This window comes from Lepidochelys kempii, chromosome 2 (genome assembly GCF_965140265.1).
Source record: "Lepidochelys kempii isolate rLepKem1 chromosome 2, rLepKem1.hap2, whole genome shotgun sequence".
NCBI lineage: Eukaryota > Metazoa > Chordata > Testudines > Cheloniidae > Lepidochelys > Lepidochelys kempii.
The window spans coordinates 196,026,408-197,040,123 of NC_133257.1; the positions used below are offsets into that span (position 1 = coordinate 196,026,408).

At 41.1% G+C, this 1,013,716-nt stretch overlaps 2 protein-coding genes across 10 annotated transcripts; one reads left to right on the top strand and one right to left on the bottom strand.

The window, feature by feature from the left end:
• Positions 1-51,527: 51,527 nt before the first annotated feature.
• RBMS3 (RNA binding motif single stranded interacting protein 3) lies at positions 51,528-971,384 on the bottom strand. Of its 9 annotated transcripts, none has more exons than XM_073333377.1 (17): positions 971,297-971,378; positions 970,570-970,760; positions 825,397-825,465; positions 680,761-680,934; positions 487,178-487,344; positions 456,740-456,798; positions 375,796-375,887; positions 231,954-232,111; positions 217,598-217,677; positions 149,986-150,092; positions 134,839-134,885; positions 125,997-126,093; positions 124,166-124,216; positions 88,183-88,293; positions 62,580-62,660; positions 60,113-60,240; positions 51,528-55,761 (listed from the first exon to the last, which is right to left on the bottom strand). In XM_073333377.1, the coding sequence occupies exons 2-17, from the start codon at positions 970,747-970,749 to the stop codon at positions 55,755-55,757; spliced, it is 1,608 nt and encodes a 535-aa protein (XP_073189478.1). In that variant the 5' UTR covers positions 970,750-970,760; positions 971,297-971,378; the 3' UTR covers positions 51,528-55,754. The 9 variants fall into 9 exon arrangements, with proteins under 9 accessions (XP_073189478.1, XP_073189477.1, XP_073189481.1 ...); XM_073333376.1 differs by having other exon boundaries at positions 487,178-487,347; XM_073333380.1 differs by lacking the exon at positions 825,397-825,465 and having other exon boundaries at positions 487,178-487,347; positions 680,761-680,929; positions 971,297-971,384.
• Positions 656,295-664,417, top strand: LOC140907938 (uncharacterized). The gene is made up of 3 exons (XM_073335030.1): positions 656,295-657,159; positions 657,749-658,053; positions 664,067-664,417. The coding sequence occupies exons 1-3, from the start codon at positions 656,577-656,579 to the stop codon at positions 664,415-664,417; spliced, it is 1,239 nt and encodes a 412-aa protein (XP_073191131.1). The 5' UTR covers positions 656,295-656,576.
• Positions 971,385-1,013,716: the final 42,332 nt, after the last annotated feature.

Consider the following 1,013,716-nt stretch of genomic DNA (forward strand, 5'->3'; position numbering starts at 1 on the left):
ATAGCCTTGTTGAGGTTTCTGGGATCTAAGCATATATGTAGCTGGCCATTACTTTTCTCCACAATGATGAGGGAGCTCGCCCATTCTGTTGGCTCCTCAATTTTTTGTATTTCTTGCATTGCTTCTATCCTTGCAAGCTCAGCCTTAAGTTTATCACAGAGTGCAAATGACACCTTTCTGTGGATTACTGGAGGGATGGATGGATTACTGGAAGGACCTGCTTGTTTATCCAGATTGTATGTTAACCTTGCAAGCATCCCAACCCTAGAAATAGGTCATGATATTTCCAAAGGACTACCTCACTGGTATATTTGTTCCAGAATAATCAGTTACTTTTATTTTTGTTGGTCCCAGTTTTGGTCTTATTTTCAGTCTCTCATAATCTTGTTTAGACAAAATATTAACCTGAGCTCCTGTGTTCAGTTTCAGTGGAATAATTGTTCCATTCACTGTCATAGTCAGCATCCAGTCCCTCTCATTAAGCTTGCTAGATCCCAGTCTGTGTATGAAAAACTCCTCAACCAGATTGTCTTTAACTGAATGCACTTGACTTTTCTGCATTTGGGATCTGCAGCATTTTAAAAAATGATTATTTTCCCCACATTTATGACAAAGTTCTCAAAGGCAAAACACTGTTTCGGGCCATGCTGTTATCCACACCTTCCACATGACCATCTGTACCCAGTCTTTCACGTAGCAATGGTTTCACTCTTTGGTTTCACATTTTGATTTGACCTATTCTTTTGTACTTACCCCCTTCTGGTAAATTTAGCACTTTGATTTGTGCTTTCACAGTTTCAGCTGCCCTGCATATACGGAGAGCTTTTTCTAAAGTTAAGTCTCCTTCACAGAGCAGTCTCTCAACGCATGATCTCTGGTCAGAGATAGAATCATTTGTGGCATTAAAGACAGTCAGCTCACCAAAGTCACAGGTTTTACTGAATTTCCTTAATTATGTGACATATTGCTGTATGGTGTCATCAGTTTTTTTCATGCATGTAAAAAAATTGTCTCTCTCTCAAAGGTTTCATTCCTTTTTGGCATGCAATATTCCTCAAATTTAGTTAGTATTTTAATTAATTTTATGCTTTCACCTTATTCAAACTTAAAGTTGCTATAAATATCCAATACTGCCTCCCCAACAATGTGCAAACAGATGGATGATTTTACTTTATCATTTTTCTCCTTTGCCCCTGTGGCTGCTAAATACAATTCAAATCTGTCTGAATTTTTTTTCAATTCTCTGCAACATTGCCTGACAATTGCAGACTGGACAGAGGTTGCAACACATCCATTTTTGGCTCCCCGCCCTTCTTAAGATAGTTAAGCTCCTATTGTGCTCACCAAATACATGCAAAAGCCTCAGTGCCTGGTGCTCCATGTGCTTCTCTGGTGCCTCCCTTTGTCTCTGCTTTCAGTTGCAAACACTGGAGTTAACTTTAAAATGACTGCAGTTTCCTTCTCATGACTGCAGCACTTCTGACACCATGTAATGATCTTGGGGTTCTTTAAACAACAAACCAAATGAATGAGAAAGGAATAAACACTTTCAATAAAAGAAACTGGAGACCTTCTGTGGTGAACTGCTGCACACAGCCATGTGGTGTTCCCAGCCCCCACTTCCAGGGCAACATCTACAAATTCCTACATTCATAATACTGTCCCTTATGAAGGAGCATCTCTAAGTTATAATCTTCTACAAACATACCTAAAGTTCCCTAATAGTCTTCTTCTGGCCATGGATTTAGCCTGTAATTTAATGAGATACTGAGTTTACTAACCAAAATGACATATTTAAAATTAATCTGTTTTCATTCACCACTGTTATTTCTAGCTAATATCTCAATGGGACCAACATAGCTACAACAACACTGCAAACAACAAATCTATCTATTGGCATTTATATAGTGTTTATCACTGCAGTAAATAAGTGCGGTAAAAGCATAGTAAGATTTGCCTGGGGAGGCGGGGGAGATCTGTTTTCTATCCTACTCTCACCTGTGATCAGGGGCCTATTATCCATTTCACTCAAGATTTGGTTTTAGGCTGCTGCTTTTAACGTTGCTAAAATGTGTTCTTGTGTTCTGGTTCCTTGGGGAATGCTGTGGTGCAGAGTGGTGTCTTAAAGTGTGGCTGGAAGACGGTGAAGGTAGGACTCTTATGGATCTCCTTTCGGAGGGTTTTTCCCCAGAATTTTTGGGCCTACTGTTGAGAAGCCTCCACTTTTCTGCTCTCAAGTCTGTATCTGGATTCCAGTAGGGGTAGGGCGCTCAGTGATCATAAGCGCTATTGAGGACTTCTGGAGAAATAGTTATTTGTAAGATTAATATTGGCTGATACCATTGAAAACTTTATCAGTATCAGAACGACGAATTGAGTCAGGTTACAGTTCTCCAGCCCACCCAATACCCAGCTGAGAACTTTTTTGTGTATGTGTCACTTCTGCAGCACTGGGGAGGAGGAATGGAGTTGCAACCAATAGTGTTGCCTACAGCAGTGGCTCTCAATCTTTCCAGACTACCGTACCCCTTTCAGGAATCTGATTTGTTTTGTCTATCCCCATGTTACACCTCACTTAAAAACTACTTGCTTACAAAATCAGACATAAAAATTCAAAAGTGTCACAGCACACTATTACTGACTTTCTCATTTTTACCATTGTAAGGGACTGCGGAAGATTTTGTTACGGCCTAGCTAGCGAACTTCCGCTTTCTCGAGGCCGCCCGGTCACTGTAGGACATGGAGAACCAATTCTGACCGGTTTCAGCCGGTTCTCTCTGCCCTGTGCAGGGAGCGGAAAGCCCCTGTTGGGAAGTACCTTATTATATATTCATGAGCTGATTGTGTGTACTGCTCATTAGGGCTCGCTGTTTACTCCTTCGTTGGACTCCGTCCCAGGCAAAGCTCTGGTGTGCTGGGTTCTCCACCTCCGTGACAGCAACGCTTGGAGTCCCCGTTGCGGGTGTGTCACTAACCTTCAATAAAGCCAATAACTCGTGGCTTAGCTGCGTGTGGGTCTCGTTTTTCAGAGTACCTCTGCCGGCCCTTGGTGCTTTGAACACCTTGGCCCAGAACAACCATATAATTATAAAATAAATGGATTGGAATATAAATATTGTACTTACATTTCAGTGTTAGTGTATAGTGCAGTATAAACAAGTTATTGTCTTTATGAAATTTTAGTTTGTACTGACTTTGCTAGTGCTTTTTACGTAGCCTGTTGTAAAATTAGGCAACTATCTAAATGAGTTGATGTACCCCCTGGAAGACCTACACGTAACCCTGGTTGAGAACCACTGGCTTACAGGTTCTCTGAACTTAGCTCATTGCAAATAGACAAAATGACATCCCTTAATGTATTAGCCAGTTTTATATGTGCTCTTTTAAATTGTTGATAACGGTCGTTCTTGGAGAAGTACATGCATCCATCTGAACTTGTTAGTAATATAAGTCTTTTGGGATTCTTTCCATTGCTTTCAATGTGAGTTGGATCAGGCCCGTGAACAGAGTGCATATGTGGGGGTATTTGGAAAGATTTAACACATTCAAGAAACTTTTTTTGTTCTTTTTAAGATAGGGCACATATTCTGTGGTTCCTTTTCAAACTGAGGTAGCACTAGGACAGAGTGGCATTAATTTTAATTTTAATTAATTAAATTAATTTTCTTGGTTTGGCTATTTGAGGCAATTAATTTTCTTGGTTTGGCTTCCTTAATTTTCTTGGTTTGGCTATTTGAGGCACACTTTTATATTTCCTTTTCCTTGTGCAATGCATGCAATATATACTGTAGTTCTTCCATCAATGAGATTCAGAAGCAAGACGGCAACCCACAAATCAAACTTCCTTTGGGATATGGTCAACAGTCAGCTCAGCCATGCATATGCAAAGCTTGTATTTAACAGGAATTATGGTTTGCAGGATCCATGCATTTTCTGAACCATGAAGTAAAGTAATTTACTCATTAAAGTACCCATCTATCAGCGAGGCTTAAAAAGCAGCACTAAAACATAGACTATGGCTGAAAATGAAAAAAACAAAACAAAAAACCTAACTTGATTTAAAGAGTTTAAAATGAGTGAAATTCCAGAGGTTTCTGAATTTTTTTCTCTCTGCTTCACACTAAATTATATGAAAGTCAGAAAGACCACCGAAGATCAGGACACTGGGCAGGATCTCTAAAAAGAAAAGTTGGTCTCAGCTTTAACCTTCAACATATACATAAAATCAAAGTAATCATTTTTCCTGGGTAGAGGCCAACAAAAAAATGTAACATGAAATCCCCAAATACCAAACTAAATGAGAGAGTCATTTGAAAGTGACTATGAATGAAAGTTAAGGATAAATATTTTGCAGACATCATTTGATGGGCTAAATGAATGAACGTATTATTCTAAAATCTTTATATTTACTTCTTAAATGTTTTTACCAGATTTTGGCATGGAAGCATTTAATTGGGACGCAAACATTAAATCACTGCAATGATCAGTGAAACTGACAGTTTGTTAAGATGACTTATTCTTAGTTTTTGAGGCATTTATAATCACATCACCCAATTTATTTATTTATTTTGCTCTTTGTGTATGTTTCCCCATTTTAAATTTCCTCTTTTTTCATCTGCAGGGATTCATCCTCACATGATATGCTGTGAAACAAGCTACCTGAGTTATTTCTCATGCAGTGGAATAGAAAGACACTTGGGAGTAACATATTCTCATCGCAAGACCAAAATAGTTTGAAAAACTGGTTTAATTTGGGAAAAGAGTCCTGACTGTTGATTAACTAGTTCAGCTATATATCATCCACGCCTCTTCTTTAGGGCCCAATTCTGTATTCATTTGAACAGGATATTTATGTGAGCAGACCCATTGGACTGGATTCAGGGTAGATTCTGTGCAGTGCTGAGCACCTGATCTAGGGTTAAACTAAAGTATATGTTCTTGGTGCCTTGCTCTGGCTGCTGTATAAGGAGATCAGATTGACTCCAGGGTCTTTAACAGCAAAAGCCAACACAGATTATGTGCAGGCCTTCAATGGCAGAAAATGCACCAAGGGGATAGGTTGTAGTGGCACAAGGCACCAGCAATTTCCCTTCTCCTGGGATAAGGGGCACCATAGACAGTCAGAATGATCCCAAAATTGGGCTTCTGGAGGGTCTTTAGAGTAGGCAGGGAATGCACAGATTTAGCACATGCCCTCAGCTGTCTTTATTGGCTATGGGTGTATGGAACCCCCAGCAACTTCCAACAAGTAGTACTCTGGGAGAGAGTAGTGATGGAAAGCTGCTATCACCATGGGGCCATCCGTCCTGAGGTACAAGTGATATGCTGGCACAGGACGCTACAATTTACACCAAGAATTGGCCTCAGAATGGTCTCCTCAGTTACACTCCAATTCAAACTGTATGCAAAATATCATCCTATGTACATAAGGGGATCCTGAATGGAAGACATTACTGATATTGTTTTATTAACTGTGAATTACATTGTCTGAGACATATTAATGTGTGTGCTAAAAGATCATAGTTTTAAAAGTTAAATGTGGAAGATTTTTCTGCAACGAATTTTCTCAGATAATGTTTCCCAGAAATGGTACATATTATGTGAGGACGAACTATCATGTAACAGTAATGCTAGAATCTCCACCAAGCATCCAAAAGATGGCAAGAAGAACTGCATTATCTTGTGTCATATGGGAGACATGCATGCTTTTTAGCTAAAAAAAATGACCACTGTGCTGTGCATTACCACAAGTAGGATGAGGAATAGAACAACCTATTTGCTAGGCCACAGCCAGAAAGTATGTGTGTAATATCTTTTTACTTTCCCTGGCAGGAAATGATTTGACTATTTCCTAGAGAAACTGCTTCCTAGAGAAACTGTTGAGTTCTTGTCTGTAGCCTGGATGGCATCAAGGAGAGTATGCTAACAGTCCAGGCCCAGACCTTTCAAAGTGCACAGTTTTCACAGGCAGTCACTGAGAGTGCATGAAGAACTGTACTACTTGCATAGGAGAGGCCTGCTAGAAGTTTAAATGGTCATTTTGACATGAGGTTAGTGAAGTTGCATGAAGTAGGATGGTAAGTGCCCAAGTAAATTATCTGCTGGTGCACCTGTAGAAGTCTACATCTAAACAGTAGAGAATATTCCCAGCATCTTTGCAACCATTCCCTCTCATAATGAAAAGGATCTACCTATTTTGGTTCTTAGATTAGGTCTATTCCCACGTTATGTAATAAACCTTCCATGGCCTGCGTGTAACACTGATGAGCTAGCACAGCAAAGCTGCCAGCAGGCTCTCTGTTGTGACAGTCCAGGACATAACAGGAGACATCCTTAATATAGTACCTCCTCAGTGCCTGCCCAACTCAGTTCCTGCCCAACTCTGATAACCCAATCATTATCGGAATCAAGGTGAGGGCAGAACGGTGGGGTTCAAAAGGGCACCTGAGACTGACAGTAGTGCTTTTATATTTAAAAACATAGTTTTTACTGCATTGTATTAACATTCCTTCCAGTGAGCTTTTGACGAACCACACTCTGTCACTATTTAGCCTTGTGAAGTCTGTCAGGAAAGAGGGAACTTGCTCCTCCTAAAACATTTGTGGAATTTAAGCCTAAATGGCATTCTTCTACAAATGCTATTCAATGACAATAGAAGGCTTGCTTTCTCCACCTAGTGGCTAAAATGTAAAGCTAATATTCAGTGCTATAAAAGTGCCAGAAAGAAGAAAGACCATGCAAAATCCAAATGAAAGAAAGGAAAACCACCTGAAATCCCTCGCTAGCCCCCAGTATCTTGTCTTGCTTCACTTCATTTTAACAAAATGACAGATTCTTTCCCTCTTCTGGTCTCTAAGTGATTTTAGCGCTCATGAAAGCTGCTGGGCTAAGAGCCCTGGGGATTAAAGTCAGCTATTTCTTCACAAAACAGGTACAGTACATGCAAATCAGCCCAGCATTTAGACACTCAGAGCAAGAGATCTGGCCAAACTGAAATTTAGGGAGGAGAAAGCTTACCGTTGTGCTTCCCTGATCCTGCTGTGTATAGGGCTGGTCCCCCAGTACAAATTAGAACAGCCTGGAGATTAATGCAAATTATGCTGGCTGCCAACAGCCCCAAAGGGCCAAAAATGGCAGCCGGGATATTGGTGAGGCATAAGAAAGCCCCTGCCACATTCTCTCTGCACAGACCATGCCCCTCTATGCCAACGGAGGGAGGTGGATTGTATTGGCGTCTCTATACTGACTACATGTCACCAGAGAAGGAGTACTTGTGGCACCTTAGAGACTAACAAATTTATTTGAGCATAAGCTTTCGTGAGCTACAGCTCACTTCATCGGACGCATTCCCCTATGCTGGAGTGAACTGGGTAGCTAATTAAGCTGGCTTTATGCGCAGAGCAGCCATATTGCACTCCAGGATCTGGTCTACAATTCCAAAGTCCAAATCAAAGTCATGCGAGAACCAAGATTCCCAGTGCCAAATCCTCCTCCACACACACACACCACACACACACACACACACGTAACATAAAGCAACCGTGAAAAATAATCAAGCCAGGACCTTACTAACTCTTTCTTGCTGACCTTCTCTTCAAATCCTTCAAAACTTGATTACCAAAGTCAGTTCTGGGGCAGTATCACAGAAATGAAACACTGTGTTAAAAATGACAGGGGAAACAAAGGGAAAACTTTGGCAGCATGGGGTCCACAAGATGAGGATCAGATGCCTTCAATGGCAAGTGAGGAAGTAAACAACCTTGTGTAACTCTTTGACTACTCCACTTATTCTTCTGGGGATAGTGAAAATATTTTAGGGATGATAGAATTTTTAAAAATATTTTATCTTGATACTTATTTGTGGTATGCCTAGGTTAAGATTGAAAGCCTGAAACTCTAATAATACCTTGCACTTTTTATCCAAAGAGCTTTATAAACATTAATTCTCCCAAAATTCCTCAGAATGAGGTAGAGAAGTATTAATGTTAAAGTTTGCATGAGTTGATTGGAAAAAAATATTTCAATAGAAAATTAAAGACGGAAAATTTTTGTCCATGTTCAATCAGCTCTAAATTTGGGGAAACCGAGGCAAAGAAAGAGTTTGATCAAATGCTCACTGTAATCAACTGGAGTCTTTCAGTGGGAATTGGATTGAGCCGTAAGTAACCTGTCCATGGTTAATCAAGCCCTGATACAGCAGTCATTCTCTAGTGAGTATAACTTTAGGAATACCATTATGTCCCAGTGAACTTGTGCATTATGTTAGTGCACGAGACCCAGAGGACAAATTTAGTTTCATTGTCCAAGCTAAGTGAAAAGTGCAAAATACTTAGTTTTAAAAAAAAAATTCAGTTAAGGAATATATGTGGTCTAGTGAATTAAGTTCAATGGGCCTTAAGCACATGGCTAAAATTAAGCATGTATTTAAGTCTTTTGCTGAATAGGGATGGACTTAAGCACATCTTTAAATACTTTGCTGATCTGGAGCCTTTGTACCTCAATGACAGAGCCATGAATAGCACCCAGGAGTCCTGAAGCACTAACTCTAGGCTTCTCCACCCCAACTGGGGTTTCCAACATTATAGGAGAATTATAAAATACAATTTTAAAATACTTTTTTCTGTGGGAAACGGACATTATTGAAATGTTTCCAAATGTAGTGGAGTTTTGCAAAATCTGTACAAAACGTACATTTTGGGCATAAACTTTATGTGCCATTGTCCCCTTCAGTAGGTCACCAACACCTTAAAGCGTGGCAAGTTGAAGTATGCCATATGTAGGAAGAGATTATAATAAAAGATATATCTGAGTCAGCTCCATCTGAGATAGATTGCTCACTAATTGGCAATATGTCCTTTCAGAGCTAGAGAACTGAGTTCTTCTGAATGTCAGGGTAAGTTGCTTCTTTTAGACTATATTACAATATGATATATTACTGACCTATTTCCATATCTCTCCTCCTCAAACACTGAAAAATCTTGATACTTAAACTCATAATGAAACATTGCAACAATTCAGCATTATTTAGGGAGGTAGCATCGACCAGTGGATAGGGCACTGAAAGTCATAAGATATGGATTGGATTCCCAGCTCTGCCCCTGCCTTACAGTGCAACCTTGGGCAAGTCAGTCACTTTCCTGTTGACGTCACGGGGCCAGGATTTTATACTCCATGGCTCACCCTCATCTGTAGAACAAGGATGATAAATTAGTGCTGGCCAGAGGACAACAGTTCCATATCAGTAAAACTTTTGGGGTTTCAAATTTTGTTTTTGTTCCATTATCGGAAAGAAAATAAAACCTTTCAAACATTTTTCACAAAATGGAATTATGTCATAACTTCCATTTTCAGATCAAAAAGGTCACGTTTTCCATTGGGGTGTCTCTCTCTCTCTCCAGAAGTGACCAAAAAGTCTTCGACCTCAGGCATCCCCCCTATCAAAAACATCACAGAATTCACTAACGTCTCAACAAAACGGCGTATTTTGATGAAAATACATGTTGCTGATAATGTTTCAACCATCTTGAACAATAATGCTTATCAACAAATCAGTATTTATTATAGTAAATGTGACAGGCAACTTGTCATTCAGACTGCCTCTCCCACTGAAATCTGTCTTAACATCAACTTCTCCAACAAAGGATAACACCAATCCGATGATATGTAATATCTGACATTGCTGGGTTAAAGCTCCTTTTCTTTGCTATCAAGAAGCCCCACAGTGGAAATTTTGAAGAAGCTCTTTGGTTAAATCCTTTGCTAGCAATCTCCAATTTAAGTTCCCTTTATCTAGCCAAGGGGATAGAAATAGGAATCAATACTACAGGGATGTTCTTAGCACTGCAAGAAGATTTTCACATATTCGCCAAGCAGATCTAGGAATACATGCGCATTACTTGAGCTTTGAGAGTTATCTAATGGCAGCTCCTCCTAAGCACAAAATGGATTCTCTTTCCAATCCGTCAGAACACATTGGCTTTTCTAGTCATGCAGCCACAGGGCCCCCAATAAACAGGCACCAACTTGCCAGTTAAAATAAGTACTTTCAACTTTACAGTGAGAAATTATCCACATTTCTGGAGCCTAAATATGTTGACTTGAGTCTCACAGGCAAACTGAAAGAATGGAGATGGATGCATTTGCCACTCAGAGACACGGGCTATTTTTTAGATGATACTAGCTGGCTGACCAAGCAAGATTTACTGCTCTACTAAAGGTGAGATGGAAGGGCAATGTGACTCCTCATTGATTCAGTAAAATTGAGTATTACTGCTGAAAATATGTTTCCTTTGCCTTCTTTCCCCAGGTATTATTTATATTGCTTAAGTTGTTTGGGGGCATGTGTGGTTTTTTGTAAAGATTGTTTAATGTATTATAAAAATATACACATTATTATATAGCTATTTTTACAGCTGTCAGACCAGGGCTTTGGTGCATTAGTATTATGCATTCCCCCCAGGAAACTAAAATACGTTGGTGGTACAAATGACAGCTGTTTGCACTGCATATTCTTCTGTACAAGCAAATGTTGTTAGTCGGTATGTGCAGGAGGAGTTTTTGATTTCTGTGTTATTCTTCAGCAGCACTTAGGAGACTGGAATAATGGAACTGTGGGCAACAACTTTTTAAGATAATTGCAGGTAAAGAGATGTGTGGAAATGCAGAAAGAGAAAAGCCCTGGATATAATAAATGGATTATGAGCCTTTAAAAAAAAAACAAAAACACAGGCTCACCACGAGCTCTGATTCACCATGGGTTCTCCTCCTTCCCACGCTGTCCCAGGCTATTTTACCCTGTTGAAGTAACTTACCATTCAAGAGACCAGGGCTTGCAGAAGCTGATTTTGCGGTATTTCTGCAGTACTGCAATATTATTGCAGAAAAGGGCCTGGAGGTTATAGATGATCACAAATTGAATATGAACCAACAGCATGATGCAGTTGCAAAAAAGACTAATAGCATTCTGGGGGTATATTAACAGTAGTGTTATATGGAAGACATGGGAGGTAGTTGTCCCACACTAATTGGCCTCCGCTGAGGCCTCAGCCGAAGTACTGTGTCCAGTTCTGGGAGCCACACTTTTAAAAGGATGGGGACAATTTAGAGAGAGTCCAGAGAAGAGCAACAAAAGTGAAGTCAGGTTTTCTGAACCTTTTATATTAGAAAAGGTTGAAAAATTGGAGATGTCTAGTTTGAGAAAAGAAGATTATGGGGGGATCCTGACTGTAACAGCCCTTAACATATTTGAAGACTAAGAGGCCTGGATCAATTGTTCTCCATGCCCACTGAAGGTAGGACAAGAAGTAAGGGATTTAAGCTGCAACAAGGGAGATATAGGTTGGGTATTAGGAAAAACTTTCTAACTATAAGGATAGTTAAGTTCTAGAACAGGCTACCCAGGGAGGCTGTGGAATTCCCATCACTGGAAGTTTTTAGAACAGCTTAGACCAGGGGTGGGCAAACTTTTTGGCCCGAGGGCCACATTGGGGTTCCAAAACTGCTACTTACGGTGTACTACTTACAGCTGCCAGTCCTGGTGCTCTAAACGGCATGGTAAGGGGGAGGGGAGTGGGGGGGTTGTATAAGGGGCAGGGAGTCCTGGGGGGCAGTCAGGGGACAGGGGGCAGTTGGATAGACATGGGAGTCCCAGGGGTCCTGTCAGAGGGTGGGGGTGTAGATAGGGGTTGTGGTAGTCAGGGGACAGGGGAGGCTGGATAGAGGGTGGGGTCCCGGGGGGGGGTCCTGGGAGGGGGCAGTCGGGGACAAGGAGCAGGGGGGTTGGATGGGTCTGAGGGGGGCAGTCAGGGAGCAGGAAAGGGCGGAGGCCAGGCTGTTCTTCCCTACCAGGGTATAGTGTATTAAATTGCTCCCCGTAGGAATGTGCTACTTATGGTGTACTACTTACAGCTGCCAGCCCTGGTGCTCCCTAAGTAGCACATTCCTACGGGGAGCAGTTTTAATACACTACACCTGGTGGCTCTCGCAGTCCCACCACCCAGAGCGCTGATGGCACGGGGAGCTGAGGCTGCCTGGGAAGGGCCAGGGGCGAGCTTCCCTGGCCGGAAGCTCAAGGGCTGGATAGGACGGTCCTGCGGGCCAGATGTTGCCTGTGGGCCGTAGTTTGCCCACCTCTGGCTTAGACAAACATCTCTAAGGGATGCTCTAGGTAGCCTTTATCCTGCCTCAGCACAGGGAGCTGGACTAGATGACTTCTTGAGGTCCCATCCCACCCTATATTTCTCTGATTCTATGATTCTGTTTTATTTTAATTATCAGCTCAAGCTGAAAATTAAAATACAGTGGCACATTAAGCTTATTACTCCACTGCTTACAAAGAGAATGCAGAAGAAGTGAGATTTCAAATCAGAGCCACTGCAAGGGAGGATAAAGCCTATGAAAGCAGGAGCCTGAGACAAACAGGAGTCCTGCAGTTCAGTCAATCCAGTTTTTACTGATGCCTTCATCCACAAAAATACCTGTAGCCATATGAACCACAGTAAGGTCCCAATTCAGCAAGGTGCTTAAGAATGTGGCTAACTTTAAGCATGTGAATAATTTCATCAAAACCATTTGCTTCAAATCACAGCCACTACTCACGTGCTAAAAGTTCAGTGTGCGTCTGAGTTTCGGATTCACCATAGTGTTGTCCAGAAAGTTTTTTGACCCATATTTAATGTCAGCCAAGGAAGACATCTTGTCCATATTTAATCTTGCACAATAAATAACCCAAATTAAAAGGTATGGACCTGATTCACCACTACCTTATTCCAGTTCTACGCTGGTGTAACTGCATTGATTATAATAGTGTTAAACCCAGGGCACGAACATGGGGGGGGGCAGGCAAGCAGGGGCACGTGCCCCCCTCCCCCAAATCTCCATGTGCCTCTCCAAAAGTGAGGAAATTGAAATTCCTGCACATGCCCCTGATTACATTAGTGTAAAACTGGACTAATGCAGTGGTGATTCAGGCCCTGCACCTTTAGGCTGGGAATTTCAAAGGAGTCTAGGGTACATTTACAGTGCACTCTCCTTTAAGCAATGTGTGGAGTACATACACAGCATACACCCGTAGCCTAGGTATAAACAACAGTGTAGACCGTGACTATTATTACAGCTGCTTAGGCACATAAAGACACTCCTGAACCCTGTGGGTATGAATCCAGGTATGTGTCCCACAGGGCTCTCTACTCACATATGCAGTGACTCCCCACCTACACGGCTATTTTTAGCAGCCTGCTTTTCCTTGTGGCATGTAGCTACACACACACAACCTACATTCCATCACAAGAGGTGTGCAGTGTAGACATAACCTAAAAGAGTTAGGCACCCATCTTCCATTGAATTTCAATAGTACGTGGGTGCATCATTCCCTGGGGTCCTTTGAAAATCCCAACCTTCAAAATGCCATACAAGCACATTTAGGACTATATCACCGATGTGTAGCATGTGAATTCTTATTTTAAAGTGGTTCAAATATCATTTATAGTTAGAAAAGGGATAAGAAGTGTGATTGAAAAACTGACCTATTTTCTGGACTAGAAGCAATTGTTCACTAGCTTTTTATTATTATTATTATTATTTATTATTTACTTCACTTTTGTTCGCAGTCTATTGCAGTACAAAGCTGTACAAGACAGTTTCATTCAAAACATTTCTTGGGAGTTCATTCATTACTCTATATCATTCACCAATGTGTTCCTTAAAATAACCATAATAAATTTAACAAAAAAGATAGCTTTTCACAATGAACTCAAACAAGGCCAACCTATTTCTACATAGCAATCTCAAGGAAATGCATATTATCACAAAAAAGGGAAAAATTCTCCTTTTGACTTTCACTATTATATATTAGGCTGCTATGTCTATATATATCTTCAAGGACTGGAGTTCAAGTAGTCTTGAAATGGTAATACCTCAAAAGAGGATAAAAAATGGATCTTAGTGGGAAATACACTATTTATTGGTTTAAAAGATGAACGAGCTAAAATGATACTTTTCCAATAGCATCTCTGAAGCAGGCAAGCAATTGTGCACTATCAATTCTGTATAGGAATTGTTATTATAGTGAGACTACAATTTCTTCAAAAATATGACAGCATTTTAGTGATTCAAAGGCAGTCATTCATCATAATTTCATCTTGCAAGATATACTCAGCATGTTTTACCAAATATTTTATATCCAAAAAGTGTATTATATTGAACATGGTTGACATTGTGCAATGTATGACAAGTTTTAAATAAATATTGGCCCAATTCTTCCCTCAGACATATAGGCACAGCCCTCACTGACTTCAATGGCTATAGAAGGACAGAACTGGCCCTGTATTTGAATTATTGGCTTTAAAATGCACAGATAGGAAGTCAGATAGACACAACATTGTCCTGCATGAAATACAATGGCAGTGAGCCGTACTTCATGTGTTTAAGCTCCTGTCACTTCATTTAACAGGCAATATAAAAGTCTAACCATTTAACTACTTTTCAGTTTCTTAGATAATTATGGGGCCGATTCTCAGCTACGATAGATTCTGTATAACTCTACTGTGGTCAATGGAACTATGCCAATTTGTATGAGCTGAAGATGTGGCCGTATGTTATTATATAGTGCTTTATGTCCTTATCAAATGGTTTCATTGCCAATTAGTTCCAGAGTATATTACCCCATAAACGTCAATGTTCACATCTTATACAATACTCTTTAGAAGACAGAAAAATTACCAACTTCTCTCATAGCAACCTTCTTGGCCCCCTTGCTCAGTTAAGAGCTTTTGTGTGGGAACTTATGTTCATGAGGATGTGGAATCACCTGACATCAATGATTCTTACCAAGCACACCCAGCTAGCTTTCAGTTGTCTTCTCACATGTCCGTGTTTAGTTGTGAATGGTTAGAGCCACTATTCAGAGTGGCCACCAGGGACGGAGGTAAGAGTCTATGTAAACAGGAAATAAAGAAAGTCTCGAATTCATCCCAACCATGGTGACCTCTGTAACTGCTACAGTGCCAACGATGCAGCATTCCAATGTCTAGGCAAAAAGACCCTGTGTGGGAAGTAGGTGGCTCAGGCTCATTCTGAGTACAAGGGATGTGATGATGATTGGCAAGAGGAAATGTTTTAAGAAACTGGCATGAGCTGTAACCTCACCCTCAAGTGAGGGTATCTATCCTGCACATATACAGGAATTTGCAATCTTGGGGGTCTCGGTGGACTCACATTTTTCCCTGGAGTTGCAGAGACAGAAAAGCATTTTACCATTTTGAGCCAGACAGGTCAGGTCTTGGATAAAGACCTAACTGCAGTGGTTTAGATTGCCTCAAGGCTAGACCATTGCAATATACTCTGTGTGGTTTTACCCTGAACATAATCAGGAATTGGCAGCTAGTTTAGAATTCCATGCCTCACCTTTTTGGTAGGGCAAGTTGATGTGAAAATATCACTCCGATTTCCTGCCCTGTCAAATCAATATTAATACAAGGTGCTGGTGCTAACTAGGCTAGGTCCCAGCTTACAGAGAAGGGCAGATTCTGGGGATTAGCTCTCAAGGTCAAAACACCCATCCACAGTTTGCACACTGTCACTCAGTCTCTGGTCTGAGTTTCTCTCATTTCAGGACCCGCAGCATCCTCTTTGTGTCTTAGCCCTTTGGCTAGGTCACTCAGTGTTCCCCCTTCCAGGGTTCAGTCCATCAGCAGTCCTAGGCAGCCTTCCCATTCACTGCCCTGGTGCTACTCACCCAATGGCTGGTAAGGGAAACTGCGGCCCACCCTTTACTCCAGGTTCCAGTCCAGGACCCTCAGCTCAGCAGCTCTGGGCTTCCTCTCTCTGCCCTCACTACTCCTTCCTTGGACTACTTCCTACTCTCTGGCTCCCTTTCTGTCTCTGGGTGTCAAGGCCCCCAGAGCCCACCCTGGGTCAAAAAGTGGGAGGACCCTGCTGCCCCCCTGGTTCCGGTGCCACTGCTGGGTGTACCAGCTCCAAGTACCTGCCTTCCTCTTCCCAGGGAGTGACTGCTACCTGCCTTCCTTCAGCTTTCTAGGCCCCACCTATTCCTGTACAGGTGAGTCGCTCTATAGTTTACTGCCTCCGGCCTAAAGCTCCTCTGTTTGCAGCCTAATTAGCTGATTGGGCCCACATGGCCCCAGTTCTGCTCTTGCAGGGCTAGTGTGGGGATCTCCCCCACCACATTATTTAAATCAGATTTTTTTTTATTATTTAAATGATACATTTTTCTTTTAAAACTAAACCTGTTTAAAATTAAATCTGAATTTAATATGAAACATATTAAGGCTTAAACTGCTTATAATTGCTCAAAACATTTAAATAAAAGATAATTATGTTGAATCCATGGCTCTCTATCTGTGAGTTGAAGGCTGCTTTTATATATAAATAAAGAATCAGGGGGAAAACATCAAACTTTTGAGGCCAAGCTTTATAGGCTATGTATTGTATTAAGGGCTTGAGGCTCCAGGGTGCAAGAGACTGGCAGTCATCATAGGCATTTGGACCCATTCTCTGACTCTAGGAGACATCTTCATGTATCTCATCAGGATTATCCACTGGTCTTATAGCTTTTGCCCTACCTGAGCTCTGATTTGCTCAGTTCTCAAATTATGAATATTTCTGACTCCATCCACCATGGAAATTTACTCTCCAGCTCATAGAAAAAACTGATGAATCAGGGCACTTCAAGTGAATGGCCTTGCTGTCTCCTTACATGTGTATACAGACAGAAAGAGTGACAAACAAACAGATGTAAGCAGAGTCAGGATGAGCTCCACCCTGACAACTGGTGGTGAGGTGTGGCAAGTTGTAGAAAAGAACTTCAGGGGCCGATCTCATTTGCATAGGCACACCCACCCCACCTAGAATGAGGCCATAGCTGCCCAAATGATCACTTTGGCTGCTGTGGGATCCCCAGTGTCTCTGTTATTGGGGCAGGAAGAATAAATTGTTATTACCCTGATTATGGGAACTGTGCTTGGAACTGTACTTGGCCTTTTGTTATGATGGAGGGACTCACCATCAACTAAGTAGCACTTGCTAGGCAAGGGACATGGGTTCCAAAACTCTGTTAATGAGAGAGACTGGGGACAAGTAGCAATACTTGGTGGCATGGGCCCTTTGGTGAGGGCCTTACATGCTAATTGCACTTCCTCCTCTCTCCACTGTGGAATATCAGAGCTAATTTTGATTCCATTAGGAGTCTGGTTACAGACTGCTAAGCTCACTCTGGGCTAATGGTGCATCAGCACTGAGGCTCCCCTACTACAAGCTGAATTCACCAAAGAGCTGATCTGACTAAGAGCTGAAATCACTGCGTGTTGTGTTAAGTAGTGGGGGAGCCTGAAGACATATTGTGGAGCAGTTTGCGGGACGGCTGGAGTGCCTTGTGGACAGGCTGCTGGAGCAGTTCGTAGGACGGCGGGAGCTGCTTGTGGCACGCGGAGCTGGTGGAGCAGAGCGGAGCCCTATGGAGCGGCGGGGCAGCCAGCTTCAGATCATGTAAGGTGCCCCTTTCCTCTCTTCCCCACCCCCCCAATCTCCACCCAGGTTGGGAGGTAAAGCTCTGCAGATAAACTTTCGAACTCTGGGGCTGCCCTGACCAGGGGCAGAGACTTTTGGGTCATTGGACTTTTGGGACTTTGGGTGATTTCGGGTTGCTGGACTCAAGAACCAAAGGGAAAGGACACGACCCAATTTGCTTGGGGTGGGTTTTTGCTCATGGGTTGTGTTATGAATCCTGTTGGTGGTGTTTCCCCAACATAATGCCACATTGTTTCTCTCTGTTATTAAAAGGCTTTTCGCCACACTCAGACTCTGTGCTTGCGAGAGGGGAAGTATTGCCTCTTGGAGGCGCCCAGCGGGGGTGGTATATATTTGTCCCAGGTCACTGGGTGGGGGCTCGAGCCAGTTTTGCATTGTGTTATTGGAATGGATCCCCTAGATATTGAACTCTGCCCTTGTTGCTGCCAACTCTGATGGGCAGAAGGGTTACACAGAAATCCATTAATTTCTGAACTGCCTCACTCTCTGTCTCTGAACAAATTACATACTGCATATGGGTTACATGAGCACGTCTTGGATTGTTTAGTGCTTTTATTTTTCTGGAAGTGAGGGTCCGGTGGGCTGAGGCTGGGGACTTATGAAACAAGGGAGAAGGAGCAGAGTGTACAATCAGAAAGAAGCAACCTTGGTGTCAAAGACGCTATGGGAAGAAGCGACAACATTCTTCAGGTGCAGCCTCTAGTGTTGATTTCAAAGCTCAGGAACTAGAGAGGGGAGGGAAAAAAACCTGCCATGGCTGCAAAGAGACCCTACTTGGGAGTATTTTCAAGAAATTCCTGTACCTCTGGGTCAAAAAGGAACATGTTCCAAATGTGAACAGTGCAAGAAAAGAGATGTGAGGCCTAGCTGTCACTATGAAACATTATGAAAAAACTGCTCCTCAAAAGGCAATGACTTTGACAATGTTGATGTGGACATGTCTGAACAATCTGGATCAGCTGGATACTAAACTTACTTTTTCCACGATTTTTATGCATAGACCTACCATGTCTTACTATGCTAGTAAATGATAACTTATATCAATGATACTCAGACCCCAGTGGTTCAGGAGCCAAATTAGTGATCAACATTTACCCAAAAGAGCCACAGTAGGGTGAATTCATTGTTTCATTTACTATAGTATTATATATTCATATTTAAACAGTATGACAGGGGAATATTTAGTGTATATATATATATATATATATAAATATAAAGTCTCACAGCAAAATCACTGACCAAGTATTATTATTTTATCAACCACAATTGGTTAATAACATAGAAAAGACAATCCTGATTGGTTAATAATTAAACCACAGTGTTTTAATATCATGTGCTGCAAAGAGCCATGGGAGACACATTAAAGAGCCACCTGCAGCTCCTGAGCCTCAGTCTGAGTATTACTGCCTGAGATTGCTGTCATAAATTTGTGTTTCAGGTGGATTACTTACTTATGAATGTCAAAATGTTTGAGTTCAAAATATGTGGTATGTTAATGTGTTGTGGGAGTACTTATCAGTTACATTTTTACTGTTACTGCTGGACTTCTGAAATGATTTTTTATTGCTTAATATAATTCAGCACCCTACATGAAGATTTCCTGTTTAAAAGTAAAGTTTTACTAGGCATTTATTAATTTTAACATTGAAAAAAATGTCAAGCTGTTTGGTATGTTGCTAGAGATAAGGGCTTAAATAAATTTAGATAATCCTTGATTTAATAATTATTTTGTCTATAAAACTGGGTTTAGAATAAATTGTATTATTTAAACAGTGATACAAACAGCTGCAGTAGGAGGAATCTCACATTTACAATTTCATTTTTTTAAAGCAGTGCACTGAGTAATAGTGACCTCTTTACCATTTTGTTTCAGGGTCCAGTTTAGTCATAAGAATTTTTGAATGTCCATCATCGGCACTGTCTACAACTTCAGAGTCATCAGCTGGTACCACCATTAATGCTGCAACTAAATATATGTTAGACAGTAAATTACCTGTATCAAAAAAGAGACTTTGTTCATTATCCAGTAAGACCATGGATACATCCATAATCAGGACTAACCAATTCTGGCAAGACTCCATATGTGAAAACATTTCTTTGTTCAATTCTCCCTTTCATTTTGTTCGAACAAACATTTCATTCACATGGTTCAACCACTGTGACCAGGCTATGCTCCACCCAGCAGAGGAGACATTACAGAAAGTTTCTTGATACACTGTATGAGATGGAAATTAAACATTGTTCAAAAAACATTGATAGGAAATTCATTATTTTCCATCTTGATGTGTAGGCCAATGTACACAATGATCCAGTAATGTATGTTTGTGTGACAACAGAAAATTGGCTTGTCTATCTTACAGAAGCACCTGATATGTCTGGACATGTCTGTAAAAGGAATTATTAAAAGAAGTAGCAGTAAAAGTTACAGCAAACTGTAAACAAAAATTAAAGTGTCATATGTGTATCTTTGTCAAAGACACTTCTGCAAATGTAGCAAAGATGAGAAGAAAGAAAACTAGAAGAAGATAATGAAGGTAACCTGAAACTTATAACGTATGGGTGCAGTGCTTGTCTGCAATATGGTTAACCAAAGACTTAATTACAATTCCATGAATAAAGGAAAATGTTGTTGAAATTGCAAAGGATCCAAATAAATTCTCTCCCCAAGAGGTACAATGGGATTCAGTGGTTGCCCATTTTGAGCTATTTATTAAGAATTGGCCTAGTCTGATGACAACTTGTGAAGAAAACAGATGGAACTATCACAGCCAAAGGCATCAACATTGGACTAAAGAGGAATGTAGACGATATGCTTCATATACTGAGACCTATTTTCTGTAGCCCTGGACAAACTACAGAAAACTTGCTGCTGCATTGCTGTTGAAATTTCGAAAGAACTTCAAGAGACACTGAAGAAAGACATACCCAACCACAGAGTTAAATTGCAGGCACTAAAGAAGCAGATGGATTAAGCACTTACTCCACCTCATTTTCTTGCCAATATTCTCAACCCAAAGCACCAGGGTAGAGCCTAACTGCTGAAGATGCTCCTGCTGCTACTAGGACACGGGTATCTAATAATCACGCATCATTCCTGGCAACCATTATACATTTCTGGGCTGGAGGTGAATCACTCAGTTAGGACTTTTGCTGATGATGTTTTAAAGAAAGTCACACTACTGACCTGGGGGGAATTCACCTGCTAAGCACTGGAACCAGAGTCTGTTAAAGTGCTAAACCAGCTTTTGACAGCAGTAGCTTTGTCTGCAGGCACAGAAAGAATATTTTCTTCATTTGGAATAATTCATTCAAAGCTGAGAAATTAATTGGGAGTTGAAAGAGCAGGGAAATTTGTCTATGAATAAAAATGAGGAGGAAGGGGGAGATCTACTAGTTTTAAAAGTTTGAAGGACAGTCTATGTAACTTAGAAGATTGTTGTCTGATTTTTAAGAGACTAAAATGATCAGGAGCTTAAGCTCCAGTCATTTTCACTTAGGCATATTTGAAAATTTTCTCAGGCTGACTTGAAAGAACCAGTTTAATTCACAGTCCACAGATAATCCTTCTGTTCCTTTAATAAATCATTTAGTTGTAAATGTGACACATTTTGATGAGAAGTTTATGTATCCAAAACTTTTAAGGTAACTTTGTTTAATAAAAATAAATTGTACATGCTGTTTTGTGTGTTTAATTAAATCCTAATACAGCTTGACACAAAACGTGAGCAAAAAGTTAATTATCTAATAAATAATATCTCATTCATCATTTTCTAGCATATGAAAATGTACAATGAATAAAATCTGAAAATGTTAAGCTATATAATTGCTTAAATACATGTGTATAGTAATAGCGTATCCTTCTCGGTAGCAAAAAGATGTACCAAATTAAGTGTAAAGGCTCTATTTAGTGGTAAATCAATATCTTTTAAAAGCTATATCAACCAATGAGAATGGAGCTTTCTTTATAAAATAACTGAAGTACAAATGGAGAAAGTTGATTAAAATAGATTATTTAAATTGATGCTTTCCACCAGCTGCATTAAATTGTCTAGACTTAAATCAGTCCACCTTGCTTCAGAGGCTGCCTATGTGATTGCTTAGCTAGATGGAGATTCTTTAATTCTCATGTGGACGCAGCATTCTCTCAGTGGGGGACTCTGACCGGGGAACGCCTCCCCAGCTGGAGATCCAGTGTAGTCCTTCAGGTATGTTATGAGTCTCACCTCTGTACAGGCCTTCTCCTACCAGAGGGTCAGATTCTGCTGCCTGTATTCACGCCGACTAGCACTTTTCTCCATGAGCAATCCCAAAGTGAAAAAAGGTGACAGAAGCTATCCCAGAGCTATGGTCACAGCCTCCTGACCTTGCTCGCTCTTTAAAAGCAATTGGCTGTGACTGAGGGAATGTTAGAGGGAGTGTGGCTACCTTATTATATCATTTTTATGCAATGAATCAGGTGCTATGGTGATAGCACATTCAAAATGCAATTCAGAATAATTATAACTGAATCTTTTAATTTGACTAATAATTTGACTATTTAAACTTTTTTCCTTTCTTAGAAATATGAGGGATATCTTTTTGGAAACTCCATGGCCTTGATCCTCTGCTTTGTGCACTGGAGATGAGTTGAGGCTGGACATAGGTGGCTTTCTGACCCCTCTATTATTATTGATTCGTACTATGGTAACACTTAGAGGGCCCAACTGAGATCAGGGCCCCATTACATGTGTGCCAAGTGCACAGTGTAGTAAGACACAATCCTTGCCCCAAAAGAGCTCATAATGTTAATAACCAAGGAAGTATGACTATCCCATTTTCACAGATGGGGATCTGAGGTACAGAGAGAGTAGGTGACTTGCCCATCATTCTCCAGAAAGTCTGTAGAAAAAACTACAGCTTCTCTGAAGCTTGTAAAAGCCTAGGGCTACCCTTGAACATCAGCAAACCAAAAGTTCTCCACTAGCCAGCTCCCGGTCAATCATCAGCCCCAGCAAGGAAGTTCTACACTGACAGAGAAGAACTGGAAAATGTAGAACACTTTGCCTACCTTGGCAGCCATCTCTCGCAGAGGCCAGACACAGACATCAAGATTCAGCACAGAACTCGCTGAGCCAGCCTTGCTTTTAGTAGACTGTCTCACTGGGTGTTCAACAACCACAACATCAGACCACAAACTAGACTTTTAGTTTATAAAGCAGTGGTAATCCCAACTCTCCTCTACGGCTGCGAGACTTGGGTGAGCTACAGAAAACCCCAGAAAAATCTGGAATGCCAGCACCAGCACTTTCTCCCAAAGATACTCAACATAAAGTGGAAGGATCATCGCACTAACATCAGTGTCCTCACTGAGCCAACACTTTCAGTATTGAGGCCCTGATTATCCAGCACCAGCTGCGGTGGATTGGGCACCGTGCACGCCTAACGAAACAATTGCTGTACACCCAACTCAAAGGAGAAAGGAAATGGGGACGCCAAAAGAAATGCATCAAAGACACCCTCAAGACAAACATCAAGAGATGTGGCATCGATACCATGCACTGGGAGACAGTAGCCCAGGACAGGGCTAACTGGCGAAGACTTGTCTGAGAAGGAAAGGTCATCTTTTTGAGGAAAACCACCTTGCCCTGGCCTCAGAAAAATGCCAGAAAAGAAAGGACGGATGACTGTCATGCATCAATCGTGGCCCAGTCCTGTTTTCCAACATCACCTGCAATGTCTGCCAATGAGTTTGTGGCTCAAGAATCAGACTCCTCAGTTACCAAAAGACCCATAAAAAGTAAAACCCGTGGAAGAAATCATTCTCAATCCTGAGGGAATCGGCACCGCTGACAGAGAAAAAACAGGAATTGAACTCAGGTATTTTATCACAAGCCCATCCACCTATATGAGGCTGCTCCCTCTCCCCCACAAACACACAGCTGATCAGGGGAGCAGCCTCAAGACCGTTCTTGTTTTCACCCAGATTAACAGTAACAGGCTCTTGGGCCTTACTTTATTAGTTCAGGCTCTCCAGAGGGCAGTGTGCTCTAGCTACACTCCCTCTCATTCTAGCTACACTCCCTCTCATGTCTCTTAGCATGCACCCCGCAGCAGGGGATAGAGGCACAAATGACAGAGCTGTGCCAGATTTACACCACTTAGGGTCCAGAAGTCCCTTTAGGACAGCTTTAAGTTCCCTTTGTGTGCTAAGGGGACTTAGCAAACAACAGAATTTGGCCTTGCAATGTTAGCTGAAATGTATTCTAACTTTTTTCGTGGTCTATGTTACCTTTTTTTTTAAGCAAGCACTCAACAGGTTATAGTCAACAGTCCACCTCGGTCCAAGTTGGCCTTGCTTTGATCTTGTATTGCTCTAAAACTGGGAATGAGGTTTACTAATAAAACAAGAGTAGAGTTTTCAGACTCTCTTGTGTATGTATTTGTGTTTCAAGTGCTTGGTTTAATGTTTGGTTTGTTGTTGTTGGGTTATTTTTTGCCAGGCTTCTGAAGTGCCATAGGGAGCCATTTATGGTGCTGAGATATGTTCTTCTAATGTGATTTCATTTCCTGGATGGAGAAAATACCACAAGAAAGATCAGACTGCACATTATTTTAGTCCCTTGGGTCCTGAAAAATGTAAATACGTATTCAACAATGCTAGGCTTTACTCTGGTTTAACCCAATACCTCAATTTTTTACTTTATTCAGGTTCTCGAAGAAACCGAATCACTCGTTCCATCTTCTTTTCCAACATTTTCACCTGTCAACATGAGCCTTGCATTCATTAAACTCTCCCAAAAATCAGTACATCAAATGAACTAAAAAGAAAAGTAAATTCTTGCAGCATTGGCTTTGTGTGCTGTATTACATTTCAAGGGGAAGAAAGGCTTTATTTCTATAGGTTTGTTTACTCTGGCAATTGATGTCTCTTCCTCTTGTGTTTTAAAAGCTGGCTTTAACAAAATGACATCTTAAAAACCCTTCTTATTCACAGCTTGATGTTGAGGTGGAAGCAAGCCAAAGCTGGAATGGCTTTCCAAATTAGCCAGGGAACCTGCTGCTGAAGTAGGCTATTACCCTGCATGTGTTCATCTGTACAGCCCTGTTTCCTCTTACCCACACTGCGCTGCTTTCATTTACTCACCTCACAAAGCAGCCTTCTTCCTGTTTTTCTCTCAAAGAATTTCAGTCAAAACAAGAGAAAAATCAACATAAGTCCTTTGTGCTTGAAAATGCTTCACCACTTCAAATGACCAAGGAGTGTTGTTGTCTTGAGGAAGCAACAGAGAAAGATTCTTGAAAGGTTCAAGGAAAACACAGTGGGCTGTATTTTCAAAGGGCCTCTTTTGCTGTGCTGCAGTCAGGGGGGAGCATCCCCGTGCACATGCAAAACTCTGAATTTGTGTGGGCAAAGGGCCAATGTTGCAAGCACCCCAGGTAACTGACTGCAAACCAAATGCATTTGTTGTATTGCTGGTGCCCTTCTGGCCTGTTATAGAGCGCCCTGGGCTGGGACCCAGTGGAGTCGGATGGGCCCAGGTTCCCCACACCTCTGCCACTGCACCCTTGGGGCGGCAGCCTCACCACCTTAGGCCAGGAGGCCTGTGTTGGTCTACAGTCTGCCCTTTATACTTCCGGTTCCTGCTCCACCCTTCTGTTTCCGGCGGGGTGGACACAAATGTCCCGGCTCTGCCCACCAGGGGGTGGGGGTTGGAGAGTCTCCCCATCTGTCTGGGAGGGAAGCCACACCCCCTCACTACATTCACAAAAGGATGAGGCCCAAACTCTGAAGTCTGCACATCACTCAAATAAACAGGCTGTTCACAGAGATACCCCACATGGTTCAGGGGTGATTAAATCCTTTCAGTTTATGACATGGAACAAAATCAAAGCTACTCCATGGCTACCGAGCAGTGGCATAACTAACCAAGGTGACAAAGAAGGGCAGTGGCTGAACCAGAAATAAAATACAGCTCTCCAGAGGACTCATTCATTGCCCTTTCTTATGAACCACACTGCCTCTGCATCCTGATTCTGCACTGCTCATTGCCTTCTGTGTTAGGGAGCAGGAAAGAGTCAGCGTAAGAGTGGGTAATACATGCTTGGTGTGTGTTTACATATATTCTGGGAGCATATTATAACTGTACCTTGCAGCATGAGTGGGCTGCACTGATGTGGATTAGCACAACCAGACAAGGAAAGAAGTTAAAAGGGGGGAGTTGAAAGAAGAGTAAAAGGCAAAACGAGAGTGTGAAAGCACGTAAAATGTTGTAATGATAGCTAGAATGATACCATGAAGCCAAGTTTATTAAAGGAACTGTCAATTATAGTGATAAATTACATTTTTAAAATGTAACTCTAAGGAGAAATCTTGATTCCCTCCCAACCTGAAAAGTAACAGGCATTACTTTCAATTTTGTTCCTTGGCCATCTTGCTCCGTTCCAGTGGTATGAGCGATGAGTGATGTCTTGGAGCCTAGTACAGCCGTGGTCTCACAGTTCATCTTCCATGGTGTGATGCCCAAGTAATCAAAATGTAGCCATTCATACAGAACAGATTGCCTTTGGTTTAAATAATCAGCTTCAATGTCTGTAATTAGTACTGGCCAAGGATTCAACTGAGATGGATTCAGACAATATGAACTACACTCAAAACAAAATTCAGCCCAAACCAACTCTGTTCCCTCCTGAAACCAGAAATCATTGGAGGTTGCCTGACACATAGCCCAGGCTAACTTAAAGGGCCATGGATTTTTGAGAACTCTTTGGGCCAGTGAATAGCATATGTTTCTACAGCACCTAGAACAAGGAGGTCTTGACCTGATAAGCATTAGTTGCTACTGCAATGTAAAGGTTATATAACAACACCTTTTAGTTAAACCCAGGCTAAGTTTTGGGTTGGGCTGTCCTGCTCAGTTAGCACAATAAAGAAGGCCATCTGGATCAATAGCCTGCCTATCTCTGCATTTCCAGCGCACCTTCACTGTATCTGTGAGCTAGTTTTGATAATGAAACCCAAAGTCTCATGGATGTCATTTGGTTAATAGAGTTTTACACAGCTGTCTGTGCACAGATTGCTTTTTTCTCCATGTATTTAACAATCCTGATGAAGGAGTTGTCCTTGTATCCTGGAAATATGGCCTACTTTTCCTCAAATTATTGCAAATAGCAGCAAGTCCAAAAGAAGAACAGACAGTATTTAAGTGTTTACGGTAAACAGTCTGTTCCACCTTGTATTTAGCTGTGACACCTTGAGTACATTTCCCAGACCTGAAGAAGAGCTCTGTGTAAGCTCAAAATCTTGTCTCTCTCACCAAAAGAAGTTGGTCCAATAAAGGATATTACCTCACCCACCTTGTCTCTCTAATATACTGGGACTGACATGGCTACAACAATGCCGAGTGCTATATTTCTTTTAGGCTATCAGTGCGGGGGAAAAAAGCCTCCTGGCTCCAAGCAGGGTAGCATAGCTGAGTCTAATGGAAAAGGCATAGATATCAAAGTCTCTGATTTTTCTTTCTTCTAGGCAGTTGTTCAGCATCCAGAAGCAAACTGTGTTTGAACATATGGTATATCAAAGCCTAATTGGTTCAGAAAACCTTGCCTCAGAAGTGGTTCTCTCAGTCACTGCAAAGGCAATCCTCCTCTTTCTTCAAGTGATCTCCATTTACAATGGCATCAGAGATCTGTTTGATCGAATAGAGGAGCCAATCCAGACGTACAGGTAGGAAGTATTGTTATTGCTCACCAGAATAACCTCTGCACGGAGGAGAGCAAGGCATAGGTGCCTATGTATAAGGAGTGAGAAATCTGAGGCTGGTAAATAAATGATTACAAATAGACACAGGTCTTCATGGGCAAATATGAAGCAGCCCCGCACAAATTGTATATATTGTCAGTGCTGCAGCTATCCAGACGTGCATGCGCACAGACCACAGCCGGCACAGGAGCTGACAATTTTGCTAGGCTGCCTATGCCTGCTTTCCAACTGCTCAGGCACACGGATCACTTGTAATAACCTCAGATTCTCATCATCCCTCTGTCTTTCCAGCTCTTCATTCTTTCCGTTCTCTAGTCCTTGCTCTTAGCCAGCACCACCAAGGCCGCTCCAGTTCTTTTTCCCTACTCGTCTATCACATTAAGTGCTTGTTATTGAGTTGGTAAATGGATCTACCCCTCGATCATTGTAGCTCTCTCTCTCTCTCTCTCACATACACACACACACAGTTATTTTCAGCTCAGAAAGAGCCATTTTTAATTGTCTCAAGCTGATGGAATGTGTGGATGTGCCAGATCCCTGTGATATTAAATGGTCAAGGTCAGGCAGTGAAATTAGAATGTCCCAAATATTTTCCTGATGGACTTTGGGAAATGGAGAAAGATGAGTTGGGGAAAGTAGTACTGGATGGCTTGCTTCTACCAAACTGGTGGCTGGATGGAATCGGAGTCACCTCTGGTCTGGAGATGGAGTCACTGCCTTACATGCCTACTTATTTTTAATTGTACCTTTTCTACTGTTTTTAGCTGGAGCTGGACTGGACCTGCAATTTCCCGAACATCCAAATACTGAAGGCAATTTCCTGCCCCCACCCAAGAAGGCTGTGCTAGTGACATTGTAATAATGAGAGCAAGCCACTGTAAACATAGAAGTGAGCTGTAGCTCACGAAAGCTTTATGTTCAAATAAATTGGTTCATCTCTAAGGTGCCACAAGTCCTCCTTTTCTTTTTGCGAATACAGACTAACAGGGCTGCTACTCTGAAACCTGTAAACATCGATCAATTTACAGAAGAAATGATAAAGGAAACTAGATCTGAGAATAATTGTTTCCTGAACGCTAGCACAACAACCATACCATCTTGTTTGCTTTAACTTCAATACATATTGACAAGGTTTTTTTGAAATCTTCTAATTTAAGTGCAGTTGTAAGATGCTCATGTTGATGCTCATGATTTGACCCAAGATCTGGTCAGGAACTGGAATGTCTGATCCACAGGAAATTCTAAATTTGGGGTGGGGGGGGGAGGGGGAATTGTTCCAAATTGGAATGAAAGTCCAAACTGTCAAAATTTCCTGGGAAATGAAATTGCCAGAAAAAATTCAGTTCAGGATGTGCTGAAGGTTTAATTTTGATAGTATTGAAACATTCTATGCAAGTGTCATTTTGATTCATTTAACTGAGCATTTTATATTACATTAAACCAGTGGTTCTTAAACTTTTGTATCGGCGACCCCTTTCACACAGCAAGCCTAGGAGTGTGACCCCCCTTATAAATTAAAAAACACATTTTTAAAATATTTAACATGATTATAAATGCTGGAGATGAAGCGGGGGTTGGGGGTGGAGGCTGACAGCCTGTGACCCCCACATAATAATCTCGCAGCCCTGAGGGGGTCACAACCCCCCATATTACACATACATAATCAAATATTAATAGAATATCAAAATTAATATTTTTATACAACATAAATGTCCACATAAAATCAATTGAAATGACGCTATCTAAATAAAATGTTTTCACTTTTTCCCATAAAAAAATAGTCAAAATTGAAACACAGCCACAAAACATTTCTATTTTGATGAAACTGTATTTTTGGACAGAAAAACTGTTCCATCAAAGCCAATTTGACTGACTCTATGTGGCACTGATTTCAATGGGACTACTTGGAGTGCAAGCTGCTGCTCAACAGGAATAAGCATGGCAGAATCTGGCCCTTAGATTTTAATTTCAGCGAGGCTCATTTTATCTGTTGTGTATAGCAACTAGCTTTTGGGTGCTACATTAATGTACAATGATTATTTATACTCTTAGCTCTTTCTCCCTTAATTCATTTCCCTAGTCCCTCCTTTATCTTTCCCACTCTCTCTATTCCTCCATCGCTATTTCCTGTCTCATTCCCTCTCTCCTCCTTGCGCCCTCCCTCTTTTATTCTTTTACGGGTATTATAGTCCTTGAATCACACTCCTGTGTTGACAGACAGTTTGTCCTCCGCTCTGCTGAATTGGAACTTCAGAAGGCAGCGTGTCTCCTCTCAGAAAGTGACTGCTTATTTCACACATTGAGAGGAGGCATGATCTGATGCATCAGTTCAGAGCAGCAGGGGAAATTGTGGAACACTATTCTGGAGCATTAGGGCTTCATTTAACCTCATAATAAAAGTAGCTTAAATCAGTGGTTTTCAAACATTTTTCCTGGGGACACAGTTGAAGAAAACTGTTGATGCTCACCACCCAACAGAGCTGGGGATGAGGGGTTTGGGGTGTGGGAGAGGCTCAGGGCTGGGGTAGAGGGTTGGGGTGCCAGGGTGAGGGCTGTGGGGTGGGGCTGGGAATGAGGGATTCAGGGTGTGGGAGGGAGCTCAGGGCTGGGGCAGGGGGTTGGAGTGCAGAAGGGGGCAGGGCTCTGGGCTGCGGATGCAGGCTCTGGGGTGGGACCTGGGATGAGGGGTTTGGGGTGCAGGAAGGGGTTCCAGGTTTGGGGCATGGGGTTGGGGTGAGGACTTACCTCCAGCAGCTCCTGGTCAGCGGCGCAGCCAGGGTGCAGAGGCAGGCTTCCCGCCTGTCCTGGCACCACAGGCCGCGCTGCAGTCCGGAAGTGGCCGGCGGCAGGTCTGGCTCCTAGGTGGAGGCACACAAGAGGCTCCATGCAACTCTCACTTGCAGGCACTGCCCCTCCAGTTCCCATTGGCCGAGAAACGGCCAATGGGAGTGCGGAGGCGGTGCTTGGGGTGGGGACAGCACGGGGCCCCCTGACCTAGGAGCCGGACCTGCTGCTGGCCACTTCTGGGGCCCAGCACAGTGTCGGAAAAGGTAGGCACTAGCCTGCCTTAGCTGGGCAGCACCGCCGATGGGACTTTTAATGTCCTGGTCAGTGGTGCTGACCAGAGCAAGGCGACCCACCACCTTACATGCCTCGACCCAGTAGTGGCTTGCGACCCATGGTTTGAAAAACACTGGGTTGGAGCATCCTACTAGTAAAGACCATGTGATGGGGTATGTGTGAGGGGGAAAATAGGCTGGAACATGTCGGCTGGGTACTTACAGGGGACTATTTTCAGCGCAGTGCCCAGTTTGTGGGTACCACTTGCACCCACCATTTTGCCAGTAATGGTGGCAGGTCTGAGCAGTGACTCCTTTGCCTACATGCTTTACGTCCACTGATATCAAGAGACATGGCTACTTAGATTTCCACCTGCAACTGAATTCTGGCCTAAAAAAAAAGTAACACACTGGAGCTTCCAAAGAGAGAGCTTCCTTCTGAGATGTGGACACCTCATTATCCCAACTGCTTTGCAAACATGATCTCTTAATCTTTTCTTGCCCCTCAGGGCTTTTTGGAGGCAGGCTGAACACTAGCTAGATGGAATCTAATCCTCTGCAAGAGCACAAAAAGGGAAGTGGCCTCTCGATTTTAATGCAAAATTTTTCTACATGAACATGAAAAATCAGGGATGGTGAGAAACAACAACTAGGAAAATCCGCTGGTTTAACTGCATCACCAAACCATCACTAGCTAACAGTGTGATCCTATGGTGAGATCAGGGGAAAATGACATTTTTGCATGTGGATGATGCTGGATAGCTGTGATCCAATAAATGTGTATGAGTGGGATTTCATAGTACATTTTTTCTATCTTAATCAACTAATAATCAGATAATCTACTTTATCCCATAAAGTAGCAACAGGACTGACATACTTCACAGCCACTTTAGGTTATTGAAAGCTTGCAGTAGTCTCTAAGAGCACTTACAGCTCATCAAATTAAGCCAAAAAGTGCAAATTAGTACAACCAAGCCTACAAGCCATTGCATTTATGGGGAATGGGGGGAGAAACAGTCAGTATGAATACAAGAATGAGGCCTTAAAATGTATTTTTCAATAGCATTCATTTATGAAAAAAATAATGAGCAAACACAACACTGCACTCCTTATTGTGAGCCAAGGGCTACATACACATTGCTCCCAAAATACAATCATAGCTTTTACAGTCATTTGAATATCAAATTATTCCCAAATACAGTGTGTTTAGCACCATCCGCATGTTGCAGTTTATGGAGTGGGTCAATCCCATCCTGCCTACAATTTAGGTTGTGTCTACCCAGAAACTTGTCAAATAATTCTCTGCCTCCAAATCGAGACATGGCCTTAGCAACCCATGTTGCAGCGTACCACAAAGCCCCAGTATGCCCTGGGGTCAGCACCAGAACTCCAGCATGCAGAGATGCTTTCCAGCTGCTTCTGAATCACCGTTATGTGGACAGTCCATGGAGCTCTGATCCATGAGGGCCCCTAACTACTCAGGGGAGGAGCAGGGAAAGAGCATACCTTTAAAGACTCCATCTTGGCTGATGTCAGCAAGGATTAGAGAACTCCTGAGAGAACATTCTGCCATCAGCAGTTGCCTGCTCATGTTGTAAAAGGCAGGAAACTAACTCCTGTAGTGTATAGGGTGAGAAGACAGTATTTTGGGTCAGCAATGGAACAGCAGATTGGCTGGGGCCCCTAATCAGAGGGAACTGAAGGGAGAGTGTGGGGAAACTGACAAACAAAAAAATGCAACTAACAAATTTTGCACTTGTAACATTTCACCTGAGTCCTGTCGTCTATCTATCATTGTCTATCTGCCATAGCTAATTAGGCCCTGATTCTCTAATGATTTGTAGGTGCAGTAGTGCATCCATACACCATTACATGATTGGGACCTTAGATTGTAAGCTCCTTGGAGCAGGCACAGTCTAGCCCTATTTTTGTATGTGACCTGTTAGAGCTTGATTGAGGCTTTCAGGTATTAGCAACATATAAATAACGCTAATTCTAACAAATAAAAAGTGACACTGCAGTATTTGCACAAACAAACATGTGAATTGTTTGCTCTGCATTTATCTGCAGGACTAATATTATTCAGTCATCATGAATATTCATATGACCACCCACGTATTCATGAAAATGTTCACAAACCACAAAAGCTTAATGAATTTTAGGATGAATGCTATTGTGAGCTGTAGCTCACAAAAGCTTATGCGCAAATAAATTGGTTAGTCTCTAAGGTGCCACAAGTACTCCTTTTCTTTTTGTGAATACAGACTAACACGGCTGCTACTCTGAAAGCTATTAGTTTGAAAATTCTTTACTGAACCTATGTTGCGCGATATTCCTCATCTGCTGTTTGGCATTTCTTTGTGCAGCAAGTTCCAGTCAATCAACTAAGGAACAAGAATACCACATGACTTGGGTGACCAGTAACAAACCACGAACAATTAATGGCACAGATAGTCAAAATGAACCATTTTATTACTATTACCATTAAGCCACAACATGACAGCCTATTAATTTGTTACTCTGTTCCTCTACCCTCTCACACTGCTTGTTGTCCAATCGGTTTTATCTTTTCTGTTTAGACAGTCAACACTTTAGCACAGGGACTATCTTTCACCATGTGTTTGTACTAAGCCCAGGCATAACAGGGCTCATACCTGGTTATGGCTTTTAGATTCTACATTTAAGTAATAATAATAATAATAACAAACACGGTAAATTGTTATTTCATATAGTATTTGGGGAACAAAGCTTAACAGTAATGAAAAAAATCAGTAGACAGGCTAGGTTTGCAAACAACTTATGAACATAAAACAAAATTGATCTGACAAATTATTCCCAATAAATAAATTAATTAGGTTTAGTCTACTCTGAGATGTGGAGCTTCTGATAGCAACTTTCCGGCAAGAATCATCAGATTTCGATATGGTTATCTTCTGCGGTGTTAACATGTTCTCACATGTAAGTGCAGGCAGGGCCTTATAAATTACAGAATAAGTCACCAAACACTGGGGAGAATGTAGAGGTTTGTTTCTAAGGCAATTCCTAAGATAGTGGAGCATCAAACATTGGGAAACAAGAGAAAAGTCTGGCAAATTATCAGGTCTGGTTTGCTCATAACAAGAGAGTTGACCAGCTGCTAAGGGTTTCTAAGTGTTGCCATTCATCAGTTTCCACCAAGAAAAATGAAGCTGTTGAATAGTTTGTTTGGTATTAGGGTAACTACCGATAGGCAATATTTGTCCAGAGATTTTTTTTTAATAAAGGCCACAGACACAAAAATCAAGTCACTATGAGTCTATGTGTCTTGCCAAGACTCTCAATTTGTCAGCTTCTAACTTTATTTGGGCTTTAAAATGGAATTTTCAGGGTCAGTATTCATTGGGTGGTTCATTTTTTTGTTCTGCCAAAAATCTATGATAATTTTGAAGAAATATGATCAAGTTGTTGGGGAGTCAAATTCAGATAACAAAACAGATCATCCCTTGTTCATCCTATGCTCCTAAAGAAGGGACAGGTAGGGAGACCATTGTGTATGTGTGGAAGGGTACCAGTGAGGAACATGGAGAAGATTCCAACTGTAAGTATGCTGAGTTCCCAGAGATGACCCTTCAGTGAGAATGCGGAATTGAGGGGGAGCACCATAGCAGATTGTGCAGGTTAGGAAAATCTGGCTACCATTGGTGATACTAAAGGCTAGACAACACCAAAAAAAAAAAAAAGGTTGTCGCTTTAATCATATTTCTTACCCATCAGTACTGAACGTGGGCACTCTATCAGCATTTCAGATGGGGAAGTGCCATCACTTCCTAGTGTGGTCTCACTGAAACGCTTTGGTTGGCTGGGATCTATCTCTCCACCCTCTTTTGTGGGATGTGAGACAGAAAAAGATCGGTGTCCAGGATACATACCAACAGAGACTATAATTTAGCACTTTTACTGAGCAATAAGTACAGACTTATTAAACCTTAAGGCCTGTGGGCACATATAGCTGTAGCTACACATATGTATCTATATATACACATACATACACACACACACACATATATATATGCTGTGCAGGGATTGCAGTCTATGGTGCCATCTGGTGGAAAGAAGAGAATAGCAGCTCTCCTGATACTTTTAAGTTAATTTAAAATGCACTGGCATTTTTTAATGTAACTTTAAAATAAAGCAGAAGAGAAGCAATAAATAAAGCAAAAAGAGAAGAGGACTCTGATCCATGTGATTTACAGAAGCAGCACATGGTGTCAAACAATCAGTTCCAGTCTGCCTTAAAACACCTAACCCTATCACCTTCACTCACCACACTGTTAAGCTCTTAGACGTTGATCAACAATCCTTGTGGAGTTTTGAAACCCAGGAAAGGCTAAAGTAACTTAGGAAAAAATTTAAAGACTTTGTTGCATTTCTAATAGTTCCAGTCTGGACTCTCTCCTCTGGGTGGCTTGAAATCGGTCAGATTTGCTAGGAATAGCAGACGTCATCATTTTTAGTACTGCTCTGAGAATGTTTCATTGACATTCAGTGAGTATTTTCATGCAAGCCTGGATATTTTTGTGATGATTCGTCAGTCTGGTCTGGCGTGAAATCGCACCATTTGCATCAGTGATGTCATTTTGGGGTGGAAATGGGGGGGGCAATAATTCTTTTTTTTTCATATTTACTCTAGGTGGAGATTTGCCATACATGCAGAGAAAGGTACTTGTCATTTTTGAAGTAAAAATTAGGGGGTTTCTTGTGAAAACTTCCTTTCATTTTTGGGGGGAAAAAGCGAGTCATATTGGCTCATGAAGGAATACCCAAATATCCAAGGTGTACACCCACCTCAGACTAGATGGGGCCAGTGAGGAGCCAGCCAACCAGGAATACATAGAGGGCTTAATTTTGCACTCAGTTATACGAGTCAGGTACATTAGGAGTAACTCTGTTATATGCAGGGGTGTTAGACTCAGGTAAAACTCATGTAAATGAGACCAGAAGCAGTCTCAGGGTAATTTAAGGCTTGCAGGAAAGATATAAGGGCAGCAAAAAAATGGGAATGAGTTAATGATAGCCAAGGAGTGGGGGAGGAATAAAAATCATCATAATTTTCAGTGGGAAAAAATATTAGAATCATGGAATCATAGAATCATAGAATATCAGGGTTGGAAGGGACCCCAGAAGGTCATCTAGTCCAACCCCCTGCTCGAAGCAGGACCAATTCCCAGTTAAATCATCCCAGCCAGGGCTTTGTCAAGCCTGACCTTAAAAACCTCTAACGAAGGAGATTCTACCACCTCCCTAGGTAACGCATTCCAGTGTTTCACCACCCTCTTAGTGAAAAAGTTTTTCCTAATATCCAATCTAAACCTCCCCCACTGCAACTTGAGACCATTACTCCTCGTTCTGTCATCTGCTACCATTGAGAACAGTCTAGAGCCATCCTCTTTGGAACCCCCTTTCAGGTAGTTGAAAGCAGCTATCAAATCCCCCCTCATTCTTCTCTTCTGCAGGCTAAACAATCCCAGCTCCCTCAGCCTCTCCTCATAACTCATGTGTTCCAGTCCCCTAATCATTTTTGTTGCCCTTCGCTGGACTCTCTCCAATTTATCCACATCCTTCTTGAAGTGTGGGGCCCAAAACTGGACACAGTACTCCAGATGAGGCCTCACCAATGTCGAATAGAGGGGAACGATCACGTCCCTCGATCTGCTCGCTATGCCCCTACTTATACATCCCAAAATGCCATTGGCCTTCTTGGCAACAAGGGCACACTGCTGACTCATATCCAGCTTCTCATCCACTGTCACCCCTAGGTCCTTTTCCGCAGAACTGCTGCCTAGCCATTCGGTCCCTAGTCTGTAGCTGTGCATTGGGTTCTTCCGTCCTAAGTGCAGGACCCTGCACTTATCCTTATTGAACCTCATCAGATTCCTTTTGGCCCAATCTTCCAATTGGTCTAGGTCCTTCTGTATCCTATCCCTCCCCTCTAGCGTATCTACCACTCCTCCCAGTTTAGTATCATCCGCAAATTTGCTGAGAGTGCAATCCACACCATCCTCCAGATCATTTATGAAGATATTGAATAAATATCTATTAGCGTGCAAATAGATGCTATTCTTTTAGCGTCGACTTGAAATGTTTCATGCTCAGTATACGCAGGGGAAAAAAAGGTGAAATAAAAAAATCAATGACATGCATAAGGCAACCAAGGATGTTTCCAAAAAGGCCAAGCTTCTGAAAGGTTTTTCAATTGTTCTTGAACAAAAGCAACAATATTAAAAAAAGCCACCAATGACCAATCTGAAGACCTTGTCGGTCCAACCGCTAACAGAAAGGAAGGAAGGAAATACTGTGAAAAGCACGCATAGATAGGGCACAAATGAGTAAGCACAGCTGCTTGTGCATTAAGCAATCTGTCTATAGTGCAACTGCCAGAAACTGAGCCATTTATCTTTCCATTTGAGCCAGTTCACTAACTCCCTGCTGCAAGTCAATCTAACCGTGCCACCTACACTTCTCCTCCTGTTTCTTACTACCTTGGTTCCTTCCTCTCCTCTTCCCTCTCCTATTCACCAGCACCCAATAGCTCCTCCTCTCCATCTTCCAGGTCTGTCAAGAATCTCCCTTCTTCCATGACACTCATCACCAAAGTTCAGTGAAACAGATGGAGTGGCAAGAGAAAGAAAGATTACATAGCTAAACTATTATGCCATCCGTGTTCAGAGAAAATTCCCATTGACTTTGATGGGGTGTTTGACTCAATAACGACTGAGAAAAAACTAAAGGAGGATCTCAGGATTTGGCCCATAATTAACTTAATTTTATAACCAGCAAAACCAAATCCATTGAAAAAACAAACCACAGTTCAGAAGCACCAAGATGTAAACTGAACAAAAATAAAAGTACCGTAACATTTCATTTGTGTTACACTGGCCTTTCCTTTGTCCTCCTTTGCCTGTCATCATAGTCTGGATAAATTTGAGGCCTTATCCTGCGCCCATTGAAATCAAAGGCAAAAACCATCGACTTCAATGGGAGTAGAATTAGATTTATTGCCCATTGTTCCATCACCATTTAGGTTTCTTTCCTCCTACTATTTCTTCTATTTTTTTCCAATAAGGGCTGAAGGGAGGCTTACAGGATAGTATGGCCGTTGGCAGAAATAGAGCTGATTGAAACATTTCAGATTTTGAAATTTGTTGACAATTTTTTGAGATATTTTAAAATGAAAAATATGTCCAGTATTCTGACTGACTATAGAGCTGGTTGAAAAACATCAAAGATTTTCAACAAACTAGACATAAAATATTCCCCCGCTTTTCTGACCATCTGTAGCCAGAAATGCTTCCCTCCTCACTTTAAAAAGTGGAACACATTTGGTTTCTTTTCTTTTCTTTTTTTTTTTCTTCCCAGTTTTCTGCCACCTCCTTGTTCTTCACGTAAAATTGGAAACAATTGCTAAGGGGCTCAGTAAGTTCAGTAACTAATTTCTTAGGGACCCTGTGATGTGTGTTATGACTATGAGTAATTATTCTTATTACTTAATGAAGAACCATTAATGTGCCAGAGTTATTCAGAGAACAAATAAAAGACCTCGCTTTCTGCCATGAAGAGTTTACAATATGAGACTCTGCAGGATTTATAAAGAGCAAAACTTGCCAGACAAACATGAACACTCCAAAAATGTTCCTTTTGTAATCATTGGGAATTTTGCCACTCACTGTAATGGGAGCAGGCTTGGACCGTTGCGGGCTGTAGGGAATGCAAAACGTGAAATATAATTGGAATTTAATAAGACAATTGATTCATTTCCTCATAAAGCCTTGAAAAATCCATTAGTTAGTTTAGTTATGAATACTCACCTGGACAGAAATCTGACTGAACTAAACAAAGGCTAGTAACAATAACTTCATCACTAACCAGTGGGGCCCTGTCCGGCTGAACAGCAAAGGCGAGTTGCCTGCTTTAACTGCAGGAATGGGGCCTTGCCTAGCAGGCTGGTAGGGAGGGGGTCATTGTGCCTTTAAGGCCCTCCCCCAAGATGAAGTAGTATGCCTGGCCAGGTTGGTGGTGGAGAACGACGCAGCCCCTCTTCCGCCAGCTGAGCAGAAGGGGGTCATTTGTTCCAGGAATGCCCTCTTTAATCCAGACCAGCCTAGAGGAGTGTAGCGGGGCGATGACTCACCGGCGCGGCACGTCCTGCTGATTGTCCTGGGAATTAGCTCTTCCAGCCCGGAGCGCCCTCTGCAGGCCGATGTCCTGCCTGCTGCTGGCCCCCGTGTCCCTCCTGGGCCCTGGTGCCCCTTACCTCAGGGTTCTGCCCTCTCCAGTACCCCCACAGTCTCTGGGTCTCCCCTCCCCAAGGAACCCCCAACTCTGTATCCCCACTTTGCCTCAGTGGCTACTGCCAGTTGTCATCCAGCCCCCTTTCCTTGGGGCAGACTGCAGTCTGTAATGGCCACTCATCACTAGCAAGGGGGTAGGACCTGCTGCCTTTGCCTATCCGTGGGCGGCCCCTCTGCAGCTCCAGTACCTTTCTGGGCCTTTACCAAGGCCTGTAGCCTGGGGGTGTACCAGGCTGGAGCTCCCCAGCTCCCTTTGCTCTTCCCCAGCACTGTTCCACTTCAGGACCTTGCTCCCAAGCAGCTAGCCCTTCCCACTCCAGGGCTAGAGTGAGACTCCTTCAGCTCCTGGCCCCCAGTCCTCTTATAAGGGCCAGCTGGGCCCTGACTGAGCTGGCCATACCTGTGGTCAGCTACTCACTCTGCTTTTCCTAGCTACAGCCCTCTCCAGGGCTGCTTTTAATCCCTTCAGGGCCGGAGCGGGGTGACTACCCCGCTACAAGGAGAAATGCAATCAGCAGTTGGAGTGTGGGAACTCTTTTCCTCGGGGGTATAACTTAACATCTTCATGCAAACCTCTGGTCAACTTGGCGGTTCAAGCCTGCAGCTGGGCGAGTAGAAGAACTGATGGATTTAATTATTCTAGAACAGTGTTTAGACAATCATCGCAGGAGTGTGCAGGCTTAAGTATAACAGCATCTGCCTTTGAAGCTAGTATAGCCTGCTGCACAGCCCACATACAAGACAACATGGTAGTTAAGAAGCCACCTGATGCTAAAAATAATGCTCGCCCAGCCGCTGGGGTAAGGTACCTGTGCCTCCGTTGTGTGTTTTGCTTGTGAGATATTGGTGCATGTCAGAAAATGCTGTGCCATGATGGCATGAGAGTTTGATGAGATCACGTCATTGCAGAACGGAACAAAACTTAGAGGAATTAAAAAAGCACAGAGATGAAAAACTGTCAAGAAATGCAGTTCAAAAAATGTTGGCATGAAAGAGTATAAATTAAGATGAAAAAACAAGTTTCACCTTAAATGCTAGGGGACAAGTAGTAATGTCAATTGTGCTTACTAAGCAAGACAGCTACTGGTGTATTTCACTGGTGTTGGAACCATTTTTATAGTGGGGGGTGAAAGCCACTGAACAAAACTGCAAACCTTGTATATGATGGAAACCACTTCAAGCCAAGGGGTGCTGCTGCATCCCCAGCATCTAGAACCCCTGTGTATTTAGAAAAAAAGATCGTAAGATTTAGTGCTTGGTCCAGTTGGTGCCCATATGTAAACCAACAGGTGGGATTTACAGAAGCACCCAGCACTAGCCCAACTCTGCTCCCGCTGAAGTCAACGGGCGATACACACACCAAAGCTGAGAGTTTTTCAAATTTCCTAGCTGGTATCTGTTATTCAGCTATATCATCACTAAACAGAACACATAAGAAGGAATGTATGCAAGCAGAACTATTTCAACAGTGGAGCCCAAAGTGGGTAGAAACAGAGTAGAACTTACACATTATTGTCCCTGTGAGTGAGAACAGCCTGCCTAACAAAAACATTTTCCCATGCATCAAACCAAGTAGGTTTCATTCTGAATCTGAATCCTTCCCACACATCAAGTAAGGCACAAACAAGGCTCCACCATCACTGTCTATTCTGGACCGCCCTTTGCATGTGCTCTATTTTTATTATTATTTCTGATCTGTATTACCATACCACCTAGGAGCCTTGGCATCAACCAGGACCTCACAATGCTAGGTGTTGTACAAAGACAAAACAAAAAGACAATCCAATATCTTTTCCCTCTCTACGTACTATTCGCTGGAGGGATTCCCCTTTAATGTCAAATAACAGTAAGTTCTGTTCCCTGATCAGCCAAATAGCAAACAATTATTGCACATGATACCAGCGGGTTTGCAATATTTCAGTTAGCTGCACTGTAGTGAACACTTACTTTCACTTCTCTAGCCAGTTCTTTGTTAGCGTAGTCCCAGCTGCCCTGGGTTTACAGTGTAGTGTTCAGTATTCATAGACTATCTAAACAATTTAAAGATGTATCCTTAGACTGCAAGCAGAGGAGGCTGACGGGTGCTGCTGGGTAAAGGGAAGCAGTGGAGGAGCGTTGCTCATCACAAGGGGAAAGAGAGGAAGCTTGGGAGAACCCAAGGGCTTTTTGGCTTTTGGTTTTATAATAAAACTATAGGATGGGCTCCAGACTTAATTTTGTTGCAGTAAACTACTCACTATGGTGAAAATCACCTGTCTACTGAGAGCTTAAGTGGGACTTCAGCAGTCCCTTGGCCTTGTGCTGGCCCTCTGCAGAGGGGTTCATCTCTCCCCATTTAAAGGCTCGACTTCCAATACCTTACTTTTCTTGCTCCAGGAATTGCATCTATGTGCCACAGCTAGTCTGCCAAATACCATCTATCCTGCAGCCTTTTAAAAATGACAGAAACAAAGGCCCAGGTTTCCATTGGCACTTAGCAGGCCCAATCAAGCACACAGACATGATTTACGGAGAAATCTTACTCCTGAGCAGCTTTTATGATTATATGTGGAAGTTGTTGGACACACACTTTGCTTTTTATTCAGGCTCAAGGGAACTAGATCCTGCTGAATCTGGAGCTGGTGGGCTGATGACCTCCACTATAACAACTCACATTTTGTGATGACATCTGTTAAAGCCAGCAATGGGGGACTTTCAAAAGGTTCAGTGGTTTGAGTAGGCATTAAAAAGCTTGGATACATATCCAAACATCAGAAATCATTGTTATTCCTCCCTCCCATAAGACCCTCCTTGCCTCTACAGTAACAGGCACCATGACTGTTCCCCTGGGAATGGAAGAAGGATTTCTCAAGGATTTTATAATGCGACAGTGGATCTAGCGGAGAGGACACACTGAGTTCTGGAAATAATCTGAAGTCCTCTGATCAGATTTAAAGAAGATTGAAGATTTTTCTATATAAGGCTATATATTGCAAAATTATCATGAGTGTGTGTATAGACACCTACATAGGTTCACACAAGATGGTGTTACATTGTCGCTTGAAGCCATAACCTATAATAGGCAATGTGTGCATTGCCCCAGCAGGATTTCACAGGGGTATGTCTACACAACAAAGCAAAACCAGTGGCTGGCCCATGCCAACTGACTTGGGCTTGGGCTGAAGGGCTGTTTCATTGCTGTGTAGGCTTCTGGGCTTGGGCTCGAGCCTGAGCTCTGAGACCCTTCCATTTCGTAGGATCCTAGAGCACGAGCTCCATCATAAGACCATAAGAACGGCCATACTGGGTCAGACCAAAGGTCCATCTAGCCCCGTACCCTGTCTTCCAACAGTGGCCAATGACAGGTTCCCCAGAGGTAATGAACAGAACAGGTAGTCATCAAGTGATCCATCCCCTATTGCCCATACCCAGCTTCTGGCAAACAGAGGCTAGGGACGCCATCCCAGTGAATAGCCATTGATAGACCTCTCCTCTGAGCCTAGTCATCTACACAGCAGTTAAAGAGACCCATAGCCCAAGCTGAGACCCCAATTCAGCTGGCATGGGCCAGCCATGGGTATCTAACTGCTGTATAGACATACCTGTAGAGGGCCAAATTCTTCCCTCTTTATTGATATTGGCTAGTATCTTACTCTGCATGTGGCACACTATCAGAAAGCTGAATCTTTTACATAGTCTATGTTTCTATTTTATTTTAGGAACTAAAAAGCTACATCAGAATACAGCATTGGCTTATTCACTGCGACAAATTACTCTCGCTACAGCTTTTTGCTTTATTGTTTTCAACCAGATTACTTCCTCTCTACTCGTACTTGGGAAATCAACGAACTAACTAAATACAGCATGAATGACACTGAGTAAATTAGGACAAACAATAGAAGTCTGTAGTCTTTCAGGAACATGAAAGTCACTGTGGCTCAATTTTCATTAATAGCTATTGTCAGGTAGAGCTGGGCTGAGGGAATGAGCAGGGGGAATTTCACCTTGTGACATGTTTGCAGCTAACCCAGCAAAAAAATCCCAGTGTAAAACTGTGCATGCCACATTCCTGAGCATGCCCCAGAGAGCTCACGATCTACATGTCACACACGCTGCCATAGGTGAATAAATCAGACCAGTGAGGTGGAAGTGGACTGAGGTTACAGTACAATACAACAAACAGATTTTAGCAACAGAGTAGAGGTTTTGCTTTTGCTGTTCACTGATCAGTACAACCAGGGCCAACAGACAATAGGAGGTTTGTTGCTGTAATACAGTCAGTCCCTGCGTTGGAAGGAATCCCTCTTCGCTTCTTGTCAAGGGAGCTCCAGATGGTGCTGAGTGGTATTTAGATTCTCCAAGGTGAGCGTGGCCAGCATTCATCGTGCAAAGGATCACTGAAAGATGGGTTGAAAAAGCCAAAGCAGGGAGGAAATATGTGGATCGCAGAAAACATCTCCATCCCCGCACCCACCCCAAATGTAAGACAAAAAATAGGATGGTTTTATGATGAAGCCAGCAGATGAGGACTCAGGAGACAGTAGACAGACTCAGGAGACTAGGATAGGGGTCAGTTCCTAGCTCTACCACAAATCTCTTGTGTGATGTTGGGCAAGTCACATAGGGCCGAATCCAGCAGAGCACTTAAGCAAGTACCTAACATCCAGCACTTGAGTAGCTGGCTCACTGAAGTCACATAGCATTTCTTATGATACAAAAATCAAATATGGAAATAAACCTCCTAAATTTGATCCATCCTAACACCATTAATGAAGTCAATGGAACAAACTTATGTGCTTAAATGTAAGCCCAAAATGTAAGCCCATAATTAAGTGCCTTGCTAGATTGGAGGTTTAAGCTCTCTGTGCTACAGTTCCCCATCTGTTAAAAATATATATGGGGAGTCCTTTCTCCAACTCATCATCTGTCTTGACTGTAGACTGTAAGCTCTCAGGGCAAGGATTATGTGTATATACAGCAACTAGCATGGGGCTAGTCTTGTTGAGGATCTTTAGGAGCTTTTGTAATACACATAATTAGCAACATGCTGTTCCACACTAAAAAGTCTGAAAAATCCTTCATGGCTTATATCACATTTCTCAGTGCATATTTTTTCCTGCTAGAGGTGACTCATGCTCTCATTTTAGGGGAGGAAACTGAGCCATGAGGCCAAGCAGGCATTGCTTAACAAATAATGGCAGAAGAGAGGAGACCTATGGATCCTCCTGCCACCTCCCATTTTAAAAAAAATCATAACAAATGATACTGCAGTGATGTAGGTTATGGGGAAATTCTATTATAAGGAGCCATCTAAACAACTCTCTTTTGAGCATCATAACTGAATGATTACAATGAGCAATGTTCAGTCTAGTTCAGAAAGCAAGCACAGGGACTAGGCATCCCTTAAATGTGCAGTCGAGGGTTTTAGTTGTACTTAGGCCATGTCCTGACTTGCTGAACAGGGGTGAATTGTGCACTACACAAGGCAGCATATTCCACCAAATCATACACTCTATGGCCAGAAGGGACCATCATGATTAGCTAGTCTGACCTCCAGCACAGCGCAGGCCACAGAACCTCGCTCACCCACTCGTGTAATAGAACTATAACCTCTGACTGAGTTACTGAAGTCCTCAAATCATGGTTTAAAGACATCAAGTTACAGAGAATCCATCTTTTATACTAGCTTAAACCTGAAAGTGACCTGTGCCCCATGCGACAGAGGAAGGTGAAAAGCCCCCAGGGTCTCTGACCCCCAAAAGTGGCAATCAGTTAAACACTGAGCACATGGGCAAGACCCAGCAGGCAGATACCTGGGAAAGAATTCTTTGTCGTAACTCAGAACCCTCCCCATCTAGTGTCCCATCCCTGGCTATTGGAGATAGTTGCTTATAGCAGCAACAGATCAGTGACATGCCATTGTAGGCAACCTCATCATACCATCCCCTCCATAAATTTATCAAGCTCAGTCTTGAAGCTACCTAGATTTTTTGCTCTCACTGCTCCCCTTGCATGGCTGTTCCAGAACTTCACTTCTCTGATGGTTAGAAACCTTCATCTAATTTCAAGCCTAAATTTATTGATGGCCAGTTTAGGTCCACTTGCTCTTATATCACCTTTGGCACTGAACTTACATAATTCCTCTCCTCCCTGGGATTTATCCCTCTGATGTATTTATAGAGAGCAATCATGTCCTCCCCTCCCCCAGCCTCCTGCTGGTTAAGCTAAACAAGCCAAGCTCTTTGAGTCTCCTCTCATAAGGTAGGTTTTCCATTCCTCAGATCATCCTAGTAGCCCTTCTCTGCAACTATTCCACTTTGAATTAATCTTTCTTAAAAATGGGAGAGTAGAATTGCACACAGTATTCCAGATGAAGTCTCACCAGTGCCTTGTATAATGGTACTAACACTTCCATCTCTACTGGGAATACCTTGCCTGAGGCATTCTAGGACTGTATTAGCTTTTTTCCCAGCCACATCACATTGGTGACTCAGAGTCATCCTGTGATCAACCAATACACTCTGGTCTTTCTTCGCCTCTGTCATTTCCAACTGATACGTCCCCAGCTTATAGCAAAAATTCTTGTTGTTAGTGCCTATGTGCATGACTTTCCACTATTAAATTTCATCCCATTTCGATTACTCCAATTTTCAAGGTCCTCCCGATCTTCATGTATGATATTCTGGTCCTCCCTATTGGCAATACCTCCCAACTTTGCATCATCTGCAAAGTTTTATTAGCACACTCCCACTTTTTAAACCAAGGTCACTAATAAAAATGTTAAATAACCTAGGTCCCAAAACCAATCCCTGAGGAACTTCACTAGTAACCTCCCTTCAGCCTGATAATTCACCTTTCAGTAGGACCTGTTGTAGTCTCCCCCTTTAACCTGTTCCTTATCCACCTTTCAATTTTCATAAATCCCCATCTTCTCCAATTTAACTAGTAATTCCCCATGTGGAATGGTATCAGATTCCTTACTGAAATCCAGGTAGATTAGAGCTACCGCATTTCCTTTGTCTAAAAAAAATAATCAGTTATCTCAAAGAAGAAGATCAGGTTGGTTTGGCACAATCTACCTTTCTAAAACCATGCTGTATTTTATCCAAATTACTGTTTACCTCTATAACTACTCTCTCTTTCAACATTTGTTCCAGAAACAGGAAAAGATGCAAAATTGCCAGTTTGAAGAACAATCCATTCCGTCAGGCATTAGAAGCACCAAAGCAGTTTAATCAAGATCTTATTAATAACAGTGGACACTTCCATACGGCTTATGCTCTCAAAAAAGCACTCAAAAAAAGGTATGGACTTCTGGTCTGCCTTGGCAATAATCACAGCAAACATTTGCAAACTGAGCCTTCCATCCCAAAAGTTCCTGGAACAGCATAATCAATGAGCAAAAATGGAAGCTGACTTTTGGAAGGAGGACTGAATCCATGTACAGCAGTCAGATGATCACTACCCACCATGATCAGCAAAGCAACACCCCCACTCACACTGTTCCATCTGTGCCCAAGTGTCTAAGACAAAGGGGGGAGGGATAGCTCAGTGGTTTGAGCATTGGCCTGCTTAACCCAGGGGTGTGAGTTGAATCCTTGAGGGGGCCATTTAGGGATCTGGGGCAAACATTGAAGATTGGCCCTGCTTTGAGCAGGGGGTTGGACTAGATGACCTCCTGAGGTCTCTTCCAACCCTGATATTCTATGATTCTATGAAAGGCAAATCCAGCATTTAATGGCTTGTTGACTATAAATTGTAAAGACACTCAAGCACAGATGGTCTCTCTTCTTTGTTCAGAACCCAGCACTATGGGCCTCAATACTGCTTGGGGCCTTTTGAGTGTTATCATAATATAAATATACATGCCTGCTGTCCGGTACAAATAAGAAAACAGCCCCACTTGGGGAGTGTTGAAAAGAAACTGCAGGGAAGGGAAACAGAAGGTGGTGGCTCCTTGGGACTGCTGGAGACTCACCTGTTCAACAAATGGTCAGCCTGCTGTGGGAGCATGTTAGGAAGAAAAGCGTACAGCATGGGAAGGCGCAGAGCCAGTCAAGAAGTGAAGCATTGGTTCAAATAGGCATTGCTCAGCACTAACATTGGCATTTTAATTCTCTGTGCAATGACTAAGAAGGCTCCTAAGAGCTCCTCAAAAGTTGTGAACAGGGAGAAGGGCATTTGTTTAACAGCCTACTGGAACTGGAAATATATTTGTGTGTCTGTCTGTTTGGGAGCTAAGTGAGGCCTCCATTCTCAGTTATGATTTTTATTTTTTCCTCAAACAAATGGCCCCTTTACTGCTTTTCTCTGACTGAATGACTTGACTGTTCTTGGTACCAACCAATGAGAGCCATACATTCCCCTGCCTCTACTCCCTGGGAATACTGAAACTAGTGGCACCCTGCTAGATAAATCTTTACCTGATTCATGTCAGTAACAGTTGCTCACTCAGCCTAGGAGATAGAGTAAGATCGTGGCAAGAATGCTCAGTGGAGTCCCCAGTTTCATTATCAGTTGCTTTATATGAATATGGGAATAGGAAGAATTTGGCCTGTCCTGCAGAAGAGCTTATATAGAAGCTCTGGTGTGCCAGTCTATAACCACTATTGACTAAAAGGTGTACTCAATTTTTTGACTACTCTTAAAAATGTTTGAGACCAAATACAGAACTTAGCCAAATTTGCTGTCTAAAGACAAAGCAGTACAACATGAAACGAAGCCATATATACCCTTCTTCTCTAAAGAAACTTCTTGCAGCATGTTCACCTTACACAGGTGTGCTTCAGAGATACGCATTTCAGCTAGTAGTATTTATAGCATCCTTTTACATGTTACAAAACTCTTTACATGTCACTAAAATCCAATTCACCAGTTTGTAACAGTTCCTCAATTGGTGTGTTCTGTACTTTTCTTTCTCTGTTTTGGGTACTACGTTCTCAACCAGTTGGGTGTAGAGGTATAGCAACCTATGCTAGGTCACACCATTCATGAATCTTGGCTTTTATAGGCTTCTTCTTTTCTAATGCCCAAGCTGATTTCAGCTGTGCAAAGTGTTGGTGGATCCTTGCTATGGGTGAACAGAATTATAGGGGTACGCATAATACATTCCATTAACATAACTGTACATAGCACTTATGTATACTATATCAATACCCTGCATGTCATACCTATTAATGTGGTTGAAACCTAACATTTATGTATTGGGTTACACCACCAACAAAGGGAAAAATAAAAAAGATTTTGCTTGGAAAACTGAAGCTCCATCCCATAGGAATGGTGTTCAAGTAGACCATAGCGTTTTTCATTTGCTAATATCTATGGTGCTAATGGCTAAATAAAGGTCAGTGGATAACCCACTTAAAGTTCACTAGTTTTCATTTGCTAGGTACCTTTTCAATTAGCATTATAGCTGGTAACATTAAACACAGAGAATATATTATCCAGTAAATATTGATGGCACTAATAAAATAATGTTTAATACATTGTACCTTCCATTCAACAAGTTCTACTATTATCACAATAGCATCTAGAGACCCCCCAGCTGGGCGCTTTACAGACACAAAGGCCTGGTCTATATTTTAAAAGTTACAGTAGATTAACATCTAGTTAAACTGATGCAACCCCCTAATGTAGATGCACTTAAATGTTTAACCCTCATTTCAAGCACTTTAGTAATTCACCAACTCAAGCTAAACCAATTTAAGCTGTCATGCAGCTACATTAAGGGTTGGCACCAGTTTAACTAAATCCATTTTAAACATTTAAACTGGCCCCATTTTTTTAATGCAGGCAAGAGGTTAGTTAGAGCCCCATACCTAAGAGTTTGGCACTCCAGTAATGTAAGAGCTCAGGTCCCATTGAAAGGTATGCCGAATGGCTTTCCATGGGATTTGTGCACCTACATCACGCAGGTGCTTTTGAAAAGCTCCCCAAAAGGACAAGAAAGACGGAAGGTGGGACAGAAAACAGAGGCACAGAGAGCTGATGGAGTTGTGCTGTGACAAAGAAAATCCAGGTCTTCTGATTTCCACTGTAGTGCCCTATCCACTGGATTACTTTGCTCCTCTGATTTAATTAGATTGCAAACGCCTTGGTTGCAGCCTCCCACCTCTTTCTCCCTCCCTTGGACTCACCGTGACAGGGAGCATGTGGCACCTCATTATAGGCTTGACAGTAGACCCTGATCCCCTTTCTGGGCCTGCTCTACCATCTTCATGAGCCTCTTTGATCATGCTCAAGGGAGCAGGAGAAAGAACTGCATCAATGGGCAGTTCACTGGGCAAAAAGCCGGAGGTGAAATGGACAGACAGCCCCAGAGAGCTCAAGACATGTTGAGGGCACGTTCCTGGCCCTAACAGGCTAGGAGATGGGGGAAGCCGAGAGCTGCTCAACCACCTCCTGGCCCATTGAAAGCAGCAACCACAATGGGGCGGGAGAAGCATTGAAGAATGTCCTTAGCCTAACAGAAGTGCATGCGTGTGCGTGTGTGAGGCAGAAAGAATGAACGAGAGTTATTGGGGGTCGCGAGCTAGTCAGCAATATTCCCAGAACCAGCGTGAGACACGGCGATGGCTGGGAGAAGAAAAGGCCCCACTGAACAACTGCTTTTGGCCCCCGTGGGAGAAGTCGCTGGAGGCTCATTTTTTCCCCAATTCCATTTCTAGATGAGGCACATCAGGAGGCAAGATGGGGATGCGCACACCTCTACCAACTGTGCTGTATGTGACGAAAGGACGTCAGCCTTCAGGGCTGAAAATGACGAGCACGTAAGTCTCTATTTGATGTTTTTTAAAAAAGCTAAAACATTATCTAGCATAAACCTTAGAAACAGAGGGAATATTCTAATCAGTGGGTAGGCGGGGGCTAGGGTGTGTGTGTCTCTGAGTGTAGGGAACATTAGTATTAATCACCAGGCCTCAGCATGAGAGAACCCTTCTATTCGACTCCACCTTCTAACACATGGGTGATTTTTGCTACCAACATTAAGGAGAAACAGCAATCTTGTCTCTCAGCAGATTCAATTATTAAAAGCATGTGATGAGGAACTGGGCACAGGAGAGCGTGCTGAAGTTCGCCTCCCATCCTGGCCCATAACACAGCATTTCACAGGGCTTCAGGGAGCCACTGTTGCAATGTGTCACAAGAACACGCAGCCACCCGTTGCTTTTCTTTTATTTATTTTTTTATTGAAAGCTTCATCAAAGAAAACAGAAGTTTAAACCTAACATCCACTGATCTACAGAAAGCCCCATGAGTCGGAAAATGGCAGCTATTAGGATTGTGGTACAAATGGACAACAAAAATTAAAAAAAGAAAGAAAATCATAGCAGTACAGCTCTTTCAGTGACAGTCTGAGATATCAGCACTACGATGCCCTTATAAATAAGATTCATAATTTAATGGCTCACAGAGGTCCTTTGGTCTACAATACGGATACAGCAAGGTCTGTTTTAAAGAACCTCTGTTTCATCTATGTGAAACATGTTTTCGTGATAGGAATTCATCTATCTTCCAAGCCGCTTTGAGTTTTCTTAAATGGAAGCTTTTATTTATTGATTTTTAAATGGGGGGAAAAATAAAAATTTCTGTATGAATTCTGGATGCTTCCTGGTTTTACAGGTTTTTCCTTAAAAAGGGGGGGGGGAGAGGTGGATTTACTTATTTCCTGGAATACAGCATCTTTAGTAATACTTAGTTACACTGAACATCATGTTCTCCTCTTGAAGCTGCATTTTTGGAGTTGTTCAAAATATGTGACTGTAAAATCCACCAGACATAAACCAACATTCAGAAAATATAGTTAATGCTGAGCAGATTTTTTTAAACAATGGGCCCAGCTCTCTGAACACATCACAGGATTTGGCCCTCCAAGGAAAAATGGATTTGAGGACCTGTCAACAGCGAACATTTTGCATTTTCTTACAAATTGTTATGAAAGTGAAAGGAACTCAAATGTCATGGGCATGGAATAAGAACAAGAACAACTAATTTAAACCCAAGAGTTTTTCTCATCATTGGAAGTAAAAGCAACATTTTTTTTGTACAGCTTCTGTCATCTTTTTCTGTTTAACAAAGAAGACATTCATAACGGGGAGATTAATGGTCTCTTCTGCATTCTCTGAGGCATGACGAAGAGGCTCACAGGTACGTACAGCATTCCAGTCTATTTGGATGATATGACTGAAGTGGAAAGTGGGCGCTTCTTCTGAGAGAAAAATAACTCCCTCACACACTGACCCACACTCCAGGTTTGCTGCCTGAGGATTCCAGAAATCCACTTCGTTGAAGAATATCAAAAGTCTGCTGCTGATTCAACCCTTCTTCGGTTAATGTTTGTGCATGATTGTGTGTTTGCATGTACCATAAATGAAAGGAATCACCACTACTGGAGAGAAAAGAAATGCCATCAAACTGGAATAGTCAGCGTGTTTCTGTTTTCTTTTGTATTTCCATCACACCGTTAGTATTTCCTCAGTTTAGATGGACTTCCTAGAATAGCTCTAAAATCCTTTGCCCAAGGGCACTTCTTTTACATCAAGACCAATTTCATGTTAAATAAAGTTCTGAAAAGAAATCTTAACTGTGTGGGGGTCACACATAACTATCTTCTACTACCACATTTGGTCTCATCACTAGAAGTGGATTGATTCATTACGTTAAGCCCATTATCACTCTTTAGCATGACTCTTACCATAGGTACAGTTCAGTGAGTCTCCTTAAACCTGTTTCACTCATGTCAACCTCAGCATTAAAATGAAGAGGCTGAATGATAAGCACCATCAAACTTAAAATTATGAACCAAGGCAGCTTGTTACACATTTAGTATTAACTTCATCCTTCAGTACCATAGACAACATAATATAGATCAAAATACTATGACATATTAAAAATAAACTTTATTACAATGCAGGCTTCCTCATCTTTGCTGAATTTTGGTACACACACATACATAAATAATACCCTTCATTTGATTTTTACTCATGTAAAAATCCATTTTAATGCTTAATCCCATTGCAGAATCCCTCACTTTCCTATCACCATCTGTCATCTTCTACAGTTGTGCATGCAGCCACAGCAGAAGATAATACAACATGATGAAATTGCTCTAAAATAAGTCTAGTTCTGCAATACACTGGATGTCTCAACTATCATGTCAAGACAGTCTAAAACCCTTGGCAAACAGAACCATACAAGTATTCATCTGCTAGGGACATTTCAAGAGTCCATTTCAGCGGAAGGGAAGATGAGGGCAACCAAAATTCTAGGCCTGACTGTCACAGGTGACCAGTGTTAACAAAATCAGCAACAGAGCCAGATAGGAAGAGGGCTCCCTAAGCATTTTAGTTCACTTGGGACAATAAGACTTTTCAGTGCCCTGAATTAGGCTCCGGATATGTCACTAGCAGCTCCAAATACAATATATTATACTGTATTTAGTTCCATCATACCAATTATCTTTCAATCGTCAGTGACAACTACATATTCCGAATTTCCGAGCATATTTCTGACACCTTTCATGTTCATTTATTTGAAAAGAAAAAAAATGTCTAAAGTTGACTATTTACAAGAGTTCGGGTGTGATGGAAAGTACATATGCAGTTCAGCTTATGGATTTGATTTTATTTCCAGACACTTGGGTTAGGCACCATTGCCTTAGACTTCTGGAGTAGTTTCTGCAACCTTTCAGGAACTCTCCTGATATTTAAGGCTAAATTGGCATGACATAGATACTGAATGTACAAATTCAGCACTCAAAAAAAACCAACCAAACAAAAAATCCCAAAACCCCACTAAGAATCTTGACAGCCAGAACACAAAGAAAATCAGCTTTAGTTTTTTGAAGCAATTGGGTATCTCTGTTTTGATGATGCCGAAGAGGCAGATAGGTGCACTGCATTCAGTAGATGACATCTGTATTCTTTTACTTCACCTTTGATTCTTAAAAATAAGGATTCCCATCTAAGCATTTTCTGTATTTTGAGTATGTTATTTCTTACCTGCTGATACATAACTGTTTACAACTCATGAGCTACCAATTAATCAATACTGGGATCAATAAAATAACATGATTAATTGGATTTACAGGACGCTTTGTGTTTCTTTTTTTTCTTCTTCCCCTTTTTTGGTTTTTAAACAATATTAGATGTTGTAGCATGGCAAAAAGTTGAACAATTCTAACACAGAATGTACTTAAAACAGTTTAAAGGGACAGGCATCCTGATATCTCTTTGCCTGACCGGCTTAATAAAAAAACACTGAGATTGTTTTACTTTATTTGCTCAAAATAATAATAAAAATGTTTCTGAATGTATAAATAAAGCAGCAGAGATCTGACTAGAAACAGGAAGGTACCTCAGCATATTCATCAGCCACATGGTAGCTACCTTGTAGCCTCATTGTTGATAGTAAATGAGACCTTTTTGTGTGTCACATTAGAATTTGTACAGAAACAGAACAACATATATTTATTTCATATTCAACTCAATGGTGCCTGGGGAATCTCTATTTATACAAAGAGTTCACACACAGAGTTGTAAAAAGGAAGAAAATAAGGCTAGCTTGATTTTTTTCCCATACCTTTTCCAAGGACAAAACTCGACTGTCATTCACAAAAAGAAAACAGCAATGAGGAAGCACGTGGAACAGAAAGGAAAGAGCTAGAGGTCTTTCTAGAAGATGGAAACCCTACTTTCTTTCCCCCCCACATGTTAGTGTGGGCCTGATTTTAAAAAGCCCTGAATAACCACAACTCCAGGTGGAGTCACCAGGAGCTGGGAGTATTTTCGCCCTTCTGAAAACCAGGCTCTGGAGCGACGGCAATTAACCAGACAAGATCCCATCCCTCTCTTTCACATGTTGCATATTTAGCAGCCATTTGCTTGGGTAACCCACCCCTTCCCACACCCCATTTCCTACATTACAAAATAAGGTCCTGATTTAGTCATTTTAAAAAAATATGTGATTTAAAAAAATCAGTTAAACCTCAGATATTGTTTAGTCAGGGTGGCTAAATCAGGTTGATCCAATATAAATATGCTTTCATTTTATTTTTTTTAATGGATACCCTGTTTCTAATGTACCACAGTGACTGTGGTGAAGCGTCCCCTTTTTTTTTGATGGACAAAAGTTTTCAGTTGTTTGGTTTAGATGATATATATATATATGCTGCTTTTCTTTGATCTTTCTGCCTTAAGAGAAAATCCCATGCGTCTCGTTCTGACTTAGTTCTCCCCTTGTTTGTTTGGAAAAAGCAAGGATTTTAATCAGGATCTCTCTGTGCAATAGTTGTCATTCCTAAAATAGATTTCAACTGACTCAATTTATTTACCATTGTCTTTTGACTAATCGTACCAATTAGTGATTGTCAGCCAATGTATTAAGACAACAGAAATCCTAGGTGAGAAAAGGAATTATTAACTTCCTGCCTGCATGAGCATTCTAGCGTGAGTAATTTTTAACTTTCTGCTTGCAATGGGAGAGCTAAAATGAGAATAGAGATTAAGTCTGCTTTCTCTGGCATCTAATAGGTGACTCAAATGCATCACTGAAAAACAAATACAGAATCAAGGTGGCTATACATGTTGCAAGGTGACAAAGACTGAGGTGAGGAAATGAACCTGTAGGATGTTAGAATTCAGAAGGAAGACTGTAGTTTCTGTAGAAATACAAACGACCAGGCAATGTAACAGAAAACTCGTAAAAATTAAAAGCCCATCTGGGTAGGCGGTAACCCAGATCTCCTCACACTCTGAAATGATGCAAAAGACAGGAGGTACAAGCTTCTAGTACCAACTGCTCTGAAATTATCATTATAAACATATGCAGTAAGTAAAAAACCAGTGGAAGATAGTTTAAACAAACAAGAAAGTAAGAACTGGTCCGGCCATGTAGGTCAAATAAAGATAAAAAAAAGAAAAAACCTCTATCTTCTGGACTGCGTTAGGGTGTCACTTCATCTTTGGTATAAAATAGGCCATCCATAGGCTGCATTTGATCACAACTAGGAAAGACTACAGAAATTGTCAACAATTTCTTCTATCTATTGCTTTTTTGCACTTTTTTTTTGACCATAAGCTCCTATCTACTTAAGTTTTTTTAAATGCTCTTAAGCTAGGTTTTTGCAATGTGACAAGCAAAGCAGACTAAAAACTTCTTAAAGCTCATAAAAAAGACTGCAGATAAAAAGCACTAATGCTTTTGCTAGCGATCACGCTTTGTAAATAAAAAAAAATTTGCATTCTGCAAGAAAAAAAACCCTGCATTCTTTATAATGCAGTTATTTTTTCTCAATTCAATAACTTTACTGTAAAATGCTTTAGCCTTCTAGAATTTTTTTCTGTCAACACTTAAGACAAAGTTCATAAAAGTTCCAGCATTTTTCCAACCCTTACAGTTGCCACAGTTCCTTTATCAACAAGTTTTCTCCAAAAGAAGAAAAGCATTTTCTTTTAAACTGTACAGTTTTTTGATGTTCACCCCAAAATCTCAGTCTGTTAAACTTCTGCACCAGCTGAAACCAGTGTGAGAAAGTTTCAATTCTTTTTCGGTTTTTCTAATAAGACATTGACAGCTTGCCTTGAGAGCCTCTGACGTCCTTAAAATTAAGGCAATTAAGATTCAAGATAAACCTTACCTAAACATTTCTAAAAAATACCCCCAAAACAAAACCACACTAGATTTAAAACAAGAAGGAAAAAAATTAAAGAAAAAAAGTAGCTTAATTTTTGAGGAAGACAATTAGTTTTCTTGTCAACTTGCTCCCTCTTGACATCCTCAGTTTTGATGTTAAAAAAAAAAAAATCTAGTTACAGCTACAGGTAAATTCTGAATTCAAATGTTCATCCAGATGAAATGTCAACCCAGTGTTTTTCCTCTGGGTCTTTTCTTTAATTAAAAAAAATATAGCAAAAATAAAACTGTCAGACTACATGACGGAACCATTTGCACAGCACATAAAAACACTGTTGTGTTTTCGTTGGGAAAGTAGAAAATTAAAAAAAAAAGCATTCATTTGACGCCTGTGCAAACTGGAAGCCAACTTCTTGTTCAATGAAGTTTCTCCATTCAAGGCAAAGATTTCAGACCGACATTCTTCAGTCCTGTTTATTGTCTGTGAAAACAATTGTATTAAAGTGGTCATTAAGTCAAAACAACTTTGAAATAGGCTCCTGTCCTTTTTTCCACCCAATTCCCTTTAAAAGGTATCCAAGCAAAACTAACTTTGCAGCTGTTTAAATATGATACAGCCACTAAGCTGAAAATAGTGAGGCCAAAGCAGAGAAATCCTACTTTAGGGGCATTCCTACTCAGTGCAGAAGGATTTTTACTCTTATTAATGCTATGGTTTACGCATTGTCCAGCACATCGAAATGAGACTATATGTATTTACATAATGTAAAAAGCTTTAATGTTATGTACATACTTCAAGGGTAATAATGTATGAGAGAGAACTCTCTTTGTATTATTAAGTGGCACTATTTATTTTGGACACTAGTATTAAAATGAAGGCCAATCTTAAAATAAAAGGATAAATTCAACTTGCAAATAAGAAAACATTTTCTGATCATAAGAATAACTGGACAGTGCAGCAGTTTGCCTAATGAGCCAGTTATGGCTGATTCAGTAGAATCATTCACGCTGATAATAAATAAAAGTATATAGAAAGTGTAGAAAGCACATGTACAGTCTTTCCAATTGAACACCAGGGACATGGTCTGGATGACCAATATTACAGCATCATTAAAGCAAAACAACTTGGGATTGTTTCTAAAGGGAGGTATACCTAAAATGGAAGAAGCATCACAAAAACGTAATCTCGCCACCATAGTATGATATTTCTGCGGAGGTGGAGCTACTATTGACAAATGTCGTCTATTACGGTGTCATCTATAATGCTATAGTTAAGGGATGGTTATTGCTGCTCTTGTAAGCCTCCACGTTTAGGGATTTACAGCTCTTCTGTAAGACTTCTCTCCAGGTGGAAACTCGACATAAGAAAAGCCAATCGTTTTCCTTTTGCCAAATTTTAAAATATTCAGTTAGGATTTTTGGGGGGTTGTTTTAACTCAGTATATATATTTTTAAAATAAAAGGACCTTAATGAATCAGAGTGCTTTCCCATATAGCTTCCTTTCTGGGACTATGTCATTATGTGAAATAATTACAGTCAGTACAGTATTTTCAAAAAAAGAACAGACATTTTCAGATAGCGACAGTGGAATGTAATATTTGCCTATTTCCTTACGGATTTTCGGAAGCATTGACCTATTCATCTATTTGTTGGCATTCTGTACCTGTATACTTAGGGGGCAACTGGAGGCAATCACTCATAGTAGGGTCCTTGCTTCTTGTCAGGAGGAGGGTGATTTGAGAAATCTTCTACTATGCTTCAGAGAAGGCTCCTCAAACATCACCCTTACACAAAGACTTGGTGGTTCCTGAGAGGTAGCCACCCAAATCACTGATCTGTACATCCTATCTCCTACCCCATCAGAGTAGTTCCTTACCTGTGTCAATGAAACCCACACTCTACAAGCTGACCAACATTTATGCACCTAGGACCAAAGTTTTTGCCACTGAGTCTTCAGCATTCCCACCTAACTCATAATTTGTGTTTGGAATTAGCCCTTATGTAAGGGGGAATGCATTGCACAGGAGTGCTATGTTTGTATGCCTGTTTGTATTGTGGTTGTTTGGCCATCCCTTTTCTTCCAGAATTTCTTGTGTTCAGTTTTAATTCCCCTTTTCAGCTGTTCAGGTTTTTCTTCCCCTATATACAGCCATTCAGGTTGGACTGCCCACCTTCTGTGATTTTACTGCCTATCCAAGGGCATTATTTGGATTGTTGGCATTGCTCTCATTAGTGTAAGTGCGTTATGGTGCGTTTCCCTGGAAAGTTTCCTGTGGGACCTAAAATCTGTACTCAAAAAAGACTGTTTCTCCCAGGTAGAAGCATCATGCTTTCTTTAATCTGGTACTGGATTTATCCTTCCAGAAAACCCGAAAATCTTTCTCTCCTACTTAAAGCCTGAGAGCTGCTGTCCAGCAAACAGACCTTTTCCCAGAGGCAAGAGGGTGGAGTTTCTGAGACAAAACAGTTCGATCTAATTTCACTTTCAAGATTTCACATTTTTATACGTTAATTTATAAGATTTGCATGGGACAGAGATACCTTTGGTCTAAAATGACTGAGGTACCTTCCTAATGAAATGGCGTATTCTGCTCAGAGCTAAAGGATAAGGAGCCAAATTAATCCATGGTATAATTTGCTCACATTACTGGGTTTATGCTGGGGAATATTTGACTAGTGTATCAGACTTAAATTTGAATGCACTAAGATGAAATCACTATTAAAAACCAGTCTCACAGGGTAAATGAAAGAATGTCTTTCCTGGCCAAGAAAGAGAAAAATTTTCACCAGTTGTCTAGTTTACACTTACCTACAAGGCCAGTACAAAACCTTTATCACACCCAGTTCAATTTTAAGATACTCTTATCCATTTGTTGGTTGTTATTTTCCAGTTAGTTCACAGAAAGATAAATATAATTAAAGAAGTGATTATAACGTCCGTCCCATGAGTTTCTAGGAAATTCTTTTATAAGTTCTGCATATGCCCTTGGCTATACAGGATTAGAATCAGCATCTAATCAGGTTAATTACTTCCTCTCTGCCACAATGGAAATTATTGTCTTATACTGGCCTCGTTTTCATTATTGTTAAATGTGCTTTTAAACTGAAAAAATATTTATTCAATATGATCTTTTATAACTGTTGCTTTTGAAAAATATTTTAACTTCTTTTTAAAGTAGAAATTGCATTCGCTCTTTCTGTATTGATCACCTCCCAAGTCTTGGCATTTGTAACCACAATTTGCAGACACAGAAACAGCTGGCATGTTTCAGCAAAAAAAAAGAAAAACAAAACAAAAAGGAACATCCAGATAGCCTGTAGTGTACCTGCCTACATGACTCAAAAAGAAATTCCCCTAAATATAAATACCAATGCCATAAGAACAGCATCTGCTATCACAGCCATGCAATAGCTGAGTATGTGAGATGAGGGATATTCTCAGAGAAGATGGGAATTTTACAGTGGAAAAATCCAGCAGTCATTTCAAAAAAGAGCTACAATCCCTCCAATATAGGCAAAAGTCCAGCAGAAACTGCCCCCAGCTACATGGTGGGGGCTTCTGAACTTAAGTCTTTTTGCTTTTAGGCTTAAGGGAAAGGGAATTGGACAATGAGAATGGTTAGTTCAAAATCTCTTTAGAACACAATGATCAGAGCAGGCAGCCAGCATGGAGCTGTCATGTATATTTTTCTCTTGACCCATTATATTCTCTAAGTAGATTGCCATTATTGATTTCTATGGGTATTAAAGAAAATGATGGCAGAACAGGTACACAAACATACTGTGCCTCTGAGTACATGAGATGTATAGAGAAGAGGTGTGTGATTGGGGCAAATTCTGCAGCAATGAACAATACAGATGATGTAAGCTACACATTGGGTATATGTATGCTGGCCAAAAAGTGGGTGTAGTGTACCTTGCACCAGTTTGGCCTTCCGTTGGTGTGGAAAACAAGTGCAACTTAATGCTGAGGGGTCAAAAAGGCAGATGAAGCAACCAACCAGATGGATAGATTTTTATTCTGTTTCATTTCTTTTACTGTGCCTATCACCATGGTATCTGAGTACTTTCCCATGATCCGTTAAACAGGGTCCAGCATATGTCACGTGAGGATCCTTCTTCATTTCATTCTCCTGGGTGAAAGCTGTGTGTGAATGCTTTTTTGTGATGTGCCATATATTTTCTTTGGAAGGCCAAGGCAAAAAAGAGAGTACATTGCACTTGGGACAGGGGTTTGGGGTCGTTCATAGTAATTTATGCTCTGTCTTCTACACAAATAACTTCACCCATCTGAGTAACAATTCCATTGTGGCACCGGGGCAGAAGAGGTGAGGGCTGTTTTGTTTCTAGAACATGGGGAGCTTTTTTTAGGTATCCTTGGCTTAGCCGTTAAGTGCGTTGAAAACAAGGTCAAACTTTGAAATTGTGGTGTTATTCTATGGGAGCAAACGTAGTGAGCAGAGATCAGAGGTAAGATAAAACAGCCCCCCTACCTTTTCTTGAGGTTGACTTTCCTGCAGCACCCCCTTCTGCTCTCTCACTGTGCAAGGGACACTAGTTTTGCAGTACTTTGTCAGTTACATTCACATCCTCAAAAACTAACAACCAGATGTGGAACTTATTGCTCCATTTACATCACTGCAGAATTTGAGCCTGTTTGGGATTTTGCCCAGTGTGCTGATTGCTGAGCCAACGTCTGGTGTAAAACCAGAGCAACTCCACTGAATTCAATAGAGCTACACTGAATTTATTCTATCGCAACTGAGAGCGGAACTTAGTTCTCTGTGTTCCAAAGACAATATCATATATGACTAATCACAGTCTTACTTACTTAGACTGTTGGTAAGAATATGCAGGTGCATGTTCACTGGATGTTTCCACTGTCATCTGTTGCTGTTGACCACTGGCTTCCTGTGATGAAGATGCTACTGTCTGCGGAGAAGTCTCAGCAACGACACCCTACGGAAGCAAATAGGGACACAAAGGTCTTACTGATATTAATCACATGAAGGTGTTCAGCACCATCTCACCACTTCTTTATTTCTGTGTATCGGTACCATTGGTCTGCATTGTTGAGAGTGTCTGAGGTAACAGAAACCACATGTGGAATGACATAAATGCTATCAATTTACAAGGAGATCTGGCCTGGCAATGAGAAACAGCCTCAATTCATAGAGTACCTGGAGCACTGTGCTCTAATATGCAGTAGTGAAAAATATCTACACATTATGGGGGAAATCCCAGCCCTGCTGAAGTCACAATGTTTCCATTGACTTCAGTGGAACCAAGATTTCACCCTGTATATGTTATTTTTATTACATACGCATGGTTGATCTGTTTTTACCACCTCACTTACACTGACTTTACTTTGGTCTAACTTCTGATTTACGCTGGTGTGAGAGCAGAACCAAGTCCCACAGGATTTTGCAATATATACTGCTGTAACACACGGTACAGACAACGTAGCACGCTTTGAACAAGTGTATTTGCATTGATGTAGTGTTTTTATTTAGAATGTTTTCTCTTTTAATATAAATTTAAGACAAACTAAAGATTTTACCTAATAGGACGTTGCACTAATGAGGCTTTGAGGCATATATGTATGCATGTATTCTACATTATATGCATTTGCCTTGAAAACCTGCAATTATAGTGATTTCACTGATAATTTTGTTTGTCCTATTTTGGCATTTTTTAGTTTTTTACATTTCTATTGGCTTGTGAAATTAGCCATATTCTGTTTACTTCTGTGCTTGTGTGCATCAACCACGTCAACGATACCCAGCAGCGCTCTTCTGGGATTAGAATGTGGTAGTAGATGGCACCCTGTAGAGCCAGAAGAGGGAGCACAAAACACCCAATTATCGGAGTCCTAGATAAACAAGGGGTGGTGCCTTTTAAATCTCTGTGACAGAGTGGTCAATTTCTTTTTCAAAGGTTCCTAGAGTCCACTGCCTGCCATGCTGACCAATACTGGCTCACTGTTTCCTTGTAAGCTCCTGTCTATCTGCGTCCATCTGTTGTCTCTTGCCTTAGATTTGAATTGTAAACTCTTTGGGGCAGGGAACAGCTTTTTGTTCTGTTTGTACAGCACCTAGCACAATGGGGTGCTCACCCATGACTAGGTGCCATGGTAATATAATAAAATAATAATTGCCAGATTATAGCACATTTTGCGGCAGGTCTTCTACTTCGTTCCTTTAATAATTAATAAGGCTATTCAAAGTAGTCATTATGATATATTTACAGCAAAATCTGATTTAGGGTGAAACTGATGTGATGAAGATTTAAATAAGACCAGCTGAATAGGACAAACAAACAAACAAACAAACAGTAGGGGCCTTTCCTACCAGGTGGTAGATCATTTGGTATTCAGAGAATTTGAAGCTATGGAGATGGGGAAACTATGGTGGATCCACTTGACTGCGGGCGGAGAAGTGCCAAAACAACTGCTCGAAGAGCATCCTCAACTGGCCAACTCATGGAGCAATAATAGCATCAACTCCAGAGGAGAGACAGCCGAAGACTAAAGTATTGAGACAATAGTGCCCCTCACATTATCACAAAGTAGGGGAGAAGAGGTTAAAAACAGAAAGAAGAATACAAATTTAAGAGTAATAGCATCTTTATTTCCCAAGCCTCCCTCTTGTTGTGTCAGATGCCCTTATGAAGATGCACAGCAGTGGAGGTTGGGCTGAAGTGCTCCCGGCAGCTTGTGCTCTACAGGGTTGAGTAAATACTTACTCATTAGAATGTCATCAGCATGACTCAGCCCCAAGGAGGGAGAGAGCGAATCCTTCCTCAAGGATGAAAAAGCACTCAGTCAGTGCAGCATCCTCCACGTCTGTATGTACAAGAGGAAGGTTTCCATTGCTCAATCACTTTTTCTGGTTGCTGTATGTTTTCAGCAGTTACCTACACTCACTAAGGACTGCACCAAACCCTCTTGCCATCTTCTCTTCTGGAATCTCTTTGGGTTCGTGGTTTGCTGGTTGGTTTTGTTTTCCTGCATTTTCCCATTTCCCTCCCAAATACATGAAACATCAAGAATGGTTTATTCCATTTCCTATGCACAACAAAACAAATGCAAAAACAAGAGCTCTTGCAGATCTTCAAAAAAAAAAAAAAGGAAAGAAAAGAAAAGAAATTTGAAGTGCAATCCCAAATCTAAGAGCAGCATAAGGTCTGGTTTGATAGAGCAACATTAGGCCCTTCTTGATATACAACAGGTTCAATGAGGAATAGGTTTGTGATTTGTCACCCCTTCACCCTACTTGCATGAATGGAGGTAAACTTACTTCAATGGGGACAGCTGTTGCAGGCACAGGAGTGTACTGGGGAATGTAGGTCCCTTGCATAGGTGCAGCAGCAGTCATATACTAGAATAAGTCAAAGGCACATTTATATTAGAAACAGAAAACCACAATACAACCACAGATGACTGTATTAGAAGCATTACACAGATTTGGTTACAGTACAGAAGATATTGGTTTGTATACACTGTATGCCACACCATTATTTTTTGCTAATAATTTTACTTAATGGAAGGAAATTGGCAATTAAAATCATACATCGTAACCTGCTTAGCGATGGCACATATGATTGAAAGCAACACCAAGAGATCATAGTATACACTGCTGATGGATTTGGATTTTATTATTTTGTCATATGCTTTATAACTGGAGAGAGTCCTATTTCTACATATGAAGAAAATACCAAGGAGACACAATAACATCTCACACACACAGTGATTATGCAGAAAAGTCCCAGGAAGCTCTTGGAATCCACATTTTTAAATGATACCTACAAAAAACAAACAAACTTAGGGCTGAAATTAGCATGCTTCTTCCACACTACTCTTTAAGCCTGAACATGGGAAGAATCAAGTCTGTGGGGATATGAAGATCAGGAAAGATCAGATATCTGAGAGTTTCTGCTTTTTGTACTTAGAGGCACTAACTAAATTTCCTTCTACATATGAATTATTTTTAATATCCGGGAAGCCTTTTTAAATATCACAAAACTTTGCCAAATTATTATTCTGTCAACATACAATACTAGCTTCTTCTAAGATATTCTCTCGCCCAAGCACTACAGGAAACGAGTCCTTAATTATGAGTGGATGTGAATTTCACCATTGGTACAGCATTATTCTCTTCATGCACAGCATTGCTTAAGCAGTTCTTGACTGAATGCACCAGATTGTTCAAATGCTCAGATGTCGTATCAGTATTAAGTTGTCAGATCTAGGCGTTGTTCGTACCCAGTCCTATCTGTATACTTGGACAAAAATCACAGAGTATGTCCAATCTCACAATTGGCACCTCTAACATGTTGTCTCCAAAGATGCCCTGGAGATCTGAACCTACCCAGGATGTATTTGATGGGAGAGGGAGGAGGAGGAGGACGGATAGCTCAGTGGTTTGAGCATTGGCCTGCTAAACCCAGGGTTGTGAGTTCAATCCTTGAGGGGGCCATTTAGGGATATTGCAGATTGGTCCTGCTTCAAGCAGGGGGTTGGACTAGATGATCTCCTGAGGTCCCTTCCAACCCTGATACTCTATGAGTTAAAATGAGTTAAACAAGACTGGAGGGTTTCTGGATGATTTAGAAGGTGCTTGCAGAATTTTTTCCACTGATTATTGTGAAATACACATTTCAAACTCTTTCTCAGCTCACCTTTAAATTAACTGTGTTGTTTGAAATGTCCACAGCAAAACTGCAATATGAGAATACAAAGAGGGGTGTAACAGATGCACTGCCCAAGAAATGTTTGGGGTGCAGAAATGGCACATACAAGAATACTGAGGGCAAAATTCCACAGTCCTTGCTTAGGTAAAAGTCCCACTGACTTCAGTGGAAGTTTTGCCTACATAAAAACAGTGAGTAAGAGTGAAGGATATAAGCTCACATTAGTGGCACCACATTATGTACAGTATTTGTAAATTATTATAATGAAATTCACTGCATCTTCCTTGAATATGGCCAAAAAGAGACAGGAGCGTCACTCATCCATATTACGTCTGCCTCCTGCCACAACTTCCTGATGATATTTTTTTGTTTCTCTTCAAAAAGATAATTGTTACAGATTGAGGAGTTCAGGGTTTTCTTGGTCAATGTCGATTAACCTATGACATTTAAGACAAATATCCCTGTTGTACTGCAGCATATAGTAGGGCTATTCTCTGGTCATGAGCATTAGTCACGAACAAGAATATTATTTGAGCGTGAGCCCGTTCAGCTTCTATTTCATTCAATCTGCTTTGTAACGCTGCTGTCATCTGGTGCCACCCTATATGCTTGACAGAATTCTTCCAATTTAATTGTTTGCTTTTACGTGAAGTACTAACTCTCATAGTTCCACCAAGCCTGTTTTAAATTCTCATTGAAGTTTGTTTCTCTGAAGCAAATTATTTTTAAATTAAAAACATCTATGTAAAGAAGAGAAAAAAAAGCAGTTCTAGGCAATGTTGTTTTCTTTTAAGTTCTTCCTGGAACCCAGCAGAAAATCAGCATATGTGCTCTGAATCACTAGATGTGACTATCCCTATCGTCATCTTAGTTTGCACACAAATAAACACATAACTAAATAAAGTCCTATGAGACCTCACAAAATTATTAAAACACTTTTAAAATCAGGCCACTTTATTTGTTTCAATATCCTTCAGTAACGAGTTTCACAGGACACGTATAGGAGGTATGCATGAAATATTTATTTTTATTAGTTCTAAATGCACTGCCCTTTGGAGTACAAGAGAATCAGGAGACTATTCCCAGTTCTGCCACTGACTCATTGAGTGACCTTAGGTAAGCTCCTTTGTCTCTCCATCTATCATTTTCTCCTTCTGTAAAAACTACTTTTCTTTTTTAAGTGCTTTGAATTCAATGGATAAAAAGCAAAGTGGGCCAAATTCACTGATGGTTTAACTCCACTGACAGAAATTGAGCTATACTGGCAGAAATTTTGGCCCCATAAGCATTAAGTGCCAATCCTGCAAACAGATGCACCAATATATATCTTAGGGCATGTCTACACTGTGGAGGTAATGTGCTCTCCTGGGGTGCATGTTGCTCATTAATTGGTCCATGAAGATCCTGCTAGTTTATGCCAATGGTTCCCTAGTGTGCTTTAACATAGTACTGTTTTAAATGGTACTACATTAGAGAACAGTAGGGGATGCTTAGGGCACACCAGCAAGGTCTACATGGACCAAATAATTAGAACACATTAGTGCACTTTAGAAATCACAGCCCCCATAGTGCACACTGCTTCTCCATGTACTCTGACTCTTAGATTGCTGCTCATCTGTTAGCCCCTCACTACACATATTCACCAGAACCATCAGCTATCTCTTAGTTACTTACATGGCACCCATTACCAGAGTATTTGAGCACCTCATAATCTTTAATGTATATGACCTCAAAATACCCCTGTGACTTGGGGAAGTGTCATTAACCCCATTTTACAGATGGGGAACAGACAAACACTAAGTTTGTGCCAGAGAACAGAATTAAACTTGAGTCTCCCGAGACCCAGGTTAGTACCAGAACCACAGGACCATACTTTCTCTCATCAAGGATCCCATGTGGACCCCTTAATGCCCACACACAGTCCAACTGCTTTCCATAGGACTCTGTGCAGGTGTTAGGTGGATCTGTTTACCAGACTGGAGATGAAAGTAAGGACTGAGTGACTGTTTTTCTAATAGTATAGGGGGAAAGGTCAAAAAGAGAAACTGATCAATTTTTTCTCTGCTCACCATCCTTGGGGTTACCTCAATCAAGGCCACCCTGATTTCTCTCCTTTCTAAACTAGATAATCCCAAACACTTTAATTTCTTGTCATCTGTGCTCTACAGTTGGTTAATCTCTGAAAGTGACTGTAAGATGGCACTGAGGAGATTTCACGTTGACTTTGTCTGAGTAATTTCCATACTAGGGGATGGACTGTGTCCACTGATCTCTTCCTGTATTGGGATGGGACCTCAGCTCTCTCTGACACATCATATGCTTCTTCTCCTAAACCTTAGGGAGTGTGGTGGGCTAACAGGTGGGCTCAGACTAGTGCTAGCTACCTTGGGGAGTGGGGAGAGGTGGAGTACAAAACTTCCTTCTCTCCAGCCTCACAGAAATTCTGAAGAAAAATGGAAGTTGTATTATCTTCTCTGCTCAAATTCATGTGTGGTTGGGATTCTGCATTAAGAGTGTTCCTGGAGGTAGCCATGGCTCAGGGGCTCCCTGGTGGTCCAGCTCCATTGGATTTCTAGAGGCCAGAGCTATACCAGAGTCACAGGGTCTCAATGTAGCTGGTTTCCCATGGGTCCTTGGAAATTAGCGTAATTTGGAATAGGCACTGATGTGGGGGAAATCTCTGCTAGGAGATTTGCATAGAGATTTCCGCTACTTAAAGCCACTCTCACATATTTTACTGCAGGAAGTGGGAAATGAGTGTGAGATACACACACACATTTGTTCAGCTTGTAAGTAAACAGATGAATTAACTAAAAGGAAAATGAAGGTTCATTGCTGCCAAAATGAAAATAGGAATTGAAAATCAAATGGTTCTCCATTTTTCTCACGTGCCATCATCTGGAATGGAGATTCTGCAATTGGAATGTAGTTAGTCCATTCTGACTTGTGCATATTCAGCAGAATAGCTATCGCTCACTGTCCCAGCACTGTATTGGCTTTTTGACAGCAAAATGAATAGCAACTCTAAGACACCGGGAACAGTAAAATAGTGTCGGTTTGGCGCAATCATTTTTGTGACTATAACTATATTTTAAAGACGGATAATTTCCACCACGAAAGAGAAACAGTGTGGGAAGTGCTGATGCTTCTGATTTCCCTTTAAACTGCTACTGTTTTCACATACTGCACCCAGAGCACCTTTGGTTTGTGCTCACCCTGTGCAATATTCTAATGCACACCTCAGGATGTCTGACTGCTTAATTTCAAGTCTTGCTTATTACAGACACCAATTTAGCTTTGATTGATTCCTCTCACACTCCCTTCTAGGGTTTTTGTTTCTGTCTGAGGACACAAAGTATAGAGGACAAAAAGTCCCAGAAGTCTAACAAAATGTAAAGAAATATATACCTTTTACACCACATAGTTTTACGACCTTTGAGACTTATCTATTGATTTGCTCAGAATGTTTATAGGTCTACTTGTTTCTTATATTGCAAATAGAAGAAGCCTGTTGGACATGAAGAGTTAACTCTCTTGGCCACAATAAGTCTCAGGATGTGCTACATCATGAAAGCCGAACAGGGATGGGTGGCATAACAATACTGATCATATCATACATATCATATCCCAGGTTCACACATCACGACATCAGAGGAATTTGGAAAATACCAATTAATATCTATGTTTAATTATATTCTAGATATAGACTCTGTAATTTTTATCCATACTGAGTAGTATTCGTTCATCTGAGTAGTCTTACTATGGTCAATGGGACTACTCACATGAATAAGTACTACCTAACATGAGTATGAGGTAGTACTTATTCACGTGGCCTTTAGAAAGCAAAAGAAGTGTGAAAAACCCACCTTGGTTCTTTCATAGCTGTGGGTCTGTTTTACAATTATTTAAGGATCAAAAAGATACAGTGAATCCTGGGAAGATCTTTTCTCTCACTGTAACAATTTACATGCTCACCACAATACTCAGATACTTTTTAGTTGAACTCAGAAACAAATGGAGGAACCTATTCTCATTTTGGTGAACATTTACATGAGTACAGTCCTACTGAAGTACACTTAAATGGGACCACTTGTATGAATAAATGCTAACCAGTCTGACTCATGTGAGCAAGGGTTCCACAGTTTCACTCTTCGTGATTATCTGTGCTGTGATGAAATCCACATCGTGTGTGTGCTGAAGTACACTGATAATAGTTAGCTTTTAGGATCCACTGAATGAATGCCAGCTCTTGCTTACGATCCAAGAAGTCTAGACACTGCATCAGCAATAGAGCTACGTGAAAACATTTGTATTGTTGGAGGAACTGATGGAAGTCACACTGTTGCTGGATACATTTTAACCATAAATTTCTCCCTCTGGGGAAAATCGCCTTCCTGCCTTAGAATTCCCTCCCTGGCACGGTGCAAAAGCTACAGATTCCCTGAGTCTTGTGAACCTTGCTGGTTCAGGCTTTAACAAAATATAGAATAAAATCCCTTCTCTTTGGGGCATTCTGCCCCTGGGTTCTACCTTCTCATCTGGGAGTTCCCAGTTCCCTGATGGATTAAAGTATTTTCTCACTGTATGCATCCGATGAAGTGAGCTTTAGCTCACGAAAGCTTATGCTCAAATAAATTGGTTAGTCTCTAAGGTGCCACAAGTACTCCTTTTCTTTTTGTGTTCTTCCAGTCTATAATTCTGGCAAGATGGAGTTGTAGTTCAATGGAATACAGCTCCCAGCAACCATAGCTTCTGACATAACATACAGAAACTTTCTGATTTTGGGGCTCAACTCTAGAAGCCCTACAGAGCTGTGGACTCTGCAATTTTTCTATGAGTTTTAGTGATAATTTTAAAATTCCCTATTAAAAAGATGTGAGAAACAAAAATGATGATTTTTATATATAGCTGTATTTCAATATTTTTCTCCACAGTTATAGTGGTCTTAAATACAATATGATTTTGTGAGATAAAATTACCATAGCGTAGCCAAGAATAGCATCCTTCATTCAACAGATCTCAGTCACTGGGCTATCTCATTCATTGTTCAAGAAGAAACCAGAAATCTTTAGAAGATTTCAACTCCCTTCCCTGCTGCTCATTAATACAAGGGGATTTACAAACACCAACTATCATGTCCCTTTCAACCTTCCTAATGAGATATTACCTAATTCTCTGAGCAAGTTAGATCAAGGTAGAGAGAAGAATACTCTCTAGTTCCAAACTAATCTCCTTTACTCTCCATGAGCTCTAAGTATCCTTCACAAATCTTTACTTTTGGAAAACAGAGCAATGAAAAGGTGTTAAAAGAATAGTGCAGATGAGCTAAGAAGTCCCTTATACAAAAAATCTTTTTAATTTCCCAAGCTCAGGCCTGCTACTGAAGCAGAGTGAACAAGCATTTTTCAGATAAAGGATATTTAATCCCGGTGGAAGTGAGGAAGTGAATTCAACCAGATTGCTACACATAGCCATGAACCACACCGGACTCCTCATTGTTTTTGTGGATACAGACTAACACAGCTACCCCTCTGATACTACATAACTACAATCCTTTCTATTAATCCCTGAGGAGGAGGAAGCCAAGACTGTTAAAATATTTTCAAGTTAAGTGTTCATCAAAAATGTTTCACCGGAAATAACCAAACCTGGGTTTTCTGACGTGGCAGGTTTGAATTGCCTGCTTATTTCTGTAGCGTGTTACCGATCTTTTTGGACAAGCAGCACAGTGCCTTCTCAATGCTAACAGCTGATGAATGTGTCTCACGGAGGCTACCTCCAAGAATCTAGTCTTAAAAGACGTAAACTACTGTACCCCCAATAAGCGAGTTTCCAAGCAGTTTGGATGAATTTATTGTTAAGACAATGTGAAAGAAACATTCAGAGTTGTTACATAATGACTCCTCCTGCATCGCACACTTTTCCATTTCTGTTTTAACAACATCCTTGAGTATGGACAGCTCAAGGGCCTAAAACTGATACAGATGTAGCGATGTAATTAAAAGCTGATAACTAGATGAACAGAGAAGGAAAGACAGAAACATAGGAGAGATCATATAAGAATTAGTATTTATAATTTCATTGAAGCAGAAAGAATTTTACGATCACCTGTGTGGAAATGAATACACAGATGAGAGATATGATGTAGTGAGCCACTGGCATATACCATTGAGAGTACACCCATGAAGCCCGTACAGGAGTTGAAATACAGTATTGCTCTTTCCTTTGCCCCTACAAGATTCCTAGAATCCAAATATTTCTGTAAGTCGTAATGAAAGCTTTCTATAAAAAAAGGCAGTTTTAAGGCTTTTTGCTGGATTACCTCATTATGAAGAGCCTTATAAAGGAATCTTGGATGCATAACGTTTTAGTCAGATCCATCAGTTACATTTATATATGATCATAGAGTGAGGGTAACAGTACCTTCAATGGAAAATGAAACTGCCAGTAAACATAAAGAAGTATAGTTTTAGCATATTACAATACAAAATGTTATTTTACATGGGAATAGAAATCAGTTCAGTTCATATCCTTCGTAAATTTACATGATCATTAGTTAACTCTGTGTGTCGAGGGGCGGGGAACGGCATTTTTGTGAGATTTTTTTTCTATGTACTTCAAAATCTTGCAGTTCATGCTCAGTACCTACTGAGGGAAAATGAAGATCAAAATCAGTAGATGTTCTGCCAGAGTAAGGACTGATTAAGAAAACTACAGGATTTGGCCCTAAGTATGCTATTTATCCATTGTGAAAGGGTGTAATGGCATGGCACCCACCACTCACAAGTGCCCCCTTTCTGGTCAGGTGTGTCTGCAGTCTTTCAGTTTATGGTGACCCCTGTTGGTGGTTTCTCAGGCAGGTTTTCACTGACTCAGCCCTCCAGCCGAGTCACTGGCTGTATTTGAAAAAGAACTAATGCCTTCTGGTGTATACAGTCTTTAACTTGTCCCGGCCCTAGTATGGGCCATACCCACAGGGCTTCATCCCTGGAGACACTGTCTTCCTGGGGCCCTCTCTGGGTTCAGTCCCAGGAGCCAGCCAGGAGCGCCTTCTTTGCTCCCCCAGTCCCTGCCAGCAGACTGATCTGTTCGTGGTCCTGCAGCTCCCTCAGACAGCCAGGAACACAGTTCTATCTCCTCCAGCTCCAGGAAGCAACTGACTTTCTCTGGCTCTGCAGCTTTTTATGTGCTCCTCCTGGGCCCTGATTGGCTGCTTCCCTGCAGCCATGCTAGGCCACTTGGAGGACTTCTCTTCTGCCTCCTCCCTGGGATGGGGTGTGGCAGGATCCCAAGGCTCCCACAGGAGGCCTCTGGACCTAGTCCATCCCATCACAAGGGATTACTGAAATGTGTCACACTGAATCTATTCCATGGCAATCTTACAATGAAGTGGAAATGCAGTTTTTCAGGGTGCTGATTAAGTGGATTTAACTGTACTGTCAGTTCACAAGTCAACACTGATCTGCTATACTATATACTATATAGCCAGGTATTCAGTGCTCAAAGTGACGAGAGGGTTACAGGATTGAGCCCCTGCACATTTTAGCAGCAGAAACAAAACACTGGACACCTCAGAAATTACATAGTTCTAGGGGAACTTGAACTAAGGGAAAAAAAGAAGATGCAAGAGACTGAAAAATCAAATCAAATGCTGAAAGAAAGAGAATGAAGCAAACAGACAATTATTATTTCAAGGGTTTGGATCATCCCTTGTGCTATATTCCTTTCTCCTTTACCATATTATCACTGTGCTCTATTCCCCTGCTCGGATTTATACTGCAATTTTACAAGGGTTCCTGTACTGTGTCCATCCCATTTGAGCACTACATGTCCTGAGTATTCCATGCTAATCAGGCAAGCAGCTCATGCGTTCTGTGCATTGTGGTAAGATGTCTCATTCTGCTGGGAAAATGTGATAAGCAGCTAGTGCTGATGAAATGTGAGAGGAGTGATCTTTCATGCTGACTTTAGTGCTGAATACCTCTTAATACTGGTAAGTGGTTAAGGCCTAGAGAACAAGAACATTTAAAAAAAAACCAAACAACCTTTCTCTATAATGCCTTATTTAATATAGCTTTATGGGTGTGTGTAGCACTTATTTCCCCAGGAATTATATTAACAATGCTTGAAAGGCCCGTTGAAACAGATGTGCTTTGGTGTTGGCTGAACAGCAGCATTCCAAGGCTGTTCCTTGTGTGGTAGAGCTCCAGAGGAGACAGATCCTGCACATATACATTCAAATAATATACAATCACCAGTCTGTACCGATTCATGCCTAAACTCCCTGTGCTATTCTGGGTAACACAAATATCAACAGTATGTATTTTAATGTAAAGCATACTTAAAGTCAGTGCTGAGTGAAAAACAGTTCAATTCAGTAGAAAAAAAATTAGGGCTGTCAAGCGATTAAAAAAGTAATCGCGATTAATTGCACCATTAAACAATAATAGAATTTATTTAAATATTTTTGGATATTTTTGACATTTTCAAATATATTGATTTCAATTACAATACAGAATACGAGTACAGTACTCACATTATATTTGTTTTTTATTACAAGTATTTGCCCAGAAAAAAATAAAATAGTATTTTTCAATTCACCTAATACAAGGACTGTAGTGCAATCTCTTTAGCATGAAATTTGAACTTACAAATGTAGAATTATGTATGTAAAAAAACTGCATTCAAAAATAGAACAATATAAAATTTTAGAGCCTGAAAGTCCACTCGTTGTTCAGCCAATCGCTCAGACATACAGGTTTGTTTACATTTGCAGGAGATAAAGCTGCCCGCTTCTTGTTTACAATGTCACCTGAAAGTGAGAACAGGTGTTCTCATGGGACCGTTGTCACTGGCGTAGCAAGAAATTTACATGCCAGACACACTGAACCATGAAGGGACCTACGAAACTTTAACTACCATTCCAGGGGACATGTGTACATGCTGATGACAGGTTCTGCTCGATAACAATCCAAAGCAGTGCGGACCAATGCTTGTTCAGATGTCACCAGCAGAAGGTTGGTTTTCTTTTTTGGTGGTTCAGGTTCTGTACTTTCTGCATTGGAGTGTTGCTCTTTTAAGACTTCTGAAAGCATGCTCCACACCTCATCCCTCTCAGATTTTGGAAGGCACTTCAGATTCTTAAACCTTGGGTCGAGTGCTGTAGCTATCTTTAGAAGTCTTACATTGGCACCTTCTTTGCATTTTGTCAAATTTGCAGTGAAAGTGTTCTTAAAATGAACAACATGTGCTGGGTCATCATCCGAGACTGCTATAACATGAAATATATGGCAGAATGTGGGTAAAACAGAGCAAAGAATGTACATTTCTCCCCCAAGTTGTTCAGTCACAAATTTAATTAACATGTTATTTTTTTAATGAGCATCTTCAGCATGGAAGCATATCCTCTGGAATGGTGGCCGAAGCATGAATGTTGGGCATTCATGAATGGGCATACAAATGATCAGCATATCTGGCACGTAAATACCTTGCAATGCTGGCTACAGAAGTGCCATGCAAATGCCTGTTCTCACTTTCTGGTGGCACTGTAAATAAGAAGAGGGCAGCATTATCTCCTGTAAATGTAAAGAAACTTGTTTGTCTTCGCGATTGGCTGAACAAGAAGTAGGACTGAGTGGACTTGTTGGCTCTGAAGTTTTACATTGTTTTGGTTTTGAGAGCAGTTATGTAACAAAAAAAATTATATTTGTAAGTTACACTTTCACGACAAAGATTGCACTACAGTACTTGTATGAGGTGAATTGAAAAATACTATTTCTTTTGTTTATCATTTTTACAGTGCAAATATTTGTAATAAAAAAGAATATACAATTTGATTTCAATTACAACACAGAATAATATATATATATATATATATATATAAATGTAGAAAAACATCCAAAATATTTAATAAATTTCAGTTGGTATTCTACTGTTTTAATAGTCGGATTAAAGTCTGATTAAAACTGCGATTAATCATGATTTATTTTTTTAATCGCGATTAATTTTTTTGTTAATCTCATGAGTTAACTGCAATTAATCGATGGTCCTAAAAAAAATTAATTGTTCTTCTCTCCACATTCAAAGTCCACTGTATTGGTTGTAAATAATTTTAGAGAGGAACCAAAACAAAGTCAGAAAGCACAAGAGGAGAAGCTCTGAGGGAAATGCTTGAAAGAAGAGTCAGTAACAATGGTTGTTCTTGTTGCAGTTTTATTCAGGTTGTCAATTTTTGAGAAAAATGAGGAAAAAAACCAATCCCGGGGTGAAGGAAGTTGAAAAGCAGAAAACCACCGAGCAAAGTAACAACGGGGAAGACATTAATACACTTACAAACACCCATATTTCATCCTTATGAATGTTCTCTATCTGACAGAACTCTCCACACAGCACTTAAGAGGTACCAGCTAAATGGTTGACAGACAGATGCGGTAAGTTATGGCTCAAAATGTTTGCTTGCCAGACAGAAAAGGTGACATTTTTTGCTGAAAATCCTTTAAGGTAAACTGACCCCGCGTCTGCTGGCATGCTGCCATTTTTCTATAACCTCTTATTACCATGGTGTATTTCTAATGGATTGGGTATGGTGCTTTTCCATTTTGCTAATGAGAAAAGCTAAAGGCCATCACTTGTTCTGATTAAGATCCCTGAGAGAAAGAATGTGATGTGTATATTACTAGGGCATATAAAGAGAAGTATGTGGCATTGGTAATCAATCAGACGAGAGGTAGACAAAAAATACTGAAATCTTATGCTGTGACTACAAAGGAATAAGATACGGAAAGACAGAAAGTGTCTTTAAAAGGTGACTTATAGGGGAATCAGTTATAATGATATTAGTATGATCAATGACTACGGCTACTATCTGGGAAAAATGTAATTACCAAAATGAAAACTTCCAAATGGCAAGCACTGATCAAGGGCAGAGGTACTGCCATATTTCTAAGAGTACTGTCAAATCTCATTCAAGCAATGCATGACAGTGTCTTCTACCAGAATTACAATGCTAAAACGGTTGATCTGTGTTTCTGTTGCTGGGAAGGGAGTAGGGTAAAAAAGGGGGTTGTAAAAATTTGCTCTGAACTTAAAAACTTGGCTAAATCTCAGCCCAAGGGCAAGTTAAAAATGTAACTGTTTTTTGTTTTTTTTTTAAAGTGAGAAAAATGATTGTGTGTGGTTCTATGGGCTTTTTTCCCCCCTTCATTTCTGTGCACTCATCAATGGTTTCAACTGAAGTAAAACAGGGTTTTGTAGACCACTGATCTGTTAATCTTAAAGGACATTCAATCAAAAATGTACCATAAGGAGCACTCCTCTATTTGCAGGGAGATAGACTGGATGGACTAATAAGGTCTCTTCCTTTACCGATAAGTAGGATCTTTTACAAATTGTAAATGGTTGAAACATTGAAGCTTGGAGACCTATATTCACTCATTTTAAAGGACTTTTCATTTAAAGCCTCAAGTTACCGTAGGATACGTGCCCCTAGTGACAAGTGAAGTCAATGGAGTCAGAGGTGCATATTCTAAGGCAGGATAATATCCTTTAAACACATCCACAATAAAACATAGCAGTAGCACACATGTAATTTACACTACATTAATTCCAATTAATACTATAAATAGTTGCTGCGTGTCAAAAAAAGCCATCTCTACAATGTCTCCTCAAATGTACACTGATGAGGTAGACATGAAAGCTGAAAAAGCCCACCTACTGCTATCATATTGATATCCAATTGTCTGTGGCTTTCATTTGAGCTTTAAATGTAAAAGATACCACACAGCCTAACACCAGTTATCAGTAAGCATTGAGGTATCTGTGCTCCATTCATGCGAGAAAGACAAACACTACACAACTGTACTTTAGCACATATGGTCAAGCAATCAGGGTGGGTCAAAACATTCTGTTCTAAAACCACAGCCTAGTTAGTGAATTGCTCTTCCCACAGGGATCTTGCAAGATCTATTCCTGGGTTTGGTTGAACTTTCCGGTTCTTTGATAAACTCTTTGGCTTTGGTGCATTAGCCACACTGACTGACTGAGAAGCTCAAACATCTTCATTTTACACTGACAGTAATGTTGTTGCAAAATGTCCCCTTTTCTATTTTCTTTCTGTATAAAACCCACATTCAAAAACAAGATAAAGTGCAGGGAAAATATTTGCAGTTGACAAAGCCATAATTGCACTACAGCCAATCCTCCAAGAATGTGACAAACAGTGTGACAAAGTGGCCACTTTTCTACTGACAAAATGACTTTATATCAATACCTTTAAGGCCCCAGGACTTACAAGATTCAGCTTACAAAGAAGAACCTCTAATGACTTATGTATGTTATGTTGTATACCTATGCTTCTGCTGAAATAGAAATCAATAGAGTTAATGTTTAAAAGGTAGGAGACTGGCTGTTCATGGGGATGTAGGAGGGAGTGTGCACAGTTCTCTCAGTTATTACTGGCTGATTTCAGAGGTGATGAATTTTGCCCCTGGGGAAGTGTGTCAGCCAACCTGTACAGCAGTAACACCCGCTTCCAGCACTGAAGGAATTATAATTGTGCAAACTGGGACAGCAGCTGCTTAACTGTCATTCCGGCCTCAGGACTGGAAATTTTTTGCTTACGGTGAAAGATCATGAGAAAGAATGCAAGGAAAGTGAAGTGAAAAACAGAGAGCAAAAAAAAAGAGAAAAAACTACAGCAGCCAAAGAACAGTACGGCCAGTATGATTAGTGAGGGAAGAAAAATGTAAAAACATATGAGATTCATGATGAATTTTGATGCTGGTGTTTGAAACATTTTAATCATTTACCACAATTTAGTTCTTCTAAAAATTCTGAATTGCAGTCAGGATCCCTTGATGTTATGAGTTAAAAACAAATATTTGACAGGAAATAGATTAAATTCCAACTCCTGGTACTCTGAAGAGGTAAGAGGTCAAGTCAAATCTAACTGGAATAGGTAATTTCTACCCTTTCCTTAATGAGGGACAGCTCATCGGCTGACGTAAATTGGTAATCTCATTGGAACTGCACCAGTTCATATCAGCTGAAAATCTGGCCCTTCTCTTGAATGTCTTTTCTGTGTTATAAGAGCTGCACTAAACCACTGTGATGGTTTACAGTAGAATCTACTGTCCATGAAATATGAAACAGTCCACAATCTGCAGCTCATTCTCCTTGAGACTACCTAAGTGATGTTACGAGAGTCATTTAGTTAAATGTTTCCATAGAGCTCTGAAAAGATAAATTGTAATATGTGCTGTTACTACTGCCTACTTCAGTATATCTCCCAAAAGACTGCAGTCCCATTCTTCCCAGTATGAAGAACATACGTTATAGGCTCCCTCATGCACAGCTACTACTTTCAAACACAAATTTGAAAATTAGGAATAGAATGTTAAAGAGTATCTCCAGACAGTGTGTGCTGGTTCTGTCTGAACCAAAAGTTTCTATAACGATCCCACAGCTAGCTAAACAGAACTGACAACACACGGGGGGCTTAGAACGAAGTGTAGTTGTTGCAGTGTTGCAGTTTGCAGTGGGCATAGCTCCTTCTGCAAAGGTCTCCAAGGAATAATTATGGTCCAGAGGCCCTTTAATCCTTTAGGCCACTGCACCAAACCAGCACACACTTCTCTGGGGACACCCTTTAACACTCTAATCCTAATTTTCTAATTTTTATTTGAAAGTCGTAGCTATGCATGAGGGAGCCTATACCGTATGTTCTTCACACTGGGAAGAATGGGACTGTAATCTTTTGGGAGCTATACTGAAGTAGGCAGTAGTAACAGCACTTATCATTGCAATCGTACATTATTACTCCTTGGTATTAATATCCAATAGAATATGTAATATAATAAAATTCCTAGTTTTAAATTTAAGCTTGAATAGATGCCATGGGGCATCAGCTCATATTTTTCTCCTCAGAAACACAAGAAAATGTAACACTGATTGTGAAATTTACAAGAAAATGAATGAGAGTGGATTTATAAACTTTCAAATACAACATTTTATTCCTCACCTTCTGTTGCAAGTTAATTACTTCAAAGTCTCCTATCATACATGTTTGATCTCCAGCTCCTTTAGATTTAGTTTTTAAACAAAGGCCAAGGAATCTCAAGAAGGACACTGTCCTTGCCGAGGACAGATGCGTAGTATAAAATAAAGCAAAGGAAACCCATTTGTTCAGCCAATATACTCTGAATAGAATTTATTTATTTTCTATTAATCAGTTCATCACCTACCACAACTTGCCAAGCACAGGTGAAGTTGCTGTCATTAAAATGTTAGTTTAACAGCTATGTCTTGCTCCATAACCTAATTACCACCAAACTTTATAGCTGGCTGAAAAATTGAATTAATTTTCCTGGAAAATGTTTATGATGGACAATTATGCCTGAAAGACTAAAATTGTGACACTTCTTTGCTGCCAAAAAAGCAAATTCCAGAGTCAACAACCCTCTTCTAAGAAAGCTATGTCACTCCACAGCAAGTCAGTCCTACAGACAATCAACTGGGGCATTCCTGCCAATACCAACGGTGTGGTGAGGGAATAGGGGAGAGATGGCCTTGAAGATAACGAGGTCTCTGGGCTCTGGTAAGGTAGAAAATTAACATTTTGTTGGAAGAGACAGGACAGAAAGACTGGGCAGGTAGTAGGGTGTATGCAACAAAATGCCAGGAGAGAACGGGAGCCAGTGCTCCAGCATTAAAGAAAGTTAGGATAGAACGGGATACATTACCAAACCACAGCTATCATTAAGCTTCACTGGAAAAGAGTCCAAAGGAGGGTGATGAGACCAATTCAAGGAATGAAAAGATTAGATTGTTGGGAGGAAAAGCTTCAAGAGAAACATGTCTCTCCAGCATAGGGAAATTGGAAATGGACGCTCGAGTGTATTCAGCGATTTGGATATTCAGATACCTGATTTCAGCCGGAGCTGGTTGTTAACACATGAAAGATTACAGCTGTTGTGATTAAAATGTCCCTGGCCCCTTTGCAGGTGCATGGTGAGGTGAGAGGTCAAGGACCCTTCTTCCTACCCGTCTCCTTACATACCCCATTCAGAGACCAGTGGAAAATTCAAAAGACTGGTGCACCTTGTCCATTCCCGCTGAACACTGGGGAGATTGGAGAAGGATTATGCCTCTTGGAGGTGCAATCGTTCCCTGAACTCACCCTAGGGTGGTCCAGCTCTCATTTGTCAACATAAAACTGCCATGTTCAAAAGTTATTTACTGCGTTAGAAAAACACCACCATTCAGCAAACTCTGAAATTCACTTGATACAGCTGATCTCAAACCCCTCACTACAGTTTAATGAAATGTGCTGACTGAGCTTTGTTATAGTTAAAATTGGTTATTATGGTACTTCCAAATTGAGTCTTTTAGGACCGTGAGGATTCCACAACTACATAACAAAGACTGGTTTCAGAGTAGCAGCCGTGTTAGTCTGTATTTGCAAAAAGAAAAGGAGTACTAGTGGCACCTTAGAGACTAACCAATTTATTTGAGCATAAGCTTTCGTGAGCTACAGCTCACTTAAAGACTCAATCTCACATAATTCACAAATAATAAAATAGCATCTGAGGGCATGGAGGGTATTGCCATCAATGACTCCCTATGGCACCATAAACCACTTAAGCAAAGCTTTGACTTTTTGAGAATTTCAAGCAGAAATCCCAACATGCACAGAATACCAGCATAAGCTACCATTTAGTAAGACTGTACCCTTACTAGATAATTCAGTGGATCTAGACATAGAAAACCCATGTAATCTGACCTTGCATCCTTAATTACTTGATCCAGGACAGGATGGTACTTCCAGGTGAGTAAGACATCAGCAGTGAAGCATGCCATACAAATGTACCTCAAACGTGTATTATGGTCTGGCAATTTCCCTTAGAAAAAATTTAAACATTTGACTGCCAGTATCTTGGCCACATAAAAGGGTCATCGCCGTATTGCAACGAACACCAGTGGAATTCAATGGCATATTGTTTGTGGTCCTGGCACTATGCCTGGATAGGCAACCTACGTCCAGGCTATGTCATTTTTGTAACTGATTTAAAAACATCAAAAATAGAGATGATGCAAATATAATTCCTTTTCAATTCCACCCTCAGTGCAACCTGTAGGCATTTTCCCCTTGTGGCACTGTCCCATCTTCAGGAATGTCACAGCATCAATAAGCTAGTGTTTCCATAAAGTCTTGTTGTGCCTGGAAATTAAGCTTTCCCTACGAGAAGCCACTTGGGGATACAATTCATATATTTCTGTTCAGAACACACGCATGGGCAAAAATGCTTTGCTTACTGAAATGTACATATCATCCACTGAAACAAACATCATGAATGGTTTCAGAGTAACAGCCGTGTTAGTCTGTATTCGCAAAAAGAAAAGGAGTAATTGTGGCACCTTAGAGACTAACCAATTTATTTGAGCATGAGCTTTCGTGAGCTACAGATCATGAAGTGAATTGTAAACACACTGACCCACCTAACACGCAGTGAAACAACTTAGCCCCAACCGTAGAAGGACTTTTCAGAGTTGACAGTGTGAATAGCTGCTCTTTGGTTGTGTAAACTCCAGGTGGTGAAAGAAAAACACTGTTTTGACTTATAGTTCTTGTCTCATTTTGGTATGTTGTGCTCAGAAAACATTTTTAAATGGTATATCATCTTTTGAAATTACAGCGCTTAAATGGAAAATAGAAAAAAGAAACTATCCTTCTTATTACTTAGTTTCATACTGGAGTCACATTATTTCTTTTCAACAAAGAACAGAAGTTAGAGATAAAAAGACCACCTACCCCATCTCCTTGCCAATGCCTGATAGTTCTCTGCAGTACAACTTCTAGTTTTAAATATCCCAGCTGATGGTCTTCCACCATTTCCCTTAGATGACTATTCCAAACTCTAATACATTATCATTCTCTGCAAGACAGTCAAGCTAAAATTTTCTCTATCTTAGTTTTACCTCATTATTCATAGTTATACCAATGTGTACCACACTAAATAATTCCTCTCTTTCCTTGGCGCTTACACACTTAAGATATTTACAGACTGCTATGTCCCTTTAGTTGCTACTTTTCTACATTAAAACTGTTTTTTTCATTATTGTTTATGTCACAGTGACTCAAGCAAAATTCTAAGTGGAATAGCACTGTGGTCCCTTCTATGCCTCCCTAATGGTAAGCCATACCTTGAAGGCATGAGCTAGTAGTCCTAAATGTTTCATTTAAGCAGTTCAACTCCAGAAACATCTAATGTCAAGAGAGCACAATCTGCAAAGCAGACTGGCCACTATCTCCCTTTCATTCATTCATTTTTGCTCTCGAAGGCAGAGCCCGTTCACAGATTTCAGGGCTTGTTAACATGTTCAAAGCTCAATGTTTGTGTGTGTGTAAAATGAGTGGTTACATGTAGCTATTTTTCAACCATTGTTCTTCCCCTCCCTCTTTTCTCATTGTCCTGTCCCCTTTCCCCACACCCCTTCCTTTGGTTTTCTGTTTACCTAGTCCCCTCCTAACCAAAACCCACCCCAAAATTTAAACCGAACAAACAAATTGGGACACTAACATACAGTACATGTGTAGGCCACCACATGATCACACACTGCTTGTACATTCTATCCCTTTGCCCTACCCTGTGTCTGTCCTGTCTATTTAGCCTGTAAATTCTTGGGGCAGGGACTGTCTAATACTCTGTGTTTGTACTGTGCCTAGCACAATGCGGCCCCACTCATGGTTGGCCCTGAGGCACTACTGTAATAAATATAACAACAATAACAACTTCAGAGGGTGTGGCTGAAGATCATGTATGGAAACTGGTGAACCTTTTCAGGATATGATGTATATTAGTCACTATGTGCTGTACACAATATGGTTTATGCATTTCAGTACCCACCCTATGTGTTTTAATATAAAGGAGTTTTTCTAAGAGGTATGTGCCTATTGCTAAGTGATGTACATGTTTCTGAAGAGAACGTTTTGAATTATATTCTCAATGGCCCCTCATATTTTTTATCGGTAGCACTTCTAGGAACAATAAACAGCATGACAGCAAAGATGTATAGGTGAAACTAGCCTCTGAGCACTCAAGTTCACAGACACCTGAAGCCCATTGAACATATTTGGCTCATATAGCATCAGATTTGCAGAGTTATGAAAATAAAATGCATATCAACTTCTTACATTCTAGCCACTACTTCAATGTTTTGATTTGTATTTGCATTATCATTTCTCCATATGTCAATTTAAACTTTTTTTTATCACAATCATCTAGGGGCCAGCATCCTTCCATGAGAAGAGGCTTTAGGTCGGGCGAATCTTGCCTCCAGTAATGGCCATTAGCTGATGCATCAGAGGCAGGCAAAGAGTCCAAACAATGTACCTGTTCATCTGTGCAATGTTGCAGATGGAGGTACTGAACAAATACCTCCAGAATGTTCTGTGAATCAAAAACTGAATCCACATCATCTGTGTTTGTGCCCCTTTTATTTTCCTTTTCTCTGAATAGTTTAGCTACTGAATTTCCTGGAAGGAGTGTTTGCAGAAACAAAGCACCTTGTAGGCAAATACTATAGTGTAGAATGCTCTTAGAAAGTGAATGCTTAGCTCATAAATGCAGCAGTCACACCAGGAACTGGTTTTAAGAGTTCTGCTCAGCCAGTAAGGGAACAGAAACATATCATTCATGTGACCCATGACCAAATTTTTCAAATCTGGGTGGCTAAATGTCGGTTCCTGAACCCATGTTTAGGCATCTGAATAGAAGCAGCTTGCAGTCAATGGGAGCTTGAGGTGCTCAACACTTTTGAATTATTTACTCAGCTCTCATTTAAAAATGTCTTTGCTCGCTATCCCCAGCTGGTGATCATATTCTGAACCACAAGAAACTAAATATCCCTTTTAGGCTTTTTTACTTAGCTGTCGTGAAGCAAACTTATTCGTATCGTTGTGAATTCTATTTTTAAACACCTTGCTCACCTATTTGTCTTACTAGTATCTGGTAGCAGAAAATTCTACAGATTGATTAGCTGCTGCATCAAAAAGTTATTTTGATTTTAAATTTGGTGACTTTCAATTTCATTGACTATCCCCTTGTTTATTTCAAACTATAGAACAGACTAATAGGAGCAGCCAAGCGGCTTTCACTGTACTATTTGTTATTTTACATTACCCTTACAGATATTATCCTGTTCTTTACCTTTCCAAACAGATTCATTTCTCTTTGAAAGAGCCTGTTTCCCAAAATTGCACTATGCTGCTAATCATTTTCATTTGTCCAGGACCTAGGTTGAGAAAATGGACAAGGGTGAGCTACTTAGTACCAGCTTGAACCATACTTTAGCTTTGCTATTGGTCCAGTCTTGTACTCTCCAAGCAAACTGAAACAGACAGTCAAACAAAATAAAAGAGCTTCAAGATTAAAACCTGATTAACACCAAAATAATAAGATTGTAAAATGTTGCTCCTATAAATCATCAGGGACCACATGATGTATTATTAAAACAACAGACAAAATAATTTTTTAACAAAGCTCTGAACGTTAGTGGAATTTTGTGACATCTTAGACTATTCATGGCCAAAGTATATGCAAAGAAAATTGATGATTAAAAAAAACAAACAAACCTAACAAACCACTTATTCTATTGAGACCCTTTGGTGACATTGTAAATCATCAGTGACCATATAGTATCCAAAGGAAATAACAGATAAGAAACTTGTAACAAGCTTGTTGTTCCATTGAGAGGTTCTAGAGATATCATCAAGCTCTAGTGGGAACAGAAATAGCTAACAAAGTAAGAGATAAGAAATGATGTACTAGAATAACACGCCTGTTATTCCATTGAGGGATTTCTGGTGACATTATAAACCATGAAAGCAGAGTTAGGATGGTTTGCAATATCAACAGCCCTGAGATAAACTAACAATTTTTATACGCAACTGATTATTTTATAGATAGGTATCCACAACAATTAAACAAATGTACAGTTTACAAAGAAGAATAAAGAGCTGGTGCTGCAAGTTGCCACTTATTTTCTTTTAAATAAGCAAGCAAAAGCTAAAACGGCCCAGCTGAGTGTGTGAAGAACAATTAAAAAGTATAGCTGAGCTAGCAGTTTCAGTCTAAAATCTGGCTTCCATTCACTCTCCCACTGGCATGGCCCCAAAAAGTTTAAAACGAAATAGGGCTATACTGAAGCAATTTCAAAACGGAAAACAAAATGGTCAGAAAAGCACATCTGCCAATGAGGGTTGAGAGATGGCTGCCTCAGGATGTAGGATGTAAATGGAACCAAAGCGTCACTTTAAATACATGTAGAAAATAATAGCAACAAGGTATGGACCATAAAACCTCCTTCAGGAATGAGCTATAGAGGGGACATATATGGCAAATATTAGTTTCCATTCAAATGGCAGATGTGTCATTGGCAATGTAAAAGGAGCCCAGCAGTAAGGACTGAAAGCTGTGATCAGGCTGTGCAGTTTTATTTTTCTAAAAGGTTTTTATATTGTTTCCACTCAAGCTATCAATCACGACTTTTATTAAAGTACAGAACAGACGTCAGATCAATGGCTGTGTTAGACACATTTTGAGTGACAGGATGATGATGGAACAATTCCAGCGTCCATATATTATGAAATACACACATGCTATTCTTTCAGTGTTTCCATACAGAGCAGACCCTACTCCCTATGTTATTTCAGTAATGTATCATTTGAAAGGAAGAGCTAATTGTGGATAAATATTATATAAGGAAAATGAGACTTGCTAGAATATATGCCAAGGTTATAATAAACTGGTAAAGGAGAGGAACATTCAGGGTGAAACCGGCTCTCTGTCCTTAGGTTAAGCCTTTGGGCCTTCCTTTTTAATATAACGGCAGGAGCTGAGGAGGGATTGTCAGCCTTAATCAGCATCTTTAGGGTTTTCTCAGTTTTGTCACAATTGTGACATTATTTAGGCTCAGGTTTCCTTTCCTTGCATAGTCAGCAGACCTATGCAACTGTTTCCTGCTATTTTTGAGTGAAGAGGTATGTACAAAAATATATATAAATAAGGCTGAATTGTGCCCTCTGGGATATTCTCTGCTCAAATCCTGATGCCAGGCAGACATGTGCAGGTGATCCAGGCAGCACAATTACCATCAAATTTGTCACTATTGTCAACTGTATTTTCAATGAGTATTGAGGTTCTATGTGGATAAAGCACAGAGCATGGCGGGGGAGGCGACAGGGGTGAAATTGACACCCGCAACTCAAGGTCATGGTGTAAAGCTGCTGTGGAGCCCTCCTCAATAGTCTCTTCCCCCCAAACTATACCTGCCTCTGGGCTGGAGTATTTGCTCTAGCTCTGTGCTTTCCATGGGAGGGGTCTTGGGGCCAGTGGATCTGAGTAAACAGAGATTTACAGTCACACTCCTGGCCCACCACCCCATGGCCTTACATGCAATACCTCTTGTTACAGGAGTATTCTGAAAAAGAGAGATATCTAAATATATGTAAATAGTTGATCACTAATACATAAGGTGCTAGTGGATGGCGCTCAAGAATATGGGGTATCTTTCCTGGGTTTTTAAGACCAATAAAACTTCTTCTTGTTGTTCACTGCTTATGGCTTCTTGTACTCATCAGTTTACATGCAGCTCTTTATGCTACTTGGACTCAGTGACAAGATATTTTCCACAATATATACGGGATGCTAGTCACTTCAGGGTTGTTGTTCTCCCAGCAGACATCAGGCCAGCCCTTACATGGAGCTCAATCAATCCAGAGAGCCTTATACTGGCCCTCTGCACTATGCATGAATTTTCCCCATAGTGTGGATTTGGCTGCAGAAGGGGTTGCAACCCTGCATTTTGGAAATGCACAGTCCTTAGTGAACCAATGGCTTGGTTCATGTTTGTAGCCAGGTTTAGAGCCAATTCATCACTCGGGCATACCCTGAATGGCTGTTTTGCTTGAAACATATTTTATGCTGATTTAACAAAATGGTTTGTCTAAGGAAGTAAATGTATAAAAAGACTTTTAATAGAAATTCTTTGCAGATTGGAAGCTCTTAGATTAAATTGGGACAGATTGCTGCTGACATGAAGCAGAATTGTTTATGACTTTTTGACTAGTTTGTTGAAAACAAGCTGGTTGAAAGATATCTAGTCACTGTAGCACCCTGTTGCAAACTTTTAAAGGACAAATTTGAAAATATGAGCACAACAGAAATTTTTAATTCACTTTTTAGATTGATCATAAAATGTGGTTCAGTTCCAACAATCAGAGTAGCATTCTTTTTTCTAACATGGCTGGAGTCGCTGTGGTTCATGCCCTGGGATTCATGAACACTGGTCTAAATAAACTAAAGAAACTTCTCAAGAATCTGAGCACTCCTCTTTCTCTTCAGAATGCTGGAATATTGCTGTCAATTAATATCGCACATTCTACAGGCAAAGGTATCATCACAGAAAGACTATCTTAAAAGGATATAAAACAGAGGTGGGCAAACTATGGCCCGTGGGCCACATCCGGCCCACGGGACCGTCCTGCCCGGCCCTAGAGCTCCCAGCCGGGGAGGCTAGCTCCCGGCCCCTCCCCTGTTGTCCCCTTGCCCCGCAGCCTCAGCTCGTTGTGCTGCCAGTGGTCTGGGCAGCGGGGCTGCGAGCTCCTGCCAGGCAGTGTGGCGGTGTAGCTGGCTCCGGCTGGGCAATACAGCTGCCAGTCCTGGTGCTCTGAGCAGCATGGTAAGGGGGTGGGGACCAGGGGGGGTTGGATAAGGGGCAGAGGGTCCCGGGGGGCAGTTGGGCACAGGGGGCAGTTGGATAGGTGTAGGAGTCCTGGGGGGCCTGTCAGGGGGGCGGGAAGTGGGATGGGGAGGATAGGGGGTGGGGGCGAGGCTGTTTGGGGAGGCACAGCCTTCCCCACCTGGCCCGCCATCGGAACCCTGATGTGGCCCTCAGGCCAAAAAGTTTGCCCACCCCGAGATAAAATGACCCATACAATGTAATATGTAATATACGGCACATATAATACATCTGGTCATGCCAACTGAACCAATTACTAAATAGCAACCAAGAGGACACTAGCAGCGGTTTGATGTTAGCATAGATCATTAGTTGGGAATTTCCTGGTTTTACATGAAGACTGTTAGAGGAAAATTTTCTAAGTCATCCAAAGGGTTTACATCTGCACATTTCTCTCTGATGTCAATGAGACACAAAGGGCAAAATTCCCAAGAGCTGCTTCAACATACCCTTACTGCACTTTTAAAATGCATGTTTAATTCACTCAATAAAATGGATCTGTCATCAACGAATTCTAAAGAAAACTAAAATGCACCTGTAAAAAGAAAAGGAGTACTTGTGGCACCTTAGAGACGAACTGATTTATTTGAGCATAAGCTTTCGTGAGCTACAGCTCACTTCACGAAAGCTTATGCTCAAATAAATCGGTTCGTCTCTAAGGTGCCACAAGTCCTCCTTTTCTTTTTGCGGATACAGACTAACACGGCTGCTACTCTGAAACCTGTTAAAATGCACCTTCCTTGCCAGGGAGCTATCTGACTGTCCAATCAAGGCTCCAATCTCACATACAGATATTCCTACTATCCACAGTACCCTCCCTTAGGTTCATGTGTCCAAGGAAAATAAGAATAGTGAGAAAAGCACTGAGATCATATTTCTATTTGTTTGTTGATTGGCTGAAACGTATAAAATAGATGGCAAAGATTGAAGAACCAGCATATTCAGGCATTCTGAGAGATGAATAAAGTCTGATATAGCAACAAAAATGGGGAAAAAACTGTTGAGGTTGGAATTAACTTGAATGAGATCTGGAAGGAAAGATGACACAATAAAGTATGTAAAGTAACAGTATAAGGAAGAAAGAAATATGCCATATGCCAAAGAAATGGCTGCAAGACTCATAGAAGGAACTACTGTGCCATGTTAAAGATGGTTAAATTTTTCCTTTAGTTAAAAAAACCTTGTAGTGCCATGAGTGAAATATAAGGGAAAATTCATATAAAGGGTATACTAGATCTTCTAAGTAACTGTTAAAAATTAATAAGCTACGAAAAAAAGGATCTATGGATATAAAATAAAATAAAAATGAATGAACTATTGGAAACTCAAGTGAGCAGAAATGACCTTGAGAACTCAGAAATTAATAAAACATTTTATAAAATAGAAACAATGTAGCATATTCTCTCAGCTTACCGTTCCTGTTGTGCCCAAGGACAGGTGATTCATCTGTTGGGTCAGAGGGCCCATCATGCTTGCTGGCTGCATTGACATAGTGTGGTCCATTGTTGGCGTTATCACAGCACCCTGCAAATACACATGATTTCCACCTCAACATTTATTTTTTAAAAAAGTCATCAGTGTTCTTTAAATGAATGAATTTGGCTAATGCTTAATATTAATCTGAAGAGAGACTAAGCTATCTGTCATGTGAAATATATGTTGTTCCTATTGACAACCAAGACACACACATATATGACTAGTGAGGGTATATTATGCCAGTTCCAATTAAATGCCATTTTTGTCTTCACTGCTTCTAACAAAAACATACGGTCTGTCTATGGTGAATGCTACTGTACATGGCAAAATGCCTGTCATTTACATTTTCCATATCCTATATGGAACAATCTTACTCAGAGACACCACACATATGTCCCCAATTTTCCCTGGCTTTTAAAACCTTCAGTCTCTGATATATTCAACCTATAATGGTAAATAACTTGGATTTTTCAATTTCTCTTAAGAGACATTTGTGACATTTTCCAGGTGATTAAGCAAGACTAGTTGTTGACAACCATTATGAGAGCAACATCTATTTTAAAAAATACACGTACATAGGTTTTAAATGCATTGCCCTTATTGTATGGTACCAAAGAGGTTGATAATAAACAGGACACTAGGTAAGGCAAGAACAAGACCCTAAACAAGAGAGAGAGAGAATGCCAAACACAGAACTGTTAGGGAAAGCTGCTCTGTAACTTTCATCAGCAATCAAAGATCCTCTCGGTGCACTCGTGGCTTTGTCCAAGGCTGCACATAGCTCCCTCCGGAGCTCTCAAATGCAAAATTCTACTCCCTGTGTGGGCTAGACTAGGTGTCTGAAGAATGGAGCGAGTTGCTCCTTTTTTCTCTGCCAAAGTCTGAACATATTCCATTCCTTGTGCTCCTTAGTAAGGAATGGTCAAGGCACACAAACTTGGTAGACCACAACATGGGCTATAAAGATAATTAAGCAAGGGTAAATAACTTCAGATGTTTCCATCTCTCTCTCAATATGAATTCCACAGTACACTCTGTGTCTGTGAATACATTGTAAAAATGTATACAGACACACTATTAAAGCCAGTAAAAAATGGGGAATTTTTTGTGACATTTATATGAAAGGTTTGTCTGCTTTCTTCATCAAGATATTTCAAAGTCTGAATATTTTTGACCCAAATCTATACAGGGGAATTCAGCATTAAGGATAAAAAAACGCAAATTCCTAAAAGCCATTGCATTGGTTCTCAAGTGACTGCCTCACATTTATTTTGCACGGTTGGAAATCGTTTCCAAGGATGAGACTGGAGGTGAGGTTTACCATATTTTCAGCTGCACATAAGAAATAAAACAATTAGGGGGAATGCCAATCAACTTGTTCTGGCCTTACCAACATTTTTCTTTTATGCTTATGTCTGATTTGAGAATCTCACTGATTCCTGGACAAGTTTGTATTAATCACTGAGAAACAATGATCAAAAGGGGACTGGCTCAATTGATAGGTCCCTTTTTTAAGATAGTACAGTATGTGGATACACACACACACACACACGCTTTATGTTACATACCAGACTACATTCATTTGCATTCATGTAAGTCGCTAGAGAAATGCAGCAAAGGACTCTATAAGAAATATAAAATCTCCAAAGAATAGTTGTGATATTCCAGTATGAATTCTTGTAAATATCAATGGGCTTATTACTGTGCATGTTCCAAATCCTTCTTGTTTGTGCCAATTTTTGCTTCTTATTTTTGGCTGCTGCATTTAGTATTTGCTTAGATGAAACTACAATAGAGGAATTCATTCAAATTAACTGCAATGGTGCCACTATTCACCTTGGTTGGAACAACTCTCTTAAAATTAGTGTTTCTACAAATCTTCATCACAGATATTTTCTTCATCAGATCTTGATCTCCTCCTCCTCCTCCTCACACATAAAATGATACTCTTTTCCTTCACCCTATTCTATCTATAGCCCTAATTGTAACCCATTTTCTTATTATCCTTTCTACTAACAAATGTCAGCGAATCCAACCTTAGTAAACCTTTTGGGTGTAAGATAAGCCCATTCAACAGTTAATATGAGAGTCAAAGCAAGAGTCTGCAGTAGCACCTTGCTCCAGGAAACTGCATTTTGGCCAGGTGTTCAGCTTCACGTAGCCTGGGATTCCAGGCCTGCTCCTGAACTTGAGATCTTGGAACATGTGTCCCTGAATCTCAAGTACGTTATTGGGTGACAGTAAGAATTCATGAAAATATGCAGTTATAGTCAGAACCCAGAATCAGGCAATTTTTTGTGTGTCGAAACACTAAAGCTTAAACTGAGTTTAACAGGAAAAAAAAAAAAGATCCCAGGCATCTCTGCAAGCAGTTTTCTCCTTTGCCCCGGAGACGGTCTATTTCCTCAGAGACATCAGTGATGGATGATTTGAGCTCCGGACTACGATAGGACATGCAAAAATGCACATATGCATTCCCAGAGCATATGGGTGGGGCTGATCAATTAAAGCCCTTTCTGGGACACTGAAAGAACTGACTCCCAACAGTAGTAGCAGTGGCAATTAATTTGGGGGCTCCCAAGGACAGTAAAAGCCTAGCTCACCTTTCTGATATTTCTGTTGCAAAAGGCATGGTTGGAGGAACTGGGTTTGGTTACAGATGTGGCAGTCTGATGGCTACTTCAATGTATAAATTCAGAAGCCTGGCAATCAAGGATGGACAGCAGCAAGGAAAGTTTTGTGATTTAGTATTGTAAATACAAGTGCCAGACATGCAGTGGAAAAGTTAAGGAGAAAATGTTTCTTTCAGTAAGCAAAACACAGTTATTGTGAATAAATTATTTTTTAAAAATATAGGTCTTGAGGAAAATATATATCCAATAAAAAGAAATATACTTGGAGAGAACTATTTTTTTGTTTAAGTTACTGGTTACTGAGAACATAAGCGTTATCGTCTCAAAGTTTACACTGTCCACCACACTAGAAATAAGGGTGCGGAAAACTCAAGGATCGGTAGCTTTCTGATCATAATTTATCAGACAGAGACAACTTAAAGAGCTTGAAGCAGACAGTTACCTAGAGCAGACAACTATATGCATTTGCCAGTCCATTAATTCACCAGAGTTTGCAGAATCCTCTTGTGATCACGTAGGAAAAAAATTATACTTAATTAAGGAAATACTGTCTGGTTGTTAAGGTAACACCATAATGCATTTAATAAAACATGCTGTCAAGTCCATTTGTATCCAACTTATTTAGCTGTAGAAGGCAGCAATATCTCATGTCAGACGTTGCCACTCGCATGCAAGGTAATTTAGTTTACTCACAATGTACCGTATGTGTCTTCTCATGGGCCCCACTTGGCTAGTGGCAAGGCTAAAAGGAACATGTTTTTCATTTTAACATCTTTGGATGTCTGAGTTTACTCAGTTTGTAAATTATATAGAAAAACACCTTAAGACTCTAATTCTATTAAAGGCCAAGTCTAGTTTAAAAAAAAAACCTGCAGGTGAATTAATGATGAAGTTTTTACCACTGTCTTTGCCAAATAAAGTTGCTAATGCCTGCCAGTTACTTCGGTTTGCTCTGCTGTCTCTAAGGATTAGATTTTCACAGTTTCTGCAGGGAATTTCCAACATCAGCATGGAGTAGACTGTCAAACTGTTACACTTGTCCTGTGTGTCACACATGGAAAGGGACTTGCTTAGCAATTTTTTAAAGGCAATTTCAATATCTTTAAACCGTGATTGGTAATTCAGTGAGATTTATGGATTTTTCTTCAGAGAATTGCCTGGGATCCCAATCACAACTGTTATTAAAGTACTTCAGATAAAACTGCAGACTTCAACTTATCATGGAAATCAACCTCCTGTGGGCTGGCAAGGTTGATGGGTGGGACTAAAATGTTTTTTGTTTGATAACAAAATCAAACAAGGAAAAGCATTTATGTCCTCCAAATAATAAAAAAGGACAAAGGGTTAGTTGTCTGGATTTGTCAAAGGAGCAAGCTGTTTGACAAACAATTCTACCTCCCTGTGAGGGGCTGAAAGGGGATTTGGAGAGTCTAAAGCTTTGTAGTCGTATGTGACCTTTGGTTTTCCAAATAACTCTTGCCTTGGGATTCCTTGAACCAGAATCATTCTAAATTACTAGCCGCTATCAGAAATACCAAAGTATTAGACACTTACAAATGCACAAACAATTTTCTCACATCTATCCTAACACTACTGTCTCTGTACATAGGCTGCATGTATATCTCATGTATCCTATACAAAGAAGCATATATACTAGATATCCAGAACCAGTCACAAATCATGAGATTTTTTTTATATCACACTTTCTGTCCATCTTGGGTGCCACTGATTGCATGTATATTTCCATTACACCAACAGCTCATCACCAACATGTGAGCAGTCACAAACATGAATCATTCTTTTAAAAAATATGCAGCAGACGGTAGAACCAAGTACACCATTACTTGCTTGCAAAGTATTCAGAACCAACTCATGGCTCCTGCAGTCTCAGCTAACACACTATGGGAAATCAGTTTTTAACTGGACATACAACAAGGCTATTGGGCAGTTCATTAATTGTTTCATATATTATATATCCCCCTCCGCTAATATCTCAATGCTCATCTCTTTCTTTGACAGCAATCACTGCTTATCCATTGAGAAGACAGATAATGACTTCTCTTTTGAGTCTCCAAGCTTTCTCAGAAAAATTAAAATTATGCTGAATAACTCACCAATTGATCACCGAAAGAACCTTTGGTACTATCATTTAAAATGCACTTTCAATGTCTAGAACACTTTGGCAATACAGTACCTTTTAAAGTTGGCAAGCTATTTTTGGTATGGGGCCTGTTATGCAATACTGCAAATATTGGATTAGCTTTACTAGAAGCGGAGATTATAGAGTCAAATAATAATGAACTCCTGGCAGATTAAAAAGAAAACAGCCCACTGAGGATTACCATGTTACTTCTCATTTGGTTACTCATGTTACTTCTCATACCCAAGCAGTAAGAACTTACTTCTATTCAGAATTTTTAAACAATTGGGGGACTGAGGCACATGATTTATGACGAGAGGCTGAGGAAACTGGGGTTATTTAGTCTGCAGAAGAGAAGAGTGAGGCGGGATTTGATAGCAGCCTTCAATTACCTGAAGGGGGGTTCCGAAGAGGATGGAGCTAGGCTGTTCTCAGTGGTGGCAGATGATGGAACAAGGAGCAATGATCTCAAGTTGCAGTGGGGGAGGTCTAGGTTGGATATTAGGAAACACTATTTCACTAGGAGGATGGTGAAGCACTGGACTAGGTTACCTAGGGAGGTGGTGGAATCTCCATCCTTAGAGGTTTTTAAGGCCTAGCTTGACAAAGCCTTGGCTGGGATGATTTAGTTGGTGTTGGTCCTGCTTTGAGCAGGGGATTGTACTGGATGACCTCCTGAGGTCTCTTCCAACCCTAATATTTTATGATTCTATGAACAATTGATTCTATTGGTTAATGTATTGCTGTGTGTATGTTTGTGTATTTTATTTATATATGCACACACACATATATATATTATATATATAGGAGAAGTTCTACAGAAGGTCAGACTAGATTATCACAATAGTCCCTTCTGGCCTTGGAATCTAAAAATATAAAATTGTGCATACTTTTTCGCTTTGAAAAAGAACAAATATGAAAGAGGTATTTTATACCTAAGTCACCTCAAAAGATGGATTATGCACAAACAGTAAACCATGGAATATCTAGCAAGTAAGAGTATAAGATAATGGATAAGTGAATTGGCAAATAAATTTACTACACAGTAGTAACTGGAATACATATATAAATTAATATATAATAATATCATTAATAAAGTCTGGAGAAAGGCTGGCTTCAGAAATAAAGGCGTATCTCCTATCAGACCATCTGTTATATGGCAAAAAAGCATGAAAATAGAGGCTAAAACAAGAAGTTGTTTACTTAGCACTCAAGTGTGGTTTATTTAACTACACACCCCATGGGGCACATTATGATTTCTGCCGCTCTATTGTAAACCTAGAGTAATTCTATTGAAGTATGAATCAGAAATCCTCTGAGCTTTATTCACAAAACCCTGTTCTTCTATAAGGCCCTAGGGTCCATGCTCTATGAACACATCTTTCATATAAAAGGTGAATATATTTGTCGGAGATATTTTTGTTAATTTATCATTTACAGACTGACTTTAATACATCCATGTCTTCCTATGGAATCAGAGAAAATCACAGGAGAAAGTTAAATACAGCCGCTATTATATTAAGCAAACTATGCTTTTTAAAGAGTGGTAGCCCTGTTAGTCTGTATCAGCAAAAAGAACGAGGAGTACTTGTGGCACCTTAGAGACTAACAAATTTATTTGAGCGTATGTTAGTCTCTAAGGTGCCACAAGTACTCCTCGTTCTTTATGCTTTTTAAGTAATTGCCAACATCAAAAGGCATATGCAATATTATTTATGTTGGTCCAATGAAATGCATCCACTTTGAAAAACAGCGAGTGACTTAACAATAGTTGGATGATGCATGTTTAGACAGGTGGGCAAGGATGGCTAGTTAGTGCTGAGATTTCTGGAGTAATGAGCAATACTAATATTGTCTGCTTTTTCCTAGTGTTGTGAGACTGATGTTGGATTAGAAATACAATTACTGTCTGGAAAATTTTTAACTTTCACAGTTTAAAAATTCACAGTAAGCACTTGCTTAGTTTACTGTTTACTTTGTTGAGTTTTATATACACACACAACTGTTTACTCAGGAAGTTCTAACGGGTTTATAAATCATTGCCATAATATCAGAGCCAAACCAATAACCATTACAACCATGAGTTGGGTTTGTTTTTTTTTTTGCTTAGAGAAAGTTTATGCAGTAATATAAACATCACATCTTCCTATTTAACAGGGTATTATCATATTACAGAGTGAGCCTCTTTACACTATCCAAGATATGTTGTTTCTGGTGAATTTACTGAACTGAGTGAACCGATCAACTCTACTCATATTTATCAAATCAGGCGTGTCTATCAAATGTTAATATTAAAAAAACTGGGACAGATGCTCGAGGGTTTTTTTTTTTTTTGCAAATGACTATATTTTATCTGAATATTGAATAAATGGTAACCAAATGTCTAATTCTATCTAATCTATCCTCTGTCTACTTTATCCTCTGTCTACTTTCCTGGGTATGAAACTGAATCCTGGGTATGAAACTGATGCATTATATTTTCCATAACAACCACCTCCCATAGTTTTTGGAACCATTTCTCTGGTTTTGGATTATCTTTCTTTTTCCAGTGTAGTCTAGCGTCTAGTAGCAGATGAGAGAGATTAATTCTTCATTTCTGCCCCAAGCTCCAAGAGGATTGCCAGAGGATCATTTTTTAGTAAATATCCAACAATTTGTGACATTTGGTTGGTTACAAATTGCTAATTTCTTTAGGTTTTTCAAGGTTGTCAGACTCGTGGAAAACTAGAGGTGGGACCACACTACAGCCTTGGATCCAAACCACCTCAAATTTGGGAATGTTCAAAATCAGTTCTGGATCCAGGTCCTTCTCTCCCTGTACCTCTGTGCCTTCTCCTATTGTCTCAGGGCTATTTTTATAATGAGTCCTGAAACTGGATCCCCAAATCTGAATATTCCTGATCTGTGGGTAAATTCAGATTCTGATCTGAGTCAGATCTGAACTTCACACCTCAGTCAGTCTATCACACCTTTGCAGCTTTATGAAATGGAACATCCGTAAAGCAATGTATGTGCCTCATTATTTGTAATGGCGTGTGCTCCTCAGACCACTCCTAAGAAAACTGAAGCAAAATAAGTAGTCATGGGATAAGAGGGAAGTCCTCTCATGGAGCAGTACTGCTTAAAATATAGGAAACAAAGGGTAGGAACAAATGGTCAGTTTTCAGAATGGAGAGAGGTAAACAGTGGTTTCCCCCAGGGGTCTGTACTGGGCCCAGTCCTATTCAACATATTCATAAATGATCTAGGAAAAGGGCTAAACAGTGAGATGACAAAATTTGCAGATGATACAAAACTACTCGAGAGAGTTAAGTCCCAGGCAGACTGCAAAGAGCTACAAAAGGATCGCTCAAAACTGGGTGACTGGCAACAAAATGACAGATGAAATTCAATGTTGATAAATACAAAGTAATGCACATTGGAAAACATAATCCCAACTATACATATTATACAGAGGGGGTCTAAAATTGTTATCACTCAAGAAAGAGATCTTGGAGTTACTCTGGATAGTTCTCTGAAAACATCCACTCAATGTGCAGCAGCAGTCAAAAAAGCGAACAGAATGTTGGAAATCCTCAAGAAAGGGATAGATAAGACAGAAAATATCATACTGACTCTATATAAATCCATGGTACGCCCACATCTTGAATAGTGCATGCAAATGTGATCACCGCATCTCAAAAAATATATATTGGAATTGGAAAAAGGTTCAGAAAAGGGCAACTAAAATGATTAGGGGTATGGAACAGCTGCCATATAAGGAGAGATTAATACGATTGGGACGTTTCAGCTTGGAAAAGAGATGACTAAGGTGGGATCTGATAAAAGTCCATAAAATCATGATTGGTGTGGAGAAAGTAAATAAGGAAGTCTTATTTACTCCTTCTCATGACACAATAACTAGGGGCTCACCAAATGATATTAATAGGTAGCAGGTTTAAAACAAACAAAAGGAAGTATTTTTTCATACAACGCACAGTCAACCTGTGGAACTCCTAGCCAGAGGATGTTGTGAAGGCTAAGACTATAATAGGGTCAAAAAAGAACTAGATAAATTCATGGAGGATAGGTCTATCAATGGCTATTAGCCGGAATGGGCAGGGATGGTGTCCCAAGTCTCTGTTTGCCAGAAGCTGGGAATGGGCAACAAGGAATGGATCACTTGATGGTTACCTGTTCTGTTAATTCCCTCTGGGGCACCTGGCATTGGCCACTGTCAGAAGACAGGATACTGGGCTAGATGGACCTTTGGTCTGACCCAATATGGCCATTCTTAATTAGGCCAGGTGAGCTCAAGCAGCCAGTTAAGCTTCTAACGGGGAAGTTTTAGGCTGAATGGAGGGCACTAACCAGGAGAAAGCACACTTTTGAGGGAACAGGTGGGGCTTCTATAAAGCCAGGAGGCTGGCAACAGTCAGGGAGGTAGCCTGTTGTCTTTCTCTCGGAGGCAAGGAAGAAGGAAGGGGCTATAGGAACCCACGAGGAAAGAAATAGGAACCTAGGAGGAAGGGTTTACCTACTAGCCCTAAGAGAGAGGGTTCTGATGAGCAAGGCTGGAAAATGAAAAGCTTAGAGAAGCAGTCCAGGGGTGAGAGCAGGACATCAGCTGTAGCCACAGACCTCAGCTGCTTGCTGTAGAGCGCTGGACTAAGGGCAGGCCCTATTGTCTTCTATCCCTCTAGCTTCATGCTACTTCCCATGGTCTGACACACAGAGTTATGGATGACGTACAGATACCCAACCACTGCTAGGACAGTAGCATAAGAGGGGGTAGAAATAGCTGTAGCAGGGGGGATGAAATAGGGTATGGCTGAAGCACTGAAGAAGGTTCACTAGCAAAGTAATACTTACAGTGGAACCAATCAGTATACCTCACAGATTGGGAAGAACCAAGATGGTCCTCTGTACAGAATTCATTATTATTTGATGCTTCTATTGGAACTGAATAAATCATAGGGTTCATGATGCCTGGGTGCGTGGTATCTTAGGATGCCCTAAAAAAATGGCGTAGAGATGGAGGTTTTGGTGCGAACTAAAAGGTGTTTAAGTTCAATGTCAAAATTTAACCAGAGGAGTGCAGTCCTTATATACAAAGTAAGATGTGGACTAATAAACCCAAACCATACACATAGAAAATGCATTTATGAAGTGGAAGTTCTAAATTTAAAACCCAATACAGGGTGTTTTCCCTGCAACCTCTCCCCTTCATGCTTGTCTCTGACAAGTGTCATCTCTGACACTTCCAGTTCATGCTATTCCAGGGATCCCAGCCTTGAGTCCTTTAAACAGAAAAAGCACAGAACCACAGGGCTTCCCAAAGGCCACTTCCTCTCCCTCAATGACTGTGTCTCCCTGTCACAAATAAAATAGAACAACCTCCCAAATATGCACAAAGATGATTATCTAAAAGATCAAAGCTGTACAATAAACATTTACATATTAGTTTTTGAAACCACTGTGATTCTCCAAACTTTTACTATCATGTTTGTGGTTGCTTTGAGATGGGCCATTTATCATCATTGTTTCATGCTGGAATTGAAGAGATAATTAACTTTATTCTGTTACTTCCTGCACTTCACTTTGGGCAGTTTGCACACAATTCTACACTAACTTCACATAGCAGCTATAATGGTGCTTTTCCTTTTTCCAAGCATGACAGTCATTCACAAATTGATCCTCACAATCATCCTGACAAGGCAGCTAGGCATTAGCATCCCCAGCTGACAGATGGGGGCAGGAGGAGAACAGAGGTAGTGGCATGTCCCAAGAGTGAGCGTCTCTGTATCAGAACAGGAATTGCTGAACCCCCAGCCTGTGCTTAAACTAGTCACAGCACACCCTTCTCTCTGACTCGGATGTATTTTGTATAAAACTTATGCATCAGGGAAGATTTAGTCCAGAGGTGATTACGGAAGGAAATCTGATGGTAGACTGAACAAAATATTTTTGATTAAACTTTTCCATTGAAAAATGTTTTATAATCAAACCAAATGTTCACAAAACCACACCGATTTTGATGAACATTTTGTCAGGTGAAGGAGAAAGAACCTCTACAGGCTGGTGTTTAGGACATAGCCTAACACATGAGGGACCCAGGTTCAAATCCCTGCTCTGAATCTGGGATATTGAGAACTTCTATTTCATAAAACCTTTTGAAAGGTCTCAGAACAAAAGCCAATTTTGAAACCTCAAAATGTTTTGCAAAACAGGATTGCTGTTTTCTGGCAAGTCCTACTAGATCATTAATATTGGATGTGTGACAGGATGTTATGCTTGGCTTCCATTGTTCTATTTATGTTTTGCATACTGTTGATCAGGACTAGATTTCTTCTACAAATGTTTTTCTTTTTCTTTCTCCAACGCGTTGTGAACTGCAAAGGTCCTATCAAATTAGAGAAGGATCTTCTTCCATGTGACAGATGGCTAACACATATTCCCCATACATGGGAAACAGCATTCCAGCTGTCCTCAGGACCGGTTTCACAAGAAAGAGAATGCAATTTCCTCTTTTAATTAAGGGTGATATTCAGCTAATATTTCCTGTCACAAACAGTTCTGCTGTGTTCCACCCCTTCATGCACATAACTAAGTGTGAAAATTGAATTGATGGCATAACCTGGTTCCGACAAGGTGCAAAAGTGAAATTATTTTAATAGCACAATTAAATCCAGGCTCAGCTTCAATGTTTAGCCTGAACTTTGAATCTCCCTCCATTATTCAAACTATGACTTTTAGAAGCCAAATGTTCAAAGGGACCCCAAGCCAGACTCCAAATTTTCATCTACAAACCTTTGCACATCTAAACACTTTGCACATCTAAACCTTTGCACATCTAAACACTAAATACAAAGAGAACTTCACAAAACCCTTTTTGTGTGCAAATTTAGGTGACCATGCTATTTATTTAAAAATGTGTTCCTTAAAATGTAACTGAATTCTGATTTTTGTAACTTTAAATCCATTACTTCCATTGTATACAAACATGTAAAACAAACATACTAAAACAAAGCAGTTGTAATATCTTTTAAAACTTCCTAATTCTGTGCATTATTTATTCAACAATGAGTCAGGGCTTCAGTAACTGTACAAATAAAATAACTATTTCCCCAGTAATGGTATGGACCACTCATTAGGAAATGCTCTTCCACTAGATAGTGCAATACAAAATTGTAATTTTTAACACGTTCCACTATAAATATATTATTTCAAAACTGAGAAAAAACATACTTCCTCATCAATGAACCTAGTTTTTTTTTTGAGATATCTTAATCTACCAGCTGAATGCAATATCACTGATGTAATACTTCTGAAAGCTTTATTTTGTGTCAAGGCTGTAGCCTTGGGGGAAATCTGCAGAGAGGAGTCAGCCAGCGACTCCAGCTGGAAGGCCCAGAAGCAGCCAAAATGACGTGTGTGTGTGTTTCTGCAAAATGGGGCCCAGCACCCAGAACCCTGTGCAGGGGAAAACCTTACTCACTCTGCAGATACTAGGATCCGGTTGGTGGCTTCTCTTCCCTCCTCCTCCACCATGTGGCCTTGGGGAAAAGCTGCAGGTAGGAGCCACCCACAGACTCCAGCTGGGAGGACCACAAGCAGCCAAAGCAGAGACCTTTAGACCAGGGGTTCTCAAACTGGGGGTCATGACCCCTCAGGGGGTTGCAAGGTTATTACATGGGGGGGGGGTCACGAATGTCAGCCTCCACCCCAAACCCTGCTTTGCCGCCAGCATTTTTAATAGTGCTAAATATAAAAAAAAGTGTTTTTAATTTATAAAGGGGCGGGGGGTCGCACTCAGAGGCTTGCTGTGTGAAAGGGGTCACCAATACAAATGTTTGAGAACCACTGCTTTAGACCTTAGGAGAACTTTCTACAGTTTTGACTGGATTTTCTCTGCCCTGTGCTGATTGGCTCTTTGCTCCAACTTCTCCCTCACAGTCTGTTCCCCTCAGCTTCACTCCATACCTGCCCCTCTGACAGTAGCAAAAACCCAGGTACTAATTCAGATCTCATTTAATCTGGTGTAAATTGAGGGGAACTAAATTTAAATCACTTGAGGTACAAGTGATGTAAATGCAATCAGAATCAAGGTCTTATTTTTGTGTCACAACTCAGGAAGTATGACTCTGTATAAACAGAGGGAGCTGATCTGCTCAGTAACCAGGTGCTATTTTCAAGTCCCCATTTAAATTAGAACCTTTCTTTAAGACACCTCCAGATAAACCAGCCAGCATATTACAATAATGATGGACCTTTTGAAAACCTCCCTTGTACTGGAGGTTTTCAAAGTGCTCTACAAACTATATGATAGGCTATATACAGGATTTAGAAAGGGGCCTAATCTCAAAGTTCTCACATGGATTTGGACCTGCGTCTGAACTTCCTTAATTCCATGAGTGTTCAGAACTGGAGTTACAGACTGGATCATTATAGATAAAGGAGCAAAGATCTGAGGTGGTTTGGATCAGATGCTCCAGTTAAAGTCAAATCAGTAAGAGAATTACTTTACCAGCCATTCAAATGTAAACATATCTGAAGTGAAACACAAAGTGTTTAACAGAAACCTACTTTGTTTCATTCTTTGTTTTTCAAAAGTAAAAATATTGAGGACCAAGGATCTGAAACAAGCAGGAAGCGACTTGTTTAAAAAAGATGGATTGTATTGCTGTGTTCTTTAAATTATCATCTAAATAAGGTTCAGAGCCTGATTCTGCAAAGACTTACTGCTTATTTTATACACCTGTACAAACTAAAAATGACTGAATTGATTATATTTTCCAAACGTTGTTCAAATAAAGTCACTCTTGGGCTGAGATCTTCCTGACAACGTTTCAGTCTGGAGCACATTTTTACAGCTGAGTTGCTATTGCCCTTAAAAATATGAGTTCATACTGGAAAATGCTGGCAGCCCCCTTAACTATTGTATAGCATAGAACACAGCTGTAACATGTTAAATAACTTGTAAGTATGTAGGGGAATAGAATAGCAAAGAGGACTAGAACTAGCAAAGGGAGCCTTTCAACTCTAGGTCACTGGGTCTGAATGTTGTTGAAGTTGTGAGTGACTAAAAGTCATTACAATCTTACAGCTGTTCAGTTATGTCCAGGCATCAGCTACCAAGGAACAGGCACCTACAATCACAAAAATCCCATTGCAACTGGCATGCTCAGCAGACTCACCAAGAATTGAATAAGTGTGAAGATTTAACTTCCCCTTCACCCCAGATTAGTACCTCCAGGTCAGGGTTGAAGCACATTGATGGGACAGTATAGAGAAATTTGCATGGTCACTGCCCCTGCTGACTATTCTGTGGATAGAGGGCATCATTCACCGGGGCTGTTGCTATGGTACCTTTCAGGAGCACTGTGTTTGTTTATTTAAAAAAGCGTTAACTGTTGAGGAATGGTCCCAGCAGTGCTCAGCTGCTGTGTTGCTGCCTGTGCCACATCCAGATGACACTAGAACAAGAGCACTAGATGCAAAATAGTTAACAATTGACTTCTGCATCTTGCACAGCTACATAAATGCATGGAATGGAAGTACTTCATGGTTTAACTTTTCTTCAAACCAACTACTATTTGCTTTACTCTCCTTCAGCCCACGTGAAAAATACAAGTCAAAATTTTCAAAGGTGTATGCCTAAACTTAGAGATCTAAATCCACATCCAAGCACCAAAAAATGTAACTGGATTATTGAGTGCTCAATACCCACATCTCTGCAGGTTCGTGAGTGGAGGCAGTTCAGCACATCTGAAAATCATGATACCCATTTAACTGCATAAACATATTGCGTTTACTTTAGGCACCCCCTTTGAAAATTTCAGCCAAGGCAATCTGGAAGAATGAACTTGGAGTACACTACTTTAATTCCATAACATGAAGGGGTTTTTATATGTTACAGTAACTAGGACAAATTTCCCTGTCAAATTATTGTCTATACACATTTCAGTTGTCTCCACATATGTTTTTAATTATAGCTTTTTAGCGCAACATTGTGTCCTAGCAGCCATTATATACACATGTGCGCACACGCACGCACACACAGTGGTCATATCCTGACCCAGGATGAGCGAAGAGATGCTTTATTCTCTCATGGAGCAAACTTTTTTTGACCTCCATGCAGAGGCTAACTTAAAGAAATTCTGATTGATATCAGAGGCAGTTCTCTGGACCAGCAGACAGTTTTCCTTGCAGTTGTCTGAATATTTTAGTGGTACCACGTTTTGCCTGAAGAAAAATAAAGTCTGTTTTGTTTTCATTGGCACCTGGAAACAAAACTATTATTGGCCTCTACCCCAAGTTGTTCATTGTTGATAATGCCAGGCCAGGGAATAGCAATTTAAGAATTCTCAAGGTCTTTTCCTACCAAAAGAGTATAATTATACACAGCCAAGGAAGGCTATTCTTCATGTACAGGGATAGTTGATGAAGAGTTGTCTATTAATATGCTAAGGTTCTGCAATGAGACCATCTCTTATAATGTAGATTACCTTACTTAGCTGCAAAGCAAAAAAGAAAGTGGGCATCCACTAATGCAGAATATGCACTAGAGGCAGCTTTAGGTTCAGGCTAGATAATCAGCCACCATGCACATTTTGGAGTGGGGGGGGGGGAAGAAATCAGTCCACCGTGTGTTAAGGAAGAAGTCTACTGCATGAAGAAGCATTTGGTAAGAAAATCCTTGTGTATAGTGTGGGCTGCAGGAATAGTCCAACTGGCCAGTGTCTGTGTGTCCTGTAAGTCCTAGAAAGGAGCAGGGGACAGCCTGGGAGGAAAAGGATACACAAAACAGCCAAGGGGAGGTGAAAGAGAAAGATATGGGAGAGAAATGGATGAGGGACCCACTTTGTTTACCTTGAAGCTATGGGGAAAAGAGAGAAAATACTTAAAATAATTCCAGCATAGAGACTATCCAGGGAGGCCTTTATGCACACTATACAGCTGTGAACTTGGATCTACTGGAACCAAGTAAAAGTTGCTATGTCTTAAAAATCAAAACACACAGCAAACTAAAAATAGACGCTCAGGTAAACTCAAAGGAACAACAGTATCTTGGCATTCATATTTGTGTTCTTCACTGGCTTTTTGAACCCAGTTGAAGCTGACAAATTCAGACTGGAAATAAGGCATAAATGTTAATGGTCAGATTAATTAACCATGGGAACAGTGATTCTCCATCATTGACAACTCTTAAATCCAGATGGGATGTTACTTCCAAAAGCTCTGCTCTAGGAATTGTTTTGGGGAAGTTCTATGGCGTTACACACAGAGGATGTGATTAGATGATCACATCCTCTGACCTTGGAATCTATGAAAAAAAAAAAGAGAACCCAATTATGAGACAAAAATCCATGAAATCTGGTCTTCTTGCCATATTTCCACTTCCTGGGAACTGAAATATCGCAAAAAGGCATGATCTTGGGTTAGCCGCATAAGTAGCTCCCGAAATGGTTTCAATTCTACGAAGAGATGTGTAAACATAACTACAGATACTTGAAACATAAAAGCCAGACTAGATGATAGGCACATCCCATATACCAGTATATGGTACTGTACAATTTCAGTTCACACAACCTCTGCAGCCCAACAATTATAGCAAACAGACCTTACTTCAGTGCATGCTACAGAGCTTTGGGGTGAAAATCTGGCCCCACTGAAATCAGTGTGAATATTTCAGAGTAACAGCCATGTTAGTCTGTATTTGCAAAAAGAAAAGGAGTATCTGTGGCACCTTAGAGACTAACCAATTTATTTGAGCATAAGCTTTCGTGGCTAGTCTCTAAGGTGCCACAAGTACTCCTTTTCTTAATGTGAATATTGACATTGAGTTTAATGGGGCCAAGATTTCACCCTGTTGTTTAGCTTTACTCCTGAGATACTTGCCATTGATATTTTATTACGATCTGCAACAACTAAAAAAAAAAAACTGCCTCAGAATAAAATTGTGTGAGAATGTTTGGATCATTTCCGCTGACCATTTATGAAAGACCAGGTCCTGCTCTGGCTAGGCATCAAATAGTGGACACTACAAGTGAAAACATTTTTAAGATTTTGTTTGTCAAGTGACACTGGCAGTGAAAACTGTCTATTACACTTCAAAACCACTGGTAATAAAACAGCGTGTCTGTGTAGAGAAAAGAATGGTAGACTAACAGTTATTGTAAAATGTTGTTTCTAATGTTGTATAGCTACTCGGCTGGAATTATACCACTGCATTTAAAGGGGATCAAGGTATAGAAAACATTAAGTGCAGAAGGGTTTCCCCCTCCCCACCAACATATTAGAAATCAAAGTAAGATTATTCAGCAAAAAAGCAGATCTTTTGTTTGATTAGACGCTTTTAACATGTATTTTTGCTTCAGTTCATGCAACAGCAAGCAGTCAAATGTTTTGCTGCTGACAACTGCCTCATTCAGCGCCATTGCAAGTGGCTCCCATCAAATCACAATCTTCAAAGACACATTGTTTTTGTTTGTTCTCATTGTAACAGATGTTTTGTATCATGTACTTCAACGGACTAATTCATCTGAAACAGACCGCCCACTCTGGCTGGTGTACATCCAGCTGTGGAAATAGCTCAAGTGACATCTGTGGCCATGTTCATTCCATTCTTCTGATCTCACAGGATCTCTGTGACCGTATCCAAGCCCACAAAAAACAAACAGACCTGAGAATATCTTTTACAAAAATTTCCAGCAGAGGAGTAATGCTTCTCCAGCCAGGAAGCTTTGTTGGAAGGAATGCAACTGATGCTGAAGGTGAATGCGCTAAACTCTGGAGGTCTCATCTATGCAATGCTGCTTTTATCATATCAATTATCCAGTCAGTATTAAGAAGCAGCAAAGCAATTCCATGTGTGGTTCTGGTGGAGCTGAGAGCATCTGACTTACTCAGTGCCATATCAATTAGCCAGAGTACCAACCAATCAATCACCACTCCTCTAAATGTACTAAGTTCCCATTAGGAGCTGCATACACCATGCGGCCAGTTCATCTCAACACGCTGAGCACTTTTATATACTGTGGATCTGCTGTAATATATTTCTAAACTAGAAACAAAATCAATTTGAATTGCTCTGTAGTGGAACCATTTCCCATTAATAGCTGTGCACCAAGATTAAAACGTATCGGGGAAAAAAATTCTGTGTCTGTAAAAAGACAATTACTAAATTATTAAAAGTGACCAAATAAAATATCCAGTGGTAATGAAGAACAGACTCTGAAGATGCTATAAAATCAACTCGCGTTATTCCATTACAGTCCAAAATGTGTGTGGCGAACAGCCATTCCCTCTATCTTTACCCGAAGAAAGAACCACAAGCAATATATGTGTGTTCTGAATTTGGTAAAAAGGACATCAGCTCCTGTCTCCATTCCTCTAGGAAGAAGTTCTTGTTATGTTGGTAACCATACGCTTCAATCTCAGATTCACTGGGTGTGTAAATTACTTTCAGAACACCATCTCAGGAAAATCACCTGTTAGCAGCCTTGCAAGTAGGGCAGTCTGATCTGGTATGTGGGACCAGCAAAATATTTATAGCTGGTACAGCATACCGGAAAGACACAGGAGGAGCAGTGGCCCCATGCTGGCAGCTCCTCTGGGGCAGCTGTACGCCCCCAGCCCTTCCACTCAGGGTCTCCTCCATCTGTACAGCAGCCCCGCCGGAGGGCAGGGCCCGGGACAATACAGCTGCCCCAGAGGAGCTGCCGGCTTGGGGCCACTTCTGCTCCTTTCCCCACTGCGGTTCCCGGAAGCTCTCCCAGGAACCGCAGGGGGGAAAGGAGAAGAACTCCCAGCCCCGCCCCCCTCCCTTCCACAAAGCTGTCTCCCTCCAGCTCTGTCTGGGCAGCAGCCGCCCTGCCAGAGGACTGAACTGGGGAAGGGAGGAGCTGCCAGTGTTCTGCTCCTTCCCCTGCTGCGGTTCTGAAGCGCCCAGCACAGCAGGAGGAGGACAGAGCCACCCCTCCCCATGTAAGGGGGGGAATCATGGGGAGCAGCCAGGGAGAGTATGGGGGCCCGAGTCACATGGAGGGGCATATGAGGTGGTCACGTGCCCCCCCCGCCCCAGTAAGAAATGGATTCCACTTGCACCACTGCCTGTTAGGAAAACTTTGAATTCTGGATCCACTAAGACTGTACAATGAAATTGAGTGACTGAAAAACCAAACTCTTCTTGGAGTCAGAATGAAGTGCCCAGAGCTAAGGGTTTACAATATGTAGTTAATTTCAGTTTTCAGGAGATGCCACAGTAGCATTAATGAGAGTTTCTGTTTCAGAGATCCAGAAATCTTCAAGAAAAACAGAGTATCATATAAATAAGTGGAACTGATTCAGCAATCCAAAGGATGCACTCAAAATCTTTTGGCTCTGGAGAGAAGATTTTTAAGTCGGTTGGCCAATTACCCAAACTAACACCCTGCAACCCGAAGTCCATAACTGAATTTTGGATGAATAGGAGTTTTGCTGAGCCAGAGTTTGGTAAATCAAAAGTTGTTCCTGGTGGATCTAATGTAGTATGATTGCATAATAATGTACACTATGTCACGGTAACCTTACAGTGCACGTCATCACTGATTACCTATGGCTAAATGGGGCACTCATCAAGAGACTCTTCAGGTTCTTATCATTTGCTTGCCTCCTATTTTAACCCTCCTACTAGTGTACCGTTGCTCAAGCTGCCTGTGGATTAATTAGCATCACTAGCTTGTGTTGTGCTGTCACCCTAGTGAGCTCCATTAGATCCTGCTGGTATGGTAGAGGACATTTTTCAAAATAGAGAAAACACTTCACAAAGGTAAACTGCCACTTTTTAAAGAAAACTGCTGTGTTTTAGAACACAATGATGCCATATCAGTGCCACATTTTGGGCATTTCGGTACTTAATGGACTAACTTCCCATTTGTTTCCATCTGTAAGAATCCTGTTAACACAGGAGTGCTAAGTTGGCTTTGCTGTGGGGAGAAATCACGATTAATAAGGTGCCAGGTTATGCGTTGCCTTTGCTTGGCCAGTAGGGGTGGGGGAGGAATACTGAAGGAACGTTCTCATTCTTTGCAGTGCACAACAGTAGTCATTACATTCTTAGATTGCACATTCCTACTCCATCCTAGAGCACAAAGTTGTAGAAAGCAGGGGAGGGGTCAGGGAGAATACAGATGTACTGGTGTGTTAGGGAGATGCATAGAAAACAGCACTGCTGAGATGGTGCCTGAGTCATTATCTCCCAATTGTTTCTTCTGGGATGGATGCAGGTCTCTTTTCCCTACACAAAGCTCTTCGCTAACTGATATAGCGTAGTCCATGTTATCTACGCAAAGGCCCACAGCTCCAATTCCTAACTGGGTTATGGTCTGAAAGGGATGTAAAAAATTATGAACCAATAGAGATGTAGACAACCTCTTACTTGCAGCTAGACAATCTTTTCAGTCCAAGAAATTCCAATTTTATCAAATTTGTACTCAAAAGCAAAACTTCAGAAATGTTAAGGCATAACTTCCCAAAAGCATGGAATGTGTGACATGCTGTTCTGACGACAGAACTGATAACAATGGCTTTTATGCTTTTATAAGGTTTTGCATTAGTTTGCAAGTTTTCTGAAGCTCATGTATATACTGCATTTGGGTACCTGTTGGAGCTGGAAGTGAAAGACTCATGGAATGCTGAAGTGTATTATCAACAGAGTTGTAGACTATAAGGAGGTGAAAAAGAATGCACAAGTATTTCCCCATAACTTCTTTTTTCCTTGATTTTAAGGTTTTAGGTGAATGGAATGCGTCTTTCCACAATCTTAACTGCTACTAAACATTCTTTTTGTTAATTTCCTAGTTTTTCATTTAGCTTTGGGGTACCTCAGTGGAGAGTTCCCCTGAGTGAGGAAGAAGAGGAGCTGCACCTGCTTTGGAATCAGAGGGAGATACGGCACTGCTGAAGCTGCTCCTGACTACGTCGACCCTCCTTAAGCGTGTGAGAGCCTGTAACATGCAATAGTAGTTTCTTTGTGACTTACATTTTATCCCATTTAAATGTTTCTGAAAGTAAGTACACCTAGAGCCAACCTGACAGCTGGAGGGAACTTCTGTCAAGGACCCTATGTAATCATGCAACTGTGTTGGTCCCAGGCTATTAGAGAGACAGGATGGATGAGGTAATATATCTAATTGGACCAACTTCTGTTGGTGAGCGAGACAAGCTTTTGAGTTTACACGGACCTGAAGAAGAACTCTGAAGCACTTACATGAGAGGAAAGTGATCAGGAACAGTCAGCATGGATTCACCAAGGGAAGGTCATGCCTGACTAATCTAATCGCCTTCTATGATGAGATTACTGGTTCTGTGGATGAAGGGAAAGCAGTGTATATATTGTTTCTTGACTTTAGCAAAGCTTTTGACATGGTCTCCCACAGTATTCTTGTCAGCAAGTTAAAGAAGTATGGGCTGGATGAATGCACTGTAAGGTGGGTAGAAAGTTGGCTAGATTGTCAGGCTCAACGGGTAGTGATCAATGGCTCCATGTCTAGTTGGCAGCCAGTGCCAAGTGGAGTGCCCCAGGGGTCGGTCCGGGGGCCGGTTTTGTTCAATATCTTCAAAAATGATCTGGAGGATGGTGTGGATTGCACTCTCAGCAAATTTGCGGATGATACTAAACTGGGAGGAGTGGTAGATATGCTGGAGGGCAGGGATAGGATACAGAGGGACCTAGACAAATTGGAGGATTGGGCCAAAAGAAATCTGATGAGGTTCAATAAGGATAAGTGCAGGGTCCTGCACTTAGGACGGAAGAACCCAATGCACAGCTACAGACTAGGGACCGAATGGCTAGGCAGCAGTTCTGCGGAAAGGGACCTAGGGGTGACAGTGGACGAGAAGCTGGATATGAGTCAGCAGTGTGCCCTTGTTGCCAAGAAGGCCAATGGCATTTTGGGATGTAGAAGTAGGGGCAAAGCGAGCAGATCAAGGGACGTGATCATTCCCCTCTATTCGACATTGGTGAGGCCTCATCTGGAGTACTGTGTCCAGTTTTGGGCCCCACAATACAAGAAGGATGTGGATAAATTGGAGAGAGTCCAGCGAAGGGCAACAAAAATGATTAAAGGTCTGGAACACATGACTTATGAGGAGAGGCTGAGGGAACTGGGATTGTTTAATCTGCAGAAGAGAAGAATGAGGGGGGATTTGATAGCTGCTTTCAACTACCTGAGAGGTGGTTCCAGAGAGGATGGTTCTAGACTATTCTCAGTGGTAGAAGAGGACAGGACAAGGAGTAATGGTCTCAAGTTGCAGTGGGGGAGGTTTAGGTTGGATATTAGGAAAAACTTCTTCAGTAGGAGGGTGGCGAAACACTGGAATGCCTTACCTAGGGAGGTGGTAGAATCTCCTTCCTTATAAGTTTTTAAGGTCAGGCTTGACAAAGCCCTGGCTGGGATGATTTAATTGGGGATTGGTCCTGCTTTGAGCAAGGGGTTGGACTAGATGACCTCCTGAGGTCCCTTCCAACCCTGATATTCTATGATTCTATGAATTTTAGGTTTCAGAGTAGCAGCCGTGTTAGTCTGTATTCGCAAAAAGAAAAGGAGTACTTGTGGCACCTTAGAGACTAACCAATTTATTTGAACATAAGCTTTCGTGAGCTACAGCTCACTTCATCGGCTGCACGTGTAATTTGTCTCTCTCACCAACAGAAGTTGGTCCAATAAAAGATATTACCTCACCCACCTTATCTCTCTGTAACGCTCATTTCCAGAAACACTCAAGGCTTGTCTATAGTAACACTTAGTTTGCAGCAAGCTGGGGTGTAAAGCTACCTCACGTTTAGCCTGCCATGCACTAAGTATCCATGTAGACCCACCTGCTGTGCAGAAAAAGTTTTCTAGTGCACTTTAATCTACTCCTGTTTCAAAGCATAAGTCTTTTACAGGTTGTGCCAGAGAGGCAGGATAACAAGATTAGAGTTGCCACAGACTTGCATCCTGTGTGGATTGGGCACAAAGAGGAATGGATAATAATTTATAGATTATCATTTTTATGTATAAAGCCTGTTTGAAAATAGTCTGTTCACTGTGTGAATCCCATCGATCTGTGTAGATCAGTCACAAGGTTTGGACCTCGGGACCTTCTGATCCCTAGTATAGACAGGACCTTTCTAGACTAGCCACTGAAAGAGGAGTTGACATATGCTTTCTCTGTGGTGTACAATGCATAACCATTTATTACTCATTATGAGGCTCAGGAATCCTAGATTCTATCCCTGGCTCTGGGAGAGGAGTGTGGTATATAATGGTTAGAGAAATGTTAACAAAAACTGGGTTGTTATTCTGAAACACAATGTGGTGGAGTGGCTAAAACTGTTATTTGTTACATTAGAGACCTGGGTTTTGGGTCTACAATGACCTTACCCAAATTCTCTGCTAACTCACTTTAAAAATATGGGGAGGGGAGTGTTCAACAGTGTCCTTAACAGTCTTAAGGAGGTTGTAAGTGGGGTTTCATGGCTGCAGTCAATAATAAGGGCAATAAATTACATGCGCATTTAAATAGCACTTAGAAGACGTGAGAGTTGAATCCCTGATCTCTTTCCAAGCTCAAGGAACTTTTGGCCAGGCCATTTGGTGAGGAAGTCTCTCCATAATTTTGTTACCGTCCCATGGCAGATTCATGGTCAACTAAAAATTCAGTGAGTTTGACTTGATGTACAACCTTGCTGCTATGGCTAAAAAGTTATAAAATACTTCATAGATGACTACTGATGTAGAATTGATATTCTGGGAATCATCCCATAGGGAGCAACAATGTGGCCAAAAGACAGGCCCCAAAGTATTTGATTTATTGTGAAAGAGGTACCAAGAAAAAGAGAAAAATTTCCCCAACAGTGATTTTTAAACTCATAATTCTCTGTGTCTCAATTAATCAAATGACCATCAAAATTTCAAATTGTGCTTCAAGTTTATATTCTATGTTTTGTTTATTGCCATTTCAATGAGATTTTACAAAATAAAGGGTTAAAGCTCCTGCTAAAACTGAATTCTATAACGCAGCCTTAACTATAGTGCAGGTACCATTGAACCATAATGACAAGCTTGCATGGAACAACATTGACTCTATTTTCTTAAATGGATTTAATCCTAGTTCACAACAGAGTGAGAGGAGAATCAAACCACGAGGTTATAACCTGAATGCCTTAATTAAGCAAATGGTCCCATTAACTGTAATGGGATTACTTGCATGCCTAAATAAGGCAAGCAAGATCTGGTCTGAATTCTTCCATGTTTTGCAAAGTCCATGGTAAGTTTTCATACTTTAAAAAGTCAGGTTTTTTACCTGAAAAAACAATTGAACAAAAAATTAAATCAAAGCAAATAAAAAAAAAATCACAAAGCAATGCCAAAGGCTGCTATTCCCAACAAAACTTTCAATAACAAACCAGTTGCAATCAGAAAACGTGGGAGAATTTATACAGGGATTTTAGTTTCAAGTTTCTAAGCTGCTTGGCTGTCAAACCACAGGGAATGTTTATAAGTTTATAAAAAGATATACTGTCAGGAATTACGAAGATAATTAAACACTACTGAGACTACTCAAAGTTCATAATTAGTGGGGTGCCTAGTTTTATATCACTTCACCTATTTACACCACTAGAGAAATGGTTATGTTATCAGTTATGATGTAATGATATTAACTGTTAAAGACCACACCTATATTTTCTCTCAACTTTCCACAGGCAGTAGAAAGACTAGGTAATTTTCTCTACTTATGTAAATCAGCCTCTGAATATGTGCTTGCATAACACAGTGCGATTTATGGACAGTATTTTGTTTTGATGAACTAAACATGTGTCAATGCCTGGTTCATTCAGCTTATTCATTGTTGTGTGACTCATGATTCTCTTTTCACTCCAGTGTCATACCTGTGTAACTCTATTTACTTCAGTGGAATTTCTCCTGATTTATACCTGTCTAACATGAGAGGAGAATCAGACTCAATCTGACTCTTAGGCAGGGGCAGTTTTTTATTCTTTGTCAGCTCATTATTATTTATATTGTGATAGTGGCTGGATGTCAAGACCAGAGCCTAGTTCTGGTACGGACTGTACAAATACCGAGTAAGGGACAGTCACTACCATGAAGTGTTCACTAAATGAGTCAGAAAAAAATGAAATAAGAAACAGGAGCAGAGAAGTGAAATTATTTGCTCTAGGGTCGCACAGCACATCAGTAGTAGAAATGGGACTAGAACTCGAACTCAGGACCGTAAAGTTTAAGTTCAGGTCCAATCCACTGTCACCAATGTGAAAGGAGAGGACGCCTACCACAATTGGGCTCCCAAGCTGTGGTTTCTAGGCACAAACAATCACATCATTCTGACTTGGATTTATTTTTTTATTATAGTAGAATCCTCATAGATTGAAATCTTGGAATGATTCCATGTTTAAAAAATAATATGAAATTTACATTACTGAACTTAATTCTAAAATGAATGAATTACATCAATTACATACAAGAGGACTTTTTGCAGTGGTGAAATTGGTGTGAACCCTTCCTGGCAGGAATTCATATTTCACAATTTTATCAACAAATCTATGAGCCCAAATCTATGAGCCCAGTCCAGTCCTTGAGATTCCTATTTTGGTGCCATTATACACCCCTCCAGCAAAACATGAACGTTGGTCATGCTATATGGCTCTTCCTAAGTGTTACTCTTTTAGGTTCAAATTCTGTCTCGTTCTCCAAAGCTGCATGGGGCCCTGCCTGCAATGGAATTAATGAGTTTCTGCTGCACAAAGGGTGCGGATTTGGGAAACCCACAGATTTGGTCCAGGCTTCCTTGGTTCTGTAGAGCTGGCCTCTGCAGGGATAACCTCTCTGCCTCCTAGTAGGAGTCAGTCTATACACTGGCACGTAGATCCATCAGCCATGGCTCCCTGTGAAAAGAAGGCACAGCAGCAGCAGGAGATGCTGAAGTCACACAGGGTTGCAGTTGCTGCAGTAGTTCCATGGCTGCTCTGCAACCTGGCCTCCAACTGCTGTGAAATTCCTCTGTGCCTAGCCTGCTACCTGGATATCACCTCCAAACCTGCATTCATTTAAACCAGTCTGATACCATTGTCGCTGCAGATGCTGCTGCTCAGGCATCGGAAATGTTTGCATCAGTCGAGGGTGATGGATTTGTGGGCAGGGGACAAGAGATGTGGTGAGCGACGAATGATGAGTTAGAGAGGCTGTGATGAGATGTCCACCCACATAGGGCTGACAAGGATTAAGATGGCCAGGTAAACCATTTAACACCACAGGCTGCACCTGGCTCAGGAGCCAGGGAACTCACTGTAAGCAGGGGAAACTGGGCAGGGCATAGGTGGGGCCTATAAGCCAAGTAGCTGGCAACAGAAAGGGTCTGCTGCTGGGAAAGGGCAGTCACTTCCTGGAAAGAGGGAGAAGTGTTTGGAGGCTGCAGAGGTGGGCAGGCTGCAGTCATTCCCTGGGAAGAGAGAGTCAGAGTGACTGCGTGCAAACCGCGTTTGCCTCAAGAGCTAATCCCCAGAGTGGCCCGGAGGCATCGGCGCTGCAACTGGTGGGGCCAGTGGGTCATGCCCTCCCATTTTTTAACCTGGGCATAGTTTGGGGGAAGGGGGCACCAAACTGCAAGCCTCAGGCTGGCGCAATATGCAGGGGCTGCACTTTGCAGCGAGGGAGCTGATTACAGAGCTGCAGGTGCTAGACAGCGGCTGGTTGGAAGGGCAGAAGAAGAATGGCCAGCGCGCCTGGTTCTCGGTGAGCTATGTGCAGCCACTGGAGGTAGGAGACCGGCTGTACCAAGTGCCTGTGTAAGGGGGACAGGGGGGCGGGGCGACTGCGCAGGGAGGGAGTACAGGGGGCTAGGGCCACGAGAGAATGCAGGGTTAGGGGAGAAGGGGGCCCAGGACTCCACTTTGGCAGAGATGACACTTAGGGGGGCATGCACGGTCACATGTTCCCCCCAGATTTCTCGGGACGCCTCTGGCTGGGACGCCCAGCAGCGAGGAGGCAGAGCTCCCCCTGCCAGCTGCATTCTCCGTGTGTCCATGCAGGCTGGGGAGGGAGAAAGCTGCACAGTGGCTGGCTGCTGGCTGAGCTCCAACCCACTCCTGCGCATGGGGATGCTTCTTCCTTCCCTGCTGCTGGAGTCCCAGCGCTGCTGCCTGCTTTGCAGACCATCTGCTGAGATGAGTCAAGGGGTGGAGACAGACGCAACACGTGGGGTGGTCACATGCCCCCCCAAATCTTTCAGTTGTGTCCCTGTCACAGTGCGGGACTCACCCCTGCGGTGCCTCCTGCTGGTCTCTCAGGGAATTAGCTCTTCTAGGCTCCGGAGCACCCTCTGCAGGCCGGTGTCCTGCTTGCCGCTGGCCCCCGTGTCCCTCCCAGACCCTGGTGCCCCTTTCCCTGGGGTGCTGCCCCCTGGCAGTACCCCACAGATCTGGGTCTCCCCCTCCCTGGAGAACCCCCCCCCACTAACCCCACCTCGCCTCAGACTTTGGCTACTGCCAGTCACCGTTGAGCCCCTGCACACTGGGGAGGACTGCAATGTATAAGCCAATCATCACAGGCAAGGGGGGTTTGGACCCACTTCCTCTGCCTACCTTTGGGCTGCCCCCTGCAACCCTAGTACCTATCTGGCCTTACACTAGGTCTAAAGCCTGGGGGTTTCCAGGTCGGAGCTCCCCAGCTCCCTTGGCCTTCCTCCAGCCCTGCTCCACCTCCAGTACTCTGGTACACTCCCCAGCAGCCAGGCCCGTCTCCCTCCACAGCTAGGAGACTCTCGGCTCCTGGCCCACGGCCCCCTTATAAGGGCCAGCTGAGCCCTGATTGGGGCGTGGCCCCAGCTGAGCCTGCTCCCCCAGTCAGCCTGGGAACTGCTTGCTCCCAGCCACAGCCCTCTCCCAGGGCTGATTTCAAGCCCTTCAGGGCAGAAGCGGGTGACCACCCTGCTACAGTCCCCCACTACTCTGGACCTGGAAACTGCTTTTAACGACCAGGTCCATGGCGGCTACCGAGGGGGCAGCTCTCCTTGGGGAGCCCCTGCTACACAACCCCCAGCTCCGTGTGCAGGCGGTGGAGTCCCCGTTGGTGCGCCAGAGGTTGGTCCTGGCAGAAGTTACCAGAGTTGGAGACCTCTTGGATTACGACCGGGGAGATTGGCTGGATCCCCTGACGCTCGCTCAGCGTATGGGGCTCTCCAGGTCTTGTACTCCCCGGCACGTACTTCAGGAGGTGAGGGCCGCTTTGCCGTCCCCTGCTCGGGCTTACCTCGACCGGGTCATGCACGAGGGCATGCCCCGCCCACCCGCCACCCCAGGCCCTCCAGACCTTTTCATCGGGCCCTTACCCCGTGGACCCACCCGGTCCCCCTGCCCCTTCTCCATGAGCCAGCTGCATGACTTGAAGCCGGTTCGTTTCCAGACCGCGCCAAGGAAACACCTATACACGCTCATGCTCCACACCCTTTATTTCCTCACCCTCGTGTCCCGCCCTGACACAAAGTGGCGGGACCTCCTGCCACCTCTAGAGGGTGAGGCGCCCCGGTGGGCCAGCCTATATTCCACCCTGGTTCCGAGGCCCGCCGGGGATTTCAGCTGGCGGCTCCTTCATGGGGCTGTGAACACGGGCATGTACTTGGCGTGGTTTACCCCATCCCGGACACCTGCCCCTTCTGCGGCATGAGGGAGACTCTGGCGCATGTTTACTTGGAGTGTGCCAGGTTGCAGCCCCTATTCTGGCTCCTCACGAATATTCTGTTACGTTTTTGGCTGCACTTTTCCCCTCACCTCCTCCTCTATGCACTCCATCCGTGGCCCCACAAAATCACGGGACCTCCTGGTCAACCTCCTCCTGGCCCTGGCTAAAACGACCATCTATAAAACCAAGGAGAGGAGGTTGGCCGATGGAGACTCCTGTGACTGTGGGGCCTGTTTCTGATCCTCAGTCCGTTCACGTATCCCGGCAGAGTTCCTCTGGGCGGCGTCCACTGGCTCCCTTGATGCCTTTGAGGAGCAGTGGGTGCTGTCCGGGGTTCTCTGCTCGGCGTCCCCGTCAGGCTCCCTTCTTTTGACCCTTTGACCGCACTCCTGTCCCTGTTATTTCATTAGTTGTCCCACGGAATCATTTGGTTTCCAGGTCCTGTAGATCCTCCCCCTAGGCGGGGGGGGCGGTCTTTAAGCAGTGGGCGGGCGGGAGTCCCCCACTAGCCACAGTTATGTGTCACCTGCCCCCCCCTTCTAAAAAGGTTCTGGTGCCCTTGCCAGAAGGAGGCGCTAGAGCAGCAGTAAGAGTGGGGAGCACCCCATGACAGAAGCATACAACATAAACATATCACATGCTTCTCCAATTTATAACATCACCTCTACAGACATACATCCACAACAAGATACAGGATGCAATATCAATGATGTGATAAACTGAAGGAAAATGTGATCAATTTATATCACGTCTATGTAATTTATCACTCTATTGATCACACTGTCTTCCATCTGCTCATTAATCCACTATCCCAGGATTAATTCTAACATTCTAAACCCATGAAGAACTTTAAAAAGTACCATTTAATCTTTTCCCACCCACAAAATGAGAAATTTCATTGAAAAAAAATTACATATATTTTACATTCTTCTGAAGAAAACTATTGATTCATAAAAAGCTTTAAAAAATAAACACCCTTTGATATATTCTGCTCCTTTGAAACAGTTGTGTTAAAACTATTCTTGAGAGCCTGAGGCTGATGATTAAGATTGCTTCTCTTCTGTTAAATAGAAATCAATACTCCATGGACATTATTTATCCTAAAACAGAAATTCCTGGATCCAAAATCTCATGAGTGTCCTTTCACGTTTAATGTCAGTCTGGTTCTTCAAATATCTTTTCTAGTCAAGTTCATAGATCTGAACTCAAACATTTATATACACATATATCTTGTATACATATCTATATTTTTCCATTAATTTAAATTCCTCGCAAAATAGTTATGTCAAAAAAGCTAAGCTAAGCAATTAAGTCTTCTTAGGGATAAGAACAAATAGCAAAACACAAGGCTTTGTCTTGGGGAATCACTATGTGGCTCTTCTGCTCATTGACTGTATGTCAGTGCATAGGTTTCCAGAAGAAGCTTTTACATCTTGCTTATGTCACAAAGACATTCAGTGACACAAGGGGGCTTCAGCAGAGTGTCAGAAAGGATTCGAGAGGGGATGCTTGTATGACATCATCAAAACCAAAAACTATTGCAGCTATATTTTGTTTTATATTATTTCAGATAAGAGTTGACTAATCAATGATACATTATTCAAGCCCCCATCCGTACACCTCATATGTGACATGGATGAACTGCTTACACCCATGTCCTCTTTTAGAGATATAGACTTGGATGAAATGTCTTGCTTTTCTACCTTTACCCTAACTACAGGAGTCATTGTTCTGAGCTTCAGTACTATGGTGATTAGCACTAAAACCTGAGGTTACATAGATTCTGTAAATACATGCTCAATTTGTGATTATGCATTGGTAGTCTGGAGACAATTTCTATATATGGACACGGTATTGGGTGAGGGGCAGGGAGACAGGACCTCATGCTAGTCCCAAGGGAACGTTGCCAATTACTGCCTGGATTATCAGAGTTGTAGAATTGGCAGTCCTTGATTTTCTGCCTCGGGAAACACTGGAATTAAAACTGTTCAGCAGAGCTTTGGCACTGGTGTCTGGTTAGTCATTTCAATCTCTAACCTCCTTGGCCTTAGAAGTTCAAGTAAGTTCACGTTCAAAAACACACAGCTAAACTTTAAAAGAAGAGCTGGGGATTTCAATCTCTAAGGATCGTTTCCTGTTTATTTTTCATATCATGTAGCTGAACTATCACATACATAGAACACAAATGGCCGACACAGGATACACTTTGTTTCTTTACATTCAGACATGCTAACACACAATGGATTCCTGGTTCAACTTACTAAAAAGATAGAGTAACCAATGTGAGGTAAAGAAAATATAGTTTTCTGAGGTATTAATGAGCATGTACAAGGAACTAAACTTCCTTTGTTCAAGGAAGTAGGAATCCAAACACTGCCAGACTACTGTGGTATTTTGGGTATTACCCAAAACAACAAAGTTGCTCGTGAGAAAATGAAAAATGATATGTTTTCGCAGGAGAGTTTGTATATTTTACTCTATATTTGTATACGGCAATCAAGAGACAAAATCGTGAAGTCTTTATTCAGGATACATTCTCATTGAAATGGGAGTTTTGCCTGAGTAAGGACTGAGTTTAAAAAATGAAAGCCAGATTACCTCTCCCATGGGGCAAGGCAAGAGGGACTGAAAAATCAGTAAGATTACCTTATGGAATATTGGGATACTCTCCTTTCTTGGCAGAAGGGTTTGGGGGCTTGTGGCTGGATACGAGACAAGTCCTTTAAAACTCATGTATCCAGGGTGTCTACTGGAAATACATCATCAGAATGGAAACCATCCTACAGAAGTGGCTTTCCCTGGGTGTATGCCTATACTGCAACAGGAAGTGTGACTGCAGCTTGGGTAGACACACCTGAACTAGATTTAGTTTAGTTAGTATAGCAGTGTGGATATGGCATCATGAGGTTCAGTAGGCTGTACAAGCTGCCTGGATCCCTGTGTACATGTTTGCATTGCTAGCCCATGCCGTCAAATCCTCACTGCTACTTGGAACTGCACTAGCTAGATTAAAGCTAGCATGGGTATGCCTACCCGAGTTGCAATTGCACCTCCAACTGGAGAGTAAACATACCCTGTGTGCTGCTGTGCTTTCCTCCCATCCTGGTAGGATGCATGCTTTCATTGGTTAATTCCCTCGGCAGCTACTGTATAGAATCTATAAAGCAGACTTGGCCCTAAATATTAGCTTTTCATGCACACAAGAGGGGTCTCAAATGCAAAAACAGATGTATGCACAGATAATGTATGTGTATGGTATTTATGCTGGTTCGCTACAAATTGGGCCTTTAGTGAAGAACAAGTAATAAGAGCACATGAACTTTTTAAAACAAACATTCTGATAATAAAAATTAGGTAATTAAAAGAAACACAAAGGATCTCTCTCTCTCTCTCTCTCTGAACTGTCTTTAAATAGAATGTTTTTCAAAGTTTTCCATGAGCCACCAGAGAGCATTCAAGGATAGCAGGGTATCATACAACAAAAACATGCTAATACGGCAAAAGTCTCTAAATCCACAGGATAACTCACTTTTCATTCATATTTGGACTCTGCCATCTCTCTCCCTCAACCCTTATTTCAACGTAGCAATGGAGTATATGATTTTAACTGACAGGGATGGGTGAACAGATTAAGAAGAAATTTGTACTTGATCAAACAGAACTCAGTTTCTGGGATGAATTAATTACACGCTGTGTCAAGAGAACACCTTGTCACAATGCTATCAGAGTTTGTTTTTCTTCAGAGTTGGTAAACATAGGCAGGTCATACAGGAAAGGGGACAAACTAATATAGCTTGAATATTTGAGATTTGTTTGTCTGCTGACTATAGTGCAGCCAGCTCAGCCATCTAATTACATGTACATCGGGTAAAATTTTAAAAAGTGCCTGAGTCAAAAGATCCTTCGGGTAAACATTTTAAAAGTACCTAATTGATTCAGGAGCCCAAATCTCATTTTCTAAAGCTCCTAAGCACGTGCAGATCTCCAATTTGCAAGTTCAAGTGGCTTTTGGGGTACACAGATGTGGGTGATTCTTTGGCATGACTTCATTTTGCCAGCATGTGAATATTATCTGTGCTAATTATTCTAATCAACAAAAGTGGTTGAATCAATTTTATATTCATTTCCATGCAGCTAACTACACAGTTAATAGAATTTACGTATCACACAAGTTTTTCAAAATAATATTTCTACCCATTATCTTTCAAAGTAAAGTCAGACTTTACTCTTATTTGGTTGGTAACGACTGGAAATACATTCCTGGCATTTTTCCACGTAAATAGTTGGCCAGCATTGCATGTAGTCAACAATCCATTCCATGATAGCTCAGTTGCAGCCAGATATTCTTTTGGGTTGTTACATTGTGCAGCACAGCTGTTTCCTTCAGTCTGTGAGCTTGAGAACCTGGGAGAAAGCTGGACTGTCTGCGTGTGTGCGTATCCTGAATAAAGAATCTCCTTTATCTAGTTGTCTTCACTACAACAGAATCCTGGCTCTTCTATCATGAAGAGCACTACATCGTGTTTAAATATAAAGAGTATGTTAAATCTAAACTTTCTTCTGAGAATGAAAAATTAATCATCCAGTGACATCATTTACTGAATGTTTATAATTAACACAAAGCATTAGAAGTGACTCAAACATTACTCTCCTTAAAAGAGTTTATGTTTGCTCACAAAGAATAATACAGCCTTAACAAAATGTTCCTACATTTTGTAGCAGGGGGACTGTAAAATTTTATCAGCATTGGCTTCTAATGTGACATTATACAGCCACGTAGAGTACACAGCCACTGTAATCAGTCATCTTGTAAAATGTTGTCAAGTAAATTAGTGACATTTTAGATAGCAAAGTCACATACTAAACGAAAGAGGAGAGACAAATAGCTAATTGGATCAGAAAGCCACCAGTTTCACGAACTCACTGGAGACTCTGAAATCCTAACTTAGTCAAATGTTCTCCATTTTGTTGTTTTTAACTTTATGAAGGTGCCTGGCAGAGACTCCATAGTCAGAGTTGCAACTACAGTGGGCTTAAAGTAGGGCATACATTCTTGTTTTTCTGTTAATGTAGACTGCCAATTGGTGAGACATTTTAGAGGCTGTTAATCTTTATGCTCTTTGAATTTTCTATGTAGTGTTTGGTTTCTCATAATAAATTTTTAATAATTAAGCCCTTGGATTTGGGTGAAATTTTTCCTTGGCAGCCCTACATTTCATTGTTGACCGATATTCCCCGGCTCTTCGACCTGTTTGGTCTATCTCCCCCTTTTCTAATGCCTGCCCCAGATTAAGCATTAAAAAAAACCCACCCACGAAATGTATGAACAAAAGAAACTGTGTGTGAAGTCATTAGGATTGCAATAGACACAACAGGACTGACACACACACACACACAAAACCAGGGAAATGGGAAATGAAAAGTGAAGTCAATTACTTACATACCTTCTACTCCTTCACCCGCAAGCACACACCTTACTATGACCACAACTACCCTACATGATAGACTGTACCACAGACTTAACTCTGCCTCCCTTGGGATGCCAGCCTTCCTTCACCTGTTTAATCACTCTATTGAACAGAGCCATTTACCAAACTACCCTCTCCCAACACAACCAAACACTAAACACCTACAACTACTAGTGTTGGGGAAAAAATAATCTGCTAAAGGAGTGTGTGCAGAAGAGTAAAAACAAGGCAGAGTAAAGGTCCATGATGTATGGTAGCTGTGGTGATATTAAGGTGTGTGTTTGGGTGTGGTAGAGCAGATGGTATGTAGTTAAGTGGATTAATTTTTCACTTCCTTCCTTTTGTGGGGTTGTGTCAGGCATATTTTGCGTGTAGCTACCCAAACTGCTTCATAATGAAGTTTCTGTGTTTTGTAATAATAGCCAAGTGGCCATATGGAACAAAGGATCTCAAACCGGAGCAGTGAAGTGCTTGGATTTTCTCTGTAAAACCTGTGTATTTTACAGAGATCACTGGTTTTCCACAGGTTAGAAAACAGTTACTTGCCTTCACCGATGTGCGGGATTCTAACATTTCGTATGCTCTGCAGTTATGTCTGAAGAGTTAGGGAATAGATTTCATTGTACTTATAAAAACTCTCACTTGAACACGCCTCCCTACTGTTGGATGTAGGGAGCTTTATGTGCTCTCTTTCCCTCAAGGAGACACGGATTTGCATCCAGATTTGGATGCAAATGAAATAAACTTGGTTGTTTCAATTGAGCGCTGAGTAGGCATTTGATCACGTGATCAGACTACTGCACAGCTTGAAAAATCTGTAAGACTCTGCTCAGGAGAGCAACAATGGTGAATGAGCAAGGGTGTTTCAAATCAGGATTTTGCTCCACAGGTCAGATAATTATATCCATACTACTATATGCCTAACTCTAGCTAGTGAAAGCAGCTACCCCAATTTCATGGACGGAGAAATTCACTCCCAAGATATCATACTTCAGCAGATAGGCACCAAATAAATAAAGCTATTATTATTATTATTATAAAGTCAGAATACTTGCACGAGTGGGAAAACATAGATATTGTAAAAAATCTGATGCTCTGCAACTGCATGTTACATTTACCCTCCTCATGCGAAATCAATTACTTAAAAAGTGTTGATGTGGAATAAATATTTGAATGTGAATAAGCAACAGTTTCACATCAATCCGTATCTGATAAGTTGGCCAAATACAACACAAACAAACAAACAAAGCACTCCACAATTCAGGCAATCTGTACAAATGTATTCAGTGTGTTGTCTCCATCTAATACTTTGCTGGCATTTAAACAACACTGTCAAAAGTACTTTGTGAGTGAAACTGAACTTGCAGAACTACTTATTTTTAATGAATGATGCAACATGCATTTGCGTGCTGTTTTGAGTGCTGTACTGTATTTGATGAAGCATGAAGCAAACTTTCCAAGACAAAAAAAATATGAGTTGACTGATCAAGTCAGAGAGAAGACCCAAATTCTGTGGAGACTCTAAGACAGCTGTGCTTTACCTCTTGCAGCGTTTGGAATACGTTAGCGATATAGTAAGGATCCTTTCAAGTTTATATGTCAGCGGGAAAGGATTTTTTGAATGGATAAAGATATAGGGGAAGTGTAGCAGATGTGTTCATCTAAGCAACTCAAAATATCCAAGAGTGCAGTTATTTCACAGTCCCTAAAGTAATGATTCAGACGCTACACTCAAGGGTTTTTTATTTCCTTAATATAATCAACAAAACTAGACAATATACGATCCCATCTTCCTCTTTATACTGAATACAAATATTATCCTTAAAGAAGCGGGATCTTGACATGCATGACAAAGGATTCCCATCTCATGGGGCAGGTGATCACTCTTATAACTTTTCCAATGACCTAGTGCTGCCCAGTAGAGGTAGGGATCTGCTACATACAGGTTTAGTTGGATGCGAGGATATATCCACTTACTGTTGGTTGCATAACGTATGGCGGATGAGGCATCCACGAAGTACTCTGGACCTGCGTATCAAATAACTTTCGTTAGCACAAGATCTTTTAAACAGAGATCTCTTTTCTCAGTGAATTCAGTTGCAAGAATCCTTTGCACTTGTCACAATAACAACTAATAGTGAGCTAATTTCAGGAAGAACCTACGGGGAGACAAAATTCATTTATGTCTTGTAATCTTATTGACGTAGAAACTTTCAGATTCCATTCAGTAATGTTTCTGCCATGTTCAGGAGTCTGAAAGACAGCCACACTGTCTATGCTCCCCTGTTTTATCCAATGAAGTGTGTTATCCAACAGATGGTACAGTAGGTGCAAACTTTAAGTAAAATTTTCAAAAGCTCTTTAGTGCCATCGTGTTTGAGTCCTAGTTTCAAAAGTGACTTATGTACCTCAGAAAGTAATTTTGAAAGTCTCATTCAAAGCTTGGGAAAAGGGGATGCTAGGCAATTTAAGAGATTTTGAAAATTTTACCTTTTGTGCTGCCATTTGGAAGTTATCTCAGTAAGAGAACATCTGCTTGAAAAATTGTACATACACTTCAAGTTTAAGAATTCTGAGTTGTGGAGTAGAGTGAGGTTTAATTAATTTTACCTCTGGAGATCTGATTTTCAATCTCCTCTCCTGTACAAACTAAAATAATTTTGGTATCTCAATGTAGTGGTAGTATCCTGCAGACATTTTCTTCATCTAAAAAAAACCAACCCAACAACAACAACAAAATTTCCCAAATGTAGTTTTGCAAGTCTGGTGGAATTTTCTGAAGCAGGCATCAGGATTGGAAGAGCAGCGAGGCTGCAGGTCGGAACTGACTGGTATGGGGAAGAGCACATAACACTTGCACTGTACCTGATTAAAGTAAGTGCCAGAAGTTTCTCACTTTCATGACCATTAAATTCAACCATAAATATTTAAAGAAAACAACCCCAGATAACAGTGAAAATTATCTACCTCGGTAAGTTTTAGGGATATGTTTTGTGCATGGTTTCAACTCTGATGGCCTGACAAAAGTGTTCCTCACTATAATGTGGGAAAAACTCAATACTTTTGCTCCTCAAATTAATAATGGCTAGCTATATACTGGAGGTGTTCCACTCCAAAAATATTGCCCGCAAATAAATCTATGCAGCCATATTTTAACGTCACCTCAGAAAAGCCATCCTGCCAGAACAAGGATTTCACAATAGAAACTTGATATAGAAAAAGGAGGCCTGGACAGTAAAACTATTTTGGGGCCACTGGGAGGAGTTGGTGACAACAGAAACTCCAAAACACACAATGGGTGGGAGCCTGAAGACATCTATAAAAACTGTGTTCCCCCAATGTCTTGCTTTGCAGGGTGCTACTCAAGAGGAATGTGTGTTGTTAATGGAGGTCATTGAGGCAAGTACAGCTGAGAGCAAAAGGTCAAAACATGATCAAGAGAAACTAAATGACTAAAAAGGTGCATTCTTTAAAATTCGACCAATGAAAAGAAGCCATAATGACTAAACATCTCATTAAGCATGACAAACTTTTGCTAGTGTCAACTGGAAATGAAGCAAAATGCTGAGCACTTGAAAAACTGATTGAAATAGGACAAAAGCATGGTGGCTTTTATTACTTAGTGTAAAGAATCCAGAAAATACTTGATACCCTACACTAAGTGCTACTAAAAAAGCCTTGGTTTAAAGCATGAGTAAAGCGTGCAGGCACACACAATTTTCTGCTGTATACGTTTTGCCTTTGTCCACATCCAAAACATAATCATCAAGTGGCGGTACATACTGAGATGCATGCAAATCTGACATACCTGATATGTAGAAACAGGGGAAGCAGCAATGAATGGCGTGATAGATGTCTGTGGAATCATGCGGTTTGTTGCAATACTGTACGGTGAGGAATAAAATCTGGAAACAGAAAACAAAAGGAAGATTCTTGAGGCTCTTGATAGCCAGACTCCAATTAACTGATCCACTGCCACCACTGGGCAAAGACAATTATCTCTTTTTCTCTCCAAAACAGTAATAAAAAAGGATGATGTGGCTCTATGAATTTTGTCAGTTTTCTCCCTCCCGTTCAATTTCACTATCTAGACCATTTGCAGAAGACATCATTTTTTCCTCTACACCTACAGAAAGCATTAAGAAGCATAGAACTGTGGAAAACTCTCCTTCAGAAATGGAGAAAGCAGCTATTTGAAATGCAGTGGTGGTTGATTTTCCAGAGTACAATCCAGTATAGGAAAACTCCTCGGACCATTTCAAAGACACTGATATTGATCTCATTTATGCATACGGTAACTATTTTCTCTCAGATCTGAATAGTTCAGTGTTGATGATATTCCCTCAGTTTGCTTATTGAGGGATAGCTGCAATTACTGGACACACTGGTTAAGATTTTCATATCAATCTAGAAGAGGTAAATGCATCTCTTCCATTGAAATTAATCAAAGGTATGTGTCTAACTCCCCCAGTTGTATGCAGTATAGTTGTAGCAGTACCAGTCCCAGGATTGTAGAGGAACAAGATGGGCGAGGTAATATATTTTATTGGACCAACATTTGTTGGTGAGAGAGACAAGCTTCCCAGCCAAACAGAGCTCTTCTTCAGACCTGGGAAAGGTACCCCCAGCTTCACAGCTAAATGCAAGGTGGAACAGATTGTTCAGCACAAGTAATCAGCACATATTCAAGGTAGAGTGGCTGGTTAATACCTCTGCAGTTATAGTCAAAAAGAGGGTGTTAATGGGTTACAGATTGTTGTAATAAGCCATAAATCCAGTGTCTCTGTTCAATACATGATTTTTAATGTCTAGCAGAGTTATCAATTTAAGTTCCCAGCAGAGGTGACGCGTGGGTGGGAAGCATGTGGGGTCTAGTGCCCCCTCAGATTTCTGTGAGTGCTAAGCTGCCCTTGCAGGGCTTGCTCCACTCAGCCTGCTGGTGGGGAAGCAAGCCAGAAATGTGCAGAGGATTGGGGGGCTGTGGCTGGTTTGTTCCCTATCCCCGGCAGCCTGGCCCAGGCAGGGAGCAGAGCGGGAAGGCCGCCACTGCCTCCCCAGCTGGCCTCTCTCATGGACAGCCACTGCGCTGCGCAGAGTTAGTGATCTTGAATGCTCACCGTCAGCTGGTGCGAGAAGTGGTTCTATCCTGCCTCCTTTGCTCCCCACACACGGTTGCTGGGGAAGGTGCTGGGAGCAGATTCCCCCCGCTCAGCCTGAGTTAGGGGCACTGCCTGTGCCCCTCACCTCCCCTGCTGAGGTATCTGTGAGGACGTTGGAGCTCCGGGGAGACACTGTGGGTCTCCCTGGGCCAGGGGCACATGCTCCCTGCTCCTGTGCCCCCCACCCCAGGAGCTGGTGGGATTTGCTGCCCTGCCCCATGGAGGTCGGGCTGGAAGGTTCCTCCCAGAGCCAACGCATGGGGCGGTCACGTGCCCCCATTTTACGCTGTGCTCCCCACTATCAGCAGGCATGAATCGTCTCTGACTCCGGCGTGTCTTTTGAAAGTGTTGTGCGGGCTTCCTTTGAGGATGAGGACTGATAGGTCAGACACAGAGTGATTGCTTTGTGAAGAACATTCACCCACACGTGACAGGTTGTTTTTGTCTAACTACTTTTGCTATGCAATCTGTTCTTCCTTGCATTTAGCTGGGACGCTCGGAGTATCTTTCCCAGACTTGAAGAGCTCTGTGTGGTTCGAAAGTGTCTCTCTCTCACCAACAGAAGTTGATCCAATAAAAGATATTAACCTCACCCACCTTGTCTAGTCTCTAACTCCCCTAGACAGCTTTGGAAATCTCAACCTCTGATTTATTTTATTGTTTTTATTTCTACTTCAAGCCCATCACTTGAGGCATGCACTGGATATAAGTGGTGCATAGGATTTTGCAGAGACGCTTTCTGCAGAGGGGTGAATTAGAATGTATTCTCCCCCTTCCTCTGACATCTCTTCCACACTGAGGAAAGGAAATTAACAGTCGCCTTCCACAACAGCCATGCAACAAAACAACATTATCTTTTTTTACACTAGTACACTGCTATCAATCACTTTGACAAATCAGGATTTAATACTAATCACTCTATTTAATGTAGCAGATTCTGGATGAGGAATAAAATAAATCCCTGAGTCAGGAGAAACAGGAAAAGCAGGCTCCCTTGTTTGAACATTGGGAGAAAATGTCCAAATATAGTGGGGGAGAAGAGAAAAGAAAGTATCTGTTCTCAGTATTTCAAATAAGATTTTAAAATAGCAAGGGCAGCAAGCTGAACTCTGGAGAAAACATAGCAATAAATTGCCATTTTTAAGAATGTCTATATTGTCTGAGAGTGCTGCCCAGACAGCTGGTTTTAAAATGTCTCCATATAACATTTTACATGTATCCTATTTATGAGATAATGAAGGAGAAGACAGATGCATTTTTTGTTAAACTGTTGTTCAGCAGGGACCGAACAGATGCTGTTATTTAAAACCAAAGAATTTTTTGAATACATTTACCTGTGACATTAGCACAATGCACATGTTTTCCCTAGTCCTGTTAGAATGCTCTGCTGACCACAAGTGATCTGTTCCCAGTCAATGGCTAATCAGATTTCACTTTGGCCATGCTATTTTTTAGCGAATGTACTGAGGCAAGCTGTAGACCAGAAATGAAAACAGCAGAATTTACAGGAAACTCCATGGGGAACTAGAGAATAGAAATATAAATAAACCTCACAAGTAAAGAAAAACTGTAAAGGGGAAACCCTTTCAAGAAAACAATGCATTTTTGTTCTTACTGTTCTATTCCTATCCATCAAACATGGAATTATATTTCACTCTCTGGGAAGTTAAAACACTGCCACTCAAGGTAAGAGCTATCAGGTTGAAGACAGTTCAGGAGAGAAACAACATCCTATTTGATCCCCTAATGCTGATTTCCTGCTTAAGCCAATAACTCGATAGACAGCTAACCATTTCATTTTCAGCTTAGAGCTGCAGCTATGTGACTATTATATAAGCTTTTGGAATACACAGTCGGGTAATGGGAAAAATACATGCCTCTCAGCTCCCCGGCCAATGCCATTTATCTGTCATGGTCTGGAATGCTTTCAAACAGGTATCATCTAAAACAAATTATCAGGGCAGTCAGAGACATTCCTAACACATCCACACCAAAACACCATGGAAGAGAAAGGAGAGACTTCTGATAGAACAAACAACTTAATAGGAAAAACAAGCCTACAGTTGTACTGTAATTTTAATGACACTGGGCCATGCTCTGCAGTGGAAAGGGGTGGAGAAGTCTCTCATCCTTCTGGGGGAGAATTCCCTCAGTGAAGAAACTGAGCAAGTCAGCAGCAGGATGTCATAGAATCATAGAATATCAGGGTCGGAAGGGACCGCAGGAGATCATCCAGTCCAATCCCCTGCTCAAAGCATCTTCCGAAGCCCCCTCTGCAAGTCCAGGTGTAGACGGTATGCTGGGGGCAGAACCAGGGGCTGGAGGTCATGAGGGCATAGTAGACAAGGGCAATGCTCAATGGCATTGCTGCCCAAAGGCAGGTTGGCTTGGGGTGCCATAGATTAGACAGCTCCCTAGAGCAGCGAAAGTTGCAGCAGCCCAGAACTGGGAGGTAACTTAAAGCCACCTTAGACACCTCTTTCCCTGAGCTGTGAGTAATGCGCTGTCTCTCTTAGAGGCACCTCAGAAACATCCCACTCAAACTCCCTTACACCCATTCACTGATGCGTAAAGGAGTCTAAACTTGTGTAACCTACATGCTGTGGATCCCAAAGAAAGGGTAGGAGCGAAATGTAAAGAGCAGCTTACTCTGATGCACACTTTGCTATACTCTCCTGGCAGCTGCTTTTCTTGCTCTGCTTTTCTCTGTGGCCTCTTAGTTTTGGTGACACCACAAACTTCTTTAGACTTAACTTGAGGAGATGTGAGGTGACAGTTGCATTTTTGGTGAGTGTGAGACTGAATGCATACTTCTAATGGAATCTTGGAATCTTAGCTGCCAATGTATACACTGGAGTGGTGGTGGTGGTGGGGGCGCTGGCAGAAGGTATAAGTGACACCAGCTTTGACTCCTTTTTGGCCCTTCTAGACTCACCACTGAATTTGGTCCCCAAATCCACTGGCATTGGAAAGCACAGTACTTTACCAGAATTGTAGATTTTGAGGTAATCGACCTATATGTTCTGGGGTGCATTCTCAAAGACTGAGGCTTAGCCTCTCTTTCTGCAGGTGCAATTTGCACACACAAAATCATTTGCAGGTGCAAATCAGAATTACTGCAATCAAGTTGCTTTAGGTGCACATATCTCCAACTCAAAAACGAAGTGCAACAATGCAGCTGCAAATTTTGCAGTTGCAAACTGCACCTGCAAATTGGAGGCTGCTCTTTTGTTCAAAAAGAGAAAAAAAAGAAAAGGATCTTTTGTATGTGGATATTATGTGCACAGAGAAAACACATTCACCCACACACCTCGTTACAGGTAAGGAGAGATTTTATAAATCACCTTAATAGAACCATGTTCACAATAAGGGGATACCAAATATCTGGCACATAGGACAGGCAGTGCTCTGAGGGAAGTTTTTGTTGTCTAAGAGCTCACATATTTCACTCCTACCTCAAAAAAGCAAGTTGGATTGGGAGATTTGATTCTTTGTATGTCACTGCAAAAATGTCAATATGGTTACTATCCTACGGGAGAATGTGCAACCTTTTGCATAGAACATGCACAATGATAAAACCTTATTTGCGCAGAAATAAACACCATTTGCTCATGCCTCATGTCCACAGGCAGTACTGAAAAAGTCAGATCCATGAATAGCATCCTGGGGCTAACATAATGTAAGAGTATTACCAAGCATTATCACAGCAGCAAGTTTCCACTGCAATAAGCCACAGAGTCAGCTCTCAGATGGAAAACACCTCTCTTGAGTATCGAGCCCCTTGCTCTGCAAATCCATAGTATAGTCCCCCAGATATCAATATTAAACTGATACAGTACGCTGCAATCTTACACTCAAAACAGGACTAAAACCTCAGCAACATTTTAAATGAGTATGTTTACAATGCAAATAGAAGACTTTTGTACTCTCTTGTACAAGTGCATTAAACAACTAATAGTAATATAATGAATTGTAACACTGATAAGGTAGCACTACCTACTGCTCTCTGAAAAAAAATCCAAGTGCCTTTATAAATGCAGTTCAAGAAAGCCTGATTATAAGACAGAAAAGACAGAGAGAGATTGAGAGAGGAATAGAGCTTCTGCACCACAGTGTGCTGTGACTGGTACTTCAGATGTTCATATTGCATTGTTATGGTACGCTAAGGGCCTGATTCTCCACTCCATTACACCAGTTTTATGCTGGTGTAACTCCATTGATTTTAATGGAGTTCCACTGGCATAAAAACAGTGTAATGGAATGGAGAATCAAGCCCTATAACTTAATAGTCTCAATTGAGAATGATCCATTACTTTGTGGAAGAAACGACTTAGTTTTTGCTTTTGTTGAAAAGCTTCTCTTTTTTTTACTTCTGCTATGGACTTTAAAAGAAAATATACAATCCTACAGGTTTCAGAGTAGCAGCCGTGTTAGTCTGTATTCGCAAAAAGAAAAGGAGTACTACTGGCACCTTAGAGACTAACCACTTTATTTGAGCATGAGCTTTCGTGAGCTACAGCGCACTTCATTGGGAATGCATCCGATGAAGTGAGCTGTAGCTCACGAAAGCTTATACTCAGATAAATTTGTTAGTCTCTAAGGTGCCACAAGTACTCCTTTTCTTTACACAATCATACAGTAATCAAACTCACAGTACCATTCGGTGATCGGACTGAATCCCATTTTTGTCATCAGAAGAACACACAGCTCTTGAGTTAGTGTCCGAACTCTGTCCTTTTCTTAAGGTTTGGCTCTGCTGATAACTCAAAAGCAATACCATAACCTACACTCCAGCTCCTCCGTGAGCTTTCCAGGGCCACCTCTGTCCTAGCTGCCTCTCTCTACACAGCCACTCCCACCTTCCTCATATCCTGTGTGAAGTTAGTAAGTTGCACCTGCCAAAATGAATCAGCAGAAGTTCAGCAGCTTTACGCAGGATTCTAAGACTTGCTAACAGGTACGGTCAACCTTCTTAGGGGTTAGTTTTATCAGTAACTCAAATCTCATCCTAGGCTTCCTCCTTGAGCTTGGCTGGCCCTAGGTTTTCCCTCCTCCGTCCTCATGATCCTGTTGCCTCTCCTTTGAAAGCCACTCAACCTCTGTTGTAAGCTACGTGTTATTAATAAGCCACACCTCTCAAATAAATCAGCTGGATTTTACCATTTTTGTGCAGTGCTCCAGCACTTGTTAACCTGGGTCCCTTGAATAGGCCTGCCCAATCTTGCTACGAGCACAAGTATAATGTCTTGCTTTTGCAAGTACTGGAGTATATTCTCAACTTGATGTTCAGACTTTAGCTGCTCATCTCCCATTATTGCTAAAGAATTACACAACAAGAATACTCGTTACCTGAAAAATTGTGCTAAAATACAGTGTGTGATACAGTCCATCATACCTGAACATATTGAATCATATTTGTTCACCAGCCAAATATCAAGGTGCTCCAAACTTAAGCAGGCACAAATCCCATGAGCTAGTTTTTCATTGCACTTACCCATGACAGCAATGCAACAAAATACATACCATCAAATATGCAAGTATGCATGTGAAAAATGATACAGAATTGCATCCATATGAAGTATAGCAACTAATAGATGAATTGTGGGGGAGTTAAAAAGAAATAATTGAATCAAGGGATAGTGATGTTATTAAGGTGACAGTAGAGACATCTTATTTTTATGATATGTCTAGTACCCGAAGATGGAATACCTACTATATAATTCTCTGTGGGTCAACCATGGTTTTCTACATATTAATAAGTGCTTCTGATGACACTTCATTCATTCAGACTATTGCCATGTGAGCATTTTGAGTGAGACTTATATTAATCAAATTGAAAATGTAATGAGCCTCTAGAAAAAAAGAAAGGTCAAGAGCAGGAATCAATTGTTAATATTTGATAAAGCAGCCCTATATTGTTATTTATTTTATATTTTTCAAATAAAAGAACATTTAAAAAAATGAAAAACTGGAATTTTCCATTGGACACTGCATTGCAGAACACATTTTTTTTCCCCAAAAAGCAACCATCTTCAAGCAACTGGGCAATCCAAATGCCTGAATGGTATTGGGTCCTCTGTGATACAAATAATGTGTGGATTTGAAATAACTTTCACTATAACATGACTGAATTTTACAGATCATCATAGAATTAAACATAAAAGGATGTTAGTCACTTTGAGTCAATGAAATTACAATTCCCAGTATGTTCATGTCACTGATACATAGAAATTATTTTTAATTAAAAACCAATTGTTTTGATGATACACTAGTGGATTATGAACTTTGATGATTTTATTTCAAACATGGCCAACAGGGTGCTACCAGCTGAAAAGTGCACAGTACCACAGAGAACAAGTCAGGAAAGAAATGGATTTGTTCAAGAAAGAAAGAGATTTCCACACAGGACCAGAACTAAAAACACCAGAGTTCAAATCAGGGTTCTGAAAAATCTCCCTTTGGGGTCTTGGGTAAGTAACTTTATTGGCCTGCCTTATCATCTTCATCCCCAAAATGAAAATCTACCTTGGAGGGATGCCATTTGTAAAGTTGAGTGAAGTTGAAAAGTGTTAATTATTATCATCGATTTGTTTTCCAATATTTGGAATGTTTGTTTTTAAACATCTAAGCTATGCTCTAAGAAATACTGAAAAACAAAACAAGAGTTTCTAATGTTTCATATCTTTTTCCCTTCATGGGAGACAGATCCAAGATGATAGTCGCTAAAGTGCTTGTATGGAATTTAGTGAGGTCTACCAAGACTCATAAATTTCCCACACTTTTAACTGATGATAATGTAGAATGCAATTATTACAATCAACATCTCTTTGGTTAAGCAGGCACTGTGAAATATTTTAGATGCAAAACACAACCTATTTTAAAACCATCATAATCTAGCTGGAAATTTTAAACCCAACAAATAATAGCAGGTGTTATCAGGTGATCAGATAGTTAATGACTGAAGTAGGCAGGCACATTTCAAAAATTGCACCTTCAATTATTTGTCTCAGGGAGTTGTGGGTGAAAAATGAAGGTGAGCATAGTTTATAAGTCTAGCCTAAATCTCTTTTGCTCAAAAACTTATCTAAGGCTTTGTCTTCAGCCTTTTTATTCAGGCAATGCTGTGACAGCAATCCAGCTAGCAGAAGGAACTCAGATTAAGGAACAATCTTAGTACGCAAACCATGCTGGCATTCTCAATAATTATTTTAACTAAAATGAAGTCAATAAAGGGGAAAAAACAGTGTTTGCCAAATGGAGATGGAAACTATTCGGAAAAGAAACTTCTTGTTTAAGTAGATATTACGCACAACAGAGAATAAAAACAAAAATGGAAACTATGAAATGTACTTGCCATTGCACACCGACATAGCTTATAAAAGGATTATTAGATGAATTTGCTTCTGAATGAGTTTCACTGCAGGAAGAGAAACTGGAAAGAGAGCCCTGCAAATAATTTTTAAAAGGAATTGAACAGCATATGTTACTTACCCATTCTGTATAGCAGCTGTTGGATCATAGGTCAAAGCCATGCCAGCCTGCACATAGTTAGGGGAAAAAAGAGATTTTTACTCTAGCTGTAGACAAAATGGCATTAAACATTCTTTTACAATTCCATTTAACATGCATTCAGTTTTGATGTACAGTGACTTAAGTCCACAAAGAAAGCTAAAATTTCTCACAGTAGTTTGGAAAGTCTGGTTACCTTCCTTGACAGAGATTTCCCCAGCCTATTGGTTGGGCTAGTACTTTTGCTATCCTCTCCCTATACCATTCTAAGCCAAATTGTGCTCTTAATTACACCAGTATAAATCAATAACTCCACTGTGATCAATGGACTTACTCCACAGTTATACTGGTATAACTGAGGGCCAACTTCTGCTACCTCCCAATGAGGCAGGTAGTTCATAAATAAATTCAGACTGGGTATGAAAGAGTTACGCTTAGGAACAGCTACATTTTCTTTCAAAGACCACACCTTCTACGGCCAGATCACTCTATGATTTCTCTGTACTGTCAGCAGCAGTTGTAGTTTGTTGTCTGGGACAAGTAACATTGAATCTCTGCAGTCAAGCAGAAAAGCACAATCAAAAAAACATGCTGATTACTTTATAAAATATTTTAGAGAATGGCTGTCTAAAGAATTTGTTAAAGCACTACACACTGCCTTTCTGCTATCAGTCACTGGGACACATCCAGATGGTAATTACTACAGGATCAGACGGTGACCTATGTGGAATGAGCTGGCAATGTCAAAGCAGCTTCTAGTTAACAACTGTCTACATCACCGTTAGCAAACGTGTCGGCAGGCTCAGCAGAAAAGCCAGGGATGGGACAGAGATGGAGAATGAACTAGCCCCCTCAATCCTCCAGGCGGTACTTTTGTTCAGGGCTGAGGCAGACTGGCAGGACAGTTTGGGAAGCACAAGCTCCTCACCATGTTGTGCCACCACTTGAATCTCCAGAGCTGACAACCCACCGCCTCTCATGACTGCTACATTCATTTTCATTTTTTCTTTAAATAGGGGACATTTATTTTTTAAAAGTTTGTGTGTTTTAAAGTCCTGCACAAGATGTGAGTCTCTGACATGGGAGAGGGAGGATAAGGGAGGGAGGGGAGAAGGTAGATGCTCCCCAGGCTCAGCTGCCCAGCAGACCTTCTTTAAAAGGATTCCAGGGTGTGGAAGATCTCTATGGAAAAGTGGACATAAGCTTATGCTGTAATAACCGTACTGCAAGTTCCACATTGTTGACAGCACAAAGGGCATTGCCAGGTCTTATCTATCTAAATATTTACAAGGAACAACCACTGTTACTATCTGAGCACCTGCCCCATCCCACATGGCTCCCCACAGGGATCAGGAAAGGGGGATGGTGCATAGGCTTAATGAGCCTGAGCCTGGTCCTGCTTCTGTACAGGCAGGGGATGATTCAGGCAGGACTGTGGTGACAACAGAGCACAGAATGTTTGGTTGGAGACAGTTTTCTGAAAGGGTGAGTTAACACAAAAGCAGCACCTTGGTCTACAATGTGACCGGCTGTGTTTTCAGAAACAAAAAAGCATTTATTTTCAAATAAAAGCTTTGAATTCAGAGCATCATACTGCTCCACTAACATGGCACTGTGCAATCTGGAACAGGTTTTTCTTCACTCGAGGTTACAATCAGTTCCGGATGTTGGGGCAAGTTTTTGTTTTGTTTTGTTCGTTGAAAACGTCGCTGTTTCAATGAGATCTATACAAAGTTATGTGGAAGCTGTCCCAGGAGACTAAATCCATGAATATGTGGCTAATATTTTGAAATAAGTGTGAAATAAGTGATGTTTTTTTTTTTTTTCACTTGAGTCATAGCAAAAAATGGCTGAAGAACATTTCTTCAAACTTAATTTAAAAAACCCCATAGTTCGGTTGAGTCCTAAAACTGAAAAATTCAGCCTAAAAAATTGTGAGCATCCGAAATAGTGGTAACTATTCACAACCTTAATTCTCAGAACTACTACCAACTAAAACTCTGTGTGTGTGTGTGTGTGTGCATACATGTCCATCTGTCTGGAATATGAAATCATCATTATTTGGAATCCCTAAATATGTAAATTTTAACAAAATATATGATGGCAGAGACATAACAGATGTTTTGTCGTGTTCAGCATGATCTGTTTAACTCACCCATTGCTTCTCCATTCCTTTATACCATTCCATTCCTTTCTGCTTCCTCTGTGTATCGTATTGTTTAGAATAGTCACATTACCCAGAAGTGGAAAGTTTTCCCAGAACACTGCCAATAACACTTGTATACCAAATGTATTTTGCCTGTGATACATTTTAAAAACTTTTTTTACAGTTGTAAAATTTGTTATCGGTGCTACTTTTTAATATCCCTCTACTAGAGAAGACAACTTAATTAGCATGTACAAGCCCTGCAGGGACAGAAAAAATAGTTCTAACACATTTTTAAACCTCTAAAAATAACTTAAGAGATTTTCTGTAAATCATGGTGTTTTGAAACTTTAATATTCCATGCTACCCCTACTCAAGGCTGCAAACAAATGCTATAAACCCTTGGAAAGGAGGGATCCCAAAGGGTAAGGCAGGAGTTGTTAGATTTGACATGACATATACAACCTTAAAACTGTCTTTGGATCAGAAATTAATATTGTACCTCCAACACCTTGGATCAATGCAATTTGGAGATAAAATTCCAGTATGGGGGGAAAAAAGGAGGAAATATAAAAATGAATAAATATTAAAAAAAAGTCTGTTTGCCAGCTTCTGGGAAGTTAGCGATGTTAAAACCAGTTTCAGTAGAGACTGACTAGCAAACAGAGTGCACCTGAGGCAGGCAAAAGTACATTTATTATGTAGCTATTTTTCCCATGGATATTTAAACAAATTTTTATGGGTCAGATCTTCCGTTGGTACAAACTGCCATAACTTCATGGATCAATCTATCTATCTATCTACCCATCCATCCACCTGCCCCACCACACACAGATACTCCCTTGCATATATGTTACCATCACATTCCTAGCTTCTATGGGTACTACAGATAAGGAATACTGTGAACATTATCTGCTTGAAAAAGCAAATATGTAAAAAGCCAGATTCTGATACCCTTACTCCAGACTGAATAATACAGGGCATACTTGTGCAGTAAGGTGATCAACCTTTTAACTAAAAATTTTTAATGATGACCACTGTACATTTTACTATTACATTTGCAAATGTGAGCGAAAGCTTCATATTAGATAGCCAGACAAGAAAAATACATGCTACAGTGATATATTTTGCCTAGTAGTACACCTAACACAATATCTCTAACATTCTGCACCTCTGAACAGTTTCAAAGAGCTGCCATTTCAAACAACTGCAAAATAGAGAATTGTTTACTTCTTTCCCAGCAAATTGTGTAATTCTTCCCTACAAAATTGTACTGGCCTGAGGCCCAAGAGAGCCAATAATCATCCTGCACCAGTGACAGGTTTACAGTCTGAAGTTTCATGACTCATCAGGGCTAGAAATTGATGAGTAACTATAGCCTACGTGAAAACCATCCATTGTTTTCTCCATAATACAATAACCAGAATATTGAAAACACCAGATAAATTATTTGAGGGATAGCATCAGACTTCCATCCAATGATGATGCACACTGCTGGAAGGATGTTCTCGAGAACAAAGAGATGAAGGCCACATAATTCATGCCTCAATTTTTTCCTGTTCCTCAGCTGTGTGAAGTAGTGAATACTGTCTTCCAAGTTTTCTCATCCCTCACTATTACTTATGTTGCAGTGAGGGGATAGTGTCTCCTTCATTCTACTAGCAGTGGCATTAATGATGAAATACTAACTGAAACCCCAGATAGTTATTTATCAGGTAGTTTTTTTGGTTACTGAATATTTGGACCACAGATTTTCAACACCAGATAGGCCTGATGGTGGGACCATACTTTGCTGTTTATTGATCTTTTTGGTGACTGTGTACTTTTGGGTACCCCAGAATTTCAATATCTAACCAGTTCAAAAATTAAATTAAAATCAAAGGGTAGCATAGGTAATTATTATTGTTAATAATAATAAACAACTTCCTGGGTGACTAGAGAATGAGTAGGCTTAGGATATCACAAACTCCACAGAAGTGAAAAAAGATTCACTGATGGGGGAAGTGATTTTTTATTTAGTCTGTTTAAATCTCTGTTTGTTTTTCTTAACAACTTTTGAATTCAAATGCCTCATGAACAGTTGGAAGAAAGGTCATTATGTTAAAGATTCAACATCCCATCCTCTTCCCTTCAGGGCTAAGAGAGTTCCTAACCCACCTTGCTGGCTCTTCCACTGAAGACCTCCATTGAAACAGAGAAGACAAGACTTAACATTTAGAAGGTAAAAAAACAGAAAAAAAAAACAACAAAAACAATCTAAGAATTCACTACATCTAGTAATTTTGCAGACGACTAGTCTATTAGGATGGCCAGGCATCCAGTTTTAGACCTGAACACCCGGTCGAAAAGGGACCCTGGCAGCTCTGGTCAGCACTGCTGACTGGGATGTTAAACGTCCGGTCGGCGGTGCAGCAGGGCTAAAGCAGGCTGCCTGCCTGCCCTGGCTCTGCGCAGCTCCCCAGAAGCGGCCAGCATGTCTGGCTCCTAAGCACAGGGGCCATCAGGGAAGCTCCGCATGCTGCCCCAGCACCAGCTCTGCAGCTCCCATTGTCCGGGAACCACAGCCAATGGGAGCCAGACATGCCAGCTGCTTGTGGGAGCAGCATGGAAGCAGGGCAGGCAGGAAACCTGCTTTAGCCCTGCTGCGCCGCAGACCGGGAGCTGCCTAGGGGCCAGACATGCCAGCTGCTTGTGGGAGCAGCATGGAAGCAGGGCAGGCAGGAAACCTGCTTTAGCCCTGCTGCGCCGCAGACCGGGAGCTGTCTGAGGTAAGTGCCGCCCAGCCAGAGCCCACTCCCTAAAGCCCCTGCCCCAGTTCGGAACCCCCTCCCACACCCTAACTCCCTCCGAGACCCCGCATCCCAACCCACACCCAAACTCCTTGCCCCAGGTCGGAACCCTGTCCCACACCCAAACTCCCTCCCAGAGCCCGCAGCCCACACTCCCTCCCGCAGTTCAACCCTCTTCCCCAGCCCTGAGCCCCCTCCTGCACCACAACTCCCTACCTCAGCTCTGAGCCCCCTCCTGGAGCCCGCACCCCACACCCCCTCCCACACCTCAACCCCCTACTCCAGCCATGAGCCCCCTCCCACACCCAAATTCCCTCCCGGAGCCCGCACCCCACACTCCCTCCTGCACTTCAACCCTCTACCCCAGCCCTGAGCCCCCTCCCGGAGCCTGCACCCACTCTCGCATCCCAACCCCAGCCCTGAGCCCCCCCCCCCAGAGCTCACACCCCCTCTCACATCCCAACCCCCTACCCCAGCCCTGAGCCCCCTCCCACACCCAAACTCCCTCCTGGAGCCTGCACCCCACACTGCCTCCCACACTTCAACCTCCTGCCCCAGCCATGAGCCCCCTCCAAACCTCTTGGCCCCAGCTCAGAGCCCCCTCCCTGCACCCCAAACCCCTCATCCCTGGCCCCACTCCAGAGCCCACACCCTAGCCAGAGCCTGCACACCCTCCTGCACCTAAACCCCCTGCCCCAGCCCTGAGCCCACTCCTGCACTCCAAATCCCTTGGACCCAGCCCAGAGGCCCCTCCTGAACCCCAAACCCTTCCTCCCCAGCTCCACCCCAGAGCCCACACCCACAGCAGGAGCCCTCACCCCCTCCTGTACCCCAACACCTTGCCCCAGCCCAGAGCCCGCTCACCCTGAACTCCTCATTTCTGGCCCCACTCTGGAGCCTGCACCCTCAGCTGGAGCCCTCACCCCCTCCCGTACCCCAACACCTTGCCCCAGCCCAGAGCCCGCTCACCCTGAACTCCTCATTTCTGGCCCCACTCTGGAGCCTGCACCCTCAGCTGGAGCCCTCACCCCCTCCCGTACCCCAACACCTTGCCCCAGCCCAGAGCCCGCTCACCCTGAACTCCTCATTTCTGGCCCCACTCTGGAGCCTGCACCCTCAGCTGGAGCCCTCACCCCCTTCCACACCCTAACCCCCTGCCCCAGCCCAGTGAAAGTGAGTGAGGGAAAGCAAGCGACGGAGGGAGGGGGGCTGGAGTGAGTGGGGTCAGAGCCTCAGGGATGGGGCGGGGTGAGGGGCAGGGCAAGGGTGTTTGGTTTTGTGCAATTAGAAAGTTGACAACCCTATAGTTTATACTAAAACATCCTGTTATTATTGTTAGTCTGTCCTCTTCTTGCCCATTTATTTTTTGTCTCACCTACCTGTTACATCTCGTCTTTGGCATTTTAAGTTCTTTTGGGTATTTTCTTTATATTTATACAGTGCCTAGCTTGATGGGACCCTGAGTAATTGCTCTTGGTGCTAATACAAATAAATAGCAACAACAATATTAAAACCTTTCAGGTCTTCTGTACATATTATAGCAAAGCTAAATGGGCACAAATAATTTTTTAAATCTTCAGTTCATCTTTACATTTTTTTTGTGGTTGATAACTAGCTATTCCCGAAATAAATATTCTCTCTACCACATATATAGCTGTCAATGGATAATCTGAAAAGTTTATACCAGTGACTATTAAAGGCACAAGGAACATCAGCTCTATAAAAACTAACTAGTTTTGATCCATGGACATTAATCATGAAAAAACACACTCTAATTTTCACTAACTTCACTCTCATTTTAACTACAATGAATTGTGAAACTTCGAAGGCATGCAAGAAAATAGGTATTTGCAATTTTGCAGGTTTTCAAAAGAATGACATTTTAAATATTTTATACGATAGTTTTCTAATGACTGACACCAGAAGATGAACAGATTCTAATGAAACTACTCACTCTGCATCTTTCTTCAGACTTAAAAATCCTTCCTTGAAAAACACACAGGAAATAACAGAAAATTTTGCATGTCTCTGGAGGGCAAGGGTTGGTTTAGAAAGGAAGAAACTTGAACACCCTCATTCAACATTTTACTTTGCTTAATTCCACGGGCACAAAAAATTGTGCTCAGCCTCTTTTCCCTTTGTTATGATTTAAAACATAAATGAGCAAGTTTCCCTCATTAACAAGACCCCTATTTGCATTGTGTATGTAAATTATCATTTGTGACTCACACAAAGAAATTATTATGTTGTGGAATGATTAGTCAAAAAACCGCACAGCTCAAAACCTATGAAATAAGCCAGGTTTATTTTTTCTCGGTAGACTGTTTCTGAACTCTAAGAGCAAGGGCTATATTCTGAACAATATTTTCCTTACACAACACAAATAAAGACCAATGCATGGTAAGGTCTAGCCATTAAATTCTGTGAAACATCCTTAATTTGTAGATTCCAAGGCCAGAAGGAACCATTGTGATCATCCAGTCTGACCTCCTGTATAACACAGGCCATAGAACTCCCCCAAAATAAGTCCCAGAACATAATTTTTTAGGAAAACAGTCAATCTTAATGAGAATCCATCACAACCCTTGGTAAACTGTTCTAGTGGTTAATTACTGTCACAGTTAAAAATATACACCTTATTTCCAGTCTTATTTGTCTAGCTTCAGCTTCCAGCCATTGGATCATGTTACGCCTTTCGCGGCTAGACTGAAGAACCCATTATTAAATGTTTGTTCTCCATGGAGATACTTACAGACTGTAATCAAATCACACTGTAACATTCTCCTTGTTAAGCTATGTAGACTGAGCTCCTTGAGTCTGTGACTATAAGACATGTTTTCTAATCCTTCAGTCATTCTTATGGTTCTTCTCCAAACCCTCTCCAATTTAGCAACATACTTTTTGAGTTGTGGGCACCAGAACTGAACCCAGTATTCCAGCAGTGGTCGCACCAGTGCCAAATATAGAGGAACTCCTACTAGATATTCCCCTGTTTATGCATCCCAGGATCGTGCTAGCTTTTTTTGGCCATAGCATCATACTGGGTTCTCATTTTCAGCTGATTATCCACCATGACCCCAAATGTTTGGGCAACAGTTTCTATAAAAAGCTATACCCTCATATTGTTACCTCCGAGACAGAATTTTCAGTTACAAACTGCCTCCCCCTACTATATAGATCTATCTATCTCTGCATGTGCAAATCTATGGTGACATCTACATTTATCTAATCTATCTACACACACACACACACACACACACCCCCCAGAGGCTACTTATGTGAGTAAGTGTGTGTGTCCATATCTATCTATATAAATATATATTTTATAGATACCCAGATGCCCTGTGCCTCACCAGATCTGGATCCTCCACTCTCCACCCCATCATCTCTCCCACTGGCGTGGGTCCATTGGGTTCTCCAGAGGGCAGCTACTCTAAGTCAGTGGTTCTCAACGAGAGGTACACATACCCCTGGAGGTAATCAGAGGTTTTCCAGGAGTACATCAACTCATCTAGATATTTGCCTAGTTTTTCAACAGCCTACATAAAAAGCATTAGTGAAATCAGTACAAACTAAAATTTTATACAATGACTTGTGTATACTGCTCTATATACTATACACTGAAATGTAAGTACAATATTTATATTTCAATTGATTTATTTTATAATTATACGGTAAAAATGAGAAAGTCAGAAATTTTTCAGTAACACTGTGCTGTGACACTTGTATTTTTATGTCTGATTTTGTAAGCAAATAGTTTTTAAGTGAGGTGACACTTGGGGTACGCAAGACAAATCAGACCCCTGAAGGGGGTACAGTAGTCTGGAAAGGTTGAGAGCTACTGCTCTAGGTATCCTGCTCCTTAAAGTGGGCATCTGCACTGGAGAGTTAGGGCTGTGGAAATATAATGCCTCCTGGAGTTGTATTCATTTCTGTGGGGAATCTCTGAGGAGACAGTGCACTGATGACACCTCTTTCTTCCAGAACCTCCTTTTCTCTACTAAGCACCCTGCCCCCAACTTTCTTCACAGGAAGGATGTGATCTGCATCCATGGGGCCTGATTGGGCCCCTCTTAAATACAGTTTAGTAAACTAACGTTTCTGCTACTACAATTGCCATACTTTTCTTAAAGTGTTTCCGTATCTGCTCCTGATATCTGGCAGGCCTCAAAGCACAAGGATTCTTCTTGCCTTGAGTGCAAATACTCTAACTGAAAACTCTTTTTAAGAAGGAAAAGGGGGCGGGGAACCAACAATCCAAATGAGATTTGTTTAAAATACTGTTTTAATAAAATAAGCTTACTTGGCAGGAAAGTTAACTTGAAAGCATTCTTTCCTTTGATTATTTAAAGCAGTTCTGTGTGAAAAGTTTCACCTTATTAGAAATACTCCTGAATTTGGAAAAGAAGTGGTTTTAAAAAATAAAAATAAAACTCAAGTGTAGACGTGACAACTTTTAAATATACAGCAGGATACAAAACAAACAGGGACATTTCCCAGTGATGCATGCTGGGAGACACTCATTTTAATACACATGTGCTCCCTGTGCAGCTTCAAGTATTGTGAAGAAATGGCTGGCGTATGTCAGAGGTGAAAATATCTTATTTTAAAGCCAAATCAGCAAAAGAGGAAAAGTAGTGATTGGTGAATTGCAAAGGATTTAGAAGTTCAGCGGAGAACCATAGCCAAACAATCTGAAACTCTATTGGGCCTTTAAAGCCAGACTGGAAATCTAAATAGAAAGCTAAATAGCTGGTCTTGTGGCATTTGGTCACTTTCTTTTCTTTTTGCCAGCACCAGGAAATCCTGGGATTAGCAAAAATGAAAAATAAGGGCCATATCATACCTCCCAGATACTCGCAGATCTGTACAATAGAGTGCAGTTGTCTCAGCAAAAAGGCCAAACCTCATGGTCCGAATTCAGGTCTAGAAACATGCATGAAGATAGCTGAGTGGGATCTGGAACCTCACCTTGCAAAGAATCTGTCTAGGTGTTAGTACAGAGATAGACTACGGTAATGTCTGCACTATGGAACTTGTCCTTCATGGCGAGTGGGGAAGGCTTTCAGAGGCTGTCATGAGGAGGTGAGTTCCCAGAAGTGGAGATCCAATGAAACCAAGCTGTCAGGGAGCACAGGAGGACTGGCAGCCTCAGATTCAGCAAAGAGAGAGATCAGTGAATTGACCTGTGTCTCAGGCTACTCGCCTGAGATCCAAGGGAATTTTTAAAAAATTGCAGGACTTCGGGGCTAGACCTCTTACTTTTTTTGCATGGGGCAATCTCTGCCCCAGTGAAAGAATTTACCCCATGACGGTAGAACCACGTGGAGTTTTCCTACCCCCATGAGAGACTCCCAAGGCTTTTTCTACAGGAAGGAAACCTGAGGCTCAAATTTTTAGACTAAGCAAACTTTTGCTTTGAATTCTGAATAAAGTTTCAGGTCAGTTCTTATTTTATTCAAATTGAGCCATTTATTTTGAATCAATTTTAACTGTCTTTTATAGACCCGAATCCAATGATAGTGAAATCATATGTGCTGAGATTTTCAAAAGCACTTATGTTCATTAGGAACTCAATTCCCCGTGACATTAAATGGGATTTGGGCACCCAACTTATTTAGGCATTTTTGAAAATGCCACCTGTAACACCTGACTCTTGTGTTCCTGTGGAAGACTTAAAACACTACTATGTAGATTTTAACTCATTAAGTCAATATATGTTTTTCCCCCTGCCTTCTGTTGCTATGTGTTCCTTGTCTTCTCCCTAGAGGTGCAATTCCTCTTTTTGTTAATTTAAGCTCTTTTTGAAAGAATGCATAGAAAATAGTCCTAATGCCTAACATACATGCACTCCAACACATAAGAAATGTCTTTGGGCATATGGGCTGCATATGTGTGTAGTACTGTGTGTCTGGACAGGTCTGGAAATTATCTCCCAAAGATCAGTCCTACACACTTAGGGTTATGGAGCACAGCTAAGTGCTACCTGTCTCCTGCGAAGCACAAAAAGAAATCTATGCCCGAGTTATAAATGTGCCTGGTACAGACCTCCTCATCGTTTCTAAATTCCTGCTTTTGGTAGAGAGGGGATGGCTGGTACCAGGAACAGCAACTTTGACTGTCCTCTGACTTTACAACACGGGGGGAAATCTCAGTCTCCGAAATGACCTATGTAAATTTTTCTTTCTAAATTGCAATCTAGCACTGAGCAGAACTGTAATGAATGGAAGATCAAAACAAAAAGACAGTTCAAAGAAACGCTTCAGTACAGCTGTGATTTAAAATAAATAAATAAATACATGTTTATTTCATTTCTTGAGAATTTCCCACAAATAGATAATCGTGGCTAAAAGCAAAACATCACTTTGTTAATCTATTGGCTGTTCACAAAAGGCAGTGTAGCCACAGATAACAGGAGCAGCTATCAGTGTAAAGAAAAACAAGCAATGAAAGAATTATCACTGGAAATGCAAATAATTTGTTACACACATCAGGCCAAATTCAGATCGGATGGAGGCATATGGAAAGCCCTGACTTCACTGGAGACATATCTGCTCAATAAACTCTGATTTTCATGAGATTACCCTAATGGTTGATACTTCTGTAAGAAAAAATGATAAATACATATTTAAATCCCCATAAAATCTCCCAGACACATTGAAGTGATTTGTCCATCATGATGAGAAATCCCATGAAATTACAGCAAATGTTACACAGCCATAATTAATATGTTTCTTCTCTCTCTTACCCTCCTTTTAGTGCTGTACGGCCTGGGATGTTTTCAAACCAGAGGGCCTGATTCCCTGCCCATGAATCAGATGCAACTATGCCACAATCAGTGAAGTTACGCTGGTGCAGAACTGGTGTGAGCGAGATGAGAATCAGGCCAGAATCTCACCAAGAATATTTCAAATATTTTTGAATTTCACTGTACATGCTTAAACTTCATCTGTAAACTAGGCCCTAATAACCTCAGTCCTCACATTAGTTACGCAATATCGTATCTTAGTCAAACCATTCAACATGATGAAACTTTTCAAATGCTTCAAACTTAGAGGGGGAGCTAGGAGATTAGAAAGTACTAGGTGAAGGTCTTCTATTCTTCATTGCTTTTAACTTGGCTTTTTGAGAAACCATCTTCATAATAAGAACTGAACCAAAAGTGTTCTGAAGAAACTCCGTCGGGCTCTGTAAAAATTACTCTAAAACCTAGAGGGCCAGCTGCATGCAAACTCAACAGAGTACAAATTAAAGCTCTCCTTTGAGCTCCCTTGATTCTGATGCTTCTGTCTTCCCGGCCCTGCACTGGACTAGAGAAGCTCTAACTTTATGCTGCAATGCAATGGCCACAAGGGGCTGAAAATGCAGCTGGGATCAGTGTGCCATAGTGGTGGTACCCTGAATTACCTCCCCCTTTTCCATAAAGGAAAGCTACAGATTTGAGAATAGAATGGACAGCGAGATAACAATGCAGTTATTCGTTCTTCTTAACTAAATCTCCTGCATTTTTCCCCCTACATCAAAGTATTGCACACAGCTGCCTGTTTCTACTTTGCATACCCAAACTTGAGGCCTTTGACAAAAGTGCTGGTGTCATTTCTCTGGAGTCTGTTCTCCTAAACAATAACCCTCATCTGCATTCAGTATTAACGATGATCCAACCTCAGAGGTTTCAGAGATACAGTTCACATAAGCACCAAGCGTTCAAACGTGTAGCTGAATCATTGCCAAATATATTTTGGTCTGGAAATCATATCTCACAAGATGTGGCCAGGTTGGAGGTATCAAGGGAGTATCGCTGAGATGGCATTTCACTACTTTAGTGGAACCAAGAAAAGCAGAGGTGCAGGAAAGGTTTTAATATCTCATCCCTAATCAAAAGTAGGACACCTGTTCTCTGGGTAATTATTCCTTATTATTCCCTGTCCCTTTTGCCTAAAAATATGATAGTTGTAACAAATATTATTACAGAAGGTATTCAATGTGAGGCTCATAGCATGCAAAACAATTGACCAATGTGTCTTGCTTGCAGGCACAGTATAAAGAGCTAGAAAAATTCCATTACATTTCAAACAATAACATTAACTGCACAAAAGGATTTTGCCTAGCAACTGTGAAAAATGTATGAACACATCAAAGATATAAAATAAACGGCTGACTTCCACTAAAAGATTCAATGCATTATTGTCTCAACTACTTCAGCTAGCAGCCCCTAAAAAGATAGTAAAGTGTTACCAAAGGTCATTAACATCTGCCGAGGATATTTCTATCTGGAAATCTTCTTGCCTTCATTTCTTTATTTTCTTTCCAACTTTGTTTTGCTTCTGTGTACAGGTAACCTAATGGCATCTTTTGAGTGACCCTAGCTTTGTACTGTAGAATAGTACTAAGAACTGCTCTCTTTGGATAAAAGGAAAGGAGGACTTGTGGCACCTTAGAGACTAACCAATTTATTTGAGCATGAGCTTTCGTGAGCTACAGCTCACTTCATCGGATGCATACCGTGGAAACTGCAGCAGACTTTAAATATACACAGAGAATATGAAACTTTTTGAAGCTAACGATTATTAACATATTAAGCAAATCCTATTTGTAAGTCATGAGTGTAACATTGTCCTTAACTTGCCCCATTGTGTCTAACTATTCCAGCAATATGGGATGTGTCATGCACTGAGCTGAAGTAGGCATAATGGTGGCATGTCAATTTTCACTTTCCTTTCTCTTGCTGTTTATTGATTGGAACTTAAGAACGTGTAGAACAGTTGACATAATAGGTTGGAATGGCATCTATTGCATAAATATGAGCACAGGCTGTTTAAAATATGAATTGTTGGCCTAATAGAAATAGTGCCTACCACATAAACCAGTCTTTAGAGACTTTTATGGGATAGTCAAAACCTTCTTGGGCACTCCTTATTGTGTAGATTCTTAACACGATAAAACATTATGTCTCCAAAGGAGACTTCTCTGTTTTTTTGGATTTGTGGCATACCAGACCGTAATGACCCCTTGCAGGCTATTTCAGTCTGTCATGTCAATGTGGCTGCCAGACTGGTGCTCTAAGTCTGCAAGCTAAACGTACTTTTAGGAATTTTTGTTGTAAAAAGGATCAGTGTACAGTAGCCGCCTTGTTAAAGTGAGCAAATCTTTGATTGCTTTCAAGATGCCTTTTTGGTTTGTTTTAGGAGCTCACTTATGGTGCTTCATACTAATGGTCTGAACTTCCTGGACTAGTGGTCTGCAAAGTATCAGCTAACCAAATCAAGCTGGAGTCTAGTTAGAACATAACAACCTGTAAAACTTTTTAACATCCCAGTGATAAACTCCAGGAAGGGGCGGGGAAAGGGGGGGAGAGGAGTCCTTTAGGCATGGAAGAACTTCACTCTAGCAGCTATACCAATTCCCAAGATTGCATTACCATCAGATTTACTTCACTGATTCAAATGGCTTCATCTCATAACAACATTCAAGAGGAATAAACAAACACTTGAAGGGCCAAACAAACATCATTCTTGTTTGGTACACCAATGGAGTTGCTTTGGGTACATGCACATGGAAAAGGAGTTCCAGTTTGTTGAACATTTACAGCAATGAAAGGAAGCAACTGTTAAATTATCATCTCCCCATACCCAAAATGGAAACTGGTAACTTCCTTGTCTGTCAACTGAACAAAGAGCCCAAACTCAGACCTGCTGTGGAACCTTCTTTCATTAGATATGAATTGGGTGCAAGTGTATTTTTCAATTTGTATAAGCAATACACTCTCCATGCCTGACCTTAAAAAAAAGAGCACCATGAAGACTGGTAATAGCTTTGCCACTGGGTGCTATTTTACAACTATATATCGTAACGTAAGAAGTTATCACTGCATTGCTAATTTTAGCTGTACATGCTCTCATCTGCATGACTGCTACATTGCAGAACTATCCAGGGTTGGTGGTGCATCTGTACATATCCACTGAGGTCAAGTCTGGGAACAGACTGCAAGCTCACTGTATGGCAACGCTGAGGTCAATTACACCTCTCCATTCTGTAACTTTACACTTGACACATTAACATAAAAGTCTTGCTCTATCCCTCTCTTTTTGAAGCCATTTTGTTTTGCATGGAACCTGATTTGATCAAGGCCCTGAAAGCCAGACCCATAGGTTCTCCTCCCAAATGGCTGAATAATGATTGCTGAGTGCCACTCACCTCTCCGTCTCTTGGCCACGGCCTTCCGTTCTGTGTGTATTTGCTTTGATTCTGTCGCTTCTTTTGTCCTCCGTCAGCAAATTTGCAGAGCAAAGGCTCAGTGGGGGCTGTAAAGACAAGAAACCCAGTCTATATTAGCAACCCCCCAAAGAAAGTGATTATACTAGCAACAGTAATGCTTTGTAATACTGGTCTTTTGAAGTAAAATCTTGCCTTCTGCAGATATTTTTTGCATCTTTTAGCCTTGGCTCCACTGGCAGCTGTTCTTACTAACTTAGCTTAAAAAAATACACTGGCAGACCTTAAAAGACTATAACAAATATTGTTGAAAAAATAATCAGCCTACACAGAATGTTAACTCGCTATAGTGGGATAGTAGGGTCAGGCATTTATTTCTGTTATGTTAGACACGTATTCATGACCAGCATTTGTTTGAGGATAATAATGGCTTTATCAAAGCAGCTCTCTTTTTTTATTATAGAAACTTTGCAAGAATCTTTTTTGGGAATAAGTGTTTTCATGATTTCTGTGTTTTTCAGCACCCAACGCTTAAAAATCTGCATAAATAAAATAAAAGAAGACTTTTGCCAAACACAGTCCAATTACCTTTGTTTTCCTATAACTCTGTCCAGTTTAAGAGAGGTGGCAGCTGATGCGCCTCCTTACCTTCCTGACTGGAGATCTGTTCTCTGAGACTACAATAGTTATCAAGGCTAGTGTGCTGCTGAACTACGAACGCTCAAAAAGCTACAGATCAGAAAATGGAACTCATAATAGAATCTCCAATGAAGATATTAACACAAACAACATAGGTACAACAGGAAGGGAACTTTGTGTCTTGGTACCTTCTCCCAACTACCCAGCTTTAGAAATAGGCTTTTAAACATTATTCAGCCAATGCTACAAATTAGGGTTTTCAACTTTCAAACAGCACAAAACCAAATACCCCGCCCTACCCCCTTCCCCACCCCTACCCTGAGGCCCTGCTTACAGCTCACTCCATCCCCCCTCCCTCTGTAGCTTGCTCTCCCCCACCCTTACTCACTTTCACTGGGCTGGGGCAGGGGGTTGGGGTGAGGGCTCCAGCTGGGGGTGTGGTCTCTGGGGTAGGGCCAGGGATGAGGGGTTTGGCGTGCAGGAGGTGGCTCAGGGCTGGGGCAGGGGGTTGGGGTGTGTGTGGGGGAAGGCGCTGTCTCTGGGAGGGAGTTTGGGTGCAGTAGGGGACTTTGGGCTGGAGCAGGGGGTTGAGGTGCGGGGAGGTATGGGTTCTGGGCTGGGGGTGCGGGCTCTGGAGTGGGGCCAGGGATGAGGGATTTGGGGTGTTTTTTGGTCAAAAAACAGAATCCTGTAACCCTACCACTAATGCATTTTCTATCTGGAATTTAGCCCTTCTGTGTCCCCAATCCACAAAGGGGTGGTGGGGGGCAAACCCTAATCATTTTAGTTCTGCAACTGTTAGGCTGCTTCTCCCCTCTCACTCTGCCCAGAAATGATCATCCATGCAAACTGATACATGCATCAATATTTGTACCAAACCTCAAAGGGTTTGATTCTAATAAGCCTCAAAACAATGCTTCTCATCTGAATCTTGTTGAAACTGTCTGAAATCTCTTGGGTCTGCAGATTTGGAATGGAAAACTTATGAGAAGTGAGCTTCTTGTAATACTTCCAATTTTTCTTCATCCTGGTTGGGTGGAAACCCCACAAGAATAGACATTCTGACAGTATTACAACACCTCCACTTATGACTGCCACCTGGAAGTGCAGAAATCACCCCCCCCCCAAAAAAAAGAGGGGGGCAGGAAAATTAAGCAGTTTTTTAGTTAAAAAGGTGTTATTTATTTTAAGTTTCCGGAAGTTCTCATAATATTTGAACAGCTCATCCATGCACAGTAACAGGTAGATCAAGAAGACTCACAGATATAAATCACAGGTTTAAATTGTCCTCATTTGAAAACTGTAACAAAGCAACAGGACAAACAGAGGCTTCAACATTAGAACCACACTGTTTCAGTGGCATGGGATCCCTTTAGCTACATCTGAAGCTGGAATTGCTTTGTTTTCTTTCAAGTGCCCATTTTACGGGGCAGTAATTTCCAGGATCACTTGAAAATTGAACTGCAGGAAACAATATTAGTATAGGCGGGAAGATGGACTAGATGACCTCAGAAGCCTTTTCACACCTTTGACTTCTATTATTGTATCAGGTTTTAGTACAGGCAATGCTCAGCCAGCCATTTAAAATTTAAAATAATGAAAGTTTAAATGCCTCAAGGTGGCTGTGGGGATTCTCTCTGCAGATGGCCAGCTTCCAAGGGTCTGATTATCCCTCACTTACACCAGCTTTACACTGATCTATCTCCAACAATTTCAGTGCAGTCCCTCATAATTTACTCTGGTGTAACTGAGAGGACAATGCTAAGATAGCACTGGAGAAAGATTTATTGGAGTCACTTCTGAAGCTTCAAAAGCTTTTTATTTTAATATATATATGTATATGTATTTAATATATGTATGTACACAACACATGAATTTGCTATGTCATGCTTTTTCTAGTGATTGATATATATCTATAAAATCTGCATAAATACAATAAAATAAAAGAAGACTTTTATAGATATATATCAATCACTAGAAAAAGCATGACATAGCAAATTCATGTGTGGCGTACATGCATACACCATAACTACCAGCTAACCACATGTAGGTGGCATCGGCACATGCACGTTTAGGTAGTACATTACCAACTGGTATAGAAAGGTGGGAGGTCATATGGTTTATTACATCATCTTTTCTGTATACTAGTAAACCACAAATGGGAGGCGGTCGCAATTTCTGGCTTTCCAGATATCCATCAATACCATTTTACAGCCTCGTCGTTGTTAGTATGGACCTGCCTAAAGCTGACTAAGAAGAGAGTGGCACAGATCACTGAGTGATATTTCAAAACAACTCTGTCCTTGTCTAGAGAAAGAAATGCACTGACTTGACTATAGGGACACAGGGACATGCACATGATACCCTTCACAGCTAGATTTCTGTTTGGGAACGTTCACTCCTCTTTAGCAAATTAGAAGGAATTATGACAAACAGATCAACTCACACAAATGCAATCAGAGCATTAATGCAACGTATGGACTGAAAGTCTGGTTTTGTCAGGAAGGGAGAGCCTGGCTTATTTATGACACAACACATTATTTTAATACAACACCTTACACCCAGCAGGACACCAAAACCCTTTACCAAACTATATTGGCATATACTCTACTATAGTATTTATTTAGCCACAGCCGGGACAAGATGTTGCAGCCAACACAAAGATATAAAGACACAAATACAATAGGCTTGATTCTGTCAGGCCAGAGGGGTGGAATGTCAGGGAGCCAATTCCCCGATTCTTAGAGCCAGCTCTGAACCCCATGAAAAATACATTTGCTTCCTAGCAGGTCCTGAATGGGCCCTACACCAGCGACAGAGGCATAATGTAGCTAAACTCTGACAATACCATGACCCCACACCCTAACATGACTTTACACTACGGTGTGGGGATAGCAGACACAGGGACTGGAGCTAACACATCTGTGCCAGCAAAGTTCCCCTCCAAAGGAGGAATTCTCTGTTGGCAAGTTGTGTGGCCAGTTCTTGGTTCCTTTGTACCTCGCAGAATGATAAAGTGGGGCCAGATGAAATTATAGAATCTAGCCTTAAATGTCCAGAATTTGCTTGATTGTTTTTAAGAAGGGAAGGAAAGGGAGGCCTCAACCCAAGGGATTTTAAAAAATAGACTTGACAAACCCTACTTAATGTACAACAGAGAATAGTTCTGTATGGGAGACGGATTTGTTGGCCTACAAGAATAATTCTCCTCTCTCTTTTATGTCTACTGTTCTGTGAAATGGAGACAAATCTCTCCAGCTGAAACAATGGGAGGGTTTTTTTTTTTTCAAGTTAGGCAATAACTATTTAAATGAGAATTCGACGAAGATAGTGGGTATCAAGCACCCATTCTTACACAATATTCCATGAAGAGATTTTAACAGTCATAAATGGTTAAGGGTTTTACATCTCATCCACAAGAGCACCTCCAGCAGCATAGCGTACCCATAGTACCCTGCTGGGACTAATTTATAGAGACAAGTACCAACTATGTAATTATACCACAGTTTCCTGCAGCACCTGGGGTTTCCTTGGAGGGCTCCCATCCAAGAACTGACCAGGCCCAACCCTGTGTAAACTTCAAAAATCTGACAAGAACTCAGCATCTGAAATGCTCTGAGTTATTCAGGGCAGGAAACCAGATGATGTGACTATATCAAAAGCTAGCTAACTAGCGAGCCAGTGGAGGGGCTGCTGTTAAAGCAGCATGACAAATGGAAAATATTGGTAAGGCAAACAGGCAATATTTTGGAGAATCTATGAAAGGCTCCATTATTCATGTTAGATCCTGGCTGAAAGAGGAACACAGCCGCCTGGCATCACCATGATCAATGAAAGGGGAATGTTAAGCCAACTCTAGTTCTTATGTTACATAGCTCAACTCAAGCAGGGGAAAGTGTGCAAGTCCTGAGCACATGCATTTCCAAGTAATGCTGCACACTGATCTGGCAACTCTTGAGCATATGTCCTCCAAACAATGCACAGATGTCTATGTTTGTACAAACTTAGATATATTTTCTTACTTGAACAGGGAAGCACTGCCAAGGAGAGAGGCAGAGAGTCATTTAATTGCAATAAGAGACATGAAATTCAAGAAAGATTTTGAACAACAAAAAAGTAGCATGAGGAAGCGAGATCCACATCTCTCAATCAAGTGCTATTCTATGCCATTTTAGGGACAAAAGGTTGATACAGGTCAGTGTTTCTTGTTATGCTGGGATTTATCATAATCTACATAGATTACATGCTGGATCCGCTGGCAGAGGTGACCCATTGCCATACAATAATCTGCATTTAGAATTGCTCAGAAAAGGTGCTGCATATATTTTAGGAAAAAAAGGTTTTCTGCTTTTTGTTGGAAAGTAGTTTCAACAAAAAAATGGAACCCAGCGGACAGCCACAGAGTAACTTCTCCAAGGCACAGTGTAATTAACTATGTAAATATTCAGTGTCATGACACTGCGTTATCTCACGTCACCCTGGCACAAAAGCCATGAAATGTGGCTCACATCACAGGGCTCTGGCTGCCCATACCGAACTTAACAAAAGTATAGATAATGCTCATTTTGGCACATTTGGGAAGGAATTTGGGTATTTCAGAGGTCTTTATCAGTGCTTCTGAGAGCGTGATATCCACAGGTTCATATTAGTCTTGATTTATTACAACGTGCTAATGAAAGTAAAGTATTCAAAAGGCGTGTCTTCTGAAGTTCAGTTGGTGGTGTGGAATATACAGTGCAGCAGGGATATGGCAGCAGCACTGTGACTAGGCCTTACATTTAAACTTTGCCGTTTGATAGGAGTTAACCACAGTTTTATTTACGTATATGAGTAACTGGGTGAAATTCTATGGCTTTCGTTATGCAAGTCTGCTTAGATAATCTAATACTTTCTTTTGGCCTGAAAATTTGGCCTAATATTTCCTGTAAAAACATAAAGTGAAGGGTAAGAACTATGATAGTTGTGCATTTTTAAGAGAAATTTGGTTAATGGGTGAAATTTGGGGAAATGGCTATAAAAGAATTAAGAGTTTAGAAAAAAACCCAGCAACTCTGGAAAAGTTGGGTAGGGAGTCTCCTACTTTTTTCCAGAACCCTTTTGAATGCATGCACACAGATACACATCTCAGAGACATGTGACAGTTGCCAGGCATGTGCCGAATCTTGTTCTGATTTTAAAATGTTCAGAAGTTACGGTCAAAAAGAGGTTTTGCTCCATAAAAGCTAGTGCTGCCAACCGCTGCAGGACAAATCCCTAGTCTCATGCTGAGCCCTAAACTGTGGTTTCAGATGAGCTTTCCAGCAGCAGACGATGGCCGTGCTCATGGGCAGTGGACAGACCTGCTCTGGTGCAGCCATGCAAGGAAAGCAGAGACTTCTTGCTTGTCCCTCTGCTATTGCAAGCCAGTGAAAGTCTCTCTCAGAATCTGGTGCTCAAGGGGAAGAAAATGATTGTATATAGGCAGGGAGGGGCCAAAAATGGGACCAATGTCATTGTTTTGTGGAGGATGGAAAGCCACACCATGGAGGACTAGGCTGCACGGAGGCGGCAGGTGTAGTCCTAGAGTGGGAGAATCCCATTTATTTAGATCTCCTGGACACAGACCCTGGAGAATGAGATCAGCAGTCCCACAAAGTAGAAACCGGACAATCTTGCTGCATGTAAGTGGGGCAGAAGGAAAGGGAGTGCCTTTCTCCCAAAGGAGCAGCAATGCATCAGGAAGCACAGCAGCTGTGCTGTCAGAAAAGACCAGGATACTCATCAATGTTTCTGTCAGCCTCATAAGTATAGTGCCGCTCCCACAGTCCTGAGCCACTGAGAGATGCCCATCTCCCTACTGCATTCAGCCCCAATGCATGCTTTAAGAGGAAGGGTCTCCAGCCTTTCCAGGATCAGAGCCATAATTAAAAATATTCTATTTTAATGCAAGCTTTCTTAAGAAATAAATGCATAAAAATAGGAAATACAGGAAAGAAAATATCTGCCATTACACCATATCAGCAGAGCTATTTCAAAGTAAAATGCTTTTCAAAGGGTTCCATGAGATCTCACTGGTGCTTTAAAGATAACAAAATTTACCTTAGAAAAGGGAAAAAAATCTCACTCAGGTATTGTGGTTATCAGTTTAAAAAAGTAACTGTTTAGAAACCATTCAAAGCATAACAACAACACGAGAAAAGTATCAAAGGTAGAAGGGGTTGTACTAGATGTGAGAAATTATTTGTATTTCAAATACCTCAAGAGGATGGTGTGTGGGAATCTTTTAAAAATATTTCTGCTGTGGTTTTCGTTTGCTCCTGCTGGACATTTCTGAATTCCCTGATTGTACTTTTACCTTTTCCTTATTGTTTGGTATGAATAATGTGGGCTGAAAATATATTTTAGCAGCCCTTTCTGTGCTCTTGCCAATCTTTCTAAACTTTGACATAAAATAAAACGTAGTGTGAATATTTTATAAGTGTTCATATTTTGAATTGATAAGCAGAGCGACTTATTGTATGGCTTGCTTGCTTTCCTTTTTTATTTGTTTGTATTTAAAGATATTTTTGATCTCTTCAAAGCCCACGGGAGATGTGGCATTTCTCAGTGCATCTGGAATGATTTTTTAATGATGCTCACCTTTTAGAAAAGTCAGGGGTCCGGTGCTCAATAGACCAAGTTAGTGTATTAAAACAATATAAGCTCCTCGAGGCAGGGGGTGCATCTTTGCTGGCTTCTTACATGGCAGTAACTGTAATGGGGCCCATCACCCTTTCCAAGGGAGAAGCTCTAAACTTGGGAAATGCTTACAAGGGGCCTGATTCAAAATCCACTCAAGTCAATGGGAGTCTTTCCATGAACTTCAGTGGTCGTGATTCAGACTTTCAATCCTGGGAAAGAAGTGGAACCAACATCAACATCAGGGATATTAGAGGCTGGTTGGAGAAAAGGTTGTGATGCTGTTGTTGTTCAGTGGTAAAATCCTGACCCCCATTTAAGTAGATGGCAAAATTCCCATTGGCTTCACAGTCCAGGAGCAAGGATTTCACCAAAGGAGTTCAGGGGAGGGGAGAACCGAGGTTGTATTTTTATTTTCTTCAAGCCATTTCTTCATTCTTCCCACCTGTCCATTACTGAAAGGGGTTCTGTGCATTACTGTTACAGTTCTTGCAAGATAGCAATGTTTCAGACTTAGTGGCTTTAGAAAGACTGATTGTATGGATAGACAGCATTAACAAGCCATAGGGCGAGTTAATTATGTCTTCGCACAGCAATGGATAATATGCAAAACAGGACAGAATCTCTAGCTGAGAAGTGGCTGTGATAATCCCCACCAAATCTTGGTAGTCCATTGGAAACGTTTCACGTCAGGAGGACAAACTCAATTAAGCTGAAGAATCTAAAAGTTCTAATTGGTTATTAATACAGAGGCTCCTTATTATGCATTCACCTGAGCTTAGATGAATTCTTATAAAGAGCGTCACTAAGCTGCAAACGAGGCTGGTAATGCTGAGAAGAGCCTTGGTACATGCAAAAATCTACATCTATTCATGAATATGTATTTTGTAAAAGAATGAGAAGGGTGAAAGCTTCTCATTTTCATCTAGCGAATCCCATCTTGCCATTTCAGGAGTGCTGAAACTTTTTCTATTTGAGAGAATGTGAGGAAAGATTGTCTTATCTTCTTCCCATTCACAATCATGTTGCATCTATATGGCAATGACAGCAAGTTCTTACACAGAAAAGTAAAACTAGGAATGTATCTGTGTATTTTAACTGTTTTCAGTTCATGTTTGAGAAGCAGGTACTTTTGTTCTTCATTTAATCTACTCCAATCAGTTCAGTTTCCCTCAGCTAGAAATAAGGAAGCCAGTCAGCTCTGCATGGATTACTAGCAAGTGCTCTGTGGGCTATCACAGACCATTTCAACCCTCCCCGCTCCCAGTTCTGCTGTTGTATCACAAAACAAGAAGGAACAAGCCATTGATAAACCAAGAAACTCCCAATACTGCACAATCAATGATTTCTTTGGAAGACTAATTCACAAAAAGTAGAGCTAATTTATTTTTCATCCTTGGACAATCTTATTCCATATTGAAAAACAGTAGTAAAAGAGATAGGTTTAGAATTACATTGGAAATTCAACGTTTTGGGAGCTTAATTTCTACCCCGCCCCCCGCTCCCCAATTTTGGAGATTGTCAACTGTTTCTTCGTACGCAGGTATCATCAAATGTCCAGCTGGAACATTTTATTTGAGCACTCGCCTCCCACAAAGCACAACTGATCTCTGTGTGATCTGAGGAAATCTCATATCATCCGACAATAAATCAAGAGTAGTTTTCAGCCAGTCTGTAACTGGTCCCATTCGTGTAAGTAATATTTCAAGGCTGTGAGACTGGTATATGTAGGATACACCTGTGCTGTGACACTGTGGCAGAATAACTCAAATTGAGGTCCTGATCCTGTAGTTGCCTTCACATGAGCGGACCCAACAGGATTCTGCCTGAATCCTAATAGTAGAAATGCTCATCCTAAATGTCTTGCTATGGTCTGATCCTGCAAGATGCTGAGCACTTTGGTTTCCATGCAGCAAAGAGCTTACATCCTTAACTTTAACAGGGTTATTATGCACTTAAAATTAACCATGTGCTTATGCACATTGCTGAACTGGGACCTTTAATGAGGCCCTTACATTTTCTTTTATCTTAGAGTTTAAATTTCAACTTAGTTTTAATTTATTTTAACATTGGTTAAAACAGAAAATAAACAACAACAACAACCCCTCCGTGGATACAAGTCAGTTCTGCAATCCACAGATTAAAACATGATCAGAGACATTATAGTTTATCTTGTAAAAGGGAGTATTTAAAATATAATTAGAACAATGCACAATAAGAAAAGAGCAGAGTAATTATGAAAAAGTGATTACTGTGCATAAGCAGTAGCTGATTTCTAGGCCACCAAACGTTTGCTGAATTAAATGTTTTTGTTTTGTTTTTTTTAAAGAAAATAACCAAAAGCATTAGTTCACATTATGGACCAGCAGGATGTAAAAAATGTAAAACAATTAAACAGTTTAAGTAAAATGAGGGTCAAAAGTATCCAAAACAGAAACTAGCTCAAGTCCTACAAGTTAATTTGGTAAAAACATTCTGACCTATGATTCTGTATAGTAAGGACCTGATCTGCATCTGGTGCAAAACAGAACAGCTCCATTATTTTGAATGGAGTTACACCAACTCACTCCAGCTGAGGATCTGTTCATCATAATACATTCTGATAATTAAACTTAGTTTTTTGAAGCCTCTGCCCCTTTTCCTTTCTTCTATAGAGAAAAGCTCAACAATCCCACATTTTAAAGTTAATTGCTTCTGAGGCACTGCTTATATAATATGTTTATTAAAGCTTGTCAGCAATTTTCTGTCAAAAATCTTTTTCAACAGAAAGTACCTTTTTGACCAAAATGAAAAAACCTCTTGACAGAAAAAAGAACAAGTTTCTTCTCCTGCCATTTTCATTGAAAACATGCAAAATTTTCTGCAAAATTTTTTTTAAAAAATGAAAATTTTTCATTTTTTCCTCAAAATATATGCACTTTTTTAATCAACTGTACTTCTCGTGATATTACTTATTGACTAGTTTGCTGCTGTTCGGTTGCATTCTTCTACATTTGCATTGCTTTCCTGCATTCTTTGTTACTGATACTGCTTTATCTAAATTATTCAATGGTCCAATCACGATGACATCAGCTACTAAGACCTGATGTTGAGTTGCTTCACACTAAGTTAAAAGGATAGCTGTTAAATAATAAAATAATTTAATGTAACTATAGTGCATTTGTAGAAATGCTTTATAAAATCTATAGTCAAAATTACAAAAAGTTACCAGACAAGCTACCAGGATGATGAGTGGCAGCAGAAATCCTTAACATATACAGATGACGGTACAACAAGCTGTCACTAATTCATGCTCAAATGCTTCCTTGCCATCTCCTGCAGGGGAGACATGTAGGGCTGCTATATGTACAGGCAATTGTAAATAACGTTCTGCTGTCTTTTAAACTATCTGTGGATTTACACAGTTCTAATTCTGAAACAAAACAATGGGTTAATGTTGCTTTTGGTTTTTCCAGAAGGCCCCTTTGCAATATAATTGTATAACGTGGGGAAACAGCTTTATATAACAGAAAAGTACCCCAAAGCGACAATTAAAAAGAGAACAGCTGTTTGGCTAGAAACGAAAAAGAGCGAATAACTTTTGATAAACTATATTGTAGCTTAAGTCATTATCTCCAGTTCACCTCTCTGTCTTAAGAAATAGGAAACCATCCTTTCATCTTTTTCTGTAGCAATTTCTTCCAAAGTACACAAATACATTAGAAAAGGAAAGTAAATCTCAGAGGAGAAATATTATGTCAAGCAGCAAGCTGATGTTTCTATTCTAGAGAAACAAATTATTTAGAAAAGATAAAAGAGTTAATTGTGTGTGCACTTTGGGGGAGACAGCATGCTAGCTAAGGAGCTCAAGCCAGCTCTTATTGCAGTCAATGGAGAGACTCCATGGACTCCAATGGAGGAGGGTTGCCAGATGTCTGGTTTTTGACCGGAAAGTACAGTCAAAAAGGGAACCTGGTAGTGTCCGGTTAGCCATAGTAACTGGCCTCCGCCACCAGGGGAGGGGAAGGGGCAGGAAGAGCAGCAACTGCTACTGGAGCCTGGAAGAGCACTCAGGGAACAGCTCCTCCGGCAGAGAGAGGTACCAGCGGCTCCCCTGTCCTGTCCTGCCCTGAGCATGGCTCTCCCCTGTTTTGTCCAGCCCCAGTCTCTCCCCCACCTCCAGAGTGTGGTTCTCCCTCCCTTTTCCACCCTGCCAGAGTCACCCCCACCCCCAGAGTGCGGCTCTCCCTTGAACATCCTGACCCAGTCACCCCTCCACCCCTAGAGCCCTGATCAGCTGCCAGGGGGACACAGGTGGAGAGTGCAGAGTGTGATGGTGTGGGGGGAAGAGGAGCTGGGGGAGGCAGGGCCTCGAGGGAAAGAGGTGGAACAGCGAGCGGGGGAGGTTCTGGTGCTCAGTGTCCGGTTTTCACAGATTAGAAAGTTGGTCATCCTACAATGGAAGTTGGATCAGGCCTCAATCAAAACTGTGCTTTATCATATCATTGTGGAAACCCAAAGAAATGTTTGTTAGAACTGGTTAGAAACTGGAATTTCCATTCTGCAAACAATTCTGACATTTCTAAATTTGTTTTCATTCAGAATCAAATGAAAAAGTTGAAATTTTGAAATTGCTCTCAAAACAAAAATATAAAAATGATTTGGAACTATCAAATGTTTCATTTCAATATTGTCAAAATGGTTTATTTTTATAATATCAAAACATTATGATATATTAAACATAATATATCTAATATTAAATAATAATATTTAAAATGATATTTTAAAGTAATATTTACAATATTTTGATATAACAGTCAAAACAAACAAGAAAGTCAAAACAGTTCCTGCAAAATGTTTTGATTTTAACAAAACTTTTTCCAAAGAAAACTGTTGATACAAATTTTTTTCGACCAGTTCTACTGTTTCTCCCTTGTCAGATGGGTAACAGGAATTGATGCTGAACAGGATTAAACAGATTTATGTGTGGGAATTGCATTCCAGAGCAGGCACTTCAGAGGCTCAACAATAAGGAGTACTTGGATTTTTCTTTTATATTAAACTATAGGCCTGAATCAAAGCCCATGAAAGACTCCTGTGACTTCAGTGGGATTTGGATAAGGCTATTTTGAATGGAAATTTAATGAACTAAACATTTCTTTCCTGTTAAGCACTTGTGTTGATTTTGGCACCAGTCTCAGAGGCCTTGGATGGGAGAGATTACAAAGTGTAGCAATTCCTTCTCTCGCCACTTTCATTGCTTTTGTGTTAAATATCACTTTGCACTAACACTAAAACGTAAGAAACTTCAAACCCAACTAATCTTACGTTAAATGTTTCTTTGGAAGGGGAAGGGCATACCCACATTCTGAAGGTACTGGTCAAATGTATGTTAATTTTACAAATGTAAAAGTCCTTCTAAAGAAGGATTCTCCTCTCACTAATGTATATACTAGTGTATATCAGGAGTAACTCCACTGAAGTCAATTGAGTTGAATCAGTGCAAAACTGGTGTAACTGTAAGTGAGAGCGGAATCAGGTTATGTGCGCCATTGCGTGGAACCGATGACTTCAGACGTTACTGGTAGAAGGGGAGGGTTACAGGAGTGAACTCTTAGGGTGTGTCTACACTTTGAGCTGGGCATCTGATTCCCAGCTTGAGGAGACATACTTGCAACAGCTTTCATCAACCTACCAGGCTAAAATTAGAGTGTACCCATAGCAGCATGAGCAGCAGGATGGACTAGCCACCCCTAGTATGTGCCTAAAGTCTCGGACAGGTATGTACTCAGGGCAGCTAGCCCATCCCACTACTCGACCTGCCGCATTTACTATCTATTTTTAGCAAGCTAGCTTGATGAGAGCTACCACAAGTATGTCTCCTCAAGCTGCGAATCACACCCCCAGCTCAAAGTGTAGACATGCCCATAGTTGTGTTTTTAAAATGCCTCAAGAAGCACTTAAATGAAAAGAGCTCTCCTTTCTATTGAATGAATACACAATCAAAATAAATAAACAAATCATGCAGTATGTGGGGATCATTCCATCCACTTCGGTTTGATAGTATTACAGGACAGGACCCATATCCCACTAAAATTTGCAGAATGTATTTATAGAAACTGGAACCTAGCCAGGTCACTGGAATTGCAGCAACTGTCATGATGGGATCCTAAATGGCCAAAAGGGGTGAGGGAGTTGGACTTAAGCCTTATTGAAAAAGGACAAGAGCACACTGGACCAGAACATTAGATCAGTTCAGATTCAGAGGCAAGAGTACTAACTACTGACTCACTGTAAACACTTCCTGCATATGTGAAACTTCATGTGTTATTTAAATATTCTATTTTATCTGTGTTGTCTCATTTGATTCTGTTACCTTTATCAGCCTTATTCAGTAATGCCCATCAGAGCCTGATCAATATCATTAAAAACCTGAATGTTGCCTGTACAATATGTAAGAAACAACACCTTAGCCTTCCATTTTTAAGGACTTCTGTGTGGAACCCAGGCCCCACATACCTTATTTCATGTCACAGTGACTAAGCAGAATGCTTGAGAAAAGAAAAGCGGTCGCATCTTTTTTTTGGCAGAGGTGCAAACAATTGGCAGAATAACAGCACTATAGTTTCCTATCCTGGATCTTATCCATTTGCAATGATTTGCTATTGGACAGCTTCCCTAAGAAGAAAAAGTGTTTTGCATGAGTGACGTAGATTTTGCATGAACTGACGAGAGATGCATTTTCTTTCAGATTATTACTGGGGATTCTGTTTCCTTGGTTTCTATTACTTATTTATTTTTATCAGCTTTAATGTCTTTTAGCTTCCTATACAAATTGTTATTTTATGCATGAATTAGTCTCTATAAATTTGAGCAGAAGTTGGTTATCTCAATGGCAATGAAATAAACACAAACGTTACAAATACCCATAAAAGCTTTTTTTAAAACAGTATCATTTATTGTTTTGCACCTTCCTTTCCCATCTGACTAGGTGGCCACAGAAAAGTATGCCACACATATTTTTGCTATGTGTAACAAAGAAGTAAGCCATGAGGATCATGAGAAGCAAGTGACAGCTGGCCCATCCAAAACTCCGTGAAGTCAGTGGAAAGACCCAGACTCTTAGATTTTGATTTGCACAAGGAGCTGTGAAGAGGACATCAGTTGTGTAGAAATCTCTTTGAAGGAACATTTCCTTTTTTCCTTCAGTATTTGAATTTTAAGGTCGAAGCCCAAAAAATTATGAAGGGTGGTGTTTTATTGGTTGCTTTGGGTTTAAACTGAACATTAGAATTTCTAGATATTAACAACAGTATGCAAAGAATGTGAGAGCCAATTTCTAACCTTTCATGAGGAACAGACTGATTTACAACAAAGAATCACACATGGGGATTTGGTTTCTTATTTTATTGACTCTCAGCCTAGATAAACATTACGCTAAAAGGACATATACTGTAGATCTGAACTGGAGACTGCTTTTATTACTTATTAGACTGAAGCCTCAGTTCACTATTGATGAATGAAAACATGTTCAGCACAAAAACTTGTGGCTAATTTTGATAATAAATAATAATAAACTTTTATTTTGAACAAAAAGCAAACTTAAACCAAATTACCTTAAGAACATTCTACCTTTGATTCCATTTAACTACAAGGAGTCAGATCCTCATCTGGTATAAAGCAGCTCGACACCATGACTTCAGTTGTGCTATGCCCATTTATACCAGCTGAGGATCTGGCTAAGATCTTTTCTATTTTGTAGTGGGAACAAACTCAACTAAGAAAACTCTTTAACTGTAAACACAAAGCTGTCCTTCAAGACCTCACACAAGATGGCCTCTATAAGACTATGGACTTGCACAAGAAAGAATGAACTCAATAAACCTTTTTGCCCTCTCCTGCAAAGTCAGAAGTTATTTTATTTGGATGAAAAGGGTGCTCGCGTATTTCTTACTGTTCAATTATTCTGGAATACCAACAAAGTCAGTTTCATCACAGGATATCAGCAAATTTTAAATGATCTCATGTATGGTAATTTATAACAGAAAATCAGGTACAAATAGTGTGTGATGCTTTCTCGTTCCCCTCTAATAGAAATAAAATGAGTCCCTGGTTATGGGTGACCTTACTTGCACCCATTTTACTTTTTACTGTTCTCCTTAGTGCTCTTGGAAGACAACAGCAAATGCAAACCTCTGATCCAATGATGCTTCTGAAAACAATAGCTCAGTGTTTCTGTTTTAAAATCTATTTTTCCTATCCTCATAAACTAAAACTACTGATCACCAAGACTACCTATTATCCCAAAAGGTATTTGGTGAACCATATTTAAACTGACAATCCAGAGGAGAACCGACTAGGACCCATGTAATACCAAGAATAAATTCTACCTCTCCTAATACAAAGCTATTTTATATAACAAATTAATTGGCATTTATAAACAGCAATATCACCATCCCATTTATTCCTATTTCTATCTACCACTGCTAGAGTTAATACCACTAAGAAAAGAAAACACACTTCAAGCATATGTTTTCAATATGAACCAAGGGAAATCTGGCAAAGTGTCTTATGTCCATACAATGGTTTTTTTTCCACCAGTAATAAATGATTGCTGTACATGGACATTTATTTTTCACTAATTAAGGTTGAGTCTTGGCATTCTGTGCTCAGGGTCCAACACATGTATATCATTAATGTCCTGAAAAGCATATACAAACCCAATGTAAAACTGTGTGTGTGTGTGGTGGGGGTGGGGAGAGGCGAGGAAATGGGGACTGCTCTGTTTCACTTCTGCCCATTCATTTATTTGCTTCAGCCATGTATGTTTCAACAATACATTTTGTTTACAGATTGTGGGGAGAGAAACATCTGCTGTGTCTTTGTGAAAGGCCATTGTAATTAAAAAAAATAGACTGAATGTTTCCATTATCTGCAGCTATCCTTGTAGCTTGTTAAAAATGTGTGGCAAAATAGTCTCATGGCAGGAAGGAAGTTTTTGGTCTGGTAAAGATGTAATAATGCATGGCCAAAAAGTAATACAGAGACCGCCACATGAGTATCGTAGCTATAACTTGTTATGGTCACAGCATACACACAGAGCAGTTAGATAAAAACAGAAATGCTCTTTCTGGCAGGTTGCAATGTAACACCACTTTATTTCTTAGAATTCAGAGTGATGACACACGAGACCCCAAAAAGAGAGGGAGAAAAAACGAGCTGACCCCTAAGGCAGCAAGGTACAACTCACCCCACCCTGGTTTAAGCTGCTTCTTACCAGACTCACTGATTACACACTTCTCTACCGACACCCTTACCCTGTAAGCAGGACCAGGAAACCTCTCCCTAGCCTGCAATGCCAACACAGCCCCCAATACACTACACAGCTGTACACTCCCAAAGATAGTGATTTGAAATTTGTCAGCAAAAAAACAAGGCTAGCTTTTTGGTGAAAAATTCATCCCATTTGTTCACCAGCTATAGAGTGCCAAAAAAAATTCAAATTGTTTTGATGAACAGAAGGATACATGTTTTCCCTAAAACTTTAATTGTAAAATGTCCCCATTTTTAAAACCAACTCTACCTGATACCCCATATTCCAATGATGATTATTGGGCACAAGGTAAAACAAACTAGTTTACGAGCATAACACACTGTTAGTGTAACTAAAAGAGCAGAGGTTTGCAGTAAGTGTGAGGGGAAAGGCTGAAGGGGAGATTCTTTTTATTGTTACCGCTCTTTGTTTCACTAAATTCCTCTGGATTCACGGAAAGGCTCCATGCATGTGGTCCTGTAATAGGATACTATGTACTAGCCCACAGAGTAGTGTTTCTTTACTCACTAGAATGCAGAAATGCCTTAAAAGCGTATTTGACCCTGAGTTGGTAAGGAATGTGATCTGGAATAGATTACACAGCAGAAAAAATTTACTAGAGTTGTGACTGACTGACTCATACGGATAGGGGATTTATTTCACCTTGGGACAAAATAGCCAAATGATTCTAAAAGCTACAGACAGCATTATTGTTTTGTTTCACAAACGTTCACTATGGGCCATTATCATCTCCTCCCACAAACCCAAAGGATGGGAAAGCACTTCGAAAACTGCACCAGGCTTAGGGCGTTGAAACTGCTTTCCATTCTCTCCCTTGCAAAAGGGATTAACAGTAGCACAGAACATGGATTGCCCACTGTGCAGAGCCCCAGGGTATACAAGAAATCCCACCCACAACTCTAGGGTCCTGTGTAGACACCAGCAGCCTCTCCATTCAGTTTCCAAGCTCCACTGCAGAAGGCAAGTGGATGCTGCAAAAGTGTGTAGAGCGGTGGTGTGGGACTTTAAAGGTTTCAGAGGGAGGGCATTCCCTGCAAGCTATAGGAGGCTATATGCCTCCTGAAATACCATGTCATGTGGTCTCCTGCTGCGATGATGTGGTTTCACACTCTCCACAATACAAGGCTCAGTCTTCAAAAGAGCCCATACTCCGTAAAATATAAAATCATATTATGGTGTCACTGGACATTTTAAATAAATCAGCTATGTATGGTGATATTTACGGAAAAAAATGCTATGAAGTAAAATTACTATTCTTCTAATGCAAGTGCTGTCATTACCCACAACACTCCTGCCCTTTCTAACAGTGTAGCTGATATTAAACATTAAACCCAGTGTGCCACAACATGGCATTACACATGATTCTAACCTTGAAAGCCTTTATTATTGTCCAACTCCATGAACGGGAACACTAACTGAGCGATAGTAAACACATCAGAAAATTTCAAGTGCAGTGTACTTCCTTGGGGAGCAAGGTCACCAAAGGAAATCTCCTTGGTTTCTACATGCTACATGTGTTTCAGAGGTTTGTTTGTAGGAAAACCATGCAACAGCTTCCCATGCTGTGGGCCCAAAATTTAGAGAGGGCGAATCCTACTCATTTGTAATGGAAAATTAAATTTGTTGTTGCATTTGTCCCCAGCTTGGAACTTCTACTATAGTGTTGCCTATCTAGAGAAGAGACTGAGGAAAGGAAACAGAAAAGGAAATATTGAAAGGTGAAGAATATTCAGAATAGGAATCAGGCAAAATAGGGCAGAATAAATGGGGGGACAAAGGGAAAGGAAAAAAGGTACAGAAATGGGAAAAGAAACCATGTTAAAGCAATGAAGGGAAAAGTAGAAGGTGAAGGGAGAGGAATACTCCTGTGCTGCTCTTGAAAAAATGTAAAAGCTTCAAGCGAAAGCATATGCCACGGATGTCTTTAGCTATTTCCACAGAAGACAAAGGGGGCCTTCACAATACCAAGACCTCTGCAGAGAGAGATTGTAACTGAATGAGTAAACAAATGGGTGAAATGTCACTGCCTGTGGCAAATTCTTTCAAGAATGACAGAAACCTCATAGAAACTTTGCAGGGAAGGCTGAAGGCTACCTGCTGTATTGTGTTACCAACAGACACGTTAAGGCTTCAGGTGGTGTCAAGGTGAGGAGGTGTGTGGGGTCAAACCAAGGAAAAGACAGAAGATTGTGGAGTATGTAGAAAACAACATTCCTCTGCCATCAAGATCAGTTTAAAAACTCATCTCAAAACTACACTGGCAATTCAACGTATCTTCACAGTGAGATCTGATATGTGTGATACCATCAGAGATAGCCACATGGGAGATTAGAAAGGCAGGCTTCTAGGTTTTTAATATACTGTGAGAAATACAGAATTTGAGCAACTGTACATTAAAAATACAACCATTCTAAAAAAGTGTAAATCCCCATTTCTTTGGAGATCTTTCCTTTGTTTACACTGGTCCTTATTCTGCCCCGCCTCCCCCTTACTCCCATATTGTAGCACCCTTACTGAACATGTAGTCCCATTCAAAGTGTCTCTAAATATGAGCAACAATATCAGAATCGGGCCCAGTGAAAGCCCTCTCTAATGGAAGAATAAGGAAGCAACTTTCTTTAGAGCAAACTGTTGCATGAATCAGACAGCAGGGAGTGCTATGAGCAACAATATTCTGCTGTCAGTAACAGTGCACTGAGCATATGACCTGATATCCATCAAAAGTACAATCACTTTTTTCACACTGCTATTAATAGAGATGTTAATCTTGCCCTGAGTCTTTCTTTCTTTCTTTCTTTCTTTCTTTCAGCTTTACTGTTTACAATTTAGCTTTTTCCTAGACAGACAGAGAGATCCACTCCATGTTGCTTATAAAATTCAGAAGCAATGCAATAGACTGGGAATTAAAGGGCTACAACTTTGACCACATTGATGAATATGGCTGAAAAAAACTCAGAGGCCTATGGTATTTCCTGCCCCAAGAATACCAGCTCAGTAGTGTGACTGTAGAACTTCACAGCAATACGAGAAACACATTGAGATGAAATTATCCCCTTCTTTCTAGAGTGTACTCTGATACAGATCTAGATTTGGCGGGAAAAGCCCATAGACCTAAACATTTGTAGTTTTTGATGGTCATTACTGTAGAAAAGGAACAAAAAGCTTTCCTCAGGCTTAAGAGTACTAAACGCATAACAGGGGTCATTAAAGTATGAAGAATGAAAGCAATCATGGGTACAGTATGGATTTTTAAACCTTAATACTCAAAATATACAAGCTATGGTCCACCATTAAAAAAATGTCCAAATTAATGCACCTTAAAGCATTTGTATTGTTGCAAGTCAGCATTAAAATTACACTCTTGCATTGACAGGACTGTAACAGTAAGATATTGACCTGCCTTACAAGCATTCATTGTACCTTCAAAACATGGTACACGATGATATAGACATATTTAAAGCCTCAATAGTGCTGTTGAGCAAATAAATAACAGAAATGGCCAGGTTTTATTCTAGTTGGTAAGAAGAGGGTTGATGCTCAAGATGTCCCTGAAATAACTGGATGTTGCTGCAAAAAATGCAAAATTTAAACAGTTACAATTAGAGTGATAAGGTGATAGAGTGATAATAACTTCTAAGTTAGTGAGACAGAAGTTGGTCCCATAAAAGATATTATCTTACCCCTCTTGTTGCTCTAATATCCTGGGACTGACACGGCTACAACAATACTGCATACAACTATAGCTAAAATATTGGCATTTAAACTAACATCATTAGGATTATGGAACACAATGCCACTTGGCTGGTGTCACCATCACCTTAAGGCTGAAAATAGAACTATGGATCTAAAAGCAGGAGCCTCTACTGGCTGAGTGAAAAGACCCAGCTTGACTCTTAATCCTTTCTGCAGTCCAGCCACCACAGGGGCATAGAGCCACACTCAGTAAGTAATGGGTCATACCACATTTGGGCAGTTCACACTCTGAAATACTGTTTTGGCTTGTCTATGCGCAGCGCCAGGAAAGCACTGCATCTGTTTACTCTTGGAAGACCTTCTCCACAACATTGGGGGGCAAGAATTGTCTATTGGTAATGAAAATATATTATTTGCAGCATCTGATGGGCCTAGAAGAGAAGGGCTGGTATGACTTAATGGACAAAACTGGTTCAACCTGGCTTGATTTAGCATCAATTCTATTCTGTTTACCTAGCATGTAAAATGAAAGTAGCAGTCCTTTAGGTACCATCCTGTAACTCTTATTCATGTTTCTTTTTCAAGAGAGTATTCCCATACTAATAGGATGACTCATGCACATGTTACACAGCATAAATAGGAGTTGCAGGATTAGACACTTAATAGGGTTACAGTTATGTTCCGCTCCCTACATCTCAGACCTCGTCATATCGTGTTCCCCCAAGACCATGTATTCTGCCAACCTTTTTCTTAGGGTGCCCAGCACTGTGGTAAGTGAGCACTCACATACATTAATTTATCATCAAAACGCAAGGTAGTGAAGCATTATCCTCATTCTTCAGATGTGGAAAGTGAGGTATAGACCGATGAAATGACTTGCCCAACGTCACCCAGGTTTTGTGTTCCAAAGTAAGGAATTAAACCCCTATCTCCCTGTGTTCCAGTCTAGCGATATATCTACAAGACTAACCTTCTTAAGGATGCTAGCCTGGATACCCCATCAGTTCATTCTCACGCTCTCATTTATTGTTGCACACTGTTTCTGGGAAGATCTCATCCTTCACCTGACCAATTTATCACATAACCATCTCCTCATACAAATAACTCACAAACACACACTTCCTTCCATGAGGCCCACAATAACTGAGTTTGGAATGATCATTGGGACACACGTGTGCAGTATTATATTTCTCTTCAAACAGAGGATTTCCCAATCTTTTCTGTCTTTTACATGCCTCTCTCTTAAAACCTGAAAAAAGAATTAAGGAAAGGAAAGGAAAGACAACTTCATTGGGCTTTGGATCAGACTCGCAGAGAGTAAGCTGTTTGGGGGTAGGGACTCTTATACAGTAAAAGCTGTGTTATCCGGCACTTTACCAACCAGAAAGCTCTAGAAACCGGCATTTCTGATATCCATTAAAAATCTGGTTGGCACAGGGCCTATCTACCTGGCTCCGCGTGGCTCCCCGGAAGTGGCAACATGTACCTGCTGCTCCTAGACGGAGGAATGGCCATGGAGGCTCCGGGCGCCGCCCCTGCCCCACCCCGAACCCTGGCTCCGCAGCTCCCATTGGCCAGGAACCATGGCCAATGGGAGCTGAGGGTGGCACCAGCGTGCAGGGCTGCGCCTCTGCCTAGGAGCAGCAGGGACGTGTCGCCGCATGCGGGGAGCCCCCAAGGTGAGTGCTGCCCGGATCCGGCACCCCGCATCCTAAGCCCCTGTCCCAAGCCACCTCCCGCACCCAAACTCCCTCCCGAGCCCCAACTCCCAGCCTTGAGCCCCCTCTTGCACTCAAACTCCCTCCCTCCATATAATTCTTAGTTATAATCACATTTTTTGACTAACCTGCACCCCCTCATCCCCCAGCATGCCAGATAGCAAATCTTTTACTGTATATTACACTTGGTAGGTCACACGGTATGTCTCAGTTCTCTGGTTGGATGACCACCACTCAAAATCTAGTTTTTGGTGCAAATACTCATGCATCACAGCTTTGAAATTTGCTTTCTTAAAGTATTCTACCAGGGTTCTCAAACTTCATTGCACCACAACCCCCTTCTGACAACAAACATTACTTCATGACCCCAGGAAGGGAGACTGAAGCCTGAGCCTGCCAGAGCCCCGCTGCTCCAGATGGGGAGGGGACCCAAGCCCTTCAGCCCCTGGCGGGGGGGCCTGTAATCTGAGCCCAGGGCTGAAGCCCAAACCCAAACCCCACACCCCAGGGCTGAAGGCTTTGGCCCCAGGTGATGTGGCTCCGGCTTCAGCTCCAGCAACTCTAAACGCCAGCCCTGGCGACCCCATTAAAACAGGGTTGTGACCCACCTTGGGGTCCCAACCCACAGTTTGAGAATTGCTGTTCTACACTATTCACTTAACGTATGCTGTTTGAAGAAGCTGGACCATATGAAGAAGATTAAGGCTTGTTTCACCACCCTTCTCTTCCCAGTAAGTGAAGTGAAAGCTGTCATTTCAAAGACTGGATAGGGTATCATATGGAGGGGGTTAAGTTTACAAACCTATCTCCCTAAAATGGGATTTCACTGGAAGCTGAGACTGCTCAGTAGTTTTTTGAAATATCAGGCCAGTTATATAGGATCCTAACATTTGCCACTATATTCTCTCCGCTGTGGCTTCAGCTCTGATTTAGACTGTGACTATTATAATCTGCACAGGAATATTTTAAAGCAGATTTATCTGCAAACAACTGTGGAGAAGAGAGAGGCCAGGATCAGGACACATCCACTGCTCCTACATACACTGAAATGCTGCCAAGTGTTTATTACACAGACTTGTCGACAGGATTTATCAGCTTATAAATCAGCTGACAATCATCTAATAAATAAAATCTTCATCCTCTGCATTATTGTGATATAGAGAAGGAGAAAGTTTGGTAGAATTTTGTGGACTTATTTGGGTGAGAGAGAGAGAGTGTGTGTGTGTGTGTGTGTGTGTGTGTGTGTGTGTGTGTGTGTGTGTGTGTGTGTGTGTGTGTGAAAATTAAAAAGCTAATGTGTAAAGGAAGAAAAAGGCAAATAAAAATTTCAGTAAATTCATTTATACCTGGATGGCCCATAAATTGGCTTATAAATTCCACATAATAAATTCTGCATATGAAGTATGTACAGTCCTTAGAACAAAGAGACCTACTGGGTCTAAACTACACTCATAGGGATGGTTTTTTGCATGAACACTTGGGCCTAATTTCATCTACTCTTCCACTGAACGGGGAATTAAGCAGTAAGGGCCAGTCCCTTACACAGTGTATATTGGTGTCACATCTTTGAAATCTATGGAGCTATGCCAATTCATAGCTGTGAAGGGTCTGGCCCTAAAATTTGCAAGGTTATCCCCTTTATGAAATTAAAACTGTTTGAATCCTTACTTGTAAATGCAGGAAAATCCCAATATTTTGCAAGTCAGTTCCTTAAAGAAAAGCATTTGCAAATTTAAAATTGAACAGTTATTTCCCTTTTTGACACTTCCTACCTCACAAATTCAAGAGCACGGTCACACTATAAAAAACGGCTTTTCCCAGTGAAGATTTCAATATGCCATCTTGTATTCGCTCATTCTTGACACAAAGATCCAAGAGATTCCCTAATATTACATTTAAAAATTAAGCAAGTATTTGTATTAGTTTGTTGATCAGGGCTTCCCCCTACCCCCCCAGTCGAAGGCTTGCACTGAGTGAGATTCTCCTGGAAGTGGTATCTAAAGACATCCCCAGTCAGCTTTTCAATTTTTTGTCCTCTAAAACCTTCTGCATTTTTGAAGGTGTGGCTGTGGATAGAAGGGATAAATTAAGGAAGATACAGTGATCTTCTAGCAATGATACCTGTATGGTAGGATCACAGTTTATTCAGATGTCCTTTCTAGTGTAGCCTAAAGAAATAACCTGACAGGCAGACACACAGGTTTCCATTTAAACAAAAAGGAAAAAAAGAAAAGACTTTAAGAAATAGCTGCTAAAAACCTTGTTGTTGACTTCCTTCCTTGAATTCCCCTGACAAAAGTAATGAGTGAGGTGACAGAAAACCTGATATTAATTCTGCAAGTTCTAACTAGATGTGCAGGAGATCTAAGCACAAGGAAAGGAGCAGGAATGCAGAGCAAATAGGCAATTATTCTGAGCAGAAGAATTCTATGCCTGATGATGACTTGCCCGTCTCTCCTCTCTGGTGTCGGTTTTACAGAGACTGTAATCTTGTATGTTGATGCCTACATTCAATCTTAATGCCTGATATTGAGTGATGGGAAGCTGTAGGAATTCTTGTGAGAGTCACTGTTAATGGGTTTAACTCAATTGGTGTGCCTGCCTGGGATATTTCATAAATATGTAACCTGAACTACGTGATCAGAAAGAATAACTACCAAGAATCATGCAGAGTGCCCATCCTAACAATACCATTTGTTCTATTCCTTTGTCACCTTTTATTCTAAATCTTTAAGCTCTCATCTATGTTAAAAATAAAAAATGCCAATAAGATTATACACACACACACAATACATATAAACACACAATGAGCTTTGGAGATGGGGAGATAGTGCTGTTGCAAGTCTGTTGGCAGACTGATCAGAGATGCTATTGGGGTGAACTGTGACACACCAGCTTACAAAAGTATGTTCTAGTAATGCACAGAGATGGGACTAGGGGACCGAGGTTGCAGTACAATGACTGCATGGAGTTCTCCCTGTTAGCAAATCGATTGAAAAATCCACTCCTTTCACTCTCTGGACTCTGTGGGACATTCCACACTAGAGCAGATTGGTACTAGAAAGAGAAAATCCTCTGTCAGAAAGAAAAACAAACACTCTTGAGAGCAATTTTTTCTTTGAGAAGGCAAAATTTTCCCACTTATGTTGTGCTTTATTAAAGGCTTTAAAAATATACAAGTTCTCCTTTTTCCACAATCAATCTTTTGCCTTTTGGCTACCCTTTTTTTTAAATTTTTTTCAAATTTAACACCTGCAATCTTTGTTAGTTGATGACACGCAGAAGATGTATTTATCCTTATGATTTCTCTGTAGTGATGCCGCTTCTATGGTTTTTGACCTATCTGAACACCGTATCATTTGGGATAAACTGGAGTCATTGAACTGGACTCTAGTGAGAAGATTTTTCAATGATCCACTTGCAGAAACAATATAAATATTTGCTCTCACTTACATTTTGACTTGTAGTAAACAGGAATGTGGAAGGAATGTAGGCACCACCCTGGGCAAGGTGCCAAATTAATGCTTCTTCCCCAACGTATTGCTAGTGGAAGATCTGACAGGCCTCTAACTAATGATTTATGCATGATTTAGGCCACACGCCTGGCCTCTTACCCAGGACCAACTGTGTACTACTGCACTCTTCGCTGGTTAGTGTTATAGCCTCACTTTATCATGAACACTGATAAGTGAGGTACATTCAGAACTGCAGCGAATGCATCAACAGAACAGTCAGAGAGAGAGAGAGAGAGTATTCTGCTAATATCTTAACTACCTACCTTCTACCATAGTTTACAAGGTCTGGGTCTTCACTGCACATCAGTGCCAATATATGTAAACCTGGCCACATGGATTAAAACTTGAAAGATGATGCTGAACAGCACAGGGCCAGCACAGCTACACAAGGAGAACGGGAAGATATGAACTTTAAAATTGTGCTGAGAATGGTTTGTGTTTGTTTTTAAACCCATGCTTAGTTAATCCCCTTCAATTAGTACTTGTGGCAGTTTTTCTTTGACTTAAAAAAAATCAGATTATAAAGTCATTTAACACTGGTTATTACCACTTATATATTTCATACATCTATTTATGCAAATAAATCAAGCACAGTTCTGACTGTATTTCCTATATTTGGTTGCAATCATTGTCATAAGAATGAATTTACATAATGACATCTGCGGCTTGTTACAATTTGCAGTTTAAAACTAAGGTGCATGTAAGATAACCTGTACAACCAACCATTTCATTATTGTCTGATTTGAATGGATGCCGTTTTGGTTTCTTTCCCTGTGTTTATCAAGGATGTAAATGGGAGAATGGGAATAAGCAGTGAATCAAATTACAGACCAATCGGAGCAGTACAAATTACTGTAATTGTTCACACTCCCAAAGCACAAGACTTTTGAAATTCTGATATTTCATTTTAGGAATGATGGCATTAGAAATTTTGTGAGCGTCTAGTTTTCAAAAGTTTATGGTGTCATGAACTGTATTTTTTTTTATGAAACCCAAAGCACTAAAAAAATCAGTTAAAAAAGAGCAACTCAAATCCCTTTTCTGGCCACCTCATCTGGTCCTTGTAAGAAGGGGTATGCAAAGATTCCTGACTCTTCATTACTACAGCCTAAGGAGGGTTAAGATACTAGTTCTGGGCTCTTGGAGCAGTATCCTTTAAAGTAACATGTCATATCCACTCACTCTTGGAAGCCTCTTCCTGATCCAGTCTCCCAACTTTCCAGTTTCAAACTATTGCAATGTCTGATTCCACATTTAGAGACATTCGGTTTTGCATTATATTGATTTCTTCCACTCTATAATTGGTTGACTTGAATCTGACTGTACTCAGTAAATCAATAGCAATAGTCTTGATAGAAAATAGCTTCAAGTTTCAACAATCCTATCATTCCACTAAGGAATGAAGTAAAATTGAAGACTAAAGGGATCATTATATTCCTGTAATGACATGATGAAGGACTGGATATTCCAGCGGGAGAACAGCATGGCAGCAAGGTTCCAGTAATGGGATGTGGCTGGGAGATGCCATTCTGAAAACATTAACACTGAGACCATTCAGAACATTCTGAAAATATGCCCAGAATCAGAACAGTGTTCTAGGATTTAAACATTTACTTCAAACATGGGCACTCTCTAAACAATTTTGAACATTACTTGTATGTTACAATAGTTCTCAAACAGTGCCCAGTGGCCCCACTACAGATTGAGTGACTAGCAATTGCAAAACATTGCCATGTGGTCTTCAGAGCTGCTTCAGTTACAGTCATAAAACATGCGTCATTCATGGATGAGGGATGCTTCCTGACAGTTGTAGTCCAGAGCAATGAGGGCTTTATATAATGAGGATAGACTCATCCCTAGTAAATATAAAATTCTACCATCCAAGGGGAGGAAATTAGCAGGACAGATACCAACTGGAGGGATACAACCAAACAGTTACAAACATTGAACTAAAGCAAAATTATTTTCATATTATCTTGTGAACACTATCCTAATCTTTTTTCTTTCATGTCAACAAGAACTCGAGGTGCTACAGGAAAAATTTAGGATTGGAACTGGCAGACGGGAAGTGGCTTGTCCATATTAACTGAAGAAGTGTCCATAATTTGTAAAAAAAAAAAAAAAAATTGGAGAACCATCCTATAGGAGATCAGAATACCAAAAAAACCAAAATGATGGATATGCTAACATTGTAATAAATGGAGTAGCAGATAACTTGAATTTATTTCAAATATTCAATTAACATAACAGACTACAAAACTACATATTTAGTAGAGATGGACCAAGGAAGATATGTTATGACACAGGGTCTCAAGTCCAAACCAGAATTTGTTCAGGTATGGAGTCAAGCCCACTGATCATCATCAACTGTTCTTGTGATATTTCTGCATTTAATAATCAAAATTTTGCAATAAAGCATATCTTCTGAGACCCCTGCCATCTTCTGGTGATGTATTTGTATTTTTGGAAAAGTTTGGCTTTTCCTTGTAAGATTCCAGCTGCATCTCACCTCAAATGAGAAAATAGCCCCTCTCCCCTTTTATCAATCCAACATGGAACCAAAAACACAGGCATTTTGTTCAGATCTAAGGAAGAGAGCTAGGCAAAAGTCAAAAGAAATGTTTCTTTAAACCTGAAACAACTTGTTTGTTAATTTTTTCAATTTTTTGAATTTACGATTTCAGTTTGACCCAAACTGATTTTTTTTCCAGAATTTCCATTGAACCCAAAAAGTAGTTATTTCCCCTGTTCTATTAAGGACTTAAATCTAATTTCCCGATCCACCAAAATTCTGAAGGGTTCAAATTTCAGACTCCTATTTTGGCTCATGAATAGGACATAGTATCATAGAAATAAGAAATGAAAAAGACCCAGTAGGTGATCATGAATGTATTATTATAATATAATTGGTGTATAGGGGGCATACAATGTAAATTAGAGCGAGAACATAATGAGAAATGGCAGGTAGCCTTCGAAAAGCACATTTGCAAATAAACAAACTGAAAATGACACCTATCTCCTATAAACATATCTTGCTTCCCCCCTCCCCCTTTTAACTTATCTGAATTGACGTCTTACCCAACCCGCACTGAGCTTGCAAAATTTGCAGAGAAATGAACACAACTGAAATGTCTGCTTTTGCTTGTAGTACGCTACTGGGAAATGGAAAACTTACAAGGATGGGCTAAATGCAGATTCATCTTGAGCCTGTAACTTTCATTATGTTCTGTCGCCATAAGTACCAGAAATGTCACAACTTCATCACCTTTCCTCTGACTACCATTATTGTAATAATAAACCATGTCAGTAAATCCATATGTGTGTTATTTTTCATAAAGAAAACTTGCATATGTGACAATAACCCTGGATATTCTTTAGTATTTATTCCACATTTCAGCACTGTTCAAACCCCAGTATTTATTGATTTGATAATAGTAACAGGCACTACCTAGGTTTCAGAGTAGCAGCCGCGTTAGTCTGTATTCGCAAAAAGAAAAGGAGGACTTGTGGCACCTTAGAGACTAGGCACTACCTAGAGTATGACATCTGGTAAATCAATCAGTATTACCATGCTTCTACATTATAATCCAGTCCAAGGTTTTATGTTCATTGCACAAAGTAAATAATGTTTATCATTTGAAAAACTATAGACCTCAAGCCAAGCATGCTGTGTTATCGCATATTTTATTATAACTTGTGACACTAGACTGTGCTCAGCATACTCATAAGCATCTGCCTTTCTCAGGGAGGAAATTAGGGAGGCTCATCTCTCTGATAGAATGAATGGTAAGAGACAGTCATTACTGCTAAATCCACAACAAAAGATTGTGCTTTGCCACCCACCGTTCAAGTGGCTTCTTATATTCCCATTGTATTTAATATTAGGTTGTAATATTATACTAGTTGCTTTCCTCTCTCATCAGTGAGAGCCAGCCTTCACTTTCTGGGGAAAGACCTGCAAAATGATACTTAGCAGCTCCCCTTCTCCATCCAAACATCACTGCCTGCTGCCCAACATGATCACACTAACATGCACAGCGTGGTAAAATGATATACCACAAACATAAGGGGTTCATTCTCCAAAAAAGTGTGTGGGAGGAGGGCTATTTGACTTACCCCCTCCAATCACACCTCCCACTGCAGAAATGGAGATCAGCTGCTTGAATTAGACTTTGTGCAGAACAACAGAAATTTGAAAAAAAAAAAGTAACAAGGGACAATTGTCTAAATAAGTTGAGTGTCTGAGGACCATGAGGATCCCAGCCTCTGGCGAGGTTTGAATGTAAGCGCATGCATTTTTAGCACATATACAGCATAAAGAAAAGGAGGACTTGTGGCACCTTAGAGACTAACCAATTTATTTGAGCATAAGCTTTCGTGAGCTACAGCTCACTTCATCGGATGCATTCAGTGTCATTTACAAACATTTATCATGAGCCCCTGGGTGATCATTTATCATGAGCCCCTGCATTATTATCTTGTTTTTATGCATGGGGAAATTAAGAGAGAAAGGTCAAGTGACCAAGGCTATAGAAGGAACTAGTGTTCGAATCAGTATTAGAATACTTGAGTCTTTGGGTTTCAGTTTCGCGGTTTGTCCACTAAACCCATGGTGCTTGTCATGCTATTGAATTTTTTATTCCTAGGGTCCAAAGATCTCACTGGGTGCTCAGCAGCAGTACGGGCTCAAGTTTTGGCACCTGTCTGAGAGGGAGCTTGCTGCACTCCTGGTGCTATCAGTGGCAGCCCGGATTGCGTTTCTACGGTATCTTCCCAAATGGGACCAGGAACTATGGTTTTCATAGCCCCCAAAAGCCTGTGCTGGGGTACTAGAAAGGCATGATGATCTTGTGATCATGGGGCGGGGGGGGGGGGGAAATCAGTGACATCATTTAACATTAGAAATGGTGATAATTCTGGAGAAGGACACAAGTAGCAGAGAATTTATAACCAAAATCTCTTGAGGATTCCAGCTGTGGTATAATGAATTAGACAAAACTTGCACAGTGCTAAAGCTACAACCACAAGAACAAAATATTTTTTTCAATATAATACAGTGGCCATGATGAAAAATAGCTTAGAAAAAGGAACAGTTCCATCATACAAGAGCTGATCTAACTGGGAACAGTATTTTTTTCCATTCATTTTGGACATTTTGATCAAGTTGAGAATCTGATGACTCCTCACTGTTGATATGGCAGAAGTTGAAGTGTAAATTATATGTATGTCCACACTTAGGGCACTTTACACTGCCAGAATGGTGTAAAGTGGCCTTTGTGTAAATGGGAAATCAATCCCCAAAGCTACATGTGAAATGAACCTGGATTTTATACATGTTAAAAAAACAACCTGCACCCTTTTAGCCATACAATACGAAGCTCCTTACAAACACAGACTTTCTTTTCCTTGTGGCAGTTAGGCTACGTTCCATTAATTCTTCCTACAGTTTATTTCCATCATGGTGATGAATGAACCTCAATGAGTTTGAAGGTATAAGGACCCTACATTTCTGATGCTTTTCCAAACCTTTTTTATTGTGCAAAACTGAAGTGAAAACTTTGCAAGAAAAAGCTCTCTTAAAATTACAGTACTTCTTTCTTCTGGTGGGTTGGCATTATTATCTAGAAAGAGTCGATCTTGCCATTCTGACACCTCTGCTTCTAATCCTAACCAGAAAAAGTAAGTGGAGAGGTGTGTAAAAAATGAAAAATAATAGGAGATAAACATTATCTAAATTTTTCAGACTTAGAAAGATGTTGAAATTCAGGTTTGATTTGAGTTCTGGGCAAAAATGCAGGGTCAAGTTCTTGTCTTCTCCAAACCTGTTTGTCCATCCCTTTTCACAGCCATTCACCTACTGCCTTACATTTTCACATAAGTACAGTCATTTACAGCAGATATTTTTATAGAAAATACTGGAAAATAGATTATTTTTGGGTAGGCTGAAATTAGGAAAGAAACTCAATCTAAACCTAAAATTAATCTAAACGTCTCTGGATCTGACACTGTTAGAAGAAACATTGCTGGATTTTTCAATTTATTCCGCAGAGTAATACATTTCAATGCATTTTCTGTAGTTCTGCAAAGCAAGTTTGATTTGTTTTTCCCTGAAGCAATTTACTTTTAAATTCCAAAGCTGTTGGCGTCACTGAAGAATGTTTAGGACTACTTAATCATAGCAAACCAACTTTTACAGAGATTAGAAGGGGAAGCCAGTGGCCTACCTTCACACACAGAATTAAACATTCACCAGTGTTAGGGAGGGAGGAAATACTACTTTAAAACAGCATCTTACAAATACATATTTGGTGGGGGCAAACATCAGAAAAACAGAGGGCCAAATCCTCAAGTCTGACCAAGTTATGCTTGATACCTGTTGAGGTTGTGGTGTGAAGAACGCAAAGGTCATGTGAAACTATCTTTGTATTCTCCTGAACCTGGGGAGGAGCTGGTGGCTAGCATGGTCCCTGCATAACATAGAGCAGCCTCAGGGGAGTGAGGCATGGTGATAACTGGTGTGTAAAATACTGGCAGGCACAGTTTGCGCTATATGGAACGGGGGAGGGTCTCTCTTTGGAGGTTTCTCCCTTCTTTCTCTGCAGAGTGTTGGCAAGCCAATGGTGGCAGAGGCCTTAAATGCTTCTGTTGCTGTAAGAGGTTCTTAACCAACAAGTTACCGGAGTACAGAGGGAGGCAATATTTACCCTTGTGAATGGGATTACATGCTGAACTATAATGATTCTTAATCACATGGAGAGGACTAAATGGCCTCTAAATTTTGAGTCAAGAGGGAAATTTCTTCAGGACACATGGGTACGGACAGCAGTATTGCCTTTTCTGAAGCATTGAGCAGGGATCATTGGTGAGTGTATAAAAACATGCATTCTTATATTTGTAGGAGATGAGTATTTGCTGCTCCCTGTTCTACTCACCTTCCTCTATGTTTTCCTACCTTCAGACAGTTGTCTTTTGGGACTTAGCTCATTTTTTGGATGAGAGTACCGCTATCAGTACTCAACAGTCAGCAATGTGTCAACAGAAAAAGGCTCTCTCTGAGAGCCATGATTCTGTTTTTAAAATATTTCTTGTTGGAAAAGCTCAAGACCCTATTAAAACAATTTTGCTAGCTATCACTCTCTTTACTAGTCATACTTGTTGGCAGATCGCTTTTTGGTACCTGAAAGGAACCTGTCTTACCAAGAGCACAAACAATATTAATTAGCACAGCAGGAAATATAAATATTTCTGACATGCAAATCGCTATTGCAGAACCAACTTGGTTCTTCGTTGACCTCATCAAACAACTTCAAAATAATTGTCTAAAGCCTCTACTCTTCACTACTGGAAGTGAAAATGGGGATAACATCCTTTTTCGAATTTAAGAAGGGAGCACATAAACTCTTTATGCAAAACATGTCCTACCCTTTCTTTGTCTGAACGGTGAAATGTATACAATACTATGATGCATATTAGTTTCTAGTTAGCATCTTCCTCACACCAGGGAACTTTTTAATAAGCAGCAGCAAGGGAGAAATCAGTGTTGGCCTCCACAGATACTCTGTATTAATAGGGATGATTGTTCTGATTGATTTGTTGGCAACATGAGAACAAAAATTTAAATTAAGAGAAAGGTCCTAATCTTATGAAAGTTAATACAGAACAAAAGTGGGAATCTGTAACGTCAGAATCAGGAAGAGATGCTAACAGTCTCTGTCTTCTATTTCGAATAGTTTGTGAGGCCAAGCACAATAGAAAGGAGATATACAGCCCCCAAAATTGGCCCTAGAGTAAAATAACCAGAATGTTACTAGGCACAGTTACTGTAGGGCTTCAGCCACTGCACAATATGAGACAAACCATTTTGGCTGAAATAATAGTAAAGAGCCATTTAGTCCTGCTCCAAGTTACAAATTCAACAATCGTATTCTTATTTCTTAATGCTTATCATTTCCCCATTCGCACTGCTGTTAAACTGAAAACCTAATACTGCAAACCTCTCCATTATGTTATTTTGATCGTTCAGTACTGGAGAGTTGCTGTGAGTCAATCCAAAACCTGGATTGTTCCCATATTACATTCTTACAGATGTGACCATAACTATCCCTAGAAAAAAACCTCTTGGCAAACATTCACTTTGGTGTCACTACTGCAGAGTGACAAACAAACAAAACAACAGAAGTCACAAAATTCCATGGGCTGTATCCATGAATAAGTTACAGTTACTGGGACCTACCTCTGCAAACAAAGAACTAAGGATCTTTAGCCGAAAAGACAGCAAAAGGAAACACAGAGAGAGAGAGATCTAGAACATCCTAAATGGAATTCAAAACTTTATTAGATACATTCTAAACTGTACACACATTAGATTATTCAAAACCACTTCCCATTTTTAAAACTAACCAGATGTTCTTGGTCGACAATCTTCTGGGCATATTTTTTTCTCCAATCAGCACTGCACATCTCTGATCTGTATGACAGGTATCTGCTGTATATTCTGCTGGGGTCCAGTGCACAGAATTCCAGTTGAGATTAGAAAGTTCCATGCCTGGAACGTGTACAGAATGTGCAATGGAGATCCATGGTGCAGATAAGAGATTCAAAAATCAAGCTCAGGGAAGGTGAGTTTGTCTTATGTGACTGGCCAGCCTCTCCATCGTAGGCTTTTATGCAACTAGCTGCAATCCAAAAATGGGTTCATCTTTTTTTAGGGCTGTAAAGCGATTAAAAAAATTAATACCACAATTTAATAAATTAACCGTGCAATTAAAAAAATTAATCGTGCTTAATTGCATGATTAATCGCCCTTTTAACAACAATAGAATACCATTTATTTTAAATATTTTGGGATGTTTACTACATTTTCAAATAGATTAATTTCAATTACAAGGTAGAATACGAAGAGTACAGTGTTCACTTTATGTTTATTTTTTATTACAAATGTTTACACAAACAAAAAAAATGTATTTTTCAATTCACCTCATACAAGTATTGTAGTGCAATCTCTTTTTCATGAAAGTTGAACTTACAAATGTAGAATTATGTACAAAAAACCCCTGCATTCAAAAATAAAACAATGTAAAACTTTGTTTTACAAGTCCACTCAGTCCTACTTCTTGGTCAGCTCGTCACTCAGACAAACAAGTTTGGTTACAATTTGCAGGAGATAAGGCTGCCTGCTTCTTGTTTACAATGTCACCTGAAAGTGAGAACAGGCGTTTGCATGGCACCATTCCAGAGGACGTGCTTCCATGCTGATGATGGGTTCTGCTTGATAACGATCCAAAGCAGTGCAGACTGACGCATCTGAATCAGATGACACCAACAGGTGGTTTGGGTTCTGTAGTTTCTGCATTGGAGTGTTGCTCTTTTAAGACTTCTAAGAGCATGCTCCACACCTTGGCCTTCTCAGATTTTGGACGGCATTTCAGATTCTTAAACCTTGGGTTGAGCACTGTAGCGATCTTTAGAAAGCTCACATTGGTACCTTCTTTGCCTTTTCTCAGATCTGCAGTATAAGTGTTCTTAAAACGAACAACATGTGCTGGATCATCACCCAAGACTGCTATAACATGAAATATATGGCAGAATGCAGGTAAAACAGAGCAGGAGACATACAATTCTCCCCCCAAAGGAGTACAGTCACAAATATAATTGACACATTATTTTTTTAACGAGCATCATCGGCATGGAGGCATGTCCTCTGGAATGGTGGCCGAAGCATGAAGGGGCATACGAATGTTTAGCATATCTGTCATGTAAATACTTTGCAACGCTGGCTACAAAAGTGCCATGCGAATGCCTGTTTTCACTTTCAGGTGACATTGTAAGTAAGAAGCAGGCAGCAGTATCTCCTGTCAATGTAAACAAACTTTTTTGTCTTAGTGATTGGCAGAATAAGAAGTAGGACTGAGTGGACTTGTAGGTTCTAAAGTTTTACACTGTTTTGTTTTTGAGTGCAGTTATGTAACCAAAAAAAATCTGCATTTGTAAGTTATACTTTCACAATAAAGAGACTGCACTTCAGTACTTGTATAAGGCGAACTGAAAAATACTATTTTTGTTTATCATTTTTACAGTGCATATATTTGTAATCAAAAATAATAAATATAAAGTGAGCACTGTACACTTTGTATTCTGTGTTGTAATTGAAATCAATATTGAAAATGTAGAGAAACATCCAAAAATATTTAATACAATTCAATTGGTATTCTATTGTTATAAGTGCGATTAATTGCAATTAATTTTTTAAATTGCAATTAAATTAATTTTTTTTAGTTAATAGCATGAGTTAACTGCGATTAATTGACAGCCCTACTTTTTTTTTTTAAAAAAGAACTCTGAATTAACCGCATTAAATTGGCACACAGATCCTGCACGTCCTTGTACATTGCACAGCCAGAAGCACAAGACTGATGTGCTCCAGCACAAATGTGCATGGTGGCTATGCATGTAAGGTGCATTACTAGGTACAGTTTTCCACACCGAGTGGAAGCAAATCTCAAGCCTCGTGTGTGGCTGTACCCTTACTTGAAAGAGTTCATGGTAGAAAAGGATCAAAGGCAGAACACTTAGGCTTAAAACTACTTGTTCCAATTGTCTCCCCACTCTTAGCAGGAGGAATAATTTGGTGAAAACACAAAAATGCTCTGATCCATGTGGGATCAATTTCCCTTGTCCCTCCTCTCTTGCTTGTCATTTTTCAGCCATTCTTCTGCATGTGTGTTGTACAGAATCAAGCTCTTGGAATGATTCTGTGTTGTCCGAATATGGAATAGAAACATCAGGAAAACTGAGCCCCAGTTTGAAAACTAATGTATTCAAATGCAGATGAAAACTAATGTATTCAAACGCCAGCCAAGCCTCCCTGTTTCATTACTGTGGTAAAAAAAAAGAAACCAAATTGATTAGAGAGTTAGCTGAAGACAATGTTAGAAAATAGAATGAAAGCAGCTGAATGTTTGCTTTAAATTTCAGTTGTTTATGCAACTTCAAATCTTCTTAGTTAGGTAAAAGTTCTTTTCTTCATCTAACTTTGTGCATTCCATTGTAACATCACACAGATCACAGCCTTTCCAGCTCATCCTCTGTAACTCACCACTATAATCAAAATGTTAACATGAATAACCCAGTTTTTCAACATCTAAACAAAACTACCTTTGTCAAGCCACATGGGCTTACATTCCTACAGTACAAGGCGCAAAGGAGCTTCTTGCTGCGAGTGACAGCAACACTGGCTAAGACACTTGTTCTAAGCCTCCACCTACAACTGTTAAGGTTGTTTATTACACTGTGAATGAATCGATATAAAGGTTAAAAAGCTAAAAAGTCTACCCAAGTATTTTAAACTATATAATACAGTTGTGCACACTGCTAATTCCACTGGAAGGGATGATGTCTATCCAATTCTTGTTTTCTTTAATCAGCTCTTTAATCCATCCCCAGCATTTTTATGGTGTGTGTGTGTGTGTGCGTGTGTGTGTAAATCATAAATTGCCAGGGATCCTTTAAACACCATTCAAGGAGGGGAATCAAAGTCTCTTTTGCCCCGACCAAATGTTCAAACTGTTCCCCATGCCTTGCCTGTTATCACAGTGAATTTTTTCTTCAGCAATTGTTCTACCTAACAGTTCTGGCAAATCACTGAAACAGAAAAATAATCAGATGACAAAAATCTAGAAATAAACACATTTGTACAAGTACTACAAAAATCAGGTTTAGATGGACATAGAAAGTGCATTACAATTTTATTCTACTCAGGTTACCATATTATGCCTAGGCCTGTGATAGCTGAGCATCTAATACACATCATACGGAAATATTACCTAAAGCATGGAAGAAAAGAGTCTGTCCTGGTCTGAAATCTTAGAATTTCAAGAAATCTTTCAAGTCCAGAATGCCAATCAAAACACCTCACCACACACAAGGAAGAGAGTCTATAATAAGTATTTGTTTTTGCAACTTATGTTTCACCCAGGTTTCCAAACAGCTGGACTGTTGGCTGTATCCTCCATAAGTACTAACTTCCAATCCTGCACACAGAATGCAGACTCATTAGTCTTAATGATTCAGCCAACTCACCTGAGGATACATGTGGCTAAAATTGCAAGGCAAAGCTTGGGAGTTCCCAATATTCCCAATATCAGAGATGCACTTTACATATAAATGATAAAAGGTGAGCTCAAAAATTTAATATAAAACTATAAATCATATAGCCAAATATAGCTATCCATCACAAAAATCAATGAGGAACAATTTAAACAGAAATGCTCCAAAAAACACAGGACACTTCCACATGAAATAAAATTAGTTCTCACTAGAATTAGGACTTCTATCCTCTTTTGCAAACCAGTGGGCAGAAGGTAAGACCACTGCAAACACTTGATCTGGTCCAATGATTAAAGTACAGGATTAGAAATTCAGAGACCTTGGTTTTATTTCGATCTATGCCACAGATTTGCTATGCGACCTCAGATAATCTCTCTATGGCTCAGTTTCCTTTTCTGCCAAATAAAGATGATGCTTTCCTAATTTACAAGGCTTTCAAGAGGCTAATATGCTTGCAACGCCCTTTGGATCCTTGTACCCAAGACACTGTAAAACTCCACAACGTTATTATCACTATTGAGACTGCCCAACATTACTATCTTTATTGAGCAGGCCTAATTTTATCTTGCAGATAGAAGAGATGTACATAACACACCAGCCAGTCTTGTCAGAAATGGGTGAAAATATCATCCTTATTTGCCATTCTTTATCATAACTCCCCTACCAGTGAACAGTCTAATTGGGACAAAATCCATGTGGGGCCAGATTTTCAAATACTCAGCACCCACAATAAGGACAGATTTTCAATAGGCCTCTGCTCCCACCTAGGTACATAAATAAAGGCCAGATTTTCAAAAATACTCAGCATCCAGCAATTCCCATTGTGATACTCCTGGCCACATATTTTCAAAAGCTGAAAATCTAGCCACTTATTTTGGTTCCTGAATAAGAGCTGAGATCTTTTTGAAAATACAGCCCCAACTGGACCCACTTAACCCACAAGGTCAGATGCAATTCGAGAATCAGTATCTGAATTTAGCTGATTATTAATTATGTTTTTCATGTAAACTCATAGAATTGACTTCTTTGGAACTGACTTTATGTATTTCTCAATGAGAGAGACAAGATGGGTGAGGTATTATTTTTTACTGGACCAACTTCTATTATTTCTCAATGTAGTTTCCCTTTTAAACAATACAAAAGAACTCTTTGAAGTTTTAGCAAGAGAAAAAGCATGTGCTTTTTTGCTTTGCCCTCTTTGTTAGTTTTTCTCCTTTAAGCAAATAATCAGGGTTAAAAGTTAAACCAAGTAATGGAATGAATCAAAATGTAACATCTTATTGAAATAGGATGGAGGGCAAGTTCAAATGGTTAACTCTTTCTTTTTTCTCTCGATGGATTAGGCAAGAATCATGATGTAGAACAGCCATCCTGTTACTTTAACTATCCCACCTACTTACATTAAAACTTTCTGTAACACTCTTCCCCACATATGTGGGGAAACGAATCATATCACATTACAGCTAGCTATGCATTCTACCTTGAACGCACTATGTTTTAATTTGCAAAATCCATTTTTATTTTCTTTCTCATTTGACAGCTCGCCAATGGACAGAAAGATTTCCTGGAGCGTATTCTATTGCATGGTTGACAATATCAAGTCCACATTTGATACGTTAATATAAAAATGGAGTATAAATAATTACAGTTATGTAAGGTCAATGAACAGCCACAGGAGAGAGAAAGCCTACAGGATTCAATGTATCTCCTGATATAAGCCACTGAGAGATTTAGATGTGAATACATTTGTGGGCACCAACGGCTAAGAGAGAAAATAAATAATAAAGCTATCCTGATTTTTGGTGTTCTGGTAATTTGCAGATAATTTAGTGAATATATTTGTAAATAATCCTAATTTGAATGTGTTTGCTTTGTTATCATAGATGATGAGAATTTGCCATCTCTCGATAAAGAAAAATAAATTCTTGTGCACTGACGGAATAAGATTCTCCGTCCTTTACTTCACGTCAGCCACTTGGGCATGAGGCACTGATGGATTTCACTTGAGGACAGCCTGTTACACTATCATATTAGAGAACTGGAAGATGAAAATGGATTTCTTGCCTCTAAAGTGTATCTTCTTGTATTTTCGCTTCACATGTAATTAAAAAATTACTTTTTATTATCATCATTACATCAATTTCTGTATTTAAAAAGAAAACACATGAATGAGGTAAAACATTAAAAATGGTCACCACACATATAAAGCATTATGTCCCATAGGCATGGTTTGAGTATCTGTTTATAAAGAGAGAACTAAAAAAGAAATATACAATTCATACTTTAAAATGCACTTAAAGGAGAAACCATGAGCATCAAGATGCTCTTCAGGATACTAAAGAAGAATCTGTAAATAGTTAACATAGCCAAAAGCAATGGGATTAACACAACAGATCTCTTTGATCAACACTTGTAGTACTAAGTATAATTTCCAATGGGTATTAATGGCACAATGCAATTCACAGGCAAAGAGGTACTCATCTTCTCAATTTTATCAGGGGAAAATCTCTGGACACAGAGTAAGCCATGAAACTAACTGAGCCTAATCAACTATTATCTATTATTTGTGTTAGTGTAGCACTCAGTGGTCTCAAACAGGACCAGGGCCTCATTGTGCTGGGTGCTGTACAAACCCACAAAAAGATTCAAACTAAATTATTGTAAAACTAGATGAAACAAGAGGGTGTAACAAACAAATAGAAGGTGTGAGTAGCGGGAAGGGAACAATCACAGAAACTCTTGATTATGCAGACTAATTGTGTGCACAATGGTGGTATTTTTGTTTTTAGTTTCAAGGAATGAAACAAACAAGACATAGTAAAGCTATCAACAATCCCAATTATATTTTATGCCGTGTAATAAATAAGGCAATGGGACAAGCACAGGGATATGTCCCAGTAGACCCCAATGCAGAATAGGGGTCAATGTTTGTTTCCAGACAAACTGGAACTGCTAAAGCAGATCAGACTAATGGTCTATTTAGTCCAAAATCCGTCTCAGACAATGTCCAGTACCAGATTCATCAGAGGAAAGTGCACAAAACCTCATCACGGACGTTTGTGAATTAACCAGCCTATAAGGGAGAACTATTTATCTTATTCTGGTTCTCCAAAGATACCACCATACCAAAAGTCTCACTCATTAATCTTATTGGAATATATACGGCTAACTACCCAGTACCGATTTGAAACATCAACCTGTGTGTCTCACCATATTTTTCCTCCATTGTTTCCCATATTTGAGTATTGAGAAGTTGGGAAAAAAAAAAGGTATGGTTTTCACCTACAGTCAAAATTCTGTGGCACACTTGCCTTGCAAGAAAAAGCACAAATAAAAAACCTTCATATCCAACCCACACCTGCTGCTTAGCCCCTTTGGAGATAAATCACTACAGTCAACTTCTCTCAAAGCCAATTCCTAATCTTTGTCCTTTTCTGGGGGCGGTACATTTAGCCTATAACCCATAAAACTCAGAACAGATAAGGCAAAATATAAAACTTAATAAAAATGAGTACTCTTGCAGCACCAGATGAACACAAACCACAGGTGAAGAGTCTGTGTGAACTTCATCAGAAAGCATTTCTGTGTCTAAAGGCTGGACATTCAGAAACTCAGTCCCTTAGTCTGCAGCTGAAAAAAAGTGTGTGTGGGCGTGACTGTCACAAGACAGAGACTTGCTGGATATAATGGGGTAAATTCCAATACAAGTGACTCCAGCTGCTTTTTGGTTCCATAAACTCCATTGTCTGAGTTTATTTCTGGTATAACTTCATTGGCTTCAATGGAGTTACACAACAAATGAATCTGAATCCATGCTTCCTCAAGGGATGGGTCATCTGAATATAATTAAAACAGTTTTGCTGGAAAGAAAATATTCTCCATTTTCCTCTCTCAGCTTACACATGCAGTTACTTAGTCGCAAGGAAGAACAAGCAACTGAACATCTGACCCAATCTCTTTAAGGAGAGACTCACGGAGCTCACGCACATGCACAGATTCAGGGCAGCATGACCCTAGTGTGTAATGCTGAACCACAACAGGGAAGCAAAGAGAAGAGTCTTTTCATGTAAACTTTGAATAACCTGTCTCGATCAGTCGTTCCAACTATGGTAAGGAGAAAGGTTAACCAACTAGTGAATTATTATTAACTTAGCTTATTTAATTCATTTTTCACGTTCCTATCCTGTGGAATGTGAAAATCCACAGAAATAGCCACCAGACAGAATCCACTTCCATATAGCATAAAAACCATCCTCCCAAAAAGGATCAACTCCCAACCAGTTATTGTACAGATACAAAATGCCACATCTGTATTTAATAGGAATTCCTATCCACCTTATTCTTTTTTATTTTCAAATTCAGACTCTCTTTTTGGCCAAACACATTTAGAGTTTTCTTCACAACTTGCAGTAATCACGTCTGATAAAGTACCAAGTTTGATATTAATTCTTTTAACAAACTCAGCCTTCTTTGTTTCTTTTTTTTTAAATGGGGAATCATCTACCATCCAAAAATCACACATGGTTTCCACAACCTGGGGAAGACTTCAGCAATAGGTCACTAAAGTGAGAAGCCATCAGTATTAAAAAAGTCTCTTTTGTCTCAAGTTGCCTTTTTTCTTCTTCTTTTTTGTACATATATAGCTGGTGTAAGAACCTCACCATGGACAATTCCCCAGTGACAAAACACATGAAACCAAAGTGAATTACTTCAAGCATTAAAAGTACTAGTAGACAACAAGAAATGTCAAACTGAGAGAGGTCAAAAAATCACAAACAACCCTTTCCACCACTGCAGCCAACCCACAATGTCTTTTCAAGTCAATAGGAACAAATGCTTGGTGTTCTCCTGGCTGACAGAGAGATTGTTATGTCAGATATATTGAACATATATTATATGACCTGAATAGAGGATATATGATAAAAAAGGGTGCATACATACTGTAAAAAGTCTTTTCAATAAGAAACAAAGACTTCCAGGAAAAGACAAAACATCCCGAAGGAAATTTCTAATGCCAATGAAGATATGACTTGCATTACAGACAGAGAGATTGAGAAAAATAGATAACACAGTCCACGCTGAGGCGGATGCAGAAAGGCAGACCACAGATACACATTAACTAGAGGTAGGGGAAGAGAGACACTTCACTGTAAACTAGACTCCTTGCCATAGTCTGACTTCCCACCCTTTCCTTTAATGTAACATTTATACGTAAATGAGTGTCAAAGATTTTAATATTAAAATGAATTATGCAGGGAAACAGCCAGATAGCAACAGATGTACAGATCTGAGGGTGACATGCTTAGTATCATTTGATGAATATTTGTTTTGCTGTTTTGAAAAATTAATGTAATGAAATATTTAAACAGAACACGAAAATCTAACATTGACTCGTGGGTAGATTCTTTCCTTACAGGAACAGGGTTTTGGGTTTTTTAAATGTCACTAGCATCTGAATGAGAACTTTTTGAACCAACCATTATTTTACTCTGAATTTTAGGAATCTCTTAGAGGATAATTAGCAGACATGGTAGCACTATTAGCTATACTCATAATATTTAGTGACCTTCTTCTAGGTTCTTTCAGAGCACTGCTTCAGGAGAGTCAGGAGTTGGAGGCATTTCCTATCTGATATTTAGTTATTTAGGCCTATGTTTTGAACAGCATCCACTCAGTTTTTCACTTTCGGGTGGCCAATTTAGGACACCTAAGGTATGATTTTCAGAGGCACTAAGCAACTGGAGTTATTGGTAGTCATTGACTCTGAAAAATCAGCCTTTACAGTATTTAAAGTTGGGCACCCAAAAATTGAGGTACTCAGAAAGAATGGATACTTTTGAAAATTTAAGGTCAGATTCTCAGCTATGTCCACCTTCTGCCAGGAACAGCAGAATGTATTTTTGCAGGAGAGAGCTATTAGGGAGCCTTGATTCCCTACCACAGCCCCAACATATAAAGAAACTGTAAAGCATTAGAACAAATATAAGGTACTAAACTGTATTAGGATGCAGAAAGCCTACCAATACCAGTTCAAGTAATGGAGTCCACAAAACATAATTTATTTTAAGCCTTGATAATGGCTTGGGAAAGGCAGGATAGCTGACAATAACACAAAGAGATGTGAAAAAAAAAATAGGGTAAAATTGACAACCACTTTTTGCTGAATTTTTAAGTGAGATCAACCAGAAAAAAAAACTAAAATGATGGAATGGACAGGAAAACATTCCTATTCATTTGCACTCAAATAGACTGCTTAAGGGAATCAAACAATCCATACTAATTTCAAAAGTTAAAAATGCTCTTTACAACATCCACCCTTTGCCTCCATGAAAATGTTATTCATGAGGAAGAAAAGAAATAAAGAATGTTATGATGAAATAACTTGCCTGCACAGGCTTTGAAATGATAGTCTCGTGAGAAAGAAAATGAATTTAGTGGATTCTCTATTTTATTTTAACACGTGATTTTTATGATTTGGAATAGCTGCTACCCAGGAAGTGCACAATAACCATGTACAAATGATGCAGCTGCTAGGCTAATGAGATTTGGGGACTGTAAAAGAAACCTAGGGACTAATGATGATCTCTATCTCTAATTCGCTGGTGAACCGACCACTTTCCAATAACAACTCACAACAACTGAAGGCATAGTTAAAAATCCTAATTGGATAATACCTGGGATTTTTAAGATTTTAGTTTCATGACCCTTTCATCTGAGGAATTATCTCCACTATGACAGAGAGAGAAGGGGTAGTTAGAACAGATCTTCCTGATGGACTTTGCAAAATATCTTTCAGCTTCATGAAAACTCAATTAAACAGCAGTATGTAAACATCTGTTAACTGGCACTTAGGCAGGCCATATTAGTTCAGCTCTGCTTTGCTGAACTGTGTTTAACTGGTCAAACTGCTTTCTATACCATTCTCAGACAAACAACAGTTGCTTTGGTTTCCCTTTAACTTATTCCTCCTGTCTGGAAGTGAACAATGACAGTTGGTATTGCATATATTATATACAACCTCAAATCCTGGTGTAGCCTCCTGCAGCAGACAGACACATTCTCTAATTAAAGTAATAACACTCCGGTCTCTTCATTTCCACAAGTCAGAATTCTGAAGCATCTCTCATCATAACAAGGTTCCTCCTCCTCTATGTCAGCTTTCAAAAGTTGATTTCAGTGGGGCTTCGCACAGGGTCAGGCGCGAAGGCTCCATATGGAGCCCCTTGCGGCATCAGGGTACTAGTTTGTATCTTTAACACATGTTAAATATATGAAAAGATATTCATTCATATGAACCAAACAGCAGAATACAATATTGCAGGAAATAAACTAAACTAAGTATGCTCCATAGCCTGCAGTGGCTATCTCTAGGTTTCCAGTCTGAATTTTTTACGGTGTTGGATAAGAATTTGACCTAGAAAGTCATAAATGGCATAGAACCATCCTGCGTGAGAGACTGTCTCTCTCTCCTCATGCCATAACATCACTGGTGTGATTGGCAGAGACACTTGAGCTAGATCTGTCTTGATTTAAAAGACAGGGAGCTGGCAGTATAGCATTCTCCATGAGGGGCCCTCAACTCTGGAATGAGCTTCCATCCCCATTGTGATATAGCCTATGTCTGCTGACCTTCAGGGCATGCTGCAAGGCAAATCTGTTTTCCTGGGCTACTCTGGGAAGGTAGGCTTTTGAGAGGAATTAGATTTTCGAGTTGTGTGTTCTGCTGGTTGTTTAATTTTACTTGGGTTTCTGTAGTTTATAGCAGAGATGCCTAGAGCCTTGGATGCATGCCTCTTTTTATTTCTGTATAAAGAAATTAACAATAAGCATAACAAAGTACAAAAATAGAATGGAAAAGAATCACTTCTTTAAGCCAAGGAGTAATGGTCAGACTGGGAGGTGGTTATGATGCCTACCCTGTCAGCCCACTGGCATAAAGAAATATTCAGGGGCCTGTTTGTCCTGCTGCGTGTGGAACTAGGGAAATTAATTTTAAGAAAACTACGGGGGGAACAGGGAGAAAGCAACAGCAACAACAAAAATACAGAGTCTCAAGAAAAGCAGGGAATGGCTTTAACCAGGAAATTAATGCCTGGATCCAGCAAAGCCCTTAAGCATGTGTGTAGACCCATTGCTACTAACTTTAAGCACGTGAGTAGACGCATTGCCTTCAAGACAGCTGCTTTACTGGATTGAGGTCTAAAGCTTGATTCAGATCTCAAGGCAGTGAAGGGCTTAAATCTACAGAAAGAAGAATGAAAGGGAAAAAAATGAACATCACAAAGAATATTTGTGGTTTTGGCTTCCCAACCAAAGTGGAATGCTATGACAGTTGAATTTGTGTCCAAGACACTGGTGCAATATTTGGAAATTAACAGGGAAGAGGAGGGATCCTTTTATACTGATAGCTGCTGTAGAGCATAAGAGAAAACAAAGTTCTGGGAAATACCTGGAGAGCTATTATTGTGATTCTGGCACATATTAGAGACAGAGACAGGCTGTTAAAATGGCATGAGAAGAAAAGAAAATTCTTTTTGAAAGGAATAGAACAATCCTGTTCCCAAACCTAAACTCAGTTACACAAGCTTGTAGAAAGGAGCTGGTGAAGGTGAATGTTGATAGGATTGCCTCAGTCCTGTCTGAAGACAAATTGAGGTTCTGTTTCGAAGAGAGAAAATACACATTTTGTCAGGCAACTCTCCCACAAAAACATGTGGGGAAAATTAAAAATGATAAAGATGCAGATAGCAAGGAACTTGAAGATTAGAACAGTACGTAGGACTAAAACAATTGTAAGGAAATACACTTGAAAGATTTTTTTTTTAAAGCAGGGCCTGATTTTCACAGGTGCTGATGGTCTTGAATTAAGACACAGAGCTGGGAATCTGTAGACCACGGTTCTATTCCCAGCTCTGCAACAAGTTTCCTGTGTGACCTTGGGCAAATCACCTAATCTCTTTGTGCCTTGGCATCCTCATCTGTAAAAAGGGCATAATAATACTTCCCTATCTGAGAGGGGTATTGTGGGGATTCACTAATTATTGTCTGTGAGATGCTCTGATACTATGGTGATGTGTGCCATAACAATGCAAATAAATAAATAAATAGCAAATCAAACCAACCAAAAATTGAAGACATATCGGAACTTTTAAGAAGGTTTGGGTTGAGTTTGGGTCAAAAATATATGCAGTAGATTCAAAGGAGGAGTTTTTATTTTGTTCAAACAATTCCGATGAAACCATTTTGATTTGGCTGGAATAACTTATTTTCATCTTACGATCCAAACCCCTCTGAACTTTGAGGGACATTTGGAACTAAACTTTGCTGCTCAAGCCAATCTTTTCATTCAATCTTTCAATACAAGGCCAGTTTCTGGGTTCAGGACAGTAATTAAGCACATTCGTAAACTTTGAAGTCAATGGGACTTGAGCACGTGATAAAATGCTTTTCTGATTTGAAGCCTAAAGCATTAACATTTTAGAATAAGATACATATTTTATTACCTTGTGGAAGTCAACACAGATGAAAAAGCTGCTTGCTAGTAACTGTGGTTTTGACAGCTGGAAATAGAACCCAGATTTTCCCAGTTCCCCACTCCTGTGTCTTAATGCACAGAAATAAACAAAAAAAATAAAATCAACCAAAAATTTAAGTTATCAGAACTTCAACAATCCAAACCCATTCCAAAAAAAAGGTAAGTAGTCACCCCATGGATTTAGCACCACTAACATGAAACAGGAACAAAAATAGGTTCTCATTCATCCTTTAAAGGTGTCTGGCCTCCCAGCCTTCCCTGGACTAATCAGTCATCGCATAAGGCATTACATAAATCTGAGTCCCTGCTGGGAAACAAGCATCTTAAAGAGGATGCTCTAAATTCACTTCAACTGCTGCCCAATCTTGGCAGTACCTATTCAAAGTGGTAGAATCTGTGTCAGGTCATCAGTGAGCAAAACTCTTGCCTCAGAAGTGGTGATTAATAACAAGATGCAGTGACAGGTTTCAGAGTGGTAGCCGTGTTAGTCTGTATCAGCAAAAAAAAAAAAAAACACGGAGGACTTGTGGCACCTTAGAGACTAAGCAATTTATTTGGGCATAAGCTTTCGTGAGCTACAGCTCATTTCATCGGATGAATGTAGTGGAAAATACAGTAGGAAGATATATTAGGTGCAGTGAGTGAGTGAGGTGATATCTTTTATTGGACCAGCTTCTGCTGGTGAGAGAGAGAGACACACGCTTTCCAGCTACACAGAGCTCTTCTTCAGGTCTGGGAAAGGTACTCCGAAAGTCACAGCTAAATGCAAGGAGGAATACATTGGTTAGCATAAGTAGTTAGCTTGGCTCAAAAGTTTGTCACTCTCACCAACAGAAGTTGGTTCATCCATCTTGTGTCTCTAATATCCTGGGACCGACATGGCTACAACACCACTGCGTACAAGATGCAGTTAGTGTCCCATGCCACAGGCAGGGAAACGCGTGGATGTAGGTAGGATTTTTTTTTACAAAAAATTCAGTGGTGTAGAGGCTAGTAAAAACCAATGGAGAAAAAATTTGAAATACTCGTGTAAAAGACATAGTGACAGCAAAGCAAGGCTAGCTGCGGTGAAGACATGTAGCAAGTAGCCCACTGGGAATTATAGAGAGTAACAGACCACCATATTACTAATCAAGGAACTCTTAAAAGTGTGTAGCACCAGGGGAAAGTGCAATGCAGCCAACTGTCCCTGGAGGTATATACAAGTGGGTTAAATTTATTCTTAGTAGAGGGATGATCAGGAGACTAGTGGGCTAAGCATTTAACAAGTAACAATAGAAGAGCTAAAACAAAAGTCAAACCTATGCTATTCATAGCAAAGGCTGCATCCTTTAAAATGATGGTGCATTCACTCTGGAGACTTCATTGTGGTAAGAGAGTGAAGGTCTAAATTCAGTTTGATTATTTGTATTCCACACATTCATGCTTGTCGAAGTTTGCTGGAGAGTCCCCTCGGGGCTCTGTTGTGGGCCTCAGATTCATAATCAACTTGACTACTGCTGTTTTATTTTTTCCAGGAGGAAGGACTAGATTACAACAGCTACTCTGACAACACCCTTATTGAATTTAACAATTAATGAAAGACTACCCCCCTATTGTTATACTGTCTTGTAGAAATTCAGAAATGTGGTCATTAATAGGAAAAATTTTGTATTTGTTATTAGTGTGCCAACCTTTCTTGTAACCATCACACTGATGGGTTTTTCAAGTTGGCAGCCTGAGGTAGGACTTGATGCTTCAGATGATTGGTAATGAGATATCAAAGCAATCACTGATTCAAACCATGGGTCAAGTCATAATTGTATGAAAACCATTAACATGGTGGCAGCTCTTTGGGGGCCTGGTTAAATATGTTGGTGGTCTTGATCCAGTTCCTAGCAGACAAATGTCTGTTCAACAGAGACTTTCAAAATCAAGAGAATTAGCACCTCTTTCGAAGTCTCAGCTCAAAGGACAAGGATTGAAAGTCTCTGTTTCCCAGACTCGGTCCCTCTTGAACAGTAAATGCACTGAGGCACATTGCAGGGGTGGTGGGGGAAAGTCTGCAATGCTCTACTACATTATGTTTGGTGGATAAAAAGAGGATTTTAAGAGCTGACAACTGCTATGGGATTTGGGCACCTAACTCCTTAAATTATGTTAAAAATACAGCCATTTAAATAATAAAATAATAAAACACAACTTCGGAGTCACATGAGATCCAATTATAAATTACTATCTAAAAGCTACTTCTAGAATCAAGCATCTGCCATGATGATCAGAAACCAAACCGATGACTCATGGTTTAGTCTCCTCAATATTTGATTTTCAGAGTTGCTGAAGGCTTGTGACTCTCCCTAAAAGCCAGTGGGATCTGTGATTGCTCAGCAACTCTGAAATTCACGCCAACTTTATTTAAGTGTGTAACTTTCGGCACTCAGGTTTTCAATTTTTAGTTCATATGCTATTACTGTGGACCCATCCACACATTCACTTTGCCTAGCACTGAAATGAAACCACTGTTTGGGTGAAATGCCCACCACACAGCACTATATGAAATGAACAAGCAGATTGTATCCAGCTGAAACTACAGGGGAATTTTACGCACACAAAACACAGTTATCTAAATTGGAAAGCCGCAAGTACATCAGCATTATCTTCACTTCTCTTACAAAACTGCATTAGGATATTTAATGATCTTTTTCACATTAAACAAAGGAGGATGAAACACCGATACAGTCAACGATCATCCAAAAAGGAAAGAAAACAACAGCAATTACAGTATTGATAAGAAGTCAATACTATGAGGAAGGTTTCATTACACTCTTAAAAACATGGGAATTAGCAACATAGGATCAGACCATAGAACTGTCTAGTCTAGTATTTCTCCCTTACCACAATGAAGTCTCCAGAGTGAATGACCATAATTAAACAGGCCACAGTCTCTGCTATAAATACTGTTGGTTTGACTTTTGTTTTCTATTTCCTCCAACTTTGGACAATATGTAATGCATCAGTGAAGGTGTGAAAACACCCTAAAATGCACGGAGGGAACTGTGCAATGCATCACTTAACTTAAATAAAGCAGAATCCTCCATATCCTATTAGAGCTTAGAAAGCCAATCCATTTTCCCATGCATGACATAGGAGCCACCATCCTTCTGGTGACCAAGTGATGAATTAGAAATGAAGAGGACCAGTTATATCAATTCCATACGTCTTCACAGTACTTGTACTACTCCTTTATGTGAGCTACTTTCAAACACCTAAAATGCTGGGGCATCCACTGCTTCAGCTGTCTCTCAACACTTGTGACTTAATTTTCTGCAGGAGAAACCTTTAAATGGAGCAAGGATGATCACTCTACCTTCACAGCACATTTGCTCTCTAATAGCCTTGAGATGGGGATTCAGACACAGGTCCCCCGCTTGGCAATACAGAGCATTACTGTTAGGCCAATGGGCTACACGTACTCTTTGAAAAACTAGCTTATTGATCATATTTTTTTTTAGAACTCACAATTTTATTCTAAAACACCTCAGGCTTTATCCAGAAATTACAGCATTTTAACTTAAAAAACAATAGGCTATAGAGTAAAATGTAGGACCTGATTCTGCGACCTCACTCATATGGAGTAGTAATTTACTTCAGGAGTAGGCCTACTGCAATCAGTCAGGTGACTTAATGAATTAAGTGTTACTAGTTATGAATAGAACCAGTTAAAAAAAAAGCAAACATTTTTAATAACTTTTTATTTTTTGCAAACGTGCAATTTTCAGTACATTTCTAGTTGTGGGTATGGTTGGCAGAACTGCGCCTTAGAAAACTATTCATCCTACAATGCCAATGAAAGTATACTGTTAGACAATACATATTATGTTCATTGCATCAAGCCTTGTTGAAAAGTTTTTGATTCTGGAAGTACCATCTATTTGGCAATTACAAATAAGCACTGAGTGGGAAAAAGAAATATAGAGCATTGTCTTTATAAGCTTTAACAGTAAGGATAAATTAAGATCTAGACATTAGGGGTCTTTCCTCTCCCTGCTGAGGACTCTCACATTCAGGAGTACTGCATAATTCTAGAGTAAATTGAAAAAACATCACAGACACAGTGGCTGTGTTATGACAATATAGGCTGTTTTGACCTTCAAGTTTCAGTAACCAAATCGAGGAAAGACCTTTCTATGATCTTATGAAATGCAGCCAGTAAAACAAAAATAGATATAGCAGAAGCACAAGTGCTGGAACTAGGGGTACTGCCACACCCCCTGACTTGAAGTGGTTTCCATCATGTACAGGGTTTATAGTTTGGTTGAATGACTCTCAGCACCCCGACTATACAAACTGTTCCAGCACCCTGACCAGAAGAGCACAAGAAAGGAGACTGATACATTTGATGGGAACTTCTGACCATTGTAACACTGTTGTCATGTTAAAAATATGTATTTAATTGCTAGGTTCCCTCCCACCTTTATGTTGCATAATTTCAATTTGAAGGTTTTTCTCAGTGATGCAGTGCTGCCCAGAGGGCTGGAATTACGCAGCAGGCTACTAGTATGTAAGCATATGATAACGAGAGTTGTACTATTGCTCATCTTACTTTGCATAAGAAACAATGGGTGAGAGCCTCATTCCAACTCCAGACACGGTTTTTTTTTTTGCAATGTGAAAAGATCCAGAGCAGCATAAAGGGGTCCAGAAAGCCTTGCTGAAGGCCAGGAGAGGCTTTCTCTGGCACAGAAACAGTGGAAATCAGCCAAAAGGACTGTCCCCTGAAGGCCCCCTTCCAAGCCCCAGCACAGGGCTGAGCAAGGGGCAGGAGGGACATGTCGAGGCAGAGCTCCAGTGCTGTACAGATTCTGGGCTCTGCTGTGGCTCATAGGGCAGCCCAAGGAGGTTGTTGTAACTCATGCCTTGTCTACATTTATGGTGGCATATAGAGTACAGGCACTGTACATGTAGGTACACGCTGTGGTGAAAGGCATGCTGCATCCTGTGCTGTGTAGCTATGTGTGGCAATAAAAAGCTCTGGCCAAGGGGAGACAGAGTGGAAAGGCTGGCGGAGGTATTCGCTTCCTGGCAACGCTGCAGACCCAGATTCGAGACCCTCTGGGCCTCATGCTAGCTGTGCAAAGTAAACCTGGGGTCTGAAATTCAAGCTGTCTCTTATTGGCTCATGCATTGTGATCAAAATTACTGAAATACCTCAAAAAGGGGGTTTACTTCAGATTTCCAGTTCGCCAAACTCATGGGAATGCTTTTTTTTTTTGTGTGTGAAATGTCCAGCTTGATTTCCAGCTTAAAAGGTTCAATATAAGGAAATGTATTTATAAAAAAGGTCACAAACACAAACAGTACATCAAACCTTTTGAGATTTGCCTATCATGAATAACAAGTAACAATTAAATTTAAGGCAGAAGAACATATTCTTAGGAGTGCTGTGTACATTTCTGCCCTCTTACAGTGTTTGATCAACAACCTGCATGATTGGCGCATTCCAATACCCGAGCTATAAATATGTACACTTTATGTTTGTACAAATAGCAAGTAAGTGCTAGGTAGAGTTGTCTAATAAGTGATGCTTGATCCTGAACCATTCAAGTTAATGGGAGTTTTCCCTTTGAATTGAATGAGAGCAGATCAAGTCATGAGTGAGCAAAAGTCATTTAGTGGTGGAACAAGTTCTCCCCTTCCTCCCCAAAATATCTATTGACCTAAAAATACAGACATTCCTACAACAAAGACAGTTAGAAATGAAAAATGTGTGAATCTGCGTAGGGGATCTGAACAGTTCTGACAGGAAGCGTTTACTAATGTACCCAGTACCAGCCCTGAGAACAAAAGGTAATCTATGTCAGTATCCACAAAGTAAGACCAGCTGGAGGATATGTGGACAGAAACATAACAGTGAATGACAAATGAAAAATGGAGTTGAAGGTGGAGAAGCCTGTTTCATTCAGTGATCAAAAACAACTTAGTTAAATTTGAAATACTCTGAAGTTATGAAGCAACATAATTGTTTTGACTTTAAGAAAGCTGCTTTTGAGAGCAAGATAATGGCCCCGTGTAATTTTGATTCGCATCAAAATCACTACCTATTAGAAATCTATGGCCATAAGGTAGGAACAAATTGGAAATCCTGCAAATGATGTTTGAATTCTCTCAATTCAAAACAAGGGAGAAAAGGCAACTGAGGTGTGACTGGGTCCTAGTGGGGAGCCAGCTGTGGTCACTTAATTAGGATGAACTGCAAAAATGGGGCAGACAATCCCCATAAAGCTGGTGGATATTCCAGTACTTAGATTTATCAAGACAGCATAAAACAGCTTATTTATTACCTTACTGGTTACTCAGAAGACACAGTTCCCTTAAACTTAAACTTCCCTTAAACACAGTTCCCTTAAACAGTTCCAAACAACACAGTTCCCTTAAAGTGATCCAGCTTCAGGCCTCCATCCAGGTACCCATGTCAAATATGATGAAAATCTTATTTCATCATATAAAAGAAAAGGTTCTACCAATCCCAAAGGACCGGACACATTACCTCCCAGGTTATTGAATGTTTCAGATCTTACCCAAATACATGCTACAGCCAATTCTTATTCACTAAACTAAAATTTATTAAAAAAAAAAAGAGAGAGTACATGGTTAAAAAATCAATATACATACAGACATGAGTTCAATTCTTAAAATTCAGATTCATAGCAGAGATGGTGAGCTTTGTAGTTGCAAAGACTTCTGTCAGAAATAGTTCTTAGGTTATAGGCCAGTGTCCCAATATCATATTCAGGGCATACCAGCATAACTGGGACCTCAGTCTTGCGACTCAAACTTCCCCTGATGAAGCCTAAGCAGACCTGAGATGACAGAATCAGGACCCAAGGATCTTTTAGAAAATTTCATGTATTTTGACAAGTTGGAGTTCAAAAGGTAATTAGCATGACTTTGAAGGAGGTCCATCACCGGTACTTAGCTATAGGAATTAACATAAGAACTATTCCCTTTACAAAGTTACAATTTGCTTGTTCCTCCACCATTCACAGATTATTTGCTATACATTTCAAAGACAGATGAATATAGAGATATCCCATGTTTACAATTCATTTAAATGATAGGATGTTCTTTCGACCTCTGAATTATCAGAATACAGCATAGACAGGGACTGTTGATTACATCATTGACCCTACTCATGCATATGTAAATACACAAACATTATCCCTCCACATGTCTTTTGAGGGTTATTTATTTTGCAGGATGTTTAACCCTTTCTAGCCATGCGTCACATGAGGCTACTGTAGTTATGTGAGGATGCAAGGTTTACTATAAAAGATAAGTGGAAAGAATTAAAAATCATAAACCATCTGACAAAACAAGGATTGTGAGATTTATAAAAAATCACAAACTGCAGACAGTTAAAAGGATGTTTAGGGGGCTCAAGATGAAAAAGACATTTTCTGCTAACAACAAAGAGTTCTGCACATATATTCATAATGCATAGAAAGTAAAAGATAAAAATGACAGTAGGGAATTTCAGTGAGTGGATAAGGAAATGGAAAATTTGTTAAACAGTTATTTTGCAACTGTCTTTACAGGGATCATATATTCTGATACAGTAGGGGAAGATTTATACACTGTGCTCAGCAGATAACAATGGAGCTGTTTGCACAAAACCAAATGCTTGGAAGGTAGACAAAGTAACAAATTCAGATCATCTTATCATCATATGTGTTAAAGGAAATGAGGGTACAAATGACGGAATTATTTTGTTTTTGGAATACAGATCATTCCTGAGGAAAGCAAAGTGGAAAATGTAACACCTTTGTTTAAAAAGTCCACAGTAATATTAATGGTACTAACATTATTATTTATGTGTATTATTGTAGCACCTATGAGCCCTAGTTATGGTCTAGAACCCCATTGTGCTAGGTACGGTACAAACACAGAACTAAAAGATAGTCCCTGCCACTTACAATCTAAGATCTCATTCAGAGAACTGAGAGCACTCAGCACATTTTTACAAACTAACTGTAAACCAAACTGTTGGCCTCTTTTCTGGTTGCTTTGCACTGCTGATGTATTATATATTTATAGGGCTCTAACTGAACTCTTACTGACCATTATATAAGTGTACATCAGTTCAGAGCATAGAAGCACCACCATTCATAGTGTGGTCTGAGGGACTAGGCATAGTATTGGGAGCCAGGAAACCTGGGTGCTGTTCCCAACTGTACTGCTGATTTGCTATGTGACTTCAGGCAAGTCACAACCCTCTCCTCATCATATTCCACGTCAGGTGTTGTTAGTTACATTTACCTAACTTTGTAAAGTGGTCTGAACTCCTCAAGGGAATAGTTCTTTAAAAAAAAGCAATGTGTTATTCACATACACAAAGGGACACTAAAATTAAGCAGCAAACTGAAAAAGAAAGGGTTATGGAAGGTTATCTTAAGTCTATGAACTCAGAGTACAGCTACAATACCAATAAAAGCAAACAAGACACTGTTGTCTGTTCACTGAGGGAGAGGAAAAGGAAAAGAAGTGATACTACTACTGCACAATACACCTGCTAGCCTTCAGCTAGAATATTGTGTTCTGTTTTATTCACTCCTCCTTAGGAAAGATATTGTTCTTACATGTGTGATTCCTCATGCTAAGACTACTTCTTCAGAACAAAGATGCAAGAAATTGAGTTTATTCTTAGGGTTCAAGAAGCCAAGAGTTGACCAGAGAGAAGTATTCAAACTGATGCAGGAATGGAAAACAAAATTAACTGTTTATTCTGGCGAAAGAAGTTTCCAGCCTCAACAAGAAAAGTAACAACTGAGCACAAAAGAAGATGGAGAGAATCCTGGTCAATAACAACGGTTTAGAACTTGAAACAAAGACCCTGTGGTCAAAAAGCAAAATAATGTGAATATTATTAGAGATGGGGTATATAAAGCTATTGATTGCTTAGGACAATTTCTGCCTAGGTTAAAAAAGGAAGTAGATAATCTGCCACAAATGTTGGTTTAGTTGAATGCTATTAATGGAGATACTACCAAAATGACAGTGTTCCACCGCTTTCATGAATATCATTTAATATTTAATGGGTTTTTCCAGAGCTCGTTCTATGGCCTATGCTACTCAGTCCACATTAAGCTTTTAATGACCCTAAATATTTGCAAGAAAAATGAAACTAAGGAAGTACTATAACTGCTACAAAGCTTTGTGATGTAGCAGAATGGAAGTAGTTGTAGGGAATAGTCACTGCACTCAGGACAGCTTCCTCCACAAAACAAAACAAAAAGGAAGTTCAGAGAGTTGTAAAAGCAAAGTTCAGAGAGTTTTTTTGAATGTGCTCAAAAAAGAGATAAGGGGCTTCTCTATATGGTGCTTGTGACTGCACGGGGGGTGGGAGTGCATGGGATACACATTTTTGTTTGCACTAGTGCCCACGTGGCTGCAGCTGGCACACACTAGAAGTTCCCTAGCGCACATCAATCTATTCCCATTTCAAACTGTACTATCTCAATGCACACCAGGGAACTTTTAGTGCATGCCAGTAGAGTCCATGTAGCCCAATTATTGCATGATACACTGGTGAGGACTAAAATTTACATGCTTCTGGTGCAGATTTAAGCACCGTGTGGACAAGCCCAACAACTCTGGGGTACATTTTCAGTGGTGCAGAGGGTATTAAGAGCTGGGCATGTAACAGTCCTTTGTGCCTTTGAAAATCTCCCCCTAAAACTGTACCCAAACTTGTAACTAGAAAGAGACAACTCACTTCCTTGTTGATGGAAAATGTAGCTGTTTTGTAAAGTGAAATATGATTAACAGCTGTTAAAAAAAGAGAGATAGCACTGACGGATGCAGTGCAAGCTACCCCACACCACAAGCATGGCTCCAGCCTGCTCTTGTACAGTCACATCTTCACTGAGCACGTAGTTTTGTTCCCTTGCTCATGCATTTCTTGACTCCTGCCATGCCTTCCACAAGCCTGTACACACGAAGCACGAGCTGGGATGGCAACCTTTGTAATGTCCACTAGGACCTGGACAATTCAACTCCTACAAAACGAGCCAACACCAAACTTTTTGACTTGCTGCCAAGCTACTGGACAGAATGGAAAATAAAATAATCCAAGGTGTTGTGGGTGCTGATGGAATTAATGTTAGCCCTGTCAAGTACAGAGAGTTTGCAGTGTTTTTCTCAGTCTGGAAGAAGTATAAAGATATTAACTAATTATTTCTGCAGTAGTCAGTTGTCTCACACTGAATATCTAAGGCTCAACATCACAACATTTTTATTAGTTGAGAAAGTCCCTTTGGATTGGAAAGACACCACGGGGTTAGACAGAGCAACACCCTTTGCAAGAATGATTTACGAACACAGACATAGCATTGCTCAATTTACTTAGGCATTATGAGTCTTCCCAGCAAAGAGCCTCGAAGTGAAGGAAAACATCCTTTTTACTGGCACTGGGATGAAACAGAGAAGTCTAGATCTGCAACTGAATAGCTATGCAATTTGTTATGAGACAATAAATGGCAACTGAAATTAGAAAATCAAACAACAAATAGCATTTTAGCCCTGAATACATACAAGACATATTCATGGCACCCTGTCTGCTTGTTCTTTGTGGGGGCACGGTACTTTATGCCTTCCTCCTGTACTGGTGGCCAGATCACTTAAATGATTGACAGTGGTCTATTCCTAGCTTTGTTCAAATGGATCATACCTTACTTTACAAGAGTTGCACAGAAGTTGGGTCTTATATATGAAACTTTTTTTTCCTTCTGGTAAAGTTATGAAACCTCATATGTTAAGGGAGCTGACAGATTGGGAGAGGACTGTATTGAAAAGTGAACAGATCAGACACACCTCTGCGAGGGTATTAACAAGGATTAACAACCCATAATGTATTCATTAAAAGCTTATGGATAACTGGAAGAAGTAAAGGGAATTTGAGGTAGAGGAGATGTGGTCCAAAACACGAGATTTGCTCAGTTCTGTGCCATCTCGATTAAGCTGCTAGGAATCCAACTGAAAATTTGGAATCAACTGCATTTAGCCCTAACCAGATTGGCTATTTTCTTCCAGCAATCGGATGACTATTTGAGCATTTGAGTTTAACAACAGACATGGAGGCATACCTCTGCTAACGTCATCAGGTTCCTCATTTTTTTTTAAACTGAAATTCATAAAGAGGTCACCACAATAACTAGAACTTATTTTCCTTGTATGCCAATGACTGTGTTGCTGGGAGGATATTTTTCAAACTCTGATGGTGATTTTCTAAGTACACTAGGCCCTGGTTTACACTAGGAGTTGAGGTCGAATTTAGCAGCGTTAAATCGATTTAACCCCACATCCGTCCACACAACGAAACGCTTTTTTTCGACTTAACGGGCTCTTAAAATCGATTTCCTTACTCCACCCCCGACAAGGGGATTAGCGCGGAAATCAGCCTTTCTGGGTTGAATTTGGGGTACTGTGGATGCAATTAGACAGTATTGGCCTCTGGGAGCTATCCCAGAGTGCTCCATTGTGACCGCTCTGGACAGCACTCTCAACTCAGATGCACTGGCCAGGTAGACAAGAAAAGGCCCGCAAACTTTTGAATTTCAATTTCCTGTTTGGCCAGTGTGGCAAGCTGCAGGTGACCATGCAGAGCTCATCAGCAGAAGTGACCATGATGGAGTCCCAGAATCGCAAAAGAGCTCCAGCATGGACCGAACGGGAGGTACGGGATCTGATCGCTTTATGGGGAGAGGAATCCATGCTATCAGAACTCCGTTCCAGTTTTCGAAATGCCAAAACATTTGTCATAATCTCCCAAGGCATGAAGGACAGAGGCCATAACAGGGACCCGAAGCAGTGCCTGATGAAACAGCCGCTCCGGGTCAGAGCCCCAAACATTCCACTTCTATGATGAGCTGCATGCCATTTCAGGGCGTTCAGCCACCACTACTCCAGCCGTGTTGTTTCACTCCTTCAATGGAGATGGAGGCAACACGGAAGCAGGTTTTGGGGACGAGGAAGATGATGATGATGAAGTTGTAGATAGCTCACAGCAAGTAAGCGGAGAAACCAGTTTTCCCAACAGCCAGGAACTGTTTCTCACCCTGGACCTGGAGCCAGTACCCCCGAACCCACCCAAGGCTACCTCCCAGATCCACCAGGCGGAGAAGGGACCTCTGGTGAGTGTATCTTTTAAAATAGTATACATGGTTTAAAAGCAAGCATGTTTAATGATTAATTTACCCTGGCATTTACGGCTCTCCTGGATGTACTCCCAAAGCCTTTGCAAAAGGTTTCTGGGGAGGGCAGCCTTATTCCGTCCACCATGGTAGGACACTTTACCACTCTAGGCCAGTAGCACGTACTCGGGAATCATTGTAGAACAAAGCAGTGCAGCGTATGTTTGTTGGCGTTCAAACAACATCCGTTCTTTCTCTCTCTGTGTTATCCTCAGGAGAGTGATATCATGCATGGTCACCTCGTTGAAATAGGGTGCTTTTCTTAAGGGGACATTCAGAGGTGCCTGTTCCTGCTGGGCTCTTTGCCTGTGGCTGAACAGAAATGTTCCCCGCTGTTACCCTAGGGGCGGGAGAGGGGGCTAGCCACATGGTGGGGGGAGGCAAAATGCGACCTTGTAACGAAAGCACATGTGCTCTGTATGTAATGTTAACAGCAAGGTTTACCGTGCAAGAGTGTACCCCTTGTTCTATAAAATGTGTCTTTTTAAATACCACTGTCCCTTTTTTTTTCTCCACCAGCTGCATGTGTTTCAAGGATCACAGGATCTTCTCCTTCCCAGAGGCTAGTGAAGATAAGAAGGCAAAAAAACCACACTCGCGATGAAATGTTCTCTGAGCTCATGCTGTTCTCCCACACTGACAGAGCACAGAAGAATGCGTAGAGGCAGACAATGTCATAGTGCAGGAAAGCACAAAATGACCAGGAGGAGAGGTGGCAGGCTGAGGAGAGTAAGTGACGGGCTGAAGAGAGGGCTGAATCTGAAAGATGGCAGCAGCGTAATGAGAGGAGGCAGGATTCAATGCTGAGGCTGCTGGAGGATCAAACTAATATGCTCCAGCATATGGTTGAGCTGCAGGAAAAGCAGCTGGAGCACAGACCACTGTTACAGCCCCTGTGTAACCAACCGCCCTCCTCCCCAAGTTCCAGAGCCTCCTCACCCAGACGCCCAAGAATGCGGTCGGGGGGGCCTCCGGCTACCCAGCCACTCCACCCCAGAGGATTGCCCAAGCAACAGAAGGCTGGTATTCAATAAGTTTTAAACTTTTAAAGTGCTGTGTGGCCTTGTCCTTCCCTCCTCCACCGCCCCACCCGGTGCTTCTCTCCTCCATCACCCCTCCCAGGCTACTTTGGCAGTTATCCCCCTATTTGTGTCATGAATTAATAAAGAATGTATGAATGTGAAGCAACAATGACTTTATTGCCTCTGACAGCGGTGATCGAAGGGAGGAGGGGAGTGTGGTTAGCTTACAGGGAAGTAGAGTGAACCAAGGGGCGGGGGGTTTCATCAAGGAGAAACAAACAGAACTCTCACACTGTAGTCTGGCCAGTCATGAAACTGGTTTTCAAAGCTTCCCTGATGCGCACCATGCCCTCCTGTGCTCTTCTAACCACCCTGGTGTCTGGCTGCGCATAACCAGCGGCCAGGCGATTTGCCTCAACCTCCCACCCCGCCATAAACGTCTCCCCCTTGCTCTCACAGATATCGTGAAGCGCACACCAAGCAGTAATAACAGTGGAAATATTGGTTTCACTGAGGTCTAACCGAGTCAGTAAACTGCACCAGCGTGCTTTTAAACATCCAAATGCACATTCTACCACCATTCTGCACTTGCTCAGCTTGTAATTGAACAGCTCCTGACTAATGTCCAGGCTGCCTGTGTACGGCTTCATGAGCCATGGCAGTAAGGGGTAGGCTGGGTCCCCAAGGATAACTATAGGCATTTCAACATCCCCAACGGTTATTTTCTGGTCTGGGAATAAAGTCCCTTCCTGCAGCTTTTGAAACAGACCAGAGTTCCTGAAGATGCGAGCATCATGTACCTTTCCCGGCCATCCCACGTTGATGTTGGTGAAACGTCCCTTGTGATCCACCAGTGCTTGCAGCACTATTGAAAGGTACCCTTTGCAGTTTATGTACTCGGCGGCTTGGTGCTCCGGTGCCAAGATAAGGATATGGGTTCCGTCTATGGCCCCACCACAGTTAGGGAATCCCATTGCAGCAAAGCCATACACTATGACCTGCACATTTCCCAGGGTCACTACCCTTGATATCAGAAGATCTTTGACTGCATTGGCTACTTGCATCACAGCAACCTCCACAGTAGATTTGCCTACTCCAAATTGATTCCTGACTGACCGGTAGCTGTCTGGCGTTGCAAGCTTCCACAGGGCTATTGCCAGTTGCTTCTCAACTGTGAGGGTTGCTCTCATCTTGGTATTCTTGCGCCTCAGGGCAGGGGAAAGCAGGTCACAAAGTTCCATGAAAGTGCCCTTACGCGTGCGAAAGTTTCGCAGACACTGGGAATCATCCCAGACCTGCAACACTATGCGGTCCCACCAGCCTGTGCTTGTTTCCCGGGCCCAGAATCGGCGTTCCACCACATGAACCTGTCCCATTAGCACCATGATGCCTGCATTGCCACGGCCCGTGCTTTGAGAGAAATCTGTGTCCATGTCCCCATCACTCTCATCACCGCGCTGACATCGCCTACTCGCCCGGTTTTGCTTTGCCAGGTTCTGGTGCTGCATATACTGCTGGATAATACACGTGGTGTTTAACATGCTCCTAATTGCCAAAGTGATCTGAGCGGGCTTCATGCTTGCCATGGTATGGTGTCTGCACAGAAAAAACGCGCGGAACTATTGTCTGCCGTTGCTCTGATGGAGGAAGGGGCGACTGACGACATGGCTTACAGGGTTAGCTTACAGGGAATTAAAATCAACAAAGGGGGTGGCTTTATATCCAGGAGAAACAAAAACAACTGTCACACAGAATGGCCCCCTCAAGGATTGAACTCAAAACCCTGGGTTTAGCAGGCCAATGCTCAACCCACTAAGCTATCCCTCCCTCTGGTATTTCAGGCAGAACTGAATCTCCATTGAAGTTTTCAAGGAGCCCCTGACAGACCTCACCAAAACGATTGTCGGCCGTTGATTTCATGGAGGGAGGGAGGGAGCAAATGAATACAAAACAAATCTAGTCTATTTCTTGTTTTGATCCACTCCATCTATCTTTTACATCTTTGGCTGGCAGCAGATGGTGCAATAGGACTGCAAGCCATCCTCATCTCCTGCCTGCTCACCATAAGATGGTAGAATAGGACTGCCTGCAGAACTAAAGAGAATGACCTGGTCGAGTCACTCCTAATTTAGTCCCTGCGCCCATATCTGCCCAGGCGCTCCTGACCGACCTTACCGAGACGGCCAGGAGCACCTAGGACGCGATGAGGATGGTTTTCAGGCATATTGCACTGTCTGCTGCCACAAGGCAATGGGTTGCTGCTGCTGTGTAGCAATGCAGTACCACACCTGCCAGCACCCAGGAGACATACATTGACAGTGAGGTGAGCGGGCTCCATGCTTGCCGTGGTATGGCGTCTGCACAGGTAACTCAGGAAAAAAGGCGTGAAACGATTGTCTGCCATTGATTTCACAGAGGCAGGGAGGGAGGGCCTGATGACATGTACCCAGAACCACCTGCGAGAATGTTTTTTGCCCCATCAGGCATTGGGATCTCAATCCAGAATTCCAATGGGCAGTGGAGACTGCAGGAACTGTGGGTTAGCTACCCACAGTGCAACACACCGGAAGTCGACGCTAGCCTCGCTATGGTGGAAGCACTCCGCCAAGTTAATGCACTTAATGCACTTAGAGCATTTTGTGTGGGGACACACACAATCGACTATATAAAAATGATTTCTAAAAACCCGACTTCTATAAATTCGACTAATTTCGTAGTCTAGACATACTCTAGGAGACTTGATTCTCCTTGTGTCTCCGTGCAGGAAGATAAGCAATTGCTAGGGGGAGGATAAAGCAAAATGATTCTATCTTTACCGAGAGGCTTAGATACAGGTTTATAACAGAGATGTATAAATTGACTAGAAGCAGCCATGAGAAACTATGTGAATATGAAGAAACTTGGACCAACCCTTTCTAGCAGTAGGTAAAAAGCAAACGAATATTACTGGCAAGGAAAGGAAAAATGTATATCTTCCTAATTCAAAAGATCATATTTGTTCTGTGAGCTCTTAAGAAGTGCAATAATGAATACAGTAGAACTGACTTTAAAAACATGGATCCTGGGCGCACCATGATTTGATATTATTATGAAATGTTCACTCTATGTGAATCAATGAAACTGATCATTCCAAATCAACTGTGTTTGCAGATACAAAATCTCCATCTTACAAGGATAAAGTGAGTTCTTCTAGGTGGTCTAGTGCACAGTGAAATTAGTCAAATTATTTATGATTCTAACTGTCTCTTCCATAAGTTGTAATATTCTTTACCTGGAATTGAATGGTACTCAGATGAGAATTTTTAAAATACTGGAGAAATCACTTCCTATCTGACCCGTGCAATCAAATGACCACTGATAAGGATAAGCAAGGAGAAAGCACAACTCAAACAACTCTCTCAAATGGGAACTCTTTTGGAAAATAAGATCTGATTCATATATTGTAGCTAACGACCAGAACAAGTCATGATCATTAAAATCCAATTCCATTGTATCAGCTTGAAATACAGATAAATATGCTATCTCATCAATATTCCTACTTTGTTTTATGTCCCACTTTTATTGCTTTGTATATCCCATTTTTGTTCCTGTTTGACATCTAAATTAATGACTACTAAAAATAAAGAAAAATATCTTTGTCTCTAACTTTCACCCTCCAATATATAGCTCTTTTTGGCTCAATAAAGCCAATTTATCATTGTTTAAATGTGGAAACCTATCAGTAGCATTCATTTAAATGTTCTATCAAGCAGAAAGAGTTACTAATAGAAGAAATACAGGCATAGGGTTACACAAATTACGACTGTCGTAGTTATATCTAATTTTCCTATGTGTGAGCTGGTCTTGACTAACTCTGAAACTTGCCTATAGAGTGTGGGGTTATAATGACAAACGCTGCACTAACAGAGTCCTTGCTATTCCCAGTGCTACCATCAGGTGTAGCTATGATATTAGATAGGGTTGTATTGCAACCCACTGTATGCATACAGGAAGAAATGCCAAAAGTAAGGCCTCTGTATATATTTCTTTGCCCCTAATGTGATACAGCACAAATCTATCATATGCCATGTTTCAAACAGATTACCTACATCAGCTGAATCTGAAAACCTGTCAGCAAATACTTTAAGGAGAGAAGTCCATAACATGGAATATTATAGCTTGTGTTAGAAGTTACATACTCGTGCATGGAGGTGATTTTACTATAATTTATATGATCACATCATTCAATTACTGTATACAGTAGTTGTGCAGTTAACTCTCTTTTAATTAGAATATTGTTTGTTTTCCATGTAAGGAAACATGCAATGTATAAGAAAGAGTTTAATGGGCGTAAACAACAAGAAACATCTCAAAACAAGAAAACTCATTAGAAAACTACACCGATCCTGCAAAGAGTTGCCCATGAGGTTACTTTCACATACTCTGAATAGTTCCAGAAAGTATGGTGGGGCTGCTCACATTGTGTAAGTCTTTGCAGAACTGGGAGCTAAGAAACAGTGTTATCAAGCACTCACAGTCAGCAGAGTGACTATGACAGTGATTTCTAAACTGCCCAACAGATGAGGATACTGACAACAAGCTAGGATCCTGACAGCTGTGCCTAATTTGCATAAATTAGTTTTCATTTTTATTGATAATATTGGTATGGCGGAAGGTCTTTTGCTTACTGTGCTAGCACTACTCAGTCTTTGAAGAAATGCTGCATTGTTGCTAGTTTTGTGATGTAGAATTTTTTTTATAGCTGGTGCAAGGGTCAACTTTGGGGGCAGTGTTGCTCCTGAAATATGAGCATCGGGTTTTGGCTGAGATTCCTGAAAGAAAGGATTGCCTGCATGCTGTTTGGACCACCTCTGTTCAAGGACTAGTATATATGGTGTAAAAATTAAAAACCCCTCTAAGATTCCATATCACTGGTTTCTCCCAATAGGAAACTGACTGGCAAGGGCTTGTAATGTGCTATCACTTGGCAGGAAGGCAATGACATGTAAGTGCAGCCCATGGAAATTACAGGTCCCAGAATACTGTGCTCCCTCTTGATCTGAGCAGAGGACATGTTGACCAAGATGTATCATTCCATGATAAGACATGCAGTTTTTGCACGCTGCAATTTTTCATTAAAAATGAGGGTGACTGCCAACCAAACTGTATAACTGTTGGCTTAATTACACCTATAAAATGCATTTTGATCTCTCCTGCAATATGGTCATTCTGGCTCTGAAGAAAAGCAGATATAAATGAAGTATCTGACAATCCTATGATGGGAATTATTAATACATAGCTTAATGCCATCATCTTTCATGTATATATGTGTATATATATATATATATATATATATATATATATATAGTACGTACATGTGTCTGTATGTATATATAACCCACAATATATATTATTTCCAATTTGACTATATTCCTTGGGTAAATATATCTAAATGAAATTAGCAAAATCAAGCCATAACAATTTGTACATTGCTGTGCAGGCTAGTGATGAATGAGTAGTTATTTAAAACATCCACAGCTGAATAGTTAAGCACCTACTATATGTCTTCAGCTCTCAGTTTCTTTTTCCACATCATCGTCATCATCTATAACCTTAATTTATCAACAGAAAATATTCACACACACCCCCAAGGCAAACCCTGAAGTCAGTACTTTTTGTATTTAACTTTAAAACATTTTGAATAGGAAAGTAGCTAGAAAACCCAGGAAAAAAAAAATCACGGGAAGTACAGCGCAGGAGCAGGTTGTGTTGGAAAAGTGGCTCTGAGAACCTTTGAATCGCCTCAATTCCGCCTGCTTCAGGGGATGGCACGGCCTGCAAAGTGTTATGACCACTTGCTCTCCCATCATCCGCTCCCCCTCTCCCACCCTGGGGAGCTGAGAGTAGGGAGACAACGTGGAGCCATATATGCCAGCTTTATGTGGCTTCTGCACCAGTGGAATTCTCACTGAGAACACTGTCACTCCTTTAAATCTCCTATGTACTACCAGAGAGGCATATGAGGCCCATTGTCAGAGCCTTATGTGTGGCATGTACACGCTACTGAAAAGATATGATGATGCTAAATTTTCTGCCTCTAACAGAAAATGATGAGGTTTAATTGAGTCACTGCAAGAACAAAAGATAAATACAAAAATCATGTATTATGTAGATACCCTAAAAGCTGAAGTTTTTAAGGAGACAGTGACAACCTGAAATATAGGCAACTTTAAATACATTAATCTATAGTAGCTGTGGATATTACAAATACTCTTGAGATCCTCTACCAATTGTTGTATTCCTAGATTTTAGTCTCCTCTCTTAGAAGAGAGAATCACACAAGCAACAGGAGAAACTGACAATAGCAAAACTGACTATGCACAAAGATTGAAATCCTGCACCACTGACATCAATGGAGGTTTTGCCAGTGATTGCAGTAAGGTTAGGATTTCACCCAAAGTGTTGTCAAATGTGGAAAGTAAAACAAACTAGGGGGCAAAAATAAATCAGAAAGAAGTGTGGTATTTAGGTATTCTTGAATGTATTAACAGAGCGTTGTTTGTTGGACAAAGGAGGTAGTTGCTCTGCTGTACCTGGTACTGGTGAGGCCTCTGTTGCAGTACTGTGTCCAGCTGCGAACAGCACAAGTTAAGAAAGATGTGGACAAACTGGACAGAGTCCAGAGGAGAACAAAAATGCTAAGAGGTTTAGAAACCCCTATCGCTTTAATCTCAGTAAGCACAGAAATATCAGTTCAGCCTTCGTTGTTCTTGTTTTTTTAAAAACTAACATTACAACATCACCACTACTTATCTATCTGGATTTTGCCCCAATTGAGAAATTTAAACAAAATCCATACAATAAAAATGGAAAATGTATACAGTAAAAATTATCGCACTGGTTATTTAAACTTCTTTTTTGTCATAGATAAATGTTCATATAGTACTAACGAGGGCAGGGCCAACATTGTAAATTCCACGAGGATTGGAGGGTAATAGCAAAAATAAAACAATGATCACTGCTCATAATAAAAGATGTGTGTTTGCTTAGATGGGGAGACATAACAGCAAACCTATATTATTGCAACTCTCAGCATGTACTCCAGCATTCCTATCATCTAAATTGGCTAATATGCCTCAGAAATGTTTATGTTTTATGTTATTTTAGTGAAGAAGAAATGGGAACACTTACCTGGTACACCAGGTGGAGTTTTTAGATATTTGCCATTAAAATGTTGAATTACTACTTCACATTTTTCTGTAGACTCCATTCTGGAAAAGAAAAGGGGGAGAGAGAAGCAATTATTATTAGAGTTTTATGAAAGTGTGCAGTCAGCAAAGGAAGGCCCGACACAGATGTCGAGAGAAATCTCAAAAGCTGCTCTTGCTGAATTCTGCAGAGATGCCGGTGGAACAGTTCATTACAATATGGTATTAGCTAGCAAGGAGAACTTGCCACTGTCAAGCATTGTAGCATTTTTCTGGCTGCATGCAAGCTGGAACCGTGGCAGTTAACAGCTTGCTTTTGTGTCTTCGGAAACACCTCAAACAAGGACATGTCAAGTGCTTCTTGAAAAAGCTCAGGACCTGATTCCAAATTTCTGATGCACCCAAAATGCCCCCAAAGAATGTGCAAAAGATACAGGACCTAAGCTAAAACTGAAGGGGAGTGAAATGACAATAAGTCAGGATTATAAAGTGGGTGCACAACTGTTTAAAAAAAAAACAGAAAAACCCCCAAAAGCAACTTCTCAAAGACTAGTTATCAATGGTTTGCTGCCAAACGGGGAGGAAGACTCTAGTGGGTCTGTCATGTATCTGGTACTATTCAAGGTTTTCATTAATGACTTGGATAATGGGGTGGAGAACATGCTTATAAAATCTGCAGACGGCACCAAGCTGGGATGGGTTGCAAGTATTGTGGAGGACAGAATTAAAATTCAAAATGATCTGGATAAATTGGAGAAGAAGAAAAAAAATCAAATGCACAACGAGAAATAACTGGCTAAGTCGTAGTACAGCAGAAAAGGATCTTGAGGTTATAGTGGATCACAAATTGAATCTAAGTCAACAATTGCAGACATTTTCAAAAAAGGATAATATTATTCTGGGGAGTACTAACAAGAGTGTAATTGTCCCATGCTACTTGGCACTGCTGAGACCTCAACTGGAGGATTGTGTCCAGTTTCAGGAGGTACAGTTTTGGAAAGATGCGGACAAAGGGGAGAGAGTCCAGAAGAGAGCAACAAAAATGATACAAGTTTTAGAGAAACCGACCTATGAGGAAAGATAAACAAAATGGGGTATGTCCAGTAATGAGAAAAGAAGACTAAAGGGGGTGCTGATAAAAGTCTTCAAATATGTTAAGGACTGTTATAAACAGGATGGTGATCAATTGCTGTCAATATCTACTGAAGGTAGAACAAGAAACAACTGCAGCAAGGGAGATTTAGGTTAGATATCAGGAGAAACTTTCTAACTATAAGGATAATTAAACACTGGAATAGGCTTTCAAGAGAAGTTGTGGAATCAGCATCATTGGAAGTTTTTAAGAAGAGGTTAGATAACCCGCTGTCAGTGATAATCTAGGTCTACATGGGACTGCCTAAGCATGCGGGCCTGGACTTGAGAACCTTTCATTGAGTACATTTCTATGATTTCATTATTACAGAGTAAATAAATTATGGAAAATTGATTATAAAACAAAACCAACAGAAATTTGTACTTGTGAATTACATGAGTGCAAGCCATGGATGGAGACAGACATTACTGCACAAAATCTTGTCCTGGTGCAATGACTCATCATTCACCTGATATAATTGTGAATTGTAGTTCGAAGACACGCATAGGACTGCAGCAGTAGTAATAAATATGCACCTATAGGACTGAAGTGATTATAAAGAATACAAAGGTAGGAGCCAAATCCTGAGTCGAGTTTATATCACTTTAAGAAACGTACAAGCTATTTTACAGGACCTAAACGGACCCTCTCAACAGGCTAACTGATCCTGAGAACAGTTGCTCATGCTGCAGAATAGGAATTAAAATGTCTGGGGCTGGGGGACAGGGATGACGACTCATAACTAGGCAGCAAAGACACTACAGATATCACATTGTGGATTTATTTTCAAGCTCTCTTGAAAGATTATATTCAGTACTCGTTCCATATTTTGATTCTGATCTAGCTTCTTCCAGCTAGGAGACTCTAATGACTTAAGTATTACTTCATTCTCACAAGTCAAGATCCTTTTAAACTAAATTCCTATACAACTCCTACCACGGACTAGTAAGGGGGGAAAGAACAACATTCTGCAGAGCGTACCTATTCTCTAGAGCCTCAACCCACTGCTTATCTCCTTAGACAGGAGTTTGCCAAGAGTTAGAAAAAAAACTGAGCAAGAGAATAGGATGATTAATAGTCCAAGGAGTACAAAATCTTTTCTTAGTTTGTTTTGGGTGAAACCATTATAATTGTCCCTTCTGGGTTCTAACCAGGAGACAGTCTTTTGTAGCTCCGTTTTTACTGCCATTTCATGTAGGATGGGCTGTTTCCACGAGCACAAAGACAGCAACTTAGATTGTTCACTTTGGCTTCATTCAGATTTAACTAATCGAATGTCTGCAGCAAGCCTTTAGAGACCCTTGTCTCTGAAAGCATAAATGCGAGAAAAGTCTGTTTTCTGTAGCTGCGGGCGCTTAGTGTCAAACCACGTTATGTTGCACCAAACAGCAGTGACAATTTCATTTGAATACATGGGGCACATTTTAACAAGCCAAAGCAGCGGCGGCAAAGAATGCAATTGAGGAGCTGCCAAGTGAAAGAGCCTCAGCGCACTCCACACATTTTATGTGGGAAGGGAATAAAAGTGAAACCCACAGTGCTCTAGGATAAAAAGGCCATCTCCTGAATAGCTGTCGTAGAAAGAATGCACCTATTTTCTTCTCAAGTTTCACAATTAACGGCTCTCAAATGCCAGCACTAGCTATCTGTAATCTGGCACACGCTTCACTTGAAACCGACACTAGCATTATCAACTTGGCCTGAAAAGGCAGCATAATAGACAAAGCCGTCTTTACATGTTCCATTCCGATGTGCTGCTGAATAACTACAACTGCATGCATTATTCCTCCATGCTACCTGAATCCCCTTGAGTTTTTCAGAACGGCTGTGTGTGGCAGGTAGACCTTCCTTCCAGAAATATGTTAATTAGACCTCTAGCCACTAAGTAACACTTGAGACATCTTGGATATGTCTCCCACCTATGGACAGATGCATGAATTATAATTTTCATATATACATATGTAGTATGTGGTGAAGTATCACCTCTTCTTTTGTTTGAGATATTTAAGGTTATAAAATCATTGGGGTAGTATGGAGACTACAAGAAATAGATATGACTTTAATATTATAACTACTCCATTATGAGACCTTATTTTTAAGTGCTTACAAACTGTTCACCAAACTGTCACCATTTGGGCTGAAATATTGCATGATGGTTATCTGCCTCAAGTGGATTTGGTTTAGGGACAATTTCAGCCAAACCAATTCAGCTGTTTCCAAGAACAAGATTAGGGAAAAATACATTGTTTTGCCCACCTTAAAAAATTCTGGCTTCATTTGCTTTGGAAAGCTGTAGCATCCCCATGCCTTGGAGCAAGGGCTTGAAATTTGACTGTTGTTGTCAGAGATGTGCTTTCACTGTCCTTGTGAAAATCTGTCCAAATCTGTCCAAGTTATAAGCCTTTTTTAAAAAATCACATTACACATACGTTTCTTCGACTATAGCAGCTAAATTCCCCAAGGTTCTGTCTGCACCAAGCTGGTCCAGCGTGGGGCTAAGCAGAACTTTCCCTGCAATTGTAGTTCTGGGCTGCAAGCTGTGCCAGGGCTAGGTGAGAGTCCAGGCACCTAAACTGAGAGCAGGAAACCTATTTCTCCTGTGCTGTCAATGACCCTCTCCTCCCCCGCAATTCCCCCCATGCTGAAGCCACAAAGAGGAGGAAGCTGTGTGATTTGAATGCATAGGGGACAAGAACTGGATCTGGGGGACCAGGGAATAGATTGGCTGAAGACTGGAACCTTAGGCTGGTGGCAAGAGGGGGAAAAGGAAACTGGGAATGGGAGTAAGAGGACTGGGCTGGTGGTGCCATGAGCCAGTAGTTGGAAGAGACGAGACTGAAACCAGACTAGGAGGCACAGGGAGATGGGGAGTGGCTGGGCAAGGAGCCTGGGACTGAGAACTAATGGGTGAGGGAAGAAGGTGAAGGAGGGATCAGACAGATCAGATTAGGAACCAGGACTGGTTGGGTAAAGAGACCGAGTCAAAGACTGCGGGGAGAAACTGAGAGGACCCTGGGAAAGAAGATTGGGACTAGGAGCCATTGGGAACCGAATGAGTCAGCAGTCCTGTGGAAAAAAATTGTGTGACCATGTAAGTCAAGACTGTATCATAATGCAAACACACAAGGGACAAATTCTGGCATTTCTTAACTTTTGAGTGCTAGACTTTACAAGCTTAATAATGTTCTTTTAACATAGTTTTTGTATACTGTATTTATATATTATGTTAAGTGCATAATTGTATGTGTGTGCAGACATATATGTATTTGTGTGTATTTTATATATATATATATATATATATATAGCTAACTGCTGTGCATTTTGTTGCACTGGCAAATTTTTTATTTAAATAAAAACAGTGCTAAAGAGAATTCAAAATTTTCAAAAGCTATCCACCAAAGGACAGAATTTACATAAACTGGCTGTAAATTGAGTGCAAATGAGTTTTGCAATCCATACATTTATTGGTATTGCATAAGTTTTGCACACTCAAGTCACTTCTGTGAACAAAGTTGTGGGTTCACAAATGGAGACCTCTGAAAAATTACCCCTTACTCGTAAGGTTTGACTTCACATAGAAAACGGGAACATTTAGAATGAAGGATAGATCCTGTGCTTCACCACACTCTGAGGAGCTGCAGCACCACACATCAGAATTTACCCTTTGGCTCTGAGAAGACAGTGAGTTGGTGCACGGACACACTATTGGCAGCCTAGATTTCCCACACTGACTGTGAGGGGCACATTTTCAAAGCTGGCTGATCAAGCTGCACCCACCATCTATTCCTGTGCAGAAAAATCACAAGATATACAAAAATTCTCAAGATAGACAAAGATTGAAAAATGTGCATTTGTGCACACAAAACAAACAATTGCATATACGTAAGTGGGAGGTTATATGTACAGTTTGTAAGGATGACCTTAGGTGATTGGTAAACAGGAGTTAATCTGCAAATGGAATTATAAGGGCTCTGTGGCCAGGGTAATCTATTGAAGCATATCCTCAGTTCCCTCCCCAACTCCTGGAGGATCTGGAGAGTCAGAGAAGGTTCTAGCATTCTGAAAATAAAACAATATTATGAAATCTTGCCTCCTCCCCCACCGCATTAGCTCCTCTTATGGTTCTCCAGGCAGAAATTACAGATTATCCATTTTGCACACATACATAGGGCCAGTGAATGGAGCTATGCCAATTTTCTCCACCTGAGGATCTGGACCATAATTCCATGTTTGAATTTATATATGCTTGTGTTTCCAAGGTGCAATTTAGGCACCTAAGCTTGAAAATTTAACTCTGAATGTCCTCACTGTTAGCAGGATTAAATCAAATGGTTAGTGATATTTTAGCAAAATTACTCTGGGATTTGAAGGATTTCATTATTTTTGCTTTAAGGAAGTAGTAAAAGAGTACGTCTAAGAGATTATCCTAAAATGTGCAATATCTTATTTAATAAACTGAAACAACTCATTGATGTGTTTTAAACTACTCATTAATTCATGACTAGCCGCAAAAAGTGTTTATTACTCCTGGAAACAGTTTTGCGGGTCTCCCAATGCATTTCTAGCCTTGGCAGGTGGTGAGATATCGAAACCTGACTTCCCTGTCATTCTGATTTACCATCTTGTTTTAATTCCACTGAAATTTTGATTAGACCCTCAGCACTTGCTATGGGCAGAAATAACATTTGGGATTCTCATGTTACATACTGTACAAGAGCCTGATCCTTAACATGGGGCTGTGTGTGGGCAAAAGGGCCCACCCACACAGAGCTCAACATATGATTGAAGTCTGCATCGTCCTTTTTTTTAAAGTAATGGCCACAAAAATTATGTAAGAAATAAAGTAAACTGGAAAACAAGATTGTAAAAATAAAGATCCTAATAAGGTCACAATTTGTCATGGAAAGAGATGGATGTAAAATACCTCTGAAAAATGGGTAATACCAACTTTCTAGTGGTAAAACAAAATTGTTTCTGTTCTAGATGGTTCACAAGATATTGCTTTCAAACTCTCTTTAATAGTGCACTTTTGGTAGTAGTCCACCATTTAATGGAAAAAGTCCCAGGCACTAGACCAGTTCATGCCCTACAACAACTCTGAAGGTACTAGGGTGCATCTTGTAAATATCATTGTTGGGTAAGAATTAGTTTGGAGAAAATAAGACCCCACCAAAGTCATAGGCCAAATCCTTTTAATATTCTTAAAGGTTTGGATAATTATTTTAAAAACCTTGAATTTCCTTTTCATTTGCCTCTTTCTGTACCTCTTGATTCTGATTAAGACTAGAAATTGAGGCGCTCAAATACTATAAAGAGAGCTATTCTTACTATATTTCTGGCCCAGCAGGAAAGTGTTCAAAATCTCTAAAGAAAAGCTGTTCTCATCAAATCTCCAGCCCAAATTTGCAAACTCAAGATGTTTGGATAAAGTTCATACAAAGAATTAGAATTCCGTATGCTTAATCTGAGTGAATCTTACCACCAAACCATTTGAGGTTTATCCTTCCCTAGCAAACAAAAATTTATTCTATTCTAAAAATCTGTGTTATTCCCCCTTATAGACCATTGTGGCTCCACAGGAGTCATTATTAGCTGTTATAAATAATGGGGATCCTTCACAATGTTAGTGCAAATAAATATATAGAAAGCCTTCTGGAAATAAATCTACTGTACTTACTCATTATGCAGATTAATAAAATGCCAAGTAAAAGTTTAAGAACATAAACATACATTAGAAAGAGCAACATGCTGATTAAGTGGCTACTACATAACAAATATTTGATATCTTGTAATTCTCACTAAGCAATAAAACTATGTGGCTTTGTTCGCATTTACACTAAGGCCCCTTTAGACTCTTTAGAGTAAATTGTGTGAGACCTGGGCCCTGTATTTTTAAATGCCACCTGAATATTCGGAGATTTTTTGGAATTAAAGGGTCTCTGTTATATTTAAATTATGGTTCCCTTCTGTGAGTTATTAATTTTTATACTAATATCGATCTGAAGATCTTAAGGTGCTTTGCAACCATTAATCAAGTAATCCCTGAGATACCCTTATGTGGTAGGGAAATAAAAAAATATTCTACAGATAAGGAAACTGCAGCAAAGAGGTTAAGTAACTTGCCCAGGGACACAGAAGGAATTGGAGTCAGACCCAGGATTAGCAATCAGGACCTCATAGTTCCCAGGCATGTAACTCAGACCACATTTTGTTCTTATGCTCTCTGACTGTGTCCAGGATAGAGGTTTTGTTCAGTGGGAGCGTGAGAACAGGTGGGCTAAAATACAGTTGAATATTCTGGATAATCATCAAGCCACAGCAATTAGAGCTGACCTAGTCCAGTGCACGATAGTTTATTACAACACATTTTCTCGTACTTTTTTCCATCTACTATTCTTCGCTCATGGAGTTTACATTACTTTATTTGAGAACCTATTACACAGTCTATGATACTTCACTGTCAAGCATTAGTCATGCACTGTAGGTCCCTGTGGCTAGTCTAGGGTAGTGGTTCTCAGCCTATTTACCACTGTGGGCCGCATATGCAGCTGTGTGCGTTATGGGGGCCACATCAACACAATACATATACTACCTGTATGGACCTGAGGATGTCCCACGGGCCGCAGCTGTGTGCTGACTGGGCCGCAAGCAGCCCATGGACCCCATATTGAGAACCACTGGTCTAGGAGCCAGCTGGTAGTGGTATGTCAGTACCTCCCTCCTGATACCTGTGTGTATGTTTGCGGGGGAGGGGAAGAGAAGCAGGATGCTTCCTCTTTCCTCACTCAGGAATCCTGTGCAATGGAAGTAGGGGAAATGGACCTCTTTGTCCCCTAAATTCAGATGTGAGAACGGTCACACCTGAGGACCAGACAAGGTAGGACTAGGGCCTAGGAGGGGGAGGGGCGGGGAGCGAGAGAGAAAGTGAGTGTGTGTGCACACATGCACAGCGGGACACATGACACTGCTCCCCAAAAAGACAATACAGGTATGTGTTTTGGGTATGGGATGAGATTGGGAAGATGTCAGGGTCTTCCTGGGAGTGAGAAGGGAAGGGTGGAGAGTTGTCTAAGAGAAAATCTGAGCCCTCAAACAAATCACCTGTTCCCTACCAAACTCAGTCGATGGACCCTGCACCGTTTCATTAGCTGTAACTGTGAAACTATTTTGGCTCTTTTTCATTCCTTCTCTTCTTTTTATTCCCCTGAGGAATTGTAGCCTATTGCATGTAGTTATGGGGTTTGTCGGCATTCTCCAGGCTTTCTTCCATACTCAAGGATTTTACTACTTCCTACCAGAGTACTAAACTCACAGGGTAAGTTTACAAATTTGCTTTCTTGAAATGTAATACCCTGCTATGGCTGCATTCTGTGAAGCCATTTCTTCCTATGGCTAACTCAGCTAGCTTGTGTTCCCTTGTACCAAACAGCCTGTCTATTGGTAAGAGGTAAATCTAGGGAGGCTTCACTGTTTGGCTGGAATCTGTATTGCTTAAATTAAAGGAACTTGTTTATCACATGAGCACACAAAATCCATGTGCAGCACACTAGTGAGATGCTATGAGCGGCCCTTTTATTACACACCACTATATTTGAGAAAGCAGACTGAGGGCCTGATTCTCATCTCACTAGGCCAGTGTAAATCAGGAGCAATTCTATTTCCCTTAAAGTCAGTGTAAAACTATTATAAATGAGACAAGACCCTGATGAGGCCTACTATGTTGCTGCCCATGTTCCATGCTGCTTTTTTTAGTCCATGAAGTAAATTTCAGGCATCTAGTCAAATATGATTCCCGAAGACTAAATGTAAAGTGTAACAAAGGCAATAAACATCAGATTATTTTAATTAAAAAACCACAAACACATGCAAAGAAATTCACTCAATTAAAAACATAATTAAAAGCATATCAACCATGCCACAAAAGTAACACCAGACCCCCAAACCCAAAACATCTAGTCACAAAAAAAAGAAGGCAAAGTGCTTTCTCAATGTTCTTCTTTCTCTCAGGTGAGGGAGAAACATAATTGTGAAGTTCTTAACTTTGGTCATCCTCTGTGAACAGCACCATAACATTATTTTAAGACAGTTTATGTTGGACAAATTCTCTCATGTTACTGGAAAAGGGAAATGGATGGAATGAACACACCGTTATTTCTAGCCAGACCTCGGCTGATTTATGCTACTGTCTTCTCACTTGCAGGTTCAGTATTATACTGGCACCTGCTAGCACTGCAATGGTTGAGTGTCTGACTGTCTGCATTTCCAACATAAATTTCTCTTTTTGGAGGTTTATGACTTTGCTGTAAAATGTTGCTTGGGGCTGAATCTTGCAAGGTCATTTTAAGTTACGAGAGAGCAAACACAATAAAAAAAAAGTTAGTGGCTTCTAACCCTTTTTTGTACTTACCATTTAAAAACATCTTTCGAAAAAGGCTCACTATGCAGTGTAATTTACAGTGCAGAATAGAACATTTAACTAGGGTATTTATTAAAAAAAAACACCGCAGAGTAGGTTACGAAAGAACCTATCTACATGACTACATCTGAAGAGCTGCTACTTTTCAACAAAAATATCCTAAGAGTTTTTACTAGAGGATTTTAGGGCCCAATTTTTGTCTCATTGATTTAATGGGGTGTTTTAACATTGACATCAGTCGGATCAGGATTTGACACTGTAACACGACTGATGTATCTTTCCCCTTGAGGTATGCCACCATGCCTCAGTTTCCTCCTCTTATGTGTTGCTAGGGTAACTGCACACCACACAACTGGTGTTTCAGATTAAAATCTCCCTTTCTGGGGTCTTGTTTGTAATTAATTTAACACAAAAGTTATGCAATCCATCACCCTTCTATCTGGGCTCCTCAGTACTTCACAGACATCCTTGGATCAGTTTTATTTTTAGTCCCTGCCCTAGCTCTCACTACACAGGGAGTCCCACTTGTCCCACTCCAGAGATCCAACCACAGCTCATAGTTCTTCCCCTGGCAATGTGTCCTTCTGCCGGCTGCTGTAGAGTAACCCACAGCAGCTATTTCCTAGTTCTTGCTTTCCCTCCAACTGAGCCTAAAGTCAGGTATGGCTGGAAACAACCAGCTTTTCTTCTTTTGAAAGGGCTGCGTTTCCGTGAGAGGTGCATGCAAAGAACTTGTGCCCTGTTACAATCCCAGAGTGCTGTGTGGTACAATTAAATAAAGTGACTGGATTTTTAAAGAGTGATACTTTCATGACTAATAGCAGCATTTATAGTTACACATTTTGACTTCAGAATAGTCTGATTTCCTACTGTAGGGCAAATCCTGCCCCTTTCTCCCTTTGTGCAAAAGGCTCTCTGACAGGAAAATGGTATGGCTGAACCGTGGCAAAGAGGCTGCAAAAGTGGTAATGAATGTAGGGCCAGGGACTTAGAAGAGATAACCTCACTCCATAGAGTTTTCCAACATGCAGGTGTGTTACTCAGAATCCTCTCTCAGATATCTGTTAGGGCTTGAACTGAACATATGAACAACCATACTGTATCAGACCAATGGTCCATATAGGTCAGTATCCTGTCTGATACTGGCCAATGCCAGATACTTTGAAGGGACTGAACAGAACAGGACAATTCTGAGTCATCCCCAGTCCATCCCCGTCCATCCCCTGTCATCCAGTCTCAGCTTCTGGCAGTTGGAGGTTTAGGGACACAAGGATAATGCAGTTATGTCCCTCAATCATGGGGCTACATCTTGGCTAATAGGTTTCAGAGTAACAGCCGTGTTAGTCTGTATTCGCAAAAAGAAAAGGAGTACTTGTGGTACCTTAGAGACTAACCAATTTATTTGAGCATAAGCTTTCGTGAGCTACAGCTCACTTCATCGGATGCATACTGTGGAAAATACAGAAGATGTTTTTATACACACAGACCACGAAAAAATGGGTGTTCATCACTACAAAAGGTTTTCTCTCCCCCCACCCCACTCTCCTGCTGGTAATAGCTTATCTAAAGTGATCACTCTCCTTACAATGTGTATGATAATCAAGGTGGGCCATTTCCAGCACAAATCCAGGTTCCACCCCCCAAACCCACTGTCCTGTGGGTAACTGATGGACCTATCTTCCATGAATTTATCTAGTTCTTTGTTAAACTCAGTTATACTTTTGGCCTTCACAATGTCCCATCACAATGAACTTGAATGATTGTATCTGTGTTGGGTGAAGTACTTCCTTTTGTTTGCTTTAAACCTGCTGCCTATTCATTTCATTGGGTGATCCCTAGTTCTGGTGTTATGTGGGGGGTAAATAACGCTTCCCTATTCACTTTCTGCATACCACTCATGATTTTGCAGACCTCTATCATATGCTCCTTTAGCCATTTCTTTCCTAAACTGAACAGTTCCAGTCTTTTAAATCTCTCCACATATGGAACCTGTTCCATTTCCCGAAATATTTTTGTTGCCCTTCTCTGCACCTTTTCCAATTCTAATATATTCTTTTTTGAGAAAACTGCATGCAGTATTCAAGGTGTGGGCACACCATGGGATATATATGATATTTTCTGTTTTGCTATTTATCCCTTTTCTATCCACCATAGGCATTAGGAAACAATTTTTAACAGCATATTGGATAGTCATCTAGATGCATTTGCAGGATTTTCACTCTCCTTTAAGGCACTATCAGAGGCAAAATACTGGATTTGACAGACCATTCTTTTGATTGAATATACAAAATCTTCTGTTCCTATAATACACATTAGCATCCAAGATAATGTCTGACTTGTTCAAATAATTGTATAGTTTCATTTCAGCTGCCTTCACTTAAATGTTTCAAAGACAGAAGTTCTTCCCTTGGTCAAGAGGAACATCCTCAAGCTAAATTGATCTTCTCTATTTCTCTTCTCAACTGACACCCTCTGTTTGCCTCCAATGTGGCATTATCTTTGCTCCTAAACTGCCCTTCCCCCACGACCTCTATGTATCTTTACATATGCCTACCACCATTTGGCAACATGGCACTGCCTTGACTCTATCTCCTTCCACCATGACTATGGTAACTTCTTCCCTATTGCCTTCCCAAGAGCTAGCTCTCCAGATTCCAACACGTGTAGTCTGTCTCCTCAGATGGTGAAATAAGTATGACCACAGTTACATCAACTTTCGTTACTTCCACAGCTTGCCCATTCATTACAGTTCAACATTTCACTCCATGGTTTTAACCCCACACCACATCCTAGCTCCATCCTACCCTCATGGATCTTTCCTCTCAGCTTCCCTTGCCGCTCTCATCAGCAGTTTTGCTAACACCAAGCATGCAAAACTCAGGATGCAGTCCCCAAAAGAGCATGAAATTGGCTTAAAAATCATGAATTTTAAAATACGTAATGCATTTATTTTTCTTTGGTTTCTGGTTCTTGAGCCTCTAGGTGCCCCTTGGATCATGCTTTCCTCCACAACCGTGAGGGTTAGAAACTTACAGTGGGGATAAGGAGGAGAAGAGAGGCACAGGGGGCACCACAATGGCTTAAAGCCACCCAGGACTCCCCCCAGACAGGGATAATCCTCCAGCTAAATGAGCTTTAGGTACGCTTTATACCTGCAGAGCAGTACAAAGTGGCCTTAATGGAGTCAAAGGTGAGGGACATCGATTCTCCATATAAATACAGCTGATACCCCATCATTGCCTCAGAGTCACACACACCTACTGTGTGTGCTCACACTATAGATGTACTAGCCTTCACCCCCACATGCTTCTAGGCAACCATAAAGCGCCTCATCTATATACAGTGACATACACACTGTACAAAGAAACTGAACAGTGCCTTGTTACAAGAGAAATATCATGTCATTAAAGATTGGATTGTAAATTCTAGTGCCCAAGGGCAAAGTGAAGATTCAGCATTCGATTGTGGCTCTGAGAAATCCTGGCTTCATTCAAATCAATGGGAATTTTGTCATGGACTTCAATGGAACCAGGATTTTACCCTTCCTGTTTTTGTGTGCTTAAATACACGACCTTTGTGTTGTATTAACACTGAGTTAAAAAAAATGTTATCAGTTAAATACATATCCATGAACACAGGCAACTTTTACAATGCAATGTTTATCATCTGATAATGCTGAGCTGCAGGTAGTGAGCTCAGAGAGTCAAGTTAACATTGTTAACATAGATGGTGCGTATAGAATGGTGTGTTATCTTTCACCCTAATCGGTTTGTCTTTTACCGTTTGAATTCAGACTGTAATATCTTAACATTTCCTTGAATATGATGATCTTGTATATCAAGGAGAAAGGTAACATTACAATGCCAGTTATTTTACAAGCTGCCTCATTATCACACAGTAACCCTACTTTACTCAATGGTATTATGGTACTGGGAGAAGTGTCATGATATACCAAGATATAGTGTATTCCAGAGGAATTCACAAAATAACTCAGTCATAATTTTGCTTGCTGTTCAAAAGTACAGTCTCATGAATGCTCTGTAAAGCTAAGTGATATCTGCTTTTCTTTTGAAGCGGGAGACATTTATTTACAGTGTAAGTGGATACAGAAGTTGCTCCTTCTTCCACTTACCTCTTCTGTCCCCTTCTATGTACAGATCCCATTCTTTACTACTATTATTTTTTAAAGAAACCTACTACATTTAACAGGGTTTCTAGCTGAGGAAGCTTTATATAAGCATTTCCTTCTAGTTAACATGAAAATGCTTCCTTCTGTCATGACAATGACACAAGGTCTACTCTAGTCTGTCTAAAACATCATACCAGCCAGGGCTTCTTAAATCTAAATCTTTCTCCTGACCTCCTCTCAGGAGCTTGGAATCCTTGGGGCTTTCAAGCAACTTGTGTTCTCCAGATACACTTCCTCTGCTCTTCCTGCTGATAAATTTACTATTTCTTGTTAGAACGGCTTTGCTAAATCTCTGAATGCATTCAGCTGTAGGACATTTATTATCTAAACTTGATTATGCGTGGACAGTTCACTATTGCTAGCGATTTTATTTCCTATATAAAAGTGTAATGAACTAATATTTGGACCAATGGGATGAACTCCTATTTGCAAAAAGTACAGACACTCAATCTGATCAAGATGCGGTTTCCTGACTGTTCTGCATATTCCATAGCTATGAGGCTTCAGAGCTACCGAGGAAACAGCATTTGCAAAAAACCAAAGCCAAAAAAAACCCCAACCTGCCTCCCACCAGAATAAATCAAATAGACCAAGGGTTTCACCTGGCAAAGCCGACTCCTCTGCTGACTCCATTAGCATCTCTTAATATTCTGGTGGAAATGACATGTCCGAAGGGTTTCAGCATATTCTCCAATTCCTGCTCATCCATGGAAATGGGTAAATTTGAGATGTATAAATTAGTTGGGTCTTGCTCTTGTTGCTAAGATAAAAGAAAAGAAACAGCCTCAATTAAACTCACTACTTTAACAGAACAGCTTGTGGTTCCCGATATCCAAAAACTGTGGGTGCTCCAAATAATACAGAGCCAAGAAATTACAACAGGGTTAGACGCAGAGCTCTGCAAGCTATTCAGAGCTGACAATCTACTTGTCAAATATAGCCCATTAAGGCCTCAACCCTGCAAATTCTCATGCATGTGCTTATCTCTCCATCCATGCGTAGACCCATTTAATTCAATGGGACTGCTCATGTGCAGGACGTTACTCTCTTGCACAAGTGTTTTCAGGACTGTGGCCTGATTTAGGAAGTTGACTGAACAGAACATGATTTCTACATATGTGTTCACTGCTCAAAAATATTCAGCAAATGTTGTATGCAGAGACATATATTCCAGCCTGAAGACTGTTTGCAACTTGGTCACTATGAGTGAGGTTGGTTGAAAATGGAGAATGTTTTTCTGGAAATTTTCCAACAAGCTCTAAGAAGGATTTTTGCTTGAAGCTCTAACTTCAAGCTTTTTTAATTAATAGGTCACCTGGTACATGCTTTATTCCTTGATTGGCTGAGCATAATCCTTAGAATGGGTTAGAATGTGAACACTCAAGAATTCAAATTTGAAAATCACTTTTTATTAATACTCCAGAGTACTAGTTTAAAATGGCAGTTTTGGCAAACATTCCTGCTGGTAACTTGTTTACTAGAATACTCTCAGGAAGGGGACACAAAACACAGGTGCAGCAAAAGCATTATAAACTTCAAACAAAGGCCCTGTCTACACACAAACTTGCACCTGTTTAATAAAACAGGTTTAGTTAAACCCTTGCAAACACCTCTATGGACACATTTATTTTGGTTTACAAGCAGCTTATTTTGGTTTAGCTTAAACCTGTTTCCAATCAACTTAGGGCTTGTCTGCACCTAAAACACTACAGTGGCACAGCTGCACCATTGTAGCGTTTCAGTGTAGACACTACCTATGCCAATTGGAGGGATTCTCCTGTTGGCGTAGATAATCCACCTCCCTGAGTGGGAGGTTGATGAAAGAATTCTTCTGTCAACCTAGTGCTGTCTACACTGGGGGTTAATTCAATATAGTTACTCCTTGGGGGGGGGTAGATTTTTCTCATGTAAATTCCCAGGGTAGATCAGACCTTAGGCTAACTCAAAATATGCCTGGTTTAAACCAAAATCAGAATGTCCATACAGCCTTTTGCATCAGTTTAGCTAAACTGGCTTTAAAAATCACACCTTCAGTTAACCCATTGCAACTCAGTTCGTGGACAAGCACAAACAATCCCATGCATTTGCCCAGCTCCAGGAAGATACATGAATAGAGTGCAAACTCAAGGAGCCTGTTTCTCCACTTCCTTGCACCTCATTCACCCCTCTGTAAAGTGAACACCATCACAGTGAGGGAGTAGAGAATTCTGATTTTGCAGCAGTTTACACCCACTGTACAAAGGTATAAATGACTACAAAAGGTGCAACCCTGTAGAGAACCAGGGCCAATGATTTATGAAAGTTCCAAGGCAAGAGAAACCTCCCACTGGAGCAGTTCAAGAGGGCACATCTCTGCCATACACATGCAGCTGATTTTTGCCTTTAATGTATGGAAGATGAACACCAAGTTATAAATTCAGACATACCCGGTTCCATTTCACTATAAATAGCTCATAATAAACCTGCCATAAAATAAATACGTGGAACCAGAAATACAATAGGGAAACAGAATGATACTATGCCTAATAATAATACCAAATAAGCAACCAAGTTATCTTTCACTGGTTAAACACTTTAGGAATTCTATTAAAATATAAATTATATGACAAACACAAACACACATAGACAGTTTATATTCACATGTGCACATGCAAACACCCCCCACCCCCACAAATGTAACGGTGACCGACATGCTAAATTGCAGTGACGTGTGCATTGTTGCCAACTCTCACAATTTTATCAAGAGTCTCGCAATATTTGGTGATTTTATTAAAGCCCCAGCTCCCTGGAATAGGTCAATGTGGGAGAATCGCAGCTTACCTTTAAAAAAAAAAAAAAAAAAAGGAAAAAGAAAGAAAGACGGGGAGGTTCTGTTTATAAAGACTTGAAAACATGAACCCTAAAGGCTCAAAAACCTGAAGTAACATTTCTTATTTTTTAAAGTCTCCTGATTTTTAGCCAACCTCATACTTTTTTGGGTTGATTCAAGAATGCTTGGCATTGGCAATGTAAGTGGCATATTACCTCCTCATCTAAGCCCTATCCATAATGCGTCTCCCCTAGAACTACCTGTAACGTTCCACACCTCAGAGCAGTTTGAAAGAAGTATCATTTTATAAAACGGAAATAGTAATAAAAAAACACAGAAAACACCCTCAAGTTACTATTATAGTAAAATATGTATAGATGAGTGACCATATTTTTAAGGGGGGGGGGCGGGGAATAAAACCCTACAGGGGCAAAAGGTTGAAAAGTAAACTGATCTTGAAAAAGGAAAAAAAAATAAAAACAAAACAAATACCTCCCTCCCTCTCCTTCCTTTTACACCTTCCCTCATACCCCATCCCTTTTACAGATGAGAAGGCTTTTCCCTCCACAGTAACTAAAATACATTTTTGCTTATATTGCATTTCAAAACTGAATTGGGAACGAGGGGCTGGCTGTTACAATGTCAGCAATGTGAAGACAAATCATGTGATCGATTCGGAGAATATAAACCTAGCTGATATTTAGAGGGGAAGAAAAAGAGGGGAGGTCGGGAACAAGGAAGGCATGATATGAGTTTAAAAAATTAGATTAACTAATGTTTTTAGAAGCACTTTCCCTTTTCAGCACTTTGGCACTTTTTTTTGTGTGTATATTGTGAAGTATTATTTTGCTTCGTTACTTTCCTGTAGCTGAAGGGAGAGGGAAGATTAGGAAGTGTCTTTATTTTGAAAATGGTGAGCAATGGAGTCAATTAAAGCAGAGGAATCACAGAACCCAATCAGCCTAAAGATTTGCAATTTCACAGGCAGTTATTCAGAAATCAGATTATTTTGCAAACCTCTGCATTTTGATTGGTTAACTGTTTGGATTAATCAACCCATCAGTGCACAGGGATCAAGCCCGCCGACAGCAATTCCGGGCCCCAAAGCAGAACAGTCCATAGGTCCCCAGGCCTGGCGTGGCGTCACCACATGGGCGCAGACCGGCGGCTGTTGCCCAGTGAGCTGCTGCCGGCTCTGCTGTTGGTGTCCAGCAAACTGCTGGTTGCTCCGCTGGACGCGCTTGTCCAGCACGGCCAGGGCTTCCACGTGCCCGCCCGGCTGCCTTCGCTGCTGCCGGTACCACCTCACACGCGCTAGGAGCCCTGCAGCCCGCCCAGTTGATTTAAAAGGGCCCAGGGCTCCCAGCCACCGCCACAGCTACATGGCAGCGGCAGTGGCTGGGGGCCCCCAGGCCCTTTTAAATCACCCGGACCCCTGGGCAATTGCCCCGCCATCAGCAGGCCTGACAGGGATCAGCATATTTTACCATTATTTAGAAATAAATATACAGTGGTAGTGCAAATCAGACCTATAACCAGAATGCAGAGGATGGAATAACAGAGAAAATACAGTTATGCATCACGAACTGTACAGCATCCCTCACTCTCACTGAGACAATTCTATTTCAGTGGAATATTAGTGTGAGATTTTGTTTTGATTATTGAGTCTTCTTTATACCTGTAGCAAAAATAAAAAGGTTAAAAAATAAAAATTGCAGCCAACATGTTTCATACCACAGAGTTTATCTTCCAGTTCCTTTTCTAGAGTGGGAAGCACTGATCCTTGTAGCAGATACAGATTAAATACAGTGGCTTTAAATACCATTAGACATTTTAGCTAAATTTTAAGTGTGAATGAATTCCCACCTGAAAGTTTGCTCTGTGACCATTATTTACGTATCATTATCAATATGATAAACAGGAGCAGTAAATAGATGCATTAGATCATAAAGGGCTAAATTAGGCTGCCCACTCTACCCTCAAGGGATTTACACTGTTTTGTATAGAAAGGAAAATAATTCCACATTATATTTTCTCTGCACAAACAATATTTTCTTCTCTTGATGGGAAGAGATGACTTCAAAGAAGCCATGTTTCAGACCACAAGCTGAAACAGGATGGACAGCTATTCCAACTAGGGATTTCAAAGGATTTGTAAAAAATTGTAATTGATTACAGTTACAAACTCCTGGTAAATAGTAGCATCCCCATTTTAGAGATGGAGAAACTGAGGCACAGAGATGTTAAATCAGAGGTCTGCAAACTGTGGGGCATGCCCCTCTAGGGAGGTGCAGCGGAATGTTTGCGGGGGCACGGTGGGGTCTGGGCCAGGCCCCATGGGGGCCAGGCAGGGAGCACCACCCAGCCCTGATCCAGCCCTGCCCCCAGTCACAGCCCTGCCCCTCAGCCTTGGGTGCTGACCACAGCTTCTGCTCTTGACACCAGCCACCGCCACAGCTACCATGGCAGCGGCAGTGGCTGGGGGCCCCCGGGCCCTTTTAAATCACCCGGACCCCTGGGCAATTGCCCCTACCCTCCAGCCATGGCCCCATTCCTGGCCCCAGCCCAAGCCCTGCCTTCTGTATGCAAAACTGGTGTATTCCCATGTCATAGGGTGGCTCTGTCCTGGGAGCCCTCCAGTGTCAGGCTGAAGTACAACAGATGGACCTGCCTCGGTTTCCCTCCTTCACAGTTCCCAGTAAGAAACCTTACATGGAGCTGACTAGCAATACTCCTCTTTGGGGGCAGTTTATTACAAAAACATAGTGCAAGTAGTCCATAACAACAGTCCCAACACATAATCCATTTATGACCCCTCAGTGTCTACAATCCTTGAAATCTCACATCCTCTAGTCCATCAATGCCTCACATACTGTGCTATGGTGTCTTCTACCACACCAAGGCTCTTTATCAGTCCTCTCCTGTAACTTTCTGCCAGGACAGCCGCCCCAGCCCTTATACCTCCCAGCTGGAGTGCAACCCCGCTCTTCCCACCAAGAACCCAAAGGCCTCTCTGCTGGGAGTTCATCTTCACCAGGGCATCCACCATTTCCTCTGTTCCGTTAACCTCCCTTGTCCCAGACAGGCCAACAGGTGGGTATTTCCATGGCTCCCCTGGCTCCAGCTCTCCAGTGTGGAGATGTCAGCAAGTAAGCCCCCCTTCTGCTCTCCTGCCTTCAACTGTGGCTCTCCATCTTAGAAATCTGCAGGCAACTCCCTCTGCTGCTCTCTGGTCTTCAGCCCTCTCCAGCCAAGGCTTTCTGGCTTGGGGAAATCAGCCAGCAAACCCCTCTCTTGCTGCTCTGCTGCCTCCAGCACTCCCCCTGGAACCTCCTACCACTTCCTTCTGGGACGTCCTGCTTTCTGGCAGCTCTCACCTGCCAATCTCTCACTCCCAGGCAGTTCTCACTTGCCCCTTTTCCTGACTGTCCATGTCCGTGCACTAAGGCAGCTCTGCCTCGCCCACCCTTTAGGGCTCAAATGCCCTCTTTTAAGACCAACTGGGGGTCAGCTGACCAGACACAAGTGCACTGACCTTGTCCTTGAAAGGGCCAGAGTCACCCTGTGACATCCCAATTAGGTGGGTTTAAGTGTGTGTGCGCCCACGCACACAGAGAGAAAGAGAGTAAGGGATGGGGGGGGAGCGGGGGGGGAAGGGAGGGGATTCAAAAACCTCTGGCCAGTTGTGTAGTTGTCTGAAAATGTAACCTTAAAGGTTAAAACTTTGAAGACAGCAGATTAACAGTACATTGAAAAACTCTGATGCTGAGATTTAGTCTAAATATTGTTTTTAAACACTTGGCAGCAGCTGTTATGCTGCTGTTATGCTGTAAGAGCTGAGCTTCAGAGCAGCCAGGAGCATTTGTGTTGGAGAAGTGGCTTAAAACTGCATGGGCAGTTAGGAAGACCTGAGTCAGGCATTTGGCTGGGAAGGGCTGAGCCAAAAGATCTGAGAGCTTTATTATAGGGGCAGCCTGAAATATTCCACACTGCTGAAGTTTAGAGGTTATAAAACACAGAGGAGGGCCTGCTGAGACCTTAGGATGCTGTTTGTTATGCTGGACTCTGACATTTCTGGATGGAAAAGAGGCTGAATTCAGATGGGGTTTTCCACGGCAGTTGAGACAGTCTTTGGAAGAACTGGGAACAGAAAGATTTGTTGACTGAAAACAATTGTGATACTTGGCTTCTAATGAGGGATGTAGCTGAGATTCTTGGGCTGCTAGCATTCTGCCTATGCCATCTTATATCATTTATTCTTTGACAATATTTTTTTTCGTTTAGTAGTGTTGCTTTTTGGCTGTTTTTTTTAAATCATTAGCCTAATCTGTATTTGAACCAAGCTGATTTTGGTTTACTCAGGAGTCCTGTGAATTAATTCTCCTTATTAACAATCTGTCATAATTCCCGGGAGCAATTTGCAAAGGTGAATTAACCACTGACTACTAGTTAAAAGGAGTTACATTTTATGTCTTCCAAATTGACTTTGGCATCTCTGAGAACACATTGTGGCACCTAGTTTAGTGTCATTCTTAAAGTCCTCTTTAGATAGGCATAGTCAGCGTTAATATTTATGGGCCATATAAAAGTTGTCTTGTCCTTGAATAATTAGATACTACCACTTACATCACACTGATATTGATACTGATCAATATCAGTTACAGATTGCCTTTAGAATCACTGTAACCTCATCCAGAACATTTTAGACACTAGTCACGTCAAATGATTCAAAATTATTACCATTTCTGTCATGCTGTTTAGTAGTCAGGTTCCATCCTCCCTTTAAATAACAATAGTACACCCTTATGGAAGAAACCATCCATATGTCACTGAATTACTCTTTAAAATATAGTTGTATCACACATTTCTCATTTCTTGACAATATTGTTCCAACTGTAGTGGCTATGTATCTTCAATCTTATCTTTGGAACCACAATTTAAATCAGGGGCGGCCAGCCTGAGAAGAAGCCAGAATTTACCAATGTGCATTGCCAAATAGCCACAGTAACACGTCGGCAGCCCCCCATCAGCTCTCTCCCGCCAGCAGCACCACCGATCAGCACCTAACCCTCCATCCCTGCACCTCCTGTCCGCCGCAATCAGCTGTTTTGTGGTGTGCAGGAGGTTCGGGGGGGGGGGAGGGGAGAGAGGAGGAGCCAGGGCACAGCAGACTCAGGGGAAGGGGCGGGGGCCTTGGAAGAAGGGGTGGAGTGGGGCTGGGGCTTGGGGCAGAGGCAGGGGTTGAGCAGTAAGCACCCTGTAGCACATTCGGAAGTTGGCACCTGTAGCTCCCTCCAGCCCCGGAGTTGGCGCCTATGCAAGGAGCTGCAGATTAACCTCTGAAGAGCCGCATGTGGCTCCAGAGCCACAGGCTGGCCATCCCTGATTTATATGATCAATGCTAGTCTGGATTCAGGACAAGACATAACACGAGACCATTTAGAGAAGGCTTGTAATGATTTCTTTCTTTTTGTGGACTCATGTTCAAAATTTCTTCTTGTTCTTTAGTACTGACCTTTTTTGAAATTGCAGATCATGGGACCCTTCTAGGACATTTGAAATATATACTAGATCATATATGGAAACTGGTTTGGTTTGTATTTGACTGGCTAGTTGCAGTATGTGACCTTTAATCTGGAAGGCCACTTTCAATCAATTCCATGAATGAGAATTGAAGCGTTTTTCCAGAGTTCCATTTTTGTCATTTCTACATGCTTTTTCTTTCTGCTAGTTTTCACAGATTGGAACACTTTCAAACTTCATGACACCTCAGAAAACCAGGTCACTAATTTATTAGATGTCTAACTATAGATAGAGGTGCCCAACTTTAGGTAGGCAAGTCTAACACTCTGATCCCAAATTTTAACATTGGGCCCTTGTCATTAATGTTATATATAAAATAATAGAACATTCCACTGCAGTCTTCACATAGCATTTCTCATTTCTCCTTTATAAATGAACTGTACCAATTTTGCTAGACACAGAATTCTAAAAGTTAAAAGAAAACTATGTCCAACTTCCACAGCACAGCAGTCTGAAAAGCAGACATGGCAGGGAACATTTTTGCTATACATCAAATGTGGATTATATTTAAGGGTTGTGGGCTGGAACTTCATCTGGTGTAAATCAGCACAGCTTCATTGAAATTAATGACGCTAAACTGATTTACATCAGATGATGGAGACACAGTGTTTTTTTGCTTTTTAATTAAAACTGCTCTACAAAAATACTACAATAATGGTCCAAACTACTTAGGCTTAAAATAGTGTTACTGCCATTTGTAGTAGTTTGACCATTACTATTGTAGTGCTAGATAAACAGAATGCACCAATTCACTTTGCCAGCATTCACAACCCCTTTTATTTGCTTATTTGAATGCCTTTGGGTGGGCACATTTTTAATAGCGAGAATGTTCTCAGAAAGCAAAGCAGTTGTGAAGAGAGAGATGATAGCAGCTGGAGGTATCCATTGGAGTATTCCATCTGGTTAGGGGAACTCAGTGCTGGCAGAAAACTGCCCCCTCACACTGCTGCCAATGGAGGGAAAAGAGGGATGTTAGGGCATTCCAGAGGGAAGGAGCATGGCAGAGCATAGTTACACTATGCCTGATCTTCTACTGGAATAAGGTGCTTGAGGATGCTTATGCCAGTTGCTTGAGCTCTTCCCATGCAGGTCTAAACTGCACTTGGGCTAGGTCGCTGAGGATCAGGAAGCCACCACTAGGTCCCTGTGGACCCCCTCTCCATTGTGTCTGAGCTCTTCATAGACTTCATAACTTGCCAACAGACTTCAATGGTGCTCCATAATAGCATAAGTATTTGTTCGGGAGGGGCTTGATCCCACGCTCATTGAAGTCAATAGCAAAACTCACACTGATTTCAAGAATGCTTAGATCAACTTGTAGGATTGGGGCATTTAATGTCCATTACAAACAAATTTACATCTCTTTACCCACCATTACACTTTTTTCCCATCCATTTACTTTTTGCCTTCTATACATTTCTGTTTCTAGACCATAGTTAAATAAATGCTTAGACAGATATGTACACCCACACACACTCTACAAAGGATTAAGTTGATGTATATATTTCCTCTATCTGTAGAGCAACAGAAAAATCTTATGAGAGTATTCACACCAAAAGTGGTCTCCTGGTCTTTTTCAAAATCTTTTTGTGTTTCATCCAAGTAGATTTGAAAAAATACAAACTTTTTATGAACTGAAAAAAGGACTCCTTCTGTTTATAAAGCTCACAGTGGATCATCTATTCAGGAAAGAAGTTACTCACTTTGTGCAGGAATGATGGTTCTTCGAGAAGTGTGCTCCACTGTGTGTGTGTCTGCGTCCCTGTGCTGCTGATCAGAGAACTTTGGTAGCAATGTCCATTCAGACCACGCATGCCTTGAGGCCAGAGTGCATGGGCAAACCCTCCTCACTTCCTTCTCTACTGCAGAGTCAATGACAAGAACTCCAAAGTGGAGGGGAGAAGGATGGGTCATAGGGACACACATCTCGAAGAACCATCATTACTGCACAAGGTGAGTAATTTCTTCTTCTTCGAGTAGTGTCCCTATGGGTACTCCACTCTAGGTGACTCCTGAGCAGTGCCCACCACTGGAGGTCAGGCTTTGGAGTCAAGTCAAGACTGTTTTAGATGATGGCAGCGTGGCACCAAATCTGACTTCTGCAGCCGAGTCCCCCAGGATAACATAATGTTCTGCAAAGGTATGTGTAGATGCCCAGGTGACTGTTCTTCAGATTTCTGATATAGGGATACCCTTGGAGAAGCTGACGGAAGATAAGACCAATCTCAGAGTGCATGCATATTGAAGATGGGGTGCTACATTACACATCTGGTAACAGAGCGTGATACAGTTCAAGACTCATTTGGAGAGTCTTTGGGCTGAAATTGCTGTATCTTTTGAACTATCTGCAATGGAGGGGAAGAGTCTCAGAGATTTTCTAAAAGCTCTTGTTCTGTTCCAATAGAAGGCCACATCTCTCCTCAAGTCGAGCGTATGGAGGATGGCTTCCCTATTAGCCTGATGAGGTTTGGGATAAAAGGTTGGAACTGAATAAGCTGATTTATATGAAATGCGGCAGTCACCTCAGGAGTGAACTTCGGATATGGTCTAAGACTGACTTTGGCAGGGAAGAACACTGTGAAGTCAGGATGCGATTTCTTGAGAATCAACAGGTAGCCCAGGACTACCGGTAGAATGGCTGCATTCAGGGTGGTGCCTTTGGGTTGACACCAGATGTGAAATCTTTTCCACTTTTGTAGGTAGGTACAATGAGTAGCAAAGGCGCCAACTTCCCCTCTGCCCTGTGGGTGCTCGACACCCCCCCAGGCCCCACCCTCGCCCAGCCCCAATTCCACCCCTTCCCCCAAGTCCCTGCCATGCCTTTTTACCACCTCCTCCCCAGAGTGCACTGCATCCCCACTCCTCCTCCTCCCTCCCGGAAAGTCCTAAGCGCAGCCAAACAGCTGTTAGGCGGCAGGCGGGAAGCGTTGGAAGGGAGAGGAGCGGGGCACTGCGCGCTTGGGGAAGGAGGATGCGAGGAGGGGGTGGGGGAAGGGGGAGCTTGGCTGCCAGTGAGTGCAGATCACCTGCTAATTTTTCCCTGTGGGTGCTTCAGCCCCGCAGCACCCACGGAGTCAGCGACTATGATGAGTAGCTTCTTTCCTACTGTGTAATAACACCTTTTTTACTTCTCAGAGAAAGATGTCTCTATGTGCAGGAACTATGAAGAAGCCAGGCTTTCAGTCACAGAATCCACAGGTTGGGATGGAAAGTGTGTCTCTTGTTCTGTAATAGCAGGTAAAGAGTGATTGGAAGAGTTATCAGTGGACATAGTGCCAGCTGTGACAGGTAAGGGTACAACGTCCGTCTGGGCCAGGTGGGAAGCAATCAGTATGATGTTTGCTTTTTCACTTTCAACAGGATTTTCAGTATTGGAGGGAATGGTGGAAAGATGTAAAGAAGACCCTGGTCTCATGGAAGGAGGTGAACATCTCCCATGGAATGTCATCTGATCTCCACTCTGGAGCTGTATTGTGGACATTTCTTGTTCTGGTAATTAGTGAACAGATCTATTGTCAGTGTCCCCTGTTGTCGGAATATGTCATGGAGGACCACCAAATCTATTTCCTGTTCACGGTCGGGTGAAAATTTGTGGCTGAGACTCTCCGACATCGTGTTGTGTACTCCCAGTAGGTAGGCCGCTGATATTATGACATTGTGGGAAATGCACCAGTTCCATGGCTCTAGTGCTTCCAAGTACAGGGAGGGTGATCTGGTGCCTGCTTGTCGGTTTATGTAATACATGCAGGCCGTTTTGTCCATCATGACTTTCGTGTGTGTGTCTTTGATCAGAGGGAGGAAGTGGGCACACACGTTTCTGACCAGTCTGAATTCAAGCAGGTTGATGTGAAGGCACGTCTCGGATAGAGACCATTTGCCCTGCACTGTGAGATCACTGAACCCCATCAGTAATCAGGAGTGATGATGGAAGGGTAATCAGGAGGGAAGACTGAATAAATGGGATTCCTGTACAGACATTCACTGGGTCCTTCCACCAGTCCAAGGATTGTTTGACCTTGGTGGGCATCAATAGTACTTTGCTTATTTTGTCTCTATTCAACCTGTAAACTGAACTGAACCACACTTGTATGCACATCATGTGAAGACTGTCATGTGCTGTAATCAGTGTGCCTGCGGCCATATGCTCCCAGATCTGGAGGTAGTGTCTGGCTGAAAGCTGGGGGCTGGATTGCGCTGTCTCTAAGAGCATAGAGACACTGAGAAATCTGATGTGGGAGGAGCGCCCTCACCTGGATGGAGCTGAGGTCGGCTCTTATGAATTCTAGACTCTGTACCATTGTTAATATTGATTTTTGTTTGTTGATTTGTAGGCCCAGATTCTGGAACAGGTCCAGTGTGGTCTGGGTGACTCACGGGGCTGTAGAGAAGGAATGTGCCCTGAGAAGGCAGTCGTCCAGGTAAGGATATATCATGATGCCCTGAGAGCGTAAGTGGGCTGTCACTACCAGAGGACCTTGGATAATACTCTGGAGGCCAATGAGAGGCTGAAAAGGAGCAGTCTGTAGTGGCTTTAGCCATGACTCGATATAATCAAAATGTGGAAGTACGCAGCTTGGAGGTTGAGGGCCAACAACCAATCTCTTTTCTCTAATGCTGGAATAATCGTTGATCAAGTGACCATCTTCAACTTCTGCGCCTTGACAAATTTGTTGAGTGCTCTGAGGTCTAGTATGGGTCTCCAACCTCCCTTTTTCTTTGGTATCAGGAAGTAGTGAGAGTAGAAAGCTTTTTCTCATACATGTGTGGGCAATGGCTCTATGGCTCCTATGCTGAGGAGATGGTTTATCTCCTGACATAGCAGGCTTTCATGAGGAGGATCCCAGAAGAAGGACAGAGAAGGGTGTTTGGAAGGGGGATTGGAAGAGAAATGGAGAAATGTCCATCCTGGATGATCTTCAGCACCCATTTGTCAGTTACCTGTTCCCCGGTGCTGTGGAACAGGGTGAGAATGTCTCTGAAGGAATGGGTGGTGTTTTCCAGCACAAGATAACGATGAGGAGAATGTTCTCTGGGCATCTCAACCAACCTGTCAAAACTGCCACTTTGAGGTGGAAGGTTGAGAGGAAGTGGGCTGAGATCTTGACATCTTCCATCTGGGGAACCTCTGCTTCTTCCTCTGAGGTTTGTATGATCTCTGTGATGAATATTGAGAAGAATATTAAGAAGATGAGCAGGGCTTGAATGGTGGCCAAGGGCTATACTTTCTTTTGTACCAAGGTGTATAGATCCCAAGGGATCGAAGAATGGCCCTGGAATCTTTTAATGTGTGAAGAGAGGTGTTGGAATTCTAGGGGAATAATTATGTCCCTTCAAAATGAAGGTCCTCCCCAGTAGTTTGGACCTCCTTTGAGAAACCGGATAGATGAAGCCATGGGACTCATTTCATCACAATGGCAGTGGAAATTGAACGTGCCACCATGTCAGCTACATCAAGTGCAGACTGGAGAGCGATCTTAGCCACGAGTTGGCCTTCATTGACTATAGCCTTGAATTCCTCCTTATGAGAATTGGGAAGCTGCTCAATAAAAGAACTGAGTTTTGCGTAGTTCTGATAGTTGTATTTTGCCAATAAGGGTTGGTAGTTTGCAATGCAGAACTGGAGGGTGGCCGAGGAATATGCTTTCCTGCCAAAAAGATCCAGGTTGTTCCAGTCCTGGTCGTAAGGTGTGGATTTAAACTGGTGTTGGCGGCCCTTAGAATTGACTGCATCCACAATGATCGAATTGGGAGGCGGGTGGTAGAAGAGAAACTCCGTGTCTTTTGCTGGCACATAATATTTCCTGTCAGCCTGCCTGCATGTTGGTGGGACCGACGTGAGGGCCTGCCATATGACCTTGGCGGAGTCCAGGAGTGCCTCATTAATAAGAAGGGACACTCTGGAGGAAGTGGAGGAATGTAAAATGTCCACCAGCTTGCTGTGAGACTCGGTCACCTCCTGCAATGGTATTTATAATTCTCCTGGCACCCTCTGTGCCAGGTCCTGGAATAGTTTAAAATCATCATCCATAGATGGCAGAGGGGGCATCACCATCTCGTCTGGTGATAACGAGAAGTGGGCTCGAGGAGTGACTTCCTACTCAACTTCGGCCTCTGGTTCCTCCCTTGCCTGCTCAGGGGGTTCAGAAGTCCTTGAGGCAGCAGCTGAAATAGTGTGTTTCCTTGATTGCTGGTAGGTCTCAGAGGTAAGACCTAGGTAAGAGGCCTGTTGTCTTTGAGCCTACCAAGGATCCCAGTATGGCCACTGTGACAAGAAGGGACCTGGTGGTTGATACCACAGTTGACCAAATCAGGGAGGCTGTGGATCAGAGGGATGATAAGCCTGATGTCCACAGTGAAAATGAGCCCCATATGGCAGGTGAGAACAGCGGTGGGAAATCACATCCTCTTGTTCACTTTCTGACTCCAACAATAAGAAGGGCGATGCATGGCAGGAAGATGAGACTGAGCTACGGGGGAGAGATAGATATGCTGGAGGTAGGGACAGGGTCCAGAGTGACCTAGACAAATTGGAGGATTGGGCCAAAAGAAATCTGATGAGGTTCAACAAGGACAAGTACAGAGTCCTGCACTTAGGACGGAAGAATCCCATGAACTGCTACAGGCTGGGAACTGACTGGCTAAACAGCAGTTCTTCATAAAAGGACCTAGGATTTACAGTAGATGAGAAGTTGGATATGAGTCAATAGTGTGCCCTTGTTGAAGAAGGCTAACGGCATATTGGGCTGCGTTAGCAGGACTGTTGCCAGCAGATCGAGGAAAGTGATTATTCCCCTCTATTCAGCACTGGTGAGGCCACATCCGGAGTACTGCGTCCAGTTGTGGTGTCCCCACTACAGAAAGGATGTGGACAAATTGGAAAGAGTCCAGCGGCAGGCAATGAAAATGATTAGGGGGCTGGGGCACATGACTTATTAGGAGAGACTGAGGGAACTGGGCTTATTTAGTCTGCAGAAGTGAAGAGTGAGGGGGGATTTGATAGCAGCCTTCAACTACCTGAATGGGGGTTCCAAAGAGGATGGAGCTAGGCTGTTCTCAGTGGTGGCAGATGGCAGAACAAGGAGCAATGGTCTAAGGTTGCAGTGGGGGAGGTCTAGGTTGGCTATTAGCAAAAACTATTTCACTAGGAGAGTGGTGAAGCACTGGAATGGGTTACTTAGGGAGCTGGGGAATCTCCATCCTTAGAGGTTTTTAAAGCCCGGCTTGACAAAGCCCTGGTTGGGATGATTTAGTTGGGGCTGGTGCTGTTTTGAGCAGGGGATTGGACTAGATGACCTCCTGAGGTCTCTTCCAACCCTAATCTTCTATATATTCTATTATTCTAAGATGTTGGTAACTCAGGGTCTCTGGGTGAACTTAGTACCAGGGCTCCAGTACTGAGCAGAGGCGAGTCTGGTGCATCAGACCCCAAAAGATCCAGTGCGCACCAGAAATCAGGTGGGGCGGACAGCAGCAGGCCGAGAGGCTTGTACCGACTGGGTTGGAGGTGCGGATCTGGTAGTAAGGTCCATCAGTGCCTGGCATACCGCAGGCAGTGCCGATGTTGACATCTGTACTAGTGAAGCCTTCCTCAGGGCGGATCTTCTATGTTTTTTGTGCCCCTGCAGTATCAGTGCTTCCTTGCCTGTGCCCATTGGGTCTTTAGGCAGCCTGACTTGCTCTGTTAACTCAGTACTTGCATGCCCTGGGTACCAAATTTAGATGGCTTTGGTGCCATCAGAACCAGTGAAACTGATCGAGCTGGATACTGATTGTTTTTTACTCCATCAGGGCTCAGTAAGGGGACTCACAGACCTTTTCTTACGGGCCTTACATGAATGGCTTGTGGGCATCTCCCAGGGCTCACCTCCCTTCAAAGTAGAGGCTTGCGGTGGGGGCTCCCACTGGGACTCCGGAGTTTGAAGGGCTGGCTCCATGAGTAGGAGTTTGAGCCTTAGTTCTCTGTCTTTCCTGGATCTGGGCTTCAGTTGCTGACACAAGCCACAGGTCTGTGGAATATGTTTTTCTCCCAGACAGCGAACACACTGCGAGTGTCCGTCAGTCACTGGGATAGATTCTTGACTTTTAAATTGAGTTCATAGTGTATATATGTTAAGGAATTCTCACTTTGCAAACTTTCTAACTGCTGTGCTGTAAGATGGACTCAGCTTTCTTTTAATTAAGTTTGCCCACAGAAAGCACAGCATCTTCTAAACCTAAATAGTGCTAGAACTGAATTATTATACCTCTACCATGTCTGGTGCAGAATCTTCCATCATATATATTATCTGCCAATGCTGATTTGATTTTTCCGCTCATCTCACGCTGCAAATATGGGAGTTACTATGGACTGTGCCTTTTGAGCATTATATCAGATCTGTGGGTTGATATTTCCTTTTATTGTGCACAGAATATTGTCATAACTCAACCAGAATTATTACAGCCTGATGCAGAGACAATTATTCATACTTTTGTAACTTCTAGGTCAGACTGTTACAATTTCCAAGTTTATAGATTTCTAGAAAAAAAAGCACATGGTTTCTAACTTGTATTCTAACTTGTACAATATGCCTCAGTCAGAACGCTATCACACACTATGCAAATTTACCACATCACTCCAATTTTGAGGGTGTTCTGCTGGCTTCATGTTTAATGTCAAATTGGTTTAAAGATTACTAGGATGCTTTAAGAAAGCCACAAGTACTCCTTTTCTTTTTGCAAATACAGACTAACACAGCTGCTACTCTGAAACCTGTTAGGACGCTTTACTAAGCTGTATATGATTTGGAAACCATGTTAGTTATCTGACTGTCTGTTCTTGAAAGAGCCAATCCACTCCCACAAATCACTTGAAGTTACTTTATAAAATATTCTGCAAATACTACCTAGCTTCCTAGCATGCCCACCCTAAATTAGAAATTTCCTGATGCCCACTTTGACCTGGATGCAAATTACTGAGTCAGACTAATTCCAAGTTTAAAATTTTCCCTATTTCTTTTAGTCTGTCTCTCACCAAGTATTACTGAACTTTTGTGTTGCGTGTTCTATTGTAAGGCACATACTATTGCCTAGATTAGTACATCTATGTTTATTTTTCACTGCATTATAGTGGGTTAGCGGCACTTTGACTTATATTTTTCAGTCTTATTTGTATTCAGACGAGAACACAGCTCCTTTATCTGCTATACAAAGTAGGAACTATTGCAATGCAATTCTTACCATGCACATTCATACTGAAGTCAAATGGATTTTGCATGCTGCCCATTCAGTGCAGAGTATATATATATATATATATATATATATTATTCTAATTACAAGTACATAGCATGAAATTACATAGGTAAACAAACCTTCCATTATCATTAACATGGGAAACAGAACTAACTAAATCCAAAACAATGTGCAAATATACCCATGTAAATCAATGGAATTAAAAGGCAGATCGTGCTCTGAGAAAGATCTCTAAAATGAAAAGCCTAATTCAGGTATTATCCAAAGGGCCAGCACTTAACTGTCCACATTCACATATGAAAGACATTGTGGTTACTATCAAGGGTACTAACTTATCAACACTGGAAAAGTATTAGAGGTTTTGAGGAGATTTTGGGGACAGTATTAATGCTCTTTAATGTTTGACCTATTGAACCATTCAAGCAGGTGAATTCAAGAAACTTTTAGATCCCTGCTCATGAAGAAAAATGAATGCTCTCTTTTGTCATATTTTACTTTACTTCCGATAAACCATAAATGAAGTCAAAGTCTTCTTGACTGGGAATTCCTGTTGGGATACAGGTTCAAGTCAATTTAGCCTGAGTCCATATAGATTCCCAGTAAACACAGTTACTCATCTTGATGCACACACCAGAAATGGAAACCAACTGGTCCTTAAGGATGCATCAATTTTCTGGAAGCCTGGATTGTTTTGAGTACTATAGAAACTTTGAAAAAATGCACCTGGATGCTTTCTATGAAAAACAAAATCCACCATAAAACAGAGCTTTTGACAGTTTTAGTTTAAGAAATTTTACTCAGAATGTCATTAATAGTTAGAACAATGCACTATTCACAAAGTATTGAGGAATAGTGATATATTTAATACGTGAAATATATTTTTAAGGTGAACGGAGTCATGTGTAAAACAAGACAATTGATGGTTGTCATTCAGCAGCATAATGGCCAAATTAAATTTACATTCTGCCAGGATGTGGACTTCCCAACAATGAATCAATAGGTCCCAGAGGACAATTCAGCCATGGTTTGAAAAATCCATTTCCTCATTCACCAGTGGCACATAGTAAACTTTCTCTAGTAGGTAGAGTGAACTAGGCCATCAGTTTCAGCAGAAATTCAACTTTTATTTATTTTACAAGTTTTGCTTCCTTATGATTCAAAAAATAGTTTTTTCAAATATGAACTCATGCTGTGCTAACTTCCTGAGTCTGCAATTACCCATGCAGCAGTGTAAGAATAAAAACAACAAGAAAAGATGGCAGCTGGGAAACTAACAAGACATATTAATAGCCCTTTGCTACTTTCTGGAGAAGCTGCCATACAAGTAGCAAAAGGGGAGGAACCAAATCATGGTCTACAGATGCACAATTGTTGCCAACCAGGCCGTAGGTGGTCAGGCCTAGTGGTGAAGGCGAGAAGTCAGTCTACCAGTTAGAGCTGGGTCTGCAGCTCTAGGCAGAGTCCAGGAAATGATCAGAGGGTCAGTGCCAGAGGAACAGAAGCCAAATGCCAGAGTTGGAGGGGGTAGACTAGAGAGTCATAATTCAGAGGCGGTGTCAGGTATCAGTAATGGAGAGACAGACGCTGAATACCAGATTGTCAGCCAGCGTCATCATCGCAAGGCAGAGCTAGGGAGGTGGGGGTGGAGCCAAAGCCAGAAGTCTGAAGCCAAAGGGGACCAGGGGCTGGAGCAGCTGCAGGCACAGTATGCGTTGAGCAACCACTGAACTACTGTGGAGTCGACGCTTATGAGCAAGACTGCCACGCCAGGAGGGGGCTGGGGCCACTCAGAGTTCTAATGCAGCTCTTCCTAGCTGATCTGGGCCCTGACAATAATGGAGGGACTGGGTAGCAGGTATCTTCCATTCCGAACAGCAGCCAGGAGATTGGGAGCTGAGCAAAGTAATAGTGTCTCCCCCCCCCCTTCACAAGAGTCAGAAGGTTGGAAGAAGAGAAGAGTAGTTGGAACTCCTTCACACTTTGCACAGCCGGGACACCAGCAGCAAAGGGAGCCGGGAGATTGGGGGTTGGGAGCACCCCGGGAACACAACCATATCCAAACTCTGACGTGAAGATGAGGATAAGAGAAAGCTACTGCTTCTCTCTTCCAGTAGACAGTGCTAGGAGTTAGCTTTCCTATTTATCAGACACCTACAAAAGATGGAGCTTCTGAGCAGGGTGTGGAATAGAACCTGACAGGAATCTCAGCATTCCCTGAAGCTGTGAGAGGAAGGGTCTGAACTCCTCACCAGGGAATTGCTCTGAGACCTCCCCCTATTATAACTATCTATATATCGTGACTAAATATATTACACACATATATGTACATTCACCATGGAAACATGCATTCATTTTTGAAACTCTGGGTATGTAAATAGGTGTGTCTGTATAGACATACAAGCCTATACCCAGATTTTAATGATGGGTGCATGCTGAAATTATACATACACATAGCTTGATTGCATATGCAAATCATGTATTCACACACAGCCCGCCACTTATGTGCCTAATGAGTGTTGTGCATGCGTGCGTGTATATATAAATAAAGGGATGGATGGACGAATGGATGTATATTTGAAGGATGATTTTTTTCCCCTTACTCTGGTGTAAATCAGAAGTAACTTCATTGGAGTTATTCTAATGACTTATACCATAGTAAAACTATTTGACTGACAAGGTATAAAGGCATTGCCCTCCCTCTCACATGGCTGATTTGACCCTGGGATATCAAAATAAAGGGGAAGCTGGTGTAGCTATCTAGTGGGAGGATGTGTTCTCGCCTCTCCCAGTATGCTGGAAAGGCCTCTAAGCTACTTTGCTCTTGTTTTTGAATCTTTTCTGTGTTAATGAAGCCAGCTTTGAGGAAAGGGCTTGAACTCAACTATATTTTGGGGTTTTATTTTACCTTTCCTGGATGGTATATTTGCCCACCCACTTATAAACTAGTTTAAATGAAAGAAGAAGCTCCAGGCCTATAATATCTATCTTAATATCTTAGGCACCTACACTTCATGGTACCTGCATGGCAAAGAACTAGAAAAAGAGAGCCCCACTCTATAATGTATAACTATTGGGAGTATTTTATCACAGACAGACTCCCTGTTCCAATGCTTATTGCTGGTGATACTGAGGTCAGCAATTCACTGCATGCTGAGATGCCATGAGCAGCAAGTCAGACAATCCTTGGAGAGCAACTTCACTTACCAAGGAGGGAAAACTGAAAGGTATCATCAATTACAAACTTTTGAAATGATTGCCTGTGAAATTCATGGGACCATTCAGATGCTCATAGCAATTCTACACACACACTCTACATATATAACATATTGGGAACTTTGAAACATGAGAGATTGAACCTGATAGCTTGCAATCTTGTGAATGTTGTGATCAGCTCAGATTTGCTACAAATATCAAACTAACGTTATATTTAATCTGCAGCCCACTTTACAAAAATCACATCATAGGTGCTGGAACTAGAGGTGCTGCTGCACCCCCTTGCTTGAAGTCGTTTCCATCATATACAAGGTTTGCAGTTTGGTTCAATGGCTCTCAGCACCTCCACTATACAAATTGTTCCAGCACCCCTGAATCATGTGCTACATATGGAATTTGTTCCTACCCACTCACAATATTTTATATTTTATAAACTCACTAACACAGCAATATCCCCATGGCGAAAAAAAGCCATCGAGACCTAATGGAGAATGTCTCAATCCATGTTTATTCTTACATATCAGTGACTTGTCAGGCAGCCACACATTTGGCAATTTCAGAACCTGATTTTAAATTCAGAGACTTCGCATGAAGGTAGCTACAGAAAGAGGAAACTGAAATACTGCAACATGAAACTGTCTGCCCCTGTGTACAGCCCCTAAGGGAGAATATGGGGCTGGATCACTGAGAGCGCCATCAACAACCAATACAATTTGTTTGCTTTCCAAGCGAAATGGTTTAAAGTTAAAGGACCCTGTTTTTACAGGCAGATCAAGCTGCACTGCTGTATTTTCTTTTACTGAATCATCTACATTTTTATTTCATGACTCAAAATATATTAAAAGGATTTTAAAAATGAAGTGGGGGAAGGGGTTGCAGGTGTCCAGCACTTCAAAGATCAGGTAATGAACTGGGAAGAGAGAATCAACTATCCTCTCACCTTCTGCTGGTCAGGACCCCTGTAGGAGGAAACTTTTGCACTGTCACTGCCTAGGATGTAGCTGTTCTGTGAATAAATGGAGAGCTTCAGTCTCCAGTTCTGCTAACCTGGCACCTTCCATAAGCACTAGAATTAAGAGCAATATTTTAAAAAAATGAAAATAAAAACTATTAAAATAAAAAGTACAAATGAAACAAAGGCCCTGACGAGGTCAATTAAGGTCCCATGGTATCAAGTGTTAATCCCAGTTCTTTGGGCAAATTCCAGGTTGGATCATTAGAATCTGCCTACCTAAAATTCTCTAATCAAGTTATTCTTGATTTCCTTCCTATAACATTTGTTGTTTAGTGCAGCCAGTGAAGAGTGGTTGCACTTAAGCAATGGGTGAATGGTCCATATTTACTACAGAGAATATGTAAAAGCACTGGGGGAAGGGATAGCTCAGTGGTTTGAGCATTGGCCTGCTAAACCCAGGGTGAGTTCAATCCTTGAGGGGGCCATTTAGGGATTTGGGGCAAAAATTGGGGGGTTGGACTAGATGACCTCCTGAGGTCCCTTCCAATCCTGAGATTCTATGACTGTGGGATCCATCAGGAAGAAAGACACACAATCAAAGTTCCTTTTAGTATTGTCAGAACTACTCATCTTTAAAAGTGTCTTCAGATTTCTCTGAATTAGTTATTTTATGACGTTAGTTAGAATATTTTTCCATAAATTTAGGATGTCAGATTTAACATGCAAGAACTGTATATATAAGACAGTCCAGAAAAATATACAGAACTTCCTCCACTTTGAAAACTATTCATATCATTCTTGAGTAAAAAAAGATTAATGGTTTATTACTACGCTCATTAATCAAAAAGAGAGAGAGTGTGTGTGTGTGTGTGTATATAAAGGACCAATTCCACTGTTCAAGTCAATTAGGCCCTCTAAAGCTATTACACTGAGAAGAAGCTGCAACATTTCTGAGACTTCCTCGAGTATATTTAGACTATAAAATAAATGCTATTATTCAGGAGATACTGAATTGCTAAGCTGCTTAAATTTGTACAGTTGGGAACCTGATGTACATTAAAATGCTGAAACTCATTAAGAGCCTTTTTCACAGCCTCAGAATCACTGGCATTCATAGAACTATTTAGAATAACACTCCCCATACCTAAGAAGAGGACAACTTCCACTCCTTCAGCTCTGCTTTAATGAATCACTGAGGCAGAACTGGTATCTAACCTCTCAGCCAACCTCTTTCGTTTAAAAAAAAAAAGAAAAAAGGCAACCCAATACTTATGTTCCAAGTGAAATAGCAAAATCTGCTAACACACTCTACTTAAAAAAAAACCCAAACAATTTAGTTAACATTGATCTCTTGTTAGAGTGCAATTTAATTTTCTCTCTGTGTCAATAATAAGTAAATCACCGTCAAAGTTAGAACATAATCTATTTTTTTCTTCCAGGCTCCAAATTCACACCCCAACAGAGGCTGCTTCCTTGGGTGTCATTTTTCTGAGCAAAAAAGCAAAAAGCCTCCTGTCTGTTTTCATTAATGCTAGTTGCACACCCTCATTCTGTCTGTATCACACTGAAAACTTCCTTGCTGGTCCATTCACTTTGGTGATGGGCTTCACGTTTGTAAACTGGTACTAAAATAATCAAATAATTATCAGAGTCCACCTCACCCCTCCCACACACAATTGCTCAATTCTTGGCGGGGTTTTCCTCCACATTAGGTAGCAGAGACTCAAACCAGGATCCAGTTGCTCTCCTGATTAACCAGAATTAAACCTCCCTCTGACTGAACAAGGATGGTCTGTGCTAAACTTGTCTCAGCTGGAAGTCACTCATTTTGCATACTGAACAGTGGGCAAGCAGCAGTTAAAGACAATGCTTCTCCTTGATCTAATAATAGTGTATTATGCTGTACTGGGTGACTGGTTTTCTCCTCAATAAGGACTGCAAAAATTGTATGTAATGCCTCCAGCCTCCATCAGTCAGAAGACGAAGAAGCACAAGTCTATCCATTGTAGCATGCTTTAGACAGGCGGGGGGGAAGGGGGTGGGAGGGGAAGGTTGCACAGTAGAAGGATCTGTCTCTAAGCAAGTTTCAACCTTCTGTATGCTTCTTTTATTTTTCATGTTACAGCTGTAGATCTTGAATTCAAGAGTAAATTATTTTATTGGGAAAGCAAAAGAAACAAAAATCTGGAAAAATAGACAAAAAACTAAATATAAGTAAGGACTATGGGAAAAAGGACCACTCCAGAGATTTCACAAGATTATTGGTCAGACTGATACTGTACAGAACTGAAACAAATATATTCTTGGGGCTATTATTTAGGTTGTTAAACTGCACCTGTTATTCCAAAATATTCTTCAAAATACTGAACTGGTGAATTTTCTCCCAAAGAATTCCAAAGCAAATTGTTTTCTTTTTTTGCTCTCAGCATGTTGGGTGGATTGTAGTACAATGCTGAAGTAGTGATCAAGATCATTTCAGAAGTCAATTGGTAGGAATCAACCTTCCTTGGGGATTCTCAGGTCAAAGATAGACCTGAGTTACAGAAAAAAGGTGCACAGGTGCAGTCGTGTGTGACCTCAGATATATAAGAGTCCCTCTTCCCCCCACAAAAGCAACACCGTGGGAAAAGGATAGAATATAACCAAAATCAGGACTGTGATTAAAGCAGGCAGACGCTCTGATATTATATGAACTGAGGTGGTTTGCTATTTGCTTTTTAAACAAAGAGCTTTCAAGTTTTAATTCAAGTGCTATGTTTAAGCGCTATAGATCTGACCAGCATAATTTGGCCACCAGATCTGCCTGCACTAACAATTGGCAATGATTTCACTGGCCCATATTTTTGGTCTGTAATTTATAAGCACTGTGAACTGAAGACATCAAGATGACGTGGCTGCTAACAGGCACAAAATAGCTTAGATTACACAAAATAGGCACAAAATACAGGCACAAAATAGCTCTTCAGCCAGCTTCAGGCGACAGAGCACAAATTCAGGAACATTACTGCTGATGTTGCATAGCTGTCAATATAACAGGTGGTATTGCAAGTGGGAAGCACACATTTAATAACATGAGCAACATGGCAGTAGAAAACCCCAAGGTTTTCACAGATAAAAGACAGACCCGATGAGAAGAGGAATGTACCAGTTTCAGTGGGACCACTGTTTGGGGTTTGGATTAAATCAATATTTGAATGAAGACACAATAAAAACTCTCCATCCTGTTAAACTTCTCAGCACATAACTTTGTTAGCAGCTTCTCTGGTATGAATCAGTACGAGAGCCCTTAAAAGAGAAATATTGTATGGCATTTGATCCTTTAAGCTTGTGGGTCTCTAACTTGAGGACTCTCTCTCCTTGTATTCATTCTAGTTCATTAAGATTAACTGGGGTGTTCAAGATGACAGCCTTAAGATTTAAATGGGAGAAGTAGGAGACGATGTCTTTAGGAAGGGGCTCTCGACTCAAATTCATTTTTGTTCAACACAATGCAACATTTCTGACCTTCAAGTCATGTTGCAAAACCTATCTATTTACAGCCAGATGGGTTCTTTCTCTCCCCCCACCCCCCAATTACTTGAAATGTTTGAGCTTTTGCCATCCTCTTTTTTGTGAACAATTTAAAACTGAGTCTGAAGAATTTATTTCAGCTAAGCTTTTGTTTCTGCATGTTGGAAAACAAGACAACAATCATTACTTTCAGGCAGGCCCATCTTTCAGTATATTTGTAGCAAAATCACTTATTATTCCAGGTGTGAGAAACTTATTTATTTTACCCTATGATGCAACAGTTGTAAGTAATATTGCTTAAGGATGCAGCTGGAAAGGAAACTTGGCCTACATGGATTTTCTTGGAATCTTTTAATTATATAATTAGACATGCTCAAATCATTACTTTTAAAAAAAGCTGTAAAATTATTCTGGACACGTAAAGACTTGGGACATAGAAAGCAAGGGACATGGCTACATCTAACTTCTTCCAAGCTGACTGGCTCCGGGCAATTCTTGATTTGCACTCACACACATTAGGGTGTTTGAATACCTAAATTAGGTATATTCAACTGTACAGTGTGCCCATAATATCACACACTTAATATTTGAAAATCTGGCTATCAAAATGAAAATGAAAACGGTCCTTGCCAATCTTAACAAGTTTTTTTGAAAGCAAGTGCAAAATTTACAGTATTTTTCTAACTGAGTTTTAAGAACAAATGCAGTAAACAACTTTTGTCTTTGCTATTTGACACATTAAATTCTGCTTCTCTTTTGAAAGACCTGAAATCTTCCTATGCATTGTTCAGATTTACACATCATGGAAATAAAAGAAGTGATTTGCCCAAGTCTGAGGCTCATGATGGTGACATGGGCATGGGTCAGTGTAATCCTTGTGGCTGGTTGGTCAAATTCAGCACCAGTGTAAGTGGGCAAAACCCCAGTGAAGTAACTAGTGATTAGATTCTCCACCCTGCCTGAGCTTTGCTTGGATACAGTGGAGGGGAGAGGGGCCCTGGGAGCTGGCTGCAGCGCAGCAATTGTTGTAAAGAACCTGTGTTACCTTACATCAGGGAAGGTTTGGAGCTCTGTCTTGCCACACCCCTGGTATGCACTCTCCTTCACTCTACACCTGGGTGGGGGGTAGCGAATACAAAAGGTTTGCTGTGCCACCTCTGTCTTTTTTTTGTTACCCGAGAACTCCCCTGGATAGGCAGAATTCCTGTGACCAGTGTAAAGTGGACTTAGTGGACCACAGATACCAGTCCTAGGGCTACGTCTGCCGCTGTAAATTTCCACCTTGGATTACTAATGACAAGAATGATAATAAAGGAATAGACTGCCCTCAAGAAAACATTGGGTAAATCAATCATTTACCATTCCAGGTAGAAAAAATAATGAGGCACTACAGGTGAACTGGAGAAAAACACAGTCCTAATGTTCATTAATTCAGAGCAACTAGAATGAATTTAATTTTAATATGAAACATTGGCAACAGTTTCCAAATAGGCACTTTTATCACTGTTGATAAGTTTCAGCCTGATTCTGCCAGCCCTTACATGTGCTGAAATGTACCTTAGTCCAGAGATAGCCCTGATGAAATTTACTGGACTACATGCAACGTAAGGGAGAAGAATGGGGCCCAAAAGAAGTGTAGCTGGTCAAACTTTCTGCTGTAGAAGAGTTTGGGAACAGAGAGTAAAGATAAGACATTAAGAAGCAGTGAGAGAAGGAACGAGTTTGGAGAGGAATGGTTTTCAAAATTACTGGATGGCAATTCCACTAATGCAGTGAAGTTAATGGGACAATTCAAGGACAATCTGAAGCAGATGAATGACAGTCGTCAGGATCAGGGCTTAAGTATAAGTAACTCCTGATGTTGCAAGCGTTGGGTGAAAAGGATTCACAGCTTTAGCACCAACATTTCTAAAATAAAATATTCAGTACTAAATGTATTAATTCAGTAAGCAAAATCTCTTACTCCACTTGCAGAAAAAATATAGCAAATTTTATTGGGACGCTCCAGGATTTTGGTGACAATTATTTTGCATATAGAAATCAATTATGAGGAGTTCATTTTAGTGATGGACCGATTAACTGTTCAATACTAGTAACTTGCATTGATTTCTGACACTATCACCAACATCAGGATGGTGCTACAGAAAACTGAAGTTAATACATAAAGGACTAAATTTCCAAAGGTTTGCACAAAGCACTGTATGCATAAGTAAAACCTGTGATACTTCAAATTTCACACAGTCTTCATACGTAACCATGCTTTGGCCATAGTTCACTTAAATAGCTTGTGAACTTTATTCTACCATGGTCTAAGTTGGAATCTGCAACAAAAATCAAACACTGAATAAGTTTTTACCTGGAAAATCTAATTTAGCACCAAAGCCTTATTTTGAAGGGAATAGCTTACATGTGCGAAAGTATTTGCTATCAGGAACTGGTAGCTAAATCCTGAGAGGATATCTATCTAGAAACGCACGCTTCTGTGTGTGAACTAGGGGATAAAAAGGTGCAGCGATGCATTAGCCAATAAAAGGACACATATCACTGTTCTCGTAAGCCACTACACCATAACTACCACCTCTAAAAATGAAGCACATTTTTAGACAACATTAAGAAGTCCTGGGCTAATGTCATGCTTTGACACTTTTGAAAATGTAGGCAATGTACCTCAGTGATTTCTTGTTTCTCTAGCTCCCATCTTCTCAGTCAAAAATATGTGTTTATGTTTTTTATTTTTTTAAAAAACCTCATTATTGGACGCTGTTTAAATCTGTTTAAAATCAAGCACTGCTTAGCTGGACAGTGCACATAAGACTAAACCAGAGGTGGGCAAACTATGGCCCGCAGGCCACATCCGGCCTGTGGGACCATTCTGCCTGGCCCCTGAGCTCCTGGCCTGGGAGGCTAGCCCCTAGCCCCTCCCGCATTGTACTCCCTCCCCTGAAGACACACCACTGTGCGGCGCAATGCTCTGGGCAGCGGGGCTGAAGAGCCCGGCCTGACCCGGTGCTCTGTGCTGTGCGGCACAGCTGCCTGTCCTGGTGCAGCTGCGCTGCCAGCCACCAGTGCTCCAGGCAGCGTGGTAAGGGGGCAGGGAGCGGGGGTTGGATAGTGGGCAGGGGAGTTCGGGGGGTGGTCAGGGGCGTGAATAGGGGTCGGGGCAGTCAGAGGACAAGAAATGGGGGTTGAATTGGGGCAGGGGTCCTGGAGGGGCAGTCAGGAAGAAGAGAAGGGGTTGAATGGGGTGGGGGGCAGTTAGGGGTGAGGGGTCTGGGGGCGATCAGGGAGAAGGGGTGGTTGGATGGGGCAGGGGTCCTGGGGGGAAGGCAGTCAGAAAGGAGGGGGGGTTGGATGGGCGGCAGGGGGCAGTTGGGGGGGGTCCGGGGGCAATCAGGGGACTGAGAGCGGGGAATGCGGGGTGGATGGGGCAGGAGTCCCAGGGGGGCCGTCAGGGGGCAAAAAGTGTGCGGGGGTTGGGCCATCCCTGGCTGTCTGGGGAGGCACAACCTGTCCTAACCGGTCCTCCATACAATTTCAGAAACCCGATGTGGCACTCAGGCCAAAAAGTTTGCCCACCCCTGGACTAAACTGTTCTGAAACTTTATGAAAAGCATGTTCAAGCCTATGGATCTGTGTTCCTTGGCAAACAGAATTCAAGGGATTTTACACACGGTTCAACCTTATTGCGAACAGTGTTATGAGAGTGCTCTATACTTGTATACAGGTAAATAGTTAAGAGATAAAATGGCAGCAGAAGGTGCTCAAGAATATGGATTATATTTCCTAGGTTTTGTAAGAACAATAAAATATGTTGTGTACTGCACATGGCTTCCTCTATGCAGCTCTTTTCCATTAACACTTAAAAGATATGGCCGTAGGTTATATAATGAACATACAAAGACAAAGAATTTGCCATAGTGTATTAGACCACCAGAACATCTAGTCTAAGATCTTGCCTCTGGTAGTGACCAGACCTTGACAACGTCCCCATAACATTCAGTTAGCCAATGCAATGTGAAAGTCACAAAGTTTTAGAGTTGGTTTGCATATAAGAAAAAAAATGCAAATCAAAAGTGCAATCACCACAAAATTGTACAGCACAAATAGTATAAAACCAACTCACACTGCATCCCTGAAGATTTGTCTCTTAGTTTGCTACCGATAGTGAGGGCTGGATTAAGACAATCTGAGGCCATAGACACACACACCAAAATAGGAGGGCCCTCTGTGGCTGCCACCTGCAGCAGCAGTGGCCAGGGTCCTTCTCCCCTGTCAGAGAAGACTCCTTTCTGATCTCCCCTCCCCCATGTAGGAGAGGCAAAATATTTTCAGAGAAGAGCATATTTTTAAACCGACAGCACTAATTTAAAACATGTCAGCTACTACTACTAAAACTACAACATATGCATGGACTAAGTATTTTAAAACTTAATTTACATGGACTGCTAGAGGCAAAGGGCCAAAAGTACAATAACTTGTATTATACTGTACTTCAGGACTGATATCAGAGACATCAATGGTCAAAATGTACCAAGCAAAATATATCACACTGAATTTTTCTGTGATGTTCTTTGAGTTTTGGAATATTATGGTATAATACCCATGTCTGAGAAGCAAGGGTCACCAGGCAAGTCACAGTTCTGTACTTCTGTATTATGCCTTGCAGAAAAATATATCCAGTCTTGAATTTATTGTAGAAGAAAAACATAAAAATCCCTACAATAAACGTATCAATTGTTTGCCACATACTTTGGACTCTCAGTCCCTGGGAGCGATAGAGAATTCAGTATTGTTTGGTATAAATGACAAATACTACGAAATTAAAAGTTTGCTGCTTCCTACATTTAGTGAAGGAAATTATGCATTTCCCACAAAGCCTAATGCCAACTCCACAGGGATTATATTACTATTTATTGTTTTGTTTGCTCAAATAAAACACCTGTTGAGGTCAGCTATTTGAAGAATTTTTAATATACCAGCTTAACAACTATGGAGAGTCAGAAATGTTTATAGAGGCACTCCTGGTAAGATTGTTGGATCTCCCGCCCCCACCCCAGTAGGTGCATAATGATTTAATAACAGAAACAGCATGCCCACAAACCTCGCAACTCCATATTTAAATAAAAACCTAATCCATTTGAGATCTGGGTGTCATTCTCGACTGTTCCTTCAGCTTTCTGTGTTATGAAAGGAGGGGTAACCCTAGGATCCAGCATCCTTCCTTTATAAAGTCCCGTCTTAAAGTGTCAAAAGTCAAGGAATTAAAAACAAAAGCAGTGTAAATCGCTGTCAATCATTAAAGTCTTTGATCTGCTCTGTACTTCAAAAGGCATTATGCTTTCTGAACGGAGGGATCAATCACCCTACATTAGACCTGCTGTTCAGCACCATTCTACCATGCTGTCAGCCTGAAGGCCAGCTAGTGGAGATGCATTTCATTTACAACAAACCAAAGGCACATATGCGAGCAGTAAAACTGTTGTGTAACTCCACTACACAATTACTTCCCCTTTTGGCATTTTGCAGGCTTTTCTAAAAAACGGCACATGCTTTGGCCTGTCTTTTTTACAATGTCCTTGTTGGGTAGCCCCCTGCTACTATTCTCCTTTGACAAGAGAAGGAAACTGGCAGCAAAGAAAATTCACATTTTCACTGTTTTGCAAGAACACAAAATACATTGTAGGTTTGCCTCAACATGTTCACTGGTTTCTATGAGGACTAAGTAGTTTCTCTAAGTAAAATAAAAGAAAAAGTGTCGTTTTCCTTCTCGCGTGCAAAATAATTATGAACAGATATAGTTATTTCACTATGAAGATGATGAAATAAAACAAAACAAAAATGACCAGTGTTTGCTTTCAGAAATGGCTAATGGTCACTCAGGGTACCATCTATATCTGCTGGGTTATTTCATTTGGGACCAGATGCTACCATCCCTACCCTGCAAGGAGGTACACTGAAACCCACTACAATGAGGCTTCTTGTGTGGAGTGGGATAAAATGCAACATGATGTACATGGCAGAATCAAGCCCCTGAGTGGAATGCCCTTTCTCAAAATAGCTGGTACGTATCCTAGAAAATTGCTGAATCCTAATGATAGTAAATGGTAATAACTGCTTGATAACAGAGACAAAATTGGCAGAAAACCTGTTTAATAAGGATGCATTTGATCAGTGGGGCAAGGGGTCAAGTGATGTTAAATTCTATTTTGAATAGGTATGGAATTTTCAAATTAGGCTGGTCCTAATATAGAAATTAGGGTTGGAGTCTCTTGCCCTTACTCATGTTGTGTAGTATCTTACATCATAAACAGTCTCTTTGATTTAAAGGAGAACTCTCTTGAGGAAAGTTACAAATCCCATTAAGATGGGTGGGGGCAGAATCTTGTCTTTAACAAACAGAGATTCAAAGTAGCAGTAGTAAAGGTCAGAGATGAAATGGAGTGAATATCATTGCTATTCTTGTACTTTTATTTTTCAGTATTTTATCTCATTTCAAGGACCAGATTCACTGGTATTCTCCAGATGCTTTGCATCACCCCAGCAATGCAAAGCAGCTGTAAAGCCAGCTTCTCGGGCCAGTTATACTGGGTTAGCAGCTGCTTTGCATCGCTGGAGCAGCACAGAGCAACCTGCGGGTGCCCATGAACTTGGCCCATAGTCTTTAAAAGGCACAATTTATTTTAAAAATAGCCTTTCTTCTCAGGACTGTTGCTTAACTGGGACTATAACTTGTCCATGAGGGTTTCCTCATTAAGAGGAATAGAGCGTACTAAGAAAAATGTAAGGTTTCACATGCACATAATGTTGAGGCAGAATTTAGTAACTTTTCCCACCCTTTTTTTTGGCAAGATTAGGTAATCTTGTTATATTGGCAATTATATTTGTCTCATTTTCAAATCGGATTTTAAGCAGTCCTCAATACAAGCTGTACAGGCCAACTCACTGTTGTTTAGAGTTGTGAGAGCTTAGAAATCAATGTATAGAAATAAAGACAGACAGTTACACTTTGGGCAGACATGAAATAGGAAGAAAAATACCCTCTCATCCAGCTAACGCAAAGTAAGTAGGGTTATGGTGTCTTCCAAATGTTGATTGCAGTGTCTGCTTCACTCGCTTTCAATATCAGGTACATGCAAAAGCTGTGTGCTCATGCACTGCACTACATTAGGATTAGCTGAGCAATTAAACATGTCCTATGTTGTTGCTTTCTCACCTTATTATTACTTCATTTGTCATCTGGAAGGAGCTGATACTCATATACCGCTAAGCTCTCAGGAACCAAAGCTACTCATTTCCCAAAGAGCACTCAAGTGAAAAACAATCTGCAATCCAGAGCTAGCATTTTCTTCAAATTCCATAAGGATGGTTGAGAAGCAGCTCTCTGAAAAGCGCTCTCTCCCCACCTTTCGGAGGATAGCTATGAAAATAGTAAACAAAATACACTTGATTCTGATCTTACACCAAGGTGACTCCTTTTACTTCAAGGGAGTTACTTCTAATTTACACCAGTGGGACTGAGGTCAAAAAGATACTTGCTGGCTTGCAACAGTTTCCCTTCTTTGCTTCACTCTCTTTATCCTTGATGGGTTACAGGAAGTTTCAACTTGTCTAAGGCCTGGTCAACACCTAAAACTTCAGTCGACCTAGCTATATCACTCAGGGCTGTGAAAAAATTTGTACCACTGCTATAGATACACCTTGGCTGAAGGAAGAATCCTTTCATTGACCTAGCTGCCACCTCTCGGAGAGATGGATTTACTACAGGACGACGCAAAAAGCCCTCCCATCTCATTAATAAGTGGTTACACTACAGTGCATAGTTACAGCTGTGCCGCTGTAGTGCTGGCAATGTAGATATACCTTAAACTACATTTGTATTGCAGTTAAGCTTCAAAATGCTGAACGCCAGTTTCAAACAAGGGATTCTTTCATGACATTTTTCATCCCCGTATCCTTCTGTCATATTGATTACAACACAAAACAAAGAAGTGGGACGGGGGAGGGATAGCTCAGTGGTCTGAGTATTGGCCTGCTAAACCCAGCATTGTGAGTTCAGTCCTTGAGGGGGCCATTTAGGGATCTGGGCCAAAAATTGGGGATTGGCCCTGCTTTGAGCAGGGGTTGGACTAGATGACCTCCTAGAGGTCCCTTCCAACCCTGATATTCTATGATTAGGCCAGTCAGTTCAGCTGCTCAGGCCTCCGTATCTTGATTATGTGTCACTCTTGCTTGGTGTCACAGCAATGCCATACCAATTTCCCAGTGATGTAAAGAAAGGGAATATGGAAACTTGAACACACACAATATCAGAATAATAATTTTTTTGAATAAAATCAATTATTCATATGTCCTCTTGCAGATTGTGTCAATGCAATGACTACAGTACACGTAGCACTTAGTTATGCAGCTTGAGAATAACATGATTCTGCATGTTAAATTTCCCTGGCAATTTCAATCATAATATGGTTTCTCTGCTGCATGCAATTTCTGTTCCCAACATCAAGTGATAGAACTTGCAGAATCAATGCCATATGCCTTGGTTTGCACAGAGTAGTAATTATTCTGTCACAACAACCTGCAAGTCCTGGGTACGTGACATCATGTCTTTGGCGCTTCAGTGACTCAGCCCTGCCATCCAGCTCGATGTAAATGACAGCAATCAAAGGGGAGGCAGAGCCATTACTAACACACCTGCTGCAATTGCAGCAATTTAACAACCCAAACTAAACAGCTAACAAGAATAGCTGACCATAAGAAAATTCCATTTTCTGGCATCTTTATTCTACAGGGAAATAAACTAGGGTGGGGGAAATCTGTATTTATATAATTTCAGCTGGAGTATGATTCTTGCCACAACCTCCATCCACAAACCGTATCTGCCCCAGAAGTTTCAAACCCCACTATATCATGGCCCCTCCTACAGATAACAACCCAGGGCCTTCTATTTGCTTATATTACTCATCTTGGATTAGTTGTAGTGCTCTGTTTTTCCTTTTCCCACAGATAGGACATTTACATGGGCATGTTTGAGTTAGTCTCAGTAGAGGTAAAGGAAGCCAGTGAAAAGTCTAGTTCCTCTGTGGAAGAGTTCATCAATTTCACCTACTTAGCCCTCTCTCCCTTGCCTACAAGGCATACCAGGCCAAACAGGTACAACTAACTAGGAACCTGTAAGCTTATTAAAGAAAGGGACTTGTACAGAGCTGAGCGAATTCTTTTTGGTGTAGAGTTTATTTGCCAAAAACTATTCGGGTGGAGGGCGAAGAATTCTGAAAAAAGTCAAAATGTTTTGTTTCAATATTTTCAAAATGAAACATTTCTAATTTTTCTTGGAAAATGACATTTAATTCAGAAATTCATCTACATTTAAACTAAAAAAGGGTAAAAAGCACTCCTTAAGTAAACACAATGTTTCATTTTGGGTTGAACAAAAATTTTCATTTGGCCCCAAACAAAATTACAGTATTTCATTTCAGCAAAACCTCCACTAATATTGTCATTTTGGGTCAACCCAAAATGAAGATTGATTTTTTCGGTTTGAGGGCTGAACCAAAAAATAGTTATTTCCCTGGCTTTGCTCAGATATAGAATATTGAGATCTTCCTTATAAATTAGTAGCTCTCTGGGCTACTCAATAGGCAGTGTGATACAGCATGGCCAGAAGGCAGCAGGAGAGTGATATAGGAGAGATATGTAAGTCCCAGGATGAGGAAAAGCCTTATTCCCTGTAGAGGGAAGAAAGGTTTCTATATATTAATTAAAAGCACCTGAAGCCAATTAGAGCACCTGAACCTAGTCACCTGATAAAAGCCCCCTGCTTCAATCAGCCAGGGGAAGGAGTTGGAGTAGAGAGCAGTTTGGAGGAGTTGAAGTAGAGGAGAGTTTGGAGAAGTGCCGTGGCAGCTAGAAGACCAAGACCCCAGAGACACCTGGCTTGTGCAGAGAGAGAGGGCAGGAAGCCCCACAAGCTGAAGAGCAGGAAAGCAAAGTAGCCCAGGGGAAGGAAGCACTAGTTCAAGTAGTTTACCACTATCCCTAGGGCCCCTGGGCTGGGACCTGGAGTAGAGGGCGGGCCAGGGTCCCTCCCTCTCCACTACCCTTCTCTGGGTTACTAGTGGGACAGTAGATACCCTAGTTCAGGGGCAGGAAACTTCCCCCCCCCCAAGAAGAGGAAGCGCGGGATCCATCATAATCGTACTGGCAATTTGCCACAGCAGGTTTAGTTGGGTTGGTTGCTTAGCTGGTGCAAGTGACTCACTATTAGGAGGTCTATGCCATCTTAATACCAGGCTCATAATCTTGGTATTTGAGTGTCTTACACTGAACATCACTACTACACAATAAACCTGCAGCATAGTTTCCACCGTACTTCTGAAATTGTTAGGGGACAACCACTCTCTCTTATTTTCCCCTTTCCTCAGCGAAGGGCTCAGCATGCTGGGGCAACATGAACACTCAGTAGGAGTCAAACTGGTTACATTGCACTTGTATAGACTTCTGCTGGCATGTTTCTGAAGCAGTACTGACTTCAATCTCTAAGGAATTAGGACCTTGCCTTTCCCTGGACAAGGGAAGTTGTTGTCACAGATATCCTGTACTCAGGATGAAAGAGCTGGTATAAAGATAAAGACCACGCCACAACACCAAGAAAATGAGACCTCTGTTTGGCGTATGCCCTGGGCTGCGGTCACAGAGAATCCACAGTTTTACACCCCTCCTTTCTCCTCCCTATTATCAAAAATGAAAAGAAACATAGTGGGAGAAAAATCAGTTTAAAAGTTATAAACTTTAATCTGAGCACCATGTAGGCACCATGTGTCACAGATCCTAGCAAGTGCCCCTTCACGGCCTCCCACTAGGATTCCAAGCATCTGCACTCTGGATCCCCTGGGATGTATTGAGCTTCTAGCACCTTACTCCCAGAACTCCAACCTGAAGGTATGAAGCTTTACAGTTTCACTTTCGGTGGCACACAGCAGTTCTGAAGCAGTCAACACAAACACACTTTGCACAGTTTAACACCTTTATGCTCTTCTATACTTAATCATGTAAAGGGGAGTGCAGATCATACAAAACTATAAACATTACCCACATGCCCCTTTCTATCTCACCCTTCCCTTGGGAGTCTTTAGGGACCACTGGTGTCCATGCTGGCTGTTGAATGCTAGCTACTTTCTCTCCCTCTTGGAGCCCCTTATCCAGCTTGTGACCTTGCCCTCTCCTGCCCGCTACTTCCTCTTCCTGTCTGACTCCCTCCGTTCATGTGTGTTTTTTTAATTTAAACTCCTCTTTGTCACCTGGTCTTTTTTGTTCTACACCTTGTAAATTTCCACTGCTCCTAGCTTCCCCCCTCCCTTCAGGGTGTCATACTAAAATTATATTTTCAAGGCTTGGGCTCCTTTTAGTATATCTTTCGTGAAGGCTAAGTACCACCATTAACCTTAATTATTTCCCATTGTCCATGTCTGGCGCATCTCTGCTCTAGGACCTGTCAGCAAGGGGGGATCCACATACATATAGGCAGGCTTGGAAAAATTCAAATTTTTAATATAACTATGATTGATGATATCAATGATTATTTCAAAGCTTTTTAATTATTTTAATCTATTTAAATGTTCACAGATGTGGGAAATTATGTGGCTGTCAGATGATTATTTATTGACAGTAGACATTGAGATAAAGCTTTATAACTATTAAAGCACAAATTGTCCACATAACATGGCAAAATATACAAGTAAACATGCTTCAACTAAACTCGAAATAAGTTCTCAAGCAGCATTCCTCTTACTTTGCTTATCTGTAAATTTCAATTATCATAGATGGAAATAAATTTTCATCCGTTTGTGGGTTTATGGTGAAACATGTTTACAGATAAAAATCTAATACTTCCAAGCCTACAGAAAGGCATTCATGGTATACTTCAATCAAAATTCATAAATTGTACAGACGTAGTCCCAATTCATCGCACCAAGTGAATGAAAACATTTACCCCATTATTCTGTCTACATTAAAACTCCTTTTTTCAAACACTTAAACTTGCAAGTTCTTTTCATGAAATGTTAACATTCCTTTACTACAGAAAATTCCATAAAAACCTAGGTTAAAAAAAAAGAATTTCCATAAAGTGAATATATTCAGCAAGCTCTGCTCCTTGCTAGGACAATGGGAGACACTGCAAGCATGGTCACTTTTTATCACAGCTCCATATCTGTCCTATGTCCATCCTGTGAGGAATAGGGATGAGGGCTCTGCAACTCTATAACTTAATAGCTAGAGAAGAGTTTAAAAGTTGGAATGGCAGAGTTTTATTTTTTCTCATTGGCCACTCTGCATTTTTCAAACTTCTGTAACTTTTCAAAAGTTAGAGTACTAAAGGAAAAATAGGGGTGGGAGGAGTATGTGCTTTGGAAATAATTCCTTTTATTTCACTCAGTGGCTAAAAGAAGGAGGAAAAAAGAAAAATTAAAAAGTCAGAAATTAAAATTTTTGAAATGTCAACTTTTTTGACAAAATATTTTATGAATTTTTTTTGTAAATGAAAAATTGTTTTGTTTTGAATTGAAAAATGGACACAGCTTCAAAATGGCTCCCTCTGCCCCAACCAGTTTTTGACCAGCTCTAGTAAAAAGGTGGAAGCAGTATCTGTGGAAATAGGATGTACAGCACACCTTGATCAACTTAACCCCATTCTTTATATTTTATGATGATTTTGCTGTTCTATAAAAAAACCTGTGATTTCTGCCTTCAACTCATGAAGTTCTGCCCTTATCCAAGATGGCCACCATCTCCAATTACTATTCATGGGACTGAAGTCACATGCTTTTCTCAGCAGGATGGCTACCGAGTCTCTAATCATCATAGGTAAAAGTGAGGCTGCCTGTTACAAAGATGAATGCCATCTCCCATTGTTTCCAATGGGAATGAATTCAGGATGATCTCAGGAAAGTTGGTGGCCCCTTCTTCATCATGTGGGAGGCCAGGCTGGGTGGGAACAAGAGAATGTGGAGATACTCTGAATGAGACTGCGGGAGACAGTAGGTAGGAGGAGTGTGTTAGGAAACAGGACAGGAAACTGAGTCTGAGAAATGTAGGTGAAGAGGCAATTTGATTGTAAGCCACTTGGGGGCAGGAACTGTCTTTTTGTTCTCTGTCTGTATGGTACCTTGCCCAAATGGGCCCTGGTCTATGACTAGAGTTACAGTAATACATTAAATAAATTAATAAATAATAAAATAATAACAATAATAAATACATTGAGGGGAGGTGCAGGAAAATATGGGGGTGATGAAGGGAGACTGGTGATGGTGGAGGCAGGCAGATTGAAACAGTGCAAAGGAATGTGAGGTACAGGAGGCAGACTGGGATGTAGAAAGACTGCAGGAGTCCTGGGGACAGTGGAGAGCAGGAGGCAGACTGGGGGTACAGAGAGAGAGAAATGATAGAAGTTTAGGGGAATGTGGAGTGCAAGAGGCAGACTGCAGGGGTGTTTGGCAATTAGGGGGCAGGCTGAGGGCAGTGCAGGTGAGTGTAGGGAGCACGAGGAGATTGAAGAGGCTATGGGGGCAACAGCCTGGCAGAGAAAAAGAATATGGTAGATAGGAGACTGTGAATGGAAAAAGAGGAAAATATGCGGGGAGGGACAAATGAATTTGACATCTATGACTTCTCCTTTTATACACCGATACAAACAAGTTAAGTATTATACTACAGATGTTCGTTTCCTCCCTTATACTTGTACCTGCTAGTTTGAACAAAACATCCTTATCCATTATCCTGTTGATCATATCTAGTTAGGGGGGTAGATACAGATGGGTAGAATGGCAGCTCCTCAAATCCCAGGGGTTAGGTCAGTGTAAACCAGGGGTGGGCAAACTTTTTGGCCCGAGGGCCACATCAGGGTGTGAAACTGTATGGAGGGCCAGGTACGGAAGGCTGTGACCCCCAAACAGCCTGGCTCCCGCCACCTATTCACCCCCTGCCACTTCCTTCCCCCTGACTGTCCCCCCCAGAACCCCTGACCCATCCAACACCCCCTGCTCTTTGTCCCCTGACTGCCCCCTCCTAGGACCTCCTGCCCCAAACCACCACCCCCATGATCCCACCCCCTATCCAACCCCCCCTGCTCCCTGTCCCCTGACCTATCTACACCCTTGCCCCCGACAGGCCCCCCGGGACTCCCATGCCCTATCCAACCCCCCCGTTCCCCAACCCCTGATCGCCCCAGAACCTCCGCTCCATCCAACCACCCCCTGCTCCCTGTCCCCTGACTGCCCCCCTGGGTGGAGGTGCAGGGCCACATATGAACAGGGGGGAGAGAGTGCAGGGCACATGGGGATGTGGAGAGGGGGCTGGCTAAGGGGGTGCAGGGACACATGGAGATGGGGGTGCAGGGACATGTGGAGGAAGGGGAGTGGCTGAATGGGGGCACAGAGACACATGGGGACGGGGGAAGGGGGTTCAGGGACACATGGGGACAGGGATAGATGTGCCTCGCTGAATGGGAGAGGCTAGGGGTCTGCCAGGGTCTGCATGGGGGAGGCTCCCTAACAATTCCTCCACTCATCCCAAAACACTTGTTCCATACTTTTCCCACCCACACCCAACAACCCTCCAAGTTCACATCCAGACTCCTTCCCAGCAATTACTTCCTCTCCCTCAGGTCCTCTGTTACCCCTGACTCTCCCAAGCCTTTGCCTTGCTTCTGAGCGGTGTGGAAAATACATTTCTATATTGTAGTTTAAATTAATTATTACTCAGAGTTCTGTATTAATATGCCTAGTAAGGAATCTATTTGTCAAAAAACATTCCCTGAATCATCTTTGTTGTCTGTACTGTTGCAGATAAACTTGCTGACAGGTATTTTGAAATAAATTACCAAAATAATTGAAACTAGTGTGATTATATTGTGTATTTTGACAAATAAAATATGAAGATTTTTGCAGAACTTTAAAATATTGTGTGCAGACCTTTTAAATATTGTGTGCAGACCTTTTAACAGTGGTGCAGAATTTTTTATGTTTTGCTGCAGAATTCCCCCAGGTGTAAAATTAAAATGCAGTCAGCCTTTTCATTGCTTAGAAAGAACTCAGTTTACACCAAAGGTGGGCAAACTATGGCCCGCAAGCCACGTTTGGCCTGTGGGACCGTCCTGCTCGGCCCCTGAGCTCCTGGCCCAGGAGGCTCGCCCCCAGCCCCTCCCCCACGCAGTTATACCACCATGCGGGCAGCGGGGCTGCAAGCTCCTGCTGCTCTGAGCAGCATGGTAAGGGGGTGGCGGCGGTGCACGCAGGTGGTGGGAGGGGTTGGATAGAGAGTCTGATTCATGATTTTGGACACCTGGGCTTGCCAGTACTGAAACCTTCAGTTTGTATTTCTTGTCTGAGTGAGCACTGCAAGCCACACAATTATTTGACAGCACTCATATATTTACAGGTAAAGAACATATACAATATATATACCATAATATATACAGTGAGCATTTTGATAAGCTAAAAGTTTAGGCTCACAAAAAAGTGTTCCAGTTGCTGGGGAAAACTGTGTGAGACAAAAGCTATGTCTACATTATGCCACAGTGTAGACTATGGGACGTGAATTACAGAGCGGACCAAAAACCAAGTGCGCTAACTGCCCCGTGTAGACACTGCTGACACGAACAAACAGATATCTAGTTCATGTTAACATAGTCCTCTTTCAAACACATCTAAGTTAACACAAACTTGGTATCTTTTAGTTCGGGCCAGCAGCATCCACAGAGGGCAGACAGTACTCAACACTTTGGTGTGCTCCGCAGTTAACACCCTGGTAGTCCATACTGCAGTACAGCTTAGATAAGCCCAAAGACAACATTTGTTAAGTGACCTGTCAGGATATAGAGCTGTTTCAGGTGGCAGACACTGCAATTCTATGCATGTTCATTATGCATTCTCCAGTGTCAGCATTCCTTCTGCCATCTTGCTAACCTGCAACAATGCCGCCTGGAGGAGAATGAAAGGATGACTGTCTGACAGCATAATGCAAGGTGCACAAATCACTCAACACCATTCATAACTGTAGTAGTGTCCATTATCTCCAAGCTACATTTGGAGAAAACTTTCCAGGGTCTCTTTTCTGTAGTTTAAAGATGCAGTCTCTCTCTCTCTAGCCATGACCGTCCTTTGCTGGGGCTGAAGTTGGTGTATATGTGTGATGCTTTGTGTTACTCAGAGCTATGCAGACCAGCTTTAAACCAAATCCCTTCTGCTATAATTAGAATAATTGGTATGTCCAATGAAATAGCTTTAATTTTACAGGAATTTAGACAAAGCCTTGGTGCTTTTCTTTCAAGGAGGCCATCTAAAATTCCCTAATTGCATATGGATGTTCCTTTAGTCATTTTTCTTAGTTAAGTTTGAGAAATGCACGTTAGATGCTAGAACAATACTAACCATCAGATATGTAACAACACTGAGGGAACTGTACTGTCTGCAACTGAAAGCAATTATTGACAATCCATAAAATGCAGCTACTGTAATTTCTGTTTCACGAAGACTTTCTGCAAACAAGTAATATGTTTTCTGTGAAGTTGTAGTTTTAGTTAAAGAAGGCTATAGTATGTATTTACTCTGAGAAGAAGACTGTGCTTATACAATCAACTAGCGTTATATGTTTGTTCAAAACTACATACAATTCTGGGTTTGATTATTCAAAACACTATGGAGAACTTTAAAAAATCAATAATTTGCAGCTTTGTTCTTAACCCCAATCCTCCAAACACAATCTTCTCAGCTCCAAAGTAAATGCACTTTATCTAGAGGTGGGCAAATAACTGATATTTCAGTTCACTGGCAATTCTGAACAATGGGGAAAAAATTGTTTTGAGCCAAACTGAATTTGAAAATAGAGAAAAATTTCAGGAAATCAAAAAAATCAGTTTCAGGTCAAACATTATGAATTGCCCCTAAGAATAGCAATAAATCATCACTGGCCCAGGGAATTGAGTGGGAATGACTCTAGAAGCCCAGTGGTTAGAGTATACAGCTAGGATAGGGGAGACACCAGTTCAAGTCCCTGCTCCAATGACTAATAATTTGTGTAACAATTTCAAAAGAAAAAGTTGAGGGATCCACACCGGAATAACCCACAGATCAGTGGCTAGGGCATTCTCCTGCAATGCAGAAGATCCAGGTTCAAAATCCTTCTCTAAATCAGGCAGAGAGGGGAACTGAAACCAGGTTTCCCACATCCCAGGTGAGTGCTCCAACCACTGATCTAAAAGTTAGAAAGGCAGCACAACCATCACTTTCTGCTCTTTCTACAAATTCCACAGCATACATCTAAAATTAAAGCATTTTCACACTAGAAATATTTTAGCTTAGTACTACTGAACATGTGCTCATTGAGCCTGACAAGAAGGGGCCTAATGCATGCTTATCCATGGCACCACTTCAACATCGGTCCTGTATTGCACATAGGGTGGGAGAGATTTTCACACTATTATCCCTCTTAGTATTGTAGGCCTTGCATAACTAGTAGTGTGAACCAAAGACACCTGGCCTAGGCAAAACAACAACATACTAGATATTAGCCAACACCAAATAAGCACATCCCTAATTGGAGAGGATGGTACAAAAACACATAGCTCTCTCAAATAACTACATAAACGCATTCCTAAGAGATGGTACAAGAACACACCAACCCTTGTAAGATAAGGATGGGATGACAGGATAATGGATAAGGATGTTTTGTTCGAACTAGCAGGTACAAGGGTGGAAACTAACAGCATCTGGAGTATAATACATAACTTGTATAAAAGGAGAAGTCATAGGAGGGGCAACTTTGTACTAGCTGAGGGGACAGGATCCTGGTGTCCTGGCTGAGTGGGCACACAGGTGTTAGCATGCCTGTAGCTCCTATGGGGCTAGCTTTGTTGAGAATAAATCCGGCTGAGCGCCTTTGCCACCGAACCGAGCCTGTGGTCTTTCTTACGACTAACATCAAGATCTGCTGAGTTGACACCAGAGCTCCAAGCACAGCAATACTGGCAGCAATGACAATGCTATAACAGCAGCAGCAACATTCCTCAGCCCTCACAAGAAGTGTCACAACGGGAGAGTGAAACTCCCATCCCCTCCCTACATCCATGACCAAGATGGAGAGGTTGACCTCTTGTTCAAAGACGCAGCGTTGCCAACCCTTGCAATACTGTAATCCTAAAAGCCTGGTGGTTTGGGGGCAGATTTTTGTGGTTGCTTGTGATCACGTAATCAACCACAAGCAGCTCAGGAACTCTGCTGGAGCTTCCTGAAGTTCTGACCTCAGCTCCCAAGCAAGGGCCTACAATAGCAGCACCCTGTGCATTCCAAGCACACGCAGCAGAGCAGGGCTGCCTCATCCCTTCCACTGACATTGCTCTCCCCCTCCTCGTTACAACATAAGGGCGAGGAGTAAATGTAGGTCGGAGCCCAAGAGAAGGCCACTTCTATATAGGCTGGAGAGAGGGGGCAGGTGCTAAAGCTTGCCTGAGAGAAGAGAATGAGGGCTGCTGGAGTCTATCATTGGGTCAGGAGTGGAAGTTGGGGTGGGCCAGTCACTGGAACCTGCTCATGGGGAATCTGATGTACAAGGGAACCGAGGATGGGTTGGGGCAGTGGGAGGGAGAGAAGAGAGGAACAGTCGACTGCGGAGAGAGGCAACTGGGGCACTCAAGGCAGTGGGAGAGAGGCAAAATCAGGGAGCAGAGGCTTAGAGCCACTTGCATTTTTGCATCCATTGTAAGTTGAATTTTCATCCTGCAGGTGTCACATACTTGCACTGGGGATGGGCCGAGAGAGTTTAAAAACCAGCAGTCGGAACAAAAACATGAATTATTTTTCTTTAAAAAAATACCATGACAGTTTGACCAACCTAATGATTTTGTAGCTCTTTGGGTCAGGACTACAGCAGATGTGTGCAGATTCGTACTCACGAAGGCTAGCCCGTACCACCACTCACCATTGGCTGTGCTACCATGGCCACATGACTAGTTTTTGCACACTTGCTGAACGAGAGCTAGCACAAGCAGGTCTAGTTGAACGGGGAATCACACCCCCATTTCCAAATCTAGATACTAGCAGAAAAGGGGCTCTGATAGCTTCCTATTCCATTCTGAGGGACACAATCCCAGTAGGAGGAGGAATCCAAGCACACTGGAGCATTCCATCTGGAATGCACCGATGCAAAAAATTAAAGAAAACATCTGGAACCTTTTGTCAAAAAAAGGGAGAGTTAAGTTCTTAACAATCCTGGAAGAGCTGCCCTTGATCTGCTCGTAAAACACCCACTTACTTCATAGGAGTTCCATGAACCTACTGTGGCACTGAGTCTTGCAATAATCAGGTTTGTGGGAGCTATTGGTACAAGGATAAAGCCATCACCACAATTCGCTCCTTTCTGGCAGTCTCAATAGAGAGGCCAATGACTGAATAAACCTGAGGACAGAACAAACCTCACCCTTTCATGGCGATTCCTTTGGGCCAGAGCTGAGGACAACTGGCAGTGTGCGGGGGGGGGGGGGAGCCTGAGCTTGTGCTTCACATGTGGTATCTGTTCTGTGGGTAAACAGAGGACTGCTGTTGCTATGCCTGTTATTCCGTCCCCTTTCACCAGCACTAAATTCACGTACTCACCTAAATCTTTAGGCTTCTGGCAGTTTGCATTTTCTTTCACTTTAACATAATAGCCTTCTGAAAACTTTGTTTTTTAAAATGCAAAAAAGAACTGAAGGGGGAAACGAGGGGATCTCCTTATTGTGGTTACTATTTTCTCACTTGTAAAAAAGGAAAAAACCCAACCTCTATCCCCCTTCCTCAGCCTAACTGAATCTGAATCTTATTCACAGCGACAATGGCACTGAGAATGTTAAAAAGCATGTAGTATTCAATAAACGCTAATAAAAGGCAGTGGTCCAGGAATCTAATGATGCGTGTGGAATACCGACACTTAAGTTTCATAATATAACTCTACTATTCATGAGGCCAACTACATATAATGACAAGGAATTTCTATTAAACTTTATAGCATGGCAGTGGGCAACAGAAAACTCTCCCTCAGATAGTGTCCTAACGGCAACTGAACTGCACTAAGCCAAACCCCACAGAAAACTCCCTTTTCTGTGTTGTGTTTAGCATTAACCTGACCAGTGCTTATATTTTAGTTTGGAAAGTGCTCTTTTAATGTAACATTTCAACTTTATTTCTTTTCAACAGGGAAGTGAGAAAAATAAAGACTTAGGAACAGATGGAGGTAAAAGCTTGTATACACAACTTACACACATGCACAACCACCATAAAACAGAGAATGAAAAAAATCGTTTGCTATTTGTGGCTTTACTTATTTGTTTTTAAACAAAAAGAGTTGCTGAAAAAATGTCAAAAACTCTTTTTAATGGCTTTAACATCATATAATATAGAAGAGGCACTAAAAGCTGCCAATAAAATGTTGCCAATAAAATGGCAACATTCTAACTAACAGTAAATGGTCATTCTAAATAAGAACATATAAATGACTTGTATGGTGGCCACAAAAATACTTACTTTTTTTAAAATGAGAAAACAGGTGCACTGTGGAACGCTTTTAGTCTTTAGATTGCCTCTGCCTTCCAGTTTTTATTAAGGAGCAAAAGATGAAACATTCCACATTGCTGTTTTTTCCGCCACAAAATATGCAATACATGAAGAATGCACAAAATGTATGTATAAATCCCTAAATATTTTATAATAGACATTCTCTATTTAATTCATGAGTCTGTGCATCTGTTATTTCACTAAATTATATTTCTTTTTTGACACAGACAAAAATCTTTGTTTTGTAGAGGGAAGAAGGCACAGAGGAAAATCAATTTAATTAGAAATTAAACTATTCAAATAAATTATTTTCAATAAACTGGAGTTTGTCCTGTTCCTTCTGTGTAGAAATGTCTTTCTGTCTTATACATATCAGAGCCAGGCAGTAAAAACTATTTCTTGCTTTAGACAATGTTTACTCTTGTTCATTAAATAAAAGCAAATGCCATTCCATTGTCCCCACTATGGTTAGGGCACTAAGGAGAGTGAAAATATGACAAATTTATCAAAGAGAATCAGATTAAAATATACAAATTATGCTTGTACATCTTGTAATCTAATTCCAAAAATATGGGCCACTGACTCCTCCACAGTTGGGACTGATCTTCAGCAGTTTGACATGTTCCTCTGTTCTGATGTTTGATCCAGTAACTACTCCACTAGGCTGCACCACTCAGACCCTTTTAAGATTTAAGACATTTTTGGACTTCATCACAATCACAATCTGTCCCCCAGATTACATTGTTGGTACATACGAGATCCTTCTATGGATCCCTTTCAGGGACAACGTGCTTCTAGACCTCCTTTTGAGACAGAAATTCAATGCTACATACACAGAAAGAGAGGGCTACATTATCACCCAGCAAAGATGCGACAGGCATAAAAATGGTGCTTTTACTTTGAATGATTGCAATCCAAACCTTTTGTAACTTTCAAAGAAGTCTGGTACAGGTTTGGTTCGAAGAATGAGCTAAGACTCAGGCCAGTTTTTATTTTAGCTAAAATGGGCCATGCAACCCCTTTTTCAGATGACAAGGATCTAGCATAAAGAAACACAGTATTATTTTAACTGAGGATAGAGGAAAGGAATATAAACAGCTTCTAGTACTACCCCAATATGATGACACCTATACCAGAAATTCAGTCAGATGAAGAAAAACAACCAGGCATCTGCAGTCAATCATTCAAATTGCCTATTTTGCCATTTTCTTGTTGCAAATTGCCACTCAGATGGTATTATGGTCACATTTATCTATTTTAGGTTTTTTTCCCTATGTAGTGCCTCCCACCATCACATTTAAGCACTCAATAGCAGTACAAAGTTAATCTAGCTAAGAACAATTTTAGCCATCCCCATTGTAGCAATATTTTATAGAATGATTTTGTCCCCTAAGATTGAAGTCAGAATTATGTAAGCAGGCATGCACCTTATGATCTTTTCTTTAAAACTAAGAAACATAAAAAGCTTTCTCCTGAAAGCGGAATAATCCCTAACCCTTTCACAACACAGACACCTGAGTGAGTGCAGTGCTAGGCTACACTGCCATGTTCTCACAACACACTTCAGTGTTTTTCGTTTCCGCAGCGTAAGAAAGTTTATGCTCAAATAAATTTGTTAGTCTCTAAGGTGCCACAAGTACTCCTGTTCTTTTTGCGAATACAGATGAACACGGCTGCTACTCTAAAACGTTGCTTTTAATGTGACTCCAAAACCTGGACATGACAAGAATGCACCCATTTCTATCATAAACAAGAGTAAATCCTGAAGAGCATGAGGCTTGCCAGGCACTGGCCATGTACTGGTTATCTCATAAAAACAACAGACCATCATCATCAGGCTCTCTTGTAACCAACGGCTTTGGGTACAAGTGCATTTTTTGTAAAATGAGCTGCACTACATTTGCTGCAAGAAAGATTTTGAATGCTCTGAAGCCTGTAGAGCCCAATTTACTGTTTTTATTGGGCTCCTACTGTTGTAAGCAGGGGAAAAACACTACAAAGAATATTCATAGTTACTGTTTCCATGGCTCAAAGCTTTTTGAAACATTATCAGAACACTTCAGCTGACATAGTCAGCGGTTATGAAGAACCGCGGTTTCAATAACAATAGTAATGCTGATAATGCTAAACTTTCTAATGGCATCTTATACACCATGACTTCGGGGCACTGTACTTGAAAGTGCCTCATTCAGTGAGAAGATGCATTGCATGTGATACCATCAATGGTAATAATTTTGGGTTCAGTATGAAAGCTTTTAAACAAACAAACATGAATCCTCAAGATAATTACATTCAAATGAAAACAGAAAACAAAGGATTGAACTTAATGCATATGCTTTAAATAGACTATGGGGATGCAGTCTGCACTTTTTAATATTAGTACAGTAGAACCTCAGAGTTATGAACACTTTGGGAATGGAGGTTGTTCGTAACTGAAATGTTCATAACTCTGAACAAAATATTCTTTCAAAAGTTTACAACTGAACATGGACTTAATACAGCTTTGAAACTTTACTACGCAGAAGAAAAATGCTGCTTTTAACTACCTTAATTTAAACGAATCAAGCACAGAAACAATTTCCTTACCTTGTCAATTTTTTTTTAAACTTTCCCTTTATTTTTTTAGTAGTTTACGTTTAAAACAGTACAGTACTGTACGGTATTTGTGTTCGGTTTTTTTCTGTCTCTGCTGCCTGATTGCATACTTCCGGTTCCAAATGAGGTGTGTGGTTGACCAGTCAGTTCGTTACTCTGGTGTCCTGAGGTCCTACTGTAATCCATCCTTGGTGCCTAAACTTTCCACTTTATATATAGTAATACAATTTACCGTAAAGTACTTAGGAATGTAATGGATTGTCTGTCACTTGCAGTCCAAGTCAAAATGGGATATCTTTCTAAAATATATGCAGTAGCTCAAACTGAAGGGATGGGCTTGTTGCAGAAATTACTGGCCAAGCTTTCATGACTTGTATGTATGCAGAAAGTCAGACAAGATGATCATAATGGTCCCTCTGGCATTCAAAACCAACAAGACTGAATCTGTGAATGGTTAAAAATGGCTGGCATAAAGTTAAGTAACTGATAAAAAAGCCACTCAAAATTCTAGGTTGCCTTTGTATTAAATAAGAGACAATCCCTCATATGTTATATGTACATTACATGTGGAGAATTACATGATGGTGTGGTATGGCACAGAAATTTTGTCATCGTGAGTGTGGGATGGCTGCATGTCCCCAAAAACAGTTCTAATAGACTACATCACGTATTCAGTAAATGCCATATGGTTTGCAGGACAATTATTTTAGAAATGTTTTCATTTCCAAAATATTATTTTACTTTTAAAAAAAATTCCCACTCCACGTATGATCAGACTTCTTTAGTTAATATGAGTGCACCTGCCCAGGCCTCAGAGAAAGAGAAAAATTAGAACTAAGGATATTTATAAAACCTCTACTATTTATTGAAAATCATTTTTCTTCAGAAATAATTTCATGTTTTCAAAGACTAACAACATACAAAGATAGAAGCAAGAGCTGAATATCTTATTGACAAGCAAGTTACCCCCTCTCTTACTCTTTTAGTGGAATAAAGCTCCCATTTCTAGCCTTCGCAGAACATAAGAAATTAAGTACCTTAGCCCTGTCACTGGAACAAGACTGAATATTACCAATTCAACTATTTTTTTAAGACAAAGGTGAGAGTAGGAATGGCAAAAAGGCACCATTACACTGGTAGATTGCTTAAAAAGTGATGTAGGTTTCAAGCTCTACAGAAGTTTGTAATATCAAAGCAGCCCCATTGGACATAGATTAGTGGGCAGGCTGAGTTACATATAAATACACTTTCAAAAGCACTTCTCACATATTCTAGTTTGTAGATGTATGTGAATGACATGTACAGACACACGGTACTACAGTATACTGGAATTGGAAATAACACTGTTTCCTAGCAGGTAATATTATTAATACAGTGAGGCTAAACCCTAATGAAAGAAAATGAAGAAATCTGATGAGATAAGAAGTTGACACTAGGCCTAGATCTCTAAGGGTTTGTCTTGATTAGGATTTAGAGGTGTGTTGTTAAAATATGTTATTGACCATATTCTAAAAGTCTAGCATAAACAAAGCAACGTATCAAAAGTTGTAGTTTAGGGGGGAAATTTAGGCTTCAACTCAACAGGCTGGCGCATGTTAAAATATATATTCTTCCTTGCCTACATTAGACTTTAAAATGTGTTAGCTACAGTGTGGTCGTTAACACATTCTGATAACACACCTTTAAATCACAGTCAAGACAACAGAAGAGTTATGCTATAAATGGTGCTGCAGAAAGAGTGAGCGAGCCCTGAAAAGTCTGGAGTACAGTTTAAATGCACATCCAGTCCTCCATGAGCTGAAAAGCTGGGACAGAAGTCTTGCAAGAATCCAGACTTTCTTTCATGAGATTTCTCATATACATGCTTCCAGTTGGGCCAGAAATACCATGAAAACAACTTGTCTCATGGTACTGCAAAAAACTGTACTGTATGATTATAATAGGAAAATTAGTTATTCTCACCTCTGATTGGCTGAAATCATTCTCATGTCATATACAGTACTTAATTTTATTTCAATGCTTCAATTTTTTTCATCTCAAATTGTACCAATTTTTTAAAAAATAGAGGAAAGCAAAATAAGTGAATATGCTTCAGGGAAAGAGAATCAGTAGTAACAATCATATGTTGTTGCCTTCTGGATGATGGGTTGGGAGAGACAATATTTGATAAAAACCAGAAAGCTACCCAGAAAAAAACGATGTTTAATTTACACAAGTTTGATAATACCAACAACTTATCTGGGAGTATAAGAACCCCCCAAATTTTAAATGTTGGTATTAGAAAACTCAATTAAAGAATGAAAAATCAATCACCTTATACAGTATTCCTTCTGGTAATCAGGAAAGACTTACACATTATTTTTTTAAAAAAAAGCAGAGAAAAACAAACAAACATATCCAAATCATTTGACCTGTGAGCATTTTGGAAATAAAATGGTGGTCACATCCTATGGATTGAAAATCAGAATGTTTCAAGTTTTGATGCAAAAAAGGGAATATGGTTCATGTTTGAAAGGAAATATTTCAGTTTTCCCTAATGATAGAGTTCAGAGGTGCCAATGAACTTCCAGTTTTACATGGAACACAATATATAACAACAAACCATTGTACGCTGGTAATGTGCATCCATTTTCAATACATGAATGTGAAGAGCGGATTGGCTTTGGTTTTAGAAAGAGATGTGTATAACCCAAATCTCTTCAGATTTCAGAGGAAGCAGGTGACAGTGTTCTCGATGTGAAATTCTGGTTCCAAACCCACCTTAGCAATTTGGTTTCATGTTGAATCCTAAACCAGGAGGGCCCTAGTTGCTGGTTGCATTCTACACATTTTCAACTAGAGATAGCAGAAATGTCTTGAATGGTAGAAATCTAATCTAATCTACTATTCTTGTGAGCATTATGCCTTTTGGGGTTGAAATTTTATGAAATTTCAGTGCCATTGACTATAATCCTGGACCATAGTGTTGATTTGGTGTCAAACCTGAACTTTAATATAACCCCAGTATCCAAATCTGAAAACAGACTCCTCCTTCCATCTCTAGTTTCAGCTTACTTCTGGAGAGGAAACCAGATGTCCATCACATAAGTAAATGTGAACAGTAATATGTATAAAGTGGAAAGGCCAAGATCCAAAGAAGGCCAATTGTAATAAAATAGGAAATTTTCTGTGTCTTTCTTGCTTCATTAATATAGCTGATAAAATTATTCATTCAATGCTTCTTCATAAAGTAATTGCTCAAGTGAATCAGTACTTGTAAACAAACTATACTCAGGGTTCATTCTGCCAATTTACGATAAAACATTCTGTGCATTCAGCTTCATTTCTCTGGTAAAATTCCCCTAATGAAATGTAGTAAAACTCACAAACCAGCAGCAAAATTAACCCCCCGAGAATATGTGCTACTTTATTTTTCTCAATACAATTTTAAATATTCAAAAATGTATGGGTCATAAAATTATGCTTAGGGCAACATTTTATCATAATTTCATTTGTGCATTTTTAAAAGAGATTTTAAAACTAAATAATGTCCACCTAACCCTTCATACAGAGACAAACAGCAATGGCCATGATGAGGAAAGATCTAGATAATTCTATCTTAAATCTGTTAATGTGTGTTAAGGCTAAAAGAATGCCTCGAGCGGTAAAAGGAATGTGTTTAACTGCCTGAAGCTGTTTACATAATACTTCAGATTTCTATAGCAAATTCCACTCAGATCCATTAACTCACTACCACAAGACAAAACTACTTTAACTAAAAAGAAACCATAGCCCCAATTTTGGAAGTATTTAGGCGCGTAACTCCCTCTGGATAGAAAAGGAGTTAGGCCCAGATTTTTAAAGGTATCAATGCACTTATGTGACTAACAACAACATTGTTCAGTCTGGCAAAGAGTCATGGGATCTCTTTTCATGGAAAAAGCACAGAAGGATGAAAGATCTGATTAGCTGTTCAGAAAGATGGGACTCCAATGTGCACATAGTATAACCTTGCAGTAGCCTATATCCTAATGTGCAGTTCAACAGTAGGCTTGGTCACAAGGTTCAATAGGAAAAGTCCAAACTCTGAATATCTTGTAAAAGATACAGTAGCGTACCATGCTCCAACATGTTGGCCTGCTATCAGACAAAGGCCCAGAACAAATCCCAGAGAGAATAACTATCCTCAGCACCCAGGACATTCTGTACTGGCTAAACAAGTCTGATGGGTGTTCCTATGGTGCTTCAGAATGTATATTCTTTAGCAATTATATGTGTAGAATGCCCAGTGCATATTAATACTACTTGGCGAACAAATCCCCTCACAATAGTTCTCCTTTCTTAAATTATGTGGATTTTGCAGGGGAGTATACATGAAATTCCCTGGCTCGTCTCACAAATCACAACCTTGATTGTTCTTGTTTGTGGTTCTTCCACGGGGTTGGAGCACTGTTCCAAACTTGCCCTACGTTTTTGTGTGGCATCATGCCACTTTCACAGCAACTAGCATGGAGGAGGCTAGACAGTTTTCTTTGTCATTTAGTTTGTTAGCTATATGAATGTGTACTCCAAAAGGTGGGAAGGTGCCATGGGCATTTGAACACACTTCAGTCAATGCTTTTTAACCTGATCTACCACAAACAATTTAGGGGCTGCACCTCTTTTAGTTCAAGTATTTCTCTTTCTGGTCTGCATTATGGATCTTTGATGCATATTCTGCACTTGTTCCACACGGATAACTATCAACAACTCTGGGAGTTCTGTGCAGAGGACATACAATGGAGATCCACAGCGTGGACTGGGGAGAAGAATTTTGCCTTGAGCAATCAATGCCAAATTGTGTTGCGATTTTTTTTTTAATATAGATGCTGCCAAACTCAGTTCACTTCTATTCCACAACAAGCATTACATTTACTCATAATGCAGGTGTAATTTTGTAATATATGTATAAAGTCCTGCACTTTCTGCTGTAGTGGAAAGATGTTTAGCCACTTGAAAGAAAGGTTACCACTAAGGTAGCATAAACAATATTTCTTGCTGTTGTATCTGTGACAAAGCCAAAATGCCACACTGCAGCTATTGGACCCCTATGCCTCACTCACTTCAGCAAAGAAACTTTTCAAAGCCACTTCATAGGTACTTACCAACAGCTATACTTCTAATGCATATTACCTTTGCAGTCTCGCACTTGTGGAATGCGACTCTTGGTTCCCCTGCATTTTGGGACCTTCTAGAGAAGCAGTGCCTTCCCTCATCACCAAACATTTGGAGCCAAGAGTATAAGAAGCCATCAGGTCCAAACCCACCTCATTTCCTCCATTAAACCCCAGAGTCTCTAAGAGAGAAGAATGTTATGGAAGCGGGGAAGATGGGCAGATAGTGTGAATATATCTAGGCAAGCTCTTGAGGAATTAAGTCTCAAAGAGCCATCGCCTCCCGTCAAAATGACTGAGAGCAAACACCCACCCTGCTTGTTGAGGCAGAACATTTATATCATGTCCATCAGCACTTGCCGTATGTTAACCTTCAGTAGACACAAAAGGGAATTTTGAACCCATTGGTGGCTTGTCTCTACAGAATGTTTATATGGAGTCTATTATGTCAGAAAAATTATTGTGGGCCACGATGTTCTCCAACTCTAAAGATTCAGGCATCTGAACCACCAACTCATGAAATTGTAGTCATCAGGAGGTAGAACATACCTGATTGTTTCATGAAAAGATGTAACAGACACTGCATCTTCCTGGTGAGCAGCAGAAGACTAGCTAACATTTCCCCCTCCTTCACCTTGCTCTTTCTCCCCAGCTGAATCCTAAAAGTCAAAATGGAGAAAGAGATAGAGAAACACAAACAGATTCCACAAGGAGCCTGACAAGTCCTGGATGAAGAGGAGAAGTTTCTAGGTGAGTACGCAGGGGAATGTGAACCCGAGAAGCCATAGCTTGCTTGACCTGTGAGCTGTCCAGGATGATGCTTAATCCAACCTATGCAGCCCTACAAAACAAACTCCAAAATCGCAAGACTCAGTTACATTCTCTGCATCTTACAGTTATTAATAATTTGAAGATAGATGTCCACAGGATCCCTATGGAGGGGAATGGGCCCAATACAAAGATGGAAAAATGACATCACAGAATGACTTGCACTATCCAGAAAGGAGGGAGAGCCTGATGGAATTCTAAGGATCAGTATTCTAGGAATGGCTGGAGGTGCCAAGGAAGTTGCAACCAAGACCTCCAATCTGCTCAAATACTCCCTGGATTCATGTTAAAGTTTCTTCTTACTTTGGGAAGTCACTGAGTCCTCTAAAATAGAGAACTTTCTCAAGTTGTATTTCCTCATACCTTTATTCTTGAGGGCACAGGAGAGCAGAACCCAAACTTCCACAACTATCAGGACACTACATGCAAAGGAAGCTCAAGAAGCTCCAAAAGAAGTCTGTTTGGTGGGAGCCTTCCTCAGAATTGAGACAGATTCCAGCACGAGGGAAACAATATCCTCAGGAGGTTCCTGCCTAGAAGATGGCACTGTTTAAGTGACCATCATCCAGAGTATCCTGGCAACACTAGTTTCGGATGATGGAATCAGCTTCTCATTAAGACCCGTACTCCTCCAATTTAGAGCCAGATGAAGGTACCAGTCAATACTCCCACTTTAGAGAGCTCTGAAGCCAACAGAGGTCTACTTTGTCCTTGCACAGGTCCTGTTCTGAGGAGAGATCTAAGTTCCTGCCTTATAGGGCATCCATCACGAGGAATCTCTGGAGCAGTGTGTGCCTGTCCTTTTAGGCATCAGGTGTATAGGCTCAGTACACCAAACAATGATAAGGAAATCCAAAGCACAACAGAGAATGTGTATGTGCCTCCACTCTGGAACATAGAGGCACATGAAATGCACAATTTAAACAGATAATCTTGCCCCAGGGTTGGTTGGTTGTGTGTACACAGTGGCCAAGAATCAAGATGGCCCAGGAATCCAAACTGGATTACCTAACAGGAGCAGCAAGTTAACAGGAGATTTTTGGCTAAGAACCAGAAAGGTGCTCTGGGCAGAGAATGAAGTTCCTTAACCCCACAGCTGACTGTGAGAATAAAGCAGCACTGAAGAACTGCACAAGCCTTTTATAACCTGGGTCTGAACATTTGGTGCCCAGGTGGTCCCAGCTTTTCCAGAAAGCTCCCAAAGTTCATCAGTGACAGGGCGATATCCTACAAGTGGGCATATACAGAGGCCAACAAAAAGAAGAAGAAAAGAATGGTCTGATGTTACAAGTGCTTGAACATAACTTTTAACACAATAATCCCTTCAAATGAAATTACCACATTTAACTGCCAACAACTAACTTCATTGTCCTTTATGTATTTATTTCCAATGGATTATTATTTAGATATCAAGACCTCAGGAAAGCTCAGGAAACTGCAACTATAAAATACTACATTAGCAATAATATTTTCTAAAATCTCCGTCTTGAATTATACTGCTTCTTATGTTAATTTGAGGCAGCTATCTAACATGATACGCCAACGTGGTACACACTGATGGGTATAATTAACACTATGACTGGATTCTCTGAGGATGTTCTATTCTCTATTATTTGCAGATAGATTTACCCTAAATGTCAAGGATGTAAAATACTCAGTTTGTGTTCTGTAGACATCAGAGATTAAACAGAAACTAGGCTATGCTGTAGGCCAAGAATTCTATGGTTCTCTTTTACTATGTTCTCTTTTCTTTCCACTACTCATAGGTATGTCCTTAGCTGACACAGTTTATGGGACATGGCATAAGGAGCTCGTCAGGCCAGAATAAGCTTTTGACTCAGAGAAGCTATGCATAAAGAAAATCCTCACACAGAGTACTTTCAAAATGCATGACCTCATTCTTCCCTAGTACTAGTCAAAGGGAAACAAAACCAAACAAAACATTTTGTGGAGTGAAATATGAAACCAGTGTCTGCTATTTCACTTCCAAGAATGAAAAGCAAATTGCAAATGTGTAATAGATGTAACAGTGTTCCTGTTCACTTAGCAAAAGAATGACTCCATTATCCCTCCATCCCAAAAGATGTAATGCCATTTGGTGAATACATGAAAAATTCACTCAGAAAATTAGATTAGTTCAAGTTTTGCCACATTTTGTGGTATCAATAGAAATCATGTCTATATTTTAGTGGATTAAAAAATAAATAGACCCGTGCATTTCAGCTGTTTAGTTCCTCATGCAAACTCTCATTAAAACTGTGCACAGGTCATCATTTCACTTATAAGGGGTCATCATCTTCGAGATTCAATTTGTGTGGATTTATACCTACTGTGTTACAGGTTCAGAATAACCCATAGCAAAATATAGTCAAAACCATAGTTTCACCTGATTTTATACAATTTCCCATGCATGGTTTCAAATGCATCACCATAAATTATTAGTTATTATTTATATATAATAAATAATTCCATAGGTGTACATGGTACTTTTCAATGCAGAGTAAAAATATATGGTCCTTATCTCAAAGTCAAAACATATACAAAATATCAGAGAATCATCTGATCCATATGGAGAGTTGCGAACATATAACAACAGAATATGAGAGGAAGGGTTAGAGACTTTGGAACAAATGGACCCCATAAAGAGCAAGATGCAGAGGCTGGTTGCCACTTGGATTTCACACTAACTATCCTTTTCTCTCTTTTCCCCCAAGGCATTGCCCAAGACAATTTTCCCGGTCTATGGTTTTGGGTATCATTGCTAAAATTTAAAGCAGCTCTTCTGGTGGTTCTGCTTGGGCCTCAGAGTGACACACACGGGTGAGTGCTAGACTGTTAGACCACTGCAACAGGTCATCTATCAAAACTAGATTTATACTGAGGAGGTCAGCTTATACTGCTTTACAATGATAAATTAAAGACACACCAAAGAGGAAAGCTCGAAGACCAATAGAGAGAAGAACTGTGCCTTTTATCATCTAAATAGTTATAAACTACGTTTAGATACACAGTGAAAGCTGTCTTAAATGATTACTTAAATGACTCCCCAGTCATCAGTTACTTAACAGGTGGTCTTCTAATAAATCTGGAGCAGAACTGTACTCAGCATGTTTGGAGATATTTAGGCATAGTCTTGTAAAATGGTAGATTGCCTACTCTTTGAGTGCCTCACTCTAAACACACACACGTACACACACACACACACACTCTCTATGTAAAGAGTAAGAAAGTGGCAACCACACTGTCATACTACACACATTAAGAGAAACTAGAAGGCAGTATTCTAGACAGAAAACGTACTATACCTGTAATATATGTCAGTGTGAATAATTTCTTGGCTGCTGGCTAGACTATGTTCTGCAGTTCATTTTGTTTTATCACATTATTCACACTTTTTTCTGGAACAAGGAGTTCTCTTCTTATATGACTACACTCTAGTGGAACAAATGAGCTCAAGCCTATGATTGATTCCCTAACATAGTTGAGATGTTATAGCTTTATTCACTTTTTAAAAACTGCTTTATTCATTCACTATCTTCAGCATGACTCCAAAGTGTCAGCTACTGAGAACTACCATTGTGAAATGTTAATTCTCTCTCAAGGAGGTGAACTTTTTTTTTCAAACAGTGTGAATTCCAGGATAAGGTGGAGAAGTGGCCGATGCAGACAGACTGTCTCTGTAACAAGTTCAGAGAGTGCACTCCCAGAAATATTTTCTGGTAGCTTATCACTCTAAACATTCCTCTTTAGTTCTGTTTCCCTGAAGAAATCCTGAGGCTCACGACAGCAACTCCCTGCTTTACTTCCTGATCAAGAACTCCAGGGGATGGGAGATCTGCAACTCCCGCTAGGGGCCCTGAAAAGTTAAAGCCATGATAAGGACTCAAAGAAGGTTTGTACAATAGAAGACTGCTTAAATCTCATCCAAAACCAGCCCTCTTCTTCTCTGCCTATACCTTTTAATTACAGTTAAATAACAGAAGAGACGAAAGGCATTTGGGGATACAGTTTGCATGAACAATAGAATATCAAAGGAAGATGTTTTGTACTGAAGAGGTATTCTCTTTCCCCGAGCCCCCAAACACTCCATGGAAAATTGGGTTGACCTTTTTTGTATAATATACCACTCGCCTGTATTTTTATTTCTCCTCATTTTAAAAGACAGGCATACAAAATAATTCTGAATCGAGTAACTACATTTCTGAAACATCCGAGTAACACAGACATCTCAAAGAGGCAACCGGGTACGAAGTAAATTGCCTCACCACCTGCTAGTATTTTAAATAAAGTGAGGTAGTATAAAAATGAAAACCAACCATGGTTGTTTCCTTACAGGATTCAGAATAATCTTTATTGACCCAGGCACTGGTGAATTAAGGCAGTTAAACTGAACTGGGCATCGTCAAGAGTGACATTAATCCATAATCCATTCTACCATTTAAATATTAAAATTTGTGCAGGTGAAATACGATTTCAAATAAAACTGCTTCTAGGGCTCATGGGGGACAATAAAATTTCATGTTAGGGAAGGTGAAAGCGAACCACATCACATATTACAATATTTTTAACATAATCCCTATGTTCAAAAAGGTTTCTTTGATTCACTCTCTCCCATTACATATGAGAATTTTTCATTGCATAAAACAAACCCAAACATGCCATTTTAAAAACTGATTAATCTCATAAAGTGGGAAGAAGATCAGCATACAAAAAGATTTATGAGTTTAACTCACATTGTTCATATAACAAAGTACCCTTTATTTTGGGCCTGGTCTACATCTAAAATTTATGTTGAACGAGCTACATTGCTGAGGGCTGTGAAAAATTTTACACTGTGTGAGCTGTACTTAGGTTGACACCACCACCACCGTATATGCAGTTAGGATAGACAGGCACATACTAGCTCTGCTAAAGCTAGAAGTGTAGATGTTTCCTACATCAATGGACAGGAATTTTTCATTGGAATTAATCCAGTGGTACAGCTTCAGTGTCGTAACTGTGCTGCAGTAGCTACGGTAGACAGACAATCCCTTGGTTTCGACTAAAAAGAGGCACCAGAACTGATGGCAGGCCAATCTGAAAAAAGGTTCAGAAGTTTGCTTTCAAACTCATAAGGACCCTAAACTTGAGCTGTTTATTCAAAGCTTTGGAACCACAAATCTCCTTCATTTCCCAGGCCCATTATTTCCTTTATCAGCATTTCTCTTTATGATTAGGGCCCTACCAAATTCAGAGTCATGAAAAATGCATCACTGACCGTGAAATCTTGTCTCCCCCTGTGAAATCTGGTCTTTTGTGTGCTTTTACCCTATACTATACAGATGTCACTGGAGACACCAGCGTTTCTCAAATTGGGGGTCCTGACCCAAAACGGAGTTGCAGGGGGGTCACAAGACTATTTTAGGGGGTCTTCGTATTGCCACCCTTACTTCTGTGCTGACTTTAGAGCTGGGTGGTATACCATACCATGCTACCCTTACTTCTGCACCGCTGCTGACAGCGGCTCTGCCTTCAGAGCTGGGCTCCCGGCCAGGAGATGCAGCTCTCCAGCGGCTCAGCTCTGAAGGCAGCACAGAGGTAAGAGTAGCAGTACCGCAACCCCCTACGATGACCTTCTGACTCCCCCCAACTCCTTTTTGGGTCAGGACCCCTACAATTAAACACAGTGAAATTTCAGATTTAAATAGCTGAAGTCATGAAATTTACCATTTTTAAAATGCTATGACCGTGAAATTGACCAAAATGGACCCTGAATTTGGTAGGGTCCCATTTCTGAGCATGCCTACACTGTGAGCTGGGAACATGCTCAAGCTAGCACGCTAAAATCAGCAGTGTGGGTGGGGGTTGCATGGGAAGCAGCTCGTGCTAGCCACCCAAGCACGTACCCAAGCAGTGTGGGCGGGTTTGTACTCAGACAGCTATCCCAGCCTGCCGCGCGTGCTACCCACATCTATGCTGCTATTGGTAGCAGGCTAGCTCCAGCAGAGCAAGCACGTCCACCTACCCGAACTGGGAAGCATGCTCCTCACTGCAGTGTAGACATACCCATATCAATTCTGCTTTGCAAAAAAACCGTAAAACCCTGCCCTGCCCTCCCTTCTCGGAGAAGGGGAGGGGCTTCAGAGAACGGGCGGTGCAGGGGCAGGGCATCTTTGGGTTTGTGTGATGAGACAGCTGGCAACCCTAGCCTGAATTGATGCCACTGGCAGACGGAGGGCACATCATGGCAGTAGAAGTTGGAAACTATGAAACATATTCAAACAGCTATGCTGGGCTTAACAACACCTGGCAAGAGGAAGGGAGTGGGGGAAAGAAGGGGATGGATGGTGTAACCACAACCCCCTAACTAACCAAGCATATCCTTAACATTACCCCACATGTTTTTGCTTTTATGTGGTTTTGTCTTGTCCATTTACACTGTAAGCTCTTCGGGGGAGGGATAGTATCTTCCTATATGATTGTACAGCTCCTAGCACATTTGGAGCACTACTGCAATACAAATAAATAAATGATAAACACTAAACAATGATATCATCTTCAAGAAACAAGGTGGGTAAGGTAATATCTTTTATTGGACCAGCTTCTGTTGGTGAGAAAGTACACAGTAAGCTTGAAAGCTTGTCTCTCACACACAGAAGCTGATAAAAAAAAAAGATATTAACTCACACACCTTGTCTCTCTAATATCCTGGGACCAACACAGCTACAACAACACTGGATACAATATCCTCTTTGGATTTGCTGGGATGTTTTGGGGCATGGAGTGTGGATCATTGCCTTGGATAGTTTTTCTTGAGGCATGGTTTCCCAAATGGACTTAAAAAGGAGAGGACCATATTTTAAGCAGTTTTCTGGGTGTATTCAGAGTTATGGATATATGCTAGAATTATGATTAAAATGTGTTTAAACCAGGCATGTCAAGGGGAGTTGGTAAATAAGTCTGCTCTAGGCAAAGGAATGTGTATTTGCTTCTCTGACCAGCCCAGTCATCAAGCAGAGACAATGAAATTCCATTTACATATTGGGTAAACAAAGCTATCAATCTAACAAGCAGGGAAGGAGACAGCTTCCAGCAGGGAAGAGAAACTTTATCTCAACTATAAAGACAGGTCTGAACCTCAAGTGATAAGCAATTGAATCAACTGATTGGATACAATATCACTGTATTATAAAAGTTCATTGAGTGAGGTGCTTTAGGAAAGCCTATGGCACACCGGTGATTAATACAGCTGTAAAATGTATATATTAATAGTATATGAGGAATTATGGATACTCATTGATATTGGACTTTACAGTCTGTGTCCAAAGGGAGAAACAGGTCTCTCTAAGAGAAGAGGGAGCGTGACAGATAGTTACCTGTCTCCTATGTAAATTAAGCATGGTGGAATCAAAACAATGGGACCCCATTTACATACAGAGGGAAGGAAAGCCCACAGGAAGAGGGAAACAGCGTGAGGTCATCCTCCCTCTTGAAACAAAGTCATTGAACTTTGAAAGACATAACAAAGACAGAAGCCATCTTTGGCATCGATCGCTAGATAGAAACAAGAGAACAGAGCTCTTGCAAAGATGCGTCCTTCAACTGGAAACTGAATATAGGTGAGAAACCTGCTTAGACAAAGTTATTTCACATAGGAAGACAAAGGAAAACATCCCCTTGTGCTTTTGTGGAAGGTCCTGACTCAGGAAAAGTCCTTCATGGCTGGGAAGAGTGAAGATTGGTGAGAGAAACCATCTCGAACACAGTCTGTACCCTCCTAGATGAAGTTTTAGATTTTTAGATGTGTGCTTTCACTTTTATTTGCTTATAATCATCTATACGTTTGTTTCTTTCACTTAAATTATGTCCTATTGTTAATAAATTTGTTTTAGTTTTACTACAAACCAACTCAGTGTTATGTTTGAAGAGAAGGGTATATTTGCTCCAGCTCAGTTATAGGCTGTAATGTGCTTTTGTTTCTTAAAACGAGCAATGAACTTTATTATTTCTTTGAGCTGTCCAGGTGAGGGCTGGAACTTCAGGGCACAGTCTGGGGGAAATTTGAGACTGGGAGTGTGCTGGGAATCACCCTGCTGGTTGTAACCAAGGCTGGTGGAAACCAGAGTGAGGCTGTGGGGCTGCAGACAGGCTGCTGGATCAGAATGGCTGAACCAAGGCTGGCTGCATAGCACACAGACACTCAGGGTGTGACCTACATGCTTGTTGCTGACTGTGAGCACCCCAGGCAGAGAGCTATAGTAGCAAAAGCATTGTGAGGCACTCAGGGTTACAGGGCAAGAGAGGACAACCCCTCACTTATCTAGATTGCACCTCGAAGTGTGACAATGGTCCTGTGCATTGAGGCACATTAGTGGGGCAGCACAGCTGAACCTTGCAGTAGAAGTGCTGAGGGAAAAGCAGGATGTGAATCTGGCACCCTTCATGAACACTAAATTAAATTACAACAAATATTAAAGAAATAAGCACTTGCTTTAGCCTAATCGCTAATACAGCCGTCTCATTTCTCTCCCCTCTCCACCCCTTCATCACTGTATACTGGAGCATAATTCTGCATCCCTTATGTATTGGTTGGGAGTTATCACTGGTCTAGTCATTCATGTCTCAAACTACTGTTCTGTCAAATCCATTCTGTGAATTCTTTGTGTGGAAATGATGGCTGAAATGGGATACATATTACTTAATGATTAGACTTCGGCAAAACATGTTCAAACAGAAATGCCAGGCTTGATGACACCTTATTATCGTCAATGAGACAGAGATAGCATAATGGTGCCATGTATGTACTTCTCAGCAGTAAATGCAAGTGAAATGTTTTCCATTTCAAACCCAGACAGCTCCTTAGTCTCAGTTATTCAGTTCAGCTAAAGATGACAGGCTAAAATGAGGGTATTTATTACTAAGTGGCATTAAGAAGGGGGATATTTAACCTACCATTGAAATGCTTACAGCAATGCATGGAGAAATCACCTAATGTGTGCTGGCAGTAATTTATGACATAGGAAAAAATGCTATCATCTTCAAACCCCCCACCCCCCACTGTCTGTGGTCTGGCTTTGCAAACTGCAAGCCCTGAGGAGCAAGTTTGATATAATACAGCTAATAAGAATAAGCGAGCACACTGCAGTATTCTTAAAAGGTTACACTGCTGAGTCTTTGACTCTTTATACTTTTTAATTTCCTTGTACAAACAGTGCACTGAAAACAGCAAAATCCATTTGGCTGATCTGTGCTACAAATTAAATCCTTGATTAAATTTTGGCAATTAGTTCTCTGGGTCTTTTTCATTTAAACATTTTTAATTCATTTGAATAAGCTTCTTAATCACGATTCTGGCAAGCCATTGTATAGTAAGACAGACCAATAAATACTGTAAGACAGCCAACAGACAAATAGAAAGACAGACGGACGCTGAAAAGGAAGAGTATCTCTTTTTACTCCTATAAGTATTGTTTATATCCGTCTTTGGTAAAAGCACATTGCAATCTTCTCTACTGGTTGAAATTACTTTCATTGTGCATTGACACCTTCGCAGCAACAAAAGCTAATGAAGAGTCAAGGTAGGGATTCAAAACCTCTTAACAGAAAGGTGAAAGAAAGACTGAATCATCCTTGACACGTAAGTCTAAATACAGGGCTGTATTTCTCAAGTGGCAGAGAAAAAAGTAGCCATGACTCACAACCGAGTTCCATTTGATCATCCCCAAAAGGAAAGTCAACATTATTCCACTTTTCATTATAGTGTATTTTACATGTACTATGCAAGACACATTTTTTCCATTCATTTCAAAGGAGAGTTGGGACCAAATCCTCTTTCCTGAGCCAAGCTTGAGTAAACAGCCTTGAAAGAGGCGCTTCTGTCTCAGTTGGAGGAAAGAAAATTTTCCTGCAGGCTGCTCTGTGGCCACTACTGAAGCATCCAGATTGCCTGAGACTTCTGCGGCTGCTGCACTTGCCCCATGTGAAAAGTGTGACTGGTAGATTCAGACTTGCCTTCAATCGCCTTCCACTTATCAATAAAGACGTATGTTTTGTCTAAGAGGCAAGAGATCTTAACAGGTGAGACCCATAGGGACACTCTAGATTACAGTTCCATCCATTTCAACAGGAAGGGATTTGTTGCAGGACTTTTTCAATGAACGCTGTTGCCTTTGACACACCAGTGACACTCAGACTGAGGCTCAAGAGCCACAAGTGGCTCTTTAATGTGTCTCTTGCAGCTCTTTGCAGCACACATTAAAATACTGTGTGATTTAATTATTAACCAATCTATGTTATCAATCAATCAGGATGCTGTTATGATGTTATTAACCAATTTCAGTTGATAAAATAATACTTGAACAGTCATTTTTCTGAGAGCATTATATATATATATATACACACACACAAATATATATATAAAACTAAATATTTCCCCAACTTACTATTTATGTATAAATATATACACTACAGTAAATGAAACAATGAATTCACCCTCCCGTGGGTCTTTTGGGTAATGTTAATCACAAATTTGGCTCCTGAACCACTGAAGTCTGAGTATCGCTCGACTACAACATCCTTAATATAAACCATTATTCCCACTCGTGAAAAATGTCCCATCACATGATTTACTAGATGAAGTTCATTCTACTCATATGTGAGAATGTGAGTGTGTTATATGAGACTGCAGGTTTACTTGTTCATGTTAGGGGACAGATCAAAAACCTATATTTAGAAAAGGGCATTTTGCTTTGGGTCCCCTCCAAAGACCCAGTGCTGAGATATGAGAAAGAGCATGGAAACTGGGTGAGCAAGAGGGAGGAATGTCCAAATGAGAGAAGGACAGGGATACAAACAATCCCTTATGTGGGCCTGCAGAAATAACACCACTCCAAATCCTGTCTGGGTCTAATTAAAGTTGACCATGTCCCTTTAACTTCTGTGTCTCTACCTTACTATTGGTAAAGTATTTACCTACCTGAAAAGATGTTGCGGAGACTAACAAATTATGATTTGCACAGTGCTCTGAAAATGGAAAGGCTAAGTCTTATTATTAGTTCAGCTCCCTATACTAATGGGAAAATGCAAATTCACAAACTAATATAACCCACCCCACCCCACCCCCACACACACCTCCATCCGATCAGACTGGCAGGAGAAAGACAAGACAACTTCTGGGGTACTGAAAAGAGGGAAAAAGGGGCAGGCTCGGCTGCTCTGAGATTTTCTCCCTCCCCCACATTCAGAACACATGTGGAAATGTGGAGTTTTCACATTCCTTGTAGCATCCCTGAGGCTTGGTTTTAGGTTAATAAAGAGTAAAGACAGGAATTTAAAAGCTGTATGTTTATAAGTATAATTTAATCACAACTTGTATCAAGTATGGGTGAAAGGCACAAAGGGGCCAGCTCCCAGATGCGAATATGTGTAAAAGACCTCAGAGGTAACTGTTGGTCCCTATTAGCCTGCAGGAGGAAGGGGAGACCTTACTTCTTGGCAGAGTGAGGTACCCATTCACATGTACTACATTCTCCCTCATTGGAGGGCGAGTGAGAGAATTCAGAGGTAGGCTGTATCCTAGGGTTTAGGCTGAAAGGGCCTACTCTGAATATTGGTTATTTTGCATAAAGGCCATTAATCACTGCACTGGACCAAAATAAATGCCTGGTATTTGGGGGGTGCGGGAGGGCTAGTCCCACTCCAACTAAAGTTAAAAGTTAATAAAGTTGCAGCCTTCCATTATAAAATCCATCCTTATGTCTGTAATTTCATTCTCTTGCATGTTCTGATCACATGTTTATTGAGATTCTGGATAAACAGACTAAACCTGAATTACACAATACTGAAGGGGGGGAAATCCCTCCAAAACTAAGCTCAATTGTGGATGATCCGTGTCAAGGAAAACATGTTAATAGTACTGCAACTAGAGATGGAAAAAATGTATTTTGGGGGCACCAAAACTTTTCATAAATGTGGGTTGAATTCAAACACAAGGTTTCAGCCAAAACAAAGCTTTTCCTTTTGACATTTTTGAAATGAACCATTTTGATATTTCATTTCAAAAAGACGTATCATTTTATATCAACACTGTGTTATCAAATTGTTGTTTCAAATGGACATTCAGAATGTTTCATTTTATGTGAATGAATTTTTGTTTGGTTTTGGTTACTTTGAGAAAAACTAAACAAAAAAATTCAGTGTCAGTTCAAAACAAGCCAATTTTTTTCAGCTTTTTCAGTTCAGCCACCAAACCCAGAAGTCAATTATTCATTCAACTCTAATTTCAATGCATCCCACAGGATAGAGGTGACAAGACACCCCAGTATCACAGACAAAGAATAATGAACAGCCACCATGTATTCACTTAAGTACAGAGAAATAAAAGGAACCGGGAAAGGTGACTTCACAAAGAAAAGTACAGCTTTCCAATAAATTCTGCTTCTAATTTTATATATATTCTCATTTTCTCTTCAGATATTGGCACAGAGAGGATTTAAGAGCCAAGTTCAACTCTCAATTTTATTGAAAAATTGAATAAGTGAGGGGCTGTGAAGCTCCTAATATTTCATTTAATATAATCGGAAAACTGAGTTTGGCCCAAGCAGCGGTAATATGGCATACCTGTCGGTGTGCCAAGTGTTGGGCCTTAGATGTAAATTGAGATGATGGAAGAGGGAAGAATTAGGGCTCAATATTCTATTGTAAACATATTTTATTTCTGTATAGCCATTTTAATTTAATACACAGTGCGGCAAAAGAAACTACAATGGTTTCATCAGGTGCTCAGACTCAGATATTTGGGCCAAATTCCATCTTTGGATGTACATATAAAGCTCGAATTAAGCATGGCAATCAGGTGTCTGCATCCTAAGGAAGTATGAAGACAATACTCTTCTATAACTGGATGGATGGAAACAGCGGGCACCCAAATTCCACTAACAACTACCAATGAAAGGCAGGGAAAGGAAACAATTATGGACTGGTTAACTGATATATCAATAAATGCTTGGCTTTAATAACTATATATTACAAGCCTTGCAGGTGGATAAATACATTCCTTCCACAAGCCCAAAGGCGGATGAGGGATGGGCCGGTGCTCAGACAGTTCCACCTTTAAACTAAGCCTCATCAAATATTTTTTAGTTTCTATTGTTTGTAAAATCCCCTTATAAGCTTCAATTCAATCTCATTCCCCACCAAATTTGCCTCTTTCAGCCATAGGTTGCAGTAGCTTTTAAACTACATTGCCACAGGGCCAGAATGGGATAATTCACATCCTTCTGTTCTGTCCACTCCTGAAGGCCCAGTTTTCACCCCCTGGACCACACAGTATGGCGTCTTCAACATCCATGGGAAAGGAAAAAATGTGCACAGCAGGTGCCCTTTGTGTATGGATCTAGGGGTCTTGATCCAGTCCAGTGAGTGTAGAATCAATTATCATACAAACTGATACGTTATTCTTCTCTATCCACTCCCTGTAGGAATAGTGTTGGACAGAGTTGAACAGCTGCTGTGTATTTAGAGATGTAAACATATTATGTTATTTAATGAATTATGTCACTTTTAATAAAATTATTTAATAAAATTATTATTAAAAGTCTGAATATTGCCCCTTTTTATTCATGCTTAGAATTTACACTCACGGTACGTTTCCATCATTGCCAGCTAACAGGTCCTTCCCTCCTTCCCTCCCAATCACTCGGATTGCAGCCATACAATTCATGCTTGCATTATCTTCCCCGCATGCCCCTGTATTGCTACCTTCCTTACAGCCTTTCTAGGCCCCTAACAAATTGCACCCCAACACAGCAATCCCCCTGTAATAAAGCCTTCACCCCCATCCCAGTGCCCCTTCACACATTATTCCCTGCTCAGCTCCACAACTCCAGGAAATCATAGGCCAAACCAAGATTCACAGGAAGCCTCCTTCCCTGGACCAGTCCTTCATGTGTAAGAAAAGCTATTCAGATTTTCAGCTCACCATTTGAGGGCTATCCATATCTTGAAATATTAAGTTAGGGTCTGTATCTCAGCTCAAAATCCCCCCAGTCAAGTTCCTGGTAGAGCTATATTCTCCGCTTGAACAATGACATGACAATGAGGTTTTAATACTGGAGCTCTTTCATTATACAGAATCAGAAAAGTCACTGAGTTTTCACAATAAAAGGGGATGGGAGAAAACACAAGTTACGATACTTTGCTTCCATTATACTGAAGTCTATAGCGTGAAGCTCCAGCTGTATCCTTGCCTCCCTGGAGTAGTTTCACATTATTCTGAAGGTGAGATAAGCACTGAGAATTGTCATTCAGCCTACAATAGAGAATGGATGCAAAACCACTAGCTAAAAGATTCAAGTACATTGGCAAGTATCCACTTTCTCTTTTCATCCACTTTACGCAATAATCTGATTTCTGAAAGGCATTTGGAATCTTTTGGGGCCTGGCCCCTGAGCATGACGTATGTTCTTTCTGGAGGCTTTCTCTGGTTTTCCAACAGTTCCTCCCCATTGCTCTAGGGCTTAGCTATATTCCAGTGTCTGGACATAGCACCACGTCTCATTCACATCTCTCATATTCTTACTGTTCTGTCAGTGGGTGGATACTGGATAACTCAGCACAATGAATCACTGAAATGTTCACCTCTTACTTAATTTGCAGTATGAGCTTAGGTGGATTCCAAACAAACCAATGCTATATACTGAGCACAGTTCTCAAACTGACCATGGCATCCTAGACGCCCTTGTTTTTCAGAAGATATCTGCTATAACCATTTTTTGAAGAAAAAAAAAACAAAAAACTATATGCTTTAAATCTTCCCTGACACATGAAATCTATCAATTTAATGAAACTAGTGCTGTGAGTGCTCCGTGTACAATGTTTACACAATGCAGGTGAACTTGGTCAAACTTCAAACCATCGCACACTGCATTTTTTTAAAGATAACAAATAATTATTTCAAATTTGGAAATTGTACTTTTACATAGTATGCTTCATGAACAAACGTTTTGTAACCCATTGGCATATCTTTAAAAAAAATCCAGTCTTGAAACAGTAAGAATTACCCGTGGTATGATATATGTATTATAGGACAGCCAATGTATATTGAAATGTTTAAAAAAGAGTTTTAAGTGCAGCATTTAAGAATTGGAGGGCGAGAGAGAGAGAGAGAATTGTTATAAAACCCACACCAACACAGTCTCCCTCTAGAGCAGGGGGGGCAAACTTTTTGGCCTGAGGGCTGCCTCAGGTTTCTGAAATTGTATGGAGGGCTGGTTAGGGGAGGCTGTGCCCAGCCCCCCCCATCCGACCCCCTCTCACTTCTCGCCCCCTGAGACTCCTGCCCCATCCAACCCCTGCTGCTCTCGGTTCCCTGACCACCCCCAGACCTCCCACCCCTAACTGCCCCCTGCCGCCCCATCCAAGCCCCCCTCCTACCTGACTGCCACCCTGGGACCCCTGCCCCATCCAACCAATCACCTCTTCTCCCTGACCGCCCCCGGATGCCTTGTCCCTAACTGCCCCCCACCCCAACTGCCCCCACCACCTCATTCAACCCCCCCTCCTTCCTGACTGCCCCCCTGGGACACCTGCCCTATCCACCCCCCTGCTCCCTGTCCCCTGACCACCCCCCACTGCCCCATCCAACCCCTCCTCTCCTTCCTGACTGCCCCCCGGGACCCCTGCTCCCATTCAACCCCCGTTCCCCGCCCTCTGACCACCCCAACCCCTATCCACGCCCCTGACCACCCCCCGAACTCTCCTGCCCTCTATCCAACCCCTCTCCCCCCGCTCCCTGCCCTCTCACCGCGCTGCCTGGAGCACCGGTGGCTGGCAGCGCAGCTGCACCAGGACAGGCAGCCCTGACGCACCGTGCAGCACAGAGCACTTGGTGAGGCCGGTTCTGTAGCCCTGCCGCCCACAGCATTGTGCTGCATGGTGGCGTGGTTGCAGGGGAGAGGGGACAACAGGAGAGGGGCCGGGGGCAAGCCTCCCGGGCTAGGAGCTCAAGGGCCAGGCAGGACGGTCCCGTGGGCCGGATGTGGCCCGCAAGCTGTAGTTTGCCCACCTCTGCTCTAAGGACTAGATGTATGGAGATTAGGAGTCTGCTACTCTCTCCAAGCTGGGGCAAAATCCTGGCCCCATTGAAATCCATGGGAGTTCTGTTATTGACTTCAGTGGAGCCAAGGTTTCGCTGCCAGTGTTTTACCTCAGCTATAAGAGATTCATAGGTTTAGATTCAGATGTCATGGAGTCATGAATCCATGCAGATGCCCCCAGGCAGGGGCATTGTTACATGTGGTGGCAGAGGACACGGCATTGTTACATATTGTGCATTTGTATATACACATACACACAGGTGAAAAAATATATGTGTATTTTTGTGTTATTTAAAATGTTAATCCACTCTGTCACGTGTCTCTAAGAAGAAACATGAAAGCACGTCAAAGAGCCCATAGTTTTGGTGCATCCAGGTGTTATTTTGTTTTAATCCATCCCTGATCACGAGTTTTGTGCAAACCAGAAGTTCCAGGGTGGCGGGGCTTCTAATTGGTTCCTCACAGATGGGTCCTTAAAAACCTAAACCCATTCCTGAGAGTCCATCAGTGTGGAACTGAAGGCTGGAGAACCCGAAAAGGCACTAAATAATGAAAGTGCAGTTACTGCAATCCTGGTGAAAAAGAAAAATTCAAGGAATAAGCAGCAGCCAGTGGGGCTACACAAGGGACTACTCTGAAAGGTTTTTTTTTAAAGAAAGCTGTCGTGGAAACAGAGAAGGCTCCAAACAAGAATATATGGAATCAGTGAAGACTTGCAGGGAAAGATAAGGATAACAAAAAAAGCAGAAAGAGTTCATGCTAGCTAAAGGGATTAGTGGGAATAAGAAAGGCTTTTACAAATATTGTATATCAGACAGAAAAGAGAGGAAAGAGGGCCTGTAATAAATGAGGGATGGGATGCCACAAACAGTAACTCTAAAGTGAATAAATCTGTCATTAACAAGAGACATAAATAAGGGAGAGGTTTGAACAATAAGAATTGAATGAAAGCCTGATAAATAGCACGTGAGGGAAATTTGGAGAATATAGGACAATATTGAAAGGAACAGTCCACATTGGGGGAAGGCAGAACGGGGAGGAGAGCAAGCGTCCTTAGAAGCAGCTGCACTAGCTCACTCAGATTGCCTTCCAGGGTCATAGGAGACGGCACACTGGAACAAGAGCTCAAGAGTCTTTTCATAAGGTGCAGCATGGGCTCCCCTTTGGGACACCTCAGTTTTGCTTGGCCAGCGGGAAGGGTTGGGGGGGGGGGAACAGAAGGGAGAGCAGGGCCATATTCCCTTCCCATACCATGTGGAACTGTTTCTCAAGAGAAGTGGTGGAAGTCCCATTAATCAGGATATTTAAAAGAAGATTGGACAAATCATTAGAAAATATATTATAAGGCCAAGTTCAGCAAAATATAACTTGTTGCTGGAAAGAGAAAGGTCATTTATTCCGTGTAGTCCATTATAAATGTATACAGACCAATAACAAGATTTCTTGTCGATTTATATCAAAGGATTACACCAAATCGAGGATTTAAAAGAATTACTGAATTTTCTCTTAAAGGATTGGTCTAACAAGGAGAAGGCCTGCTGCCAACTGGCTTTTCTGCACTGGCTTGGGAGGTTATAGGGTCTGATACTCTGCAGCCCTGCACCTTGTATTCTCATTTACATCTCTGCAAAATGGGGATAAAACTCCACCACATTCCGATCTGGTTAGGGTTACCATAGGTCCGTATTTTCCCGGATATGTCCGGCTTTTTGGTTCTTAAATCGCCGTCCAGGAGGAATTTCTAAATATTTTAAAACGTCCGGGATTTTGCCATTCTTATTTTTCCCCAAAGAAGAGTTGATCATTCGAGAAAGAGAGTGAATGTTGATCATTCGAGAAAGAAAGTGAATGTTGATCACTCGAGAGAGTGCCCGTTTTTCCCCCCTCGCTCCCAGCGCTTGCGCCGCAAAACAGCTGTTTCATGCGGCTGGGACGGAGGGGAGAGGAGGGGAAACAGAGCGTGCTCAGGAGAGGAGGCGGGGCCAGGGCGGAGATTTGGGGAAGGGGTCCAATGGGGCAGGAAGGCGGCGGAGTTGGGGCAGGGACTTTGAGGAAGGGGTTACAATGAAGGCGGGGGAAGGGGACGGAGGGGCGCGAGCAAATACCCCCCGCCCTGTGGACTGTCCTCTTTTCTGAATGTTCAAATATGGTAAACCTAGATCTGGTGGCATCTGACACTTGCTTTGCCCAGGTGTAAACGACTGCACAAAATGCAAGACAACAACAAAATATCAGGCTCATACATTATATTACTGACACAGACTAAACTGGGAGGGAACAGGCCAGATGACTAAACAGGGCTTTTCCATCTCCCATTACCATGAATATATTAAATTAAAGCTTCCATCCTGTAAATGGCTAGCTGCCACTGCTTTGCTGATCTCTGTTACTGACCCCCTATGTAACTTAGTGGGGCTGCTCCAACAAGAGTTTCAAATTTAAATTGAAGAACAAATGGTGAGACTTTTAATAGGTCTGCACTGAAACTTAGTGGACAGCAGACAACCAATAGCAATACAATACTATGCTGTTACACCTGCACTAATCTGCAGTGGAAATTTGTGTGGCGGGGTAAATTTTTATGGTTATAATAATTGTTCTATGAGCCAAAGATAATTTATTTACCGAACACATACAACACAAGCAGCAGCCAATCAAGTTTATCCACACTGTTTAGCCTGGGTGCCTCAACTCTGGTTTTGGAAAAAGTATAGTTGAGAAGATTCCTAAGTCACCCAGTCCATAATCTTCTGGATATGACTACTGCCAAAAAGGATGCTGTCAATGTGACTGTGGTTTGGAGAATATGGGCAACTAAGCTGTGATGTGGGAGTAGAGCTGGGTGAAAGGTTTTGACCAAAATGTTTTTTAGTGACAAATGCAAATTCAGCAACACTGAAACAATTCATGAATTTGTAGGGACGTTTTTTGAATTAATTATTTTCATTTTTCTATTTGAAAAGTGACTTTTCGTTTCAAAATTTCCTTTAGATTTTAAAAAAATTAAAAACATTTTAAAAGGCTCAAAATTGAAACGAAATATTTCATTTTGGGTCAACCGAAACAGTTTCTCTGACCCGAATTGAAACTTTCTGATTCACCAAAAATTTTGGTGAATTTTGGTTTCAGCCAAAACTTTTGGTTGGTTGGTTGTTTCCTTTTGATTTCTCAGAATTGCCAGCAAACTAATCAGTTATCATCCTGCTGTAGGGGAGGACTTTATTCTACTATCACAAAAGTAAGAAAGAGACCAAACAGGTAGCATGCAGTAATGTACCATGCATAACAGTTATAAAACAACTCCAGAGAACCCTAGATAAATATACCTTCACAGATAAGACATTTTTTAAAAAAAAATACACAAACTTTAACCTGACAGTAAAACAAAATGCTTACTGAATGCAAATGTTTTATGGTTGGACAATCCCTAGTAACATTTAAGGGCGTGGCACCGCTTGGGGGTGAGCTGCACCTGTGATCTCTCCCACAGTCTCACCCGTGGGCACTCTTTCCAAGGAACAGGCCTCTACCCACACTTCTCCCAGAGTGAAACTCTGTCATTCAACCCTTTGTAGGCTGTGCTGCCAAAGTTACAGGCTGAGCAGTGCCTTATGCCCACTTGCAGTCCCTCAGAAGTGCCCTCCTCAAGTGACAGGTTTCACTTCCTCTCTCCAAGTGCAACCCCAAAGCTCTACCACTCTCAGGCTACATCTACACTACCACGAGATCGACACAGTTACAATTGATGCACTGGGGGTTGATTTAGCGGTGATCTAGTGATGACCCACTAAATCCACGGCAGATGTGCTCTCTGGTTGACTCCAATATTCCACTGGGAACGAGAGGAGTAAGGTAAGTCAACGGGAGAGAGCCTACCATCCACCCAGCATGGTGTAGACACTGCAGGAAGTCGACCCAAGCTACGTCTAATCCAGCTACTTTATTCATGTAACTGGAGTAGCGTAACTTAGGTCAACTTACTGCGGGAGTGTAGACAAAGCCTCAGACTGGATCCCAGGGTGGTAGCCCCCCGTCCCATCTCCAGTCATGTTAGATCACCTGTATTTGGTACCTGTCAGACACTTCTCTCTGAGAGCCTGTGACCAATGACTGGTGAAGGTGATTCAAAACAGCTCCTTCCAAACAGAGTATTGGCTATTTGCCCAAAGGTGCACAGTAAACAGACAAAAGGGTTACGGACCCCCAAAGGCTTGCCCACCTGAATCATACGCCTAGTGCTCACCACCTCTCTCAACGCTTAAGTGACTTCAGTTGCCTTAGACACATCTTACAGAGCTTCTTGCTGAGCCCCACAGCCTTCCTGTATTCCCTGTCCCTCTCATTGTATCTCCCTGAACAGCTGCTGCCTGTTCTCCCCATTCTCTCACAGTTTTCAACAGATTAGTTTTCTTTTGATCTTGGGTTCTGGCCTTGGAAAAACAGGACTGTTAACCTGGCTGAAGACAGGCAGTTAGGCATCTCCCAAAGAATGGCTCACCCATTGTTCTCTTAAGGTCACTTGGTATTTTCCCAGGAGATAATTTATCTTCCTCGCTGTTCCATTTCCTGCTTGTTTCCCCCTGTAACAATTTTCTTTCAGTGAACTCCATGTAGTCGAACAGAATTGTGTCAAGCAGGTTAACTGAAGTATACAGAACATTCACACAAACACGTTCTCCACAGGCCCTATTTTCAAAGGTGGTCAGGTACTTTATATCGCTGAACAAATACAACTGCCTATTCCCTTTCCTTTTGTCTCATCATTCCATTGTCTTCCGCTTTTTCCTCCAATCATGCTGAACTTTAAAAAAAAAAACAACCTTTTACCCACTGAATAAAAAAAGAAAAGACGAAGTAAAACCAAGTGCGGACCCAAAACCATTTGTGTTAAACCAAAAATGGTCAGAACTGAATTACCACCTAATTGAAGAAAGGAAAAACAAAACAGCTAGTTACACCTGATCTCTCTCCATAAATTAGTCTTTGGACAAAAGCATTTGCAATCACTTCTGTTGTTTCAGATAAGGCATATATTAAATGTACTTAATAAGGGGGGCAAGTACTTGAGCTTGGAACGGAGTGAAAATGTGAAACTTGAAAACGAGACTGTTCTCAATATTATCACAGTACATGTAAACAATAGAACTCAAGGAGATGGAATCCAGCCATTTCCAAGTACTCAGACATGGGGAGAAAGCAGAACATTGCCACAGCAGTGACCCAGATTAATTATTCTATCAGAAACCTAGAAACAGTGCTCACTAACTCAAGAAACGGATGCCAGAAACGGCCAGAAACATAACATCAGTTACCTTAATATCCATCCATTATTTTTCATTAATACCCCAACCCTCCTCTAGGTCTTTTGATGAGCTAATGATACTGGCTCCTTAGGGAAAAAAAAACAATAGTGTAGAAAGAGAACCGGCTAGAATCAGAGATTATGTCCCATAAGGAATTTGGGAAAATGCCCCCCCCCCTTTTTTTGAGAGAGAGAGAGAGAGAGATTTAAGTAGACTGATTTATGAACTACTAAGTTGGCCTTTTAGAAAAGATTTTCTGCACATGCCCCAGAGATGCTTGCCACTGAACTAGATAATTATCAGACTTGAATCATCTCTTTGGTTTCTCAAAATCCCAAACAACCGTAACCAGAAGAGCTGATGCTTATTTACGAGAATCACTTGTGCATTCTCACTCATGAGCCACAGATTTCCATTAACACTAAGAAAAAGAGCACTTGATTCATACAGAGAAGTGCCTCACTGTACTTAACTTGAATGCAGCCAGTGACCAATCTAGGAGCCTTAATGATAATTTTTTTATATGAACCACAATAATAATTACAACGTTTGTGCTGCTTTCTTCATTTTCCGATTTTCCACTTTCATGTGTTTGTCAGAGACCATGCCAAAAGGGATTTACATAGAGGGATTCACATGAAATGCTGAACTCCAACTTTCATCTAATCAAATAGTCTAACAACTAGTGTAAACAATATGAGATTTATACTTTATCTGATCACAACAGAAGATACACAGAATAAAAAACATTTTAATATAATTATTTCTCTTCTTCTTCTTAACATACACTGAAACCTGACATTGTGAACCTTCTGCCTGCAGAGGAAAAACAATCCTTTTGTGTTTGGCATAATATTAAAGCCTAATGAACACTTCTGATCTGGCCAGAGATTTGCATGCAATTCAAACTAAATTTAGCAAAAATTATGTCCCTCCATTGACATCCTTCCAACATCACCTACAGCTAAATCTTGCAAGGCACTGAATGCTCTAAACTTGGCAGGTAACTTCCTGCTCAGTTCTCTTGTTACATCTAATCTTTACTCTCCAATAAGGATTTCAATCCTCAACAGGAACTAAACCTACCCATCTAAATGCTCCCTGTGTATAACAAGACTGTCTTCCATTACACTACACAGATTGTCTGTTAAGTTTGATCACTTCTCTCTTTTTCTGCTCTCACATTTACAGTGCGTTACTCTCCCCCCACCTTTTTTTTTTTCCGTATTGTTGCCGGCTGTTGAATTCCTTGTTTGCCTGAAGAACAGAAACCTAATTGTTTTGAGCCACCTGGGTTGGAATCTCTTGTCAGATCTCTCCAATAAGCAGGGCTAGAAGACTTTCAAGGAAAACCCATACTCCTGCAGTAAGTGGTGCTGGCAATTCAGAAGGTTGACTTTTCTCTCTCTGTTAGTACCGATTGAACCAGTAACCTGACAAATTATTAAAGGGTACAGTGCTGTCAGAGGTGCTGTGCTAGAGTTGAAATTTAAAAGAAAGGTCATAATCACTTCTTGACAATACAGATCCCATGACAATTTTCAGAGAAGCAGGGGTCCGTGTACCTGGATATTATGGCTACATTCCAATTCACATTTCCTACTTAAATTCCCCTGCAGCTCCAGTTTGAGTCTTCATATGCTCTCCTAAACAGTTGTGTACCGTTGAAAACAGCTCCTGTGTTCCACTGAAGAGATAGCTGCATGTCAGCAGTGAAATGGTTTCTATATGTATAGGCTGTATGTAAAATGCTTTGAGATTCTTCACAAAGAGAGATACTATGTAAATGTAAATGATTAGAGATAGCTAAATGATATACATTTACATTTTTTCTGTATCATCCCTTCTTCTTTGTCTACTTATCCAGCTTCGGCACTACACCTTCTCTTTCCTATACACCTGGTTACATGTTAGGGGCTCAGTCCTGAAAGATCACTAGTACTACTTCAGAGTTGCTGAATACTCTCACTTCCCTTTAGAATTAATGTATATGAAATGAGATCTTGTAATTATAGAATTAACTGTGGTTCTCAAGCACTGAGATGTTGACAACATTGAATAAAAATGTATGGTGAAATCCTGGTTGTATTGAAATCAAGGGTAAAACTCGCACTGACTTTGGGGTTGGTGGTGGCAGGGACGGACACAAGATTTCATCCCTACAGTTCAGCCAGTTTAGACTCTTCCTTCTATGTGGACCTGCGTGAGATTCTCCATGGAGCTGTCCCCACTCTGGGCCTCAAATGAGGTGTGGCAAAGGCTGGCAGCCAAGCAGAAGATGGGAAACAGTACCCCAAACAGGCGTAAGAATGGGCTTCTGGCATGTTTTGGGGTCTGCTTAGAGCAGGGGCAGGCAAACATTTTGGCCTGAGGGCCGCATCGGGTTTCTGAAATTGTATGGAGGGCTGGTTACGGGAGGCTGTGCCTCCCCAAACAGCCAGGCATAGCCCGGCCCCTGCCCCCTATCTGACCCCTCTGCTTCTTGTCCCCTGACACCCCCCGCGGGACTCCTGCCCCATCCACCCCCCCGCTCTCGGTCCCCTGACCACCCATGGACCCCCCTCCCCTAACTGCCCCCCGCTGCCCCATCCAACCCCCCGCTCCTTCCTGACTGCCCCCCCCACAGGACTCCTGCCATATCCAACCACCCACCCCTTCTCCCTGACCGCCCCTGGACCCCTTGCCCCTAACTTCCCCCTAGCCCTAACTGCCCCCCACCACCCTGTTCAACCCCCCTCTCCTTCCTGACTTCCCCCCCGGGACTCCTGCCCCATTCACCCCCCCTGCTCCCCGTCCCCTGACTGTCCCCCGCCACCCCATCCAACCCCTCCTCTCCTTCCTGACTGCCCCCCCCGGACTCCTGCTCCCATTCAACCCCTGTTCCCTGCCCTCTGACCTCCCTGACCACTATCCATGTCCCTGACCACCCCCAGAACTCCCCTGCCCTCTATCCAACCCCCCCTGCTCCCTGGAGCACTGGTGGCTGGCAGTGTGGCTGCACTAGGACAGGCAGCCGTGCCGCACAGCACAGAGCACCAGGTTAGGCCAGGCTCTGCAGCCCTGCTGCCCACAGCATTGCGCTGCGCGGCGGCGTGGCTGCGGGGGAGCGGGGTTAGTGGGAGAGGGGCTGGGTGCTAGCCTCTGGGGCCAGGAGCTCAGGGGCCGAGCAGGACGGTCCTGCGGGCCAGATGTGACCCATGGGCCGTAGTTTGCCCACCTCTGGCTTAGAGGCTAGAATTCCAGAGAAACCAGCTTCCCCTATTGTCATTCCACTGCTTTAGTGCATGTCGGCTGCTTTAGCCCTACTTCATGACTATGAACTCTTACATTTGCTAATGAGCTCCACAAGTATCACACTAGCAGCATGGAGCCAAGCACATGAATCCATTATGAAACTGGTGCCTTGAGAGAGAATGATAACCTATGCACCTCATCAAAGTGCTTGAAGATTCGTGGATGAAAGACACCATTTAAATACAAAGTATTTTTAGCATTATTGATGTGAGACCAGACCAGACGGGCAAGATGCTCGCCACACAAGGCAATCAACCTGCTCAGCATTGGGACTGGCCCACTAGGCAAATGTTCATCTGCTTGGTGGTGTGTTCTGGGAAAGACTAGAATTCTCCCTTTAAAGAATATTTGCCTGTTGTGTGTTTATTTATTATGCATGTCTTTGAATTTGTAAAATGACAAGATGAACCTACCTGAGGCCCCTAAGGGTCTCTGACAATATGTAAAAATATGATAGATCAATGTGGCCAAACATAAAACAACCCCATGGGGTATGACCAGACTAAACAGCGAGCAATAAGAAAAATAAAACAAATTAATCCCCTCATTTATGCATTAACTGTGAAAATATTTGCTTCTTCTCCAGCCTAAAAAGATGTACTTTCCACTGTACACTGAAAGGTCAGTAGATCTATTATGGGCCAATGGTAAGGGAAACATATCCCCAAGGAAAGGGGTCCTGACACAAAACACCTTGCTAGCAAACCCCTCTCTTTTATGCTAGGGAGATCAGCTCAAGTACCTCTGTGGCTCTCAACTGCAGCAAGATGGTATAAGCAGAAAGACAGTCTTTCAGGCAGGAAGCTCTGAAGCCATTTAGAGTGATATGGGACAATGGCATGAAATCCTGGCGCCAGAGAAGTCAATAGCAAAACTCTCATTACCTTCAATGGAGCCAGGAATTCACCCCTTAAATTCCACCCATAAAGCTATAGAAAGCCAGTACAGATCATGGAGCACTAGTTGGTGAGAATGTTGTGACAAGATCTGGATTAGCTTTAAACTACAGTCCAGGTTTGAGACCAATTCAGAGCTAAGGTTTAAGTTCAAGGGAATTGAAATCACACAAGCTGATTTTGCCCCAACATTGCAGAAACCTCACAAATCAGCTGTATCAGGGCCAGAATCAGAAAAAAATGTCAATTTCAGTTTGGGATCTGATCTGAACCTGTACGAAAAGGAATTTCAAATGCAAACCTCTCCAACATTTGAGAGGATTTCAATTTGACCTTGCAGTCTTGGCCCATCTCCAATCACACTTGCTTTAAACTGTTAGGTTTCAGAGTAACAGCCGTGTTAGTCTGTATCCGATGAAGTGAGCTGTAGCTCACGAAAGCTTATGCTCAAATAAATTGGTTAGTCTCTAAGGTGCCACAAGTACTCCTTTTCTTTTTAAACTGTTAATAATTGTTACACATGATGTACTATAACTGGAAAAGTGGGACTGAAAGACAACTGGTTGTATGCTTAGTTATATACTACTAAACACATTTTGTTTAAGTGGGAATGTGATTATGTTAGAGTTTAGATGCACAGCTCTGAAAATGCCCTACCAATGGCCTCATGGGAATTTAGAATCCACCAAGCACAATTACTGCACTGATAATTCTACACTTACAGCTTAATTACGGTTTGGTATTTTAAATATTGTTCAGACAACTTCCCTTTTAAGCCCCTTGACCTTATTTTTACCTTAATTTTACCTCTCTGCATCCTAAACTCCTTACATCCTCATAAATATTTTAAAACAACCAATATTGAGCAACAACTGAAACCAAATGTTTATTTTTCCAATCTCCCTTTGTCCCTTGTATGATGGTAAACGCTGACACAACCTCTTCAGCAGGAGTCTTGGAGCCTTTGTCATTCTTTATTCTTTTCCTCCTTTTCCTTTCACCTTCCACTCACACTCTCCCTTTTATTTTTTTCCTTCACATTTTTCCAGTATCCTTTTCTTCACTACACACAATCATTCTCTCTCTCTTCTAATCCTCTGTGTGTCACAGATAACACAACAGAGACAGAAGAAGAAAGCAGGCTTTGAACTTTAGAGTTACCAAACCACAAGTGGCAGGTTGCAGAGCGGAAAATAAAAACATGTTCATTGTTTAAAAGCCTGAATTACTATAGAGTCCAAAGAAACAAGTGGATACATGTGTCAACCCCAGGCAACATTTCAAACAACAGAGCTTGCAAAGGCTTCTGGGAGTTCCTTGTTTCATAAATCCCCATGTGACTGTTGGGGTAATCTCAAACGGAGTGGATCAGATAAGCAGCCAAAATTCTGCTGTTTTTCAAAGTGTGCCTGAAACTTAACCAAACCTCTTTGGTCTAGAGCAGTGGTTCTCAAACTTGTTCCACCGCTTGTGCAGGGAAAGCTCCTGGTGGGCCGAGCCAGTTTGTTTACCTAACGTGTCCGCAGGTTTGGCCGATCGCGGCTCCCAGTGGCCGCGGTTCGCTGCTCCAGGCCAATGGGAGCTGCTGGAAGCGGCGGCCAGTATGTCCCTCGGCCTGCGCTGCTTCCAGCAGCTCCCGTTGGCCTGGAGCAGCGAACCGCGGCCACTGGGAGCTGCGATCAGCCAAACCTGCGGACGCGGCAGGTAAACAAACTGGCCCTGCACAAGCGGCGGAACAAGTTTGGGAACCACTGGTCTAGAGAGTGGGTTGGAAAACAGCTGAGAACAGGCTCTCCAAAGAAAGTATAGGTATTTGCTGGTTTTCAGGAGCACACTTACCACCTGCCAAAGCCCAGAGGTGGGACACAGTGGTGACAAAGACTTCAAATGAGCCACAGATACATACACAGGAAAGTTAAAATGCTGTAGAATTCTTTTCTTTAGTATACATGATTCTTTCTATAGCATCACACATATGATTCTTGTGATGTAAGTAAGTATAAGCCATAAAAGAAAGTGAGACACAGTTGTGTGAATATAGGAAAGACCTGGGACATAAGATGAGACCTATTTGAGAGATATGCTGGGCAGTGTAGAGGTACTCTATTCATATATGGTAATAGTTTCTTTGGGGGAGTTTTGCTATTTCTGTTTCCAGACCCAAACCGGAAGATGAAACAAAGATCAGAAATTAAAAAAAAATAATAATTGAATTTTCTTAACATTAACAAAGGTTCAGATTAATTTGAGATTTAAGGAAAGGTTCATATTGGTCATTTTATTAGAACCAGCTGTTTGACTGTCCTTACCTGACATGGGGTGAAACAGAGGGAGGGTTTTAGAGTTTTACTAACAAAATGAAAAATATAGGATTTCATTTCAATTTAAAGAAAAGGTATCAACAGAAGCTAATCCTTTCCCTGTTATATCACTCCACAGAGAAGTTATTGTATGTGACTCATATCCCGCCAAAGGAAATGAGTCTCAGAATTCTGTGGCAGACCTTTGGAAAAGAGAAGCGAGTCCAAGGCACAAATGAGCCCTTACGCCGAGTAGTTCTCCCTTCCATCTTGGTGTCCCCCAAACAGCTTCTTTTGAGTCCCTCTATGTCAACATTAAGTACTCCCTTCAGAGTTCACCCCTTTATATATATATATATATATATATATATATATATATGGTGAAAATATCCATAATGTCCCTTTTCCAGGACAGAAGAGTCACACAAAGTGGACTTTAAGGGACTGGGTCCAATACCAATTAAGTCAACCAAACTCTTTCAAATGACTTCAGTAGGAGCTGGATCAGGTTGTAAATTTCTATTATTTCTCCATGCATGATACTGGTCCTTTGGTTATTGCTAATAATAATTATTATATTTGAACAGCTTCATTAATTCCACCAAGGCACGCTGGGCGCAGCACAAAATTAAATGCAAAATAACAAAAAGAATTAAATAATCAGAAAATACATACACACATACATATAGAAAATACATACACACATACATACATAAAAACACAAGTTAAAATGACATTAAAAAGGGGAAGCTCACCTGTCAGCTTGGAGGCAGCACCAGCTTCGTTTCCAGATAATGACAATAGGACTGTGCTTAGAGGTATAAATACAGTGCCAAGAGAGGCTGCTAACGTCTGATTTTTGGAGGCACACATGCAGCGCTTTTTAGCATCCTGTACAATGCAGGAGCAAAGACCCCATTAACAGATTTCTTCCCCCTGATCCCTGGACAAAAAAAGGTTGGCATGATTCAGTGGTTCCCAAATATGGGCTGCAAGATGCTGACTCTTGGGTTGTCATCCCACAAAGTTTTATGAACTAAGTTCCTGACTACACTTGCAAGTTAGAGTGCATTAAATCAGCCCCGGGTGCCCTAACTCCTAAGCAAGGCACGTAGAGCACCTGGACTCTGCAGCTGGAGCGCTCCTGGTAATCTACCTCCACGAGAAGCATAAAGTTTGTTGAGCCCCAGCTGAAACGCCCGGGTGTCAGTGTGGACAACGTGTTGCATTACTGCGCTGTGAATGGCCTCCAGAAAGTCCCATAATCCCTTGAAGTCAAGTGGGCACGCTTCTCATTGTTTTGAACTCGGCTGCAGGCATGCGGATACCCCCTTTCCAAGCTCCGTTTCCAACAGCCGGCATGCTTATCTGCTCCAGGACACAAAGCAAACCATTACTGTGGAATGCTCCTGCTGGAGAGGCAGGTTTTGTGCGTGAGAGAGAGAGGCAGGGGTGGGAACTGATGTTGGGGTTTCCCCCTTCCCTCTGCCGCTGTCTGAACTTACCAGACAGCATGCTGACACGCTCTCTGCCCCCCAAAACACACTCTCTCCCCCCACATACACACAACACCCTCCCTGTCACACTCCACCCCCACCCCTCGATTGAAAAGCACGCTGCAGCCACTGGCACACTGGGATAGCTACCACAATGCACTGCTCTCTGTGGCGTTGCAAGAGCTGCTAATGTGGCCACGCCCACTGCGCTTGCAGCTGACGGTGTGAACACACTGCAGCGTTTTCCCTGCTGCGGTCTCTGAGGGCTGGTCTAATTCCCAACGCTCTACACCTGCAAGTGCAGCCATGCCCTAAGTGTGCTGTGCAGGACACCTTCTCAACATGTTTACACTTCACCTCTGATCGTTATCTTCTGTTACAACTGGGGTTCTCTGAAATGTCCTCTGTAGGCTGGAAGAAGAAGAACAGAACAGGCTTCATTCTGATCTCCTAAATCAAGAGCAACTCCACCAAAGTAAATGGAAAAACACCAGTTACATGAAATGAGACTTAGGCTCCACAAAGACAGATGAGGTTTAAAAGGACAAAACTGACAGTATTGTACAGGACAGAAATGTAAGCTTTCCTATGCATAAAAAGAGATTTCTGGTTACTTTCTTTACTGTATGTCACCACATACTTCTAACCTATGTGCTACAGAAAACAGAATAGACAGAGTACCTGCTCCAAGTAGCTTACAGTCTAACGCTCACTCGTACAACCTGTTTCGTACAGGTACATTCGCTTACTCGTACAACCTGTTTCATGCAAGTAAATTCATGCCCACACAGAGTCCCTTTGGAGTCAATAGGGTCTGCAAATCAGGCATGTAGAATTTCTCTCTCATTTCTACAAACAATTCATGCCAGAATGTTAAACTGTTTTCCCCTCTTAAAACCTTAAACCATAGTATTAATCAGAAAACAAAAATGTGCTTAAGTGCTGCTCTGCCACTGTGTTTTATAAGTGCCGTTCAACTTCACATGCAGTGTTGGAGAGCTTGCTTGAAAAGTAAGCTCATAAAGCATCTTGCTTTAGACAACTAAACCACTTACCTTTGAGACAACAAGGTCTGAAACTAGAATAAAAGTGAATGTTAAACTCTTCCTACCAGATGCCTTTTGTATGGATCTCAATTTTACCTTGAGACCTCCCTTCGGCAAAATATTTTGAACACACAGGATACAGATAAGAGTAGGTTGAGATACAACCCTGTTCTTCAATAGCTCAGGGATGGATTAGTTATTGGTATTTTCTCTATAAAGCCACATTGCCCTGAGCAAGCCCTGCAAATATATGCATCCTCATAAACTATAGGCAGGATTAGTCAATGTTCTTAAGGATGCTAAGAACCTGAATTTGCAAAAAACAAAAAAAGTTCAGTGTGATGAGCCAAGGGAGGCTGCTAAAACTTTCTTTCAGGGCTGGTCTACACTACTGCTCAAGTTGATGTAACTTATGTTGCTCAGGGTGTGAAAAAGCCACCCCCTGAGCAACGCAAGTTACAATGACCTAAGTGCTGTTTACACCAGTGCTATGTCAGCGGGAGACTATCTCCCACCTACATGCCTTCCATCTCTCAGAGGTGGAGTAATTATGCCAGTGGGAGAGTGCTCTCCCATCAGCATAGCACGTCTTCACCAGATGCGCTATCAGTTGTGAACACCTGAACTGAAATGCCTTCTCCTCCCACCACAAGACGCTCTGTCAGCAGGGTCTACACTAATATCCCCAGCCTTTTCAAGGAAGAATTAAAGCTTCTAAGGCCAGACTTATAAAGGTATTTAGGTGCCCAGGAGTTAGATGCCTATGCAATTTTGAAAATCCAACCAGGCACCTACCTGCATACTTTTAAAAATCTGCCCCCTTGTTCTTCCATTTTCCCCTTTCTATCCTCCTTAACTTAATCAGCCAACTCATCACTTTGAAAGAGAGAGTAATTAAACACTTGTACTAGAACTGTGTCCCATTAGATCTCTTCCACAGGTACGTCTTCTTAGATGCGGAAAACAACATCTGCTAGGAGAATTTGGCGGTAAATTACTATTTGAAGCTGACAGTGCTAAGGGGGAAAAAACCCCAAACCATTTAAACTGCTATATCCAAAGAGGTGTGCTTTTTAATTAGCTGCCAGAACTGAAAAAACCTGGATTCAAAATATTTTCATTTGCTGAACCTGCAAATACTAACAGATCTCTCGTTTCATCTCCAGGAAAACTATCATTTAGATGTTACTGTGCATTAACGTTATTTTCTGTATACAATTTTTACATGTTCCACTAATCTGTGCCAAGCCAAAATGGAATCTAGGCCCTCTTAAAAAAAAAACACCACCACCCTGGAATTGTTTGCAAGCAATAAAAGCATTTTTATTCTGGAAAGCATGCCTACCAGTACAGCGGGGACACGTGAGATGTTTCCATATGCTGCACTATAATTACACGTTTTCAGATATTACCAGGCTCTCTGTAGAGAGTTAAATATTTCCAAGATGAGTACCATGTTAATACTGTACATATTAAATCAATTTGTCCTGAAGGAGGCCGTGCTGGTGACAACAGCAGAGAGAAGCCTTCCTCCCTTCCCCCCGTTTTTTCACGCTGGGAATCTTTGCAGCAGAGGAAATATCTGTAGCTGGTCCAAGTAGGTTGTTACTACACAGGTTTGACAGATTGATAGCACTTGCTCTGACACAGTAACAAAAATAATTTTAAAATAAAAATCAAGGGACTTTTTTTCTTAATCAGGATCCCAAGTGACCTGGGAAGGACCTAGATACAGTAACAGAACAGCTAAATAATTAACATTTTTTGTAAGTGAAGTCTTCTATTTGATTTTGCCAAGTAATAGAAGTAAGGGTGCTGGAAAATACACTTTGGGCCAAATCTAGTTGCCCTACCCACTCCTGTCCTAAAGCAGCTGCATGGCCGTACATCCATGTTTAGTCTGCAGAAGAGAAGAGTGAGGGGGGATTTGATAGCAGCCTTCAACTACCTTAAGGGGGGTTCCAAAGAGGATGGAGCTCGGCTGTTCTCAGTGGTACCAGATGACAGAACAAGGAGCAATGGTCTCAAGTTGCAGTGGGGGAGGTCTAGGTTGGATATTAGGAAACACTGTTTCACCAGGAGGGTGGTGAAGCACTGGAATGGGTTACCTAGGGAGGTGGTGGAATCTCCATCCTTAGAGGTTTTTAAGGCCTGGCTTGACAAAGCCCTGTCTGGGATGATTTAGTTGGTGTTGGTCCTGCTTTGAGCAGGTTGGACTACATGATCTCCTGAGGTCGCTTCCAACCCTGATCTTCTATGATTCTATGATCCAGAGCTGCTACAAGAACATGACAGCTACAGGAGAAGTATGGGTGGGTTGAAAGGGTCATTTCCTGTTCCAGCAAGATCTAGAATATGATCTGAGCAGATTGAAAGGAAGGATCTAGGAGGAGCCAAGTCTGGTGAGAAGGTTTGAATGGAACTTTAAGTTTTATTACAGTGTTATATGAATTTGGCCTCTACATACCTGAGATCAAGTTGGGAAAAGGCTTCTGCTCACATGTACGTATTTAGGATTGGAGTGGATCAGTTACTTTATGATTAGGATATGGGTTTGCAGCAGGAATCACTGCGTGGGGTTTTAGGGCCTGTGTTATACAGGAGGTCAGACTAGATGATCATAATGGTCCCTTCTGGCCTTAAAATATATCATTTTTTTCTTTTTAAAATTCCATAGATAAATATTTATGCAGTGGACTGTAACAACTCTAAAAGAACAGCTAGCACAAGAAAAAGACATTTAACCACACACACACACACATTATGCTGAAGCAAATTTATGAGTATGATTTACAATCCAGAGCTAAGGTTTAAAGTCCAGTCTCACACTAATGAGAGTTATAGGGTGCATCAAGTGGAAACAGACCTTAATCTCTGATGGCTAGATAACACAGGGAGCTCCATAATGGAGAAGGAGGAAAAAGAACAATATGTTGAGACATTATCTTGTGAGTTAGGTGGGATGTCATGCCAAAGTTGTCTTCTGGTCTTTACTTTTATGAAATAAGTCTGGTGCCTAAGCGTCCCTTCAGCATCACATTGCTTCTCTTAATGTTAAACATAAAATTGACCGTTGCTGAATTTAGGGTATTTTCAAGGGTTACTATGGTTTCCATCTTTCTCCCAGGTTATACACATGCAACTGTCCCAAGGGGAAAACCAAACTTCAGATTATCACACAAGTTTCTTGCAAATTGCTCAATTAGTCTTTTGAAGAGAAAAAAAAAAGAATCTGTTAACGGAGAAAGCTTGAATAGTTTCCAGCAAGGTTCTGTGCTCTTCCCCAGGTATTCATGCTGAAACTACATGATATGGTCCTGGGATAATAGATCAGAAGTGGAATAGCTTCCCAAAAATTTTTGGCTACTGCGAATTTTTAAACTATTTCTATACGACAAGAAAAGTCATAAAGCTACTTCAGCTCAAGTTACACTAAAATAATAGCATTTATAATGTAAATTATTGTATCTGGTATAGTAATCTCTGGTACTAATGATGCTGCTCTTGGGATTTAAAAGAATTTGTTATAGTTGGCATTTTAATGGAGCAGCACAACTAAAAGATTACATTTCCAAAGGATATTGTATTTTCCCACCAATCCCTGTCATTTTCTCTTTATGCTAATGAGAAAGCAATGGAAATACATACATTGTTTTGTTTTACTGAGGTCGGCTCATTTCTGTGGTGTAGTCAGGGATATTCATGCCCCTTTAATTGAGTCTACAATTTCTTGTACTGAATCTTTGACCATCGCTCCAGGACAGCACACCATGTGCCATAAACCTGATGTGGCAACTTTGCACTGCAAATTTGTGAAGCATTTAGAAGAACATAATGCTTGCAAAATAGGATTGTATAAAAAGGCCAGACAAAATGCAGTCATTTTACACAAGAATACAAGTATCTAGAACGTAAGAACTTACAGGACTCTCAGTTCACCCATCTGGAGAGTTCTACCTGCAAAATCACTTTGTTAACCACTTGCCCTCTGAAAGATACATCACTTGTATTTGGAGCATGAGTGGTATGTGCATTACAGCCCACAGAACAGCCAAGATGAATAGGAACAAAGGAAAAGTGTGTGTGTAAGAGAGAATCCAGAAGGTAAAAGAAGATGGAGAGGAAAGGAGCAAAATAATGAAGAAAAATATGTTGAAGAAAGACAGGAAAAAAGAGCTTTGAAATTTTTTTAAAACAGGATAAAAAATTATAGAAAAAAATCAGAGGAAACCATAGACAGAAGATGCAGCAAGTTGTCAAGGTTGAGAAAAGGAAGAGAAAAAGGAAAGGAGATAAAAAACCAAGGGTGGCATTGAAAGGTTAGCTTTTACCCCTACCCCAAGTATTTTGACTGGTGATAGATTTCCGATGCTCAGAATACATGCTATAGTATAATCTGACCTTTTATGGCTGCCTAGTGTAGTATTTTTTTAAATAGGTATTTTGTTGTAAATGACATTTTGACTCTATGATTTAATAGTGATTTGGCTTTTTCTGTTTTTTTTAAACAGTGAAAGGAGACCATCGTAAAAAAGTAACCCCTCAAAATGTTCCTAGCTTTGACAGTCTTTCCCCAAATCAAACTTTCTGGGCTGTTTTTTTTTAACCAATATTGCTATTTTATTGTAAGGTTGGTTGGCATAAACTCATTTGTTTCCAGCACTTTTCAGACTGTAAAAACTAAGAGCCCAACCTTGCAATAATTTGTGCACATGCTTCACTTTACACATAATCACTAGTAGATAATGTAGTGAGGAGGAGACTTGGGTTCTAATCCCATAGTTACTACTAATTGCTTTGTGACCTCAGGCTAAACATTTCACCTCTCTGTACCTGTTTCTCTCTTAGAATTGGTTTATCTTGTCTACTTCAAATGTGAGCTCTTTGAGGCAGGAGCTGTCTCTCACAATGTATTTCTATGGCACCTGGCACAATGGCACTAGTGTAACACAAATAAGCACTATCACTATTACTAATAGTCCTACTGACTTCAATGCACATGCTTTATTTTATATGGTGTGAGTGATCCCATTCACTTCAATGGGACGGCTTACACTGTAAAATTAGGTATATGCGTAAGTCTTTGCAGGATAGAAGTCTTAAAATTGTGATAGTCTTGGAATGGAGTGAACTTGCACGTTTTACATAAAGTAATACTATTTACCAACAGTGTTGCTCTTTATGGTATAAAAGTGACATTTAGCAAGTCAAGTTTGACACAAACTAAACTTCAAAAACTGATGGGGGAGTTTGCTATCCGGTAAAATATAAAACTTAAAATTCCAACTTAAAATATTTCCGCTTGTCAGCAGAAAAATCACTGTAGCAATTGCATGGCTTAATCAATTTCAGTCAAAAATATGACTGTATAGACAGATTTTTGGGTTTTTTTGGTTTGGTTTGTGGTTTTTTTTTTTTTTTTTTTTACAAAAAAGCAATGCAAAACTAACACAAAATTATGATAAAAGAAAAATGGGAGGACCTGTATATTAGATTAAAATTTGAAATGATAACCTCATAATCATTTCCCAGGGTTCAAAGTCCATGGCTGTTTTTTTGTGCAGAGACACATGCTGATAATTCATAAGTAGCAGTGAAGGCCTTTTATCCTTAACCCTGTACAAAGCCCCTCTTGTCATTGGAAAATTCCTTAGACAGCACCAGACACTCTGGATAAGAATGAACAAGACACAAAGCACAGCTTCTACAAAGCACTGCTCATTCACCAGATATTAATTTGAACAGTGGAATCAACCTGCAAGGTTACTATTAGATCATAATCACTGGAGTAATTTAAGACCATCAGTCTAAAGCAGTGAAAGGAACTTCAGATTTGTAAATACCTATCAGCTGCTGCTTGAGAAGTAACCTTAACAGTATTCTCCCATGTTACTAACAAATTATAATAACCAATTAAAAACAGACCTCAGAAACACTGGTAGAGCTTATAACTCCTCTACCGACAATAATTATACCTCAGGTTGAAAGATACTGGAATTATTGCTGTTTGCATGGATTTGTGTTTGTTTTTCAGGCCTCCATCTGCAAATGCTTACCCACACACTGAACTTTACTAAAGTGAATCGATCCATTTAAATCAATGGCAGTAAACGTAAGCATGAGCGTGTTTTTGCAGGATCAGGAGCCTAAGAAACAAAACACAAATCTATGCAACAGCACTAATTCCAGCATCTTTCAATGTATAATTGTAATATTGCTAGGGACTGCTCACATGAGTAAAGTTTAGCACAGGTGTATGATCAGGGCCTTGATTTATGTTGCTGTTTGCTTTTAAAAAAGAAGCAATCAAAGAAGATTCCTGAAAAGGGGGCAGTAAAACATTACAACATGAATTTTCTTACTAGCACTGTTAAAGAATATAAATCACTACTTACCAAACAATAAAATACAAGAAGCAATAAAATACACAGATAATATCTAAGGCTCCCAAATATGCATAAATATTTAAAACAATACTTACATGTTAAATACATGGCCACTGAGTATTAAAATATATATTTATTTCAGACTAACATGTACTTAATAGATGCTACAATATATGATACTCAGGATTAACAACCATGAATAATAGAAATGAAGCTGTTTCTCAGAGATGTGGAGTAACTGCAGCTCCCACTAAATTCAGCTGGAACTGTGGATGTTCAGTACCTCTGAATATCAGGCCCTGTAGCTTTTATATACTTGAGTTATTAAATTTCAGTAAATATGTTTGCAATGATTGGATTGGCTAGTATTTCTCTGTAAGTGAAATGCTCAATTCTAAATGATAATTTCAGCATGACTCATCTCTCTCGGTCCCTTCTTTCCATTTTCCTCTTTGATGTGTTAATCCTCCATGCTGACTTCCATTTAGTCACCGTTCTTGCATTTCAAGAGAGCTATTGGAAGTGATTTCAAAAACATTTTTAATTACAGCCATTTGCCCATTTGAAATGGAACACCACAGCACTGACAACAACTCATCTTGACACCATCCGTCCCTGACTCTGCCACCTTCTTGTCAAACTAGAGGGGAAAACTACTAGCTCTTCCATTTAGATCAGCTCCTGCTGGTAACGATTATACCCAAGGTTATGCAAGCAAAAAGAAAATCGGGAAAATGTAAGGACAGTGAGAACAGAACTGTCAGTAAAGACTGCTTCAGAAATTGCCGTGGTGTGTATATCTTACCGTCTTTAGTCCAAATGAGATATAAAAGTCATGAGGAAAAATAGAGAACAATCTAAGCTGCAACATTTGGATTTGAATTTTTTTTTTGTCGTTTTTGAAGGGAGATGCAAGGGGAGTTTCAAGAGTGAATTCAGATCCAAGGATTTAAGACACGATCCAAAGCTCACTGAAGTCATGGAAAGACTACTATTGACTTTTGTTAGTTTAAGATCCGGTCCATTCTAGAGATAAGGCATAGATTCAAATCCAGGTCCGAGCTTCCTCAGAGCTCTAGGCAGGTTGGATCCAGGATTTGGATTCTGGCCTGGCTCTAGAATAAAATGGGGCTTGGATTTCAGTGTATTGGACACATTACATGGCCAGACCATGTTTTTAATACACAAAAAATGGATTAAATGAAGCTTTGTAAAGAGAGATTTGACTGCATATTCCTTTTTATTTATTTTTATTGAACAGTGCTTCTCTTTTATGCATTGGTATCATTTTGATGAACAGAACCAGAATCCTGCAGTCCGACTGGGACTTCTCCCAGAGCTGAGCAGCACCACTGACAGTATGAACATGCCAAATCAGACCCTATTTTTCATTTCTTATGGAGAGAGCGAGGAAGAAAAAAGGTAAATATCTTCCAAGAACTCACAACTTTTTAAGAGTCTTCTTGCAAATATCTAGCATATGAAATGAGTTTATTTGGGAAAATATTTTTCTTCTGGTATTGAAATAAAAAGCAAATCAAAATCAATCCTAACACAGTTACTACGAGAAGATAATCCAGGTTGGAAAAAAACCCACGTAACTGTCACAGGTTTTTCTACCTTAGCACAAAAGCATTAAACATTCAGGGATCAGCATTCTCCACACATTCCTGTTCCCTGCCCCACTCCGCGCACCTCACACACTACTTTCAACAGGTCCGCAAGTTATGTATCTGAGAATTATGAAATAATTTCCCTCCACTTCTTGACAATAAAATTAAAAAGAAATTGACAGGCAAGATAAATGTATCTGTCACCCAACTGGCAAATGGCAGAATGAAGCCCTGAGCAATGGTTTTAAAAAAAAAAAATCAGATTTTTTTTTTTTGGGTCACAACACTAAATGCATTTTTCTTTCTCAATAATTCCCTCCAACACACCCGCTGCTCAACAGGTATGTTGTGCTGCTTGACAACTGACCTGAAGATAACTTGACAACTTTTGGCTAATGATGGGGATGGCGGTCTTCATTGCACCTTTTACCTTACCACCTTACAGACATTAAGAAGAAAAAAAACAACGTATGAAATGGGAATAACTCTCTGATCTCCCACCTTTTTCTTGTACAGTTTTGCCAATTTGGGATCCCCAGAAGAAGAAAGGTCTTTTATAGCTAATGACTGAAGGTTTACTAAAACATTATCACTGATGAAGGGGAAGTGGGGAAACAAAAAAGTCTTAACAGAGACACTATCATCTTTTTTAAAAAAAGAAATGATGTTCCCCTTTGCGTCTACCATTGACTATGTTGGGCTAAAAGCTCATCCCTAAAAGCTCTGCATGTGTGGCTGCTAATGCACAGGAAATGTGATTAGCTGACTGAGAAAGGCTAGAATTACTCCCATTCTGACTAGATTACCGGATAATTAGATTGGTGGCACTCTCCCTTTACTGGGCTGTCAGATTAAATCCTGCTGTTTTTCTTCAGATAACTGTCATGTTCCACAATAACAAATAGAGACTGACACCGAGTGCTTTTTATGTTCAAAGGATATGAGTGCCTTTTCTTCCTTCAATGGGCCAATATGAAAAATGCCCGCTGTATTTACTAGTTCATTCAGCATGTCATTATATTTGATTAGAACATACCTACTTGATAAACCTGGTCAGAAACATTTAATCTGAGTTGATAAATGGAAATCACAAGGCTTTGAATACTCATCTGCCTACTCACTTAATGGAGGGGCACTATCAAATTACAGATTAAAGGAAGGAAGAAAGTACATTTCAAATTTTCATTACAGAGGAACAAATCTCCTCCTCTCCCTCTGTACAGATTAGTGCAGGGAATTGGGTGTTATGTTGGGTGCCTCTCCCCACTCAACCCAGGTGGGGGCCTCTTGTATTCCTGATCACTCCTGTGCTTCCAACACTGACATAGGCTATGGGCCTGTAGATTTTTTGGGTCTTCTTTTAGTTCCCTGGTTCTCTTGACTTTAATTTTGGTATCGGACTTGATTCTGAAAGCAAAAGTATTATTTCTAGAATGCAGAAACAACAGCTGTATTTCCAGCCCCATACATTTAAAAATAATAAGTCAGGCCACAAAGAATCACAAGGCTTAAAAACATGAGGTTTTCTTTGGCAGGGTTCTTTTTATTTTATATTTGTTTAGTCTTGGAGGAGATGTCACATTTTCGAGCTTTTCTCAGCAACCTAACTTAGTTGTTTTGAGGGGGTGAAGGGTTTAATATGAAAGCGGACGTTTTCACATAATCACATGACTCTGAGAGCTGGGACTTTAAAGCACACACCAAGTACCACAAGACTTGTAAGAAAATTGCAAGAGCCAACAATACTTGCTATATCTATCTGTTTTTGGAAAGGTAGAAATCAATATTCGCTATTATATATTTAATGCAAAAGGAATGAATACTGACCCACAAACCGACTGGTTTGTCAGAGGACAAAACTGACTGACTACAGACTACCTTCACTTTGGCTGATCCCACGGACTTCAATGGGAGCTTTGCCTGAGCGAGCCAGAATTAGGCCTCATCTTGAAGATAACAGGAGTAAAACAAAACTACAGATGTCTATATCATAGGACCAATAAATCTGATGTTTCTTCTTAGACTAATCACTAGGCTGGAGAAGTATTTGTCTGTGAAAGAAACAGATACAGCATAAACCCTGGGCCAAAATACCCTCACAGTCTCCCCAGAGACTGCAGTCACATGCTCAGCCTTCTCCAATCTGTTTGAGTACAGAACTAAAATCTATTCCTAACACTAGGAATCGCCAAAGAAGATCAGTGCTTCTATTTGTATTGAGATCAGTGAAATGGCTCCTATTTATGGCTAAAAGAGAAGTTATTAGCTAGCTCCCACCCAACAGTCAGTGGCACAAGCTCACCAAGAAACATGCAATCAGCAATCCTTTTCAGTCCTTCCAATAAGTTTCTCTACTGTAGCATTTTCCATCAGACTGCAAGAAAATTTCTAGTTTTAAATAACGCCCTGAGTTTGAGGCAAGAGTATATGCTTGCTTATTACTTTAAATTATACAAAACTCAGGCATATTTTAGCTCCTTCCACAACTAGTTAACAATAATAAACTACTCTATGGATCATTTTATGGATCCCAATATGCCCAGACTGGTTGGAACCCTTATAAAATATGATAAATGTATATGTATCTTTTGAAGCTTGTGAAAGAAATAAAGATTCAAAATAAGAAGGTGAAACCTCCATGATGAAACTTCAGAGTACCAAGAATGTTTTCAAGTTGCGCAGCTGTTTCTGCAATTTTTTTTATTTATTGCCTGCCAATGGCTTATTAATCATTTTGTCTAACTGGGTAAGCAGGAGTTTATACTTTTACAGAATGATCTTCCTATGAAAGAGGAAGCAGGTGGATTTACACACACACGTGTCAATGAAGTTTAAGAGCAGATAAGTAGCTAAATCAGTGATTTATACATGTACACAGTTAACGGTAACATTGCTAGATGACGAAACATCATCCAGTCATTCCAGAGAGGCTGCCTCAATGTTTAGAACTACAAACTAGGTAGGTTAATGATGAGTGAAATGATCTACAGGACATTTCTACCCACTGGTTTCCAATATGCTTTATGTTCTTTACAATATCTTTACAAAAACTACCTATGGATCACCCTATCGCTTATTGCTGAAATTCAGCCACTTTCAGAGTAAAATGTGCCAGCTGTTTAACAATGACCAGCAACACTACACACCAATTTAGAATAAAAGTGAGTGAAGAATTCTTTATCCAGCTGAAACAGCAGGAAGATATTGGTAGGCAAAAAAAGTACCTGTAATTGCTTGAATTAGAATTTAACCAGGATGTTCCAATTAACTCCCCTTTCTCTTGCAAAATGTGCCACATAATTTTGTGAAGGATAAGAAAAACATTTTGAGATCCTTTAATGCGAAGCATAATAGAAGTGAGAAATACATGCCTAGGTATTGTTATTATCTATATTATACACATACAGAGACCAGTAGATGTTTTATGAGTCACCCAGAAGACGGCACCTGCAGCATACTTCATTGAAGAGACCTTTATTCTATGTTCCTGTCTTTTGGAGGTGAAATAAAGCAAAGTTCCTGGCTATTAGACTATATGTGTGTATAATACACTATACAGAGACAGATACTCAGCTGGTGTAAATCCACAGAGTTTCATGGATATAAATGGAGCTATGCTCATTTACACCAGCTGAGCATCTGATCCACCCTATATAAACACATAACCTGGCAAAGGCACAAAATATTAGTCGTTAAAGTTGTGACAACTTCTAAATTGTCACAGGGGCAGGACAGAAGCTTCATAATTATGGGCTATGAGACAGAGTAACTTTTTGTGGAGGGAGGAGGAGGAAACATTTCGCCGGTCATCTGGCTAAAAACAAAATGGCAGCTATATGAAGCTGCGTAGGGGTTGGAAAGTTTGAATATATCCCAGAGAAATGGATTAGTGGGAATGTCATAGGCTCAGATATATTTATCACATGCATGTGCAATTGACAAGATATGCACACACAGAATTTATTTGTCTTCATTATTGCAATTTGCAATCTTCTGCTTTGTCTTAGTTGCAGTATAAGCCCCCATGCTGCTTTGACTATATGTCTCAGTCTAACTGATAGACCTCATGTGGAAATGGAGAGTGGTGAATTTAATCTCCATGCCTCTTTAACCCTTAATCTCTTTAAGGAGAATGTATATGATGGTTTACTGTGATGGAGATATTCTCTGATGTGGACACCTGTCCATTATAAGACAAATGGAAACCAACACATCCCTCACAAATGCCTAAATGCTATCAGATGTTAACTGGGGTTTGGTTACTACTGATTTGGGTGGGATTGAAGACAGTACATTAGGAGTAAAAGGTCCTTTGCCCATGTTGTACCAGCTCTGTGGATCAACAGAGTTCTTAAGTTTTCAAGGCTATCAATTCAGTACATTTCATGAGAACTAAAGTAATAAATATAGAAAATAATAATGAAAATAGAACCTACCACTTAAAGTGCCTTGGTTGGCATTATTCCAACAAACAGTTATTCATGCTGTTATGAGGATCCCTAAAATCTCAATAGCAGCAATGAAGCAGATCCAGTGGTGATGATAAACTCTAGCTTAAAATAGAAACAGTTACTTTTCACCTACCCATGATAAACTGAAATGAACCATTTGTTAAAGTTTACATAACTCCAAGAGGAAACGCAAAACAAATCAACAACCCTGATTTCTAGAGCAATGAAACCTTTATTCTTCATATAGTCAAACCATTCCTCTGATCATTAAGAAAAAAACTAATTAAAATGGTGCTTCATATACCTTTGTAGGAAATTGGATCCCATGGTGAGAAGAGGTATCACCAAAGGAGGCAACGATTCATTTGCAGTGTGTGGTCCCTGCTGTGCAAAAATGCTTATACCACGGGCAAGAGTCACACACATTTTAAATATTTCCAACTTGAATGCTCACTTCAAAACATCATCGCTAAATTTGTATCCTAAAGCCACAGCACAGTAAAACAGTCTTTAAATGTCACAGGATTGCTTGATTTTGTTTTACAATTTAAAAACCTCTTCTCTTCATTCTGATAAGGGAAAGTCCACACATTCTAAGCTCAAAGTGAGTCAAATTTGCTTTCTTCTCAGAAAATTTTTATTTTAACTTCACAACTGCTATCAGCTTCAAAAGGAACTGGACAGGTTTCTAGTTATTAAATTAAAAGACAGCCAACTTTTAGCTGGAATCACTGCACATTAATTCTGTCTCACAAAGCCATACCAGGTCATTTCCTGAGCTGATAGTAGTAAATAGCCCTTATGGTAATGTGAGAACAAATTACTATAGTAATATTGTTCTGATTTAAAAGGCTCGGAAGAGTCTAGTACTGGCATGTAGGGTTCTGCCAGAACAATGCTCAGGTTTTCCTTCACTACAACTTCACATGAAACCTGAACCTGTATCTTGACGCTCACTGAACTGTAGTTTTGTTTCCAGTCTGAACTGCTGCCTTTGGATAAGATCTCATGCCACATTCTTTACAGCACTGTTGTGTCTCTCTGTTTCTAAATACTGCCTGGCATAACAGGACAATGAACTCCCCATCTAAAGGATATGGCTGGCAGAATGAAACCAGAGCAGACTGAAGTCAACATTTTCTTCCACAAACTTGACTTCTACTATGAACCTGCTCTGGGCTTTTAAGGACATATGTTTATTAACAGACCCATAAAAGGAGGAGAGCTGGTAGGTATATGCAATGGAAACAAGAAAGACTACAGAAATTTAATTTCCTGCCGACTAATTCTCTACAAACCATGTTAAAACTTTAGTTAAACAAACAGCCTAAAAATGTGGGACTTTATGTTTGCATTGCAACAATCATAGTAACAACCATCACCTCATTTCTCTGTGTCTAGGTGCCTTAGGGTAAAATTCAGCTTGGTGCACAAGAGTCCATGAAAATTCCCTCCTCCACACACACAGAAGTACACACCACTTAAGTCCCTTAGGGACGTGCACCCCTTGCCCAAGAATCTCCCCCATCTGTTGGTAGTCACCTGTTGTTTCTTGTTGTCTTATACTTAGACTGTCATCTCTCTGCAGGCAGTGTCATACCAGGGTACAACCCAGAATAACGAGTGGCGGTGTCACCCCGCCCTGTAACCTGGGGTGCCCTTTATAATGTCTTGCTGCTGTAGCCTCCAGCCTGGACTGCTCACAAACAGCCTCTAGCATGTAAGTCACTCCCAGCTATGTCTGGGTGTGTGCAGTAGCCAGCCCGCCACACCTGGGCTCTTACTAGCCTTGGTTATGCTGCAGGGTGACCCCAACACACTCCAATCCCAGATCTTCCCCCATAAGTGTATGTCCTATAATGCCCAGGACATACACTTATGGGGGACAGTACAAATATGTTAAGCCCAGTAATCCTTTAAAGAAATACTATGCACCCAACTTGTTACCCCAAATGGTGTTTCCCAGACACTTCAACTTGTACGCATTGGATTAATAAAACAATAAAATAAGTCTATTACCTACAAAGAGAGAGATTTTATGGGAATACAAGTAATGAGGCATAAAAGTCAGAACTGGTTACAAGAAAAATAAAGGTAAAATGTTTACTGGTACCTAGCCTAACAAGCTATATTCAATGCAAAGCACCCCTTGCTTTCAGCAGTGTAACTGACCAAACTCCCCCAGAGTCCAACAGCTGCCTCCTTTGTCTCTTCAGGTGCAGTGAATGCAATGGGCAGGGGGGAGAGGGAGAGAGGTACATTGGGGGTTTGTCCCATCTTTTTATTGTCTCAATCCCCCACTTGAAAAACATTTTCAGCCGAGACCCAGGAGACAAAGCATCTGTGTGGAAGGATGTTCCCTGCTGGGGGGTTTTCACCTGTTTGAACTTCCTTTGTTTTCCCTCCCTGCCTGGTGACTCTGTTTACTGCTTAATTGCAAATTAATGCAAGCACACATTCCTTCCTTTGTTTAGGACAGACCTGACTTTTGCCTGGGCAGGGCTGTGGGGTCTGAAACATCTGATGTTAATTGCATCCCACTGGGGAATCTTATAACAGTACATACAATGTTGCCACATACATTTTATCAGGACAATACTGACTAGTAAATTATGAGTTTTCACATGATAACTTACAAGGCATACTTTGTACAAAGATTACGATAATGTGTGAATACAGGGCCATATTCTCTCACAGGCAGGGACTGTCTTTTGGGTCTACGTTTGCACAGTGCCTAGCATATAGGGTACAGGCTCATGACAAGGACTTATGGGTATTGTTATAATAAAGACAACAAATAATAATGCCTTCATGGGATCTCTGCATAGTGTAGCATTGGGTAAGGGCCAAGTGAGCCAAGAATGCATAGACCATATGCTCTTAGAGTGACACAGAAGGTAAAATGTTGGCCCCAGTGAAGTCAATGACACTCTGCCATTAACTTCAGTGGAATCAGTATTTCGCCCAGAATGCTTGCAGCTCATAGATTAGTGCAGTCGCCACAGTGGTGGGAAGGTTGCACTTCATCACTGCACTGATTTTGGGATGTAGCTTTTCACCTCCCCAACACCTTTAGCCGCAGAAACTCCAATATGGAGCTTTATAAACGTGAAGTAAATTTCTCCTTCAGTGATGAAAAGCAGATTAGTTCCCATCATTACTACCACTATTGTTACGTTACTATGCAAAAAGAATCAACAAAACAGATTCCCTAGCTGCCAAATGAGTTTCGCTATAATTATAAAGAAAATGGGCTTGATGAATAGGATTTTGCATAGTCTCAGACAATCAAGACTATAAATATACACTAAACAGTTTTGGACGGGAGTTAACTATTTTGTGCTTGGTATAAAGGAAGGAAGCCAGCTAGCTGGAACTGCAACAAGATTTCACCATTAGTTAATCAGTATTGCAGCATAAAATATATACCCATGTGGCTGTCCAGCTTATAGTACTGTCTCATTTGAGAGAATTAAGAAAATGCAGGTCAGTATGAATAGCTCATGAATTATCCTGTCATTGTCCAACATATAAAATAACTTGAGTGTGATCTAATAGATACAGCTGGATACTGGCACTTCCAGCTTCCACTCTGGATCTGCTACTGTTTTATCATTTCACCTTTGACAAGTTGCCTGTCAGTTTACAGTTTTTTTAAAATAGGTATATCAACACTAACTTATCTCACATGAGAGCTGTGAAGCTAACAAATGTTTAGCAAGGGCTTTGAGATCCCTGAATGAAAAGTCCTAAGAAGTATAAATCATTATTTTCCTTTTTAAAAGAAAAATATAAAATGTTAAACATTGTTTGGTAGGAAAAGGGAAGACAAAAGTGACACACGTAAATGGCCTCCTTAAATTGAAGTCTCATTGATCAAGTGTTCAGAACAATTGCACATGGAATGACTTCTGTAGTGAATTAAACTATTACAATTTTCATAAATAGCTTGTTAGATTATTTTGGAGATAATATAACATCTCAAAGTATAGATAACTTGTTTGTAGAATATATTGCAAAATGGCTGAAGGCAAAATGCTAACATCAGGATAGCATTTTACTATATTACTTGGCGGATGCATTATTTGCTTATTAGGATTTATACCTATTCACAGGTCTCATCTCAGAAAACATCCACTCGGTATCTACAAAATTGAATAAGTAGTTTAATCATTTCCATTGGCTTGGGGATCCTGATATTCTGCTTACATCATACAAAGCACCAAGGCCACCACACAAATCCTCTGCAATCACAGTCAAATATTCCAAAAACCGAAGGAAAAAGAATTATATAGTCAGGGGAGCCTTTAGGAGTTCCAAAACCCTAGACAGCCTTGTGTCACAGACAATTAGTTTCTGCTTATTTCTTTCATGCAAACAACCAACCTCTGGTAACAATCAGAATGGATAAGATCCATAAAATGGGCAATCCACTTCTACTGAAAAATTTAAGATTTTGAAATGAGCAAAGTTTGTATAAGTTTAGTCAGTAGGAGGCGTCTCCATTTAGTACTGCCTGCTAATATAGACACTCTGCTGAATTATTTTCTTCTTTTTTATGTTTACTTGGAATCGTTGTCTTTCATTATTTATGTATTTATTTATTTTTATCCACAAGTTGCTATGTAATCCATTTACCGAAACTGGAAAAAAAACCACTTTTATTGCACTCTGAGTCATTTCCTATTTTCTTCCATTACTGAATGCTATTTTACCACCAAAACGAGAGTCTTGAAAGTTTCTGAACACACTAAGACTTTCGGTCACTGTTCCAATATAATTTACTTCTTTCTCTGTTACTGTCATTCCCCTGTGATCAATGGCACATACCTGGATGATGAATACGGTATAAGAAAATAAAATATTCTACTCTCTTTTAGGATGAGGAGAATGGTGTAGTAAACTGCAGAGACAGCATTAAATTCCTAAGGTCTTTTTCATTTATGCCATTCCTTTTTTTTTTTGCAGCCATAAAACTGATAAACAATAATATCACACAAGTTTGCTCAGCTATTGTATGTGGTTCTAACAATGGCAACCTGCAAACAGTACAACTCTGAAAGCAGCGCCTTTCATCCATGGCAGGGGTGGAGCTGCTATGTCATAATCTATGCTGCTATATAATAATGTTATCAGTTATGTAGGAAATTCTATGTAACAAACAAATACTGATATGTAATAGAGGTATAATTATTGTATGTGATCTGGTTGGGGAGGTAAAGTTACTGTATAACAATGGTAGGTTACTAGAATTTCCTGTATAAGTGTATGTTCTAAATAGGGGACTGTTGGAAAAACAAAAAGGGAAGCAACACAATGGCTCCTTGGATAAGAACCTCCTGGCACACACTTGAAAGACAATGGGCAATTAGCTCCTATAGCCTGTCTCCAAGGATGATACAAATCTTGCTGTGCCAGTGCTGGGACCCCAAAGATCAAAAGGACACTGAAAAGTCAAAAAGCCCTTACTTGAGAGGAAGGTAGGGTGTCAATTGTCAAGTCCTGTTCAGGGGGACAGGCTACAGAGAGAGAGAGACTGCTGAGTATGTCTGAAGAATTTGGGCCTTTCCCCAGAGAATAGTAAGCCTTACAGAGAGGAAGACCAGAAGGGGGAAAAAAAACCCTTATGTTTCAATGCAATTCCATTTTGCAAAACTTTCAAACGGTTTTGGTTTTGTTCCAGTGCAGAACCTTGAAAGTTTTCAAGAAGACGATAGTCATCATATGGCCAGTGCTAAAGGAACTGTCTCTCTCTTTCCCTGCTGTGCCACAGGAAAGGGAGGAGCTTTATTTGCAGACCCTCAAAGTAGTATAAGGATAGAAGAAGCAACAGGAAAGAAACCATGGCAACATGCACCTACTGCAGAATCTGCCAGCTCCATAGGAGGAATTTTAGCACAGGTACAAACCTTCCTTCAATTCCTTTTGTCCTTAACCATCTGATGTATTTTGTACAAAAAGAAACAGACGGGCTCCCTGGGAGCTATCTACTATGAAATAAATACAGTGGGAAAAGTGATCTCCTTACAACTCTGATTTATTTTAAGTCTCTTACTACCAGGTTAACACTTTCATCTATATAGCTTATAAATATTCGTACAGTATGGTGTGGTGACACCTGGCAGCTCCACTGTAGTTTGGGATCCGTCCATTTTTTCTAGCTACCTATCTGAAAGAGGTTTATACCTCAGCTGTTTGTCTTCGCATCAGCCTGATATTTGGCATATGCCACATTCTCCACCCCAGTGAAATGAGTATTACCAAATCATGATAAAAATTCCTTCAGCAGGTATTTGGGACTAGAGGGCTAAGGCTCTAGAACAGAAATAACAGGATGTGTGTGTCAGAGAAAAGAATTTCAGACTATTTTTGCACTTGCCAAAATATTTTCCTTTCTATGACAGAATTTTGCAGCTCCATATAGCCCACTGGTGTACAGTTACTATTTTGTGCCATGGTAATTTGCAACCAATGATAAAAATATTGGGGAAAGGATTATATGTAGTAATCAACAATACGTAAATATTTGTCTTGTATATTATTCTCCAATTACTAAAAGACTCCCTCAGTAGCTTCAAACCTTCTCATCTTGGAAATGATTTGGAAAAGTCTTCTACGTCCTTTTTTGAGTTTTCAGGATTTTTACTACTTTGCTTTCTTTCTCACTTCACCCAGCCTCAGCCTGCTGTTGATACAACCTGCACTCTCACTGAGGAGGGCAGTACGGCGCTACCTTTGATGTCTGTCAATGCCTCACCTTATCTGATACACAGGTGATTGAATGGGCCTCAACCTCACACCTGAATGGTACCAAGGAGGCTGGTAGTCCACGGAAAATTGGCTAGTCATATGGTGCTGGTTTTAATCTTTTTTTTCTAGAAGCCAAATTGCACCAAAAGATGCTTAAACATTTTTCCTGATAACTTCCCCATAAGCAATTACTGTAATTGCTACAAGGATGATACATGATGGTGACTGGTAGGGGAGGTGGTTCTCGTAACAATCTTGCAATTAAGATGTAGTCTGAACTATAAGATAGTTTGGGCAGTGGAAGAAAATTCCTCTTGTTTGATAGGGGATTTCCTGCCCTGGAGAATGAAGATAATTGAATAAGGCTGAGTTTTTATTTAAAAAAGGGAAAAAAAGGACGCCCATTCTGCAGGATAGGTGGGATTTTTTTTTAAAGGCTGCAGGAGTACAACCAGTCTGACATAGAAGTAAGATTTGCAGCAAACATTCTCTTTTGGTTTTGATCCCTGTGGGTTTTCTCCCCCAACTACTCCAATTTGTTCTTTGAGTTTGTAGAGTGGTGGAAAGAGGGATTTCTAAAAGCATGTCCAAGGATATATTTCTGTTGTGGCAAAATATGGAACATAATATACTGGTAAAGTATTATTCCAGCAACAATTCCACATATTTTGTCATAAGGGCTGGGCAGCAGAGCAGGTGCATTATGGAAAAACACATCCGCTGGATATGTAAAATGCAGTGAAAAGCCCACTTTATTTTATTACCATTTCATGCCATTTACAAATTTCAAGATGGGGATAGGGTGAACTTCTCTCACTCACTCTTAAGGAACTTTCCTTTTTAAAACAGCCCAGAAGAGACTTTTTTTCTTCTTCTTTCTTCCCAAGTGAATCTAGTGGTCTTGAATATATAGTACAGCAAGAAGCATCTGGTCTTCACTCGCTAATTACATTTCAATAGTCTCAGAAGCTCTCCAAGAGGTTTTCACTCCTATGCAATCATGGGATTACTGTCAAAGATAAGAGAGGACTTTATGAAAAATGTACCAACTTTAAGGTGAGTTTGGGACTAGTTCTAATAAATAGGATCATGCCATGTAAAACTTTATCTTTGGGAGAAAGAAGTATTTATACACGCATAACTAATTTTGATCCAAAACACACTGAAACTTACAGTGCCAGAGATTCTGGGGATAATTATGATGCCAAAGCAATGAGCACTTGAAGTACCTTAAAACAAATGAGCAGTTAAGAAGAATCTGATACTCTCGCTTCCGTTCTGATCCAGCAAAAGCACTGAAAATGCACGTACATTACTTTCAGCACGCGAATAGTATGACTGAAGTCAATAATGCTAATTGTTGAAAATTACACGCACACTAAGTGTTTTTCTGGATCAATGCCTTGGTGAGGAAGCAGAGGAATCACTTTGAGATTCTTTTCTATATCCTTTTTCCTTCCATCCACCTCAAAAGCTCCATGTCACAATGACTTTCCCTCCAGGCACAGAGAGCTGGTTACACTGTCCCTCAAAGCACATGAACACTGCCTTGGTCGCAACGGCAGAGGGATGTTTAGGAATGACAGGCGCTCCCCCGCCTCACTGACTATTATTTGTATTACAAGAGCCCCAGCTGTGATCATTGCGCTATACACTGTACAAACACATAACTAATGAGACACAGTCTCTGACCCCAAGAGAGAACAATCTACACAGACTAAAGGTGGAAAAGGAAAGAGAAGCACAGAGGCAACTAACTTGCCTAAGGACATCAAGAAAATGAGCGGCAGAGCTGCGAACAGAATTCAGGTGTCCTGAATCTTACTCCAGTAGACCAGATTGTCTCATACTTCTATGGCTGAATGGGTTTCCACTGCAACCTGGAGAGAAAGGCACAATACTTCAGATCTAAACCTAGATCCATTTTGTTACTAGTCTGAAAAGTCAGTCCTAAATTTACATCTGATCTTGTTTCCGATCCTGCCTGTACCATAGTGCCACTCTAAATCATACCAAACATTTTATCATTTGGTTAGATAATTGAATATGACTATTTAACAAGCTCCCCACAGACCAGGAGACACCAACTCAAAGCAGCACCAAACCCCGCCAGAGCAACAGATGTAACACATTCCACTGCCTGCTAACCCTTAATTGCTCACTTCATTTTAAGTGGTTTCCTACAGCATATGTGAACCCTTTATGCTTAACAATCCATCCCAACTTTTATTTAGCGTAAACACTCTGGTTACCATCTCTTGACCTGAAGAAGAGCTCTGTTCAGCTGGTTCAATGAAAGGTATTACTTCACATACCTTTTCCCTCTAACAAAAACATAGCTAACCAGTTCACTGTAGAGCCTATGTATTGAAATATTTTTGTTTTAATAAATTTTCTTTACTAATATGATTAAAAATTAACCTAGATAACCTAAATTAGCCAACAAATGGGATCAGACTCCCTTCACTTGTTTATCCCATTTTTTCCTTACCCTTATGTTAACCAACCAGTGCCTTTTGCACAGGAGTGTTTAGTTTCAAACGGTTATCCCAGTGAAAGAGTGGTGAGTAAATAAATTGTTTCATCAACAGGCAATTCTAAAGACTTTTGTTCATAGTGTCTCTGCTGGTAAGATCAATCTGACTTAAGCCTGTCCACAGCAGGCATCTTCCAGCTTTCAAAAAGGAACATAATGCTCCAAAGACGATAAAGCGCCTTGGCTCAAACACTGAGCTTTGTGGCTTTGAGCTGACAAGTCAGTCTCTTGGACTGTATTCCACAGCAAATTATATTTTAAATGCTTTTTGCTTTTCTTATCAAACTTCACATAGTTCTTTCATAATACTTTATGATACAGCTCGAAAAAAACTGCCCTACAGTTAATAAAAATCTATTACATGATGGAAAAATACATACAAGGAAGTAGAATGGCAACACCAACCATCATTATACATTGTTCAAGGCATCGACACAATGGTGTATCAGCCATATTAAGTAGCACTTGTATCATTCAGTGCCCATGCATTGCGATCATGCACATAGTAAGCCACTTGAATTTTGATGCTAAAGCACTTCAAAACTCACTGCTGTTCACCCACTGGGATCACATTTGGCAGAGAGAGAGGTGGATACTGCCAGCAATCAGTGCGGTTTGGTCAAGTCCAGCCCTATTTTAAGAATCTGCTGTAGATGCATTGTAGGGATTTAGAGGCATGAATCCCATTATTGTCATTGTGATCTAGGAGGGAAAATCCTCAGTGTGAAACATTACCTCTGTATTAGTCACACAAACACACCCAATACATTGCACAAAACGTAGGGCCTTCTCTGCGCGACACAATTATGTACCTGTTTTCTAGCAATGCTACCACTGCACCTGCAACAGCAATGGTGTAAACACTAGTTTAGAGATGGCACAGGCATTTTCATGAAAACCTGCTCAAAACATGGTGCCAAAATGCCTGAGCCTTGCAGCTTCTACCATTGCTGGGATGTAAGTACATAATTCTGTGCTTTTTGGTGGGACAGTAATGAAGGTTTAATATCTGCTAGCTATATGTAATACTGGAGAGGACATTAGGTTATAGCACATATTCTTTTAGTGACTCATTCAAACCTACCAAGCTATATAGCCATAAAGTGTTCCAGATACCAGCTGCTCTTGTCTTCTCTTAATATAACACTGGGCCTCAGATGACTCTTCCAGCTCTAAATGGAGCTCCAAATGCAAAGTAAATTGTGGGAACTAGTTTCACTAGCCTCTGCAAAAACATTTAGGCATTTGGTTTGTGCTCCTCAAACTTAAAAACAGGAGCTACTCATTCTAATTACCAACAGGCCTTATCTCTTCAAGCTGTACATTGGTCCATTTGATCAAACTCCATCCAGCAGGTGACAGGTGACGAATATGTTATGTTTTCTTGAGGCAACAGTCTCTTGTTTCCAACAACAAAGAGAAATTGAAAGGATGGGATAGGGTTCTCCTTTCTGAAAGTCTCCACGGATGTTCATTTCCTCTGGATGACTGCTTTCCTACATTTCAGCAAACAGCCTGGCTTTGTGGCCCTCAGCACCTGGGAAGCACATTGTCAACGCCAGAAGTGTTTATTCTCTGTAGATTAAACAGAGCTTGCTGGATGAGGATCACAGAAAGTTGTAAAAACAGATGGACAACGATCTGTCCAGACTTCCAGAGCTCACCATGAGAAGGCTACTTACAGAAAAACATTTTCCTGAAGGATCAAAGGATTCTCCCTCCCCCGTCTAAATTCAGTTACATGAGGTCTGTTATATAAATCCTGCAGAAATAAAAAACAACTGTCTCAAATAATTTTTAGACTCTGTGACTTTCAAAAAGATAGTCCAAGGTAGACTAGCAAATTGGCTCTGTTTAAGGCAACAAATCAACCCTAAGTTCCCTTGCCTATACCTGAACCTAAAATTTTGTCACCCTGCCCTCTCTCCTGACAAAATGTTTATCCCTTTTCCATCTCCTCTACAATTCTTGGTTTCAGCAGGAGTGGAAATACCACCATAAAGCTAAAAACTGATCATGCTCAGAAGATCTCCAGCCCAAGCTGGTTTAGAAAAAAAATGAATAGATTTTTGGATAAGCATCTAAATATCTGGATCCTTATTTGAGTCAGTTTACCCCAGGCTCTGAAACTCACTACTGTAGGGGGTATTTTAGATGTACCCTAAACACTCATACAGTCTCCAACAGCCATATGACTCAAGAGACTAGATAGACCATCTGAACTGTATTTGGATCCCGTCTCCAGCTGATCAACAAAACTGCAGCTAAAAATCACCTCTTCTTCCACCGCTCCAGACAAATCACCCTCATCCCCAAATCCTACACCGGCTCCTCAACTTGACATCCTCACCTTCCAGGCTTTTATACACCTCTAGTCTATCTTTTCTCATGTCTTAGCTCTAATTTACTCTTATGATTTCACTTCTCTCCCCACTTTACTTCTAACTCATGTCTATATGCCTTTTCTCACGTTGTCCCCTGTGCTTGGGATCATCCCCCTTCCTGTTCACCCCTACATCCTTCTCTCTCCCTACAAATCCCATCCCAAAAATTCAGCTTCTATGTCTCACCTGCTAGCACCTACCTCAATTCTGTCACCATCTAGTCCCTCTGGTATGCTTAATCACACTAGGAAACTATCAAACCAAACCACATAAAATAGGCAAGAGAACACAAGAAAGCACATGGAAGAGAAACATCATCAGTGACCTTAGTTGTATATAATCATGCTTTCCCAGGCAAGGGGCCTGTAACCTGAGCCCTACCACTTGGGTAGGTAGGACTCAGGCTTCGACCTCAGGCCCCAGCAAGTCTAACACCAGCCCTGGAAACCCCATTAAAATGGGGTCCTGACCCACTGTTTGAGAACTGCTGCCTTAGAAGAATGTAAGGCTGCTCTTCTCTGGAAGGTATGGGGTGGTGTTGCAAGCACTTCCTGTCTCCTCACCGGTAGTGAATCCTGTCTGTGGTGCACGAGGTCTCAGAGGCACAGGACATTGCCACTTCCACCTTTTCGCATCAGAGGGAGGGAATCCAGCCACTTAACTCTTACTTTTATGGGTTTAATTAGTATTATCTATTATGGTAGTGCCTAGAGACCCACTGTGATAGGGACTGTACAAAAGGAGCAAAAGACAGTCTCCTACCCAGAGGAACTTGTAATCTAAAGACAAAAAGTTGTAGAGAAGGAAGTGAACATACAAGCAGAGCAAACCATGTGATGGTTTGCAAACAGCATGGCTTTAAGTCAGATCTTTAATGTTATTATGCCCAATTCAAATGCATACAGGATTCCTGCAGTACACACATCACCTCCAGGGGAGAATGTTAACAGTTTTTAACCCATATTAAAAGTTATTTGTTAATTTAGTATAATGGTATGCTGCACACAATAAAACCAAAAGCCCCAATATGTGCATTAGATGCAACCTCTTCTGGACACACATCTTGTCTTATGTGTTGAGAAGCATAGGGTACAGTACCTTTAAAGCACTACATAAATAGTAATAGTACCGCAATGCATACAATGATGAAAGCTTGTGTAATATAAACATACCATGGCAAAATTGATTCTACTGTAAAAATAAAAAAAAACAGTGATATCCTAGCATATTTCATATCATCTGAAGGTTGCAGCAATTGGAGTCACCCAAAGAGTACTTTATAAATGCCAGAGAGAGTCAGGCAGGAAGCCTTATAAATAAACATTAATGAATAGATTTGTACTGAGTAAAGCACTCAGGGACAGATTACATGGGTACACTTCTTAGCATATGTGCAACGTGCCTCAGGTAGCATGTGACCAAGATTCATCACCCATGGGGCAGAGAAGATGCAAAACGCCATCTCTTCACCTCACACAGCTCTCATAAGAGCAGGCAGAATTGCAAATTCTACACTCAGAGGCGCTCAGTGACTATTTTGTTCCTACAGGAGTGCATGGTACCACTAAGTGGGCAGGGAGGATGTGGTGGGGTCCTGTGCCCTCTCTGAACTGACACACAGGGAAAAGGAAAATGCACCTCCTAAAGGTGTGAAATAGCAGCTCTATTACCCTTCTGCATTGGGGAGCTATGGCAGATATTCTGCCTCCCAGAGCTCCCCCTGGAGCAATATTATCAGGCTGTACCAAGTGGCAATGACATAATCCTTGGTAAAATCCAAATGAAACGAATATCACTAGGAACAGCACCTATCGCTACATAAGCTAGAATAAGAATTACAAGGGTTATCTACTCTCATGCTTCAGGGCATAAAGGAATCATGAGCTGGCATTGGAAGGGAAATCTCCTCACCATATAGTATTGATGCAGCACTGGCCAGGTGCATGATGGGAGTAAGGGATTACTTTCTTTTTAGGCATTAGGTTGTGGTTGCTTCCAGATGGGGCAATGGCCTCTCTCAGTGTGGCCATTTGTATAAGATCTCCCAAATATCTTTTGCGAACCATTTTGTTTTCCACAATCCTCTCCCTATCAGCCTCCATCTTGGAAAGCACATGCTGTAGGATCCAGTGACTAGTTACTCATTTTTTATTTAAAGCACTGGAAACTACTGACACGACACACTCTATGGGTAGGTCTACACTGCAATCAGAAATGTGACTGCAGAATATATATATATATATATGTACATATATATATATATATATATATTCTGCAGTCACATCTCTGATATATAAGATACCCAGGCTAGCTTTGATCTGTCTAGCTCCAATCACAATAGTCACCCGCAGAGCTGCAGCTTCACTGCTGTCGTTATTGGAGCTAGCTCAATCACAGCTACCTGGGGTACATCTACATGTGCTGCAGTCACACCTCAAATTGCAGTGTGGACAGATTGTTTGCGCACCCACATGGGTGTTGAACGTCTGCTCTGAGGAATTCCTCAGAATGCAAAGTAACGCATTCAGAATGAAAACTCTGTATGTTCAACTGTTAGAAGCCTGAGAAGGAGTTAGCTCCTTCAGGTTCTGAAATGAGGTACAGGAGCCAAGTTAATTCTGCTCCCTGCCATCTCCATCCCTCACTGCCCTTCCTCTCCTCCCAGATGGTGAATGAATGACCCCATCATACAAGAGATAGGCATTTATATATCAATACCAATAACAGTATCAAAAGAAAACCCTATCCCCACCAAGCAGAGAACTTCCTGCCCTCCACTGCAAGAGGCATGAGATGCCCAATATCTGTTCTTCTTGTAATTCATGGCAGAGGACTACAAAGCAGAACATTAATTATAGGCAAGATTAATGATTCATCCAGAGCTCTTTGGATTTTCGCATACCTGCACAAAATCTGTTGTTTACCGACCGCAAATACTGTTTTCGAGGGAGAACTGTGATGCAGTGACCAGTGTGGGAACTGACACCAAGATGATCACAGGCCAAATATTTCAAAGTGGGGTAAACAGCACCAGTGCAAGCCCCACTTTACAGACAATGAGGTGTATGTTGGCATCGGTGTGGCTACATAGGTGTAAAGATCTCTAGCCCTTTCAAGCCCAAAGAATGCTTTGTTATGGAGACTGAAACCTCCATAAGAGTGAAGTAGCTCTGAGGAAGATAGTACAGGTAGCAAATTAAACAGCCCTAGTGATAGTTAACACTTTTTCAGTGTAATCACATAATTGCTATTCCAATACGCAAAGATAACAGTTATTATAGGTCACAGGGTCAATTATTTAATAAATAAACATTAATTGTATTATACAGGTAAATTACAGGTCACAAGCATTTCTGTCTAAGATAACCTTTTGGATATATAGCAATTCGTGGATGAGACAATTTGTGAGGGCTATGTGGATGCACAGTATTCATAATAAGGTATAATATATTATTTTTCCCCAAGATTCTTTTGGATTGCAAATTAACTAACTTCTCAGTTTGACATTTTCAGTTGTGACACTTTCTGAATGTTCTCTACTTCTTGTGCTGCATTAAAAATGGTCAGGTATCTTAAAGTTTTAAACAGCCTTTACATACTGCTGCTTGTAAAGGAAAGTAAAAAGTTTACAAAAATCAAGCTCAGTTCAAAGTTTTCTGCATGTCAATTACTTGGGTTTTTATTTACCTATTTTAATTCCAAAAGAGGCAATAAGTAATAGTAAGAAATAAAAGAAGAGTGCTTCAAAATATAAAGTGTGATGCACAGAGCTAGAGCTACAGTGAATAGAATTAAACACACATGTGCAAACATATATACATATAACCTGTGCAGGGAGGAGGCAGACATCGACATCATACAAGGGGATTGATTCTGCAGGACACTTGATGCTTCAACGCCCACTGAAGTCAATGAGAACTCAGGGCATTCATCCCCTCTTTGAAGCATTTAGCACTTAGAGGAATAACCCCAGGGCAGCACAAATACAGTTACCAAAATAACAGTATGAATGTTTTGTCAGTAAAGCAAATAGTTTATAAGGACAGCAGGCTTCTAGCCCATGGCTCTTCAGGGACATCTGGGAAGGGAGACCACAGAGTCAAGCAGTCACCGTTTTAATTCTTCTTGAGGCTGCTTATCATTTCATCCATAAAGCTACCTATATTTTCACCTTGCTATTGATCGCTTCAGATTGCAAGGACAAGGAGAAGTATCAGAAACAGCTGCACTTCTTTCCCAATGCATATAGTATTGAAGTTTCAAGACAAACATTTCTGAAAAGTACCAGGTTTTCTGACCACTTGCAATTTGTGCTATTTTATACTGTACTTATATTGGGTACTGTACATTTTGCATAAACTTGATTTATTCTTCTGTTTTCTTAAATACACCTTTTTCTAGTACTGTGGAAGATTATAGCAATTACAACTTAGTAGCACATGCGTGCACGCACACAGGAGAAACAAAAATCTGTCCAAGTCCATAGTTAAGGCTGTGATTAGCTTTCTGTTATGTGGCTGATTAAACATCATTCAGACCTCCAAAAACACAGCCCAAACTAAAAAACCCTCTGGAAACTTCTCATATACTGCATAAGGTATATCTTGTGTGAAGTGTCCCAATAGCAGCAGCAGGCCCTTAGTTTGGGCAGGTCTAGTAGAGAAGACAGGCACTTCTGGTAGTCCTCTGTTGAGGTTCTAATTCAGCAAAGCTATTAACCACATGCTTCATTTTAAACATGTGATTAATCACGCTTAAGTACTTTGCTGAACAGGGACTGAATTACTCATGGGCTTAAGAACTTTGCTGAATTGGGGCCTGACACCACAAAGTTGGCAGAGCTTCATTAGGCTCTGCTATATAGCGGAAGATACCCTTAACTGAGCACATTCAAAAGTGATTTTTAAATTATCAGTAGCTCAGCTGATAATTCAAGAATGGAGAGTTTAAGCCCCAAATGAGAATGAAGAGAGCATGCAAAAAGAGCTTGAGTGCAAAACAGATCAGACAGGAGAATAACTTTAGCTATCATTATAACTATATAATAGAATAGAAAGAAAACATAAACCAAGAAATAGAATTAGAGATGCATCTAAATAATACAGTGATAATCTTCAATAACTATTTTAATAATTGGCCAGTATTTAAATTATGTGTAGTTTAAGGAGATAAAAGAGGGACGTATATTAGAACTAGATATTTTATGTTGTGTTAACTGTAGGATTCATTATTGCAAATGTTATAATAATTACCCAACAATCTTACTTTTTAGAGATGACAGGACAAATATTGCCTGGTAAGTATGTACTGTACATTGATTAGCTTTTAATAAGATAAAACAATTCAAAATCATTTTATGGGCCCTAAAATGGAGTTTTCAGAAGCAGCTTTTGTTTCACAGTTGTTTTCATATGGGCCTAAAGCAGGATTTTCAGAAAACTCTTTTAGAATGAAACATGCCATCCTTATAAAAGAAGAAACCACATAGTTTGACGGTGTTAATACTTTTTTCACCATCTAATAGAAAATTCTTTACTGGACACCAATATTTTGCCCTGAACCATAAACTTCCAGAACTATTGCAGAAGTTTGAATACAAATAATACGTTTAGGATGGGTGGTTATTTTAGGTAGATAATATATAAATTATGCTATATTGTCTTGAATGATTTTCTCAGAATGAAATTAATTCCCTGGCACTAAAGAAACAAACTGTGACACATAAGACAGGGTAGTTGTAATTGATATTTTGTAAATTGATTAGTGTGACAGCAAAACTACTACTATTCATGTTTCTGCTTTTCCATAAAAGAAACATACTGTCTCCATCAGGTTCATCGGTAATCAAAAGTTCATCTGTGTTCTTATTCTACAGGACAGGGGATCATTTACATCAAAGTGGCTTCTGACAGATTAATGTTTCTTCTGACATTTCTTTTTTTTCTGTGCCACAAAACCTAAGGGCACTGTCACATACAAGAAACGTGAATTCAAACAGGAATGACTAAATATGACAAATATACAGGTATATGAAACAGAATTTCACCTGCGAGGAAAGACATTCTCAGAAACACAAAAGGCCTAACAAAGAAAATAACAGAACGCCACTAGCCGTCACCTTCAGCCCCCAACTAAAACCCCTCCAACGCATTATTAAGGATCTACAACCTATCCTAAAGGATGACCCAACACTCTCACAAGTCTTGGGAGACAGGCCAGTCCTTGCCTACAGACAGCCCCGCAACCTGAAGCAAATACTCACCAACAACCACATACCACACAACAGAACCACTAACCCAGGAACTTATCCTTGCAACAAAGCCCGTTGCCAATTGTGCCCACATATCTATTCAGGGGACACCATCACAGGGCCTAATAACATCAGCCACACTATCAGAGGCTCGTTCACCTGCACATCCACCAATGTGATCTATGCCATCATGTGCCAGCAATGCCCCTCTGCCATGTACATTGGTCAAACTGGACAGTCTCTACGTAAAAGAATAAATGGACACAAATCAGATGTCAAGAATTATAACATTCATAAACCAGTCGGAGAACACTTCAATCTCTCTGGTCACGCAATCACAGACATGAAGGTCGCTATCTTAAAACAAAAAAACTTCAAATCCAGACTCCAGCGAGAAACTGCTGAATTGGAATTCATTTGCAAATTGGATACTATTAATTTAGGCTTAAATAGAGACTGGGAGTGGCTAAGTCATTATGCAAGGTAGCCTGTTTCCTCTTGCTTTTTCCTACCCCCCCCCCCCCGATGTTCTGGTTTAACTTGGATTTAAACCTGGAGAATGGTCAGTTTAGATGAGCTATTACCAGCAGGAGAGTGAGTTTGTGTGTGTATGGGGGTGGGGGGGATGTGAGAAAACCTTGATCTATGCAGGAAATAGCCCGACTTGATTATGTAAAGAGTTGTCACTTTGGATGGGCTAGCACCAGCAGGAGAGTGAATTTGTGTGGGGGGGTGGAGGGTGAGAAAACCTGGATTTGTGCTGGAAATGGCCCACCTGTTGATCACTTTAGATAAGCTATTACCAGCAGGACAGTGGGGTGGGAGGAGGTATTGTTTCATGATTTCTGTGTGTATATAAAGTCTGCTGCAGTTTCCACGGTAAACATCTGATGAAGTGAGCTGTAGCTCACGAAAGCTCATGCTCAAATAAATTGGTTAGTCTCTAAGGTGCCACAAGTACTCCTTTTCTTTTTACAAAAGGTTAAGTTTTCAAAGGCGTTCCACCCCAGCTTCTAAATCTGTCTGCTTGTGATTTTCAGTATACAAAAACTTGATGTGGGGGCACAAACTAGTGTGTGTTGCTTATTTGCATAGGAACAATGTACACAGACACATCAGTGCTTCTAGGCAGAAAAAAACTGGCCCTCCAAAAATAAAACCACAATTTTAGGATTGCAGATTAGAAGGTGAGTTCTCAAAATTTGTAGTAGAAGATAAATACACCACAAATAACCACCAATTGTGAATCTCGGGCCAGATTCTCATCTGCTGTAAATCAACCAGTTCCATTGACGAAGCTATGTCAATTTACAATCAGCAAAGGATCAGGCATCTGATTTGGAATTAGCCTTAAACTCTTTAAAATTGCAATCTCTTCTGTTACTGAAAATGAGATTACAAAGACACATGCTTCAATCTAAATTCTCTTCTGGAAACCACAGCTGCATCTGCACTTTGTTTAACCCAAGGATAATACAGTAATTTGGTACATAAGATTAGGGAGTAGGTATTTGTGTATTATATATATTTTTTCCCAAATATTGTCTATGCCTGGTATTAAATTACATGTTTTACATGGTAAAAAGAAGCTGTGCTCCACATGTCTATGTTAGACTCTCATCTTCCAACATTTTCATATATTAAAAAAAAACACTCACATAGCAGACTTTCTGAATGTACACGAGAACCTCAGAGTTACGAACCCCAGAGTTACAAACTGACCAGTCAACCAGACACCTGCTTTGGAACTGGAAGTACACAATCAGGCAGCAGCAGCAGAGACCAAAACCATAAACCAAAAACATAAACTACTAAAAAATAAAGGGAAAGCAGCATTTTTCTTCTGCATAGTAAAGTTTCAAAGCTGTAGTAAGTAAATGTTCAGCTGTGAGCTTTTGAAACAAACAACCCTAACGTTTTGTTCAGAGTTACGAACCACCTTCATTCCGAGGTGTTTGTAACTCCGAGGTTCTACTGTACTGGGAATTCATCTACATCTTAATCTAGTAGCAGCTGTGGACTTGCAGCTATTTTCTATGGATAAAAACACAGTGTTTCTTATCTATCTTTTAGACATTTGAAAAAATATCTACGAACAGCAGCCGGATATAGATCCACTCATTTCTTTTCTTCAGTGTTGTGAAGCTTTTTATTTTTTCTGATGTTTCAACTCCTTATTCTCAAGTCTTCTTCAGTGTGCAGACTGAGTTTCCAGTAAACAAGCTCATGAAGCCTCCAGATAAGGAGGTGACAGGTTCAGGAGAAATAAGAAATGCATGGCACTGAAGGAAAGAAAATCACCCAACAAAATGGAAATTGCAAGACAGAGAAACACTCCTTGCAATATTATATCAGTGAATCCCAGAATCAAATGCACAAACTTTGCATACTATATTACTAGTATATGCTGCAATAATATTTCACACATTACATAAATAAGACAAATATAGTTCAATTACTTAAAATCTTGTATATCTAGATGTGCACTAAGAATCTGATCAGACACCCAACAAAGTCAATGAGAGAATTTCCACTGACTTCAAAGGACATTGGATTAGGCCCTAATTGTTTGGTCATTAATGTGAAATTTGATTTGTGCCCATGAGTTTGATATGAGGGAAGGACAAAATAAAATGTGATGCCTAAATGTAACATTTTTTTGGTGACCACAATATAGACAATTCCTCAAATACTGAACAAGTCAATATATGGTTTAAAATAAGTTTGGTTTAAATGCATTTAACATATGTAAAATGTATCAGTTAGTGACATATAATTTAGAAAATTAATGTAACTGGAACTATATAAAATTTCATTTATATTTTGCATCCAGAATGGATTGACTGTCTTATTCATAGTTGTAACACTAATCTTCAATCACTTGTATTAGCAGTTAGACACCATGGTAAGAGGCATCTGGGATATCATAGAATATGAGGGTTGGAAGGGACCTCAGGAGGTCATCTAGTCCAACCCCCTGCTCAAAGCCAATCCCCAATTTTTGCCCCAGATCCCTAAATGGCCCCCTCAAGGATTGAACTCACAACCCTGGGTTTAGCAGGCCAATGCTCAAACCACTGAGCTATCACTCTCCCTGAAGAGATTTCTGAGCTATGTTAGAACCAATTATTCCCCTCCTCCCGCACCCTTAAATAAATCTTTAATCCTCCCCTACCCACTAAGTAGTATCAATTCTAGGTTTCTTAAAAGAAGCAATACTCTATATCATCACATTTTAATTCTGAAGAGATTAACTTGAATTACAAATTTGTGATTGGTGCTTCGGTTTACTCCATGCTCAAATGAAGCCAACAAACAAGACTGATTTTTAGTGCTTTATGCATAAAGTTACATAACATACCCATCAAACTAATCTAAATAGTTGGCCATTTAACTGTCTGTTTGGAGTATGTACATAGTCTGTCATACTGTGCAATCTAAAGTACAGCAGAGTCAAATCTGGCTGCCGTTTATAATTTAAGACAGATAGCTCCAAATGACAGGGTTTCTTTCCACGCACCTAAGGAATATAAGGCTCTTGAAAGGTCAGGCACCAATTTGGTTTACTGAATAAAACTCAACTTTGAAGAATGTGCCTTCTAAAGTGATTTCACTACTTGGGATGAAATGAGTTTTACAGGCTGTCTTTGTTAAATTGCTCTGACAATTTCCATTGCCACTTGCTTCAATCATATTAACAGAAGCTAAAGTTCACAAGTAGTAAAATATTTCAGTGCATGGAGTTAGGGTTGTACAAAATAGATCACACATACCTAACAAACCCATAGGACATAATGTTTGGCATTCCATTTCATGTTTGGCTTGGTACCTCTTTTTTAGGACAATATGCCCTACCACAAAGGGAAGTACCTTGTTACTCATGGAAACAAAGCATGGTGGCACCAAGAACTTAACCAATCCCATTAGGTATGTCAAAAGGAGGACAAGATTTTCCCAAATAAGTGGTGATGGGGAAGAAACAAAAATATTGGTGATGCTCCACTTAATAGAAATGTATTTACAGAACACAGACCAGAACACATGAAATCTTGATTAACATTATCATGAAGATGGGCATAAGGACATGGGAACTGAAACAGGAAATCACTCCACAATAACACTGAGAATGCCAAATGGTGAGGGAAGGGATTTAATACATCTAATGTTGAAAATGAAAGAAAGATCAACACACACACACACAATTATGGTAATAACCAGTGTGTCTATCATTACCCTGATCTCTTTGCTTCTGTGTTTTTCTCCTATCCAATCTAAGCTATAAGTAATAATAAAAACTGATGATGGATTCCTTTCATCCAATATGGAGCTGCACCTGCATGAAACCATATTTTTTTCAGAATTGTCAGATTATTCCATTCCTAAACTGAAAGACATAATGTTTTCAGAGCATGTGCAAGCAGACTTTAGTAGATGACTATGATGAAGAAGAGGATTTGACAACAATCCTCAAACACATTAATTCAAACAATGACTTCTAGCCAGAAGCATAACCAGAGGATCAGCCATGCCTTCGTATTTTGTTTTCCTGTATCGTCTCTGGCCCTCCATCTTAATTTGCTGTAGTGGTTCTGGGCCTGATTACCCTTTAATTTACATTGATTTTACACTGATATAACTCCATAGTCTTCAATTGATTTGCTCTTGATATACACTTGTGTAGCCAAGTAGAGAATCAGGCCCAATGGATGGGAGGTGGGATGCATTTGCTACAGTAACAAGACCATTCAAATTAGATGATTGCACACTGACAAACGTAGCAAATGTAGCATCTTGCCAAGTCCCCTACATAAAGCAGCAAAGTACAAATTCATTTGTTGAATGTATCTAGCAAAAGGTCATGGACAATACTAGGACTCTTTTGGAGAAAAAGAGTATGGAAAAAAATCATGCTTTCAGAATTAGTCCACAACTGGACTATCACCACATGAATCTGCAACATGGGAGTAGTTTCAGGGAAAGTGAATACTTAATATAAAGGAGAAGCAACACTTAAATAAATGCTGCAAACACTATCATTTATAGCTCCTGGAGAGCCAGAAAGGCTTGCAAGCACAGCAACCACCTCAGATGTAAAAAGACTTTATTACACATGCTCAGCAGATGGCATTAACTGAGGGAGAGAGTAGGAGATGGGGAGATGAGCGTATAATAGGAATACAGCCCTCCAAATCCCTGGAGGAATAATAGCCTTTTACAATTGAGGTAAATCGAAGGTGTATGAAGAAATGCTAAGTTAATTTAGATGCAAATATATCCAGACACTACTACGTCCCACATCTAATAGTATTGCACATACAGTAGTATTTCTATTGTGACTAGGCATGCCTATCTTCTCTGTAATAATGTTCTCATTGACGCACAAGTTGCTGGAAATGTAAGGAATATTTGCATTCAACAAAAAACTTCATCAGAACAGCAAAATGAACAAGCACCAGATCCATAATGGACATTTGACCTCTTCTGTTGTGCATGTGTGTGAGAGAGAGACAGACACAGAAATGGCACAGTGTTCTTAGCTAACATCTGCTTGAGGTTCCCAGTACTTTTTGTCGTACTTCTGTCTGCTTTTTACTGTAAGCACTAGGGACTGTCTTTATTTGTCTCTTTACATTGCTGTGTACAGAACTCGTGATTAAGTAATAAATGAGAATAAAAACCACACCTGTCAAATAAATGAGCAAAGTCCATTTTCATACGTATTAGCCTTGCTTCTTTTTTTATCCCCTCTTGTTTGCTTATTTGCTAATTCAGAGAATACAGCCACATGCAATAGAGTCTCCTAATCACCACAATTAATAAGATTCAATTCCTAGCACATTTTGGATTCTAGTATATTGGCTGAGATGAACCTTGACCCGATTCGTCATTCAGCAGTTTTCACAGGAATAAAACATTAAACTTCATCCTTAACACTCAATTAACATGAGTAGTAGAACGTAGCATTTCTTTTGGTGGTGGTGTTTCAGTTTGTCTGTCTGAAGACTCCACAAGACAACATCAGTCCTGGCTTGACAAAGCAAGTTATCACTACAAAGGTGAGACACCGCAATGTGGGGATGCGGGTGGTGTTTTTTTTTAAAGTCTGTATCCTGCAGAAATCTCTACTCTTCAGCAAGATATAAATCTAGAGATTCTATAGATAAAGATTCAACTGCAGAACTCATTAAGTGTGATATGCCAATTCTAACCTGTCTTAAAACAGCTGAATTGACTTGAAAACTGTTTGGAGCTGAAATGGAAAGTTGCTATAAAAATAGTGAATTATCCCCTTTTAAAACTGGTTTAGTAAGAACCGTTTATGTTGCTGGAACCTGACCTACTTTTTTGGCTCCCAGCTAGATTTACAATCTCTTCAGCAGAATCTTTATTTTAAAAATTGTTCAGAATTTTCATGAAAATTGTCCTAGTGTACATCAGACCAGGCACATCACTATCAGTTTTCATTTGGTTCACATTTCAAAGGTTTTCCCAGAAGAACTACAGCCTTAAACAGCCTTTAAGTTAATGCATAGCACTTTCGGAGCACAAGAAGGTGACCAGGTGGGCAAAGTTCCAGCACCATAAACCAGCCCAAAATAATCCCTGGGCTCAAATTTGTTATCTCGTCCCTTTCTTTGGACTCCTACCCCCATTCTGCAAACATCCAGGAAAAGGTTTGTAGAAAGATTCAAGGACCATATATTTCCCTCATGGGCACTGGAGTTTTAAAGGTGAACTAAAAAAACGCCAAGCAGATAATAGAACAAGATCCTGCACTTTGTCATTTCACTTCCCTTACGTGAGATACAAAGGCCCTCTCTGTAATTAGTTTTAACCCAATTTTATAAAGAATGTTTCTCCCAGCAGGTTGGCCGTAGATTGCCAGCTTAGCGATGACCAGGCTAAACTATACTGAAGTGGTTTAGGTGAGAATATTCTTTTGCCAGGTGCTCAGTGACCAGGCAATTTCCTTTTTACCTACTGATAACAACTATAAACTAATAGAAATAGGTTAAAAACAAGTACAAAGAGAGTCAAATGTAAGAGATAAAGGGCAGACCTTTGTCTTCTATTTTGTTAAAAAAAGAGAAGAGATGACATATTCCTTTAGCGAGGGAAAGGAAGTTTGTCCCCTAAGTCATGTGGTACAGCAGAGGACATTAGACTGGTGATAAACAAGGTAAGAAGCTGTAGTGTGGACAGGACTTGCCAGTGCAGTAGGAATTGCCGAGTAATGTAACCTTCCTAATTTGAACTGATGTTTGTGTAAAGCACAATTTATTGGTTATAATTTTTTCTTGCAACAACTGGAGTGGACTCCTTGGAAGCACTGGTACATGTGTCTGTCATCTGAATGTTTGCATTTTGACATATAAGATTTCATAGTTGCCTAAAAAGAACTACTAAAAAACTATCTCAACCATGCCAATTACAGTAGAGTACATGATTCAATAGGAAATGTGTGTTTTGTAAATCTCAGGGGGTTTTATACATCATCTGCAGTGTATTGTGATTTTGGCACCAAATCAGTGTGCAAACACAAAAAGAAAAAACTCTCCAACACTGCTTCATAGAGCACAAGTTTACAACACAAAAACCCAAACTCTTCCTTTATGGTGACTTTGGGCTCAAATTTTTTTGGCAGTCCAGGATCTATACAGATCATATACAGAGTTTTTTAAAAATCTTTAATAAAAAGCCTGACCACCTAACATGATGCAATCCAGCTTTCCTTAAAGTAGATGAGATTTTATCATGACAGATCTAAATGGGCCTTTGGAATAAAATGTCATGAATTAAAAGTTCAGAGGTTCATCCACTCACTAATGCCATTTTCCCATTTCCACTTTGTTTTAAAAATATCAGCATTTTAAAAACCATTTAACGTTTGTAAACAAGTAAATCAAACTGACAAACAAAATCGCCTACTAAACTGACAATATTTTGTAATTTACACAGCTGGCAAATCAGTCTTACGACATTGGACATTCTAGGAAAAAAATTTCTGGCATGTCCCACTGTATCCAACCCTTCATGTTTACTACATTAATCAAAAGGCAGATAGTTCACGTAACTACGGGCGGGCCAAAAAACCAGAACTTTAAATCCATACACCTTCAAAAACTGAGAGGTTCAGATCAAAATCTGTCCCTATATAGTTTTGCTTCTGTGTTGGACCCCAAACTAGACAGAATATATCTTCTTCCTAGTACAGAGTCAGTCAAAAATCTCCCAACACTAGCCTACTATACAATTTTGGACCAAGACTGCAGAAATCTCAATGAGAGCAACTGATCTTGGGAGATTTACGTGCTATTACATTCAAACTACCGTCTGAACCTATTCTGCATCTGAATACTGCCTTGTCAGATGATTTCCTATACCAATGGTCAACTGGCTTTCAAGCAACAGGTTTGGGATTTTTTTGTTTGTTGCTTTTTAAAATCTAGTGTAATTCTACATCTCCATGGCCTAAGTTTTCAAAAATAACAAGTGATTTTGGGTGCCCAATTTGAGACATCTTAAAGAGGCTGATTTTCAAAAATCATTCACCTTCAGAAAAGAAGGCCTCTCTAAAGTGTCTCAAATTGGCAATTGCTAGTCATTTTGAAAAATATTGGCCTCTTTTAAATCAGTTCAGATTAATTTGGTTCAAAAGATATTTGGCCTTAACTGTGTTGGGCAAAATACATTTAAACTGAGTTAACCTCAGCTGGCTTAAACCATGCTTTTCACTAGTTCAGCAAACATGGTTTGTGCATAAATGTCAGTGCAGGATTTTTTTTTATAGACTCAGAGATGGCAGAGATGGTAAAGATCACTTAAAACAGTCCAGTCTGTGACCTTAATGGGAGTCACCACATGTGGTTACTGCAGATGGTTTTACTAGTTCTCTCTATCAGATGCATGAGAGTTAGATCAGCTGTGTTTGAGGGTTTTTTCATAGCTGAACATATCACCATTACAGTCTGCTCCACCTTACTCTCTCTGATTTATTTGTTAGGTGTAGCTGCTGCCTCTAGAGTATACCCACACAAGCAAACACAAAATATTGCATGGTGTCAAAACGTTAGTGTCTCTTTCTTCTTGTAAATGCAGGATTGTTTCCTGCAGCATATTCTCTAGCATTTTGCCCAGCCATTTATAAATGTTCCAGTTTAATGAGGCTTCCACCACTTTCTTTGCGAGACTATTCCACAGCCCAATACATCTCAATAATATTCATTTTTTTCTGCTATTCTAAGCTCTGCTCTACACTAACCTTCCCCGCCCCAAAACTTCCCACCATTGCTATCACCAGTGCTGCTCTGCCAGTGGCAGCAGTGGTTGGTAGGCTGGTGTAGATGTAACCATCTAGCTTTGTAACCACCATGTTGTCTACACGTACTCTGTTGAAACACCTGGGTCCAGTCTTCACTTATACTCCAAGCTCCTGCGACAATCCAGGATGCTCCAAAAGCAGGGGGAAAAGCCTGTCAAACAGACAATATACGTACTCCCTTACTGATTTAATCAGGGCTTTGGCGCTGTGCTCCGGCTCCGCTCCAGCTCGAGGCAAAAACCTGCAGCTCCACTGCTCTGGAGCTGCTCGGCGCTCTAGCTCCGGGCTCCACTCCAAAGCCCTGGATTTAATCCCATTATTTCTGGTCACATCCTTGTACTTTACACTTAAATTTCTCTGTATATTTAGTATCGGTACGCTTCAAACATGTAGACTGTTATGTTACCATCCACGTGAGAGCAAAGGGAGTAAGAGGGAATGAGGGACAGGAGATTTGAAGCCTGGAGCAGGTTTGCTAATCTGAGCTAGCCAGAGACACCTGGCAAGGGGAGGGAACCACAAGCAGCTGGTTCTTTAAAAGAGAGCTGAAGCAGTTGTTTGGAAGAGCTGACTCTGGAAAGTCTACAGGGGAATCAACGCTGAGCAGGATAACTGCAAGCCAAACCCTAGGTGGGTTAACCTCCCCTCCTCAAGAGCTCATAAAAAAGAAAAAGGACTACATGAAGGGAACCTTTGGTTAACCCAGGCTCTGAGGTAAGAGGCATGCATTGAAGCAGATTTTGGGGGCTCTGAGCTTTACCTTTGAGTTACTGCCTGAATAAACCCAGACCCCTTTAAGGATGGCGATTGGACAAGCAAGTGTATGGAGTCTCTGTAAAAGGGCCTGGAACATGGAAAATAAAGGGCAGAGCAGAGGCATCCTGACCACAAGAGGACACCTGGGAGCAGCCCACTCATCCACACTGTTAACCAAGTAATACTGTACGAGTTCCTGGGTTGGTTGATTTTTTGGTCCTAAGTCAATCTTTTCTTTTGCCCTAATTGTTTTGCTGCTCTTCTCTGAACACTCTCTATTTTAACATCTCTAATAATGCGGTCATCATACCTGAATGGATTCATCTAGATGCAACGGCACCAGAAGTACACACAGGAACTGTGTCTTACCCACACCATAATGCAACATCCTTGCAGGTATAGCTCCAGACTGAACTGTGCCCAAGCCAGCTTTAAGATCTGAGAGCCCTGAAGAAGAACTCTAGTCCTGCTGCCAGAACTAGACAATTGGGTGAGTCGCGAAGGCTGTCCCAAACTCCCAATCACAGAGCCGCAAAGAAACCCTTCTGCTTGTGCTTAACACAGGCTTGGCTAGATAAAATAAAATCCACTGAGAACAGTTCTCATTTACAGTGACAACCTGATACAGACAGCTCACAAATCGCATTATGTATCATCACTAATAGGCATACAAATATTGTTTTATGTCCTTAGACTGATCCAAAATACATCACAGATAACACCATCAGTTATCTAAAACCCCCGAAACATGAAGTAAAACAGTAGGAAAGGTCATAAAATAAATACCAGCGCGCAGGCCATAAATATCATCTACAAATATTGGACAATGACGGATCCAATCCATTACTATTAAGACAGGAGACCTAAAGGAACATGGATTTTATATCTTTTTAATGCATTTCAGCTCTCAGCTGCTGAAAATTCAAAAGACCTTCTACCAAAGAGAGATGAAACCTTTAGTAACAACCAGTTTAATAAAAGAATCAGATCTTAAATGATGCACCGAGGGGAAAAGTCCATGGAAATTCTCAAGATAAGTTGGTACTTCACCAAGCAGTGTACTTTAGATAAGCACATGCCATGCTTCAGAGATGCCTTGAGATTAAAGAGGGCCAGTTCAACAGAGTCACTAGCATGGGTGCAGAGAAGTACTCTGGTAACTAATCTAATTGCTAAATGATATAAAATGTCCAGCCTCTTCAATGTACTCCTGGAAACCATTCTGTAAACTATGTACATACACAAGAGGAGTGAATTGTATGTGATAGCATAATCATGCAAGATGCAACTATTTGTCAGAACTTAAAGGAAAGCAAATGACAAATTGCATCCAGCACTCTTGTTCATCACCAAAAAAAAAAAGTTTAAGAACAATTAAAGGACTTAGCATACAAAAGAGAGAGAACCATTGTGCATTTCATCTGATCTGTCTGATAAGATAGAATTTTTATTCTGACAGGGAAACATTACAATTATTTTAGACCCAGCAGACGAAGCAGAGAGACAGAGACAGAGTCAGAAAAGCTCCTGTGACCCATTATACTCAGAATTCTGTGTGGCTCACAGATGCCCTGTGACTCAGAATTCTAGCATCTCCACCCAGAACATCATTTTACCATTTGAAACATACAGTATTATGAGGCTGGAGCTTTATATGAATTAGGGCATGCCATTAACAACAGGTGCCTTTACACTGATGAACAATTCTTTAAACAACATTAAAACACTACAGGCAAATCTTTTCCTTGTAAGTTAATACACTGCAAAGGTCATTGCTTAGCTTGTTCTGCATGCTGTACTTCTGCAATAAAACACCACAAAAAATGTAAATGATGGGACCCAGTTTAGCATAATATACTATAATTGGAATAGCTCATTATTAAAATGTTTAGATAAAGTGGTGGAATCATAACCTTTTATGCAGACTAGAGGAACAAGTTATGGGAAATGTATGGAGAGCCCAAAAGGCTGTGTGACTCAAACTTCAAGCCACCGGAAGTTAAAATAGAAAGTAAATCACTAAATCTCATCTTGGGTTTTTCAATTTTTTCTTGTTGTTTTGATTGTTTCCATTTTTTGCTGACCGATGAAAAAGAGCAGGTGAACGTGAATAAGTTTTAAATTACCATCTATTTCCTTTATACTTCTACAGAGTATGCTGCCCAGCATACAGTGTGTTTCATTCCTTATGCTTAAAAGGAATTGCCATTAAGTAGTCGGATTCCAATATTAGGTGGTGGTAGAAATTTTTTTTTTAACCTAGGCTTCTTGGTAAAGGCTACAGACGCATTTAAGAACGAGAATACATTTGAACTGATACTATAGCAGTTATCTTTAATGATCGAATGCTAACATCTGGTTTCATGCACAGGTATCATCAATGCCTTTGGTGAGTTTGTGAGAAAACTTTTGATCTAAGCTCTTCCCAAAGGAGAATTGTGAGACTACACTATAAGGACTCATTTGACTGCAATAATTATTAATGTATCAGCTACAGTCTTAAAGCTGTAACTGTGATACATTTGTAGTCCATTGGCTCAGAGAGAAAGATGCTACAACAGAATACAGAAGAACAATGTTTAAAGAAACAATTTGAAGGAAATCATAATTAAATTCAGGGAGGTAAACAGAAAAAGGATTATACGGCAACAGGTAGATCATGGCAGACTAATGCAATCTATCTTTCTTTGAGGAGATGATTGGTTGTTTAAATAAAGGAAATGCAGTAGATCTAATATACTTGGACTTCAGTAAAGTATTTGATATACCACCACTTGGGAAATTATTAGTAAAATTGGAGAAGATGGGGATTAGTACTAGAATTGCAAGGTGGGTATGGAACTGCCTAAAGGAGAAAAGGCAACAGGTTGTGCTGAAAGGTGAACTATCAGACTAGAGGGAGGTTAGTAGCAGAATTCCTCAAGGCTCAGGCTTGGGACCAATCTTATTTAATCTTAATGTGCTAATGAAATTTGTTGATGATACTAAATTGGGAGGCACCGTCAATAGAGAGGAGGGTGGGATTATTTTACAGGAAAAACCATCTGACCTTGAAGACTGGAATTACAGAAATGGGTTGACAGTACAGAGCGCAAGGTCATACATTTAGGGGTCTTGCAGTAAGAATTTTTGCTGGAAGCTGGGAGCTCATCAGTTGAACTTGAAAGCAAGAGAGAGACCTGGGAATGTTTGTCAATCACAGGACAACAATGCACAACCAATGTGATGGGGCTGAAAAAAAGGATATACAATCCTATGATGTACAAGGGGAAACAGAGATGTAATTCATGCCATTATACAAGGCACTGGTAACCTCATTTAGAATACTGTGTACAATTCTGGTCACCCATGTTTAAGAAAGGTGAATTCAAATGGGTACAGGTGCAGAGAATAGCTACTAGGATGATGAGGGGAATGGAGGGCCTAATCTTACGAAAGGAGACTAAAAATTTGGCTGAGAGGAGATATGATTGCTCTCTATTAATACATTAGGGGGAGTAAACAGCAGGGAGAGTGAAGAACTATTAAATCTAAAGGATAATGTTGTCACAATAACAAATGGGTATAAACTGGCCACGGATAATTCAGACTGAAAATTAGAAGAAGGTTTCTAGCTATCAGGCGAGTAAGGTTCTGGAGTAGCCTCCCAATAGGAGTTGTGGAAGAAAACAACGTAAATAGTTTTAAGAGAGAGCCTGACACTTTTGAGTGTGATTGTATGATGTGGTTGCGTGGGGTGGTGAGGAGCAGGGCTCACAGCCATGGGGGTCTCTTTCTGTGCATGTCTTACGTTCCTAAAAGCTCATGCTTTAGGGCTTCAGGTCAGGAAGGGTCACCCCATATATATTCTTATTTGGTTATTTTTTTGTCTCCTTCCTCTGAAGGATCAGAGATTTCCACAGCTGGAGATGGGACACTGAATGGGGTAGGCTAGTGCTCAGCGAGGTCACCAAACATTCTCTCTCTCTCTCTCAGGTACTTAGCTGGCTGGTTCTTGCTCACATGCTCAAGGTCTAACTGATCGCTATATGTGGAGTTGGGAAGGAATTTTCTTGCCAGTCAGATTGGCAGCAGCTTTGTTTTTTTCCTTCCTATGCAAGTTGCTGGGTATATCTCACTTAATTCCCTGTCATTGCATGAGCCTCAGGCTTTGGTGCACCTCAGTCCCTCCTGCTCTCTGCCCATAGCACAGAATAGTTTAGTCTCCTACAGGCTATAATACTTTGATCTAATTTCAGTGGTTGGGTTTAATGTGTGGATGCTAGGTGGCGGTGGTGGCCTGTGAGATATAGGAGGTCAGATTGGGCGATCTGGTGGCCTCTTCTGAAAACTTTACGATTAACCCATGTGTCTGATGTTAGCAGACTGAGTGTGTTGAAATGGTCTACAAACAATAGTCACTAGCCCAGTGCTAGAGGAGGTAATATCCTCCCAGTGTAGAAGAGGTATTATCCTCCCAGCAACAGGGTTTAGATTCTGCATATGCACATTGAAGATTTTGCTGATGGAACTCATTGTATGTAGGCAAAAAGATGACCTGAGACAAAAAACGAGGTGAATACATACTTTATGAACTAGTTATTATTTGTTGAATTGTTTTGCCACCCAAAACTATTCTGTATTATACACATTTGCCTTTAATCATGCTTGCAAGCTAGTAATTATATATATATAATGTTGATATTGCACTGACACTCAGCATCTCATACTAACTGCTTGGAAAGCATAGCAGGGGAGATACCTTTTTGGGTTAAAAAAAAAAAAACACTTGTCAAGGGTCTCTTCTCTCTCCTCTGCTAGCCATCACAGACATGTAAGTGCTGGCCATTAAAATGCATGGGAAAATGGAGCTATGAAACAGGGACGTCAATGGTAATCCCTAGAAGATATGGCACTTATGTAGATAAAATCCAGTTAAGACTTTCCAACTCTGATGTCTTCATCCCAAGGCAGCTGGAAAGGAGATTCCTTGCTTCAAAATTTTCTGGCTTTAGAAAGTTACATGCAAATATTAGAAATGATCTCGTTTTTATTCACATGCATTCAATTTCTCTTGACAGCTGAATAAAATCAGATGTCTAAGTGTCTGGACCATTGCTGATTAGAAAATTATAATTACTGAAAAATTACCCCTTCCCTACTTAGCAAAGTTACATCTCTACCTATGAGGCTAAAATTAAAAACCATTCCAATGTTTTCAAAAGTGGCCACAAATTCTGGGTGTTAGTTTTGGGGTGTCCAAATTTAAACACCAGGTTTTCAAACATGTTGAAATGGGTTTGGATAGCAGGGACTTCCATTAATTCTCAGCGTCTAGCAAGCATGACCACACTGTAGTTTCTGAGTTACCACAGTTATTTCCTATGCTTAGAATAGGAAATAACTGTGGTATCTCAGAAAAAACAGTGTGGTCATGCTTGGTACATGCTGACTTTTTAACGGTCATCAGGGTACATGGTGAGTAGAAGACCTCAGGGGTGGACTGCCCCCATTAAGCTGTTGTGTGTACCTACAGTTCATAGATCATTGTGACTAGGATGAAAGGATAATCTGGAATCATGGTTGGATTAAGGAAATGGAGGGACCTAGGTATACCATGACATGGGGCCCTCTGTATCTCCATCCCCACATGGCAGACCTGGCTCCCACTTTAAATGAGGGTGGAAAGGGGCCTCTCTCTCTTCCTGGAGAGATAGGGGCATCAGCATGAGGCCCTATTTGCATCAAGGAGTAGCAGCAGGGGCCCCCTCCCCGTGAGAGCAACAGGAACACCAGGAGGAGTCCTTTCCCACCAGAAAGAGGCAGGGTAGCCGTAGAGTTGAGGCTCCCCAGTACTTATCCAGGTACTTAGGATATATTTGCTTGGGTGGGTGGGTTGACCAAGCCCGTCACATTCTTCTCCTCATGCCACACACTATGCTGGGGCGCTGTTGGCAGGGCCTCCAGAGCAGTGGGTTTTGGAGAGAACACCTCATTGACATGTATGAGGCAGTTACTCCTCTCCAAGGTAATATTTCAGGCTATCTGCTGATTAAGTCCTTGACTTGGAAATGTATCAAAATAGCTATTCCAGAATAATTATTATTCTGGAATAGTTATTCTGGTATAAACCCTGATGTGGAGATATATTCCAGAATAAGAGGGCCTTTTTGTGATTTAGCTTAATCCACTGGAGAATCTCCATGGGGTTGTTACGGAAATTATTCCAGCATAGCTATTTCAGGGAATTTCTAAGTATAGACAAGCCCTCAGACAGACATTGCTGCATCAGTTGCATTTGATTCATCTTCTCAAGTTTTTCTTCACAACCTTGAGAGCTAGAAACGTAGATAAAACAAAAAGAAAGCTGGGATTTTAATGTAGCCATATAACTCAAGGCGCTCCAGGCATGTACATATAGTAGCTATGACTCATGAATCATGACTGAAACTCGTCTTTGGTTTGATTTTCTTCTGTGTTCTAGTCTTGAAAATATCTGTCACATATGCCTACCAGTAGTCGCTTTACTTGCTAATAAAACTGTTATAATCATGATATACTACTACGGCACTTCAACAATTCACCTGCTGGCTGGCGTCTGTGTAAAATCATCGTTTCTTATTGTTTGTGAATTTGGTCTTCTTACGTCTGAGAAGATGTTAATTTAGATTTCTGTATCTCTTCTTGTACAACAACAGGTGTGCCTTACTACGAAAGGGCACCCGCCCAAGCACCCTGATCACTGAAGCGTCTGCAACACTGTGAAGACTACAGGCATGAGCGACATTAATTAATCAGTTTCAGTTGCGGAAATTACTGACACGTGGGTGGTGACTGCCGGGCTAATGAGACAACTGGCTCAGTAACTGGGAAGATATATAACTGCAAGGAACAGGAAGTGGAAGGAGGGAGCTTAGAAGGTACATTGTGAAAGGAGAGAAAGCTCAGTGAAAGGCTCCACCTGCTATATCTCTATGCTATCTCCTACCATGTTTGGAAACCGAAGAATAACGGTTTCAGAGCAGCAGCCGGGTTAGTCCGTATCTGCAAAAAGAACAGGAGGACTTGGGGCACCGTAGAGACGAACCAATTTATTTGAGCATCAGGTTTCGCGAGCTACAGCTCACTTCATCGGATGCATGCAGTGGAAAATACAGTGGGGAGATTTATATACGTAGAGAACATGAAACAATGGGCATTACCAGACACACTGTAACCAGAGCGATCACTTAAGGTGAGCTGTTACCAGCCGAACAGCGCAGGGGAGGCGGGGGACACCTTTTCTAGTGATAATCAAGGTGGGCCATTTCCAGCAGTTGACAAGAACGTCTGAGGAACAGCGGGGGGGGGGAGAGGGGAGGAGGGGAATAAACATGGGGAAATAGTTTTACTTTATGTAATGACCCATCTACTCCCAGTCTCTATGCAAGTCTACATTAATTGTATCCAGTTTGCAAATTAATTCCAATTCAGCAGTCTCTCCTTGGAGTCTGTTTTTGAAGTTTTTTGTTGAAGAATTGCCACTTTTAGGTCTGTAACTGAGTGACCAAAGAGATTGAAGTGTTCTCCAACTGGCTCGTTCACCTGCATATCTACCAGTGTGATATATGCCATCATGTGCCAGCAATGCCCCTCTGCCATGTACGTTGGCCAAACTGGACAGTCTCTACTTAAAAGAATAAATGGACACAAATCAGACGTCAAGAATTTTAACAGTCAAAAACCAGTTGGAGAACACTTCAATCTCTTTGGTCACTCGATTACAGACCTAAAAGTGGCAATTCTTCAACAAAAGAACTTCAAGAACAGACTCCAAAGAGAGACTGCTGAATTGGAATTAATTTGCAAACTGGATACAATTAACTTAGGCTTGAATTAAGACTGGGAGTGGATGGGTCATTACACAAAGTAAAACTACTTCCCCATGTTTATTCCCCTCCTCCCCCCCGCTGTTCCTCAGACGTTCTTGTCAACTGCTGCAAATGGCCCATCTTGATTATCACTATAAAAATTCCCCCCCACCCGCCCGCTGTAATAGCTCACCTTACCTGATCACTCTTGTTGCAGTGTGTATGGTAACACCCATTGTTTCATGTTCTCTGTGTATATAAATCACCCCACTGTATTTTCCACTGAATGCATCCGATGAAGTGAGCTGTAGCTCACGAAAGCTTATGCTCAAATAAATTGGTTAGTCTCTAAGGTGCTGCAAGTACTCCTTTTCTTTTTGAGGAATAAAGGTATATGTGGTGACAAAAAAACAGAATGTGTGTGTTTGGGAGTAGGAGACCACGTTCCCATATTAGGAACAGACTTAGCCATGTTTTCTATATATTACTCACCCATTCCCAAACTTAAATATAAGTAAACACACACATTTTTTTTAAATATTACCTGGTTAAAAATTATTCTCACTTATACTTGTGCACCCTTTTCCATTTCAGTGAAGTTACACTGATGTCACTGAGATTCCAATTTGGCCCTTTATAATTATGAATGTTGACCTACTTTGTGAATACAGTGCTCCAAAGTGAATGGCCAGGGACTGAAATGATAATTACCATATATACACGTTAATAAGCTGAATTTTTTAAATAAAAAAGGGAAGCATCAGAGAAGGGGGTCGGCTTATGAACGTGTATAGAGAGGGGAAGAGGTGGGACACAGCTCCTCTCCCCCAACAAAGGGGGCAAAGAGAGGCAGCATAGCCAGCAAAGTCAGAGGGAAGAGGCAGAGCCAGAGTCTCTCCGCTTCTGGCCACGCTGCTCTCTCCGCAGCCTCCGAAGCAGCTGCAGCTCCGGGGCTGGAAGGCTGTGGCCATACCGCCCAGCCTGCCGGCAGCTCCAGCCAGGCCAGAGACATCCTCCCCTAGCCACCCCACAGGTAAGGTGAGATGGGATGAGGAGAGTGTGGGGGTCCCGGGCTAGGGGTGGGGCGGGGAGGAGTTACATGGGGAAGGGTCATTTGGGGAGGTCCCGGGTTAGGGGTGAGGTCATGTAGGGGATGGTCACAGGGGTTACACCCCTGACCCCCAGCTTCTCCCCCCCCACCAAATCTTCTCACCATTTGCTGTCCCGGCCGGTCAGGGTAAGCCGCTGGCAGGCCAGGACATTTTGTTTACTTAGGTTTACTTCCGTGCCTGCGGACGCTCAAGGTAAACATCTCAGCCCGCCAGTGGCTTATCCTGATGGGCCGGGAGCCAAAGTCTAAAGACCCCTGAATTATAGGGTCAGCTTATGAATGGGTCATAAAAATTTGCCATTTTTACTTATCCATCTTGGGGAGGTCGGCTTATAAACGAACTGGGTTATGATCGAGTATATACGGTATTTTCCATCTTGACTCAGCTTGTTGCCGTGTATCACAATGAATGTCTAATTTTATAAATGTATGCTATGGGAAAATATAGGTTTTTTCAATTATAAACAATGGTAATTTCACTGGTGAACAAACTTGCATCTATTCTATCCTTATTAAAATCATAGGCAAACCACTGAAACGTCGTTTGAGAGATTTTTAAAAATAAGGAAACAACAAAAGCAGGGTATTTGTCAAGATAAAATTTGCAGGCTTGTGTGGGGTGCATACGTGCATGGAAGAATGTCTGTGTGGAGCACTTGTGCATCTGTCTACATGAAGGCATACGCCTGTGTGGATTTAATGAGCTACAACCCTAGGGATTCAAACCAAATCAAAAGTAACACCACTGAGATTTACAAGAGATCTGAATCTGGCCCCACGTTTCTAAATGAAAAGAAATCTGAAGCAAAACCTGGTTTTTATATCAATCATATTAACTTGTCATATCTGCTTATCCAACACAGGCTAAGTGGTATATTCCTTCCTCTAAATGCATGCACATAGCCTCCACTAGTATTCATAGGAGTCATTGCCATACATTACACTGAGCAAACGTGCTATATAGACTGATTTTTTCTCCCCTTACAGAAGCATCATCCTTGTGCTGAGCTACACAAGAACAAAATCAGTGCCCCCACTAAAGTGCTAAAACAACATAGCACTAAAGAAAACGCTTCCTATCACTTGCACACCAAAATAATTTTTTTTTCAAAACCACGTTTTTGCAGTTTTCTTTTGGTATTCTTGGTTTTCTGGGGTGAGTAAGGTCTGCTTGCTGAATCTACGACAGAGTTCTCTCCATTTGAGCAACAAATTCCCAAGCTGCATATTTGTGGTTGGATAACTCCTGCATAGGGCGTTTGGAGTTTCCTGAGTATGGAGGAAAAAAGGAATCAGACTCCCGTGTTTAACTCATTTACTGCACTCAGATTTCCTGTTTTCAAATGTAAAGGGTTTGCAAAGAGTGCATAAAAATTTCCAAGATACATAGATCTGTGAGTGTTAAAGACAGGGAGCCTGATTCAAACTGCTGAAACTCCACTGATTTCAGTAGTGTTAGCCCAGATCTAAACTTGTGTAAGTGGGAGGAGCATCAGGCACAGTGTGTATTTATGAAAAATGTGCCAATCTGTTTGGCTGAAGTTCAGAACACATAAACCAACCCATAAATGTACTTCATGCCACAGCAACAGTAGTAAGCTAAACCTTTCACTAATCTGCATCTGTTCTGCAAAGAGCTATCTATTCACAGGTGAAAAGTGTTGAGGGGGATATATTTACTGAGCACTTATACTGCAATCTTCTAAAGCAGAGGAATGTTTTAATCTTAGACAAAGTTACATTATGGAAAAAATCAAGTCAATCTAGAAACCAAGTTAAACACTTTACATCAAAAACAGAGGACTGTGGGAAAATGTGTTTGAAGCGATAGCAAGAGGCTGAACATTACAAGTTGGAAAACTGTTGTATGTGCTGTAAGGTTGGGGTGTTTTTTAAGTGAATTTAGTAGTTGGAAAAGTGTTGAACTGAGATTCCTGGAGATTAAAGACGGGATTCTCAAAGACACACCATTAACCCAATTCTATTCCCATTAGGCAATGGTGAAACTCCCATTCACTTCTGTGAGAACAGATGTAGGCCAATGCTAAGTGCTTTTGAAAATCCCATCATAAATCCCTAATTATCCACTATCCAGGTACAACATAAGCAATGGTAATACAAGCTTCCCTCCATGTTACTCTGAGCGCTTGTGGGAGAAACACCTCAAAGGGTGAGAGAGCATTTTGATATCATATTAATTAATTTCTTCTACTCTACTGTCAAGAACAGTTCCAATTAATGTTTACTGAGATGGCTGGTTCCTCCCTGAACAGGAACAAGATCACAAATTCATTTCACACTGGCTACTCAACAGCTCTCAGATAAGAACCTAAAACATTCCAGACTAGACCAGTCATCCTTCTGCTGTAATCCAGTATCCCTGTTGTCCCATATCTATTACAGCAGGTGCTTTTAATAAGGTGGCTCAACTACTTCATTCTTAATTTCCTAGAGGAAATGTAGGTAACTCATCTGATCCTGGTAACTTGCTGATATTTAAGGTAGCAATTTGTTCCAGAATCTCCCTCATTTGAGCCTCTGACAGTGTCTCAGCTTGAGAAAACATTAAGTTTTGGGGTAGGTACAGTATCTCCCTACCATCCTTTGTAATGAAGGCAGAGAGAAAGAAAACATTTTGCTTCCCTGCAATGTCCTTATCCTCCTCAATAGTTCCCTTTGAAATAATGAATGGAAAAAAATTTTCAATAGCAGTCCTTAAGGACCGGCTGTGGTGTCTGTCTTGGAGAAAAATCAGTGCTATGATTTCTCATTAGCCTAGGAAAGGTCAGTTTAATGCGAACCCAGGACACAAGGAAATGGGGAAGAGGATAAAGGATTGAATCTCTGGGAGTACTAACAACTGAATGGTAAGACACCACAGCAGGGCTCATGGTTGCTGAAGAACGCTGTGCCCTGGTAGAGTCAGTATGAGAAAGCAAGCAGCAAATGGGAGGGAGAGCCCAAGCCCTTCAATTTATAAATCTGAACCACACACTTTCCTCTCGCAGGAAATGCAGCTATAATATTTCATTGTAATTTAATTGGGAATTGTTATTGATTCAGGTCAGCGCTGGATACATACTGTGCATAAGTTCTGGGTAAGATAGTAAACATTTTTGCAAGATAAATTGAACTGCCTGACTGCAGAACACTTGTGTCCTGTAGTGTGAAACTTCTTTGGCAACTGGTGGAGAACCAACCCGAATATGGATGTGTGGAGTTGTTCATGAAATGCTGTGGAATGCAGCCAACTTCATTACAACAGAGTTCCTAGCTATTTCCATGTTGCTGAACACACTGGAGTTTTCAGAGAGTGACTGGTTAGTGCCCTAGCAGTAAGTGATGAAAATCATTTTGCAGGAGCCAATCCAAATATTTAACTTTATAGAAGATGTTGCTTGAAATTTTTTTCAGATAATTAAAGAATGGGATTAAAATCAAGCTTGACATTGAAGTTTAAGCCTTAGTATCCTGCTTTGATATCGGGAAAAAGAAGCAAAGTTGACAGTCAACATAGCTGATATTCAAATATTTTCCAAATATGAAGAGAACCAATGTGCAGGAGTTTGTTTGGCTAGAAATTTCAATCATTAATAAAATGAAAGAAAAGGAGTACTTGTGGCACTCTAGAGACTAACCAATTTATCTGAGCATAAGCTTTCGTGAGCTAGAGCTCACTTCATCGGAATCATTGAATTGGAATTCATTTGCAAATTGGATACAATTACCTTAGGCTTGAATAGAGACTGGGAGTGGCTAAGTCATTATGCAAGGTAACCTATTTCCCCTTGTTTTTTCCTACCCCCTCCCTCCTTCCTTTAGACGTTCTTGTTAAACCCTGGATTTGTGCTGGAAATGGCCCACCTTGATTATCATACACATTGTAAGGAGAGTGATCACTTTAGATAAGCTATTACCAGCAGGAGAGTGGGGTGGGGGGAGAGAAAACCTTTTGTAGTGGTAAACACCCATTTTTTCATGCTTTGTGTGTATAAAAAGATCTTCTATACTTTCCACAGTATGCATCCGATGAAGTGAGCTCTAGCTCACGAAAGCTTATGCTCAAATAAATTGGTTAGTCTCTAAGGTGCCACAAGTACTCCTTTTCTTTTTGCGAATACAGACTAACACGGCTGTTACTCTGAAACCTAATAAAATGAAGCAACCACTTGTTGGATTCTGAATATCAGATGGTCCATTCATGTGCTATGCTACATTTAAAAAGAAACAACGGTATAATAGGTCTATTAAACTTTTTACACAATAAAACAGAGAATTAAAAAGCTTTAGCTACGTACAAATGTAGAGATGAGTATATATATATATCACAGCACATAGTGCACAGAGATAATGCTGCTTCAGAGCAGGTGCATGTCAGATTAGAAAGAGAAATGACAGAAAGATGAATTCACAAAAGAAGAGGAGAGCTATAGGAAGGAAGTCAGCTAATAGACTTAATTGGTGTCCGATCCACATCCGGACCAGGAACACATACTGTAACCCCCCACAAGACACAGAAATTCTGTAAGATTTTCTTTGCAGAATTTCATTTTTCCTGGTCCCTTGGGAGAGTTTGGTCAATCCCTGAAACCAACAGATCTGCAAAGGCTCTGAATCTCCACGCAGGCTCTCGTCTCTACATGGTGCCCTCCAGTTGGGCAAGCCAAGCTCCTACATCTCTCGCAGTGCCGACAGTGGTAATACCCTGGCCTCAACATCTCCAGCTTCTGCAGAATTGTGGGAAGGGAGTGATATCATGAAGGTAAGTCCTCTCATCTTTTGAAATTTCCCTGTCACACTATGAAAGTTTCTTGACATCTCTGCAGATGGAGAGGTCTATTTAGCACTGTTACTGATGTGCAAATTAATGGCTAGTTTACTTTATTAGATTAAACATGATTATTAGATTTATGTAGTGGTAATAATCATCCTATCCTACAGAGAGAGGCAGATTGAATCTCTCAAAAAACAATATTTTAAAACTTTGCTAATTCCAAAGAGAGTTATCCCTTTGGCTGATTTTTGGTGTAGGTATAGATCCAGGTGCCAATCCTCTCTTACAACTGCAATGGAATTCCACCAACTCTATGCATGTATAAGTATCTGTCTGTGTACATAAGAACGGCCATGCTGAGTCAGACCAATGGTCCATCTAGCCCACGGTCTGGTATTCCGACAGTGGCCAATGTCAGGTGCTTCAGAAGAAATGAACAGAATGTAGGTTCTATACGGTATTGGAGTCTCAATCATGATTTCAGTTTGAGAATCATTTCACTAGACTTCTCATAGCATGTTCCTTGGTTTTATATGTTCCAGGCACATAGGCCACTCTCTAAGCATTTCTTCAACTACTGTATATTTGCTGATATTTATGTGTGATGTTGCACTTCATATGCTTTCTGAAAATATGCTTATGAATGTGAATATGATGTAACTGAAATATGCTTTATGCAAAATGTCTCTTGTAAGGTATCATTACAAAGCTTATCATCTACTCAGTTTGTTCATCCTATTTGTATGCATGTACCATGCTTGTATCTGAAGCTAGAAATATGAAGTATAACTCTGAGGTCCTAGTGTAATTATGCAAAATGTGGACCATTAATGGTGGTTTAGAATCTTGATGGCTCCCACTGACTAGGACAATTGGTTGTAAATGGTTTATTTTCCTACAAGCCTTCCTGTGTACGTGTGGGCCAGCCCATGGGTAATGCGGAATGAGGTCTCACAGGGACATGTGACCATGTCACCTGATAATGAAATCGATCTTACATATGGTATTTTTCCATTTAGAAGGAGGTGTGGGAACCTAGAAACACAAAAGATTCCTGCCATGTGCCAAAGCTATAAAAGGGGGTGGAGCAGGACAGAGAGGGCTGCCAGTCATGAGAAAGCTCCTGCTTTCCACCTAAGGTGTCTGCTAGAACTAACAAGGACTGTACCAGGGGAAATGATTGGGCCCAGACTAGAAAGGAGTCTAGTCTGTGAAAGAAGCTTATTAGAACTAGGGTGTGATATTACCTGTAATCTGTTCCTTAATATATTAGGCTTAGACTTGCGTGTTTTTGCTTTATTTTCCTTTGGTGACTTACTTTGTTCTGTCTGTTATTACTTGAAACCACTTAAATCCTACTTTTTATACTTAATAAAATCACTTTTGTTTATTAATGGACCCAGAATAAGTGATTAATACCTGGGGGAGCAAACAGCTGTGCATATCTCTTTATCAGTGTTATAGAGGGCAGACAATCTATGAGTTTATAAGCTTTATACAGAGTAAAACAGATTTATTTGGGGTTTGGATCCCATTCGGAGCTGGGTGTCTGGGTGCAAGAGGCAGGAAACCTGCAGAGCTGTTTTCACTTAAAGCCTGCAGCTTTGGGGGCATGGCCTAGACCCTGGGTCTGTGTTGCAGCAGGCTAGCATGTCTGGCTCAACAAGACAGGGTTCTGGAGTCCCAAGCTGGCAGGGAAAACAGGCTCAGAGTTAATCTCAGCACATCAGGTGACAGTCCCAAGGGTGGGTCTGTGACCAAACCCGTTACAGTATGCACTGAGAGCAAACATGGATTTTTTTTAAATGTACAAAATGTACATAAAGGAAAACAGAGGAGAAAAAATACTTCTCCAATTAAGTATAAAAAAAACTACATCATTGTACTAGGTGTAGCAGCATTAGTAAAAGATGTTTACTTGGCAAATGTACTTAATATTCCGGACCGGACCCTTGATAAAGAAGAAGTCCATCCTATGCTCTTTGGAGGATTTCTATGTTTCACTGGACTGCAGCACTGTGCTTCCAGATGAAATCCAGTGGATACAATATTGGCCCCTTTCTTAGTGCAATCCCCTCCATAGCACAGAGGCTGTGTAGAGTGCCCCTGCCTGACCCCTCTACAACAGGGTGGATTTTACCAAGAGAGAACACAACTTAGAAGTAAAAACAGGTTTAACAACATTAATTCCTTCATTAGAAACATAATGTAGAAAAGGCGCCTTACTGCGTTAGTCTTGACAGAACACGTTTTCCAATAGTGAGAGAACATTAAACATCAATTAATTAGTGTTTGACATGTTTCAGTGAAACAAAATCAGCCAAAGAGGCATCCAAATGCTAGAAGTCATAGCAAACTAATGGTCAAAACCAGGGAGGTGGCTCTGTTTATACATCAATAGGATGAATAATTGTCATATTTGACTGAACTGATACAGATGACTCAATCCCCAGGAAACTGCATTTTGTTTTCCAAATAAGATTTTTCTGGATTTCCCTCAGAAAAACTATAGAGAACTTCTTTCACAGTCTTGACACTGAGTCAGATTTATCTCCAGTAGGAGATAAATAATATGTGCGATACTCGAAGTTTCAATGTACGTTTATTCACTGTGAGCGAAATTCACCCCTATAGAGGGACAGCATAGGCACTCCTTACTTAAGTCCCATTTACGCCTTCAAAATAGGGAGTAGATAGGACCTAAGTGGTGGAGCAGCCAGGTGCTGGCCCTCTCCATAGGGGCGAGTTTCACCCCACTTCTATACTGCATTTGGCATACGGATGAATAAATATCGCACACAAAAGGTTTTGATAATTTCTTTGACATTTTATTTATTTATTTTGGTATCATTTGGGGGTCAATGTCCACTGTTCGCTGAAGGTCAAAGCCAGGCTTCCTGCCTTCCAGTCTCCATTACTGGAGGTTACATTCTTCTCTTGCATCTTTGTTCCAACTTCTTCCTGTCCCAAAGATGGGCAGATAATATTCTCTTTCACAGTCTGTCATGCAAATTGGCTTCCAACCTCTGTAAGCCCTCGCATGCTTCTCCAGGCAGGTTTCCTTTCCCAGGCTGCTGATTTTTCAGTAATACAGTGGAACCTCAGAGTTACGAACACCTCGGGAACGGAGGTGGTTCGTAACTCTGAAATGTCCGGAACTCTGAACAAAACGTTACGGTGGTTCTTTCAAAAGTTTACAATTGAACACTGACTTAACACAGCTTCGCAACTTTACTATGCAGAAGAAAAATGCTGCTTTAACCATCTTAATTTAACTGAAACAAGCACAGAAACAGTTTCCTTACCTCATCAAATCTTTTTTTTTTTTAAACTTTCCCTCCATTTTTTTAGTATTTACATTTAACACAGTACTGTACTGTATTTGCTCCTTTTTTTTTTGGTCTCTGCTGCTGCCTGATTCCGTACTTCTGGTTCCAAACGAGGTGTATGGTTGGCTGGTCATTTTGTAACTCTGGTGTTCGTAACTTTGAGGTTCTATTGTATGATGTACTATTTTGTATGAAGTCAGCTGACTTTCCTTTGAACCCCAGTTTTCTAAATATGCTGATTTTTTTCTAGTGGGAGAAACATTCCGCTGTATATTGACTTTGACTTACACAAAATATTTAAAAAGACTATTCCAGGACTCTAGGCACCTTGGCTAACTATTAAAAATACAATAAGCCCAATACACGCAAAAAGGTATGTAGCAGTCTTCACAAAACCAGGAAAGAGAAAAACACCACTCCAGCCACAGATATTCCAGAGTACAAATCTCGGCCTTTGGTGCAATGCTGCCACCTCAAATCCCTTGGCTTTGCAACATAGTCTAAAGAAATTTAATATTGTACAGCACTGACATGAGCATCTGCATTTTAAGAATGCCTCCCCCTTTGCTATTTTCCAGCACAAGAATTCTGCTATTGCTCCTCGTTATGGAACTTGATTGCTACTGCCTCAAATCACCAGATACATATACATTATGGATTATCCCCCAGAAACAGCTATTCAGGATCAACCTTTACCACAGAACATATCTCCTGCCTTTGGTTTCTTTTTCAGAGGTCAACAAATGTCTCAGATTTCCTATATTTTAACAAGGAAACACAGTGTATCAGGGAAATAAAATCCCAGGATCCGCAGTACGCATTCAGATGCCTCATTTTGCCATTTTTCCCTATTTGAAGCAAATATTTTTATTACAATACGCCAGTAAAACCTAAGAGCCAATAAAACTGTGTAATTTGCATTGTGGGACTCTATTAAAGAGGACAACAAGGAAGCTTACAACAGTTATTTTAAGGCACAATGGTTGTGGGGGGGGGATGGGAGGGAGGTGGACACAATCCAGTAAGTGACAGAGGTAGGGGGCCAGAGGAGCAACCGAGGGGGGTGAGGTAGGGGCATGGCATTGAGGAAGGAGGCAGAGAAGGGGCGGGGCATTGCAGAAGAGGCAGGGCAATGGGTAGAGGACTGGGGGCCTGATTACCTGCAATTAGAAAGGTGGCAACCCTAGTTTTAATCCACCAGAATTCCTTAAGGGGAATATTCAAATTTACAGGTGGAGATTAATTTTTTAGGATTCTGCGAGCCACCTTCATGGTAGATGAGACAACTAATCGGGAAAGGTGGACCAGCAGTAATAAGGAAGAGTAGGAATAATGGGTTAGGTGCATTGAGGAGACTAGCAAACTAGTGCATTTACTATTATTATTACTAAATTATTACACATACAGAATGGCTAAACCACAAATTCCCCGCAACAACCCCCCTTCATGCTGATGTAGGACAATTCACCAAAGGCGGTATTTCATCCAATTGCATGTTCCCATCTAATTTGGTCTTAACGCAAGCAAATTGCTGGGAGATTTCTAAAGTGAATCTCACAAAACCTCTGAAAAACATAATCCAGTGACCTCCAGATACAATCATTATAAAATTATGTCAGTGGAACTGAACCAGGTGGACAGACTTCTTTAAAGAAATACAGCTGCAACAAACTTTCATTAAATTCAGTCATTTCACTCCTCCAAACAGACTCACTAGGCTATTAAATGAAGAGTATTCCAAGGCACATTAATAGGCAATTACCCAGTGCACCACAGATTAAGGCATCTTCCTGATTGCTATAGAACTCAAACTCTGTTTGCTTATAAAGTTCTTAAGGGAATGCAACAGACTATATAGAACATCACAAAATAACTTCCATACAGAACACAGTTCTCAAGAACACCATGAGCCAACAGACAAATAAGCCAATGGGGCCAAGAGACAAATAAGCATTGAAATATATAAGCCAGATTCCTGCCAGATGCGAGAGAGCAAGAAAGAAAGAAAGAAAGAAAAAGAAAGAAAGAAAGCCTTCAGAATTTTCACTACACAGACTGAATAACACCATCACAACACAGGGAAGGAAAGTAGAAACAAAAAACTTGCTCTTACCTTTGCCATCTGGGCCTGAACGCCATTTGCTTTAAGAGATGCTACCGCTTTCTGTGCTGCTGCTGGACTGTCAAAATCTACAAAACCATAGCCTAAAAAAAACACAGAAGTCTTTGTTAATAGCTATAAACAACCTCCCATTTTTTGTCAAACTCTTCTCAGGTTCTTCTAACCGACTGCTCTCCTGACACTCAGCAGCCGCCACGTCTGTATTCCTTTCATCTTCACTTCCCTTAAATCAACGGTACTTAAAGAAATGGCTAGTTCTCTATCAAGGACTGCTTCAGGGAGCTCTCTGAGCACCCAGTTCAGCGAGGCTAGACATGGGGAGATAATCTTTCACTTTTAAAATGTCTGCTTTACAGCCCAGTTATTTTCAGTAGCTTGGTTTATCAAATTAGTCAGATGGTTTGTACAATACACTTCCTATTATTACCCTTCCCTCGCTTCCCCTCTGTCCCACCCCCACCCCCCTGGCAATCCTTTCTTCTTTGGTGACCAGGGCTGGGATTTTCAAAGAAACATAAGAGAGTGTTAAGCATCCAACTCCTATTGAATTACAGACTTTTACATTCAGATATTGACGTGCCTAGAGGTGCATATAGGTGCCTTGGGAGATTTACAAAAGCTCCCAATACTTTTAAAAATCTGCCCCATGGCTCCTAACTCCCTTAGAGTCCTTTGAAAATATTCCAGCCCACATCTTGCTAAGAGGTTACAACACAGATATGTGCTTCTTGGAGAGAGTCTGCAACCATAGCTCACGTCCCTGGAGGCTGAAACCGAATTGTCTGTAAACTTTAATAATATTAGCACTAGCATGTTAATAGCATAACGGCTCCTCTGCCATCATCTCCATTTACCAGGTCAATAAGCACAATACAGTAGGCAGCACAAATATGTTGCTTTCCTGGTGTATCAGGTTTTTTTATTTCTTTTGGGTCAGCCTTTACCCTGTTAATGTGTGACCCTTTCTCCAGCCCAATCCTCCAAAAGGACTGTGAACACCTCACCACCCAAAGGGCCTGAAGACTCTTTTGATGTGCATGCCTCACTTTAGGCAATGGTTAGTCCTAGTAAAAAGAATCTATCACCCAAAGTTTCTCCCAGGCTAAAATCTGATTTGCCAAGTTTTAAGCTTTAAAATGAAACAAAAACAGCCAAGATAGTTACTAAAAATATATATACTAAGAAACTAAAGAAGGATTTTGAGGCATTGTTTTAATAACGTCCTCCATTCCTGAAGCTCTCTGTTCTGTTTTTTTTCCTAATCTTTGTACCTTTTCTTTTTGATTTAGAACATCAGTACACATCTAGGGAAGCTTTTGGACCAACTGTGCATTGTGACAGTATGCTCCGCAGCACCGCCATGAAGAAGGGCAAAGAATCACTTTCGTTTTTGTTTTTAATTAACTATTTAATTTTCTCCCCTCGGGTTCCTCTTCCCTCTCACTCAGCATGTTATGCTGCAATGAACTTGTTACACACAGCAGCGCGCTTCACAGTGCTCTCAAAAATGCTCTGCAAAGTAGCTGTGGAGTTTGTATTACTAACTCACTAAGAAAGCCTGCTACATGAAGACACAGGGGTCTTCCTTGGATTTCCACAAAGCCTTTGTTCATGGGGTGATACAAGTGCACATACTCAAAGTCAAGGAGAGGAAAAGGAGAATGGTTCCTGGGAGGAGACAAGAACAGATGTAACTTCACAGTCTCACAATACAAGTCACCCTGACTTGACTCTAAAGCTGCCAATGGACCCTGAAGCCCACCAGGAAGCCAGATACCACCATGAAAGCTTAGACAGTTTGGGTATTGGGATGGCCTGGAATGAGTATGGGAACCAACCTATTTTTAGGAGGTGGAGTACTTGTTATTGCTAGAAGATTGATTCTTGCTCTCTATCTCGATATGTTCATGTCTTTGTGCAGGGGGGAAATACTAAAACTATCTTTTAGATGTTGACACTGTAAAAACTGGGCATGGCATTGGCAGAACTGGAGATTTACAGTAGGTTTATATTGCAGGATTCATACGTGCAAGGTAAGTGATTTTTAATAAGACTTTCTGCACAATGTTATATAGAAAAGTGTGTCTGTATATGATTTAGTTCTACCAGTAAATTTATATTAGCATCTCTAGGTTTGGGATGTTTTGACAGAACACACTACAGATAGCAGGTATATGTAATGTAGTCAATCAATAAATAAAGACTGAGGTCAGTCCACTAGGTTTAATTGTGTGAACAGAGCTTCTATACACTTATTCTAATGGCCACAAAATACCTGAGAGTGGTTATAGAACTCTATCCTCCCATTAAAGTCAATGAGGCAAAAACGTATGCCTTTGGCCAGAGCCAGTTGTTCATTACATATACTTTCATTAATGATGTTAGTATAATTATGAAGTTGTTATTGTTCCTTCCCTCCAGTTAATTCTCATTCCAAATCCTCCTCTTATCTTCACCTCTCAAAATCCCTCCACCCCGCACAGAACATCAGGGCAAAATCACTGCAAGGCTGGAAAGCAACCCAAAGAGCACCTACAAGCCATGTTCACAGGCTGCTTCAGCATTCAACCATCCTTACAAGAGTTTGCAATACTATGCAGCATAACAGCAGACATGTTAATGTCCTTCTCACCACTTATGTTGGCTGTTAAAATGTAGGGTATGTCTACATTACAAGCACTACAGCAGCCCAGCTACAGTGCTGCGGCTTTGCCGCTGGAGCGCCGTAGAGTAGACATTTGCTGCAGTGACAGAAGGGGTTTTTCCATCACTGTAGTAAATCCACTCCCTCAAGAGGCAGTAGCTATATCGATGGATATTGACCTATGTGGTGCCTACACTGGGGCTTAGATTGGCCTAACTACATCTCTCAGGGTGTGAATTTTAGGTGTAGACCAGGCCTCAGTTACTATGCTGGTCTATTTCACTTTTGTTTATAAATGTAATCAGAGTTTCATTTTCTAGTGTCATGCAGGAAAAAAGTAAAGTGACTGTCTATATCTTAAAGAAACCCCCTTCCTCTCCTACCCTCACATTCCATTCTTTACCTTTTTGCTCCTAGTCATAAACTTGGACTGTCAGCTCTCTATTTATTCCTATGTTATTCAGCACCTAGTAAAATGGGGCTCCAATGATTAATTAGGACTCCTAGCTACTACTGTCATATAAATATGAAACAACCACACAACAAACACAGCAATTCTATTGTCACTGATTTTTTTTAATCTCATTCCTTTTTGTTTTTAACATACTCTAAATTAAAAAACAAACCACCTACTGAAAAGTTCCCTTAAAGGCGAAGGACCAAATTCATCCCTGTAAGTCCTTTGACTTCAGAATAGTTACACCAGGGTGATTTTGGCCCTCCAACACTAGAACTAAAGTGGTGGGCTCCTGGTTTTATAGACTGACACATACTTCTAGCACGTAAATGCAATCACAAACAACAAGACGAGACTATCCATAATCATTGCCAATCCTTTCCTCTGAGAAATAAAACGACTGTAATTTTATTTGGCTTGATGCCATCAAAGCGAAATAATTAAGTTTAAGGAATACAAATGGTGAGCCTGTACCTATGGGGGGACGAAACAGCTAAGCATCAGCAAGCATAAGTTTATGGGTTGCTTCAGTAAGCGCTACCTGAACACACAGTCAGACACTTAACACCTATGTCTCCTATAACCTAAACAGCTGGGGATCCCTGGTCTCAGTTTTTCAGTTCCATAATTAAGCTTGGCAGCAGGTTCAAATGAATTAAAAGTGAATGTCACTGTTTCCTCAACAAATCCCTCATCCTTGTTTTTCTTACTTGTCAGAAGAAGACCACCAGAACAGCAATTAGTGGTAAGCAGTGCAGTGAAAAAGAACCAAATATACACTAATTAGGTCACTCGCCAAACACATTCATTTCATTGGCAGATTTAATCAATGTTTTCCTGAAATGCCTTAAATCTCCTATGCTAATTTAAAGTTTTGTTATTATTGTTGCTTTAAACACAGATGGGATGCCTGGGGATTTTCAATTGCTGTTTCCAAAACCATTTCTAAATAACAACCTCTTCAAATACTGCACCATTAATATTTAGGTTCTGGTTTTAGGAAATGGGCTACATTTTGTGCCTACAAATACCTTGTGCTTTTAAAACATTGCAGGTATATTTTATATCTCTTGTATGTAAACTATGGATTGCACCCACAAATCAGGTAGCTAGACATAATTCTAAATATTACAAGAGACTACCCACAATTAACTCACAAGTGGGAACCAAATACAAGTATTCTCACATTGGTGCACAAATACAGTTCCCATTAAGTCTCTTGGGATTTTTGCACATACGCTGCTATGAGAGTAGACCTACTTGTGTAACCCATACACCTTCTGGGTGTGGTGTTCTGTCCCATCTAGTGGCACCAAGACCACTTAAAGTGAGAGACATAAAATGAGTCTGCTCTACAGCCTTAGCTAACAGGCAGTTGACTTTCAGCTCATGTGGTAGAGGCTCATGCACTGAACTCCAGAGGCCGCAGATTCGATCCCACCCACCTACGACCGGGGTCTGTTGGTGTTACACTTGCATTTAAAAATCTCTGTTTGGTGTGTTATAGCAGTATTTTTGCTAATGCTGGGAGCTATGTTACTAATTGTAGTTCTAAGGGCCCAATGGGAGTAGAGAATGGTGAGCACTCTACAAGATCAGTTCCCAAATACGCATCACAGCAAAGGTCTATGTAATAGTTTTTCAGCACGGAAGCATTTCTTCATGGGCAGGTTGCGTTGCAGACTCAGAGTCCGTTTGAAATCCCTGGGATAAACTATAGTATTTAGCTAATCTCCTGCTGGGGGAGGAGGGAGGCGGGGGGGGGGGGGGGGAGAGAGTCGAATGGCCTAGACAAAGAGGCCACAGGACAAGTGTTTCATTTTGCAAAGAAACAGATACAGAGCTGCACTGCTGCGGAGGGAGCATCAGGGAGATTTCTACTTCAGGGGGTAGAAGAATACTGCACCACAGACCTTTAAAACGTGCAGTTTTCTCTTCCCAATTTGAATGCTCATGTCTGCTGCATACATGGGGATGTAGCACTGGCCCCTCCCACTACCTCTCACTGGAAAGTATTAAGGGAGACTATGTTAGGCTGGGGAGGACGCTTAAGGAAATTGAGGCTCAGGTGATCTTTAGTGGGATTCTGCCTGTTCCTAGAGAAGGGCAACAAAGGTGTGACAAGATTATGACTATCAATAGATGGCTTAGGCAGTGGTGCTATAAGGAGGGCTTTGGGATGTATGGCCATTGGGAGGCATTCATGGATAGAGGACAGTTCTCTCGGGATGGACTTCATCTGAGTAGGGAAGGAAATAGACTTCTAGGATGGAGGCTGGCACAACTGATTAAGAGAGCTTTAAACTAGGAATTTGGGGGAGATGGTTGGGAGATGTCCAGGTAATCTCCACGCCAGAATTTAGCATAGAGTGGAAAGAAAATGAAGTAAGAGTGGATACAGCTGTAGGTAGGAGGAAGGGCAGTGTAGATACAAGTCTAATAGGTTATACTGGTAGTAAAATAACCGTGCCTAATAGGGTACAGAATGTGAGTGAGGCCAAACAGCAAAAATTAAGATGTTTGTACACTAATGCAAGGAGCCTAGGTAACAAAATGGAGGAACTAGAGTTACTGGTGCAGGAAGTGAAACCAGATATTATAGGTATAACAGAGACCTGGTGGAATAGTAGTCATGACTGGGCTACAGGTATTGAAGGGTATGTGCTGTTTAGGAAAGACCGAAATAAAGGTAAAGGTGGTGGAGTAGCACTGTATATCAATGATGAGATAGAATGTAAAGAAATAAGAAGCGATGAAATGGATATGACTGAGTCTGTCTGGGCAATAATTAAATTGGGGAAGAAAACTATTAGAGCCTCCCCTGGGATAGTGCTTGGGGTGTGCTATAGACCGCCGGGATCTAATTTGGATATGGATAGAGCCCTTTTTAATGTTTTTAATAAAGTAAATACTAATGGAAACTGTGTGATCATGGGAGACTTTAACTTCCCAGATATAGACTGGAGGACGAGTGCTAGTAATAATAATAGGGCTCAGATTTTCCTAGATGCGATAGCTGATGGATTCCTTCAACAAGTAGTTGCTGAACCGACTAGAGGGGATGCCATTTTAGATTTGGTCTTGGCGAGTAATGAGGATCTCATAGAGGAAATGGTTGTAGGGGATAATCTTGGGTCAAGTGATCATGAGCTAATTCAGTTCAAACTGAATGGAAGGATTAACAAAAATAAATCTGCAACTAGGGTTTTTGATTTCAAAAGGGCTGACTTTCAAAAATTAAGGAAATTAGTTAGGGAAGTGAATTGGACTGAAGAATTTATGGGTTTAAAGGTAGAGGAGGCCTGGGATTATTTTAAATTAAAGCTGCAGAAGCTATCGGAAGCCTGCATCCCAAGAAAGGGGAAAAAATTCATAGGCAGGAGTTGTAGACCAAGCTGGATGAGCAAGCATCTTAGAGAGGTAATTAAGAAAAAGCAGAAAGCATATAGGGAGTGGAAGAAGGGAGGGATCAGTAAGGAAAGCTACCTTATTGAGGTCAGAATATGTAGGGATAAAGTGAGACAGGCTAAAAGTCAAGTAGAGTTGGACCTTGCAAAGGGAATTAAAACCAATAGTAAAAGGTTCTATAGTCATATAAATAGGAAGAAAACAAAGAAAGAAGTGGGACCGCTAAAAACTGAGGATGGAGTGGAGGTCAAGGATAATCTAGGCATGGCCCAATATCTAAACAAATACTTTGCCTCAGTCTTTAATAAGACTAAAGAGGATCTTAGGGATAATGGTAGCATGATAAATGGGAATGAGGATATGGAGGTAGACATCACCATATCTGAGGTAGAAGCGAAACTTAAACAGCTTAATGGGGCTAAATCGGGGGGCCCAGATAATCTTCATCCAAGAATATTAAAAGAATTGGCACAAGAAATTGCAAGCCCATTAGCAAGAATTTTTAATGAATCTGTAAATTCAGGGGTTGTACCATATGATTGGAGAATTGCTAACATAGTTCCTATTTTTAAGAAAGGGAAAAAAAGTGATCCAAGTAATTATAGGCCTGTTAGTTTGACATCTGTAGTATGCAAGGTCTTGGAAAAAATTTTGAAGGAGAAGGTAGTTAAGGACATTGAAGTCAATGGTAAATGGGACAAAATACAACATGGTTTTACAAAAGGTAGATCGTGCCAAACCAACCTGATTTCCTTCTTTGAGAGAGTAACAGATTTTTTAGATAAAGGAAACGCAGTGGATCTAATTTATTTAGATTTTAGTAAGGCGTTTGATACTGTGCCACATGGGGAATTATTAGTTAAATTGGATAAGATGGGCATCAATAGGAAAATTGAAAGGTGGATAGGGAATTGGTTAAAGGGGAGACTACAACGGGTCCTACTGAAAGGTGAACTGTCAAGTTGGAGGGAGGTTACCAGTGGAGTTCCTCAAGGATCAGTTTTGGGACCAATCTTATTTAATCTTTTTATTACTGACCTGGGCACAAAAAGTGGGAGTGTGCTAATAAAGTTTGCAGATGATACAAAGCTGGGAGGTATTGCTAATTTAGAGAAGGACAGGGATACCCTACAGGAGGATCTGGATGACCTTGTAAACTGGAGTAATAGGAATAGGATGAAATTTAATAGTGAGAAGTGTAAGGTCATGCATTTAGGGATTAATAACAAGAATTTTAGTTATAAGCTAGGGACGCATCAACTAGAAGTAACGGAGGAGGAAAAGGACCTTGGAGTATTGGTTGATCATAGGTTGACTATGAGCTGCCAATGTGATATGGCTGTGAAAAAAGCTAATGTCGTCTTGGGATGCATCAGGAGAGGTATTTCCAGTAGGGATAAGGAGGTTTTAGTACCGTTATATAAGGCACTGGTGAGACCTCACCTGGAATACTGTGTGCAGTTCTGGTCTCCCATGTTTAAGAAGGATGAATTCAAACTGGAACAGGTACAGAGAAGGGCTACTAGGATGATCCGAGGAATGGAAAACTTGTCTTATGAAAGGAGACTCAGGGAGCTTGGCTTGTTTAGCCTAACTAAAAGAAGGTTGAGGGGAGATATGATTGCTCTCTATAAATATATCAGAGGGATAAATACCAGAGAGGGAGAGGAATTATTTAAACTCAATACCAATGTGGACACAAGAACAAATGGATATAAACTGGCCACTAGGAAATTTAGATTAGAAATTAGACGAAGGTTTCTAACCATCAGAGGAGTGAAGTTTTGGAATAGCCTTCCGAGGGAAGTAGTGGGGGCAAAAGATCTATCTTGCTTTAAGATTAAACTCGATAAGTTTATGGAGGAGATGGTATGATGGGATAACATGGTTTTGGTAATTAAATATTCATGGTAAATAGGCCTGTGATGGGTTTTTAGATGGGGTAAGATCCAAGTTACCCGGGAAAGAATTTTCTGTAGTATCTGGCTGATGAATCTTGCCCATATGCTCAGGGTTTAGCTGATCGCCATATTTGGGGTCGGGAAGGAATTTTCCTCCAGGGCAGATTGGAAGGCCCTGGAGGTTTTTCGCCTTCCTCTGTAGCATGGGGCACGGGTCACTTGCTGGAGGATTCTCTGCTCCTTGAGGTCTTCAAACTACAATTTGAGGACTTCAATAGCACAGATATAGGTGTGAGGTCTTTTTTAGGAGTGGTGGGTGAAATTCTGTGGCCTGCATTGTGCAGGAGGTCAGACTAGATGATCATAATGGTCCCTTCTGACCTAAATATCTATGAATCTATGAATCTATGAATCTTTTTCAGTGAGATGCTCTCAGGAACAGAACAGGCTACAATTCAGGACAGGTCTTGTGTAGGTCAGGCAAAGGGGAGGTGCTCCTTACTCCCTCCCGCTTAAGGGTTAGCTACAACTTTACTGTGTTTCTGCAGAAGGGAGCCTGTTTTCCATGAAAGTTATAAGCTCTTCAAGCCTAATAGGTCTGGATTTTTCTTTTATGTTTTTTTCAAAAATCATTAATAAAATCCAAGGGGGGTGGTTAACAAACAAAACAAAAATACAAAACCGTATGTCAATGTAACATTAAAGTCACAAATTGAAAGCTTAAAAACTAAGGAAATGACCAAGCGAAGGTTCTCAAAATAATGCTAATTCATCCACATTGCACCTATGTAATGGAAACTAAAACTGTGTACCTGACTACTAATATTTGTTGTTCTGTGTACTCCATAAAATAGAAGATGTGCAAAATGTCTGTACTAAGGTTACTATGAAAAAACTTAACTCTTTCATTTCCTGACTTTCCACCCTTTACATTCATGGCTGAAATGCTGGCCTCACTGAAGTCAATGCCAAAACTCCCACAAAACCCTGACATGGAAAAAAAAGGTGATTTAGGTTGCAAAGTTAGGCAATGACAGTTTTATAGTTGCCCACATAATTGTCGTTCTGCCCCCTGGTCTATACATCCTTTGCACTGAACGAGGCAGGGGATCTATAAAAATATTATTAACTTAAAAACTGTATCGTAATGAATATACAAAAGAGGGCAGAAAAAAGGTAAAATAAAAGGGTAATAGTAATTCTAGATTTCCTAACTTTTAAGTGCTTGGCTTTGCAACCTTAATAACATTCTTTTAACATAGTTGTTTCTATTTGAAATTTCTAGGCGTTGTTTGTTTTTAACGAAAAGGTAAAAACAAATTATTTTATGTGAAACTGTGACAATTCCCCCATATTAGTATTTGGAAAGACCCAAGATAGCAGACCGGAGAAGCATGGCAGTTTTATATCTACTAGTTCCCATTAGAAAGCATAAAATATTGGATTTTCAATGGGATCAAGCTCAAAAATTCTGTTTCTGTCCCTCTAGAATTGTGAAATATCATACCTTAAACCTAGAATTGACATGACTGAATACATTGCTCATCTTGGGCCTTCAGTAGGTGTAATTTTGAGATGAAACTTCTATATTTGGGGGAAAGAAGGACAGATCTCTGACAGATTGATTTTTTTTCCTTAAATGACTTTTTGAAGTTGCTTGAAGGTTTGGAAAGTGAAACGCTCTCCCAGTAGAGGGGTATGTGACATGATGAATGGGGACACAGGCATGGGGAAGGGGAGGAGTCAAAGTTGCATAAAAAATTGGGAAGCCATGTTCTAAAATGTATTTTAGACATGGATCTGTAACTTATCACGTGGATATATATATCACCATCACATATGTATACATTACAGCTGTAAAAAAAAATTCAAATAGTTTATTCAATGAAAAATGCAGTTTTGGGTCAACCAAAAGTATTTGTGAATTTGACATGGATTCCCCAAACAGTTTCATACCCCCAAAATCTAGGTGGTGGGCTAGATTCACAAGGTGACTTAGATGCCATTCACAAAACCAGGAGGATGAGAAGGTGGAGTTGGTGCTGGTGTCTCCTTCCTTCTACACATAGCCCCATGGTTAGAACACTCACCTGAGATGTGGGAGGCCCAGGTTCCTAAGTCTCCACTCTGCCTGATTTTGAACAGGGATTTATGTTAGGTCTCCCACACTGCAGGTGAGTGCCCCAAACATGAGACTGTTAGGTAATCTAGGTGAGTCTCTTTCAATCTTTCCTTGTGAAATGGCTCCACTAGCCGCTGGAACAGAGATTGGAACCCGGTGTCCCCCCCCTCTAATGTGAGTCCTTTCATTCTCACGCACTCTCTCTGGCCCAATGACTATTTACATACAGCGGAGCAGCTTCAGCAAGAGAGACTGAGAGAGACTCAACACAAATTACTCTCTCGTCCAACGGTTGGGGTGCTCACCTGCAACGTGGGAGACCTACATTAAAATCCCTGCTCCAAATCAGGCAGAGTGGTGACTTGTGAACCTGCGTCTCCCACATCCCAGGTAAGTGAGTATTCTAACCACGGGACTATAGAAGAGGGACTGCACCACTAAGTCCTCCTATGGTGGTTTCACGAAAGACATCTCCAAATTTCTGTAGCTTTTAAGTAAAAAACTGTTTAAAATGCCTGGACTAGACCTGGAATGGTTTTCCTGGGTTTTTTTTGTTTGTTTGTTTGTTTGTTTGTTTCTCCAAAAGATTTAATTTCAGGTCTATCCAATTTTTTTATTTTGTGGGTTTTTTTCAGTTCAACCAGTAAAGCAATGATTTGCACAAGTTTAGTGTTTATGTTTATATGCCTTGATGTGCTACATGCAAACCCACAAACATGTACATACACACACATGCAAAATCTTTTATCTTTTAAAATCTTTTAGACAGGCAAATAGATAACAGCCTCAGTAAGTCATTTCCCTTTCCCATTTACATGCAACCATTTCTGTTCCATGAGGACTGAATCCATCTGTTTAGTTGTTAAATTTGCTTTTGCCCTGCGTTTAGCTAGAGTGTCACTTAAAAGGTAATGTTCTTTTCAACAAGCAGGTAGGCTACATAAAAAGTGATTATCCAATAATTTACTATGCAAATTTCAGTGACTGTTTTATGCACACTGGATAAAGAATCAAATTAAAATCTTATAACCCTTGGAAAATTAGAGTTAGCAAGCAAAGAGGTTGACTTGCCCTTGAACACAAAATTACTTAAAGCAGAGTTTTTGCATTGTTCACACAAAACTAGAGCCACAAAAATACCATGGATACCACAAAGACAGCAATTGTAAAATACTCTAAATTATTAAAAATCTCTGCCTTTTAAAAAAGTTCCTGGTTACTAGAAAGTGGTGAATCATCACATTTTAATTAAAGAAGCTAATATATAGTCAGAAGAAAATAATTGCAAAGGGAGAATCTCAAATGCAGCAAAGAAAATCAAGAGTAAACATTATCCTTCATTAAAGATAGATCCCAAGAGATACACCTACATTGATAGTATGCAACGTGCAGCTGAAATTTTTGTTCGCTTTAGCTTGATATGGAAATATGGAACATACCTGTCACTTTGATCATGGTTCAGCCCTTTTTCACATCTTTCATTCTCTTCAACTCTTTTATAATAACAGAACTAGAGAAAAGTAAAACTGGAAGCAACTAGGAGCCAGATTTTTACAAATGTGTGTGCAAAAATATTCCTACAATTGAGTGCCTAATTTCTGCATTCAGTTACTGTGAAGTAAGTTGGGTATATATGAATGCAAATGGCTAGTTAGTTTTACAACTGAACATTTGCTTTACCTAATTAATGCACACAGTTGTGATTTCTGCATGCACAAAATAGGCACAGAGCTTCTCAATGTCTTACCTCATATTTAAAAATGTTGCTAAACTGGAACATTTTGAAAATCCAGCAAGTGTAACGGAACAATACAAATAGACCCATAGAATTTAGGTATATGGGAAAGAAAGTAAGAAAATGAGATTCATCCAAAAAGTTTCATAAGAATAAATTTGAAAAATAATCATCCAAAAATGGATATTTCATGGGAGCAGACATTAGAAAATAAATAATCCTAAAAATGAGAGCAGGAGTGATAGTGGACATCATACCTGAAATGAGCTTTTAATCAAATACGGTAGGAATAAAAACCAATCACAGTATATATGGATCACGGAGGTTATATGGCACTAGGCCACTCCTCAAAGTCTATACAGGGTAACTGGCATCTGTACAAGAAAGACTGACAGACAGGAGGGAATTCTGAAAAAAAGCAACAAAAGTGATGAGGGCCCTGTGACAGAGTGCAGAGGATGAACAGGTGAGCCTTCACTCTGATCACTCAGATGTTAATTAGTTCCCCCTGTAGAAAGCTGACAGAGGTAATTAGACAATCAGGCTGGCTGGGAAAAGGAGCCAATTAGCCCATCAGCCCAAAGCTGATAGGAAGGCAAGAAGGAAGTTCCAACGACGTGAGAAAGGAGTCTAGGGCTGGGTGACCCAATTGCACAGAGACATCAAGGGAAGCAGGCCTCTGTTCCCCTCAGGTCCTGGGGAGAGGGCCGAAAAATGCTGTTGGTGCTGTAAACAGACTGTTGCATGGGGATTGTTGAGGAAATACTGGAAGGAACTTAAAATAAAGGGCTATGGTGAAGGCACAACCACTGGAGTCCGTGCAGTTTTTGTGGGGAAGAAAGCAGGAGAGAAGCCACGCTCCGGGACACACCTATATAGTATTTATGAGGCAAGAGTAAAATAACTAAGGCCCCAATCCTAGAAAACTTCAGTGGGACAACTCACAGTGGGTAAAGTTAAGCACATGCTTAAGTCTTCGTAGGATCTTGGTTTAAATACGTATAGACTAATGGTAACCATATACAGGTATGTGACCAATGTATACAACAGCAAAGTATAGGAACTATTTAGGGACATCACAGGAGTGTAGAAATGATTAGATAAAACTGAACAAAAGACAAATTTAGGAAATATTTTGTGATATTCTGCTAACAGTGAATCTTCCAAAGTGAATGGTGAAAATCCCATTGCTTGAGTAACTTAAAACTAGATTGAATAAAGCACTCAAAAAATACTATAGTAGAAACTCTGTATTGGCAGGTATGGACCAGTGAGCTAAACAATCTTTTTCATCTTTAACTTCTGTGATTCCTCTTCCTGCTAGGTTGCATTGATCAGCTGTCAAAATCAAATAGGAAGATGAATTCTTTTTAACCAGGAATGGTTGTCACAGCTTTAAGTATGTAATACAAACCAACATTTTATATGATGGGTATTTAACATTAAAATGTATTTTATATTTTAAAAAGAGTAAAATAAGAATGGACAAAAACTTTCACACAAAACTTGAAATGAACCTCAGACTTTAAAGATTTTTAAAAATTTGATTAATATTTTGAACAAGTCTTTTTCATTTTTATTCACCTCTGCACTTCTTGGTTCCAGCCACGTCCAGAGGTTGAAGTTCTGTAATACCACAAGACAGACTATTTTCATGATATTTCCAGCCAGAAGGTAACACTGCCACTGTCATATGGAAGTTTTGTTCCCATGAGGTTTCATATTTGGTTAAGCAGACTCAAGAGATTAATCTAGCTTAGATAATGTTTCGGTATGATCTGAATTAAACCTCCTGCGATTTCTCCCTCACTTATTTCAGAACCATGTGATACTGGGTATAAAACCGGTATACAGAAGCAGTTTAGGAAAAATTTTCAGCCACATTCTGCACTAATATATCATCTTTGTGCATATAAGTTAGTCAAAAATGGTAAAAACAGGATGTTAGTGGAAGTTTGGGATTCATTGTATGGCAGGGAACATTGAAATATTCGGGAAAAGAATCAAAATTCTGTAGTGGTCAGGTTGTCCAGCAATACAATGAGAGTGAATCCAATTCCATGGTGCAAAGAAGAAAGCAGTTCAGTAGCTACATCATCTGCTGCTCCTGGTCTACTCAGCAGTTAAACGTTTTTTTCTCTTTCCCATGTTGTTGGGTCGTCAATCTTTGATAACATTAAACAAGTAAGAATAAAAGTGATCAGGAAGAGATAATTCAACAAGGGAAGATGCATCCACTTATTTATTTATTAGAACTAATTTTCATTTTCAAGATATTTTAAAAAGAAATAAAAGTTTATTGAACATCTTTCAGAAAATTTTAAAATAATGACAAGCATGCCATTATCTAGGTTGCTTTGGAGGGAGGATGCTTGAATCCTGAAATGGTTTTAATTAAAGAGAGGCATCCGTTTTAAAAACACCACCCTTGAGAGACTGGGCCGTGGACTTGTAGTACAGTCAGTAATATGAAGAGTACAGCAATTTAAGTTCCTTATACAAACCCCTTGCAATTCAGAAGAACAAGGAGGACTTCAGAAAGGGCAGGAATGTGAAATCCCAAGATAACACTTTCCCGAAAATTGAAATATATTTTCTTCAGATCACTCTGCCAATTCTGGCACACCAGCCTCTGCTATAGCAAACATTTTGAATGCTGTGTCAAAAGCCTGTGTTATAGCCCAGCAACATTCATGCTCTCTCCAGGTTTTGGTTGTAAACCCTCTTACACTGAGCTTAATTAAATATATTTGTGCTAAAATATGATTGGACTTGGTTTATAAGGTATCTAACCCAAAATAAATGTTGCACTTGATTTTAAACTAGATGCTTACCCTGTTACCACATTGTAAATGTCCCCTTCCAGCCACCTCCCCCATTTTTTTAACAAGTCCACATATTTATACATAGTTATAGCTGGAAATTCTGAGATACCTCAGAAAGGGTTATTGTTCTTCCAGACTGCAAGTAGCAGAAGAAATCCCACAAGAAAACTTATTCTCAAAATTTCCAGTCAACTTTTTCAGGTCCAAGAGAAGTATGACAATTCAGATAAGGTGCAGATGAAGTGCCTTAAAATTCTGGGTGCTTATCCAGCCTCAATTTTTTAAAATCTCCCACTGTCCTGACGTTCCTCAAATAAAAGGACACAATCAAGTAAATTAATAATGTTTCTGGCTAAAGTGAAATGCTCTTCTCTTTGCTTGATTTAAGGTTGTTAGTTCATGTTATTTTAACACTATAAACATATGACCATGTGTCCAATCCTGAGACCACTTACAAAGGGGATTGGTACCTAACTCATTAGAAACAATGTTTCTACTGCACAAGGACCAAAGTGTAGAGCTCTTTGCCTCCTAACATACAGCAGAAGTCACTTCCACAGCTAGCCTTCACATAAGGGCATCCAGGATGAGACTGAGCAAGTCATGTATAGTTGGAGGTGTAGCCAGGTGGCCCATACACAGGGCAGATCAATATGGCCAAACTGACACATCGTATCGTGGCAACAGGTTGCACCGAATTATCTTACTACTCCACATATCTGGCAGCAGCATGCTGAGGATTCTTTTTCTCAATCCTGCTTTGATCTAGTGCTTTAGACCTTTTGCTCAGTGACAGTTGTTTAATAAGGGAGCAAAAGTTATCAGCCAGAATTGCAATGAAAGGCCAAATAAAATACATTGGATAGCAACTTTTACCTCCTGAGCCTAATCGCGAAGGACCAGCATACACATTTCCATGCTAAAATAATATAAAAATAAATATATCAGTGTAAGGATGTCTTAGATGTGTGTGCTGAACATATGATACCATATTATTTATAAAATGCCTTCTATCCAGAAGGAGCCTAGAAATTTTAATAAAGATATATAAGAAAACTATTTTGCCCTCAATTGTAAGAAAATGCCCTGCAGGATAGAATGAAGGTGTTTGTTTATACCAGCACCGAGCAGCATTATACAACAGCTTAGGACGTAAAGTGAAGAATATCATCTACATCTAAAAGGGTACAGGGAATTTATGCAGTCAGGATACTATTCCCCATTCTGGACTTTTGCCAGGACCCAGAGATTATAGGCCATATAAGCAGACACAATGCACATATTGTGAAAGAGATATCTTTCAACCCCCAGAAGCATGTACAGAACATGTTGAACTGTAAAGAAAATAACCTGCCAACATCCTAAACCAACACAACAGTTTCTACCAAGAAACTCAGTAGTGAAGCCAAACAGATTATCTTCCATGCCCCTGTATCTGGGTTTCATGTTGGTCACTGGCTTAACAATGCTAGTTACGGTGGGCTGTGTGCTTACAGGAACATTAAACGTCAGAGGGATTGTAGGGTGACTCTTACTTAGACACCAGATAGGGGGTTTCAATGTGAAGCTGTGTAGATGTTTTAAGACTGAATATGTGATTTGTGTCAACTGCAAGAATTAGCCAGATGAGTATTTGGCATGCATGGTCATGCTATCTTTAGGGTATGAATACTATATGATAAATACAAAAGAGCTGTTTGTTTTATTATTGATCCATTAACCTGAAAACACTACCCCCCGCCTCTGTCATGGTCTGGAAACAGATAGATATGGCAGGAGGAAGAGGATGAGGTGCCAACTGCTTCAAAACTTTAGGAAAGCAAGAACTGGGTTGAATGGAGTCTTCTAAAGAAAAGTTTCTGTGCACTATGGGACAAATATCCTGTTTTCATTACTCAGGGCAAGAGGATCAGCTGCATGCCTCTACACCCATTTCACCTTCTTCTTATGAGGCACTTTCTTACTAAGTAGTAGAGGACTGCTAGCTTCCAAAGAATTGCATCACATCAGGGAGACCCTCTCACGGATAAGGAAACAGACAATTTGTAAGAAAAATAAACCCTCCTCTATTCAAATGATCACATGTCATTCTATGCATTGACTTGTATCACTAGCTTATTGCACTTGTTTTATGTGCTAACCAATGGAATCTAGTTTCTCTTGAAAAAATCAACATTTTAGTGTATGAAATGAAAATTGGGAAAGTCAGCTCATAACTAAAAAATAAACTCTACTTTTAATTGCTTAAAATGAAGCCACAGAAGGCTAAACATCTGGGCTTTCTGGAGAGCATCCCAGATATTGTATGTAGCACCAAAGCTTTTCATCACTGCCTCCTCTTAAGGACTGGAATAAAGTGATCCCACCTAATATTTGTTGTGCGTGTCTGCAGAACACCAGAGAAATGTGTCATTTAGATTGTCAGATTTTTGAGAAAGGACTGTTTTTATTATATGTATGTAGAGAGCGCAGCACAATGGGGTTTGACTTTGATTGGGATCTCTAAGAATTACTGAAATACAAATAATTCTGTGGTAGCAGCAGCCACACCACAGATGGACTGTAAGAGAAGCCATTTAGTGTGGGATTTTCAAAACCACTTTACTGAGTCAGGAACACTACTAGACCCATTGGAAGTCAGTGGGACTTGTGCTCACTTAAGCACTTTGGAAAACCCCAGGCATTTGCCGTTTTATATAATTTTGTTTTCCACTTTCAAGTTGTCAAGTTTCGGAACCGGTACCAGATAAGCTCCATTCGAACCAAAAATTATTGGGTTTTATTCAGGAAATACTGGGAGAAATTCTATAGCTGGTTCTATGCAGGTCAGACTAGATGGTCACCATGCTCCCTTTTTAACTCAAAATCTATGAATCTATGAACTGCAGACCAAAAAAGTACAGAACAAGGTCACTGGAAAACTGTTTAAACCAGTACAAAGTTTCAAGAGCTAGAGGCAAAGGTATTACAATTAGAGCCACATTATACAGTTCAAGATGCCCTCACGCAACTCAAAAATACTAGACAGTGCTAAAACAGAACTATCCTTAATAGACAATGGTTCCCTAGAGCTTTCTATATTCACAGACAAGGAAAATGGTTCTGAGTTGGGAGACAAGAAACAAAGACTTCCTCCATGGCTCTTGACGCAGACACAATCTAAGAGACTGGCACCATAACGGAGCAAAGTGATGATGCAGACCTCCTTACAACAAACAACTCATGGCTATGATACCATCAGAAATGGTATAAAGAAAATTGAACATTTTACCTAAAATTACAGCTGTATTATTTCTTACTGTGACGGGATATACCAGACCCTCTCAGGCCTTCTGCTGGAGACCTTGTGGCCCTGCCCACCCCAAAAAAGGGCAGTGGAGCAGGTCCTCCAAGCTGCCTAGAGTGGCTGTGTGGGACACAGCCAAACAGGGCCCAGCAGCCTAGTATAAGAAGAGCTGCAGGGCCACAGAGAGTTCAATTCCTTGCTGGAGCTGTAGGAGCGTGGATGATGCGTGGCTGGCTGACGGAGCTGCAGAACCCCGGACAGGGCAGCACTGCCAGAAGCTGGGGAGAGCTGAGTTGGTTGCTGAGACACCATTAGGTGAAGGCCCTGAGGTAAGGGTGAAGATGGCATGGGGAATTAGAGAAGTCGTGTGACATAGTTAAAGGCACACATCAGACTGCTGCGATTTACAGAATCCCTGGACTGGGACCCGGAGTAGCGGGTGGGCCACTGTGGGGAAGTAGCCTGGACACTGAGGTACCCCAAAGGGGGAACTGAACTATAGTGGCCCAGCTGGAGAGCTGTAGCCAGGAGCCCTGAGCTCTTTCCCAGAGCAGGGACAAGCTGAGAGAATGTGCAGGTGCACGCACTTGGCCAGGGGGGTGCTCATGAGAGGTGAGTGCACCCTATTACACTGGCATTAAGAACAGGGAGCAGGACCGACCCCTGAAGCAAGGGGACAATGGAGGAGTTGGTAATGCTGCTGGCCCAGCAGCAGCACAGCACGATGGAAACCCACAGGGCATTAGTTGCAGCGCAACATGAGGTGCCGGAGGCTGCTCAACAACAGCAGGCTATACTCCTGGAGGTGCTTCAGCTCCAGCAGCAGCAGCAGGAGCAGCAATGCCAGGAGGCTTTGTTGCTGCGACTAACTAGCTCAGCCTCCTCAACCAGTTGAACTCTGGGCCATGGATACCACTGGCCAAGCTGGGGCCACATGATGATCCAGAGGCCTACTTAGTTACCTTTGAGCGGATAGCCACAACTGCTGCTTGGGATAAAGACAGCTGGGCCACTCGCCTGGCCCCATTCCTGTCTAGGGAAGATCAGGTGGCTTACTGGGCTCTAGATAATGAAGCGGTGAGAGATTATCGGACATTATCTGCCATTCTCGAACTCCTGGGAGGATCCCCAGAAACCTACCAGTGCAGGTTCCACTCAGAGCCTTTTGCCTCAGGAGCTTGCCCCTAGGGCCAGGACCCAATGCCTTAAAGACTGGGCCACCTGATGACCATGCCCTGAGGTCCACACAAGTGCAGAGATCATAGACATGATAGTCTTAAAGCACTACCTAGACATATTGCCAATGTCAGTTCAAACATGGGCTCGGCAGTGTGCAGGCACGTGCCCACGGCCAAGGGCACGGTTATGAGAGGGAGTGTGCCCTGTTACATTTACATAGAAATATTCTGCAGTTGCTGGACATTTCGCCTTCTGTTCTAACAGATTTTCTTTCCTGTTTAAGAGATACTGGCACCTCAGATGCTTGATGAGAGGCTGTGCTTCAGTTTCTCCATTTTCCCTTTTGGGCTGGTTTATTTCCCTTCTGACAATGAGCTCTTCCCTCCTATTCTGTCCTTATATGATCTTCTAATCTGCTCAGCAGAGAGGCCAACAACAGAATGGGCAGGAAAATTGAACTACTCTGTCAACCAGTGGGCCAGTTCAGGGTTGAAGCACACTAGTGGGGCAATGCAAGAAAGCTTGTGCTCTCACTGCCTGTGTTGTACCTGTTCTTTGCATAAATCAAAGACTTTAGTCCCCAAGGGTACTGAAACTGCATCTTTCACAAGTATTATGTTATCTCTCTCACACACAGAGAAACACAGAGTATAGATTTTCAGCTCTGGAAAATTTCAGAGTAGTATTAAAATCCCAAATTCTACCACCTTTGTCTGGAGATAAATGAATTACCTCTCAGGCATCTATGGAGAAGTGTTACTAGAGGCTTAAGTCTCAATTTGTTTGCTGCCATAGGACTTCATGTCAACACGCAGCCTACAGTAGGAAACATAACACAAACAAATATATCTCTGTCTTATCCCATTCCCTACTCATTCAATGCCAGACATTTCCCAATCTAAACCCAAGAGACTTCCCAAGAGAGATCAGATCATTTTCACTGTGAGCCAGGGACATCTGAAACAAGAATATACATAGTAATGCCAGGAAAAGTATTTTCAGCCCAATAATTCTGGTTTTTATTTTCTCATTTCCTCAAGTGTTTTCCTACCATCACCTCTCTGTCCTCATAGTAAAGCACAGAGGTACCACTACATTTACTACTACGTGCAATTAAGGCATACGAGTATCAGGAAAACAACTATTTCTTGACTGTTTGCTATGCTTTGGTCATGAAAAACATCGCACAAACAACAGGAAGCCTTTACAATTAAGAGTAATTATCCAGTTTGAAAGTTTTGATTCAATAATAAAATGTGCTTTTGAAGAAAAAAAAAACCTTTAAAATGTGTATATTATTTTCTAACACATTTTAAAATTAATGTGCTGCTATGTAGAAAAAAATCATAGCCCATGAAGTCACATCCCTTTTTCTCACAATGATGGACGGTGTTCTATGGTAGAGTGCAAGCTTTTTCAAACATATGCATTGTAAAATGTATTTTTATACACACACCCCTTTGTATATATAAAACTACAGTGTAAAATTTTTTGTTGGGACAAATTGGATCATATTACATAAAGCATGCATGCATATAGACACATATATATGGAAAACTCAACTCAGTCTTAACGATGAAGTCCCAACTGTAGTCTTCATAATACATACATACTATCACCAAAACCCTAGTGTTTCTTGGATCTAGAACAGTACACTGAAAACAGACACAGCACATTGCACAATAGTGGGACAGCGAAGGGAAAGTATGTCCAAGGATACCAGAGTACACATCCTTCACTTGGAACCCAAACCACGGAATTTCACCCACACAGAACAGATGAATCCTTGGTATTTAAAGCTCTCCCCCATTTGCGTTTTTCTTAAATCTTATTTTTCTGCTTATATCCAAGGCCAGGAAATAAGCCAGAAAATGCAGCCTTTACTCTGCATATCACATCTGGTTTCATTCAATAAGCATTTCACTCATCTTTAATAATATTCCCTTTTAAAATAAAAATCAATGATCAACCTTACTAGTTTTCTCGTCTTTTTTCAAACAAACCTCAAATAGGTCAATGCAAAGACTCCTCATTTCCACAGAGAATCAAACCAACTTCCTTAACCTTTCCTCATAACTTAAATCATTTAAGCCTGTTTTCATTGTTACTGCTTTAGGCTGTACCCTCTCAAGGGCAGTTACACTCTCTTCCTTCACAGATATGGTGACCTGCATTTTGCATGGTACTTAAGAGGTTCCCAAATCTCTTCAGACCAGGCAAGGAATGCTTTGAGACAGATGCCCCAGGGAAGGGTAAAATGAGAGGAAGAGAATTATAGTAACTTTATATCTCTAAAACCTGATTCCAAGCAGCGGATCAATAATAGCCAACTGTGGCAGGGAAATCTGCATTAGCTTTGCAGTTCTGCCATTAGAATAGAGGTTACTGTGGACTTCAGAACAGAGGAGTCTAATACTGGAGCAGGATGAAGGTAAGGAAGAGGGAGAAGTGGTGAGACAGAGGGATAGGACAAAACAACATGTCAGCCTCTTCTTCCTGTTGGAAGAAAAGGTTTCAAGGATTTCAAATTACCTGCTTCTCAACTGATCCTTCCAGCTTACAACCTTAAGTCCCACCTCTCCTAGCAACAGTTACCGTGTACAATATAAGGCAAGTTTTTGCTTCCCAGCATTAGTAACCCCACACCAAGCATTAAGGCCCTGATTCAGCATTGCTTAAGCATGTGCCTAACTTCAAGCTATGGATTTGTTAAGTATGTTGCTGAAATGGGACTTAAGACAGAATAGATACAAAGACTCCTAGGTCATTTTCCTTAAGGCTTTTTAAAAGCCAATGGTTTGTTACAAGCAAAGCTATAAATATTTTAGTCATAGTCAGCTTTTAAATATGTGTATCAAGGTGATACTAGAGTGCTGCATCTGTGGGTTGTTTCTTGTGAGAAGATGAGCACCCTTAACTTCCAGCCTCTTTCCAGGAATGGACCCCAGAATTAGCACTGAGAAATGCCAACAGCACCAAAAGAAAGCAGAGATTTCTCAGTCTGTACCTGACAGTCTCTCCTCAGGAAATTCTCATGGCTCACTGCTTATGTCAAGCAAAGGATTGGGCCTACTGATGTCACCCAACAGCAGCATCATAGTGACAATATCAGAAAATGATAAGCCAATACAATTGAAAAAGCCTGACTACTACACAGGGGTCAAGGAGAGAATCCATGCAAGAAAAATAAGATTAGTCCATCAGTAAATCTGAAGAATCACTGAAGTGGTATGTGCCAATCTCAGTCTTTGGGAAGACACCAAAGCAACAGCAAAATCCAGCCAAAATACATAAAAACTGGCACATGCTGCTGCATCAGTAAAGTCTTCAGGTCCCTCCTGGTACATGCTATTTTTTCAGCATGTCTTTGGGATCCTTGCTGAGCGGTATTTATTATTCTTTAGTGATTTATTTTTCCTGATGCAGTTTTTAGTACTTGCTCATCTTGAATTTTTTACTGGTGTTGCCAATGTAACTTTGTAGGTGTCAGGTGAAATTTTTAGGCACAGCCACGTCTTTAACATGATCAGTGACTTGTAAATATTTCCACTCCTATCACAGGTAGCCTGTGTAGTTGTTCTTTATTCCTTTTAGGTCCACTGGCATTTCACAACTCTATTACTTTCATTATCCAGCGCTCTGAGGTGCTACAAAAAAATTATATCATCACCCTGATATAGACATTAAAATAATATAAACCTTAACTAAGATATTTCTACCCCAGCTGCCTGGATTTCAGAAAAACTGATCATTCTGTGGTTGAAGCAAAGGACTAAGATCCAGAGGGCCTGGGTTCTATTCTTGGCTTTGACTACAAGTGAATTTCTGTCTGCCTCAGTGTCCTCATCTGTAGATTGGGAATAATAAAACTGAACTGACTTACCTCACTAGAATTTTATTTAACAAATTAATTTATGCCCGTTACATTCTTAGACTGACAGCACTATGTTAATGAAAAGTATTATCATTGTTGCTTAAATAATTAAAGGTCACGGAGAGGAAAAGGAAGGCGCCAGCTGGCAGACTGAATAACAATGCTTAGTCAACACCTGCAATTAATAAGGGTTCTAATGAAAGCTTGACCTGCAAAAGATAGTTCTTGCCCTGACCAGCTCACAATCTAACTATACATGACAAAGGATGGGGAGCCACAAAGATATAACTATTTATTTCTCTTTTCCAGAATACAGACACTGGTTTTTGTCATTATTTGTTCAGGCAGGGTAAACTACTTTTTGCTTTGAAATAAAGATGCTCAAGGATCCTTCAGTTCAAGGTAGAAACAGTACAGTCTTAAACATCACAGCAACTATGCCTGATATTCACTGTATGAAGTTATTCGTGTTGCACACTGTACCTGCTGGAAAGACACTTGCTGTTTTGGTTGCTCAGCTAGGCTTTATCTATTCCTTTTTTTAAATTAAATATTACATCACCGTGAAACACATTAATTGACCTGTGCTGTGAACAAATAAATCACAAAATTCAATATGCTGCTTTGAATTTGCAGTTCATTTCACCAACCTGGTTTTGCTGCGTCTCTAACATATGAGTTAAGTAAGCCTTTCTGACAGGTGTAAGAGCCTTTCACTTGCAAGGTTATGGTAGCAAGATGTGATTAGTCCATATTTTCTGTCATAATATAATATGTTCCATATCAGCAAGTATCATAACAGAAACTCTCATTACACCAACTAAAATGTAACATGTGATACAAACAATGGGGTGTGTGGAAATAATGATTTAATGAACCAGTCAGTAGTTATTGGTTTAAGTCCACAGGATGCTTTTCCACAGAACTCATCCAAGTGAGACCTCATCCTCTAGGAAGAATAAAATATTGATTTTATCCATCCTTATGGTTAGTATCATTTTGGTAATTAGAGATAAAATAATTGTTGTTTCTTAACTTCAGTCCAACTAATCCAGGGAATTGGCAATTTTCAGTGTTCCCACCTCTTTCATCCTGTTATGCATTCTTTTTCAAGGGGATTTTACCTAGCTCCTCTTCCCAGATGTTTTATATTTGGGGGAAGTGTAATAAATCACTAAACTGGAGACAGAAGAATAAATTTTTAGCTATGAATCATGTAACGTTCTGAGTACTTTTGTGTGGGTGCATGCGTGTGTGCACATCTAATTAGTGGATCACACTCACTCCTTGGCATAAATTCTTGTGTCCAGCTCATTATGAGAATATGAAGCATGCTTTGTAAAAGAACATTTGGGAAGTTTAAGGGTTGGCCTTAGAAAATGAAGGATTTTGGTTGTTTCCAAACCCAGTTAACTCTAATCATGCTTTGTCATTCTCCCTTACCAATCACTTCAGACTGGAAGAAATGCACATCACCCTCTGTACAAGAGGAACGTACTTAAACTATATTACAAGATCAAATCTTGAGACTGAAAATCTGACGAGCCAAACTTCTTCATCTAACTGCCAAGTTGTGTTCGGTGCTTTTGGAAGCAAGTTTCTCTTTGAAAAACCAACTCCAGAGGTAGGACTTTAAGCTGAAGTGAAACAGCGTCTCTGTGGTAAGGGGCCAGTTCTGTATCCATTAAGATCCAGCATCTCTTCCAGAATGATCATTTTGGATTACACATTGTCTCATGTTGAGAGTCAGGCAGCCAAAACATTGTTCCAAACACGCCTGTTCACATGAGCTGCAGCCACCATTAACTAGCATTAGAGAGAGAGAAAAAAATATATCAACCACTGAATAATGCTTAGATCCTTTATTAGACAGACATGTTTACACCAGTCTGACTTATGTTTGCGGAGAAGGAAACATTTAGAGGTGATTATGAGTAGAACTGAAGACCAGATGTTTTCAGTTCTTCAGACCCGAATGTAAGCAAATAAAGCAAGTTATTTTCAGTCCTCAAAGGTCCCCTTCAGGGAAAGGAAAGAGAACAAGGAAGGTATCACCCAGCACAAAACCCAGGATGAACAGACTTTAGGGATCAAATTTTTCCACCCCTCTGGCCCATAAGCAAGGTAGCCTACCAGTTTGCGTCTATTAATAAAACTTCCAAGACATATGTAAACTGTTGAGTTTGTTGTACCATTTTGAAAAGGTTCCACTTCAGTCGTAAACACTGGAGCAGCAATTAAGCCACAATTTTTAACAACTATGTTAACTAAATTGTCACACACTGTATTGTACTGTACAGCACAAAAATGATTGGAATCATTTTAACTGTATGAGACTAGTGACAGGTTTCAGAGTAGCAGCCGTGTTAGTCTGTATTCGCAAAAAGAAAAGGAATACTAGTGGCACCTAGGTTAGTCTCTAAGGTGCCACTAGTACTCCTTTTCTTGATAAGACTTGATAAGTGAGACATTCAAAATACATTTTCTAATCATGAAAAATATTTTGGAGCTTGCTAATAATCAAACAAACACTAGCAACTGATCACGGATTTAAGTTTTCATAGATTCTAAGGCCACTGTAATGATCTAGTCTGATCTCCTGTGTAGCACAGGCCATAGATCGTCCCAAAAATAATTCCTGTTTGAACTAGACATGGCCCAACCTTCTCAGTGCTGTGGGCCAGATGCTAGTTTTGGGGCACCTCTGTGGGCCACATACAGAAATATGTATTCTGCAAAATGGCCTTCTCCACTCACCATCACCTTGCATACTAGGTACAGTGCATACTAAGTCGCACCACACAGAGGATGTCATTTGTAGAGCACGTCTGCTGGGGGGACAGACACGTTCGGGGGCCAGTTGGACCACTCAGAGTATTACATTAATCTACTGCTTTAAGCAGAGATAATTCACCTTTCCAGTTTAGGTTAGAAGTTTCTGTTTTGTGATTACATTTTTAATTGGTTTTAGTTGCAATTTTTTTTCCTTTTATTTTCATTTTGTGCAATACATTTCTTCTCCCCATTCCTTGCTACTTAATTAGTGTGCTATTCCAGTGATAAACTGTTCACTGAGTCTGAATGATGACATGTAATGTCAGTGGATATGTCAGCCCTAGTACGGAAAGCTGTGGAACTGTACTTGAAGCTTGATGGGTAATCAAGGATTATTTAATTGTAATTAATTTGTCACCACCTAGAAGATTTGAAATAAAAATCTTCTAACATATCACCACTGGATATTGAGCCCAATTCTGATCCCAATTTCAGCAGTGTGCACCTGGAGTGACACCAATGAAGTTAAAGGGTTACTCTGAATATACACTGATGTAACCTAGAGCAGAATCAGAGCTGCTGTATTTGCATGGTTCTAGAAGATCAAGCTTTTCTGACAAAACATGTCAGAGACCGTGTTAAAAAAATAAACCCTAAATGCAATCAGAAATATATATTTTACAAGTCTATAGAAAATCTGAGAATTAAAAAGAGTGACATTGCCCTGCTCTGACTTTACAGACATATAAAGAAAATGATATCCGTTTCTCTATACTAAAAACCCAAAGAGGTTTAAAATTATTTTGGCTACAACCACAAATCTTTTGCTTTTTTTGTTGAAAGCAAAATGACAAATCTTACAGAGAATTGACACAAACCTTTTCACATACAAGCCAAGCATGCTAGTTAACAACAGTGAGAAAGCAATCAGATGATCTGCACTTTCAGAGCAACCCCAAATGGACTACTATGATATCAAACCTCCTTTATGCTACATAAAAGACAGATACAATCTAACCAAAAAACAAAAGGTTCTTTCTGTTCGTTAGTCCCAACCACCACTCGGAGCGAGAAAACACTGTCTATTTTAAAGACATGTTTCCCCATTTCTGAAGGTGTTTAAAGATGGGTGGGGGCTGAATAGCATGGGTTAGCCCACAGATACAAAACGGTGCAATTTTCCAGCTCTACAGAGTCCTAGGACAGGACCCCAGCTACCTCTCAGAAAAAAGAAACCCGAAGTGAAGAAATACTGTAAAATAGAGGTGCCTTCTTACAAAACCATCGGCAGTTAAATATACTCTGTAGGGTTTCACATTCTGGTGATGGGCCTGTGCCAGGCCTTACTTGCTATGGAAACTCGTGGCACTCCTACATGAGAGGTAGCCATGCAGGCAGCCTTCACCAGGTAGGTGGTCTCTGTAAAATGATGGGACGGAGAACTGGCATAGGGGACCCCTGAATTTCTACTTATACAAACTTATTGACTGGGACATGGAGTGGTTGCCATGATATCTTATGGGCTGGTGTAGTGGCCACAGAGGGAATCCACACAGCCTGTCCCTAGGTAAGAAAGGACACAGATTTCATCCTTTCCAGCTTTCACCCAGGGCATCCACAGAAAGCTCAATTATTTAGACTCTATGAAAGCAGACAAATTAGACACCATAAAAGTAATGTACAAGTCACAGTTTCAGGATAACTGTACCTGTATCCCCACCCATTAACGTCCCTCATCCACTCCAGGAGTTCCCAGTCAGGTCTCAGGTGTCACCCGTCTCTGGGTGACAGCCATCACATGTCCCTCGGTAGAGATCCATCTCTCACGCTCTTCTAACTGGGGATTTTAAGGCTGCACAGCTCTCTGATCTACACTGTGATAGCCTCAGCAAGTCAGTCTGTCTGAAAGACCAGCACCCAGCTTTTGCTTTCACTCTGAGGGCTAGGACCAGCGTAATTGCCAGCAATTACAAGTTACCACATAGCTCTTTCTAAACAAGCACATTTATTGTTAAGATAAAAGCATTACAGAGAAAACATTTAAAAAACATTCCTATACACATGCTAAGAGCTCACCAGAGGTCACCCACCGATCTTGTAGGGCCCTAGTAAGCTAAAGTATTTCCAACCCTTACACAAGAGTTAGGGTCCCCATTGGACAAAAAGTTCAATCTGTCTGCTGAATCAGGAAGAAAAGGCAGAGTCAGTTTAAACTCAGGCTATTTATCCAAAAGTCCTTTCTTAGTCTGTTGGTCTCTGGAGAATCCAGTTTGAACTAGTATGTGTAAACCTCCCCAGCAGGTGGTTCCTATCTGGGGGGGGTTACAATCTGGCTGATTTGCCTTAATCGCCACTCCCTGTTTTTAGTTCCTGAAGGAGATGTGGTAGCTCCCCCGCCCATGGAGTCAAACAGATTCATTTAAAACAGACCCCAAAGATACTGCATGAGATTACATTATCTGTCATAAGAACAGCCTACTAGGTCAGGCCAATGGTCCATCTAACCTAGTATCCTATCTCTCACAGTGGCCAGGGCTGCTTCTGGCAGTTGAAGGTTTAGGGACATCTGGAGCATGGGGGTTGTATCCCTGAATATACTGGCTAATAGCCCTTGACGGACCTATATGCCATGCATTTATCTCAATCCTTTTGGAACCCAGTTATAATTTTGGCCTTCACAACATCCTATGGCAACGAGTTCCCATCAATCTGATGAGGTTCAATAAGGATAAGTGCAGGGTCCTGCACTTAGGACGGAAGAACCCAATGCACAGCTACAGACTAGGGACCGAATGGCTAGGCAGCAGTTCTACGGAAAAGGACCTAGGGGTGACAGTGGACGAGATGCTGGATATGAGTCAGCAGTGTGCCCTTGTTGCCAAGAAGGCCAATGGCATTTTGGGATGTATAAGTAGGGGCATAGCGAGCAGATCAAGGGACGTGATCGTCCCCCTCTATTCGACATTGGTGAGGCCTCATCTGGAGTACTGTGTCCAGTTTTGGGCCCCACACTACAAGAAGGATATGGATAAATTGGAAAGAGTCCAGCGAAGGGCAACAAAAATGATTAGGGGTCTGGAACACATGAGTTATGAGGAGAGGCTGAGGGAACTGGGATTGTTTAGTCTGCAGAAGAGAAGAATGAGGGGGGATTTGATAGCTGCTTTCAACTACCTGAGAGGTGGTTCCAGAGAGGATGGTTCTAGATTATTCTCAGTGGTAGAAGAGGACAGGACAAGGAGTAATGGTCTCAAGTTGCAGTGGGGGAGGTTTAGGTTGGATATTAGGAAAAACTTTTTCACTAGGAGGGTGGTGAAACACTGGAATGAGTTACCTAGGGAGGTGGTAGAATCTCCTTCCTTAGAAGTTTTTAAGGTCAGGCTTGACAAAGCCCTGGCTGGGATGATTTAATTGGGGATTGGTCCTGATTTTGAGCAGGGGGTTGGACTAGATGACCTCCTGAGGTCCCTTCCAACCCTGATATTCTGTGATTCTATGATTCCACAGGTTGACTGCGTGTTGTATGAAGAAATACTTCCTTATGTTTGTTTTAAGCCTGCTGCTTATTAATTTCATTGGGTAACCTCTGGTGGTTGTGTTATTTGAAGGGGCAAACAACACTCCCCTCTTCACTCTCCCCACATCACTCATAATCCCCCTTTAGCTGTCTTTTTTCTAAGATTAAAAAGACTGGGCTGTTCATCTGTCCTCATATGGAAAATGTTCCATACCCCTAATCATTTCTGTTGCCTTTCTCTGCACCTTTTCCAATTCTTACGTATCTTTTTAGTGATGGGGAAACCAAAATTGCACAGAGTATTCAAGCTCTGGGCATACAATGGATTTATACAGCAGCATTAACATCTTTTCTGTTTTATTATCTATCCTTTTCCTAATGGTTCCGAACATCCTGTTAGCTTTTTTCACTGCTGCTACACATCCAGAGGATATTTTCAGAGAAGTATCCATGAGGAGTCTAAGATCTCTTTCTTCAGTGGTACCAGCTAATTTAAACCCCATAATTTTGTATGTATAGTTGGGATTTTTTCCAATGTGCATTACTTTGCACTTATCGATACTGAATTTCCTCTGCCATTTTGTTGCCCAGTCACTCGATTTAGGGAGATCTCTTTGTAACTTTTAGCAGTCAGCTTTGGACTTAGCTATCTTGAGTAATTTTGTATTGTCTGCAAATTTTGCCACCTCACTGCTGACTCCTCTTTCCAGATCATTTATGACTATATTGAACAGCACTGGTCCCAGTACAGATCCTTGGAACCCTGCTATTTTCCTCTCTCCGCTACGAAAACTGAACATTTATTCCTACTTTTTGTCTTCTATCTTTTAACCATGATCCATAAGAGGACCTTTCCTCTTATTCTATTACTGCTTAGTTTGCTTAAGAGCCGTTGGTTAGCAACCTTGTCAAAGGCTTCCTGAAAGTCAAGGTACGTTATATCCACTCAATCACCCTTGTCCACGTTTGTTGACCTCCCACAAAGAATGCTAATAGACTGGTGAAGCATGAAAGCCTTAGCAAAAGCCATGTTGACTCTTCCCTAACGTATCGTGTTCATCTATGTGTCTGATCATTTTGTTCTTTACTGTCGTTTCAACCAATTTGCCTACTATTGAAATTAGGCTTAACAGCCTGTAATTGCCAGGATTGCCTCTGGAGCCTTTTTAAAAAATTGGTTTTATATTAGCTATCCTCCAGTCATCTGATACAGAGGCTGATTTAAGAGAGAGGTTACATACTACATTTAGTAGTTCTGCAATTTCATATTTGAGTTCCTTATGTACTTTTAGGTGAATACCATTTGGTCCTGGTGACTTATTACTGTTTAATTTATAATTTGTTCCAAAATCTACTCTGTTGACACCTCAATCTGAGACAGTTCCTCAGATTTATCACTTAAAAAGAATGGCTCAGGTGTGGGAATCTCCCTCCCATCCTCAGCAATGAAGACTGATCCAAAGAATTTATTTAGCTTCTCTGCAACAGCCTTCTCCTTCCCTGAGTACTCCGTCAGCACTTTGATGGTCCAGTGGCCCCAGTGATTGTTTGGCAGGCTTCTGATTCTGATGTTCTTAACTTTTTTTTTTTTTGCAAGTTCTTCTTCCAATTCGTTTCTGGTCTGCCTTTTACACTTGACTTGCCAGAGTTTATGTGCCTTTCTATTTTCCTCAGTAGGATCTGACTTCCAATTTTTAAAGGATGCCTTTTTTGTCTCTAACCGCCTCTTTTACTCTGCTGTTTAGCATCGGTGGCATTTTTTGGTCCTCTTACTTTTTTTCATTGTTTTCTTTTATTATTTGGGGTATACTTTTAGTTTGAGCCTCTATTATGGGGTTTTTAAATGGTCTACATGCAGGCATTTCACTCTTAGACCATTCTTTTTAATGTCTATTTAACTAGCATCTTCATTTTTGGGTAGTTCCCCTTTTTGAAGTTAAATGCTACGGTGGTGGGTTTCTTTGGTATTTTTTCCCCCTGCAAGGATGTAAAGTTTAATTACATTGTGGTTGCTATTACCGAGCAGTTCAGCTATATTCCACCTTCTGGACCAGATTCTGTTCTCCACTTAGGACTAAATCAAGAATTGCCTCTCCCCTTGTAGGTTCCAGGACAAGCTGCTCCCAGAAGTAATCACTTATGGTGTTTAGAAATTTTCTCTTTGCATTCTGTCCTGAGGTGACATATACCCTGTCAATATCAGGATAGTTGAAATCCCCTCTGACATTGCATTTTCTGCCTTTGCAGAATCTCTAATCTCCCTGAGCATTTTACAATAAACTTGATCGGGTAGTCAGTAGTATATTCCTATTGCTGTACTCTTACTGTTCAATATACTGTCACAGTAAAGTCTTTAGTAACCGATCAGTCATCATCTGTTTCCAAGGGTCACATGAAGATTATGCATAAAAAGGATAATTGAGTAGTCTCATAGGTCTGTAATAACTGATTAATGGCTATACAGCCTTACCTATGGCACCATTATGGGCTGAAATACAACATAATGTTAAGGCATGCTGGGTAAAAATATAACATCTACTCAAACTGACATTTTTTAAAACAGCCTTTGTTGTAAAGAGAATCTTTTATGTTGTTAGTTTCTGTGCATTAGAAAGAATATGGCAATAAATAGGGGAGCAGGCCAAGTTGTCCTCGCACGAGTCATTTGCCACTATCATTTTCTGAAAGAATTATTTTGGAAAGGTGTTTCATACAATATTCATGTTGAGGTACAGTGCCTAATAAATGAGTCATTTTAATATAGATATATTGTAGTAACAGTAATACTTAACAGCATGTTTCTCTTATGGTTAAACTGACAAGTATCAAAATGAAAGACAGCAATTAAAATTTCTCTATTTAAAGAGGGACTTTTATATGAGGGGAGACTTCCGAAATTTAACTCCACTAATAAGTCATGTTTTTCATATTCACACATTCTTATGTTTACTGATTACTGTGGCTATTTCATTTCTAAATCAAGGATTTCCCCCCACACAGTCTAGTGTTTGCTTGCTGTCTGATCCTGTGAGTTGCTGAGTCCTCTCAGTCCCTTTGGGGTCAATATACTCGCTTTTATGCCTTTTATGGCATACCCATGAAGTCAAATGGCAAGATTCACCCCATGCAGCCATGGGAGGCGGGGAGGCATGTTAGTTGTGCAGGAGACAGATTCATTTCTCATGAAGGACAGGTGGTAGCACTCTCCAGGAAGTCACATTTCCAGATAGGGTACAGTGCATTTCTCGGCTGCCTATTCCTACTCCCTCCCAGTCTGATCTCCCCAATGTTGTGGGCTGTGCCAGCCTGCTGCAGGAGTCCCCTTATGGGGTGTAGATTGTGAGCAGCTTGTCTGTAACAGAGGGCCTGCAGCCTCCCAAGTAGTACATCAAACTCTATGACAGCCAAAGCGGCACATCACCTTGCAGGACTGGTCCCTAAGGCAACACATTGATATCACGAACTCAGGAATATTACTTCACTACTAACTCAAGAAGAGTAAGAAGCTGTACTGCAAAAGAGAAATGTCTCACTAAATCTGAAACAGCAACAAAAGGGACCTAGGAAAATACCAGTCAAGAAGATTCCTTTGTCTACAAAGGTTCCCTTTTCCAAGCTTACTTCTGATTTAAAATAAATCAAAGAAGTATTCTTCCATCTGACATCTTTTATTTGTATGCATCTCCCAAAAACAATGGGTAGCAGTAAGCAACTATCCAAACCACAAGAGAGACAGAAAATGGGACCAATCAGGAAAGGGGGACTTTTTGTGAAAATTTATTATCCGTGAGGGGCGGAGGGGGGAAGGTAGGAGAAATCTGTCACTATACCTCCCCCTGCTTTAAATATATACAGAGAATTGTGATTGAGAATGGCACACAGTAACCCATGTAGCTTTTTAAACGTGACCAATCAAATCCCGTGTACTTATCTGAAAGTGTCAATGCATTTCAAATACTGTATTGCTACATAAAAACAGCCAGTAAACAGAAGCCATGCAGATATTTTCAACTGCAGTTGGTCAAAAAGAATAAGAAATGTAATTGACCGTCCAACATCCTCATACTGTCATTCAAGCTCCACACATCTGTGCTGCACATTTGTTTTTCTTTCATTCAGTCCCTTTTTAAACCCGTGACATCCAATAAAGAAATACGAATTTACAAGCTGGGCCGTAGATGCTGTACTATTTCTTTTTTGTCAAAAGGGAAACGGGGTGGTTTTTTTGTTTTGTTTTGTTTTTAAATAAAATGAAGTCATTTCAACTATCATTGCTTCTTGGCCATGGAACCCAGGTAACAGACAGGCAGTTTACAATGCTGGCTTAAATCAGGAAATAAAAAAGTATTTGTAAACCAGCATATCGATTTTTTTTTAGACTCATGGAATTTTCCCCATGTATAATTCAAAAGTGCCAGAGACACTTTTTATTTTGTGGGTGCAAATTGAGTGCTTACCCCTTCATCCATTTGGGGATTTGCAGCATTGTGGTGTTGGCCCCTTGTGCCATTTGCACATGTACACTTTTCTTATCCAGTTAAGGCCAACTATTCAGTCTCACAACCTACAAGGCCACACTGAAAACTGACTCCTAAAATACCTTTAGTTCTGATATTGTTGCATTTCCTGTGTAGCTTATATAAATGGTAAACTTCTAAGAAGCCTTCTAATGATTAAACTTGGAAAATATCCATGACATTCTTATCAGCTCATAGTCACAACCCGTCACTCCTGTCTCCAGCACGGAAATAGAGTTTTCAGCAACCAGGCTCATTTCCTTTCCTTTTCGTCCCTCCAAAAGCCACGTTTCTAGTACAAAATGGCCTTTTTCTCTTTTACACTCTTGCGCTCCCATACGTGCACAATTGCAGGTACCAGCTCACAATTCAGATTCGATGGTTATTTCTCAGACATTCAGCATTCTCTCCAAAATCGCAAGTTTGCTGGTGTTACTAAAGCAATGGGTGTGGCATATGCTGGGGATGCAGACCCCGCAACCACAAAATGGCATAAGGAACAGAGGGATAAAACAATGTCCAACTAGGCAGGTTACAGACAGTGGATGAGTCCCATCATTTGAGGGATAGATTATTTTCCATGTTTCAAAAATGTAGACATTTATTTGATGTCACTTGTTTTTCAAATGACTAAGAGCTAGTTTACCCGGAGCAGCCATGCAACACTACATTAATGCACATGAGGGAACTTTTAGTTAGCACCAGCAGGGTCTACATGGGCTACTTAGTGTGCAACACATTGGTTCACTTCAGAAATAACACCCCTCTACTGTGCATTGCTGCTCCACACAGACAAGCCCAAAGAGAAATCTACATGGTGGAGAAATCTACATGGTGGATACACCAAAAGGAAAAATCAGAGGAATTTAAAGCTCCCAGTGGAGGATGAGACTTGCTCCCAAGTACTCCCGAAGAGTACTCTAGAGCCTTCACTCCACAACACTTTTATGATACTTTGGGGGTTCACCCAAATTAATAAGAGGTTGTGTCACTGCCTGCCCTGTAACCCAGGGTGCTTGTGCTGTGCAGCTTTGGCTTAAAGCCCTGGCACCAGCAGCCCACTCACAGCACAATGGCCTCACCCTGACTTCCACCAACCTGGTTACTCCTTGTAGGGTGACACCAACAGCCCCTCCAGTCCCGAGTCTCCCCAAAACCATCTCTCCTGCAGTGCTCAGACCCTCGCACTGTGTCACTCACAAAACCTTATCAAGTTCAGTGCTCCCTTAAAGAGTCAGTGCACAGCACCCGCCTCCTAGTTTGGCTCAGGATTTTACTTTTCAGTTTGAAACACTGAATGATGGTTTTGTAATAAAACAAGATTAAGTTTATGAAAAAAGAACAGAGATTTAAGTGATACTAAGTAGAAGGAATTCAGATAGAAATGGTGACAAACAAATGTAAAAATACACTTCTAAGACTCAAACCTAAATTAACAAACTAGAGCCTTTTGTTCTGAGTAGTTTTCTCACTGCAGTTGTTCTTCCACCACAGCTGGCCAGTCCCTAGCAGGATCCATCACAGAGCCCAAAGTACTTGGTTTCTGCCTTTCTTCAGGTGAAGAATGCCAAAATGGCTCTCTCTCACTTTCTGCTTATATCCTGTGACAGGGTCGGGCCAGATGGCTACAGGAGAGTAAGAGAAGGCAGATATATTAGCCCCAGGTTAAGTAGGTCCTTTTTCCCTGAGTAAGGTAAAAGGGAAGGTTCGAGAACAATCAGGAATCTTCTGGAGACAATTAAGACACCTGCAGCCAATCAAGAAGTTGCTAGAATCAATTAAGGCAGGTTAATCAGGGCACCTGGGTTTAAAAAGGAGCTCACTTCAGTTTGTGGTGTGTGTGTGAGGAGCTGGGAGCAAGAGGCACTGGGAGCTGAGAGTGAGAAGGCGGACTGTTGGAGGACAGAGGAGTACAAGCATTATCAGACACCAGGAGGAAGGTCCTATAGTGAGGATAAAGAAGGTGTTGGGAGGAGGCCATGGGGAAGTAGCCCAGGGAGTTGTAGCTGTCGCACAGCTGTTCCAGGAGGCACTCTAGACAGCTGCATTCCACAGGGCCCTGGGCTAGAACTTGGAGTAGAGGGTGGGCCAGGGTTCCCCCCAAACCTCCCCACTTCTGGTCAGACACAGGAGTCGTCGAACTGAACTGTGGGTACAGAAAAACGGCCAAGCTGAGGGCTGCCGTGAAGCTCCAAGGCAAGCAAATCCTCCAATAAGCACAAGATCCACCAAGGTAGAGGAGGAACTTTGTCACAATCCTCAAATTTTATCTTTGTTTTCAAAGTCTGGAAGCCTTCCTGGGGGCTCAGCTTGCTGTGTCCACAAGGGAGCGGATGCCATCTGGTTGTTTGTTTTTTTTGCAGTCCCCACCCCCTGATAGGGATAGTTAAGTGACTATATCCCCTACTTGCAATTTTGATGGTTTTATTTACCTTTTATGTAAATGTATTTCCACTGTCTCTCCTTGCTCAATTTACATTGGAAACACATTCCAGCAGGCAGGACCATATTCTTTTGTCTAAGGCAGGCAGACTAAAGCCATACCTGCCAAATGCAATTTAAGAACATATTTCCAGTATTTATTTATAATGTTTCATATATCACTCATACGTACACCACACAACGTCAATGACCAGTGTTTTACCAGTTTGTATACGATACCTTACATGGCACCTTTTAGATATACAGATTATGACAACTGTGAATTGGAGTACACTCAGCTGGTCAGGCCAACTGAGACTCACTACTTGATACCAGGGAGCCCCTTGCCCTCTGGCACTGAGGTGGTCTTAGGTTCACAACTGTATTACCACTCTCTGACAAATCTGGAAACATATGCACTGTTGTTATAGCTGGATTGGTCCTAGGATATTAGAGAGAAAAGGTGGATGCGGTAATATCTTTTACTGGAACAGTTTCTGTTGTCTCTCTCACGAGCAGAAGGTGGTCTAATAAAAAAAAATCTGGAAATGTAAGGCATCTGGGAGAAAAGAATATTTGACAGCAGTATTTGAAATTAGCCTTACAAAGGTAAGGAAGAACTGTAAGTGACGTTTTCAAATTATATTTTAGGAAAGCTAGTGAAGTGTCTGTTCTTAAATTTTAAGAAGTGCTTGCTATTAAAACTATTAATGATTTCCAATTCACATTTTAATAATGCTTAATTAGTGCCATAATCCACCTGATTTATCCCTTTTTGCACTGGAATGCACTTTTTGCATCTTGGTAATGGAAACATACCCTCAAATCCTGAAGTGTTTAAGATCAAAAACATGAAGGCTTGGTGATAGCAGTGGGACACTGCCCTAGTCTTTCACCTCTGGTGGCCTGAAGAAGTCTGGCTTGGGTCATAAGTCAAATGAGTTTTATGGTCTCAACCAGTCGCTCAGGAATATATAGTAAGAGAAATGAGAGATGGAAAAGACTTATTAGGTCACATAGCCTACTGCTTTGCAAATATAGCATCGCTCCCTACGGTATTGTGAGCTATAGCAAAGGCTGAAAAATCCCCCTGCCTATTTGCTTATGGTGAGTAAAAATCTTGCCTAGGTGAGTACCAGCAAATTATTCTAAACTCTAAGCTTTCTACGGTTGTGGGGGTAAAAAAGCCCAACAATATGTGGAGTGAAACCAACATTTGCTATCTCTTTGCCTGTGAAAGAAGACAACACCGAGTGAAGCTGTTCCTGCTTAGAGCTTTCCTAAATGTCAGCTGACTAAAACTGACCAGTATCTTGTCATTTTCAAAATTAGAGGAAAGAGGAAGATTGTTAGGAGGGAGAAATAAGAGAGACAGAAAATCCTGCTGAGAGAACATAACATATGGAAGAAATGAGAACAATATAAGGACTGGAGGCAGAGGAAAAAAAAGAGGAAACAAATGCTTAAAACAATATGGTTTTATTTTTTTTATTTGGGAGTGGTAGGAAGTTAGCACATATTTTTCCCCCAGATAGTAGAAGTAGTTCTTGGCACAGTAAATACTGGGTAATTTTTGCAGTCCCTGCATATATAATTTAGTTGCTTCAGTCCCATGCTTTGTCCAGCTTAGTTTGAAATGACTCAAGCAATGGGGTTTCCACCACTTCCTTTGGGAGACTATTTCACAAACTTCCTAACAGGGAGAGACTCCTGATGTTCAGCCTAATTTGTCCTTTTTTTAAAATTTCATCCTCTAAACCTCAGCTTTACTATCCTATACCATTTTGTTCACATCACCCCTACATAAAAAATGAGATTGTTTGTCTTGATTAATTAGCACTCACTTCACTCAGGGATGCAAAACCAAGAACGCTGCATGTCGGGAAAATGAAGTGCATTGGTAGAGCTGAACCGGGAGATCTAGTGGCACATGCCTATCTCTTACTGTCATATGAACTGAAATTCACTTTTTCTTTTTCTTTTCTTTTTTTAACATAAGAGGAAAACTGCTAGATGATGATGCTTCAAAGATATTATGAACACATCAAGATTATGGCACTGAAAGGCAAGCTACAAAAATGGTGTCAAAATGACATACTTCAAAAAGTAGCGTCACCTCTAGTTTACTGAATACAGTGCTCACTGTAGCTATGATGTGTTGCAACAGGATCCAAGCAGCAATATTAAAATTAGATCCTGACAGTTAATAGCATGGTCTCACAAGCCTTTACAAGTATTTAGATAACAGAAATCAAGGATCTGAACTGTTCCCTTTAAAGACAGTGAATGTATTTTGCCGTCTTTGCCTAGGAGTTTAATTACAATCCAACCTGCTAAACCACTCTATCTCTTCCTCCTGACCTTTGTACTTTAGAAAACCCACAGAGGAACAGATCTGGCATTCTTGCTCCAAGAACATCACATAATACTTTTAATCTGCTTCAAGTTTTTACTGCCCTTAGGAACACTGAACTCTACTCTGTGTGAACAACCTGACTGCAAGCCAGGCAAAGGGCCATTACTCGGTCAACAGGAAATAAGCTGGGACAAAAGGTCCAAGTTTAGGAATGCTTTTCTGGGTTCTATTTTGATGTACAGCCTAGTCAAACTCTGTAGTTGGGGAAGAGCCAGCATAAAAAAATGTATTCTGGGTAACTGTGGGTTTTGATTAAAAAGCCACACTGCTTAATAACAAAACCTGACTGGAGAGAAAATAGGACTAAGGAGAAAGATTTGAGTTTATGAAAAATAACATATGCCTTCGGGCTTATTTTTAAAATGTGTTTTATTGACTTTTTGCTTGATTAAAGAATATACTTACTCACTTTAGATACTGTCCACTGTTTTGCATTGCACATCAAGACACGGACAAACAACCCATCACTACCATGTATTTGTTTGTGTTCCTATCAGCACCTTGAAAAGACTGGGCTCTTCAACTACTCAGAATCCCACTAAAGCCACACATGGATAGGGATTAATTGCATTTCCAGAACCCAACAGTTGGTGTTCCCCAACAGTAAGTACAAAGTGCACACAGACACAGTCTTCTAGCACTTTTGAGTTAGCTCTTGAGCGTAGCAGCTTCTCCTGAAGAGCTCAGCCATATCCTTTTGCCAATTCCAGTTGATTCTGGAATGTTCTTTTTTTCACTCTATTAAAATTCTTTGAAGGGGAGACTTCTGGCCAGACATGAGAAGGCTTGCCAGAAACCAGGGACAAGATTTTCAAAACTAACTGCCTAAATCGCAAAAACAAATTACTGCATTCAATTACAGCGTATGAAAAAAAAAAACCACGCTTTAGGTATACACAAAATGTATAATTGCTCCCTTAGTGGATACACATGCCCACAGCTACCCTTTGGATCACAGAAATGTGGATTTTAGGTTCAATTGTTTTGCAATATTTGTATCTACAACTCTTCTGCACATGTGTGATAATGAAAGTGAATCCCAATGGACGGTAAGGATTTGGCTGTTTTTTTGGGAATGATAAACTGGACAAAATCACTGTAGGTAAAAGCACTGGTTAATACAGAACAGACCACTAAATTAATGTATTTAAAATGTGTTCTACTCTGAAATGAGACTCTATAATACGGAATCCTGGGTTTCTCCCCCAGGGATTTCAACTGTACTTCAAATTTGTTCAGCTTCCAAACAAAAGATAATCCTTTTTTCTAACCAAAGGAAAATATTGTGGTATCTGAAAATCATGATGTTCTTTTTCTGGAGTATGTACAATCCCAGAAACCAGAACTCTTAAAAAAGGAAATTTTGCATTGAAATTTCAAATTCTGATGAAAAAACAATATAATTTTGTACAAAATTACTGCGGTAATAATAAGGCTTATGTACTCAGAACATGGTTAACAACTTTGTTAAAACACAAAGGAAAAATGTAACTCTCCCCCCAATAACTTTGCAGTATAAATAATTAGAATAAAACGTGGCAAAAACTTATTTTGCCACACAAGTCCCCAGATATGATTCTGAAGTTATACAGGGAATAGTTCTGAGTAAGAAGGGATCATTTTTATTTAGCACTTTTTAGCATATACCCCTACTTTAAATTGTGAAATCTATTCACAGATTATAAAGCCAGAAAGGACCATAGTGATCATCTAGTCTGACCTTCTGTATAACACAAGCCATAGAACCCTCCCCAAATAGTTCCTGTTCGAACTACCGCATAACTTGCAGAAAAATATCCAAGCTTGATTTAAAAATTGTTCCAACAGTTAATTACCCTCACTGTTAAAATTTTGCACCTACTTTCTAGCCTGAACTGAACTAGTCTAGCTTCAGTTTCCAGCAATTGGATCTGGTTATACCTTTTTCTGCTAGACTGAAGAGCCTTTTATTATCAAACTTCTGTTCCCCAAGTAGGTGCTTATAGGGTATATCTACTCTGCAATCTAACTTGTGGATAGACATACCCATAGTCTGTGATCAAATCACCCACTAACCTTCTATTTGCTAAGCAAAACAGATTGAGCTACTTGAGTCTATCACTATAAGGCACCTTTTCTAACCCTTTAATCATTCCTGTGGCTCGTCTCTGTACTCTCTCCAATTTATCAACATTCTTCTTGGACAGTGGACATAAGACCTGGATACAATTTTCCAGTAGCAGTTGCACCAGCGCCAGATACAGAGGTAATATAAACTCCTTCCTCCTACCCAAGATTCTCATTCTAGATTCTTAATTAACAGCTTTATCTTCCCAGTAATTGTTGTTTTGGCGCATGAAACAAATGTGTGTAACCTACTGAAATATGAAAAAAGTCAGAATACTGGAGAATGATATAAATTGCAATGCATTGTTAGGTTTTTGTGAACAGCCATGTTCTTCTGACTGCAATCCGAGAGAAACACTACAGTCTTATTCCCTTTAAACCTCACCAGGGACTTTGTACATGCTTCCCATGATACACGAACAAGGGAACCCATGCAGACCCATCACATCTGGCCATGGCACTCTTACTGAAGGAATATCAGAACTCATAGAAATCATCCTCAAATCACTCATCACACAAAGGGCCAGTTTCCTACAAATACTACAAACTTCCTCCAGAATCTCTGCAACATTATTAACAACTTCCCTCAGAACACCATCCTTACCACTATGGATGTCACCTCCCTATACACCAACATCTGCCACAATGACAGCATAGTTGCCTGCCTCAAATATCTACAAGATCATGGAAAACACTCAGATAGCCACCCAAAACACATCACCAAACTCATCCATTTCACCCTCACCCACAACAATTTTACATTCAACAACAAACATTTAGTCTGAACCACTGGAATAGCCATGGGTACTAGGATGGCTCCCCAATATGCCAACCATTCTATGGAAGAGTCTCTGGACAAATGCATCACTAAATCAATGATATACCTAAAATACATATGTGAAATTTTCATCCTCTGGACGGATGACCTAAACCCCCTCATAGACTTCTATCACAACTTCAACAATCACCACCCATATATCAAACTCTCTCTAGAACATTCCTGCACCAGCATCAACTTCCTGAACACCGTGATCAGACAAATATATACAAGAAACCCACAGATTATCACATTTCCCTTCACAAATCCAGTAATCACCCCAAACACATCAAGAAATCTGTTATCTGCATCCAGAGATTCAGATACCACAAAATATGCTCTGAGGAAAACGTCCAGGATACACACCTCAACACATTTTAAACCACCTTCACCCCATCTCCAACTGCACATACTTAGTTGTCATCTACCACCCCGCACTGGAACTCATACAAGGCAATATTAAACAATCACAACCCATTTCTGATGGAGATCACATCCTAAAAGAAATCTTTCCCAAACCACCACGTCTGGCCTTTAAACAACCCCCCAACCTTGCAAAGCTCATCATCAGAAACAAGCTCCCCAGAGACCGCGACCTACCAACTCAAATCAGCACAAGTCCCTGCCATAACAACAGATGCAAAACCTGCTGACATATCTCCACTGCTATCATGGTCAACACCCCACACAATACCCCTTTCAAGATCCATAGGGCGTATACATGCCTATCACAACATGTGGTATACCTCATCCAGTGCACCCTAAATGTCCCAGTAACAACTTTGTGGGTGAAACCAAAGAATCACTATGCTCTCAAATGAACTCGGACAGAAAAATGATAAAATACAAAAACACCATTTCATCCATGGGCAAACACTTTTCACAAAACAATCATTCCATATCTGACATCTCAGTCCTCATCCTCAAAAGATAAGCCTAGAGCGGATATTCATAACTTTAATAGACAGTTTAAATAAAGCCACTGGATTTATGGCTTATTACAACAATCTGTAACCAACTAATCCCCCTTTTTTGTCCTATGACTGCAGAGATGTTAACTTGCCACTTCACCTTGTATAGTCTCTTACAATATGTGTTAACTATTTATGCTAAACAATCTGTTCCACCTTATATTTAGCTGTGACACTCTGAATACGTTTCATAGACCTCAAAAAGAGCTGTGTACCTCAAAAGCTTGTCTTTCACCAACAGAAATTGGTCCAATAAAATATATTACCGCACCCACCTTGTCTCTCATGTTTTTCCGATGTTAACTTATATCAAGTGAAGAAAAGACAAAGGGTTATGTATGAAACAATAAAATTGATCTTGAAATTTCAGCATTACCAAAGCTTCTTAATATGGAAGTCTCATGTTGTTTAAATATTTGACTACAGCACAACCACTTGTTTATTAGTGTTTGCTTGAAAATACATTTCTCTCTCAGTGTAAAATCCTTGGGAAAACTTCAGGATGATTTTATCCTACTTCCTTTCAACATCAAGTACAAGACTAACAGGGGGGTACCAGCTTCTATCTACTGAGCATATTTTCTGTGATCTGAGTCTGACAGCCCCAAAGACCACTGATGACAGTGAGCCTTGATATGCTGACTTCCTACTGCCATCTCCTCTAGGAGATGGATAAACCTTCAGACAGACATGTAATGAGAAACTGAGATAAGATCCTGGAGCACAATCTCTGAAAAGCAAGGAGTATTTATTCTCCATTTCCATTTTCCTGAAGTATTTTGTTTTTCCTTGTTTGTCTGTGTATTACACTGTAAGGCACATTTGAATTAGCCAGAAGATATGACCCAGATGTCAACGCATTTGTAGTGGAAAGAGGCAGTTTTGGAGTCTAGTGCTTAATAAAATGTTTGCCTGATTTCCTACAGCTGTTATCCATGTGTTATGTCAGGGTAGCTGAACCACAGCACAGTTCAAGAACTGAACCAAGCATGCTGAAACGCAAATCACCAAGTTACTTTTATGTGGGATGTAAGAGCAAAGGAGCATTTAGGGCTAGTGCTGATAAATAAGCACTAAATTAGCCACCATATTTTGGGTTCTGAAACCAAAAACCTACTAAACATATGTATTTGCCATACTTAATTACACTGCCCTGATTTACTAACTAGTGTCTCCTCTTTCCCATGACACGATGCATCTATAGAATGTATTCTAAAAAGGACAAAATAAAATCAATGATTTAAAATACATATGAAGTATAACTACTTCAGTCTGTACTCTGCATCTTATCTTAGTTCAGTACCACTGTAACATGTGCATTTCAGTCTGTGGGTCAGCTCTGGGCCAAACAAGAAAATTTCTTGTTTTGGAGGGAGATGTAAGATGGACAAAAATTAATGAGCCCTGGTGAGACTAGATAGCTGCAATTTCCTTAAGAGTTTGGCACTCTTCAGTCAATGACAGTCTCCACATATTCAAGGAAGATAGGGACTTAAGAAAAGTATGCCACTTGCCATCTAGCACTGTCTATCTCATTTGCTTGCTGTTCTTTGGAGAAAGACTCTTTGCCTAAATTTATCATTGTTCAGTGTTATCAGTACAACAATTTCAAATAAGCATCAAGTACATTTAAAAAAATAAAATAAAAACAAGCATCTGGTAAAATGGTAAGTGACTCCATTATTTACATTTTCAATGGGATAAAGAAAATAAAGTCTTGGCTGTCCAGGCAAACAGTTAATGGGAAAAAAGTGTAAAACTTACTAAGGAATAAAAATAAATTGTAAGAACACTAGATGACCAGGTATAAGATGATGTGACAAATTCTTCTCTGATGGTATTCCAGTGACCTCAGATTTATATCATGATTTAAAAGTACAGAAATATTGAGAGAGATGTATTTCTAGAACCAGCTGCATAAAAGCCTTAAAAGGGTTTTGTACACAGCATGGTGTAACTGGCTGATCCTGTCCAACAAAACTCCGGAAAAGCTCATTAATCAACAGCGCAAAGCCCACACTCTGGGTTTTTTGGTTTTTTTGGTTTTTTTATAATTTGTTAATATAAACTGTGCACAATATTTTTCAACCTACAGTTGCTTTGATATTTACTTACCCTCCTTGAAATAGCTTCCTGTGAGATAAATAATTCTAAAATAGAATTTTCCTGTTCCAAAATATTAATTCCTACCATTAACTTCTTTATGGAAGATAGCCAAAGAGGTTTGGTAATAATTCAGACTCTTGCATGGTATGTATGTTAACAATCCTGCAATTCGCCACCTCCAAGCCCCTTTTATACATGGGAATTTTTTCACTACAAAAATTTATCTTTAAGGCCCATACAGACAGGTTGCTAAAGAAATCATTTCCAGTCCCAAAGTATTAAGGGCTACCCTGTGATGAACATCCACACAGAGAAATAAGAACCACCCGTCCCACTTAAACCTCTATATGGTCCACTGGACAAGAGTTCTCAAGTGTTCCAGATTTTGCAGGATATCAGCTGAATCAGGCTTCCTGTTCTGCCAAAAGAAGGCAATGTTTTGGGGGGAAGGGAGGGAGGGAGAAGTTCCCACCTCCTCCCCGCAAGAAAGAGGAACCCTTCCCTACAAATTTTTCTCCTTGCTTAGAATGCAGGTTTCAGACTGCTTCTGCAACCCTGACTTCAAGTAATTCCAAGCCTCCTCCACATTCAGATCGTTGAGTTCTTCAATACAGTCCACTTTCATAACTAATTGTCTTAATTTTTTTTAAATTTGGTCTTTTGAAATCAAGGACCCCAGTTGTAGACCCATTTTTGTTTATCTTTCTGCAGTAGAACCTCAGAGTTACGAACAGACCAGTCAACCACACCTCTCATATGGAACTGGAAGTACATAATCAGGCAGCTGCAGAGAGAGAGAAAAAAGCAAATACAATAGAGTACTGTGTTAAATATAAACTGCTATAAAATAAAGGGAAAGCAGATTTTCCTTCTGCATAGTAAAGTTTCAACGCTGAATCAGGTCAATGTTCAGTTGTAAACTTTTGAAAGAACAACCATTGCGCTTTGTTCAGAGTTACGAACATTTCAGAGTTACGAACAACCTCCATTTCCGAGGTGTTCATAACTCTGAGGTTCTACTGTATTTAGTTTAAACTGAATTAACTCATGATCACTGAAACCAAGGCTGTCCTCTACAAACAGTTCTTCTATGAGGTCCTCGCTACTTACCAATACTAAATCTAAAATGGCATTACCTCTTATGGGTCAGTGACGATTTGGTGAATAAATCTCTGAGTTATCACATCCAGGAATATCTGCGCGCTAACATTATTAGTAGCATTTATCCTCCTATTTATATCTGGGAAATTAAACTCTCCCATAATCACACAATTCCCAGTAGTATTTATTTCATTAAAGGTACTAAAGATCCTGGGGACCCACAAAGCACAATATCTTCTCTGGGATGCTCATGGGGCAGCCCAACAACACATTGCACATTGCACATCTCCTTGGGACAGCCTAACTCAAAGACAATAATGCTTTCTATTCAAAAGTAACAGGAATGGTCAGAATGTGTTCTCTGTGCCCTGATTATACCAGAGTCAAGGACATAATCTTTCTGAGCTGACAAACATATCTACACAAATGTACATGCCAACACGCTCTGCACCAACACAAGGATTTACAGCACCTGCAAATTCATGCAAAGGATTGAACATAGGAATGGAGCTCCCCAATTTCAAACTTTGTGTCTAAGCAGCAGGGATACTCAAGAAAATATGCATTGGGTTTGAGAATATCAGAGGAAGCCAGTTGCTGTTTAAGATTAAGCCAAGTTTCTTTTGTAATGTGAGATTATGAAAAATAGTAACTTCCCATTATTTAACAGGTTCAATGAGCTACACATCTTAAAGAAACTCCTGCATCAATGAATTATGAAGAGCTGCAGAAGAAAGATGGAGAGTGACCTGTATAGTATATGTTACCTATTGGGAGAGCAGGTGATGAGAAGGAAGTTGGCAAAGGGGAGGATACATGGGTAAGTGTTGAGTACAAATTGTGCAGAAATGGGGGAGGAAGAAGGGAGGGGTTTGAAAAGTGCAAAGAACTGTGCAGTAGAGTATGAGCAAAGGACTGTGCCTCTTAATGTTGAGGATGTAATGCTGTGCAAAGCAGCAAGGGGAAATATGTTCTACATGTCAGTTCATAATTGGATGTCCCTCCATCATGCATCCTACATGGAATGCAGGCTTCCACTCCATCCTAACAGTTTCCAGACTAAAGAAAAGAAAGACAAAAGGAGCACAGCAAACCTGAGCTAAAGCCCTCCTCTTCTTCTCAGATGGTAAGGAGTATATCTAGCAGTTAAAGTTCCCCCAGCTGCCTCCCTAGCTTGCTGTCTGACCTTAGACAAATCACTTCATCTGCTGTGTCTCCAATCACATGTCGGTAAATCAGGGATACAATACCTACCTCAAAGGCTGTCATTCTTACAAGAGCAATGTGATCTCCTCTGATGAGAAATTCTACCTAAGTGTATATTAATATTTCAGTCCAACTAGAAGATATTATCCCAAATTCCTCCCAGCTTATCATATTCTATTTTACAAGTTAAATAAACCGTGTAATGATTATGTAAAATATTGATATAAAATTATGGCCATTTTTGGGAACACACCCACACTAACTTTTGAGCAGACATTATTTCCCCCAGATGAAAGGAAAGATTGTGTTCATTTTCTGGTCTTCTGCTCTGTGGGTATAGCAGTGGCTAAAATACTGTAAGGGCAGCACATTCAGCCCAGCAGTTGAGACGAGAGAGCCTCATTTCACCGAAAGGCAACCTCTAGAGCACATTAAAGAGTGACACTGGTAGATTCACAGGGTGCCAGGGTCTACTTGCCTGCAAGATTATTGGTTAAAATGAAGGACTCCAAGCAGGTGTCACACTGGAGAAGATAGCAATTAGAGGAATTCAACTGTCTGTCCATCCTAAAATATAAGAGGAAGCAAAGGCTAGTTCATGGCCAGGGGCCATCTCACTATTTTGAACTTACATCCAAGAATGTGAAACTGGCTTATGAGCACCACCTCTGAGGTACTGTGGGTACATATTATCATCAAGAAAAAGGATGGTCCAGTGATTAGGGTGCTAGCCTACAACATGGGAGACCTGGCTTCAAGTTCCTGCTCGACCACCGACTTCTTGTGTGACTGTATTCTCTTTGTGCCTCACAAAGAGAATGGAATGGAAATATTCATACTCATGTATTAGCAGGAATGTTGTCAGCAAGACTGAAAGTAATTCTTCCGCTCTACTCCGTGCTGATTAGGCTTCAACTGGAGTATAGTTTCCAGTTCTGGGTACCACATTTCAGGAGAGATGTGGACAAATTGGATAGTCCCGAGAAGAGCAACAAAAATGACCGAAGGTCTAGAAAACATGATCTATGAGGGAAGATTGAAAAAATTGGGTTTGTTTAGCCTGGAGAAGAGAAGACTGAGAGGGGACATGATAACAGATTTCAAGTACATAAAAGGCTTTTACAAGAAGGTGGGAGAAAAATTGTTCTTGTTAACCTCTGAGGATAGGACAAGAAGCAATGGCTTAAATTGCAGCAAGGGAGGTTTAGGTTGGACATTAGGAAAAACTTCCTGTTAGGGTAACTAAGTATTGGAATAAATTGCCTTGGGAAGTTGTGGAATCTCCATCATTGCAGATTTTTAAGAACAGGTTGGACAAACACCTGTCAGTACTTAGTCCTGCCATGAGTCCAGGTCCCAAGATCCCTTCCAGTCCTACAATTCTGTGGTACCTTTCTGCCTCACAGGGGCGTTGTGAGGATGAAGATTGTGAAGCACTCAAATACCACAATGATGGAGCTATAGAAGAATCTAAAATAGATTATGCTCATTTTTACCAGATGGGGCACAGAGGGATTATGCAACTCACCATGCAGGAAATATGTGGCAGAGCTACGAAGAGAATTCCTACATCCCACCCTGTGCTTTAATCACTAGACACAAGCTTCAGCATGAAGATTATTTTATTACAAGCAATAATGACAATCTAGACACATGATCAAAATGGCTGCAAATAAATAGTTAAATGAATATAAAACCAGTTGATCACACCCCTTCTCCTTACTATTACTCGGGCCCTACCAAATTCACAGCCATGAAAAATGCATCTCGAACTGTGAAATCTGGTCTCCCACAGTGAAATCTGGTCTTTTCTGCACTTTCACCCTATACTATACAGATTTAATGGGGGAGACAGGCATTTCACAAATAGGGTTCCTGACCCAAAAAGGAGTTGGGGGGTCTACATTTGGGGGTGTGGGTGTCACGGTATTGCTACCCTCTTTTCTGTGCTGCCTTCAGATCTGTTTAGCTAGAGAGCAGTGGCTGTTGGCCAGGCACCCAGCTCTGAAGGAAGCACCTCCTCCATCAGAAGCGCAGAAGAAAGGGTAGCAGTATTACAACCCTGCCCCCCACACACAATAACCTTGCAACCCCCCCACCTCCCTCCACAGCTCCTTTTTGGGTCAGGACCCCTACAATTCCAACACCGTGCATTTTCAGATTTAAATAGCTGAAATCATTACATTGACAAAGCCCTGGCTGGGATGATTTAATTGGGGATGGGTCCTGCTTTGAGCAGGGGGTTGGACTAGATGACCTCCTGAGGTCCCTTCCAACCCTGATATTCTATGATTCTATGATTCTATTATTTTTAAATGCTGTGTTTGTGAAATTTACCAAAATGGACCATGAATTTGATAGGGCCTGAACTATTACAGAAAATGACTGCAACTACTCCGGATATGCAACTTCAACAAGGACGGCTGAAACCAGCCAGGGACAGAGCTGCCCATAGCTTCTAACTCCTTAAGCACTGATTGGGGGTGGACAGAGACATGAGGTCTAATTCTATGCTTCTATTGTGCTAGTGTAGGTATTATACTACACTGATCACCAGGGCGTCCAAATGCCTTACGTTGCCTGCCCCAGTTTTACACCACTCTAATAAGTAATGACTTAAGTTGCAGCTACTCTGATTTCCACTGGCATAGCTGAGAGCAGAAACCAATCATTCCCTGTGCGTGATTTCAAGAACACACTTAGCCAAGGAATAGTAGTTAAGGAGACATAAATGAGGGGGAAGGGGATTGGTGTGTGTTTGTTTTGTTTATAACAACCAATCACGGAGACACAGTGTTAGGCTATAGTCTGCCGCAGGACCTCAGACCCAGACATGCAAAAAAGAGAAGACTCCAGTTAGGCCAACATGTACTGTGAACGCTCAGAACTTCTGAAAATCAAGTCACTTATTTAGGTGCCTCACTAAGGATTTAGCTTTAGTTTCCTTTAAAAAAGATCATTACCTGAAAAGTTATTATTTACTATTGTTCATATTGTTTTAAAAGGCTTCTATTTTTAGTGCTCACACCTTACAAACCCTTAGTCACAAAGCTAACCCGCATGTACCAACTGAAGTCAATGCTTCCACATGCAAGGGCCACATCTTATTTTTGAAAGAGAGCTTTGACAGTTCTTAGACTAAGGCAGCTTGCACCACTCACATTCAATCAGGACAGTTACACAACTGCAGTATTTCGCCATCTATAAAACAGCTATGGGTGGGGAATTTAGAAGTACTCATGAAACCAGACTTTTATATATAATTTATTTTCACTTCTAAGCACTCGCATGCAGCACCCAAGATTTTTCAAAAGCATTTGTAAGACACTTCAAATGTGATACAGAGAAAAATATTGCTGTATATGCCAGGGAATACACAGTGACGTTTCACACAGAGAACTATTGTCCATTTCCCCGAATTTTGTTTTTGCCAATTATAAAATGACTTTTAAAAAAAGGGTTGGGGGGGGAATAGATTGCAAAACATTTTGCGTTTTCATGAACACAAGATTTATGGTCTTTTTTTGCAATACGGTTTTCAGAATCAGGTGTTGTGATCTGAAAGGAAGTTAAATTTTTTTTAAAAAGAGATTATTTTAGCCTACATATGTATATATTTAAGATGATTAATCTGGATCTCCATTTCAGTCATCCGACAAGAAAATATGGTTGGTTTTATTTATAACCAAAATGAGCTATTTTTTGTAAAATCAAGTTTCACTGTACATCACTCTCTCAAAGAGAGGGCAAGCCACTGAATTAATCTAAGCTATATTTAAAAATAGAAAAGTACCACATTATTGTTTCTGTCCCCTGATTGGATGAGTGTGGTAAACTTCCTGTGCAAATACTCACATTCTGAAATCTAAAATTGGCTTCCCCCTAATAAATATGGTGCTTTCCTTAAACATTCATGGCAGTTAAACTCATTCACATAGATAACGAGGGAGTGTATGTCTTCTGAGTGGAGGTGTGATTGTAGCACACGTAGGCATACCTATGCTAGCTTGAATCTAGCTAGCATGGATTACAATAGCAGTGCAGACGTGGTGGCACGGGCTTGAGCATGGACTAGCAATCAGAGTACAAGCTCTCCGGGATATGTCTAGACTGCAGAGTCTACCTGTGCTGGGAGGCATGCTCCTAGCTGCAGAGCAGAGATACCCTCAGGGATGTATGTATGCAGGTTGCTAGCCAATACAGAGAAGTCTGTGCCACCATGTCTACATTGCTATTGTTACCCATGCTAGTTAGATTAAAACTAACATGGGTATGCTTTCGTGTGCTACAGTCATAGTGTAGACCTACTCAGAGAGTGAACGGAAACAGGTGTGGTCATGGGCTAAGGAAGTTCATTTAAAACCCCATTATTTACGCAACTCTAGTTTCTGCATATTGATATGAGATACAACAGCTATTCTCAGTTTAGGGAAATGCTGTGAATTCTTAGATACCACTGTTTGGAACGATAAAAGTCAAGAGGTACCCACAGTTAACAGTGACCAATGTAGCAGGTGTGGCAGGGAAATTATTCATACCATCAGCTGTTGTGAACATTTACAAAGAAACTGAGATGAGAAGCCAGTTTTCATTTTCATTTTCACAAGCAGTTTGGATGCCCCAGTCAGTCAATGCACATAGGATTTTTAAATGTGGGTTAGGCATTTATCCAGTCAGTAATTACATTTCACTTATCAGGGTTGAGGTTTTTGGTTGTCTCAAACTGCCACATAGTAAGATTTTTTTCTAGTCTGAATCATCTGAATGAGATCTCCAGATCCTGAGTGATGCCCCAACTTTTAATTGCAGATCACCTTGTTCACAATTTTTGAGAGACACGTGTGGTCTAGTGAAGGAGCAAGAGCCAGGAACCTATAAGGGTTCATTCCAGCTTCGAAAATAGTTCCTTCTACACCCTGGGGAAACTCTCTTAACTCAATTTCCCCACCTGTAAAATGGGTCTAATAATACCCCCATGAGAACTCTGTGAGGTAAGTATCTTAATGTCTGTAAAGGTCTTCAAAGAAGAAAAGTGCCAGCTATTAATAATATAGTTTTATTACTGATACATTTAAATACAGACACTACAAAAACTCTTACCTCTACTTATTAAGTAAAACTTCTCATCCTAACAGAGGATGCTTGTTCATGAAGTTTTCTGTTAGATTATATGCAATTTGTGGTATGATGGTTATTTAAATCACAAGACATTGCTCCTCCTTCCTGGTTGGACATCAAACTTTTTAAACTGAAGAGTGAACAGCGGATAGTGAATACTCTTACTTGTCTTCAATTTCCCTTGTTTGCCTGAGAAGATGAGTAGTGGTCATATATATATTTATATATATATATAAAATTCCCTCAAACATTTGCGCAAAACCCCATTCTTGTGAATGGCAAAATAAAAGGAGTATGAACATGTTCTAACTGCACAACAGTTTGCAGTTAGAACCAAGGTTTGCAAACACTAGGCAAATCCTCAGAAGGAAAGCACCACCTCCACACCTATTGGGAAGGCTACAAAGGAGGGCTTATGACATCTTTTCTCCTAGTCCCCCATTTTGGGAGCAACCAAGGCCCTATTTAACTCAGAGAAATATAGAACAGCCCCAGGGCTGCTCTACACTATACTAACGTCTAATAGCCACTGTGCTGGTGGGGATTGTAAGAGCACAGCCCATGCACACATCCCTTCTGCCCTGGTACACACACCATACAGCAGGTGCTGAGTGGGCATGATGTACAGCTGGGCTCAATCTGATCCACTACTTCTTAGACAGTTTTCAAACAGCTCTAGCGAAAGACTATATGTTTAATTAGCAGGTTGAGAAGGTTAACAGAATTGGTATGTTCAGTTGAATGTAAAGATAACGAGGGAGAAGATGGAGTCAGGGGAGACATGATACTTGTCTATAAATACAGAAAAGGATACAAAGTACAGGAATCGATTATTTTTATTAGTGAAGGAGAGAATAAGAAGTGATGGGCTTTACAACATTCAGAAAGCATGCAGTAGGTTGGTTGAAAAGAAGGAACAGCTCTTTTGACCACATTAGTACCCAGCTAAGAGTGAGTCTGCTTAGGCTTCTGGGAAGTTCACACTGGGCATGCCCAGATATATAATATATGTGTTTGCATAAACACTTCGATACAAAAATTCTCTCTCTTAATTAGTATGGTTGCTCCAACACTGATAATATGACACCTGTCAGTGCATCAGGGAATAACTGAAGCAAAAAATAGTAACATCTGTACTGAAAATAGTATAGTCAATTAAAATGACTGCTAGATAAGGTCGTGAAATTGCATTTCATTGAGAGCAAGAGAGAGATAATCCTACAACAGTGTAAGACTGGACAGTGGGATTCATTTTAACACCAAGTATTTTATGAAGTTACAAATTACAAGAAAATTGTTAAAAACTATGTCAATTTGTTAAAACCATTTATGTTCTAAATACCTGTAAAATACCTGTGACTGTCCTAATGAATTGTGTATTTAATGTACAAACCTAAAACACATCCAAGTATCATACATCTACTAATTCCATTTCAGTGCAATTTCAATTAAAACAGTACTTATAAATGAGAGAAGCTTTTGATTTTTTTAATCTTCAAAAATTAACCATGAATGCTCAGATTACTCTTCTTCAAAAGGAAATACAGAAATTATTTACCATCACGGATAAATACATTTCCAGATTATACTGTCACCCATAGACCTTATCTGGAATACTGCATTTCGAGCTGGTCACCTCCATACCAGCAACATGTAAATAAACTGTAGGGAGTTCAGCAATGAGCAACCAAACTGAACAGGTGTCATGAGGCATGGGTTTTTTTTCAAGAAAAGACTGAAAGAGCTAAATATATATGTTGAGCTGAGCAAGTACTAAAGATAAGGGCATGAGAACATTATACTTTAATATCTGAAGTGTGTTACAAAAATACCGAAGAGGGGAATAAATTAACTAGAGTGGTACCTGGGTGCAGGGCGGGGGGTAGATAATGGGATTAAATTAGGAAAAGTAAAATTTAGGCTAACAAAGAAAAAAAATCCTAGTAATGAGATTTATTATTATAGAAGCACCTGCATTTAGGACTTTTAAAATTAGGCTGGACAAAAGCACTAATACATAAAGACATACACTCTCTCTCTAAGGAATAATACAGCACTGGCAGGGGGTGGGTAGGGGACACTTGGTGATCTGCTATCTTTCCCATCTCTAATTCCTATAATTCCATTATTACTACCAACAGATTTATCATGAACTGTACAAAATATCACACACAACTAAAGAATTAAACTTTGGAGCTTTACCCCTATGGAGAAGTGGTGGTAGCAGAAATGGCTGGTTCAGTAGAGACATCATGAGGGGGCGGGCAGTAGGGTGTCTGTCTGTTTGCGACAGGGAAGCCTGGCTGTTTAAAAATAGCCAGAGCTTCGCGAACCAGCTGAGCGGCGGCGAACCAGCTGAGCAGCGGGGACAGCAGAGCAGCTCACAGCAGGAGTTTGCCTGGGAGTTCGCCTGGAGTGAGCCCAGTGAGACGTACGTCTTGCAAACTGCTATGAGGAAGCTCATAGTAGGAAGGTGATATGGAAGGGGGGGTTCAGCTGTTGTGACCTGCACTGGATGTGCCATGTTTGTCTTTCTTCCACAGGACAGAAGCAACTTTGTCTGTACAAAGTGCAAGCTGGTCTCCAATTTGGAAGAGAAGATTGAAGGTCTGGAGCAACAGATGACAACCCTGCGTTGCATACGGGAAACTGAGGATTTTCTGGACGAAACTCAGGATAGGCTTCTGGGGCACAAAGCTCTACAGATATAGAACAGGTTGCACAGAGGAGCCAAGAGGCCAGTGAAGAAGCTTGGCAACATGTGACCTCCAGAAGAGGTAAGCGGAATGTCCGGGTTCCAGTAACAGAGACACAGGTAACTAACCGCTTTCATGTTCTCTCCACAGGTATCGTTGCGGAGAGTGGACCAGATGATATGTCTGGGGCGAGAAAGCAGAAGGAGACTCCGATGGTTGGAAGGCATGAGATGCTATGTCCTGAGGTTGGGAGTTCCACGACCACCACTCCCAAGAGGAGAAGGCGGGTGGTGGTGGTCGGGGACTCTCTCCTCCGGGGGACTGAGTCATCTATCTGCCGCCCTGACCGGGAAAACCGAGAAGTCTGCTGCTTGCCAGGGGCTAAGATTCGCGATGTGACGGAGAGACTGCCGAGACTCATCAAGCCCTCGGATCGCTACCCCTTCCTGCTTCTCCACGTGGGCACCAATGATACTGCCAAGAATGACCTTGAGCGGATCACTGCGGACTATGTGGCTCTAGGAAGAAGGATAAAGGAGTTGGAGGCGCAAGTGGTGTTCTCGTCCATCCTCCCTGTGGAAGGAAAAGGCCTAGGTAGGGACCGTCGAATCGTGGAAGTCAACGAATGGCTATGCAGGTGGTGTCGGAGAGAAGGCTTTGGTTTCTTTGACCATGGGATGGTGTTCCATGAAGGAGGAGTGCTGGGCAGAGACGGGCTCCATCTTACGAAGAGAGGGAAGAGCATCTTTGCCAGCAGGCTGGCTAACCTAGTGAGGAGGGCTTTAAACTAGGTTCACCGGGGGAAGGAGACCAAAGCCCTGAGGTAAGTGGGAAAGCGGGATACCGGGAGGAAGCACAGGCAGGAATGTCTGTGAGGGGAGGGCTCCTGCCTCATACTGGCAATGAGGGGCGATCAACAGGTTATCTCAAGTGCTTATATACAAATGCACAAAGCCTTGGAAACAAGCAGGGAGAACTGGAGGTCCTGGTGATGTCAAGGAACTATGACGTGATCGGAATAACAGAGACTTGGTGGGATAACTCACATGACTGGAGTACTGTCATGGATGGTTATAAACTGTTCAGGAAGGACAGGCAGGGCAGAAAAGGTGGGGGAGTAGCCCTGTATGTAAGGGAGCAGTATGACTGCTCAGAGCTCCGGTACGAAACTGCAGAAAAACCTGAGTGTCTCTGGATTAAGTTTAGAAGTGTATGCAACAAGAGTGATGTAGTGGTGGGAGTCTGCTATAGACCACCGGACCAGGGGGATGAGGTAGATGAGGCTTTCTTCCGGCAGCTCATGGAAGCTACTGGATCGCATGCCCTGATTCTCATGGGTGACTTTAATTTTCCTGATATCTGCTGGGAGAGCAATACAGCGGTGCATAGACAATCCAGGAAGTTTTTGGAAAGCGTAGGGGACAATTTCCTGGCGCAAGTGCTAGAGGAGCCAACTAGGGGGGGCGCTTTTCTTGACCTGCTGCTCACAAACCGGGTAGAATTAGTGGGGGAAGCAAAAGTGGGTGGGAATCTGGGAGGCAGTGACCATGAGTTGGTTGAGTTCAGGATCCTGACGCAGGGAAGAAAGGTAAGCAGCAGGATACGGACCCTGGACTTCAGGAAATCAGACTTCGATTCCCTCAGGGAACGGATGGCCAGGATCCCCTGGGGGACTAACTTGAAGGGGAAAGGAGTCCAGGAGAGCTGGCTGTATTTCAAGGAATCCCTGTTGAGGTTACAGGGACAAACCATCCCGTTGAGTCGAAAGAATAGTAAATATGGTAGGCAACCAGCTTGGCTTAATGGTGAAATCCTAGCGGATCTTAAACATAAAAAAGAAGCTTACAAGAAGTGGAAGGTTGGACATATGACCAGGGAAGAGTATAAAAATATTGCTCGGGCATGTAGGAATGTTATCAGGAGGGCCAAATCGCACCTGGAGCTGCAGCTAGCCGGAGATGTCAAGAGTAACAAGAAGGGTTTCTTCAGGTATGTTGGCAACAAGAAGAAAGCCAAGGAATGTGTGGGCCCCTTACTGAATGAGGGAGGCAACCTAGTGACAGAGGATGTGGAAAAAGCTAATGTACTCAATGCTTTTTTTGCCTCTGTTTTCACTAACAAGGTCAGCTCCCAGACTGCTGCGCTGGGCATCACAAAATGGGGAAGAGATGGCCAGCCCTCTGTGGAGATAGAGGTGGTTAGGGACTATTTAGAAAAGCTGGACGTGCACAAGTCCATGGGGCCAGACGAGTTGCATCCGAGAGTGCTGAAGGAATTGGCGGCTGTGATTGCAGAGCCATTGGCCATTATCTTTGAAAACTCGTGGCGAACCGGGGAAGTCCCGGATGACTGGAAAAAGGCTAATGTAGTGCCAATCTTTAAAAAAGGGAAGAAGGAGGATCCTGGGAACTACAGGCCAGTCAGCCTCACTTCAGTCCCTGGAAAAATCATGGAGCAGGTCCTCAAAGAATCAATCCTGAAGCACTTGCATGAGAGGAAAGTGATCAGGAACAGCCAGCATGGATTCACCAAGGGAATGTCATGCCTGACTAATCTAATTGCCTTTTATGATGAGATTACTGGTTCTGTGGATGAAGGGAAAGCAGTGGATGTATAGTTTCTTGACTTTAGCAAAGCTTTTGACACGGTCTCCCACAGTATTCTTGTCAGCAAGTTAAGGAAGTATGGGCTGGATGAATGCACTACAAGGTGGGTAGAAAGCTGGCTAGATTGTCGGGCTCAACGGGTAGTGATCAATGGCTCCATATCTAGTTGGCAGCCGGTATCAAGTGGAGTACCCCAAGGGTCGGTCCTGGGGCCGGTTTTGTTCAATATCTTCATAAATGATCTGGAGGATGGTGTGGATTGCACTCTCAGCAAATTTGCGGATGATACTAAACTGGGAGGAGTGGTAGATACGCTGGAGGGGAGGGATAGGATACAGAAAGACCTAGACAAATTGGAGGATTGGGCCAAAAGAAATCTGATGAGGTTCAATAAGGATAAGTGCAGGGTTCTGCACTTAGGACGGAAGAACCCAATGCACAGCTACAGACTAGGGACCGAATGGCTAGGCAGCAGTTCTGCGGAAAAGGACCTAGGGGTGACAGTGGACGAGAAGCTGGATATGAGTCAGCAGTGTGCCCTTGTTGCCAAGAAGGCCAATGGCATTTTGGGATGTATAAGTAGGGGCATAGCGAGCAGATCGAGGGACGTGATCGTTCCCCTCTATTCGACATTGGTGAGGCCTTATCTGGAGTACTGTGTCCAGTTTTGGGCCCCACACTTCAAGAAGGATGTGGATAAATTGGAGAGAGTCCAGCGAAGGGCAACAAAAATGATTAGGGGACTGGAACACATGAGTTATGAGCAGAGGCTGAGGGAGCTGGGATTGTTTAGCCTGCAGAAGAGAAGAATGAGGGGGGATTTGATAGCTGCTTTCAACTACCTGAAAGGGGGTTCCAAAGAGGATGGCTCTAGACTGTTCTCAATGGTAGCAGATGACAGAACGAGGAGTAATGGTCTCAAGTTGCAGTGGGGAAGGTTTAGATTGGATATTAGGAAAAACTTTTTCACTAAGAGGGTGGTGAAACACTGGAATGCGTTACCTAGGGAGGTGGTAGAATCTCCTTCCTTAGAAGTTTTTAAGGTCAGGCTTGACAAAGCCCTGGCTGGGATGATTTAACTGGGAATTGGTCCTGCTTTGAGCAGGGGGTTGGACTAGATGACCTTCTGGGGTCCCTTCCAACCCTGATATTCTATGATTCTATGATCATGGTCTCTAGGAGACAGTACATACAACAAGACATCAGTAGAGCTGGGCTCTATTCTCAGCTCTGTTGTTTGTGACCTCTCTGTGCCTTAGTTTCCCTTCTCTGTAAAATGGCTAGCAATTGCACTTAACAACATAGGTGGAGCACTTTGAGATCTATGGAGAAATAGCACTGTGAGTGGGTCACTCAGTGCTACAGCACCTCCCAGCCCCTCCAGCCAGGCCACCCCTTCAGTTCAGTCCCCTTCCAGGATAATCAAAGTCAAACTATAAATCAGAATAAATATCCAAACCAATAATTATTCTGCTCCTCTGGGATAGACGTCCTCTGCTATTTGCCTATTTCCAAGCCCTGAAGGGTTCTATAAAAAAACTGTTTCTCCCCCCTGCCTCTACTCCCCAAGGGCTCTGGCAGCTTCCCTCAGGGATCTCCCTATTTCTTACAGGGTCTACCTCTGGGCCTCCCACAGGAGCTTGACTTGCTCCCTGTGGAGCTCTCCAGCCTTCACCAGGCCTTCACCAGGCCCTTCCCAGAGAAAGGAAACCCCTCTATTCCTCTCTCTGAGTCTTCTCCCTCTCTCGGTAGTTCTCCCTCACACTTCCACAGCTGGGATCAGATCACTGTTGTAATGGAGTCCATATCAAGATCAGCTGGGGGTTAAATTGCTAAGTCACAGGCCAGGCTGAGCCTAATGTCTCTTAAAGGGCCAGCCACCTTGTGGCAAGTATTATTATAATGAAGGCTATAAGAAAGTCGTGATTTTGTTTGGTTCAAAAGTTGCAGCCACGGTTTGTTGAAGTTGCAATTTTGTTGTGGGGCCAAATTTGAGTATGCCGGGTCACAATGCCATTCAAATTGGAGGCAGCTATACAAAGTTTTGGTGTGTGTGTATCAAAAGTTGTAGTTTCCACAACAAAACTGTTGCCTGTGAATTTCTTATACTCTTAATTATAATTAAGTTAGTTAGTGACCTTGGAAGTACGGTAAATGGCTCCAGAGCATATGTTCACATGTATGTTAATGTGAGTGTTTGGGTTACTACAGTACTCTTGTTGAACAGAAGTTCCTGGAATAAATGACTGGTCATCTGAGAAGACTACTGTTGTTGCTGCATCCTAATTTCAGTTAATAAAAGACATACAACCCAGCTATCCCCACTATAAAACAAGAAGGATTCCTGAAAAGGGATTGCAATCTAAGAAAACCCACAGAGGTAATGGGGTTGTTTGTTTGCAGAAGAGCATGCAGTGTCAAGTACTGATTTTGTTGCAAAGTGAACCTGTACTGAATTGCATTTCTCAAGATCTTGCTCTCATCTCAAGACCAAAAGTTAACAAAAGCATTACACTGCAGAGACCACAATAGGATGAACAGTGCATGCTTAATGACTGACAAGTCAGTCGTCCGTGTGAAAAAAATAAGAGTTAATAGTCATAGCATTATCAGGAAATTTGAGGCTTTAAACTGGAAGCAATTTGTTCAATGGCTATTTTGACCATACCATTTCCTAATCTTAGTTCCCATAAAGTTTGGCTGGGAGCCAGTTGGAATGGTTCGTTTCAGCTGCACAGACATCTTCCACAGAGGAAATAAAAGAATTTTAAACCCTGGAGTCATTTCCTTGGGTTCGCGGCTCATTCAGGAAAAATGTCCTTTTGGTCAATGATATCTCCAACTTAATTCCTGCAGCATGACTTTGATAAAAAGGCTTTGTGGGAAACTTTTTCTGAAGGACTGGAATTGTTCCCTATAAGCTCCTTGCCAGTTACTCTAAAATATGTCTTTTCATTTCAGATTCTTATGAAAACTAAAGATCCTCAATACTATGACATTAACCTGAGACACATAAGGGGCAAAGATCTAGAAAGCCCTTACTCACACTAGTAGTCCTCTTAAAATGAAGAGAGCTGCTCATGCAATTAAAGGTTTAGAAAATTGGGCCTCCAAGTGATCAGGTACTGGCACACGTATTGTGTCTGTATAATATTTTAATGCGTCTTCAAACCGTTAAGTTTCCAACCAAAATGGGTAATTACATACACATCTATTCACATGAACAATTACCTAGTTTTGGGCAAGCAAAGGGACACATGCATAGTTGGCAGGAGCAGCTCACCAATATTTGAAAATTTGGCTCCAAATATGGAGAGTGATCCAAAAGGATATAATAAAGAATGTTTAAAACAAACCAGACAAGATTAATGCTATGTTAGGATGTCTTCAAATGAGCACTAGATCCAAAACTCCAGCCTCCCATTTGAAAATGTAGCAGAAGAGTTTTACTGAAATAATGGAGACAGTATTTCGGATATGATATGATACTCTAAGTGTTAATGGTCAAAGTCATTTGACTTGAGGCAGTCCTGGACCACTACCTGTATGTGGTTACAGAGGAGGAAAGAAGCAGTAAAGCGTCTCAAACATATCTTCAAGCTAAGGACTGTGATATTTCTGAAAACACTGCAATAAAAAATGCCAAAGCATATGGCTTGATAGATTTGGTGCATTCACACGCCCTATGATCTGAAATATTAGATGTTCTTTGTCCTAGCATCATGAACTCTGGAGCAACAGGAAGTTTCAATTTCAGAGTTCCCCATCTGAAATATGTTTTGTGAAGGAGATTGAAATTAGTTAGGGTCCAATTCAGCATGATGCTTCAACACATACTTAATTCTAAACTTAAGTGCCTGGCTGAATCAGAGCCAATGTCCTTAATGTAACCTTTTATTTACTAAGATGAGGGCAGAATAAAGTATATATACAAAATGGAAAACATTCATGATTTTGGCTACACTGACAACTTGGAATATCAATCATGAGTTTTTAAGTTATTTATTCCTGGAATTAATTCATGTAGTTCAATATAACATTTTAATTATTAATTATGAGTGAAGGTGGATCTCTCCAAATTATCATTCAATTATAAATATTAAAAAATATATTTTCTCAAGGGCTGACAATTCTCTCATAGCTGTGACCCAATCTGCTACATGAGATGGAGCAATATGTCACCTTTTAATAAATTACTACTTGAAAAAAAGACTGATACCTAAATCACAAGCTAGTTGATCCTAGCTGCAAGATTCTTACACAAGGAAACTATCTGTGTTCAAATTAAAAGCCTTATTCTTTCACCGTATCTTTGTGTCATGGCTAACTAGCAACTAGAGCTGCAATCTATCACACACTTATCTACTAGAGGAAAGATAAGCTATAAAAATAGGACATCAGTTTCATCTTGTTAAGGCATTCTGGAAGCTATCTGACTAAAAAATAAGGACGTAGACCTATTAAATACTTTATTTTGCACATCTTTTGACTCCAAAGTTTTCTTTGTTTATACCCTTATTTACCATGATAAACTAATGATTCAGTGACACTGATGCAACATAAGAAATTAAAAGCTTATGTGAAGTTTAAAAAATAGCTAATGTTTCTGTGGATAAAATGGAAGAGCACTGGAATTATAACATGTAACATTTTTTAGTTATATGTAAATTCAAACCAAATGTTAACTGGAAAGTTTCTCCCTTTTACATTCCACTCTTCTCTCTCTAAGGAATGCCAAACCCAGGAGCAGCATGTCAGTAAAAAGGCGTCTGCACAGGAACAGAAACAAAATTTCTGGTTTCACTTAGTCCTATGGGCACATGTGCTTTCATTCTCCTCTTAAACACAATGGGAACATTGGGCTTTAAAGTCATAATCTGAAAATCCCATTTTCTTATGAGTTTTATTAATATGAGGTTGTTGTATCAGGAGTCTAACTGAGCTCAATAAAGACGACTTGGGTTTATTGGAGAGAAACACATCCCTGGAAAATCTGAACTCCTGAGCTACAGGTGAGGTTGCACAGGAACTTTGTGGGCTGTGGGCGTAGAGGCCTGCGGTAACAAGGGTGGTACAGGCAGTTCTGACATTTGCCGGGCTGCTGGTTGAGGTACCGAAGACACAGTAGATGCTGCACGAGGTACCGACTTCTTTGGATTAGTCCCTAGAGTCTTAACACCTCGGTCACTGGAGGCAATAGTACTGTTGGTACTGTGTGATTTTGAGGAACTCAAGAACTTCAATTTAGAGCTCTTGGTATTGAGATCTCTTGAAGCTTCGCTGGAAGTCTCTAAGGGACGCAAAGCCTCCAATAAGGCAGATCTCTTAGAATTATGTTCTTTCTGAGGAGATTTCATAATCTTCTTGGTAGAAGTCTTTCTCGTGTCACTTGCAGGTCTGATGAAGGCTGCTGGACACTATGGTCGGAGGCTACTATACCAGGGAGGTCTCCAGGCCTGGATCTGAAGCCGGTTGAACGGGGAGCCACTTATGACAAAATCTGCCTGATTTTGAGTTTGCAAAATTTGATCAAATTGGAGAAATTTTACAAACTTGGTCATGAAACTATTTTCCTCTTTGGACACTTGCAAAAAAACTCAGAAAGCTTCTCTTATGCAAAAAAAAAAAAAAAAAAAAAAAAAAGAGGGGCATGTGAATTCAGAAAATGTCGCTGGAGGAAGAGGAGATGGTTTCTAAACATTATACAGCTAGTGGATTAAACTCCCTGATTGGAATCCAGCTGTCCCACTTCCCATGTTCTAGTTTCACCTCTATCAATGACTAGGCTTAATCACATAGGGCTAGATTGTGACATTATGATCTAGCCCAAAGTAAAAAACGGTTACCTACCTTTTCGTAACTGTTGTTCTTCAAGATGTGTTGCTTATGTCCATTCCATTCTAGGTGTACACCCACGTCCGCAGTTGTTGGAGATTTTTGCCTTAGCAGTATTCGTAGGGCCGGCTGTGGAGCCCCCTTGAGTGCTGCACTCATGCATCAGTATATCAGGTGCCACCGGCCACATGCCCTCTCAGTTCCTTCTTGCTGGCAATTCCAACAGAGGGGCAGGAGGGCGAGTAACGGAATGGACATGAGCAACACATGTCGAAGAACAACAGTTACGAAAAGGTAGGTAACAGGTTTTTCTTCTCTGAGTGCTTGCTCATGTCGATTCCATTCTAGGTGACCCACAAGAGTGTCCATAGAGGTGAGCTCGAAGTTCATGGTCTTGCAGCACTGCTCTGCCAAAGCCAGCGTTGTCTCGAGCTTGCTGGGTAAGCGCATAATGAGACACAAACATGTGGACAGATAACCAGGTAGTGGCCCTACAGATCTCTTGTGCTCTAGTCGAGTGAGCAGTCATGATTGCCAGCAGAGGCACCTTCTCCAGCTCATAGCACTAGCGGATGCAAGCCATGATCTGGGACGAAATCCTCTGAGCAGACACTGGGTAACCTTTCATTCTGTCTGCCACCGCAACGAATAACTTCGTTGACTTATGAAATGGCTTTGTTCTATCTATGTAGAATGCCAGCACCCTCCTGACACCCAGGGTGTGTAGCCCGCACTCCTCATCTGATGTATGAGACTTTGGAAAAAAGACAGGTAAGTATATGTCCTGGCCAGTATGAAACTGGGAAATGACCTTGGGCAGAAACGCTGGATGCAGTTGCAACTGTACCTTATCCTTATAGAAGACCGCGTATATGGCGGTTCTGAAGTAAGCGCCCTGATTTTGGACAACCTGAGGGCCGACATTATCACAATCAAGAACGAAGTAGGAGCAAGCAGGAAGCCAGAGGCTCGAGGGGAGGCCCCATGAGCCTCGACAGCACAAGATTCAGGTCCCAGGGAGGGATGGGATGCCGGATGCGTGGGTAGAGATGCTCCAGACTTTTCAAAAACCAAGCCATCATGTCATGAGTGAAGACTGACCTGCCTTAGAATGGAAAGTGGAAAGCTGAGATCGTGACCAGGTGGACCTTAATTGATGACAGGGACAAACTTTGGAGCTTGGGGTGCAGCAGATAATCCAGGATTTCCTGCAGCGAGGCCTGCTCGGCTCAGATACACCGTTCCGAGGCCCAGCACGTGAACCTTTTCCATTTGACCAGGTAAGTCTCTTTGATGGAGGGTTTCCTACTACCCAGCAACACAGGTTCGGGTGCAGAAGGCTGCCATGGTTCTGGGACAGCAGATCTGGCCAGAGGAGCAGCTGCAGCAGGGCAGCTACCGAAAGGTCCAGCAACATGCCGAACCAGTGCTGGCAAGGCCATGTGAGGGCTATTAGGATAATCTTTGCCCTATGCTGCTTGATCTTCCCAAGGACCCTATAAATTAACAGCCCTGGCGGAAAGGCATACTTCAGCGCCCCTGACCACGGGATGAGAATGGCATCTGATGTGGGGCCCTGTCCATCCCCTGGATCCAACACAACACGTGGCACATCCTGTTCTGCCTGGACGCAAACAGGTCCACCTGGGGAGTCCCCCACCTCTGGAAGATACGTCGCTCCATCTGGAGATGGTCAGCACACTTGTGGCAAGACGAGAAGGTCCTGCTGAACTGATCCGCTAAGATTTTCCTGGTTCTGGGCAGGTGTGCGGCAATCAGATAAATGGCATGCTGCACACAAAAATCCCTAAGGTGAAGAGCTTCTTGACAAAGGGCCAATGACCTGACTCCACCCTACCTATTGATGTAATACATTGTGCCGATATTGTACGTCAGGATCTGCACCACCTTGCCCTTAAGGTGGGGCAAGAAAGCCTGGCAGGCCAGGCGAACAGGTCTGAGCTCCCTGATATTGACCTGGAGGGCCAGGTTGTCCCACAACCAGCAGCCCTGGGTGCTTAGGTCACCCAGGTGGGCTCTCCAGCCCATGTCTGAAGCATTGGAGACCAGGGTCAGTGCTGGGGATGGGGTTGCGAAGTTGAACTCCCTCCAACACCTGGGGTCTAACTACCCATCCAGGTATTACCAGATGTGATCCAGCACCCTGACTACCAGATCTAGGTCATGCCTGTTGGGGACGTAGACCGAAGCCAGCCACACTTGCAGATGACAGAGATGGATCTGGGCATCACTGACCACGTATGTACACCCGGCCATGTAGCCCAACAACCGTATGCAGGTATGAGCTGTGATGAGTGAGTGGCTCTTTAGATGGGAGATCAGGACCGACATTGCCTGAAAACATTCTTCCAGAAGGAAGGCTCTGGCTTGCATGGAGTCGAGAACTGCCCCAATGAACTCTATTTGCTGGACTGGCATTAAGGTGGATTTTTTCTCATTTATTAACGGGCCCAGGTTGTGGCAGATGGAACACACCATATCGAGGCTCCTCTGCACTTGCTCCTGAGACCTGCCCTAGATGAGCCAGTCATTAAGCTATGGGAAGACCTGGACTCCTTGACATCTCAGGTAAGCAGCCACTGGTGCCATACACTTTGTGAACACCCTTGGGGCCAAAGAGAGGCCAAAGAGCAGTGCCATGAATTGAAAATGGCGCCCATCCACTATGAAACGGAGGCAACGTCTGTGACCTTGGAATATGGAAATAAGTGTCCTTCAAGTCGAGGGTGGAGTACCAGTCTCCCGGATCCAGGGAGGGGATGATGGAGGCCAGGGAGACCATGCAAAACTTCAACTTTCTGAGAGACTTGTGAGGCGACGCAGGTCCAGAATGTGTCTGAGGTCCCCTTTTGCTTTTTGGATTAGGAAGTAGCAGGAACAGAACCCTTTTTCCTTCATGTCTTGAGGGACCTCCTTCACCAAACCCAGGTGCAGGAGACTCTCAACCTGTTGAATGAGGAGTTGCTCGTGATAAGAGTCCAAGTCCCTGAGAGGGACAGGGAAGAGGGAGTTGATAGGGAGGGGCATCCGAAAATTTAAGGGTATAGCCTTGAGATACTATGCCCAGTACCCAGTGGTCCAAGGTGACCCATGACCAGGCCGAACGGTAGAGATGAAGGCAGTCGAAGAAAGAACAAGGTGGATCCAGGGAACTAACTGGGGCACCACTCTCAAGCACACTTTCAAAATGAGCTCTTCCGTTCCCCAGGATACTTTGCCGGATCGGGCTGCACAGGGGAGCAGAAGGAGGAAAGGTGGTGACAATTAAAGCTTGTGTCTCTATCCTTTCTCCTTGCACACCCCGACGAGGCTGCCAAGGCCTTAGTGACGGGGGTGGCTGGAAGTGCTTCCATGCAGACTGCAACATATGCATGCCCAGTGAGCGAAGGGTGGCTGGAGTGTCCTTTAACCCATGCAGCCTCACATCCATCTACTCCAAAAAGAGTCAATTCCCATCGAATGAGAGGTTCTGGATTGAGGTCTGCATCTCTTGGGAGAGGCCAGCAGTCTGAACCAGGAGCTGTACCTCATGACCATCGTTGGCGTGTCTACCCTAGCTGCCGAGTCCACCACGTCCCACGCCATTTGGAGGGAGCACTTAGCTGCCACGATACCCTCCTCCACCAGGTGTCCAAATTCCTGGGCCAAACCCTGCGGGAGGGACTCCTTAAACTTACGGAGGAAGTCCCATAAGTTAAAATTGTACCTGCCCAAGGGCCAGGTGGTTCGCCACCTGGAATTGCAGGCCAGCTGTCAAATAATATTTTTCTCCCAAAAAGGCAGAGTCTTTTGGCCTCTTTATTTTTGGGAGTTGAACTGGTGTGCCCCTGCTTCTCCTTCTCGTTGGTCACATAGACAACCAGTGAACCCATAGGCGGGTGGGTATAAAGGTACTCAAACCCTTTGGCCAGGACGAAGTACTTCTTTTTGGACCTTTTGAAGGTGGTAGGGATGGATGACAGGGTTTGCCAGAGGGTCTTGGGCAATTTTCAGTATCCCGTCATGCAATGGTAGTGCAACACGGGCAGGGGTAGAGGATGACAGCACACTGAACAAAGTGACTGCCTCCTTGGCCATTTCCTCCACCTCTAGGCCCAAGTTCACAGCCACCCATTGAAGCAGGGCATGGTGTTCTTTAAAATCGTCTGGCGGCTGACCCTCAAAGGTCCCGCGACTGCCTTGTCTGGGGATGAGGATTATGACTGTACTGCTGGGAGAGGCCCCAGGGCATTATCCCCCATGGGGAATGGGGGGGGGTTGGTGTGGGTGCTGTCTCCTCTACCCCGACCTCTGAGTGCGTTTCATGCACTGAGCCTGGTGCTTTTGGTACCGTCGGCTATTGCTCTGAGGTAGCAGAAGATGAGAGCTGAGAAGGGGGCATCAGCAGCATGACCCATGCACTCCAATAAAGCCATTGCACTGGCCACTGACCATGCTGCCAAGGCAGCGCTGTAGACATCAACGCAACCTCAGGTGCCCAACTGAACCCGTGGAATCTTGGCGAAGGGCTAAACTGCCCTTCCATGCTGGAGGAATCCCCTTCTGGTGACCACCTGTGTCAGCCTGCTGACTGTCGCCGCCGGAGACCAGTGCTTGGAGTGGGAGGATTGGTGCTGGTATCAAGGGGACTGGTGCTGGCGCCGGGGGGACCAGAATTGCAACAGTGCAGGCGACGAAGATCTGTACCAAGAGGACAACCGGCAGGAGGGCGAACGGTGCTGGTGGTATGGAGACCGGCGCTGCCCCCTAAGTGATCCACATTGAGATGGCAGGGACCTTGAACATGGTGCCAATGACCGAAAGCGAGCCCCTGGGCTCCAGGATCTGGGCTGCGATGCCGGAGATCTGCAGCGCAGAGGCAAAGAATACTTCCTTGGCTTTGGGGATCGGTGGCGCTCCAGTGCTCCTAAAGGGTCTTAGCGGCTGGCTTGCCCTCGTAGGGAGCCTTTGCTGCTTCCTGTGGTGCCAGCAGAGCCTCTGCTCTCTCAGAGCTGGGGGAGCTTGGGAAGGCGTTGATGCCGCCACAAGTTTGGGTCCCACACCACTCCCAGGAGTCAGTGGTGGATCCTTGAAGGAGCTAAGGGCCCCAACTGGGGAGGCACATCCACCTGGCTCCAAAGTGGTCGGGTGGACCAAACTGGGTCCTTTGCCCAATTCCCCATGGCCTTTCTTGCCCAGTACCAGAGAGCCACGCTTCTTTGTTTTCTTTTGGGCACCAGTGCCCAGGAGCGGTGCTGGGCAAAGCCCTGTGCCTGGGGTGTGCTGCATACCGACGACAAAGTACTAGGAGTTGAGTCTTGGCGGGACTGCTCAGAAAACAGATGAAGGGCAGCCCCTAAATGAGGAAAGCCCACAAACGAATATCCCACACTTTCTGAGCCCTGGGTCGAAAATTTTTAAAAATATGACACTTGTCCTTCACATGTGATTCACCCAAGCACTTCGGGCAGCTGCTGTGGGGGTCACTTACAGGCATAGACCTGTTACAGTCCGCATAGGTCTTAAACCCCAGAGACCGGGGCATGCCCCCACTGGGACTCTAACTTCTAACTACACTTAACAACTACTTAACACTAATTAGTATGAACAGCTATTTACAAGGCCCTAAGGCTCGAATTCAGAAGAGATGAAACCCCTAGTCCTTGCTTCAATATTACTTCACCCACCAATTTTCATTCTGTAGTTAACAAAGCTGAATCATGAGCATGAAATCCCTTTCAGTTTAGATTTAGAGTTGATTTAGCTTGAGAAGGTGACCCAAGCATAACAAAGGCTCAGAAATGAGAAGGCAAACAAAAAGAATTCAAAACATATTATATAAAAAAACCACACACCTCAGAATTTTTAAGTCACACCAGGCCTATGCACCACTTAAATGCCACCGAAACAACACAATAAGGCTTAAGTGGGCCTTAAGCAATGCATACACATCACATGGGCCCTCTGCAGAAGGGTGAATTTCACCCACTGCATAATGGCAAAGCAGGTGGCAAGCTGTGACTAACGCTGATTGTGCTAAAATGTGCTTGCTTTACTGTCAACTCATCCTCCACCTCTCCCTAAATTTGATTCTTCAACTCATTATATCCTGTTATAATCTAGGCCCCAATCCCGCAAAGATTTGTGTGTGTGTGTGCTTAACTTGATGCACTGTGAGTAGTCCCATTCAAGTCAGTGGCATGACTCATAGTGCATCAAGTTAAGCATGCACACCAGTTTTTTGATAATTGAGGCCCCAGACTGTAAGCACTTTTGAGGAGGGCTGTCTTTTACTAATGTTTGTTCTGGGTTTAGCACAACTGGCCCTTATCGCTATTAATACATGAGAGTATTAACACTGTTTACCTCTTTGTACTGGCTGAGCTGATGGAGTGGTTCTTTTGCTCCCGGCATAGAGATGTAAGTTTTTGCTGCCAAAGGTTACGGTTTTTTTCCCTCATTCCCCATATACATCCTCAGGCAGTTATATGCAGTTATCAAAAAATGGCCATGTCATCTCTGAGCATGAAGCCCCAAACAGTTAGAGTACACCAGTTCTAATTAAAATGGTGGCCTGGATGGAATGCCTATTAGTGCTTTACTTTCTGTTTATTACCCACTGAGAAAGAGAACAGTTATTTAATTCACTTGACTAAAATAGCTCCAATGTTATAAACAAGTCAGGAAAATGTATTAATTGAAAAAAATGGAAAATGATTACTTTTCTGATTGTCGGAATAGCATAAAAGTGAGATCGAGCTATTCTGTAATTAACTGATGCTGATTCAGGATGGTTCCCGTTGAGTAATTATAATTCAGTAAGCGTCTGTCAGTACAGTTTGTTAGCAAACTGTCACTTTATATCAAGCATGTACGGGGATTCTGGCACACATATAAACCATCTAATGAAATATATGTACCAGAGCAAAATAAACAGGACAAAGGTGGTGAAAGCAAGCTAAGTAGTAGAAATTGAGCAATGCTGACCATGGCCCCTTATGGAACAACAGGGTTCTGCTTCCACAGCATAACAGTATTTTGTTGCAGTTTTTAGAAACATCCAAAACCTTTGGAAGAAATGGGTTTAGGATAAGCAAATGAGCATTGATATTGGGAGGCATGACCTGCTTCAAGTAACCACAGATCAGATAAATAGGTTTTTATATAAGCCATGGTATCCAGCAACATGCCATGAGAAAGGATCATAACAGAAAGTCCAAGCTAAGCAAATTGATTCTGTGGGATGGGGAAAAAGCCATTGTAGTGTCAGAAGATTTTAACCCACCTCATCATGAACTAGTATTGAAAAAAATCCTCTTTAAGACTTCTGCTAACAGCCTATGGGACAAAGCAAATGTTTACAAATCACTCTTGAGACCAGAAGACATACAGAAAGATTACTCTTTGCCAAAACCTTTTTGAAATGAACACCAGGAGACTGACTGAGGGTTATATGGACCAGTGTATAAAATACGAACCAAAAATTGATTTTTAACATCTATGACAAGATGATAAATGATTGGTTTATTCACCAATGATTTGGGTTTACAAATTCTGGAACTGGTATTCAACAAATTAAAAAGCTGATGTAATCAAGGATAAAATTATACACCACAGCATACTTGAGCATCTTGGGGTCCTTATGGAAAACACTTTTTAGGTCATTTATCAGTTAATTTATGAAGGGATAATGACCCAGGAAATATTCTCCTAAACGGCAAAAAAATTATTTAAATAAGAGAGTCTGGAGAACTAATTAAGGCGGCGTTTCCTCTCTCTTGAAGACTTGACCTTAAACTGAATACACAAATTTGACAGGATTGACTTAAAACAGGACAGACTTTAAATACAGTCAAGAATTGTAATCTGGCATGAGCTGCAACAAATGAGAAGTAATACTTTCCAGACATGTTGGAGGGTGTCTCTCCATCAAAGTCTTTGCAATGGGATGAAAACAACCAATGCTGCCATCATGTAGGTACAGTAAGAAGTTCAGAACTATTCATGAAACCCATTTTAGTTCCATTAGCAATAACTTTGGAAGCGTTTATAAATGTACAAATATGAAACTGCCATCTCCAAGTTATCTGCAGTGTTGTAGTAGCTGTCTTGGTCCCAAGAGATGAGAGAGACAAGGTAGGTTAGGTAATATATTTTATTGGGCCAGCTTCTTTTTTTGGCCCAGCCCTGAAGAACAATTCTCAAAGCATGCACCTTCCACCAACAGATGTTGGTCCAATAAATGACATTACTCCACCTATCTCTTCTCTCTCATCTCCAAGTTAATTAACCCAGCTAGGGCATACTCAGTCAGATCCCATTTGCAAATCACCTAGGTTACTGTTAAATAGTCAAACTTGTGGAGTTGTATTAGGACGGGGTCATCAACAGGCAGCCCACAGGCCAAATCCGGACGGCCAGATGCTTTTGAATGGACCCTGAAATCTTTTTATTTACATATTATCATTATTTTCTTTGGAGTCTGCACCTTGACTATACCTTAACCAAGAAATCTGGACCTTGAACAAAAATAATTGACTATCCTGTATTAGGGTTTATGGGCCTACTTCAAAGCAAAGTGTAGTCAACAGAAAGACTGCCATTAACTTCAATGGGCATTTTTAAGGCCTTATATCACATAAATATTGCAGCCAGTATTGGGTAGTCAGGTCTTGAGCATCCACAGTGCGTAATGACACACATACATGTTCAGGGAGGATAAAGATAGACAGAGAATCTGATTTTCAGAGCTACCGAATACTAAAATCAAGGAGAGCTCAGCATGCTAAGATCGTTTGAAAAAGCAGACCAACAGTTTATTTATCTTGATACCAATTTGGTTCAAGGGCAATAGTAATAAAATATTGCCTTCAGCTTTGCACACTCTTGGGCTTCAAATAATATAGCTGGATGCCAGGAACTGTTTTCATTCAAGGAAAATATTTACCACTGTTTCATTTAGAGTAGACCAGTACGGTTTTCAGAGCTGCCAATTCTTGTGATTTAATTGCAAGTATTTGGTGTGTTTCTTAGAGATGAGGCACCCAGATTCATGTGATTACATGAATGAAACAAAGTTTCTATCCCCCATGGTTGGGAAGAAAAGCTTGAGAAGAGTGTACCCCCGAGGCTGAGAAATCAGAAGACAAATAAGAACCCAAAACGTATTATTTAACAAAAAAAACCCTCCTCATTTTTAAGCCAATCTGCATTTTTGGAGTTGACAGAACTGGGTTTTATAAAAAATAGTGTGTACAATATAAAATTTGTCATACGATACAAGGAAAACTATCAGTAATATGGTTGAACTTGGTTACACAGTTGATTAATACAGTGTCCTTCCAACTCTAGGACTTCTATCCTTTCTTGCCTAAAAAGCTTGGCACATCTCAGCATAATTTGCAGTCTCTGCTCAAGAGGCCTAAGACTGAGTAAGCAAGGGCTGCCACACGTGAGAACTGAGATGGAATGGCAGAGCTGTGCAGAGAAGCTTGCAGCATGCCTTCCAACGCTCATCCTCTAGCCAGCCCTGTCACACCCCTCACTTTCATGAAAACCCCAACATTAAAATGCTACATATCCCTACATTTTAACAACATGTAGATTCTTATCTCACTGATGGCATGGAACATTTTTTTTAAAAAAACTAGGACTATAAAATCATCACATTCATTATGACAGGTTTCAGAGTAGCAGCCGTGTTAGTCTGTGTTTGCAAAAAGAAAAGGAGTACTTGTGGCACCTTAGAGAGTAACAAATTTATTTGAGCATAAGCTTTCGTGAGCTACAGCTCACTTCGTCGGATGCATTCAGTGGAAAATACAGTGGGGAGATTTATATACATAGAGAACATGAAACAATGGGTCTTACCATACACACTGTAACGAGAGTGATCACTTAAGGTGAGCTATCACCAGCAGGAGAGCGGGGGGGGGGGGGGAGTGGGTCAAAGTGTGTGTTGTAAATGGCTTGTCTACTTTTTGTAAAGTCCAGCCACGAGGAACTTTGTGTGGAAGGTTGGTTTTTTATGAGAGTATCCAGTTTTCAGAGCTCATTCTTAATTTTTCCCTGTTTGCTCTAGAGGATGTTGATCAATTGGTTCCGCAGTTTCTTTGACAGCGTGGGGCACAAGCTGTCAGCATAGTCTGTGTGGTATGTAGATTGTAATGGATTTTTTACCTTTAGTCCTTTTGGTATGATGTCCATCTTTTGCATTTGGAAAGGAAGATGATGTCTGTCTGTATCTGTACGAGATTTTTCATGAAGTTTTTACAACACACACTTTGCTTCTCTACAAAAGAAAAAGGACACTAAACAATCTAAACTACTACATGCCACAAGGGGCCACAACAGTGGTTCCCTTAACCCACCCAGCAATATTGTTAATCTATCCAACTATACTCTTAGCCCAGCAGAAGAATCTGTCCTATCTCGGGGCCTCTCCTTCTGCCCCTCCACCCCCACGAGCATGATACAGTTCTCTGGGGACCTAGAATCCTATTTTTGACATCTCCGACTCAAGGAATATTTCCAACACACCTCTGAACAACTTACTAACCCACAGAGACCTTCCTACCAACACTACAAAAAGAAGGATTCTGGGTGGACTCCTCCTGAAGGTCGAAACAGCAGACTGGACTTCTACATAGAGTGCTTCCGCTGACGTGCACGGGCTGAAATTGTGGAAAAGCAGCATCACTTGCCCCATAACCTCAGCCATGCAGAACACAATGCCTTCCACAGCCTCAAAACAACCCTGACATCATAATCAAAAAGGCTGACAAAGGAGGTGTTGTCGTCCTCATGAATAGGTCGGAATATGAACAAGAGGCTGCTAGGCAGCTCTCCAACACCACTTTCTACAAACCATTACCCTCTGATCCCACTGAGGGTTACCAAAAGAAACTACACCATTTGCTCAAGAAACTCCCTGAAAAAGCACAAGAACAAATCCGCACAGACACACCCCTGGAACTCCGACCTGGGGTATTCTATCTGCTACCCAAGATCCATAAACCTGAAAATCCTGAACGCCTCATCATCTCAGGCATTGGCACCCCGACAGCAGGATTGTCTGGCTATGTAGACTCCCTCCTCAGGCCCTATGCTACCAGCACTCCCAGCTATCTTTGAGACATCACTGACTTCCTGAGGAAACTACAATCCATCGGTGATCTTCCTGAAAACACCATCCTGGTCACTATGGATGTAGAAGCCCTCTACACCAACATTCCACACAAAGATGGACTACAAGCCGTCAGGAACAGTAATGTCACGACAAACCTGGTGGCTGAACTTTGTGACTTTGTCCTCACACATAACAATTTCACATTTAGGGACAATGTATACCTTCAAATCAGCGGCACTGCTATGGGTACCCACATGGCCCCACAGTATGCCAACATTTTTATGGCTAACTTAGAACAACGCTTCCTCAGCTCTCATCCCCTAATGCCCCTACTCTACTTGTGCTACATTGATGACATCTTCGTCATCTGGACCCATGGAAAAGAAGCCCTTGAGGAATTCCACCATGATTTCAACCATTTCCATCCCACCATCAACCTCAGCCTGGACCAGTCCACACAAGAGATCCACTTCCTGGACACTATGGTGCTAATAAGCGATGGTCACATAAACACCACCCTATACCGGAAACCTACCGACCGCTATTCCTACCTACGTGCCTCCAGCTTTTATCCAGACCACACCACACGATCCATTGTCTACAGCCAAGCTCTACGATACATCCGCATTTGCTCCAACCCCTCCGACAGAGACAAACACCTACAAGATCTCTATCAAGTGTTCTTACAACTACAATACCCACTTGCTGAAGTGAAGAAACAGATTGACAGAGCCAGAAGAGTACCCAGAAGTCACCTACTACAGGACAGGCCCAACAAAGAAAATAACAGAACGTCACTAGCCATCACCTTCAGCCCCCAACTAAAACCTCTCCAATGCATCATCAAGGATCTACAACCTATCCTGAAGGATGACCCATCACTCTCACAGATCTTGGGAGACAGGACAGTCCTTGCTTACAGACAGCCCCCCAACCTGAAACAAATACTCACCAGCAACTACACACACCACACAACAGAACCACTAACCCAGGAACCTATCCTTGCAACAAAGCCCGATGCCAACTGTGTCCACATATCTATTCAGGGGACACCATCATAGGGCCTAATCACATCAGCCACACCATCAGAGTCTCATTCACCTGAACCTCTACCAATGTGATATATGCCATCATCTGCCAGCAATGCCCCTCTGCCATGTACATTGGCCAAACTGGACAGTCTCTACGTAAAAGAATAAATGGACACAAATCAGACGTTAAGAATTATAACAGTCAAAAACCAGTCGGAGAACACTTCAATCTCTTTGGTCACTCGATTACAGACCTAAAAGTGGCAATTCTTCAACAAAAAAACTTCAAAAACAGACTCCAACGAGAGACTGCTGAATTGGAATTAATTTGCAAACTGGATACAATTAACTTATGCTTGAATAGAGACTGGGAGTGGATGGGTCACTACACAAAGTAAAACTATTTTCCCATGTTCATTCCTCCCTCCCACCCCGCACTGTTCCTCAGACGTTCTTGTCAACTGCTGGAAATGGCCCACCTTGATTATCACTACAAAAGGTTCTGCCCCCCCCCCACCCTTTGCTGGTAATAACTCACCTTAAGTGATCACTCTCCTTACAGTGTGTATGGTAACACCCATTGTTTCATGTTCTCTATGTATATAAATCTCCCCACTGTATTTTCCACTGAATGCATCCGATGAAGTGAGCTGTAGCTCACGAAAGCTTATGCTCAGATAAATTTGTTAGTCTCTAAGGTGCCACAAGTGCTCCTTTTCTTTTTGCACATTCATTATGTATCCAGTAATCTAAAACAGGAGATTCTAATTTTTTATATAAGCATATGGTTTCAAAATTAAATAAATGTGTGTTACAAATTATTTCCTGTCCATGAGAGCCTTCCCCCCGCATTCATGCTCAGCATGCTCTCCCGGTGTGTGGAGTTTACAGTCAGCGAACAAGCACAGAACCACTTTGCTCGATTTTTTTTTCTTCTCTCTCTCTCTCTCTCAGAATGGCAGTTCTGAGAATCATAACTAACAGAGCACACTTATTTCAGTTTGTGCTATTCCCAATAAATAAAATGTATTGTCTAAAGAGCTGTCCACAGAGCTTAGATGCTTTCTTCACTAGAATATGATTTCACATGGGCCTGCTCCATGTTGCTATTCTGAGCCAAACTCCTTCACTTTAAATATGATAACACAATAATAATTAATAAATACAAAGCATAGCTACAGCAATACATATTTTCAAAGTGATGTAAGAGCATTAATCTTCAGAGTCCAGCTGTAAAATAGGTTACTGTCTCAGGTTTACAGATATACACAATATATTACATACATACCTATCCAGATGCTTCTAAGGGTGTGGTTACCAGCGCATCCAAGCACCTCGTTTACATTAGGTTTCGGTTCATGCGGGTACTTAAGCACATGAATAGTCCCACTTACTTAAATTTAAGACAAGACAAACCAATATCAGTACAGAGGTAGTTGGCATCACCATATCACTTCCTGCTCATTGCCTCTCTACTCTTGTAGCAGCCCTGTCGCTAGGGCAACAAGGTCACCCTTTTCTATACACAAAGAAAGATAAATTCATATACGAAAAGGCTCAGTGGGCTTTGAATCTTGGGCTCAATACAGAGGTAACTGGCTGTAGCTGAATGACCTGTGATATACAGGAGGGCAGACGAGATGTTCCCTTCTGACCTTAAACTTTAAGAAACCCTAATGAAAGCACGTTTGTAACCCAAACTTTTGCCTTTTAAATATGAATAAGTAGTATCTAGCAATAGGTTTCTGGAAAAGAAAGAAGTTTCAGTGAAGTAGGACAATTACTTATGAAGTCTCTGTGGTTTCCCTCATCAAGTTAGATAAATTTCCCTCCAAAAGACAAAACACTGCCACTCATTAAATCAAGGCAGTACTCCCTCTATTCTGTAAAATGAAGTCTGTAAGGTTGAAGTGTCTGTCTTCTAGAAGCTACTGCATTTCATGGTTTTTATTTCATAAAACTGAATGATCCTCATAGGTAGGAATTAAGACCTCTGGTCATTCTCCCATGGCTCATCTTTTAAGGTGCTGATGAAATGCCCAAGACAATGTGAGCTCCTGAGTAAACTAGGAAGTAAATCTGCATGCACACCATTAAAGAGTCTGCAAGGGCAGATGCAGATAACAGAAATTCATACATTAAGGAATGGGCTTGTATATTTGGCAGAATAACTGTTCTGTATTCCATTGCTATGAGGTATGGAAACTGTACTGTGAAACATCCATTACTCATTCCCTCTGCTCTAAACATGTAAGCCTATCAAAGGCAAGCCAGTTGGAGGAAAAAACCCTGCAAAGGGAAGAGTCTATGCATTTAAGATTAATGTTTCTCTTACAGAATTTTCCCCGACTTTTAAAATCAGCAAATACGCTAGACCCAGAAGGCAAATGCATGGAAGGAAAAGCAAAAACAGCAAAAATTCTCCAACTTGTACATTAGGTGTCATCAGGCTTTTGTGTTTGAATATCTGTATGAATCATGTCCATTTTTCATTACGCTCCATATTGGATTGTTCCCTGTTTTGTTCAGTGATTTTTGGCCACTTTGTCATGACTGTGCTTGTTTTTTTTAATATACTGTTCTATTACAGAGTGATTGTTGCTGCTGCTATGCCTCAGTGTGTATGCTACCCAAGAAGAACAATCTTGAAATGAAAGATTACGTCAAAAGGTTTCCCTAGTGAACTATCTTGGAATATATGTTTTCTTGGATCCGACTGTTTAATTCTCACCAGAAAAAAAAAATGTTTTGATAACACTAGTCCTTAACATGGTGCGAGTGAATTTTTACAGGCAGAGGAATGTTTGAAGAATAAATCAAACCAAAATTCAATCTGTTTTCCTCATTGTTGGAAAAGGATACACGTAACACTTCAAGTTAGACAGAGCATTCTGTCTCAAAAAGAAAAGGAGTACTTGTGGCACCTTAGAGACTAACAAATTTATTTGAGCATAAGCTTTCGTGAGCTACACCTGAATGCATCCAATGAAGTGAGCTGTAGTTCACGAAAGCTTATGCTCAAATAAATTTGCTAGTTTCTAAGGTGCCACAAGTACTCCTTTTCTTTTTGCGAATACAGACTAACACGGCTGCTACTCTGAAACCTGTCACTCTGTCTCAGTGGATCTGTGAGGAATCTCATTGATACCTGTGCAATTTCTTAAAATGATCTTCTTTTTCTTTTGCTGTCATGTGAACTCTTTATTTGGAGGTTTTAGTTTTTAAACTCACTGCTGTAACTTGGCCAAATATCAAGTGGCATTGAAATATGTTTCTGAGTCTTAAAATCGCAAGATGACTTCCCACCACTCTGAGATTTTACTATAATCACTCCCTTTATATTTGATGGTACACCACCTACATTACAGAATGGTGTGCCTACTTGACTGGCCATCTCATTCTTTTCCGCACCTTTAAGAAGTTTGTTTTGCCAAAGAGGAACGAACTGTTACCCATTATTTAAATAAGCAAAATGCTCATCCTTACTATATTTGCCATTTCCATGCCATCTATTGTAAATAAGTCCATGTTTACGGTCATTCAGTTGTACTACTCATGCCATAAAGATCTTTCCTCTAAAACATGAACAAATGTGTCTCACTTTTTCCTTGCTGTAAACTATATTGAAAACAAATCTTATTAAATTCTCATTATTACATAGCACCTATTGCTGTGATATAACAGAAGACAAAATGAAACAGCCCCAAAACCCAGAAATGGAAGGCTAAATCCCTCCATTCTCTTCTTTCTGTCTCTCAGCACCCTCTCCCCCCCCCCATTTTTATATGTATTTTTCAGCCACATCCTTTCCTTGTATTATAGCCCATTGTTATTAACAAAATGTTGGTGGGAACGGTGGTGCAGTGCTGAACATAAGGCACCATCTTGTCGGACTGTTTGATGAGATAGACACTGCTGTTAATTTTAAAGCAGCAACAAGCCCCCCATCTTGCATATGCAGGCCAGCATAGTGTGTGTACAATGAGTCCTAGAGCCTGACTACATGCACCAGGTGGCAAACCATGCCTTTTTGGGACTGTGGTGTTTTGTCAGGGTACAATTTCAGTCCCCCTTCCTAATATACCATTGTGTGGCTATCCAGTACTGCTGCTGCATGGGTTATAGGGAAAGAAACTCCATATGCCAGTTACTAAGCACGCTTTTGTAACACTAGCAGGATTTTGTCCCTTCTCACTTTTCCTCAAGTTTCCTTCCATATTTCCCCTCTTCACATCTTATTTCATCACTAACCTCATATTTCACTTAGTTTGCTACCTTAAGATGCCATAGACCTTTTCTTACCAGGGCTACATAGAAAATGCTTTCTTCCAGAATCCACTCCTTGTGAGGCAAATTCGGTGAGACATCAGTGCAAAAAGATTCTACAGTTCACTAGCTGTGGAATTACAGTGTTATCCTGCCGGAAAGTGGACTCCACTGTGAGAACCAACAGTTAAAGTCCCACCCATGGAAAAGATGGACCTTCAGACTGTTTATCAGATAATTAGTCTAGTCTCAGAAATCTCTGTATGTATCTATCTAGAGAAAGATATAGACACATGCAAACACCATATCTCCACAGTACACATTTATTTCACTAAAAGAAACAGAATATTTTGAAATATTATCGAGAAATTAAAAATGCAAAACTCCAAGAGTAAGAGAAATCATTTTCATATCACTATGTCACAATTTTATGATCAATGTTGTGCCACAGTGCATATTTTCTTCTTCCAGCAATGTAGTCTGAGACATTCTAGAATAGAAAAATTAAACCAGGTTTTGCTTGGGAAAGTTTTCCCAAGGGTTTCTCATTTTGCTATAGGAAATCAATTTGCATCACTGATGATATCATTCAAATCAGACAACGCTATGTGGTTAGAAGGTAATTTACTTTTCTACCGAAGCAATTTGAAACCTGTTCTGATTTGCGATTTTCATTTTGTTTGTTAATGAAAAAAATTAATGAGCAATGTTACTGGAAAATACAACTCAGAGCTCTGGCATTATTAAATATGTTTGCAATATACTGTACATTGTGTTGATTGCACAGTCGGAGCCCGAACCTTGGCGGATGGAATACCAGTCAATCAGCCAAACAGACATCGAACTCATCGGGAGGACTCTTTGCACATACCTTTGCACTGATTTGTGTTTTTGTCAAGAATTGCCTTTGTGGATACAATTTTCCCATACCTACAGAGAAAAGAAAAGAAAAGAAAAAGAAGAAAAATGCATGTTATTATATTTAACCCTAAATCTATGCAGACTATTCCATCCCGTTTATTATATATATATATATGTATACACACACACACACACACACACACACACACACACACACACACACACAAGAGAGAGGGGAGTTCACCCATAGAAGAGGTAGAGGACGGACAGCAAGCTTCCCTGCATTCTCTCTGCACTGCAATGCAGATCCTGAGAGATGTTCATTTTCCATGCCCATTCAAACTCTGATCTCTACACCAAGACTCCCAACAAAAATGCCAGTTATGGAGTGGCCAGTAGGCTATCCAGATAGACAGAGATCTTTCTCTGGTGAAGGAAATTAACTTTATTTAAATGTATATTTGCATTTTAAGCCATCAAAGGAAGTTTTGTTTTTTAATGGGAATGGAGTAGACGCTTTCCCACCATTCACCAAATGCCCTATAAAGCTGGCTGACAAAAAGAGATCCAAAGGAAGAATTATTTTTTTTAAAAGGTATCTAATACATTTTAGATAGTCAAAGCAATTTTTGTTAATTGCTTTTGTATCTTTAGGCTTTTCTTGCTGAATGCTGATGAGTGTTTGCATATATGGCACTACAACAAACAGCACAGCTTAAGAGTACTTCCACGAGACTCAGCCTCTTGAGAGGGAATTTTAATTTCATGGACCAGTTACAACTTGTTGCATTCAACAGTTAGACCATAAAGTGAGTGCCTGTCTTTAACTCAAATGGAAGAGGACTGAAAATGCATATTTATTCGTTAGTTTGGAAATAGTTTGTGTCATGCAACAACGGTAAAGAATCACAGAAAGGGCCCCTTTTTGCCATCACTGAATACCAGACTTAAGTGAAAAAAGAAAAACAATATTATCCCTGAAGCTACACTGTCTTCATCTCTATTTCACCGCCCAGCTCCTTCTAGAACCTTTCCCGAAACCCTCTTCCACCAAATTTGAAGAAACAGTACACACATTCTCACAAGGTGTGCTTTCATTTTGGAAGATGTGCATGTAAGACATGACCCACCATCATGAATTGTGATACCACCAGATACAATGATCATGGGCACAATACATTAGATACACAGGCATTAAGTCAGTCAGCCAAGGTTCTCTTTAGCAATAATAATTTTGGCCCTTATTCAAGAAAGCACTTAAGCATGTGCCTAAAGTTAAACGTGATCTTATGTGCCTTGCTGAACAGAGAGGAATTCCAAAGTTGGGGCCTTTACGTATACCTCCCTTACATTATTCTTTACACTAGTATTTGCAGCGGACTTTAGTCACAGCCAAAGACCAGCAAGCACATATCCTAAGAATATACAGTAGAACCTCAGAGTTACGAACACTTCCGGAATGGAGGTTGTTCGTAACTCTGAAATGTTTGGAACTCTGAACAAAACGTTATGGTGGTTCTTTCAAAAGTTTACAATTGACTGACTGAATACAGCTTTGAAACTTTACTATGCAGAAGAAAAATGCTGCTTTCCCGTTTTCTTTTTTTAGTAGTTTACAATTAGCAGTTTACATTTAACACAGTGTTGTGCTGTATTTGCTTCTTTTTTTTTCATCTCTGCTGCTGCCGGATTGTGTACTTCCAGTTCCCAATGAGGTATGTGATTGACTGGTCAGTTTGTAACTCTGAGGTTCTACTGTAGTATCAAATTCTCTGTTGGTGTGATTTACAAGCATTTTATGGGTAAATTTACACCAGCAAAAAATTTGGCCCATGAAGTGCATTTTCATTTATTTGATTTATAAACCAAATAAATGCAATATATACAAATAAACAATGCCTTTCTATTCTCTTAAGAGTCTTTGACAGATACTGAGAAAGAGAATCCAATTAAAATCAGCAGTTAACCCACAACAGCCTCAAATAAAACTCAACCCCCAATTAAACTTTCTCCAAAAAAAACCCCTAACATTAGTCTTCATTAGGACTCTCTCGTAACATAAAAACTCCAAAGGAATGGATATGCTGTTCCATCCAAGCCTCTGAGATGTAGAAGTCTGTGCATACAGTGGTTTACTTGTGAGTGCAAGAACCCAGAGCCTGAAATGTGAAGCAGTTACTTAAATCTGCTTTACTCTTTTGAATTTCTTGCCAACAAAAGAGACATTTGTGGTTCTATTACATTTACTATGGACTTTCCAAGGTTATTTGCTATACACCGCAATCCTGCAAATGCTTAGTCACATCAGTCATTTCACCTGGAAGTAGTCCCATTCATCCCAGTGGAACTACTCAAGCAAGTAAAGTTACTCATGTAGCTAAGTGCTGGCAGAGTTGGACTCTACTGGAGTAGTAAGAGGTGCTAAAGAATGCTCTCCACTATATGAATAGCCTTCACATTAACGTATAGCTATAAACCCTGAGTACTACCACAAGAAAGTAACTAGAATTAATTTGGACACAGTTTTCCTAAATACTTCACAGTAATTGGAACATGAGCTCTGATGAGTGGTGATAATTTGAGTTCTGCAAGGTAGAAAAGTATTTAGTTTATTCAGAAAATGATAATTTTCTTGCATAGGAGGACTGTAATAAAAGGCTCTGATTTCCGTTAGGATTTAGTTGGCTTTCCTGTCAGGATAAACTATGTAATTTCGATTCTATCCACACAGAGGTTCCAAAAGTGGATTCCACAATGGGAATTCACACATTAATATGATGTAATAATACAATGTAGCTCAAGAGATGGCTTCTTAATCTGTTGTTTTAAATGCTAACTACTAGTTAGTAAAATCCAACAGCCCATATGTTTGCTCTGTACAATACTAGTATTTTTAAAATATAAAGATACTAGACATATAGATTTGTAAAAGGAACAGGAGTACTTGTGGCACCTTAGAGACTAACAAATTTATTTGAGCATAAGCTTTCGTGGGCTACAGCCCCACTTCATCAGATGCAGAGAATGGAACGTATAGATTTCCTTAACATATAGATCTTACTAAATGTTCCATTCTATTCATCCGATGAAGTGGGCTGTAGCCCATGAAAACTTATGCTCAAATAAATTTGTTAGTCTCTAAGGTGCCACAAGTACTCCTGTTCTTTTTGCGGATATAGACTAAGACGGCTGCTACTCTGAAACCTGTCATATAGGTTTATGTGTGTCATGAGAACACATAAGCACTGTTTAGTTTCCTGCTGAATTATAGTGCCTGTTTTTGAAACCATCCTTCCACAGGGCCTATATTCAAGTGCTTCATCAAAGAAATATTACGGGAAGCACTGTAGTTCAAAACCCACCATCATCTACACTTTGGATTTCAGGTACATATCTTTAAGTTTATGCTTGCTGCATCACTACACCTGAATGGGAGTGGATATTAGGAACTTGAGAGGCTGTGAGTGGTTTCCATTTTGCAGGGTTCAAAACAGACCCATTTTGCATTTTCCATGAAATCTTTCACAAAACTTTTTTATTGTCAACATTATTAAAATTTTCAAAATGTTTTAATTTATCATAGTTTCCATAAAATTTCAGTGATAATTTTGATAGTCATTTGGATAAGAAATGTTGCAAAAAATTAGAAGAAAACAAAAATTTACAGGTTTTTTTTTTTAAACAAACTGTAAAAGGTCAGTTTTTCAACAAAAAGCCTTTTCCTTTGGAAAAAAATTTCTACCAACTCTAGTCTTATTAGTTTTGGGTTAAACTACTCAAAACTTCACACTAAATGTTCTGGGAGTCAATGGAACCAAAAACTCAACACAAAACTGATCCAAAACCTCAAATTTCTCAAGGTCTCAGGTGAAAACCTAAATTAAAATCAGAGCTTCTTTGCACTAGGCACTTCTAGCATACACATAGCAAAAGACAGTCCCTGACATGAGCAGTTTACTGTTTCAATAATCATGCAATATCACTCAGTTTTGAAGGTTTTACCACAAAATTCAAAACCTAAATCCAAGGTTTAACTTCTGCTTTGGGTTTTACCACAAAAGTTTTACACAGCTCTAGTTCTAATGTTTCCCTTTCATTCCTTTTGCCTTCCTGAAAAAGATCAGCTTCTGCATGTCAACCAAACCCAAGGAAAACTCCAGTAGTGTATGATATTGGTAACAATTTAAAATAAAATAAAATAAACTTTTCCTCGGTTCTCTGTATATTGCTAGCTTCAATTACTGAAGGTGGTTTCAGGTTATGAATCTGGCTTGAAGATTTACATAGGGCCTCATCCTGCGGTCCTCATAAACCCAGAACTCCCAGAAACTTAATTGAGAATTCTGGGTGCATAAGGAATGCAGAATAGACAGAGTTTATGATGTTGTTTAGCTGGTATCACAGTAACAGTATGATACTATTTAACAACTGATCATATTTTTATTTAAAGGCTCCAGGTGGTAGATCAGTATTTATGTAGCAAATACCAGCAGAAAGTTAGCTGGCATGTTAATCATCCAATATCTGGTGTTAAAATTATATGGAGCACTTAGAGAACACTTCAAGTTGTAGCTGATGTGAAAACACAAAGTGAAAGATTCTTTTCCATTGTCTACACCAGCGATTCCCAAACTTTTGAGGGTTGTCTCCCCTCCCAACCAGATTCCTCCAGATTTATTAATTTATATATAAACAATTTACATGGGTTTGTTTTATGACAATATTGTGATGGGAAAGTCACACAGAATTCTGAAAAAATTCTCCACAGATGCCTTATAGAATATGGTAAGAATGGTTATCTATCTTATGTACAGCCGCGACTCACTGAGATGTGTTGTCCATACGAATTTTCCTCTTGGTGCACACATGCTCCAGGAATGTGATAGCAACCTTGCACACATGGGGCACATTCACACCAAGTGGAATCTGCGTGGACTACCACTTGAAAAATTTCTGTTTCACATGATAATTTCTGCGCAGTCCACCTATTACTGAACTACATTTTAAATCCTGTATTTAATGTAATGAAAGATACTTACTACTTCAGCCATTGTAAAAATTATTTGTTTTTCCTTAAAAATCAAAGGGCCCCATATCTTTTGAAGAAAAGCTCTGCAACCACAAAAACCTTTTATTGGCCTGTGATCACAGTAGCAGAATTTACGCCACTTTCATGAATCCGTGCATGGAGGTGCGGGGGGAGGGGAGAGGGTCAGGAATTTGCTGTTGGGTTCTTAAGATTGTATTTCTGCCCAATATGATCAATGTTTAACTCAGTGTATAACCCATACCTATCATTAAGTGTTATTGCCTCTACCACTTGCTTTATTCTGACTGTCAAATTCAGAAGGGATCATTTTTTCGCTGGATATAGGATAAATGAGCACCGCAATTGAGAATGACATTACAGCCAAAATTTTCAAAAATGGCTGTTCAACTTTGGCTCCTCGGTCCATCTTTAAACACCTGAATAATTGGTCTGATTTTCAAAGGTGCTGAGCACCCACCAGCGCAAAATGAAGTCAATAGCAGATGGCTCAGCGCTTTTGAAAATCAGGCCACTTACTCAGGTGCCTAAATATAGGTGACATAGGAGCATAAATTTTTGGCAACCATTTTTGCAAAGCTTGGCGTATATGAGGAATGCACAACCTTTAGCAGAAACAGCAGAATCCAAGATGATTAACTAGTGAAGAAATGAAATATGTAACCTGCTTTCTCATACCCTCTTAGTGACTATTACAATCACACAGCATGAAGTACATAAACAATTTGCACTAATTTACTTAGTGCACAAAAGGAGATAACCAAGCTACCCTCTTACCCTCAGAAAATGACAGTTGAGTAGATGAGGGAGGCCACATGCTCTAAAGAGATCCACTATGAGTGGAGAAGTGATCAGCTTCTAGAAAGGTGACTCCACAATCAGAATACGGAGCCCCTAGGTCTCACCCTTCTGCCCCATGACATCACACAGCAGATAAGAAGTAGGTATGGGGGTGGGATGATTGTTACTCTTTTCCAAACCTCAAAAAGATTCAGGTTAGGGGTAAGTGAAGATTTAGGTTGGGACAGGACAGTCAAGGAGGGAGTAGTGTTTCTTTTAAGACATCCTGGTTCATCCATACTTAGCAAACTGAGAGACAGCTCCATTTTGGCTACATATCAGAGCAGTCCCTTATACAAAGGGTATTTCATCTCAGATCAGCAATAACCTATGCTCTTCAAATGAGTTTGAGATCTGCCCATTTTATATAATATCCTGTAAAAATCTTTAGGGCTATCCAAAAAACAAACCCCTATCTGAAAATTTCACTATTGTGCATCGTGCAGAAGATACACAGAGTTGGAGATCTACCCTTTCTGGTGTCTGGTCAAATCCCAGAAGTTCAAGCAGATAGCCCCCCAAAACCATAAGCTGTTTCAACTGCCCAGATATCCACTGTATATCTCAGGGCAGGATGAAGGAAAGGAAAGGAAAGGAAAGGAAAGGACTTGTTTCTTGACTTTAGCAAAGCTTTTGACACGGTCTCCCACAGTATTCTTGTCAGCAAGTTAAGGAAGTACGGGCTCGATGAATGCACTACAAGGTGGGTAGAAAGCTGGCTAGATTGTCGGGCTCAACGGGTAGTGATCAATGGCTCCATGTCTAGTTGGCAGCCGGTATCAAGTGGAGTACCCCAAGGGTCGGTCCTGGGGCCGGTTTTGTTCAATATCTTCATAAATGATCTGGAGGATGGTGTGGATTGCACTCTCAGCAAATTTGCGGATGATACTAAACTGGGAGGAGTGGTAGATACGCTGGAGGGGAGGGATAGGATACAGAAAGACCTAGACAAATTGGAGGATTGGGCCAAAAGAAATCTGATGAGGTTCAATAAGGATAAGTGCAGGGTCCTGCACTTAGGACGGAAGAATCCAATGCACAGCTACAGACTAGGGACCGAATGGCTAGGCAGCAGTTCTGCGGAAAAGGACCTAGGGGTGACAGTGGACGAGAAGCTGGATATGAGTCAGCAGTGTGCCCTTGTTGCCAAGAAGGCCATGAGGGGATGAGAGAATCTGGCTAGCAGTATCAAAGGATATATATGTACATATCTATGAACACACTGTTACTTTACACTAGTTAAAGGTGAATGTCTTGCCAAACAATTGTATAGATACGTATGGGCTACACACCTAGGGAAAAAAGTCTACCGGGTTACTCCAGATCAGGCTGTAATTTATACCACTCAATTATACTGAATATAAATCCTCCTTTTCAGGCAGCAATTTACAAACATGCTTTTGGCTAAATTCACAATACTGATGTAGGTCTGATTACAGACTCTTCTTGTAGCGTATCAACAATTTAATGTGATGGCTATTGGCAGCCTTTTAAATATATAATTACAAAATTACATAATACCAAAAAAAATCCCTCCATTAGTAAACTCTTTAAGACCCTAGTATAAAAAATAATGCCAGATTTACTGTAAGAAAAAAGTTATAAATATCATAAAATTAAGTATGGGTTCTGGGCCCAGTACTGGTCTACGTTTTCATTAACAACTTATAGGACAAAGTGGATTTATAAAATCTGCAATGACACCAAGCTGAGAGGAGTTGCAAGCACTGCGAAGGACAGGATTAGAATTCAAAATTATCTTGATAAATTGCAGAATTGGTCTGATATCAATAATAATAATCAACTCAATAATATCATGCGAGAAATAACTGGTGAGGAAGTAGCACTGAAAAAAAGGATCTGGGGGTTATAGTGGATCACAAACTGATTACAAGTAAACAGGCAAATGTCATTCTGGGTTGTTCTGACAGTGTCCTACATAGGATATGGGAGGTAATTGTTCCACTCTACTTGGCACTAGTGAGGTCTCATCTGGGGCACTGCATCCAGTTATGGGCACAAACCTTTAAGAAAGATGAGGACAAATTAGGGAGAGAACACAGGAGAGCAAAAAAATGGTAAGAGATTTAGAGAAAACAACCCATCAAGAAAGGTTGAAAGAAATGGGCATGTTTAGCCTAGAGTAAAGGAGACCTGATAACAGTCTTCAAATAAATAGGAAATTGTTATAAAGATGATGGTGATCAATTGTTCTCCATGTCCACTGAGGGTAGCAAGCAAAATTTATGTTGGCTATTAGGAAAAACTTTCTAACTATAAGGGTAGCTAAACATTGGAAAGGCTTCCAAGGGAGTTTGTGGAATCCCTGTCATTGGAGGTTTTCAAGATCAGGTAAGACAAACATCTATCTAGGTATGAGATGATCTAGGTATGCTTAATCCAGCCTCAGTGCAGTTGAACTAGATGACCTCTTGAGGTACCTGACAGCCCTACATTTCTATAATTTCTATAATAGAGAATCATACATAGAGTTGGAACAAGATAATTAAGCAAGCCTTCAAAAGTTTCAAGAAGAATATATATAAAGTTAATGAACTTCAATGCCGTGGACAAAAAAATATTATCTCTGTGTACAAAATGCATTTATATTCATGATGTGCTGTACTTTTGATGTGTCTGATTTCCCATTCAGAGTATTGCTTACTTATGTAGGATTGACTGTTAAAGTACAGCTGGTATGAACCAACTTGCCAAAATACCTTGATATTAATCTCTATTCAATCATTTAACAATAACCTCATTATTCAAGAGAACTCTGCACATACATTGCTTGTGCAATTTTCTGCCAATCATTAAAAACAATTTAATTTTAAAAGAATTATATGGCTACAGCATAATGTAAAAGGAAGTCACATTACCAGTAACAGCAGCAAAAATAAAATAATAAAATAATAATAATAATAAAAGAGAAATCCAGCTACCCCCCACAGGGACTGTGAACTCAAACTGATAATATAAAACTAAAGCATTTTATAGAGTTCATATAGAGGGCATTTGAATCAAATGCGTGAGCGAGACTTTTGTAGTTCACAGAGCTGCCTTTCATTATTTACAAATTATAAACTTCCAGGTATTTGGCTGTCTGTGGTAATAATTCTGCCGCTGCTAATATATGTGTCTCTCCAGGTTATTTTACATTTTAAAAACTTACTGTCAGAGTCAGTATAATAGAAATGCTTCACGTTGCTTAATAGTTCTATTAAATTTTCGTATTTTCAGGGCTGAAATGTCAGCTTTATTAATTTGCCATGGGCTGAACTTTGACCTTCTCGGTGCAAGGGAGCACACTTTTTTTCTGGATGCAATTTTCAAGAGGGGGGGGAACATAATTTAGACTACTTTTACAACTATACGGACAAAATCTTGCACTCCTTACCCAGAATTTAATTGGGCAAAACTCTGAGTTCATGGCTCAAGGATTTGCCTTATTCTGTACAGTACGTTTTTAAAAGCGAAAGATTCTCAGTCTCTCTTCTTTATTTGGAAACTGTATAACACAAAGGCAGCTTAAATATAGGGTGGGGAAATAAATTTGACAAGCAATTAGTCCCCGATATTTTGAAATATTTATGCCCATAATTAACTACAGGCATGTCAGAAACCCCATTAAAGTCCTTGGGATGACCCAGCTTTGTCAAGCTAGGCATGTGTTTGCAGATCAGAGCTTTAAGATAGTCTGAAAAGTTTGATATTTAGTGGGGGAAAACATCCCTATTCAGGACAGCTTTTAAGCAAATGTCTCCAGTTAAGCATGTGCTTTAGTGTTTTCCCGAATCAAGGTCTTTAATAGCTGTGATAATTAACTTTTCCAAGCAGCCAGTATCAGGGTTCCAAAGGAGGAATTGTGACAAACACCTTTGGTTAGATGATCTGTTGGGTCAAACATCCAAGTGAAAATAGGCTAAACAGACTTGTTCAACAGGCTACACAGAACATGTTTTATAAACGTACATGTTTTAAAGACTGTAAATAAATACAACTTCATTACCGATGGTTCATCAGTTAAATAACAACATTTACAAATTGTCTAAATATGTATATATGATGGAGCCATTAGTCTATCATGTAAATAATTTTCAATTCACTGTTGCCTAAACACAGATGGACATAATTGACCATATTAGCTCCACTGTGTCAACTCTTGTAAACTTCTTCTATGAGGGAGGTCTCATTAAAAACTGGGGAATAAAGGCACCCAGGGTCAGAACCTCAGCTTCTATCAACTGGCGTAGCTCTTTTGACTTCAATGCAATATGCCTATTGGCATGAGCTGAGGATCTAGCTCATTATTTTTCTGTCTGAGTGTTTACTTTGTACTTCAGATTATGTCAAGTGAGGCAGAGAAGGCTGCATAATTAGCATGTCTGCTAGCTATCTGGTGGTCAGCCAGCCCTTCTGAGAACCAACGAGCCTTGGATGAGCAAAAGATCTTATAGCCCACAAAAATTCCTTAGTCAAGGTCTGTGCCAGCTTCTCTGGATGGCGATCCTGGCAGAGGGCCTCCAGCAGTGCAAAGCCACCTTTGGTGATTGCTGCATTCGTCAGTGCAGTAGGGCTTGTGCTCAAAGGGGATATCTACACCGCCATAAAAAAAACCTGGCTAGCCCATATCAGCTGACTCAGGCTCGCAGAGCTCAGGCTAAGGGGGTGTAGATATTTGGGCTCAAGCCCAGGCTGTAGGACCCTGCAAGGTGGTAGAGTCCCAGAGCTCCGGCTGCGGCCCAAGCCCGAAAATCTACACCACAATTAAACAGCCCCTTAGCTCCAGCCCCAGTCAGCAGGCACAGGCCAGCTGTGGGTGTCTAACTACAGTGTAGACATACCCAAAAAGGTCATCACTGACCAGTAAGAAGACATGGTTAGGGCAGACAATGGATGAACTGATTTAACATATTCTCTAGGCAGCTTCTTCTGGCAGAGCTACTCTGGAGCTTCCTAAAGCGACTAAAGCTGCCCTTCCCACGCAAACCCCTCAATAAAGAAAGCAAGAAGAGTACTGTTTCCCCGCCCACTCTGAACAACGTATTGAAAGAGCTAGTGGTAGAAAGGATAGTGTGGACACAGAGTATGACATCTGCAGGGCAATATGCTATCTGGGATGAGCCACTACAGTATCCATTCATTTGTTTTCCAATTTAAACAAAACCACCATTTTATAACCATAACTGAGGGGAGAGAGAGAGAGAGAGAGAGAGAGAGAGAGAGAGTGCACTGCTTGGCAACCAACCAATTAAGCTGCACTCTGCTTAAACTTATTTATACTTTGTTCCTGAAAATTACACGGAGAACTTTATAGAGAGAATAGCACTGTGCAATATGACGTACGGGTCATGTGGGAATTTTCTAGGAGGGTCGGGGGCGTCCTTATCTCCAGGACAATTTTTAAAAATTCCTGCCATATGGTGCAATCTGGTCCATTTCAAAAGCAAAAAATCACTATTCAGAAGTAATTTGGTGGCCCTAAGAATAAGTTCTTTCTGGCAGGGATGATGTAGCTATAACCTTGGAAGAGAGAAACACCATCACTAGCCAGGAAATTCCCCCAAACCTTCGCTTTGGTTTGTTGGTAGAATTTTAAGCAGACCTTCCAGGGGCCTCGCAAGAGTAGTCTCCTGTTTATTACGGACTGCAGGTCCCTGCAAGCCCATCAAACCCACAAAGATAAAGTCTTGAATTAAGATTCACATGAAAAACACAGGCTTAGCTACTTTGAACCATTTGGCCCATCTAAGAGAGGGGCAGCTGTAATTAGTTGGGGCACAGATATTATTCCTCCCGCAGCCTGCCAGCTAGGCGATACAGTATTGCTAACCCCCAAATGTTGAAAAATTATGATCCAGACTCCAAAAAATTATGAGTGGCTTTAAAATTACGATTTAAGAAAAGGTCGAGGTTCTTTTTTTGCCATCTGGTTTGGGAGGCAGTTGGAGACTAACAAATTTATTTGAGCATAAGCTTTCGTGAAGTGAGCTGTAGCTCACAAAAGTTTATGCGCAAATAAATTTGTTAGTCTCTAAGGTGCCACAAGTACTCCTTTTATTTTTAAGCCTGTCTCCACAACCATGAAGGCTAGAAATCTACCTTTTTAAAACCTGAAAGCAGGGATTCTTGCCTAATCCCATTCCTTAAGGAGTTGATGCTTTAGGAAACATACTAAATATTGCAAGACTCATAAAAGTTGGCAACACTGGAGTACCTTCATAAAAGAGTGATATCCTCAGATGCAGACAAGCACTGCTTACCAGCTGTATGTGTCAAGTCCTAGAAAGCAATCTCCCCAAGGTAGAAACGTTATTGTCTTTATTCCCACCCTACAAAAACAGATCATGTTAGACTTTTAAGAATGGGCAATTCCATTTATTGAGGGGAATAAACACATTTTCTCCACCTATTTTATTCCAAGTTTCATGAACACCATAGCACATATATTCTGTCCAACTGGAAATCTGTTGCAACCTGTCAATTTTTTTAACTTAAAAAAATGAAGGAAAATCAATGCATTTCTACAAACAAGCAAGTGGCAATACACCACTGCTTTGAGCAGGGGGTTGGACTAGATGACCTCCTGAGGTCTCTTTCAACCCTAATCGTCTATGATTCTATGAAAGCAATCCAGTAGTGAGAAAACAATGTAATATGAATATGTGGCCAATTTCTCAGCACGCCTATAAACAGATGCTAAAATAAACAGTTCTGTCAGAAATAGGCCCTACCCTACAAACATTTTTGCATGCGAGTAACTTTATACTCAGTAGTGCCACTGAATAAAATGGGACTACCCACATGAGTGTTTTCAGGATCAGGCCCAATAATTATGTAACCATGAAATTCTACCCACAAATGAGCATAAGCACCCAATCGTTCTCCTTGCCTAGGCACCTTTCTCTTCACCCTCATGGATAATGGAAGTACTCAAAAGATATACATCTTGGATCAGAACCCAAAGCAAAAAAAAAAAAAAAAAAAACTACTACATTTAGTAGTTTCCCAACTGCCTCTTCTCCTAGGCTCTCTCTGGACCGGATCCAAAGTCCACTGACATTAGAAGAAAGACTTCCATTGATTTCAGTGGGCTTTGGATCATGCTCTAAATCCACTATTTTTTCCAGACTCCTTTTAAATGTTATTCTGTGTCTGAAGTTCCTAAGAAATTTTAAGATGATTTCCGAATTTCACACGTCAGTTTCTTTTTCGATCCCACATCCTTGGGACAATAACTCTTGTATTCAAGCTTCCACATTCTTGGGAAAATTATCTTATCTCTATCTTAGTCTCACACACTGAGCACAGATGGAAGAGAATCATCTTCTTGTCTGAGATTTAAACATATATGTATGTTTACATGTCCTAAGATCTTGCTACAAGATAACTAAAAATTATTCTTATTAATGCTGTTCCCCTGATGGGAATATTCAAATTGTTTGGTGTCCTTATCTCTCTTGTGGTTCAAAATAAGCTATGAGAGTAAAATTATTCTTGGGTCTTTTTCTGACTCTCTTACTCTGACTGGACTAGACTGTAACTTTAAAACTTGCCCTGAATAAAGGACAGTGTTGCTCCATCTCATGAGCAACCAGAGAATGAGCTGTGACACAGAGAGGCACCATTCCTTCCTCTACTCTTCCCTTGCTCTGGTAGAGATGAAGGAATGGGCTAAGTTACTTCACTCCTTTTCATGGAGCATCTTATTCCCCTGGTACACATGACCAGTTACTCCTCTATGGGCAAGTAGGGCAAGCTCCTCCTATTGCCCGCCCCTTCTGCTTCCTCCCTACCCACTGGCTTGCAGCAGGGACTGTCAGGCAAGTAGCCCTGTTTTTCCCCCCTGCAGCTGCAGTCACAATGAGAGCAGACGGTGTGTAAGGGGTGTAAGGTAAGCTTTGCCACCCATCCCCTTACTCTCCTGCATAGTCAAGTAAAGGCTGTAACAATCTGCCTCACTGAGTAGTACCTTTCCCGGTGAGTAGTCCCACTGATTTCAGTGGAATGATAGATGAAGTAAGGTGCTACTCCTCGTGAACAAGGATGGCAGAATCCAATCCCCTGTTTATAGGGGAGATAGATAAGATTTAAGTGCAAACACCTGTTCATTGTAAAGAGCAAGGTGAACACCCACAACATAGAAATACAGGGTTAAATACTCAGCTGGTGTAAAAAGGCATAGCGCCATTGACTTCTAAGTCCTTCTTCCCCTCAAATACATAGCATTCAAAAATAGTTTGAGAGAGAGTTGAAAAAAGAAAATTTGCAGAGACAAGCAATTTTAAAAAATAATCTTACAACTTTAAATTGGAACACGGGCTAAGGGATTTAGCTGCAAGACTCCATCTGGGTTTCCAAAGAGTCAAGTGGTTAAATCCTGATGTAACACTTTGGAAATGCAGGGGTGGGAAACTGCCCAAGTCAAGAAATTCACATTTAAGGCTGAAACATCATCCAGTTCTACTTTATAAATCACACAATTATTTCTTTACATAACTCCCACTAATGCTGGTTGGTGTTAGCTGAAGAAATCCTCCACAGACAAAGAGGACAATCTATCCCATAATATGATGTGTAAAATAGCCCAATGCCTGGAGACTCCAGAAGAGCTAGGCACAATAGGGGTGAGTTAAGGATAAAGGTTCCTGCCTGAACTCTCTCATTTCCTGTCTTTGGCTCGTCTATGCCAGCTCCTTAATGCTATGTTAATATCATTTTTGTGTGTGTGATTGAATTACCCACAGCTCTTCATGCCAGCATTAGTGGATTTCTCTGCAATGAGAGAATGCATTTTACTGCACATATTGTTTAGTGTTAAGTGTACCAGCTGCAGGCCTTCTGATAGCAGCACTAGAGGGCTACCTCATTATGAGGTGAAGAGCACTTTACTGCTGGCACGGAGCCCAATCCCGCAAGCCCTCTGCACACCAAGCTCTCACTGAAATCCTCAAGAGGAAGACGTGCACTTGTTTGTCACTAACAGCAAATTAGAGTCGCTAGGCGTCCGGTTTTCGACTGGAACGCCCAGTCGAAAAGGGACCCTGGCGGCTCTGTCAGCACCATTAAAAAGTCCAGTCAGTGGTACAGTAGGCCTAAGGCAGTCTCCCTGCCTGGCTCTGCATAGCTCCCAGAAGCGGCCGGCATGTCCCTGCGGCCCCTAGGCACAGGGGCAATCGGGGAAGCTCTGCACACTTCCCCCGCCTTGAGTGTCCCTGAACCTAGGAGCCAGGCCAGACATGCCGGCCACTTCCGGGAGCCACGCGGAGCCAGGCAGGGAGCCTGCCTTAGCCCCCATGTGCTGCCGAGCTGGTGCCACCTCAGGCAAGTACCTCCAGGCTGGAACCCGCACTCCCAACACCCTCCCGAACTCCAACCCCCAGCCCCAGGGTGGAACCCCCTCCCACACTCTAACTCCCTCCCAGAGCCCGCACCCCAATCGCCTGTCACAGCCCTAAGCCCCCTCCCGCAACCAAACTCCCTCCCAGAGCCCACACCCCACATCTCCTCCCACACCCCAACCCCTGCCCCATCCCCAAGCCCCCTCCCCTCCTGGATCCCGCACCTCCTCCCGCACCCTAACCACCGACCCCAACTCCTTCTGCACCCTCCTGGAGCCCACAGCTCGCACCACCTCCTGAACCCCAACCCCCTTCCCCAGCCCTAAGCCCCCTCCTGCACCCCAAAGCCCTCATCCCTTACCCCACCCCCCCAGCCAGAGCCCTCACCTTCTCACGCACCCCAATCCCCTGCCCCAGCCCAGTGAAAATGAGTGAGGGTGGGGGAGAGCAAGCAACAGAGGGAGAGGGGATGGAGTGAGTGGGGGTGGCATCTCAGGGAAGGGGCGGAGCAGGCAGCAGGGCGAGGGTGTTCAGTTGTGTGAAATTAGAAAGTTGGCAACTCTAGAGCAAATGCTGAGTACTGGTTGTCCAATGTGCTGACAAGAGGAGCTCCTTTTATAGATGACAGTCCCTGTATACTATGGTACAAACATAACTTTGCAATCTGCAATGGTAGAAACTCTGATATTTTGGGCTCCATGTGAGATGGAGGGCTGCTAAGTTTTCAGTTGAGTGGATGCCACACACACAGGCCACAACTACTACACTCTTTAGACATCTCTTTAAGAAGTGCTGACAGTTGTATTCCAGATTTTAAAATGCTAAATGGTTCTGAATGTCTAACAATTCTAGTACAGTAGCTGAAATATCATTTAAGGTGACACTTCTAGGGATACCTTTATAATTTGCTAACCAGCAGCTACCACATGAATTATTAAAACTTACTGAGGTGCAGAAACACTTCTACAGAAAAAAACCTGGAGATAAAAATGAAGACAAAATAAAAATAAGGAAAAGTAATGGAAGAAAAGAATGGCAGGAAAAAAGGGGGGAAGGAAGATTAGTCAATGTAGGATTGTTCCACATACATAGTCTCAGTGTGCCAGAGCTATACTCAGGGCTGCTCTAAATTGTGCTGGCAAATAATGGCTCCCAAGGAATGGCTACACTGATCAGGACCCCCAGAACACACATGGTGTTCTGGTTCCACCCCTTCCCTACCCTGACATATTTACCTCCTTGATGTGAAACAACTGTAGGGCTGGCTGGAATCTTCAGCTGGTGCCTTAATGGCAAATGCGGGAGCAGCACAAAGGGGACTTACAAAAGGCTGGAGAGCTGGTCTCATAATTAAGAGGAAACTCTTTTTCTTTAAATCAAAGTATGACAACAGATCAAGCAACTGCCCGTAGTTATCAAATACTAAGTATTCAGGTCCATGTTACATAGTGCCAGGCTTTCCCTTCTTCCCCCACTCCTTATCGGTGATAGTGAGAAATCTTGTGATTAAATACAATAAAGTATTTGTTTCAATGCTGATATTTAATAGCTGTACCATTATAGCCTTCCACTACTAAGAATTGCAATCAGAGTCTTAAAAGGATTCTTAGTACATTATTATATTAGGAAGTGAGAAGAATCACTGGTTGCATTGCTTTTTTTAAAAAAAACACACACAGTTATTTCAATTTAGAAGGAGTTGTTAATGTTTTCATAAGCGCCTCAATAGATGTATCCTGACTGAATTCTTCAGCTCACTGTGTTAGTTGTATGACAAGGCATGTGATATATATTCATTCATTTGCTATGCAGTGGAGAATGCATTTAGCAAACTGCATATTGAAATGTGTGTGCTAAGCTACTGTACAGTAATTTAAAAAAATTCACATCCATAGTCCATCTAATTGACAATCCTAAACTCAATGCTCATTTCAATATAGCAAACAAGAGGGACACATTAGAGATGATCTAGAGAGCAGGCTAGTGTGTGGGTTTTAGTTTTACCAAACTAAAACTGGGATGGTTCAGATACAGAGTCTATTTGTAAAAAAAAAATTAAGCTTTTAGGTTCTGTCCATGTACAGAAAATGGGTGAACTAGGATGCTTTTTTTCTAGTCAGAGAGGCTTTCACTGTACTAAACCAGGAATGGATACAGACCTGGTTTACAATCCAAAGTAATCAAAACTTCAAAGCTAGTGAAAAAAGGTTCTGGTTTTGATCCATCTCTAATACCCATATACAATGATTTTTTTAGAGACTACCTCCTACATGAGTAAATTCCAGTGAGAAACAGGCTAGATATCTGTTAAATATACTTTTACACATTGCAGTTATATTATTTTAAGGGTATGCAAATCCGGCATGATTAACCCACAGGTATATGATAATAAATTATTATTAAACATAAAAAGGAAATATTTTCTAACCTCAAATAATAATAATAATAATAAATAATTGTTAAAAAACCAACACACCACATCTGATCATTCCAAGATGTCACCTTATTTCTTCTACTTGCCTGGTCCCAGTTATAAAACACCTAGAATATTTATGTTCTTCTTCACTTAGTGAATTAATCAAAATAATTGAAGTTTCACAAGTATCTTATAATCCCTGGAGTATATGGTGTCTCTGACTATGCTGTGGAATAGAAAATTTGTCTAATTTTTATATGACCATCATTCTGTAAGGAACGTAAATGTTACACTTATAATCTGTCAAAACGATATGCTGATAAGGCTCTGATCCTGCAATGATTTCAGCATGAGCAGACTCCTGGGCATGCATGAAGCTCCATGGAAATCAATAGAGTCCACTGTGGGTGTACTGGCATGAAGCTCATTCTAAAATCTACGTGTGCTCCATATTACCATTATAGTATTTATTTGTAGGAGCACCGACTCTGAGCTAAGCACTTTCCCAACACTTAAGGAGGATGGTCCCTGCTCCATGAAGATCATATGACAATGGGACATGCAGAGTATGCACTTGCAGTAGAATAAAACTTTTCAAATCCCAGACATGTTGACATAATTTTAACATGAAACTTCAGTAAGTCATTCCATTTTGCTTGTCTCTGTTTCAGAACAAGGACAGAAGCAAATCTTCTGCGCTGTGAGAACTTCTCTCTCCAATGAGCAGCTTTTGAATAACATTTTAGTCTTTTGGGTTTTTAATACATGTCTAACAGAAGTGCTTGTTACACGTAACATTCTGTGAAGTTACCAAATACTTGCAATGAAGGACTTCCCACGTTACATAGTGCAGAGCTCGTCAATGCCTGTTTGAAGTGGTACGGGAAAATCTAGCAGCCAAATACAATGACGTCTTTGTTTTATTGCTGATAATATTCAACAGTTTTGCCGTTATAGTCAGTCTGCCATTTCCCCTTGTACAGAAGTTCCAGGCATGCTGTTAGATTCTTGCCATTTAGCTTAAAGTGGTGCCCAGGTTGTTTGGCTTTCCTGACTTCTGGTTATAAATATTATTGTTAGCTCACAGCATAGCATAAGGATAACATATTTCTGAAAATGACTGAACATTATTTCAGGTTTCAGAGTAACAGCCATATTAGTCTGTATTCGCAAAAAGAAAAGGAATACTTGTGGCACCTTAGAGACTAACCAATTTATTTGAGCGTAAGCTGAGCTGTAGCTCACGAAAGCTTATGCTCAAATAAATTGGTTAGTCGCTAAGGTGCCACAAGTACTCCTTTCCTTTGAACATTCTTTGCATCTTATCTGCAAAGAGTGAGATTATGGAAAAATTTCTGCTACACAAATGCCATCAACATCAAAGGGGTCTCCATTCTCCCCTTAGTGCCCTGCATGTAACTCCCATTAATGTTAATTAGTGAAAATTAACTGGAGCTAGGCACAGGCATCAAGGGTAGATTAGTCTCTTTAGGAAGTTAGAGAGCGACACTACAGTTCAATTAAATAATCTCCTGCTTCTTTCTCTGATCATTTTTGTATTGTAACTGCGATTGCGGCACCGGCAGGCATAATCTCTAATCTAGCCAGCCAATGTAACAGCAGCAGTGTAGATTTGGCAATGTGGGCTTCAGTGCTGAGTAGCTACCTTAATTCAAACCTGCTGGGGAGTCTGGGTATGTACTCAGGTAGTTAGCCATACCATCATATCTACACTACTATTGTTATCCATGCTAGCTAGGTAAAATCTAGCATTGGTAAGGCGACGTGCACTACAATCACACCTTTGCATGCAGTGTACACATACACTTAAAAGCAAATAAATGTGACAGCTACGGCAACATCTCTGGAAAATCTTACTGAATACAATTTAAGCATCATTTGAGTACATTTATTAAATGCAAAATTTATGTATTATGGTGGGATCATCTGTAACTTCTTTAGGGAGGAGACATGGCCAATGTGAACCTTGAGAAGTCTAACGAGCTTCAAAGGACTATTTTTAACAATGTGACAGACAAGAAGGGAACTCTGAGGGCAAACAAAGTTAAGTGGTTTTCCCAGGAAATATCTGGGAAGAGGTAAAAGCAAATTCCCACCTACTGACCCAACCTTCTGAAGTTATGCCCCGAGGCAAGAACCATTGTCTTTTGATTACCTGTTACGTGAGGGCAAGCTTAAGGGCTCACTCAGTATAAAAGAGACTGAACGACACATGACTGTTCTTGTTTGGAGCAAAAGGTGTTATGAACTTGTGGACAACAGAAAAACCGCAGTACGGAATTTGAAGGACTGATCACCTACCAGAGCTCGTTGGAGTTGTGGTGATTTCTGGTAAACTTATTAACGTGGTATGTTCTTTTATTGCTTTTAATAGGTTTTCTCTGTAATGCTTTTACCTTAAGAATAAATGTGCTTATTTAGAAAGGGCTGTGTAGTATAACTGTGGGCATTTATGCTTCTTATAGCCTCAGGAGAGAAAGCCAAGCGCAGGTGCTCACACTTTAGGCTGTCTGGTTTGGTGGGAATAACACAATTTATGTAGGGAACTGTGCAGCCTGGAAAAACCCTGGTCAGGAGATGCGGGTGTCCGTCCAACAGAGGTAGAGGTTGGGGAGCCGGAAGAAGGGAGAAGTAGAGCGGGTGCCCTTGCTGGAACATAGAGGGAAAATACAGGTGCGACTGCCCCGAACGGTGACAACAAGTTTAAATCTGGGGGAGTTGTGTGAACCAAACACACTGCAAATGTTACTCTGGCAGCCTTCACGCATTCACAGCTCCTACTGATTCCAGGGGGAATACTGCTTTGTAAAGACGTTTGGGGACTATAGGATTTGGCCCATCTTAATGAAACAGATGTAGTTAGGAATACGTCTAACCAAAACACAAGTTGTGTACAGCTCTAAAATGAGATCTTAAGTATATACTATACGCAGCAAAACCTAAAGCTTTTAAATGTCTTCAGGAATACTTTCTGGGACTCTGGCATTCAGATGATTGAGGAGACAGCTCATCGGACTTTATTATAATTTATTATTTGTTTTGCAATAGCACCTAGGAGTCCCAGTCATGGACCAAGACCCCATTGTGCTAGGTTCTGTACAGTCTTAAAACCTTCACACTCTGAACACAGAGTTCATATTTTAAGGTACCCAATCCCCTAATTCAGTTTTAAAACCAAGTTAAAGTGTAATGGATGCAGCTGAGAGTATAGGAGCCACAAAGTCTTCTCTGGTTCTCCTATGCTGGGAATGGCTATGGTCCCTTCATCCTGCTCCGCAGACTAACAGCTTGATTGTTTTTTTTATTATTTATTTGTATGAGCCTTTTATTATTTATTTGTATGGGCCTTTGTTGAGAGTAAGACAAATCAAGGCTTGCCAGGTCTCAGGATTTTATAATGATCTGTGTGATTTTTAGGGTTCTTTTTCTTAAAAGCCCCAGCTCCTGGAGTCAGGTGATTACATGAGACACTCAGCTTTTACTTTTTAAAAAAGTGGGTTTCTTGCCCTGAAAGTTGTGGAGAAGAGCTTCAAAATGTGACCCCCTAAAGACTCAAAACACAGAAGGCAAATAAAAAGAACCCAACGTTTATTCTTTTTTAAAACCTCATCATTTTTAAGCCAGTCTAATGATTTCTGAAGATGTGGGGTTGGCAATACTCCCAGTCAATGAAATGAGATTTTCACTTAAAGGCCCCCATTCAGGAAGGACACCTGCGAGCATATGAACAGTCCCACTGACTTGCTCAGTTTGGGCCTGTATGCTGGTGAGCAGATTCACCAGTTAGGGAGGAAAACTGAAGTCCCAACTACAAGTTACTTTAAGTCCCTGTCCCGAGGAATCACTTTATAATCAACAAGGCCCCAAACAGAGAGCAAATAAACTCCAAATACTGAGTACTAACCACCCAAGGCTTTTCCATTAGCTGGGAAGAGAGAGGACACACCCATCCCTCTGATAGTCCTTTCTATCTGCTATGGACAGTCACCTTTCCCCTTTCAAAGTACTTCCCTGGCCAACCAAGAATGGCAAATAAAAAGAACATTATGTGTATGGTGTTAAAACAGGCCATTGCATTACCTTATTTTGTGTAAATCTCCTTCACTCACTCCTCCTGCCAACTCACCCTGACTCCTCCGATTTCAAACACAAGGGCCAATTCTGAAGTCCTTACATTAAGTAATACTTCCATAAGTACTACTCAGAGTAAGTTATGACTGCAGAATCAGGCCCACGGTTTGTAAATTCCTTGGGACCAGGACCCGGACTTTAGCTTTCTATAAAGCTTTATGCAGCTGTATGAACAAACATTATATAAGACAAAAAAAGGGCTATAAGGTTATGTATTGTAGTATGACCAAATAATTATGCTGATGGAATTCAATGGGCTTTGCATCAGACCTCATGTGAAGTCATTGGATTTCTTAACACCGATTTCACTGGGCTTTGAATCAGGCCAATACTCATTAAAATAAACTGCAGTTGCTTATACAACTGGCAAGGGGTTTCCACACAGAGAAAGAAGACAGGCAGGGATTGTGGAAACAAAGTAACGGTAGGTGTTGGAACCATAGCTATGAATTTCTTAAGTTTTAAAACTGTTAAATTCCACTAAATCTCTTGTAAACAGTAATATAGTCTCAATAGTGGCTCAATCTCAATCTAATATTTGGTCTGAGAATTCTGTTACATTGTATATTTATAGTTTTGGTTAAGTAAAGAATTCTTAATAATGTAGAGTCTTCTCCCAAGCCAAGGTAAGTTCTGAAATAATCATATATTTCCCTAAGTTCACCTGCAAACAAATGTAATTTCCACCCTGGTTTGAACAGAGTATGCATATACATGAACACACATACCAATATGGCCCACACTTAGCCTTCCTTTGTTGTCTTTTTTGTTAGTTTAAACAACAAAAACAAAGTTTAAGTGAAAATTATAATAATTTTGATTTCACAGTGCCTAAAAATTCTAGGTGTTTCATAAAAAAATAAACTAAGGATATTTAGTATATATCAGTAACATACTTCTATACCTATGGGTCTCCCCACAATAAAATAAGGCTAATCATAATAAACCCTCCAGATCAAATCGCTGCATTATCAGCCCATCCACCCACCTCCTTCCTGCAAGCCTGAGTGGGGAAAAACGTGAGCTTTGCAGCATGTCCATCAGGTCAGCAAATCAGGGCTGTGATGGAGCAAGATGAGACTTTAGTCAGCAGTGTCTCACGTTCAGTGAAAACAACAAGGAGCTCTTGTGGCACCTTAGAGACTAACAAATTTATTTGGGCATCAGCTTTCGTGGGCTAGAACCCACTTCATCAGATGCATGGAGTGGAAAATACAGGAGCAGGTCTAAATACATGAAAAGACGGGAGTTGCCTTCCCAAGTGTGAGGTCAGTCTAACAAGACAATTCAATTGACAGCAGGATACCAAGGGAGGGAAAATAACTTTTGAAGCAGTAATGAGAGTGGCCCATTTCAGACAGTTGACAAGAAGGTGTGAGTAACAGTAGGGGGAAATTAGGTTTAGGTTTTGTAATGACCCAACCACTCCCAGTGCCAACTCTGTCCACATATCTATTCAAGGGACACCATCATAGGACCTAACCAGATCAGCCACACCATCAGGGGCTTGTTCACCTGCACATCTACCAATGTTATATATGCTATCATGTGCCAGCAATGCCCCCGTACTATGTACATTGGCTAAACTAGACAGTCTCTATGCAAAAGAATAAATGGACACAAATCTGACATCAGGAATCAGAACATTCAAAAACCAGTAGGAGAACACTTCAGTCTCCCTGGTCACTCAATAACAGACCTAAAACTGGCAATTCTTCAACAAAAAAACTTCAAAAACAGACTCCAACATGAAACTGCAGAACTGGAATTAATTTGCAAACTGGACACCATCAGATTAGGCCTGAATAAAGACTGGGAGTGGTTGGGTCATTACAAAACCTAAACCTAATTTCCCCAATACTAATTTCCCCCTACTGTTACTCACACCTTCTTGTCAACTGTCTGAAATGGGCCACTCTCATTACCGCTTCAAAAGTTATTTTTCCTCCCTTGGTATCCTGCTGTTAATTGCATTGTCTGGTTAGACTGACCTCACACTTGGGAAGGTAACTCCCATCTTTTCATGTATTTAGACCTGCTCCTGTATTTTCCACTCCACGCATCCGATGAAGTGGGTTCTAGCCCATGAAAGCTGATGCCCAAATAAATTTGTTAGTCTCTAAGGTGCCACAAGGACTCCTCATTGTTTTTGCTGGTACAGGCTAACACGGCTACCACTCTAAAACCTGTCACATTCAGTGAGTCTCCTATAAAGAGCACATGTCCATCTGTCAGAAGAGTTTGTGAATCACCCACTATGGTTTCTGATAGAGTAATAGGCAAATGCTATTTGTCCTTTGGATGGTTTAGGGCCATAGATGTTTTCAGATTCTTAAACATTTACATTAATGATAAGCAAACATCTTAGTGCCTAATGGACATACCCAGCTGTGCTATTATGGTTGACTGGCAGCTGGGGGAGTGTAGCAATGAAGAATATAATTAAAGAATGGAAACACTATATTCTCAAACAGGTCAGAAGCAGCTCATTGCATTTGTTTATCCTGCTTGTTTCTCAAAGCCTTCTCCCTCACAATAAACAAACAAGTTATTATAGCAGTGCCCTTCACACGTCGACAGACAACTCACAATATTTCTGTTAAGAACTCTCAAGTTTTTCCTCCCACCCCCAGGACTTTCGTTATAGTTCACCTGGGGGGGAAAAAATGTCTGCAACAAACCACGAGAATTCTTCCCTCTCCCCCAAGCCTCCATTAAATTCTGTTCATCCAACTTGAAAGAGAATCAGAAACTCTTACTGACACTCGGTCACACTCCAGTGAAATGATGGCTACAATCTCAGTAGGGAATGTTGCAGGTGTTCATTTATTAGCTTAACTACCAGTAAGTTATTTTTGTGCCTTTCTTCCTTACAATGACAACATTCATGTCCCAGACAGAGCACTCTGCAATGCTCTGGGCATTTGTTGACCTAGGGTTTTGGTTTCCCTGACAAAAAGGGGTGGCTAAGGATAGGATTAGTTTATTGCCTATCAGGGGAAATTTTATGGTTTGTCTTTAACCATTTAAGATATTCAGGAACTACAGTAACAGGCAGATACTACAAACAATTTTACTACGTTTTTTTGTTTGTTTGTTTTTAAAAGGGTAACAAAGTAAAGAAAAAATACATACAAAGCCTGCACTTAAACATTACATTCAGCTTACACATTGGAGTACAAAGCTGTGAGTCAACACGGTTTTGAAGTTAAGATGCAGGCATTTGAAAACAAAAGTTCACTAGATTGTACCAATGTGGGCCTTAGATAGAAGTTCAATTTTTTTTTATAATAATATTAGTAACAACCACCACCCAGAGGTTTCATATGACCGGGTAAAAAGCGACTTCTACATCAGTAGGCTGGTTTGCTTTTTTGTTTGTTTAAATAATAATATAGACATTCCTAAAATTAGTTACTGAGCACACAATCACTCTTCAATTTAAAAAACTATCAAGTTCAAATTCTTTTTTTTAATTTTTAATATTTAATTGCAGTCCCTGCCCTAAAGAGCTTGCGTGAGACAGAGGGAGACAGACAGACAGACAGACAGACACAAGAAATGCAAGCTTGCTTAAACTATCCTATCGATGTGCTATTCTGAAGGGACCATTTCTGAGGAAGACAAGTGTAAGCCAGTGATGTTCCCTCACTGTCCTGAACAGAATCTGCATACCTTGTATTTAGTCCAAACTTATGTCAAACATATGGGATTTGACTCTATTGGTAGTTCAAACAACAATGAAAACAAATCACAACCTTCACTTTTGCCCCCCCCTACCCATTTGGCTGTTCCTGGGGTTTCTCTGGAGAGACTTCTCTTCCTTAGACCTTAGTTTCCTCTGCTCAAACCGAACAGCTGAAGTATAGTGAATGAGAAACACTGGAAACCCAGAGTCAAGCAGGAATCAATCTACATCTCCCTGAATGGTTTCAGAGTAACAGCCGTGTTAGTCTGTATTCGCAAAAAGAAAAGGAGTACTTGTGGCACCTTAGAGACTAACCAATTTATTTGAGCATAAGCTTTTGTGAGCTACAGCTCACTTCATCTCCCTGAAGAGTTCTAACACCAGGTAATCCAGGGAGAAAGCTCCATCATTCTGAGGTATACTCACTTTTCTCACCTCTTCAGTCAATGGCCTCTATGCTTAAGTATACAAGAGTGCCAGTTGTTGATAATTACAATGGGGGATGCAGATTGCAGGCCTCTGTTCAGATTAGCATTGTATCCATATTACAATACAATTAGCTTTAATATATCTGAGGTTTCTAACAAAACCACTACATTCCACTGTATCTTGCAAAGACCTGCTACTTAACTGGTCAAATGCAGACACTGGGTGAAATGCTGGCTCCACTAAAGCCAATGGGAATTTTGCCACTGGCTTTCACCCACAGTCTAAGCACACCCATTTACACTATGTCTGAATTTGGTCCATTGTCGTTATATCATGAATTCATTTGGAAGATGGGGAACTTTTTTTTCTTATTTTGAATCTTACTGCGGATAGGTTATACCTTGTTTTAACCTTTATTTTAATTAGAACTGGTTGGAACCATTTTTAAAAGTTCAAAAATTTTGACCAAAAAACACGGGGGGAAAACAGCAAAAGTTTTCACTTCTGTTTTCCTTATTTTTTGGCCAACTCTAATTTAATTATTTTCCTCTTGTCTGTCTTTCCTATCACAAAAGTAGAAGGAATAAAATAAGCTAGAAATTTGACTCTCATCCCCTTGAGGCAAATCCATGACACTTCGAATGGGAAGAAGACCCTTTGCCTCAGAGAAAATATGGCTCTGAGAGCCACTGAGAAGAAAAAACACACAATGGCAATTACAGCAAAACAGGAAACTTTCTGCTCTTAGAAAAACATTTAGGTACCAAATTCTGGCTCATCATCCACATAACTCCGCCTGACTGGCTCACAGACTTATCAGTTTTTGGATTTAATTATATTTTTGTTGTTGTTTTAATTCAGTCCTTTGATTTGAGCCTGGATCACACAGTAATCAAACATTGCTGGAGGATAAAGAGATAGCTAATCCAAGCAAGGAAAACAAAGTAGATGGATATAGTAAGATTTCTGAACGTACATTACAGGTACAAGGTGATAAAGTACTAAATCCAACCATATGCTGATCTAGAGTATTAGACCAAACCAGTTTTAAAGCCAAAGACTGAGTAAAATGTAAGTTAAATTGCTTTTAAAGTATGGAGTTAGCATTGAAAAACTGATGGCTAGAGCACGGCAGACAGGGACTGTCTTCACAATGCATGCAAACTTCATAACACTACAGTAATCCCAAGAGAAAGCTATTATATCTAAGAGCACATAACAAAAATGTATAAAATGTTCAACTACAACTTGTTAAAGCTCACTGTTTTAAAATATATTTGTATCTTAAATATTCACAGTAGGAATACACGTTCTTAGTGTAACACACATTTTCACCTGTAGCAGGTGAAAAATTTTCAAGCAAAACAATTTTTGTAAAAAAAAAAAGTAACCATTTTTCAAAATTGTCCACCCTTTTATGCCCAAAACCAACAACTAATATTTTTCATTTTCCTCTTACCTTTTATCTTTTTTAAGCCCTTTTTTGAGTGGGAAACTAGGAAATGGGAAAATAAAAAGGAGGGATAAAGAAAAAAATGGAGAGAAACGAGGAATAAGGAAAACCTGAAAATATTTGGTTAAAAAATTGTGAACATTTTTGAAAAATGAAAAAACCTGCTTTAAAAACAACAAACAAAAAATTCAAATGTCTAAAACTTTGTGTTTGTGAATTTGTTTTTGTTTGGCTGTTTGTTTTTTGATCAGCTCTATTTTTACCTAGAATTGCAATAGTTTATTGATGTGCCTCATATGTTAGTGATGGCCAAAGTGATTTTATGAATAGTTTTAAGAGAATTTTGGGATTCTTCTGGGTGAAACACACCATTTTGTATAAAAATAAGGTATGATTATATTAGGGAAAGGACTTTATATGTTGTTTGTATAAAACAGTACTTTATACTTTTTTCATGGTACAATCTACAAATATTAAATGTTAATTATGTTTATCTTAATTTTAATAAACATCATGTTTTGTCTGAGTTAAGAGGAACATATATGTAACAATGGGTCGTACAATTATGCTATAAAAATTGGGTACTCCTTAGGAATAAATGCGTATATTAGTATATTAATATTATTTGCATGGATTAGTTATGACTAAATTTCTGAATTATGAATGTGGATTGAGATGGGTTTAAAAGGCTACGTTATAAAAAGTGCAAAGCAAGCTAAAGTCATATTTTCAGAGATTTCTTGCTCAATTTACGTGAAAATCCAAGAGAGATGATGCATAAATGAAGGAAGATTACCTTTACTATTCATTTATTCCTGGCTTATTTTTTTTCAGTCACACCTGTTGCTGTACCAGTTTATAAAGTCCCAAAAGATGTACTCTAACTAAGTGCTTTGTACAGCAAAATAAAGTTTAAAGCAACTTTGCTGAACAGCAGTTACAAGAGATTTTCAGGATCAAAACCATACAAGAACAAAACGTTCCAGTAACATTTTTCATATTTACTTAGTTACTGAGGAGTTCATGATGACTTCTTTTCCTTTTGTTATATCTGAACAGTTTGACAGATCACTGTGACAGGGTTACCCTTAAATTGATAAAAGGTTTGATAGTGTCGGTACATTTGTCAAAAATGTCTGACATCCCTCATAATGGAGTCTGCACTACTAGCATCAATGGCACTCCAGTCTGCTATTTTCTATTCAGCGTGCAGTGCACACCACAGAAAAACATAAAATGGAAATGTATAAAAGTCAGGAGGATTAACTAAAGCAGCCACTCATCTTATCAAACACAAAAACTCATGGTTTTTCTGTGGTTTTCGCTAAAATAGAATCTATTTTTATAGCCACACACCAAAATGCAATTAAAAGAATGTTGAGTGTAGTTTAAAGGGTAAGCATCCTACTAGAGTAAAGTTGGAAATGGAAATGTTGTATTATGAGAAATTTACTCAGTTGCAAGCGTTTTCAACTTTCCCTTAGCTACAGCAGAGGAAAAAAAATGTGTTTTAAGAGCTTTCTTCCTCAGACCTGCCAAGCATCTTACAAAGTGTATATCACAGCATTTCTGATCAAATCCAGGAAGTGCAGAGATGCATATCACATTGGACAATATTTACATGTATTTTAATTTAATTTACCACATATCTCAAAGCAGCATTAATTTCTGTTCAAATTCTAGGTCTAGGGTCAGATTGATTCTTACATTAGTAAATCCATTTATCAAGCTCTACCTGATATGCTGATTTGCAATGCAAAGTCTTAAAGGTGCCATCCAACTTTGGAAAAAAAAAAAAAGACTATAAATACAGCATTGTAGGATTCCACACTTGTTGTCTCTGTTATTACCCTACCAATGTTCTCAATCTACAACAAAAAATATATTTTCCTTATTTCCAGCTCTAACAACTCAATATGGAATCTGAAAGTCAAGCTGGGTTATTTCCTTCTTGTGCATCACCACCAGTAATAAAGATTCAGCAAATCAAATTATACCCTCAGCTATACCTGTATTATCCATTATAATCAACTGATTTGGTTAGGTAACTGCCTTGTGATTTGATTTTAGCAAACAATTCTGTTAATGATGCACCAGGAGGAACAAAATTTAGCTATGTGGCCTCTGCAGTGTTAACAGAAATAAAAATCAGTAAAAACTTATATTTGTCATGACAGTTGGCAGAAATTACTCCAAATATACGCAGGGAGCAGATCTGTTGTAGGGTGACATTTTTACATATCAGTTTTAAGAGTACATTTTGGTAAAAGCCCATATTCACTTGGTAATGTACTTCTTGAACTTCAGACCTGACAATGTGAGACACAGCAATCAAAGGATGTGACAAATGTGGGAACACCTTTGTTTTGTTGTGTGTTCTGCCATGAATCATAATTCTTTGACTGTAAAATCTCTTAGCCCTGGTCTACAATGATGGGGGGGGGCACTGATCTAAGTTACGCAACTTCAGCTACGTGAATAACGTAGCTGAAGTCGACGTACTTAGATCAACTTACCGTGGTGTCTCCGCCGCAGTGAATCGACTGCTGCCACTCCCCCGTCAACTCTGCCTGCGCCTCTCACGGCGCTGGAGTACAGGAGTCGACGGGAGAGCGCTCAGGGGTCGATTTATCGTGTCTAGACTAGACACGATAAATCGATCCCTGTTAGATCAATCGCTGCCCACCGATCTGGCGGGTAGTGAAGACATACCCTTATAGTAGATGTTTTCTCATTATGTGAATTAATTAAATCAAAAGAAAAGAAAAAGAAAAAACATGGAAAAACAAATTCAGTCTTATGTAGCCATGTCTCTCCATGAATTGGACGTCAGTAGATTTTGAACCCTATATCTTCAGATCTCCAAGCACAGACATCAGCCATTTGAGTTAAAGGAGTCACTGTTATCCTTTATGTTCACCTTTCACTACCAAGTACATCATGCATCTAAATTCTTGTTCTGAAAATATAAAATCTATATATATAAGCTTAAAATCTGGCTTGGAAATTTGTCCCTATAAATATGATAGTCAAGTGTATTCATTTCAAACTGGAGGACATGAACTATTTTAATGGCACTTACGGCTGGCACAGCTTGATAAGGTCCTGGTCAGTGGTGCCGGGTGGAAGGCCTCGAATGTACAGGTTGGTTTTACTCAACTGTTCCCCACTGCTGTTGTTGCTGCTGTTGTTGCTGCTGTTTGTGCTGGGGCTGGGAGGAGCCATGGGGTGGGGAGCTGGTGCATAGGACTGCTGAAAACAAAAAAAAATCTGTTATTTGAAATTAAGCTCATCACCAGCTTGTGTGTCTTACAGAAGCCGCTAAGAATTCATGGTAGTTCTGTCCCCCACACATACGGCAATTAATTCTGGGCCCGGAATTTATTCCCCCCATCTTTTAGTTAGGGCAATAATAGACAATAAACTTTATTTTTTAAAATCTGAAATAAAAGCAGCTGATAGATTATGCATGCATTTTATCCTACTCACAAGATATGACACCACCATGCTGAATATTTAGGAACAACATTTATCAAATGAAGATGACACACAGCATATGATTTAACTCAAGCTACTCTATGACTAGGGCCCTACCAAATTCCCAGCCATGAAAAATGCATTACAGACCATGAAATCTGGTCTCCCCCATGAAATCTAGTCTTTTTTGTACTTTTACCCTATACTACACAGACATCACAAGGGAGACCAGCGTTTCTCAAACTGGGGGTCCCAACCCAAAAGGGGGTTGTGGGGAGGGTTGCAAGGTTATTGTAGGGAATTCATGGTACTGCCACCCTTACTTCTGTGCTGCCTTCAGAGCTGGGTGGCCAGAGAGCGGTGGCTACTAGGTGGGCACCCAGCTCTGAAAGCAGCACCAGCAGTGCAGAAGTAAGGGTGGCAATATTATGACCCCCCTACAATAACCTTGTGACCCCACCACAACCCCCTTTTGGGTCAGGGCCCCTACAGTTACAACAAGGTGAAATTTCAGAGTTAAATATCTGAAATAATGAAATTTATTATTTTTTAAATCCTGTGACAGTGAAATTGACCAAAATGGACTGTGAATTTGGTAGGACCCTATCTATGACCCACTCAGTGTGGGAGCTGGCTGAGGAAATGTATTGTCTTGAGATTTAAAGTAGGTGTGGGGGCTGATACCAGGAATCTGATGTGTATCCAGCACATGCATAAAAAGGCGTCAGGAGCTATCAGCACTAGGAAAAGAGAGACACAGTTCCCAAAGTATGTGCTGTTATGCTGGGTGTATGATGGTCTTGACAGTATCAAAAGGTCAGAGACTAGGTGAGCTGGCCTTAAAAACCTATGGATATGCACAAGTCACACAACCTAGCTGAAAAAATGGCACTTATGAATGAAGGCAGGTTTATGAGGCAATGTCCGCAACACATTCCCCTACCCTCCAATAAATACGTACTAGAAAAGGATACATAAAAGCATGTTTTAAAGCATCCCTAAGTACCTCTAACGTAGGGCAACAACTTTCAAATTTAGCTGCCTAACACCTCTGATTGAGCCTCATACTGTATTTATTTCTCATTCTTATTTGCAAAACATTACTCAGCTTTATTTCTTAGAAGGAAAAATATGATCCAGTTTTACAAAAAGCATGACAAGCCTTTTCACAATTAAACAAGGAGCCTAGCTACAAAATTCAGAGCTAGAGCAGAACTTCCCAAAGCTTGAGAGTGTTCAGAGGTGGTGGTTTGGTTTGGCCAATTATAGAAACTGTAGCATTAGCCATGAAGTACCCAGCTAAGTGGTCAACTGGGTGAGAGAAGGAAGACCCAGTCTGTGCAAGCAAAACACTGAATGTCATTAGCAGTCTGGAGACATCAGCAGTGATTAGATGTCAGCTAATGGTGAGTTAATGATGACATACCAATAAGCCTGTGCAGGCAAAATGAAAGCAATTTGGTGTCTGGCTGTGATGACAGTTGTGTGACCATTATCATATGTTTACACTCAAATACTCCAGTTCTGGTTAAGCAAAACATTTAAGCCTAACTTCAAGCACATGTATAGTCCATTTCACTTCACCGGCACTACTCAAAGTGCTTAAAGTTATGCATATGCTAAATCAGTGTCTTCAGTAGCTTGACTTTTTTAAACTGGAAGCTTTAAAACACTTTCGAGCAGCCAACTACCTTTATTTAGAAGAACAAAAAATATGGAAAGTTAAGGCAGGTAGAGATGGTAGATGAAGTTGTGCTCACTGAGAGCAAAAGCTATGAGCCTTTGATGAGAGAGACACATGAGTAACACATTTCCAAAGGTTCCTTCCTCTCCCCCACCACTCTCTCTCCCTCCTCCCAGCCTGTCTCACTTAAAGTAACCCAGGGGGAACACAAAATCAAGTGTTAATATTTATATACATCTCTACTGTCTAGCTTGGCTGTGGTCTGGTTCAGCAGGATTCTCGAGAGAGAAAATAAAGTTTAACAAACAGCATTATGGTACATTGGCTAGGAAGCACATTCAGTCTGATCCATAGCAAAGGGAAAAATGAACAACTCAGCACTTAATTCTTTCCTTCAGAATCTGTGGAGACTTGTTGACAATCATAGGATCTTAATACGTGGGTATCATATTACTTTGCATATAAAATTTATCACAGGGCTCTACAAACTGCAATGTCAGTCCCAGAAATAGAGATTCAAAGCAACAGTATTGGGAAGATACTACGGAATAAGCCAAGCAACTTTCCCAATGTTGTGGTGCTTCGTGGAATTAAATTCTCCCCTGCAGAAACAGTACTCTTGGGTAAAAATGTATAAGACTGTAACCCCATACAAATACATAAAGACATGGCTATCAAAATACTAGTTCATGTCCATGTACAGAAGTACTTTTGGGGGGGCCCTGCAATATATTTATGGGGTCTACAGGACCTCACTAGTAATTAATGTACTATTTTGGGGTTGGTTCTCCTCCACAGACCTTTTGCTTTGGTTTGAACAGCAGCCAGCAGCCAAACAATTTGTTTACAATGAATGTATGGCTTTAGTACACAAAAAGCTGAAACAATACATCTTCCATTTTTCCTTATGCCAGTTCTGCAGTTTTTGAGTATTAGTAATGTACAAAGATCAAGATAACATGGCTCCTTCTTTATACCCCCTTTTAAGTTGAATTTATATAATGAATGTGTGTAAGCTACTCAGGGCAGGGACTTATTGTCATGCATGTTAATTATAAATTAATTATTATTATTATACATCTTAGCTTGGGTTCAAATAGCAAATAGCTTTTTCCACACTAAGTAAATGTCCCAGAACTCAGTGGAAAAGACAAGACATACCTTTCAAACATAAAGAGCAATTTTCCTTTCAGTATCAGATATTTATCCTCATACACAGAGAAAAACACTAGATGCCTGATTCCAATTTAAACTAAGGCCACTTTGTACCACTCTGCAGAGTAAAGGATATAAAGTATACATTTTCACTGATATTAAGGCCAGAGCAATGTAATGTGCCCTCAGTGTAAATGAGAATCAAGTGATAAGATGGAAATTCTTTCAAACTACAGCTGAGCAAACATTGGCCACAATCCTGCATGTACAGGCTGACATCTACATTCAGGAAGAGCCTCGTTTAAACCAATGGGCCTGTGTCTGACTGCACATTGCATGATCGGGGCCTCTGTCTGTTTGGGTCAAAGGCCACATCAGTACTCACCACTAGACTATAGACCCTCTCTACCCTTTCACATGTAAATCTCAATTCACACACTGCTAATTTTTAGGGACATCAATTTAGGAACCCCAAAATGCTATAGAAAATTTACACCTAGCTACAAAATGATGAGTACCAATATTCAGTTTTATATAGTCACGTGGCTGGCTGCCATGTTGGAGACCCAGTCCAGAAGAAGGCTTTAGACTCTTGTTTCCTGAACTGATAAAGCCAGAGCATGTGCTGAAGTAGAAGAGCATTCACTTTGCCCCCAACAGGGAGAAGGCCCTGCTCACCAACCTGCAGGATGAAGGGACCCCAGACATACAATGCTTGCTACCAAACAGTGGTCTCTGTACCTTAAGCATGGTCTAGTGACCTAAGCATAGGACTAAAAGCATGAATGCTTGAGTTCTAATCCTGGTTCTGGCATTCTGTGACTTGGGGCAAGGCACTTAATCTCTGTGGCACAATATCCACAGGGGTTATATGAATCCTCGGTATTATTAAAGGCTCTAAAGGAATGACATTGAAAGGGAGATGCAGCTATCCTATATATCTGGCAAAGGAACAATACAAATATGGTCAAGCACGGTGCTTATAATGCAACAGTATGATACAAAATCTACATACGGTATTTTATTTCAAGAGAGCGCTGGAAGTCAGAACTGAGTTTTTCATTAATTTTTCAAATAACCAGTCCAGAAGATTCATTTTTCAATTCCCATGCTTCGTTATTCAATAAAGGGGAAAATGAACTGGTTTGTAGATCATTCTAAGCAGCCTATTAATTCAGAGCAGCTGGCTAATAGGATTTGTTTTCATCTCTGAAAAATGAAACAAGCAGCTTTTTTTATTATTTAAAAGTGAGAAATTATACTGTTAAGTTCACCCAGAGTTTCAGACACCCACCCTTGTAGCCCACAGCAGAGCTCTCTGAAACAAACGTTCCCATCCAAGCACACACTACCAAGTAAATTGACCAATAAACCTAAATAATGAGACACTTAAGTCTTCCTTACTGAATAATGACACACAAATGCCGAATTAGGAGCCGGGTCACTTACAAAATGAACCTCAATTCCAGCGTTAGCCTCCTCACACAAGATTTCTTTTCCCCCTGGCAACCACGGTATCCCTGTCTAGCTTTCATTTGTTGCAAGTTTGGTCTAAAGCATTTTTCTTCTTCTGATTTAAAGCACGACACTTTTACAAAGAGAAATTTTAAACATTTTTCACATACAATTCCCTTTGGATGGGAATCACAGGTCCCAGATGCCAAGCTGTAGAGTAGGCTTTATTAGCAGCAGCTGGCTCCTTGGCAGGCTTCTCAGGCAGTAAGTCTTGTGGTTCTGGAGTGGCCTCAGAGTCTATCATACAGCTCAACTGCTCTGCTGTTGGGCTGGTCAATTTGTTTTTGTTCACCTTTAACGATACAAATTTGTACTCTTTTATCCACTTGAAAGTGAAGTCCTGGAATGATCCACCAAAGCATTAATATGTTGACTCACTCTTGTGTGAGTGTGTCTATGAGCACAACCACAGTCCCACATTAAAACATACATTATTTAACCTACAGTGAATACATGTAATCTACTTCACTCTGAACAGTGTCTTTTTGGCTCAGTTCATCTAACTTAGAATATAATTGTCACTCAATTCCCTGAGCTTCTCACTGTGAAGATAAAATAACTCAAGGTAAATACAAATATATTGTACAGATACCAATTTGCAACTCACTCTACTACAGCACTGTGCTATTTAAACCATACTGTACAAATGAGCAATTTTTGAGGGCTGGATGGTTTCCTACTGGCCAATTAAAATAATGACCAGAGGATGCCATTGACTTGCAGGCCTATTTATAAAAGGAGTACTTGTGGCACCTTAGAGACTAACAAATTTATTTGAGCATAAGCTTTCGTGAGCTACAGCTCACTTCATCGGATGCATTCAGTGGATGCATTCCACTGAATGCATCCAACAAAGTGAGTTGTAGCTCATGAATGCTTATGCTCAAATAAATTGGTTAGTTTCTAAGGTGCCACAAGTACTCCTTTTCTTTTTGCGGATACAGACTAACATGGCTGCTACTCTGAAACAGGCCTATTTATGGGTCCCTTCAGTGGAATGGATGGCAAATCCTTCATTGAGCAAGAGACAATCTGTTACGCTCTGATGCACCCCAGAACAGCACCCCCACAACAAGGAAATCGAAGCAAGACCTGCAGGTAGGTAGTCAATCAAAACATGTAATTACGATGAACCAGTTTAGTCAGCAACAGTGTAAACAAAACATAACCGTTCAAATGGCAGGTATGTTGCAGCAGGCCCTGAGTAACTTTACACACCCAACACTACGTACAAAGACACATGGGAACCCGAACACTGAATTCAGGGAGCAAGAACCAGGAAAAAAACAGGAGCAGGAATAAGCAGAAAGGCGTGTGCGCACACACACACACCAACCAGTTGAGAGGGCAAAAGCTAACATAAAAGCGAGGTGAAACTCAGCAATTCCTCGACTTTGTTAACTTCCTCAATCAGCAGCAGCATCTGAAGAAAACATATATAGCCTTGGCTGTAGCTGGAGAGAAGAGAACTGTGAAAAAGATACACCTTAATCAGGAGGAATTAGCTATGCAAAACATGTATATTTTACAAAGTTTCTAGTTACAGGTGAGAGAACTGGAGAGAGGTTGAGGTTCTGCTATATAGCTTGCAGGACATTCACTGAGCTTGCAGAACTCAGCAAACTTTAGCCATGCCTTCAGCTCCTGTCTGGATGATGAAGGCCTGGAAGACTGGGCTCTTTTTGGACACTCATTTATCCATGCCACCAGACTTCCTAGCACCTGTATTCCAAAAGCAGACTCCTGGAAACTAAAGGTATGAATTTAAACTGGATTAGTTACACTGCATTAACTGCTATGTGGACACTAGTACTCAGAATTAAAATGAACCTTAATTTGGGTTAATTTAATTTACTTTGGAAGTGAATAAAACTAAAGTGAATCAAACCACTCTAATTCTGAATATGAGTGTCCATATTAGGTTTAATGTGGTTTAACTAATCCACTTTAAATTCATACCTTTAGTAAATTTGGGTTAATTTTCCTGTGTCCCCCTATGTAGACAAACTCTTATCATTTGTTCTACTTATTCATTGTGCCATGAGAAAGTTCTATAATGTAAGGACTTCAGGGCCTACAATGTTATTAGAAACTATAAAACTTTCTAATAATTAATAATAATAATAATACAGTAAAGAAAGAATGTGGGGAAGTGGGGTGCCTACTTTCTCATCTTTAATATCTTAAGAGATTAAACAAGCATGTTGTCACTAAAAATGATGGACTTTATCCACAATAATGCATTTAAAAATGATTTTACTAACATGTGGCCAAACTATAAGAATTAACTTATTTTAATGTTAAATGTTAATTTAAAAAATGTAAAAAAAAACCCAATCCCAATGGAATTTCTAACTGGACATAATTTCCATATATTTTATAATTTAGAATTTCTGAATAGCACGAAGACATCTCTCTCCATTTACACATGAAATGCCATCTTTTATTCACAGCAACATAGTGTGTTTATTTAATTAGAAATTTTTTTAAAACGTTCCGGTTACTCATTCCTATTCATAAAGTTAAAAAGAGCATGTATGAAGAGTGAAAATTGTGAAAGAATGCAGTCCTTCCTTGGCTATAGTAGCAGTAATACAGGCAAGTAAAAATCTGAATTTGTTAGGCTAATAAAACATGTTTCTCAGATCTAACTGGTTGAGTTTTAAAGCTGTTGAAATTAGTGGGCCAAATAGTAGTCTGACTTACAACCTCATAGACTTCCTCCAGGAGTCAGAGTTGCATGAGGCATAAATCAGGGCAGAATTTGGCTTATTTTCTCTGTAATGAATACTTCTTCTCATCCAAAACCCTAAATCATGACTGCCCAGTTTTCAGCATTTTATGAACAATTATAGCTAGACGTTGGCTATGAAGCTAAGCATTTGAGGGCAGGGGGGAAAATCCTTTGTGGGAGGGCATTCTCTCCTGGGAAAATATTTGGAAAGTATGTGCCATTTCATGTAATCTGGTGCATTGAAAAGGCCAATAATTTGTCCTCCATAACAATCTTAATGAGACAGGGATAAAAAGTCATCAGGAACAAGGCGGGTTTAGCAATATCGAGACAGGATGATGAATACCAGAAGCAAAAAAATTCCCCTCATTGACTCACACTGATAAGAACGCCTTTTTGCCACTAAGACTGATTCAGTGGTCAAATGAAATATGTCAGTTCTCATACCGCTGGATTCCTAACCCTCACTTAATGACAAACATTAAAAGCAAATTGGTCAAACCATCTTATTAGTTAAAAAAAGATACAGTGAACCTTAAATGATAAAGTGGATTAGTTCTATAAAGGACCACCTACAATTAGAACAGATTGCTAGTCATCTAGCTAAGAGAAGGACTTCAGTTAAGGATAAATAGTCCCCAGTTTTGAACGTGTCCAATAAAAAGTTCAGTGAATGCCAAGTAGACAGGCAATACAGGTTTATGGATTGCGAATGGAACACCACAATCACGATGACAGCCCATGAATGCTTCAGTATGGATAGCTCTCTTAGTATTGGCCAGAGGATGGATTTTGTTGTAGACCCACCTCAGCCACTGGCTCCCTCCTACCCCCTCATGCTGCCATAGTGGAGAGAATACTACTCTTGGCTCACAAGAAGTCTGGATTAATCCATGCATAGCCCCATCACAAACTGCCCCCTGAATAGTTTTCCCTGAATTTAGTGCATTTCATCTCCATAGGGAATGTTGCAACTTAGTCCTTAGTACAAAAGAAATGAAGACTTGGAACAGAGCTGTCTCACAGAATAAATTATCTCCCACTCTGGAAAATAATCTTCACCACATCAATCGACATTTATTTTCAATAAATGCCGCTTCTCCACCCTTTATCTCGTGGTTACAGATTCCAGTTATATCCCACTCCTGTGGCATTTTTTATTTCTTAACAAGCGAAGGCCATGGACACGGAGAATTCTCTTATATAAAGTATTCAAGCACTTTGTCAAACTCATAAACAAAAACTTATATTTTGTGACACAAATTAGCATTATTACTTCATTATCCAACATGTTCACATTTTATTGATGTACCGAGGCAAAATGTGAACGGAATATGGATCTGAAAAGTGCTAAAACTGAGCAATCTGGTCTATAAAACATGGTATGTCTCCTAAACAGAATACTTTAGAACACAGACCAAAATGTGAAAGCAATTACTGCCTGCAATACAGTAACTTTGTTGTGAAAAATGATAAAAGTTTGAGTTAGCAGAAATTATTATTTGTGTTTATATTGCCACATATTAGTGGGGCATTTGTGTAGCAAGATTAGCATAATGATGGGTTAGCATCCCACTTAAAGGGTAAAAATGTAGAGTGGAAGTTTTATATTTAACTTAATATATTTATATAAAAACAGTATACATCTTAGGTCCTGAAAGTCTATATTTATTATATGGTTATTTATTTATTTTTAATGGAGAACTAAAAGTGTTCTGAAGATGAAAATGCTATGTATGAGCTAAATTTTATTGCCTATACACACACTATCAACATGGTGAAATAACATGATGAAATAAAATTCAACTGAATAGAACTGAACTTTTGGCATAGGACAAAACCAAAACCTTTGATCTAATCCAACCCCTCCCCACCCAAAAATTTGTTGAACGCAGATCAGAACCAGATGATATTTGGTTTTGCAAAATGAAAACCCAACCAAGGTTTTACAAAATCAAAAGCAAGCACATTTCCTCAGCTTTTCTCTACATTACATTACCGTATATACTCATTCATTAGCCCGTTCGTTTATAAGCCGACGCCCCAAGATGGATAGGTAAAAATAGTAAAAACTGTATGACCCTTTCATAAGCCAACCCTATATTTCAGGGGTTGGTAAACTTTGGCTCCCAGCCCTTCAGGGTAAGCCGCTGGTGGGTCAGGACGTTTTGTTTACCTGGAACGTTCACAGGCCCGGAGCCCCTCAGCTCCCAGTGGCCGCGGTTTGCTGTTCCCAGCCAATAGGAGAGTCAAAGGACATCAGTTCTCCTGGTGGGGAAAGATGTGTCCCTAACAGAAGAACATCTGAGCAGAATTTTGGACATTCCACAATATCTTTCATTGTTTTGGATTTACGGTTTTCGCAGGGCCACTGGGACTGCAGCTACACAATAAAGCAGTGTTTCTCAAATGCGGCCACCAGCGGCTTTTCTTGAGGTCACAGCCTCCTGGGCAGTGTTTGGGGTGGGCTGGCAGGGAGGGCAGCACAAAGCAGCGGCCCCTCCACAGGAGCAACCAGGAGTAGTTGGACCCTGCCCCCCTCTGGAGAGAGACAAGCTGGAGGAACAGGCAGCCAGTGAGTTCCCCACCTTCTCGGGGGCAGTGGGATCAGGCTTCAGCCCTCGGGTGACAGGCTCTAGCCTCGAGGCTTCGAGCTCTGTCCCCTGAGTATGGGGCTTCGGACTTCATTCCCTGGCTGCGTGGTGATGGGCTTTGGCCCCAAGCTCACCCCCCGTCCCCCCTGCTGCCTCTCCCAGCGCTCCATCACCCCTGGCCCCTGCCGTCTCTGTATCTACCTCCCCATCCAGGGCTTAATTTGTCCCCAGGCTTGCCCAGGGTGAGTAAGTCTGTTGTGAAAAGTGATATTTGTATGTTTGTTAATATCACTATTCACAGCACACTTACTAGCTAGGAAGTCTTTAAAAAAGCAGTCAAAAAAAGCAAAAGACCAATAAGAAAAATTACAAGAATATTCAAAGCACCTTATTCGTGTTTCTATTCTGTTTAGGTCCAATAAAGAATAGAGACAACTGTATGCTATTTTTATTATTGAGTCTGCAAAAAATCCCTACATAGATAGATTACAATGATTTGGACACGTATCTATGCATATGTATTTGTTTTTCCTCAAGTTAATTAGGTATTTTAGGAAAAATTGTCAGAGAGGCGACCAGCAAGAGTTGGTGGTCACACCCTGAGGCCACCAAAATTTTTCTTGTGAGAACCCCTGCAATAAAGCTAGACAGAGAGCCATCAGGCAGAGCAAGAACTTGAATCTGGGTCTCCCACATCCCAGGCCAGTGCCCTAACTGCCTGGAAATAGTCTCTCATTCTCTCGCCCTTCAAAACGTTCCTGCTTCCATGAAATTTCATTTAGTCCAAAATGTTCTGAACAACTCTTATCTAGTCACTTCTCTAAGAGCAGAAAGGAGGGATTAATTTCCTACCGTCATGTAAGGGCCCACCCTCACTGCCATAATGTCAGTGCCAGATTGTGTTTGTGTGCACACACAAGTTTGCCAAGGGCTTCCAATGCTAACTGAGTTGGGTTTCCTATGAAACGATCATCTGCAGTTTGATAAACAGAACATTTCAGTTTCTCTAAAATAGCTCATAATGAATGCAAAAAAATTAGCTCTCTCATCAGAAACCTCTTTTTCTGGGTTTCCAAACATCAGTATTACCTTACAGTAAATGTTTAATGCAAGACCAGCCAAATTTCCTGCTGGTATAAATGAGTGCAGCTCACGGAGTTTCAAACCATATACACAATATGTCTCTCACACACATTACACCCCTATGATAATGAAAAATCTTTCATCCTGTCTCAATAATAATTACAAAGAGAATGTATAGGTACAGAACTGTCTGACATAAATCATCAGATCTCTGGGATGTGCACTGTCTTCTTTGCTACTAATTTGTACAGCAAATAGCACAATGGTATTGGGATGCTTTATTTTTCGATAAAAATAAAATAAAATTTAGAAGGATATATTATGCCAAGAATTTCCAGATTACACTTGTTTTAATAAACGATAGCTTAAAGGCACACAATGCTTTTCTACACCACAGGCTGTCACTACAGTGATTATTTTTCTGTAGTTTTCTAAAAGGATATGCTATACTTTTTAATTTTCTTCTTTTACATGTGAATTATTTTCCATTCCAGAATTTGTCTTTTGAAAGAATGCATACCTGAAACTACTACAAAAGCTTAATAAAAATTGGAAAAAAAATCTCCAATTGATAAATTATTTCAGGTTATATTAAGTTCTATAATGTAAGTTTGGAAACATTAATATTTAACAATATTGTTTCTATGTAAAAACAGATGCATATATATTAATATTCTCAATACAAGCAAATATCTTTCTCAAATATATACAAAATTCTAGTTTAAGTGCAAAAATTAAGATTCAACCTCAAATAAAATTAATAAGTAAAAAATTAAAGGAAAAATAAGAAAAGAACTACACAGAAAAATAAAAATCAGGGGAATGAGAATGGGGAATATTGGACATTACAATCAGTCCAACCAAATTCCTAGGACTAAAACTATTTTTATTCTTTCATCAGTTGGAAAGGCCCCAAAATGCATTAGGCAGTATTATTAATTGACAAAACCTCTCGTGCTAAGTCTTGGCAAAATTCATTTGGCACAAATGCCTGTCTTTCTTTTTCATTTCAAATCAGGATTTTGAAGTTCGTTTAGGGAACAAATGGCAATACATATGTTTCTACAACAATAGATGTGTCCTAAAAGCCAGCTGAACTGAACACTAAAGATTCAATACTCGTTGAAGGAAAATCTTTTATTAATTCAACTGGTGATGTTTGACCTTTATTCCATCGCTGCTCCTTAACTTCTAGGTTAACTCTAACACGCAGTTCACACATTGAAGTTTGTGTCAAGCAGTAACATTCTACACGGATATTAATGCTAATAATAATACTCATTTAATACCTCCAGTTGAAAAGGATTAGGAATACTGGAAATCCTACGAATCAGCATTTCCGAAGACCTAAATTGTGTAACTAGTATAGATCCATCTAATAATCCAATGAATGATGGCAGAATCATCCATAATGGCAATATAATTTGGTTCCGAATCATTTGATATGAAACAACTTTGACAGACACTTTTAAATACCCTTGTAACTAAAAATTATAGACTTAGGGTGACTAGATGTCCCATTTTTAAAGGGAGAGTCCCATTATTTAAGCCCTCCTGCAGGTGTCCTGACTTTTTCTTAAAAATGGGCAAATTGTCCCGTATTTTCTGTCTCCCCCGTCATCAGTACTGGTGGGTCCTACTGCTGGCCAGATTCCTGCTCACCACCCACCCACCAGCAGTGAGTGGGGGGTTCTAGTGGCCCACGATGAGGGTGGGTGTGTAAGGCTGGTGGCGGGGGTGAAGATGCAGTGCATGGGGACAGCCGCTCCCCCTGCTGGTCTGTCATTTCAGCCCCCACTGTATGCTGGCTCTTGGCCAGCAGGGCTCTGCCTTCGTCCGATTTCCAGCTGGCAATAACTGATGAGTGCGGGCAGGTGCCACGCAGCGGCCATTTACATGTCACCTCTGCTGCCCACCCGTCAGCCCTTTACATGCTCCCCCTCTCACTGTCCTCTCCCTGCTTTGCCTCTTCACCACCACCCCCAATCCCACTGCTCCTCCATATCTCCCCACCACCACCCTGGCAGGGCGCATCTCACTCCCAGTGCTGTGTGGACAACCAGCCCTTTGTTGGAGCAGTCAGCTCACCAACAGCCTGGCCAGCAGGCTCCTTCCTTCCCCCAATGTCTCTGGCTGGGCAGGCATCCCAGGACATCCCGACACCCTCTGGCCCAGGGCACTGGCCAGGAGGAGCCAAGCCCTGCGCGTGCCAAAGCCCCACACAGCGCTGGCATGGGGAAGCCTCTCTGCCCCTCAGCTAAGCTCTGGAGTGCTGGGAAGCAATTTCCAGCCTGTTCAAGCTCTGAACCTGCAGGCTTCACAGCAGCCCCTGGGCAGGGGCTTAGCACCCTCTTCACCCCCCAGATTCCCTTGATCCTGCCCCCAGGGAGCATGGGGCTGCTCTGTCCCGTAGGCACCCTCCCCTGCTGAGCCACGTCTCTGGCCAGGTTCGCTGAAGCCCCTGCAGTCAGGTTCCCTGGGACCTGGTGCACAATGCAGCCTTAGGGCTTAACCCCTTCCTGCCCATGCTGTAGCCAGGGGGGACATGAGGCGGCTGGGTTATGTCGGAGGCCAGCAGCAGCCTGGAGGTGTTAGCTGCCTTTCAACACTATGCGGGCAGGACAAGCTACTTGCAGCCACAGGGAAGTGAGGGGGAAAGATGAGCTCTGCAAAGACTCAGGCCAGGTCATCCCTCCCTACTCCCTCCCCTGCGAATGAAAGCAGCTCCTGTTCCTTCCCTCCCACACAGTGCCAAAAGGCTGCTGCTGGCCATATTCTGGTATCACCCCTGGCAGAATCTGGGGAGGGGTTCATGTGACCCTATGTGCCCCCCACGTGTTGTCTCGGGAAGATGTGGCATCAGGTACCAGGACAGGTGGGTCCGTCCCAGGCGCCCAGACAGGTATGGAGGGCGGAGAGTGCCGCAGGAAGGGTGGGTAGATCGGTCACCTCCCCGCCGCCACCCCCGCACCCATGTGAGAGAGGTTAGCAGGAGTGTGTGTGTGTCACCTCTCCCCGTGTATGGGGGGGGAGGTGGAGGGTACGTGTCACCCCTCCCTGTGTGAACCCTAAAGCCTTAAAGATAAGAAGGTTAATAAAAGAAATCCAACTAGGCAGTATTTCTTTTTAACAGGGGCTCAGTTGATGTTAATTTGAACATTTGTACTACATAGTTCTGATTGATTGCCATTGAACTCGCTTGACTATGAGTAATTTTACCAGGTGTCCCATATTCAGCATAGGGCAATATGGTCACCCTATGCATAATGAATAGCATTTCCAGTTACCTTTGGATATTCCAGGGTGCTAAAGATTGCATGAGGTGCAATACAAACCCCAAGAGATTATTTTTAGTCAGTATCACTACTTTGTTTTGTTTTAAACACAAACACAGACCTCTCACTATGTCAAGAGTAAAAGTGTTTTGCTATCCATGGAAACTAGACAGTGCCCCTACATTAATCCCCAAAAATATACATGCACAATCTCAATCATACAATCCCACGCACACAGTGGACATGAAATTGATAATCAGTTATGCAAATAGATATTTTTGTAAGCAAAACTCACATCTTTGCAAATTTGGCCCAGTAAGATTTAAAAAAGTTGTTTACAACCATTTATTTAAACACAGTATAATACCATGCACCCAATCCTGCAGGTATTAGTCTAGCAAAATTCTCACTGATGTCAATGGGAGTTTTGCATGAGTAAAATTGAAGGATTGGACTCTAAAGAGATGGAGCATGCTTAGTGCAGACAGAAGCTTCAGAGAATTTAAGTCCCAAACTTGAAGAAACCTCTACCAAGCATGTGCAAACTGAGATTTTTTCAACTGCCCTCAATTGACTAAATGTGGGCATCTTTTCATGGAAACAGCAAAGGGCACTAGGGCAACCTCCCTGCCAGAAAACTTGCTCCAAAGCGGGGAAGGACTACTGGTTCTGAACCAAAACAGTTGTATCCATCTTCTTTCTTACATGGACCAAACTACAGATTTTTCCATAATCTTGATCCTGGAAACTGTTCTAGTGGAAACTTTCCAAAAACTTCTGAAAAGTTTCAGCCTGAGGCAAATGACCGCATCACGCTTTTAAGGGGGGGAGGGGTGGTATTTGCTGGCTGGCCGAATAAAGGGAATAGTGCTTCATGGCTGCGGGGGGAGGGGGGGGAGATGAAAGCTGCTGCAAAAGGGTCAGTGTGGTCGCAGACTCATCCCCTGAGAATGCAGGGTTTAAAAGGGGCAGCTGTGCACATGAAGCCTCCCTTGTACATGGAGCAGGCTGATGCAGGAGGGAACACAGCACTTCAGCACGTCTCTGCATGGCTCCACATGGAAGCAAGAGAGTAAGAGGACTAATTTCCCCCTTCCTGTGGTCTGAGGGTTGCCAACTTTCTGACTGCAGAAAACTGAACACCCTTGCCCCCACCCTCTGCCCCGGCCGCACCCCCCACCCCTTCCCTGAGGCAGGGGGTTGGGGCGTGGGATGGGGTGACGGGTGCGGGCTCCGAGTGGCGCTTACCTCAGGTGGCTCCCAGAAGTGGCCGGCATGTCCCCGCTCTGGCTCCTAGGAGTAGGGGCGGCCAGGCAGGTCCACACACTGCCCTCGCTCACAGGTGCCGCCCACGTAGTTCCCATTGGCCACAGTTCCAGCCACTGGGAGCTGTGGAACCAGCGCTCAGGATGGGGGCAGTGCACAGAACCTCCCTTGCTGCCCCTGCATCTAGGAACCAGAGGGGGGACATGGCAGCCACTTCCGGGAGCTGCACAGAGCCACCATAGGCAGAGAGCCTGCCTTAGCCCCACTGTGCCACCGACCGGACTTTTAACGGCCCGGTCAGCAGTGCTGACCAGAGCCGCCAGGATCCCTTTTCTGCCGGGTGTTACAGTAGAAAGTGGATGCCTGGCAACCCTATCTGGTCCAGGTAGGGCAAAACAGGCACAGCAGCTGTGCTCCCCAGGCAGCTGTACTGTGGGTAGAGGCATGAGTGAATCAGGTTTCAAGTTTTTCCCTGCTAAGGGCAGGGGATGGCAAGGGGCAATTTTGCTCAGTTTGGCTCCCTGTGGTGACAGGGCAGTAAGCAGTGAAGGGGGAGACCAAGAGGGATAGGAAGCCCCCCACCATTCCCTTAATCCATGCAGAGATAAGCAGGAGCACATCAGTAGTGCCAAAAAGAGAATGGGAGTTACCTAGTTAGTCATCTCTAAGGTACCTACTATCCTGGAGAATATCACGTATGGGGAATTTCAGCTGTTAGTTCGGCAATGTCACAAGCAACTGAAAATAGGGTCATATAATGGAAAGCGTCAAGAAAATATAACTAAAGGCAGTGATATCAGCTCCACATGTATTGGACAGATAATACCTGGTGGTGGTAGGTAGCGTAAATATGTTATTGGTATATTTATGATGGCTACCTTATTCCTGAATGCCAAAGGAATAAGTAAAAAGAAAAGGAGTACTTGTGGCACCTTAGAGACTAACAAATTTATTTGAGCATAAGCTTTCGTGAGCTACAGCTCACTTCATCGGATGCTCTCTCGCCTCCAAATATCAAAATCTCTCGCCTCCAAATATTATCATATACTATGAAAATTAAGACATCCAGCACATCTTACAGCATTGCTTTGCTTACAACATCACCTTCCAGAAGCCTTAACTGGTAGGATCCCCAAATAGCAGCTGGTAAAACTCAAATTAGCATGCAGTACCTTTTTTTTTGCTTATAACCATGTGATGGGAAACAAAAAATAAATTGGGAAATATAATATGTGCCAAAGGTGGAGTTGGAATACTATTATCATGAAAGCTTATGCTCAAATAAATGTGTTAGTCTCTAAGGTGCCACAAGTACTCCTGTTCTTTTTGCGGATACAGACTAACACGGCTGCTACTCTGAAAGGAATAAGTGAGTTTATACAAGTTAGCACAAACATCATCCCCATCATGTATTCAGCGGTTTACAGTAACGTTCATACCACCATCATGTTATCTGTATATCCCACTGTTTACGGAATAACTATTATAGAAATATTTTAGAAAGTTTAAAAAGTATATTGGTACTAATTTTCAAATCTTTCCATCTGTAAAGCCAACTGAACAAGAGAAAATATTAGAAAGCTCTAAAAACTCAAAACAGCTTTGGCATGGCTCTGCAAAATAGCACGATTATCACTATTACATATGTGATTATATGTATTATAATTATGATGTTATATTATATGTTATATTATGTATGTTATGTTATAACATAACACATAATATATCATAATTATATTATATGTTATGTTCTATTAATGTTGTATTAGAATTAGAATTATAGGATTATCTTTTTTATGAACCTTAATCAGTTCTGCATCAGCAACTGGCACATGGAGTAACCCAGGAAAGCAGTATTCTGATATGAAATATTTTTGAATCTCTCGCCTCCAAATATTATCATATACTATGAAAATTAAGACATCCAGCACATCTTACAGCATTGCTTTGCTTACAACATCACCTTCCAGAAGCCTTAACTGGTAGGATCCCCAAATAGCAGCTGGTAAAACTCAAATTAGCATGCAGTACCTTTTTTTTTTGCTTATAACCATGTGATGGGAAACAAAAAATAAATTGGGAAATATAATATGTGCCAAAGGTGGAGTTGGAATACTATTATCTCCATTAGAGTTTAGAATTAAAGGACACTGATACCCAGTAGTATCTCTTAATAGGACATCTGCTACTACTATTATAAGCCACTTTCTGCATAATAAATAAAGAGAACTGGGTTTAAATACATTCCATAACAATCCAATCTGACTCTCAATCAAATTACATTAGTCTATGTTACATGCAAATTGTTTTATCATGGGCACTATGTTACCAGCTGCTTAATAATTTCAACTCTGCTTCTTCAGGGATAACGAAAACCTTTTAGATGATTCATCCCAATGATAATAATTATTTTACATTTATACAGAACCTGTCATCCAGCAGGATCACAAATTGGTTTACAAACCATATACATCCACTACTGAAATGCAGCCAATCCTGGGATGGAGGGCAGCATCTAGAAAGACACTATGCAGGGCTACTTCTACTCTTCTGAAAAGTCCCAAGCGTCTTTTAAAGTCCATGCAAAGCAGACAAGACCTCTTTTTCTAAAAAAAAGTCTTGTCCAAAGGACATCCACAAAGTAAACTGTATGTAGCTCAGTTTATCTATGTCAGCAGGATGAAGGCAGAGTTAAATCTTGTGGGATTTCAATACTGGGGTCAGGTAGAAACTGTAGCAAAATTATCAACATGTAAGTGCTATCATACCTTTACCTTTCCTGAATATCACAGCAAAGTACTTTGTACATATACAAAGAAACCAGACAAAAGGATAAGTGTGAACAGGAATTTGTATTGATCGAGGTAATACTGTCCAACACAGGCTCCGACTTTCTTCTGTCCGAGTGGTGCTCAACCCCCACTCCGCCCAAAGGTCCAGCCCCCATTCTGCACCTTCCCCCAAGGCCCCACCCTCGCCCAGCCTCTTCCCGCCCCTGCTCCATCCCCTCCCCTGAGCACGCCCCACCCTCACGCTGCCTCTTCCCGACCCCACTCCGTCTCCAGCTGATCAGCAGGTGGCTGGTGGGAGCTGCGAACCCACTAGTTTTTTTCTGTGCGTGCTCCAGCACCTATGCTGTCAAACACAGCTATGATAATCTGCCCACTCTCTCTACTTTATGTCCCCTACTTTGTTATGATCTGACTCAACCTGGCTATTTCCTCTAAGCTGCCCCCTCAATCAAGAGGGAACTTAGTTGGATAAAAGGGGACATAACTGAAGCACTGCTCTGATTTGGCCATCCAAATTCTACTCTAACTCCTCTTCAGCTGCCTAAAAGTTTGACTACTTTTATCTTAGCACCTATAACCCCAAAATTGTATTACTGGTAAGAAAATATTCCAGCTCTTCATAAAATTCAGTCACATTTCACCTGAAGACTTTCTGCAGCAGTAATTCTATCGTGGGCAGCATAATTTATAAAATGGTATTTGGCAGTCATTCATTTGATGAAGTAATAAAGCCTTTGACAGGGTAAAATGGAGTCACAAATTTGTGTTTCCAACAAACAAAAATTCCACTAGTTTAACACGTACCATGCCCACCCAATTTTGTAAACTTACCCTGATCTTGTATAAGAAGCACTTATGCCAATTTCCATTGAAGAGAAGGTTTAGGGGCAAGAAATCCCATTGTCATCAGTTCTTTTCAAGCTATTTATCGAACTTCTGACAATTAAAGTAAGGCAGAACCAAAATTATAAATGGAATAAAAAAAATAAAATAGAGATTTAAGGAAGTAAAGTTTTCAGACAATAAACAGTTCTCTGTAAGCATTCCAAACACCATAGTTCTCTGCGCTGCATTGATAAGTTTAAAGTGTTTCAGGATACAAAGTTATATGGGAAATAAAGTCATGTGGACGTTTTCACAAGTTGGAATTTTAAGTGGTTACTGAAATATTTAGTTATTTAGATACCTACTTATTTATCAGATATGATTAAACTATATCTACAACTTTGTCTATCAACTCAAATTTACGATGATAGCACAAATCAATTCTCTCTTTATGGGCAATAGTTACCCCCCCCCCCCGACGTTCTGGTTAAACTTGGATTTATGCTGGAAATGGCCCACCTTGATTATCATACACATTGTAAGGAGAGTGGTCAGTTTGGATGAGCTATTACCAGCAGGAGAGTGAGTTTGTGGGGGGGGGGTGTGAGAAAACCTGGATTTGTGCTGGAAATGGCCCACCTTGATTATCATACACATTGTGGGGAGAGTGGTCACTTTGGATGAACTATTACCAGCAGGAGAGTGAGTTTGTGTGTGTATGGGGGTGGGGGATGAAAAAACCTGGATTTGTGCTGGAAATGGCCCACCTTGATTTTCATACACATTGTAAGGAGAGTGATCACTTTGGATAAGCTATTACCAGCAGGAGAGTGAGTTTGTGTGTGTGGTTTTTGGGGAAAAAAAAAGGGGGGGAGTGAGAAAACCTGGATTTGTGCTGGAAATGGCCCACCTTGATTATCATAAACATTGTAAAGAGAGTGGTCACTTTGGATGGGCTATTACCAGCAGGAGAGTGAGTTTGCGTGGGGGGGAGGGGGGGCGGAGGGTGAGAAAACCTGGATTTGTGCTGGAAATGGCCCAACTTGATTATCATACACATTGTAAAGAGAGTGATCACTTTAAATAAGCTATTACCAGCAGGAGAGTGGGGTGGGAGGAGGTATTGTTTCATGGTCTCTGTGTATATAATGTCTTCTGCAGTTTCCACAGTATGCATCCGATGAAGTGAGCTGTGGCTCACAAAAGCTTATGCTCAAATAAATTGGTTAGTCTCTAAGGTGCCACATGTACTCCTTTTCTTTTTGCGAATACAGACTAAAACGGCTGTTACTCTGAAACCTGTCATTATTGACTGTTTACAATAATCAATGGTTTCCTGGCCTATTGTAGAAAAACTATCTATTTTTAGATGTTATCAAGTTACCGAAAACACTCAGCACTTTCCCTGAATTAAGCATACAGTATTGGCCTATGGCAAATGTGGATTTCAAATTTCATTTAATTTATTATTTATATGATGGTACCAACTAAAGGCTGCATCCACAAACAAGTCCCCATTGTGCTTCTCAGTACAAACACACAGTAAGAGACAGACACTGTCCCAAATAGCTTACAGTGTATGAGCACAATCGTGCCTTTGCCACAATCCAGGAGTTAGGGGGCAGAGAACAGTTGTACTGCCCAAGGAGCAGCCTGGGAAGAAAGATTGTGACTTTCTGAGTACAATCTCCCACCAGGTTCTCCTGCTGCTCTGGGAGAGAATAAACTACAACAGGTCTATATCTGGCACAGTGGACATTCAATGAGGACATCTATACTGGCTGAGCATTGTGGGGGAGAAGCCAAGGCTCCACCTATTTCCTTCTCTCCTCTACCTACCCATGGAAGGCTTCCCTTCCCACCGTTCTATTTTCCTGCTTCTGCTTCTCTGCCACCACATTAGCCAGGCCATAATTTGACCCAAACCAGACAAGGCATCAAAAGGTTGGAGGGGAAACAGAAACACAAAAAGGTAAAAATGACTTGCCCATGGTTGCATAGCTGATCAGCGACACCAAGGAATAGACCCCGATCTCCTCACTCCCCATACAGTGCCCTAACCACTAAATCACATTGCCTCGCAACATCCCCTCACATCATTCATCTATAACTTCACTCCTCACAGGGCTCATATTTAATTAGTCCAGAGGTTCTCAAACTGTAGTGTGGCCAAATGAGGCAGATTGTGGGATGGGTGCTTGATACCCATTACCGCATTTAACAATAGTGAATGTAAATCATTTGATCTCTTGCAAGTAAATTATCGTAAGTCAATAACTATCTAAATTAAAATATGGAGGTATAAGGGGGGAAACGCCAACCCAGCCTACTGATCCAGGTAATGTAAATTTGGCTAGGTGGAAGGTCTCTGATAGTTCTTCCCAATGTGGATGCAAATGATTATATAAGTGGCAAGGGAGTGAGAGAATAGGCCCTTTATCTTTTCTGAAAACAAAGAGAGATGATTTAGTCTGGTGCTTTGACAAGTTCATATGTTCTGTACCTTCTAGGCCTCATTACAATGATCCACAGATTGCTGTTCTTAGTCTTCTGTAGGCCAAGCTAGTTTACCAAAATATCTGACACTATATGCTATTATCATTATGACAGTCTATCTTCTCGTATCCACTGTTTAGCAATAATCTGCTCTTGTAAGAAAGGTCTTATCACTCATTTCTAAGCTGTCTGTAGACCTGTGCTTTCTCACTGGAGGTATTTAATAGATTATACTATTTTAATTAGCAGCAGTAGATATGAAATGGGTAGGTTTAGCTAGTTCACGTGTGTGTGAGATGCTATGAGATGACATGCTCAACTATTTTTTTTTTAATTAGGGTAAGATTTTCAAAGGACTTAAAGGAATTAGGTTACCAAGTTCCATTGTTTCTGGGTGCCTAACTCCCTTAGGCCTCTGAAAATCCCTGTGTTTTCACAATGCCCAATATTTGAATTGTGAATAAAATTGTTATATCATTAACTTTTTTAAAGGGCTGATCAACTGTCACACAAGGCAGAGTCCACATCACTGCAAAGCCACCTATTTAATTTGCCAACATTTAATTATGTTTTGACTCTAGTGGTCTGACCAGACAGTGAGAAAAACACAAACACAGAGATGGCTTTGAGTAAGACTGTGAACGCTCTACTCCCACTGGTGATGTTACTCTGAGGGGCCGTCCCCCTGAAGTAACTTAGACTTTATGAGTAAATGCTCACCAACATGAATCAAGGTTCCACAATGTAGCTTTAAAACTGATGGTTAGAAACATCAATGCTATTTCTCACACCAATCCGAGAAGTTTTCAACTTTGGGGTTTGATGCATCTATTGCAAGTGCTATGTTAACACAAATGAGAGAGAGAGAGAAAATAAAACATGAAAGTGCATGAAAGAGACAAGTGACTTGATTACCTAAAACTTGACCAATGTAAAAGCCTCTTTATGCCACGGAGTTTGGAACAAAAAATCAGAACACACCCTGATTTGAATAAATCATTCTTAGCGACATGAAAGATAACTGTGTTAAAATACTGTTATTCTGCTAATGCTGGAAAGAAAGACTTCATTCTTACCCCAACTATGACCAACACGTTAACTCCTAACACTACTCGGCACTGAACATTCACATCAGAAGAGTTTGGGCTTTTTTAATCTCATCCAAGACATTTTATGTACAACAGAAGAATAAAAGGAAATCCCTACTGAGCAAGCTGTATAAGTAGACTTGTAAGGATTACATTTTTATTGGTAAATGTCTGTAAGCATCAATGTCACTGTACACACACAAAACAATGAAAAAATATTTCCATTGATGAGCATCAAAATTTAAAAGATAAGCAAAGTAAGAAAAATGCTGCTTGAGAATTTATTAGAGTTTGATGGAAGGAAAATTACTGTGTATATTTTATGTGTAATGTTGATAATTTGTGTTGTAACCTTTATAAAGCTTTAAATTTTGAATCTCAATGTTTACTGTCATTAAATAATTATTGTCTGCCCCTTATTGTCTGACACCCAACCATTATTTTCATCCACTGTGAACATTTAAACGGATAAAAATGGGGAAAATGCTTTAAGAACATAAGTGATCTCTCTCCTGCCATCTATCTCCACCCTGTGACAAACATTCCTTACCCATTCTGGCTAACAGCCACTAATGGACGTAGCCTCCATGAATTTATCCAGTTTTCTTTTAAACCCTGTTATAGTCCTAGCCTTCACAACCTCCTCAGGCAAGGAGTTCCACAGGTTGACTATGCGTTGTGTGAAGAAGAACTTCCTTTTATTTGTTTTAAACCTGGTGGCCATTAACTTCATTTGGTGGTCCCTAGTTCTTATATTATGGGAACAAGTAAATAACTTTTCCTTATTCACTTTCTCCACACACTCATAATTTTATATACCGCTGAAATATCCCCCCTTAGTCTCTTCTTTTCCAGGCTGAAAAGTCCTAGCCTCTTTAATCTCTCCTCATATGGGACCCACTCCAAACCCCTAATCATTTTAGTTGCCCTTCTCTGAACCTTTTCTAATGCCAGTATATCTTTTTAGAGATGAGGAGACCATATCTGTACACAGTATTCAAGATGTGAGCGTACCATGGATTTATATAAGGGCAATAAGATATTCTCCGTCTTCTTCGCTATCCCTTTTTTAATGATTCCTAACATTGTTTGCTTTTTTGACTGTCGCTGCACACTGCGTGGATGTCTTCAGAGAACTATCCACGATGACTCCAAGATCTCTTTCCTGATTAGTTGTAGCTAAATTAGCCCCCCATCATATTATACGTATAGTTGGGGTTATTTTTAAATTTAAATTTAATTTTATTTAAATTTAAATTTATTTAAAAGAATATTATTTGTCAAAATTCTTTAAAAAATTGAAAATGCTAACGTTTTGATGGATAAGAAATGCACTTGTATCTTCAAAATGGCCATTAGCTTAGGTAGATAAAATTATTTGAACACTGAACAAGGAAACTGCCAAAAAGGAGAACAGAGCATCTGCTGTGGACAAGGCTGTAATTATTTCATGCATCTGAACGCTGCCGGGCATTTAAGTTTCACTAGCTATTGTGCCAGAAACTGTGTTTTCAGAGTCCTTACACCACACCTCCAGGAAATACTGTAATCTACTGTTTGAGAGTTCTGTCAATAATGATATTATACACTTCAGAAGATTCTGCTGTTGATGGCGTAAGTGAAGTCTTATTCTCTTGTGATGAAAATCAGAACTAGATTGCTGTCACTGTATGATTTTACAAAATGCTGCAACATTCATGTTATAGCACACTCATGCTAACAACTGGTACCAGATCATCTGCTGTAGTTTATTCTGTTGGGTTAAGTATTCTAATCCAGGTTTTTGGAGGCTATTGTTTCATTCTTTATTTCCAAAAGAGTGAAATCACTATTATGGCACTTTACCTCTAGGCAGCAGAAAAAGTAACAGTGAGCGAGCAAGCAAGCGGCTTCCTCCACACTGCTGCTCAGTGGATGTGCAGCAAAGGAACTACTGCCGCTGCTGTCATTTCCGTCTAGGGATGCCAACTTGATACAGGCAAGAACCGGGAGCCTGGTCTCACACCTGTGTGGCAGTGCTGGGCCTATCTCCATATGTGCTGCCTTAAATCCTGATTTCCTCCTACTAATCATCAAGACGTGTCTTTTACAAGAGTGCTCTCTGAAATCGTGTTGGATCCACACATCGCACCTATCAGCTACAGTTGACTCTCATCAACTCATTGGTAATCCTGTGTCCTCCTCGGCAGCCCACTGACGCACTGAATGATGTCTGGAAAGTATATTAAACTGTTCTCCCTCCTCGACTATGAAAGCAAATAAGCAGCATTTCTTTTACAAATAACATTACAACCATTTCCTAGGGAAAGCAACTGAAACCAATTTATTTATTTTTCTATCATTAATTCACAAACTGTGTTTGCACACTGCGGAGGGGCAGGGGGAGACAAGAAGGGAGATGGGAAGGATCCAAATACAGAACACATCAAGGAAATAAAATCATATGACAACTTCCTTTGATCCCAGGAACACAGCAGACTGGAAGAAACTCATCTGTCTGGGTATCTCAAGGACAGAGTCCCACATGAAACGCCAAGCTAAGAGGTGTCACAGTCACTGACAGATGGGTTTCCCTAGCCTCGAAGTACCTAATGGAGCTTTTAGCCAATTTGCATAGTGGCTGTCGCTGAGTGAAATGGGTATGTGTCAAGGACATTAAGCAGGCCAAGATGAAAGCATAATAGCCTTGTACACAATATCGCTTCTTACACTGGCTATATCATACATTAAAAAAAAAGCCTGACAAAGTCTGTACTGAGAGAAATTTGCACTTCTGGGAATGGAGGGAGGCGTCTAGTCACACCTGCTGCTATCTGAAAGAGAAGAACTAAAATATTGCTGAGCAAGATCTCTTGCTGTCACTTAGTTTTATTTTTCAAACCCATCTGTGGGTTCTCCCAATGCATCCTTGTATTGCCTGTCCAGTTTGGCCCCAACCCTGCCCAAAGATGCAGGCAGGAAGATCCCTGTGCCTACACGGAGCACCACGTAACTTCAATGAGGCTCCACACAGGTGCAGGAGGCCCGCCACTGTCTTTGTACAAGATCTGGCCCACAGGATGTAAGCTCCTCAGGGCAGAGTCCAGATTTTCTTTTGTGTCTTGTACACCACCTAGCACACTGTTGATACTTCACAAATTAACAAAAAGAATTTTGCGTTGAGGGTCAGATCTCGAGAGTTGCTGAATATTTGCTGCGCATCTGCAGCTCTGGTCCACTTCAATGACAAAGACGGCTACACAGCACCTCTCAGTTTTGATGGGCAGGTTGGGTTTTGTTGTCAACGCCACCAGAATAATTCCACTGACTTCCGTGGAACTGAAAAAAATGGGTTATAGATGTACTGTAGCTTTAACAAAAAATTCCCTTAAAGTCACTTCAATTTCATTGCCATGCCACATCATGTTCTATACACTTGCTCTTTTCACCTTGTCTACAATGCATACTGTTGGGTTTGCTGTTGTTCAAAACTTTTTTTTTTTTTTTTTTTTTTAAGATTTACGAGAGATCAGATTAAAAATGAAATATGCAAACTCAGAGGATCCCTGAGGAAAGCTACAGCCTCTGGCAATCAAACTCTGCATACAATGCAGTATAAAATTCGACACTTCCTTTAACAACACAGAACTCCTACAAAAAAGCTCAGAATGCAGCCCAACTGACCCTAGCATTTCAATACCATGTGTATAGGACCCTACCAAATTCACAGCCATGAAAAATGTGTCACGGACCGTGAAATCTGGTTTCTCCCTGTGAAATCTGGTCTTGTGTGCTTTTATCCTATGCTATACAGTTTTCACAGGGGAAACCAACATTTCTCAAATTGGGGCTCCTGACCCAAAAGGGAGTTCTGGGGGGGGTCACAAGGTTATTTTAGAGGGGGTTGTGGTATTGTCATCCTTACTTCTGCACTGCCTTCAGAGCTGGGGGCTGGAGAGCAGCGACTGTTGGCCAGCTCTGAAGGCAGCACCCCGCCAGCAGCAGCACAGAAGTAAGGGTGGCAATCCCATCCCATGCTGTCCTTACTGCTGTGCTGAGCTGGGGATGATTCTGCCTTCAGAGCTGGGCTCCTGGCCAGCACCTGCCCCTCTCCAGCTGCCCAGCTCTGAAGGCAGTACCTCCTCCAGCAGCAACGCAGAAGCACAGTGGTACTGCAACCCCACCTACAATAACCTTGTGACACCCCACACACACTCCTTTTTGGGTCAGGAACCCTAAAATTACAACACTGTGAAATTTCAGATTTTAATAGCTGAAATCATTAAATTTATGATTTTAAAAATCCTATGATGGTGAAATTAACCAAAATGAAACGTGAATTTGGTAGGGCTCTACGTATGTGTACAGTCACACCAGATGTTACTACAGTATATTAGGAAAGATTTTTGACGAAGAAGATTACGTTAACATCAAGTGCCTGATTCTGCCAGAGTTGCTCATATTGAGTAGGTTTCAGAGTAGCAGCCGTGTCAGTCTGTATCCGCAAAAAGAAAAGGAGGACTTGTGGCACCTTAGTTTCTAAGGTGCCACAAGTCCTCCTTTTCTTCATATTGAGTAGTACTCCACCCCAGAAATAGCCCTACTTAGATCAATGGGACTGGACAGGAATGCAGTAGACCTGGGTTCTACTCCTGGCTCTGATACTAGTTACTGGGTGACCTTGAGACGTCAATTCACCTCTCTGGGTCGCCTTATCTGTAAAACAGGGATAATGATACATATCTTCTTTGTAAAGCTCTTTGAGATCTAGAGATATAAAGTGATATATAAGAGCTAAGTACTATTATTAGTGTGATTATGCTACTCATCATCATGTTTATTCAAATCAGGCCCAAAATTGGTGCACCATGTCTATCCACAAATTTAGGCCACTGAGATAAGGTGAAATGTTAATGCTGAAATGTATTGTGTGGTCTCCAGTTGAAAACTGTAAGTAACCACAAAATAATTTCAGGTCCAATTCTGCCCTTTTTTACATTACACTTAATTAAGGGACGATTAGAAGTGAGATTTAAGTAGTGGCCCAGGAGGTAACTTTTTAAAAAAATGGTAAATGAAGAGATTACAAGGTTAAAGTGTAAATTATTCCAGGCTTTGGCACAATTAATGTGATCATTTTAAATGAGGTGAACTTCACTTCTGAAAATGTTGGCTTGCATGTCAGTAATGTTCTTTGTCTGACTTTTGCCTATTTTCTGTCAAAATCTCTGCTTTGTCCAAATATACCCTTTTGCCATACTCACTGTCCCTGTTGATTTCAATCCACAGGACATTTACCCTGAAGAGAGAATTCATTTTTAAAGCTTCTCATTCACACAAATTATATCAAAGTTTGCAAATACATGCTACGTACCCAAGGACATATTTTTTAATTACTCCTTCTCAAGTGCTGTTTCAAAACTTTTAAAATATCCACATGTTTAATCCACCTGAAAGATGACCTACTGGCAACATTTCATTTTTTATAGTGAACTCTGTTTTTGATCATAACTTTAGAGAAATCAAACTACTAAAAACTAGGTTCAATTTTTGGATAATCTTACAGTAAACAAATGGGTCAAATGTCTAAAAAATACTAACTACTGCTATGTAATACCTAAGACCTTTTACATTCCATCAAACCAAACAATTTGAAAAAAATATACAGACGCTTCCCGGGTTATGCAAGACCCAACTTACACAAATTCGCACTTATGGAAAAAGTTCCATAAGCCAGAAATAGGATTTTTGAGTTGCGGAAATATTTGCGTAATGTACGGCTATAGGCAAAATTCGAGTTATGCAGGCTTTCCAGAACAGAACAATTGCGTAAATCGGAGGTCATCTGTAAGAGAAAAAATATGCTTCTGGACATATATTTATACACAGCATTAAAATGTAGACTAGCATAATTTGAAATTCTAAAATATTGGAGTCTGTACAATAATCTAGCTATCTAACAGAAATGTCAACCTAACCTTCACCAGTACTGCTACTATTTTACAACTACAATTTAAACAACTGAAATCTGAAAGGGGAGAAAAGCATTCCTTGTCTACCTGTCTCAGCCCTGGAAGAGATTAAAGTTATATGGAGACTAAATTATTCAGGGCTCTACAGATTGTTTTTCCCTCCCTATTCAGTTGCACCTATTGGATAATATTAATGCCCATTAGATACTTTTGGGACTGTCAATGGGACTGTAAAGGTGGAAAGTTATTGCATTATTAACAGTACATCCTTCACCAAAAGTGGCTTAGGAGTTTTGTACGCACACCAGTGTCCTAGAATGCTGACCGCCTTTAAATCTCAGTTTCACACCTCAACACAGGGATGCAGGCTCAAGATTTACAACTCCAGGACTAGCCTGCCAATTCATTATCACTAAACCATCTAGTGTCCTTTGGAAGCAGCATGTGGTAGAAGAGGGAACCCCCAGCTGCTGAAGAGCTCACTTTCCAAATCAGTGCATTCCACAAGCAGCCAGTCAGACACAGACATGCACACACAGAGACTAAACCAATTTCAAATCTATCTTTGTATTTATATTGGAGACACAAATTTTGTGAATTTCAAAAACTGTTTGGGTGTGTCAGAGGTATATTGACATGAGAATACACAGCACAATATACGTGTAAAGTACATAGATAGGTACTTAGTCTGTGAGTGTACTATTACTATACACGAGGGAAGAATGGTCTTTATTGTTAAGTCACTGGACCAGGAGTCAGGAGACTTGACTTCAGTTCTGAGTTTGTCTACATCAGGGGTGGGCAAACTTTTTGGCCGGAGGGCCACATCTAGGTATGGAAATTGTATGGCGGGCCATGAATGCTCACAAAATTGGGGTTGGGGTGGGGGAGGGAGTGAGGGCTCTGGCTGGGGGTGCAGGCTCTGGGGTGCAGCTGGGGATGAGAGGTTTGGGGTGCGGGAGGGTTCTCCGGGCTGGAACTGCGGGGTTTGGAGTGAGGAAGGGGGATCAGGGCTGGAGCAGGGGTTTGGGGCACGGGGGAGGGGGGCGAGGCGGGGGGAGGACTCCGGCTGGGGGTGCAGGCTCTGGGGTAAAGCTGGGGATGAAAGGTTTAGGGTGCAGAAGGGTTCTCCAGGCTGGGACCGAGGGATTCAGAGGGCAGGAGTGTATCAGGGCTGGGGCAGGGGGATGGGGCATGAGGGGTGGCTCAGGGGTGCAGGTTCCAGGCAGCGTTTACCTCAAGTGGCTCCCGGAAGCAGCAGCATGTTCCCCCCTCTGGCTCCTATGCGGAGATGCTGCCAGGCATCTCTGCTGCGCACTGCCCCGTCCACAGGCACCGCCCCTGCAGCTCCCATTGGCCATGGTTCCTGGCCAATGGGAGCTGCGGGGGCGGTGCTTTGGGCAGGGGCAGCCTGCAGAGTAGAGCTCTCTGGCTGCCCCTATGTGTAGGAGCTGGAGGGGGACATGCTGCTGCTTCTGAGAGCCACACAGGGCAGCCCCCAACCCTGCTCTCTGGCTGGAGCACCGGAGCAGGGCAAGTTTCAGACCCCACTCCTCGGCGGGAACTCAAGGGCCGGATTAAAACGGCTGGCGGGCTGGATGCGGCCCCTGGGCCATAGTTTGCCCACCCCAGTCTACATGCTCATAGGACAGAGAAACCCAAGAGAAACTCATTTTTCTCTCTTGTTGTCCCAGGGCAGGGAACTCTGTTGGAAGACAAGCCTAGACCAGAGCCAGGGAGAGAGCATTAAAGCAGCATTGTACAGATCCACCCATTATAACGGCGCAGACTTTTAAACTGGTGGGAGAAGATGGCCATCCTAATTCCACCCCTTTGCATCCAACCACAATGGATGAACACGTTAGCTGGATTTGCCTATAAAAATAAATGAAATGGTCAATGTAGGCGTTTATAGCTGCAGTTTCCTAAGGAACTTAAGACCTTCCCTACACACAGTAGCGATACTGGTTTAGTATAGAATCAGCTTAAACATATGCTGCAAACCCCTGCGTAGGTACTCTTATTTCAGTTTAAGAGTGGCTTATTTTGCTTTAGTTTACCCCTCTTTCTAATTGATTTAAACAACCAGGTTTATGCAGATTTTACAGTGTGAACACAGTCGTTTGCATTGGTTTAACTAAATCATTTCTAAATTACACTTTTAGTTGACCTGGTGCATCTCTGTGTGAAGATAAGCCCTAAGTGAATTAGGCACCAACATCCCACTCAAATGAAGTGCACAGTTGGAAGCCTAATTCCCTGAGGCTCCTTTGAAAACCCCTGCTTAAATTGTCAGAGTAGGCAGTAAAGTCATGGGGTAGATCCCATCTCCCACCAGAGCTGTAGTTTCAGGCAGTCTTCAACACTTCTTAAGGCTCCAGTTCAGCAAATGTGCTTACCTTTAAGTACATACTTAAGCATTTTACTAAACATGGATGTGGCACTCAGGTGCTTAAATTTAAGCCTATGCTTAATTTCTTTATTGAACTGAGACCTCAGAAAGCACCATGTTGGATCATATCCAAAAGATTTTCTTTGCAGAGAGAACTAGAATCTTAAATAATTTGAAACAAAAGCTTGAATTGTTCTTCCTTCATCTTACGCCTGTCAATTAGCCACTGGTCCTCTAAAACTCGAAATTCACAGCTAAATGCACAAAGGCAGGTTCAGGATTTACTGTTTGGGGACTAGCCTGCCAGTTCATCTTCATATCTAGTGTACTTTGGAAAGCACCAACGGGTCACAAGAGGGAACCACCAGCTGTTCCAAAGCTCCTCTTCCAAACTAATTCATTCCACAAGCTGCCAGACACACACATACACATCCTGGGAAATACATTCCATGTCTTGATCAAAAAGGGATGCAAATTTTGCCTCTCCATTATTGCATTTACAGAAGGAAGGTTGAACGCAAATCTAAAGTCTGGAGGTATACGCCTTTGCTGACAGTGATTCTATGAACTACAAGTTGAAAAGCATGCCTCACCACCGCAATTCCTAGAATGATTTTAAGATGAGTAATTTGGCTAGATTCACTGTTTGCATATTGCATACTTGGTCTAAAGAGTACTCTACAGCATCACCATGCAGCCCACAGCACTTTGTTTACCCGGCTCTGAGGACCACCCGTAATGCTTGTTCCTGTGCATTATTTATTATTATTATTCTCACAGAAGTCTATCAAATGAATGCCATGGCACCCAGAATATCCGGCACAAAAATAACTGAAAGATGAAGAATACTGTAAGAAATGGCGAATGTCATGTCATTTGCTGTCTAAAAGAGAAGCTAACAGTAGGATATAAAAAGAAGAGTATATAACTGGCAGCTATCCACAAGTCTTTACAATTAACAAGCTAGCTCATTGTCTGGGTTGTTATCTAAATTACAGTCTAGGCATTTTCTGCTAACATATTTTCTGACTTTTTAAACACTATACTGTACAGTACCTAGTACAAAGACATCTTTCTTTAATTCTGTTTAATTCCTTATTTTTCTGTTTTAAAACTTAACTACTGTAACAGTAGCCTTGAGCAGCAACGGAAAAAAAAAAAGAGAGAAAGAAAAAGAAAAATGTACTGACTTGACGGAACTGCAAAGGACCAAAAGAGCTGAAGTTTGGACGGTGGCTTATTTTTTGAGGTGGAGACAGCAGAGTGAGGCGAGAATTAAGTGCAAGCTTTTATGAGAGAAGGGATAAAACCAAAACACACAGGTCTGAACCCCTCAAATTTCGGGAAAGATTTTATTTGGTTGAAGATTTAAACTTTACAAATGTTGTCCACCAGTGCCTTTTTATGAGCACAAATCGGTAGAATGACACCTGTAAGTGTATGCAGGACCATCCTCTTCGCTTATAAAGTCATTGGGTCCCGGAACTTTTTTTTTTTTTTAACAGTGTAACACACTTTGAGGTCCTCAGGAATAGTAAGAACCACATAATACAGGACTCAAAATCAAATAATGACAAAGAAAAATATAGATCTAGATTAGATCTAGCAAAGAATTTAAAAAAACCCAAATAATGCACAGTACCTGGTCAAAAATACATACCCATTTCCCCAAAACACAAACACATCTTTATAAATGAACTAAATCTATTCATCAGTTATCAACTGAAAGCATTATGTATTGTTATCAGCTCATCAGTTATCAACTTAAAGCACGGTGTTTTGTTTTCAACTCATCTCATCTCTCCTTCTAATATTAACTTGAACCCTGCATACCACTCTCCTCTGGTCTAGAGATTAAAACGCTTATTTAAAAAAAAAACAAAACACGAGCGTGTAAAAATGGCACGTTCTTCCTCAACGGATCTGTTTCCTGTGTGCATTCAGAGACGTAAGTGCCTATTTCAGTGAAAAAAAAATACGTTACTGTTTTCCACATTTGTCCACCCTACTGAAATATCAATGGAAGAGGAAGCTGGATTCCTTTCTGGCTTGTACGTCGTCGAGAGAATTGTTCGCTAAGCTCCAACGGCAAAATGTTCATCTCTGGTGAAGCAGGCGCGGGAGAGAGCGCAGTGTCACTCACAGTTCTGTGGGCCTGCAAGTCTGGGAATTAGCAACCACCACCCTTTTTTTTCTAAATCCCTAGACGGGGCTTAGACTCATCATAGCAGCTCTATGTCACCTAGGGTTGCCAACCTTCCAGGACTGGCCTGGAGTCTCCAGGAATCAATGAAATCTCCAAGAATACATCCAACCAAAACTGGCAACCTTAACATCAGCCCTTCCAAGCTCTCAACATTGGGCCAAGGCCAGCTGGGTGCAAATTAGAGCAGCCATAAGGTTGCTTGCAGTTTCACTGGAAACCGAACCAGTCCCCAGCTGGCCACAGGGCTGTGGAGTGCCATGATGCTGTAAAGCTACCTTTGTCCACCTCACTCAAGCTCTGCACTGACAACAGCTCAGACCAACCAAAGAATCCAGCCCAGTCAGAGCAAAGTGGATTTAAAATGCTTCTCTTCTGATTTGGTAGCCTCTTTCCACCCGCTTTGCACCAATGGAAATGACAACATATGGTGCAAAGTAATGGAGAGCCAATCCCCTAATTGAGAGGTGGGCAAACCATGGCCCGCAGGCCACATCCGGCCCGTGGGACTGTCTTGCCTGGCCTGAGCTCCCGGCCAGGGAGGTGAGCCCCCAGCTCCTCCCCCCACTGTCCCCCCTCTCCCGCAGCCACGCTGCTGTGCAGGCAGCGCAGCTTGTGCCCACCCACCTCCCAGGCTTTCCAATAAGTCTGTCCTGCCGCTCTGAGCGGCCTGGTAAGGGAGCAGGGGTAGGGGGGGTTGGATAAGGGGCAGGAGGTCCCAGGGGGGCAGTCAGGGGAAAGAGAGCGGTTGGATGGAGCAGAGGTTTTGGGAGGGGCAGTCAGGGGATCGGGGTGGTTGGATGGGGGTGGGGTACCGGGGGTGCGGGGGGTCAGGGGACAAGGAGCAGGGGGTCTGGATAGGGGGTAGGGTACCAAGGGGGTGATTGGGGTGGGGGCGGTCAGGGGGCAAGGAGAAGGGGGTTTGGAGCAGGGGGCGGTTGAATGGGGTTGGGATACCATGGAGGCAGGAGACAAGGAACGGGGGGGGGGTTGGATAGGGAGTGGGGTCCGGGGGGGCAGTTAGGGGTGGGGGTCCCAGGAGTGACAGTCAGGGGACAAGGATATGGGGTGGTTCTAAGGGTAGCAGTCGGGGGCAGGAAGTGGGAGGGGGCAGATAGGGGGCGGGGGCCAGGCTGTTTGGGGAGGCACAACCTTCCCTACCCGGCTCTCCATACCATTTTGCAACCCCAATGTGGCCCTCAGGCCAAAAAGTTTGCCCACCCCTGCCCTAATTCCAATCTTATACCAGATACACACAGATTTGAACACATTGTCCTTTGGCAGTCCAGAAAATATCTGCATTCCAGTAGGTAAACATGACTAATCAGAGCACAGCTCAGAGGTCGGAACACAAAACCCTAATATTTATTCAAATTTCCTTTGTGTGAAAAGAAATGTGTCTTTTCTTAGCTAAAAATTTTTAAAAGGCTCATCTTCACTAAGGAAAAGCAACAGAATGAAGAATGCGACAGACAAAGGCACTGCATATTGCTTGCCCATAGTCACATACAAAAAGATATTTTGAACGTTTCAGTTCAAAGACCAGAAATAAAAAACCCTCTTTCATATCCTCAGGATGCCCAATAATCGTTTCATGCCCATCTCAGTATTGACTTAGAAAGACGTAACTTGCCTTTGTTGTGTAGTTTTTATATAAATGAACTGAGGACAACTCATTGTTGTGAAAGTCAGTGGCATTGTCAGCTCCTTTAAAAAAATAATAAAGTCAGCAAGATTAAGTTGGCTCTTAGCTTGGGAAAAATATTAAAGAAGACAGAAAGACCATAATGTTTTCGCTCCTCTGTGAGCATTATGATATTTAGCAATAAGCAGCAAAGAACTACTGCAGTAAAGTGCAGCAAAATCACTTCCTTGCTGAAAAAAAGGTCAAGCAGAGACTCTTTCTGAATCTCTAGCTAACATGGATAGTTTGTGGTTTCTGAGTGATTGCTGATACATGTTTTCAGTTGGAATGATGGGTTCTCAGCACTCAAAAAGAATTATACTGGTGGTGAATCAGCTATTTGACCTGAAGCATCCTAAGAAAGAGCACAGTGAAAGAGAGCATTCTCTCTTCCCAGTGAAATTACAGGTTCTCCTGGACACAGATGAAAGGATCTTGCATGCTCTGGGATTTTACAGTACCAAGATGCACTGTCAGGCATAGACTCTAAGTTGCCTTTTTAACATTTCAAATGACAGCAGCAGGATTTAGTCTAGGGGTTACGTGATGCTGGGGAGATCTTCTCCTTGAAGATGAGATCCATCTCCCTCTCAAGATTTACAGCTGTTGGGAATAGGGATTATGCAAGGACACGGAAGCCAGGTGGGACCTCCCTTCTTTTAGAAACCATCATCAAGAGAGATGGTGTGGGATTGGTTCATGTTTTTAACCAAACTAGTTTGCCCATCCCTATCATGCCTGTAACACAGCAGCTGGAAGAAGTGAAACTATCAACATGGAAATGATATTTCCTTCCTTAAACTGACCAGTGGTTATCAGCTCCATTGGATTTATCAAACCTGGAGATAATTCTTTTTAGAAAGCTAGCAAATATATGACTTCTATATAGAATCCTTGGGAAACATCTGAATTCTTACCAGGAACCGAATGATGGATAGGTGTGTATGTTGTTTAACAAATAAATAAAAGTGACAGGTCCACACCCCAAGGAGATTACAGCATAAATTAGATGTAACATAGAAAGGGATGACAAACAAAAGATTGGGGAAAATGGGGAGACAAGGCTGAAGAGGATGAGGTTTAAAACAATGAGAGCTAATGAGATATGCTTATTGTCACATGGACATTTTATCATTTCTGTTATTCTACAGTTAGGGGCGGGGTGGCCGTTACTTTTAAGCTCTGTTGTATGTAAGTATATTTTGTTGGTCCTTCCAGTCACTTTGGTAAAGTTTTATGGAGTACCTCACTGCAGCAGACTGAGATGAGTAAGTAATCCATATCCTATATCCCATTCTATTTCCTCTGTAGCTCCTTACTATGCATGATGCATTTCTGTCCCAGATGCAGAGCAAAACCGACTTGGATTCCCTTTGCACTGAGCTCTTTACACAATGGCTGGCCACAAGAGGAAACTAACCAGGTTTTTCAGACCAAGATTTTATTCAGCTTCCCTTTGCAGCCAGTTGGCAGTCTAAAATGCTGATTCAGACAGACAGAAACTGACATTCTAGTCAGGATCTTTCTGGACACTCTAGTTCCTCCCTGTGCAAGGCACACCTGTCAATGTTTCAGATAGAAAATAATAGTCAAAGGTAGGAAACATTTAGATTTTTTTTTTAAATCTTCCTCCAACCCCACCCTTTATCAAACTCCTATGCACCCCTTTTCCGCTTTCAATATTACTCTCACATTTTGTGACACCCTTAACAACAAATCACATCAAAATGAGTCCAGACATAAGTATAATATAGTCAAAATACAATTTTTTAAAAACCGTGTGCGTGTCTACATATACACACTTTCATGTGCTGGTGTGTATATTACTACTATTATTGTTTGTATTACTATAATGCCTAAGAACCCTAGTAATGAACCAGGACCTCATTGTACTAGGCTCTGTACAAACAGAACAAAGAGACAGTGCCCGGCTGAAAGAGCTTGATATGTAATGACCTACCAAGTTATAGTCAATTAGGAATGTACATGTAACTTTATTTTCTCCCATCCCCATTGCTCTCTTTTGTCAAGTCCTATTTCATATTTAAAGCCCAGTCCTGCAAACGTTTATACATATGAGGTTAGTTTACTCACAGAAGGACTGGGCCCTTAGGCATTAAGTTCCTCAAGGCAGAGAACATGTCTTTTTTAATTTGTCTGTGAGGCACTAGGGTAAGTGAGAAATAAAAACAACAATATAGAGAGCCGGGCAAAACCCAACACTTAAAAATGAACAAACAAAAGCAATATACACAAATTTGAATGAATATATAAAATTACAAAAGTTAGTTGAATTAAAGGGAAAATTTTTTTTTTCATTTTTGTGATGAAACCTGAAAAATTTCCAAGTAAAATTTTGGTAAACACAAAAATCTGAAAAAAAAAAGTTTCACTTTTTCTAAAATCTGCCACACCAAAAAAATATTTCCCAACCAGCTCTAGATATCAATCTACCTGCAGTCAGTAGAGACGCAACCCTATGATGAGAAAGGGCCTGACAGCTCCTGGCATTTGGGAGAACAGAGGATGCTACAGAGATGTAGCACCATAGCCAAAAGGGGTTGAGGTGAGGAGTTAGGCAGACATAGGTCTGCACTCCAACTACCCACCATGCACCAGTCAGAGGAGCTGACCAGCCAGGCAGAGAGAAATATGCTGCACTCTTTAAAAGGGTGTGTTCCCTACACACAACTGGAAGCTCTGGCCCAATGCTAGGCTCCAGCCAAATGCCACAATCTCGCATTAAAGAGCTTGGTGTTTACTACCCATTGGCATACATAGGCACAATGATGTGACGTGAGCGGGCATTTCATTTCCCCTCTCCCTCTGTGTTTTATTTTTCCTTCTGTTATGCACAACATATGTGCATAACATATGTACCATCTTTCTGATATATTTCAACAACAAACATTTCACATCAAAGAGAGTTAAGCTTGTTCAATTAGTTTTTGTTTAAGCATCTTTCCCACTCTATAAGCTTCTTTAGTGGAGAGGAAAAACTAGAATCCATTTCTCTATTTTTCAAGACCTAATCCTGTTGTCTCCATTACATTATTCCCTGCCTCCCCTTCCCCCCCGCCTTTCCCCCCCGACCTCTGAACAATAATACTCCAAAAAGATTAAATTAATACTTTTTTAAAAAAAAAAATCAAGAGCATATTTAATTTCATTTGAGTACCATCTTGCTCTTCCCACAGCCTTTCAGATGCTCAGAACCCACGCAGCAGGAAACTACTTAATGATGTGCCTTTATGAAAGGGAAACTCCTAACTAGCCTACAAGATATCTCTGTGCGTAACAAAAAAACTTTCTTGCAGCCATTGTTTGAGACCATTTCCCCGTAACAGAAAGCGTCTGCATCAGAGTCCCTTTTATCACACAAGTTGAGATGAAAACAGCACTTAATGGACATAATCATCTCTTCACAGTGTCACTCTCCTGAACTGTAAACACTATTAAAAATGGCATGCTATGGCACTCAGACATGTTATCTAATCCTCCAGGAACTCTACGCTACTGAAAACAACTGGAGCAACAATCCCACCTCGCCCCATGTGCTGCCACACACCAACACTCTCTCTACTGGCAAAACTGCATCCCTTCACCATTGCCATCTCTTAGCCCCACACACAAACACACCCCCGCCATGAGAACCACTGGGATAACCTATTTACCAATGTGGGCCGCATATGCGGCTCTCTGTTTATGTGGGCTGCATCCACACAATATATATACTACCTGTGTGGCCCTGAGGATGTTACATGGGCTGCAGCTGTGTGCTGATTGGGCCATGGGTTGAGAACCACTGCCATATACTGACCGTTATCCCCAATAGTTAAACAATAAGAGCCTGATCCCGTTAAGTACTGACCACCGTCAACTCCCACTGAGTTTCTTGAAAGTCAAGGACACCCACCACCTCGCAAGATATGGGCTTTGCCTACAGACAAAATATTCATCCATTTCTACCGTCGCAATCCCACTCAAGAAATAATACATAGGAACAAAAAGAATATGCAGCTTGGCAATACAGTGCTTGATCCTGCTATTCTTGCTCAAAGAAGTGGCCCTGCTGACTTACTCGCTCGCCTGAGTAAGCATTGCAAGATCTAGCTCAATAAATCTTTTTGTTTTGTTATTGAAGCAGATAATTGTCACATGGACTTTACATCTGGCTTTTAGTATAGCACTGCAATAGAACTGGCTTTGACAGCCAGACCTTTGGTAAAAAGGAAGCACAGCTTTAAAAAAAAAAATCCCATCCTTCATTTACCCCAGAACAAGGTAATTGAGCTAACTAGAAAGCAATTTTTTCCTTTTTTGCCAACAGCACTGAAGACTCCTGACAGCACTCGGGAGCATGCGCTCCACTCAGAGTGGCCGTGGAAGCCCTGAGATGCGCTATCAGTTTCACAGCTCTGAATGACTGGAATGTAAGCATACCTTCACGCGTTTTCATTTCAACTGCAGGTACAGAGATAGAATCGCACTCATGATATGAGTACACAGCCAGTCACCATAGTATTATTATCATAGCTTGCAGTGGGGTGTAACTTTTCCATAATAAAGAACACCACTGGCTACATGGTAAATAATTCCAGCAAGAGGGGAATACAACTGAAGACTTTTTTCTTTTGAATCCTGTCAGATCTGTCTGTTTGAATGAACTCTCCTTTTGGTAAACCTACCTAGCAGGACAAGCTTTTGCTTTTCAAAGGTCTGCAGAGCATTTAATAAAAAAACCCTCATGTTCTAGTCAAGTTTAGTATGTTAATCATTTGACAGTGGACTGTACCACACTTCTGCTAACTGCATTACCCCCTCCCACCTCTTCCTTCCTCCCTCGCAAACCCTTCCCAACACAATACATCTCATTCTGAGCGCTGAACCATAGTGCATTTAACTCATAACCTGCATTGATTTTTAAAATCTGCTTGTAGAGTGAGAGGAATCCTCCTTTAAAGATCAATTGACAAGACTGTCACAGCACTAAGGTCATCCATCCAGGAACAACCATCTGCAACACACTTACCCTTTAGGGAATGATCCTGCTCCTTGTCAGTGGGAGCTTTGCCATCAACTTCACTGGGAACGAGACAGACATCTCCTCCCCTGTTTAGGACAACCTCAATCTCAAAAACTGCATTTCAAAAATCATCTCTAGTGGAGGATCAAATTAAAGGTGTATTATTTATTACTAAAGTATCTGCCATTGTCTCCTTATTTGCTACGCAGCACCAACACAAATCCGTTTATATGTATTATGGCAAACATTGTAGAAAATTTTCCTCTGTATTTATTAATGATCTGTGCAAACACAATACGAATCAGCTTTATCATATACTGAGTAACCAATTCCATATTAAAAGCGGCAAAGAGTCCTGTGGCACCTTATAGACTAACAGACATATTGGAGCATAAGATTTCGTGGGTGAATACCCACTTCGTCAGATGCATGACGAATCAATGCAGGTTATGAGTTAAATGCACTATGGTTCAGCGCTCAGAATGAGATGTACTGTGTGGGGAGGTGTTTGCGGGGAGGAGGGAAGAGGTGGGAAGGGGTAATGCAGTTACCAGAAGTGTGGTACAGTTCACTGTCAAATGATTAACATACCAAACATACTAAACTTGAATAGAACATGAGGGTTTTATTAAATGCTCAGCTGATGCTTTGAAAAGCTCCTCCTGATAGGCAGGCTTACCAAAGGGAGAGTTCATTCAAACGGACAATTCCATACTGTAGCAAATGTAATTGCACTGCGACAGCACCTTTCATCCAAGTATTTCAAGGCTCCTTATAAACATTAATTAAGCCTTACAACATGCCAGCAGGACTTTTACCCTCAAACCCACGGATTTTAATTTTTTACCATCACATAAATTGATTCAGGTCATAAGGATAATTTCATGAGGTATGAGTCTTATGTCAGTAGTGGAGCTGCATGCAGGGTTCGCCCAAAACAGTGAATCCACATGAAGTTTAGGTGGTTTCAGATTCTAGAACAATCAGAATACCATCTGATGCTGTCCAGCCCTAAATTTGCCCAAACAATATGGAACTAACAAGGTGGATGTTAAACCTCTTGCATCTCATTTCCCATGTCCACTCTGGTTATTTCAACAGTAAGCAGTGCACAGTGGACACTTCTGACTACAGACATCGGTCAGTAAAGCAATTAAAACGTGTAATGTTATATAATAAGTTTTGAGGGGAAACAAGAAGTTAGATCCAGCTGAGGAGAAGTGTGTTGTGCTGCCATATTGGAGCCACAACATCTGCAGCAGCCTTAGAACTCTCATTCCTCAGGTTGCAATAAATAGGTGATACATTTAGACTTTGGAGAAAGGACTCTCTCCTCGTGTCCTGCTGAATGATTCACTTTCTGGCCTACAGAAGCCCAAATGGGGGTAGAATACCTTGCTGCAGTAGGTCAGATGTTGACAAATTAACTGGCATGCATGGTTACCTCTCTGCCCTCTACTGGAATGTGATGGGCCTGCCTATACATAAGAATCCTCTATACCAGTAGTGTCCAATACATTCACCACTAGCCACATGTAGCTAATAAGCTACTGAATTGTGGCTAATACATGTGGCTTTTTTATAGTGTGGCTAATAAGAAAAATTCAAAACCACAAGTGTGGCTAGCAGTGTGGCTAGCATCGAATTTCTATTGGACACTGCTGCTCTATACGAACTGAACTAGACAAACTGCTCTTTTAGCTTACAAATAAACCTATGTGGTGTTTTGTGGGAACTGTGATAATAGTTGGATTCTTATTGACGCTACATGTGGATTGAATGATCAATAACTAAAAAACAGTACAGGCTCAGGGGACATGGATATACCCCTCCTGCCCTCACTGAATATTTGTGTTTAGCCCTGTTCTATCTCTATGGATAGAAATTCCATGCTTGAATAATAAGAGTATAGCAGTAGGAATATCCTACTGACCATGGCAGATGAAATTCAGCTTTGATAAATGCAAAGTAATGCACAATGGAAAACACAATCCTAACTATAAATACAAAATGATGGGGTCTAAAATAGCTGTTACGAATCAAGAGGGAGATCTTGGAGTCATTGTGAATAGTTCTCTGAAAACATTCACTCAATGTGCTGTAGTAGTTAAAAAAAGGTAACAGAATGTTAGAAACTATTAGGATAGGGATAGATAATAAGACAGAAAATATCATAATGTTACTGTATAAAGCCATAGAATCATAGAATATCAGGGTTGGAAGGAACCTCAGGAGGTCATCTAGTCCAACCCCCGCTTAAAGCAAGACCAATCCCCAATTTTTGCCCCACATCCCTAAATGGCCCCCTTGAGGATTGAACTCACAACCCTGGGTTAAGCAGGCCATCGCTCAAACCACTGAGCTATCCTTCTCTCCTGATATGCGCAAATCTTGAATACCGTGTGCAATTCTGGTCACCCCATCTCAAAACCTATATATCAGCTTTGGAAAAGGTGCAGAGAAGGACAGCAAAAATGGCTAGGGACATAGAACAGTTTCCATATTAGGAGAGATTAAAAAGACTAACTGTTCAGCTTGTAAAAGAGACGACAAAGGGGGAGGGATATGATAGAGTTCTATAAAATCACAAAAGATGTGAAGAAAGGAAGTGTTATTTACCCCTTCGCATAACACATGAACCAGAGGTCACCCAACGAAATTAATAGACAGCAGGTTTAAAACAAACAAAAGGAAGCACTTCTTCACACAACGTACAGTCAACCTCGTTATCAGAGGTTGTTGTGAAGGCCAAAAGTATAATTTGGTTCAAACAAGAATTAGACAAGTTCACTGAGTATAGGTCCATCAATGGCTATTAGCCAAGATGGTTGGGGATGCAACCCCATGCAATAGGTGTCCCTAAGCCTCTGCCTGCCAGATTCTGGGACTGGACAACAGGATATGTATCGCTCAGTAATTGTCCTGTTCTGTTCATTCCCTCTGGAGCACCTGGCACCGGTCACTGTCGGAATACAGTTATACGGAAATATTGAGCTAGATGGACCATTGGTCTTATCCAGAATGGCCATTCTTATGTTCTTATATGGCTGTGCATAGCTAGGTTATGATCATACTCAAATCCAACTATTTGACAGAGCTCCTCCCATGGGCGAGAGCTAATCTTGTGAATACGAATTTGCAAGCATTGCTGCAGTTGCTATCCAAGAGCAGGTTCCAGCTGACTTCAATGAGAGCTGATGGGGATCTACTAAAAAGGAACTGGAAGTAAAGCAAACATAAGGGGAAAGCAGTTGCTGCAGAAATCCTAGATGAGGGAGGGAGATCTGGCATATGAGGGAAATCACATAAGAAAGAACTGAATTCTCTACAGGCCACTGGGGAAAAAACGTTCTTGAGATGTCCACAAACATCTTTCATAATTTAAAAACACAAAGATGTTAATTTGACATGCAAGTTTGCAGAAATGCCTTTTCAATTCCCTATAGTTTTAAAAGAATATATACAGCACTTAATGTGTAAAAATGAAAATTAGATTTCTTTAAAAGGGTTCTATGACATATAATGTGAGCAAAGGCCTTACATATCAGTTTTGCCTGGGAACTAATGAACATCTTGGAGAAAGCTTATTTATGTTTTGTAAGAGTCTGAAGGCATTCATTTTCATGGCTCTTATTAACATCAAACAACCAACAACACTATAAACACTGCATATAATAGCTGTGTGAACAGAACAGTGAATTTGCACCATGTGGAGGCATTCTGCTGTATCTTTGGGGGCTTAATATAGAATACGAACAAAGGGAGGGCATTTTTCTAGCTGCTAATTACCTGTCAAGTGACACAATGCCCCTTGCTACACTGTATCAGCATTTCTGGAAATAGCTCCTCTGTGTGGTAGGTCAGGTAGACAATGATATGCTGACATCTTGGTAACCTCCATTAGATGAAGCTACTATCTATTTATCAGAACTCCTACTTCTGCCTCTTCCTATCTCCCCTCATCCCAGTTTCCTCTGCCTCTCTCTCCCACACAAAATAACTCCAGCGAATAAATGATGCTATTTTTAAAATGACAGTTCTAAAAAAGCTCACAATACAATGCATATTAACTCTTTGGATCATAGTTATCCGCCTTTCCTTTACTCTCATCAGTCAATGACATTCCACTGAAATCAGCAGAATTTTAGGGTGGATTTTACATTCAGCGGCACAGCAAGTGCTGTCACTCAGGTCATATCTGAACTATTAAGCAGGATATCTAAAAATATATTTAGACGTACAGAAGTTGTGCATCCATGACAAATATTAAATTGCATTGTCTAAACAGTTCTACATTTACCTCCTACCCCATCACTTACATGAGGTGCATTTCCTGCATTGCGTTTATTACTCCCTTTCTCATTACTTAAGTAACTGTTTGATCAGAGGGATTGAAATTTGAGCTTCTTGAAAGCTTCCTCACAGCTAGAGTTGCCACTCTTGGATTTGTACTGAGTGGTTAAACTGAGGTCTGTCAAATTGGCTAGTTGCTCCACTCTGTCTCTTTTCTTTCTTCTGAAGACCAGATCTCCACCTAACATGATCAAGGTCTGGAATCCTTCTGAATCATACAGCAAATGTATATCTCATTCTGACGGCGCTCACAGGGATCTGAAAATGAGACTGACTGCTCAAATGCTCACTATTAATCGACTAGCTGAACAGCATAATGTGCCCCTTTAGCTCATTAGCCCCTTACACTCTGCAATTATTTATACATCTGAATGAGTTTTGATTCCCATTTTAGCAAATGTTATTAAAAAATAACTATCCATGCATTCATTACAGACAGGCACCCATAAACTGCAAGATGAGCAACAACTGTCCTTTCCTAAGTGACAACGAATCCCTCATGGCTCAATTATTTGCCACTATTTGCTCCATTTCAGATGTTAACCGTCCTCCTCCTTCTGAGTAACAACTACTGATAACAGTTTACAAACAAGAATTAAGGTTTCTCTAACTGACACCAACGACTGTTCTCCACTGGGAATCAGAACCAAATCCAAACCTTATTTCCTTTCCCATCTCCACAGTTAATTATTTCAATTTGTTTTATTGCCAGGAGGTTACACCCAGAGAACACCCAGGTGATATTTTGGGGGAGCCAGCACTGCTTTAAGAAAAAAATATTCTTTGGGATATATTTACATTTACAGTTAATATCTAGGCACTATCAATAGGATTGCTTCAGTTCATCACAACAATGATCATTTCATTTTACAGTAGATGGCACCATAAGTACCCAGATCCTGAGCCCTAGAGGGATTTCTAAAACCATCTGGAATTACCCCTGAAGGCAAAGTCTGTAACCAAAAGTTCACCAACTCACTTTCATTTTTATTTTATAATTTAGAATAATATTCTACCCTCAAAAGAAAGCTACATCTACTTTAGTTTCCTTCTCAAGAAAAGTTCCAACTTGAACCAGTTGTGCTAATCACCATCTTCCGCACCAGTCAACTGCACACGTCTACTGCCCCATGAAGAAGAAAACACAGAACTGAGTCACGCAGCCCCTACTCACAATCCAATGGGACTCTTGCCTGAGTATGAACAGAAGGATTTGCCCCGTTTAAATTGTTCCAACTGGCTAAAGACTCATACTAGATATGAAATGTTTTTCTTCCCACATTTTAGAATTGACTTTTTAAAAATGCCATTTTCCACTGTCCATGTGTCTCATCTCCTAGGTTTTAGCTAATAGCATAAGTGCAAAAATACAGTGAGAAAGGCACTTCTTACAGTGCTTGTCCTAATCCAACCAGAAAGAATGAAATGACAGAGCCTATTCATGTGGTATTTCAGATTCAGTTTTGTAGCTGGCATTAAACAAGATGGCTCCACTTGAGAAAGTGCTGTAAAATAATGGGGAGGTGGAACATATTGACCTTCAGACCAAATTATGTTTTCCCGGTTTTTGTACTTGGTGCCCAGATACTACACTGATAGGTAGAATAATTATTTTATCTTTCTTCACAGGTAGATGTGTATGCACATGTACAGTGCTCAAGGAAAACTGAAATAGAAGTGCTGTCTGTTTTACATTATATGCTTTCAAATGCACATTACTGAAAAAGAGAGTGTCTAAGTATAATCTGCAATAACGCACAAAGAACACAGAGACAGCAAACAAGATTATTATTATTTCCATGATCTTTGATGGCGAGCTAATGTGGATGCTGACTTGCAAACAACAAAAATTAAAACTCTTAAGTGGCAGCAATCAGACTGCTCAAGAATTTTTCAACCTCTCCTTTAAAATGTCAGCTGCTTGTGACAGCTAGATTCAGATATGCAAGGTGAGAAACGTTTCAATCTATGTATCCCTCTAGTCTTTGTCTGCAGTGCAACTTGTGACTTCAAACAGCCTTCAGTAAACAGTCTTCTCATCACACCAGCCTGGACTGAATTTTAATCAAGGTCCTTTAAATGCCATTGAACAAATCCATATACTATGGATTGCTTCTTGTATGCCTCTGGCCAAATGCTATTTGGTGGGTCATTTATTATTTTTAGAAAACCAAAACAATCCACACTAATAGTATAAATTACAACCTAGCTAGAAGCAGGAGACAGCCATACATGGCGATTTAATACCGCATCTGAATGAAGCTTTTAATTATTCCTTTAAAATGACAACGTGGATGCTTTCCATCTGTTAGTCACATGAGAGGAGGAGCTAGATTTATCTCATAATTAAGCAGCAATTAAGTTTTCAGTCTCTACACATGTCCAAGTTGGATTCTAAATTTCATGGAGTGTGCAATATAGACAACCAAAGGACACGGACATTAGAACAGCTGTGGACTGTAACAGCAACAATAAGAGTCAGAAATTGAAACGGGATGCTAGGTATAAGGAAGAGGTTTATTCCCTCCTCTAAATTGTTTCTGCAAATCAGTCCCAGAAATGTTAGGCAGGATTTGTACATCAATTATCAAACAAAGAATGTATTTCAAGCATATCCACAGGCTCAGCATAAACTCATTAGACACTGGGAGGGGGAAAAATGTGGTCATCATTTGACTGTTCTGTTATAAGAAGACCTGTATTAGGGAGGAGGAAACCAACAGATTGTTGACTGTTACATTTCTCTCTATTTCCCACACATAACTCAATTAATCAAACTTTCCCAGCTACCTGTCAAAAAACTGGTCTCTATCCTCTTTGCCGAAATCTGAAAGAATGCAGGGGTTCCTTATCCCTGAGCTTTGCCTCTCATTGGTAAGGAACGGTTTCAGGCATTCATGGAAAACATTAGTTCTCATTGTTAAATAGTTTTACAGAAATCTTCTCCCTCCCACAACCATCAGAAGCATTGTCTGTGAAATGGAATTTCACCTGGAGAGAGGGTTATGACATACGACAGCATCTTAACATAACCCTCAACGCGGTAAACTCAGACAGCTGACACCTCCTCACTGTACCCTGCTGCCCACAGTTCTGGAGAAAGCACCGATGTGTGGCGCTCTGTGGCTTTTCTTATTAACGGTGGAATGGCTTTTAAAGCCATAGGATACCACACTGGACACACTCTCATTCTGTGGCTTGACTGCGTAGCTTTCACGTGAGAACGCTCCCATTGGTTTTGAACTTCTAGCTACTAAAGCTGTGAGAAAATCCTGTTTATTTCTTAAACACCCTTCCTCCAAACCTCGACTCCAACATGGCAACTGACCACTGGGAGAGCTGTGTTCTAATTCCGATCCTGCCATTGGCATCACGTGTTATTCTGAACAAGTCAGAAAGGGACAAATTCTTCCCTAACATGAAGTGCGTAAAAGTAAGGTCAGAATTTGACCCTTAATTTCTGTTTTCCCATCTTTAAAATGTGGATAATAATTACCCACCATTGTAAAGTACTTGCACGTTCTCAGAAGAAAACTGCTATATGAATGCAAGATACTAATTATTATGAAAATAAGTAAAACCACAAAGAAGCCACCATTCCTCTCTACTGTAATGTCACTACAATTGGTGGAGTTATTTGGGATGAGACTGATCCATTGGTTTTTCATATGTTCTGTCTGGTCTAGATTATAATATGGATGGCTTGTTTTACAACTAGTAACATTTGTAGTTATGCATGTCAACACAAAGTAATCAAATCTCATGTTTTAAGACACAAGCCTGATTGTTATGGGTATCTGGAAAAATTTCCTCCTCCCACCGTATAACATGATACAATTCACCAGTTCACTGGGGGGGAGAGGTTTTACTTTTCTCTGCAGTATTAGGGATACAGACATCAGATCCAACTGTGGTGTGGTGAATCCCAAATTCTTGTCTATTCTTAACCAAAAAGTATAGAGATATTTTTGTGGAATCCTCCAATCCTTCTCTGTCAATAGAAAGTAAGGAGTAGGAGAATTCCCCAGTGTCCTAGAAATTCACTTATCTGGGAGATGTGCTGAAGGCTAGGACATTAAGTATGGAGATCGTGTGCCTCTGTGCTGTCTCATGTTGGCATGATCCCAACAGTCCTGCCCCTGAAACCCATTCTGAAAGGGGAATTTCCAGAGCTCTGAATGGACTGTGCTCAGGGTGACTTCCCCATGAGGTTGATTTCCAGACCACAGAGATTTGAAGAAGCTTTGGAATTAGGGTACACATACAAACCTTGGAGAATCTATCTGACAAAAAAACCTTTGAATTTAAATTTCAGCCATTATAATCATCAATCCCATCAGCAATATCAATATTAAAGCTCTGGTCAAACAAATAGCGCACCATAGGTCTGGCTCACAGTCCAATGAAGTCAGTGGAAAGACTCAAACTGATTTGGTTCTGGCCCTACAGCTGGATCCTTCCCAGTACTTCAATTTACAGTTATTTCCTTGTTATTATTTGACAAGATGCTAACAAATATCAGTTGTTGAATATAACTGATTTTAAGAACACGCTAGTTTTGGATCAGTTTCTGAATTAAGTTCAGGAGTTATTTTGGGTCTATTTTTGTTCATATCGAAATCAATGCTTCAGTGTTTTTAGCTGTTTAAGCAGCAGCTGTTGCTACAGACTACTTTGCTGTAGCATGAATACAAGCTGGATCCAAGATTATTATTTTGATGGCAACTTAAATCGCGCTTTGATCTTTTTCCACAACAGTCATACTATGCACTATAGGTTTATTCTAACAGCACTTAAAGTGTCTATTTAAAGAAATATATAATGTCCATGATAAACTACATTCAACTAATCTAATAACAATCATAGTCTACATAAAAACTGCTAAACTATCACTTTGTCCATTAATTATGTGTGTTCAGTTACATTATATCCTTCCCTAACTTGGATTTACCAGACTGCCTAAATTTAGCTTGCAATTTTCTTCAGCACTATTAGCCTACAGAATCAACTGGCAAAAAGCATTCTTAAGCCAGAAAGCCCAGCTTCCCTCCTAAACTCCATTGGATCTGAAATACAAGACACAAAAATACCTCCCAGAATTAGTAGATAGCTTTCACTCTTTCAGTCAAGCAACTTCTACTATTCTACTCCCTGACTTTCAAGTGACTTCCTTTAACTCATTACATTTGTTGATGATTCAATTGATGAGGTGAGTTCTCCTGATTCAACAAAATCAAAAATTTGTAAGAAAATGAAATTACTACCACAATCTGTCGAACATTGGAAGATGGATTTTCTCCAAGAAAGATGCAGTTCCACTGAAGTCAATGATATGCAAAGGGACTATTCATTGAGTAAGAAAAAAGCAGGATTTGATCCCAAATATTTAACTGGAATATAAAGAATAATTGCCTCCCTACAAATCTTAGCTCTTCCCTTCCCTGCTAGTTCTCCCCACATCTGTTTATCTTTCACTCACATAAGCATGGCATTCGTAGGTAATGTATGTTGAAGTGGTCTAAACAAGTTAGAGTTTCCGTGGAAATACAGATGGATAGTAATTTGCATGTTAGATTTATTTTAAATACTCCTAAAAATATACAGTTTCTTGACAGAATTTGAAGTGTGGTCGCTGCTTGGTGTTTTTGGTTTCACAAATGATAATTGACCTGAAGCTTTTAAGCAAACACACCCATCAAATAAGCCAAGTTAGTATAAGTGAAATGTTTTTTGGAACATCTGTACTGAAAGGAAAAATTAGCCTTTCATCAAGGACCAACTGTAGATTCTTCAAACATTTTCCATGAAGAAAAGACTTCCACTGCTTCTCTCATTTTTGGACTCATGAGGTATTTTTCTAATGATGGCTCTGTTTTCAAAACCTGATGTCTGTCACTCTGACCATGGGTTACACAATATATGTAATTATATATATACATATATATACACACAATATATGTAATATATTTAACAATATATGTAAGAATTTAATTTTAAGATAACACAGTACTGACTAAAGCGTTAACAGAAACTGATGGCAGGAACCAAACCAAAACAGCAACAGGCGTTTTGTTATGAGTTGTGCCATTTCAAACATTACATAGTCTATTTCCATTAATTAGATTTTAGCTCTTACTGAGCTGGGAGTCAAGGAGGGAAGGGAACCTCTCACACCATTAAAATCTCAACCTCTGCAACTTATTTTAGGAGTCAGTGCACCAGTGAGCTCATTATGCACGTGAAACTTTGCAGACGATGACTGATCAGCTCCAATGTCTTGCTTCTTCAGCTCCTGCGTTGAAAATTAGACCATGGCATATAAGGAATTTTCACCTGAAGTTTAAAATGCCTGTGTACAGAGAAGTTTAATTTATTATTCTAATGACTTTCACAGCATGAGATTCTCACTGGGAGACATGCCTGTATGCATTTAATAAGGCTGCAGAGATTGGGACTATTCCTGAAGGACACACAGAATCATTTCCAAAGCATCTTTTTATAGCTAGCAAAGTATAAATTATGTAAAAAGGCATTTAGATGGATACCATCTAATCTATTGGACTGTTAACCCCTCTCTGTTACATTAATCTATAAAATTGAAAAGAATCCTCTTTGAGCATCAAGACCATGTTAACACATAATGGTCTAGCCAACAATAAATGTAAAAGAGTATTCACCCCATTCTTTTGCCTTCCCATTGAGACCTAGATAGCACATTTATAACAAATCCTATCTCTTATTATGCTGATGCTTGCACCAGGCAACCACTACACCAAACTCACTACAAATGATCTCAGTACTGGACCGCAGGAAACCTAGTAAAGAGGTCAGATGTTTCCCTGCTGGTAAATGGACATCTGCTTTCCTTCTCATTAGAACCAGAGTTTCTTTTGGGGGGTAGGTGCAGGAAAAGGATGCCGCCGCTGCCCCCCCCCCCCCCCCGACAGTGGAATTTTCCTAAACACCATCAAACTTCCCTTCAGTAGAAAATATGGAGGCCCAATGTTCTGCCTTAACACTTCAGGAAAGGTACTAATGAAATTCAGGAAATGATTCAGGAAAGGTATTAATTTTCACTGTACAACCCAATTAAGAATAAGATTCATTCCTGTTGGAAGAGGTACAAAACTAGCTTCTCTCCTCTGTTCCTCTTCATAAAAGGTCTTCTGCACATACTTGGAACTCACATACCATGGTAATGAATACCATTTAAATGATTAGACAGATAGATAAGGTAGAGGACAGGAGTGAAATTCACCTACTTGGCAAGTAATAGAGGCTGTGGGAGTGAGCCAAATATTTCTCTTCTTCCTCCACTGAAGTTACAAGCAACACCTCCAAGACACTCCTAAAGCCTGACAGTTATGGATACAAGGCACCAAATCTAGCACACATAGCAGCCCAGAGAGGTTAGGTGACTCAGGGTCATTGACTTCAAGACAAAAAGCCACTGACTGACCTACATCTACTAGTATGAACATCACTCCTCATTGATGTTAACAGCCATGGATGACAGCCAATAAATGGTTCAAAATGAAATGCTTTGTGACGCTGCCTACCCAGGTGCCAGCTCAGGACAGGGCTGCAGGCTAATTCACTCAGATGCTAATAGAAATCAAAGGAGTGTTAAAAGGTATTGTAGTGTAGTCAGGCCAATTAGCTTCTGTGTTAGTTTAGTTCAAAGGAAATGTTAATGGTATCGTCTTCACTTATCTATAACCTGTTGATTGCTATCATATTACATTATGTATACCCCAGGAATTAGTTAATTCTAGATCAAAAGTGTGTATTAATGTTAAAATGAGAATGTAATTGATGTGTAAACTTCATGAAAACTAATGAAGGGTTGTTGTTTGCTATTACATTACCTTTTACAATGTGTATATCCCTGTAATTAATTTACTCACCAAATGCAACTGGAGCCTTGGATATGTAAACAAAGAGTGCTAACTTCAAAACAAAGGTCATTGTGTTCGACAATGGAAATTCACTGGGTAAAGAGACTGTTTAGATTGTCTGCTGTGAGTAGAATCAGTATAAATACTGATTCAAAGGAATAATCCTTATCTCTGGACCGTTTGGATTCTAACAAGGTGGAATATCTAGACAAGATGGTGGTAACCCTGAAAGACTTTTGGGAAAGTAGCAGATTGCTACATCTCTGCTATCATTTTGGACTTACAAACTTTGACTCACCTGTTTAAGTATTTTATCTGCTTTAACATCTCAATATTTCTCATTCCTTTTCTTAGCTAATAAACCTTTTGTAAGTTTACTTCAGAATTGGCTACCATAATTGTCTTTGGTGTGAGATCCAGAGTACCAAATTGATCTGGAATAAGCGACTGATCCTTTGGGAGTAACCTAAAGTAACAGGATTTTTTATTTATATAACCTTTTATCATGAAGTCCAGTTTGTCTGGGTGGCAAGATAAGCTGGAGAGCCTAAGGGGATTATCTGTTACTCCATGGTAAGACTAATATAGTTATCCAGGAGTTCATATTTGTTACTGGCTTGATGAAATCTAATTATAGAACACACCACCAGCTTGGGGTGTCTGCCCTATTTTTTGACCGTCTGACCTGAGATTGGCATTCACAGTTGTGAGCCACTGTAAAGAGCGTGACATGCTTCATCCACCAAATTTCTGCTTCTTACTAGGTATCATATTTGTATTTATTATGAGTGAACCTATGTTAAATAGCGAATCTTGAATATCTACTATAACCTTTTTATACCATGCTTACCCCTGACCTGAAAACCCCTTCAAGTTTAAGGGAAAGGCTTATTCAAATTCTCAAATCTGAATCAATCCCTCTACTTCCGGTTCTGATAGGATCCAAAACCAGAAGGGAATTATTTTCCAGTTCAGGGTTAAGATGACCAATATCTTGTGAAAATAGCCAGTCTTAGGGGATTTTTGTCATGTGGGGCCAAAATCCCATGAGAAGATCAGTACAGATTTCCATGCCCTTGAATCCAGACCAGGTAATTCAGCCTCAAACTTGAACCACAGCATGACCATAATCCAGGCTCAGATCTGATCATCATCTCCATGGCCCATTTCTAATTATAAGTAACCTTGATTTGACTTTTATCTCAGGAAACAGACACTCTGGGTACAAACAGTTTTCACACCATGTCTGGAGACTAGATAATATATATATCAAAAGAGTTCTTTTCCCCTTCACTACATTATATGAGTTTTGCAAGACATGCCCAAAAGTAAAAATCACGTTAAAAATTTGACAAGAATGTTCACTATTTTTTCATCAAAAATGACTGCATGTTTCTGCAGGTTTTAAAGACACTTTGTTAGTTTATCAAGTGGCTGCTTTCCATACACGCCAGCTAAGCAGAAACAACCAGAGATTTATGAATATTTATCAGATTGTGTGCAAGTTTGAGTCATCACACTCCTGTCTGACTCTCAATAGCAGGGAACTTCTGGGTGTCATTTGGGAAGGAAAAGATGCTGTCATTACTCCAAGAGAAGAACGATAGCCCAATGAAACTCTTTGTGAAAGCCATCTAATGACAGAACATTCTGAATAGAATATATGACACCAAGAAATTGTCTGCTGGCAACCATACATTTTCCCATTACAACAGCAAGACATACAATGAAAGGGAATTACTTTTCCAACTATGATTCCATTGAGAGGTTTATGAAACCTCAAGTTGGCATGAGACAACAGCTTCTGGAGTCCAAGCATTAGAAAAAGAAGTGTATTTACAGTGTGCTTTTCCGAAGAACGAATATAAAATCTCTTTAATTGTACATTTGCATACTTACTATCACACAGTTAAAGCTTATTGGCATCTCCCTATAGTGTAAAATCTTACAGTTAAACAATGCTTTAATAAAGAATCGGTTACGAAAAAGTATTCTTCAGCAAGAATTTACATAATGTTCACAGTATTTGATTTTTATTTAGGAAGAAAGAGTGGATATTAATACAGAGCCATTGATGAATATCTAGTACGCTAAGATACCACAATGACCGGAAGCAGATAGTGTGTAAAATACCCACAGGCTGCCAGCACAGACACAACGGGCAATTCCTAGCCAAAGGTTGGATCATTGTTCTTGTGTGAAGAAATGCAAGTCCAAAAAACCCAACTTCTCTCCTTTCCGCACCACATATGTTACAACATCCAATAAACTGTGTCATGGCAAATGTACAAAATACATATACCTGCAGCCCCACCACTTAACTCGTGAGTAACATTCAGTACGGTGCTGACAGCCACCACTCAGGGTCTATGCAACACTTAAGTCCTACTATGGGCTGAATTAACCCATTACTGGGCCCTAGACAAACATACACAGATGTAGCTTAATTAACCGTCTCCTACCCAGGACATTCAGTAATGTCTCCCACTGCACGGACACAGTACTATTAACCCCCTTGCATCCACCTCCCCCAGAGATCCCCTCTGCCATACGGACAATCACGATAGCTCACCATCCAGTGCCCAGATGACTGCAGTGAAGCTCGGGCTGGTCGTCTGGTTCAGCCAGTGCAGGAGCCAGCCCCATGGCAGTAGCAAGGAGGATCAGCAGCACTGCCCAGCCTGCTGCCCAATCAAATTTGGCACGCCTGCCCCTTCATTATGACAGGAGGTGGCAGGACCAAATTTGAGTGAGCTGTGCTACACCATATCAAGGTTGTGCATTAATCCAGCAGGGATTAGCTGCAATTTTAAGTGATACTTAAAGAAATCTCTTGCTGACCCACACCAGTGGTGAATTTTAAATATGTGCACCCATATACCGCACGCCCCTGATGCGCCCACACCAATAAAAGGCAAATATTCTGGAGCATTATTCACCCACCTCAGGAGAGAAGTAACTTCCAGTGTAGCCAAAACAAGTAACTCTTCTTCTGAACGGGGAGAATCAAGCCCAGGTAAAAATATGCTACTCAGTTATGAGTTTATGTGCCAGAACTTACATTTATTATTCCTTCACTTACAACTGAGCATCATGCGACACTCTACAACAAGATAACGGCAAAGGTAAACACCCAAATAAACATAAGCATAGGACACTGCCAGCACCCAACACTGCCTTTCTCGCTATTTCAGCTACCCATTAGTTCACTTCCTCTGTAGCTATGGCCTCAGGGACGTTTCAATGCAACATTTGATGTGGAGAAGGATGTGAAAGAGTTCTTAAAAAAATTGGGGAAGATCCTCAGCTGGTGTACTTCAGCACAGCTTGTGTGACTTCAGCTGCAGAAAACATTATTCAGCTAATTCCACTGCACGTCCATGACAAAGTGATTCCAATGTGCATCATGAGGGAAAAAGGGGCAACTCTATCAGAGACAGTCCAAAAAGGTATGTACCGTTACAATGTTACTTGTATCCAGTTTCAAAAGGAAAAGCATTGTATTGTCAGAAGGTTAATGTTCCAGCACACCTGGGCAGCACCTAATATTGTTAGAAATTGCTGGAAAATTTCAACATTTTGAAATCTGATTTCTGACTGATTCGGACTCACACCTGGGGGCAGTCCACATGGTAGGGCTGTCCCAGCATTGTGGTCCACAATCCCAGGCCAATCCACATGGTAGGGCTTGGTGCCCTGGACCCTGGAAGACTGGGGTCCCCAGCCCCTAGGCAATCTACATGGTAAAGCTGCCTTGGAGCCATGGATCGTGGAAGACTGGGGTCCACAATCCATAGGCAACTGGCATTGTAGGGCTGCTTCAGAACTCACCAGGCAGGCTGGCAAGGAACCTGGTAGATTCCTACCTAACTGAGATATAGTTGTAACCCTTCTGCCCGTCAGAGTTGGCAGCAACAAGGGCCAGGTTCAATATCTAGGGGATCCATTCCAATAACACAATGCAAACCGGCTCGAGCCCCCACCCAGTGACCTGGGACAAATATACACCACCCCCGCTGGGCGCCTCCAAGAGGCAATACTTCCCCTCTCGCAAGCACATAGTCTGAGTGTAGCAAAAAGCCTTTTAATAACAGAGAGAAACAATGTGGCATTATGTTGGGGAAACACCACCAACAGGATTCATAACACAACCCATGAGCAAAAACAACCCCACCCCAGGCAAATTGGGGCATGCCCTTTTCCCTTTGGTTCTTGAGTCCAGCAACCCAAATTACCCAAAGTCCCAAAAGTCCAATGACCCAAAAGTCTCTGTCCCTGGTCAGGGCAGCCCCAGAGTTCGAAAGTTTATCTGCGGAGCTTTACCTCCCAACCTGGGTGGAAATGGGACGGGAGTAAGAGGCACCTTACATGATCTGAAGCTGACCGCCCCATAGCTCCATAGCTGCGCTCCGCTCCGCCAGCCGCCCCACGAACTCCTTCGCTCAGCTGCGCTCCGCCCCGCCAGCCGCCCCACGAACTCCTTCGCTCAGCTGCGCTCCGCTCCATGGCCCACAAGCAGCTCCTGCCAACTGCTCCGCGTCGAACTGCTTCACCAGCCTGTCCACAAGGCACTCCAGCCGTCCCGCAAACTGCTCCACAATATATCTTCAGGCTCCCCCACTACTTAACACAACACTCAGTGATTTCAGCTCTTGGGTGAATTCAGCTTGTAGTAGGGGAGCCCCAGTGCTGGTGCACTGTTAGCCCAAAGTGAGCTCAGCAGCCTATAACTAGACTTCTAATGAAATCAAAATTAGCTCTGATATTCCACAGTGGAGAGAGGAGGAAGTGCAATTAGCATGTAAGGCCCTCACCAAGGGGCCCATGCCACCAAGTATTAATACTTGTCCCCAGCCTCTCTCCATTCACAGAGTTTTGGAACCCATGACCCTTGCCTAGCGAGTGCTACTTAGTTGATGGTGAATCCCTCCATCATAACAAAAGGCCACGTACAGTTCCAAGCACAGTTCCCATAATCAGGGTAATAACAATTTATTCTTCCTGCCCCAATCACAGAGACACTGGGGATCCCACAGCAGCCAAAATGACCATTTGGGCAGCTATGGTCTCATTCTAGGCGGGGTGGGTGTGCCTATGCAAATGAGATCGGCCCCTGAAGTTCTTTTCCACAACTTGGCACACCTCACCACCAGATGTCAGGGTGGAGCTCATCCTGACACTGCTTACATCGTGAAAGCTCATCGAACCTGACTCGCTTTTGTGAGAAAGTTTGGGCTTGATGAACTGGCATTTTCTGAAAAGCTCTAGTTAGAGAACTGCGCTGAAACATTTTCAAAATACAATTCAGCTAAAATTGTTTCTAATTTGATTAGGAAAGCCAGCCAGCTTTGGGCACTGTGGAGTTAAAGATGTTGAACACTTAACAGAGTTAGGTAAGAGCCTAATCCCCACGCAGCTCCTTTGTACTACATCGAAGGGCCAGAGTGGCATAAAGGATAAAAGCCCCATAACCAACCAAGCGGGGATTCCCTGCCACAGGCATGGCTGAAGAAAGCCATAAGTCACTTCTCTGAGCACCCCATGGTAAACCCTTGCTTCTGGGAAATGTTGGGGCGAGCTTGGAAGGGGTAGGCTGGGGCAGGGCCATGGTACACAGTGCTGCAGCCCACAGAGCAAACACAGGAGGCTGCCATAACTTAGACAAGACCCAAGGCTCAGCCCAGGCCCAGTGCAGCCCAGGACTGGAAGGGCGCAAAGGAGGGCATAAAGACAGCACAGACTGCGAGTCTTACCCTTAGTGTTGAGTTAAAACTGCTTTTGGAAGCCATGCTCTAGAAGTATCTACACACTGTTCCCTAGTACAGTAAAAAACAGACACACAAAAACAAACTGCAGCATACATGTGGCCTTGGGCTACCATCAGATAATACCTGTTGGCAATGGACATTGGTTGGTTGCCTTCAAGCACTATCATGACTTCATTGGATGACTCAGGCTAGTAAGCTCTATGCCCAGCAATAAGTGTTTACAGAATCAGACCCTTAGGCTGTAAGTTCTTTGGATTCCATCTTTACGTTCACTTTAAGTGTCACATGCATCCTTGTCACTAAGTAATAAATACTAACAATAAAAATTGGATTTAAGACTCAGAAACTCCATTTATTCCACCCACCTAGCACAGAGCATTATCTCAGGCTAGAGTTTCAGCCTGAACTCTGGTTCTCTGATAGTCATTAATATACGACAGGCAAGGTTTGTTTTTATTTAAAATAGGCTTTTATGTGTGAAAATCCATACAAAAAGATATACATAAAATTCTGTGACCAAGTCAGAATTCAAAGAGATATTCATCTCTGAAATTAACTACTTTCAATTAATTTAGATTTTTTATGAGTACATATTATTGGTAATACCCCTTCTCTCTAACCCCTTCCCCCAACATACACACGCACATATATACTTTTACTGCCATACATCATAAAAAATATAAAATCCATTTCAGACAAAATGTGGAATGACCAACCCCAGCTGACACTTTCCAGAGATCATACATATATAAAATAAATGTCCCAGGCTCCTGATGTAAAACATATGAGCACCAAACAAAAAATAGAAAAAGGAAGTAAAAAGGAAATTTTAAATAATGATTTTTGTTATGTAAGGACCAGTAAAAGTTCCCATGAATCAAACTACTCTACAAGTCTGTGGCCCCACAATAAAGCATATTGGTGAGCTGCATAAATTAACTTTCATTTTCTGGAGACAGTACATGGGAAGTGTTTTGTCTAGCTATATGGACCATGAACAATGTAACATTTTTACAGCATTCCATTTATGTATTAAAAAAAACTCTGCATACTATTAATATATCCTGACTAGATTAAAAGTCTTGCAAATGATTTTTCCTGAAATGCCCTTGTATGATATCTCCTTTAGGGAAATATCTTCAGCCCCAATTAGTTTAATTGACAAAGAAGCCAAGAGAATAGAAAGGAAAGGACAGCAATAGAATAACATGAAAGAATGGGTTTCCAGGTTTGCTGCACAATCCTTGATTCTATTTGCTGTTAGGTTTCAGAGTAACAGCCGTGTTAGTCTGTAGTCGCAAAAAGAAAAGGAGGACTTGTGGCACCTTAGAGACTAACCAATTTATTTGAGCAAATAAGCTTTCGTGAGCTACAGCTGCATCCGATGAAGTGAGCTGTAGCTCACAAAAGCTTATGCTCAAATAAATTGGTTAGTCTCTAAGGTGCCACAAGTACTCCTTTTCTTTTTCAGAGATAATGTAGTAAATCTTAATAGGTTTACAACATGCCATTAGCACTGTAGTCACGCTTGGCATTTTCTTCTTTAAAGGAATCACTTTAATCATTTTCTATCCCCAAAATCACCAGTTTCACATTTCAGCAATTTTAGCACTTACGAACACAACAGGGTTGTTTTTCCTCACACCAGGGAGACAACAAAGAGAACAAATTTAACCTACCAAGTGTGATAAAAACTGTTAAATCCCCTCCTTCCTCCCCCCCACGTCCCCAAGAAGTAAATTGAGCTTAGATTCCATTCCAACCAGTGATACTTTAGGGCCCCTAATGGCAGGGGAAAAGGGAGGGGAGACTTGGTGCAACCTTGGGAATCATGTGGAATTCACATAATTTACTATTTCCTGTGATTCATCAAGCTTCCTTCTTCCCAAGAGTAATTGGTCACCACTTATTTATATACCACAGACCAGCTTAACTCGAAAGGTCAGTCAAAGATTAAAAAAGGCTTATAATTTGTGTAAGAAACTTGTATTTTTTTTTTAATATGGAAAGAAAAATTAGCATGTTTTATGCGGGCATTTATTGGGTCAGAAAACACACGGGTTACCATAGCAAATGTGGCCTCATATAATGGAGCTGGGATACAGCGCCTTTAATGAGGAAGCACATTCACGCACACACATATACTGAGCCTCCGTTCTGCACCCTTACTTAAATAAAAGAACTGCAAGACTGGGCCTGTGTTACACAATATCGCACTGAACTATTACTATTATAACTTACTATTAACACTAGTACTTTGATCAAAGTTGATCACATCACAAGAGAAAAGTTTGATACAAATAGTCACACACATCAGGTCCTGATCCTGCAAACACACACACAAGTAGTCCCTATTGAAATCAATGGAGAATATTTAGTGCGTAAGGTAAAGCACGTATTTAAATGTTTGTGGAACTATCTGTACTCAAGTTCGCCATTTACATTTTCATCACTTTTAAAACATTTTCACCATAATAGGGGTGAAAAAAGGGAGGAGGGAGATAAAATTATTAGGTGAGTAGTGAAGGAAAGAAACGTAAAAGCTATTCTTCAGTTTCTGAAATCTGATTCTGAAATCAAGCAACACTGATTAAACATTACATTAAACATTTACAAAACATTTATTTGTTTGGAAGTTGTTACATACAAACACCAAGGGAATTCAGGAAATTGTATGTGCTCCACAGCTAAAACGCTGCCGAGTTTTAATTTTCTCCCTACACCTTAACAGGCCTATAAAAACCAAAGGTGTGAACCTACATAAAAATAAATGTTTGCCTATGTTAAACATACATACTCCAAAATCCAGCTCATGTAAACAGTTAACATGACTGACGACATAACGGCGTTTTCATCAATTAAAAGCTAACATATAAATTTCTAATCAAAAGGAAAATTTTATGCGCGCACACACACAGTTATGTTAGCACAGAGATATGCAGATATGCATTCATTAAGAATTAGAAAATGTAACCCAGTTCTTATTTTAGGATACAATTAACACATTTCAAGCAGTTCTAATTATTGTAAGAAGAAAATAAAATAAATTAACAGGAGTTAATCCAATCCTTATAGAACTAAAATATTTTCTTCTATCCCTCCTACACAGTCCTCAGAGTTCCTTATGGGAAGCAAAGGAATTCCAAACATTCTTAGTGGAGCTCCTTCTATGGTACTTTGCCTAAGGCATTAACTGAAATTCCCAGCGTGGTAAAAGGAAAATAAAAAAGATAACTGAAATAAGTAAAAAAAAAAAAAAAGTAAGTATAACATTTATCAAGCAAGATTTAGACACCTGCATTTCAGATGCCAGGAAAATATACATAATTAAATGCAAAAAACCATTTATGATCTTAATTACCATTTTTAAATTCACGTTTCCTTGCAACATGATGGCATATATAGAAATGCTTACGGATTTAAACAAGAAATGGCACCTAATCAATTTTGTTCCTTTGTTTAGGTTTTTTTTTTTTGTTTTTTTTTTAAGTTTTAGGAAATAATTAGCATCTGGATAAACAATGTGCCTACACCTCCCCCCCACCACCCAAAAATACTCCCTCAGTCTCTCGTTTTCACATTTCTATATAACTAACACTGCTCAGACGTATGGTCAAGATTATAGCCATATTTTTCAAATTACTTCAAAGCACACCTCCTTCTCCAAATTAATCATTTTAATTATTCTGTCAACAGTTGTATCAGGGCTCAAATCAAATCTGTTTCTTTAATGAGATCCCGTTGCCATACATTTTTACCCATACGCTTTCAAACAATAGCAACACTACCACATTAGGATTCCAGTACAGGAAGTCTTAGTACGGACAGTCAATAAGCAACGTTTTAAATAATTTAAATAGCATGCTTTGAATTTTCATAAGCAGATGGACAAAAGCCTCTTGGAAATCTTGTCCAAGGGAGACAGGCATTTTTATATCTTTCGGAGGAATTCTTGTAAAAGCAATGGGGGGGAAGTGGGTTTAAAAGAAAAGTACAGCAGAGAAAGAGAGCATGAGAGAAAGAGAGCAGACGCTTACAATGACAATGTTTCTTTCTTCCTTCCTTCATGATACGAAAAATGTGGCTTCCTGTTTCTGTGTTTGCTTTAGTGAAGCCGTTCTAAATCGGTAGAATTTCAATGTGACAAAAGTAGATAATAAGGTCATGATTTTGCTCTACTTTTCATCCACACTTGATGTTTCTTTTCCCCTCACAAAGAAGCCTATAGACAAGGCTGCCAGGTAAAATTTACAGAACAAAAGAATGCAAATTGCCACCTATTACCTCTCAGAGGCACTTCAAATAGTAAAAAGAAGTCTAGATAAATAAGGAGATTCCAGTCAATAGCTCATTTCTGCTATAACTAACTACATGGCCTTGAAGGGAAATATACTGCAGTTAACCCAGTGCTGCATTACTGGACAAGAAGACTATAGTTACCATATAACTATGGCCTAACAAAACTTACAGCTAAAAACTTTATTATTGTGTAAACATAGAATGACACCAGGACTTGACTATTTCTTTTCGTTTAAGAATTTTTCCCAAAATGTAACATTTTCTTTGCAACTCCCCCCGTCACCAAACCTTCCAAAAATCCCAGCTAGCGTGAGCATCCCCTGTGCAACTAAACACAAAGGCAAAGATTTTCAAAAATGAGATCCTCAAGCTAGAATTCTAGATCCGCTCTGAGTGTAGAATTCTCAAACATACTCAGTGTTGGCCTAACTCTGCACTTCTGAAAATCCCACCTTTAGGCAATTACATACATGGCCTAATTTTCAAAATTGTTGAGCACTCAACAGTTCCTATTGACAACACTGAGAACTTTTAACTTCGCTCGGCTTTTCATTTGAAGACATAAATGTTGGAGTTGAGGTGAATGTCCTTCAGCACGCAGTACATCAATCTGTCTCTCTTTCATTGTGTGGTCAGAATGAAACAACAGTACAATCCAGACCTGAAGTGATCAGGGGCAAATCCCCTGAAAGCATGCAGTGGTATAAATAGTAAGTGTAAGTTGTTCAAACTGGGGCGGGGGGGGGGAGGGAGGCAGTTGTAAGTGGTAAAACAGTAAAGAACGAGGAGTCCTTTTGGCACCTTAGAGACTAACAAATTGATTTGGGCATAAGCTTTCGTGGGCTAAAACCCACTTCATTGGATGCATGCAGTGGAAAATAAGAAGTAGAAAGTAGGAAGATATATACAGACAGAGAATATGAAAAAATGAGTGTTGCCTTACCAACTCTAACAAGACTAATCAATTAAGGTGGGCTATTATGGACCATCCTGATTATCACTACAAAATTTTTTTTCTCCTAGTGATAATAGCCCTACCTTCATTGAATAGTCTCATTAGAGTTGGTACAGCAACACCCATTTTTTCATGTTCTCTGTCTATATATATCTTCCTACTGTATTTTCCACTGCATGCATCCAATGAAGTGGGTTTTAGCCCACAAAAGCTTATGCCCAAATAAAATTGTTAGTCTGTAAGGTGCCACAAGGACTCCTCATTCTTTTTGCTGACACAGACTGACATGGATACCACTCTGAAACCTGGTAAAACAGTGTATCTTGCACAAGTTCTACACTCAGTGAATGGAAAAACATGCATAACTGACATTCTAATTGGTATGTGTGTTCTAAAAGATATGTTCTATGAATTCTTTTGTGGAAGTTCTGTGACCTATGTCATACAGGTGTCAGTCTAGATGAGGGGTGGGGAACCTTTTTTCTATGAGGGGCCAATGACCCACAGGAAAAATCAGTTGTGGGCCACACACAGCCCCACAGGGGTGGAGGGGCAGAGGCTCAGGGCTTCCCCTAAGCTCCAGAGTGGGCCAGAAATGAGGGGTTTGGAATGCAGGAGGTGACTCCAAGCTGGGACACAGGGTTGGGGTGTGGGAGGAGGTTTGGGTGTGGAAGGGGACTCCGGGCTGCAGCACCTCTAGAAATAGGTCTCCCTTACTCCTCTGGGTTCGACTCTTTATCAGCCGGTGTGTGGGAGGAAACCCTCATCTTCAGAGGCTAAAGAAACAATAGATAGAGGCACTATTGTGAGTGAACTCACAGCCTTGATTCATACAAGCTAGATACACCACTTCCTCGCTTTCCCTTGGCAGGCACACAGCATGGCGAGAACCCTAACCATGGTGTGAGTTTGGCCCGGGCTGGGTGGGGCAGCAAGGGGCAAGATGAGACAAAGGTTGAAGGGGTTTCAGAAGGGTATCACCACAAGCACCTAGGGACTCTACTCTGAATACTGGCACCATTTTCCACAGGTGAGGATGATAACAGCTGATATCTCGCTCCTGAGAGTAACCGAGGGTGTATCTCCTGCATGTGTGTGGCTGCAGACCAGGTCCGTATGCTGCTCACCTGTGCGCTGCTTTGTTGCCTGCAGAAGTAATTACCAGTTGGTGTGGCAAAGTTTCCTACTGCGAGGGGGGAAACAAGTCAGCACTCCCAAAAAATCTTTGGCAGAGGATTGCAGAGTACCTCCAGGAAAGTTTCCTAGGATTCCCAGGACATCCCGGTGTTCATGAACAAACTTTTATGCAAAGCCCCCTCTGCCTAGCTTCACCGTGGAATCAGAAGCAGATACAAACTGTGCTTGCGTTGGTTATTTCTATCCCTCTTCTACCCTGAACACACACACACACAAAAAAAAGGCAGCTCTACCTCATGTCTCCCTGCAGTAACAAAGCACAAGTTAGTACTTATCGGAGCTCCCCTCTCTGGCATCAGGAAACACCAGAGCCAGAGTGCTGGGACTGGCTAAACCCCTCCAGAGTTAAAATGAGGTCCTTGCTCGCCACATCACCAGAGCTCCAGCTGCACAGCCTCCTCTCCTGACATAGCCAGCAGATCCAACAACTTCGATGTACCCCAGGCAGGTCCACTATTGCTGCGGGCAGCCAGCGTGGTCAGCTGGGAAGATACTACGTGAGCTGTTCACACCAAGCAAACAGGAAGTGGAATTTCAAAAATTCCCAGGGCTTTAAAGGGGGAAGGGAGCAGGACTGTGTACTTGGCTGCAGGGCAGTGGAGTTTAAACTTGTGACCAGAGCAGTCATGATGGCCATTATGGGACACACTCCTGGAGGCCGTGTCTACACTGACACAGCATCGCTCTAACTTCATCACAAAAAGCTCAGTCTATGCCTCTCATTGAGGTGGTTTTATGATGTCAGCGTAGCAGGAGCATTAAATCAGCAGGAGGAGCATTGCAGTGTGTACACCTCCATAGTTTTTTAGATGAAGCTGCCTTTTGTTGACAAAATTATGTATTGTAGACATGGCCTAACACCCCACAAAAGGATATAAAACTGTTCTCCTACCAAACAGTAAGCAGTATTGGTATGCAAACCAGGAAGCGGAATTCTGTCACTGAATTCTGATTTATTTAACCATAATACCTGAAGCTTTCCAGTGGCTGTATTTGAAATAAGTCTGCACCTGAATGAGACTACAGCGGATAGCTCAAATGAAGAAGTCAATTATATATGAAGTCTGACTCTAGGGATTTCTGCAACTTTGATGCAGATCCATAGGATTTATTCTATTCATAGAGTAGCCAATGAGAGTGATGTTCAGGGCTGGATTTTAATTTCTATGAATATCCCACAGGTACAAATTTTATAATGCACTGAATATATTTAACAGTTTATGAGAACATCACTATCATCAACCAGCTAATCATGGAATCAAGGCAACCCGTCCAGAGTAACATGCAGACATGAGGTGTCTGTCTGCCACAACTCTGAGGCACAGTGGGACATATTTGCCACATCAGCATGTAAACAATCAGTGAACTACCTTATGAATTAGTAAGATTTATTCTTAAAGCCCTGCTATTAAAGAAAAATATTTTATTATGATGCTATGTTACCTTTCAAATTTTTTTTATAGCAAGTCATTAAGATAAAGTTCTAACTTTAATTCCTTCATCAAAATGAACCAAGCATTATTTCAGCACTATGTACAGTACATGAGCTGCAGGGAACTTATTTATTACTGAAATTCATAACATCCTTTATAGCCATTATTAAGGACTGAAGCTGTGCCTAGCAATTACTTAAGAAATATGAATAAAACATCTACATCTGTAAATGTAACTTTAAAAACTGCTAGCACAGTATGCAAACAAAATGTTCAAGCCTTTCTATTTTTTTCCAGCGATGCGTTCCTTTGCTTCAAAGTTAATAAACATAAATGCAACGAGCCAGATCCTCCCATAGCGTGAATCAGTGCACTTCCATTGATGTTAATGCCTGAGGATCTGACCCAAAGAACACAAGACCTGTTTGGTTTGTGCAAAAACACTGTTTCTCAATTCCTGTTCCCAACAGCTTCCTTCTTACATACTGGACTAACTCCAGAAATAGCCTCCATACCCATTTTAATTTCCATTTCTGCTCCCTCTCCTGCAAAGTCTTTGACTGGATTCCACGCCCCACTGCTGCTTTCCTCCCTGTCATTGCTGGGACTGGCTCCTCCTTTCCCTGTGGCTTCCCCCTCTCCTACAAACTCTGGGCCTGACCCCCACTGTGCATTTTACCAGAAGGAGGCTTCACTTTATTTTCATCAGAACAGAATAAAAACAATATTTGATATGATAAATGGGTAAACGTTTGTGCTATTTTCCAGGTCAGTATTTTGTGTTTGAATAACACTGATCAAACCTTTTGGTTTCCTAATTTTGTTTTTTGGATGGACAGTATGATTCTGAAAACTGGTGGAAGAACACCAAACAAACATTATGTACAAGTGGGGGTGCTGAGGTCACAAAGGTGACCACAGCAGAACCAGTAACTATCAGATTGGGAAAGGCAATTAAATGCTTGCATCATTAAACAATTTGTTTAATACAAGGGTTTTAACAAATCAGGGCCTTTTTTCCAAAAAAGTGTATTTATGCAGTTGATGATCATATGAATTATGTCATTTTAATTCCCAATATATTACCTCTTTGTTGCACAGATATCTACTTAGGGAGAGCTAAAATACTTGGCATTTTCCATAAAGCTGAACTCAGTTTAGAAGTTATTTCCAACTTCAATTTGGATGCTGGCAGGGTAGTACAGGACAATGAACCATGCATATATGTTCCCTCTCTCCATGATGGAGACACCTGATGCAAGTCAATAAATTCAAACACCATATTTTCAACCAGAGCAATGGAAAAGGAGCCAATTTCATCAGAACATACATAGGTCTTCGTCTCAGTCAGGGTGTGCACTATTTCAATAAAAGACTCAAGTTACCATGTATTAGTACCTGCAAGTAAGTGACGTTATAACTAGTTACTGTGGCTGCAAATCAAATAAAGGGAAACATCTCTTTGTACAAAACTTCAAATTTAGAACTCAGCCAAACATCATGTGATTTTCCTGTATAAATCAGTGTTCATGTAGATCCACCTTGTGGACCAAGATATCACATTTCTCTTTAAATTCAAATGCATATAAGGGTTAACCAGAGTTAGAATGATTCACTATCAATAAAGTAACTATGGTCACCTTTCTTACTCTCCTAACACTGCTATGAAACTCTAATGAGAAGGAATATTTATCAGTCATCAGGTACACTTCACCTGTTCCTAAAACCTCTCTCCTCATTTGAAAATACCATTGCTCAGTTTCTGGGTTGGTGGTGGTTTGGTTTGGTTTTGGGTTTTGTTTGTTTGTTTGTTTTTTTGATTATCCTAAAAAAGATTTCTGTGCCCAGTAAATTTAGTGCTAATGAAAGGTGCTGGATTGACAGCCTAGTAGACTTAAAACTTCTGTTTATTTATTGGCTTGACAGATTTAGAGATTGAAAGGCTCTATTTATTAATAGAACAGGCGCAACAAAGAAACTGCTTCCTCCATCACCCACCACTGTACCTCAGTCCTGACTGGATTTTCTCCTGGGGCCTTTCTAATGAGTCTGCCAGCAAAGGCGTTGGAAATATAAAAATAAGATTTGTTGAAAAGCACTACCCTCAAATCAGGCTATGGACTATTTCATACAATACTTGCATATTCCACAAATTTTTGCCCCAGTTTATTGTCTGCATTGTACCATCACAGAAATTAGAAATGAGAAAACCTTTTAGGCTATACAGTAAACCCCCACCAGTGAAGTACTTCCCAAACTTGCTACAGATTGTATATTTGCTAAAGCTTTGTGCTTTCTATATCCAATATTAGACCTAAATCATAGTAGGTTACCGAGGAATGAGTGACATTGACATTTAACTGCAGTTTCAGCAGGCACTTTTAAAAGGTTGGGTTTTTTTTAATTAAGATTTTAAAAACTCAATTTCACAAATGACAAAACGTAATAAAGAGTGAAAAAGGAAGGTATAAAGTTTATTCATAACTATCTGACCCACAGGCACACTCTGCAAGGGTAAGGACCCCAATCCTGCCAAGTACTCTGTATCTCCTGAAAGAGGTACTGCGTAACCATAGCTCCAAGTTAGTGGGAGTACAGCACATTGCAAGAAATAGTCACTTCACAGGACCAAGCTGTAAATGAGCAGAAGTCCTGTTATCACTGTCAGAATGGCATCCTCCAAACATTCAGGAGAAGAATTAAACATCTGGATGTGCCTGTTTTAGCTTTCTAGAGTCCTGGGCTAGAGGGCCTAAGAGGTTTATTCTCTCCAATTTATGTGATGGAGATACCTACAGACTGTGACAAAATGTACCCGTGTCCACACCCTACACACTACTGTAACAATCTTTGTACAAAGTATGCCTTGTAAGATGTCATTTAAAAACTCATAATTTGCTGATCAATATCATGGCAAAGTGCAGGCAGCGGGATTATTTGTGAAGTTGTAAACATAAGATGAGATCATGACTAAAAGTATGTCTTCCAGAGAAGTCGGAGAGTGCCCAAACCAGTTCCTCAGAGACAAAGGGCAAGCTGATACCTCAGCAAGGTGTAAACAAGGCTGATGGGCCATTACCCACTAAGTGGCCATTTTTTGCCAGGAAAGGGGGCAGGAGCAAGAAATCTTCATCTTAGTAAAGAAACATCCTGGAGTTCCCTTCCACACAGACTGCCTTGCTATGCTTCAAGTTGGAAATGCTTCTCAAAAGAGGAGACAGGACTATAAAAAGAAGGGGCAGACACCCCAAGGCTCCTCCTCCTCCTCTCTCTCTCTCTGCCCATCAATTCACTGCACCAGCAGGAACAAAGGAAGTAGCCATTGAACTGGCGAAGGTTCCTGACCTGAGAAGTTTGGTCAGTAAGACTACTGAGAGAAAATTTTTGCTTTGAATTTAACATATAGTTTGTTAAGTTCAGCACCAGTGATGTTTTATTGTAACCATTTCTGACTTTATGCCTCATTACTTGTATTCACTTAAAATATCTCTCTTTGTAGTTAATAAGCTTGTTTTATTGTTTGAAGTGTTTGGGAAACTCCATTTACAATAAGATATGTGCATATCATTTCTATTAATAAAATGACAGACTATACATAAGTTAGTATTGTCCAGGAGAGGGCTAGGCAGTACAGGACATATATTTCTGGAGGGGGTAGGGGGGAATCTAGGACTGGGGGTCACCCTGAAATATAACCAAGGCTGGTAAGAGCCAAGGTGTGGCTGTCTGGCTGCAACACACACAGAGACATATCTGGGAGTGACTTGCATGCTGGAGGCTGTTTTTGAGCAGTCCAGACTGGAGGCTACAGCAGCAAAGCGTTATAGAGGGAACTCCAAGTTAGAGGGCCAAAGAGAGACAGCTATGCATTAGTCTGGACTGTACCCTCAGTATCTCTCTCACACACACAGAGACATATCTGGGAGTGACTTGCATGCTGGAGGCTGTTTTTGAGCAGTCCAGACTGGAGGCTACAGCAGCAAAGCGTTATAGAGGGAACTCCAAGTTAGAGGGCCAAAGAGAGACAGCTATGCATTAGTCTGGATTGTACCCTCAGTATCACACACACACACACCCCTACCTGATGAATATTATTTTGATTTACATGTAGCCACTTTTGACAAACTGCAATGTAATGAAAAAGTACCTATGTGGACTGAATTTTTTTAAATAAAGAGAAGTAAAATATACCTTACAAAGCACTTGCTACATTTTAAAATGTAGCAAGTTTAAGGAAACAAAAAATATTACATTCACATCTTCTTTTCTGTTTTTTCATGAAGTCTGGAAGATCATTTCACCTCTCAATCACCTACCCTAAATTTTTCAGGAAACACCTGATAATTGGTGTACATTTTTTTCCAGGCCGCAGGGCTGGTTCAAACAAATCCATTACTCTGCACAGGCATTCAGTTGTCCCTTTATCAGCAACATGAAAAATTCAGTGTCTGCCTTCTTGCACTACCCCCAAAAACCAGATGGCAGAAGACTGTGAGCTAGTACAGAATGTATCCAAACCTGGCTGTCATTTATTTGTGTGTATTTGTTGTTCCCCACAATGTAGTCAAATTATCATCACGGAGCATTCAGTAAGCATGAACCAACATGTACCCCACACCCAGGCTGAAATCCTAGCCCTAGTCAAGTCAACGGTAGTTTTATTATGGACTTTAATAGGGTCAGGATACAACATCACCAGGTGTTTCTGGGGCCTGAGTGGTAAAAATTCCATTACCATTTCTGCCTATGTTTGGAGAGGCGGGTCCCTCTGAAGTTGTGGGTTGAAAAGCCTACCCTATTTGGAAGTCAGACATTCCTGGTTAAAAAATGACTGACAAGACTGGAAATTAAATTTACAACAGCACTGTTTCACTTAACACACAAAACACCTCTATCCTAGCAGATTTTCCCTCAGTAGGATTTTTTCCTTTAGTTACTTGCACTCCACCGTAAAAGATGCAAGATCCGAAGTGTAAAAGTAAGACTGATTCAGAACCTTCAGATTTCTACACATGCCCACACATGCAAAATTTAGATCCAGTTCTGAACCTTCCCAAAATCTGGGGGTGTTTGCCTGTGGGATTTTAGTACAGGCCCATATCCCATCAAAATAAACCAAAACTATGGCCACGTTATGAGAACACAGTACCTACAGAACTACAGTAAAACATTAAAACACAGTCAGAAAGGAGAAGAAGGATGGATGTCTTGTGGTTCTATCAATCTAGGTTCTTATACCACACCCATTACAATGGGACCTGAGAACCTGGCTGTCGTTTATTTTTTTAATTATAGAAGTGACCAGAGACCTCAGTCTGGACTGGGGTGGGGACCCATTGCGCTGGGCACTGTATGATAGCATAGGAAAAGATCGGTAAGCGGGCTACGGGGTATTCTGTTGCTGGGCTCTCTCAATGACACCTATTGAAGTAGTTGCACTCTGGATAAATTAGTAAAGAGTCACTGGAATAGGGGGACTAAATCCTGAATCATCTCCCAGGTGGGTGCTCTAACCAGTAGGCTACAGAGTCATTTGCATGCTTTGTGGTCTCTTGTTCGCTCTTTGACCCAAATTACTCTTTGAGTGAGGGGGACGGGAGGGTTGAGAATTGCAGTGATTTCCTAGGCACCTAAAAATTAGACATTGTGACACAGCATCACAATGCCTGACTCCTTTTGTGCATTCAGGGCTAAGTGACTTGCCTAAAGTGATACAAACAGTATGTGACAGAACCAGAAACGTGAACTCAGAATTTCTGAGATTCAGTCCAGTGCTTTAACTGTAAAAACATGCTTTCTATTGCTCCATATTCCTTGATTTTTCAAAGGTGTTCCTATTTAAAATTGCATTTTACCCATGCTAACTATGGAGTTCTGAGACGAACTCAGCCCATTTCAAGATAAACTCTTAGTTGTGTAACAGAAGTCCTACTTTATTTTAAAGCACTGAAATGTGCAGCATGTCTTTCTGAATCTCCTTAAACCTCTCACCCCATTTCAGTGGTGCTCTAATTTTGGTCTTTTGTCCTAGATTTCTATATAGGAGAATTGAGAAATCTGTTTGGAAATCTTATGCTCTTTAATATCTGTCTGAACACACTGAAAGCCAAGCAAGGAAATAATATTTATGTAGTGTGGTCATGAAATCATTAGCAAGCTGCCTGGGAAATCAGAATTCTTTAAAAAGGGAAATTTAATTAAGTAATGACATGGCTGTAGTGCAGCTTCATATCCTTCTCATAGACAAGCATTCATTATGAGCTTGAATAGATTTTAGATATTTTGCACACAAGATGTAAAATATTTAAGTTTTCCTTTAACAGATACATCTTCCTACCTGGTAAGCTATGGATGAATACTCAATTCAAAGGATAAGCTTCTTTTAAGTTATTTTTTGTCTGGCTGGTAACCTGTAATATACAAATCTTTCTAGTCTTTTATAGGACAAATATTTTCTGATGGGGACTGTCTACACCATGGTTGCCAGAGCAATGTGTTTAACCAAGTTCATCTACATATACATCTTACCAAAACGACTGAGCTTGCTAAAGACTGGAGTCCTAAAGGCATCTATCATAGTTTCTGTGTCTGTCTTGCTGCCATGCCTCCAGCCAGGAGGTATTATACGACTTCAGTGTTACTGCTGTACTATACAGCATATAAAATGCCATATACTGAAACAAGACTGGTAAAGGAGACTCAAATATAGTATTGTATAGGAGATTTTTTTGCAAAGCCATTCATATTCTATACCCCAATTACATTACATTTCATTTATTTCTTGACTTAGGAACAAATCCACTAGCTATTTCTAGTTTTGGACATATTATGAAGCTATTGTTGAAACCAGATGCAATCCTCCACCGTAATAATGCTGGGTAATCCTCCGCTTTGTAATTATTTTAAAACAAATGATTCTATTTTTAATTTACAGTCTTTGATTTGTCTGCTGTACAAGAACCAAGGTATCCTTGCTTTAGAATTAATAAAACTGCACTGTGTGCCATACAAGATCAGCCTAGTGAATTTAATGTTGTTCTGCAGCTATACAGCATAAGATAAATCAAAAACTAATATTTGCTACCACCTTTTAAAATAAAGATGCTGACAGACTAGAGAGAGGCTAAATGAGGCGTATAGATGTCTCATTCTAATTAAATATAAGGTAAATGTTCTGTAATTGCAATTTTCATTAAAATATGAGCACGTGATTTGCAAGCTTCCTGATGCTGCCCTTTAAAAATCATTTTTAAATATTTTGGTCTGCTAGCATTGAGACATTATAGCTTGGCAGTGTATTGGTAACTTAATAAGCTAGCCAGATTTGTCTTGCAGAAATTGTTCTTCATATGCAAAGCTGTCAAACAGATTGACTATATAATTCTTCTTCGCATGAAATAATATGATAAAGGTCCTGGTATCAAATTGAATGCTTTACCGTAACTAGCATTAGGAATTTTTCATGCATAGGTTGGAATTGTTTTACAATAGAAGTATTGTTTGGTGGCAAACATGCTCATTTCTTAACATCCATCAATTTTCTTTTAATGGTAGACATTATACTTCTTGCCATGGGTTTGTGTTTGAGCTGTAACACACTGGAAAATGAAGCACCCTTCCCAGTTACACTTAACACTGTTTAAATGGGTAAATGTTCAAATTACATTATCAGTATTGCAGGTGTTTTTGTTTATATTTCTTTTACAAAAGCCTGACATGTTCTATTTTGTGGGAAATGAAGAGAAAAAAAATTTACATTCTTGCATGCTTTAAATTAGAATCTCTATTAGCAACTTAGACTACTGTGTCATGAACACTGATTTCATCTTTTACTATGATTCCTTTAATGAAATTATTTAGGGCTCAGTTCACCACAAAGGAGAGGCAGCTCTCTTCACTGTTGAAGCCAAGTTAGGGTCACAGATTTTGGCTCTGCCATCCTGAGAATCATTCAGTAGGAAACATGATGGGCTAGAGAACAATTTTCAGCTAATTTAACGATAGCTTTCAAAACATGAGTGAAAACTCATGTTAATGAGACTCTCCCACTTCTTACTCTATTCCACCTACTTCAATGGAGCTAATAAAAGCCCTGATTATTAACTGAAGCTAATTTTTAAACTGTCTGAAAATAGATCAATTTCTCTTCATTCCCAGAGATAGAGAGGCCTTGTGAGTGGACCAGATGGAGCATGTGGCTGACGCACAGAATCTCCTGCTTTCTAATCCTAATGCTTTTGCTGATTCATAGAAGATTCATATTGGAAGAGACCTCAGGAGGTCATAGAGTCCAACCCCCTGCTCAAAGCAGGACCAACCCCAACTAAATCATCCCAGCCAGGGCTTTGTCAAGCCGGGCCTTAAAAAGCTCTACGGATGGAGATTCCACCACCTCCCTAGGTAACCCATTCCAGTGCTTCACCATCCTCCTAGTGAAATAGTGTTTCCTAATATCCAGATTAGACCTCCCGCACTGCAACTTCAGACCATTGCTCCTTGTTCTGTCATCTGCCACCACTGAGAACAGCCGAGCTCCATCCTCTTTGGAACCCCTCCTTCAGGTAGTTGAAGGCTGCTATCAAATCCACCCCTCACTCTTCTCTTCTGCAGACTAAATAAGGCCAGTTCCCTCAGCCTCTCCTCATAAGTCATGTGCCCCAGCCCCCTAATCATTTTCGTTGCCCTCTGCTGGACTCTTTCAATTTGTCCACATCCTTTCTGTAGTGGGGTCCCAAAATGGTACTCAATACTCCAGATGTGGCCTCACCAGTGCCGAATAGAGGGAAAAAATCACTTCCCTTGATCTGCTGGCAATGTTCCCACTAATGCAGCCCAATATGCCATTAGCCTTCTTGGCAACAAGGGCACACTGTTGACTCATATCCAGCTTCTCGTCCACTGTAATCCCCAGGTCCTTTTCTGCAGAACTGCCGCTTAGCCAGCCAGTCCCCAGCCTCTGGCGGTGCATGGGATTCTTCCTTCTAAAGTGAAGGACTCTGCACTTGTCGCTGTTGAACCTCATCAGAGTTCTTTTGGCCCAATCCTCCAATTTGTCTAGGACACTCTGGACCCTATCCCTACCCATATCTACCTCTCCCCCAGCTTAGTGTCATCCGCGAACTTGCTGAGGGTGCAACCCACCCCATCATCCATATAATGAATGAAGATGTTGAACAAAACTGTTGACAGACCCCTGGGGCACCCTGCTTGATACCGGTTGCCAACTAGACATTGAACCGTTGATCATTACCCATTGAGCCCGACGATCTAACCAGCTTTCTATCCAGCTTATAATCCATTCATCCAATCCATACTTTTTTAACTTGCTGGCAAGAATACTGTGGGAGACCGTATCAAAAGCTTGAAGTCAAGATATATCACGTCCACAGCTCTTCCCATATCAACAGAGCCAGTTATCTCATCGTAGAAGGCAATCAGGTTAGTCAGGCATGACTTGCCCTTGGTGAATCCATGTTGACTGTTCCTGATCACCTTCCTCTCCTCCAAGTGCATCAAAATGGATTCCTTGAGGACCTGCTGCATGATTTTTCCAGGGACTGAGGTGCCCTTGAGAAAGTCACAAGCTCTGTTTCAGTCTTCCCATTTGTAAAAGAAGAAGAATATTTACCTTCCTTGCGGGGATCTGTTAATTAATGTTTGTACCTTGAAAATGTAAAGTGCAATTTAAGTGCTAAGTATTATGAATACTGGCTGGCAAAATTCAAAAATGAATTTAACAGTTTTACTGCTCTTTAATGTATCTGGTACATGGCACAAAACATCCTTCTTATGCAGCTCTGTGTACATGATAGATCTCATTTGAAATGTCAGCCTATCGAAGAGAAATTGATTTAGATTTAGCTTTAAATCCCCGCTCAGGTGGTTTTAGATTTAGATTTAAGTCAGCGGATATTAACCACAACTGTCCTATGATAAGGTATTGACCTTTGTAACCCTAATGTAGGCCAGGTGACTATAGGAACTAAAATTCCTCTGTATTTGACTCTATACAGTAAAAGTAACACTTTGATCATACCAGCTTAGCACACACCTGTCTTCCAGGAAATGAATTATGTCAGACTACCTACTAGCCACCAGATCATAGAATCATAGAAAGGTAGGGCTGCAATGGAACTCCGTTGGAATTCTATGGAACTTCCAGGGCTGGAAGAGGTCACCTAGTCCATCCCCTCATGCTGACGCAGGATTAAGTATACTTAGACCATCCCTGTCAGGTGTTTGTCTAATCTGTTCCTGAAAACCTCTAATGACATGGGTTCCACAACCTCTCTAGGTAACCTGTTCTCCCTGCTTAGCTATCCTTAACAGTTAGAAAGTTTTTTCTTAATATCTAACCTGAATCTCCTTTACTGCAAACTAACCCAATTACTTCTTGAATCTCATCCAGGTCAATAGTGTTGGAACATTATCAAATAAATAAAGACAGATACTGTTATTAATGCTCATAAATTTATTGTGATATTCAATGTTGTACTTAAGCCCCAGCTCCTAAGAGCAAATGATTACAAAGGAATCTCAGCTGTCATTTTAAAATAAATTCCTAGCCTGAAAATGAGAACCAAGCATACCCTTCTTTAAAAAGAAACCAAAATTTATTTTTTATTTTTAAAACATTGATTTTTGAAAGCTTGATGCTGGCAAAGTTGTGAAAAATGCTGCATCCTATTATCAATCCGTTGAGCAATCCAGGTCTCTATTTTGAGTTTTGAAGCCCCTTCCAAAGGAAACAATTATGATTATACCATATGATGACAGCGATCCATATATTCAGGATGTCTTATGAATGAATTCCTCTGGTGAATGATATGTGCATTTCCTTGCTTTGGGTAACTGGACTCACGGAGATTCCCCTATCCATAATAATCAAGTTTTCCAAATAATATGGAAGCCACATAAAAATGTCTAGTGTTTGGAAGATGTAATTTGGTGAAATGCTCAGTTCTGACAATAACTGGATCCCTCCTCTTCCTGACCTGGAATATGCTTTCAACCTACATTCTGAATTTAACTTTTACATATATTATTATTTCATATGCTACTGATACTGTATTGTTATTTATCTTGATTGTACTTTCAAATTTTGACATATAAAAAAATTAAATGAAACCACTTTTAATGGATACCAAAGGTGTAACATGGCAGAATTTCTAATTAGGAGCCAAATAATAAACAAAGAAACAATTTTCTGCCTGACTTGTGGTAGTAACATAGACATGAGAAATGCTGGCTACTGGGGAATAAGGGAACACTGAATAGGACATTTAATTTATATGTGCAAATTTAAGGAAAAAGGAAACCTAATATTTTGCATTATTTCATATTGCACATGCAGGTGTTTTGTAAATAGGTTAAGAAAACACTATTTGGTCATTAAGAATATGGACCAAATTCTACTTCACTGGAGTGAATAGTAAAATTCCCTCTCACTTCAATGGGCTCAAGATTTGAACCCAAGTTTCTAAAGAATTTACAACTAACCAGAAACTTTTCTTGAACTTGAAAAGTCTGAAAACTTAGGAAAAAGTCAAAAGCATAAGGTGCAGGATCTAACGAAAAAGTGGATTCCCCCCCACCCCCCCGGCAGAGTGCTTGCTAACGCCAAGAGACAGAGGACTTCATGTTGGCTCAGGCTTAACATTTATGAGGTGATTGAAAGTCCAACATAAAGTGAATCCATTGTGAGTTAGTGCTTGACACTTGTAGGGACTCGTGGGCAGAATGATTGGCTGAAATTGGTGAGCTGAGAATTTTAATAAAATCTTTAAAGCAAAGAAAGTGCTTTTTAGTAAAGAAGAAAAAAACCATTACTTAGCTGGCTTGTTTAAAGAGGGATCATGAGGATTTAACTCCTGAATGGGTGAACACTTCTTCTGAAATTTTATGTAAATTCCCATGGCTAAAGAAAGAACTTATACTACCAAGTTTTAATCTTGCAAAATATTTGTTCTTGTGGAATGATAACCAATTGAAAAATTACAGATTGATCATTTAAATACAGGTATGAACTTAAATAAACTATAACTATAGTTGACACTATAACTTTGCAGTCCTTTGAACAAGGGAAAACTGGCCAAATCCCCAATTTATAAGACTTAGTTGTGACATTTACGGAGAGCCCAGAGTTGGGAAAAATTCCAACCTAATCTTTCTGCACTGTCAATCCGTGGCTGATATGAAGTGGGGAGGGACTACGGCCTCACTCTCCCCAACCCTTGAGGCACTGTGCTTGCAGGGGTTGTAGGAAGCGAGAAGTTCCTGTGTTCCCTTATGCAGGCCACAAAGGGAGGTGAGGGGAAGTCCTGCACCCAGATCAAGGGCAGGAAAACTCACCCCACAATTATGTACACACTGTTGGCTTAATAGTTTCACTATCTATTGACTGTTGTTGGCAGTGTTGGTGTAGCCATGTTGGCCCTAGGATATCAGAGAGACAAGGTGGGTGAGGTAATATCTTTTACTGGACCAACTTCTGTTGGTGACAGAGAAGCTTTTGAGCTTACACACACTTCTTCTTTAGGTCTGTAAAGCTCAAAAGTTTGCCTTTTCACCAACAGAAGTTGGTCCAGTAAAAGACATTACCTCACCCACCTTGTTTATGTATAAATTGACAGTTTACATCAATGATGCTTGAGGCTGTGGGACAAGCAAACTGTACATCTGCCATTTGCTTAAATATTTAGCACTGAACTGATGGGGAAGCAAAAAAGGCAGTTTCAACATCAGTTCAATGTATAGTATAATTTACCACCATGGGATTATAATTATAAGAACAATCTGCCAAGAGAGATTGTGGAATCACTGTGGTTAAAGATAGTCAAGGCTAGACAATCTAAGTATATCAGTCAGAAACACTGAGGGCCTGATTCTCCTCTCCTTTGGAGCAACTTCACTAAAGACAATAAAAATATTCGGACGTAAAATCTTTGTAAATGGGGAATCACAGCCTGTAGCTATAAGGAAATCAAACCTGTAATGATTCATCCACTAAATTGCCACCAATGTGATTCTAAGCATTTAACAGGTCTATACACTGTTACATGTCACATTCCTAAATAAAAAATATATTTTTAAAAACCTTAACCTATTCCACTCTATGTATTGCCCATATGTGAAAAATGAACAATATGAAATTCACATTTCGGAAGAAATGTACCATTTTTATCTCAGGATTTTTCTTGCATTGAAAAGGCTCCAACAAAAAAAAAGGAGGGATAAATTTTCATTCCCATTCCAGACTCTCAAAATAAACAATCAGTTCAGAAATCCTGATTGTGTGTGACTTTACATTGTAGCCTAAGCACTTCAAGTGCCAACAGCACAGACAGCAAAGTGCTACACTGAACTAATTTCTCATTCAGCTCTTATAACTCTGTAAACAATCAATTGGATTTGTGCACTTATCTCCCACACACCACTTTGAAAATTTCCCCAAACTGAATATATCAAAGAGCATCATGTGCATTTTCAGTAAAAATGCGTCTACAAACAATGAGGCTGCAGGAGCAGAGCCCCTTGCAGCTGTGCACATAGTAGATTCAGAGTTTAAAAAAACCAGAAGACATCTGAACTGTTGAACATTTGGAAAACGAGGTATTTATTTTATAGGGCTAAACACGAACTGCAATGCAGATTACTTATCTTCAGTCTGCACACTGAATCCCACTGAGAATAATAAATTCTCAGTGCAGATTAGATAACAGAATTTAACTCCAAATTTGCAAATTACATAAAGCTCTGGAAGTTTTAGTTTATACACGATCAAGTCTGTCACAACTTCATCCCCAGTCTATAAACCTGAAACTGTACAGTGTGCACAAAATCTCAGATCAGCAACTGCCTGAGTTTATAAAGTACTTCTCACAAAGAAGTTTTGGAGAGCTGCGTGAAGTCTCCACTTATGGTTAGAGGAAAAAAATGTCAATGGATAGACGGGGCACAATATCAGCATGAGTGAAAAGTTAGAGCCATTAAAACAGGCTCTTACTTTAATGCTATCAAAATGATTGCTAGCTACTGTATACAAGCAATAATCACAGGAGACAATCCATTGAAGTTTTAGGAAGAAAAATCTCTGATTTCAATTGCACTGCACCCACTTACTCCAGCTGACGAAATGTCTAGTTACTATTTCTTGGAGGGGAAAATGTACTGTGGTATATTAAACTCAGTAACTGTTGGCAGATCTTCCCCCTCAGTCTCTCAAAAGCATAATTTCTATTTCTTCCATTTAGCAGCCATCCTACTGGTCATTTTTAATTAACTCCATTTTCTGTTTGTTTCACTTTTAAAATATCAAAGCAGTTCCTAATGAAGAGTTAAGAGCCAGATTTTCAAAATTAGGTCATGCACAACTGCATGTATGCACCTGCGCAACCTCAAACGTATGCACAGAAGTAGCCGACTTGCACCTGAAAATGAGGTATTTATGTACATATAACACATACATTGTATAGGTAGATTAGGTATTTGTCAATATAAGGTAAGAATGCGCTGAAGTATGCCACACATAAATTAGAAAAACTGGCCTTCCGTGCACTGACACTTTAAAGACAAGCTATTACATAGGTAACTGCTAACAAATTTTCAAAATCTGCATGGAATTTTGCTGAATCTTTTAAACCTCATGAGTAGTTCTTGAGAAGTAGTGATTGTGGCATGGACGCTCTGTGCCTTTAAGTGCTGAGATTCCCATACAGAGAGTCTGGGTGGGATGCTGCGGCGTTCTTGTTATGGTTATGCACAGCCACTGCCAGTTGATAAAGCAGAGCTCTTGCAAGCACCTTGAGCACTGTGCGATCACTGGACACCAGAGTGACACTTTCTCATTCTTTCTTACAAGGGTGGATTAGCAAGGAGAAATGAGCAAAGACAAACCTAGTACACGTGAAGTCAGACTCATCCAATTTCACTAAATGAGTTCCTCCATTACTGAGAGAACATGCAAAGGAAAAGAGAGAGAAAGCTGAGAAAACGGCTCCAGAAAATCTTGGAACATGAACACCTAAGTACTAACATGATTGGTAAGACAATTCTTTGACACTGTTAGCTCAATTATGCCTATTATAGGGGTGAGCTTTGGCAGAGAGAGTTGCACCACTGGAGTGCTGGTGAAGAGAGGCATTTATACTTTTGAAAGGCATAACAACTCCTAGATGTTGGGTAGAGCACATAAAGGGATGCTGCTTTTCACACTTTTGTAAGAAGTGTAAACAGTGCACCTCCCAGGTGCTGATACTGACTTCACCTTTAAAGGCGGGGAGGGGGGGGGGACATTGTCTGGCTTGCCAGGTGTCAAAAATATAAAGGGAAGGGTAAACACCTTTAAAATCCCTCCTGGCCAGAGGAAAAACCCTTTCACCTGTAAGGGGTTAAGAAGCTAGGATAACCTCACTGGCACCTGACCAAAATGACCAATGAGGAGACAAGATACTTTCAAAAGCTGGAGGGGGGGAGAAACAAAGGCTCTTTCTGTCTGTATGATGCTTTTGCTGGGGACAGAACAGGAATGGAGTCTTAGAACTTAGTAAGTAATCTAGCTAGAGATGCGTTAGATTCTGATTCCTTTAAATGGCTGAGAAAATAAGCTGTGCTGAATGGAATGTAGATTCCTGTTTTTGTGTCTTTTTGTAACTTAAGGTTTTGCCTAGAGGGATTCTCTATGTTTTGAATCTAATTACCCTGTAAGGTATTTACCATCCTGATTTTACAGAGGTGATTCTTTTTACTTTTTCTTCTATTAAAATCCTTCCTTTTAATAATCTGATTGCTTTTTCATTGTTCTTAAGATCCAACGGTTTGGGTCTGTGTTCACCTATGCAGATTGGTGAGGTTTTTATCAAGCCTTCCCCAGGAAAGAGGGTGTAAGGGTTGGGAAGATTTTGGGGGGAAAGACGTTTCCAAACGGGCTCTTTCCCAATTATATACCTGTTAGACGTTTGGTGGTGGCAGTGATAAAGTCCAAGGGCAAAAGGTAAAATAGTTTGTGCCTTGGGGAAGTTTTAACCTAAGCTGGTAAAAGTAAGCTTAGGAGGTTTTCATGCAGGTCCCCACATCTGTACCCTAGAGTTCAGAGTGGGGAAGGAACCTTGACACCAGAGAAGAGGGAACAGTGCTTTACAGGCAGGGGGGCAGGCTCAGAAACTGCTGCAAAAAGGGGAGTGGGTCAGTGAGGAGACACTGACTCATCCCCAGGGATTGGAAGGGCTGTGGAGTTCAAAGGGGGCAAGCCTGGCGGGAGAAGCCCCTTTTTCCTGGACCAGGCAGAGCAGAACCCACGCACTCTCCTCTTGAGATGGCAAAAATACCAGGTTTGGTCAGTACCTGCTGTGGGCATTGCGCTAGCTGCTCCTTTCCAGAGGAGCTGGGAAGGAATTTTGTCCTCACCATCAGACTGGCCTAGGTGGGGGTGGGGGGCTTGTTATGGTGAGTAGGGAAATGTACTAGGCTATGATGTTGTAACTCCTTCAGTAAGTTTGGGCTGGCTGTCCAGCGCAGGAACTCTTCAGGGAAGGGATACAGTGACTAGATAAATGACTTGGTAAAGGATGTAAAACGGAAGTGTTTGTTAAAGGAGCAGAATGGGGGGGGGGGGTTCAGAGCTCCTCTAACTGGTACGGCAGGGAGCCAACCCCCCTTTCTTATAGCACAGTTTAACCCTCATTCGGGGTGGGGGAGTAGGTCTCAACAATAGGTTGGCTGAGGGACCTGGATGGAAAAGAAGGGAGGAAGCCCCCCAGACAGACATTGAATGAACATGCAGTTACCTGCACTGTACACTTTTATCTGCCAAATAGTCCCAGACCTCTAATAATGAAGTGGCAGCATGATTAAAACCATATTAAGGATCTCCTGTGCTTTTTTTTCTGTATAGCTGGACAATAACAGCCTCTTCCTCCCCTGCCCTCTTTATCACTAGGAAGTAGGACAGGTCATTAGTAGAAGACATGAGAAGTAATTCTTCTGCTCTTCTCTGTGTTGATATGGCCTTAGCTGGAGTATTGTGTCCAGTTCCGGGCCACACATTTCACAAAAGATGTGCACAAATTCAAGAAAGTCCAGAGGAGAGCAACAAAAATGATTAAAGGTCCAGAAAATATGACCTGTGACAGAAGGTTGAAAATATTGGGTTTGTTTACTCTGGGGGGAAAAAAAGACTGAGGGGGAACATTACAACAGTTTTCAAGTTCATAAAAGGTTGCTACAAGGAGGAGGGAAAAAAAACTGTTCTTGTTAACATCTTGGGATAGGACAAGAAGCAATGAGTTTAAATTGCAGCAAGGAAGGTTTAGGTTGGACATTAGGAAAAACCTTCCTGTCAGGATAGTTAAGTATTGGAATAAATTGCCTAGGGAGGTTGTGGAATCTCCATCATTGGAAGTTTTGAAAAGCAGGTTAGACAACTTCAATCTCTCTGGTCACGTGATTACAGACATGAAAGTTGCGATATTACAACAGAAAAACTTCAAAAACAGACTCCAGCGACAGACTGTTGAATTGGAATTCATTTGAAAATTGCATACAATTAACTTAGGCTTGAATAGACACTGGGAGTGGCTAAGTCATTATGCAAGGTAACCTATTTCCCCTTGTTTTTTCCTACCTACACCCCCCCCCCCCCGTTCCTCAGACGTTCTTGTTAAACCCTGGATTTGTGCTGGAAATGGCCCACCTTGATCATCATACATATTGTAAGGAGAGTGATCAGTTTAGATAAGCTATTACCAACAGGAGAGTGGGTTTGTGGGGGGTGGGGTGGGGAGAAAACCTGGATTTGTGCTGGAAATGGCCCAACTTGATCATACACATCGTAAGGAGACTGATCACTTTGGATGAGGTTGAGGGGGTGGGGGGAGAGAAAACCTTTTGTAGTTACAAACCATGAAAAAATGGGTCTTTACATGTATAAGAACATCTTCTGTATTTTCCACATTATGCAACCGATGAAGTGAGCTGTAGCTCACAAAAGCTTATGCTCAAATAAATTGGTTAGTCTCTAAGGTGCCACAAGTACTCCTTTTCTTTTTGCGAATACAGACTAACACGGCTGTTACTCTGAAACCTGTCAGGGATAGTCTAGATCGGGGTCCTCAAACTGGGGGTTGGGATGCCTCAGGGGGTTGCGAGGTTATTACATGGGGGGTCATGAGCTGTCTGCCTCCACCCCAAACCCTGCTTAGTCTCCAGCATCTATAATGGTGTTAAATATATTAAAAAGTGTTTTTAATTCATAAGGGGGGGGGGGTCGCACTCAGAGGCTTGCTTTGTGAAAGGGGTCACCAGTACAAAAGTTTGAGAACACTGGTCTAGATAATACTTCGTCCTGCCTTGAGTGCAGGGGACTGGACTAGATGGCCTCTCGATGTCCCTTCCAGTCCTACATTTAACTTTTCAATGAAATGTTTTCTCCTCAGAAGGAAAATGCCAATCCATCAAAAACTTTTTGCAGGAAAATACCCATTTTGACTAAACTTTCATCGGGAAAGGTTTCTCAGGACTAAAATAGAATTACTGGTCAAAACTAGACAAAACGACGAGAGAGAGAGAGAGAGATTGAGATTGTTATGGAATTTTATAGGTTAAAGACTAATACAAATATTCTATCGAAAGGATATTATTCTGCATTTAATTCTATCCATTTTTTTCCTGTAAAAGACCCATGAAAGGGAGGCATAATTTGGCCCTGTATGTTTAAATACAGAAGATTACAAATTGATTGCCAAATGGTGGCTTTTAGTGTCCACAAGAATTAATTAAAAACACTTTTAAATTGATATCGGTTGAAAAGAACATTCAAAGTTTAATTTAGTAAACCAATAGGATTCTCTCTCTCTCTCTTTCTCTCTTTGTTTTGTATTTTTTAAAGAGTTCCAATGCCTAAATTAGATGGAAATTAGCTTGGTATTATATTACAATTTTAATTAAATCAAGTGAGTACACACAGTAAAAACAATGGATCAAATTAAACTAGTAGGTGGTTAAGTATTATACCATAATTCATATCTTCGCATCGCTATTTACTGTTAACATTTGTTTTATATCCAGCTGTTGAGTACTCCCATTCTACTGCTTCTTACCAAATATATTGTAAAAAACAACATTCTCGCCTTTTAAATTACAGCATTCATTTTATTCTTGTTTTCTAACCATACAGGGAAAAGTCTATGATATTGTTTGCTACCTGTTCCAGAATTGTTCATTTGCTACTGTTATCACCTAACTTTTGAGCTGAACTTAGCATAATATTACCAACAAAACTTGAAAACCTCAAAATGTGTAGTTTTTTGTATTTAATATCTATTTTGTAATACACGGAGTAAACCTCCACACATTTGTGGGTCACAGTTATTGATTTGTTTATTTTGCTTGAAAATATGATATATTTATTATTTGTTTTATAATAAAACCTAGAGGCCTCAATCAAGAATCAATGCCCTGTAGCACAAGGCACTGTACACATACATAACAAAATGATGATCCTGCACCAAAGAGCTCACAAACTAAGGTGACACCTACATTCTGAACTAGCGGTGCAATTCCCAGCTCACATACACCCGCTAGCTCAATAAGTAGTAGTATAGCCACGGATAGCATGGGCGATGACAGCAGTAAAACTTAGCTATGTGAGTACATGTCCACAGGCTTTAGGATGGTTTGTTCTCGCCACAGCTAAGCTGTGCCACTACTGGCAATGCCCATGTTGGCCAAGAGGCCACACTTTGAGTGCTTGTTCTTCCACATCGTGGCTACTGCCCTTCTCATCACCCCACAGCCAGCTAGAAAGTGGGAGGGTGATGGAGGTAAAACATGTCAAACTGCAACAGAAACTGGGAGCAATAACTTGGACATTAGGGCAATGGCGACTCACCGCAATAGTCACAGTGACAGCAGGTAATGACCTCACCTGATGTTTTCCCAAGCTTTTAGGTGTGTCAGAAATACCCATCACTCTATTTCTTCTTCCCAGGGAGTGTGAGAGGAGACATACACTTGTCCAGACCTACCAAGCCTAGTTCTCAGTGCTCACCTGAAGTGTTCAGGTGAGCACTGTTTGGTTTGGTTTGCTGTTCATTTTTGATATATTTTTTATTATTTGATTCCCCCAAGTCCTATTCAGACAGCTGGAATTCCTACCCCAAGGAGGACGAAATCCATTTGTACATGTACACACAAAGCAATCAGCACAGCATCTGTGGCCTGGTCTTCTCTGCACTATGTGAACATGAGCAGGGGAACCAGTGCTAATTTTATTTATTTATTTCCAATTTGTCCTTATACCTCTGCTTCAGAAGGCAGAGTGTAATTGGGCTCAGAAATGGTTCAAAAAATATTTCAAGTGGCTAGCAATCACCTAGTCCTTCAAGAAGCTGGTTTTATTTTCCTCCCTTCTTCCACATGGGCCTCTTTGGGGCTCTCAGAGAAGGTACTGACCTAGAGTTGAAGAAGGATGGGATCTTCAGAAGTTCTGCCTCTCTTTACTGTATGGGATTCACATGGGCCAGATAGGTCTACATTTCACCGAGAGGCCCCAGCCTGGTTCTGTAGGGATCACATGGGAAGCCAGTTACAGAGATAACATCAGAGGGAAGGAGGGAGGGAGGCAGGGAACTGAGCCAAAGGCCTCAGCTACATTCTCTGGCATTGGCAGCGTTCATACTGTGCCAGACAAGCTCCCCAATGGGACACTTGATAAGGGATGAAGCTGGAGACACGGAGCCTTCCTTTTTGCCTCTAGCTTTTCCCTGCTTAGCTCTCTCCCCCTGAAGCCTGCAGGGGACCCGCTGCTGCAAACGCCTCAGGAACAATCTCCCCAAAAGGCAAATGCAGTTCTGGGGCACACTAGGAATTAGGCCAATTATTAAGCCAAAAACATTCGTCTGAAATCTGAAAAAAGATCGGGAGTCTCACTCAGAAAAGCTGTCTGCTGGCCACTAGGGAAGCAGATAAAACTAGTGAGAACTTTAGGGGCAAGGTATTCCCCAGTTGCCAGTGTCTAACAAGTCTGTTTCTGCCCCCTAGCTACCAGCTGGCTGAAGTACCCATCATAACATAACCACAGACCTTAGCATGATGAAGGAAAAATGTTCAACACAAATTATTACCTATCCCTTGAAAAATAATAATGCAAATGGACGATTTCACTCAGTAAGTAGGTTTTTTTCCCCCGAGTGTATGGCAGAGCTATAACATTAGTTATGTCAAGCCAAATGCACCCTAACACCATATAGCAACAACAGCACTAATGAAGAAGATCTCTGGGCAAGAGAGGAAGTCATTGATGTCCCGGAAAGTTACAGCGCATTAGAAGAATACCCAATATAAAACTAAATCAGTTCTCTTTGACTTCAGTCAAAAAAATAATCAAAAGCTGGATTTATTTTTTACTGGATCATTATTATGCTCCTCTGGAAATTGTCTGGCAGTGACATTCATTCCAGGAAATAATATAAACCTAGTAGTAGAGCTGAACTCAGAAGTCACAAGCACTTTAAAACTGAAAATTTAATTGGGTTCTGGGATCGGTTATATCCGGATTGCATATGCCATTCTTTCAGCCTCCAATTGTCCTTTCCAAATCAGAACTGCTAACAGAAACTTTTACAAGTATACAATAGGGAAAAATCTCTCGTACAGATAATGGGCTAGAATTCAGTGGTTTTCGACCTATTTACCAGTGGGGGCCACATATGCAGCTCTCTGTGTGTTATGTGGGCCACATCAACACAATACATATACTACCTGTATGGCCCTGAGGATGTCCCATGCGCCACAGTTGTGTGCTGATTGGGCCACAAGCAGCCCGTGGGCTGCAAGTTGAGAACTACTGGGCTAGATTGTGCATGCAAAGGGGAAGAGAGCACAAGGAGCTTAAAATACATTATTTCTTCCACCCTGGCAGGGCCAGACCTAGCATTCAGGGAACCACTGCCAGCACTAGACTCTTCAAAGTGCTTAAGCAGGCTATGGTTTACCAATCCCTGCACAGTGGATGGGAGAGGAGGGACCTGCGGAATCTTTTCAGAGGGTGCAGTAATGGTTCTTGTTCCCCTGACTTCTGAAGGCATTGTTCCTGCCACAGACATAATGCTTCCCAGAGCTTCCAAATTCCAACAGCCTGTTGCTATTTCTTAGAACTCTGAAAATCCCATCTCTCTGTTTTTGGCCATGAGATGTCTCCAGGGCCTCTCAAGCCTGAATTCCAAAACCAATAGATTCTGATGCACAATCCAAAAATTATCCACAGCTCCTGAAGAACTGAGATTTGAAGCTCTGACAGCACCCTACTGAGCTAGAAACCACATCTCCTTCTATGCCAACAGAATAAGGACATAAATCTGACTGAACAGAACATGAATTTGGGCTTGCAGGAACTTACTGACAATGCAGGAGATCCACCTTCAAAAAATCCATGTCATATGTCTGAAAGAGGCATGTTTAAACTCTGAATCATATTTGTGGCAATCTGCTTGACTGTGGCTAGAAAACAGATCATCCACCTATTGGGCATTTATCTTGCACTGTGAGCCACATTCATGAGTTTCCCTGACCACAAAAAATAGGAGGACAATCTCTAATTTGTGACTGTGCTCAGACGAACAGATCAGCCATGTGTCATTCAGAAAAGTCCAGAAGGCCAAAACATCAGGAACAGTGCATGTTTCACTTTCTTTTTTTCTAATTTACAATTCAAATTTGCTTCCAACACAATACAATATTATTTTGTACAGAATGTAAACCATTCTCCATACAAACTCTACCTTAAAATGTTTTCTGGAGTTAGATAACAGAGACAAAACCATGGATGAAATAATAAGAGTGAAAAAGAAATATTAAGAGGTATATGAGGAAAGGGAGAAAAGACTGCTTGCCAGATGAGACCTGAAAAGAGAGGGAGAAGTGAAGTGAAGTGAAGTACACAGACTCTTTCAGATGGCATGAGCTGTGGGGTCTCACATCAACAGTGACACAATAGTAGGAAAGAATGCTTATGGTACAATACCTCCGTGGATTACTCTCATTAATATGCACTGATAAAAATATGACTCCTGAATAAGATCTGTTGGCTTCAGAGGCTCCCGGTCCTTTTAACAGCATTCACAATTGAAGAGTTTTTTCAGTCAGCTCAGTGGGTGCACCACTTTCTCCACATAAAAAGAAAAGGAGGACTTGTGGCACCTTAGAGACTAACCAATTTATTTGAGCATAAGCTTTCGTGAGCTACAGCTCACTTCATCGGATGCATAAAAGTGGAAAATGCAGTGAGGATGTTTTTATACACACAGACCATGAAACAATGGGTGTTACCATGCACACTGTAAGGAGAGTAATCAGATAAGGTGATCTATTACCAGCGGGGGTGAGGGGGAACCTTTTCTAGTGATAATCAAGGTGGGCCATTTCCAGCAGTTGACAAGAACGTCTGAGGAACAGTGGCGGGGGGGGATAAACATGGAGAAATAGTTTTACTTTGTGTAATGACACATCCACTCCCAGTCTTTATTCAAGCCTGTTAATTGTATCCAGTTTCCAAATTAATTCCAATTCAGCAGTCTCTCGTTGAAGTCTGTTTCTGAAGTTTTTTTGTTGAAGAATTGCCACTTTTAGGTCTGTAAACCTTTGGTCAAGTGACCAAAGAGATTGAAGCGTTCTCCGACTGGTTTTGAATGTTATAATTCTTGACGTCTGATTTGTGTCCATTTATTCTTTTACGTAGAGACTGTCCAGTTTGGCCAATGTACATGGCACAGGCGCATTGCTAGCACATGATGGCATATATCACATTGGTAGATGTGCAGGTGAATGAGCCTCTGATAGTGTGGCTGATGTGATTAGGCCCTATGATGGTGTCCCCCGAATAGAGATGTGGACACAGTTGGCAACGGGCTTTGTTGCAAGGATAGGTTCCTGGGTTAGTGTTTTTGTTGTGTGGTGTGTGGTTGCTGGTGAGTATTTGCTTCAGGTTGGGGGCTGTCTGTAAGCAAGGACTGGCCTGTCTCCCAAGATCTGTGAGAGTGATGGGTCATCCTTCAGGATAGGTTGTAGATCCTTGATGATACGTTGGAGAGGTTTTAGTTGGGGGCTGAAGGTGATGGCTAGTGGCATTCTGTTATTTTCTTTGTTGGGCCTGTCCTGTAGTAGGTGACTTCTGGGTACTCTTCTGGCTCTGTCAATCTGTTTCTTCACTTCAGCAGGTGGGTATTGTAGTTATAAGAATGCTTGATAGAGATCTTGTAGGTGTTTGTCTCTGTCTGAGGGGTTGGAGCAAATGCGGTTGTATCGTAGAGCTTGGCTGTAGACAATGGATTGTGTGGTGTGGTCTGGATGAAAGCTGGAGGCATGTAGGTAGGAATAGCGGTCAGTTGGTTTCCGGTATAGGGTGGTGTTTATGTGACCATCGCATATTAGCACCGTAGTGTCCAGGAAGTGGATATCTTGTGTGGACTGGTCCAGGCTGAGGTTGATGGTGGGACGGAAATTGTTGAAATCATGGTGGAATTCTTCAAGGGCTTCTTTTCCATGGGTCCAGACAATGAAGATGTCATCAATGTAGCACAAGTAGAGTAGGGGCATTAGGGGACGAGAGCTGAGGAAGCGTTGTTCTAAGTCACCCACAAAAATGTTGGCATACTGCGGGGCCATGCGGGTACCCATAGCCGTGCAGCTGATTTCAAGCTACTCTTTCCTTAAGAAAACATGTCCCAAAGCCAGTAACTAAATCGTCTCGTAATCGCATAAAGGGAGAAGGGAGGTGGAGTGGCTCAGCAGCAGAAGTCTGTTATTAAGCATTATCATTATTTGCATTACAGTAGCAATTAGAACCCCCAACTGGTCTTCGAGCCACATTGTACTAGGTGCTGTAGAGTCCCTGCCCCGAAATGCTTACAATCTAAAGAGGCAAGAAAGATGAGGGGTGGGGGAAGGGAAAAGTTACACAGCAGATAAGTGGAAGAGCCAAAAATTGAACCCATGTATCCTGACTCCTCCTTAGCCCAATGCTCAATCCACTAGATTGCACGGTCTCTGAGGGCTGGTCTATATTACACAGTTAGGTCAACATAAGGCAGCTTATAATGCCCCAATTATGACAGTATCTACACTTCAGCTTTCCTCCTGCTGATGCAAGTGCCTTATTACACCAACATAACTACTCCACCTCCACGAGAAGCATAAGGCTGCCGTGTATGTCGGTGTAGTTAGGGCAACCCAGTGCTGTGTCGAGACTGCACCCCTTACACTAGCTGTTGGCTGTCTTGTCAATTTCATGGCAAGAGCTGTGAAATTGACAAGAAAGTTGGGCAGCTAGAGCCCAGCTGCCCTCAGTTCCCTTGAAAAGCGGGGGGCTGGATCCTGCTCGCGGTGGGGAGCCAGGGGAGAATGGAGCCCGCTTCCAGCTGGGAGCCAGGGGGAGAAGCCCCAGTGGCTCCTCTGCTCCCAGCTGAGAGATGGGCAGCCTTGTCAATTTCACAACTCCCTGAGCTCTGAAATTGACAAGGCTGCCCAGCTCCCCACAGGGAGCACATGCAGGGGCCCAAGAAGACAGGAGCGGAGGTGGGGGGCAGCCGGGCTCCTGGCAGGGAGCTGCCAGCGGAGCTCAGTGCTGGAAGCGCTCCTGGTGTGGACGTGCACCACCGCAGTAATTACTGTGCCAACTATAAACTGACTTAATATAGGTTGACTTACATTTCTAGTGTAGACATACCCTGACAATAGACCCCCTCCAGACTTTAGTACCCCAAGTACCTGCCTGTCCTTTACAGAAGCTACAAGTGATTGTATTCTTCTCTCTCTAATTTTTAGGCATTCATTTTTCCCCCACATGAATTTCAGCAGGTATGATAAAGAATTGGGTTGGCATATGGTGCCCAAGGTTCAGACTGGCACATAGGAAAATCCTTCCTGCAAAAGAAATGGTACTCAGAGTATTATGCAAGCTGTCCATCTATAAACCCATCACCCACTTGGCACCCACTGCATGTCCTATGACAACACTCTAACGTGCGATCAGGCATCATGCCATCCTAACACATGGACAAGAGGCAGGCAGCCCGGAGTGTGTACTCTATCTATGCTACCCTGGTAAAGATATTAATTAATTCCACAGTTATAGTAAAACAGTTCGTCATTTTCTGGTAACTGCACAGTTTTGACAACGGAAATTACACAGGAACTGCTATTAATGCTGCAGCTTTGTCTCCTGATAACTATGCAAACAATTCTCTGACCACTGTACATCAAACATGCATGTTGAAGGCAGGATTCCCAGACCGGTCTATCAGAACAGCTGTCCACCCTGAGCTTTCGTGCCTTTGGTTACAAGAATGTGCCATGGCAAATCTGGATCTGAGGGGAATTAACTTTCCGCAGCTGCAGGTGGTGAGATCGTTGGCACTAATTAGGCAAAGAGCTGAGCAGAGGGTGGAGAAATTCAGTCATCATAATGAAGTTTCCACCATTTTGTCTGCTTTTAAAAGGGACTCAAAGGAATGTTGTTATGACTAACAAATGACTCCAAAAATGCATCATTATGTGTGTGAACTCAATGGAATTGCACCCACTTTCCCCAACATTCAACTGCGCAGCAGTAAACAAAAAGAAAGGATTGAAATGTCTGCAGTATCATGTGTGATATTGTGTTATGGCTTTAGAGCAGTGGTTTTCAACCTGTGGTCCATGGGTCCCTGGAGGTCTGCAGACTATGTCTAAGATTTCCTTTTGAGGTCTGAACCTCCATTCAAATTATTTTAGGAGTCCACAAATGAAGAAAGGTTGAAAACCGCAGCTTCAGAGAGCCATTTCTTAAAATGACTACAATGGCTGAAAGATTACAAAAATGGCCAGTTTGTGATTAAACAAATTATACTGTCTGATCGTGCAAGCTTTCTGAACTACTTCACCTATTTTCATAACAGTTTAAACCACTAAACCCTCCTCAACTTTTATATCAGGGGACATACCTCAGCAACAATGCGTGGTTTTGGTTTCAGTTCAACTCCAAGAGGACAAACGTACAGATCACAACTCACCACAAGAACAGCAGCGCTAATTGGCATCCCTTGCTATCAGCCTCAGTAGAGATGGAAAGGACTGAATGAATACAGAGAACAAATAACCCTCTCAGCCGTAGAGGTGGTCCTTCCATGGCAGGGTTGAATAAGATTGTCAGGGTGGGGTGATAAGCCTGCACTCTTGTGTTACATGTACCATGCCTGCTCCAGATTTAGAAGGCTGAGGTCTCTGGGAATGTCAACCTGACACATATCTTCAGCTGATTAGTGCTGAAAGGGACTCCCCTTGGACATCATCAGTGCCTCTCCATCCCCCTGAGGGGTCACTGCTGAGAGGTCTGAGGTTCTGCCTTCCCTCTAGGGGCTGAGCGCACTGTCTCCACACTCAATACAATGGAGTAAAAAGATTAGATCCAGGAATCAAAGTCAGATATCTCATGTGGTGGAGGATCACTAGGGCTGGCAGAAACATCGATTTTAATCAAAAGCAAATAAAAAAGTGAGCCATATGAACTTTCAGAAAGCTCCTGTGAGCAAAATATATATACAGCTTTGCTCTAAAGAAAAGCAGTTCCATCTGTACTAACATGTTTGATATTGGCCACATCTGCAGAAAACCATGGGACCTGAGTCACTAACAAACTGCATCCTCCTGTGCAGTAAGAGAAGCTAGGTCCCTGGGAGGGCTCACCCCAGGGAAGAGCTGGCAATGATTGTGCCATGTTTTGCCCTAGAAAGAATAAGCTCCATAGGAGTTGCTCCAGAAGAGGCTGAACAGAAAGGTGCTGAATTGATGCTTCTCTCAGTCAACATCACCCTCTTTTGGGGAAACAATAGCTGGCTCCTGCCTCCCCAGCTCAGTAGGGATTCCGTCTGTACTGCAATCTCCACCTGTCCACCGCCCGCTCCCCAAGCTGACTTTCTGCCACTGGAAACCCTGAGCCAGAGTCTTTGCCGGCTTGATGATTCAAGCCCATGGTGCTACACGGTTTCAGCCATCGGTTCCTTTTTGGATCCCTACACTCTGTGCGGCATTAGAGGCTTAAGGAACTTTCTTACCAATCAGAAGTTAGACAAGAAGGGACAGCTGAATTCCAGCCAAAAAATTTGTTTTTTGCTATGCCACTCCCCTTGCCCTCCCATTTTGAAATAAATGGGTCACATATTCCACATTTACCCGGGGGTGGGGGGGGGGGGGAGAGTTAAAGCTTTTTGGAGCCAAAATGAAAGGATGTATAAGGTGCTGTCAGTGACAGGTGAAAATAGATTTAATTACCATAGATGTAAATTGAAGCAAAGGAGTAAAACTGGTGGAACATGCATGTCAAGGAGCGATATGTTTAAGTACTTAAACTTAACACCTTCTTACACCCTCCTGCTAGTTGCTTTTCATGCAACACCCTTTCTTCTCTTTTAGAGTGACTTTCTACATGTAAGTTACATCATTTTACATCCTCTTACTGTCAGTGGGCCAAACTCCACAGTGATGTGTGAAGAGGTATAAGTAGCAGCCAAAAGATGGTGTCACTAACAACAACTGAATCTGACCTTTTGATTTTAGTTAACAAGTTACAGCCTTGTTATAAAAACAGACACAACGCTCTATTTCCTTCAACATCCCATGTCAAAAGGCTCTACTTTTTGTGAAAGGTGGCTGGAAACCATTAGTAACACCTGTCTCTGTAAATCATTTTGTAATGCTCCAAGGGAAAGATGCTAATAAATTGCACTGAGCATATTTATGGAACATTTGTGATTTTATCATTCATAAGAACATTGGGGTGTTACAGGAGACAAACCACTCTCTTTTATAGGATAGAAAACAACACATACTTTACATTTATATAGTTCCCACCACCTAAGAATCTTTAAAATATCAATTCATTCTTATAATACCTCTATGAGATACTATAGACTTTATACCCACTTCACAGAAGGACAAACTAAGGCACAGAAGAGTGACTTCTCCGAGTTTACCCAGCACAGTAAATGGTAGAGGTGGAAATGAAACCTCAGAGATTTGCCTCTCCCTATTGTACTAGTTTCTTGCTCTATCCACTAGACAATATTACCTCCCCATTGACTTTTTAAATGTTTTATGAAAGCGCAAGAAAAACATACCGGAAATCTAGCGAAGAATCTCAGAATCTTATCATCCCTGAAATACAGGATTTGATTTAGTTTTTGTGGCAATGTAATCCGAAGAGAGATGAAATAATCTGCTTAACATGTATATAGTTTTTACATATAGCAACCTCACTGTAACTCTCAATTCATTTACAAAGGCTAATTTTTCTGTTCAGTGCTAACAGGAAAACATTGTATGATTATTTCTCTTTCCCCATGAACAAGTTAAGGTTTTGTTCATTTGGATTCTCTACATGAAACTTTCATTCAGTTATTTTCTAGCATCACCTTTTGATGTGATTCACTTCAGGAATTTCCAGGTGGGGCATGAAAGGGAGAAACAAACCAGGAAACTATCTAAGCCTTCTGAATCTCAGAGGGTTTCACTGCTCAACTGTTGTATCTCAGCATTACCATTTCTTCAACCCAACATGGAGTGAAGGCAGTTTGTGAATAATTACAGCTTCTTACGTTACTTCTCTATAAAAGCACTGCTCTAAATCCAGTAAAACGCTGGATACACTTAATGCTCAGGAAAATATTTACACAGATCCATAGTTTTTGGCACAAAGATGACAAAATGAAAATAAAAGGGAACAAACTGGGCAAAATTCAGAAGCAATATGTAATAAGAAAATATAATTTATACTCCCTTATGCTCACTTGGAGCCCCTTAGACCTTCTTATAGCTACTCTGTTGATGCATAAGGGAGCCTGAACTGATGTTATTTATATGCCAAAGAGTCAGAAAAGCTGTAAGCCAAATTAGAGGGCCCTGAAGTGTATGCATTCTTACACATTCTTCTGTTAGTTGTTTTTCCTTGATATACCCTCTCCCTTCTGGCATTTCACCTTGTGATGTATAGCACCTAGACCTCCTTTTATTCAGTGAGCTGAGTTCACAGACAGTGCGTAAGTCAGTGTGACTCTAAGAGAGTCTAAGTTGAAGTAATAGAAGTTGGGGAAGCCACGTGCACTTACTTAGATTCAGTTCTGAATTTAGCCCTTCAAGTCTGCCAGTATCTCTTGCAATTAAATTAGTGACTCAAATTATAATAGTAGTTACAGAGCCCAGACTCAGATTAGAAAGCCAGAAAGGACCATTATGATCATCTAGTCTGACTTGGTATAACAGAGACCACAGAAATTCACCCAGTAATTCCTGAGCCCAATCACCTGTGGGTGAATCAGAGCACCTCGTTTAGAAAGATATCAAATCTTGATTTAAAGACTTCAAGTGATGGAGAATCTACCACACCTCTTGGCAATCTGTTTCAATAGTTAATTGCCTTCACTATTAAAATATGCACTGCATCTCCAGATGAATTTTACTAGCTTCAACTTTCAGTAACTGACTTTTGAGATATCTTTTCTGCTAAATTAAAGAGACCACTAGTGTTTTCTCCCAATATAGGTACTTACAGAGCATGTATCAAGTTGCTCTCAACCTTCTCATCAATAAGCTAAACAGACTGAGCTTCTCAAGCTTCCTCCATGATTTTTAGATCTGAAATCACAGAAATGTTAAAGAGAGAACACAAACATTGCAGCTGAAATAGTTTTAGAGTGAGCTGGCTGCACTGGAAATATACATACGTTATCCTTATAAAAGCCCTAGCTGGAAGAACAGAACACAGGTGTCAGGGTGTATTCCTCTTTGTTTACTGAAAAAGCTGCTTAAGACAGGACTTTATCTAGCTAGCTATTTATTCCACACTCATTGCTGGACTATTAGAGCATACTGACAGGAAATGATTAGAGTCAGTGTCTGAAAGCAGCAGCATCACAAGTCACCATTTATGTAGCCTCATCCCCAAAGGTCTCTGAATGATACACACCCTGTCTGACCACATGGTGATACATTTTATAAAATATGGAAGGTTCCGATCCAGCATTCAGATTGAAAAAACAGTTATTGTTCTCAAACTGTGGGTCGGGACCCCAAAGTGGGTCATGACCCCATTTTAATGGGATTGCCAGGACTGTCATTAAACTTGCTGGGACCCAGGGCTGAAGCCAAAGTCCATGCCCCACCCCCCCAGGGCTGAAGCCCTCAAGCTTCAGCACCCTCCAGGGCCATAGCTTTGGTCCCCCTTCCTGGGGTGATGGTTTTTGTTGTCAGAAGGGGGTCACGGAGCAATGAAGTTTCAGAAACCCTGGTCTAGACCATCCCTGACAGGTGTTTGTCTAACCTGCTCTTAAAAATCAATGATAGAGATTCCACAACCTCCCTAGGCAATTTATTCTCATGCTTAACCACCCTGACAGGAAGTTTTTCCTAATGTCCAATCTAACCCTCCCTTGCTGCAATTTAAGCCCATTGCTTCTTTTCCTAACCAGAGGTTAACAGCAGCAATTTTTCTCCCTCCTCCTTGTAACAACCTTTTATGTACTTGAAAACTGTTATGTCCCCTTTCAATCTTCTCTTTTCCAGACTAAACAAACCCAATTTTTCCCTCATAGGTCATGTTTTCTAGACCTTTAATCATTTTTATTACTCTTCTCTGGACTTTCTCCAGTTGGTCCACATCTTTTCTGAAATGTGGCACCCAGAACTGGACACAATACTCCAGTTGAGGCCCAATCAGTGCAGAGTAGAGCAGAAGAATGATTTCTTGTGTCTTGCTTACAACACTCCTAATACATCCCAGATTATTTGCTTTTTTTTGCAACTGTGTTACACTGTTGACTCTTATTTAGCTTGTGGTCCACTATGACCCCCAGATTCCTTTCCACAGTACTCCTTCCTAGGCAGTCATTTCCCATTTTGTATGTGTGCAACGGATTGTTCCCTCCCAAGTGGAGTACTTTGCATTTGTCTTTATTGAATTTCATCCTATTTACTTCAGAGTATTTCTCCAGTTTGCACAGATCATTTTGAATTTTAATCCTATCCTCCAAAGCACTTGCAATCCCTCTCAGCTTGGTGTAGTACACAAAGTTTACAAGTGTATTCTCTATGCCATTATCTAAACATTGATGAAGATATTGAACAGAACTGGACCCAGAACTGAGCCCTGCAGGACCCCACTCGTTATGCCCTTCTTTGAGATCAACAATCCTCCAAGCCAAGAAAAATATCAGGACAAACCCCTTCACACTTAGGGGAGTGGTGGGGCTGATTGAGAAATATACCAAGGAATGCTCAGCATTTTTGCTTTGGATCAGCATGTAAATGGATTTATCTGGAGTGGGATGCTATTACATGATTGGGGTAGTTATTTCTGACTCATAAAGGGGATGCATCAGATAATACACAATGTGGCAAGATATTGTTTCTGGTTGGAGAAGTCAGCCCTTTAGTCTGGTATGGAGAAGAGTGTTTTATACAGACTGTTTAAATTGGAAAACTATTCCTGGATGAGTGTACATTTTACTGGCTGATGGGGCTGGCGTATCTAATCCCTTTCTTGTGACAGAGCTATTACACCTGGATAGAAACATCTGCCTGCCAGCAAGGTTAACATCCCATTATTATTCTCCTGGATTAGCAGTTGGTCGTTTGGGAATTTTGCTTTGTAAGAAAGGGTATGGGCTTTCCATGCCAACTACTGACAGCCGAATATGCAGTCACTAGCTAGTGTATCACCAGAGCGTATAGGAACAGATCATTGTTAAAGTCTGCACTCTCAAAACTCTCAGTGCTCTGCTTTAAATCCTAATTTCATAGTAATTTAAATAAATTCCTCGAGTGTGAAGAAATAAAAAGGCGAAAAAGTCTCACCTACACTTTCATTTTAATTATGTGATTTTTCTGTAAGAATGTGTTCCTGTCTGTATTTTTTTTTTTTTTACAATGGCAGCATTCCATATAGCACAAGGCTACAGAACATATTTATGCTTAATAAGGTAAACAAAAAAAGTGAGCTTTATAACGAAGTTTGGCATTTGAAACGCGATACAAATGAGGCTTCATGAGGTTAAGCAATCACAGGATAACTACACATGCTGCTGGGGCGCCTCTTATGGTAGAGCACACAAGCTTTTCACCTCCCATGTAAGGGAGTTTAAGCTTCTCTTCCATCTTGCTCTTTTCTCATCATGAGACAAAATTATACAACTGGAAGATCAGGACAGCCTGTGCTGAGCTGAACCTGTTCTACCGTGTCCCAGTATACCTATTTGCTGCCTCTATAAATAATTCCATCGTTGCTCCTGCGGTCAGCAACTCTGGCCTTAAGGTGTACTTGTGCTCCGAGATGCACTTGTGCTATTTGCACTGGGTACACACATACACCTCTTGACCTCCAAACAAGTGGTCATATCTTCTGCTAGTCTTTTACCTCCATCATTACACTGGGATCTTCACTCTTGGACTGCATTTGTTTCAGATAGGGATTATCTGTACAGTAGAACCTAGAGGTGGAGGGGGTTGGTTGGGTTTGTTGTTTGTTTTTAATATTTATTTAACAAATTTTATTTACTTTAGACTACTGACAACTAACTGAGCGTCCAAGGCTGCTCAGGGCCGAACTCTCATGCGCATATCCAGTCAGTGCCTCTCACTCCGTGCGCTCTCTCAGCTCAAGATTAGGCCTCTCCCTATGGATCTTTCCCAGCAGAAAGCTCAAAGATTTTGCTCCTCCCACCTCCACAGTTACAATCAATCGGCTGGTCTTAGCTATGACTCACCACTTCAAACATTTGCTGACTCACAGTCTTTAAAGAGACTTCTTCAAAGAACACAGTTAAATTAGAATGTATGAGCCAAACTCTCTGCTGGAGAAAAAGTCATGCAGAAATTGACGTGGTGTCTTTTTCATAAGACGACAATAAAATACACTCCGCTTTTTTAGTCGTTTTTTCTTTTAATCCTAATTAGCACAGAGTTATGTATAACTGAAATATACCTTAATGACCTGATTTTCAAAAGTGCTAGGCACACAGTAGTTTCCATTGCTTTCAGTGTGTACTCAGTATTTTAAAAATCAGGCCATTTATTTAGGTGACGAAATGTGTCAATAGGAGTCTGATTTCAGGCACTCGTTAAAAATCTTGACCTAAGTATTTGATAATTTATACATATTATACCTGGAAAGAGATTCAATAGTTATCACTGTACCTACAGAAAATGTATTTCACTTAAAGTCATATTGAGGAATTTTTTATTTTCATACACAGAATTGTCAGCTATAAGGTGTTTAATGTCTGTGGTGCAGTTTATCAGATTTCACTGGCATTGCACTGACACTGTAGAAAGTTTTGGTATGAGCTGTACGTAGGCAAAAACTTAACCACAAACATTAATGGCCTTGAGATAATTCCCTTTTTTAAAAAAAAAATCACATATTCTGTCTCTTTGTGAACATGTCAAGTGTTAATGTGTAATTCTCAGCAGGGTTCAGATTGGGAGGGAAAAAGGAAATGATGCCCTTCCAAGTTTCACCCACAAAATAAACTCCACCCATGTGAGCTTCCAAAATTAGATGCCACTCAATGTACACTCGCACAGATGTCTTTGCATCAGTTATACTCAATTCATATTTTTCAATTTTTCTTTACAACATGGCAGTTAGATTTTCATTTAAAAAAAAAAGTCAGGTGGGATTCTGTACAGCAAGTTAATATTTCCACAGAAGTGCCAATATGGCATATGGGTGTATAGCATCTGTTTCTAAGCCATAGGTTAAAAAATGTATATTTCTAGACCAGGAGTAGTCAATTATTTTTTTGTCAAGGCCCAAATTTCTTGGTCAAGGTATAATCAAGGTCCAGACTCCAGAGAAAATAATAATACAAAACAATAATGATAATAAGTAAATAAAAAGATTTTGCAGTCCATTCAAAAGTGTCTGGTGGTCTGGAATTGGCCCGTGGGCTGCCTATTGACTACTCCAGTTCTAGATCCTGGTCCTTAAGTTGCCACTGCAGAAATTCTAGTTAGCATGTATTCCTTTCCTCCTGCATCTAGAAATTCAATTGCCTCAGCATCTGTGACAATTTGGGGAACATGTCCGTATAACTTACGAATTCTGGGTGATGTTTATCAAGTTATTGTTATGAAATGCTGTCATTTTAAATGCCTCTCTGTGAATGTGGAATTCACCATTTGCTGACAAGCCTCTAGCAAGTACTCACCAGATCAAGGACAATGGAGAGTTGTTACAACATAATGACTGCCTGGTTAGGTGGAAGCACCTTGGAACTACGGATACCCTAAGGACGGTGCCAGAGTTGGGAAACCAGTTCAATCTAGTTAATCTCTGCAGAGGTCTGAGGCAGAATGAAAAAGTCCCAAACAGGACAAAAAGAGTTAGAAGTAACAAAGCAGGGATTTAAAGAGAACTCACAGGGAGAAAGCTTTGCGAGGGACAGGAAGCTTTGGGCAGGAGAGGAGAAGAGACAGGCATGATTTCGTAAAGAGGTCAGGAGGTGGTTTAGCTGTGAGACCAACCAAGGTCAAATCAAGCTGACCTAGAGAGAGAGAGAGAGGCAGAGATAGGCTGGCTCCATGGTTCAGGAGACAAGCTACATGCTGTAGTAGAAAGATCTTGGATGCCCCAGAGGACTCTGACACCAGCCCAAAGAATGTTGCATGGTGGTGAGGAAACTGAGGCAGTGAAATGCATGTAGGGTTTATTATTTTTGTCTAGATTTGTGTATTTCTCAGGCTACTAAGCAAAGAATCCTGTGCAAGACCTTGTGTGTTTGTGTTGTGTGTTACATATATCACATGGCCCTGAAGAGGTAAATTGTAAACCCACAAGAGTGGAGTTCTGAGAAGGGGAATGCATACACCATATGGGAGCCTGAGGGATATTCACTGGTCCTATGGGCTAGGCAGATGGTCCGATAGGTCTCAGCTCTCAGGAGAAGGCACTAGACAGAGGATCTGCCCTCCCTCCCCCAACAGTGTGTATAGAGAGACCAAGCCAGAGTCAGTGCCTGTACTCTGTTCAAACTTGGAGGCTTAAAACACACAGAGATTCAGTGTTTAGATCCCCTCATGGTAGTCTGGTGAATGTCCATGAGGGGGATCTTGACTAGATACGTGACACCATTCGTGAACAAGATCTGACAATAACGAAGAGTCATCATCAACTTTTAGTTGTAAATCTAGTCACTTTTTTAAAAGAATGGCATAATAGTTTCATTTGCTACACCTGCCCCTGAATCTCACTGCTAGTTTTTGAGGTGCTGTATCACAACTTTTAAAGATATATATTATTTCTGTCCCCCTATTGCTTTATGAAAGGCCCACACAGAAACAGGAGGAAATGACTAAGGGCCAGATTCTGACTGAGTAGGCTCATTGATCTCAATAGTACGAGTTGGGGCATAAGGTAAGCCTCCAATGTGCATAAAGGTATGAGAATCAGGCTGTAACTGGCTACAAAGAGAAACAGTCAAACTGACTCCATGCACAGTGCATAACGGAAACTATGTGGGGGGAAAAAAGCAATGACCAATATTTCTCCAATTGCTTTCAACTCCAGTAACCTTAGGTGTTGTAAAACAGTGGATAAAGAAATTTCAGACATAACTGATTTTTAAATAGACTGTGTCCCCTTGCCCAAATACAGTCTATGTAGGAATGAAGCCTTACACCTGAAAAACTCCAAATGTTACAAAACGCCTGTCAAGCATAGCAACAAAGGTCCCTGTGACCACATCACCTCAGCGCTCTGCTCTCTACACAAGTTGCCCACTGGCAGCCCAGGTCTCTGCCCAAATATTCAAAGCCTTCCATAGGATTACCTCTACCTATCTCCGAGATCACCTCTTCCTCTATGACTGCCAGAAATGGCTGGTGTTTCACTGAAACACCAACAGAGGGAACACATGAATGCAGGAGTCTGGACCTAGACCCATAGGAGCTGGACCTAGACTACAGAACTCACATCCAGATGAGCTAAGAATGACCGTGCAGCAGCTCACCTTTTCAGTATTAACAGTCAGATTCATTGCTTTGATTTAGCTTTCCTCAGTTCTTCAGATATCATGCAACACGCTCACTCACACAAACAAAGTATAAACTAATCAAGCTATTTCTCTGACAGGCTGAAAAGAAAAGGAGGAAGAGAGATTGTTATTGTTATTTCTCTTTGAAATTACTTGGGAGGAGCAGAGATGCTACAGTGATGGGAACCATGTAAATTCCTAGACTAGATACACAGATTAGAGACACAGATTAGCTATACAACATTAATACTCACCTCTGTACAATAGGGTATCAATCCAGTTCTCAAATATCTAGTTTACTTCTTTTCATTTTAAGCTCCCTGATCTTATTTATTGGCAAGAATTTGTTCCTGCCTATTGGATTAACTTAAATGTTTACTTCTATTTTAACAAACAATTCTAATTCTATTCATAGAAAATAACTTGTTACAGTTTTCGCGGGTTGACCTAATGCTTCACTACACATCAAATATCATTTGAATATTTTCCAACCTTTGTAACAAACAAAAGAGAAGATATCTTTGTGCTTCTTTCTAATTCTTTTCTTCAATAGATCCCTTATCTCAGATTTGTACAAAACGTAGCCAAACAACTACCATTAACTATTTGAAAATGTACTGGTAGGTTTTTAGTAAAAGGTCAAGTTACATTTGGGACAAGACAAATGTGCTTTAAAAATGTTAGTAATGTATGCCATCATTAACCTTGACACTCCTTCTGCCTAAAAACCCCAACCAAAATTAAAAAACTAAATAAATACTTTTAAAAAACTGAAATTCCACATAAAATAACCATAAAATAACCAAAAGAAAAAAAATTAAAAAAAAAATCCTACCAAGCAAATTTTTACCTCAGAAAGAGAAATGCCAGAAACTCTACAAAGTGCACTAGGGACCTCACTGTTGGAATCAATTGCAGGAAGATGGCGCAAGATACCAGAGCAATGGGCAACAGTATAAAATCCACAGATAGATTAAATAGATAGCCGCAGGAACAAACTCCTTCTCATGAGCACTTGCAGAACCAAGGTTTAAAATGAAACAAGTATTTTTCTATCTAGTGGTAGTTTTTCATCTCTTAAATCTCCGTTTCTTGCAACATGCTCACAAAATGAAATTTCTTTCCAAAGGACCAGATTCTGCCTGTCTTATTCATGCTAAGTATCTCCTCACTCCGTTTGCCAGCTCGGTGATTTCAATAAAAGTACTCATGGAGCAAGATTCTGCCTAGTGTGAGCGTGTCAGAATATGAACCTAAGGGAGAGATGGCAACACTACAAAGTATTGAAAATTTGTCCAAAATGAAGGTTTTATAAAAATAAGCTTTTACAAACCCTAAAATTCATCCCATTAACTGTTTTTTTAATTCAGTTGATTTTTTTTAAAACCATTCTCCTATAGTATTTGCAACCCAAATACAGCAATAAGACCTGTGTATGAGACCTGACTGTGAAACTGGCAATTCTATTTCCATTATCCAGGCAGAGTAAAATAACAAAGGTAAACATACAGAGTTCAAAGCAAATTAGATATTTAATATTTCCATGGTATAAATATAAGGTGCTATTTGTAACACAAATAAAGCCACTTGCGCTAGGTTTTTTTTAATCAATACATTATTTTGTAATCTGACAGCATGTCTTTAACATGGGCCTATTCTTTCTGCCTTTTTAATTTAAATTTTCTTTTATAGAAAAAACATATTTAGAACCACAGCAATTTTCCCCAGCAGTTCTAGAACATATAGGACCTCAGGAGGGTCTGATTTTCAAAAGGGCTAATCATGCAGTGCTCTAGTGGAAGTTAACAGGAGCTGCTGGCACCAGGTACCTCTGACACTCTGGCCCTAAGCTACTGTGACAGTGTCCATTTGAAATTTCAGTTTAATATTCATCTATGGCCAACTTGTCTAGCTGCAAAACATATACATCACCCCTCCCTCCCCCATCTGTATTATTTACTTTTAAACAGCAGTGAACAATCCCAGGGAGGATGCCTACCTCAAAATACTATAGTCCTAGCAACACTGGGCACAAGTCTGACAAATCCTGAGTATAACTCTGAGCCTGGAGCAGGTTTCTTTTGCTATGGTACATAATGGTAGTTGTGGACCTCTTGTCCATGGAGTGTTGACTTGCTATCTCGTATTGATCTCCTCTGCTAGGCTGCTGTGCCCAGCTCCTTTTTATTCAATATGCAGGGAGCCCAGCAAAATCAGCTAAAATCCTTACCTCTGAAGTGTTGGCATACTGACACAAGGTGCTTCAACGAGCCAGATTTTAGCTTATTTCAGTTGGCTGCCAGCATATGGAAATCAGCCAGAAAACGAAACACGGGAGACACAACACAAGTGAACAGAGCTAAAGGAAGGAGTACAAGAGAAGGCTCAAGTGAAGGAGGAATGGAGGTGGCTGTGTAGGCAGACACACAACACAGGGTCCAGGAGAGAGACAACCCAGTACCTTAAGTGGAAAGGTGGACATATATATACACATCCATGCGGAGACACAAAATACCTAAAAGGGTGGTGGGAGTGGAAGTAGCAAAACAGGGAGCATTTGGCTAGTGGATAAGTGGACTGAGGATCAGTACACATGGGTTCTATTCCCCCCTCTGCCTTGCTGTGTGCCCTTTGGCAAGTCACCTCTCTGTGCCTGTTTCCCCTCCCATCCTTACAGGTCTTGCTTATTTAGACTGCAAGCTCTTCTGGGTAAAGACTGTCTCTTACTCTGTACAGTGCTCAGCACAATGGGGCCCCAATCTCAGTAGATGATACTGCAATACAAACAACATGAGGCGAGGGGAATACAATACGACACAAGGGCCAATGAAAAAGCACTGCAGATGAAATCACGGCACAGGCACAATAATATACAGCAGAAGCCATGGAGCAGAAAACAACAAAATATTGAAGACACCACAAAAGGAGGGGGGAAAAAAAAGAGAAAGACCCCCATAAGAACATAGGCCTGGCAGATAATACATATCACAGAGAGTGGACACTGATAATAAGCAAGATGGGGGGCGGAGGAGGGGGTTTCCACTTACTACATGCCATCAGAACCTAACTCTCATGCACCAGCATTTTCTAGGTGTGTCACTGTCTCCCAATAATCTTCACGCTCCCTATTCCCTTTGAAGGTTAGTGGACATTACCTGAAGAATCTTGCTGCTATAGAACACACACCTCCAATAGTGAACTGCTGTAATGCTCCAGGGAATACATTCAACTCCCCACAGCTTTTAACCGCTTTGGGCTTGATTGCCACAGCCCTTCCTTAGCAAGCAAAGAGGAGTCAGGTTCTCAGCATTTCCCTGCTCAGACTGTGATACTGGCTAGGAGCCGGGGCAACTCACCTGATAACACTCCTGTAAAAGCAAATGAGTGAGGAAGGGACAGACAGGAGTGGGGAACGGGAGAAGCACAACTCCACCCCTTGCTCCCAACTTGCCAGTCACAGTAGCTGTCTGGATGCAGAATAAGCTGCTCCGAAAAAAGCATGAGGTAGCTTATTCCCTCCTTAAAGTAAGGGAGGAGTTGGGGAGAAATTGTGACTGTCTTGAGTCACAGTCCCTCCACCAATCAGCTCCTAGAGCAGAGAAGCAACACACCAGCCCTTCCTCACGGAAGATTGTAAAGCCACCATCTTGCTCTTGGTAGTAAGCAATGGCATTGCAGTTCTGCTGGGAAAAAAAGCAGCAATGAGCCATTCTTGTTTATATTTCATTACCATAACTAAAGCAAATCTGGGATCCATAAATTATAAACATCTGTCTTAAAGTCCATTTCTCAGCATTCATATAATGCACGTCGTACCCATTAAGAACAAGCTCATTTTGAAAAGTGCAGATACTTCCAACAAAATAATAAATGAAGCACATACTACGTTTGAAGCCAAAATGAAAAAAGCAACAACAACAAAAAACAACCCAAAAATAAATCCTGGCAAGACGCATCATATTTGGAGCATATGAAGTGAAAGACCAGCTGGCTCAATGAATAAGTATTTATTGAATACTATTTATCTAACGCCTATCAGTAAACAACTTTTCTACACCAAGTTGCCCTGACGATTAACGAAGTACCATAGCCAGTGATAATTATCCTGAAGTAAGACTCACCTATCATTGATCAAGAGCAATCCTCAAGCGACATCATCAAAATTCAGTACGTCTTGCAAAGACATTTGTTCCTATTGTGACTGATATCAAAATAGCAGTGATACATTTGGGCTAAGGAGTGGAGCATTGGACTGGTCACTAGTCACCTCTGCCAGTGAGATTCTATGCAGCTCTGGGGACTGAAGCGGCTCCTGGCAAAACTCGGACAGCCCAGTTGGCCTATCCAAGTGACAGCCGTCTCCCAGGGATGTCCTGCAGGCCACAGCGCAGCCTGGAATCTCAGCGATGGTGGATGCTGCGACCCCACCCCCGTGATGCCTCTCCCATCACCAGCCCTGCATCAGGCAGTGCCCTTATGCTGAGGCTTACTCACAGGACCTTAGAGGGCAGCATTACAGCTGTCTTTACTGTGAGAAGTCTCCCCTGGAAGGAGCCATGGCTTTCAGGACCCCTTTACACTGCTCTGTCCCTTTTAGCTGGTGTAAAAGGGCCAGAGCAGTGGGTTGATCTTACCCTGCGTTTTGAACCAGCTAGGACAGTAACTCAGTCTCTGGCTTCAGATAAGCCGTTTAAAGCTACATTTTCAAAAGTGCTCATCTTGGGACACCTTGGGTCTCATTTCAGAGGTGCTGAGCACTTTATCAGTTAGGTTATGAGAGCTCAGCTTTTCTGACTAATCAGAGAATCAGAGGTCACTTCTGAAAATTTTGCCTTTAACTTCCCTGGCTACTGCATCCATACCTATAAAATGGGGATAGTATCACTTGCTTCTCCTCTCAGAATGGGTTGAGAGGATTAGCTAATGTTTGTACAACTCTCTGCAGATCTAAATCATTGTATCAAGCTAAGCAATTATCATCAAAGTGGGTCCATTGAGGGAAGAGCAAGGCAGCAAATGAAGGATACAAAAAACTTATTTTTTTCTGTTCAGTACAATTATTTTTTGAATTATGCTTGCACAAAATCCCACCAACCCAGCTATCACAGTAAATTAATGTTTGTGCTATTAGGTTTAGACAATCTTACACTAATGGTTTTTCAAACCACAGGAAATTACACGTTCCTCAGAGACAACTGTATACAGCTATACTAATTCTGTAAAATGGCTGAGATAAAAGGTTGAATCTGACTGGCCAATGAGCATTCTGAATTAAACGTATAAGAGCAGTCTTTTAGGTCAGGTGGACTTGGTAGCCATATTATTGGAGTTTTGTTATTTTGTTTTTTTTAAAAAAAGGTATAACAGCAATCTTCCAATTCAAGGAATGGCATCTGAGTCTCATACCTGCACTTGTGGGGCAATTACAGGCACTTGGATTCACAGTGCACAGTGTTGGTCTCCTGCTACAGCCAGAAGTCACCCAGATTTATTTTTAGTTCACCTGTCTTCGTACTTGATCCTTCACACATTACATCCTAGAAATGGCACTGAAAATTACAAACTTACTGGGAATACCTGGTTCACCTAATGTTTCTTTAGGATGTAAAGCTGGAAAACAACAAAGAGAACACATACACAAAAGTCTGCGAGTCTGATGATCTTCCAGGCAGAAAGCTCCCAACTGCTTTGCTAAAGGCCATAGCAATATGTCTCCTTTACGGTTATTTTCACAAAGGATTGTTTAACAGTACTTACAGGAGTTCTATCTTGACACAGTATATGCTCCTCTAATATAGCATAGGGGAGGCATTTAGATTATTAAGTCATGCTGAAAGTTTTGCCGAATGTTTGAAAGACTCAGTGCTGCTGTATTTTTTTGATGTCTTTCAGGTATTGTTTCTCACTCTTCTTTGAGCGCTAAAGGTAGCTGTCATCGACACAGAAAGAGACGCAGACTTGTGTATATCCTGTTTGGTTCTCTTTTCAGTACTAGCCTTCCTTTCTCAAAACCATTTTAGAAGTACATATTTCATTTACAAGCTAAGCAAGTAAGGACATATAATAAAGTTCAATTATATAGGTAGATTATTGGGTCTGTATATCAGCTAAAAGGAATACAGACAGTCGTGAATATGTGGTATTGAAAGCATTCTTGTTTTAGGCAATATCTGCAGTTCTGATCTTACATATATTTTAAAAGCATGGCTATTAGTAGGTGAAAGGCAGATATGATATTCCAGTATGAGTAAGAAATGAATGCCACAGACATGTTCATCTTTACAGAATTTCTTGTTTAGGTCATATCAAAAATATAACATTTTACAAAATAAATTTTCATTTTCTACTCACAAGTACTGGTCCCCAAAAACATATTGTTGTAAGTTCACTAAAATCTGAATTGATATTTTAAGTAGTGTATTACCTTCATTAAATATAAAATCATGCTCTTGAATCACAGTCATGAAGCGCTCCAAACTACCTGGTTCATATTTAATATTTCAGAATTTGTTAAAGCTGGAACAAGGGATCATTAACACAGTACACCTTTGTTATGAATCAAAAGAGGTAGGGAAAAGGCGATAAAACGGGAAGATAAAAATAAAAACTGTATTCCCCATTATCTTTACCCTTTTTTAATAGAATCATAGAATATCAGGGTTGGAAGGGACCCCAGAAGGTCATCTAGTCCAACCCCCTGCTCGAAGCAGGACCAATTCCCAGTTAAATCATCCCAGCCAGGGCTTTGTCAAGCCTGACCTTAAAAACCTCTAAGGAAGGAGATTCTACCACCTCCCTAGGTAACGCATTCCAGTGTTTCACCACCCTCCTACTGAAAAGTTTTTCCTAATATCCAATCTAAACCTCCCCCACTGCAACTTGAGACCATTACTCCTCGTTCTGTCATCTGCTACCATTGAGAACAGTCTAGAGCCATCCTCTTTGGAACCCCCTTTCAGGTAGTTGAAAGCAGCTATCAAATCCCCCCTCATTCTTCTCTTCTGCAGGCTAAACAATCCCAGCTCCCTCAGCCTCTGCTCATAACTCATGTGTTCCAGACCCCTAATCATTTTTGTTGCCCTTCGCTGGACTCTCTCCAATTTATCCACATCCTTCTTGAAGTGTGGGGCCCAAAACTGGACACAGTACTCCAGATGAGGCCTCACCAATGTCAAATAGAGGGGAACGATCACGTCCCTCGATCTGCTCGCTATGCCCCTACTTATACATCCCAAAATGCCATTGGCCTTCTTGGCAACAAGGGCACACTGCTGACTCATATCCAGCTTCTCGTCCACTGTCACCCCTAGGTCCTTTTCCGCAGAACTGCTGCCTAGCCATTCGGTCCCTAGTCTGTAGCTGTGCATTGGATTCTTCCATCCTAAGTGCAGGACCCTGCACTTATCCTTATTGAACCTCATCAGATTTCTTTTGGCCCAATCCTCCAATTTGTCTAGGTCCTTCTGTATCCTATCCCTCCCCTCCAGCGTATCTACCACTCCTCCCAGTTTAGTATCATCCGCAAATTTGCTGAGAGTGCAATCCACACCATCCTCCAGATCATTTATGAAGATATTGAACAAAACCGGCCCCAGGACCGACCCTTGGGGCACTCCACTTGATACCGGCTGCCAACTAGACATGGAGCCATTGATCACTACCCGTTGAGCCCGACAATCTAGCCAGCTTTCTACCCACCTTGTAGTGCATTCATCCAGCCCATACTTCCTTAACTGGCTGACAAGAATACTGTGGGAGACCATGTCAAAAGCTTTGCTAAAGTCAAGAAACAATACATCCACTGCTTTCCCTTCATCCACAGAACCAGTAATCTCATCATAAAAGGCGATTAGATTAGTCAGGCATGACCTTCCCTTGGTGAATCCATGCTGGCTGTTCCTGATCACTTTCCTCTCATGCAAGTGCTTCAGGATTGATTCTTTGAGGACCTGCTCCATGATTTTTCCAGGGACTGAGGTGAGGCTGACTGGCCTGTAGTTCCCAGGATCCTCCTTCTTCCCTTTTTTAAAGATTGGCACTACATTAGCCTTTTTCCAGTCATCCGGGACTTCCCCGGTTCGCCACGAGTTTTCAAAGATAATGGCCAATGGCTGTGCAATCACAGCCGCCAATTCCTTCAGCACTCTCGGATGCAACTCGTCCGGCCCCATGGACTTGTGCACGTCCAGCTTTTCTAAATAGTCCCTAACCACCTCTATCTCCACAGAGGGCTGGCCATCTCTTCCCCATTTTGTGATGCCCAGAGCAGCAGTCTGGGAGCTGACCTTGTTAGTGAAAACAGAGGCAAAAAAAGCATTGAGTACATTAGCTTTTTCCACATCCTCTGTCACTAGGTTGCCTCCCTCATTCAGTAAGGGGCCCACCCTTTCCTTGGCTTTCTTCTTGTTGCCAACATACCTGAAGAAACCCTTCTTGTTACTCTTAACATCTCTGGCTAGCTGCAGCTCCAGGTGCGATTTGGTCCTCCTGATATCATTCCTACATGCCCGAGCAATATTTTTATACTCTTCCCTGGTCATATGTCCAACCTTCCACTTCTTGTAAGCTTCTTTTTTATGTTTAAGATCCGCTAGGATTTCACCATTAAGCCAAGCTGGTTGCCTGCCATATTTACTATTCTTTCGACTCATCGGGATGGTTTGTCCCTGTAACCTCAACAGGGATTCCTTGAAATACAGCCAGCTCTCCTGGACTCCTTTCCCCTTCAAGTTAGTCCCCCAGGGGATCCTGGCCATCCGTTCCCTGAGGGAGTCGAAGTCTGCTTTCCTGAAGTCCAGGGTCCGTATCCTGCTGCTTACCTTTCTTCCCTGCGTCAGGGTCCTGAACGCAACCAACTCATGGTCACTGCCTCCCAGATTCCCATCCACTTTTGCTTCCCCCACTAATTCTACCCGGTTTGTGAGCAGCAGGTCAAGAAAAGCGCCCCCCCTAGTTGGCTCCTCTAGCACTTGCGCCAGGAAATTGTCCCCTACGCTTTCCAAAAACTTCCTGGATTGTCTATGCACCGCTGTATTGCTCTCCCAGCAGATATCAGGAAAATTAAAGTCATCATGAGAATCAGGGCATGCGATCTAGTAGCTTCCGTGAGCTGCCGGAAGAAAGCCTCATCTACCTCATCCCCCTGGTCCGGTGGTCTATAGCAGACTCCCACCACTACATCACTCTTGTTGCACACACTTCTAAACTTAATCCAGAGACACTCAGGTTTTTCTGCAGTTTCGTACCGGAGCTCTGAGCAGTCATACTGCTCCCTTACATACAGTGCTACTCCCCCACCTTTTCTGCCCTGCCTGTCCTTCCTGAACAGTTTATAACCATCCATGACAGTACTCCAGTCATGTGAGTTATCCCACCAAGTCTCTGTTATTCCGATCACGTCATAGTTCCTTGACATCACCAGGACCTCCAGTTCTCCCTGCTTGTTTCCAAGGCTTTGTGCATTTGTATATAAGCACTTGAGATAACCTGTTGATCGCCCCTCATTCCCAGTATGAGGCAGGAGCCCTCCCCTCACAGACATTCCTGCCTGTGCTTCCTCCCGGTATCCCGCTTTCCCACTTACCTCAGGGCTTTGGTCTCCTTCCCCCGGTGAACCTAGTTTAAAGCCCTCCTCACTAGGTTAGCCAGCCTGCTGGCAAAGATGCTCTTCCCTCTCTTCGTAAGGTGGAGCCCGTCTCTGCCCAGCACTCCTCCTTCATGGAACACCATCCCATGGTCAAAGAATCCAAAGCCTTCTCTCCGACACCACCTGCGTAGCCATTCGTTGACTTCCACGATTCGACGGTCCCTACCTAGGCCTTTTCCTTCCACGGGGAGGATGGACGAGAACACCACTTGCGCCTCCAACTCCTTTATCCTTCTTCCTAGAGCCACATAGTATCCGAGCGCGTGTTTGCTGGGAGGGCAGTGTGAGAGCCTGAGTGAGTGTCTGATTGGCTGCTAGCCTGCAGGGGGTGGGCAGCAGGGTGTCTGTTTGTTTGCGTCAGGGAAGCCTGGCTTCCATCAATTTGCCCGTTACCAACAAGCTTAACTTATTTATAAGCATACCCCAAAATAAAAGGTCAGACAAATTTGAGGCAGAGCCGGGTAGAACAGAAATAAGGATTGCAGTCTTTGTAGTGAGAAGCGCTTCGTCCCCTATAAAGCAAACGCACTGGCAGCATGTTTTAAAGACAGCAATTCCTTCCCACATAAGGAAACTAAGAAGTCCCCCATATGGCTAAGATTTCCAAGACCATTTCCTCCACTGCTTGGCTATCATCAGCTTCCTTATTCTTCCAGAAGGCATCCGTGAGCATGCGGGGAGAGGGGATAAATTACTACAAGCCTTTAGACAGGTTTCAGAGTAGCAGCTGTGTTAGTCTGTATCAGCAAAAAGAACAGGAGTACTTGTGGCACCTTAGAGACTAACAAATTTACTTGAGCACAAGCCTTTAGCATAGCCCACCCTCCATAGCACCATGGAATTAAGGTAGGCTTATCATTCTCGCTTTGTCAGTACTTTTTGCAACCAAAAGAAGAGCAGGAATGAAAACGCAGTGAGTTCCTGAAATCTAGGCGTAACTTCTTGCACCATAATTATGCATCCCAGTTTTATAATCCATTCTGACATAGAAGTATTTCAGGTTCTCTTGTCTCCAAGCCTTGTGAAACCCCTTCAACACGATATTTCTTAATCTCAGCTTGTTTTCCAGGTCATCAATTCAATATCTCAGGGCTTTGCTCGTTTTGGAATTCTCTGTCAAAACAGCATCTTATCCATCAATAGTTATTTCCATATCTTCGATTTCCCTCTCAGCTTCCTGTAGTCTCGAGCTAAAGGTTACCAACTTCTTAGCCAGGAAGGCAACTGCAGCCTGCATAACATTGCATTTGTTCCTAATATCCACAGCTTGCCTTTTAAGCAAATCAAATAATATTTGATCCTTCAGCTCTGCGCCTCCTGTTGGTGTGAAGCTAAACACAGAAAGGTCAGACTCAGAGGCAGCATCAGTACTGAACTCTAAATGGTACAGGGTGTTTGATCTTTAGATACAGCATCATGGAGGCACAGACTGTACAAAAAAGGTAAGGGGAATAAACTAAACAAATAGTTATTAAGAAAGACAGTGTCATTTTGGTATACCCATGAGAATCTCTCTACTTCATCTCTCTAACATACAAGACAAAATTAGTTTGCCACTGGAAGCTTTGATTTAAAAGATTGAGTCCGTTAAAGATGCCAGTTCACAAAGTATGAACAAAGCAATGTTTGATTCGTATTCCATGGGAAAAAAATCTGTTCAACATCTTTCTTCTTAAATAAATTTTAATCACACAGCAGTGAGGTCACTTCTACTATGTAACACCCTATAAATCAACAGCCACCCCACAGTACCATCCATAAAACAAGTCATCAAGAATCAAATGTCTGTACATAAGGAACCAAAAATTAGAGGTCTCTACATCATAACAAACACAATCTAATATGGTTTAGGACTTCTACTTATGATCTGTACCAATCAAGTGATCTGAATGACACAAATATAATGCAAGAGAGGAGTGTTCTAGCAATTTGGGTTTCCAGAATGTTATCTTTATAATTTGATTGAAAATTCAGTTAAATTTTTGTATTTCAACACTTTTTATATAATTAGATCTTTCTTGATTCATAAAATCAGCTTTGCCAAAATAAGCAAAGGAGGGAAATTATTCACATAACTGTTTTTTTTTAAAATAGCAAATAAAAGTTCTACCGTTTTGTATCTGAGAGTCAGAGAAATAATCCTCCGCCCTGGTTTTACAATGAAAGGTTGAAAATCTATCCACTGCTAAAGAATGGCACATCAAGAGATGAGAGTTCATTACAAGCCAACCTTATCAACACAGACAATAAAGCTAAAGAACCCACCTGGAGACTCAGACTCTCAATTATAGGGTAAACTGAGTGAAGGGCTTTGCTTCACTTGCATATTTAGAGATGACTATATCATCAACTAAGATCCCACAAGACAAGTACAATATTGTGGGTATTCTCAAAATGATGACACTGAATTCTGATTAAAAAATTATAGAACTACAAGCCAATGACAGATCTTCAGTCTTCACCCTGTTCCTTCCTTTAGTAACTACGCTTATTCTCTTACAGAAAATGAACATCATTATAGACATTTAAAACAAGAGACAACATGCAAGACATCATGCACTGTAATTATACTTCTATATGTATAAATCATACCTCAATTGTGGGAGAGAAAGAAGCAGGCAGACAGTGGATAAGAAGCAGAAAGCAGATGCTATACAAATTAAAGTAATATAAAATAAATCCATACATCTAGAGAGGAGTCAGTACATAGGATCAACTTGAGATTCAGTTATGGTTTTGTGAGGAATCTATATTTTAAAAATATATATGGTGCTTATCTAGAACACATTGCCATAGAGAACTGTACATGCTTTCTGAGCATCATCCTGCACCATTTAGGTTAATGAGATTTTTACCATTGGCCTCACTGGGAGCAGGATCAAACTACATATTTGTAAATCCGGTTAAGCAATATAGTATATAATTGTAATCAACTGCATACGAAACTCAGTATGTTATTTTCTGCACATACAATTCTTAATCGGATATATTTTGTGTTTGTGAAGGTTTGTGCTGAGGGGATGGCTCTCTTTATAAAAACATTTCTTTCTAAACTTCTTTCCAGCACTCAATATTGTCTGCATGCATGTGAAAGCAATTGCAAAACATAGCTACACAAGTACTCACAACATGTACCTTGACAATATATGAGTAAATCACTGTTCTCAGTTTCCCCATTCTGCCCATCTGCAGTCTTTTGGTATGGAACAACTATATCATAAAAGCGCCTATTCACACATGCTTTTGATATTACACTATTTAATCACATACAGCTGTAGCTTATGAGACTGTTACAAAACAAAATTTTAATGTAGCATTGGAAGCAAGTCCTGGAGAAACATCAACCACTTTTCTTTACATACAGTTTCTATCATTAAAAGATTTTTAAAAAAACAACAAAACAACCAATAATAAAAACAACCCACTCATTTAAAAAAATCTGCTCCTCTTACTGGAAGCTTCAGAGCGGGCATGTCTGTAAAGTGAACTCCAAGTCTCTTCCAGAAATACTGATAATGGCAAAAAACCTGCTTAAAATCATATCAGTGCAAAACCAACACTATCCAGACTCCTTAGAGAAAGACCTGAAATGAACTCAGGCATTTATCTCTGTACGCAGTTCTTCTTATCTGGTTTTTAATTCACAGAAATCTAAGAGCCGTTGATCTGACTATTTTTTCTCAAGATATCTGAGTTAAAGAGATACATATATCATCTTGTCTATCTTACTCTTTTAATAAACACAGATGCATAGTAAGAGTAATTTTAAACACCACGGTTTGCTTTTAGATATTCGCCATGTATGAAACACTGTCAATAATATGTAAGTTATAGCAAGATTATCACCTGACCTGGTAAACTGTACCTTTTCTCATGTGAGTAAAGTTAGTTATTCATATGTTTGCGCAAGATACAGCCCTATGACATACATAAACCTAGAAGGATTAGATTTTTGTCGGTAAATATCTATTTCATTGTACCAGCAAAACCAATTAAACATATTTCCATTGCTGATTGCCTATCTGTAAATTTTGGTTAAGTAAGAAAAATGCTGCTTGAGAACTTAAATAAGTTTGATTTAAGGATATTCACTTTGTATCTTTTGATGTGATGTCAACAATTTGTGTTTTAATGTTTATAAAGTGTTAGCTTCTGGATCCTCAATGTCTACAATTATTTAATGATTGTCTAGCCCCTCCCTCTGTCTGACACCCCTCAATTTCCTGCAACAGTGAAAATTTAAATCAATATTTTTTTTAAATGCTGAAAAACAAACATCATCATCCATGGAAATTATAAAAACATAAACACTGAATTCTGCCAAGCCTAGCCATACAGGCAGATCCAACTGCTCTAAAAGGAGGGGGGGGATCTCATCTTACTCTCCCACTTTTGTTTTTTATTTAAACAGATTCACACTGAAAGAAGATCAACTAAAATACAACATCATTTGAGAATGATACTGCACTTTATAGCAACAGAAGTATTTTTAACTTAAGAATGTGTAAAAATACATGGCAAGTAGTACTGAAAGACGAACAAGCATATGTGTTTCTGATTTTCTAGGGAAGATGCAGCATACCAGAGTTAGATATTAACGTAGTCAAAAATATAATCAGTGTTCAAACAACATTTTAATTCCATTTAAACAACTGCATATATCTTAAAGACATCTGTCAGAGATATTTTTTAAAATGCTATAATGTACTGAACCAACCAAGAGCTAAGTACATACAAATTTCATTCCCAGAAATGTATTTCTCTATTTGCAAGTGTTTGCTTTTACTTTGGCAGTATCACACAGGCTCCAGCTAGACTTTTGAGCCCTGGCGACAGTCCAGGTTGCAGATGGTTGAAAATGCAGCCTGAAATCAGTGTGCGGTTGATGAATTACTCCTTACACCTGACCCCTACCTCACACCAGGCACCAAACACAATCTGAACACTACCAGTCAGAAAAAGCCCTGTCAGGCATCTTAGTATCTGGAACTCTTTCTTCTAGGCCTTCTGTATGTCCAGATGGCCCAAAGTGGGGAATGCAGTAAACTGACTAAACTGTAATGTGAGTGAGAAAAGAATTCTGGCTCAGTAAGTGCAAGGTAGTGGAGAGGTATGGAGAGCTGTGTGTGGGTTCTAGAGATTTGTTTTATAAATGAGGCTGATACAGGGAAGAAGAAGTGTTCCAGCACACAAACAACTCAAAGCAGTTCTTGACTTGCTCAGGTCAAAGAATGACTTAAAAATGGAAAAAAGAAAAAAAAGGAGAGAGAATGGAGGATTTCATTCTTTTAAAAAAAATGTTCATACCCAAAGTGACTTTTAAAAAGTGTAACAATTTCAGCACTATACTAGCTTGAATTTCCAGGGCTTCTTTCTCAAGTTTGTGCAAATATTGTCACACATCTGCCTCACTTACCAATTCATTCTTTTTCATACCCCTTTTTGTTTACTTTTCTGTTAACATCCATGCCAGATGGGTTTTTATTCACACAGATGTTGTGAAATAGCTGTTCTTCCTATTACACATATGTGCAAGGCAGGGTGTTTGCACACAGGTATTCACTACTGGTGCCACCCTCTGTTTCAGCCATCCAATCAGGAACCGGAGTTAATACCATGTGACTTCGGTGACCAATGAATAATAAATAGTGAACAGACAAAGATCTAGCAAAGCAAATAGTATATGAAAAACTGGTAAGCGGAAATATGTTCATATAAAGTGCCGGTCAAACGATCGTGAAAAATAAATCCAGAATAATCAATGTGTGTCCGCAGGTAACTGCAAACAGAAAATGACTCAATTTATTCAATGCTCTGTTTTCTAAGAATGGTCTTCCCAGCCTTAATTCTGACCATGAGCTGCAAAGGCCAAAGGAAAGACGCAAGCACTATTACTTCAAAAGACTCCATCAAATATGTAAAACCATGTGGGCGACATCTTTTTTTCCTCATGCCATTCCTAATCATTAAATGAAATTACACATCACTCAGTCTTTTCTCCCAATGTTTAAAAAAAAAGAACTACTCTGTCAGGCAAGAGATCAAAAATGGAAATTCAAAGACTGAGGCAAGATTAGGTACTATGATATTCTTATAAGTGGATTTCTACAACACAGTTACATAAACTAGTTGGTTTCTTAGTTATGTTGTCAACACACACACACCACTCGAGTAACATTTCATTGTCAAGCAGTTCAAAATAAAATCAGAGTTCCCTAAACTATAGGAAATAGTGTCATATGCATGTGACATGTGAACATATTCTTTGCAGCAAGAACACATGAAGCCACATATTCCTAATTTATAACAGTAACAAACATGTTTGATTTTAAATAGAATTCATAACATGCCTAGAATAAGCAAGTTCTACTCTCAGGACTTAACTAAGAAAGTTCAGACAATTCAAGCTAATTCAGTAGTGAGCCAGTTTCATGACAGAAAGAAAAAAATACCTTTTCTTTCAATCCCTCTGTTTGTCCTTACGGGACATATTAAAGACATTATAATCTCCTTTACAAAACTGAACCTTTTAAAATTTTTGAATTATAGTGGGTTTGTATGAAACAGCCATTAAAGTTTTAACTTCAGTGGTGGCATCTTATAATTAAGATGCTCAACTAATTTGAATAATCAGACTGTGTGTTTCATGTTCTGCATGAGGCATTTGTAAAACCTGAGACAATCACCCAAACATGTGGATCCTATTCTTCTATTTAACATTCTTTAGACCATACAGTTATTAATGTACACCATTATCGCTTAACAACATGTTAGCTATATTAGAAGGTACAAATGTGGACTATATATCTTGTGAACTTTATTCAAACCTGTACAAAACCCCTCCAAAAAGCTGTGCTACACAGTACTATTGTACTTTTTCAGAACAGCTGAGATTAATTTATAGTGTGAGCAAAGCAAAAGCAAAGCACTTGATCTGAGAATGTGAGGAAAACATTTAAATTTCAGAACACTGTATATTTAATGTCCTGTTGCTCTGTGCTTTATGCATTGAACAAAAATGGCCCCAGAAAGCCTAAAATTCCTTTATATGATTTTAAGTTAATGCATTCCCCATTCCCTGTGTATGAATATCCAGATATGAACACACATTCACAGCTGAATTCTAAAATTTTGTTTAACACAATAAGCAGCATAGTTTCCAGAAAATAAAACAGTTGTGAATTTCATAGCAGAGTTGAAATCATACAGTGGTATATGAGTATGTGTTATCGTGATAACTGATACAGTTCTCTATCATGTTATTTGATTACCCAAATATTGGCTTTAGACATAGAATGGATCTAAATACTCTAAAATGTCCCAGAAGCTGATGGCTAGCTTTAAGATAACAAAATCCAGATGCTGCCTGTCTGCACTACTCTAAACTCTTTAGGACTATAGTACAGAAATATATATGTGTGTATTTATTTTATTACTTAGGTTTGAGAGAGAAAAATTAATGCCATATAATATTACAAATCTACAATAAATTTTATCTACCCTTGCAAAAATAATGCTTGTGTTCAAATGTATATTTACACTCACATGCACACACATACAACTTTTCACAAGAGTAGATAATTTTATACTCTATAACACAATAGATAATTATAGATAATATATAATTAAGTAATATTAATTTATTCTCCAAAACCTTCAGGTTAAAAAGTCATTGTGTGGAAAGCATTGTCACTTTCAACTGGATCACAAGGCTAATTTCCCCAAAAAGCATATTTTACAAAATAGAAAGGGAAGTTAAAAAAAGAGGACTGGCAAAATTTAAGTTACATGAGTAAAAGAGATGTCCAGTATTTCTCATCCAGTACTTGACGCTATTGTTCTTTCAAAAAAATATCCATAAAGTGTTTCATGTCTTTCCTCAAAACCTGGCATCGGTCTGCATCCCCAATCCTCCAAACAGTTGAAGCTACAGCCAATATTGCAGTCAAGCTAGCAACGGGATGCTGCTGCTGCTGCTGCACAATACGGACTAAATGGTCACAAAGGTAAAATGCTATTTGAATCGACCTTGAGGGGGAAAAATGGTGAAACAATTACCCCCCGCCCTGCCCCCAAAATGGGTTGTTCTCACACAAAAATGCTGCACAGTATAGTTAGAGAAAGCACACAGCAAACAAATGAGAGGTAATCATGTTATGAATTACAAGGCTATAATCACATTGAGTGGTTCTGGTGTCATCACAACTCCAGCCAGCCTTAGTCTCCATTTTCACAATTAGTTAATTTATATAATGCAGGGGTCTGGCTATAATCGTTAACAGAAAAGTAATTTTATTGGCAAGGAAACGTAACTTGGCCTTTCAATAATAACTAGCTCAACATGTTTGAGACCAAAAGTAAACCCCCCTCCCCAAAGTCAGATGTGTCCTATGTGCTTAAAACTGCCATTTAAATTGGGGTGACGTGTGTTTGGGGGCTGGAGGTTACTGGGTTTTTTTTTTTTTTGGCTTTAAAAAAAAAAAAAGAATGTTAGTTCATTGACTCAAACTGTTAAGCTTTGGCTGTGAGGTTGCACTTTTCTTTACGATGCCCTAACTGGTTTGCAAAGTTGTTTTTGTTACTGGTTGCAAAAGAGACCCTTTTGGGCAGCAGATTATGGTACAATGTCATTAGGGAAAAACAAAGCATGATTTAACTAATTAAAATCCAGGTGTCATGGACTTCATTCAGTCTTGTTGGGAGATGCAGACTGGCCTTCCAGGGCCACTGACATTGAAAAAAAATGAAACCATGTTTGGTGCTTTTTCTGAGAGTAGCTACTATCTATTTCTAGCCCTATCAAATGTAACAGCATGCAGCCAGATCATTCTCAATATTTAATGCAACATTAAAACCAGTTCAATACATCAGAGCAAACTCCAAAAGATTTACAGTAGGTTAGTGCCTTGTCCACCCCAGAACCACACAGCATCTCAGACTTCACTGATTAAAAGTTTCAGTATCCACTGCGTCTCTGCTAATGGCAAAATGCTTTTGAATGCCAAATAAATTGTACAGATCACTGAAACCGTATTTGCATGCCTGATTCTGTCCAGAGCGATCTCCAGCCTATCGCATCATCATGTATACTTGGCTTCGATAATAGTAACCACATTTATTGTGGGAAGAAGGGAGTCAAAGGGATTAACTAAAGATAGTAGTCAACATAAATAAATAAATAAATAAATAAATGCATAAACCCTAACCTTCCTGTTTCTGGCTATTAGCTCTGCCTGACATGATACTGAATTCAAGGGGAAAAACAAACAAACAAAAAAACCCTGTAATTTATGCAACTCCACCACCCATCCTTCATATGATATCACATTAACACTGCTGGACAGGCAGGGAACTGCTGTACCATACCTTGGTTTGGAGATAATGAGGGTAGTAGTAAGTGTACTGAGGGTACATTGGCTGCTGTTCCAAGCGTTTGCCCATGTAGCTGGAATCTTTCTCTCCGATGCAGGGAACTCGTTGACAGGGTGTAGTGCCCCAGGCCTTTCTTCCTCTTAAACCACTATTCCTGACAGTACTGATGAGGCTTTCGAGACTTCCTTGCCTTCTACTGCTCACAAGGTCCAACACAGCAAGAATAAAAACAAAAACAAAATATAGTAGAGCTAAAAAAAAAAAAAACCAACAAAAAAAAAAAACCTTGCCTTGTTCCCCCCCCCCCCCACCCACCCACCCACCCACCCACACACGCCCTCCTGCACTCAGGATACAGCGTTTTCCTTCCTAGCCCGTTTGTCTGGAGTAATGTCAATTGCCAGTGTCTGTAGGGGAAAAGTCCTGTGAGAGAAACGAGCAAGACAGTGGAACTCCAACCCGCTTTTCCTCGCTCTCTTCTTCCTCACCCCAACCCCCCTCCCCTTTATTATTTAAAAAATAAAATAAAAAAAATTATTATTTTTTTTTAAAAAAAAGCAGCTTTCCACAGCCTACTTGCTGCTAGCCCCTCTCACGGTGTGACATGGTGTTCAGGGCTTGGCTTGTCTTTCATTCAAACCCCCTCCTTCCAGCCGGTGTGGGTGGAACTACAGCGAGCCTCTCCCTCGAGAAGCAGACGCAGTCCAGAAGGCTGCAGTATTTCCTCCAAGAAGAGACCGCCTGCTTTTCTCAGCCCCTGCTGCAAGCGAAGTCCCGATTCCCTCTGCTGGCTATCTCGGAAAGCAAAGCAATTTTACAGCAGCGCTTGCCGGTGTAACTTGCACCCGGGGAACTTCAAATACCGGCAGTGGATTCTGCACTTCACAAAGTCACAGAACAAACCAGCCAAACAGTAAACCAGGAGCACAGAATACCTGGGACCCAAAGAAATTGCTGCAAAGGATGAGCCTTTAAAAAAAAAAAGCCTTTGATATTTTGTGACGCTGTTAAAAAAAAAAAAAGAACGAACGAACCCACAAGGTCAAAGAATCTATTAGGAGATCAGCAACAGATTCTCCAACATGGGATTGTTTTAAGCAGAAAACTAATTTGTACAATAATCTACCGCCGCACAGAAACAAACAGGGGGTAAAAAGGGCTATGCATATTAAGTGTTCACTTTGACAGATCCAGTATATTAAGACTTGTTTCAGTCATTTATTTAGATTTATAACAAAGTGGGGGAGGGGATCACCTCTCCTGAGCTTTTCATGACTTTCATATAATTTTAAAAATACCCTTCATGAGCCTCAGATAATCCATCACACCATCCCCTGGCAACATCCCACAGCACCCAGAAGTACCAGTCACACACACTTGTACCATGAACCTTACCGCTGCTCCCTAAAAGCCAGAGTAAAGAGACAGTGCTTGCAAGAGATTCAAGCTGATTCTGACCAACTTAAGCAAAAATTTTGAATATTATATTATCTGAAGGGACCTGCTTTATATGTATATAAATCACCTGTAACGTTTCTGGGCACTGTACAAATAAATAAGTAAATATACTGTGTCTTATTGTGTGTACAAATCCCAGGTTTAAATTTTAAAATCACGTATTCCTTTGACACATCATTTAATTTGTGGATCTGTCTTTAGTGGCCTCACTATTTTCTTTTTTTTAATTTACAATTACTGGGCAGTGGTTTCCTTTGTTTTTATTCAAATCATATGTAATATTTCAGCAGGATTGTCAGCTGCTGTATTATCAACCAAATTGATTTTAGAGGGAAAAGTAGATCTTTAAAGGGACACTTCTCAAGGCTGGTAAGGTCTAAAATTAGACCTGCCAGCTGTGTTTTGGTTTGTGGGCACACACTTGCATGTGATACAGGCATGCAAACATCACATTCTACTCTGCTTTGTCAGACTGCTGTTCTTGTAAGCAAGCATGGCATTAAGTTGAGCAAGGATTCATATACATCCCCACAGCCTGCCAGTTACACCAGCAAAAAAGGACAAAGTAGAGAGGCAGAGCAAAAGTGTGACACACATGTGTGAATCACTGCAATCACAGAATGCATGGTTTCACTTCCTCAGTAGCTATTTTTTAATTTTAGTACTTAAACAGCACTCTGCGTCATGCAACGGAAGCTCCTAGGTGCTGAGTTCTTTCAAAAATCTGGCTCCAATTGTGGGAGCTGAGCACTTGACAATCTGCCCCATATCTCCAAAGCACTGTACAAATGTTAACTGTTAATTCTCACAACACTCTTGTGAGATGAGTAGGTGATTTTTATTATCTCCATTTTACAGATGTGGAAACAGACTCAGAGAGGCTAAGAGCTTGATCCTGAAACACAAAGTAGGTCCAAAAAGGTTTCTGAAACTGTGATAGCCGTATATCTATAGCGAATCTGACTCTGGAAAGCCAGGTCGGGGAAGAAAGCCCTGGGTATCCTGGAGTAATGGGATGAAATCATAAATGTGAAAGATTAAATATAAAAGAAAAAACTTCCTGACTGAGATGAGATCAATTTAAATGTATAATAGACTTTCCAACATTCATAGATCTTTTTTTAAGGCGAGAAAGAAGTATTTTGATCATCTAGTCTGATTTCCTGCACACAGGCCACAAAATTTCACCAAATGATTCCTTAAAACAAAGTACAGGAAGCCCTATCACAAACACTGAAGAGTAGATTGGACAAAGCACTGGAAAAATATATAATACTATAGTAAAGAAACTTGTAATGGACTATATAAGGTCTTTTCCATCTCTAATATCTGTAATGCTAAGTACAAAACCAAGTCATGCTCTAATCTGTACAAACTAAGCAAACCATTACTAGTAAATTTCCTGTTTCTGCTAGATAGCAAGTATTTACATCAACAAAGTGCTTTAATGCCATTGGTATTTTCCACACAAATTAATGTAGTCCAGACATATTTTGGATGAAGACATAATTCTATGGAGTAATTACTGAGTTTTAGGTATATATTCTCTAATTTTCCACTGGTAAGAACTTTCAGTTGCAACTGCTAGTGCTCTGCTAAAGCAGCACAAAGTAAAGGTTCAGAAAGGTTCGTGAAAGTGTGATAGCTATAAAGCTAGAGTGAAACAGCCATTATTAGCCTAACTTTTAAAATCTCAGCCACTCTTTCTGACATCTGTTTGTTCATGGAGGTCTAGCTGTCAGCTCAAACTCAACATGGCTAAAACAGAGCTCCCGGGGGTGTGTCTACACTGCCATTAAACACCTGCGGCTGGCCTGTGCCAGCTGACTCAGGCTCACAGGGTTCAGGCTAAGGGACTGTTTAATTGCGGTATAGATGATTGGGCGCAGAATGCAGCCCAAGCTCTGGCACCCTCCCACCTCGCAGGGTCCTAGAGCTCAGGCTCCAGCCCAAGCATCTACACTGCAGCTAAACAGCCCCTTAGCCCGAGCCAGCTGGCACAGGCCAGCTGCAAGTTTTTAATTGCAGTGTAAACATACCAGTCGTCTTCTCCCCAAGCACTCCCAGCTATCTCCTCTCTTGATCACAGGGGACAACGCCACCATTACCGTGCCTGTCACTGTGGCCCATAACCTGGGCCTCATCTTCAACTTGGAGCAGACCCCTCTCAAGGTCCTCACATCCAGGCTACACCTAAATCTTGCAGATTCTTTCTGCATAAAATCTCTAAGGGCACGTCTACACAAGAACTTACAGCATGGCAAGCTGGGGTATTAATCTACAGAGCTCCAGTGGGCCATGCGCTGTCTGTGTGGCCCCTGTCGTTGCACATGACAAGTTCTCTAGTGAGCTTTAACCTACTGCTGTTTCAAACCACTGTACGTCAGTGAACACGAGGAAACTTCTAGTCCACCGTAGCAGGACAGTTAGCACATGGCATGCTGGAGCTCTGTAGATTTACACCCCAGCCTGCCATGGTCAGTCAGTCCCAGTAGACATGCCCTAAGATACAGCACTTCCTCTCTACGCAGCTAAAACTCTCCTCATATCATGGCTGGGCAATTGCAACATCCTTGACAATGCAATCTTGCCCTCTTCCTACCCAGAGTGCTGCTGCAAAGAATTTTCCTAGCCTGTCGCTTTGGCCATGTCACCCTGCTTTTTGCATTCCTCCGTGGACTCTCTCTTCTCTGTCATATCAAACATAAGCTGCTTGTCTTCACCTTCAACACCCTTCAAAACCTATCATTCACTACTGAAATATCAACTCCCACCTCTGATTGAGGAATGACGCCTGCCTCTCTCTCTCCTACATGTTAAATGTTCAAGCAGGCACCTTTTTGCTTTCTCCCAGGCAGCCCCTCCCGCTTCAGAGGAGCTCCCTGTAAACATACACAAAGCTAACACATTATCCACCTTTCAATCCCTCCTTAAAACTCTCCTTTGCCGTGAGACGCCTACAAAAATACATGACAACAGTCAGGCTGCTAGTGTGCTTAGATCGCTGCCGATCATGCTGACCAGTATTGTCTCGCTGTTCCCTTGTACTCCCCAGTTGGTCTGTCTCTATCCATCTCTTGTCTTTTGCCTTATACATGGTTTGTAAATTCTTTGTCTTTTTGTTCTCTGTTTGTACAGAATCTAGAACAATGGAGCCCTGGCCCTTGAGGAGGGATTCTAGGCTCTGTGGTGATAAAAATAAACAATAAGCAGCAGCAACCGGCATAATGTAGAGTCAGTCAAGACAGGATTAGGTCTTGAATCTTTTCTGTCCTACTGATCAGCACTATTTTCCGTGCACATGGCCATGAGAATGTAGATGCTGACTGGTTTAAGTCCATGTCTATATGTACAGTACTACAGCAGCGAAGCTCTCCTGCCAGCATAGCTTCTGTGCACCTGAGCACTTATGTTGGTGTAATTTATGTCACTCGGGGGGGAGGGGTGGAATATTCATGCCCCTGAGCAACATACATTTTGCCAACATAGGTTTTGTCTACACCAGAGCCTAAGACACTGTGCAATTGTGCTCTCTTTACAAGCTAACCTACCTACAGTAACTATGGACAAAAGTCCTATTGCAAGATCCACCTGGAGAGTGCTTGATTTAGAGCCCATGTATAAGATACAAAAGGTCATGAGTTCCCTGCTCTGCCACAGACTGCCTGCATGACCATGGGTAAGTCACTTAGCCTCTCTGTGCTTCCATTCTCCCATTTGTAAAATGGGAATAATAGTACTTCCCTACCCCAACAGGGGTGTTGTGAAGATAACTACATTGACAACTGTGAGGCGCTCAGATACTGCCATAATAGGGCTCATAAAAGTACGTTAGACTAACAGACTAGTTCAAGACTCAAAAAAGTCTCAGAGGATCAGATCCTGAATGCTTTTCCTATTGAAGACAAAGGCAAGACTCCCACTGATGTCAAAGGCAGAAGAATCCAGCCCTCAGTGTTTCAGTCCCTCTGCATTCTTCCCAAGCCCATTACATTCCCCATTTCTCCTCTAGGGCAGAGGACCAGTACAAGTTTCTCTACTTAAACTTTACAGGGGAGCTGTGAGCAGAGTAGCCACACAGGGGTGCCCGCATCCTACCTATATGCTGTGGAATGGATTCCTACCACAGGCCCACACTAAAGGGTGGGAAGTGGGAAGGAGGTGGCACAGGCGTTCACATTTACATAGATCCAGTGACCTAAACAACCTGCTTAACCAAGGCAAGCTGGGTGTAGCTGCTATTCCAGGACCTCTGTTAACTGGTCTGAGAAGGTGAATTTCAGCTACCTATCCTCTCCATATTCTCTGTGTAGAGAGCTGAAACATTCAAGCTTTACACAGATGGAGTAGACCTCACTTAGTGCTGGATCCTACAAGATGCTGAGCACTTTTAACTCTCACTGAAGTCAGCTCATCATTGGCACTCAGCACTTTGCAGGACTTGCCCTTAATCATGCGACACAGAAGTGAAGGGAATCAAAATGGGAATTTGATATGAAAGTGTGGGGGTTGTGAGAGAAAGGAAGGAAATTCAGTATTGAAAGGAAAAATGCAAATAACCAGCCAAAAAGCAGCCTCGGATAACGCTGCCTCTGAAAGAATACTGGTGATGGAAAATGGAAAATTTCCATTTGCAAAATACAGACATCAAAAAGATCATCTATGACTTGGGAGCACACTGTTTGAATAGATTCCCCTTCATTTTCTGGCCGGCGCATTTGAATAACTGAATCCACTTGCAAGCTGGAATAGCAGTTTGCCTACCGAGTGTTAAGTATAAATGCTACACAAAAGAAAAAACAAGCTGTTCAATCCCAATAAGCAACAGCCGACTAACTTCACAACTTTCTTCTTTCCTACTGGATGCTCATTATCAACTCAATAATGGAGCTAGTCATGAGAAGCTGGTAAGCAAGCCAAGTTCCAGGGCACCTGAAAAGAAATTACCATACACATCACCCAACGTGGGGGGATTTCACAAGACATACAGAGGAAAAAGAATATCTCCAAGAGGAAATTTAGAAATAAAATAAAATACACTGGAACAATCCAACTGTAAATCTGACAGCTACATAAATTCTGAGACAGACGCCAGAAGAGGCACCATCTTACTGATATTAACTCAACCAAAGCCATGTTTGAAAAGCTTGAAGCAGGTAAAAGCTAAATGGCGCACATGCGTGCGTACACACACACACACACAAAGAAAGAAAAAGCTTCTCTTGGGAGGCAGGGATAGAGGAATTAATTTGGTTTTTCACTTTATAAAATTTAAGTTTTCCCATTTATAACCAGGTAGGTGAAGAGAAAAGAAATGTGAAAAAGGATGCTCCCAGCAGGAGAAAATAATTCAGTAACTTTCTTATTTGCTAAGATGCAGTTCTACACACACACACTTTTTCAAAAAAATAATAAAGCCTTGTGTACAAGAAACTACAGTTTTTAGCTTTTAACACAAAAGTCTTGTTGATTTCCACCTACCTGAATCAAGGAGGAATTCAAAGAAATTCTAACCCCCTGCTCCTTAAAAGCAGAAATGTGTATTCCGAGAGCATTAACTTGCATCAAAACAATGTCAAAACTGTCTACGCAGGAACTAGAGAAAAATGTTCTTGTTTAGCAGCAGAAAGACAGCTGCCAACAACTAAAGAAATATAATAGGTAAAGAAAAAAAACCCAACAATTATCTTGGGCTTACATTTTTGACACGGTCTCTGCTTTTATTCTTCTCTATTTACTCATCAAAGCTATTTTCAAAGGAGACTATAGTGGTGCTTGACAGCTTGTTTACAATGGGTTACAAGAAGAATACTGATTTATTTCTAGATCTGTCAAGTTATGCAGTCCAGAGACCTTAAAACTATATCTATGAACATAGAATCTTGCTATTTAATAGTTCATTTATCAAGCTAATTTGCTTTAATGTCACTGACTGAAATTCTAACAGCAATACATACAGATGCTACCTATCTCATGATAGACAGAAGACTTATAAAATTTTTAAAAAAAAGAAGCAGCAGCAGAAAAAACAGAATCAGATAGCCTCCTTGACCTCTACTCTTAGAGGTAGGTGACCCTCCATTCACCGCAAGGTGGCACTATTCTGTCCCCCCCACACACACTTTCTTTGGGTCACTTGAAGGGTACCCCATGGGCCCAGGATCCACATACAGGAAAAAGGGGTAAACACATCCTTCTTAGCCTACATGATCTTTTCCATAAACTTCTGTTGCTGGGGGCTGCTGAAGGCAGGCTTGTCCCTCACAGAACAAGTCTGATAGAGCTATGCTGCCAGGGAAGCAAGCAGAGAGGCACAGGGCCTTCATGATGATCCCTGGAGATCAGTCCAGGGCAAGGAGGAGCCACACAATATTTTCAAGGAGAGGGAAAACTCCACCCGTCTCAAAAGAGTAACAGAGCGTAGAGGTGGAAACATCCAGGTTGAGATCCTTGTGGATATTTCCTCACCAAAGCACTCCCACTGGGACTTTGGATCTAGCCCCAGAAATGGGATATAGAATAAAAATGACTACATGAGATGCTGGTGTTGCCAACCTTCACACGTTTATCTTGAGTAATGGGAATTTAGCCCCTACTTTGTGCCAAACAGGTATGAAGCTCCAGCATTCATGGAATGGGAAAATCCCTGCTGACTGGCTGCCTTCCCCACTTCCTGGGGAAGAAAAGACAATCAGAGCTTCTACAGGAGGCAGGCAGAGCTCTCCCCGCCTCACTTCTCAGAAGCCCAGAGAAGTTTCTAGATAGGCGAGGGGGAGAGGGAGCACCCAAACCCCATTTTCACAATAAATGAGGGAGGTTGAGGGAGCTTAGGGTGGCTTTTGTCCTCCCTCCTTCCCTCTCAACCCCTGTTCCTCCCCAGGCCTGGGAAAGAGAAGAGAACCCTGCTTGGAGGTGTGCCTCCCCCTCCCCCCACCACCCAGGTCTGGGAGGGCGTGAGAAAGAAGAACTCCTAAAGCTGTCACCCCTTTCCTCTCTGGGATTGGGAGAGGGCTGTGAAGATCCCCTGGAGTTATAGGAAGAGCAAAGATGTGCTGGGGGGCCAGGGACAAATGTGAGACTTGTGGGAGGAAACAGGGGTACAGGGTTTTTGTGTGGCTGTGTGGACAGAGTTGCTGTGGGGGTTTCAAAAACTGATCTGTGGCTGGGGATGCATAGTTGACTGATGTAGCGATGTGCTGGCCAAAATGGTATTTCTCACTGCCATCACTAATTGGTATAAACTAGCCATACTAGTTGTCACACACACATTGGTGATGAGGGCAAGGAGAGTTCAAAAACATCAGAAGACCGTTCAAAAACATTTTTAACTTATGACCATTCGAGGTAAAGTGGCCCATTAACACCTCTGCCACTCTACCTTGAAGGGTCCCTTAGAATATGGGCGAACTACTTGTTCAACCTCGCATTTAGCTATGGCACTCAGAGTACCTTTCCCAGACCTGAAGAAGAGCTCTGTGTAAGCTCAAAAGCGTCTCCCTCTCACCAACAGAAGTTGGTCCAATAAAAAATATTACCTCACCCACCTTGTCTCTCTAATATCCTGGGACCAACACGGCTAAAACTACACCACGTACAACACTGAATCTAACTTAAAGAGAAAAGGAGTACTTGTGGCTCACTTCATCGGATGCTGTAACTCACAAAAGCTTATGCTCAAATCAATTTGTTAGTCTCTAAGGTGCCACAAGTACTCCTTTTCTTTTTGCAGATACAGACTAACGTGGCTGCTACTCTGAAACCTGAATCTAAACTTGTGACTTTGGAGCTTGCTGGGTTAGCAGTACTGGAATACTGTCCCATTTAATTGGCCTTTAAGTCTATCTTCTAATACTTTAGCACTTAAAATCAACAAAGCTCAAAGATTTCTATTGACTGTGCTGTTTTTCCATGTTTGAAGAACAGCAGAGAATGGCAGAAGGAGGGGCAGGGCGTCTTCTGATTGATTCACATAACACATTGATTTCAGATAACACAGTGAATTCACCCGAGAACCTGGCTTCATTGATACCTACTTTTTGCTAATATTTTCTGACGGATTCACTCTCTAGTCTGAAAAACAAAATTATATGATCAACAAATTGTAGTCAGCCCAAAAAGCTCCTTATATTGAAGGAATAAAGTTATAGGCAAACATCCTTTTCCTCTATGATCTAACCAATACAATAAAAATAATAAATAATAACACTGCCTGTATCTTCTCTCTATAACTCTTCACTTTAAGGATCTCAAAATGCTTTACAACCATTAAATCAATTGAAAGGCATGAGAGAATTATGTCAGTAACAACCTGTGAGACAGGTGGTATTACGATGTGAGAATTTCCAGTCTGTAAGGGTGGTGGACTGGATAGTGTTTCCCTTAGGGAACTGTCAATGCTTCTCAAAGGCTGTCAAGGTTCCTTCCCCACTCTGAACTCTAGGGTACAGATGTGGGGACCTGCATGAAAACCTCCTAAGCTTACTTTTATCAGCTTAGGTTAAAACTTCCCCAAGGTACAAATTAATTTTATCCTTTGACCCTGGATTTCCACTGCCACCACCAAACTTTAACTGGGTTTACTGGGAAACATAGTTTGGACACGTCTTTCCTCCCAAAATCCTCCCAACCCTTGCACCCCACTTCCTGGGGAAGGTTTGGTAAAAATCCTCACCAGTTTGCATAGGTGACCACAGACCCAAACCCTTGGATCTTAGAACAATGAAAAAGCATTCAGTTTTCTTACAAGAAGACTTTTAATAGAAGTAAAGGAATCACCTCTGTAAAATCAGGATGGTAGATACCTTACAGGGTAATTAGATTCAAAACATAGAGAATCCCTCTAGGCAAAACCTTAAGTCACAAAAAAGACTCACAGACAGGGATAGTTATTCTATTCAGCACAGTTCTTTTCTCAGTCATTTAAAGAAATCATAATCTAACACATACCTAGCTAGATTACTTACTAAAAGTTCTAAGACTCCATTCCTGTTCTGTCCCTGGCAAAAGCAGCATACAGACACAGACCCTTTGTTTCTCTCCCTCCTCCCAGCTTTTGAAAGTATCTTGTCTCCTCATTGGTCATTTTGGTCAGGTGCCAGCGAGGTTACCTTTAGCTTCTTAACCCTTTACAGGTGAGAGGATTTTTCCTCTGGCCAGGAGGCATTTTAAAGGGGTTTACCCTTCCCTTTATATTTATGACAAAGGCTGATACATGGTAGACTCAATTGTAGATGAATGGACTGCAAGCTCTTTGAGCCAAGAGGAAGACTCATGAAGACAGTGGCCTGATGGCAGAGAAACACAATGTGAGGACCCCTGAAATCCAAGCTTGGGCCATACCAGTCAAGTGACACTGTAGTATCCTTTATTATGTTACTCATTACTATTCCAAAACTTTGAGAAAACATTACAATTTCAAAGTGATTAGAATATATGCCTTCCCACGATCATATTTCTTGTAGTAGCACCAAATTATCACAGATTAGCAAATATTGTAATCTGTTCCAGTTGCTAAACCATTTTTCTACAGTCTGAAAATGCAGTGTCACTACTGTAAGCTGTAGGGTGTTTGACTGATACTGTAGAATACTACAGCTCTATTTTATAAGGAGAGAATTTTCCAAATCCCACCTCTCTCATTCAAAGTCCTGCTTACCAGTGTCTTTTCTTCATTCTCCCAGTTTATTTAGAATCACTTTGTAATCAGGAAACATGAGATTTTTTTTCTTAAGGAAGTTTATTGCTGCAGGTAATGGAAGACATAAATATGCTGCCTGTTTATTGAGACCTATAAACATTTAAGAACACAGGCAATTAATTGTCATTGAGAGAGTAGCCGTGAACATGGAGGTTTTCTAGAGTATATGTGATGGGTGAACTGCAAGTTCACCCATCACATAGAAACATAGCCTAAGGATAATCAGGAACAATAGGCCTTAAAACAGGCAACTCAGTGAAAATGGCTCACTAGTGGGCAGGGTAGGGTTATGAATAGAGGTTAGCAGGAATAGATAGACCTCCAGACTAGGTTAAAAGGAGTCATCTTTTCTCCTAGACTAAGCAAGGTTTTATTGTGTTTTTCCTTTACTGAACCTGGTTTTGTTTAATTGCCAGCAATACTACTTCACAAATCAGCTTTTTCATGCATCATGGTTTAGTGGTTAAGATCCAGAACTGGAGGTTTGTCTACACAGGAAATTTACCAGCATAATTATACTGTATCATTGTACCTCTACAGTTTTACCAGCATAACTCCCCATTGTGGACATACTGGAATAATTATGCCAGTAAATTTCCCCACATGAACAAGCCCTAGGTATCAAGAAACCTGTGTTCTGTTGCCACCTCTACCTACTGTATGACCTTGAAGAAGTATTTTCCCCATTCTATTTTCCTTTCCCATTTTTGTCTATCTTGTCTATTTAGACTGGAAGCTCTTCAGGACAGGATCTTTTACTATATGTTTGTACATTATCTGGCACATTGGGGCCTCCCTCGATTTTGGTAGGGCACATAAGCACTACTGTAATACAAATTATTAATGTTACTCAGTCACGATTCTTGACAAAAATGAATGATGGAGCTGTGCATGGTCAGTTCAGGGTAAGTTTCACTACCGTGAAATATAATATTTTCCCAATTTTTTCCCCACTCTTCTTCATCTGCTACTAACACTATTAATTGTGAGAGACACCTCCCAACTCTCTCTGTCCCCTCCCCTTTCCCACCAAAGAGATTAAGTTTGTCCACCAAATGATTTGTTCACACAACTCTGGCTGGGAAAAAAGGCCAAAATCAGCCTTCCCAAACAATTTCAGTTCCTGAATCAGACTTTTTTTTTTTTTAAAAAAAAGACAGTACTCTACATTAATATTCTATTCTGGCCCAGAGCTGGTTAAAAAATGGCCTGTTTTGAAAATGAAAATGTAATTAAAATGTTTTTGTTCTTTTTATTTTGCTTTTAAAAAACAAAACCACAAATAACATTAAAACTAAAAAAAATTTAGTTTAATTTAATTTGGTTTAATTTTTGGTTTCATGATTTATGCTTTTTCCTCCCCACCAGCTCTCTCTCCCCATCTTTTCAATGTCAAAATAAAAAAAAAATAAAAAAAAAGGAAGGAAGGAAAAAGGAAGACAAAAGGAGGGAAATTAAGATTAAATTAAATTAAAAAGTGAATAAATAATAAAAAAAACTCTACAACAGAAATTGTTCAATACAAAATTTTTGCAAAAATTTTTAAACACAAGATCAATCCTTTTTAAAAAATGTGCAGAAAAAGGTTTTCAGGAAAAAAAATACCATTTTCAACTAGTTCTGTGTAAGTAACTGCAGTCTCTTTTAAATTGATCTGTCAGGGTAGGAAATGCAGAACTGCTTTTTGGGTTGTCTACAGTTCTAGCCAAATAATCCCTGTATTTATTCACAGATTATACCATAAAAAGTATTTTGTAAACAAAGAAAACATACAAGGCATAGTTAACCAGAATCTTGGACATTAAAAAAATGCTATTGTTTTCTTTCCCGCCTAAACACAATCAGGAAGGGAAGTGGAAAGCACGTGAAAACACTTACTTGAGGCTCAAGAGCAATGTTATCATCATGGAAAGTTTCTCATTGTATGAGAAGAGAAATTAAGTGTCTACTAAACACAGAATCAAAAACTTATGTGTAATGATTTTAAAACAAATGGTAAAAGAAAAGGAAAAATCTCTTCAGTTATTTCCTATCCAGCAAAATGAGAAAATGTCATTCTGGTTTGTGGAGATGTACATGAAAGGACCAAAAACATTTAAGGTAGTCCCCCTCCTCCTGGGGGCATAAACTGATTCTTCTTTTGCTCAACACAGTTGAGCAACACCCTTTTATATAGATGATGGCATTTTATGTAACAAATGGCTTCCAGCTACCACAGGACCAATGCAACCTGCCATGCAAAATTAAACTTAATGTCACACCAAGTTACTGTCCATCATAACCAAATAAAATGTATTGAATTGAATATGTTTGGTTTGGGAAATCTGTGTTTTGTCAGATGTGGTATAACTCATTGTCCATTATACAGTATCAAGCCCATTCTAGGCAGGCCATAGAATATAAATGTTCAACCTCCCAATCCCATACATGTCAACTTTCCAGAACAAGAATGATAGTGGATACATAACATATATACACGTTAGAGCTGGAGAGGAGGGAAGGCTACCACTTGCCTGTCAAAAGGCCAGGAAAATTCACAGTGGTCGGAGACTTTTCATTTACTAGAAAGAGTCAAATGCTAATTATGATACTTTTCCTTCCTTTTTCTCACTCACTTCCTCCCACCACCACCGTCAATTCACAAAGTCATCTTCATACGATGTGTTTTCCCCTCTCACAAATTCCTTAAATACTAGTTGTTCTTCACCCAACACCCATCACTCTTTAAGATGACTCTTTTCTGATTTGGCTTATCTGCCTTCCTTCCCTTATTACTTGGGCCAGGAATCTGGCAGCTAACTCTCTTAGGCACCTTCAAAAATTTCAGCCCCTTCTCTCTTCATGTTCAGTGTTTCCTTCTCCCTTTCTTCCTGGCCCATCACCTCTCCCAGCTGTCCAACCTGGAGTGACAACCTGGAAGACAGGATGGTGGAGAGAAATCGATTGGATGAGGAGCTGGAAGGGTGGGGGGGAGAATTCGGACTGGCTGGACAAGGAGCTGGGAGCATGAAGAGAACTGAGAATGGTAGGGAGAAAAAATTGGGAATGAGAGTTGGGTCAGACTGGGACTGCAGGAGTGAGACTAGAACTTCCTGGGCAGGAAGACTAGGGTTGGGTTGAGAAGCCTATGGATTTGAGACTGAGACTGGCTAGGGGAGAACTCGCCCTGGACGAGGTAGGAATGCCAGAGGGACAGGTTGGAAGAGACAGGCTAAGAGGGGTAAAAATTTGGGACAGATGGGCAGAAGAGTTTGAGCCCATTACAGGTTTCAGAGTAACAGCAGTGTTAGTCTGTATTCGCAACAAGAAAAGGAGTACTTGTGGTACCTTAGAGACTAACCAATTTATTTGAGCATAAGCTTTTGTGAGCTACAGCTCACTTCATCGGATGCATTCCCAATGAAGTGAGCTGTAGCTTACAAAAGCTTATGCTCAAATAAATTGGTTAGTCTCTAAGGTGCCACAAGTACTCCTTTTCTTTTTACCCATTACAGTTCACTCTGCTTGAGAATCATCCCTCTGTTGTCAGCAAGTATCTGTGAAATACACTGGCAAACACACTGGCATTCGCCTCTAATGCTGGTCCACACAGAGGATAAACTACTGTTGCTATCAGTTACTCCATTAGCTCAAGTGGCAAAGTTCTGTGTGGTGGATCTAAAGGTTCCAACCCAGCTGACGAACCGCATGGGTGTCAATATGATGCCACATGATGCAATTTGTTTTTTTTCAATTTGATTTTTCTAACACCTAAGAAATTAATATAGATTTGTATGTGTAAAGAAAAAACAAGAAGAATATGATCATGCAACTAAGGCTGTATCATAGCACAAGGGAGTCCATAACTGGAAATGTTGAATGGGAAACCTTAATTCTGGCATTTCCTAACTTTTGAGTGCTTCACTTTGAAACTTGAATAATGTTTCTTAACATAGATCTTTGTGTGTGTAATAGTATGTAAAATCTCCAGGTATTAGCTGCAGTCTTCACATTTCCTTGTACCTTTCAGATAACTTTCAAAATTGGACATGATAAAGTCATGGTTTGACAACCAGTAGACAAAGGAGCATGGCTTAGTTATCTCAGTCTCCTCCCTTGCCTGTCCCCCATAATAGCTGAGCCTATCTGAGATGCTCTTGCTGACAGTCCCCAAATTTCAACTATTGGGCTGGCAGGCAAGGCATTTTTTATGGGAGCCGTTTGGAGTTTACCTCCCACATTGGTCTAACAGAGCCCAAAGTAACCTTTCAGGACACAATGCCAGGCTTATCTGTCAGTCAGGCTTTTGGCCACGAGAATGTATTACCCATTTTCTTGAGCCACTCTGGGTTGACATTGTGTCAGTTATTTGTGTTGTAACCATCTTAATTGCTGTGCATTAATCTACAGATGATAGGCACGATTTGCAAACTGGAAAAATACATTGTTATGCAGTGCACAGAGTAAACACAGTATCCTAACAGTGTACATTTATGGCTAGAAAGAGCTAAGATTAATAAGGTTTGCCTTGTACTTCATGCAGAGACATTAAAGATTTTACCTAAAAATGTCAATCCTTATCAGCTGCTTAGCTGTTATTCCCAAACTATACTAATATTTATGTTGTTTGCAATGTTGTTGTAGCTGTGTTGGACCCAGGATGTGAGAGAATATATTTTATTGGACCAAATAAGTTGAATGAACTTGGTCCAATAAAAGATATTACCTCACCAACCTTGTCTCTCTAATATTTAAAGATATTCTGTAGAACTGTCCTGATTTCTTGTCATTCTAGCTACTTTGGGTCACCATAAAGCTGTTGCAAGTGTCTAAGCCTCTGCATCACCCTACCTGTTTGGAATTTGAACGTATACTGTGCAGCATCCTTCACTGTGGTATCTGCATGCTTATTTGCATGTGGTTCTTTTGGCATTAGGAAAAAAAATCTTTTTGCAATAATGAGTAGTCACTATTTAGAGTAAGCCCAGTGGCTCAGATAGCTGGGCAATACTCCAGTGTAAGACAAGATCAAAACTGACTTCACAATTCCAGGTGTCTGACCCCAAAATAGCCATCATGGTTTTGGTGGGGAAGAGACACTAATGTTAAATAAGAGCCAGGCTCCACTCTATGCACTTGTAATGGCAAATGAAGTGTGCCACAGGTGTAACCATGAAAAGCAGAAGATCATACAGGAGGAAATGGTGATTGATAATGAGGAGGCAAATGAAAGACCTCCCCCACTCTAGGTTGGACCTAGCCAGTCCAAGTTTTCACTCCTCAGGCTCCTGATCCCAATTCTAGTCTCCTTGCCCATGTTGAGCAACCTTAATAATAGGCAGTACCAGCAGTCCTGCTTAAAATACATATAAGTGATAAATATGTTTGACATATATTGAAATAAAAGGAAAGTAATGAATAACTTTCTGAAATGAAGATCTGAAATGGACTTGAGAGATCAAGGGGTTCGTATCCACACGAGACTCTCCTCACAGCTTATTAAGTTGGATAAATTGGTGGGGACAATGGAATTCTTTGAATTTTATGGATGTTTACATTGGAAGCACGAGCCATCATTTTTAAGGAGGTCTCTAGTACCTGAATTTACCTACGCTTCCTTTTGTTTTGATGAACATCATAAAGCTACCTCTATATCCGCTTTCAAATCCTTCCTCAAAACTCTCCTTTACGGTAATGCCTACAAAACAATTGACAACAGTTAGGGCTGCTGGTGTGCTAAGACCACTGCTTATCAGGCTGACCAATATTGTAAGCAATGTTCCCTCTAATTTTTGACAGGCCGTGTGCACAAAACATTTCTTCTGGGCAAATTTTTGACAGGCTGTGTGTGCAAAAAATTTCTTCCGTGCAAATGTTTGTGCTTCTGTGCAAGTTTTTGTGTGCATGGTGTTTCGCCATGTGCACAGGGTTTAGGATCTGTGTGCGCACGCACACGCGCACAGCTTAGAGGGAACAGCGATTGTAAGGCTGTTTATTCATACTCCCCACCTGTCTGTGTTCATCTGTAGTCTCATCTTACACTTCGACTGTATGCTTCTTGGGGTAAGGACTATCTTTTGGTTGTGTGTTTGTACAGCACCTAGCACAATGGGGTCCTGATCCATGACAAGGATTCTCAGGCACTATGGTAATACAGATAAATAATAACAGTAAATAGCTACAGCCATGTGAAAGGGCTGATTTGGAGTGACAACCCAGGTACATCCTCCTAATGAAACATTTTAATGGCATGGGGAGGAGTGTGCAAAGCTGCTTGCAAACATGAGGCCACATTCACAGCTAGCCATTATGTGGTCACTTGCGGAGTACAAACATTGGAGATGGACAGACGAAGGATACTCATATAGGTGAGGCACTGGACTGGAAATCAGAAGATCTGGGTTCTGTCCCTGACTCTGCCATTGACATCTTGTTAATCCTTAGATATAAGTATCTTCTGAGGCTAAATTAACTAATGTGCTCATGTATGTAGTAATGACCATCATAAACAGCCTATAAATTTAATGGCTTGACATAATTTTTAAGGTGCAGCCTCTTAAGTTCCATGAGGGATTGATTTCATGTTCCTTTGGGGATGGGAGAGGTGTCTGCCTCAGCTGATGGCGTAAGACTAATTTGGATCCGCCTCTGCTTGTATGGAATCTGGGAAAGCAATCATACATATTTTAATTTAAATTCGGCATCTGCCGACTGTCACAATAAAGGAGAACTTACTTTATTTACACAGTATTTTATTTTGTTTTTAAGATTGTTCTAATTATGTGGAGTCAGGATCTAGAAAGCATGGAGAAATGCAGATAGAAGAGGACATCTTTAAAACATGCAACTAAACTCAAGTCCTGAAATGCACTCCAAAACTGTACACGTAATCACTACAATCACTCAGACAGACCCCACTGTAGATAGCAAATAAAACTCATGTGTACATCTGGTAATTACATGACTAAACAAACACGGGGTAGGCAGCCATACAATTTGCAAGTAAACTCTAAGAGGAAGGGTTGTCCTGTGCTTAATGCACTGGACTGGGCGACACTAGATCTGGGTTCAATTTCCAGGTCTGTGCAAACCACTTAAAGCCTTGTGCCTCAGATCACCATCTTTACGAAGGGGATACTAATACTTCCTTTGCCCCATCCCTGTCTACCTAGACTATAAGCTGGGGGGGGTGGGGAGAAGAGAAGTTATTATGTGTTTGTACTCAAAGCTGGATCCCAGTTTATGGCCCAAGCAAATTATAATCAATAGTAGTAAAATCTACAGGTACATCTGGTAACTGCATGTTAAAGCAGGCTCTTTTGTATATAATTACCCAGTTCACAAGTAAACCCTGATTATCTGATCTCTGAATTATCTGAAGTATGAGAAATTCATATAGGAGCTGAAATTTGTTTGCCTGAAACTCCAACTATCTGGTTAAATGAGTTTGCATGTGCAGTTCTGTGCATGTATTTTACAGGTGCAACTCAGAGTCTATTTTTGAAAACTTGCCCCATTAAGAATACGCTCACTGGTAAACCAACCAGCTTGCAGAATATAAAAGCATAGCTGAAGTTCCTGTTCCTAGTGGTGGTTCTAGGTAAGCACCAAGTCCTACATTATTTGCAGTGATTTCTTCAAACCTTTGTAAGTTCTTTATTACTCATGAGTCAAAAGTTTCTCTCATAAACCACCATAAACTCCTTTGCTTTAAAACAATTGAGAAGTATCAACAGTATAGCACAACAGAACACTATTCAACAGTTTAAGATTGTTAAACCACAAAAAAGCATCACTCAACATAAAAGGGAGCAGATAAGAAGAAGGGGAAAATAAGGACATAAGCAAAAGCTTTCTGCTGTGTCTGAAACATAGGAAAGATCTGACTGTTTAGATCAGATGTAACAAAGCTAAGAAAACAGTAACTGTAGTTTCTACAAGAGCTGATAATTAAAATGCAATTACCTATACCAACAAGACGCAAGTGCATAAGTAATTACTGCCTTTCTAGGAAGCAGCCCTACTTACTGTATTGCAGTTATTCGAGCAAACGCAAATTCAGCGAATGGACAAAGAATCAGTTCAGGTATTACCCCCGATATCTACACTCCCAGAGAATTAACAGCCTCAGCAATTAGCAAAAGATTTTTTAAGGGGGAGCAGCTTTTTGTGGAGGCTGGGAAGGAGAGAAATGAAGTGAAGAGTAAGTACCCTCCTTCCTTGCCTCATTGGAACTGTCTGTGCTATTAGCTGAATGCCTGGGCACTGGGATGTCTCAGCAATGGTGAGGCCTGTGGTGAAGCAGCAGTCTGGACACTACCAATAAGTTGTTAATTTTGGCAAGTAAGCTATGTTAAGGCAGCTGCGGTGAAGAAAATGAGGCTGTAATAATATTGCAATGTAACATTATAAACAACATTCATAATGCCATAAACATCAGATACTTTTCAAAAGTATGCTACTGATAAAGCGAAAAAATATTGCCTCATATTTTATTAAGGCTGAGGATACAATGACAGCTCAACAGTAAACTGTATGTAACAATTACTCATAACAGGTTTTACAGCAGGCTTGGATAGTTTCTTGCTTGTACCCTTTTGGCATTCACTTTTTTTAATTGTAATGACAAGGGCATAGCACATATTCATTGCCATCCCTCTAACTACACATACAAGCCACGTTTCACTATCACATTTACCACTGTCTCCGATTGTTCCTGTACTGGTACTTTGTATTTCTCAATGAAATACATTTAACAAACAACATAAAAAAGGAAATCAAAATGAGCCTCAAATAATCTTGTTCAGGGCAACAGAGAATAATGACTGTGCCTTCAATGAGGGGCATAATTACAACAAGCTGTTCAAAGGAACTTTAAAAAGGTTTGGGGGCGGGGGAATTAAAAACTATTTACCTCTACCAAAGCAGAATGAATAGGGGTAATGAGTAATAACCCTGAGAAAATGACAACAAAGGGGAACATTCTCAGCACCGTGAGTGGGAAATTAATCAAGTCCCTCTATTGTTAACAGGTGTTACACAATAAATTCCCTGTGATCCACTCTGACAAAGCATCACTAACATAAAAGAAAAGGAAAAGTTTCAATAAGAAATAAACAAAAATAACACTACATCATAATAACATGGTAGCTTACACAAATATCCCAAGGCACTTCTCAATCCAACTCAGGCAAAATCATTGTCCAAGTTAAGTATCTTATCATATTTTGATTTAAAATCTTGGAGAGAGACAATTCTCTAAATTAAAAAGTAGGCAATGATTCCAGACTATGACGCATGAATACTAGATCAATTTGGCCAATACCAAATGACCTTCAAATAAATTGATGTAATACCTAATATGTTAATAGCATCTCCACACTGAGATGTACAAAGTTTTACATCTTGATTACACCTATTATACCTGCATTGAGTCAGTGAATATTCAGTTTAAGACAGAGGAGCATGATGCAGTTGTATAAACAGAAGACTTGAGCCAGAAAATCTTTAGTTCTAAAACCAGGTCCAACCTTGACTCTCGCGTGGCCTAGAGCAAGTTGCTGAACCTCTGTTCTAGTTTCCCCTTCTCTAAAACGGAGATAATACTACTTACCTATCAACCATACAGAGATGCCAGAAGGATTACTTACAGCACTTTGAAGAAGGAAAGTGTTCTGTATTTCCATTATTGAAATAATGAACAGATGTTTTCTCTCTCCCCCTTTGTAGATCAATTCCTCATCAATGCAGCAAAACAAAGATTGATTAATTTCACTGAAGAATAATTAGCACTATTAATATTGGATAAATGCCATTAATCTGATATTACAAATTGAAGGCAATTTTTCAATGAATCTTTGTTTCACATTCCCAGAGTAATCCACAGATAGCATACATTGAAAATCCTAGATATCTTCCATGATATCCTCTCCAGGTTAGTTGGGTAGTGAAGAAATAGCAAGGACCAAAAAAGCCCCATGAACAGCTGTTCACAGCATCATGTATCATATTCCCTTCTCCTTGTAAAGTATTATAGGACACTTAACGTCTGTTCTCTCTCTTCAGGGAGGGACTGTTCAAAATGCCTTACAACTCTGAAGAAGAAGATGGAGAAATGAGAGAATAAGTTTGTATATTTCTGGAAAAATAAAGATCAGTTTTTCACCAAAAAAAAAAAACAAAAAAAACCCCCCCAGCGTCTGAATAGGAAAATGATAATGCAAAACAAAGACTGATCCATGGGCCTAGTTCCATGCAAAGTTCGTAAGTACTAAATGCTACTGTTTAAGCAGAGCAATTAATGAACAGAAAAATCTGCCTTGTTAATAAAGTAACTATGACACAGTTGGATGAAAGTATTACACTTTATGAGATAAATATTTTAACCAAGTCTTCAAATTGTCTCAGGTAACTATAATTCAAAGGGGCAAACATGAAATGATCATTTTGCCTTTGTGTCACCGCTCCAATCCACGTACGTGACTGCCACCAAAAAGCTTTTCAGTGGCATTAAAAATCTCAGTCAAGTTGGTGGTGGGTTGATGCCAGTGGTGCTGTTGCCATTTGTGACACCTGTACATGGTACATTCAGCAGGGAGGGCAGCTAAAGAGAGGTGAGCCTCTGCAGTCCCTCTGGAATAAAGCTGATGAATTAGCTGGGTGAAGTAGGGAAACTTCGCATTACCACTGTACTTGTTCTATGGAGAAAGAGGATTTCAGCCTCCTGTGCCACAGGTTCTCAAACAGATCCATGCACGACTGGTGTCCCACACAGCACTTGTTAATGATTAATGGAGAGGTGGTCGGTGACATATGCTGCTGCTGTCCTTCTCGTCTCCAGAAGATAAATTTCATTAAAATAAGCCAAAAATACCTTAAATACTTTCCTAATATCACTTTGCCATGTAACCAAGTGATGTAGCTGCTTCAGGATGCTATGCAATTGTTAGAGGGGAGTTGGTCAGTACAAGTGTTCCAAATACAACGTCTCAATTAAGACAACATGGGAACTCTTCTTCTAGGCCAGAAGTGGACAAACTATGGCTCGTGGGACCCTCCTGCCCAGCCCCTGAGCTCCTGGCCCCGGAGGCTAGCCCCCAGCCCCTCCCCTGCTCTTCCCCCTCCCCTGCAGCCTCAACTCACTGCGCCGCCGGCAGGGTTGAATGGGGACAGCGGTCCCGGGGGGGCAGTCAGGAAGGGGGCGGGGTTGATGGGGCAGCAGGGGGCAGTCAGGGGCAGGGGTTCCAGGGGCAGTCAGGAAGAAGGGGTTGTTGGCATCCCAGGGGGGCAGTCAGGAATGAGAGGAAGGTTGGATGGGGCGTCAGAGGGCAGTCAGGGGTGGGGGCTGGAGGTGGTCAGGGGACAGGAGGGTTGGATAGGGGGCGGGGGCCAGGCCATGCCTGGCTGTTTGGGGAGGCATGGCCCTCCATACAATTTCGGAAACCTGATGTGGCCCTCAGGCCAAAAAGTTTTCCCACCCCTGTTCTAGGCTACAAGTTTGCCAATTTCTACAGGTACTATGCTCATTCTAAAAAAGAAGAAAATATCTTTGGAAATAAATAGCGTTTTTCAGCTCATTGAAATCAAAAGCCTTTAAGAGATCTTTTCTGTATAAGCAAGTACCATATCAAAGTCTAAAGGGGAGGATCTCAAAAGCACAAAATCCAGTTGACTTTCAATCGGAGTTGGGCATCTAATTCCCCTCTCTGCCTTTGAAAATCTGCCTCTACAAGCTTTCAGAGCTTTTATCATGTAGTTTAGTTTGTTTCTCAGTTAATGCAATTAAAAGTAATGTCACATAATTCAGATAATCATGGGCCTTAGCTAAGTCAACAGAACTATGATTTACACTAGCTGAGTATTTTCCCCCATATTCTCAAGCAAGAGTGCACATGAACTAAGTACACACATAATACTGCATAGTAACTTGCTCTTTAGAATACAAGCATTCTGATCCAATAACACAAAATCAATTTGTGTCTTGAAGCATGCATGTGCACACACACACACACACAATCTTGTATATTCAGACTACATGCTTAGAATACATACAAACTTTGTTTGTCATTCATGCTGAGCAGACAGTCCTATCCTTCTTTAATCTAATCAACTTCAGAGTGATTGTGCAACCAACAGCTGTGTCAGAGCAACTGGAAAAATAGATTCAGAACAAAGGGGAAGACCCATCTCAACAGGGCTTCTCTCGCTAGTACATAAACTCTGCTTTGGCAGAATGTATAAATATTTCATTCACTATTTTGTACTGTATTCCCTCTGTGATTTATACTCAAACCAGTTTCTTTTAAAGGTGCATTAATGTCTTCTTTTTACTGCATCCCTTCTAAACTTTTCCCTTTGCTTAATGGGCCTGAGGGGATTAAACCCTTAACAGAAAAATGCATCTGTTGTACATAACATCACAGTATTAGACTATCTTAATACCAACTCATTTATTTTCATTTTGTGGAAGTACATCTTCCCTTGGGAACAAAACTATGGGGTTATATTTTCTTCCTGATGCTCTCTTTCATTCACAGTACGATATTAAAGATGGACACTCATGTTTAAACTCCAGAAACACAGAGCCCAATTTTTGCAGTGATTTTTCAGACCCCTTTATTCTGAAAATTTAGCTAAGCTGAGCTGATCAAGTTCATTCTATTACAAAGAGAAAGTTATCTGCATTCTCTGCATCTTTCAAGGTTATGGACACCAACAATGCAGAACTGGCTTGAATAAAGTTCTTCTTGGCTTGGGTAAATTTTTCACAAGAAGTGAGAGAAAGTGAGGTCAGCTCTGATTTTGCGTCTGGGACAAACATTAGAACATCCAACACCATCTCAAACAATACTTCCAATTTATCTGGTTAAATCTTGGAGTCTCTCTCATTTACAGCAGATAACAGTTGGATGTATATTCAAATGTCAATTATATGAACATAGCCTAGGCTAATAAATATAAATTTTAGTTAATCTGATTTGAAAGATTTTCAGTTCAGTTCAAACCAAATTACACTAGAGTCTACAAAAAGAATAAGGCATGATATTGTAAGTATGTTCTTTTATGTGACACTAACAATGCATTTATAATATATAAATTTTGGGTCAAATTTATAAAGATACTTAAAGATGCAGGTAAGTGCCTATTGGCATTTTGAACATCTGCATCTTTAGGAACCTAAATAACTTTAAAAATCTGGCCCTTTGTGTTTATTCAGATAATATTTGATATACAAAAGTTCCCTACTGATTTAGCCCCTTTTGTAAATATGCTCCAAAGCCTATCTGACTTTACAGTAAATCTCTTATGATTATAGTAAAGGACAAAATTATTATTTAGCTGTGTGGAGATCAATGGAAAAGGTTCTTACAAAGTGTTTTCTTTGGCAAAGTACAGACAGAGCCCAGATAATTTCCTAGAAATAGATACAATAAACTCTGCTGGAGCAGCACCTGATACATGCAAAGTAGCAGCAATAGCAAACTGGAATAAAGTTCTCTTTTCAGTGGCAAGTTAAAGTAGCCATCCCTTCTCTCACTGCTTCACTGAGCTGGAGTGAAATCAGTACTTCAAAGAGACAGAGGAATGCAGCCACCTTTATTGTTTAAATGGATAACATCATACACCAGTGTAACCTTTAAGACAGGAGTGGGTGGTTAGAGAAGCTGTACAAAATATGGATATTGCTTTGTGCCTTTAATGTGGAAATTATAGCATATACAGTGGAAAAAATGCAACTTTCAAAATTTCGGGTGGATTTAACAAATGTCTATTCCCCCCCAATAGCTACAACTATCTCACATATTTTGAACAGCATATTATCTATTTCCTATCGGATCTTATTAAAAAAAATTAACAGTGCTATGTGTAATCAATGTCTGAAGGGTAAAAATGTTGCATTGCCACCTTCATATTAATGCCTAAAACTGTCCTTGATTTTCTGCAAAAATGGTTATGCAAACCAGTTTGTAACAATAAAATTGAATAAAGAGGAGTGTAGGGAAGGTTTCAGCAATAGTCAGAAAATACACAGACACAAATTTTAATGGCACAAATAGTGACAATCCATCATTTTAGGAAGAGATACAAACCGGCAATGTTTTCTGTCTCAATTTTAGTAAATGCTGAGTGCTAGAGTGTCCCTGAACATTTTTCTTCAAACTACCTTTTTCCAGAAGCCTGCACTTCTCTGGTGTTTAAGGCAAGTCCTCAGTCCAGACTAATCTGAGGAAATATAAGACATATGGTAGATAATATGTGCTGCAAGGAGGAAATGCCATTATTTTCACACTAGTCAAAAGCAGATCATATATCCTGTACTATGCCTTGGATATGGCAGAAAGCCTAAAGTTCACGAGTATGTTAATCACTGATTGTGATACTTGTAAATATATATCAGGCTTTACCTTTCAAAAAGTCATACCATCCTACAAAGCATCTATAAATACCAGTAAAAAACTGAACCTTGGTTGAGAAATTCTAGGGCTTGGAGCCACAGGATTTAGTCATATAGGAGTGATTAGCAGGCATGATTTTTTTTGACTGAAATTAGAGATGGGCTCTAGCCACAAAATTCCAAAATCAGATTCAAGCATCACCTTTAGAACCCTGTAGAAATTAGCTCCTGCAAACCTTTGCTCTCATCATCTGAAGTATGCTGGTGATTATTTATGTCAGGAAATACACAGGACAACTGGATTCTCAATTACCTAAACTACTTGTCCCACATCACCATAACAAGTTAAATTTAAAATATTGTTAAAAACCCCAAAATAAAAAGCATTAATGCAGTACTTACCCTTCAAAAATAAATAACTGCACAATCTAATTTTGTGGGAAACCTTCCTCCCACCTTCCCTGACATTATTTCTCACTTAGTCTTTTCACATTATGTCCAATATAAATTGTAAGCTCCTTGGGGATAGGACCTTGGCTAAGATTTAAAAATACTAACTAGTGACTTGGGGTTCCTCCATTTTGGGTATCCAGTTGGAGAATCTAAAAAGGGCTTCACTTTCAGAGGGTGGATGCACAGTGCTTCCTGAAAATCATGCCCCTTTGAGTTGTCTCAATTTAGGCATTAAAAAAATGGAGGCACCCAAACTCACTAATCAATTTTGAAAAGCATTTATTTTCTGTGTAAAGTTCCATCCATACCTACAGTGCTATGTACTTGTTTAATGATCAGAGATGGTTCCAAGCCATTATTGATCCTTACAGAGTCTGTTAGCTGAGTATATTTGTCCCCATTTTTTTCATATTGTATTTCACACACTGACAAGATAATTGGGCCATGGGGCTAGGTATAACCTTGCAACTACCATTTCTTTGACAGGAAGTCACTCTGAGATAGCATTTTAGTGGCTGTGTCCCAAGCCTCTTTTCTTAATAACTGCTGACAGTTATGTGCCAAGGAAAGATTACCTAAACAATGGAGAAAAGGTAAAAACAGAATTGGTGGGCACATGTGACTCCTGAGAAGTAAAGTTGTATAGCAACAACTATCTGGGAAACTCAGTCAGTCACAAAGCGTGAACATTCATGTAACAGGAGATTATTGTGTGCCACAGGCACTCTATTTCAAGTCAAATCTGTGACAGACATAACATTGCTGAACAACTCACTGATAATTAGTCAAGCTGGCTAAGACCCAAGCTGCGCCCTTCACCTAAGCAGTCAGTAAAAAAGAAAAAGGTGCACAATACTCCCTCATCAACCACCATAGTCATCTTTCAGACAAGGAAATGTCGACAGAGACAACACTTGTGCTGCTTCTGTGCTGCACAGACAAAAGGTAAAAGCCCAGAAATTACATCAGATGACTTGTTTCTCTAGGTTATCTGGGAATGAACAGTAGGAGAGAAAGCCTGGAAATGCCTGCAGAGATTCCATATTATAACAGAAATTAGAGATGGAAAAGACCTACTGGTCATGCAGTTCATCTTCTGTGTCAGTACAGGAGTGTCATCAGAGTACATTTTCCTAGTGCTTTTTCCAGTCTAGTTTTAAAAGTCCCAAGCAATGAGGTTTCCACTACTTCCTTAGGAAGATTGTTTCATTATATGCCTGTGGCCAAACTCTGCTCTCAGCTACACCAGAGTGAGCGTAAAGTTAGTCCATGAAAAGTAGCGGAGCTGCTCTGGATTTACACTGGTGTAAATGTTATTAGAATCTGATCCTTGGATGTTCTTCTCTCCTGTATTAGTTAAAGTCAATTCACCAAATTTATTATTTTGTGAAAAGCTATATGAACCTAACAGGGGCTTTTCCTTCACCCACACAGTCCTGATCTATAGTGTAAGTCATGGATTCTCAACCAACCTCAAGAGAGTGATCTACAAAATACTGTATTGGACCAAACCAATACAGACATACTACCATCCTTCTTGGGTCAATATTTTTCCTTAGCAAGACTTAGACCACATCCATCGTTTTCTATAGTCGCCTTTATCTCTACTATTTAGAGAGCAGACAGCTTCCTCAGAAACAGTAACACTGATCATTTAAGCTAGCCACGAAGAATAATGCAGTTTGCATCCTTTCCCAAGAGGCCAAAAACCATCAATTTTCTTTTGGCACAAGCTTCACCTGAGTAATATTTCTGTATAGTACCTCTTCCCGAATGACTTTTGTTGAAAACAATCCTGTATTTGCCATATGCAGGGTCATGCCAAGGCTTTAAAGTAATACTAGACAGTCATCAAGGACATTGGTCACAAGAAATTGTTTGCAAAATTTAGAAGCAATAACAATTCATTGCTGCTTTAAACTGATTATACAGCTGAGCTAGTATGAAACAAATTCACTTATTCCTAAGACGACAAGTAAAATTCAAGCTAAGGTATACCGAAAAATATTATACACCTGTATTATACACAAAATAAAATGCATCGGCTACTGTATGTTGTAAAAATAAAAGGCCTCCCGAGTATTTTAGGGAAATCATATTTTAAAATATATAAGGTCTGATCCAAAGCTTCACTGATATCCATATAATTGACGTCTATTCAATTCTATTCTATAGACTTCAATCAGCTTTGGTTCCGGCCCAGAGTGAAGGCCATTAGAAAGCCAACATTTGCCAGAGAATTATCACAGCAAGATCCTGTTTTAAGACTGGTGAGGGAGAAGTGGGAAACTGTAGTCATCTCAGGGCAAGTCTACACAATAGCGCTACATCGGCGCTGCTGTAGTATGTCTGGTGAAGATGAGCTCTCCCAGTGGCACAATTATTCCACCTCAGTGAGAAGCAGAAGCTACATCAGTGAGGGAGCATCTCCTGCTGACATAGCACCGGTGTGGACAGTGCAAAATTTGCATCGCTTGGGGTGGGGGCGTAAGTTAGATCGATTTAAGTGGTAGCATAGACGAGCCCTCAGATACCACCGTGTGATAACTGTTGATAAATTGTTTTAAATTGTGGCTTGACCACTTAGATCACTAATTCTGAAGTATGCAGCTACAGCTTCCCCCAACTCCTGCTGAAGCAAATAAGAAAGTTTTCATTTATTTCAGTGGGAACTGGTTCAGGCCATTACAGAATATGAAGACATGACTAATACTGTGCAAGATGTTCATCTTTTGTACAAGATGAAAAGGGAAAATGCTGGGCCAACAAGTCCAATCAAGAGTCTCTTTTAACCTTGTATTCTTTAATAGTCCCAGCCCTCCCATATATACATATTGAAAATAGAGTTGGAAACTAATGCCGCATATCAGTAACAAACAACAGTTTTAGAATTACTAATGTTCTGAAGTCTGAATCTTATAATTATATTTTATGATAAAATAAATAATCAGATATTAAGGGGCAAGTTCTGCCTATACATGTACGTACCTCCATCCGAAGTGATTTAATTAGAGCGTGACCCATATAGAGTAATCGCATGAAACACTGTTTGTATATGCACCGTGTATGCATAATTTTAATTGCGTACGCTCTCTTAGTACTGCACCTTAGTACTGGCATGGACTGCTATCTACCTCATTGGTACTATATTACTCCAAAAAAGAAAGAGGAGGAAGATGACAGGTTGATGAACAGCATCTTGGAAGATTGTTATTAATAATCCCACATATGAATATTGAAAGGGATCATATTTGGATATTGCAGTGCATTAATCACTAATGTTATTACAGTGGAGCATTAGTAGCTCCAAAATTTTGCATTAAACAGGGCCTTTGTTACATGTTAGTTCTATTCTGGCTTAAATATTTTTTTTTGGAGATAAGCAATCAAAATTGTAAATATTCTTTCCTACAGTATATTTGAGACTCAAATTCAGAGATTCCAAAGATACAGTTTAAAACCATTTTTTTTCATATTTCAAGTTAGGATGTTATCTTTTCTGGAACACTTTCGGAATACTTATAGAAGACAGTCATTAACATTCACATAAATTAAGAATTATTTATTCTCTGATTAAATATGTTTGCTGGGAAATTGACACACAAACAAAACATATGTCCAAATATATATAGTATGAGATACTCTGCTTTCTCAGTGTAACGAACCAGGGTCACAAACCCCCAGGGATACCAAAGCCATTGGCAGGAATCAAATCCGAAACGTTCAGCACCAAAAACAAAGGACTCTACCACTGGAGCTCATTTAGCATTCAGACAGCACATGTCTCTGGTGGCAGACCCAAATGACTATAATAGCCTGCTACTTAATTTACAAATAAAGGAGCTCAAATGGTAGGGTGCTTGTACTTTTGATGCTTAAGACCCTAAATTCAATCCCCAGTGATGACTATGGGTCATTACAATTAGCTATCTCAAAAACATTATTCTCTGAAGTGTTTGCCTTTTCTTGTTTACATGATTGATGATGATGGTGCACGTTTTCACACACAGTAGAAAGCAATAAGAGGCAGATCCTCAGTTGGTATAAATTGCCACATCAGTGGAGTTATGACAATTTACATCAGCTGGGGATCTGCTCTCTAAGCACCTAAGCAGATTTCTATGATACCTGAAACGCTGCAAATTACATTTGCCATAATGGAGAGAGACAAAAGAATCAGTTGGGAAATTAGTTTTATTTTTCAACTTCTTTGTAAAACAAACAAAATGTAAAAATGTGAAACAAAATGGACAATAGAAGAGTGACTGACACTGGATTCCTTTTGCAAAGGAGTAATTCAGAGGTGCAGTTCTTCAGTTTCATTCCATGAAAATGAAGCCAACTTTTGGTTCTGCACAGGTGTATAATGAAAAAATTCCAATCTCCCTGTCCTACAGATTATAGATTTACACAGCTACTCTCAAATATTCTGCGAAAATCTCACCTGTGAACAGTGTTGAATTCAAATGAGATTAAAATGAACTGAAATATCACATTGCAACAAATTACTTACCCTGCATTATTTTGATTTTTCATCTACTACTACTCAAAATTCTGCTCTTCTCATGTGTGTGTGTTTGTATATATAATAAACTTTAAGATCTCTCATACACACTACCTACTTTTGGTTTTGACTTTCAGGTAATTTTCCTCAGTCACGTTTCAGTAAATGAAGAAAGTCCAAATACAACAACTTGCCTTATGAGATCCTTATTTTACCAGAAGACTGGATACTTGAGTTCTCAAAGATGAATGTTAAAGCATTGTTTTTTTCAGAGCATATGCTTCAGAAGCGTTCACCCTCATGTCACATGCAGTATGTCCAACAGCAGAATCTTAGGGTGGGAGGGAAGAGTGCAATGTCTCCAGATCAGAGATTTAATTTGTGGACATTTCTGAAAGTCTGTCACAAAAATACTTCACCTAGTCAGATCAAATTTCATGTGACTTTATACTTTTATTTTCATACTGAAGATACAAATGGCCCCAATCCTGCACTAATCTCCATGCAGGAGAATCCTGTGTCCACTTGGATCCCCAGTAAAGTCCACCCACATGGAACTTAAAGATGATCAGGGCTGAAATTAGTAACAAAGGAGCATGATATTACTGATAAGTGTTACCAGGGGTGCTGGAACAATTTGTATAGTGGGGGTGCTGTGAGCCATTGAAACAAACTATAAATCCTGTATATAATGGAAACCACTTCAAGTCAGGGGGTGCTGCAGCACCCCCAGCACCTATGAGTGTTCCAATATCAATTTATAAAGTGGGGGACTGATAAGAGAGGTTAAGTGATAAGAGAGGCGGTAGGGACAGTACAGGCTACTGGATTTAGCATGGTACTGGAAAATAGGAGACGTGGGTTCTATTGATTCTGCCACCACTTACTGTGTAACATTAGAGAAGTAATCTCACCTCTCTGAGCCTCAGTTTTTCCATCTGTAAAATAGGGGTAATGTTTACTGTCTCTCTTACTGAGGTCCAGGGAAGCAATACTGATATTTGCAATGTGCAACATAACTAAAAAGTATTATTCAAACTTAGAAATACCAACAGTCGCATGCTGCCTCAAGGGAGAAAAAGACAGAAAAATTTGCAAATCCAAATATTAGGGCAAAAATTGATAGTCCATTATGTCCAATTGCCTGAAATTTCACAAAAATAAATCAAAATTATATGGGCATAAATCACACAAAACAAACATGGTGAAAAGTTTCCAAAGAATTTCTGTGAAACAATTTTTTTCCAGTTTCTTTGAGCTCTGCAAGAGAGTGGCTGTGGTAAGTATACTTTATTCCAGGATTTTAAAGAATTCAGAAACCCCCTAACAAGATATTTAGAAATTGAGGATATCTGCAATTGATTGAACAAATATAAGCACAGCAACCATAAAAACAATTACATAAAATGTGTGTTGGGAATTTGCCTCAATCACTGAGAAAACAGCAGTGAAGATAGCCAGATGAGAATGGAAGGAATCATGAAAATATTTTCTCACTGTTGCATCAATAGGAAAATTGTGAGGGTTTTATGGGGGAACCTTCTCCTGGGTTGTCATCCCCACAGATTCAGTATATGTCTTTTTCCCCACTTCCAGAAAGTTATTTTAGATCCATACAAGTGCATCCTTCTGTTTAAAAGATGATGCAGAAAAGAACAGCAAATCTGATATCCATATTCAAAAACATTCCAAAATGTTACGACTTATCTGGGAATGATTCAGCAAAGTACTATCAGACAATTTGTTTAGCTGAATAATTTTCTTTTGTTCCCTTCTTCAAAGGTTACTTTATCATACAATATTCCAAGAATATTATTCTTTTGCAGTTTTATTTATACACTTCATCATATTTTTAAAAAATCATCAAGAGAAGGAACTTTTTTTCTCCAAATTTTTAAATTAAAAGGTACCTGCAACTACTGCAAATAATTTGTATGGATCCATCTGACAAAGCTTGGGGACTTTTACGAAAGGACTGAAAAGTGAATCTGGCTTGACATCTGCACTTAATTATCTCAGACTACCATGGTATTTTTGTCTTCAAGTCTGTTTGCTAACGACTTCTACGTCCTCTCCCCACCCCCAAAAGAAGCAATTGAAGCTTCATTCATGGGGAGCAACACTGACATCTGGTGGCCAAGTTGGGCTAACCCAAAATGTGTATTTTCCCTGTGCATACCTCAGTTTAGGGGTATCCAATCCATGGTCTATGAAACCTTTGGTGAGCACTTAATGTGGATCTACAGAGATCTGCCAGGCTGCATTGTGATGGCTGCTCCTAAACTGTCAACTTCTTGCACTAAAGACAGCTAAAAAGAGATAGTTTCCTCTTACTGCTTTTCCACGTAGGTGTTTCCTGTAGATACCACAGGGGTGGTATGTAGGACTGAAGGGGGCTCTACACAATCACAGATGAGAGGAACTGTCATCCATCAGCTAATGTCTCACTTTTCAGATGTAATAAAATGTTAGCGAACCCCTGTGCAAAGGAATATATTCAGTATTTTCCTACTTTCAGGTGGCACTCAGAATTTAAGGAAGTTTCTGCCACACACGAGAGGTGAATTATTTCTACATACCAAATATGCCACCTATGCCACAAAAGCTACTCAGCTCTCTATCACAAAACTAATATATCTGTCATCTGGTTCAGAATAAAAGAGTGCAAATCAGCAGTCTTTTCTTCAAAAGTTAGTTTTTTATATAACAAGAAAGAAAAATAAATTAATATAGTCAGAAAGTTAATACCAAACTAACTAATACCAATTTAGAATTAAATCCAGTCCAATAATCCCTCAGTGTGAAGTACTGACTATCCACAGCATTGCCCTCTCAAGCAACCATTCTTACAGCCCTTTTCCTGAGCACCTGTGTTAATGGAGAAAGCAGCAGTAACAATAACGATGCAATGTGAATAATGTAAGCTGCCAACGTGACCAGGCAGATAGGGCACTGGACTAGGACTAGGATTTCGGAGACCTGGCTTCTGTTCAGCTGACCTACTGGGTGACTTTGACCACACCCCTCTTTGCCATAATTTACCCATCTGTAAAATGCGGGAAATATTACCTCCTTTGTACAACACTTTGAGATATATGGATGGAAAGCACTATATAACACTGGTATTGTTACCTTCATTGGATTCATATCTGCCCCAAATAAGAAAATCCACCAATCAAAGTAAAAACTTCCCTCGCATGCCATTCCATGCTCCAGGAAGCTTGTTACATTTAGAGAGGCATGCAAAGATCAGTAAGTATATAAGGGAGCAAAGAAGTCTAAGCAGCAAAGGAGTCCTTCCCTTTCCTAAATACATAAAAGCTATTTGTGCCTCAAAACCATGTGACCGGGGACTCCTGCATTTTTGATAGGTGTAGTTGGTGAGCAGAAGAGTGAAAGAGCAGCTATTCTACCCAGCAACAAGCCCGGGGATCTATTGCTGGCCATGAAAACAGTAACTTTTCAACTGCCTGGGATAATTATCGGTACCTGAGGTTAGATATAGGGAAATTCAGATAATACTGCATGTGTTCACTATTGTTATCTAATTGCAAAGTTTTGGAATTGGAAAACACTAAGAGCAGCCACTGTAAGCCAGGAGTGCTTAGAGACCTATACTGGTTCTGTAGTTTGACATTGCAATGATAAAACTCCAGGGAAAGTCAGTTCCCCTCTCCCCGTTCCCACCCCCCTGTGTTAGAAATAGGGAATACTGAGGCAGAAACAAGGGTCAAATGCTTAGATGAGATGTTTTGCATACACTTTATTTATTAATGATATCTTACATTTACTGTATACAATTTGACTCTCAAGGACCACACAATGCACATACTTAAACCCTAACTTCACTCTGTTGGCGGAGGCCCTAGCTACCATGGAATTGATGGAGGGGAAGCAGGCCTCCTGGTACTCATGTGCTCTGAGCAACTAAGGACTCTTTAGCATTAGTCTCTATCACTGGTTCACTGCTGACTCAGAAGGAATTGCCTAACGAATTGCCTCTGCTACTTTTGTCATAACATAGATTTTCCTTGGAGGTCTATTGTCCAGCTTCCACCCTTGCTTAATTTGTGCAATATGACTGGTGTACAGGCTGAGATGGTGTGGTGTGTGTTTGGGAAATCCTGGTGAAATCCCTGAAGAATGTAATTCAACAGCCGCCTATCCACCTTGACATAATTGCGTAAAAGTGAAATAAGCACAATTTGAAAATACCATTCATGCTTTGTTCATTTTTTACTTTAAGCAGAAAATGGCGTTCTTGACGTGCACTGCACTCAAAAAGAGACACCCCTGTAGAGCGTGAAATGATACTGGGGAATACATTTTCCTCAATGTACTGTCTATTTCTCAGAGTGGTAGCCGTGTTCTCATCTATCAGGGGCAATTTTGTTCTCTTTTTAACAAATTTATGTGGTACCTTATTGCAGTTCCTGCCCCTCTAACACTTTGTTAAACAAGCTGAGTACCAAAAACACTGAAGAACAAATAATGTTCATGTTAATAAAAATAATCTGGTCACCAAGAATTGAGTACTACTACAGAGCATGTTATAAAAATACAATATGCTTCCTACTGCTCAGAATTTCACATTTATTCATGAACATATTTTGTATAAATGTCCTATAAACATGGAATCTAACAGTTCTGCCCCTAAGGAAGGGCTAAAAAACTTTCACTGGTTCAACCCACCAATTCTGTAGCCTGAATAAGCAATATTCAACAGCCCTTGCTAGTAAAGGCTCCATTGAAAAATACATTTCCTTCTGGAAAAAAAAGGACTCTTATCCTGAATAGTGCTTATTATTTAATGGGTTTATATTTCAATTCAAATCAGCAATTTGTTTTATTAAATATGCCATGAATTGACATACAATTTACAATAGGGAAACTGCTGCCAAAATTGCCATGTACCCTGCACTAACCTGATTTGTTCATTCATGATGGGAATAAATTGGTTAGATGATTATTACTGATAGGACTAAGAGTATTCTGCCCTCCATCATTATTAAAAATTGCATTTGGAAAAACAGACTTTGAGTAGCTTGGTTAAAGAGTGGATAAAAAAAAAAGAGAATTAACATTTTGACCAAGTTATATCAAACCACAAACTGGCCTTTGAGGTATTTTTATGGCAGAAGTCACCACATGGCATTGTTACACAGAGGGTATCGTCTACACTTCAAGATGGAGGTGTAAATTCCAGCTTGAAGAAACATACCCATGCTAGCTCTGATCAAGCTAGCGTGCTAACAACAGAGTGTAGCCATGGCAGCATGGGTGGTATAAGGGGCTAGCTATCCTGAGTGTATACATAGTATCTTGGATGAATACGTACTTTGGGCAGCTAGGCCCTCTCATTACTAGAGTCCCAATGGCCAGCTACACACTATTTTTAGCATGGTGGCTTGATCCAAGCTAGCATGTATGCCTCCTCAAGATGGAACTTACACCTCAAGCTTGAAAGGTAGACACACCCATAGCATTTCAAGTTCTTAGTCTTAGCCTGTGCAGTCTTTGAAGAAATTCTGTATTGTTGTTAGCTTTGTGATGCATATTCTTCGGGGGGAAATGGCTGCAAACAGCTGGAGAGTTTGCTTTCTGCCTTAATCCCTCGTGTGATGTAAACAAACAAGTTGCACTAACAAAATACTTTGTCTCTGTGTCACTGATTTCTCCTCCAATGAGAAACCAGCCTATGAGGCCCTAACATCTGCTGCCAGCTCTGCACAGGGAGAACAGTATAAAAAAGATATATGCATGGGGTCCTTGGTTTTTAGGAAGTCCCCGGATTAGTTCATGACTGTAGGTGGCAATGTTGCTTGGTCTACTCTTATAGGCCCAGATCCATCAAGGCTCTTAATAGTAGGCTTTACTTTTGACATATCCTTAAGTCCCATTCACTTCAGTAGGATTTAAGCTTGTGTCATAGGTGCTTTGCTAAATTGGGGTCACAGAGTACCTAATTTGATCTAGATGCCTAATTTTAGGGTCAAATTTGAACATTTCATTTCTTATTACTATTATTTGTATTGTTATAATAAAAAAATCAGGATTTTGCACTCAATTTGACTGAAAGACTCACTGTGGTTATTGTTTTCTGAATGATGAACTTAAAAAAAATCTTATTTCTAGCTCTGTAGTTACATATTAAAATTTTAAAATGTGAGGCTATCGATTATTTAAAAGACCCGGACATTTTGCAGTACAGCACCAAAAGGTTTAAAGTATAATTTCAGATGTAAGTGACAAGATTTACTGAGAACATTTTAAAATATGTCAGGATTTTCTGTAGACTTTTTTAAAGAATTAAATTTGGATTTAAAAGATCATTTATTCATTTAACGTTTTTGTGTCTTGGGATTCAGCTTTGTTCATCTCATGATGTTGAAATCTGTCATAATGCTTCAAAAATGGAAATATTTTGTTTGAAAACTGAAAGGGATAAGGGAGGGGCACTAGGAGATGTAATGGAGCATTTTATCAAGTAATACCCCAACCCCTACACTGAGAAGGAGCTCTACATTACATTAGAACCCCAATTAGAGTCAGATCCTGCAAACACTTGCTACTACTGGGTGAAAATGCTATGTCCGATAAAGGTGTTTGAAGGATCAAGCCCTTCAGTTTTCAAACTTAACCCAAAATAGTAATGAATAATCCAAACCAATACATTTTAGGATCACTGCACCAAATCAGAATGACCCATAAGAGGAGGCAATTTATTTTTCGTGTTCTTTGAATGATTAAGTTATGCATGTGAAAACCAAATATCTTAATTTGCTTCATACGTTGTTAAAAGGCAAATGAAAATTTGGTGATTTTATTTTTCTAGCTGAGAAACTAGAAACCTATTCCTTGTAATCAAAGAGAGACTTCCTGTTAGTTTCCATGAAATTCTCTCTCTTGACCCCAAACAACGAGAGAAACCATCTGAGTAAAATTCCAAAGCCAAGTGTTTAAAGTTTATATCAAAATACACATGAGACAAAGGTAATTTACTCAGTGAAGGAAGAACCCCCTGCTACATTTAATCATGTTCAAGTACATGGGAAAGTGCCCTTATGGGCTTTTTTTTTTAAACTAAACTATTGAAAAACAATTTTCTTCTCATAAAAACACCTTAAATCCAAAGTATAATTAAACTGCTCAAATGAAGCATAGTGGGTGAGCAGACTTACCTCTGCTCACTAAGTTTTGTGCCTAACATTTTGGTGAAGGTGAAGGGAATCAAAATTATGTTCACCCTTTCATGATAACATAACGTGCTTTCACATTAGAAGATTATTTTCTTAAACTCCCAGACGATTTGCACCTACTTCGCTTGGGAAAAGGGCAAAACCATATGAAAAAGACTAGTAGATACTCAAAAAAATCTTTTAGTCATGTGCAAAGAAATATTCTCTCTTCCCCATGATCCAAAGGGAAGCCAGGTGGTAGGGTAAAATAGCATAGTATACCTGATTAAAAGGACACAGTCAGGTTAAAAATCATAGGCCAAATTCTTCTCTCTATTATACCAAAGCAACCCAGTTAACTTCAGTGAGGTTGCATCAATGTAACCTGTAGGAGAAGTTGGCTTCATGCATTACAAAAAATTATCTCTGTTACAAACACTACCACTGCTTATTAAATCTAGAAAAAAAATCTTATTTATTACTTTTATTAGCCCAGATACTCAGCTGGTGTAAATCACCATTGAAGTCAATGGAACTACACCAAACTACACAGCTGAGGATCTGGCTTATTATGCTGTCTATATATTAGGAGCAGCCATATTCTTTTAGTCTCAATTTTAGATTTAAGGGAAAACAACAGAACTGTAGCCTCCATGAGAGATAGCACAGTGTGTCTCCAAACAGTAACATGCTGCATCAACTCTGCTTAACATAGTGGTAGTGACCTCTGCAGATGGCACTCCGGAATGTAAATGTCCAATGTGCAGACAATTAGTTCATAACCAGTTACATAGTTACCTACACCACAGCTTTAAATAAAAAGAAATCTTGGCATTATTTTTGCCCAAACCCTTCTCATGGAAAACCATGTCTTGAGCAAGGTATGAAACTAGCTTGTCTTTTCAGCTACACAATTTGTGTAGGATGTATTCTATTTTTTCCTGAAACATCTTTGCCTCAGAAACTCATACCTTTGTGATACCAACCCATCTTGATGATTACAATTCCTACCGCTACCTGCAAATGCTCAGTGGACTGAGCAGCCACAAACTTCTTACAGAAACCCTGTGCCCTTTACTCTGAGTGCCTCGGTAAGCAGCACACTGGTTTGGCAGCTGCATGGCTCCTTGGTTTTTAAAGCTCCGAATAACGTCATGTAGGCACGGGCTATATTAGAGACAATCTCTCTGAGCCTTATCCTGATTGCTAACTATACTCTGACACCACCAGCCAACTATGATTAACCCTCGATGGCAGCATGTGATTTTTGAAAAGGGCAACAAAGAGGACCCAGGGAATTATAGACCAGTCAGCCTAGCTTTGACACCTGGAACGATCCTGGGATAAATTATTAAACAATCAGTTTGTAAGCACCTGGAGGATAATAAGGTTACAAGGAATAACCAGCATGGATTTTTCAAGAACGTAATTTCCTACTTTTGGCAGGGTTACTGGTCTTAGTGGATGAGGAGTAAGCAGCAGACATGATTAATCTTTGTTTTAGTAAGGCTTTTAACATAGTCCCACATGGTATTTTCATAAGCAACCTTAGGAAATGTGGACTAGATGAAATTAGTATAAGGTGGGTGCACTACTTGTTGAAAAACTACTTAAAGAGTAGTTAGCAATGGTTTGCTGTCTAAGTAGGAGGGCGTATCTAGTGGGGTTCTGTAGGGGTCAGTCCTGGGTCCAGTACTATTCAATATTTTCATTAATGACTTGGATAATAGAGCGGAGAGTATACTTATATAATTTGTGGATGACAACAAGCTGGAGGGGTTGTATGCACTCTAGAGGATAGGATTAGAATTCAAAACAACCTTGAAAAAAAATGGAGAATTGCTCGGAAAGTAACAAAATAAAATTCAATAAAGATGAGGGGAAAGTACTATACTTGGGAAGCAAAACTTGAATGCACAACTACAACATGGGAAATAACTGGCTAGGTGGTAGTACTGCTGAAAACGATCTGGGAGTTATAGTGGATCAGAAATTGAATGCGAGTCCACTATGTGATGTGGTTATGGGAAAGGCCAGTATTATTCTGGGGTGTATTAACAGGAGTGTCATATATAAGACACAGGAGATAACGGTTCCCACTCTACTCAGCACTGGTGAGATCTCAGCTGGAGTACTTTGTCCAATTCTGGGAGCCACACTTGAGGAAAGATGTGGACAAGCTGAAGAGAACCCAAAGGAGAGAACAACAAAAATGATAAAAGGTTTAGAAAATCTGGCCTTTGGGAAAGATTTAAAAACATGGAGCATATTTACTCTTGAGAAAAGACAAATGAGGGGAACCCAATAAGTCTTCAAATATGTTAGGTCTGTTATTAAGAGAACTGTGATAATTTGTTCTCCATGTCCACTGGAGGTAGGACAAGTAGTAATGGGCTTAAGCTTTCTAACTATAAGAATAGCTAAACTCTGGAATGGGTTTCTGAGGGAGGTTGTGGAACTCCCATCATTGGAGGTTTTGAAGAACAGGTTAGACAAATACCTGTGAGGGATGGTCTAGGTTTACTTGGTCCTGCTTCAGCACAGGTCACCAGACTTCATGACTTCCCAAGGTCCCTCCCAGCCCAACATTTCTGTGATTCTATGTTTTCACTTTGGCAGCTCCTTATCCGAGGGAACTAAAGATCTACCCAAGCTTCTTCCCTCAGTTCATCCCTCCTCAATTTTTGAAAGCATCTGAAGACAGTTTTTTAAGGGGTGTTTATAGCTTTAATCCCTGCCTATCTTTTTATACAGGAGTAGCAAAAAAAACCAAAACAGCTACTTAGCTTACAATACCTTTGAGATGTCTGCACATCTCATGGATCCTAACCATGGTGTGTGGGTGCACGAGCACAGCAGTTTGGAATGTTTTCACTAGCAGGGTCCAGTATGGGTCATGCATGTGCACTCTCTAGGTCCTCATGTCCTCACCCCTTGCCAAGGGCATAAGGAGCAAAGTGACCCCACTGCCACTCAGTTCATTCACTGCCCAGAATCTTCATTTATTTCCTACAAGCTGTGAGGAAGAAAGGCTGGTCATGGGATCCACATGTGCAGATATCTTGATGAACCACAGCTACTCTAAGGTAAGTAACTCTTCTTCATGTACTGCACATGTGCTCTTACTACCTAATCACTCATGGTTATTAGCTAGTACTCATCTTCAATGGAGGTGGGTGCTAGGAGCTATTTGAAAAGAGATTGCTGAACTGCCCTTCCAAAACGGGCATCTGACTGGGAAGGTGTCACTAATGAATAATGTTTTGTAAATATATGGCCTGAAGTCCAGATAACTGCTCTACAAATTTCCAAAATTGGCACCCTACTTAAATGTGCTGCTGATGTTGCCAGTGCCCTGGTAGAGTGAATCCAAATGTTTGAAGGAGGACTTCACTTACGAATATTATATGCAGTCCTAATACAATCAGATTTCCATTTTAAAGTCTGTGTGATGAAAAAGCCAACCCTTTAGATTTATTATCATAAGCAACAACAACTTTTGAAGTCTTATGAAAAGATTTAGTTCTATTCAGATAGTATAATAAAAACCTTTTTACATCCAAGATATATAGTTTAGTTTTAGCTGAAGATTAATGAGTTTTGGAAGGGAAAGAATGGTAAGTGAGCAAACTGATTGATGTGAAAATCTAATAAAATTTTGGAATTAAAGATTGTGAGGTCTCAATTACCTGTCCATATGAAAAACCATATGAGGAGGGCTTATCATTAAGGTCTGCAATTCACTTATTCTACATGCTTGGTACCAAAAACCCCACCTTCATAAACAATGGATTAATTTGACGCTTTGGTAGTGGTTCAAAGTGGGGATAGAAGGGAGGAGTCCATAAGAGAAAAAAGCACTAGATTTAAATCCTACATTGGAGCAATCTTCCTTATGGGAAATTCATATTACACCTTTCAGAAATCCCGCAAATAGTCCTGAATGTTTTAAATATAACAAATAATCCAAAATAATCAGAACAGAACAGAGTGTGTGACCCCTAGATAGAGGCCATAAAGAAAAATGCTTCCATTTTCCAGAATACCTATTCTAGTAAATGATTTCATGCTCTGAACTAAGATGTTCTGTACCTCCGATGAACATTTCTTACCTAACATGGACATCCAGGTACCATTCACATTGAGATGCAGGATTTGGATACAGGACTAGACCATGATTCTGCAATATCATGTCATTCTGGATCAGAAGCATGAAGAACTGATGATTAGATAGAATCAGTGGATCCAAAAACCAGAACTGGTGAGGCCAGGCAGGAGCTATTTGTATAACCCAAGCCTCCTCTTGGTTTTATTTTCCTTAACACCCTTGGAATGAACGGGGGGGTGGGGCGGAGGAGAGAAGCACATATCAGATGGTCAGACCAGCTGATCATAAAAGGGCCCACTCTAGATCCTGGACTCTTTCCTGCTCAAGAGCAAAATATTGAACACTTCTCATTCTGATCTGAAGCAAACAAGTATATTTGGGGAAAACCCCAGTCTTGGAAGATTTGATTCAATAATGAGTTATTTAGCTCCTATTCATGGGACAAGGTCAGCGTTCTGCTCAGAGAGTATGCCACACCACTGTTTTCCCCTGAAGATTAACAGCAGTCATAATTATGTGATTCTGAATGCCCCAATCCCACAGATCTTTCGCTTTTTGATGAAGCATGTCTTGCTATCTAAGTAGTAGTTTAATTCTTTGTAGCTGTCCCTAAAAACTTGGATCAAAGTGTCCTTGATCAAAGGTAGAAAATCCTTGCAAGCTAGTCTTTGACCTTGGTTCTAATACCATTTATGTGTAACTGAAATCTGGGCTGGACCAAAGGTCATGAGTCTAAACATACCTATGTTCTACATGATCTACACAAGCTCCCCAACCTTTCTCGGATGCATCATTATCAGTGTTCTGGATGGTATCAGATGTGAACGGCATTCTTGCACATACGTTTCCTTTTATTGTCCATCATTCTATTAATGATATAATTTGCCTTGGAATAGTCACCCTCAATGACATATTGTTACTATCAGGCTTGTAGAAAGGTTTGATCCAGTTTTGAAAGTTCTGAGGTGTAATCTGGCAAATGGAGTCACAAAGGTATACGACACCATAGGGCCTAGAAGCTTGAGGCATGACTTGACTGATATGTGAGGATAATCATGAAGGTGGAGGATCAGTTGTTTTATTATTTGAAATCTGTCCAATGGGAGGAATACTCTTGTGGCTACAGAGTTCAGTGGAGCACCAATAAATTCTATCAATTGGGACAGAATCAGATTCGACTTTTAAAATTGATCCTCAACGCTTGATATAAAAACAGTAGAATTGCCTTCCTTGCTGCTACGGTCACCTTTTCTCATGATTTTCCTCTCATAAGCCAGTTGTCTAGATAAGGGTAAAACATGTAATCCCTGTCTGCACAGATGAGCCAGTACTACTGTCATAAATATAAAGGGAAGGGTAAACCCCTTTGAAATGCCTCCTGGCCAGGGGAAAGCTCCTCTCACCTGTAAAGGGTTAAGAAGCTAAAGGTAACCTCGCTGGCACCTGACCAAAATGACCAATGAGGAGACAAGATACTTTCAAAAGCTGGGAGGAGGGAGAGAAACAAAGGGTCTGTGTCGGTCTGTATGCTGCTTTTGCCAGGGACAGAACAGGAATGGAGTCTTAGAACTTTTAGTAAGTAATCTAGCTAGGTATGTGTTAGATTATGATTTCTTTAAATGGCTGAGAAAAGAATTGTGCTGAATAGAATAACTATTTCTGTCTGTGTATCTTTTTTGTAACTTAAGGTTTTGCCTAGAGGGGTTCTCTGTGTTTTTGAATCTAATTACCCTGTAAGATATCTACCATCCTGATTTTACAGGGGGGATTTCTTTATTTTTATTTACTTCTATTTTTTATTAAAAGTCTTCTTGTAAAAAACTGAATGCTTTTTCATTGTTCTCAGATCCAAGGGTTTGGGTCTGTGGTCACCTATGCAAATTGGTGAGGCTTTTTATCCAACATTTCCCAGGAAAGGGGGGGTGCAAGTGTTGGGAGGATTGTTCATTGTTCTTAAGATCCAAGGGTCTGGGTCTGTAGTCACCTAGGCAAATTGGTGAGGCTTTTTACCAAACCTTGTCCAGGAAGTGGGGTGCAAGGTTTTGGGAAGTATTTTGGGGGGAAGGACGCGTCCAAACAGCTCTTCCCCAGTAACCAGTATTAGTTTGGTGGTGGTAGTGGCCAGTCCAAGGACAACGGGGGGAATATTTTGTACCTTGGGGAAGTTTTGACCTAAGCTGGTAAAGATAAGCTTAGGAGGTTTTTCATGCAGGTCCCCACATCTGTACCCTAGAGTTCAGAGTGGGGGAGGAACCTTGACAACTACTGATAGGCATTTGGTGAATACCCTTGACGCCGATGAAATTCCAAAGGGACATACTCTAAACTGGTAATGGTTTCTCAAAGCCACAAATCAAAAGGTATTTGTTGTGTGGGGTGAATACACACATGCAAGTAAGCATCCGTAAATCAAGGGTAATGAAACAATCCATGAGATTTAGTGCAGGAATAATCAGAAAAAGAGTTTCCATATCCAATCTGGCACATTGAATGCATCTGCTTAGATTCCTGAATGTAGGAGTGGATACAAACCTCCTGTAAGGAAGGGGAAATCCTTGAGGAACCAGCTCTGCTTCTCTGCTTATCATTTTTGTATCCGAAGTTATGAATATTGACTGGCGATCTGTATTTCAAATGGGCTTACTCTGGAAAACACCACAGCCAGCCTTTCAGGTACAACAGTGAAGAAACCAGATGGGGCTGATGGCCCATCAGCAAAGACAATGGATTGTGGAACAGCTTAACCTTCCTGTGGATGTTTTGGCCAGCCTGTAAGCAATGCCCTCTATAACACTGTCAGGGCAGGTGACCAGATCACATGTATCTGGACTTCATCTTGGGATGTCAGTATTTTGCCACAAACCGATCTAGGAATCAAGTTTTGAAACAAAGGGTTCCTGCCATAATCTAAAGGTATATAAGGTGGGAGTGACATCATCCGTTGTTCTTTACTCCCCACACAAGATGACTCCTGAAAACACCTGAGGAACAAAGAGTGAACTGGTGGAAGTGCTGGACCCAGGCTAAAGGGATTTCTAGCCTGTGTATGAAAGACCTGGGGATTCCAAGCTGTAAAACAAATGCAGCTTGCCCCTTAAGAATCTGCAGCCTGCCTATACCATCAGTTAGAGTGAGAATCTGCTAATTCATATCCAATCTACTTAGTTTACTAAGCTTAGTTTGTGTTTTGTTTATTTGCTAGGTAATCTGCTTTGATCTGTTTGCTATCCCTTATAATCTCTTATAATCTATCTTTTATAGTTAATACATTTATTTTACATTTTAATCAAACCAGTGAGTTTGGAGTGAAGTGCATGGGAAACTTGGCTCAGAGTGGCTGTTGCATTTCCTCTTCACATTGAGGGGGAGGCGAACTGGATAATAAATTCATACTGGTTGACGTTTGGACCAGGGCAAGATGGTACAGCTCTGGGGTCCTAGGCTGGAAAGCTGGGGTTATTTTGGTTGTAGACTCTCTGTTGTTGGTTCACATGCAGTGGCTGGTCAGAAAGCCTGCATGTAACTGCAGCTGGGCGCATCCCTACCTGCGTGTATACTGGTGGAAGTGTAAGACCGGGACCGTGTCTGCAGCTTATCACAGCAGCACAGTGTGAGAGGGAGCCCATGCTGGCGGGTCAGAGGGCTCAGTGGTACCCCAGTTCCAGGTGGCACCCTGGGGGGGAACCGTCACAATTATGTCACGGCAAGAGAAGCCATGGTGAAGTCATTTTCCCCCTTTCCCTCCCTGTCACTTTCTTTGCTTTTATTTATTGCACATTAGTTTGATATTTAAAATGTGTATTATTTCTAAAAACTGTCATGAAGCACCCCAAGTGCTGCACCAGGGGAAGAGAGGGTAACTTTTAAAATAAAATTATTGTTTTATTATTTATTGCATTCTCTCCGCATGTGAGAGTAGGCTAATCAGTTTCACTTTTTTTTATAATCTGCCTAGGTCATTGTTCCTTTTGGTTTCAGTAGCATAATGCTACATTGACTGGGCTGCCAAAACTGCAAGTGAATATTTATTTGTTTCCAAACTGGCTTCAAATAGAATTTTTAAAAAATCACTAAAATATTTCTATTGATCTTAGGTTTTGCAAAAGCTTCCCTAATTGAGGGCAAATGTGACCTTTAAAATTAAAAAAAAAAAGCATACGTTTGTCTGAAAAATGCATCTATTGTTATTACAAGTAACATCTAGGATTTCTTCACTTGAGAGATTACAGGGGAGAAAAAATTCTTAATTTGTCTACTTTTTGCATTTGGCAGCGTTTTGTTTGTAGGCAGTTTAACTGTTTCCCCCATAACTTCAGTTAGTTGGCTGGTTTCCCTTTCGCATGTGTGCGTCTCTCACACAGCAGGAACAAGGAATGAAAAACATTTTTTTAAAATGGGGAATACAGCCCTGATCTCACAAGCTGCTGCACACAGACAGACTTCTGTGTCCTGTGGAGCCACACTGAAGTCAATGGGGCCCTCCATTGGGATCTGCCCACACACAGCAGCTTGCAGGATAAGGGCCTGTGCTGGTAAAAGGACAAAATCTGTCAGGAAACTCAGAAGTGGGTATAGTACTGGAAACTACTTTTAACATATTATAATTTTTCTAACTGACAGGGTTTCAGGTTGATGGCGTCCCTTTAAAAAAGCAGAACACTTTTCAAAAAAGCTGACCCTGCAAGCTAGTAATGCCTAACAGAAGCTCTAACATACTTTCAGTCTATTGTTAATATTTTCTGATTCTCTGTCTACTTCATAGCATTTCAGAGGGGAAAATAATTGTCACATGGTACACACACCGCTATAGAACAGCAGCACAGCTGTTTATTCCCAGACTCTTTGAAATACACAAAGTATTTGAAATACACACAGCAGTCTCTGAATTTTCTCTTAAGGGAATTACAATCTGTTACCATAAACAGACAGATTTTTTTTAGATTCAGTTTACCTACCGTTCCATGCTTGTGCTGCAAAATGAAAAAATTCACAAATGTTCTGTCCTGTTCCCCTCACTTGTTTCACCCCAAATTAATACTTTTGGAGCCAAAAAGAGGGAGGAAGGTTCTATGTAAGAGAGAGCAAAGAGAAGCAACAAACTGTCACTCAATCACTGCATTTGCACTTTTTAAAAGTCTTAGCCCTGGTCTACACTAGGACTTTAGGTCGAATTTAGCAGCGTTAAATCGATGTAAACCTGCACCCGTACACACAATGAAGCCCTTTATTTCGACTTAAAGGGCTCTTAAAATCGATTTCCTTACTCCACCCCTGACAAGTGGATTAGCGCTTAAATCGACATTGCCGGCTCGAATTTGGGGTACTGTGGACACAATTCGATGGTATTGGCCTCCGGGAGCTATCCCAGAGTGCTCCATTATGACCGCTCTGGACAGCACTCTCAACTCAGATGCACTGGCCAGGTAGACAGGAAAAGAACCGCAAACTTTTGAATCTCATTTCCTGTTTGGCCAGCGTGGCAAGCTGCAGGTGACCATGCAGAGCTCATCAGCACAGGTGACCATGATGGAGTCCCAGAATCGCAAAAGAGCTCCAGCATGGACTGAACGGGAGGTACGGGATCTGATCGCTGTTTGGGGAGAGGAATCCGTGCTATCAGAACTCCGTTCCAGTTTTCGAAATGCCAAAACCTTTGTGAAAATCTCCCAGGGCATGAAGGACAGAGGCCATAACAGGGACCCGAAGCAGTGCCGCGTGAAACTGAAGGAGCTGAGGCAAGACTACCAGAAAACCAGAGAGGCGAACAGCCGCTCTGGGTCAGAGCCCCAAACATGCCGCTTCTATGATGAGCTGCATGCCATTTTAGGGGGTTCAGCCACCACTACCCCAGCCGTGTTGTTTGACTCCTTCAATGGGGATGGAGGCAATACGGAAGCAGGTTTTGGGGACGAAGAAGATGATGATGAGGAGGAGGTTGTAGATAGCTCACAGCAAGCAAGCGGAGAAACCGGTTTTCCCGACAGCCAGGAACTGTTTCTCACCCTAGACCTGGAGCCAGTACCCCCCGAACCCACCCAAGGCTGCCTCCTGGACCCAGCAGGCGGAGAAGGGACCTCTGGTGAGTGTACCTTTTAAAATACTATACATGGTTTAAAAGCAAGCATGTGAAAGGATTACTTTGCCCTGGCATTTGCGGTTCTCCTAGATGTAGTCCTAAAGCCTTTGCAAAAGGTTTCTGGGGAGGGCAGCCTTATTGCGTCCTTCATGGTAGGACACTTTACCACTCCAGGCCAGTAACACGTACTCGGGAATCATTGTAGAACAAAGCATTGCAGTGTATGTTTGCTGGCATTCAAACAACATCCGTTCTTTATCTCTCTGTGTTATCCTCAGGAGAGTGAGATATAATTCATGGTCACCTGGTTGAAATAGAGTGCTTTTCTTCAGGGGACACTCAGAGGAGCCCATTCCTGCTGGGCTGTTTGCCTGTGGCTAAACAGAAATGTTCCCCGCTGTTAGCCACAGGGAGGGGGGAAGGTTGAGGGGGCAGTCACGCGGTGGGAGGAGGCAAAATGCGACCTTGTAACGAAAGCACATGTGCTATGTATGTAATGTTAACAGCAAGGTTTACCCTGAAAGAGTGTAGCCACTGTTTTATAAAATGTGTCTTTTTAAATACCGCTGTCCCTTTTTTTTTTCTCCACCAGCTGCATGTGTTTCAATGATCACAGGATCTTCTCCTTCCCAGAGGCTAGTGAAGCTTAGAAAGAAAAAAAAACGCACTCGCGATGAAATGTTCTCCGAGCTCATGCTGTCCTCCCACACTGACAGAGCACAGACGAATGTGTGGAGGCAAATAATGTCAGAGTGCAGGAAAGCACAAAATGACCGGGAGGAGAGGTGGCGGGCTGAAGACAGGGCTGAAGCTCAAATGTGGCGGCAGCGTGATGAGAAGAGGCAGGATTCAATGCTGAGGCTGCTGCAGGACCAAACCAGTATGCTCCAGTGTATGGTTGAGCTGCAGCAAAGGCAGCTGGAGCACAGACTGCCACTGCAGCCCCTCTGTAACCAACCGCCCTCCTCCCCAAGTTCCATAGCCTCCACACCCAGACGCCCAAGAACACGGTGGGGGGGCCTCCGGCCAACCAGCCACTCCACCACAGAGGATTACCCCAAAAAAAGAAGGCTGTCATTCAATAAATTTTAAAGTTGTAAACTTTTAAAGTGCTGTGCTTAAAGTGCTGTGTGGCATTTTCCTTCCCTCCTCAACCACCCCTCCTGGGCTACCTTGGTAGTCATCCCCCTATTTGTGTGATGAATGAATAAAGAATGCATGAATGTGAAGCAACAATGACTTTATTGCCTCTGCAAGCGGTGATTGAAGGGAGGAGCGGCGGGTGGTTAGCTTACAGGGAAGTAGAGTGAACCAAGGGGCGGGGGGTTTCATCAAGGAGAAACAAACAGAACTTTCACACCGTAGCCTGGCAAGTCATGAAACTGGTTTTCAAAGCTTCTCTGATGCGTACCACGCCCTCCTGTGCTCTTCTAACTGCCCTGGTGTCTGGCTGCGCGTAACCAGCAGCCAGGCGATTTGCCTCAACCTCCCACCCCGCCATAAACGTCTCCCCCTTACTCTCACAGATATTGTGGAGCACACAGGAAGCAGTAATAACAGTGGGAATATTGGTTTCGCTGAGGTCTAAGTGAGTCAGTAAACTGCGCCAGCGCGCCTTTAAACGTCCAAATGCACATTCTACCACCATTCTGCACTTGCTCAGCCTGTAGTTGAACAGCTCCTGACTACTGTCCAGGCTGCCTGTGTACGGCTTCATGAGCCATGGCATTAAGGGGTAGGCTGGGTCCCCAAGGATACATATAGGCATTTCAACATCCCCAACAGTTATTTTCTGGTCTGGGAATAAAGTCCCTTCCTGCAGCTTTTGAAACAGACCAGAGTTCCTGAAGATGCGAGCATCATGCACCTTTCCCGGCCATCCCACGCTGATGTTGGTGAAACGTCCCTTGTGATCCACCAGAGCTTGCAGCACTATCGAAAAGTACCCCTTGTGGTTTATGTACTCGGCGGCTTGGTGCTCTGGTGCCAAGATAGGGATATGGGTTCCGTCTATAGCCCCACCACAGTTAGGGAATCCCATTGCAGCAAAGCCATCCACTATGACCTGCACATTTCCCAGGGTCACTACCCTTGATATCAGCAGATCTTTGATTGCGTGGGCTACTTGCATCACAGCAGCCCCCACAGTAGATTTGCCCACTCCAAATTGATTCCCAACTGACCGGTAGCTGTCTGGCGTTGCAAGCTTCCACAGGGCTATCGCCACTCGCTTCTCAACTGTGAGGGCTGCTCTCATCTTGGTATTCATGTGCCTCAGGGCAGGGGAAAGCAAGTCACAAAGTTCCATGAAAGTGCCCTTACGCATGCGAAAGTTTCGCAGCCACTGGGAATCGTCCCAGACCTGCAACACTATGCGGTCCCACCAGTCTGTGCTTGTTTCCCGAGCCCAGAATCGGCGTTCCACAGCATGAACCTGCCCCATTAGCACCATGATGCATGCATTGGCAGGGCCCATGCTTTCAGAGAAATCTGTGTCCATGTCCTGATCACTCACGTGACCGCGCTGACGTCTCCTCCTCGCCCGGTATCGCTTTGCCAGGTTCTGGTGCTGCATATACTGCTGGATAATGCGTGTGGTGTTTAATGTGCTCCTAATTGCCAAAGTGAGCTGAGTGGCCTCCATGCTTGTCTTGGTATGGCGTCCGCACAGAAAAAAGGCACGGAACGATTGTCTGCCGTTGCTCTGACGGAGGGAGGGGCGACTGACGACACGGCTTACAGGGTTGGCTTCAGGGAGCTAAAATCAACAAAGGGGTGTCTTTACATCAAGGAGTATTTCAGGCAGGACTTCACGGAGGGTTCCAATAAGAAATGGTGCACCTAAGTTATCGTTCTTATTGGGACAAGGAGGTTAGCCTGGCCTCTGATTGATACATGGCTAGATTTACCTCGCTGCACCTTCTCTGTGAGTGACTGCAGTGTGACCTAGAGGAATGAGTCCCCTAGACAGGGGAGGAGGCAAATGAGTACAAAACAAATCTGGTCTATTTCTTGTTTTGACCCACTCCATCTATCTTTTACATCTTTGGCTGGCAGCAGACGGTGCAGAAGGACTGCATGCCATCCACATCTCATGGCTGCTCGGCAGAAGATGGTACAGTACGACTGCTAGCAATCCTCATCTCTTGCCTGCCTGGCAGAAGATGGTACAGTACGACTGCTAGCAGTCCGTATCGCCTGCCCGCTCACCATAAGACGGTTCAATAGGACTGACTGCAGGACTAAAGAGAATGACCTGGTCAAGTCACTCCAAATTTAGTCCCTGCGCCCATGTCTGCCCAGGCGCTCCCAGCCGACGTGGCCAGGAGCACCTCGGAGACGACGAGGACGACTACCAGTCGTATTGCACTGTCTGCTGCCAGAAGGCAATGGGTTGCTGCTACTGTTTAGCAATGCAGTACCGCGTCTGCCAGCACCCAGGAGACATAGGGTGATGGTTACCTGAGCGGGCTCCATGCTTGCCGTGGTATGGCGTCTGCACAGGTAACTCAGGAAAAAAGGCGCGAAATGATTGTCTGCCCTTGCTTTCACGGAGGGAGGGAGGGAACGGGGGCCTGACAATACGTACCCGGAACGACCCGCGACAATGTTTTAGCCCCATCAGAGTGCTCCATTGTGACTGCTCTGGACAGCACTCTCAGATGCCCGATTGTTTGCCGTTGCTCTGACGCCGGGAGGGGCGACTGAGGACACGGCTTACAGGGTTGGCTTCAGGGAGCTAAAATCAACAAAGGGGGTGTCTTTACATCAAGGAGTATTTCAGGCAGGACTTCACGGAGGGTTCCAATAAGAAATGGTGCACCTAAGTTATCATTCTTATTGGAACAAGAAGGTTAGCCTGGCCTCTGATTGATACATGGCTAGATTTACCTCGCTGCACCTTCTCTGTGAGTGACTGCAGTGTGACCTAGAAGAATGAGTCCCCTAGACAGGGGAGGGGGGGAAGCAAATGAGTACAAAACAAATCTGGTCCATTTCTTGTTTTGATCCACTCCATCTATCTTTTACATCTTTGGCTGGCAGCAGACGGTGCAGAAGGACTGCATGCCATCCACATCTCATGGCTGCTCGGCAGAAGATGGTGCAATAGGACTGCTAGCCATCCTCATCTCTTGCCTGCCTGGCAGAAGATGGTACAGTACGACTGCTAGCAATCCGTATCGCCTGCCCGCTCACCATAAGACGGTTCAATAGGACTGACTGCAGGACTAAAGAGAATGACCTGGTCAAGTCACTCCAAATTTAGTCCCTGCGCCCATGTCTGCCCAGGCGCTCCTGATAGACCTCACAGAGGCGACCAGGAGCACCTCGGACATGACGATGACGGCTACCAGTCGTACTGTACCGTCTGCTACCACAAGGCAAGGGGTTGCTGCTACTGTGTAGCAATGCCGTACCGCGTCTGCCAGCACCCAGGAGACATAGGGTGACGGTTACCTGAGCGGGCTCCATGCTTGCAGTGGTATGGCGTCTGCACAGGTAACTCAGGAAAAAAGGCGCAAAATGATTGTCTGCCCTTGCTTTCACGGAGGGAGGGAGGGAACGGGGGCCTGACGATATGTACCCAGAACCACCCGCGACAATGTTTTAGCCCCATCAGGCATTGGGATCTCAACCCAGAATTCCAATGGGCAGTGGAGACTGCGGGAACTGTGGGATAGCTACCCACAGTGCAACGCTCCGGAAGTCGACTCTAGCCTCGGTACTGTGGAAGCGCTCCGCCGAGTTAATGCACTTAGAGCATTTTCTGTGGGGACCCACACACTCGAATATATAAAACCGATTTCTAAAAAACCGACTTCTATAAATTCGACCTTATTCCGTAGTGTAGACATACCCATAATTAAAATGGACTTAGCTAGAAAATATTGCACATCTGTTTAAGAAGCATCTATTTTGTATCTCTGCTCCTGAAGTAAGCAATAAAGTGTAGCGGAAAGCACAAACATTCACCAGCCTCAAAAAATGTCATCTATTACAAACCCTCTTGTCCTATATCTCTGGGGGCTTGGGGGGGTGGGGGGGAGGGAGAGGGTATTGCAGGACAAAGAGTTTTATAATGGCAAAATGTGTAATTTATATCAAACTTCTGCTTCTCCAAAAGACTGGAACTGTTCCTGCTCACATTTTCCAAAAAAAATCACCCTTAGACAAAGACCAGACCAGCAGAAAATATGGGATTACAATGGACAGGCTAATCTTTTATAAGCATAAATAATAAAATGAGCCATTTTCTTAGTAAAGAGAAAGATAAAAGGATGAAACCTGAAAAAAGGTATCAATCTAAGGGATTTTACTGCTATTCTATAGCCATCTGGACATCCTATGTAGGTGGCATGCACACTAGCATATTGTGGGCCAAGCGTTCTGCAGTTGTAAATTAGCACAACTTGGCCTATGGTCTGAAACCTCTTGCTTCTCAGCTCAACTAACTCAACTGCGTGCTGGGGAAAAAGGTGGAGAAATCCTTCCAAACAGAATGCAGTTTGGGATTTGGATTTGGAGTCCTCGCCACCTCCTTCACCAGGGGAGGAGGCGCAGTAAAGGATCTGAATAGGTGTAGATCTTACCGCCCTATTTTCAGTCCCTATCACTGTGAACAAGTTAGCAGGGAGCCCTTATAAATCCTTTCCCCTCATGTAGCAGAGAAAAGAATTTTCGTCCTTAAGTGACTGAAAAAGACTATTCCACCCTGACTTAATTTATAACTAATTCTGATACTTCCCTCCCACCAAATTTAAGATAAACAAGCTGTTTGGGTACAATACCCAATGTATTGTATCTCAATGACTATGTTTGTAGTTTTCAAAATTCTAGTTGACCCACATAATGTCCTGTATGTGGGGTAGTGAATTACATTCCTTTATAAAAGGCCATGTTGAATTACATTCTCTTTCCAAGGGCTCAGAGGTGAATAATTGCACCTGTCCTCCCTAGGCAGACAAAAGACGCTAAGTAGCAGCCAAATGGAAAAAGATTTAAGAAGAAAATCACTTTATAGTTGGGTAGAAAAACAGCTTAATCCAACCTTTCATTCTACTAGCGCAGCTTCTGAAAAGAGAAGGACTTTCAATCAAAATGCTATGCTAACAGGACAAAAATCAAAGTGTTTACTGAAAGTTAAGCAACTTAATTTTTAAACATATTCCTTTACATTAAACAACATTAATTATACTTAGCACTCACATTGTGGTTTCATCCACATATCATTAAGTGCTTTATAAATGGTGGGAATGCATTATCACCTACATTGCGCAGAGGGAGAAACAGATAGAGAAAGTTAAATGACTTATCCAAGGGCACAAAGTGGCAGAATCAAGAATAGAATCTAGATCTCCTGACAATCTACCTGCTGTGATGTTTATGACCATGCTTCATATACAGGATGGCATTAGCTTAGTCTCTTTCCCTGTCTGTTCTATGGAACTCCTGTTAAGGGCTTGGCAGAGGAGTCACGAGAAATAATGGCTTTAATGGAGTCATAATGCCATGGATCTGGGAGAAGTTCACAGGAGCAGAGGCCCACTGACTTCTGGTATTCCCCTGGTTAAGGAGAGAAACACCCTTCTCATGGCTTGTTGTGACAATTAGTCTATAACTTTTGCCTTCTTGGGAATTTATCATGGAAAGTAGGTCAAGTTATTTTCAATAGGAAATGTTATAAAAAGGTGCAAGAGAACCAGACAGACTAAATTAGTCCAAACAAAAAGCCAAAGCCACATTGATATAATTCAAAGACTATGTTGAAATCATGCTTGATAAAAACAGAAGATATGGAACTTGAAACTAGTGAACCAAAATTGGGGTGTCAGATATTAGGTCTAATTGGTACACAAAATAATGAGGGCATGGCTATTCCACCGGCTACTCTCTTTTTCGGTCCTTAAAGAAAGAGTCTTTGGGGACAAAGAACATACAGAAAGAACAGATGCGGAGAAAGCAGAATGGAGAAGAATTGAGGCTACTGAAGCAAGCTTCACAATCATGGCTGCCACCTCCACCATCTCCTGGGACCCCAGACCTTCTTTATCCTAATCCTGAGGGATGTCCTGACCAGACCAGGCCAAAGAGGGATCCAGATGACATCAGCACCCCTACAAATACCAATCCCAAACACCACCTGGGAGAAATGGGCTTGGACTTTAACAGAAGCAGCAGTAACAACAGCTCCAGCCCATCTCAACTAACTTCATTTCTTTTCCCCAGAAGGACAATTATTACCATCTTTGATATCATCTAAAACAGGAGCTCTCAACCTTTTACTTTCTGAGGCCTCCCCAACGTGCAAGAAAAACTCCACTGCTCACTTGTGCCACAATAACTGGTTTTCTGCATATTAAAGCCAGGGCCAGGGTTATGGTGTAGCAAGCAGGGCAATTGCATGGAGCCCCATGCCACAGGGGCCCCCATGAAGCTACATTGCTCAGGCTTTGGCTTCAGCCCTGGGTGGCGGGGCTTTAGGTTTCTGCCCTGGACCCTAGCAAGTTTAACACTGGCCCTGCTTGGCGGACCCCCTGAAACCTGCTTGCAGCACCCAAGGGGGGCCCGGACCCCTGGTTGAGAACCACTGATCTAAGCGACTGTCAAAGCAGCAGAGAGAAGGGTTCCTTTTAAAACGCTCTTCAGCTAAAGGGAAAGGGAACAAAAAATGTTGTTAAAATGAAAGCCTTATGTAATACTTGACATTTCAAATATTTAACTTTCTTTCTTTCCTTTCTGTATCTTTATTAAAAGGGTAAAAAGATTTCCAATGGCATGGTATTAAGCAGGTTGAGGTCTCTGTCTATCAAACCCCAGACCTTATTTAACACTGTTTAATGCTGGACAGTGACTACTGGGTTATGTTAACACCTTTAGCCCATTTATTTCATGTAAATTAATACAACACGCTACAGGTTGAGTCACAGAGAAGGGCATGAAACCCTGGACAGAACAGTGCCATAGAAGCTCTGTAAAGGAAACCTTGCAAAATTTCCAGTCACCTTATGTGGTTTATTCTCATGTAAGGGACAATCTGACCCATAAAGCCTTGAGAACAGAGGAGTAAATAAAAAAAATTGAACAAACTAACAGAGTTTGCAGAGCTGAGCCACATGTATGCATAAGGAAAGAAAAAGATGGGCATTTGTGCAGTACAAGAGAGGGGAGTTCATGGAGTAGGCTCAGCCAATCAGAGAATCTGAAGAAATGCCACGTGGAAACACCGATTCAATCCAGCTTGGAACTCTAAAAAGAAGCATCTCAAAAAGCTGCAGTGAAATTTTCACCGAGATCCTGAAGACAAAAACAAAAAGTCCTGCCTAGCGTGAGAGACACAATCAAAGGAAGCACTGCCGATGTACCTCATGAAAGCTTATGCTCAAATAAATTGGTTAGTCTCTAAGGTGCCACAAGTACTCCTTTTCTTTTTGCGGATACAGACTAACACGGCTGCTACTCTGAAAACTACCATTTTAGAGAGAGACTCCACAAACTCCAAAAGGTAAAATGTCAAGTGTTTAAAGTCTTTAATCAGAGGTTACCAGAGCACAGAAGAAAGGTACTGATCAGATGCAAGAGGCAAAACCAATCATGCTCTGCTTTTATCTGGAAGTTTTAATCTACTGGAAACTCTTCCATAATCATACAGGTAATGTATAAATTCAGCGAGAGAACACTTGACTCATCCATATGTTTGGAAATATACAAGGATATAGCAAGGCCCAGTGCATGGGGCTTTGGCTTGGGACTCAGGGATCTATTCCCAGCTCTGCCACTGTTCTATTGTGTGACCTTGGGCCTCTGTTTCCCCTCCCATTTTTCATCTTATCTAAGTAGACTGACTTTGGGTCCGGGACTGTCTCTTACTATGTGTGCGCACACTGCCTGACACACGGAAGAAAGGAACAGCAGAATACGGACACACTGCCTGACACAAAGAAGAAAGGAGAACAGCAGAATACGGACCCTGGACTTCAGAAAAGCAGACTTTGACTCCCTCAGGGAACTGATGGGCAGGATTTCCTGGGAGAATAACATGAGGGGGAAAGGAGTCCAGGAGAGCTGGCTGTATTTTAAAGAATCCTTATTGAGGTTGCAGGAACAAATCATCCCAATGTGTAGAAAGAATAGAAAATATGGCAGGCAACCAGCTTGGCTTAACAGTGAAATCCTTGCTGATCTTAAACACAGAAAAGAAGCTTACAAGAAGTGGAAGATTGGACAAATGACCAGGGAGGAGTATAAAAATATTGCTCAGGAATGCAGGAGTGAAATCAGGAAGGCCAAGTCACACCTGGAGTTGCAGCTAGCTAGAGATGTTAAGAGTAACAAGAAGTGTTTCTTCAGGTATGTTAGCAACAAGAAGAAAGTCAAGGAAAGTGTGGGCCCCTTACTGAATGAGGGAGGCAACCTAGTGACAGAGGATGTGGAAAAAGCTAATGTACTCAATGCTTTTTTTGCCTCTGTCTTCACGAACAAGGTCAGCTCCCAGACTACTGCACTCGGCAGCACAGCATGGGGCGGAGGTGACCAGCCCTCTGTGGAGAAAGAAGTGGTCGGGACTATTTAGAAAAGCTGGATGAGCACAAGTCAATGGGACCGGATGTGCTGCATCCGAGGGTGTTAAAGGAGTTGGCGGATGTGATTGCAGAGCCATTGGCCATTATCTTTGAAAACTCATGGCGATCGGGGGAGGTCCCGGATGACTAGAAAAAGGCTAATGTAGTGCCCATCTTTTAAAAGGGAAAGGAGGACAATCTGGGGAACTACGGGCCAGTCAGCCTCACCTCGGTCCCTGGAAAAATCATGGAGCAGGTCCTCAAGGAATCAACTCTGAAGCACATAAAGCAGTGACTAAAGCAACACCATCAAAGAGGGAGGACAAATGATCTTTGACTAGGCTACAGACCTGGAGCCAGAAGATCTGGGGTTTTACCAGCTGTGCTGCAGACATGCTGCATCTCCCTTGGGTTAGTCACAATTTCAATGTGCCTTCATTTCTCCATCCATAAAATGGGGATAACAACACTTCACTCAGGGGTGATTCTGAGGTGTCATTCCTTAAACTGATTGATAAAGTGTTCAGATACTATGGTGACATATGCCAAAGAAAGGCTCAAAGAAATTTTTTAAAAAATTGCAAAAAAGAAAAGAGCACTAACCCCTATCTACATTCTCCCCACCCTTTACAAAAAGTTTGCCCTTTAAAAATAAGTAAAAAGGGGCTGCCATACAGTAGTGGAAATACCGTGCTTATTGTAAGCAAGTACAATGCTTACATGCCCAGTGCTGGAATCTGGAAAAGTCTTGAGCCTCACTGGTTTAACATTTTTGTTTACATAAAAGAGGAAATCTCTGTGATTTTGGTTTATGTTGCAACTCACTTTCAGTGCCAACATTTCTAGGTTTTTGCCATAAAGGGACTAGAAAGGGCACAGAAAAACCCAAATGAACCAGGCTGTTGTAAACAGAGCTGTGCGGGAAATGCAATTTCCTTTTTACAGGAAATTCCACAAATTCAAAATTTGTTTTCGTTCCAAATTGGAATAAAAACGACTAAATTTCAAAATTTCTCCTGAAATGAATTTTTTGGTTCAATCAAAACATTTCATTTTGATTTTGACTTTATTATAACTTACTGTATAATAGAAAAAAATTTGAAATGAAAGCAGTTTCAAAATGTAAAATTGAAAAATTTCGTTCTGATATGACTGAAACAATGTTAGTGTTTCAACCTTATCAAATTGCTTTGTTTTGATTTTTTTTTCTAAACGAAATGTCTTTCAAGTCAGCATTTTCTAACAAATTTTTCCAACCCGCTGAAATGTAAACATTAACTACTGCTGAAAACGTTGTTGAACATCATCCTACCTACAGCACTGATATCAACAAAAGCTCTTTTGCATGTGACAAGAACCAAATCTAGGCGCAGAAGGAAAATATTTGTCCATTCCACCTACATTGAACTGAGGGATTTGTATTAATTCAATATCCCCATTTAAAAATAAAAGAGGAGGAAGAGGCATTCCTAATCAGGAAAATTATTTAAAGCCGTATTTGTTGAGACTGGCTCAAAAATCCTCACCCTTAGGAGCTGATTACAACAACAAGGAAATCTTCTGAGCATCTTAATTATTTAAAAAGAAACCAACACAATTACTGGCCTTTTGAATGATCAATCTTTCGAAATCTGTCAGCTGTCTCCAAACATGTGACAGATTGGGAGTTTGTAGCATCTACTCTCCAGCTTTAATACTAGGATTTTCTCTGGGTGTGGACGAAGCCGTCACCTTACTTACAAATCCAAAAGACAACCTGTCTTGTTCATCTAATGTGTAATGGAGAAGCTGCAAAATAGAAACAGAAAGATCCTATTTGCCAAATTAAAAAAAAACCTCTTTAAATCAGAGCAGGGGGTTTTTTTTTTGGTTTTTTTTAAATAGTAGCTGTATATATAGACATTTCCTGGGCTCTGTATTTACTGCTTCCCCAAGTCTCTCCTCTTGTCTAGATTTTTGGAGTTTTCTTTGGTTTTAAAAATATGATTGATTTTAGAAATATAATATGGGCGCATACAGCGGAAATAAAAAAAATTACATTAGTTGCAACTGGGTCAGGACCATAACACATCATTCCCGCGTAGTGGCTGAGAAATTCCATGAATTTACATATGCTATTTCCTCTGAGTTCTTCTGTTGGTTGGCCTGGTACACTACATCTCCCTCTACCCATGATTTTATACAGCACCCTTCACTTTAGTATCAGAGAGCTCCACTCCCATGGAAGTGGCAACGGTGTTCAGCCACCAAACCTGCTGATCCCCAAAAATCTGCAGGAATTTGAAGTCCTGTGCATCTGCAAATTCTGACAGGCTCCTCCTGCTGGGTGCAGTGCACATTGGAGCATGGCTCATACAGGAAGGGAAGCCCATGCTAGTAACTTGGCCAGCTTTTACTTTCATTGGGTAGGCCAATGGGTTTGGAGGGTGGGAGACAATGCTGCAGAGAATGGCCATCTTCCTTGTCACCGTCCAGTTGCTGCTTTGGACCTCAAAAGCCAAACACTGTTGGGGCCCGAAGAGGGGGTCTTCTGCAGTTTCAGCACTACTCCTTTGCATGCCTCTCAGGCCGGATCTGCAGCATGCTCCACTTGTAGGAGAAAAAGGAAGTCATAACCTATAGTTAACACATTTTCCAAGTGTGGTGGTGGGGTGGGTTTAATCTATGCTATAATTCTCTAGAAGGTAAAATACAGTAAATTACCTTGGCTAAACTGCTATATTACCAGTGACTTTTCCCTACAACCCTGGAAAGAAGCTCAATTTCAAAGGTTAATACACAAAACAAATATGCCCAGCTAACTCAAAGGCTGAATGTAAAACACATTTGTGGATTTTGTGATGTTTTAAAAGGCCTGGCCAATTTTTAATGGACTGTCATACATGAACGATTATGAAAGCACGACAATGACCTGAGCTGATCAGCTGATCCGATCTGAATTAACGGCATGTGATTGCTGCTTTGAAAAACTGGCCTAAAGAGGCAGCATTGAAAGCAATCTTACAAGTCACTGGTACAATTTGCCTCAGCTATAAGAAAGTGTGAAAGGAGAAGGAAGTCCATTAAGAAACATATTTGTTTTGGAGTTTGAAATATTTTTCCTCCCATGTGTTTTACATTTGCAGCCTAATAAGTTCCCATTTTGAGGCTTTGCTCCTGTGCGTAGTGATAATAGATAAACTCAATAAATAATGTGTGTCACCTGTTAGCATTCGTAATTGCACTGATCACAGAGCTTCCCCTTGCCACTGATACCTGCACCCTTGTTGTCAATTAAGAATATTCACATCACCACAATCCTCCTTTCACTTTCCTCCTAATTTGCACAGCTCTGCTTTAATACCAAGGTATCTGCTTTAATACCCAAAACCAAAGATTTGCCATTCTCTCCATTTTCACTTGGCTCATTTCTTCTTTTAAATTCTTCCCTTACAGTGTTCTGTAAGTTTTCTTATCAGAAGCCACACAAAACTAACTACTAGTGATAAACCTCCCTGCCTTTTGGCTTTAAACCTCACCCCATCCTGGCCATGTACAGACTAGAGGGCTTCTAAAGCTGGGGAGCAAGCTGGCAAGGTTATGTTAGATTCTCTGCTCATTTCATGGCTCAAAATGCCACTGATGTACTTTACACAATGCATCAAAGTGCCCTGTAACAGACAGTGAAAGGTGACCCACACCGGCAGTGTCACTTAGTCATTAGGCCAGGGTGTGGCAGATTGTCTCCCTCCCTGACATCCCCCCTTTCCCCTACAACTCAGTGCTGTAGGGTCTCATACCTTCTTTTGCGGCTCACCCTCCAGCCGGGTCAATCATTCCAATCTACCCCTTTTGGGGTACACACAAAAAAAGGTCCAAGAATGTAGAAATCTTTTGATGCCCACAAGGGCTTCAGACCTTTCTCCTTAGCTCCAGGACTTGGGGTCTGGACCCTTGTGTACTGGGGTCCTTCCCCAGCTGGATTCCCTACCAAGGGGTATACTCCCATTGTTGTCACACTTGTAGGTGTTGGTACAGGAGCCCAGGCCCACCCTGGCATCTGGGCTCCAATCAGGACCCAGTGGTCTGCAGCTATATTCTGCAGCTTGGGGTGCAGCTAACTAGCTGCCTCCGTGGATCACTTCCTACCTGAGCTCCCCTTTTTCCCCACAGGGTAAATTAACGGATGGAACTGAAAATAAAGTTTCTGACCTTCCCGAACAGTCACCACTCTCCTTTACAGGCCTGGGCAGGACAGGGTTCTCAGGGGTCAGGAAATGAAGTCCTGGGCTGTTCCTTCCCAGAGCTCAGAGCAGAGGTCTGTTTCCTTTCACCGCTTGCCCCCTTCTGAGCTTCTCCGCTTCCCCTTTTAAACTCTGCCTCCAGCTCGTGCAGGTTTGGCAGGTGTGGCCAGGCAGAGCCGCATGGGCCCACAGCTGCTCCTGAATCCCTTGTTTTCCAGCGTGGACTTTTGTATACCCCATCACACAGACATTTAGCTCAATGGTCCTGTGACAATGCCCTGTGTTGCTGAGTGCATAACCTAAGCTCAATTTCAAGGTATGATCTGAATCCTGCAGGGCAAACAAGAGCATTCCAAGGAAAGTCTGGTTAAAGAATGGCAGTGGTGGGCTTCAGCAAAGCAAATCCACCCAGTACTTCTCAGCTGGAAAGTCCTTGAAGGTAAGAAAGGGTTAATGTTAAAGATTGGGAAAGCAGAATGATTCTCAGAGCTCAGTAAGGGAAATAGAAGGGTTCTTAGAAAGGCATTTTCTATTCATATGTTCTGTCCTATTTATTTCCTTTCCCATCATTGCTGATTACCAAGACGTACATGTGTAAGAGGAAGCTTTCGCCTCTTTAATCAGCCTTGCTCTATTCTGTGAATCCACAATCCAGTGTTTGTGACATTACAAAATGAACCAGGCAGGAGGCTCAGGGCAGATCAGAAAGGCGACAACTTCTGTTTCACAGAGATATCTTGGAAATTAGCAGTGATGGGGGAAAATACAGAATTGCATGACCGTTTAATCCTCCCAGCCACACTCTTCAAATGAAGGGCAACAAAGTCTCTCTCTGCACCTGCCACATTGCCAAAAAACTTCACTGGAAAGCAGAATTGCACAGCATATCTCCTCACAGAGAAATGAGTGGCTCTGCTTTGGACAGGCTGTGCATCATATATCCACTGAACTCCAAAGAGGTTAAATGAGGGTATGATTTTTATTACAGATCTACATAGCATCACGTGACCTATCATAGAACATTTGGCAAATAGTGAAAGAGTGCTGCCGTCCAGTCTGATCTTGAGAATGGTGCTCTACTTCTGCAAGTCCCACTTACAGGAAATGAAATCAGTCTTTAAATATCTTTAGATACTACATGGCAGTATCACCAAAGGAAAGCTCAGCATCACACAACATGGTAACACAGAAGCTGGAAAAATCACATCATCATCATGCAGGGACTTCCCCTGAGAGGAAAAATTTACAAGTTAACAGCCAGATGTACAAAGTCTCAAGTGATCCTTAAAATGTAACATTATCTAGTTAGAGAGAAAATGCCACTTTCACCTCTTCTGATTAATCAGGACATACATGGTTAAAGTAAATTGTTAAGGGCTCTGTTCGGACAAGAATTCGATTTCTGTGTTTTTGCCTGCAGAGTCTTTGTGGCATTTACACAGACCTTCACTGCTTTGGAATGTACAGTACTGTAAAATCTGAGTTAGAAAATAAAGGTTACATACCTGTAACTGGAGTTCTTCATGATGGGCTCTGCCTATTCACTCTCACAAGGTGCACTGGCAGGTTTGGATCTGACTCTACAACCACCTCATAACGGTGCCCACTGGAGTGCTCACACACCATTCCTACCTTTTTTGAACTCACATCCTGAACATTTGGAGGGCACCACTATTAAAGGGTGGGTGTTGTCCTGACCACTTCAGTTCCTTCCAATTGCTTCCTCAGGTCTAAAATTCCATTAGAATACTGAGGAAGAGGTGCAGGTGGATGGGGAACATTAATATTCCAAGACCATCTCAAAGAGATTTAGTTACTGGTAAGTAACCTTCATTTTTTCAAGTGTCCTCTGCATGGAATAGTTTGATAAGCAGTACCTCATGCAAGGAAGGTGGAACACAGAGTCCTGACTGAAATACTGCTCTGCCAAACTGAGCTAGGGTTAGGGAGCAGTGTTTTGTAAGGGTATATATAGAGCTCCAAGTTGCAGTCCTATAGATTTCTGCAATTCACACATGTCTAAGACATTATGGAGGCACCACTGCTTTAGTAGAGTGTGACCTAATCCATACAGGAAGTGGAACAGATCCTAGTTTATAGCTTTTCTCCATGCACAGTTTAACCCATCTGGATAACATCTCTGAAGAGATGGTTCTCTGCATGTGAAACAGACTAGGAGACTTTCTAAATTCCTTGGTTCTGTTAAGACAGTAAGTCAAAGCTCTTTCAGCATCCAGCGTATGTAGCTGTGGCTCACCTATGAGAGTGTGAGGTCTAGGGGGAAATACTGGCAGATTAATCATTTGATTAAGGTGAAAGTCAGACACTATGTTGGGAAGAATCTAGGATTAAGACAAAGTACTACCTGATCCTTGTGAATTAGCGGGCATGTAGTTCACTCATGCACTTAGCTGATGTTATGGCTATGATGAAAGCAGTTTTGATAATTAGGTGAAACAAAGAACACTCTCCAAGAGGCTCTATTATCTCGGTAAGGACTAAACTGAGATCCCACAACAATACTGGATCTGTATCAGTGGATACATATAGACTGGTACGTTCATAAATTTCTTTACTGTATCATGCACAAAAACTGACTTGTCTGTTAATGCATAGTGGACAGCTATAGCTGCCAGGTGAACTTTCAAGGAGCATTTAGGAAGCCTTAAGATATTTAATTGACATTGAATCATAGAATTGTAAGTCTGGAAGGGACCTCAAGAAGACATATTCCAGCATATATTGAATTGGTGCTACTAGTGAATCTATGGGTTTTTTGTTTGCCCACTTCACAAACCTACTGCATTCAAGATCATAGCACCTTCTACTTGACAGTTTTCTAGAGTTAACCAATAGCTGTTGCAGTTCTAATGGGCAGGGTTCTCAAGATCCATTAGAATCCACTAGCCCATGCAGTAAGAAGCAGGGAAAGGGGATAAATTCAGCCTTCCTGTTGTTAATAAATCTGAAGACAACAGGAGAGGTCTGTACACACCCATGGAGAGCTGAAGAGGGTCCAAAAACATTTTTTGATTTGCCCATGCTGGGCTAGCCTATTTTGACACTGTCTTGTCTTGTCTTCTTTATCACACTCTGGATGAGAGGGATGGTGTCTTTAAAAAGTTTCCATGCGGCTTGCAGGGATTTTACTTTTGGTGCTGTACCTTTTAATTTCTGTTTAACTAACCTCCGCATTTTTGATGGATAGGAGTATCTTTCTTCAGATGGTCAACCTCGTAAACATGTTGTCTTTGTTTGGTCTGTAATTTAACCCAGCGAATGCTGCAGACTTCTCATCCTGAGCCAAATATAAGGTGTTACATAAATGGCTGAAACAGTGAGGCCCATTAGATGCAGAAAGAAAACTACTTTCTGAGTAGGATTTTGAAGACACCCCACTATGACGGATTGAAACTTCAGGAATCTCTCTTTTAGAAAAAGGCTATCTGAGGTTCGATAACTGCTCCTATAAAGGGGTTGCTTTGTTTAGGAGAAGAGAATTTTTTGTTAGGTTATTGTAAGTCCTAATGTTTTAAACAGGAAATACAGGTAAGCTATGTCCATGGAAAGACCTTCCTCTGATGATGTTTTGATCAGCCAGTTATTTAAATAAAGATAAACCATGATTCCCTTCCATCTTAAAATGAGCTGCTACCATGGGTAGACATTTTGTGAATAGCCGGGGTACAGTAGATAGGCCAAAAGGTAAGATTTTGTACTGGAAATGGTCTTGTCAAACCAGAAAATGAAGGTACTTGTGGTGCCTCGGTCTGACAGAAATGTGAGAGTATGCATCTTTGAGACTGAGAGCTGCAAACCAGTCTTGAGTATATGAGGGGGTATGATGGATGTTAGTGTCAACATGCAGCATTGGAATTTTCTGATAAAGGAGTTAAGTTTCTACAGATCTACAAGAGTAATATGGGATGAATCCCTCCATCTTTCTTTGGTATCAGAAAATACCTGGAGTAGAAACCTTGATCTCTGAATTCCCTTGGCACTCCTCTATGGCTTCCAACAGGCAGTGAAGCTCTGATCTTAACAGGTCTCGTGAGAGGAGTCCCTGATTAGGAATGGAGGTGCAGGGGCTTGGGTGGAGGAGAGGAAAGGATCTGAATGATGTAACCATCTTACCTTATCTCCAGAATCCATTTTTGTGATGTGGTAGAGTCCAAGCATTGACATATCAGGAAGTTGGCCTCCCAAAGGTGAAGAGGTGTGGTGGAAGACTGATCTGATGCTAACAATCCTCACATCAACTTGATGTCTAACATTTGATCACGAATATGAAGATTGCTTCCCTTTCATTCAAGACTTAAAAGACTTCCTCCTCTGCTGCATCTGAGAAGGAGGAGGTTGGTATTGAAACTGATGCCTTCATGAAAAATAAGACGAGGAAGAGAAAGAGGTATCTGAAGACTGGTCCCGAGCTCCTTCTTCTTGGGGGTTGGTAGACACCCAGTGATCTTTCAGCTGATCTCTTATCTTTCATTTTCTCTAGTATTTCATGTTTTATTACTGAATAACCCATCACCTTCTAAGGGAAGGTCTTCTACTTTTAATTTAGTTTCAGGTGGCAGAGTAGACAATTGAACCCAAGCATGTCTGCATAATGTGATAGCTGACATGACCGTTCTTGCTGCAGAGCCTGATAAAATCAAACGTAACTCAGAGAGAATGTTTAGCCATTATTTCACCATCTGTTATCAAGGCATTGACAAGGTTCCTTTGCTTTGTGGGAACCTTGTGGGAAGTTGTGGGAAGCACTTTGGCAAATATGGCCATTTTCTTCCATAAGTGGTATTGATCATGCAACATCTTGATAATGTGTCATCCTGATAACAACCAAACCAGATGAAAGCACCTTTTAGGTAATTGTGTCTATCTTCTTTCCCTCCATGTGAGAAGATGTGGAATGTGTTTGTCCCCCTCTCACACTTTGGACTGCTTCTGCCACAACTAAAGAATTAGGAGTTGACTCAGTATGAAAAAATGAAAATCCTTCATAGAGAAATTGGTATAATTTGACAGCTATTTTTTTAATATATCCTGACTCGATGAAGGAGAAATCCAAACTGCCTTTGCAGGTTGCAACAGTCTTTCTAAAATTGGAAGAGTAATTTTATTTTTAGATTGAGAAGCCAGGATAACATAAGCTCACAAAAATGGCCATACTGGGTCAGACCAATGGTCCATTTAGCCCAGTATTCTGTTTTCTGACAGTGGTTGGTGACAGATGCATCAGAGGGAGTGAAGAGAATTGGACAATTTATCAAGTGATCCACCCCCTGTCATTCAGTCCCAGCTTCTAGCAGTCAGAGCTGCGAGCATTTCTGAGTATGCTACTATGAAGGACCTGGCCTTTAGTCTCTTATCTAGTAGCCTAAATTTGACCACTCCTACTTTTCTCTATGTCATAAATACCTACATATACCACAACCATCAGCTCATTTCCAGAACTGTTCATAAGTCTAACTAGATGTCTCGAGAAGTCCACAACCTTTGCACCTGGCAGGCAATTCACCATGAGGCCATCACAAACCCAACTATCTATATTTCTAATGATTGAATCCCCTATTACTACTAGCTGTCTCTTCCTAATCATTGGTGTTCCTTCCCTTGGAGGGGTATTTTCAGTGCAAGAGCATACCACAGCATCATCTGGAAGGATAGCCCCTACTATGGGATCGTTTCCCTCCACTCCCGCTTGATGTTCTCCTTCCCTGAAACTTTCATCCTCCTCAGCAGCACAGAGGTTGTCAGACTGTGGACGGGAACACTCTGCTGTGTCCCAGAAAGTCTTGTCTATGTAATTCTCTTTCTCCCTTAGCTCCTCCAGTTCACCCACTCTGGTCTCGAGAGTGCCTGAACTGGTCACTGAGGGTCATGAGCTGCTTGCAGCCAAGGCACACATTTGGCACCTGCCCACAAGGCAGGTAATCAGACATACTGCATTGAGTGCAAAAAACTGGATCATTCTGTTAAATAAATAAATAAACCTCATTCTGCTGCTGCACTTCTTCCTGCATTATTTTTACTCTGGAACCATTTTTTGTTTGTTTGTGCATGGATTTTTTTTTCCTTTTGGGGGGTGGTAATTGGCCTAAGTATAGAGAATGTTTGTTAGGTATATCTGGCTCTTACGTTGCCTCTCTAAACTCCCTTGCAAAACTCCCTTTTGTTGCCCCTGTTCACTAGCTCCTCTGGTCACTTATGAACTGGCTTTTTAAACCCCTGTTCTCCCTGAGCTAGCCCTGCTCCCAAGGGATCCTAAAGGGATTAGAGATCAAAGAATGACAGGCTAGAGCCTTGTTAGGAAGCTCTCAGCCTTGCCTACTAGGCCCAGTACACAGCCCCCCCAAGCAGACCACACTATAAACTTAAATTAAGCAGGCACAGCAAGCAAGCAAGCACATAACAACCAACACACTAACAGACAACAAACTCACTCCAAGGGTCACATAGTCACTCCTCTTTCACCTGGAGAACTCCATCGCAAACCTTCCTATTTGCTGCTCCTGTTTACTAGCTCCATGTCAAAAACAGGGTGGGAGGTTTCTTCTGTTGAGACCAAAGTAAGTTTCAACATTGTCGTCATTCTGTTTATCAACTTGTGGAATTGTAAAACATGTCCCCAGATGATAGCCTATTCTGGTGCTCTCTGCAAGCCCTCGGGGTAAAAGTGCTCCAAATCGAGCACCTTGAAGGAGAGTGACCCTCTCCAGGGCATGACAGGCATCTGTTATGGACATCTGTTGTGGTGAAGACTGCAGGGCAAGGGATACAGCTCTTGAAGCCACATCTTTTAGCTTTTGGATCTGCCATGAATCCGGTGATCAGAAACAAACTCCAAACTAACTAATCTAACCTAAGAAATAAAATTATCTTCTAAAAATAAAGATGAACCAGACACACTAACCTTCACACTAGAACTAATGCCTAAGAAGAATATTGCACTAACGTACAATTTTCTCTTACAAACAAGAATCCATGTGTGATGGACCCAGAGAGGTTCACATCCCTCTGTTGCTGTGGTTGGAAGGAAGTGAGGTGGCCCCTTTTATAGTTTCACGCTCAGAACATTCAGGAATGGAGAGGTGAGGTGTTAGGAAGTGCAACTGAATGCTTCAACAAGCACAGCTATGAGGTATCACCATCAGAGCCGCATCCATGGGTGCATCTTGCGAGTGGGACCATGCAGAGGACACTCTAAGAAGAACAACAAGTTTTCCTTCATGGCTGCTATTCCTAACTTTGAAAACACTCTCATCCCACCCCAAAAAATGAAACATTAGGCAAAAACCAACACAGAGGACACCACAAGAACCCAATTATGTATGTTCAAAGAGAACTCTGATGTTGGCATAGGGCCAGTGGGGGAAACTCTCAGAGATATGCAGACAAATAAAGGGGCACTAACAGTGAAGAGCTGGAATAGAGAAAAAAATTGTGTGCAAGAAATGGCACTTATATAGTGTTATCCCAACTGTCAATCTAACCCCTTGTAGCCTGCTGCTGACACTTCATGGAATGAGTCCAGCTAACTGGTGAGCTGGCATCACAACAAAATGCCAGAGATGACTTCAGCCAAAGCACCGTAGAAGCTTTATGAAACAACTGTGGATGCTAAAGGCAGAGTTAAATGCAAACAACAATTCGGTTGCCTTCTCTTATATTTAACTATTTATTTTCGGTTTCAGAGTAGCAGCCGTGTTAGTCTGTATTCGCAAAAAGAAAAGGAGGACTTGGGGCACCTTAGCGACTAACATAAATTTGTTAGTCTCTAAGGTGCCACAAGTACTCCTTTTATTTATTTTTGGTGTTTCTAATCAGGGCATTTGTTTACACAACTCTGTTTGTACTGAATCGCTATCAACCCAGCACTTGGCTGGACTGGCTTTCAAAACTGAAGAGTTGCTTCAAATAACCACATATAAGAGTCTCTTGCCTTGATGACTAGGACAAAATGACATGTGACTAAAGCGATTTTAATTGAGTTACTACCAACTTTCGTCTCAAAAAAAAAGCTTATGCTCTAATAAATTGGTTAGTCTCTAAGGTGCCACAAGTCCTCCTTTTCTTTTTTAAAAAAAGGAAGGAGCAGCTGCAGAATGGTCTAAAAAGGCTCTCATGCCTTGGCTGACATTTTGCTTCATATGCAGTGTTGTTGTAGCTGTATCCGTCCCAAGATATTAGGGAGACAAGGCGGCCTGAAGAAGAGCTCTGTGTAAGCCCAAAAACTTCTCTCCCACCAACAGAAACTGGTTCAATAAAAGATATTACCTCCTCCACCTTGTCTTGCTACTTTGCTACCTATGGTAGCAGGGTGAAGAGCCACATTCTGCGAATTTACACCATCTAATGGTAGGGTAGTATTCTGCCTGTCTGCCTTTTGTACAGTACATAATCAGACTTTAGGTTTAATTCACAAGCATTTTTTATGATGATCACTAATCAAAGTTTGAGAGGTAGAGACAGTTTGAATACCTATGGAATATAAAATAAATCTTTACAACGACACTTTATTTAAGAGAACATTCTAAATCAGAAGGATCAACAGGCTTCCAGCTGTGTTCCCTTTCCCCCACCCCCAGCATTCTCCCCCAACAACTTTTACAATTCCTTAAACCCAGAACAATGGAATATAGCAAACAGCAGCATCTACAGAGATTTATGATATCTCAATAATTTTAAAAAGCAGTCAGATTTGCAGAATTCCTCTCATTTATCACAATTATTATGTCAGACATTTTCTAAGCAACTTTTTGGCTAAAAGTTTGCTGACAAAACATTAAATCTAAATCGATCATGCAAATCTTGCAACAGTGTCTTCAGATCACACATCATAAATTTTCTCCTGTAAATTAAGTTGCACCTTCCAATAAATTAGGGTTTTTTTAAATTTTCCTATTAGAAGGCACAAGAGGATGATAAAGCTTCCTAAGCTATAAGTGGCACAGTGTTAAGATATTAAAACGTTGCCCTTTAGAATTTCTAAAGAAGTCCCAAAATTAAAAGAGACCAAAGACAAGAGCAGAGCCAAAGAAAGGACAGACTGCTTACACTAGCAAGATTTCTCCTTGTTGTTCTGCTCAAACCTGAAGACCTCCTGAAGCCGAAATTAAAAGAGCCACTGGGCTTTATGTGCAGTTAGCTTTTCAGAAATGAGCAAATACGATTCTAATAGCCATCAACTGTGACCCTTTCACAGCTGTCAAAATAGAACATGCAATAATAGTTACACGCCTCCTTTCTCTCCCCCTCTTTTAGCCACCTGCTCATGAAAACTACAAAGGAGAGCAGGCTTAGCTTAGTGATGGTAGACTGTGTTCACTAGAGATGATGATGAATAAATAAATATTAGCAAAACCTATTATGATGACAAGAGACACCCAGCTTTATTGACTCCTCCACATAATTTAAAATGTACGCTCTCCTAAGCAAAAAAGAATTCAATTATCTAATAGCAACCCTCAAGGAAAATAGAAGGGAGCAACAAATAATTTTCCACACATCCCCCCCACAGCCCTAAATTGCAACCAGCGTTCATAACAATAGTTTAATATGAAGCTAAACTGAATTTTTATAAACATTTCTAGTGAGCAATAAGAAATTCACATCTGTTTCTGTCTTAGAATCATTCGAAATTTCTCCAAAGCTTTCAGTTAATCCAGCTGGGGAACAAACATTTCTAACAACACTGGGACAGACTGAACACAGACATAGTCCACTGAGTTGTCAGACTGTGGTACTGAGAACTTCTGCCTTCTGGGGAATAACGTAGAGCATTCATATAGCTACATAAAAGGCTAATTACTTACAGCAGGGTGTCCAGCACAGTAAGTGTAGCTGGCATGGGACTGGTAGTGCAAGCTTGCTCTTGGAAAGGTGTATGTGTTCCAAGCAGGTTGGCTGCTGTTCCATTGTGAGCTAAAGCCAGGGCTCATGGTCACTCTTGATTTACTGTTTTGGTACGTTCTCACTGTGGAGCTGGACTATCAAGAAAGAAAGAAAAATGCAATATAAAAATAGTTTTTAGAATATATTACAAACAGTCCTACTAAACTTAATAAACACACATATCAGCACGCTATCTGTGAACAAAGAGGAGCATTCCCATTAAGAAAGTGAAAGAGGCACCCTTTTAGGATGAAAAAATAAAAGGCATTTTGTAGCACTGTTCTACAGTAAATATAGAAGACTAAATGATTTTTTGGAATTTAGACTGGGCCACACATCAAGAGGAGAATGTAATGGTGATAGAGATTTGAGGAGTTGTTTGAAATGTACATATAAGGTTACTTCACAAGATTGATACTTGAAATTTCCTGTTTCTTTCAGTGGTAAGAACTGAAAATTGAAATCTACTGTACCAATGACTAATTAAGGCAGCTTCAAAGTGAATAATCTGGCACCAGTGCTCAGAAAGTTTCCTCAGATCTTGTGATTCCATTTCTAGGAAAAATACGATGGGTTGGGGCAAGGCAAAATATTACAAAGCTGTCCCTAATTTTACAAAATTGCAATCTCCCACGAAAGACAACAGACTTTAGGACCAAAGATTTGTTAAACTGGGCCCCCAAAAATTGACCCACCCAAAATTAGTTGCCATTTTTGAAAAGTATGGCCATAATATATTTACTACCGTCAACCACACCCATTGAAAATATAAACTTGATACTTCATCTACAAGATGTGGGAAACTAACCCAAATTGTGTATGCACTCATAATCATGTATGTTCTTTCCTGGTATGTTAAACTTTTTACTACAGAATGCTGTTTCCACTCTAAAATATACCTCAGAACTATTTTAATTGATAAGCGCTGGTCTTGTAGACAACAAATAAAATCACTTTCAGCCTTTGCAGTCCATCTCTCCTCCCTTCTCTCTCTCTCTCCCCCCTGCCCCTCCCCTCAAAAAAAACAGGATACATTTTTGACCAAATAATTTGCCCAGGATTCCAAAGCAATTCAAATATTGAACATATTTCTCATTTTATTCTTCTCTCCTTCCTTACAGTTTTTTCCCCTTCACAGGGGAAAGGAAATTAAATTTGGCACTCATTGATTCAAATTACACCAGTGAATTTTACTTTTGATATGCTCAGTTCTACTCTCAGTGAAGTCAACAGCTAAACTCCCATTGACTTTAATGGGAACAGGATGTGATCTTGTTTTTTTATTGTTTTTTTTTTTAAATCAAACTCAACATTCTTTAGAAATCCTTACAAATGTGCCTTCAAGTAAAACCAATATATCATAAAGGAAAATGGAAAATATGGCTTAAGTCAAAAGGACATACTAAATTAGCGTTAAAATGGTGATCCTAGTAGTTGGGGTATGTTTAGATGGAGCCATCATAAATTGCACTCTGAGGAATGCAGTTTAACTTACTTTTAACCACCTTTTTCAAGAACACAGATTATATTTTATATATAGATTGTATTAAGTACATGTCCATTATTAGGCAATCATGAATATAAACTCCCAGAATATAAACTCCCTTCAACATCAAAATAATTTAATATAGTTGTGTAGAGGACAGTAATACTTTATTATTATGATGTTTATAACTGCAACAACTAGGGACCAACCAAGATCAGGGCCCCTTTGTGGTAGGCACTATACAGAATGAGAGACAGTCCCTGTCCCAAAGAGCTTACAACCTAAGTGGACAAGACAGAGGGTAAGGGGAAAGGATATAACACACAGCAGAGTGATGGTCTGAAAAAGACACATTTTGTCCCATATTTTGTTAATATTTTGGTTCTGGGTTTTGTTGGGGAGGGGGAAATAGCTAAATAGCAAGACAAGGGAAGGAAGGGAAAACATAGAGAGGGTGATGTGGACAGTTTTAATCATCTTTCCCATTTTAATACCATATTTAGATGGCTGGTACAAATTGGAAGTTATAGTGCATATTGGCACCCATAGCACATACTGTATTTATATAATTTTATTTTTAAAAGTTTAAAAATACAAAGAATGCTTTGGTTATCAGACATTGTATAAACTATAAGTTCACAAAAAGGCTAAATGACTTCCTGTGTGTGTTTATTTCCTGAACTGCAGATTAGGAAGCCTGTAAAGAGCAGTTTCCGCCCAACAGTTCTCAGTATCTCAACAGATTCTCTTCCCCCCACTCCCACGTAAAAGATTCCTGTGGTGTGATTTCTAAAGATTTAACTTACGACTAGCTGAACACAAAGCATATGAATGAACACTAAAACCCACACTCAACTCTCATTAGTCCGTGTATGTGACAAGTGGTTACTTTGTTCATTTACAAAAGGCTTTGGGAAAAAAAAACCTGCCCCTATAGTTAAAGAAGCTTCTTTCAAATAGATCTTTTTATATGAATCTAAATCATGGCAAGTCAAAGGAAAGCAGCTCTGGCTAGAAAGACTCAAGTTCTTTTTTTAAAACCCTTTCCCCAAGGAACAAAAAATGTAATATCTTTTCTTTTATTTGACATATTACTTATCTTTCACATCATCCCTCAAAGACAAATCTTTCTCTATGCACTCTGGTAGATTTGCTTCAATATGAAAGACAAGGGTTGGGTTTTGTTTTGACCAAGCCAGCCAGCCAGCTATAATATGCTTCCTTATACCTTGGTCTCTGCCATTTGTAGATGTTAGATATTAAAGTTTGACTGTTAATTAAATCCCCTTAAAAATGAGCAGAAAGACTGTTCATCCCTCTATAGAATATTCTATTTATGTTGTGTTACTGTACAGCATCAAGATTTTCCCTACTCGCCATTATGTCTGATGGAGCTGGACTGTACAGGCCAGTGGATAATATTTGTGGCTGACTGGAAAATAAAAAGACATTGGCAGTTGCAGATTATTATTTTTTTATTTGCATTACTGCAGCAACCAATGTCCTGTTGTGTTGGGCACTGTACAAACATACAAAGAACTGCCAATACCTGAACAGTTTGAAAATCAGAGACAAGCCTCAAAAAAAAAATCACGATATATTTAAACAACGAATGTGGGGTTCTTTTGATTTGCCTTTAGTGGTCACTTGGGTCACATTTTTCTGCTTTTCTCTGCAACCATGATGTCTAGAAACTTACTTTAAAAAAAAATGAAAGCTGACATTCTCTTATAGAAACATACCAACTAGCAGGAAATGTGCAATAAAATCTTAAGTGCTGACAACACCACAAACAATAAAAGACAGACCCTGCCCTTCAGAATTCATAAGACATAAAATAAAAAACCCTGCAGATGTGGAGTTGCAAAACTCAACTGAGATTTCCATTTCCCATGCTCTGCATCTCCCCAGTAAAGACTCTCCCATCCACATTTGTCATCTGACAATGGTGAAGAACCTCAGAAAGAGTCACCTTCTCCTAACACTAATGTTCAGAATGAGGAAAAACTGTATCATCCCTAGAGATTCTCTCTCTTTTTCCCTGTTACATCTTCCATCTAGAATCTTCCCAATGGTCCAGAGACAACTGGTGCCTCCCCATGTTAGGGGGTCACAAGCTAAAGGGGCGGACACGTGACCGCACCACGTGTCTCCTCCCCAGCCTGGGGCCCCCACAATCTCCCTGCCCTCCCTTACCTATGGAGGGGAGGGGCTCTGTCCTCCCGCTTCACCATCCCCCTACCCCAGTATGTTTGGCTGCTCTCCCTGGCAGCCAGGTCTGGGCAGAGTGTGGGACGGAGCTGCTCGCTGCTCTGTGCAGCATAGCCAGCTGCTTGGAAAACAGCCTGGCTGGGGAGGGGCAGCAGCGGCAGTTTGCCGGGGACAGGGGCTGAATGTGCCCGGTGGAGGGAGAGGGGACTCCAGCTCACTCAGCCACTGTCCCCAGTGGCCAAGCCTGGGCAGGGAGTAGCCTGCTGCCACCGCAGCCAGGCGCTCTCCCAGGCAGCCGCTGCGCTGCACCAGGCAATGTCCCAGTGTGGCCGGAAGAGGCTCTGGCCCCATCCCTTCCACTCCAGCTCTGGTCCCATCCTTTCCACTTCCTGCTTGGCCAGCTGCTTTGGGAGTGGGGGCACTTGACCTGCATGCCCCACCAACGCACTGTCTCTGCCCCAACCCCTTCCTGAGATTTTGCTACTGTTTAAAAGCCCTTTACCTCATCCAGATCAACTCACACCTTATTACTAATTATTATTATTTATTCATATTACCATATATCTGAGGAGACCTAGTTCTGAACCCAGAACCCACTGTATTAAGTGCTGTACAAACACAGAACAAAAAGACAGCCCCTGCCCCAAGGAGCTTACAATCTAAGTATAAGACAAGCGACAACTAGATGGAGGTGTACAAGGAAATAATAAGACAGTATTGGTCAACAAGATAGGCAGTCGTCTCTGCACACCAGCAGCCTAGTTGTTATCAAGTTTTTTTGTATACATCACGGAAAAGGAGAATTTTGAAGAGGGATTTGAAGGTGGAGAATGAGGTACCTTTGTGGATATTTATGGGAAGTTCCTCTCAAGCATGTGGGGCAATGTGGGAGAAAGCAGGTTTGAAAATTTAACAAGCGGGCAATAGAGGCTGTCATCATAAGAAGGCGAGCATCAACAGCTCCGTATCAAATAAGGGATGATAGGTAGGGTGGGTATTGATTGTGAAGAGCCCTGAAAATGAATATAAGCATCTTATTTTTGATGCGATATAAAAGGGGGAGCCAGTGTAGGAATGCAAACAAAGGGGTGACATAATCAAAGCAATGAGCGAGGAATATTATCTAGCGGTAGCATTCTGAATGGGTCTGAGTGGGGTAAAATTGCATTGGTCAAGTCCAAAGAGATCCAGATTGTTATTGGTTTCAGAAGTGGTAAGACATTAAGATGTTACAGTTGTGAGCATTGTAAAACATCTCAATAGATAAATTAAATATAGAAGCTCTTTAAAAAACATCTCATCCAGGATGTGGGAGGAAGGTTTATAAAAACTGCTGTTATAGGGGGAGTTCCATTTTCTCCAATCTGTTTCATGATGGGACAAGAGAGTTACTTTTTTTGGCTTCTCTCATCTCAGTGGCTAATCTCTAGAAAGAGCCAACATGCAAAGAGATTTCCAGTTTAATCGGCCTCCATGTGATCTTTTGATAATTTGCTGTTATCTGATTATCAGGCAGTCAAGAAAGGCATCCACCCTGACCACCAACATTAAGGTGTCAGGGGATACACTGAGCATCGCATGACTCTGTTCAGAAGTGAGCAAAGATGATCATGGCTTTAAGACACAGGATTAGGAGTCAAGACATCTGGAATTAGAGCTGGTCAAAATGGCTGGTTAAAGTGTTCAACGAAAACTGGCCTTTTCCTCAAATCAGAAATTTCTGTGGGAAATGTCTCTTTGAAAAAAATTTTATGGGGTTTTTTCAGGAACCAAAAAATTTTCAGCTCTCAGCAACCAAAAAAATCGGGAAAAAAAATCAGGTGTTTTGAAGAAAATCAGAAACTTTTGTAGAAATCTGATGTAAATGAAATTTTGTTTTCATCAAAAAATGTTACGAGGCAAAAAACAACCCCCAAAAATTTCCTGTCCATTTCTACCTGCAACATATATCCAGCTGCACAAAAAACTCTTTGGAAGCTTGGACAAATCACCTTGTCTCTCTGTGCCTCAGTTTCCTAATCTGTTAAATATGGCTAATAATAATTCACAGGAGTGTTGTAAGACTAAATTTACTCACTTTTAAGAAAGTGCTTTTAAGATCTTTGGATAGAAGAGACAGATGTGCAAACTCTTACTATTCCCTGAGCCTAATTGCTGTCAGGAATTAGTTCTTTTAATAGCTGATGCTCAAAGGGTAACAGAGGTAAAAAAATAGTTCTTAGTATTTATATAGCACTTTTAATCTTCAAAGGATGTACAGACATCCAATAGTGACAAAACTTTTGACTAGTCCAACCTCCCCAGCCTTTTAAGCAGTTTATAGTAGATCTAGGAAACAGCAGCTACTCCTCATTTCCTTCCCATTTGCATTTGAATAAAGCACATAATTTGACTAGGACATTAAACAACATACAGTAGTTCTGATGTAGACTTAAAAGTCTTAATACTATATTGCGTGCACTGTCCACTGTCATTTATGATATACTACCTTGTAATTTAAAACTGCACAATAAACTGATTTTATAAGGAAAATATTCAAAGGGTAATTCAGAATTTCCAGATCATTTAAATTCCTTTTCATTAAGTCAGAATTGACTGCAGCTTTTTTATCCCTGATTGCCAGTTAGTTTCAATTGTATACTTGTGTCACTTGCTTTAGCACTCTGGCATGTTAAAGAGACAGGCCCAACGTCTGCTCTAGGTTACACCCATGCATCGAATTCATTAACCTTTAGGGGGATTAAATGGGTGTAAACAACATGAGAATTTACCCCACACTGTCTAAACTTTTAAAATTAACTCAGATGTGCTTGGACTGAGAAAATGACATCCATTTAGGTCTCTCTAATCCCCAGGATTTTCAATATTCAAAGTACTTCTGCCTTTGGCTACTTCTTCAAGCACAGTATCTTTTCACAAAGCTACAGAAGAGAAGTATGCCTAGTAAGTATCTTCTGCCACCAAAGTATATTCTTTTGGGCCTCAAAGTATTACAGGGCAAGCCAGAGCCTATTGCAGCAACTGCTGCTGTTGCTAGAAGTGCCACTGGCTCGGGTTCAAAATGCACCATGCCACGACGCAGAATATGGGTCTAATCTACAAGAGACTGGATTAATTACAAAAATATTATCACTTCCATAATTCCAAGTTTTTCCTAGAGACTGCAAGAGACAGAAATTAAAAGAGCTGCTCTAGAAGATTCTCACACAGGTTAGGATGGCACCTTTGTCTCATTCCTCAGGGAAGATAAAACTTGGAAAAGTAAATTAGAAGAGTTTGACTACAATATCAATATGTGAAACGTCAAGGATGGTGGATGGTGAAACTGGAGAGTTTTCTTCTATAATGACTTTGAGAACTTAACCTGGAAGGAAATAAAGGGGCAATGACTTTTATTTTACCAGCTGAGGTGGAGTTTCTCTAACCTTTCCTATGATTTACATATTACAACATAAATATAATCTGTCCGAGGAGGACAGAGCTATTAATGCTTGCGCAATGCACATTTTGAGTTTATCCAGTTTATTCTGCATCTCTTATGAAGAAGCACCATAGATTTTCCAGAATTAAACAACACTTTGTTGGTGACACAGGGTTACCTGCCCCTTTAAGAAGGTGTGGGGGCGGGGGCAGTGCACTTGTGACTCATCAGTTGCCTCCTGATTGGGCTTGAGAGGACACCTGGGCCATATCAAGGACTGAGGATGGGGCAGGTAGGAGCTAACTGATGGATCCAAAGAGAGGGACTGGAAAGGGGCAGGTGAGAGCTGACTGAGAACAGAGGAGAGACAGGAGCAGCAGCAGAGAGTTGTCTGAGGGAAAGAGCTGCAAGAAACTGAACGGAGAACAGTAATTGGGTGCAATGATGAGTTCTGAGGAAAGCTGCTGGAAGGGCTGGCTAGAGTTGGGGAACCCTGCTGAGTTGCAGGAAGACTTGTGCACAAGTCCCTAGGAATGAGGGGAAAAACCACGTAGGTCAGTGTAAGCTGAACCCAGAAGGAAAGGGTTGACTCTGTAGAGAGGTATTGAGGAGCAGGGGAAGGACTCACAGGCAAGGAGGCCTGGAAAGTGGAACACTGTAAGGAACTCTCTGGCAGAAGACACAAATGGAGGGCTGCAGGAGCAGCCCAGGAAAAAGGTATTGTGGGAAGGAGGTGCCCCTGATTCCTGCAGGGAGCTTTCTTGTCCGAGACCTGACCTGTGGTTACAGGAGAAAGCTCATGGGAGAGAAGCAGGTCTTGGAATTTTTAGATGGCTGGCCTACAGAGTGCTAGAGGACAGGGGTGGGAGATGGTTATTGACTATTAGCTTCATCGATTCCAAGGCCAGCAGGGACCATTGTGATCATATAGTTTGATCCCCTGTATAACCCAGGTCCTAGAACTTCCCCAAAATAATTCCTAGAGAGTATCCTGTAGAAAAACAGAAATCTTGATTTTGGAATAGCCAGTGATGGAGAATTCACCATGACCTTTGGTAAATTGTTCCTATGGTTAATTACGCTCAATGTTACAAATGTACTCATTTTCAGTATCAATTTGTCTACCTTCAGCTTCCAGCCATTAGATAGCATTATATTTTTTTCTGCTAGACAGAAAAGCCTATTATTAAATATTTGTTCCCTATGTAGATACTTATAGACTGTAATCAGGTCACCCCTTAACTTTCTCTTTGTTAAGCTAAATAGATTGAGCTCCTAGAGTCTACCACTATAAGGCATGTTTTCTCATCCTTTAATCAGTCTCGTGGCTCTTCTCTGAACCCTCTCAATTTATTAACATCCCTCTTGATCTGTTGACTCCAGAACTGGACACAGTATTCCAGCAGTGGTCTCACTAGTGCCAAATACTGAGGTTAAATAATCTGCGTACTCTAACTCGAGATTCCCCTGTTTAAACATTCAAGTTCATGTTCAGCTGATTATTCAACATGCCCCCAAATCTTTTACAGAGTCATTGCTTCCCAAGATAGAATCCCTCATCCTGAAAGCATGCTCTGCATTCTTTGCTCCTAGATGAATACAGTTACATTTAGCCATATTAAAATGCATATTGATAGCTTGAGCTCAGCTCAAGCAGTTCATATGGCTCTGAATCTGTGACCTGTTCTCTTCATTACTTACCATTCCCCTAATTTTTGTGTCATCTTCAAATTATCCGTGATGATTTTATGTTTGCTTCTAGGTCATTAATAAAAATGTTAAATAACATAAGGCCAAGAAGGGATCCCCGTGGGATCCCACTAGAAACATATCTGTTCTATGATGATTTCCCAATTATAATTACATTTTGAGAGGTATCAGTTAGCCAGCTTTTAATCCATGTTCATTTTATCTCTTTCTAGTTTTTTTTTTTAATCAAAATCTCACAGGATACTAAGACAAATGCCTTAGAAAAAATCTAAGTATATTGCCTCAAAACTATTACCTTTAATCAACCAAACCTGTAATCGCATAGAAAAATCAAATCAGTTTGACAGGATCTATTTGCCATAAATCCATGTGGGTTGGCATTAATTATATTACCTTCCTTTAAATTCAGTGGTGGGCAACCTGTGGCCCGCGGGCTGCAGATTGCCCACTACCGATCTAATTCTTCTTTAAGCAATTCCTTTCTCAGCCACTCCATTATCTCGCTGAAGATCAATGTCAGACCAACAGGTCTATAATTACCTAGGGCATCCCATTTACTGTTTCTGAATATTGGCACAACATTCGCTTTCTCCCACTCTTCTGGAACTTCCCCAGTGTTCCAAGACTAGATGAAAAATAAACATTAATGGACCAGTGAGCTCCTCAGCCAGTTTTTAAAACTTTGAATTCAAGTTATCCAGAACTGCTGATTTAAAAATGTCTACCTTTAATAGCTGCTGTTTAATATCTTCCTGAGACACTAGAGGAATGGAAAAAGTGTTATCTTATGATATAATTACATCATCTGTTTCCCCCCCAAATACAAACCAGAACTGTTTGTTGAACACTTCTGCCTTTTCTGCATCATTATTCTACCATTTCCATCTAGTAATGGACCAGTACCATTGTTAGAAATTTTTGTTCCAAGTATACTTAAATAACTCCTTCCTATTTTCCTCTTTATTGGGTGATCTGGGGATGGTGACCTTTGAAACAGATTGAGAGCTGCTGCACTGTAACCTTGTTTTACTTTAGGGTTTTGAGAGGAACTGCTTTCACTATGATGAATATGCATATTGTGGCACTTTGTATGACTAAAAGAATTTGAATTTGCCAAGAACATTGAATTTGCCAATGTAAGAGACTATGTTCCTTTCAAAGGTGGAAAAAAGGGAAACTGGGGCAGGTACATCTGTTTGCCATAGGAGGGTGATCAAGAAGGGGATTGTCTTGTGACATTTGGGTATTACATTGAAAGATAGAAGAAATGTTTTGTGAGACATGGGATTTAAATTCAATATGCTGTACCTGGCAAACTTTAGGGTGTACTAAAGTAGCCAGAATTTTATCTACACACAGGGATAGCAAATCCAAGAGGCTGAAGTCCTCAGATAAAGGACCCAATGGGAGTTGCATGTTCAGAAGACTTTTAGGATTGGGCACAGAGTTTTCAAGTCAACCTTGAGGAATATATTTTAAAACTAGATGGATACATTGTGTCTTGTTATTTATTTCCCTCACAGTTAAACCCTGAGACCAAAATAGGTATGTCCCTGGAATGGTTTTCATGCTTTTCTGATTAGGAACTCTGTAATTTTCAGCATGACTCAGCATTCTGCTTCTTACTGTACTTTTAAAAGTTCCATGTGAAATATGAATGAACAAAGATTCCTGTCAGCCCTCGGGATCAGCAGGAGGATCTGAAAATAGCAGGAAGATTAACTCGTTCAGGGACTTGGCTATCAAGGGCCTGATTCTTCACTGTCTTGTCATTTACACCAGTGCAAAGTAGCAAAGAATGAGTGTAAAAAGCTACCATTGAGTGCAGAACTGTGATTTGGTTGTATTCTTTACCTGCTTTATACAGATGTTAATGACTACACAAGGTGCAACGCAGGGATGAATCAGGAGCCTTTAGGCCTCTCAGTCACCAGTTCATATCTGGCACAGATTGATAGTAATCAACAGTTGTTACTGTCTGATGGCTCTGTGGTGGCCTATGTGAAGGGTTTGCTGTGGCTCAGGATCATTCCCAGCAAAAAAATGTCCAAATCCAAAAAAAAAATCCCATCACAACTGGCATACTTGATGGCAGGCTCAACTCAGAGGCAAAAGATTAAAAAGTCACAGGAGGGGATTTCACATGTACAAGTAGTTTCTTCACAACAAGGTGAGGCATATCGTTGGGCACCAGGTGTTGCTTCTGCTACCCATTCTGCCCACAGTCTGTGGATAAACAGAGAACCTCATTCTCCAGGATTGTTAATTCAGACCATTTCATGAGCATTACATTCTCTTAAAGGAAACTACACATGGAAAGAAACATGACAGGACTTGCAAAAGATTTATTTATCTAGCCGAGCTTGTGTCCTCTTTTGTTTTTCTTCTTTATGATATATGAATTGGGCCTGAAAATTTATTTTTAAAAAAGGAAGGGACTTCCTTTTTTTTTTTTTTTTAAACCTAAGAAGTATTAGGAAAGTAAATTCTGGTCTGCCCTGGAGGACAACTTGGATGTACAAGGAATGTTATTGTGAGTTTTTAACACTTTAATTAAAGGGGTGAGGTGTTGAATTTTTAACAAAGATTTCCTTCATTCAAAATGATAGACAAAAACAAACAAAAAACATGAAAGCCTATCTACAAATCCTTCCCTCTCTTAATAGCTCAACTTGCAAAAGGGAAGAAGGAGGATCCTGGGAACTACAGGCCAGTCAGCCTCACTTCAGTCCCTGGAAAAATCATGGAGCAGGTCCTCAAAGAATCAATCCTGAAGCACTTGCATGAGAGGAAAGTGATCAGGAACAGCCAGCATGGATTCACCAAGGGAAGGTCATGCCTGACTAATCTAATCGCCTTTTATGATGAGATTACTGGTTCTGTGGATGAAGGGAAAGCAGTGGATGTATTGTTTCTTGACTTTAGCAAAGCTTTTGACACGGTCTCCCACAGTATTCTTGTCAGCAAGTTAAGGAAGTATGGGCTGGATGAATGCACTACAAGGTGGGTAGAAAGCTGGCTAGATTGTCGGGCTCAACGGGTAGTGATCAATGGCTCCATGTCTAGTTGGCAGCCGGTATCAAGTGGAGTACCCCAAGGGTCGGTCCTGGGGCCGGTTTTGTTCAATATCTTCATAAATGATCTGGAGGATGGTGTGGATTGCACTCTCAGCAAATTTGCGGATGATACTAAACTGGGAGGAGTGGTAGATACGCTGGAGGGGAGGGATAGGATACAGAAGGACCTAGACAAATTGGAGGATTGGGCCAAAAGAAATCTGATGAGGTTCAATAAGGATAAGTGCAGGGTCCTGCACTTAGGACGGAAGAACCCAATGCACAGCTACAGACTAGGGACCGAATGGCTAGGCAGCAGTTCTGCGGAAAAGGACCTAGGGGTGACAGTGGACGAGAAGCTGGATATGAGTCAGCAGTGTGCCCTTGTTGCCAAGAAGGCCAATGGCATTTTGGGATGTATAAGTAGGGGCATAGCGAGCAGATCGAGGGATGTGATCGTTCCCCTCTATTCGACATTGGTGAGGCCTCATCTGGAGTACTGTGTCCAGTTTTGGGCCCCACACTTCAAGAAGGATGTGGATAAATTGGAGAGAGTCCAGCGAAGGGCAACAAAAATGATTAGGGGACTGGAACACATGAGTTATGAGGAGAGGCTGAGGGAGCTGGGCTTGTTTAGCCTGCAGAAGAGAAGAATGAGGGGGGATTTGATAGCTACTTTCAACTACCTGAAAGGGGGTTCCAAAGAGGATGGCTCTAGACTGTTCTCAATGGTAGCAGATGACAGAACGAGGAGTAATGGTCTCAAGTTGCAGTGGGGGAGGTTTAGATTGGATATTAGGAAAAACTTTTTCACTAAGAGGGTGGTGAAACACTGGAATGCGTTACCTAGGGAGGTGGTAGAATCTCCTTCCTTAGAGGTTTTTAAGGTCAGGCTTGACAAAGCCCTGGCTGGGATGATTTAACTGGGAATTGGTCCTGCTTCGAGCAGGGGGTTGGACTAGATGACCTTCTGGGGTCCCTTCCAACCCTGATATTCTATGATTCTATGATTCATTTCTTGTGATGTCATTGTTTCACTAGCTTTACAGTCACCAGAGTTTCTTCCAGGCTAGACAGGGCCTGAATTTCCAGTATAAAAACAAAATCAACAAAATGTAAAGAAAAAATAAATACTTCTCATCCCCCTTATCATCATAAAGCAGGAAACAAGGGCAAAATCCCATTTCCCCCCTTTTCCAGTAACCACTAAGGAAAGTACTACCACATTAGATAACTCTCAATGTATTTTGAGTTGATTTTAAGGCCTAATAGCAACCTAAGAAGGTCCTTGAACATGACCCTTTAAATGATACTAGTTATGAAGCTGCTCTTTTCTGAAAATAAAGAACACTAACATTGTTTACTGAATGAACATCTGTTTAATTATGTTTGGCGTTTTTTTCTTTAAATTGCACCAGGTTTACAATGATAAGTAATGAAACAATGTATTAACCTAACAGGCATAATATTTGGTGTTTCCAACAACATCCTGACAAGATCCCAGCAAGAGATGCACATTAAGACCATTCAGAGATAACCTGTGTATGCTGCACAATGTTGATTTTTGCAGAAGTCACATCCATGAAATAGTTGCTCAGTGCGATACGCTCCCATGGAATTGCAGCTCATCTGTATGGATTGACTTTTTATACAAAGACATTCTTCCACTTGAAGCAGGAGAGCACACAAGTCACAAAGGTAGGAGAGAATGACTTAAAGGAGAGGATTTGAGTGAGCAAAGTCTATTGGTGAGCACTAATCTTATTGAAAGCTGTTGATAAAGTGGAAAACAACATATTCAGTCACTGACCTTGGTAGCTATATAAGGGTAATATTTTTACAAACACTTGAAAATTCTCTCCAGTGTATTACAGTGGTGGCTCTTAAAATCTTTTCATTCCTTTAGATAAGTAAACAACATTAGCACAGGATTTGCAGCATTCCCTATACAAACTGTAGGGAACCGTAGGAGATACTGCCAATACAAAAGTAATACCCACATCAAAAAATGGAACATTTTACTGGGTGAGTACTCATAAATATGTTCTCCTTCAATCAATTATGGTCCAGTTCAGCACCCACATAAGCATGTGGTTAACTTCAATTGTGTGCTAAATAGGGAAGACTAAAGTGCTAAATTGGGGCTTATATGTATATCTTATTTAATGGAGTATTTTTTCAAAGACATTTGATGGGAAAAAACTTTTCATTAAAATTTGAATTCCTTTTATCCTTCTTATAGTATCCAAAGGTACTACACATACTGTGCTAGAGAATCCTAATGTTCTTACTGATGTGTCTTCGTACAGTACGTCTAATTGTTGTGAACATTTACATCATCTCTTACTTTTAGAATACCTCTTGATGAATCTAATGTTATAGAGCAACTAAGAGTCTGCCTAGTCACCTGCTTTATCAATAGACCGATCTTTTAGATACACAACACGACATTATTTTCCCCACTGTACGTCTGCAACATACTTCAAGACTCAACCTGCACTTTTTCTGGTCACATCAAGAACAGCAGCAAAAACAATGTTCAGGCAATTCCCCTACATTAAGCAATGAAAACAATCCAGTCCATGCATCAGTGTTGAGTGAAACTGCTTTTGAATACCCATAAAATGTCCTTGACACAAACACTTCCATAATCCTACTGAATGAGAAAAAGTCAGGGTCTCTTTGCCAACTACAATACACAGGTTATTGAGTCTAGCTTAACATCTATGTTACAAGTCAAGCACTGACCAAGAATCATTTAGCAGACATCAAATACTTATTTTACTAAACACCATGACATTTTCTGCCAGGGGCAGAAAATTTCTGAATAGAATAAGTACACTTGAGACACTATAAGGCCCCAATACTGCAATGGGAGACTTCTATGCTTTTATTAAGCTTGCTGCAGAATTGAAGCCTTAGTCAAAGCTATGATTTGTTCCTCACATTGTTACGCCTACTGTACACCTTAATGTAGGTGGAACGATTTGTTTGTACCTTCATTAATTACAGTGCTCTGCAAACTGTTTCTGTTTGGTGTTAAGTAACTAGAAATTCATACTTCAAGTTGGTCCTTAGGCACAGTTGTAATAAACTTGATTAAAAATATCCTCATTGATTTACTGAGGAATGGGGAACAGATTCCTGCTTGTTTTTCAGAAAAACAACAGGTTCTCTTTCGCTGAGTGTGAAGCTGTGATAGCCTGCATGCTACTCTGGTGCTCACCAAGGTCTCTTATGAAAATTAAACACAACTGTTTTTAATAGTGTCTTTCATGAAAACACCTTGCCTAAATAATCATCATCACTTGATGCTGTGTGAGACACCAAAGACTACATGGGACCTCAAGATCAGACGGGAGAGTTCTTACATGGGAAATGATGCAGAGGAAGCAAATGCAGAGTGGGAAAGGGAGCAGAAGGAACCAAATTCTGGTTCTATTTACGTCCTTTGACACTGGGACCGCGATTTGGCGCAAAGGCTTATGTTTGGCTGGAAAGAGTTCAAGAACCCTTTTAAAAACCAAGGAGGGCAATGAATGGGAAATTATGTCTTATTCATACAAGTAACATTGCAAGGAATTATGGGTCTTTCACTCAAATTAAACATTCACAGAACCTTATTTACTCTATGCAATACATTTAAATGTGAAAGAACAAATATTCTTCGGCTTCTCCAGTACTCAGTTAATCCATTAGAAATCTAACAGTCATTCTAAATGTTCTCTGAGATAGGACACAGCCAGTGAAAAATGAAGGAGAAACAAGAGTGGATCACCAGGTGTGGGAGAGAAGAAGAACTAAAAAGGATCCCAAACCAGCTTTCAGGGTACTCAAACCCAGAGCATTCTATAATCATGGGGATTATAACTACCCAGACATCTGCTGGGTAACAAACACAGAACAGGCAAACATGCATCAAAGAGCCATCTAAATTGCATACAAAACAGTTTTTATTTCCAAACTGTGGATACTGAAACTGGAGGTGAAGCAGTCCTAGATCATCAATTTACCAACAAAAAGGAACTAATTAAAAACAGCAGCTTGACAACAGTTCCTTGCTATGCTGAATTTAAGTAAGAGGTTCCTAGAATGTAGTGATGTAAAGATAGTAGATTTCAAGAAAACAATGTAAGGCCTAATAAAAAGAAGTGTTAAAAATAAAAAGAGCCAGCACGTAAGACAGGTAGGAAAACCTTAAAAACACCATAGTTAAGGCACCACAGATTGTATATACTCTCAAAAATAGAGAACAAGAACAAGAAGCCAATGTGGCTGCAGTGAGGGACTGTTCAGGAATCATATTATACAACCCTCGACTGTAAATGGAAAAGAGGACAGGCAACCAAACAAAAAGCACTGCACAAGTCAGTGAAGCCTTGCATGGAAAAGATCTTAGTGAAGGAATAAAGCAGAAATAGTTAATGCTAGTTAAGGGCTGGAACCTGCAAGGAGCTGAACACTGGCCCTGATCCAGCAAGGCACTTCAACACAATGAGAATACTCATGAATAAAATAATACATAACAAATGGAAGAAAGGGGAAGTTGATAGTAATGAATATAAGTCAGAAGTTAGGAATTGTAGAAAATTGATAAGGGGAGCAAAGGGACAAAAGGAGAACTCTATGGTCAACAGAGATAAGGATAATAAGGAGTTTTTAAAATATATTAAGAAGAAAAAAATCCTGACAGTGGTATTGGTCCATTACTAGATAGAAATGGTAGAATCATCAATAATAATGCAAAAAAGGCAGAAATGTTAAATATTTCAAGTCTGTATTGGGGGAAAACAGATGATATAGTCTCATCATGTGGTGATGACAACACTCGTTCTATTCCACCAGTATCTATGGAGCATGCTAAACAGAAGCTTTAAAGTTAGACATCCAGATATCTCTTTTCAAACTCTTTGAATGCAAGTTATCTGTGGAGCTGCTGGACTGTTAATGTTGATTTTCAGGGAGTCTTGGAGCACTGGGAAAGCTCCAGAAGACTGGAAAGAAATTAGTGTTGTGCTAAAAGGGAAAGGGAATACTGGATGACCTGGGTAATTATAGGCCTGTCAGCCTGACTTCGATCTCTGGCAAGATAACAGAGCAGGTGATATGAGACTTGATTAATGAAGCAGCAGTGCCAGGAGTACCAGGGAAGTAGCGAGTGAGCACCTCAGGAACCATCTAATGGCTGCCGTGCTCCATGGGCAGGGGCCAATTCCAGTGGATGTTGCCAGCCAGCGCCAGCTCCTTTAAGGGAGAGGCAAGTGCACATCAGGGTGCTGCTTGGAGATGTGCCATCTGCCCACCTGGGGAGCACCTAGCCGTGCAGAGGTGGCCCGGCTCGGGGAGCAGGACAGGCAGGGCTGCTGCAGCTGCACAGCACCCCGGCTCCCACAGCAAGGAGAACCAGGGGCCCAAGTGGCTCCCCCAAGCTTTCAATCTGCTAGCTCCTAGCAGGAGGCATGGTTTTGAAACTGGGGGATACACCTCCCAGTTTGAAAGCTCTGTGTTAAATGGAAGGCAGAAATCTCGGGGGGGGGGTGTGACATACCCCCCCAGATGATCCTCCATGCATAGCCTCTAGGGGGTGCAAATATGCCTAGTTATGGCTCTGAGTGTTTCTGGGTGGGGTCTTGCAGTGATTGGTTCTTGGCCCTACTCTATTTTACATTTTTATCAATGACCTGGAAGAAAACAATGTCACTAATAAGTTTGCAGATGACACAACAATTGGGGAAGTAGTAAATAATGAAGAGGTCACTGATTCAGAGAAATCTGAATCACTTGAAAACTGGGTGCAAGAAAACAATATATGTTTTAATACACCTAAATATAATTATATTCATCTAGGAACACGGATGAAAGGCCATATGCACAGGATGGGACTGGGAAGCAGTTACTTTGAAAAAGATTTGGAGGTCATGGTAGGTAATCAGCTGAATGTGAACTCCCAGTGTGATGCTGGGGCCAAAAGAGCTAATGGGATTCTGGGATGAACAAACAGCAGAATCTCAAGTAGGAGTAAGGAAGTTGTTTTACCTCTATATTTGGCATGGGTGTGACTGCTGCTGGAGCACTGTGTCCAGATCTGGCGCCCACAATTCAACAAGAATGCTGATAAATTGGAGAGGGTCCAGAGAAGAGCCCCATGAATGACTAAAGGATTAGAAAATATGCCTTATAGTGGTGGACTCCGGGTGCTTAATCTATTTATTTTAAAAAATAGAAGGTTCAGGGGTGACTTGATTACAATCCATAAGTATCTACATGGGGAACAAATATTTAATAATGGGCTCTTCAGTCTAGCAGAGAATGGTATAACACGATCCAATGGCTAGAAGTTAAAGCTAGGCAAATTCAGACTAGAAATAAGCCATAATTTTTTAACAATGTAGGTAATTAACCATAGGAACAATTAACCCAGGGTTGGGTAGATTCTCCATCACTGAAAATTTTTAAATCAAGATTGGATGTTTTTCTAAAAAATATGCTCTAGAAATTATTCTGGAAAAGTTCTATGACCTGCATTATACAAGAGGTCAGACTAGATGATCAAAATGCTCCCTTCTGATGTTGAAATCTAGGAATCTATGACCTTATAGTTAAGCATATGCTTAAGTGCTCTGTTGGATCAGAGCCAGAGTGCTCAGCATCTTGAAGAATCTAGCCTTAAATATAAGACTATCAGGCACTAAGTACTTTTAAAATATAACCGGAGATGAAAAACTAGAGAGAAAGAAGATCTGCTAATATTTACAATGGAGATGACATTAATTGTGACCCATGAATGGCTGAAATACTGAACTTCTCCAGCCACTGGGTTCCACAGGTGCTCCACACCTTTGGGGGCAGGATTCTTTCCTCAATCTTGCCTGCATATTTGTTCAACGCACAGAACACTGTCACCAGGCTACTTGGACTAAGCGATGGGAAGAAAACTTTCCTTTAAAATAATGTCTACTGAATGTTACTCAATGTTCATAATGCAATTTCAATTTCAACTATTTGTGTATATGTGCATACATATATACACTCCCACCCCACAGCCAGCATATTTCCCTTTTAAAACACATATTTTTTGTGCTCCTCATATTCCCAATGGCACAAACATTCTAAGTTTAAATCACTAACCTCTGACATTTTGGCCAAACCACATGTATTTTAGCTGTATTTACGCTCTATTAATTTGTAAAAATAACCTATATTTTACTAAGGTTACTGTGGTGAGGCAAAGCAGGAAATAAGTTACAGCCTGACAGCCTCTGTGAAGTCACGCTGTTGAGAACAAAAATGCAGCATGGAATGTATTAAACAATAATTAAGATGGAATGTACAGATCTTTTGGAGTCTGCTGGAGGGGACTGCAAGCCCTGCTCCATTCTGCCTTGCTGGTGCCCCTTAGAGGAAGCCTTGCTGAGCCAGCCAACAGCCTGAAGGTTTTGAGGCATAATTCTCAGGCAGGATTCAGAGGCAGCGTGGGGAGGTAATGGCAGCTAGGGACTAATTAAGTGCAGTTCAGCCTTTTTAAGCTCAATACCTTAAAGTTGAAAAAAAGAAAAGAAAAAAATGGACTCCCCTCTCTCCCCCTTCATGATGTATAGAGAAGCCCAAGAAATTATCCTTTACTTTGGCGGGGGGGGGGGGGGGGCAGAGCAAGCGTGTGCTTTTTGTTTTCTGCTTCTTTTTAACATTAGAAATTCAGGTCTTATCTAAGCTGCAAGAATCTGACAACTAGAGAGAATGGTGACATCACAAGAGCCAAGAGCATGAAAGCTGAGCATTAAGCAAGGCAGGGAATTTGTCAGGCTGTTTCAATGACTTTGTTATTTTTTTGTTTGTTTTTGTTCATTCTTATGTAACTTTGATAACTACTTAACATTCTGGATAAAGAAAGACTTTGTTAAAGATTTCACCACTTCAGCTCAGGCATTAGCACTCACAATAAATATCCTTGAGACTTTTCAGAGGTCAAGCAGCAAAACTAGGTCTGGAATTTTTAAGGTTCAAAAAAACAGGAGGAAAAATACCTTTCAGGCCTTCTTTGTACATCATGAGGGGGGGAAAACCCCAAGAACAATTTTTAAAACATTCTGCCAGTTACCATTAAAAGAGGGATGTTGCTCTCAGACTGGCAATAAAGGAGCTGAAGGCCAAGGCAGGAAGCTCTGAGGAAACATGGAAGCTCTCCTGTCCAGTTTGTATTTGCTGTTTTGCATTTTTGAGTTTACTGCTTGAAAAACTGCCTGGCAAGAATGCACTTAGAGACTTGTGTCAAGTTGTACTTGTGGCACCTTAGAGACTAACAAATTTATTTGAGCATAAGCTTTCGTGAGCTACAGCTCACTGTCGTCAATTGATTTAACCCCAAACCCCCCGACTGTAACCCTTTCTGGAGAAGATGACTATACTTTCAAACTGGTGGTCATGGCAAACTTTCTCTCCCACCATTCTGCAAGACCACCACTTGGGAAAAAGACTTACAGAATTAAAAATGTATGAAACCAATGGGGTTCTTTAGAAATTACTCTAAAAACCAACGGGTATTTAACAGAGAATTGCAATTCTTTCTATAGAGTTTCTGAATCACTCTCTAGAATCCTGTACCATGGATATAATTTCTATAAGACTTTGCCCATAGGAGAAAGATCAGCCATAAATGTGGATTTCCTGATAAATGAGCTGGTTTCATAACTTTAGCACTACAGAGCAGAAACAGCAACACTCTCATATGGACAAAAGCTTTTTCAAAATAGCATTAATCCACAGGTTTTTTTTTTCAGGGTAGACGAAGAAAGATCTAGTGCAGTTAAAGGCAGTTTTCAGTTTAAACAAAGAAAAAATATTTCTATTACATATTCCAAAATCAAAAATTAACATTAAATTGACATATCCCCTACTGCTCCCAGATTTCTAATAGTATTCCCATGTGGCCAGCTGCCACAATATCTCAGTTGTTTGCAGTTCGTGCTGTACCATTAACCAGTCAACACCACCAAATGCTCAATGTTTTAATCATGGCTGTCAATCCCCTTGCAAATAAAAGACCTTCAAGTGGACTTTGAACGTATTTCCCCACAAAGCCGCTCGAGCTATTGCTGTCTTTGCAGCCATCTCCTCTCCATGCTGGACTAGATACAACAAAGATAACACATAAAAGTTAAGCACATATTTAAGTGCTTTACTGAATGGGTGCCATTTTATATATAGATCCTAAATGATGAATCAGTACAATAAAACCTGCACAGAATTTGCAGCTCATGAAAGATGTCAACTCATTTGAGAGAGAAATGAATTTTAAATCTAATTTAAAGCTCTTTGGAGAAATTATCAGCTCCTATGAACCATTAATTCTTACATAAGAACTCCAAATTAACTGTAAAAATATAAAATGGCTGATGTATTATTAACTCTCTGACCTAAAGTTAAGAAAAACCAACATACAAACACCCTGAATCAGGTGGCTTTCTGTTACTGGAGTAGAATTCAGTTTTACTGATGTAGACTTTGAGTGATCATTTGGTTGCATGGATCAAATCTGGCTGGTCAAAAGCCAGTTACCATGAACACTGATGTATGTATTCTTCTCTCGTGCCAGTAGGGCTCTCTGTTTTAGGGAGCAGAAAGGATTTATTTTATTTCTCATCAAAACCAGGAAATATGGCACCATTTTTAATTGGCATTCAGCTGCAATAATTAACAGCTTTTGGGAGTGCCAATGAGAACACAGTTCATCAGCCTTGCCAGTAAGGCCCTGATTCACCCAGGCCCTGATTCACATGTAAGCATGTGCATACTTTAAAGCATGTGAGTAGTCCTAGAGAAATCAGTAGGCCTAGTCACATACATAAAGTGATGCATGTGGGTTTTTTTTTTTTTCTCATTTAGACCCTAATTGCCTAACAGAATTCCTCTTATCCACAATGAAAGTGGTTTCTCTTTGTACCTCACTCTAGAGCATTTGGTATTGGCCAAAGGCTATTTACTGGACTAGATGGACAACTGGTCTTATATGGCATGGTGATTCCTATTATTTGTGAAACTTACTTTTCAACAGGTCTGGGTGTATTGATTGCTCTGATATAACAATCAGAAACGAAAAGGGAAATTTCCCTAACTGCTGTTTACAAGAGAATTCCACTGTGCTAATCTCTAAAAGAAGTTAGTTTAGTCATTTTCCATTGTGATTTTCTTAATTTAAAAAAGAAAATCATGCAAAATGTCTAGATACAAGGGAAATTAATAGTGTCTGTTTGGCACATACATTTGCCGCTGAGTATGTGGGTCACAAATTGCAAGTGGCTGTGTTGACCTTTTTCTTTTATTAAACTCATTTTTGGAAAAAACACACATTCATTATGTCTCTTGCTCCCTGGAGAAAAGGTCAGTATGGCTGAGGTCTACAAACATAAGATTCAACAACAGCAACAAAGAGCTGAAGTATTTCATTGCCTTGTTTTTTTCTTCTTCCCTGTTCTTTTACATGCACATCCTAACTTCTATCTGCTTTTAGTGTTAATTGCTTCAAAAGACAAGACACCCATTGCATCTTCAAAAATCCAAATTTAACCATGAAAACTAGTAGTTGTGCATGAAAAAATGGATAGTTTTGAATACATTAGGGTAGTTAACTGCCTGACTTGAGCCTTCCAATTTATTTGTGCATATAAATGCAGGATTTTGAAGACAAAATGTGCAGGTTGTGCCTGCTTTGAAAATACAGGCCAAGGTTTTCAACAACAGTAAGCAAACTTTAGCCTCCCATTTTTGAAAATTTTGACCTTTGGTTTCAGTGACTCCATACTAACTGTCCTATTGGACATCCAGTTCCTCTTTGCATGTTTGCACACTCCTCTAGTTCAACTTTTTTCCATTTCTCTTTCCATTACTCTTTCTTTATATTTTTGAAGGGTTCACAAATCTGCAAGTCACAATAGTTCTTGTTAGGAGAGCTCATGCCCTTGTAATTCAAGTCTCAATAAACAGTTTTGTTTGTTAAATTGTTGTTTAAACCAGTGCTGAAGCAAATTGGGAATAGGTCAATATGCTCTCTCAGAGCTTCAGGACACAAATGAACTGATTCTCAGAAATGCCAGCTGTTTTTAAGAGCTGATGTAAACAGCACTGACAGGCATTCAAAAATCATGAGTCATGCTCCCCACCCCTCCCCTCCTCTTCCCCCCAAGCCATGGCAATGGCTTAAAAACCTAAAAGAATTTTAAAATGTAACCCCTTGGGGTTTAGAGAGCATGGCCCCTTTAAATCTTTTTCCTAAAGGGGGAGCAGGAGCAGTGAGAGAAGGAGGGAAACTCCAGGTGGGGCTCTGGAGCCAGGAAGAGAGAGAGAGAGAAGGGCTGCAGCCCGCAGGCCCTCACAAAGTGAAGCAGCGGAGAACCTGCCTGAAGCCTGGGAAGGACAGGGCGGCTGATTGTGGACACTCCAGGACAGGAGCCAGGAGGAGCACGGTGTCAGGGAGGAATTGCCCGAGAAGGACAGGCCGGAGCTGGACCCAGTATCACTGCTGCCCAGAGCTGCATGGGGCTGTGAGTAATGGGGCTTGTGACTCTGCACAGGGAATAAGGAGGGAGGCTGTGGCTAGTTCAGTGGGGAGGTGGTCGCTCTGTGTGGCTTTGCAGAGAGCGGCAGAAGAGGGCACCGGAGGGGTTTGTTGGGGAAAGTTCACTGGCGCTGAAGACGACCAGGAGCACCCAAGACTCAGCACTGGACTGGAACTTTGCCCAGCACTCCTGAACTCTGTGTGCAGACACATTACTCGGTGTCTGCCCTTTCAGACTGCTACCACTGGGCTTGTGGGGCCTTAGTTTGGATGCAGCCCTGTTCTACTGCTCCCCCTATATTTCCCCTTGTTGTTTTTCTCCTCTCATCCCTCTGTAAATAAATATCTCCCTTTGTTATATCCATTGTACTTTTCTGGGGCGGGGGGGTGTTCACTCTGGGGGGTTTGGAACAGGTGCCCCTGGGGTGGAAGAGACTTTCCCAGTTGCATTCCTGCATGCACTGTCTCTTGGCCAGAGCTGCCTGCAGAGCAGACTCCATATTGGCCACTAGGGCGCTGAAGTTACAAAAATAATAAATTTGGGTGTCCTTTTATTTGCCTTCTGGATTTTGAGCTTGTTGGTAGCACTCAGGTCAGATTTTCAAACCTTTTCTCCACAGCCACAAGGTTTAGAAATGCCTTTTTACTGAGATTCTCATGAAGTGAGATGACTCGACTATGAGCTGGGGATTTAAGAACACCACCAAGTACCATCAAACTCACAAAGTCACAAGAGTTGGCAGCTCTATATGAAGAGCTGCACAGAAGTCGTCATTGGCAACGCAAAACTTCTATTGGTCCTACAAAACCCAGGCACTATGCTATGTATTGTTAAATACAATCTATTGGCATCTTATGTGCTAGCTAACCATTTATAGATATACAGCTAGAGACCCTTTGTATAACTGTAATTATGAACATTCAGGTCTGGCCCTGCTCTCATTTAAGTAATTGACAAAACTCCCAATAGGTATACAATCAAGTGCTTTCCCTCCTCCTGGTACAGTTCACAGCCTATAAAAAGCAAGAAGCCTTTCTTGCAGGCAAAACTTCCAGATCACTATACAAAATTGTGCTCTTTTTAAAGGGTTCATACTTAATCCACAGGTTAAATTTTGTTAACAGGGAGACAAAAAAAGAGAATAGGCATATTTCAACAATTTTGCACAGGTGGACACATCGGGATTCCTCCTGGGGGTAGACACATATACATGGAGAAATGAAATGATTCAATATGCAAAAATAATTATGAATGTGTTGCCTTGGTGGCTGGAAAGTTGCCTTTTTCTACATATTCTGTAAAGGGCAGTCAGCCTGCCAGGTGAATCTGACCTTTTGTTTTCATTGATGTATGGGTTTCTCTTTTGATAACACATTGTTGATCCTGGGAGAACGAGAGACTAGGTGACCAGGGATCTTTTTTCTTCCGAAAGTATGCAATGAGACATCAGTCTGCCTCTAGCAGAGATCAAATCAAATCTTCGTGCCTATTGTACTTGGGGTGGGGGAGAGGGCTGTAGCTCCAGATCACAATCTTATTGTTAAATTAATATTTATACTGTAGTTCCAGGATTCTCCCAGGGGGTGGGAGGAGGAGTGGAAGGGAAGGTCAAGTCACACAGAGATGGATTTGAAAAGGAACAGTGAGGAGAAAGCTGCACCCTTGTTCACTGCAGATAGTGGAAAGATCACTTGGTGCAGCATTTTGACTTCTTGCCAGATATACCCTGTGAAATGAATTCAAAAATAGGAGTTTTAAATTACAGACAGCATTTCCAAGCCTTCTTCTGGCATGAGCCATGCTGCTGAAAAGCTGGGACACCAACAGTTGGGGAACTCAACGTAAGAGACCATAATAAGATAAACTAGCAGACCAGATATTAAGGCTCTAAATATCTCTCCTGGATGTTCACTCAGATACGAAATTAATAATAAATATATTTTGACTGTGTCTGTACTTCCTTTGTGTTCATAGTAACTATGAATTTTAAGCAAAACTTGGAGACGATTCATGGAATATAAGTGTTGAACTTGTAAATCAGAGTATGTGCACCACAAGAAACCCAGTTCCAGTAGTTTATGTTTCACCAACAAGAGAACAAAAACAATACCACATGATATGGGTGTCCAATCAAAACTTACATTTTTCAAATTGGAATTTTTGCAAACAATGCACAGACCAAGAGTTATTTGCCAAAAATATTCAGCAAATAGTTTTAAATAAGAAACACACTCAAGAAAGTTGTATGCTGCTTGCAGACAATTCATGAACAAAAACTACTCTATTTGTGGAATAAATAAATCCTCATGAGTGATTCACTGAGCTCTAGAATTTAGGAACTCAAAAGTCCTGCTGAGTTCTTCACCCTTTAATGAGTGCTTTGTCTAGCTCTGTCTTAAATCCCTGGTTCCAATCCTAAAACAGGATAGATCAATCAACAGGAAAATGATCTTTCTTTAAAATATACAGTAATAGCTGCACTAAGGACCTCTTTGAAGTGACTGCTTTCATGATAAGTCAAATGCAATTTTGACAGAAACCTTGAGAGTATTTTAAAGATAACTTGTATTAGGCAAATAATATTTCCTGGTACCTTAATATTTCCTGGCTTCATTTGGTATTAAACAAAGATCATTCTCCAGCTATTAAATTAGTGTAGGAAACAGTTCTGTGTTCTCTAACACTGGACTCCAGTGCAAAAATTACTAGGCTTTCTTTGCCACCACAGGCGGAAGACTCAGAATTGCCAACTGTAAGTATAAACGTTGGGCCTGATCCTGATATCATGGAAGTCAGTGTCAAAATTCCCAGTGGGTGCAGTTTCAGGAATCTCCCCCGCTCCCACCACACACACAAAATATGGTTCACAGACTCATGTAACAAGTGTTTTTTGTCATGCAAAGCATCACTAAGCAAAGTGAGTCCAGTTTTATTTGCTCTTGCTCTGAAATGTAAGAGGTATATGTAAGCAAACAAGTATACGCACCAGTCCACACATGCACAATTTTGACTACACTGTTGTGTCTTCTCATGGTTTCATTTCTTACAGATTCTCCTCTTTTGCATTGCTTCTGCCCTACTGTAGGATAAACCTCAGTAGTATACATGTCAGCAGCTCTCTGCCACCTGTTCCCATTTAGGGGACTTTCAGGATAGGCTAGGCACGGATAGGAGGGCGCATGGCCAGACAATGCTTTGGCACAACTGTTGCTATGTCTGCACTGCATGTGAAGGTGTGACTGTAGTGCAGGTAGGCATACCCATACTAACTTTAATGAGCTAGCATGGATAACAAGACTAGTGCAGATGTGGTGGGCATGGGCTCCAGCAAGGACCAGCCCTGGGTACATACTCAGGTGTTAGCCTGTGCCACCACATCTAAACTACGATTGTTAACTGTGCTACCTAGAGTAAAGCTAGCACGGGTATACCGATTTGTGCTACAATCACACCTTTGTTTACAATGTAGGCATACTCTGTGTCTGCTGGAGTGCTCCAGCTGGCATAAGTTAAAGCAGCCTTGGGACTGCTCTGATTTGTGCTAGGGGCCAGTTCAGCTCCTGACCAAACCTAGAACATAGGGGTACTTGCTCAGCTGAGCTGAGGATTGAGCTCTATATGGGCGTTCTGCATATAATTCGAAAGCTTTGGACACAGAAATGTAATAGTCCAGAATTGGACATGTCACATGAAGTGAAAACAGGCCAGCAGATAGTAGCAGATATCCCTGGTGTGAAAGTTTAGAAAATGGAGTTTAGTTTAAAGGTCCATCTGTCTGTAGACTTATTTGTGGGATTCCTTATTCAAAACTTAAAGCACTAGATCTACATACGCTTCACCACAGAGGTGTGAAAGAATTTTTTAAGGTTCAAGGAAGATAAAGATGCAACAGATATAGTTTGCTCTCTGCAAAAGAACTTCAAAGTACTTGAAACCATTTTAGGTTTGTCCACCTTGAGAACACAATATTTTTCTCATTAAACTTTTTTCCATGAAATAAGTTGCTTGCAGTACATAGGACACTGAATTTATCCATATCACCTAAAAAACCCAAAATACTAGGATCACTTCAGAGCTACAAACACATTTTATCAAAAGCTACCCGAGAAAGAGATAAACATATCTGGAGCCGTCTCCGGATCACAGGCTCTAGACTGCTGTCACCTGACTGTATTTCAGAAGTGAAAGGCACAGAGACTAGAGAAAAACACTGGCATTCAATGAACCACATTCTTACAGCTACCCCTGCTGTCTGATCTATATAGCACTAATGGAAATATATTGCAGGTATTATTACTGTTCTTTTCAGCTCTGATATCTGAAGTATTTGTAAAACCCTTGGTGATGAGTAGTTTGAGAGCTCCTGCATTATGGGCAACTCTCCTGATGTTTGGTGCACTTTGGATAAGCATCCAATCTTAACCTTATCCAAAAAATTTAAGCCTCTTCAATCTACAAAACAAGGCCAGAACTCTTGTGAAAATTGAATCAGAGTATTCTGGCACTTTCACTTCTCTTCCCAGGAAGAATCAATAAGGTAAGAGTATTTGAAAAAATGCACCAAAAGTTAACCAATTTTTTTGAATGTCAAAAGTGGCTCCAGATTCAGATCAAATTCTGGGCTAAGTTCTTAGCTGAATTAGCCCTGTTTGCCCATTCCTGATGAGATATTGGAATGTCCCAGCTCCTGTCATGAGAGTATTGTGGATGCATCTTTTAGAAATCCAGATGTGCTTTGGTTCCTGACTTTTCACAGGACACTTCAGAAAGTTGTTACTGTTTTTAATATTTACTAAGGCATCCCGAATGGTAGCCACATGAACACTCCAGAAAGCCCTATATTAGTAACAATAATATTTAGCAAAATTATTTGCACCTCTCAAAATAGGGGCAATGGGACAATGGAGTGAAGGAGGGACTGCTAAGAGTAAATGGAAAAGTGAAGAGAAAATGGGAGGGGTGAGAATCAAGAGATGTGACAGGAAATAAAATGAGGACACGTGAAGAGAGAAGGAAAAAGTATTTGCTATGCAATTAGATTTCATGCAGGACTCACTCGATTCCTTCCACTGGACAGCTTGACAATGCTACTTTTCAGAAAAAATTCTTCACACTCCCCTCTGTGCACAGGGGAAAGGATGATGGGGAAGAGGTTTCATCATCCACTTCTAGGCTATGCTGTCCCTTCTCAAGTTCAGCCATTAGTCACCACATTTCTGGTTTCAGCTGAGAAACTTGTGGGATTAAATGGAGTCTTGAGGATACTGTTCTTAAGGAGGCATGATGTTATGCTGTTTGCCTCTCTTTGTGCTGCTGCTGACAGTAGCAGCTGCTATGACAGAAAGCAGGAATCAGGGCAAGGCAAGGAGAGTGTAGATACCCATTACATTTGAAGCTTTCAGCAGGATTGGAAAAAGAGCAGTGCAGATTAGCATGCATGATTTACTATACTGTGTTTTATTGCCTTTAAAAAAAAAGGAAACTATTTGCATCTACACATTTTTTCAGTAATGAATGGGGTAAACTCTAAAGCTATATTTTTGCCACAATTATTCACTTTCCTTTACAGGACAGAAGTTACAGGATTTGCCCTTACTCATAAATGCTTTAGAAGTGTCCTCATTTCTTCTGTGCTTATTTTATAATTGTACATTTCCTTCCACTTAACAGTGAATAAGTCAAACTGTAAATCTCCTCCTATATCATAGCTGGAACCATTAGCAAATAGTTTTAGGTACCAATGGTAAATGTAGATCAATGGTTCATCTAACCCAGCATCCTGCCCTCCAGCCTATAGCTCATCTTTTAGAAAGTTATGAAAACCTATAAAGCACACTAAGAAAGTTGTGCAATGCTATTCATAAAAGGGAAATTCCTTCCTGATCTCACAGATCATCTCTTTTTGTCCTAAAGTATAAGACTGGATTACTTTTATAGTTTAATTTTCATAGCTACAAATGTGTTAATCATCATAATGTAGCCACAGTTAATAATCTCCTGTGGGAGTACCACAAGTTGACTATTTTCTGAATAAAACAGTATTTTTTAATGTAATGCCTTTTGATTTAATTGACTTTTAGAATACACATGCTCTTCTAATATGCAACAAAGCTAAAAGGAGGGATGGATCAAGTTTTCCTTGTGACATTTACACTTTTTAATATATCAGTGGCATATGCTGTAGTTCTACTCCTTTCCAGACTCACTGTATATATATAAATTGTGCCATACCTTGAATCACCTGTATTGCCCTTCTCTGGTTTAGAAGTGGTGAGGAGGATCTGGGCGGGGATTCAAAACTATTCTTGAATTTTCCCCATTTTTTCAATATTTTAAAAATCTCTACCAATTCTACTCTGGATCTATTCAGTCTTCAGCACAAGTGACTAAAATAGGATAGACTATTCCTTATCAGCACCTATCACAGAGATGTGTTATATTTTCTGTATTACTTCCTCTGTTCTAGGCATCCAGGCATGCTATTTGCTCTTTTAACTACTGTTGTATGCGGAGCAAACATCTTCATTGGCTATCCATGATAACTCTTTAAATTTTTTTCTCCCCTCACAGGACCTTGCCATCTGTGTACCACAAGAGAAAAATTTACATTACTTTTGGCTGTATGCATAATTTCTCCGTATTCCAAGTTACATTTTATGTGCCATTGTGGTGCCCAATTGTCCAAAGCATTATAGTCCATCTCAAGTGTCTCACAAGCATACTGTATATATAAACGGAAACAATTTAGTACAGTTTGCTAAATATCAGCCTCACCAATTCACTATCTACTTGTCCTCCAGAATCATTAACAGTGGTCACAGTATTGACCCCAAAGCATCACACTATTAACTTCTTTCCATGCTGAGTAACAGCAATTCAATGTGATCATTCGTTTCTTATCACTTGATCAGTTTTAAGTCATGCCAGGAATTAGGACTTTGCGTCTTATCTCATAGTTATTTATTTCCTCTACCAGCCTCAGATAAAGCACCTTACCAAAAAGCTTCCTGAAAATCCAAGTGTATTGTATCCCTCAGGTCACTCACCTTTGTCTATAGGTTCCTTAACTTTTAAGTAAAAGGGATGTGCTTTAGTAAGGGAATATGACATCAGTTGATCCTATCCCATTATAACAGGTTTCAGAGGAACAGCCGTGTTAGTCTGTATTCGCAAAAAGAAAAGGAGTACTTGTGGCACCTTAGAGACTAACCAATTTATTTGAGCATGAGCTTTCGTGAGCTACAGCTCACTTCATCAGATGTTTACCGTGGAAACTGCAGCAGACTTTATATACACACAGAAATCATGAAACAATACCTCCTCCCACCCCACTGTCCTGCTGGTAATAGCTTATCTAAAGTGATCAACAGGTGGGCCATTTCCAGCACAAATCCAGGTTTTCTCACCCTCCACCCCCCCACACAAATTCACTCTCCTGCTGGTGCTAGCCCATCCAAAGTGACAACTCTTTACATAATCAAGTCGGGCTATTTCCTGCATAGATCAAGGTTTTCTCACATCCCCCCACCCCCATACACACACAAACTCACTCTCCTGCTGGTAATAGCTCATCTAAACTGACCATTCTCCAGGTTTAAATCCAAGTTAAACCAGAACATCTGGGGGGGGGGGGGGTTTAGGAAAAAACAAGAGGAAACAGGCTACCTTGCATAATGACTTAGCCACTCCCAGTCTCTATTTAAGCCTAAATTAATAGTATCCAATTTGCAAATGAATTCCAATTCAGCAGTTTCTCGCTGGAGTCTGGATTTGAAGTTTTTTTGTTTTAAGATAGCGACCTTCATGTCTGTGATTGCATGACCAGAGAGATTGAAGTGTTCTCCGACTGGTTTATGAATGTTATAATTCTTGACATCTGATTTGTGTCCATTTATTCTTTTACGTAGAGACTGTCCAGTTTGACCAATGTACATGGCAGAGGGGCATTGCTGGCACATGATGGCATAGATCACATTGGTGGATGTGCAGGTGAACGAGCCTCTGATAGTGTGGCTGATGTTATTAGGCCCTGTGATGGTGTCCCCTGAATAGATATGTGGGCACAATTGGCAACGGGCTTTGTTGCAAGGATAAGTTCCTGGGTTAGTGGTTCTGTTGTGTGGTATGTGGTTGTTGGTGAGTATTTGCTTCAGGTTGCGGGGCTGTCTGTAGGCAAGGACTGGCCTGTCTCCCAAGACTTGTGAGAGTGTTGGGTCATCCTTTAGGATAGGTTGTAGATCCTTAATAATGCGTTGGAGGGGTTTTAGTTGGGGGCTGAAGGTGACGGCTAGTGGCGTTCTGTTATTTTCTTTGTTAGGCCTGTCCTGTAGTAGGTAACTTCTGGGAACTCTTCTGGCTCTATCAATCTGTTTCTTTACTTCTGCAGGTGGGTATTGTAGTTGTAAGAAAGCTTGACAGAGATCTTGTAGGTGTTTGTCTCTGTCTGAGGGGTTGGAGCAAATGCGGTTGTATCGCAGAGCTTGGCTGTAGACGATGGATCGTGTGGTGTGGTCAGGGTGAAAGCTGGAGGCATGCAGGTAGGAATAGCGGTCAGTAGGTTTACGGTATAGGGTGGTGTTTATGTGGCCATTGTTTATTAGCACTGTAGTGTCCAGGAAGTGGATCTCTTGTGTGGACTGGACCAGGCTGAGGTTGGTGGTGGGATGGAAATTGTTGAAATCATGGTGGAATTCCTCAAGGGCTTCTTTTCCATGGGTCCAGATGATGAAGATGTCATCAATATAGCGCAAGTAGAGTAGGGGCTTTAGGGGACGAGAGCTGAGGAAGCGTTGTTCTAAATCAGCCATAAAAATGTTGGCATACTGTGGGGCCATGCGGGTACCCATAGCAGTGCCGCTGATCTGAAGGTATACATTGTCCCCAAATGTGAAATAGTTATGGGTAAGGACAAAGTCACAAAGTTCAGCCACCAGGTTAGCCGTGACATTATCGGGGATAGTGTTCTTGACGGCTTGTAGTCCATCTTTGTGTGGAATGTTGGTGTAGAGGGCTTCTACATCCATAGTAGCCAGGATGGTGTTATCAGGAAGATCACCGATGGATTGAAGTTTCCTCAGGAAGTCAGTGGTGTCTCGAAGGTAGCTGGGAGTGCTGGTAGCGCAGGGCCTGAGGAGGGAGTCTACATAGCCAGACAATCCTGCTGTCAGGGTGCCAATGCCTGAGATGATGGGGCGCCCAGGATTTCCAGGTTTATGGATCTTGGGTAGTAGATAGAATATCCCAGGTCGGGGTTCCAGGGGTGTGTCTGTGCGGATTTGATCTTGTGCTTTTTCAGGAAGTTTCTTGAGCAAATGCTGTAGTTGCTTTTGGTAACTCTCAGTGGGATCATAGGGTAATGGCTTGTAGAAACTCGTGTTGGAGAGCTGCCGAGCCGCCTCTTGTTCATATTCCGACCTATTCATGATGACAACAGCACCTCCTTTGTCAGCCTTTTTGATTATGATGTCAGAGTTGTTTCTGAGGCTGTGGATGGCATTGCGTTCCGCATGGCTGAGGTTATGGGGCAAGTGATGCTGCTTTTCCACAATTTCAGCCCGTGCACGTCGGCGGAAGCACTCTATGTAGAAGTCCAGTCTGCTGTTTCGACCTTCAGGAGGAGTCCATCTAGAATCCCTCTTTCTGTATCCCATTATACTTATCCAAATAATACAAACTAACATATACTTATTTGGATTCAGTCAGTTTACTCAGATGCAGCGTAAAGGTAACTGGGATGCATGCTCTGACCACATTCCATGCTCTCACACAGCCCTACTTAGAAACTAAGGTGCATCTCATAGTACTTCTGTATCTACCTAACTCCTTTCCTTCCTCAAGCGTGGAGTTTGAGACTCTTCCCCGCCTGAACACTGGGGAATAATGCCAGAGAGACACTTGTGTACATTCAAGAGACCAGTGGTGTAATGGTAAAAAAAAAACCCCAAACCAAAAAAAAAAGTAGTAATGAATAAACTAACCTAACCTAAACTCCATATTCCTCAAATGAGCCGTGAGTAAACTCTGTTAATCCAGATTCACCCTTGCCTACACCATGGCAGGAGACTCCCTAATATATGGTGGTAAACACAGGGAAGTTCTCCTGGCAGGCAACTAGGTTGAGTTGGAGGAACTTCAAATGGACTTATAGCCCTATTGTAGTCCAGGGCTGGGAGTCAGGCGTGTGAAACAGTCAGGCAAGAGGGAAGATGAGGCACTCACAGTATTCTTGGTAGCTTCCATGATAATTCCGCGAGGCCAAGCCCCAAAAGCTGCCTCATAACCACTTCTCCCATTCAAACCAATTAGAGAGGTGGATGTTTAACAAGTCTCTGGATTTGTTCCATAGGTTTTTGTTTCTACAAAATCATGCTCTCCTTAAATAGTATGTGCCCACAAAAGCAAATTAAAAGAATCCATGGAGAAAACTAAAATTATTCACCATTACCACTCCAGGAAGAATTAGTGAATGCTTTTTTGACAAAAAATGGAAGCTATTACTGCAGTGGCCCTGAGCTTGTTTCCACTGAAGTCACTAAGAGTTTGATGTCAATAGGAACAAGACAAGACCCATTAGTGCCTTTCATCCAAAAATCCTAAATATGCCCAACAAACTTTACAAACTAAAGGCCCAATTGAATTCTCAGTTTCTTCAGAGCAAATCTACTCCATTGAAGTCACTGACCTATGCCTTCAGGTCAAGGAGATCTGAGGTTCCATCTTGCTGTGGTCACAGAAATCTCGAAGGTCATGTTGTGCAGAAATGAAAAGCTTGAAGTCTCTTGTGGCCTTGCATTTGCTACACTATTATGAGCTTTACATATGACCTGGCAATGTTTTAAAATATGTTCCCCAACACTTACACTGTCTGATTTGTGCTACCTTATTCGGTTGGCAGGAGAACCAAATTTTTGACTGGGCTTGAATAGAGACTGTGATGCTGGCAGGTGCCAGCTCTTGCCATGCTGTTGGTATTAGCTAAGAACTGACAAACCCATAGCTGGAGACCAGACCAGTTCACTTATGTGTTGGTATTGCTCAAAATAGGTGTTAGTCTTATAAGACTATTTAGTGTTTAGATTTTATAGAATGTTTTAAGTTACTGCATGCATTATTCTTATTTGTAATATCTATATTTCATGCTACCAGGAAATATGTAAGTTTTGCTTTATAACTTTGAAAATGTTTGCTCTAAACTAGTGAAATCAGATGGGAAGAGTGTTTCCACCACCTGTCCAGAAGAGTGAAATCAAATGGGTCATCAAGGAACACTGCAATACAAAAGATTGGTTATTTTATGTTATTTTTTATTACACCTTGGAAATGCTAAGTGCAAGGAAGCTCATCCTGTGGTCTCGGAGGCTGAATGAAGGAACTAAAACAAAGATATAGGAAAATTTCCCATTTCTTTGCTGTTTGAATTCTCATAGGGGCAGACACACCAAACTGAAGCCAAAGATCCTCACGGGCTACCTCCTAGGTCCACCCGGACAGATACTTTGAATCGACAGATCACTACAACTCTGTCACTGTTAAACCAGCCAAACATATACACTCATTTGTGTATATATTTACTTGCTTTAACCTGTAAATAACTCATTTCTTTTTCCTCATTAATAAACCTTTAGTTTATTACAGGATTGGCTACAGACGTTGTCTTTGGTCTAAGATCTAGGGTACCAATTGGGTTAAGTGACGGGTCTCTTGGGACTGGGAGCATCCTGAACATTGAGTGATTAAATGACCATTTATCACTAAGTCTGGCTTGCCTGAATGGCAAGATAGACTGAATAGTCTGAGGGCACGGTCTGTGACTTCATAGTGATACTGTTGTAGGGATCTACATTCGTTACTAATTCACATTCGTTACTAATTCACATTCGTTACTAATTATAGAATTTACCACCAGTTTGGGGTGTCTGTTTTTCACAGTCTGCCCTGAGGTAGGCACTCACGGTCATGAGCCACTCCAGATAGCATGACAGAGACAATTAGAGTAGTTGATTAGTGTGATGATCTCCAAATTCCAAACCACCAAAGTATAGGTCAATTATATATAACTAGCAAGATCTTCAATCTCATGGTTTCTCTGTGCAAAGGGCTGCTACTGTGTATTGTTTTACATTTAGTACATAATCGGATCAGACCCCATTTTCCTACCCCCACCCGCCCCGCCTTCCCCACATTCACTCACTCCCTTCCTTCCTTCTACTGGCCAAAAAAAATGGTTGTTTACCTTAATAGTTCCAGTAGTGGTGACAATTTCCAAACTGATAGGGCTTCTTGCTAGTTTCTTAATTATTCAAATAAAGATTTGTCCAAATTAAATTTATCTGCATAGTCAAGTGAATGTATGCTGAGGTGATTATCTTTAAAGAGCATCCTACAGTTGTTGGGGTCTAGCATACAGCAACTCCTGCTAGCAACACATCAAGGGACTTGTTTGAGTCTGAGCAAATTCAAACAATAGACTTCTGTCTGCAAATTCTGGAAAACAACGTCATCTACTTCTGAAAATAGAAGCCACCTGTGACACTGGCAGTCCAGGTACCAGCTCATGCTGAAGCCCCAGGCCAATTCACTTGTGTATTAGTAGAGATCAAAGTGATTGTTAAATGTATACGAATGTACGTGGTGTTTAATCTTCATGCAAACTAATGGGATGTTACTTGAATTGTTTTTACTTTTCTGTATCCTGTTATAATGTAGTAGCAAATATTTACATTGTGTATACCCCTGAAACTAGATAACCCATCAAACAAGAAAGAAGCCTTGTGGAATGCAAATGAAGAACGTTAACAGAAAAGTGCTAATTTTGAAACAAGTGGTCATTGTGTGTGGTGACTGGAGTCAAAAGACACATTTAGGAGTTCTAGGGACGCCTAAAAGTTAAAAGTGGGTTAAAAGTTAAAAAGTTAAGCTCCCCTGTGGGCAGTCGGGCTCCTGGCATGGGTTCGCGGCCACCCAGCATGTGGGGCTGGAGCAGGGTGAGTGTCTGAGTCAGCCTGCCCGGGGGTGCTAGGCACCGCGTCTGGATGGGGCAGCTGTTGAAAGGGAGTCCCAGCCCTTTCCCAACCTCGGCCACCCTGCTGCCTTCGCCCCATGCCAGAGAAGAAGAGGGAGGGGAGTGGCCAGTGCCCCATTCACTTGCACAGGCAGAGCTAGAGCATGGCTGCCACGCTGGGCTGTGCAAGGGACAGAAGACACCTGAGGACCGCTTGCTGTGGGGAGAGATACAGTCCCCTCTTGCGCCTTGCCTGGGGTGGGTGGGCTGCACCCCAGCTCAGGCTGGGCGCACCATGCGTGGTTGTAGGGTCTCGTGCCTTCCTGGGGAGGCTGTGTTTATATCACTTTTTGTTTAATTTTTTATGGAAAACATGAAGGTCAGCTGTAGGCTGGGGGGCGGGAGCTGAAGATGCTGTGCCTAGGGGTGAGTAAGATTTAAATCCTGCCCTGCAGGGACCCATTCCCTTCCAGAAGTCCTGCAGGGCAAGACCCACTCTGCAGGAAGCCAAGCCTTTCCTGGCTACCCCAACAAATCAGAAGTATTGGGGTGACAAAAGCACGTGGCGAGTGCTTCTCACAGGTACCTCTCCCATGGAAGCATAAAAGAGACAAGATTTCTACGAAGAATTTGAGGACTGATCTATAATTGTGCATGTTATGATCATTGGAACTGTTTTCCTGTCTGAATGTAAGAAAATTAACATAAATAAGAGGTAATAGCAGATACCCCCTCCCTTCTGAGATAGAGTAAGAGATCCCTTGGGTACTTGGAAAGAACCCCTGCTCTCTTCATCTTGAAGATGTGACAGTGTGGGGGAAATCAGTCTTTGTACAAATTCTGATTGATGTTATGAACTCTGTGCACAAATTCTAACCCTCTGTGTATTGAACTGGCCATTTCTGACTGGGACAATGTCACATATCACACACCACATCTGGAAACAGCTACAGGACAATCAAAACAGTAGTGAATGTGGATTGACTCTGTCCTGGTAGAACGACAAACATGCTAAAGAAGTTGACCAAGCTAAACAAAACTGCAGGTTGTCTGCAGGGAGGGGAATTGGAGCAATGGAAGTTTCCAAGCAAAAAAGGGGAATAAAGAAGGAGGTGTTAGATGCTATTGTGAAAAAGATGTTCTCTCTGAGCTAAGAGGAATCTTTTGACTGCCAAACCTCAACCAGCAAAGGAGAGTTTGTTACAGGGGCAGGGTTGAGTGGGAGGAGAAGAGGGTCTGTGGGACGCTGAAAAGGCTGACCAAAACCTAGTAGGAACTTGTGTGGTAGAGACACTGGAGTGAGGGTTTTTGCATTAAGGTTTTATTGGTTTTGTATGGATCTGCTATGTCTCTGTGAATCAGGGGTGTGAGTGAAAGTGTGAGAAAAGTCACTTTGCAAAGCTTCTGAGTTCCTTGCTGTAATGTGTCCCTGAAGGATTAAACTTTAAATCTATGAGGATGAGCCTCAGGCAGCTGGACCACAGGATCCCACTCTCAAGAAAGGGATGTGGCTAGGTGTCTGCATGCCGGCAGTGTTCCTGAGAAGCCAGAGACAGTGTTTGGATGCTGCTCAGATTCTGTGGGGTCAAAGGCATGTAGGGTCCTGGATCCTGGCTGGCAGACAGGGGTCTGGATCCAGGCACAGCAGCCTGATGAGTGTCTAGCAGGGAGAATTTGCCCAAGTCTGTGACATAAGCCAAGAAAGAAAACATTTGTTCAATTTATCAATGAACATATAGAGCAGTATTTTTAAATAAATGATAATGGGGAAGTCTCCTGAAGGGCTTTGAGGGAGGTGTTCAAAGAACACAATAGTGAAATGACTATTACTGTGTACATTTATTATGTAAATCATATAAGCCTTTTTACTGAAGTAGTTCATAGAACTGGTAAAAAAAATTAAATTTGAATGATAATTCTGTTTTTGACAAAAAGCTAATCAAAATTTTCAAAAACGTTTCATATTTTTTTGGGGATCAACTCTAGTAATTCATCTTGGACAAGAAACTAAAATGTCTTCACAAAAATGGATCATTCGTGCTTCCCAAGAAACAAATGCTGAAGTTTAAATTGAATATCTTCATATTTAAGCTACAAGCAACTCTTCTCATATGCCCAACAAGTTGTTTATTTAGTTTAGTTTTGTTTGCTAATAAGCAAAGACGTGCGCATTCAGAAATATATTGTCCTGCTAATGTCCTGATATCTTATCTGCAATTGTAACAGAATACAAATAACTGATATAAATGCAATATACAAATTGTTTAAGTTCTACACAAAAAAACAGCTTTATTTGTGCTTAGTGACTCCTGCAGATGACTGAAACAAAAAGTACAATTAAAGTGGAAGGGTCAACAAATGAGTTTCAAAATGCTATCAGAAACACCCATTTGACCCACGTCCATTGTTAGACAGCTTTAGCAGTGGGCTGAGTAAGTCTTCTCAGGATCTTCTAGTGCCTTCAATACTTCAAATATCCCATGACTCCTTTAAACAGGGGGAAATTGCCTAATTCCTTTTTGGAAGGCAGTACAAATGCACTGAGTAAGAAAGATTTAAAATCCAGAAATCTATTGATCATACCAACCGATATTAAACTAGACAATCAAATACTGTCAGAAATCTTAGCAAACCAACTATCTCTAGTCCTACCACTATCATCAATTCACATTGACCAATCTGCCTTTATTCCAGAGAGAGTCATGAATCCAGGTATATGGTGAATGCTACGCATCATTCATCACTTTAAACAAAATCATTAAAAACAGGCTTCAACTAGCATTACATTCATAGCATTCAAGCGATCCATAGAGTTCTTTGGGGCCACTTTTTTTCTAATACTGAAGAAATTTAATTTCAGATATCTACTTATAGCCTCCATCAAACCATGCTACAATTCTCCATGTGCATTCCTATGATTCAGAGCTATCTGAATAGAGACTCTTGCTCCTTAAAGAGCAGTACAAGGTAAAAATGTGTCCTTCGTCACCTCATCTCTTCACTCTATCCATTGAACTGCTTGCTCCTTCTTTATCTCAATGACACACACACCTCTACTGAATGCCTCAAAGCAAGCTCAGAAAGCTATATCTATTTTTCATGTAAGTGACATTAATTCATCGCTGATGCTGTTACATTCCATCCAGCAAGACTTTTAAATTTTCCAAGCAGATCGTTCTATAAGCAATTAAAATATCTGAGAATACAAAAGTCACCTAATTTAACTAAACTAACAGCACGCTCTCTAAACTCTTATTATATACCCTTCATCAAGACCTTCACCCTTTGGCTGAGTCAACTTGATGAAAATAAATGTCCTTCACCAAGCGACGTACCTCCTACAAGTGCCTTCACTACTTCTTACAGACATACTTGATCTATAATAGAACACGATATAAAATTATGTCTATTACATGGTATGAACAGAGAAAGAATCAGCTTGTTGAGTTTCCAAAAAGATAACAAAAAGAAGGAACTAACCTTCCTCACCAGATATTTTAGAGCTGGACAGCAATAATTCAATATGCTTGGAAATTCAAAGCAACAGCTCCACATGGCAAAGCACTGAAGCACCATATTGCTCTCCTTTTATTCTTTCCAATCTGATTTTATGGTGAGGACATTTTGCTCCCATGGGATATCAGACAATATTGATTTTTTGACACCGCCTTGTAAATAGAAATTTTCCACCAGGACAGGAAGGGTAAAATTTTCAAAAGCACCTAAAGTAGTTTATACGTCTAAATCCCAATTTACAAAAATCATGTGGGCATTGTCTTTCAAATCAGACTTAGGCCCCCAAGTTCCTATGTTACTTTTGAAATTGGGGCTTTGGTGCTTTTGAAACTTTACCCAAAGACACTAATTTTGGATCAAAAAACAAATTAACAACCATTTTTCCAGGAAGTCACACGACTGAACTTTTAACAGCTATGATTCTCAATATTTCTATATCAAATAATGGATTAAACCAAATAAGCTCAAATCTCTGTTGCACAACTTTTTCAATGAGAAACACAATTCAAGTTCTACACATTGGACCTGAGATCTTAAAACTCCTCTCAAGGATAATCTATGGCAGAAAACTGAACAGTTCTTTGAAGCCGTTTTTTGCAAGAAAATGTGCCGCATAAACTACTATTTTTCTTCATTTTTAGACAAAATGAATCCAAATCTACATCAGATCTGCTCTACATGTGACCACCCACACTCAAACAAAGCATAGAACTACCAGTGTGTGTGTGTGTCTCCCCCCACCAAATTCTGGGCATTGATCCACCATTTCATAGATTCCAAGCAGGCAATTGTTTAACTATTATACACTCTGGGAATCAACCAATGAGACCTATTCTCTGACACTGATTTAGGGTAACAGAATACTATGTATAGGGTGAGCAGAAAGCTGACCCCAAAAGAGCACACATTACACCTGTGGCAAAATGAAGTCAAATCCTACAGAAAAACACAATTCACCAGTGCCAAAGAAAACTTGTATAAACTATGGGTACATTATACACAAAATGAGACTAATAATTGATAAATCAATTGACTACCATTTTAGGGTCTATATAGTCAAGAGTTATGTTCAGGTTAACCTGTTGTCCAAAATATTATTACAATTTGATATTTCTAATATACTGAAAATTAGATGTGAGGAAAAGGTTTTAATAATTTTTGATTACTGTCCTGAATGTTATCAGTCTGTAAAATGAGACATAGCCTAGCATTCATGTATACCAAGTTCTTTATTTACTTTTCATTTTGTTACTTAATATAAAGTTCAGGACTCTGATTCCCACCCCCCTTTTTTTAAAAAATCTTGAATGCAGTACAAACAAAATTTAAGTTCACAAATAGCAGATAATCTTCAAAAGAATAAATGTGAAATATAAGAAACAAGGAAACAGAAGAGAGGAGAAAAGAAAAAGATTGGACCAAAGTGATGGGGGAAAGATAAGAGAGAGGGTTTTTTTTGTCTTCTAGTTCATAAGCCCCCATTCCCTTGAATGAGGCATTTTCACAAGATTTTCTGTTTGTCTTTAAAACTCTCATTCTGGAGATTGGACCTCAAACAATGCTTTTAAAATGGAAGATATGAGCTAAAAGCAGCCACACATTATTACTATTAAAACCCACAGCCCAGTTTTATGTATTTAAAGTGAGTGAGAGAAGGTTCACATTAGGTGATACATCAAATAGTGAAAGGAGGAGGGGAATGGAATTCAGAATGGCCTGGCTTACCTGTAACGTGAGAGTACTATGTACCTACCTCACAGAGCACCAAAAGAACAAATACAGTGATAAAGTACCTGGCAAATATGATGTCGCTACTATGAACTACATGCTCTGCTGTGGTGAAAACCACAGAGTGGTTGTTCAGCACTACTGCCTCTCCCATCCCCCTCAGTTCTCTCATCCTCTGAGCTCCAGTTGCTAAGAGGAGCATCTGTGAGCTTGAAGGAAGGGAAAGGAACAGAAAAACCCATGATCCTCTCTCTGATCCTCCCCATTTTTGCAGCCTCTCTAACCCTTTCTATTTTGTGTTGCTCCCCCCTCAAATGAGGGGAGCACAAGGCTCTGTATGGTCTCACCCTTCTGAAGCACACGTGTTGCGACCCCAAGAACCCTTCAATGGCAAAGGTTCACCATTTTATAACAGCTACTCCTATCCGGCCTCACAAACTCACTACTATTTATTTATCTGTATTTATCTATAAAGAATGTTGTGAGATCTTAAATGGAAACCAAGACCATACTGATCCTTATAATCATTGTGTGATGTACGTACGGATAGCGTTGCCACCTGCCTGCGTTTTATCCGGACAGTCTCGTTTTTGGCTTCTGTGTCTGGATGCCATTTAGGGTTGCCAGGTGCCTAGTTTTTGAACAGAAAATCGAGTTGAAAAGGAGACCTGGCAACCCTAAATGGCCCCCGAACCAAAAGCCCTGTTACCATGGGGCAGGGGGAGGCGCCGGGTCACTAACCTTTGCCAGCTCCAGTTCAGCTGGGACTGCCTCCTACCTGCAGGCAGGCTCTTTGAGATGATCCAGTGAGCAACAAGGGGAAAGGAGCAAGCGACAAGGACGGGGCCCTGGGAGGGAGGGGGAAGAGGCAAGGTGGGGCGGGGGTTTGTGGATCTGGTTACCAGCCATTAGAAAGGTGGATGATATTTAAGAAGTTGTGTATATGTACTGAACATAGGTTTTAAAACCTACGTTCCAGGCAGAGCTGACCAACAGCTGAGGTCCTCTAGGCAGGCAATAAGAAGGGCCTCTCTCTGTCAAATGTGAATTAAACATTGCAAGCCAACACAATGGAAGCTTATTTGCATACAACATCAACATGAGGATGTCGAGCCAACATGAAGTCACCAGGCATTGGAGAACAATCACCAGGGGTTACTGACTCTGGTGAAAAAAGCCATGACTTTGGGGGAATATAAGGGAAAGTCAAAAGGACACATCTTTATCCACCAAGGGAGAAGAAGGGACAGCACTTTTTGCATCAAGCCATGTGTGCTGGTGATGCTGGAAGAAAGCTTTAGGTGAGAAACTACTTTAGACAAGAATTTTAGCTTGGTAACGTTAAGTTTAGACTCTAAGAAGCATGTTATACTTACGTAACACCATCATTTCTGTTTCCATTATCCTTACTCAGTATCTCTTAAGTCTTAATCTTTGATAATAAACCAATGATTGTCTCACTATAAATATAACTCAGTGCAGTGATGTTATAAAGAACCTGATGCTGAGATGTACCACTCAAGCTGTGGGTGTATGGTTCCTTTGGGAACAGTGAACCTGATAATTACTGAGAGTGCCAGTGACATGGGCTGGATACTAGAGTGGGATGCTTTTGGAGGAGATTATGGTGTGTACCTATTGCCAAAGGACTGGCAGAGCTCTGAAGTCCATTTTGGTGGCTAACAAACTGGTTGTATCAGGCTCTCTCAGCAAGTCTCTCTCTCTCCCAGAAATAGGAGGGTAACCCGGTGACTCAGAGTCCTGCACCCCAACGTACTATCACACACGTATACATTATTTGGTTAGGGTTGGCGTGAAGACATTTTCTCTATCTAATATATTTACATACCTATTACAGCTGACTGAAATTTAGAAAGTTTTATTATTGAAAAACTGCCTTTTGAAATGAAAATGAGAAATTTTCCACAAAAAATTGTCAACATCGAAATCTTCCACTTTTCATGAAATTTTCTGAGACTTTTAAAATAGGTACTTCTCAGACTTTTTGTTGAAATCATACAATATTTCTGTTTAATGAAAAGTTGGGTTTTCAACAAGCAAATTTTTTTGATAATATGTAAAAATGACAGATTAAGATTTTGATTTTTTTTAGGTAAAAAATGTGAAAAATTCTGCAAAAAAATGGCTCTCTCTTTAACCCTGTGAAATGGAAACAACTTTGAATTTAAAAAAAATCATTTTCTTGATTTTTGAGCAGCTCTAAACGATAAGACACATAAACATGTATACATGCATATCCCTATACGCACAAGGAAGACAAAAATATATTCTTATTGCAGAAATTCTACAGCCACCAGTAGCTCTGATAAGCCTACAGTACCACAGTTACGGAAATGCCATGGAAGTCACAAAAATGGTTCCTAAGCATCCTTACACACTCTGCAGATACTGTCACTGAGCTACGGTAAAGTTCCCAGCTAGGAACCGCATTTCTACCATCATCACAATGATGCAACTAGCCACAACAAATAAATATTATATCAACACATATGCCTCAAATAAACTGCAATTCACTTGTATAATATATTTTAAAGAATTGATTCACGATCTTTAAGTCCCCAGCCTTACAATTTCCATTCTCTTCTTGGATAGCTGGAAATGACTACATTCAATGTTAGCGCTTTTTTTTTTTTTTTTTTTTGTATGTTACTGGTGCTAAATGATGAGACCTTGTTAACACTATTTCATTTATGTGCACAATATACAGCCTCCTTTCAGGAAATCTAATGAACCATGCCGAGGGGGGGAAAAGCAAAAACATCAAAGGAGGAGTGACCCTTGCCACAAAAGCAAGTCATAAAACCTTTCGAGTATTTTTCTAAAGCATTTTTCAGTGCTTTTGTACTGTGTCTATACTGGAAGTGAAGCTGGTGTGACAAAAAACTGATGTACAGCTTGGGGGTAGCTGATTAAAGTGTCAGATGTCCGCCGATTTAAAGGATGATGTAATCATTCCAAACTACTCTACAGAGTGCATAGTTTGTATCAGTATAACTTGGGTCTTTTGATCCTTTGTTGTTTATTTACAGTACATGATACGAGACTACCTACTGAAGTCCTAACATTAAGGTCAGATGCCATTTTCAAGAGAACTTCACAGTATCATCATCTTTCTTCTCCTTTTGAAGGGAATAAATTTATCAGACAAAAAGTGGCTAGAAGCTCCAGGCAGAAGTGTTGGTTTTTTAAATTACTTTGGTTATGTTGACATAGAAAATATTCTTCCAGTGAGGGAAAAGTACCAAAACCCTGGGGCTGAACATCATGGAATTTTGGGGAAGACTGGATTCAAACTTTGCAAGTCAGGCCCTTCTCTAATTTGCGGATCTGTATCTAGTTTACTGAAGCATCTATTTCTTACAGAGCAAAGTGGGCCACAGTAATTGCAGTTTCTTGGTTAATTGTAAGTTTAAAGTATTATAACGGGGTAGTCAACCCACGGCTCACGATCTGCATGTGGGTCTTTTATCCCCGCCCCTCAATATCTGCCTTCCAGACTGGAGTGGAAGGAGTGGGTAGAGGGAACTCAGGGCCTGGTACTTGATGAGTGGGGTGGGGCACAATTTAAATTTACAATGTTCAGCCCCCCCCCCCCCAACAGCTTGAGTCATGCCCCCCATACCCTCAGCGGCCCCTCCCTCCAGCTCCCAGGTGTTAGCTCCGCGAGGACAGGCAGCGGCAAACAGTTGAGGAGAGGAGAGATCGCTGCTTTAGTTCCCTGGGGAGAGGCAGCAGCAAAAGCAGCAGCTCTCCCTGCAACTCCCAGCTGTTTACCGCTTCCTCTCCCCACGGGTGCAGCTCCCAGCTTCCTGGCTCCAGCAGCTGCCATGCAGGGAGGGGGATACAGTGGCACCATGTGACCGAGCAGGGCCAGCACGTCACCTCTGGCTTCTGCCCAGTGGGGAGGTGCCTCCCGTGGGACTGAAGCCCCGAGCCCCAGCAGCCACGCCTTGGCTCTTGAACTTCTGAAGATTGTATATGTGGCTCATAGGGTCAGTCAGTTTGGCCACCCCTGTATTATATGTTGTATTGTTAACTTCAGAAGGTAGCCGTCCTCTGACATCCTGCCTGCAATCTCTGCTATGCTCCCGGGGGGACAGGACTTCAGCCGGTATGATCTGGCATACCTCTACTGGACTTCAACAAAGCAAGTATAAATCAACATAGCTCCAAGACTTCAGTGGAGCTACACCAATTTACACCAGCTGAGGATCTGCCCCCCTGTGTTTAACTACTAATTTGAAGATAAATGTTTTTATTGCTGTTTCAAGTATTTATTTCCTTGTGTCCTGATTTAACAAATAGCCTAGCAACATTAAAAGGATCTATTTTCAAATTAATTTCAAGGGTTTCCTTCACTATTCATTGCATATGGCTAATGCTAATTTTGAAGGAAAAACTAGTGCTTTGCATTTTATATTCTCCTTACGCATTTTACAAAATGAAAGATTTTCTTCTTCAGCGCTTTACTTTGTCAACAGACCAAGCACAACAATAAGACCAGATTGGAGGAGATTTTTCATTAAAGACAGAAAAATAGTCTTCAACGATAATTACTCACAACTAAATCTCTCTGCAGCACTGAAAAGATTCTTCAAGTAACCAAAAAACTGCCTTAATTTATGCTAATATACTATAAAATGCAAAGACATGTTTAAGAATACAGCACTTTTGACTTTTTACTGTGACTACATGGGAATAGAATGATTTGCATAAAGAAGTTGTTAAATTTCCCCTCACCAACTTAAATGCTTATAACAGTAGCATGGCGGTTCTTGTATCAGAGACAGGATATTACTCTGCCCATCATATTTTAATATTGGTTTGATCTGTCAGCAACATCCATTTATGATGTAATATTTAAGCAAAAATGTTCAAGATTTAAATAAAGTTATTTTTCCTCTTCAAATCCTGACTCGTTGCATGGCAGTATGTGGGCATGGGAATGACTTCCTCTTGTGTGTGACAGCAACACAAGAGCCAAGTGGTCTTTAGAACCATGAGGTTTGGTGTCGAAATGAACTTTAAAGGGTCAATGCCACAATCGCTGGAGAAGTCTTCCATGGATTCTGGTCTCTCCATGATTCTGCCCACCCATCACACAAGACCTGCAAAAAGAAAAGGAGTACTTGTGGCACCTTAGAGACTAACCAATTTATCTGAGCATAAGCTTTTGTGAGCTACAGCTCTAGAGTAAACAGTGCAATGCTGCCACTGGAGAAGAAAGGGGAACCCCAAAGTGGACCCACAATGTTTTAAAGGGTCCACTGAATGGAAACTGAGTTGATTTTTGGTATGGTGGACCCTAAGTTCTGTTCCCAACAGACAGAGGCCCTTCTGAGGTATCCCTTTGGGGGGGTTCTTTAGGGCATTCCAACACCCCACAGGGGAACAGTGTGACCTTGTGGACAGAGCACTGAACTAGGACTCAAGCTGGATGACCTTGAGCAAATCACATCATCTCTTTGTGCCTGAGTTTCCCCATCTGTTAAATGGGGATAATGATACTGACTGCCTTTGTAAAGTGCTTTGAGATCTACTGATGAAGAGAGCTATAAGAGTTCAGTATCATTATTTATTAAGGTCCAAGGCTTATTTTCTTTTCACTCTGGTTTAAAACTGAAGTAATACCACTGAATTCAACTGAGATATTTCCAGATATAAGAGGAAAATTAGACCCAGAGAGTCATTACTCATGTTCAGTGCCTCCCCAATGTCATCCCACAACTGACCCTTATAAACAAACAAGCACTGCTCTGTGATAATGGTTCAAAACCCTACATCTTGCAAATATGATATCATGGCATTTGGTGCCATGACTGTCTTCTTTTTTTTTTTTTCCTAAACCAGGGTGCTTAATCACCTCTGTAACCACCCCAAACGGGCAGAGTTTAAGCTAAAAACACGATGGACTTCAGTTGTTATGCTCTCCCAATTCTGAATGTCCATTAAATACATGCTACAGCGCCAGAATTGCAGTCAAAGGTACTGATTCTAGATCCCCTTGATGTAAGAGAGGGGAAAGTGGAAGAACACTCTTTGTTAGAGCCCCAACAGAGTGGAATGCCCTTCTGTAACAGCATGGATGTGCAGACTTTCAAGGCACACTGCACCTGGCTTTTGAATGAGGTAGGAAGATTGAGGTACAGGCTGACATATGGGGGTGATGCTATTTCATTATGTACTGTTGCTTGGTAGAAGAGTTGGGCTGATTGCATTTTATTCTGTTCTTGTTTGATTTTAAATAATTTGCAAGGCATTAAAAGCCTGTATATGGATTCTTTATCTATTTTAAATCTAAAAAAAATAAATATTTCAAATCGCCAAGAAATGGAAATTCCCCACAACCTCAGATAATGGTTAAAATTTGTGTGTGACACCAAAAAATAAAGAAAACAAACCTATGTATGAACAGTCTCCTGACACTTTACACAAAGCAGTTAATAAACACTAGCCAGAGCTGCTGACATCCAAGGTACTAATGACTGGTAAACAAAAAGTAGTTATATTGGAACTGGTTCTATTAGAAACTCAGAGGGAAGAAGATGCTAAATAAAGAGAAATGGAGAGGGAAAGATTTTATTTTCACATATTCTTCTCAAGATTTTTGCAAACTATGGCCCTGATTGTGCAAAAAGTTCCAAATAACTGGGCATGCAACCCATTGTGCAAACTTGCAAATTCCAATTTACTCAAACATGTAATTGTTGCAAGATCAGGGCTAAAAGGAAGTAAAGCAAATCTCAAAAAGCCCACCTTGATTATCACTACAAAATTCCCGCACCCCCTGCTCTCCTGCTGGTAATAGCTCACCTTAAGTGATCACTCTCGTTACAGTTTGTATGATAACACCCATTGTTTCATGTTCTCTATGTATATAAATCTCCCCGCTGTATTTTCCACTGAATGCATCTGATGAAGTGAGCTGTAGCTCAGGAAAGCTTATGCTCAAATAAATTTGTTAGTCTCTAAGGTGCCACAAGTACTCCTTTTCTTTTTGCGAACACAGACTAACACGGCTGCTACTCTGAAACTTGTTTTTAAATGGTTATTTACAAATTTATGAAAGAACATGAAAGTGAAAATATACAGAATATCAGTGAAAAATAAGTATTATCTCCATTAAGAACAATTTTCAGCCTCAGAACTGGAAAGGGGGAAAAAACAAAACGAGTAATACAGAAATGATTTCAACTCATTTGAAGAACTTAAAATGTAGCACCACTTCCGTGGTGCCTTTTTTTTTTTTTAAATAAAAAGAATTACCATATTATTTTCATGAACTGCAAGGCAATGAACTATCAGTTAAAAATTGGGGACTATTTAGTATTCATCCACTGGAAGTACAGAGCCAAGATTATAGAAAAAAGTCACAGCCCCAAATACAATAAGAAAATGCAACTTGACAGGGTACCTCTCTCAGGTAAAAGCACATTTTCACGTCAATTTTAGTCAACACCTCCTCTGAATACATGCAAAAACAAGAGTAAATGAAAGATTATTAAATTCTAGGTCCTGCAGAGTAAATGAGTGACCCTTACATTTTTCACTGTTTGCAAACAAGATGCTGGCTAAAATCTTTCTTTCTGCTTTTTTTTTTTTTTTTAAAGACAGGGGAACAGAGTCAAGACAGCAATAGTGAAGATAAGCTGCCTTCCCAATCCCGAGGGAAGGTTTGGTTGCTGGGGAAAAAAAATATTTCTTTAAAAAAAAAAAAGAGAGAGAGAGAGAGAGAGAGAGAGAGAGAGAGCACACTTCTTTCATAACGCACAAAGAAATGTCCCATATTTGTCTGACACAAATGCTAATTTCCAGTCCCAGTTGTGTTGTGGCACTGCCAATGATTGGCTCCATATGTTTCAGCAATCAGAGCCATATTAACATTCTTACAGTTCCCTTTCTTTCACACACTTTGTCTTAACTACAATATGCAAAGCTGGAAAACGTAACATTTTAAAACATTTTCTTCCCAGAAATAAAGACAGATTGGGTTTCCTGAACACAGCATTTTCTCTTTTCCCGAGGCTGAAACTGCGATCTTTGCAGACAATGCAGAGGGCAGAGAGGGACCTTATTTGTTTATTAAAGCATATTAATTTATGAGGAAGACATGGATGACTGCATGGCAATATACAAGCTAATTTTGAGAAAAAGCTCTCTTTTCAGCCTGTTACAAGAGAATACTAGTAGATTTAATTTTATTTTTCTTCCCCCAAAAGCAAAAAGAAATAGGCAATAATTGGAGAGTAAAAATATTCTGATCCAGTGACAATAAACTAGTAGGAAAATGCTAGTGGAGCTGATAACACAGCAGCCTTTCACTTAATGGCTGCAATTTTCATCAGTACTGGAATACAAGTGGTCAGATGGAAAAATCACTTTCCAATACAAAATATTGGCAAATTCATTTTTTTCCAAGACAATCTGTTCTTCTAATGTAACTGACCACAAAATCATTAAAATGGATGAATCTCATCACCAAAATAAAGACAAATCCCAGAAAGAGCCACTTAAGATAAGTAAAACAAACTGCCATAACATGATTTTTACACAGATGCTTCAACAGCATTCATTTTTCACCACAAAAGGTACAGAACAATCATAGCTACAGGAGAATTCAGCACTTCCTATTTGAGCAATATAGTTATTAAAGTTAAATGCACTAAATTCTGAGTCTTAAGTAAAAACTCCTATTGAAGTTCATGCAGAGCAACAGAGCAGCATGATGTTGAAGGGAGGCTGTGTCACAGATCATAAAGCAAAACTCTGGTCTCATTGATTTTAGTGTCTCGTGGTTTAAGGAACAGTGGTTCAGCTCAAATCTAATGAGAATGACAAAGTATCCCAATACTGTTAATATAAAAAGACTACATGAAATAAGTAGTCTGTCCAACTGAGCCTTAAAATTCCACCTATTTTGCATTAAGGGAAAGTGTTTCACAGGATCATCAATGTTGCTCAATGGAATTCAGGACATTTCTTGCAAGGCTGATGGAGTTTTAAGACTCCAAGACTACATTTCATAATAAACACTCTACTGTACATGTTCTGAAAAATCCCAGGAGGAAGTAGTAGTTAATTTATACGTTATTCCAGCATGGTTTACCCAAAAAACTAAAACTAAAGACAAAAGTCTCCTCTATAATCCAAACTGCATATAAGGGGCTCTAGGTGACATGCATGTTATGGTATTAAAGGAATTAGCTCATTAACAGACCAAACCATTGATGACTGCAGCCTGAACTCAGCAAAGCCCTTAAACCATGTACTTAACTAAAGACCACTGAAGTCAATGGAATTTAAGTACATGTTCAAGTGCTTTGCTAAACTGACCTGTATATTTGAAGTTTTGGAAAAATGGAAAAACAGCCAAAGGAGAAAAGTAAATACTCTTTTTTTTAAGGAGTGGGAAGTATAATGTCTTCTTAAGAAAATAATGGAGAGTATTAAGGGGGAAGGAGGGAATCCCTGACACCTGAAGGAGAATGGAACCATTAACACCAAACAACTGGGTTTGTTAAGAACAAACCATGACAGGAAAACGATTATATTTGCTAGATTTTTTTTTAAAGGATGGATGACAAGAACTTAGTAAAAATAATATATTTGAATTTTAACAAGGCATGATGAAATCTTATAAAAGTAATTGAAATTGGATTGGATATAAACATTGCCATGTGGTCTGAAGACTATCAACAAAAGGAACAAGGGCTTAAAGTGGCAGTCTAGCCAGGCTCAGGGGAAGCGGGGTGCTGGAAGGCTGTGGGCAGCCTCTAACACGCTGAACAGCAATTACACTAATCCAGGCCCTGCATTAGAAGTTGTTTTACAGATGAAAATCCTTCAATGGAGGGGAGATGGGCTGGATACATTAAGAAGTCTTTGCTACCTTTAATTTCTAAGATTCTTTGATCTGTCATCTGCAGGAGAGATCTCATTTGCAAATTTGCAAGGCTTTTTATGCAAAACTTCCAACTATTTTAAATGAAGTCCCAAACACAGAATGAGTGCTGAATATATAAATGAGGGATCTACAATGTGAATATAAAAGAAGTCATTTACCCTAAACAACACTCAGCACTGCCAGTAGCACCTTTTGTCTGAGGAGCTCTTTGCCACAGTAGGTATCATTATGACCATTTTATAAATAGGGAAACAGAGACACTGAGATTGAACTAGTCCTTTAAGGTCATGCAGCTAATCAGTGGGAGAGTGGTGAATAGAACCTGGTCCCCTAATCTAATTACCAGATCATGCCTTTCAATGTCTTACTCCTTTTCTGAATGTCATGCTGGTACACATGACTTTACCATCTTGAGCCAAGACAAATGTGGGAGAAAGAGAGCATTTGGCCACTTACGTATGGAACATGGAGGTGTTACCATCTTCCTCTTAAGCCTGTGGAGGTCTTTGGAGAGTCCCTCCACACCTCCACATCTCATTTACAAGTAGCCAAGAAAGTTAATGGAAATCTGCTCTACACCAGTATCTTCTTTCTTAAGTGCTGTAGATTGACGTAAGAGACTGCTATTAACTTCTGTCCATGCAGATCAACTTCATGGAAGCAGGGAATTGCTTTTCTTCCTTTTTTGCCTATGGAGAAGTTGGTAAGTGTCCCTGAATTGTCCCAAGACATTATGGAATGGCCAGAAGTAGCAGCATCTCCCAGAGTAGCAGAAGCAGCAGCAAAGCAGAAACAGAAGTTGGATTAGCAGCTGAAGCATCAGCAGAAGTTTCAGAAGCAGACACCAACCTGGCTCCTCTCTTTAGGGATGACATCCTAACAGGGTGTTCCCCGTTTTTCTCTTGTATCCGGTGGCATATTTATAGGCTGTAGAATAAGGATAAGTGACCATTATGCACATGGATTTGCGCACTGACCTTAATAGGTGAAAATAGGCTTTTCCACATGACCATGCCCTATATACAACAGGTAGCAAAATGTGTAATGATGTAAACTGACTAGATGACGATGGAAACCAGTTGCTAAAGGGTCTAAATTCTCCATTCATTCTGTAAAGAGAACTTCCATTAATTCTGTGCAAGACAAAACGAGAACTCTCCCCATAGCTGGTGCACTTAAACATCAGACTAATACTAGGGTACAGCCAGAGCAATTCTCCAAACATATAGATGATACACAATGAAAGAGATATAGGTACAAAATAATCAGACTAGAACCTTGTTAATATTAACTACAGTTTTTATTAACTCACTTACATAATTATCTGTCTAACAAATATACTCAGTGTAAAACAAATATTCCAAAAGGGAATTCTATTATTTACAGCTAGTTTCTTACCATTAATAAAATCTTAGTAAGGATATTAGTAAAAAAGTTGCCTTCCATCTGTCTAGGTGTTTATGCCAGGCCCATAGGTATTAAGTTAAGGATATCAGACTTTTTCTTTTCCTTGCTGCCTTTAGCGATCAGTTTAAAAATCAAACTTAGTCACAGATCATCCCTTTTAAATACATGAAAGGAAGAGACCTATGTGAGGAGCTCCCACTTCTACAGCATTGCCCTCACTTCTCCTCCATCAATAACCCATGGAGGAGTTTCTGGATCCAGGACCTGTGCAGCAAATGGGGCTAGAGATCTGGAGAGACCAAAGCAAGAAGTGGGCAGGCATGGGCAAGTCTAGGGATAGCCATCATCTTGCCTTGGCCCTCTAGAGATTGTCAGAAAAAAAATGATTATACAGATGGACGTAGCTATATACCTCTTTTCCACAGAGCAGCCACAATCAGGGAGAATCTTTGGTAAGCTAGCTACAATGAAGTTACCTGCCAGCCAGCTGGGAGGAGATGAAGTCAACTGAGGACCAGAGTCAGTGCAGAAAGAGAGAACTTCTCTGAGGACGAACCTGGTCTTGGCAATTTTACACCAGGGTTAGCTGTGTGGGCCCATCATCCTCTTCTATAATCAGGGAAAACCGCATCCCTCTGATGGGACATTATTGGGGAGATCCTCATGGAGATTTCCTCTCCCTCTTGTATGCTTCAGTCCAAGAGGGGATAATCTGGCTCATAGTTAATGGGGGGGAAGCAAAGTCAAAGAAATAAGTTTCACATTTTGATCTGCTTGTCTGCCTCTTACCAGCTTAGAGATCATTAACACATCATGACACCAAGATCCTAGGTAAAATGCAAGAACTAACTGACAGTCTAGGAAAAGTGACTTTTTCCAATGACATAGCATGAGCTTCAACCCCTAACCTCGGGATTCTGAAGAAACGGTCCAGTTTGAACTCCTATAATAAATTGGACTGTTCATTCAAATCCCAAATTACACACATATTTGCCTTCAGAATCTGTTTTGCTTCCATTTATAGTGATGACAAAATGAAAAACTTCCACCCAGCTCAGTTTTCCTCTCTCTACATAACGTTATCCCACATAACACAACATTTGTTCGTGGAGCAGAGAGGTGGACTCTGTTAACCATATCTGTAATTTATGGTACTGTGCGTTATGGAAACGGTACTGTGCGTAATGGCATGGAAACATTTATTAGCCCACTCCATCATAATTAAACATCTTGAATAAAAATCTACCCTTCAGCCCTGAGGAACATGTGATTTTTTGCACTAAAAATATATTTACAGTTAGGGTTTGCTAAGTCACCAGATTTATTGTACTACCCCTATAGAAGACACTTCCAATTCTGAGAAGAGTTTCAGCAGAAGTGACACTATTGAGAGGGCAGTTGTTATCAGAAAGGCTCTATAAATTCACATCAGGAGTGTGTACTCTCATTTATGAGGGCGACTTCAAGGGTGCTGCTTCCTACATTTTAAGAAGGAATGCATCCCCGTAAAAGAGAATGTGAAGGGCCACTTCACCACCTCTTCTGCTCATTTCACTAATAGCTACTGTGAAGTGCACTCAGTGTGAAGAGGAGAATTATGATAATCTATCAAACACTCTTTTTGTCCGGTGCCAGCTGCAGTGGTTTACAAAGGCTGCATGCCTAGGACATTCAAAGGTTACAATGCACAGCCAGCTACACGCACACTGAAGTGCCACATTCTTTTACTATAGGAATGTGTGACATTTCATGAAGGAAGGAGACTAGGAAAGTCATCTAAATTCATGGACTTCTGAATTGTTTCAATAGACAACAACAAAAAGCTCTAGAGACAGCGTTTTCAAACTAAGCACTTAAACAATTGATTTTTTGCCGTTCCCATTGAGGTTGTACAGGTATAAATGAGAGCAAAATCTGACCCTTACTCTACAAAGTAGAACCTATGCAATTATTTTAAAGCTACAGCTTAACAAAAAAACCCAAACAAACCAAACAAAAATATTCTGAGAGGAAAGACAGTCTTAGGGTGAAGACACTATTCAAGGACTCAGGAGACTAGCGTTCATTTCCCAGATCTGCCACAAACTCCCTGTATGACCTTGGGTTGTTCCACATTTATAAAATGGGGATACTACCACTCTGATCCCATCCTTTGTCTGTCTTGTCTACTTAGCCTATAAATTCTGGGAAAAGATCTGTCCCTTCCTAGATGCACATATGGCTCTGATCTCTGTTGGGGCCGCTAGGAACCATAGTAATGCAAATCGCAAACAATTTCTAAAAAATTCTGCAAGACTTTAAAAAACATCTCATTTTAAAACAACATCCAAGTCTTCCTGCCAATAAAATATGCAGCTATGCAAATACAGCCCCTTTCCTGAGATCATGGCATGGTCTTGTAACGAAAGCCATTGTTTCCATTGTCCAGCAATACCGATATAGACAACCACTGCAACCAAGTTCCTAGATAACACTTTTGATCGATAGAGCTCAAAGTGCTTTATAATCCCCTTTTCATAGTAGAAACACCAAGGCACAGAAATATAAAAAATGACCTTGTACAAGGTCATGCAGTGACTCGGTGCCAGAGCTGAAAGGAAAACCTGGGTCCCCTGACTCCCAGTCAAGCATCCTACCCTCTGGATCATGCTGCATATCAACATGGCTGAATACTACATTGCTGAGAAGCAAATTGTAAACATTTTCCTGTAAAGTTCCCTAGTTACTGGATTATGTTTCATTTTAGAGCCAATGCATCTTTGACAAATATACTTTCAATGTAAAGTTAATCATCCAAAGCTGCCAACAGAAAAAAGCAATACACACAGGAATTCTAGATGTAAGCTTCTAAATGTGAGAAAACCAGTTAGGAGACATTCTCCAGCAATGCAACTAGGGGGAAAGGAGACACTGCACCTTTAAATGGAACCAGCTGTAGTAACCTGCATAACTCTTCTGGAATGCAGTGTTCTGGGATTCTGTCTAGTCAGGCCTCTGGCACCAGGACCATGGCAGCTTTTTTGTGGGCAGGCAGCTTCCTCACATTTCTGTTATTTTATCCTTAAAGAAGTTACCATGGAGACGGGCATGAAAATGGCAGCAGGCCAGCTACATAGAGACAGAAAGAGTATGAGGGAAATAGTCCAGCATTTTTAATAATCAGGCTTAGATACTGGACTTTTTAAGACGCACTCCATGCATTCTGCTCATTTGGGTGAATGTGAAGCGCCCTCTTCCAAGTAACAGCAGCCTATCAAAGAACATTAATGAAGTAGGAAAATACCAGCCATTAAAAGTAATCTATCATAGCTCATGAACACCCAGTTAACAGGCATCATATTGCATGGTATTTATTTTCTTGTGCAAATGTTGTTAAAAGCAGAGTAAAATGACACGATAAACCTAGGTGTTTATTTCCTGGAACACAGAGAAGAATGCAAAAATATTCCAGTCAAATTACGTTTTATAAAACAAAATCACATTGCTTCAAGACTCCCACCACCCCCACCCCAATTCACCACATGCAGGAATAAAATGATGGCTGGGGGGAAAGCTATGGTATGTTAGGGAGTGTCTTCCCCGAAGACCACTTCCAATTCCAGTTTATCAGGCCCACTATCGGGTGAGTATCTGCCACTTGATGAACTGTGACAGATTGAACCTAGCCTCCCTGCCTACTCAACCCAGTCCCTGACCTGCTGTGGGGGAAGGCAAAAAAACAACTCCACCTTGGCCAATCTGGCAATAAAGGAACAATTCCTTCCCAGCAGGCAAAAAGATAACTAGCGTAATACCCACAGCAGATCATAAAACCTTCCCCTAATCTGAGCCTAAGGATGGGAGGAGAGGGGCTGCTGGTCCAAAATAAAAGGGGACTCTGTCTGGGGCTGCCTCCCCCAAGTTCCCATGTGCCAGGGACCCCACCTGAGCCACTTCCCAGTCCAACCCTGGCTCAGATGGTTTGCTCCCATGCCCTTCCCTCTTAACCCAAAGAAGCCACAAACCCTTTTCTTCTCCCTGGCCATACAAAGCCTCCCTTCCTTCAAAGTGTGGGGAGCGCATTTTATTTAAACGCCATTCTTTAGAAAGCCTTTATACAATTCAACCCCCACCCAAAATAGCACTTTGACCATTACAATAATCAAACCTAGGAGCAAACAAAAGAAAATAAGAAAAAGCTCACAGGATGAGAGGAACTTTCCCTGTTATTTACAAAGGCAGAGCTGATGAACCACAGACTCCCTGCTGCCGAACTTAGCCAACGAGCTCAACAGGACTCCAACACACGTTTCTGCTTTTCAGACTCACTGTGAACTTTATGGACCATTTTCCTCCTCCATCCACAGGACAAATGTCCTATGAGCGATTCACAAGCTTTTGCCACTCAATACCAGAACATGCCCCCCCAAGCAGGTTAATTTAAGGCAGGAATTAGGCTCTGTGTGCAGGCAGCCTTTTTATGAAGGCAGCATAATCCCACAGAGCACTTACAGCAAGCATTTTAAATCCTGATGTTTTATAGTGTTACTTTTTACAACCCATACATATATTTTAGAGGTTTCTTTGATATGTTCCTTTCCCACAATATAAAGCATAAAATATGACCCACGGAGCCTGCAAGGTATTGACATTGTTCCCAGTGTTTGCATACATGTTGGCAACGTCATTTAAATCAGTTACAGACAAAGCGCCATTTACAGCATAAAAAGCAGTTGATCTCTAGTACAGTTCCCGTTTTCCTTGTACCATGGCACAACTACTCAAGTCTGTCTAGACAAAAAGGTAGTTTAATCTGGTCATCCTTCTATAAACCACTGAAAAAATGGCATCTATTTGTGCATATGCGTCTATGGAAAAAGCAATAGTTTCTGACATTTCTGGAGATATTATAAAGCCATAAGATACATGCAAGAATTCTATTTAAAAAGTTTGAGGTCAGCTGAGGAAACCAAAGTATTTTAACAGTCTGAAGACATAAAAAGTTTACATTTCAGGATACTGAGTAACCACGCGTACCACACAGTTTTACTAAACTTCTTTAGCTTAATTTTTCCTAAAGCTATTTCTCAGGCTTTTCTTGAAAGCTTAATCAAAGAGTCTACAATAGTAGGGTCTGATCCTTAACACCCTTGCCCATGTGCAGTCTTCAGTCATACAGAAGCCAATAAAACTCCTCACATGAGTAATGGTTTGCAGGATCAGGCACTTATTTTCCACTAATGGTGGCAGTGCAGGGGAAGGTAAAAAACAGAAGTGCCCCCAAAAGGCACTACTCGTGTACAGTGTATATGATGCCCATTGCCTCAGTTTCTGGACATTTACACTAAATAAAATACAAAGACTATGCCACATTTCAGAGTTAAGTTGAGTTAGCATGCATTCAATGAAAGCTGTGCCAGTCTTGAGTTTCCACTGGAATGCAGCTTCAATGTCTGTAGTGAGGGCCAGCAACTTCTGGTCACAGCAACTTCTGTGCAGTTGAAAACCAGCTTGCTCCTTCAGTAGGCTGGTGTCCACAGTGGGCCTGATTCAGTTCAGAATCACATGCTCCATCACCTTGCTCAAGAGGGAGGTTGGCCTATAATTAGAAGGGTGATCTGCAAGTTTTCCAAGCTTTAGGAGTGCAATGAGCTTGACTTCTCTTCAAACTCAAGACCAGTACTGCTTTCATAGCTCTGTCAGGGGCATACGACAGTCTGGAAGGATGGTTTGCTACTCATCCCGTGTGCAGATTCTCAGGCTGCTGATCTGTTGTATCAACCGGGCAAGGTACTAACAAGCTTCAAAAGGACTTTATTTTCAAAGTGGAAACCTGTTTACCAAGCTGCTGCTGCACCCTCTGTAGCTTTCTCCCAGCCTCTCAACTCCTCCCCACTCCTTCCTGTCCTTTCAGACTTCCTACAGCCAGTGCTCCCAATTGTAATAATTACAAGCAACAACTAAACACCACATTCCTGCCTCTCTTAAGAAACTCTCCCAATTAAAATAAACGTTATTGTTCTAACCACAGGGACAAATAGGAAACAAGACACTATACTGTTGGCAAAATATTACACTGAAAACACTGTAGATACTATATAACATAGTCTTTAGTCCAGACAGGTGGTCGTCTGGGTCTGACAGGCCATCTCTCAAGCCCTGGTTCCAGTGCAATGTCTTGTTGTGTTGGTACTACGGTGAAGTCATCCAATGCAGACTGGGTGTTGGCATAATCTCCTCTTGGTGCACAGGCAGATGCAAGATAAGAAGCATTCCATACCTGCCCATCAGAAAGTCGATAGATGTAAGGTCCCTTCTTCTCTATGATTTTAAGAGGAGTTCTGATTTTATGGTCCTCTTTGCATAAAATTCCAGGTTTTCGTATTCTAACAAAGGAACCACACTCAAACTTTGGTTCCTTAGCACCCCGCTGCTTGTCTGTGAAAGCCTTAGACTTTGCTTGGTTCTGTTCGACGGTTTTTCTCACATCATCCTCGTTTGGGGCATCAGGTTGTGGCTTTAACAATCCAGCAATGTTCAGTTTAGTATTCATCTGTTTCCCATGCAGTAACTCTGCGAGTGATCTTTGCGTTGTGGCATGTCGCGTAGCCCAGTATGCTTGCAAGAAATCAGAAGTGAAGGGTATCCACAATCACCTTTCCATTTTAGCCATTTGCAAACTCTCTTTCAAACTTCTGTTAAACCATTCAATTTCCCCACTGGCTTGAGGGTAATATAGGGATGACCTTCTGTGTAAAATGTTCCTCTGTGCTAGAAAAGTTTCAAACTCCAGGGGAGTAAATTGACTACTATTATCTGAAACCAGTTCTTTGGGGTTACCTTCCCTGCTAAAAACTGAAGAGAAGAACTTAATTACTTTAGCAGAAGAGATTTGCAATGTAAACGCTATCTCAGGCCATTTACTGAAATAGTCTTTTAAAGTGATGGCATAACGACAGTCAATTAGAGCAGTATCAAAGGGTCCTACAATGTCAATTGTCACTTTTTTCCATGCAGATTCAGGAAGAGGAACAGACTGTAATGGAGGGGTACATGTCACTGCTGTCTTATCATGCATTTGGCAAGTGACACAGGATTATATGAATGCTTCAGTTTGAGAGTCCATCCCTGGCCACCAATATAGATCCCATAGTCATTGTTTGGTTCAGACAATTCCTTGATGAGTATCATGTGCCAGGTGTATGAGTTTTGACTGTAATTCTTCTGGCACAAGGAGCTGGTGTGTACTTTGTAGCACACAGCCATCGAACAAAGAAAGTTCATCCCGAACTCTAAAATAAGGCAGCAAAACTGGGTCACAGTTTTTAGGGTGACTGGACCATCTCTTTGTCAGAAATTCCCGTAGTTTTTGTTGAATTGGACACGCTGAACAAGCAGCTTAAAATTGTTCTCTTGTAACTGCAATGAGAGTGCTTGTAATAAGCACAACCACTACATCCTCATCCTCCGGTGGACCATCTGGTGAAGGCAAAGGCAGGCGAGAAAGGCAATCAGTGACCACATTTTGGTTTCCAGGCTTATATTCCAGTTCATAACTGAACTCCTTTCGTGGTGAGCAGTGTCGTCAAAGGGCTGTGGTCTGTGTGCAACTTGAACGTGCGGCCCCACAGATAAGTTCACCATTTTTCAGTAGCCCAGACACAAGCAAGTGCTTCTTTTTTGACTGTAGAATATTTTCTCTCAGCATTACTTAGTGTCCTTGAAGCAAATGCAACAGTCCTCTCTGTGTTGTCCTCATGCAGTTGTGTGAGAACAGTCCCAAGTCCATAATCAGAAGCATCAGTAGTTACAATTGTGGGCAATGCAAGACTGAATAGTGCAAGTACTGGCCTATGTACAATCAAGTCTTTCACCGTTTCAAAACTAGCTTGTGCATTGGTTGTCCACACTAAGGTTGAACTTCTCCGTAGTAATTCCTGTAACGGTTCAATGACAGAAGCATAATTGGGAATGAATTTTGCATACCAGGAGGTAAGACCCAAGAAGGAACGTAAGGTTTGCAAATCTGTTGGACGAGGAGCATTTGAAATTGCCAGGATATGATCTGAATCAGGTTTTAGTCCAGCCTGTGAAATTGTATGCCCCAGAAAGGAGAGTTCAGTTTGTCTAAATTTGCATTTGGACCTTTGAGCTGGAGGCCTGCTGTGCCGATGCAGTTTAGTACAGACTGAAAGTTATTGTCATACTCCTCAGAAGTATTTCCAAACACAATAATATCATCCAGATAGCACTGAACTCCATGTTGATTCTTCAGAATCAATGACATCATTTTTTGAAAGGCACTTGGGGCAGATGTGAGACCGTATGGAACACATTTAAAATGAAATAGTCCCTCATGTGTTATAAATACTGTGAGGTCTCTGCTATCTTCATGCAACATAACCTGGCGGTATGCGCTCTGCAAGCAAGAGTAGAAAACATCTTTGCTCCACAGAGTTCTGCAAATACTTCTATGTGAGGAAGAGGATGGCTGTCAATCATAATAGCTTTATTTGGCTCCCTTAAGTCCACACAAAGGTGAATGCCTCCACCCTTCTTCTGCGTCACTACTATAGGTGAAACCCATTCCAAGGAGTCAATGTCCTTTTGAACAAGTTTTCTAAGTTCCTCTGAAACAGCTTCCCTGACTGAAAATGGTAAGCGCTGTAACTTCTGTCGTACAGGCATCACATGATTCTGCATTTTAACTTTATGCAGAAACCCATAAGCACAGACGAGTTACTCCTCAACCTGGTGTTGGATCCCAGCTGAAACTGGTGTGTGTACCGCAAGAGTGCTTTGCTGAGGAAGATCAATTCATCCATTAACTACCCAGAGATTTAAAGCAGCCAATACATCTCTGCCAAGAATAGGAGTGCCTTTGTGGACAATGTAGAACTCTGCAGTTACTCAGCAATCACCAAAAGTAACTATTGCTGGCAGGCAGCCACGTACTGGAATATGGTTTTTCAAATAGCACACCAAGTGAAGTTTGGGTTCAGTAACAGGCACAACTTTAAAGTAATGCAGATAGATGGAATCGGGTAGTATAGATACTGCTGAGCCAGTGTCCAACATTAGCTGAATAGAGTGTGATTTGCCTGAGGGTATGGTGGAAACATTTACAGTGCACTTTATCTGTTCTGGAATATGTGCAGTAGTGATTTTGTCCACGCTCAGCACAGTAACATCTGGTATTGTAACTGCATGCACCTGTTGATTGAACTGGCTACTGCAACATACTTTAGCAAAATGTCCAATCTTTTTGCAATGATTGCACTGAGCTACTTTTGCCGGACATCCTGTGTAGCTTGCAAGGTGTTGTGGGGATCCACAGCGAAAGCATGCTTTTACTGTATTTTGAATTTGCTGATTCGGTGGTTTTTCATTAGTTTTCCTCTTGCAATTGTGTGTCTGCAGTGGTAGTGAACTTTTCTGCAAAGGAGTCACAGCCTGGACTGTGCCCCCAGTATCCATGCTCATTATTTTGGCTTCAGCTATAGCTGACTCATTCTGAGTAGCAATGGTTATTGCTTTTTCTAGTGTAAGTTGTGGTTTTAGAAGTAAGCATTCTCTTACATGAAGCATGGTTGTTTTCTCAATGAGCTGGTCTCTAATCATCTCATCTGCCATACTCCCAAAGTCACAAATTACAATCAGACTCCTCAGGGAAGCAATATACTGCATTATAGTTTCTGCTCATGCTGGTGAAATCTTAGCGATTAGCTACTACATTCACTTTTGGCACAAAAAAATTCTTTAATGCAGTGAGTGCAATCTCATATTTATCATCTGCAAAGGGAAAAGTGTAAAATATACGCTGCCCTTCTCTCCAAGGCAGTGGATTAGCAGAGCTCACTTTCTTACTTCAGAAATCTCTGTAGAACTGATTGCAAGCAGATAAGTCTCAAACATATGGATCCAGGTAGTAAAAGCAACTGGAGACTCACCTGGGCTTTGCAGTTGGGTTCAGAGGCAGAAGATCCATCCTCGTTGCCAAAATGTTGTATCAACCAGGCAAGGCACTAACAAGCTTCAACAGGACTTTATTTTCAAAGTGAAAACCTCTTTACCAAGCTGCTGCTGCACCCTCTGTAGCTTTCTCCCAGCCTCTCAACTCCTCCCCCCTCCTTCCTGTTTCCTGTCCTTTCAGACTCCCAACAGCCAGTGCTCCCAATTCTAATAATTACAAGCAACATCGAAACACCACATGATCATCATCTCAGAAGCCGAAGGATACACATATATCTCAGAGGTCAAACCAGCAAACTGCACACTTTGAATAATGGGCTACCACAAGGCTCTGTACTTGCTCTGACACTCTTCAGTGTATACACAAGTGATATGCTGGAAACCAGAGTGCAGAAGGTTGCGTATGCTGATGATTTGGCATTCACAACTCAGGCCCGTAGCTTTAGAGAAGTGACCCATTATCTGACCTTAAGATCGTGGAGGAGTACTTCCAGAAGTGGCAGCTGAGACCAAATCTGAGCGAATCAGTAGTCTCTACTTTGCACCTTGATAACAGAATCGCGCAAAACACTGTGTATCGCGACCAAAACCAACATTTCTCGGTGTCTGTGTGAGGACAAGAATGACCTTTCAGGACCACCTCAAGCAAGTAGCCTCTGAAGTGATGACTCGCTTCAACATTATTCAAAAGTTAGCGGGAACAAGCTGGGGATCAGCTGCCTCAGTGCTACAGACATGGTGTACTCAGTTGCAGAGTGCTGTGCACCAGAGTGGACAGGAAGTTGCATTACCCAACTTGAGGATAGGCAGATGAATCAAACCATGCGAATCATCACAGGAACTTTAAAATCAACACTTCTGCCGTGGCTTTCGATATTAGCAAACATTGAACCTCCAGCTATCCGCTGAGCTATACGTGACAGAAAGGGAGCGTGCACCTTGAGTCAGAGCAGCTACATTGCAAAATAACACTCAACATGCACAGAGTAAGTGTATAAGCAACACAGAGTGGTTGTGTTAGCAGCTGATGAGTTTTGGTAACTCAGGCTGTAGCCTATACCCCTGATGGACCAACTTGAGTTGAAAGCACCAGAGCACTTGAGTCCTAGCCACACACAGAATTCCTTAACTCGAGTTAGCAGCAACACTCAAATTCAAGTTAATTTTGAAGTGAAAACAGATCCGTAAATACAGGTCTCTACCATTTAAAAAACAATATAAAATAAAATAACCCAACAGTAACTGGAAATCCTGACAAGACAGATCGGTATTGCATTGCACCCTGAAGCTCACCAGCTATCATGCAACTTCCACAGCAATGGAAACCGTGACTAAAACAGGATGTGAAAGTGTTTTCCCATAGCCAAAATTTGTTAGAGACATCAAAAAGTTTTCTGGTCCTGAACTAGGAGGAGGAAAAAAAAAATCAAACTCTCAAAAACTTTGACGAACTGAAAAATTGAAAATAAAAATGATCTGTGTCAATTGAAATATTTCAATAATTTCAAGACTTCATTTTCATTTTGTTCTTTTAAAAATTATTATAATGAGCTTAATTTACAAAGCAGAAAGTCATTCTGAACCAGAAAATGAGAATTTTTAATTTTAAAAACGTTGAAGTTATTAAAATGTTTTGTTTTGATGATTTCAAAACTTTAGTTCAAAATTTTTTGGAGTTGAAAAATTCATTTAAACAGATCATTTCATGCAAAGCATTTTATTTTAGACAAACTGGAATTTTATGCCCAAAACATCTGTTCAAAAAATTTCCAACCAGCTCTAATCCTGATTCTATGGCCCTGCACAGTTTAATACCTGGAATAAACAGCAAGAAGGATTCCGGATCACAATCAGCACAACCAACAGAGGGCAGGCCTCACAAATTTACCAACCCCCTGCAAACTCTGGCCGGGGACATCCCACCTGCCAGGAGGTCTCTGCTCTTTTCTCTACAGGGCTGTGCTTTACCTTCACCTTACCTTTAGATGCTTTCCTAAGAAAACGAACAAGAGGATTGATGGATGGTTAGCATTCTGCCCTCGAGCCCCAACTTCACAGCATCATTGTCTATATTCACATAATAAGGAAATAGCCTGTTGGGTTCCTCTCACTTCACCAGCTGACCTGGTCATCCTCCCGATTTCTTGGAAAGCAACTAGTACACAGGTTCTTAAGTCCCAGAGTCAGGTATCTTCTGAGGTAAACTCTCTCAGTCCTACAGCAACAAGACTAGAAAAACATTCCTCCAAGTTCATTTACAACTAGTTGCATAACTAGCTTTGGGACTCTGACAGCCAAAGATGAACTTCAACATAAGGAAAGTCTTTATGATATAGGGATCACCATTAAAAAGTCACCATTTACCTACAGTTACTATTCTGTGGAATCCCCAGAACAGGAAAGAATTGTGGTATCTCAGATAACATGGTGTAGTAACCGGTGGTTAATGTTGGCTTTTTAATGGGTATCGCTGTGTCTATTTTACCCAAAGCAGAGTGAATACAGATAGAATATTCTCCCAGGACTGCTGTGCCAGGCCACTCCACTATCATTCACATCCCTCCTTAAAATCTACAAGAGCTGAGTCATATTTACATTTACTTATATACAAAAATATCCTGCAACAATTCACCATAATGGGCATATGCCTGTCACTGTGTGATCTCACTGCCACCACACATGTGCTTTGTCCTCTTTTTGAGTGCTATATCTCTTCCGCTCACCTTCACCCCCCGGTGCATAATGTCCATACTTAGAATGTGAACTCTTTTATCCATGGGGTCACTCTCCTTGCCCACTTTTGAGAGCTGTAAAATAAGAAAGATCAGTGTGCATGTAAAAATGGGCAGGGGTTGTTGCAGCCAGATCGGATGACCTTTCCTCCTGACTGAAGATTTGGATTTTATTTTAAAATGTGACATGTTAAAACACAAGTTGGCAGAACATCTTTATAAACAGTGCTCAGCAAAGCACAACGATGGGGTATCAAGGTGAGGGATATCAAAAGGTCTTAAAAGTTGCATGGTCCTTTGGCTATTTGCCCTTTCCCCCTCCCTTCCATAGTGTATATTTAACAAGTTCCCCTTAATACATGTCTAGCATTAAGCCAAACTACCCTAGCCAAACTGAGACCATTAACAGCTATGCATCTGAGGAGCTGAGGCCCCAGTTCAGCAAGGCATATAAGCATGTCCCTAACTATAAGAAACAAAATGGCCCCATTAGTCAGAAAGCTATAAAAGAGACTGAAAACAGAGGGCTAGAATCCCTTAAATTACACACATGTATGTACACATCTGACATTTATAATATGAGTTCCTGGGGCCAAGACTCTCTTCTTTATCAGTTAGAAAGACAAGCCGGGTGAGGTAATATCTTTCATTTGACCAAATCTATTAGTAAGAGAGACACGCTTTCGAGCTATGCAGAGTTCTTCCTCAGATCCGGGAAAGGGACTAAAAGTGTCACAGCTAAACACAAGATTGAACAGATAGTTTAGCATAACTAGTCAGCACATATTCTAAGCAACCATTCACTAGAGTTAGTGGGATGTTGTAATAAGCCATAAGTCCAGTTTCTCTATTCAGTTCAAAATCATGGTCTTAATAAAGACATGGGATTTATGGCTTATTAACTCACTATCCTCCTTTTTTGTCCTATGACTACAAGGATGTTAACAAGCCACTTTACCTTGAATGGTCCCTTAGAATATGTGCTAACTACTTATGCCAAACTATCTGTTCAAACTTGTATTTATCTGTGACAATCTTCCTCAGATCTGGGAAAGGTAGTTAAGAACTCTGTGTAGCTCGAAAGCTCGTCTATCTCACCAATAGAAGTTGGTCCAGTAAACTATATTACCTCACCCACCTTGTCTCTCTAATATCCTGGGAACAACAATACTTTTGTTACTTGTCAGTATGCACATAACACAATGGGACCCTGACCACTGATTGGGAACCCTTGTGACAACAGCCCTCTAAGTAGTGGGAAAATTATGTCAAACAATTTAATGCTTCCTCCCCATTCCCTGTGACCAGATATGTTTCAGAAGCCGTTTCTCCCCAATACTTAGCTCTAACCCTCAGGTTACAAGAGTTCAGTATCTCCTAAAGATGATAGGTTTCAGAGTAGCAGCCGTGTTAGTCTGTATTCGCAAAAAGAAAAGGAGTACTTGTGGCACCTTAGAGACTAACCAATTTATTTGAGCATAAGCCTTCGTGAGCTACAGCTCACTTCATCGGATGATAAAGTCAGATGGCAAAAAAGCAGTCTAAGCAATACCACAAGAGAAATGTCTCCCCATTGATAAAACACACTTAGAAAGAGACATACATAGTTTTGTTTATACGATTAATTTACATATTTGTAAATTATCAATATATGATTTAAACGTCTGTGCCTGCACATTTATTGAACTAAGCCAGATGGGTGCATTCAGCTGCACATCTGTATTCATTAACACCAAAGGAGAGAGTCAAGCATAGCCACAGCACCAAATAAAGGAATAACTATTTTGTCAGACTAAGTGTGATAGAGCAGAGAAACATCACACCAGCAGGAAAAGGGTTAAAGAGCACCTGTGGGCCCAGCCAGGTATATCTTCAGGGGAAAAAAAGAAAAAAAGGAGAGGACTGACTCAGTTTAGGGATGACTGGTAGAGAAGCAGATCTACCTCCTGCCTCTTCACATGTGGGGAGCATCACTACAAGCCTGACAGCGGCCAGGAAGAAGCACTGCGTCCCTGAACGAGTGAGGAAACTGTGGAGCACCCAGCAGTGAGTGAACATTACTATCTGACTGAAAGGACACTGTGATGCTAGGCCTTCTACACCCTTACATCAGCCCCACCCAGGAGGAGGCTGTGGCAAGATGCTGCAAAAGGTCCACAAGGGGGTGCAACTCCTGATGAGACAATACAGGCTGTTTGGACTATAGGGGCCACACCCCAAACTGAAGGGACATACATAAGAAATAGCCAGTGATGAGCTGCCAAAATCTTAACAACCGGTTCCCTCCTCACCCCACGAGCGGGTCATGGCCCACCCCCGCCCTCTGGGACTCCTGCCCCATCCAACCCCCCACGTTCCTTGACACTCCCCCCGGAACCCCTGCCCCATCTACCGCCCTCCCCGACCCCGACTGCCCCCAGAACCGAGCAGGAGGGTCTCGTGGGCCACTCTAGTGGGTGCCCACCCCGCCCCTAAGAGCCAGAGGGACCTGCCGGGGCGAGGTGGGGAGCCCCAGCAGTGCTTACCTGGGGCAGCTCCCAGGAAGCATCCGGCCGCTCCCACAACTGATCACATCAAACATGGCACCTTAGGCGCCGACTCCCGGGGTGCTCCAGGGCTGGAGCCCCCACTGGGAAAATTTGATGGGTGCAGAGCACCCACTGGCAGCTCCCCGCCCCGCGCCTGGCCCCAGATCACCTCACCTCCGCTCTGCCTCTGCCCCTGAACACGCCGCCCCGCTCTGCTTCTCCGCCCCCTCCCCCGGCTTCCCGCGAATCAGCAGTTTGCGCGGGAAGCCGGGGAGGGCTGAGATGCAGGCGGTGGCTTCGCACTCAGGCCCAGGGAGGCAGAGGTGAGCTGGAGTAGGGAGCGGTTCCCTTGTGCCCCCCCACCGGGTTACCTGCTGCGGCGTGGGCACCCTCCTCGCGCCCCCCCACCCCAGCTCACCTCCTCTCCGCCTCCGCCTCCCTGGGCCTGAGCGCAAAGCCGCTACCTGCTTCTCAGTGGGTGCTCTGCACCTATTAAATTTTCCCCCTGGGTGCTCCAGCCACTGAGCACCCACGGAGTCGGCACCTAAGGCACCACTTTTGACTGGTGGTTAACTTTAGAAGCCCTTTTAGAACTGGTTCTCCCTCGCAGGACAACCGGTTCTAAAAGGACTTCTAAATTTAACAACCGGTTCTAATGAACCGGTGCGAACCGGTTCCAGCTCACCACTGGAAATAGCCCAGGGCAGTGGACTTAGACACTCTACCAGAAGGCTGGGCCCGAGTCCCACTACCACACCTCCTTAAGAGCTGAGGCCTAGATACAAGTAGAGGCCAGAAGGTTCCCTGCCTAAGGTCAGGAACCAAGCACCTCTTCCAGGGAAGCAAGAAGCTGATATTAGGTGTGCTAATTGCTAGGCTGCCTGGCCCTCCAAGCACCCTATTGCACAAAGCATTTCACCTTTGTTCATCAACCAATAGGTAGCCTCCCTTAAGGTTATATCCAACAACAGGCTAGTTTTTATAATGTAGTAGTGTGACAAATTGGCCCCCATACTCTGTGCTCAGAGGGGCCCAAATCTAACAAAAATTTGAAGTGTATTCTTAACATTAAGCACAGAAACAAATGGGATTATTCACATGCTTAAAGTTAAGTGCATTGTTCTATCAGGACCATTCAGCTTCACTGCTGCAATCATATGCAGCACATAATAATACACACTCACTACCACTTCTAATTATCAAACAAAAACAAACTTACTCTAGAGAAGAAAATCCTTTTACAGGATTAAGGTCAAATTTTCAAACATGCCAAACTTTAGACACCTACACCCTGATTTTCAGAAGTGATGAGTATCCACGACTCCAGACAAAATCAATGGGAACTACAGATGCTATGGCCCAGATATTCAGAAAGGCTCAGCTCCCATAACCACAGCCAGATTTCAGAAGAGCTCAGCTCCTCTTTAGACAGTAAAATAACTAAATGGATTTTCAGTGTGTTTGTCATGGTGGGTTCTGAACTCTTAAAAATCTGGCCCTTGTTTAATTTCCTAAATGGAAGCTGAGCTCTTTTGAAAATTTAGCCTAAGTTGTGGGCATTGAACACTTGAAAATCTTATACAGAACTTTTAAAAATCTGGCCCTGCGTGTCTAAAATTGAGCACTCCAAAATGAAGGCAACAGAATTAGAAGCCCATTTTGACAATGTACCCTGATTATCCAGGCTGGGCAAATGGAGCTTTCTGAAAGAGGATTTGCACATGTGCATATGCCTCAGCAGTAACTGAGTTTTACCAACATGAATAAAGCGAATATGCAAACAAGGAACTTGACCCACCCTCGTTACCCCTGTTTTACACCAGTGTAATTCATATATGAGTAGGAGTTCCCCTGGTATAAAGAGCTTTTCAATTCATATTTAGAGTATCTATGGTGAATGATTTATTTTTAAACCATAAAGAAGCATGTAGGTAAATTTTCAAAGCAACATGAGAGGGTTGGTGCTTCAATAACTGGGTGACAAGAATCTTAGAAAACAGAAGAGGGAGAATGGAGAGAAAGGGTTGTACAACTAACTCTCCTTCCAATGCACTGAAAAATACCCTTTGCACAGAGCCCCTAGAGCCCAAACTATGTAACTTTTTTTTTTAAGCAAAGGGAAAAATCTGTGCATTTCACTTTAGGTCACTAATGAAAAAAATCTGCACTTTTTAGAATAACAGTCAAACAAAAATTTAATACACTTCCTTGTGCAGTAGGACTTTAAATTCAAACACTGACATAATTGAAGCGCTTAGTTCAGAATAACCCCCTGTCAGTCTGCAATATTATGCTTAAATCTACCGGAACGTGGCAAAACATAAATATTGCATCGGTGCTTTGGAGCTTACAGCATGCTACAAGTTTGCTTCATGAGGATAATACTTCATATACTCCGCAGTAGATTGCTGAGTTACAGTAAGTTCTCACTGAAGTGAATTGCTTTACATTGAAAGAAGGCAAGTACCTTAATTCTGGGAAGAAAAAAAGGTTACATGTTGCATACAGTTACCTGAATAAGCACTTGGGCATTTTTATATCAGCTGCATAAGGTTAAAATGAAAATCGTGTTTCAATTCCAGAGTGCATGATGGATAGAAGGAACTCAGCAGCTCATACATGACCGTATGTCACTGTGGCTGCCATCCAAAGAGATCTCTCTGAGAAATGATTCTGTAGTCACCATTTGCAACTTTCTAACACCCAGAAAGGAAACAGACCTCAAATTTGCTTGGAAAGAAGATCAAAAATAAAGATTGCAACTTTGCAGAGACAACACACCCTGCAAATGGAAAAATATTGTACATTTCAAACAGAGCACAAGGAAGGGACTGTGCTGTCAGGTGTTATCATTAAAAGGTAACCCCTTTTATATTTTACATTCTATCCTATACAGCATACGTGATAGGTAAGATGCTGGTATAAGTCATCCAGAACATCAGCCTTCCGCTAATAACTAGACCACCCTCCGCTCCCCAGCTTCCAGACTTCACACATGGAAAGTCCCCATTCTACCTACAAGAGGTGGCGGCCGCTGCATAGTACTGACCCCTCTTGTCCCCAGATTGTGCATAGGGTGTTCTACAAACTGGAGATACGTATGTATGCGCTACGCATGATCCTGCCCCCCTCCCCATCCACCGTGCAGGAAATCTGATGAAAGTTTAATACAGCCTGAGGCTATACTAACATTCTTAAATAGTTAGTCTGTGCTGTAGAATCTCCCTTGATACCATCTCTCGCCCCCGACACACACACCCCTTCCCCTTAGGGCAGAATCCAGTGTCAGAAGGGGAGTCTCTAGTAGCACAGCTCCATTGGCACTTTGCTGCCAGGGAACCAGGGTAAGGGGAAGGTCTCAGAGCATATGCAGGTGTGCAGGTCCTCTGTGCCAATGACCAAGGCTTACAATGGATTCCTGAAACTCATTCAAACCTTTAAAGATGTGCAGGTACTGGAAGCTAAACACTGCTCAGTCTGCAAGACACTCTGGTGACTAGAGTTACTAGAAACTCTAGTTAGAAAGTTCATCCTCACAAAGCCTTCATCCCCTCTGACTATCTCTGAGTTATTTCACAGGAGGGGTAATCTACCCCTAATCTATGTGGTTTAAAATATAGTCATGCTTTAGCATGCCACTGAACTGTGAATCATGCCATAAAACCAACTATTACTTAATACTGAGCTGTGATCAGAGTCAGGAAAGCTTTACTGGTGCCTTTCCATATTATCACACTGTTAACAGTTAATCAAAATCTGTAAAATAATGGACAATTCAGTCTGTTTTCTACTCCATGAGAATCGCTTTGAAACTGTCTGAGCTCACTTTACAACCACACTTCCACTGGGAGTGGTGCCTGGGCATCACCCCTGCTGATCCATGTGGATTTGTCTCTTAAACTGATCCTGCACGGATCTAGCACAAAAAATCTGCCCCAAACAGGAAGCACCTGGGTAGCTGTCATTTTCAAAAGGAGAAAGAGAGCCGTGGAATAAAGTATTGTCCTTACAGTAAACTGAAAGCAAAAACCCGATCCATTGCCAGGCCTCAGATCAGAGACGAGAAGATTCAGCTCTCACTTTGGCTCCAAAGAGAAAACCTCATGTATATTAACAATTAAAGTCTCTTTAGCAGATTGTGGTAGATGTAATCAGATATTTTCTTTTTAAAGTGAATTCAGCTGCTTGTAAAATCACTTGTGTCGGCTGGACTGAAGGATCAAATCCTCCATTCATTCACAGAACAGGCATAGCTCAGTCACTGTGCAGCATGAGCTTTCACAGTGCTACCCTTCCTCTCTGTCCAGAACATGCCTCATCCCTGATCAGTAGGCAGCTACATCTAGGGTTGAGAGGATAATTCTGTTTCCCAACTACCTGTCCCTGGAATTTCTATAGAGGCTACCACAAGAGCGCCAAGTAGTGCCATACTGTTCAGTTAATCCAATATTTAACCACAGCCTGTCTACATCTGCCTCAACTGCATGGCCAACTCACCGAGGGATCTCCTCTGGCTTGAGAAACAATCAGCCCCCTTTGCCTCTCTCAGAAGAGGTAACTGAGTTGGTGCCTCCAGCCTAGGTTAGTCTGCCACAGTAATACTAACTTACTTAACTGGAGGATTGAGGCAGCCAGTCCTTTTTAATAGGACTGCTCTACAACATCTGTATGTGCTCTGTCTGGAAGTAATTCGGTCTCAGCTCCTTCAGTTCAACACTCTCGCCTCAGTGTGCTTTGCACCTCCCCTCACCTGGCAGGACTGTAGAGTGCTACACACAAATCTAGAGTAAAATTAAGATCTATGCCTGAAATTCACACAAGTGGAGGGTTCAGTTTTACAGTTTGAATGATTTTTGGGTAAAAGAAATCCCTCAGCCTGTTGTAAATCAAAGGTCTCTCTGAGAAATAGAAGGGGTAAAAATACAGGCTTGTTGCGCCATTCCTTGAACACCTGGAATTCCCATCGATTCCACTTTATTCCTTTTGCTAACCTAGATTATAAACTCTTTGTGGCAGGTATTGTCCCTTACTAGGTGTTTGTACAGCACCAATGGTAATTGGGCCATGATCCTGATTGTGGCCTCTGGGTGCTACTATAGTACAAAATAATAATTGTGTGTGTGAGGGAACACAGGACCGTTCTGCTTGTGCATATGTTATTTCTGAAATAAATTTTTCTTCCTAAAGGTTGTCACAAATCAAATATCCCAATGACGAAATTTCTTAATGGCACTACAGGAAATTCTCTACATGACCTTTCCTGATTCTTTGCAACACCCTAGATTCAGGGCAGGATCGCTCTGTGCTTGGCCACTGTACCATATTGTAATGTAGAAGCTCATTGGTTCCAACTACAGAGATGTGAAGTTTTGTTTGTTTGAAGGTAAACAAACAAGCTAAAATTCTTCTCTTCTGAAGAACAAGGGTGTGAAAGAAATACTGTGGCAAATCTCCACACATTAGGTGACTGATCCCACCATTCATACACAGGCAAAACTCCCTCTGAAGTCAGTGTGTGAGGACTTCAGTGTGAGACCTGCATAGTTTACATTGTATTGTGCCACGTATTTACTGCCAATATTCCTGGGAGCAGGGTTTTCTTATCTGTGCTTCTGACTGATGCGATTTGCCATTAAGCTATGTGAAGGCCTGTCTCTCTCTCTCTCTCTCTGGTTCAAAAACTTTTCATTGTCCCCTGGAAATAAGATACCAACACTGTAAATGGTAAGATCAACATTATAAGAGGTCTACACAACTGAGCCTAACCAGGAAATGTATATATAAAACTTAGGTGTGTGCCATAGTTGCAAGGAATCACAAATCTGGCTCCCTTCTTATGCCATAGTGAAAGATGTGGCTGACCAGCTAGTAAGTAGGACATTAAGTAAGTATTTAAGCAAGCTGTCCAAGCCCTAAAATGTGATTATGAACTGACTAAATCCCAATGATGGACATGGCACTTTTTTTAGGCCATTTTAAGACTGCTTGTATCCTATAGGTTCATTTCAGCATGGACTTGTTCTCCATCACCCAGCCTTAATACACCCAGAGTCTGTGCCATCTGTCAGATAGCTGCTATGGACTGTTATGGAGGAGAGAAGACACAAAGTGATGAGAAAAGGAGTACTTGTGGCACCTTAGAGACTAACCAATTTATTAGAGCATAAGCTTTTGTGAGCTACAGCTCACTTCCTCAGATGCATATCGTGGAAACTGCAGCAGGCTTTATATATACACAGAGAATATGAAACAATACCTCCTCCCACCCCACTGTCCTGCTGGTAATAGCTTATCTAAAGTGATCATCAGGTGGGCCATTTCCAGCACAAATCCAGGTTTTCTCACCCTCCACCCCCCCACACAAATTCACTCTCCTGCTGGTGATAGCCCATCCAAAGGGACAACTCTTTACACAATGTGCATGACAATCAAGTTGGGCTATTTCCTGCACAAATCCAGGTTTTCTCACATCCCCCCCACCCCCATACACACACAAACTCACTCGCCTGCTGGTAATAGCTCATCCAAACTGACCACTCTTCAAGTGATGAGAATCCACTGCCTAATGTCAATCACCATATGGGGTAGGTGAGCATGGAGTGAAAGTATATGGCAATGGGACAACACAGAAAAGGAAAAAAGCACAAAGACAATTAGTACAACTCATAATTCTATATCTTTTGCCTAGATAAAGGCTCAAGCTTATTAGAAATGCCACAGATTAAAGTGAATGAGGGTGGGTGTGGAGGGAAAGCCATAGCCCAAGAAATACAAAGTACTGGAGGAGGAAAGAAGCCTAATATCTTCTTAGATTATACATTCAGACATGGAAAGACTTTGTCATCCAATGAGTGGGCAGGTTAAGGGTAAACCCCTTTGAAATCCCTCCTGGCCAGGGGAAAGCTCCTCTCACCTGTAAAGGGTTAAGAAGCTAAAGGTAACCTCGCTGGCACCTGACCAAAATGACCAATGAGGAGACAAGATACTTTCAAAAGCTGGGAGGAGGGAGAGAAACAAAGGGTCTGTGTCTGTCTGTAGTCGTCTTGGCCGGGGATAGACCAGGAATGGAGTCTTAGAACTTTTAGTAAGTAATGTAGCTAGGTATGTGTTAGATTATGATTTCTTTAAATGGCTGAGAAAAGAATTGTGCTGAATAGAATAACTATTTCTGTCTATGTATTTTTTTGTAACTTAAGGTTTTGCCTAGAGGGGTTCTCTATGTTTTTGAATCTAATTACCCTGTAAGATATCTACCATCCTGATTTTACAGGGGGGATTTCTTTATTTCTATTTACTTCTATTTTTTATTAAAAGTCTTCTTGTAAAACACTGAATGCTTTTTCATTGTTCTCAGATCCAAGGGTTTGGGTCTGTGGTCACCTATGCAAATTGGTGAGGCTTTTTATCCAACATTTCCCAGGAAAGGGGGGGGTGCAAGTGTTGGGAGGATTGTTCATTGTTCTTAAGATCCAAGGGTCTGGGTCTGTAGTCACCTAGGCAAATTGGTGAGGCTTTTTACCAAACCTTGTCCAGGAAGTGGGGTGCAAGGTTTTGGGAAGTATTTTGGGGGGAAGGACGCGTCCAAACAGCTCTTCCCCAGTAACCAGTATTAGTTTGGTGGTGGTAGCGGCCAGTCCAAGGATAACGGGTGTAATATTTTGTACCTTGGGGAAGTTTTGACCTAAGCTGGTAAAGATAAGCTTAGGAGGTTTTTCATGCAGGTCCCCACATCTGTACCCTAGAGTTCAGAGTGGGGGAGGAACCTTGACAGGCTATTTCCTGCACAAATCCAGGTTTTCTCACATCCCCCCACCCCCATACACACACAAACTCACTCTCCTGCTGGTAATAGCTCATCCAAACTGACCACTCTTCAAGTTTAAATCCAAGTTAAACCAGAACATCTGGGGGGGGGGGGGTAGGAAAAAACAAGAGGAAACAGGCTACCTTGCATAATGACTTAGCCACTCCCAGTCTCTATTTAAGCCTAAATTAATAGTATCCAATTTGCAAATGAATTCCAATTCAGCAGTTTCTCGCTGGAGTCTGGATTTGAAGTTTTTTTGTTTTAAGATAGCGACCTTCATGTCTGTGATTGCGTGACCAGAGAGATTGAAGTGTTCTCCGACTGGTTTATGAATGTTATAATTCTTGACATCTGATTTGTGTCCATTTATTCTTTTACGTAGAGACTGTCCAGTTTGACCAATGTACATGGCAGAGGGGCATTGCTGGCACATGATGGCATATCACATTGGTGGATGTGCAAGTGAACGAGCCTCTGATAGTGTGGCTGATGTTATTGGGCCCTGTGATGGTGTCCCCTGAATAGATATGTGGGCACAATTGGCAACGGGCTTTGTTGCAAGGATAAGTTCCTGGGTTAGTGGTTCTGTTGTGTGGTATGTGGTTGTTGGTGAGTATTTGCTTCAGGTTGCGGGGCTGTCTGTAGGCAAGGACTGGCCTGTCTCCCAAGATTTGTGAGAGTGTTGGGTCATCCTTTAGGATAGGTTGTAGATCCTTAATAATGCGTTGGAGGGGTTTTAGTTGGGGGCTGAAGGTGACGGCTAGTGGCGTTCTGTTATTTTCTTTGTTAGGCCTGTCCTGTAGTAGGTAACTTCTGGGAACTCTTCTGGCTCTATCAATCTGTTTCTTTACTTCTGCAGGTGGGTATTGTAGTTGTAAGAAAGCTTGACAGAGATCTTGTAGGTGTTTGTCTCTGTCTGAGGGGTTGGAGCAAATGCGGTTGTATCGCAGAGCTTGGCTGTAGACGATGGATCGTGTGGTGTGGTCAGGGTGAAAGCTGGAGGCATGCAGGTAGGAATAGCGGTCAGTAGGTTTCCGGTATAGGGTGGTGTTTATGTGACCATTGTTTATTAGCACTGTAGTGTCCAGGAAGTGGATCTCTTGTGTGGACTGGACCAGGCTGAGGTTGGTGGTGGGATGGAAATTGTTGAAATCATGGTGGAATTCCTCAAGGGCTTCTTTTCCATGGGTCCAGATGATGAAGATGTCATCAATATAGCGCAAGTAGAGTAGGGGCTTTAGGGGACGAGAGCTGAGGAAGCGTTGTTCTAAATCAGCCATAAAAATGTTGGCATACTGTGGGGCCATGCGGGTACCCATAGCAGTGCCGCTGATCTGAAGGTATACATTGTCCCCAAATGTGAAGTAGTTATGGGTAAGGACAAAGTCACAAAGTTCAGCTACCAGGTTAGCCGTGACAGTATCGGGGATAGTGTTTTTGACGGCTTGTAGTCCATCTTTGTGTGGAATGTTGGTGTAGAGGGCTTCTACATCCATAGTGGTGTTGTAGCCAGGATGGTGTTATCAGGAAGATCACCGATGGATTGAAGTTTCCTCAGGAAGTCAGTGGTGTCTCGAAGGTAGCTGGGAGTGCTGGTAGCGTAGGGCCTGAGGAGGGAGTCTACATAGCCAGACAATCCTGCTGTCAGGGTGCCAATGCCTGAGATGATGGGGCACCCAGGATTTCCAGGTTTATGGATCTTGGGTAGTAGATAGAATATCCCAGGTCGGGGTTCCAGGGGTGTGTCTGTGCGGATTTGATCTTGTGCTTTTTCAGGAAGTTTCTTGAGCAAATGCTGTAGTTGCTTTTGGTAACTCTCAGTGGGATCAGAGGGTAATGGCTTGTAGAAACTCGTGTTGGAGAGCTGCCGAGCAGCCTCTTGTTCATATTCCGACCTATTCATGATGACAACAGCACCTCCTTTATCAGCCTTTTTGATTATGATGTCAGAGTTGTTTCTGAGGCTGTGGATGGCATTGCGTTCCGCATGGCTGAGGTTATGGGGCAAGTGATGCTGCTTTTCCACAATTTCAGCCCGTGCACGTCGGCGGAAGCACTCTATGTAGAAGTCCAGTCTGCTGTTTCGACCTTCAGGAGGAGTCCACCTAGAATCCCTCTTTCTGTAGTGTTGGTAGGGAGAACTCTGTGGATTAGTATGCTGTTCAGAGGTATTTTGGAAATATTCCTTGAGTCGGAGACGTCAAAAATAGGATTCTAGGTCACCACAGAACTGTATCATGTTCGTGGGGGTGGAGGGGCAGAAGGAGAGGCCCCGAGATAGGACAGCTGCTTCTGCTGGGCTGAGAGTATAGTTGGATAGGTTAACAATATTGCTAGGTGGGTTGAGGGAACCATTGCTGTGGCCCCTTGTAGCATGTAGTAGTTTAGAAAGTTTAGTGTCCTTTTTCTTTTGTAGAGAAGCAAAGTGTGCGTTGTAAATGGCTTGTCTAGTTTTAATAAAATCCAGCCACGAGGAAGCTTGTGTGGAAGGTTGGTTTTTTATGAGAGTATCCAGTTTTGAGAGCTCATTCTTAATCTTTCCCTGTTTGCTGTAGAGGATGTTGATCAGGTGATTCCGCAGTTTCTTTGAGAGCTTGTGGCACAAGCTGTCAGCATAGTCTGTGTGGTATGTAGATTGTAATGGATTTTTTACCTTCAGTCCTTTTGGTACGATGTCCATCTGTTTGCATTTGGAAAGGAAGATGATGTCTGTCTGTATCTGTACGAGTTTTTTCATGCAGTTGATAGATTTCCACTCCATACGGCTAAATGCAGTGCCTTGCATAATGACAGGTTTCAGAGTAACAGCCGTGTTAGTCTGTATTCGCAAAAAGAAAAGGAGGACTTGTGGCACCTTAGAGACTAACCAGTTTATTAGAGCATAAGCTTTCGTGAGCTACAGCTCACTTCCTCAGATGCATATCATGGAAACTGCAGCAGGCTTTATATATACACAGAGAATATGAAACAATACCTACTCCCACCCCACTGTCCTGCTGGTAATAGCTTATCTAAAGTGATCATCAGGTGGGCCATTTCCAGCACAAATCCAGGTTTTCTCACCCTCCACCCCCCCACACAAATTCACTCTCCTGCTGGTGATAGCCCATCCAAAGTGACAACTCTTTACACAATGTGCATGATAATCAAGTTGGGCTATTTCCTGCACAAATCCAGGTTTTCTCACATCCCCCCCACCTCCATACACACACAAACTCACTCTCCTGCTGCTAATAGCTCATCCAAACTGACCACTCTTCAAGTTTAAATCCAAGTTAAACCAGAACATCTGGGGGGAGGGGGGGGTAGGAAAAAACAAGAGGAAACAGGCTACCTTGCATAATGACTTAGCCACTCCCAGTCTCTTGGATGGGCTATCACCAGCAGGAGAGTGAATTTGTGTGGGGGGGTGGAGGGTGAGAAAACCTGGATTTGTGCTGGAAATGGCCCACCTGATGATCACTTTAGATAAGCTATTACCAGCAGGACAGTGGGGTGGGAGTAGGTATTGTTTCATATTCTCTGTGTATATATAAAGCCTGCTGCAGTTTCCATGATATGCATCTGAGGAAGTGAACTGTAGCTCACGAAAGCTTATGCTCTAATAAATTGGTTAGTCTCTAAGGTGCCACAAGTACTCCTTTTCTTTTTGCGAATACAGACTAACACGGCTGTTACTCTGAAATTTGTTAACTACATTTTTAAGACGGACACATTTCACATACTGAAAACATCACAGGGCAGAATTAGCAGATTGATTTTCTGAGCGCTAAACATCTAATGCGATCGTTTATTGTGGAAGGAGATATGTTCCAACATCTTTTTAAAGCAATACGACTTTTCAGCTTTTTGGGCCAAAGCAGATAGAAACTTCCTAATCCATTTTCTACATTCCAGATTAACCTGTTAGAATTTTGACCTATATACAAGATTAAAATTAGAAGAAAATATAGACAGACAATAGGTTGAAGATCCAGTAGGAAGTATGAGCATTGCTATGTTCAAAGATGCAACCCTTGTACGTAGGAGCTGCATTTTCATAATATGGTTGGAGAATTTAGGGTCAGTCATGGTTCTGAGGCACAGGCTTGCATGAGTGGGGTTGGAGGATCACCACCCCAGTGGGAGCTCTGGGAGGCATTGTACGTCATTTAGCACAATGCCTCCCAAGGCGCCGAGCAGTGCAAAAGTTGAACTCAAAAGTTCTTGGTCCTCCACGTACCAGAGAGGACCCGAATATGTTGTAGGAGGGACTTAATAAAGAGTGGGACTTCTGGGTAATAGGTCATTCTCTCTCTGCTGATGCACATAAGAGTCTGGTGTCTCTGCTTCCAGTGTGATGGCCACAGTATAACCTTTCCAAGGGTGCAGCATGAGATCCCATCTTCACCCAGGCAACAACTCTGGCTGCTGCAAAGGGATGATGCAGAGGCTGTTACTATTATTAGCATTACAGTAGTACCCACCAGCATCCCCAAGTACAGATCCAGTCCCTGCCCCTAGGCGCTAACAATCTAGAACAGTGCTGGCAGCAGAACCAGCCTCATGCAATCCTTATGTTCAGGGGAGTGCAGTTGTGCTTGCCTGCTGCATGGGGTGGGTAGGATAGGGAGAGAAGGGAAGAAAGAAGGAAAAAAGGTACCTTATACCTTCTCTTTCCTTTCCTTGTTTACCCACACAGAGCAGAGCACAAGCCATCCTTTACCATCTTTATATATATCTACAGCTAGAGAAAAGAAACACTTGAAATGTTAATATTATGGCATCTCCAGACACAAAAAGTTATGAGCTCCCTGTTTCCCTCTCCTTGTAAAATGGTATAAGGACACCCACAGCACTGACCTCCTACTGCTCCAGTACAGGGAGCAGATCTATTTTAAATGGGGTTTTTACCAGTTGTGCAATCAACATACCGAGCAACTACATTTGGTCACACAGGCAGACACGCACACATATTAATTTGTGTCAGGATTTCCATTAGCCCTTGCAACACCACAGTGACTGTGCTCCCTGTGAACTCTTAAATGTGGAAGTCAGACCAAACTTTGCATTTCAAATCTGCGGAGTATATTTGCATTCAACATCCTGATTTACCAAATACCAGTCATGAAAGTTCACAGCTTTGGAATCAATTAAATAGTGCAACTACCAATTTTATTTCATTTAAAATTTACTGTCGTTCATACATGCTAATGAACACTCAGCCAAGTGAGCTCAAAAACATCACAGAGCAACAATGCACTTTATTTACAGGGCTCCTTGCATACCAAGAGATTCCCAAGTGCTTTAAAACGATACACACATGGCAACACTTACATGCAGTTGCTTCCAGAGGAAGCAGTCTGGCCAGTTCATGATTTTATAGTAAGACGTAGTATATTTGATACTTTTTCTTAAAGTCTCTTCTCCTGGAGTCAGGTGATCGTGTGAAAAGGTCAGCTTTCATTTTTTTTTTTAAATAAAAAGGTAAATGTCTATCCCTTGTGGTTGCAGAAGAACGCTTGAAAATGTGAACCCTAAAAGGCTCAAATGGCTAGAAGGCAAATAAAAACAACTCAAAATTGGTTATCTGTAGTCTCATGGTTTTTAAGACAATGGAGCAGGGATGAGGCAATTTGGCTAAGACCTAAAGTCAGGCAGCTAAGATCATATTTAAAGCCTGATCCTGCACCATTTAAATCAGTGAGAGTTCTGCTATTGACTTTAATGGAACAGGATCAGGGAGCATAGTCACTTGAATAAAAGTGGCCTAGTTTACAGAGATGCGGAGCACCTACAGTTCTCACTTACATTACATGGTGAGTTTGACTCCAAAGACAGGGAAAGGAAACACCCACTACCCTTGAATGTGCATAAGATACAATAATATTTACTCACCGGCTTGCTCTATTAGTACACAGTAGACTGTGAGAGCACCCATAGCACCTTTTAGTGCCTTTGATGCAGGCACCCTGAATCCAAAGTAAACCCCTTTTTGCAGTGAAGCCAGAGAAATCAGAATAAAGTGTTCAAACACAGCCTGTCTTATGTAAAGCTTGTGTAACCCTTCTGCCAGGCCAAGTTGATAGCAGCAAGGGCCGGTTTCAGTACACAGGGGTTCCCTCTCATCAAAGCAAATGCAAAACTGGCTCGAGCCCCCACCCAGTGACCTGGAAAAATCTTACACACCCCCTGGGCGCCTCAAAGAGGCAATACTTCCCCTCTGGCAAGCACAGACTCTTGGTGTAGCAGAGAATCTTTAATAACATGAGGTAAACGACATCAGCATTAAATTGGGGAAACACCACAACTAGTGTTCATTAACCAAACCATGAGCAAAGACCCACCCCAGAAAATTGGGCCACATCCTTTCCCTCGAATTCTTGAGTCCCAGAACCCAAACCTCTCTTGAGTCCAGCAATCCACAAATCACCCAAAGTTCAAAAAGTCCAGCCCCAGAGTTCAAAAGTTCATCTGCAGAGTGTTGCTCCCCAGTCTGGCTAAAATGTGCCTGTGTGTGGGGGGAAAGAGGTAAGGGGCACCTTATGTGTCCTGAAGCTGACTGCCCCACAGGGCTCTGCTCTGCTGTCTCACGAACGGCTCCGCTCCACCACGACCGGCTCCGCTCTGCACAGCTTGCCGTCTCACGAACAGCTCTGCTCAGCTCGCCATCTCACGAACGGCTCCGCCCTGCACAGCTCGCCTTGCCGTCTCACGAACACTCCGCCAGCCTATCCACGAACAGCACCACTGCACTCTAGTTCTTCCGACTCCCCACTACTTGACACAGTGCTCAGTGATTCCAGCTCATAGTAGGGGGAGCCTTAGTGCTTGTGTACCATAAGGCCAAAGTGAATTCAGCACAGTACCTGTAGCAAGACTCTTAATAGACCCAAAATTAGCTTTAACATTCCACAGTGGAGAGAGACAGAGGTGCAACTGGTGTTTCAGGCCCTCACAAAGGGGCCCACACCACCAGATACAAATACCTGTCTCAAGCCTCTCTCAATTCACAGAGTTTTGGAACCCATGTCCCTTGCCTAGCAAGTGCTACTTAGTTGATGGTGAGTCCCTCCATCATAACAAAAGGCCAAGTACAGTTCCAAGCACAGTTCCCATAATCAGGGTAATAACAATTTATTCTTCCCGCCCCAATAACAGAGACACTGGGGATCCCACAACAGCCAAAGTGACCACTTGGGCAGTTATGGCCTCATTCTAGGTGGGGTGGGTGTGCCTATGCAAATGAGATCAGCCCCTGAAGTTCTTTTCCACAACTTGCCACACCCCACCACCAGATGTCAGGGTGGAGCTCATCCTGACTCTGCTTACACTTGCATTTAGTAAAACTGCTAAATCTTCTCCAAAAGGCAGCTTTGTCCCCAGATAAATACAGGGCCAAATCCTCAGCTAGTGTAAACTTGCATGGCTCTGTTGGAATGATTTATTCAGTTGCTGTTCCAATTAAATAAAAAAAGATACAAGCATACTCTAAATCAGGGTCCCACATACTCTGCTTCAAGCTGGACCTAAAACACCCACATAGTTCCTTGATTTACGTAGAATTCTAATGTGCCAGAATAAAAATACTGCAGTTACTGATTCAAGTTTAAAACATGGAGGTTTTTATGTAGTTAAATATGAAAAATTAAGCAATCAGATTCACCCATTTTGTTAATTTTTATATTAAATTCATTTTATTCCGCCCCTGCATTTTAAAAAGGCTGCAAAATTTGGCATTAACAATGTAGAACTGCATTGCATATAAACTTGCACACAGTATTATTTCTAAATCATATTTTTGGAGCTTTATTTCTAATTTTTGAACAATTGGCATGGACAATACTGCACAGTGTGCATTGCATGAAAGCTACAAAGAAGTCATGATCTTGTCAAAAGCTCCACTCTGACCTGAATATCATGCAAGGCTTCATGCAGAAACTAAATCCTGGAGGGTAGATCTTCCAATCAAACCCCAGGTAATCTGTGATTTTGCAGCCATGGAATTTGTTGTGATTTGGAATCTAAACTGTTTATTAATTATTATTCTTATTTGGGGGGGGAGGGGGCATGGGATTAAAGCTAAATTAAAGCTAAAGTTAGGCTCCTATATCTATATTTAGGCATATGAATAAAAGTGACCTGAATTTGAAATACACTGATCACTGCATCTTTCATTGACTTCAATGACATTTCAATAGATCTAGAGAAGGTACTAAACAACAGGCCCTATTTAACATCCATTGAAGCCAATGGCAGTCTTTCCACTGACTTCAATGAGCACTCCATCAGGCCCAGTGCAAGCGTGGCAGACACAGGATTTTAGATTGTAAACTCCTTGATGCAGGGACTTCAGGCCTGATGCTGATATCACTTGTACCAGATTTATACTGGTGTAACTCCATTGACTTAAGTGGAGATACTCTTGATTTACACTAGTATAAGGGAGGTCAGAATCTGAATACTGCCTTCATATTGGTCTCTCATGCACTTATTACCTTTTGGGTGCTATATAAGTTCTGACTAATAATTTAGTTGCTTCTAGAACTTTCCACTATAAAAACTCCCATTGAGCTTGTGGTCAGATGATTCTGTTGACTCTGAAATATGTTAGACATCTATTCAGTTTACTAAAGGAAGACATGTTTTACAGTAAAATTATTTCTAGGTAGATTAAAAGGAAAAAAGGGAAGTACATAAAGATATATATACAGCTGATTGTCTTTAATGTTAAACACAATCTTCTCATCTGGAACTTTCTTTGACAAAAGACCTACAGCACGAGGGCTGAAACTCTGCAATATATGTTTTCAGTTCAGTACATTTATGGCCAGACCCAGGACACTTCAGCGAAGGCACACAGACCAAGCTTGGGAATCCTCAGCTGCAGGAACGTGATTCCAATTGGAGGGTCAGGACAACATGTTCTGCAGCACACCAATGGCAGTGGGAAACATGAGCAGCACTGGACTCCCTGAACAGCAGAGCAGATCTTCTGGAAGGAGTAGAACTCAGGATGGGTGTTAGTCAGCTCTTTCTTAGGCCTGGTCTACATTACAGGGGGGATCGATCTAAGATACGCAACTTCAGCTACGAGAATAGCGTAGCTGAAGTCGATGTATCTTAGATCGACTTAGAATCACTTTGCGTCCTCGCAGCGCAGGATCGACAGATGCTGCTCCCCCGTCAACTCCACTTCCGCCTCTTGCCCTGGTGGAGTTCTGGAGTCGACAGAAGAGCGATCGGGAATCGATTTATTGCGTCTACACTAGACGCGATAAATCGATCCCCGATAGATTGATCACTACCTGCCGATCCGGCGGGTAATGTAGTTGTGGCCTTAGTGTGCTCTTGAGAGCTCCTGCTTCGTTTGTACAGAGTTGGTGGTGGAAGAAAATGTCTTATCTCTTGACTTCAGCACAAGACACGATTTAACCTCATTTGTTTCTATTGTTCTAGTCCGTGTGCACGTGCACATGTAGTTTTATGGTTTATTATTACGTCACATGTAAAAACACACTTAAAATCTCAACTCCCCATTCTCCTACCATCCCCAAACCACTTCCCGCCCCTCAACCTCCCTCTTCATCCCTGCTACTCCACCACCCCTTACTCCCCCTAGGGCCCTTCTTCTGCCCCCAACATCCAAGTCCATCTGCCCTACAGATCAACCCAAATGCCCCCAACTCCTGGCTGCAGCAATCATCCCCCCCCGCCGCCCTCACCGTGGGTTCCTCAACTGCTCCAGTCCCCTATGGTTCACCCACGGCCCTTCACCCTTTAGCACTGCCACCATCATCCTATCTTCACTTTCTTCTCTTTGGAGCATTATGCAGGGCTAGTGACCTTCCCCCCATATTCTCCCCTCTCCCTCCTTTTCTTCTTGAGACTGTCAGAAGGCTAGCCTCTCCTCCCCTCCCCCTCACCCGCCATTCAGAGGAGCCTGCCCCAGCAAATCTGCGAGTGGTGAGAGCCAGTGTGCTGGATCAAGAAACTGGGCCCAGACCTGCCACCACAGGGCAAGTCGGAGTGTGGGGCAGGCTAGCTCTTCAACTGCTTCACCCCAGGGCCTCCCCTGTACACCGGGCTGGGATGGAGACAGCAATCCCCCTCCCTCTCCATACACAACAGAGAACGTGTTTTACTCATACTCCCCTGAAGACTATTTTCACCAGCTGCCTATTGCTATCTGGACTGCTGTACAGTAAGGTCCTTTTGCTGGGACCAGGCCTCCTTAGAGACTTAGCACATGTGGATCTTCCCCTTTGAAAACCTCTTCCCTCCAGGAGCATGTTTCCTAGATCCCCTTTCCTGTGAGCTCCCTAACCAACCCCCCTCAGGAACTTCCTGTCCTCTGAAACCTCCTGACTGAGACCTCATAACTCTTTGTTATGCACAGGTTTTCCTTAGGTAATTAACAGCCACCTAGGCAATTAACTACTCACAGCTGGATCTGGGATTCCTCATTCTCCTTAGTGTAACCAGTCACAAGGAGGTACCCTGTGACAGTACCATTAAATGTTTGTCAAATATACAGTGGCATAGTTGCTGAAGGGTTGAAGCATTCAAATGACTTACACACTAACGCTGATTAATTTCTGAATGCAGCCTCTCTGATACAATCATCAATTAGATCAATTTAAAACCCAGGCCTTAGTAGAAACAAATTAAAGAACACTGAAGTTGTGGGGTGGTTCTTTTTTAAATAGTGCCAATAAATCTGTTCAAAATTATACAAAAAGTAATTAGAAACAAAACTAAGACCTGATTTGACACCATCATTTTTCTTAATATGAATTTAACTGGATTATACATGCATAACTAATTGCTATATCTAGTGACCCATGATCATGGTATGAATTCTGTATTACAAATGACCTTAGAGAGACAAGATGGAACTACACTGCTTACAAATGACTTGACATTTAATTAGTTTGTATGATTAAATTATGTAAATACGTGTAAGTGATGGCCAAGTAGTTTAAACTTATACTATTCCTGGTATTATTGGTATCAATACAGTATTGTCTATACTTCAGTATAAACACACAAGATTTTTTTAAATCCATAGAAATAGTCATCCAATTAAATTTAAATTGAAAAGAGCATCTTAGGTTTATAAAGTGGGATAGTTCTATGTTTTATCCATTTGAACTTCAATGATCAGTGAATATCTACTAGAGAATGAGGTAAAACAATGTTTTGTCTAAATTCATCTGGACAGTAACTCATTTCCTTAATGATTTTCAATTCCATATTCCAAATTATGAGTTTGGAACAGCTCAATATGGGGAGCTATACAAAAGATTAACTTGTTAGTTACAAAACAAGTCAAACTAGTAAAGGTTTTGTTTGGGAAGTACTTAACTGTCCAGTCCTCATGTGAGATGGCTGTTTGCCATTAAAAATACACCAAAATAAGCAAGGGAATAAACTGAGATGAATACTGTATATGGCACAGTAAAAAAGTCACACCATGATAAAATATTCTTCCAGCAAGCTCTATGGTGATATACTCACAGGAGATAACAGCAAGACAGTGTATAGCAAGTAGAAAATGGAAGTCATGCTTACCACGGGAGAAAACCCATCATTTTATTTTTCTGCTGCTGCCCTTTGCCATAGCATCTAAATGACTTCCACATGAAATCGATAGCAAAAGAGAAGTCCCTAGTAGATTTAATTGAGTATCTGGCATTTCTTCCCTCTTGGGGTAGGAAGAACTCTCCTTGGGGTAGGCATTTGGTTTTGAGTTTTAGATTTTCATTCATTCATTCATAGGTTTCAGAGTAACAGCCGTGTTAGTCTGTATTCGCAAAAAGAAAAGGAGTACTTGTGGTTAGTCTCTAAGGTGCCACAAGTACTCCTTTTCTTCATTCATAGGTTGTTTGGGATTTATTTAGTGGGAGGAGGTATCAGTGTCATTCTTATGGTGTAAAGAGCCTTTTGAAAAGGAAGGTTTTACAGCACTTTCTATAGACAGTCAGACTCTTGATCCACCTAATCTCCTCTGGAAGTTTTTCCATTAGCTGGATTCCCCCGACCAAGGCCATATACTGTAGTTGTCATAAATATAAAGGGAAGGGTAAACCCCTTTGAAATCCCTCCTGGCCAGGGGAAAGCTCCTCTCACCTGTAAAGGGTTAAGAAGCTAAAGGTAACCTCGCTGGCACCTGACCAAAATGACCAATGAGGAGACAAGATACTTTCAAAAACTGGGAGGAGGGAGAGAAACAAAGGGTCTGTGTGTCTGTCTATAGTCTGTCTTTGTCGGGGATAGACCAGGAATGGAGTCTTAGAACTTTTAGTAAGTAATCTAGCTAGGTACGTGTTAGATTATGATTTCTTTAAATGGCTGAGAAAAGAACTGTGCTGAATAGAATAACTATTTCTGTCTGTGTATCTTTTTTGTAACTTAAGGTTTTGCCTAGAGGGGTTCTCTATGTTTTGAATCTAATTACCGTGTAAGGTATCTACCATCCTGATTTTACAGGGGGGATTTCTTTATTTCTATTAACTTCTATTTTTATTAAAAGTCTTCTTGTAAGAAAACTGAATGCTTTTTCATTGTTCTCAGATCCAAGGGTCTGGGTCTGTAGTCACCTAGGCAAATTGGTGAGGCTTTTTACCAAACCTTGTCCAGGAAGTGGGGTGCAAGGTTTTGGGAAGTATTTTGGGGGGAAAGGCATGTCCAAACAGCTCTTCCCCAGTAACCAGTATTAGTTTGGTGGTGGTAGCGGCCAATCCAAGGACAAAGGGTGGAATATTTTGTACCTTGGGGAAGTTTTAACCTAAGCTGGTAAAGATAAGCTTAGGAGGTTTTTCATGCAGGTCCCCACATCTGTACCCTAGAGTTCAGAGCCGGGGAGGAACCTTGACAGTAGTGTATTGTAATTCCAGACATCTCTACAGAGAAATTCCTACAGAGTGCAGAAGAAACACCTGCTTGTCTAGAGCAGTAAGGCATATCAGTTAAACAGGCCACATGTGAGTTTATTCAGCCCAGTTTATGTTGCTGAATAACTGAGAAGGTTGTAGAACAGCAATCACTAGGCTCTAAAACTGAAAAATGACTGAACTCTGAGATAGAAAAGCAAATAAGATGACCTAGCAACTGTGAGGATGTGGGTCCTTAGTGGTGTTATTTCAGTGGTAACAAGGATTTATGTATCTGAAATTCCTCCTATCAAATACTTATATCCTGTGCTAGAAGGATAGATTCCTCTTTGAACTTTTTGGTGCTGGAATATAGACCATCTCTGAATCACAAGACACCAATTTCGCTGTTTCTCCACCACCCCATATCGCTCCTAATCTCAGGTTTCTGATTTAGCTGTCTTTTATGTGGCATCTATCCTGACAGATGTACATGTATTGCTGCCCTATATACCCAGATTAACCAAGGCATGTAAGCACATGCATAGCCCCACTGACTTCAAACACCTTGCTGAATCTGGGCCTATAAGCAGTCATCAACTCCAAGATAAAAAAGAGCAACCAGGGACAGATCCTTTGATTGTGTAAATTGGTGTAGCTCCACAGAAGTCAGAACATCTTTTTATACCAGCTCAGGATCTGCCCCACTGTTTATGTAGGACTTGCAGTCATTATCCTCTGCTTAACAGAGCCAGATGGAGCACAAATTCACCAACCCTATTGCTAAAGCTAGGTGGATATTAAGGATGCTGATGATGCACAAGCAAGAAAACAAAGGGAATCGATGTTAACTTGTTTTCCATTCTGGAGGGGAATGAAAACCAAGGTTTTTCAAATAGAAAAGGCAATATAAAAAGGTTTCACACCTCCAATAAGGTAACAAAAACAATGAAAAATCTGGAAGCTATGAAAAGTGTTCAACAATATCTCATGATAAGCATCCACGTGTAATTAATATACTTGGGAATGGCATGGAAGAAGGCACAGTACCAACTAGAAAGGTTTACATTTCATCCCTGAAGCAAACAGAGTGATATAAGAATAAATTCTCTAATGGTTACATCTGATATGTTTATAAGGTTTAGTAATAAAGGGCTTAGTCCTACAACCCTTAGTCATGTGAATAGGCTACTTTGCATTAATGGGCTTACTTGGATAAAGTCTACTCATGTAAGGGTTGCAGGATCAGGCACCTTCTGCCTTACATATAAAACAATAATTATCAATTAGAAAATTCCCTTCTTGATAGTAAAACCATAAGATCATATTCCTATAGCCCTTAATCAGACATACTCCCATTTAAATTAATGGAAATTTTTGCCTGAATAGGTTCAATCTGGAACTCTGATAGTAGGAACACGGGACATCAAGTCCAGTCCCATGCTTGGGTCCTCATGTTCGGTCTTGTGCTATCACAGACAGCCCCATCATATATTCTCATTCATAAACTTATCAGGCTCCATCTTAAATTCTGCAACTGCCTGTCAATAGAGTAGCAGGGACAAGCAACCTCACTCCTTTGATGGTTAGAAACAAGTATTCTAATTCCCATCCTAAATTTACTGATGGCCAGTTTATACTTATTTGTTCTGGTAATCACATTCTCCTTTAGTTTAAATAGCTTGTCTCCTTCTTAGGTGTTCATGCCTCTGCTGTATTTATAGAGAACAGTCATATCCCCTCTCAGCCTTCATTTCGCTAGGTTAAACAAGCCAAGCGCTTTTAGTCTCCTCTCATAAGATAGGCTCTCCATTCCCCTAATCATTCTGATAGCCCTTCTCTGCACCTGTTCCAGTTTGAATTCATCTTTCTTAAACATGAGTGATCACAACTGTACAAAGTATTCCAGATGAGGTATTTCCAGTACAGAAAAGGAAGAACTGAAACTATTGTACAAGGCACTAGTAAGACCTCACCTGATATATACTAGGATCACATTTGCCTCTCCTAACTAATAGACACAGGTCTTTCTTTTCCTTTGTTTCTAAGGGATCAACCTCCAGTTTCTAGCAGAAATTCTTGTTATTCATCTTTAAGTGCATGACCTTGCATTTTGTGCTATTAAATTTCATCCTGTTTCTATTTCTTCAGTCCTCAATGCCCACCAATTCTTCCTGTATAATTAGCCTGGGCAGAATTCAATTTTTATATATAATTTTGACAGATAACATCGATACTTATTTTTAAGCATTTCCCCCCAATTTTTATCAATTTAAGTTCTTCAGAGTTGCAGGAAATTATGGGAGGAGCATCAGGCAATAATTATTTAATGGCAGAAGATGATATTGTGATTCAAAACGTTAAAGCTTTATAACCATTAAAACGCAAATTGTTAACGTAACATATCAAAATATACAAATTGAACATCCTTAAATCAAATTCTAATAGGTTCTCAAGGAGCATTTTTCTTACTTTGCCACTCTGTACACTTTGATTAGCAGCAATGGAAATGTTTTTTCCGTTGGTTTTTGTGTATCGGTGAAGTTAACATGTACCACTAAAAATCTAACCTTTCCACGTTTATGTATAATACGTTCATCCTCTTCTGTACTGATGAGGCCTTGCAATTTTGGTTCACCAGGAAATTTCATTGGAGCACTTCTACTTATTGTGCCAAGGTCGTTATCTTCTCCAGATGAATAAATAATTTTCCATGCAAAACCATATCACATTTTTGCTGAGGATACATCAATTTGTTTTATAAAAGCAAAACAGGCAGGAGCATAAATGTGCTGACACCTTGCCATTGACTTCAATGGCTGCAAAGTCCCACTCCCTTCCATAGCACAGAATCAAGCCCCAGAGTGGGAACCTCCCAGCCACCTTCCTGTGAGGGATTTGGGCACTGCACCAGCTAGAATGTTCAGGTTACACAGTGATGAAATACCAGATTTACAGTGGCCCACACAATCTTAATTCAACCCTCTTGTGCGCTGGAATCCAGTCATTAATCAGATGACCACTTACTATTTTTACCATAGGACCTTTGCTTCCTTCAGTGCACAGGAGGAATGCAGGCTCACTGAAGCCTCGTGGGCCTTAAAATGGTCAGAGATTTTGGCAAGCTGCCAAAATGTTCCTGTGTAATGCAAGCAAGACAGTGAAATGGTGATTTTTAGGTATTTCTCAAAGTAGAAGCTTCCTGGCACCTCACTAACCATTTCTCCCTGCTCAGTGTTAATGGCCTGCAGCAAACAACCCCAAATATAACATTATTAAAAATGCAGGCTGTGGGTCATACAGGAGTGGGCAGTGATTTACTACCTGAAAGGGGGTTCCAAAGAGGATGGATCTAGACTATTCTCAGTGGTATATGATGACAGAACGAGGAGTAATGGTCTCAAGTTGCAGTGGGGGAGGTTTAGGTTGGATATTAGGAAAAACTTTTTCACTAGGAGGGTGGTGAGGCACTGGAATGCGTTACCTAGGGAGATGGTGGAATCTCCTTCCTTAGAAATTTTTAAGGTCAGGCTTGACAAAGCCCTTGCTGGGATGATTTAGTTGGGGATTAGTCCTTCTTTAAGCAAGGGGTTGGACTAGATGACCTCCTGAGGTCCCTTCCAACCCCAATACTCTATGATTAACACTGGAAAACCTCATAAAGTGTTTTCTACAGGGTTTGACTTGTTTTAACTCTGTGTGTGCAGAGAGGGCACAATATATGATCGCAGTACAAGTACTGTATGAACCAACACAACCATCCCAGCTGTCCTGGAGGGAAAAGGTCTAGCTAGTGGAGTGTTACTCAGAACAACATCTAGCTGGCAGAGAGCTCCATAATCCCTATGGTACAAAAAAAGGAAGTAATATCCTGAGGCCTGAGTGGACCAGAGTCAAGAAAAAGCCCGAGGCTATGTACGGGCAGAAAGCATTATCAGGCTAAAGACTGTAGCCCAGGAGCTGGCTGCTGAGGGAAGGTAGGTGGCCTAAGATCCAAGACTAAACATTAAGAGATGGGCATACCAGCAGCCTGTTGCTGGCAGGGGGCAGCAGGAACCACAGCAGGAAGTATAGCACAGTGGCCTGCAATCAAGCGATGTAGGGCAACTGCACATGTGTACCAGGAAGGGAGGGGACAGAATGCCAACAAGGCTGTTTCCTTTATGCCCCTGTACTAGACTGCCCTACGGGGCTGGGTTAGGGACTGTTTGGTTTGATCTTTAGTCTTAACCATCAAAATAATTGTGCTGAAAATATTCACATCTTTTAGTTTCTACTAGCCCATCCCCTCCCCCGTCTAGGCAGGTGCATTAGGGCAAGGCACAATCTGACCCTTCATATTCTACGTGCAGTACATTATTTAGACAGAAATGGGCCTCCTTTGGTCAATGTGTTCATCCAGTAGGCAGAGTGGCTTGGTCCTTTGTTAAAAAGACATGGTCCCTGTCAAATACATATTTACCCAGCAGACCAGCATATCCCTGAATGCATGATGTGCCAATACTTCGTTCTGCTGTGGGAGTGCAGTAAAATACTGGCTGCTATTAATGTACCTCAGTAAATAATGGTATACAGCTAATTTTCAGACATGAATGATTAAGCAGTTCATATAGTATATGAGCATAAAAGGCTATTTTCCCTCACTTACATTATATTTGACTTGAGAACCCAGTGGAGTGAACCCACCCACATGGCACTATAAGGACAAAGTTATTGAACGAGGCAATTATTCTTGTGCATCCATGTTCCAGCATGCATACAAATTCAGCAGGAAAGCTGTGACACTCCTGCAGAAGACAATATTCCTGCATCGTTGTTCAACAGCAGCTTGCAGGTTTTATGTAAATTTTATGCAGGTTCTATGTAAGTTTTCCTGCAATGTGTGTATATTTTTTCCAAATGTTTTATAAATTGAGCACGGTTTACAATGGTTAAATGTTCAGAATTTATCAGATTACATAGGGCCCAATTCTGTAACCCTTTCTCATGCTGAATAGCAATTAGTCACACAAGCTGTTCCATTAAAGTCAACTTTGCAACAGCAAGAGCCAACAACCTCAAGACAGGAATTGCCAGACCATCTCATTATTCTTTATAATGTAAACTGCCAATGCCACTGTGCAGACCTGGGTTTGATACTTCCAGCTCAGGATCCTTGCTCCCTGGCAATGCATATTTATGTAGGTATACCGTAGATCATATATGCAGTAATCTCTTGAAATGGAAATGGAGAAAGCTCAGATTTTGAAATCTTTAGAGAAAGTGAGATTTTTTTGCATATTTAAGATGTCATTTAAAACATGAGGAGACCAAATCTGTAGTCCCTACTCAGGGAAACCTCACACTTAAGTCATTGAGAACTAGGTGCATGAGAGCAGGCCAACCTGGCTTCCTTTGTGAGTGTAGGAGTTATACTCATCATGGGCAAGTTTATTCATTCAAAGCATTCCACACCAAGGAACTGAAGATTAACATTTTTTACTTCAGCTCTGCCATTCTCCTAATTCCCTCCTGTAAGGCACCCTGCCTCATCTCACTCCATCCTTCCTTCCTCCCCCCAGACACAAAGGGTTTCCCACTTCAACTCTCCCATATGGCAAATATCCTGCATTTTCCAGTGTGATTCTCCTCCACTCCCTCCCCACCAGCCCACTTGTCAATTGTTGCCCTGCAATTCCCCAGTCCTCCTCTTCACTGTTCACGTCTAACATTCACATTTAGAACAAGCAACAAGGGAGGCCAATTCTGTTAGGGGGACGAGAGGGGAAATTCTGGCAAGTGGCAACAAGGAGAGTTGAAATTTGCTCCAGGCAAGGATTCTGATTTGCCTTGCCTCCTGGTGGTCAGAAACCATCCCTCATTCCCAGCAGATTGATTCCTCTCAGAATATAACCTTAAGAGACAACCAGTTCCCAGGCATCATCCACATATCAATCTAGAAATTGAATGATGTTTCCAACTATGATGGTAAATAAGATTTGAAACACTCTAACGCTATCACTATAAAAAGCTATCGAACACTATTTCATGCAGCCAAGTGCCACCTGATTGCCCAGCCACAACCTCTGATTGACTCATTGTTTCTTCCACTTGAAATTTTGAGAGAAAGGAAAAAAAATTGATATTTCCCCCCCCATATCCTCAATCCACCAAGATGTTAAAGCCGCTAACTGTCCATTTCACAACCCTCCTCCTGTAAGTCTTATGAATGTTTCAAATTGCCACTGTTTGTTAATTGCTACACAAAGTTACCACATTAATGCAGCTTAGATGCCAAGAATACTTTAAATGAAGTTAAATGAGTAAAGCATGCATAGTAGTTTCCATTGTTCAGCCTCATAGACATTCAATGAATTGTATAATTGGGCATTCTAACACTTCCAACTCATTTGGTTCATTACAGAGTTGCCTGCACTCAAACAAACATCTGCAAAAAAGTGCAAATGCACAGATCTAAGAATCCTTCATGAAGAATAATATTTTTATTTGAACTTCAGTGCATCACGTACTGGAACTTGAGTGATTTTACATACATTTCTTACAAGTAAGGCTCTACTCAGAGAGAAACGCTGTGCCCTCATCCTCAGAAACACAGTCAAGATGATATTTTGATATTTTCTAGATGACTGTATTGGGACACGTGTAGCAGTAGGATGAGAACTATGCAAAAAACTTTTAATTTTAACCTATGCAAAAACTCAAAATCCTCATCTGGTTTAAAGTTTCAATAAAGACATGAAGTCAGTGAGATGTTTGCAAACTTTGAGTGAACCTGATAAAATTTACAGTTATAGTGTGAAACTAGATGACACTGTGCAATTTCAATTGTTTCACTTCGAATTTGTCAGAAGTAATAAATGCATATTAAGGCAGGCATGGTGGAAATGGTGTATGCGCAATTTTCCTTACCATGTCATGTCAATGTGCCTTAGTCATAACCTCAGAAACCCCTGGTATTTTGCTCTTTTCAGTAGCCATTTCCTATCATGTAGGACTATGGTACTGTTTTGATTGGGTATCTATTTTTCACGTGAGACAAGCTACATTTCTGAAGCAGCTCACACACGAGGAAAAAGCTACCACACTGGTTGATCGACACCCCAAAACCTAGCATTAGAGATTGTACAAAAGTTTGATAGAACATTTTGTTTTGTCAAATAGAAACTTTCCACAGGAATGTTTCCATTTTGATGTCATTTTATTTAGAAAAAAAATGAAAAGTTGTAATTAAAAAAAAACCATAGTGATCATTTTGGATCGAAAAATTTGGAAGTACTGAAATTTCCCAGAGAAAGAAACTCCAAATTTCAATCAGGTTTTCTTAACATTAACAACTTACCTGGAATCTGTGTGGGTTTTCTTATTAATATAGTAAACCAACCTGTTGCCAACTCATTTCACTGCATGTCTCACGATATTTATTGTTTTTTTAGAGCCCCAGCTCCTGGAGACACATGAATCTCATCTTTCATTTAAAACAAAAGTTTCCAGCCCCGTGGTTGCAAAGAAGAACTTGAAAATGTGAATCCTTGAAGCTCAAAAAAAACCACAGAAGGCAAATAAATTCAAGATTTTATTTTTAAAATTTTATGACTTTTAAGCCAATTTTAGGATTGGCTGGGGGATTCACTCATGACTTTTGAATGCCGGTGGCAAGCAATATTAGTAAAATATACATTATTTATAAAAGGAAGAGAGGGTATAAAACAATGGAATAAAGGAAATGGCCAGTAATGGTCTAGCTCTACAGTAACTGCCGTACTGTTCTACTTGAATACAAGAGCCAATTAAACGCACTAGGAGTGGACATACTGTATTTATGGTAAATATTTGTACTTTTTTTTTTAAGACTCACAACTTGATTACTTAAGGGCCTAATCCTGCAAAGACTTATTCTCGGGAGTAATCCCAATGCAGTCAAAGGGACTGCCAAGTGCTGGCAATGTTACTAGCAGTGAGTAACATTGACAGGATTGGGCTAAAATGTCAATCACCCATGCGTAACACGCAACGCGGGCTTAGTCCCCGAGAGCACTAGGAAGGTAGCAGCTAATTATATATTTTTTAAAATATTTTTTCTACAATGATGTTTTTGGTTCTTTCATTCTTATTCCCTTCTTCCAATACTCCTCTGAAGCTTAGTAATAAATACTTAATTAAATTTTTTTCCTCGCTTCATTTGCACCTCTGACATGAGTCATCAAAAAAGTGTGACCCAGCTCTGGGAGAAAAACAGCAACTGCTAACACATGGTGCTAGACTGTAGCAGACAGCTGCAATGCAGGTCAGTGGGTGCAGAACCCTTCTGAACCTCAATACGTCATTCAGGTATATTGCTATCGCTTATTTATGACTACGTTCTTTATTTTCCCCCAGGCCTGGAAAAGTCAACAGCTGTGGAACAACTGAGCCCCACAAACTTCTAACAGGAGCCTTTACTTTTCCTTTCTGCTTTATCATGTCTAAAGTGATAGTGTTACATTTTATATGTATATTTTTAATGCACTACTAAGCTGTGTGTATCATGCACGTGTTATTAGCACACTTTTGTTTGGGAGCGAGACATGGACTTTATACTCTCATCAGGAAAAGAGGCTCAACAGCTTCCATATGCATTGCCTTCGTTGAATCTTTGGAATCTCCAGGGAGGGACAGAGTCACCAGCACTGAGGTGCTCGAGCGGGCCAGCATACCCAGTATGCGAACACTCCTCAAAACAGAGACGCCTCCGCTGGCTTGAGCATGTGCGTTCTACTAGTGATGGGCACATCCCAAAGGACATCCTCTATGGTGACTGGCATCTGGAAAAAGACCTAAAGGATGGCCAAAATTGTGTTTCAAGGATGTGTGCAAGTGAGACCTCAAATAAATGGACATGGATGTGGACAACTGGGCATATCACACTCAGGACCCTAGCCTTTGGAAACAAGAGCTAAACAAATGTTCTGCACATTCTTGTTCACATAGTCAATTCAAAACCAGCTGCGCAATGAGGTTAAGAGTTTCCAAAGCATCTAGTGATTTTGGGGGCCCAACTTAAGATACCATAAAAAGACTCAAAGTTGGGCATCCAAAAACCAAGGTACCTAAATTCACAGGACACTTCAAAAAAAATCTTGGCACAAAGCTGGAAACATAGTATGTAACTATGCCTCATTGAGGAGTGTGTATATATTATACATAACCAAATGATTTACGAGAGGGATAAAGGGGGGAGGGGAGAAAAAGTCTGGATAATCCCAACACTCACTAATTTAGTGGATGGAAGATGAGGCCAGGGTGAGACCAAAAGCTATGCATGATTGGTATTAACTGCCAAGCAGCAGAAAACTTCATAAAATCTGAATGTTCAAACTTATAATCCTGGGACAAAACCAGACGTCCTTACTCAGGCAAAACTCCACCTCCCCCCTACATTGATATCATTGGGAGTTTTGGCTGAAAGGAAGATGCAGGGCTCAGTCCATACTTTCATTGATCCAAGGGCCCTAATGCAGCATGCAAGTAGCTGTAGCTACAGCTATTGCTCCAGTTTACAGCCTATAGTATTCACCTGGCAGGATATTGCTACCACTTCTGGCATACGCTTTGGCTCCAGGCAGAGGTGCTGACTCCGTGGATGCTCGTGGGCTCAAGCAGCCATGGGAAAAAAACAAGGGGTGCTCAGCACCCATCAGCCACACTGGTTCCCGTGGCTGGCCACCAATCAGCTGTTCGGTGCGTAGGAGACACTTGGGGAAGGGAGCCAGAGAGAAGGGAGCAGCAGGCGGGGGGGGGCCCTCAGGGGTAGGGTGAAGCGGGAGGCAGAGTGAGGGGCGTGGCCTCGGGGGTGGGGTGGTGCAGAGGAGGTCCCTCAGGTGGGGAGGGGAAGCAGATGAGGAGCACCCACTGGGAAAGATAGAAGTCAGCCAGGTCAGGTATTTTACCCTTGTTTTATGTGAGACACATGAATTTCACCTTAAAAATCTTGTGCCACAGTAAAAATTTCAGGCTCAGCTAGACATTCATATACTCTGCAGCTGGAGACAGAACTGAATCAATGAGATTAAAATATAAACAGCCTAAGAAGAAGAGTCTTCAGTAGTATGAAGCGCAGTTTGCAGCTTCTGGCATCATTTTAAGGATAAGTGCGAAACAAGAGTCATCATGCAATCACATATGGTACTTTTTTGTACATACATATTACTCACTCATTTTTTATTGTGCTTGAATTGACACTAACAATATATATCTTATGCATTAGGGGAGTTTATATTTCAGTCTCAACTGTATGTTAAATTTCCTACTGTTATGTGGCAAGGATACACAAAACATATAAGCAAAGGCATGCTGGTATGGACAGATTTTATACATCTCAAAACATTCTGAACACCTTCAGAAAGCATTATTTTTTCCTTAAAATAAATAGCCAAAGTCAAAAGGGGAAAGTAAAATTGTTATCTTTAATTTTTCCCTGGTGTTTCATTTATTACATCAAGAGCTTCTTCACTGGATTCAAGTACAAAGTTGCTCCCGTGGCTTCAAAGTCACAGACTGAATTGAAAAATCCACTTCAACAACATTTATACTGAAATAATAGTCCAGAATACTGCAATAATGGCTTTAATTTTATTAAACAAAAACATAACATAACTTTAGGGGTTCTTTTTAATGAAACAGAGCAAAGAGGAAACACTAGACTGAGGAATAGAGAGCCATGTCCTTTTCTTAACCTCCTCTGGAAAGATTCCAGAAAGTCAACTTTTCAACATTTCTTTATGGGCACGCAGAGCCCAATGTTCAATCACTCACAGCCATATAGGATGTCCAAGTCTGTGCTAACAGTCACAAAAGGCTAGATTTGTGACTTTAGGCACAGATCTGAGAAGGGGATGGCGTGTAAGCTGTACCAGGTCAGGGATAGCCCCAGGAAGCACTGTGACTCCAACACAGCAATGAATCACAATTCTTCCCCCACTGCTTCCTTGCTCCAGAGTGGAGGGAAGGGGTGACAAAGGGGGCAGACTAATTTGTTGCTAGTCTAAAATTCAAAGTTTCCACTATTTATGTAAACAACACATTTAATTGGCCTAAAATAGGAAGGCATATTCAGCTTTTTTAAATAATATCTATGTACTTACCTCATACAGAGCACTGTTCATCAGTAAAGTTCAAAGCACTTTGCAGAGGGAGACAGTATCATTATCCCTATTTTCCAATAAATCTCAATTTTATTTTATTTTTTACAACAGAACAAACTGAAATATATTTGGTTTCCAAGGCAGAGAAACTGACAGAGCTGCCATTCTTTATAAAGAACACAAGGTCATGTAGTAGGGAGGATTACGCAGCTCTGAATTGCAGGCTTTTGGGAGGCAGTATGAATTTCAAGCACACTGCTTCCAACTGTTCCTTCCCCATCACAAGTGGGCTAGTGGAGAGAGCAGTGCAGATTGCCAACAGAATTTTATGACCGAGACCTCATGTATTTCTTCTCCTGAACTACCTGGCAGTGTTTCTGTCGACCACCAGAGTAAGCCCAGCTCAGCTGCTCATGGGTCAATAGAAGTTAATTATTGTTCAAAGTGGCCCTGCTTATATAATATAAGACTGTACCATTCTTCTTCTTCAGTTACTGAAACATCTGTTGGGAAAACAACACAGGTTGGGGGTGAGACGGGGACGACCCTTTAGCAGTGGGCAGGCTTCCACCTGCCCACTTCCTGGATCCCAATAGGATCACTCTCCTGTAGCCATCTGGCCTGACCCCGTCACACAGGTCATCCATGAACTCCAGCTTCTGCACGATATAGTTGGCAGGGTGTTGAGGTCTGGCAGCTCTGATTTTGGGCTGTGTCCTAGTGCTGGTTCCAAAGAACTACCTTTTGGACCCCAGTTTATATAATGAAACTTAAGTCCTGCTTAGCTATTCCTTAACCAATCATTTTACTAAAGTATTATAAAATAATTCCTTTGACCAATCCTAACATAATGAGAAACAATTCTTTAACACAGGAAGGCAGAGATTGTCCAACAAGTTCTTGGAATGTATGGGGGGCAATTTTTTATTTCAGAAGGTGGAGAAAGCTATTAGAAGAGAGGCTGTTCTAGATTTGGTTTTGACAAATAGTGAGGAACTGGTTCAGAATTTGAAAGTGGAAGGCAGTTTGGATGAAAGTGATCATGAAATGATGAGTTCATGATTCTAAGGAATGGTAGGAGGGAGAACAGCACAATAAAGACAATGGATTTCAAGAAGGCAGACTTTAGCAAACTCATGGAGTTGGTAGGTAAGATCCAATGAAAAGCAAGTCTAAGGGGAAAAACAATTGAAGACAGTTTTTTTCAAAGAGACATTATTAAGGGCACAAGAGCAAACTATCCCACTATGTAGGAAAGATAGGAAGCATGGCAAGAGACCAGCCTGGCTTAACCAGGAGATCTTCAATGATCTAAAAATCAAAAGAGTCCTAAAAAAAGTGGAAACTAGGTCAAATTACAAAGGATGAATATAAACAAACAACATTCAGAACCAATATATCCCTCAGTGACATAACACCCTGAACACCAGAACAATATCAAGTGAACAGAGCGCAGACCAGGATTTCTGAGGAGCATCCATTGCTATCCAAGTGTGCTAGATATGAAGCATCACCAATGCAATCTGTGGGCAGTATGAGATGCAGGAAATGCATACTGGGCTGCATTATAGGAGCATTGTCAGCAGATCAAGGGCAGTGATTATTCCCCTCTATTTGGCACTGGTGAGGCCACATCTGGAGTACTGCTTCCAGTTTTGGGCCCCCTACTACAGAAAGGATGTGGACATATTGGAGAAAGTCCAGCGGAAGGCAACGAAAATGATCAGGGGGCTAGGACATAACTTACGAGAGAGGCTGAGGAAAATGAGCTTATTTAGTCTTCAGAAGAGAAGAATGGGGAGGGGGCGGCGGGAATTTGATAGCAGCCTTTAACTACCAGAAAGGGGGTTCCAAAGAGGATGGAGTTCGGCTGTTCTCAATGGTGGCAGATGACAGAACAAGGAGCCATGGTCTCAAGTTACAGTGGGGGAGGTCTAGGTTGGATATTAGGAAACACTATTTCACCAGGAGGGTCGTGAAGCACTGGAATGGGTTACCTCGAGAAGTGATGGAATCTTCAGCTTTTGAGGTTTTTAAGACCCGGCTTGACAAAGCCCTGGCTGGGATGATTTAGTTGGTGTTGGTCCTGCTTGGAGCAGGGGGGTGGACTAGATGACCTTTTGAGGTCTCTTCCAACCCCAATCTTCTATGATTCTATGGTGTTTCGTCCCAACTCTGAATTGCATTGCATTTGTGAATTGTGCCCGACACTTTAATATTATAGTAATTTTTGTATGGTTTAATACAGACTCACTGGATCCACAGAATAATGGATAGCACTGGTGCAAATATAATGAAATTGCCAAGATTTAAATAGCTTGTTTAATTATTAAAAATGTTACAGGAGAAACTAACTCCGCACTGCCGTCAAGATGAAATGAACATGGATTTCAATCAAAAAAGAGGCTATGGTACAATATATTAAAACATGAGGTTCTGCCTACAGTAATTATTGTGCACCGTGCACAAAGGGGAAAAAAGGCAACACTATCAATCACACTCTGTCCACATTCAGTCAATAAAAACCTCTCCCCTGCTTTCTTGTATAGTCTTTTCTTTGTTAGCATTATTATACAATATATGGGGCATTCAAGAGTTTGGCCTTGGTTGCATATTAAGGAAGGCTCTTGAGATCCTTCTCAAAACAAATTCAATATCTTTTCCTGTTTGAGAAAATTGCAGTTAACCACAATATATTTATTTATTATTTCTATTTTTAAATCAGTCATTTGCTACTCACTACATTATCCTTCCTGTATGATCAAGTTATGGAACTGGCGAAAAAATGTCGACTGTAGGTCACAATATCCTGACAAATGTTCAGCCACTGAACAGTGGCAATAAAAGGAGCTCTCAATCAGGCCACTGAAAATGTTATTTCTCCAACTAGGAAAGCACAAAGATCAAGCTTTTGGGGGGCAGCTTTGCTGATTAAGGTGATATTCCGCTTATTCCAATGACAGTGAAAGATATTTCCTTTCCAATTTTTTTTTGGGGGGGGGTGAGAAAGTAGAATTGCATTTTTTTTAAGCAGGTATACGTACTGTTTTCAAAATATCCCATTAACAAATTGGCTAAGAGCTTAGATTTTAGTTTTGTTAAAAGTTCTCAGTGTTTTATGCTGGAGCTGCCATTACGCTGCATCACTGTTAAAAATCCTCAACAGTAAGTTCCACCCTTAAATGCTAATACAGGCTTAACCCTTCCTTTAACACGTTCTAGGCTTGTAAGTTAGTGATCCAAATTTGCTCTTCTGGGAGGTCTGCTTCTATACACTGTAAGAGCTGAAAAAGGAAAAGTGCACCAAGATTTAAAAATAGATTTTTTCCCCTCCAACTTAATACAAAAAAATCCTTTTCCTCCTTCTCTAAAATGGATCGCTACAGTATTCTGATAAAGGAATTTAAGGGCCTGATTATGCTCACACTGATGCCAATAAGAAGTTTGTAATTTACTTAATTTGGAACAGCCTTGGAACCTATAGGCCTGAGCATGTGTGTGTCTTTGGACAGAATTTAGCCTTCTCTCTTTTACTTAACTCACTCCATTGAAGCAGAGTACATTTATTTATCACTTTCTGTTGTACTCCTTATATCCCGATATGCTGTAGGCTGCAGATTCACACACATGGTTGAGATCAGATGATGGAAACAAAACTTCCTTGTGCACACACCAGAGGAATAGGCAAATTTTATAACCAACTTGAATTCAACTTGGCTATATAGCAATACTAAACTTTCTTTAAAAAAAAAAAAAAGTGTCCTGTCCATTGAAGTGCCTCTCCACTGAATGACAGATGGCTTGCATTCAAGCTCAATCCTACAAAGTTCTCAGCACTTGGCCACAATCCAGCAAAGCACTTCAGCATGTGCTTAACTTTAAGCATACGTATTGTCCCACTGGCTTCAATAGGAACACTCATATGCTTCACATAATGCACATTCACATTGTGCTGAAGTGTTTGGCTGGATCAGGGCCCAAGCACTGATCACTTGGTAGAGTCAAGCCTCATATACTGATGCAGAGGGAAGGTTTCATGGTGGGCCAAGGGATGGGACACTGGATCTATATTTACATGGATCCAATGGGTAGGAATGCCCTCATAGTGGGTATGAAGGTACATCCACTGTTGTTGCAGCCCATATATTGAAGGATAGATGCAGAGAGTCAGTGCTGATGCGCTGGGTTGCAGAGTGGATTCCATCTCACTCAACCCTGCTTGCTTACTTGGGGCAGGGAGAAAGGGGTTTATTCCACCTTAACTGAACACCTATTTGTGTTGCCTCATGAAAGGTACCCTGAAGTTATAACCTGACAATGTACAAATTAAAACAAACCTGTTTGTTTGGTAACATGTGGTGGAAATCTTTGGTTTAAAGTTCATTCTGCACAGAAATTTTCTAGCGAGCTAATTCTCTGGCCTTTTCTATGCTCCTCTTGATAGCTTGTAGTTTTTGCTACCCCTTACCCCCACAAATTCCCCTCCACAAATTAGAAGTAGGGCTGTCGATTAATCGCAGTTAACGCACATGATTACCTCAAAAAAATTAAATCACAGTTTTAATTGCATTGTAAAACAATAGAATACCAATTGAAATATATTAAATGTTTTGGATGTTTTTCTAAATTTTCAAATATATTGATTTCAGTTGCACAGAACACCGTGTACACTGCTTGCTTTATATTATTTATTACAAATATATGCACTGTAAAAATGATAAACAAAAGAAACTTTTTCAGTTCCCCTCATGCAAGTAGTGTAGTGTCATCTCTTTATCATGAAAGTGCACCTTACAAATTAGATTTATTTTTTTTTACATAACTGCACTCAAAAACAAAACAATGCAAAACTTTAGAGCCTGCAAGGTGACTCAGTCTTACTTCTCGTTCAGCCAATCGCTATGACAAACACGTTTGTTAACATTTACGGGAAATAATGCTGCCCACTTCTTATTTACGTCATCAGAAAGCGAGAACAGGCATTCACATGGGACTTTTGGAGCCAGCCTTGCAAGGTATTTATGTGTCAGATATGCTGAACATTCGTATGCCCTTCATGCTTTGCCACCATTCCAGAGGACATGCTTCCATGCTGATGACACTTGTTAAAAAAATAATGCGTTAATTAAATTTGTGACCAAACTCCTTAGGGGAGAATTATATGTCTCCGACTCCATTTTACCTGCATTCTGCCATGTATTTCATGTTATGGTAGTCTCAGATGATGATGCAGCAGATGTTGTTCATTTTAAGAACACTTTTGCTGCAGATTTGACAAAACACAAAGAAGGTACCAATGTGAGATTTCTAAAGATAACTACAGCACTCGACACAAGGTTTAAAAATCTAAAGTGAGTTCCAAAATCTTTCAGAAGTCTTAAGAGGGCAACACTCCAATGCGGAAACTACAGAATCTAAATCACCGAAAAAGAAAATCAACCTTCTGCTGGTGGCATCTGACTCCGATGATGAAAAAAAACATGCATTGGTCCGCACTGCTGTGGATTGTTATCGAGCAGAACCTGTAATCAGCATGGACACATGTCCTCTGGAATGGTGGTTGAAGCATGAAGGAACCTATGAATCTTTAGTGCCTCTGGCATGTAAATATCTTGCAACACTGGTTACAACAATGCCATGAGAACACCTGTTCTCACTTTCAGGTGACATTGTGAACATGAAGCAGGCAGCATTATCTCCTGCAAATGTAAACAAACTTATTTGTCTGAGCATTTGGCTGAACAAGAAATAGGACTGAGTGGATTTGAAGGCTCTAAAGTTTTTCATTGTTTTGTTTTTGAATGCAGATTTTTTAGTACATAATTCTACATTTGTAAGTTCAACTTTTATGATAAAGAGATTGCACTACAGTACTTGCATTAGGTGAACTAAAAAATACTGTTTCTTTTGTTTTGTTACAGTGCAAATATTTGTAATAAAAATATAAAGTGAGCACTGTACACTTTGTATTCTGTGTTATAATTGAAATCAATGTATTTGAAAATGTACAAAACATGCATAAATATTTAAATAAATGGTATTCTATTAGTGTTTAACAGTCCAATTAATCGCGATTAATTTTTTTAATTGGTTGACAGCCCTAACTAGAGGATTATAAATATTAGAGAGCACCAGATTGGGAGTCAGAGGACCAAGTGTTTCTATTTCTGGCTCTGCTATTGGCTCACTTTCTAAGCTTAAGCAAGTCACTGCATCCCTATGCCTGCCCAATTCCAGTATTGGGCTATTTAAGGAACTACAGCAGTGTTAGTCATTAGAGCATGGTGAAGATGCATAGAAAGGAAAACTGATTTTTTTTCAGGTTGGTATAGGACAAGGTATAGGAACAAGTTCAGAGTAGGCTTGGAAGAAGCCAGATCTAAAACTAATAACTATTGCAAGCTTTTCCTTCCCTATAGTGTTCTTGGAAGTAAGTTCTAGTGATCATGCAAATATAACTGAAAATGCAGAGTTTGACTAACCATCTAATAACGCACAGGGCTATCCCTGCTCTGGCTACTGAACCACAGCAGTGGGCTTCTATGGAATGTATGGGACTGAAGTTGACACCTAGCCTGTGACGAGTTTTGGAGATCTAAGTATGAATCTTTTATCTGATAGTTTAATGGAGAAATTGTAGTCTTGTTTTATCGCTACTTGAAGACTCCTTTTCTGTTCATTTTCCCAGATGAGGGGGTTCTGATGACAGAAGGCTGGATTTATTGTACACATGTAGCTGCAATACAGTAATTGGCTTCACCCAACATTCTGAAAGAGACTGCATTGCTTGATGTTCTATTAACTTTTCACAGCTTCACACAGTGTACATTTTTGACACTGCTCTCTCCTTGTCCCCATGAGAGCAGTCAATCTATTCACTCATCTTTGTTTACATTCTTTCAGTAAATTATATGGACACCTCTTGCCTTTGCAGTTTCTTCACTGCTGGCATTTTTCATTTTGCATTTACATAAGATACTTTAAATTTATGGATTGAATAGGAGGTGATAAAAGTAAAACTAACAGCTGTAAAAATGATTTTGCATTAATCACAGTAAAATATTTGTTACAAACTTTTGCCTACTTCTCCCCTTTTGTTTCCTTCAAAAAGAGCATTTGCCCTAAACAACTGGTGAATTGAAGGGGGCTTGCTCCAGCCCCTCTTAACAGTCTTCCTTTGGAGGAGAATCTCAGCCTTCATGTAAATTAAGTATCTAGCCCTTTTCTTTGCAAATATAGCCTTGAAAATGTAGACCTATCACTAGATTTGAAAGCAACAAGCAGCCAGGCCCCTCACCAGAATCCTTTGGTTGCCCTTGTGCACGGTGATGCAAGAAAGGTGGATAGGTATGAATTACACTGGAAGAGGCAACAGATGGTTTTGCAGGTCCACCTAGAAATGTTTAAGTCAGTTCTGCTTCTTAACGTTTTCAGCCCTCTCTGAAGCTAGGACTGAGCTTGCTGTTCAGGATCCAATCTATCCAAGACCCAGCCCAGCAACACACATGAGCCAGCACTTACTTACCCTTAAGTCATTGGGAAAATTAATGTGCTTTAAGTTAAGCATGTAATAAGTGTTTTGCTAGATCAGGATGTCTGGCAGCTGTCAAGCTGTAGGTTCAACCAGAATTTACTCTGGAGGGCATTCTGTGCCAAAAAAATTAAAATTCTGCAAATTTTATTGGTCAATAAATAAATGTGGAGGCTCCAGCATAGCAGTAGGGAGCACAGGTCACTGACAGCAAAGAGGTGGAAGATCACCCTGCAGCCCCCGCCCGGAGAGATGGACTCAGCAGTGAGGTTGCACCCGACCCTGATGCAGCGCAAGGGCCAGACCTGCCCCAGAAACACCCTGGGGCCCTGTCCTTCTGTGACCAAGCACACTAGATGTAGGCAGGCAGGCTCAGTCCAGCAGGATCCAAGTGTGGGGAGATCCAGGTGTGGGGTGATAGTGTTCTGGGTGCAGGCAGCTTGAGGAGAGGGTACAGGAGGAATCTGGATGAACAGGGGCTTGTTGGCGACAGTTTCTGGGTGCAGAGGCAATAGGACTCTGCAAGGGGGGGTCCAGGTGGAGGTGGATGGGGCTCAGCGGGGGGGTCTGGGTGTTGGCTTGATGGGGTGTAGGTCTGGGTGCTGGCTTGGTAGAACTCAGTGGGGTGGGGGGTCTAGGTGTGGGTAGCTAGTCAGCGTGGTCTAGGTGAAGGTGGAGTAGGGCTTGTTGGGGTGGGGGTTCAAGTGTGGGGCAGACAGTCTGGGTGCAGAGGTGGGGTCCAGATGCAGGGAGGTGGGGCTTGCCAGGGGTGGCTAGGGGCAGGGGGACTCCAGATGCTTGTTGGGGTGTGGGTTCGGATTCAGGGGACTCGGGGGGGGGGGGTTCTGGACGCCGGAGGTGAGGCTTGGTGGGGTAATCTAGGTATGAGGTGGGTCTGGATGCATGGGGGGTTGGGCAGACGGGTGAGTAGCCCTGTACAGTGACCCTTCTTCTTACGGCTGACGAGCAATGGGGGGCAGGAAGGAGTGGGGGTGCGGAGCTTCCTGCACCAGAGAGGTTTCTGCGGGGTGGGTCTGACCCAGCCCTGGCTGCTCCTTGCAGGGGAAGACAAAGTCCTTTCCTCCCCAGCCCTGCCAGGATTAGAGCAAAGAAATCTGTGGGAGACATGAATTCTGGGGGAATCCTATGCCACTGCACCTGCGTAGAAGTAAGTATTACTGTAGCTTTTGTTTCCTGTACACATGCTGGATTATAACATAAGAGGACTCTGTTTCTAAAAAACTTAATCAAGAGCCAGTTTAGAGAACTATTTTACAAAGATGCTGAAACTGCAGCTAACATTCAAGCTTGACTTCCTGGTATCTCCTCCAAACTCATTCCTCCTGTAACCTGGGCTGCTCCTCTCAAGTTCCAGGCAAGTTGCTACTCTTTCCTTTTAACAATTTTTGTGCAATTGTTTGCTGACTTGCTGGGGCCAGAGGATACAAGTATACAGCACGTCCAAAGGAATATGGTCTTTATTGCCACACCATTGTGGCCTGTTAGGCCTCCCAATCCTTCAAGCACACTGATCTTTGAACCAATCTCCCACTTCTTGTTTACGTTACCACAGTTGGTGGGGAACTTGCTTCCACCCTGTTGCTGCCTTCATTCTGTTGTGTGGCGACATGTTGGTTCTTTGTGTTGCTCATGTACCCTCTTTCTCCTGACTCTCCTATGTCAGGCCAGCTGATGGGTGAGGCTCTTTTTAAGTCCTCCTAATCTTGGCCTTATTCCTGTCTGTTACTACTCTGCAGCTGTTGGGTTTAGTTTGCACTGCTGTCTGGGGTCTGTAGCTACCTCTTATGACCAGTTCCAACTGGAGCTTAACTGCTGCTTTTTGCCATTGCTCTGTGCAGCTCTTAGATGGTTGGACCCAGAACTGCTCACCTGTGCCTAGTGGCCTCAGATCCTTGGCTCCTTTGTTGTAACAGGCTGCCTCCCTAGTTTAGCATTCTCATAGCTGCCTCTGTGTGCTGTCTGTTGTTCCTCCACTCGGCTATAGCAGACAGCCTCTCATGATAAGCATGGTACCCCCATCAGTCCCTATGCTGGACTCCAATCCAGTCTCTGGGAGGGTGCATTACAATTGTCCAGCATAGCCACGTAGGAATCCCTTCCCGTTTGTTTTGCCTCTGTCATCAGTTTCTTGGCTGCCTTCACTGCTGATACTACCTTCCCGTTGCTTTGTGGGAATCCAGAGCAAGATGTTTTGTACTCAAAATTACCCTTTGGTAGTGAATTGTTTGAATGCTTTTGCAGTATACCGTGTCCTGTTGTCGGAGCATAGGTTGTGTCACGTATGCCGTGTCTTCAATTTCTGATCACAGTTCTTGACTGAGCATCCTCCAGATAGTTCACCACCCAGAAATTGTAGTAGAGTCTACTATGACCATGTAGTTCCTGTCATTTAAAGTGAACAAGTCTGTCCCAACCTTTTCCCAGCATTGGGATTTCGTGAAGCTGTAGAATCTCCTGCTGTCATTGACTATACTCCTTATATACCTTACACTGTTCCATGCATGCTCTCAGTTGGCCACTCATGCCTGGCCAGTGCTTACACTTCCTGGCTCATCTCAGTAATGCCTCCATCCTCAGGTGTGAAGCATGTATCTATCTCAGATCAGTTCTTAAATCTGCACAGTCCCCTTTAAACAAACTTCTATCTTGCACGGACAGCTCATCCCTCACCTGGCAATCTGGGTGACCTCCTGTGGCACTTGCTCTTTGTGATCTGGCCAGCCCTGCAGTATGAATTGTTTTATAACCTGTAGCTCCCTGTAGTGTACAGTGGTTTGTTGGATTGCCTGGAGCCTCCCATCAGAGATGGGAAGGTGTTGTAGCATGTCAAACCATCTCCTGTCCCACAGAGCCATCTGTGTAGCACTGCAGAAGGTATGCCCTGCTCAGTGTATCTGCCACCAGTAGTGACTTTACTGGGCAGTACCTTATCCTCATGTCATAGCCCTGAAGTGTCAGTAACATGAACTGTATGCACTTGCACTCAGCAGTGGCTTCTTCATGATGCTTTCTAATCGCTTGTAATCAGATGGCATATCTGCCTCATGCCCAAAAGGTGAATGGATGGAATCATTCCATTCAAAAGAGCACAGCCAGTAGCAACTTTTCTATCTGAGCACGTCCCCTTTCTATGTCTGTCAGGGTGCTACTAGCAAATGCTAGGGTTACTGGCATTGCATCAGTGCTGCAACTCTGCACCACCTTGTAGCTCTAGTTGCTCCACAGGGCTGCAGTGCTTTAGGACTCAGGCCTCACTTTGATTTTTTTTTTTTTTTTACTGTTTCAAATGCCTGTTCTTGGGTCTCTGACCTTTCTCATGCTGCATCACGTGCTAACTCTCTCAAGCGTTCACAGGCTTTGATAGGTGTGTGTAGAATCTGAGAAGACAGTTGGCCAGCCCCATAAGTCACTGGACGCCCTTTGGTCTGGGTGTTTCCTTAAGACCTCTCAGTTCCTCAGGGTTCAACTGTCAGAAGTCAGATATCTGATGTTGGGGACCTCAGTTCTCTGCAGCTGCAGCTTGATGCAATCTGCCTAATATTCTACTCTCAGCACTTGTCTCGGAGCTGTCACAGTCGAGTATCATGGTCCTGGATTGTCACTTCCTTGACATCTCCTTTAATCTTGATGCCTGGGAACCCTTCAAGTACCTGCTTCAGTGTATGCTGGAACATCTCTGGGGCTAGGTGGATGCCAATAGGCATTCTTATTCAGCGGCACCTTCCAAAAGGTGTGGCAAATGTTGTCAAGCAGCTGCATGGCTCATCTAGCTCAACATGCCGGAACTTCTTGACTTATTCTCCCTCCTCTCCTGTTGAGAATGTTGTTCTAGGATCATATCCATGGTATGCTTGTGTATCCATTCCGAGCAATTGCCTCTCCTGTTGCATGGGTTTAATCAAGAGCTGGCATTTCCCCACTGGCCTCAGAATTGTTTTACTGAACATCACAAGCACTTGTTCAAATTTCACCAATCTAATATTGCTTCTTATCAGTGTTCCTCAAATTACATTGCAGGGGGCTCCACAATCCAACTGGAATTGAATTGTCATTGATGTAATAGTTGCAAATATGGCAGTTGATTGGCCAGCAGCTTTTTCCTTCAGTGCATGTGCATCAATAGAGCCCTGTGCAGATATAAAAACATGTATATCCATGCATGTGGATATAAAATCGGTATCCGCAGAGCTGCAGGGCTCTACTGGGAACCACAGTAGTAAAAGCAGCAACAAATTGGGCCACGACTCCCAGGAGACAGTGCCCCGCGTCAGCAGCTCCTCTTCTGCCATGGCTGTACTGCCTCTAATTCAGCCCCAGCCCTGCCTACTGGGGCAGGCACCAGGCTCATCAGCAGCTGTCCCTGGTCGCGTTACTGAATGCAAGCTGCTCGCATGCTCCTGGACAGGAGTTCCTTCTACGCAGCAGTCTGCGTTTTCTGTCTGGGAACATGCGAGCCACTTACACACAGTCATGCGACCGGTACAGCTGTTGGTGAGCCTGGTGCCTGCCCCAGTGGGCATGGCTTAGGCAGGGCTGGGGGTGGTATAAGCATGACCGAGGAGCAGCCGCCAGTGCGGACCGCTGGCTCCTGGGAGTGGCAGCCCAACATGCTGCTGCTTTCGCCGCTGCAGTTCCCAATAGAGCTCTGTGGATGCATGTTTATATCTGCGGACATAAATTGTGTGTCTGTGCAGAGCTCTATGCATCAAGAGTCTTTGGATTTGCTAAAGTCACACTGCAAATATCCTCCTCGAAGTTGGAAGTCCTTACATTCTCATTCACAGCATGTATTACTGCTTTTCCTCTTCCTGGGGTAGCTATGGCATTGGAATAGAGAGTGGTTCTGCTTCCCACACTGCATGTGCCATTGCCTGTAGGCGGGGCATTTTTCTTTCTGGCTTTCATCTTGCTTTCCACAGTATACATACCCAACCATTCTTGGTCAGTCTGTCTGTCTGTCTCGGTCTTGATTTCTGGGTTGCTTTAGCTTGAATCTGTGTTATTTGTTCTGCACTAGTGGCTGACATTGTTTTGATCCTTTCCCTGGATAGTTCAGCTGCCCCTGCTATTTTGGGACATTTCTCCACAGTTAGAGCTGTTTTTCCTCAACACTCTCTCCAGAAAACTGGAATCACGTGTTCCACAAACAATCCTGTCTCTAATTAGGGAATCTTTGTCTCCTAACTTACATGTGGATGCCAGCTTTCTTGGCTCTGTAATGCAAGTATCCATTCCCTCTTCTGCTTCTTGGCTTCAGGTAAAAGACAGTATCTCTCTACAGTCTCATTCCATCTGAGGTCACAGTATTCAACCATTTTATCTGCTACTTCAGTGTTTCAGGCATTATTCTTAGTCACAATATCTTACTCTCTTCTCGTCCTTTTCCCCCTAATGAGACAGTGAAAAAAGCTTTTCCTTCATTTTCTCATCTTTATCTCCCAGGCTGAGTTCTGTATACAGAATCATTTCTTCGTTCCATTGCTCTCGTGTGAGGTTTGTTTTTGTTTTTTGTTGTTGTTCTGGAATCCAGCATTCCTGATTGCTGGAGTCCCTCCATTCTGCCCATCTGCTGTTTCTATGTGCTGCTTTGTTTTCTTGTTAATTACACTCTCTTCCTTACTTTGGGTTTTACTAGACAGACTGCTGCCACCGTGTTTCCTGTACCATGTGCTGCATAGTAACATGAGAACTCCATGTTTCTAAAACTAAACAGGCTCTTTATTAAGGCAACTTTACAGAGATGCTGCAATGAGAGCTAACATTCTAGCAATGTGAACAGAGATTAACTTTTGAGTGCCTCCTCTAAACTGTTCCCGCCTGCAACCTGTGCTCTTCCTTTCAGGTTCCATGTAGGTAGCTACAGTTTTGGCAGCTGCTGTAAGAGCGTTCCCTTTCTATATCATCCACCAGGACTCTTAGGAGTGCATGGGAGATACAACACATGGTGTCCCCTTCCCCCACTCCTGAAATGTATGAAGTGGAGCCAAGCCTCTCCTCACTTCTGTGTTTTTGATCTGCTCAAGCCTGAGTTTTAAGAATCAGTACTGGAAGAATAAATAAATCCCCATTTCCACCATGGCATGGCCCTTCACCAACATACAAAGGGAAACCTACTTCCTCCATCCCACCTACACCAAGCTGGAAGACCCACTCCACCACCGCCACTAGAGCAAGTCCACCACCAAGCTGGTCAAAAAATGGGAATTTTTTTGTAAATATTTGACCCTCTCCTCTCTCCAGTACAACCCTTCCCCTCAAAGAAAAAAAATTTTTAAATGAGCTCTGACCCCCTTGCACTGAAAAGCAGAGCTTCAAAATCCAAAGGAGTTGACCCACTCCCACCTGACCAAAGTTTCCACAGACAGTGTCCTAGGGCAATCTGCCTGCCATCCAACAAGCTACCCATGACAGGGTAGTCTTCCCCTGAAGAGTAGTGGTGCCTAGTGGTCAGCCCATCCATCATGTGGTGTGGCCCTTTAAAATTTTGAAAAGTTTGATATATATTAAAGGGCCTTTGAGATATTGAGAGAGAGGAAGTGTTCCGGCAATAAATGGCCATTAGAAGGAAATCCCGTCACTGTGTCTTTAAGGGCCTGGGACCAGAAACCTTGCAGAGAAGACAGGCAAGGCTGCCTTCTCACCAAATCAACTGGGGATGAGCTGGGAGAAGGAGGCCGGCATAAATGATGCATCCTTCCTCATAGCAGGCCCGACACCAGGGGGAGGACGCTGGCCTGCTGAACACTCTCAGCCTGAGGTCTAACTAGAGAAAGAAGGGCCAGCTGAGGGAGAAGCTGGCTAAGACCTTACAGCTGGCTAACTCACAACCCACCTCCAAGAAAGACAGATGGGGACTCCAGTTTTGACAGAGCTGACCAGTACTCTTATGTGGACCCAGAGCAGGGTGGCCCGGAAAAAACAGACTGAGTTACACTTGGTAGAAAGACGTGATAGATAGATAAGACACACAAAGTGGGTACATGTCTTGAGGTAATTGACAAAGAACCTGAAGGTGCCCTCCATGCAAGAATGCACTCATGGAGCCACACAGGGGCATGCTGGAGGGCAGCACCCCATGACATGATCCCATGGCCAAAGGCTAAGCATAGTCCATTGCCAGCACTGCAGATGCTGCATGGCACAACTGCCAAGGAGCCTCCATGCCAGGGATGTGCAAGGGAATTTGAAGCACAGTTAAGTATGAAGGGTGAGGTTGGCTTTGCTGCTCAGAAATTTCCCACTGCCATTCCCAGAACTGTCCATAAGGTTTTTATATTTTAAAATATGTATAAATTGTAGCATTGCTTTTTTAGCTCCAGCTGCAGTGAGCATCTCCAGGCTGATCCATAGATGACGACTGAAAGAAAGAGAGACCGCAGGACTGAACTGGCAGCGGTGAGCACTGATGACTTGACAATGCCATTCCTCATCAGATGATGAAGGGAGAGAGATTTCAGTCTCTAATATTCTGATGGCGTTAAGCAGTTCAGAACAAAAAGCTGATGCTATGTTTAAGGTCCATCAATGGCCTCCATGGAGACATTGTGACATGAAACTCTCTATGAAGCTGAAGATCTACAGAACCATGGTTATACCAGCTCCATTGTACAAAAGAGTAATGGGGATGCTGAGGAAGTCTGAAGAATTCTAGATTGACGCTTGTGATTTTTGTCATCTGAGTCAGCTGCTCCATATCAAGTGGCAGGACAAGATCAGAAATGAGGATATTCAAAGCCAAACCCAGCAACTGCCTCCATTAGCAGTGGTTTGGTTTTGGCAGCTTTCTTGTTATGGACATGTTAGAATGGAAGACCAGTGAATTCTGAAGCGCCTACAACAAGGAATGCCGCCGCATGGCTGGCAATCACATGGCTGGCGCAAAAAAACCGTTGGTGGCGTGATAAGATTGCCAGTGATAAACCAACTGAACATCCAGCCAGATCACCTAAGCACCTTGCCAGAGATCACTCTGGGTGGTACTTTTTCTGCAAGGTACAAGATACGTCAAATGACAACTCATGATGAAAGAGGAAATGAAAAAAATAGCCATTTCTCCCTCTTCAATTCTCTCATTCTAGCCGTTTTCAGTTCCAACCCCTTGGCATACTATGATGTCTTACCAATGTGCTTTCAATCCACCCTACCACTCCTGCCAGCATCTCCTGAGAAATGTAGATACCCATCAATTGACAGTGAAGTCAATGTAAACTGAGGGAGTTCAGCCACTTGCAGGACTGGGCCCTTTTAAGATCTTTTGGGCAGGGACTTTGTCTTGCTTTATATGTATGTTTGCAAAGTGCCATGCACATGCATGGTGTTCTATTATTAAAAATATTGAAAAGGTGTATGAAAGAATGGATTAAACACTAATCAAAACACTGCAGCTAGACACAGAAATCCTAAAAACAAAATGCCGATTCTTGGCTTTATCAGCTCCATCAAAAGTGAGAGATTTTAAATGTGCAGTAATCACTCAGGGCCACACTTTAGAAATGAAACTTGACCAACGCAAAACATGAGGCTAACACGAATACAGCTGATTTTTTTCCTCCTTAAAAAGCATTGCTAGTAATTTAGCATCTGTTGTTATGAAACAATTTTTCACCCAGATGCAGGGACAAGCAATCAAAGCCAATTTGAACATTTAAATTACACGATATTAATTTCAGTTAGACATATCTGTCATATGTACAGACAATAGAAGATTTCCTCAACTGCACATAGTGCATTTTCCCAACCTAATCCAGAAACATAACATTCAATAAACCAACAACTGAAACCCGCACAACATCAGGGAAAGTAATTTCCACTGCAGCAGTGTAACAAAGGATCTATTGAACTTAGTCAAAAAGTGCACTTTCAACCTGTTTAACACACACTCTGGGTAGTTTTTCCTCTCCCCCCAACTTCACTTACAGACGGAGCAAACTATTAAGCAGAAACAGCCTTACATCTCATAACTGAGATTTTGTCTTAGTCGTAGTTCTCAGTTTGTCACCATCTATCTTTATGCTTACATTTTTGTGTAATCTGTAACTATAAGTCAATATCCAGGTAAATAATGCTGAAGTAAGTCACTTGTCTAGATGTTTACAGAATTGTGTACTATGCATTAAAGCTGTCAGCGAGCCTAACTCTTCCTTAAATTTAAAGTTGCAAAATGTAACTGCTGCTTAAAATCAAAACTGTTCAGTCTTATTTCTTGTCAGCAAAACTTTCTATAATTGCTTTCTATTTCTGCACAAGGAAACCACCATCAGCTTTAAATTTCTCAATTAACGTACTGTAGAGCACCACTTTTAATACAAATCCCCCCCCAACTAAAACATTAGCATTTGGTACAAAAAAACACTAAAAACTTGTTTATTATGGCTCTTGATATCATGCACTTGAAAGTGCCATTATGAAGTCTAATCCCTGACAGATTAGAAAAGCAGTGATTTTTTTTCCTTATTATAGTCCAACTGTATTGCACAGGCTAAGCTAGAGTATTTTAGTCGCACACACACACACACGAAAAAAAAATCAGTGAGTTGTGAAGTTCCTGCCATAGAGCCAAAAAGGGTATATAGAAGCCATACTTAGTATTTCTAAATTATTATACATATAAATACTGCAAGTATGTACAAACACAACACAAAAAAGTGTATATAGTGCTATTCACCCAGTAGTAGTATGTCTTATGGGATTTTAACACCACAACTGTAACTTTCTCTGAATGGACATCTGCAGCAGACCATTGCACTCCCCTTTGCTAGTCACAGGAAATGCAATAGGGCCACAAAACCTTGATTTGCTCCCAACTCGCTTCGCCTGCATAACTGCATGTGGGCAGATACATGATTCTGTTGATAAAAAGAAACATTTGAGATTTTGCACCTCTGATTTAATTTTGCAGATAGATTTTCTTATCTGCCGCTTTCCTCCTCACTCCTTTCTCCCTTTACTAGTTCTCATCAGGAGTTTTAGTGTTACTATTCTCTATTTTTTCTTGGAGTGAGAGGCTAGCTAAGATGGTCATAGATCTATTCCACAGTACTGAATGATCAATAGTTAACCCTCTTCCATTACATTAAGCATTGTTAACTGTGTGCTTTTAGTTTCTGTACAGTACTATTCAGAAGTACCAACAATATATCGGGTGAAAGCCTTTAAGTCAGGGGTTTTGCTTGATTAAGGAACAGAGAATTTGGCACATCTTTTATAAGAGATTCATGAAAGCCAAACTACTAATAGAGCAGTTTCTTTTATTGCTCAGTTTAGAGCTAAATCCTGCCCATTGGTGCACGTTGTGGGGAGGAGAAATTATGTGCTCAACCGGTCATGGGACAATTTGCTCACTATGGGCCCGATCCAATATGCATTAAAGTTCAACAAGAGACTCCCATTGACTTAAATGGGCATTGGCTCAAGTCCTACCCAAGCAGTCCAGACACAGTACAGTAGGGGAGATAGGCCCACAACATGCCTCATGATCTTGAGGTCAGCTAAGAGACAGGTAAGTCTAGCCCCAAAACCGTTAACCCGTATGCTGTCATCACCAGCTAACAGCAAAGAGATATGGATCTTTGTCCTGCTCAGAGCAGCAGAAAAATGCACCCCAGATGGCAGTAAAGTGACTACTTGTGCAGAGGCCTTCTGTCTGTTAGCAGGATACCCTGGTCAGAAGACGCATCTTCCAGGGTACATGCACTCATTCCCACTGCACCAGCTTGCTGCTGAAAGGATAGGACTGAGGCTTTATTCATGTCCATGTTCTGTTTACTTATTGGGACTTAAAAAAACCTGTAGTTTTAAGGAATATTCATCAAACAAACAAGATCAAAGCCCATGCATAAGGCAGTGCATGGAAACCAACGCTGATCCTCAAATTATGAGAATTTACTGTATCCTTCTTAATGAAATGCTATCACAGAAAATAAAGCTGCAGTGCTTATTTTCACTCCTTAGCATTTTAATACAAGAAAATGCCTTTGAATTGCATTTTCTCAAAAATTTAAAAAAAACTCACTGAAGCAGGTTATCAAAAAAAATGTCAGTCATGTGCTTTCTCATCCTCTCTGAGCTTTTCATGGCTTTTTCCCCTTTCTAAACAGTTCCGCATAGAAAATAAATTTTCTTTTTGTCTTCAATGAATACCGAGTTTTTTCCACTATAAAGAACAACCATCCTTAAGCAGTACTATTTCCCAGCTAGGTGGTGTACAACTAAAGCAGACTTAACTGAATGAAGACAACTTTGGTTTCATTTCTTCCAGACACTGCCACCTTCTCGACATGTTGTAACCAAATGCACTGATGTCTATGCCATTTATTCTATCAGGATGAAATCCAGTGTTAACGAAACAACTGACATTCAACAACATGATAATCCTTTTACCAGAGGCTGAATCTAAGGGGTAAAGGCGGTGGAGTAGGGGTGGAAATACATTTCCTTTCATCCCATCCCAGCACAGATGTCATCAACTGTCTACTGACAGATGTATTACTGTTTTCTCCATGGCCTCGCTTGTGGGTTACTCCGCTAATCGCTAACAGGATCCATCAGTGGCTTGCCAAACTTCAGCTATTTAAGTATCATTCACAATATCCACTCTCACAAGGGTCTAAAACATTCCTCACAGGTGGCTGTCTAAAACTCAGCTACCCAAAGTCTGATTTACTTCCTGAAGCCTGGAAGGGCAACTTCAACCCTCAGATGCAAGTACGTGGCACCCAATGGCTTCAGGGGAAACAGCAGCTTCACATTCAAGGACAGAATTTAGCATAAGATATGTACCTAGAAAAAACCCTGTTGAAATTACACAAAGGGCCAAAATATGCCCTCAGTTAAACGCTGAACAGAGTTTGGCCCAGTTTGTATAGCAGAGCTCCTGTAGTTCTGCATTTGATAACAGTCTCAATTATATGTATGATTCACATCTTTTTTACTTTTACACAACAATAAAGCATATAATGAAATACTATAGACTATTTGTTCTGGTTGATTTATACGGTGGGGGTGAGGAGGGGGAAGTCTACCTTTATTTTATTTGTTACCCAATGCTTCAATCTATCAGTTTTTAGCCAAAATGTATTAAAGAGGTGGTAATAATTAATTGCCTTTCTGTATTAATATATCTTATAAGAATTAGGATTCCCCCAACACTCATGAGAGTACACTGGCAAATTTATCAAAGTACAATACTTTCCAAAGTGCCCAGTGAAAAGGGGCTACAAGAAAGTCTTACACTGTTCATAAACTATAAGGAAGCAAGCAGCTCACAGGTAACATGCAGCATTACGAATGAGTAGATTTGAAAAAAAAAATGTATTCAGCTTGTATTCTCCATCACTTTCCTCACATCTCCATTCCTTATCTTCAGGTAAATCTACTAATTCCTTAGTAATAGGACTGCCATCATTTATGCTTCACTCCTCAATTTCTTCTGCACTAGGTCGATTGTTACTGCCTAAAGCCCAGTCTATGTTGTTCTGTTTCAGAAATTTTCCCATTACATTTGTCCCTTGCTGCAAACTAGATTGCAATTGAGCTTTTCACTTCCTATACTGAGCTCCTGAAGGCTTCTTCAGTGGCATCTTTTATTTTTTACAGGGGAAAACAGAATTAGGAAGAGCAAGAGTCTATGTTCTGCAGTCTGAGAAAGCCAAACATTATGCACGGCAAAACGTAGTAACAGTATTTCTTTTATATTCTTCTACATTGTTGTGTAGATAAGGGTCTGATAGATATTTCTGGCATCCCATTAAATATGTCCTTTATTAGTCTCTACTTACACTCTTCAAGTCTTAAAACGCAAGTACACTTTCACTATTACAGAATAAAACAAGGTTCACAATATCACAGCAGGGCTCTCATTTCACTTCAGTTTGTTCTTATATCTCACTGACCAGCTGGCAACGCCCCACCCCATATATACCCGCAAGGGCCTGGCTGACAACCATTATAGAATGTTTGAGGAAAACATAGTTTTCAGAAAGTCCGGAAGGTTCCATAAGATTCTACAAAGGTCTGGAACATTCTTGGAGGTTAATGAAATATGAATCCACATATGGAAGACCTGAAACATGTTACTTCAAATATTCTATTTTCCCTTTTTTTTTTGCTAACAACAAAAACAGCACCCCTAACCCAGCAACCCCTAGTCCAGCACCCCAGGCACTCATCTGGGTCACCTGCCTCTAAATCCAGCCTCACATCCCAGACTCTTTCAGAGATCTGTTGGCTCCATGTGCCTTAGGAACTCAGATGTAAAATGGGAATAATTTTTTCCTAACTCACAAGATGGTATGAGGGTAAGTTCTTCAATGTATGTATGACACTACAATGATAAGCACCACAGAATAGCATATGAAGAAAAATTTATAACTTGTTTTATTACTGGACATATTACTATCAGTCTGTTTAATTTACTTTTCTGTTCATTTTATTCATTGATATACTAAGTTAAACTTTGGGTTTACTGAAGTTGAGCCTTCTACCTGTAAGTATGTTTAGAGAGATTACTTAACCAATCATTTCCAATCTCAAGTCAAAATGTGATGGAATTCAGTACCAAAGGATCTTTTCAAAAGTTTTTTAAAAAAAAACAAAACAAAAACAAAAACCCCCAGACATTGGTATTTCATATGAGCTCCAACTTTTTGTAAAGCACTTTATAGTGAAGAAAATCTGTAGCCAGTTGAAAGTCAGGCCTAGAAATATACACTGTTCATACATTATTCCCCTTTTAATTTGGGATTGAATTTGGGTCTTAATACTGAAGAATCAATAGCATGGTATGCGCCTAGCATAACAAAGATAAGGCATTGTTACAGATTCACCACTCAGCTCTGCCTTTGCACCTTAGTCCTGATTTCCAATACCCTTGCTATTTCATTCCATGGTCTGTCTCAAACAAAGAGTGACAGACAGGCTGAGTTGTAGCAGAATGTATGGTAGCTTTGTGATGTGCACAAATGGGAGATTTAGGATGGGACAGTCCAACTCATTTTCACTTGTGACCTACAGAAATGTAAAGTTATACTAATACTGCATATGAAAATTTTGCCATCAGCTCAATTACAAAAGGAAACATTAGTGAGGGATTATATTGCAGAATGAGTGCATGGTCCCATTTTCTACCATTGACTGTCAATGTAAATTAAAATCCCTGTTTAAAAAATGAATCCATACATAGCCTCCAAACCCAGAGATAACATCATTCTGTTAATGCTTCTAGAGACCAAAACTTCCTAAAAATATAATTAACAGCAATTGAGACACATAATTAATACTAATTTTTAAGTATCAGCTTTTAAGAATACTGCATCAAAAATGCATCTTATCAAAATTACAGTCTGTTACTATAGCAGGGACCTTCATGTCACTGTAGCTATCCATGTGATAAAGCCTATATTTTCAAGTTTATCACCCCACCATAAGCAAATTTGCCTCATATGTCATCTTCAAATTCAGTTAGCTATTTTTAATGTCACACTTCTATGACACAGAGAAACTGTGTTTAAGACATATGAAGAACAAATGTAAGTGAAAACTTGGTCCAATTTAAAAAGTAACATTCATTAAGTGAAGGGTCCTTAATGCCATCTTTAAGTGGTACTTGAAAAAAAAAAGTCAGAGTGGCCAAGTCATTAGGTTATAACCCAGAAAAGGGAATCACAGAGGTGTCCCCAGTGCCCAGTTATAGCTGAGGGCCTTCAGTCTGAAAATTGATTGCACTGCATGTACAAGACTTAGACATCCTGCACATAGTTGTGCACATGCTTAACTTTAAAGCATGTGAGTAGTCCCAATGAAGTCAGTGAGGTTACTCATGGCCTTAAAGTTCAGTACATGGGTAAGAATTTTCAGAGAGAGTCACAAGAAATAGGACAGAGTCTGAGTGCACTGGTAGGAGTGGCAGTCTAAAAGAAAGGGACATTTAAAGCCTACTGTGACCAACAAACTAAACTACAACCAGTAGACCTTATCAGGATCAAACTATTTCTTCACGACAAATCACACACTTAAAGGCAAGTGCATGTGTTTGATAGATCTGTAACCCTCCTGCCATGTGGAGTTGGTAGCAACAAGGGCCAGGTTCAATATCAAGGGTTCCTCTTAACAATACAAACCAGAACCAGTTTGAGTCCCCAGACTGTAATCTAGGAAAATTAAACACCACCCGTGGGCACCTCTAAGAGGCAACACTTCCTCACTCGCAAGCACTGAATCTGTGTATAGAAAAGACATTTTTAATTAAAAAGGAAAAGGAACCCAGCATTAATTAGGAAAAACACCACAACTGTGATTCAAAAGTGTATGACCATGAGTAAACACCCATCCCAGAGTACATTGGGCAGAGTCTTTTGCCTCAGTTTCTCACTTTGCAGCATGAAAGTCAAACAACAAAATGTTCCTTTAACATATCACTCCCCTCTCCCTCCACTGCACCCCACTTCCAGTTGTCATCATTGCCCAGTGAAGACCTCCCATCCGAGGGGAAGGCATCGAGCAATGCTCAACTGCTGTGCCTTTGCAACTGACTCACAATTGCTGCCGTTCCAGCTGCCATTGCTGCCCACTGCTGCTCCCACTGCTGCTGCTGTCCCTGCTACGATGTCACATTCTGAGGTTCCACCACTCAGTGATTTCAGAGGGTAGTGCGGAATCTCACTGTCAGAGACTGAACTGCCTGCACTTTCACTGCAACACCGTTCCATATCAAATCCGAGGCTATGCACGTGGTTATCCATGATTTCAGCTCTACTGATCACTGAACAAGACTATGACTCGCAATTGAGTCTAATCAGTTCTATCTTTAAACAGTGGAGAGGGGACGATCAAATGGTGTCTAGGTCTCCTTAGGTAGAGCCACATCACTAGATAGAAACATCTGTTTCCCTCCCCCCATTTCACTGTGATTTGGCATCCCTATCCACTGCTTAGTGAGTGAAGTTAAGTTTAGGGGGAACTCCTCAATCAGAACAGGCTAAGTATAGTTCTGCTGCCCATTACTCATACAATAAGGATAACAACAACATCTCATTATCCCTGCACTCAACAGTAAAGTGATTTGTAACCCAACAGCAGCCAAAATTGATCACTTTGGCAAAACAGTTCCCTCTGCTGAATAGCTAGGCAGAGTAGGTATGTTTATGCACATAAAAATACAGTCTGTTCCTCAAGTCTTTCCCCACAGCTCATCACTAGATGTCAGGGAAGGGCTCATTCAGACCCTGCTCAAAGATAGATCCTTGCTCATCTTACATAGCCATGGATGGGTATATATTTCTCTGAAGCCACAAATCCATACATCCACTATGAACACAAGACAAAAAACACAGACATGTAGGATGGTGAAATATGCAATCCCCCTGCCAAAACAGGGAAGGAACACAGGTTGATGAGTGACCAATAGATAGATATTACAACAGACACCAGAAGAACCAAGTGCAAAGCAGTCTTCTGTTATCACACGACAGACTCTCACTTGCTCCAGCATCAAACTGCCTGCAGGGTACATACAAATTACTACAATACTAAGGCATGAAATAACTGCCCTCCCATGCCTAGAGAGAGAATACTTTAGTTTCCAAGCACATTAAGAGCTATAATTTAACACAACTCTTATTTTAAAATTGATATATTTAACTTATTTATGTACTGATATAGACCATGTAAGCAAGTAGTTTCTGGTATTGACATTTAATTTTGCGATGTCAAATAAATGTGGCAAAAGAGACATTACAGGAATATGATGGGGAACTCAGTACACGTGGAGGAAGGCATACAGCCTGAATGTTGCACTGTGTCACCCTCGCTGTTTATGCTTAAACACTGAACAGAATGGACATTTTAATAGTTATGTCCGAGTTGATTAGATGAATGGGGTGGGGTGGGGGGGAAGAGGAGAGTTTTAGTCCAGCTACTGAGTTTCAGTGACAATATTTGGTCAATTATTTTTTTCAATCCAAACATACAAAATAACCCTCTCAAAATAAATTAGCCCTCTGCCCAATTTGGATGTTGCATGTAACTGCACTTCGACATGTGCACTGGCTGAGGAGGAGCTCGTGTAAAATTGCATTAATGTATTGATTGGAGCAGATTCTGTGCTTACATCTTGTGCAACCCCCACTGATAGCACTGGAGGCAAATCAATGTGGAACGTGTCCAGTATATTTAATGACTAATTAAAGAAAGAGTCTGACACAATATGTGGTGTCAAATTTAAGCCTGGGGCTGTATAAAGATATGCCCTCAATATGCTTCTGTAATATTAAGTCAGTATTTTTAGGGCAAAAGGGGTGCAACCAACATGTAGCACACTGAGTGATCACAGCTACCTTGGTTGTGCACTACAACAAAAGTAGGGCACAAAGAGGCTGCTACAAACAACATGTATTCAGGGCAGTGCATGGGACTAGGTGCTGAAATGCTATTTTACTCTATGTAAAAGTAACACACACACGAGGATTAACCAAAAGTAATTTTTTTTTAAAGTTTTAAGCAACACGCATTAGTACATCACTAAGCCCATGATAATCATGCTTCTGCAAAAGAGGATCTGAGAGAATCAGTACAGTGTTAAACTGATTTAAATATTCTGAAAATATACTTTTACACAATTGACTGAAACACCCCTTCTGGCGCAGCATTGGTTTCTTTCCCTAAATTTATATTCCTTTCAGTATGAAAATTTTCTGATATATATTTAGAGTGTGTGAATGAAGTTACACAAAACACAGAAACATACTTACTAACACATTTTCCTAAATATCTACATTTATAGTAAGTCTGACACAAATGATATTAGCTGGGACATCGGACATGAAGAATGACACTATGTCCTTACAAGTCCCATTATGCCTAAGCAGGTACTGTGTATTGCAGTAGTTTCAAATAACTAAGTGACCTTTCCACCATATGTGCTTAGATACCAAAGCAAATCAGGTTGAATTAAAGACAAAAAAAAGCCTTCACTTTGAATTTTCCTTCCTGTCATCTGTTTCTTCCACATGCATTACCTAGTTTATTGTGTATGTGTGTTTTTATATTAACACCAAGCTTTCAGTATTCAGTTTGTTTTCCAGGATGCATCGAGGATTTTGTTCACATTCAGTAGCACCAAATCATGAGCAAACCCATAAATAAGCCACTAAGGCTTTCTGGAATTGTCTAACATTCTTTTTTAGGAGAATTATTAACATGAAATGATACAATAATAAATTCTTGCAAAGGGGAAAATAGCCTGGGAATAAAAATATGCCATGCTGTGTTTCTAAATTACCACACGCAGCTGAAATTTGCAACATATTAGTTGAACAGGAAGCCAAGTATGTTTAAAAGTACAATTGCCACAATATTATGGTCTCACTGGCACGTCTGAACCCAAAAGTGACTGTTACAAGTTAAAATGACCAAAATTAGAATGACAAACTGTGGAAGGATCAAGCCATTAGATATTTTATGGACAAAAAGATATTTTGGTTTCAGTTTTTCCTGGTGTACTTTTACACTCCACCCCCCATTTTTTTTAAAGACATTTGTTTATAGTCTTGGGCACTTGGGCCTGTAAGCATGCAGAAAAAGGATTATACATAATTCAAAGCTTAAACAACTATGGTATGTGTTGAGAGACAAGGTAAGTGAGGGAATACCTTTTATTAAAGCACCCTTTTGGTGTTTTTCATGTTTCAGAGCTCTTCCTCAGGTCATAAGTGATATGTACATCTGGCTGAATGGATTTTTTTTGCCATTTAAATCCTTTGCCTTCTTGTAGTATATATGGGGATCATCCATCTTTAAGGACTCAGTTCAGCTGCAAATGCAGCAAATTGTGGCTCCTGAGTCATTGTACAAGCCACAAGAATTGCCAAAAAATAAACAGAGAATATTAAAGTTATATTTTACTAGGAGTGAGAAACCACAAAAAGCTGCAGGGCCAACAAGAGTGGTGAAAAGCTCTTCACATCTCTAATATCCCAAATCTATTGGCTTTCAGGACATGCTGCATGGTGCATCTATTTACACAGATTGCTACAGAGGCACACTTTGAGGAAAATCAGATTTGGAGCAGTATCAGGAGGGAAGTTTGGTCTTATGTGGGTGGTTTAATTTTGTTGTTGCAATTTATAGCAGGGACAACTAGAACCTTGGATAAGCATCCCTTTTTATTCCTCATACATCTAAATACATTGAAAAATGTATAAACATAAAATGATTACATTACCTGTTTCATACTTGTTTATTGTACACACTGCCAGAGCATAAAATACATCCAATGGCACCCTGTGTACCATGTACATGATTCTTTCCTACTGAAGATCTAAAGCTATGTTTTCTTGAATAGGCACACGAGTGCAATACTTGCTCAGACCCATGTCTTTGGGAGAGAACTGCCCCACTGCAATACTGAGGGCATCAGCTTTCACTCCAAAAGCTTGTGTGGCATCGGGATGGGCCAATATGACAGCACCGAAGACAACCTTCACCTGTTCAAATGCATGCTGGGCCTCGGGGGACCAACAGAACTGGGCTTTTTTTCCCTCTGGAGTGAAGTGGTGAGGGGTTTGGTTTGATTAAAAAAAATGGAATGAAATGTTGATAGAAATTTGGAAAACCCTGCAATACATGCAACTCCAGTGTTTTCTGGGAGCTGCCCAGTCACAGACAACCTGGATCTTGCATGGGTCCATCTTGATTCCTTCTGAGGACAGGATAAAGCCAAAGAATTCTGTGAAGATCTGGTTAAAAGCACAACTTTCAAGTGTGGCATAGTGACAATGCTGCCATAGCCTCTCCAGGACTGTTAGAACACAAATGGTGTTCTGTTCAAGGTTGTCCAGATAAACCACCAAATACTGACCCAATAGGTCTTGTAAAACACGATTGATAAAATGTTGGAAGGTTGCCAGAGCAGGTCATCACTAAATATTTAAAGTGGCTGTAGCAGGTTTGGAAAGCCATCTTCCATTCGCCCCTAGCCAAGATTTTAGCTCCCAGGAGGTCCAAGTTTGGTGAATATACGTGTGGCCCCTACATGGTCCAGTAATTCTAGAATCAGAACTAGTAGCTACTGATTCCTGATCACTATCTGGTTTCAGGCGTGGTAGTCAGAATCAGAGACTGCCGTCTTTTTTCATGACTAAGAGGACTGGGACATCAACCATTGACTTTTGGACAAACCCTCCTGTCAGGTTCTCTGGAGGTATTATGTAGTGCAGCCAGCTAAGATTCCAACATGGTGTAAATCCACCCAAATTGTATTTTTGCTTCCAGCTCCAATTCCATGGGGCAGTCCTAATCCTGAAGTGGAAGGAGATTTTTCACATTATTCTTTTCTGATACATCAGCGTAGTCACAATATTTAAGGGGGAGTTCCAATATAGTTCAGTAGGCACTCCTGCAGTGATCATTTCCTCCTGAGTCCTCCAGGCCCCAGGCACTGTAGCAATGTCAGTTTGCTCCCCACAATACTTCTGACAGAATTCTGAACGGAAAATGACCTTCTGTTCTTGTCAGTGAATGAGTGGATTATGAAGGGTCAGCCAGGAGATGCTGAGAATCAGAGGGAAGTGCAGGGATTGATTTATGCCAAATAGCAATATTTCTCAATGCCCCTAGATAAGAACTACCAGGGGAACAGTCTCTTCAATTATTGGACCTAAAGACAGAGAGTAGCCATCAACAGTTTCTATTAGGTCCAAAGTGGCCTTGCATCGCAAAGGAATCTGCAGGGCCTGGGCTGCTGCATCTATGACATTGTTGGCTGTTCCCTAATTGATGTGGGCCTGTTGCATGAAAATCTTTGGGGGCTCTCCGGGGATGTGTAGCCAGATAGGGACCTGCAAGCAGGAACCCCCAGACGGAACTCTGGGCATGGCCGACTCAGGACTGAGGTGCAGATGAATTCTTTTCTGAGAGCCAGGTTGGTCCCTTTTACCGAACCTGAGGTGACATTTCCCAGGTTCCTTGGGGCTCAGCAGGACAGGCAGACATGAAGAGTGGTAGAAGAGGACAGGACAAGGAGTAATGGTCTCAAGTTGCAGTGGGGAAGGTTTAGGTTGGATATTAGGAAAAACTTCTTCACTAAGAGGGTGGTGAAACACTGGAATGGGTTACCTAGGGAGGTGGTAGAATCTCCTTCCTTAGAAGTTTTTAAGGTCAGGCTTGACAAAGCCCTGGCTGGGATGATTTAATGGGGGATTGATCCTGCTTTGAGCAGGGGGTTGGACTAGATGACCTCCTGAGGTCCCTTCCAACCCTGATAGTCTATGATTCTATGATTCTGAGAGGCCAGGTTTGCCACAATTGAAGCTTAGGTGGTGCCAACAGCATCATTCCTTGTCTTCAGAAGTGAGCTGTCAATGAGCCACATCCTCCTGCATCAGTTCAGCTGCTGCAATGGGCACTCAGGTAACAGTATGTAGATGGGGGGCTGCGGGTATCCTCTTTATCCAAACCTACTGGCATCTCCACATGAGCCAGTTCATCTTTGATCTCTTCCGACAGACGCCACTGGAACTGATACCACTGCACTGCCTTGTTTCACTCTGTGTCTCCAGTGAAATGGCAGAAATGTGCCCTCTATGTAGCAACGTACCCTACCCCTGCTGGAGTTTCCTTAGGAGCCTCAGTTGAACAGGCTGGATGAGGTTCATTGAAGATGGCGGATATAGATGAAAGCAAGGCATTCCAGTTTGACAGAACTGGGCTGTTATTCTCCAGCAAGGGGAAGGACTATTCCTACACCTCCATGAGCAGACTGATTACCAAGCCCACCTCGGCCAGGTCAGAGATGTAGATTTGGGGAGGCAACAAGAACTGAAGGTGGCATTGGTTTATGAAGCCCCAGAAACACTGGCAACTCCCATTGAATCATTCTGGTAGAGGTACCCTGGGTTCCCTGACCAAGATGGGGCACAGTGGACTGGGTCTGAAGCATGGTGTTCTCTGCACAAAGCTGGCTTGCTTGATGCTGCAGCAGCCAGCTTTCTGAGGTCAGCTGCACAATTTGGATCCACCTGGAGGTGGGCAGCCTATGTGGGAAAGTCTGGTGCCTCTGAAAGCAGCAACTAGGCTGCTGGTTCCATACTTCCTGCACCAGGCCCACCCCCTTGAGGATTACTGTGTGGTCCATACAAGCTGTCAGGGCGAGGATGTAGGCAAACAGGCCTAGTGGTTAGTATAGGGTGGGGTCCAAGTCCCCACTCCAGCTGGGGTTCACAACCAGAAGGTTAGGAGCCAAGGTCAGGAACCACAAGTTAGATGCCAGGAATCAGGCTGAGTTAGGAAACCAGAAGGTCAGGACCTGGAAACAGAAGCAGGTAGTGCTGGCTAAGCAGTCCAAAACAGGATAGGATAGATATAGCCTTCTTAATGTGTGCAGAGCCCAGTTGTATGGATGAATTCCTGTTTCTCCTTCTTGCATAAGTAGGGGGAGTGGGCTAATTAGGAGCTTCAGTGTTCCACAAATCGGAGCCTCCTGAGCTGGGCTTCAAGGAATTCTAATTCTAGGTGATACCAGTAAGATGCCAGGTATAGGATTGGAGCATGACCACCCGCAGGAATCCTACAGACCTGGGTTCAAAACCCATGGATCATGACAGTCAGAGATGCAATGAGATTCCATGCGAAGCTCTTACACTCTTCCGGCCAATTAATTTTTTTTATCATTACTTATTGTCAAGTGCCAACAGTAAGCCCTTCCCTGTACAAGCCACTAAAACAATCCCTGCCTTTTTAGTAGTTTACACAAATCAAAGCCCAAGGACAGAGATACATATTTTGAGTTGTTTCAGAGTAGCAGCCATGTTAGTCTGTATTCGCAAAAAGGAGTACTTGTGGCACCTTAGAGACTAACAAATTTATTTGAGCATAAGCTTTCCTGAGCTACAGCTCAATTGTTTTCCTACTGGTGTGGTTTTGGCATAAATGACAGGTTAGTGTTTGTGGGTCTCCTGGAAGAAGCAAGTTTTTAAAGAATTTAAAGTGGAGTGGATAGAAGCCCTGCCAGTACTAAATCATTGGAATGTCTAAATATTATAGAAGACAATTTCCTAATTCAAAAAGTGTTGCAGCAAACACAGGGAAATTCTATATTAGACCTTATCCTAGCAGATAAACAGGAGCAGAACACAGAACTAAGATGTCAATGATAGCTTAGGTACAAGTGATCATGACTCGATCACATTTATAATGTGCAAGCAGAATAAAATTCAGGTGAGTAATATTTTTTTAATACACACACATGTTGCTTTAATATGGCCAATTTCACAAAGCTGAAAGTGATTATGAGCTAAATCAGCTGGAAGGAAGAATTTAATCAGAAAAATGTGAATGATAATTGGGAATCATTTAAGAACACCTAGCTAAATGCCCAGAAAGCCACAATTGAGGAAGAAGGCTGTGCTGGTTAAGAAAACAACCTGGTTTAGAGGGGAGCTGTAAAAAAATATAGTATAACAAAAGAAAGGAAGTTGATAGCATTGAATATAAATCAGAACTCTGGAACTGTAGAAAATTGGTAAGGGAAGCAAAGGGACACAAAGAAATCTATGGACAGAGTTAAAGACAATAAGGAGTTTTTTTAAAATATTAGGAACAAAAGAATCCTGACAATGGTATTGGTCCATTACTATATTGAAATGGTAAAATTACCAACAACATTGCAGAACAGGCAGAAGTTTTCAATGAATTTTTCTGTTCTTCATTTGGAGACAAAAAACAAAAACAGATGTACTCATCATATGGTGATAACACTCTTTCCATCCCACTAATAACTCTGGAGGATATTAAACAAAAGCTACTAAAAAGTTATTTTTAAGTCAGGAGGTCCAAATAACTTGCATCCAAAAGTTCTGAAAGAGGTGGCTGTGGAGGTCACTGTACCATTAATATTGATTTTCAATAGGTCTTGGAGCACTGGGGAAGTTCTAGAAGACTGGAAGAGAGCTAATGTGCCAGTTTTTAAAGAGCAAATGGGATGTCCCAGGTAATTATAGGTCTGTCAGCCTGACATTGATCCTGGACAAGATAATGGAGTGGCTGATATGGGATTTAAGAAAGAAATAAAGGAGGGTAATGTAATTAATGGAATCAACTTGGTTTTATGGAAAATATATCCTGTCAAACTAATTTGATCATTTTTTTAATGAGACTACTACAAGTTTGATTGATAAAAGGCAACAGTGTTGATGTAATCAACTTGGGATGTCTCTAAGGCACTTGGTACTACATAACATTCTGATTAAAACACTAGAAGGATATAAAATCATCACAGCACACATTAAATGGATTAAAAATTGGCTAACTAGGAGGTCTCAAAATATAACTGTAAATAGTTAAAAGAAAAGAGTACTTGTGGCACCTTAGAGACTAACCAATTTATTTGAGCATAAGCTTTCGTGAGCTACAGCTCACTTCATCGGATGCATTCAGTGGAAAATACAGTGGGGAGATTTATATACATAGAGAACATGAAACAATGGGTGTTACCATACACACAAACGAGAGCGATCACTTAAGGTGAGCTATTACCAGCAGGAGAGCTGGGGGGGGGCAGAGAAGAGGAAACCTTTTGTAGTGATAATCAAGGTGAGCCATTTCCAGCAGCTGACAAGAACGTGTGAGGAACAGTGGGGGGTGGGAGGGGGGAATAAAACATTGGGAAAATAGTTTTACTTTGTGTAATGACCCATCCACTCCCAGTCTCTATTTCAAGCCTAAGTTAATTGTATCCAGTTGGCAAATTAATTCCAATTCAGCAGTTTCTCCTTGGAGTCTGGTTTTGAAGTTTTTTTGTTGAAGAATTGCCACTTTTAGGTCTGTAATCGAGTGACCAAAGAGATTGAAGTGTTCTCCAACTGGTTTTTGAACGTTATAATTCTTGACGTCTGATTTGTGTCCATTTATTCTTTTACGTAGAGACTGTCCAGTTTGACCAATGTACATGGCAGAGGGGCATTGCTGGCACATATCACATTGGTAGATGTGCAGGTGAACGAGCCTCTGATAGTGTGGCTGATGTGATTAGGCCCTATGACGGTGTCCCCCGAATAGAGATGTGGACACAGTTGGCAACGGGCTTTGTTGCAATGATAGGTTCCTGGGTTAGTGTTTTTGTTGTGTGGTGTGTGGTTGCTGGTGAGTATTTGCTTCAGGTTGGGGGGCTGTCTGTAAGCAAGGACTGTCCTGTCTCCCAAGATCTGTGAGAGTGATGGGTCGTCCTTCAGGATAGGTTGTAGATCCTTGATGATGCGTTGGAGAGGTTTTAGTTGGGGGCTGAAGATGGCTAGTGGCATTCTGTTATTTTCTTTGTTGGGCCTGTCCTGTAGTAGGTGACTTCTGGGTACTCTTCTGGCTCTATCAATCTATTTCTTCACTTCAGCAGGTGGGTATTGTAGTTGTAAGAACACTTGATAGAGATCCTGTAGGTGTTTGTCTCTGTCTGAGGGGTTGGAGCAAATGCGGTTGTATCGTAGAGCTTGGCTGTAGACAGTGGATCGTGTGGTGTGGTCTGGATGAAAGCTGGAGGCATATAGGTAGGAATAGCGGTCAGTAGGTTTCCGGTATAGGGTGGTGTTTATGTGACCATCGCTTATTAGTGCCATAGTGTCCAGGAAGTGGATCTCTTGTGTGGACTGGTCCAGGCTGAGGTTGATGGTGGGATGGAAATTGTTGAAATCATGGTGGAATTCCTCAAGGGCTTCTTTTCCATGGGTACAGATGACGAAGATGTCATCAACGTAGCACAAGTGGAGTAGGGGCATTAGGGGATGAGAGCTGAGGAAGTGTCGTTCTAAGTCAGCCATAAAAATGTTGGCATACTGTGGGGCCATGCCGGTACCATAGCAGTGCCGCTGATTGGAAGGAATACATTGTCCCCAAATGTGAAATAGTTATGGGTGAGGACAAAGTCAAAGTTCAGCCACCAGGTTTGCCGTGAAATTATCGGGGATATTGTTCCTGACGGCTTGTAGTCCATCTTTGTGTGGAATTTTAGTGAAGATGACTTCTACATCCATAGTGGCCAGGATGGTGTTTTCAGGAAGATCACTGATTGATTGTAGTTTCCTCAGGAAGTCAGTGGTGTCTCGAAGACAGCTGGGAGTGGCCCAAGGAGGGAGTCTACGTAGCCAGACAATCCTGCTGTCAGGGTGCCAATGCCTGAGATGATGGAGCGCCCAGGATTTCCAGGTTTATGGATCTTGGGTAGCAGATAGAATACCCCTGGTCAGGGTTCCAGGGGTGTGTGTGCAGATTTGTTCTTGTGCTTTTTCAGGGAGTTTCTTGAGCAAATGGTGTAGTTTCTTTTGGTAACCCTCAAAAGTTACCAGTGGGATCAGTGGGATCAGAGGGTAATGGTTTGTAGAAAGTGGTGTTGGAGAGCTGCCTAGCAGCCTCTTGTTCATATTCCGACCTATTCATGACGACAACAGCACCTCCTTTGTAAGCCTTTTTGATTATGATGTCAGAGTGGTTTCTGAGGCTGTGGATGGCATTGTGTTCTGCACGGCTGAGGTTATGGGGCAAGTGATGCTGCTTTTCTACAATTTCAGCACGTGCACGTCGGCGGAAGCACTCTGTGTAGAAGTCCAGTCTGTTGTTTCAACTTTCAGGAGGAGTCCACCCAGAATCCTTCTTTTTGTAGTCTTGGTAGGAAGGTCTCTGTGGGTTAGTATGTTGGAAATATTCCTTGAGTCGGAGATGTCGAAAATAGGATCCTAGGTCACCACAGAACTGTATCATGTTCGTGGAGGTGCAGAAGGAGAGGCTCCAAGATAGCCCAGCAGAAGAATCTGTCCTAAGAGTTTAGTTGAATTAACAATATTGCTGGGCGGGTTAAGGGAACCACTGTTGTAGCCTCTTGTGCCATGTAGTAGTATAGATGGTTTAGTGTCCTTTTTCTTTTGTAAAGAAGCAAAAAGTGTGTGTTTTAAATGGCTTGTCTAGTTTTTGTAAAGTCCAGCCACAAGGAAGTTTGTGTGGAAGGTTGGTTTTTTATGAGAGTATCCAGTACACCATCATAGGACCTAATCACATCAGCCACGCTATCAGAGGCTCGTTCACCTGCACATCTACCAATGTGATATATGCCATCACGTGCCAGCAATGCCCCTCTGCCATGTACATTGGTCAAACTGGACAGTCTCTACGTAAAAGAATAAATGGACACAAATCAGACGTTAAAAATTATAACAGTCAAAAACCAGTTGGAGAACGCTTCAATCTCTTTGGTCACTCGATTACAGACCTAAAAGTGGCAATTCTTCAACAAAAAAAACTTCAAAAACAGACTCCAACAAGAGACTGCTGAATTGGATTTAATTTGCCAACTGGATACAATTAACTTAGGCTTGAATAGAGACTGGGAGCGGATGGGTCTTTACACAAAGTAAAACTATTTCCCCATGTTTATTCCCCCTCCCACCCCTCACTGTTCCTCAGACATTCTTGTCAACTGTTGGAAAAGGCTCACCTTGATTATCACTACAAAAGGTTTCCTCTTCTCCCCACCTCCCGCCCCGGCTCTCCTGCTGGTAATAGCTCACCTTAAGTGATCACTCTCATTACAGTGTGTATGGTAACACCCATTGTTTCATGTTCTCTATGTATATAGATCTTCCTACTGTATTTTCCACTGAATGCATCTGATGAAGTGAGCTGTAGCTCATGAAAGCTTATGCTCAAATAAATTTGTTAGTCTAATGTGCCACAAGTACTCCTTTTCTATTTGCGAATACAGACTAACATGGCTGCTACTCTGAAACCTGTAAATAGATATCGAGCGGGTTTGTTTCCAGTGGAGTCCTGCAGGGATCGGTTTCTTGGCTCTACACAATTTAACATTTTTATCAGTGACCTGGCAGAAAACATCACTGATAAAGTTTACAGAGGAGACAAAAATTGGGGTGAGGGGGTGGTAAATAATGAATAGGATAGAACTCTGATATGGAGCAATCTGCATTGCTTGGTAAGCTGGGTTCAGATAAACAATGAGTTTTAATGTAAAATGTCTAGGTCTAGCAATAAGTGTAGCCCATACTTACTGGATGGGGGAACTCTGATGGGAAGCAGTGACTCTGAAAGGGGTTGTGTTGGATAATCAGCTGAACATGAGCTCCCCATGCAATATTGTAGCCAAAAGGGCTAATGCAATCCTGGGGTGCATAAACAGGAGCATCTCAAGTACGATTTGACACTGGTGCAACTGCAGTACTAGAATAGTGTGTCCAGTTCTGGTGCCCACAGTTTAAGAAAGATGTTCAAAACCTGGAGAGGGTTCCGAGAAGAGCCACCAATATTACTAAAGGGTTAGAAAACATGCCTTAATAGTAGTAGACTCAAGGAGCTTCAGCTATTTAGATTAACAAAGAAGATTAAATGGTGAGGACCACAGTTTAAGTACCTACCTGGGAAAAATATTTAATAAAGGGCTCTTCAATCAAGCCAAGAAAGGTAGAACATGATCCAGTGGCTGGAAGTTGAAGCTGAACAAATTCAGACTGGAGATAAGGTGTAAATTTTTAACAGTGACAGTAACTCACCATTGGAACAACTTCCCACAGGACTCCATCACTGGCAATTTTAAAAATCAAGATTGGATGTTTTTCTCGGAATAATTTGGGGGAAATTGGCCCGTGTTATACAGGAGGTCAGACTAGATTATAAGGATCCTTTCTGGCCTTGGAATGTATGACATTTTCATTCAACTGGCAGAAGAATCCAAAGAAACTGCTCTCTTTTTACCTTCATAATCATAACTTTGTGAATGTTTCCAATGTCTGTTACAAGATGCCTCTGTTCTCATTACTTCAGTCCATTCAATAGCTTGTTTCTCAGATACTCTGTTTCCTTCCCCAGATGTGAAGAACAACTCTGTGCAGCTTGAAAGCTGGTACCTTCCACCAATAGAAGGTATTACCTCACTTACCTTGTCTCTCATATATGCTGGGGCCCTCACTGCTACAATGCTGCAAAAAGCTTTTACTTTTAGCAGTTTAACTCAGATAAATTCACACACTAGTATTTGATAGCCACTAAGCACCCACTTACCATACTGATCACAGAGCTACATATTTATTGAAGTTTACTAGATAGAATGAGAAAAGTTAATGTGTATTTGTAGACTTAAAATGAAATGAATAGCTAGGTTTACAGACCTGCATTATCAACTGCTCTTCCTATCCTATCCTATCCTAAAGAGTAAAGTTCTCTTTACTTCCCATTTTAGTTTATTAGCATAAAGATTTCAATCACAGACAGGAATTAAAACTCAGGCTTTAGTACCAATGAATTTACTGTAACATTTGAAAATCTAAGTAAACATTCCAATGACAAACTTAAAATATGTGAACAAAAATCCCACCCCACCCAATAAAGTCTTTCAGGGTAGAGTTCAAAATTCATACAATTAAGAATGTTTTGAACCCATCCAGAACTAGCTACTTTATACAAGAATGTTAAGGCCAACATATCAAATTACTTGAAAACACAGATCAATAGGAAACAAAAAAGTTACAGATGAGATGATATGTGCAGGCATGTTCTGCTGCAGAGGGAATTTCAGGAGAAGTTCTGGATGGCCTGACCAGCTCTACTTCTAGAGCACTAGGTCTGAGGACAAATAGCCCTTGTAAAGCCTATCTTTACTAGGAATCCACAAGAGACACATCCTTTAGAAGCAGAAGAACTTCAAGGGTAGGGTGCAGATGGTACATCATCTCTGAAAGCAGTAGGATCTTCATTCCACTTATTTTCACCATAGAAAGATGAAGTAGAGTAGCACTAAGAATTCTGATATGGACATAGGAATAGCCATATGCAAGCAGATCTATAGTCCATCCTACTGTAGCCTGGTATTCTACTGTAGCCTGGTATTCTGTCTGCCAGACTAAACTTGCTTCAGAGAGGTGAAAAAACCCTTCCATAATGCATTTCAGGCATCACTGATAAAAAGGAACACTTATCCACAGTTAACACACAAGATACTACAAAGTTTAGATTTCCTCTATATTAAATCTCAGGTGCCACCATAGGATAAATATGGGAAAGGCTGTCTTTTTAATGTCAGCCACTGTAATAATGCAGTGCATCACGAGGGAAAGTTTCTTCCTGATCTTAGCTGGTGATCACTATGTCCTGAGGTCTGAGGACAAATATCCCTTGTAAAGCCTATCTTTACTAGTGTAGCTACTACGAATAAGTGAGATTTTTGTAGTACCAAATATGGGATAGCAGATTCTACAATGGACTATCAAACTTCCAATACTCAGGGCCTTTTAACCAGACAAATTCTACTGTCAGTTTAATATATGATATGATCCTGACTGGCAGAGGCAGCAGCAGAGAGATTAACTCTATGTAGAGACAATTCCTCAGCAGATGTAAGTTAGCTACATTAAAGACAATGGAGCTACACCTGTTGAGGATCTGACCTGTATGCAGCGGCGGATTAATGATTTCGCTGCCCCAGGGCCTGAAATAATTGCCGCCTCCTCCCCTCCCCCCCGCGAGCAGCTCCCGGCCCCCCCACTGCAGCTCGCCTGCACTCCGCCTCCTCCCCTGAGTGCACCGCCGGGTCCTGCTTCTCCCCGCTCCCTGCCAGTGCTTGTGCACGATACAGCTTTGCGAAGGAGAGGGGAAGAGGGGGGAAATGCGGCGCGCTCAGGATAGGAGGCGGGGAAGGGGTGGAGTGGGGGCGGGGCCGGGGGCAGAGGGCATGAACCAGCACCGGGGGAAGCAGCCTCTGGTTGCTGTTATAAATTTGCCACCCCTGCAAATTTGCTGGACTAGACCTAGGCCTTGTTGGCCTAGGCATTAATACGCCGCTGCCTGTATGCTCTTAAGAGGTATTTTCCATCTCTAGTTTAGGATTTATAGATCACAATTTCACTAATGCTACAAGGTAAACAGCTATTAGGCTACATATAGAAATAAGCTCCAGACATGCATGGTAGTCATAGAAGAAAGTATTTTGTTATTACTCACTAAAACATACACCCTTATCCTAATAAAGGAGTTTTTTCCTGCAGTGGTTCACTACCTGTAGATGTGTTTTTCTTGATCTACTAATTGGTTGCCTGAAAATTAAGCATACAAGTCTTTGAAGCACTATGGTCACTGCTATGTTATTAAAAGCATCTGTGCAAATCAACCAGTCTCACTTCTTTTCATATGAAAGGAAAAAAAAAGTTAAATGTTCTAACAAGCCCTTTGCATGACAGGCAACTGAACTGGCTATACTCCAAGCCCTCAAACAAACAAACAAACCACACAGCACACAATTCTGTGTTCCCAGCCCTGTGTCTGTTCCCTAGCCCTCCCAACTAACTAGTTCAGTATCTCACAGACCCCCATCTGTCCCAAAACCCAACCCCACATCCATTGTGTACACCCCATGCCTATCCTTGCTCCTCAGCACATCTCTGCTCTTCCTGAAGCTCTGGAAGTTCCTCCCACCTTCCAGGCCTGGAGAAGAGAATTCCAAGGAGGGGTTCTTCACCCCCACCTTTCAGATCTGGAGAGGTGGTGGATCCAAAGGGGGCCATTCAATCCCCCACCCTTCCCAGACTAAGCCTGCAGGGACAGAGAGGAGAGGTGGGAGGAGCAGAAAAGTGCCAATCCATTACTCAAGAGAGGTGGGGGCAGAGCAGAGCCACTCTGAGTAGATGAGCTCTTTCTGCTCCCTTCTCCCACGCAACCAAAAATGTGGTATGGGCTCTCCGAAGGACTCCGGAACTAGACAGCAATACAGTTGAAGATTGTAACTTGTACTCTCAATTACCTCTTGCACCAGACTGACCACATTAAGGAACAGCCACTGTAAATTACAATATAACTAAATACATCACTATCACTTTAATTTTTTGTGGAATTGTAATGAACTGCTGACAAATATTAGGAGTATGTTAATAAATGGTTTGTGGTCCATATTTTTTTCTACTTTTCAAAAGTGTCCATGGCTTCAAGGTTGACAACCTGCGATTTATTGAATACTCTGCAGGTGGTTTCCAAATGACCTATTTTTGTCAAATGTCTCATTTTACATATTACTGTGCAGTGTCACTAACCTTTGCTGTTAGCCTGCATAGACCTCAAGAATACTGTGTGGTGAGTGTAACGGAAAGATATTAAAATCTAGAGTCATGACCTGTTTAAACAGCATTGGCTTAAATAGCTATCCATATTTGGACCTTGTGAATTTACACTGTAGGATGAAACCTGCACTGTGATGTCATGTGGTGCCATCAGCTATACAGAAGTGTTTTGCCAACTGCTAAGTGGCACCTCCATTTATTTTCTCTTGTCTGCTAGTGTTTCTTTTTAAGGCATAGGGCCTGAGCCTGCTCTGAGTCTATGGCTGAGCTTTCCACTACCTTCAGTAGGTCCCAGGTGATTTTGCCCACCTAATGGTTGCTGAAGATCGTAAAATGTCTCAAAAAATACAAATGGGAACTGGCGTTGTACAGGTCATCATTATTGGCTTTGAAGAACAGGGATGGAGAATCAGTAATCGATCAAACAGAGTTGGAGGCAATTTGCAGGGATTTTTATACCCAGCTGTTTGCATCCCGTATAGACGTCCCAATGCCATCACTTCAACAAACCGATGAACACATACTCCTGGTTCTCATCAGTGAAGTCAGTCATGCAGCCCATCAAATGAAAGAGGGGAAGGCTCCAGGCAAGGACATTCTGACAGCAGAAGTGCTTAAGGCAGGAGGTCAGGAACTTCGGAAAGCTCTCGCCCAAAGGTTCAACCTCTACTTGGAAATCCAGAAGATACCGTCCAGTTGGAAAGAGTCCAATACCATCTTGCTGCATAAGAAACTTGATCAAGAAAACCTAAAGAACTATCACCCGATCTGCGTGCTTTTGCATATCTATATGTTGTTCGCTAAAATAATAACAAATAGACAGTCGAGAAGCCTCGATGAACAGCAACCTAGAGAGCAGGCTGGCTTTTGAAGGAGTTACAGCATGATAGACCACTCTAGTAGTTGGTTTAGAGTGAAGATGTGTTCAAGGCAATACAAATCCCCTTTGCGCATTGCCTTCGTGGACTACGAGAAGGCGTTCAACAGTGTAGAGACTAATGCTGTTCTTGAAGCTCTTTCGGAACAGGGCATCGGTGCAAAATATATCACATTACTAAAGGAAGTGAACTCTGGCTGCAGCACAGACATATCACTGTTTGATACTCCCCTCTGCATCCCCATCAAGAAAGGTGTGAAACAAGTTTCACCAAAATTATTCACAGCCTGCCTTGAATTGGTTTTTCAATGAGCAGACTTGAAAGGTGGGATTAATATCAATGGCAAGCGGCTAAACCATCTCAGGTTCGCAGATGATATAGTCCTGATAGCTGAAAATACAGTCCAGTTTAAGAGAATGCTTAAAGAACTGAACGCGAAAAGTAGTCAAGTCAGATTAAAAATGAACCGTTCGAAAACAAAATACATGGGATCAGATGTTCTGCCAAGAACCCAAATAACTCTTGGAGGAGAGCAGATCTAAGAGGTTGATAAATACGTTTATTTGGGCCAGGAAGTCAACATGCACCACGGTCAGAAAGGCAAACTGTCATGCAGAAAAAAAGCTGGATGGTGCACATTTAATGACATCAAGGACCTCCTCCAAGGAAAGATCAGCAAAACAATTCATGCAAATCTTTTTAACTCAACCGTGTTGTTGAAAGCAGGCTCAGCAAAATGCGGTGGGTGGGACATGTGGTCCAACTCAGGAACAACAGATGGACCGCAGCTATAGCCAAGTGGAATCCGTGAGAACAGAAATGGCCATGCGGTTGGCCTCCAAAGAGGTGGGATGATTTCCTAACAAGGAGATATGGACAAGCATGGCGAAGTCTGGCCAGAGCGAGAGAAGATTGGAAGACGTATTGTGATCGGCTCAGTCTCAACTGATGAAGGACCGACAGTCTACGCAAAACCAAGATAGGTGGCATTGGTAGTCCTAACTTATGGATATCACTGTTGCCACTGAAACATAACTGACTCTAGCTGTTGAAATCAGGAGTGGTCTTAACATGTCCCCAAGCAATAAAGACATTTATAAGTTCCTTCATAGTCAGTTTAATATATACACACATGCACACATATGGATTTTTATAGCTTTGTAAGCTTATTGTTGACCTTCTGGGGTCAATCTTTTTAACTATCCAACTATTGATGTTAGTTTATTGTTCTAGCAAAGTTTATAAAACAGAAGATGTGGCACACTTATGAGATAGTCAGAAGAGGGCAGCCTTCTGTAAGAGGGCATCTTCTGTAACAAGACACTGGCCCTGGCTCCAGGACCTAAAAGAGTACATACATTGCTGCCCATCAAAAATACTAAACTTGTATCACCTCTCACACTTTCAGAGTAAGAAGTTAAAAGGAACATATGAAAATCTCTCTAGATAGTGCATTTGAGGTAGAGAAGTATATTTCACCTTATCCAATACAGAATATAAGTACGTATGAGTTTATTACATTTGCACAAAGCAAACCAAGTCACTGAAAATGGCACGTTTTCCCAAATTCATTGACCCACCTGTAGAATCCCTTCAAATCTCTCATCCAATGTGTCCTCTAACTTCACATAGAGATGGAAATTTAAAATGAAAACTTGGTGGAGGGAGGGAAGTTAATTTAACTTTTAACATTTCTTAGATGTATCAGAAGTCTCAGTTGGGTAGTTCTATTAGATTTTTGTATGGATTCTTGTAAGATGATATATGGAAAAAGCTTTATTGAGTTCACTGCATGAGGCTCAAGAATATACAGACAATATGAATTTGAACTTTAATCTTGTTCTTTTTTGGAAAACTATTTTCAAAATCTTTAAGTAAACTATATATAATCTCTTGCAGGAGACAAGACTGAATACAAACCTATGATCCAATAACTATGTTTTGCTGATCTCAAAACATGAGTGCATGGCAGCATCAGGACTCCTGAACTGATCCGTAACACTGCCAGATATCCCACAGTTGGATTTTGCAAGTGCCAGTTCCATCAAGCAAGTGTATAGGCTTATTGAAGACAAAAGTTTACAGTAAACATGGATGAGAAAGAATGATTAGAGTGCAGATGACAAAGGAAGAGAAAGATTACAATGTGGGGGTATAATGTAGGAGGAGAAGAATTACCACAGGCATGTTTTAATACAATAGGACAAGATTTTTCCAGCAGATGCAGGATGGTCTAGGCATATTTTTAAACAATATTCCTGGTAGTTAATCTCTCAACTCTGCTAGGGCCTCAACAAGATTCTAATGCCACCAAACAATCTTTGTGTACTTATGTTCCACCCTTCCCCTCTGTTTAAAAGGAAATCAAGTGTATAGAGTACCAAATGCATTTCATATGATTTGTTAAAGGGATATTCTTCTCTTGATTTAGGAGCATCTCTCCTATTAACATTAAGAGGGAGTTGCACTCATACACTGAGAGAAGAATATTTGCTTCTGGGTTTGCTCTGTGCACATCACTGGAAATATGTTAACTTCCTGTACTTAGCCCCCCTACTAAAGGTAAAGTCAAGGCTGACACGTTCAGAAGATAAACCTCTAGCCATTATAAAAAAAAAAAATCCCCGTAATAAAACACACTACCCTTCAAAATGAGGGGGAAAGGCAGTGCTGAATTCTCAGCTACTCAGGTGAACAGACACACAAACAATATACCCCAGGCATTGGGCTAGTCTCAACTTCAGCTTTATAGATTTTGAGGCCGGAAGTGACCCATGTGATTATCTAATCTGACTGCCAGTATAACACAGGTCATAGGACTGCCTTGAAAATGTGCATGTGTGCACTTCATTGCCACAGTGCAGGCAGTAATCCTAATCCTATTCGATGAGAAGCAGAAAGCAAGACTCTTCTCCATTTCAGCAAGCATGCATGCTCATCAACAGAAAGCAAAGCGGAAGGTGTGATTGTTTCTAATCTCTAGAGTTTCTGTTATCCAGCCTCTTCTTTATACTGAAGTTTCAAGGCCTGAATAAAAATGGGACCCAGTTCTGAACTACCTCTGCTTTCAATTGTGTAAAGCCAAATCCCAGTTGACGGCAAAAGCCACCTTGGATGTTTCCCCACTTCTAGGGGCACGTACTCATACCTTTATCAAAACAAACCAACACCCCAGGTTTATTTGTGTGCAGTCCTCCTAAGGATTTTCCCACGTTGCAGCTGCTATTTTGAAAGAGCCGATAAGGTAATCACTACCAACTGAATGACTTAAAAATATAAAGTTGGGGAGAGAGGTTACATTTTAAACTGGTCAACCCATCATTTAAGCAACCGAGTTATGTTTCTGCCTACAGTCACAACAGTCTTTCCCCTGTTCTACCACACTGAATTGACTACAGTCTCCTCTCAATATGCCACACTCAGGGGACAAGGGGGAAGATAGTAAAAAAGAAAAAAAGAAAAAAAAAGTAAAGCTGCTAATAATTTCATCACTAGGTGGCTGCTGTTACATTGCTTCCCTGCTCTTTGTATCAGCATTTAGTCTGTGTTTGTGGTTGGTCCCAAAATTTCCCTGTGATGCATCAGATTAGCTTTCTCATTTGATTGTTTTAAATGGTGCAAAACACTGGTGTAGCAGGGACAGTGACATGACTGAACTCAATTGGGGATATAATCTCTTCCAAAGCGTGAGTCAAATTCATCTCCAGCAAAAGAAGCGTGACGGAACCCTCCATTCATTCCACCCTACTCAGTGGCACCATTAGAGACGGTGACTCATGGCTGCAAGGATCCTTCCAAGTGATCAGTGGGCCTGTACACATGTTGCAGAAACCCCATCAATCTCAGTGGTATTGTGCCTGCTTGTGCCATCATTCAAACTGGCCCACTTGGGTCAAGCAAGCTAGGCAACTCTAGAACCCACAGTTGATTATTACTTAAAAATAACAGAGCAGCATGAGCATATGGTGCATGCTATATGCACCTCCAGGTATTATGATACAGTGCGGTGCATGTTCTCTTGAAAAGCACATATTACCTGATGTGGCTGTGAGCTGGACCATCTGCTATATGAAGGAGCACCTGAAGTCTTGCTGGCTGTTGACCTCTGTAAAATAAAAATGCCATGCATTCAGCCAGAGTTCAGTATAAATATCCATACATGAACTTAATTAACGTCAGCAACTCAGATTTCTACAGAGAAAGAAAGGCAGCACTGTCAAGGGTTAGGGCATTGGCCTGAGACAAAGGAGACCTGGGTTTTAGTTCCAGCTTTGCCATTGACCTGCTGTGTGACCTTAGACAAGTGCCTTTGTGCTTCTGTTTCTCCTCGCAGCCTTTGTCTTGGCTATTTAGATTGCAAACTCTTGAGGACAATCTCTGTTTAAATAAGTGTGTTTACACTGCCTAGCATAACTGGGTCCCAGCCTTAGTTGGGGCTTCTAGACACTACTGTATCATAAAGAACAACAATGCAGAGTGGTCATCTTATTATGTAGCCTTATGCTTTATTTCCCGTTACCGCTCCATGTCTACCGACGCAGAAATGCTAAACCATGTCTAGTGTGACAAAGCTATAATATCTACCTAATAATCTGATTCCAGCCATACTCCTGCAGAAACGTCAGTATGTAATCTACATACACTGTAAAAAGCATACCAAGTCCTGTTTTATTCTTTGAGCTGTAAACTTAAATGCAATACTTGTGACATACAATAGTTAAGTGAAAAAAGAAAAGGAGTACTTGTGGCACCTTAGAGACTAACCAATTTATTTGAGCATAAGCTTTCGTGAGCTACAGCTCACTTCATCAGATGCATGCAGTGGAAAATACAGTGGGGAGATTTCTGAATGCATCCGATGAAGTGAGCTATAGCTCACAAAAGCTTATGCTCAAATAAATTGGTTAGTCTCTAAGGTGCCACAAGTACTCCTTTTCTTTTTTTTTCTTTTTTTTTTGCAGATACAGACTAACACGGCTGCTACTCTGAAACCTGTCAATAGTTAAGTGAGATGGTGTACTAATTGCCACTGAGTTTAAAATTATTTGAAAAAGTATTACCTAACCAGCAAGTTGTCTGAGGTGATCTGGTCCTTATCTGATAAAATCATTCACCCAAAGACACTGTTAAAGGTCTCAAGTTTTCTACCAATTGTGATTATGTAGCAACAAAGCTGTTCTCTCTTTATACTGCATTACACCGATCTTAAATGTTTTAATTCACAGGATCTAGTGAAAGTGACTCAATCCAGACTAGAGGTATGAGCTCAGGTTTGTTTGTTTCAACTACTATAGATGGGTTAATTTAGTGCTTTTGAAACTCAGGAACTAATTGCTTTTGCAGGTATGGTATAATGTAGGGAAGTGTTTTATCAGTGCATCACAATCCTAATCTAGACTCACCTGCTATTCTAACTCTGGAAGTTTTTTTCGGCAGAGTGTGATAATCATGCTGTTCTGTACTGGGACATTGATCCTCACAAATAAGAACTATATTTTCATACTTCCTGCACTAATGTTGGTACATAGGGCAGAAACTACAATTAGACTTATGTTATTTACACTTGAGACCTAGCTTGAATTCAGGTCTCCAGAAATGAAATATTAATTCACCAACACATCACATCACCAGCTAGGCTCGAACACAAGCTCAGATTTATGAAGGGAACATATATGGAAATTATAGATCTATGCGGAATTTGTAGTATAATACTCTCTTTGTAATTACAGAAATAAATGGTTTAATGCTTGTAACACTTGTGGACAGAATAAAGATGTTCTAGGATATAACCAATAGGTTTACATTTATCATTATATATTCTAGAGTGATTGACTTTTCATTCTCACTAATGAGAAACAGTCAGTTGATTATGTTGCTGATTATTCCTTTTGATAAAAAAAAAGTCGTATTACAAATTTAATAGCAATAATCTTGCTCCATGGGTTCTTAACAGATATCCTTAGATGGGCAGATATCCCAAACAAAGATTCAATTTCTTTTTAAATATAAAGACTTCAAACTAAAAACAAACACACATTTTGCTTAAAAAACGCTTTTACAGAACTCAGAAGACAAGGAGAGAGAGAGACCTAGTGAGTCTCTCAATAGTAAGTTGAAAAATGAGACAATTACATTTCTCCAGAAGCTTATTTTATAATGAAACAAGTTGCTAGAAGCACCTTATGCTTTTCTTAATTAAAAATACCTAGAAAGGCAAAAACTTATCAAAATAACTGTGTTCCTGCTGTCCACATTTCTCAGTCAATAGCCAAGAGAATTATGGTTTTCCTATTTTCTTCAGTAGTGAATTTCTTTCATAATCAGTAACCGCCCCCAACCCACGTGTTTCATAATTCTGTTAGTAAAAAATAAAAAAATCTGCCCAGCACAAATATTAAGAAGAATCTACAACAGCGGCCTACTCTCCCAGACCCTTGTAAAGGGGCCTTAATGTAAATGAGAAAGAGCCTTAGATATAATCTGCAATGAGTGCAACATATCACTATTATTAACTCAGCATCTGTGTAACCCTTATCTGGTTTAATAAAACAAGTGTTGAGATGAAAGGGTCAATTTATGAGATATTGTGTAAGGCCATCAGAATACAAAAGGATACTTAAAATAGAGTGGGTGAGAAGCTCTCAGACAGAATGAACAGAACCAAAGCGTTCTGCAGGACCATGTTGATTCCATCAAAATTTTCAACAGAAATCAGGCACGCCCAACTCCGTAGGAATCAAGAAAGAGACTCCACAGCAGATAGTTTTGTAAGGCCTGACTGATATTCACTTTCAAGTACCCACAGAGAACCCAGGTGCCACAGGAGACACTTGTAGGGCAGATTGCATTCCCCAGTAGTTGTCTCACTAATTAATGAATTGCAGCACTGAGTACCTAGGCCCAAGATCAGAATCTGGATCTATACCTCTAACTCACCAGCACTTTGTGTATGCACCTATCACAAGGAAGAAGACTAACAGAGGAGAACATGGGGATACTTCCTGCTGCTTTGTTAGCAATTGTAGCAGCACTTAACCTGTCTGGCATTAGTCCCATCTGCTGCCTCAGTTTCTCCTTCTTCAGGGCAGAAAGCTTCACCTTGTGGGAATTTTCTTCAGCAACTCTCCTCTTCTGGGAAGTTAACAAACACCAACATTCAAAGCCTTCTCACCTTCTGCCTCAGGCTCAGTTAGTACTTTGTCAGGGATTCCCCTTCCCTCCAGGTTCAAAGTCCTTTGCAGGCCTTCTCAACCAACAGACTCCTAATCGCTGCAGGTCCTTCAGCAGAGGCTCTCTTATCAGTAGGCTCTTGCTTCTTGCTGGTTTTCTCTCTCAGGCATTCTGCATTATATCTGGGCGCTCTTAGCTCTCTTCCCCTAAACCCCAACTTTCCTTCTATTCCCACCAGGCTGCCTGCCCAAGCCTATAACTAGGAGCTAAGGGGAAAAAATGTCTAGGTTAATTCAGGCTGTCCTTATGTTCCCCAGCTGGCCTGGTTTGTAATCACATGTTCTTCCTCCCCTCCCCTTACTCACCTGTGGGAGTGAATGGGCTAAGCATGACAGCTGCAGACAAATCCCTGTCCCTCTTAGAGGGCTAGTTCATCCTATGGCAGGAACTAAATTAGTGTTGAAACCTTCAGAAAAGCATGATGATTTGCAATGTAAACAGTAGCTCTGAAAGCAAGGAAAACTGCCAACTGCACATTTGTTTTCATTGTCTAAGCTAGAAGTCATTGGCAAAATATATGCTGAGAAAACCAGGCATTATTTAGATATCCAGACAGTAGCTCGTTTGAAGGCATAAAGGATGATGTAGGAGTACTGGTAGTTTCAGGTAGAAAATGTGTTTTAAACCTAGAGCCACAGCAAAGCCTAGATGTGACAAGTGCTGATGAAACTTTAGGCCTACTCCAAAGCGCTTCAAAGCTCAGTGACAGAAGGGGGGAAAATGCTTTTCACAGCAACAAAGTGGCACAAATGAAAGGAGAGCAAACAATGCAGTATCTACACAGCTCACAGGAAAACAGTGTTTGACCAGTAGAGTCACTTTTTTGAACAAAAGTGCTTATTGAAGCAAGAAGTAATAGGACTAGCTCGGTTCCAGTGTCTACCACATGTCAGACAAACACATGCAAGTTTGGATGTGGTCCTAAAAGAGGGCCCAGGTAACACAGGATAATCTATGGGTATGGTAATAGTGTGAGTCCATCAATGACTACAGATTGAAGACTTTATATGTTATGTTTGATTCATGTTTGAACCCATTGGAGCTGGTTACAGCTTTTCAAATTTCAACATAATGCCAAATTTCAAAAAAGAAATAAGAAGAAAAGGGGAGAACTTTTTTGCCAGACTGCAAGTTGAAATTTTTCAAATTATAAAATTGACAAAATTCCAAAATGCAAAAAGGTAAAAATTTAGAATTTATTTTTTTGCAGTTTTCAATCAGCTAATTAATGTAACATTTTCTGACATGGGTATCCTCATAATAAAAGCATACATTACTGGTAGGAAGAACAACATACAGTCAAACCTAGGCAATTTGCCATCTCCTAGGTTTTAAAGTGGTATTATCACTGTGACACTGACAGACCAGCTCAGGCCATGGCCATAGGCCAATTCACTTCTGTGTGAATATCAAAGAAATGTTAAGTGTATTAGTGTGTATTTAAGTTAATTCACTCATATGCTAATAGAATTCAAAGGTGTGTCGAAAGATATTTAGCTTAATCAGGCCAATTCACTTGTGTGTTAGGATAGTTCTGGGGTGCCCAACCTATGGCCTGCAGGCGGTACATGGCATTTCATAAGGCCCGCAGCCTGCTTCAACACAATATACTATCTGCCGATTCATTAGCATTTTTGTCATCACGTTTACATCATTTTAGTTTATACATCTGTGTAAACAGACAATACTGTACATAGAAATAACCAATCTAAATACATAGGAAACAAGCTGAACTTAAAATATAAATCAATACATGAGACTTTAAATCTTATTAAAATACGTAGAATTTGTTTGGCCCACACAAGGTTGTGCTTAGGTTTATGTGGTCCTCCTGTGTAATAAGGTTCGGCACCACTGATACAGTTCAAAGGCAATATTAATGGTACTCTTGTCACTTATCTATAACCTATTGGTTGCTATTGCACTACATTATGTATGTCCCTGTAATTAGATAACCCTAGATCAAAATGTGTGTTAGTGTTAAGATGAGAAGATGTTTGATGTGAAAACTAATGAAAGATTGTTTGCTGTTACATTGTGTATACTCGTGTAATTACATTTACGTTGTGTCTATCCCTGTAACTAAATTACCCATCAAATGTGATTGGAGCCTTGGAAATGTGAATGAAGAAGAGTGCTAACTGTGACACCCTGTCACACGAACCTCAGAGCAAGGGCCATTGAGTTCAACAACGGGAATTCATAGACTTAATTGCAGGTGTAGACATGGCCTATGTCGACAAACCTTTTGTTAGTCAGGGGTGTGGAAAAAACACGCCCCTGAGTGACATGAGTTTTGCTGGCATAAGTGCTCATGTGCATAGTGCTATGTTGGTGGGAGATGTTCTCCCGCCGACATAGCTACCGCCACTCATTAAGCTGGTTTTATTATGTCAGTGGGAGAACTCTCTTCCATCCGCATAACATGGCTACACGAGTGCTCTTACAGCAGCACAGCTGTATTGGTATGCCACTATAAACTTGTAAGTGTAGAAATGGCCTCAGTCTGCACTTCGTACTCATTGTCATCAAAGGAAAAGCCCACATGGATAAAGACACTGTTCAGATAGTTTTCTGGAAAAGAAGCTATAAATATTGACTCAAGGAACAATCCTGTATCTCTGGATTCTTTGGATTCCAACAAGTTGGAAATACTGAATGAGTAGACAGAGATCCCCAAAATTATTCTGAGAACCTTGAGAGACTTTTGGAAACTGGCAATTTATTACACCTCTGCTATCATTTTGGACTTACAAACTTTGACTCATTTTACCTGCTATTTTACCTGCTTTAACCTCTCAATAACTATCATTTCTTTTTTGTAGCTAATAAATTTTAGTTAGTTTATTAGAGAATTGGCTACCAGCATTGTCTTTGGTGTAAGATCCCCAGTACCAACTGATCTGGGGTAAATAACTGATTCTTTGGGATAGGGAGTAATCTGACATTGTGTGATTTTAGGTTTAAATAATCTTTTCTCACAAACACCAGTTTCTCTGGGTGGCAAGATAGGCCGGAGAGCCAAAGGGGATTGTCTGTGACTCCATAGTAATACTGGTATGATGATTCAGGAGTGCACATTTGTTACTAGCTTGGTGAAATCTAATTATAGAATATACTACCCACTTGGAGTGTCTGCTCTATTTTCTGACAGTCTGCCCTAAGATACAACCGCATTTGTTCCAATCCCTCAGACAGAGACAAACACCTATAGGATCTCTATCAGGTGTTCTTAAAACTACAATACCCACCTGGCGAAGTGAAGAAACAGATTAACAGAGCCAAGGGTACCCAGAGGTCACCTACTACAGGACAGGCCCACAAAGAAAGTAACAGAACGCCACCAGCCATTACCTATAACCCCCAACTAAAACCTCTCCAACGCATCATCAAGGATCTACAACCTATCCTGAAGGACGATCCCTCACTCTCACAGATCTGGGAGACAGGCCAGTCATTGCTTACAGACAGCTCCCCAACCTGAAACAAACTCACCTGCAACTACATACCACACAACAGAAACACTAACCCAGGAACCTATCCTTGCAACAAACTGCGTTGCCAACTCTGTCCGCATATCTATCCAAGGGACACCATCATAGTACCTAACCACATCAGCCACACCATCAGGGCTTCATTCACCTGCATATCTATCAGTGTGATATATGTCATCATGTGCCAGCAATGCCCCTCTGCCATGTACATTGGCCAAACTGGACAGTCTCTACACAAAAGAATAAATGGACACAAATCAGACATCAAGAATTGTAACATTCAAAAACCAGTAGGAGGGCACTTCAATCTCCCTGGACACTCAACAACAGACTTAAAGGTGGCAATTCTTCAACAAAAAAACCTTCAAAAACAGACTTCAACGAGAAACTGCAGAACTGGAATTAATTTGCTAACTTGACACCACCAAATTAGGCCTGAATAAAGACTGGGAGTGGCTGGGTCACTACAAAAAATAATTTTCTCTCTGTTGATACTCACACCTTCCCGTCAACTGTTGGAAATGGGCCACATCCACCCTAATTAAATTGGCCTCATTAGCACTGACCCCCCACTCGGTAAGGCAACTCCCATCTTTTCATGTGCTGTGTATTTATACTTGCCTACTGTATTTTCCACTCCATGCATCTGATGAAGTGGGTTATAGCCCACACAAGCTTATGCCCAAATAAATTTTAGTGTCTAAGGTGCCACAAAGACTCCTTTTTGTTTTTGCTGATACAGACAAACACGGCTACCCCTCTGAAACCTGCCCTAAGATTGGCACTCACATTTATGAGCTTCTCCAGACAGTATGACAGCCATCAGAAAAGCAACTATGCAACAGTGGTACCTTCTTATTCAATAAATCTTTTCCCAGTGTGTGTTTAGTCATATTTGCTTACTTCAGTGGCAGAAATAATTTTTACTGCTTCTTACTTTTGGAAGACCTAAAGGGCAAATCTACACTTAAACTCTGCATTAGCACAGCTGCACCAATGCAGCTATGCCACTGTAGCATTTAAGTGAAGACGCTCCTATGCCGATGGGAGAGCTTCTCCTGTTGGTGTAATTAATCCATCTCCCCAATAGGTGGCAGCTATGTCAACAGAAGAAGTTCTCCTGTTGACATAGCACCATCTACCTGGGGGGGTTTGGTCAGTATAACTATGTTGCTTAGGGGTGTCGATTTTTCACATCGCTGAGTAGCAGTTTTACCGATATAGGTCTGTAGTGCAGACCTGGCTGACGAGCCAATATAACTAAGCAGGAAGAGCTGGATACTTTCCCAGGTCATCTGTGATTAACAGAATTGCTAACTAAGGGCATGATTTCCCTGCTCGGCAGTTCGGACTAAGGGGATGTGAACAGCAGCCCACACCAAAGCGCTGCACTGTAACTCCTTGATGTGGATGCTGTGGGCATGCACTTAAAGGTATCAAGTGTGAAATCATAACTTTACTAGACCCTAAAAATCACAGACTGAATAGAGACACTGGATTTATGGCTTATTACAACAATTTATAACCCACTTACAATTCCCCTGTGCCTTCCTTTCCTCCCTATGACTGAAGGAGTGTCAACAGATCACTTTACCCTGAATGGTCCGTCGAAATAGGTGTTCACTACTTATGCTAAATAATCTATTCCACCCTGTATTTAGCAGTGACACCCCGAGTTAGTTTCCCAGACCTGAAAAAGAGCTCTGTGTAAGCTTGAAAGCTTCTCTCTCTCACCAACAGAATTTGGTCCAGTAAAAGATATTACCTCACCCACTTTGTCTCTCTAATATCCTGGGACCAATACACCAACACTGCATGCAAAAGAGTGAATAAGAATTTCAGGATCTGGACAATTATTTACAACTGGCTCAGAAATCAGAATTAATTGTAACCCATGCAATACATATATACTTGTTTTATTTGTAATTCCCATAGATTTTCCATGCATTACCCACTGAATTCAAGAGGTCTCTTGCTGAACAGCAGAATAGTGACTTGTAGCAACATTGTAACAGTTTTAGGTATAAAGCTTGCTTCTGTGAGAACCTTCTTCAGACAAGCTAAATGTTTTGAACTTCTATTGCTTATGGTAGGAAGAACCAATAAAGTCATGCTAAAAAGACACAAATATTCAAAAGCTATTTGCTGACAAACACAGTCTTGTTGGTTAACTTGCTTCTTATTTTGTTTGGTGGCTTCTACAGCTGGAGTTTAAAGACAGAAACAAACAAATTAAAAACAAAAAAACAAAAAAACACTTGTCGAGCACTATAATTTCCCTTTCCAGTTATGGCAGAAAAAAGGGATTATTGGGTGAAATCCTGGCCCCACTGAAATCAATGGTAATTTTGCTATTAACTTCAATAGAGCTAGGATTCAACCCATGGACTACATCAACTCTTTTCACAGTAGTGTCTAAAAAACAAGTTATTCACTTCTATTAGACATGAAATAAAAGAGGTGACCATCTAGCTACACTTGTTAGATCACATCTCATCCAAATAAAAAAAAATGGCAGACAAAAAATGGTTTCCTTCATCCAACAGAACTAACAAATGTCCATAATTTACGAAGTCTTTAGAAAACAGTATAATCCTCATAAGTAACCAAGAAGATCAGTTTATCCTTGCTTCCTGGTCTAGCCCTAGAGGTCCTAACTTTGTTGTTTCCTACCTGGATTGTCTCCCACTTGGGAGTCCTACCCCAGCCTCCTCTTTATGGGCCTGATCCAAAGCCCAAAACTCCACTGACCTCAACAGGCTTTGAAGCAGGGCCCCTTTATTACCTTCATTGCCTATCTTAGTGTGACATATGTACCCCCATCATAAGTTCTCTATGGGCTTACTATTCCCCCATGAGCCTGAGTTCATCCCTTTGCCATTCTTCTGCCTCCACCTCCCCCTCCTCCCCCATACACACACTAAAACATCCCTTTAAAGGGCCAAAATCTGCAAGGCCAAAGTTTGAAGTTTGTGAACAAACCCATTTTGGAGACAGGATGAATGAAAACAAGTTACAAACTCTTTCAAAAAGTCCATGATAGTTTTAAGCACCATAGATTTAAAATTCATTTCCTGGTTTCCCCCTATTCCCCACAAAATAATTGCCATGAAAAAAAATCTACCTTGGAAGGAGTAGCAGCATGAGGAATTTCCAGGGAACGGTTTTCTTCTTTGGAAGTTGGGGGCAAGGACAAGGGTTGAAAATTGGACCTGTATTGGGAACATGGACTTGAAAATTGGACTTTTAATTTCAGCCTAACTATGGAGCAGGTACTGCTAACCCCATAATGGTCATTACTGAGCATTCAGAGCAAGGGTAGGATGCTCTACTGATAATGTAAAACCACAGTATGGTAGCTGGCCAGAATTTGTCATCTTTTCTGAAGAGTCATAGGGTATGCTATGATTTTGTTAGTCAACTAGAGACCAGCTCATTTCAGAATGATGTTATCCAACCTTGAGCATTTTTTGTGCACTGATGACAACAAGCTGGAGAATCAACAAATATATAGTCCAAAAAATGCCCAATATCAAGCAAAAAACATTCAAAATCAGTTTATGTGAATATGATGATTGAGATATAAAAAGCACACTGATGAGAGATATAGTTGTAAATTGCAGATTAAACAATAGGCAGTGTAAAACAGAAAACGAATTCTGTGTTTAAGGTTTTTGCACTATGTCACCAGAGATTTCTTCCTCTAGCTTACAGAAATCAATGTTGTGACAGGAAGAGACAGAGCTGGGGAGATATTGACTGAGCTGTCAACCACAGGAGTGAATCTCAGTGAATTTGTGGGTTTGAGCTTTGACGGAGCTAGTGCAATGAGTGGACACTTTTATTGAAGCTCAGGCACTCATTCAAAGTGAGTACTTTATGCCCACTGTGCAAGCAACTGTCTAGACTTGGTTCTAAGCAAATTTACTGAGGTTTCTACCACTCACAATTATTGAAGTACAATTGCCAAAAGCAACAAAATTCACTCAACCAAAAGGGCAATGTATCTGACCATCTAGCAGGTAAAGGACTCCTCGTGGTTACTGACAAGGATGTGTTAATTGACATTTTCACTTTTCTCCCACCAGTCACAGCAAAATTGAGTACAGTTTTATTGCTTTTCTGCCTGTGTATTTCAGCCAAGTAAACTACTGTGAACTTGAACAATCAGTTAGGCACAACTTGCCATATTTAGCTGATGATAAACAAGAAGTCTCTATTGAACACCAGTAATAGAGGAGATACTGGCAAGAAAAGGAAGCCATACCTAATACCCAGTATAAACCAATATTGTTTTGTTACATCAACATGTCGCAAATATTTGCTACTCTACTTATGAGTACTGCTAACGGTGAATATTCTTTTTTCACTCTGGCTTACCAGAAAAACTGCCAAAACACTACAGCAATGGCTTATTTTAGATTAGCACTGATATTAATTAATCAAGATTTGACCCTAGATTTTCACCAACTGATAGAAAATACAACTGTTTTGCATGGAAGCCAAGCTCTAGAATTATTAGTTATTGCCTATGGAAAGCATTAGATGTTGTGCAATTCATTGTCTTTTTATAAAGATTCAGCTAATTTGCATAACACCTATTTGCACAGTGCGCTCATTTACATACCAGACCTACCCAACGACCTAACTGCACAATCCGAGATGGACTACTGACTCCATCTACATATCTTTTTAAAACTCTTCTATGAAAATAAGCCTAAAGGTTTGTTTCATTGTTAAAGAGTCCCTTTGCTTGTTCTCATTCTCTCTCATGCTATTCAGCTCCTTCTCATTCTCCCCTAGGCCTATCATGGAATCTAAATCATGACACAAGGGAACGTGAGACAGGCATTCAACTTCATCTGTCACTGCAAGAGGGTAAACGCAACACAGTGGCTGCAGCAGCAATATGTGAAAACACATCATTCTAGACTTGCGTCTTCAGTGCCCCTCCCTGCACAATGATCGAGGGTCACCTGGGTGAAAAATTCTTCTAAGAGCCCCTTAAAGCCCATAATTACTCAATCTGGAGTAGCCATTCACCTAGCCCCGATAGCCTATCTGCTCTTAGGAAACTTTTAAAACATTTCCTTGTGATTAAAGCATACAATATTAGACGTAGAAAAAGTAACAGCCCTGCATGGGCATTCAGGCTAGCTCTTCTTTTTGAAATCTGGAGAGCTGTTCAGGATTGAAAATATGAAAGTTAAGGAGAACTGTCAATAAGGAAGACAGAATGTTTTCTTGGTCTAAGTACGTACATTTTTAGTATTCAAAGATACTGTTTATTCAATTTACACTCTAGAAAATGAGTACCTACAACATCTTCAGATGCTTGCTGATAACCCTCCTATTGAAATCAGTAAATTCCTACTAAAATCCTAATTAAATCTCTATAAATAAAGAATTATGAAGGAAAAAGTACCTATTTTAATATATAGGTTAATTGATTAACTGATTTTTATGAGGAAAGACATTTCAAGGAAAACAGAACTCAAGACTGTGAACATGTACTTTGTAACACAAATAATTTGCACAATGCACAGTAAGCTTTTCAAATTAAGAAAATTTCAAGTATATGAGGAAAGGCTGCCCTCTTCAGACACACTTTTTAAAAAGTATGAAAAAGATATTCTAAATATCTTTCACTGTGGTGAAACGCAATATACAGTACAACACTTCTACATCTATAGTACCACATTGCTATTTAACAGGAAAATAGGAGTAAAACAACATATGTACACACACACACACTCTATAAATAATAAGAGACTTTTATGTGTGTGTGTGTACGCGTGTGTACACACAAAGAAAAAGCAAAAGTCTTATCATTATCCACACATTAAAGTCTGTTTGTTTAGACTTGCTAAAGACATGTTTCTTATAAATATTCTACATGGGTATTAGAACTTCCAAGCATGTGCTGGAATACAGAGCTATAATTAATTAATGGAGCTGTCTGAGTCTGAGATGTTTACTTAAGCTGCCACATATCTAAGTGTGATCAGAATAACCACCTGAATTCTCAATAATTGGCTTTTATCACATTAGAATTTTTAATAATCATGATAAATTTCATTCTTCTCACATATAAAACCTTTGTTTTAGCTACATTTCTCTCATTCCAAACAATCTGAAATAGTAACAAAATCCATATTGTGACAGTGGATAATATTTTACATATTAGGGACCCATCAGGTATTGTTAACATTTTTTCCTCACAACATTCATAGCAAATAAAAAGCCCAGTTATGTAGGTATCTTGGTATTTATATGCTCTCACCACCATAGTATCTGAGTACTTCACACTCATCAGTGGATTTTTATCCTCACAACATCTCTGTGATACAGGGAACTGTTGTCCCCATTTTGTAGATGAGGAGCTGAGAGAAATGATGTATTAAGTGAACTGCTCAAGTTCACAGAGGAAGTCTATGGCAGCACAGGGTACTGAAGCCAGGTCTCGCCACTGCCATGCCCTAGCCACTAATCCATCCTTCCTACCTTTAAGCAGGAGTTTCTGTATAAAATGGACATTTTACAGTATTTTCAATCACTCAATTGTTTTCTAAAATAAAAAACCATAATCAAACTCATTCTAACCTCTTATTTTCATAGTTACACATCATGACGTAGAAAAGAAGGGAGAATGGAACAGAAAAGATTGTATAGGAGCTACTTGGAACATATTTTTCAGATGATAAGTCTTCTTTCCTTTTGAGTTCCTGCATGGGAGACTGGGTCATTTATACAGTGCAGACTCTACAGTGGTTATCATTAAAGTTAACGTTTGCCAACAGGCATGAAACAGCTCTGGTACACCACTATTTCCTACTCTAATCATAGGGGCATTATTCCGGCACCTCAGATGGAAGCAAGTGGCAATTGTAAGTGAATAATAATAATGCATCCAATGAAGTGAGCTGTAGCTCACGAAAGCTTATGCTCAAATAAATTGGTTAGTCTCTAAGGTGCCACAAGTCCTCCTTTTCTTTTTGCGGATACAGACTAACACGGCTGCTACTCTGAAACCAATAATTTTATAATGGCAATCACTGTATACAGAATAATATAGCAAAGATCTTTCACTTTATGCTCCTCACACAGACCTATAACAACCTAAGACTGATAGAGTTATATACAAGCATAGACATATAAAACTCTGATGGGACTGTAAATAAATCATTATACATAACATGACTCCAATCCTTCATTCCTTATTTAGGCAAGCTCCCGATGAAGTTAAAGGAGCGTTTGCTTGACAAAGGACTTGGCCTTTTGCTGTTTACTTGAAATGTAGGGTATTTTAACTTTTTTAATTTTCATAAGAAGCAAATGACGTTTGTAAACAAAATAAGATCTGTGTATGTCTTTACTATTGTAAATTTTTGCATGCAGATACAAATATTTACAACACTGTTTTATTTTACGACATCACAACCGAAAGCAATATTATGTAAACTACTCGGGGATATACTGTTACAGGTTAGAGTCATAGAATTTAAGGCCAGGAGGAACCACCAAATCATTTAATCTGACCTCCTGGATATCACAGAACACCAACACCACCCAGCACCCTTTCACTAAATCCAACAACCAAAATTAGACCAAAGTATTACTGCCCTCCGGAGTCTAGATTATTATGTGCCACAGGGAGAGAATAGGAGGTACTGAAGTGCACCAAGACTGAGGACCCTGCAATAGCAGAGAAATGATTCAGTGACATATGCCCAGATAATCCTGACAAGTGATCTGCACTTCTATACTGCTGAGGAAAGTGAAAAAACCCCAAGTTTACCGCCATTCTGACCTGGGGGAACATTCCTTCCCAGCCCCACATATGACAACCAGTTAGACCCTGAGCCTGTGAGCAAGAACCAGCCAGCCAAGCACCTGAGAGAGGGAATGCTCAGTGCCACCTCAGAGCCCTGACCCACCGCATCCAATGTCCCATCACCAGCTGCAGCCATTTCTGATGCTTCAGAGGAAGGAGACAAACAAACAAAAACCCAGAATACATTGGGGAGGAGTGTGTATGAATCTCTTTTTGACCCAGACAGGTGGCTGGCTGAATATTAAACCTTGTATTACTAAGCCTAGTACCCCTCGGGCCATTGAATTCTTGTTGTGACCCCACATTGGCTTGTGCCAGTCCTTTTCAGACACCACGGAGAGGAGAATTGCAATTCCCTTGCGGCTAATATAGGACCTACATGGTTACTTCACTTCTTCCATAGTTAGCTCCCTTCTCTATGAGCAGACACAACAATAAGCATCCCAATTTAATAGGCTTCATCTCCTCTCCATGTGGTCTTAAATAAAAACACAGTATATAAGTGAAAGATTTAAAATATAATTAAAAGTTAGTCCACTAAAGACACATCATAGGCTAATATTGCTGAAACAAATGGGCAGTAAGTTCAGGTTGCCACGTATGGAAGTATTACCAGGGCAGAAAGATAAAGGTAATTTGACTCTCATCTTGATGGTTGCCTCTCAGTTCATTCTGGGTGTCCTTAGCCAAATCTTCTCTAAAAAAATCCTCTAGCAAAAAAACACATGTCTAAGAAAGGTTTGAGGGGAATCCAATAAGTTTGTGTGTCAACGTGGATCTCTCTTCTTCAAAGGAAAATCAGGTCCTTTCACTGTGTCAGACTCACCCCCAACCCAGGGTATAAGGAGTCCAGTAATAGCTTACATTCTTTTCCAAAGCCAGGCTGGGTTTGCTGCATCTTTCATTATATCCCATCCACATAAGAGGTGTGGACAATAAACAATATCCTCTTTGAATTGTCCCTTTCCAGTTTTACATGCAAAGGCGCTCAAACAGTTTTGAGGCCCTGTTTCAGCAAAAACAACATACTTACCTTTAAACACTGAAGATTTAAGTGCATACATAGGTGTTTTCTGAATAATGGTGAACTTCAGCATGTTCTTAAGCACAGGCGTAAGTGCTTTGCTGAATTGGGGTAATTAAGGAGTCCCCTCATGGCTCCTAATACACCATTGGCACAATTTGGGCATCTTTAGCAAGTCAGCCTTTCTGAGCGAGTTTGCCTCAGAACCAATACAAGTCATTCATTCAGAAATTAATGAAAGGGCCAGAAGTTTAGTACAAAATTATAAATCAGATATCTACATGGAGCTATCTGTCACACCTGGATGTTAAAGAGCAGCTCTTGTTTATAAACAGGGATGGAAGAGCTGAAAATGAAAACTTGCCATTTTAGTCTTCACCTGCAGTATAATATTCAGTTTCGTGTATAATTTATAGGCTGAAATTTTAAGATAGGTAGAGTAAATAAATTATGAGTATTCAAAATATCACCCATTTGCCAGTAAAACCCTGTTGTTTTTTCTACTGAATCATCCACCCCTCACTTTGCTATCTATATTTATAGGAGCAGTATTTTCTGTGGCTTTTTGGCATACAGGGCTCCAACTAAAATATAACTGTGGTTTCATAACAATTAAAATACAGCACACTTTTTGTTTGTAATTAGTCTTAGTTTTTCACTTAATCAATTCATAGTATAAAAATGAGACATACTAATTGAACACAATTGTTGCTATCTTTTTCACAATCAAAAATCCTAAAACCTGTACTGTAATTCTGAAGAACTATATACTGTATCTTTTCTTCAAAGAGGTGTCCACAGTGCTGCTCCCAGGTCTTCCCATGCTGTTACATTACAAACCTGCTGACACTAAGCACTGTGATTGGGTTATGAATGTTCTGCAATGGCAGATTAAGTTATGTAAACCACGAGGTGAATCTGGAAATGCTGCTCGGCATTTTCAGCTTTGGAATTAATTTTCTTCTCCTCCTCACACTGAAATTAAAAATGTTCACTATGATATTGATTGTTAGGGGAGCCAGCCAATTATCAAAGTGCAGTTGTCACACCCGTGGGAAAACCACAAAGCACATCTTCCAGCCTTTAAAATACAGAGATGCAATTTTGTCATGACAACCATGCATCTGTTGCAATTTACTGATGAAATCGAACAGATGAAACAATGCCAAAGTTAAAACAACTCCTTTCAACATAGCTGCCCAATGTTTTTACAAAAGCAAATGTACTGTATGGAGTAAACTTAACAAAAATAATTGTTTCTGTGCAAGAGATTAAAATAAACTGTCTGTGTAAACAAAATGAAAAGGAGTACTTGTGGCACCTTAGAGACTAACCAACTTATTTGAGCATAAGCTTTCGTGAGCTACACCTGAATGCATCCAATGAAGTGAGCAGTAGCTCACAAAAGCTTATGCTCAAATAAATTGGTTAGTCTCTAAGGTACCACAAGTACTCCTTTTCTTTTTGCAAATACAGACTAACACGGCTGCTACTCTGAAACCTGTCTGTATAAAATGTCATGTTTGCCTGCCCTCCCATTACTGTGACCACCTCCTTCACACTCAGCTGGATAGAACACCAGCTCAAGTGTGTGGTCATGTAAATCTGCTTTCATGTCACACGAGAGAAGTACACTGTGAAGGTTTCACTGGTTAACACCAATAGATATTAATATACAATGGTGGATGTATTCCTTAACTATCCACTTGGCTTCCTCTTAAGCACCTGTCACTGGTCACTGTCAAAGACAGGAAATGGAACCAGACTGAAAACAGGTCAGATCCAGTATGGCAATTCCTAGGTTCCTGTGACTAGAGGCTAAATGGACGCATATACTACTTGACATCTTTGCAGCCTACAACATGGTAAATCACAAAATGCTCTTGACCTGCTTACAAGACCCAGCCAGAGCTGAAGGTGGAGCACTCTGGAGTTTCATATGAAACACAGGGGGGAAAAGTATGCTTCAATGTTAGTAGATACAGTTGAAAAAGGTCATTACAACTAACCACAGCATCATGCTAGATTCTTGGAAGGGAGTGCTACAGATAAACGTGTAGGACATTGGCCCATACTCCTGCAGTTCCCTGGGATATTGTAAAAGGAACTAAACCATAGTTGGAAAATAGGATTTTACTTGGATTAGTCATAACAAACGTGTGTTCCAGGAGAAAGTAGGCAGAGAGAGACGTGATCCTTGCCTGATGTCATAGCTTGACAAATGGAAGAAAGTTTAGTTTATCCTTAAATAAAGATTGCTTCTTACCGCTTTAACACTGCCAAGTTAAGTGAGATCGGTCAATTTCTGCCATGAGGGCTGGCTGTCCAGTGCCCCGGCCACACTTAGGCACAAAACATGACTATTAAATTGGTTTAAAACTGTGTTTATGTAGTTTAAGCTCCGCTAACAAGTGCGCGTAGAAACAAATCATGTTTAAACGAGATTAGACTGCCTGGTATAACAGCGTTCAGCAAACACAAGCAGACCCCTCCACCCCTCAATGTGGATGGTCCCAAATTAAAGGTGCCTAAACTTTAAATTACACCTCATATTTCTTAAGTTCACTTTTGATTATTAATAATAATAATTATTATTTATCTGTATCACCATAGCACCTAAGAATCCTAGTCATGGATCAGGACCCCATTGTGCTAGGTGCTGTACAAACACAGGGAAAAAAGACAGCCCCTGCCCCAAAGAGCTAACAATTTCAGTGTAAGATGAGAGAAGACAGATGGCTACAGACGGGCATGTACAAGGAAACAATGACACAATATTGGCCAGCATGCCAGGCAACGGTCATAGCACACCAGCAGCCCTGACAGTTGTCAAGTTTTTTGTAGGCATCACATCAAAGAAGAGCTTCACAGAGGGCTTTGAAGGAGAACAAGGGTTTTGTCTTACAGATGTTTAGGGGGAGCCCCTCCCAAGAATGAGGAACAGCATGGGAGAAATACGAAGGTGCTTGTTTCAAAATTGAATAAGTAGGCAATGGGGACTCATACCGTGGGTCAATCAGAGGTGGGAGTTGTCATCTTGAAAGCAAAAGATAAATGATAGGTAGGGTGGGCATAGGTTGTGAAGGCTCTTGGGAGTGAAAACTATCAGCTTATGTTTGCTGCCATACGCACAGGAGAGCCAGTGGAGGGATTCAAAAAGAGGTGTAACAGAGTGGCAGGCTAGGAAAATGCTCTTTTCAGCAGCACTCTGAACAGATACGAGTGGGGAAAGACTGCATTTTCTCTCGGCTAGTTTCCCTAAAAAGCTATTTGAATGATTGCAACTCCAGCTACTCTCTTTATATGCAGACTCCTTCAAGAAGCTGAGCATCAAATCTAGAGCTCAGGCCAGGCACTTGGGGACATGGGAGGTGTTGTGGGAAGAAATTTTGCCCCTCACCTCGGCCCCAAGGCCACAAAGCTATTCCATGGTGCCAATTTTTAGTTCAACAGCTGAGGTAGCTTGCATGAGCTCCTATGCATGCAGGTATTCCTCTCCCCAACTCCCAGTTGCCTGACTGCCTAAAGTACAGATGGAGCACACACCCCCTTTTTGCAAGCCTTCTCTCTGCAGCAGGACTACACCATCACAAATGAGCCCTCTGTTTCTGAAGAGGAAGGGGGTGGGCAATGGTCCTTATTATAACACACTGTTTTAGACAGCCTGTATCCTATTAGGGAAAAGTAGACATGCATGGTGCATCCCTCCCTAACATTAATCCTCAGATGGCTAATGTCAGTCTGCCATTGATAAAATATTGAAACTGGCCATACAGACTGAGAGTAACTTGTCCGCATTGTAGCAACACTGAAGGATAAACCCTGACAATCATTTCAACTTTCCCCCACAAATGGCCACGATGAGGGAGAAGCAGGACATTTTTCAGAATGCAATGGAAATAAATATCAACCCTTTTGCTGAAAAGCCTTCTGGCAAAAAATGACATCAAAGACCAAGGGCCCAGTCCAAAGCCCACTGAAGTCGATGAAAGGACTCTCATTGAATTTAGATTGAGGCCTAACCAAAAAAACAAAACAAAAAAACCATACAAGTTAAAATGACTGAACCCAGAAGTGGGAAAGAGTCCAAGTATGATAAACCTTTGAGCCTTTATTTCTATATTTGGCACTTTGGGGCTATGGTGTTAAGCTAATTAAAAATACCTTATAAAGCTGATCTGTGCAAGCCTCACAGCAGGATGGTAAAGGAGGAAGGTAGTCTCCCCTTGCTGACCTGACATCCATATAAATTCCATCCGTTCTCTCCCTGTCATCTTCCATGGCCCACTGAGGGGAGTTAGTCCAGCCATTTACAGAAGAGGGCAGACTCAGAGTAGTGAGGGAGTGGTCCAAGAGAACTCCCTCAGGCCTAAGCAGCTATGCAATTGCCCATGATTTTCACCACTATCTTTTTACAACAATAGTTGGTTATAGCTACATTTCTTACTTTTCAGTGTTTATCTGGAGAACTGAAGCAGTTTTCCATGGCCCTCTATAGAAAAAATAATACCTTAAACTGAACATTGACGTGTTTTTAAAATACTGACGCTCTCAAATCACTGTCTGTGACTCTGCGGTAAATAGCAATTTAAAATGATTGATGCTCTTAAATAAAGTACGTAAATTTGAAGGTGATCATCATTCTAAGAATGTGAATTGTAGACCTATCTGAACCATCAAAGGGCTTTAATTTACTTTAAGCAGGTCATTTTTGCAAGCTATAAGGGAGCCTGTGATTGCCCCACATTCACTGATTTAAAGCTAGCGAAGTTTTCAATTCTTTTTCTTTTTACAAGCACTTGAGTTTGGATGCAGTATAGTTATGATTGCTTATGTGAAGGCCAAATTGGTCTACCCTGTACATGTTTAAACTCTTATGTATTGGGGGTTTCTTACCTAGCAATTTCTGCGTTTTCCTTTAGGCGCCAAGTCAATGTAGGTATTTTTCCCTAGTCCTTCTACTGTCTAGTGGATATAAAAACTGAACACATTTATCTGTTTGAGTCCTCAATTCACTTAATATACAGTATGCAATTTTCTGAGTGTATTGAGCGCTTTGTAGCTACAAATTGAAACCTATAATGTTCATCTCCAGGAAGCAATGATTAGTGCCTTTTTACAATAAAATATATTTAACCTTGAGATTTTGTCATACATTCTGAAAGCATTTTCCTAAATCTGTTAGTAATAGCTAGTTACCACCCGTAAAATATTTCCCAATGCCAAAACAGTTGTATTCAGTACACACACTTTTTATTTCTCTCAAGGGAACTAAAGAAATACCAGACAGCCTTAAACTCCAGCCATCAGATGTCATGAACAAGGCTGGGCCGTCGCTGTCTCCTGGGCCACACTTTACATTTTAAGTAGTCCCATGTGTTTTCCATCTTTAAGTAATGAAGAGATTATTTTCGTCAGCTCCTTTACACGTTCCTCCAGTTGCCCAATGGCACACCTGCTACAGCAGACACTCTGGCTTCATTCTTAACATATGTCCCAAATATTTCCATCTTCTTTTTTGGATAACTTTGGGAATCAGGGCTGTTGAACTCTGATGAATCTCAGTATTTGTTATAAAATTAATTCCATATAATACCTAGTTTTTTCCTATGGCATTTGCTTTGGAAGGCATTAAGATACCTGTCTGTACCTTTGATGAATTTTCCACTTTCACATCCATGTATTGAAATGGAAATTACATCCGAGTTGAAGATTTGTACTTTGGATTTCAAGTTGTAGACTTTCGATGATGAAACCTTAAACTGATGAACGCAGCAGCCACCTTGCCAGTTTGTGATATTATTTCCTTCTGGACATCCCTACTGACTTACACATTACCCAAGGTATGTGAACACGTTTCAGAGTAGCAGCCGTGTTAGTCTGTATTCACAAAAAGAAAAGGAGTATTTGTGGCACCTTAGAGACTAACCAATGAACAGACTCATCTCTTGTATTTGTTTGGAAAAGTTTCTAAAGTAATGATTGTGTTGGGAGTTTCTGGGGTTCCCCTTTAATGTATTTATTCATACTGATTATTAACCCTGTCTTTTTTGCAATACTGGACATTTTGGTCTTTGCTTACATGTGGGCTGAACTGTAACTTAGAAGAGCTATGTTTTCAGCAAAATATAGCTCTTATAGTGTACTGTCATTGACATATGTGATATCTGTGTTGTAACCATCTGCACCTCTGCTCATAACGAAGTCAATGGCAATGCCAAATAGCACAGATAAGAGCATGCATTCTTGTTTGACATCAGTGTCTATGTTGGAGCATTCACTCAAGCCTGTGCTTCCTCTAAATGTCCATGCTGCACTTTGATATACAGCCTTGATGACGTTGATTATTTTTGTCAGCACACCATAACACTTCAAGATGTTCCAGTGTGAATCACAGTGAAGTCTGTCAAATCCTTTCTTGAAAACTAAGACATTTGATGAATGGTTTTTGCCATTCGATGCTATCTTCAATCATTACTCTTAAGGTGAAAAATCTGGTCGACGTGATCTTCTGGGTCAAAATCCAGCTTGCTTTTCCCTTAGCTTTCCTTCAACCACTGCCTTTATTCTGCTTAAGATGAGAAGACTTTGCCTCTCACTAAAAGGAGTGTAGTGCCCTGCTTGTTATTGCAGTCACTTAAGTCACCTTTCTTTGGTATTTTGACAATAACACCATTTTTCTATTGTTCTCGAGGCTTTTCCTGTCCCTTACTTTGTAGAAGAGTTCGGAGATTATTATCAGCAGTCTCATCATCACAAGCTTTCAGCATTTCCTCAGTGACTTGGTCTTCATTTGCAGCTTTCCCAAGTTTAAACTTTTTCAATTCTTTGTTTTGTGTTATACAGATTCTATTTTTGCAGCTTCTTCTTCTAGAGGTGCTTCTGAGGTTTGCTTTGGCTTGTTTCCTTTCTTTCCAACAGTTCCAAGTGTCTTCACTTACTCCAGACTTCAACTTTACGTGTCTGGAAACCATCTAGTTATTGCAGCATCTATGATACTGTCAAGCAGAAAAAAACATGACCTATCACTGCTGACTTCTTATAACAGATATAAATTTTGTAGCACCTGAAATCTATTCTTCAATTCAATTTAAAATTGCAGCTGTAATGTCTTGTCTATTAGCCTTTTACTGTCAATTTTCTTAATGCTTTTTAGTGGGATTTTCTTAAGTTTGATGTTAAATCTTGCCACACCTAAACTGTGGTTAGTTCTGACATTGACTCCTCTGAAGTTCTGGAAAGATTATCTAAATTCCTTCCAATACATAGATGGCCAGTCTTGTTCCTGGTGACTTCATCTGGGGAATTCCAAGATACTTTATGGATATCTTTGGGGGGAATTGTGTTCCACTAATTATGAGCCCTAATGCTAGGTATAGTTCTACCAGTCTTTCACGGTTCTGATTTTGGAAACCAAGACCATGCTTGGCCACTGCTTTCTTCATTCTGTTGTTGTCATCCACAGCCTTGGCACCAAAATCCCCCATTACTAAGCAGATGTCATGCATGAGAATATTGTCAAGCAGAGTGTGCAGGCAATTGATCTCATCATCCTAGTTGTCTATTGGTGCATAAGGCTATATAACTGTCATTTTCACATATCATGTTTGAAACCTAGCTTGGGGCAATCAGCTGTTAATTGACTCCTAGGCGATGAGTGATTTTTCTGCTTTGGAAGTTGTAATTAATGCTACTCCCCTGAGTAGTAACCATCTTGCCTCTCGGAATATATTATGGCTTTCTTTGCCTTTTTATATTGCTTTTTCTCAGCTCCTGGCCATCAACAATAGCAAACTTCAATTTATCTAGATTATATTTGTCTATTTCTTTCATCACCTGTGTGGTTTTTGTAGTTGCAGCCATTGTTCTAATGTTTCAGAAACCTACTTTCATAGTTTGTTTTAACTTCAGCAAAAAGCTTCTCAAAGTTTTGGCTTCATGAGGGCTTTCCTCAATATTCATAATTTCTTCCAAGACAAAGTCCATTATTTTGGCATGCCTTTTGCCAGCAGAGCTGCCTTGTGTTTCTGTTATTTGATTCTTTTTTTTTTAAATGAGGGTAGGTTACTGGCTATTGCTCAACTCCCAACCTGGAAGACCAGTCGACTGCTTTTAACCTGGTCCCTACCCTTTGACCTTTCTGGTGTCTTTGGCCCAACCACAGAAGGAAACTCCAGTAGTGAGTGCTGTAAATGTTAATAACCTTGCTAAGAAATTATGGCTAACATTTTAAAACCTGAGTACCTAAAGCTAGCCACCTGAATCCATACTTAGGCACCTAAATTAAAGTAGCCAGATTTTGAAAGATGCTGAGCACTCACAGCTCCCAGTGAGCTTTTTAGAATTAAATAAGAACAGTAAGTGAGATAACGCAAAATCTGAAAGAGAGAAGCAAAGTGACATATGGCTACAGAAATTTCAAGACACAGAAAGACATCTTTGAATTAAGTTTAATACAAGCCGTTGAAAATGGAAAATGACTCATCACTTTATTCATTTATTTCATTGTTTAACTGATGGCCTAAAGCCAAGGACAGAAGTTTTAAATTAAATAAAAGAAAATAAGTTTAATAAATAATCATAACTTCATTGTGTACTGTGATGCTGCCACCACATAATGAAATAAGCAGGTTACCCAATAGACTGCTGCTTTCATTAAACAGATTAAATGAAAATATCCACCTGTTTGGTGTTTACATACACCCAAATACAGTTCTAGTTCTATGCCAGAGAGTAGCAGGATTTAAAATGGTGCAATATTAATGTGAGGGCTGTTTAACAGGCATTTATCCAACCACCTGAAATCCCCCAATCAGCTTCTTCTCCTCTCCCTCCCCCCGCCCACAATCCTACTGCCATGGAAGGATAAGTTTCACATAAGGAGTTCCATAAATCTGTACAAGAGTGACGTCCACCCACCTGTGTAACCTGCAGCATTCTATGGCTAATTCCTGCCATGTCCTGGGCCTGGGATAAGATAGGACAATCCAATGCACCCAAGTTGCAAAGAATCCTGGCAACCTGAGAAGACACTAGGCCTAGCCGAATATTTCTATGGCTCACAGATAACTGTAGATAATCAGGTTTTGACAGTGTTATAGTTTTTAATAAATGGCATATTGTACAAAAAGGGAAGCTAGCAGTTTATTCTTGAAAGGCTGTTACAGGTGGGCACCCCTACGATGTTTATGATGAGATTCAAGCAAAATCAGGAAGTGTCTGCAAGTCTGGCCGTGCCCTGGAGAGATGGATCTTCTGCCTGGCATTACAACACGGCCAATAGGCAGCCCAACACTATTTTTTAATGCACAGCTAAAAGTGAGGTCATTTAAAAGATGCTCATGAATTTTTGTAACTGAACTGAATAGTTTAGCACACACACAAAATTTCCAGAGAAAAATTTTAATAAGCTTTAATGAGGCTGCTACAGTATCACAGAGCACTCCAGAGTAAATACATGCTTGTATTTGAGCAGGTCAGTATCACCTTGCTTTGGTCTTACGAAAATATGCTGTGCTGATTGTAAATGTGTCTTGACACTTGAAAATGAAATCTGAAGTAAGCTAAAAAATAAAGTACAAAATGTAGGGCTCCCAAAAATCTGGGAAAATTCCATCCTCCTACTGCTGACCAGACCGCGCAGACCCATGGCGTTACTGAGCATGATCCTGCCCAGGGCTATGGGATTTTCCCTTTGAAGACTGCTTCTAGGCTAGGACGTAGCAAGCACTGCAACTGAGAACATAGAGCCTGTCCCTCCTGTGCTCCTAACAACTTCTCTGTTGGTACCATGTAGGGGAGGAAGCTGTCTGAGTCAAATACATAGGGGACAAAGCCCGGACTGGGGGAAAGGAAAGGAGTAGATTGGGATGAGGGATCAGGTGAGATTGTGACTGGCAGTGGAGAAGGAAACTGGGACTGGAACTGGCTGTGTGTCCACATTACAATTCAGTCTTTAATTACATGATCACATTGAACAATGAGAAGAAAATAAAATACTGAACAGCTGCTCATTATGAGAGCACCATCCATCCTGTGCACTGAATGAAGCAGGGGGGCCTCAGGCAAAAATAGTATGAACATATAATTAAGGACTATCATCATGCACACTGAATAAAGGCTGCACATTCTGGCATTTCCTAACTTTTGAGTGCTTGACTTTGCAACTTTAATAATGTTTTTTAACAAAGGGTTTGGGTGTGTTTATATATGTGTGTGCGCGCGTGTATGCCTATAGAGAGAAAGAGACAGAAAGACGTAAGTCACTCTCATAAGACTTTTATTGAAGGTGCAGCATTGTACACTAAGGCAAAGATTTTCCAAGGATTTGTTCACAGTTGGTCAAATTTTCAAAAAGTTGAGTTCCAACAGTGGCTATAAAAACTAAATACATATGCCACTCCATTCATCTGCGTGCACAAAGGCCACATTTGTGCATGCAAGTCAAGTACTTGTGCAGATAAACAGGTAATTACATGAACAATCTGCATGAGTACTAGAGACATGCCATATTTTGACTCAGCTCTAGGACTCAAAAATACCAAGGTACAGCAGCAGTGCTTCACATCGTTATCTGCATTAAAGCTGAGATTTCAAAGTAGCATAAAGGAAAGTCACTGGGAATTGGGCACAGCACCCTTAGGCTCCTTCAAAGATCCCAGTTTAAACAAAAAAACAGTGCTCAGCCCCAGATCACAGCAGAGACCAGTTCCCTTGTCACTCGATTCTAACAGAGTTCCCTCAGTTTCAGGTAACAAAACCAGCCTCTTTTTTCAGAGGATAGAATTAAAACATTTCTTTGCTTTTCTACAGTAAAGAGTACAGCACCTGCTAATCAGAAGGAAAAAAGTTTAAAATGTATCCTTGAGTTTGACTAAGTCCATAAATAAAAACAAGACCTTTCTCTTTCTGGCCCTGGACTTCACATACCTTGTCTTCTCCGAGTGCAGTTAGAGGAGGTTCTCTCTCATTTCCCAATGGAAAAAAGCTGGCCTACCACTTCCTCCTCTCCCCTCTGCTACTTCACAAACACCAGCTGGAGAACCCTTCCCCATTCAGGCAGTTTCTCGAAAGTGTCTTCCCTTTTCCTCATCCAGACATTTGACTGAGGGGGTGTGATATCCCTGTCATATGGGCATAAAAGGCTCAAGTGGGGTCTACACCTTTTAAATATTTGGTCCATTGCAGCTGCTGGGATGCTGAGAACACAAAGTGGAAATCCTGCCCTTAACACCTACAACCAATTCACGTATAAGTTTCCCTTGGCTCAGGCTACACTCATCCCATCTGTTTAAAAATACATGCCTGCCGGAAGGTTCAGTGTTCACAGAGTGGTGCCAAGTGAAGTGAACATTCATGCAGATATATGCAGCCTGAATATGGGAGCCATTTCCTCATTAGTAAGTCCCCCCTCTGTGATAGCACCACATCATTACGATAGATCAGACCTGTTCACTCGAGGTAAGCATGCAAGAAGCTACATTGCCATGGGAGTGGGATGGGGCCAGGGGAGCTCCACTGGCAGGTGGATATCTGCAGGTCTCGGGAGTCAAACAGGGCAAATCCCACCCCATCAAGCAAACAAATCCTGTGGAAATACCCTGGGAAAACCTCATAGTGCATTTCTTTTCCTCTCAGGGGGATACTCTGGCCCTAAAATTCTAATTAGCGACAGAAGTCAGAAACAAAGGATTCCAAACAAGAAATAATTAAACAAATACAGTTGAAAAATCCCAGAACACATTATAATTTAATATCCTATTATCTACTAGGCATATAGAACATAACATTAATTTCCCTACTCTGCACCAAACCCAATTCATATTCCACAGAGCCTATGTGTCCGTATCTCATCCAGCTTGAGAGGAAATTGTCTTGTGAATCAGAAGAATGTACGAGAGAATAGTCTCCGCCTTGGTAATGATGTTCGGTTTGAATGTTCACAACAGTCCAGCCTCCAGTTGGATTTCCAGAATTCTCACACACACACTTCACTGCATCAGAAATGATTTTATGGTTATTAAACAGTCATTGCACATACTCTTATGACTGGTACATAATACTAGAGAGAAAATTAAAGGGAAGGTTTGAATAAATAATTCTACACAAACCTAGAAGTTCTTATTTTACATCTAGATTTTCAGGCTGTCTTTGTATATAGAGCTGGGATCAGTTCTGAAAAACACTGATATATGGGGGGCATTTGAATTTCATATTTGACTCCTGATTTTGTAATGTTCCTTGAAATCTGGATCCAGATCCAAATATTGCAGCTTCTCAATTTGGAAGTCAATAAAATAAAGGTGGAGAGTTAAGGTGTAACAAGCCAATTGCTAGAGACCTGAATTCTGGCATGCAAACTATTGCTCCACAACCCCACCCAGCTGTCTCAAATGGAAAATGAAGGTTTTTCATTTACCTCTCAGGCTTCTGTCTGGCTTATTTTGCTTCTTTGCTTTGCATTTATCTGACTGCTTGAGCCAGGTGCTATGGAGAGACTCCTGACATCACCATTGAAAGCAGTAGTCTGGCAGAGCTCTGAAGCAGTCAGTTAAAACTCACACAGTGAAGCTACAGTCAGCTCCTGGAGAAGCTGGATTTTTTTTATTCTTCTGAACTGGTACAAAAGAGAGGGGTGGGAATCCACAGCTGGAAAGGACAGGGGAAAGCTCTGTTTCTAGACCTGCCATTTAAAACTAACTCCTTCTTCAGTGGCACTGGGATAGGAGTCATTCGAAGTAGCTTTGAGGCAACAGAAGATACACTTGAAAAATGAACAGCCAAGCTAAAATAAAAAATGGAGTTAAAACCCAGATATATATGTGCTTGAAGTCCTTGTTAACTAAGCACCAGAGGCTTTTAGCAAAGAAATAAGTTTTAAATATTCTTTTTAAAAATATTTATAGTCAAAATCATCTGGCTCCTCCTGATTTAGGCCACAATTCAGCGAAGCACTTAAATACATCCTATTCAGCTAGGGTGACCAGGTGTCCCATTTTTATAGGGACAGTCCCGTTTTTTGGGACTTTTTCTTATATAGGTGCCTATTGTCCCCCACCCCATCCCGTTTTTTTACAGTTGCTATCTGTTCACCCTATATTCAGTCATGCTCTTAAATTCATACTTTAAGCGTTTGAATTGTCCCAATTGACATCAATGTACATCAAAATCATAATTTTCATAAAACATAAACATGTCTTCATAAACATACCCAAAAAGGTATTATTCTTTGACAAACCTGTTACCATTGAGTGCATGGGACTAATTGTATCTGAAATGCCACTGAATTATGTATTCTGTAATGGATTTAGAACTCTAGAAGTGCCAGAGGATTTCACACAAGGAACAGAATATTTTTTAAAGGTTAGTGAGAATGGATTTTTGTTTTGCTCGTTGAATGCCAGCCACAGCCTAGCTAGTGGAGACATTGAGGATACATTTATCTGATTAGCTGAATTTTTATTTTAACTTTTCAGTTCAGCTTGAATTCAAGAGAATTTAATTAATCTTTACTCAGAGAGGCAATCTTGGAAGTTTTCTTCTCATCAGTTCACTTTTTCAATCTATTAGAGTTCCAGTGGACAATCTCCATCTAGAAATGATGCCTTATTCTAATTTTAATTTTCCTCTCTTGCAGCATAAACTGATGTGTCACATTATTGCTAAACAAAGTTCTGAGACTTCAAAATAAGAATTGTAATTTAAACTTCATCTGCACATGGGATTAATTTATTTACCTCCCATAAATTGAAACCGTTGGCCTGTCAATGGCTCTAGACTCGTATGCTTTCAAGTCACTTCATTCTGGTGACAATGTAAAATCTGAATGTCTGAATACATTGAATACTCCCTAGATCACAAGAGTACGAAGCTACTGAATGAAGCTCCCAAGGCATTTGTTTTGCTTTTTGACCATTGCTGCATATTGAGCTGTCTACAACGATGTCCAGATCTATTTCCTAGGTGGTTACAGTTAATGAAGGATCCAGCAATATGCTAGCAGTTCAAATGATTACTTCCACTGTCCATTACCTTCCATTTGTCAACAGTGAATTTCAACTACCATTATGCTGCTCATTCAGCTAGCCATGTTAGGTCCCTTCTGAAGTTCTTCATAGTTTTGTCTAACCTAAATTATTTGGTGTCATTTTCAAATTTTGCCCTGGACTGTTCATCCCCTTTTCAGGTCAGTATTACAGAAACACTGTTCATTTGCCATGTTGAAAGTTGAGCATTAATTTCTAATTCATTTATAATCTGGGAATGCATAGTTTCCTCTTGTGGAGGAGTTTCTCAAAGGATTTTTGAAAGTCCAGATTGTTGTCTTTTATCTACTATTTTGCTGACACAAAGAATTCTAATAGATTAGAGAGCCACAATTTTCGTTTACATATGCCATACCAGTTAGTCTTTATTGTAACCTCCTGAACCTAGCAATTTAAACTTTGTTTTTGCCCTCCTGTTTTTCTGTTTGCATGCATACTGAGAGTCTATTATAGAATTATATAAGTAGCTTCCATGCTGGGCATAAGATCTGCAATTTAATCACTTGTGAAGTTAGTCTTTTTGATTAGCTCTCTCTTTTAAATCTCCATTTCTAATTTTAACGGCAAAGTACTAGTTTCTGGTACAATTCCCCCCAAAGATATTGAACTTAATTAAATTGTGATCACTGTCACTTTGTAGCTCAATTATAGATACTTCTTGAACCAGCTCCTGAATATTGGTTTGTGTGATCTAGGACAAGATTTTCCAGGCAGCTTGGAGTTATTTAAGGTGTTGAAACATTGCTTCTCTAGACTTTGTCCTGTTGTGACACTTGACCAGTTTCTATGGGGATATTTAAAGCTTCCCATTATTACTTAAAAAAAAAAAAAAGATTTAGTTACCTCTTTGATCACTCTCATCATTGTGCACACAATATCCTTTACCTCATGAGGAAGTCAGTAGTGCAACCCACTTAGACAATCTATTTATACTCTTATGACATGAGATATATGTCCATACAGATTCTATTGTATGTTCCTCCACATCAGATTTTATGAAGCAGGGAATCAAACAAAATGCAATTTTTAAAAGACTTTATTCACTGAGTGATTTAAACCATAATTTTGAATTGCAATCACAGATAAATATATAGGATCTCATTCATACCTGGTGCAATTCCCCTGAAGGCAATGGAGTCATACCAGAATTACTGTACTGTTTTATAACTAGCCTTTTTACATGTTTTGGAGCTGGGCTGAACTTTCCTCCCTGATCTAGTGTCTTTGAAAAAAAAGCATAAATCAAAAGTCAATCTCCTATTTAATCAAATTGCTATGACTATCTGGTAAGGATCTGAAGGAAGGATGTTAAATAACTCACACAACAGAAGTATTTCAGAATTAAGCTGACAGTACAAGCAAAATGTAGTTATTAATAAAAGCAAATGAAATTACATTGTGGTAATCAGGGAATGGCTCAGGAAAGGGCATAAAAATTACAAAGAACCAGCTGACTACTATGGATTGTTTCACCTAAAATAATCTGTGCCTTTTTTGCTGCAGAAATGTATGGATCTGTACTACCTACTCAACTCAATGACTGGTTTGCAATTTGGCCAGACTGAGAGCCTTTTGATGAAGAGGAGGTGGCAAGTTGCTTATTTTCTGTACTACTGAAGAGATGAACGGAGACAGATTTGGTGATACATTATTCTCAGCTTACTATCTGGAAAGTGAGGCATAGCCTGCCATTGTTACAAGAGATCTATATTAACATAAGACTTAATAATGCTTTATGGTCAAATCCTAACCTGGTTTTCCTGTGGAGTGCTAAGAAGCCCCGTAGTCTGGATCAGCTTCATACTAATGGAAGTGAAGTGAAATCCTCGGCTGGGGATAGAGAACCCACTTCCCCCCCAGTGTATTCCATGCAGATTTTTTATCTCCTTCCTCTGAAGCATCAGAGATGGCCGCAGCTGGAGAAGGAACACAGCATGAGGTGGACCAGGGCTCCAAAGTAGCTCTGAGAATTCTCGGTGTCTCAGGTGCTTGGGGGCTGGCTGCTTCTTGCTCGCATACATGGGGTTGGGAAGCAATTTTCCCCCAAGTCAGATTGGCAGTGAGTTGAGGGTTTTTTCATCTTCCCCTGTAGCATGTGGGTGTGGGTCACTTGCCAGGATTATGTGGGTCTCTCTCATTTAATAATTTCCCTGCCATTGCAGGAACCTCGAGCACTAATGCATCTTGGTCCCCCCTATTCTGTAGCACATAATTGTCTAGTCTCCTTTGGGTCTCATTTACTTTGGTCTAATTTCGATTATTGGGTTTAGTGTGTGGGTGCCGGGCTGGTACTGGTGGCTTGTGATACACAGGAGGTCAGACTAGATGATCTGATGATCCCTTCTGGCCTTAAACTCTATGACTCCACAACTCCAGTAGCAGCAGAGCTGCTATTTTATCCATTGAATCGCCTTCTCAGAGGTGTAGTCCATAACTATCTCCCCCTAATCCCCTCCCCAACCCCTGGCATATGTGACATCAAGGATGCTGGTTGAATGACATCACGAATGAAAGGGCCTTATCTGATGCATCAAAATGCAGGAGTGAATTTCTTGTTTCTGAGTAACAGCAGAAAGAATTGTTGCTAATCACCTTACAAGCACATAAACAAACAAAGAGAGAGGTATGCCTTCACGATCTGCACAACATGGAACTTCACAGACCCAAGTCAGCACAATACACTGCAAGTGTCATGCCATGCCTAACAAGTAAAGAATCTTAGATGTCCAGCATAAAAAATATGAGGTGATCACAGATATTAGAGCAATGGCTGTGCACCACAAAAATACTTATGTATACCAAATCAAAATGAACCATGATATGTAAATCCATACCTTGCCAGAGGCAAAAGAAGATTTCAGACTTAAAATCCCGAGAAATACGTTAGAATGTTGCAAACATGTGTTGGTTTTTCCAATCTTCTCTAAGGTAGTTAACTTATAATTTGACAAAATAAGTAGTGTATTTTAAATGAGCCCTTGAACATGATCAGACTGCATTAAATAATTGTTTCTCACTGTACATTTTAACTGATTTTTTTCAATTTCTTCATTTTGTAGAGAGAGAATTTAAGAGGACTAGGTTAGAAGAAACTAAATGCAAATACACCAAGCTCAATAGGCCTCAAAACTGATGACCCTCAAGAGTGGTTTCACAATTAATGCTTTATTCCTAACCAATCATTCTTACCATGAGAAAAGTGTAAGACATTGCAGATCCATGAGTTACTCTTAGACAAAATAAAATAAATGCCATGACCGAGAGTGTGTTGATAATGATTTGTTTTCAGCAATGAGTAGTTGCTTTATGGTTTGCCAAAACCCGACAACATCCTCTTAAGTTAAATACATTCTGAGGTCTAATCAAGCATGTGTCTTTGTGTAAACATTGATTATTGAAAACAATTTGATTATTAGTAGTTATGTCAACCATTGTCATTAACAACAGGACATTTATCATCTTCAGTAGTTAACCCTACTAAGATAGTTCTCATTCTATGTATAGGTAATACCACAAATAAAGATCTAAAGGTAAATGATGCAATGTGGTAAATGTCCATTTTTTAATGGCACAGAAGTTTTCTCTGAGCTAAAATCAAGTTGCTATGATTGTCGGGTGAGCTTTTCCTGTCTGTTAATGGTCAGATGATGTTTAGGGCCCAAGACAAAGCCAACAGCCCTTACCCCAGCTAGTCATTATTTGCCAGGAGCTGTGCAGCACAGAGATCATACTGCTATAAAAATATGAAAATATAAACATTGTCCAATGTGACACCTAGAAGCTTTATTTGCTGACCATTGAGAACTATATTCAATTCTCTGCTTGCTTTGCATGGTGTAAGTGGAAGCCACTCGACACAATCTTACTTCCACTTGGTATCAGGTGCCACAGGCAATAATCGCCCATAGCTGCCATATCTGCATTCAAAACACTCCGAAATATGTCAGTGTTGAATGAGTCCCCGCAAATCACTAGTAACTTTTGAAAATTTTAGGCCAGAACCTTCTTGGGTCCATCTATCCCAAGCAATGACCTTTTCATATACTGAACTGAATCATACATTGAGAAAAATCTGCTGTATTGAAATGAATCATTTGTTAAGTGAATGAAAGGTCAAAAATGGCCCAAATTATCTGTCTAATAGTATAAGATCTGGTGTTCTGTTTATAGTACTGGCACCAAATTCATCTTTGGCATGATGGGGTGCAACTCCACTGAAGTTAAAGGGGCTTCACCCCCTTATATTTAAGTGAATTTGGGCCTAGGTCTTTTCTCATCAATTAAAGAGGAGTGCAATAACCAATAAGAAAGAAGGACTTTATTCCCCACATTCTATAAGATTTATAATTTAAGGCCTGGTCTACATGGAGTTGCATCAGTTTAATTAAAGGTGAGCTGTTGTGCCATACAGTGTCCAAACAAAGAGTTGTTCTGGTTTAACCAAATCAGTGTAGCGTCACACCTTTCGTTAAACCGGGGCAACTTCTGTTTGTAGACAAGCTCTTAGAATACACAAAAGGGAATACTGCTGGTTGTTTCCCAATTCTTCATATTTGTGATGCTGAAATATTAGCTTACATAATGTTATCAGCGGTGAAAGAAAGATGTCCCAGCTGCGCTTCTCACTCAAAAATAAGTGTGTGAGAATCACAGGGAAGTGCTGATTTCCATAGCCTTCCTGAGCGGACACAATGAAACCTGGCATGAGATGCCCTAACAGATTGCAGAAATGGCGCCTATGACAAAGAGACGTGTTCATTTGTTAACCTGCAATAACGCTGTCACAGTAACTCAGTCATGCTAAAAATAACTCTGTTCATTACTGTAGAGCCCAAGCAAGTGGCATCATTTGGCTGCTAAAGCTTCTGTGCTGTGCCGTCTGAAGAGCTCATGAGATTGGGAAAAAGCTAAGTGGCTGATTGGATATGGCATAGGCACAAGTGAAGCCATTCAATAGGCACAAGCCCTGGAGGAATATTCCTCCCCAAGGCATTTCAGAGAGAGAACATACCTATCAGGAGGGCATGTCTTAGTCTCACAAAAAGTAGAGTCCTTGAACCCTGGCTACTTTGACTGTTCCACTTAGATAGCGTCAAATGATGCTGACTGGCAAGGAAACCAGCAAGCACCAAGCAGAGATGTGCTCCTAGCATTAAGGAAAAAATACAGCGTCACAAATGTTTTGGCTAGAGGCTGAGTTGAGGCCCTTTCAAACATCAGGGCCAAAAAGAAATGTCTACAATTAGAGCACAGCTGACAATTTTGTTGATGCTACATAAAACAGAATAGATTACAGCTCACCCTGCAGTGCAGAGGTGTTTTGTCTCTGTGACGCTAGCAGTAATAAAACCTTGTCTTTGTCAGTAAAATAAGCAAATATGACTCAAAGGAACCCGGGGGGCAGATGACACTGTTCTGATCATAACCACACTTTGAGTGCCAAGACAGAGTGGCCTATGGCACCCCCACCCCTGGGCAGCTGCTGTGGAAATACAAAATGCCAATATCGTGCCCTTAAAAATAAGACAGTAGAACACAGCAGAAATAAACAAGTGAAGCAGAACACAGTCAAAGGACTAGTATTATTGTTTTGCAAAGGTAAATGTTCTTTTGTACTAGCTGACACACCTAGTTGGGTGGAACCTACAATAAATATACATGTAGCTCCGTTTTAAAGAATGCTACAGTTTGGGGGTAATTAAAATGGGTTTAGACAAAACTAGAATGCTGATAACCATTGGAGATGACTGGCTGTATTCAGACAGCAGGAAACACAGCAGCAGACTAAAAGGCAAAACAAAAATACAAAGTTCAGTCCTCGTCATCTGTTATTTTGCTCCTGTTGGCCAGAAATGATTTTTAAGCCCATACTGAAGGGCCAATGAATTATGAAAGATATCTAGGTCTACCAGCGAAACTGAAGAATGAGGGGTAATTGGTTTTGCTTTGATTTCAACTCACTCATTACAATTTTGTAACTAACTGGCAACCCAAACATTTCTTCTGCTGTCAGTGGCTTATCACTACAGAAAGGGAAACAGTGATACTTTGTGACTGGTGGCAAATGGTAAAGGTATATAAAATGAAGTGGGGGGGAGGGTTATTCCCATAAACAAACTAGTACAGCCCATATTTTTAATGCACATTCTAAAGCTTGATCAAGCTGCTAATTAAGCAATAAATCCTGCCTGGTGACTTGCCTTGGTGTTCAAGAAGGGGGTTAGAAGGTGTAGGAAGCTCCCTTTCCCCACCTCATTACAAGCAGCATAAAGCTCAATAATGTTCTAAGAAGAATGGTCTGCTAATGCCTCTTGCCAGGAATCATATTCCAAAACAGCATGGCTCCCTAGTGTAGGAGCATGTGCTAGTTCCCTCTTCCTGCCTCACCACTTAGTAGTCTTATACTACAGCAGCAACACAAACTAGCTAGCAGTCCGTTCTACACTCTGAGCAGCAAAGTCTGCACCACAGTGTCTTCCAACCTCACCTATCCTGGAATCCTGCTTTTCCCAGCAAGGGTACTTTAGCAGAGGATACCCTGAGCATTGCATCTCTACTTCCCATCCCTGCATTAGCTAGAACAGATTTGAGGCCTAAATATCAGGAATTAATGGGTTTTAAGACACTCATTTTAAATGTACAGGAGATAAACGTTTACTCTCTCTCAAAATTAAAACTGGCAATGGAAAATGAGCAAAGCCTCTCTAATTAACACTAATCTGTCTGCCCTGTGCATGCACTAGCAAGGGAACTAGTACATTGCAGATCAGAAGATAAAAGAACACTCAGGAGTTCAACTGCCTTAGAAGCACAACATCTGTTAGCCATGTTATTCTGCAGCTACAGAACAAGCAGAGCACTCTTCACAATGCTTGATAGCTTATGCATTATGTATGTAACAGTTGATACAGAGGAACCTGGGTTCAGGGTTTCATTCAATGCAAGTCTAGAATTATCAAACTACAGACAAATTTGCACAATGTCTCTCCCCAAGCTGGTAACTGAAAGCTATGGGCCAGATTCTGTACTCATTTACACAAGTATAAATCCAGAATGACTCAGTGCATAACGTCAACTCTGTGTAATAGAGAGCAGAATTGGGCTTATGCATTCTAATGTATGGAATTAGAATAAAAGTATAAAGGAGGAAGGAAACGGATAGAAAAGAACAATTTTTAATCTGATTGTTGTCAATAATCAGCCCTTATTGATTTATCCATTATATTATAATAAATCAGTAAAGGAAGGACACGCATTAATGTAGTGTATAGGTTTCTCAGTCATTGCTTTCATATTATTCTATTATTCAATTTACTGACTCCTCATATAGATTTGTCTACACCTCCACTGCACAGAGCTTCAGAATTTAATATATACAAAACATGAATTGTATTAACTCATCTTGTCATAGTCATAACTGAGTCAATTAAAATGTGCAGCTATGTACATTACAAAGGGAAAAAATCCAATTCAGACTTAAAATTCCTAATGATTAATATATTGTTAGTTATTTCTATTTGTTTGAATTGCTCATTCTTACCAAAATGCAATCAAGACCAAAGAATAAATATGCTGTCATCTCCTCCTTGTTCTCCATAGATGCAGGGTAGGATTTCAAAAGTACCTAAGTCGTTTAGCAGCAGCCTACTGTCTCCGCTGATTTTCATATTCATAGATTTTAAGGCTACAAGGGACCATTCTGACCAACTAGTCTGATTTCCTGCATAATGCAGGCCACTGAATTTCACCCAGCGACTCCTGTATCAAGCCCTTAATTTCTGGTTGAACTGGAAGGTATTTTAGAAACACATCCCAACTTGATTTAAAAACATCAGGCAATTGGTAATCCCCCCTGGATAAGTTGATCCAGTGATAAATTACCCTCACAGTTAAAAATTTGCACTTGATTTCTAGTCTGAATTCATCTAGATTCTGTTTCCTGCCGTTAGGCCTTGTTATTCCTTTATCTAGTAAATTAAGTAGCTGTTTACGTATCAGAAATCTTCTGCCTAGGTAGGTACCTATAAACTGTGATCAAATCACCTCTTAACCTTCTCTTTGATAAATTAAATAGATTGAATTTCCTTATTACCTATTCCTTCCCAATTTGTCCACATCCCCTTTACAGTATGGCACTAGAACTGGACATACCATTTTCCAGTAGTGGTCTCACTAATTTCTGTTTGGTGAGACTTTAGGTGCTTTAGAAAATCGCATCTTTAAACTTCTGATACCATTACAGTGCTACACCAGCCTTAGAGTCCCTGTCCAACATTAATATGTTAATTAATATTTGTAAGGCACTTTGAAGATGGTCATGTGACGACTCTGTGCCCTGCAGAGTTTTCACTGATATAGTGTAGCTCTATACCACTGCCAACCTGAGCCAGTCCTGAAAAGGGCTCAGTCAGGCCTAGAAAGTGCAATTTCCCCCAAATATTTTAGATGGCATATTTTGAGGTCCCAGCAGGAATCCCTCCATGCCACACAAATATGTTAATAAAGCCTTTATTCTATAACTTGACAGATGTTTCTGCTGCACTGTTGATTCATTTATACTGTACAGATTTGAATTTTAAAGTTAAAGTTTTAAACTTTGGTCTTATGATAAAATTAGAATATTCATGAACAAAGTCATCAAAAGCCTGGTAGAAATGTTGTTCTGCCCCTTGCAGGTGAAAAAACTGAAAGACATTTCTAAGGGCTTCCATCTAGTTTACATTAGGTAAATACACTACATGAAGAAAGGTCTAAGGGTCCCAGGATTTGCCAGCTCCACACAAATAATGCCTGTGGTTTAAATGCCTTTTTTGGATCATTTCACACCCAGACCACAAGACCCAGTATTCATATAAAATAAACCTCAAACAAATGAAAGTAATGTCCCTTTGGGCAGTAAGACTACAAATACAACATTCATGGAACAAAGGCTGATCCAAAGATTTAGTACAACTCCTCCCTCTTTCTATTCATCTCAGGGGAAGTTTAGCCACAGTGCCTGTTTAATATAATATAAGCAAACACTTGACTTCCCCAAGCACTTCTCTCCTATAGTTCCCATATTCACCACAACATGATATTAGTTTTGGCTGATGATTGTGATGACCTGCTAGATCTCTCTTGCTGTAATCCTCTCCACGCCCAGCACCATGTGGAATCAGTGTTTCCCACTGCAGTGCTCTATCCATTTTCTTCCACAGATGGTATACTTCTCTGCCTTTCTTATGGGGATTTACTGCAGGAAAGTCACAAGTAATCTACAGATTGACTTCACCACACTTGAAGGGACGGGGAGCGTTATCCGGCTGAATGGCTAGAGAGCAGGGGAGTGACTTTCAGCTACAGCTGTAGCATAGAGAGGCTGACCCATCCATCCCCCCTAAGTGGCCAGAAGAAAGGGAGGACTATATAGGTCCATGCTGGTGCAGGAAAAGCCCTCCCTCAGACCTTATATTTCTCTACAGGCTCTCTCTTTATTGTCTGACTCTTCTCCGTGCATTTCCTCCCTTTTTGTACCTCCTACGTCCTCTATTCTATTCCTTTTCAGTTTCATCTCCCTTTTCATCTCTCACCGTTATCCTCCCTGTCTGGACAAAAGAGTTGCATGGTTTTTGAAAAGATACATAAATACTATGGCCAAACCATTCCTACTCTTGTAGAAGAGCCAATATTTAAGAAAAATGTTCTTTGTCTTTTCAACGTCTGAAGTCGGTTGTCAGAAAAGGAAGATTACTTAAAAAAAAATACAGATTCAGCAACTACACATTGTTACTTGGAAGGAATTTTGTCCCTGGGGTAGTTATTATACATTTAAAGACAATAATAAGGCTGAAGACTGCAAAGTAGTGCAGCAAAGGTAGAAATCTCAGCTTCTATTTTTTACTTATCTTTGCAATTCTCCAATGGTTTGATACATAACATAAAAGAGCCTATTTTACAAGTAAGTAAGTACTTGAAAGAGAGAGAGTTAGTGACTTGTTCATCATTATTTCTGATTCATAACTTGGGCTACAATACTGCTCAAGTACTGTACCAGTAAGAAGGTGAAATGGAAGCCAACATGCATAAACATATGTATGGAGGGCATCGTCTTCTTCAGAAAAGAAGGTCCATATATATGTTTTTTTCTATTTGCACGACTGACCATTTATTTACTATTGATAACAATGTAACACTGACACCTCTGGGTAGATCAGCAGCAGCAGATCCTGCTTATGCAGGATCCTAACATAAATATATGAGCTTCTACTTCTGTTAGCCAAGGCTGTAAGAGGCTCATGAATCTCTAGCTGGTCTATTCACCATTACAGCGAAGAAGTCCCAGGTTTGATCCCTGCTGCTGCTGATCCACCCAGGGTGTTAGCGTTACAAAAGATGGCCCATAAAGGGAATTGAATGGGGAAGCCTCTAAAGCTTGGGGCATGCTTCTCTACCTACAGGGGAGTGTGTAAGCCATGCCCACTTGGTGTGACATGCTGTCCCCCTCTAGTAGTGTTTAGGCCAACAAGAGATTGATGAACCTGCTACAGCCATGGCTACGAGAAGTGAGTCTTTTAGCTCAGGCAGTTAAGGCTCACATATTAAGTATTTAGTACCGTTATATAAGGCACTGGTGAGACCTCACCTGGAATACTGTGTGCAGTTCTGGTCTCCCATGTTTAAGAAGGATGAATTCAAACTGGAACAGGTACAGAGAAGGGCTACTAGGATGATCCGAGGAATGGAAAACTTGTCTTATGAAAGGAGACTCAGGGAGCTTGGCTTGTTTAGCCTAACTAAAAGAAGGTTGAGGGGAGATATGATTGCTCTCTATAAATATATCAGAGGGATAAATACCAGAGAGGGAGAGGAATTATTTAAACTCAGTACCAATGTGGACACAAGAACAAATGGATATAAACTGGCCACTAGGAAATTTAGATTAGAAATTAGACGAAGGTTTCTAACCATCAGAGGAGTGAAGTTTTGGAATAGCCTTCCGAGGGAAGTGGTGGGGGCAAAAGATCTATCTTGCTTTAAGATTAAACTCGATAAGTTTATGGAGGAGATGGTATGATGGGATAACATGGTTTTGGTAATTAAATATTCATGGTAAATAGGCCCAATGGCCTGTGATGGGTTTTTAGATGGGGTAAGATCCAAGTTACCCGGGAAAGAATTTTCTGTAGTATCTGGCTGATGAATCTTGCCCATATGCTCAGGGTTTAGCTGATCGCCATATTTGGGGTCGGGAAGGAATTTTCCTCCAGGGCAGATTGGAAGGCCCTGGAGGTTTTTCGCCTTCCTCTGTAGCATGGGGCATGGGTCACTTGCTGGAGGATTCTCTGCTCCTTGAGGTCTTCAAACTACAATTTGAGGACTTCAATAGCACAGATATAGGTGTGAGGTCTTTTTTAGGAGTGGTGGGTGAAGTTCTGTGGCCTGCATTGTGCAGGAGGTCAGACTAGATGATCATAATGGTCCCTTCTGACCTAAATATCTATGAATCTATGAATCTATGAATTAAGATCCACAGGTCCCAGCTTCAACCCTTAGTGCTGCCCCAAGAGCATGAGCATTGCAATAGTAACTATGTGCATTACATATTACTGTAAAGTGAGAGATGTAAGAAGTTCAGTCTATTTGATTTATGGAAGAGAAGATTAGAAAGTGACTTGATCACAGTCTGTAAGTACCTAATCACATACAGAAGATTTCCAATAGCAGAAGGCTTTTTAACCAAGCAGACAAGGGAAACACAAGATCCAACGACTGGAAGTTGAAACTAGAAATAAGGTGCAATTTTTTTTTTTTAAACAATGAGTGTAATTAGCTATTGGAACAACTTACTAAGGGAAGTGATGGATTCTTCATCACTTGAAGCTTTTAAATCAAGACTGGATGTCTTTGTAAAAAATATGCTTTCACTCAAACAGAAGTTACGGTCTTGATGTAGAAAATCCTGGGTGAAAATTCTATGGCCTGTGTTATACAGAAAATCAGGCTAGATTATCAGTGGTCCCTGCTGGCCTTAAAAGCTCTATCAGTCTTCTTATCAGAGCTTGTTGAAAAAAATGGAACACATTTTTGCAATTTTTTTTCTTGAGAAAAATGTCTATTTTTCACTGAAAAGTTTTAAATTTGAATTTTTTAGACCAGTTCCACTAACAGTAAAAGAATGTTATATCAAAGAGGTAAAGAATATCACATCATATCTCAGTGTTCCTTATTAGTATTCCTTTACACTGTTAAGTCAATAGGCTCAGATAATTACATATTCATATGCCATTGGTAAATGAATTGCGATACTAACATATAAACAGGTTACATGATGACAACTGTAAAGAACTATCCCAGAAGGCCCTGATGTAAGTAGTATAAAGTCAACTAGTTTAGAAGCAGGGGAGCAACAGGTACTATGTGCTCAGAGGGCTGCATAGGCGGGAAATTCCTGTTCACAAACTCCAGTTCTCACTGGGTAGCTTTCCTGAAAAGCTTGTAACTGTAAACAACATGAGATGTGCCATTACAACATAGGTAGGCCATTAATATACTGTTTAGAGTAATTGAAATGCATTGCATAGAATTTGTTCCCTGTCAATCATTCCAATTAAGCAGGCATGTCATTGATCAGGCTGCCAATTAAGTGGATTCTAGGATATCAGCAATTTATTTTTTACCACACCAGAACGATTGCTTTCTAGCACGCAGCCTCAGAACCAGATTCAACATTAGTTACAAAAGGAAAAAGGGACTGATATAGGGAAATTTCTTGTTTTTCTCCATAGTGCACTGCACACTTATTACATTATGTTAGGAGAATTCCAGTGCTTTAATGTACTAACAAATTACTAAAAACATACCACATCATTCACTGCATTTGGATGTATGGAACTGATAAGATGTCAGAAAAACAGTATCAGCTGTATCTGTTTTTAATTTTGATTTATAATATTCTTATCAAAAGAGAGTACATGAACAATTCAACAGCTAAAGACATATTTCAAAAATATTAGAGCTCTGTGACTGGTAAAATGTTGGTGCTTTGTACAAGACTCTGTAAGGACTATCAGATTCAATCCTGCAAGATGCTGAGCTCTCTGGCTCCAGTCCAACAAAGGCACATGCTTGACTTCAAGCCAATGGGACCACTTGCATAAGTAAATACTTATGTACTTTGCTGGATGGGGGACATAGTTCTCAGCACCTAGCAGGATCTTGGCCCATAGAAAGTTCTTAAAGCATATTGATGTACATTTAAAATGTGTCAGGGTGGCCACTCTAGGGACAAATTGGCCTTTTATATTGGTGCTGGATTTAACTGGGCTTTAGAGAGGAAAGGAAGTTTGGGTATTGCAATGGCAGAAGGCAGCATCTTGGCATTTGCTCTTCCTTTCTGTTGAGAACCCTGGGATTGAAAAACCTGAATAGCGAAAGGTCCATTTCTCCCATCCTTTGTTAAGGAAGAGTCTCTCTAATGTTAGTTCAACCTGCTCTGGGAATCTTTTCTGGTCCGAATGTGTGTGCATGCAAGCACGTGACTCAGGTGGAAAGGCAGCATATCTCAGGAAGCTAAGACCATGTTCTCAGGTGGTCAGACACCATGGTGATGGCAAAAGATAGATAGATAAATGTGGTCCAGTTACCCATGCAGAGGATAAATGCTGGCCTGTGGGCAGATCATAATCTCAGGGGTCAGCACAAATCACAAACTCAATTCAACTTTCCTTGAAGTTAATAGTTTTTTCCACTGAAACTGAATAGAAGTTGTATCCAGCCTTATACAAATGTCCTCAAGCTTTTGTGGTGGTACAGCACAAAATAAGAGTCTGTGTGTGGCACAGTACATTCCTTTGGGGTGTATTTTTTTCTCCAATATCTAGACCTTTTTACCTTATAAGTAACCTATTGGCATCATTTCTCTTAACTGACCCTAGCTGGTTAGCGCAGTGACATAAACTAAATATTTTTCACCTGTGTCATAAAAATAAAGGGAAGGGTAAACCCCTTTGAAATCCCTCCTGGCCAGGGGAAAGCTCCTCTCACCTGTAAAGGGTTAAGAAGCTAAAGGTAACCTCGCTGGCACCTGACCAAAATGACCAATGAGGAGACAAGATACTTTCAAAAAGCTGGGAGGAGGGAGAGAAACAAAGGGTCTGTGTCTGTCTGTAGTCGTCTTGGCCGGGGACAGAACAGGAATGGAGTCTTAGAACTTTTAGTAAGTAATCTAGCTAGGTATGTGTTAGATTATGATTTCTTTAAATGGCTGAGAAAAGAATTGTGCTGAATAGAATAACTATTTCTGTCTGTGTATCTTTTTTGTAACTTAAGGTTTTGCCTAGAGGGGTTCTCTATGTTTTTGAATCTAATTACCCTGTAAGATATCTACCATCCTGATTTTACAGGGGGGATTTCTTTATTTCTATTTACTTCTATTTTTTATTAAAAGTCTTCTTGTAAAACACTGAATGCTTTTTCATTGTTCTCAGATCCAAGGGTTTGGGTCTGTGGTCACCTATACCAATTGGTGAGGCTTTTTATCCAACATTTCCCAGGAAAGGGGGGGTGCAAGTGTTGGGAGGATTGTTCATTGTTCTTAAGATCCAAGGGTCTGGGTCTGTAGTCACCTAGGCAAATTGGTGAGGCTTTTTACCAAACCTTGTCCAGGAAGTGGGGTGCAAGGTTTTGGGAAGTATTTTGGGGGGAAGGACGCGTCCAAACAGCTCTTCCCCAGTAACCAGTATTAGTTTGGTGGTGGTAGCGGCCAGTCCAAGGATAACGGGGGTAATATTTTGTACCTTGGGGAAGTTTTGACCTAAGCTGGTAAAGATAAGCTTAGGAGGTTTTTCATGCAGGTCCCCACATCTGTACCCTAGAGTTCAGAGTGGGGGAGGAACCGTGACAACCTGGAACACTGAAAATTCCATTCTTTTTATTGCTGGGTTTTTATATTGAAAACACTGAGAGCCTGGCATAAAACTGAAGAAAATAAAGCCAAAAACCCAACCAATTAAAAAACAGTTCCCTGAAAATATTTCACGTTCTTGATCATATGTGAATACTATTCTAAACCAACATTTGTTCAGTATTATTTAAAGTAATCCTAGAGGATTTTTATAGAATTTTGCACTACTGGAAAATGTAAATGTAAGATCAAAATAGGGACATATATTCAGATTTTAAATAACGTTATGCTTCATACATATTAAGTTTTCTTTGTTTGTATACCATATTAGTTAGTTACCGTATATTTAAAGGTTCATACCACAGATATATCTTTACAAACTGCAATTTACATAAGGTATGTTTTATGACATGGTCTATGTATGAAATTTCAGAGTTTTGACAATTGTGGAGATATTCCTTTCAATGAAGCCAATGGGAACAACAGGAAGCCCTGTGATTCCTAGTCCTTGCAAAATGCCAGATTTCTGGCAAGTTACATTCCAATCCTGAAAACTCTTCCTCACAAGAGTAGTCCTTACTCATGCAAATAGTTCCATTGAAGTCACTGTTTATTAATCTCATCTGGCTCCCATTACCATAGTGTCCAAGTGCCTTGAAATCTTTTATGCGTTATCATCACAATGCCTCTGGGAGATATCATCTCCATTCTACAGATGGAGAACAGAGGCACAAGATTCTAGGGGCCAGATATTTAAAAGGTACTGAGATGCCTAGAATGATTTTTAAATACATCTGCACACCAACACCTACTGACATCAGTGAATTTTAGTTGCTTTTGAAAAATCCCACTAGGCATCTTGTACACGTTTAAAAATCTGGCCCCAAGTGACTGTCTATTGTCACACAGGAAGTCTGTAGTAAAAGACAAAATCAAACCTGGGTCTCCACAAGTCCTAGCTAGTACCCTAACCATAGGGCCATCCTTCTTCTTGCAGACAAAAATTGCGAATCAGGATTATTTGTATGAGTAAAAGTTTGTGATCACGTGAATAGCTACACAATAGCTCACTAGAGTGTGTTTAGCATGGTCCAAGATGATCGGGCACTGAAGGGAAAAAAAAATCAGTCCGCCTAGGTCCTATTCCTAGTTCTACCATAGATGTGGCTTTGGGCAACACACACAGCCTCTATATCTCAGCATTCCCATCTGTAAAACTTGGATATTATCACTTTCAAAAGGGTGTTGAGATCCTTGACTGACAAGTGCCATTCCTCTTTGTCAGTTTACTAAATAACAAACAATATTATTTTACATAATGGCACATAATACCTACAGCTATAAAGTATCCCTCATTAACTTGTCCCTAGACTGACCAATAATCATTCCAGTTAAAGTGTAAATTGGCCTTAGCTGAAGTCAGTGAGGCTGCTTGGGTGTAACTAAGGGCAGAATATGTGTCAAAAATTAGCAATTAAAATAAAACCAGTCTGTCCTAGTAAAAGTTGCAAGGGAGTACTGTGTAAATGCTGATTTTTCTAGCCAGTACAAACATTGTGTGTACATGCATATTGGGCCACGCAGCAAGTAAACAGTGAGTTAGTCAGTGAGTTAGGAAAAATGGTATCTTTGCTCTGTCATTTTAGGGGATGAATCCTACAGTGTAGCTTGTTTTAAGAAAAGCAGTCTCTTTGTACTTGCAACAGTAGAACTGCTGATTTACAGAGCTGCTTCAGCAAAGGAGAGACCATAGTTCTATGCCCCAAAACAACTTTTTCCTTTTACTTTAGCTTTGTTGCTGCATGTGCGATGTAGCCCTCTGAAATCCTTCCATCTTGTTTGCAACTTGAATCATAGCCCTATTTTTAGAGAACTTGGAGATACAGTGTAGCTTTACCAAATGGAAAATGTAATAATATCTGTGTCATGTATAACAAAGAGTGTATTTGCCTGGAGCCAGATGAACTTGATTTTTAGAATTTTGGACAAAGTGATTTCTTGGAAATGTCAGAGATCTGGGAACTGGTCCTGCCAGCAGCTTCTCTTTCTTAACTTGTATTAGCTCAATGTATGCAACAATTCTCTGAAGAGCTTAATTTAGGCTACACAATAGAGAACACATGAATGCATACCGCCAAATTCTGCTCAGCAATTTATTTCGTTGGGGTTACACCAATGTAAGTGAGCAAGGTTTGGACAATTAAGTTGAAAAATAACATTTCTGTATGGAAATATATATACAATGCTATAAGTGACTCCTTAGGTTAGAGATCTGGGGGTGCACTTTTCCCCCCCAGTGGGTTGATTTGCTGCTTTTGACAGAACTTTATTTATAATCAGTATCGCAGTGTGATGGTCAGTTCCACAACTCATGCCCTGCTTTGGAGGCAACTCTGTACATTCCACTCCAGGCTCTGCATTTCCCAGGAGGAGGAGCTGTACTGATGAAACAGAACCTAAAGAGGCAGATGGTGGTTTAGTGCATAGAGAAGGAGAGGTGTGAATGTGAATGTTATCATTCCTATTGGTCCCTTCAAAGGGTCATAGAATCATAGAATATCAGGGTTGGAAGGGACCCCAGAAAGTCATCTAGTCCAACCCCCTGCTCAAAGCAGGACCAATTCCCAGTTAAATCATCCCAGCCAGGGCTTTGTCAAGCCTGATATATATATCAGACTGGGTCCTTCTCAATATAACAGGTAACAGAAAAATAACCATTTCTGGGTGGGGGTGGTTGTTTTAAAAATTTTAAATAAACAATTTCAGGATGTGGAATTCAAAGGATGCTGGATAAGAATTTTTTTAATTAGTTAATTTAAACAAAATGAAGTTGCTAGTGTGCCTTTAAGCATGGTGATACCTGCTTTAGAAATACATTCTTAAATGTGAACCAATTCTCCTCTCGCTTACATCAGTTTTACATCAATGTAACTACATGGCTCTCAGGAAAGTTGCTCTGGATTTACAGGGTGGAGAGAAGAGAATCAGACCCACTGACTCAGGTACCTGGATTAGCACTGCTTCCCGATATTTTTAAAACCATCAGTTTGTACAGAATCCATAAAATCTCAGGTAAAAGGACTTCTCAATCATCCACACAATGAAGGACAATTGTTCCTGGATACAGTGATCTTGCCTCAGTGAACAAATTGTTAGCATAAAATTATAGATCTCTCAGAATCATTCATTCTCAATGTTTTCTGAAAATGCATGCCTAAGAAAATACCATCTTGTTTCCTCAAATGCCTTTTCAGCATAACTTTTCTTCGGAAAATGAAATTCCCAAATCTTCTATAAAAATTGTGTAATGTCACACCTCTGTAATTGATCATTCAATTGTCCTACCCATGCAAGCCTATAAAGAAATACAAAATAACTGAAATGATGCTTGCCTGGTAATAAGTATTCTACCTCACAGTAGCAGTTGTCACAAAAATGCTTTGTGACAAGAAAGACTCTGGATTTGGTTTACAAACAAATTTATGCCAGCGCAGTTGACATAAATAAAGCTAACTACATGATTTATGTCAATTGCACTAGATCAGAATAACCACTATAACCCAGTAAAATCATTCAGCGGTCCTAAATATGGCTAACTGAAGAAAAGCAATGCACTTATGGCAATTTCTAAGCATTTCAGAGTTATCTGAAAAAGTTACTCTCACTTGTAAAAATGTTGCAAAAATATATGGTATGACCTCACTGTACCACACTGTAATTTTGCTTTGCATCACCTACGATAGAGGTAAGTGTGATATCCACTCTAAGAGTCAGAGCATCACCCTGTGGAATAAAAGGAGGTAAAGAGCCCCCTTTTTTCTTATATAAGATAGCATCAGTGTGGGAGGGGAGGGGAAGGCAGCTACCACTCCCCATCCTGCACAGGTGGGTAGGCTGAGAGTGAATAGGAGTAAGTGAAATGTGCTGGTGAAGAGAGGGAAGTAATCCCCCAAGGAACAAGGAGAAAGCAGATGCCAAACTGTGATTCTTGGTCACAATTGGAGCTGGGGAAAAAATTTTGACTGAAACTTTTTTTCAAGCAAAAAAAAAAAAAAAAGGTGCAGATTCAGTAACACCAAAACATTTTTTCCCAAATTATTTTGGGCAAAAATCATAAAAGAAAAATCCAAACAGATTGGAGGGTTTCATTTAAATGTTTTCTAAATGAAATGTTTCCATTTTTTGATGTTTAAAAGCCTTTGTGTTACAAAATTTCCTTTAATTTTACTTTTAAAAGTGTTTTTAAATGCTCATAATCTAAATGAAATGTTTAATTTTGGACTAAACATTTCATTTGAAATAAAAGGAATTTTTTCATCTATTTGATTTGATTCAACAAGAAACCATTTTTGGTTGATTTTTCAGAATTGCCAGAAACCTGAAAAATCTGTTATTCACTCAGCTCTAGTCACAATTCAGTCCCTGTTCTGTTCTTGGCTACAAACTGCTCCTTATTTGGGTAGATTGCAAGGTGCCAATCCAGCCCTAAGAGTCCGATACAAAATCCATTGAAATCAATGTAAAAAATGCCAGATTGATTTCACTGGGCTTTGGATCAGGTTCCATGGATCAGATATCATGGATCAAGGAGCTAGATTCATAAATAGGAGGTGTTTTTATACCAATATCTTTCTACTTTCAAAAAAACCTGTAATATACTTGCTGTGGCCTTGATCCAGCAAAACACTTGAGCACACAACTTTAGGCACACATGTAGATTCATTGAAATAATTGAAGTTATTCACATACTTAAGTGCTCTGCATTTGGGGATTAGATAATTGCCTAGAATCAGCCTTTTAAATTCCAAACACCAATCCATTAATGAGAAAGTCAATTTTACCACAGAACTGCTTACTCTAAAGGGTCAGCTTCAAAAGCCAAGCTCCTGTCTTTAGTGACCACTTTAATGTATTCCTAAAATTTCTGCTACAATTTTGTTCAACCTTAAAAATCACCAGCGCTAGGCAACCAATTCTTGGTGGTCCCTGGCTTATCACCTGAAACAAATTTTGTTGTATTTTAAATCTATCGTCTGCAGCACCTCCCTTAAGATTTTAAGATTTCTCAACATTTTTCAAGATAGAGGTGAACAGTTTTCTTTCTGCTTGGCTAAATTGCATTATTTTCTTTCAGTGCCCTTAGATTATTTATCAGTACTGATTTGCTACATATTGAAGGTATTCAGCTATTACTAATCACGAGGGTCTTATCCAAAGCCTGTTAAGTAGATCTTAATTTTAGTTCTTATGTCAGATCTCTTTGGAAGAGGGTGTTTTAATTTTACTGCAGATGCCCCTACAGGTTTTGTTATATGCATCATACAGATGGGAGGCTGTAGAAAGGGGAGAATAAATAAATAAAACTGTAACCTATTTAGAGTAACTTGAGGCTGTTTGCACTTCATATGAATCTCTGACGTGTGTGTGTGGTAAACATATACTAGCACTTCCTAATTATGCAACCAGACTGTGACAGCTTTCGTTTCTTCTAGGTGAAAGAAGAATGTGTTTTTCGTCATTCTGCCAGAAGACAGACTCCTACCACATCTCTGTCATGGGCAGGAGGCAGCAGCTGTACAATCTTGTAAAGTTCTCAAAGCGGACCAGGGTAATGGGGGTTTTTGCTATAAGCAGGAAAACATAAGGCACACCTTCTTTGTCTGCCCTCCTCCCGTCTCTCTTTAACAATTTTACTCTGACCTTCCCCTCCCCATTTTGTGACAGTCCTCCCTCAGCAGTAAAATGAATTCTCTTTGTAGAAACAGCTTGCATCTCTGCAGCAAAAGTGTGGAATTTGGAGGTTCTGTTCAATCCTGCTTCTAAAGGCCCCCCATTGGCTGCTGCTCCTAATTGGGGCTGTGATCACGTTGCATAGTTATAACAGGGGCAGTCCTAATCTGCACACTGCAGACAGGATGCAGAAAACTGAGCCTGCTAGGTGTCATAATAGATAATTTACCAAAATTAAAAGGTGCAATTGAAGGGCAACAAAAATAGAGGAGAGATGACAAAGACTGGAAAAATAATTTGTATTGAAGTAGCCCCCAGTGGTCATGCAAAAGGGTGGACTCACTGCAGGAGCATCTCCCCATGACTGGGCATGGCATGGCAGCTCTCTCCTTGTCCAACATCCCCTGTTGACAGCCACCATGGTCCTTCAGATGTCCACCTCTTTCCATGACTCAGCTCTCTGGCCAGGTCATGATATAAGCCCACACCTAATAGAGTCCAACAAATAAAAGTTCAGTATGCTTATATCAAGTCTCTGGCCCAACTCTGTGGCTCATGGTCCTTGCACACCCTTTTGCAGGAGACTCTGTCATCCTTGTCCCTTTCTCCAGCCTCATGCCACCATATCAGTGAACCCAAGCCTGTCCATTACCTTGCATTCCAGCCCAGGGACCCTATAGTAGCCACCAGCCATGGACAGCTCCGTCCAACTCCTTGTTGCTGCCTCTCTGGGCTTCTTCCTCCCTGACATTTCTCAGGCCTTCTCCTCTGCGAGTTCTCTAGGTTCACCCTTCTCTCAGGTCTGAGACTTGTAGGGCCCTGGAATCCCCCAGCAAAATCCAAAACTAAAAGTACAAACTCAAAACCACTTCTGCCCTCTGAACGTGACCTTTCATTCTGCTTAAGTTCCTCAAGTTGTTCCTCCACTTAATGCCTCCAGGACACTCTCCCTGGAAGCCCAGATCATGCCATTGTATCATGGCTTACCACTAGAGCCTACTTCCCTCCCAGTGGCCACTTCATCTCTTGCTGGCCTCCTGCAAGACTTCTCTACTTAAGCAAGGACCACAGGGCTAGCTCTCCTCCCAAGCTTCCCCCTCACATCCTCTATATTCCAGCTCCTCCCTCAGCTGGAATCCATCAGTAATTGGGGCTAGCCCACCTTCCACATGCAGCCAGGTACGTAAATTGGTCTCAGGCCAACATTAACCCTTTCAGAGCCTGTGTGAGGTATATACCCTATTGCAAGCTCCAATCAGGATCGAGGCCACACTGTGCTATACATACGTAAAGGTGGACATGGTCCATGACCCAAAGACTTCATAATGTAATTGTAAGAAGAACCAAAGATAATAGGTACATAAAATAGTGAATGACCGAAGGCCTATTTACACCTTTCCTTTTCCTGTTATAGGTTGTATAAAAATAGGAATCATTTTATACTGCATATAATTAAGGCTATGAGGATGTCACAGAAGTCATGGATTCCATGATTTTCTGCAACCTCTGTGACATTGGACTCCCCCGCCGCCTCCCCTGCTCCCTGCCACCATCCCCCCCGCAGCTCCCAGCCCTGCAGGGAAGTGGGAGATTCCCCAGAGCTCCCCAGTCACTGCTGCCGGTGGCGCTTGGGAAATACCCCCCCTCCCCCCGGAGCTCCCCAGCCTCCTCTGCCAGTGGAGGCAAGGGGCCGCAGCTCCCTGCTACTGCACGCAGCGGGGCAGGGTGCTGGACCCTCCTCCCTCCCTATTTTGTCAGGGATGTTTTTAGTAAAAGTCAGGGACAGGTCACGGCTTCAGTTTGTTCATTGACAGCACATGTTAGCTTAATAAGTTTCATAAAAGAATTACACACTTAAATCACCCCTGTACAGAGGAAGAACACAAAGCACTTGAGCCCCACTTATACCCTCTTTTTAGGATGTAAGTGGTGCATAGGCCCTTTGCTGCCATCTGCACAGAGGCATAAACTAATCCCCAGTTTGGGTCAAGATGTTTTCTTTAGTTGGACGGTGTATTATAGAGGATTTACACCTTCCTCTGAATGATCCAATATTGACCACTGTCAGAGACTGGGTAGCAGACACAGTTCAAGGACAAATGTACCACAACATATATATTGGTCAAATTCATCCCTGGATTAACTCCTTGGACTCCACTATAGGTCAGTCTTTGGAAACAGATATCAAAGGGAAAGATCATTGACTGTTCAAAATTCAGATACAAGCAAAATATTGTTTTAAAAAACACATTGGCTTATGGTGAATAGAGCTGAGTGAATAACTGTAATTTTCCAGGGTGACACTGAAAAAGTCTGGAAAAAAAAAATCAGTTCAGTTTGAACCAAAACTGAATTTCTTCAGTTTTTCTCAACACAATTCAAAAATGAAAAGAAAAAGAAAAGAAAAATTAGGTTTGAACAAAATGTTTCATTTTGATGTGAAACTTTTTTTTTTTTAGGTTTTTTTGTTTTGGGGCATTTTTCACTCTTGTTGTTAGTTTTAAAAATATTTATCTAAATTTTGAAACATAATGCTGTTCTGAAACAAAAAATCAAAATATTTCATTTCAAAATGATCAAAATGAAATGGTTTGAAACTAAAAGTTGAAATGAAATGGTTTGAACTAGTCAAAACAAAACATTTCAAAAGAACCAAAACTTTTGTGGAAAAATGTTTTTGGGGCCCCCCCAAAATGCATTTTTTTGGATAATTTATTATTTGGAAAAAAAATCACCCAGGTTTAAAGGTAAACATTTTTTCATTTTTAAAAGCATATCGTCTTGCAGTCTTTAAAATTCCATAAATGCTACACAAATCGAGGGTGTGTGGGGGGGTCTTCTTTACAGGAACTAATGTTACTCTGAAATTTCATGCTTCATGACTGGAAATGCCTTGCATGTTAGGGGGAAGATTAGGATACCAAGACTATACATAGGCCTTTCCTTGCCTATTCTCAAGGTTCTTACTAAAAATGATCAGGGCATTCATCTGGAGGTACATTTGTGAAAAGAGAATTCTCCCAGTAATACAAAACACTGCAGTCATACCAGCTATGAGCTAGTGCTAATAGTTTCATACTTCTCCCAATACACATTATACATACTTGTGCTAGTTATTTATTATTTGTATTACAGTAGCACTGAGAAGCCTCATTTAAGGATCAGGATCCCATTGTGCTACATCTGGCACATAAATATCTTGCAACACCAGCTACAACAGTGCCATGCGACGATCTGTTTTCGCTTTCAGGCGACATTGTAAACAAGAAGCAGGCAGCATTATCTCCTGCAAATGTAAACAAACTTTGTCTTAGCAATTGGCTGAACAAGAAGTAGGACTGAGTGGACTTGTAGGCTCTAAAGTTTTACAGTGTTTTATTTTTGAGTGCAGTTATTTTTTGTACATAATTCTACATTAGTAAGTTCAACTTTCATGATAAAGAGATTGCACTACAGTACTTGAATTAGGTGAATTGAAAAATACTATTTTTTTTGTTTTTTTATAGTGCAAATACTTGTAATCAAAAGTGAGCACTGTACACTTTGTATTCTGTGTTGTAATTGAAATCAATATATTTGAAAATGTAGAAAACATCCCAAAATATTTAAATAAATGGTATTCTATTATTGTTTAACTGTGTGATTAATTGCACAATTAAATCAGTTAATTTTTTTAATAGCTTGACAGCCCTAGTTAAGGTTTCTTAAGTGTAGACTGTATGCATAAGGAACAGGCTTAGAAACTTCTTAAAACTACAATTTTAGGGAAAATAAAAAGTAATTTGCCAGCTACCTAAATTTCTGAGAGAAGCAAGAGGGGTAATGTATGGAGTTCCAGTAGGTATGTCTGGGAGTTAAATTAAAAGGGGTATAAGAAAGGACCAAGTGCTGTTTGTTAATCAACTGATTATCAGGGGAGAACACAAACCATCCACAGCCACCCAAAGTAACATTGAGAAGTACAATGCTACTAATGGGATTAATATCTCTTAATAATAGGATATCAACTCTTGTGGGTTAAATCACATATCCTAGCTCCTTTGAGATGTCATAAATGTTTGGGCATGTGGCAGCTGCCTAAGGGGAAAATGAGTCTTGGTATGTGTGCAGAAGAACACTCGTTTGAGAACTATATGGAAGGAACAGAACTAAAATGTAGCAATTGTGGGAATAAGCACAGTGCAGCATACAAAGGATGTGTGGCAGTGAAATGAGCTAAAGAGATATAGAAAATGAAAACTACCCATAAGATATCCTATGCGGAAACTACCAAAAAGGTATTCCCAGCAGAATGTGGAGGAGGAACATGGCAGTGAGGGAAAAGAGCTACTGGTACAATAGTACACAGTTCAGGGCAGGAAAGATAATATAAGGGGAACAGATGAAGATATACTGCTTTTAGGCAAAGAGAAATGGACAGCATTTATGATAGAAGTGATGAATTGTGCTTTACAGGCAGGGAAGAAGACGACTGTAAGAATAAAAATAATAAAAGCATCGGAACACTATTTGCATTTAGGCAATCTCTTGGTAGACCGCATTCATGCGATTTTAAATTAAGGTAATAATGTAATTTAAATAACATGATTGTAACGGGTTTTTGCTAGAACACACACACAGTTTAATAACATATGGTCAGGAATTAAAAGAAATGTTTTGAAATGGAAAACAAACCTGTACAAGAGAAAGTGAGAAAACTTATATTTAGACTTCCAGGATATGATGTAATCAGATGTGACAGAGAAATAACAAGAGGAGGAAGGGTTTGTATATTTATGAAGGAAGGTCTTAGTTACATTGAAATAGATGTACAGAACGTAAGTTGAGTACAACATTGTTGAGATTCCTCTGCAATATAATAGCACCTTTATATGAATCTATAATGTTTACAACTCATGTAAAAAACTAGACAATCTAGAATTGGAAGAATTAGTTATGGGTGTCAAAGGCCTGTATCATATTTGTGGAGACCTGAATAGACATAATGAATATTAAGAAGCAGGAAAACTGATTATAATGGCAAATGCCTTGAACAGTTCATGGACATGCACAACCGGGTATTGCTCAATACTGGTGCACCTATTAGGTTTAATTCAGTGGATGGAACATTTTCATGTGTAGATCTGGGAACTGCAACTAGCAGTATAGCAAGTAAATGCAGCTGGGAAATCTATAAAGAAGATGGAATGGGAAGTGATCACATCCCTGTGCTAATTACCTATCAAGGTAATGTTGAAAACACTGACAGAATTCCTACCTGGAGCCTTAGAAAAGCAAACTGGGGACTCTTTAAGAGTAAATGTGCAGAGTAGCTAAGCACATACTGTATAAGTGATAATCTAGAGAAATTTCATGATAATATAATAAAGAGAGTTGTAGCAGCAGCCAATCTAGCTATATGTAAGCCACTGAATTGCCACACACTCAGAAACCCAGATCCCTGATGAAATAAAGATTGCAAGTAGCAATTAAAGAAATATGGCATACAAACAAGCAAAAAGTACAATAAATAGAAATGACTTAATGAACTATAAAAGATGTAAAGCAGTGGTGCAAAGAGTTGGAGAAAGAACTGTGGGAAAATGAACAAAGGTTCCAAGGTTTCAGTGATATATAAACAAGTTTAAAAAATGACTAGGGGTAATAATAAATGTATTCCTGGTCTTATAGTAAATAACGTTGAAAGTTGTAATTTGGGAAAAGTGGACATTTTAGCTCACGAGTTCCAAAAAGTTAGTAGTGATACAAATCAAAGTAAAGTTTTGTGAACAAAAAAAGAATGTTGAAGAAAATTGTGAGCTCTTACATGGCTCAGTAAACTACAAAGATGACATACTGAATGAAAATATCAGCATACAGGAACTCAAAAATGCTATAGCTAAAAGCAGGTAATGATAGTATATTTAATGCAATGCTTAAGCACTTACTGGAAGGGAGTTTTATTGAAATCATATAACAAAATATATGTGGAAAAGGAATACTACCAGCAGAATGGAAACAAGTGGTGGTTATACCAATAGGTATACCTGGCAAATTACACACAAGACCTGATGCATCTAGACCTATTGCCCTCCCATTGTGTGGGGAAAATAATGAAAGAATGATAAATGAGAATTTAGTAGCAAACTTGGGAAAAATGAAAGTATAAACTGTACAAAGTGGTTTCAGGAAAGGAAGATAGAGAGTTGATCATATTGTAAGATTAGAAACATAAATACAAAAAACCATAAAGACCAGAAAGTTTATGATAGCTGTCCGTTTGGACACAGAAAACACATATAACATGCTATGGAGGGGAAGTTTGCTGTATAAACTAGCCTCAATTGGAATAAGAGGAAGAATGTTCTGGTGGATAAGAAACTTCTTAAGTGACAGAATCATACAACTCAGGGTGGGGTCTGCTTTGCCAAATACTTATAAACTTACTAATGGCACTCCACTGGGGAGTGTTATCAGCCCAACTCTGTTTAACATTATGATTAATGATGTTCCAGAGTATACAGGTAGGAATAGGAATACCCTATTTCAATGGTTTTCAACCTTTTTTCATTTGTGGACCCCTAAAAAATTTTGAATGGCGGTGCGGACCCCTTTGGAAATCTTAAACATAGTCTGTGGACCCCCAGGGATCCGCAGACCACAGGTTGAAAACCACTGCCCTGTTTGCAGATAACTGCTACATGGGCCAAACATAGAAGACAGCTGTGAACAGAACAAATGTGCTCAGGGGGGTTTCAGAAAGGAGAGACACTTGGACATTTAAGTTCTCACGTGCTAAAACAAAGGAAATGATCTTCCCCAAAAAGGAAGATTGGGGGAAATGAAATCTATATCTCTAGATAGAAAAAATACAGGTAGTTCAAAATGCTACATTTTTAGGAGTTATGTTCAATAACAAACTATCTTACATCAAGACTAAATGTAAAGATTGGATGAATCTGCTTAAAAGTATTGCTAGGAACAATTGGAGTGCAGATAAGAACACATTGCTGATGCTGTATAGGTAGGGCCCTTCGTTTTCAGTTTTTATTTAATTTTTCCCAGGAATTGACTGGTGTTTATAACAAATAAAAATCTGTGGAAAAAACTTAATTTTTCTAGGTAAATACTGGGGTTTATTTTGGTGGAATGAAGAACGGGGGGAAAAGCATTCAGTAGATTAATGCATGAATGAATGGAATTCAACGTGGTTTGCTGCAGAACTACAACAGAACTCAAATCACAATGCCACCTCTGAGTTTAAGAAAATAATATATCTCTAATCCCCAAATAAATTTTTTTATTTGAACAAACAGTTTACTGTTGTAGACTTAGAACTATTAGCCTATAAATATTTATATCTAATAATTGGGCCACACTATTTGCAGCAAATATACTCAACTTCATCCTTTTCTCCTGTTTTAGTTTTAAACTTTCAAATATTTCCTTGTGTTCAGAAACATATTCTCATACAGATTTTTGTTTTCTTCCCATTTTAGTGTCAGATCTTTAAACTGTTGTTATCTGCTAACAGCCTGAAATGTGTATACGATGGTGTGACAGGACGTGTCTCACCACTGCGCTGTCTCCTGCTGACTGTTCTGGGGATTAGCTCTGCTTGCCAAGACCCTCCATCACTTTCGTTCCAGGACCCGCACCACTCCCAGGACCACAGTGTCTTCTTCATGACCCTTCCCTCTGGGTGTGCCACACTCTGTGTTCTCCCCTTCTGGGGACCTACAATCTCTGTCCAACCACTACCTCAGTGGCAATTACCGTCCTTTGTCCTGGGGCCACTTCCCATGTGGCTCCAGCATGCTTTTCTGCCCTTACCTCAGGCCCTAGCAGCCCGCCAGGAGCTCTCTTTAGCTACCCCGGCCAGTCCCTGCTTGCAGCAATAAATTGTTCCAGGTGCTGGGGCTTCTTCCTCCTGCTAGAAGCCTGGTCTTCTCCCCTCAAGCTCCAGTTAACTATTGAACTCTGCTCTGCCCTGCAGCTCTTCTTATATGAGCCTGACAGGCCATGATTGGCTACTCCTCTCAGCCGCTTTCTAATTGGCTGCCTTCGCTGCAGCCTCCCTAGGGCTGCTTTTAATCCCTTTTCTGCTAGTGTGGGACAGACGCTGCATCACAGATGGGCATGAGATGCATCAATACGTTCAGATGTGCACGCACTTCAGAGCGTGCATGCTTGTTTGTTTATTGTGTGTATCTTCTAGAGTAATACATAGCCTTACTTCAACAGGCAGCTTTGCATATATATATATATATATATATATATATATATATATATACACACACACACACACATACACACACATACACACACATACACACATACATACACATACACACAGACTAATGCATATCTCATGTAATGTATTGTATTTTCCTAATAAAACAAGTTATTTTTATATATATGAATGATACAAAAGGTGAAAATCGGAAAAAAAACGAACAATACTTTTTGTAAAACCTGGGATTTTTTGGTAAAATAGGGTTATACCAAAAACGAAGGGGCTTGTATATAGGGCACTAATAAGACCAGCTCTAGATTATGGATGCCAAGCTTTTAATTCAGCTTCTACATCAGCTTTTAAAAAATTAGAGCAGATCCAAGCCCAAGCGCCGCGAATCACACATGGGTCAATATTACGACGCTGTTGTGTGTGAGGCAGGGAGCAACCAGAGAAATACGTATGAATTTAAGGATGAACTTGTTAAATTTAACCTTCTGGGCTAAGGCTAATGGACATAGTGAAGATAAAAGTGCGAAACAAACATATGAGGACTTCTGGGAATTAAGCAGACAAGAAGAACCTTGGCACCACAGACTCCCACATGTTAACAGGCTCAGAAAACAGGTAAAAGATGGGTGAAAAGGAAGTATTGGAAGAAATTAAAATCTCTAGTCATAGGAAATGAAACAAAAGCATCTGGGGTTAGCACAGAGGAGATTCACAAGCCAAAATAAAGAAATAAACCTGATCGTGTTTATCTAAACATTCCCTATCCAAATTATTCCTTCTAGGTATGGAAGATAATTTTTCATACCTGGTTCAAACCTTACACAGCATTCCTGCTTATAGCATTGCTGCTCCATGTCCCTGCAACCCAGAGAGAACAGACAAAGGGAAAGTTTTTTCCCCCCCAATTTTAAAAAGTTCTAGCCTTCCCATTGGCTCTTTTGGTCAGGTGCCCACTTTCTTTTCTTTACCTGGGAGACTTAACCCTTTACAGATAAAGCAAGTAGAGAATAGCTACCAAGAGGGATTTTACAGCTAACTGGCTGGCTTGGTGTCCATCAAAGGGAGCTATGCACCCCCCCCCACACACACACACTGCTTCATTTATCACAACAACTAAGATTTATGAGTTTATACATGGCAAATTGGGTCAGCATTGCCAAATCTATACTGACAGCTCCAGAGATGACAACACGCCTAGAGTGGGAACAGCCTTTTGTATCCCTGAACTTGGAATTAGGAGATTGATGAGACTATCCAATACTGTGGCCATTACAACAGACAAATTGATGGGCACACTGTTGGTACTGCCCTAGATAAGGGACGTAAGCCCAACTATGACTGCTATCCTATCTGACTCCTTATCAGGTATAATGGTGATTAGAAAGGGAGCTTTGGAAAGCAGGAATGACTTAATCAATGAAAATATTGTTCTTAACTATGGAGATTGTACAATTAATTGTACATATGGTAACAGTGTGGATTCCAGGACATGTCGGGACACCAAGCAATGAAATGGGAGATAAAGCAGTGAAAAACGCCTTAAAAAATTAGGAGGTTGATATAATATCCCTCTAAATAAACAGGACTTCAAAAGCTTGGTTAAGAGAGAACTTAAGAAGGAACAGCAAGAACTATGGACCAAAGGAAAAAAAAAAAAAGATGACGGTTCTATGAAAAAAGTCCAAGAACTGAGGACAATGGTATACTTAATAGCGATGATAGAAGCAGCAAAATAACTATTTAGCATCCTAACAGGTCACTGTGACCTGAACGGTAATTTATATTTACTAAGCACAGAGATGGGTTGTGAGACACATGCAAAGTCCAAGAAACAGTTGAGCATCTGCTGTGGCAATGCAGGGAGAATTACATAGAAGAAAGATCCTTTCCGAAGAACTGACACACCTCAAGATGAAAAAATGTAGTCTGAAAGGATTGGTGAGAGTACCGGGAAAGTGGGGTAGTATTACTTTGCGGGTTTTTTTTAATTTTTTTTTTTTTTAAGGATATAGGACTCGGTGAGAGGATATAGGTTTTTGCTTATGAGAAAACTGCAGTAGGAGGTGGTCGTAGCCTCATAGGCTGAGAATGCTGTGCCATAAAACCACAAGGAAAGAAAAAAGAAAAAGAAAGTGGGCAGACAGGAGGAGACCTATCTTGGGAGCACCTGATTAAGGGGACAGCTGGAGTTCTGGCTGCAGCAGGGAGGACTGCAAGAAACAGCTACTATAGGCCCTAGAGGAGGGACTAGTTTCCCCGTAGGACTAAGGAACTCTGTCTTCCGGTGGGCCATTTGTGAGGCTTTTGACCACACCCTGGACTGGAAGGGTAAGTGATAAGAAGTATCCAAGGGAGGCAGCCCCACAGCTCCTAAGGGTTTGATATCACTGCCTCTCGTAGGGCCCTTGGTAAGAGTCTGGTGGAGAGGGAGGGCCCAGGGTCCCCTACCATACCCCAGCCGTGAAGGGGGCATAAACTCCTTCAATCACTGCAGAAAAAGGGGGACAGAAACATTGTAAACCCTGTGGCAAGGGCATGCAGCCCACAGAGGCTTGACATGGGCTGAAAACTTTGTTGTGAGGGATGTTGGATTTACATATATTGTGTTGGATTGTGTTACTCCCCCAGAAAGCAGCAGATTGAATTGGTGACCTGGACACAGGGCTGAGTCACTACATATCAGAAAGGAGACCACCACTGCTCCAGAGCAACCACTGGCAGGGGACACTAGAGATGGGGGAGAGTCATGACCCAGGTACCTAACTACTGTGCAGTACCACCAGCAAGTGAAGCCCATCACAACCCTATGAACAGCAAAGCAGTAGCAGAAGCTTGCTGCTGGCCAGCAGGGAGGACGAATTGAGGCAAAGGACAAAACTCCATCTAATTTTGAATGTATATACTTCAAAATGTAAATTGCATTTCTTCTAGCCAGGTTTCTGTGTTCTGAATTAGGTTTTGTCTGGCTGGCGGAATAAAGAAAATAGTGCTTTATGGCTGGGTATAGGGGGAGAAAGAAGAAAAACTGCTGCAAAAGGGAAGGAGGGTCAGCGTGGTTGCCGACTCATCCCTTGGGAATGAAGAGTTTAAAAGTGTGCTTGAAGCCACCTTTTACACAGAGCAGGCTATAAGGTTACCTGCACTGTACACTTTTATCTGCCAGGTAGTCTGAGACATCTAATAAGAAAGTTAAATGCTATTTCTTTTGACTGGCAGCATCGCAGGATGTTTTATTGTTTCAGACAGTGTTTTCCAGTGTTAAATACACACACACAAATTTATACCAATTCGATTTGAAAAAAAATCACATTCAACAACAATGAAGAGACACAAAGCAATTAATTGAAATCACCAGGTCTGAAATGCCCTTCATAGCAGAAGAGAAGTCCATACTGGAAGTGTAAATGGCTCTAGAAAATAGAATTAGTTTCCCACGGTAAGTTTAAAAAGAATCTGCATGAGATTATAATGAAGATTCAAAAAGATATTAAATCAGTTCTCAGTAGGAACCATGCTGCACACCTCCCATATCTGGGACTAACCTTTTCACATATTGGTAAAAACAGCAGAAAGGGCAAGAAAATCGATAGGATTGAAAACTCATGGTGATCGGGGGAGGTCCTAGAAGACTGGAAAAAGGCTAATGTAGTGCCCACCTTTAAAAAAGGGAAGGAGGAGGATCTGGGGAACTACAGGCCAGTCAGCCTCACCTCAGTCCCTGGAATATCATGGAGCAGGTTCTCAAGGAATCAATTCTGAAGCACTTGGAGGAGAGGAAAGTGATCAGGAACAGTCAGCATGGATTCACCAAGGGCAAGTCATGACTGACTAACCTAATTGCCTTCTATGATGAGATAACTGGCTCTGTGGATGAGGGGAAAGCAATGGATGTGTTATTCCTTGACTTTAGCAAAGCTTTTGATACAGTCTCCCACAGTATCCTTAACAGCAAGTTAAAGAAGCATGGGCTGGATGAATGGACTATAAGGTGGACAGAAAGCTGGCAAGATCATCGGGCTCAATGGGTAGTGATCAATGGCTCTATGTCTAGTTGGCAGCCGGTATCAAGCAGAGTGCCCCAAAGGTCGGTCCTGGGGACAGTTTTCTTCGATATCTTCATTAATGATCTGGAGGATGGAGTGGACTGCACCCTCAGCAAGTTTGCAGATGACACTCAACTGGGAGAGTGGCAGATACTGGGAGGAGTGGCAGGGTAGGGATAGGATACAGAGGGACCTAGACAAGTTAGAGGATTGGGCCAAAAGAAATCCGATGAGGAAATCAACAAGGACAAGTGCAGAGTCCTGCACTTAGAACGGAAAAATCCCATGTACTGCTACAGACTAGGGACTGAATGGCTAGGCAGTAGTTCTGCAGAAAAGGACCTAGGGGTTACAGTGGACGTGAAGCTGGATATGAGTCAGTGTGCCCTTGTTGCCAAGAAGGCTAATGGCATTTTGGGCTGTATTAGTAGGGGCATTGCCAGCAGATTGAGGGATGTGATCATTCTCCTCTATTCGACATTGGTGAGGCCTCATCTGGAGTACTGTGTCCAGTTTTGGACCCCACACTACAAGAAGGATGTGGAAAAATTGGAAAGAGTCCAGCAGAGGGCAACAAAAATGATTAGGGGGCTGGAGAACTTTACTTATGAGGAGAAGCTGAGGGAACTGGGATTGTTTAGTCTGCAGAAGAGAAGAATGAGAGGAGATTTGATAGCTGATTTCAACTACCTGAAGGAAAGAGGATGGATCTAGACTGTTCTCAGTGGTAGCAGATGACAGAACAAGGAGTAATGGTCTCAAGTTGCAGTGGGGGAGGTTTAACGTTTTCACTAGGAGGGTGGTGAAGCACTGGAATGGATTACCTAGGGAGGTGGTGGAATCTCCTTCCTTATAGGTTTTCAAGGTCAGGCTTGACAAAGCCCTGGCTGGGATGATTTAGTTGGGAATTGGTTCTGCTTTGAGCAGGGGGTTGGACTAGATGACCTCCTGAGGTCCCTTCCAACCCTGATATTCTATGTTTCTATGATTTGACTCATGAAGTTTCCTCATAATCATTATCCTGGAACGCACACACACTCTCCACACACCCACTCATACAAACATAAGAGAATCAGCAGAAAATTTGGCCCCATAAATCTACATATGCTCTGAGATACACACAAAGATCAGGACAACCTTAGAAGGCAAAGCTTCTACATTGCTTCCCAGCCCCTGTGGCAATTTGGACTCTTAGCAGAAGGGGAACATGCATAAAACCTTTATTTCATATGGGTAATCTCTATCAGGTTGCAGGGCACAATGCAAAGATAGTGACTGTACCCTCTCAATCCCCAAAGGTAGGGTCACTTGTTCCAGCTAAGGGACTCAAAGAAAATAGACAATGCCATGAAGCCAACACTTTCTTCTTTTCCTCCTAACCATATACTGTCCTGCTACAGGTCTTATTTTCTTGTGGGTTCTCAAGCTCTTGGCTTGGCACTCAGGCCATTGAGGGACTTCTTAAGCCCTCAGAACTGCTTCCAAGATCTCAGTAATTACCTATACCAGAGCCCCAGCAACTGCACCTTCAAAGAGACATTGAACATAATTAAGTCCTGGCAGTTGGTGAGTCCTCTTTGTTCTCCATATTCACCTCAGCAAGCGGGTAGATTATTTCTCCAATTTGAAAAAAAATAATGTCAGTTTTTCAAATGGTAGATAAATCCTGATGGGGGATCTGTTGAGAGGAAAATGGCATGAATTTCAATCTCCCATTGTAGGGAGGGATGCTGGGAAGACAGTCATAAAATGAAATGAGTGTAAGGAGTACTTCCAAGAGTACAGACTAATGAGTACTGCATATGCTGGAATTTGCATAAATCCTGATGGCTGATGAAAGTTTCATATTTAACAAAAATTCTAAAAATAACTTATAATTTGCATAGACTATACATACAGAATTTCTATTTTTCATGTAGTTCACGTGTATGCTATGATGATGAAAGGTAAACACAGCAAAGGATGACTCATACAGAAGTGGGGCAGCTGCAGTCAATACTGCAAACAGCTCTCATTGTTGAAAGGGAAAAAGCTTGAATTAAAAAGAACAATGTTGAGTCAAACAAAAATTTGTAAGAACAGCATCTATGGCTATATAGGGATACAATATACAGCCCTTACATATTCACGCATATTCCCTTAGTACCATAACTGGCCCAATCCTCCAGACCTTATTCAAGCAAAACTTATACAAATTTGACATTTTGAGTTACGTTTTGGGCCAATAACTGAGAGAGACCTGGAACTAAAATGTCTTAAACTAAAGACCCCCACAGTTAAACAGACAATCTAAGCTGTGAACTACTAAAAAGGTATTCTGACATTTACACTTTTGGTCCTTCACTCCTGTCATAAATATAAAGGAAAGGGTAACCATCTTTCTGTACACAGTGCTATAAAATCCCTCCTGGCCAGAGGCAAAACCCTTTCACCTGTAAAGGGTTAAGAAGCTAAGGTAACCCTGCTGGCACCTGACCCAAAATGGCCAATGAGGGGACAAGATTCATTCAAATCTGGAGGGCGGGGGGGAGACAAAGGGTTTGGTCTGTCTGTGTGATGCTTTTGCTGGGAACAGATCAGGAATGCAGCCTTACAACTCCTGTAAAGTTAGTAAGTAATCTAGCTAAAAAATGCGAGAGATTTTCTTTTGTTTCATGGCTGGTAAAATAAGCTGTGCTGAATGGAATGTATATTCTTGTTTTTGTGTCTTTTGTAATTTAAGGTTTTGCCTAGAGGGATTCCCTATGTTTTGAATCTGATTACCCTGTAAGGTATTTACCATCCTGATTTTACAGAGGTGATTCTTTTACCTTTTCTTTAATTAAAATTCTTCTTTTAAGAACGTGATTGATTTTTCATTGTTCTTAAGATCCAAGGGTTTGGGTCTGTGTTCACCTGTACCAATTGGTGAGAATATTATCATCAAGCCTTCCCCAGGAAAGGGGGTGTAGGGCTTGGGGGGATATTTTAGGGGATGACGTCTCCAAGTGGTCTCTTTCCCTGTTTTGTTTAAAACGCTTGGTGGTGGCAGCATAAGGTTCAAGGACAAGGAAAAGTTTGTACCTTGGGGAAGTTTTTAACCTAAGCTGGTAAGAATAAGCTTAGGGGGTCTTTCATGGAGCTCCCCACATCTGTACCCTAGAGTTCAGAGTGGGGAAGGAACCTTGACAACTCCTTAGTAAGAGCTCTTCAAGGATGGTCTGCAGGGGACACTTATTTTATTTTTTTGGTCCAACACACTAATTTAAGAATTAGATTTCAGCTTTAGTCCAGCATCCAGGGTGTCCTCCCTGCAATAAACAATGGCCGCTGTCTTTTCCAGCGGCAGGATAACTGAACACATTTGACATTAATTTACATAAAGCTTCTACATAAAGCAGGGACTAAACACTAGATTGCCCATTCTTGTGATTTTATGGTGAGTCTTATGACTTTGTCTTTAAAAGGAGGAACAAAAAAGACCTGTGGAATTATAGACCTGTCAGCCTAAGTTCAATACCTGGAAAAATACTTGAATAAATTATTAAATCAATTTGTAAATATGATTATAAGGAATAGCCTGCATGGATTTGTCAAAAGCAAATCATGCCAAACCAACCTTCTTTGACAGGATTACTGGCCTAGTGGATGGGGTGAGGGAAGCAGTAGACATTATATATCTTGATTTTAGTAAGGCTTTTGACACAGTCCCACATGACATTCACGCAAGCAAACTAGGGGAATGAGGTCTAGATGAAAGTACTATAAGGTGGGTGCACACCTTGTTGAAAGACTGTATTCAAAGAGAAGTTATCAATGGTTCACGATCAAACTTGGAGGGTATACTTAGTGGGGTCCCACAGGGTCTTCCTGAGTCTGGTACTATTCAATATTTTCATTAATGACTTGGATAATGGAGTGGAGAGTATACTTATAAAATCTGCAGATGACACCAAGCTGGGAAGGGTTGCTAGCACTATGGACAGGATTGGAATTCAATAAAGATGAGTGTGAAATACTTCACTTAAGAAGGAAAATCTACAAAACTGCAACTACAATTACAAAATAGTAAATAACTGGAATAACTTTATTCTAGCTGTTGTGATTATAGATTGTTATATCAGTTTAAAAAGGTTTCTAAAATTGGGCTTAGTCTTGAGAAAAGAAGACTGATAGAGGACCTGAAAACAGTCTTCTAATATGTTAAAGGCTGTTATAAAGAGGGCTGGGACCAATTGTTCTCCATGTTCACAGATGGAAGGACAAAAAGTAATGGGCTTGATCTACAGCAAGGGAGATTTAGATTAGATAAACTTTCAAAGTATAAGTGTAGTTAAGCTCTGGAACAGTCTTCCAATGAAGGATGAGGAACCTCCATCATTGGAGGTTTATTAAGAACAGGCTGGACAAACACCTGTCAAGGATGGTCTAGGTTTACTTGGGCCTGTCTCAGCACAATGGGTGGACTTGATAACTTCGAGGCCCCTTCCAGACCTAAATTTCTGTGATTCTATGATATTTGTTGTTTTTTTCTTAAAGTCCCAGTTTCTGGAGAGATATGATTATGTGAGAATCTCAGCTTTCATGGGGAAGGGGGAGTTCCTAGCCCTCATGGTTGTGGAGAGAAGCTTGAAAATGTCACCCAAGTGAACCCTAAAGGATGAAAACCCACAAGGCTAGTAAAGAGAACCCAAAGTTTAATTTAAATCTCATGATTTTTAAGCTGTTCAAGATGTCTGAATTGGCAATAATGCAGACACAAAGACCCCAATCCTGCAAACCCTTAGGCACAGATTTTACTTTACACACAAATAGATCCACAGCAACCAGTGGGACTATTTTTGTGCACAAAGATAAGCATGTATATATATATATATATATATATATATATATATATATATATATGCACAAGAGCAAGCCAAAATGACCAATATCTGCAGGAAATATCAGTGGGAAATACTTGTTCTCCAGACTCAGGCTGGATATTTACTTTTTTTTAATTTTTATTTACATACATTAAAAGCACTTATCCCTAGGCTCTTGAGGATACAACAATTATTCAAACTACAGCTCATCCAAAAAACAACTCAGCAGCAGACTCCCTCTCCGCACACACAAAAATACAAGTGTCCAAAAAAAAAAAAAAAAAGAATATCCACCCCATCCTACAGGCCTCAATCCCCTACAACTCTCTGGTGTTACCAAAAAGCCCAAGCCATAGATGGGCTTGCCACAGGGTCCTAAAGGCCAGCAAATTCTGGCCATTTAGGCCTGGGGTGGCTGTGGTGAGAAGACAAAAGCATAGGTGCTGGAACTAGGGGTGCTGCCGCACCACCTGGCATGAAGTGGTTTCCATTGTTTACAGTTTGGTTCAATGGCTCTCAGCACCCCCACTATACAGATTGTTCAGGAGTCCTGAACAAAGAGGTGAAAATCTGAAACATGAAGTTTCCTCAGAGAGAACACTCTGACAGGACTGTCTCTCTCTTTAAGCAGGACCCAGCTCAAGTCTCACTTACAGATAGGTAATTGGTTTGTGAGTGACTCCTATGAATCAAAGCTTAAATTCTGCAGTAAGTTAGTGGCTTGATATGTAGCTAAATGCCATAGTGCAAAGCAGGCTGCCTCTCCCTGCCAGAGCCTTTCACTGATGCATATAACTACATACCGCAATGTGGAGGCAGCCTGCTTTTCACTGTGAGGTGTAGGTACATATACGCTACAAACTGATGCCAGTTAAACAACGCCTAAGAGTGCTCACAAACTAGGCACACACTATTGCATATGGCTTTAGGCACATAACAGAAGAGTTTCAAAGGCATAAAATGAGTGTTAGGTGTCCAATTCCCTTCAAAGCCACGCAGGGGAACTGAACACTTAACAGGCCTTTTTTTGGGGGGCCTTTGAAAAATCTCACCCTAGTCGTTTGAAGAATATTCTATAATAGCTTTCCTCTGAAGGGAGCATTTGTGTAAACAGACATAGTTTACCTACCGCTAAGATATGTCTTAAAATTGCTGGGCTTAATAACTTAAGTCAACTGAAATATGGTCTAATTTAATTTTTCTGAGATGAAGAAGGCTTTACATACTGTTTCTGAAAAACATTTTGCAGTAAAAGAAACACTGTACTGTGTAGATCTTAAGAAAGTAAAAGGAAACATTAATGCTGCACAACTCTTAGCAGGGAAGTCTCATTAGTCACCTAGTAATTCCTGTGTGTGTTTACAGTGAGGCTCATGCCAAAGGGGAAAAAATGAACCACATTCCAATTAAGCTTGTTCACACAATTAACACAGACTTTTGAATGATCGTTTGTATGCTTTAGTTCCATTATAACATGAAATTAACATAACCAGTATTATTATTTTGCTCATACTCTTTGTTGTTTGTCTTTTTATATCAGGTTCCATGTACAAATATAGATCACAATGGTCCCTTCAGGTCTTAAAGTCTATGAGTGATCATCTAGTCTGACCTCCTCTACATCACAGGCCACAGAACATCACTCCTCTTTCCCGCAAACCTCTGGCTGAATTATTTAAGTCCATTATTTACAGACTTCAAGTTACAGAGAATCCACCATGTACTCTAGTTTAAACCAGCAAGTGACCCAAGTTGCAGAGGAAGGGCACCAAGCAAAGAGAAAAGGGGGTTATATATTGTTTACAAATTAATATTACTTGCACCACAGGCCTAAAATCACCAAAGTGAATAAAGATGAGAATGACCCCTGAGCCTGAGCCTTCCGTAGCCTGTTTAAGACTTTGGTCCAAATCTTCAAAGCAATTAATGGATCAAGCTACCTTAGAGACTGTATTTCCATATACAAACTGCCAAGACAGCTGCACTCCTCCAGGACAATGCAGGTCACAAAGCTCAGAATGACATAGGAGCCAAGAACAAAGCATACTCACCCAAGGAAATCTAACTGTGGAACAAACTTCCAGAGATTAGAAAATCCAGAGACAAACCACCGTAGAAAATGCTGCAAAGCCTTTCTATCGGATACATTTTTTCCACCATAACCAGAAACATATTTACAGCATCCTCCATTCCCTGCTTCCCTTAGTCCTAACAAAGGCCTACCCCCTGCAGAGCTTTCTATAACTCCAAAAGGGAGGAGAGTCAGAGAGTCCACAAAGTCCACAAGGAGCTTGATTTTTGCCAATCAATTCTGTGTGGCAGACAGATACCATGATAGATAAGAACAAAAGGGCCACACTGAATCAGACCCAGTAGGCCATCTAGCCCAGTAACCTGTCTTCTGACAGTGGTCAGTGCCAGCCATACTGGGGGGAGTTAAAAAAAATAAGGCTAGAAATTTGAATGCAACTGACTTGAGTTAGGAAATATGTAGGTTCAAACTCCATTTCTGCAATTTGCCTTTAAGAGGACCAGAACATGTATTTTAAACATATCTCTGTGTACACCTGTTACAGTATCTCAAGGTAATATGTACAGTAATCTTATTAAGTAAACATGATTGCCCATTCTGTATCCTTTTGAACTATCATGTAAATGTACATTTAAGCAATGGGTAAAACATTATGTTCTGCGGAGTATATCCATGTAAACCCATCTGCTGACCATTATGGAGGTATATAACTGCAACCTGTAAAAGGATACTTTTAAAAACTGTACTTTAGACACTACTATACTTAATGGTGGCTTCACCATGACAACCCTGAAAGTGGGTAAAATGCTGAAGTCAATGCGAGTTTTGCTACTGATTTTAATAGGGCCAGGATATCACCCAGTTAGGTTATTCAGATGCTTATATATACACACCTTTGAGAACCATTTTTGAAAAAATTATTAGATCTACATACTGATGGGGAGGGTTTTAAAATATGAACTAAGATGGATACAATAAAAACAAAAGTTATAGCCCTTCTATAACAATAAAAGATCACAGCTCAGATTCAGCCAATCTTTGTAGGTATTATACTCAGCTCATCATTTGATATCTGAGCACCTTACAAGTGAATAAATGGCCTGCAGCCACATGGTTCTCTTTCCTCCCTTCCTTTTCCATGGTTCTTAGGCGTTTGGGTCTATTACTAGTTTGGGATATTTTTTAAATTATTATTATAATTTTTGAGAGAAAGGTAAGGCATAGAAATGGGGTTTACATTTGGACCTGGGTCCTGTGCTTATTGGCGGATTTTGCTCACCTCAGAGATTCACGGCAGCCCTCAGTTTGGCCACTTTCATGGCTCAAATCTGCCGTTCACTCAGATAACCTCATCACTGGCCAACATGGGGAAAAAAGAGTAAGAACAATCCCCACAGTTTCTGCTGATCCACCATGTGGGTCAGGGACCTGCTTAGAGACCTTCACCTCTGGTAGAAGCTCCTGTGTTGGGTCAGGAGTTGGGAGGTTTGGGGGGAACCCAGGCCAGCCCTCTGCCCTGGGTTCCAGCCCAGGGCCCTGTGGACTGCAGCTGTCTACAGTGCCTTCTGGAACAGCTGCACGACAGCTACAACTCCCTGGGCTACTTCCCCATGGCCACCCTCCCAACCCCTTCTTTGTCCTCACCACAGGACCTTCCTCCTGATGTCTGATCATGCTTGTACACCTCAGTCCTCCAGCAGCACACCCTTTCACTCCCAGCTCCTTACTCGAACACCTCACTAACTGGAGTGACAGCCTTTTTAAACCAGGTGTCCTGGTTAGCCTTAATTAATTCTAGCAGCTTCCCAATTGGCTACAGGTGTCCTAATTAGCTTGCCTGCCTTAATTAGTTCTAGAAAGTTCCTGAGTGTTCTGGAATAGTCCCTGTTATCTTATCCAGGGAAGAGTGACCTGCTTAACCTGGAACTAATGTATCTACCTTCGACCACTCTCTTGTAGCCATCTGGCCTGACCCTGTCACACCTTGCAGTGTCTTCAGGCCAGATTGGCCATAACACGTTATTCACAATGTCAAATACTCTAGACAAGACTAGAAATAAGTAGAGAAAACTTTCCATAGGCTATGACTTAATGGTACTCCATCATCATCACTAAAGTAATCTCTGTGCTGCAACCTTGTTTCAAATCTAATTGGGAGGAGACCAAGATATTGACAGAAGTCAGCTTTTGTTGGAGTTGGCCTTTTGCCATTTTTTCAGTCACCTCACTTAGGAATACCAGATCAGACACTGAGGGTTCCTTGAATAGGTCAGTTTCATCAAGCAAAAATTTCATTAGTGCTCATTAGATTATTACACGTTTTTGGGAAGGTGATAAATATAAAGGAGGTGAACTTCTTTTCTATTCTATATGGCCTTGAAGGCAGGAACAACTCGGAGAAATTTAGCTGATGTGCATCAAATTCCAAAAACTAAAAAGTCCCTGTTAATATTGTTAGTAATGTTGATGACATTTTCAGCCAGCTGTACATGGAAGTAAAATGAAAATTTGGGGTTAGGAATTAAACAGAAAAGATGGTGTCACAAATTTATTTCTATCATCAAAATACATTTTAGTTACCATTTAAAAAACTTATTAAAAACTAATATTCAAGAGAGTACATTTGCATGCAGAGTCTGCTAAAGATACTATGGTTTAATTGCTTAGTGGGTGGAAATTTGGAATGCTGACAAGTTGCCAGTTAGAATTCTACCATGTATTGCTAACACAGTTAACTTGCTAGCTGCCCAAAAGTCTTACAATCGGTGTGTGAACTACAGTTTTATGTCTTTCCATTTGTAAGGCTAAAATATATTTTGAATTTTTTTGTGTCAAAGTTTACTTTTTCTTTTCAATACAGTAAAAATTCCACAGTGATGCAAAATGCTGCCCATAATAAGGTTGTTCAGAGAAACAAGTGTATGTGGAAAAGTGTACTCATTTGGCATTCACACTGGGTGTGTCAAATGAGTGTAAGTTATATACTGAGAAGGCAGAAGGGTGATGTAAGCAGGAAAAAGCAAACAAGAGTAGGGTGTAAGAAAAAGCAAGCCCCAGAGCTGCTCTAAATTGTGCCAGTCCCAGAATTAGGAAGCCCCAAAGATGGGTTTAAGGTTGCCTTTGTCTCCCCACTTTTCCTACGACCTTATGCCATGTGTAGGATTTAGTCCTGTGACACGTCTACATTTAAAATCCCTACCACTGTATGAACATTGATCACTTATGAAGGATACCACTGCTTACAATATAGTTATCAAGCACTTTATAGAATACTATCCATTGAAAACTCTGACAATTATCCAGGGACTATAAAACCGTTTCATGATTACAGATGGCACTGAACTGTTCCCTCTTCTACTACTGAAAAAATATAATGAACATGTAAATTATTTGAAGCTAATTAACTCCACCTGTTTATTTCCTTCAGTGTTTGAAGGTGTCACCCCAGGTGATAATTAGTGAAAACTACAAACTAACCTTTTGATACCAGGCAGGGAAATTGCTTTGGAAAATTAAGAAAATTAAATAGACATGCATCAATTTTTAAAAAAAATTAAAAAGTCTTACAAAGAGTACTTCCTCCGGGGAAACAATTCAAGATATAGTGATTTTACTGCACTTTCATGTATATACATTAGTGAAATCCCAACTCCATGGAGATCAATGGGAGTTTCTCCATTGATTTCAATGAGGCCAGGATTTCATCCATTGAGTTTCTTCAATATAAATTATGAAAATCACCAGTTAAATGTATGAGGTAAATTCTGCTCAGTCACTCTACTAAGACTCTTCCATTGGGTGCAGTATTATCACTGAAATCAACAGAATCTTTCCACTGCTATGTATGAATAGGATGAGCCCCTAAAGGTCTGATCCAACATACATCAAAGTTAATGGAAAGACTGATTTCAATGATTTAATGATTTCAATGGGGTTTGGATCAGGACCTAGGAGCAGAACTTCCCACTAGAGGAGAATCTTTATTCAAAAATATCTGGCGGGCTTACTTGTCCTGCCATGAATGAAGTAGAGAAGCACCAACAATATTCCCAAGAATGATTGCTTGTTTTTGGTGGGTTTTATTTCTCTAATAGCCATGTACAATATTGCTTTATTTTTAAAAAAACTATCAAGGAATGGGGGGGTGGGGGAACGACACATCCAAAGCAGATCTAACCCACCTTCAAAATGGATATAACAACAAATATAATTCAATATCTTTGTTTTGGAGCAAAATGTGCAACACAACATTCTAAATGGATACTAGCTATTCATTCTGAATACAAAAAAATAGCTGAATTAAGCTCTGAAATTTAAAATCAATGAGCCAGGATATATTCAATAAAAATACACTGCTAACTTAAGTATTCAGATGCTAGGACATTTTAAAAAGGTCCTATATTAACTATTGTATAGTCAATATAATTCCTTTGATATTATATACAGGTGCAAACACACAGTAAATGCTACATATTACCTAGCTAATCAAATCCATTTAAAACTATTTTTTCTATGTTAATTTTTTATGATGACCTATGTGAGAATTACAGGCATGTAAGGATCAGTCCTAAAATGCTCAGTTCTCAGAAATGATGGTAGATTATAAATTTTATTCACACTAATAAGAATCACAAATATACCAGTTATACACTTGACTATATATTGTTAAACATGTGTTTCCATTATAAAGTACTGTGACTGATGTAATATATTAGAGGAGCATATTGTATTAAATCTGTGAATGGTTTATGTCTGATTATGTTCTACTCCATGGGAAGGGTTACTGCATCTCCTTCAGGAACTAAAAACAGTGTGTGGTGATTAAGGCAAGTCAATGAGACTAAACAACTCTACAGAAGTACCACTCCCTGGAGTGGTTTGCATATACTTGTTTAAGATGGGTTTTCCAGAGAATAAGAGACAAAGAAAGGGCTGTTGGTATAAAAGGATGAGATTGAACTGACACAGGGCCTTCTTTGTGACCCAGCAAATGGATATGACCTTCTGTTCAACGGGGGCCCCAAACCTTGTGGAAGGGTTGAAAAGACTTGGGCCTACGATGCCCCATAGACGATTCCTGGTATGTTTAGTATGCGTTTAAATCTGTTTATTGTTTTATATGTTTTCTCTGAAATCCTTTTACCTTAAGAATAAATGTGCTTTCTTAGAAAGAGCTGCGTGGTAATTTTTTTCTGCTGGCAATATACTGTTCACAGGCCTTGGAGAAAACGCAAAGTACAGGCACCGGTCTTGAGGCCCACTGGATTGCTGGGGATACCACAGTATAAAGCAGAGACCTGGGCAACCTAAAAGTGCTTGGTTAGGAGAGAGATAGAGAGACATGGGTCTCCGCACAGGAGAGGTGACAGCTAGAAGCCAAAATATTATGTGGGTGCCCTTGCAGGACCATGGAGGAAGAATACAGGTGCAGTTATTCAGAAACTGTGACATTATTTTAAAATCTGTGTTGCCATCATCATCCAAATAGTAGTAGGAGTAATAATACCATCTACCTCTCACACAGCACACTAAAACAAGTCTTTTTCAAAATTCTAGGACACCTCTGTTGTACAAGAACTGAGTGCATTTTCTAATACTGTCATATAGATTCAGGAGATGGGCAATTCTACCATCATCTTTGATACTGGACTCAGTACTCAGTCCTGCAGGTCACACTTCGGGTTCAGTGGGAGTGTTGACTATGAGAATTTTACTTCAGTTTGGATTCTAGGATTGTGTCTACTGTTTCATCCAGGAATTTATAAGACTGGGGAGAGCGGGGGACCTGAAATTGAGCAAAGTATGAGAGTAATTTTGTTTTGAATTTATTGTGCAGTATGTGTGTGCAGGGAAAAATCATTTCAACTTTCAAGGCTAGAGATCAAAAACTTAACTAGGGTTAGAACTGAGGCACGAATGTAAACTTATGTGCTTAGAGTAAGTAGTTTATCAGTTGAAACTGAAAACTGAACGTATTTACGAAAACAGTTTAATTCTGTAAGAAGTAAACTTTACCTAGAGGTTTTATTTGCCTCAAGGAACATAGGGAAACACGTTTGTTTAATGTATTTACTGGACAAGGGGGAGTGCTGTAAACCCATCTATAATGTGAACATTCTCACTTCCATCTCACTGCAATTCACTTTTTTAAGTACTTCTCTTGGTTGTTCCTACTACTGCATCTGGTAGCTACCACTGTGTAAAGTAATGATGCCCAAATTACCATTGCGCACTCGCTATGTTATTGCACTTAGAACAGGAGTCTGAGAGAACATTCTTGCTCTGGTCTAAATCCTGAATTGTATTTGACAATAAAGTTCTTAATTATAATTGCCATGTGAGAGCCTTACTGCTAGTGGCAACACACTTGCAGAAAAAATACTTGTGATCTCAGCAGAGTTGTAACCCAATGATAGATGCTCTAAATACATTTAAAATTGTCAGAGCAAATCAGAAATGTAAGCCTTTTGTTTCAATATTTAGATCCTATTAAAAAGAGAGGTCCAGCAGGAGAGCAAAAATGAATGTGTAACTACTCACCTACATTTCAACATCCAGGCGTCACTACACACAAGGGATGATTGCATGAGCAAATACCTATGTACATATGCAGTCACCCAGTTTGTGTGTAGTTGTTGCAACTGTGCACACAAGTATAAATGTGCAGTTTTGCACAGACTTCTGCCCTTCCTTTTAAAACTGAGGTCTATGAAATTCCAATAACCATTACACTGGTTTATAGCAGGAGGTTCAGAAGTCACACGTGCAATTTAACTTTATTTTGACTTTTTTTCACAATATTTAACCGCACAAGAAATGTGTCTCACCATGCAAACTGTCACATCCCTATACAAAAGCAAAGGGTACTGTTTCCACCTCTTTGCTTTTGTATAGGTCACTTGTTTGAATAGCCATCTTTATTTTTTTCCTTTATTTTACAAGCATTTATTATGTGACCTCAAATCTTTTACAGACTGGAGAATCTTGACTCACTTTCCCATATCCCTTTGAATAATAAATTCTTGAAGTCCAGTGATGTAGGGGATCATTCCCTGATCACATTTTGTTTCATTCAACATTCCAAATTTAACCTTTGTGATTTTGCACTGAACAGCACAAATTTACATTTAAATCCAATGTCTTTCTATATTCACCCCCCAGTGAATATATAATAGATCTATCTTTCAAATGCTATTAAGCATGTTTTGACCTTGAAGAGTTGGAGAATCACTTTGTCAGAGAATGAATTCCCAAAGAGTCACCCAGTAAAGCCCAACATTTTGTATCGTTACAATTCAACTTCACCAGTACCAACAAAATATCAAGGCACAAATAGTGCACTAGAATATTGGGATGTAGTCAAAGTAGGTTTTCTTGGGTGGCGCTGAGGGCATAAGCTGAAGACAGTGGAGTAGCATAGCTGTCACTAGTTGCACCTCTGTCAATGGTGATGAAAGAAATGGAAAGAATACAATTTGACTTTCAGAGCCCAGAGCAGGTTTGAGAGACTGGCAGGAAGAGAAAAAACGGAAGCTATTTTTACTTGCAAACTGTGCGCATTCGATATGGAAATCCACGAGGATGCATGATGAATATAGTACTGCACAATGTCATGTGTACAAAGTTATTTTATAGTAAAAATGCACTTTGATATCAGGCAACTTGAAAAGCAAATATAACAAATTAAAAAAAGGCAAATGTTCGTAACTACTGTAACATGCTCGTGTTATATTGCTAATTGATCTACATAGTACTAAGTCCTTTCAGGTTACTGCAATGTTCTTTGTATCAATCATTCTGAAATGACTGAACACATAGCAGAATCTACCTCTACTAGACAATACCAGCTGTCATAGGTGAAAACTAAAGTTTAACTGGATATCTTAGGATTTCTACAGTGGGGGTAGGGTAGAGAAGATAAAAGAAAAGGTAGAGAGGAGAGAGGGACAAATACAGGAGGAGGATAGGGGAAATGTAATACATTTACCTCTGTTCCTTTCATAGATCTTGGTCTTCTCTCCAAGATGATCTAGGAAAGTCACAATTTTACTCCAAGACAGGGATGTTCATTACCCAAATTCAAGCCATATGAAAAATTACTGTAGAAAAATCAATTGATTTATGGCTAAATTGAGAGAAGTGGAAATGCTGGTCCAATCAGCTGCCTTCAAAATATCTTCCAACCTGGCACTCAGACTAAAAGCTTTGCTCAAAGCTGCTTCTACAATTTGAGTACCAAAACATAAGCCATTTAACCCAGCATATCCCATTAATCATTTCAGCCACCTAACAATGCAGGCAACAGGAAAATGGAGAAAGGAATGAACATTTCATTCATTTAGAAATTGATCTCTATTTGGAAAAATACAATGTACCAAAACAAATACTGTGAGCCTAAAAGATTCCTCAATAAGAATATTCATTTTCTGTTAATAAAACAAAGAAAAATGCTCCTATAAGAAGGAGAAAAACCCCTGCTTTTCACAAATATCTTACTTCTTGGAGGCTGCTCTCTTGAAGCTAAACAGAGGAAAAGGATCTGCGTGACTGACCGTTTTACAAATCAGCCGTTCATAGAATCATAGACTTTAAGGTCAGAAGGGACCATTATGATCGTCTAGTCTGGCCTCCTGCACAACGCAGTCCACAGAATCTCACCCACCCACTCCTGTAACAAACCTCAACCTATGTCTGAGCTATTGAAGTCCTCAAATAGTGGTTTAAAGACTTTGAAGTGCAGAGAATCCTCCAGCAAGTGACCCGTGCCCCACGCTGCAGAGGAAGGCAAAAACCCCCCAGGGCCTCTGCCAATCTGCCCTGGAGGAAGATTTCTTCCTGACCCCAAATATGGTGATCAGCTAAAACCTGAGCATGTGGGCAAGACTCACCAGCCAGACACCCAGGAAAGAAGTCTCTGTAGTAACTCAGATCCCACCCCATCTAACATCCCATCACAGGCCGTTGGGCATATCTACCACTAATAGTTGAAGATTAATTAATTGCCAGAATCAGGCTATCCCATCATATCATCCCTTCCATAAACTTATCAAGCTTAGTCTTTTGCCCCCAGTGCTTCCCTTGGAAGGATGGTTAGAAAGCTTCGTCTAATTTCAAGTCTAAACTTCCTGATGGCCAGTTTATATCCGTTTGTTCTTGTGTCCACATTGGTACTGATCTTAAATAATTCTTCTCCCTCCGTGGTATTTATCCCTCTGATATATTTAGAGAGAGCAATCATATCTCCCCTCAGCCTTCTTTTGGTTAGGCTAAACAAGCCAAGCTCTTTGAGTCGCCTTTCATAAGACAGGTTTTCCATTCCTCGGATCATCCTAGTAGCCCTTCTCTGTACCTGTTCCAGTATTTGAATTAATCTTTCTTAAACATGGGAGACCAGAACTGAACACAATATTCCAGATGAGGTCTAACCAGTGCCTTGTATAATGGTACTAACACCTCCTTATCTCTACTGGAAAAACCTCGCCTGATGCATCCCAAGACCGCATTAGCTTTTTTCACGGCCACATCACATTGGCAGCTCATAGTCATCCTGTGATCAACCAATATTCCAAGGTCCTTCTCCTCCTCTGTTACTTCCAACTGATACGTCCCCAGTTTATAACAAAAATTCTTGTTATTAATCCCTAAATGCATGACCTTGCACTTTTCACTATTAAATTTCATCCCATTACTATTACTCCAGTTTACAAGGTCATCCAGATCTTCCTGTATGATATCCTGGTCCTTCTCTGTATTGGCAATACCTCCCAGCTTCGTGCCATCCGCAAACTTTATTAGCACATTCCTGCTTTTTTGCCAAGGTCAGTAATAAAAAGATTAAATAAGATTGGTCCCAAAACCGATCCCTGAGGAACTCCACTAGTAACCTCCTTCCAGCCTGACAGTTCACCTTTCAGTGTCACCCATTGTAGTCTCCCCTTTAACCAAAAAGAAAAGGAGTATTAGTGGCACCTTAGAGACTAACCAATTTATTTGAGCATAAGCCTTCGTGAGCTACAGCTTATGCTCAAATAAATTGGTTAGTCTCTAAGGTGCCACTAGTACTCCTTTTCTTTTTGCGAATACAGACTAACACGGCTGCTACTCTGAAACCTCCCCTTTAACCAGTTCCTTATCCACCTTTCAATTTTCATATTGATCCCCATCTTTTCCAATTTAACTAATAATTCCCCATGTGGAACCATATCAAATGCCTTACTGAAATAGAAGTAAATTAGATCCACTATGACAGGTTTCAGAGTAACAGCCGTGTTAGTCTGTATTCGCAAAAAGAAAAGGAGGACTTGTGGCACCTTAGAGACTAACCAATTTATTAGAGCATAAGCTTTCGTGAGCTACAGCTCACTTCTTCAGATGCATATCGTGGAAACTGCCAGTGCATCTGAAGAAGTGAGCTGTAGCTCACGAAAGCTTATGCTCTAATAAATTGGTTAGTCTCTAAGGTGCCACAAGTCCTCCTTTTCTTCTTAGATCCACTATGTTTCCTTTGTCTAAAAAATCCATTACCTTCTCAAAGAAGGAGATCAGGTTGGTTTGACACGATCTACCTTTTGTAAAACCATGTTGTATTTTGTCCCAATTACCATAGATCTCGATGTCCTAAACTACTTTCTCCTTAAAATTTTTTTCCAAGACCTTGCATACTACAGATGTCAAACTAACAGGCTTGTAGTTACCTGGATCACTTTTTTTTCCTTTCTTAAAAATAGGAACTATGTTAGCAATTCTCCAGTCATACGGTACAACCCCTGAGTTTACAGATTCACTAAAACATTTGGCTAATGGGCTTGCAATTTCATGTGCCAGTTCCTTTAATATTCTTGGATGAAGATCATCTGGGCCCCCCGATTTAGTCCCATTAAGCTGTTCAAGTTTGGCTTCTACCTCGGATGTGGTAATTGCTACCTCCATATCCTCCTTCCCATTTGTCATCCTACTATTACCCCTAATCTCCTCATTAGCCTCATTAAAGACTGAGGCAAAGTATTTGTTTAGATATTGGGCCATGCCTAGATTATCCTTAACCTCCACTCCATCCTCAGTGTTTAGCGGTCCCACTTCTTCTTTCTTTGTTTCCTTTTTATTTATATGGGCCATAGAACCTTTTACGATCGGTTTTAATTCCCTTTACAAGGTCCAACTCTACATGGCTTTTGGCCTTTCTCACTTTATCCCTACATGTTCTGACCTCAATAAGGTAGCTTTCCTTGCTAAGCCCTCCCATCTTCCACTCCTTGTAGGCTTTCTGCTTTTTCTTAATCACCTCTCTAAGGTGCTCGCTCATCCAGCTTGGTCTACAACTCCTGCCTATGATTTTTCCCCCTTTCTTGGGTTGCCGGCTTTTGATAGTGTCTTCAACTTTAGCTTGAAGTAATTCCAGGCCTCCTCTGCCTTTAGATCCACAAGTTCTTCAGTCCAATACACTTCCCTAACTAATTTCCTTAATTTTTTAAAGTTAGCTCTTTTGAAATCAAAAACCCTAGTCACAGATCTATTTTTGTTTATCCTTCTATTTAGTTTTAACTGAATTAGCTCATGATCGCTCGAACCAAGGTTGTCTCCTACAACCATTTCTTCTATGAGGTCCTCACAACTCACCAAAACCAAATCTAAAATAGCATCCCCTCTTGTTGGTTCAGCAACTACTTGGTGAAGGAATCCATCAGCTATCACATCCAGGAAAATCTGAGCCCTATTATTACTACTACTAGCACTTGTCCTCCAGTCTATATCTGGGAAGTTAAAGTCTCCCATGATCACACAATTCCCATTAGTATTTACTTCATCAAAAACATTAAAGAGGTCTCTATCCATATCCAGATCGGATCCTGGTGGTCTATAGCACACTCCAAGCACTATCCCAGGGGAGGCTCTAGTAGCTTTCTTCCCCAATGTGATTTTTGCCCAGACAGACTCTGTCTTATCCATTCCATCACTTCTTATTTCTTTAGTCTACCTCATCATTGATATACGGTGCTACTCCACCACCTTTGCCTTTATTTCTGTCTTTCCTAAACAGCACATACCCTTCAATACCCATACTCCAGTCATGACGACTATTCTACCATGTTTCCGTTATCCCTATAATATTTGGTTTCACTTCCTGCACCAGTAGCTCTAGTACCTCCATTTTGTTACCTAGGCTCCTCGCATTAGTGTACAAACATCTTCATTTTTGCTGTTTGGCCTCGCTCAGATTCTTTACCCGATTAGGCACAGACATTCTACTGCCAGTATCACCTATTAGACTGGTATGTACACTACCCTTCCTCCTTATGTCCATTCTCCTATCCATGGCTGTATCCTTTCTTACTTCATTTTCTTCCCTCTCAGTGTTAAAATCTGGCATGGAGATTACCTGAACATCTCCCAACCATCTCCTGCAGATTCCTAGTTTAAAGCTCTCTTGATCAGTTGTGCCATCCTCCATCCTAGAAGTCTATTTCCCTCCTTACTCAGGTGAAGTTCATCCCGAGAGAACTGTCCTCTGTCCATGAATGCTTCCCAGTGGCCATACATCCCAAAGCCCTCCTTATAGCACCAGTGCCTGAGCCATCTGTTGAGCATCATAATCTTGTCACACCTTTGTTGCCCTTCTCTAGGAACAGGCAGAATCCTACTGAAGATCATCTGAGCCTCAATGTCCTTTAGCGTCTTCCCCAGCCTGGCATAGTCTCCCTTGGTACATTCCAGAAAGACTCTAGCTGTATCATTTGTTCCCACATGAAGGACAATCAGTGGATTCTTTCCCGCTCCCATTAGGATCCTCTTCAGCCTCAGGTCCACATCTTGTATCTTAGCATCCGGCAGACAGCACACCCTTCTGTTCTCTGGATCAGCTCTTGTTACAGGCCTGTCTATTCTTCTCAGTAAGGAGTCCCCAATCACGTAGACCTGCCTTTTCCTGGCGATGGTGTGATTCTCCAGTCTATCACCTGTTCCCTCTGCCTGCAAGTCCTCTCGATTCCTATTGTCCCTTGCAATCCTCTTCAACCCATCCTGTATCCTCCTGGGGCTCATATTTGGTGTTATCTCCATTGACTCTTGCCCTCTTCCTGTAGGACCAGCTGCTCGTCTCTTCTTCCTTGCCCTCTCACCTTCAGTGACCACCTGCTGTGCCCCTTCTTCATTTTCCAACTCTGCAAACCTGTTCCTGAGCTCTGTTTCTCCTTCACTAGCCCGTCTTTTCCTCTGCCTGGTTCTCTTAGTTACATGTTTCCACTATCCACTTTCCTCACCCAGCAGTATCCCCTCAGAGTTCTTTGGTCCTGTCAAGGTTCGTTCCCCACTGTGAACTCTAGGGTACAGATGTGGGGACCTGCATGAAAGACCCCCTAAGCTTATTCCTACCACCATAGGTTAAAACATCCCCAAGGTACAAACTTTGCCTTGTCCTTGAACAGTATGTTGCCACCACCAAGCATTTTAAACAAAGAACAGGGAAAGAGACGTCTTCCACCAAAATATCCCCCCAAGCCCTACACCCCCTTTCCTGGGGAAGGCTTGATAATAATATCCTCACCAATTGGTACAGGTGAAACCCTTGGATCTTAAGAACAATGAAAAATCAATCAGGTTCTTAAAAGAAGAATTTTATTTTAAGAAAAGGTAAAAGAATCACCTCTGTAAAATCAGGATGGTAAATACTTTACAGGGTAATCAGATTCAAAACATAGAGAATCCCTCTAGGCAAAACCTTAAGTTACAAAAAGACACAAAAACAGGAATACACATTCCCTGCAGCACAGCTTATTTTACAAGCCATTAAACAAAAGAAAATCTAACACATTTTCTAGCTAGATTACTTACTAACTTTACACGAGTTGGAAGGCTTGCATTCCTGATCTGTTCCCAGCAAAAGCATCGCACAGACAGCCCAAACCCTTTGTTCCCCCCCTCCAGATTTGAAAGAATCTTGTCCCCTCATTGGCCATTTTGGGTCAGGTGCCAGCGGGGTTACCTTAGCTTCTTAACCCTTTACAGGTGAAAAGATTTTGCCTCTGCCCAGGAGGGATTTTATAGCACTGTATACAGAAAGGTGGTTACCCTTTCCTTTATATTTATGACAGGTCCTGCTTCCATCTGTAAGTCTGAGCTTTTCTCTTCAGCCTCCTCATGTTTTTGCTCCATCATCTGCTTGAACCCCCCTCTAAACTCGACCAGAGTTTCCACCTGCATCTCCAATCCTCGGATCTTTTCTTCCATCAGCTCTATCAGGCAGCACTGCATGCAGACGAAACTCTTTTCAGGTACCCCCTCCAGGATCATGTACATGCCGCAGCTTCTACATCCAGTCATCTTCATTGTTTTCTCCACTACTTGGGTCACTACTACTGCTGCCTCTGTATCTGTCATCACCATCTCACCTAAGTCCTGTTAGTCTTCTACAGAATACCTTCTCCTGCAACAGAACTCTCACTCAAACTCCCCTGTTTACAAGTCTGTTTGCTGGCTCCTGTGCTGTTGAGTGGTTCCGTACACTTCTAATCAATACAAAGAGTGCATGGGTGGTTGGGTTAGTATCTAAATTCCAAGAGTTGTAAATCACCTGAAACCACACATGATCTTATGTGCGTCTTCAACAAGTTTACAAGTAACAGGCATGCTACTTACGTGCTGCATCATGCCTCTAGGACAAGATAACCAGTATAGTTCTAAGGCATGAAGGATGAATGATCCTAGACACAGTGGAGGATTCTGCTCCCTATGTGCACAGAGCAAAATAAGGTTTCATTTCATGTTGAGGATACTTTTAACATTTTTAATTGCTAGAAATAAAAGAATCTCTAAACAGGTCATGCTGGTGGGGGAGTGGCACTATGTAAAAGAAAGCACAGAATCAAATGAAGTAAAAATCTTAAATGAACCAAACTATACCGGAGTGTCTATGGATAGTAATCCCAGGCTCTAATAAGAATATAGCAATAGAGATATATTACTGACCACGATGGTGATAGTGACTGTGAAATGCTCAGGGAGATTACAGAGGCTATTAAAATAAACTTAATAATAAAAATGAAAGACTCCATAATAATGGGGGATTTCAGCTATCCCCATATTGACTGGGTACCTGTCACCTAAGGACAGGATGCAGAGAGAAAGTTTCTTGACACTTAAATGACTGCTTCTTAGAGCAGCTAGTCCTGGAACCCACAACAGGAGAGGCAATTCTTGATTTAGTCCTAAGTGGAGCAAAGGATCTGGTCCCAGAGGTGAATATAGCTGACCACTTGGTAATAGTTGCCATAATATAATTAAATTTGACATCTCTCTGGTGGGGAAAACACCACAGCAGCATTTAATTTCAGAAAGGGGAACTACACAAAAGTGAGGAAGCTAGTTAAATAGAAATTAAAAGGTACAGCACAAAAAGTGAAAACCCTGCAAGCTGCATGGAAACTTTTTAAAGATACCATAATAGAGGCTCAACTTAAATGTATAACCTGAATTAAAAAAACATAATAAGAGAACCAAAGAAATGTCACTGTACTAAAAGTAAAAGAAGCAGTGAGAGGCAAAACGGCATCCTTTAAAAAGTGGAAGTTAAATCCTAATAAGGAAAATAGAAAGGAGCATAAACTCTGGCAAGTGAAATGTAAAAATATAATTAGGAAGGCCAAAAAAGAGTTTGAACAGCTAGCCAAAGACTCAAAAAGTAATAGCAAAAGTACATCAGAAGCAGGAAGCCTGCTAAACAACCAGTGGGGCCACTGGACGATCATAAGAATGGCCATGCTGGGTCAGACCAAAGGTCCATCTAGCTCAGTATCCTGTCTTCCGACAGTGGCCAATCCCAGATGTCCCTGAGATGCTAGAGGAGCACTCAAGGACAATAAGGACATTGCAGAGAAACTAAATTAATTCTTTGCATCAGTCTTCATGGCAGAGGATGTGAGGGAGATTCCCAAACCCGAGCCATTCTTTTTAGGTGACAAATCTGAGGAACTGTCCCAGATTGAGATGTCAGAGATGGTTTTGGAACAAATTGATAAACTAAACAGTAATAAGTCACCAGGACCAGATAATATTCACCCAAGAGCTCTGAAGGAACTCAAAATGTGAAATTGCAGAACAGCTAACTATTGTCGGTAACCTATCATTTAAGTCAGCTTTTGTACTAAATGACTGGAGGATAGCTAATGCGACATTTATTTTTAAAAAGGGCTCCAGGGGTGATCCTGGGAATTACAGGCCAGTAAGCATCACTTCATTACTGGGCAAACTGGTTGAAACTATAGTGAAGAACAAATTTGTCAGACATATAAATGAACATAATTTGTTGGGGAAGAGTCAACACGGTTTTTGTAAAGGAAAATCATGCCTCACCAATCTACTAGAATTCTTTGAGGGGGGTCAACATGCATGTGGATAAGTGAGATCCAGTGGACAGAGTGTACTTATTTTCAGAAAGCCTTTGACAAGATCCATCACCAAAGGCTCTTAAGCCAAGTAAGCTGTCATGGGATAAGAGGGAATATCCTCTCATGGATTGGTAAATGGTTAAAAGATGGGAAACAAAGGGTAGGAATAAATGGTCAGTTTTCAGAATGGAGAGAGGTAAATACTGGTGTCACCCAGAGATCTATACTGGGACCAGAACTATTCAACATATTCATAAATGCTCTGGAAAAGAGGGTAAACAGTGAGGTGGCAAAATTTGCTGATGATACAAAACTACTTAAGATAGTCTGCCTGGGACTTAATTGCGAAGAGCTACAAAAGGCTCTCTCAAAACTGGATGACCGGACAACAAAATGGCAGATAAATGCAAAATACTGATAAATACAAAATAATGCACATTGGAAAACATAATCCCAACTAAAACTATAAAATGATGCGGTCTAAATTAGCTGTTACCAATATAGATCTTGGAATCATTGTGGATAGTTCTCTGAAAACATCCACTCAATGTGCAACGGCAGTCAAAAAAGCGAACCGAATGTTGGGAATCGTTAAGAAAGGGATAAATAAAAACAGAAAATATCATATTGCCTCTATATAAATCCATGGTACACCCACATCTTGAATAATGCATGCAGATGTGGTCACCCCATCTCAAAAACAAAAAAGATATATTGGAACTGGAAAAGGTTCAGAAACGGGCAACAAAAATGATTAGGGGTATGGAACAGCTTCCGTATGAGGAGACTGGGACTTTTCAGCTTGGAAAAGAGACGACTAAGGGGGGCGGGATATGACTGAAGTCCATAAAATCATGACTGGTGTGGAGAAAGTAAATAAGGAAGTGTTTTTTTACTTCTTCTCATAACACGAGAACTAGGGGTCACCGAGTGAAATTAATAGGCAGCAGGTTTAAAACAAACAAAAGGAAGTATTTCTTCATACAACACAGGTCAACCTGTGGAACTCCTTGCCAGAGGATGTTGTGAAAGCCAAGACTATAATAGGGTTCAAAAAGAACTAGTTAAATTCATGGAGGATAGGTCCATCAATGGCTATTAGCTAGGATGGGAAGGGATGGTGTCCCTAGCCTCTGTTTGCCAGAAGCTGGGAAAGAGCGACAGGGAATGGATCACTTTATTACCTGTTCTGTGCATTCCCTCTGGGGCACCTGGCATTGGCCACTGTCAGAAAACAGGATACTGGGCTAGATGGACCTTTGGTCTGACCCAGAATGGCTGTTATGTACATTGCATGCAGAGCAAAGTGTCAAAAGAATGAAGTCCTATATGCATATTTTCCCTTACCTAAACCTTAATCTTTCTTTGCAAATTTTGATGTATTTCATCTGGCCCAGTTATCTTCATCTCTGGACTGAGGGAGGCAAACTGTCCTGCTCACAGCAGGCTCTGTCGCTATATATCTCCTGGCACCCCGGTTAGCTGTCACTTACACTCCCTAGGCAGCCTCCTTTAGGCCAACATTTTTAAGACTGGAGTGTCCCCTTTGACTCTAGGGTTAACCTTAGGAAGATAAACTGTTCTTTACCTGGTTCCATCCAGGATGAAGGAATTCCCTAATAAACAGCTTCCCTGTTGTTTCCTCTAGGATTCTTAACTGTGTCACTGTTTTGCCTTCCCTGCCTGGTTCCTTCAACAGGCCTTTGATTTACCTCTATGCATTCAGGCAGGAAAATATCACAAGTAATCTGAGACATGTAATATTCATAAAAAAACTATACAAAATCCCAGTGTGGAGAATGAGGTAGTTTATATAAATCAGATTCAGACATTCCATAAAAGAAAACCACACCACAGGTGTTAATATTGAACAGGTAAACACTTTGACAACCTAAGCTCCGCCACCTTCGGCATATGCCTTCCTTTTAGTCTTTGATTAGATGATCATATAACATACTTTAAATATGACAATGCAGGATTGTCTAGCCCATTAGAATCATCTAATTAAGTATTATAGGAAAGGATAGTACAAAGTAGAATGATACAGAAAAATATGTAACGCAGTGGCAAGAGCAACTGATTTTCTTGCAACAGGGTGAAAAGGCAGGTATGCTCCTTAAAGGACCAGATTTCATGCATATGAAAGGAAGGGAAAGAAAAAAGTAATCACAGAAGTTGAATAGCTTTGCCCAATGCTGCACAAACGTTGTGTGCAGAGAGGTTTATAGCAGCTGTCATTGCAGTTTCTTTGTAGATAGTGATTGAGGACTAAGTGTCACTTCAAACAGAAGAGCCTACTTCCCACCTCTCCTGATCACACTTGTTACATATTACTCCTGGCCTTGACATAAAGCAGGTCTCTGGTGAGCTCTGAGTTGGGCTTGGCCTCCCTTAGAGCTTGAGTTGTCGGAGTCGAGCACAGGGTGCTGGCTACCAGTACCAGCAGCTTGAGAAATGTAAAGCGTTTGTTTGGCTATTCTTGCTTCTGCAGAATAACTAGAATAACTTTAGAAAGACATTTTAGAGAAAATTAAAATATTTTATTTTTTCATGGACAAAGAATTTTTTGGTTCTTTACAATTATAAAATAAAGTAATTGCCCAGTCATACTGTACAGAATACTTCACTCAGTGGTGACAGCAAAACTTCCTTTTCCACAAAGCTACACAGTATAGTAATGTGATATAGAACACTACATATTTTCCCAGCTTTAAATGACAGAAAAAGTGACAGGGAAAACAAGTTTGGGGGAGAGGACTAGGGTGCAAGGTACACTTAATCAAAGGGCACAGGGCTTGATTGTATGCCACAGTAAATATATATCCCCACACCCAAAAATACCCACCCAACAATTTAAGTCCACAACAGCCACGGCCATAGCTGCCCAAATGCCTCTGAATCTGCTCTGGGATAAGATTTCAGCAGCAGCAGCACCACCACCACACACCTGAAAAGCAAGAAAGGGAGAAAAGAAAGTTAGAGACAGATTCCCCTGCTGAGCATAACCTCCGGACTGTTTCCAAAGAATACTTAAGGTCCTCACCACCCCTCAACAATTTACCCTTCTGTGGGAGTAGATCTCCCAATTATCCCCTCCAACCCATGGCCCACTAGACAAAGACAGATTGTCTTGATTTAACTTGTTATCTACAGCCACCAAAGGAATGGCTGGGCTTATCCACAAAAGTCTAAGAGGCAGGTCAAGAAGAGATCAAAGAGGAAATGAAGCAGTGTTGCAATCTATGCTGCATGTGGGGAAGGGCGGGTTCCTGCCTGGGATAGATGGAACAGTATTAAGTTTTTGGACCATATCACTCATGCTGACAGCAGCGCATTGGGCAATGGTAAGACAGCAAGTGAGCATCTGCAATAATACAGTACAGATGAAAGGGCAGAAAGTTTTTAAACAATCACCAATTTTAGGAAATTCCTTACAAGTGAACAATTAAGTGGTGTTCATTTACCAAATACAGTAACAGTTCCACTGTGGTACATGGGAAAAAATAAAGTGACTTTATATGTTTCCAGTGTAGTCTTAACATGTTACTAAGAGAATATTTAAGACACACTCTTCGACTGTCTATTGTGTGTGCAGAATACCTTTAAAATAAAATAGGCTGGTACATTAATAAATATTTGTTTCTTAGTGCCTCTGCTCTAGTTCCTGCCAAGGGGTTCAGACACGTGTGTCTGAATTTTTAGATATTTTTGCAGATGAAGTTGTATATTGTGAGGCTATAAGTTAACATTTCCCTATTCTGAGAATGGGGATGTGGAGATTGTGCTACCTAATCTCTCCCCAACCACCCCAATACATTTGTCTGTTACACCCTCAACAAGCTTGACATATGCTTACTTCTCTCCCTCTCCATAGTACTATGAAGTGAGAGGTTTTAGCAAAGCATTCTTCAGCGACGAGAACTTTAGCTTCAAGCCCAGCTAAGATATGGGTCAGCTCAAGAAGGTGTGGGAGGGAATCTTCAGAGATACTTCCTCAGCACTGTTCAAGGAAATGCTGCTCCTCCTGGCCTACATGCAAGGCTTTAAATGGATCCAGATCTTAATCCTCATTGACACCTCTTCACTTTGGTACAATAAGTTGTCAAAGGTGTAACAATTTACATGACTTTGCTTGACTGTTCCTCAGCTGAAAATTTAGACAAGGAAAATTATTATTCAAAAGAATGCTCCCTTGCTAGATTTAGTTTTTACTCATCACATATCAAGTGGCTGGTTCACATTAACAACTGCGTGTTATCTTTAGCTTCACACTGATTGTGACACTGAGGCCTTGTCTACATATAAAAGTCTGCAGACATAGCTATACCAGCAAACCCTCCTAGTTTAGATACAGCTTATACTGGTCAGAGAAAAAAAGTCTTTCCTGAAATAGCTTACACAAGTTCTGAGTGAAATAAGATGTACCAACAAAAGGACTTCTCACCAGCATTACTTCACCTACACTTCAGCTTTGGCTGGCACAGATAGGTAATTTTAAAAAAATTACACCCCTAATACACTTAGTTATGCCAGCAAAATTTAAACATTAACTAGGTAATCTAGTAATGAGATTTATCTTCAGCATCATATAGATCTATTGAGACTTGAATTTATATGAACAGTATAGTCCTCTCCCTCCTTGGAGCAGTGTGCATTTTTTTCTATTACTAATACTTATATTGGTCTAACTTCCTTAATGCATGCAGGACTTTTCTAGGTCTCCTGTCCACCTGCTGTAAAATGTGGACCTTGGTGGGCAAGTGCTAGACAGCACTACTCATATGACTAAGTTCCCATCAACACAAGTAAAGGTTGCATGACCTGGCCCTGTTTTTAAAAAGTTTCTGTTGCATAGTTCAAATAAAATGCTGTGTGTCAAGTGGACAAAACCCTCCATTTCTGCTGGGCTCACAGGCCCAGCTCACAACCACCTCTCCTGTAATTCTGACCACATACTGTGGTGTTCCTAACAAGTTTCAGTGGTAAATATGACACTACTTAGTTGCGATAGGTTTTTTTTTTTATGTTAGCAATTTCTTTCCTTCATGTTAAGATGCATAATGTAAACTGAATGTTGTGTTTGTCTGAGATGAATACTTCTATTTTGTACATGTTGTTGGGAGGTAAACAAGGCAACAGTCAATAAAGCCAGCTCTTTGCTGAAACTTGTTTTAATTAAGAGAATTTCTTACCATGCTCAATGAAATCCAGAAGATTTCAGTGCAGTTCCCTGAAAAAGAGAAAGCAGCCTTTAAAGCTAGTCTTTAGCTAAATAGAAGTCTAACTGTGAAGAAACTATTACCAGCATAATTCTCCATGTTTAGTTAAATAAATAAATACTTATCTGGTCAATTGTTGCCTGGAATCCTTTTGTGCTTGTATCTCTTGAGTTAGAGGTCATATTTTTAAAAAAGAGTGCACTGGCGATTTGAAATTGGAATCTGAGGACAACCTACAGCTTGACTCTAAGAAGTCTGAATGCACCAACACATTCCAGTGGAGCAGCTGAGGTAAAGTTAAGTTATCAAGTGTGACAAAGCAGTCAACAGCAATCCAAAGTTACATGGAGAGCAAACTAAACAACAGAGTATTTGGCATGTATATCTGACTCATTATAATACACAATGAAAAAATCAGATGTTTGACTAAGCAGCTTTAAAGTTAGATAGTATTTCAATCTAGATGAAATGAAAAATGACTTCTATGGCAAGTGTCTGAATACTAGGATGACCATATTTATACTTAGTTTTCAAAAGGCTGATGAGATCAATATTTACACATGCGCCTTTATGAACCACTCTGTATTATGTAACTAATAAGCCAAATGGGCACCAAAAATGCCAATTTCAAGTAATCGTTTAAGATAGCACAGACTTCCATTTCTTTCATCCTACCCTCTCTTATTCCACTTCTCAACTCTCCTATATGGATGTTCCAAACTTTATTCAGACTCTTAATACTTAGATTATGAACACTTCAAGGCAGAGACTGTGTTACATGACCATACACCTAGCTCAATGGGGATATGACTGGGGCCTCACAGATGCTAATTACATTACAAATAATCCTTCTGTCTCACATTATAACCATTAATTGTAACTTTTTCTAAACACTAAAATTGCCACTGTCCAGTCCTTCAAGCCACACACTTACCCTTTACACACAAACTACTGTCCCATCTCTGAACTTTTCTCAAAGTATCAACTCTCATATGAAGTTATCCTTGAGCAGTTTCATCTCAGTCATGGAAGCCACTCCCCTCCACATGATATATTACCTCTGCCTTTGAAGATAGCTCTGCCTTTAAAGATGGCTCTTTCCATCTCATTTTCCTTTCCCTCAGTACAGCCTTTGATATGAACCACGATTCCATCTTCCTACATTAGTTCTATTCTAACTATGGAGGTCTAAGAGGGACATGTCCTTTTCTGGCATAGTTCTTCTCCTATTCTAGCTAAACAGATCTCTGCATAAAGACCCTTTATAGACAGGTCATGTGACTGCTTCCTAGGTCCCCTGCATTTTTTTTAATCTACAGTTATCTTCTCCCACTCATCTTATCATGAATAACTGTATGGGTTGATGTAAAAGATGCACAAGTTTTTCACCAACTGAACAAAGTACCCAGTTTCAGAGACATGTTTCCACAAACCCACGCACTGCCTTTGGAAAAAAAAAATCAATTAAGCACATCACACCACATATGATGTCCAAGTATTCAAGAGCAGCTCAAAGGCCTCCATTTAGATTTTTTCTGACGTACAGCAAATGAAAGGAAATGAAGTTGGTGAAGACAGGTATGTCCATTATGTTTGCAAATCTAGCCTAACAAATAGTACAAAATGCCCCATGCTACAAAGCAAAGTTTTCATAATTGAGTGCCCTAACATATGGTAAGAATGTACCTAAGTATTTAGGCTCCTAAATAAAAAGAGTAACACCTTTGTTCAGAGGTGCTCAGGACCAATAACCTCTGTTTACCTCAAATGGAGCTACAGATTGCGGAGCGCTTTTGAAAAAGCAACTAAGTCTTATTGGATGCCTACTGTAATTTCAGACACCCAAATTTGTCCTAGTATTTTAGTTAATGTAATGTCTGGCTACTTCACATCCACATCCTGATAGTCAGAAACTCTGAAGTATGGTTAGATACTAAGCAAAGGGAGTACTGCATGTTTAGAATAACAATCCAGCCTCAGCCATGCACAGTTCAGAGAACTATGCTACAACATACAGCCTACAAGCTGCCTTGAAAAAGAGAATTTCCAAACAAAACAAACAAAAAACCAAAACAACAACAAAAAAACACAGTCACTCTATCCTAAGTGAGTTGATGGCTGTACATACCCAGCCCATTAATGGTAGAAAATAAACAGCTTAAAAATATATTCACCACTCTTCATACCAGAAGGAAAGGTGTTAGCCCAATAACTCCATCTCTGTGCAATCTTGCAGAAACATTCTAAAAGTTAACCTACAAAACAGAACTGACCACATGTACATCTAACTAGGCAGATAACAGAGAAAGCCTCAGAGCAAGGAGAGTAAAGTCTTTCAAATCCATTTCAGATAGATTCAGCCATCCTCTGAAAAAGCAAAGGATACACAGCCTGAGCTCCAGATCCCAGATTTTGAGATCTAGTCAGTTATGGCACATGTACACTATAGGCGGAAGGTGTAATTCCCAGCACAGGCAAACAGACTTGTGCTAGCTCAGCTTGAGCTAGTGTGCTAAGTACAGCAATGTGGATGTTGTGGCACCAGCAACAGCTTGGGATAACCACCCAAATCAAAGCCTCTCCAACCCAGTGGGGCCAAGCTCAGGCAGCTAGCCTGTGTCACAACCATCACACGGCTATTTTAGTCTACTAGCTTGAGGTGAGCTAGTATGAGTCTGCCTACCACATTGGTAGGACTCATACCTCCCAGCTGTAATGCAAACATACCTCTAGTTTAGCGTCATCCTGGATTAAGGTGACCAGATAGCAAGTGTGAAAAAACTGGAACAGAGGTGGAAGTAATAGGTGCCTATATAAGACAAAGCCCAAATAGGAGGATCGTCCCTATAAAAATCGGAACATTTGGTCACCCTATCCTGGGCTGCTACAAAAGCTGCCATAATGAAGTTAGCAAAAGTAAAATATGCACTGAAAAGCCAGAACTGGAAAGACCAAGAAAGTGAAGGAATGTGTGAGCAACAGCATCTGACCCAACAAAGAATGCTAGAAGGAGCGTAAGAAACATGTGCAGCTAGAAAGAGATAAACAGAGGCCTAAGGCTATGTCTACACTGTACCACTGCAGCTGTGCCCCTGTAAGGTCTCCTATGTAGCTGCTCTACGCCAGTGGGAGAGAGCTCTCCCGGCGGTATAACTGAACCGCCCCCAACCAGCGGTGGTAGCTATGTCAGTAGGAGAGTGTCTCCCCACAACATAGTGCTGTCCACACTGGCGCTTTTGTTGGCAAAACTTATGTTAGTCAGGGGTATGGCACAAATTACTGAAACAGTAGCACAGAGTCTGAATTCATTACACCTGCAGATTTTTTTTGTAGATAGAAAACTATGTTGATACAAGGGCTTTAACAAATACCAAGGAATCATATACCCAGAGTCTTCAGTCAGCCTTTTTAACCCATAAGCATCCTATCAACCAATTGCTAATTGTTTGGATAAAAACACATGTCTACATTAAGGCTTTCCATGAAGTCAAATTGTCATACTGTTATAACCAACTTTGACACCAGAAAGAGGGAGAAATGTCACAAAAGAAAGACAAGCTACCTAAATGAAATCCTTCTCTGGGAGTTAATAGTAGGGTCATAACCACATCAAGATAAAACTTAAGACTAGTCCTCTTATTATATGTTTTACAGTATTTTCACTCCTTGACACCTAAATAATTCCACAATATCTGGTCACTCCCATGCTCTCAAAATACCAAAAATTCATTATGTTTATCTTGGCAGATTTGGAGGATTAGATATAAATTAAATATTATGATTTTTTAAAAAGCTATACATTATAAACTGGTTTCAGAGTAGCAGCCGTGTTAGTCTGTATTCGCAAAAAGAAAAGGAGTACTAGTGGCACCTTAGAGACTAACCAATTTGTTTACATTATAAACTGGTTTATCAAAACCTCTCTTTCATATAAAAGAATGAAATGTACTCAATCCAGTATCTTTTCACACCTTACTGTCTGAACTCAGGCTGACCTAAAAAACATATGCATTCCTTAATTACCACAAATTTTATTAAGCCACTGAAAACAGACTGCTATGTCAAACACAGTTATCTTCTCGCTGCTTATCATACATCCTGTAAGAGCCATCTTCTATTTTTAAAGACAAAGAAGAGCTCTGTTTTAAAAGGTATTAAAACCTATGTTTAGTGGTTAAAAAAATACAATTTTGTTTAATGTTTTTTCAACAGTGCAAAATGTTGAATTTATCCCAATTGGACAAGCACTAAAAGGGAGCCATGTGACTGAATAACAATTCATGAGTGCTCCTGGTGTACAAGGGAATGAACCCCTTCCTGGGCCCAAAGTCAATAAGAATTTTTCCAGTGATTCTGACGGGAAGTAGGAGCAGGCCCAATAATTAGACGGGTTGGGCTATATAAGTCAGTAAGCAAACATGAGGGGGTTTGTCAACACAGAATATTATATGCAGAGCTGGCAGTGTGGCCTAAGTTTGCCCAACACTTGCCACTATAAAACCCTGTTTTCAGTTGCTTTCATGACTTCACCAAATATTAACCATTCAAGCTGCCTCAGTCTGCCTCAGGCAGAATTGTTTTGGAAAATTTCAGCTAAAACAGTTTACCATTCCCAAGAACGAGACTAGGGAAAAAACACCTTGTTTTGTCCATGTGAAATTCTGGAAACCTTTTATTTTAAAAGCTGTAGCATCCCCATGCTTTAGAGCAGAGGCTTGAAATTTGGTGGGGGTGTAGGGTTACCATACGTCCATATTTTCCCAGATATGTCCAGCTTTTTAGTTCTTAAATCGCTGTCCAGGAGGAATTTTTAAATATCTAAAAACATCCGGGAAAATAGGGACACATGGTAACCCTAGATGGGAGCTGCCGGACCACGGAGCGGGGCTTGCAGGCACCTGCAGCGCGCAGAGATCCCTCCACCCCCACCCCGTGACCTGACCCAACCCTACCCTAGGAGCCAGATGGACCTGTCGGATACTTCCCGGGAGCCGCTCCAGGTAAGCGCAGCCGGGACTCCCCACCTCGTCCCCCGGCAGGTCCCTCTGACTCAGGTCGGGTCAGGGAGATGCAGACTGCTCTCTACATGCTGCCGGTGCCTGCAAGCCCCGCTCCGTGGCTCCAGCAGCTCCCATTGGCGCTTTTCCCAGCCACTGAAAGCCACGGAGCTCACGCTTGTGGCGGGCGCAGCACATGGAAACCCCTCGGCTGCCCCTGATCCTTGGAGCCGAGGGACCTGCGGCAGGAGGGGTGAGTAGGCGAGCAGGTGGTGGTGGTGAAGAGGCGAGGGAGCCAGTGGCTGGCAGGTGGGCGAGGAGGCAAGTGGTGGGCAGGGCGGGTGAAGAGGCGACCGAGCCAGCAGCGGGCAGGTGGGGAGGGTGAGGCGGCGGGTGGCGAGTCAGCAGCAGGTAGGGGTTCTCGGGGCGGCCCTGGGGGTTTCTGGCATGGGAATGAGGAGGTGAGTGGCAGGTGGGGGACTGAGGAGGGACGCAGCAAGCCAGCGGCGGGCCAGGGGGTGAGGAGGGGTACGGTGGCGGGGCTGAGTAGGAAGGGGGTGGGACCTGGGGCAGAGTGGGGGGGAGGCGTGTGGGTGGACTGTGGGCAGGGCTGTCAGCACCCCAATGTGGAGTGTCTTCTTTTTTGAATGTTCAAATCTGGTAACCCTACTGAGGTGTGGGTCAGCTATGTGTCAGGAAATTGCCTTTTACTGTCTTTGCAAAAAAAAATTGGCCAATGGGGGAGGGAGATCAGTTCACACATGCTGAGTAGAGACTTTGATTTTAGCAACTAAATTCCCTAAAGATTCCACCCGGATTGGGCATGCTCCACCTTGAGGCTGAGCAGGACTTCCACCTTAATTGCAGCTCTGGGCAGAGAGCTTGCCTTTCCTGTGCTCTCAGTGATCCCACCAAGAATTATTTTAAAAAGAGCATTAAGACAGGAAACAGCAGAATGCCTGTGCAACTTTCATTCGGCTCCCTGTGTGTATACATTTAAGACCGTATCATAAGTACATGACCACATACTATTTTTCCCACAGGATCCTTCCCTCATTCATCACACATGTTGAATGGTGCTCACCTAATGAGCAGTCTTTTGTTTTACCATCATTAGTCAATGTGGGGCCTTATTTACTTCAGACTGTTTGAACCCTGCCCTAAAGACACAATTACTGATTTCCTCATGGACTTTTTTATGAAACTAATCACTAAAGCATCTGAGTACACAAACATTAATGAAATTATTTTTGCAACATCCTTGTCAGGTGAAGGGGCAGTATTATCTCCATTTTACAGATGGGAACGGAAGCACAGAGATTAGGGGTAAAAGTGCCTAATCTGAAGCACCTAGGACTTTGTTTTTCTAAATATCCAGCATTATATAGCACTTTATATGTTCAACGCACAAGGGAGCGGAGTCAAGGTTGGTTAGGTGACTTAATTCTGGAATTTCCTAACTTTAGCAGGCTTTGCAACTTTGATAGCTATCTTTTCAGGTAGTTTGCATGAAACAGTCAGCATACTGAGTTGACAGGCAGCAACCTCATTATTACTGAAATGTGCTCGCCTTCTTCTATCCCTTTAATTGCTCTTCTCCTAGGTCTCCCAGGCCCCCTACTGCTTAGGAAGGATTACTTTCTGACCTAGGATGAGGGCTTAATAGGTCACTGTTTAATAAAGCAATATAATGGAGTAGACACTCACCATTAGCATACCTCCTTGTCTCTACATCAGGAAATGTAGTTCTTGCTGTGTCTTGTGTGACCCCTTTCTACTCATTGCTCACTCTACAAGAGGCTTTCTTCTGTTAACTTAACCCCCACAGCCAGGTTACCAGTTTGCCTACTCTTCTGGGGTTACGAAGTTCAACAGGACAACTGTCCAAATGCTGTTTCCAGACTACGTTGAGCTCCTCCTCAAGCTCCATACCACTACACCAGTAACTTGCAAGGGCGTACAGGCCAGCCCACGACACCGGGTTCCAGCTCAGGGACCCTAAATCCAGCAATCACATCTGCTCAGTCCATGTTATGGTTTCCCTGGGCGCCTGCCTACCCAGGCTCTCTATCTTCTCATAGCTACTGCTGGTTTACCATGGAAGCCTACTCTACTCCCCATAGCTACTTCACCCCCCTCCTATCTTCTAACTAGAATCCTTACTCCAAGGCAGAATCCTGACACTTAGACTGCCTTATGGCACTTAACCATCTCACTCCTCCCCCTACAACTCCCTTCTGCTTTCAGACCCTTGGCTTCATAGTGTTGGCCCAGCCCTTCCCCGCTGGGTTTCACTCTCAGTTAACTCTGACACCAGGTAACTTAATTGGCCTCTCAGGCTCTCATTAAGTATCAGGTCTGGCGTGGGGAGCACATGCCATCACAAGCACCAGGAGGTACTTTTTGTTTTTAAGACACCACCATTAAGTTTAAAAGTCCTCCTGCAATAACTGTCTCCCCATCAAAATTATTTAAAAGCTGAATTAGGTGTGCATATATATATGAATCCTTCCCTATGACTCCTCAGCGTTCATGGGGTTGTTACTCAAACTAGCGCAGGGGATGGAGGGTGGAAAGAGAAGCAAGAAGAGCTGTTGCATACTGCTTATTATGAGATAATTGTGCAGCTTTCATGCAAATCCCTACATTCTGAATGGTTAATAAGAGAATGGGGATTTTTGCATGATTGAGAAATAACTATGGGCATGATTACTGTACAACATCCCTGCACTCAGTCTAAAATGAATAATTGTATTACATTGTCCTCTGCAGTAAATCCACACCTGGGTTGCACACCAAGACACAAAGCTGAACCTGCACTTCTCCAGTACCCCAAAGAGTGCCACTTCTTCCCACAAATGCATGTACTAACCAGTTTTTATTTAAATATTGTGACAGGGTCAGGCCAGATGGCTATAGGAGAGTAACAGAAGGCAGATATATTAGCCCCAGGCTAGGTAAGTCCCTCTTCCCTGGGTAAGGTAACAGGGAAGGTTCGAGAACAATCAGGAACCTTCTGGAGACAATTAAGACAGGCTGATTAGAACACCTGCAGCCAATCAAGAAGCTGCTAGAATCAATTAAGGCAGGCTAATCAGGGCATCTGGGTTTTAAAAAGGAGCTCACTTCAGTTTGTGGTGTGTGTGTGAGGAGTTGGGAGCAAGAGGTACTAGGAGCTGAGACCGCGGACTGTTGGAGGACTGAGGTGTACAAGCATTATCAGACACCAGGAGGAAGGTCCTATGGTGAGGATAAAGAAGGTGTTGGGAGGAGACCATGGGGAAGTAGCCCAGGGAGTTGTAGCTGTCGCACAGCCGTTCCAGGAGGCACTCTAGACAGCTACATTCCACAGGGCCCTGGGCTGGAACCCGGAGTAGAGGGCGGGCCTGGGTTCCCCCCAACTCCTGGTCAGACACAGCAGGAGTTGACCTGGACTGTGAATTCAGAAAAACGGCCAAGCTGAGGGCTGCCGTGAAGCTCCAAGGCGAGCAACTCCATCAATAAGCACAAGATCCACCAAGGTAGAGCAGGAACTTTGTCACAATATGTAGCACTTTTCATTTGCAGATCTCAAAGTTCTGTACAAAGCATGTAAGTATCATTCCCCCTACTTTACAGATGGGGAGACTAAGGCACACAGAGGGGAAGTGATCTGCCCGAGGTTACCCAATGGCCCCCTGGCACAGCCATGAGGTAGAACACAGGTCTCCTGAAACCCAGTCTAGTGCACAGTCCACTAAGACACACTGCCTCCCAAATCAATGGATTTCTTCATGGACTTAAAAAAGTGAGCAAGATTAACTAGTTTCAAGCTCTGCTGTTGCTACATCAGAACTGCTCAAGTTGGAACTCTAGACTGCGCCCACATTTCATGAGTTTTCCATTTCATAGCATACAATAATTTGACTTATTGGAAAAAGATATTCCACATCTACTGCAATGCTGTGAGTTACCAGATCCCTTCTATTTTCAGGGAGAATGCACTTGATTCAGATCCACACTACAACTGCTATGCAGTACTTCATGTTAATTAAATTCCTCACAAAGAAAAATAAAATTGTTATACCTATGGTGTCTTAATTATTACCTGAAAGAAGAGATCTTCTTGATTCTCATTCTCCTCCTTTCCCCACCGAAATGTTGCTTCATAACATAGGTTAGATAGTAGAGTTCTGTGGCCCATGGTGCATGGGTCAGTGCTGCATTAACTCTTCAGCCTGGCTGTACAGGTATTGGAGTACCTTTATATAGAACAAGCGTTGGCTCATGGTGGTGAGAATCACTTATGTGATGCCTCACAGTGCAAACCACCACCGCAATGTTAGCTCATTCTGCTCAGCCACATTCATATTTGAATACTGAATTCCAACAATTTAAGATTAATTCCAGTAAGTTTGGGCCTTTATGGCTACTGAGAGAAATAAGCAGGCACTTCCAAGATGGCTTCTAGTCCTGTCTCAATTTCTTCTGGTTTATTTCCAACTGTATCTATTAATCAACTTATCCTGGTTAAGTAACCACATGTGTGACTGCTCATTTGGGAAGCTGTTCATAGTCAGTCTTGCTTGAGCTTGTAAGGAGTTCTTGCATGCTTACCACAACAGCATGGGAAATGTGGTAGTTCTGTACAAGTAATGGAATAAGTATCAGAAAGAGGAAAACTTATACAAAATATTACAAGAAGATCTTAATGGACTTAAACTAAAGACAAATGAGGAGGATTTTCCTGAAATCCAGTGTAAGAATCATGGCACTTCAGCAATTCAAACAGCTCTTCAGAGATATCAGTGAGGCATCATCCATGGAAGAGAAGGGAGATTAGTTAACACTGAAGGAAACAGCACAGAGGATAACGTGAGATCCCTTCTCACCAAAATGTATAGGAGTCTATGATTTCACTGAACGCCAGCCAGGTTCTAGTTATACTGTTTCAAAGTAGTGTCTTTCCAGGAGATTGTGTATATACTTCCAAGCAGGGTAAATGTAAGTAGTAAGTGAGTCTATTATAATTAAGGTTAAGATTTTATCACAGGTACTTTTAGTAAAAGTCACGGACAGGTTGTGGGCAATAAACAAAAATTCACAGATGCCAGCAACCTGTCCGTGACTTTTACTAAAAATACCTAGGATGGGAGGTAGGATTGCCAGGCATCCGGTTCTCAACCAGAACGCCAGTCAAAAAGGGACCCTGATGGCTCCAGTCAGGACCACAGACTGGGTGGTTAAAAATCCGGACGGCAGCACAGTGGGGCTAAGACAGGCTCCCCTGCCTACCCTGACTCTGTGCAGCTCCCAAAAGTGGTGGGATTTCCCATCTCCAGCTCCTAGGAACAGGGGCAGTCAAGGAGGCTCCACACGCTGCCCCCGCCCCGAGCACTGGCTCTGCAGCTCCCATTGGCCGGGAACCACAGCCAATGGGAGCTGTGGGGGCGGTACCTGAGGGCAACGTCAGCGTGTAGAGTTGAGCCACCTAGCTGTCCCTGTGCCTAGAAGCCAGAGAGGGGACATGTTGCCGCTTCCTGGAGCCACCCGAAGTAAGTGCTGCCTGCAGCCCGTAACACCCCCCACCCCCGCACACGCTTCAACCCCCCACCCCAGCACTGAGCCCCCTCCTGCACCCAAACTCCCTCCCAGAGCCTGCACCCCACACCCTCTCCTGCACCCCAATCCCCTGCCCCAGCCCTGAGCCCCCTCCGACACTCCAAACCCCTCATACCCAGCCCCACACCAGAGTCCGCACCCCTAACTGGAGCTCTCACCCCCTCCCGCACCCCAAACCCCTGCCCCAGCCTGGTGAAAATGAGTGAGAGTGGGGGAGAGCAAGTGACAGAGGGACGGGGGATGGAGTGAGTGGGGGTGGGACTGGAGAAGGGGAGGGGCAGGGGTGGGGGCTTCGTGGAAGGGAAGGAGCAGGGCTGGGGCAAGGCTGTTCGGTTTTCTGCAATCAGAAAGTTGGCAACCTAGGGGCGTAACACAGGGACATCAACCGTTGCTCCAGCCCTACTGTTCCTTCTGTGGCATTGACCCAGCCCCGGCCATTCCCTCCAGGGGTTGCTCTTGCTCCAGCTCCAACAGCCATTGCCCCTGCTCTGGTCCCAGCATCTTCTGCTCCGGAGGCCCTGGAGGCTCACCCAGTCCTGGGCCACTGATGGGCCCTCAGTGATGGGGGCTGACATGATGGCCCCGGGCCACTGCTCTTGTGGTATCTGCTGACCCGGCCCTGCTGTTGTTCCTGCTGCAGTGGGCTGAAGACAAAGATGTCATGGACGTCTGTTGAAGTCACGGAATCCATGACCTCTGTGACAGAATCAGATCCTTAATTATAATGCTTATCCTTTTTTTAAAAAAGGGAGTGGAGTCAAACTAGCTAGGAGTATTTCAATAATTTTCTAGTAGGGAATTTCAGAACGAAAACTGAGCTCCATTTTTCTTTTGCTGCTGTTTAAAGAAAAATGAAACAGTTTGCTAGCACGTTATGGCCTGATTCTGCAAAGTCCTAGCACATGAATAGACCTACTGACTGCGATTGGGACTTCATGTGCCTAGAGAGTTATGCACATTCATAAGTGTTTGCAGGATCTGGGCCTTAGATGGGTCTTGTTAAGCTAATACATTGTACAAATAAACTTTAAAACATGAGCAGTTAGCACTGCATAAATACAAACATTACTTCGCTACTTGAGAGGTAAAGTATTAGAAATATGTAACATGCTTAGAGTATGAGATAACTGTAATATAGCTCCTTTCATCAAAGTGTTTTTCTAGTTACAAAAGTCCAGTGAAACATTACTATTGGAAAGACATATTAGTCTTTGTCTCAAAGAGAAGGCTCTGGTAATGTAAAACTGAACACCTTATTAAAATGCATTTTGCAGTAAGCTAGAGACACATGTGCTCCTGATGGCATTTTAGTCTGATCAGATCAGTAATGTTTTAAGGCACACACAGTATACAACTTCTCTTAAAGTAGTTGGAAAGGAAACTGACTGTAGGCATTATTCTCAAAACTGGAATCAGAAAGCATAGAGGTATAAAAATGAAAAATCCTGAGGAAAAAGGTTGACTAAACAAAACTTTTTCCAAATTTCTTAAAAGCTTCCATTTGGAACCAGTATTTGGACCAGTTCAATTTTCATTCAAACCAGTTCATCCATGCCTAGTTAAAACAAGCACAAACATTCAGACATGGGGACATGAAGGGGTCACATACAACAAGGATTCAAGGTAATCAGACCAGCAGACTCAGTGAGACACTGGCATGTGTGTCAATGTTTAACCTGAACCTAAAGCCAATAAATGAAATCAATTTCAAGTTCGGAATTCCATAGGAAAACAAAAATCAGTTACCTGGAAAAATTAGACACAAGGTAGCAGTTCTCCATTCTCCCTCAAGCTGCACCAATTTATGCTAGTAGAAAACTTGGCCTACTACTTCTAACACTTCATAATTGTTAAATTCAGAACACAAATTGACCATGTTTTACAGTAACTTGGTTTCAGTAAATACAACTTTGATAAATGAAGATGGGGGATAGCTCCCTTTTATGGACACCTAGCCAGCCAGTAGCTATAAAATCCCTCTTAGTAGCTAAATGTTCTTTAATTGCTATGTAAAGGGTTAAAAAGTCTCACTGCTATGCATAGGTAAAAGGAATTGCCTGGCCAAAAGAGCCAATAGGAAGGCTAGAACTTTTTAAAATTGAAAAAAGACTCCTCTTTGGTCTATTGTCGTTCTCCCGGGGAGAGGCAGACAGGGCAGCACTATGCTGTAAGACGCTTTGGCTAGGTCTGAAAAATCGTCACTATCATACCTAGAAACTACTCATTTAAAACCCCAGATATGTAAGTAGATCAGGATATGTCTAGGAAGACGCAATTAGGTTTATCCCTTTTATTTCATTATGGCTTGTGGATTCCTCTGTGCTAACCCTGGGTGCTTTCGTTTTGCTTGTAACCTTTAAGCTAGACCTCAAGAAAGCTATTCTTGGTGCTTACTTCTTGTAGTGGCTCCTTTAAAATCTAGCAATAGCCTGAGTTCCCACATGTATTTTCTTTCTTTTTTTTATTAATAAAATTTACCTTTTTCTTAGAACAGAATTGGATTTTTGTATCTTAAGAGGTTTGTGCACGTTGTTTAATTTAGCTGGTGGCAACAGCTGATTTCCTTTTTTTTTTTTCTTTCTCAGCTCTTGCCCCGAATGGGGGTAAAAGGGCTGGAGGGTACCCCACAGGAAGGAATTGCCCAAGTGCGTCTTCCTGGGCTCTCAAAGGGATTCTGCACTTGGGTGGTGGCAGCATCTACCAATCCAAGGTCAGAGAAAAGCTGTAATCTTGGGGTTTAATACAAGCCTGGAGTGGCCAATATTAATTTTTAGAATCCTTGCGGGCCCCCACCTTCTGTACTCGAAGTGCCAGAGTGGGGAATTAGCCTTGACAACAACTGACATCATCATTATTATTAGGGATCTTACAGTCCTATCCTGGATACGGTCCAAACATACCTCCTTGCCTTTATTGTTAAATAAGAAACATAAACATAAGTGTTTTCCTGAGCTTCGTGCATTTTTTTAAAATGCTTGTGGTGTTCTTTGTAGTAGGATTTTGTGTTGTTTGTTTAGTGTTTTTTCCCCCTTTTCTGTTTCACCACAAAAACTCCTTTTACCCCAGAGAGCTCCTCAAATCTTTTTATACTTGGGTTAGAGGTAATAGGAACCAGCTGATCTGACTGGCAGGTGAGTCTCTGCATCTCTATACAACCTCCTACCCCCTGATAACCTATCAGCCTTCCACTAAAGTCAATAGGAAATTTGCAAGTGAGATCATAGAAAAATGAGCACATATACCATTTTAATTTTCATAGTCACTTTCAAAAGAGCTGTTTGCTACATTTACCTCAGATGTACAGAAACTTTTATTTTCATCATAAATACCCATTAAACTAGCAATCACAGTGGAGATACTAAAGGCTGATGGGCACAGAGGAGGAAACTATCCTTTTGCCCCTTCAGTTAGTCCCTCCAGGTCAGGACTGAGGCCCATGAGCACACTCTTTACTTTGCAGTAGCTGTTGTGTAAATTGCTGTAACGCTGTCAATCTATGTGGTCCGTGGATAGCTATTATGAGAAATATATTATTTAGAACTCTCATAAATATAGCAAATACTACACTTTTCTATGACCCTTTGAAGTGATGAACACAACACTACAGATCGAAGCCATATAAAAATATTGTAAATCATTAACAACCTAACTGAAAATGCTAGTACAAAAACGTTACGAAATATATAAAGAATATACTGTTTCTTTTCCCTCTCTATCTCTTAATTATAATTTACTTTCTTACTCCTCAAGCTGAAGGCCTAACACCCCTGGTTAGATCAAAGCACAAAAAGGGCAAGCTTCTCCATACAGGTGCTCCAATGTACTAAATATTAAACAACACTATTATTCTAGTCTCTCTTCAGCCCAGACTACTAACAGCATAGTGATTTGCTAATGTGGGCAAATGTCTACTAGCTCATTTCAATAAATCACTGACCTCATTTCACTTGGATCCTAAGCCAAACTTGAAGCCTAGGAGTAACATTTTCAAAGGTGCCTATATGACTGAGGAGCTGAAGTCCCATTATCAAAAGTGACGTCAGCACTTACGGATAAGTTTACACTGCAGCTGAAAGCATGTCTCCCAGCCTGAGTAGACAGACTCTCACAAGCATGGCTTAAGCTAGCAGGCTAAAAATAACAGTGTGGCCATAGCACAGAGGTGGGAAAACTATGGACCGCGGGCCACATCCGGCCCGCGGGACCCTCCTGCCCAGCCCCTCAGCTCCTAGCCCGGGAGGCTCACCCGCAGCCCCTCCCCCGCTGTTCCCCCTCCCCTGCAGCCTCAGCCCACAATGCTGCCGGTACAGTGTATTAAACTGCTCCGCGTAGGTATGTGCTACTGGTAGCAGTTACAGAAAGCAATTTATTACACTACACCGGCGCAACACTCTGGGCAGCGCCACTTTAGCATCACCAGCCACCGGTGCTCTGTGCTGAGTGGTAAGGGGGCAGGTAACAAGGTGGGTTAGATAGAGGGCAGGGGAGTTTGGGGTGGTGGTCGGGGGCGGAGGTCTGGATGGGGTCAGGGCAGTCAGATGGCGGGGAACGGGGGGGGGTTGAATGGGGGCAGAGGTCCCCAGGGGGGTAGTCAGGAAGGAGCGGGGGTCGGATGGGGCAGTGGGGGACAGTCAGGGGCAGGGGTTCCGAGGGCAGTCAGGGGACAGGGAGCGGGGCGGCAGGGGTCCTGGGGGGGCCATCAGGGAACAGGAGGGGTTGGATGGGGCAGAAGTCCCAGGGGGGGCCATCGGGAGTGAGAAGCAAGGGCGGGACGGGGGCACAGCCTGGCACAGACTCCCCTAACCGGCCCTCCATACAATTTCTGAAACCCGATGTGGCCCTCAGGCCAAAAAGTTTGCCTGCCCCTGCCATAGCAGCTCAGGATCTCAAGGGAGTCAGATGGACTTGAGAGCCCAAGTTGCAGCCCAAACCTCAATGTCCATACTACTATTTTTAGTGTGCTCACTCAAGCTCTGCTAGCGTGAGTCTACCTTCTTGGCATGGGAGGCGTACTCCCAGCTGCAGTGTAGACAGATCTTCAGATCCTATGCCCCATTTACTTTCAATGAGACTTAGGGCAGGTCTACACTACCGGGTACGTCAATCTAACTTATGTCACCCAGGGTTGTGAAAAAGCCCCCCTCCTGAGCTACAAAATTTTTGCACTGTCCACACCCACACTGTCAGTGGCAGACACTCTCCCACCGACATAGTTTACATTTCTCCCATCAGCACAGCACGTCTTCACCAGATGCAGTATAGCAGCACAGCTGTATAGGCGCAGCTGCTCCAATGTAGCGCTGTATTGTAAACTTGCCCTGAGTCTTCTAAGTGCCTACCTCTCTTTGGAAAATTGGGTTCAGACTCCTAAGTCACATGGGCACTTTTGGAAACTTCACCACATCTCTACAGAGGTGAAAACAAAAAGGCCCAGATACTAAGGACTAGATTGTGTAACCCTTACTCACAATATAAATTCTCACCAATCTAGCCCTAATAAAATATTTTCTCCCCAATACAAATAACTGAAAAAATGTGATCTGGCAGAAATGGCATGATCTATAGATTCAGCATGCAGTTATGTATCAAACTTCCATGGAAGTCAGAACATTGTCAAGAAGTGGTCAGCATTAAAGAGCAGGCTGTATGATGAAATATTTTCCTGGAAGCCAAGGGTTTTATCTGTAAACTGAAAGTACTGATTCATTGGTTCTACCTACACAAATCAGATAAACATGATGTGCTAATATAAAATCATTAAATTAAGTACATATTTTTAGGAGAATTTTATAGGCTCAAGCTTGGATCTGAGGTGCTTCCTATGGATAGTCAGCTACTATATGTGTATGTGCAAGAACAACAGTCAGTTTGCCAAGCCATATGATGCTGTTTGCTATGTTTCAGAAAGATGAGAATAGTCTCCCAGTTGTCACATATAATGGCAGGGGGAGGACATTCTTCTTTTACTTTCTTCCCCTACCCCATTTTTTTCTCAGGCACGAGGAGGAGTGAGATCTATTGATATCCATGTAGTGACAGGCATTCTCTTGATTTAGGGTTGCTTTTGTGACAATGATGTGCTAGTGAAACAGAACAAACAGTCTCCCCTAATTGTATTCTTAGAATATAAGACAAAAGTGTACCTGTTGAGAATCACTGAGGACTATTACTATAACAAAGTACAAGATAATGTTTCACTAGAGGATACAAGAGATTCTGAAAGGAGCAACAATGAAACCAGACAACCTTTCAATCACTTTATCAAAGTGCTTAGAGTCCTAGTTTAAAAGCCAAGGAAATAACAGTAAACAGTGAGTAAAGTCAGTTAATCTTTATACAAAGCCATTCAATAAATAACAAAAAAAAATAAAGAGAGTTAAGGCAGGCATGTCAGCCCTTGAAGACTTGCATTGCTTAAAGACAGTATATAAGCCAGGCTTAAACAATTTTAAAATAAATAAACCTAAAAGTAAATGAGAAAAATTTATGAATGAATTTCTGCTTCTCCTTTCTCAAACAATTTGAGGAGTATCAAAGTGCTCTGAGGTTTGGCATTTTTGTACATACATTCTATGACAAATTACAAAAGCTCCACATTAGCACACTACTGGAAGGTTTGGTGTCACTGGATTGTATGTAAATGTTTAACATAATCTGTGCCAAAATTACAGTAACACAGTATATCATATCATCAGAACTATGGAAACATTAATACATGGATCTTTGACAATACAATATTACATGTCACTGAGCAGTTATTATGCAAATAACAGATACTTACTAGAAAACACCATGAAACAGTAAGCTGTGTGGGTGTAGAGTAATGGATATTTAGCATTCAGAAAATGTATTAAAAGGAAAGCCAGAGGAGTTATTTCATATGTAGTCTAATCCTGCATTAGACAGCTGAGGCTTTCCCTGGCATAAGGGTGTCAGGGCAAGTGGGGACGTGGCTGAAGCACCCAGACAGCATAGCAGCTGTTAGGGATGGAACAAGCCAACAAAATTTAAAGCAGCCAGTTATGAAATGGGTCAAACTGGCTCCCGGGGGAGGGGTGGATTATTCAGAGAGCAAGGGCAGTGAAAAGGTACCATAAAGCCACTTTTGCCACCACTACTTCTTCTTCAGATTTGCTGAGCTACGCCTGAGGATTGAGTCCTTCACTTCAATAGAAGTTTTAGATGTGCAAGAACTGCTGGTCCAGCCTTTTATGGACTAAAAAGGAGCAAACTTTGTCCTCTGCTGCATGCATGCAGGGCATGATTAAAAGGTAGATTGCTCAAATATTAATGATAAAAAATAAACTACGTTATAATGAGGAAAAGGTCCCAAACTGAATGCTCTCTAAAAAGCAAGTAAACAAACTGCTGAACAGATTAAATTCAAATTTTAGCAACAAAAAAGTCTCCCATTCTAAGAATGTGTACAGCACCACATTTTAACCTCCCCCCCCCCAAAATTTTGCAATTAATTCATAAACTATTAAAATAAGAGGGTTTTATATGTTAGAAATAAACCTGGGAGAGGGAGTCCCTATTGGCCTGACAGCTAGATAGTAAAGTTCTCTATTCACAGAACAGATACAGTATAGGCATGATCAGTGGAAACCGTCTCCAGCCCCACACAAATGTGCCTTGGCCCTGAAAACTATGTGTATAGTGTTTCAGTGGGAAGAGATAATATGCAATATTTTGAATAATATACCTTGTAATTAAAATTGCTGCAGTCACTAACTTGATGTGTGTCAAACAGAGGATTCATGTGCAGATGCTGTAGCAGTTGAAAATACCTGTCTTTCAACATTAAGCTTTTGAGAGCAATCCTTAGCTGCAATCTAAACCTCAGTGATAGCAGCAGCAAGGATAGAAAAATCTGTGTGATTACTTTATCGCAGCTCTTAATCTACAAGTGTAAAAACCTGCCATGGCCCCTGTATGCATTTATAAAAAAAAATAACTCTCAACCTCACCCCCAATATCTGCTGCAAAGAGTCATTAAAATTTTGCTTACAGTAATAGGGCTCAATTCAGCAAACACTTATGCACATGAATGCCTTTACTCATGTGAACGTACATACATATAAGCATGTTCAGGATTGGTTGCACTGAATATGGGCCAGATCACATTCTAGCATTCTAAGGTAAGCAACACAAAGCAGGGGAAAAGCCAACTTAACCACTCACAGGGGTTTTCAGATTTTGGAGCTGGGCCTTCCTATAGAATAATAGTCACCAAGTGACATTTGTTACACAAAGAAAGCTTATTTTTCCCCAAACTTTTGTTTCAGTATTTTATCACTTCCCAAAATATAAAGGACAAAATCTGCAGACTGGAGGTTTCTTGTAGTAGAAACGAATATTCCAATTCTAACAATTTAGATAGTTGAGATACAAGATGTATGGGGATATAAAAGTAAGGATTTTCCATCTCATATGACCTGTGTAAGGGCAATGCAGAGTTACAGGAGAGGAAATGGCTCAGTCTTGCCAACTCTTGTGATTTTATTGCTAGACTTGCAATATTTCATGTTTACCTTAAAGTGACAGCTCTTGGAGTCTTGTGATTACATGAAAATCTCAACTTTCCTTTAAAAAACATGTTTCCAGCCCTTATGGTTGCAGAGAAAAGCTTGAAAATGTGACCCCCTAAAGGCTCAAAAAACAGAAGGCAAACTAAAAGAATTCAACATGCATTACTCTGTAAAATCTCATGATTTGTAAGCCAATCTCAGAGTGTATGGTTCCCCAGAAGGGACACAGAGAGGCAGGGAGAAGAGCTGTCTGGCCATGTGGAGACTGGGGGAAGAAGTATGCTGCTCCCCTTAAAGATATAGGATATAAGATGAAATCCTAGCCCCACTGAAGTCAACAGAAGTTTTTCCATTGCCTTCAAGGGGGCCAGAATTTCATACGTACTCTGCACGCTAGGGAGCTCCAAGAGATAGTCTGGCATCTTCAGACAGAATGCCCCTGATGTTCACCTTCAGGCAGTGTGGCTCTGAACCACCCCACAATGCAGGGCTTTGCCTAAACAACACAATCTAGCCCTTAGCAATCAAGAGGGCTACTAATAGATACTTGCAGAAAATACAAATTGCCAGTTTTATTACAATTCAGGAATTTCTCTCCGTCCTGATCTACACTGCGGGGGGGAGTATATGTAAGTTAGGCAACTTCAGCTACGAGAATAGCGTAGCTGAAGTTGACGTACCTAGATCGACTTACCGCGGAGTCTTCACGGCGGTGAGTCGACTGCTGCCGCTCCCTGTCAACTCTGCTTGTGCCTCTCACGGCGCTGGAGTTCCAGAGTCGATGGGAGAGCGCTTGGCAATCGATTTATCATGTCTAGACTAGACATGATAAATCGACCCCAGATATATCGATCGCTACCTGCCAATCCGGCGGGTAGTGTAGACTTACCCTCTGTGTATAGTCTGTGCTTGCACAGTTTAGTGTGGGAATGCAGTTTACTAACAGGCGAGTCAAATGTGCTAAACATCAGGACTCAGTCTTGATTATCAATTAAATAGGCACTAAAAGCATCTAAACAGATGGTTTCAGCCAGTCAACTGATGTCTCGGGGGGAAAGAACTCATGTCCATTCATGGAAATATCATCTCATGCAAAAATAAAATAAAACTGACAGGGGACAGTATGCCGCCTCACGTTACATTTTTAATATTTTAACTAAAAAACAAACAAACAAGAATCCCTGCATACTGCAGTATAATGCACAGATAACAAAAATCTAAGGTACACTTTTATGTGAAATAAATTTATAACAATACATAGCATGAATCTGCCCAGAGTTTTCTGGAAAGTTAAACAATAATAATAAATTGTCATTAGATTACAAGAGGCCGCAATTAAGGATCAGGGCCCCAATGCAGTAGGCACTGTATACACATATTACAAAAAGATAGTCCCTACCCCAAGGAAATTACTAAATGTAATGTTATATGGAGCAGATGTTGAAGTACTTACTCACTTTTTATTTAGACCCAGCTCCCATTGATTTTACTCGTGGCAATGTACCTTTGACTACCTGCAGTCTACCGATTAGTCCATTTTGACTGAGGCTATGTCTAACATTTCTAACTTCCGAGTAGCTTCAAATAGAAACCGTTTCTTTAAAAATTGCCACAAAAAATGTTTCTTCTTTCTCTAAGCTTCATAATGTAGAATTTTCACAAAAGTCACACTGGCCCAATGCCCAGGATGGGCAATATTTAGTCCTGGATTAGTGACAGATTTAAGGACTGATAGCTCACAATCTTCTGGGCTAGAAATGGGAACTTTATACTACTCATGTACAATGACCTTTATATTGATTCACCATTTGATTTCACCACCTGATCCAGTGTCCACTGAAGTCAATGAAAGTGTTTCCACTGGTTTCAATGGATGCTGAATTGGATCCTAAATGATACCTAATCCGTTCCAATACAACATTTATACCAAAGTATGCCATCAGGTATTCTCCATATACACATGTGTGTGTATATATAGAAAGAGAATATACATTGTGACAGGTCAGGCCGGATGGCTACAGGAGAGCGACAGAAGGCAGATATATTAGCCCCGGGTTAAGTAGGTCCCTTTTCCCTGGGTAAGGTAACAGGGAAGGTTCGAGAACAATCAGGAACCTTCTGGAGACAATTAAGACAGACAGGCTGATTAGAACACTTGCAGCCAATCAAGAAGCTGCTAGAATCAATTAAGGCAGGCTAATCAGGGCATCTGGGTTTTAAAAAGGAGCTCACTTCAGTTTGTGGTGCGCGTGTAAGGAGCTGGGAGCAAGAGGCACTAGGAGCTGAGAGTGAGAACGCATACTGTTGGAGGACTGAGGTGTACAAGCATTATCAGACACCAGGAGGAAGGTCCTATGGTGAGGATAAAGAAGGTGTTGGGAGGAGGCCATAGGGAAGTAGTCCAGGGAGTTGTAGCTGTCGCACAGCTGTTCCAGGAGGCACTTTGGACAGCTGCATTCCACAGGGCCATGGGCTGGAACCCGGAGTAGAGGGCAGGCCCAGGTTCCCCCAAACCTCCCAACTCCTGGTCAGACAAAGGAGGAGCTGACCTGGACTGTGGGTTCACGAAAACGGCCAAACTGAGGGCTGCCATGAAGCTCCAAGGTGAGCAAATCCGCCAATAAGCGCAAGACCCACAAAGGTAGAGGAGGAACTTTGTCACAATATATACAGTTAATTGGCTTTAATGTTCAGTTTCTAAAATTTGGTAAGCTACTGATTCTTTAGATTATGATCTCTTAGGAGGGAGGCTCGTAAATATTTGGAAAGTGGCTGCAAATAGTGGCCACTACTATACATAAATGACAAATATTAATTATAGTGATGATGCTCATATATAATATACAGTCATTCTGCAACTGCAGCAACAACTAATTATGCTGTCAGTTGAAAATCCCAAATTCAAGACAGTTCATATGGAGATGACAGGTGAAAGTTAGTTTCACTGCTAATAAATGTCTCAGTCCTACAAACCCTTATTCACACCAGTTGTCCAATTGAAGTAAATGAGCCAGATTCTGCTCTCATTTACACAGATGTGAATCCATAGCAACTCCAATGAGATACTCAGGGATAACACTGGTGTAATTGCATCAGTATAACTATATCGAGGTGCAAACCCTTAATGTAGTTTGGTGCATCAGTCCAAAGTAAGGTTTACAACAATGTAGCTTAATTCAGTAATATAAACTCCACTTTGCTCCAGCACAATGAGTCTACTGCAAGGGTTTGTACTGGTGTAACTACATCAATGTAGTTACAAGAGCAGTCCAAAGTTCTTTAGTGTAGACAAGCCTTGAAAACAGATTTTGGCCTAATGGGTCTGCTCAGAGGGTAAAGTACCACTCAGCAAAAATGAGAACTGGACTCCAAGTAAGGTTTTGCAGGATTAGAGTAATAGATTTTAAGGCTAGAGGAACCATTAGAATATCTAGTCTGACTACCTGTATATCACAGGCCACAGAATTTCACCCAGATACCCATATAAGAAGATAGATAGACAAACAACCAGACAGACATATAATCATATTCCCTTAGCCAATCTTTACATATTTAGTTTTTTTAATCCTTCTTCATAATTCAATCCCTATAGCTCCTAATTATTTTAGTAGCAGTTCTCTGAGCTGTATCCTGTAAAAAAATTAATGGCATTTAAAAAAGAAAGTGTACTTGAATGGGCATTAATTGCCATATGAGCATGTTATCAACCATTAAACAGACACGTGAAGTGTTTAACTTGAGCAACTAATTTCAGAGGGGTAACATTTAAATCCCTGGATAATAAAAGGTCAGACCACATGAAATAGTACCAAGTTCCCAACAGAGAAAAAAAACTTCCAAGTCTATTTTATCCACAAGTGCAAATGAGTAACAGTATACTTCATTAAGTTCTGATCCCTATTACAATCATATGGCATAAACCTTATTGCAATTACAGTATCTCAGACACAAAAGCACCCACCATCTTGAATAGGGAATCACTGATTTGGACAAGGTTTATAAATGACTCTCATTGACTATCATTTCCAATTAGACCAAATAAAAGCATTAAATGGACACTTTGCTGTAAAGAATGACCTTTAACCTGGATTCTTTCTGTAACAGATGAGGGCCAGATTTATTGTGACAGCACCTAATCACACTTAGCACAGCCTGTGATTTGATGGTATTGGTATCACATCAATTGCAGGCTTAGTTGGTAAGACCATTGCATGAAGCATTTGTATTAGAAGTATGCTTATTAGTATCCTAGGGAGTTGGGAAACGTAGACATTTTCAAATTATCTAGTTTACATTGCAATAGCTAAAAAGTGACACACAGCTACACTATTGCCTACAACGAGATGTTTCACAGTGAACACGCTGATTTTTCTCTTATTTTTTTCTAGTAAATGTATCTGAACTATGTTAATATTGGTGTCAGAATTTTAGCATTCTAGATAAAAACCAGTGGTCACACCTCATCTGATCAGAAGCAAGCTCCTCCTCTCTCCAAAAAATATTCATATGTTTTATTTCCAAAACAGCTTTTCTTCATACAAAGTTAATACAGTTGTGCAATATTTAATATAAAGGCACTGATGACTGATTTTGTATGTATCCTATGTAACACATTTTGCAGCAGAGTCAAAGAGAAATATGGTGCAGTCAACGCCTATGGAATAGAAATGTTTTATTTTACAATCCAAACATTTCAATTTACATAAAAATAACTATGCTGCAGCAAAGGTTTTAGGCCAAAATATCACACAGAACAGTTATTTACTCTACAATAACTGTGGTTCTTCAAGATATTGCAGTCAGTGCAGATTCCCCTGAAGGTGCACGTGGACCGCATACACAGAAGATTGGATTTTTCTTTTTTACCTAGAAGTGTCCATTGGGGATACACATGGGCCAAAAGCATGGGACAGCCATGACCCTCCCTCAATTCCCTTTGCAATGCAAAACCTGTATTGCTGAGGAATCTGAGAAGCAGGGACAGAAGGTGGGTTGTGAGATCCACACTGACAACATCTCAAACAACTACAATTACCAGAGGGTAAGTAGTAACCATTCTTACTTTCTCAGTATGGGTCAGTGTGGATCCCACTGTAAGTGACTGGCAAGCAGTATCCTTCCCGAGGAGAAAGTATCAGCTGACTCAGTCAAACAGATTGAAGTAGTACTTTCCCAACTTGGCATCCAACCAGACTGCCATATCAAATGCATAATGTTTTTAAAAGGTTACGTGAGTTGCTCTGTATAACAGCCTGTCAGATCTCAGAGACTGACAAGTTCCTAAAATAGATGAAGGATGCTGACTGTGGCCCAGTGGAGAGCCTCAGTGTTCAGAGGGAGAGGCTCCCAAGCCAGCTGACAGCAGGTGGAAATACACAGTGTGATCCACTTCAAGATTCTCTGAGATGAGATAGTTTGACCTTCAGTTCACTTGATATGGCCACAAAGAAGTAGGGAGACACACTGAAAGGAGTAACCCTCCTGAGGTAATACAGCACGGTTCTGGAGATGTCCAAAGTATGGCGCTTCTTCTCTTCTGGTGTTGAATGCAGCTTAGCGAAGAGGACTGGCAGGGCAATGGATCAGTTTATGTGAAATTCTAAGACCTCTTTATGGGGTGTGCTTTGGGGTGTGCTTTCATCATCAACTTTTCCCTGTGGAAGGATGCTTAGGGTGGTCTGGTCATAAGAACGTGGAACTTGCTGATGCTCCATGCTTAGGTAGCAGCCATGGAAAAAAACATTTTTATGGTAAGGTGGTGTATTGAGCATTGCGGGAGTGGCTCAAAGGGAGACTCCATAAACTTTAAACAGATGATATTGAGGTCTCATGTGTCAGTTGGGTCTGACTGGAGGGCAAATATGAAGAAAGTACTTGAGGAATTTCAGTACCTGAGGATGAGAGAAGACTGAGTATGATGGCACAGGAGTGTGAAATGCTGAGATTCTAACCATGTGGACCTTAAGGGAGTTGAATGCTCATTCCACTTGTTTCAGGATTACAATATAGTCCCAGACTTTTTAGTATCAGGGACTCTACAGGGTCAATATTATTCTGAGTTGCCCATACGGAGCATCTTTTCCATTTTGTGGAGTATGATTTCCTGGTGAAAGGTTTTCTGCTTGGTACAAAAATGTTCTGAACCTATAGGGAGCAGTCTCTGTTAGTGGTGCTCAGTCAGCCAACATCTAGGTTATCAGGTGCAATGAATGCCAGTCTGTGCACAGTATCTGACCGTGGTTCTGGGATATTACATCAGAGCAAGCTGGAAGGTATATGGAAGGCTGCTGGAATACCTGCAATAGATCTGAGAGCCAAAACTGTCTCGACCAGTATGAAGCTATCTTGATGATAGAAGCTTTGTCTCATATGGTCTTGGATTTATCCCGAGGATCGGGGTATCACTGGGAAAGCATACAGGAGTCCTCGTAACCATCAAAGGAAAATGGCATCTGGCAAGGAGCCTTAGCTCACACTTCCTCTGGAGCATAAGTTCTGAATCTTGGTTTGCCACAGAACACAAATCTATGGTGAGGGTCTCCCACAGATGGAATAGTGGATCTGAGATGGATTTCTGCAGTGACTGTGGTTGGATAGCAGTTTCTGAGCTCTGGAAAGCACTATGTGGAGTAACTCACTTACTTTTCTTAAACATTATGCATTTGACATTGTAGTCAGGTCAGATGCCACGTTTGGGAGAGCAGCACTTCAGGCTCTGTCAGGACAGCTGAAATTCCTCATTCCCACCAATGGATCTGATATCATGGCATATAACATCCAGTGAAAGAGGCAAGGTGCTTTCTGAAGGTTGTGCTCCAAAGACTAGGTCTGGTGCGATTGCTGATCCCTTGGAAGGTATTAGTGGAGTTACCTCATATCGATGACACCATTGCCAGAACTTGACAGCTTGACAGAGAATGATTGAGCTCCTATTTCCTGTTTATATATTGCATCGCTGACATGTTGTCTGTCAGAATTTGCACCACCAAGTTCCACAGAACAGGAAAGTACACTCTATAGCAGAAGTTTCCAAACTTTAACAACCTGTGAACCCTTTTCACTAAAATGTCAAGTCTCATGAACCCCCTCCTAAAAATGAATATTTCCAAAGATTTTCTCCTTTACCTGAGTATAAATTATAAAAGCAGTGATCTTGGAAATATAAAATTTGCTTTTATGACATGCTTATTACACACTATTTATTATTAATGATTATTTATCATTACAGTATTTTTATTACATTGTGAAAATGGCAACATTCTTCCAAGATCTCACTTTCGTAGCTTGTATCACTTTGAATAAGCCTATTATAAGACAAGGCTTCTATGTTTTATCAAGGAGTATCAGATGTGAAACAGCATGAAGGTATTTAAGAAGCCAACTCAAAGAGTTCCTCCTACACAAGCATTCAGGTCTTGAGCAGTCCAGGCAAACAACGCACATTACAACAAAGTTAAACTTGTTCTTCATAATAATTTAAAAAACAATACTAGCTGCCTATTTAATTTTAAAAAGAGCAAAAAATATCCACCGCCCTTTCCATTTCTTGTAAGGAGTCTTGAAGTTTAAATCTCCTCAGTGTGATAGATATGCTTGCTTTGATCTGCTTAGCTCTTGGAAGTCCAAGGGCTCCGGGCTGCTGGCCCTATGCTTCCCAGGGTCCCTAGGGACAGCTCTGTCCACCATTAGGGAATTTTTCCCGAGAACCCGCTGTAACATTTCGTGAACCCCAGGGTTCATGAACCCCAGTTTGGGAACCACTGCTCTACAGGCTAGTCTGATGTCCCTCTAATCCAGGATGCTCATGGGTAGTTTCAAGTCATCCTGAGACCATGTGCCTTGCATTTGAAGGAGGTTCAGGTGCACATCGGATGTATCCCAGACTGTCCCTGATGCAACCAAGATAAGCATCACTGTTGAGGACCAGACTGCAAATGTCACTCCTTTCCTTACATTCCCCGGGTCTAGCCACAAAGTGAGCTCTTGCAGCATTGGGGTGGAATTATGACCCACTTGTCCATATGATGTCTGGATGGGGAGTACATGGGCTTCAGCCACAGCTGTAAAGGCCATAGGCAAAGTCTGTCAAGCAGTGTCTTGCACACACATGCTAGCATACGGCCTAAGAGCACCAGACACATATACACTGTCGTCCATCTCATCTGTAAGTCCTGCACCAATGACTGAAGGGATCAGAACCTGTCCTCTGGCAGATGACTCTTGCCGATCTGCAGTTAATAACAGCTTTTATGAGCTCTATCATTTGTGATGGTGTGAAACATGATTTCTCGTAGTTCACAAGGAGTCCTAGTTCGGAGAACAGGGAGAGGATGTGATCTAGGACTCTCTCAGTTTCCTGCTTAGACCTGCCACTGATCAGGCAGTCATCCAGTTATGGATAGATATGGATTCCATTTCCTTAGATGAGCTGTGACTACTGCCAGGCACTTGATAAACACTCTTGGTGCTGTGGAGAATCTGAAGGTCACAAACCTGTCTTGATAATGGTTATGCTCCATTGTGAAACTTAGGTACTTCCTGTGGGCTGGATAGATGGCTTTGTGGAAGTATGCATAGTGCAAGCTCAGAGCTGCGAACCAGGTTGGAGCTTGGAGAGATGGAATGATAGAGGCTAGCTTCATCACCCTGAACTTGAGATGATGAATGTATTTGAGTCTCCTCAGGTCTAGGACAGAACAAAGATCCCCTTTCTTCTTCAGAATGAAGAAATATCAGGAGTAGAAGCCTCTTCCCCTCTATTCTTAAGAAATCTCCTCTATGCAGCAGTTCTCAACCAGGGGTCCACAGCCCCTTGGGGGTCTGCGAGCCCTTTCAGGGGACCATGGAGCCCCACAGCTGAAACCTGGTGCCCCGAGCCCCACCGCTGAAGCCAGGAGCAGCATGGGGCTGAAGGCGGCACCCGCCGCCGCAAAGCTGGGAGCAGCATGGAGCTGAAGCCAGCAAACCTCCCCCTGCCCCCCACAAGCCAGGAGCAGCAGGGGGCTGAAGCCAGAAGCCCCAGTCCCCCCAAAGCTGGGAGCCGCACTGGGAGACCCAGCCCGCCCACCTTCCACACACCTGTACACAGCCCCTAGCTACCCCTGCCTGCACCCTCAGCTACTCCCTGCCTGCACACAATCCCTAACTACCCCTCTACCTGCACCCTGAGGTACTCACTTCACATAGACCCGAGCTACCCCCTTCCCTGCACCCTAAGCTAGACCCCTGCCCTCACACAGCCCCAGCTACCCACTCCCTGCACCCTGAGCTACCCCTCTTCCCACACACAGCCCCTAGCCACCCCCTCACTGCACCCTGAGAGGTTTTCAAACTTTTTGACCTGAGTCCCCGCTTTCAATTATATTTTTTGGTTGCATCCCCCCACAGCCCAGACAGGCTGGGTGGCCTCCTGAGTGAATCACGGGGTGGAGGTGGCGCTCCCTCCCTGGACTTTGCTGCGTGGAGCTCGCTTGAGACCCACCAGCTCTTGCCCCCCACAATAGAAGTAAAACTATGCCTATGCTCAAGGGTCCCCCCCAAGCCCAGAACCCTAAGTTTCCCCCCTCCCCACCCCCACTGGGCCCTGGTGTTTTTATAGCATGTTGAAGGGGGGCCTGAGCTAAAAAAAGGTTGAGAACCCCTGCTTTATGGCTCCTCAATGATGCAATGAGGTCAGTTCTGTTTGTAAATGCCTCTCATGAGAGGAGTCCCTGAAGAGGGATGGGAAGGTGGATGGGAAGGGTAAAGAATGGAATTGGATGAGGTAGCCATGGGTGATGATCTCTAACACACATCTTTCTGATTTCATGGCAGACCATGTCCACTGAAACAGGACGAGGTGGCTTCTGAAAATTAAGTTAAATTAAATTAAATGTGTCCACACAGGGTTCAGAACCAGTTTGATAAAATTAATTTAAAATCACACCTTTAATTAACCAATACAAGTTGATGGGTAGTTCATGGCTTGGCCAGTTTCTGGTCCACAAAGATTTGCCAGAGGAGTAAAAAGATCGTTCTCTCCATGTACTCCAGTGGGGCACATTGTGCCAGACTCATACGAGGAAGCAGGCCGAACCTAAAATTTCTGCAGACTCTATGCACACCAGAGAGTGATTGTACTCAAGGATACCTACTATCCCCACCACAGGGATGTGCTTTAAAGTCAAATTAACAAGTCTGAACTCACTAGTTTAGTCAAGTAAGTAGTCATGGAAGAGTTTGATTTTTATCAGTAAATGTTGATTTCACCACACACACACACACACACACACACACACACACACACACAAATATTTCCATTGTTAAGAATTGAAATGTATAGATAGACAAAGTAAGAAAAATGCTGCTTGAAAACTTACTATAGTTTGATTTAAAGATATTTACTTTGTATATTTTGATATGTGATGTTGACAATTTGTGTTGTAACGCTTATAGAGCTTTAACTTTTTGAATCTCAACATCTACTGTCATTAAATAATTGTCTTACTCCCCATAATTTCTGGCAACTGTAAAAATTCAAATAAATAAAAATAGGAAGAATGCTTAAAAACAGATATCAGTTGAAATTATTTAAAAAAAATAAACATTGGATTTTGCCAAGCCTATATATGAGGGCAGACACTTTGCCCAGTAGGCAAGACAAATTTCTATTAATCCACAAGTCTTAAATTAACTGCAAAAGAGCTCCCCTATTGTAAATTGAATGTGACAGAAACATAATGAAATCTACCATAAAAATTAATTTGAAAAAATCAAATATAAGGATTACAGAATGCAAACAAAGTTCATTTGCAAATGCAGACCAAGATTTAATTGCATGCAGATTTAATGAAAATTGGCCTTAACAATGTATATAATATTTTGCCTATAGAATAAAAAGTTTTTAAAATATTGCAATTAAATGGAAAGTATATTTCAATTGTAATGTTAATTGTTGAACTATAATAATTCATCTGACAGGCAGAGAGTAAAAAGAGAAGAATTTCTTATAGAAGTGCCAATGGATGAGAACAAAATATGTCTTGCAGTAGAAGACAGCCCCTTTATCTACTAGGCTGCGCAGCAGAGGAAGTTGAGAGGTATTATTTTGAAATAGAAATATATTGAAAGTTACAATTTTTAAATAATATTTAAAAATCAAATATATAGGGCATAGAGTTGAAAGATAGTAATTTCCCTTGTTAATACTAAGATGTACTATATTTGAATACAAATTTTCAGGCAAATCAGACAATCCACTGTGTGTTTTGCTTTTTTAAATTAAAAATAAAAGGCAGAAAAAGTTTTCCCTACATTCTGACTCTAAAGTCTCTCCATCAATAGGAACCTTGCTACAATGATTCTACTGTGGGTTATTACAGTGAATAGGTGTGGGCATGCATACAAAAAGACTGATGTTCTAATCTTTGGCTGCCCTGACTCAGATTGTCCATCAAGTGCAGCTCCATTCGCACAGTAAATTGTACTGCTCTCTTGCTAACTTGGCTGGAATCACTATGATCTCAGAACACCAGTTACCACCCAACAAATCATTTCAGAAATTGGCAAATAATATAGCTAATATTGTAGAAGGGTATTTTGGATACTTTGGCTCAAAATGTTCCACTTTCCCCTTATGAAGAGAGTTAGTGAAAGCAGCTGCAACACTTGCAAAGAAGATTTTCTCCTCGTACAACTGATTCCTGCTAGAGTTTGCCCCTTGTTCAGGCTGCATACTGACTTCTCCATGTCCTCCTCACATGTAGGGGCCTCTCACACTTCCCTACACCCTTAACTCCTCTCTTCCAACAGGGGAAAAATGTAACACAGTTAGCCTGCCCTCAACTGCCTAGGTTTCTCAGTGGTGCTGCCTCTCATCTGAATGATGAGATGTGTCTCTCAGACAGTTCACACACAGCCTTGCTTTGGCCGCAAATTGTAATCCCCAGCAGGTTTACTCATCCAGCCTGTTCATACCCAACACCTAACAATAATGACCTCCTTTTTAAAACACTTTGAGATCTGCTGATGAAAACTGTTCTATGAGAGCCAAATATTGTATATTATTATTATTATTACACCTCTAAAAAACCCAATGACTCCCATTTGCATTCTCACTATCACGGAGCAGAATTTTTCCCCTTTCTAGAGCACAGCAGCAGCACAGTGTTCAGGGGTTCTGAGTACACTTGTCACAGCTTAGGCATCTAGCACACTGCCTGATTTTTACCAACAACTCACTTAACTCAGTCCCCTAGGGCCTGGAGGAGCCTTGCCATCCTTTAGATAACAGGCACAACAATACTAGCTCACAACCACTGCCAGTGAGGCCAATCACTCACCTGCATCCCTCCCCAATACAAGTCAAAATACAAAAAAATAAACAGAGGACAGACCAGCTAGCTCCTGGAAAAAACTGGTCTAACCAGCAAATAGAACCTCCCACAGGTCCAAAACCAGACAGACACTGGGACCTCAGCCTCATACTGATCAGCCCGAGATCTGTGGTCACCAATGACAGACAGAAAGATGGTTATTGTTATTTCTGTTTTTAAATATTTGAAGGGTGCTAGGATACTATAATGATGGTCCCATATAAATACACAGATAGACAACAACTTCTGCTTCAATTTCCATTGGTTCTACACAAACTTAAGTTCAATTGTTTCCTGGCTGTGCAGACATTCACAGGCGAGGCTATGAATTGGAGATAGGGGATTAGACATGTGATGCTGACTGATCACAAACCCACCAGCTAACCTGCTAAATACATTCACCATGTCATCCCACTCATCTTGTTCTCTTTTTGGTCCCTTGTGTTCAATCAATTCACTCTCCTGACTTGAATGGACTCACTTCAAACACACACTGATGACTCCAGCTAATGTGGCAAAACTGTGACCAAAAATACAACAGCCACATGTCACAGAGAGCAACTCAGGTAGGTCACAGGGTGGAATTCCAATATCCATGTCCCTTAGTCAGTACGCTAAACAGTTGATATGCACTTATTTTAAAGGGGCTGACATGCCATAGCAATTATAAAAAAGCTGACACTCAGCTGAAAGTACAAAACAGAAGAAATGAAAGCAAAATGTGACTGAACTGTGTCGTGCATGCTTGTTTTTTGTTGACAACTATATTTGTAGTTACAAGAATTTGGCCTTTTCTTAAGAATGTCACCATCAACCACTGACAAAAAAACCTACTTGAGTCTATCACAGAATTACTCTTGATACTGATGCACATCGTAACAGAACAAAGCATTCAAGTCACATAAAGGTTACCCAAGCTAACCTTCTGTAGTATCGATATCAATATTTGACATTATTATGTAATCCTTCTGTGCAAAAAAAAACAGGGGGGAGCACTTGGAATTTGAAAGATTGTATTATAATGGCATGTCTCTTTAAACATATCACTCTAAGGGAATGCAATTTCTGGTGACAGTTTCAACTTCAGAATATGTTTTTATTCTTCAAGGTACTTTAAATCTCTAATTCAATTACTATGCCAGTACTTCATATGAACTATTAACTACTGTAAATACATTTTAGAAAGATACACTTTGTTAGAACTCCACTTCCATATCATACTGCTTTCAGTAAACTATAAAAATGTTCTTGACACAGTACAGAAGAATATAATTTAAATTTACGGTGGCTCTGTAAGGTCAATAGGATCTCAAAGATATAGTACTCCATTTGTATGTCTTAATTACATTCCTGATTCATCCTAATGCTTTGGATTTTATTATTTATTAGTATTCCAGGCAGTGCTTAGAGCCCCACCCAAGGTTCGAGCACCACTGTAGTAGATGGTGTCCTTGTGCCAAAGAACTCATAATCTAAAGCTCCCGCACATGTCTTTAGCTATGAATAGTCCTATTAATATCAAAAAAGTAATTTTCTCTACAGTTGGACTCACTTTATACAATATTTTGGTAACCATACCGGATTGATTTATTTACAACAATAATATATAGTCCTTGTATAGCACTTTTCAACAGAGATTTCAAAGTGCTTTAAAAAAGAGGTCAGTATTATTACCCCCCTTTTGAAACAATATTTGGTAGTCTGAGTAGAAATGGAAACTATTGCAATATAGTTAAGTTTAAAAAAACATTCAAAATATTTTCCATCGTCCTATACTTCATCCTTTCTCAACTGAAATTCAGTCTGATGTTGGCAGCAGTGGAGGATCCCATATGTAGCTGAACTTCCAGGATGAGGGAATATATTGCACATCTGTTAAGAGAGAAGGCTGTTTGATGACCTCTCTGGTGAATTCACTGCTACCCAAAAGGCTGACATTTGGGATACATAAGCAATTTGAAGCAGCACTAGCACCATGCAGAGACATCACAGGACTTTAGAGGAGCTAAAGATAAGCATGCCAAAGGTAAACTGGCCACATGGTAACGGGCTCTTGCCTAGACCACAAGCCAATGTGAGAGGGACAAAGTCTGTCTCACTCTGAGGCACAACATGGAGGGTGTGGGTCTGGATAGCATGTAGAAGAACAGCCAGTGGCAAGGGGAGAATACATTCCCCTTATTTATCTGTGTAAGTACAAAAATTACATGAATATCAGTCGTCCTCTGTACATCCCCCTTCCCATGACCCATGCGACTGCTCAACGCCAGGTTTCCTCCAGAATAAGTCAGTTATTACAGCAGATAGCTGTGCATCTCTAGTGGCCTGTATGTCTATCACAGTTCCCTGGAGTCAGATAGGAAATGCGTTGCTGGTATTGATCAGTTTGAAAGGCTTTCTTGTTACAATGAGATAATTCCAGGAATACTAACGAACCTGCTGCAACCTCACAAGCTTCTGAGGCCAGCAGACACATCCTGCCATCATCACTACACCAAGGACCTCCACACCCACCCATAGAAGAGGAGCACAGTATCAGGATTATGACCAGTGCATTTTCCTCTCCATGCCCCTACTAGAGCCCACCATCAATCAGCCCTTAACAGTCCTCTGATGATGCCAGGCAAGCTCCTCCTTCACCCCCATTACAGTCCAATCCTCCTCACCCCAGCCTCTGTATCCCAAACCCCTTGAATTCATTCCTGACTCACCAACAGCCCAGAGGACCAAAGGTCTGCAGAATCTGCCATGCAGCCGGGCCATTTCCTCCCTCTGAGGAGTTCACAAAGAATATGATCCAGGCCTGCAGCAAACAGACTACAGGCCCTTTTAGAAATGAGAAAGTAACACACGTGCCTCCACAGCCAGTTTGTGGATTATACCCAATAACTAATTGCTTGGCAGCACATGCTGGTGCTAGTCTCTGAGTGGGACTGGGAAACACCTTGTCTGCCAAAAGGGGACAGCAACAGACTGAAGACCAGACGCAACACATTGCCTCCCATCAGGCCTCATGTTGTCATGGCATCAATATCCACCCGGAGAAGTAAGGATACCCTTGACTCTTCAGAGCCTGCAGGAAGCTGTCATGGTGCCCTGCTATAGAGGTGGCCCTTTGACCAGCCTCAAAGCCACTAACAATAGAGCTGAGGAAGAAGGGTGATGCTCCTCTTCTTTTTTTCCCCTCTTATTTTACACATGGCTTTCATCACTGGCTCCCATTATTGTGTTTGTACATTTTCTATTGTTTTGACTTTTTAAGCATGATTCATTATTCCAGGATAATTGCTGCACTGGTGTTTTTTTTTCTGTTTTATTTATGTAGCTTTATTTATATAATAAATCCTCTTGGGAAGCAGAACTTAAGCATTTATAGTTCGCATTGTATATGATTCACACACAGAGAGGTATAAGTGTGTGCTGCACTTCTGTATTATAATTTAGCAACTCACCTTAATAATTCACCTCATTGAGTGTCCACTGCAACTGTCTGGAATTCTGAATGTGATCATTGTAGTCCACTGCCCCTCCTCAGATTCATTCTGGTTAGCAGTGGCAATCTCAGCCTTAGCAACTGAAGGTATTCCATGACCCATGGTAACACATAAAATACACAGCATGACAAGTACACAAGATTACCAGGTTGATCTTCTCGTAGTTATGGAATGTGCCATCACTGCCCACCAGATCTATCAAAGCACTTGAAGTGTGTCTTAAAAATAGCAAATGTCCTATCTAAGGATGATCTGGTAGCTTTTTAAGACCCAAATGGAATTTTCCTCTGTGAAGGTTTGTAAACAGGTTTTCTGTGTCATCAGCTAAGGGCACCCAAGAAAGTTTCTGTCACCTGTTAATTCTAGGATAAAACTGTTCCTAACCTTCTGTAACTGTTGCTATTTGAGATGTGTTCCACATATCCATTCCACCCTAGGTGTGTGCATCCCCCAAGCACAGTTGCTGGAAATTTTCCCTTCAATGGTACCCATCGAGGTGGTTCGAGCGCCCTCTGCTGCCATGCTCCAATAGTGCCAGTAAAACACCCAGTTGACCCTGCAGCCCCTCAGTTCCTTCCTTCCAGAAACTTTGGTGTAAAGAGGCAGGAGGGCGGGTCATGGAATGGACATGTGAAACACATCTTGAAAAACAACAGTTAAGGAAGGTTAGTAATCATTTTTTCTTCTTCGATTGATTACACATGTGCATTCCACATTAAGTGACTCCCAAGCGGTTGATTAGGTGGAGGGACTGGAGTTCATGGGCACATGGACTGCAGAACAGCTCAGCCAAATTTCACAAAATCTCTGGAATGCTGAGTGAAGACATAATTGGAGGAGAATGTGTGCACCGATGACCAGGTTGCAGCTTTACAAATATCCTGAATAGGGATCTGCACTAAGGATGCTGCTGAGGATGCTTGCGACCTGGTGGAATGCGCAGTCAGGTTAGCTGATGGAGAAACACCCTCCAGATTGTAACGAATTTGAATACATAAAGTAATCCAGGACAAACTGTCTGTGAAGAGATTGGGAGACTCTTCATCCTGTGAACTATATCTACGAACAGTGGGGTGGACCTTCAAAATGGTTTACTGCTTTCCATGTAGAAAGCTAGGGCTTGTCTAATGTCCATGAGTGAAGACGTTGTTCATTTCTATTTCCATGCTGCTTTGGGTAAAAAACAGTTAGGTAAATTGCCTGACTGCTATTAAACTGTGAAACCACTTTCAGGAGGAAACTGGGGTGAGGACATAAATACACCTTATCTTAAAGAAAGATTGTATATGGAGTCTCTGATGTGAGGGCATGGAGTTCCAAGACCCTTCGGCCGAAGTAATGGCCACTAAGAAAACCACTTTCCAGGAGAGGTGTAATAAGGACAGTGCCAATGATTCAAATGGTGTTCCCATAAGCTTTGATAAGACTAAGTTCAAGTCCCAGAGAGGAACAAGCTCTTTTACTTGAGGGTATAGCCCTTTCTAGGCCTTTGCGGAATCAGTCGGACATGTTATTTGAAAAAACAGACTGATTATCCACCCGAGGGTAGAAAGCTGATATTGCTGCAAGGTGAACCTTGATAGAGGAGATAACTAAGCCTTGTTGTTTCAGGTGCAACAGATATTCAAGTATGTCTTGTATGCAGGGCCATCCCTACTCATACACAAAGTACGCAGCTGTGTAGGGCACCAGGAAATTTGGGGCACCTGGTGCCCTACGCAGCTGCGTGCTGCTCCAGCCCCTGCTCTGCCCCAGCCCCACCTCTTCCCACCCCTGCTCCGCCCCCACTCCCCTGAGGACCGCACTCACCGGCAGCAGTAAGAGCAACCTGGCCCCAGCCTGCTCCACTGGTGAGTGTTGGAGGGTGGTTCCCCCCTGAGCCCGAAGGCTGGGAGCCAGGGGAGCAGAGCGGAGCGGGCTGGGGCCAGGTCACTCCACTTCCCGCCGCCCTGTGAGAGCGAGGTTGGGCCCGCCCTGCACTCACTGGGTTGCAGGAAGTGGAGCGACCCGGCCCCAACCCACACCCTCCTGTGCCCCAAGCCAGCCCCCCCGCCGCAGAGGGCTGTGTAGGGCACCAAAATGGCTACGGACGGCTCAGCTTGTATGGATGAACGTGTGGGTGAGACTCTGCATTGGGACCCCCAAACAGAGAACTGCTTCCACTTTGAGAGGTAAGTAGTCCTGGTGGAAAGCTTTCTACTACCAATTGGACCTGATGAACTTGCTCTGAGCAAGTCTGCTCTCTGGGATTTAGCCATGGAGTTTCTAGGCCGTTAAATGAAGGGAACTCAGGTTCAGGTGGAGCTGTTGACAGCTGTCCTGGGAAATCAGGTCCGGGTGCAACCCAAGCAGGATTGGAGTTGCCACTGAGAGATCTAATAGAGTGGAGAACCAGTATGGGCAGGCCCATGTCTGGGCTATCAGAATAACCTGGTCCTGGTCCCGCTTGATTTTTAGCAGCTCTCTGTGCATGAGCAGAAAATGGGGGAAGCATCGTAAAGATGTCCCGTGCAAGGTAGTAGAAAGGCATCTGTGGCAGAACCCGGACTGTGGTCGCATAGGGAGCATAATTGGTGACACTTTCTATTGTACCTGTTTGCAAATAGGTCTATCTGGGGAGTCCAGCACTGCTGGAAAACATCTCTCACCACATCCGGGCGAAGGGACCACTCGCGGGGATTGGATAAAGCCTGCTGAGATGATCTGCTAGCTTGTTTTGTGTTCCCAGAGGGTAAAGAGGCCTCGAGGCTGATTGAGTGGCTATGCAAAACTTGCATAGCTGCATTGCTTCTTGACAAAGGAGGGAAGAGCAAGATCCTCCTTGCCTTTTGAGGTAAAACGGCTGCAGTGTTGCCTGTGAGAACAAACCAGTTTCTGCCTGTAATGTGGGGCAGGAAGGCCTGACAGGACAGGAGAACCACTCTAAGTTCCCTAATGCTAATGTGGAGTGAAAGTTCTGCCAGCGATCTGAGGCCCTATGTTCTGATGGACCCAGGTGAGCTCCCCACCCTAGCACTGACGTGTCTGAGATCAGGGTCATTGACTGTTGAGGGCATATAAAGGGAACGCCCATACAAACCATGAGCATATCCAACCACCAATTGAGGGAGATTAGAATCCATGGAGGTACCGTGAGCACAGTGTCCAAATGGTGATTGTTTGGAGAGTATACTGAGGCCTGCCATGTCTGGAGGGCTCTGAGGTGCAGTCTTGCTTGTTGTATCACCTATGTGCATGAGACCATGTGACCTAAAAGCCTCATGCAATTCTGTTGTAATTGGATGACCTTTGTGTTATTGGGGACCTGATTGATTTTAAACGTACCTCTGAGAGGTAGGCCCTGACCTGACAAGAGTTGAACACTGTCCCAGTGAACTCTATTCTCTGCACCAGAATGGAGGTAGACTTTTCTGCATTTATCAGAAGGCCTAATGCCTTGAACATCAACTGGATGAGTCGAACATTGGACACTATCCAAGTCTTGGACCAGCCCTTTACTAGCCAGTCATCTAGATAAGGGTAGAGCTGCACCCCAACCTCCTCAGGAAAGCTGCCACTACTGCCATACATTTTGTGAACACCCCCGGAGCTGCAGATAGGCTGAATGGGAGGACCATGAATTGGTAGTGTGAGTGGCTCACTACGAATCTGAAGAATCTTCTGTGTCCTTGGTTCAACAATATATGAAAATAGGTTTCTCTTAAACTGAGAGTAGCACACCAATCCCCGGGATCCAGGGAGGGTATAATGGATGCTAGGCTGACCACGCAGAACTTTATTTTCTTGAACTAGTTGTTGAGTTGACGCAGGTCTAAAGTCAGTCTGAGATCTCCTTTGGCTTTTGGGATTATGAAATAATGGGAGTAGAACCCCTTCCGTCTTAAATTCTGTGGAACCTCTTCCATGGCTCCCATCTGAAAGAGGGATTGAACCTCCCAGACCAGAAGTTCTTCATGAAAGGGGTCCCTGGAGATGGATGTGAAGGGAGGGTGGGAAGAAGGGGTAGAAATAAACTGGAGGCTGTATCCCAATTCCACTGTGCTCAACACCCAATGGTCCATGGTGATACAGGACCATGCACTGAGGAAGGCGGAAAGGCGGTTTGCAAATAAAGGGGCATCATAGGAACTAGTACAGCATCCTTGAGCGTCCCATCAAAATGCCTACTTAGAACATTCAGTCTGGGAGGGGCAGGCATTGACATCGAGGTAGAAGGTGGGAGTGGCCTATGCCTAACCCCTGCTTCTCCTTCTCTGCGGATCCTGATGGGAAGCCAGGGCTGAGTAGCGGATGGGCTGTTGAGGCCTGTTGTGCTTCCTTGAAGGAGCTTGTGTGTACAATTCAAGAGAGTTAAGGGACACCCTGGAGTCTTTTAGACTATGAAGCTTTGCATCCGGCTGTTCCAAAAAGACTGAAGCTCCTTCAAAAAGTAGGTACTGAAGGGTTTGCTGGACCTCCTGTGGGAGTCCCGAGGACTGTAGCCAAAAACTCCTGAGCAAGGCCACAGCCGAAGCCATGGACCTGGCCATCAAGTCAGCCACATCCAAAGCAGCTTGTAATGAGGTCCTCACCACTGATTTTCCCTAGACCCAGTGAGGAGAACTCTTGCCTAGCCTCTTGTGGGAGCAAGTCCTTGAATTTCTGCATGGAGTCCCACATGTTAAAATCATACCTGGCCAGCAGGCGTAGACTGGTTTGCAGTTTCGAGTTGTAACCCCCCCCCCCAGTAAAATAAAATTTCCTACCAAACAAGTCTAATTTTTTGAGTCTTTTGATTTTGAGGTTGCGCCCTGATTTCCCTGCCTTTCTCTCTCATTACCACCAAAGATCCTAGGTGTGGGGATGGGTGTACAGGAACCCATAACCAATCATAGAATCATAGAATTTCAGGGTTGGAAGGGACCTCAGGAGGTCATCTAGTCCAACCCCCTGCTCAAAAACAGGACCCATCCCCAATTAAATCATCCCAGCCAGGGCTTTGTCAAGCCTGACCTTAAAAACTTCTAAGGAAGGAGATTCCACCACCTCCCTAGGCAACGCATTCCAGTGTTTCACCACCCTCCTAGTGAAAAAGTTTTTCCTAATATCCAACCTAAACCTCCCCCACTGCAACTTGAGACCATTACTCCTTGTCCTGTCCTCTTCCACCACTGAGAATAGTCTAGAACATCCTCTCTGGAACCACCTCTCAGGTAGTTGAAAGCAGCTATCAAATCCCCCCTCATTCTTCTCTTCCGCAGACTAACCCTGGGCAGGAACAAAGTATTTCCGCTCAGCATTTTTTGATGTGGGGGGAAGGGATGCAGGGGTGTGCCACAAGGTCTTAACATAGTCTGTAATGGTCTCATTGAGTGACAGGGCTACTTTTGAAGGGCCCACAGCAGCTAAAATGTCAACTAGGCTATGGGAGGACTCTTTCACTACCTCCACCTTAATGCTCACATTTAAGGCCATCCTCTTCAATAACTCTTGGGGAGCCTTATAGTCAACCTGGGGATGCGACACACCCCCTCCTGAGACTGCCTCATCAAGGAAGGAGGATGAGGAGGCCAGCACCAGCTATGGAAGTTCTTTCTCTCTTTCTGCCTCAGCAGGATCCCATTGAGCCATCTCTTGCAATATGGTACTGGGCTCGGTACTGGAGTTTGGACCAGGTGTTACCCAATGGGATGATTCTGCTCTTCTTTCCAAGGCCACCAAATAGGAATGTCTGGAATAAGCCCTGGAAACTGGGGGAAACCATGGGTTCCAAAAGGGTCACTGGACCAGCTTATGTCCCCAGTGACCTCCTGGCCATGCACTTGATGGTACTCCTGTGCCCCAATCCATGGAACAATAGAAATACCTGGAGGATTAGTGAGAATAGCTCTTCAAATGGGAAGAGTAAGACCCAACCTCTGACTTGGAAGACAGCGAGTCTCTGTCTGGTGACCACGGTGGTGTCATTCCCACCAGTGATGGAGACTGACTTGTACTGCTGGTGATACCAGTACCGACAGCGAGAGAAGGTCTCTGGCAGTGGCAAATGCCTCCAGTATGCTTGGTACCAAGATAGTATTGGTACCGTACTGTGCCACAGATGCAGATGGCTCTTCCGGTACCAGACTTGACAGTGCCTGCTCAGGTGCTGGAGTCAACACTATCGACTTCTGTGGTACTGAGGCAGAGGAGTGCTTTGATTTAGATCGCATTCTACTCTGATCCCCATGCCTGGCTGTCTTCGGTGCCAGCGATTGCCCCCTCTCAGCTGGCTGCTTCTTATACCTTTTTGTAGGCACTGGGGCTGGTGATCAGTGCTGGGACTCCAGGATGGTAAGAAGAGCACTACTTACAAATGCTGAGGCACTTGGTGCCGAGTCTGACCAGCCTAGCTTAGAAGAAGGTCTCAGTGCTGCCTCCATGAGCAAAAACTTCAGCCTGGCCTCCTGGTCCTTTTTCATGTGAGGTTTAACGTCCCTGCAGATCTGGCAACGGTTGCCAGTGTGAGCTTCTCCCAGGGACTTGAGGCAGTTTGAGTGTGGGATGCTCAGGGGCATAGGAGTTGTTGCAGGAGTTGCATGGCCTAAAGCCCGGTGAACAAGGCATGCCTTGGCACTGGGGAATAGGCAAAAATTCCAGTAAAACACAAAGTCACAGAACTTCACTAAAATTAGATAAAATTGACTAAAACTAACTACAACTAACAACAACTAACTAACTATGTACAGAAAAAGAAGACCACCGAGAGATCCTGCAAAGCAAGGATGCCAGTTCCAGCAACCATCACAGGTAGTAAGAAGGAACTGAGGAGGCAAGGGTCAGCTGGTTTCTTTACACTGGTGGTATTGGCACACAGTAGCACACAAGAACAAATGGATATAAACTGGCCATCAGGAAGTTTAGACTTGAAATTAGAGGAAGGTTTCTAACCATCAGAGGAGTGAAGTTCTGGAACAGCCCTCCAAGGGAAGCAGTGGGGGCAAAAGACCTATCTGACTTCAACATTAAACTTGATAAGTTTATGGAGGAGAAGGTATGATGGGATAACATGATTTTGGCAATTAATTGATCTTTAACTATTCATGGTAAATAGGCCCAATGGCCTGTGATGGAATGTTAAATGGGGTGGGATCTGAGTTACTACAAAGAATTCTTTCCTGGGTATCTGGCTGGTGAACCTTGCCCACATGCTCAGGGTTCAACTGATCGCCATATCTGGGGTCGGGAAGGAATTTTCCTCCAGGGCAGATTGGAAGATGCCCTGGGGGGTTTTCGCCTTCCTCTGCAGCATGGGGCATGGGTCACTTCCTGGAGGATTCTCTGCACCTTGAAGTCTTTAAACCATGATTTGAGGACTTCAATAGCTCAGACATAGGTGAGAGGTTTATTGCAGGAGTGGGTGGGTGAGATTTGGTGGCCTGCATTGTGCAGGAGGTCAGACTAGATGATCATAATGGTCCCTTCTGACCTTAATATCTATGCACCTATGAATCAGAGGGCGCTCAAGCTGCCTCAGTGGGTACCAGAGAGGGAAAAATTTCTGGTGACTGTGCTCTGGGTGCACGCACACCATGAGTGGAATGCACATGTGTAATCACTCAAAGAACAATGTGTAACTAATACACACTAACACTTTATAAACATATAGCTGTGTGTTTGTTAAGTGCCTTTGGAAAAACTTATCCTGTACCTCTGAACTTGAATCTGTCTAGGTTTGATTAGTCCTGTCAGACTTGAATGTATGAGTAGGAAAAAGTCATGATATGGTCCTGGGTAATGGATTCTGTGAACAGCAGTTTAGCACTGCAGAATGTCATCTTGTTTATGGAGTATGATTATTTCCTGTATGTATAGGCTGCCTATGTCACTCTGAGTGGCCTCTGGAGACGTGAATATAGAATCCCTCGACAGATAAAAACTTTGTTATTTCAGAACACACCTGCGTTTTTATCTATATTTAGGGAAACTAATGTAGCAATAAGGACTCCAAAGAAGTACTCCTAGGAATTAGTGTAAGCATGCCATTGGGCAGCTGGAGAAACACACAAAAGGTCAGAAAGAAACGGTCTATTAACCATATTTAGAGAGGAAAAATGTATGGGACTTAACAAAACAGAGGACATGCAAAGAGCATCTCAGTATAGATAGGGATGACAGAGCCTTTTTTATGCCCTAAGCAATGTCTGACAGCATGAGAAGGATTCAGATTCAGAGGCAGAGGTGACTGGCTGGCTGATACCAGTGGTGTTGTTGATGGCCCTGTGACATGACCCTATTGGCAAGATTCCCAGGCTTTGATTTCCTCTAATGTAAAATAAATATGCTGCCTTTAACTCTCTAGGTCCTCATACAGCTTCTCATAGAGGTATTCATCATTTGTTTCTCTACTTTGAGGAACCCGCTCTTCTGGCATATTCAGGAAGCTGACACATTGGCCCCATTTCTCAGATCTAACTGGGCTGCTCTTGGTAAAGGACCCAAGGAGGAGGGCAAATGTGACCTTTTATCACCTTTTCATCTCCCCAGTTCAGGAGCTGGCAGGATTCAGATTCAGTATTCTTGCTTGTACCTTTGCTGCTTGCTTTTGCGTTCCACTCTTCCCGAACACTGTGCCTTCCTCCTCCTCCTCCTCTCAAGCTCTCTAGCTTCATCCTTTCTCCTCACTCCATGCAAACATACCCACACTCCTTCCTGAATTTAAGGGCTCTGTATTCATGTGAACACATGCACACGTGCACGAAAACCACACTTTGAAAGTGTACATACATAAATGACTGCCATACATCTCTGAAAATAAACTGTACATGCCTAGCTCTGAAGCCATGCCAGCAAGCCCACCAATTCTGCACATCAATTTATTAAGTCCTTAAGTGACTTTTCTGAAAATGATGTGCCAGATTATCTTTCCTTGTGAAATCATTTGCACAGGCACAAATTGGGTCCAGTAAATACATGGATGAAAACTGGTAAGTTTAAGGTACAAATCAGTTTAACATCTGACATTTTCAATATGTCTCATTACCTAGCACTGCCACAGCTGCCCCAGATTATGTAGTGATCCTAGTCTCCACATAGTCTGGGACACTGTGGAAGCGACATATTGGCAAGATATTTGGGTGATATTAAATACTCTATACACAGTTGAGGTTAAAACTTGCTTCCACTTACAACTCAATTTGCACACAGACACACACATGACCACTAGTAACCAATACTGGACCAATGTGCCAGAAATCGCCTCTTAATCCAAAGCAGAATTATTCTGCAAAGTTTGGAGAAAATCATATGAAGCATTTGGGCAAGATGATGGGTCAAAAAATGAGAATGATTTAATTTCTTGACATTTGCCAAGTTCTTTTTTAGCTTTTCATATCTCCATGCCTTAGAAACTAAATGTTTTAGTATCTGCTGATCTTGGTAAGGACAAACTTTTCCCTTTGATTAAATATGGAGCCAAGAGAGATGGGAGGGAAATATTTAGCTATTAAAAGTGGTTTCCAGATACTCAGGAAGTCTGCATGTCCTCGAAACACAATCCATAAAGTTAAAAAGGCTGCATCAGGGCACTTTATAATGTCTGTGGGGCCCAGATGTGACTTTCTGCACTGCATGACGCAGGGAGGGATAGCTCAGTGGTTTGAGCATTGGCCTGCTAAACCCAGGGTTGTGAGTTCAATCCTTGATGGGGGCCATTTAGGGATCTGGGGCAAAAATTGGGGATCGGTCCTGCTTTGAGCAGGGGGTTGGACTAGATGACCTCCTGAGGTCCCTTCCAAACCTGATATTCTATGATTCTATGATGTGTACTTCCTGTACTGAACTTGGCCCTGATGCCCACTTAATAAAGTTCTCTTGACCCCAAAGTGGACCATATACCACCTCCTTCAAATCCTTACTCAAAACTTACTGCTTTCAGTTAGCTCTCTACCAATGACATTCTCCCTGGGCTTCCTTCCACGCTCTTCCAATGTTAATGTATCTCAAGAGTAGACTGTTCATTGTTTTATACTTTGTCCTCCCATACCCACCTCCCCATCTTTTGTTTACAGTCATCCCTGCTGTGTTTTGCCTAATTTGAAATGTAAATACCTCAAGGCAGAGACCTGGCATTTTTAAAATCTCTGTAGAGCACAATGCACATCTATGATGTTATACAATAATAATAAGTAATAATTTTGGTAGATATTTACAACTTTAATTACATCTCATCAAATGCAGGAATCTTGTAATTGCATTAGGTTTGGATTCAGAGATACATTTTCTGCCAGAAGAGTCTGGCAGTGAGTACAGTCCTAGCAATATCCTCAGTGAGGATACAATCATTAGTTATTGGTGAAGAGGAGGTGTCAATGGTGCTTGAGACAGTTGCTGAAATCAATTAACAGAGAGCCTGTGTTAATAGAAGAGGCAGAGGTTCCACTCCTTTTTTTCACCCTCTAATCAAACATAACAGTTATTTGTGGGTGACCTGAAACTAATGTGGACAGTATGTTCTTGGTACAGTATGTTCAGATATTGCTAATATTGTTGCTCTGACCAACTTGTGTAATACAATTACCTGAAGGTGAATCCTTTTTACAGAAATAAACTCTGGAGCTGTAGGCCGAGATGTTTATAGCAAATGAACTCTGAGGCCAAAGAACTATTTGTTTATTAGCCTAGGCTTTGGGGTCTGATCCTGCAACACTTATTTACCCAAAGAGTTCAATTTAATTCAACAGAGCTTTTTACTTACCATTTACATAAGAGGATGTATTTTTATTTAGTAGATTTTTAAATGAAAAGGACAGGCATGTTTCAAAACATGTTAGCTGGTCATGATGAGCTACTGAATAATTATTGTATTGTACTGGTTAATCATGGCTACCTATCACATGTTAAAATGAATGTCCTTGTATGCACTAAGAGCTACATTGTATTTTATGTTGTATTAGTAAACATAGTTTCTGACACAATGCATTTTCCCATAACAGACAAGGCCTCTATCAGCAAGTAATGTAAACAAATAATTTAAACAAATATACAACAGTTATTCTAGGGACAGGAGCCTTATAGAACTGGGAGAGGAAGAGAGATAGGAGAAGAGAGTAATGGGGAAAGAAAGAAAGGCGGGACATTAATTATGGAGACCTTTAATATATTTAAGCTGAGACAAGGACTGTCTTTTATTATACAACACGCAGTGCAACAGAGCCCTGATTGAGGGCTCTGCGTATTACTCGAACACGCATTTATTTATTTATTTTCCTTGTGATCAGTTTCAGTTGTATTTTCTTTGCTCATCAGTATTTTTTGAGAATGAGTTATTGGGAAATAACTGTACAGTGAATATGTAAATCCCTATTCTCTGATTGGGTAATTATGTCTGGCAGCCAGTCAGAGTACAGGGATTCGCATATTGTACAGCTAGTGAGAAATAATTACAGTCATTATGTGAATGAGAGTCCCACAACCAATCAGATGCCAGGGAGCTGTATAACTGAGGAAAAAAATGAACAGTTTATGTATCAATAACTCCTCATTTCCCTCTGTAATGAGTATGACTAGAAATAGTACCAAGTTTTAATGAAATTCCTACATTACAATGAAAATATCTGTGCTTGTCCCAGGAACCATTCACTGTGTGATTGGCTTTCAAGCTTCATCCGCTTATTGATCATTTAGATGAAAAATTTAAATAGCTGCTCACTCTTAGCCCAAAAAATTCTCTTGCTATTTATTCAACGGGAGAATCATTTTAAAATAGTATATCTCCCTATCACCAGATTTGTTCAACTTGGTACTAGAAGCAGTAATGGTCGTAGCACTGAGAGATGAAAAAAGAGGAGTCATGTTATGTGGGAGGACAGTAAATAACCTTAGAGTTACAGATGATATTGAATTCATTTCACTGACCAAACATTTATAGAGAATAACTGACCAGGAAAGCAGAAACTTTGGAAAAGTTCAGTATGGAGAAGACAAAAATATGGCAATTGGAAGACAAGAGGCAAAAAGTTAGAGGAAGGAGTTAGAGGCAGAGAACTAGAATACACACGGAAAAATCTGTTTGCCTTGGAGGACTGGTATTAAAGAATGGGAATTGTAAAGATGACATAAAAAAGTAGAATCAGACTAGCCGCTACAGTATTTGGAAAAAGAAAAGGAGTACTTGTGGCACCTTAGAGACTAACAAATTTATTTGAGCATAAGCTTTCGTGAGCTACAGCTCACTTCATCGGATGCATTCAGTGGAAAATACAGTGGGGAGATTTATATACATAGAGAACATGAAACAATGGGTGTTACCATACACATTGTAACGAGAGTGATCACTTACGGTGAGCTATTAACAGTTCTCCGTTACAGTGTGTATGGTAACACCCATTGTTTCATGTTCTCTATGTATATAAATCTCCCCACTGTATTTTCCACTGAATGCATCCGATGAAGTGAGCTGTAGCTCACGAAAGCTTATGCTCAAATAAGTTTGTTAGTCTCTAAGGTGCCACAAGTACTCCTTTTCTTTTTGCGAATACAGACTAACACGGCTGCTACTCTGAAACCTATCATTATGCAAGGCACTGAATTTAGCCTTATGGAGTGGAAATCTATCAACTTCATGAAAAAACTCGTACAGATACAGACAGACATCATCTTCCTTTCCAAATGCAAACAGATGGACATCATACCAAAAGGACTGAAGGCAAAAAATCCATTACAATCTACATACCGCACAGACTATGCTGACAGCTTGTGCCACATGCTCTCAAAGAAATCGCGCAACCACCTGATCAACATCCTCTACGGCAAACAGGGAAAGATTAAGAATGAGCTCTCAAAACTGGATACTCTCATATAAAAACAACCTTCCACACAAACTTCCTTGTGGCTGGACTTTACAAAAACTAGACAAGCCATTTACAACACACACTTTGCTTCTCTACAACAGAAAAAGGACAGTATTTGGAAAACTCTGCAGATCTGAAAGGCTAAACAGATTTAGATAAAACCAAAATTAGTGTATCTGAGACAACTGTTATGCTGATACTGCTATATGGGTCTAAATGTTGAAATATGAGGAAAGCCAATGAATGAAATATATTGACTGAAGAATTGAACTGGTTGGGGGGATACTGAGAGTTTCAAGACTGCAGAAAATAAAAAAAGAAGTGACAAGAAAATGACTAGGGCATAACATAATGTTTTTACAGAAGATTCAAGAAGGATGACTGAGATGGTTTGGAGAAGGGTCAAAAATGGACCCAAAAAGGATACTATATATGGCAATACATACCTACATACCAGAGTGCTAGGAACTAGCAGTAGAAGATGACCAAGGATGAATTGGATAGACATAGTGACGAATGACATAAAACAAAAAGGTTTAAAGGTGAATAAAGCTGTGAAGCTGGCACAAGACAGAAAGTGATGGAAAGACATCATTTGGCCCCATAATTGCAGCTGAGCTGAAGGATGGGAGCCAAAGAAGAAGAAAATACTCCTCTTGCAGAGTGCCTAGTGCTTCATAAAACTTTACAAAACCTACCTGGGAGTTCTATCAATGTACCAGAAAAGACCACAGCCTTTTAATATTACCATTTTCTCCATACTGTCTCCATTGTTTTGGGGAGATTTTTGTTTGTTTTTAAGTACAAAGATATACTTATTTATGTGGCATCATAGGACTTCAGCATTTGATATGACTTGTGCACCACTCCTGTGTGTTTGATGTACCCTGAACGTTGCTTCATTATCAATGTTTGAGAGGCCTCAGAAGTTGATTCCCCACCCTCTACAACTGTTATTTTATACTTAAAACTAACGTAAAAATGGTATAAGACCTCATTCTTCTCTTGCTGGGCTCTAGATACACCACTTGTAAATGAAGAGATTCTAAATACATATTCTTTTGCTTAGGTTTTTATTATTTGATACTTCCACTTAAGGTATAACAGCAAACTGAAATAGCTTCTCAAAACAACTGATAATGCTGACAACAACCAGGAAAAGCTAGTATGTGTCTAAAACCTGGATCTGCTGGCTTTGAGCAACTACTGCATTTATGCCACTACCCACCAGCTCTTCCAGAGCAGCCATTAACAGGCTCTCAGCCTTGTGGGCCTATCATAAATATAAAGGGAAGGGTAAACACCTTTAAAATCCCTCCTGGCCAGAGGAAAAGCCCTTTCCACCTGTAAAGGGTTAAGAAGCGCCTCGCTGGCACCTGACAAAAATGACCAATGAGGAGACAAGATACTTTCAAAGCTGGAGGGGGGAGAAACAAAGGGTCTGTGTCTATCTGTGTGATGCTTTTGCTGGGGACAGAACAGGAATGGAGTCTTAGAACTTAGTAAGTAATCTAGCTAGATATGCGTTCAATTATGATTTCTTTAAATGGCTGAGGAAATAACTGTGCTGAATGGAATGTAGATTCCTGTTTTTGTGTCTTTTTGTAACTGAAGGTTTTGCCTAGAGGGATTCTCTATGTTTTGAATCTAATTACCCTGTAAGGTATTTACCATCCTGATTTTACAGAGGTGATTCTTTTTACTTTTTCTTCTATTAAAATTCTTCTTTTAAGAAACTAAATGCTTTTTCATTGTTCTTAAGATCCAAGGGTTTGGGTCTGTGGTCACAGTGCAAGTTGGTGAGGATTTTTATCAAACCTTCCCCAGGAAGGGGGGGTGCAAGGTTTTGGTGAGGATTTTGGGGGAAAGACGTTTCCAAACAACTCTTTCCCAGTAACCGGTTAAACATTTGGTGGTGGCAGCGAAAGTCCAACGGCAAAGGGTAAAATAGTTTGTACCTTGGGGAAGTTTTAATCTAAGCTGGTAAAAGTAAGCTTAGGAGGTTTTCATGCAGGTCCCCACATCTGCACCCTAGAGTTCAGACTGGGGAAGGAACCTTGACAGGTCCCAAGTACCACAGGATATGCCAGCCATAGAAGGCCTGATTGACAATGCTCTCAGGGTCCTTGATTGGTCCAGGCACATTACCTATGCCCGGAGGGGACACCAAGAAGTTGTCTGTGCAACTAGGCAGATTTCCCCAGCTTGCTGCTACAACAGACCTTGCTTCAGCCTTGTTCCCAGCCTTAATCCAGCCCTGCTCCCTTCTGCTCCTGCCTTGCTCCAGCCCTGCTTCCTTTCCAGGCTTCTGACCATCAGCTCTGGTTCCAGGCTGCTGACTCCAGTTCCACCCACTACGCCAGCCTCCATGGAGATGACAGCTAGTGCTTAGCAGTTAAGGAGCAGCCAGAAGTAACATACACTGACCGAAAGTATTTGTAACTTCTCATGACAATATACAATTAAGGTAGAATTGTAAATTCCAGTAGAAGTGAAGATGCACACAATAAATGTATATGAGTTGAGAGTACATTAAACACAGAGGAGTGGTACAGAAGTTATATCAGATGCTGGAGTCCTATGATGCCACATGCATCTTTGTATTTTAAAACAAACAACCCTTCCACCCCCTCCCCCGCCTCCCCCCCAAGGAGAGAATATGGAGAAAAAGGTAATATTAAAAGGCTGTGGTACTTTCTGGATTTCTATAAGGAGGTAATTTCCAGCCTAATACTGAATGCATTCAACAGTATACTCAAAGCATTGTCTTTTTCCTCTCAGAGCTTACACACTAGCAGCACTCTCACATAGGTATGAGGTAGAAGAGCATTCTGAGTAATGGCATCCAAATAAGTATAAAAAGCACTTCAGAATTCCTAAATCAAGCACTAGCACAATAGCTTTTGAACTAGAATACAATGTTCTCAGTACAAATAGGCTTATTTTTCTTGTAACCTTAGTATACCCATTTTCAAGTAAATATGCAGAAAGTTCTTCAGTGTGCAGCTGTTTCACGGGGTTCTTGCATCTGCAGTCTGGGTATAACGTGGAAGATGTGGATGTGCCTGTAAATGCACTGGGTTCTTTTGTACATACTTGAAAAAACGGAATTATGGAAGATTTTTCCTCACTGTTTAAAATAAAAAAATAGAACAAAAATTTCCAATTTAGATGTGTAAAGTTAGACACTTAAATCCCTATGTAGACACCTATTGAAGAGCCTGATTTTCAAAGGTACTGAAAACCCATAGGTCTGGAGACGCAGCTGCTCAGCATCTTTGAAAATCAGAATATTTTTATTTAGGTGTCTCAGTAAGGACCTAGAAGTCTTACTTTAGTTGCCTATGTTTAAAATTTTTGATCTTAGTGTCTGTTCTAGCATGTATAGAGACATGTTAGAGTCACAAGTTGCTATTACCACAGATATCTTTCACAGCCAAATCCTTGACTAAATAAATGCTTTCAAAGATACAACTCCTTTATTATGACTGTAAGCATGAGAGTAGTCTCATTGAAGTCGATGGAACTACTCACATATTTAAAGGTAAGCATGTGTTTTGATGTTTTATTAGATTGGAGCCTAACGGCTTACAGAATGTTTGATGGACCAGAGAAACCTGAGATCCACTAAAAAGACATTGAAACACCTTTGTAATGGGATATCCTGCAAAATTCAAAGGTGTGTCTATTTTCAGTAGGCAGCTGATTTGACAAGGTTTCATTTTGAGACACTGTGAAAAACATAGCTTTACTGGTCATGAGCCTGATCCAGCTCCCACTTAGGTCAATGGCAAAACTTCCATTGTCTTCAGTGAAAGTGAAAGTGGACCCTAAAACATAATGCTTTTTATTACTCCAGTAAAATCCTGGGAATCAAGTGCTGAAGGTGGAATCCTGAGATACCCTGAAATCCTAATTTTTGGAAAATTTTAGGAAAAATGTGTGTGTGTGAGTATATATCTATAAAATGTCAGGAGATCTCATTGTTACTTATATTCTTTATCATTTACATGTGGGGTGTTTTACAGCTACGAAATGCAGCTCTTAATCAAGGTGCCCTTGATGCCTACTTAATAGTTAAATAAGCAAAGATCATGTTATTTCTGTCCATTTAGAAAGATCTTATATGATGTTTCATGCAATATTTGGGGGTTTTTGGATTTTGATTTAGAAAAGTATTATTTTCCCATGTTAAATATAAAATGTGTTGGATTGTATTACCATTTTAATGGCTTTTTCCCACATTTTCAATGTAATCATTTAATCAGAGACCCAAAAGACTCTGGCATTAATGAGAAGTATAAATTGTCCTGGAAAAGCACCCAGAAAAGATTCATAAGGTTAGTGAGGTTTGAAATAGCATAGCGCTCCCCACAAATGTAACCTGCAGGCACTGCAAATACTTTTGGCAACAGCAGGGTTAAAATAGCACCCATGTTGGTTAAGAAAAGGACACATCATAATACCTTTGAAAGACTACAACTAGAAGAAAAAGTATTTTGTATCTATGTCAAGCAATTGCTGATTAATACATAGGAAATCATCAGCAGAACACTCAGTTATCTACACCTGTTAATTAGCTAAATGTAGTCAAGTCTTTTCTAGTTCTCATTTCACATACAGTCATATGTGTTATTTGCCTTCCTGCTACCCACCGCTGGTAGAACATTAGACAGACTATGTGATGCATCAAAAGTAACTACTGAGCATATATTTCTGCTGATGGCAGGATTTTTAAATACTCAAGGCATTGGTACAGCCAACACATATGTAAATGGCAGCATTAGCTCTACATATTATTTTGTAAACTAATATTGAAGGAATACATTTAAAGTTCTGTTAGTAACATGATGCACAAAAATTATTCCTAAAAACTGAACATACACAGTCATTTAAATGCGTTACAGTAATATGCATTCATGACAGAATTAAATATTCATACACTCAAGGGAGACTGAAATGCTATCTACATATATTAGAATATTTAAAGCCATCAGTTATCATTTTAAAAAATAAAAACCTTTTATCCACCTTACTTAGCCATACAGGCCCTGTTCAAATGATCAATCTTTGATAGTCTGTTTTTATTTTCAAAACAATTGTACTGATTTTACAAGATGGTCAACAAATCAAAAAGTATCTCAGCTATATTACTGGTCTCCAGTAAAAGATAAAATGATTTAAAAATATCTATCAAGATAACCCAACTCTAACTATATAAATATGTGGCCTGACATATTTGTTGCACAAATTTGTTGCACAAATTTATTTAATTACTGGTTTACATTGTTTCATTGTATAAGTGTTTCCTTCCACATTTCTAACATAAAATAAAACTGTACTACATAGTAAAACTACTTCATGAAACATGGCTCACTTCCAGTACAATGCAACATTTTGAAACAAGATTAAAATCTATTCATGTGATCTCTATTTACGTAGAAAACTGCATACTTCAATGAAACTTTAAGAATTTTTATCATTAATCTTACATAGATTACTATTTGCAAAATTCATCATTATATTAAAACTTATGCATTTGTCAGTATGTGTCTGTTACATACCTATACACATACAATTTATAGGCTTCAGTTAAGTAAACCCATGCTGGGAAATATTAATGGAAATGAAGACAATGCCTACAGACAAAAGCACTGATCAATGCACTCCGCTAACATTATCTTAATGGCAATATTTTCTACTCCATTCTCCCTACTTTATGATTCATTTAGCAGAAGATATATAAGCACCAAAGAATGCAATTTGACCCATTTCTCATTGATCTCAGTTACCCAAAGATTTTCATTCAGTACAGTAGTAAGCAGCTGTCCCCTAGTCTACAATGACACAGCAGGGTTGAAGAAACAGCTTTACTAGGCTTCTTTCCTTACAGGTAACTCGCCCCTTGCCCTTAACTAAAAAAGGATGCTAGGGGAAAAGAGGCACTCACAGTACTAAATCCTGAAAGTAAGGTAAACTTTAGTGCCAACATTTTATCATTTTCAATGTCTCCTAATCCAAGCTCTATAAAGCCACTTTCAACGCACTGTACACAGAACAATGCATTTGAGACAAATGCACATCAGTTATGTGTGAATGGGCAGAGAAGTGCTTTCTATCCATTGCTATTTTGCTATGACCCTCCTCATTTCCCTTGTCCTTAAACAACCTTCCACTCTGTCTTTATATCTCTCTTCTTTACATTTAAATAGAAAATAACCATCTTTAATCATAAAACATCATCATCATAATCAGGGTACACTTCTTCCTGGTAAGGCTAGATGCTTTCACTTCCCAAAGTCATCCTCCTTTTCATTCCCTACAGAATGGATTCCCACCCCTACTCTAATTTCCTATCTAACCGCAAGCGATCGTAGTTTATAAAAGAAGGCTCCTCTGCTGTGCTTGGCGATGACCGTTTTAAAGGCGGCAGACCTACCTTTTTGTCTTCTTTCTCACTGTTTTGCCTCTTCTCTGGATTATTACTGTCACTAGCAGTTGCACTTTCCCCTGCCTGCCCATCCTGCTGTTGCTGCTGCTGCTGCTGACAGCCTCCAGACCCCTGCGAGTGGGGGATGGGCTCTGGGCACTGAGAAACTCCCTTAACATCCATCTCCATCTTCCAATTCACTGTATTTCAAGACAAAAGCAGACAAAATACTTTCCACCACCCAGCGTCTTCCTTTTTTCAGGAGGCCGTGGCACGCATGGCTCTGGCTGCCTCTTCTGCACCGATCCGGTGGCTGCAATTCCCCCCTAGATCCTCCAGACTTTTGTATCTAGCGTGTGTGTGTGTATGTGTGTGTGTGTCCTTGGTGCGATGGCCTTCAATCGCCCCTAAACAGCAAACGCTAACTAAGCAGATCACTAGCGACTCAGATCAACTCCCTGCCCCAGTCTAATTGTGGTGATTATTTACTTTATGCTATCTATGTCCCAGGCCCGTACAAGCCTTTTTGGCTGCAGCCCTTTAAACAAAGTTAACTGGCGGGAGCTAAGCACAGGATGGGGGCGAGGGGAAATCGCCGGGATTTAACACCGTGAAACTGACAATAACCCGGTAATGTCAAGTAAAAGTTAAACCTCCCCCTTTCTCCCCTCCCCCCGCCTCCTCTCCAGATCCTAGGCAAGCACAATACAGCAAAGGAAAAGAAGCGAATTCAGACCTGAGCGAGGTGCTGGTGACGAGGAGGGCAGACGAGCATTTATCCGACTGTTGCCTTTATTTCCCCCCTCCACCCCGGCCAACCCCACCTCCCTTCTATAGCAAACGTGGTCTCCTTGATGTTAATCTCCTCTCCGTGATCTGTGTGTATGTGTGTGACTGGAGCTCCCTCTCTCTCAATCTGCCAGCGCCACGCAGCATTGCACAAGGAGAACTGGAGTAAGGAGAAAAACAAGAGCAAATTCAGGCAGGAAATCTAAACCAGTACCAGCCACCAGCTCCCGAGTTTTATTTTTTAAAAACCAAATAAATAAAATATAGGAGAGAGAGAAAAAAATCCTGTGTAAATAGTTAAAAATCAAGGGAGACTACAATGTACATACAGGATTCTTTTATTCCCTATGATAGCTACTTTAGACTGGAAGTTATGCATGGGTGGGGAGAATGCAATCTCATTAAGAATATTTAAATTATAAAATAATAAGAAAAATATTGAAACCCAATCCAGCCAACTGTTTATCTTTAATTTAAAAAAAGTGGTGAATTTAGACCAGATAATTCTTAAATCAGGACACCATCAGATGACCAGCCTGCACTTCTAAAAATAACACCACATTGTCCTGAGGAGCTGCTGCTTTAAAAGTTAACTGGAAACATCTAGTAGAAGTCTGTGTGGAACTTTATAATAGCCATAATCCACTCCATAAAGATATAGTGCCAGATCCTCAGGAGCTTTGACCATTTACATCAACTGAGGATCTGTCCCAGGATATTTTGGATATGCTATTGGGTGGGGCCATTTGGTTCTTTCCCTTGGATTTCATTACATCCCACATGGGTTTGTTTCTACATGTACCCTGACATGTCTTATTGCAACAGCACACTGGGTAAAGGGCAAAGGTAGTTTTGTAACACTGAAAAAAAAAGTATCACAAAGCCAAATTGTCTTTTAAATAAGAAACCTTTTAAAACAGAAACCTTTAAAAATATTTGAGTAGTAAAAGAATAAAAAAGCATACCTTGCTAAATGTGGGCCTTGTTCTCCTCTCACTTACAATGGTAAGTGTAAATCAGGAGTAACTGATGAAATCACTGGCATTTCAATTTAAAACTGATGTAAATGAGAAGACTCAGATCCTGTATATTTTATAATCAAATTCATTAAATAAAATCTACATATTATTTGGGGAGGAGAGCATGAGGAGCATTTGAATGTCCAGCATTGAATATACTACGACTATCTGTAATCTCATAAAAAGCAGTGCTAGTTTGCAAAATGTTTATGGGTTCTTTTGGGTACCTGTCAGTATCAAAAAAGCTGGCTTGCATGAAATAAAAGCTACCCCATAATCAGTAGTGCTTGTGAAACCACCATCACACTCATTAAACAGTAAGGCCCAAATCCAACAAGCATCTAAATACGTGCATAATGATATTATGTATGGTCTTAAGTACATTGCTAGATCAGGGTCAAAGTACTTTCAACAGCATAGGCTGAAAAATGGGGGGGGGGGGTGCTCGCCACATGCACCGGTGTCGGAAGTTTTTTCCCTCAGCAGTATCCGTAGGGGACCCCTCTCATGAGCGTCTCCTCGCACAGGAGGTAAAGGGGTTGCTACAGCTAGGTGTGGTATAAGAAGTTCCTCTCGAGTAGAGGAACAAGGGGTTCTATTCCTGGTACTTTTTAATCCCAAAGGCCAAGGGTGGTCAGCCCATTCTGGACCTGCAAGACCTCAACAAGTACCTAAAGAAGTTAAAATTCCACATGGTTTCCCTGGCCTGTATTATCCCCTCCCTGGATCTGGGAGACTGGTATGCCGCCCTTGTCTTGAAGGACACGTACTTCCACATAGCCGTCTTTCAAGGACACAGACACTTCCTTTGGTTTATAGTGGGGCCCCACCACTAGCAGTTTGCAGTCCTCCCATTTGGCCTGGTGACAGCACGAAGAGTGTTTACCATGTTCATGTCGGTGGTAACGGCTTAGATCTTACTGTACCATTGTGGTGTTATGCACAGCATTTGCCATAGGACAGAAAAGCTATTCTGGGCATACGAAAATGCAATATCACCACTCTCTTTGGGAGACTGAGTGCCAGTGCAGTGAAAAACCAACCAATCCTGTCTGATGATTCCATATTACCCTGAGCCTCAGAGCTGGGTTATGGAGAAGCAGTTGCATGCAAAGTGGCATCCAAACATCTGCCCAGCTCTGCCAAGCTGTGCTTGCTCTCCACTTTCCCACTAAAGCATTGTTGTGTCTTCACTACTCCCAAAGTGCCAGCATTCCAATATACAGAAGTGTCCATCACCCTCTGGCCATATCAGTGTTCCTCAAAGCATACATACACTGAGGTGCTCTGCTCTGCAGAATGTGCAAAAGATGAGATTTTGCTTCCCAAATGCATATATTACACTAATGGCATCCAGTGAACCCAACTTTCCTTGCTTATAGAGTTTGGCATCTATATTTGTCTGCTGTTGATTGGTTGCCTGAATGTCATTATGAAAAAAGATGGCCAGCCTCCACTTTCTGGCCTGCCCCAAACTGTTTATTTCCCTATTTGTACTCATACCAAATCCAGGATATGCATATCTTTTCCTATAGTGCATACCTGATGTTGAGTGTAATGGCTTTTACACAAGTGTATATAATTGGGTCCTACATTAGAATCATATTATCAGCAAATGTAATTCTTGATATTCTTGAGCAAACAGTTGGCTGACTGATTGCATAACTAATAATATTTTTAAATAACTGTATTGTCTTCTTTATAGTGTCTTGATTCATAGAGCAACTACTGCCACAACATCTATGCACTTATTTACAAAGTTAGTAAAGTGATAAATTATATACAAACGTTAAAGAACCAATGTCATTTTGCTGGAAAACAAACTCAGATAACACTCCCACACACACAAAATCCCCCCAAATCCCCAATTTTTTAAAAATATAGATAAAAGCTAAACAAAATAAAAACATCTTACCATATGCTCTGAAGTTTACTAGATTTTGGCAGACAACCAAGGAAAGCTAATTCCAAAGACAGTGCCCTTGACTGAGAAAGCCCTGCACTAAGCCTTGAGTGTTTAACCCCAGAAATCAACAGGACCGTAGGGTATGTCTGCATTGCAACATAAACCCAAGGTTAGAACTGTAGCTCAAGCCTAACCCCTCTTCCATTTACATACAATTCGTGCTACTCCAAGGTCGCAGGACCACAGAGATGGAGGGTCCAAGCCTGAGTCAAGACAGGACCCAGGGTTCAAATCCTATTGCTCTGCAGTGTAGATGCAACCCCACTGGACTCATGCTCTGAAAGTCTGCTAAAATCCCACAAACCCACAGGCTGGTTTTCTTTGCCCTCTGGATAGTCAAGTTAAGTGGACAGTCAAGTTTTCTCACACTGCACCACGAACAAAGGGCTAGGGTGGTTTTGGGAGGGTGCTAGGAAGTCTGGGTGGACTTGGGTCTGCATAATGTGCAGACATTGGAGCCCGAGGTTGGGACCCAGGATTCAACAATTCCTAACTGGGAGTTACAAATGTGTGTAGACACTCAAGCCCAAGGCTAAGAAACCCAGGATCTGCTAACTCGATTTCTACTAACCTTGAGCTTACATTGCAGTGTAGACATACCCTCCATGGCCATGACGAGGAATAGGGAGGGAAGCAGATTCTAGACAACCTATTGCAAACTATTCAGAAGTCAGTAAAAAGACTTAAGCTCAATTCTTTGAGTGGGGACTTTTCTCTTTGTACTGCAAAATGCCTAGTATGCCACTGTAAACATAAAATAATTATTAATAATAATTGATCATAATAATGTATTCACAATAGCTCTTCTCATTCAGGAGGCTGGCTTCTGCACCAGACAGAGATTGTAGGTGGATTGCCAGTGTATTCTAAGTACAACACATTGTAGTAAACTAGACTGAAGATGACAAAGGTGAATGACCAGTGTGAGGTCTGTGTGAGAGGAATGATGGCTCAAGATCAGCTATGCTTCAAGCCATAATAGAATCATAGAAGGAATCATAGAAGGCTAGGGTTGGAAGGGACCTCAGGAGGTCATCTAGTCCAACCCCCTGCTTGAAGCAGGACCAATCCCCAATTTTTGCCCCAGATCCCTAAATGGCCCCCTCAAGGATTGAACTCACAACCCTGGGTTTAGCAGGCCAATGCTCAAACCACTGAGCTATCCCTCCCCCCTTAATTACTTAGTAGTAATACTACTACTACTTAAAAACTCAGGAGCACTGATGGATCTAATATGAGCAATTTTGTTGAAAGACAGGCATACGCTCTCAGCGTAATGTGCAGCTACCACCTTCTTCCAATCTTCTAAGTGTTTCCAACAAGCATCCAGGTTGAGTGGAACCAGGTTTGCTTTCATCCAGAACTCTGTCTTAGTAAGCCACTGAGAAAGTAATGAGACTACAGAATGTAATTATGAAAAGAAGCCATAGAGTTGAGCATCTTCTGAATCCTGATGACACTGCAGACTTAGCAGCTTCCAATGGGACTGTCTTTGACTCCATGTTAAGGCTGTTGTAATCTTTGAGGTATTCACACTTGATAATTGATTGGTGAAATCGAAGTACAGAACACACAACCAGTTTTGGGTTTGTGCACTATTTCTTAACAGATTGTCCTAAGGTTTGCACTCACGGTTGTGAGCCACTCCAGGCAGTTTGACAATGTAAATCTGAGGGGTGGGGTTGACAAGATGGAACCCTGTGGTACACTGCCTGTGAGGACTGTTCAGGAGGACAAGCAATTGACAGCAGTACTGACTCTGACCTCACTGGAGGGTAATTCCATCTATACCAACAAGATCCCACTGGTAAGTAAAAATATTCTGCGGATCAATGGAATCCAGAAATGCTGACAGATCTGAGAGAAGCAGCATGGATCTGTTTCTTTCATCCATGGTAATGGAAATGGTAATGTGCCATGTACTTATGGCACTCTATAAAGAAACAAACAAAAAACTTAGTTTAAAGTTAGTTAAGATTGTTCTCTAAACTAAAGTAAACCACAAAAAATTAGGAATTACAAAGGATTAAAAGCAATGAAAAGGTCACAAAGTAAAGAACTCTCAAGTTAGGAAATGCCAGAATGAACACTGTCCCTGCAACCTTAATTTAGCCTCCTTGTGTGTACGCATTATGATACAGCCTTTGATTTATATGCAGAAGTGATTACCTGTGAAAAGTCTGCTGTAAGGGACTTGCCCAGCATCTCACAGGACCTTGGCTGCAGAGACAGGAATAGAATCCAGGTCTCTAGGATGGTATTCAACTGCCCTAACCATGAGACTATCACAGATATGACAATTTCCTGCAATATCCTTGGAAGTCCTTATTGTATTAAGTTTTATGTATTATTGTGGACTGGGATTGTATGTAATCTCACTAGTGGGAAGATGTGATAAATGTGAGACCTAGGAGTTCAAAAGTTATATTTAAAATGTGCCAGACAAGTATGGACTTTTGAGACAATAAGTGATAAGTGGATTTCTTGGGGAATCCCTACGAAGAGGTTAATGCAAATTCCCTAACTCCAGTTGTGTAAGAACCCAGAATTTTGAAGCCTGTTACAGAACGTCAAGATAAAAGGCCTAAGCTGTATAAAGAAATGGCTGACCTGCCCAGATTTTGTTCTGGTTCTGGATCAAATGCAGATGAATCTGTAACCATGGGAAAAGTTCAGTTGTGGGTTTTGAAAGACTAAAACCTACCAGAGTCCTGGGACAGAGTTGAGGTTGACTTCAGGTAAGCTTTTTAGCATGCATATAGGTTCTTTTATTGTTTTAATATGTTTATTCTTAACGTAAAAGCTTTTACATTAAGAATAAAGGCATGTGCTTAGAAGGAACTGGTAATTTATAACTGTGAGCAATATACTGTCCATAACCCTTGGACAGAAAAGCACAGGATGGCCATTGGCCTATTAGGCAGCCTGGCTGGCTAAGGATATCACAGTGTAAGGCAGGGAGTGGTGCAGTCTAAAAATTCCCAGTCAGGAGTGAGTGAGACACAGGCCTCAACCCAAGAGAGGTGACAGCTCGGAGCCAGAAGTCTAAAGTGGATGCCCTTGGACAATAGAGGGGGACTACAGGTACAGTTGCCCTGAAACAGTGACAAAGACCATCCTTTCTCTTCCTGAAATCTCAGGCTTCATTTACTACAAACCTAACTTTTACAGTAAAAGAGGCAGGGATCCTACAGATAACAGATTCCTTTACTACACAAACCCAATCCATCCCCACAGCATAATGAACCAGGGGCCCTGTGCAAAAAAAAATATGCAATCATGTAATTAAATACTGTATCATAATGTATATGTACAATGGGGCTGAAATAAGGTTGCACAGGTGACAGTCATTCTGGCATTTTCTTACTTGAGAGTGCTTCACTTTGCACCCTTTTAATCCTTAACTTTGTATTTCCTATTTTTTTTATATTTAGTTTATTGATTGGCTGTATTATATTTAGTTTATTGAGAGTAACCTTAACTAACATTAAATGAAGGCTTTTTTTGTTAATTTTCTTAGTTTTTAACAGAAAGAATATGTGTGTGTGTGCACGCGCGCTATTTAAATAATAAAGCACTTACACAAGTTTGTTGTCTTCAATGTATATTTGGTTGCCATTGTTATCTCTGTGATGTTCCAGATTACCATGTCGACCAATACATTGACATTAAATATAATTAAATTAAATATTGAAATTAAATTGAAATTGAATATTATTGAAATTATTTAATTTAATTGAAATTAAATATAATTAAATATAAATGTATTCAAACAAAACATGTTTTTTTTTAAATGTAGCTTCAGTTTTACTGCAACTTCCACATGATAGGGTTTTTTAGCTGTGTAACAGAAACCGAATAGGGAATCAGATCTAAAATCCCCAGCTTTTTTATAAAAAGCCCACAGTTTGTAAGAAATAGATGACAATAGGAGCTGTAATTCTATATCCAAAAGGAGCTGTAATTTTATATTTTATTTTCATATACCCTTTTTGAGGAAAGTAACAAACAATTACCCTTTGAAAAGAAACAGCGTACCTTACCACAGGGCAAACCCAAAGGAGCACAGCAGGAGCTTATCAGAACCCAGCATGCTTTCATTATAGCTCCTCCTGTGACCCATCTTTGTCATAATGTTATGGCAGTCTGAGGTCAATCATTTATCAAAGGCAGCCATTGCCATGACAACCAGGGCAGTAGTAATTCTACCCAAATATACAAATGAATTGGAGGGAGTGATGAGTGGCTGATTTTCTCTCATGTCACAATGTTACTGCTCACGGAGTAGCAGGGGGACAGTAAATGTGCCAAAAATACATGCTTTTTTAGTGTTCTAGTTTTACACATTTCCTAAAAATAACAACATACTAATTCAAAATTACACATTGGTGATCATTCCACACAGACATTAATTAGCTTGGTTCAAATTCCCCATGGCATGTTTAAAAAAAAAGGTTCTGAAAAAAGTTGAGACACTAAAGGTACAGAACCCTGTAAAACACAGAAATCTGAAGCAACCTTAACTATGGTCTCAGTACTGTAAAACCATAATAAGGCACATTTCTAAGTATGCACTGTATATTACGGTATACAGCACAAAATCAAAAATTTCTGAGCTCAGTTCTATTGTTCATTTTCAGTACAAATGGCATTAAAATATTGCAAGTGCAATCAATATTACAGCTCATTACCATACATGCTATGCTCTTCCTTAAGGTGTAGTCTATAACGGTTGCTTAAACAGATTCTAGAAACATGCATACCCTAAAATATAAAGGTAACACATTTCAGGACCAACTATAGCCTTCATGGATCAAAGATAAAAGTTTGGTTACAATGAAGTTACGAGTTTAATGTAAAAGACAGGAATAAGACTACATGATGGGACTGAAGTGGGGGCCAATGGTTCAAAGCAATATTATTGGTATAACTGCAAGACCAAGATTAAGTCCCTATCATGTTAGGCACTATAGTAACACCCAGAAAGAGACACCTTGCACTGAAAAACTTCCAATCCTAATAATAAGACTGGCAAATTGTGGGAGTAGAAACAGAAGCACAGCGAAGTAAAATGATTTGCTCAAGGTCACAAAATAGGTCCGTGTTAGAGCTGGAAACAGACACCATCTTCTTGAGTCCCAATCCAAGCCACATTATCCACTGGACCACAATATGCGTGTGATTTTGACTACATTTTATGTATTTATCACAAGAATACTACAAAAACAAGTACTCAGAAACTTCTGCTTAATCATTCATATAAAAACTAGATGTTTGCTTTAGAAAACTGCAGTTGTTGCATGCAAATATTTTTCCATGCCTCTTCCATGCACATTTCATGTAAGTTAATATTGGTGAACTGAAGATACACTGCATCTCAAAAAAACTTGATTGCTCTCATTTGTGGATCTAAATTATTATGACTGAAAATGGTTACTATAAATATGCAGGCTATATGCAACCTTTCAAAAAATGTAGCCCGGATGTCATGTGATGTGGTGCATTTGACTTTACAGTTCTTCACATGACTTTAGGTTCAGGACTCACCTACTAGCCAGAATTGGTATTTGACACTAACATTGACCTTTTGCTACCCTCAGACAATTCAACTCAAAGGTTTCCTTCTGTCAACTCAGACTCCTTGGGGCCTCACTCAACACCATAGCTGTCAACTTGCATTCCAGGATATTTCTTTCTCTTGGATAAGAGTTGCAAACAGAGTTGCTTCCTTGTGAAGATTCTAATCTTATTGATAATTTGATCTGTACTATACATTTCAAAGTGCCTGATACTGATGTTCATTGAGTCATTTTCCCATCCATCATTCTCTGTTTCTGTTCTCGAAAGGGTCTTACTGCTAGTATGCAAACATTCAACAACCTTGGGACAACTTTCACATTCAAGTTCTCACGTATACAGATATTTCTAGCTTAAAAGGTTGGTAATTGTCTACGCTTAGTGGAGATGATCCTAAAATATACTGCACAGCAACATAATAGTACTAGGACAAAAGGCAAGCCACTGATGTCCTTTGCCAAATACTTACAGAATAAAAAGTAAACCCATTCCCGGAGCTCCACCATCCTCACCTTTTTCCTTTTTACAAACAGAAAATTTTCCAGGCTACATTTTCAAAACTGGCCTCTTTCTACCCACAAATCAGGTAGTTTAGATATTGCATTCTATCATTTACACTCAATGCTGTGGCTGCTCCCTGATCCTCAGCCTATGGCAGCAACCTCCACCCTAGCTACAGGGTGGTGGTTGTGCAGGATCTCACTGGACATGCCAGGGACAGAAGGGCATGCAGCCAGGGAGCAGACACACTGCATGGCATTTTAACCTCAGGATCACAAAGCTCTGGAAATCCACATGGGAATTAATAGTTAACCCTCTCATTATCTCCTCTGCAGTTTATACAATAAAGATGGGAACTGCTTGTGCCCTCAAAGGCTGTTGGTGGAGCAGAGCTGACTAAGGACAAGAGTCCACATAGACATCCCGAGTTTTCCAAAATTGTGATTCTCCATAGTCTACTTGGCTTTGCAGTTTAGTAAACCACTGTTCTTGCACCCAACCATTGCCTGTTGATGGATGAATTAGTAATTTCATAAAGAGAGCATCACCAGCACGAGCAAGGTGGTGATAATCTAACCTAATGGCATATGCTATTTCATGTGTTGCCTGACTCTTCTTTTGGGGTCCACTAAGATTTTTTTTTCCTATCACATGGAATAGTCACTATCCAGTGACTTGGTGGTGGTGAATGTGTGGTTGCACTGGGTTGCACTGGACTGCATACAAGGTTATATTTTAAAAGAAATAATACACATATAGGTACTAATATACATAAGAATTCTTAAAGATGTGAAAAATCCATCTAACTTTGTGGTCATAAAATCATGTGCTGTTGTTGTAAGGTCAGCACAAGGAAGTTTGATTTTGCTACCACCAACTCCTTAACTGTGTGCTGCTTTATTCTGTGAATAGTTCTCTTGACAGTTTATGAAGTAAGGTACTAATTAGAGTGGCTGAGAGCAGCAGAATCAGACTCATGATAAATAAAGGCATAACCTGCACACATTATACTAGTAGCAAAAATACCTTAGTATCCTGCTTTGCAAACAGCTTTCCATGAAGAGGGCATGGTTGAAAATGAAGCCAAATAAATAAGGTTTTGAAAACTTTTTTATAATGTGATCCTTTGCTATACTCCTCTCTTAATTTTATATATGATTTGGGAATTTGACATAGAAATGAACCCCAAATCTCCATGTTACTCAAAACTCTTATCATAATCACAATTCATTTGATGATATGACATTCCAATTTATGAATATTTTAAATATCCCCTGAGACTTTTGTAAAATTGAGGTTAATCTTCCCTTAGGATAAGCACTTTTTATGGAGAAATAAATATCTGTTCCTTGAACAAGCACATATACTTATTCACTTTTCATGGGCTAAATTATGGCTGGGTCTAATGCATCCACCACAGGAGATTAAAGAGAACAACCCTCTCCACTCACCTTTCTGTGCAGCCATATTAGACATGCTCAGATTGCGAGATTAGGTGAGGAATGCAGGGGCTGAGTGACCAATTGTCCCTCTGCAACAGAGCAGGCAGCGAAGGGTGGAACCATGACTCCATTGCCACTGAAGCTGGTTGGAACCAAAGGGTATGTCTATACTGGAACTAGGAGGTCTGATTGCAGCAGCACATATAGACATACCCAAGCTAGCTTTGATCTACCTACATTAAAGCTTGAGTAACAATAGCAGTGTAAGTCCAGTAGCAGGGACTGCAGCATGGGCTAGCTGCTCAAGTGTGTACACAGGGTCCTGGGTGGGGCTGTATTCAGAAGCCTAGCCTGTACTGCTGCCTCTGCGGCCCCAGCTACATTGCTATTGTTGCTCAAGCTAGCTTTGATCTAGCATTGGCTGCACTCCTCCCCCAGTCCTCTTTCTATATTAGATCTTTTCTACTGTATTTTATTTTCATTTGCTCTCCTCAACACCTCACAGTAGAAGCAAGCATAAGGCTTGATGTATTAATAGCTTTTTTTTTTTTTTGGAAGCAGACTGTATGTGTGTATATGCAAGTATAGTTTTGAGCTTGGGAGATGGTATTTGTTTAAAACTGTCAAAACTGAAGACTGGAAGATTTTCTTGGTGCTGAAAATAAGTGAGTAATTCATCTGGTACTATCTGCATTCACGATGTGAACATAAGTACCCTCTTTAAAATGTTTCTGCTCTTAATTTTTGAATTAACAAATTGCTCATTTTGGCTACTTCTTCCAACTTTTGCTCATTCTCTGTCCCCTTTAAGATATGCCTCCCACTCTTCTCATTACCATAGTACCCTTGAAAAATATTTAGATGCCTGGTAATTAGTCCAGAAAGGAAAATAAGAAGCTTGTCTAAAACATAAGCTGATATTTTAAAAATAATTACTACTTTAAAAAAAAATTAAAAATTGGTTACAGACATGTGGAATATCAGTTATTCCTTTACTTCCAGGTAGTTTAAGGTTCCAAGTTTTACATATTACATTCAAGGCCTGATCCAAAGCATACTCAAGTTAATGAATAGGGAAAATTTATGTCTAAAGAATACAGTCCTCACACCTCTAAGTTATAATGATAGGTTCAGTACTGCTGTCCTTTGATATCAATGGAGCTGTCTGAGTATGAACTGAAGGACTGGGCCCAATGTCACAGGAGAAACACAGGATCCTGAACTGAGGTCTGTAAGTTAACTTACAAGAGAGAATGTCTGTAGTTCAACTTGCTTTGGAACAGCAGCTAAACAATCACTCATTTAAGTGTTCTAATTAAGCAAGCATTTCCTACACAGTTTGGATATAAAAATGCTATGGATAGTTCCCTAACTGTAAAAAACCACACTTCTCACTATTTCTATAGTATGCTAATTTAAAAAAAGTAAATGTGGGGAAATTTTAAAGAAACATGTATTTTTTTCAAAAGTAATATATGAAATATATTTTCTTCAGCTTGTTCATCAGACCAGCATGTGCAACGCTAACAAGAATACACACACAAACCAAGAATACACACAAAAACCCACTAGTTAAGTGCAAGACAACAGGACACTGATGCAAACCTTAAGTCCTATAAACAGTGTGGGATAGGTAAAAGATGAATATATCACAAGAAACATTTGCTTGTTCCTTGGAGTAGCTTATTATACTATTATTTTTTGGGCACCATCACTGGCCATTGCACCCTACAAAATACAAAGGAAGATACATTCCTGCCCCCAAGGCATTTACAATCTAAGAGCCTGATCCAACTCCCTTTGAAACTAGCCAACAGAAAGATGCTAATGTGGGAGGTGGTATTGCTCTGTATGATACTGCAGGAACTCCCCACCTTTGGCCGGCCTCTTGGTGCAGGGTAGCTGGTGCTGTAAGCTTGTCATCAGTCTCTAAACAATCAAGTAATGAAATAGTAACTCAGGATCAGCTATTTGAGCCTCTAAACAAAGAGAAATTGTGGGCATATATTAGATCAACAGCAGGCACATCCGGGGAGGCGAGGCTAGAGTTAGTTGTAATGGATAGGGCAGACAGGATACAGTCTGTGATTCAAGAGTATTAGATAAAGGAGATTTAAATTGGATGGGTTTTCCATGGGGAGTCTACCTTCAGGTGGAAACTGTAGACTTACTGATGCATGTATTTAAAAACCTCATAGAGCCTCATGATGAAAGGATCTTGGTTTACATTGGAACACCTAATTTGGATTATTTTGATGGTCCAATCCTAGATAACATGTTTGGTATACAGTACTTGGGGTAACAAAAACTTTATTTAATCAAAAAGTATTCTTGAGATGAAATGGCTCTTGATTTCCAAATAGATCAATGAAAGTGTGCTGATTTGTTGTTGAGAAGCTGCCAAAATATCTGTTTTTCTGGAATCTCTTCCGTCTCAAAAATCGATAGTTAGGCTTAAAACTTTTGCCTGAGCAATCAGGTCTTTAGTGCTATTAGCAAAGTAATCCTCTTGTTATCTGCCTAATATCTGGTAGATAGATTTTGTCTTCAGAAGTCTAATGAAATGGGCACTGTGCCAGAATAAAATAAATAAAAGGGGGACCCTTATCAAACCAACATTTCTCATTGTAACAGAAATTCCTGTTCTTCAGAAGAAATCTTATATCAACCATTTCTTACATTCAGAAATAGATGTTTTGGTTCAGGAAAGTTCAAAGATGAGTGAAGTATCAAAAACTTCTCTTAAAATCTGTAAATTTTACTTGATAAATAGCCATCTCATGATGGCCATCTGCTCTCTGGTAATCACATTTTGATTTTACCTCTCACTCTCAGCATCTTTAACAACTAGAGAGAACTCATTGTTTACAATCTTGAAAGCTTGTCAGTTGTCTGATAGATAGTTCTAAGATTTTAGGAAAAAAACCTGACAAATTATTTATCTCTTCTACAAAAGAATGGACCTGTTCAATTAAACACAATTAAAGCCTGGTTTAAACTAGCTTTCAAAGAAACTGGCATTGATATTTCTAGATTGTGAGCACATGCCTTGAGATAAGAAGTTGTAACTAATGTGGTATCCAAAGGGATTAAGATGAATTTGATCTTTAAAGATGCCAGGTGGCCAAAAGGAAATATTTTTAGAAGCTTTATTGGAAGCCTTCAGACAGGAATAAATATGATCTAGCTTTGCAGACAGCCAGTTACTATAGGATGGTGTAGCCTATTTGTAGACAAATGATTATTCATTAGCCATGATGTCTGAGAGATGAAGATTGCCAGGAATTTACAACAGAAGTAGTCCCTTTTCTCTTAGTCATGGCAATAACTCATTATTTCTCAGCTTACATGTTCCAAAAAACTTGCAATAGAATTTTTCACATACGTGTTTGTGGTTTTTGTTGATGTTTTCAAAAAACAATTCTCAGAGAACACTATCTCAGAGGGGGATGTTTCCAAGGGCAACCAGCTAAGGTGGACAAAGGTCTGTGGATAGAGTCTAACAGAAGATTTATTCAAAATATTAAATTTCTATGTTATTACAGTGTTGTTTGTTGTTTCACATTTGAAACTGTTATTGGTGTTATTTCAATTGTTTGAAAATAAGCTTTCAGAAACTGGTAGATAAATTGTATAAAAAATAAATAAAGGCCACTTTGTGGCCCAGCTTGTGCACCTTTATGCTCTTCTGCAGGCTACCTATACCTTGGGAAGAAGCAAGAGGAGATATAGAGTGACTTTGTCCCCACAACATATATGAGCAGGATGGTGCATGGAAGGGATGGAACCTTGGCTCCGACCACCCCCACCCCACCCGACCCCAAACTGGGCAATATAGTTGTATGATCTGGAGGAAATATGCTCTGACACCTATAGACATGGAGCAGGGTACCTCCCCCTTGTTTCAAGGGAGATCCCAGGAGTTACAATCTGCTTTCTGGTGTGCTCCATGGACAGCACAACATCAAGATGCCCCTTGCTGAGAGCAAAGCTACAATTTAGCCACAAATGAACACATATGTTAGTTATGCAATTTTGTTTTCTTGATATGAGGTAAAAACCTCGTTATTACAAACATCAATCTTATGATGAATCAGTTATACAAATCCCAAATGTGAGGGCGGGGGGGAATTTACATAATGAAAGTGATGTCGATGAAGAACAAATTGACATCCCTTCACGTTCTGCTGCCTTCAGTGTACTTGCTTTGCAGTGGTTTGAAGGACAAGAAAGCGACTCCGTGCACCATACCTACTGTAATTTGAGATTTCAATTTTATGAAATTTTCTATTGTACAATTCCTCAATTCCCAATTAGTTTGTAAAATAGGGGATCTACTGTAATAATGTATTCAGATATGACTCATGTCATTGTGTACTTCTGTTTTAAAATATTTTCAGTAAAATAGGATGTTGTTAACTGCTAATACTTGGTTGTTATTTTTTAAGTATAAGCTTGACTTTGACTTGCAAGGCTTTTGCAACCTTAATGCTGTGTTCATTGCTGCTTCTTTTTTTTAAACTTGGAACTTCCTTAAATTTTGAAATAAGTTTTCAAGAATGTCTAGTTAGGCTTTGATATATATTTAAAGTTCAGAATTTTGCCCTAGATAAATTTGAGTCAATGGACAACATATTAATCATGGATTAAAACGGACTTTAACAGGGGTCTCCCCAATCTTGGTATCAGCCTGCCAGTTCCTCCAATCATGTAAACTTGTCAGACAGCACATTGGCCAGCTGCGTCAATGAAGTTTCCACCAGTGTCAGTATTTCCTTTCTATTTCCCAGGGTTACATTTACTTTTCAAACTCAAACACAATTCAGCATCAAAACAGGTAAGCCAGGTCCTGCAGAGTGGTCCTTCCTGCTGCCACCTATGCAGCAGGTATCCCAGCCAGGACTTCCACCTAGCTAGGTTGGCAAGCCCCTTCAAATCAATTCCTTGACCCTAGACTCTAATACAGAAACCTGCCTATGCCCTACAGCTCTCCCTCTGAATTCAGGTTGTCCTTTATATCTCAGCTGGCCTTGCTCTGAGTCTCATTTTACTACAATGTGACCCTGGGAGGTAGGCTGAGTTTGGCACAAAGTACAGCTGAATCCCTACTCCCTTGAAGTACAGTTCACCCTGCAGCACTGAGAAATGAAGATTTTGTTCTAATTTTGTAAAATGACTTTCTATAATACAGACCACAAGTCTGCAACAGGGCTTTGGAGCTGTGCTCCAGCTCCGCTCCAGCTCCAGGCAAAAACCTGCAGCTCCACTGCTTCAGAGCTGCTCTGGGCTCCAGCTCCGGGCTCAGCTCCAAAGCCCTGGTCTGGAATGTAGGCTACACTCATTACATTATGGAAAGTAGCACCACCAACCAGATGGTTGTGAGTCTTTTATTTCCAAGGGAGCCCCTCTTGACAGCAAGCCTTTCTCTCTTTCTCAGCAACTCAAATTTGTTTTGCTGAACTGGCCTCCCGGAGCAGTGACATTTTCTGTCAGTTGAGGTAGATGTAATTTGGTTTAAGAGTACTGTACCTAATTCTTTAAAAAATGGTAGTCAGGCCTGGACTATCAACACCACACTCCCATGACTAGAGTCCCAGCTCCTGGGGTCATGTGATAACACCAGACTCTCAGCTTTCATTTTAAAACAGTAATCCTCATCATTTTTTATCCCTCATGATTGCAAAGAAAAGCTTGAAAACATGAATTAAGCACAATTTAGGTAGTGACCTAAGTCATTGCCTGAGTCTGCAGATAGCCTGAAGTGACAGTTCTGAGAAGTGTGCACCGTATTATCTCCACGATTCAGTGCTTTGGGAGATCCCATCACCACAACACAGGACTCTGCATGTGGCAGGAGGATCAGGATGCAGTGGGCCTGGTCCAATCTGCTACATAGATACTCCTGGCAACTACACTAAATACAGGTGGACCCCTGTTGCTCCTAAAGGGAGGAGGCCCTGCTGCCATTCCTGTGGTATTAAAGCTGTCCCAGGCCACTTCACCTTTCTCTTTGAGAGGGGAGACCCCCTTCTAGGTGAAAGGTGGAGCCATGATTCAGGAGTGGTCCATACTAGAAGATGAGTATGGGATCATGCATCCATTCTACTGAAAAATTAGGGCATCATGTACATTCTAAAATATATATTATGTCTATTGGATAACTATATAATTAGCCACCATTCTTCAAAAGTAGGGAATGAAAGTTCTCTTCAGTGATACTAGCCATCTAGCACACGTCAGTTTGTTACAAATAATACATTACTAGAAGGAATAATACACAGAGGTGTTGACCCTATCTGAAAAAAGAAGAAGTAGATGGCTAAATACCTGACCCATCTACTGCCCCTTCTCTTTCAGTTTACTCAGTTTCATCTTTGCTATATTATGATTTAATATGAATGTTTGCCCATGAGGTTTTTCCCATGAGGAAATTAGGTGCCCAACTCATACTGAGCTCCAATGGGATTCAGCACTTAATTCTTTTAGGATTCTCTGAAAATATTAGTCTATATTTCTGCTGGAGTAAATACATAATACTTATGAAACTGTAAATTAAAAGAACATTAATGTTGCAAAGTCAATCACACAAAAATTAGGAAATGTCCGAATTAAGGTGTCCCACTTAACCGTAATTCACCCCCTACTGTGAATTAGTGTGATAGTCTTTAATTACATGATCACATATATTTTTTCCACAATCACTCAGTACACAGTGTGGATGCTGCAAGCTGAATGGTTAGCTAGTCGATTTTTTTATCCTCATCATTAAATGTGTGTTCCCATGCATTATTTACTATACACTGTCCAAACCCTGTACTAAGTACTGCAGTATTGCTAACCTCAAGATCCAAAATCATGGGTCAGACCCCCAAAAATCATGAGATATTTTTAAAGAGTAAAATAAAATCATGGTTTTTAGTTTGGTTTTTGACTTTTTAACTTCCCTCTATTCCTCTGCCAATATGTGTATGATAATTTCATGTTGAAAAGTCAACCTTTAATCCATGCAAAAATGCATACCTCTCCCTAGCTCCTCAGATGAAGACTCCACTTATCCTCATTTCACTACTAAGATAAGGGAACTGCCACAACTGGGGCCTGGGCAGTCAGACCCCTAGTAGTTGGAGCCAATAGTCAACACCAAAGAAAGTGTCAGCTACGAAGCCAAAGCTCAGAGCCAGAGACAGTGTCAGGTGCCAGAGCCAGCATCAGAGGTAAGACAGAGAAGCAGGGACCTAGAGTAGGGCAGGGCAGCAGGAACTGGGAGTAGACGGGAGTCTGGTATAGGAGGACAGGAACCAGGAGCAGGCAGCAAGGGGGGCTGTGGAGGAAGTGGTTGGAAATGCCCTGGGATTTGAAACTCAACTTGGATTTGTAGGTGCGGTGTTCATTAATGGAAGCCAGCACACCTCCCTGTCAGGACCTCAGTTGTGGTTTCAGGGGGATACTCTGTCAGGACACCTAGGTTAGCCCCCTTTCCTGAGCCTAAGCTGGCTCATTTCTCGGATTCCTTCTGGACTGGGTTCCTCATGAGGAAATTGGAGATAGCGTGGCCCAGCTCACCACAGTAGTAGTACAAGTTAAGGCACTGCTGGCATTCTCTTGAGGGTTGAGTTGTTGGCATGTTGGGTCTACCTGCTTCAGATCAACTGGTTGGGTGGAATCCAATAGCAGGGGGCACACTCGCAGTGCCCTCTCCTTTCGACCCATTGTTCACATAGATGATTGTTGATATGGATGATGAGCTCTATGGAGACATCCAGACCCACTGGGGTCTCTCTCAACTCAGGTCAATTTGTCCTTCATCTCATCCCAGAGGCCGCATTGAAACTGATTGGGCCGTCTCATTCTATTCTGTTTCTGATATGAGACAGCAGAAGTGAACTACATATGGAGTTGCTTGACCTGACCCCTGTTGGAGTTTCTGCAGAGGGGCTCAGTGGAGTGGGTGTGGTTAGGGTCATTGAAGATGGTCAATATTGCCCACTGGAATGCATCCCACTTAGACAAAACCAGCCTGTTGGCTTCCAAAAGGGGAGAGACTCAGTCCAATGCCTCCCCTGTCAGCAGGCTGACTACCAGGCCTACCTTGGTATGATCAAAAGCATACATTTGCAGTCAAAGTAAAAACAAGAAGCAGCACTGATTCATGAACAATGGAATCTGGACCAGCTGGAGAAGTTAACAGTGATCTGAACAAGCTGCAATGACCAGAGTGTGGGCAGTCAGGCCTACTGGTCAGAGCTGGAGTCAGGCCTAGTGGTCGGAGCCAAGGGTCAACAACAAAGACAGTGTCCGGTAACAAGCCAAAGGTCAGAGCTGGAAACAGAATCAGGTGCCAAACCAGGGGTCAGATAGAATCTTCTGAGAAGTTAGCTGCTCAACTCTAACTACTGAGAATGCATGAACTGAGATTTTCATAGGCTCATACCTTGATCAAATTTTGGCAATTTTTCACAGGAATGGCAAAAGGCACAAACATGACATCAAGGAGACTCCCAGCTAAATTTCAAGTCTCTGCTCCAAAACACCGATGATCTATAGCTTCTCAATTAAACAGATGTAAGAATTTTTAACATGGGCAAAACAATACTTTCTCCCCTAACTCATTCTGAGAAATGTCTGAGCATAAGAAAGGCCACACTGGGTCAGAACAAAGGTCCATCCAGCCCAGTATCCTGTCTACTGACAGTGGCCAATGCCAGGTGCCCCAGAGGGAGTGAACGTAACAGGTAATGATCTCTCCTGCCATCCATCTCCACCCTCTGACAAACAGAGGCTAGGGACACCATTCCTTACCCATCCTGGCTAACAGCCGTTAATGGACTTAACCTCCATGAATTTATCCAGTTCTCTTTTAAACCGTGTTATAGTTCTAGCCTTCACAATCTCCTCAGGCAAGGAGTTCCACAGGTTGACTGTGTGCTGAGTGAAGAAGAACTTCCTTTTATTTATTTTAAACCTGCTACCCATTAATTTCATTTGGCGGCCCCTAGTTCTCATATTATGAGGACAAGTAAATAATTTTCCCTTATTCACTTTCTGCACACCACTCATGTTTTATATACCTCTATCATATCCTCCCTTAGTCTCCTCTTTTCCAAACTGAAAAGTCCTAGCCTCTTTAATCTCTTCTCATATGAGACCCATCCCAAACCCCTAATAATTTTAGTTGCCCTTTTCTGAACCTTTTCTAATGCCAGTATATCTTTTTTGACATGAGGGGACCACATCTGTACTCACTATTCAAGATGTAGGCATACCATAGATTTATATAAGGGCAATAAGATATTCTCCATCTTATTTTCTATCCCTTTTTTAATGATTCCTATCATCCCGTTTGCTTTTTTGACTGCCGCTGCATAGTGCGTGGACATCTTCAGAGAACTATCCACAATGACGACAAGATCTTTCTCCTGATTAGTTGGAGCTAAATTAGCCCCCATCATATTGCATGTATAGTTGGGGTTATTTTTTTCAATGTGCATTACTTCACATTTATCCACATTAAATTTCATTTGCCATTTTGTTGCCCAATCACTTAGTTTTGTGAGACCTTTTTGAAGTTCTTCACAGTCTGCTTTGGTCTTAATTATCTCAAGCAGTTTAGTATCATCTGCATATGTTGCCACCTCACTGTTTACCCCTTTCTCCAGATCATTTATGAATAAGTTGAATAGGATTGGTCCTAGGAATGACCCTTGGGGAACACCACTAGTTACCCCTCTTCAGTCTGAAAATTTACCATTTATTCCTACCCTTGTTCCCTGTCTTTTAACCAGTTCTCAATCCAAAGAATCTTCCCTTTTATCCCATGACAACTTAATTTACATAAGAGCCTTTGGTGAGGGACCTTGTCAAGGCTTTCTGGAAATCTAAGTACACTATGTCCACTTGATCCCCCTTCCACATGTTTGTTGACCCCCTCAAAGTACTCTAATAGATTAGTAAGACATGATCCCCCTTTACAGAAACCGTGTTGACTTTTGCGCAACAATTTATGTTCTTCTAGGTGTCTGACAATTTTATTCTTTACGATTGTTTCACTAATTTGCCCGGTACCGACGTTAGACTTACCAGTCTGTAATTGCGAGGATCACCTATAGAGCCCTTCTTAAATATTGGCATTATATTAGCTATCTTCCAGTCATTGGGTTCAGTAACTGATTTAAAGGACAGGTTACAAACCATAGTTAATAGTTCCGCGATTTCACATTTCAGTTCTTTCAGAACTCTTGGGTGAATGCCATCTGGTCCCAGTGACTTCTAACTGTTAAGTTTCTCAATTAATTCCAAAACCTTCCCTAGTTGCACTTCAATCTGTGACAATTCCACAGATTTGTCACCTACAAAAGACGGCTCAGGTTTGGGAATCTCCCTAATATCCTCAGTGGTGAAGACTGAAGCAAAGAATTCATTTAGTTTCTCTGTGATTACTTTATTGTCTTTAAGTGCTCCTTTTGTATCTCGATCACCCAAGGACCCCATTGGTTGTTTTCTTTTTTGTTATTACCTTCTGAGTTTTTGGCTAGCTGTTCTTCAAACTCCTTTTTGGCTTTTCTTATTACATTTTTACATTTAATTTGGCAGTGTTTATGCTCCCTTCTATTTACCTCACTAGGGTCTGACTTCCACTTTTTAAAAGATGCCTTTTTATCTCTCACTGCTTCTTTTACATGGTTGTTAAGCCACGGTGGCTCTTTTTTAGTTCTTTTACTGTGTTTTTTAATTTGGGGTATATATTTAAATTGAGCCTCTATTATGGTGTCTTTAAAAAGGGTCCATACAGCTTGCAGGAATTTCACTCTTGTCACCGTACCTTTTAATTTCTGTTTAACTAACCTCCTCATTTTTGCATAGTTCCCCTTCCTGAAATTAAATGCCACAGTGTTGGGCTGTTGAGGTGTTCTTCCCACCACAGAAATGTTAAATGTTATTATATTATGGTCACTATTTCCAAGCTGTCCTGTTATAGTTACCTCTTGGACCAGATTCTGCGCTCCACTTCGGACTAAATCCAGAGTTGCCTCTCCCCTTGTGGGTTCCTGTACCAGCTGCTTCAAGAAGCAGTTGTTTAAAGTATTGAGAAATGTTGTCTCTGCATTTCGTCCTAAGGTGACATGTACTCAGTCAATATGGAGATAATTGAAATCCCCCACTATTATTGAGTTCTTTATTTTGATAGCCTCTCTAATCTCCGTTAGCATTTCATCGTCACTATCACTGTCCTGGTCAGGTGGTCGATAATAGATCCCTACTGTTATATTCTTATTAGAGCATGGAATTACTATCCATAGAGATTCTATGGAACATGTGAATTCATTTAAGATTTTTACTTCATTTGATTCTCCATTTTCTTTCACATATAGTGCTACTCCCCCCTGCACGACCTGTTCCGTCCTTCCGATATATTTTGTACCCCGGAATGATTGTGTCCCATTGATTGTCTTCACTCCACCAGGTTTCTGTGATGCCTATTATATCAATATCCTCCTTTAACACGAGGCACTCTAGTTCACCCATCTTATTATTTAGACTTCTAGCATTTGTGTACAAGCACTTTAAAAACTTGTCCCTGTTTGTTTGTCTGCCCTTTTCTGATGTGTCAGATTCTTTATGTGAATGTTTCTCATACGATCTGGCCCATACTTTATTCTCTTCCACCTCTCCTCCTGACTAAAACCTAGAGAATCTCTATCAATAGACTCTCCTCTAAGAGAAGTCTCTGTCCGATCCACGAGTGCCTCTGCAGCAATTGGCTTTCCCCCATCTCTTAGTTTAAAAACTGCTCTGCAACCTTTTTAATGTTAAGTGCCAACAGTCTGGATCCACTTTGGTTTAGGTGGTACCCATCCTTCCAGTATAGGCTCCCCCATCCCAAAAGTTTCCCCAGTTCCTAATAAATCTAAACCCCTCCTCTCTACACCATTGTCTCATTCACGCATTGAGACTCTGAAGCTTTGCTTGCCTACCTGGCCCTGCGCGTGGAACTAGAAGCATTTCTGAGAATGCCACCATAGAGGTCCTAGATTTCAGTCTCTTTCCTAGCAGCCTAAATTTGGCCTCCAAGATGCCTCTCCTACCCTTCCCTATGTCATTGGTACCTACATGTACCACGACCACCGGCTCCTCCCCTGCACTACGCATAAGTCTATCTAGATGCATCAAGAGATCTGCAACCTTCGTATCAGGCAGGCAAGTTACCATACAGTTCTCCCGGTCATCACAAACCCAGCTATCTATGTTTCTAATGATCAAATCTCCCATTACTAACACCTGCCTTTTCCTAATGACTGGAGTTCCCTCCCCCGCAGAGGTAACCTCCGTGCGAGAGGATACTCCATCATCATCTGGAAGGAGGGTCCCAACTATGGGAAGGTTTCCCTCTGTTCCCGTTGACTGCTCTCCTTCTCTGGGACTTTCATCCTACTTAACAGTGCAGGGGCTGTCTGACCAGAGGTGGGACAAATCTACAGTGTCCCGGAAAGCCTCATCAGCATTCCTCTCTGCCTCCCTTAGTTCCTCCAGTTCCACCACCCTGGCCTCCAAAGCCCGTACACAGTCTCTGCAGGAGCTCCTTGCACCGAATGCACACATATGCCACGCGTCCACAGGGCAGGTAATTATACCTGCTACACTGAGTGCAATATACAGGATAGCCCCCACTCTGCTGCTGGGCTTCTGCCTGTATTTTCTCCTACAGCTACTTCGGTTAAAGATAGGGTTTTTGTTTGAATCAAGAAGTTTTGATTATAGTTTAGTTTAAAGGTTTTTAAAGAATGGCAAGTGTACTTCGCCCCCTCTCCAAACTCCCTCTCGAAACTCCCTGTTAGCGGTCCCTGGTTGCAAAGCTCCCTGGTCGCTTGCTCACTGCTTTATAAAGCCCTGGCCTTCTTGATAGCCCCGCCCCTGACTAAGGCTCAGCCAATGAACAGAGGCTTCTAGATTTCAAACCTTGTTTAGAAGCTCACAGATTCCAACTGCTGGCCACAGCACATGGTCCTTCAAACAAACAAACAAACAAACAAACAAGCATTCTGAACTGCTTTGGCTGAAATAAAAATGCAGCATGAGGTAGACAACTGGCATAGAAAATTTCTGCTTGAATGCTTAACACATGGCAAAGCTATAAGCAACTGAAAACAGATTATAATGAAAAATGATGGGCAATACTATCTGTAATTTGAGTCTTGGTAGTACTACTGTTTCCTGTGAAACTCTGGGTTGTGATGATCAAGTTAATTCCTTTCCAGGGGATGAGACTCAGAGACCATCTCAAAATTAGCATTTAACTAGAATTGATTCTTTTTTTCCTGGGAGATACTTGAATAGGGCTAAACTGTGAACTGAACAAAGCTTGTATTACTATTTCTTAGAATCACAGAATCATAGAATAACAGAGTTGGAAGGGACCTCTGGAGGCCATCTAGTCCAACCCCCTGCCCAGAGCAGGACCAATCCCAACTAAATCATCCCAGCCATCCCTTAAAAACTTCTAAGGAAGGGGATTCCACCACCTCCCTAGGTAACGCATTCCAGTGTTTCACCACCTTCCTAGTGAAAAAATTTTTCCTAATATCCAACCTAAACCTCCCCCACTGCAACTTGAGACCATTACTCCTTGTCCTGTCCTCTTCTACCACTGAGAATAGTCTAGATCCATCCTCTTTGGATCCACCTTTCAGGTAGTTAAAAGCAGCTATCAAATCCCCTCTCATTCTTCTCTTCTGTAGACTAAACAATCCCAGTTCCCTCAGCCCCTCCTCATAACTCATGTGTCCAGTCCCCTAATAATTTTTGTTGCCCTTCGCTGGACTCTCTCCAATTTTTCCACATCCTTCTTGTAGTGTGGGGCCCAAAACTGGACACAGTACTCCAGATGAGGCCTCACCAATGTCAAATAGAGGGGAACAATCACATTCCTCGATCTGTTGGCAATGCCCCTACTTATACACCCCAAAATGCCATTGGCCTTCTTGGCAACAAGGGCACACTGTCGACTCATATCCAGCTTCTCGTCCACTGTCACCCCTAGGTCCTTCTCTGCAGAACTGCTGCCTAGCCATTCGGTCCCTAGTCTGTAGCTGTGCATTGGATTCTTCCGTCCTAAGTGCAGGACTCTGCACTTGTCCTTGTTGAACCTCATCAGATTTCTTTTGGCCCAATCCTCCAATATGTCTAGGTCCCTCTGTATCCTACCCCTACCCTCCAGCGTATCTACCACTCCTTCCAGTTTAGTGTCATCTGCAAACTTGCTGAGGGTGCAATCCACACCATCCTCCAGATCATTAATGAAGATATTGAACAAAACTGGCCCCAGGACCGACCCTTGGGGCACTCCGCTAGATACCAGCTGCCAACTAGTCATGGAGCCATTGATCACTACCCGTTGAGCCCGACAACCTAACCAGTTTTCTCTTGACCTTATCTTCCATTCATCCAGTCCATACTTTAACTTGCTGGCAAGAATACTGTGGGAGACTGTGTCAAAAGCTTTGCGAAAGTCGAGGAATAACAAGTCCACTGCTTTCCCTTCATCCACAGAACCAGTTATCTCATCATAGCAGGCAATTAGATTAGTCAGGTATGACTTTCCCTTGGTGAATCCATGCTGACTGTTCCTGATCACTTTCCTCTCGTCTAAGTGCTTCAGAATTGATTCCTTGAGGACATGCTCCATGATTTTTCCAGGGAATGAGGTGAGGCTGACCGGCCTGTAGTTCCCAGGATCCTCCTTCTTCCCTTTTTCAAAGATGGGCACTACATTAGCCTTTTTCCAATCTTCCAGGACTTCCCCCGATCGCCATGAGTTTTCAAAGATAATGGCCAATGGCTCTGCAATCACATCCGCCAATTCCTTTAGCACTCTCGGATGCAACGCATCCGGCCCCATGGACTTGTGCTCGTCCAGCTTTTCTAAATAGTCCCGAACCACTTCTTCCTTCACAGAGGGCTGGCCACCTCCTCCCCATGCTGTGCTGCCAGTGCAGTAGTCTGGGAGCTGACCTTGTTTGCGAAGACAGAGGCAAAAAAAGCATTGAGTACATTAGCTTTTTCCACATCCTCTGTCACTAGGTTGCCTCCCTCATTTAGTAAGGGGCCCACGCTTTCCTTGGCTTTCTTCTTATTGCCAACATACCTGAAGAAACCCTTCTTGTTACTCTTAACATCCCTCACTAGCTGCAACTCCAGGTGTGATTTAGCCTTCCTGATTCCATTCCTACATGCCCGAGCAATATTTATATACTTATCACTGGTCATTTGTCCAATCTTCTACTTCTTGTAAGCCTCTTTTTTGTGTTTAAGATCAGCAAGGATTTCACTGTTAAGCCAAGCTGGTCGCCTGCCATATTTACTATTCTTTCTACACATCGGGATGGTTTGTCCCTGTAACCTCAATAAGGATTCTTTAAAATACAGCCAGCTCTCCTGGACTCCTTTCCCCCTCATGTTATTCTCCCAGGGGATCCTGCCCATCAGTTCCCTGAGGGAGTCAAAATCTGCTTTTCTGAAGTCCAGGGTCCGTATTCTGCTGCTTTCCTTTCTTCCTTGTGTCAGGATCCTGAACTCGACCATCTCATGGTCACTGCTTCCCAGGTTCCCATCCACTTTTGCTTCCCCTACTAATTCTTCCTGGTTTGTGAGCAGCAGGTCAAGAAGAGCTCCACCCCAGTTGGTTCCTCCAGCACTTGCACCAGGAAATTGTCCCCTACAGTTTCCAAAAACTTCCTGGATTGTCTGTGCACTGCTGTATTGCTTTCCCAGCAGATATCAGGATGATTGAAGTCGCCCATGAGAACCAGGGCTTGCAATCTAGTAGCTTCTGCGACTTGCCGGAAGAAAGCCTCGTCCACCTCATCCCCCTGGTCCGGTGGTCTATAGCAGACTCCCACCACGACATCACCCTTGTTGCTCAGGCTTCTAAACTTAATCCAGAGACTCTCAGGTTTTTCTGCAGTTTCATACTTGAGCTCTGAGCAGACATACTGCTCCCTTACATACAGTGCAACTCCCCCACCTTTTCTGGCCTCCCTGTCCTTCCTGAACAGTTTATACCCATCCATGACAGTACTCCAGTCATGTGAGTTATCCCACCAAGTCTCCGTTATTCCAATCACATCATAATTCCCTGACTTTGCCAGGACCTCCAGTTCTCCCTGCTTGTTTCCCAGGCTTTTGTATATAGGCACTTGAGATAACCCGCTTATAGCCCCTTGTTCTCAGTATGAGGCAGGAGCCCTCCCCTCTCACATGCTCCTGCTCGTGCTCCCTCCCGGTATCCCGCTTCCCCACTTACCTCAGGGCTTTGGTCTCCTTCCCCTGGTGAACCTAGTTTAAAGCCCTCCTCACTAGGTTAGCCAGCCTGCTCGCGAAGATGCTCTTCCCTCTCTTCTTTAAGTGGAGCCCATCTCTGCCTAGTACTCCTCCTTCTTGGAACACCATCCCATGGTCGAAGAATCCAAAGCCTTCTCTCCGACATCACCTGCGTAGCCATTCATTGACTTCCACGATTCGACGATCCCTACCCCGGCCTTTTCCTTCCACGGGGAGGATGGACGAGAACACCACTTGCACCTCATACTCCTTTATCCTCCTTCTCAGAGCCACGTAGTCTGCAGTGATCTGCTCACGGTCATTCTTGGCAGTATCATTGGTGCCCACGTGGAAAAGCAGGAAGGGATAGCGGTCCGAGGGCTTGATGAGTCTCGGCAGACTCTCCGTCACATCGTGAATCTTAGCCCCTGGCAAGCAGCAGACTTCTCTGTTTTCCTGGTCAGGGTGGCAGATAGATGACTCAGTCCCCCTGAGGAGAGAGTCCCCGACCACCACCACCCGCCTCCTTCTCTTGGGAGTGGTGGTCGTGGAACCCCCAACCTTAGGACAGTGCATCTCATGCCTTTCAACTGGTGGAGTCTCATTCTGCTCCCTTCCCCCAGACGTATCATCTGGGCCACTCCCCGCAATGGTTCCTGTGGAGAGAACATGAAAACGGTTACTTACCTGTATCCACGTTGCTGGTACATGGACGTTCCCCCTTCTTCTTCTGGAGGTCTTCTGTATGTATGTAGCATCTGAGATATACCCAGATGGTTTCTCAAATTCCAGTCACATTGACTTTTTCCACAGAGTGAGATTAGGCACATTGGTTTGAGTTTACTCCTAGGGGACAGGGCAAATGCCTTCACTGGTTGCCCATCAGCACTGTGCCACTGAGGCATTTCTATAAGATTAAATACTTCTCAGGATTAAGAAGCCTAGTTAAAATGAAAAGATTTCCTTTTTGTTTTTCTTGCATTTAATACCTATTAGGGGGCTAGCAGAGGGATTATGGAATCTTAGATCCTCAACAATACCATCAGTTGAGGCCTTTTTGCTTTGTTGTCTTTGTCATTTTGTTTCTTTTCGTTTTACTTTGATTTTTTTTATACAGGGTAATGTACAATATACTGCTTAGCCCTTCCTGCTAAATGATGAATTTCTCAAGTCATTGGATCTGTAGGGCTTTGTTGCTGTGTAATTGTTAAAGAACCTACTCTGAAGAGAAGATTGTTTCTAAAGCTCAAAGGATTGTTTATCATTAAGCATATTATGTGACTACATAATATTTCTCAGTTCTTTAATGAATGAGGTTGCTTAAAAATTCCTTTAAAATCAATAAAGAAAAATTTAACAAAACAATATCCATGTTAATAATCATAAATCCAATATTCTGTTAATTTATGCACAGTCTTACATAGTCACTCATTCAATGCATGTCACTTAGTTGGATAATAAGATTCACTGTAGCTTACCCCCATTTGATTGTGTGTTACTGTATTACATGGTACTGTATATCAATAACTGAATAATTATTCTAACTGCATATTAAACTGAAGTCTAAGGGATACTCCCATGATGTTTAGAATACTGTAATTTACTTTTGGTGGAAACAAATAATTTCCTCTCCAGGTCTTTCAACATATACATGAAAGCTTGTACAAAGTGCATTATATGGCAGTGCTATGGAGCCAGGCTGAGAGTTGTGAGAGCTGTGGAGGCACGGTCTTACTGGGTAAAAGACAAAGGTTCTGTGGTGTTCTCTATGTCACCCTCTAACTCCTGGATCCATTTTACCACTGACTCCAAGAAGGGATGATGCAGAGGACCATCAGTAGTTGAAAGGTCAGAGGTCTGTCCTCTTTTCTGGAAACTTTTTGTCCCCACGTCTACTCCACTTTGGAGCTTAGGATCTGGAGATTACTATTACAGTCCTAAGGAAGGGATGAGGCCTGGGCAGCCTGGGGGTGCATTGATCCAGAACCTCTCCAAGGCAGCCCCTGCCAGAAAGGATGCAATGAAATCCTGATGCAATTTAAAGCTGCCCTCCCCTAGCAGAATCCCTGTAGCACAGTAGCTGTGCAAACACCACCACTTTCTCTTTGTTGCACTTTTATCATCTACAGTGTTTACACCCTTGAGATATTAGTAGGTGGTTATCCTGTTCCTCTCAGTTGTCACTTAGTCAGGTCATACATATAACTCTTACTCTTTCTTCATAAACAAATCTGTCCAGTACTTCAATTATTTTTGTTGTTCTTCTCTGAACTCCATCAATATTTTCTCTTTCTCCAATAGAGATGCTTATAACAGATCTCAACTTTAACTGTATTATTTTTAAGTGCTAACAGTGTTATTTTTACAACATTCCACGTGTGGTGTCATTAAAGACAAGGGTTTATCACTTCCCTGTTTATGACACTATTGTCCAGACGGTGAGTGACTCTTGTGCAGTGTGGTAGAGACATACATTTCTACCTGCCAATGCCCAAACGTGTGACATAATGTATGCCAACGATTCAAAATGAGACCCCAAAATTATTCACGTACGCAACTGAAAATGCTGTAGTATTCATTCCCGTAGTGGCAATGACTCTTTTATCACCTCAGGTTATACGATACTTGATTTCTGATGTCAATCATTTTCAACAGTAAAAGCACAAGGATTATACATATGCATGGAACATGGTTAACTTTGGGACTAAAATTAATAACATCTTTTAAAATGAGGTACAGGTGAGAAGTATGGGCAGAGTATATAAGAAGCCTATAATAATCATAATTGCGGTCCCTACACTCAGGGCACTAGGACTGCTGCCTCCATTTCTCCAGTGGAAACATATAGAGCCTGAAAGGGGCAGAAGGGGAGAAGGATCATGACTCTGCATTCTCCTTTGCAACCATCTTAAATACTGGTCCAAGTATACTTGGGATATAGAAGGATGCACTATCCTGAAAAAGCATACCCCTGCAGGCAATCAGGAAGAGATTATTATTATTACCATCATGCCACTTCCAATGTTGGCATGTGTCTCTCTCAAATGAAATTGGCTTTTTTTGGTCATACTCCAATTCAAACTCACATAACTTTCAGCCCAGTTATCATACCTAGATCTTTTAGCATTACTTCTTCCAAGATTTCTCACTTTAATTGAACGTCTCTGTTTCACATTATTTTCCCCCAGATATAGTATATTAGTTTTAAATTTTCCAAGCAAAATCTAATTTCCTTTTGTTATTTCCTTCCTGTATGTCTAACCTTGCTTGGTCCTTCTTTTTTGTATTATTTTTATGTCTTCATTTAGTATCATCTGGAAATTTTGCTAGCTTGCTCATTAACCTCCACTCCTCCACTTCCAGATTATTAATACAGATGTTAAATAAGACATGTTTATGGGACTGAGCAATTACTTTGCTCTCCCAATGTCTGGATCAGATAAGGAAATGGAAGAAAGCAGGCTGGCTAAAGATCAATCTGGATAACAGTGATGCTGTTTGGAGGGGGAAAGTAGTAGGTTTTGAGGAATTGGTAATGTCTATAACCACTCCCTCAGCTAAGGGCTGCCCAATGTCCAAATGGGTCACAGTCTGACGTTTTGCTAAATTTATGTAATAGATTGTAAGATAGTAAAAGAAGCCAGAAATACCGTTTTTTTACATTTGACGGGCCCTTTCCACTCAGTCATCTGTTCCTTTGTTAGCTCTACACTAGACTGCTGCAATGTACACTACCTGGCTCCAACAGTGAAAGGAACCTAGAAGCTTCAGCTACCGTAGAATGTGGCTGCCCACCTTCTCAGCAAGATGGCCAGAGAGCAAATTGCACCCATACTGGGCACTCTGCACTGATTGCCAGTTACTGATTGGGTGAAATTTAAGGTGCTTACCTTCTACTAACCCCTGAATGGCTAAGTACCCAGCTACCACAGAGACTGCCTCTCCCATTTTAACTGTTTTCATTCAGAATGCTAGGGCAACCTTCTCCCACTGTATGCTGGGGACAGAGTATTTTCTGTGGTAAGTCTTCATTTCTGGAATTCTTCTTCCAAAAGTACATCCAAGGCTGATTTTGGCTACAATAAAGAAATTCTGCAAGATGCACTGCTTTGTCTAGGCTTCTCACCAACATTTAACCTATTATCAAGCTCTTTTTGTCTCTGTTCAATAAAGATAAGAGATTACAAGGGATGGGGGAGTTGTTCAGAATTTTGCTTCTCATTCTTGGGAGATGTTATACTTGTAATCTAAACCATATACAATATGACCGACACTACTGTGAAGGATGCCATATAAGTGCCTATTAAAAATAGTCAATAAAAAAAAACTTCTGTAGCAGCCGACTAGATACTACCTCCTTTCATGATATTTCCATTTATCTCTTGTCCTATTTGTAATGCATGTCTGCAACCACTCAAAGAAAAAGACAGTTGCTTACCTGTATAGTAACTGTTGTTCTTCAAGATGTCAGCGTAGACACTTATTCCACTCAGGTGTGTGCATGCCCAAAACACCAAAGTTGGGGTATTTTGCCTAGCAATAGTAGTAGTGGTGGCACTTGTATCCTTTCCCTCATAGCCCATCCCATGGCTATTTAGCAGCAGTGCTGCCTCAATCCCTGTCACTTTCTTTGCACCAAAACCCCAGGCTGGAGACTCCAGTGCAAAGGGGATGGAAGTTGGGTTGTGGAATACACATCTGCACCACATCTTAAAGAACAACACTTACAATTCAGGTAAGTATCTGTATTTTCTTCAAATGCATGCATGCATGTATTCCGCTCAGATGACTCACAAGCAGTCTCTCCGCAGGAGGTGAGGCTTGGAGTCTATTTAAATAGTGACTACAGAACTGCCTTTCCAAAGTTTGCATCAGATCTCAATGCCGTGGTGATACTGTAATGTCTGGCAAAAGTATGCACTGAAGACCAAGTTGCAGCCCTGCAAATATCCACTATTGAGACATTGTAAAAAACACAACTGATGTCACATGAATTCTCATTGAATAAACCCATTTATAATGAGTGTGGGGGCATCATCTGAGCAACTCCATTAGATGAAGCAATATAGGCAGTTATCTGCTTGGAAATGGTCTAAGTGCAGACTGGTTGTCCTTTCATCTGCTCAGTGTAGGACTCGAAGAGTCGAGGTGATGAAAAAAACAGTTTAGGCCTTCCTAAATAGAATACTAAGCACTGCCTGACATTTCAGGTATGTAGATGCTGCTCCTCCACATTTGAATGTTGTTTGGGAAAAAATATAGATAAGTAAATTCCTTTAAAGTGAAGCTGAGATACCACTTTAAACAAAAAAAAACCAAAACTGCCACCTTGTCCTTGAAAAATTGAGTGCATGGAGGATCTGCCATTAAGCCTTGGAACTTCCTAACTCTTCTTGCAGATGTAACAGCCACAAGGAAGTCTGTCTTCTGGGAGTGGATAGCCAACAAGCATGTTGCTATTGGTTCAATTGGCAAACCCATCAGCATCACCAGAACTGAATTAAGGTCCCACAACAGCACCATTTCTTTCACTGGCAGAAAAAGGCAGACTATACTCTTAAAAAAATTCACTATCATAGGGTTTGAGAATACCAACTTTCCATGAATGGAAAGAAGGAAAGCTGAGATTGTAGTCAAGTGAAACTTCAGAGACAGGCCTAACATAGGCTGAATTTGTTTTGACACTCCCCAGCTCGAGAACCATTTTCATTTAGACAAATAGGTGGACTTCGTAACTGGTTTTCTTCTACTAAGCAGAATATCTCTAACCACTCCTGAGCATTGCCCCTCCTCTTCATCTAGCCACACAGCATCCACACAGTAAGGTGCAGACTGCTCAATGCCAGATGGACACCCTGGCTGTGATGTTGAGTGAGCAGGTTGGGAAGAAGAGGGAGAGGTCAAGAGGAGAGGTCAAGCCAAAAGAGTGAAGAGGTCAGAAAACCAATATTGCCTCATGCTGGTGCAATCAGAAACAGTTTGACAGATCCAATTTGAGCTTTAGGATAACCTGAGGGATCAGAGGGATGGGAGGAAAGCATACATCAGGTCCCTTCCCAATTCAGATGGATCTCAGGAGCTATGCCAAAGTTGTATGAGATTCGCCTCAGTGTTATGACCAAGTCCATAAGGCTGGACAAAGCATCCACTGTAGTTGACTGTAAAGATGTCTTCGCCTTCTGTAACAAAGGTCTTGAACTCCTCTATGGAGGACTGTGGTAACTTATTCACAAATTTGGACATAGCATCCCAGTTCACAAAATCATACTTCAATAATAGAGCTTGCAGGTTGGCAATACGTATCTGCAAGGTGAAAGTCAAATAGATCTTTCTCCCCATCAAACCTAGCCTTTCTGAATCTTTTTCTTTAGACATAGATTTATATCTTCCCTGTCTTGCTTGCTCATTTGCTGCTGTCACAACCAGAGAATTTGGAGCTGGATAAGAGAAAAGTATTCAAAATCTTGCATGGGCACTGTAGGCGTGTGTGGCCCTCCCTCACTGTCAATCTCCGAGGAAGGCCATGCCTATTTGCTGGCACACCCCTGGAGTAACAGTCTAAAATAAGGGGGGAAGTTAGCAACCCCCGAGCTCGATCCCTCCAGCAGGGTGGAGCAGCAAATGGTCCAAGAGCCCAAGCCCTCTGGCAGGGCAGGGCACTAAATAGTCTAAAGCCCAATCTCCAGGCAGGGTAGAGCCAGGTATAGTCCAGGAACCCAGGCCCTCAGAGAGGGTGGGATACCGAGTACTTTCTAGGGCCCCAACCTTCAGGCAAAGCAGAGCAGTGAATAATACGGGGACCCGGCCCTCAAGCGGGGGAGGGGGATAGCAGCAGTCTAGGGCTCCAGCCCTCAGGTAGAGATGAGCATCAAACACAGTCTAGGGGGCTAGCTCAGCAGATGGTAGACTCCCACAGGCCTCCTGTCCAAAGATAGGGAGGTTGCAAGGGATGGGGTGGGGTGGCAAGGGATGGGGAACCTGACTCCACCGTGTCCCAGCCCAGGGCCCCAACAGTAGCAGAGTGATCTGTCCCTGGGTCAGCAGGCATCCAGCCACAACATGCTGAATTGGACTCAGTAACCCTGATGGACCATAGTCAGCTGCCCCAGAGCCACTTCCTCCCCTCTCCTCAGGGTGTACCTGGATCTCGGGGTTGTCCTCCGTTTTTCCTGGGTACACTGCTAGCAGTAATCCCAGCCGCTCCTCAGCATCTGGCATGTCTGGTAGTGCAGGAAGTTTGGACAAGTCCTCAGGACAGCAGAAGTCCTCAGGAGGCTCTGGCTCCAGCAGAAGGATGGAAGTATCTGCCTCCCTCAGTGTCTTTCCCCCAAGTGAGCTACAGGTCCTGCCTTTTATACTTCCTGTTCCTGTCCTGCCCCTCTGCTTCTAGTGTGGCAGGCATGGCTTTCCTGGTTCCACCCACCACGGGACATCTGGCCTTCCCTCACTGTCAATCTCCAAAAGAGGCCATGCCTCTTTGCTACAGGCACATAGCATCTTTGGACAGTATGCTTTGCTGTGGGTATTAACAAAGCCGGGATATTACATAGGTATTTAGCAGGCTTTAATATCAATTCATTTATAGAGAAGACAACTTTCCTAGGAGCAAGGGCTGGAGGATAGCCATCAATTTATGGGTGATTTTCTGAATAAACTTGGCCTGAATACCTAATGCTGATGTTATGCAGATCCTGATACAATCGGAAATCCTCCAGTACCAAAGATGAGGACTTATCACTGCTGCATCATCTGGTGATGAGGAAGATGATGTAGGTGGGCTCTACATGGGATCAACAGAATTCCTTGAGGAATAACATCTGACAGTCTCAAAGATTCAGGATGTTCCAACCCAGAGGGAGCCCCCTCTGCCAGTGGCTGCAGGACCAGTGGTCCTGACAGGAAGATTACCAAAGATCCAGGTGATCTTCTCCTACAGTGAGCATACAACCCGGACTTAGATGAATACAAGGCCTTCCAGGGATTCTCTGGAGGCCACTGCAGATAAGGATACATCATCAGCGGCCAGTAGAAACGAGACCAGGAGCCCTTGTCTCTACTGTGGGAACAGTATTGATGCCAGTACCTACTATGATTCCCACTGTGTCTGAACAACCTTTGAGATGGATAGAAAGAGGGGCAAAGGGAGGGAGAAGCCTCTGAGCTCAACTGTAAAGACCCCAATAAGTAGTCTGATGATGGCAGGGGAGCTGCTCCTGGCACCAAGTACCCTGCATCATCTGTGGTCCAACCAACCATCAATGGCTCCTTGAATACTGGTACCAGCCTTGCACTCATATTCGGGCTGGAAACAGGCATCAGTACTGAAAACAAAGCTGGTCCCGGGCTCGCGTATGCAGACTGTGTCATAATCAGAGTCAGTACTGAAGATTCTATTCATGTTAGTGAAACCCTCGGTGCCAAGCAGGAAGCCCACTGCACCCCTACACTATAGGTAAACTGGGGTGCTGACAACAGAGCTAGCAATGACGATAATTCTGCCACTAGTCCCAGGGGAGCCAAGGACACCGAGGATGACGCCACTGCAGTCCTGAATAAGTGATGAGTCAGGGACGCACAGGCAAATCTGTTGCTGCCTGGTACAGAGTGACAACTGATAGTGCTGCCATCTCTGTTGTTTTTACCCGATTCCGATACCCCTGAGACAGTACCAGAGTTGATGGTACAGTGTCCCCCTTGTCCCACATCAGTACTGTAGAGCTGGTTGGTGGCCCAACTCTATCCCATGTATCTGAAGACTCACAGCGCTGGTTTGTACTTGCCCTAGAAGGTGAAGACAAATCTCCCCAAGCTCTGGAATGGCCCTGGTCCATTTTGTGGATTCTTTTTCTCAGGGGACCCAATGAAGGAGAGCAATCCCTGTTCCTTCTGGGTGAGGAATCTGAGCTTGGTGAAGAAGTTCCAGTCCATATTAGCTCAGGCGCTCTTTGAGGCGCCTGATGTTCTACAGTGATCTCCTGTGCTGAGGCATAACTCATTGCCTATTCAAGAAGGTGCTGCCTTTAATCTTAATCTCTTTATACTCTTTTTATACTCTTTATACTCTTTCATTTATAGGTGGAGATCTTTCTTTAATGAGCCCCTCCCCAAAACACAACAGACATTTAATGTGGGGCTGTTATTGGGGATAGCTATTCCACACCAAGGACAATGTTTAAACCCTGACGAGGGCATCCCACCAGGAAAAGCTACCCACTAAGTACTACTACTAACTAACAAAGGGCATTATGAATAACTATAACTACATACAAAGGAACTCACAGAAAACTGTGAAGGCAATTGTGAGATAAGATCACACTAATAGCTCCAAATGTAGTTATAAGCAGTGAGAAGGAACTGAGGGGAGTCAAGGTGGCACCACCTTATATAGCCATGGTAGGGGCTATGAGGGAAAGGACATAAGCGCAGTTGCTAGGGATACTGTGAGGCAAAATTCTTCAGCTTTGGTATGCTGGGCTCACACACACCTCAGCAGAATACATACTTGTAACCACTTAAAGGAGAACAAGAAGAGTCCACATTATGTGACCAGCCAGCTCTAAACAGACCACCAGTAATGGTTGTATAGACCACAAGTAATCTGTGATCCACAGTCTGAGAACTGCTGCTGTCATAAATATAAAGGGAAGGGTAAACCCCTTTGAAATCCCTCCTGGCCAGGGGAAAGCTCCTCTCACCTGTAAAGGGTTAAGAAGCTAAAGGTAACCTCGCTGGCACCTGACCAAAATGACCAATGAGGAGACAAGATACTTTCAAAAGCTGGGAGGAGGGAGAGAAACAAAGGGTCTGTGTCTGTCTGTATGCTGCTCTTGCCAGGGACAGAACAGGAATGGAGTCTTAGAACTTTTAGTAAGTAATCTAGCTAGGTACGTGTTAGATTATGATTTCTTTAAATGGCTGAGAAAAGAATTGTGCTGAATAGAATAACTATTTCTGTCTGTGTATCTTTTTTGTAACTTAAGGTTTTGCCTAGAGGGGTTCTCTATGTTTTTGAATCTAATTACCCTGTAAGATATCTACCATCCTGATTTTACAGGGGGGATTTCTTTATTTCTATTTACTTCTATTTTTTATTAAAAGTCTTCTTGTAAAAAACTGAATGCTTTTTCATTGTTCTCAGATCCAAGGGTTTGGGTCTGTGGTCACCTATGCAAATTGGTGAGGCTTTTTATCCAACATTTCCCAGGAAAGGGGGGGTGCAAGTGTTGGGAGGATTGTTCATTGTTCTTAAGATCCAAGGGTCTGGGTCTGTAGTCACCTAGGCAAACTGGTGAGGCTTTTTACCAAACCTTGTCCAGGAAGTGGGGTGCAGGGTTTTGGGAAGTATTTTGGGGGGGAAGACGCGTCCAAACAGCTCTTCCCCAGTAACCAGTATTAGTTTGGTGGTGATAGCGGCCAGTCCAAGGACAACGGGGGGGAATATTTTGTACCTTGGGGAAGTTTTGACCTAAGCTGGTAAAGATAAGCTTAGGAGGTTTTTCATGCAGGTCCCCACATCTGTACCCTAGAGTTCAGAGTGGGGGAGGAACCTTGACAGCTGCCTTAGTACATTACTGTTTACTTTGCTTAATGTGCAATTATAAAATATTCAGGGAGTTCAATATAATTTTGCTATGTAAACCTTAACCAGACTTTTATGTGCTTGTTTTCTCTTTTATTGTTGCATTAATATTAGTTTTTGCTTTTGATTAACCTCTAAACTTAGTATTTTTAAAATTTCTGACAGGTAATAAATCAACCAAGCCCAATTGTAATTAATTTCTGTACCTGGTTTTTAATTTATTTATTTTTTAACTTCGACTTGTGCGCATATCTTGTTTACTTGGAGAACTTTCAAACTACCATATGTTGAAGTGGGAGAATAAGACAGCTCAACCTGGCCCTGTATATCTTATAAAAAGACGGTGATAGAAAATCATTTCAAAAAATGGTTTCAGCTCTGACAGATTTGTTCTCATTGTAGACAGATCATAATGTAGTTAAATGATTTTTGAAAACCATTACTAAGAGTAGATTCCTGCCTTTGTTGCAGAGTTAAAATCTGTTAACCTCACTATGACCTATCTACACTGGAGGCAAAACTATGCTAGCTCAAATTATTTTTAATATAAGGTTTCCTAGTTGTACTTTTTGGTAGAATAGACAGGTCTTGTGTGTCTTAAGGTTATGTAAAGACCAATGACTCATAGCAAGACTAACTGAGCAGATGCTGATTTTCCTCCAGGTCACATTATGGTAGTAAGAGACATTGTCTGCACTGGCATTTTTCATTTTTCTCACCATTTTTCTCACCATTGTATTTTCACATGTACTAACAATAACTAGAATGTGAGTGTAGACTGAGCACAATCATTTTTATCACCTCCTCTGAGCAGAGTTAGAAAACATGGTGGTTAAAAACACTTGTGCCCAAAATACATCAGAGCTCCAACTATTGTTAGTGCTGGTGGAAATGCAATGATGAGAGATTTCCTGAAAATTGCCAGCACAGATACAGTCATAATGACCCAGGCTGAAACATTACCTGCTGGGTGAAACCACTGAAACCTGACTGTTCTTAAGTGCCTCACGTGCATACCTAATAATTCCTCTATATTGCTAGAATCCTGTTTTTTATTGCTAGTTCATTTTTAATCCATGACAGGGCTTTAGCCCTTACCTCACAGTTACTTGTTTTCTTTACTAGTTTCTTGTGATTTTATTGAAAACCTTTTGAAATCCAAATAAATTACTTCCACCAGATGCCCTTTATCCATTATGTTATAGAATAATAGAATTTAACAGGTCAGAGAGGCAAAATTTACCCTTCCTGCAACTAAGCTGGTTTGATCTTATCAGCATATACGTATTCAAGCATTTCATTACTCTGACCTTTATTACATTCTGTCAGTTTTCCTAATGCTGAGGTGAGTCTGCAAGCCTGTGGTCATCTCTGATTCCTTGTAAAAGATGAGCATCAGGTTTGCTACCCTCCAATCTTAAGCAACAATTTTTATTTTAAGGAATGTACAATATTTACAGTCCCACTTTTAGTTTAGATTTCTGTTTGCATTCTTGAATTTAAGTCCTTTTACATTTTAATTATAAGCATATAGCAGTGAGTTAGCAATATTTTCACTTTTTAAACATGAACATGAGGCAAATAGGAGTTATATTATCAGAGGCTTAAATGAGGCAGTTAAAATGTATGTTAAAATTAGTGAAGACTTTTATTTTAGATTTATTCATTTTCATAACAAGTAATTCTGGGTGAAATTCACTTCTCTTTAAGTTCAGTGCAGAGTTCAGAGAAATGAAATACTGAAAGAATGGGCCAGTGAAGTCAAGTCCCTCTGGCGCAGGGCAGGTATACCCCATCACCCCTTGTAAATTTATATTTACTGAACACAAAGATTGTTTAACCTTACATGTGCTATATAACCTAACAGTTGATCATCTGGTATGGGAATGCAGGGAGTTTTCCCAGGAAAGAAAGGCTTTTTATGGAGAATTTAGATGCTTTAAGGTGACAGAATATACTATGGAGGATTTAGGAAGAGTATTGGGAAAGTAAGGTAACAGTCAAAAAGCTCGAAAATGTTTTAAGGATATAGCACAGGGTAAAGAGAGTATATTGGCATGACTGTACAAGGAAGATAGTAAGTGGCAGTTATCCGTGTGTGCACCTCCTTCACCACAAAACAGAAAAGAAAAGAAGAAGAAGAAGAAAGGAAGCTCCAGAAGAGGGGAGCTCCCAGAAAGCCTGAATTAGGCAAAAACTTTCCAGGTAAGGAGGCCTGGGAGAGACTCTGAACAAGCTGAAAAAGATTCCATATCTGCTGCTAGAACTTAGAGTCTAGTTTTTGGGACTTGGAAGTTTTATCTGGGCTCAGAGGTAACAACCTTTAAACCCTTGTACAAATGTTCCTTTCAGAAGGCTTCATTAAACGGAGAGATACTGCTGTAAAGAGAAAAGGAGTACTTGTGGCACCTTAGAGACTAACAAATTTATTTGAGCATAAGCATAGGATGCCGATGAAGTGAGCTGTAGCTCACGAAAGCTTATGCTCAAATAAATTTGTTAGTCTCTAAGGTGCCACAAGTACTCCTTTTCTTTTTGCGAATACAGACTAACACGGCTGCTACTCTGAAACCTGCTGTAAAGAGTTTGGCTTCTTCTTGACCAGGCTGTTTAAGTCATTTCATTTGTACCTCATTAAGGGGGGGAAGTTGAGGCAGGCCACAGGAGAGCCACACTCACCCTCAAGAGAGTGCTTGGGAGGTGATAGCTCCCCTCTTATACATGCCCATGATACTGAATGAAAGTGTGATGGGTGTTCACCTCACACCCAAGTGGAAGGGGTTAATGGAGGCCTCAGGGGCCTGCCACATATTGTCCCAGAAAAGAGCATGGGAGGCGAGTCCTCCTAGCAGCATAGAGAGGCTGAGCAGGAAGCAGCCAATTGGAGGGAGGCTGCATGAAGCATCCCATCAGGCCCAGCAGGTTAGTACAAAAAGACCTGTGGGGCAGAACAGGGTCAGTTGCTGCAGGGAGCCCAAGGAGTGAGGAATGTGTTCCTAGCAGCAAGGGTAGCACCTTGGACAGAGCAGTTGATGGCAGGGACCAGGAGAGCAATAGGGAGCTCCTGGCTGGCTGCTGGGACTTACTGACTGAATGTCCCAAGAATAGCGCAAAGAAGGCACTGAGGCCACGGGGAAATGGCCCAGGGAATTGAAGCAGCATTGAAGGAAGATGAGGAGACACAGCAGAAGGCTTCTATCTACAGGGTCCCTGGATTGGGACCTGGAGCAGTGGGCTGGCCCAGGTCATCCCTATTCACCACTGGGGAAGTGGCTTGACTATTGACCAGTGGTACCCACCCCCAGAAGAGGGAAATACCAATGGTGACCCAGCTGGAGGGCTCAGTCATGAAGAGGATGTTGCGGTCCTTGGACTGAGGCGGGTCTGCAGCAGAGAAATGACAGAAAAGGCACCGTCGGAGAGGGTGTACCAGCTGGCAGAGCTAATCCCTGTGACGGTCAACAGGAGGCACCACTGTGGTGAGCGGACCCCATCACCGAAAGACTTGCCAATCTCTAACCAAGGCTACTGACTATAACTTGGTATCAACTGAACCATCATTTGAAACCTGTAATTTCATAGAATCAAGAGTGCAGAAAATGAGTGCAATATTGAGCTTAGGCATGTGCTTAACTTTACTCCTGGGAATAGCCCCAAGGACATCAGTGGAATTGCTTGCAGTAGTATAAGTTAAGCACATGCATAAATATTTGCAGACTGGGATCCTTAATTTTTTCAAGCAGCTCTCGTGAATACTGAGTGAAGCAGCAGCACTTCCTCTGCACTTCCTCTGTCACTTATACAGCAGGCACGTGACCCACTCAGTTGGGAAAATCCCCAGATCCCACATTTGGATCAGAACCACAGAAAATCACATTCTCCCTAAGGGAAAGGACATAACTGGTATTTACCCCATTTGTACAAACAAGACCAATACATGACAGAACCCTTGATACCGCATTTATACTGTTGAGTGAAAATTCTTCTCAAAGAATCTATCAATACATCATCTTTCCCTGGATCCATACAATGAGGATACTTAACTTTATGAACAGGTAATCTCCCTGACACAACTGGCTAGAGCAAATCCCTCTTTGGTGGTCTGTGCAATATATTCCCAAAATGTTGCCCATCAGAATTTAGACAGATTTTAATTTCATGTAGTGTAGAAAACCTTTGCAAGTCAGAGAAACAGCTCTCAGCTCTAGTGCCTTTACAAGGAGCCACATCTCACACTGAATTCACAAAGCTGGGAGTGGATGTTGGGAACAGCATCAATAAGCCAAATAATTCTGAAAAGATCATGGTGTTGGAAATCTAGTAACACACTCCACTGACCTGGGGCCGGATCCAAGAGAGGTACAGAACTATTAGATAAGAGGCTCTCAAAAGCCAGAAATATCGGATCTTCATGATAGCTGGATCCCAGATAACCAGATCCCATGCTTGGCAGGACTTCATGTTTAGCTATCAAATCTAGATCCAGGTTCTGATCCCATATCCATCTGGATCCAAATCCATACTTGTCAGCCATGGATCTGTACCCAGCTTGGGTTTTGTTTTTTGGTTTGGTTTGGGGAGGGGGAGGTTGGTACCTTCAGATCTTGGCTGCCAGATCTGGATTCAGGTTTTTCAGCCCCCAATCAACGCTTGGCTGCCAGATCCGGATCTGGTCTGTGGATATAGATCCTCTGGAAACGGGCTCCAATGGCCAGAAGGCCACTTTAAGCACATAGCATCTCCTCTTTTCTTTAAAAGAAAAACTTGACTAACTGACAGACTAACTATAAACAAATTTTGCCTCAAAAGAATAAAAAAAGAGAGAGAAAAGAAATGCAGATGATGGAAGCATTGAGCACACTGTGTGCGATCTGAGTTTCCTGTACCTACAGTGGTTAGAAAGGAACGGAGGAACAGTTGTGGCCATTTCCCCTTTCAGAACTCTCCAGGATGAGAGATGCAACTTGCC

Excerpts from the sequence above, each read along its gene's own strand:
- LOC140907938 (XM_073335030.1), top strand. The coding sequence starts at position 656,577 with ATGCAGAGCTCATCAGCACAGGTGACCATGATGGAGTCCCAGAATCGC. Across the intron at positions 657,160-657,748 it reads AGGCGGAGAAGGGACCTCTG|CTGCATGTGTTTCAATGATC; the intron begins GTGAGTGTACCT and ends TTTCTCCACCAG. Across the intron at positions 658,054-664,066 it reads CCAGTATGCTCCAGTGTATG|AAAGAGTCTTTGGGGACAAA; the intron begins GTTGAGCTGCAG and ends CGGTCCTTAAAG.
- RBMS3 (XM_073333376.1), bottom strand. The coding sequence starts at position 970,749 with ATGGAGATGGATGTTAAGGGAGTTTCTCAGTGCCCAGAGCCCATCCCC. Across the intron at positions 126,094-134,838 it reads ACAGCTGCTATACAGAATGG|ATTTTATTCCTCACCGTACA; the intron begins GTAAGTAACATA and ends TTCTGTTTCCAG. Across the intron at positions 124,217-125,996 it reads CCCCTGTTTCTACATATCAG|GTCCAGAGTACTTCGTGGAT; the intron begins GTATGTCAGATT and ends TTTGATACGCAG.